Here is a 1,153,433-nt window from a genome sequence, read left to right as displayed (position 1 = left end):
TCATGAGATAACATATCATTTCTCCTTGAGGATGATACTTAACAGTAGGAAGGAGGGCGGTTGATCAGGGTGAAGTCTAGATACCTGGGAATTGAGAGACCTATTATGGAAAAATTGAGATCCACCACAAACAACTATTTCAAAGAAAATGTTGGGAAGGTACACTGGGAGGTGACTCTCTGGTGACTGTATGGGATGCACATACAACTGTTATCGGAGGGTAGGCCATCGGCAATATAGTGGGGAAAACAGGAGTATTAGCAAACACCCAAAGTCACAAGGGAAAGCTTTGTTAGATCTAGAGAAAAAAAACTGATAGATGGGCATCCTAATGGATGAATTGATGAAACCTAACAAAACATATTTCACTGGCTGTCTGCTAGTGGAGCCAGTAATGAATACGTATCTATGTAAAATACTTGTATATTTAGAAATGTCTAGAAAGCTAATTGAATGGCCTAATAGACTTCAGAAGTGTCAGAGATGCATTGAAAGTACAGAACAAATTGAGCCCTCCTGACTAATAATGTGGAGATAGCACCAGCTGACCACTTTCGGGTACACTACACCATGAGACTGGAAGAGGAGGAAAGTGATTTACTTGGATTTATTGGAAAATTTGTCACTCCTAACACTTTGTTGATCAATAACATTGCTATTAAAGTGGCAATTATGGCAGAGGAGGTGCTGGACTTGGCCCTCTCCACAGGGTCTGCCCCATACATTTTGCCTTAAACCCTCCTGCTTTTCTGAATTCGTTTTTATTGGCCTCAAGACTCTGTGCACTTTACCACTGCTAACCAGTGCTAACATGCTTGTACCTCTTTCCTTAAAACATGGTAAAACCGGCCTACACCTGACTGACACATTTAATTTACTTGTAAGTCCCTAGTAAAGTGATACTGAATGTACACAGGACCTGTAAATTAAATGTTACTAGTGGGCCGGCGGCAGTTATTGTGCTACCCAGTAACGTAGCACTTTAAATATGCCTCAGGCCTGCAATTGCAGCTTGTAGTGCAATTGTAAACTTCCAATATGACCTGGCAAAATAATTATTTTGTCAGGCCTAAATCTTTTTAATGCGCAAGTCTCCCCTAAGGTAGGCCCAAAAATGCTCATAAGGCAGAGTGCATTGTATTTAAAAAGTAGGACATGTGTTTTTAAGTTCTACATGTCCTGGTAGTGAAAAGCTCCTACATTTGATTTTCACTACTGTAAGGCTTACCTCTCAAATAGGATAACACTAAGTTACCTTATTACCTTTAATAAGTGCTATATTTGATTGGGAAAAGGTACAAATGTCATGTTTAGATTCAAATTAACTGTAATTTAATATCCTGTTTAATGGTAGTCAGATTTCACGTCACAATTATGAAATGCCACATTTAGAACGTTGGCAGTTTCCTGCCCTAACCATTTTTATTCCTCTGCCTGTGTCCCGGGTCATATGACTGAATGGATCTGCAGTTTAATTTTGTGCATTCTTACTGACAGTGAGACAAAGGGGACTGAGTGTAAGCAGGATGGGTTTCTGTGAGTGGAGTTGTTCCGTGTCCCACTTGCATTTCAAAGGGCTGCCTCCAAAACACACAAAGGAACCTGACACTAGTCTTCTGTCACCCTAGACTTCTTGGAGCCTTGACAGGGGAAGTAAGAACTTTCTAAAACTAGATATGGTGGTAGCCTAGAATAGTTCTCCACTTCAAAGGCTTAATATACAGTGCTCACTGTGTCACTGGGACCAAGCTGTACCCGGCTGATGAGCCCATTACTTGAGCAAAACTGGGTTGCTTGTGTTCTTGTTCAAAGAGAGCCTGGCCTGGCAGTTTAAGCTGGACTGTTCCCATGATGAATAGGGTCATGGCTGATTTAAGTATTGCTGAGGTCAAACTGAGGTGGTATGGTGATCGAACGAACAATATGTTGGGGTGCTACCCCAAGCAATTGCTAGTGGTTAGACAAACTGCAAGCATTCCTCCCATCATAATTTTTGTGTTCCATAAATATTGGACCCTCAGAGCAACTCTTCAGTACACTCCTGGACCTGTGGAAGCTACAAAAGGATGACTGCCTTGTTTCCCAGCAGACTGTCCTGCTGCTTGAGGCCTGTCTTGTTTCTCAGAGAACTGCCCTGCTGCTACCAGAGGACTGTCCTGTTGCTTGAGGCCTCCCTTGTTCCCCAGATGGCTGCCCTGCTGTGTAAGGCCCGCACTGTTCTGTGAGAAAGAAGATTGGACCTTCCCTTCATCCGGGGCTAATGTGAGTGACTCCAAGGGTCAGTTGGCTGATCTTTTCTGAGCTATTGGGACACAACAAGCTCCGGGGGCCTCTATCCAACTTCATAGCTGACCTGCTGGGACCTGCAACTACTAAACCTGCCTGAGTCCGACTGCCTTTGTTGGAGTGAGTTCCTGCTCCTGGACCCTTGGCTGGCATCAAAGAGAACCGGTGTGAACTGACACAAAGCCCGCAAAGCCTCGCTGTACAGCTGAGAGCTTCATCTGAACCAACACAAAGCCCATCAAAGGTTTGCAGCACAGCTGCAAGCTTTATTGGAGCTGACACTGAGGGACTCAAAGACCTGCAAAGTCTTGCTGCACAACTGTAAGCATCTATGGAAGCAATGTTGAGTTGCAAAGACTCGCAAATCAACACCACACATTTCTCACATCAAGGACAAAATATACAACTCCCAGCTTGCCAAACTTGGTTGTGTGCTTGGCCTGTGTCCCACCACAGTCGGCCTAAACGTGTGTTAAAATAAAACTCATAAAATCCCTGAATCCTAAAAAAAAAATATCTCCCCCTTAATGCTACCTTTTCTAAAGTCAAAAAAACCCTTACTACCTTTTTCATGCTTCTCTTTCTTGCAACCTTAAGCTCTTTTACTACCTTTACCTGAACCCTACAAACTCATTCCAGACCCTTAACACTCACTCAGAGACTGTGCCTGCTGAAAAGAGTTAGAGCCTAAGGGTGAAAAACTGGGAAAAAAACGGGAACTGAATTACTGATTCTCCAAGTAATTCTTCATTTCAGTTGGAACTTGAGCTCCTTGTTATTTCTATCTCTGGTAAAAATAGTCCTGCTATTGGTATCTCTAGGGTGAAGTTACTTGTCTATATCAGGGATATGGGTATTATCAGACCCTTCTTGCTACTCAGCAACACAAGAAAGCTTACCCCTTCAAAGAGCTAGGAAACGTTTTAGGGCATCAGTGGAAACACGTTTTAGGACTCTGATGGAAACATTCTGCTTTTTAAATACAGTGGAGCTGTGCTGCATTGCTATTTGGAAGAAATGAGCTCTGCGCCACTAATTGAGCCTTTTACAGAATGTATGCGTTTTTGCTGTTATATCATGACTTGGTAATAGTGTAACCACAACGATTAATCAGGACATTACCACAAATTTAGAGATAAATGTGCAAGTATTGTTTCTGTTTTTCTACAACTATTGGTGTAAAATTAGCACCCGCTTTTTGTTTGTGCTCAATTATTAATAGGCACGGAATGCAGAGCTTAATTCTAAATGCAAATATAGTGTTAACTGCAACTAAAGCCACTTTCCATGCATTCAGTTAGATTGTTTTTACAGCTTCCCACATACATGCCATAAATGACCCCCTAAAGCTGCATGTCTATTTATAAGACAACAGACCAAATATTAGCACATGACTATTGTAAATTTTTCATACAAATGGCCTGTTTGAGTAAGGTAAAAGTCCCTTGTTTCATCTTGCTTGACAATGCAGCTGTCTGGATGATATATTTTTTAAAAATTCTTAAAATTATGCGTAGACCGTGCTTTGGCTCCACCTAGAGGACTATTGCTCTCTCTCCTTGTGCTATCAGCTAGTAATGTATTATTCGGCCTTCCAGGAAGTGCTTCCGTTAGAATGCGTGAGGGACTCTTCTAAATCTGAAAAATAATCTCAACAATGCTATTTGTCATATTCAGTTATTTTTCTCCTGTGTGCATTATGCAAAGAAAGCAATACTTTTTGCTCCTTTTTCCAAGCATTGGCAAAGCCGGAAGGGCAGGTTTTAATGAGATAAACAAAATTTATGGATACAGTGCATGCAAACAGCATTTGTGAATGCCCATGATTACGCTTGTTGATACATTAAACTCAGTAAGTTGTGCCAATGCTTGTTATGAAATTTAAAAAAGGGGTTGCATTTCGGTTTGCTAAAATAATTCATATTTGCTGCCTGCAAAACATCATGAGTTGCTCCTGTATGTACCTCGCTTGGCACAATCGAACAAATGATCAAGCACTCCTCCATCAGCCTAAACAAATGGCGACGGGCCTCTTCCTCTGTATGTCGCTACCACTTCGTTCTGACATGCATTCCTGACTTTCTTGCTGTTTCTTACTTCACTCTCTTTCTTCCTCGGGTGATATATGCCGCAAGGCATCCGATTTAGACGTGTGTACGGTGCAATCGGCTGCTTTCAGAAGCACAATGTTATGTCTTGCATTTGCATGTTCCACTTTTACAGCAGAATTGGCAATAGAAAGAGTATCAAGGCCTCACAAAATCAAAGCTACGTACTCGAGGTAGCTTCTGCCACGGAAAAGGGAGGAAAGAAAGATTTGAGATCCATATTGGACGTAAGAACAACTAACAGGTGAGTGCAGACCACAACTGTCAATGTTAGCACTGCATCGGATCTTTCTGCAGCTACCACGGTGAGATAGGATGCATGGCACTGGAAATGCCTAAGATCATAGCGCAGAAATTCCGTGTCGCTACATTTGGCCGAACAAGGGCCCTAGAGCGTGCCAGTGGTAATAGCACCTTAGAAGGCAACATGTTTAACTTTTCAACTTTTATTGAACGGTGAGACCACAACATACTTTATCCACCAAGTACAATTTATATCACTGAGCCAGACTCTTTTTCAAACCTGAATTGTACCCCCTCTGTTCCACAGCACCTTCCCCTCCCCACAAGCTCCCCAGTCAACAGCTGATTATTTCTTACACCTCAGGGGACGGCACTGATTAAGCTGAATCAATCAGTGCTGGGTCCCAGCTCCATACAAACAAACGGAAATGATGCTTGCCATGCAAGCCAAGAAATGGTAAGTGATAGGCAGGCTCCAAGCCCTTTACTGTACACAACAGAGTCTCACAAGATAGATGCATGCGCTAGTGCATGCACTCGAGGGCTTGACACTAAAAAACACAAACACATACACTCACACTCTTGTCTCTGTCTTAAAACTTGTTTTTTTTTAAAATAATTATGTTTTAAGTACCCCACACTCCTCTCTCTTTTAAGCCCCACTCATGTCTTCCTTATCAACATACTGGCAAGACTACTATATCTATTTCAGGCTCTACCTATAACGCTCCCCAAAGAAGAAGTAATGCAACTCCAGAGGATGTTGGAAATCTATGTGCGGGAGAGCAAGGGGACAGGAGAGGAGAAGGATATCGAGAAAAATCATGATGGCCTGAAGGCCAGAGAGGGTCAAGCTAGCTAACTTATGGAAATATTAAATTGTGCACATGCAACTGCTCCAGTCTTGAACAACCTGTGAATTAGACCAAACATGAGTATTCATGAACCAGACAATTGTGAATACATCGGTTTGGAACTTGTTGTGTCTCCCAGACATATCAGACTCAAACTTGTATAGCCAATCCACCCCACCCAATCCGATCCACCTCACTCAATCCTATCCACCATAATCCACTCCACCTCACTCCAGTCCACCCTACTTCCATCCAGTTCACCCCACGCCAGTCCTCTCCACTTCCTTCCAATTCATCCCAAGCCAATTAATTTTACCTCACCTCAGTGCAATCTAGTCCACTCCATCCCACCCCATTCCACCCATCCCACTCCAGTCCACCCCACCCCATTTCAATCCACTCCACCCCATTTAACTCCACTCCAATCTACCCACTCAAACCCAGTCCAGTCTAGCCCACCCCATCCCAGTTCAGTCCACTGCACTGCAGTCCAATTCATCCACCCTACCCTACTCCAATCCACCCCAGGCCAATCCAGTCCACTTCAATCCATCCCACTACAATCCACCCTACCCCATCCCAGTTCAGTCCACTCCAATCCAATCCATCTACCCCAACCCACTCCAATCTACCCCAACTCATAGCAATCCACCCTACTCTAATCCACCCTACTCCAGTCCATCCCAATCCAATCCAACTCCCCCACCCCACTCCAATCAATCCACTGCAGCCCACGACACCCCAGTCCAGTCCACAACCACCCCATTTCAACCCACCCCAGTCCTCCCCACTCACCCCAACCCACTTCAGTCCACTCCACTCCACTCACTCCAGTCCACCACACTCTACTCCAATCCACCCCACTCTATCCAAATCCAGTCCACACCACCCCAATTCAATCTAATCCACCCGCCCCATCCACCTCACTCCATCTCCATCTATCCTACCCAACTCCAATCCAACTCACACCAACCCACCGCGCTCTACTCAATCCACCCCACTCTACCCCAATCCAATCCACCCCACTCTTCTCCAATCCACCCCATTACCTCAGTCCACTCCAACCCACTCCACCCTATTCCACCCCACTCTTCTCTACCACTGAACTCTACTCAACTCTACAACACTCTACTCCGCCCTACTCCACTCTGACACTCAACTTCATTAACCTTTTGTTATGCTGAACAGCAGCCATACAGGTGTACAGCATTGAAAAACACATTGCCAATAGCTATTGTATAGGTGATACCTATTGGCTTTGCCAATGGCCTTTGTTTGTGTGTGCATGTAAACATCCAGGGTGAAATACGACAGATACCTCACCATACCAGACTAAAAGCACCTTTACGCAACTTTTTACTTCAGAATACACATTTTAGGGGAATATAACACCTCAACCCCTCCCCCCCACTGTCTGTCCCTGAAAAACCTGGATTGGCCAGTATTTCCCAGCAGCTCCCGCAGATTCCTCTCCAAGCATGTATCCGAGATTTTATAAAATATATTAACATCCAGGTTAAGTAATGGCATGGGCCTGTATGACTCACATTCTTTAGGATCTTTCCATAGTTTTGATATCAGAGCCCCATTCACCTCCAACGTGCAGGACATTATTAACCCCGCATCTTCACTGCATGTGTTGAAATGGTCCGTCACAGATGTTACCCGATTTCCTCAAACGTTCTTTAATATTCATCAGAATAACCATCGGGGCTCAGTGACCTGATGTGTTTGTGTGCATGTACGCCTTCCCTCACTTTTTTCTTTCTAGGAGTTTATCAAGGCATTCTGTTTTGGATGATATCAGTTTAGGCAGTGGGCTGGAGGTTTAATAACGATCTCTCTCCCTCTGTGGCAAACTCTCTTCCCATCATATAGCATTTGGTAAAAATCTCGAAATTCCTCCTTTTTCACCTCATCATTTCTTATTCTTTCGCCCTATGAGAAGTATATTTTCTATTGTATGTGATTTATTCTCCCTGATTTTGAGCTGTAGGGCTAGGAGTCTGTCTGCTTTATTACTTTTGCTTTAATATTGTATGTGATACCTTAGTAATGTTCATTTAGCCTTGTTGGTCTCTAACAGGGTTAAATGTCCCTTATGGTAGCTTATCTTTCTCCCCCCTCCCTCAGGTTCCTAGCTATCCTTTCTGTCCCCACTCTATGCTCTCTACCCCTACCCCTAACTTAGGTCTTTAATGTCTCCCACTTTGTGCCAGATGAACTAAAGTTATCCTTGTATATCTCTTGAAATTTCATTATTAGTATTGTAATCTCGGATGTGTTATTCCATCTTGCTGGCCTTCTCCCCTGGCCCTTAGGCACCCATTCTACTAGTATGTGGAAGTGATCTCACGGTTTTGTGTCTGCCCTTCGTAGTCTCCTCGCCAGACACTTACCTATGAAAAAGTAATCTATTTGTTGTTGTTCTGTCTGCTATGTTCTTTGCGGTGATGAAAAGCAGGAGTGGCTCCTCTTAGCATCAGATAGGTATCTTTATACATTAATAAGGCCCGTGTTTTCTCCTGTACTTCTTAACCTACTTTACATTTTACGTACAGTGTTACTTAATTGCCACTGGGGAACTGACATCAGGACTGGTGTCCATGCCAAGATTAGGTCCACATCAAGATCACCTCCCCTTGCCTCAGTGGGGTAAGTGACTGGATTGTGTTACTCATGTACCCATCTTCACCCACATTCAAAACTTGAAGGCCTTCAGATTTAAGCAGTAATTTAACAGCCATGATACCATAGCAACATTCTGAAGACATCACAGCTTGCTAAGAAATCTTTCATACCAGCACTGTAGTCCAGTAAGAAGATGACTCGGATGACAAACACCACAGTAACATAGTGCCTGAAAAAGTGAAAGAAGGGGGTTGGGAAACCTCTCACAGGAACCCACCGGACATTGATGCCAACAACGCCAAGAAATGCTATTTATCTGCCAGAAGAACAAAACGAGTAGACCATTTCAATTGTGTCAGAAAACCACAAATGGATTGTCATGGGTCACATCACATCAAATCTTCCGCTTTTGGGGAAAATACCATATTGGTCAGCTCTCCACCTCTGAGAATACAGCGTGCCATGACTCCAGATCAACCAGTTATAATCGCTTGATCTACCATCACAAATTACAGTCATTTGAGGTATTGGCCTGCTGTGAATTTTTTACAAAAAATGGACACTTGGGTCTCCCGCCCGTAGTGCGAGAAGAAAGCTAAAAGGCCTTCCATCAGCTCATTTTATAAACAAATAGAAGAGATTCTACATATGGTTGACACATCCCAATGAAGTGCCTAGAAGAGATTGTATTTTCTTTTTTTCTTGCAGTTAGCAAAGCCTGGCCTGCAGTTTGCTGCCATGAACTGTAAAAGCACAAATTAAGTGCTGTCAAAGAGAACACAAAATAGTCACAGTCGTGAAAGTATTTTATTGTAAGTGCCAACTGAGAGATGCCGAAGCCAGGAGCTTCGTACCACACTCTGCTGGGTACAACCAGTATGCAGAAATTTATAAAGAGGAGTTTCCATTGTAATGCACGGTGCAAGCGGAATCATCAGTACATGCGAACAGTTATCAGCTAAAGTTTCAACATTTGACGCATACGCATATAACCTACTTGTGGTTAGAAAATCTTGACACAAGTTACTTGTGGTCATAACATCTGCTGCGGATGTTCGTATCTTTTGAGCAAGTTTTCCCCCCTTTCTCAGAATAAGCAAGCAAAAACAGTCAGAACTTTCCTATTTCACATCAGCGTATAGGAACTTGTGAACTTAAGTTGAAGCAAAACACACAAATGGAAGAACAACTGGTCAACATATATGCGGGCACATATATGTTTTCTCTTTTTCAAACTGCCCTTTGAACATTTGTTCAACATTTTGTTCCCTCGCCCATATCTATCTCCATCATTTCAATTATCACTTTGTCCTGAATCAGAGAGGCATTGAACATCATAATTTTTCGTGATGAATACAGGCAGATATACATGCCAGTAAAGCCTGTATGAGGATTCAACACAATATTAGGGCCTCTATTAGTAATGCTTTATCTTTGATTAACTAGCCCCATCCTCCTAAGGAAACCCCTGAATCCCAAGTTACCTCTAGGTCTGCCACCCCATCAGAAAATCTGCAGTAAGTGTTCTCTTATACCATCTAATGTGAGGATGGATATGAGTACAGGGTACTGCAAGGGTTAGGACCTTTCCCAATGCTATGTATTCTGTACTATTGCAAAAGTTTGAGTTAGATGGGAATTAAAATCCTGGTTAGGTGTACAATGTGCCCAATCTGCGCCCCCCCATGATTTACAGGCATGGGTACAGATTGTAGTGAGGCTTTTCATCCTTGATGGGCTGTGGAATGGGCGATGCAGGGTCATTCTGTTCAATATTGTTGTTGCTGAGAGGGGTATGAGGTACTGGAGACAGTGCCTTTTCCACATGCGATGCATGAATCCAATCTTTGTAGCTGGCGCTCTTCATTCAGTAGTGGCTGTGAGGAGAATCTGCACAGGGACCTTCCAACGTTGCAACAAAAAGTTGTTCGACTGAAATTTCTTCACCATGAACCACTTACGTAGGTCATGTCCAGGTCCCTGTAATGGCCTGAATAGTGCATCCTTTATCTGTGCACGGAGGGCAGAAACAATGTTCATCAAGTGTATGCAATAGTCTTTTAGCAAACAGTCAGGGACATGAATTGTTAATGTAATTGGTGGCACCCACACAACTTGTCAATCGACTGCCTTTTTACAATCTCATGAGGACTCAGTCATGTGGTGGCATCAGAGGTCATGCACATACTCAGGAGAGAGAGGGGTAAGCCATCTACCCAAGTCATGGAGGACTCAGCAGATATCTTCAGAATTGTGTTCTTCAAGACCCTGTTTCTTCTCTCAATGCCACCTGCAGATTTGGGGATGATATACGCAGTGGAACATCTGCTTTACCCCTAAGGCCATGGTGACGCACCTCATTGCCTTATTGAGGAAATAGACCCCATTGTCACTGGACAGCAGCCTGGATAGCCCAAACCAAGGAAACATTTCCTTTATTAAGCATTTAGGAATGGTGAGGGTGTCAGTCTTCTCCATAGGGTACTCTTCTTTCTACTTACTGAAAAGGCAGACCACTGTGAGGATATATTGGTACTTGTTCAAAATCTGTTTGGGGATGCTCAAATGGAACTTCAAGTGCAAAGTGTCCAGAAGCGGCGAGAGTGCCTTTGGCCACATTGTGTTGTGCACAAGTCACACAGTTCCTGCATACCTGTTCAGCAACCTTACTCAGTTTACCATTCTCCCAGTATTTGTTTAAGGTGTTTACTGTCCCATCACTGCCCACATGGGCTGGGCCATGTACCATCAATACCATGGGATGTAGCACTGCATCAGGAAGCATGAATCACGTGTCCTGTCCATTCTTCCAATAGCCATTCGGTAGGATGGCAGTCTCCTGCCACTTAGTTCTGCCTTCCTCTGTAGCCTGCTGCTGAAGCTCCTTGATGCCTACTTTGGTGAAATCTAGTCCCTCCACCTCCTGGCCTTTTGTTACATAAACCCAACCAAATTGTTCTTGAGCAGCCTCTTTAGCAGTCCTTTCGGCAAAGTATTACCTTTCCCCACTTCATTTGTTATTTTCTTATAGGCGCTACACTTCACTATTGCTAGTTTCTTTGGAAGGGCTACAGCATTCAACAATTTTATCATATGTTTACATGTTGTATTTTTGTACCTTCAGAAATGAGGAAACCTTGTTCGACCCAAAGCTTTCCGAAATTATGGGCAACCCCAAAGGCATATTGGCTATTGGTATAAATGTTCACAGCCAATCCCGTACTCAATTCACAAGCCTTTGTCAATGCTAATCAACATCAGAATTCCTTTGCTCAATAGGTAACAAGGTATCAGGATTAAGAGTGTTACACATGTGTATCTTTATATGAGGACTGAATATTCATAACTCATAATGTGTCAACCGTGCATTAGTCAAATGTTCTGACTTTGTTTTGTTCAATAAGAAATCTACAGAATATGGCACATACAAGTGCGTTGTATGCCCTAGTATTTGGGGTTCTGCTTGTTTCAAGAGGACAGCTGTGGCTGCTACTGATCTTAGGCAATTTGGAAGGCCCCTTGCTACTGGATCCACTATCAAAGAAAAGTAAGCACATGGCCTTTTCTTGTGTCCTTGGTATTGTGTTAGGATTCCCAGTGCACACACATTGAGTGCATGTACAAACAAGTGAATATCTTTGGCATAGTCCGTCATTCCCAAGGCTGGTGCACTACACAAGGCTTCTTTAATCAGTCCAAAATTGTTATGACGTTCATTTGTCCATGGCAAGGGATGAGGGGTGTCCTTTGTTGTTAAAGTTAACAAAGGTTTTGAAAGGAAGGAATATTAGGAATCCATTGCTTACAGTATCCGGCCATTCCCAAAAAAGCTTGTACTTCTTGTTGTGTAGTGAATGGTGTCAAATTTAATATACATTTAATAAGTTTAGGGTCTAGTCTACTTCCCCATTGCATAGAAGGGGCTGTAAACAGGCCACCTCCTGGCAAGCAAACTTTAATTTGGAACAAAAAACGTTGTGACCATTATCAGCCAGGACATTCAATAATGCAGTGGTCTTTTTCAAAGCAAATTCACTAGTACTGGCAGTTAAAATACCATCAATGAATTGTATCAGAACACACGGAGAAGAAAGTTGGAAATTGTTCAATTGTTTATTTAGGGCCTGGGAATACATGGAAGGACTGTCTTTGTAGCCCTGTGGAATTCTAGCAACACAATATGATCTGTTGGAAAAATGGAAGGAAAATAAATAGTGAGTGTCTACATGCAATGGTACAGAGGAAAAATGTATTTTTCAAATTTCTGACAGAATGGTGGGTGGATTTACTTGGGATACTAGCAAGGAGCATAGAAATGTTGGGCACAGAAGGGAACTGGAGTTGCACTATGTTGTTTATCTCTTGCAGGTCAATCACAAAACGCCATTGATCTTTTCAATACAGGAAGGATGGGGCTATTACATGGTGAACCTGATATTTCCCTAATCACTGCCATTCTCAGTAAGTCTTTTACTATATGTTGTAGTCCTTCCTTCCCTAGATATCCTATACTGTGTTATTTGTGGTACAACTGCATATTCTTTGATGGTAATAGTGACAGGAGCAATGTTCATAATCCAACATCATTACTGTCTTTCGCTCATACATTTTCATTTACAGTGTCTGTGAACCAGTCAAGGGACAGCAGTGGAAGTAACAAATGCTCTGGTGAAAAGTGGGGTATCATCTGAACAATTCAAGAATATTCCTTCAGAAGTACATCTAATGGTAGCATGCATTTGTAGCAACAAATCTATTCCTAGCAAATTTAAAGGACAGTTGTCTGTTAATACAAAAGAATGTTTATCTTTAATGGGCCCAATGGTGTATGTCAGTGGGCCTGAAATAGGACTCCTGACTTGGTGGCACATGAGTGAATCCCACAGATGTATCGTATTTACCCAAGAGGGATGCCTATGGGACTAGTTGTTTTGAAATAGAGGAATTGGTTGCTACGGTGTCGACCAAAAACGTTGTTTCTCCCTGTATTATCCCCTCAACATAGGGACCCTTCGAATCCACTGGAATGGCCACCATTTCCCCATCGCCTCTCGGGCTTCCCTACTCCATGAAATCATAGTCCAGCGAGGGGGCTATCACAATATGTCTCTTGTCAAAATATTTTCCTGTATCTTGAAAGTCATTGTTGAAAAATCCACATTTTGATATTGTTGGTAGGATCTAGATTGTCTGTTAGTACCACTGAACTATACTCCCCTACCTGATGAACATCCTCCCAGGGCAGGTCTTCCTCTATAATTATCTTGTAAAATGGGACACTCAGGATTGCAGTGGTCAGGTGCCCTGCAATGGTGGCATCCATTGTTTATTGGTCCTCCTTGCTGACAGACAGGAGGGGCTGAGTGATGCGTGCCACTTCCCCTATACCCCCTTTGTGGGCCCTCTGCTCCCTCTATCCCTTTGTAACTGATGCAACAATACATTCCTCTTCTACTCCTTCATTTTCTTATCCCTGCTTGCCTCCTCCTTGTTTGATTTTTCTTCATGTTATTGTGCTATAGCTAAAACCTCCATCAGAGGCTTGACTGTCCATGTAGGCTCATAGGCGTGAATGCATTTACGTATTTCCTTCTGCAGTCCATTAAGTAGACAGTTAGCTAATGTCTGTCCCGTCCCTCGCTGCGAGGTAGCCATGCCACTGATTTTCTTTCTTCCCAATTCACACAGACATTCACACAAAAATGTCCATTTGTCAACATTCCTAGGTCCTACCTACCAGGATCTGCAATGTTGCATCCTTTTTTGTATATTCATGCCATTGATATAGAAAACAACACTGTTTCCAGTCCATATTTCGTCTTCATTTCCCATGCAGGTGTACCTTGCCTTGGACAAGGCTGTGCCTCATTTATGCCTTTAGATCCACAGTTACCCATCGGTTCACTGTTTTAACGTATCATTGTGGGGAAAAAAAACTTCTTGATATTGTTGTGTAGCCATTTTAGTTATAGCTCCATGCACATTAGTTTAACACGCTAGGTCGCTGTGCACTTTGACCTAGATATATTTTATTCAGCTTCGCATTGTTATTTTGACAAAAAACTGTTTTACGGTCTTGTTTTATTTTCATCTATCTAACTGTTTTCACTTAGCCCAGCACTGTGTTCTCAAACAAGACATTCTTGATCACTTTGTGCTTCAGTCAAGGCTACAGTTTGGTACATTGCCGGTGAACGTGGTAGAAGTTTAGTCTCTATATTCGTAGAAAATACACATCCTTACGTAGAGACATTTTCTTAGAACATCAGCTGTGTTATAAAAACACTTCCTAGTCCCATTACACGTTAAGAGGGAGATTCCAGCCAGGGAACCACGACTGTATGCAGATTGCTGAAAGCTTTGCTGCCGAGGCTAACGCAGACTACAGGCCTTTGCTCAGGTATGAGGGTTGATGTCCTCCCGGGGGGCAGCCTGAAAGGCAGAATTAGAGCTTAACATGCTGTGCTCAGAGTATGACTTAGGAAATAGTCCATAATTTCTAGTGACAATATGATAGCATTATTCTTAAGCTTCACTCTCCTCGTCACCATTTTAATATTGCCATGTTGTGTCTTTCTGGTTATTGCAGCTCACGCTTTGCTATCTAAAATGCAGTTGTTTTATTAAACCAGTCTTTAAAACTCATACTGCTTCTTATTGTCATTTATATATGAGACCGAATTGTGAATGAGAGAAACGGATGCCACCTGAGTGACCACGACTTCCCTGAGAAGTATAATATGTCACATGCTCGGCTGCCCAATCATCTCTATCTCTTGGTGGAGATGAGGCACTGCTAGTTAGCCGGAGCAAAACCCGGATGTAGAGCGACAGGTGTCACCTGCAGTGGGCCAGACTCAGTCTCCCACACCGTGGGCAATGTTGCTGCTCCAAATCCATTAGATAATGAGAGCCTACGCGACATGGCACCGCCAATGTTTGGTCAGGCTCTAATTTTCGGGTCCTCTGGAGTAACTCTGTCTCATTATATATAATGACACCTCAATGCCGTATGCGGAGACGTCCGTGGTACTGAGGATTTCCACCATAGCTGTGTGGGTAATCCTACTACAACTGGCGGTTGTTCAAGCTTGAACTTTAAAAGGAAAAAAAAACATTTTGGTGTGCCTTCTCTGATCTTATAGTGTTACTAACATGGCGAATCCCCAACAGGTACAAATAGCTGTTAATATGAGACAACCTCTAACAGCACACTTACTAGCAAATGGCCTAATAGCCCAGGGAGGTCCAGTCACATTCGTGGTGGACGCCCATGCAGCTTATAGAACAGAACTTTTTTACTCTTGGGTCACATTTCCAGCAGTGGATGGGAATACAAATACATTTCATCAATATACACCTGTGAATTTGCCTGCACAATACAGAGCGTACGCATATTTAAAGATACCTCTACCTTATCAAGAACATAATAATTGGCTTGATGGCACCCTACCCCACACAATATTACCAGTAAGGGTAGGTCCACTAAGTAATGATAGTCCTACCTGGCCTTTATTGGCCACCTATACACCACATCTTGCGGTAGCAAATTTAGCAGTAGCTGAGGTTCGTCGCTTATATATTGAGTTACTAGCAATATATAGACGATTAGTACAATTCATGATGCAAACACTAAATACAAACCCAGCTCGTGCTGCTCCAGCTCATCCACATGCAGTAACGCCAGGTATAAATCCTGCGACTGTACATTCCATTATGGGTAAAATACCCGCCAAAAGAGAGGAAACTCCATTTTGGTTAGCACAGAAAATTAATACGCTGGAGGCAGTATTTCCCCATACGGGACCTCAGGATAAACATAGAATATTAACGATGTGCTTGCCCTTTTTATGGTCCCTACAGTAGAAAACTGTAATACTTGGGGCACGGTATTTGCCGCGCTTTACACAACCGCACACGGTACACCGACACTTGCCAATTTACCGGAAGTGCTGAAACAAATTCAAGATGAATATGGGGCTGCCCCGGCCCTAGATTTGGGGATGCAATTGATGGGCAATTTTGCCACAGTATCCTCAATCATTTTAAGTAACCTTAAAGGGTATCAGTCGCACTTGCAGTGTGCATGTGGCCTTGTGATGTTCCAAACAAAATCAAGAACAAGAGCTGCCTAAAATAATATCAGGGACCTATTCAAGTATCGGTCGAGATAGCCTAGGGGCCAGACCACAAAAACCTCAATTTCAGGGTAAATCAAACAAAGATACCCCCAAGCAAGCACCTGAGGGTAATAAGAAACGCTGGGATAAAAAGCAACAAACTCCTAAGAAAGATAGGGGAGAATCTCTGCGTATGGAGACCCCACAAAATAGGTATAATCTCAGAAATAGGGATAATATAAAAAAACGCCTGATAGATATCAATATACTGATACACGCCAATCTCGTTCCTTTCAGGACTCATCGGAAAAAAGAAATGAGAGAGGTGGGCGATCAGAGCGAAGAACAGAGTACGTGAAACCGAGACAGGAATCACAACGCTCTTCAGAGGTTTCTGTTAAAAAGGAAGAAAAACCCGCCCAACAAAACAACAATTTAAAAATAAAAAAGTGGTAGCAGTCGTATTCCGACATGCCACACAGGAAGAGGGTCCTCTTGAAGAACAAGAACTGAGCTCTAGGCTTGCTTGACAGCACGGCAGAGGTCACGATAGTTCGCCGGAATCTTCTAGAGCATCTAGAGGTGAAAGCAACTGATGACATTATACAAGTAGAAACTGCGGACATGCGTGTCTCCAACCTTGATAGGGTGTACAAAGTAACGCTACAGTTAGAAGGAGACATTGAACCCACAATAGACGCAATCTTTTAGGATCACATAGTAAAAGTATATGATGTCTTGTTGGCCGAACAAGATTGGCCGCCTGACTTTGTCTGTACCTGCCCATATGGAGAAGATGTCATTAAAACTTCTTTCTTGCCACTTGTTCCAGAGGAACTTGCTGAATCCTATTCCCTTGAATGGGCTCTAGCACAACCACCTGCATTATACAGAAGTCATGTAGGATGGGATAAGGAATCCCCCTACCATGTAATTCCAATTAAAAGTGAACCTCAGCCACAACCGCAGTATCCTATAAAACATGAAGCAAAAGCACCAGTGAGAGAAATACGCAATTAGAGAACCAGAGTGTGACTGAACCCTGTGTCTCACCAATGACTAACCCATTATTCCCAGTAGCTAAACCAGACCATTCATGCATAATAGTCTTAGACTACAGACATTTAAACAGTCATACACGTACCTATGCTATCCAAAATTTGCATAGCACCGCACTAATGAGCAACATAGTGCGTAAAAAATACAAAACAACACTAGACATTTCCAATGGGTTTTTCTGCCAGAATTTAGCGCCTGAAGGTAGAGACTTAACAAGTTTCAGCGCACTAGGCTCTCAGAAAAAAATCTGTTGTTTACCTCAGGGGTATAAGAACAGCCCAGGACTGTTCGCGGCTCGTGTAACTGCTATTTTGCACGAGATCGACCCTGAAGCATTGTCCTATGTAGATGATATATATCTCACGGATGATGAACTACTACAACATTTAAGATTGGTAGCCCGCATTGTTGTAGGGTTTGCCGAATTTGGCTACAAATTTAACTTAAAAAAAACAAAAATAGCCTTCCTCAGCGTCCTGTTTCTAGGAAATTAACTGTCAAGTGAAGGGAAGAGCCTAGTGCCATAATTCTTAGAAAAGTGTGCACAGTTACAACCAACTAATACAATTAAAAAACTCCAATCATTATTGGGTTTCTTAAATTTTGGCAGCACCTACATTCCAGATTATGCTACACGCATAAAACCTTTATATGACTTAATACGTCCTGATTTTTCAAGTAAATTCTGGACAATTGAACATACACACATTCTTCGAGAATTGCAGACAGGCATGCTTGCAGCACAACATCTACACACAAGGGACAACAAAACACATTTGGTCATCAGAGTAATAGCTGGGGCCATCGGTTTCACCTATGGGACATTTAATTAAGGTGAGACAGTCCCGATAGCATACAAATTTCATTTGTACTCAGCATCAGAACAACGCTTTGCTCCCACAGAGAAAATTCTCACTGCTGTACAGATGGCTATCATTAAAGAAAGATCTCTTGCCCAAGGAAAACGCATTATTGACGTTTCTCCAATCTCAGCCCTAGAGGCTGTTACAAAAGCTAGCGTTCCAAACGCAAAAGCATTACATCCACGTTGGATACAATGGGCTACTTCTCTGACAGCCACTGATGTAGACTACATTTTTTACACAAAGCTACAAACTCAGGAATTCCTACATTATGAAGTAGAATAACTAGTTCCAGCAAATACTTTGCCTATTGATCAGTATCATAGAGTCATGTACACCGATGGCTCTGCACAACCTGCAATTGGAACTAAACATCAATATTCTGCTGCTTGTGCAGTCGTAAGTGGCTATATGGAGGGGGATAAATGTTGTCCTCTACATACGTTTACACAGACCCTAGGGGATTGTACAGCACAATTGGCTGAGCTGAAAGCTCTGCTGATGGCACTGGAACACACGGACCCTGCACAGCTTACTCTGATTGATTGTGATTCGTATTATTGTGTCCAGTCCTTTAATGAATACCTGCATTATTGGCGCCAGAATGGGTTCAGAGATTCCAAAGGCAACACCATTAAACACAGACTACTGTGGGGGAATGTAGCTGACCTGAAAGATGTTACCAAATGACCATGTTGTACACACACTTTGACAACAGCGTGTTGGAATACACGTTGCTAGAAATACACTGGCTGATGAAGCCGCAAAGTCAGCAGTGGCAGTAGCCACTGTAGCTGCAGTGACTCGCTCGAGTTCCAAACCGGACGCAGACATTTGGGCTGCCGTGAAAGCTACGGCTGATGGTAAGCCCCATCCTAAAGGATTTCCTAACAAATATCATTATCATATGGGAAGTATGCTGAAGGCTGAAGTTAAGATACTAGGCGTACGTGTACGAGACATCCCTAACAAAGACATAAGATCACAATTGATTAAAGCAGCGCATGAGGGGGTGTCATCTGCCCATGCTGGTGTGGCGGCTACAATTTCGATCTTGCAGGCCCGCTATTGGTAGCCAGGTCTCTACAAAGAGACTAAGCAGTATGTCCTTTGTTGTGACATCTGTCAACAAATCAAGGTTTCCACTGCCAAACGCCCGCCACAGACACCCCTCTTAATTTCAAACAAACCATTACAATGTGTGTACTTGGACCATTGTGGTCCCTTAACACCTGATAGTGCATACAAATATATCTTAGTGGCTGTGGATTCATGCTCCAGATTTGTATGGGTGTGACCACAACGCTCGGCTGACGCTCTGACTGTTATTAAAGATTTGCTAATTTTTTATCAGTACATATGCTGTTGCAGCTTTCCATTCGGACCAGGGCCCTGCTTTCGCCTCAAGGGCATTCAGGGACGCCATGGCTTCATTGGGGGTCCAACTCCAGTACTCGTCTCCATTTCATCCCGAGGGAAATAGTGTTGTGGAGTGATTAAACCATGATTTAAAGCAATCCTTAACAGCCAGAATCTTAGGAACGGGTCGTAGTTGGCTTAATCACCTGTATGGAGTCCAGAGAGCACTAAATAATCTGCCTAGAAGGTCCCTGGGTGGTTGTACTTCATATGAGTGCCTGTTCGGAACTCAAATGTATGTTCCGGATCTTGATGGTCCTGGCGTGGAGGCAGCAGAAACACCTTTTGACATAAATTAACTTGTCACTGTCTTACAGGAATTGCAACAGTTCTGTGATGATAATTCTTCCAAAAGTGCAGCCTCCACAGGAATTCAGGATGTGCCTGTTACATCTACTGGCTGGATTCCCAGCGTTGGGGATCTTGTATGTGAAAAAGTCGCAGTGAAAACGGAATTTGGCCCTTCTTATCGAGCACCAGTCCCTGCACTAGGTATACACGATACCACAACTGTCATTCTACCACCGTTGAAGGGTGCCAAAGATTTTTTTTTGTCTCTATTGACAATGTCATACTACACCATGTGGCTGATCCTGCACAGCCGACCAAGAGGAACATCCAGTAGTTCCCGAATCCCTCTCACTACTGGCGAGGAAGTTCCTCTACAAGTTGTTTACACTAACACCGACACCTCTCCGAGCATGGGGAGGGTGGAAGATGATCTTGCATTAGTTCCACTAACGTCAACTAATTTAGAAACATTTGACCAAGTCAACTCGACTTCAAGCCAAACGGATGGTGCCGTCTATAGTGTGCCACCGCAGGAAACACCAACTCCACCACTGACAACAGCTCCGCCATTTGCACAAACTGCCTCTGGTTATTTTGCCGACTTCAACGATGATTTCTCAGACTCATTCGCCTCTTCGACAGCTGATTTGTCAAGTACACGTTAGCTAACAAACTGGCTTAAAGAAACTTATTTTATTTTTCCATGCAACTATCTATGGCTCTCTTTGACTGTCCTAGCCTTTCTACTTTGGATTGGTTTTGTCATTACCTTTTTCTTATTAATACATGGTTATTTTCTTCCTGAAAGATCAACAGTTGAACTGGTGGAGGAGGTTTTGAAACCACATTTTTCATCACATAAAGTCCGAAGAGATTAATCCTTTGTGAACATTTTCGCAGTGCCAATTCCTGATGGGATTGTTTGGGACAAAGTAATGTTTGATATATATGGTCCTACGGAAGTTGTTCAAATACCGTATGTGTTCAAATTATCAATGAATGATATAGTGATACCAGGCATTGTATCTGATGATTGGGATGTGAAAACAGTTGATTCTATGATGACTGAATTGCAATATTATATTGTCTTTGAAAGCGAAGATGTTTACCAATTTAAAGAAAATTATGGTGATATGTTTTGCTATAATTACTATGGGCACCATTTCATACATAGAGCGAGCAGTCCCAAAACTATTTAATTACACGCAATGGGAACATTGCCCAATTCCACCGCAAGGGAGTTCAAAATCATATTCTGAAAAGTTTGCATATTTTTCTGGGCACATTCAAAAGAATGCTGAGTCATATTATTTTAAGGTACCACCTACTAAGCATATACACATGTTATTGACCAATACGAAGTTTATATATTCGGAATCCTTGGTTTCCCGGCTATCGATAGAAGGCTATGAATATTGGTCCAAATCAATTGATCTGAAAAGTGTCTGGGGAACAAAAATTTGGCAAATTAAGGGAAAAGAAACATTGTTTAGAGCATGTCTTACTCCTGTTCAAATTATCTTTTTAAATGAAACATTGCAACAAACAAGTTGTTTAGGCTTAGCAACAATCAGGGAATTAAACATGCCCAGTATACCTGCCCCTGCAAAATTCTACAAATGGCAAAAATATACGAATGCAACTGAAGATGTGCTCGATGGGTGGGTCCAGAGTGGTTATTGTGGCCAAAAGATACCAATGGGTGTCATCAACGTTTTATTAACTCTTCGAGGGGTTTTAGCACGAGTAGACCAGACCCTCGCTATATATCACCAGAGCATACAGACATAATTACAACAAATAGTGTAGGAAAATTATGCCAGCAGTGGCTAAAATCATCCTCACTAGATGCAGTTAGAGAACACCTCAGTCGCCTGTCTAACTCTACTGACATACAAGATTTCTTGTCAGGCCTCAGAACACCACGTAGGAAGCGTTTCTTATATGCAGTATGCAAAGAAATTTGGAAGCTTTCCCAACAAGATGCTGCAGCACGGTTAAGGCAAATAGATCAGGAAAATCTAAAAAAGGCATTAGCCGTTGTGGATAATGGGATTAACACCTTGTCCGACCGGATATATACAATCAACAACATTGTCTCTTCCGCTATAGACATTATACAATCTGATATGTCTTTTTTATACCATGGACAGAGCCAGATCAGGTCCATTATGCAGTTAGGTTGAACGCTTGAAACATTGAAGGCGGGTCGCGTTCCATGGCAGCACGTCAGTGCAAGGGAGATATTTTCTTCTTTTAATCTAACGTGACAAAAACAACTAATGGCTAAAAAGGAAGCGACTTATGTCATGCTTAACATAGAGAAATTAGAAAATTTGCCTTTTACTGTTGCCGAAATACCATCGGCTGAGTGGTTAATACATGGGGTTATTAATCTGCCTATTTCCACACTAACTACAATTCACCTCCTGTTTTAAAACACATTCTGGTAGGCAGATATGAAAAGCTGGGAGATAGTTACATCCATGAGGTGTGGGAGCTTCCCTTCTCGTACAAATGCTTCAATGGCATGAAAGAGGTCTTTCTTAGCGGCAGTGAATGTGAGACTTCAGTCAGCCATTCGATGATTTGTAAACAGCTGTCCTTGCATGGGGTGTGTAATGCCTCAGCTGCAAACTTGGCTTGTTATCTTAAGGGAGTCACTGTCCCTTTGATTAGACCCACGTTCCAGGTGCTTCCAAACGGCAGCTACCTCCTTCTTAATAGTGAAAGCTGTTGTGGCATGTGGGCTGGAATAGTTTACGTTGTTTCGGTCTCTAAGGTCGTTACATGCTGCGGGAACGTATTGTTTCCCCCCACTAAATTTAAGGAGGTAGCTGATATTTGGCCTTACATTGCTACTTCAAACGTGAATTTTGACAAGTTGAGTACACTCAAGGCTTTACTGTTTCAAAAGCATGTGGCCCTTACATCTGCGCGCGAGACCTACGCACTTCAAGTGGCAAGGTCATCAGCAGAAATACAGTCGCTGTTAAATACGAACTTTCCGAGACACTTTGGTGAACTCGTGGGACGAATATTTATTGCATCCAGCACGACCGGAATCGCACATTTTTTCAAAGCTGTTGGTTCTGGTTTCGTTCACACCTTCTCCTCCATATTCAGTTTGATACCTTCAGCTATCCACTCAATTTTCGGTAGTATTTTGGGGGGATTCACGATAACTTTGGCTTTATTTGCTGGCATCCTGCTGTTGCTGTTGTTTATGCGCAATGGCTGTCCCGCCGCAACGAGGAGAAATGACGGCGCTTCCATCAGCGCAGCTGTGTCGTGAGCGTTTGATGCATCATTTTGGAGCAACACTCCTGGAGTAATTGGAGTGTGACTGGTCTTTGTCATTCAGACTGGTTCTGTATTGTGTGCAGCCCGTGTTTCGGTGCCTCTGGTGCTCTTTCGAACATGCACTGGAAGTTTGTCTTTCACAGCAGCGCCCCCAGCAATAGATGCTGATCTGTTGATGTTCTCGCTGAGGGTTCATTACCAGACATGCTCAATGAGGTTGCGTTTGCTACGTGAAGCTAATTATGAGTTACCCTTCCTGGAGGAAGTTGCCAACAACTCATCAATGGGCACTCCACGGGATGCCGCCTTGGTTAACACTGGGGCTATGGAACACACTTGCTCCTTGATAATTTTTGGCGCGGACTTTCCGGTTCTGACATCAGCCGAAGTGGAAGATCTCCTGTTTTCCATGACTCGTACTTAGTTTGGAACTTTTCTAAATTGACATGTCTTTGGAATTTGGTTATAAGTCACATGCTCATGTTTTAAATTGTCACGTAGTATGCTTGTGTGTCCCTTTAACTTGTCAAAATTGACTTGGTTTTTATATATATCTTAGGTTGAGCTTTTTAGTAATTACATTTTAGTTTTGGCTTTGAACCACTTTCAACCGACAAGGGGAGGGTGTTGTGTAGCCATTTTAGTTATAGCTCCAGGCACGTTAGTTTAACACGCTAGGTTGCTGTGCACTTTGGCCTAGATATATTTTACTCAGCTTTGCATTGTTATTTTTACAATAACCAGTTTTACGGTCTTGTTTTATTTTTATCTATCTAACTGTTTTTGCTTAGCCCAGCACTGTGTTCTCAAACAAGACATTCTTGATCATTTTGTGCTTCAGTCAAGGCTACAGTTAGGTACATTGCCGGTGAACGTGGTAGAAGTTTAGTCTCCAACATTCGTTGAAAATACACATCCTTACGTAGGGACATTTTCTTAGAACATCAGCTGTGTTATTATAAAAATACTTCCTAGTCCCATTACACGTTAATAGGGATATTCCAGCCAGGGAATCAGCATACAGCTGTATGCTGATCGCTGAATGCTTCGCTGCAGATGCTAACGCAGACTACAGGCCTTTGCTCAGGTATGAGGGTTGATGTCCTCCTGGGGGAACCTGAAAGGCAGAATTAGAGCTTAACATGCTGTACTCAGAGTATAACTTAGATAGGAAATAGTCCATAATTTCTAGTGACAATATGATAGCGTTATTCTTATGCTTCACTCTCCTCGTCACCATTTTAATATTGTCATGTTGTGTCATCCTGGTTATTGCAGCTCACGCTTTGCTATCTAAAATGCAGTAGTTTTATTAAACCAGTCTTTAAAACTCATACTGCCTCTTATTGTCATTTATATATGAGACCGAATTGTGAATGAGAGAAACGGATGTGACCTGAGTGACCACAACTTCCCTGAGAAGTATAATATGTCATGCGCTCGGCTGCCCAATCATCTCGATCTCTTGGTGGAGATGAGGCACTGCTAGTTAGCCGGAGCAAAACCCGGATTTAGAGCGACAGGTGTCACCTGCAGTGGGTCAGACTCAGTCTCCCACACCGTGGACGATCTTGCTGTTCCAAATCCAGTAGTCTCATTAGAATAATGAGAGCCTACGCGACAATATAAAAATGATACTACTAATCAGTATTCTAGCCAGTGAGACATGTATCCACATTTCATTTAATTCTAAAAGGTATTCTTCATAACACTCATTCATCATATACATTGGTTATCATACATCTTACCAGGTCTCGATGAATGTGCTGGAAGATCAAGTCATATCGAACTCGTGTCTTGGTATACCAACAATTATCTCAGGCTACGACTGCAGGAAACAAACCCCCCACTGTGGGTATGTAATTTGGAGTCAGTCTGCTATCCAACTGGCCCCTCGATCGCAGCAGTTGTGGTCTGTCTGAATGGACTGGGTGGATCCCGAATGAGTTTGTGAAAACACAAATTAGGTACTGTCAAAGAGGAGACCACAAAATAGTCAAAGTCGTGAAGGTGGTTTATTGTAAGTTCGAACTGAGAGATGCTAAAGCTGGAAGCTTCATATCACACTCTGCTGGGTACAACCAGCATACAAATACTCATCCAGAGCAGTTTCTGTTGTAATGCATAGTGCAAGCAGAATCATCAGTACATACAAACAATTAGCAGCTAAAGATTCAACATTTGACACCTACGCACATAACCTACATTTGGTCAGAATATCTTGACACAAGTTACTTGTGGTCAGAATATCTGCTCCGAATGATCCTATCAGTTTCCCCTCCTTTCTTGGAATAAGCAAGCAAAACTTTCCTATTTCACATCTGCGTGTATGAACTCATGAACCTAAGATGATGCAAAACACACATTATGAAATGGTGGGAAACACACAAAATGTACCAGTATCACTTAATAGTCTATGAAAAATACATTTCCAGCATTACATCAGTAATTAAGGACAATTTGGAAAAGCTTGAAAGGTTGACCCTCCATTATTGAGGACCTTGTCCTTTGTGGTAGCTTAACATTGTACTGGTAAAACTAATAGGTCTACATTTTGAGCACAAGAACAAAGCCACTCTACAGCACTTTTCATGAAAAGTGGTTGCTTTTGTGCCAATATCAAAGCAATATTCTGGTCTCATTTCACAGACTCTTATGATGTCATCCTTGTAGAAGGTGACTAGCCTCTGGTTTTCTAAGGGGATGCACCGTTAGGTGAGTAGGTATTAATGTAAGAATTTTCCTCCTTAGTATCTGAAGCCCTCAGGGGACAAATGTGCATGTGAATTGGTCTTAAAACAATCTCTTGCTCTGTATAGAAACCAAGTAGCGTGGAACAAGGAATCTGTTCTACGTATGATTCCCTAAAGGAGGGAGCCCCAAGTCCTGGCTCAATATCCTCTAAAGCCAGAAGCTCAGCACAATAATATTTTAGATCAAGGAAAATATTAATGTATAATAATGCCTTATTTCACCATGAACAGTCCTTATTCTAGTGTTAAAACATAGAATAGTTTAAGATTATAGAAACGTAAATGCGCATACACACACATGCTGTACAAAGTGCTCACACCATTGGATTAATGATAAATCTAGTCAGTAAAATATATAAAACAAAGTCGGATTTCTAATGGATTCTTAAGCCAAAATACAGCACTGGAGTCCCAGTATCTAACCGCTTTTTAATTCAGTGTTTTTTCAGTAGGCTTATTCAAGATTTCCCCTGGAGTATACAAAAATACTGGAATCTTTGCAGCAAGGGCCATGGTGATCTTACAAGACTATCTTGAGGCACTATCATACACTAAAGGCATCTGTATAACAAACAACAACTTGACTGAGCATCTGTCTATGGTAGATAGGATGGTGACTATTAGAAATAGGGTCTCTAGTTGGCAGTTGGTTTGCACCCTATTGAAGTAGGGGCCCTCACTCTAGTCAGGATAAGGGAGATACCAGCTCAGATAACCCCTGCTCAACCCCTTGGTAGCTTGGCACATGCAGTCAGGCTTATCGCAGAAGCAATGTGTAAAGCATTTGAACATACCACACAGTAACACAGTGAAAACACTACAAAAGGACGCCACACCAGTTTTAGAAAAGTAGCCAATATTTATCTATGTAAAACAAGACCAAAGCAATAAAAATCTGACATACCGTATTAAAGATATGAATTTTGCAAGATTTAACTTAAAAATACTGTTCCTTGAATTCGATAGTTCCACCAAGGGCTATCACGGCATCGTGATCAACAAAACCAATAAGTTCAGGCCATCCGCGCCTTTGGATTTGCAGGACGTCGTGATCCTCACGGTGAGCTCTGGAGAGCAGCGTTGCTGGCAATGCGGTGTCGGTTTGGAAGTCGGTGCAGGGGTTGTCAGGCCCTTGAAGTCACACACGTTGCGGATCGAACTCTGGACTGATGAAGTCAGGGGCTATGGCGTTGGGGCTGCGGCGCAAAGCGGGACGATGCGATGTACAGTGCACACAGGTCATGTTGCAAGCAGTGGCTCAGTGACGGCATCCAGCGACGTTAGTGAGACCAGGGCTGCAGTGTGAAGCAGGGCAGTGCGACATGCAGTGTCACCAAGTCACAGTGCAGGCAGCATTGTCATTGTTGCTGAAGCGCTGACGTCGGTAGGCCCAAGTCGGCGGTGCGGCATGGGACAGCTCTGGGTGATGTCCATGGGTCACAGGGCAGACAGGACACCTGTTGAAAGCACTGGAGTCGATGGTGCTGGCGTTGGTGGACCTGGGCTGTGTTGTGGGACAGGACAGTGCTTCGTGCTCCTCATGAGCAGCGGCGCCGGTGTCAGCAGGAGCATCATCATTGGGGATGCCCAGGCTGTGGTGTGAGCAGGCGATGCAGGAGTGTGGGGCCCGTAGTTCGCAGTGTGAGGAGCAGCTCAGTACAGTCGTCCGATGACAGCGTCAGTGAGACCAGAGTCGCAGTGCGAAACAGGGTAGTGCGGCTCCGTGAGGCTTTGGCAGGTCACGGTACAGGCCAGCGCTGTTGTTGATGGCGTCACAGTGGATTTTCTCCTTGAACAGCACAAAACATACAGTTCCCAGTGCTGTAGGAAGATGAAACTGAAGTCTTTGATATCCCCGAGACTTCCAACAGGAGGCAAGCTCTACTCCAAGCCCTTGGAGAACTTTCTCAATCAGGATACACAGCAAAGTTCACCCACTGCTCTCTTTTAAGGCAGAAGCAGCAACGACAGGCCAAACCAGCAAAGCAGCACAGCAAAGGGCCAGTACTCCTCCTCCAGCTCTTCAGCTCTTCTCCTTAGCAGAGATTCCTCTTGATTCCAGAAAGATTCTACAAATCTGGGGTTTTGGGTCCAATACTTATACCCCTTTCTGCCTTTGAAGTTGGCACACTTTAAAGGAAAGTCTCAGTTGTTTGCAAGATCCTTCCTTGTCCAGGCCAGGCCCCAGACACACACCAGGGGGTTGGAGACTGCATTGTGTGAGGGCAGGCACAGTCCTTTCAGGTGCAAGGGACCACTCCTCCCTCCACTCCAGCTCAGATGGCTCATCAGGATATGCAGGCTTCACCCCAGCTCCCTTTGTGTCACTGCCTACAGGAGAGGTGCAAAAAGCCCACTGTCAAACTGACCCAGACAGGGAATCCACAAACAGGATGGTTCAAGCAATAAAATGCCTACCTTCTAAAAGTGGCATTTTCAAACTAACAATCTAAAAACCAACTTCACTAAAAGATGCATTTTTAAATTGTGAGTTCAGACCCCAAACTCCATATTTCTATCTTCTCTCAAAGGGAAACAGCACTTTAAGGTGATTTAAAGGCAGCCCCATGTTAATCTATGAGAAAGATAGGCCTTGCAACAGGGAAGGCTGAATTTTGCGGTATTTCACTGTTAGGACATGTAACACACATCAGTACATGTCCCACCTTTATCATACACTGCACCCTGCCCATGGGGCTATGTAGGGCCTACCTTAGGGTCCAATTGGAGCTTTAAAACTGCACACACAGACACTGCAGTGGCAGGTCTTAGCCATGTATACAGGGCTACTCATGTGGGTGGCACAATCAGTGCTGCAGGCCCACTAGTAGCATTTGATTTACAGGCCCTGGGCACCTCTAGTGCACTTTACTAGGGACTTACTAGTAAATCGAATATGCCAATCATGGATAAACCAATCAACAGTTAAATTTTATATAGGGAGCACTTGCACTTTAGCACTGATTAGCAGTAGTAAAGTGCGCAGAGTCAATAAACCAATAAAAACAGAGGCTAGTACACTATAAAAACATGAGATCAGAAGGCAAAAAGACAGGAGAGACAAAGCTGCCAGGTCTAACAGTGACGTTTTTAGCTCAACATGAGCATAAAATCAATTTTAAGAAATCTTCGAAGGACATACTGAAGGCCCTTATCCTTTGTTGTAATTTCTATTGTTGTTACTAGCAACCCCACAATATGTGATCATGGTACATTTTCCACATTGTACTTAGGAACTTACACTGCTCAAAGTTTAGCATGTATGTTTTTATGAAACTGAATAAAATAAGGTTTAAAGAAAGAAAATTAAGAAATCTAAAATTGCATATCTTAATGTGATTTTCTTTGGATGTGATTTATGCAGGGAGGCAAAGGATTGGTACCTGCCATTTTCTGAAATGAATTGGATGAAAATACATACATCATCTTATGTGGACTGCAAGCAGACATATCAGAAACTAAGGCCCGTTTATGGGAATCGATGTATTGTTGCGGCAACTCACCGATGCCTCAGAAAAACTTGAGCTGTGGTTCGACACTTTAAAGCAACGCGGAAGTGCCATATTTACGGTATGGTGCACCATGACGTAAGGTCCCAGGGTGCATAACAAATGTTGACGCATTGGTAGGACGGGTGGCTCACAGTGTCGTAATGCATCTGCTTCAAAAGTAACACAAAAACATTTGCGGCACATAGAGCAATGTTTATGTGCCACGAATCAGATTTGTGTCACATTAGAGTGCATTGTTCAGCGGAAAAGCCTCAAGAAACAGCGCATTCAAAATAAAAAGTTCTGCAAACAACAAATGCAAGAAATGGAGGGAACAGCAAGCACATGCAGTGAGGGCAACAACCCCAACACCAGCCACGATGTCCAGACAGAAGGCCAGGGAAAGAGGAAGAGCAATTTCACTGCGGAGAACCAAATAATAGCTGAGGTGACAAAAAATGAACACCTTCTCTTTGTCCCCTCAAAAGTGCCATTTGGCAGTCCTTAGTAGATAAGATCAACAGTGTTGGCCAAACAAAAAGGACTGTGCTGATAAAAGGTGGCATGTTTATTAGCACAGGACCAAGGAGCAACTGGCCAAGAACCTGAGGGCAGCCATGAAGACCAGGAAGAGTTGGGCCCATTGGAGGAGCAGGTGCAGTCACTTATCCGAATAGTATAGGTGACAGGAGTTGCCGGACAGGACAAGACTGGAGTTTAGGACCAGGATGATCTACAGAGTAAGGGTCATCAATTAACAGTCACCTTGCTGCGCTGCATTGCATCAGAAAGAAAGGGCAGGAATGTGCCATCTTTATCCAGTATGGCACATTCTGGTCCGTTCCCCTCCGCCGGTATCCTTTTGGCAGCCTAGCACCAGGGTGCAAGGGTGCCTGCGTTGCATGCAGAATTGTTTTTGTGCAGGAAGGCACATCTTCCTGCATAAAACCAATCCCAAGAGGTTGTTTTCCTCTTTCTATGTGTGCTGCAGAACCCAGCACACATAGAAAGATGATACAGTGAGGGGAAATAAACATATTTCACCTTATTACGCCTCTCTTGGGGAGGTGTCTCTTTTTTGCACATTTCCAGGTTTACAAGTTTCTGTAAATCTGGGAATGCATCAAAATACATGGATGTCACATGGTAACACCTATGCAACACCTGTGGAAATGCCTCCCTGTACAGAGCAATATAATGCAATAATTTGCTCTGTCTTACATTACTCGAGATTTATGAAGCCAAGCAGGGCCATTCAAGGTGGCCTTGTGTGGCTTCTTAAATCTCACTTAAAGTTTGCATCACTCCTGCACCACGTTTTGTGGTGCAAGAAGACACAAACCAGGTCATAATTATGGACTGTCGAGTTGTGCAGTGCAGCAACACACTTTGCTGTGCTGAACTGCTCTGCGTGCAAGGGAAAAGGACAGGACTGTCTAACACAGTGATTCTCAAAGTACGGCCCGGGGGCCGCATGTGGCCCTCTTGACCTTAATATGAGGCCCCCTGATCAACAGCAGCATCCTGCAGCTGTTCACTCGACTCAGCACTTACATACAAAAAAAATAAACAGGCAAGTATTTCTTTAAAGGTTGATTGAAGTTAAAGAAAGGAAGTTACTAGGTCGTCCTGCACTACTTAACTATAAGAACACCTACATTCCACCTCAAAGCCATCTTGCAGTAAAAGTGTAAAAATATAATAAGGTCTCTTCACAATTCTGAGGGTGTATTTAATTATCAAGCAGAATCATTTCACTTTAGTACATCATATTACATCAGTGCATTGAGAAGATTTTTTTAAAGTGATACTTTTGAAACATGAATTTAGCAACATTCGTTCTTCTCCATACACTGACAACATTGCCAATAGTGAACTAAGAGGCAGGTCAGTTGTTATTTGCACTCAAATGGTGGCCTGGGTTCCTATTACACATGAACAACACCCACCTTACCGCCTCCCCCCCTCCAAGACTGCCACTTTGCTGACATCAATGCGGCCCTCTTCGCATCACAGACTAAACTTTGCAGCCCCTGCAATAATGTTTGTGAGTACCAATGGTCTAACATGTCAACCCATACATCACATAAATGTAATTTTCTTTGCCAAGTGACAATTTGTCCTGTCCAACTCTGCCAAATTTCTCATGTCCATGCTTATCCAAGCATGATGTGCTGCCCTAGTGCAGGTTGTCCTTTGAATCATGAAGCTTGTGGTCTAATGTATAACATGAGTGGCCAGGACTAAAAGTACCATAATACAAAAAAAGCTGGAAGGGAGTAGCACATCATGCATTGACGAGAACCCTGCCTAGTCTTACTGTGTGAATACCAGTGCCCTTGTACTATGAGGCAAATGTGTGTGTCTTTGCACTACCAATCCAAAACTAGAGTGTCCACGAATGGAATGACATTGGGGTTGCCCGAGGATCTACTTTTCACCTGAGAGGGAATCCAGGGTGTCAGTATGTCGAGTATCTCCCAGTAGGTTTATGTGAAGAGCCATGTGTACAGCCACTAGCATTACACCACAATGCATGCAGCTATCCTGATGCGCTGGTTCTGATCTCAATGGCATTGTGGGGGTCATTACGACCCCAGTGGTTGGTGCTATAGTGGAGGTATTACCGCCAACAGGCTGGCTGTACCTACATCCACTATTATGACATTGGCGGTTTGGCAAAGCCAAACCGTGAAGTCAACACACCGACCGCCATGGTGGTAACGACCGCAGGGCTGCAGACTTCAGTATCCAGCCTGGCAGCCATCACTGGGCCGCCCATGGCATTTTGAACCCCCCACCCCCACTGCCATGGTTTATGTGTTTTCTGTACCGCCAGGGAATCCATGGTGGTAGGCACTATCAGTGCCATGGAATTCCTTCCCTGGCACTGATAGGGCTCTCCCCTGCCCTCCTTCCCCCACCCAGAGTGCTCCCCCCTCTCCCTCCCGACCTCCCCCCACATATACACACATACATACACACCCATACACACACACATACACATATTCACCCACACATGCATACATTCATACACGCTCACAGCAACACTCACTTACATACATCCAGGCACACACGCACTTACACGACACAACATGCACGTACACTCACACCTACTCATGCACGCATTCACATACACACACCCCACACACTCACACACACACCGCCCACCCCCCTCTCCTGTCAGAGAACCTGACTTACCTGCTTGCAGGGGGTCCTCTGGCAGGAGAAGGGACGCGGTGCTGCTGTCAGCAGCAGCGTCCGCTAGCAAGACACCGCCAGGCCGTATCATGGAACATAATACGGTAGGCGGTGTTTTGCTGCCATGGTGCTGCTGCTGGCAACAGCCACACCTTACCGCCATCCGCCACCATGACCGTAAGCGGAATTCTGCCAGCCTTCTGGCAGTATTCTGCCTATGGTCATAACTAGGTGGACGGTCGGTAGCCACGGCGACAGTATCTTGGCGGCCGTCGCTTTGGCGGTAGGCGGCATTTGCCGCCAATGTCATAATGAGGGCCTATATGCCATGTCAGAGACAACACTACCTCCTGTCTTATACAAATGAATAATTTGTGTGGGGAGAATGCAAGTGACGCACACCGGTGATCCATGAGTGTTTGTTGCAAGCATAGGTTGTGTGCGAGCTTGGGTGTCACTGATAGTGTAGTGCCTTGTAGATGTGGCTGAGCACATAGAACTGCCAGTGGGTATGAATGGTGAGCCATTGGAGTTAAGTAGGAGGGGTGATGTTTATGGGGCACGATAGCCTCAGTGACAGTCATGCACAGTCATGCTTCTTTTTGATAGTTTTACACCTGTGTAGTAGCTGGGAAGTGATGTTGTAGAAGAGGGCATTAGCGCACTACCCTTGACCTGTGATTTGGGCCTGGCAGAATGTGTTGAATGTGTTATGAGGGAGCCTGAACCACAAAAGTCCGATTATGCTAAATATGTTAAAGCAGGAGGAAGTTAAGCGGGGAAATGTGAAGTGACAGGATGAGTCAGTTCTCCAGGAAGATGGGCAACTATCAGAGGAGGAAGATGTGGACTTCTCCAATTTCCATTAGAGAACTGCCAGATAACATTTGTCTGTGCCTGCTGGCCAGTTTCCCAGTGGTACTGTGTCCGTTATGACGCCACCTTCTTAGTCAACCAGCACTGTACATTTTTGCTTGTGCACCTGCTAATCTTATCCACCTGTGGATTGTTGAAGAAGCCTACCTTACCTCATGGCAAAATCGACCTCCTTTATGAAATTCTCATCACCTCTGCATGTTGCATGACCTGTCTCCTTAATGGACATATTTTGCTCTCAATCAATGGTGTTGTTGCCCAAAACACTGCAAGAAAGCTCATGCTGAGCCAAACAAATATTGTTTAATAAATTCAGTACTCTAAACCAGAGTTTTGTACGTTTGTTGGTTAGCATACTACTTATACCATGGTGGATGTGTATTATCACAACTTACTTCATAGCATCTCAAGGAGAGTAAGCAAATGCCACTAACACATTTTATCTTTGAATATGCACCAACGACGAGTACATCCTTTGCAATGGCATAATGAGGAATATGTTGTTTAGCAATGGAACATCAGGGTGTGACAATAAGCTTCATGTGCTGAACTGACATACATTGAGAAGTTCCAAGTAAACACACAAGTGGCTACCTTCTGAAAATGGTGTCTATGGCCATTTGAGCCATAAACACAGCTGCACTCCTCCAGATGTTTCTAGCCCTATGAACATGACAACGTGATCAAACACAGGATAACCTCTGCTCACACTGAAGAGATCCTAAAGTACAGAAATATCATGTGTGCACTAATCACAGGCAGATAGTAATGCTCATACTCCTTCTGAATTAGCATCATACCTGTGACACAAAAAGTTGTACAAGGCCATTCCATTACCTTGTATGTCAGTATGCAAGAAATGCACGCACTTACTGTTGGGTCTCAGTGTCAATGGGCAAATGCAGATTAATGCTACTTTGACGTAAGTATGGAAAATGTGTTACTCAGCCCAGGATAAGGCCTCGTGTTTTAAGTGCATTGCACACACATATTGTTGAATGGGAGACAGAGCACAGAAGCAAGCACAGAGCACCACCTCCTCAGGGGAAGTAGAGATATGGGACACTTATGGCCATGAATTAATGAAAATAGTTACCCAAAGTGAACAGCATGTAGTGCAACACTTACAAAGCGTTCTGCAGCAAACATAGATTGTGGAATATGACTCACAGGCTATATTGTTTGGCAGGAAGGCACAGCTTCATGCTCACATACATTCTTACATGCGATAGTTGCATCCTTGCCCCATGGTGCAAGTGTGCCTGCACTGGCGCTAGGCTGCCAATATGGGGCCAGCGCAATGAGAAAGGACAGGTGTTGCCCTTATGCCATAGAAACATCGCATTCCTGTCCTTTCTGTTTGAAGCAGGACATCACAACAAGGCGACTTGCTGCTCTACCCTGCTCCAAACGCCCATAAGTATGGGCCACTGGTTGGAACTACACTCCCTTTGTACTGTGCTAGAATGTCTGAAGGTGAACACACTTTTAAAGCACACACACTCTCAGCATGTGCAAACTTTTCCACATTGCAACCTTTCTGTTGTCTGTCTTGCACAGGCACATGCCTTCAACACATGCTGTTATCATGCACAAATACTTCTTAAAGCCTGATGTTGGGCAGGCATGAGTGTGTCACACAGAAACAAGTCTTTGGTCTAGGTGAGTGAGCCATTACCCTCACTGCAATGAACCAGGATCACATGGTCATTTCCAATACCGTTGTTAAAAGAACATAATGACGCCAAAACACATGATGATCTCTGTCTTACTCCTGTCAAAGTTGGTAGCAGTAAATCTACTCTGAGGACAGATCTTTGTACAATCCTCCTGGTAAAAAAGACATCATCCCCCGACACAGGCCTATGTAATGGCACACGCTTAACTCACATTCCCCCTGTGGGATGATACAAAATTTGTGACCCTCTCAACTATGCACTTGTACACTCAGTGCAGGGGTAAACTAATCTTGCCATGCAGAGGTGCATTTTTATCCAAATTCTTCCATCACACCTTGTACAATGAGTTAGTGCGTGTACACAATAGTTGTATCTGACTTCTTCACATTGAAGAATCACACTCTTGACATCGGTATACTTCAGGTATTGTGAAGTTTGGAAAAAACATCTCCAATGTCATACTTCTCTGGCTATTTACTCACTGCACAATGTCATCTTCTCATATTGTTGCATTACAGGCCTTTGTTCCTCATTGCATTGCTGTGTAACGCATGGCAAATGTGTGATTTGTCTACTGTTGCGTGATGTGTTATGTGTGACAATGTTGCCAGAAATTGGGTCACATGTTCTTTACAAGTAACAGTTATACATGTTCACATGACACTTGGGCTTGGTCCGTGACACCTGTCACTGATTATCTGCGATAGTATGTGCAACAAAATTAGTTCCTGCAAAGTGCTGCCATTCTGCATGCTACCGCATTGGTGAAACACACTACAATGTGAGGCTTGTCTCAGGTATGGTAGTTTTTACTTGTTGATTTATGTTCCGAACTACACTGAGTGCCATCTGTAACACGCTTTGCTGATGCAGAACACAGCAAGACTGCTAGGTAAGCAGTTTGGCACTACTTAAGTGTGTGTGGAAACATATGATCAATTTTGTTTTGGTAATTTGGAATGCCTGCCCTGTCCCTTTGATGCACCACCCTGCATCACATTACATTTCTGTTTGGATGGAATGGAATGAGAGGCATCCCCCCCCCCCATGTTACTCAATGGGTCTGATGATATGATTGTAACCTGTTGAGCCATTTTTCTAGTTGTCAAGATGTGGGTGCCTTGATGTTCACTGTGACTGACATAAGGGGATACACAAATATTGGATTCAAACATTTATTTTCATGATGAACAATGAACTTTTTAGCATTTTTGTCCATCAAAGTTCGAGTTTAAGCAAAATAAGTTTGCACTGTGGCTATATCGCCAACTACCACCCACTGTGTGCTGTATTTTCCCTCCATCATCCTCATACTCTTCCATTGGCTCCTGCTTATATGGTTTACATTTGTCCTTATGCAGATGTTGTGGAGGATGGCACAGACTAGTATGATCTTCCAGACCATAGGGAGTGAAAACAGCAATCTGCCCCTGACATGTCCAGGCATCTAAACCTGCACTTGAGCTCACCGAAAGTGCGCTCCACAATATTGCGGATCTTCACTAGTGGCTGACAGTAGTGTCATTTTAGGTCAGTCTGAGGATGTGCTATGGGTTCACGACCCAAGGCTGAAGACCATATCCTTAGTCAACTAAAGGTGAAAAAGGAATGACATATGTAAATGATTTTGCTCTTAGTTTCAGCAACATTCCTGTCCACGTGTGTTATGTGTATTTATTAACCCATACACGTTTCTTACAGTATTTCACATTATGTATTAAATATAAAGTTTGACATAGGTCTAATACACAGAGAACTGGAAGGCATCTTCCAGTTCTCTGTGTAATAGTAAATGATGACCATGGCCTGATACTTTGGACACTTCTAGATTCCTGACTTTCATGTTTCTCCAGTAGCTTAATGTGATGTGTAGTTAGAGAAGATTTTCCTCACTCCATGTTATGTGTATGCGCTAAATTCCAGGGTGGCTGCATATTCTACCCTGGATCATTGCAAGGACAGAAGGGCTGCCCGCACCTGTGTTGAGCAGTCCGGCTCCTTCAAAAGCGGCTTCATACACCCTTGATGTAGGACGCGCCTGGGAGTGTGCCGAGCGAAAACAGGGCCAAGAATGGACCGGTCTGTGCCTGTCCATTGCTGGACAAGGTTGGGCTTGGTCACGGCTCATGGCTTTTTTCTTTCTCTGGATATTTATATCTTCACATGACTTTAGTTACACTTTAAACCAAGGTTGGTGCATATAATTCTTTTGTGTGTGGGATGGTCTCAGTCTTTTTGTTTGGCTCTCGTTTTTGAACTTTGTCCTGTGATTAATTGCACCAAATGGGGAAGAGGAGCTTAACCGCTGGTAAGGGAGGGGACAAGAATAAGGATAAAGGTTCATGTGCGACCCCTTCAATAAAATCTTACCTTACACGTGCGATGGGCGCAATTTCAACGGAATCCCAATCTTGTTGAGGATCGTATTGATTAGGACAAAGGTTAATTACAGACCCATTGCCATCAGTAATTCCCCAAACTAAAGATCTGACTGTAGAGCTAGCTTTGAGTTCTGCTGGCATTGAGACGGAATTATGTCAACCCCTCCTGAAGGTATCAGGGGGAAAGCTAAAAATCCCTGTGTGGCCTATGATGAGACAAATTACATTAACATCATTACTTCAGATCCATGTAGCTCTACTGCTTTAAACATCAACAAGCCACCACCCTCTAAAAGGAAGCAGTTTGCCGGGAAAGCTAATAGGCCTTTAGAACCGGAAACTGTTTCCTAGGAGCTCTTGCATATATCGAAAGAAAAGGATTTTTCATCCGTGGGTTCCTCGGAGGCAGTAATTAATAGCTCTACTACTCTAGATAATATTCGCTTAGAGTTCCAAAAACGCTGTCAACTTTTCTCTGCACATATCGAGGCTATGATGAATGCATTTCAGCAGGACATGATGATTCAGATTAAAGAACTTGCCAGGAATGCCCACTCTCTAACGGAGTCATTTAATAGGTTTTTTTTTAGGTGTTTCAAAGGATCCTCAAAAATCCATCCCACAGTTACTAACGCCCCATATGCCACATGTGTCCTGCAATAACGGTAACACGCCTGCCGCAGCTCATGCGCTGGTTAGGAATTGGCGGTTTGATACTTTACTAATTAACGAGTAAGGGGATACTTGTCCCTCAACCACTGGAAATTCTCATATTCAGCAATGTAATGGTGCTCAACTAACCAATTTTTCTATATCGAATGGCAAGCAGGATCATCTACATTTAATCCCTGAATTAGCTCCTTATGTGATTGTGCTATAGGGATTCCCCTTGTTGGAGAGGAATGTTCAAGAAGATAACCAAAGTCTGCCAAACAAAGCCGCATTCTGGTATAAGAAAAATGCAGGATGTCAATTTGACCTGGCGTCCAAGATCTTGATGGCTCGGAGGGTGAGTTGGGTAGGCTGGATACCAAACATTTCCAAGGGAGATTGCATAGTTCTTAAGTTCAGAGACCCCAAACTGATTCATTTTCTGTTGTCACGCTTGACTTATTTATCAACACAGCATACCAAAATGAGAGCCTTGCCATTGGGATTTTTCTTTCATCCATTACCTGCGAACACTTCTATGGGTAACCAGAATAGACTCAGTCGCCCAAGCATACAGACAACAATGATTTCTGCCCAAATTCCCACCCTCAACTGCTTTGAGACACTTTCAAGGTTATCTGATAATGACTGATGGTCGATGCCGGCCTGCATGTCTGGAACATCTAGTAATCATGTCACCACTTTCAATCTTTCTAAACAGCCACTGGCAATTTTGCTAGATCTGAATTGGGTTGGAAGCTCTAGAGGCTTTTGCTTTTTATCTTAGAATATTGCTGAATTATGTCAGAAATTGCAAAATGAGGACTGGGTATCATGTATTTATGACTTTGATATCATATGCTGTCAGGAAACTAGGGCTATTACCGTAATCAATATTGAAGGTTATAAATCGTATTGCTCTCCTCCATCCAGTCGGTTGCTGGCAGAGGGAAGGGTAGTTTGACTATTTTTATATCAAATGCAATTAGGAATTTGAGGGCCGAGATTTTGGCTTGTGAACCCTGTTATCAGATTTGAAAATTGTATCAATCTAAGGCCCTCATTCCGACCCTGGCGGTTTGAAACCGCCAGGGTGGAGGGCAGAGGAAGCACCGCCAACAGGCTGGCGGTGCTTCCTGGGCCACTCTGACCGCGGCGGTAAAGCCGCGGTCAGAAAAGGGGAACCGGCGTTTTCCCGCCGGTTTACCCCTGGCCCAGGGAATCCTCCATGGCCCGCCATGGGGATTCCGACCCCCGTCCCGCCAGCCTGTTTCTGGCGGTTTACACCGCCAGAATCAGGCTGGCGGGAACGGGTGTCGTGGGGCCCCTGGGGGCCCCTGCACTGCCCATGCCACTGGCATGGGCAGTGCAGGGGCCCCCTAACAGGGCCCCACAAAGATTTTCAGTGTCTACTTTGCAGACACTGAAAATCGCGACGGGTGCCACTGCACCCGTCGCACCCCTGCAAATCCGCCGGCTCCATTCGGAGCCGGCTTCCTCTTTGCAGGGGCTTTCCCGCTGGGCCGGCGGGCGATCTTTTGGAGATCGCCGGCCGGCCCAGCGGGAAAGTAAGAATGACCGCCGCGGTCATTTGAGCGCGGTGCGGTCTTTTGGCGGTTTCCGCCCGGCGGGCGCCGCCCACCGCCCGCCGGGGTCGGAATGACCCCCTGAGTCATTTAATTTAGTTTTAGTTATTTTTATATAATAATGTTTTTACTGCACAGCCAGTGGGTATCAGAAAGGAGTTTGGGGAAACTGTGGCAAAACTTATGAGAAATCCTTCTGAGAAATTCCAAGTATTGTTTATCTGGGCTGGGGACTTCAACATTACAAAGTGCATGTATAGTGAAAATCAAATATGTGGGTTCGTTGATGAGCAAGGTGATAACCGGAGCCACTTCAAACATTCAATTTATGGGGAGGCTTTGCATTAGATTGTTTTAGAAAATGATTTGTGCTTCTCTTCAGATATTGAAGGTCAAAATGTTGTTAGTGCTCCCACTTATATTGGAAGAGATAAAGGTAGTGTTATAGATTTTATTTTACTCACAGGGGACTTAGTACATAAACTAATACGTTATGAGGTCCCCACTTTGCTCTTCAGCAATCATAACCTGAATATTTTAAAATGTTCTTTTAGTTTGCGACTGAGACCCAAGAAAGGGAACAAGCCACCTCTACAGGCTATGGCTAACAGGGGTGTATATATAAAGTGGGAACATATTGACCTACAAAAATTCTATTGTAATTAATAATGAATGCTTATGAGGACTTTATGTGCAGTCTCTCTCCCGATGTTCGCAACAGTTTTACTAAGATCTGTGTTACAGCCTTTAGTACAGTGGTTCCCAACCTGGGGTCCGTGAAGCCTTCTTAAGGGGTCTGCGACTGCTTAGAAAATTAAATAATGTTAACATGTGTATATAAATAAAGTGCCAAAATGTGCAACTAAAAGTTTTAAAACATACTGCAAATATCAAGGAATTTGAAATTCGAAGCTAAAAAATAAATTAGTATATTCAGATTGATTCCTGGGAGCAGTGCAGGTACATTAGACAGAATATAGTATGGAGGATGTGTGGCTTCAATTGAATTTAGAGAAGCTCTAACCTTCCTATTAAAATTAATCTTCGAATTATTTTTATCTATATTTTTTTGCCAATTAAATAAAATGTGTTATCATTTGTGTATGTGTCTGCTGATAAATGCTTGTTTCTGTATTTTGTGTGTATTGTTTTGGGTTTCAAATCATCTGCAATGTTTAGGCTGGGGTCCCCGGCTTCCAGTAATGACTCAGTGGGGAGATGGGGTCCCTGGATTCCAATAATGATTCAATGGGGGTCCCTTGGTTACGGTAATAATAATGTGGGGGTCCACAGAATTCAAAAGGTTGGGGACCGCTGCTATAGTATGTGAACTAAGAATAGAAGATCAGAAGTTGGCCAGCCGTACTAATGGTTTAACTCAAATTGTACTGCTCCACTCAAAGTTCTTAAAAGAGTATCTAACACTATTTCACGAACCATGGATGAAATTAGGGCTGCTAGGAAAGAATATAATCAGGCTACAGCCATTAGAAAGCAAGAAATTAGACACAAGGCGTGGGAAAATCTGGAGGTAGCAGCTCAAATAAAGGTATAATCAAGCATTGTGGGACATTATAAATCGCCCTTTCTTTTCGAACCAATATGTCACAGGTATTGAGTGTCACATGCTAGAACAAGATTGGGTAGAGCATTTCTCACACATTTTTGATCCCTGTAATGTGGCAATAAATCATAAGGCTAGGATGGATATCATAGGACCCCCCTCTGTTAGATGAAAAATGGCTCAGTGAGCTCATTACATGGCAGGTGTATCATAAGCTCTGATGGGTGCTGCTTCCAGGAAGGCTCCTGGTCCTGACAGGTCCAGTTGATTTATTTAAACACAATCCCAATTTGTGGGCACCCCCTGATAACTAACGTACTAAGAGCCGTAGTAAAGGAGAGTCCCATAGATTTCTCGCGACAATCAATAATAGTGCCAGTATTCAAGAAGGGAGACAGGAATCCTCTCGCTTACTATCAATCTATCTCATTATTAGGCTCCTCTGCCAAACTTTTAAGACATGTGATCATGGGGAAACTAGAAGAATGGGTTGAATCCAATACTTTTTTCTCAGAAGTGCAATATGGGTTTCCGCTCAGCTTAGGTACTGGAGAACAGTCACTCAATTTATCTTTAATACTAGGCAAATACGTTAAAGCCAGGAGAGGTGCAATTCATATGGCATTTACGGATCTCCCCTGTGCCCTTGATTTGGTGGACAGAGAAAAATTATGGGAATGGATGGGACAAGCAGGCATTGACCCAATCCCCTGGTTAATGTATGTTAGGAGAACTCTTTATCACCTGGACCTGAATCTATATTTTGATTCTCCAGGCCATATTTATTATCTTATCTCATGAGGATTTATAGAGCGCATGGCTACCGTGAGGGTTCCCTGCGCTGCGTGAGTAAGCACTAAACAGGCCTGTTGACATGTACCTCATCTAGTTGGCAAAAAAACGGATTTTAAGAAGTTTCCTAAAATTAATTTCATTAGGTTCTATTCTCAATCTGATGGGCATAGTGGTCCACAGTTTGGGGGATATATAGGAGAAGGATCTGCCTCCCCATATGACCTTTTGGATACAAGGGACCTTCAGCAGGCCCATATTAGAGGATCTGAATGACCTCTTGGAGGTATTGGGAGGAAGCAAAGCTCTAATCATCTTGGGGCCTCTGTGATTGACTGCCCTATGAGTGATACACAGCGTCTTGAGTTTTATTCTTTTCTTTACAGGGAGCCACTGCAAAGATGCCAAGACCTCTTTGACTGAGGCAAGCTTTGGCAGCTTAAAACTTGTCCTGGCTGTAGAATTCTGGACCACTTGGAGTCTCTTTAGGACTGTTTTAGGTGAGCTTGCAAATAAGGAGTTTCCGTAGTCCAAGCGTGACAGTATTAGTGCCTGGACCATGATTCTTCTAGATGTAGTAGGGAGGAGATCCAGAATTTTCTGCAGTGTTCTCAACAGGACAGAGCATGAACAGGTCAAGCCATATTCCTAGGCTTTTTATATGGTTCAAAGGCTCTGGGTGGGTCCCTAGGCTCTTTGGCCAGCTTGGTGTACGAGGCTGGCCTGGCTTGTAGTGGGTACCAGAGGTACTTACACCTTGTGCCAGGTCCAGTTATCCCTTATTAGTGTAGAAGAGGTGTTTCTAGCAGCTTAGACTGATAGAAGGTAGCTATGGCAAAGCAGCTTAGGCTCAACTAGGAGACATGTAAAGCTCCTACTAATATACAACTGGTGTCATATGCACAATATCATAAGAAAACACAATACACAGAAGTACTAAAAATAAAGGTACTTTATTTTTATGACAATATGCCAAAAGTATCTCAGTGAGTACCCTCAGTATGAGGATAAGTTATATACACAAGATATATGTACACAAACCAAAATTAGGTAAGTAATTGCAAGAAAAGTAATGCAAACAGTGTAGAATTACAATAGATTACAATAGGAGCACATAGGTATGGGGGCAACACAAACCATATACTCCAAAAGTGGAATGCGAACCACAAATGGACCCCAAACCTATGTGAGCTTGTAGAGGGTCGCTGGGACTGTAAGAAAACAGTGAGGGTTAGAAATATAGCCCACCCCAAGACCCTGAAAGGTAGGTGTAAAGTGCACCTACTATCCCCAGAGAGCACAGAAGTTGTGATAGGGGGATTCTGCAGGAAGAACAAACACCAGCAATGCAACAACAGTGGATTTCCGGACCTGAGTACCTGTAAGACAAGGGGACCAAGTCCAATAGTCGCAACAGTGTTGAGAGTGGGCAGGAGCCCAGGAAATGCCAGCTGAGGGTGCAAGGAAGCTGCCACTGGATGGAAGAATCTTGGAGTTCTGCAAGAAAGAAGAGAGCTAGGGACTTCTCCTTTGGAAGACGGATGTCACACGTCGCCATGAAGCTTGCAGAGGTGTTCCCACGCAGAAACAAGCCTTGCTAGCTGCAAGGTCGCAGTAGAGGTTTTTGGGTGCTGCTGTGGCCCCAGAAGGGACCAGGATGTCGCCACTGAGAGGAGGAGACAGAGGGGGCGCCCAGCAACTCAGGGAGCCCTCACAGAAGCAGGCAGCACCCGCAGAAGTACCTGAACAGGCACTTGGAAGAAGAGTGAACCAGAGTCCACGCGAAGTCACAAAAGGGAGTCCCACGATGCCGGAGGACAACTCAGAAGGTTGTGCCGTGCAGGATAGAGTGTTGGGGACTCAGGCTTGGCTGTGCATGAAGGAAATCCTGGAAGAGTGCACAGGAGCCGGAGCAGCTGCAAATCACGCAGTACCCAGCAATGCAGTCAGAGTCACTGGACTGTGGGAGTCACTTGGACAGAGTTGCTGAGTTCCAGGGACCACGCTCGTTGTGCTGAGAGGGGACCCAGAGGACCAGTGATCCAGTCTTTTTATGCCTGGGGGAAGATTCCGTCGACCCACGGGAGATTTCTTCAGAGCTCCTGGTGCAGAGAGGAGGCAGGCTACCCCCAGAGCATGCACCACCTAGAAACAGTCGAGAAAGCCAGCAGGATGAGGCGATACAAGGTTGCTAGTAGTCGTCTTGCTACTTTGTTGCGGTTTTGCAGGCGTCCTGAGGAGTCAGCGGTCGATCCTTTGGCAGAAGGTGAAGAGGGAGATGCAGAGGAACTCTGGTGAGCTCTTGCATTCGTTATCTAAAGAATTCCCCAAAGCAGAGACCCTAAATAGCCAGAAAAGGAGGATTGGCTACCAAGAGAGGTAAGAGCCTATCAGAAGGAGCCTCTGACATCACCTTCTGGCACTGGCCACTCAGAGCAGTCCAGTGTGCCAAAGACACCTCTATTTCCAAGATGGCAGAGGTCTGGGACACACTGGAGGAGCTCTGGGCACCTTCCCTGGGAGGTGCAGGTCAGAGGGGGTGGTCACTCCCCTTTCCTTTGTCCAGTTTTGCACCAGAGCAGGGCTGGGGGATCCCTAAACCGGTGTAGACTGGCTTATGCAGAGATGGGCACCATCTGTGCCCATCAAAGCATTTCCAGAGGCTGGGGGAGGCTACTCCTCCCCAGCCCTGACACCTATTTCCAAAGGGAGAAGGTGTCACACCCTCTCTCAGAGGAAATCCTTTGTTCTGCCTTCCTGGGCCAGGGCTTCCTGGACCCCAGGAGGGCAGAAACCTGTCTGAGGGGTTGGCAGCAGCAGCAGCTGCAGTGGAGACCCCGGAAAGGCAGTTTGGCAGTACCCGGGTACTGTGCTAGAGACCTGGGCCAATTCCATGATCTTAGACATGTTACCTGGCCATGTTCGGAGTTACCATTGTGACACTGTACATAGGTAGTGACCTATGTACAGTGCACACGTGTAATGGTGTCCCCGCACTCACAAAGTCCGGGGAATTTGCCCTCAACGATGTGGGGGCACCTTGGCTACTGCCAGGGTGCCCTCACACTAAGTAACTTTGTACCCAACCTTCACCAGGTGAAGGTTAGACATATAGGTGACTTATAAGTTACTTAAGTGCAGTGGTAAATGGCTGTGAAATAACGTGGATGTTATTTCACTCAGGCTGCACTGGCAGGCCTGTGTAAGAATTGTCAGAGCTCCCTATGGGGGGCAAAAGAAATGCTGCATCCCTTAGGGATCTGCTGGAACCCCAATACCCTGGGTACCTCAGTACCATATACTAGGGAATTATATGGGTGTACCAGTATGCCAATGTGAACTGGTAAATTTTGTCACTAGCCTGTTAGTGACAAATTTGGAAAGCAGAGAGAGCATAACCACCGAGGTTCTGTTTAGCAGAGCCTCAGTGAGACAGTTAGGCATCACACAGGGAACACATACAGGGAACATACTTATGAGCACTGGGGCCCTATCTGGCAGGGTCCCAGTGACACATAGACTAAAACAACATATATACAGTGAAATATGGGGGTAACATGCCAGGCAAGATGGTACTTTCCTACACAACCCCCCCCCCCCCAAACAAAGGACAATAAGACTAGCCATGACCTGATGAATCTTCATTGTCTAAGTGGAAATATCTGGAGAGTCCATCTGCATTGGAGTGGGTACTCCCCGGTCTATGTTCCACTGTATAGTCCATTCCCTGTAGAGATATGGACCACCTCAACAATTTAGGATTTTCACCTTTCATTTGTTTTAGCCAAAGTAGAGGTTTGTGTTCTGTCTGAACAATAAAGTGAGTGCCAAACAGGTATGGCCTCAACTTTTTCAGTGCCCAGACCACAGCAAAGGCCTCCCTCTCTATGGCAGACCAATGCTTTTCTCTAGGGGTCAACCTTCTGCTGATAAAAGCAACTGGTTGATCCTGGCCCTCAGAATTCAGTTGTGATAAGACTGCCGCTACCCCTAATTCAGATGCATCAGTTTGAACAATGAATTTCTTGGAGTAACATGGGCTTTTTAGGACAGGTGCAGAGCACATGGCCTGTTTGAGCTCCTCAAAAGCTTTCTGACAGCTAGCTGTCTACAATACCTTTTTAGGCATCTTCTTACTAGTGAGATCATTAAGAGGGGCTGCTATGGAGCCATAGTTTTTAATGAATCTCCTGTAATACCCAGTGAGGCCTAAGAAGGCTCTCACCTGGGTCTGTGTTGTAGGGGGAACCCAATCCATGATTGTCTGGATTTTCCCCTGAAGTGGTGCAATCTGTTCTTCACCTACCAGGTGTCCCAGATAAACCACCTTTCCCTGCCCTATCTGGCACTTTGAGGCCTTGATAGTGAGGCCTGCCTTTTGCAGGGCCTCCAAAACCTTCCAAAGGTGTACCAAGTGCTCATCCCAGGTTGAGCTAAAGACAGCTATATCATCTAGATATGCTACACTAAAAGCCTCCAACCCTCCAACCCTTGTAGGACTGTGTTCACCAACCTCTGAAAAGTGGCAGGTGCATTTTTCAAACCAAAGGGCATCACTGTAAATTGGTAGTGCCCTCCTATAATTGAAAATGCAGTTTTAGGTTTAGCATCCTCAGCCAATTTGATCTGCCAATACCCTGCAGTCAAATCAAAGGTGCTTAGATACTTGGCAGATGCCAGTGTATCAATGAGCTCATCTGCCCTGGGTATAGGGTGAGCATCAGTTTTTGTTACCTGATTGAGACCTCTGTAGTTTACAGAAAACCTCATCTCCCTTTTTCCATCTTTTGAGTGAGGCTTTGGTACAAGCACCACAGGACTCGCCCATGGGCTTTCAGAAGGTTCAACCACTCCTAGATCAAACATTTTCTGAACCTCTTGTTTTATGCAGTCCCTGACATGGTCAGGCTGCCTATATATTTTACTTTTGACAGGCATGCTGTCTCCAGTATCAATTGTGTGTTCACACCAGGATGTGGTGCCTGGCACAGTTGAAAAGAGTTTAGAAAATTGTCCAAGGAGATTTATGCAGTTGTCTTTCTGTTTTGCAGTCAGACAATCTGCCAAAACTACTCTCTCCACTGAAGCATCATTTTCAGTGGTGGCAAAGAGATCAGGGAGAGAGTCACTCTCTTCTTCCTGTCCCTCATCTGTTGCCATGAGCAGGGTGAGATCAGCCCTGTCATAGTGGGGTTTTAGGCGGTTAACATGAATCTCCCTAAGGGGACTCCTGGCAGTGCCCAGGTCTACCAGATTAGTAACCTCACCCTTTTTCTCAACAATTAGGTGGGGTCCACTCCATTTGTCCTGGAGTGCTCTTGGGGCCACAGGCTCCAATACCCACACCTTCTGTCCTGGTTGGTACTGGATCAGAACAGCCTTCTGGTCATGCCATTGCTTCTGGAGCTCTCGGCTGGCCTGAAGGTTTTTACTGGCCTTTTTCATGTACTCGGCCATTCTGGATCTTAGGCCAAGTACATAGTCCACTATGTCCTGTTTGGGAGATTTAAAAGGTTGTTCCCAACCCTCCTTCACAAGTGTTAGTGGACCTCTGACAGGGTGTCCAAATAGGAGTTCAAAGGGGCTGAAGCCCACTACTTTCTGGGGTACCTCCCTGTAAGCAAAAAGGAGGCAAGTTTTTCAGGGAGTCCCATTATCATACCTTTGAGAGTTTTATTAAACCTCTCTACCAGTCCATTAGTCTGTGGATGATAAGGAGTGGTGAATTTGTAGGTTACACCACATTCCTTACACATTGCTTTCAAGTACACAGACATAAAGGGGGTCATTCCGACCCCGGCGGGTGGCAGGCGCCGCCCGCTGGGCGGAAACCGCCCAAACACCGCACCGCGGTCAAATGACCGCGGCGGTGATCACAACTTTCCCGCTGGGCCGGCGGGCGATCTCAAGCAGATCGCCCGCCGGCCCAGCGGGAAAGCCCCAGCAAAGATGAAGCCGGCTCCGAATGGAGCCGGCGGATTTGCTGGGGTGCGACGGGTGCAGTGGCACCCGTCGCAATTTTCAGTGTCTGCTTTGCAGGCACTGACAATCTTAATGGGGCCCTGTTAGGGGGCCCCTGCAGTGCCCATGCCAGTGGCATGGGCACTGCAGGGGCCCCCAGGGGCCCCACGACACCCGTTCCCGCCAGCCTCTTCCTGGTGGTGTAAACCGGCAGGAACAGGCTGGCGGGAAGGGGGTCGGAATCCCCATGGCGGCGCTGCATGCAGCGCCGCCATGGAGGATTCCCTGGGGCAGGGGAAAACCGGCGGGAAACCGCTGGTTCCCCTTTTCTGACCACGGCTTTACCGCCGCGGTCAGAATTGCCCCTGAAGCACCGCCAGCCGGTTGGCGGTGCTTCCTCTGCCCTCTGCCCTGGCGGTTACAAACCGCCAGGGTCAGAATGAGGGCCAAAGTTGCTACCCCTGTCTGATACAACCTCTTTTGGGAAACCCACCCTAGAAAAGATTCCCGGGAGGGCCTTTGCCACTGCAGGAGCTGTAGTGGTCCTTAGAGGAATTGATTCAGGATATCTTGTGGCATGGTCCACAACCACCAAGGTAAACCTTTTGCCTGAAGGAGTAGAAGGGTCAAGGGGGCCAACTATATCAACCCCTGCCCTTTCAAAGGGGAACCCAACCACAGGTAGTGGAATAAGGGGAGCCTTTGGTGTGCCACCAGTCTTGCCACTGGCTTGGCAGGTCACACAAGACTTGCAAAAATATTTTGTGTCCTCTGACATCCTAGGCCAGTGAAACAGGGGGACACGCCTTTCTCATGTTTTGATCTGGCCCAAATGCCCAGCCAAAGGAATGTCATGTGCAAGAGTTAGGAGGAACTCTCTGTACTGCAGGGGAATGATCAATCTCCTGGCTGCTCTAGGTTTTGGGTCCCTTGCCTCGGTGTACAAGAGGTTGTCCTCCTAGTAAACTGTATGTGAGTCACTGACATCCCCATTTTGCTGTTTGACAGCTTGCTGTCTGAGACCCTCTAATGTGGGACAGGTTTGCTGTGCCACACTCAGCTCTTCCCTGGCAGGCCCCCCTCCACCCAAATGCTCAGCAGTGTCTGCTGCCAGCTCATCTGGGGAAGGTTCTGCACAGGGAGGAAATTCTTCTTCCTCAGAAAAAGAATCATCTGTAGAGGGAGGGATAGTGGGTAGGGATTTACCCTTGCTACCCCTAGCTTTAGGGAGCACTTGGTCCATTGTTCCAGGATCCAAGGTACCCTGTCCTTTTTGCTTTTTGGCCTGAGCCCTTGTCAAAGCAAAAATATGCCCAGGAATGCCCAGCATTGCTGCATGATCCTCCAACTCCACTTCTGCCCAAGCTGATGTCTCTAAATCATTTCCTAGTAGACAGTCTACAGGTAAATCTGAAGCAATCACAACTTTATTTGGACCAGTAAGAACGCCCCCCCCCCAGTTGAGATTCACAACAGCCATGGGGTGGCTAAGAGTGTTGTTATGAGCGTCTGTCACTTGTTACTGCTGACCAAGTAGGTGTTGTTCAGGGTGCACCAGTTTATCTATCACCATGGTAACACTGTCACCTATGTCCCTGTAGGCCTGGACCTCAACACCATTTATTAGGGGAAGTTGCTTGTACTTATCCATATTTGGGGGACAAGCAACCAAGGTGGCCAAATCAATGGCACCTTTAGAGACTAACACAGCCTCTGTAGTCTCCCTAACAAGACCAATCCCAACTAAATTACCAAAAGTGAGCTCAGCTACTCCCTTGGATTGGCTATTAGTAGGTTTGCTCCCACCACCACTGCTATTACTAGGGGCACTAGAATTTGCAGTAGGGGTTGTGGTAGTGGGAGGTTTGGTGTTTTTCTTTGGACAACTGGCATCAGTTGTCAAGTGGCCTTTGACTTTACACAAATAACACCAAGGCTTTTTAGGTTGATTATTGGAAGAGGATTTGGACCCACCACCCCCACCAGAGGATTTTTGTGGGCCCGATGAAGACTCATTTTTACTTTTGTCCCCACCCTTGTCAGAAGACTTACCATCCTTCTTCTTGCCATCCTTGTCACCCCCTGTATGAACTTTTCTGTTCACTCTTGTTCTAACCCATTTGTCTGCCTTCTTTCCCAATTATTGGGGAGAGGTCAGATCTGAGTCCACTAGATATTGGTGTAACAAGTCAGACATACAGTTATTCAGAATATGCTCTTTCAGAATAAGATTATATAGACTTTCATAGTCAGAAACTCTACTGCCATGTAACCACCCCTCCAAGGCCTTCACTGAACAGTCTACAAAGTCTGTCCAGTCTTGTGAGGACTCTTTTCTGGTGTCTCTAAACTTAATCCTGTATTGTTCAGTGGTTAAGCCAAATCCATCCAAGAGTGCATCCTTCAAAACTGCAAAATTGTTAGCATCACTTTCTCTAACCGTAAGGAGCCTATCCCTACCCTTTCCAGTGAAAGATAGCCACAATATAGCAGCCCACTGCCTTTGAGGGACCCCGTGTACCATACAGGCCCTCTCAAGTGCAGCAAACCACTTGTTGATGTTATCCCCCTCCTTGTAAAGGGGGACTATCTTGTGCAGATTCCTGGAATCATGCTCTCTAACAGGTTTACTATCAGGAATACTGCTGCTGCCACCATGGGGTCCAAACCCCAATCTCTGTCTCTCCTTCTCCAGGTCTAAGGATTCCCTATCTAAGGCCAGCTGTTGCTGTTTAAGCTTCAGTCTGGTCTCTTCAGCTCTCAACTTTTTGAGTTCCCTTTCTAACATGTTGTCTTCAGGGTGGGTGGGTTGGGAATGCTTGGACACAGAAGATAAATTGGAAACAACAGAGGGGGATCTGTCCCTAACTGACTGAACCCTAGCAACTTGGCCTCTAGGAATAAAGACTTCCCTACTGTGATGGGAACCTCCATTACTACCAACATTACTGGGTGTCTTGTTAGAGGGCAAATCCTGATCAGAACCCTCCCTACCTCCATCAAGGAGATCCCCTGAGTCAGATTGGGAACCTTCTATTAACCTCTCATTTGAAGTGCCTGCTTGGGACTCATCATTCACAATAAGCATGTTAAATAGAAATTCTTTGGTAGGGTTCTTTCCTATCACTAAACCTCTCTCTAAGCAGAGACTCCTTAGGCTCTTGTAATTTAAATTGTCATAAGTTGACCATTTTAAGAGCTGACTCTACTTCAGACATGATAGTAAAAGATTTAGAAATAGTGAGAAGGAAGAAAAAGTTTCAGAACGTTTTAAAGAATAGAGAAAAAACTTTTTCAAACTTTTTGGAAACTTTTAGAAGTTTTAGAATACTTTTCAGCACTTTGTAAAAAGTTTAAGAGGAGAAAAGCAAAACTTTTTGGTTAGGTGTACATACACATACACTGAACTGTTTTGTATATTATTCTCTTATGAAAAGTACACAATGACAAAGTGGTAAGTAGTTACAAGTACTTATCCCACCGCTGCACAACCAATGTAGGAGGCTGGCCTGGCTTGATAGTGGGTACCAGAGGTACTTACACCTTGTGTCAGGTCCAGTTATCCCTTATTAGTGTAGAAGAGGTGTTTCTAGCAGCTTAGACTGATAGAAGGTAGCTATGGCAAAGCAGCTTAGGCTCAACTAGGAGACATGTAAAGCTCCTACTATACCACTGGTGTCATATGCACAATATCATAAGAAAACACAATACACAGAAGTACTAAAAATAAAGGTACTTTATTTTTATGACAATATGCCAAAAGTATCTCAGTGAGTACCCTCAGTATGAGGATAAGTTATATACACAAGATATATGTACACAAACCAAAATTAGGTAAGTAATAGCAAGAAAAGTAATGCAAACAGTGTAGAATTACAATAGATTGCAATAGGAGCACATAGGTATGGGGCAACACAAACCATATACTCCAAAGTGGAATGCAAACCATGAACAGACCCCAAACCTATGTGAGCTTGTAGAGGGTCGCTGGGACTGTAAGAAAACAGTGAGGGTTAGAAAAATAGCCCACCCCAAGACCCTGAAAGGTAGGTGTAAAGTGCACCTACTACCCCCAGAGAGCACAGAAGTCGTGATAGGGGGATTCTGCAGGAAGAACAAACACTAGCAATGCAACAACAGTGGATGTCTGGACCTGAGTACCTGTAGGACAAGGGGACCAAGTCCAATAGTCGCAACAGTGTCGAGAGTGGACAGGAGCCCAGGAAATACCAGCTGAGGGTACCAGGAAGCTACCACCGGATGGAAGAAGCTTGGAGTTCTGCAAGAAAGAAGAGAGCTCGGGACTTTTCCTTTGGAAGACGGATGTCCCACGTCACGATGAAGCTTGCAGAGGTGTTCCCATGCAGAAAGACTGCAAACAAACCTTGCTAGCTGCAAGGGTCGTGGTAGAGGTTTTTGGGTGCTGCTGTAGCCCAGGAGGGACCAGGATGTCGCCACTGGGAGGAGGAGACAGAGAGAGCACCCAGCAACTCAGGGAGCCCTCACAGAAGCAGGCAGCACCTTCAGAAGTACCTGACCAGGCACTTGGAAGAAGAGTGAACTGGAGTCTACGTGAAGTCACAAAAGGGAGTCCCACGATGCCGGAGGACAACTCAGAAGGTTGTGCCCTGCAGGTTAGAGTGTCGGGGACCCAGGCTTGGCTGTGCACAAAGGAAATCCTGGAAGAGTGCACAGGAGCCGGAGCAGCTGCATATCACGTGTAACCCAGCAATGCAGTCTAGCTTGGGGAAGCAAGGACTTACCTCCACCAAACTTGGACTGAAGAGTCACTGGACTGTGGGAGTCACTTGGACAGAGTTGCTGAGTTCCAGGGACCACGCTCGTCATGTTGAGAGGGGACCCAGAGGACCAGTGATGCAGTCTTTGGGTTCCTGCGGTTGCAGGGGGAAGATTCCGTCGACCCACTGGAGATTTCTTCAGAGCTCCTGGTGTAGAGAGGAGGCAAGCTACCCCCAGAGCATGCACCACCTGGAAACAGTCGAGAAAGCCGGAAGGATGAGGCGATACAAGGTTGCTAGTAGGCGTCTTGCTACTTTGTTGTGGTTTTGCAGGCGTCCTGAGCAGTCAGCGGTCGATCCTTTGGCAGAAGGTGAAGAGGGAGATGCAGAGGAACTCTGGTGAGCTCTTGCATTCGTTATCTAAAGAATTACCCAAAGCAGAGACCCTAAATAGACAGAAAAGGAGGTTTGGCTACCAAGAAAGGAGGGTTGGCTACCAAGAGAGGTAAGAGCCTATCAGAAGGAGCCTCTGATGTCACCTGCTGGCACTGGACACTCAGAGCAGTCCAGTGTGCCACAGACACCTCTATTTCCAAGATGGCAGAGGTCTGGGACAAACTGGAGGAGCTCTGGGCACCTCCCCTGCGAGGTGCAGGTCAGGGGGGTGGTCACTCCCCTTTCCTTTGTCCAGTTTCGCACCAGAGCAGGGCTGGGGGGATCCCTAAACCGGTGTAGACTGTCTGATGCAGAGATGGGCACCATCTGTCCCCATCAAAGCATTTCCAGAGGCTGGGGGGAGGCTACTCCTCCCAGCCCTGGCACCTATTTCCAAAGGGAGAGGGTGTGACACCCTCTCTCAGAGGAAATCCTTTGTTCTGCCTCCCTGGGCCAGGGCTGCCTGGACCCCAGGAGGGCAGAAACCTGTCTGAGGGGTTGGCAGCAGCTGCAGTGGAGACCCCGGAAAGGCAGTTTGGCAGTACCTGGGTACTGTGCTAGAGACCCGGGGGATCATGGAATTGTACCCCCAATGCCAGAATGGGGTGACAGTTCCATGATTTTAGACATGTTACCTGGCCATGTTCAGAGTTACCATTGTGATGCTGTACATAGGTAGTGACCTATGTACAGTGCACGCGTGTAATGGTGTCCCCGCACTCACAAAGTCTGGGGAATTTGCCCTGAACGATGTGGGGGCACCTTGGCTAGTGCCAGGGTGCCCACACACTAAGTAACTTTGCACCTAACCTTCACCAGGTGAAGGTTAGACATATAGGTGACTATAAGTTACTTAAGTGCAGTGGTAAATGGCTGTGAAATAACGTGGACGTTATTTCACTTAGGCTGCACTGGCAGGCCTGTGTAAGAATTGTCAGAGCTCCCTATAGGTGGCAAAAGAAATGCTGCAGCACTTAGGGATCTCCTGGAACCCCAATACCCTGGGTACCTCAGTACCATATACTAGGGAATTATATGGGTGTACCAGTATGCCAATGTGAATTGGTAAATTTAGTCACTATCCTGTTAGTGACAAATTTGGAAAGCAGAGAGAGCATAACCACTGAGGTTCTGGTTAGCAGAGCCTCGGTGAGACAGTTAGTCATCACACATGGAACACATACAGGGCATACCTATGAGCACTGGGGCCCTGGCTGGCAGGGTCCCAGTGACACATAGACTAAAACAACATATATACAGTGAAATATGGGGGTAACATGCCAGGCAAGATGGTACTTTCCTACACTTGGTATACTCATAGGAGATCCATTATTCTCCACCAAAAAAGCTCTGTTTTGTCTCCGTTCAGTTTCAGAGAACAGCTTGCCATCCTTTAAGCCACTTTTTCCAGACAGGGACCCACCTGTTGCTGAGTACCGTTACTAGGGGTAAGAGACAACCTGCTGCTTGTCATCGGTATAAGATATAATAAACACACTGAAATCCTTTACCATGGCGGCTAGTGGCTGCATGTAAATGTTAAAGAGAGTGGGGGTTAATGCAGACCCCTGCGGGACCCCAAATTTAAGTGGAAGCACCTCTGAAAAAAACAGAGTATCCCAGATCTGAAAAGATCTGTCTTCAACAAAGGAGCACAGCCATTTTAAGTCCTCCTTCTTTACCCCTATTTCACTTAACCTGTGTGCTAAGATGTCAGGGTTAAAGGTGTCGAACACAGCACTCAGATCGAGGCGAATGATCGCATCCACACCTCCCCTATCCAGTATGCATTAGACCTCCTCTGTAACCAGCAACCAGGCTGATTCCGTGCTGTGTTTGGGATGAAAACCGTATTGAGTTTGGTCAAGAAGCAAATTTACTTCTAAATGTCTGGATAGGTGCTGGCTGATATGCCTCTTGAGAACTGTACCCAAAAATGGCAGCAAGGAAATAGGTATGTAGCTCGCTGGCAAAGCGGGGTCAAGACCAAATTCTTTTTTTAACCGCAGTTTGACTACCACGTGTTTCCATTCTCGGGGGACCACACCTGAGGTAATGGAAGAGTTTAGTAGATCCTGAATAGCAGATAATATTGCTTGCATTCCTTCCCAGAAAATATGAGGGGGGGCACATCCAAAGTTGACACAGATTTCACCTTTTCCAGGAAGGCCAGGAGTGAGTCTTCTTTGATATGGGGAAACTACAGAGATTCTCTATTTCTTCAGTCACGGATACTGTATCTCCCATTATAGCTAGTTCCTCTCTCCCCTTTAACAATTCACTGTAGATTGAGGTGACTTTATTCTGAAAATAAGCTACACGGTCTTTGCAGTGTTTCTCTGAGGGAGTAGGTGGAGGGTTTCATGCTCTGAGTGTTCTCGTTGGTTTTACGTTCCGAAACAGCTTCCTCAGGCCTGGCTGCCTTAACCAATAGATACTCCTAATAAGCAGCTTGAACTCTTCTAATCTCTTAGTGATAGAAGCAAGTGGTGGCCTGATAAGCCACCTTTGCCTCATTGTCATATTGACGTCTCCATAACCCCTCTACCTTTTTTACATCCTTTTTTTAGAAGCATTAAATGTTCATTAAACCATGCAGTGGACTTTTCTTTCTTACCTTTTTTTTAGAATGCCAGTAGGAATTGTACCATCAAGTGAGTGCTGTATCCAGATGTTGATTCTAGTATTATCTACCTCGAGGTCATTACCTGGCACAGGTGTAGTATTAGCAAGTGCAGATAGCCAGGTCTCTTTATTCAGTTTAAACGATCTACACCCTGGCTGGGCTGAGTCCTAACTCCTGGCACCACAGAGGGACCTTCCAGAGTGAGTTTAACAAGGGCCTGATCGGTCCAAGCTATTTGACATGTACTCCTAACTTTAAGGTGGGCCTCATTACTGAACACTGGATCTAGCAGATGACCTTTGATGTGTGTAGGCCCCTTGACCTTTTGAGTTAACCACATACCGTCAATTAACATGCCAAGAAAATGGTATAACAAAGGTTTCTTGCCAAAAGGGAAATGATAGAATAAGTAAGTCTCTTCATGGGGTCACAAACGTTATGTTCTTAGCTCCACCACTCTAGGGATGGAACCATACCTAACTTGGATTAAGAACCCCAAATACAGATTTTATCTTACACAATTAAGATTGGATATGGTTCATTTTTTTATAGCATTTCCAATGACTGGTACTTGGTTTAACTCACTACCTTGTTGCCCCTGTAATGTTGTTTTTTTGTAAACTACAAAACACTTTATGCTTTTTTACACACTTTACTGCACTTTAAGACTTTGCTTTTTTCATCCTATTTTAATACAAATGAATATTACTACATATTTAGATGTGTTTTATTTTCTACAAAGATTGGAGTCCCCTGATGTTTGCTTTTCTGTTTTAAATTTGATTACTGTGTGCTCCAAAATTAAGGATAAGAAATCCTTCTGAAATGACTTAAAGCTAATTTTGAGCAAAGCTGATTTGTTTGCATTGAAATTAAGGTCCCTTTAATTTAAGTTAATCCAAATTTTTTGTTGTATTACTGTTGGTGGCCTTTTTGCTTTTTGCTCATTGTTATGTAATTTAAGAACATGTGTTTGGTTTTTAAATTGTTGATACATGATTGCTTTACTATACTCATCACCTGTAGTTAAATGATTTTAGTACTTGAGAACATTAGTGCTGTTGAATTTATTTTGAAATGTGTATTATTAATTCAAGACTTTTTGTGGGTTAAATTGTTTTAAATATATTGTCCTGTGCTTTTATGGACAGCAATGGCCGAATTAAGATAATTTGAATTGAATGACTGTACTCACTACATGTGTAGAGTGACAAACTATTGATCAGTTTTTATAGACATTTAGGGGGTGATTCCGATAGAGGCGGGCGGCGGTAGCCGCCCGCCTCGCGGGAACCGCCATATGGGCGCTCCGCGGTCGAAAGACCGCGGAGGCCATTCAGGCTTTCCCGCTGGGCTGGCGGGCGACCGCCAGGAGGCCGCCCGCCAGCCCAGCGGGAAACCCCTCCCCACGAGGAAGCCGGCTCCGAATGGAGCCGGCGGAGTGGGTATTTGCGACGGCTGCAGTTTGCACCCATCGCGTATTTCAGTGTCTGCATTGCAGACACTGAAATACACAGTGGGGCCCTCTTACGGGGGCCCCTGCAGTGCCCATGCCATGGGCATGGGCACTGCAGGGGCCCCCAGGGGCCCCGCGGCACCCCCTACCGCCATCCTGTTCCTGGCAGGAGACCCGCCAGGAACAGGATGGCGGTAGGGGGTGTCAGAATCCCCATGGCGGCGGAGCACGCTCCGCCGCCATGGAGGATTCTCCCGAGCAGCGGAAAGTCGGCGGGAGACCGCCGACTTTCCGTTTTTGACCGCGGCTGAACCGCCGCGGTCAGAATGCTCGACGGAGCACCGCCAGCCTGTTGGCGGTGCTCCCGTGGTCGGTGACCCTGGCGGTCACCGACCGCCAGGGTCAGAATGACCCCCTTAGTCCACCCTATGTAGGTAGTGACATGGCCAACATGTTAGACACTCACAAATACTTATGTCCTGTAAAACAACTGAGGTTCTGGGTGGCCTAATGACATTGACACAACCATCTAATAGTTCACTTACTTTCACATGTGATTTTGCTTTATACATGTCGTGCAGTTCATACATGTAACATGTATTGTTATCCAATTTACTGTCAGGCTTCAGCTATTGTTTTTGACTGAGAAGTTGTCATGGTGAATCTTGATTGACCCATATGTCTTGCAACGTGGCCCATATTTATATGGGATACACAGATGTAGTTACAAGTACCTGCCTACTAAAAATCTAGACAATACTTTAGTTTTTAATATCTACGTGAATGGCACTAACTTGTAGGGGAATCTGCACTCCTGAGACTCTATTATCATTGCTGTCACCACTGAATTTTGACATTGATATCCTTAGTACACTGTAATGCCTTTAACAGGTTGCATTATAATCTTTGTTTATGACTGATGTTTGACATTTTTCACAGCATTGTGCTGGACTCTGGGAGTTTCATATTGCGGTACTGATATGCATTTCATTTGGGCGACTTACACCACGAAACTGGTGAACTATCATGTTCCTTACATATGTCAATGTGGCTTGATCTCTATGTATATATGATTACCTATGCTGTCAGTAGGGTGGAGACATGTATCTGCTTTCTACTGTTGATGTCATAAAGTTACACAATATAGAATTTTGAACCTTCCTTGGATCTACACTTACATTGCATGCCACCCATGAACTTTTCATATACTACTTCCAGTGTTGGTCCTGTAACTTTGGACAGCATACAAGTATATTTGCATGGTGACACATTTATTCATTACCACAGTATTTGTTATTACACAATTCGAAATGTGAACATTTAACTGATCTCTTATCATTCACATTGAGGAGGCACTCATCTCACAATTATCTGTTGTATAGCTCTTGTTCTCATATGGACTTTTCTGTCATACACATGGTTTTTGGCATGATTCCTTAACAAGTACACATGATGTGGTTCCGTTCATTCACACTGAGGGGAGTGACACATTACAGCTGACAGATGTTCTAGCTACTGACATAGAGTAGCGCAGGAATGTCAGTATGTGAAGTCATTAGCTACATGTTGCTGTATGTTGTTCCCACTATGTGTACATGACAGTAGGAGCTACAAATGTTGAAAGGTATCAGGTTGCAGCACATAAAGTCACCTATCTACACTCTACTGCGTCACTGGGAAAGGACAATGTTGCACAGTATTTTGGCCAAATAGCACGTTCCTGTCCTTTCGCCCTGCATTGTCATACAATGGGCTACCTAGCAAAACAAAAGCATGGTGCAAGGGTGCCTGTGTTGCATGCAAATTACTCTTTGTGCACGGGAAGACACATTCCTGCACATATATAACCCATAGAGGCATAGTCAACTATGTATGTATACCGCAGAATGAAGCACACATAGTAAGCAATAGTGACTACTACAGGGACTACAGTTATTTACCCTTCTTCCACATCAGCTCGGGGGCACTATTTTTTGGATACATTCCCAGGTTTCACTTGTTTGGTATAGATTACAAATGTCTTCAATCATGACAGTTTGATGGAAACGCCCACACAACACACATGGGACATCTCCCTTGCACACAGTAGTGCAACTTTGCATTTTGCACAGGGTTGCGTTTGTCCTACATGCTTTGACATAGAAAACTACCCAAAGGTGTTTTGTGTGCCTTGACATATCAGAGTTATGGAATTGCATTACACATGTAACATGATGCATGATGTACATTTGAAACACACCCCTCACATAGATGGCCCTATCTCTGTCAACAGACACAGAATTGTCTATTCTGTCATACATTTTTACATTTTATCTGGTGTATTATATAGTTCAGATTTGATTGTCAACAAGTAGGCCATTCCCATATCACTGATTCTGGAAATGCTAATTTATGATCCTGTACCTGAAGATGTATGCATCATCTGCACTTCCCAAGTATTTTGCTAGCACATTGGTGACCCTCCTCAGATGATCCACGATGGCCTGGATGTTGATGGAATATGTGTGTTTCTGATTGCGGTGCAGGTGTGCTGTTTCAGCTGGAGGAACCAATTGCACATGTGTGCAGTTCATAGCCCACAAGACATGTGGAAACCCTGCTGTTATTGTGTCTTAAGGTAGAGGAGGTACTGTGGTGTCAGGCCAATGATGGCATCCAGGGCAGTGGGCAAGAAGGCAGAAAGAAATGCCTGGGATATTCTTGCCACTCCTCCTGTTATGACCTGAAAGGAACCAAATGCCAGAATGTGTAGTACAGCCATTAGTTTCACTTAGGGAGGAATGTTGGTGGACCTGGCAGTGCATGACAACAGACTTAACCCAATCTTCTGCAGCAGTTCTATAATGGACTCCATTATGAGCCCATAGAATTTTATCACCTCATCATCCCTGAGGTTGATGAGGGGGGTTAGATTGTGGGGCACAGGCTCCCTCCTCCTTCACTGCCTCCGTGGTGGTCTCCTCACTACTCCAAGTTGCAGACTGAACACGGCGTAGTTGAGCTTGCCAAGTGTTTTTGGATTTTCAGGTTTATATAGCACAGCCTCTGCATCATTTCCTACACCTGGGTTACCGATGCACAGACATTTTTGCACATTTGATGCTTTGCGTGCCTCATCCATACAATGTGTCACACGTTGCCAAAGCCATAAATATGACTGCGTTAGTTTGCTGTGTCTTTTTTGTGGGAGGGGGGTGCCTGCCTTGCATACATTTATTTCTGCGTAGCGCAATTGTTTGAGGCGCAGATTTTACACAATGCAAATCTGACAAAATGACGTAGTTCTTCAAATGCATCATGTCAGAGATTTGGAGTAGTGCTTGTGCAGCGGATGCATCAAACCTTTTGGTGCACCGGCAGTGCAAGTCTCTCATAAATATGCCCCAAAGTATTTACAGACACGGGACAAGACAAAGGGTTGTTCCTCCCACTTCAGGCTATACATATATAGTTTACAATGAGGGGAGGCATCTTCTATAGCATACAGATCACTCTTGTATTCCTCTGCTGAGGAATGATTTACTCCTACTGAGAAATTAATTCACACTGCAATACAGACAACTATATTGAAGGAGCATCATTAGCAAAGGGAAAACAAATAATTACAGTTTCTGCGATACCTACACTGGAAGCAGCAACAAAAGCTAGTATTCATAGTGTGCATGCTCTACACCTCTGTTGGGTGCAATGGTCCACTTCTTTAAATGCCACTGATGTATAATAAAGTTTGAGTAGGACCCAACAATTTACACTCAGGAATTTTTGCAAGACACAAAATATTCCACAAGCTCCAAATATTTTACCCATGCATGAGTATAAGAGGGTGTTCTACACAGACAGCTCTGCACAGCCTGCTGTTGGCACTAAATAGAAGTACTCCATGGCTTGTGCTGCAGTCTAGGGAGTTTTTGAAGATGGTGACTTAAAAATGCTGTGTACACACACACTAAAGTTCTGGGTGACTCCACTACACAGCTAGCAGACATACATGCCCTACTATTTGCCCTTCAAAAGACTGATCCATCACTTCCTATGCTGAGGCCCTCATTTCGATTGTGGCGATCTTTTTGAAAGACCATCTAAGCTGCTGCAGCCAACATTCCACCATATTAGGACTCATTGGAGGACTTCTGCCCATTTATGGCCCAAAGACCGACTCTGAAGAGGCAGTTGCATCGCCAGCACCGCCATGACAGCAAGACTCCGCGTCTTGCTAGCATGGTGGTGCTGGCGATGCAAGATCGCCAGGACCCATCACCTCCCGGATTACCTCCTCGATGGAGAAGGTAAGTGATCATCTGAAAGGTGGGGTAGGTTGGGAGTGCTGGGTGCATGTGTGTGGTGTGTGCGTGTATGTGTGCGAATGGGGGTGTATGAGTGTGTGTTTGTGAGCGAGTGAGTGAGGGTGTCTGTGTGCAAGTGTGCAGATGGGGAGTGCGTATGTGTGAGTGTTGGTGTGTAAATGGATGTGTACGGTTGGGGGGGTGTTTGTGGGTACATGTATGCAGTGCAGGGGATGTCTGTGTGTATGTGTCTGCAAGTGTGAGTGCAAATATGTGGAAGGGGAGAGGTGGTGGTGAATGCACGCATGTATGTGATTGAATGTGAATGTTTGTGTGTGTGTATGTGCGTGTGAATGGGGGTGTGTGTCTGCCTGTATGTGAGTGAATGGCGGTGTGTGTCTGCATGTATGCGAGTGAATGTGTGAATATATGCATTTGCCGAGGGTTGAATGTGTGAATGTATGCATATGCTGAGGGGTGTGTATGTGAATGAATGCATGCGTGCGCCAAAGGGGTGGGGGGTGTTTGTAAGTGTGTGGACAGGTGGGGGGTGTCAGCATGTGTGTGGGCATGTGGGTGTGTGTGTGCCAGCGACAGGAATGGAGATTCCTGTTGCCGGGTTTGTTTCCGCCAGGGTTTTTGTGGTGGTGTGACCTCTACGGAACGCCTGGTGGCCTGCAGCCTTGTAATCTGGCAGGCAAGCTGAGTTCTGCCGCTGGGTTGGAGGTGTTCACTGGTGGCAGGGTAGGGCTGTGGAGGTTTGGCATCTGCCAAACTCCAAAACTTGTGGTGTGGCGGTCTTTACGGCTGCGTCTATGGCGATAAGACCGCCAGCCTCGGAATGAGGGTCTTAGTGTCTTGATTAAGCATTCTGCAGACAAGGCTGTAATGTAGCATTACTTCACTGGTGCTTGATTGGTTTTACAGATTCAGACGGGAAATCAATAAAAAGTAATCAACTTTGGGTTATAGTAGATATTCTACAGGACAAACTTCCTTAGGTCCATGCAGAGCACAACATAGCCCATAAAAGTGAAGGAAATCATGCTAAGCGGAATTGTGCAGTTGATTTGACTGGAAAGACAGTGGTGCAAATTTTAAAGATAGCTGCTGTAACTTGATCCCAAACTAAGTTAGATGCAGACGTTTTGGTGGTAATAGAGGCAGTGTTAAAAGGAGAATAGCCTCCTTATAGTTTCTCCTCCAAATACTGTTGCAATCTCACTAAAGATAAAGTTCCAATGTACTTGTGCCTATGGTAGGTGAAATATATATTCCTAATGAGCAGGCTAGATTATATCTAGTCAGGGAAGCTCATGAGAGGATAGCTTCAGCTCATGCTGGCATCTGTGCTACTGTACTATTGTTCCAGCAACAATGTTGATGGCTATACTTACCAAACTTTACAAACCAATATGTGCAGCAATGCAACACTTACAAAAAAATAAAACATTGACCTGTTGCAAGACCAGCACAAACTCCCCTGACTATTTCAGATAACCTGTATGTGGAAATTTTGTTCAAACATATCGGACCACACCTGAGTGTCAATCAATATAAGTATGTATTGGTTGTGGTTGATTCTTGATCTAGATTCCTTTGGAATTGGCCACAAAAGACATCTATTGCTGGAGTGGTCCTCCAAGACCTGTGATGAAAAGTAGTAATGTGAATAGTTCATACCTTTTGTAAGCAAATACCACCTTGGCATGGTTACCCCCTAACGTTTTGCCTTTGCTGATGCTAAGTTATGATTGAAAGTGTGCTGGGACCCTGCTAACCAGGCCCCAGCAACAGTGTTCTTTCCCTAAACTGTACCTTTGTCTCCACAATTTGCACAACCCTGGCACTCAGGTAAGTCCCTTGTAACTAGTACTTCAGGTACCAAGGGCCCTGATGCCAGGGAAGGTCTCTAAGGGCTGCAGCATGTCTTATGCCACCCTAGGGACCCCTCACTCAGCACATGCACACTGCCTCCCAGCTTGTGTGTGATGGTGGGGAGAAAATGATTAAGTCGACATGGCACTCCCCTCAGAGTGCCATGCCAACCTCACACTGCCTGTGGCATAGGTAAGTCACCCCTCTAGCAGGCCTTACAGCCCTAAGGCAGGGTGCACTATATCACAGGTGAGGGCATATGTGCATGAGCACTATGCCCCTACAGTGTCTAAGCAAAACCTTAGACATTGTAAGGGCAGGGTAGCCATAAGAGTACATGGTCTGGGAGGTTGTCAAACACAAACTCCACAGTTCCATAATGGCTACACTGAAAACTGGGAAGTTTGGTATCAAACGTCTCAGCACAATAAATGCACACTGATGCCAGTGTGCAATTTATTGTAACATACACCCAGAGGGCATCTTAGAGATGCCAACAGAATACCTCCCTGACTTCTAGTGTAGGCTGACCAGTTTCTGCCAGCCTGCCACACTCCAAACATGTTGCTGGCCACATGGGGAGAGTGCCTTTGTCACTCTGTGGCCAGGAACAAAGCCTGTACTGGGTGGAGGTGCTTCTCACCTCCCCCTGCAGGAACTGTAACACCTGGCGGTGAACCTCAAAGGCTCACCCCTTTTGTTATAGTGCCCCAGGGCATCCCAGCTAGTGGAGATGCCCGCCCCTCTGGCCACTGCCCCCACTTTTGGTGGCAAGGCTGGAGGAGATAATGAGAAAAACAAGGAGGAGTCACCCACCAGCCAGGACAGCACCTAAGGTGTCCTGAGCTGAGGTGACTCCTGCCTTGAGAAATCCTCCATCTTGAGTTTGGAGGATTCCCCCAATAGGATTAGGGATGTGCCCCCCTCCCCACAGGAAGGAGGCACAAAGAGGGTGTAGCCACGCTCAAGGACAGTAGCCATTGGCTACTGCCCTCCCAGACCTAAACGCACCCCTAAATTCAGTATTTAGGGGCTCCCCAGATGCTAGAAAATCAGATTCCTGCAACCTGAAGAAAGAAGAAAGACTGCTGACCTACAAGCCTGCAGAGAAGGAGGAAGACGACAACTGATTTCGCCCCAGCCCTACTGGCCTGTCTCCAACTTCGAAAACCTGCTCCAGCAACGCATCCGACAGGGACCAGCGACCTCTGAAGCCTCAGAGGACTGCCCTTGACTACAGGACCAAGAAACTCCTGTGAACAGCGGCCCTGTTCAAAACCAGCTACTTCTTTGCAACAAAGAAGCAATTTCCAAAGACTTCACATTTCCCGCCGGAGGCGTGAGACTCTACACTCTGCACCCGACGCCCCCGGCTCGACCTGCAGAAAACCAACACCTCAGGGAGGACTCCCCAGCGACTGCGAGCCCGTGAGTAACCAGAGACGACCCCCCTGAGCCCTCACAGTGACGCCTGCAGAGAGAATCCAGAGGCTCCCCCTGACCACGACTGCCTGTAACAAGTGACCCGACGCCTGGAACCAACACTGCACCCGTAGCCACCAGGACCTAAAGGAACCGAACTTCAACACAGGAGTGACCCCCAGACGACCCTCTGCCTAGCCCAAGTGGTGGCTGTCCCGAGAAGCCCCCCCTGTGCCTGCCTGCACCGCTAGAGTGACCCACCGGCTCCCTCCATTGATTCCTACCTGAAACCCGACGCCTGCTTTGCACACTGCAGCCGGCTGCCCCTGTGCCACCGAGGGTGTGTTTTGTGTGCCTACTTGTGTCCCCCCCAGTGTTCTACAAAACCCCCCTGGTCTGACCCCCGAGGACGCAGGTACTTACCTGCTGGCAGACTGGAACCGGAGCACCCCTGTTCTCCATGGGCGCCTATGTGTTTTGGGCACCTCTTTGACCTCTGCACCTGACCGGCCCTGAGCTGCTGGTGCAGTAACTTTTGGGTTGCCTTGAACCCCCAACGGTGGGCTGCCTATGCCCTAGGACTGAGACTTGAAAGTGTTTTACTTTCCTCCAAAACTAACCTTTACTTAGCTCCCTCAGGAACTGTTGTTTTTTGCACTGTGTCCACTTTGAAACTAGCTTATTGACATTTTTACAAAGACTGTACATGATATTGTTTTCCTTCAAAGTTCCTAAAGTATCTAAGTGAAGTACCTTACATTTAAAGTATTAAATGTAAATCTTGAACCTGTGGTTCTTAAAATAAACTAAGAAAATATATTTTTCAATATAAAAACCTATTGGCCTGGAGTAAGTTTTTGAGTGTGTGTTCCTCATTTATTGCCTGTGTGTGTACAACAAATGCTTAACACTACCCTCTGATAAGCCTACTGCTTGACCACACTACCACAAATAGAGCATTAGTATTATCTAATTTTGCCATTATCTTACCTCTAAGGGGAACCCTTGAACTCTGTGCCCAAAATTGAACATCGTAGGAGAGCCTACTAATGGTACACTTAAACAAGCTGTGCCCACTTGGGTATTGTATTCAGTATTAACCTGGCTACATACCCTTTATGAGGTTTAGCGATCACTAAATAATTTGCCTAGAAGTGTATTGAGTGGGCTCACCCCGTATGAGTTACTCTTTCGAGTACCAATGTAAGTCCCTGATCTTGAGGCTCCTGGAAAGGTAGCAGAGTTTAAAACACCTGATCCTGTTTCATGCTTACATTTTTTACAGGTTGTTCATAAAACTAGAACTAAATTATCCAATGTGAAGAATTCTGACTCTGACAATAACAAAGAGAAAGTTACTACAGCTGCAGATAGTTGGATCCCTAAAGAGGGAGAGGAAGTTCAGGAAAATATCCCTGACAAGCAATTCTTTGGATTGTTTTATAGAGCATCAGTTACAGTTCTTGGGGTAGAAGGCACAAAGTTAGTAATTTTACCACCACTTTCTGGTGTAAAAAAAAGAATAGGAAAGTGTTTATCAGTCATATTAAGCAGCATTATGCGGTTGATTATATTCAACAGACCTCTATCAACAGCAAGGTGCCTCCAGAGTAGAATCCAGTCATGTTGAAATCTTCAATCGCATTTTAGTGATAGATGAGAATGCTGTGTCTCCACCTTTGCAGTATGTCCAGTTTCATCCAGTGACCCTATTTCTGCAATATCAACAGTTGAAGCCTCTAGAGCTGTGATTTGTTATGAACCACCAAAATACCCTCATCAATGGAAATTATACCACTAATATTGAGCTAATGAAAGTTACTCTGATTCAGGCCTGGAAGACAAGAGAAATAATCATCCCTCCTCCAGTCAGTCAGCACTACAGATGGCCTTTCACTTGCTGTTGGTTCTGTAAAAGATACTTTGTTTCCACCATGGTCATACATCTACATTTGCACCACAGTAGTATCAATTGTAATGTGTATTATAAAATTGATTTTAATCTTGCTTTTAGTATATGAGAACTGCATTCCTGATGAAATAGTACATGTTATCATGCCCTGAACATCACTATATACTCTGTGCTGGACAGTGTTTTTTAGGGAAAAATTCCATAACTGATTATGGGCCTGACAGAAATGATTAAAATTCCCTCTTTTAAAAATCTCCCCGGATGACATTATAATTCTTGGCCCTTTGGCAACTTCATGGAACGTAAATTTGGTTAAACAGCTAATGGCTGATTTAATTTACTTTGCCATGCTGGACAATGAAGATCCCCATTTAAATGCAGGAAATCATTGGGAGATGTTTTGTTTTCATCATTAAAGACATCATTACATTCATCGATCAAACAGCCATAGAGAAATATATAATAATACACAGTGTGAGCATTGTCGGACTCTGCCCATTATTAGTTCTAGAAATTTCCAAAGAAGAGATACCTATTTCAGCAGTGATGATGGGTCTAATCAATCTACCATTTATTACTTTCAAGAGCCACAGAAACTGAAAAGAGCCTGATCACTAATCACAGATGTATTTATTCTACACAGTTTATTGATATGTTTGTAGAAAACAAAGGTATGCATTTTGGAAAGAAAATATAAATGAAATAAGTTTGTGGGGAACTACATGTTGGCAAATTAAGGGCACTGATCACCTGTTTAGGGCATGCATAGCTCCCTAAGAAATAATATTTCTGAACAAAACAGTACAGCCCGCAACATGCATGAGCTTTGTGTCTTTTAAAGGTTTAAAGACACCCTTAGTAGTAAAGACTGATTTACCACACTTTTCAGGTTGTTGAATGGAAAGAAAACATCTCTGGTAGTGAGTTAATGCTACAGAATGGAACATATAACATAATTATGTTTTATTCAGATGGACTAGCCTTATGCTCAGTAGATACTAATGTGTATGTTCACAGATTCATTTCTAAAGCTACGGGCAATTAGACAGACCATTTCTCAATATAATATATATTCCCCTATGACAACAGCTATGTACAGTGCCAGCAAGTTATGCCAAAGATGGTTGTCTCATTCCAGTTTAAATTCTGTGAAGCAGGACCTGTCAAAGCTTAGCGAAGACATGGATTTAAGTTAATTCCTCCTCCATACTGATTTCATCCAGTAAAAAAAAAAAAAGTATTTATACCCCAATATATGCTGTTATAACTGGAGAAAAAACATATTCTGAAAGAGAGGCTGCAGAAAGGATTAGAGAGACTGACAAAGAAATATTGCAAAGTACATTTAAAATTATTGACCACAGTTTTCAAAACGCATATACAATCAACCATTATTCCTTCAGCTCTCAACCTTTTGAAAGACGACTTGAATCTTTTGCAGCAGAAGCAGGCTTAGATGCCAGCAAAACACAATTGAATTTGGCATTTCAAGTGTTGAAAATGAGTAAAGTGCCATAGCAGCTCAAATGCCAAAGCAGCTCAGAAATTAGTCTGCTGTGGTTAGTTACTATAAATTGACATCAATACTGATACGGATCACTAAAAAGGAGGCATCATGATATTTTGTCAATAGAACAGATATAGATCACCCTGTTCTTTGTATAAATTATATACATTGTATGTGACTCTTGCATGAAACAATCTCCTTGCCAATCCCTGCTTCTTTTAGTTTATAATTGTTAAAAGCAAACCTCCTGAGGCTGGTACTAGACAATGCACAATAATTTTTTTCAGTGTGTCTGGATATTTCCTTTGAAGTTAAATTGTTGGACAGAAAACAATGCCATTTCATTAGCAGATCTGCATGCACCAACCCATTAGGACATTCACTTCTTTGTGATTCTGTCAGTTTGTATTGGGCTTGTAACCCTTTGAATCCAAGCCTTGCATGTAAATTAGTTGCTGCACCTGTTTTATTCATTCCTTTTTATAATACAATCCTAGGAAATGGTTTGTATTTAATAAGAATAAATTAGACATGCTGTGGGTTTCATCTAATGTATTAACTGTTCTACAAAACAGTGACATGCTGTGATATTACATTCTATTCTCCCACAAAGAAACCTTTCAAATGTGTTCCTCTGCCAAAAGTAGATAAAATAAATATGTGCTTTGACATATTAAACAAGCTTGTTGTAATTCTGACAACAAAATAAGTGTATTTAATCTCAGCTGCAGAAACATTTGCCTTGTTAAGAGCCCTGTCTGCACCTGAAATTCAACAACTTCGGTAGACTATGTTCTCAACACATTTTGCTGAATTATTGCACACCACTTTCCATCCATCAGGCATAGTCCATGTTTCTAAAGCCATTGGAACTGGCCTATTGACTGGCTTTAGGATTAATTTAGAATGTATTTATTTCTTCTTCAGTTTGTTATTTTTGGATCTGGTGGAATTTTAACTACACTTCTGATAGTCGGTTGTGCAATTCATATGTTTTCCTAGGAGAGAAATACCATCCGCATAAATCCCAAAAGTGGATAGAAGTGACATCTTCCCAATTGAATAACAAAGTTGTGAAACAATGTCATTTTATTTTAGAGGTGATCTATTGAACAAATGAAGTGAGAATTTCTCAACTTTCAAGCTCCCCAAGTGAGACCTGCTTTCTGAGGCATGATGTGCTTTGAAACCATTTATCAAACCATTCCATGGGAACATCTGCCAATACTAGCCCTTGACATAGGAGAAATAATTTGACTAATGAGAATGCATTAAGCATATTGTACTGCGGTGCAGATGCTAATTGTTAGAAAAGCTATATATAATGATCCATAACCTAAGTCATCACCACCCATTTGGACTGTGATAAAAATCAATCCACCATCAGGGTGCCCCATGTGCGGTGGGTTTTGCTTGCTGAGCTCATGTCACCTTTCCCTTGTGACCCCTCCCTGCCCAGAGTATTCCAAGTTATGCTTCCCTTATGGAACCTTCCAGTCTTGAGTACTCCATGATTTTCCTCCCAGGAAGCCTAAACCATTGTCCCTCGTGTTATGTTGCTATTCAAGTTTGGTCTATTGTCCACCTGCAGATATCATGTGTCTATTTAGGATAGTTACATTTCCACTGGGAACCACTGAATAGTATCATCATGCACTTGGGGTTCTGTTGTACTTTTTTATTGTTGCCAATTAGTGTTTGCACATGCCACCTGGAAGGCCTCATATCCATTGTATGTAACACATGATATTCCCCGGGTTTAATGAAATATTTCATGCTTCCACGTGGGACACATTCTTTTCTGGAGCACCCTTTTCTTCTAGTATAAATACCCCCCTCAAACCTGCATTGGTGCTTGGCCTTGTTTCATTCCTGCACAAGCAATGTCCCCGCACTCACTTTCTGAGTCGCCCGGAACTTCCAGCTCTCTAGACTTCCAAGACTTACTGATGATCCTGTAATCCAGGTGTCTGCAAGGCTTCCAGTTTCTTCCTTCATCAGCTACGATTCCGCCTCCTCTTGAGCTTCTTGCACCAAGTTTCCTGTCACCTTTTAGAATCAGTTAAAGTACTGTCATGGTTAAGTATCTTTCCCTCAGGTTAGTGCACACCAATTCAAAGGTTAGCAAATAATCCAAAGACTGATTCCTTTGAAGGCATGAGCAGGTTTTTGGATATTGGACATTGTTTGAGTATCAACCCCCATGAGGCCCAGCACTCTGAACTCTCACTGTAGCACTCTAAACTCTGTTGTACCCAAACTGAAAGCTTGCCAGTGTGTTTCTTGACAAGTTGTATCTAGTATAGTGGGAGAAACTTCTGGAGTTTGATGTTGTATTTGAGTTTGAATCAGAATCCTGCATGTTCCGGAGTGCCAGAAAATCTCCAGTTTATTCTTGAAATGGTTTCTGCTCTCTCTCATGCAATATTTATGATGCAGTCTGTAAGTGTACAAATAGTGTAAACATTTGAAAGATAATTTTCAATTGGGAAACTATGGGTAACATTGCCTAATGAGTTTTTTTTTTGTGTGTGTATCACGCCTGCATTAAGGATAAAGAGGTACATAGAGTCCTAATCTTGAAAGACAATGCATGAGATAGCTGAGCAGATTCCGCAGTGATGCAAGATCATCTTTTCTTGTTATATCCCATCCCCCTCTGGGGATGGTTTTTGGAACCAGACAGTTGTTACTTCTTTCACTAAACCACCTCAGCTGGGATTGGAGGACCAGCATCATCTCCATGGTTGAAACCAGGTGAGTGCAGGACACAGTGTATGCCTTTCCATTAGTATTGTTATGGAAATGTGCCAGCCTCATCTTCACCATCACCAATATCTGTGTTGCCGGACTCAATTGATGCTGCTTAAAAAAAGAGTTTGGCTCCGCTTTCGACATGCTCATGTTTGAAAGACTTATGGCACTATCTTCATCATCTGTAGAAAATTAATGAATTTGCACTAAAATCTGAAAATGTATTTCGATCTCTTTCATTTTTTTCATTTTCATGACAAAGAAATTGTCATAGTTCTAAAAATGAAGTGAATAAACTGGATAGCGCGTGCTTTTTTTAAATCACTTTCTGGGTGGCATTTTTAGATTTTTTTTTTTTTTTTTACAGAGCCACAATAATTAAGAAAAATAAGGCATAACAACCTGGTTTATTTAATTTATTATTGCGTATGTTCGGAGCATACACTTTATTTTCATTCCTGGGATGTTACAATCATCACGTATTTACTCTTTTAGGTATCCACCTTTTTGAATTATACGTTTATTTATATAGGCATATGGTTCAAATGCATCTTTATTCATGTTGTTATTCACTGCAATGTGATAGTTAAGCCTGCTTGGGTTTAGTCATTTTTTTCAATATGGATGACATTTTCTTTTCCAGTGATTGTCTTTAAATAATGAACAAGGTTTTAAAGAAATTGATATCCTCACTTCTCATTTATTGTTTTAAACTGTAGGCAAGGTTTCACATACTGTAATGAAAGGCAGCCAGTGCTTTACTAATTGATTATGCTGAAAATGTTCAACAATATTTAAATACAATGTGTAAATATAGAACAGAATGTAATGAGATAGAGAGCATCTTTGTACCAAGGACTTGAGACTGAGGGCAATCCGGAGCTGTAATCAAATGCCATTGCTGAAGGCTACAGGGTAGGCACATTCAGCCTTAACTATGCGGGCGTATCTGCCTGCCTGCAGACACAGATGAGGATGGCAAATGCTGTGTTCTTGCTGAACATTGATTGTATCATTCAACATAGGTATGCAGGTGCGAACATCTCTTAACTTGAAGTAGGCCTCGTTTGGTGCTAAGTTTAGATTAGGTAGCCAGGGGGGGAAGGTGTGCTAAAGAAGCTTTATAATATCATCATGTTACAATATTTTTTAATAATCACTCGCCTGTGTTTGTAATAGTTACTATTCATATTACATGCACTAGAATTTTGATTAAATCTTTAAAATATATTAAATGAAATGTAGATTTATATAGTGTGGCTTATCATCCGTGACGGTCTCAAAGCGCTGTCCACAGGCATGGGGACAATAAGTTATTTGCTCAGAATCACATGACGTTGCGCCAAGGATCGAACCAGTAAACTCCGATTTCCTGCTCCCAAGGCGGTCACTCTGACCGCTGCGCTACATCTCCCCCCTATGTTTTGCTTCAAAGTATTAAGTGTGCATTTCCATGATGAAAGAGGGTTTGGGTTACACTAACTATTCCTGTGAAATCGCAGAGGATAGAACGCATCTCACTCAAGTAATGCTCAATGGATTGAGAGGTGGTTGCAGTCCATCAAGATTTCTTTCTCCGGTTGGTATATTGACTAATTCCTTGGTACCAGAGGGTCTAGAAAAACCCTCTTCTGGGCTGTCTTCTTGAAAAACAAAATCCAGAAATGTATCACCTTGACAGGAGAATACTATTTCTACCTCACCCTTCTGCCGTCACTGCGAAAGAGAGATGATGGCTGTACTGGTCTGGAAAGAATATGAAAATTTTAGGAACTGCCTGAAACTGGTCCCAACACCTGCAAACTTGATGTAACAATGGGGTGACGATTTTTATAGCAGACATTGGAGTACAACACCAGAGGCAACTGGGAACCTTTTCTGGAAACAGAAACCTAGAAGTCCTGAAACCTGTCAGGAGGAGCTGGCTTCAAGGTAAGAGCTGGCTGACTGCTCCACTCTAATGTTATTGGTCTGTCAGTGGAGAGGTAGGCTCTTCTGGACTGGTGAATGAGAGCACACCTAAAGTGCAGCACCACTCATGGAGACAGAGACTACTCTCCACGCTATGGAAACCTGACTGTTGGTGGCAGGTGGTTGATGGGCCTTTTTACCAGCACTGCAGCGGCATCTAATGACCTTCTCATTATATGAGTACTGTCTTACATGACTGGGACCCTGCACAGTTCCCCATGGGTGTGTGACAGTGCTTATATGTGGTGTGGTAGGATACTACATGAATGGAATCCCCTGCAGGACATATGGCATGCATTGCACAGTGATGATCCCTAGCACAAGGTCAAGGCTGTTCTGGCTTTTCTGTCCTTACAACAGCCCTGTGCCTGAGACACTCCACAACAGTTCCAGTCTTGTCTAGTCTCAGTATGCAATATACGTGCATTCCAAGCCCTATTGAACATAACAGAATGATGTAGCCTGGTTTAAGCGTTGGACAGATCTGATTCTAGACCTATCTAGAAATGGCTAACACCTCCACAGTGCACCCGCATTATTCTTGATCCACATTTCTGTTGCTTTCCTCTTGATGAGCCAGGTGGTATCCGGGGATATGCGAGACCTCCACTTAGGGAGTATGGCCTGCTGCTTCTAGAAAATACATTTCTTTAGCTTTTTGGTGCCCACTCCACATTTCCTCTGTAGCAATACTAGAGGAGGTGTTCCCTTGCTAAAGTGGTCACTTGGTCAATATTTGACAGCACCACACCTCTTAGTCAGTCAGCAACTTCCTGCAAGTGCCCACTGTACTGATGGAGAACTATCTGCCCACTTCGAAGGAGCTCTACAGCCAAGCTCCGGAAGGCACCTGACCAAGGTGAGCGGTGTTGATGTTTCATTCCGAAGCTGAGGCCACTAGAGCACTGGAGGGCCCTGCTGATGGTGAGCTCTGCTATAGAAGAAGAACTGTCTAGAGAGGAGTGAAGCAATCTTGGGCAGGAAGAGGAAGAATAACATCCTGATTACTACAAATTTGCATGAGATGTGCCTCAAGGGGAGAGGGGATCCATAAACCACTTCCGCGTGTGACCAGACTGTAGGCCCTCTGAACTAATAAACGATGCAGATTGGAGGTTGCTGGACTTGGCCTTTTTGCAGGGTCATCCCCAAACGTTTTGCATTCCTCCTCCTGTTTTTCTGACCCTCTTTTGTTGGCTTTAGGACCCTGGGCACTTTATTGCTGCTGATCAGTGCTAAAGTACAAGCGCTCTCTCCTTTAAACTTGGTATGATTTGCTTACACCTGTTTGGCACATTAAATTTACTTACAAGTCCCTTGTACAGTGGTATCCCATATACAGATGGCCTGTAAATGAAATGCAGCTAGTGGGTGTGCAGCACAGCTTGCGCCACCCACAGAAGTAGCCTTTCAAACCTGTCTCAGGCCGACCACTGCCAAGCCTGGAACTCTCCTTTTACTACATATAGGTCACTCCTAAGGTAGGCCCTGTGTAGCCCTATGGGCAGGGTTCTGTCTGTGTAGGTAAAAGGTAAGACATGTGCCTTCATTGTGTGGCATTTCCTGGTGATGACAAATAGCCTATTCGGTTTCTCTCTGCTATGAGTGCTGCCCCTCTCATAAGTTGGCATTTGGAATTCCCTTCAAGGTACTTAAGTGGTAATGTCTGATCAATGGGAAGTAGGATGAATATGTTTGATATGTTTGGAATGGTAATGAGAAATTCTGCTTACTGGTGTGAGTGGACTTTTTATTACTATTGTGGAAATGCCACTTTTAGAAAGTGGGCATTTCACTGTGCTTATGAATCTTGGGCTTTGTAGCCTGAGTCCAGACCACATCGGGGGTAGAGTGACAGCTGAGCTTTGTGCATACTTTTCAGACAGCCATCACACAGGGTGGGTGGAGGAGTAACAGTATTACATCTGCATACTGAGTGGTCTTCCTGGACTGGGAGAGAGGGAGATGGGCGCACTTACATTTGCATAGGCTGTGTCCTGCTCTCACACTAAGGCTTGTTTACCCCGTACTGATGTCTGGAGCCAGGGCTGGAGTTGAAAGGGGGGTTGTTGTGCACTTCTGAAGTTCTTTTGAAGTGCCCCTAGATCAACCACATTTTGAGTATAACTACAGGAGCAGTAGCCTTATGTTTTAGACACTGTGTGGACCTGTAACCAGATGCTGCTGGTTCTGCATACTACCAGAAGTACTGAACTATCATGCTGCTAGGAGGAACTGCCATTAGGACTGACCTGCTTGTTGTGCTGACCTGTGGCCTGCTGGGTCACAAGAGGAACTGCCACTTCAACCCAAGGTCCCTGATGTGCTGGCCGGCTGCTGTTTCTCTGTTCCTGTGTGCCCCCAGTAATCTCCCTGGGGCCAGCATCGGATTTCTGAAGCTCAAGTACTCCCCCTGGCCCAGTAGCCATCACTGGTGAGTGTGATATCTTGGGCTGGAGCATCTCATTGCTGTTTCCCCCAGCACATTTTGAGAGCTTTGTTGAGCCTGGGTGCAGCATTTTGAAACATGGGCAGTGCGTGCTACCCTCTTGTGCCCTCAGCCCTGCGTGGGCACTGTGGCCCTGTGAGGCCCCCACCAGTGACGAGTGGCCGGGGAGGAAGAAGGAGTGCTATGTGCCTGCCAGCGGCAACCGGCAAGCACAGATAAAGCGTGCACTTGCTGGTGCCCCTGGGACATGAGCAGGCACCCACTCCCGACTGCCAGACCTGATGCAGAGGTCCCCTTGCTCCTGTGGGAGGTGTATTGACTCCTCCCCTCCCCATACTAGTGGAGTGTGGAGCTCCGTCTCAGCGAGACCTCAAAGCCAGGAGTCTTGCCTTGAAAGTACTGCATTTCCCATAGTAGGGGAGCCCGCAGTGGCCTTTCATTATTCTGCATGTGGGGAACCTAGCGAGGTCCCTCTGCCTAAGTGAGGAGAGTGTGGGCCCGCTCTCCTCTTCGTGTGACAAACCTTTGGGGAAGCATCTACGGTTCTGTGGATGGGACGCGAGGGAGTTCTCAATGGAGGACCCGTCCTGGCTGATCTCCTCTGTACCATAATCACTGCTGTGAGTGGGCAGATGGCCCAGTAACTAAGGCTTGGGAGCAACTTACTGCATGATCTATAATATAAGCGCCAGTCCACAATATCTATGCGTGGATTTCGGTTGTGGGTGGTATTGGGTGATTCCCGTGCCTTTTTTATTACATGCTGCATTTTGTGTTCTGAGATTGATGTATGTTGTCAAGAGCGCAGATACTGTTTTAAGGGCCTTATGATATGTGCAGTAATGTTTCTTTTGTTATTTTATTTTTTCATGACGGGCAATGTGGAAATGTTTCTTTTATTTGCACTCATCGTTATGTTTGACAATTGCCTAGCTGAGAAGGTAACAACTGTTTTATGTGGTTCCGGTCTATAATTTATGAATAATATATACTATATTTTCACATGATATTGTGTAAAGTCCCGTTTGTGGTGTATTTATTGTGTCGCTGGTGAATATGTGTTGTGCAAATGCTTTACACATTGCCTCTGGGGATAAGCCTGACTGCTCTGTGCCAAGATAACTGGGTGAGCACACGTTATCTTTGGTGTATAACTGACTTGCCCTGACTGTGAGGCCTATCCCAGGTTGTTGTACATAAACATTGGAGACGTAGCACAGTAACTGCCAGCAATGCCCTTCAGCTACTCAGTGGTTAACACATGAAGCTTACTTGAGCCCGTTTCAGCCCGTTATGAAGCAGAATTTTCCTCACGTACCCCTTCCCTCGAAACAGTCTGAACCGGGTCCTGTGATGTAATTCACTCACAAACAGTAATGAAGTATTATTGACATTCCGCACGAAAACTTTCAACCACAGTCTGCTTCTAGCTACTTGCCCAAAAGCAAATGGGTGGTCTGCAAACCCCAATGGAAAGAGTGATTGGAACTTTGTGAATAGCGTTTTGCTTTAATAAAACATTATTAGAGTTGAGCAGCTACATCATTTCATTATTACAGGTTACTTGAGACGTACTGGACTGTAATTAAGAAAGTTAGAGATGGGGTTTTATACAGAGATTGGGGCTCTCACGTACTGTGAAAAATAACTGTGAGCTAATGAACAAACGGGATGCATACAGAATGAAAAACGTGAACATTATATTAGTTTGTAGTATTCCCTACATTACAAAGTCCTAATTGCTAGAAGGTAGAATGCTGTCTGAGCTAACATTTGACTACAGCGGTTAGAGTGCAACTACAGTGGATAATTCATTCTGTAGTTTTTACTCAAATTTCAATTTACCCCAGTACATTTAATGTGTTATTATTGGGGTGAAGTAGTAGCGAGTAATCGTATAAAGCGCATTCTAAATCCTAAAATTACCAATATTGTTTTCATTTGTAAATATATTGTTAATTTCATCTGCTTTTGTAAATCTGTGTTATTTTAAAGTTAAAGGAGTGCAGGCCACTTTATTTAGTTTTTGAAAGGTAAACAGTGTGCAGATTTAGCTTCCTTTGTTAAGGGTGGGTTAAACATTTTTGTTCCCTTAGAAACAGCTCAGTTTTCTGCTCTGCACTTGGGGGAGGGGTGTCCTGGCAAATGTTTAGCAATCGGCAGGGCTATCTCCATTAAAGTCGGGATTCTCTTGGTCTCTCTCGTTTAGAATTAATTGCATTATGTTTCTACACATAGATGTATGGGTGTGAATGTGTAGAAATAAGGAATGTCGTCTGCACTATTTTTTCGTCTTTATGTAGGGAAGTGTTTTTATTAAGATTGTTATGCCATTAACATTTTCTTCAGGGTTTAGTGAGCAAGTAGCTTTTGTATGATTTATGTTACATTGTTGCATCGTGCTTCTCTTCTGCCGGCCTGTAGATGGCAGCACATGGAATATTACTTTGCTGTCGTTTACAAGCCTCTCACGAACACATTAGCATGGATGATTCTTTTCCATTTGTATTTGGAGTTTAATATTGCTTTGAGATTATTATAATAATCATATGGGCATGCTTTTAGGTGTTTACAGATCGTTTTGTGTCAATGTTCGCTGTTATACCTTAGATATTATAACGCGTACACACATATGTTGAAAATTAAGTATTGACTGCCTTAATGTTGAAAAATATATGTAGAGACATTGGTAAATTACTTTTTTTGGCTAAAATAGAAATGTTTCGGGAGCTATAATGATTTTGCTAAAATATTGTTCAAAACAACAGCAATTTATTTTAAAGAAACGGCTTTTAGAATATGGTTAATTGGATTGGATGTAATGGTTCTGGCCAAACACTTGAGCTTCTCTTGTCCAGCAAGTGGTTACTTTTCACCATTCTTGTCGTTTGTATTGGCTGTTGGTAATATTGATCCTGGGTCAGGGGCATCGAGGAGCACGTAGGTCCCCTCAAGTTGAAAGATAATCTTTTTTTGACCATTTGTTTAATTCTCACCGCTATTTCATTTTCAGTGTTTATTTTTAACTGAAATGTTCTTGAGTTCGTACTTTATTTTTGTAACTATGTGATTTATCTGCAATAAATGTTAATTGAGGCTTATCCAGCCGTATGCTTTTTTCTTTCTGGCCACATAAGTAGCAATATTGAAAATTATTTTCCTCATAGTCACTATTGACATGCATTTGTTCATATAACGTTTCCCTTTAATAAATCTATTTTCGTTTATTTATGTCTTTGGGGCTATTACTTTAATGTCTTTTTATAGTATGAATGTGCTTATACATTATAATTTATGTGGTATTGCCTGCAACGGTTCCAGGACGTGTTTAAGCCATAACATGAAACATTTGCCTAAAGGACATCTTAACTGGGAGTTAGAAGGACACACTATGTTGACCGCGTTTCTTGATGGTGTGTAGGGTTAGCTTTTAAAATGGCTTATCGCAAAGGACAAGCATTCTTTAAGAGGGAATATTATTACAGATTGGTGCATAAACACTGCCTTTCCAAGACCTGGCAGTACATACATGCTTCCTAAAAGTAATTACTGACCTTAACATTGTACAGGCATACGTTTGATTTATATATCATGGTTGCTGGGCTATATGGGCCAGATAATAAGTGCGATTTTACACAAGTGAGCAATTTCTCTCTAAAATGTATGTAATTCATTCATTATGTATTTGCAGCTTTATATGTTGCAGACTCTTCACAGGAGATGGCAAAGCCTTTTACACGAGGGTATGTTTACAATTTACAGATGTGATTATAATTATTTTGAAAGTGTAAATAATGTACAGGTGTTTCAGGTGTAGATGTTTTTTAGGACTGAATACAGGTGTAAACATGTGATAGTACGTTTTACATATTATACAAGATGGCGTAACAAAACATGGCTAGTAAACTGCAACCGATAAACAAAGCGATGTAAAACATACAGTAATTGGATACTGTGCAAAAATTGTGCCTACATAACTCCCTCAGTTACAGAAGGCACATTTCCACAGGCAAAGACATTTGACACTGAATCAGCACACTCGGGAAAAGTTGATATTGAAATAGCTTTTTAATGCGGCATAGGAGGATGATGTCCTAATGTCGGAGCTATGGAACCCAGATCTTTAAGCCAGGCCCTAGAAAGGATCATTAAGAATGTATGGCTTTTTGAAAGAACGTGTTTCCAGAAAGAGGGAATCTGCAGTATAAAGTTGCCACCGTCCCTCTAAAAAGTCTAATTTCTGAGCTAAATAGGTTGAGGAACAAGAGGGAAAAGTATTTTTGTTAATGTGGCAGTTGGGGAACAGGAGAACATTACAAACTACAGACACCAGGCTTGAGTGTGAAAAAGGCTGCTTTTTTGGAAACAGGTGTGCCTACAATGAAAACCTTGGCCTTTGCCGTACAAAACTAACTACCTCACTATACACATAATCACCTACATAAAACCTCCACCCTCCCCTATCCTTGACCTTCCAATACTGCATTCCTTTTACGGGTTCAAGTGTTTCTTCCCTACACTGCCTTGAACTTATCAAAACACTGAACCTGTAACGAAGGTAAGAAACATTTAACTTCGTGGCTCGCTCCGGCCTGCTGTTGTCAACCTTTAGTTAACCACCTGGACTGCCAATAAACAACCCTAAATTTGTCTAACCCTGGCACCTTGCCCTGCCCCCGCCACCCAGAATAAAGGCCCTCAGACTTTTTCTGCCTCCACGTCCCCTTTTAGGAGTCACTTATGGTATGTTCAACAGATGTTTCAATATGTCCTTGATCTGAAAAATTTAAAGTTCCAGGCCCATGAAGGACAGGTAAACACTGTCTCCCCTGAGAAACTCTGTCTTCAAATCTCAAATCAATGTGTTCTAGCACAGTAATGCCCTTTCTACCTCAAACAGCACACATCTCTTTGTTGACCTTACGACGTGTCCGTTCAATAGCCCCCGGTCTGTGGCTCCCACCAAAATAGAAGCTGTCCACAACACATGACATCCATACCATTACCTTTGAATTTCCTGTAAGTTTTTCTTCATCCATTTAATGATCACTAAACCCATCTGCTCCCCTAAATCATTTTCCCCTAGGTGTAGTATCAACATATCCGGACACTGGCCCCTAGCCATACATTTGTTTAAGCATGGCAGTAAGTCACCCCTTGCAACCTGTACACTGACTCATCCAAATCATGGTTCAACCCGGAGCTGCTGTTTGTTGTGTGTTTCTGTGCCTATTTAACAAATGAGTGTCCCACCAACCAAATGGATATCCTGGGAAGTTCCGGACCCAGAACTGAACCTGCAAGACACAAAGAACAACATCAGAAGCTTCCCTGTGTTCCAGCCACCCCACAATGCGCACATAACGCTGGTAGTAGTCTGACTTCCATCTACCTGCATGCTTTAACCTGTCCCTAGACCACCCTCTCCTACCCACTTCTGTAGCCAGGCCTATTCTAAAAGAATGTGTAGCAAAAGAAAAAGCCTCTACCCCCAAGTGTTGCAACCCTTTGTGCAAAATGGACAGCTGAAATGCTGTGATGGAATTTTTGTCCCCATTTTGGAATACCAAGCCCCCCACTGTTGCCTGTAGCTTGCTAAACTGTTGCCCCAACTGTAGTGGACATACTGCCACCAAGGGTACCTCCTCATGCATATAGCTGTTCCTTTCCCACCTGGTCCGTTTTGGACCCTGCCTGCCAGATGCCCACTCCTCCTTAATGAAACTGTACATAGTGCCAAGGCACGTCCTCTACCTCCCAACAATCCGACACGCAAAATGCTCCAAAAAATATCCAGAACATGAGGTCACTAAACAACACGGCCTCAGTGTCATTTGTTCAAATTACTGGCAAGAACTGTATAAACTGTTCCAGCAAATTAAGTGTGATTGGTCTCCACCCTGTCCCACCTCTTCCTTCCTTCTTGGCCCAACCTTCTAAAATCCTTTGTCCTAACTCACCTGCAGACAGTGCATAGCCCCAACACATTTTCCCCATAAAGGCAATTCCAGCTAATTTACCTGATATTGTTACCCTTGACTACCCCCTATCAATGCTAGAATGTACTTTACTACATCTTCCACCCTCTCCCATTCCACCTCCCTTTGTCTTGCCCAGTGCTGTAAAAATTCCTGCCAAGCCTGCGCATAAGTGTCCCCCATAGAGACAGCTAAGGACTTTAGCACCAATTGAAGAATCCTTAGTCTCCCATGCTCCATAAGTCTGGAGGCATCTGTGTCTTGACTGACTCCACATCCGTGAACAGCCCATGGAACCTGTGAATGAGACAAAGCATTGCAATGTCATTGTCAACACCTGGGACGTGCCTGGCTAGAAATGCAATGTCCTAAGCATCCTAAGCCGAAACCTCACAGCAACTGGAGTACCTGTGGGTCCATAGCTGACTGGCGATTGACTACCTGTACAATGGACATATTGTCTACCATGAAGATCACCTTCTTGTTAGCCAGTTGCTGCCCCTATACAGTCACTGCTATGACTAAAGGGAATAACTCTAGGAAGGCAATACTCCTCCCACCCCATTTCCAACTCTTGGGCCATTCCTTTGTGCACTAATTTCCCTGCCAAAGGATGCCAAAACATGTGCATCCTGCTGCATCAGAAAATTTCTGGGCATCCCATTCCAGTTCCTGCCAAGACTTCAGTGGAATCCCAGTAAAGGACTCTAAAAATAGGAGCCACGTGCGCAGATCCTCTTTTACCTTCACCGTTAGGCATACGTGGTGATGCGGTAGACAATTACATGAAAGGGCCAGACCTAGGTGTCTACAGAACGTCCTGCACGCCTGTACCACTCGGCACGCAAAGTTAAAATGACCTAATAACACCTGTATCTCCTTGGCCGTTACCTTTTGCTTGCAGGACATGTCATCCAACAGTAATGTCATGTCCACCTTCTTGTCATCTGGCAGGTGGACTATCATTGTCTTCGACTCAATCTCCATGCCCAGGAAGACCAACACTGTTTTGGGACCCATAGTCTTTTCTGGTGCCAAAAACACCCCTATGTCACCCATAATAACCTGATCTTCGTCCAACATATCTTAACAATGTCTAGAAGCTGCTGTCCCCACCAACAAGAAGTCATCCAGGTAGTGCGTAATCTGTGTATGCCCTGTGTGCAGAAAGATGCAAAGGACTCAAAAAAGGTGCACGATATGGAGCATTCCATGGGGAATGCTTTGTCCACAATCCATTTACCATCAAATTGAATTCCCAAAAGCTCAAAGTCCTCAGGGTGTACTGGCAATAGACGAATGGCAGACTTGATGTCACTCTTCCTCATCAATGCTCCCTGTCCAACTTCCTTGACCAGCACCAATGACACATTTACGGATGCATATGATAACATCTTCTGCTCCTCCGGGATGAAGTCGTTCACCAAAGAGCCCTCCGGCCATGAAAGGTGTTGGATGAGCTGAAACTCACCTTTCTCTTTTTTCGGCAAAAGAGGTCTGCCATGTGACCTTCCTGCACTTCTTTGTCCAACTTGGCCTCCACTCTCTGTTTGTGTGTCCCAACTGATTTAAGATTTGCCTCCCAGCACTGCTCTCATGGGCCAACATAGCCCAGTCAAAAGCCCAGGTAAAACCATCCAGCAATGTTGTCGCTACATCTGTCCTGCCATACTGCTCCAAACAAAACTGCAACATATCCAACTTAATTGGAGTTAGGAGCCCTTCCCCAGTGCCTTGTGCCCCCATACTCTCCCGAAAGACTGCTGCCAGTTACCCTGCAGTTGTGCCCCACTAGACTGTGGTGTCGGTCCCTGACCTTCCGCACCCCCTTCTCCGCTGCCTGATCCGAAACAGCAGACCCATGGGTCCACATTGAGCAATCATGTTGAAATGTACAATATCCTCTTGTGCACATGCCTTTGTTAAAATCCCAGCAAGCTCCAATTTGGCCGGTACCAGCTGCAATCATTCCTGTCTGACCCTTACCTGATGACCCCACCCCTCCCAGGGTGGGATGTCACTAAAAGGGGAGGTAAACTATGGGAAGCCCACTGGCTATAAAAATTGTTTTCCCAAATTTAGCCGGCCTCATGGTGTGTTGCCACTGGTCGGAGTCAATTTCTCCCCACTGCACCTCAGGGTCCAGCGTCATCCACGCCCAGAACTACTCATAGTATTGGACCCATGCATAACCACCATAATTAACCTGTGCCTTTCTAATGAAGTCCTTACATTTGAAAAGTGCGACTGACCTCTCAGGATATTTCTCACAATACACACTAGCGAACATCAGAAAGGCAGTTTTCAATGTTGACTGGCACTTTAGGCCTTTTGGCCAACTCCTATTTCTCCTCTTTCGACCCCTCTTTCAATCTCAGTTCCTGATGTAGGAGCTTCAACATCTCTACATATCACCCGCTCCCGTTGCCCTGTGTTAGCATCCACTTCTGTCACTTTCTGTCCAGTCTCCCCTTGTTTTGCCCATTTGACATCCTTCGCCTTCTGCTCACACTGACCACTAGTACTTGGAGCCGGTTGCAAACTCTTGCTGTCTGCCATCGTCTGAGCCCTGAGTGTCAGTGCAGTGTCCTTCCCCACCCCAGCATCCAGCACATAAGCACCTCTACGCAGGTGGGCCTCCCCACTTATAAAAGGCTACTTTTTCTCCACTGCCACTGAAACCAAGTGTTCCTTATGCCGCACCTCCGGCTTACCTGGCTCCAAGGTCGGTGGCCATTCCGGAGCCTTACGCCTCACTTCTTGCTTCTGCTGTGGAGTGCCCCCGTGCCTGACATGCCTCCCTGCCCTAACTGCAATGACTCATAAACGTATGGGTGAGTAGACACCCCACCCCCCCATCTTCCCCCACTAATGCCCTTCCACTTTGTCCTCGTCCCTGATCTCTCCTTCCTCTATGCTATTCTCATTGGAGATCAACATTGTCTGATACATCTCATCTTGACAATACCTACCTGATGGCCCTAGCTGTGCTCCATCCCTCCCTGCGTGTTCCCTGCCTGCCAACACCTTAGCCACTTGGCGTGAACCAATTTCCAACTCGCTCCCTCACCACTGCCCTTCGGCGCAAGGACATTGCCGAGCCCATGTCATGACACTGGCGGGCGTACTAACCCGACCATCTCACAACCTGTCACGGTTTTCAATGGGCTTACCGTCGAAGTTGAGAAGAGTTGGGGAACGACCCCGGTTCCGGCAGGTTCTGCTCTGGCCGAGGTAGGGGCGACCCCTTCCGGTAGCTACGGTGCTGTTTGACAATAGCAAGCCACTACAGTCCGTGCCCTGGAGGGAGTCCCAGAGGAAAAACCCCAGTAGGGTAAAAAACCTCCAACAGGAACTCCCTGAAACAGAAGGAGGACACCAAGGCGTTAGAGCTGAAGATCCGGAGTACAGGAAGACTGGAAACGAAGACAGGTCAGGAAATACTGGATTCACAGGAAGAAACCAGTCAGAGCGTGACTACCACCAAGGAGTGTTGCAACGCAATGAACAAGCAGCTGAATTCCCCTTATATACCTCTAGACAGGAAGTAGGAAACAGGAAGTAGAAACACCACCATCTTGGATTGGGGAAAAAAGAGTATAATAGTGAATCAGGTACATGCGTCTAAACAAAGAAAAACAATGCATGCTGGGAAGAGGGGAAGTGGGCAGCATGCTGGGAAAGGAAAAGGCAGGCATAAAAACACCACCATGTGTAAGGGTTCGGCTTTTGCCTGGAGACATTGGCAAGTGGTGAGCAGATGTTTAATTCATTAGTACAGGAAGACTTGATGTAAAGCTCACTAAATGCGCTATGCATGGTCAGGCCTGAAACCCACTCGGGGTCTCAAGCCCTGCCGCGTCTGCCTTTGCGGCAGAACTTAAAGAAAGGGGCGCGGCGAGTGCCGCGACCCCTGACCAGGCCTCTTGATCTTCCAGCAGCTTGCGTGCAAGCCGCGGCTTCTCCCGCGGCCTGTGCGCCAGCCGCGGCCTCTCCCGAGGCTCGCACACAGGCTGCGGCATGAAGGGAATGCCGCGCTGCGGCGACCCGCGGCCGCCGTAGGAGCCGCGGCGGCCGCGGCCTGACAGTATGTCCCCCCCCCCGAGGCCCCAGGTTTGTGAGGGAAGAGTCGAAAAAAGCGACAGACCAAAAGAGGGGAATTAACTGAAGGGGCATCCTCCCAGGAACACTCACTCACAGGGTAACCTTTCCAATGAATAAGATATTGGAGGCGCCCATGGAAAAGCCGAGAGTCACAGATTTCCTGGACCTCGTACTCGGGCACATCATCAACCAACAGAGGAGGGGGACAGGAAAATTGTCTGTGAAAAGGATCAGGAAGGTAAAGTTTAAGTTGAGAGACATGGAATACAGGGTGAATCTTCCACGTCCGAGGCAGGCGAAGACGCACAGACACTGGGTTAATCTTTTTGAGAATTAGGAAGGGACCATAAAAGCGGGGTTTGAATTTGTTCTGAGTGAGTCGGAGAGGTAGGAATCTAGAGGAGAGCCAGACTTTATCATGGACCTGATATTGAGGAGCCGCACAGCGTCTCCTATCTGCTATCCTTTTCATGCGGGACTTAGTGGCCACAAGGTTGGAATGGATAACACGTTGGATACCCCGTAGCTGTCGAACATAGGAGGAGATGGCAGGAAGATTGGAATTATCTCTCAGGGGAGTTGGAAAGGCCTTGGGATGGAAACCGTAGGAGCCATAGAAGGGAGAGACCTTCGAGGCGCTGTGTATGGAGTTGTTATAGGAGAATTCTGCAAGCGGTAAATAGGTAGCCCAATTACTCTGCGTAGCATTGCAGAAGCTACGTAAATATTGTACGAGACCTTGATTGAGTCATTCCGTCTGTCCATTGGTTTGAGGGTGGAACCCAGATGATAAGGCCACTTTGATTCCCAATGTCTTACAGAATTGATTCCAGAATCGGGAGATATATTGAGGACCCCTATCCGATATAATGACCTGAGGTAATCCATGAAGCCGAAAGATTTCTTGTGTAAAGATTTGACCCAATTCTTTCGCCGTTGGTAACTTTCTTAAGGCCGTGAAGTGAGCCATCTTGGTGAAGGAGTCCACGGTTACCATTATTACGTGATTTCCCATTGAAGAGGGTAATGTGCACATGAAATCTGTGGAGATAGTGTGCCATGGGCCTGGGGGAACTGGTAGTGGGCGGAGTAATCTTACTGGTTTGGTACGGGGGGGTCTTGGCTTGAGCACATATAGGACAAGATGATACATATTCCTCAGTATCTGTCTTGAGTGTTGGCCACCAGAAGGAGCGAAGCAGAAGTTCTTGGGTAGCTTTCATTCCTCGATGACCCGCGATAGGGGAATCATGGCACATACGTAAGGCTTCAGTCTATACTATTTTAGTGGGCAAGAATAGGGCCTTATCATGATAATAATAGCCTTGATCTATATGCAGTTGCGGACGCAACTTATTCAGCTCTGTCTCTTCTAGACGGGCATATTCGGACTTGACTTGGTCTAAAAAAGTCTGTACTACCCCAATGATCTTGTTATTGTCAAATAGGTTCTGTACAGTAGAATCGCTGCACTCAGGGTAACGTCGGGACAAGGCATCCGCCAGGATGTTCTGAGAACCAGGGATGTAAGTGATATAGAAGTCATATTGGCTGAAAAGGAAAGCCCATCGAGCCTGCCGGCTATTTTGACACTGAAAGTTTCTTAAGCACTGTAGATTTCTGTGGTCTGTCCGGGCTTCAAAAGGTTCCTTTGAGCCCATCAAAAATTGTCTCCATTCTGTGCAAGGGGTTTTTAAGGCGAGTAATTCACGTTCTAACACGGAATAGTTCAGCTCGGAATCGGATAAAATGTGTGACAGGTAGAATACAGGGTGTTCTAAATCATCATCGTCTTGTCTTTGCAATAAGGCAGCCCCAATGGCTCTTTCTGAGGCGTCTGCGACAACAATGAATTTTTGCTGGTGTCTGAGTGTCGTAGAATAGGGGCTTGAATAAAGGCTTTCTTTAAATCCTGAAAGGCTAACTCTGCGTCTTGTGTCCAACAAAAGCCCTTCTTTAGATGTTCTTTTTTAAGGGTTTGTGTAATGTAGCTGGTTCTCTGGGCAAAGTCTGCTATGAATTGTCGATAGAAGTTGGCTAATCCCAAAAAACACTGAGGGGGTCATTCTGACCTCGGCGGTAAAAGTCGCTTACCGCCGGCCAGAAGGCCGCCATAACACCGCTGCGGCAAACCGCCACGGTCATTCTGACCCGCAACTGGCAAACCGCCAAAAACCCGACATCCTCAATATTCCGCCACACCAAAGGTCAGTGGGAAACTGGCGATGACCAAACCTCCACCGTCACGCCAACAGAAATACGCCCATGCCATTCCGACCCACAAATCCCCGCAGCGGTCTTTCAACCGCGGTATTCCATTGGCGGTACACACCGCTGCGGTCAAAATACACACACCTTTACAAAACACATCCACATTGGATAATTCAAAATACACACACCTGAGACACATACACACACCACTCCCACACACCCAATCCAGTATAAAACACACACCCACATCACCCACAAACCCCTATGACCACAATTGCGAGTGAAGGACAGAGAGAGAGAGCACAGCATAGAGTACACCATCACACAGAGGCAAATCACAACATCACCCACACACTTTCCACGCACAAAACACCATACACCACCACACTCACCACACTCTACAACACATACACCACCCCTCACCTCATCCACACCACCCCATGGCACCCCAAAGACACCCCAGGTTCTCTGACGCAGAACTCAGGGTCATGGTGGAGGAAATAGTACGTGTAGAGCCCCAGCTCTTCGGGGCACAGGTGCAGCACACCACCATTGCCAGGAAGATGGAGCTATGGAGCAGAATAGTGGACAGGGTCAACGCTGTGGGACAGCATCCATGCAATCGGGACGACATCAGGAAGCGGTGGAACGACCTACGGGGGAAGGTGCGTTCCATGGTATCAAGGCACAACATCGCGGTACAGCGGACTGGCGGCGGACCCCCACCTACTCCCCCAGAATTCACAGCATGGGAGGAGGAAGTCTTGCACATCCTGCATCCTGAGGGCCACGCAGGAGTAGGTGGAGGAATGGACTCTGGTAAGGCAAATCTTCACTACTTCATTCCCCCCACCCCACCTGCATGCCAAATCATACCCCCACCCTCACCCCCACCCCCATCACACCAACTCCTTGCTAATGGCTCACCATCACAACCCACCCATCCTAAAACCCAGCCCTGCGTGCCTCCCCAAAGCATGGACACCCACCCCCAAAGCATGGCCACTGCACACACCCATCACCCCCACAAGCCACCGTCACAAAAGCCCCCACAAGGGAATGCCAGCACTGGGGGACACGGCCACCCACCCATTACACGAAATGCCACACACAGAAGCAATAACCATACTCTTATACCCCTGCAGGACCCGAACGCCACCACACCGCCACGGAGGGTCCAGAGATGTCCATCCCACCCCCAGAAGAGGCCCCCAGTGATGACAGCAGCTCTGTCTCCCTGGACCCTGATGTCGTGGCCCTAACCCAGATGGTCACCACATTGCGGGACCATGTGGCACCACAAAGGGCCCCTGTCACTAGCCTGGACCAGGAACAGCCTTCCACCTCCGCCGGCGCTAGTGGACAGGAGGCCCCCACACAACGACGGGCCACCAGAACCCCACCTCCTGCAGAAGAAGAACCACCCTGCAAGCGGAACCTGAGATCTCACAAGAAGACAGAGTAGGATTGCAAGACCCCCGCCAGCAAACGATACCCCCTGATGTCATCCCACTGTCCCACATTGTCACCCTGTCCAACCTTGAACTGCCCCTGCTCCATCCTTCCACAGGCATATGGACAATGCACCTGTGCGACTGAGAACTGGACTCTGCCATGGACATTACTCCACCATCACCCATCCCCGTTTTACAATCATGTTCCATAAATTTAGCACTTGAATTAAATCACTTTTTGCACTAAACAAATCTTGAGTCTGCTTGTAATTTGAACAAATGTATTAGACATAACGGGGCCAAAATGTTCAGTTACATTGTGATGACAACATACCACTGTCACACAGCTGTAGTCCATGGGCAAACAAAGCAGAGGTCCCGCAGTGGGGCCCACAGCTCTGAAAACGGAAGGGAAAGTCACAACTCAGTTAACAGGAACTGGGGGGGAACTCAGACAGTAGAGAGGCAGGAGACTTTAAGTAAATGTAAAATGGCGTGGTTGATTCGTACCTGTGTGCTACTGAAAATACTGTTGTATCACTGTGTCCCTGTTGTCTGTGTCGTCCCCGTCGTCCTCCTCCTCTTCACTCTCCACAGGCTCCACAGCTGCTACAACACCACCATCTGGACCATCCTCCTGCAGGAAAGGCACCTGGCGTCGCAAAGCCAGGTTGTGAAGCATACAGCAGGCCACAATGATATGGCACACCTTCTTTGGTGAGTACATTAGGGATCCCCCTGTCATATGCAGGCACCTAAACCTGGCCTTCAGGAGGCCGAAGGTTCTTTCTATAATCCTCCTAGTTCGCCCATGGACCTCATTGTAGCGTTCCTCTGCCCTTGTCCTGGGATTCCTCACTGGGGTAAGTAGCCACGACAGGTTGGGGTAACCAGAGTCACCTATTAGCCACACACGGTGTCTCTGTAGCTGTTCCATCACATAAGGGATGCTGTTATTTCGCATGATGTACGCGTCATGCACTGACCCAGGGAACTTGGCATTTACATGGGAGATGTACTGGTCAGCCAAACAGACCACCTGGACATTCATAGAATGATAACTTTTTCTGTTCCTGTACACCTGCTCACTGCCACTGGGGGGAACCAAGGCCACATGTGTCCCATCAATGGCCCCAATGATGTTGGGGATATGTCCAAGGGCATAGAAATCACCCTTCACTGTAGCCAAATCGGCCACCTCAGGGAAAACAATGTAGCTCCGCATGTGTTTCATCAGGGCAGACAACACTCTGGACAAAACCTTAGAAAACATAGGCTGAGACATCCCTGATGATATGGCCACTGTTGTTTGGAATGATCCACTTGCCAAAAAATGGAGTACTGACAGAACCTGCACCAGAGGGGGAATCCCTGTGGGTTGGCGAATGGGGGACATCAGGTCTGGCTCCAGCTGGGCACACAGTTCATGTATAGTGGCTCGGTCAAGTCTGTATGTCAGTATGACATGTCGTTCTTCCATTGTCGACAGGTCCACCAGCGGTCTGTACACGGGAGGATTCCTCCATCTCCTCGCAAGTCCCAGCGGACGGTGCCTAGGAAGGACAACATGGAGCACAGAGTCAAGCAACACACAGGTACGTAACCACAGCTTGCACAGTACACGATTCGCTATGCATTGAATGGCTTGTATGAGTGGCAATGCAAGGCCTAGGCCTGTGTGACGCCGTAGAAATTCAGCCATGTGGGCCCTTGAAATGGCGGCTGCCTGACCTGTCAAGTGTGACAATGGGATGTGAGGTCAATGCGCTGGCGTGGCACACCATGGCGGTAGGCGGTCAAAGACTGCGGCGCAAAGCAGCATTGGTTAACATAGAACCCTATGGGTCTCAGGAGCCAATGACGATGTGCGCCGGCGGTCGCGGTACGCACCGCCGCGGTACGCACCGCCGCGGGCGTGACCGCCATTTTCAAACTGCTTAATCACTCGAGACCTGATCATCCACAGGAGAGGACCTATACTGCAAGTGCTGCTGTGAACTCGGTCTGGAAGAGACAATGGCTGCTGCGACTGGGGAAAGGGCCCCTGCCTTCACATCTGAGGAATTGGATAAACTCGTTGATGGGGTCCTTCCCCAGTATGCGCTACTCTACGGTCCTCCAGACCAACAGGTAAGTACACTGGGAGCACGTAGTATGGGCTATGCCTGTGTTGAGTGGGGTGGATGTAATATGGTGAGGAGGGGAGCGTATGAGGATAGCAACGCACGACAGATGAGAGCATGTGCCACATGGCAAGGTTGGGGAGGGGGGAGCCACTCACATCGACCATGCAGAAAAGTGATTATATTTTTATTTCCACCCTGTCCATGTCACATAGGTCAGCGCCCATCAGAAGATCGACATTTGGCGTGCCATCGCCAAGGACGTCCAGGCCCTGGGGGTCCACAACAGACGGGGCACCCACTGCCGCAAGAGGTGGGAGGACATCCGCCGCGGGAGCAGAAAGACCGCTGAGGCTCTGCTGGGGATGGCCTCCCAACGTAGGAGGGGTGCCAGTCGTGAATTGACCCCCCTGATGTCCCGGATCCTGGCGGTGGCCTACCCCGATTTGGATGGGCGCGTGAGGACATCACAGCAGACACAAGGGTGTGAGTATCAGCACATTCTGCTATATTAACGCACAGTGGAGGCGTCTGGGTGGGGGAGGAGGGCTGTGGCTATCTCTAGGCCAGGGCGGTTTCTGTAGGCTAGGCCCCTCCGTTAGACATGGCCCTGTGCCCCCGCCCCCCACCTCTGTAGGGTGCTAAGTACAGCTATCCATGGCCCGGGCTCACCTATGTGTGCATTTGTCGTCCATAGACTTGTAGGCCAAGTCACAATAATTGAGTAGTGTACCCCGAGTGCGTGGCGTAGTGCAGGGGGCTTCTGTGTCTGTCCTCTCCGCCAACGGTGCCGCCAATGCATGCACTCAACATGTCTTTCTTTCTTCTCTCCCCCCCTTATTTTTTGGTTTTCCTGCTCATGTGTGCATTAGCATCATCAGGCGGAGGAGAAGTGGCATCGGCGCACAAGGGAGCTGCATCTCACATGTGCCCGGAGGGCCTTGCAACCGACTCGAACTTAACCAGTGAGACGGAGGGCGAGGGGGGGCGCCACAACGGGGACCCGTGGAGACGTCAGCGACACCGTCACGTCCTCGGAAGGGAGCTCCCTTGTGGTGGCGGCACCATCCGTGCCCACTGCAAAAACAGGTACAGCCGCCACCCAGCGCACCAGCTCCGCCCTCCCAGCAGCCCCTCAGCTTTCGCCCCGTGCCCGCTCGGCCAGGAAGCCGGCCATCTCCTTCGCCCCTGGCACCTCAGGTCCTGCCCCAGTTACCCCTGCTGCCCTCAGTGAGGAGGTCATTGACATCCTCGGGACGCTCATTGTTGGGCAGTCTACCCTTTTGAATGCCATCCAGGGGGTGGAAAGGGAGGTGCATCAGAGCAATGCATACCTGGAGGGCATTCATTCGGGTCAGGCTGCCCATCAGCGATCGTTCAACGCTCTGGCCTCAGCACTGACAGCAGCAATTGTCCCTGTGTCTAACCTCCCCTCTCCAACTTCCTCAACCCAGTCCCACTCCCCTGTTCCTCTGCCTATCCCAGACACACCTACAGACACATCAACACCCAAGGGCAGCTCATCCAGACATAAGCACCACAGATCACACAAGCATTCACCCAAGCAACATCCACATGCAGACACAGCAACACCCACTGCCTCCACTGTGTCCCCCTCCTTCTCGTCTTCCTCCTCCCTCCCTGTGACGTCTCCACTCACACCTGCATGCACACCACCATCAGCCAGTACGTCCATCACCACCACACCCACCAGAACAGTCCGCACACGTGCAGTCACCACCCCCACTACCATTTACACGTCCCCTGTGTCCTCTCCCAGTGTGTCTGTCACCCCCTCTTCCAAACCACACAAACGCAGGCAGCCACCCACCCAACAGCCATCCACCTCACGACAGCCTCCTTCACAAGCACCTGCACCCAAAGACTCCACTCCCATACCCACTACAACTACCCGTCCCTGTCTTTCAAAATTGATTTTCCTTTCCAACCTTGACCTCTTTCCAACAACTGACCCACCCCCTCCATCTCGTAAGAGTCCAACCAGCACCGCAGCCACCACAAGCCCTGCACCTACTAGGACCATCGTTCAGGGCTATTGGAGTCCACCAGCTCCTAGGGCAGGAACATCGGCCAGCAGCAAGGGGACAGCCAGCCCATCCCCTGGGAAAAGAAGCAAAAAAGTGAAGGGCCGGCGCCACAGGCCTGAGACGGCTGCCCCCAAGGACACCAGCCTTGCACCGTCACCTGGCCCATCCACCAAGGGAGGCAAGGGCCCCAGAGTTTCTTCCAAGGAGGGCAAGGGCCCCAGAGATACTTCCACGGGAGGCAAGGGCCCCAGAGATTCGTCCAAGGAGGGCAATGGCCCCAGAGATACTTCCAAGGGAGGCAAGGGCCCCAGAGATTCGTCCAAGGAGGGCAAGGGCCCCAGAGATACTTCCAAGGGAGGCAAGGGCCCCAGAGATTCGTCCAAGGAGGGCAAGGGCAGCAGGGCGAAGAAGCCCGGCAGCAGGCGAGCTGCCCAGGAGGGCCCCACCAGCCCCATTTGGGGCGTGACGGAGGACACCCACGGGCCCAGGAGTCCAACACAGGAGGGCCCCGCAAGCGATAGGTCGGATGGCGACTGAGCGGGAATGATTGCCCAGATGTGGTTCCCTAGGAACACAAGACAAGCACCGCTGAACAGGGCCCCGCCGTGAGAAGAACTGCTGAACAGGGCCCGCCGTGAGAAGAACCGCTCTGCTGGGCCCCGCCGTGAGAAGAACCGCTGAACAGGGCCCTGCCGTGAGAAGAACCGCTGAACAGGGCCCCGCCGTGAGAAGCCCCGCTCCGCTGGGCCCCGCCGTGAGAAGAACCGCTGAACAGGGCCCCGCCGTGAGAAGAACCGCTGAACAGGGCCCCACCGTGAGAAGAACCGCTGAACAGGGCCCCTCTGTGAGAAGCCCCGCTCCGCTGGGCCCCGCCTTGAGAAGAACCGCTGAACAGGGCCCCGCCGTGAGAAGAACCGCTGAATAGGGCCCCGCCGTGAGAAGAACCGCTGAACAGGGCCCCGCCGTGAGAAGCCCCGCTCCGCTGGGCCCCGCCGTGAGAAGAACCGCTGAACAGGGCCCCGCCGTGAGAAGAACCGCTGAACAGGGCCCCGCCGTGAGAAGCCCCGCTCTGCTGGGCCCCGCCGTGAGAAGAACCACTGAACAGGGCCCCGCCGTGAGAAGCCCCGCTCCGCTGGGCCCCGCCGTGAGAAGAACTGCTGAACTGGGCCCCGCCGTGAGAAGAACCGCTGAACAGGGCCCTGCCGTGAGAAGAACCGCTGAACAGGGCCCCGCCGTGAGAAGCACCGCTCCGCTGGGGCCTTCCTCTCAAGCACCGCTCCGCTGTGCCCCGCCGTCTCTGCACCGCCCCGCTGGGCCCTTCCTGTCAAGCACCGCTCCGCTGGGCCCTTCCTGTCAAGCACCGCTCCGCTGGGCCCTTCCTCTCAAGCACCGCTCCGCTGGGCCCCGCCGTTTCTGCACCGCTCCGCTGGGCCCTTCATCTCAAGCACCGCTCCGCTGGGCCCTTCCTGTCAAGCACCGCTCCGCTGGGCCCTTCCTCTCAAGCACCGCTCCGCTGGGCCCCACCGTCTCTGCACCGCTCCGCTGGGCCCTTCCTGTCAAGCACTGCTCCGCTGGGCCCTTCCTGTCAAGCACCGCTCAGCTGGGCCCTTCCTCTCAAGCACCGCTCCGCTGGGCCCCGCCGTCTCTGCACCGCTCCGCTGGGCCCTTCCTGTCAAGCACCGCTCCGCTGGGCCCTTCCTGTCAAGCACCGCTCCGCTGGGCCCTTCCTCTCAAGCACCGCTCCGCTGGGCCCCGCCGTCTCTGCACCGCTCCGCTGGGCCCTTCCTCTCAAGCACCGCTCCGCTGGGGCCTTCATCTCAAGCACCGCTGGCCCATTGGCAGGGCCGGATCTGTGTCGGGCAGGGCTTCACGAAGCACTCTGGGCACCATGCCTCCTCCATAACCAGTGGAGTCTGTAATCCACCAGATGGACTGTGGCTTTGCACTCCCCAGGATGGTACAGTGGGCAATCCACCCACTGAAAAGACTTGTGAGACTGTGGCTTTGCACTCCCCAGGATGGTACAGTGGGCATGGAGGCCCCTCGTGGATCTGGCGTCGTGGACTCATGTGGCTGAGGTGCCCCCCCTTCCCTTCCCCCTGAGGTGCCTGTGGTTTTATTATCTGATGCCCCAGCAGTGTTCTCTCCAATGGAATCGGGTTTCGTGTGTGGGCTTTGCCCATGTGTTTATGCACATTGGCCCACGGACAATGGCATGTAGCCAATATGTGCCGGACTTTTGGACTATGTTCATATTCTTCATGTTGTGATTTATTTGTTTTAATAATCTAATATTTCACTTAAGTTCAAATATGCTTTAATATACTTCTATTTTAATGATCATTTTATTTTGTCTTTGAATTATTCTGGGGGGTTTGGGGGGTGTAAATCTGACTTGTTGCTCTGCATTGGTATGTGGGGATTTGGGGGGGGGTGGTCGCGTATGTGTGTGCCCGTAATCTTTTCTCCTCCCCCCTCCCCTGTGTCGTAGGTGCAGTACTCACCGTTGTCTCCTGCGGCGGCGTTCGTGCTCCTGGTAGAGGAGCAGGTAGACAATCGCTGGTAGGATGTTTAATTCGGGTTCCATGCTGTCCAGATTCCTCGTGGAGTGTATAGAGGTGAGCGTTTTCCCGTTCGTGATCTGTTTCCGCCGTGTTTTTATCGGCGGGGCTCCCGCCCCGGAAAAGGTGGCGGATTGGTGGGTCGTGATAGGGTGGGCGGTACATTGTCTGCCGCCTGTCTGTTGGCGGTGACCGCCGCGCTGCTTGTCTGTACCGCCGTGGCGGTCGGAGTGTTAAAGTGGCGGGCTGTGTTGGCGGTTCCCGCCAGGGTCAGAATTCCATTTTTTTGACCGCCTGCCTGTTGGCGGGTTGGCCGCCGCTTTAACACCGACCGCCAGGGTCGGAATGACCTCCTGAGTCTCCTTGATGGAAGAAGGAGATGGCCAATTCAATATAGCTTGCACCTTGTCTGAATCCATGGCGACTCCAGTTTGGTTAATGCAATATCCCAAGTATTTTACTTCCGTCTGATCAAACTCGCACTTTTCAGGTTTGCAGAATAAATGGTGTTGTCGGAGTCTCTCTAAAACTTGGCGAACATGCTTAGAGTGTTCTTCTGGATGAACAGAAAAGATTAAAATGTCGTCAAGATACACCACCACTGTTTGTTGCAGAAGATCAGAAAAGATAGAATCCATGAACCTTTGAAAAATGGAAGTGGCATTGGTGAGTCCGAATGGCATTACTCTATATTCGAAGTGACCAAAGGGTGTTCTAAAAGCGGTCTTCCACTCATCACCCTTTTTAATTCTTAGAAGATGGTAGGCTCCTCGGAGATCCAGTTTGGTGAATCTCTTTGCCCCTCTGACTGCTTCTAGGATGTCCTTTATGAGGGGTAACGGGTACCGATCTTTAATAGTGATCTTGTTTAATCCTCTGAAATCAATACAGGGACGCAAATCTTTAGTTTTCTTTGGCACAAAGAAAAGAGGAGCCCCTGCAGGTGAAGAAGAGGGAGCAATCAACCCGCTTTGTAGGTTCTCATCAAGGTATTCTTTAAGAATCTGCTTTTACGGTTCTGTGAGAGAGTACATTCGCCCGAAAGGAACCACTGTATCTTGTTCTAAAGGGATGGCGCAATCGTATTTTCTATGGGGTGGCAGTTCAGGTTTTTCTGGCTTCTGGAATACATCGGCATATTCCTGATAATGCCTGGGAACTCCCTGTAGGACATTAATAGAGCATCCTACCTTAGGGGGTGCTGCTAAGAGACCTTTTGGGGACCAATAATCCCCTGCGAGATAGCAGTGGTGTTGGCAAAAGTGAGAGGATAAGGAAATAGTTCTTGTTTCCCAGTTGATGTAAGGGTTGTGCCGTGTGAGCCATGGAATTCCCAGGATCATGACGTGGTGTGGTGATGAAATTAAATCAAACGAAAGATTTTCTTGGTGTTTCCCAAACTGTAGACAGAAGGTAGGGGTGGTATATTGTATGGGTCCTGAGGCCAGGAGTGATCCATCCACAGTGTGTACCTGTTCTGGTACTTCCTTAGGTATTTGTGCTATCTGTCGTTCTTTGGCCCAGGCTTCATCTAAATAGATGCCACTGGCTCCGCAGTCCAATAAGGCCAAGGTTCTTTCTTCCCGGCCATCAGTTAAATGAAGGATAACTGGTAAAAGAAAAAGAGCAGTTCCTTCCTCCCTGGAAGAACAAATGGAAGGTATTTCACGATATCCCATCCTCACCCTTCTCACTGAGGACGGGAGTTGGCGTTTCCCAAGGGTTTGGTTGGACGAATGGGGCAGGTGCGAATTAGGTGACCAGCTGCACCACAATATAGACAAAGCCCCTTCCTTCGTCTATGTTCTCTTTCACTAGCTGATAAAGGTCCTCGAGCCGTGTCAATTTGCATTGGCTCTTCCTCGGTATTCCCCTTAGGTTCAGGACGGACTTCCTCGGTACGATGAGAGAAGGTGCGAGACGTCACTGAGTGAGATGGCAAACGACTCTTCTTTTTCTCCATTCTTCGTTCGTTCAACCGATATTCTATCGTCAGAGTCTGATCCATCAATCCTTTAAGGTTCTCTATTCTAGCAGAGTGCACCAGTTCGTCCTTAATGTCCTCTCTGAGACCTCTACGGAACAGTGTCGCCAAGGTACGTTCCACCCAGGATGTTTCTGCTGCTAATTGTCTGAAACGGGTGATGTATTGTAATACATCTTGATTCCCTTGTTGGATTTCGCAAAGAGCTTCTTCTGCCGACGCCTCGAGTCCAGGGCGTTCAAACATCTGTTTAAAATTAGTGATAAAGGTGGAATAATTAGATAGGCAAGGATCATTTCTTGTCACTAAAGGAGTAGCCCAAGCCAATGCTGGCCCCGATAAGGCGCTAATCAAATACCCCACCTTGGTCTTGTCTTGTACAAATTGCGAGGGGCGAAAGGCAAAATACACCGTCAAGGCATCCAGGAATTCTTTTAATTTGTTAGGATCCCCGGAGAAACGAGGTGTAGTGGCAGCTACTGAGGGTACATCTGTGGTCCTGGATGCAAAGGCTTGTCGATAGACGGTATTTTCAGTACGTAGCTGTTGGAGTTCTTGAGCCTGTTGTATTGTCATAAGCAGGGTCTGGCTCGTAGGTTCCGTATTTGCCACTGGATTATCCATGGTTCCGGACTGCAACTGGATTTTTGGGCGTTGCAATCTGCCACGGTTTTCAATGGGCTTACCGTCGAAGATGAGAAGAGTTGGGGAACGACCCCGGTTCCGGCAGGTTCTGCTCTGGCCGAGGTAGGGGCGACCCCTTCCGGTAGCCACGGTGCTGTTTGACAATAGCAAGCCACTACAGTCCGTGCCCTCCAGAAGGAGTCCCAGAGGAAAAACCCCAGTAGGGTAAAAAAACCTCCAACAGGAACTCCCTGAAATAGAAGGAGGACACCAAGGCGTTAGAGCTGAAGATCCGGAGTACAGGAAGACTGGAAACGAAGACAGGTCAGGAAATACTGGATTCACAGGAAGAAACCAGTCAGAGCGTGACTACCACCAAGGAGTGTTGCAACGCAATGAACAAGCAGCTGAATTCCCCTTATATACCTCTAGACAGGAAGTAGGAAACAGGAAGTAGAAACACCACCATCTTGGATTGGGGAAAAGAGTATAATAGTGAATCAGGTACATGCATCTAAACAAAGAAAAACAATGCATGCTGGGAAGAGAGGAAGTGGGCAGCATGCTGGGAAAGGAAAAGGCAGGCATAAAAACACCACCATGTGCAAGGGTTCGGCTTTTGCCTGGAGACATTGGTAAGTGGTGAGCAGATGTTTAATTCATTAGTACAGGAAGACTTGATGTAAAGCGCACTAAATGCGCTATGCGCGGTCAGGCCTGAAACCCACTCGGGGTCTCAAGCCCTGCCGCGTCTGCCTTTGCGGCAGAACTTAAAGAAAGGGGCGCGGCGAGTGCCGCGACCCCTGACCAGGCCTCTTGATCTTCCCGCGGCCTGTGCGCCAGCCGCGGCCTCTCCCGAGGCTCGCACACAGGCCGCGGCATGAAGGGAATGCCGCGTTGCGGCGACCCGAGCCCGCGGCCGCGGCTGCCGTAGGAGCTGCGGCGGCCGCGGCGTGACACAACCCTGAGCGGGCTTCCATTGCCGCCACGGTCTGTGTGTGCAACCTCCTTCCGCAGGTGCTCCGGCTAGCAGCCATGGGCCCCACCTTCTCTTCCTCTCAGGGGGACCAATCCGTACTAGCCTCTCCCACGTCTTCCACTAGCTGAAAGAAAAAAGAGGTCCGGTGTACTGTCGCCACCCCCCATACCCTTCTGCTTCTCCCATCTCCATAATCAAGGTCTCATCCCTGAACTCCTCCTGCCCTGAATCCCTCTCCTCCCCCAATGGCACACCACTCTTCCAGACAAACTGGACTCAGACCATCCCCCTAGACCTCATCCGCTTCCACCCCGCCCAACCCTTCACTTCTGTTGTATCTACTGTAAACCCTCCCAGGAGGCTCCACTGTCAGGTGTAAGACCCCCTGATCCCTCAAGCCGCCCTCCTCATCTTTATCCTCACTCCAATCTAATTGTGCTAGTTGCAGCACAGGTGTGCCTACACTCCCACCTCTGCCCGGAAACCCTCTTATAGGGGTGTGCCCTACCAACATTGGGCCCGCCTGCCCCAATACAGCTCCTTAAATGACTTGACTCTGTGAGCGATGTCCCTTCACATCAACAGGCAAAACAGCTGAAATTGTGGCCTACGTTCTTTCCCACCCCTCCAAGCTGCTGCTGCTACATGGCATATGTTCTTCCTCCCCTCACCCCCCTCCTTAGAAGTCACCTGAGTTTTGCATCGTATCGATGCCATTGACAAGGCCGCACCCCCTCCCCCGCCATTTTCCTAACACGCCCTGCCCTTTCACATGGGCCCTGCCCTTACCCCCTCACAACAGACTACCCTTCACAGCAGAGTGACCCTTGCTTTAGGCTGCCTCATGGGGCGGTACCAAAATTGCCAGCTTATACCCCCTGCTGCGGCAGGCCACACGGGGCACTTTCGGCCTGGAGCAGACGCTCGAAAGAGGCACTGGCCCTTTGCCCACCCCCAGCCCATGCGTGAGCAGCTGCAGCTACTTACCTCGACACCAGGGGCCTGGTGCAGAGGCGAGCAGGCAAAGACTGCCACCGCCACCCTTTCCGAGGCCCACTGCCCGGGCCTCACATGTGCCAAGGCCTGGGCCTGTAATAAGTTGAGGCGCTCGGCTTTCTTAAGCAGCCACACCATCATCTGGATTTTCCTTTCATGTGCCATGACGGTAAGCCTAACCACACTCCAACATTTTCACCACAATACCAGCTAAAAATGTATGTTCACACCGATACCAGCCACTGTGTCACCTCTATAAAATGGTGGCTGGTGACACAAGGTGGAGGGTTACATACACTTGGGCTACTATGGAGCCCAAAAAGCGCCCACATAGCCTAGAGTAGCTGTGGACTGTCCCACTTCCCTAATCCTTCGTGGGGGGGGAGACCTCCAGGTGGTTGGCAGCCCCCCACAAAACCACATTGTAAATCCTCTTGCCTCAATGGAGAGCCAGCTCAGTGTGAATAAGATTGGCGAAATACGCCATACAGCATGATTAAGAGTGTAGGGATATAATCAAACTTTCTCCAGCCAGTGGCCAGTGTGGCCTCTTTCTCTGTGTAATGTGGCTCTGAGCTGAGCCAGGTGAAGTTGAGCAACTCCTGCATAAACAGGTGTCTATAGGCCGGCCTTCACAGCACAAGAGTCTGAATTACTTGCTTGAAATCATTATCTGGACGAAAAGTTTCCTTTGTGTCTGGGCTAAAGTTGGGTCCATTTTGTCGAAGAGGTGTGCTTGTATGTTTAAATTCATATCCAAGAAGCTTAGTAAGTTCACTCCTTCCACGATGAATGGGTAACAGTTCAATGCAGAAAATTTAGTGAGCCAGGTTTGGACCAGGGTAGTGAGATTTGGGAGCAGAATTAAACAGAACTCTGTTTTAAGTAGGTTATATATTGGAGTGGTGTATCGTCATCTAGGTCAGGTAAAGCCTGGGCAATGATTTTAAAGTATTTGGTAGGAGATATTTTTAGAAAGAGCTGACTGTCATTAACATGAAGATGTTGTGCAATTTTACTCTGTGGGAGGGAGCAGGCCAGTGGTTCTATATCCAGATTTAAGTGTATGGCACAGTGAATTGAGTCTTGCAGAATGTCCTGACGGAGACCTGTGACTCTGGAGATACAGTAGCCCAGTTTTACTTGATGAGGCTGTTTCTTACGGTATGATCATAACTATATGAAGTAAACTCTTCTCAGTCCAATTGTAGCCTGTAGAATTTTGAGTACGGTCAAATGATCTACTGTGTCAAACAATGCCAATAAGTGCTGAAATACACATAGACAACAGTCACTATTTTCTGACTTATGAAAAGAAATATTGACTATTTTTTATTTTATTCCCCAAAGAAGTACATTTCAGCTATAAAAGGCTCTAGTCGGCCATTTACCCAGCTTCTCAGGACTTTTGTAAGGCTGGGTAAGTTTGAACCAGGGGGAAATTGTTTAGATTTTTAGGGTTCAATCCTGCTTTTTTAGAGAGAGGAAGAGCTGCATTCCAGGCAGTCTACAAATAAGCTTTACGGCTAAGGGTGAGTAAGTTAATTCAACACGAAATATTTGAAGAGCTTATTTTGTTGAGAATTGTTGATGGTATGGGTTAGAATAAGTGAGCGGGTGCTTTTTGGTTCTGGCAATTTCAGAATGGAGTTGTCTGTATGGTATGTAGAAGGCGAGGCGGTGGTTGAGGTATGCCAGTCCTATGTTGTGTAGTGCCTTGTAGGTGTGGATCAAGAGTTTGTATGTGATGCACTTGTTGACTGGGAGCCAGTGTAGGTCTCTGATGTGGGAGGAGATGTGGCTGTGTCGGGGGATGCCAAGGATGAGCCTGGCTGCTGCATTCTGGATTCTTTGTAGTCTTGATTGGAGTTTCTTGGTGATGCCGGCATAAAGTGCGTTGCCGTAGTGAAGTTTGCTAGTGATGAGTTTTGTGGGTGACTGTCTTCCTCGTGTCGGAGGGGATCCACTTGAAAATCTTTCAAAGGAGTTGGAGGGTGTGGAAGCATGATGACGAGATGGTGTTGACTTGGCGGGTCATGGATAGAGAAGAGTCCAGGATGATGCCCGGATTGCGTGTGTGGTCCATGGGAGGAGGGTGGTGTTTCCCAGTGCGGTAGGCCACAAGTATTCATTCCAGGTGGAAGGGGTGGAGCTGACTATGACGATCTCTGTCTTGTCTGAGTTGAGTTTGAGGCAGTAGGCTTCCATTTATGCCGCAACTGCTCTCATCCCATTGTGGAAATTTCTCTTGACCTTTACAGGGTCATCTAACAGGGAGCGGATCAGCTAGGTTTGACTATCTGTTGTTTGTATTTCCTTCAAATATTTCTTAGCTTTGGTACAATCTCAGGGAAAAGGATTTGTTGCCATAAATGTTACTTAGCTCTGAAAATCTTCCTTTCAAATATTTTAGATAACATTGTGCTGATGTTTTACTCTTTTAGTGCTCTTTTGTTTTTAGTCTGGAGTGCCTATGATTCATGGCAAGGTTTGTGTACATTGAACCGTAAGCTTATTGACATCTCGATTGATCTGATGGGATAGCATAAAGAGCTGAGGCTATATTATAGAAAGGATCCATGTTATTCAGATTCTTGACATTTTGCATAGATCTTTTGAAGTAGTCTGCAATAATGTATTTTTGGAAAAGCAGTTAAAAGAGGATGCAAAGTGATCTGATCAATTAACAGGGATTGGTGATTAATTTGTAATCCTCCTTTCAGAAGCAGAAGAAATGATCTGACCAATCGTTAGAGATCATTGATTCGCTTTTATCTCTCGTAAAGTGGCAATTAAGTGGTCTAGAATGATGTTTTAGAGTGAGCAGAAGTAGAGCAAACTTGTTCTACTCCTCCAGTGTCATTTTTAAGATGCAGTCGGCTGTGGCGCAACTGGCTTCTTTAAACCACAGCAGTTAAGCTAAAATCTCCAAGAAATATTTTGTTTATGGTTAGGTGATTCATTTGTAAGAGTAATTTTATGGGTGTTTCCAGACTAGGGGACTACCTTGAAATCCTTGGTCAGTATATACAGACTTAAGAGACTGTGGTTGTTCACCAGGTTTTACAGGTGGCTTCTCCTAGGAATTAAGGTAACCCTGGTTTGCTGCTTACATATACAAATACGGACATTTCACAAAATGGCCTAAATAGTATTATTCGCAAATTCATCTTGAAACAGCAAAAGTCTATCATTTTTAATTCGTGAATCAGAAATGTGATTTGACTGCAAATGTTTTTTTTTTGCGCTCGTTCCCAAGTGCCGCAGCACGTAACTTATCTCTCATGCAAACAGTAGATATTTCGCTTGAGAATGAAAGTGTTGAGCTGGTGCAACAATTAATAAAGTCCCTCTAAAATATTCAAGAAATGGGTGAATAATTGATTTCCAATGTATTTCTTTGGTGAAGTCTCTTGATAAAAGGATACTTAAAGTTGGTGTAGAAAGTACATTCTCGTACTGTGACTGGCCACTAGATGTCAGTAGATACCAAGGCTATCGCAGACATCTTACATCGCCATTAATCGAAACCAAAATATTAGTAAAGTGTGTTACTGAACTATAAGTAACGTATTGTTGTATATGATTACTGCATCACCGGTTTCCTACTACTGCTACTCCTTTTTCGTGGATATGTTGTACTCATGACGTACGTACCCCACGACAAACGAAACGCCCCAAGCATCCTTTGGGTATACAGGCAACTCGCGTGATCCTGGTTTCACTCTGTGTGTTTTCCTCGTTGCACACCTGAGTTTGCTTACTTAAGTATGAACCTATATGAGTATCCCACTGCCCCCTGCAGTCCCACCTCTTTGTACCCCTGCGTCACCACCGCTGTGCACCTTACTGCAGCCTTGTATGATGCGCGCCCATTTCCACTGCAACTTTAATCGTGCATATCTGCACGCAGTGCTTCCCAGTGCCCCAGCTGTGCACCCCACAGCGCTCGCGCTGTTGTTAACTGCACCCCTTCTCTGCAAGTCATTGCCGCGCACCTGGCTCCTTCCCATTGCAAACCTAGTCCGCGACGCAGTGCTCGGAGCACCACGCCTCAGGGCGCACCACACATGATGATTACCACTCCTGTCTATGTGCACATTACTGTCTGCAGGGCCAGGACTGATTTGCACGAGGTTCGTCCAACCGCGCAATTGCATGTGTAAAGTAAATGGTGTATTTCAGTCCAAAACAAGGGATGGGTTATTTAATAGCGACGTGAAACGCGTCTTGCCCTTTTCAGCTTTGGCAAAGGAATCCGATGGGTCTGTAAGGTGGCGCAAGGTGCGAGCAGCACCGTTTACCTTCTCGTGCGTAATGAGCGATGGTCGCGCGCGCTCTGTAATCACCCACCTGATAACAATCCCTTTACCCGTTTTATTTAGGGTAGCCGAGTGGCGCGGCTGGGAGGAGGCGCGAGGTCAGGGGAGAGGGAGCGCAGCTGCATGCCTTCATTTACAATTCAGCTAAACGCGCAACTGTAATTTGAACGATTTATGTTCTGAAGCGCACCGCGAAAAGGCAAATGATTTTCCCCTTAAAAGTGGATAAAATGTGTACAGAACATAGAATAGCAGAACTAGCTTCAAATGTGCTTCAACCGGGTTTCAGGATAAGCAAGAAAACTAACGTCTCCTGAATGCACAATTTATATATAATTCATTGTAGACTTAACTGACCAATTCTACTAATAATGAGCATGCATACGATTCGCAACACAAACATAATTGTGTATTAGTGCTTAGCAATAGGTGTTAATTATCACCTAACTCCATGTTACTAATTGTATCACACGTAAAGCTTGAGTAATTATCTGTGCATTACTAGCATGTCTTTTCAGCCTGTGCATAGCTCGCTGTGCTGTTTTACCAGGATTAGAACATGTGATCCTCAGGTACACTTGAAGCTCTGCATCAAATGCATCAACCGCACGAATGAATGAATGAACGAACGAACGAACGAACGAGTGAGTCAATTTATTCAGCTCACATAAACCTAAAAAAAGAGGTGTCCCAGTGGTTCTTATACCACTCTACCAAAAAGAGATGCATCAACATAGCAGGGATCAGTTATTTATTGAAGAGTTGAGATTTTAATCCCTTTCTGAAGCTCTTATAACTGTTTTGAGCATGAGGAAAGATAATCATGGCGTTCCATGCTCTAGCAGTTAAAACTGGCAGCCATCAGCCATCCGTACGGCCTCTTTTGAATGTCACACTTCAAACAAAGATTGAGACTTTGAGCATAGTTAGCACTATGGAGAGTGCCATGCGAACACAGAGGGAAGTAAAAACCAGATGTCATGCAAAACAGCGTTTTGTGGCAAAGGCAGAGCGCTTTTAAATAGTTCTCTGGACAATGTGCAGCCAGTATAGTTGCCAAAGGTGATTTGAAGTTGATATGGCCAGGGAATCGACGATGCCCCAGGAATCCCAAAACCCTCTCCACCCCAACATACCCATGTCAGTAACAAGGCCCGAGACCAGCTCTTTGGGTTAGAAGTCTTAAGGCCCAAGGCCATATTTATTACACATGTACACAAAACACAATTTCCCAAAATGTATGCACAGCACCCACATTATTTACATCTTGTTTAGAAAGTTGAGACCTAGCTTTAACAGAGAACCTAGGTCATGGGAGTTACCTAACCATAACTAGTTTGTTCCTGTGCAACCAACAAAACATAACCATTCAGATTGAGATCATGACAGGTTCTGTGACCCTTCCCCTTAAATCCCCTGCCCAAAAAGGATATGGATGGGTCCCTCCTTATGGGAGGATCCCACCTTCTGCCTCCCATACTAGGAGCTCTTGTGCAGAAGGCCCAGCTGCCCATAGGATACCTACCTCAGAAACCCTCCACATCCACATTCCTCGTCCCCCAATGGCCTGGATTAGTTTGCGCCATCTGTGCCTATGCAAATGGTTGCCAGGTAAGGATCGCTTGTCAGCGACAGCCCCCAACCCCTGCACCACTGCAACCTCCCTTTGCCCTGCTGCTAGCAACCATTGGAGGGTCCAGTGATGCCCCAATTATTTTGGTATAAAAGGATACTGTACATGAAACCGAAATGTCTCCACCAATCATGACTTCTCCCATCAACCTACATAAATACGCCAAATCATCACAACATGCTAGAAGGAAAAAGGTGTTAAACATGACATTAAACAAGCACATGACTTTGGATGGTCCTGATTGACTCCTGTAAAGAAAAGGGGAACAAATCTGCCCCATACTCTGCAGCCACACCGAGTACTTCTCCATCGTGCCCTTTGGTCTGGGGATGGTGGGTGAGGAAAACCAGTGCTCAAACCTATGTGGCGTCCTTTAGGCTGCTGCAGTGCCGTGGTTCAGACAGCAATGGTGCCAGTGTGCGGGTGTCTGTGCTGCCATGGGGGATTGAGGAGGACTGCAATGTTGTACCGATGACAGTGAGCGGGAACCAACGCAGCCATGCAGCTCCTCTTAAAGGGGCGTAGCTAAGCAAAGGAGGGTGCGACCATGGAAGCACTTTAGTGCTTCTGGATCTGCGCCCGGCTGGCCAGTCGCGCTACTTGGCTGGGAGCGTGGTAGGTCTTGGCTGGATGGGTCCTTCCTTAATGGAGGATCACACCTTCTGCCTCCCATACTGGGATCTCTTGTGCAGGGGGCCTTGCTGCCATTAGGATACTAACCTCGATCACCACCTACACCCACATTCCTCATCTCCCAAGGGTCTGTGCCACCGTGCTCCAAGTGAGCCTGCACAAGTGGCTGCCAGGTAAGGACTGCGTGTCAACGACCACCCCATAATCTCTGTGGGACTGCAGCCTCCTTTTGCCTTACTGCCAGCACCCCTTGGACGATACAGTGACACCACTTTTATTTTGGTAGAAACTACGCTGTACATAGACCCAACTCTGCCGCCCCCCACCCATACCGTGGGCGTTGAAGGCCAGGAGATTCTTAAGAAACATTGCATCATCTTCTTTCAACAAGTGGACCCCATCCTGCAAGAAAAAAACATTCACCTTTGATACACCCATGAGGTATAGATGATAACCAAGCCACCCTAACCAACTTACCACCCTTCCTGTTCAACTGCTTAACAGTCATTGGAAGCTCTGACTGACTTGCCACCCCTCAAATTCAACCTGGGGACAATGTTGGACCATGCAATCAGGACATTGTGCTAGACCGAACCCACCGGGTGGTTCGGCCGGCCCATAACCAGAGGCAAGCGCAAGACAAACTCACTTGTTTACACTACTGTCGACAGAGAGAGGTCATCATGGCAGCAGTAGGCTTTTTCCAGGATCTCTCTATGGTGACCCTGCAGCTCCACAGGGCTCTCCGACCTGTGACTGACGCCCTCAGGGAGAAAGGAATCAGATATAAATGAGATCTTCCCTTCCGCCTAAAATTTGTCTGGCAGAATGAAACGTGAAACATCTACATGCTGGAAGATGCCCAAGTGATACCTGAACTGCCGTTGAGGATGGGAAACTCTGCATTGCAGAATTCCATGCAGAACCAGCGACCACATGCAGAAGGGGAACGTTGCAAAGCCAGAACACGCAGATACAAATCAAACAAGCCTACGAACATGGAGAGTAAAAAAGAGAGAGCTGCTCTACCTAGATGCCTGCAGAAGTTGGACAGTGCATCGGAAGCCAACTCAGAAAACTAAGCTACCCTCCCCCATCCCTGTAGGGTGATGCCTGCATGTTGGGCGGATCTGCAGAGGGGCCCCCACAGAATTTGATGTTTCTGGATGGTCGCACATGGAAGGCTGGCCACATCTGGTGGCAACAGATTGACAGAGCCCAGGCATTGAATGGGGAGCAACGGAATGTGGCGACAAACTGTACCCCACAGAAATATTTGGTCTCGGTCCCAGGCGGGTAACTTTGTTCATTGTTCGTCAAATGTTTGTTTTTGTTCTTTATATTTCTTTGGTGGTGATCATACTGGGCGTATTGTCTGTCTTGAGGAAGTAGGCGGATGTTATTGTCCATGCTGGGAGGCCCACAAACAGATAGTTGGGTGACGACTTAGGCCTAGCCACACACCACTTAAATTATATGCATACTTAGTTTTAATGTGAGGGGTCTTAACGCTCCTGTGAAGAGGCTAGCTCTTCTCTCACTACTCCGGGAGATGAGCTGTGATATTTGCCTGTTGCAGGAAACCCACCTGCTGAGAGTAGACTGGCCACGATTACAGTCCAGGTGATATGACCGTCAGTACCACTTACCGGGGCGGGCAGGAAGGCGGGGTAGCGATATTGATAGTCACACACTACCCGGGGAAGATAGCGTGCACACAAGCGGAGACACCCGGGAGACTTCTCTACCTACATATTACCACTCATAGCCCCACGATCACAGTAGCAAACATTTATGGTCCCAGCAACCAGGAAAGGTTTCTTAAAGAAGCGAAAGGGAGAGGTCTTCTTACACTGAACAGAGATGTCATTATAGGGGCAGACTTCAATATAGTCCTGGACTCCCAGCTAGACAGATCTGCCCAATGATACGGACAGTCAGGAGCCTTCTCAAAAGGCTTTCAAGAGTGGCTGGGTGAGGCAGGCTTGACAGACATTTGGCGACTACATCACCCACTAGACAGAGCTTACACCTTTTTCTCAGCGGCCCACCAAACTTACGCTTGCATAGATCTTTTTCTTACCACGCCAGGCATTACTAAGGCAGTGTCCTGTCTAGAGATTGGGACGGCCTGTATCTCGGATCACTCCCGTTACCCTACACCTCGCTCTCCCCACATCCCCTTTGAACATGAGACACTGGCGTCTCAACACTAAAGCTCTCAGATACAATGACACTGTTGCTGAAATTCGAGGTACAATAGACCATTACCTACTGATAAATGGCACACCAGAGATCAAAATTGACACACTATGGGAGGCACTTAAGGTGGTTCTTAGAGGTCAATTCATAGCTATAGCGGGGAGACAACACAATTAGGCATAACAAACGACACCAGCTAGAGGACTCTGTATGGGACTTGAAGGTATCACATAGGCGCATGGGGTCGATGGCAACCAGGAGGCTTTTGACCACGACCCAGAAACATCTATGAGCATTAGATATGGACAAAGCGGAATATGTTTTATTATGGACGAAACAAAAGTATTATGTGGTGGGAACAAGGCTGGTCACTTGCTGGCACACCACCTCCGATCTCAGGCAGTGCAGAGGAGGGTGGCGGAGCTGACCCTGCCTAATGACACTCTGACTCGATGGGACGACCAGATACTCATGTAGTTCAAAGAGTTCTACGCATCCATCTACACCACTGAGGACTTTGGCGTCGACGGTGTGGGGACTTATCTGGACTAGGTCTCTCTGCCCCAGATCCCACAGGTGGCCAGAGACGACTAAGATAGGGAAATTACTCCTGCTGATTTGCTCCTGGCCATCCAGCGCCTCCAGACAGGGAAGACACCAGGTGCTGACGGTTTCGGGGTGGAATTCTATAAGGCATTTGATGCCCAACTGGCCCCCATACTCGTAAGGCTATACAATGCCATGGGCCCGGCTTGGTCCCTCCCCTCATTGACGCAACTGGGCACCATAACAGCTATCCTCAATACGGGGAAATACCCACAACAGTCCTCCTCCTATCGCCCCATCACGCTGCTGAATGTGGACGCTAAGATCTTCACGGGCATATTGGCCTACAGACTGGGTCTGTATATGCAACATTTAGTGGATCTGGACCAACCCAGGTTTATTCCCTAGAGATCGTGTGCTGATAACACTAAGCGTCTCTGCCATTTGTTGGATAAAATTCAACGCTCACACACGCCAGCCATAGTCCTTTCTATAGATGTGGAGAAAGCCTTCGACTGGGTACACTGGCCATACTTATATGCAGACCTGGGGCATTGCGGTCTGGCCCTAGGTTCTGCAACTGGATACTCTGTAACTACGATGCACCCAGATTGGCGGTAAGTGTGAACAGAACCCTTTCTCAGCAGTTCCCTGTCTCTAGGAGCATGCTACAGGGTTGTCCCCTGTCAACCTTACTGTTTGCCTTATATATGGAGCCCTTTGCTGAATGCATAAGAATGCATCCCCACATCACAGGCATACCCATGGGTGGTAGAATACACAAGTTGGCCCTCTATGCGGACGATGTGCTTCTTCACCTGTTCCAGCCACAGACCTCCCTCCCAGCGGTCATGGAGGAGTCTGCAGCCTTCAGCGAAGTCTCTGGCTTCAAAACTAACCTACACAAGTCATCCATTCTGAGTCTTATGCTACCAGAGGCAGACAAGGCCTCCTTGGAGGTGTCCCTGCCTTTTTCCTGGCCACAAATGGGATTAAATATTTGGGTTTGCAGATTCTTCCCACCTTAGGGGCTATAGTAGAACACAACTATAACATGCTCCTGCAGACCACACAGACAGACTTGGCAGGATGGAAGATTTATGGCCTCTCTTGGCTGGGAAGCCTAGCCGTGGTCAAGATGATGCTCTTACCGGAGGTGCTCTATGTCATGCAGACATTACCCTTGCAACCCCCCTGATGTACTGGACGAAATACAAACACACATCTGGGATTATATGTGGGTTGGCAAGAAAGCCAGAATGGGGAAGACTCAAGCATATCGAGCTCAGGGTGAAGGGGGACTGGGAATCCCACACCTGCTAAGTTATTACCTTGCAGCCCAATTGTATTACATGGTAGAATGGTCACGGCGTACACCAAGAAGTATTGGTGCTTTACTGACCAAGCTGTGGCTGGAGTACATATTTGGAAGATTCCATGGTTGCCAAAGAAGCACCGTCCACAGGGTGTCTATATCTCCCCTATTTTACGAGCCACATTGGAGTCATGGGACAGAGATCGGGGGAGGAAGTGACTGTCCACACCCATCTCTCCGAAGACCCCATTTATCAGGAACCTGGACTTCCCACCTGCACAGAGGGAAACCCTGTTCACACCTTGGCATGATGCCAACTGCAAAAGAATTGGCAGAAGGGATTATGGACTTTGCCCAGATAAGTAGGGCTATGGCCTTCCAGACACAGCATACTGGCAATATCTAGCGATCTGCCAAATGGGGATGACCTCATGCGAGCAGACCCCTCACTCCATTTAAAAGATGATTACTCATGCGCACATCAGACAAGTGCCTCTTGTCTGACCTATACACTTTCTTGAGTTACCTCCCCCATGCTGCCCCACACGCCGGCCACGCAAAGATGGGAATTAGAGTGTGGTCGCTCATTTATGAACAGGGAGTGGCAGGATATTCTGCATAGAGCGCGAGTTACTGCACGCAATATGAGTACTAAAGAGATGTTTCTAAAAATAGCTCTTTACTGGTACTACATGCCAGTGAGGGTTGTCCGATGGAGACCACACAGTGAGAGTAAGTGCTGGCGTAGCTGTGTCTAGTACGGCACGCTCACCCATTTGCTGTGGCATTGCCCCAAAATTGTCTCCTTTTGGGAAATCTTACAGGCAGTAGACGAAATATATGACACCACTATACCAAGATTCCCTAGCTATGTGCTATTGAGACTTCCTAATCCGTAGACCTACCCCTTGCGCTCACTCAGAGGATTCACCATCACACTAGCTCTAGGGGCGGCTAAGCAACTGCTACTATCCCACTGGGGCTCAGGGGTCATACCAACACACACTGACTGGTTACATAAATTATATAACATAATGCGGATGGAAAAGTTGACAGCAGTGGTTGAGGGCCTGTTGCCCCTTTTCGATAAAAAGTGTATCCGATATCTATCGGAGGAGTTTAGGGAATCGGCATGCCCACATTACCTAAATATTCTCCGACTGACCACATTTGAGGTGGCCAGAACATAGGAGAGTTAGATGATGGAGACAATGGAGGATGGGTTTCCACACTATAGGCTTAACTCTCTACTCACCCACCGGACTTCACATAGGAACGGTCACCACCATTAATGTTCTACCCAATCACCTCCTATCCCCCCTCTTTCCCGTTTGCTATGATCAAGCTTCCACCGGCCACTGGATGTAGGTGGGAAATGTATGTTTCCTTGGTTATCACATATATTAAAAAAATAAGAGATCTTATACATAAACACCGAAGTATAATTTTATGGAGAGACTGGAGGCTCCTATTATGCTTTCTAATCTTGCTTTAATTTAAATAGCAGCAGACAAGATAACATTGGAAAACTACCAATCCCATCAGCTACAGGATGAGTAGCCAATGGGAAGAGAAAATGCAGTCACTACAATGACCAATAGAATTCCAGCCCCAGGTATTATACTTAGCTTGACGGTAAACAGTGTTCTTTTCTTTTGCGAGAGGTCAAATATCAACATTAAACAAAGGTAAAATAAAAAATAAAAAAATATCTCCTCTTCTTTCCTGTACTTCTTACATTTGGTCACTTAATCACCAATTCAGAGCACCATCGGTTTAAATTAGTGCATGGTTTACACCCATGCCTACGTTCAAATGTGGAAAGCAGATGGGTTTTATTGCTGGTGCTTCTGTGTGCTCTTAAAAAGTCCTTCATTACTGGTTCCACATTTTAATTGAAAGTGATTGTCATTTCTATGATGCCCGGTACCATTCATTCAATCAGACCATTGCTTTGTGGAGAGTAAGGTGTTGTCCTTTTGTGCTTGATATCATTGGAATCAAGGTACTCTTTCATTCCTTGGGAGGTAAATTGCATGTTACTCCTGTGACTATCCTTAGTATTGTGTTGGTCCAGTTGCTTTATGCGTCTTTAAAAACCTCTGCATTTACATTACTACTGCATCTTTACCCTTTTTGTGAAAATCAAATATTTTTGACCACTGCGCTTAATGGACAATGGTGTCATAAGTAATCTTCTGTTCTCTTTTAGAGCCTTAACTAATTCCATCTAGCACTCCTAAGTAGTTAAAAGAATACTTTCAGTGAGTTCACCGCGAGGGAGGATCACCTGGTGTTTGCAGTCACAAGGGAGGTTTCTTCACTGAATCAATGCTAATATATTGTTTCACAAATGCTTTGCTTAAAGAATGAGTTTAAACTTACTTTTATGGAGGTGGAAATAATATAAATATCTTTACATAACTTCTTTCTTTTTCTTTTCCTATTGTTTTTGAATGCTTTCTCTGCTCGTATGCTGGAATGTATGGTCTTAGACTGAAATAGTGCAAGCGAGCGTTTCTGTCAGGATGCCTAGTGGGACATGCTTTCCTCTGCGCATTGGTCCTGCATGCACTAGCCCGAATCTCTCTGCAGGAGCCAATGGAGAGGTGTTGAGAGAGTGGGCACTGCTTGGACAGAAGCTGCACACTTCAAAGGTATGCAGGCAAGAAGTACTACATGTTACAGACAGTTAAAGGACTCTCACTAGACTTCCAAATGATAACAGCTATCTTGAATGCCTATATGGTCCTTGTGGTCTACAGAGTCCTTGCAAGGAACTCGTGATACATAGTTGCTGCACGTGGCAACTTTAAAAGTTGGAATCCTTGTAAACCGTTTTTACGGGAGAGTTGACAAAATACATCATTGGCATCGAAGAAGAATTGTTGAACGACACTCCTGAAAAGATAGACTATAGCCCTCATTAAAACTTTGGCGGTAGTCGTGCTGGCGGCCAGAGGTGCATGGGCGGTTCCACCACTAGCCCTGCCAAAAGGACTCCACCAGCCGTATTACGACCTGTAATACAGCCTGGTTGTGTCCTGATGGCGGGGCTGTGCAGGCAGTGGAAGCACCCCTTCTCTGCCGGACGACCTCACCAGACAAGGTAAGTCGGGCGTCTGACAGGGGAGGGGGGTGGCAGGGTGGTGAGTGTTGTGTGTGCGTGCGTGTGTGAGTGGGTGTTGTCTCTGAATGTAAGTGTGTATGCATGTTTGTATGCGTGTGTGTATGCTTGTGTGTATGCTTGGTTGAATGTGTGTATGGATGCATGTGAGTGAATGCATGTATGGATGCATGTAAGTGAATGCGTGTATCAATGCATGTGAGTGAATGTGTGTATGTCAGTGTTGATGAATGAGTGTATGCGGGGTGTGTGAATGAGTGTATGTGGGGTGCGTGTGGGTGTGTACGTGTGCATGTATGTGGGGAGGGGGGCGCTGTACTAGATGGGGCGGAGATGGGTGCTGTTCTGGTAGAGGGTGTGGGGGTTTCTGGTATGGAGAGGGGGTGGAAGGTATTGGGCTTGCTCGGGGGGTGGGGAGTCATCTGCCAGGGACAGGAAAGAAATTTCCTGTTACCCCGGCAGCCTTTCCGCCAGGGTTTTCGTGGCATTGCTACTGCCGCAGAAACCCTACTCCTAATACCGCCGGTGGTCTTCATTGGACTGCCGGGTCAGAGATGCTAATCTTCGGCCCATCGGGTCCAACCGCCCTGGTGGTATAAGCGGGGATGTGGCGGGTTGTCAGAGGCCAACCCGCAACACTCATAATGTGGCGGACTTCACCGCCAGCCCGTCAGTGGTGAGACCGCCACCGTGGCCCTGGCGGCCAGGGTCATAATGCGGGCCTATGTTTACTTTTACAAGAGTCATCCATAGGATTACATGTTCAGATTCAGTAGTTTATTACTTTTCCTTAAGAGTCTTCCATTAGAACTATGAGCTCTATGTGTATTTTTGTATTTCCAAAAAGAGTTGTCACTCGGATTAGAACTAAAAAGTAATTATGTTGCTTCTACTAGAAAAATTGGTGAAATTACTTTTTGCACAGATTATATGTCATTAGTCATTAATGTACTTTAGTGTAAGCATTTGATTACTGAGAGTGTAGGTGAACTACACGATTTAATGACTGCTTTTTGTATTTCAGTTGTCAACCAGTTATAATGTTTGTACTCAAAAGCCACAGAGGATTTTTAAAGCTATTATTGAAGGTGGCTTTCTAGATGAGCAAGCAATGTATTGTTTCATTTAAAAATAGGCAGTGGGAAATACGAAGACTGTCAGAAGGAATATCATATCTGATACCAGGTGCCCGATGTACAATGCCTTTTTGCGTTCGCAAAACACACAAATCACAGTTTGTGATCGTAAAATGGCCAGGTATGATGTACCATCCCTATTTAGCAAGTCAGTACACAGTTACTGCCTCGCAAAATAGGCTTCCTGAGGGTGTCCCTTTCTAATTGCGAGTCTCAGTGGTATGTATGATTGTTTTGTGACCATAAATGCGGTCGCAAAACAATCACAGGTAACACCAATTTCAGATTGGTGCTAGCCCATTCGCAAATGGGAAGGGGTCCCAATGGGCACCCTTCCCCTTTGTCGATAAACACAAAATTATTTTTTCAGGCCATGGACCACTCTCTACTTTGAAAAAATGATAAGAAACCTTTTAATTTAAATTTTTGAAATGCATCCAGTTTTCCTTTAAGGCCACCATCTTTGTGAGTATGGCCATTTCCAAATGGGTCGCAAATTGAGACCTACCTCATGAATATTCATGAGCTAAGTACCTTGCGACCTATTTGAGAATCAAAAACAGTGTGATTAACACTGTTTTACATTTTGTTTTGTGACTCGCAGTTTGCAATTTGATCACAAATTGTGAGTCGCAAACCAAAAGGTCATGCATCTGGCCCATAGTGTCTAAATTGCTATCTAGACAGAGTACTGAAAGTCTTCTCTTGTCTTTAGATCGCACCGCTGCTGCAGCACCTATCAAGCCCAGCAATTCAGCCAGGAAGTGTGACAATGTCTAGTGTCTCTGATTCTCTCTCTTGTCCCATTTCTATTTCCCAGGGTCTATTTCTACCCTACATGGTGTTTATGATTATTTATTTGTGGGTTCAGAGAAGTGTGGAAGCACACATCTCTCCAATTGGATCTGGATTCTTGACGGTTCCCTTGTTAGGTGGTGTTGGGTGAAGGAAGATCAGTGTCAGCACAAGCTCCAACATATCAACCAGCTGACCAGAATCAATGACTGCATGCATAGTGTGTGAACAGCGCCGCAGGCCATCTCATTACGTGCCTCATCACTGGTGTTGGCCTGCTCTAGCTGTATACAGAACTCAGCCATTCCTGACCCTCATCCCCAGAGTGAAGCAACATGCTGCATGTGGGTTGAGTGACAATAAAAACACTTCAATAAGTTCTAAATAAAGCAGAAGGGAAACTCATCCTATACAATCACCCTAATCAGTAACAATAACTCAACCTGCTTTCACATGAATATTCTGTGGCTTTGTAGCATGGTCATTAGGGAGACCAGCTTTCAATGTTACGACTCTGCTGTCCCATCTCTAGGGGGCACTGTAAGGGGACTGTCGGTAGCCTGGGAATCACCTTGAACACCTATCTAGAGTCCCTTGCTGACTCCTGTTTGTTTCTCTTTTTGCCATGGTATACTTTTGTAGGATTACATTTGCTTCCTGGGACTGCAAATCCAATAATGCACAGCCTGGTAGTCAGGAAAGCCTGGATTCTGTTTCTCATTGTTTTCTATGGGAGAAGTCCAGTTGCTCCTTTTCACCGGATCCTCTCCTCCAGGGCTTGCGAGCGTCTGAAACTACACACACCTGAGACCTCTCCTGTGCAGCTCAGTCATGTGATTCCACCTGGGATTTTCTGAAGCTTGGAACTGCTTATAAGCAGCCATTTCCTCAAGATACTCGTCGTGCATTGGAGTTCGATTCCTTTGTGTTACAGACCCCTTATTGGATGGTGTTCCAGTCTTGTTCCTGTTTCTGTTCCAGCTTGAACCTGTCTTTCTGCCCGGCTCCTGATTGTTCCATCCAGAGTCTGCTCCCTATCTCTTAGCCTTGTACCTGTTTATTCCTTCCAGAACCTGCTCCCTGTTTCTCTGCCCTGCTCCTGATTTTTCCATCCAGTCTGCTCCCTATCTCTTAGCCTTGTACCTGTTTGTTTCTTCCAGAGCCTGCTCCCTGTTTCTCTGTCCTGCTGCTGCCTTGTTTCAGCCTGAACCTGCTCTCTGTTTCCCAGTCCTGTTTACTGCTCATTCCTACTCCCTGTATTCCAGCCCTGTCCTTGCCTGTTCCAGCCAGAGCCTGCTCTCTGTTTCCCAGTCCTGTCTCTGTTTGTTCCAGTCAGAAGTTTGCTCCCTGTTTTCCGGTCCTAGCCTTGCCTTTGCTTCAGCCTGAGCCTGTTCCCAGTTCCTGCCTCAGCCTCTTAGTTTGTTCCTTCTGTTTCTGTTTCCTCTCGGTATTTGTGTCTGGTAAGTGTTCCATCAGTCTTTACCAGTGTATGTGTCCTCCTTTTTACTGGGGTTTTCTCCTGGTTTCCAGGAGGTAATTACAGCCCCTATCCTTGTCTAGGGTTATACTTTGACTTTCGTGCCTAACAGTGACAGTGTGCTATTGCTGTTTTTCCAGGAATTGCCACTGTGTTTCCAGCTGGACCCAAAAGAGCGTGTCTTGTGCATGTAAGTACTATCCTTGTTTGTGCTCTAGGGTCCAGAGACAGAATCACTTCTGCTGCCTCCTTTCTATGGGGCTGGCAGGGTGACTATCTGTAAGAGCAAACTGCACAGAGGCATTGACATTCCCTGTCACTGTGGGAGGTTCTGCGCCCTACTCTGTGTACAACCCCAGCGTGTTTGTCCATTAGTAATTAGTTTCCTGTTTGTTCACACAAGGGTTGCTCTGCTTTTACTTTCCTGCTTCCTGTGCCCGTCCATAGCTGTCCTTTCCGTGTATGCCTTTATCCGCTCTTCTGCCCCAGTACACTACCTCTTTAGGATATTCAGTGACCTCAAGGAGTGTCCCAACCAGAGTTCTGATCAGACCCACCCGAATCCGTGACATTCAAATGCAGTGAACACAAAATCTCACTACAAAGCCTCACCTGTTCAGAGCTGGCTCCATAGAGCCCCTATAATCTGTCCATTGGTCCCAGCTCAAGGTATAGCCACTTGCATCAGATGAGACCAGGAAGACTGAGGGCAGAAAAACCACTGACATATAGACAGACATCTAGTGTTGGGTAGCAGTCAGAGTACATGCACAGTGGGGCCACCCCCAAAATGTCGAGGGGTATGCAGCCACAACACCCTACTCGCTGTATGACAAAACAGAACCAATAGAGGTTCCAAGCCTTGGAGAACCTTGGAACAACACAGGCCTGATATATTGCCTTTACATGTTTTATGGAAAAATTCAATGCATAAAAATAGTCCTCCAAGGATGGTGGACATATTGGAAGTACTAAGGTTTTATAAACTATAATGTCTAGCACGAGATAAGTTCACAAATGCCACACAGACTTGCTCTTCAGCTGCACAACAAGGAATCACCTGCTCAAGGAAATTGATGTTGTGGAGGATCCATGCCATCAGGAAAGGCTTCTCAACGTGGATGGTTTATGTTCAAAATCTTTAGCACTTCACGGAAGAACCTCACAGCAAACTCTAGCCTGCACAGCTCACCTTGATTTCACCTAAAACCTCATGAGCCACTGAAATACATATTGATTTAGGTCAACACCACCAGTAATATGTAATACTCCTTGAAACAGGAAAACACCAATATGCAGAGCACTTCTCAGTCTGCTTTGCTTAATGGATTTCATGCTGAATCCACTGGTTAAGGCTTTGAAACTTACTGCATCTTCAGAATGTGCCTTCTACCTATATGAAGCCTTTCCCACACTTGATACCACAGTGCAATCCCATACATTCCAGCAAATGGGAACAGAAAAGAGAGAGATGTGGGCAAAACTCTGAGGATTTCAACTTTCACTAAATTGTAGTGCAGGAAGCTTTACCAAGAGAACAATTACCGACATAAAGTTGCATTTAGCTTCTAATTGGAAATCTCCACCTAATTCATAAGTATTGACATGTATGCTGCCATCTCAACCTTACACTTTTTATTTCCATGGAAATTTGATGAGTTCACCCGATGAGTATATATATTCAAGACAACCATCACTGCATTTGCCTTTCCCATGCCAATTTGAGATGTCATACAAAGATTCCACAATGCCTGGTGTCTCTTGGGGACCAATTCCTGGGAGTTCACCTAACCCATAAACATCATTTCAAAATAACGCCAGATGCATCTTCAAGAAGTGACTCCTGAGTAAATTCTGACAATCATTTTTGTTGGCTGCCCATACCACAGAAGAATTTGAAAACACGGAACCAATCACCTACTCATTAAAACAGACACACAAATCTAGGATTAGACCTTCTTAAATGGCTTCAAAATCACCCACATATAAAGAAATACTTTTGTGCAAGAGACAAAGGGAAAGTCACTATCAACTTGTACGATACTAGCTCAGTTATGATTCAAGCAGGACGAAAAACATCTTACTTCCTTTGAATTATATTACCATAAATTGAAATACAACAGAACAGAGCTAAAGGGTAACCCATACATTTTACTTTAATGAGGTCTCAGTTTTCAAGATCCCCACATGAAATCACTTTCCTTCCCTGAAACCCATCCTCTGAAAAATGAGATAATTCCCTGAGAAGAAGCTGGTTTCAGAGAGGCTTCGGGTAAAGAAGATAACTGTCCTGATTTGCATCAAAGTCTAAACATCTATCCCTTTTTGTAACTTTTATTGGTTTGTCGAATACATTTGAGAAAGAAGATAGACACGTTTCATCGCCTAAATTAATGGCATTGAAAATCCCAGTTCCTTTAATTTGCACAATAATCGAGTTATACCAAGGAATCTGGATGCGGATGTAGCTTAACAATAAAAATGTTTACACTAAGGCGATCTATGCTCTTAAGGGGTTTCCCTTTATGGTACAGGCCTACTATCATATCTACAACATATCTGCTTATTTCAGCTAAAACTATGGGGGAAGAATTATCAACTTTATTGTGTGCAAATGATATTATATTATAGGGCCCTATTCCAAAGGGCAGGGGAAATTAGCATTATTATATTTGAGGGTTTTTAAATAACACATGCAAATGCAATCGTTCAAAGCAAACACTGAAGGCAAAGTTTGTTTGACATTTCTCTGTGGCTAAGGGAACCAACATTTAAATACTTTAAAAAAAAGTACAAATCTAAAATTCCTGACGTGATTTTATATGATTAGAATGTATTCCTTAAAATAAACCAAGGAAAATTATGACATTCATATCTGGAAATTAGACTTTGCCTTGCAGTGAAAGTACCTTGCTTGAGACTAGGCATTTCTAGAATGGAGTCTACAGCTCAAGTACAAATGCTAGAATGTGATACTGTTTTAGGTACGTTTGTGTGAGTCCTCGTGCTTCTCATTTTTTGGTGAGATTTGAACCACAATTAACAAAACAAGCATTGCCAAAACCAAAAGTTCTCATCTACGGATTCACTAATGGATTTGGCAATGTCTTTTAGCCATGTTGTGCACTAGTGTGGCTGCTGTTCCACATGGCTAAAAGTTAGTGGGATGGGTGGAGTGGTGTAGATTGGGATAGACTGGAGTGAAGTAGATTGGGGTAGATTGGAGTGGGGTAGATTGGGATAGAGTAGAGTGGGTACATTGAAGTGGAGTGGGGCAAATTGGGGTAATGTGTAATGGGGTAGATTGGTGTAGTGTGGGGTAGATTGTGGTGGGGTAGATTGTAGTGGGGTAGATTTGGGTAGAGTGGGGTGGGACAGATTGGGGTAGAGTGGGGTAGATTGGAGTGGAGTGGAATAGATTGGAGTGGGGTAGATTGGGGTGGATTGGGGAGATTGGGGTGAATGGAGTGGGGTATATTGGAGGGGAGTAGATTGAGGTATTTTGGAGTGGGGTAGATTTTAGTGGCGTGGGCTAGATTGGAGTGGAGTGGGTTAGACTGGACTGGAGTGGGGTAGATTGGGGTATATTGGAGTGGAGTGGGGTAGATTGGTGTGGGGTAGACTGGAATGGAGTGAGGTAGAGCGTGGTAGTTTGGGGTGGATTAGAGCAGATTGGGGTGGAGTTTGGTAGAGTGTGGTGGAATTGGGTAGATTGGAGAGGTGTATATTGGGATACATTGGAATGGAGTGGGATAGATTGAAGTGGGACAGATTGGGGTGGGATACAGTGGAGTGCGGTAAAGTAGGGATGGTTTGGTGGGATGGGGTTGGTAGGGTAGAGTGGGGTGGGTTAGAGTGGAGTGGGGTAGATTGAGGTAGGTTGGAGATGATTGGAGTGGAGTAGAGTTTGGTGGATGGGTGTGGGGTAGGTTGGAGTAGACTGAAGTGGAGTGGTTGTAGATCGGAGTTGGTAGATTGGAGTGGACTAGAGTAAATTGGAGTGGTGGTAAATGAGGTAGATTGGAATGGAGTGGGGTAGATTGGGGAGGAGTGGAGTGAGATAGATTGGAGTGGAGCGGGGTAGATTGGAGTGGAGAGGGTAGATGGGGGGAGAATGGAGTGGAGTGGGGTGGAATGAGGTAGGTGTTGTGGAGTGGAGGGGCGTTCAGTGGAGGGGTTTAGTTTGTAGAGACATAGAGTAGAGTGGAGTGGTGTTTTGTGGAATGGTGTTAGAATGGAGGGGCATACAGAGGAGGAGCGTGGAGTGGAGGGGCATGACCTGGAGTGGATTAATGTATATTGGAGTGGATTGGGGTTGATTGGAGTTTACTGAAGTGGAGTGCGCTAGATTGGGGTAGATTAAAGTAGAGTGGGGTAAATTGGAGTGGAGTGGAGTAGACTGGAGTAGGTTGGACTGGAGTGGGGTAGATCAGGATAGATTGGAGCAGGGTGGAGTGGGTTAAGTGTTGTGGAGAGGAGGAGCATAGAGTGGAGGGGTGTAGAGTACAGTGGATGGAATGTTATAGACTGGTGTGTCATAGAGTATCGTAGAGTGTAGCAGCTTGTTGTAGAGTTGAGTAGAGTGGCATAAAACTGAATGACATTGAGTAAAAAGTGTGGCAGAGAGTGAAGTAGACTGGAGTGGTGTAGAGTGAAGTTGTGTGGAGTATACATGGCGTTGTGGCGCACTGCCATTACAGGCAACACATTTTCAATTAAAATGACCATTACTTTGGCACAGGCGTACAGTTGTACTGTACATAAACAGTAATGTGTGAAAATGTCATCACCTAGTGTATTGATGTGCTTTGATCATGCTCAAATATTTGTTTTCAGCACACTTCAGAATTCCAAAATAGTATGCTTCATTTGTACTTTGCTAATTATTATATATTCTGAAATATCAGCACATTTACAGATGATTACATTTTGTTGTGTGCTAGAAAAAGGCCTTTTCTTTCACAACAATATTGTCACATACATTCTTTCACTTTGAAGTCAGAGAAAGAAAAGTAAACACCAAGTTGAGTCTGACATTTGACCTCTTTGAAAGCACAGCAAATGTGACAAGATAACACGATTTAAAGGCCTGTTTACAGAAAGGGAGTTCATGGAAGAATACAGTAAACAGAGTATGGACCGTGGAAATGACAAACTCAAGCTGGACAGCCTAAAGCAACTAAAACTACGAAATAAAAAGCAAGCAACTGTAAGTTACAAACCACAAAGGTAATGGTAAGCAATAGGTGAAATGCATTCTCAGGGAAGCGTTCAGAATGCCAGCAAGAAGTTGTTTGTAAACCAGGCATCAACCTAAAAACTGCTGGTCAAGCATGACCTAACTGATAAGGTATTGTTTCACATTTTGAAATAATATTTAGCTTCTAACGTTGGATCTTGGACTTGAACATGTATGAGCATGTTCTTTATGTACACCTGGAGCCATAGTTCAGTGTTTACCCTGGGATTACAACAGTTATTTTCACCTGTTTCCAGAACCCCTGGAGCATTTTCTGTTATAAAGGGGTCATGAATGCTTGTGCAGCCTTTTCTTTCCTACTGATTGTTCTACTGCACTTTTTTAGCCACTACAATCATGAGAGGGCTTGCCCGCATTTACATCGGGGCAGGATCCCCTGCAAGTGAAGAAACACTTACGGCCTGATTACAATCTTGGCGGATGGGATACTCCGTCACAAATGTGACAGATATCCCATCCGCCATATTACAAGTTTCATAGGATATAATGGAACTTGTAATACGGTGGAATGGATATCTGTCCCATTTGTGACAAAGTATCCCATCCACCAAGATAATAATCAGGCCTTTAGTCTCCCCAACCATCTCATATTACAGACATGATCCCAGAGTGAAAGGCACCGCCAGGAGATGCTGTAACAGTTGGTGTGCCTCCCTAGGGCTCCCCTAGGCCCCTTTTACCCCTCAGACATCCCCCTGCAGATGTACTGCACCCACCTGCAGTGGGGTATCTGCCCCCCTTTTCATGCTCTGTTCGGATTACCATCCACACAGTGAAAGGTAGATCAGTGGCTTCAAACAGCTAATCTACTTTGCACTAATACACTGTCCCCGGGGTAGGCACACATTTGTGGCAATTACTGTAACAGGGTGGACCATCTCAGTCTATTATGTGTGCAGCCAGCTAAAAGTGCCCAGCGGCCGAAACAGGGACATGGGACCCATATGTAATATGGTCCCTGATACTCATAACAGTGTCCAGCCCCTTTGCATGACAAGGAAAAATGCAGTCATTTTATTAGATCAATGTTTATTAATGTAATATTTACATAATTAAAAATACAATTCATTTTCTGTACAGCTCTACAACAGTCAAGGTATGTTTTCATATTGAATTATTCGGATGTTTTATGAATTTATAGGTTGTAAACATATCACCATCAGTATGGATTACATAAATAAAAATAAAAATAAAAACCTCCATTCTGCTGTACCATGTGCAAACTATGCTGTAGGTCCTCCTACTTGGGCAGTGTGCACTTGTATCAGATGTGGCTATCTGATGGTAAGTGTTGCCCAGACTGGGCATGATTGCAGGTGAGGAAAGTAGGTCACATACTGACTACATAAGTAGGAAGATTCACTCTAGTTCTTGGGGAAGGGAAGAAGTGGAGCAAGAAATGAGCAGGCATACGTTTCATGGTAGAAAAAAGAGACGGCATGCTACAACAATTGTTCCTGGCAGAAGTAAAACCTTTGTAAGTACCAAAGAAGTTTACTGTGGTTCCCAAATGCTGCCTGCTTCCATTTGTGTGGATTCCAGGGCAGTGGACAAGTGGTGAATAGGCTGTATGTGTTTGACGCCATGATCCTGGCTCTGCACATCGCATGCAAAGCTGCCTAGCCCTGTGTGATGTCCACATGGGTTATTGTGGAATGGTCTGAATTGGGTGTCTGATTTTGAACACATGTCTGAAGGTGGGTGAGGATGTTTGATGGAGTGTGTTTAGCCATCTTGTGTGTTTGTCTGCATATTGGCATTTGCTTAGTGTGTGTGACTGCCTGATGGTGTTTGGGCATTAAATGGTGGGTGTGTTGGTGTCTGATGGTGAATGTATGTGCGCTGGTTGGTTTGTATGGTGGTGGGTGTGTGGGTTACGATAGTTGGTGTGGCTGTCTGAGAATGGTTGTCTAATTGTGAGTTTCTGAAGTTGGGATGAAGGGTATATGGGCATTTGATGATGGGAATGTGAGTTTTTCTTGCTGTGTGTGTGAGTTGGTGGGTGTTTGTTGGTGGTTGTTTTGGGGCTTGATAGTGGCTGTCAATGCTTTAGCCGTGCAGTACAGCAGCTGTGCAGCATGGTTGAAAGTTTTTTTTAAAGGTGCAGTGATGCGGCCAGCACTGGCTAGAGGCGTCTGTGTCAGAGCACTTTTTTCATTGAGGTGGGGGGGGACAAACAATAATGGAAGGAAGGAGGGGAAGCGACTACAGAAGGAAGTAGAAAGGATGGTAGAAAGCAACCAACAATGTAAGGTGGGAGGGTGGGTGCAGCAATCACCAATTGAAGGAAGGAGGGAGACCGGGTGGGGTCAAGCAACAACAGAAGGAGGGAAGGAAGGTGGGTGCAAGCAAGACAGAACAATGGAGTGAGGGGGGGCAGATAGAGGCACGCAACATGAACTGTGGATGAGGGACACAAGGTAGGCCGTTAAAAAAGGCACACTCTGGTAGAGCGTTTAAACACAAAAAGCAGCACCTACAAAAATGAGCAGTGGAAGGGCAAAAGTAATACATCTATGCTCCAGGAAAGGAACAAATACATAAAGATGAAAGAAGCCTACAGCAGATGACCAATAAGAAGCAAGAAAATTAGAGTGACAATGAAGCCAACCAATGGTAAGCAATGGGCTGTCTATGAGCTTACTGATAGAAAACAAAGGGCCATGAAGGGAAAGCACATGCGCTTTGTAGATGAGACTTAAATCAAGGTTAAGTCCCACATGGAATTCATTATAACATTTACCTAAGGAAAATACACAATCACCTCCTACACCATTGAGTAAGTTTGATCACTTATGTGAGTGGCTGGTTTTCATATTTGTGGGAGTGTTGCATTTCCACCCCAAGCCCCCGCTACACACTTTTGAAATTGAGCAACCAGGACCCAACTTAGGAACTGTAAATAAATGGGTTTGGAGCAGCGCCTTGCATCAGTCCTCTCATCATTCCCATCATGAGGATTTACAGACCCTTTACTTGGGATGCCCTGTCCCACCTGTGTCTCTTTTGTTTCCGTACCCCCTCCTCTCAACTTTGTGGTCCTCCAGGCCCATGATTCAGTGCAGCAGAGCTCTGCATTCCATGCCATAGCATCCTTGTGATCCACTCCCTGCTTGCAGTTTCATGCAACTGCATCTTCGGCGTTGCTCAGGGTTTTTTGTGCAGGGCACCACAACTACGTGGAAATCCTTAATTTGTTACCACCTGCTTCATGGGATTACCCGCCCCACACGTTGTGCCTCTCAAATGTTTGCATCAGAATGCCTGCCGGAGCAAGGGTTGCCATTTTCAGCATACTGGAACAGAGAGATGGGAAGCACAGCCTACCATTCCATATCTTGGTAAACTCCCCTTTTTTCTTTTTAAACTCTGCTTATGTTGTGAACAAATTGAAACTTTGTAGACATTTGTAACAGTGTGTTGCTCCTCCCCTCACTTTACACAATAGTGGTCTTCAGGGTGGCAATCAACCACCACCTTTCCGTGGACATGAGTAGAATGTTATTGTCCAACAAGCTTAGCCCAAAGGTTGGTAGAGGGGGGGGGTCTCCATCCCAGTGGTGGGCGGTGACCCTTAGCAGTGGAGAGTCATCGAGCTGAGAGCCAAAACCAGTGGCAGGCACTGTAATAAATCACAATGCCTTTAGGCTCACATCCCAAAGCTCTCAATCATGGCTTGTTCACAAATTTTATAAAGGGCCGTGACTGAAAGCTCTGGAATTAAGGAGGAAGGCAATGCAAGTTTCTCACAGTGCCTGTCAGTGGGCCAAAAATTAAAAAGTAAAACCTACTTATCCATGCTTCCTCGCCTTGAGTGCAGTCACCTTGAGTCCTCCTGGAGCCTCAATTAACCCTCTACAAATCCTGACGCTGCTCTCATGCTGCAGATAAGCAGCATGAAAGCAGTGCCAGGATTGGCTGGAGTGGGCTGCCTCGCTGCTCCAGCAGGCACAGGGGGCATGTCTGTGCTCTCCACTCAGCTGTCTAAGACAGCTATGTGGAGAGGTTTTCACTGTGCATATCAGGCTGGCCATCGCAAGACAGTCAGCCAAACTGATTTGCACTGTGTAAACTGGTGGAGTGAGCGTCACTCCCCTTCTGCCAGTCAGCACCAATGCCATGCCCTTAAACACTGCTCGTGCTGGGAGCACTGAAAAATAAAAAGGTAATTCACTTTATTACCATTTTATTTTTCACTTTTGCTGCACTGGCAGCAGGAGACGCTCCTCTGCCCAAATTGGGGGTGGAGAGGTGGAAGGGAACCACTGCTTCATCCCCACACTTTGCTCAAGGGTGACGGGAAGACTATTTAAATTATGACTCATGGCCTTGACAGAAAGTGGGGCATTTGGTCAATTATGAGGAGTGGTTTATGTAAAAGTGTCTGCTGATGTTTTAAAACATTGGCAACAATTAAAAAAAAATTCTCTATAGTGTTGGCGTGTATTCTTCCCCACCCACCTTCCGCAATGACAAGGTGTGGGCCATTGGTTCTCCTTAAAACCTCTCTATGCTCAAAGTATAGGAGTCGATTTTTTACAATATCACTGTCTTGAATAAGACTGGACACATTGTGTGCACAAATAAGTAAAATCACCTTAACCCATTAAAATACAAAAACAGTTTTTCTATATCATAAATCTGACGTAAAGGAAACGTTCTAATGTATAGTTCTAGCCGTCAATTTCCATTATTCCGATTACAAAATTATTACATTATTTTACAAATATATGCTGATCATTTATTCAAAGATCGTTGCTCAATCAACATTTCAATCAGTGAAACCTACTCAGAACTTACTCATAACCAGGTCAATGTAAATTTGAGCCTGAGCAGACATGTGTTTAGTGGCATCCGCCTGCTTCCTCAGGGCTCTTATATGTATGGTCGTCTCATGTCTCACTACAAAAGATAGAGGATAAAGGTGTTAAAATACAAGGAAATGTTTAAATAGAAAAAGTCAATATACAGAAAAAAGAAAAAATAATTCTGTACTCACACAGTCCCTTTGCTTTCTATTAAAATGTTTTATGTTTCTAATCCTAATTGTAATCTAAAACACACTTACACAAAATGTATTAATAAACATTTGGTGGACCTAACCACAAAAAATCAAGATTCTACAAGTATTATCCAGGAAGGCAGACCTTCAATAGACACAGCCTCAAGCTATCTATATAGAAAGTTCAACTATCCACAATACACAGTTAACAAATAATACAGTCCATATTCATTTATCAGCAAAAAGCAATTTTCAATAGATTCGATAGTGTAACATCTTAATTAAAGTTCAGCACATTTAAAATACATGATCGTATATTTATCATCTTATAAAATGCAAAATCTTCCTCATTATGTATCAATTAGTCAATAGCATTCTAAACATTACGTCAAGATGATTAAATTAAAATCTTTAGTGTTCCGCTCCCATGATCAAAATGGGACATCAGTTTTAGACACAAGGGATTTAAACATTGTGTTTTTATATTCTTATTATAATTGCTATTATTAAAAGTGAGAGTCCCTCAGAATCACAATTTATTTTAAATCTAATATATATATACACATCTTATAGTCACATCTTCTAAAATCCCTAATCCAATATCCTGAGTCCATGCCATTAAATTGATGCTACATCAGAGATAGTAATAAGAAATATTTTCATTGAGAAAAGAAAGATAAAATAAACAATACTTTCTAATCCTAATAACATTTTAGAAACCAGTTCCAGAATGGTACTGGACTGCCTGATTCTTAACTAAACCTCATAGTAATATCACATGCATTGTTGGCTTTACAGTTTATCACTTCGGCAAAAGTGTTCACCCATCCTTAATTTCACAATACCACCCAACATTAAATATTAGCAGGAGGAAGGCTTGAGAACGAGTTGATAGAATCACTCCATTAGCTCCCTTATTAATTTTGCTGCAGATATCACAGTCTTAATTCTACTATCCTATTAACATGACCCAACAGTATCTACAAATCTCTTATAAGAGATATGATGGTAAAAATCCCTAGGAGGCAGAGGTCACCATTTCTAATTTCCTTAACTCCCTCAATAATTACAAACATCTAAATACATCAATAGTTCCTCTCATGTTGATGCTCCAACCACTGTATTCCCTTAATACAAAACAATCTAATCTTTTCCCTAAAAATACATCCCAACAGTAATATGGAAATAGACCTCTTCCTCTTCAGTCTTACCCTTAATGGAACATTATCCTCGTGCTCACCGTGCAACGACAATGGTATGATTCAAGCACCTACTCTTATAGTTTCTCCAAATTTAGAAGCATCTTATGTTACTTTTCGTTATACTTTCCCGCTTCAAAGCCAATTCAAAAAGTAGCTTATCTAATTCCAAATCGATAACAGTAGCGTCCTCCCCAGCTTGGTACCCACTGAATAACTAGGCCACACACAGAGCTGTAAATCATACGTCTTTATTCTTCTGCATGTACCTGTGAACTCCAACATTCTAAACCAAGCTTTCATTACATTCTATTCTAGTGATTACGTCACACTGATACAGAGTAATCGGGAAGCCAGAAATGTTCCGTTCTAAATCATGCAAGACACTACAATAACCAACAATCAAACTAGTGTTAATTTATTATAAAATCAATCCCTCTAGTACTTACTATATCAATTGTTTACACAAAGAAATTATAAAACCATTTGGATCATACTTCACCACATATTATTGGATATGCAAATATCATGCCATTAGCAACCAAAACCTTCAACCTTTTGTACCAAAGTTAGATCCACTCATAAGGTAGCCACTTATCAAATTAAGTCAATCTTGAAACATTTATATTCTAAAACTATTGAAATTATGTTTTGTAAAGTGTTTATAACAACTATCCTAAATCTCACCTTATTATCCCAATTTAATATACCAAGAAATATTTTGAAACTATTTTGATCATACAGCACCACAAATTGTAAGAAAACAAAATAGCATGCCAGTAACCACCACAAACCTACAATCTGTTCTACCAACATTCAAGCACTAAAATTATTAAAGCAGTATTTTACAAGGCATTTGAAATAACCATTATACGTGCTCCGATAAACCTTCAGCCAACATTGCCAAGAGCCAATTAAGCAGGCATTATATCAGGTCTATCCTGTAACATCATCACTCTTAAACCATAAGGGATTTTATCACTCCACCTTAATCAAAAGATGTAAAAATCATTGCCACTATGATTGGATGAAGGGGCATTACAGGTCTCCATATTGCCACAAAATGTCCATTACAAAATCTCAATCTAATGCCATTGAAGTCCAGGATTTTTTTTACTGTTATCAAGACAGTCATATGACACAAACTGAACCAATCATATAAAGCAATGAAGCATCCTACTGAAAAAAAATTATTACAATTCCAAAAACCACACCCCTGTGTTAATACAAGTCATCTACATAGTTTATGATATATGAACAAACTTATATAACCAACGTTGTAAAAAGTTCATTGTCAATAGCAAGACCTGTTTTCACTGTTTTCATAGTATGCATCAATCAGGTTTCTCTCAGCCTACTATACATATGTATATATGAGGTCACCCACTCTTCAGTTATTTTGGACTAGTTCAATTCCCAGAAGCTCAATAAGTACAATATTGGTTTATTTATGCTGTTTACTGAAGTGTAGGAGTACAGGATACTCTCTATCATTATTCCTAATGGCATAAACATGTTCTTTAGACCCTTCTTTCAAGGGGTGTTTAGTTTATCCAATATATTGTTTGCCACACAAACACATAATTATTTACACACAATAGGATGTGTTACAAATCATGAACTGTTTTAGCAAAAATGATTTTTGACCATCCATGCTTAGGAATGATGTTTTCTCATTGTTGACAAAGTTACAGCAAATACATTTACCACACCCGAAACTTCTTGATGGTTTTGACCCATCCACTTCACTGATTTTTCTTTGTTTTTTTATAAAATCTCATAGTATCATTGGGACTAAGGGTGGTCCTCAACATTTCTGCACTTCTATAAGAGGCTGTTGACTTAGATGATAATATTTTACATGAGTCTTTATCCACTAAGAGAATATTCCAATGTTTACTCAGCGCACTATATATTTTCCCACTCTTAGCTCAAAATTTCGAAATGAACCACATCTGATTAGATCCTTCATTCTTTTTCTGTTTTGTCTGACTTTTAAGTAGGAGTTCATGTCTATTGATTTTATTCGACTTGTCAATAGATTTCTGTACTCCCTGAATCGGAGAACACCAATCTATAAGACGCACAATCACCTTCTTTTCATATTCACCTAACTCACTACAATTTTTCTTATGTCTTAACAGTTCTCCATAGGAGATATTTTGCTTTTGTGACAGGGGATATCCAGACTGGAAATGCAAAACGCTTTTGCTAGCTGTCCCTTTTCTGTATGACTGACACAACGGTTTGCCATCTCTCAATATAATGTGAGATCCAAAAATGTTATATTTTCCCTGCAGTATTCCAATGTTAATTCTACATTACCATTATTTAAATTTAAAAAAAAAAGATGTCTTCTCAGGAAATCCTCACATTCATTCCAAATCATTACAACATCACCAATAAAAGCAACCAAATTACTGCCTGTTACAATATTCATAGATGGAGTCTTTCGAAGCTAGCACCCTCTTATATCATCCCATGAATAGGTTTGCATAAGAGGGAGCAAACCTGGCACCCATCACTGTTTGACATTTTTGGTAATACATTTGATGTTGGTAAAAAAAGTAATGATTGTTTAGCACAAATTCCGTAATCTCTAATAACAAATTCACATGCTGGATGTAATTAGCTGACTTGGAAGAGAAAAAGTATTTTAGAGCAGCTAGACCTTGTGTTTAATAGCTGTATATACGTTTTTAATATCCATGACCAGAAGGCAAAACTGTCTTCCCATGGAACTCCAGAGATTTTCTTAAGGAAATCCTCAGTATCTTGAATTTAGGATGTTAAATTATTCACTGAGGGTAAAAGAAATAAATTAATACACTCTGACACTGTTTTTGTTCTGGACACAATGCAAGCTATGATAGGTCTTTCGGAGGGACAGTTACCCTCTCTTGTGCATTTTCAGGAGGAAATATGTAATAAGTGGTCCTGGATGTTTTTGTATCAAAATATCTAAATTCCTCAGGGTCTAACATTTCCATATCATACCATACCATACCATACCACATTGATAACAGTGAACTAAGTTTTTTCTCAATCTCATATATTTAAGATTGGTACACTGCTCCTAATCATTTTTCACACTGTCATAGCTCCTCTTTCTCATACATTTCAAAAATCTAAGGGCCAGATGTAGGAAGGCATTAGCGCCTCGCAAACAGCGAAAAACGCCGTTTGCGAGGCGCTAATGCCCTCACGCGATGCTGAAACACATATTGCGAGTCGGTACAGACTCGCAAAATGTGTTTCAGACTCGCAAATAGGAAGGGGCGTTCCCTACCTATTTGTGAGTCGCACCGCGATGTAGGGTTGATTTGTGACCGCTAAAGCGGTCGCAAATCAACCCGCAGTTACCATCCACTTCAAGTGGATGGTAACTCATTCGCAAACGGGAAGGGGTCCCATGGGACCCCTTCCCCTTTGTGAATGCTCACAATAATGTTTTTTCAGAGCAGGCAGTGGTCCTCTGGACCACTGCCTACTCTGAAAAACACTGAAACAAAAAGGTTTCGGTATTTTTTTCTATATGCAGCTCGTTTTCCTTTAAGGAAAACGGGCTGCAAAGAGAAAAGAAACTGCTTTATTTAAAAGCAGTCACGGACATGGTGGTCTGCTGTCTCCAGCAGGCCACCATCCCCGTGAGTGCCTAGACTCGCTATGGGGTCGCAAACTGCGACCCACCTCATAAATATTTATGAGGTGGGTCTTTGCGACCCCATAGCGAGTCGCAGAAGGTGTCTGAGACACCTTTCTGCATACCAATTTGCGAGTTGCAACTTGCGAGTCGGAAGGACTTGCAATTTGCAACTCGCAAATTGGTTTCTACCTACATCTGGCCCTTAGTCACCACATTACCTCCTTTGTCTGCTTTAATGATTTAATGATTAATCTAGACAAATCATCCTGCAATGATTAAAGAGCTTTGCTTTCTTTAATATTCAGATTGCTAACATGTTAATTTATTCACATTTTCTGAATTTCTGCAGAGATGATGCCAGAAAGGACATCAATTGCATTATATTTTGGAAACACTGGTAGAAAATGAGAATTATTAATAAAATGTCTATAGTCAATCACATATTCCAAATATTTTTTTCATTGGTCAGGTCTTCAATATCTGGAACATCTGTATCTTGAAGACTCATAAGTATTTGTATATCCTCTAAATCCATAATAGTAATCTCAGAAATCTTTTGAGTCTTGATTGTATTGATACTCTTTTGAGGGTGCTTGGCAAAAAAACTTTTTGAGCGTAAGGAGTCTCACAAATCTAAAGTTCAAATCTATCTACATGTCTAGCCGTTGCAAATCAGAGTCCTTTACAAAGCACACTGATCCCAGCTTCCATAAATTTTAAATCTAAAAGGTTAACACTGATCTTCTTATTTATTTTTCTCTGTTTTCTTCTGAGATCTTGTAGTCACTCCTGCTTTGCCCTGTTCTTCATTTTGTATGCCCTTTTCCTTCTCTTTCTTCTCTCTTAATAATTTGTCTCATTTTTGGCCTTCGTTCTCTGTTTTGTATCATTTCCACTGACCTAATGCATTTCAGCACTTCTAAAAGAAACTACTGGATCATCAATCACTGATATTCACCTCATCTACGTGGATGATATTGAAATCTACTCTAGATACATCTGATCCTGAAATACTACTCAAGGATAGCTTCATAGTCATAAGTGATTGCTTTTTATAAGTTGCACCCAATTTCTAAGCTCAACTATATTCTCTTCCAGATCTATAATATCTTTCATCCCTTAGGAATTTAGACTTATTTTTGCCTTTCAATGACACCCTTGAGTACATCATAGGTGTTTTGGCACCTTCATCAAGAGTTAGTTATGCAATCTGTTTTTTCACATCATCATTGTCTCTTGTTAGGCTATTCATTTTGGCCACAGATTGTTCTAATAACATCAAAATCAATTTCCTTGAGCTTTGGTTTATCTTATTCCCCCATGTATCTGCTTGTTTATCATCCCAAGTCATCCACTGAGGGAAAAATGTTTATCCTTAACTCTCTTGGTATCCTTCTGACTTCCAAGTACAGTTTAAGTGTAATTAAATACCACCATTTTTTATATTCTTTCTTTGATACCCTCTCTAGTTTAATAAATAAATCATATAGGCCCATTGATAGATCTTTCTCACCTGAATTTATGATGGATTGTGTTTTGTATATATTTTCTGCTAGCTCCTCTCTTTTCTTTACATAATTTGCCAAGTTAATTATAGTATCTACAAAACCCCAAAATACTCAACCACATACAATATTTTGAGTCTAGCAGCAGTTCCCACCACCTAAACTTAGTTTAAAAAAAGAAGGCTAATTTGATGATTTGGCCTTGACATTGATGTTGTGGGTGTGTTAGATGCTGGTGAGGGGGATCATGAATGCGTTGAAGGTGGTCGAGCTCAGTTAGGATGCTTGCAGTACTCCACAGATGAGGTCACAAACTTCTAAGGCATTAAGATCAGGCTCCTTCCCAGTCAGGTAGAAGCAGATCCATTGGAGGCGAGCCACTGGATTCCAATCTCATGTAGGCATTGGATGAGGATGGAATGGGATACTATTTTAAATGCTGCAGTGAGCACCAAGAGGATCCAAGATCACATGGATGTTATAGGTGACGGCGATTGGAGCTGCTTCTGTGCTGAGGTTGGATCTGAATCTGGACTGTATGCTGTTGAGGAGTTGGTGTTGTTTCAGGTGTTTGGTGTTGTTACACCTGGCATCCTTGGTGTAGACTCCCCTGTCCTTTTTCCCTCTGCTTCCTATGTTTGTGACTTTGTGCTGGGCTTTGATTTTGCAGATTTTTGGTACTCTGGGCACTTAACCATTGCTGACCAGTGCTAAAGTGCAAGTTGTTTATGTGTAAACTGTATGTGTAATTTGCTTTTTCATGATTGGCATATTTGATTTACTATTAATTCCCTAGTAAAAGGCACTAGAGGTGCCCATGGCCTGTGAATCAAATGCTACTAGTGAGCCTGCAGCACTGATTGAGCCTCCCACATGAGTAGCCCTGTAAACATGGCTCAGACCTGCCACTGCAGTGTCTGTGTGTGCAGTTTTAAACTGCTATTTCGACTTGGCAAGTCTACCCACTTGCCAGGCGCAAACCTTCCATTTTCGTACATGTGAGGCACCCCTAAGGTACGCCCTAGGAAGCCCCATGGGCAGGGAGCAGTGTATGTTAAAGGTAGGACATGCACTTATGTGTTTTACATGTACTGACAGTGAAATACTGCCAAATTTGTTTTTCACTGTTGCAAGGCCTATCTCTCTCATAGGTTAACATGGGGAATGCCTTTAAATATCATTTAAGTGCAGTTTCACATTGGGAGCAGATAACGATTTAGAGTTTAGGGTCTCTGAACTCACAATTTAAAAATACACCTTTTGGTAAAGTTGTTTTTTAGATTGTCAGTTTGAAAATGCCACTTTTAGAAAGTGGGCATTTTCTTGCTTAACCATTCGGTGCCTCTGCCTGCTTGTGTATTCCACGTCTGTTTTAGACTAACAGTTGGGCTGCTGTGAATTCCCTCTAGACAGTGACAGAAAGGGAGCTGGGGTGTAGCCTGCATATCCTGATGAGTGTTCTGGGCTAGATTGGGGAGGGAGTAGCTGACACTTACACCTGAAAGGACTCTGTCTGTCCTCACACAATGCAGTCTCCAAACCCCTGGTGTGTGTCTGGGGCAGGCCTTGGGAAGGCAGGATCTTGTCAACAACAGAGACTCTCCTTTGATGTTTGCCTACTTCAAAGGCAGAAAAGGGTTTAAGTAGTGGACTCAAAACCCCAGACTTTTAGAACACTTCTGGATCAAGATGAGCCTCTGCCAAGGAGAAGAACTGAAGAGCTGGAGGAGGAGTAATGCCCCTTTGCTCTGTTTGCTTTGCTGGGTTGGCCTGCAGCTGCTGCTTCTGCCTTAGAGACGGCAAAGAGTGAACTTTGCTGTGTATCCTGCTTGTGAAGTTTCTCCAAGGGCTTGGAATGAGCTTGCCCCCTGTTCTGAAGTCTCAGGGCCATCAAAGACTTCCTTTGCCAGCACCTGGACTCTCTTGCTGAGACTCCTACCCTGCCAAGTGGTACCTAGTTCAGTCATTGTGCCCTTTAAAGGAGAAGGTGGGGAAAAAACAAGAAAAGCAAAGTGAGCCTGCTTCGGACGACACACAGACTGATGCTGTTGCCGGATTCTGCGCCGCTGCCTGCAACTGATGTCATGAACACAAAAAAAATAGCAGGAAGGGACAAATCAAATCATTGATTTCAAGGAATCAGTGATAAATCCTGATTTCTGGGAACAATTTATTTTCCTTATTTATTTAAATCATTTTGATAGCAAAGGTAAGCAGTGGTTATTCGGTAAACATTTTATAAATATTAACACAAACGAATTAACACAAAAATATACATAACATTACAAACATTATAGAAAAATATACATAACATTACAAACATTATAGAAACAATTATAGAAAAAAGGCCTACTCATTGGGTCGCGGCGGTATCACAAAGAAGGGGTATGCCCCTCGTTCGCTCTTTATCTTGTGGTCACTGTCAAGAGAATCACATTGTGATCCACTGGGAGACAATGGCTGAGGACCTAAGGTGCACCCAGCTGTCAAATACCTGTCTATTTGTTTCAAACTGTATTGTATGGTGCATATCTCTATTCTCTATACATTAACTTGTAAGCCCTCAGTCTCGCATAAAATGGGTTGACGCGTTTCGGCCTATCAAATAATGGCCTCATCAGGACTCAGGAAGGGCAGTGCCGCCTCTACAAAAATCAACACCAAACATGAACTTCTATCAGTAAAAACGGTAACAAGGGAGTCAAATTACCAACATAATGTCAGTCAGTGTCAACAAGAGCATGTGGGTCCCGTCATGCAATCACGCATGTCGCTAACACCAATGTGTGGAAAAAAGAATTGCAGTCTATTCAATTAAAAAAACAGTGCTAAAAATCTAGCATGCAGAACATCATAACTGTGGTCATAGAGCATGCATTACTCACATCTGGTGCCATATCTAACAAGACGGAAGTTATATTTACCTCTTATACTGTTGGCAGTCGAGATATTTACAAAGCGCCCCGTTTATTAGCTGAAGGAAAACTAGCCAACCAAGAAATTACGTGTTAGTATATAATAATGAGTAGAAATGGGTAAACTCTGCTATTAACCCCCTGCCCCTATGTGGCATCCACACATAACCCGCGTTATTTCTCTTACTTTATTGTCTTTAGCCTTAGGAAGCAAGACGCATCCTCTGTACTTCTGGTAGTTCTATATCATTGTCGAGGTTGGGGAAACTAATTCCCTAGCCTGTAATGAAAACAACCGCTGTCGAAAAATACACCCAAAATGAAACAGAATCCCAACAGATTTTCTAGAGGGCTTAGCCACGTTATGTCTTAAAAATAACTTCTTTAAGTTCAATGATAAACTATACCGACAAGTCAAAGGAGTAGCAATGGGGTGTAGCTTTGCCCCAGAAATTGCTAATTTGGTGATGGATTACTTTGAGCAGAAATGGATCTATCCCCAGTCGAACCCATTTAGCCACCACATTACTAACTGGTATAGATACATAGATGATATCCTAATGATTTGGGAAGGGACAGAAGAAACACTTAACATGTTTTTTAACTAGCTTAATCAACGCACAGTTGACTTCAAATTCACCATGAGCAAAGATAAAACAAAAATCTATTTTCTTGATTTGTGGATTGTAAGCAGAAATGGGAGAATAGAGGTCAGCTTATATTAAAAAAAATTCAGATCGCAATACGTTGTTACACTTTTCAAGTGGTCACCCCAGGACACTTAAAGAAAACCTCCCGTATGGACAATTCCTAAGGCTTAGGAGAAACTGTACAGAAAAAACGGATTATTTTTGCAATGCAGAGGATTTGATAAAAAAACTAATCGACAGAGGCTACCCCAAAAAGCTAGTTAAAACAGCAGCAAAAAGGGCTTGGTTCACACCAAGAGAAACACTTTTAGTTCCCAAAGTAAGAACAAAAGAGATCCCCCTAACATGTGTGATCACGTTTAGCCCAAAGGCTAACAAGATTTGTTCTATTATTGAAAGGAATTGGAAGATTATTAAAGATTTAAACATAGATAAACCGCTCTTTTCCTTTAAGAAAGCACGTAGTTTGAAAGATCAATTTGTGCAAGCGCCACAAACATGTTCAGAAAAAAGATTGATTTTAGATCATTGCTACAGTTACCAGCCGTGCAGGGCCACTATAGATGTGGGAAATGTACAGCATGTCAATACACGCATGATTCCAAAGAGATCAAAATACACAGTAAAGTACATGTTCAAAATGACCTCACGAATTGCAATTCAAAATGTATTATCTATTGTATTCTGTGTCCTTGCGACAAAGCTTATATCGGACAAACTTCACAACCCGTAAAAGCACGGATATTTCAACATCGTTCGAGAATTAAATGTGCAATTAAAGTAGCACCACTTGTTGAGCATTTTTTGGAGCATACACATACAGCGGAAGATATACGCTGGACAGTACTAGCAGAGATACAGCCCAAAATGGACGGACCATCAATGACAGCAAGACTGTTGAAATTAGAAGCAAGACTAATTAAAAAATTTCAAACAGCTAAAATTGGGCTGAATGATTGTGATGAAATGTGGACATTAATTAGTTGATTTGGCTAAATCTGTTCGTGAGGAGGTGAACAGAGCTATGACAAACCACTGTGTGCAAAAAGAGATACACGAACGAATGTCGGTATTTTGTTTCCCTGTTTTTGTTTCTATACAGAAGATAATGTAAAATATGATGTGGTCTCTGTAATCCCATTGACGAGTTTTGTGCATACAATCGGATGTGTATCAGCCGGTAGGCACAAAGGCAGTGTAGCACCAATACTTGAGACTATGATCTGTTATGAAGAATGGCGGCACCAGTTCCAATTGGCCGCGATAATGTAGATTTGACTCTTACTTAGAGGTTTCCTCTTTCATTTTCTACTGCGATAAGGGATACCGGGGTCTTCAGGATGGTTGCCGTGTTTTCCCCATCTATTAAGATCTACGCTTGCCAGTCACTGGAACTCAATAGCGTTATAATGCACACGCGCGAGGCTTCTAGCGTTGCTGTTCCTCAGCACACGCGAGGAGGAGTGTTTTCCTCCATCCCGGCCGAAACGATCAAGCGCTTCTTCGCCCCCCTTTTGGAAGTAAGTCATAGTTCGTATGCCTCAGCTAGACGCTACGTCTTCTGTTTCATTTTGGGTGTATTTTTCGACAGCGGTTGTTTTCATTACAGGCTAGGGAATTAGTTTCCCCAACCTCGACAATGATATAGAACTACCAGAAGTACAGAGGATGCGTCTTGCTTCCTAAGGCTAAAGACAATAAAGTAAGAGAAATAACGCAGGTTATGTGTGGCTGCCACATAGGGCCAGGGGGTTAATAGCAGAGTTTACCGATTTCTACGCATTATTATATACTAACACGTAATTTCTTGGTTGGCTAGTTTTCCTTCAGCTAATAAACGGGGCGCTTTGTAAATATCTCGACTGCCAACAGTATAAGAAGTAAATATAACTTCCGTCTTGTTAGATATGGCACCAGATGTGAGTAATGCATGCTTTATGACCACAGTTAGGATGTTCTGCATGCTAGGTTTTTAGCACTGGTTTTTTAATTGAATAGTCTGCAATTCTTTTTTCCACACATTGGTGTTAGCGACATGCGTGATTGCATGACGGAACCCACATGCTCTTGTTGACACTGACTGACATTATGTTGGTAATTTGACTCCCTTGTTACCGTTTTTACCGATAGAAGTTCGTGTTTGGTGTTGATTTTTGTAGAGGCGGCACTGCCCTTCCTGAGTCCTGATGAGGCCATTATTTGATAGGCCGAAACGCGTCGACCCATTTTATGCGAGACTGAGGGCTTACAAGTTAATGTATAGAGAATAGAGATATGCACCATACAATACCGTTTGAAATAAATAGACAGGTATTTGACAGCTGGGTGCACCTTAGGTCCTCAGCTATCGTCTCCCAGTGGATCACAATTTGATTCTCTTGACAGTGACCACAAGATAAAGAGCGAACGAGGGGCATACCCCTTCTTTGTGATACCGCCACGACCCAATGAGTAGGCCTTTTTTCTATAATTTTTTCTATAATGTTTGTAATGTTATGTATATTTTTCTATAATGTTTGTAATGTTATGTATATTTTTGTGTTAATTCGTTTGTGTTAATATTTATAAAATGTTTACCGAATAACCACTGCTTACCTTTGCTATCAAAATGATTTAAATAAATAAGGGAAAGAAATTGTTCCCAGAAATCAGGATTTATCACTGATTCCTTGAAATCAATGATTTGATTTGTCCCTTCCTGCTATTTTTTGTGTTCATGACATTGGTTGACCCTGGGCAGATTAGGGTTATAGGGCACCCTCTTTTTTTCATATAGCTGCCTGCAACTGAAGCCTTGGTCCTCACTGGAGTGGGACGACCCCGACCGAAATCGTAGGCCGGACGTCGCAGCAGCCTCACTAAAGTCCACAACTCTGTGAGTCCCAAAGTGCTTTTCACTGACGTCCGTGACACTCGACTCTGCTGCGGCGCCTCCAGCCTCGTAGCATGACCGCAACCTTGTGAGGTCGCTCCACCAGGTCTTGAATGCCGGACATCGACCCTGCTGGAAGTAGAAGGAACCAACGCTTCGCACAGTTGCCACCTCATCTCCACTGCTCCACAGTAAGGACCTGACGATTCGCACCGATGCCTCCGCTCCACTGCTCTGCAGCATCAGAACCAATGCCACACCAGATCCAGCGACACTTGATCCCCGACTCCGTGCACCGGCTTGTTTACTCACTTTCAAAAGTTACTATACCTGGGAGTCCCTGCGACTCCGTGACTGGCGCCACTGATGTCGGATTGTTGGGAATGACTCTGTCACAATACCGTGATAACACCAAATTTAAGCATCTGTGTTTCTAAGTGCTATATTGAAGTTTAATCTTTGAAAATTCATAACTTTGCTTGTATATGTTGTATTGTTTTAGTCGTTTTGGTCTTGTTTTACTCCGATAAATATTTGCTATTTTTATAAGCTGGCATTGAGTCCTTGTGTGGTGCTTTCACTGTTTTCCTGTGTGTGTTAGTACAAATACTTTACACATTGCCTCTGAGATAAGTTTGACTGCTTGTGCCAAGCTACCAACAGGGTGAGCAGGGTTTTTTATAGATGTGTGTCTCCGTTACCCTGACTGGAGTGAGGATCCCTGCTTGGTCAGAGTGCAAACTGACTGCCAAGCAGAGACCCCCTTTCTAACAAGTGTGATGTTTATTGATGAGTTTCTCTAGGAGCTTAAATGGGTAAGGTAGCAGTGAATGGGTCTGTAGTTGGTGAGTATTGAAGAGCCTGCAGAAGGCTTCTTCAGAGGGGAGAGAATTATGTTGTGTATCAAGCATCCGGGAAGGTGGCAGAGGTGATGAAGATTGGGTTGAGAGCTGTATTGATAGAAGTCCTTTGTTGAAAGCATTGCAGGGTAGGGTTCTTGCAGGCCCCAGAGTGGATAGACTGCATGGTGTGATGGTTTCTTTAATGGTACTGTATGGCCAGGTGGGTGTAGTTGTTACCTTGGGTGTGATGGGAATCTTGCTGGGCAGTCTGTTGGGTCCGGTTGCAGGTTGAACTTCTCATTTATAGAGGTAATATTGCTGCAGAAGACTGCAGAAGAAGTGCAAGAGTTGGTTACAGAGGTCCGGTGAGGGGGTGATTCTGCTGGCATATCAGGTGACATTTTTCACGATGGCAAACATCTCCTTGCTGCTGTTGGTGCTGGTGTCAATGTGGTCTGCTAGCATGAGTGGTTGGTGTTCCGTATCTGCTAGTGGTAGCATCTGAGAGTGAATTTCTAGATATTCCTGTCCCTTCTGTCTTGGGTTGTTCTCCACCTGTGCTCCAGTTGTTTGCATTGGTACTTCCTCACCCTAAGATTATGGAGCTTGATCATCCTGAGTTCCTCCGTGTACCAGATGATGATGATGATTTGAGGTCTAGAGCTAGTGGGTTTTCTGTGATTGATGAGAGTTGGCACAGGTGGTGATTGAGTTGTTGAAGCTGTTGATGGATTCATGTGTGGGCTGGTGTTCCACAAGTCTGACCATCTAATTTTCCACTGGGACGTTTTTCCAGTTACAACAAGCCGGCCTGGCAGTGGTGGGTCTGTGGTGGTGTGGGACGGGAATGGTGGATTTGATGAGCATATGGTCTGTCCAGGTGGCAGTCATCAGTTTGTCAATTGAAATGTTAAAGGAGGTGAAGATTGGGTCCAGGAGGTGTCCGTGGTATAAGCTGGTCTTTTTACATGTTGGAAGAGGCCGAGGTTTTCAGTCTTGAAATAGTGTGGATGTTAGGTTTAGCACAGCCCACAAGGTGGAAGTTTGGGTCTCTGAGGAGGATGAATGTGCTGGAGTAAGAATGTGGGGCATGATAAAGCGGTTTGTTGTCCTGGTGGTCTGTAGATGAGGGTGCCACTTAAGGTGAAATTAGCTGTGATTTCGAGTTTGAAGGACATGCACTCCATTAAGCTGCCAGTTGCATCTGGTTAGGTGGTGCAGCTGATGTTGTCCTTGAAGACAATGGCAATGCTGCTTCTGGCCTTGTCCTGCCTGTCCTGTTTGATGATATTACACCTGGGGAGGACAGCTTTAGCAATGTCAGGGCTAATGCCATGTTAGCAGATCTCTCTGAGGAACAGCAGATCTGGTACTGTCATGTAGCTGATCCCATATCTTCATGGTGTGTTTGGAAGGTGAGTGGGTGCTGAGGAGCATCCATGAGAGTGAGGAGCATTAGGTGGTCAGTGGGTGCTGAGTGCTATTGTGAGAGTCTGCCTTGGGAGTCTTGAGTCATGGGTGTGAGTGAGTGAGTACTTGCAGGTGGAGCTGACGAACTCCTCTTCGGTGTTGTGTGGTGCAGCATGCCCACAGTGTGCAGAGCAGTGGCTGGGGCTGAGGGTGAGGAGGGAGTAGCAGAGTAGCAATGGGCAGGGGGAGAGTACCTTGCACTGGGCTTGGGAGATGCATGGATGGGTGCAGACAGGCTTGTGATGCGTGTCTGTGGCTGCCATTAAGTAGGTCCTGGGAGGTGGGAGGAAAACAGGGGCAGTGGTGTTAGACCTGGAATCCTTAGGGTAGTCTAACCCCAGACCTTTTACCTCCTGTTTTGTTGCTGTATCTTTTTGTTGGCCTTAGGACTCTGAGCACTTTACCACTGCTGATCCGTGCTAAGGTGCATGTACCTCTCCCCTAAAAACAAGGTAACATTGGCATATCCACAATTGGCATATTTAATATACCTTTAAGTCCCTTGTAGAGTGGTTTACTCTATACCCAGGGCCTGTAAATTAAATGTTTCTGGTGGGCCTGTACATTAAATGTTTCTGGTGGCCCTGCAGCACTAATTGTGCCACCCACTTAAGTAGCTCTTTAAACATGTCTCAGGCTGGCCACCACACAGTCTGTGTGTGCAGTCTAACTTCCACCATGACTTGGCATTTAAAACCTCTGCCAAGCCCCAATCTCCCCTATTCTTACATTTAAGTCACCCCAAAGGCAGGTCCTAAGTAGCCCATACGACAGGGTGCCATGTAAGCAAAATACAGGGTATATACTTTTAAGTTCTGATGTCCTGGTAATGAAAAACTCCCCAAAGTTGTTTTTCATTACCGTGAGCCCTGTCCCTCTCATAGGCCAGCATTGGGAATGCCTTATATCACATTTAAGCTGTAATTCCTGATCTGAGAGGAGTAGCTGCATCCTGTTTAGTACCATTGGAGTGGTAATAATAAATCCTCTCTCCTGGTGAAGTTGGTTTATTATTACTATTTTAGAAATGCTACTTTCAGAAAGTAAGCATTTCTCTGCACACACTGCCCTGTGTGCCCACAGCCTATCTCCAATACACATCTGATCTAGATTAGGTGACAGCTACATTTGTGCTACCCTTCAGACACCCACAATACAGAATACTTAACTGCATCTGCATGCATCTGTTTACCGATGGGCTTCCTGAGGAGGAGGTTGGGAAGGGTTTCCACTTACACCTCAGAAGGGTAGTGCCTGGAGTCCATACATGTGGGCTGATTACCCCCCACTGACAGTCTGGAGTTGAGGCTGACCAGAATGGTGGACCTGTGCACTTCACAAGAACTCTTGTGTAGTCACCCCACAAATCAAAGGCACTTTTTTACATAAATATTGGGCCCATGAACCACTCAAGACAGTACACTTCCGGACTCATGACAAACTGCTGGAGTAAGGACTGCTGTTTGCCTTGCTTGCCACTCTACAAGGAATGACTGCTCTCAGGAACTGCTGCCCTGCTTGGTTGTGCCACTATGCTGCCTGCTGATCTCTGCCCGGCAACTCAAGACTTGGGCCCTAATTACGACTTCGGCAGTCTTTCAAAAAGACCGCAGAAGCCGCAGGCGCCACTATACCGCCAGTGCTGGCGGTATTGGTGGCTCCCTATTATGACATTTCAGCTAGGCCAGCGGACGGAAACATTGTTTCCGTCTGCTGGCCCAGCGGAAAAGTCACATCAACATAGATAATCAACATCATAACAGAGCCGGCGTCAATGTTGATGTTCTGCGGGTGCAGCAGCACCCATCGTGCATTTCACTGCCAGAAATTCGGGCAGTGAAATGTGCGATGGGGCTGTGCCGTGGGGCCCCTGCACTGCCCATGACAAGTGCATGGACAGTGCAGGGGAACCCTGAGTCCCCCTTACCGCAGCCCTTCCATGGCGGTGTTTACTGTGGAAGCCTGGCGGTCAAGTGGAGGGGCCAGCTGTATGGTCGTGGCTAATGCGCCACCATCATAATACACTGGTGGAACACCACCAGCCTGTTGGAGGTGTTACCGCCAGTGTACCACCGGCCGCCAGGGTCAAAATGAGGCCCTTGATCTCCAAGCCCGGAGTGATGCTGAGCTACCCTGCTTTCTCGTCACCGCCCCTCCCACAACTCTTTGACCGCTCGTCCCACAACTCTTTGACTTCCCCAAAGCGGCTTCTGCCTGGCCTTGCCACTCTCATCGCAACAACTTCACTCGAGGGGCTCCTGACCTGCTTTGCCACTCACATCACATTGACCTCACCTGAGTAGCCTCTGCCTTGCTTTCCCGCTCTTATCGCATCAGCCTCATCCGAGCGGCTTTTGCCTTGCTTCGCCGCACTCATTGCAAGAACTTCACCCGAGTGGCTCCTGACCTGCTTTGCTGCTCGCATCGCATCAACCTCACCGAGTGGCTCTGCCTTGCTTTGCCGCTTGCATCGCATCAACCTCGCATCAACCTCACCCAGGCAGCTTCTGCCTTGATTTGCCACTCTTATCGCAACAATGTTACCCGAGCGGCTCCTGACCTGCTGTCCCACTCGCATCGCATCAACCTCACCGAGCAGCCTCTGCCTTACTTTGCCACTCTCATTGCATCAACTTCACCCGAACAGCTCTGCCTTGCTTTGCCACACGCATTGCAGCAACCTCACCTGAGTTGCTTCTGCCTTGCTTTGCTGCTCTGTTTGCAATAACTGCACCCGAGCGACTTCTGACCTGCTTTGCCGCTCGCATTGCATCAACCTCACCTGAACAGCTCTGCCTTGCTTTGCCACACGCATTGCTGCAACCTCACCTGAGTTGCTTCTGCCTTGCTTTGCCGCTCTCATCACAACAACTTCAGCCAAGTGACTCATGATCTCCTTTGCTACTTGCATTGCATCAACCTCACCCGAGTGGTCTCTGCCTTGCTTTGTCACTCTCATTGCATTAACCTCACTTGAGTGGCCTCTGCCTTGCTTTGCTGCTCTCATCGCAACAAATTCACCAAAGCGCACTCCTGACCTGCGTTGCAACTCACATCGCATCAACCTAACTTGAGCGGCCTCTGCCATGCTGCTCTCATTGGATCGACTTTTTGCCCAAGTGGGTTCTGCCATGCTTCCCTACTCACACCGAATTAACTTCACCTGAGTGACTCCTGTCTTGCTTCGCCGCACTTATCGCAGCAACCCCACCTGAGCAACGTCTACCCTTCACCTGCCTCTCACCCTTCTTCAACTTCACTTGAGCGGCCCATGCACAGCTCCGGGGCTCGCACCTCGTCAAATTCAACGCGGGTGACTCGGGCCCTGTCCAGTGGCATCCCACTTCTGGTAGGAGCACGACATTGGACACCCATGCTGAGGAGTCCCTGGCAACATCTTTTTGTCCTATTACTTTTTTCTTGCACATTTATCGTACTATCTTCAGTCTCCAAAGCTAAATTCTTCTGTATCGTATTGAACCTAAAACGTTCCTAGATAAACAAGCTTTATTTTTCTAACTACCCGTGTGAAGTCTCCTTCTGTGGTGTACCTCGTATAATTTTTGTGTGTGTGTAACACAAGTATATTATACATTGCCTCCTAAGTTAGGCCTGTCTGCTCTGAGCAAAGCTACCAGTGAGTGATCACACGTCACTGACTTCCCCTGACTAGAACTGTGGTCCCTACTTAGACATGGTGCTTACCGCTGCCAACTAGAGACCCGGTTTCTAACAAGTGGGCATGGGTGGGAGAGGGAAGCAGAAGAGTGGGAGAGCATGTGATGCAGGAAACATGTAAAGAGCAGGTGCATTAAAGAGCTGGAGAATGCCCCAAGAAGAGAGGGGAGAACAAGACGAGAAATAAAGACAGAGCGCGAAAAGGATGCAAAAGATGTGAGAATAGCAGAGAAAGCAAGAGTAGCACAGAGAGTGAGCAATAAAAAGTTAAAGTGGTGAAAGCGGCAGGGCAGAAAAAGGTAAAATGGGCAGAACCGGGTGAAATGGCAGAAAAAAGCAGAGCAATAGTGAAATGCCAGAAATGAGCAGCAAAGGGTGAAATGTCAGAAATGAGCAGTACATGGGTGAAATGGCACAAAAGGGTAGAAAGAAAGTGAAGAGTAGCAAAAGATGCAGCAGAGACAAGCAGAAACTGTGATACAATCAAGAAAGAAACAGGAGTAGAAGCAAAACAATCCAGAAAGAGAGGACAGAAAGGAGAGAGAGAGAGAGTGTGAGAGAGATAGAGAGAGAGAGCGAGAGAGAGAAAAAGACAGAGAGGCAGAGAAGAAGGTGTGAGTCAGGGGCCTCACAAGCGCAAGAGCACGGTCCGAAAGGACCTTGCCTGTTTCAAGGGCCAGACACAGTAAGTCCTAAGGGGTTACGATGGCACCTACTTATTGACTGATCTGCACTGTGGCCACCATTATGTAGGTCCTGGAAGGGGAGTGGAGAGCAGTGGTGGTGGGTGGGGTTTGGGAGGGGCCGCATGAAGTGGGAAACCATGGGAAACAGGTAAGGAGCAAGGGCAGACAACAGCGAGAGGAGGACCGAAGAAGGGGGGAGAACAAAGAGGGAGTGAGGAACTAATCCTAAAGTAATTTGAATTGTAATTGTAGTTATGTAGCGCTTACTACCCCTGATGAGACATCAACGTGCTTTTCGGCAAGTAGCACGGTACTCCAGAACCCAAGAGGAATTAGTGGTGGATTGGTATAGGGAAATATGAGTACAGTATTAGTATGAGTTAATTTGAGCGGAGGATATGTGAGTTTGTTAGTTGGATTGACTAGATTAATGGAGGGATAGAGGAGGGACGAATCCAGGAGTGTTAATTAGGAGTTTTTTGTTTGGGAGATCATAGCAGTAAGCTGAGTTTTGCGGTGAGTTAGATGCGGTAGAAAAGGGAAGAGCTTAGGCAGGGTTTTTTTGTGGATCAAAGTAGTAGAATGGGTTTGGGATGAGTCAGAGTGGGGAAGGAGGATAGATTGATAGAGACAGAGGGTAATGGGGAGACCGAGTAAAGCTTACAAGAGGGTACATTTTATTTTGTTTTTTCTTTCTTTTGTAAATGTATTTATTTTTTTACATTTTTTTTTTTTTTTTTTTTTTTTTCTCTAGTACAGTAGGACGAGTAATAAATAAGTAGATATGTAAATACATAGTAAGGGAATATATGTGTAAGGAATATTATAATGGGTATAATAACAAGAGATGTAAAGTTGTATTGTATAAGCACAGACTTTCAAGATTTGCAATATTTTATGTTAATTTATAAGTCTACTTTTCAAACATTAATTTATCTTTCCCCAATTTTTCAATAGCGAAATGCTTGCTGATAAAATAGTTAGATAACATTTGCTCATTGTGAATAAAAAGAAATCAGGGATTCATAAGTATCTAATATAACAACTTATCTAGGAGCTATGCAATGACCAATGAACATGTTAAGCAAGTAGCGAGAACAGCAGAGAAAGCAACGGTGGCACAGACAGTAAGCAATGAAGAGCAAAAGTGGAAAAAAGCGAGAAAGTGGCAGAAATGGGCAGAAAATGGTAAAATGGGTAGGACAAGGCCGAAATGGCAGAAAAGAGCAGAACAAGAGTAAAACAGCAGAAATGAGCAGCAAAGGGTGAAATGGCAGAATAGGGCAGAAAGAGAGTGAAGAGTGGCAAAAGGAACAGCAGAGATGAGCAGAATCCTGACAAAATCAAGAAAAAAACAGTGGTAGAGGCAGAACAAACCAGAAGGCGAGAAGCAGCAAGGAGAGAGACAGAGAGTGAGAGATAGAAAGAGAGTGACAAAGGAATTAGGTGAGGACAGCGCTTAATTTGTTGAAGAATAAGTGTGGGTGCACAAAGCTTTGTTCAGGCACCCACTGCTGTCAAAGGATCACAGAATACCAAGGCTGCATAGTATGTAAATCACATCATTACTTCTTAACTGACTTCCAGAAACTCCCTGCCCCTTTATCCGCTCTCTTGCAGATTCCGGCTTTCTACCTTAATGGCAGTTTTTCAGTCTTTCTCTTTCTCCCTCTGTTGTGCATTTTCCTGCTCTTGCTCCCGTGAAATGTTGGACAAGGAAAAATAAATGCCAGTCCCAAAAAACGAGTGCCGGTGGCCACCACCGGCCCCAAACATCAGTGCTGGTGGCCCCCAGCGGCAACCACTGGCTTAAATTAAGAACTAGGCGGGAGGCTCACGTCCACAGAAGATGGGTCCTAAGGGGTCTTACCTGGTTGAAGAACATAATAAGGAAACAACATGGGATGCTGCAGGTCAGGAGTAAGGTTTAAGGTTACCATGTGACTCTGCGTCACCAGGAAACAGCTTGTCCAGTCCTTGACTTTTCTTTTACAAATAATTGCTAGACAATGGGTCAACCTGATACTTTTCAAGATTCAATTTGTCAGATTGTTCTGATGTAGCCAATGAAAGTCTAGAATATGAAAATAGGTGCCCTTGTTAAATAGAGTCTTTGTATAGCGCCATTTCGTAGAACTGAGTATGCAGTACTTGAAGTACTGTGGTTTTACTGGGAATTACAGGGCTGCACTAGCAGAGTTGTGAGGGTGCATATACTGGAGTAGACAGGCAGTTAGCAGGACCTCTTGTTTACATTCGCTCTCATGGTTCAACTTCAATGATCTTGTTTTATAATTATCAGTATTTTGCATTATGGGCTTGATGGCACATACCTAAAATGGGAAAAGCAAAACTAGTAGTCGAAGAATCTATAGAGATGACCGTCATGACTAGTTGGAAATTCTGTGGCACTTGGGTAGGAAGATTATGCTTTTGCTGACTATGCCTAATGTTCCGAGGTAGATTGGGGAAAGTTGTTTGACTTCTACTTCGAAATAGGTAAGCACAATAGGGCCAGCTCTAGATTAAGTGCACGGTGAAAAGATGAGGAGGAGCATTATGTGTGCCACATGCAGGAAGCCATTCCTCTTTAAGCAACAGAATTTTGCTTGCTTGTATTTTGAATCCTACACCTACAATGAGAAAAGGGAAAACTACAAGTCGGACAATGCAGAGCGCTGGTGACTAAAAACCAGGGCTGGCTGTAAGTGGCAAACGTGACGTAGATCACTAGGAGATTGGCAAGTGGCAAAAAATAGCAAAAATTCAGAAAGGCTGAGAGGTGCAGATGAGAGATGAAGCTGAGAGGTAAAGGGGGCATAGAGGGAGGGTGGTGCAGTGAGAAGCGATAGCTAGACAGCAGAAGGTAAAAGCTGGATAATGGAATAATACCATAAAACAATTAAGATCTCCTGCCCAGCAGTTGTGCACATGATTTGCCAGGAACCTACCAAATATTTAACTTTGGTCTTAGAGAAACTTTTGACAATCTGGAACATCTCAAGGTTTTTGGTATTTTTTTTTTCATTTAGAACACCTCTCCTGCTGATGCAGTCAAATTGCGTAGATGCCAACACTTGGAAGCGAGAAAACAGAAACTTTATTAACTAAATTTGAGGGATTTGTTTTCTATGTCGATTTGCATAGAAGTGGGGCAACTTGAGTCAGGAAAAGCCTAAGATAGATCCATTTTGGCTTTTTAAATTGGGAGTCAGGTGTTTCGGCATGTCTGCCATTGGCAAATGTTTCTCCTTCTTGATTCTCATCCATCTCTTGAATAGTAACGCATGCTGGTATAAAACATACAAAAAGGTTGGGTTTGACCCAACCTGATATTTGCTCAGTTCGTGCATATAAATTCAGATTTTCCTAGCTTTAGTGAAGGAAAGTCTAGATTTTATTAAAGATACGGAGGCGAGTATTATGCTTTCCTTTCTTGCTTTATTCGAATAGCAGCCAAGATAACATCAAACAAAACTACATATCCCATGAAACATGGAGAAAAGGAATCATTGATGATGTCACAAACAAACAACCAATAGTAAATGCCCATTCCCAATAACTATCTTAACTGCGAACAACAAGTCCTCTTTTCTTGCAGGAGCAGGTCAAAGCGGACGGAATAAAGGAAAAATAACCAAAATAATGGAAAGGGCCATTAATAATGTGAAAAAGTCTTTAGCAAAGTCCAGAGAAGATAGAGGAGACGACTCCCAATGGACATCACAACCTTTGGATAGCGTTAACCGATGAACGTGGGAAATGCCAGAAGAAAGATCTTCCAGAGGAAAGGTCTTACACCCAGGACTGGCATCCTCAGGATCAAGCGAGCGGTGCAGGAGAAGCCAGCACTGAAAAAGAAAGGATGGGTTAATAGAAGCGGTGGGATAATACTCGCCTCCGTATCTTTAATAAAATCTAGACTTTCCTTCACTAAAGCTAGGAAAATCTGAATTTTATTACAAGAACGGAGGCTCCTATTATGCTTGTTTAAAGCATATTAACAACTGAATCAGCCACAGAAGAAATAGGTTTGCAATAAAAAGTCCTAAAAGTGGTAACATTAGACCAATCTGCTGATCTAAGAATGTCCTCCAAGCGAGCTCCAGCCCCAAGAGCCTTAGAAGCCATAGCACCTCTGGTAGAATGTGCTCCAAAAGAATTAGTATTGATACCCGCAAGGGTCATAACCCATTTAACCCAACGAGCTAGGGTAGGGGAGGAGACGGGTTTATGAGGTTTAGAAAAAGAAATCAATAACTGGGGAGAGGAGGACGTTCTTAAATGTGCAGTTCTAGCAATATAAACTTTTAAACATTTACCAACACAGAGTTTAGGATGCAAAGGAAAATACGGGTAATGAATTATAGAAATGTTAGTCTTAGTTCTCCTATGAACCCTAAAAGACACATTAGAAGGAGAAAACTGGACGGAAGATACGTCCAGAGCTCTAACATCGGAAACACGCTTCAAAGAAACTAAGCATAACAACATAGTTAACTTCGCAGAAAGATACTTCAAAGAAAGTAATTCATTATCTAGCCAAGAGTTGAACAGATTCAAAACCAAATTGACATCCCATAAATGCGTGTATCTAGGAGCAGGGGGATTAGAAAATCTTACTCCCTTCAAAAGACGGCACACCAAAGGATGTTCTCCAACCGGCTTTCCATCGATTCGAACATGTTCGGCAGAAATGGCTGATCTATAAGTATTCACCGTGCTATAAGCCTTCCCTTGGGAGGCAAGAGACGCTAAAAAATTAACGATTAAAATCACACCGGCTGAAACGGGATTTGAGTTCCTGTCCAAACACCAGCCACACCAGACCATCCAAGCAGACCTGTAGACCTTGGATGTTCCTGGGGCCCAAGAGTGGCGGATATATTGGGCAGCTTCCTCCGAAATTCCTGGGGTTCTCCAGGCTATCCCGAAATCTTCCATGCTACCAGAGTTAAGGTGTGGTTGAGAACCATCTCGTGAGGACGACCTTCTGGATTGAGAAGGAGCTCTGGAAAAGAAGGAATCAGAACCGGAAAGTCTATTGACAATTCCAGAACCGAAGGGAACCAAGACTGAGTTTGCCAAAAGGGGGTCACCAATACCAGGGAAGCACGCTGACGACGAACCTGGGCCAGAACTCTGGCAATCATCATAAACGGAGGGAAGGCATAATTGAGATGGGGAGACCAATCCTGGAGAAAAGCGTCCGTACCGAGAGCTTGAGGGTCCGGTCTCCAGCTGTAAAACATTGGGAGGTGAGAATTTAATCGTGAAGCGAACAGGTCTATCGACTTGGCGCCGAATTTCGAAGAAAGTTTGTTGAATACTGAAGGATGAAGCCGCCTATCGCCTGAATCTTTTAGGTAGCGTGAGCACCAATCTGCTATTGTATTCATTTTCCCTGGAAGGTATTGTGCCGTAACGGACAAATTTCGGAGAAGGCAGAACTCCCAAAAGCTTTTGGCTAGGTCGGCAAGGGGCTTGGATCTTGTTCCCCCCAGATGATTGATATACTTTACGGCAGAAATGTTGTCCATCTTTAGGAGAATAGAGCAACTTACCTTGTCCTTCGCGAAGGTCTTCAGAGCAAAGGAGCCTGCAAGCATCTCTAAACAATTGATGTGCAAGGCAGACTCCCTCTCTGACCATACGCCCCCAGTCGAGACGTTGCCACATCTTGCGCCCCAACCTGTCCGACTTGCATCGGATTCTAATACTAGATCTGGGGCCGAAGAGAAAATAGCTCTTCCATTCCAGGCTTCCAAATGATCGAGCCACCATTGTATCTCTGCGCGAGAATCTTGATCCAACTGAACCACGTCCGAATACTGAAAGCCCCTGCGGAGGTGGTGAACTTTTAGCCTTTGAAGAGCTCTGTAATGTAACGGGCCTGGGAATATGGCTTGAATGGATGAGGCCAAAAGGCCTACAATTCTTGCTAGAGAACGCAGAGAAAGGTAGGAAAGACTGAGGATCTGCCGTAACTCGTGTTTTATACGACATACCTTCTGATGGGGGAGGGACAGGGATGTGGTTTTGGAATCTATGAGGAACCCCAGAAATTCCACTTGAGTCGAGGGACTCAGGGAAGATTTTTCCATGTTTACCAGAAAGCCAAGGGACTGCAACAGATTAAGGGAAATGTGCAAATGTTGCAACAGGGTATCCTTGTTCTGAGCCATTATGAGAAAATCGTCTAGATAGACGATCAGTCTTATTCCCTGAGCTCTTAAAGAAGCTACCACTGGCTTCATCACCTTTGTGAAGCACCAGTGAGCCGAAGCGAGTCCAAAAGGAAGGGCTTTGAACTGGAAAATCGAGCCTTCCCATTGAAACTGTAGGAATTTCCTGAAAAAGGGATGAATAGGAATCGCAAAATAAGCGTCCTGAAGATCCAGTCGAACAAACCAATCGCCCTCCAACAGAATGTCCCTGAGATGCAGGATCGTTTCCATTTTGAAATGGTTGTAAACCACATAATTGTTGAACAGTTTTAGGTTTATTACAGGGCGAAATATTTTGTTCTTCTTTTGGACCAAAAATATGGTGCTGAGAACACCCGAAGGATGAAAGCATGTTTGTTCTATCACATTTTTTGTAACTAATGATAGTATCTCTAGTTTTATCAAACAAGATTGTTCTTGGGAAAACCTTAGAGGAGGAGGAGGGGAAGTTTGACTGGGAACCTGATAGAGATCTATGCAATACCCCTGAATAGTTTGAAGAACCCAAGGATCTGCGGTAATTCGGTACCAATTTGAAAGAAAATGGGCTAAACGACCACCCACGGGAAGAGGGCCAAAACTTAAATCTCTTACCTGAGACCTGTCCTCCTCTTTGACGGTAGCCTCTGCTCCTGAAACCCCTCCCTCTTTGGGGATAGAACTGGGGTCTGAACTCAGGGGAATAGAAGGAAGAGCCTCGGAAACTGCCACCACGGGAGGCGAAGCGGCCGGTAAAGCGTCTCCTTCCTTTACCGGCCCTGCCAAAAACCCTGGAGCTGAAGATCTTCTTCATCGAGACTTGAGCTTTCTCCAATGTTTGAAAGGTAGAAACGTATCTACCGAGCTCCTTAGTAAATGAGTCTCCAAAAAGAAGGCCATTAGCCTGCTGCCCCTCTTCTCTGGTTGCAAAACTGCCCAATTTTGGTTCTATTTTGAGTAATAGACTCTTACGTCTCTCCTGAGAGATAGCCGTGTTTGTGTTTCCCAATAAACAAATTGCCCGCTGGGCCCAATTGGACAGAGCTTCGGGATCAATCTGTGAACCCTCCAACCTGGCATCCTCAGCTAAATCAAGAATCCTAGTCAGGGGACCAACCAAACCCAACAGTCTGTCCTGACACATGGACCACGCACGGTCGACCCCTTTCTTTGGATCCTTACCAAACTTAGAGAAAAATAACACCATGTTAGGATCTATTACAGGTGTAGAAGTAATGCTGAACGGAAGGGAAGGACGAGGACATTCAGAGCGCAATTTATTTCTTGTGGCTTTGTCCAAAGAGTGTCTTAAATGACACGAAACATATTCCGCCACGTGATTAGACGGGAACCATTCCGTGGAATTTGGGTGGTGGATTAATGTCGGATCAAACATTGGTTGCCCCAAAGCATCAAGTACAGTAAAATCATTAATCTGTGAAGGACTTGAATCAGAAAGAGAATTTTTTTGCCTCTTCTCCAAAGGCCCTTGCCAGAGGTCATCAGAACCCTGTATACCATCATCCTCCCCATCATCAAACTCCATGTCGTCATCAGTATCCCTCAACTGAATTATATTCAGAGGAGAGGGACCCTTTTCGACCGTTTTAGACTTCTTACGGGGGGAAGGACCAGCAATCTGGGGAGATTCGTCAGCACTCAACTTTGCTTGAAATTTTGAAAAATTGCGCTTTTTACCTTTAACAGGTTCCGAAGTATTGGAACTCTGAGAGGACAATTTTTTAAAAGATAACTCCAATTTCTTAGACATTTGTAACATAGAAGTAGATACAGCCTGTTGAACTGTATTTTGAATAAAAGAGTTCAAATCAGCACGAAAATTGTCCATTTCAACCTCACTGGAACTATCATCTACTTTTTTAGACATCATTGAATAGGAAGCGCGAGCACTTGAAAAGTAATAAATAAATAAACGCGCGCGTTATGCCGAAAAGGAAAAAATTAATCCTTTACACGCCGGAAATAAGGAAACACACAAGAAATACTAATAAAGAGAAAAACAATGTTAAAATACCAGTAATATAAACACACAATGACAGAAATATGAAAGATGAGGTAATAGAACTTATCTTGACTGCGAGCAGCAAGAAAAGAGGACTTGTTCGCAGTTAAGATAGTTATTGGGAATGGGCGTTTACTATTGGTTGTTTGTTTGTGACATCATCAATGATTCCTTTTCTCCATGTTTCATGGGATATGTAGTTTTGTTTGATGTTATCTTGGCTGCTATTCGAATAAAGCAAGAAAGGAAAGCATAATAGGAGCCTCCGTTCTTGTAATAAAATCAGGACACCACCACAGAGCTAGAGCCTCCGGGAGCGCGCGCGCAGCCTTGATGCCGTTTACAGTTGGGGCGGGAAGAGCCGGCGCGCGGCTCCTACTTGTGAAGAAGAGTATGAGAAGAAAAGAATCAAACTTACAATGAGACAGGATGAGGGGAGGCAGTCTATGGAGAATGTGTGGAAATATATCACATGGGGGGGAAGAAATGAGAAGAGTGAACCTTTTCGAGGTGGAGAGACGAATGGCGTGGCAGAGAGGAGAGGAAGACTGGAATGAAAGACGGACGCAGCCAGGACACGAGGACACTTACTGACCCCCCTCAAGGTAGCCTAAAGAAGAGAAAAGGGACGTAGGCGAGGCCGTTCTGAGGGAGGCAGAAATGTGATACACATACCCGTGAAAGTCTTGCCTCAGACAAGCCGGTTGAGTCAGGTATTTGAATAGGTTGAGGCCTGGACCCATTCAGGTCAATTTGGGAGATACGTTTGAAAACGTCTCCCTCAATTGAACCGTATGGAGGCATTTTGTTTGTCTCGTGGGCGAATAAACGTAAAATATGAATAAGCTGGCATTAGGGTTGTCAACTGGCCGTTGTTTTACCGGCATGACCAGTATTCTAATGTCCGAGCTGGTATAAAAATCATGAAAATTAATTAAACCTGTTATCAGCAAATGCGGGGGGAAATGTTAAATATGTTCTACACTTGTCTTAATCATCCCTGACTGATAATTAAAGTAAGCAAAAACAGAAGGCCATGTTAAAAAATGAATATTGAAGATTTTCTATAATATTGTACTTAAGAATCATGTCTGGGCCCATACAGAATCCTAATACGTGAAGTACACGTGGCTGGCATTTTTCTCTGGGAAAGGTGGCAACCCTAGTTGACAGGCATGGATATAGATGCCTGCCAACTTCTCAATAATATTTACTGTGTAAGGGGTGGGGTGGGGTTTTGGAGGTGGGGGGGGGAGCTTTGTGGTGAGCACTGCCTTAGAAGCATTTAGACTCTCTCCATAAAAAAGCAAACAAACACAAAAGTTTCTAGGGCTGGTGCTGATGTCCTGGAGAGTTTTAAACACATATTATGGACATCAGTTGTACAGAGCCTCCAAAGTCGAATTAGAAACCCTTGGACCCCAACTCTTTGCAAGAGTTGCCAGCTCAACTGGTGCTCACTATGTGGTATTGGCTTTTCACTAGGTGACTATGTAATGAGAGTTGATATCATATGACACACATGGTGGCACCTTCTAAGTTGGCAGGTCTAGATATACCAGATGAAAGTGTCTCCTGTAGAACAGACACTGATGGATGTGGAAAGGTGAAGTGGGCAAATCCATTAGGGAATGGTCTGGGACACCACATGAAAAGTTGATTTAGGACACCTAACAAGAAAAATTTTGAGAAGAGATGAGGTGGGGACCAAAATGATAAATTGCAGAGAGATGTCCTACTAGAAGACCTGTGGAAGAGGAAGGTCAGATATTGAGATTGTACACTAAGGGGAGACATCAGACTTGAGATACAAAAGGAAAGATGTTTTCCAGAGGTGTATCTAATATTAGTGCATTGAGAGTAGCAGTAGCAGGGCCTGGAGGTGTGAGGGGCCAAGTGCACCCCAACTATAGCTTTCTCTTGCTGCACATTTGGACTGTACTGTCATTAAAAGTGAGGGCTGTAGACATTATCCACAAGCCAGAAGTACATCATCAGTAAGAATGAGAATGTCTAGAATGACACAGTTTGGTAGACCCGATCATTTTGCGTTATACTTCTGGATACTTATAAAGTATGTATGAGAGACAAAGCAAAAAGAAAGAGAGAGAGAAACACAATGTGAGAAACAGGGAGATGCAGAAAGTATACCAGTTGGAGGAAGATGGATAGTGGTGAATGTTTCATTCTACAACTATCAAAATGTATTAGGCACATTACAAATGTGTTGTGTGCATGTATGGCCATGCCTGCATTGTTGTTTTAATGTACTGGACACGCGTGGTACGGACTGACAGTGAGGATTCCTGGACAGTGGTCAGTTTGCCTTTGGGATCCGGCCTTACAGGAGGGGCCGAGTCATGGGGATTCATGAAAAGGAATAAATCTTGTTGAAACTACCTACCTTTGCTTACCTTCAATTCCTCTTGTCAGATTTGGCGACAAGAAGACCTTGGTTTATCCTGTGCCCACGGTGCACAGATTAAGGCAAGATTTCGGTGCATTTCCTTTGAAGTCGCGCTGGCAGGTACCAACGCGACAGAGACTTCAGACGTTCTGAGGAGCATCGCTTCATCTGGCCCATCTGCGCAGGTCCCAAATCTTGAGTTTTGGGCCAGTCATAAGTAATTTTCCTGAGTGCCTTACAGCATGTGTCTGCTGTGTGGCAGTTCATTAGGCCATGCACGTTGCGGACGGCCATCCAAACCCGCATCCAGCCCTGCGTCCGATCAAACTGTCCTGCGTCATGTGGGGGCCATCCTAAGTTGGGCACTCACAACGTTTCTTTGAGGCAACAACATCATTGCGTCATTCCGTGGAAGCCATTTTTTTTGCATTCTTGGACAGCATTCCTGCACAGTAACGGCAACAGTAATCAAGGCACATTCCGATTTAATGCAGTTTTGAAGCACTTCAATTCTGTGACTGCGCACAGCAGAAATAAGTACTGCAATACATTTAAAGGTACATTTCTGAAAAATGTCAGACCTTTTCTTCTGACTTTGTATGAATGTGTTCAATCTCTACTACATCTGCTTAATGTTGGCAGTTGGGGCCCCTGTCATTGTGCTTTACGCTGTTGGTTTTCCTCTGCTGCTCATGTCATTATGGCCACTCCACAGCAAATCCAACAACCACCACCATTCTTAAGCAAGCCTGGTTAAACACCCATACAATGTCTGCAGTGGTTTAGCCTATTTGAGAACCATCTAATTGTAATAGATGCTAATGGTTACAGTCCTGAGCACAAGTTTGCCTTATTATTTCGTAGTCATGGTCACGCAGCCCAACACATTTTTGGCAGTCTACCATTTGTAACTGCACCACAAGGGCAGTCTGGAAATGGCCATCGGAATGTTTATGTGGAGGCTATTACTAGAATGTGCAAACAATTCTCTGATGAGTCTAACATAATGCTTGAATGTCATCATTTTTTCAAGTGTAAACAACAGGCAGAGGAAAATGTGGAGGAGGAGGTGTCGGGTCTTAGAGTGTTAGTTGCAACTTGCGAATTTGGGCCCAATCTTAGCACCTGCATTCGTGACCAGTTTATGTTTAACTGTTCTTCAAGAAAGATTCTGGAGAGACTTTTCAGGAATCCAACATTAGTAGAAGAGATTGACCTAGCCAAGAGCATTGAGAGATCGTTGATTTCTTCTCAAATTCTCCACCCTGACCCTGGTATCTGGACAGTATTGTCTAACAAGGATTACATGGAATCCTTATTTGCTGTCAACACTAAGGGAAAGGTGTTCAGAAACACTAGCAAAAAAAGTTTGGCCATGTTACAGATGTGGTTCCAAAGGTCACCTCAGTAATTTTGCCAGCTGTCTTGTAGTTGGCAAAAGGTATCAGTTGTGTAAACAATTAGGATACTTTCAAATTGTGTGTAAGAGTGCTAAAACCCCAGTGAAAATTGGAAGTGTGGATGTAGTGTCATGTGCTGAATCTTTAAACAATGTTATTCTCATGTTAGACTGTACTACTCAAACAACGCCTGTCAAAGGTCCTATGTTTGAGGCTCTCAGTGATAATATTTCAGTATTGGTTATAGCGGACTGTGGTTAGCCCATAACTGTCCTGAGAGATACCATGTTCCATGAGTATTGGGGCACTAACTGCACTTTGTCTCCCACGGATGTCAATCCCAAGGCATTTGTGAAGAAAGACATTGAAATGTTAGGCTATTTCAACTCCAAAGTCTCTTGTCTCAGTAGGGAGACTTACACCAAACTTTATGTTGCTTTCAAAGACATAAATATAATGGGGTGGCATAACCTGGCTATCTAGTTTCAGGTTCTGACAACCACATTATGGTTGGTGATGTTCTGGTATTGTATATAGGTGACATACAGGAAACAGTCCATAAAATATTAGCTGATTTTAAACAATTGATCTGTACGCATATAGACAAAGTCAAAGGATTTGAACATCAAATCAAGTTGGTCCCAAATACACAACCAATAGCTCACAAGGTTTGCCCAGTGCCACTTAATGTAAGGCAAGAACTAAAGAAGACACTTGAAGAATTGTCTTCTCAAGGTATTAGTCAACCCACCAATTCTTCCCAGTGGGTGGCACCCATAGTTGTAGTGTTCACAAAGTCTGGTGAGATCCGATTATGTGCTGACTTGTGTACCATCAACAAAAACATTGTAGTGGATTCCCACCCACCACCCAAGATCCATGATTTACTGTCCAATCTTGGTGGGGCGAAGTGGTTTTCTACAATAGACCTGAGGTCTTTGTAATGGGGTGGGGAGAATGACTCCAACTCAGAGATTAGGTTTCTAGGATTTTATTTGTGAGTTATAGAAGCAAATCTAACAATGGCATTTTCATGGGCAAGTATCAATCCCCAGGACTTCAGTAGATGCTCCAGGCTTGGTGCCGTGGGGAAAATAGGAAGACAAGCTTTAGTATCAAGGCCTCAGTTTCTCAGTGACTACTGCCATAACCACACCAGAGTGTAGCCTTCAGATTCTTCGTGCACCTGATGTGGTAAGTGTGTTCAGCTTACAAGGACTCATTGTGCTACTGTGTTTCTGCTATATACTAATATCTCTGTTGTGCTCCCCATCCCCTTAAGGCACTCACTCATTTTCAAACTGTGCGTCTTGGTGGTTCATCAAATAAAATCAGGGAAATATCCCTGTATTGTGCCCCACCTTTAGAGAACCCTCAGACCCTCCCTTGTCACTTGCCTGAGGCTCCTGATCCGAGTCGTGGCAGCTCCATCCTCGCCGCTCCTCCCTGGGATCCCCTGGCCTCCCAACAAAGTAGGCTCCTTTGCGTCACTCTCTCAGTCGTCCTTCTCCATTCTTCTCTTCCCCACTTCCTGGTCCTCCCACACTGCTGGATGACCTCAGGTTCTCCCTCCAGTGGCGCATCCTTTATTGGGTCCTACTGGAACCCTGCATGTCTCCTCTCCTAGGTTGCTTACTGGCTTCCAGCATTAGCATGCGCGCCTCCATTTTCTTTCCTCTGCCACTTGAAGGGATTGGTGGAGCATGTCCTGACGTCAGTGGAGAACATTGGAACACCTTCCATGATGCTTGCGGCTGTGATGGCATGCTGCCTGTCACAGTGTTCTTTTCATCAGGTCGCCCCGACTACCGAGTCACAAGATTAAATAACTTTTGTGATGCTTAATGGTGCCTACAAATATCTTAGATTGCCCTTTGGCCTGGTGTCTACCGCCGGTAAGTTCCAAAAACTCATGGGCAATTTGTTTAGAGGCATCGCTGGCGTGCAGGCATACCAAGATGACATTTTAGTTTTTGCTAAGGATTTGGAGAAATATTACAAGATCCTGAGAAACGTTTTGTCTACTTTAATGCAGAGAGGGATGACGATCAGACTGGAGAAGTGCAAGTTTGCCACTAACGAACTAGAATATCTTGGACATACTGTATCTTGCAACAATATAAAGCCCAAAATGTCCCTTATTAAGGCAATCAAGAACGCAAGGGCACCGGTGGATAAAGATGCATTGCATTCACTCCTGGTGCAAGCTGACTACTATGAGAGTATTACTTAGGAAGAGATAGAAGTTTGTAGGGTGAGACAAACTGGCGGAAAGCCTTTGCTCTAATTGTTGCAGTTTGGGCCTTAAGTGCTTTTTGTGAGTCAGTCATCTATCATCGCTGTAGATGCGAGCACTCATGGTCTAGGGGCCATTTTGAGCCAAAAGTTTGCAGGTAGTGAAAAAACTATTGCCTTTGCGTCCACAACCCAAAGGGCATACAAATGTCAGTATAGTACCATAGAGAGGGAGGCTCTAGCATGCATATGGGCCGTACATAAGTTCTGCACATATATATAGGGTACCAAGTTTGAGCTGAACACGGACCACAAACTATTAGTGAATATTTTCACAAACTATAATAACAGTAACATGTCTGCTAGACTCACCAGATTGGTCTCCAAATTGCAGGTGTACAACCTCATCATCAAACATATTCCAGGCGTAAATAATGTTTGTGTGGACTCCTTGTATTGCGCTAGATGATGATTTCTTCCTGGATGATGTACAGTGTATGGTGCTTGTAGATGCAGTTTCTGACTATCAGTCGGTTAAGAGTGAACAGGATTGGATAAATGCTTATGAGGAGGATCGTATACTGGGAAAGGTTATTGAGTATATTGTGCATGGTTGGCCAGAGTGGAGGTGTTAAGATGGGGATTTGAAAACCTTTTCGCAGGTTGCCGAAGATTTGTCTGTGGTCAGTGGGATTATACTCAGAGGTGTTTGTTTTGTTCCACCCACAAAACTACACAGTTTCCTAATATCTTAGACAAGTTTATGTCATGTGGGGCCACCAAGACATGCATGAAGATCAAACAACACTTCTGGTGGCTTGCTTTGGAGAGCTAGGTAAAGTTCAAGATTGATAGGTGTCCTGAATGTTTGTTGTCTGATAAACACTGGAAGAGCATGCATACACTTCTACACCTGGCACCTTTTCCTGAGGGTGCTTGGGAAAAAGTAGGAATAGATTTTTTCACATTACTAGGTAACATGAGGTACACCGTGTTTCTTATTGATTACTTATTGAAATTGATGTGTCATTTATTCATTCATATATTCGTCTGACACTGAGACAGTTCTGAGATAGGTTCTTAGAACTTATAACTTATAACGAAGCAGCAAATACAACCTACCAACTCCATTGACCTCCTTGCGACACCCTACAGAATGTCTGTTGTTCAGTGTTTTGGATTAAATCCTCCCTGCACCACAGGGCTCAGTCTGGTGTCAAAAGACCAGTTTAATAGGGTTTTGACAAAGATATCAGCCAATAGTTGGCTGACTGGTCAGTTTGGCCTTTTTATGAGTAGGCTTCACTATGCCCCACCCCACCCATAAGTCTGGAAGGACACCTGTAGATGTTACCCACTTTAAAAAAAAACACTGAAGATTAGGACCCACTTCTTTGGATCCTTCTTAAAGATAAAGATAACCAGTGGGAGGTAATCTGGACCATTAGCCAGAAAGGATTTCATATTAAAGATAATTTCAGACAGTACTACTGCTGTCTGGGAGTTTGCGATAAACTCTCTATCAGATTGGAAAGTAGCTGGTGTCCTCAACACATTTTCAGAGTGTTCTCCTCTGTAAAGGGAATAAATAAAAGTATAGCAATCATCCTCACTTATCTCTCCCTCAAGGGAAGATGGTGAAAGAAGAGTAACCAAATTCATCAGCCGCCAAAAATGGGTACTATGCTTCTCTACAATAGTTGCTAGCATTACGTCCCAATCTGACTTGTAGAATTCCTTTATTTTTGTGGGCATGCAAGTTACAATATGCTGTTTTGGAAGCCTCCATCACTTCTTTCATACTTGGATTATTTGGATTTGTTTAAAAGCTTCAGCAACATTTATTCACAGTTTTCTTCCCTCCCGATAATCGTCGTAAAACAATCTATTCCCCTTATCTCTGTACCACAAACTGGCTCATGTTCAGCATTTGCAATTCTCAGCTGAGGAGCAACAGCTCCAGCTAGAGGTAAGCTTAAAAACGTATTAACTTTCCCTGGGGTCACATTCTATAGACCCCAGGTAACATGGGGTTGCTTTTAAAAAGTTTTCTGGTATGCTGCTGCACTACGCTTATTTTATATGGTGGTGCCCTGGATAGATTAAGATACCCAAGCATGAAAAAATATGCAAATTGCCCCATTAAGAGCATTATGGGGCACTCTTAACTGGAAGAAGCGAATAATAAATAAGCAGATATGACCAGTCATTTATTCTTTTTTTGCCTTCTTTTATTCATGTGGGTGCTTGGTCCCGTTCGGAACACCCACTTCTTATTTTATTATTGAGGGCCACAAGGAAGCCCCAAGCCCCCTCAGCCCACCGCCTCCCCGCCTGCAGCTCCTGTGCTAAGAGGTCCCACAGGAGCTGGCTATATTTATTGTGTGCTTGCTGGGCAGGAGCAGCCTTTGGCTCCCACCTGGCAACAACTGAGAGCAGGAATATCACTCTGTCCAGGGGATTGGGTTCCAGGTACAGCATGGTGTTGGACCCCAGGAAATGGGGTTCACAGGGACAAAACTTGGCTCAGGAAGGGGGGGGGTGGGCATGTATTTTCCCCTTGTGAAAGCACACTGTGCCCCAGGGATTGGGGTCCCTGGGGTTGAAATTAGTTCAGGGAATGGGGGCCCATGCTCTCTCCCCTTCGAAAAAAGTGACAGGCTCTGCAGGTTGAGGTCCCCAGGGCAGTCCTAGACTTATAGAGGAGGGTGCCACACACACACACCCTCCCCAAAATCTTAAATATTAAATATGGTTTGACCTCCAGGCCCTGGCCCACCCCCGGGGTCATTTAAAAAAAAAAAAAAAAAAAAAAAAATGGATGGGGCAGATTTTTTTTTTTTGCCTGGGGGCCCTCTGGTCCACAAGTGCTAGTGGCGCAGGACTGATTTTTTTTGTATAGTTTTATTGAAACATTTTTAAGACTATCACATTGCAATATGTCAATTTCTAACATATACATGTGATTATAGTTATTGGTGACTTTTTGACAAAAACAATAGGTCTGCTTTATATATTGTGATGTTCATCGCCATGATGAAGCCAATAGACCAACTGATCCTTTGACAAAGTCAATAGGTCTGCCTTCTTAAAATTACACCCTTTACATTGTTACATCACACAGTCACACAGTCAGCCGTGCACGCCTGCAGGGGTTGGGGACAGGGCCTTGCTTCAGACATATGAAAAAATGTAGACCTAGGTCTACTGCTGGTGGTTTGTGTGATTTACGAAGTATCTTTTGTATTGGGAACTGCAGTTTGTAAGTAGATTTTGATCAGATGTGTGTTGACAGATGTGTCTACAGTCGAAAACCCTAACCTGTGTCCGCTGTTGCTCTCCTCCATCGTGGAGGTCCCTCTGTACCATTCTGACAGCAGACAACTCTAAAAATGACAAACGGATATCTACCATACCAATGTTGATAGAGTAGTGTCTATAGACAGTCGACAATAGGATCAACAATGGAAGACTAAAGTTGTGCCAAAGGTCTATCTATTATTGTGGTGGATTGTGTTCTGTCAGGTTAAACACTAAAAACAGAGGAGGGATATCCTCTGTCCTGGCAGACAGATCAGTTCCTCTATGACGGAAGGCCAACAGTCTGTTCTCTAAATTCCTGTTCATGTCCAATATAAGTTATGATTAAAATAAGCCCTGATGACTCAATTGGAAAATTTGGCTTCGTAGATATAAAATTTCAAACTAGTTTGTACACTTCAAACTCAGTTTAGCATGGACAGTCAGTGAACACTGTTCTCACTTCAGGAACACTGCTTTATAGTCAGTAAGCGCTAATCCTGTAGTCCAGATCCAATCAAAGTGATGTATATTTTTGCACTTTACCACATCAACAGTACACAATACACACACAGTTAGAATATAGAGGCTAACATGGGAAGGGGAATGGGATAAGAGACAAAGCAGGAAGATTGGATTTCATTACTTTGACTCATCACTTTGATGGGTGTTAGCGTCTAGGAGGTGCAGTAGACATCTGTAGAACTTATATACCTTCAGAATATCTCTACTTTATAGCCACTCTATGTTGAAGTGAGATATTTCTCTGCAAAAAGTGGAACTGATAAGGACAAAGACAAATCTAATGTTAATATTTTGGGATGATGTACATAGTTACAGCATAAGAATGATATCCTAGTGACAGAAATTTCAGTATTAATGTATATTAACTGTGCTAACCACAATGTGTTACTGCAAACAACGCTTAGTTGTAAGGCTGGACATTTCAAATATTGTTGAAAATATTAGTTCATCATAAATGTGTGCCTGGCTGTCTCAGAAATGATGACTTGTAAACAGGTGGAATTCCATATCTAGGGCCATATGTATGAACACGTTTTCCCGTTGACACAGAATGGGAAAAACCCTTTGCTACATCTGGCCCCTAATTCCTTACACAAGGCAAGGCAAGGCAATCAAAATCTTGAGGTGAGTTGCGATCCTCAGCCAGTAATTAAAACCTTTGAAACACAATGTAATTGAATCATTTTCTGTACAAAAATTGTTTTAATATTGAAGTGGGTAATCCACTTAATTATGTAAAATAACTAATTTTAGTCAAATGGTGTATAACTACCAACATTCTTGAACAATTTTTCTCTTAGATAACTCTCCTATAAAATCCATCAACACTGCATGCCAATGTTTGGTTGGAACAGGCCAACATCTCAAAAAGCCTACAGATTTAACTCGAGAGCTGATAATCCGTGCACAAATTGAACATGTTTTCACATCAACGAGTAGATCTGGCAAACAAAAATACCTCCTGACCCATGCGAAAGTTAAAGCTGTTTCAGAATGTTTTAGAATCATGAAGCCAAATTATAGTCTGCTGTTTTGACCCCTCTATAATGCAGAGGATTTAAACTTCGTGCATTGGGCACACTGATGCCATCAATGCCCTGGACAGACAAGTAAATCATGTGGTCTCTGTCCAGTGGGATATTCCTACTCCTCCCCAGGCTTGACCCCTACTGACACCATTTTAGATCAGAAAGACCACTTTGGATAGGGAAAGGGCTCCTTCTCCTTTTTCCGAGGTGCCTCTCTCTGATGGATGTCAGATTGGGAATCACAGCTGCTCTGTGATCCTATCAGAAATCCACTACTACATGCCACGAATTTGTATTTGTACAGGTCAGCCAGTCCACCATAGCGGTTCTCCCCCTTGGAGTCAAGTAAATAGTTACAATTTCCCTTTGCCTCTGATAATTATTGGATTCTGGCCGTCCCTGATCGTCCTTCCCAGAGAAGGAAATATGGTGGCTGCCATTTTATTTATTGTGTTTACACTCGGAAGCCTTGTTCCACCGCCTCAGGCAACAGTAAATGCAAGACCTGCACAGTTGAAGAAGGGAGACTTTTTTCTTCCCCTTTGTATTGGTGCCCCTCTTGGAACAGTTCCTGTGGGGGGTCGTGGCCATGATCCCTGAGCAGGATTACAACATGGGACACCGTGTCTGTTTTTTTTAGGGGATACTCACCTCCTGTGGCATTGGGGTTAACCCCCTTTGGGGTCAATAACATCTTTGACATTTTCCCTTCCGTGGGAACTGATCGTGCCCCAGGCTTCCTCCACGGGTCCCCCGGGGAAACAGAAAATGGTAGCTTTCATTTTGGAGTTGGCTTTTCTGTGCTCTGTTGACTTGCAGCCGCAGGTGATCTTTGCTTATAAATCGTAACCCTATTTTTGAAGGTAAATGGGAGTTTGTGCCCTAATTACTTTTTGTTGTCGGATATCAACCATCATCTTGGCTAATTGCATTTCAGTTTGCTTTCAAGTGTGTGTTTGAAGCTGAAGTAAATTTCAAAATCTTTTCTTGTAAATTGCATTTTGTCTGTTTGTGATGTCAGTGTTCCTGGATCATTGTGTGATAAGACTTAAATTCGTTGATCTTCAAGTTTTTCTGCCTTTAATACTTTTGTACCCTACTCTCACTTGCACTACATTGCACCAAATTGAAAGCCGTTTTGAAGTCGATGAAAATCAGCGCACTACGTTCCTCAAAATCCATTCAGGACACAAAGGCTTTGTATAGGCATTTGAGGCAGTGAAGTGTGCTGTGCCCGGACTAAAGCCGTTTTGGTCACAAAATATCAAATTAAACATCATCACTGCCAACCTGTTAGCTAAAAGTTTCGCCAATGCTTTAGTTTAAAATGTAACTAGGGCAATGGGCCAGTAAGAGCCACATTTCTGAGGTGGTTCCCTAGCTTTTTGAATAACTGTGATTATCACACCTCGCAGGTCATATGCAGGATCCCTCATTCATATGCCTCTTCATAAATGTCGAGGAGTGTGGAAGTAAGAAAGGTGCTTATTTTTTAAAAACCTTGAATGGGAAGCCATTGAGGCCAGAGGTCTTCACAGAGCAGTGCTTAATTTGTGCTTGTTGTCTCCGGTACTGCGCACCGGCACTTATTTTTGAGGGCCGGGGCTTATTCTTCTGCCTCGGGCATTTGCTGCGAGCATAAGACACATATGAGAAAGACGGAGCAAGAGAAAAACGAAAAAGCGTCACAAAGGGAGAAATTAGAAAGCTGCAAGAGAGTGAGCCGAAGGGGCAGGGAGTGGCTTTATATGGATTGAAGAGGCCCGAGATGGCTTCAGGATTACACCGCCTCAGTACCCTGTGCTCGCACATTTAATTACAGCAGCCGCATGTTTAAGAGGAGGGCTTTGGGCACCGACACCTTTTTATTTACAAATTAAGCACTGTCACAGAGTGAATCGGGTTTAATGCCTCTAGTATCTCTTCCTTGCTCAGAGTTGCATCAAGGTGACGACGGACCTCACCAGAAGGCCTGGGTCCCGCTAGGTCAACAACTATCGAGTTAGCCTTGCTTAACTAGGCACATAGTGGGTCATTACAACCCTGGTGGTACAAGACCGCCAGGGCTGAAATGACGGAAGCACCGCCAACAGGCTGGCGGTTCTTCCCTGGTCATTACGACCGCGGCGGAAGCGCCGTGGTCGCACCGCCGGGGCCGGAGGTTTCCCGCCACAATGGCCCCGGCGGTAGTAATCCGCCAGGGCAGCGCTGCTAGCAGCGCTGCCCAGGGGATGACGAGTCCCACTATCGCCAGCCATTTCCTGGAGGTTTGAACCACCAGGAAAAGGCTGGCAGTACGGGGAGTCGCGGGGCCCCTGACAGGACCCCATGCAGCTTTTCACTGTCTGCTATGCAGACAGTGAAAAGCGCGACGGGTGCAACTGCACCCGTCGCACGGCCGCAACACTGCCGGCTCCATTTGGAGCTGGCTCCTATGTTGCGGCCGAGATCCCTGCTGGGCCGGCGGGCGGAAACCAGGTTTCCGCCCGCCGGCCCAGCGGGGATCTCATAATGACCGCAGCGGGGGTGCGGCTGCATTGGCGGCCGCCCGGCGGTCAGATCTAGCCGCCGGCCAAGGTCATAATGAGGGCCAGAGTCTTGAACATATGAAGAGATCTATAGGCTCAAACAAATTCCTGCACTATTTGGTGAGTGTCAATGAGGGTCTGGTTTGCAGCATTGAGAAGGTTAGGCACTTATCAGTTAGCTAGCCAGTATTGAAACTTACCTGTTTTGTCACTATGTTCATGTATTTTGTGTTGCTTTGATTTGTGTGACAAAATCGGTTAATCTAACAATTTATGCCTAAGGGATAGCCGTAGCTGTTTAAAATGACTCAATAGCACCTCGTATGGGGGATCCGTCCTCTAGGTCATATGTTTCATTATCACTATGTTCTGAGCCTCAGTCTGGTATGAAGTGATCCATCCTCACAAAACCATTTCAAGTGCTTCCCAAAGGTATAGATGGGGATGTAACTGCACCTTTATTTAACGTGAAGTTGTCTACAATTTGTTGCTTAAAGTATTCTCAAAAATCAACATCTCAGAGCCACCAAGTGCTCATTCTCCACAAAGCTTATAATGTTGCCTCTCAGCTCTTCTAAAGGTGGCCAGTAGTAGGGCGTGGTCAGTGTCAAGGCACATGGCAAAATATGTGCTGAGTTTAGGCATCTCATGTCGTAGACAGGAGTAAATATGTCATTGATTGCAGATGAAGAGCTATGTACCTGTGAGTGGTAAGTACAGGCACTGGGAGTGGGGTGTATCAGTCGCCAGACATCAGATAAGCCCAGCGACCTAGACCACGTGTGTAGAGCGATGGATCTGCTGGTGCTGTTGCACGTCTTGTGTCAGAGGATGCATCCATGTCTATGTTAAAATCCCCTGAGACTGAAAAGACTGATTGCATATTGATGTACCAAAGAAAAGGCTGAAACAGGAAAGGCACATTATAACACTTACTGTAAACCCAGCTTCCTTCTACCTACACTTCCAGAGCAGAGGCAGCAGTCACCACCTCAAGAACCTTACAGTATGGGAGCATGATTACAGGTAGGGAGTTGGACAGTGATATGAATGGGTAAGCTTCGCCAACCCAGCCTTGATGTGTAACCAGCAGACCCCCTAAATATTTATCATTATACCCCCAAAAATCTAAAGAGTTAGAACAGTTAATAGTTGTAAAGGATATAGTAAGCGTCTGTTGTGGGTGGAATCCTCTGTCAACCTGTTTTGAGAAGTTGAAACCTGCATATGAAGGTCTTTCACTTCCACTGTCTTCCTCATCCTGATTCCATTTGAGTTCCACTTAATGTGAAACCCCAATGGCTTCTGATCTCAGCCCTCATTGGCAAGTACTTCGACACAAGGTGGTCAGAAGCATCCTCATTCCCCTGTCTGGTTATGGGTGTGGGGAGTTGACAGTGGCCATCCATCAGGTTTCCATATCTCTAGCCAGTCCAAGGTCTCCTGAGCTTTATCAAAAATGTGATTTTCCCTCCTGGATGATCTTCATTGTCATTGCAAAAGCAGTATATACTTAAGATGCATTGCTTTCAGCTTGGATTGATAGTCAAATTTGCTGAACCATCGTTGTATAGTATGAATAAGTACTGACCTTAGGGAGTTGATGGTCAGGTCCAGGTTGCATTTAAGCCTTATGAGAGAGAGGCCTGGGGCAGGTTTCATTGCAGGTGGGTGGTCTGCCCTCTCAATGACAAAACATGATCACAGTGCCTCCAGGGCCTCAGAAAAGTAGTTAGGAAGTGCCCAAGGTTTTACTCCTCTTCCCCTTTGGCCATACCTCAAATCGGAGACTGTCCTCTGTAATCTACCCTCAGCATCCTCTATTCTGCCTTTAGTGTGGTCAAACACCTCTTTCAGATGTGTGACATATGCAGATAGCATTTTAATTGAGTCTTCAGTGATAGAAATTCTGGCTTCCACCTCAGTGACATGCTCCATGACCTTTCTCAAGTGCCACCTCGGGACATTGACATTAATTCCTACTTTACCGATCTGAATCTCCAGAGTGTTTTTTTTTTGCTGTCGCATATAGCTTGAAATATCTGCTCTGGGGTAATCTGTGTCTTTTCAGGTTGACTAAGACCCACATTGACCATGTTGTGTTGTTGGCCCACCATGGATTTAGTGAATTCATCAATTTTCGGTTTGTTGTGGCGCACTCAGGCCCATTGAACATCAGTAGGCCACCCCAGGGTCATACCCCCACTCTGCCGCTCCATCTGCACCACCGCCCAAGGGAATAAATGTGTGCTCCCCAGCTTGACAGTGTGCGGCTCATATAGTGCCCATAAATCGAGAAACAACCAAGCCACAATGGTTGTCTCTTTGGCTCCTCCTTCACCGACTGGGCCCTCTCCTCATGTTCTGTCAGGCTGGCTTTCATACAGTGATTATTACATTGGGGAAGAGGCCTGTGTCTGTTGTGCTGGGGACTCCACATAGGCCACCTCCACCACCCTTGGTCGGCATGATCATGGAGGATTAGGAGCTACTCAGCAGAGCTATCCTACAATGTGTCCACCATCTTGTGTGTTGGACCTCACCCCATCTAATGAGAATTGTTGTTCTTCATGAGATAATTGTGTATCCAAAATGGGTTAGAAGTTTATTTGGGTCCTCTCAAGAATCTATAGTTATTTCTCATTGGGTGAATTTTCAATAACATTATAACATTCAGATTAGCCTATTGAGGAACCATAATATCACATTTCTTTTTAAGTTTGTGTCCTGGCTTCTGGGTCATGTAGAGTGTGTAAAGGAATTCGAAAGAGGATATTCATGTGTGGCTGGTGTGTTTCTACCCAGATGCAAGTATATCTGACATTTGCCATTTCTGTACTACTAAAACGTTTACACCAAATTTCCCCCTCCATACTTTCTCATGGAGTAGGCTTCAAACTACCCACCTCTCTAATGATTAAGGGGGTCATTCTGACCCTGGCGGTAATTACCGCCAGGGCCGGGGTCGGCGGTAGCACCGCCAACAGGCTGGCGGTGCTCCGCCGGGCATTTTGACCGTGGCGGTACAGCCGCGGCCAGAAGCGGAAAGCCGGCGGTGTACCGCCGACTTTCCGCTGCCCATGGGAATCCGCCATGGCGGCGCAGCTTGCTGCGCCGCCATGGGGATTCTGACACCCCATACCGCCATCCTGTTCCTGCCGGTTCGCCCGCCAGGAACAGGATGGCGGTATGGGGTGTCGTGGGGCCCCTGGGGGCCCCTGCAGTGCCCATGCCAATGGCATGGGCACTGCAGGGACCCCCATAAGAGGGCCCCACAAAGAATTTCAGTGTCTGCTTTGCAGACACTGAAATTCGCGACGGGTGCAACTGCACCCGCCGCACCTTCCCACTCCGCCGGCTCCATTCTGAGCCGGCTTCCTCGTGGGAAGGGTGTTTCCCATTGGGCTGGCGGGCGGCCTTTTGGCGGTCGCCCGCCGGCCCAGTGAGAAACCCAGAATGACCGCTGCGGTCTTTTGACCGCGGTACGGTCTTCTGGCGGTTCCCGCTTGGCGGGCGGCACCCCCTAAGTGCCTCTGGCCCCAACATTAACAGGTTTCTCACCTTAACATTGTGCTCATATAATTTTGTCCTACTGTGCTCTTTACAGGGAAGGTGGGGGCTAATTTACAATCTAAATGTATACCTTGCATAAAATACCCACCCATGATGCAGGCCCATGATATTAAGCATGCTACTTTCACATTGGTTCATTTTACCCATTTGATTATATAGATGTCTCCTCTTGACTAGAGCTGTCAACATTACCTGATTTGTTGTTATTTTGTTATCCTATGGCCAGTGTTGCTTTCGAGCCATTGGGCTTCTCTACACATTCAGCAGTTGTTGATTAGTCTTTTTCCACATAATATGCTCAATTTCATGCCTCACTGACTATGTTTTGGGTTTGGGGGTGGTCCATTCTCTTTCTCTTGATTACCATTGTCCTTTACTCAGCATTCTCTGGCTTCGTATTCCAGGGTCTGGAGACCTCTAGATAGTCTCCATCCATCCAGTCACTCCTGTAAGATACCCAGATTAAGATTAAGGAAATACTATGCTTTATCCATCAACATGACATGTAGTTTTGTCAGGAAGAGCATTGGACCTCTCTCTGTAAGTTTTCTTTTTCACAACTTCAAAGGTAAGTTATTTTTGTTGAATAACTTAAATCCAGAAAGAAAATCACTTTGGTGGTGTGTGTGCACAAGAGTTTAAAGTCTTAGGGTCTCATTATGAGTTTGGCCACCTGACCGCCAGACTGCCATATTGGCGGTCCTAAAAAGACCACTACGCTCGCTGTCCCCAGACTGCTATATTATGATGCAAACAGGAAGGACCACTGCCCGACAAGCAAAAAAGGGAGACCACCACCAGCGCTGAGGCTCCTAGCTAGGCGGTCCGACCTCCAGCACTACCAGCAACGTGGCTAACCACAAGCCTATTACAAACACACAGTGGCCGTGGCGGTCTCCTGGTAGCAGTTAGCCAATGGCAGTCAACCACTGTGGTAACAGACAAGTTCACATTGGATGAATTCAAAAACAACACAGCTGACACACATTGCTCCAGTGAACACACCTGCAAATCACACTAGAAAACACACCCCTTCACAGACCACAATCCTTTGCATTTCTACACAGAGCCAAAGACCACGACCAACATTTATCAATTTTTACATAGATTAGGCACCCTTTTTCCACCATCCACTAGGACACCCTGCACACACTTTTGTCCATTCACTCCCTATTGCACTTCGCTTATCAAGCAAATCCCTGTCACCCCTTTTTTCCACCATGTCACGTTAAAAAAATTCAGTTTCTCAGGAGAGTTGAGAGTCATGGTGGATGAAATCATAAGAGTAGAGCCACAATTTTTGGATCCCAAGTCTAGCACACTCTTCTCAGTAGGAAAATTGAAATGCGGAACAGGCTATTTGATAGAGTAAATGCTGTAGGCATCACCCTGTGCACAAAGAGGACATTAGGAAGAGGTTGAACAACCTGTGGGACAAGGTGCGTTCCCTGGTCTCCAGGCATCAGCTGGGAGGACAAGAAGACAGGTGGTAACCATCCCAGTATCCCATTAAGATTCCTTCCCTGGGAGGAGATGGTCTTGGCCATTCTGCATCCTGAGGGCTTGACAGGAATACCTGGGGGATTGGAGTTTGGTAAGTTACAACGCAAATAATGTCACAAAACTGCAATGTCATGCTAACTCAAAACTCAGCTTTTGCCACTGTCTTGTTCATGTACCTCAACAGAAGTCAATACCCAGAGTATCTGAGTTGTAGCATTGTCAATGTGTATTATTGGACCCAACGTCACAGCTACCAAGGCCCGTCATATGCGATATGTCCAGATGGTGTCTGTAAATCTCACAATACCAAAAACACATTCCACAATTCATATAATGCCCCAAAATGTAATTGTATGCTCAAATCTAAATGCACCCTGCAGACATATATGTAATACCCAACATTTGTCAAGTGTTGGGGAGTAGAGGGAGTGACCTGACTGCAGCTCCCAGAAGGCACTGTTCCTCTAACTCCAAACACAAGCCAAGTGGTCACTTACCCAATTACCCCTGTGTCTTCACCCTCAATTGAAGGGTACTCAACTGGGAGGATGTCATATGTATAGTTTGTGTAGTTGAGGGAGTGACCTGACTGCAATTCCCAGGAGGTACTGTTTCTCTAACTCCAAACACCCAGCCCAGTGGTCACTTGGCCCAAAACATCCTCCCAAGAACCTATAGTTATTTCTCATCAGGTGAGTTTTCAATACCATTATAACATTTGGTTTAGCCAAAACATCTGTTAGTGAACTCACACATGAAGTGTACTCACCTGGGAGGATACCATTTGTATAGCACGTGTGGTAGAGAGAGTGGCCTGATTGCAACTCCCAGGGGGCACTGTTTCTCTAACTCCAATCACCAGCACAGTGCGCACTTGCCCAAAAACCCTTGTTAGCTAACTCTCAATTGAAGCTTACTCACCTGGGAGTATACCATTTGTCAAGTGTTGGGAAGTAGAGGGAGTGACCTGACTGCAAAGACCAATAGGCTCTATTTCTGTAACTCCAAACACCATCCCAGTGGTCACCTGCTCAGTTACCCCTGTGTCTTCACTCTCAATTGAATGTACTCACCTCGGAGTATACCATATGTATAGTATGTGTAGCAGAGAGAGTGACCTGACTGCAACTCCCAGGAGGCACTTTTTCTGTAACTCCAACCACCAACACAATGTGGACTAGCCCAAATACCCTTGTTTAATAACTCTCCGTTGATGGTTGTTCACCTGGGAGTATACTATTTGTCAAGTGTTAGGAAGTAGAGGGAGTGACCTGACTGCAAAGCCCAAAAGGCCCTGTTTCTGTAACTCCAACCACCAGCCCAGTGGTCACTTGCTCAATTACCCCTGTGTCTTCATTCTCAATTGAAGTTTACTCACCTGAGAGTATACCATATGTTTAGTGTGTGTAGTAGAGGGATTGACCTGACTGCAACTCCCAGGAGGCACTGTTCCTCAAGCTCCAAACACCAGCCCAGTGGTCACTTCTCCTGAAACATCTCTTAGTGAACTTACACATGAATTGTACTCACCTTGGAGGTTACCATTTGTGTAGTGTGAGTAGTACAGAGAGTGATCTGACTGGAACTCCCAGGAGGCACTGTTTCTGTAACTCCAAGCGCTAGCACAGTGTGCACGTGCCCAAACACCCTTATTTGCTAACTCTCAATTGAAGATTATTCACCTGGGAGGATAACATTTGTCAAGTGTTGGGAAGCAGAGGGAGTGACCTGACTGGAGCTCCCAGGAGGCCCTGTTCCAGTTACTCCAACTATCGGCACAGTATGCACTTGTCCAAATACCCTTGTTTGCTAACTCTCAATTGAAGTTTACCTACTGGGAGTGACCAAGATACAGATCATGCTCAACTCAGAGACTTGTCTGTCTACCTAGCTCCATCTTGACCTGCTAACCAAAGATGAAACTATTGAGGACAGGAATGACACCTTAGCCATTGTGTACAACAAGTATTTGTAAGGCTGCAAGATGCATCACCAGATTGGTATTGGCAGCAGACACATTGACAAAGCACTGCGCACATGATGACTCCAGTCACATATATAACAGAGTCCTGGGTTTGCTTGCATCCCACTCAACTATGCCTCCAAATGGTCAAAGCCATATGTTGCCTCTCCACTGTGTTGGCTGCACTGGTGGTAAAGTGTCATTTTCAGGCCACCTTACCAAGCGCAACTGATCTGCACATCTCAGCAGATGCTTGCATGCTTCGCCTATGTCATGTCAAATCACCCAATACCATGGTACCTTGGCACAATTGGATTACCTACAGCTTAACTACGTCCAAGGTCTCTGCTTACTTTAAAACAAAAACCTTTGGAGGTAGATGTAACAGTTCAGACAGTAACAAAGTATGTTTTTCATCAATATTTTGACCTGCCTCTGGGCACACTGAGGCCACAGACCAGACTACCACTACCCCCCTGGATGAAATCCTCAGTGATGACAACACCTTTGGACTTGTGGGCGAGGAGGAAGGTCCTGCCACATTCAGGCAACCTGCTCAGATGGAAACAGTGAGCTTCACTGTGCCCACAACATCACCTCCCAGCCCTGTTGCTTCTACATCACAGGCAACCAATGACCCCCCAGACTTGTAGACCTAGCACAATGGTCATCATCTTGTGCCCCCCCAATCCTGGATCCTGAAGTGCAGCTCAACTCTTTGGACTCTGAGGGTCCAGAAACCAGTTGGAGAGGGCACTTTGTGCCACAAGCATAGGCTTGCAGGGGTAGGGTGTGTGGGAGGGTTGGTGTGGGCACTGGAGAGAGGCCACTGGGGCTGCTGTCACAAGAACACCATCAGCCACGTCTTGGGGTCTATCAGAAGTCCCAAGGTGTGATGGACCAGGTGTTGACTGAACTCTGGGAAATCAAGCAGCAACAGAGGGACATGCATAGAGACATGTGTGAAGAAATGGAAGGCCCACAATTCCAACAAGGCTTCTGTAATGGGGTGCTGAAGGATATTCACATAACCCTGAGCAGGGCTTTTCAAAAACAATCTTTCTCTTTTCTTTGCCCCATCAACACCAGGCCCATATACATCAGCGCCAGCCACAGGAAGAGAGACCCTGCCAGAGGAACAACCAGCCACAAGCACCCCTGCCTCTGTAGCAACTGATCACCTCTCACCCCTCACATGCAGGGACATCCAGCAAAGAATCCAGGAGGTGTAAATGGAAAGACACCCACCAATGCCAGCAATAATCCTCTTCCTTAATGTCTTCCTGTGTGTGTCACACACTCTGTGGACTGATCCTGAAACACCTTCTGTTTCCAATGGGAGGAGTAGTCTGGACTTTGGACTTCCAATGGTGTGGCATCTACTCAAATGATTTCATTAATCATGACTGACCCCTTTGCATATCTTATTTTTTTTTTAGTCATGGCACATATATTTTCTGTTACTCATAGCTTCACAATTAAATCACCCATCACTGACTCATTGTCTGCTGATTTTGATTTCACATTTAGCCATATAGTTATATCAGACAATGTGAACCATACGATGATGATCTAATGTACTTGTTCAAGATGTAATATGTTGCATGTGCATAGTGTCCAGCTTAGGATTACAACCACCCCACAAAAAAACATAGATGCAAGTGTCTGGTCAAACTAAAACTTTTATTAAAGTGTTCAGCACATAGGCTGTTAATATGGGGAGGCAGGTCATTTGCCTTCAAGGCGGGTCATCTATGAAATACTTTAGCACTGGAGCTTCAATCAGAACACTCAGACTTCAGTTTCGTAAAAAGCTCAAGACATTTCTTTTTCCTTTATAGTCTGTCAGCTTTATCTGTTCAACAGTCCTGCGTTAGCGCTGGGAGGCCTCCGGGTAGCCATGCGCTCTACAAATTTCTATAATAATATTAATAATAATAATAATAATATGTCTGAACTATTGGAAATTATAAATGATACTCATACTGAGTAAATGAACATATTTACAGGTACAGAGCTCCAGACCATGGTAGGAAGGGGTTTATCAGACATTGGGGGTGATTCTAACTTCGCCGCCCGCCGAAGTTCCCCCACCAAAATACCGCTCCGCGGTCGAAAGACCGCTGAGGGTATTTTGGGATTTGCCCTGGGCTGGCGGGCGGCAGCCCGCCAGCCCAGGGCAAATCAACCTTCCCACGAGGACGCCGGCTCAGAATTGAGCCGGCGTAGTGGGAAGGTGCGACGGGTGCAGTGGCACCCGTCGCGTATTTCAGTGTCTGCATAGCAGACACTGAAATACTTTGTGGGGCCCTCTTACGGGGGCCCCTGCAGTGCCCATGCCATTGGCATGGGCACTGCAGGGGCCCCCAGGGGCCCGCGGCACCCCCTACCGCCATCCTGTTCCTGGCGGGAGACCCGCCAGGAACATGATGGCGGTAGGGGGTGTCAGAATCCCCATGGCGGCGGAGCGTGCTCCGCCGCCATGGAGGATTCTGCAGGGCAGCGGGAAACCGGCGGGAGACCGCCGGTTTCCCGCATCTGACCGCGGCCGAACCGCCGCGGTCAGAATGCCCTGCGGGGCACCGCCGGTCAGAATGACCCCCATTGTCCTGTAGAATAGGCAAATATTGAAGTGGTTGATGTCACCAGCTTGAATCTTTTCACGTACCACACCAAAGTAATTCAACATCACATAATCCAAGATTCATACAGATGGCAGTACAACAGTTTTTGATTACAGGGTCATTATAATCTATTGTTCATGCATCTGGCGTTTGACACACACATATGTCAGTGTTATGGCACAGACACTGTGGCCTATAGTGATGAAACACATATAGAGGTATATACAGGTCAGACAAAAAAAATGTTTAGCCAATGTGAAGGGGAACTGACTTGGTCGTGGTCTAGAACCACATATTTCCGGACAACATGGTGACACACATGATGCATCAGGCCCAGCACAGGACACAAAACAAGTCCAATAGGCACTTCTGAACTTCCATCCAAACACTGTGCAAGCTGTTTTGGCATAGATCTCCTACACACAAACTCTGTGACCTACATTAACCAGAGTAGTCCATGTAGACTTAGTATGCCAGAGCAGCATCACATACCTGCCAATGTCACAATTCTGAAATGCCCACATGAAGATGTCATGGTGAAGGTACCTGTACAAAGAACAAAACAAGGAGTATAGGTTTGAAACCATACATATGACACAAATCACATAGCAAACATTTGGAAAACAAAGTACATTGCAAAAAACCTGATACAAACAAAGCAACATCATCAAGATGGGGATGTGTCAAAAGCAATCTCATCAATCAGCCTTTGGCTGATATTGTCGCGCCGCACCGCGCGGCGCAAGCCGAGCGTTCGGCACAAGCCGCGCGTTCGGCTCGGGCCGCGCTTCGCGTCTCTAAGACGCGGCGCGCCCCGAGCCTTTCTTGCACCCTGCGAGGCCCCAAGACTTACTTGGGGCCTCGCGCTGCTCTCTCCCTCCGTCTTGTTGGGGTCTCCTGACCCCTCTTACCTGTTTGGGGCTCCTTTTTCTTCTTTTTCTGTCTTTCTTCCTTTTTGGGTCTGTTTTCTTCCTCTGTCCTTTATGTCTTTTCCCCTTCCCAGGTTACCTCTGTCTTCCCAGCATTCCTCCTTCCCTATTCTCTATGGTTTCTGCTCCAGTCTATCCTATCTACTTTTCCCTATTCAAGATGGTGTCCTTTTTCTTCCTGTGGGTCACTTCCTGTTTTATGGTATTTAAGGGTGGTGTATCTTTTCCTCTTTGCGCTGCAACACTCTCTGTTTCAGTTAGTGTCCTCGCTCCTGATTTCCTAGCCTTTGGCTCTGGATTTCGCCATTTCTGTGTTACGTCAGTTCCTTTGATTCCTGTTCCTCTGTTCTTGTTCCAGGAATCCCCTGCGAATCTTCTGGGAGGTTTTTCCTCTTCTTCTGAAGGGGTTTTTTCCCTCTGGCGTTACTTTCTCACGGTCACGGTCTGTCCTTGGCGTTTCCTCGCCTACAGCACCGTGGCTACCAGAAAGAGTCGCCCCTTTTTGGGCCAAAGTCGAACTCTCAAGATCCACGCCTCAAGATCTGCAAACTCCAGGCGCAAGCAGCACGTGAGTCGTGACAGATTGCAGCGCCAAACCATCCCGACGTCTTCTAACGCCATGGAAGACACTGTGGTAGCTGCTGCGGATCCGGATCAAGCTCTGCTAACTACAATTCAGCAACAAGCTCAAGAATTACAGCAACTACGCAGTGAGAATGCTGCGCTGCGACAGGCTTTGGCTTTCCGCAGTGGTGATGTCCCGACGCTCTCCGCCTCTACCCATCGTTTTTCGGGTGAACCAACCAAGCTGCGAGAGTTCCTTGACTCCTTGACAGTGTACTTCGCCTTCCGACCCACCCAATTCTCCCATGACAGAACAAAGGTGGGTTATCTCATCAGTGCCTTATCTGGTCCTGCCTTGGCCTGGGCAACCCCGATGGTATCATCTAACGATCCGGTATTGTCGGATTATTCCGCCTTTGTGAACCGCTTCAAGCTGATGTTTAGTCGTCTGGGATTGGAGGGTTCAGCAGAAGAGGCCTTATGCGATATTCATCAAGGTTCACAAGATGTCCTTCAATACATTACACGCTTTCGTCAACTAGCGGCAGAGACCACCTGGGTGGAACGTACTTTGGTGACTTTGTTTCGTAGAGGACTCAAAGAAGAAATCAAAGACAAACTAGTACATTCCACCAGAGTGGAAGATCTTCGTGGCCTGATGGATCAAGCCCTCTCCATCGAGTATCGCCTTCAGGAACGGAGAGCAGAGAAGAGAAAGAGCAGAGGGTCTTTTCAACCAAGCACCTCACGAGTTTTTCCGCATCGTTCTGAGGAACCTCGCCCTCCTATCAGAGATACCGAAGGAGAACCCATGCAGGTGGATACAACTCAAGGCCCTCTCTCCGCTAGCGAACGAGAAGATAGACGAAAGAAGGGTTTGTGTTTATACTGCGGTTCTGCCGGCCACATACTGCGTACCTGTCCAGTACGTCCATCAAGGCCATTGGGAAACGCCGCTTCCCGTCCTCTGTAAGAAGGGAGGGGACGGGATTAGCAGCTATACCTTCCATCAGTTCTTTCAACGACAATACCACATCCTTGTTCATTTTACCAGTAATGTTACAACTTCCTGATGGCCGTCAAGAGAAGACTATGGCACTACTAGATTGTGGAGCTAGTGGTATTTATATGGATAAGAAGTGGGCCACCATTCGACAAGTTCCTATACAACCTAAGGAGATTCCAGAACAAGTACACACGGTGGATGGATCTTTGATATCATCGGGTCCAGTAGATACGACTACCCTGATGCTGAATCTACAGATCAGTAACCATCAGGAACACATCTCCTTTGATCTTATAACTTCCCCCAACCATACCATCATTCTTGGAATCCCGTGGTTCATCCGACATAATCCATATGTGAACTGGGCTACCCGGACGGTTTCCTTGTCTTCACAGTTCTGTCACGAGCACTGTTTTGCTTCAGACAAGTATTGGTCGCCTAAGAGGTCAATAATCACGGAGGGTACCACCGGTTCGACCATAAATACAGTCCAAGGAGTTCCTGAACACTATTTGGATTTTCAAGATGTCTTCCAAAAACCTTCCAAACCTGTGTTACCTCCACATCGAGATTACGATTGTGCTATTCCCTTGGAACCTGGCACTATCGTTCCTTTTGGCAGGATGTATTCCCTCACGGAAACTGAAAAGGAAGTACTAAAGGAGTATTTGGATGAAAATATTCAAAGTGGTCTTATTGTTCCATCGTCTTCTCCGGCCGGGGCTCCTCTCTTTTTCGTACCCAAGAAGACAAAGGACCTTCGCCCTTGCCTGGATTTTCGAGGCCTGAATAAAATAACTATTAAAGATCGTTATCCTTTGCCTCTCATAAGGGACATTTTAGAGGCAGTCAGAGGGGCCCAACGGTTTACCAAACTAGATCTACGGGGAGCCTATCACCTCTTACGCATTAAAGAAGGAGATGAGTGGAAAACGGCCTTTAGGACTCTATTTGGTCACTTTGAATACAGGGTAATGCCTTTCGGTCTTACTAATGCCCCGGCAATCTTTCAGAGATTTATGGACTCAGTATTCTCGGATCTCCTGAATCAGACAGTTGTAATCTACCTTGATGATATTCTTATTTATTCCAGAAATCCCGAACTCCATTCTTCCCATGTTAAACAAGTCCTTCAACGACTCCGGGCACATCAACTATTTTGCAAACCCGAAAAGTGTGAGTTTGACCAGACGGAAGTCAAATATCTAGGATATCATTTAAGTACCACCGGAGTAGCCATGGATCAAGAAAAGGTACAAGCTATCCTAGATTGGCCTTCTCCATCTTCTATTAAAGAAACACAATGCTTTCTAGGATTGGCGAACTTCTATCGACAATTCATCGCAGACTTTGCAAAACAAACTAGCCATATAACTCACACTTTAAAGAAGGAAAATCTTATTAAAGGGTTTGTCTGGACTAAAGGTGCTGAAACAGCTTTTCAGGATTTAAAGAAGGCATTTACACAAGCTCCCATCTTAAGACATCCAGATACCAACAAACGATTTATTGTCGTCACCGATGCTTCTGAAAAAGCCATTGGTGCCGTCCTACTCCAACAACAAGAGGATGATGGTCTTGAACATCCTGTTTTCTATTTGTCTCATATACTCTCTATTGCAGAACAACATTACTCAGTATTGGAAAGAGAATTGTTGGCTCTGAAAACAGCTTGTATTGAATGGAGGCAGTTTCTGATGGGTTCCAAGGAACCTTTTGAAGTGAGAACAGACCATCGAAACTTACAATGTTTACGAAATTTCGTATGCCAAAATAGTCGTCAAGCTCGTTGGGCCTTCTTCTTCAGCCAGTATGATTTCTACATTACATATATTCCTGGCTCCCAAAACATTCTGGCTGATGCTCTGTCGCGTCGTTATCCAGATTGTACTCCTGTCCCAACTCAACCCCTACTGGAACCTAGTAAGATCATTGGGGTAGCCCAGTCTTTTCTGGAGGAGGTACAACTGGAGTACCCCAATCTATCTGATGATGAAGTAGAGAACTTAAGGCCTCTTTTACGTAAGAGACAAGGATACTATTATTATCACGATCTGTTATTCATCCCCACTAACAGAGTGAGAGAAAAGGCATTACAAATGTGTCATGATTCACCGGTTGCTGGTCATAGAGGCATCAAGGCCACACAAGAACTGTTATCACGATTTTTCTGGTGGCCTACTTGGAAACAGGATATTGAAACATACGTTCAGGCTTGTCCTACATGCGCTCAAGTCAAGATTCCCCGAACCAGACCTGCGGGATTACTCCAGCCCTTGCCGGTTCCGCCAACTCCATGGCACACCATCTCTACCGATTTCATGTGTTCGTTACCACTCTCAGCAGGAAACCGGGTAATCATGGTCACTGTGGACTCTTTTACTAAGATGGCTCACTTCACTGCCTTGAAAAAGCTACCTACATCCCAAGAATTAAGCCAGATATTCATCGAACATATCTTCCGTCTTCATGGACTTCCTCATACTCTTATATCTGATAGAGGACCTCAGTACATTTCCCGGTTTTGGAGGTATTTTTGTAAGACACTAAACATCGATAGAGCTCTGTCATCGGGCTTCCATCCTCAGACCAATGGACAGACCGAGCGTCTGAACCAAGGCTTAGAACAATACCTTCGTTGTTTTTGCAACTCTACTCAAAGCAACTGGAACACGTATCTCCCTATCGCTGAATTCTCTTATAATAACTCAGTCCATAGTGCCTCCAAGACCACTCCTTTTTTCTGTTCTTATGGTTTTCATCCTACCTCTTTTCCTACTTCTTCTCTGTCTCCCACTCCCTTGCCCGCTATTACTCATTTTTCCAAACGTCTTCTACAAATCCATAGACTGATTCGTTCTAATCTCTTACACACCAAGAGATGTATGAAGAAAGTAGCAGACAAGAAACGTAGGGCCACTCCGGACTACCATCCACAGGATAAAGTTTGGCTTTCTTCTAAATTCTTACCCTCACGTCTTTCTCAGAACAAATTCACACCTCGCTATTACGGGCCTTTCCGTATTCTCCAGTTGCTTAATCCTGTCACTGTCCGTCTTCACTTGCCTCACACATGGAAGATTCATCCAGTCTTCCATGTCTCCCAACTCAAACCTTATGTACCAGATCCGTATTCCCGTCAGTTTTCCTGTCCTCCTCCTGTCTTAGTGGATGATGTTCCTGAATATGAGGTTCAGGAGATTTGTGACTCTCGTCTTTTTCACACCCGTCTGCAGTATCTGATTCATTGAAAGGGTTATCCTCTCAGTGAGTGTTCTTGGGAAGATGCATCTTCTGTTCATGCTCCTCTTCTGACTCAGCGCTTTCACCGTTTATTTCCTTTCAAACCAGGGCCTTCGGGAGGGGGGCCTACTGTCGCGCCGCACCGCGCGGCGCGAGCCGAGCGTTCGGCACAAGCCGCGCGTTCGGCTCGGGCCGCGCTTCGCGTCTCTAAGACGCAGCGCGCCCCGAGCCTTTCTTGCACCCTGCGAGGCCCCAAGACTTACTTGGGGCCTCGCGCTGCTCTCTCCCTCCGTCTTGTTGGGGTCTCCTGACCCCTCTTACCTGTTTGGGGCTCCTTTTTCTTCTTTTTCTGTCTTTCTTCCTTTTTGGGTCTGTTTTCTTCCTCTGTCCTTTATGTCTTTTCCCCTTCCCAGGTTACCTCTGTCTTCCCAGCATTCCTCCTTCCCTATTCTCTATGGTTTCTGCTCCAGTCTATCCTATCTACTTTTCCCTATTCAAGATGGTGTCCTTTTTCTTCCTGTGGGTCACTTCCTGTTTTATGGTATTTAAGGGTGGTGTATCTTTTCCTCTTTGCGCTGCAACACTCTCTGTTTCAGTTAGTGTCCTCGCTCCTGATTTCCTAGCCTTTGGCTCTGGATTTCGCCATTTCTGTGTTACGTCAGTTCCTTTGATTCCTGTTCCTCTGTTCTTGTTCCAGGAATCCCCTGCGAATCTTCTGGGAGGTTTTTCCTCTTCTTCTGAAGGGGTTTTTTCCCTCTGGCGTTACTTTCTCACGGTCACGGTCTGTCCTTGGCGTTTCCTCGCCTACAGCACCGTGGCTACCAGAAAGAGTCGCCCCTTTTTGGGCCAAAGTCGAACTCTCAAGATCCACGCCTCAAGATCTGCAAACTCCAGGCGCAAGCAGCACGTGAGTCGTGACAGATATTTGCAGAGTTATCAGCTTCCTAACTGTTTAAAAAAACGAACTCCACAGATTCTCACAACTATGGTTCTTTGTCCAGTCACAGTCATGACATCACATGACAAACGTATCCTCAGGAGAAGTAGCTGTGGATGAGATCTTCTCACAAGTAATCTCCTTCCTCTTCCTCTTCACCACTGTCATCTTCAGCTGGCATTTCAGGATTCTCACCTGATGGCAATGCAGGCTCACCCTGTCTGGGATGTATGGGGTAATCCTCTGCAGGGGTGAGGTTGTTGAGCATGCAGCATGCCACAGTGATATGACCCACTTTCCTGGGTGAGTAGGGAAGGGCACTACCAGTCTGGTCCAGACAGCAAAACCTTCACTGCCCGCCGTGTTCTTCCATGGGCCTCATTGAAGTGGACTTCCCCTGTGTAGTTGGATTCCTCAGTGGCTTCAATAACCAAAGACGGTTTGGATATGCTGAGTCTCCTGTTAAGAAATGGGACATAAGTACAACAGTGAGTCACTGACTTCATGACTATAGCACCTGACATTGCTCCCACACAATCAAAACAGACTTGATATACCAGCAGCCCAGGCCCTCTCTGGTTGCAGTTGTGACCTCAGCTGGGGTATAGTGCTGTTCTGCATTATAAAGGAATCATTGGCTGATCCAGGAACACGGGCCAAGACGTTTGCGATGTAGAGATCGGACAGACAGACAACTTGCACTTTGATGGAATGGAAGTTTTTCCTGTTGCAATAGACTTGTTCAGTGGCCTGTGGTGGCATCAAGCAAGCCAACATGTGGAAGGGGGGCAAAAGCATAGAAATCAGCTTTCACATTGGCTAAATCCTCACGTCATAGAAACCTGATATAGCTGTCAATGTGTTTCAACACGGCTGAGAGGAAATCTCTCAACATCAGACTAAACATAGGTTGGGACATACTGCCAGATAGGGCCACTGTATGTGAGAAGGACCCTGTGGCCAGGAAGTGTAATACTGACATGACTTGAACAATGCGTGGTATGCACTATGGATTACTGTTAGCTGGCATCCGATCTGGCTCCAAATGATGGCATAAATCCACTATTGTTTGCCTATTAAGACGGTAGAACTGGATGATGTGGCATTCCCTAGTGGTCTGAAGGTCTGGCAATGGGCGGTACACAGGAGGTTGTCGCATCCCCCATCTCCCAGGGTACCTATGTGTGAATAAACATGATTTTCAACAATAATCACTGTGTCTGCAGCAACATACGTGATGCATACCAACAACATTATGTGACAGAGCATTTCTGACTGGAAATACATTACACCCAGTACACATCAAGCTGTCAACTACACAACTACACAAGAGTCAGTTGTGATCCCCATGGTTATGAACACGTGTCCACAACATGAATTCGGGTGACACCCAACTATCTGCTACTCAATTGCCCCTCAAAATGTGACAGTCTTTTCGAACCACCAAAAATACCGTAAGTGGTAGTGAACTGTGCACTGCCGTCATATGCCATCTGTGCCCTCCAGCACACTACACAAGTGGTTGTGTAGTCGGACCTCCACAACAGGACAGATTTAGGATGTTTGTGGTGATCCTAAACATATATCATTGTTGTGATGCATTTAACAGGGCCATATACAGTACTTCAAACCGCCAAAATGGCAGAGGCCTGACCCACACCACTGGACATCAGGAACCACCCACGTCCTCTAGCAGAAGTCGTCCGTTTGGTGGCCAGGACCAACCACTGCAGGCAGAACCAAAGGCTAACATTGTTGCCTGTGGCGATCGCAGCCTGATGGTGGTGTCCATTGGTGGTGATGACCGCGTACATGTACGGCTACGTGGGCAAAATCAGTCACTTGACTCCTGACGCTGCTGCCAGCAACACCTCCACCTTTTGAGCTGCTGTGTGCCGCCTCTGGGAGCAATCGTGCCACGTCCAGCAGGTGAAAGGGCCCCTGCCTTCTCTCCAGAGGAGCTGGAGAGACTTGTGAATGAGGTTCTTCCCTTGTGTAATCAGCTCTATGGCTCACCAGCAGAGCAGGTAAGTACCTCATAGTCACAATTAACGCTGTTCACCACCATTCTTTCCTTCCTCAAAGGCTATGATGTGCCCCTGCATGCCGGTTAGACTTCTTGTGTGCCTGTTGTTGAAGTTTGTGTGGCATCAATGGGATGTACATGTTGCAGGTATTGGAGACAAGTACTATGTGTTGTGGTCATTCACATTGTGGTGTGTGATGTTTTTTGAGGCCCTAGCTCTGCTTGTGTTGGATGCATATAACTAGGCAAGGAGACTTTACTGCCATACAATTACATTTCTTTGTTAATTATGGTCGTAAATGTTAGACATCATGTATGTGCATGACAGCCTGAGCTGTGTATGCATCTTGTCTGAGTCATTTGGGGATCTTGTAAGTAATGTGTATTGTGTCACAGATCTTTCACCCCACATCTGGCCTTGCCAAACTGTTGCCTGGAAGGCATATCATGACTCACTGTGCCCTTCAGCCTGCCACATAAGCCACAATTCACATTGCCTATGGCCACATGATGTACTGTCATGCATGGAAGTGATAGACATGTGAGAGTCATGTGGGTTCTGTATGATTAGCCTGCAGAGATCAGGGGCTGTCAAATGTATCTCCCAGTGTGGAACATACTCCAGACTGTGGGAGAGTCATTGTGGCTATGCACTGTGGCACTGTGCCCACTCCGTGTAGACTTGCATATCCTGTCATGTGGCCAATGTGAGGCTTTAGGGGTAAAACGTGACTTGATCGCCTTGGTCCCTTGACTAGATTAGGAATGGGGATTGAGGTAAATCCCTGAACTAGTCTATATGTGCTTTGTGCATCATTATCAATGTGTGTCTTTGAACCATGACAGATCCTTTACTCCCTCAGCTCTATTGTCACCTTCACATAAGTCATATTTGTCCTGCACAGACGTATTGCACAAATGACAAACCCAAAATGCAGACTGTGTAGATTTCTGGGAGGCCATGATATGTGACTCAGTAGCTTGGTTATATAGCAGAAATTGAACCAAACATACCTTTGTAAATTGGATGCCATCTCTGTAGTTTTGAACACATCTCCAAAGGTGTGTTCTGTGGTACAGGTGCATACTACAGAAACTCACCCTGAAGTGACATGAGTCTGCACTTGGTAGGTCACGTGTCCACACATGCACAGGAAAGACACTTTCCGTACCCACCATGCCAGCCCTTTCATTGTCATCCAAGTGTAAGGGTGAAGTCTGTACTATGGTAGTTGCTTTAGGGACTGTATGCATTGGGTACATTTTGAGTGTAAATGTGTTTGCCCACTCAGGCCTAAGGCGTTTACCCTTCAGAAGCATCATTGGTGTGCAGTGTTTCATTGTGGCTCACTTCACAGTACATGTTGCTGGAGCCTGGGCTTACGTGTGTCAGTAGGCTTGCTTAGTCATTGCAGGCTGTGAGCAGGGCAGTAGGTTAGTCTGCAGATGACTCCAAAAGTGTTTAGTCAAGACTCTGTACTTATCAGCATGTGTGTTTTATACTTGTGGTGTGTAGACAAACTGCCCATTTTGTGCTTGGTGTTTCTGACATGTGTGACACAACCATGTGTGCAAAAACTTGTGTTTGTAATCGTTTGATTTGTCTCTTGCATCTATACAGGTCAATTCCCATCAAAAGAAGGTGGATTTGGAGAGCCACCGCCCAAAGAGTGCAGACCCTTAAGGTCCATAACAGGTGAAGCACCCATTATTACAAGAGATGGGAGGACCTGAGACGCTGGGCCTGGAAGATCGCGGAGGCTCAGCTGGGGCTGTTCTCCCAACATGGGTGGGGCGAAAGTCGGAGCATGACCCCCCCTAATTCCCCGCATTCTGGTGGTGGTCTACCCAGAGCTTGATGGGTATTTGAGGGGAGCACAGCAGCCACAAGGGGGTGAGTACAGGGCATAGTCCTGCCTGTCACATAGCCAAATGTATGTGTTAGGTTCTGAAATCTCTCCCTGACAATTGGGGATGGGCCATGTGCGACACACAAGATGAGTAACTGTTTGTTTATAGTGATGTGCCTTGCCTATATGCCCAGGGACCTAGGACACAACTGAGTACACTCCACAAAACAATTACTCTCCAGAGACAACACATGGCTGTGTACATTGATCAATTATGTAATGTTTTTTGTTGTAGTTGATCTCAATTCTATGCAGCAGACCACGACTCCTCAGTGTTACAACCCAAAGAAAAAGAAGTGATGGATCACTGTCCTCAGCCATGTGTCTGGTCAAGGGAGTAAATTGGCATCTGCCCCCAGAGAGACCACTTGGCTTCAGTGTGTGACAAGTGCTGGTGCCTCATTTGTGCCCGCCATTTGAAGGTGGCCATCATACGTATGACAGAGCATACATTGTGCTATGGGTGCAGCTTCAGATCAATACTTTCCCTTGGAAAGTGGGGACTGTCCATTGACATGATTTGTGTGACGTCACTTTTGCCAACATTTCTTGTGCCTACATGTTAGCATGTGTACCTTTCACTTTTGATAAAATGTGTACATTGCTGTTTCATGCTTGGTCTGCCTGTGTTCATGGGATAATTTCTATATTCCCTCACACTTACGTGCATGCCAACCTATGTTTGGGATTGAACATATGTAAAGGGGCTACAGTTCATGTTGTGCCATAGACAGGAGTATGTCACCATTGATTGTTGGCTCATACATACCCTCACTCTTCATTGCATGTAATTTGGCATGTGCATCTGCATTAGCTATGAGGGACATGACAGCTAGGACTACAGTTTTTACACACAATTTGCATTTCCATGCCATTGATGTAACATCATGTAGCAAAGTGCTCTGCACATGTTGAATGTGGATGGTTTGTTACCTGATTGTTGCCATGCATCATGGAGTGACTTGCAGTTATGTGGGAATCACATGTGGTTGGGTACAAGCATTCATCCACGGACTTCTGGGTTTGCGTGGCCAAAATGGAAACCGTGATGTAGCTTACCATTGGGCAACATGTTGAGGGCCTTCTACAAGTACTTCAGAATCCACGGGCCTCTCCAAAATACAAGGGACCAATGGCTTCTGATGCAGTCAGAGTATGGGGTCATTATTAACACGGCCGTAAACACCGTTGTGTTCATGCTGACGGTCTTTCCATAGACTGCCAGCCCCCCTGAGACCATGCCGCCTGCATATTGAACATTCTGCTGGGCCCGCCTGCCAGCCCAGCAGAATGCAGGGCTAGAACATTGCCGACGGCTCCACATGGAGCTGCCATCAATGCCGCTGTGTGGTGGGTGCAGCAGCACCTCTTGCGCAGATCACTGCCTGTAAATCGGGCAGTGACCTGCGCGATGGGGCACTGCACGGGGCCCCTGCACTGCCCATGCCAGGTGCACCCCTTCTGGCAGCCTTTCCCTGGGAAAGGCTGGAGGAAACAGGGCACATTAACAGCGCTGCCCTGTCGGATAATGTAATCCGCCATTGTCAGGCTGCCTGTCGGTGGCAGAGGGCCGCACAGGCGGCCCTCCCTGTGTTAATAATATGGTGGTTCAGACCACCATGCTGGTGGTGGTCTTTTCCGCCACCGCCAGCATGACGGTCTGAACCGCCAAGTTCATAATGAGGGCCTATGTCATTGTAAGGGGTGCCATACAGTAGAGGTAATTTCCTTGGTGCTAGCTGATTTCTTGTGGCTTGGATTTTAGAAACGTATCTCCCTGACAATTTGCACATTTTGTCTACAGTGTACATTTCCATGCCAAATGTGTAGGATTGCTGAGCAACATTAGAACTACCTACACAATTCCATTTGGACAATTTACACATGGTTAAGTGTGATTTGTTGATTTGTTTCCAGTGTGACATGGGTATTTCTATGTCACCTTCTTCAGGCTAATGTACTGCTGTCAGCAACATGCCAGGATTTTGGAGCATCATTTCTTATTGTTGTGGTATTGGGTATTTGACAAATAGATGCATGCATGACCTTGTGTGGGATCTGTGGGAATGGCCTACTATTGCATGACAGCAGGTAACTGAGGTATGCTCCATGAGGCACACCATCGAAGGTGACAAGGTCTATTTGTTCACTGGTTACTATGTTGCAGAACTTCAGCCATGCAATTGAAGTTGTGTGAGATTCTGATTTTCCTGTGGGCAACTGTTGACAGTTTATGTGGCATGCATGCATATGGTATGGTACATGTTGGAGCCACTTTGAGGTAGTTTGTTGCTGGGGCAAACTTGACGTCATGGTAATATTTGCTAATCACAGCTCTAGTTCAAGAACTAGTGTGATCAAGAACATGTGGTGACCCTTCTTCTCTTTGTATTTGCAGGATCATCCCAGGCAAGTGAAGAAGGAAGGGCAGAACCAAGTGGGGAAGCAGATGGCCATGGTACCGCCAGTCAAAACACCACCAACATATCCAGTGGCCCAGAGGGTGAAGGGAGGGCCACAGAAGACACAGAATCAACCTCACCATCATCCGATTCTACCCTTAGTGGCCACTCCCTAGTGGTGGCGGACCTATCAAGACCTGCTACTCTACCATCCTTCTCTGCCACCCTCAGTTCTATTGTCACCCTCCCCGTTGCTCCCCACCTAGTTGTCCGTGCCCACTCACCCAAGAGGGTGGGTATCTCCTTTCCCCAGGCACCTCAGCCCCAGCCCCTGTTATCCCTCTTGCCCGGAGTGAGGAGGCTACTGACCTCCTCAGGAGTAGCTCTGTGGGGCAGACTGCCATTGTGAATGCCATCCAGGGGTTGGAAAGCCAACTTCAGCAGACAAATGCTTTCCTGCTCACAATCTGTGGACCCACACACCTCTCACACCATACCCCCAGACAACACCACAGACACATCCACTACATCAACAATATCCCCAGACACCACCTCAGCATTCACAGACACATCCACCATCCCCACAGACACCACCCCAACACACACAGACACACCGTGCATAGCCACAGACACCACCCCAACACACACACCCACCATTCCACCATCACACAGCACCTCTACCTCCCAGCCCATGCAAACACCCACACTCACACATGCAACAGACACCACCCAAACACAAGCATACCTCACACACACAAGGCATCAACATCCACTGACAAGACCACCACTCCCTCAACTGCCAAATCCCCAACTCCTTCTGATGACCCTACCCATTTCCCCAAGGAGAGTTGTTTGAGCTTGCCCTTTCCCCTGTTCCCTCCACCCCCTCCAAAACCCAAGAGACCCTCACCCACATCCCAACTCTCCCCTTCCACATCAAAGTCCTCCACTGACACACTTGCACCCCCTGCAAGGACCCATACCCCTCACCCCCAGAGACAAAGCCCACCCATCAAAAGCAAAAGCCCCCTCACAAACCCACTCATCCCAAATACAACTCCACCCAAGTATGATCCCTGAGGTGTCTGCCTGCCCACTTGATGCCCCTTCCTGTGGAGATTCCCTGGCAGTGATTAGAGTGAAAGTTGGGCACAGTACTGTGCATGGCCACATATGGACTGGCCAATGGCCTTTGACCTACTTCATTTGGAGTTAATAAACCCAAGTTGCTCTTTTGTTGGGTACAATTTGTCCTGTCATTATTTTTCTACCTTTTTGTTGTTCCTGAGTAACGTGTGTTGTAAGCCTACAGGTGTGTATGTTTCACACTGATCGCTGATCCTTTTGCTGTTTTTTGCAATCTATGAATTTGTAGGCAGTGCTGGTATCACCCAAGACAAAGATAAATGTACACTGTATGGATAAGGGTGTTGATCCAATTGGGGTGTCATTGCATTGTGTTATGTTTGCTATGATAAGTATTTCATCTTGTGTTGACCAATGTTAGCATGTATGGTGTTCGAATTGTCCCCCTGATACGGATTGTACAATTTCTTGTGTGGAAGCTAGAGTTTTGATTGTCCACACATGGAGGGTGTTTAATTGTGCTACCTTTCTTTGCATTTGACTGACCATGTGTCCATTTTGATGTGTGTACCTTGCAGCTTCTTCATCTAGATGTATGGCCCATGCTGTTGCTGTTGTATTTGCTTTCATGACTTGCACTTTCACATTTGGCAGATCGGCATGTCACTGGGTTTTACTGTTGTTTGTCCCTGAGCTAAAAGAAAGGCTAGTTTCTGTGCAATTTGTGATTTAAGGCATGTGCAAAGTGAAATTTGTCCCTTGGCAGCATCCTTCCAGGAGTGCTTCTGATGCCCCCATCCCTATTGTGCAGGTATTGTGTGCATCGTGAGCTTTGGATATTTGTCTCACAAAACATTGTGCATCGCATTGGCCTTCCATTGTGTTGCAATGTGGGTGATGTGTGGGTCTATTATAGGGATGTGTCATGGGAGGGTTATTTGTGTTCCATGACACTTCTATACATATGTGTTTAATCTGATGACAGTCCATGGCATGTGAGACATTTGAGGGTGTCAGTTTAATTGGTAGATGTGATATTGCTGTTGTGTGACACAATGTTCTGTACACTTTAGTGTCCCTGTGCCAAAGATGGGCATACGTGTGTTATTGTGGAGTGTGGCGGTGCAGTGTCAGTGACCTGTCCAAACGGTGTGTTTCATAGCTGTGAATGTGTCATTCTTTGTGAATGACTCCCACCCGGGACACAGTGTCAAGTGTACTTGGTGCCCGTAGCGTAAGCCCCATATCATGTGGATGACAACGCAATGATCTGTTGTCGAGCTCTATGACATAGGTAGGTGTGTGTTCTTACCGACGGTTGCGTCCACTGCAGTGTGGATTTTGGGCTCCATCTATAAGCAGCAGCAGCGACAGGAAGTGTGAGATGGACTCCATGGCAGCACAGGATGTGTAACGCCGCCTGCAGGTGAGTTGCTTCCTTTATGCTCTCTGTTTTTCACCTGCTGGGACATGATGGTTAGACTGCCATGGTTACGTTGCCAGTAGGCAACATAGTAATGTGTTCAGTGGAAACATTGGCTCCATCGGATTGGTTGGCCCTGCCTCCTCACTGTAGCAGTCTGCGCTGCCTGGCGGTGCTGGTGGGAACATGGCGGGCTTTCCTCAATGGGACCGCATGCATCGTAATACGGTATTCCGACCTCCAAGCCAATGGCGGCCAGACCACCTCCGCACCATGGTGGTCCACAAACTGCCAAACTTGTAATAAGGCCCATAGTCATGGGAATGCAGAAATATCAATCACAAACCTCTTTTTGAAAAGCAAAAATAAAGGTGATGTAGGCAGTGCTACCACAATGTTAGCATATAAGCTGCACATCTAGAGGCCTCACCCTTATTCTGGTGTCCCATTATGCACCTGAGGTGACAAATTAGGTTTGTTCAATGGTCCGTCTCCTGCCAACAGGATCCTTGAGCATTGAGCCGAGCCCTTTTTGTCTTTCGTTAGACCTGGCATCGTTGGCGTGGTTTCCCCTGTCTTTTCGCTTCCTTTATTAGTGACTATGTGCTGGACTTTGTTTTTGCTACTCTGGACACTTTATCACTGCTGACCAGTGTTGCGCCGCGGTTCGCTGTGACCTGAGCAGAAAGATCGTCTCAGGACGTGGCTGGAGCCGTAGTTCATTTACTTGGCCGCGGGGCATGTTGCCCCCCCTTTTTTTCCGACCTTATCTTACACGAGGCACTAGATTGGGCATCGGGCCTCAGCGAGTTCAGGGTGTGGAGCGCCCTCGAAATTAGGAGTGGGCACCCCTCCCACCCCCTCACTTACCTGGTATTACCTGTTCTTTTCTTTGTCTTCTTTTCTCTTCTTTCTCCTTTTCTTCTTTCCTTCATTTTTACAAATAGGAGCCATGTTCTTCTTTCTCCCAGCATGCCTTTCTTCTACCTCTTACCCTGCATGCATAAGGATCCTTTTCTAAAATGGCGTCTTCATCTATATTCTCCTATGGTCCTTTCCCAATCAAACATGGCATATTTTTTCTTCCTGCCTTTCACTTCCTGTTTTAAGGTATATAAGAAGTGCGATTCTTGCTCTCCTTGTGCTGCAACACTTTCTTTGGTGGTGATCACACCCTGGTTGTTTTTCCTTCAGCCTTTTTTCCTCGCCTGTTCTATTTGTTTTCTGGAGGGCACGGGCTGCCTTTTGACGTCTCATTGTCAGGAGCACCATGGCTACCAGAAAGGGCCGCCCTTACCTTGGCCAAGTCAAGACCTACAAGAATCGAGACCATCCAGCAGTTCCAGTTGGCCTGAGCCGTAAGCGACAAGTAAATTGTGACAACCAGTGCTGAAGTGCAAGTGCTCCCTGTATAAACTGTGATTATTATTGGTTATCCCTGATTGGCATATTTGATTTACTAGTACGTCCCTAGTAAAGTGCACAAGAGGTGCTTAGGGCCAAATGCTACTACTGGGCCTACAGCACTGATTGTGCCAGCCACATGAGAAGCCCTGTAGCCATGTCTCAGACCTGCCACTGCAGTGTCTGTGTGTGCAGCCTTGCACTGCCAATTCTACCTGCCAAGAGTACCCACTTGCTTGGCCCAGACCTTCCCTTTTACTACATGTAAGTCCACCCCTAAGGTAGGCCCTAGGTAGCCCAATGGCAAGGTGCAGTGTATTTAAAAGGTAGGACATGTACTGGTGTGTTTTACATGTCCTGATAGGGAAATTCTGCCAAATTCGATTTTCACTATTGCAAGGCCTCTTTCTCCTGTAGGTTAACATGGGGACTGCCTTTTAATATCTTTTAAGTGCAGTTTTCCATTGGGAGCAGATAGAGATATGGGGTTTTGGGTCTCTGAACTCACAATTTAAAAAATACATCTTTTGGTAGAGTTGTTTTTTAAATTGTCTGTTTGAAAATGCCACTTTTAGAAAGTGGGCATTTTCTTGCTTAACCATTCTGTGCCTTTGCCTGCCTGTGGAATCCACGTCTGGGTCAGACTGTCAGTTGGGCTGTTTGTGAATTCCCTCTAGACAGTGACACTAAGAGAGCTGAGGTGTGTCCTGCATATCCTGATGAGTGGGGAGGAAGGAGCTTACACTTGCACCTGAAAGGGCTGTGCCTGTATTCGCACAACACAGTCTCCAATTCCATGGTGTGTGACTGGGGCCAGGCCCAGGCAAGGCAGGCTCTCGTGAACAACAAAGACTTTCCTTTGAAGTTTTCCTACTTCAAAGGCAGAAATGAGTATAAGTAGTGGTCCCAAAACCCCAGACTTTCAGAACACTTCTGGATCAAGAGGTACCTCTGCCAAGGAGAACAGCTGGAGGCGGAATATTGCCCCTTTGCTGTATGTGCTTTGCTAGGTTGGCCTGTAGTTGCTGCTTCTGCCTTAAGTAGAAAAAAAGACTGGACTTTGTTGTGTGTCCTGCTTGTGAAGTTTCTCCAAGGGCTTCAACTGAGCTTGCCTCCTATTAAGAAGTCTCAGAGACATCAAAGACTTCACCTACCAGCCTCTGGGTTTGCTTGCTGTGGACCTTAGCTCTCCAGGTGGTGACTATTCCAGTTTCTGGGCCCTTGAGAGGGAAAGCTGGCCTAAAATCAAGAAGATCCAGGTGCACTGACTCCGGACACTGCAGCCCCGCTGATGCCCGAGACTCAGTGAGTCCTGAGTGCCCTATCACCGACCTCCGTGACACCCGACTCCGCTGGGGCACTGTAGGAGGCTGGCGTGCCTTATAGTGTGTACCAATGGTACTTACACCTTGTGCCAGGTCCAGTTATCCCTTATTAGTAGATTAGTAGTGTTCTAGCAGCTTAGGCTGATAGAGGTAGCTATAGCAGAGCAGCCAAGGCTGAACTAGGAGACATGCAAAGCTCCTACTATACCACTTTTATCATATAGGTACTATATCATTTGAAAGACAATACTCAGGGTTACTAAAAATAAAGGTACTTTATTTTAGTGTCAATGTGCCAAAATATCTCAGAGGATATACTCCCTTAGGAGGTAAGTAAAATACGCAAAATATACACACAAACCAAAATCAGGTAAATAAAACAGTCAGAAAGTAGTGCAAACTCTGTAGAATACAATAGGATTCAATAGGCCTAGGGGCAACACAAACCATATACTAAGAAAGTGGAATGCGAGCCACGAATGGACCTCTAGGCTAGTGTAGTGTGTGGAGGGTCACTGGGAGTGTAAGAAAACACTAAGGGTGTCCAAGATACCCCTCCCCAAGACCCTGGAAAGTAGGAGTAAAGTAGTTCTATTTTCCCAGAAACACACTAAAGTCGTGATAAGGGATTTTACAGAGACCACAACAGACTGCAAAGCACTGAAGATGGATTCCTGGACCTGAGGACCTGCAAACGAAGGGGACCAAGTCCAAGAGTCATGAAAGTGTCCAGGGGTGGCAGGGGCCCACTAAACCTCAAATGAAGGTGCAAAATGGCTGCCTCGGGATGGAAGAAGCTGAAGATTCTCAACAACAAAAGGTGCCAGGAACTCCTCTTTCATGCAGAAGATGTCCCACGGCGTGCTGGAGGATGCACAGTTGTTTCCTTGGCAAAATACCGCAAATAAGCCTTGCTAGCTGCAAGAGTCATGGGTAGAGAAAAAGGGTGCTGCCTGGGCCCAGGAAGGACCAGAATGTCGCCACTTGGGAGAGGAGACAGAGGGGGCCCTCAGCAACGTAGAGAGCTCATGCACAAGCAGGAAGCACCCACAGAAGTCCTTGAACACGGGTTCAAGAAGTCTGAACACGGCGGTCATCTCAACACTGCAAAAGGAGGTCCCACGACATCGGAGATCAACTCAGGGAGCTGAGCTGAGCAGGACAGAGTGCTGGGGACCTAGGCTCGGCTGTGCATGCAGGATTACGTGGAAATGTGCAAATAGCCCTTGTAGCTGCAGTTCACACAGTGCACAGGAATACTGTCGGGAGAGGGGAGGCAAGGACTTACCTCCTCCAAATTTGGACAGTTGGACCACTGGACAGTACGGGTCACTTGGGTCTAACACCTGTGTTCCAGAGGCCACGCTCGTCAGGGTGAGACGGGTCCCAGTGTAACAGTGAAGCTGAAGTTTGGTGCCTGTTGAAGCAGGGGGAAGATTCCGTCGACCCACTGGAGATTTCTTCATGGCTTCCAGTGCAGGATAAAGGCAGGCAGCCCCCAAAGCATGAACCACCTGAAAACAGTCGAGAAAGACGGCAGGATTAGGCGCTACAATGTCGCTGGTAGTCTTCTTGCTTCTTAATTGCAGTCTTGCAGGTGTCCCGGAGCAGTCAGCGGTTGATCCTTGGCAGAAGTCGAAGAGAGAGGTGCAGAGGAACTCTGGTGAATTCTTGCAAGTCGTTACCAACGCCGCATTACCTCCCCTGCTCTGCAGTAAGGAACCAATGCCACACTGGATCCAGGAACGCCTCACCTCCCTGACTCCGTGCACCGGCTTGTTTCCTCGTTTATCAAAGGTACTGTATCTGGGGGGCCGTGCAATTCCATAACAGGGCTGCCCTCCTCGCGAGTAATGTCAGATTGTTTGGAACGACTCCGTCAACCACGTTGTGATTGCCAAAGTTGGAGCTATTACGTTTCTAAGTGCTATATTGAAGTTCCATCTTTGAAAATTTGTACCTTTGCTTGTGAATGTTGGATCTTTGTTTTACTCCGATAAATATTTACTATTTTTCTTAACTGGTGTGGAGTGCTTTTGTGGTGTTTTCACTGTGTTACTGTGTGTGTTTGTACAAATACTTTACACATTGCCTCTGAGATAAGCCTCACTGCTTGTGCCAAGCTACCAGGAGGGTGAACAGGGGTTATCTGAGCTGTGTATCTCCCTTACCCTGAGTAGAGTGAGGGTTCCTACTTGGACAGGGTGTAAATTGACTGCCAACTAGAGGCCCCATTTCTAATATCTTTTTGTCACAAATTCATTTTGCAACCGGGTCTAACCAATCTTTCTCAACATCTCGTGGGACTCACAGCAGACATTGTAAAAAAAGGTGCAAAAATACACTGAAAGACAGTCTTCTAGGCCTGCAGGAAAGGATGTAAGAGTCAGCTTCAGGATGTCGTGAGGGGTGAGGATAGAATTTTCAATCTACCTCCACACCCTCCTCTCGATCTGGGGACTATGATGTTGACTCATTCGATATCAATAACAGGTATCATAGCCTCATATTCACCACTAAGTCATGGTACCTCGCCTTCAACATCAAGAAGACACAACAAGTTGACCTTGAGACCACCTTCAACATGGGATCATATCCGCCATCAATGTTGAGATCACCATCAACATTGAGACAACCACAGTTGGCATCAGAGACGCCACCATCAGTGTCAAGGCCAAAAAAACCTTTTCACTCGATGTTGAGATCGCTATCATCTGCATCTTCATCGCAGAGATATGCAGTAGATTAGCACCATTGTCTTAAGAGGAGGACAGTGCAATGCATTTCAGACTTCAAGTACTCCAGGGTGTACTCGCCCACTAGAGATGTACCGCCTGTGCAAGAAACGCTGGCATGACTGCAAACGCAGGACCAAGGAAAAGATGGTCAGGAACCGGAAAGCAGCACTGCAGACTGGAGGGGGGAGTCCAGCACACCAGGAGGCCCTAGACCACATGGAGGAGATGGTCGCAGCCGTCATCCCTGAGGAGATCGTCACAGGGATTCAAGGACAGGACAGCGCAGACTACCAGGAGACAAACACACATGCAGGGTAAGTCGCATGGGGAATTATAATGCAATAATGTCAACTGTGAGCATGGGGGGGATACCGACCACTAAATGCATGGAAGTCATCTAATACATGGAGTGGCATGGGCAAAGGGGCACGGCATGGGAGTATGGCTCGTTCTGAGAAGACCTAGGGCACACCATTACACAACACCAACAACAGTCCCATGGGGGCATGCTGTCATGCCAACGATGGAGCAAAGGGAAAGCCACGACAGGAGGGAAGGCCACTACGTCAAACTTACATCCTGGCACTCGTCAGCCAACGTACCTCCTACATTAACTAGGGCCCTATAAGCAATCCTCTAGCCAAACCGACAACTGCAATGTAACTGCGACAACAGTTGCCACTACCACCTCTGATCTGTGTGCAGCTCAAGTAGCCAAAGGCAGTAACCTCCCCATGGAACATACACACCTAAATTAGGGGGTGAGGATGACATCTGCAACAATCCCCTGAAACAAGACAAAGGCCCCAGTACACTCAAATGTCAATGCCCATAGTTGTCACAAACATCAGCCAAAGTAAACAACAATAGGAGCGACACAGCACTAAGGACACACCCATGCTGCATATGTCAGGGTCCATCCTGTGCCTGGGTAACACGGCAACATTCCAAATGTTATATTGCTCAGACAACAGCATTGAGGAGGGGACACATGTAACTGGTCACTGAAATACACCTGCACAGTCAGAGGACGAAATAGGACACTGATACGACTCTCAGGGCAATCCAATGTAACACACATTACCCAATATCAGCAGGACACATTAACAATGTCAACATCCATATCAGATCATAACATTGCCATGCATAGGATATGCAACATATCAATTACATTTAAGTCGATGTGAACGATCAGGGATTGGGGCAGGTCCAGATTGTTAAGTGTGCTGCCAGGGCCATCAGAACACCCACAGCCAGTGAAAGGTCTCACCATGAGAATGGATATACACGGAGGGTCGAGTAGGACAAGAAGGTGGCAATTCTCTATTTGGCATAAACCAACACCTAGAGGCGATGAGGCTGACAAGTCTGATAACTCAATAACATACATGTGACACACAGGTGGGCCATAGGCCTGAAACAATGCCCATCTGAAGGACTGCAGATATTAATACAAAACAAGATCACAAAGTGAATTCATCAAAAGGCAGGCACGTCACGTCAAAATTGTCACAACACAGACACACTAATTGTACCCTATTTCATTGCATAGGAAGATGGATCTCCTGCCGATATGCCTGTCCCGGATTTCCCTGATGACATGGATGACGAGCCGATAAACATTCCCCAGGAGACTATCCAAAAGGTCCTTGAAACCCTCCAGACCCCACCTTCAGTCACAAGGAGGAGCACAGAACAAGCAGCCATCGCAGAGGAACCACCCACCACCCCAATTGTAAGACCTGCCAGCTCCAATACAGCTGAGGACTCAGACGACACTGGCACCAGCTTTGAGAGAACTGTAGTTGGAGTAGAGCGGGAGCTGGCCAAGGAGGTGCGGGTGGGGATGCAAAATATGGCAGCCAGCCTAGAGGGGGTGCGTTTGTGCATGATGTCATCTGCAGATCAGGCAGCAGCTATGCAAGCCCTAACATCTATCTTGCAGGAACTGCAGAAAACCCAGAAGGAAATCAGCACAGCTTTAATACAGTTGACCCCACACCTACAACAGCAATCCTGTCAACGCGTGCACGAATGCAACATTGAACCCCTCAGGGCCGACCTGGCTGCCTACCATCGTGATGTGGCTGCTATTCTCAAGAACCAGCAGGCCCTCCTTGCAGCAGTACTGCCCTTAAGACCTTCACAGGGAGCAGCGACCGGGATGTCTGACTCCACGTCTTCTAACACTGAGGTGTGTGTTGCCCCTTCACAACCAACAACAACAAGGACAAAGCAGGCAACACACACATCAGAAGAAGACATGGAACAGATCACATTCACAAGGAAAATGACCCGGAAGCACTAGTCCCTGCCACATGGCCAACTATTACCAAAGTCCTGCGTTTTGAAACATGACAGTCTTACAACAACTGTACTCAAGCACTGTTCTGCTAACCACTGTATATCTTGTCACCCAGCCCAGTGATTGTCTCTGTCCTACTCATTGGCTAAGTCTGTCCCTCTGCACTGTCTGAAACAGCAACCCCAGCATGACAAAAGCATTTTGGTAAACCCTTGTGTTGGATCACACTGGAAGGTATCACTATAATGGACTCACAATCATGGACAATGTACATATAGCACCACAGCACTTTTCAATAAATAGCACTTACACAACAAATCTGTCTTTGGGTAATGTGACATATCAACTGCGGAGTAGATAATTGAAATGTCCCTACTGTCAAATAACGTAGCTTGTCAATACAACTGTCTAGATATTATGTAGTTAGAGAAATCTGCACAGTGACCATGATTGCATCATACTCTGTCCATCCTGAGGGTGAAGTGAGAAACCATACACCACCATGCTGTGTTGGACAGAAGAATGCTTCCTCAGGAGATAACTAAGTCATCAAATAGTGGCCGCTAAATGTTGTCAACATGCAAAAATAACACAATAAACATGCCACACTATTCTAAGTAAATACAAAAAAAAACTGCACAAATGAAGGTGTCTGAGTTAACATACAAATAGGTAATCATGCCGAACTGTGTCACAAATGATGTATGAGGGTCATGAAGACAAGAATACAAGATTGCCAATGAGAACTCATCTTATAAGGGTGTGCATGATCATCACACTGCATTCAGACCTAAAACAGTTTCCCCAATACCAAGTCTGGAAGCACTGTTAGTGACTTTGAAAACACACTTATCAACAGAAACACATTGGGAACCATATTAACTGTGATTGGTGGTTGCAACAAAGGGTAGACACTTTGCAAGGTAGCTCTGGGTTAGCTGCCAATCGTACAGCTCAGTTGGGATTTGTTTGTAGCATTGTACACAGATGTTATAGTACAAAAGAGATGTACACGGAATCCAAACCCACGATCAAGTACCATTCAACACATACTATTAAGGGGTAACCAAATATTTATTAAAAGCTAACCATAGATGAGGAAACTGAAGGAAAAATCTTACCTATCCTAATCTACCCTGACTACTCATTACCCACAACTGTCCCTAACTAACCTAAGCTACACTTACTTATCACATGTAACTAAATGTTCTAAACATCTACCTCCCACCCCCCTTATGAGACGGGACACATTGAGGACAACACATACTAACCTAAACACATACTATACTATCCTAAACAAATATATATTTTTTTGGTAATGTTTTTTTTTGTTGTTGTTGCATTTTTTGGTATTTTGTTTTTGTTTTTTACACACAAGAACCCCAACATAGCCCTCCACCCACCCACCCACCCACACACACATGTAATAAGTCAAAATAGAAACAAGCAGGACCCCCTGCCCCTCAACCACTAACACTGACTAAACTAACAGCCTATACTAACCTAACACTAAGCTCTCTAAGCCCACTAACTATAAGGACAAGGAAAGAGGAGGGTATCATGTCCATCTGTTCAACTGTCTAGAGGTTGGCCCTCCGGAGGGTCCTCTTTATATCCTTGACCTGCCGTTTAATATGCCGCACGTCCCGGCTCAGGTGGCTCACCTTGCGCAGCACTTTGTCCATCTTGTATTCAAGTCTATTGAAGGCTGCAGGGTCAACAGCTGGAGCAGGGGCAGTCTGGGTACCGGTGGAGGAGGTCTGTGTGGGCTGTCCTGCACCGGTGGCAATGCTGGGGCCAGGAAGTCCAGCAGATGTAGAATCAACAGAGGCAGCTGTGGGTGGGGCCACCTGGCTCTGATTGGTGGTTGTTTCTGTGGTGGCTGAGGTGGGCACAGTAGGCCCACCCTGTGGGAAGGCTCGCCATGCCCTGGAGGCCCGTTCATGGCGATATCGCCGGGCCATCCTACTGAACCCCGACTCCACCAGCAGGATGTGCTGGTATCGCATGGCCCGACGCTGAAATTCACGGACCTGGTCTGGAGTCACGTTAGCTGTTGTGAAGACAAATGCAGATATGCCACATTAGTAACTGCATTGTGTGAAACGGCACAGCAAGTAAATCAGACATTACATCTACTGTACTTCTAACAGCTCATATCACGATACAGAGCATAGAATGTCCCAGAGGAAGTACATGGCAGGCCAGACAACAAAGGTCACATCACACAAAGCACATCCATAACCCACAAGATGGGTAACAACTGGCCTTGACTTGCAATCTGAGTTCTGACAGTTAACATCTAAGAATCATGCTGCATATCCTCCACCAAGAGCTGGGCTACAAATGTCAGTGTATGGAAAGCAAAACTAAAGCCACATGGTCTGCAAGTTGTAACTGGACTGTCCAGTATGGTACCAAGTGCCATACCTGAGTGTGTATACTACTATGCAACCAAACCGTCACTTATTCACAGGTATGTGTAACATACTGGTAGCATCAATACTAAGTACCCCATTCACAAACCCATGGCCGTGTTTGAGGGGGGGCGGTGGATACACAACTATAATTTGCCAACAACATGTACACCGAGGAGTGTATAGGCTAATTCACACATGTTTGTCTCTACAGACACACCACAGATAAGATCTATCTACAATTTGGAGTCAGCAAACTCTAGAACACTCATAGGGTCAGACATGTCAGGAAAATCAGAACTTAGTACACAACATATACTTCCAGTGAGGCCTGACTTACATCAGACACAGAGTTGCTAGAACACCCATGATCATGAATTGCATGCACACCTAGGCCATTACACTCAGGTTCCACAGACTTGATGCACTACATGTGGAAGTACATGCTGCTAGGAGGTTCTACCTACTGTTTCAAACTTACGTAGGTAAATAGTGAAGCAGATGACTATTGGGAAGCTATTAGCTCCACCAATCTTAGAGAATGTAGGTCTGACAGGCTGACTAAATAGGGGCTGACTTCCATTGCGACTCTTGGTGATACAAGTGTCAGAGACATGACTATCCCCTGTACTCACAGTGGGGCCTACAGGGATGTCCTACAATCCCTACAAGATACCATTGGATACGCATTGGCTAACTCAAAACATGTGAGAACTGCATTCCCACTCCTGGAACAAGTGAAAAACTTGCCCAACACATCACACCTTGCTATGCGTCCAACTCACACGAGTCCATAACCAGCAAACACAACACATAACAGACATATCAACACTTACTCTAGTGGTCGGGGTCCTCAAGTGTTGCCACCTCTCCCACAGGGTAGGGCGCCGGTCCACCTGTAAGGTATGGAATGAAGAAATGTGCTCAAAATCTGTGCACAGTGCAACATTTTCAGTATCATTTACAATGTGTAGGCTGAATAAGGACATGGCAGCCATTCAGACATGATGGTACTGCATCTGATATTTCACGGCCAACTTGTACATAGCATGGGTCTCCTGTGACAGTTACACACATATCTGCACACATACATTGGCCCTAACTATCATGTGGTTGCAAACTTGCCCCATAATTGGTGAGCACTTAAAAATATGGAGTGTAATCGTCTCATCATGTTCATCCAAGAGAAACATCCAACGCCTGGTTATTTGAGGACTGCATTACCAGTCAAACATGCCTTGTGGCCAAGACACATTTAGTGCACATAGGCCCAATGTACAGAGGGAGGGGCAGGGACTCCTGTAAGCCATCCTGTTGTTACAGTATAGTCAATTGATGTGGCCCAGCTATGGTGATTTGCACCAACCATGGAGATGTGAAGCCATGTGCATACACTTGGACTGCCATCCATATTTGGATTGTGGCTCAACCGATTCCAACAAACATCTTAAGATGTTAGCTGAGGGCACCTTACACCTTTTCACGATGTTTTCAAATCATTAACTGACATGTATCCAAAAAGATCAAGAAACACAATAATCCCACACATTCATAGTACTTCTGTGAACACTTTCCTTCCACACTCACCAGACTAACATGAGACCAATGTTAGGGCCACTTTGCTATTATCAATTGACGTGAAGGCAGCACTCATTTTCAGCATCATGTAGTGATTCTAAAGTCAGTCTAGCAATTGCGTCAACATTGTTGGCCTAAATGTTGGTACATCTGTACTTCTCTGTCAATAATACCCTACATAGACATGATTGGCTCCTATTTTGTTAGCTGTGCTGACAAAAAGGCCGCACCAATTTCCTTCATGGTAAAGTTGCCTGTAAGTTTGCTGAGCACGTGCTACCTGACAGCTAGCAATTGTGATCCTTGTCATAGTGCATCAATGATCCCCTTATATTTCCCCAGCATTATGCACAGTCATCAAGTTAGCTGGCAGACATTGCACTAATCTACTGATGTCACTACAGAGCATTTAATCGTGCACAATAACAATAGTCGTACTCACCAACAGTGCCACCAATCATGATTCCCAGGTGGTCCAAGAGATCCTGCTCCCTGGTGATGAGGTCAGCCCACCAGTGCTTCAGCTGGTGGTCACTCCTCTGGCTGGCATACACACGCTGCAGGTGATGCAGCACCTTTCCCCACCGGATTCTGCGCGCCTCTGTCGGGTACCCCTGTATGACCCTGCCCCCTGCCTGGATCATGAACAGCAAGAAATGTGTCACCAGCCAGATGAAGCCCCCCTACTCCTCTTCCCCCATCCTTGCCTATACGTGGCCTACCAGACATACTTATAATTGAAGAGAAAGAATAGGGGTAAAAGAAATAGAAAGGGGAAATGGATGAAAGTAGGGGTAAAAAGACAGAAAAAAAGTAAACCTAAACACTAAAAGAGCCCAAATATCCCCAAACTAACACTACCCACAACAGACTCCCACAAACAAGAAATACACAAGATAAATGGACAAATGTAGACAAAACACAGTACTACAGTATACACAAACAATATTTATTTCACAAAAGGACTTTACAGATAGCACACAGGACAAATACAGCACAAAATCTCTGGACAACACTCTCTTCACAGCCACACAGTCTAGAAGGATCATAGACTGCAAAGTGAAAGTGAAAGTACACCCACTGTACATGATCTGTAAACAGGATATCCTATTACATCACTTCCTGTATGAAAAGTCCCGCCTTTTTCGCGTTATGCGTCATTTTTTGTTGCACAAAACTGTATTTGCGTCATTTTGTTTGACGCACAGACGTGAATATTAACCCGCATCCACATAATGATACATGGACTGTACAAATATCTGGATGCGGGCTAAATTTCACTCATGTGCGTAAAAAAAATGACGCAAATACAGTTTTGGTAAACAGGGATGTCAAAATTACAGTGCATTAACTGGTTTGGGGCATTTTTACTTCTTTTTTGGTTATTTTACATTTGGAACACATCAGAGATTGGCTAATTGAAGACAGTATGGTGTTGATGGTGTATGTTCACATGTGTGACATCATACTGCAGCGGAACATCATCCACTACACCCTTCACAGTATGTTCACAGTTGGCTGACGTCATAGATGGTCATAAGTGTGCCCTACATATATGTGTGGCACAAATTGTGCATGTTTGCCATAAGGAGAGGATAGCAATGTGACGCACATATGTACAATACCCAATTGCCTTTGGCTCAAAGTGTGTGCTTTGACAACTAATTTGTTGGTTGACCAAGTGTGTGTGTACATCACATGAAGCATTATTGTACATTTTGTTGTATGAATGTGACGTCCATGTGTCCAACCCTAAGATGCAAGTAAAAATTGGAATGAGCAAGGGCATGTGTTAGTCATACATGTAACAACACCCGCAAAGTATACTTCCAAGTTTTAGGGTCACGTAGACACCACATGTGACATAGCATGCACCAGATGGATGACAGACGCATGTTCATGTCAAAGGTCCTCAATTTCTACATCCTATGTCCTAGAGTATTGGTAAGAGCTTCCTAGGCACTAGTTGATGAATCCCACAGTGAGTCATACATATGCATTGAGGAAGTGGGTACCATGTTGTTTGCACAGACAGACAAAGGTCAATCTCATATGTATGATGACACCACAGTTGAGGCCATAGAAGTAAGCCCCAACTATCAAGTGGCTGTGGTTGACCAGCATACAAGACAGCACATGTCCACATATTTCCAGTGATCAATTGCACATAGGTGTCTTGTTCATGTGTGTGGTCCAATGATGATCCTGTAGATTGTTTGGGGTGCAATTTGTCACAGTTCGGGCCAGGACTCATCATGAGTCAGTGGCAGCTATTCCTGTAACTACTGAGTATCCTTTGTTGATCAATGTGAGTAAAATAGATGTGGACATGTGAACCAACATGTAGATGGTCCCACCCTGTAACTAAAGACGTGTAATGAGACAATCAACAGGGCAACCTTGGTGTGCTGAGTGAGATAATGTCTCAATTGTCATGTTCCGGCAGGTGTCATTACAACATTTGTACACAGGTTGGCCTCTGCACTTCCCACTGCATCTGGGAACATCATAGCCTCTGTGCTGTTTATTTTCACAGCTATTCACCACACACGGCCCATCACTATGTTTTGCGCACTGTGATGCTGTGTGTGAACTGTCATGGTCCTGACATTTGTGTATTAGTCATGTACATTATCAGAGGTTGCTAGTTGTGCTGAAAGCCCCGTACCCAATCCCTGCCTATGACCCTGGGACACTGTCACACTTTGTCATTCATGCATAAATGCAACCCAGACAAGGGATGGGCCATGAATTTTGCATTTCCAAGAGGATTTAACTCAAATGGTACAGTTAAAAGGCAGATGATGCTATACAATGTATTTTTGTATGCATGGAAGAAGCCCATGCCCAATGTCCCCTGATGAATAGCAGGTTTGCTAACGCAAGTGTGGTACATATGTAGACACAGGGATACTTTAGTGTGACGCACAGACAGTTGCCAGTCAGGCTGACAGAATGCAAGATGATTCAGGAGCCAGCTACTGGACAAGTTACATAATCAGTGGTCTGACTGAGACTGTTTGGAGGACAAACTAGACAGTTGACATGTCAATCTGTTTACGTCCTGTGTTTTTGAAGGTGACAAATGAACCCAAGGACTGTGTTACACGGCTTAATTACTATCAATGGTTGACGGTGTATTTGACATAATGGCGACTCCTATGCTGTTCCAGGCATCATCAGGGGCAGTGCTTTTTCTAATGGGTGGTGTGCATGGAGGTGATCACAGGTGTGGGCTGCATCTGTTTCTCAGCAGTCCTGTAGGTGAGACTTGCATTCTAAGGGCCAACAGACATTTTCACAAGGGGAAGCAATCTACATGTGCTAACAGGGCTTTGAAACTAGAAGTCAGTGTATAAATTGACCTGATGTCCATGCAGTCAGATGTTCTATGATAAGGGCATACCTTAAAAAAGGGTGTAGCACACTGGTTTGCTAATGTTGGTCTGTGTGTGTAGAGGAGGTATTATCAGGGTACACATCTTAGTATTCCAGGGACCTCTTCCGACAGGTGGGTTGTGACCAGGTGCATGGGTGTGTCAGGAGTTAGGAAATGGGCTGACATGTGCATGGAATGTCATGTGTGCAATGCATGTCATATGTGTGGCACTTGTGCTGTCTATGTTCTGCTTCTATGGAACTCTAGTCACAGATATTCCTTGCAAATATTGGATGCAGTTGGACTAACTGCTGTCAAGGGTCTTGTCAGACATTCATGTTAGTGATGCCAAAGCACATTGACTGCCTCTTGTATGAGGCTTGTTTTCCCCTTATTGATTGATGGTGTCATAGTTGTGTGCCATATGCTGCGTTGGACCTTGCTTTCAACATGTATGTGTGAAATAGTTGTGGTCCTCTGCTATAGGCCTTCAAAGGAGATATGTACATGATAGATGTCATTAAGAGTGTGTGTGTATGTGACCATTGTATGTTAGGCATCACATAAGCTCTGCGATGTTCTGTGTCCTACTTAGTATCTCAGCAATGCTCCATGAGGCAACATTCTTATTCTGATAAGTAAAGAGGAAGGTTTGTAAAAAGGAATAGCCAGACCATGAAATGGTGATTATAATAGGTGTTTATTTAAATTAGTTAACTAAAGTGGTGAAGGTGATCATATTCAGAAGAAATTATTTACAATATGTTACCGCCTGCGTATACTAGCAGCTGTGTTCTGTAGTTCCCCCTCCTGTTGCAGGCCATCATCCTCTTCCTCCTCTTCAGGCATGTGTGGCTCTGGTTCCAGGAGGGGAATGTTTCTTCTGATGCAAATGTTGTGCAATATTGCACATGTGAGGATGATCCTACAGACCATCTCGGGGGAAAATAGGAGGCTACCACCAGTGATGTCGAGGAATCGGAACCTTGACTTGAGGATGCCGAAGGTCCGCTCGACATTGCTGCGTGTCCTCCTATGGGCCTCGTTGTATGCACTCTCTGCAGCTGTACTCGGGTTGACAAATGGTGTCATAATCCATGGCTGGATGCCATACCCCTGATCAGCTGCAAGAGAAAATGAATGGGATCATGTTGATGTAGATGGCACTATTGAAAAGACCTTTAATGGCAGTAGTTGTCTTGTGTTGTCTGTGACTCTTTTGTGTACTAATGTGACATCCTATGCTTGTAGGCTATACCATCTGCATTGTGTTGTTTCCTTGGCTGAACAAGTGTTTGTCTGCTAACCGTTTGTCAGCAGTATGTTTTGGCATTTGCAGTACAGTGTGCCATCCCTAGCATTGTGACTTGTGATACAGGTGTCCGTGTGTCTTCACTGGGGCTGAGATGATAGTTCCATGCACAGTTAAAATTGAAAGTGTTGTTAACACGTTCATATCAAAGTACCCTGCACATCCCATACCTTTAGACTTAGGCAATGGATTGATGTAAAGGTCATTGGGACACTTACAATTTGCAAGGTAACATTTCGGCAACCACACTCATTGACGTCTTCACATTAGGCTGTACAGTAAATTCCGATGTGTGACAGGTTCAATGGTGACTTAAGAAACATGGCTAGCGATGTCACGACCTCAGTGTGTTCCTGTCGACATGTTGCTGTTGTGGTGTATGTGTTGTGTGTCCTAGAGGGTTGCTGTGCAGTGTATATATATGTAGGTTTTTGTACTTACCAACAAGTAGTCCATTGCCATACTGTCCATCCTGGAAGGGTTCATTGATGGTGCAGTGACGGAAGATGTATGACTCATGTACACTCCCAGGATATTTAGCCATGATGTTGGTGATCAATCCCCGGTGATCGACAATGGCCTGCACGTTGATGGAATGTGTGTGCTTCCTGTTGCGGTAGAGGTGTTCAGTTGCAGCAGGTGGCACAAGGCATACATGTGTGCAGTCGATTGCACCAAGGACGTGTGGGAAGCCACTGATTGCGTAGAACCCCTGTTTAGTTTCCTGCTGCTTCTGCAGTGTGTTAGGGAAGCGGATGTGGCGGGTGTCAGTCGAATGATGGCGTCCAGTACTTTGGGCAAAAAGGCGGAGAATGATGGTTGTGATATTCCTCCAACCAGGGCACCAGTTGTTTGAAAAGAGCCACTTGCCAGCATATGAAGTACGGCCAGGAGCTTTGTTTCTGTTGGGATGGTGCGGGGTGTCACCAAAGTGGGTGCCAACTGCTGTTCAATGTTTCGCAGCAGCTGCTGAATGGCCTGCCAGTTCAACCGGTACCTCTGTATGATGTTGTGTTCCCTCAGGCCCTGAAGGGTTGTTCTTGGGCGGAATATCCTCTCCTGCCTTCTGCGCTGCCTTTGGGGTCCCTGCTGGTGTTGTTGTAGCTGCTGTTGTTGCTGCTGGGCTCTGTGTCTGCGTGCACGCTGGATTAGAATCACCTCCATGTCTCCCTGTTGCTGCTCTGCTGTTTGTTCTGTGTGTTCTGATTAAATACAGGTGTGTTTGCCGCATTTTATCGGGCTGTGCGTCATTTTCTGGCTCCGCCTCCCGGCCGTGCGTCATTTTTGCCCAAAGGCATAAATACGACGCACGGCCGTTTAAGCCATTTTTTGGACGGATTTTTGCATATAATTAACGCAAGGCGGGTTGCCGCATCCAAAAAATGACACACACGGCGGAATTTTGTTGTCCGCGGGCTCGGGCATCAAAGTTTAAATACGGGGCAACGTTTGCACTGATTGTGCGTCAAAATTTTTGAGGCACAATCGTCACAGACGGAGTATAAATAGGCCCCTTTGTGTCTTCTAAAAGTGCTGGCCCATACACAGATATGTCTTCTGCAAAGTACTCTGGGATCCTACACATGATTGACCATTCAGTGCTTTTGACTTTGATGTGGATTTCCCTGTAAGAGAACAAGGATTACGAGCATTATTTTTTACCTTTTCTCTCAATATAAGTCAATGAAGTTTATTTATGTGGCACAAGCGTGTTGTTCTCAGTAGAAACGTATCTAATTTGCAGGTGTAGCCTCATTATTCTCACCAAATACTTCTTCCACATGCTACGTTTGTAAGTGAATTCAAGCTGTTAGAAGATGTGCAGTTCACAGCCCTAAGCCCTGCGGCTTCTGGGTATACCATGGTCACAAAAAATAGAAAACGGGTTCAGTGTTACAAGAAGCTTCACACTGATATAAAACAACATCCAAATTTGATATAAATAGTTGATACATTCAGGGCTATATGTACGCTTAATAACACAACATTATATGAGACTATATTAGAATAACACAGACAACATTTTAAGTTTGTTTTCACACAGTACAGTTATGTTTCAATCTTTAAACCTGACTGAAGGGTGAATATTCCCAAAGTGTGCAAGGGAAGAAAATGTCAATGATTAATACATCATTTCTGTGATTGGCTTTTGATATCATTAATAAGATTGCATTTGGATTACATAGTCTGAGGATGTAGCCATACCGTTCCTGGTCACTTATTTTCTGTGTAAACCTCAAGTAGGGGTTTGGGCCATTGGTCCACACCATGAACTTGGTGGCTGTTTTAACATTGCCCTGCCACACAATAAAAACCAATGTAGCGATGCCATAGTGTGATGTGTACTTTAAAAGGGGTATTTGCCAAATACATGTGTGTCTTTTTCAAATTCGTATACATACAAACATTCTAAGCTTAGAGCAGAAGTGCTTCCCATAGACATTCTATAGATTTGTAAATAAAAGATACATTTGAAAGCAAAACCAATTGTCTAGGTTACCTTTGCTAGATCAATAACAGAATGTATGGGAATGATGTGTTCCAGGGAGTCTCATGAAGAAGCTAGTCTGTTACCTGGAGGCTTCCTTCTTGTGGAGGTCTTGTGTAAAGTGCCTAATTGTTAGGTCCTATCAGTACACCGTAATCAGGATCAAATGCTAGATCCATTAAAAGAATTAACACGTCCTTTGTGTCTTTCAAATAAGATGGCATTCCCGTGACTAATGCTCATGCAAAACAGCCATGTAACTTAGAGATAGATATCAAGACTGAGCGTATCCCTTACACAATTGGTCTCCCTATGGAGGAGTGATCTGTTTGTGTACTTCTTGACACAATTGTTCTTCTCTGTGGAGGAGTGATTGTTTTGTGTACTTTCATTAAAGTGTAAAAACATGGTGTTCTCAGTTGTTTTACAATCAAACATTCAGGTTCTTTCGTTGTAATCCATCGCTTTGTTTCAACTTCCCCAGCCACTGTCTCAGGGCCTGATTTAGAGTTTGGCAGACAGGTGATATCCCGTGCACCGTATTATGTTGTCAATGGAATATAATGGACTTGTAGAACAGCAGACAGGCTATCCGTCACATTTGTGACGGAGTAACCCCATCCGCCAAACTCTAAATTAGGCCCTTAATGCCCTGTTGTAGGTTTTCGGTAGGATCACTTTGCAGAATCTTAAAATTACAATTATCTCCTACAAGGTGGAGACACTTTTGTGTGCAATGCTGTGCCACCTCATTTGTCTTCTGATTGTATTACTAAATCTGTGTTCTTCTGTAGCTTTTCCAGGGCCTGTCTTTCTTCCTATTCTAATACTGAAAACATATTTCTCTTTGGCTCTACCGGCTCTGATTCTTTTATAACTGCCTTCTCAAAAGCCAAATTCTTCTGGTGGAATATTTGATGAAAGGTGGCGTGAATATTAATTTGTTATGAAGACCAGTATTCTTTATGTAAATTTTTGTTTGTACAGTTTCTGTTTCTCTAAGAACGAGAAATAGCCTTATGGTTCATAGGTAAAATTTATCAACATATCTGGTGGGAGCAAGCCCAAATCCTTATTGAGCATGTTCCTCTGATGTGTGGTTAGGGTTTCAACCTTTCTTACTGGCCTGCACTTAATACGGTCCCAGCTGGTACAGATACAGCCGGGTAGCAACTCTATGTATAGTTAGTTCTATGTTGGTTAAATATACAACAAGGTGTGTGTTTTACTGGTCCATGGTTGTTTTACTTTTGTCATGCTTTGAGATATCTATTGAATTGTATCATCCACTGCACCTTCTGCTCAGTTTTATTTTCCCATCTTCTTCCTCAGCCACATCCTCAAAAAGGTCTTGCATTCTGGTGCAAAGGCATATTTTGTGATGGAAGTCCATATATATATATATATATATATATATATATATATATATATACATATATATATTGGGCCAACAGCAAAAGGGGCTCATCAGGGGTGATAAGGTGGCTTTTGTCCCTTTATATGCAGTCCCTAAAATCCTATCTGTCTATTGTCTCTTGGTTGGTGTTCATTACCACTGCTTCAGTCCTCTGATATTAAAGACAAACTGTGTTTCTTTGACCTTCTTTGTGTGTCATTAGGTGGTGTATTCAACACGTAGCACGCCTTTCTTTGTCCGTCTCATGACAATATTAGCAAATTGATCCTGAATATTAAGTCCAGCTCCCCTCTAGATCCCTGTCCTCCTTCAGTGATTCGTATGGTGCCCGATTATATAGCTTGGTCTTTATTTCCTATCTTTCAGGAAATCCTTAGATCTGGATGTTATCCTGCTAGATGGAAGGAGACCATAGTAGTTCCCGTGAAGAAGAAACCAGTTGGAGACTTGCAGGACCTTCATAACTTATGGCCAATTGCGCTCCTTCCTTTCTTTGCTAAGATTCTGGAGAAAATTATGAATAGGGCACTAGCAGATTTTCTTGGGGAAGTGGAAGCTTTACATCCCTCTCAACATGGCTTCAGGAAAGCACATAGTACGGAAACTGCTCTTATCTCCTCCACCGATTCTATTCGAAGACTTGTAGATGAGGGACAAGGTTCCATTATGGTTCTATTGCATTTATCTGCAGCTTTGATACAATTTATTCGCAGATTTTGCTGACCCATCTTTATCAAGTAGGTGTCAGAGGTAGGGCCTTGAAATTGTTGGAATCCTTTTTATCTAATAGATGGACCACTGTAATTTCTATTCCACACCTTATCTACTTCCTTGTGGGACTCCACAGGGTTCCTCATTAAGCCCTACCTTGTTTAATATCTATGTTTCCCCGCTAGCCGATTTGGTTCGATCTTTTGGCTTTATCCCCACTTCATATGCAGATGACACACAACATATTATCCCAGTTAATAAAAACTGGGAGGAGGTGGCGGACCGCTTCAACCTTTGTATGAAGGAGGTTAGTAACTGGATGGGGTCCAACTGGTTGAAATTGAATGCTTCTAAGACTGAAATTCTCTGTTTTGGATCTGGTGTTAAATTTTGGAATCCACGCTGGTGGCCATCAGATTGTGGTTCCCTTCCAACCCCCACCAATGTCAGCAAAAACCTGGGTATTATGTTTGATAATCAACTGTCCTTTAAATATCAGGTAAACCACACAGTTAAAACTGGTTTATGGTTGATTAAAATGCTAAGGAAAGTTTTTCCTTTTCTTCAGTATAAATGGAGAGTTGCCGCCACTTTAGCTTTGGTAAGGTCTAAAGTGGACTATTGCAATGCCTTGTTTCTCAATCTAGATAAAGGCCTTCTTAATAGGCTGCAGTTGATTCAGAAGTCCGCCGCCAGAGCAGTTCTTAATCTCTCATGTTGGACCTCTGTCAGAAGTAGTCTCAGACAACTGCACTGTCTGTCTTTCAAAGCAGTGCATGGCCAATGTTCAAAATACCTGTCCGCTAAATTAGGTTGGTATAAACCTAAGAGACATCCTAGATCATTGTCAGCTCACTATATTCAGGTCCCCCGTACTAATAGAGTAAAATGGGGTGATAAAGCCTTCACTGTGGTTGCAGCCAAGCGCTGGAATTCCCTCTCTCAAAACATTAGGGCTGAAACATGTTATCTATGGTTTAGGAAATTGATTAAAACCTGGCTCTTTCCTAACTAATCCTTGTTTTCTTTTTCCTTCTGCGGGTTGAGGTGTTCCTAATGAGTTTAGTGATGTTTTTACCTAGGTTAGCGCTCGATGCTCTTTGTGAGCCAGAATGCGCTTTATAAATATACTCACATACATACATACATACATACGTACGTATCTTGACAATAATAATTTGGCTATATTGATAATCAAAATCAGCAATCTCTTGTGCTTTCCCATAAGATCAATAGCCAATCTTTTTGAAAGGGTAAATCTAATTGAAAGATACAAGGTTCATTATTAACTATCAGACCTCTTGTGCTGCAGTCACCTATATGTATTTAGTCATTAACGCTGTGAAGAAGTGTTTTAGTTTGATTTTTTTTTTTAATTAGCAAGTGTGTCTTCAACCTAGGACAAAGCCTGAGTAATGTTTGTGTCTCCTAATAATGATGGTGCCAGAAAAAAATGGTGTGGCCACATCATCTCTATATGTGAGTCCCAGCTATTCAGGCATAATGTAAAATCCCTACATTTACTCTAAATGATGTTCCACTGACTGAGAAGGAAAAGTTATGTACCTGTTATGGTTCTCCTAGTTCTCCTTCAGAAATCTTTGTTGAAGACGTTACAAACTCCCTCCTCTTAGTGAAAAGAATTATAATGTTCTTCCTTTATCACTAGTCTCTTTTGTCTCTATAAAGCAGAACAGAGGCCACTGCCATGGATAAGGCACAGTGAGCAGTATGTGCTTCCTTGAAGGAGCATTACTCATCTTCAGCTGTTAAAAGCTATCTGACTGTATTGGCAGATGGTGGTGTCACCTTGGGTCTGGCAGCTGGAGTCTTTGAGGTGGCCTTGCTGGGTGGTTGGTGCTCCTTCCCCTTGCTGCATGCTGTCCCCTCTTCACCTTGGCAGATGGTGGAATGATTTTGTCCTTGGCAGATGTTGGTGGCACACTGGTTGGGCTGACGGGTGCCCCCTTTGAGCCTCTGTTAGCTGCAGGAACCACAGAGGACGTCGACTTGGTGGTTGAGGTGCTGGGCTGGGTTCTGGACACCCTGGCCCGAGGGGAAGGACGGCGGGAGGGGACGGGTAGGGAAGAGGTCAATGTTTGCCAGGAAAAGCTTCTTAGAGACACTGGGGCAGGAAGAGGGAGAGGGTTTGGGAGTGGAGGAAGAGGGGGTGGATGTAGGAGGTGTCTGTCTACTGTGTTTGGGTGCAGGTGCATGGGCTGGATGCTGTTATGAGGTGGATGGCTGTTGGGTGGGTGGGTGCTTGTGTTTTTGTACTTTGGGAGGAGGGATCACAGACACAGTGGGAGAGGACCCAGGAGACATGTGCATGGATGTGGGGGTGGTGACTGCTTGTGAGGGGTGTGTTGAGATGGGCGTGCTGGTGATGGAGGTAGTGGATGAGGATGTAGTGCATGCAGGTGTGAGTGGAGACGCTACTGGGAAGGGAGGTGGATGATGAGGAGAAGGGGGACACAGTGGGGGCAGTGGATGTTGGTGTGTCTGCATGGGGATGGTGCTTGTGTGAGTGCCTGTAAGATGAAGTGTGGTGCTTGTGTTTGCCTGAGCCACTTTTATGTGGTGATTTTGGTAAATGCTGGTCTGAAGATGTGCTTGGGATAGGCTAGGGGTTGAGGAGATTGGGACTGGGTAGAGGAAGTTGGAAGGGGGAGGCTAGAGACAGAGACAAGGGCTGCCATCAGTGCTGAGGCCAGAGTCTGAAATGCTCTCTGTTGGGCCGCCACGCCAGAGTAAATGCCCTCCAGTTATGCATTTACTTGTTGCAAATGCTTCTCGATACCCTGGATGGCATTCAGAATGGTTGACTGCCCAACAGTGAGGGATCTCAGGAGGTCAATAGCCACCTCACTGAGGGCAGCAGGGCTGACTGGGGCAGGGCCTGAGGTGCCTGGGGCGAAGGAGATGCCCACCCTCCTGGGTGAGTCGGCACGGGAAACACACTATGGGGCTGCTGGGAGGGTGGTGCTAGTAGGGGGGGGTGGCAGCTGTACCTGTTGTTTGGGTGGGCACAGAGGTGTCCGCCACAGCCAGGGAGCATCCATCGGAGGAGGAGTCGCTGTCTGTGGTGTCACCTCCTGTCCCCATTGTGGTGCTCCCCTCGCCCTCAGTCCCACTGGTGCCCTCACCGTCGGTGGATTCAGCCTCCAGGCCCATGTGGGATGCTGCTCCCTCCTTCGCCATTGCCTCTGCTCCTCCTCCAGATGATGCTAATGCACACAAGGACAGGATGACAAAACAAAAAGGGGAGGAGAGACAGAGGATACACTTGATCAATGCCAGCAACACCACCACCGTTGGCGTACACAACACACAGGGAGCAGCCCTATGCACTAGGCCATGCACTACCAGTTACTAAGATAGTCACCAGCCCATGGGGTACAATGCCTACCGCCAATCAGCTGCACACCTGAAACCCACAAGACCCTGCCCAGTAGTAGATGCCCACTAACACCATTAGGGTAGGAGTGCTCCAGAGCCTGCCCAACAAGGGACCTACCCTGCCTTCTTCGCCCTGGTAGGTGCACCCACAGCCCACATCCCCCACCCAGGTAACCCTTAACGCACGCAAAGTCAGGATTCAGAATCTGTACTCACCCCCTTGTGGCTGTTGTGATGCCTTCAAGCGCCCATCCAACTCTGAATAGGCCACCGCCAGGATGCGGAACATCAGGGGGGTCATGGTGTGACGGGCACCCCTCCTCATTGGGAGGCCAGTCCCAGCTGGGCCTCCGCTGTCTTCTTTGCCCAGCAGCGCAGGTCCTCCCACCATTTGCGGCAGTGGGTGCTCCGCCTGTCACAGACCCCCAGGGTCCGCACCTCCTTGATGATGGCACGCCAAATATCCTTTTTCTGGTGGGCGCTGACCTGCATGGAAAAGACAGCAGAAAAGGGAATTAATCAACCGTCCGGACGGTCACACTCATGGCCCATCAGTTCCCTCTCATCCCCTGATGCACATACATTGACCACCATACATGCAGCACTCTGGCCAGGACGCCTCTGCCCCCCTCTATATGTGGCTTACACACACAGCAATCCCTACATTCATTGCCCACATATCATGCTCACAGTGTACTCACCTGTTTGTCTGGAGGACCGTATAGTAACGTGAACTGAGGTAGGACCCCATCCACCAGTTTCTCCAACTCCTCCGCAGTGAAGGCAGGGGCCCTTTCCCCACACACATGAGCCACTGTTGCTTCGAGACACAGGTCACAGCAGCACCTGCAGTGTAGGTCCTCTCCTGCTGAAGCTCAGGTAGCAAGTGAGTGAACAGATAGAAAATGGCTGTCACGTCCGCAGCGTTGCATACCGTTACCGTCGGCGTACATCGCCATTGGCTCCTGGAACCCATAAGGCCCATTGATAACCAATTCGAAGTTGTGCGGCGGTCTTTGACCGCCTACCGCAACGGCGCACAACGGCAGCGGAATTACCTCATTTCCACTTGTCCCTCCTCACAGTTCAGGCAGCTGCCATTTCAGGGGGGCACAAGGCATGGCACCTAACTGCGTCACAGCAGACATTGGCACAGCAACTGATTTTCGGATTCACATAATAGTTCTGTAAAGGAAAAAATGCATCATTAGTGCAATAGATGTGTGAATATGACCCACTGATCACCGTTTTCTTCCATAGGCTTCTACCGCTGAGGCTGAATATGAGATGGCGACATCCTCCGGTGGACAGACCCCTGGTGGACCTGCGACAATGGCGGACAGACACATTATCATAACATACAGACTTGATCGGGCCACAAATACGAGAACTGTGTGCCCAATTGGAGCCAGACCTGATGTCAGCTATCCGCTAGCCCACAGGTATCCCCCCTCTAGTGCAGGTCCTGTCAGTGCTTCATTTCCTGGCAAGTGGTTCCTTCCAAACTACTGTGGCCATGGCATCGGGGATGTCTCAGCCAATGTTCTCAAACGTGTTGACCAGAGTATTGTCAGCCCTGCTGAAACACATGCGCAGCTACATCGTATTCCCCCAGGTGGAAGATTTGGCCAAAGTGAAATCTGACTTTTCTGCTCTAGGACATATCCCCAACATCATTGGTGCCAATGATGGTACACATGTGGCATTTGTCCCCACCCGGAGGAATGAACATGTTTTCAGGAATAGAAAAAGCTATCACTCTTTGAATGTGCAGATGGTGTGTTTGGCGGACCAGTACATCTACCATGTCAATGCCAAGTATCCTGGCTCAGTGCATGACGCCTTTATCTTGAGGTATAACAGCATCCCATGTGTGATGGGCCAACTCCAGAGGCACCGGGTGTGGCTAATAGGTGAGCCCAGGTCCCCAAGTAGGTGTCTGGGTATGGGGTTGTCCCTAAGGGTTAGTGTGTGTCTAACAGTTGCCCCTCGATATTTGCAGGTGACTCTGGTTACCCCAACCTCTCATGGCTACTGACCCCAGTGAGGAATGCCTGGACAAGGGCAGAGGAACGTTACAATGAGGCATACGGGCGAACAAGTCGGATAATTGAAAGAACCTTCGGCCTCCTGAAGGCCAGGTTCAGATGCCTCCATCTGACAGGTGGATCCCTGTACTACTCACCCAAGAAGGTGTGCCAGATTATCGTTGCATGTTGAACAACTTGGCCTTGAGACGCCAGGTGCCTTTTCTGCAGGGGGATGAGCCTGGAGATGGTCTTGTGTGGCAGCGGTGGAGCCTGTGGACAGTGAGGAAGAGGAGACAGAGGAAGAAGATGTGGACAACAGAAGTAATATAATACAGCAGTAAGCAGTACTTCCAGTGACACACAGGTAAGACACTGTAACTTCACTTTACATTTCAGTTTTCTGTTGGACATTGTACATAGCAGCCTGATTTCCCTATGTCTATGGCAACTTACTGTACCCTTTGGCATATCTATTTTCAGATCTCTGTGGCCCATTCTGGCTCCGGGTGTGTTTACTGCTGCCCACTAAAGGTCATTCCAATAAAGATTTAAGTGTACATATGACTTGCCATGCTTTGATAATGTTGTACTAATACATATTTGAATCATTTGACAGACTCCAGATTTGTACTTGTATCAAGGGTGTTTATTTATGTGCTCATAAGTAGAGGGGGATGTGCAATGGGCTGGGGTGATGGTGGAGGAAAGTCCAGGGTAGAGTCCAGTCTCTTTGTATCACAGGTGCATTGTCCAAGGGGGCATAGGAAGTGGAGCAATGGCAGTTCAAGGTGGACAGGGTGACAGAGTGGGACAGAAGGGTGACAATCAGGAGAGTCTTATTTTCTGGCGGGGGGTCTTGGCAAGGTTCTCTGGCTTCTGCCTGGATCTCAGGGACTGTTTGCGGGGTGGTTCTCCTTCTGCAGGGGGTGGGGTGCTGGTGGCCTGTTGGTCCTGTGGCAGGGCCTCCTGTCCACTAGCGCCGGTGGAGGTGGAGGGCTGTTCTTCGGTGTGGCTAGTGTCAGGGGCCCATTGTTGTGCCACTGCCTCCCTCATGATCTTGCCCATGCCAGCCATCACCCCTGCAATGGTGACCAGGATGGTGTAGATGTGTTTTAGGTCATCCCTGATCCCCAGGTACTGTCCCTCCTGCAGCTGCTGGGTCTCCTGCAACTTGTACAGTATCTGGACCATGGTCTCCTGGGAATGGTGGTATGCTTCCAGGATGTTGGTGAATGCCTCCTGGAGAGTCGGTTCCCTGGGCCTGTCCTCCCCCTGTCGCACAGCAGTCCTCCCAGCTTCCCTGTTGTCCTGTGCCTCTGTCCCCTGAACCGTGTGCCCACTGACCCCAGGTCCCTGATCGTCCTGGGTTTGTGGGGTTGCCTGGGGGACCCTGTAGTGGTGGACACACTGCTGATTGACGTGTCCTGGGGACAGTGGGATGGGCCCGCTGGATGGGTGCTGTGCTGGTGTTTCCTGAGGGGGAGGCTCTGTTGTGGGTTGGGACTGTGGCAGGGAAACCGACTGTCCAGAGGCCCCTGATGGGCCAGGTTGGTCATCCTGATCCAGGCGTGCAGAGCTGCTGTCATCACTGTGGGCCTCTTCTGGGGGGGGGGGGGCTGGATGTTGCTGGCAACTCCTCTCTGGTGACGTTGAGTAGGGGTCATGTGGGGATGAAAATGCAGTGTTATTGTATCTGCATGTGCCATCTTGTGGCATGGGTGTGTTTCCCTGTATGGTTGGGCTAGCTCTGTCAGCTTTGCCTTGTGTGCGTGGTGATTTTGTGGGCTAGGTGATTCTCTCTAATGGGCATGCTGTGGTGATGGGTATCTGTGCAGGTCTGTGATGGGGGTCCATGGATTGGTGTTACATGCAGGGTTTGGTATTTGGATGAGTGGGTTGTGATAGTGGGGTATGTGTGAGGTGGTGGAGTGATGGGGGTGAGGGTAGGGGTAGGAGTTTGTGATGACATGCAGGTAGGGTGGTGGGATATAGTAGTAAATATTTGACTTACCAGAGACCAGTCCTCCTGCTACTCCTGCAAGGCACTCAGGATGCATTATTGCCAAGACTTGCTCCTCCCATGTTGTTAGTTGTGGGGGAGGAGGTGGGGGTCCACCGCCAGTCCTCTATACTGCTACCTGGTGTCTTGCTACCACGGAACGCACCTTCCCCCGTAGGTCGTTCCACCTCTTCCTGATGTCATCCCTTGTTCTTGGATGCTTTCTCAAGGCGTTGACCCTGTCCACGATTCTCAGCCATAGCTCCATCTTCCTAGCAATGGATGTCTGCTGCACCTGTGATCCAAATAGCTGTGGCTTTACACAGATGATTTCCTCCACCACGACCCTTAGCTCCTCCCCTGAAAACCTGGGGTTTCTTTGGGGTGTCATGGATGTGGTGTGAGTGATATGGTGCTGTGTTGGGGTGTGTAGTGTGAGGTGCGTGGATGGTGTATGGGTGAGGTTGTTTTGTGACTCTGATTGAGTGGGTGCTCCTGGCTTCTCTTTCTCTCACTTGCCAAAATGTCTGGGTCGTAAAGGGTTGTGGGTAATGTGGGAGTGTGTTTTATATTGGTGTGAGTGTGTGGGTGTGGTGTGTGTATGTGTGACAGGTGTGTGTAGTCCAATGTGAATTGTCCAATGTGGTGGAGTTTTGTTAGTGCGTGTGTATTATGAGCGCGGCGGTGTGTACTGCCAATGGTTTACTGCGGTTGAAAGACCGCTGTGGTGATTCATGGGTCGTGATACTGTGGGCGTATTCCTGTTGGCATAACAGTGTGGGTTTTGGTACCACCAGTTTATCACTGACCTTTGGTCTGTCGGACTTGTGTGGCTGTCTGTATAGTGGTGGATTGCTCTGTGTGGGTCATAATACCCGTAGCGGAATACCGCTGCAGTCATGGTATGTTAGCGGCCGTCAGCACGGCGGTAGGCCGCATTTACCGCCAGGGTTGTAATGAGGGACTCTGTTTCTTACTCAAGCCTCTTGTTTGTCAGCCTGATGAATTCTAGGTTTTGTGGGCTTGGTTAGCTTCTTTTGAACTAATTAGACTAACACACCTGATCTGAAAACAATTATTTAGAGGTGAAAAGTTCAGGGCTTGCGCCACTGTCCACTATGGCCTAGAATGGAGTGGGCGGGTACGTGGTACTAGCAGTTAGGGAACCATTGCTTTAAATGTGGGCATTTTTAAGTTTTGCTGGTCAACCATATCCCAATTTAAAAACTTGCCTTAAGGGAAAGTTTTTGAGTTGTCTGAAGATGTTTGGGTTTTCTGCACTGCAACTATGATTAGAAGCAGACTGCCAGTCAGTGAAATGATAGACAGTTGTGTTATGTGCTAGATCTCTAGCAGCGCAGTATGGTAGATTTCAGGGTAACTCCACGGGTTTTGGTGTCAAAAAGCTTGCATAATCCCCCATTTGGTAAAGTCAAGGTTTATGGAAAAGATTGAGCTTTTAGGAATGGTGGTACAGTGAATGGTTCTTTCAATGTTTCCCAATGAGCCCAATGCCTCCCTAAACTCTCAGATATCATTTGAGGCTACCAGAGAAACAAAACCATACCATGAGCTCAAATCTAGCCAGCCATAGTTTACTTTTTAATATGCCCCTGGGATATTGCATCCCTTCCCAGCCCATTCCTCAAACTTGGCTAGTAACTTACTTTTTTTAGTTCTACTAGTGTCTAAGGACCCTGGGAACTCTGGTAGTTATGATGAATGCTACTGAGGAAACTCTGTGGTCTGCTATCTCAGAAGCCACAAGTCAAACAAGCATTTGCGAAGCAATAGGTCTTGCATTTGCTTGAGTTAGAGCTATTGATGTTGTAAATGCATAACTGGACTTTTCTTGCTATATAAATTGGACAACCCTGTCACATAATTTGGTCCTCTCTGCCACAAAATTCTAGAGGCACAGCGTATAACTAAACACTTCCATTTACCATCTTCCTCTATCTGCAGCAAAAAATTTAAGCATTGCCATTATTTATATATAGTTTTATATCATTATTTTGTGCTACCCCCTCCCCTAATTTAGTGTGGGGACCCAGAGATGACCAAGACAATATGTGGAGAGTTGTGGGCAGAAATATTTTGTAAAAGGAACGTCTCTCAAAGCATTATAGGGCAAGTTTCCGAGTGCAGCTAATTTTGTAGTGTCTTGACTGTAATGCTCAGAACAGCCCCTAGAGGACACCTTAATAAAAATAGCATTTGTAAGAAACATGATCATGTACCATGTAATCAACCCCTGAAAGGTACACTGACATGAAAACAGAATAGAAAAAAGTAAAGCAGTGTACCCATATATGTAGCCCCTAGAGGGCGTAGTGCCTTACACATTTTGAGGCCTAGCAGGCCTTCTGCAATACTTCTACAAAGAAGGCCCTTAAAATATAAAATATTACCAGCTATAAAACAAAGGTTCCAGCAATGAGAGAGCTTAAAAAGACAATGAATGGTGGGAGATGTAACTATTTTGGGGTCCCCCAACCTAGTCCAGTGATGACCTAGACAGAAAGAGCGCATCATGCTGAACATTTTGATGGCGATCCTATTGTACTAGGACCACCCCAGGCTCAGTTATGGGCCACAATGTTTTGAAAAGAAATGCCCCACAAAGCATTATGCGGTGAGTTTTTCAGAGTGCAGTGAATATTGTAGTAGCTTGATTGAAATGCTCAGAACAGCCCCTAGAGGACACAATAATAAAAAATAGCATTTGTAAGAAACATGGTCGTGTAACCATACAGTCAGCCCCTAGAGCAGTTCCGGCTGGAGACATTTGAAAGTGGTGGAGCGTAAAAGGTGGGTATGACTTTTATGTAGCGGGTGAAGTGAGCAAGCTTAATGGAGAAACGTGGGGACCAAGGTGAGTCCTCCTCCTAAGAAAAAATTTAAAAATGATTTACAAATGGTGCATTGGAAAGCAAATTAATTTCGTGAGAAAGTAAGGTTTATAAAGCAGTGGGAACACATAGGGCCTCATTACAACCCTGGCGGTCAAAGACCGACAGGGTTGTTTTGGCGATTGTACCGCCAACAGGCTTGCGGTACAATCTGCTCCATTATGACCGTGGTGGTAGCGCCGCGGTCACACCGCCGGGACTGGCGGTTTCCCGCCATGGTTGTCCCGGCGGTTTTAATCTGCCAGGGCAGCGCTGCCCAGGGGATTACGACTCCCCTTTCCGCCAGCCTGTCCATGGTGGTAGAGACCGCCATGGACAGGCTGGCGGGAAGGGGAGTTGCGGGGCACCTGGGGGCCCCTGCACTGCCCATGCACTTGGCATGGGCAGTGCAGGGGCCCCCAGGCACAGCCCCACCCTGCTTTTCACTGTCTGCACAGCAGACAGTGAAAGCGCGACGGGTGCAGCTGCCCCGTCGCACGGCCGCAACACCGCCGGCTCCATTAGGAGCCGGCTCCAATGTTGCAGCCGACATACCCGCTGGGCCGGCGGGGATGTCATAATGCGGCCGGCGGGATTGCGGCCGCATAGGCGGCTGCTCGGCGGTAAAACCTTGGCGGGCAGCCTCCGGGCCATAGTCTTGAAATACTAAACACATTAAAGACTGCCTCATATCTTACTGCATTAATACGTTCAACAGTTACTTTAATTTGCTAATTGTACAGCACAACAACTTCCAGCCCTTTAAGGTATTTGTTACCCAGTGTCTTGCACTGCATGCAGCATCAACTTTAGAAGACAATGCTCTAACCAGGCATCAGGAAGCACCCACAGCTGCTGGCTGCAATCAATCATACAGGAATATGTGCAGACAAATCTTTAAGTGGGATGAAAAAAGTGGGGGATCTTTAAAAGGGAACATGTAAAACGGATTTCTGTGATTCCTAAAGTGTGCCACCCGGCCTGTTTTTTGGTTTCTCTCTGAGATGTTATTGCATCCAGAAATGTAACACAACAACTGACATACACCTAAAACCTGTCAGTACTATTGACTTTGTCAATGGTTCCTAGCTGTTTAAGATACACAAGTAACAACAATGATTAGTTATAAATAATTAACATTGGAAATGTTTCAATTCTGAAATTGTGAGACTGTGAATTAATTATTATTGAGGCCTATGAAAGGAGTATGGCCTTTAGTTATATGTGCTTTACGTAAGCTATGTATGCCCTTTTTCTCTTCACATCTCATCCATCTGCACATTTTCAACCTTCTTTCTTTCCTCTTCAGCATCCTGTTTTCCCTGTCCCCTGAATGCACTCCCTCGCACCTCCCTCACTTTACCTCCCCAAACATGCACTGCACTCATTCACATTTAAATACTTTATTTGATTTAACTTTTGCCTTCTAAATATTTTGACCTCTACACATCCCTTCACACACATTTGCACTGAATTGCATTTGCAACTGGAACACATGATCATTGTTCTGTGTGCTCTGCAGAGAGACCAACCGACTGTTAGGCACTTTTCTTTGCCTTCAGCCTCAGCACCAGCGCTCTAAGTCAAAGCTCCTCATAAACACCTGACACAAGTCAAAGTATGCACTATGCAAGAGTAACACAATGCACAGAAACACAGCATGATGAAACAGCTAACACTCTTGGGGAATGCAACATTAAGTACAACATGTAAAATAAGAGGAACTAAGTGGCTGACACGTGTTACAAACATTTTAACATTCATTGTTCGCATACCAATCCATGTTTGTCTCATTAATGTTGAAGATAGGGCCAGTTTTAACGCCATACAGCAGATAACTGCCTTTACTGTAAGCACGTACTTCTACCCTTGTGCTTGACTTGGATATCTGGATCAATTTTGCAAGGGAACAAAAACTGTGCTGATCTTTTGGAATAGTTTCATGAGAAACAAATAGAGCAGCCCCATTTCTAAAAGAGCCAGCAAACATCAGCCAGGGCCTGGGGTGTCACATGGGGGAGGTTAGCGTGACAAGGTTTCTCTGTACAATAACATTAACAAAATATTAGTATTATAGCACTTACTGTTACCAAAGACAAGGCACTAAATCATACGTGCTTGCATCCACTACTACTGCATGACGAATGGGGAAAGGGTGGGGTCTATGCCTTTTAATGACAGATGTCTGCCCTCACGCAGGGATAAAGACTCTGACGCCCAAAATCATTACGCTAAAAGCGTCACTGGCCTCTAGTAGATACTGCCATAGACCACAATGGAAATGAAGGGCTTTAGAGCAGTCAGCCCTGCGTTGTGCGTCACAGTGTAGAAAGTTGATTTACTGCCTGGCTTCTGTCTCGTGCTTCGAAGTGAGGTGGGCGAGGCAGCCTGGGACAGACAGTCCAGACTTAAATGCATTGTTTTGTTTGAAGATATAATTGTATCAATAAACAAATCAATCTAATTTTGAAGTTTTTTTATATGAATGTGTAGGAGTTCCAGAGGGGCCCAGCCCCTTAACCCCTTCACTGCCAGGCCTTTTCCCCCTCCTGTGCCAGGCCTTTTTTTGCCTATTTGGGGCAGTTCGCGCTTAGGCCCTCATAACTTTTTGTCCACATAAGCTAACCAAGCCAAATTTACGTCCTTTTTTTACAACATCCTAGGGATTCTAGAGGTACCCAGACTTCGTGGGTTCCCCTGAAGGAGGCCAAGAAATTTGCCAAAATACAGTGAACATTTCGTTTTTTTCAAAAAAATTGGAAAAGGTGGCTGCAGAAGAAGGCTTGTGGTTTTTCCCCTGAAAATGGCATCAACAAAGGGTTTGCGGTGCTAAACTCAGCAGCTTCCCAGCTTTCAGGAACAGGCAGACTTGAATCAGAAAACCCAATTTTTCAACACAATTTTGGCATTTTACTGGGACATACCCCATTTTTGCAATTTTTTGTGCTTTCAGCCTCCTTCCAGTCAGTGACAGAAATGGGCATGAAACCAATGCTGGATCCCAGACACCTAAACAGTTCTGAAAAGTAGACAGAATTCTGAATTCAGCAAGGGGTCATTTGTGTAGATCCTACAAGGGTTTCCTACAGAAAATAACAACTGAAAAAGAAAAATATTGAAGTTTTACTCTGTAACTTTTCCCTGCAATGTCAGATTATCAAAAGCAATATACCATTACGTCTGCTGGACTCCTCTGGTTGCGGGGATATATAGGGCTTGTAGGTTCATCAAGAACCCAAGGAACCCAGAGCCAATAAATGAGCTGCACCCTGCAGTGCGTTTTCATTCTATACCGGGTATACAGCAATTAATTTGCTGAAATATAAAGAGTAAGAAATAGCTATCAAGAAAACCTTTGTTTTTTAAAAAAGGGCACAAGATAAGGTGTTGAGGAGCAGTGGTTTATTTGCACATCTCTGAATTCCGGGGTGACCATACTAGCATGTGAATTACAGGGCATTTCTCAAATAGATGTCTTTTTTACACACTCTCCTATATTTGGAAGGAAAAAATGTAGAGAAAGCCAAGGGGCAATAACACTTGTTTCGCTAATCTATGTTCCCCCAAGTCTCCTGATAAAAATGATACCTCACTTGAGTGGGTAGGCCTAGCGCCCGCGACAGGAAACGCCCCACAGCGCAACGTGGACACATCCAAATTTTTTAAAGAAAACAGAGGTGTTTTTTGCAAAGTGCCTACCTGTAGATTTTGGCCTCTAGCTCAGCCGGCACCTAGGGAAACCTACCAAACCTGTGCATTTCTGAAAACTAGAGACCTAGGGGAATCCAAGATGGGGTGACTTGTGGGGCTCGGATCAGGTTCTGTTACCCAGAATCCTTTGCAAACCTCAAAATTTGGCTAAAAAAACACATGTTCCTCACATTTCTGTGGCAGAAAGTTCTGGAATCTGAGAGGAGCCACAAATTTCCATCCACCCAGCGTTCCCCCAAGTCTCCCGATAAAAATGATACCTCACTTGTGTGGGTAGGCCTAGAGCCCGCGACAGGAAACGCCCCAAAACGCAACGTGGACACATCCAAATTTTTGAAAGAAAACAGAGGTGTTTTTTGCAAAGTGCCTACCTGTAGATTTTGGCCTCTAGCTCAGCCGGCACCTAGGGAAACCTACCAAACCTGTGCATTTCTGAAAACTAGAGACCTAGGGAAATCCAAGGTGGGGTGACTTGTGGGGCTCGGACCAGGTTCTGTTACCCAGAATCCTTTGCAAACCTCAAAATTTGGCTAAAAAAACACATGTTCCTCACATTTCTGTGGCAGAAAGTTCTGGAATCTGAGAGGAGCCACAAATTTCCATCCACCCAGCATTCCCCCAAGTCTCCCGATAAAAATGATACCTTACTTGTGTGGGTAGGCCTTGCGCCCGCGACAGGAAACGCCCCAAAACGCAACGTGGACACATCAAACTTTTTTAAAGAAAACAGAGGTGTTTTTTGCAAAGTGCCTACCTGCAGATTTTGGCCTCTAGCTCAGCCGGCACCTAGGGAAACCTACCAAACCTGTGCATTTCTGAAAACTAGAGACCTAGGGGAATCCAAGATGGGGTGACTTGTGGGGCTCGGACCAGGTTCTGTTACCCAGAATCCTTTGCAAACCTCAAAATTTGGCTAAAAAAACACATGTTCCTTACATTTCTGTGGCAGAAAGTTCTGGAATCTGAGAGGAGCCACAAATTTCCTTCCACCCAGCGTTCCCCCAAGTCTCCTGATAAAAATGATACCTCACTTGTGTGGGTAGGCCTAGCGCCCGCGACAGGAAACGCCCCAAAACGCAACGTGGACACATCCAAATTTTTGAAAGAAAACAGAGGTGTTTTTTGCAAAGTGCCTACCTGTAGATTTTGGCCTCTAGCTCAGCCGGCACCTAGGGAAACCTACTAAACCTGTGCATTTCTGAAAACTAGAGACCTAGGGGAATCCATGGTGGAGTGACTTGTGGGGCTTGGACCAGGTTCTGTTACCCAGAATCCTTTGCAAACCTCAAAATTTGGCTAAAAAAACACATGTTCCTCACATTTCTGTGGCAGAAAGTTCTGGAATCTGAGAGGAGCCACAAATTTCCTTCCACCCAGCGTTCCCCCAAGTCTCCCGATAAAAATGATACCTCACTTGTGTGGGTAGGCCTAGCGCCCGCGACAGGAAACGCCCCAAAACGCAACGTGGACACATCTAAATTTTTGAAAGAAAACAGAGGTGTTTTTTGCAAAGTGCCTACCTGTAGATTTTGGCCTCTAGCTCAGCCGGCACCTAGGGAAACCTACCAAACCTGTGCATTTCTGAAAACTAGAGACCTAGGGGAATCCAAGGTGGGGTGACTTGTGGGGCTCGGACCAGGTTCTGTTACCCAGATTCCTTTACAAACCTCAAAATTTGGCTAAAAAAACACATGTTCCTCACATTTCTGTGGCAGAAAGTTCTGGAATCTGAGAGGAGCCACAAATTTCCTTCCACCCAGCGTTCCCCCAAGTCTCCCGATACAAATGATACCTCACTTGTGTGGGTAGGCCTAGCGCCCGCGACAGGAAACGCCCCAAAGCGCAACGTGGACACATCCAAATTTTTGAAAGAAAACAGGGGTGTTTTTTGCAAAGTGCCTACCTGTAGATTTTGGCCTCTAGCTCAGCCGGCACCTAGGGAAACCTACCAAACCTGTGCATTTCTGAAAACTAGAGACCTAGGGAAATCCAAGGTGGGGTGACTTGTGGGGCTCGGAACAGGTTCTGTTACCCAGAATCCTTTGCAAACCTCAAAATTTGGCTAAAAAAACACATGTTCCTCACATTGCTGTGGCAGAAAGTTCTGGAATCTGAGAGGAGCCACAAATTTCCATCCACCCAGCGTTCCCCCAAGTCTCCCGATAAAAATGATACCTCACTTGTGTGGGTAGGCCTTGCGCCCGCGACAGGAAACGCCCCAAAACGCAACGTGGACACATCAAACTTTTTGAAAGAAAACAGAGGTGTTTTTTGCAAAGTGCCTACCTGCAGATTTTGGCCTCTAGCTCAGCCGGCACCTAGGGAAACCTACCAAACCTGTGCATTTCTGAAAACTAGAGACCTAGGGGAATCCAAGATGGGGTGACTTGTGGGGCTCGGACCAGGTTCTGTTACCCAGAATCCTTTGCAAACCTCAAACTTTGGCTAAAAAAACACATGTTCCTCACATTTCTGTGGCAGAAAGTTCTGGAATCTGAGAGGAGCCACAAATTTCCTTCCACCCAGCGTTCCCCCAAGTCTCCTGATAAAAATGATACCTCACTTGTGTGGGTAGGCCTAGCGCCCGCGACAGGAGACGCCCCAAAACGCAACGTGGACACATCCAAATTTTTGAAAGAAAACAGAGGTGTTTTTTGCAAAGTGCCTACCTGTAGATTTTGGCCTCTAGCTCAGCCGGCACCTAGGGAAACCTACTAAACCTGTGCATTTCTGAAAACTAGAGACCTAGGGGAATCCAAGGTGGGGTGACTTGTGGGGCTCGGACCAGGTTCTGTTACCCAGAATCCTTTGCAAACCTCAAGATTTGGCTAAAAAAACACATGTTCCTCACATTTCTGTGGCAGAAAGTTCTGGAATCTGAGAGGAGCCACAAATTTCCTTCCACCCAGCGTTCCCCCAAGTCTCCCGATAAAAATGATACCTCACTTGTGTGGGTAGGCCTAGCGCCCGCGACAGGAAACGCCCCAAAACGCAACGTGGACACATCCAAATTTTTGAAAGAAAACAGAGGTGTTTTTTGCAAAGTGCCTACCTGTAGATTTTGGCCTCTAGCTCAGCCGGCACCTAGGGAAACCTACCAAACCTGTGCATTTCTGAAAACTAGAGACCTAGGGGAATCCAAGATGGGGTGACTTGCGGGGCTCTGACCAGGTTATGTTACCCAGAATCCTTTGCAAACATCAAAATTCGGCCAAAAAAACACTTTTTCCTCTCATTTCGGTGACAGAAAGTTCTGGATTCTGAGAGGAGCCACAAATTTCCTTCCACCCAGCGTTCCCCTAAGTCTCTCGATAAAAATGGTACCTCACTTCTGTGGGTAGGCCTAGCGCCCACGAAAGGAAATGGCCCAAAACACAACGTGGACACATCAAATTTTTTCATAGAAAACAGTGCCTACCTGTGGATTTTGGCCTGGAGCTCAGCCGGCACCTGGGGAAACCTAGCAAACCAGCGCATTTTTTAAAACTAGAAACCCAGGGGAATCCAAGATGGGGTGACTTGCGGGGCTCTGACCAGGTTATGTTACCCAGAATCCTTTGCAAACATCAGAATTCGGCCAAAGAAACACTTTTTCCTGTCATTTCGGTGACAGAAAGTTCTGGAATCTGAGAGGAGCCACAAATTTCCTTCCACCCAGCGTTCCCCTAAGTCTCTCGATAAAAATGGTACCTCACTTCTGTGGGTAGGCCTAGCGCCCACGAAAGGAAATGGCCCAAAACACAACGTGGACACATCACATTTTTTCATAGAAAACAGTGCCTACCTGTGGATTTTGGCCTGGAGCTCAGCCGGCACCTGGGGAAACCTAGCAAACCAGCGCATTTTTTAAAACTAGAAACCCAGGGGAATCCAAGATGGGGTGACTTGCGGGGCTCTGACCAGGTTATGTTACCCAGAATCCTTTGCAAACATCAAAATTCGGCCAAAAAAACACTTTTTCCTGTCATTTCGGTGACAGAAAGTTCTGGAATCTGAGAGGAGCCACAAATTTCCTTCCACCCAGCGTTCCCCTAAGTCTCGCGATAAAAATGGTACCTCACTTCTGTGGGTAGGCCTAGCGCCCACAAAAGGAAATGGCCCAAAACACACGTGGACACATCACATTTTTTCATAGAAAACAGTGCCTACCTGTGGATTTTGGCCTGTAGCTCAGCCGGCACCTGGGGAAACCTAGCAAACCAGTGCATTTTTTAAAACTAGAAACCCAGGGGAATCCAAGATGGGGTGACTTGCGGGGCTCTGACCAGGTTATGTTACCCAGAATCCTTTGCAAACATCAACATTCGGCCAAAAAAACACTTTCTCCTCTCATTTCAGTGACAGAAAGTTCTGGAATCTGAGAGGAGCCACAAATTTCCATCCACCCAGCGTTCCCCCAAGTCTCCCGATAAAAATTATACCTCACTTGTGTGGGTAGGCCTAGCGCCCGCGACAGGAAACGCCCCAAAACGCAACGTGGACACATCCAAATTTTTGAAAGAAAACAGAGGTGTTTTTTGCAAAGTGCCTACCTGCAGATTTTGGCCTCTAGCTCAGCCGGCACCTAGGGAAACCTACCAAACCTGTGCATTTCTGAAAACTAGAGACCTAGGGGAATCCAAGATGGGGTGACTTGTGGGGCTCGGACCAGGTTCTGTTAGCCAGAATCCTTTGCAAACCTCAAAATTTGGCTAAAAAAACACATGTTCCTTACATTTCTGTGGCAGAAAGTTCTGGAATCTGAGAGGAGCCACAAATTTCCTTCCACCCAGCGTTCCCGCAAGTCTCCCAACAAAAATGATACCTCACTTGTGTGGGTAGGCCTAGCGCCCGCGACAGGAAACGCCCCAAAGCGCAACGTGGACACATCCAAATTTTTGAAAGAAAACAGAGGTGTTTTTTGCAAAGTGCCTACCTGTAGATTTTGGCCTCTAGCTCAGCCGGCACCTGGGGAAACCTACCAAACCTGTGCATTTCTGAAAACTAGAGACCTAGGGGAATCCAAGATGGGGTGACTTGTGGGGCTCGGACCAGGTTCTTTTACCCAGAATCCTTTGCAAACCTCAAAATTTGGCTAAAAAAACACATGTTCCTCACATTTCTGTGGCAGAAAGTTCTGGAATCTGAGAGGAGCCACAAATTTCCTTCCACCCAGGGTTCCCCCATGTCTCCCGATAACAATGATATCTCACTTATGTGGGTAGGCCTAGCGCCCGCGAGAGGAAACGCCCCAAAGCGCAACGTGGACACATCCAAATTTTTCAAAGAAAACAGAGGTGTTTTTTGCAAAGTGCCTACCTGTAGATTTTGGCCTCTAGCTCAGCCGGCACCTAGGGAACCGTACCAAACCTGTGCATTTCTGAAAACTAGAGACCTAGGGGAATCCAAGATGGGGTGACTTGCGGGGCTCTGACCATGTTATGTTACCCAGAATCCTTTGCAAACATCAAAATTCGGCCAAAAAAACACTTTTTCCTCTCATTTCGGTGACAGAAAGTTCTGGAATCTGAGAGGAGCCACAAATTTCCTTCCACCCAGCGTTCCCCTAAGTCTCTCGATAAAAATGGTACCTCACTTCTGTGGGTAGGCCTAGCGCCCACGAAAGGAAATGGCCCAAAACACAACGTGGACACATCACATTTTTTCATAGAAAACAGTGCCTACCTGTGGATTTTGGCCTGGAGCTCAGCCGGCACCTGGGGAAACCTAGCAAACCAGCGCATTTTTTAAAACTAGAAACCCAGGGGAATCCAAGATGGGGTGACTTGCGGGGCTCTGACCAGGTTATGTTACCCAGAATCCTTTGCAAACATCAAAATTCGGCCAAAAAAACACTTTTTCCTGTCATTTCGGTGACAGAAAGTTCTGGAATCTGAGAGGAGCCACAAATTTCCTTCCACCCAGCGTTCCCCTAAGTCTCTCGATATAAATGGTGCCTCACTTCTGTGGGTAGGCCTAGCACCCACAAAAGGAAATGGCCCAAAACACAACGTGGACACATCACATTTTTTCATAGAAAACAGTGCCTACCTGTGGATTTTGGCCTGTAGCTCAGCCGGCACCTGGGGAAACCTAGCAAACCAGCGCATTTTTGAAAACTAGAAACCCAGGGGAATCCAAGATGGGGTGACTTGCGGGGCTCTGACCAGGTTATGTTACCCAGAATCCTTTGCAAACATCAAATTTCGGCCAAAAAAACACTTTTTCCTCTCATTTCAGTGACAGAAAGTTCTGGAATCTGAGAGGAGCCACAAATTTCCTTCCACCCAGCGTTCCCCTAATTCTCTCAATAAAAATGGTACCTCACTTCTGTGGGTAGGCCTAGCGCCCACGAAAGGAACTGGCCCAAAACACAACGTGGACACAACATATTTTTTCACAGAAAACAGAGGCGTTTTTTGCAAAGTACCTACCTGTGGAGTTTGGCCTCTAGCTCAGCCGGCCCCAGGGGGGGGGCAGAAATGCCCTAAAATAAATTTGACCCCCCCAAACCCCTCCTGCCCGGGAGCGACCCTTGCCTATGGGGTTGCTCCCCCTGCGTGCCATTGGCGCCAAAAAACAAATCCCCGGTGCCTAGTGGTTTCTGCCCCCTTGGGGGCATATTGACCTAAAATCGACCAATCTGCCCCCAATGGTCTGAATACAATTTGCCCTCCAGGGGAGCGACCCTTGCCTGATGGGTCGCTCCCCATCTCCAAAAAAACAAACAAACAAAAAAAAAAAAAAAAAAAAAAAAATTGCCCTGGTGCCTAGAGGTTTCTGCCCCCAGGGGGGGCAGAAATGGCCTAAAATAAATTTGCCCCCCCAACCCCCACCCCACCCCGGGAGCGACCCTTGCCTACGGGGTCGCTCCCCCTGCGTGACATTGGCGCCAAAAAACAAATCCCCGGTGCCTAGTGGTTTCTGCCCCCTTGGGGGCAGATTGACCTAAAATCGCCCAATATGCCCCCAAGGGGGGCAGAAATGGTCTAAATACAATTTGCCCCCCAGGGCAGCGACCCTTGCCTGATGGGTCGCTACCCATCTCTAAAAAAAAAAAAAAAAAAAAAATAAAAACACAAAAAATTAAATTTGCCCTGGCGCCTAGAGGTTTCTGCCCCCAAATGGCCTAAAATAAATTTGCCCCCCCAACCTCCCCCCCCGGGAGCGACCCTTGCCTACGGGGTCGCTCCCCCTGCGTGACATTGGCGCCAAAAAACAAATCCCCGGTGCCTATTGGTTTCTGCCCCCTTGGGGGCAGATCGACCTAAAATTGGCCAATCTGCTCCCAAGGGGGGCAGAAATGGCCTAAATACAATTTCCCCCCCAGGGGAGCGACCCTTGCCTGATGGGTCGCTCCCCATCTCTAAAAAAACAAACAAACAAAAAAAAAACACACAAAAAAAAATTGCCCTGGCGCCTAGAGGTTTCTGCCCCCCCTGGAGGCAGATCGGCCTAGTAATAGGCTGATCTGCCCCCAGGGGAGGCAGAAATGGCCTAAAATAAATTTGCCCCCCAGGGGAGCGACCCTTGCCTGATGGGTCGCTACTCATCTCTAAAAAAAAAAAAAAAAAAAAAAAAAACACAAAATAATAATTTGCCCTGGTGGGGCAGAAATGGCCTAAAATAAATTCCCCCCCCCCCCAATGCCCCCCCGGGAGCGACCCTTGCCTACGGGGTTGCTCCCCCTGCGTGACATTGGCGCCAAAAAACAAATCCCCGGTGCCTAGTGGTTTCTGCCCCCTTGGGGGCAAATTGACCCCCCAGGGGGGGGCAGAAAAGGCCTTCCTGAAAAATGCCCCCCCCGGGAGCGACCCTTGCCCAAGGGGTCGCTCCCTTATGTCACTTTCTAAAATGCTTTGCATTTCTCTTTCAATCGCGCTGGAAGCTCGCGCGCTGACGTCACAGAGGGGGTGGGGGGGGTCGGGGGTTGAAGGGGAAGGTCTTCCCCTTCCATCCCCGCCTTGGGGGGGAGGGAGGTGCACGGGGTCGCGCTAGCGCTCCCCCAAGTTCCCCTGTGCCTTGGACGAGGTCACCTCGTCCAAGGCACAGGGGAACTGTAGCCTTGGACGAGGTCACCTCGTCCAAGGCACAGAAGCGGTTAACACTAAAAGAGAAATCGCCCCTGCCCTAGTGGACCTAACAATATGAAAACAGAATGTCAGAAAGTAATGCAGTATAATCATATATGTAGCTCCAAGAGAACATAGGGGGTCATTCTGACCCTGGCGGTAAAAACCGCCAGGGCCAACGACCGCGGGAGCACCGCCAACAGGCTGGCGGTGCTCCCATGGGCATTCTGACCGCGGCGGTACAGCCGAGGTCAGAAACGGAAAACCGGCGGTGTACCGCCGGTTTTCCGCTGCCCTGGGGAATCCTCCATGGCGGTGCAGCTTGCTGCGCCGCCATGGGGATTCCGACCCTCATTACCGCCATCCTGTTCCTGGCGGTCGTGACCGCCAGGAACAGGATGGCGGTAAGGGGTGTCGTGGGGCCCCTGGGGGCCCCTGAAGTGCCCATGCCACTGGCATGGGCACTGCAGGGGCCCCCGTAACAGGGCCCCACTAAGATTTTCAGTGTCTGCCTTGCAGACACTGAAAATCGCGACGGGTGCGGCTTCCTCGTGGGAAGGAGTTTCCCGCTGGGCTGGCGGGTGGCCTTCTGGCGGTCGCCCGCCAGCCCAGCGGGAAAGCCAGAATACCCGCGGCGGTCTTTTGACCGCGCAGCGGTATTCTGGCGGTCCCAGCCAGAATGACCCCCATAGTGCCTTACACAATTTGAAGCCTGGCAGACCTACTACAATATTATTTCAAAGAAGGCCCTTAAAATACAAACTACTCCCAGCTGTAAAACAAAAGTTTCAGCCATGAGAGAGTTTTAAAAGACATTGAATAGTGGGTTAGGTTACTATTTTGAGATCCTCCCAACCTCAGAGATGACCTAGACAGAAAGAGTGTGCTGTGCTGAACATTTTGATGGTGGTCCCATTGTCCTAGGATCACCACAGGCTGAGGTGTGGGCAAAATGTTTTGAAAAAGAAATGACCTGCACAGCATTATGGGAGAAAACGAGTTTCCCCGAGTGCAGCGAATATTGTAACATCTTGACTGTAGTGCTCAGAAAAGCTCTACAGTAAAAAACATTGTCATATAAACCTATAGTCAACCCCTAGAGGGCCTAACAATATGAAAACAGATTGTCAGAAAATAATGCAGTATATTTATATGTGGAGTCCCTAGGGGACATAGGGGGTCATTGTGACCCTGGTGGTAAAAATCGCCTAATGCCGTGGCGACGGCTGCAAAAAGACCGTCGCCGCGGCTACCAGCCCACGACCACAGCAGGATTTCCACCAGAAGGATGGCGGAAATCGAGCTGTGGTCATGCTGGCAGATGTTGGTAAGGTGGCGCTGCTGCCAGCAGCAGCGCCACGCCAGTAGACCCCTATCAGTGACATAGCATGGATTCCCTGTCACTGATAGTGCCTACCGCCAGGGTTTTTGTGGTGGTAAGGTTGCCAAGAAAACCATGGCGGTAGGCGAGGTCATAATCCTGCAGGTGGCCAAGTGACAGCCGTCAGGCTGGAGAGTGAAGTCTTCAGCCCAGCGTTTGTTACCGCCGTGGCGGTCTGTGTGGTACATTGGCAGCTTGGCTTTAGCCAAATCACCAATGTCTTAATATGGAGAAAAGTACCGCCAGCCTGTTCCTCCATATTAATGCTGTCCGTCAGGGTCATAATGACCCCCACAGTGCCTTACACATTTTGAGGCCTAGCAGGCCTACTGCAATACTATTTCAAAGAAGGCCCTTAAAATACAAAATACTTCCAGCTGTAAAACAAAAGTTCCAGCCATGAGAGAGAGTTTTAAAAGACATTGAATGGTGGGAGGGGTTACTATTTTGGGGTACCGCCCAAACTATTGTGGGGACCCAGAGATAACCTAGACAGAAAGAGTATGTTGTGCTTACCGTTTTGATGGTGGTCCTATTTTTATATGACCACCACCAGCTGAGTCATGGGCACAGATGGTTTGACAAACGAATGCCTGTAAAGCACTATCGGGTGAGTTTTCCCGAGTGCTGTGAATATTGTAGAACCGGCTCTCCTGTTGTGCCGGGAGTGCCGCATTGAAGATTTCTGTGTTTCTCCAGTTTGTATATTTGCAACTACCAAACTTGTAAGTAGTAGTTATGTAAAGTGCTCCTTAGATCGAGTTTGCACTATGTGAAACTTCACTGTTATGTAAAGCGTGCCTCGGATTGAGATTTCGCGCTATATGAATCTTTACATGCTCAAGTATAGCTCTTCTCCGATTGAGTTTGCACTCTATGAACCTTTTTAAAAATATGAAATAAATATGAAATAAAAAAAAAAGAAACAGCGGCATGCCCAAAACAAGGAAGAGGAAGAAACAACATATTGGCATACAGTTCGAATTGTTAAGTCAAAAGGAAAAAATAGTGCGTGCACACTAAGGTATATGGCCGATCGTGCAATCATCCATGTAATAGGGTCAGTCTACAGTTCTGTAACAAAGCAGCCTCAATGCAGGACAAACATAAAGCATTTCCCTACTAAGTCAAGGGAATTTTGAAAGGTAGGTCCAGGAACGAATGAAAGTGATGGGCATGAGATGAGCATGGTTAAAGACCACAGAATAGATTACAACATGTCAAAAAGAGCAGCCCTTGCGCGCTGCAGTGCTCAACCTAAAAACATTCTCTATGGGTATATCCGTATGGACCTGCGGTATCCGTTCAACTATTAATGACATTGCCATCAGTAAGGGAGTCACTCATAGTCATACAGGGAGATTACTATGTGGGGAAGAAAGTACTCCATAACCTGCACTGGTGGCACACCAGGACTGAATTGTTGATATAGAAAAATGTAAGAAAAATTGGAAACGGGTGGTTCCTGGGAGAACAAAAGGTCACAGGATGGTGTTGGGGTGACAGAGGTTTGTGCTTTCGTATTTAAACTTACCATACCCTACAGATATATGTAGCGCCCACCAGTGATTAATTTGTAAATAAAAACGTGCCAGTGCCCAAAGCCCTCCTCTTAAACATGCAACTGCTGTAATTAAATGTGCAAACAGGGAATACTGAGGCAGTGTAATCCTGAAGCCATCTCCGAGCCTCTTCAATCCATTTACTGCCACTCCCTGCTGCTCCAGCTTACTTTTGCAGCTCTCTGCTTTCTTCCATTGTGACGCTTTTTCATTTTTCTCTTCCTCCGTCTTTCCCATATGTCTCTTTTGCTTGCAATAAATGCTTGAGGCAGAAGAATAAGCCCCAGCCCTCAAAAATAAGTGCTGGTGCTCAGCACCGGAAACAACAAGCACAAATTAAGCACTGGCGCCCACTGTCTCTTTACCCATAATGGCATCATCCCTACATCAGATATTGTAATTATATCTTAATTGCATTTATAGGGCGCTTCCACTTACTACCCGCAATGAGATGTTGAAGGTATCCTCTTGGAGAGGATGTGGCATAAGGCTAGAGTTGCAAACTTTTGAAATGGACATCCAGGTTCGAGTCTCTGTGTCAGCTCGACATTCTGTGATTCTGGGCAAATCACTTAGGGGCTCATTCTGAGCCCGGCAGGCGGTGGGCACCGCCCGCCGGGTGGAAACCGCTGAAAGACCGCACCGCGGTCAATAGACCGCGGGGGTCATTTTGACTTTCCCGCTGGGCCGGCGGGTGATCGCCAGAAGATCGCTCTCCGGCCCAGCAGGAAAGCCCCTGCAACGAGGAAGCCGGCTCTGAATGGAGCCGGCGGAGTAGCAGGGGTGCGACGGGTGCAGTAGCACCCGTCGCGATTTTCACTGTCTGCATAGCAGACAGTGAAAATCTTTGTGGGGCCCTGTTAGGGGGCCCTTGCACTGCCAATGCCAGTGGCATGGGCAGTGCAGGGGCCCCCAGGGGTCCCACGACACCCGTTCCCGCCATCCTGTTCCTGGCGGGTTTTACCGCCAGGAACAGGATGGCGGGAAGGGGGTCGGAATCCCCATGGCGCATTCTCTGGCCCAGGGGAAATCCGGCGGGAAACCGCCGGATCCCCTTTTCTGACCGCGGCTTTACCGCTGCGGTCAGAATGGGCACTGAAGCATCGCCAGCCTGTTGGCGGTGCTTCCGTTGCCCGGTCAGAATAAGGGCCTTAATCTCCCTGTGCCATCAAAAAAATGAACGCGTCCCTGTGTATTGAGACAGCTGCTTATGTAAAGTGCATCAATACCTTCGGGTCGAGTTCCAGCTTTGTAAAACTGCAACCCAAAAAAAAAACTATGTTTGATTTCTCTATCTCCTAAGTGTCGTCATTATCCCCCCGCCCCTCGGCCCTCCCAGGCCCCTAACTACTCTCTAAAGATGCCCTCTCTGCGACAACAACTCTCCATGGTGCACCACATGCTGCATGTTTCATCTAGCAGTGACGACAACAAAAGTAGTGTGAACAACAGCTGCTGCCATCTATGCCTTTTCATTAAAGCCGTCCCGCTATAGCTGCTAGCCCGCCCCGGCATGTGCCTGCCTCCCTCTCTCTCAGGCTTCTACTGGTTCCGGCTGCTAGGATGTAAATGAAGGGGGCGTGGTTTCCAGTTCCCTGCCCATCCCGCCGAGGCTTGAGGCTCAGGGGAGTGTGGGCCAGGGATCCACAGGGAAGGAGCAGCAGTGTGCAGGGACTGTTTTGCCGGGAGCTGGGATACAGGGACGGGTGCAAGGACTGCATGCAGGAGTCTTTCTGAAGGAACTGCGTGTGCAACAGGGTCAGTGTGTAGGAAGTAGACCTGCAGGAGCCTATCTGACGGGAAATCAGCCAATATCCCCTTATGCTTACTGCAGGAGGGATCTACCCCAGCCTGCGTCCCGCAGCATCCGCTCTCGGTGGCTGGAGGATGCCCTTCGAAGCAGCGCCTGACGCGGCCACTGTTCTGTGACTTCTGCCGGATCTGCCACCGCTCGTGGGATGAGGACTCCTTACACTGGAAGGGAGCAGGGGAGACCGCCATCGAGAATCTCACCAGCTAGGACCTTTAAACATATACCTTAGTAGTCAAGCCCCCAGCCCAGGTTCTGAGTTGCCAACACCCTCAACCCTGGATCAGAGCAGCCAAGGTATCTTCAGCCCAGCTGGGCGCTCAGGAATCTCGGTGCTGGACAAGAGTAGGTACTGCCCCTGGATCTGAGCAACAAAGGGGAGGCAGTCAAGAGGGCCCCGGCCGTGGGTCTGAGGAGTCCGGACAGCTCTTAGTGTGTGCTGAGGAGCTCGCATATCTTGGTGCCTCTGCCCCGGTACCCCTGGGAGGAGGATCATGTTCGGGATCCAGGAGAGCATCCAAAGGAGTGGTAGCAGCATGAAGGAGGAGCCGCTTGGCAGCGGGATGAGTGCCGTCCGGACTTGGATGCAGGGAGCTGGCGTGCTGGACGCCAACACAGCAGCGCAGAGGTAAGCAGGGTCTGCCCTGGTCTCCCAAGCACTGAGGCAGCCGAAACCAGCACTCAATGATTTTCAGTCCCCGCCCCCACTCCAGGAGCTTCCTAGGTGACCCTCTCCAACTTATTCATTATCCTCCAGCCCCCACCGTATCAGCATCCTCAACTTCTCCCTCGCCCTCAGTGCCCCGCATAAGCAGGTAGAAGCAGCGCCCTGAGCCAAAAGAGCTGGTAGGGGTGTCACGGTAGCCTCGCAGGATCACAGCCTCTGACGACTGCGATTACCTGTGCACTTTGTTCAATTTAAAATCATAACTTCAGAGTCCTACTGAGAAAATGGCTCCTGCACCAGTGTTCGCAGGTCACCACCGGGAACTCCTGGTCCCAGATGTTCCTAACCCCTCTAGCATATGAGGTGCTTCAGCGTCAGTAGCCTCGATCTATGAGTGGGCCTCCAACCACCCTGTACCTCAGCAACACCTCTTTTGTCCCCCCTCCTCATATAGAAAGGGGGATCCAAACTCTACCTCGCCTGGGCTCTCCATCACCGCAGACATGCACTTTGCACTTTACCTCTGCTCGGCTGTGCGAAGAAGGGCTGGCGGCCTTGTCGGATTCTCTTCAGTGTGTGTTACCCCTCTCCCCAAGACGCTTCATTACATATAACCTTCGCTACATTTACCAGTCTCCCCAAAATTCCTTGCTGCCTTCATACCATTCTTTTTGCTCTTCTCTCCGAAGCTCCTCGACGCCTTTCCCCGCCTTATGTGGGTCCCCAATACCATTACTTCTTTTCGGGGTTCGCTGCGGCACCCCTCTCAGACTTCTGTTTGGCGCTAAACAAAGGGTAACAGCGTCAACCCTTCTAAACTTCAAATTGTCAGTACTAGGCGCCAATTTCACGAAGTACCACACGTGTTTATAATTAAGCTTTGATATTGCAAATTATAGATTTAACACTCCCATCCCTTTCCCACAAACGTGTGCATGTCCTACCTTTAACCAACCATGTGAATCAGCTAATGCTCCTTCGGCCTTTTACCTGTGTTTAAAACAAACTCAGGCTTATGGAATCTACAGTTTCTTGCTTCCCGTTTATTTACACTTGTTTATACATCTACTTGAAGGTGATTTAATCTCCATGGTGTTCATTTCTTCCAGACGTTTCCCTAAATCGTGTAGATGTTAGCACAGCGATGCAATAATAATAATAAAACAATACACACACACACATACATACAAGCGCCCATGTCACACGCTGATTCCCCGGCAGCCCTCGCTTACATTCCCGGCCTGGCAGGCAGCGGGTGGATGGTGGAAGGTGTGACGGGCGTGTAACCCAGCATTTAAAGTTGGCATTCGACTTATATCACTGGTTGGGCCTCGGGGTGGAAGAGGCTATGGGTTAGTTTATTCCACTATTTTTATTGGGAAGTGATCAAGCTAATGCCCCAGAAAAGACAGACTAGGAATTGCATGGACAGATAGGGAGGGAAGGGAAACCGACAGATGGGAGAGGTGCAAAGGATGCACAGTACAGGACGGAGGACTGTGGAACCGGAGAATGGAAGGCATGGATGTTAACTCTTATTTTAGCAACTTTTCATCCAAAAGAAAAAATCGCCTAGATGGGGATTTTTTTTAATTGATGACGGGATAGGAAAAAAAAGGAAGCGAAAAAGGGACGGGGTGACAGTCGAGAGGGGTTTGGGAGAGGCGAAATATTAAAGGTAGAAGGATGCCGAGTGGCGAGCTAAAGGCGAAGTTATAGGGAACACAATTGATGCGAACAGGATTTATGGAGATTAAGGGAAAGAGGAGAAGGGAGGGCAGGCGTACCGATGGAGAAATGTTAGGGACTAAAACGGAATGAAGGGAAGGAAGAATTGAAAAAGAAGTCAAGGAGAAGAGGGTTACCGGAGGATAGGAGGAATGAAGGATAGATGAGTGGTTGAAGAGGAGGTAGAGCACAAGATAATATGGTGTAAAAAAGTCTAAAGGGGTGAAGGAGAAAGGAAGGGGTTGAAGGAGGCGCTAAGGAGGAGATGAGGTGAGAGCGAAAAGGGATTACAGGGGATGAAAGGACAAGTGAAGTTTTAAACGACTTGTGAAGGGGAAAAGGGTGAAGGAGAAAAAGGAATGAAGGAGAGGAAAGTGAATGAAAAAGGTTAAGAAATGATGGAGAAGGACGAGACAAGAGGGTTAAGAGTCAAAAAATGGGATGAAAGCGAGAGCAATGATTGAAGGAGGAGATAGCGTGAGAGAGAAGAGAAGGATTAGGGGAGATTAAAGCCAGCTAAGGAAAGATGAGTTATTCAGGGAGAAGTGATAGAAGTGATAAAGTGATGGAGAAGAAAAATTGAGATTAAAGGGGATGAAGGAGAGGAAGGATTGAAGGAGAAGGTAGTGTGGAAAAAGAGTAAAGGAGAGTAGGAAACAGAACAATGGGTGAAGGAGAAGTGAAGCAAAAATAGGGTAAATGATCAAATGAAAGTAAGGATTAAGGAAGAGTTAAAAAGATGAAGTAGAGGAAAGGGGTTGAAGGGAGAAGTGAAGGATGATATGGTTCGAAGGACTAGTAACATTAAGGGTGACTAAAATAGATGATTGGCAAAGGAAGGGTCGAAGAAGAAAAAGTATTAGAGGAACGGGAAGCATTGACGGAAAATGATTATAGCAGAGAAGAAGTATTCAAGGACTGACACACAAGAAGTAAAAGACTGAAAAATTAAAAAAACTGTAAGATGTTTGAAGGATTAATTAATAAAAAAAATGATTTAAAAGGACGAGATTTATTGAAGGAAGAAAAATGTTGAGGAAATATAATATTTAAAGAAGAAGGAAAGAATTGGAAAAGAGGAACTATCAAAGGAAAAAAAAACAAGGTGAAAGGAGTTCAAGAGTTACAAGAGAATGCAAAAAATTAAAGAGGGCTTGTCATAGGTAATCAAGGGTTGGGTAGAGTGAACCGAAGCAAAACAATAATAAAAACAAATAAGATAAGGAAAGAGAAATGTGGAGAGGCAGCAGCCTAAGATGTTGTGCAAATTAACCATTGCACCAGTGGATGAGGGATGTTCGGAGTCTGTTCCTTGGACACCTTCTCTTTCTCCAAGTGGGCTGAGCCTGGCCTATCCCAGGTCGTAGGTAACCCTCGCTCTGTCTCGCTGCAGTGAGGTGGTTCTCGCCGAATAGCACTGCTCTGGGTTGGACCTGGTCTTATCTAACAGTCTCTAGCTGTCCTCGGATGGGTGGATCCGGCCTAGGTTATTTATTATTTGCAGTTGTGTTTAAGCCTGGCCTCATCAAGTAGACACCAGAGAACAATGTGGAGAACCCACTGCCAAACAAACATAAATAAAGACAAGAGCAAATTGTAGTGCATTTTTAAAGCCCTCAGATACAACTTGTCACATAGAACAAGTTCACACTGTAGAGTAGCAAAAAGATATGCATACATCTGCGCATGTCAAAGTGGATATTAATGTCATGTAGAAATGGAGCTGAGGGGTAGAATTGTGTTGGATTTTATAAGATCACTGTTGGAAATCAGTTAAGTGAAATGCAGGTAAGTGCTAATTTAGTGTTCAGATAGGAGTTCTTTCAGTACCCTTATGTACCCTTGTGTAACCCTCTCTACCTCTGCTGTGCATAAATTCTGGTCTTAATCCTGACCAGCCCTCTTCCCCTAACCAGAGGAGTGGATCTCCCCCAACTTCTCTCACTCCGCCTGGTGAGTGGGCACGGCCTGGTGTTGTTTAAACCCCTCACCCTCTTCCTAGCAGTGTTTCGAGGTCTGAGTTACATTTTGTATAATCACCTCTCTCGTTGTATGGGTCTGATCCGGTGGGTCAGGCTCTCATCGTGTGCATCCCCTCTTTCTCTTACTCAGCGGAATTGCTGTGACCCAGGTCTGGCCTTGGTGCTTTCTCAACTTTTTTGTCTCCTACACTCTCAATGTCTCCCACTTCCAAAACCTCCTCCAAGCTAAGTAAGTTTGGACCTGGGTCTGTGTAAACTCTCCTCTCGTTCTCTCTGTCTCTCTTTCTCCTGCTTGGTGTAGTGGGTCTGACCCAGGGCCCAGGTCTGACCCCTGTTCTTCTCTTTCACTCCTTCTCCCCCCAGCAGAGGGGGTCTGGCCTGGGTATGAATGTCCCCCATCCCTAGCAGTCCGCGCCTCATAATGCATTCTCTCTCTCGGTGGTGTGGGTTTGTAGTTCTTGTTCCTGGTTAGGCACTGGCCCAGACCCCCCCTCCCCCTTTCCAAGCAGAGCGGGTCTGGCCTAGGACTGAACTGGATTTGGTCCAAAACTCACTCTCTCTCTTTTTTTTCTTTTTGTCTCTTTCTCTCTTTCTGGGGCGAGACTGGCCCGGGCCTAGGCCTGGTCCAGTCTAAGCCCTTCTCTCTTTCGCTATCGCTCCCCGGATGCGCCAGGCCCTGGTTCTGTCTAACTTCTCTCTTTCTTCTCTCCCAGCGGAGTGGGCCTGGCCCGGGCGCACTTCGAGAAGCAACCGCCGTCCAATCTACGGAAGTCCAACTTCTTCCACTTCGTGCTGGCGCTGTACGACCGGCAGGGGCAGCCCGTGGAGATAGAGCGCACCGCCTTCGTGGGCTTCGTGGAGAAGGAAAAGGTAAGGGGAGCACACCCCGGGCCGACCCCGAGCCCCAGCCTCCGCCAGCCCTTCAGCAGAGCCCCGGGCCGTCCACCCCAGCATACCTGATGCAGCCCCGGGGCATCCTCTGCCCGGTGCACTTGCGACAGTACTCACCAAGAGGGCATCGTCCGGCTGCCTTCTAGCTGTGCCATCCCCAGGGCTTTAACTGGACAGGGACTGTCCGGTATGGAGTACCTGCCCTCCTTTGAATGAAAGCGGGTAGTGGCTGCCTGAACTTCTCAGCACTGCTGCTATACACTTAATAAGAGTACCGGCACTTCTCAGCACTGCTCCTATGCATTTAATGAGAGTACCGGCACTTCTTAGCACTGCTCCTATGCATTTAATGAGAGTACCGGCACTTCTTAGCACTGCTCCTATGCATTTAATGAGAGTACCAGCACTTCTTAGCACTGCTGCTATGCATTTAATGAAAGAGTACCGGAACTTACCAGCACTGCTGCTATACACTTAATGAGAGAGTACCGGCACTTCTTAGCACTGCTGCTATGCATTTAATGAATGAGTACCGGCACTTCCCAGCACTGCTGCTATACACATAATGAGCGTACCGGCACTTCTTAGCACTGCTGCTATGCATTTAATGAAAGAGTACCGGAACTTACCAGCACTGCTGCTATACACTTAATGAGAGAGTACCGGCACTTCTTAGCACTGCTGCTATACACTCAATGAGAGTACCGGCACTTATCAGCCCTGTTGCTATCCATTTAATGAATGTAAGGGCACTTCTTACCACCGCTGCTATACATTTAATAAGAGCCTACCGGCACTTCTCAGCACTGCTGCTATACATTAATGTAGTAGCAGCACTTCTCAGCACTGCTGCTATGCATTTAATGAGAGTACCGGCACTTCTTAGCACCACTGCTATACATTGAATAAGAGCCTACCGGCACTTCTCAGCACTGCTGCTATACATTTAATGAAAGAGTACCGGCACTTCTCAGCACTGCTGCTATACATTTAATGAAGGAGTACCGGCACTTCTTAGCACTGCTACTATACATTTAACGAAAGTGCCGGCACTATTCAGCGCCGCTTCAATACATTTAATCAGAGACTATCTGCACCGCTGTTATACTTTTAATGAGCGTGTACCGGCACGTCTCAAGAGCAGACTGATACTCTTAACAGCGAGTACCTGCACTTCTATCATCACGTGTTTTCGCACCCAGACTATTTGTTATATCCAGAACTGCATTACACCCTTATAGGCTCTGGGTAGAGTATCTAATCCTCGAGTCCTGTCAGAATTATAACGCCCTGCGTGCTTCGCCCAGACCCTGCTTTTGCTGGTACTAATCGTTTGGGGGGTTTCATTCAGGTTCCTGCTATGTACACTTAAGGCATCCCCTCCCCCCTTAAGTGTCCAGCGCCCCTTCTCTGTCCAGCTTCCTGTCTCCTCCGGAGTCTGATGGCTTTTCTATGTTTTGTTTTAAAAAATACAGGAATCCAGCAGTGAGAAAACGAATAATGGCATTCATTATCGACTGCAGCTTCTCTACAGCAATGGTGAGTCTCTGTTCCCAATACTGGGTCCTGCACCTCGTCCCAGGCCCTAGAACCTGAACTCGAGCGCACAACCTGGGCCCGGTCACCGCGCACCCCAAACTTGAGATTCCTATACACTGCCCAATAGGCCCACACGCGCAGAGAATGTCCCCACCTTCCCCCACAGGACAACTCCCGAGGGTACACGGAAAGGAGATCTGGTTGAGGTACCATTCCAGGGGCTCCACGACTGGGGGATCAGCAGTGCATTGCTCCCGCACCGCATCTATCCATTCATCCAAGATCACCCCGCCCCGGGAGGGACCGTATCCGGGAGGGGAGGGGGTGGAGGGGTCAGCCTCCACCTCGTGCAATGTGGTGGCATGTTCCGCAATTACTGGTGCCGGTGGGCATCCAATCTTCTTTGGTCTAATGCCCATTCCCGCATCATCTCCTATCTAGCAACCTTTCCCTTGTAAACTACTTTTGTCAGTGGGCACGACCAACCGGAAGTGCAGGACATGCTCCTTCGATCACACCCCTATCTGGGCCAATAAAGACAATGGTCCGTATTAAATGTGTTTTATCATTTTATTTGGATGGTGCTTTCCCTCTTTGTGCGTGTATCCTTTTATCTGTAAGCAGAAGAGTTGACCTGTTGAGTTCCGAGGTTTACAAAGCAGTTATTCATATCCTGCCTGCACTAGGCCCACTGCCGAGCCCCCTCTACCCCCTCTGTCTCCCACTCTTCTGAGCGCTATGTGTTTCAATTGCAGGCATCCGCACGGAGCAGGACTTCTACGTGCGCCTCATCGACTCCATGACCAAGCAGGTAGGACGGCGGGGGCTTTGCCGGGGGCTGCGGGTCTGTGGGCCGGAGGAGTGAGAGGCTGCTCGAGCGCACCCCCTTACCCCGCAAATTATCTCCTAATACGTTTTTAATTTTACCAACCAAAAATTTTATTACACAAAACTAAACATTACGCTAACGTAGTTTGCACCGATTCTTTTTTTTTTTTTACAAAGCAACCGCTGACAGAAGAGGAGCCTTTAAGATACAAATATTTGTCAATCTGATGCCTATGGTTTATGCACTTTAACTTGTTAATGGGTACATTACATTAATACATTATTTTTTCTAAAGCGTCTTTAATGTAGAGGTTTCGTTTCTTTGAGTTGATTAATTTGTTTCTATCTTTTGAAAACAATTTAAGACAGCTTGATTGTAATTTGTATTCAAAACCCAATCAATATTATTTTGATCCGTTATCCTAGGGCCACTAAAAGGAGTGGGTCTGTTGACTAGTGCCTGCTTTGCCTATTTGGTAATCCAGCACTGCTCGTGGGGTAAGGGCGGAGGTGACCAGACCAAGAAGGCAACCCTCCTCGGCTTTAGGGCTTTGATACATACATGCAGTACAAGCTTCACAGTGTGTGTGTGGGGGGTGGGGAGGAGAGTGGACTCCATTCTATAGGCCCCCAGAGTAATGCAAACAAAACAAAGCCTGGAACTACTCCCGTAGGCGCCTCTTCTGGAAAATACCCCGAGCTTCCGTTCGGTAGATGTGGGAGAGGTGGGATGTGGAAGGCGGGGGTGCGTGATTGCTCATGACTCCACCCCGCCCCCTCAAGTATATATAATAGTAAACTGTACCCTCTTCTCTCTGCACCTAGTGCACACGCCCTGACTGTAATGAGTGCCCTCAGGCTGGGCTCAGGGGGGTGTCTCCGTGAGGCTGGATGTATGAGGGTCACCGTGCCAAGCCCCACTGGTGGCCGCAGTCCCTACAAACACCACTGAATGCCGCAAGGAAGATTTGAAAATTGTTTCCTAAATGTTATTTTTATAGCAAAGTTGCAGATCCCCCTTAAATTCTAAACCCGATGGAAGCTGCAGAGTCTCTGCGACTGCATGTTGGTCCTTTAATGCTTTCCTTCTGGCTTTTAATTCAAGGGCGTATTCAGGCGGACGCTCCAGTTCATGAGCGCGCTTTTGTCGCCAGTGCTGCTGGATGCAGCGCGCAGAGTGCAGGGTACGGCGCCCTAAGTGACCTGTAGGGCCGGCACGGTCTCAGTTGAGTCGCGGAGGGTCCGGCGTTTGTGGGGCGGCAGGGGGCTGCCTGCCGCTCTATATTCTGGACCCCGTAAAACTCTGCCCGATCCTCGCCCTCCGGCTGGTGCCCGGTGTAGTTACGGCGCAGGACTAAGTACAGACCACGCACAGACCAGTGTCTTAGCTGCCACGCTCGGAACTGCACCACCACAGTTCCGTCCTTTATTTATAACTTTGTGCTCAGTGCCCCTCCCGGACACGTTGAGCACGCTACCGAAACACGGAGAGCCCGCGTGGCTCTCCGTTCACTCTTTACATCCCTCCCATGTTTTGCTCCACATGGAAGGGGACAAACAAAAATGAACTTAAACAAATAACGAAAACATTTCCCTTCGAAACACTCTCAATATAAAATTAAATGAATAAACATACCGAAGTAATAACTGAGAACACTACAAACTTGTTTCTTAGCACCCTAACCCTTCATGTCACTCACAAGGTCCAAATTAGATGGTGGGAGGTCATTGCACCTTGTTCAACAAGCAAAGTCTCTCAGCTGACTATTCGGCACAGGATTAGGGCGTAAGTTATACCTCGCACTTCTGGTGCTACCAGTCCCGTGTTCAAGAGCACAACGAGATCTGGTTTGCTCTATCCTTGTTGGCTCTGTAGCATCCTTCCTTTCCTCAGCCAGTAGTGGTAAATCATCGGAAAAGTCCTCTATCTCTCCTTCATCACTGGCCGACTCTTTCCGACCAGCCCTCTTAAAATGCGATACATTTCGTGTTACCCTTTGTCTCCCTTTTGCTGCAGTTATCATGGACCCTTTTATGCCAATTACTGTCCATACGTCTGGCTCAAACGGCGTTCGGAACTTTCCTCCTCCTCGTCGATGTTTCACGACCACTCGATCCCCTTCTTGGAACCCTCGATACTTCGCTCGCCGTCGGACACTCGCTCGTTGGTTGGTGGCTTCTCGCCGGTTCTGAGTGGCTTTCACGTCCAATGCAGGAGGTTTCCATTTAGAACCAGAAGGAATACAATCACGTGGAGACACTTTGAACATCAAAGAGGAGGGAGCACAGCCAGTGGTGCTATGAGGCGTTTGACGATATGCACTCAGGAATTGATACAGACATTGTTCACTATTTTCATTTTGTTCTACTCCAATCCTTAGAGCTCTGTTCAAAGTTCGCATGAACCTTTCCACGTCCCCGTTTGCCTGGGGCCAGTAAGGCATTATCTTTCGATGACGAATTGCCAGACAGTCAAGGTAGGATCTAAACTCTTGACCTTGGAAAGGAGGACCATTATCCGTTCGGATTTCGTCAGGCAAACCAAACAAAGCAAACGTCTTTTGTAGAACGGGTCGTACATTTTCAAACGCTGTTGACGCTATAACTTCTACCACTGGAAACTTGGTATATGAATCAATCAAAACAGCCGTCAGCCGGCCATCTGGGAAGCTCCCAAAGTCCATGCTCACTTTAGCCCATGGTTTCAGAGTGGCCGGTTCAGTTATTACTGGGCAGCTCGAAGGTTCTGTCGACGTGATAATGCAGGAATGACATTTCCCTACCATCTCATCAACCTGCGTATCCATACCTGGGAACCAAACTTTCGCCCGTAGTCTTGCTTTGGTTTTAGCCGCTCCTTGGTGCCCTTGATGAGCCAGCTCGATCACCTTCGACCAGAGACATTGGGGAAGCACGATTCGCCTTCCTCTCAGAACCAACCCATCATTGTCAGTTGATAACTCATCCCGTACCTTCCAAATACTCTGCATAGCGACTCTTTGATCAGGGCTGGACATGTGGGTCTTCTCTAGAAAATATTTCCACCTTTTCTGACTTAATGCTTCCTTGACGTGACTCAACATTACATCTTCCTGGGTAGCGGTCACAATGTCAGTTACAAGAAGTGCATTAGGGCATGCCGACTGCACAACCATGCTAACAAAAAGTTCAGTGTTTTCTTCATCTTGTTCTTGATGATCATCAAACACCTTCGGAGGCGGGTGTCGAGACAGATAATCTGCAGGATTGTTCACACCAGGCCGATATACAACCGTGAACCTATACGGCTGAAGTAGAACAGCCCACCGTTCAATCCTTGGAGGTGCCAAACGTGGACTACCCGCAAACAAGGGAACCAACGGCTTGTGGTCAGTCACTACTTGAAACTCATGCCCATACAAGTATAGGTGGAAATGGCGGCACGCCCAGCGAATGGCTAGAGCTTCACGCTCTATTTGCGCATACCGGGATTCTACTGTCGACAGCGCCCTACTAGCGTAAGCAACAGGGACCCACTCGTGATGCCTTTGTTCTTGTAAGAGCACAGCTCCAAGCCCAACAGGGCTCGCATCCACCACCACTTCAGTTTTCCTCCCAGGGTTGAAATAAGCCATAGTCGCTTTATCCAGCAACGCATTTTTAATGTCCACAAATGCTTGTTGCGCATCCGGGGTCCAGTCCCACCTGTGCTGCCCTTTTGTGAGTCGTCGAAGAGGTTCAGACATGGTGGCAAGTTGTGGTATAAACCTTCCGCAATACGTGGCCATCCCTAGAAAACTACGAACTTCCGTTGGATTTTGCGGAACATCGGCTTGACGGATCGCTTCAGCTTTCCGTGGGTCCACTTGCAAACCATCTTTTGAAAACACATATCCGAAAAATTCTACCGAGTTTTGATAGAAAGCACACTTCTTCTTATGAAGTGTTAGCCCTGCTTCCATCAATCGTTTCAACGTTGACCTTAAATTACGATGATGCTCTTCCCTCGTCTTGGAGTATATCAAGATATCATCGCTTAAGTTAATGACCCCGGGCAGTCCAGACAATGTTTCTCGAATCGCATTCTGAAATACTTCAGCGGCTGACGACACTCCAAAACTCAGTCTCTTGTACCTTCTTAGCCCCACATGTGTCGAGAAAGTAGTAATATTCCTGCTTTCAGGGTCCAACTCCAACTGATGATACCCTGCATTAAGATCTAACTTGGAGAACCATTGGGCCCCATTCAGATCCGCAATAATGTCATCCATAGTGGGGGTTATGTGCCTCTCTCTCTTGATGGCCTTGTTTGGCAGGCGCATGTCAACACATAGACGAATCGCTCCCGGCTGTTTCGGTTTCGGAGCGATCACCAACGGGGATACCCACGGCGTAGGCCCATCCACCTTTTCAATGACTCCTTGTTCTTCCAACGACCGCAACTCTTCCTCAACAACTGGACGTAGATGAAAAGGCACCCGACGATGTCGTAGAGCCACAGGAATCACGGTGTGGTCTATGTGCAACTTGATGCGTTTTCCTTTCAAACGTCCTAGTCCCTCAAACAACGGTGAGAATTCCTGGAGGAGGCGTTCCACTTGAGTGTCATATATTTGACGCGCAAAGAATACCAGCTCTAACTCTTCAGCCGTGTGACACCCTAGCAAAGTGCCGCGATCCCCGGCTACGACATAGAACTTTGCATCTGCTGACCTATCTCCACTGCTTACGGCCACTTCCACGATTCCTTTGAGGGGAAGTGGCTCTCTTCCCCCATAGTTGTATATTTTAGTAGCTGTTGACATAAGTGGCGGGGCAGGTACTAATTTTTTGTAAAGGGTTTCATCCATGACATTGACAGACGCTCCGGTGTCAATAAGTACAGAGACCCGCGTGTCATTGACGTAGACATCACTCATGGGCGGCGGCCTCTTTCTCCCTGGTTTTCCTCCCGTGAAAGATATAACAAAAATGTCCTCATCTTCATCTTCCTCAAACACTGGACCACACGCTGTCGCCTGATCCCTCGCTTCCTCCGCACTTTTGGATACAGCTCTGACATTAGTTTCTCTTCCTTTCTGTTCACCTGGCTTGTTTCTCCTGGACCTGCACATTTTAGCAAAATGGTTCGGCTTACCACAGCGGTTACATGATTGCCCTTTTGCGGGACACCCAGCATTTGATCGATGTTCATAGCCACAACTTCCGCAGGCTCTCTCGCTAGGTTTGGCGGGGTTCAGCTTACGAGGTGTTGTCGGACGTGTCTGGACGGCATCTACTTGTTCCTCCTTGACTTGAACCACGCGAGTCGATGACGCTGCAGCCATTGACTGACCTCTCACTGCCGCCATGGCATCTGCTCGTACCGCCGATAATTCATGCGACCTCGCCAGAATCAGAATGTCATCAAGGGACATTCCCTGCTGCCGAAGGATAAGTTTCCTCAACGCATTCGATCGACATCCTTGAATGATCTGTGCTCGGATCTCTTCTTGTTGGTTGAGACCCGTGCACGAGCTTACCAGTTTTCTCAACCTGGCATAAAACATATCCATCGATTCTACCTCGGTCTGTTGCGCCTGTCTGAGCTTAAAACGTTCATAATCGGAGTTAAGTTGAGGATCAAAATGTCTATTCAAAGCAGTCACCGCTGCGTCAAAATCAGATCTATCCCCTGTATCAGGGAGAGAATCAAAAAGCTCCTGTAACTCATCTCCACCCATCAAAAGCATCACAGACCTGCGCACTGCTCCATCCGTCTCTCGGGTAGCACAAAAATAATTTTCTAAGCGATTTATCCACAGACGCCACCTTGGCGCAGCTGTGGCTGGATCAATCAGCTGGCTAAACGGTGGTAAAGAAGTAAGCGAGGAGTGAATACTATTATTTAGTTGTGCTGGAAGCTGAAGATTTCCTTGTGGTTGAGGAGGATTGGCATTATTAGCGTTGTCTTGTGGTGGGGCACTCATATTTGCACTGTCTCACTCTAGTGCTTTGCACAAGTTAAGATATCTCCGCCCTTTTCCTGGTTTTTTCCTTTTTTTTTTTTTTTGCAGGTCTTCTACCTTCTATTCTCCTTTATTTTTTTTTTTTTTTTATTTTATTTTTTTATTTATACCTCCTCAGTCTCAGGGAGCACGTGTCCGTTTTTTTTTTTTTTTTTTTTTTTTTTTTTTTTTGTTCTTTATTTAACACTTCCCCAGCTTCGGGGAAGACACGTCGATTTTCAATGATTCCCCAGCCTCGGGGAAAGCGCTCCGACAATCCTAGGACTTCCCCAGCCTCGGGGAAAGCGCTCCGACGATCCTAGGACTTCCCCAGCCTCGGGGAAAACGCTCTTCACTCGCCGCTTTTCCTCCGTCTGGAGACGCTCATAGAGCGAGCGCACAGCTGAAATTGACGAGCCTCGTCAATTTCAGCTGCTCTCCCGGCAGCAAGGACACGCCCTAGGGCAGGGCACTTCACGGAGCGATTCGCTCCCGTCCACAATCCTCTTCTGGGGGCGGAGCAGGGCAGGGCTCACCTTCCTGGATTTCCCCGATCGGGAAATCCGACGGCACCAGCCTCCGCTAATGCGAGGCACACCAGGAGGCCACGGGCTTCGCTCCTCACCGGGTTGACGCCGCGCCGCGTGGTTAATCGCTGCAGCAGCTGTCTGTACCATTCGTCCGGTACGTCGTTTTTTTTTTCCTCTTTTACAACCTTATATATTCATTCCTTATTTCGCAATGACTCGCATCCCGCTCGTCGCCATTGTAGTTACGGCGCAGGACTAAGTACAGACCACGCACAGACCAGTGTCTTAGCTGCCACGCTCGGAACTGCACCACCACAGTTCCGTCCTTTATTTATAACTTTGTGCTCAGTGCCCCTCCCGGACACGTTGAGCACGCTACCGAAACACGGAGAGCCCGCGTGGCTCTCCGTTCACTCTTTACACCCGGCACGCAGGGACAGCACTACACTCCCCTGACTGCCCTCACGCTCAACCAGCCTCCTAGCGAAAACAAAAGGCAACAGACAACACTTTTTTTCTGTGTATAGGTATATTGAATTTTGGGGCGACAGAGCGGCGCAGCTCACAGAATGTAACCACAAGAGACAAAAAGGAAAGTCTGTTCTCAATAATTTATTTCACGAAGATGGTCCCCCGAGATAAAAACGGGAGCGCTTCCTGGGGGGATGCCTTCTGTAAGGGCATCTTGTATTAGACACCGTGTTTGGGGCTTCTCTCCTGATCCCGACGCTTGGGCTCCCGAGAGAGAGTGTTGGAGACTTGCTGTGTGCGCAGCAATCAAAGAGGCCCTGCGATGTGTGAGACCCCTTCTCCGCAGCGGGCCCGCCGCTCTCTGCCGCGTTTCTTTAATTGTTCCCATTTCTAAACGGTCCTTTTTCTCGGGGGCGTTGTGTGTGTTAGCTGGGGAACTGCCTCTTGGCGCTAATTATTGCTCGCTGCGCGCCTGGCTTTTCTCGTCCGCTATATTGGTCCCACCCCTGGCTGGCGGGTGTCGCGCGTTGGGGTAGCCTATTTGTTCTTATTTGTGTACGTGAAAGGCAGCCTTTTCCTGCTATTTATTGCACGTCAGAGGAAGTTCTATTTTAGAATCACTTAATTCCCCTGCACAACATTTCGTGCCAGAAAGGGTTCGGGTCTGCAAGTATTACACATTTGAAAAGTCACGTTTTTCTAATTTACTCTTAAGTTTTAGAAACATTGAATTTCCCCCTTTCTCCTCGTGTCGTAGCAGATGCGTTCCAGGTACACGGCAACACTGACTCTTCTTTGCTTCTGTCAAACAGTCAGGCTTTCCAGTTAGTGTGCGTTCGGAAATGTCCTGTGCTCGCGGAGCGCGCGACTCTTTCCTCTTTTTTGTTAAATTAAGAGTTATCGTTTTCCGAAAACATTTCTTTTGTTTTCATTTATTTCCTGTTAGAGGCAGTCCTGACTTTACGAGATGTTTGTCAACGAGTGTTATTTTGTTATTTGGCATTTATTTTTTGCTGGTGACTTTTCAATTTTTTAAACTATATGTGTTTTAAACAGTTTCGACTTCTTCAATTATTAAACGTCAACAACACCTTTTTCGTCGTGTGTTTTAATGTTTTTTCTTTTCAAACTATTTTAATGTCTTAGAAAGTCAGTTTTAGCCTGTTATTTGTGTTCTCGAAACCATCGTTTTCTCGTCCAGAATTGCTCTTGAAAGGCGGCAATTTCCTATGCAAGTAGTATGCCCCGGTGCGCCTACGTTACATCTTTACCTTTTTAATTTCTGTTCCTGCATCTTGGACATTTCTCTAAGTCGCTGGTTACCTCTTTGTATTCTCCAAGAATCCAGTTACCTGTAAGGCCACTCTTTAGTATTTTTTGTATATGTTATTTAAACACATACATTGCGACGGACGTCGCGTTATTCTTTTACCTTTCTTGGTTCGTCTTTGAGGGATTTGTGCTTTCAATTTATACAGTGTATTCTAGATTTCCTAGCGGGGTGTTGTGGCAGCCAGTCCTCAGGCGTTGTTTGACCTGCTGCCCTCTCATTATTATCCGACTGCAGGGAGAGAAGAGACAGGAAGAGACCGTTTATTTTTAAATCATGTAACCGATACTGTAGTCGGAGACAGGCTCTGCAGAGGGAACATTTCTTTCTGTCGGCGCCCTTCATAAAAGTCATTATTTGAAAAAACTAAAATATGCGCGGTGAGGGCTGTTGGAGCTGTGCGTTTTTACATCAGATTTCATTCTAGGAAACCGCGAAGAATGTCTCCAGCTGGGGTACCAAGAGTGCCATTTATTATTTATAAAGAGCCGTGCCGCTGGGCGTGCGGCGCGGTACCCTCGGCGCTACACTACTGCGTGCAGAGCCCAGGCCGTGCAGCGGCCCCTCTGGAAACACACCGCGCGTCAGGGCCTGGGAGGCCGGGAGCGAGGGCTGAGGTGGTGGCCGCTGCCGGGGGAGAAAGTGCTTGCAAATGCTCGCGGGGCGTGTGGCGAGGATGAAGTCAGAGATTATTCATGAGAAACGGTGGTGAGGTAGGGTTGTGGAGAGACGGAGGAAGGTGGTAGGTGGGAGCCTGCTGGTGTCAGTGCTTGGAAGTAGGTGAAGTTTAAAGGCTGGAGGTGAGGTGTGGCCGTCATGTGGTGGACCAAAGAGTGGTGCCAGTGGGCAGGGTTATGTACTTTATGTAGAAAGGCTGGTGTAAAGTGGTGGATGATGACAGATTAGGTATACTTATGGCAATGGTGAGAAGATGGGTAACAGCCTTCTTAGGCTGAGGACATGGGGCGTATGGTGAGGGAGGATACAAGGTGGGAGTCAGGTGGCGGGTTGTAATGGCGAGGTAGGAGAACTGACAGGTAGCAGTAGAGAAAGTGAGTTGAGTTTTTTTTCTTTACACTTTGTGGTTTGGATATACTCCTATGAGCTGCAGGGTATTAAGGCCCCCTACTGAGAGGCTTGGACATACGCCTCTCTGAGAGGTTGCACATCCCTCCTCTGGGACGCCTAGACATGCACCTTGCTTCTAGATGGTTCAGCACCTCTCCTGTGAGAGGCTTGGGAATATTCTTCAGGGCCATCAGGGGTCCGGGATAAAGGACATTCTCCTCTGATCCTCAGGTTGCACATTTCACCTCCCAGAGGCTTGGGCATACTCCTCTTTGAGACTGGCACCCTCCCCTCTAAGCTGAAGCTGTCCCTACCCTTTTTCATTAAATACTTTAACATTCTGTGTATCTGAGGCAATTAGGTGCTGTCTTCAATAATTACGATTTCCTTGTTGTGTACTGTTATGCATTTAGGCAGCACCAGGCTCCAATCAACTTAACCATATACATTTCCATTAGAAGTACAAAATAAAGAAACAGGACATACAGCGCCTATTATCGTTCATTTTGTGTCTTGTGGCTGGCTCTTTTTCTCTTCTTGCCTCTCTTCTTGAAGCCCCTCATCCTGTATGTTGTTCAGTCACTCATTGTTTGTTTCTTAGCATCACTATGTTCATGTATTTCCGAGTTTCTGCGACTGCCCTTCATCCCCATCGTGAAGCTGGCTTTCAGTCCCTGGCTTCCGTTTCTCGCTTCTATTATTTTTCTTTAGTACTGAAAAGAATCGCAGGAGTACCACAGTGACTAACGATTCTATATTGCCTGTCTGCAAGTTGCTCTCTCGCTCACTCTCTTTCTATTACTGTCTATTTGCATTTGTTAATCTGTGGCTAACCAGGTATCTCTCAGTATCCCTGTTTGGCCTTTGTGTCTCTCTTTCTACTGCACCCATGTCTGTCTCTGTCATTCTCAACGTTTCTGAAATCAGCTGTCAGTCTCTTTCACTCGCTCTGTCTCGCCCCCCCGCTGTCTCTCTCTGGCCATTGTCAATGTAAGTACTTGTAAATCATCAGGAGGGAAGAATTGGAAGTAAAGAGGGTGAGAGAGCATTCGGGAAAACAGTGCAGACTCTTAATAAATTAAAAGGGAGTAGCGCATGGTCAGGGTCACTGGAATTATGGGACAGGGGAGGGACAAATTATGCGGCAGGGTTAAGGAAATTATGCAACAATAATAGGCAAATAATGCAGCATCATGCAGCACATTTCGTGATAATATCATCTCATTATTTTGTAATTTTTAAACTTGTTAACACTGGATATTAGTTGCTCCTTATTAGTACCAGTTAACACGTAAACAGAGCAATAAGCTACAGAAAGGTGATCAGTCAATCTTTGCAAAGGGGCTTCGACTATTCACAACATGTCGCATTGTTTTTAGTAACTTTTGAATAGCTAGAAACATTTTGTTTCCCTTTTAAATCTACAGAGTATGCCACAGACAATGGGGTGGTAAATATACAATTTTGCAAATATCACCACAGCTGCACAATCGCATAAATCCAGTGGCCCTGGATATGGTTGACGGGCGGCAGGTGTGCTTAAAGAATATTAAAATATAAGCTAAGAGTGGTAGAACCTGGCGGGATGGGACTTCTGTAGTGCAAGATTTTAGTTTTGAATATCGAATAGGAAATAGCTAGTTATCAGAAATAGTAATCAAAATATCCAGGACATGCACACACCCATCCTTCACTCCACCCCACCCTACCCTGGGTATTTATAGCTTGGATTACGTTTCAATAGGCATTTTTTGTTTGCTAATATCTTTGGCACCATTAGACAAATCTTCATAAAACTTTCCCAAAAAATGTTTCATCCAACTCAGCTCCTTCCTGGAAAGTTTCAGGGTGACCTGGCAAGTGTGGGCTGAGGAAAAGGAGGGGTCCCAAAACTCAGAGACCCTCCTTGCTAAGCCTTCTGGAGGCTGTGGGTTGATATAATAAAATTGAGGAGGGTGGCATGCAGCCCCCTCCCCTAGCCTGTATAAGGCCCTCAGAACCCCAAACCCAGGGCAAAATCAGTAATTATGAGGAGAGGGGCATGGAATCCCCCCTCCTGAGGGATAAGGGCACTCCAAGCAGTGTCCCATGGATCGCATCCCCTGAGACACTGCTATGTTCCCAGTCTAGGAGAGTGCGGGCAGGTAATACAGATTTAATTTCCTGCCTGCGCTTTCCTTGACAGGTAGCACAATTTTGCTCCCACACAGGCGGCAGCAAAGAAGTATGCTGCCTCCAACCAGACGGTAGCAAAGGAAGGATGGCTGCTAGCTGGGGAGCTGGCAGAGTCTAATTGTAAGTCCCCTGGTGAAAATCGAGGCACCCACTTTCAAATAATAGCTGACTTCCACCAGCACCCACTATGGGTGCTGGCTGAGGAGCCAGCAGGGGCCAGGGGGTCACTCGGGCCCCCATAGCCTCCAACGATATCCCTTGTTGTGGGTGCCTTGGGTACCGCTCTTACTCCCCCTCTATCCTTTCTTTGCATTTCTCTCTATAATCTTTCCATATCTCTATGACTTTTCTCTTTCTTCATCTCCCCATCTCTTTCTCTGTTTACTTCATTCTCCCTGTCCCAATTTGTATCTCTCCATCTCTTTGTGGACCCCCCGCCTGTCTGTCTCTTTCTTTGTTTATGTGTAATTCATACTTTACTTAGGTTTGCCTCTTTGTGTCACAGTGGTTTATCATGTGTGTTGTTCGGGCCGCATGGTCTGGTCGATAGATTCATATGACCTACGTCGGGCACACTGTGAAAAGTAGAACATTTTTTTTTTTTCATGTGCACAGAGAGGACTTTGCTGATTTGTATTGGACTCATGATGAGTGGATGATTCACTCCTTGGATGTCTTAATATCATCCAGTCTGATATGGCTTGTAGTGTCCTCTTTCTCAGGTTCTCTTGACTCTCTCTATAGGTTTTTAGAATCAGTGCATTTATTTTCTTCACCAAACCTGAAAATAAAACAGATTTTCTGAGAATGAACCCTTCTATTGTATTCCACAAGAAACACAAAAGTTGATATATATAGTTATTTTTATTGTCTGAAGGGCCTAGTATGCTCGTTATCAAGAATAATGTAAATATCTCTGTATCATTCTACCACTTTTTCATAACATGAAGCCGATTTCTAATAGTGGTTGTCCACCGAAAACTGTCCACCTCATGCATTGTGTTATTACTGTATAGAAATGGATGTCCATTTGTGATATCCCTTCACCTCACCAAACCTCCCCTCACCAAACTCAATGATCCCTCCCCTCCTCTGATAATCTTGCAGTCTGATTTTGGTATGAGTGCATAATGTCTCTACATTTGTGTAGCATGGCTGTGAATGCATTTGGGATCCCCTGAGCCCTGAAGAAGGTGGTTGACTCTTTCGGGCAATTAGATGGACGGCACATGTAGATAGGTGGAGATGGATGCATGAAACATTATTTTCAAAAGGCATTGAGAATTGTGAATTCCAATCATGCCAAAAGTATCTATCGAATATAGGAGAAATCTTTTGGATATACCTGAAGACATTTTTAAACATCTGGGTCCTTATATATACCCAGCCAAATTTATCTCTGAACTCCCAGTGTTGGTTATGTCCATCTCTGGGGTACTACCTAGATGGCTTCCTCTTGGTATCCATTTTGTGTTCCGAACCTCACAGTCTGTGCATTTGTATAATCTCAAGTCACTCCACAGGGGATTTGATTTTTTAACACTCCACTCTTTTCTTAAACTTTCTCTGGACTGTCCTCATCCTGCCATTATTTTCTTGGAGATTACAGATCTAGAATGAATATTCCAAATGAGATTTTGTCTTTGTGTAATGGCCAGTGCTATTATTGATAGTTAAGAGATGATGAAGTCTTTGCGAACTATTGACTCTCTTCACTCACAATGGATATAAACATGAAATGTCTGTTGATTGTGCCCTTTCAGCCAAAGTGTACTTTCAAAAATTGCAGGGCCTTTTGTGGAGTGTAATCAGTGTTCCTTCTTTTTCATACCTTTCTGAACATTCAACGAGGATGACTACCTTTAGCCTCTAATACAAAAAAACTAAAAAAATCCACCACGCAAAATAATACCAGTCACCATGAAAAATGATAGTGCATATTTCAAACAGAGGTACATCTTGGCCAAGGGCAAACAAGATAGAAGAGGTGGTTATCTTATGGTGTGAGAAACTGCATTCTACAAGCACAAAGTGTTTGTGTCACAAACAAGCACACCCATGTAGCCACCCTTTGAGATTGTTTTTTCTATTGCACAGTCCTACCAGGAAGGACGTACTGTACATTTAAAAAAAAGGCCTGGGTACTAAGAACTGGTTGCCATTGTGTACACTAGTGAAAGGAGTGAAAAGGATGGAAAGGTCACTCTTGGGGCAGCAATTGCAAGATCGTGAAGAGCCCTCTGATCAAGGGGTGATGGAGCAATTACTGATGAGGTGCTCCTTTCCGCAGTCCACACGCTCGCTTACATCACTATTTCTTATTTCGAGCCTTCTTAGTTCATGAGTGTTCACTGTATTGTGATAATCCAGGTTTTGTGAAAGCATCACTCGTCCTTCCTGTGAGTACCTGCTGCTATGTATTGTTGCATAGGTCTTGTAAGTCCCTACTTCTAAGCTGTTCTCCATTCCGTTCATTTTAAAGACCACTCTACTTTACTGCACTGTCACCAGGCTGAGCTATTTTCCTTAAAGATATATATGATATATCTTCAAGGTACTTATATCTCGAGGTAAGTATAATAACCCTGTACTCACCGATGTATCCTACGTCCACAATAACATGTTGTAGTCAATAATTAGGGTACAATATGTTTGTAGCAGAACATTTAGGAGTAGATATTCTGGTACTAAACCCACTGTTATCCACTGGCACTTACATACACAGGACACACTCACACAAATGGATTCGCCTTAGTGAACAATACAAACACATTCAGACGCAGCCAGCTACTCACAAATTCTCACAGGCATATATGCATGCACACACATGAGCTGAAACACACATAGATATTTCAACAAAAAGCTACATACAAATAGGCAATCAGAAGCACACGCAGCCCCTCAGCTCACATCTGCCTGCGAACACACAAGCACTCCCTCCCACCCAGAGATGCTTTCCTTCTTACACCCGTCCCTCTTACACACAGGGACCCATTCACAGACAAATATTGTCATGCATAGCACTCACATGCACATAGGTAGTCATTATAACCTCGGCGGTCTTTTTGCAAGACCGCCGTGCTGAAGATCGCCAGTGCAGGCGGTTTACCGCTCGGCGAATTATGACTGCTGGCAGCCCTCCGTCCTTTTGCGGACGGAGAGCCGCCAGCAGCCATACTGCCGGTCTGCAGGGAAGTGGAGGTTGCTCCACCTCCACCGCCCAGTCAACAGAACACCGCCCACCGAATCACGTTCCGTGATTTGGCGTGGCGGTGTTCTGTTGATGGGGTGCTGACGGCAGAGCAGCCCCCATGGATCCCGTCCCCTCCCGGAGGATCAACGGACCAGGTAAGTTGATCGTCCGTTAGGGGAGGGGGTGGGGGGTTTTGTGTGTTGTGTGTGTGCATGGAGGTGTGCATGTGAGTATGTAGAGGGGGTGTGTGAGTGCGTGTATGCATGCGGGGGTGTTGTGTTTGGAAATGTGTGTCTGTCTGTATGTATGTCTGAATGGATGTGTATGTCTGTGTGTGTGGCTGTTCGCATGTTTGTTGATATGTGTGTTGGTGGTTTCTGCATGCGTGTACGGTGTGTGTCTGGGTTGCGATGTTGGGGGTAGGGGTGGGGAGGAGGGTCCTGCCACCTTTGCGGGGTGGCAGAGGGGTGGGCGATATGGGGGGGGGCTCAGGGGTGGGGGAGACCCCTATCAGTGCCAGGGAAGGAATTCCCTGGCACTGATACTGCTTACTGCCATGGATTTCATGGCAGTTCCCAACTCCATGAAATCCATGGCAGTCATCCGGGTCGTGATACCGCCAGCGGTCTTGTGACGGCTGCCGGGCTGGAGACCCAAGTTCCAGCCCAGCGGTCGTCTCCGCACTGGCGGTCGGAACGGAGTAGTGGCGGATGACCATGGTGGTAACCGCCATGGTCATAATTCCATTTTTTTTTTTACCACCAGCCTGCCCAGCCAGCCAGCCCTAAGACCACCACTTCTCTGCCAACCGCCAGGGTAGGAATGAGGGCCTATAGTCTCTTGAATGGATACATTACTTCACCAGCACAGTGACATGACTTTCATTTGACCGCACTTAGATACTTCCCCATTGTAGACTTCTAATGCCCTGTATGTTCCTAAATCATTATCAGGATTAATCAACTATAAAAAAATATACGTTCGGTTTGAATATGCCAGTGCTCTGTACGTGTGCCACGACACGGATTCCAGTCGTATAAAAAGAACTCACAAATTGAAAGAAAAATACTTATCCCTTAAATTCGAGCTGGCCCCCCTCCCCGGGAGTCTGTCGGAAGAGCAGTTGATATACAGCCTTTCTGTGCACAGTGAAGGCACATTTGAATTTGCATGCATGATCGGGACCTGTATTTGGGAAAATGTAAACTCATTACAGTGGAAAATGTGTTGTTTGGAGTCTGAGGGTAAAAACAAAGCTGAGGCTTTTGGAGTGCGTCTCTTCCAGATGGCCCAGTGCTTCCCAGTCTGGCAGCCCAACTGCTTCCTGCTGCTCATATGCAGGCGTTTGTTCTAGGTATTTACTGGCGCTGCGTCTGTGTGAATATGGAGGAAGCTTAAAATTCCATTAAAGAGGTTGGACTACATTACTACATGCACTATCGTTGTTCACAAACACATCATCTTTACACGCGGCCTCCACTTTCTTGCCCTTGCTTTTAGTTTATGCTTTCACCTACTCTGCCTTCCACACTCACACTTGCAGACATACCTTCGTTCTCTCATGCACACATTTTATTTTCTTCTCTCTCACATACACACTCACTTACAAACACCCACGCAACCCCTACACGCATGTGCACAGACTCACACGGGGGTTTGGGTTATTTCCTTCACTGTAGTTGATTGCCTTTCTCTTGCCACTAGGTCGGACTAGGAACCAAAAGGACCACAGCGAACTTTATTCTTTTAGTAACCTGCCTTCTACGGCATCGAGCAATCAGGAAAGGAAGCAAACTCTCTAGGAGACATTTAGGTGATTGGCATTTTTATAATTCTGTTTGTAGTAATGTGGCAAAACAATTTATTTTACAATACAGCTCTGAAGTTATACCGATTAAATTAATCGATTTGCTGGAAGTTCATTACAAATGGTAAACGCATCTAATAATCCATAGTTTTATACACTAGCAAGAAGGATTATTTGTTTTCAGAAAAACAAATCTGATGTGTGACATTAAGTCAAGTGTGTGCATTTGGTTTAGGGCTGAGGCTGTGTCCAAGACCTAATGAACCGAAGCATCATAACACGGACATCCCCAAAAGCAGTCCCGCAGCTCAACTGGTGTTTTCCTTGTTTTCCGTCCTGCCATGCCTTCCCTTGGCTCTCCGAGGACCTGAAAAGACAACTCTCTCTCTCTCTCTCTCTCTCTCCCCCCCCCTCTCTCTCTCTCTGCTCTCTCTTTCTCTCTCTCCCTCTCTCTCTCTCTCTCTCTTATTTTTTCTTTCCGGTTCTCGTTGTCCGTGTAAAAGACACATCGTGACCTGTGCATACATAGGAATGGTAGGAGAAGGGAGGGAAGGGGACTGCTAGCACTTTGCTCATTCTCCTAAAGTAGAGGTGGTCTTTGAGCTGCCGTCTCAGACATGAAAGCTTTAATAGAGGGAGTAATCACCACACTTGCACTGGTGTCATATAGTTACATACACCCAAAGCAATCAAACAAAACCGCCCCAAAGACCCTTTACATTCTTTACACTAGCTTTGTCTCGACAAATCACTCCAAGAAATAGGAAACATCTTCAATGCCTTCCTTAATGACATAGAGCCCAGATCATACTTACCAAGTTGTTTGAGATATAAACGGAGTCCTCCTTGGGACAGCAATAGAATTGCTGAAAACAAAACAACAGAAAAATACAAAATAGAACTATCAACTGGATAAACGGTTCGGAAAAGACTCCAAAACTACAGTCGAATAATATCAACCTAAACACTGATTGTGCCAAATACCTCAGCACTGCCAGGGAACACAACCGTCAATAAGGAAAGAAAATACAGAATGTATGATGTTCAAGTGGCTCAGGTGTATCATGACTCACAGCAATTCCGTCGGGGCACTTTAAAACAAGCAAGAAACGATGGCTAGCTATTACTTATGGTCAAGAATTAGCTGAAAGCATAGAAGCCTGCTCAGAGACATCCTTGTTGAAAACCTTACAGTGGCCCAGAAGAAATGCCCTTACAAAACCTAATCTCCTAGAGGAAATATTTAAAGACCAATAAACAAACCAACAACAATGGCGGAATTAAGTGGTGGTCAAAAAGTAAAAGCAAAAAACACCCAGCAAAGCAGTTAATGTATTAATTGAGATTCTCAAACATATATCACATGATCTATAGGAAACACTACTAAAAACCTTTCAATGTCATACTGTCATTGGTATATGTCTCCGGAATGTGGTCTGAAGATATCATCATTTTATTTAACATGCCCTCAACTCAAAACAACCTACACCGGTGTCAGTATTAACAGTAACATAAGCAACTTTGCTTGAGCCTTCAGAACCAAAGAATGCTAAGATTCTTAACTGACACTAACATTTTACATAGTGGACGGAAAGGCTTCCAGTCAAATAGTCAAGGACAGCCCAAATATTCACATAACAGGCTGTAATCAGCACTCTTATAAAAATAATAATGCAGACAAAGTATTTGCTTGCTTTATTAACATTAAAAAAACATTGTGTTTAATCTAACACCCACGATTGGTTCAAGTTAAACTAAAGAGAAAACATGTGGCTATGCTTTTTCAAAGTGGCCGGAACATACTCAATATAAGTGCAACACAGTGGGTCGTGGCAGAAGTTACAGAGCAGGTTGCCACACATGCCTTTATCGTTGCTGGCATCCAGTGCCTCTTTGACTTGACCAGGTGTTATTTCTTATTGCTATTGCATAAATACAAAACATGGTCAGAGAAGCAAATTCACAATCTATACCTTGCCTTCTATCATTATGGATTATGCTGTCTTTCACTCGCTCATTGCAAACTGAAACAAAACCTTTCATCCACTCATCTAGCCTAGTGATTTGTTCCATTATATAATCAATGCCAGAGAAAGACTTAAAAAAATATGCTAAGGAATTTCGCTTCACTTGTAATCAGAGGCTTATACGCACCCTGAAATGTGGCATTACTTTTAAAAAACGTCCTATTATTTGCCACAAAACATTTCAAAGAACTTTTATGACAGACCTATCCGTTTTTATATTAGTAGCGATCCAGGGGGGTGTCATGACTCCGAATTAGAAATACACAATTTACAGTTATAAAATTGTATTCCAGAAATTTCACGTGGGTGGCCTTCTTGGGCTCTTTGTCCGCTTCAAATCTGTGCTTCTTCTGGTTTGCTTTTTCTTCTTTACTGTCGTTTATTTATATTTTCGATTTCCCATTTTCTTTGCTTTTGGCATTGTAAAACACCAAGAATGAAATGGAATACATAGTGACATAAATTGCAAACACAGCAGTTAGGATAAAAACTAACAAGGGATGAACTTTTTTGATTTAACATTGCCAACTATTTCATCTAATGATACATGTTAAATAAACACGGGATAACCATTACTATTGCAAGTACATGCCTGAGAGGTAATCAGATAGATTTATACAATTACCACAGATGCTGAAGTAACAGAAGAAAAGCAACGCAAAAAGGCCAGCTATCAAGTGACAAGCATGAACCGTGGGCTAGGAACAGCAATCAACAGCTATTCTAAATATGGCTGAATTAATTGAAGCTAGCCTGATTTGAAAACCAACTTTCACCCAAAGTAAAGTCACTTATATTTACACTGAACACCAACCATACATTAAAGGATCATATCTCCAAGAAAACTATATAAAAATATGAACTGCAGTTAAAAGTACTAAATAATTACAAAGGTCAGTATCTGCTATAAATCTATTGAAGCACAAGAAGAGAGTGTCTGGAGTGATTTAACCCACACAGACTCCCTTTTGAACTAGAAACTGTAAACACACAAAGGTGTGGGGTGCTGATAGAGAGAACTGGACTTTTTTGGCCCTGTTCAGGAAGCGCTAGTTGGGCGTGTATTCTCCAAGCCAGGTGTGAGAAGGTAGCCTCTTTCTAGCCTTGTTACCCCCACTTTTGGCCTGTTTGTGAGTGTATGTCAGGGTGTTTGTCACCGTTTTCACTGTCTCACTGGGATCCTGATAGCCAGGCCTCAGTGCTCATAGTGAAAACACTATGGTTTCAGTATGTTTGTTATGTGTCACTGGGATCCTGCTGGTCAGGACCCCAGTGCTCATAGGTTTGTGGCCTATATGTATGTGTCACTGGGACCCTGTCACACAGGGCCCCAGTGCTCATAGGTGTGCATGTATATGTTCCCTGTGTGGTGCCTAACTGTCTCACTGAGGCTCTGCTAACCAGAACCTCAGTGGTTATGCTCTCTCATAACTTTTAAATTGTCACTAACAGGCTAGTGACCATTTTTACCAATTTACATTGGCTTACTGGAACACCCTTATAATTCCCTAGTATATGGTACTGAGGTACCCAGGGTATTGGGGTTCCAGGAGACCCCTATGGGCTGCAGCATTTCTTTTGCCACCCATAGGGAGCTCTGACAATTCTTACACAGGCCTGCCACTGCAGCCTGAGTGAAATAACGTCCACGGTATTTCACAGCCATTTTACACTGCACTTAAGTAACTTATAAGTCACCTATATGTCTAACCTTTACCTGGTAAAGGTTAGGTGCAAAGTTACTTAGTGTGAGGGCACCCTGGCACTAGCCAAGGTGCCCCCACATTGTTCAGAGCCAATTCCCTGAACTTTGTGAGTGCGGGGACACCATTACACGCGTGCACTACATATAGGTCACTACCTATATGTAGCTTCACCATGGTAACTCCGAATATGGCCATGTAACATGTCTATGATCATGGAATTGCCCCCTCTATACCATCCTGGCATAGTTGGCACAATCCCATGATCCCAGTGGTCTGTAGCACAGACCCTGGTACTGCCAAACTGCCCTTCCTGGGGTTTCACTGCAGCTGCTGCTGCTGCCAACCCCTCAGACAGGCAGCTGCCCTCCTGGGGTCCAGCCAGGCCTGGCCCAGGATGGCAGAACAAAGAACTTCCTCTGAGAGAGGGTGTGACACCCTCTCCCTTTGGAAAATGGTGTGAAGGCAGGGGAGGAGTAGCCTCCCCCAGCCTCTGGAAATGCTTTGTTGGGCACAGATGTGCCCAATTCTGCATAAGCCAGTCTACACCGGTTCAGGGACCCCTTAGCCCCTGCTCTGGCGCGAAACTGGACAAAGGAAAGGGGAGTGACCACTCCCCTGACCTGCACCTCCCCTGGGAGGTGTCCAGAGCTCCTCCAGTGTGCTCCAGACCTCTGCCATCTTGGAAACAGAGGTGCTGCTGGCACACTGGACTGCTCTGAGTGGCCAGTGCCACCAGGTGACGTCAGAGACTCCTGCTGATAGGCTCCTTCAGGTGTTAGTAGCCTTTCCTCTCTCCTAGGTAGCCAAACCCTCTTTTCTGGCTATTTAGGGTCTCTGTCTCTGGGGAAACTTTAGATAACGAATGCATGAGCTCAGCCGAGTTCCTCTGCATCTCCCTCTTCACCTTCTGATAAGGAATCGACCGCTGACCGCGCTGGAAGCCTGCAAACCTGCAACATAGTAGCAAAGACGACTACTGCAACTCTGTAACGCTGATCCTGCCGCCTTCTCGACTGTTTTCCTGCTTGTGCATGCTGTGGGGGTAGTCTGCCTCCTCTCTGCACCAGAAGCTCCGAAGAAATCTCCCGTGGGTCGACGGAATCTTCCCCCTGCAACCGCAGGCACCAAAAAGCTGCATTTCCGGTCCCTTGGGTCTCCTCTCAGCACGACGAGCGAGGTCCCTCGAATCCAGCGACACCGTCCAAGTGACCCCCACAGTCCAGTGACTCTTCAGCCCAAGTTTGGTGGAGGTAAGTCCTTGCCTCACCTCGCTGGGCTGCATTGCTGGGAACCGTGACTTTGCAAGCTTCTCCGGCCCCTGTGCACTTCCGGCGGAAATCCTGTGTGCACAGCCAAGCCTGGGTCCACGGCACTCTAACCTGCATTGCACGACTTTCTAAGTTGGTCTCCGGCGACGTGGGACTCCTTTGTGCAACTTCGGCGAGCACCGTTTCACGCATCCTCGTAGTGCCTGTTTCTGGCACTTCTCCGGGTGCTACCTGCTTCAGTGAGGGCTCCTTGTCTTGCTCGACGTCCCCTCTCTCTGCAGGTCCAATTTGCGACCTCCTGGTCCCTCCTGGGCCCCAGCAGCGTCCAAAAACGCCAAACGCACGATTTGCGTGTAGCAAGGCTTGTTGGCGTCCATCCGGCGGGAAAACACTTCTGCACGACTCTCCAAGGCGTGGGGGATCCATCCTCCAAAGGGGAAGTCTCTAGCCCTTGTCGTTCCTGCAGTATTCACAGTTCTTCAGCCTAGTAAGAGCTTCTTTGCACCAACCGCTGGCATTTCTTGGGCATCTGCCCATCTCCGAGCTGCTTGTGACTTTTGGACTTGGTCCCCTTGTTCCACAGGTACCTTCAGACAGGAATCCATCGTTGTTGCATTGCTGATTTGTGTTTTCCTTGCATTTTCCCTCTAACACGACTATTTTGTCCTTAGGGGAACTTTGGTGCACTTTGCACTCACTTTTCAGGGTCTTGGGGAGGGTTATTTTTCTAACTCTCACTATTTTCTAATAGTCCCAGCGACCCTCTACAAGGTCACATAGGTTTGGGGTCCATTCGTGGTTCACATTCCACTTTTGGAGTATATGGTTTGTGTTGCCCCTATCCCTATGTTTCCCCATTGCATCCTATTGTAATTATACATTGTTTGCACTGTTTTCTAAGACTATACTGCATATTTTTGCTATTGTGTATATATATCTTGTGTATATTTCCTATCCTCTTACTGAGGGTACACTCTAAGATACTTTGGCATATTGTCATAAAAATAAAGTACCTTTATTTTTAGTATAACTGTGTATTGTGTTTTCTTATGATATTGTGCATATGACACTAAGTGGTACTGTAGTAGCTTCACACGTCTCCTAGTTCAGCCTGAGCTGCTTTGCTAAGCTACCATTATCTATCAGCCTAAGCTGCTAGACACCCTATACACTAATAAGGGATAACTGGGCCTGGTGCAAGGTGCAAGTACCCCTTGGTACTCACTACAAGCCAGTCCAGCCTCCTACATTGGTTGTGCAGTGGTGGGATAAGTGCTTTGAGACTACTTACCACTCTTGTCATTGTACTTTTCATAAGAGAAAAATATACAAAACAAGGTCAGGGTATATACACATAGCCAAAAAGTTTTGCATTTCCTCTTTTCACTCTTTTCTAAGTGCTGAAAAGTACTTCTAAACTTTCAAAAAGTTCTTAAAAGTTTAAAAAGTTTTTTCTGTCTTTCCAAAAAGTTCTGAAAACTTTTTTCTCTTTGCCTATCACTTTAACTCTCTCTAAAAATGTCTGGCACAGGCCAAAAAGTTGAACTGTCCAAACTTGCATATGATCACCTTAGCTGGAAAGGAGCAAGGAGTCTCTGCATAGAGAGAGGTTTGAGTGTAGGGAAGAATCCTTCCTTAGAACTGTTAATTAATATGCTTAGAGTACAGGATAAGGCCATAAGTGCCCAATCTGTAGAAAAAGTAGCTAATGGTTCTCAATCTGATCCAGGGACTCCCCCAGGAAAAGGTTCAGGAAAGAAACTTCTCAGCCTGCCCATTACTAGACAGTCTAGCATAGTTGGTACAGAGGTTGAATCACATCATACTGATGATGTGCTCTCACATTATGCTGGTAGCCAAGCTGTTAGGGTGCCCCTTGTAAGGGACAGGTCTCCTTCTGTTCATTCCCATCATACCTCTGTATCTAGAAATGTCCCTCCCACCCACCCTGATGACAGATTGTTAGAAAGGGAGCTCAATAGATTGAGAGTGGAACAAACCAGACTGAAGCTCAAGAAGCAACAGCTGGATTTGGATAGACAGTCTTTAGAAATAGAGAGGGAAAGACAGAAGTTGGGTTTAGATACCCATGGTGGCAGCAGCAGTATTCCCCATAGTCATCCTGCAAAAGAGCATGATTCCAGGAATCTGCACAAGATACTTCCCCCTTATAAGGAGGGGGATGACATTAACAAGTGGTTTGCTGCACTTGAGAGGGCCTGTGCTGTACAGGATGTCCCTCAAAGGCAGTGGGCTGCTATCCTATGGCTATCATTTAGTGGAAAGGGTAGGGATAGACTCCTTACTGTGAAAGAAAGTGATGCCAATAATTTTACAGTTCTTAAGAATGCACTCCTGGATGGTTATGGCTTAACCACTGAACAGTACAGGATAAAGTTCAGAGAGACCAAAAAGGAGTCTTCACAAGACTGGGTTGATTTCATTGACCATTCAGTGAAGGCCTTGGAGGGGTGGTTACATGGCAGTAAAGTTACTGATTATGAAAGCCTGTATAACACAATCCTGAGAGAGCATATACTTAATAATTGTGTGTCTGATTTGTTGCACCAGTACCTGGTAGACTCTGATCTGACCTCTCCCCAAGAATTGGGAAAGAAGGCAGACAAATGGGTCAGAACAAGGGTGAACAGAAAAGTTCATACAGGGGGTGACAAAGATGGCAATAAGAAGAAAGATGGTGAAAAATCTCAAGATAAGCATGGGGATAAGGGTAAAACCAAAGATCCCACTTCAAATCTTAAACACTCTTCAGAGGGTGGGGATAAAACAAATTCTTCCTCTTCTTCCCAACCTGCACACATTAAAAAGCCTTGGTGCTTTGTGTGTAAAAACAGAGGCCATAGGCCAGGGGATAAGTCCTGTCCAGGTAAACCCCCTGAGCCTACCACCACTAATACATCAAGCTCTAGTGCCCCTAGCAGTAGTGATACTAGTGGTGGGACTGCTGGCAACAGTCAAGCAAAGGGTGTAGTTGGGTTCACTTATGGGTCCATAGTGGAAACTGATGTAATCAGTCCCAAGACAGTTTCTGTCACACCTAGTGGCATTGGCCTTGCCACACTGGCTGCTTGTCCCCTTACAATGGATAAGTACAGGCAGACAGTTTCAATAAATGGTGTTGAGGCCTTGGCCTACAGGGACACAGGTGCCAGTTTCACTTTGGTGACTGAAAACCTAGTGCCTCCTGAACAACACATCATTGGACAACAGTATAAGATTATTGATGTCCATAACTCCACTAAGTTTCTTCCCTTAGCTATAATTCAGTTTAGTTGGGGTGGAGTTACTGGCCCTAAGCAGGTGGTGGTATCACCTAGCTTACCTGTAGACTGTCTCTTAGGTAATGACCTAGAGGCCTCAGGTTGGGCTGATGTAGAGTTTTATGCCCATGCAGCCATGCTGGGCATCCCTGAGGAATTGTTCCCTCTCATTTCAAGTGAAATGAAAAAGCAAAGGAGAGAAGGCCTGAAAACTCAGGATCCCTCTCCAGCAACAGGTAAAAAGGGTATCACAGTATCCCCTAACCACCCTACCATTCAGGATACTATTCCTGTGGTGGGAGAAACCTCTCCTGGGGTGGCACCTGTTCCAAGGGAATCATCAGCTGGCAAAGCTGGACTCCCTGAGGTGGAAGTACCTCTCTGTGGGATAACTAACATTGGTGAGAAAAAGAGCACCATTTTAGTTAACATGGAGCATCCCTCCAACCCTCCCAGAGAAACTTTAGTGCAGAAACTCTGCACTGCCTCACAACACTTAGGACAGCATCCCTGCCCTAGTGTGGAGCTGATAGGACAGCATCCCTGCCCTGCTCCAACCCAAGAGAAACAGCATCCCTGTTCTCTCTTCCAGCCATATGGACAAAGTTTTTGCCCAGCTATGGCTTTTCTGAGACAGCATCCCTGTCTGGCATTTCCATCACTACAAATAGGTTCAGTGGACAATTCCCACTGCTCTAAACTAAAACTTACTGATAGAAACTCTGAAAATACATCTTCACATTGTTGCTTAGCTAAAAAACTTAAAACAGGGTGGTTTACATCCCCACAGGGAAGTAACCATATAGTGGATGATAAAGGGAGTAACCAGTCTATTGCAGAGCTACTCTCTACTTATCACCACTTAGACAATAAAGTCTCAACTGGCCAAGGTTAGCCTTATTGTCCTTCGTTTGGGGGGGGGTTGTGTGAGAAGGTAGCCTCTTTCTAGCCTTGTTACCCCCACTTTTGGCCTGTTTGTGAGTGTATGTCAGGGTGTTTGTCACCGTTTTCACTGTCTCACTGGGATCCTGATAGCCAGGCCTCAGTGCTCATAGTGAAAACACTATGGTTTCAGTATGTTTGTTATGTGTCACTGGGATCCTGCTGGTCAGGACCCCAGTGCTCATAGGTTTGTGGCCTATATGTATGTGTCACTGGGACCCTGTCACACAGGGCCCCAGTGCTCATAGGTGTGCATGTATATGTTCCCTGTGTGGTGCCTAACTGTCTCACTGAGGCTCTGCTAACCAGAACCTCAGTGGTTATGCTCTCTCATAACTTTTAAATTGTCACTAACAGGCTAGTGACCATTTTTACCAATTTACATTGGCTTACTGGAACACCCTTATAATTCCCTAGTATATGGTACTGAGGTACCCAGGGTATTGGGGTTCCAGGAGACCCCTATGGGCTGCAGCATTTCTTTTGCCACCCATAGGGAGCTCTGACAATTCTTACACAGGCCTGCCACTGCAGCCTGAGTGAAATAACGTCCACGGTATTTCACAGCCATTTTACACTGCACTTAAGTAACTTATAAGTCACCTATATGTCTAACCTTTACCTGGTAAAGGTTAGGTGCAAAGTTACTTAGTGTGAGGGCACCCTGGCACTAGCCAAGGTGCCCCCACATTGTTCAGAGCCAATTCCCTGAACTTTGTGAGTGCGGGGACACCATTACACGCGTGCACTACATATAGGTCACTACCTATATGTAGCTTCACCATGGTAACTCCGAATATGGCCATGTAACATGTCTATGATCATGGAATTGCCCCCTCTATACCATCCTGGCATAGTTGGCACAATCCCATGATCCCAGTGGTCTGTAGCACAGACCCTGGTACTGCCAAACTGCCCTTCCTGGGGTTTCACTGCAGCTGCTGCTGCTGCCAACCCCTCAGACAGGCAGCTGCCCTCCTGGGGTCCAGCCAGGCCTGGCCCAGGATGGCAGAACAAAGAACTTCCTCTGAGAGAGGGTGTGACACCCTCTCCCTTTGGAAAATGGTGTGAAGGCAGGGGAGGAGTAGCCTCCCCCAGCCTCTGGAAATGCTTTGTTGGGCACAGATGTGCCCAATTCTGCATAAGCCAGTCTACACCGGTTCAGGGACCCCTTAGCCCCTGCTCTGGCGCGAAACTGGACAAAGGAAAGGGGAGTGACCACTCCCCTGACCTGCACCTCCCCTGGGAGGTGTCCAGAGCTCCTCCAGTGTGCTCCAGACCTCTGCCATCTTGGAAACAGAGGTGCTGCTGGCACACTGGACTGCTCTGAGTGGCCAGTGCCACCAGGTGACGTCAGAGACTCCTGCTGATAGGCTCCTTCAGGTGTTAGTAGCCTTTCCTCTCTCCTAGGTAGCCAAACCCTCTTTTCTGGCTATTTAGGGTCTCTGTCTCTGGGGAAACTTTAGATAACGAATGCATGAGCTCAGCCGAGTTCCTCTGCATCTCCCTCTTCACCTTCTGATAAGGAATCGACCGCTGACCGCGCTGGAAGCCTGCAAACCTGCAACATAGTAGCAAAGACGACTACTGCAACTCTGTAACGCTGATCCTGCCGCCTTCTCGACTGTTTTCCTGCTTGTGCATGCTGTGGGGGTAGTCTGCCTCCTCTCTGCACCAGAAGCTCCGAAGAAATCTCCCGTGGGTCGACGGAATCTTCCCCCTGCAACCGCAGGCACCAAAAAGCTGCATTTCCGGTCCCTTGGGTCTCCTCTCAGCACGACGAGCGAGGTCCCTCGAATCCAGCGACACCGTCCAAGTGACCCCCACAGTCCAGTGACTCTTCAGCCCAAGTTTGGTGGAGGTAAGTCCTTGCCTCACCTCGCTGGGCTGCATTGCTGGGAACCGTGACTTTGCAAGCTTCTCCGGCCCCTGTGCACTTCCGGCGGAAATCCTGTGTGCACAGCCAAGCCTGGGTCCACGGCACTCTAACCTGCATTGCACGACTTTCTAAGTTGGTCTCCGGCGACGTGGGACTCCTTTGTGCAACTTCGGCGAGCACCGTTTCACGCATCCTCGTAGTGCCTGTTTCTGGCACTTCTCCGGGTGCTACCTGCTTCAGTGAGGGCTCCTTGTCTTGCTCGACGTCCCCTCTCTCTGCAGGTCCAATTTGCGACCTCCTGGTCCCTCCTGGGCCCCAGCAGCGTCCAAAAACGCCAAACGCACGATTTGCGTGTAGCAAGGCTTGTTGGCGTCCATCCGGCGGGAAAACACTTCTGCACGACTCTCCAAGGCGTGGGGGATCCATCCTCCAAAGGGGAAGTCTCTAGCCCTTGTCGTTCCTGCAGTATTCACAGTTCTTCAGCCTAGTAAGAGCTTCTTTGCACCAACCGCTGGCATTTCTTGAGCATCTGCCCATCTCCGAGCTGCTTGTGACTTTTGGACTTGGTCCCCTTGTTCCACAGGTACCTTCAGACAGGAATCCATCGTTGTTGCATTGCTGATTTGTGTTTTCCTTGCATTTTCCCTCTAACACGACTATTTTGTCCTTAGGGGAACTTTGGTGCACTTTGCACTCACTTTTCAGGGTCTTGGGGAGGGTTATTTTTCTAACTCTCACTATTTTCTAATAGTCCCAGCGACCCTCTACAAGGTCACATAGGTTTGGGGTCCATTCGTGGTTCACATTCCACTTTTGGAGTATATGGTTTGTGTTGCCCCTATCCCTATGTTTCCCCATTGCATCCTATTGTAATTATACATTGTTTGCACTGTTTTCTAAGACTATACTGCATATTTTTGCTATTGTGTATATATATCTTGTGTATATTTCCTATCCTCTTACTGAGGGTACACTCTAAGATACTTTGGCATATTGTCATAAAAATAAAGTACCTTTATTTTTAGTATAACTGTGTATTGTGTTTTCTTATGATATTGTGCATATGACACTAAGTGGTACTGTAGTAGCTTCACACGTCTCCTAGTTCAGCCTGAGCTGCTTTGCTAAGCTACCATTATCTATCAGCCTAAGCTGCTAGACACCCTATACACTAATAAGGGATAACTGGGCCTGGTGCAAGGTGCAAGTACCCCTTGGTACTCACTACAAGCCAGTCCAGCCTCCTACACCAGGTATGAGGGTGAAGAGTGGCTATACCTTTGAGGGAGTTCCCTTTATTCACTAGGTGGTCTCACACACATTATAGTGTCATGCTTCATCATATGACCACCTAGCCCCACCCAGGTAAGATGATACTACCTGGGTGGACTCAACCTTGTGGTTAAAAGAACTACAGAGGGAGTGCTGAAATTTGATCTACCTGGATAATACAAGGGATCCAGATAAAGAATTGTGAATAATAATAAAATTACCTTACAAATCACCTGTTTTGTTTGAGTATTTTTTAATGTAGGTGTTTGTAGGTAAGAATAAAAACAAGGGTAGAGACTCCGTTGAGAATGATGACTCAAAGGGTCTAAAAATAGGGGCCAACATGTTTATGCTCGCGGTCGCAAATCAACTCGCAGTTACCATCCACTTGAAGTGGATGGTAACTCAATCGCAAACGGGAAGGGGTCCCCATGGGACCCCTTCCCCTTTGTGAATGATCACAAAATTATTTTTTCAGAGCAGGCAGTGGTCCTATGGACCACTGCCTACTCTGAAAAAAACCGAAGCAAAAGGTTTCGGTATTTTTTTCTATGTGCAGCTCATTTTCCTTTAAGGAAAACGGGCTTCAGATAGAAAAAAAAACTGCTTTATTTAAAAGCAGTCACGGACATGGTGGTCTGCTGTCTCCAGCAGGCCACCATCCCCGTGAGTGCCCAGACTCGCTATGGGGTCGCAAACTGCGACCCACCTCATTAATATTAATGAGGTGGGTCTTTGCTACCCCATTGCGAGTCGCAGAAGGTGTCTGAGACACCTTTCTGCATAGCAAATTGCGACTTGCAATTTGCGAGAGTCGCTCGGACTCGCAAATTGCAAGTCGCAATTTGCTGTCTACCTACATCTGGCCCTTAGTCTTTGGTGTCTACTTTGCAGATTCTGCATCTTGTAGTGCTGTACAAGACACCGTTTGCACTAAACCGTTTCTTAAGCAACCCGTATTCATTATGCCTTTACCAGCAATCATATGCATAACTTGGTTTATCTCAGTTTCTGAAACAATTTGTGCAAACCGTCTAGTTTTAGCATCTTGTAAAACCGGCTATACCGAAAACAATGTTCATCGTCAGAGCTCTTTAATCTTTTATAAACTTATTTCAGTGGTGGCAGCTTGAGGTTGAAAGGAAAGAGCAACAAAAGAAATGCCCAGATGATGAACCGTGTCAGGTTTTGAGCATTCTCCTATTTCGGAAATGGAAGATTGTATGAAGGAGGCAGATGCGGTGCACACTGAGGCTGCACAAAGAGGCTACCATGTCAAATCTCAGATTTCAGTTGAAAGGCCCCACACCCACCGCACACTGATTCCCTCAAACTCCCATTCACTGGCTTCCGATCCTAAGAACTATCATCCTCCCTTCTTTTGAAAGATGTGTTTAAGAATCTAAAAAGTGAAAAGGCACATTCATGGCTTTCTCGATCTGTGAACGGCGAATCACAGTTCAATAGACACGAGCAGGTAATTGCTAGTTTTCCAGTGAACGGCAGCATTGCTGTCTCTTGGGATGCCACCGAGGACTACTACTAGAGATGTGTTTAAGATCTGTCATATTTGCAGTTTCGCCATACACAGTGATGTTTTCGTTCATCAAATCAAAAGTTATGCTTTGAGAGTCAGCAAGATGTGTTTTTATTCATGTTTTTTCTTGCATGGCTGTGTTGGTTATCTGTAAAGTTCCATTATGATTTACTGCCAAATTAGATATCTCACAAATTTGACACCAAACATACATATAGACATATTGTCTAGAGGAAGTTCTCTTTTGAGTTGTAGCATGCTATTTCGTCGCTGGGTCACACACGATATATCCCCTGAAACAGAAGAGACAGACGCTTGGCCATGAATAGTACAGCAGAGGCAGGGGTACCCAGTGCCTGTGAGAATGAGAAAGATTATTGTCTGTCTCTACCAAAGTGTAAGTAGTGAAGCAATTTCCTTGCTTTCATGAGTTCCCAGTGCACCCTTGCTTCAGTACTAGGAAGAGTGTATGCCTCGACTTATGAGCTCTTCTAGTAGCGTCAACATATGCGTGCGTGTGTGCACCGATTTAAAACAGTAATTGCGCTCCGTTCTTGATGTGAGCTCACCAAGGTAAAGTCAATGTTACAGGATAATGCGTGCGTACACAAGATTTTTCCTACGATAGATGTAAAGTGTTCTTGGTCACATTGCTTATTTTCCTTGTAAGAGGAGAGAGGCATTTGAGACCATATTTTGCTAATAGAATATTTGCACTGCACTGATTGCTGGCTGGATTTAGGTTTACAGAAGGCACAGACTTCGTTTTAGCCACAGGTCTTATTGGATCTTTCAGTGCATTGCATATCACGGTTCGCTGAATACTCTTAGAGCATCTGTATTTGGCATTCATATCCGGGAAGGCTCTTTCTTGATATTGTTCTTTCTTGCAAGATTGGAAACTGGCATTTTCTTTGTACCATAGTTGCGCAAGTGATTTGGAGAGTCCTTGCAGTCATCATTTTTAAAAAACATCTTCAGCATCTGACTTTGCTAATTTGGTTTTCATTTCTACTTTTCCACTTAAAATACATTGATTCTGCTTTGGTGGGGGTTCTTTCAGTGCAGTTTCTCATTTCTGATGGATACAACTACCTGTGGATTCCTCACCTTATGAAATATCCCAATGCGCCAACATTCGATCGAAATTTTCTTCCTAAATCCCCACGTCGATGAGGACGTCACAATTGCACGGCTCCACACGCGACTCTGTCTGATGTTATTGTGGCAATAAGAAGTCCTCGCTGGCGTGGTGACATCAGTTCCCTTTTTTCCGGGCCTTCAACGCTAACAGTTTATTCCTACCTCTTGGTAGTTACTGTTTCCAGGAATTGTTGCAGAGCGTTACAATGTGTCCACCAAAAAAACTGCGATTTAATTTAAGCCTTGTAATGAATGCGGGGGTTGCATGTCGGTGACAGATCCTCGTAAAAACTGCTTGTGGTGCATGAGCTCAGACCACAACTTGGAGAAGTGCGTGTCCTGCCAGCAGATGAACCGTAGGCCTTGAAAGAAAGAGAGGCTAAGCTTTTCTTGGCAAACGCTAAGAAGGAGCAGAGAGGTCACCGAAGATCAAAGGCAAGGAAGACATCATCGCATAGATCCTCAAAATTGCATAAGAAGCGGCGCAACATGAATCTCAATGTCGTTCTTTCAGAGATTGGTCTCGGTCCCCTCTGAGACGGCGCTGCATGGCGTGGGAGATAAGTGTCTCCTCAGCCTCAGAGTCCACAGGCTTCTCCGGCGCTGACTTTGATTGAAATCCCTGAGATCCCGTATAGCCCTATGGCTCAGTTTTCTCCTCGGTCTTCTCATGATCAGGAGTCGGGTGTGCAAGTATCGGAGTCGGCTCAGACACCTCAGGACGAGCAAAGGTTTCCTGCCTTCCCGGCTCTGGTAGCAGATCCTTCAGTGTTCCTCATGCTATGTTTAGCATATTTAACAGAGCTATGGCTCCTTCTGGTGCAACTGCTGGTCCCACGAGTGCGTTGGCATTCAGGCTGGGGTCGCCGGTGGCGTACAAGCAGGCTCCATTTGTACCCTTTTTTCCTGGTGAAGGGGCTGGCTCGGCGCCGATGACTTCGCCTCCTCTATCCCGGATGATGGTGCCGACAGTGCAGTCGGAGTCGATACCGGCCCCGGATGGATCCCATTCGACCCACTGTTTCTCACCTCCCTCTCCTCCGCCGGAGCGTCCTTCTACTTTGAAACCTGCGTAGTCGACGTCGGCTAATTCTGTGTCGACGCCGCGTTTGGAGTCCAGCCTGAGGTCGAGAAGGAGGGCCTTGAGACTCTTGGAGGAGCAAGAGTATCAGTAAAAGCTGTTGGAGGAAGGGGAAATTCCTGAGCCGTTAGGTGAATTTCAGGGCCTAGACTCTGCTAGTGCTCTGGATACATCCCCTGAGTGGGATTTCTCTTCCCCTGGAGGAGAACTTACAGCGGAGGCAGCTTCTAAGGCTGCTGAGTTTTTGGACCTACCATTACCGACATCGGGGACAAAAACAAACATTTTAACTGAGGTGTTGCATCCATGCCTTTTACTGAGCCCATTTTAGAACTTTGGAGGAAACCTTTCATGACTCCAGCGGTTTCCAGGACTGTGGCTAAGAGATACAGAGTTGCTCCAGGAGATCTGCAGTTTCTGGCACAACAACCAACGCCTGAGAGCTTGGTGGTGCAAGCCTCTTGTTCTGCATGATCTGCTCCTGGTTTGTTCCCTGCGACTCCATCTGATAGGGAGTCTAAGCGTATGGAGCAGATGCCTAAGAAGTGCTTCTCTTCGGGCATTATGGCCTTGAATTCTCTCAGTACTACATGTGTGCTGGGGAGGTATATCCATGCCCCGATGGACTCTGCAAGAGCTGTTGTGCCAAAATTGCCTCAGGATGCGCAGGGGCATTTTGATAAACTCCTGCTGGACAGTCAAGCGGCAGCAAAGCAGATCATTCAATCTGGCTTGGACACTGCAGATTCGGTTGCCAGAGATATGGGCACTTCTGTAGCAATCAGGAGGCATGCTTGACTCAGAGGTTCTGGTTTCTCCTCTGATGTTCAGGCTATGCTGATGGCCCTTCCTTTTGATATCGAGAAGTTGTTTGGGACCAAAGCCGACTCACCTTTGGAACAATTTAAAGAAAGCAGCGCTACTGCAAAATCTTTGGAACGCCAACCTTCATCGTCTGCACCCTTTAGGTCTTTTGGAAGATTCAGGGGTTTTGGCCATGGGTCTTCTTTTCGTGGAAGGTCACAATCCAATGTTCAGCAGCCTGCCGACCCTCTCTACAGATCTTATAGGGGACGTGGGAGGGTTAGAGTGCGAGGAGCCACTCAGCAGCCTTCTGCTTCATCCTCTTCCTCTGGGGAAACTCATCAAGGAAAGTAGCTCTAGTTTTCTCTCCATATTCCAGCATATTTTACCAGTAGGGGGAAGGCTGTTTCAATTTCTCCACGAGTGGGAGTTAATCACATCGGACTCTTGACTGCTGAATATAGCGGGAAAAGGTTATGCCCTTCTTTTTAGGGAGTTTCCCCCTTCCATCCCTCCCCGTCATTCGTTTTGCATGGAAGATCAACTCCTGTTGCTTCAGCAGGAGGTGCAAGTCCTTTTGTTGAAAGGTGTAGTGGAGTTGGTTCCAGAGCAGGAGAAGGGCCAGGGATGGTATTCAAGGTATTTCCCGATTCCCAAGAAGGATGGTCGACTGAGGCCTATCCTTGATCTGCAGATTTTGAATTGGTTCCTCAAACAGGAGAAGTTCAAAATGCTGACCCTAGCTCAGGTGCTTCTTGCATTGAACCACGAAGACTGGATGGGGTCTATCGACTTGCAGGATGCTTAGTTTCATATCCCTATTCCGAAGTTGCACAGGAAGTATCTCCGGTTTGTGGTAGGGTTGCAACACTACCAGTTTGCGCTCCTTCCTTTTGGTCTTACTTCCACACCTCGAGTCTTCATGAAGGCGATGGCAGTGGTTGCAGCAGACCTCAGAAGGAAGGGAATATCAGTATTTCCTTACCTGGACGATTAGCTGATCAAAGTCGTGTCCCCAGAGCTTGTGCTGCATCACTTGCAAGTGACAACCCGGTTGTTGTTCAACCTGGGCTTTACAGTAAATGTGCCCACATCTCACCTGAGACCCTCTCAGGACCTCCTGTTAACAGAGGCAGTACTGGACATAACATTGAATCGGGCCTGCTCTCCTCCTAAGAGGATTCAGGACATTCAGGCGTTGATTCCAATGTTTCAGAATGGAGCGGCTGTTCCAGTCTTCAAGGTCCTACGTCTGCTCGGTCTGTTCGCTTCCTGCATTCTGTTGGTCACTCATGCAAATTGGCACATGAGGGCTCTCCAGTGGTGCCTCCTCAAGCAGTGGTTTCAACACAAAGGGGACCTAGTGGAATCAATGACAATCTCCAGAGACGCTGCAGTGGATCTACGACGGTGGGCTGTGGACATCAAACTTTCCCAAGGAATGCCGTTTTGTCTACAACCTCCGGTGGCCGCGGTCATAACGGATGCTTTCACTCTAGGGTGGAGAGCTCATCTGGGGGACCTGGAGATCAAAGGTCATTGGTCTCCAGTGGAACAGATGTTCCACATCAATCTGTTAGAATTACAGGCAATACGTCTGGCTCTCAAGTCCTTCCTCTCATCCCTTTGCGGTCAGTCAGTCAGTTCAAGTCTTGACGGACAACACTACCGCAATGTGGTACATCAACAAGCAGGGAGGAGTAGGGTCGTACCTTCTCTCCAGAGAGGCTCTGCGGCTCTGGTCCTGGGCACAGCACCATTGGATTTGCATAGTAGCAAACCATCTGGCCAGAGTTCTCAACGTACATGTGGACAGTCTCAGTCGGCATTTCTCGGCCGATCACGAGTGGCATCTCTATCCAGACCTAGTTCTCCACATCTTCCCGATGTGGGGATTTCCACAGATAGACCTGTTTGCCACTCAGGTGAACACACATTGCCTGTTGTTCTGTAGCCGCCTGTATCCGGTGCAGGGGGCGTTGGGGAGACACATTTCAGATGTCTTGGTGTGACCAGTTGCTTTATGCATTTCTCCCCATACCTTTGATTCCTCAAGTTCTGAGGAAGATTCACCAAGATCAGGCTAAAGTCATTTTAATAGCCCCAGATTGGCAAGTACGCAGACCTTCTCCAACTCTCACTGTGCCTGCCGCTCCGTCTCCCTTACAGGGTAGACCTCCTCTTACAGTCACAGGGGCAGGTTCTACACCCCCAACCTCCAGAGCCTGCACCTACATGCCTGGAGATTGAACGGGGCAATCTGAGTCATTTTTCTCTCCCTCCAGAAGTGGTGGATGTTATCTTATCGGCCAGGCGACACTCCACCAAGACGATCTATGCTGGCAGATGGGCAAAATTTGCTGCTTGGTGTGGAGAGAGACAATTTGATCCCTTGAAGGCCCATTTGTCTGATATTTTGCTTTTTGCTCTTTCCCTGGCACAAGGGGGTAGTGCAGTGGTGACAGTGAAGGGCTATTTGTCGGCACTGCCAGCCTTTCTTTGCCTTCCTGATCAGCCTTCCTTATTTAAGTCCCCTTTAGTTCTTAGGTTTCTTAAAGGGTTAACGAACAAGTTGCCTCCCACTCTGTTTGTAATGCCTCAGTGGGATTTGAATTCAGTTCTTACTTTTTTAATGGTTTCACCGTTTGGGCCTATGCATTCTTGCCCGTTGAAACTTTTACTTTTAAAAACAGTTGTCCTCACATTTATCACGTCTGCTAGACGTGTGAGTGAGCTTCAGGCTCTTAGGGGGTCATTCTAACCCTGGCGGTAAAAACCGCCAGGGCGAATGACTGCGGTAGCACCGCCAACAGGCTGGCGGTGCACCGCTGGGCATCTGACCGCGGCGGTTCAGCCGCGGCCAGAAACGGAAAGTCGGCGGTGTACCGCCGACTTCCCGCTGCCCTTGAGAATCCTCCATGGCGGTGGAGCGCGTACCCCCTACCGCCATCCTGTTCGGTGCCGCGGGGCTCCTGGGGGCCCCTGCAGTGCCCATGCTAATGGCATGGGCACTGTAGGGCCCCCCGTAAGAGGGCCCCAAAAAGAATTTCAGTGTCTGCCTAGCAGACACTGAAATTCGCGACGGGTGCTACTGCACCCGTCGCACTCCAGCAACTCTGCCGGCTCCATTCGGAGCCGGCTTCATCGTTGCTGGGTCTTTCCCGCTGTGCTGGCGGGCGGCCTTTTGGCGGTCGCCCGCCAGCACAGCGGGAAAGCCAGAATGGCCGCCGCGGTCTTGTGACCGCGGTGCGGTCATTTGGCGGTAACCGCATGGCGGGCGGCGACCGCCGCCCGCCGCGGTTAGAATCACCGCCTTAGTGTGAAACCTCCTTTTACAACCTTTCATGCTGACAAGGTGGCACTGAGAACCAGGGCAGCTTTCCTTCCTAAAGTAGTGACCCCTTTTCATCTGGGACAATCTATAACACTCTCGTCCTTTTACCCTCCTCCCCATCCTTCAAAGGAGGAAGAAAGACTGCACCACTTGGATCCAAGAAGGGCTCTGAGTTTGTACATTGAGAGCACAAGAGACTTTAGAATTGATGATCAACTCTTTGTTGGATATTTCGGCAAGCTGAAGGGCAAAGCCGTCCACAAGAGAACCCTTTCAAGGTGGGTCATTCTTTGCATAAATATTTTTTATTTGCTAGAAAAGAAGGTTCCTCCTGAAGGTATTAGGGCCCATTCCACCACGGCTAAGACTGCCATTCGGCTTTAGCTAGAGGTGTACCAGTTGTTGATATTTGTAAGGAAGCAACTTGGGCTTCCCTCCACACTTTCGCAAAGCATTATTGCTTAGACTCGGAAGTTAGGAGGGATGGCCATTTCGCACGTTCTGTTTTGCAGGACTTCTTGGTTTGACCAGTCGGGCACCCACCTCTGAGTGCGGGTAGGCTGTGGGATTCTATTCATAAGGTGAGGAATCCACAGGTAGGTGTATCCATCAGGAGAACAAGTTACTTACCTTCAATAACGCTTTTTCTGGTGGATACAGTAGCTAATTAATTATAAATGTATATATATATATATGTTTTTGGTGTTTCTATATAAACAGATATTGCGGTTTATATTTTTATTTGGATTGGCAAATACTGTTCTTGTGAGGTCGGTATTCATCTGTTCGCCTCAAAGGCACGAAAAAAATGGGAATCTGATGTCAGCACGCCGGCGAAGACTTCTTATTGCCATGATGACGTCAGGCGGAGTGGCGTGCGGAGCCGTGCAATTGTGATGCCCTTGTCGACGTGGGGAGCTAGGAAGAAAATTTCTGTTTAATGCTGGCGCTTGGGAGAATTCATAAGGTGAGGAATCCACAGGTAGCTACTGTATCCACCATGAAAAGCGTTACCGAAGGTAAGTAACTTGTTCTTTAGGGACTGCCTGGTGAAAACAGACATTCATTGGGATGAACTGTCTAGAATCAAAATCGAATAAAAAGTGGTAGTGAACCTAATATTATCAGTACTCTGAGCCCTAGTCCTCCTCTAAGAGTCCTTACCACATATGGATGGCTCCACCTCCTCAAGACAGTTCAAACTCAAGAATAGAAGCAAAAGCACTGTAAAGAAGTGTTTCTTTTATTTTACCCTTGTGCTCAACTCATTAAACACATAATCCCAATTTTACCTCCTCTGCTTTTTGCTAATGATAACGCTCCATTAGGTGCCAAAGAAAATGAAAGGCAGGAGGAAAAGGGAGAGAATGTAGTACTGTGGTGGGGAGTATTAGGGCTCAGGATAATGAAAATCAATAGTTTTATTACCCTCACACCCGTCTTCCTGTTCCCCAATTCTTTCCACGTGAGGTTACACCAAGCTTATATTTTTTGCAGGCACTAAGTCAAAGAACCTGACAAAAATGCAGAGCAACAATATACATTTTAATAATAGTTTTCAATCCTCGTGAACCAAAAAAGTATTTTACTTACTAGATATGTCCAATCGGTAATGGTTAAGAAAAGTGTTTGGTTTCAACCAGATAGCAGATTTGCAGACTCTATCAATGGTAAATCTATTTGCTTCTGCCCGTGGTGCCCAAACGTCCTGGTTGATCACCCTGTCTAGTTCCAGGCATAGTCTTACCCTTAGATTTGTATGCTTCAGTCATTGAATGCTGAACCAACCTTTTCAATGTCGAAGTGGATGGTCTCTTGTCTTTGTTAACTGGACTGCACAAACTAAAAAGAGAATCGGAGTCCTTGAATTTTTTGTTCTTTGCAGATAAATCACTATAGCTCTCTTTACAGCTAACATGAAAAGTGTATCAGATTGAGACCCTGCTTCAAACAATCAAAATATAACCTCCGAAGATAGATGCAATTGTGATTGTACTTTCAACTTAAAAATATGGGTTTGAACAGAAAACTACCCTGTCTAGAGATAACCCTAGGTAGGCATAAAAGGAAAGCCAAGAACATATTTCAAACAGTCTCCTTATCAACGTAACCATTACCAGAAAGATTATCTTAGCTGGTAACCATTGGGAAGTGGTTGACTTTAAAGGCTCAGATGGTGGCGCTTGAAGTCCTTTTGCTCCCAGTGCTTCAAGTACAAGCCAGAACATATGCTCTTCTTGATTACAGAACACCTATCATTACTACCCTTGACTCCTAACTGCTACAACTCAGCTGTCTCGAGTTTGACCCCTTGAGGTAACGGATTTTCAGACTCTGGGATAAAAGTGGATGTACAAGAAGAGATGGATGCAGCAGTTGGTGGAGACACTGGTTAACTGACAACTGGTGGACTACCAGAAACTGGGCCTCCTGGTAGTTGTAGTCATGTCACTCTCTGCACTACCCAGCACTTGACAAATGTTTAGTCTTATATATCTGTTGCCACATTGCTGTTAAGTTGGCACATAATTTACATGTTGACACATACCATGGGTTCTGGGGTGATCTTTTGATGCTGAAACATTTGCAGACCCCATTCCAACATATGGCATGTATTGGAGATTTATACATTTGATGGTATGTATGACAATGCACATTGACAAGCTTACATCTCTTACATTCAGGGTATTGTATGTTGGGAAAGTAGATGTGTGGCTAAAGGTGAGATGTGAGCATGCAGGACATTGAATATTTGTGACCGTTTTTGTGTTGTAATTTATCAGACACCACTCCCCCAGCTATTTCTATGAAACCCTCAGATTTCAGGATGGCCAAGACCTTCTCCTCACAGAGGAAGAGTTGAAATGGGGCACTGGGTGGACCACCACCAGTCTTATTGGCCTCCATGTGTTGCCTGAAGGCCAGGGAATGCACCTCCCCCTCAGGTCATTGTACCTCTTCTTAATATCCTCCTTTGTGCGCAGGCTGGTGCCTACAGCATTCAATCTGTCGACTATCTTTTGCCACATTTCCATTTTCCTACTGAGAGGAGTATGCTGGACTTGGGCTCCAAACAATTGTGGCTCTACTCTTATGATTTCATTTAGTATGACTCTCAACTCATCTTCAAAAAAACAGGAATTTTTGGAACGTGACATGGGTGTAAAATGAAGTGGGAGGCTGGGGCTTACCTAAAAAAGTGAGATAGGGAGTAAATGGACAAAAGTGTGTGAAAGGTGTTGAATGGGATTGTGAAAAACGGGTGCCTTATCTGTTAAGGATGTAAAAAATGGTGGGCTCTGGTTTCTTTTTTGCAGTGGGGAGGCAAAGGATCATGGCCTGGGAAGGGATGTGTTTTATAGCGTTTTTTTGCAGTTGTGACCACTGGGCCAATATATCAGCTGTGTTGTTTTCAAATCCATCCAATCTACACCTGCCTGTTGCTTTGCTGAATGCGTACCACAGTGGCCGAACGCCGTCAGCTGACTGCCGCAAGGAGACAGCAGCATCGTCTCTGTTTTTGTAATGGGCTCGGCGTGCGACGTGGCCATGACAGTGACAGAATGCGCACCGCCAAGATTGCAGACTGCTGCGCAGCTGTCGGGCGGACATCTGTTTTGGTGGTCGGCCGTTCAGTCTACATACATCGTAATACGGCGGGCTGGGAACTGCTGGTGCAGTGCACTGCCGCCTTGGTGGTCTGGTGGTCTGACTGCCAAACTTGTAATCAGGCCCTTAGTTTGTAACCTACTAGGTTTAAGAGTACAAATGCTATGATAACCAATACACTTTGCTAAATGGAATTTTGAAACATTGTACCGAGGTGGCACCCATTAGGTTTCCATGTTAAAAACGGGTAGTACTCTCAACATCTCTTGAGTTATTGCAGGATAACACTGTTGGCCAGTCAGTTTCCCAACCCCTAGATATTTTTTTGAATATCACGACAACGGCTAGGGCAGAGGACTTCAATTTGCACTATTAATCTCTCTTTTCACTTACAATAATTGTAATATTTTTTTGTAGTATTGTTGCTTTTTAATAATAATCATGACCGCTTATTCATATTTGTCATGTTTTCGATAATAGTTTAGTTATACTGGCCAGGGTAAATTTTTGCACCACCTACCGTGACGTAGGCCTTGACTGCCTGACCAAACTACACAGGAGATGCAAGGAAGCTTTGAAGGTTCACCTTCCTGGCTCAGACTAAATACCAATCAGCTGATCAGTAGGGAACACATTGAGTTTCAGAAATGAAATTGCAGGTGGGCCCTGCCACCTAGATATCTGGAACAGCCTGACAGATCAGTACCACGCACTAATGCATTCATTAATGTGTCGTATGATCGCTGGAGTTAGACATGCATCACCCACCGATGAAACACACTGAAGTTGTCCTGCATGGGTATCTTTTGATAGATATACAGCTCATACCAATACACCTCTTACAGGCATGTTGGGTAATGCACTGTTGATAAGTGTGACGCATTCAACAGTGCCGTAGTCAAAGATGTGCTGCAATGATCACTGCCAGTGGATGTGCAGCCTTCACAAGCCCATGTGCAGTCTCATTCGCAGCCGGTAGGCACGCTTCTCCACTAGTGAATTTTTTAAAGGTACACTGCATTGATCTCTGTCGATAGATATGCGGCACCATCAATATAGCCGCGAAAGGTAGCAACTTGTCAGTAGACGTGCAGCAATGACCAGTAAATCTGCTTATGCTGTGGCTTCTGGATCATTGTCGATAGATGTGATGAGCAGCATTCACCAGTGCATCAATAATAAGTGTAAGGTAAGGATCGCTGTTGATTACCCTGCTATAAGCATCGCGTGGTGTCTGATTCGTTTCAGGTTCTTCAAGCGTTTGTCAGGGAACATTTTTGAAGGAACGCTGCGTTGTTTGTTGTCTGCTTTTAACTGTGAGATGTATTTTTGATTTGTTTTCGCCAGTTTACAGGACTGTTTTCTTTAAAGAGTTTCTTTTAAATTGCAGCTCAGTGCATGCAGTCTGGTCTTTTGCCAGCAGGTGTAACCGTTTCTTTGATTTCCTCTTACTGCTTTGATAAAAGCATTGTGATTTATCATATTATATGCTGCCTGCAACAAATACTTTAATGTACCAAACTACATTACTTTTTGGGCACGTGGCTATTAGAACAAGACGCAGGGGTGGGGGGGGGGGGGGGGGGGGGGGGGGAGGGCGTCGCTCACGCCCCTCCGCCAATACACCGGAACTTATGGAGGTCGATTTAAAAATATTTTTTCTTTAAGTACCTATCTTTGTGCTTCCGGCGGTTTCCAGGCCGTGGACAGGCTTACTCAAAAATAAGTCTTCGTGAAGCGGGACATTAGACTCGAGTCCCCAGATATGTTATGCATCCTGGTGAGAAGAGGGTCGCGTCTCAAGGCACGCTTGGACTAAGCAGTTATGGACTGATGACTCCTCTGGGTTCTTCTGTGTGACGAATGCTGCTGGGGATCTCTGGCCACTTTCCACTCCGTGCAGCGCACACACCCTTACATCACTGATGAGCAGGGCTTTCAGTGGGCAGGGGCTCGCCGGGTCTCTGACCCGGTAGTAATTAGAGACTGACATTGAAATGTGTTCTTATCCGGTCCCATTCTTTATTTCCTTAACTTTAATGGAAAAAGCACTAATCGATTTATGTACAATGAATGTTAAAAACGTTAAGGCAGTCCATGTCATCGTTGACGTTTCTGCCTATATTTCACGTTTTACTTGATCTTGCATTCCCTAAGAATGTTGGTTGTTTCCAGGATGTTGCGTTTCTGTAATTTTTTCGTGTAGCGTAGTAGCATACTACTCTTTTATAGGACATGCTTTGAGCCCAGTCCTCTCCAGAGTTTTATAACAGGTAACTATTGAGAGCTATGGAATTGAGGCTGAAAGCGTTTCGCACAGTGCTTGTCAGTGGGTCAAAAAGGTGTTCAGAATACATTGGTCATCCAATCCTTATCTTCTCTGCAGATCAAATAGAGCAATGGCCACGTTTTACATTTGCAATTGTGATTCTATGAAAATATGCGTGAAGGAGGTACACAGTTGTGAAACTATTGATAAGGTGGAAGTAAAAGAAAATGGTACTGTGTTTCAAGATGAGTAAGTGCATTGTGTGTTTGGGGGTGAAGAAGTGAAGGATATGCAAAGATATAAATTCAGGACAGAGTGAAAAGAGGGTCCAGAAGAGGAAAGAGATGAGCTGTGAGATATGGAGATGGACGAAATATGGAGAGAAATGGGTGCAGAAATCTAATACATAGTCAACATAACAGGAGTGACTGAGATTCTGAAGAACACTACCCCTTCTACAGGTCTCAGTAATGCTAAATTCACAGCCTCACAATTTCAAACTTGAAACATTTTTGAAAATTGATTATTTACAACAAAATAATTTGTGTTACTAATTTATCTTAAACAGTTAACACTCATTGATAGCCAAAAGTTCTGCTGGCTTCAGGTGTATGCCAGTCAGGGGTTGCTCATTTGCATCTTTATTCTTTTATCTTTCAGCTGCTGGCTCAGCCTGCAGCTTTCAAAAGGAGGGGAAGGGCTGTGCCATGGGAGGGATAGAGGGTGGGGGGGGGGGGAAGAAGGGGAGAGAGCGCACCTAAGTGCGCATGTGTGTTTGGCTGGCTATCTCAGGCTTAGGTTTCTCCAGCCTTGCTGTGCTACACAGCCGAGCTGGAGAAACTGCACAGATTCCTATGCAGTGTCTGAGCAGCATCCCAAGCCGTTCTTACCAATCCTGATGCTACTTTCATGCTATGTTTAACATAAAAGCAGCATCAGGATTGTCTGTGCTGGTCTCCCAGGAAATGCTGGGAGAACAGAAGAAGAGCAGGGGAGGAACGTGGCAAGAGGTTGCGGCGGTGACAGGAAAAGGTACTTTTTAAAAAATTACTTTTTTATTCCCACCGTTCCATTTCCCTGCCCGCCGCAGCTGATGCCAGTTGTTTATATATCTAGATGAGTACAGCTCAAACTATTGGTTGGATGGCACATTGTTGGAATCACATAAATTTAATTTAGGTGTTTAAGCCACACCATTAATTACATAGACTTCACCCCTTTTAGAGACCTCTTCCTTTTTTATGTCCCACGTAAAGCCCTGCGGATAAACAGCAGTCCATACATCTTGATTTCCTGACACAACTAGAAAAATAGGAAGGTAGCTATTCCAGAAGAGGGATAAGGGCACGAGAGGGAGGGAGAGAGAGAGAGAGAAAGAGAGAGAGAGAGAGAGAGAGAGAATTTTGTGTATGCACCATACTTCAATTAAGTAAATGAGTCATACCGAAAATGTTTCAAATCACAGTTAAAGTGTTTTAATTTGGAATGTGTACCTTGTGCAGTTTGTACTGTCACTGTGTAGGTAGAAAAGTCCTTGATATAGAAACCAGAGACAGTTTGTTCTCAAGGGTTGTGTCTTTGAGGGAACAGCAATAAAGCTAATCATCTGAAAGGGATGCTGTTGATGGATTTATGTGGAATTACTGATAGAAGCATATGCGCATTTATTAAGTACTTTAAGAAATATAGTGGGTCGTGTTTATAACTATTATGTGCTCTGAGCCCACTTTGTGACTTTATGGAGCATGAGGTATTCCTGTGACTTTTGCATTTAGTGTCCATTGTGGTATCCATATGTCAGCAAATCAAGTGACAGCTTGAAGACACCGGTCTGGAGAGAGGATTATGATCAGGGCATTTGACTCTCACAGAATTGATTAGGTTAGAATTAGGTTTTGTCTCTAAGCTGGGCTACAAGTTTATCTTTGGTGTTATCCTAGTACTGAACACATCCCAAGGTTGTTTTTAAATACCTGAAGACATTCTAAAAAGACAGAACGGACAACCGCTTGTCTTCCCGTACTGCATGGATCGATACGATTCCAGAACGTCTTTGCTGAGTTGTTAATTAGTATTACAGTTTTTAAAATAATAATATGGCAATGTATAGCGGGTTTTCTGCTCCGAATAATTATCAGTTTTATATTCCTACTACTATACCACATACTGAAATGGAGGCCTGCGGGTTTAAAGGTCTTTGTGCGCTTCAGAATTGGTCATCAATCACAGGTGCTTGGTTGTGCCAGTCTAGGCATGTCAACTTTGCAAAAAGGTATACAGAACAATAAATCCTGTTGTGCTGTACAGCACTTCAGTGTTTATAAATGTCTAACTAACAAATGGTACTTCAGTGGTTGACTGCCTGTTTCCCCAGATCTGTGAAGCTGTAATGACCAATTAACAATATCAAAGGTTAGATTTCCTACTGATCAATCTGCTGAGCACTTGGTTGGAAACAAGAAGTTGTCTTCTAACGCCCCTTTACTCTCGTGGTAGCTTGGACGAGCAGGCATGGCCTAGTCCAAAGGTGGTGCTATGAAGTTTGAGACAAGATACAATATCATACAGTTGCTGTAATTATAATAAATATGGACCATCCAGCTAGACCTATTAAAAAAGCACCCCTTTAATAACACTGGTAGTGTACAGGAATTGTAAAAAGTAAAATCAAAATAGCAAAATAATACAGTTTGCTAAACATCCAACTTTTCAAGATATCAGGATGTTTGAAAAGGCATGCTAAATTTCTTGAAAATTGTTTTATGTGTTTTGTTAGACCTGGCATCCTTCCTCTGACTTTTTGGCCTCTGCTTCCCATGTTTTGACTGTGTGCTGGACTCTTTTGTTGCTGTTTTTGGTACTTTGGGCACTTTAGGCACTTTACCACTGCTGACCAGTGCTAAAGTGCAAGTGTTCTCTGTGTAAAATGTGCATGAAATTGGCTTTTCCATGATTGGCACATTTGATTTACTAGGCCTGTAAATCAAATGCTACTAGTGGGCCTGCAGCACTAGCTGTGCCACCCACACGAGTAGTCCTGAAAACATGGCTCAGACCTGCCACTGCAGTGTCTGTGTATGCAGTTTTGCACTGCCAATTCGACCTGGCAAGTGTACCCACTTGCCAGGCTAAAACCTTCCCTTTTTATACATGTAAGGCACCCCAAAGGTAGGCCGTAGGTAGCCCCATGGGCAGGGTGCAGTGTATGATAAAGGTGGGACATGTGCTGATGTGTTTTACATGTCCTATCAGTGAAATACTGCCAAATTCGATTTTCACTGTTGCAGTACCTATCTCTCTCATAGGTTAATGCGGGGGCTGCCTTTAAATATCTTTTAAGTGCAGTTTCCCTTTGGGAGCAGATAGAAATTTGGAGTTTGGTGTCTCCAAACTCACAATTTTAAAATACATCTTTTGGTAAAGTTGTTTTTTTAATTGTCAGTTTGGAAATGCCACTTTTAGAAAATCAGCATTTTCTTGCTTAAACCATTCTGTGACTCTGCCCGCTTGTGTATTCCCTGTCTGGGTCAGACTGACAGTTGGGCTGTTTGTGAATCCGCACTAGACAGTGACACAAATGGAGCTGGAGTGTAGCTTGCATATCCTGATGGGCCATCTTGGCTAGAGTAGAGGGAGGAGTGGTCACTTACACCTAAATGGGCTGCGTCTGCCTTACACAATGCAGTCTCCAACCCCCTGGTGTGAGTCTGGAGCCAGGCCTGGACAAGGCAGGATCTTGTGAATAACAGAGACTTTCCTTTGAAGTTTTCCTACTTCAAAGGTAGAAAGGGTTATAAGTAGTGGACCCAAAACCCCAGATTTTCAGATTACTTCTGGAACCAAGATAAACCTCTGCTAAGTAGACGAGCTGAAGAGCTGGAGGAGGAGTACTGCCCCTTTGCCTGTGACTGTGCTGTGCTGGGTTGGCCTGCAGGTTTTGCTTCTGCCTGAAAGAGGACAAAGGCTGGACTTTGGGGTATATTCCTGCTTTTGAAGAATCTCCAAGGGCTTGGACTGAGATTGCCTCCTGTTTTGAAGTCTCAGGGCCAATAAAGTCTTCCTCTGCCAGCATCGGGACTCTGCTGAGACTCCTGCCCTGCCAAGTGGTGCCCTATCCTGTCTCTTGAAAGGTGAAGCTGGAAGAATAAGGACTGAAATCCATGCACAGGGAGCCATGCAGGGAAAATGTTGATGCACCACCTGCAACGCGGCTGTAAAAATGACACACCACCGGCTTTGCGGCTGATTTTGGCGCACCACCTGCATCGAGGTTGGGAAATCGAAGCACCAACTGCATTGCAGCTGGGGAAATCATGCAACACCCGCTTGCAGCTGCTGAAACCGACACAAAACCCACGCAGTGCAGTTTTCCATCACCGTGCGGCTGGATTTCTCACTCATCATCGCTTGTTGCAAAAATCATCGTAAATCTTTGTGGACCCGAGGTGCCCCCTCTAGAAAACAACGCAAGGCCTCCCGTGCGAGCGAGAAAACTACGCATTGCTGACATTTTTGATGCACTCTTGCCTGGGCGGCTTTATTTTTTACACAAACCAGTTACTTTGTGCAACAAAAATGTTTCCATTGTTTTTTTATGGAGTAAGACTCTTTATTTAAAAAAATCATATCTTGACTTGTGAATGTTGGATTTTTGTCATTCTGGTCTTGTTTGATTTAGATACATATTGCCTATTTTTCTAAACTGGTGGTGGCCATTTTCTGGTGTTTTCACTGTTTAACTATGTGTGTTGGTACAAATACTTTACACATTGCCTTTGAGATAAGCTTGACTGCTTGTGCCAAGCTACCAAAGGCGTGAGCAGGGGTTATCTTAAGTCTGTATCTCCATTACCCTGACTAGAGTGAGGGTCCCTGCTTGGACAGAGTGCAAACTGACTGCCAACCACAGACCCCATTTCTAACATGTTTGGTTTAGAATAAAAATGGTTTTACCACAAGACTGCATTAATTCCACTTCTGCATGGGAAATCCTTGCCCATTGGCACCAGTAAAAGTCTGGTGCTTATTTTGAATCTTTCAATCTGTAAAAACACAAAGAAACATTATTTCTGCATGTTATTCCACATTTAGATCTAAGTTTGAGGTAATATGCGGCGAAGCAGTAAGCTAATTGTGATTTCGGTCAAGGTGCTGTTCATAATGAAATCTAGAAACGATGAGGGCCCTGACCCTCTCCCTAAAATGTATAACTCCTTCTGTACTGTTCATGCTGACTAGTTAATTGTGATCCTTAAGAAAATTACATCAAAACGCCATAAATATGTGAAAGTTCTTAGTGTGTACTTCGCAGTTATTCTGTTTGGGAGCATATTTTGCACTGTATCTTAAGGTGGATATCTGGTGTCGCTGGATCAACGGTACCTTGATCGGGTGGGCACTAGGCTTGGTAAGGGAGGTGGTGACACAGAGTTCTAATCCTAAGGGGAAATCGGGCCTGTTAGTTATAAAGGTAACAAGGACTTGCAATGGTCACTCATGAGCTTCTTTCTCTCTGGATGTGACTAGCAAACACGCCTACCAGGTGCTGTACTTCTGTATGGCCACTCAGAATCAGGAAATGCTTAATTGTAGCTGAGGGGCTCTTTCTTCATCACCCCGGATACTGAACGTAGCGAGTGGTAATATGGGGAAATCGACTGAATAACAACTTTTTATCATTTTTATCAAACTTTGAAAGCTTCATACAGTGCAACTATTGTCATATTTAACAAAAGAGATGGCTTTAGAGGCATTTGTAGTGTCGGGAAACAGTCCTTGCTGCCGCTCAAGGCCTTTTATAGCAGCAGCTGGACTACTATCATCAGGTCTCCCCATCCTCTTATCAGAGCCCTCACTCCTGCCGCCGCTGAAGCTACAGACTCCCTCCCAAGTGAAGTCCAGGCATAGTGCTGAGCACACACTCCCTACTAGATCCTGTGCCCAGGACCCACCCGCCCCCTGTACATCCCCTGACTCAGAAGCTCCATACTCTCAAACATCAACTTTTGCCTATTGTGGTGATGGTATTTTCTAGCCACTACATATTCTGCCATCAGTGGATGGAATATTCTGCGGCAAGAAAACAGCAAAGGTGGAGGAATGGTTGGTTAAACATTTCTTTGCAAAAGTTTGCCCGTTGTAAAGGGTGAACTTTCCTACCTCTATACAACTTGTTGGTAAAGTGTAAAGTTCACCGGCCATGCTAGATGACTTGTATGAACTCAACATAATGCCAAATGGAAGGTAGTTGGTACAGAGCAAGGACAAGGCTAGGGGAGGAGGAGCATCCTGCAAAGGTTGAGCAAGCAACTGTGGCCACAAGGAGACAATTTACTTGTCACTTTTAGGTTGGTCTTGGTAGCCTCCTTCTTCTGTTGAGGTCTAGTGAGTGCTTTGTAGTACCCAATACTTTGGGCGCCTGGGACTTGCTTTGAAGTTCCATTTAGGAAAGGTCATCAGTAGTGGGGCATAATAGCAGAGCATCTCCAGTGCTCCAAGCTTCGTCTTTGCCTTGAAAAAGAGGTAGCATCTGCTTAGAAAGCTACATTGTGGTCCCACAGAGGAGTATCTGGATGTAACTCTTCAAATTGCTTATGTTCACAGTTGTTTGAAATTGAGTAGCGTCTCATTACCAGTCAGTTCAGGTGAGTTGTTATAGATCAATAATTCAACCTATCTGGGACTGGTACCTATTGTAGGAGGCTGGCCTGGCTTGTAGTGGGTATCAAGGGGTACTTACACTCTGTACCAGGTCCAGTTATCCCTTATTGGTGTAGAAGAGGTGTTTCTAGCAGCTTAGGCTGATAGAAGGTAGCTATAGCAGAGCAGCTTAGGCTGAACTAGGAGACATGCAAAGCTCCTACTATACCACTGATGTCATATGCACAATATCATAAGAAAACACAATACACAGATATACTAAAAATAAAGGTACTTTATTTTTATGACAATATGCCAAAAGTATCTCAGTGAGTACCCTCAGTATGAGGATGCCAAATATACACAAGATATATGTACACAATACCAAAAATATGCAGTATTAGCAAAAGGAAGTAATGCAAGGAATGTAAAGTTACAGTAGATTGCAATAGGAGCACATAGATATAGGGGCAACACAAACCATATACTCTAAAAGTGGAATGCGAACCACGAATGGACCCCAAACCTATGTGAGCTTGTAGAGGGTCACTGGGACTGTAAAAAAACAGTGAGGGTTAGAAAAATAGCCCACCCCAGGACCCTGAAAAGTAGGTGTGAAGTGCACCTATAACCCCCAGAGAGCACAGAAGTCGTGATAGGGGGTTTCTGCAAAGAAGACCAACACCAGCAAAGCAACAACAATGGATTTCCGGACCTGAGTACCTGTGAAACAAGGGGACCAAGTCCAAGAGTCGCGACAATGTCGAGAGTGGGCAGATGCCCAGGAAATGCCAGCTGAGGGTGCAAAGAAGCTGCCACCAGATGGTAGAAGCTGTGGATTCTGCAAGAACGAAGAGGGCTAGAAACTTCCCCTTTGGAGGATGGATGTCCCACGTCGTGAAGAAGCTTGCAGAGGTGTTCTCACGCAGAAAGACTGCTAACAAGCCTTGCTAGCTGCAAGGTTTGCTGTTAGAGTTTTTGGATGCTGCTGTGGCCCAGGAGGGACCAGGATGTCGCCACTTGGATGAGGAGACAGAGGGGGCGCCCAGCAAGTCAAGGAGCCCTCACAGAAGCAGGCAGCAGCTGCAGAAGTACTGGAACAGGCACTTGGAAGGGGAGTGAACCGGAGTCCACCCGAAGACACAAAAGGGAGTCCCACGACGCCGGAGGACAACTCAGAAGGTTGTGCACTGCAGGTTAGAGTGTCGGGGACCCAGGCGTGGCTGTGCATGAAGGAAATCCTGAAAGAGTGCACAGTAGCTGGAGCAGCTGCAAATCATGAGGTACCCAGCAATGCAGTCTAGCATGGGGCGGCAAGGACTTACCTCCACCAAACTTGGACTGAAGAGTCACTGGACTGTGGGAGTCACTTGGACAGAGTTGCTGAGCTCCAGGGACCACGCTCATCGTGCTGAGAGGGGACCCAGAGGACTAGTGATGCAGTCTTTTGTTGCCTGCATTTGCAGGGGGAAGATTCCGTCGTCCCACGGGAGATTTCTTCAGAGCTCCTGGTGCAGAAAGGAGGCAGGCTACCCCCAGAGCATGCACCACCAGGAAACAGTCGAGAAGGCGGCAGGATCAGTGATACAAGGTTGCAGTAGTCGTCTTTGCTACTTTGTTGCGGTTTTGCAGGCGTCCTGAGCAGTCAGACGTCGATCCTTTGGCAGAAGGTGAAGAGAGAGATGCAGAGGAACTCTGGTGAGCTCTTGCATTCGGTATCTGAAGAATTCCCCAAAGCAGAGACCCTAAATAGCCAGGCAAGGAGGTTTGGCTACCTAGGAAGGAGGATAGGCTAGTAACACAGGTAAGAGCCTATCAGAAGGAGTCTCTGACGTCACCTGATGACACTGGCCACTCAGAGCAGTCCAGTGTGCCAGCAACACCTCTGTTTCCAAGATGGCAGAGGTCTGGAGCACACTGGAGGAGCTCTGGGCACCTCCCCTGGGAGGTGCAGGTCAGGGGAGTGGTCACTCCCCTTTCCTTTGTCCAGTTTCGCGCCAGAGCAGGGCTGGGGGATCCCTGAACCGGTGTAGACTGGCTTATGCAGAGATGGGCACAATGTGTGCCCATCAAAGCATTTCCATAGGCTGGGGGAGGTTACTCCTCCCCAGCCCTGACACCTTTTTCCAAAGGGAGAGGGTGTAACACCCTCTCTCTGAGGAAGTCCTTTGTTCTGCCTTCCTGGGCCAGGTCTGGCTGGACCCCAGGAGGGCAGAAACCTGTCTGAGGTGTTGGCAGCAGCAGCAGCTGCAGTGAAACCCCGGGAAAGGCAGTTTGGCAGTACCGGGGTCTGTGTTAGAGACTTGGGGGATCATGGAATTGTCTCCCCAATGCCAGAATGGCATTGGGGTGACAATTCCATGATCTTAGACATGTTACATGGCCATGTTCGGAGTTACCATTGTGACGCCATACATAGGTAGTAACCTATGTATAGTGCACGCGTGAAATGGTGTCCCCGCACTCACAAAGTCCGGGGAATTTGCCCTCAACGATGTGGGGGCACCTTACCTAGTGCCAGGGTGCCCACACACTAAGTAACTTAGCACCCAACCTTCACCAGGTGAAGGTTAGACATATAGGTGACTTATAAGTTACTTAAGTGCAGTGGTAAATGGCTGTATTTCACTCAGGCTGCAGTGGCAGGCCTGTGTAAGAATTGTCAGAGCTCCCTATGGGTGGCAAAAGAAATGCTGCAGCCCATAGGGATCTCCTGGAACCCCAATACCCTGGGTACCTCAGTACCATATACTAGGGAATTATAAGGGTGTTCCAGTATGCCAATGTGAATTGGTGAAATTGGTCACTAGCCTGTTAGTGACAATTTAGAAAGCAGAGAGAGCATAACCACTGAGGTTCTGGTTAGCAGAGCCTCAGTGAGACAGTTAGTCATCACACAGGGAACACATACAGGGCACACTTATGAGCACTGGGGCCCTGGCTGGCAGGGTCCCAGTGACACATACTCTAAAACAACATATATACAGTGAAATATGGGGGTAACATGCCAGGCACGATGGTACTTTCCTACACCTATGTGACACCAATCTGCAATAGTACAGGAAACGTAGTGGATTCCCCTTCATACATGACAGGGTACAAAGTAGCAAATATGAAATAGAAAGAGGCTGACTATTTAGTTTTTTTGTGGGCATTGCTATCCTCCACCTTACATTCAGCTTTGATATCATGACATGGTGAGGATCATTCTTCCTTTCACAGTCATTCCAAAGTTTGTTATGCTTATTGTGATCACAGTACAAGCCAAACACAAAGATCGTCCTCTTATCAGCGGTCACTGGACTTAATTTGCTCAGGAAATTAGGAGACTTCACCTCTTGGTGACGTTACACTCTGTACTGCTACACAGCTTCCCACTGAATTAGATTGGGTACTTCCTTGATACTTATGTGGTGGGAAAACCATATCGGAGTCTCTCCCATTCCCGACAAAACCAGAGGTTGAAATTACAGAAAAAAACGTCACCATGGGAATTTCTCTTACATTGTTTTTTCTTAGTTGGAGGGTGGTGGGGCTAGTCATATACAGCTAGATCTCAGTTGCTCAGAACTTAGATCTACCGTCTAGTGCATAGAAGACGAACAGTGGAATATCATTTATTTTGCTTGTGTCCATTCCGTTTGAGCTCATGCTGGGGCCAGGCCCTGCCAAAGGCACTGCCTTTTAACTGCCTTTCTGCTATGTGAAGAAAACACTCAAGGACCGAGTTTCCTCATCATGAGGAACCACTGATAGAGTCAGGGACTACATAATGACGTGTGTCCCAGAGATCATCAAGACTGTCGAATAACAAGTACAAATGACATGGAGAGATGGATTCTGTGGTACAAGCAAGAGGTCTGTGGTGGTCATTAAGGTACCATACAGGTGTGTTAGCAGTGACAAGTGACCTTGTCTGACAAACAAAGGGGCTGATTCACAAAATCACTTAGGCGTGTGGAAAGTAATACTACAGGAGTACTCATTTATGTACTTTGCCTTAGCGAATCAGCCCTGAATGTCTAACTCCCTATTACTAAAGGTGCAAAGAGGATACAGTCCTTTCTGTTTCTAATAATTGTATATGAATATTCCTAGTATATTCCTAATTGACATGTTTTGTGCTGATTCATAAAGGCATGTTAGCATACGTAAAAAAAGTACTGCAGGAGTACCACTTCACATACCCCAAAATACCTTTATGAATAAGTCTCTATCTCTTCACTTATCAATAAATGATAACTGCTATTCTTTTTTTCATTGTGGATAGCTCCCTTTCCTTAGTATTGTTCCTCGACCTGTGGCGTGGCCATGCTCGATGATGTCCCGTGGTCAGTGACGTATGTGCAAGCTTTCTGTTTACTGAATCTTGAAACTTCTTTGGCCTTGTTTCATTATTCCAAGTTTTTTTTCCTCGATTGTAAAAAAGAGCCCCAAAAAGTAGATTTCCACTGGTGAAACACTGATTTCACTGTAACTAGTGGTTGGTAAGAAATCAGACTGCGAAGATTTCTAGGTAGATGTAATCATCAACTGCCAGCCTTTTGGGAACCAAAGACCGTAGGCCATATTGAGATAAGGACCCCATGACCAATGAGGAGAATCAAAAGTGCCGTTCACTAATACTGCCTAGGAGACCCATTTTCTTCCTGACGTTTAGAAAAGGGCTAAATTTTAGTGAGGAATGGTATTCACAATTCCTAAGTATAGCAAATTATCTTGTTTCTTTATGCACATTTATTTTGTGGTTTTGTTCAGCATAGTTTATTGCTCACAGGCACCAGCACACTTTAGAGAAATATTTCTGTAAAGATACATTAGTCAAACGCACACATTATTGAAAGAAACAATCAATGTTTTCTTTAAAATACACCTGAAGGGAACGCGAAGCCAGCTGGGCCCCAGTGTGTTTGGTACTGCTGGGAACTCCGAATGGCTCCCTTCTCAGGCAGAACAGAGACACCCGAGAAGATAGCAATTTCCCGCATTTTCCTCCCGGGTCGAGGGAGTCGTGGATTGGAAGGATGTCCTTCGAGATCCTGGAGACAGGAGGAACTGAGTAATTTGAGGCAGCCTGGACCCCACTCCCTCGGATTCCGAGACCACAATTGCAGGGATCACAGAGGACTGATGAAGCTGCCTTCCCCTTTGTGAGGAGAGGTGAGCCAAACTAAGCCAGCAAGTGCAACTGGTGCCGGGACGTGAGCTCCAGCACTCTGTGTGAAGTAGCACCAATGATTTGTCATAGCAGCAGCTTGCCAGGATGGAGTAGTCATGCATCAGGGACAACATGCTGCTTAGAGCAATGCCTACAGAATGAAGGCAGACCTAAGAACAAGGTTCACTAGGGACTATGAACCTTCACAAGGTACAGTGGCAGTCCTCGCAGAAATAGAGGAAGTGGGGTACTGAAACTTGAAGGGGCCCCGCCTGCAAAGTACCTTGAGGGGGCCCCTCACCCCTGGACCCAGTCAGGGGCCTGCCGCCTGTGCACAGTGTACTGTGCTGACGCCCCCCTCCCCACACAGCAATGGCCTTTGTTACACCACTGAATAGAGAGAGTAGCAAGATTTTAAACAGCCAGCCCTCTAAATAGGTTGGAATTTTTGAGAGGGGGTTCTAGTTGCTCCATTTTGGCCATCATCTTCTCTATCCTTTAAAGGCTGTGGGTGGGCTCCCACTGAGAACACTTTCACTAACGTCTTGGACCTCGTATTTCACTTGTGGAGTTAGGTCTGGAGCAGTCCTAAACTTCTCCGCTTAGTTAGCAACGTCCCTTAAAAGAGGAAAGGGTGATACATATCCCAAGGTAACATCCCTTTTGTTTGCCTTTACTAGCTTCACAAACAGAGACAAGCGAGAGGACAGTGGCAAAAAATTCTAGATGCCCCTTTAGCTAGTCTTCCCTTTCTGCTCGGACAACCGACTCCCCCCACCCACCCCACCCGCCCCATCCAAATGCCATGGACTCCAGTACAGGTCTAATGGAACCTCTCACCCCCAAAAAACATTCCCATCCTCACAAGAGAGTAAGGGCCTGATTTAGAACTCAGCAGATGAGTTACTCCGTCACAATGGTGATGGCTATCCCATCCACCAAAATCTAAATCCCATTGGACATAATGGGATTTAGAAATCTGCGGACGGGATAGCCATCACCGTTGTGTCGGAGTAACCCCTCTGCCGACTTCTGAATCAGGCCCTAGGTCTGTGCTGAGACTAGGACAAGGAGGATAAGGAGGAAGAGTTACCACTTGGTGCAAGGAGCCCATAGTATGCAGGACCAATGTAAAAAGCTCAGCCAACATCATTGTTATGTATGTTGCTGCAACCACAACATCATCACATGTGCTGGTATTTTCCCTGTACAAGTAACCAAACAAATGTTCACACATACATTTTTATTTTTTAATGTTTTTTTATGTGATTTACATTGCACAAACATGGCTTCAAGCAGTAGCTGAGCTCTTTATACAATAAAGAACGTACAGGAGGGTGTAGCTATTGGGAGGCATGAAGGCATTTACATAGATCTGAGTTTACTAGATTTAAATACCGGTTATTACAGGATAGGGATAGTAATGGTTGATCTGGAAGGTGATACAAAGGGCTACCTTAACAAGAAGGGGACATTCACATAAAAGAAACAATGAGTGACACTGTAGAGAAATAAGGACTAGGGGCCATATGTACGAACACATTTTCCCATAGACACAGAATGGATCAAACCCTTTGATACATCTGGCCCTAGATCTTATCTAAAAACTCAGGAAGACTGTGATCCTTCTAGCAAAATACTTTAGATCTGCTAACCTCCAATATAGTAATCTGCTCACACATGGTAGTTTAACAATCACAGCAACTATGGCCCTTCATGTTTTCATTAGAGTGAAACTTCTCCAGACAAATGTAAACTAGCAGGGGGCAAAGAAGATCCATGCAGGATTCTCCACAGCAATGTAACACGAACCACGACTTCACATGATATTATGCACTGCATGTGCAGCAGTGTAAAGCATGACATTGTGACATGACAGTGGAACAACATATCCCATAACCTCACCTTGGGGTGAGGTATACTTCTGTATCTGTTCTCAGCAGACTCCAGGGAAAGACCTGATTATGCTCACATGGAATAATGGGCTCGGGAGGCTACGTTTATCCTGGCTAAAGAGCACTCAGTCAATTATTGTCCCTGTATTTCTCGCGATGATTACTCTCTGCTTCCTGAATGAACCATAGTCTTTTTTTTCAGGCAATCGTTTATGAAGGACAAGACAAGAACCCGGAGATGTGCCGAGTCTTGCTCACGCATGAGATTATGTGCAGGTAAGACAGGCGCGATTGCCTTTAATTAGCGCCGAGAAGATACATTTCTCCCTCAAATCTAGGTTGTAAAGATGAACGGGGGGCTATTTCGGGACACACGGTTATCCTTCTTGCATTAAACCAACTGAAAAACCACAGCAATATCTGCATAATTAGGGCAGCACCAGGTTCGGCCTTGATTTGCAGAAAGAGGTTTCTCTTAAACTCTGACATTGTTGCTAGGTTCTCCCATGTTGCTGGAGTACATTACTCACACAGAAAGGGTGGTAGCTGAATAGGCTGTGAACTTCCCTCTAATTCTCAGAAAGAATATTCCAGTGGCAGTAAAGCAGTCAACGAAAAAGATACTCTTCATAGATGGCGGTCACTCACACTGAATGGATTTAGCACAGTAACTTCTCCTGTTCAATGGTGATTCCAAAACCGTGAGACCTTGAGTTGAAAGCAGGGGCGGATCCTCCACCCCCCCCCGCAGCAGCAGGAGTTGCAAAACTTTTACAACAAAACCATAATAAACAACATTTGTTATGGTTTTGTTGTAAAAGGGGCAGGCCCATAGGGCGTGACAGGGGCGTGACAGGGATCTGACAGGGACTTAGGGGGAGTGCACAGCACTACCCTCATTGTTCATGTATGTTTGGCAGGCTGTCTCACACATGCGCACTAGGCTGTCTCCAACCTGGCACAGTTTTGCCGGGTTCGAGACAGCAGGCAGACACTTCCACTCTGCCTCAGAGCGCCCAGCCAGGGTGCTTTATCCAATCCTAACGCTGTTTTCATGCTGCCAGCAACATGAAAGCAGCAATAGGATTGGCCGCAGGGCAGGCTGGGAGCCTGCTCCTACAAGTACTGGCAGCCAGAGGAGCAGATCGGAACGGCGCAGCGAGAAAGGTACGTTTTCTAAAAATATATATTTTTTGTTGTTTCACCCCTATTCCCTGCCACGTGCTGCCCCTCCCCACCTCTTTTCCCTCCCGCGAGCCGCGACTGGTTGAAAGGGCAGTGACACTGCTCTTCCTTTGGTCCTAGGTGAAGTCTTTAGCGAGAAAGTCCATGATCAAACAGAAATATAAGTTGCTTTCTCTTTCAATCATTGCAGATTAACTCCAGATCAAGGCTTTACAGTAAGGTCAAGATTGTACACACCAAACATTATGGTCAAATGCTAAATATCAACACATTTTGGAAAACAATAGCAAGGTTGTGTTTACAATTTTGTTAGAAAGTTTTATTTTTTTCTTTGATCTCGTTTTCACATTAATTTAATTAAATACTGGTCTACCTGAAATGTGCAGCATTTGTTTGGCAACCAGTGTTTTACACCAAGTGGGGTGAGGCTGGGCATTACCAACGCTGGGAATTACTTGAAAAAAACACAATTAAAATACACTTATGGTTACGAATGAAAACAAATTAAAACCAAAGAAAATCGCTGAGCTATGATTAGCTACATATTCCGTAACTTACAGGAGTCATGCAAACCTAACTCATACACCAAATGCAATGCTCATGACTCATCCATGTGACTGATATAATTGCAAATGTCGTAAATAATCTTACAAATGAAATTACATTTCATATTACCTTTGACAGCATGAAAGAGACAATTACGAACGCAGTTTTATTTGATAGTTTAAGTATGTTTTGTTATTTAATTAAATTGTGGTTTTTAGGTTTTGACAATTATTGATATAAATATTGTGAGTTCATAAATATCGCATTTGGTGTGCGGGTTATAGTTTGCATAACTGTTATATGAGTTATAAATTGAGGAGCTAACCATTTTTTTTTTTTTTAAATATTTTTATTGATTTTATATTTCAAAATATAATACAAATTATTCAATTTGCAACCACAGGATAAACCAATACAATAACTAATATCTAGGTCATTTACCAATCACACCCCCCCCCCAATATGCACTTCACGGAACACTTCAAGTTTTACAGTATCATTTCTGGCTGCACCCTCCATGGGATTGAGGAGCTAACCATAATGTGCGAATTTCAGTGACCCGGTGCTTTACAAAAAATCAAGGGTCTGCTGACCCTGCCATAGTGTTTTCAAACGATTGCATTCCTGTGAACCCTTGTTAGTCTTCCGTGAACTTGTAGACATGAAATGGGCGAAAGGAGACAAAGCTCTCGGATCGAATCAGATTTGTTTACTTTATAAATTTGGGCTTGCGAATAGTCTTTGAGCCAAACTACTAACCATCTGCAAACTAACTGTCCAGATATCTCTAACTTTTTAGCCCACTCAAACCCATCCCTAAAATATTTCTAAGACACAAAGGGCCAGATGTAGGAACCGGTTTGCATGTCGCAAACTGCAAAAAACGCAGTTTGCGATATGGAAAACGGCCATCGTGATGCTGATTCACATTTTGCGAGTCGGTACCGACTCACAAAATGTGAATCCGACTCGCAAATAGGAAGGGGTGGTCCCTTCCTATTTGCGACTCGCACCGCAATGCAGAATTGCTTTGTGACAGCGAAAGCAGTCGCAAAGCAATTCGCAGTTAACACCCACTTGAAGTGGGTGGTAACTCATTCGCAAACGGGAAGGGGTCCCCATGGGACCCCTTCCCCCTTGTGAATGTCGCTAAAAATACTTTTTCAGAGCAGGCAGTGGTCCAATGGACCACTGCCTACTCTGAAAAAATGAAACCAAATGGTTTCATTATTTTTTTGTATTGCAACTCGTTTTCCTTTAAGGAGCCACCATCCCTGTGAATGCATGGACTCGCTATGGGGTCGTAAAATGCGACCCACCTCATTAATATTCATGAGGTGGGTCTTTGCGACCCCATAGCGAGTCGCAGAAGGTGGCTGAGACACCTTTCTGCATACAATTTTGCGAGTTGCAAATTGCGAGTCGGTCTGACTCGCAATTTGCAACTCGCAAAATTTTCTTTTGCTACATCTGGCCCAAATTTCTCGAAAACTTCCTCATGGATTTCCACTGAACCAAGTTCAGCTTTCAGGTCATTTTGGTGTAATTTCAGTCGGATGTGTTTTTAGGCATACGAAAGCAAAAACTCATACGAAAGTAAAATGCTAAAAATCGTTTTTTAATGGCCCTCTTTCCCCTCCAGGGATCTGCACGAAAATTGCCAGGCTGAACCCAAAGTGGTTACACTTTTTTTGGGGAACATTTGGTACAGATATGTCAAACTTCATCAAGGTTGTTCAGAAAACCAAAAATGTTTTTTTCGTGGAAATGCTGACCTAACGATAACTACAGAGTTTGGCAGGCGTAGGGTGAGATTAGCTACTGGAAGTTTTGAAACTGGTCATGGGTGTCCAGTGGAGGATTGTTGAGTTAGTTTTGATATCTGTGGGCACAAGTTTGAGGTGAGCTTGTGCGGTGTTGTAATTGGAAGGGAAACTGTTGAAGCTGGCTTGGATAGTGATGACATTGCCTGATACAGGGTTAAGGGTGGTTAGTGAATTTATGAGGTAGGCTGGGGCAGTGTTGAATTTATTTGGAGGTACACGTTGAGCTTGCCCAGTGCAGTGCTGAGTTGGCTGTGGCAATGCAACTGTTGCAGGGAGCCAAGTTTAATTTGGCTAAAGGCAATGTTCAGAGTGTCTGCCTCAGTGTGCGGGTTGGCATTACAGGTAGTAGCACAGCGGAGGCTGATTGGTAGTGTTGACACTGGATGCAGGAGCAGTGCTGAGTGTCAATGGCAGAGTTGAATTGGGTTACTGCAATGCTGAAGGTGATTTGAGCAGTGTTGAGACTGCCTAACACTTGGTTCACGAATTTAGCAGTGGTACTCTCATGGTTACTTGGGACAGGCTGAAATCAGTTTGATTTTATCAAAATGGGGGTGGCTGTGGCAGTGCTGATGTCTATCAATGTAAGGGTGAGGTTAACGGTGGCAGTATTGAGGGTGACTTGAACAGAGACAGTCTTAAAGTCATCTTGGGGCATGGTTTGGAGGCTTTCAGACAGTGCTTGAATTCTGCAGACAGTTTATGATCACAAAGTCCTCACCCTATCCCCGTGGCCTAGTCCACACCTGATTAGGAGTGCTGCCATATATGATTCAGATTACACCATACATTTTCCTAATTACATTAGACTGCTGTGTTCTGAAAAAAACGAAAGGCATAAAAACAACGTGAAATCATTGAACTTAATTGTTGTTTATTTGTACAACGTACGTGAGTGAGGAAGGTCATCTTTTTTAAACCACCATGCTCCAAATGGCCAGCAGGTAATATGAGTTTTTTGTCATACCAGTCGACCCTATTGTCCAACATCTGTTCTATACCACACTAATGCCCACTGGCAGCTGGAACTGGGGGCCAGCTACGGGCAGGCATGCCTATGGTGTAATGCTCCTTAAGGAAGAAACGACAGACATGACTGATCGACCTACTGCAATTTAAGGTAAAGTAAGGAGATGTTGCATTCTGTAATGGTTTGCACGTCTACCACTTGTGCTCTGAGCAATACAGGTTGTGGCCAGTAACGATGTGTTGTTTTGTGATAGTTTTTATTTTTTACCAGAAAGAAACACAATATATTAAATATTTTCATCCTGAATACAGGTGTTTAATGGGGTACGACAACGGAATTCAGAGGAGCACAGGCTCCGTGCTTCAGTGCGATACAATATTAGGGTATCGGAAGAGCAGCGGCATTAGTAAGGAGGACTTAGAAGAAGCTTGGAAACAGTGCTTCAGTGAGGTTAGTAATGGCAGCGGAGGACGAGCATTGAAACTGTGCTTCAGTGAAGCCATCCATGGGAATCAGGACGATGAAAGATGCTGTGCTTTAATGGGGCAACATTGGGACTTGTGCTTCTGTAGGGTCAGTGATGGGACACGAGGATTACAGCTACCATGCTTCCTTAGGGGTATGTAATGGTGCCTGAAAATATGCTTAAATGCTGTGCCTCAACATAATAAGTAATTCAGGAAGAAGGTCCATCGAGCCCATAGTATCATGCTTAGTAATGATGGTTGGAAATCGTGCACCAGTAGGAACACATATTTTGTGCATTATTAGGGGTAGCAGTGGGTCCTAATGAGAAGTAGTGATGCTGTGCTTCAGTGGGGACTGTGGTGGAGCAGAACGGATTCGTTGCCTAAGTGGTGTTTGGTTATGACGCATGCGGAGGTGCCCGGATGCTGTGCATTAGTGGGGCGTGTCTTAAGGCGTGGAGGCCCATAGGTACTTTACTGTGATGGGGTGGACCGTAATGGGGACCCAGCAGAAGCACAAGCTGTACTATGGATCCTTTTGGCCTCATCCCCAGCTTTAAATTCAGATGTGCTGCGTTTGCTCCAATGTGGCACATGCGGCTTCAGTTATAGGCATAAAATTAAAGTCTGCTCACCATTAATCAGCGCTGCTAATTGCCATGCACCCTATTAGCCATATGGTGTGTAAGGCAGCGCGGCTTTCTGCAAGATGACATTTCTCACTTCCCGACATGAGTTAGTGGGAACCCTCGATTTTAAAATAGCTTGTTTTAGAGATTTAATTTTCAAACAACTTTCTGCAGTGCTTTCTGTCAAGACTAACAGCACAATAAAACTTTGCATTTATGTGTCAGAAGGTGCAAATTTACAGCATAATAAAGTCCTGCTCCGAATAACGGGTAGAATTCAGATGTGCCGGGGGAATTGCCAAGGGAGATTTCCGAGGTTCAGAGGCAGAATTAGTGAATTTTAGGAGCCTCCTTATTTGCAGAGATTTGTTAGGAGTCAGCGGATTAGTAGGATGGCCCGATGTGAGGACGCACGTGGCAGCTGCTGACGTGAGAAACCTTAGCTCCCTCAGGCTTTCTTTTCAGACCCTAACAAGGTCTCCGACACACAAGGCCTTACAAAGTGGCGTATATGATACATAACGTGTCTGCTTCAACCGGGCAACAGTCCTTATAAGCTAAACATTTAATTTAGAGTATTGTTGAATTCGGCAATAATTTTGCCATTCTAGGAGAGGACAGGCTGCTTGAGGACCTAACCAGAATTTTATAAGTCTCTGTCACAAACCTATTCGTCAATGTGCGGCCCAGAGAGAATTTGTGAAGTGACTGCACCCATTGACACCGGACTGTAAGTGCACAATTTCTTCATTGTACGTACACCCTTACAGGAAACAGGGTACCACGCTCCTAACGCACCGAGCTCCACAACCGTTTGCCGTCGAACTTCGGTGTGCTCAGAACGTGGAATCCCATTATGTCATTTATAATGACATAAGCACCACAACACCCCCCCCCTTTAATTAACAAAACCTCTAAAAAAAACAGAAGAAAAATAACAGTAATCATATAACAACAAAACAGAATAAAAACAACAATTAATATTACAATAAGCACACTCATACAATTGCCATAGTTAAATACTATTACTGTACCAGTTACTAGACTCGGCCTTAAAGTTCTGATGTGCAACCCACATCAAAATCTTTCAACCAACTAGGAGGTACCACCTTCCGTTTACTGCCATTCAAATCCTCCTCAATAGATTCCTGTCTATTTTCACTTACAAACTCTTTTTCCCCACAATCTGCACCATCACTGCTTGAAGACTCACACCACTCACTCCTTTCCACACCATTTGTGCTTGAAGACTCACACCTTTCACAAGACTCACACCTCTCACTCCTTTCCACCACTTCATCTTCCTCATCCAACCAATCTGAGGTTTTCCCCCCTTCCATAGTCTCCTCCGTTATACCAACAGAACCTTCTTTTTCATGATCATTCCAATGCAAAGTTATACGTTTCAGATTCCACACCTTACCATTCCCAAGTTTAACTGCATTATACAAAACCTCTATTCTTGCACTTACTGCTGTTTGTATTTGAAGTTACCGTGGGACTCCCACCTCGACGACGGGGATGATTCAAGCATGTGAATCTATGAAAGATACCAATACTGGAGAACCACAGTTGCAGGTAAGTAACTAATTTTCTTGCCTGTGCAGGGTCAAAATATTGGCTCTACCCCTTCCTTACCTTAAAAGGTTTCTTAATCTGAACCCAGTCACCTACTTCAATACTACCCGGGTTAACACCATGAACTATATCATAATATGCTTTAGTTCTCTCTTGTGATTTCTCCAAGCTACCCCTCACAAATTCAGGTGACCATTGTTCCACACAGGTTTCCATCAGCCATGCAGGACTAAATTTGCACCTCAGTCTCCGTCCCCTCATAATCACAAATGGACTTAAACCTGTGGTATTATTCTCTGCAATTCTATATGCCCAAATGGCCTTCCGCACAGCTATGTGCCAATCATTACATTGCTGCATGGCACCCTGAATAACCCCTTTAATAATCCTGTTGAACCTTTCCACTGCACCATTCCCACTAGGATTATATAAGGAAGTAGTCTTATGCTTAATGCCTATCCTCTCAAAGTACGTTTTAGCTGTCTTATAAGTAAATTGAACACCATTGTCACTCAGCAATGAGGCAAGAATTCCTTCCGACAAAAACGTCCTATCCAAAGACTCCAGAACTGTATCAGTAGCTGCCTTTTCCACCATTTCAACTACTGGCCACTTTGAGAACAAATCCATCAAAACTATCACGTATTCCTGCAATTCTCCAACTGGACCAAACAAATCCAAGGCTACACATTCCCAAGGTTGCTTGGGTAAAAGTTTCTGATCCATTGGCGGTCTAACAGTATGTAAACTTTTATCTGCCACAGAACATACTTCACAGACTCTAACAAATCTCTCCGTAGTCTTGTCAGTCTCTGGCTACCAGAACAAATCCTTCACAACTGACTTAGTTCTAGTTATACCAAAACGCCCTTAATGGCAGAGTTCTAAAATCGCATTTTGCAAACCACAAGGAGGAATAATCTTTCTACCTCTAACTATGACATTCCGCTCTACTGAAAGTTCAGACCTAATTTCCCAAAAATGTCTACACAATTCAGATAACTGATCCTTTTTAGGCCAACCATTTACAACATATTGCAAAACTAATTGTAACACTGTATCCTTCTCCATTTCCCTCATCCAACATTCTTCCTTGATGGCTGGTTTACCTGAATCATGTATTAAGGCCACTTTGCAACCATTCCACTTGTCCTCCTCACAGCATTCTAGTAAACAAGGCAATCTGGACAAACAGTCAGCAACACAATTATTTTTTCCAGGTACATACACCATGTGGTACACATAGTCCTTCATTCTCAAGGACAATTTTGCCACTCTCCCTGAAGCAGACACACTCCCTTCACTCGTAAGAATTTGATTAGAGGTTCGTGATCAGATCCCCCACGCAAATGTATGAAAATACTCGAACGCTCATGCACAGGCTAAGGCCTCCTTTTCTATGATGGAGTATTTCTCCTCCGATGGTGATAAGGATCTGGATACAAACAGAATAATATTTTCTTTACCCTTATCATCTTTTTGTGAAAGAACAGCCCCTAGACCCTTGTTGCTAGCATCAGTTGTCAAAAAACAGTCCAACCTAGGATCGAAACTTCCTAAATGAGCTACTTTACTTAGTTCACTCTTGATTCTTATAAATTCCTCCTCACATTCTGAAGTCCAAACAAATCTCACTTTTCTTTTTAGCAATAAGCGTATGTTATAAACCTTTTCTGCAAACATTTTAATGAATCTTGCACAATACTCAGACATACCCAGGAATGACCTAACTTCATCTTTATTGACAGGCGATGGTGAAATAATAATGGCATCCATCAAAGATGATTTCGGATTCACTCCTTGATCCAAGATTTTATGTCCGAGATAATTCACACACTTTTCTGCAAATTTACACTTACTTAGTTCAACAGTTAATCCCCTACTCTATAGTACAACTAAGACCTTACGTAACTTCTCATCATGTACTTTCTTGTTCTCCCCAAACACCAATATATCGTCCTGGAAGAACATCACTCCCTTCTCTTTCACAAAAAGTTTATGCATCAAACGCTGGAACACAGCCGCAGCCGATGCTAGGCCAAATGGCATCCTTCCAAATTGGAAACACCCAAAAGGTGTTATGAAGGCCATAAGTTTCCTTGACCTAGGGGAGAGTCAGATTTGATGATATGCTGCAAATAAGTAAATGGTTGAGAACCATTTTGCCCCCTGAAGACTTGAGACCATTTCTGTGATCTTAGGTAAGGGGGAAGCGATCCACAACAATGTTATTATTTAAATGGCGTAATCTATACATAGACGAATTGTTCCATTGCTGCGTCGAGCCACTACCATAGGTGAAATCCATTCTGAGCTCTCTATGGGTTTAATGACACTCAATTGTATCAGTTTATCTAGTTCCGTAGATACTCCGTCTCTTATCAATATCTAAACCATCCTTAATTTGTGTATTTTCGGAACAGCATCACCCTTTAACACAATGTTGTGTACAAATTAATTCAAGTTACCCAATTGTTTACTGAACACTCTTGGAAATTCTTCCTCCATTTCCTTGTATAACGCAGTACCATCATTTACCACCAAAACTTTCTCTTCACTATTAGGGTCCAAAACCATATGCAAGTTCCCTTGGTTCTTCCATCCAAGAACCGATGGTCCACCGATCGCTACGTACAGTTTGCCTCTTGCATTCCTGTTTTTAAACGAGAATAGTAACCACCTGAAACCCTAAAGGTCGATTTTCTCGCCAGTATAACTTTCCGGGGATATATCTGGTTCCAACAATTGTACGCTAATTTTCTCTATGAAATTCTTCCACCGTACTTCTCCATTAATTATAGTGAAGAGTGACCCTGAATCTGCGTATATCAATATAGGTACACCACCAATTTCCATTTCACAAACTGGTTTGTCTTTTGTACTTTTATCATTTACATTTAGCACAAACTTTCCTAGAACGTTTTCAGCATCTTCCGAGTAGATATTTTTGTCCTCTTCATCGCTTCCACTCTGACTTTTACTATCACGCATGTAATTGACAGTTTTATTCTTCCTTTTGCACACTCTTGCAAAATGCCCGGTGAGTCCACAATTGCTACAATTTTGTTTTTTAACCCGGGGTACTTTTTTGCGGAAGCTAAATGTTCTTTGCTGTCACACCTATAACACCTTTTCTCATTAGAGTCGTTCCTTGCGACTTGTTCTCTGCTCCTTCATTTGTTTCCGATTTGTCAACCTGTAAACAGTTTCACATCCTTTATCTGATTGCTTAAGTTCCAAAGCACAACTTTGGGACATTTCTGCCTTCCGTACCATCGCTAGGACATCCTCCAAAGGCGAATCTCTGTAAATCCACAACCTTTCTTGTGTGGTTGTATTGTATGTATGCATAACCAGGTGGTCCCTTATCAGTTCTTCCTGAATTGCACCAAATTTACAATCAATTGCAAGTCTCTTCAAATCAGCCACATAGTTGCCTACGGATTCGTCCTTACATTGTTTCCGCTGAAACAATTTATATCTGACTATACCCATGCACACCTTAGGTGCAAAATACTTATCAAGCTCCTGTAATGCAGATTAACCACAGTCACATCTCCACTGACCGGAGTTTTTGGCATTTTTTTGTATGTTTTTAGGCCAAGCGGACCTAATGAATGCAGTAGAATCCTTTTTTTCTGTTCAGAAGTAATTTTATTCTCCTAATCAATTACATAAATGTAATTGAAAAAATAATCTTTCCATTCCAACCATTTTAAGATTGGTTCACTCCCAGTAGACCAAAAGGCTTGTGGCGGATTGATAGAGAAACTCATGTTGCAAAAATGCTGTCAGGGACACAATGCATATATATTTGTTTCCAGTACTGAAAAAGTCTTTTCGTCACTGTTTTTCTTACTTCCACTTAATTAATTATTGAAACTGCTGTTAACCCTGCTTCCCGTAAGCGCTAAGGTGCCTAACGCCCAGTTAAACAGGCATCCGTTTACCTCCAATAGATATGCACGCGTAGAAGCGTCTCCATTGTCTTGGTAACACATTTTATTTTTTTAAATGACCGCCACGTAACGTAAGCACGTCAAACGCGTCTCTGTTGCCTTAGCAACCAATACTCGATGCGAAACAAGACGTTGATTCCACATGCACGCGCGCTCCCTCGCGCTTTGCAAATATAACATGTAACGTCAAATGTGAATTAAATTATTGAGGCGGTGTCAATACACCTTCGGTCTCACCGTCACTGCTGCAAACTTCCTCTAAGTACGACCGGAACTGGAACTCTTCGTGCGAATTCACGAATTAAAACGATAATTTGCAGCCCTGTCCTCGAGCACGTTGCCAAAGTGAAGTGACTGCACCCATCGACACCGGACTGTAAGTGCACAATTTCTTTATTGTACGAATACCTTTACAGGAAACACGGTACCATGCTCCTACCGCACCGAGCTCCACAAACGCCTGCCGTTGAACTTCGATGTGCTCAGAACGTGGAATCCCATTACATCATTACAATGACATAAGCACTACAACAGTTTTGTGACACGAGTTCTTAATAAGGCACTTGTAATCGATGTAGTTCCAAGGACATTTTCATCAGGATTCCCTGCCTGCGATGTAACAGTGTGGGTGAGATGGTCTCATAGAGATCCAGCAAGATGGGACCGAAGTAGAGTTGGCAAGTCACACTGGAGGAACCCTAATTAATGAGACAATAGATCTACCCCTCAAGACATATATCTAAATCAAGCAACAGAATTAACAATGTGTTACTATAAAGAGCACTGGCAAAGGAAAAACACTAACTGGACGAATGTATCATTACAACCTAGAAAGGAAGGGTAGACTTGGACATGACATATGCACAGGCCTGATAGAGAGTCCAGGTGCAGGACAGGCTTCTCTGTTAAGCACTGTTTGCAGTTAATATTCACCCAAAGGAAGAACACTCCCAGACCTAGACTTAAGGTAAACGCAGGTTCAGGGGGACTGCATTCATTCCACCAATGCCAGATGACTGAGACACAAAGAATACATGTTATCCAGTATTGGATCTTTCATAGATTCACATGCTTGAATCTTCACCGTCATCTACGTGGAAGCAGTATAAAGCAGTATGCAACAACCACAGAGGCTACAATGCAAATAGGCCTTAAATATGGTAGTCTATCCATGTCCTTTCGTAAAATGGACAAAACTTGAACCATAACCAATCAGTCAACAGCACCCTCTAGAACAGAGGTCTTCAAACTGTGGGGCGGGCCCGAAGTGATCCCAGGGGTGGCACCAGACTCTGGCCAAAAGAAGCATTATACAGATAACAGGCCTTTGTTTTAAGCAGAAGCATGTTATTGCATTTAAAAAAAGGTAACAGTACTTAACTGCAATGTTTAAATAGGCCTAGACATATTCAAACATTGCCATCTTTATAAAATAATTGTGAAAAATTCTGAGGGGGGCCCAATGATTTTTATTGTCCAACTGGGGGGGCGCAGCATTAAAAAGTTTGGAGACCACTGCTCTAGAACACTCCCAAGAGAACATATCTTCCTCAGATTTTCAGCACTAGAGTGAATTATGTATCCTGAGTTAGTAAAGGGAGCCTCTAAGGGGAGGAGGGTGGGTCGCATGTGACTCTATAAAAGATACCAATACTAGATAACTGCAGTTACAGGTAAGTAACTAATTTATTTTCCAGTATTGGATCTTTCGTAGAGTCCGATGCTTGAATCAGAATAACAAGTAGTATTAATCATGTAGAATAAGAAAATCGTTGCAGATGGTGGATATGAAAGAATTTTCTACATCATATGTCATAACTTATATATAATAGTCATAATAACACAAATCTGTATCCTGAAATGTTCGACTTATAACAGTAATAATAATAATAATAATGATAAAAATAATAATAATAATCATAATAATAATAATAATCACCAGTATTAGAAATAAAATTCTTCATTGCCATAGAGGCTCACTGGAACAGATGGCGTAGGACTGCTTGACCCACGGCTGCATCAGTTCTATGCGTGTACTGGAGGCAGTAGTGCTTTATGAACGTGTGAGTACTCTTCCAAGTAGCAGCACAGCATATTTGTTCTAACGGAACTCCAGCAAACAGCGCAGCAGAGGTAGATACTGTCCTTACTGAATGTGCTCTAAGCCGCCTTTCTAGAGGTTTTCCTGCTGTAGAATGGCAGAACTGGATGGTTGCTGATAGCCATTTTGCTATTGTTGTCTTTGTTACTGCAGTGCCCTGTCGTCCAGGTCCGTAGGGCAGTAATAATTGATCAGACTTGCAAACAGTTTTAGTTCATTGAAGATAGAACTTAAGACATCTCTTCACATCCAACGTGTGGAAGGATTTATCTGCAGGTGGTGTTGGATTGGGAAAATATGTCCGGAGAATAACTGGTTGATTGAGATGAAATTGAGAAGAAACTTTAGGAATGAGTTTTGGATTTGTTTTGAGAATTACGAAATCCTCAGTAAAACGTAGAAAATGTTTTTGTGTACTGAAAGCTTGGATTTCTGAGGCATCAGGGTTTGCTTAAAGCCACTTCATTTTGACCGGACCTGCAGCACTGATTGAGCCACCTACTGAAGTTGCCCTTTAAATCTCAGACCTGTCACTGAAGAGCTGGTGTGTGCAGATTTACTGCCACTCTGACATGACATTTAAAACTCCTTGCCACGGTGTAAGTTCACCTTTTATTACAAAGAAGTTAACCCTAAGGTAGGCCCTATGTAGACCATAGGGCAGGGTGCCAGGTAACTAAAAGGTAGGGCATGTCCTTTTAAGTTTTACATGTGCTGGTAAGTCGTTTTTCACTACTGTGAGGCCTAGCTCTCTCCTAGGATAACATTGGGAATTCCTTAATGCACCTTTAAGCTAAATGTCCTGATTGAGAAGGAGTACCTATTTCATATCTTTAGAATGGTAATGATAAATCCTCTTTACTGGTAAAGTGGATTTAACATTGCTATTTTAGAAATTTGTCTTTTGGAAAGTGGACATTTATCTGCTCTTACAGCTCTGTGTGCCTGAGGCCTGTCTCCAGTACATGTCTGGGGTGGCTGACAGTTACACTTTGTGCATTCCCTCTAGACAGCCATAAATACAGATAGGTTAGGTGTGTCCAAGTGCTCATCTGCATTTATCTGCACTAATTAACCATAACTATAACCGCTGACTTTCTCTGGGTTTCTGCAGGTTAATTCAGAACATAACTATAACCTTTGTTTTCTTCAGTGTTTTTTTTTTTTTTTTTTTTTAAAGGTCGCATAGACATAAAGATAACCAGCACTGGGAATGGCCTATGGCCAGGCCCGTCGGCCAACCCTCCTGCATGTACCCAAACCCAAGCCTTGCACAACATGAAGTTGGATGCAGTGGTTGTGTTTTTTTCACATTTGGATCAATGGATCTGCAGATCGGATGAAAAAATAATAATTGGGCAAATGTTTGCCCAAGATGGGTCCCCAAGGGACCCCTCTATGTGTCATTTGTGGTCAGGTTACCTGTATCCTGAACCCTTATGCGTTTTTGCATCCGTCTTTTCCCAACCCGAGCAGATGCGACAAACTAAATGGTGGCCGCAACTTTTCTGTCAAGTTGTGACCAGACAATCAGGGTCTTGCTTTTCCTCTGGCTCCACGGATCTCAGCGGAGGATCCACATCCCTATATATGTATATTTTCAAAACTGTAATATCTCAGAAACTACTGGATGGATGCTCACCAAAACCCAAACAGCACACTTTCTGGATCAAGAGCTAGATTTCTGCCAAATTTGGTATAATTCCATTCAGTGGATCAGGTCATAGTCTTGTTCAAAAATTTAAAAAATCCAATTTACGTAGAATGGGGGAAAAGTGTTTTGCCTCCCCCCCTTTTTTCTTGGCCCCCAGCTTAACGGATCACCCCGAAACTTTCAAGCCAGCAGCTGAACTGACCAAAGTATATCACCAACAATTCTTCGTTCACTATCCAGCAATGGAGCTGATGCCCATGTGCTCAGTTGCTTAGGAGTTTTTTATTTAATCCAATGCTGCCAAAGACAAAAACACATGTGTGCAGGATAGGAATAATCTGAGTCACTAGGCCTGGTGGTGGTGGTGTTTCCCAGGGACCCCACCTGGGGCCAAAAACTTTAAAAAAAAGAAAGTCCTGTGATTTCTCATAGGATCCGTAGATCTGCAGCAAAATTTAAAAAAACAAACAAACGCAGTTTCCAACACTTGTTTTTTTTACTATCCCTTATCCCCCCGCCCTCTCCCAGATGGGCCAGATCCCAGGAGGAGGAAACATTGATATATTTGGGGGAAGAGGGTGAGCAGGTCCCCCTCCCCAGGCCGATTTTGGCCAAGGGGACCCCCTCCCCGGGGCCCAGCCAGACATGTAAAGGGGTAGAGTGGCCCTAAGGTAACCATAACTCGCATCCTCGCAATGCACTACTAATTACCCAACACATTACATCAGTCAGCCATCTTTCTTGACATCATTGATAATACCTCTGCAACATTTGCAATAAAAGTATTGATGGGAAAACCGTGTATGGTGGGGGCGTGAGTTATAACTATAACCTGTAACCTTTGTTTGTTAGTGAATTTGCTAAGTTTTTTTTTTATTCTATTCCTAACTATAACATCCCTGTAAACTTTGTTTTAAAATAAAATCATATATATATATATATATATATATATGGAAACATAGTTGAGGAATAAACAGTACTTTAAACTTGAAAGATCAGTTCTATGGACGCTGTATTGGGGGTATCAATGAAGAATGTTGACATGATGAGCAGTTACCAAAATAAGGTCTTTTGAATCTATTATTAATAATTCTTTGCACCATTGCAAAATAAAAAACACAGTTTCTGCTCTCATATGGACTATGCATGAAAGGATTGGATTGAATTAGTTGTTTTTAATATTTTTTTCACTACATTTCCCATAATGGATTACTATTATTGTGTCTGAAAAAGTATAAGAGCTGTTGGTTGAAATGCGTCGGTGGTGGTTCTGGTGTTGTACTTAACAAGACTAAAGTAAATAACTCTCCTGGAGTGCTTTTGAGTTCCTATTGTTTACAGTTGCTTGTTTTAAAAAAAAAAAAATATATATATATATATATATATATATATATATATATATATATATATATATATATATATGTTGAACCTTAATTTACCAAAAAACTACTGAATGGACTTATACTTGCACCACACATTCCAAAAAGCATACTTCCTGGTTCAAGATAATTTGGTGTAATTTTTTATTTTTTTTGTTTTGCTACAGCTGTGTCTAATTTTCCTAAGGAAAATTACATGGGGAAAATGCATTTCGGGACCCCCCCTTTTTTTTCAGCACCTGCTTCATGGACCACCTCAAAAACTTTCCAGGAAGGAGGTGTGATGGGTGAGACTTTTTGGGGAGGACATTCTTCTGATATTCATCAAATGGCCTCAAAGTTATTTGCAAATCAAAAATCCATCCATTTAATGTGAAAACGTGATCAGTCCTAAAACTACCCAGTGGTAATCTGCTCACGTAGCAAAAAAGGCAAGCACTTTGTCACATTTCTAGGGTGAGGGGAATTTTTCTATACTAATTCTATTCTTAAAAACTTTGTTAGAGAAAAAAGACATTTGAAGTGAGTAGTTTTAGAGTGTCAGAGGTGTTGTAGAGTGTTTCATATAATGGAGTTGCTCTCCACCTAATACTTGGGATCTACCCACAGTTCACTATTTTCTGTTTTGCATAATTTATGCGGCACTCTAACACTGAAAGAGTAATCCTTTGACTTATACTAGGTGATTCCTTGTGTCTGGAAAAAGCTATGTTTTTTCATAAGCTCAAATTAGAGTGCAACACATGCATCAGGGACTGCTTTTATCCATTGTATGTCGGCTTGAACTGTATAAAAATGTACCTGGAGTCGTAAAAGTCCTTTGTCATTTTTCAGATCAGTTTTGATGGCTTAAAGCCTTTGCTCCAAAAATGGCGAAGGACTTTGTCCATTTTTAGCTCGAATTAGACTGCACAGTTCTAATTCTCTTCTCAAAAACTTTACTTGAAAAACAGACATTTGAGTTGAGCACTTTTAATCTGTCAGTAGTGTTTAGAGTGTTTCATATGAAGAAGCTGCTCTCCTCCCTAAAACCTGGGAACTACGCAGAGTTCCCAACTTCCTTTCTTGCATAATTTATGCTGCGCTCTAAGCCTGAAAGAGTACTGCTGTGACTTATACTGGGTTCTCCCTTGTACCTGGACAAGGCTGTCTACACTGCCACACTGTACACCACTCCACCCTTTGCCACTACACTCTAAACCACAGCAGTGTACAACTCTCTAGTCTATGGTCTTTTACAGTATGCTGTTCCATTTTAGCCCACTCCAGTGTATGCTGTTCCACTGTACATCATTCCACTGTACCTTAGACCAGTCTACGTCAGCCCACTCTACACCACTACACTGTATGCCACTCCACTCTACGCCACTCCACTTTATGCTGTTGCACTGTACACCAGTCTATTCCACCACACTCCACTCCACTGTCCGGCATTCCACGGTATTGTGCTCCACTGTGTAACACTCCATTCTGATGGATACAACTACCTGTGGATTCCTCACCTAATGAATACTCCCATTGCGCCAGCATTCGACGGAAATCTTCTTCCTAGCTTCTGCACGTCGACGAGGACGTCACATTTGCCCACGCGACGCCGTCTGATGTCATACAGGCAATAAGAAGTCCTCGCCGACGTGCCGACGTCAGTTCCCTTTTTTCCGTGCCATTCGTAACGGTTATCTTCGAGGGATCTACTGTTGCTGTTCGGCAGTTACAGTGTGTTTTTGCCTGTGTGTTTTTTCTCTGAGGTTACTATGTCTCAGAGGAAGTCTGGTTTCAAGCCCTGTCGAGAATGTGGGGGCAAAATGTTGGTTACTGACCCACATTCGGACTGTTTGTGGTGTTTGAGTTCCGACCATGATGTGGCCAGGTGTGATTCATGTCAGCACATGAATCCGAAAGCCCTGAAGGAGCGAGAGGCCAAACTTTTTATGGCGAAGTCGAAGAGAATGCCTTTTCCAGCCTCGCCGACTTCGCCCGGGTCTTCGGCCCAGCTGCCTTCAGTATTTGAGGTGCCACAGCCTCAAATGTTCTCACCGACGTTACAGACGTCGAGGCCGGCGCCGGTGTCGCCTTCGATCCAGGCACCCCAGTATCTGGCTTTTCCGGCCCCTGGAGCCGATAATACCGCATTTTTAAATGCAATGTTTTCCATCTTTCAGCAGATGGATCCAGGTGGCGCACCGGCTGGGCCTTCGGGTCCTTGGGCTTTCAGTTTGTGTGCTCCGGCTCCGCTGCGACCAGCACCCTTCATGCCCTTTCTCCCCCTGGGGAACGTGGGCTCGGCGCTGGTGTCTGCTCCGGTGGCTCCAGAGACTTCGGCTCCGGAGGTTTCGGCTCCATCGGATTCGGTGTTTCGGCCAGTGACGCCGTCTGGGCCTTCTGCGACTCCGAGGCAGTCTTCTCTTCATCCGACTCCTGGTTCGGCGCCGAAGCTACCTGTGGCGCCTGTTGACCCGGCATCAGACGGATCCGGTGATCGGCGTCGTTCTTTGACATCTGCTGACGCCATGTCGATGCCGAGGATTGAGGAGAGGCTGCATTCGAGGAGACGTGCACTCCGTATCTTGGAAGAACAAGAGTATCAGCAGGTCCTGGAGGAAGGAGAAATTGAGGACTCTGGCGAGGGTCTTCATGGGCTGGACACCGCTAGTGGCCTTGATAGTTCCCCTGAGTGGGACTTGTCATCTCCAGGGGAGTATACTGAAGAGGCGGCCACTTTTCATGCAGTGATAAAGAAGGCGGCTAACTTCCTGGAACTGCCTTTGCCGGTAACTGAGGCGAAGCAAAATCTGCTGACTGAGGTTTTACATCCGGCCTCTACATCAGCAGAACCTCTTTTGCCATTTAACGAGGCGCTGCTGGAACCTGTGTTGGAGGTCTGGAAGAAGCCGGTATCTTCCTCGGCTGTCAATAGGTCTGTGGCCAGGAGGTATCGGTCTGCACCAACTGACCCTGGCTTTCTTTCCAGACACCCTACGCCTGAAAGCTTGGTGGTCCAGGCTTCCTGTTCGACAAGATCTGCGCCTGGATCTTTTCCATCAGTGCAGGCGGACAGGGACTCCAAAAAGATGGATACGCAGTCCAAGAAAGTGTTTTCATCATGTAGCATGGCGTTAAAGTCCACCAATGCTACGTGTATTTTGGGGAGGTACATTTATGCTCTGATGGACGAGATAACATCTACGCATACAGAGGTTCCTCAAGGGCTGTTGAATCTCGTGTCAGACGCTCAAGCTGCTGCAACCCAGGTTATCCAGTCTGGGTTGGATACAATTGACTCGGTGGCCAGAGCGATGGGCACGGCTGTGGTTGCGAGAAGACAGGCTTGGCTTCGCAACTCAGGGTTCTCTTCGGATGTGCAGTCGACCCTGTTGGACCTCCCTTTTGATGGGGACAAGCTCTTTGGTGCCAAGGCAGATTCGGCTTTGGAGAGGTTTAAGGAGAGCAGGGCCACGGCCAAGTCGGTAGGACTACAAGCTACTTCTTCTGCCTCCTCCAGATTTTTTAGGAGGTTTCGAGGATTTGGTCGTGGCTCATCCTCTTCCTCCTTTCGGGGGAAATTCCAACAGCCTACCTCTTCTCTCACCTACAGATCTTTTAGAGGGAGGGGTAGGGTTCGTACCAGGGGAGCCTCTCAGCAGCACTCTGCCTCTTCCTCTTCCTCTGGAGGGGTGCAGCAGGGGAAGCAGCCTTAGGCTTCCACCAATTCCCACTCACTCCTTTTCTGTGGGGGGAAGGTTACTGTATTTTCTTCGCAAGTGGGAGGTCATTACAACAGACGCCTGGGTTACCAGCATTGTGAGAAAAGGCTACACCCTTCCCTTTCGGGAGTTTCCGCCCCCCATCCCGCCCCGCCCATCCTATTGTTCAGAAGAACACCTCCTGTTGTTAGAACAGGAGGTTCAAGTCCTCCTTTTAAAGGGCGCGGTGGAGTTGGTTCCAGAGCAGGAAAAGGGTCAAGGTTGTTATTCAAGGTACTTCCTGATTCCCAAGAAGGATGGTCGGTTGAGACCAATCCTGGAATTGAGGATTTTGAATTGGTTCCTCAAACAGGAAAAGTTCAAGATGCTGACCCTAGCTCAGGTGCTTTTGGCGTTGAACAAGGGAGATTGGATGGTGTCTGTCGACTTGCAGGATGCTTATTTTCATATCCCGATACTCAAGTCGCACAGGAAGTATCTCCGGTTTGTGGTAGGGTCGCAGCACTATCAGTTTGCGGTCCTCCCGTTTGGTCTTACTTCAGCACCTCGAGTCTTCACGAAGGTGATGTCAGTGGTTGCGGCAGAGCTCAGGAGGAAGGGGATAGCAGTATTCCCTTACCTGGACGATTGGTTGATCAAAGCCAAGTCCCCGGAGCTTGTGTTGCAGCATCTGCAGTCGACAACTCAGTTGTTGTTCGACCTGGGCTTTTCGGTGAACGTGCCCAAATCTCACCTAGACCCCTCTCAGCGCCTCCTGTTCATAGGGGCAGTACTGGATACGACATTGAATCAAGCCTTCCCTCCGCCTCAGCGGATTCAAGACATTCAGGCGTTGGTTCCAATGTTTCAAAGTGGAGCGGTTATTTCAGTCCTCAAGGTCCTACGTCTGCTCGGTCTGTTTGCCTCCTGCATACTGTTGGTCACGCATGCTTGCTGGCACATGAGGGCTCTTCAGTGGTGCCTCTGAAAGCAGTGGTCTCAACACAAAGGAGATCTCGAAGGTTCTGTCAAGATCTCCAGAGATGCTGCCATGGATTTGAAGTGGTGGATTGCGGACGACAATCTTTCCCGGGGAAGGGCGTTCACGCAGCCTCCACCAGTGACCACGGTCATAACGGATGTTTCCACTCTAGGGTAGGGAGCTCATCTGGGGGACCTGGAGATCAAAGGGCTTTGGTCTCCAGAGGAACAGATTTTTCACATCAATCTGTTGGAATTACGGGCTCTACGTCTGGCTCTCAAGGCCTTCCTCCCATCCCTTCGTGGTCAGTCGGTTCAGGTCCTGACGGACAATACTACCGCGATGTGGTATATAAACAAACAGGGAGGAGTGGGGTCATACCTTCTCTGCAGAGAAGCTCTTCGGCTATGGTCCTGGGCAAAGGACCATCAGATTTGCTTGGTAGCAAATCATCTGGCCGGAGTCTTGAATGTACGTGCGGACAGTCTCAGTCGCCATTTCTCAGCCGACCACGAGTGGCGTCTCCATCCAGATCAAGTCCGTCTAATCTTCCAGATGTGGGGGTTTCCTCTACTAGATCTGTTTGCCACCCGGGAGAACTCGCACTGCCCGTTATTCTGCAGCCTCCAGTATCCGGTGCAAGGAGCGTTAGGGGACGCGTTTCAGAGAACCTGGTGCAACCAGTTGCTTTACGCATTTCCCCCATACCCTTGGTTCCTCGAGTGTTGAGGAAGATTCGCCAAGACCAGGCCCAAGTCATCTTAATAGCTCCGGATTGGCCAAGAAGGGTATGGTATTCAGATCTTCTCCAACTCTCACTGTGCCCTCCGCTCCGTCTCCCTCTCAGGGCAGACCTCCTCTCGCAGTCGCAGGGGCAGGTTTTACACCCCAACCTCCAGAGTCTGCACCTTCATGCCTGGAGATTGAGCGGGGCAACCTGAGTTCCTTTTCTCTCCCACCTGATATAGTGGATGTTATCTTAGTGGCCAGGCGACACTCCACTAAATCTATCCACGCTAATAGGTGGTCTAAATTTGTGGTATGGTGTGGAGAGAGACAGATTGATCCCTTACGTGCTTATTTGTCGGATGTTTTATCTTTTGCTTTGTCTTTAGCACAGAGGGGTTGTGCAGTGGCTACTGTTAAGGGTTACTTGTCTGCTTTGTCAGCCTTCATTTGTCTTCCAGACCAGCCTTCGTTATTTAAATCTCCTATAGTACTTAGATTCTTAAAGGGCCTTATGAATAAATTTCCTCCAAATCCTTTCGTTATGCCTCAATGGGATTTGTCCTTGGTCCTAACTTTCCTTATGGGGTCCCCTTTTGAACGTATGCATTCTTGCTCCTTAAGATTGTTAGTTCTTAAAACAGTCTTCCTGGTTGCTATAACATCTGCAAGGAGAGTGAGTGAGTTGCAGGCTTTATCGGTAAAACCCCCTTATACAACTTTTTATGGGGATAAGGTGGTGTTGAGGACCAAGGCTGCTTTCCTTCCGAAGGTTGTTTCACCCTTTCATTTGGCCCAGACAATTACTCTGTCCACGTTCTATCCTCCGCCTCATCCTTCAAAGGAAGAAGAGAGACTACACCGCTTGGACCCAAAGAGGGCGTTAAGCTTTTACATAGACAGGACGAAGGATTTCAGGCTGGAGGATCAGCTTTTCATCGGATACGTGGACAAGAGGAGAGGAAAGGCAGTCCACAAGAGAACACTCTCCAGGTGGGTTGTTCTTTGCATTCAAATGTGTTACTCTTTAGCAAAGAAGGATCCTCCTGATGGTATTAGAGCTCATTCCACCAGAGCTAAGTCGGCCACTTCGGCCTTGGCCAGAGGTGTTCCTGTGGTCGACATCTGCAAGGCCGCAACTTGGTCGTCCCTTCACACTTTTGCGAAACATTACTGCTTGGACTCTGAGGTCAGAAGGGACGCCCATTTTGCACGGTCAGTGCTGCAGGATTTCTTGGTTTGACCATTCAGGCACCCACCACCGGGCGCGGTACTGCTTTGGGACTCTATTCATTAGGTGAGGAATCCACAGGTAGTTGTATCCATCAGAAGAACGAGTTACTTACCTTCGGTAACGACTTTTCTGGTGGATACATTAGCTACCTGTGGATTCCTCACGGTCCCACCCGTCTTCCCGTTGCCTGTTTGGTCTCACCAAGTAATTCTTGAGTGTGCTCCTCTTGGTTTTGAGGACTGGTATAGAGTATGTATATATGTGCATGTGTATATATTTATATATATATATATATAAATAAAACACTCCACTTGTGGCGTTCCCTTTCGGCACCTGAACGTCAATGGTGCTATTCCTCATACGCACGCCATCGCGTATTACATTACACACTTCTCTTCCGTGGATATGGGAAAAAGGCAGCACTCCACAGCCATAACGAATTCAATCATGTTTTATTCACCTACAGGGACGCGTTTCGGCGTTGCCGCCTTCATCGACCTGTATATTTATATTTATATTTAGTGTATATATTTATTTATTAAAAAAAAAAAAAAAAGAATTATTAAATTAGTAGTCCATCTTCTCGCAATGATGTGTTGTTTACAATGTCATGAAATATTGCTTTTGTCTTTCATCTCATTGGATTATTGTTCTCAGGCACGTAAAAAATGTTGGTACTGACGTCGGCACGTCGGCGAGGACTTCTTATTGCCTGTATGACGTCAGACGGTGTCGCATGGGCAAATGTGACGTCCTCGTCGACGTGCAGAAGCTAGGAAGAAGATTTCCGTCGAATGCTGGCGCAATGGGAGTATTCATTAGGTGAGGAATCCACAGGTAGCTAATGTATCCACCAGAAAAGTCGTTACAGAAGGTAAGTAACTCGTTCGTCTATGCCACTACACTGTACATTACTGCACTGTATGTCAATCCACTCAACACTAAACCACTGTATGCTACTCCACTGTACGACATTCCACTCTATACTGTCCTACTCCATGCCAGTCCACTCTATGCCACTTCATTGTATACCAGTTCACTCTATGCCACATTACTCTACTCCACTCCACTCTATGCCACTCCACTCTACTTCACTGTATGCCTCTCTAGTCTACGCCAATCCACTCTGTGCTACTCCACTGTGTGCTACACCACTCTGCGCTATTCCACTGTATGCAGCTCTACTGTCTCCACTCCATTCTACCCTATTCCACTCTACATGGCTCCACTGTACGCCACTCCACTGTACACCACTCCACTATGCACTATTCCACTCTACACCACTTCACTCTTCGCCTTTTCACTCAATGGTATTTTACTGTATGCCACTGCACTCTACGCCACTCACCTGTACACAACTCCCCTATATGCTTTCCCGCTGTATGCTACTCCACTCTATGATGCTCCACTCACCACTATTCTACCGTATGCCACTTTAATGTGCCTCACTCCACTGTATGCTGATCCACTCTCTGCCACTGCACTGTGCTACTCCACTGTTTGCTATTACACTCTACCATACTTCATTTTATGCCATTATAGTCCTTGCCACTTCACTGTATGCTGTTCTGCTGTACGCCACTTCACTCTACACCACTACAGTCTACAAAACTCCACGGTATCCTATTCCACTCTGCACCACTCCATTCTGTGACGCTCCACTCTGCGCTATTCTTTTGTATGCCACTATAATGTTTCTCACTCCACTGTTCACCGATCCACTCTAAGACGCTGATCTCTATGCTGCTCCAGTGTATGCTATCACACTCTACCACACTCTATTTTCACCATTCCACTCTTTTCCACTCCACTGTACACTATTCTACTGTATGCCACAACAGTCAGCAAAACTCCACTGTATGCTATTCCGCTCTATGCCACACCACTGCACTTCAGTCCACTTTATACCACTCTATTTGACCCCATTCCTCTCAATGCCACTCCAGTATCCAGTATTCCACTGTACACAACTACATCCTATGCCACTGAACTCTATGCTATTTGAACCTATGCCACTATGCCACTCCACTCTACCCCGCTACACTCTGCGCCACTCCACTGTATGCCACTGCACTCTATGCCAATCCACTGTATGCTCTTTCACTCAATTTCATGCTGCTGTACGCCACTACAGTGTATGCCACTCCACTGTGTGCCTCTCCACTCTCCACTACTCCAGGATACGCTATTCCGGTGTATGCTACTCTACTGTATGCTGCTCTGCTGTACGCTATTCTTTTTTCTGCCACTCTAGTCTACAGCACTCCACTCTATGCCACTTGGGTACGCCACTGCAGTATATGCTAATGCACTCTACTCTACGCTATTCTACTATTTGCCACTATTCTGTACCTCACTTCCTGTACACTGCTCCACTCTTCACCAGTGCACTCTATACTATTCCATTGTATGCTATTATACTCTACCACAGATCATTGTAGCTCACTCAACTCTTCGCCACTCAACTGTATGCTATGATATTGTACTCCACTTCACACTGTGCCACTCCATTCTACAAAACACAAAGAATTCATGGTGCCACTCTACTGAATCCCCCTTCTTTTTACGCAACTCCACTCTATAGTGTTCCACTGTATGCAACTACACTCTACGCCAGTCAACTCTACGAAATTAAACTCAGTGCCACTCCACCCTTCCCCACTCCACTGTATGCCTCTCCACTGTATGCTACTCCAGTGTATGCTATTCTACTCTACCCCTTTACACTGTACTTCACTCCACTGTATGCCACTGCACTCTATGCCACTCCGCTGCATGCTATTTCAATCTACTCCACTTTAGTGTATGCCACCCCAATGTACGCCACTACACTGTATGTCACTCTGGTGTAAGCTACCCCACTGTATGTTATTTCAGTGTATGCTACTCTACTGTACAATTTTCCATTGAATGACACTCCACTCCATGCACCCCCTGTATGCCACTGCACAGTACGCTATTCCATTGTACGCCAATCCTCTCTACCCCACTCTGCTCTATACCATTCCACTCTATGCCACTCCACTCTATGCCACACATTTGAAACACATTTTAATTAAAAATTGAAAGCTATTCCAATGTAATGAAAAAACCTAGGTTAAAGCTAAGTTATAGTTAGGAAAATATTCTTTATTCTTTATATACAAACCGAATTTAAACTATAGAAACAGGAGAAATTATGAAGTTATAGTTATAATTAGAATGCCACTCCACTTTATGCTATCCCACTGTATGGTACTCCACTGTACGCCACTCCACTAAACACTAATCCACTGTACCTCACTCCAGGCTGATACACTCCACTGTACACTACCCCACTCTATGCCAATATACTTTACACTATTCCACTATATGCAAATACACTCTTACACCTCTCCACTCTATGCTATTTCACTCTACTCCACGCCACTCTACTGTATGCCACTACAGTCTGTCACTCTACTGTGTGCTGCTCCATGGTAATACACTGTATGCTATTCCACTCTGTGGCAGTGCACTGTATGCCACTCCTATCTATGCTATTCCACTGTATACCACTCCACTATATGCTATTCCACTTTATGGCACACCAATGTACAACAGTCCGCTATATCCCACTTCACTGTATACTATTGCACTCTACCCCACACCACTGTACACCAATCCAGTCAATTGCGCCCAACTATATGTAACTTCACTGTGTGCTACTCCTCTCTACGCTGCTTTGGTATGTCACTCCAGTGTATGCCACCTGACTGTAAGCTATGCTATTGGATGCCACTATGCTGTACGCCATTCCACTCAACTATACTGTACGACAGTTCAGCCTGCATGCTACTGTATGACACGCCAGTGTGCGCTACTTCATAATACAACATTCTACTGTAGTCCATAAAACTGGACTATACAACACTGTACTACACTGTAGGTCACTGCTGGACACTTTACTACACTGTATACCCCTACATTACACTGTAAAACACTGTACTGCACTCTGTGCCATTCTCTGAGACTCTTCTGAGCTCAGTGACACTCCACGACACTTGACTCCACAACTCTACAGTCGAAGATACTAAACTATACAACACTCATCTGATCTGTATGGCATGCCGAACCACTGTACAACATGCCACTACACTCTACAATTCTCTACTTGACTATACAACATACCATACCAGTAACACACTCCACTATATAACAATTTACTGCACTGTACACAGCACCACTCCAATATACTCCGTTCCACTGTATTCCACTCCCCAACACTAGACTCTGCGATACTACACTGTACTACATTGTCCTTTACTATAGTCTGTGACACTACACTTATCAACACTCAAATGACACTCAACACTATGATTTGAAACACATTTTAATTAAAAATTGAAAGCTATTCCAATGTAATGAAAAAACCTAGGTTAACGCTAAGTTATAGTTAGGAAAATATTATGTATTCTTTAAATACAAACCGAACTTAAACTATACAAACAGGAGAAATTATGAAGTTATAGTTATAATTAGAATTTGTAATTTACGTCCCACTAGTTATGTTACATTTATAATTTATGCACCACCTTCAATTTACTGTATATAGCGCACTACCGTACACATTCTTCTTGCATCAATCATCACATTACTTTAACCATAACTCACACTTTTTCCATGCACTGTTTATAACCTTGCATAATAAATGTCTTTTATTGTGAAATCATAGCAGTTATAATAAGACTTATGACATCTGAAATGACATAATTTCTGAGAACATAGTGCATAGGAGAGTGGCGAGTTATAGTTAATGTAGTGTGGCCACTGATGCAAGCTACGGAGATGCCCGAGGTATAGTAAATTGAAGGTAGTGCATAAATTATAAATGTCCCAAAACACGTTTCTCCCATTAATTTTCTAGATGGATTTTGAACAGCCATAGTGCCAAAACTACTGGACAGAATTACACCAAATTTGGCAGAAAGTAATGTTCTGGCCCAGAGAGAGTGTTTTTTTGGTGTAATTCTGTTCAGTAGTTTTAGAGAAATGAAAGCAAATCCAAATTTATATGTATATGGACGCGAAGGATTTGCAACCCATCCCAAACTTGTGCTGAGATCTGTTTGGCTGATAATACTTCAAGAACAGAAGCAGTTGAAGTGTTATCAGCCAAAAAAAATTAAAAATTAAAGACATGGGGCCATGGTATGAACACCCTGACCACTTAGCTCTGGTGGTGGGTTTCCAAAGGGACCCTCCAGGGCTAAAAAGCAATTTTTTTTTTGTTTTATAAATAGAGTCGCGGTGGAGCCGCCATTAAATTGTTTTAAAAACATGATGTGCAGGCATGTATGAAGTGCCCCCGGGTAGGTCAAGTCCTGCGGGCACTTGTTTAAAAATGCGGTGAAGGCTTCCTGGCCCCCCTCCCACTTTCCCAGGGACCGCCACCTCCCCGGGGCTTATGGTTGATATGCGGTGGGCGGCGTGCCCCCTCCTGCCCTGGGGACCACCACCTCCCCAGGGCTTTGATTAAATATGAGGGGGTCGCGTGATCTTCCCCGCTGCCCTGGGGACAACCGCCTACCTGGGGCATTACAGTAATAATATGCGGGAGCTGCGTGCCTCCTCCCGCTGCCCCGGGGATCACGACCTCGCGGGGGTGATTTGTGGGGGCATACGCCCCCCCTGCTGGCCTGGGGATCACCACCTCCTGAGAGCAAATATTTAAAAAAGAAATGGGGTCCCTTTGGGACCGCCAAGCCCTGGGGACCACCATCTCACCATGGCTATGCATATGTTGGGGGGGGGCTGTGTGTGCCCTCCCTAGAGGATCTCCTGATGGCCCTGGGAATGCCACCAACCTGGGCAAGCTCCTGCTATGTCCCAGGGTGCCTACCACGGGACATAGCTGTTTGCTGTGGCATGGCTGCAAGCCACAGCAAACACTTCAGTTTTTGACAGTGTGACCTGTCAAAGAGATCTCGCTGTCAAAAACTTAAGCTTTTATCTCTGTCCCCTGCACACATGCAGGGAACAGAGATGTAATGCTTGCTGAAGCAGTGGCACCGCAAGGGAAGCCTTAAGGCTTCCTCCATGGTGCCATATAGCCCGTAAGCAAATTTTTTAATGAAATGAATAAATATGAAGGGACCTCTGGGGACCTCTTGAGGGCTCCCTTGCGGTCCCAGAGAGCCCATAAAGGGCTAAAAAAATATATACTTATATATTGTTAGCCCTTTATGGGCTACCTGGGACCATAAATGGATATATATATATGACTCAGTGTGAAGGTTGCAGACTTTCACACTGAACACTCAGAATTCGAGTCCAGCCACCCTTGCTTCCCTTTTTTTTCCAAATTCCAAATTATTTTAATTTGTAAAAATGACAGATACATTTTTTATTTTAAATTGTATAGAAATATCTTATTCTAAGTAGATCATACATCAAAACCTACAAAAACCTCTGTCCCTCCCTCTTTTCTCTCTCTCTTTCCCTTTCTCCCAGTCACACTTGCACTCAGACCCTTACGCACCCACTCACAGACCCACTCAGACACTCATGCACCTACTTACAGACCCACTCAGTCTCCCATGCACACACACAGCCCGTCAGACCCTGACGCACCTACTCACAGACCCACTCAGACAGTTACGCACCCACTTGCAGACCCACTTAGACTTTCACACACCCACTCACAAACCCCCCAACAGCCTCATGCACCCACTCACAGACCTGCGCACACACTGACACACCCACTAAAACACTGATGTATGCACCCTTGCACCCAGACAGACACTCTCTCAACCACTCTCACCCCCAGATAAACCCTTTCACACCTATTTTGACACCCAGAGAGGCTGCGGCCAACTTCCATTGCGCACTGCCAAAGGGTTGTGCACATCATAGGGTTGGGTGGTTAGGGGTGCTGGCCGCAGGGTCTAGTTACAGGCCAGGTCTTGCAGGCAACCTCTGCTGCGCACAGGCGAAGACTGTGCAGAGTGCAAGGTTAGGTGCGGCCATGCCCTATGGCCAACTGTCACAGAGCATGGCCGAAAGCCATGCGCGGCGGTGGTTGGATTAACGTATAGCTATGAAAATGACTATACATTAAAAAAAAGTAGAAATTCACTGAAAAAAAACAAAGGTGACAGGGACGTTACTGTTAGGAAAAAGAATGTAAAAACCCATGGAAATTCACTTAAAAAAAAACAAAGGTTACAGGGATGTTATAGTTAGGATCACATTTTAAACATACAAAACCATAGACATTCACCAGTTATGGTTACAGTTGCCTCAAGTAACTGTAACTCGTGCCCTAAAGTAGCTATAACTCACGTCCTCGCCATGCACTGATATGTTGTAGTTAGGTTCTGAATTTTCTCGTACAAGCCACAGAAATTCAGCAGTTATAGATAATTTTTTCAAGTAGCTATAACTCGTGCCCTAAGATAACTGTAACTCTCATCCCTGCCATGCACAGTTTTCTCTTCAATAATATGACTGCTAATGTTTGATTTATAATTTTGATGATGTTTTAGAAGTTGTCATGAGTGATGTAATATCTGGGCTAATTGGCAGTGCATGGGGTAATTAGTGGTGCTTGTCTAGAAAGATAAATTGCTTTTCATAAGTATGCAGTGGAGCAGGTGCCAAGCACAAGAGAGCAGCTTTAAGCATACTATAATTTGTTTTTAAGGATTTTTTAAAGAAAATCTCCACCTTCTGAACAAGGGGAGACCCTTCCCTGTCACTAATTGCCATCTTGACTGACAAGGAAAAGCGATCTCTGTTTAAATCTTACTTTGACTGTAGGTAGAAGAAAATGTACACTGATGACCCCCAGAATCAGTTTAGTTATTGGCCTTATCCAGCACTCCAGACATCTCACTGCAATTTTTTGTAAAACCTTTCCTTCTAAATCTCTGAAGAGTAGGGAAGGATGGTTGGCACTTTACCTGCTGGAGAAAAAGCATATTCCCCCTTCCAAGGGGGATATTTCCACCTCTTAGGATGAATTGATAATAAGTGGTTCTCCATACACTTCCACTAAGGTTTTGCAAAAAACAAAACAGATGGAGTTTCCAGAGATGGACTTTTCACCTGAAGCACCTGCAGCTACCTCCCCAAAAAGAAAAAAGCTTGAAATTGGTTCTGGAGAACTCTCCAAAAGGGTAACGATCAACCTTTGTGAATTATTCATGAAAATTCCTGTTCTGCCAAAGCCCTATCGAGCCTGCCATCCTCACAGTCAATGACAAAACCCCATTGTCATCGACAAGTAAAATTTCATCATAGTTGACCATCTCCCTGACTACCAGTCATCTATTAAGGAATGGGTGACTATGGTGCAGACCTCATTGACGGTGACCAAAAAACACCCGGTTGACAAAAATGCTATTGATGATTTTAATGCTGTCAACTACATGGATATCAAAACTGTGAATAACTCCTCCATAGATGCCTATCATCCCATCATTGATGACGACCCCATCAACAGTGGACGGTCCCCCACAATCAAGGGCAATAAAATCATCTATGTCCTTGATGTCAACAATGCCCTCATCAGTGAAGGACATTCCATTTTCTTTGACTTTGTCTCCATTGAAAGTGACTGGACTCCTGTGTACGGTCCTGCACCATTGTAAGTGTGCTTTGTGGAATTTCAAGACTATGAATACCAACCTCAGACCTTAAAGTCTGAGAATTCTATGCCATCTTAAGTCCTTGATAATACTATAGAAAGACGGAGGTGATGCAATTACCTGTTTTACTTGCAATGGTGCTGCAGCAAATGTTGGGCCCTTTCTAGTGACTGATCCCTCAACAGCCTTGAATCAGTAAGCCTGACAGCCTGGTACATCATAACCTAGAGTTTGGCCTTTTTGACATTCCGACAGAATTCAAGAACATTCTAGCATAGGCATGTGCACCAGCAACTAAAATAACTTATAAGGCCAAATTGAATCATTTCTGCACAGGAGTGTTTAACCCAATCTCCTAGCAACACAATCAAGTGGTTCCATACTTGCTGGAACTGTCCAAAATTGATTTTATATACTCTTTAGTGCAAGTCAATCTCTCAACATTTTCAAGGTTCAGAAGAACAGAGACTGCGTCATGTTTATTTTCACAAAGGATCTTAAAACAATGGAAGAGCTGTTGAGAGCCATTTCATCTGTGCGACACCCCCAGTGCCCTGGGTACTGAACATTGTTCTAAGTCAGCTCATGCTGCCTCCCTTTGAGCAGATTTATAGGGCACACCTAAAGTTCATCATGTGGAAGACAGCACTGTTAATTAAGCAATGAGAGTAGTAGAGTTGCAGGACTTTACAAAAATGAGCATGTTCTTCAATTTATCAAAGATAAACTTAGTAACCCAATATTTGTATTCCTAAAGTTCCAAGAAACTTTCATTTGTCTGAACCTGTTCCTTCACTCCCACTTTCCCTAATACGACAATGGCAGCAAAGAAAGCTGTGCACTCGCTAGATGACTGCAGGTGCATTCGATATTACATTCACAAGGCAAAAGGCTTATGTTCATCAGGCAAGCTATTTGTGACATTTGGCCCCTGAAGAGTAGGCCACCCCCTGTCCAAACACGGCATATATAATTGGCTGTCAGCCTGCATCACCTTCTGCCACAACAAGGCAAACCATTGATTCCTGGGAAGAGTGACAGTTCACTCCACCCGAAGTCTGGCGACAAATGCTACATTTTATATCAGAGTGCCTCTGCAAGACATTTGCCAAGAAGCCATGTGGAAGAGCTGGCACACGTTCACCAAGAATTACAGCTTCGATATAAACACAACTGTTTCAGTAAATGCGAGCATGTTACCTGTTTTAGTCTAATATTATGTACTTCTTGCTATTCTGATTCAAGCATGTGGGCACATGGAATATCCAAAGCTTGAGGAGAATTTAGTTACTTACCTATTATGCCAGTGCTCCAATGTTGGTATCTTTCATAAATTCGCAGACAAATCCTCTTTCTGCTATTAGATTCTCACTTCTATTATAGGAATGCCTCACACTTGTGCTTTGAAATCAGAGCTATTGTGGCCTCCAGGGGAAAGCAGGAAAGCTCATCCCTTCCACTTCATTATTTAAAGTGTGGATTTAGGAAAGAGCTGAAGAACAGAACATCTTAATTAGGGGTGTGCGAAATTCATGTAATTTGCTTTCACGTAATTAAGGCAAATTTCTGGGAACCTCATGTAAATGCAAATCTGTCATTCGTGTTTTGGAGCAAAATAGGTCCCTCCATCAATTTTTAATGAGAGAACGCATTTCGCTCATAATAATTGTATCAAAAACACATTTGCTGCAAACAATAGCAGCTCACTTTCTGGTTGTTTGCATTGCTCCAGCATTCCTGCAGTATAATTTTGCTGCAGAAGGTGGCGTAAATAAACGGCATACCAGAATGCCGTGATTTCAGCTATTTTGAATAAAATTGTGAAGTAAAATTTCTCAAATTATGCAAACTACATCACCGTAATTTAAATTTCTTCCTGTCCTAATCTTATTGCAGTTACAATCTATTTTCACTCTTCAATACCAGCTACTCTCCAATCACAAGTTGCCTGTATCTTTGCCTTGGGCCAGGTACTGCACTGCCTTTCAGCTAGGTTTGCGCTGTGCGAATGTCACATACTTACAGTTGTAGATGCACTACACAAAGTATTCAAAAAGTGATGAAATTTGAATCGTGGCAAAGCTAACTCAGCCTTAAATCCTTCCAATTGATAACACTGAGTACTGTGCAAGAAGCAATCAGCAGAGTCCTCAGTCACAGTCTACAACCATCACATTGGCAGCTCATGGCTCTTCTACGCACACATCCTGCTTCTGAATCAAAGATAATTTTTTTCTAGAGCTGGTGCAAGCTTAGGGGAAGGGATCCACTGGAAGGATTTGCTGAACTTCTTGACATTGGTCCAAAGTAGTGGAAACTCTGGAGTCCCATGCTCAACAGATCACTTTAAGCATGTTGGTTGTTTTGCCTTTATTTTGTTTAGCAATGGATAAAGACTGATGACTGCCACCAAAGTTAGGTCCAAGAGAGCAGAGCTTTATTAATAGAGCTTTAGCCCTTGGACAGCTTGGACAAGTCAAACCATTTTCCTTTTATTGAAGAAGATTATGGGGGTCATTACAACCCTGGCGGACGATGTTAAAGCGGCGGTAAGACTGCCAACAGGCTGGCGGTCTTTTTTTGAGGATTATGACCATGGCGGTTACCGCCATGGTCATCTGCCGCTTCTCCGTTCCGCCCGCTGGGCTGGAGACCTGGGTCTCCAGCCCGGCGGCCGTGACAATACCGCCGCCGGTATTTTGACCCGGCTTACCGCCGTGGATTTCCAGCAGTTGGAACCGCCATGAAATCCATGGCGGTAAGCACTATCAGTGCTTACCAGGGAAGGGAATTCCTTCCCTGGCACTGATAGGGGTCTCCCCCACCCCCACCCCGACTCCTTCCCATACACCCCCCACCACTCCTGCCACCCCCCAAAGGTGGCAGGACCCCCCTCCCCACCCCGACATTACCTTACACATACTCACCCGACACGCACGCAGGCACCACCAACACACATACACAAACACACCCCGACATACATGCCAACATCCACACACACAGTCAGACACGCACACCCACATTCAAACATACACGCGCACATCCATACAGACATACCTACAGACATACACGCACTCATTTCCAATCACACAACACCCCGCAAGCATACACGCACTCACACACCCCCTCCACATACACCCACGCACACCCCCATGCACCCACACAACACACAACAGCCCCCCACCACCCTCCCCTAACGGACGATCGACTTACCTGTTCCATCGATCCTCCGGGAGGGGACGGGAGCCATGGGGGCAGCTCCGCCGACACCACACCGCCAACAGAACACCACCACGGCGAATCACAGGACATGATTCGCTGGGCGGTGTTCTGTTGGCATGGCGGTGGAGGTGGAGCAACCTTCACTTCCCCGCCGCCCGTCACTATGGCTGTTGGTCACTCTTCGTCGGAAAAACGACGTAGAGCTGCCAACAGTCATAATACGACGAGCGGAAAATGCCACCACTGGCGGTCTTCAGCACGCCGGTCCCTCGGCGGTCTTGTGAAAAGACCACTGAGGTTGTAATGACCCCCTATATGTCAGTGCCCAAAGGGTTGATAGTATATTGCAGGCCCCTTTCCAATGGACCTTGGGGTAATATATGTCATACAAAGAAAATATATTTACAGCTACTCTTATTCTCTGTTATGGGTATTCTTTCTGAAACCATAAACAGTAGAATATGTTTGCACAGGATCTGCAGAACACATTTTTATAATACCCGTTTCACATTACAAACATTAAATAAGTAAAAACATCAATGGAAAAGGCAATGTTTGCGTAATCTGCCCAAATATTTGGAACAAAATATTTTCTCACGAAGGCAGAAGTTGCCTTGTTTCTGGTACAGTTGGCCTTTGGTTTGCCAAGCAAGGATTTATTAGCCTTCCTATAAAAGGTAATGATACTGAATATTATCCACCTTGATAAGGTTTGCTTAGTAGAAGTCAGACTTGTACACAAATCCCCATCATTAACAAAAAGCTGATTCGTATTCTCAAGTCTCCTGCTATCTCCAAGCAATATCAATGAACCTTTTCTACGCACAAAATACAGAAAGACCTTCTGCTGGAGAAGACAGGTCAAGAAAAATGTAGATAGCGACCTAGACCCTGATTTAGACGGGTTATTCTGTCACAAACATGACGGGTATTCCATATGCTGTTTTACAATTTCCATTGAATATAATAGAATCGTAATACAGAGGACAGGATATCATTCACGTTTGTGACAGAGTAACTCCGCCCACCAAGATCCAAATTAGACCCGTAGTCTGATTCATATAAAAATCTAAAATGACTTCTGTTAGTAAAGAAGAGTGAGTTCTTAGTATATTGTATTGTACAGTAACACCACATAAGGTTTTTCTATGCAAAGAGATTGAAATACATTCACCTTTCTGGCGAAGTGATGACTACAAAGAAAGCTACTTTCCATGACAAATGTTGTAGGTTAGGTCTGTGCATGGTTCAGAACCAGACTGTGTTATTGTTGAACTCTGAAGGGAAGGAAGTTATCCAGTATTGGATCTTTCATAAATTCACATGCTTGAATCATTCCCCATCGTCATAGTGGGAGTCCCATGGTAACTTTACAAAGCAGAATGTAAAACTATCATAGGCTATAATTGCACCAGATCATTAGTTTAACATCCTATCTATATCCTTTTTCAAAATGGACCAAACTTGAACTATGACCAGTCAGGTGCCAGCACCCTCTATAAAACTCCCGAGAGGCTGAATCCCTAAGACTTTCTACTGCATATTGTATGAAAGGAGCCTCCCTGAGCTCTGCTCAGTTTTTTTCCTGTATATCCAGTTTTTCTGCATCAAAGATGTCTGGGTCTTTTAAAAATTATATCTTCATATCCTGCAAATCCTATGGGAAGAAAAGGCAACATGTGTACGACCCACACAGAGGCTGTCTCTATTGCCTCTATCCCAAACACCAGGTAAAAGAGTGCAAAGCTTCTTATAATTGTTCGGCAAAAACCTTGAGAGACAGAGAACGGAGGTTAATTCTGTGGCAACAGAAATCTAAATCCTCAAAATCCAATTCTTCTGAGGAGGACAGGGATACATCTACAAAACCCCACAAAAGGTCAAGATCATTTGACCATGAGGTTTCTAAGGAGAGTTGAAAGGCTTTGAAGATACACCACCTGCCTAAAAAGGAGAAACTCAAACTAACCTCCACAGGAAATCTTTAAACAAAGGTATGATGAAAAAAGACATACCTGACCTAGACAATGCCTATAAGCAGTGATAGCAGCCAAGGTTACTTTTATAGAAGAAGACTAAGGGGGTCATTCCGACCCCGGCGGGCGCTGCCCGCCGGGCGGAGACCGCCAGAAGACCGCACTGCGGTCATATGACAGCGGCGGTCATTCTGACTTTCCCGCTGGACGGGCGGGCGACCGCCAAAAGGCCGCCCGCCCGCCCAGCGGGAAAGCCCCAGCAACGATGAAGCCGGCTCCGAATGGAGCCGGCGGAGTTGCTGGTGTGCGACGGGTGCAGTAGCACCCGTAGTGATTTTCAGTGTCTGCTTTGCAGACACTGAAAATCTGAATGGGGCCCTGTTAGGGGGCCCCACGACACCCGTTCCCGCCAGCCTCTTCCTGGCGGTGTAAACCGCCAGGAACAGGCTGGCGGGAAGGGGGTCGGAATCCCCATGGCGGCGCTGCTTGCAGCGCCGCCGTAGAGGATTCCCTGGGGCAGGGGAAAACCGTCGGGAAACCGCTGGTTCCCCTTTTCTGACCGCGGCTTTACCGCCGCGGTCAGAATTGCCCCAGAAGCACCGCCAGCCTGTTGGCGGTGCTTCCTCCGTCCCCGGCCCTGGCGGTCCATGACCGCCAGGGTCGGAATGACCCCCTAAATGCCAGATTTAGCCAAATAAAGACAACAAGGCAGTACCAGCTTTTTTCTTGTTCTTGCACTCACCTTTTTCTGGAGACACTGGATTCTGAATCTTTTCCACTTAAAAAACATAAACAAACCAAGTAGGAGAATGCTTGGATTCTGTCAGGAAATTTATGCAGATGTTTATAAAGGTCAGGTGGCCGTACTGCAATGACACAGAAGGCAGGCAGTCAACCTCAGATGTGGCAGTCTGGATTGTCAGATGCTGTCTGACATAATGGAGAGAATAATCGTCTAGTAAGAAACCTTCCTGTATGATTGTGACCGGTGTAGGCGGTCCAGATACAAATGCTTTCTTGAGCAGGCTGTAGTTATGAAGATTGTTGTTTTCTTAGAATCCCTCAACTAGAGGATAAACTTGGAAAGCGGTGGGATTGCAGGTAAGGAAATTGTGATTGTCCTTAACTACTTTATCAAAAGGTAATTCCCTAACAATAGAAGCTCTGGAATATAGATTTGAAGACATAGTATTTTGCTTTTTTCTACTGTGAGATAATGTTAACCTCAGGAGTTACACATGTCAAAATCAACATTCAGACTTTTGGCACAGTGAAGCTGCAGGAAACCATTCCGATGAGGATGGACTAAATAATTACTTTTTGATCCAAAGTAAACACTTTTGCCAGAATATTGTTCAGTGTTGCTCCCAAATACTGAATAACCTGAATTGGGTAAATTATTGACTTTGTGGAGTTTTCTTAAGGCACTAGGTGCCAGTCATGATTAACCAGAGTGCCAGATTTAGCTAGGTCAACAAGAAGAAAGAAAGACTTACTCACAAATTGTTACATAGAAATAAATCTCTGACCAAAATGCATAGAGTGAGTTTTGGGTTGGGCTGGAAGACCGGTTTGGAGAGGCTGGGGCTGAGAGGATGGACTTGCCTTACAATGTAAGTCAAAGAACCAGTCTGTGAACATAATAGAACACATATTTCCAGGTGACTTCCATTAGTGGCAGCAGAAAACAGCCTGTGCCTCACAAGTAACAATGTTATAGATTTTTCTCCTCACTCAGCTCGGTCACTATAAGCATTCTCCTATTTTCGTTGTTTTTCTCCTTTCCTCTTCATGTTGCTACCCTATGGGGCTGTGACCTGACTAATTCGATCAAGGCTAGCGATTGCCACCTTGCTAAACACACTGCTTCCTCCTGTACTGTCGAACTCTCTCCAGGTTTTCGCAGCTGCCCAATATCCCAATACTTAAGAATTATCTCTTTCTTCAAAGATTTCACAGTTGTATTTTGAGGCGTTCCATCAATAACCTGTTACAAATTTTCTTCCACATTGATTCCATTTGAAGTGTTGCCACTTTAAAATATTCCTCTCTCAAATACTTACCCCGTTTTCCCTTGGACAAGGTCCTAGTGGTAAGCCACTACCTAAGTATTCGCACAGAGGAGATTTGTGAAATATCATCAGAAGCTGGCTTTAGAATCATCCATTCGGTTAAGCCTGACCCTAGGTCTTATTGAAGGTATTTTTGAAGTTTCGGCAATGAGGAAGCCTTCGCTAGTCAGTGGTCCATATTTGGGCACAATTGTGGAAGTGCAGATTTTGGCAGAGAGGAAGAACTGTGCATTGGTTTTGAGAGCTCCTATTTGAAACATTAGGAACGTTCTGGGAACTCTGAAAATTGGGGTGTGAAAGACATTCTCTTCCAGGGGATCCTCACCAATAGTCATAAACACTGAATATTCCCACCCACGTGCAGGGACCCTGGAGCATATACAAACACACATATATATGTATGAAATATCTATGAAAAATATAATTTTAGTAGAGAATGTCAATACAAATATAATATATACATGGCAAACAGTCAATGCAGCCTATTTTGAGAAACAGGCTAAAAATGCTTTATTTTTTGGAGTGTTTTCTTCCTTTTTTTTTTCAAACATAAATTGTAAACTTCAGTTAAAGGTGAAAACTTTCTGTAGTCAAAGTAGAAGGCATAGAAAATGTAAGCACTCCATTTTAAAAGAGAAAAACTACATTGAAAATTAAGGAGCATTATTAGGCAACAGGATGCATGCAGGTTAACACAGTAGAACCAAAAAAACTGGCACTGTGCGTTTAAGACCCTGAGCACCTCCAGTATCCCACCATGCCTCAGGGGTGAGAGTGAGGTGACAGTTGGTTCACAGTTAGGTCAGTTCTTTTTTCCGGCTTCTTCTGTGAGTATCCTGGAGCATTGAGCTCTCATTTTTCTGGTTATTTGGCCAGAAAAATTATCTAAAACTATTTTTTTGTCTGCTTTACTCAACAGTTCTTAATATTTCCTGAGTAGAAGGACAATGTTTTCTCACAAATATGCCTTCACTTTTTTGTGAAATATCCTTCTTGTGGGAAGAAGAAGGCCCAGTCAGACCCACACTCTGTATGCATAGAATGTTTGCCTCAGAGTCACTGTCCGGACACCTGCAGATATTGCAAGAATCTGTCCAAAAGAACTCTCAAGGACAGAGAAAGGATTCGGTTACATGGTCTGCATGAAAGGGAGAAGACTTCTAAAGACTTTCTGAACAACGGCGAGCCAGATCGACGTCAGCCGGTAGGAACATTCCTGTCTGTTCACCGTCAACGTCATCCCTTCCATTGTCGCATCACTTGGTGTCGAAGAGCACACCGCCGTCGATGGCGACTCAAGCGACATCGAAAGACCTGAGGTCGAAGACTCAACTCCCTCATTGGGGTAGTTCTCCTTTGACGGTCGCACACTGACCGATGTCGAGCAGGTACATCAGCGCTCACACACCGTCGAAGGCTAGTCGTCAACCTCTGACATCGGGGCACCCGCCGTTGAAGTTGGCCTCAAGAACTAGGTCGAGGTCCCCTCATCATACGACGTCCAGACACTCTTCTCCGTCTGCCTATCGCTCGACGTCAAAACACTCAATGTCGAGGCATATTCCTGCAACGGACCACCGCTAGTCGTCGAGGCATTCAACATCGAGACCTGAGAAGACGGGGAAGTCTTGCTCGATGTCAGTAACTCATGGATCTCTGTCGACGGCAGTACAACGTCGATCGACATCAAGACAACCATCACCTGTGACATCTGTCCCGCAAAGAGTTGCTCTACGTACCAGCTCCCATCAAAAGTCACCTACAGGTCTGCAACAGACTCCTGAGGCTGCTCTTCTTCACCAAGGCCCGGTAGTCACTATTCAGAGTGGATCTTCAGGGGCATTGAGCACTTCATTGATAGGACACCTCTCACCTATAAACTTGTCTCCGAGGTGGTTGGAAAGCCTTAATAAAACACCGGCTTCTCCAGACTCTCAATATTCGTGCATTTATTCACCATCAATGTCTTTACCTCGAACGTCTTCCCCAACGACACCCGCTGACCAGCCCACTCCTAGACGCCAGTGCAGCCAGTCAGGGTCATCCACAAAATGTAGGTCACGATCCAGGAGGAGGTCTAGATCTAGATTCTCTAGATCACGGCAATGACGGACCAGGTCTCCTTCGTGGTCTACGGCATCGGAGTCTTCTATCAAAGACTATTCGCCTACCTTGACTAACTCCTCCCTGGCAAGAGTATCGCCAGTCGACGATATTACAACCTTCAACAAGGTTTTGGTCAGAGGGACCCAGAAACTTAATATAGATATTCCAGAGATAATTTTTGAGACCCTACATCAGCGTGCCTCCTCCAGACAGGTATTGCCACTAGTTCCTGGTCTTTTACAACCGGCTATGGACACATTTCTGGCCCCTGCTAGCTTACGCTCAGCTCCGGCTAGGATACTAAAAAGGTATAGAGTCCCAGACCAGAGACTCATTCAGTGGCATGATCATCAATGGTCCCTCCAGATAATGAAAGTAAACAACTAGATTTATTGGGCAGGAAAATGTGTGGCACTTCAGTAGCATACATGAAGGTCTCCAGTGCCTCTGCACTTTTGGGAAGATGCGACCATTCTTTGTGGGACTCTCTGAACAGGTTCGTAGAAAAATTGCCTAGGGAAGATAGACAAGATTTTCAGGAGATCCTTCAGGAGGGTAATTTAGTATCCAACCAAGTTATTAGTGCTGCTGCAGACGGCGCTGATTTGGTAGCTCATGGCTATGCACATGGCATTTGTGCAAGGAGGTCCTCATGGCTTTGCCTTACAGAGTTGAGGCAGGAAGCACAGCACCGCATCCTGAACCTGCCTTTTAATGGAAACTCATTATTTGGATCTCATACTGATGATGAGATGGCGAAAATGAAATCTGAGGTCGACACTATGAAACCGGTGGGGCTAAATAGGGGTAAAGAGTATAGAAGGAGGTACAGGCCTTATGATAAGCGCCCTTTTCAGCAGAGGGTTCAAACCTCTCATTGGTCCCAAAGGCCTCAACAGAAACAAGGATGACCTTTCTTTCAATCACGCAAAACTGCGAGAGGTTGCGCACCAAACAGACCACATCAGTCTACCCCCAAGACATCGGGAAAACAATGAGGATTCACTTCCCCTAACCCTGTCCACCACTCCAGTGAGGGGAAGTATTACGAATTATGCTCACGAGTGGCACGCTGTAACAAAAGACAAATGGGTGCTAAACATTGTAGAGAATGGATACTCTCTTTGTTTCAAATCTCCTTCACCTGCTCTGCCACCAACAAGGTCAAAGCCTGCTCCACACTCATTACTACAAAAGGAAGTTTGCATCCTGTTGCAAAAAAGAGCGATAGAAAAGGTTCCATCCACTCAAAGAGGAAAAGGAGTGTACTCCCGATATTTCCCGATGAAAAAGAAAGGCCAAGAAGGGGTTTTCAGACCCATTTTAGATCTGAGGCATCTGAACAAATACATCTGAAAAGAAAAATTCAGAATGCTGGCCCTTCATCAGATTTTTCCTCAGCTACATCAAGGGGACTGGATGTGCTCCACAGATCTACAGGATGCATACTTTCACATTCCGATCATAACAAAACATAAAAAATGTCTTCACTTTGTAGTGGCATCACAACACTACCAGTTCCAGGTGCTGCCCTTTGGACTAAAATCAGCCCCTCGGACATTCTCCAAATGTGTAGCAACAATAGTGGCACACTTAAGAAAAAGAAATATCTTTATTTATCCATACCTAGACGACTGGCTGCTAAAAGCCATCACCGCAGAGCAGTGAATCATCTCAACATAGTTCTGAACACTTTCAGCTCTCTGGGTCCGCATCTCAATTTCCAGAAGTCCACTCTCATTCCAACTCAGACGCTCCATTATCTGGGGGTAATACTAGACACCAAGCTAGAAAGAGTGTATCCTTCGGAGGAACGGCTTTCATCAATAGCGCAGAAGTGCCACACACTTCTCCACACTCTGAGGCCTACGTCCGTCAAATAGCATCTCTGTTGGGCTCAGTGGCCTCTTGTTGATAGACTGGTCAGGGACATTTCTCTACACCTTTCCACCGATCCCCCTGATACCTGCGGTAATCAACAAGTTCTACAGGTCCAAAACGAGGATGATACTCATAGCCCCACAATGGCCTCGGCAATACTGGTACACAGACCTCCTCTAGTTGTCAGAACAACCTCACAAGAGGCTGCCGTGCAGACAGGATCTTCTCCACAGATTAGGGGGGAAAATTCTGCATCCCAACCTTCCCTCTCTGAGCTTGACAGCATGGCTCTTAAATTCCTGCATTATGGACATCTAGGACTCTCGCAGGAATGCAATGATATTTTAAAGGAGTCTAAAAGACCATCTACATGACACTCCTATGCATTCAAATGGAAAAGGTTTTACATGTGGTGCTGGCAGCAGGATCACAACCCTATTTTGGCCCAGGTGGAGGTTATCTTACCTAACCTGTTACATCTTGCGAAGTCAGGACTGCAGTTTTCCTCCATTAAGGTACATTTATTTGCCATTACAGCTTATCGTAAGTCACCCTCTCAAAAGTGGTTCTTTACTATACCAGTGGTTAAGGATTTCTTAGAGGGCTTGAAAAAAGTCTTTCCACCGATTCGGAAACCCTAACCTCCATGGGAATTGAATGTGGTCTTGTCTAGACTTATGGCTGCTCCTTTTGAGCCCATCCACAAAGCTTCTTTACAACACCTTACGTGGAAGACAGCTTTTCTGGTAGCCATTACCTCGGCTAGAAGGGTCAGTGAGATTCAGGCTCTATGTTTGAGGGAACCCTTTACGATTTTCCACAATAACAGAGTGGTTCTAAGAACCCACCCATCGTTTTTGCCTAAGGTGGTGTCGGACTTCCACATTAACCAAACAATATCACTTCCAACGTTCTTCCCTGAACCTGTTCTCCAGCGGAGAAAGCCTTGCACTCCCTGGACCTTAAGAGGGTGCTCAAATTTTACCTTGATAAAACTAAGTCAATCAGACAGTCTGATCGCCTGTTTGGTAATTATGGACATATGAGGACAGGGGAAGCTACTTTCTAGATGGATAGTTTTGTGTATTCTGACTGCTTACCAATTGGCTAACAAGCAATTGTCAGCTAAACCTAAGGCTCACTCCACGAGAGGGAAAGCGTCGACTGCAGCCCTTCTTAAGAATGTACCCATCTCCGAGATTTGCAAAGCTGCCACATGGAGATCCGTACATAGTTTTACCAGGCACAACTGTATAGATTCAGATGCCAAAACAGACACTCAAGTGGGTCAGGCTTCTATAAGAAATGTATTTGCATAACGTGTATTTTTCCTGCACTTCTATCATTCCGTCTGCAAGGGTTTGGGATGGGCTTGCTAATCTATTCAGTGTTTATGACTATTGATGAGGATCCCCTGGGAGAGAAGGATAAGTTATTTACCTGTAAATCCTAGTTCTCTTCCAGGGGTATCCTCATCTTTTAGCAGGATGAGGATGGTGTTTTTGGCAGTGTCTAAAGTTGCTCAGAGGGTCAGTAATATTGTGAAGAAGGGGTCAGCTTTATCTGTGGGCAGGAGGCATCAACAATGATTTGTAAGGTAGTTGACTCCATTATGCAATGTGACCTGAGGCCTGATAGTTAGTTGTGCAGGAGGTCGTTAGTGTTGCTATAATTCTGGATTTATGCATGGACTTATTTTTTATGCTTGCTGATGAAGATTAGATGAGTAATGGACTGGTAATTGACAAGGTTTTCAACATATAGTGTGGGTTCCTTCAGGAACGCGATTATCTGGCATGTAGAACTTGTCTGATTCATTTGCTGGCTGACTGCAAGTACCCAGGCTTTCAGCTCCGTAAAAGGATTAGAGGCTGGCATGGACCTGGGCCTAGCAACGTCAAGGGAACAGAAGAACAAATAAATGTTACACTGAGCAGACCATAAATCCATGTACGCTCAGTGTAACATTTATTTGTTCTTCTATGTTGTGTAAATCTTCTCAAAAGCTTGGTAAATCAGCCCCAGGTGCACAAGGTAAGTAGAGGTTGGTCCTTTTTTCTGGGAGACTAAGAGCTGAAAACATTCTTTCATGAGGTCTGAGGCATCTCACTAAAAATCTGTATTGAAGCCCATGTGTGAGGAGCCAGAAAGATTTCTTACTGAAGACTGACATAGCAAATGTATTTATTGTCTTCAGGAAACAGGGCATGTGTCCAGAGACTGTGCCATTCGTACAACTTTCAGTGTGATGATGTTGAATGACAGTGTAGGACTCACCCTGATGGTCTTGAATCCAGATTCCCCATGGAGGATTTCTGTTAAAAGTCCAACTAAAGCAACACATGCAAATGAGAGCATACCACTTCCAAGAACTCAGTTGCATGACCATCCTCTGAGACCTTTGCAGTTGCCACAAAAGACTCTCTGCTTCTGCTTTGAAGCTTCAGACTCCTAATTGTACAAACCCACAGCAAAATATCTACCTCAGGGGAAATATCCTTTGCATTAACTTCTAAGCAGACAGGAGACAGGAGTGGTGTTGACAATTTCTCTGTTGATGGCGAAGATGATGAGGGTAATAGTGACGATGACTCAAAATATCATGCTGAGGTTTTACAAGATGACAATCAACAGAACAAAGAATGGAGCAACTAGGTTCTTGCAGAAGACCCAAATCCTGGAATGACACCCTAGAGGCTTACCTTTAGATGATCTTTATTGTGAGATAGAATCTCTCAGATGTTCAACCTTCTGAGGTCCTCTGTGGCAAAGACCTCATTCTTTTTCAACTTTAAAAATAAGGTCAGACAGACAATAAGACCTATATCCACCTATATCCATCTTAGACCATATATGGGAAGAAAGTTAAGCTTGTACATGTAACCCAGATACATGATCAGTTGTGTTCTCCCATCTTGAGAAGAAGCACAAAGTTCCAGGTGGCACATCAGCAAGTCTCTTAACTTAGATCAAGACAGACTACTTAATATCAGCAATAGCCCAAGGAAGAGCAAGGAACCCAGCTGCTCTGTGTATTCCCTCTATGGATTTCAGTGGAAAAAGGTTGCATTGCTCTTGGGTACTCACTGCAAGTGTGATTAAGATTGTGAATGCGAGTGACATCTTATCTTGCTGTGACAGTTATGGAATTATTTTGCATGGTTTATAGGCAGCCTCCACTAAGACTATTCAGAGCAAACAAAATCTATATTAAGACTGGAAGAAGCTACATCTTTGGTATGTTAGATGCAGTGGTGGGTGTTTCCATTACAGGATTCTGACAAATCTGAACTGGAGATGTCTTGAGACAATGTGGCTGGATCTGTAGTACCACCCTCCTCCCAGATGAGTAGTGAAGAGTGCTGACCATGTGGTTTAAGTGCCAACATCTGTGATCTAATAGTGTAGGGTGTACCAGGTATACAAAATGCAGGTGTGTATACCTTGAGCAGGAAACATGTCGACTGACATGAATGGGAGCTAGATTCAAGACAACTGAATTTGATCCTCAGAGGTGGGGCATGCCTCCTCTCAACTACCCTGAGCAGGAAACATCTCGACTGACATGAATGTGACCTGGCCTCAAGACAACTGAATTTGTTCCTCAGAGGTGGGGCATACCTCCTATCAACTTCTTTGTCACACCAGAGAACTACAAATGACAAAATCATGCAGGCAGGTGTTGATAAACTGAGACTCAGAAGGAAACTTTTTGATTCCTTGGTCAGGGATATTTGCTTACATCTATCCTTCAATATTTCTGCTCCAAAGGGTTCTCTCGGAGTACAAAAAATAACTGCATGCTAATTCTGATCCCTCCGGCATGGGCCATGGCTTTTTGGTCCAAGCAACTTATGTAATTTATTGAAATGTATCAACAGAGACACTGATTAAATACAAGCCATTCTTGTATTTGCTTTTCAAGATTAAGGACAATTTCTGCATCACAACCCAGCATCTCTAGAACAGACTGTCTGGCTGCTGTGGATCTAGATTTCTCTTAACACCCCACCAAACTGTACAAACGTACTTCAGGCAATTAAAGCATCTTCTATGGTGAGGGCATATTCCTGGAAATACAATTATTTAATTTTATGGGCTTAGTCTAGCAACATATACCCACTGGTTATGGACTTCATGAAATATTACCCTAACTTCTGCATCTGGAACACTCCAATTTGTGATATTCCTCAGTTAGATTAATTTGGGAGCTGTATCCAGGTATCTGAAGACAACATCCACACTGATGTTTAACTGAGGTCAGTTAAAGAATGTATGAGAGGACTGTTTCACACCTCTTCTCCCATAGCGAAAAACCTCCCTGCTTGACTAATCAGTATGGTGTTAGACGCTCTTATCAAGAAATTATAGGAATTTTCATGCTTTCATGGAAAACTTTTTTTCTATTGACTATAACATCTGCAAGATGTATCAGTAAGAGTCAGGCCTTTTCTCTAAAACCACCTTAATGTATATTTGACAAAACAAAATAACTCTTTCTACATACCATAAATTCATACCTAAAGTACAAACATCTTTTCACTTGAACAAGAGATTAATTTACAATTTTTTCCTCACTTTTTTACAGTGGCACAAAGGAGTCTTCATTGTGCAGTTGCTTTAAGTATTACATTGATAGAAGAAAAGACTTCTACAAGTCTTATCAGCTATTTATTTCATATGAAAATTCTAAAAAGGGTTGCACGCTGGATTGCAGTGTGTTCTGCATTGTAGGATCCTCATTGATTGTCATAAACATGGAACATTCCTGCACATTTGCGGGGATCCTGGAACGCTTTCTCTTCAATCATTCAATCAGTCTTTAGATGAAGGTAGTCACCTCAAGGTCCATAAAATGGTGTTACCTCCATTAAAAACAAGAGAGGTCTCTTTTACTGAATTTTTCTGAGCCATAAAACGTCATTAATTAATGGAATATGACCATATTGCAGCACCTGACCAAAGACCTAAAGAAAATGTTGTGTTCAATTGCAAAAAAACTATTAGCTGCATACGGAGTGAAAAAATGAAGAAAAAGGAGCCTGATAGATCTAGAGTGCAGAAGCTGCAAAGAAAAATACACTGTTACTTTTAAGGAGCCAGCGGCTTCCCTTCCCAGCATGCACTGCACTGCCAGTTTTTCTCACAGCCTGAGTTCTGTTTGAACAGCAATAATAGTTTTAAAATAGCAAATGTATTGTGAACCAGGGAGGAGGGAGGGCTGTTTATGACGTTAATGAGGATACCTACGATGCAGAACTAGGAATCCAAGTAAGTAACAGTTCCTTCTGCATTGTAGGATCCTCATTGACAGTCACAGTCATAGAACAGAGTAGCAAGCATATCCCTAGCCCACTGGTGTCAATACAAATATATAAACCATAAAATTTACAAGGGTATTCTGACCAGAAGTATGGCAAGTAAGAATTGCTCCAATTAAACAGATTCTTTAATGTTGCTTGACTTAGTAAAATTTCAGTTCTTTAATTATCGTCCAAACAATAATGCTTGGAGAAATTATGAACAGATTTCCATGTAGCTGCTTTACATATTTCTGTTATTGGAACATTTTTGATCCACGCAACAGATACTGTCTGAATGCATGTGGAGTGAGCTCTAGGATTACCAGGAAGGGCCTTGTTAGCTCATTGATAACACAGTGTATTACAGGAAACTACTTTTCTACCCATAGTTCGTTTAGAGGAAGCCATACCAGTTCTCAGAGATCCATAATTTATGAACACCTGTTTTGCTTTACAAATGTATTCAGTTATGTCCAAATAAAAATAAAGAATGCAGTTAACATGCATCTAAGGAATGAAGGGTCTTTTTGAGAAGGGTTAATTTAAAAAAATACCCAAACAGGAATTGCTTGATGGATATAAAAATCTGAAATTACTTTTGGTAAAAGGAAAGGATGTGTTCTTACCACTACTGTCATACTGTGAAACTCTGTGCATGGTTCTATGAAGGAAAGAGCTTGGTGTTCACTGACCCTTCTTGCTGATGTAAGAGCTACCACAAAAGCTACCTTCGAAGTAAGGTGCTGCATTGAGGTCGTACATATGTGGTCAATAGGATGAACCATTTATTTAGATAAACCTAGACTTCTTTTTGAGTGTTGCCTGCCTAGAGCACTAGAAAATCAGGTAAAACTATATCTCAGCACAAAAAATTTACATTATCCAATGAGTCTTGTTGATGTGCTAGAAAATTCGCTTTTGGAGTAGTAGCTTAAAAATATATTTTTTGTTTTTCTAAGCACTTTTATCCCCATGGAACAGGTGCTTGGTTTCATCTATTTGGTACCAGACTATTCCCCCATAACCCCTTTAAATTTTCCTTCGCCATCGCAAGAGAACCCCTGGACATTGTGCTGTAACTGTAGAACGATTTCCTTAATTTGAGGAATACAATGGAAAACACTTTTTGATATTATATGTCTGTCAATATCTTTGTATTTGTTGACAAACTATTTTCCTTCACCTTTAACTAGTTTTAATGTGATACAAAGATATTGCCAGTATGGCATGAGTTTACTTAAAGACACTAGTTTATTATTGAATCCTGCTTCACTTGATAAAGACACGGCCTAACCCTGTCACCTGTTTTTTTAAAGTCGTACACTTTAAAATCTCGGCACTGTTTGCGATATAAAAATGGCAGCTACATATGCATCTGTAAAATGTGTCTGTTGTCAGAGCAAGAATGTCTCCAGTAATGGATCTCCAATAGAGTTGTTTGCTTGGTAGCTCATCGGATATGTTTTGACAAGTACATGAATATATGGGCAGTACCGATAGTGAGCATCTTCCATAGTCATTCGAGTGAGAGGAAGCTTAATATTACTAATGAATGCCCTAGATCGATTTCTCCAAGAACATGAATGTGCAGGACATACCAACAGTGAGGAGATAAGGGTACAGGCAAGTAACTTATTTTGCTCAATGTTGCTTAATGGGTGCTAATTCAGAATATTGTAACCCAGCATCTGAAGCTTCTATCCCCATCAGGTTGTTCTGATCTGTAATTTTTATACTAATATTCTGCCCGCTCTTCCTTCGCAGTCGCTGTTGTGATAAGAAAAGCTGTGGCAACAGAAATGAGACTCCGTCGGATCCCGTGATTATTGACAGGTCGGCACTCTTTTTATTCCTATAACCATTAGATCGAAAGATCTCCCCTTTCATGCTGTCAGGCTTGAGGGTGGCTGGGGCCTAGGGCCTCTCCTAAATGTCCTTTGCTTAACTACCACATGCAGGGTGTTTTAATATTTTTGAAAATCGAAAGCGTGGCCCTCTTGCAATGTTTTCTGATGGTTGGCGTTTGTATATTTTGCGCCTGTGAAGTTGTAGTAGACTCTTGATTCTTGGTATCACAGTTTATACATTCCTAATTAGCAGTTACAAAGCCCTGGGCGGTAGTATGAGAACACATTCCTCAAACCACCTAACTGTACTCGGAGGTTTACACATCCCAGTGCCAATATTGCGCGTTATGGGAGAGTTACTCCCCAAAAAACAACACAGAACAGCTCAGGGCTACCTATAAAGTGCCAGTGCATGCAGGGCTCAGGGACACAGACTCGCAGCTCATCTACAGGGGTACAGTTCTTGCTCATCACTTGGCAGTCGAGTTACCACTCCGAGATACAGGCCACATCCTGGCAGTGGAAATGTATATTTGAAATCGTTTGATAAAGCGTTGATCCAACTCTGAAGAGCTACCAAGTGCTTTGTAGAGAACACTTTTACTGTAGCAGACGCAAACAGAACATGAAATTGAGTGCATATCATATTGGTGTTTGGGGGTTGATCTGAGGTGAGATTGCCAGGATATCACGTGAAGGAGGGTGAATGGATGCTGTTGTTAAAAGTATTAAACAGCCCACTGCCCAGCTGTTTTTTTACATTATTATATTTACAATTTTAGGAACAGAGAGATGTGATAATGTAATGCTATGCTATGCTGTGCTAAGTTTTGTTATGTTATGTTATGCTACGTTATGTTATGTTACATTATGTGAATTTGTATAGAGCTATTCTGCCATTTGGATGTCCTTGTGATCATACACTTGGGAGACTGGAGATGCTTTTCTGGATGGGTACCTTTTTGCATGAGGTGTACAGCAAAAGGTTTGTTCTGTGTTGCTCCTACTAATGTTACTATTTAAAGTCAAGCCAGGTGTGGGCTTGTTGTTTCTGAGTTTGCACGGAATCTTTGCAGAGTTCGTTTTGTGTCTTACTAAACTACAGGACATTTCTTGTGGTTGTACCCCACAAGACTGAATACTAGTCCATTGCTCTGCTTTTTGTGTTGGCTTGTCTCATTAGGTGATATCCCATTTCCAGCTTTATGGCTGTAATCCTATGTAGTGTGTAGGATAGGGTGGGTGGACTGTCTAGTGCAGTGGTTCCCAACTTTTTGACTTCTGCAGACCCCCACTTATTCATCACTGGAACCCGGGGTCCCCCACTGAATCATAATTCGAATCCGGGGACCCCCCCAATGAGTCATTACTGAAAGCTGTGGACCTAATCTGTTAATACTATTGAATTTTTAAGCAGTCGCAGACCCCCTGAGGAGGCTTCCGGGACCCCCCGGAATCCTCGGACCACGGGTTTGGAACCACTGGTCTAGTGTTTACTCTTGTGTGTTTGAGCATTTGTTTGTATGCAGAGTGTTTCCTACTGTCAGGTAGCACCGTTTTGCTGAACATGGTTTTGTTGCTATTTTGTGTGCATTAATTCGTAAAGTGTTGAAGCAGATATTATACCCAAGGTATCCTAGTTCCCGGGGAGGCAAATATGACACAAAACCACATTTATAGCTCACGGCCACAGTCAAGGAGGGAAGGTACAGCCTTGGGATAGAACATGTAATTGGAGTGGAGTTCAGGGTCATGTTACATCAGTGTAGGTGAAGGTTCACGTCACGGACTGGCAGTGTCAGGTTCTGAGATCAACACAGCACAGGTAATACAATTCAGTTTCACCGGCCGGCAGTGGTCGTAGAGTTCAGAGTCTGAGTCTGTTAGAGAAGGAAGGCTCATGATATGAACACGGCAGTAGCAGTAAAGCCTAGGGTTGTCGTAGTAGAATGACAGTCAAGGTACAGATAAATATCAGAACTCAGCAGAGCAGTAGAAGTAGAGTTTGGGGACACAGCCCATCAGTGATGGAGAAGCTGGAAGTAGATGATAAACTCTAGTTTTGACCTGAGCATCATCATGCTCAGGCCAATGCTTTGGTACAGCTCAGCACCAAAACTTGGCAACTGAATATAGTTCAGTGTCAGTGGCTGGCAGTGGGCATGAAGTACAGGGTTTGAGCCATGCAATAAAGGCGAAGCTCCAGGTAACAGAGAGTCAATGCACAGCTGAGCATCAAATATTGATAGTGGCAGTAGTACTTTATGGTGTGAGCTCAGCAGTGGGGGTACAGCTAGAGTCAAGTGTTTGTAGTAAAAGGTGAGTCGAAGCACTCTGAATGGTGAGGGAACAGCTCAGAGCCACAGGTTGGCAGTGGAAGTAGAGTTCAGGGTCTAAGCAACGCGGTGGTGGTACAGGTCAAAGCCACATACTAGCAGTAGATGGAGATCTCAGGCCTAAGCCCTGCAGGTGGGGGGCATCTCAGAACCACAGGCTAGTAATGGAAGTAAAGATCAAAGTCTGAGAGACTGACATACAGAAAAGAGGGTGGGCAAGGGAGAGAGGGAGAGGGAAAGAGATAAAGTGGAGAGGAAGAGGCAGGAAAGAGTGAAAAAGAGAGAGAGGGAATGAGAAAGAAGAGAGAGGACGGAGGCGGAAGGAGCGAAAATGAGTGAGAGGGGAGAGGAAGAAGAGAGAAAGGGAGTGAGGGATGGCGAGTGAGACTGAGCGATACGTTTCCTTGAAATACTATGCTCTGGATAAAGGCATTTGGATTGTGTGATCTCTTGGGTAGTTTCTGTTGATGTCGAATTCTTAGCCTCACTGTAATGTTCTCTGTGACAATAATTCCCGTCGACTGTTTCTGTAGTGAGCTCTTCGGAGCACTCGGGCTCTGCTTGATTGCTTTTCCCTAAGGATCCCTTCTCTTTTGGTTCTCGAAGTGTTCTGTGGCTTCATTCCCGGGCAGTGGCAGGAAGCCTCCGCAATAACAAGCAAAGAGTTTCTGTGATTTATGAAATGTGGGTGCGTGCTTATAAATATTTAACTTTTATTGTACAATTGTTGCGATGATGAATCATTACCCCTTTGTTTGTGAGCGCAATTCATCTATATTTCCAGGTTTTTGTTTATGCATAATGGCAATAAGGGGAAAAAAGCTTCACAGATTTTCCATAAATAGCTCCCTGTGTTGATCACAGTCATATTTATTATTTGCTGCAGATTTCTTGTTGCTTGCTTCCCTGATAGTGTACATCGTACATTTGCCACGATCCTAACCACGGTTGCACATCCCTCATAAAAACAGGACAGTTGCCACGGCGGACTCTCGCCCACCATTCCTCCATGCGTAGGCAGGGTTTTGAGGATGGAGGGTAGACAAAACAGGGTCGAAATGTTTCTCACCAGCAGTTGTCGTGGTATATGTATATCCTCCGACCGTGAAAGGGCCTTGTGGGGATGTGGAACATGTCTGTCATCACTTATGGAAAGCCTATCCTGCAGGCCGACCCACAAGGGATCCCCGAGGACTAGACCAGATGTCAATGGAACTAAGGGCGGACTTAACTGCCATTGTAGCTCTTGGGACACAGCTTTCTCACACATAGGCAGAATCCTTGCTCTCTCAGCAGTATTTTCTGTTCTTTTAGAGGAATTGGTCATTATGTGCAATTATTTATGCATAAAATGCTACAAGAAGGTTATGGCTATTTACCCTTTTTTCTTAAAAATAGAATTTCTCCGGTCTCAAGCTGATAGCTAACTTGTTTGTTATGTTGGCATTTGGTTCTTTTTCAAATATATACAAATAATGTGGATCACAAGATGCTTCCATTTATTACCAAGGCATTTAGAAATGTATCACTGTGCAAGTCACTGAGTTATAAAATTGTGTTTTGTAGTGAGTGATATCCTTCAGACACACTTAAGTAGCTTTAATTGAAGATTTTTTTAGGTGTACACTTTGTGCTGAATATTGCAAATGTTGCTACAGTGTAAGGGTATGTTTTAATGAATCAGTTCAAGGTTTATGTGCATTCTGCAGAAAAACAGGAATTGTATATTGATGTCCGGGGTGCCACAGATCTTTTTCATTTCATGGACACACAAGAGCTACTGGGTCCCAACCATGAAGGTTGAGGTCATTTGCCACTGGTGGTCTGGGACCTGTCCTACTATGGCTCTGCAAACTGGGGCAAGTACAACCCTTGCCGCACTTGACCTACAGGGTAGTAAGGGGCAAGCAGTCCAATGCTTATCAGGGAGATAGTGTGGGAACCAAGAGCTCAGAGCCCACCAGTGAACCAACAGACACAATAATGTATTGTACCGCTCAGAGCTTACTTTTTAGTTAAAAGAAAATACTATAATCTCACAACAAAGCTAAATACTACACAGCTCCATAGGAATGAAAGTACAAGCATATTATCTCACTTGCAACCATCAGTAGGGCGCTAAACCCCCTTTTGGTGTTCCCTCTCTCCAGCAGAGGAGATATCTTTGGAAGATAGTCACTAGAATACTGTGGGCAAAGGCATTGTTTAGGCACAGGTGCAGATTACTTCAGTAACCACACTGACCAAATGCATAACTCAGTTCAACATATTTTCACTTCTTTCATTTACTTGCCAAAAGATTTCACATCCACGCAGCAGACCTGCCTGTGCCGTCTAGCCTCTTGTGATGGTTCAGGCTAAACCCTTCTTTTACTTCTGATTGATGTTGCAGTTTAAATTATGTGGTGGATGAACTTCTCCTAACCAGCCTCTCAACAGCTGCCTCACTTTGGCAGGGCCCGCAGCAGTGACCTCACTATGTAACAGGGCATGCTAGATGAAGTCAGCATGGCAGGTTGTGCAGCGGCACTCATCTTCAGCAGTGGCGACCTCCTCAGCTGGATACAGACAGCTGCTCTGGTAAAGCAGTTGTCTACTTAGGGCCAACTCATCTGTTATGGGTGCCTTTGGCAGTTTCAGCCTCTGAGTCAATCAAGGCTTTTCCATTTCAGCAGTGTTGTGGCTCCTTTCTCTGACAGTGGCTGCTGCAGCACCAGCCTCTATTGCACACATAGATTGCCAGTCGACATAGTGATGCTTGCTATTGCAAATGTCTTGGTGAAATTTACACAGAAACCACACAGAGAGACCAAGGGACAGTTGCACAGCACAGACCACTCCTTAGTTCTCTTCCAGTGGTGGTCTGCTTTCTCTAGATGCTCCTCAGGCTGGGAACATGCTGGCTTATCTTACTAGGCAGTCTCTCGTCCTGCAGAGGCAACTCTCTCTCTACCTGTCTCATCAGACTGGCAGGCTTTTAGGCACTAGCAGACCCTCAGCTCTTCCAGCAGAAAGTGCACGATTCATGTGCTATCCCTTCACCTCTGGGAGACTGGCTGTCAGACAGACACCATCCTGGTCACAAAGCAGGTGGCAATGAAACTGGCTCGAGGCAGGAGTGTCCAAAACATGAGCACAATGAAGTATGAGATTTCTACACTTGGCTGTTATCTGCACTTCTGAGTGGCAATTACAGATACACAAAAGGGCTGCCCCTGCCTTAAAACTTCCTCAATGTGAACAACAGAAACTGCAAAATAGCCCCAGTACTCCCACTCATGCCACACACAGAGCCTCACTACAATACATGTGCTACACATTCAGCACACACACATACCATAGTTCTGCACATGGGATGTCAGAACAAGGTTCTGGTGGTTCAGATAAAGGCAGAACTTATACAAGCAAAAACTTTACACAAAACTAAACTCTGACACAAAGAAAAAGATCTGGTCACGCTAAAGATTCACAAAACACAATCTCATCCTGAATATGGATAGTAGTCCTATTCCGCCTGTGAGGGCACTCTTGATACACCTTTCCAGGCCACATAAAATGCTAGCACAGACAGGCCAAGGTCTCTGTGCACACTTTAGATTAGCATGACACTAGGGCCAAGCAAAAATTCGCAATGCTAGCTGCACAAGCATTTAGTCATACATGGCAGTGGTCCATTCCTTTTTACAATGTAGGGGGAATTTCCTCCTCAACAAGGTATTGAAGCATTCTGTGACAATTGTGTAGCATACTTTTTAAAATGTCGTAATTTTGTTTGCAGTGGTGCTCCAGCATTAAATCTTTCATCCGTTTGTGTGCTTTGAAGTATTGCCCGTTGTACGGTTTGGGATCTCAGTCTGATGTTTGGTAAAAATCCAAAGTTTGTGAATCTATGAAAGATACCCGCCCTATTTACCTGTAGTTAAAAGTATGTAGCTTTTTTCATAATCATTGCAACTCTGTTCTCAGGGACAGAATAGTGCTGTTCAGTGAAAGGGGTATATATGGACAATTTGCAGAGCTACATAGTGCAAAGAAAAAGCTACATGAGTGGGTGGTGTGAAGTAGAAATCAGTAGAGTGACAAGGCTAAAAGCCTTTGGTTAGTGGGTTGCTGGAAAAGAGGTGGGTTTGAGACCTTTTCTGTCATGCTAAATACAATAATTATGTACTTAGGCAGCTATTCAAGTGTAAAAATATAAGATCTACTAACATAGAGACAGCCTATTACGGCAGAAAAATACTAAGGGCAAATCCAGGTTGCTTATTTGTATTGCATCTTTCCCAAGTGAACCACGTGTATTTCGCCCCTTTACTCTTGTATTTCCATGGATGTTGCTCTGTTACTTCCCCTTTGCTGTATTGATATCTTCAGTGCTTTCTTCATCACCGAAGTCCGTTCGCTCGCATCTGTGGAGAGGGCCACATGTGCCTTTCCCAAGTGCTCTGTTCGCTTCAGGCTCACGAGCCAGTCATTGACATGCTTGAGGACTCCTACTACCGCGACCTCTGTAATGTCTGCTAATAACCCAGGACGCGTCCCGTCATGCCTCTTCACATTATGCACTTTAGATTTACAGACTCCGAGCAAGGATCTTTCTTCTAAACAACCTAGCACCCACCTTTGCTTCTGGGCGTGCCTCATCAACAAGTTCTCTTGCCAACACTGAACGAAAGCACTGCTTGAACTATTCAGTCTTTCGTGGGCCCTGCTTTAGCTCTTCACACGGGCGACGCTGCCCTGCCGTTCCTCTTTTCACCAACCTTCCCAAAATTGCTCTTGTCTAATTCTTTTATGTGTTCCGCACTCTTGTTTTTCATCCTGTTCACCATTGTGCTGCCCTTAGCGTTTACAATTAAACAAAGCAGTTAAGTTTCCCCGGCCCTTACCTGAGCAGTTTATGGAGCACAGGCTCTTCCTTGCATGCTTACGTCTGGTCCTCGGAATATAAGGGAAATGCTAAACAAGATTAGCTCCCTGCTTGTAATTTATACATTCTTTTCCAGCTGCTGCTGCTGCTTTTCCTTGTACCCAGCATTTGTTCACCTTAGCATTTCAGCCACATGGTGCATACCTTGGTAGATTGTAATGTCTCTCCTTATGGCTCTTGTCCAGTCAGCACACGTACGTATGTATTTAAAAGTTCTGGCATTGATATTACCTGCAGCAGCAGACTACGTAAAATCTCATCTTGTGTTTCAATCTTCAATGCAACAGAGGTTGCATGCCATCAACGAGCCACAATTGATAACAGTGAGGGTGTTGTTAGCATATCCTGCTTATTTCACACTTCATAATATTGATTTCAAGTACATTGTAGTTACAAAGTCAACATTTCTAAAAGAGAGGCTGTACAGCAACGAAGTATTCGTAATTTAATTGTGGAAAAGCACCATCCCATGCACTCCGTGTTCTCTTGCTTTAAGTATCTGACACGAGTCTTGTGTTTTTTTCTACCACCATGTAAAGCATTCATATTCTTGTCATATATATATCGACAGATCGTATTAATCTGAGTCACATATTTTTTTCTTGTGAAAGTTACTATGCTACCTACCTGCCTTACAGAATATTGTGGACAAAGATAGCTTAACTCTTACTGTTGACATGACTTCTCTCCCAGACGTTCTGGGTCACCTGACATAGTGTTCTGTATTCGCTGCATGGGCCTTCCCCTATTAGATTTGCACCATTTAGATTATTTAGCGTTAGGCATATGTGGGACTCTCACTTCTTGATTAGTTAATCACACTGTTCTGCGCTACATCTATTACAAGAAAATTCAAAAATGTTGGTTCTGATGAAATCCATTTAGTTTTTATTAAACTCTTTTCACGGTTTCTGTGAAACATTTTAAAGTCTGAAGAGCTATCTTATGTGAGTGCAGATCTCCACTAGTCAAGTACGCTGGTCGCAGTTCCCGGCACTTCCTTTGTTCGTTACTTGTAGACCGATAAATGCAGGTTCCGACATGCCCCAGTGCATGCAGATCACAATGGGCGCAGTTCCAGGCACCTTAGTTATTCACAAATTGTAGATTTCAATGGGTGGAGCCCCAGGCACTTTACCTGTTCAGTACATACATATTACAGTGAGTGCTGGTTCAGGCACGTGCATATTGGGTGCAGGCTCAGGCACAGTCAGTGTTCAGTGCATAGAGATTACAGTGGGTGCAGGCACATTCCCTGTTCACTACCTTTGGGTTACAATGGGTGCAGGTTCAGGAACATTCCATGTTCAGTGCATTCAGATTACAATGGGTACTGGTTCAGGCACATTCACCTTTCAGTACATGCAGATTATAGTTGTTGAAGGTTAAGGTGCATACCCTGTTCAGTACATACAGGTTCCAGTAGGTGCAGTCTCAGGCACAGTCTGTGTTCAGTACATACAGGTTACAGTGGGTGCAGTCTCAGGCACTCTCAGGCACAGTCTGTGTTCAGTACATACAGATTACAGTGTGTGCAGTCTCAGGCACTCTCAGGCACAGTCTGTGTTCAGTACATACATTTTACAGTAGGTGCAGGCTCAGGCACAGTCTGTGTTCAGTACATACAGATTACAATGTGTGCAGTCTTAGGCACAGTCTGTGTTCAGTACATACATTTTACAGTAGGTGCAGTCTCAGGCACAGTCTGTGTTCAGTACAAACAGGTTCCAGTAGGTGCACTCTCAGGTACAGTCTGTGTTCAGTACATACAGATTACAGTGTGTGCAGTCTCAGGCACTCTCAGGCACAGTCTGTGTTCAGTACACACAGGTTACAGTGGGTGCAGGCTCAGTCACATTCTTTGTTCAGTACATACAGATTACAGTGTGTGCAGTCCCAGGCACTCTCAGGCACAGTCTGTGTTCAGTACATACAGGTTATAGTGGGTGCAGTCTCAGGCACAGTCTGTGTTCAGTACATACAGGTTACAGTGGGTTCACTCTCAGGCACTCTCAGGCACAGTCTGTGTTCAGTACATACAGATTACAGTGGGTGCAGGCTCAGTCACATTCTTTGTTCAGTACATACAGATTACATTGTGTGCAGGCCCAGGCACTCTCAGGCACAGTCTGTGTTCAGTACATACAGGTTATAGTGGGTGCAGTCTCAGGCACAGTCTGTGTTCAGTACATACAGGTTACAGTGGGTTCACTCTCAGGCACTCTCAGGCACAGTCTGTGTTCAGTACATACAGATTACAGTGGATGCAGTCTCAGGCACTCTCAGGCACAGTCTGTGTTCAGTACATACAGGTTATAGTGGGTGCAGTCTCAGGCACAGTCTGTGTTCAGTACATACAGGTTACAGTGGGTTCACTCTCAGGCACTCTCAGGCACAGTCTGTGTTCAGTACATACAGATTACAGTGGATGCAGTCTCAGGCACAGTCTTTGTTCAGTACATACAGATTACAGTGGGTGCACTCTCAGGCACAGTCTGTGTTCAGTACATACAGCATACAATGCATACAGGTTCATCTTTTTTTTCCTTTCAACACATGTAAATCTCAGTAAGTGCAGGCACAGTCCCCCCCTCTATTCATTACGTACAGAGTATAATGAGTTCAGATTTAGGCACCTCCCACCTCCAGTACATGTAGACTACAATAGGTGCAGACACATTCCATGTTCCAATTATGTCAGCGTAATTTGAATACATTCTGTAATTTCGTGTGACTCTTGTGAGATGAAATTACTGAAAATTACTTGGTTACGCCCGTTTGAGTAAATTTGCGTAATTTTGGGCAACAATACCTGCCTAAGAGCACAGGAGCAGATCGTGAGTGACTGCTGGGTATTGCTGTTCCTGTTCTATTGCATTTAGTGCCATTTGGTTAGCACAAAATACATCCTTGTGTCCATTTTGGACATGAGAGTAGATTTTGTGCTAAGAAAATAGCGCTAAATTCAGGGTTATGCTTCTCACGTAATTCCCTGTAATTGCATGCAATTTTGCCATAATTTCATGTAATTACCCTGCAGCAAAAAATGAGAGCTACACCCACTACAAGTATTATGCCACTTTCTGCGAGGGTAGTTTATGCTAGTGTACAGATGGTTACACAGATTCTCCTTTCCATTAATTGAATGATATGGCTCTTATTTGGAAAACAGATATTTGAAAAGAAACCTTTATTATCGTCTTTTGCTTCCCTATTTTCCTGGTTCAGTGGGTTAAGTTTAATGTATAAAAGAATAAGTGCCTTGACCCAAAGTTATGCTCAGAAGCCCACAAGCAGTGCTACCAAATGTCGAGTACGAAGGCTATGTAGTCTTTCTTCATTCCATGCAATGCCTCTTTTATCCACACCATACACTCCGTCCATTTTTCTCACTCTTGCAGATAATGTTTAATTCATGCTTACTCCTTTTGTCACTGTTTATCCATCTTTCTCTTTCCTCACTTAGGGGGTCATTCCGACCCTGCCGGTAAAAACCCCCAGGGCCGGGGACCGCGGGAGCACCGCCAACAGGCTGGCGGTGCTCCCTTGGGCATTCTGACCGCGGCGGTTCGGCCGCGGTCAGAACAGGAAAACCGGCGGTCTCCCGCCGGTTTTCCGCTGCCCTGGGAATCCCCCATGGCGGTGCAGCTTGCTGCGCCACCATGGGGGATTCCGACCCCCTCACCGCCATCCTGTTCCTGGCGGTTCCGCCCGCCAGGAACAGGATGGCGGTGAGGGGTGTCGTGGGCCCCTGGGGGCCCCTGCAGTGCCCATGCCAGTGCCATGGGCACTGCAGGGGCCCCCGTAAGAGGGCCCCACTTTGTATTTCAGTGTCTGCATTTCAGACACTGAAATACGCGACGGGTGCCACTGCACCCGTCGCACATCCTCCACTCCGCCGGCTCCATTCGGAGCCGGCATCCTCATGGAGGGCTGTTTCCCACTGGGCTGGCGGGCGGCCTTTTGGCGGTCGCCCGCCAGCCCAGTGGGAAACCCAGAATGACCACCGCGGTCTTTTGACCGCGGTACGGTCTTTTGACCGCGGTACGGTCTTCTGGCGGTTCCCTCCAGGCGGGCGGCTCCTGCCGCCCGCCGGGGTCAGAATGACCCCCTTAGTGTCTTTTTCTTCCTTATTCTGGATCAAAAAGTAAGTGCTGGTCCCCAAAAATGAGTGCTGGTGAGGCTCATCTGCAACCACAGGCTCGAATTAAGTGCTGGCTGAACTTTTAATCCCATGACTGGTCTTGGACTGTGAGTGGAACGGATGCCTGATGGCACAGCCCGCTGTTAACTTTTGATTTTGGCTTCCTCATTTCCATGGACAGGAGCCACTTGTCTCACCAGTGCTAAATAGCCCAGCTCAGGCCTTTGATGCAGCAGTAAAGTACCTGAATTGCATTAGTTGGCTTAAGTTGCTACCAAGGCACACCAGCCCCAGTCTATCATTTCAAGCTATGATGGACTGGTGAATTGTGTGATGCTGTTCAGATCATTTTCCTATGTTCTACTTGTTCATGCACCAGAAGCAGGGCCACTGGAATTATGTGATTTTGCAGCTGTGGCATTCTTCGCATAATTTTATACTTTTGGATTTGCCACAATTGCCACATAGCCCTTTATCTTCTGGGTAATCTGCACATTTTAATAAAAACAATTATGTTTCTATCTTAAATGGATCAAGTTACTGAAAACATGGCAACATGTGTTGCCCAGCTGTGCAAGGCCCTTTGCACCAGTCGACTTCTCCCCTTTCTGTTCTTTAGTGTTGTATTTAAGTGTTAAAATGGGATTAATAAGGTGAAACCTTCACCCAGTGTTAACTTGTGTAAAAATGACAAAATAAGAAAGTAATACTCTGACAAAATGTATTGCTTCACGCCCCATGATTTGCGTTTTCTTGCTGCACTATTTAGTCAACTCTGCCATATAATTTGGTCCTACTCTACCACATAACGCCAGTGTCCCTGACAATAGAAGGTCTGCTTTCTTGTGAAGTCTATTCTCCAGAATGACTCCTCCTTCAATAAGCGCTTGTTTTATTCTTTCAATGAAGGCAATTTATTAACATTTTTAATATAACAGTCACCTAAAGTCCTCAAGTCAATGTTCTTAAGATTACATATTTTTGTTCTGTATCTCTGTCATGCCTTAACAAAACCATGTTTGAACCAATAAAGTTTAGTTTACAACACACATCAACAGCTGGCTGTTGACCAAGACGTGGAGTTAGGACATAAAGCAAAATGAAAGCCCCTTGTAGAAAGAGATGAGGTGCCCAGGCATCTCCTCTATCTCACAGATGGTCATTGACTTTGGTCTGAAGGGTTGCAAGGGCCTCTGGTTCCCTTCTGTGTCAATAAATACAATTTCTATTTTTAACAAACGCGAAAAAGAGGAACAGATACTATTCAATGTGTGGTGCCCTAAAAGCATCCAGCATCTTAACACTAGAACATGTCACCAGGTCTGTGCAGATTTCCTACAATTTCCGTTTAGCGGATTGGCAGTTGTTCTCCGTCTTTTATGCTTAATAATAGAATCCCAGCTGGATGAATTTCACGTACCTCTAACACGATCAAGTACAAAAAGATGCTGGCTAATAACCAAATAAGCTCCTTCTGCTATCCTCTCTTCCCTCAGCAGAAACACCAGGTCTCACTAAGTATCCAGACGCCAGCGCCTGGCCCTTCCATTACCTCACAAATGGCCGGGCTTCTTAAATCTAAAGTATATCATTTGTGGCTGTAGGCAGTATTAGCCAGGCCCATTTCAGGCGGACGGCGTGTTTTATGTCCTGCCAGTAGTTCTGTGCTATAATGATCCAGACAGTGATTTTATGCTTTCAAATATTCTAGTAGCATAGGGAGAGAAGACTGGCGTGCACGGTGTTCCCAGCCAGGTGATCTGTCTGCGCTGCCGAGGGAAAAATTCGTCATGTGTTCTCCCGTATTCCGGTCACCTTTAAAGAGCCCATTTGGAAAGCGCGGGGATAGTGGAGCTGCAGGCGGGAAGGTTGCTCGGAGGCAGAGCCGTGATGAAGAGCCAACATGGTCACCGACTGCGGGGACTGGATTGCAATATTCCCATTTTAGGGGAGAAACGAGCCCATGTGACCAAATCATTGTTACAGCAGGAAAAAAATAACATTTGTTCTTTCTTAAATTAAGTTCAAGATTGATTTAACATCTAGGCTGTAACTCATTTTTCGAATTTAAAAGCTCTGCAGTAAAATCTGTGTGCTGGAATGGAATAAATTGTGGTTTTATTGCCACATTGGATATTCCAGTGTCCTAACCTTTTTCCCCCTACAGTTATTTTCTTCAATAAATAAAAGCTCATTAGTTCTTTCCGATTTCAAAGAGTTTATTAAATTTTACAGGAGTAATTAGCATAAACTCTGCAAATTTTTCTTGAAGACTAATGAGGGGGATTCTTAATTACGCCGGCTTTGTGACTATCCTCTAAACTGGAATTGAGAAATGTGGTATCTACGCAGGAAAAACGAAGAGGTGGCAACCTAAGGGACTCTGACTCCTGCAGATAGAAAGGGGTGTGTGAGCCACCTAGATCCCGCATTAAGCCACGAGGTACGCTAGGCAGATCAGTTCTTATACGCTGTTCTCTTTTCATCTCCAAGAAGGAAAAACAGCGAAGTACTGATGAACTAAATTTACACTATCCTGCTAACAAAGGGCATTCATAACATATTAATATGTTTTTCGTCCTGGAGAATAAAAGGGATATTCTGGAAAAGCCCTGTTTGAAAACTAGTGCGATAGGCAGGGCTTGCACTGACCATTGCTGATTTTCTAGTGGCTTTTGTGTTAGTAAAGATTGCTTTGATGCAGGTTGAATTGGACTCGCTGTCTGTTCTAAACACGCAGTTATCAAAGTCAATAGGTCTTGCCTTTAATATGTGTGTTATTTGCGCGGTTGTTTTTGTGATTGTTAATTTTCCTGTGTGTATTATATTGTAACACACCATATTGCGTATTGTAAGGGAACTGTCTTGAACACCTAAAAGCAAATGATGACTGGAAGGGGGAAAGGTTTGTGTGGGTGAAAGCGAGCGAGAGAAGGAACAGTGCAACATAAATAGCCATGGTGGGATAAACAAAGAAACTGTAGAACATTGCTTCCAATCTAGGTCCAAGAGGGAAGTTTACAAAATAAATATTCAGGACAACCACCATCAATGTGAATGAGTAACCTTTACATTCATGTATTGAACTGTATCTTGAGAGGAAGTCCTACAAATCTTCCATAGACCTGTCCCTCTCGGACCTCTATTGAATGCCTCTGCTTTAGGACATAGAATAAACAACACACGTGGACTCAAGGAAGTAGTAGTGAATGTTTGGAAACCATAGTAGCAAAAAGCAGCAGGAAAACAAAGGAGAATCATGGAAGGGAGGAGGAGTTACACAGGAGCTTTTTAGGTGATAGGGAATGAGGGAAGGAACTGAAGAGCAGATAGCTGTTTGGAGAAGAACAACAGTGGCAGATTGTGGAGAGAGATGTGCATCACATAGGCTCTTTGGAGGAGAACAACTGAGGAAAGCAAGGTAGGCCCCGGGAGGAGTGGGAGAGCAACATGCACAAGCACTCACATCACAGCAATTGTAACAGGCTTCAATGCAAATTAAAGCAGCAAAGCTGTATGGTAGATAATAAATAGGGACAGCAAAGAAACCACACATGGAGAGAGCTAAAAAACACATGCACTCATGGAATGCTGAAGCAAAAATTGTAAAACACAAAGGCGAGGAAGCTAGGAAGTACATTCACTCTCTTGGAGTGCTGAAGCAAACAAAAACAAGCACTGTCAAATCCAGTAGGTCTCCCCTATGCAAGGTATCGGCTTGGTCATGTTGTATAACAGGCTGAAAGTTTAAAAAAGCAATATGACATGACCAGCGCTGGCTGCATCATAGCATTTTTTTTATTGCTAGCGGGAGGGGTGGGAGGCATCATGGAGTGAGAGGCGGGTCTGGGCAAAAAGCACCATGATGCTGCTAGCAGTGTCTGCGTCATGTGCTTTTATTTGTTATGGGGGGGACCAATGACAGCAAATTGAGAGAGGAAGTTCAGGAGTAAGGAATGACAACAAAGGGAAGGAGCCAGTAGGAAAGCAATGACAGCGGGAGGAAGGGGTTATGGGCAGCAAGCAATGAAAACAAGAGGGAGGGTGTGAGGGCAAGCAACAACAGCATGAGGGAGGGGGCAAGCAAGGACAAGTGGAGGGAGGGCGGGTACATTGCTGAAAGTAAAAAAATTAAAAGAAAGCACTGTGATGCAGCCAGTGTTATCCGTGTAGTAGTGTTTTTTTATTGCTGGGAGGAGGGCAGGGTGGGAGGCATCACAGAGTGATGGAGGGAAGGCATGCAACATGGAGAGTGTAGGAAAAAAAGCACTATGATGCGGCCATCCTTGCCTGCGTCAAAGCCCTTTTTTTGGTATGATGGGACTGTGGGAAAAGCATCTATAATGGAGCATGAGACAACAACAGGAGGAAGGGAGGGTGGTGAGGGCAAGCATTGACAACAGGAGGGAGTGGTAGTGGGGGCAAGCAACAACAATGGGAGGGAGAAAGAGATGTGGGACAGGCAATGGGGGCAGGCAACTCCAATGTGAGGATTGGGGTGGGGGCAAGCAACGACAGTGGGAAGGAAGGAGGAGGGGTGGGGCAATAGGAAGAGGAAGTGATAGGTGGTAGCAATGAAGGAGGAACATATGGGAACCTGCTGATAAAGACACACTGTGGTAGAGTGCTTAAACTTAAGATAAAGTAGTGCCTACAAAAATGAGCAGTGGAAGGACGCAAGTTATGCATCCATCCTTGAGGGGAGTGACAAACACACAAAGAGGAAGGAAGCGTATGTCCGCTGACCAGTTAGAAGCAAACAAATGAGTGACAATGAAGCCAATCAATGTAAGCAATGGACCAGCTCCAAGCCCACAGTATGTTTTTGGTATGGTCCACATGAAGCAGGCGTGGCCTATAACGGTCCCTTATTTCATCTGCAGTTATCAGCCCTGACTGTGTGTGAAAGTCTCTCATACAACTAATTTCTGAGCCAAACATGGTGTATACAGTTTAATTAGAGCCAGGAATTATCTTTGCATCTAATTAAAGGAGGGATGCTCTGTACAACTCAGTATAAAGCAAGATATGGCCTTTTGGCTCGTTGTTTGAGCTAAACAATTTCTTTAACACTCAGTTTAGAGTCAGGCTTTGTGTGTGAAGATAATATCAGAATGAAAAATAATCCAGAGTCAAAGCAGATGAGGCTGTGCAGTTATTGTTAGAGTCAGACGGGTATCCCACACCTTGAAATGGGGCAAAGTATTTTCCTTATGGCTAATTTTAGTGCTAGACATCACCTTAGAAATGCAGTTTACAGCAAGAACTGGCTTGAGGATTTTAAATTGTTTTTAAATTCAATCATGGACAGAGCAATTCAGTTTAGAACCATGGATGAGATGTCCATCTTAGTTTAGCATCTGAAATCATAACTAATAGCTGCTTAGTTTAGAGCAAAACTAGTTTATTAATCCCATTTTTACAGTGCCATTACAAAGGTAAGGAATAAAAATGGAGCTCCAATTCTCTGGCTTTATAATAATAAACCGTACTAATTGGGGTGAAGTGGGGCCTTTACACCCCTCAGTCCCAGTACCACTGCCCCTAGTATACTGTTGATAGCTATACACATTAATTGTCGGGAGCAATTATAATATGCACATCTCAGTTTAAGTGACAGTATAGAATAAAATGTGAGCTGTGCAGCTCTCCTTAAAGCGAGCATTGATGTAGTACTGTTTTTAGCTCTTTTGAGCCAGTGAGGGTCTGTACAGTTTATTTTTAGATCTTGTTTTTTGTTATGGGCAATTTCTCCCCAAGTTGTTGGTGCTGATAATGAGCTGTTTTTCAAAGCTCACCTGATTCAGGTTGTTTTGGAGATGAACAGGAAGGACATTCCAGGCAATTTACATAGCTTGGATAACCTGGAACAAACTGGGTTGTCTCTTGGGAGGCTTGTTTTTATCAAAAAGACAGGAGATGCGTCTCAAATTGATTTATTTCCAGTACCATACCATTTTGAGAGTAATACTAGCAAGCGTAAGAAGCCTACGCAAGATGCCAAGACCAAGATGGCCGAATTAAATGGTGGTATGAGCTGTACAATTTTTCACTTCCAGCTCTTGGTAATGTAATCCATCTGGATCCCTAGATAGAGTGAATAACCAGTATCTAATCTGAATCCCACAAGGCCATAATTGCAAACTCTACCTACAAATGCAAAGCACGGCTAGATTTGGTGAAGGCTTTTTAGTTGGAAAAAACATGCAGAAGAGGCTGTCCATATATAGAGCTCTGTAGAAATAAATGCTTGTCAGTTGTAAACCTCAGGTTCTTCAGAGACTTAGCCATCTGAGACCATGTTTTAGGCTTGTGTCAAAAAGGTTCCCTCCAAAGTTCTATAGTTTGCTCACTAACATTAGCCTTTTTGTTGGAATTGAGTCTCAGGAATTTAGATTCATCTAGTCACAGAGCATCAGCATGCAACGCTGTAGGTTGATGGAAGCCATCCACAGGCCTCCCACCCCACGGAGCAGTAGGTGGATGTAATCATCACACATGTAAGACTGAAAGGCCAGATAGTGATTGAGTTTGGTCAGAGGATCAACATCAGTAGTGGCACAAGGGCTGCGGAAGGGGCGGGGCGGTGAGGCATGGGAGGTAATAAACATTACATTTAATTGAACAAAAAAAAACCACTTACCTCCTCCGCCGCGCCTCTGTTCCTCGATGCTCCTCTGCCTCTGCAGGCACAGGCTCCCAGCCTGCCCTGCGCCAATCCTGACGCTACTCAGTGCAGCATCAGGATTGGCTGGGAGCACCTAGGCAGGGCACTCACAGGCAGACTGGGAGACTGTGCAGGCTCTCTCTTGGAGAGAGCCCAAAGCGCTAGTGTGTTTGGCCGACCCGAGATGGCCGGCCAAACACGCAACGCTGTGAAGGGGGGGTGCTGAACACTCCCTCTCAGTGCACGTCACCCCTGTGGCCCCGCCTTTTCAAAGAAAACGATAATAAACATTGTTTATTATCGTTTTCTTTAAAATATTTTGCAGCTGCCGCTGCTGGCGGGGCTGCAACACTCTTTCGCCCAAACAGAGGAGCCGCCACTGATCAACATACACGTCAGAGAGCCTGGGGGTGTATCATAGGGTGCAAAAGACGTCAGAACTCTAAGTAGAGAGCAGAAGGGGGCATAACAACAGATTGATTTATGTCCAACAGGGATGATGCAAAGCAATTGAGGACATAGTGTACATGATTAATTTTCCAGAAGAAACCCTGTCTTTAAGGTCTGATCACTAGTGTCCCCTGAAGCTGATCAGTACAACAGGGCCGGTTTATTGAACCCTGTGTGCACCTGCAACTAATTTACGGTTGTCCATCACAGTCAGTAGGACCAATTTGGTTCCTCATCTTTGCCTAAATCCCACCTGAAAGAGCATCCATCATGTTGGCCTACTCAAGAAAGTTGCAGGATCGAAACACAACAAAAGTTTTTCAGATGTTAGTTGCTACCTGAAGCAGCAATTGCATATATAATTACCCAGATACATGGGTCCAAAGAAGACTGTTATCAAATGATGTTTACTGTATCCTGTTTACAAGGTTGAAGGTACAACTCCGATTATAAGAGATTTGTTCAAAATGTGTAGGGCCTGTGCAATTACTGGGGAAGTAATGTTGCCAGTATGTGAGTAGGACAATTATCTCTATGAGGCTGGATTTGAAATCTAGCAAGCTCCACCTAAGGTAGTTGTCTACACAGTGGAGAATTCTGCCAACTTTCCAGAAGGTGTCACTGCCATTTGGACTCGGTAAGAACTAATTAGTATATTTGTGGTGTAGGGTGCTTGAGTTGTACCATAAATGTTGCTTACTTTAAAATGCATAGTCAAACTCAAGTAGTGTTTGGTGAAGGCAACAGAAGAAGTTCAGGCTGCATGTGGTGACATCTTCTTAATAATTAGGAAAGTCTTTTTCTGCTAATTGGTAGAACCAAGTATCTGTTCAATAAGAAGCAGTTGCAGGCTATTTAACAGATACTTAAGGAGGTTTAGTGTTCATGGGTCGCAGGGTCACATTTGTCCCTTCTGTTTTCAATTCAGCAGATCTAACCTGATTTTAGAGCCACATATAGGCTTTGACAGTGCAGTACAATACAGAATGTTATGTATAGTTCTATTTAGAGCCAGGCATGTTCTAAGCAAATTTGTGTAGAAGCAAACTTGTTCTGTGGGCAGTGTGTAAAGTAGACAGTGGTCTGTGCAGCTTGGTTCAAAGCCAAGTTTGGTCTGTGCAACTCAGTGACTCATGGCCCATGTAGCTTTGTTTCAGTGCCAGTATTTTATAAGCTGGTCGGTTTAGTGACATGTGTAGAATGTACATATCAAGTTACTAGCAGGAATAGTTTTAGCAGTCCTAATTAGAGCCTGTTACGATCAGTCTAGAGCATGGCATCGATTCTGTAGCTTAATACAAAGGCATGCATTTTCTTTGCAATGCGCATTGGAGCCATGCAGACACCTTTCAGTTGGTAGCTCAGATTTGAGCCTCCTCATTTTTTAACAAAGCTTAACTTCATCAGCTACTTTTAGAGACAGGCATGGCCTTTGCCGGTCGTTTTACAGTGCTTGCATGCTTTTTTGCAGCGTGGTGGCAGTAAAACATTTCCAAAACAGTAGACTCTTTTAATGATTTATCTAGTTCTTTTCGCTTTCACGGTGACTTCAAGCCTGGTTATTAAGAGAAGATTGATATATTGCTGTGTTTATGAACATTAGACTAAATTGTATCATATCGACTAATATTGGATTGCATTTGAAATCTGTATCACACTCATTTGAGTATTTGGCAGTTGCAAAATAAATGACTAACGCAGTGCAGGAGAAATCGGTATTCTCTAAAACATTTGCATGTGCCAACTGCACTGCTGCAATTAGCTACAAGGTTTTATGCAGTGGCAGACGTGGCCCACATATTTATTGTACATAATTGAATCCATAACTTGTGAAATAGAATTAGAAACATCGACATTCCATTTCTGGAATATGTTACCTTTTTGGCCTCTGGCTGCATAGAGGAGTTCAGGGAAAGCACATTCTTATTTTTCGTATTTTATCAATTTTATACATACATGGTGGTTTGTTGTGGGTAGCTGGGGTTTGTGCTTCATCGTTGTATGTTTCTTATCTTGGTTGACAGTTCATTTTGCAGACTTAGACATTCCTTGTTCTTCGGTGTAGTTTCTTTGTTTATGGCTGGTGATTCATTGTCCTTCCCTGTAGGCTCCTTGTCCTTAGTTGAGATTCCTTATCCATTACTTTGCTTTTATTGCTCCTGGCCGGGAACTTGTTGTCCTTAGGTGGAGATTCATTGTCCCAAGTTGGATAATCATTACCCATGGATAGAGGTCCGTGGCGCATGGATGGATGGATGGAACGTTATTGTGCATGAAGGAAGGTTAGGTATCCACTGATAGAGACTCCTTGTTGTTCATGGGACATTTCTTGTCCAGTTGTAGATATGTGTGCCAATGGGTGAAGATTCAGTGCCCAAGCTTAAGCTTTCATGCCCATGACTAGAGATGTCTAATCCATGATTGCAAAACACTTGTTCATGACGTGAAGTGTGTTGTCATTTTTCATGATTTTAAGTTTATTGTCCAAGGTTGGAAGTTCATTGGAAACGGTTGAAGATTTGATGTCCATGGCTGAAGGTTCCTTGTCCATGGGCGGAGATGTTGTCTCATTGTATGGAGGTTTGTAATCCATGGCTAGAGATTCACTGTCCTTGACTGATAATTTATTGCACATCTGAAGATTTGTATTTCATGTCTTGTGAATCATTGTCCATGATGAGGATGCATTCTCCTAGCTGGCAAATTGTCCTTTATGGATGAAGATTTGTTGTAAATGGTAGTCGTTTGATTAATCATGGGTCAGAAGTTCATTGGCCATGTCTCTAGGTTTATTGTTTATGGCCTAAGTTCCTCCAACATGGCTGAAGAATTGTTTTCCATGGCTCAGGAGCCACTATCCATGCTTTAGTTCATTGTCCCCGGCTGGCAATTCATTGTTCATAGATCAATATTTGTTGTCCACGGCTTTAGGCTCTTTGTTCATGGCTGGATGTCATTGTTCATGCGTGTAGGTTTATTGTGTAAGACCTGAAGTTCATTGTCAATGGCTGGAGAGTCACTATTTATGGCTACAAACTACTAGCTCTCTGTCTTTAAAGGTGTTTCAGGCCATGCCACCTACGTCTTTATGAAGTAGAAGGCTATATTACAGAGTTATGGAAATTTATAATGAGTCATCACTCTGCACTTCTAGAACTTTCTCTGGCCGAAGGCATTCTGTGAGCGATCTGTTTTTTCAGGCCTGTTCTAATTTCAAGCTACCAAAAGAGTGACTGAGAAAGAGTGAAATGTTTGACATGACTGCTTTCCATAATCACACCATTCAATAGGTTGAGACCGGCTGTGCACAGCTCTGCCCATCCAGCTAACTGTTTGAGACACAATAGTTCTGTAACATAATATAAAGCAATCGTGTTAGCTAACACACCTTTAATAAGATACGGTCCCGTACCCTGCCATATGGTCCAGGGCAGGCTCAGTCACTGACGCCTTTTATTCCTGTCAGGAAGATTATTTCAAGCACTAATCCACAATCATTGACACGGATACAAAAGCGGGCTGACGTCTAATAGATGCCTTTTAGCTTCGCTTTCCTGTCCCTTTTTCCGTCTTTTACCTGACAAAAAGCTGGCAGACACTTGGGCTTCCTGTCTCAGTAGCTCCAGGAGGACTCCCGGGATGATGAAAGAACGGACATCTGGCTGACAAGAACGAGGGAGAGGGACTGGATTAGGAGAATATACCAGCGAGGATTCCCACCCCACAACACTTACTGGTTCTGCATTGTTTCTTTGAACACGTTCCACGGCTAGGAAAGGACGCCTAGCTGTACTCCCTGGAGAAATTATGTTTCCTGTCAATGCTTTGGAACCGCCTGTACTTTGTATCTTTATAAAGCACGTTGTTTTAAAGATTCTCGTGAATCTTATTTGTATAGTTCATTTTTTTACATCGTGTTTTTTTTCAATTGCATTTATTGCTTCAGCCACACAGCCCTTGGTGTATCTTTGACTAGTTCTCCTATTTGCTTCAGTATGTGTGGTCCATGTGCTTGAGCTTTGCATCTGCTCCCCAGTCTCTTCTTCATAACCGGTGGTCATAGGACAAACTTTTTGGCAGTCTGTAACATACTGACCTTCCCTTCTCGCATACCTAAAACAAACATTGACAAATCTAATAGGTCTGGCTTTAGCAAGCTTGTGCAATGGTTGATTAAAAGACACACATAAAGAAAAGAATGTCACTGTCTAATCACAGAAGCCATATGCTTGCAAAAAATGTATAACTAAAGGGAAAATATGAACCATCACATATGATTTTAACAGAACAGTGTTGGTGTGTCCTGGCAGGTAGCTGTATGTAGACCAGGTATGGATACCCTTTTTAGTTTCAATGCACATCAAAAGAATATATGGATCTTACTGGTGCAGAACAGTATGATTTGAATCACTGTACCTGAGTGTAGACACACAAGGGTGGCAAAGAAAGACAAATAAAAAAGGATAAATTATTGGCAAAGCAAATTATTTTCCCACTAGGCTCACGCTGGTGAAATGTTGTCACTCACATTGGCCAAGAGAGCCTATGGCTGAAGTGGGTTATCACATTGCCTTTTGCTGTGGTGGATGAAAGCAAAATGTGAATGACAGCTGAACAGACCAATGAGTAAAGAGGGCAAAGCCAAAGCCACTCTATGTATATGTATGTATATATATATATATATATATATATATATATATATATATATATATATATATATACACATATATATACATTTTCTATTTGTGATTTTTTATTACATGAGACAAGTGAGACAGTCAAAAGTGTCTCCAAACTAGACCTAAAATGTTCCTGAAAGGCAATTGCAAGTTCAATTTATAGACATTCAGTACTAGCCACAAGGCATAACTGTTGTACTTGTGCCTTTTCAGCCTATCTCTAGCACGTTGCTCATCCTTAAACTCTCCATTTGTTCTTCCATCTGTGCTGGTGTCTGCCAGCCCCTTTTCTCTGGCTAGCCTATTCAGCTCCAGAAAGCAGCCGCTGAGTGTGCAGATACCCTGACTCGACCTGATCTTTCAGATGTGATCTTTACTCAGGTCTTGGACCCATGCTCATTGAGCCACATAATAGGCTAGTGTGGTTATCATTGGGCTGTTGGGTCAGCTTATATTGTCATTATTGGTCTACTGAGTCTGCAATATGGCCATTTAATGAGCTACTAAGCCTGCTCGCATAGTTATGTTTGAGATAATCTTATAATCGCCAGCTTCCTGATTCACCCACTTGGCCACAGTTGAGTGTCATCACACATGGTCATTACCAAACTGATGATTCTGATACTTGGCATTGAGATTTGAAGTTAGCAGAGATGGCCCTTAAAGGTTCATTGAGTCAACACACGTGGCTGTCACTTAGCTGCTGAGCCTACCCATATGAACATCAGAGAGTCACTAATTTACCTCACATGCCTGACATGCCTATCATTGAGCTTCTGGGTCATATCATGCGTCCTTCATTGAGTTGCTGAGTCAGCCCATGTAAATAGTAATGGAAAAAACAAGCCAGTCTATTATATTACTTTTGTCATCATTTTGGGATATGATCTCTTCATGTGCCTTAGTTGATTGTAAGTTGTAGAGCATTCGGAATCTTTTAGTTCCATGCACATTGAATACTTTATTGTGTGGCTTGCAGTAACTTTAGCTTCAGCTCATGACTAACAGAGCAGAGGACAAATGTCTAGATATCTATCGACCAGTTAAAGCCTTTTCCAATAAAGATGATAGGCCAAGGGGGGAATGCAAAAAAAAAAAAAATGAAGAAACTGGGTCTTAGACGTTTGTCTTGCTTTCTTGTAAAAATTCGTTTTTTGCATGTTTGTGTCCCGTGCAGGTGCACATTTCATTCAACATGTTCCATTTGGAAACTGTGATTGTGTTCTCCTTGGTATGTTCTGGCAGGACGCGTTCTGTTCTGGACATTGGCAGGACACTGCCTGCAAAACCTAGGATTGGCAGGACATGTGTATAGGTTAGGTTGGGATAAGGCTTATGCTGGAACATAGGATGAGGTACCCAAGTTTCCATGGAATATGCAACAATGTGGATTAAGGAATTGTGTGCAACCTGGTGTGTGGACAAGAGTGCGATGAGGAATTCCACACCACCTGTGATGTGCAGCAGTGCCGAATGAAAAATCATAAACCCTAGAATGAGCATGGTGGCCACATGGGGATTGCAACCCCCTTGTGATATACACGTGGGTAAACTGGAGAAATCCCATGAAGCCCCTTTTGTTCATTAATGAGGAGAAGCGGCAGACACATGGGATGAGCAGATGGTCAGATGAGGAAGGCAAGCCTTGCAATGAACTGGAGGGTTAATGAGGACCCGTAGCCGCTCACCCAACCCAGAGCGCACAAGTATCAGTTGAAGTAACCCACAGTCTTCCCTGTGACAAACAGAAAAATCCAATGAAGGCTCTTAGGTTGCAGATGTTTTTCAAGAGGGTCTGGTAAGGAATAAGAACCCCCTGGGATACAGAAGAAATATCAGGCCTGGGCAATGTACAGCAGAATTGCATGAGGAATCACAGCCACCTGTTCTCTTTACTTAAATGCTGTGTGCAGTAGGGTGAGATGAAGAAGCCTACTTCCCATTCCCGTGTCCTTCCAACTCTCAGTGGTGTGTAGTGGGGTCAAATAAGCAATTAATCAGTCCTTGCCTCTGGGGTCAAAAGGATGAAATAATCGCCTATTTTCATGTGTAGGGTATCGCGTGAGGCACTGGTGCCTCCTTTGGTAATGCAGGGGCCTCTTGGCAACCCCACCTGATCTGTGAGCCTTGCCTACAGGTACATCCTGGGCTGATTATATGTCATTATCTATACTCGATCGGAATCACAGTACAGCTGTTCATGCTATTTTCTTTCTCTACTTGCCGCTGAATGAGAGACCTCTCCCCCTGCTGCCAGTCTAATAAGGAGGCGCACTGCTTGGCGCACTCTTTAAGCTCATGTTTCTGCTTTCCTAAGTGATCTGATTTTGCAAAATGTGCTATAAACTGTTCTCATGCAAATAAAGCAGAATAAAATGGTGATATTTGTTTTTGCCATGGTAACACAGTTATCTCCTCATTATTCTGTCAAATATTAAAAAGTTCAGAACTAAAACGCATTTAAACAAGAATATTTTTGCTGCCGGCAGCCCTGTGAGAGTCTGAGAGCTTCTTCCATACATTCGTTTCGGGATCTTCAGGATGCGTTTTTCTTGGTACTTAAGGGGTTAATGAGATTGTCGCCTGCTCTCAGCAATCGCATCATCTGCCTGAATAACTCAGGAGAAGGAGCTTGCCATTGTACGGGGCATTCATTGCCAGTTAGTGCCATGTTGGCCAACTGGACAGAAGAGCTTGGCCTAGGCCATGCCGCCAGCACACACAGGCCAATGAGGCCACATAAACACGCTCCTTCCTTGGTACCAGAAGCTGAGCAGTAATACTGGCAGCAATACACACTCCTCAAAGGACAGTAATACCCATTTCTGGCTGGACACCATACTCACTGCAGGCCTTGATCTGATATTGATACACAGGCTTGGATGTGATATTGACTGCAGACCTTGGCTGTGATGCCCCCTTTAGGGCTGGGCAGTGATACCCTCTCTAAGATGAGGCTGTGATACCGACTGCAGGGTTAAGCAGTGATACCTATTTCAGAACTGAATAGTGTTGTCTACTACGGGGATGACAAGCAATACCCACCCTAGGCTGGGCAGTGACACTCCATCTAGTGCTGGAAAGTGATACACATTCCAGGGCTGAGCAGCGATAACCATTCCAAAGCTTGTCTGTGATATCAATTCTGAAACTGAGCAGTGGTGTCCACTGAAGGGCAGGACAAAGATACAAATTTTAGGGCTGCGGTGATTCACATTAAGGGCAGGGCAGCAATGCACACTGCAGGGCAAGCCAGTGATACAGATTGCAGTGCAGGGTGGTGATACACATTCCAGGACTGTTCAGCAATACCAGGCCTGGGCAACTATACTCACTTCAGGGCCTGTGGATGATACATGGTCTAGGCAGCAATACCCATTCCAGGACTGAGCAGCGGTGTACAAGCTGAGTTTGAGCAGTGATACGCACTCTAATGGCAGGGCAGCAAAGTACACTCCAGCACTGGATGGTAAATCGCACTCCAGGGTTGGCCAGATATGCCCACTTTAGCACTAAGCAGTGATACTCAGTTTATGGCTTGGCAGCGAAACACATTTCAGTACTGGACAGTGAGACACAATCTAGAGCTAATCAATGATGCCCACTCCAGATCTGGGTAGTGATACACACTTAAGGGCAGGGCACATATAAACACTCTAAATGTGGGCAAGATTATGGACTCCATAGGTGACCAGTGATACCCAAGCCCCTTGACTCCATGTACTGTGGCATTGAGCAGAGACTGCCATAAACCCCGTGCTTCACACCCTCACAGGCTGGGCAGTGACCTCAAATTTTACTGATTCAATTCACTTCAGGGCTGGCAATCACCATATGTCCTACAGATTCGGCAAACTCTGGGGCTGAGTAATGACTTCCATAAATCCTGGTCGTTTTCTTTTTGCAGATTATGAATAAGTACATGCCTCAAATGTCTTTGTAAGGAGGCCGTGTATGTCTTGCACTTACAGTTGACACTTAATGTTTCCAGTCCAGAGCATTTCTTTGCAGTTCTTTGAAATAGGCATGTCAGCCCAATTGATTTACTAGGAGTGACCCATGACTAGAAGACATTTTGTTGTCCTATGGAAGCCCAGGACAGGAATCTATTGTTCTCTTGGCAAGGAACTTGGTGACAACGTAGATGGGTCTCCCCTTCTCCAGCGAGCAGCAGTAAATATGTCCTCCTCAATCCAGGCTGCAAACTCTGTCTTGAAGGAAAGGATGTTCTTTGGCTACGGGAGCACACTGCACACACTGCAGAGATGAACATTTGGGGAGGGTGGTCGGGGAGTAGTCAGTCCGAAGTGCATCTCCCACCATGGCACCTGCAGAGCTATCACCCTCTAAGTGCTGCTTCTCTAGTTAATGTGGTAAGTGCTGAGCAGAAGGCTATCTAGGAACACATGGGGTGATGTGGGAGCTCAACAGGAGAAAGTTATAGAGGGTAATTTGGTGATTTGGTATGAAAAAAGGGGGACATGATACAGAGTAAGTCTGTGACATGTAGGCTCGAGCTCACAGTGCAAGTGTGTTTCTTATAGAAGATGTCACATTTGGGTAGCGGAATGCATGAGGCCAGGTCTGTAACATTAACAACGTAAGCGTTACCACAATAGATGTTACAATGCAGGTAAGTACAACGAGGTGCCTTTTAAAGTACTTTACAACATGAGATTTTACAACACAGTTAAGTCTTTTATCTTATTATTTATTAAGAGAAATAAAGGGTCGTTAACGGTGTGAGTAATGTTAAGGGTTCAGGGATGAGTAAGTGTACAGGTTAGTAATTTATTTTAGGGCTCAGGTATGGATAGGGATGCTGGGTAGTAAGAGTGATAAGTGTTTTTTAGGACTCAGAGGTGGGTAGGAGTAGGGGTTAGTAACACATTTTAGGGTTTAGGATTGGAGAAGAGTATGGGCTAATAAGATAATAGGGTTTTCTAAGGTTTATGAGGCGGTAAGGTCATAAGATTTCTACGGGTTATTAGAGTTTAGGAATGGGTAAGGGTATGGTGTAGTAAACAGTTTCAAAGGTTTAGAGATGGGTAAAGGTATGGGGTGTTAAGGGTCCGTTCAGGGATGGGTAAGGGTACGGGTTGGTAAGAATTTTTAAGGTTCAGGGATAGGTAAAGGTGTGGGATAGAAAGGGGTTATAAGAGTTTTTTAAGGTTTAGGGTTGGGTAAGTGCAAGGGATAATAAGGGTTTCTAGGGTTTAGGGAGGGGTCAGGGGTACTTAGGGTTCTGAGCGGTTTTTAGGGTTCATGAATGTTGAATAAAAGGGGTCAGTAAGTGTTTTTTAGGGTTTAAGGTTGGGTAAGACTGCATTGCAGTAAGACGTTTCTACGGTTTAGGGATGAAATAATGACTTTAGTATTCACAGTGCTTTCTGTCACAGCCTGGGACCTCTTAGCTCTAAACATACACAAGTCACTATTCTCAGGGGCAAAGCGCCAAAAGATAGGACCCCCCCCCCCTGCAAAGTGTGCTAAAGGGCCCCTATGTCTCCCATATCACATAGATATTCATTATCCTTTGAATGAATGGGGCCCCCCTGAAGAATTCAAGCCCACCACCCCTCTGCGCCGCAGGTGCTGCAGTGACCTGTGTTACACTCCTAACTATTCTTCACTGCTGCTACCAGGGTTCAGTTCTGTGACTCTCTGATAATAGGCACAGGCGTCCGCAGTGCATTAACTGATAAAGGATCATAAAGTACAATAGTGTATTTCCCGCTAATCAGCTTAACTTGCATTCATTTTGTATTTAAGGTGTGCATTATTTTATATACAGTTACCTGCAGGTGAAAGACTGAACAAGTTACAAAATATTTTGATTTTTTTAGCTTCGCTTTTGATCCTGCCCCCTACGCTCACTGACCCCGCCCCCATTGTACACAGCATCACAGTTCCCATACTTTTTGTAATTCACTTCGACTGCTGGGTAAAGATATGTGCTATTGGGGGGGGTTTGCACATTAAGATTAAAAAAACTATATATATATATATATATATATATATATATATATATATATATATACACACACACATATATAAAATAAAATGAGCTGTTACAGCGTCAAATGCATGGTAAAGACATGCTTTGTAAAAGTAACAACTGATATTCAGAAGGCCACATTGAATTTTGACATGTAAGAGGACACACTGAGGGTTTACGTGTAGGAGGCCATAGTGGGAGGACGACATGGATGATTTCATGTTGTTTACATAAGATGTCACAAAAGTGAGTGACATGTCGCTTAGGGGATGGGGTGTTGTCAATCATGATGGTGGGACATGTGGGAACATTTGATGGAATTGATGTATAGATATGTCACCCAGGTGATATGTAGAGTGTTGCATGAGTGGATGTTCACTTCCATATGTAGCATGTTCTTGCTCATTTTGGGAACAATCCACCTGCTTTTCTTCATCCGCATCTTTACGTGTTTTATAATGTTAGTAACATTCTGTTTCTGAAAAAGCACTTTCGGAGAGTTATTAAAATATTTCTGTCCCCTCCTCCTCCGCTAATTCATACGAGCTACTTTGATTCTGGCAAGATCCTTTTCTTAAGAGAAATGTTAGTAATAACTCCAATCCACCGAGCCTGCGTCTCCTACACAGCACTGAAAGGCCCAGTCATGGGCCTCTGGGTTTATTTTCCTTAGTATTTGTGGGATAGAGAAAGACCTGGTTTGAGTATTAAAAGCAACTTGTTTTAAAGCTGCCCCATATTTACGTAAAGGCCTAACATGCCTCTCCACATAGGCATTAGAACTATTAGGTTTACTGCGTGTTCATAGTGTCACTGGGCACAGAGCCGCTCCTCCGATGACAGAGCACTGGGTGCAATGTAAGAGCTGTAACTTAGGGCCTGATGTAGATTTTGGCGAAGGGGATTGCTCCATCATTACCGTGATGGTTTTCCCGTTCGCCATATTACGATTCCATTATAGCCTATGGAAATCATAACATGACGGATGGGATATCTGTCACGTTCGTAGCCCCTCTACCAAACCCTAAATCATTCCCTTAGACTCCTCAATGACAAAATACGCCTTACTACTGCCTAAGTGAAGTCCTTCACTATGCTTCCGTCAAAAAGTTTTATGCTGCCCAAATAACAGAACCCTCCACCCTCCCATGTGCTTTTCTTGCGCATTCCAAGTAAGTGGCTTTATAACGACCCCATTCTTTTGCCCAATTAACAGTTCACATTTCTGTGCATAAATTGATTCTATTACAGACCCCATTCTGTGTCCCTGCTACAGTCCTAATTCTGTCTTTAATGTAGCCGTCCCCCTGCATTGGCACTATGGCCATCTTTATATGTCTGTATTGCGCCATCTGTACCACTCCTGTGTTACAAACTTTGCACACATTCATTACAGCCCCCTTGCTAAGTCTTTGTTACATACTTTGAGTGTCTGTATTACAGCCTCATTCGTATGCTTGTAGTACAGGCTTTCTGTGCCTGTATTATAACCTAGTACCCAGGCAAAGTGTATTTACACAACATTTTAATGAAGCGTGACCGTTTAATTATTAGCTCCGATTGTGCAGTCCAAACAAATAGCAAGCTAGATGTATGAATGAAATCAAGCGCATGGTGAGGACCAGATCGCTCTCTGAAAATGTGTGCTGGTTCTTCACATAAATGCCTCGCCTTAGTCTAGATGACGCTAGGTAGCTCAGTCAACAAACTTTCTAATCTTAACCACTGAGGTTAAAAATGCTGTGTTTTGTGGAGTTTGGGGATTCAGAACTATATCTGACAAAAAATGAGTGTTGATAAATGTGCTCATTGAATGTTCTTTACTTATTTCTTTAATTTAAAGCAATAGGTGATTTCAGTCTGTGTATGTCGCTGTAGTTTTAACATGATAAACCAAGTTTTTGTTTACGTCACTCTGGTGAGAACTGTTGTCATCATTAGAACATATTGCAGATTTTCTTGGATAACTAGCACATCTCAGTAAGCATTTAGGGTCATAGTTCGGGTTCTGCAAAATGCTAATTTGGCCCCATAGTCCCGTTGTCCAGGACAAGTCATTAGTACTTCCTACAGGCAAGCTAACTCAAAAACAATGGACCACTCATTCTATGTACTGAGATATGTTGATGGGAAAGAGCTGCAGTCTCCTGCTCAAAAAGTACAATATCAGTGTTGATGCCCTGAACCACATAACATAAATTCTTATTCAATGAAAGAAACAAGAGCAGACAAGCTTCCTCTGACTATGAATGTTTACTTTCTTATAATCACAAGAAATATATAAATATAATCTAATGTTTAAAAATGGAAGAATCATTGCTGCTTGAAAAACATCAGACAATCTTTAGATCTGAATGAAGTAGGCATTCTGTGCTTATTGTGGTGGTAGAAAACCAAAGGCGTGTTTCCTATTAAGACAGTCAGAGTAATGATTCTTTTAGACATGTCATCAGCTTTTGACTCCATGGAACTTGGTTATCCTTCTGCCGAGTGTTTACCAGCTGGAGTTCCAGGATCTCAAATGTTCTTCATAACGGGCAGCATACAACCTCACTCAAGAAGTTTACTTCTAATTCTGCCATAATATAGTGGGCTTCCTCTAGGCTCAAGCCAGTCAGTGCACAGCTAGGATATGTGAACAGATTATCATGCACAGGAAGGAAGGGAGGCCTGACGAGTAACCCTAGACCACTCCCACTCAGTGTTCTGTGGAACCTATTCATGCACTTACCCTTTGTCAGAAAGTTACATTTTGCATAACAATACGTTCCGAAATATCTTTTTATGGTTATCTGTTTTTTTAATTGTAGATAACTCTTACCTTTCCAGTTACTAACATTATTACTAGGATTGTACTTCCTGTTTTAAAGGTCAGAAGAACGTGACCCTAGCAGCAGTGCAGAGCCCTCTGAATTATTCATAACATTGACTTTGTGTCAGCTTCCACATTTGTGTGGAGGGATGTTTTATTCATTTATCTCATTTAGGGTCCTTCTCTGCACCTGTTTCTACCATTAAGTGCTATGTAATTTGCATTAGATGCTAATTTCAGTCCATATAATCCTGCTCTTCTTTGCAAATTTTATATTCGTAAAGCCTCTTTGTTATTGTAAAACTGTTTTTTTGTTTAATTGAATGGTATATTCAAGTAATTGTCACAAACACCTTTCAAATGATATCTTTTTGGAGATTCCTTTTCCCAAGTTCTCAATTCTTGTAATGTGCCATTGTTAATATGAATATAATGTTTTATTTTCCTTGGCTCGTGTGATTTCATGAATTCCTCATCTCAAGAGATTCCAAAAGTAAAGAGAAAACTGTTAAACCGAGAACGCCCCCTTGCAAAATAGAAATATACAGTCTTAGCATTTACGTTCCAGTAACATTTATTAAATATAATTTATTGACTATAATCATGCGGCTATCGAAAACGGGATTTCTTTCAACATATAGTTTCATATATCTATATGTACATTACAGTTTTCCTTGTTTAGGTTAAGTAATGTATGAGAATGGTGCAACTGCACACTCTTATAGCTGCCAAATAGAAGTGAATATTCTGAAAATACAAAAACATTGCACCATTATTGAAACTGTTGATTCGGTTGCTTGACTATTACCCAGTTGTCGAGTGCTTACTTCTACAGTTGCTTGGGTCGTAGTAGTGTGAGACGTATATTTTCGATGGTCACTCATTTAGGAATCAAACTAAAAGTACAAAGAGAAAAAAGGTGGGCGAATGCAAATGAGTGTAAGCTTGAAACATAGGATGTTTGCATAAATCACTCTTATTTCTCTAAAAATAGGCCAAAGTTTAGTAAAACGTGTCCAGTTTGTCACTGAAACTCCAGATCTGTGAAAAAAAGGACCACTTTAGTTTTCTGGTAGAAGGAAACCATTCCTGTTGCTACAAAGGGCCACTCATGGAATAGTTTGTCAAGTAAATTCTGAACCTAACTATAACCTCCCTGTAACCTTTGGGTTTTTCAATGAATTTCTATGTTTTTTTTAACGTAAAGTAATTTTAACTAAGATACATTATTCCAACCCCCGCCACGCACGGGCAAAAGTCGAAAGGACTTGCCTGCAGCCAGACCTTCCAGCCAAGCACTTATAACAACCCAACCCCGTGCCACGCACGGCCTTTGGCCGTGTGGAACGTAGGTTGGCCATGGGCCTGTCTCTGTTAGTGGATCTGTGAGTGTCTGAGTGGGTGAGTGTGAGTCTGAGTCTCGGAGTGCATGTATGAGTAAAAATGAATTAGCGTGTGATAGAGTCTGTGATTTTTCTTTCACATTTTTTCATATTTGTGAATATTTTTCAAATTATTCATGAAAATTCGCACATTTTAGAGAATATCGTGCCTGGGGATTAAAAATTATTTTAAACCTATAATTTGCCCCTAAAACACACCTATGTCACACCCCTGGGGTCAGTGCACCTTCAACCTCATCCCACATGGCACTTTCAATTTGGGTTTTCACCCCTAGTCAGGTTGCGTTCAGCCAGTTGCAATGTTTCTTTTTGCACGCACATTCATGAAAATTCACAAATTTGCACAAAATCTTTGCAACATATTCACGAAGTCAATGTGGCCAGAGATATACAAATGTATTTTCCTTTTAATATGTCAAACACTATGACCAGATTCACACTGAATTGAAAGCGTGACCTGTGTACCGAAAGTTAGCTTTCTGCCAAATGTGGTGTAATTCTGTCCAGCGGTTTGGCTGTGGACGTGTCTAAAGGTCCTAAGGGAATTAACATAGAAAACGTGCCCCCCCTTTTTTCTCAGCCTCTGCTTGACGAATAACCCCAAAACTCTCCAGGCGCAACAAGAATCACTGCAATATTTTTTGGGGAAAATATTGTGAAGATTCGTCAAATGGTGCAAAAGATATAGGCAAGTCAAAAATCGCTTTTTCTATGGAAACATTGTCATAACTATAACCCCAAGTGGGGACCGCCACTAGGTCATATATATATATATATATGAATCACGAACACGCTGCCGGTTTACACAAGTCAGAAGTGCGGCAGTCTGAGCAGGGCTCCAGCTGCCCCCACAATGTTGCACACATCTTCTCTCTCTCAAAACGAACTGCTCAGACACTCCTGGAAGTGCAAACAACAATTTCTTCCTGCCTCTCCCAACGCTGGGCGAAAGGTCCGGTGGGACTGAAACTCGTTAAGAGAGGTCGGTATAAATTGTTGTTTACACTTCCAGGAGTGTGTATATCAATAAATATATAGATATATATATGTCAAAGACACTGGGCCTCACAGCTGGGACCCTTCGATTCCAGTGTGCCTACGGGTGAGGTGCCCATCCAAAATATGCCAGCCAGCTATGCGCACTCCAAGATGACAGGACAGCAGCGTATCCAAGTAGTAAAGTTTATTGCAGTGCAAAGGGTCACCAACAACAACCTAATGCGTTTCGGCCTCAGCACGCCTTGGTCATGGGTTGTTGTTGGTAACCCTTTACACTGCAATAAACATTACTGCTTGGATATGCTACTGTCTTGGCATCCTGAAGTGCGCGCCGCTGGGTGGCATAGTGTGTGATATATATACACATTCACAAATATATATTAGATTGCAGCATAAATATATGTAGATACACATAAGGACTGTGGAATTATGTGGCAATGGATAACCAAATTATGTGGTATGGTTGACTAAATTATGCAGAACAGGCAAGTTGTAAAGCATATTATGCAACTAAATGTAGCTTATGTATGGCAATGTATGCCATTATTTTTCAGCTATTTTTATGTACACTGTTACAAACGGGATTCCATTGCTGTAAAAATACTCAGGTTTCTTAAACGTAGAGTTCTAGATATTCAGCTGATTATTTTTCAAATGTAATTTATTAATAATTACTTTGTATTGCATTGAAGCACGGGAACAACGGTTTTTTATGACTTGAGGGTAATCTTTGGCCAAAACACTCGGCAGAAAACAAGAATGCAAGTCCATGCGTCCTGTATCAAATGTGTGCTCCTTTCAATGTACCTATCCCAAATATGTTTTTAAAAATTACATTTACATGTTGAATGATTTTATTTCTTACTGTAGACAAAGCCTTAATTGTACTCCATCAGGAGAGGATATTCAAATCAGCTGGGTAAAATTCCCATCTCTTAAATGCCTGAAAAGGAGACTCAAGTGTAAAGAAAAAAAGACAACCATACAGCAAATGGTGGCCAGTGTCGCAAGTGCAGTAAAGTCATAATTGTGCTGTAAACACAGTAGAATCGCATAATTCGACTGTCGCCTCCATAGATAACTGAACTACACAAAATATGTATTTATTTCTTTTAAGGGGGCTATTCCACTGGAAGGCTTTGTGACAATATCGTATCTCACTGACGTTTTATTTAACCAGCATAACCAGGTCCCAACATTTTTCTGTAAGCAGCAAAGTTTTTGCTTTTTTCAGAAGACTAGGTGGTTGCATAGTTTCTGGAAGAGATGAACTCTTACCTGGCACTCATTGACAGAATGCTGATCTTTGCGAGAGGCGACATTAGAGGATCTTCTCTAGAATGGCTCCAAACATACCTTTTGTACCTCAGTAAGGGTTTTGAATGTGAAACGTTGGTGAATGAGAAGGCAACAGTGGTGATCTGTGGGAGGAGAGATGCTGTGGAGTCTTGGAGACACTGTAGCTGTGACAGCATACATTGTGGGTACTTAAGACCTAGACTAGTTCAATTTTCCAGGGTTCAGGAGATGACACTTGCAGCAGAAAATGTTTTGAAGCCATAGAAAAGCCAGACGAGGATGCAAAATATGAAACTGGAAGTGGAAGTTGAAAGGCTTATCAATACCCTCAAATTGAGGTGCAAAAGTGATGTACTTATCAATAGGAGTGCCATGTTTTTTCACAACCGAGGAAGAAACTGTAGAAGATCATACCACACCAGACCAAATGCTATGAGGACTTGAAAGATGAGGCCTTAATATATCAAACCCGACCTAACATGTTGTGATCTTTTTTACTGCCACTCACATCTTCCCTTGCTTCTGTGGAATAAGTATTGGGCTCCATGCATGTTGCCATGGTAACGGACAGTATGGGGGCATCACTTTCGGCAGCTACAGAAAATCGATGGAGTATCTGCACCAACCCCGTGAGACTGCTGATACCTTTTGTTTTATTAATGAACCCAATCTAAGAACAAGAAATTCCGAATCCAACAGGTGTTTGTAGAGCAGCGCCTGCCTTTTAATTCCAACAATCTTTTTTTTCTCTCTTTTCAGCGAAACAAATAAATAATGAATATTCCCTCACTTTCAACTTAATCTGAGGAAAGTATCATCCATCCAGCTTGTCACTGCAGCTGTGCTTTGGTGTGGCTAAATAGGTTTAGATTAAGAGTGATTTCTGGAGACTGTGATTCGCTTCCTACCAACCTTGGGAATCTGCGTGTGTCAGTTAAAAAGAAAAGTATATTCTCTGTGTATTAGTTCTGTGTCCTCCAGCCGGCGTCATGGCATTATTCTGTTGCCCAGTCATTGTTCTCGGTTAGTACTCTGGATACACCCAGAGGTATTTCTGTGTTCCCTTAGAATAAAACAGAATGGTGCTGTAAATTATTTCGTTTAGCAAAAAAAAGTATCTTTCTGAAAGTGGATAAATTATACAAATATTATTTTTTTTAATTTTTTTAATCTATCTATATCTATATCTATATGTATATATATATATATATATATATAAATATATATATATATATATATTATATATATATATATAAAATAGGACGAGAGGTTAACACTTGTTTATTGCATCACGCAACACTGGGTACAGGATGCGTTTTGGCTATTGAAAAGCCTTTGTCACACTGAAAAAAAACATTTTGTTAAAGGCACATATACTCTCAGTGTGATTAATGATTGATTGATAGAGACAAAATAATATTAAGTTTTCGTTCACAACATATACAATACTAATTAATTGCCTCTGTGCCACAAGCAATCATTTATATAATCGGAATTACTAATGAGTAAAAAACATCGTATAATAAATTCTGTTTAACATCTCTAATGTGCACAGTATCCTATGCAGATATGTATTTGGTCAAGTGATGTCATATATATGACCCAAATGGCCGTGCAAAGAATCAATCAATGACATCCCAAAGCTTAACCACTGAAATTAATGAATGGGTTGCAAAGTATACAAAGTTTGCACAATGGGGGTGTAATCATAATGACTATTATGAATTAATTAATTTTTACAATTTGTGCGGATTTCATTTATTAACCGACCCTTTCAAAAAGATCTTTTCACCTCACACAAACTTTCATGTCACTAATTTTCACCTGTGTAGTCCACACGTGTAACATGTGAGTTACTTGTAAAATGTTCTAGTTTAGGTCTCTTTCTTCACAGAAACACAGTTTGTTGTTAATACTGCTTCCTCTTGATTGAATGTAACCCGGAACTGGAAACACATCTCCCCTAGAGCCAGGTTCCTTAAGAACATTTAAATTTGAGATGTTAGTTCAAGGCTAAATAAGTAACCGTACTAATGAAAAATATTTGCATAAAAAAGACAGTGCATCATTGGCCTTCATTACAAGAGTATTGTGGAGGTAAGATTCTTGATGGTTTTGATCTAAGGCCTTCAAGATTCACTGCGATCCTCCAAATAGGAAATATTTGAAAGTCAACATGTAAACCTGGTCACACTGACTTCCCTAGCTTTCTGTTTTTTTTGCTCCCCTGATCCCATTAATTACACGAGTATTATTTTGTTGTTTCTCAGTTTCAGAAATGTCTCCTTGGTTCAGCATTTCCATGCATGTAAATTGATTTCTTGATCTAGGAGCAAATGCTGCATTGTAACTAGTGCTGCCAATCAGTCCTAATGAGCATTAGACGCTAACATGATCCACTTTTCTTTTTCCATGTTATTTATTTCTTTATTGTAATTATAGAATATATGCTCTTAATTCCTGACAGGCATCTTCTCAGTCTATTTCTCTGAGGGTATTTTTCATTAATTTAAGTCAGTTTTCTGTAAACACAACATTTTGATAGTAAATTCTTTCCAAATGTAACACTTCACAAATTCCCTTAAATAGCCCATTGAGTTAGGCCGACACAGTGTGGCTGTGTGTAATGTCGCTGGTCGGTGATGTAACCGACCAGCTTATTGGTAATTTGTGTGTGGGGGAATCCACGGGTGTTGCCGAGCGGATTCCCCCTTGTGGCAATAGTAATTTGATTTGCTCCGAGGCATGAGCCTCGGAGCTATAAATAAAGGAAGGCGTGGCCGGGGACCAGACACGCGGCAGGCAGAGTGAGACGGGGGACTCGTACTGCTGCCGAGAGCGCGTGGCTGGCCTTCCTCGACCACGCGGGAGATTCATTCACAAAACAACAGTGTCGAGTGAGTTTTGTTAGCCGCGGCGCTCTCCCATTTAACCTTAATGTCGGTGCTGCCATAGCACATGACATTACAAATTGGCGACGAGGGTGCGCGAACCCTCGCCCCTGGCCGTGTCTGTGCTGCGGCCCGGGAGGAATACGTAGTGCTAGCACGGCGCTGGCAAAGTCGGAGAAAAAAAAAAAAGACAAACAAGTCAAAAGGCGGCCGCGCAACGCGTGGTGCTCGTGCCGAGTCTAATTTTGTGTTTCCAACACAGAGAGGCGGCCGTGAGTAACACGGTGCTCGTGCCTGCTCTGTTTTCAAGATAGTTCTGCACAAGGAGAGTGCAGAGTACAACAAAAAGGGAGTTTTAAAGTGTGCACCACAATTTTTTCTTTTCTCTCTCAAAACGAAAAATTTAATAATTTGAAAAGGACAATTTTTTTTTCTGGAAAAAAAAAAAAGAAGAAGAAAAGGAAAAGGGAATATTCCTCTATCACGCTGTCACCTGCACAGCAGAAGCAGGTCTACGGCAAGTGGTCTCAGCCAAACCAGCAATAATGTCCGCAATACCTCCGGTAGAGCCATTCATTGTAGAGGGGGCACCCTCTGCCCAGGCTCCAAAGTGGAAAGAATGGGTAGAAAGAGTACTCCTATTTTTTCAGGCCACCAAGGTAGAAGATGACCAGAAGCGTTCATTGCTGATTCACATAGGTGGTAGAGACATATACAAGATATCAAAAAACCTAGTGGAGAATGAACCCAAGACGCATGTTACGCTGATAGCGGCACTAAACAGGCATTTTGAACCTATGGTTAATACAGACTATGAAAGATTCATATTTAGACAAGCGAGACAACAAATGGAAGAGTCGCTAGATGCGTTCCACTTAAGGTTGAGAGAGCTGGCAAGCACGTGCAGATTCAATGATGAAACGGAGGAGGTAAGAGGGCAGTTGATCCAAGGGTGTGCGTCTCTAAGACTTCGAGAGCGTATCCTGGAGGAGTCTGGAAAGTCATTGCCAGACATTTTACAATTAGGGCGTACAAAAGAACTGTCGAAAGCCAGAGCTTCACACATGGAAGCTGCGTTACAGCGACCCATAAAAGAAGAGGTGGTCAATGTAGTCACCACGCCGGTGAATCGGCCAGACAAAAATTGAGTAAAGTCCGAACAAGGCAGTGCTGGTATTGTGGAGGGATGCCACATAAGTCATCTGAGTGCCCAGCCAGAGGGAAAATATGCTCCAGCTGTGGTAAAATGAACCATTTTGCAAAGGTTTGCCGGTCAAAGACAGCTGCAGGTGCATCGGTCAATGTAGCACTGGAAGAGGCTACTCCTGAAACAGTAGGTAGAGGGAGTGACATGGATGATGATGAGACGAGGATTCATGTGGTACATTCTTTATTTGCGGTCAAACCTTTCAGTTCTCAGCAGGCGTTGCTTCCACGGTGCCAGATAGTGATGGGAGATCACAGTATTATGGCTGTAGTGGATACAGGGGCGTCAATAAATCTTTTAGCAGCGGAAGAGTACAGTCGGATGGCCCAGCCTCCAACGTTAGCTAAGACTAACATTAAGGTATATGCATATGGACAGAGCACCCCTTTGGATTTGAAAGGCGTGTTCCAAACCAATCTTGTGCATGGGTCACAGTCCACTTTGGCAAAAGTCTACGTGACAAAAGGAGGAATGGGAATGCTATTAGGATGCAAAGCTGCTGAAGAGCTGGCAATTGTAACATTTGCTTTCAGCATTCATCAAGAGTCCGTGACAGAATTGGTCGCCCGATATGAAGGGGTGTTCAACGGCATAGGATGTCTCCGAGGTAGAGAAATCAAGCTCCACATTGATCCTATGGTACAACCAGTTGCTCTTCGTCACCGGCGAGTGGCTTTCCATCTTCGACCCAAAGTAGAGAGAGAACTGGAGAAGTTGGAAAAATCTGGGATCATCGAGAAGGTGTCGGGACCCACTCCTTGGGTCTCCCCCATTGTGGTGGCCAGGAAGCCCAAACAACCTGGTGAGGTGAGAATTTGTGTGGACATGCGACTCCCTAATGTTGCTATTCGAAGAGAACGACACCTTACTCCAACAATTGATGACATCCTGGGGGAGCTCAGTGATTCGCGATGGTTTTCGAAATTGGATCTTCGGTCAGGATACCACCAGCTGGTACTAGACAAAGACTCACGTTACATTACTACATTCTCGACCCATGTTGGGCTTCGGAGGTACAAAAGACTGAGTTTTGGAGTATCTAGTGCTGCAGAGGTGTTCCAGAATGTCATTCAGGAGTTGTTGGCGGGATTGCCTGGAACACTCAATGTCAGTGACGATATTCTTGTTCATGCACCCACTGTTGCAGAACACCATTCTCGACTACAGAAAGTTCTACAACGTATTCAGGACTCGGGGCTCATCCTTCATCGAGAAAAATGCGAATTCTTAAAGGACAAGATGCATTTTTTTGGCTATGTGTTTTCCTCAAATGGAGTATCTCCGGATCCAGCCAAAGTGAGTGACATTAAGAGTGCTCCTCCTCCCAACAATATTACTGAAGTCCGGAGCTTCCTAGGAATGGTGAATTATTGTGGCCGTTTCATTAAGGATTTGTCTAACCTCACACAACCTTTGAGAAATCTCACCAAAACTTCTGAGCCATGGAGGTGGGAGGCCCCCGAGCAGTTGGCATTTGATATGGTTAAAGAAGCGCTGTCCAGTGAAACTATCCTGAAATTCTTCGACCCGAAACGGAACACCAAAATTGCCGTTGATGCTGGGCCCAAGGGGTTAGGCGCTGTGTTACTGCCGGAATGCCCTGAGGGCATGTGGTATCCTGTGGCCTATGCCAGCCGATCACTTACTGACACGGAACAGAGGTACTCGCAGATAGAAAAGGAAGCTATTGCGGTGCATTGGGGTTGTAAGCATTTCCACGTTTATGTGTATGGCCGCCCATTCATCGTGACTACTGACCATAAGCCGTTACTTCCCCTTTTTAATGGCACTGCGTCTAAACCGCCTCCCAGGATTGAGAAGTGGATGTTACAGTTACAAGATTATCGGTGCCAGTTAGAGTACCGACCTGGATCTGAGAATCCTGTGGACTATTTGTCAAGGCATCCCCGTGAGGCCTCGTCGGCGGAGGTGGAAGAAGCACATGAAACAGAAGAGTATGTCCGATACATTACGGACAGATCTCGGCCATTACCAATGACACTGAGTGAAATTGTGCGAGCCACTAAGGATGACGAGTGTTTGCAGAAAGTCCTGGTGGCTATGCGCCATAATCAGTGGCACCGTTTGAAAGGACAGATGCCTCTGCTAACTCCCGACTCCCAACGCATAATCGGAAGCCTTTACCATGTGAGGGATGAACTAACAACTGACGCCGATGGCTGTCTTTTGAGAGGAAATAGATTGGTTATTCCCTCTTCCCTTACTCCCAGAGCGGTCGAGTTGGCTCATAATGGTCATCAAGGGATGGTTAAAACAAAGAGCTGTCTCCGGTCGAAGGTGTGGTTTCCTCTAATGGACGAGCAAGTGGAGAATCTAGTGAGGTCCTGCCGGTGGTGTCAAGTCACAGGTGAGCCGAGTCGACCTGATCCGGTCCAAACTGGCCCCGCCCCAGCTGGTCCGTGGGTGTCGGCGAGTTTGGATTTTGGAAGCTTGCCCGATGGTCGTCACACTATGGTTCTCATCAATGATTTTTCAAAATATCCTGAAGTGGAAATCATCCCCACTCTTACAGCTAATGTCGTAATTTCTGGTTTGGAGAAAGCAATGGCAACTCATGGTTTGATATCGGAAATTAAAACAGATAATGGGCCTCCTTTCCAAAGCAAAGAGTTAGCAGATTATCTACAAGTCACTGGCACATATCACCGTCGGATTACTCCCCGTTGGCCTCAAGCTAACGGTGAGGTTGAGAGGTTCATGCGGACTCTTAATAAAGTTATTCGAATAGCTGTTGCTGGTGGTCAATCTGTTGAATATGCTATATTTTCATTCCTGAGAAATTATCGGCAAACGCCACATTCTACAACCAACAGAGCTCCAACTCACCTTGCGTTTGGGAGGGCCTCCTTGGATGCTATTCCTCACCATTCGTCTTGGATTCCTCCTGCTGTGTCCAGGGACCTGGTTCAGGAGAAGTACAACCTACGCAGCAATCCTTGCCCTTCAGTTCGACTGCGTGATCATATGTGTGATTTTTGAACTGTGAGAACATTTGTTTGGTACCGATAGTTGTGTTTTGATTAAAAAAAAAAAAAAATTGGGGAGGAATGTAATGTCGCTGGTCGGTGATGTAACCGACCAGCTTATTGGTAATTTGTGTGTGGGGGAATCCACGGGTGTTGCCGAGCGGATTCCCCCTTGTGGCAATAGTAATTTGGTTTGCTCCGAGGCATGAGCCTCGGAGCTATAAATAAAGGAAGGCGTGGCCGGGGACCAGACACGCGGCAGGCAGAGTGAGACGGGGGACCCGTACTGCTGCCGAGAGCGCGTGGCTGGCCTTCCTCGACCACGCGGGAGATTCATTCACAAAACAACAGTGTCAAGTGAGTTTTGTTAGCCGCGGCGCTCTCCCATTAAACCTTAATGTCGGTGCTGCCATAGCACACGACATTACAGCTGTGGTACACATTTTTTCCAGCAATGGGGGCTTTATTCAGTTCATTCCTTGGATATGGGACCAGGCTTTGCTTGTGATAGACCCACAATTCTACAGTTCCCTTGAAATGGCATCAGCAAATAGGAAAGTGTTTTTGACTGAATAAAACTGCTGTTGTCTAAAGGTTCTTTCCGGGACAGTTCCAAATAGTGATTGTTTTTTTGCCATCAAGAAATAATGAATACTTTCAAACAAAGGGTGTTTGTGTCCTTTGGCAATAGTGACTTTTCAGTATTTGTAGATTTACATTTCAAAAGCTGACTATGAATGTGAGCTACTAAACTTCAGTTAAACTGATAAGTCTGAACGTGTTGCACAGTAATCACGCACTTTCCTTAACTTCCTTCTCGGGAAGACAATTTGCAAACTCACAGACTTGACCTTTGTAGCCTTTACTTATTCTCTCATTTTGAGGAATTGGTTAAGTCTGCTTCTGGGGTTGAGAGTTCTTAGGAGAGTTGCACTGAATGCATTTAGGTCTCAAAATGTAATTTATCTCAAGTGGAGATCAGAGCTTCTATAATGACACAGCATATCCACTTAATAAATTAAATTCTCTATCACAATGACATTAATACATAGTTATACGTATTCTACTTACACGTTAATCTAGGATAGTTCAGTGAGGTGGAACTTACAGTTTACATTTGTGGTGATTTGCAGGTGATTGCTTTGAATCATGACAAGGCTGATTCAGGTTTCCTACTTTCCAAGTTCAGCAAATTAAATACCACTTCATTGGATAATAATAACACCTGGTATTTGCAGTGCTTAGAAACGGCAGATGTAAAATAGGAAGAGCTACATAAACAAATATATTATGTTTATGTTAGTTGTAACTCTCATATTATTACTTGCATTTTTATTACAGAAATAAAGGTTCAACCTTAAAATAATGCTATGGAAATACACTGTAACATGAACAAACTATACCCCCAAACCATAAAAATTGTGTTATGCACAAAAAATAGAAGCATTTTTTTTCACTTAATAATTATTATGTTATTGTATGGTACAAACCTTCCTCAGTGTGGTGTGAGAGATGGCAAGATGGCACGAGAAAGCAATGTCGATGTAATTGATAAAGTTGTGGAGAAGAAGTTGCCTAGGCTTTTCTGAAGGAAATTTCTGAAGGAAAGATTTTTCTCTTATTCAATCTGAAAGACCAGTCAAAGTGGAAAGTCTAGGATGGTGAACTGTGAAACGTGCAAAGCCTGACTCCTGTGTCCCAGTGGAAGCGGAGGCAGAAGATCTTCCTGCTTAGGGTGTGTAATGTCCTTTGCCACTTTACAGTGGTAGTCTTGCCTATCTTGAAATAAAAATGTAGGTTTGCCTCAGAATTAGTAATGCTGCCGCTGCAGGGATGTATCATTGTATGGCCTCTGTGCCATCAGTGCACACACCTCAAATAAGTGTGGGTGATCTAAAGTGAGTTAATGCTGCTGACCCTCCTGGAAAACATCTGCTCAAATCAAGCACTGCCAGAAGGAATCAATCTCATTCAGGTGTTGGAATAAGTGTGGGTTTGGGAAGATTTGATGTGGGAGCCTTTGAGATTCTAAAGAGACTTCTGGAGGTATAGAAGATTTTAGTTTAATTTACCAGTGTGGGTTGAGGTCATGATGAATTTTTAAAAGAGGATCAGAAACATAAACAAAGATCTGTGGTAACCCCTGAGAAAGCCGAATCGGTGACAGACAGGTGAGGTAGCAGTACAGCTTGATAAATTAAACATCATGCAGGTAGGAAACTAAGGAACTGGTCATGGTGCTGGGTTGAGTTGAAGGTCTACCATAGAAGAGTGCTTATGTAGTAATCAAATCAACAGTGCACTAGTTTGTTAGTTTAGGGTTTTGGTATTGTGGAATGTGAGGTAACAGCACATTTTACAGGTTTAGTGAGATGGACTTAATGAGGCTATTAATCTCATTATTGCTAAAATCTCCGTTTGGTACAGTACAGTGCTAATTGTTATGTTCTATTTCTATGTATTATTTCTGTATTAGCCCATGAACAGTGATTTTCTTTCACATAATGTTTTGGCTTGGTACATGGATCGCATCAGCCTCAGCTCTGTAAAGATCCCAATTCCACCAGCATATACTAAATGAACAATATACACCATAAGTCATATATCTTTGTATTATTTACAAAATATTGGTGACATTTTAAGATTTGGATTAGTTTTGCCTCACAACCTTTCACCATCCAACCAAATGTGAATTAATTTACTTTTCGTGCTGCAGGACCAGACCTGAATTGATGGAATGTTGTTTCTTTAATTTCTCTCTATAAAATACTGCATGGCTTGATGAAAAATGTGTCATCAGTACTTAGATTATTGATGACCTGTTAGTTTCAGTGAGGAAGAGTGAAGCCAGAAATTGGTTATGAAAGTGTTTCAACAGCAAGTGGACATAAATAATGTAGCTGTACTCCACACATTCAATATTCTCTTTATATAGCGGTGTTTATTCTTTGACTTGGAATTTTTAACGATTAGCATAACTGGTTTTATAGACTGCAGTCATTGCAGGCAGTTGTTATCATGTGGTGAGTGCACTGCCTGCAAGGACACCTATGTCACAAACTGCAATCGTCCCACCTTTTTGTTTTCTTATTAGTTTGATTGTAGAAGTTGAGTACACATCCTACCTGAGACTAAGTTTAAATGTTTCCACCATCTCCTTCATTAGACAGCTTTAGGACAGTGAGAGAAGAGTTAAGCGATGTATAGCTGACGACTTCATTAAACAGAAATACAACATGCTTGAGGAAGTGACATCAGATCTTATACCTATGTCTATAGGCCATAAGTCCAAAATTTATAACATGGGCGCAGTGCCCTATGGTTTCTAGATTACACCTTTCCAAAGAGTATGCCCTTTTTTGGTTCTGTATAATTTACTCAGTAATTTGTTCACTCAAAATGCAATGTAGCATTCTGTGAAGGAAAGAAGTCCTGGCTGCATTCTTGTTAACTTTGTATTTTGATTGCAGAAAACTATAAAACCCATGTTGCAACTTTTCATGAATTGTTATGTCCAAAATTGGTTTAACACCATATTTGAAATACATTAGCTCAGAGGTGGATAACAATAGCAATTAATCAAATGTTTTGGAAATACCTTTTGATTTCTCTCATCATTCTGTCTCTATCTCTCGTTGACTTTCACTTTGTCTCTACTTCTGCTTTCTCTCTCATACATCTACATAAATACACACTCTCACTCTCTTGATCTTTATTTTGCTCCCTATTTCCACCTCTCAGTTATTCCCCCATTCTCAACACTCTCTTCCTCACTGTAATCTTTAAGGTTCTTCCTTCCTGAACGTGACCCACCAGATGGACCACTAAGTTAAATTATATTGGTTTATTAGAGCCTGACATAAATATGATTAATCTATCATTTGAATGTAGTAAATTGCTTGTGGACACTTGAATTGGCCCTATAATGAATTGACCAAATGTAAGAGAAAAGGTATTAGGATGATGTTAAAGAAAAATCTGAGTGGAGCTCCCTCACTACCTGCCTGGTATTTAAATGGTTTAATTCCAAAAGTTCAAACTGGACTTTTAATTTGTCCTGACAACATTGCAACATTGCACTGATTCTGGGAAACTTTAAAGTATACTAAAATCCGGATATTTTTTTACCTGCGATATTTCTTTTTGTAACATCGGGTAATTGATGAAAATTCAAAATTTTGCTTTTCTTTATTATGTTATCAGTTTTTATATGCAAATGCTAGCTAGGTGGCAGGTGTTTCTCCAAGTGACTATGCAGTTCTCTGTTTAATGCTTGGAATTTTGAGATATAGAGACTATATAGCAATGAACAAAACATTTGTGTCTATAAAACTTTTTGTCTTCAGGTAGAATGTCAATCCATGTATCCTAAAAAGGTGGTCCAAACTAAAAGTGGAGATTTTCACTTACTCTGCCCCACAGGATTAAGCAGAATTGTTGTTTCAAATTAAAAAAAAAAACACAAAAGGAGATGAATGTGCTTTTTAAAGACCCACAAGTATTTACTCCCCAAAATAGAACAAAACCACTAAAGGTACTATTGAGCAAATGGCAACACAATTTTTACTTGGTTAGTGTGATCCTGTTTCCACCGCTCTGAAGGAAATTTTCTTTTAAGACGGAAACCCCCACCCATCCTGAGGTGGCATGTTTCTGGAACCATATGATGAAACATGCCATCATACGTGGGTGAGGTTTCTGTCCAGAAAGAAAATTGCCTTCAGAGTGGGAGCAACAGGATCACACTATCCAAGTCAGGATTGTGTACACGTTTAGTAGACCTGGTGTAAACTTAGTGGTTTTGTTGCAAAATTTTCTGCAGACTTGGGTTTTTTCCTGTGTCAGTTTCAGAGGCTAATGAAAAGAGTCAATTAGTTGTAGCTGACCTGTTCACTGCTGCACTGTTTCAAATTATCATTATTATTTTGTTTTAAAGAAATCCAGTGTGACAAAGGGGTAGTGGGTGTATATTTATTTAAGAGTTTATAAACGTTGGAGTTTACTTCAGAGGGTTATGAATACCGTTGTTTTGCTGCTTTCCCTGGTGGAAGATTGAATGTAATGTTGCTAGTTATGTTTTGCCAACTAGTACTATTTTTTATATTAAACAAATTATTTATGCTCTAAAGCATTTGTCTTGTAGTAACTTAAAGTGATGAAATCTCAACGTTTTTTTATTATTTAACCTGTTGCCAATCTAAATGTTACTGCTTTCAACCTAAACACAGCAACTCAGTCTTCTTTAGTGCAATTGAGCTGAGTTATAACAAGAACGATTTGTAGAAGAGGGAATAGTCAGCAAGGTTGTCCTATTATACTGTGAAATTGTGACCTTCAGGCTAAACACAGATTCATGCAGCAAGCGCTTAGCTCATTTAGCAGGCTTACAGTTTTTTTTCTAACAATGTAAATTTATATTTTCTAGACCAACTAGTAACTAAGACTGCTGTAATTAACCTGAGTGCTTTCAAAATCTTGTGAAAATGGCGAAGGTTTCGGGACAAGAGGAAATTTTACCATCTTCACGTGGTTTTCCTAAGTATTATTTTAAAAATGTTAAATAATAAATACTAACAGTACTATGCCAAAATGTATAAAAATGAGTGTATTAATGTTGACAAAATGTTCCAAAAACAAGCAACCATAAAGTAAAACATACAAATAGGGGTTTGATCCTTTTAAGTATTCATAAAAATAATACAATTCTTAAAATTAGCAAAAACGTGCCTGAAATGGAGGCTCTATAACATAAACGTAAATAGAATATGGAAGAGTAAATCAGAACAAATTAAAAAATAAAACCCAATCCTTAACAATTGTGCGTGTTAACTGAGAGGCGGTTTTACAATGCCTTTGTATGTTTTCATAGAGACAAAGGTAGAGGATGATAAGAATGCAAACAAAAAAAATACGTAAATAGAGAGATACTGCTTCAAAATTACAGGATAAAAACATGCTAAACGTGAACTCTATTTTCTTCTTTAAATGTTTTATGTGAATTCAATAAAGTAAACTAGATGTGTGACAAGTTTAACGAGGTGTGCAAATGTGTATTAGCAGCGGCCTTAGTGGGATGTGCATCAGTTTGCAATTGATCCCTTGGAAGTATCTTAATTTTAGCATGTGAGCTTCTGTTTACTGATAGTGCATTCTAGGACTTATCTCAGCATTAATGTAACAATCCGAATTGTTGGTAGCAAGTCAAGTCTAATTCTGGGATTATTGTGAGTATGGAAGCCAGATCCTGGGCATTTTCTGGACATTAATGTTACAGTGTGATTATACACTGGATATTTAATTTAGGTGCTGGTGTTATTTTACTACGAAGTGGGTAATATATATTATTTGTTGCAGGGGAAATGTGCCAGAAACTGTAGTTTTAGGTACTATTTAAAAATAAATAATAACTACTGCTCTTTGTTAACAGGAATGTGAACATAAGTGTTAACACCTGAATCTATTGTAGAGATTAAAGTTGTGTCTTGGATTTATTGTGGGCACTGAGATGAGATCCTGTGTCTTTTTAAAGCATTCAGTTCTCCTTACCTGTATGATCTGAGATGGCAGAGTGTGGGACTGTTGTTGTCATTGAAGTTGTGTTCTGGAGCTGTTGTGGGCACTGAAGTTAGGCCATACTGTACTGCAGATGCCAAAGTGTGTTACTGTATCTAGACTATTATCACTGATTTAGACAAAACTTCAGTGGTCTGGTTAATAAAATATTTGTTGATGACTAAATGTGACCATACATGCTAACCCTCTGGATTCAGATGGGAAACTACCGATTTCAAGGCTACCCCCGAATCCCGATCCTGCCTGAAGAAACCCGAATAGTGATCTGCTGGAAAAAGTCAGCTTGAACTTGGAAATATGTATTCGGGGTCAGAATGCTTTCACCTTAATTCTTGGAGGAGGAGAATAGAGGGCTCTACAATTTTTGGCAGTTTTACATAGCGCATACAAAAAAAAGTGTTTTGAACTCTGTTTTTATTTGTGCTATGTTAATGAACTGCCAAAAATGAAATGCTGATTGTTTGTCACCATACATGCCTACAGAACGATTTAGACAGATTGCCTTTGCTTCAAAGTCAATGGGGAAAATACATCCGCCCAACTGTTTCATCTTAAATCTCCGACTTGCCTGCTCTAAAATGTTGGTATGTATGAGTACGACTTACTCCTGGAAACTCAAGAGTCTGCTGAACCGAAAGGTAGGTCTACTTTTGGCTGAATTGACAGCCGCATCAATACTTCCACACAAAGAAGCACTTTATTGATCCCCAGAGGTTGGTTCCTGGGTGGGCTGTGGTTCTCAGGCAGTGGGAGAGGGTATCCAGAAAAGATGGTCAAAAGGAGAGCATGCAGGCGAGAAGAAGACAAATATGTACAGTGCTTTTATTGACATTTCTGTTAAAATAAAATATACAACGGGTTATTCAGCTAAATGGCTGTGATTGGTGCTTTCAAAAAACGCCGGGGTCCCCATTTCTTAGATTGCTGCTTGGTTTATGAGGCTTTTCCGAAGAGTAAAAAACACACATCTGTTTCTTTACGAGGCAAATGCATCTAGAAATACAAGTGTGAGGCATTGTAAGACTTCCTCTCTTCCCAGCAATAATCTAATTGCTGTTAAGCTACATGGAAAACCCCACGGCTCGGCTTGACAAGAGTAAAGTTACATCCCACCGGCAGAAAATTGAACTCGCCACTTTAGAAAATTGGCTACCAATTATGTGTCAGAGGCACTAAATTCAGACCAGCGCTGCTCCTGCTAAAATCAAGAAAACACAGGGCTCTTATTTGTCACGTTGGGAAAGGCTAATCTGTTGAATGATTCAGGGCAATAAAATAGGATACGCCTCTTCCCCATAAAAAGGAAAAAAGCTGTTGGGTTGTATGGTAACCGCACAGAAAGTATCAGCCAGGCAAGATCTCTCTCTCTATCTCTCTCTCTTTTTAAAAGAAAACAAGAAAACAAACTGGAATAAAATAGATTCTTACATAGACCTCGCTTATTGGTCAGTCACAACTGGGTTGAAACCCTGTGTTTTGGCATTGTCCGAGCTCCAACAATCCGTGGTCTAATGCAGGTGCGGCATCGGGTGCAGGTCCAAGGTCCGCACATAGTATTTTGTGTGGAACTGGAATAAACTGCATTTCAGGATAATTGCTGAGATAGAATCACCTTTCTTTAAATACTGGCGTTGGTGCCATAGTCAGCATCAGTTGTGAGACAGCCTTATTACCATAGTATCGTCACCCAGCTCCTTATCAAGCTCGCTGATGTGCACCTTTGCATTAACCTATCCAGTCCTTCACAGTATATCCTTTACTGAGGAGGCTCCAGGACTCCCTTGTATGTTCAGGTCAGATGGAATAAAATCTCCACGGACTACTATACCCCCATGCCTTTCTCAGTATTTTTGGGCCCTGGCAATTACAATTACAGGTGAAGTACTGCTGAGCACATGGGAAATCTTGCCCAAGCTTTTACTGTGTATTTTATTCCTTGTCCAGTAGATCATATGAAATGCAATACAAATGAGCCTGTCTATAGTTCAAAATGAGCCGTGCCCCTGAGTTTGATCCTTGTACAAGAGTCAATGACATGTATTATTTCATTAATAGCATATTGTATGCTTTTTAACAATATCCTAGAGCCAGGGTCCCTCGCATCCTGCATACTTCCTATACACTTCAGTAGTGTTAAGGTTCCTAGTCCGGAGAGACAGACTGGAAACATGTTGGGACACCCTTTATGCAGTAGTGCCATGCAAATAAAATAAAGCCTACCTGGAAGACTTTCATCTACTTCCTTGTCCTTTTTGCTGACCCTCCTAGGTGGTTGGTCCTATGACCTAAACTTGCCAGCCTCCTATCTTCTTTGGGTTACTAGATTAAAAATGAAATATTTGATTGCTTTCACATTTGGTCCCCACCTGACCAATGACAGGAAGTACTCCTTGCATATGGCTCATAGCATTCTCCATAAACACCAATCATTTAATCAACGTCTATAGTGAACTGCTCTTCACCCATGAGGTATCTGAGTGCTGAGATTATGCTGGTTTCGTTCTGATAGCCAGGTCTTGAGTTCCCTTCTGAATTTTACCAGAGAAGGCGATGTTCGTAGGTGGAGGGGTAGGTCGTTCCAGGCTTTGGCAGTGAGGTAGGAGAAGGAGCGACCTCCACCTTGGCTTCGGTGAATCCAGGGAGTGTGGGCAAGAACCAAGGAGGCGAAGCACAGGCATCTGGCAGGATGGCGGAAGGTCAAGCGGTGACTGAAGTATGCTGGTCCCTGGTTATGTAGAGCCCTTGTAGGTGCGTATCAGTATATTAAACTAGCATCTCTTTTGGACGGGGAACCAATGGAGGTTCCTGAGGTGGGGGGGTGATGTGAGTCCATTTACGGAGGTCGAGTATGAGATGGGCCGCTGCGTTGTGTATGGTCTGCAGTCTCTTGAGGAGTTGGGTGGTAATGCCTGTGTAGAGCGCATTGCTATAGTGTAGCCGGCTGGAGACAAGGGCCTGGATGATGGTCTTTCTGGTGTTGACAGGGATCCATCTGAATATTTTTCGGAGCATGTGGAGGGTGTGGAAGCAGGAAGGAGGCGACTGCAGATTTGGTGCTTCATGGTGAGTTTTCTGTCTAGGATGATGCCAAGGTTGTGAGCGTGGTCTGATGGTGTGAGTGTGGGGCTGAGCTCATGGGGCCACCAGGTATTTTGCCACGGGTAGGTGTTTTTCCCAAAAATCAACACTTCCATCTTGTCCGTGTTTGGTTTCAGGCAGTTTATCTCCATCCAGTAGGCAAGACTGGTCATGGCATTGTGGAAATTTGTTCTGGAGGTGGAGGGGTCTTTTTGATGAGTTGGGTGTCCTCAGCTTAGGATATAATGTTGAGTCCTTGGGACCTGACGATGTTGACCAGAGGTTCATGTAGGTGTTGAAAGAGGGCGGGCAGAGGGATAATCCTTGGGATATGCAGCTCCCTGAGTTCATCCTGCGAGGAAGGACGCAATCCATTTAAGGGCTTACCCATGGGTGCCAATGCGGTTGACTCTTTGATGAGGGTGTGGTGAGATACGGTGTTGAATACAACGGAGAGGTTGTCCCTGTTGAGGGATCTAATGTTGTCAGTGGTGGCTATCAGATTGGTCTCAGCACTGTGGTTGGTGTGGAAGCCAGATTGGGAGTAATCAAGCAGATTGTTTTTTTGTTAGGTGTTCGTGAGCTGGTGCTCGATAGGCTCCTCAAGAACTTTGGCAGGATACAGAAGCAGCAAGATGGAGCAGTAATTTTTAAGTTTGCTTGGGTCGGAGGAGGGTTTTTCCAGGAGGGATCTGACCGCGGCATGTTTCTATCTGTCGAGGAAAGTTGCAGTGGTGATCGATGCATTAAGGATGTTGGTGAGTTCTGTGCTGATTTGTTTAGGTCCAAAGTTGAAGAAATGATGGTGGCAGGGCTCCGTGGTGCTCTGGAGTGGACAAAGGACATGATGGCAGCTGTGATCTGTGTGGTGAATAAGTTACTTGTGGAGATTGAGTGGCTGGTGTCCGAAAGTGGGCTCAATGTCGGTGGGTTGGGGGTCGAACATGTTGGAGATGGAGGCTATTTTGCTGTGAAAGTATTCTGACAGGGTGTTGCAGAGTTCTTGGAGGGAGGGAATCATGTTCTCGGTGGCTTATGGGTAGGTGAACTCTCTCGAGATTTTGAAGAGTTCCTTACTGTATCAGGCGCTTGTTTCGATGCGGTCTGTGAGGGCGTCTCGTTTTGTGTTCTTGATGCATTGGTGGTACTTGTTGAGGGCTGATTTGAAGGAAGTTCGGTCGGTGGGGTCTTTGGTGGTGTGCCATTGTTTTTGCAGTTGTTTGCAGTTGTGCTTGATGGTTCTGAGATCAGGTGTCTACCAGCTGGCTTGTCTTGATGATCTGCTGGTCTTGACAGGTCTCATGGGCATGCCTCTGTGGGCGCATATGGTGATCCAGTCAGAGAAATTATGGATGGCCTGTTCCAGGTCTGCACTCCGTGCACTGTGCCTGAGTCACTTTGTTCCAGCTGTGGTGGGAGGAGCTTGGGGGCTTGGTGGTGAGAAATGTATTAAGCTCAGTCTGTAGTTTGGGGACAGTGTCTGCAGCTGACTGCAACTGACTGCAGCAGAATGGCCATTGTCTATCTGTAATAGGTGGGTCCATGTCAGCTGCCCATGCCTTGCGTACCATTGGTGCTGTGAGTGGCAATGAAGATTGCATAATGGTGTGAAGGTGAGATACTAATTTACGTGGTGTGGGAGTGGTGAGCATGTGTTCCAATGGAGGGAGTGCCAGTGTGAGGGCTGGGAACGTGTCATGGAGTGCGTGACAGGTGACTCTGAAGTGGTAATAGAGTAGAGTGTCTAGCATAGTGGAAGTCGGAGAAGACATAGACCCGAAGCGTGGGACATATTTGTCCTCAGATTACAGGTCTGAGTATGTGATGATGTTGCGGCTGCGTGCCCGCAATCTGGCACCCTTGTCCTGTAGTGGTGAAATCAGAGGGTTGTTACTGAGTGGGATGGAGGGGGAAAAAGACAGGGTAGGTCTTGCTCTCTTTCTCAACCCTTCCCATGGCCAGCTTACACTCTCGACAGTGTCAATGTCCGCCCTTGTGGTCTTATAAGGCGCTTAAAACACTGGCTACTGTCCATGGTGCTGCCCAGTCTGTTTCTATGGCAACGTGGGGCTGGAATGGTGTCAAATGTAGCCAGTAGTACAGGTATTGGGCTTGAGCACATAAGGCATATAATGTCATGTCGGTGCCCTCAAACCCCCCTGGGCAAGTGTCAGTGTAAGGAGTTCCCATTGCACATATGGTTGTTTACCTGCTCAGATAAGGGTTACCATGGAGATCTCAGACGCTTGAAGAACTGAGCTGCAAGTGGAGTAGGTATATTAAGAAAGAGACAGAGAAATTTGGGCAGTACCACCATCTTTGCTATTGCTATGCGCCCCACGAGGGACAGAGGCAGTGTAGAACAAACCGGTAGTCTATCTTCCAATCATGCCAGATTTGTCGGTATCCCGACTGAGCCAGATACCTAACTACTGCCTGGGTCCTCTGCCCAGTTTAGTTGGTATTCCGTGTTGAATGGTTGTGTACTGTCCATGAGGAGAAATAGAACAGAGTTGGACCAATTGATCTTGATACCTGAAAATACACAGAATTGCAGGTCACAGACATACAGTGTAATATCGTCCGCATGTATTGAGACCATTAGTCCCATTGTGGTGAAGGTGATGCCTCGGTTCGCGTAGTATTGCCTGAGTTTCGCTGCCAGTGACTTCATTGCTATTGTGAAAAGAATTGGCAACAACAGGCAACCCTTTTGCGTCCCGTGAATAATCCGAAAGTGTTCCAATAACAGCTTGTTAAGTCATACTCATATGGTAGGGAGAGTATAGTGGAGTTGTATGTGACCAATGAACCACGGGCTGAGGCCGGTTGGCACAGGCAGCAGGAAAAGATAGGTCCATTCTAGTGTATCGACCACCTTTGTGGTGTCCAGTAGGGCACCAACTGCAATCCTTTGTAGTCAAGGTGGTGCATAGCTACAAGGATGATCTGCAGATTGTGTGATATTGATCATCTGGGAATGAAGCCAGATTGATCAGTTCTGACTATATTTGGTAGTAGAAGCAGCAGTCGATTTCCAAAACCTGTACAGTTTTTAAAGCTAGACACCTAGGGGAATCCAGGATGGGGTGACATGAGGGGTTCTCATCAGGTTGTTCTACCCAGAATCCCCTGCAAACCTGAAACTTTGACTAAAAGAACACATTTTCTTCACATTTCTGCAGTGGAAAATTCTGGAATCTGCAGGGAGCCACAAACTTCCTTCCACCCAGTATTCCCATAAGTCTTCCAGTAAAGATGGTACCTCACTTGTGTGGGTTGGCCCCCAAGGGGGAAGGGGCAGAAAGGCTATTCACCCTTATTTAGGGGTGGGGACATGGCTGTTCACATTCTGGGCAGCTCCCACCCCTTTATTCCTGTTTTGTTTTTAAATCCCTGGTACCTAGTGGGTGTTTGCCCCTCGGGGGCAGATTGGGAGCAATTGACCCCATCTGCCCCACACGGGGTCAGAAAGACTGTTAATCCTTCCTTAGGGATGGTGGCATGGCCGTGCCCATTCTGGGCAGTTCCCACCCCTCTAATCTTTTTTTTTTTAAATCCCTGGTGCCCAGTGGACTTTCTGCTCCCCGGGGGCAGATCAAGGGTGATTGCCCCATCTGCCCCTGCCCCGGGAGGTGGGACAGAAAGACTGATATATAAAATAATAAGGGGGAGTACAAGCCCTTGACCAAGAGGCCGCCACCCTTTTGTCTGGTGCCTAGTGGATGATACCTGCTTGGGGATGGCCATTATGTGGTTATCCCAAAATAGGATCTACTGGGAAGGGATACCATTGGAAAGGGGAGATTCACCCCTTTCCAGTGATACCTCTCCCAAAAGATTCAGAGGGTCATTCTGACCCTGGCGGCCGGTGGCCGCCAAGGCCACCGACCACGGGAGCACCGCCGACAGGCTGGCGGTGCTCCAATGAGCATTCTGACCGCGGCGGTTCAGCCGCGGTCAGAAGCGGAAAGTCAGCGGTCTCCCGCTGACTTTCCGCTGCTCATTGGAATCCTCCATGGCTGCGGAGCGCGCTCCGCAGCCATGAGGATTCTGACCCCCCCTACCGCCATCCAGTTCATGGCGGGAAAGCCGCCATGAACAGGATGGCGGTAGGGGGGGTCGCGGGGCCCCTGGGGGCCCCTGCCGTGCCCATGCCAATGCAGTAGCACCCGTCGCACCTTCCCACTCCGCCAGCTCGATTACGAGCCGGCATCCTCGTGGGAAGGTCGTTTTCCCCTGGGCTGGCGGGCGGTTTAACTGGAACCGCCCGCCAGCCCAGGGGAAAACTCGTAATACCCGCCGCGGTCTTTTGACCGCGGCGCGGTAATTTGGAGGGCGGGATCCTGGCGGGCGGCCTCCGCCGCCCGCCAGGGTCATAATGAGGCCCTCAGTGCTCAGGGTGCTGAGATATCCCCCCTTAGCACTGATTCAGTGAAAGTGAAACAAGCCCTTTGGCTTGTTTTACTTTCACTTTTGTATGAAATGGCATCAGCACGCTCTGCATGCTGATCCTCATTCCCAAGTAACCAAAGCTTGGGTGGTATAAATAGAAACCCTCTGATTAAAGCACCTGGGGGCTTCTAACCCACCCAGGGTTGACCAGTGGCCAACAGATGCATTGGGGAGGGATGCAGACACCTACACTTAAGGGGTTAAAATGGAAGAAACAGGTTGGTGTAATCACTGAGCTCTTGGAGGAGAGGTGGAAATCTGCATCAGTATTGAAGCCCTGAATACAAGGCCATAAGTTAGATGTACATAGGTTGTCTCTGCTAACATCATGACCTCTGTTTTTTATTGGATTGTATTTTCACCCAAAGGACCCTGGTCCAGAACATCTCCTTTAGTAAGCATTGTTTGAAGATTATCTCAGAGGAGCTTTTCCCCTCTGGGTGGAGGAGCAGCTGGGTGTCATTCACAAACATTAAAGAGTGAAGCATGTGGCCCCAGATGTAAATAGCCAGTGGTTCAGTATGAATATTTAACAGGCTGGATGAGGTAGCCATCCTTTGGGACCTTCATATTTACCACTCATCATGGCGGGCAACAGTGATTAGCAGTGGATCTATGCGACAATTAAGAAAACAAAAATTAGGAAGTAGATTTATCACAATTTGGATAGATATGTCCCAAAATGAAAAAATCTGCATTTGCAATGTGCTGCAAATAGGAAATGACCATCCCCAACTGTCATCACTAACATTAGCCTAGGACTAGTCCTTAATACAGCACTAACTTTAACTTGAGCCATAACCGTTTTCCAAGGCCTGGCTCGAACCCTTCAATGCGTAAATCATTTATAAATGGAAAAAAATTACCATTGTAAGTGTTTTTACTACATCTCAAAATAAAACAAGCATTGCCACAGCCAATAGGTCTGGCATTGGCCATCAGCCGTTTTCGTTTTTGTTATTGCTTGTTTTGCTCTGTTATAATTTTTACAAAATATTATTGTTTGAGGAGAGATGATGGGCACTACAACTAAAAACAGAACATTAGCTTTAAGAAAAATATTCTTTGGACTCAAAAAACATGCACTGCCGTAGGAGTTCCCGGCACTACTGGATGTGCTCGTTGTGAATGGGACAACTGGTGCCACTCATAGTGAATTTAGCTAGTGGCTGAAATGAGCTGACCCATTGCTCCATGCTGTATGTTGTAGTATGCAGAAAAAAAACTTGTATGACACAATAACAGTCCAATGGCATAAGAATGATTATTGAAAGCCCCTATTAGTATATATAATATTCACATAATTATGGAAAAATTAAAAGATCATGACTAATGCCAGATTTAAAAAGGTTATATTTTTTCTGTTACATTGTCATTATTCTAGTTTCCTTAAATGTTTCGCATATTTTTCACATAATTCCAATTGAAATAGAAACAATCCATTATTGACAGTGTTCGTGTAAGACATCAAGTCAATCTCTCTAGTCTCACTTTGGGTAGGAGGTTTTCAGGGTGACCACTGTCACAGATGAACAATACATCTTTACACATTGGCTGAACTCAAAGGCACACGTGGAACCATCATTCTGATAGCTTTGTCACTCATGTTGTTACAGGAGAACAACAGTGATGGAATTCGGACTTTCTTTATGCTGCATCTCCTGATACAGTATCCTGAGCATCCTGTATCAGATAAATCAGACGTTTTTGCTGGTCTGGTTTTATTAATCCTTGTTTGAATTTGGTGTACCCTGCACACGTATCGTACTCTTCCCTGTAATTGGTATAAAATACTGAATTATTTTGTTTTCCTTCATAGAGTTTATGGACATTCTAAGCCCAGACATGAAGCCTAAGGTATTTATTGTTTGCAAGGTACGTGAGGCAGATGCAGCCCACGCTGGCAGAGGGGACGTATGTCAGGCAGAAGCCTGTGGATAGGCATTGTAAGTTAGTGTACAGTAAGAGCCAACCAAAGAAAAGAAGACTCCATAGTGCACATTGCAAACTTCATCCATTCAAGGCATTTCCAATTGACAGTTCACTGAAGGACACAGAAAGAGTGATGTGTGAAGAAATTGTTTCGACAGGTGAGCCTATGGCTCCATCTTTGTGATCTCTGATCTATGTTGTTCAAATATCAAGCCTCTCAATGACTGTATTTAGACTAGAGTTTCCATGATTAATGCTTATTTTTCAGTATTAAGAGAACTCCAAATCAATCAAACAACATTGTATTCAGGTCTGCCGTAGAGCAGGGCTCCACAGAGTAGAGTGTTCTGTACTTTTAGACTTCTTATAATATTCAAATAAAAGCGGGGAGAAGAGTACCGCCCTTTCCCTGCTGGGGATACGGAGTTACAATCCTAAACTCACTTTAGGAAAGACATCTAGTGGTAAAAGTGTTTCCCTTTCTATGTATGAAGTACAATAAATATTATATTTTACTGAACCCACCTTCTGACACCGCAGGATTCCAGGGCGAAGAGTCCTCTTGGTTTTAGGGTTAAAACAATACTTAAGATAATTTGTGGCACACAATGGGCTACTTGATGAAATGAACCATATGTTACAAGGCACATACCTTTTTTTGCCTACCATTTCATCCACTGGCATTTCCTCACTGTTTTTTTGCCGGCCAGTTCCCTGTAGAGCTTTGTCCACATTTTATTGCCTCCTTGTCTCCATCACCTTGTTGTAATAATATCCGTGTGTCTAACTCATCTTCAGTAAATTATGTTTTTATAAGTAGCTTTAAAGTAACCCTTTTTCACTATCCCAAAATGTAGCCTTACATTTTGTTTATTGTTTTGTTAAATTGCATTTCACATAAATGTAATTAATTTCTTAATCATTGGTCCTAACCTTAACATGACATCTTAACTTTAAAGAAACGTAATTATTATTAATTTCATTATTTAAAGTATGTTTAATTGTATTTTTCAGTAATTGGAGGACCTTTATATTAAATTGAATGTAAGTTAAGCAAATACATGATTTAGTGGTTCAGCTGCTGCACTTGCAATTGAAAGACTTTTTTGAGTGAATAACTTTACTGCTGTAAGTCAAATCTGCACTCGCCACCACTAGCCAAATTGCCTCATTTTTAACATGCCAAGTTTCATGTGAATCCGTGCAACAGAAAAAAAGTTAAAAGGGGCTTTGGTGGCACATAGCAACAAGCATTTGCCTTGCAATGGGTCTTGCGTTTGCTCGAGTTAGAGCTATTAGCATTTTAAATTCCTAACTGGACTTTTCTTGCCACATAAATTGAAAATTAAAAGTAAAACAGTTGACATAAGCAAGCCGATTCAAAGCGCCACGGCCACCATGAGCATGAGCGCAAAGGAGAGACACAAAAGGAAAAAGAAGTTCGCTTGCAGTCAAACATATCGGCAATCATGCAATTATCCATGTAACAGGGTCGATGGCCAAAGCAGTAACAAGTCCATGAACGAGTGATAGTGCTGGGCGTGCGATGGGCGTGGTTAAAAGCCCACACATATATTACAACGCGTCAGAGCGCTTGCGTGCTCGACCTGAAAAGGAGCTTTTTCCATTTTAGAATCAAGATATGGTAGAGGGTCAGTTTATGGTGTACATTGTGCACTGCATGCCATAACGACGGATTTCAGGGTTTCAGTGTTTTTTTATTTTTTTATTTGCTGTACCGTAACTAATCTTTAACGTTGATTTTTTATTGAAAAGTGGTAGTTGCCACTGTGTTGTTCTGGTTTAACCACACTAACCACTGAAAAGGCATTTTTTTCAAATTTCCTTTTAACTTTTGGTACAATGGACTGATCTGCAACAAATTTAGTAGTCACTTGGTGTAGTCAACTTAAGTTTGGCATGCCACTTTTCATGCAGACACATATAGTGCAAAACAGGTTAAGGGCGAGGGATGAAAAAATATATATTTTCCCATTTTAGCTACCATAGGATATTTTGCTTGCCAAACCGCTGTAGAAGTTTACACCAAACGTAGCATGAATATAGAACTTAACTCATAAATTATATTTTCCTTGGTTTTAGATAAATCTGTTCAGTAGTTTTTTATATATACACATTTTAACAAGTGGAGCAAAAGGAAACACTTTTGTACATCTTGCTATTTTTAATTGCGGAGGATTCACAGACCTGAAATGCGCTTCCAACATGTAAAGAAATAAAAAAGCTTCAGATGGAACGACAAAGTCCTGTCTGCCTGTTCAGGTCAGTGGTTCGAAAGTTGGAACTGTGGATCTGAGTACTCTGATTGGCTGGCCACAAGAGAAACTCTTCTCTCATGCCCGCCATTTCCAAAACCCGCTGGTCCTGGTATCATGAAAACAAATTTCAAAGACTACCAAAGTGGGCAGGTAGAGCACAAGCAGAACCCCAGGCCTTATTGGGAGAATCCTAAAAGGGGACCCCATGGTTTAAATTAACAGAAAAATTTTAATGAACTGCGGCGTCCTTGGGTCTTTTTCGGGATTCACAGAACCTCAACACCTGATGTCTGTCATACCTGTCTCAGTAACATTACCTCCAGGAGGCACTGTAGGTGTCAAGGTATTGTGAATCCTGTTTCATAGCCCATTACCACAAACCCAGTCAATGGTGTAACACAGGCCTCGGTAGCCCCCTCTGTGCAGGGGCCCCTAGCTCCAGGAGTCCCCCTCAGCACAGTACTCTGCCCCGGGAGTTCCTGTGTGAGTCCGGACTGGGGCCCTCCATGTACTGTGTAGAGGGCCCCCTCAACTTTCGCTACACCACTGAACCCAGGGCAAGCTTCATCGACCTATGCCTCATTGTTTGGGGATTGGCATTAATGGCTTTAGAACCACACACCCCTGGGAGGGTAGACATTGGTCACAGAAACTAGGCCTGGATTTGCAGTACCCAGGCATGATGCTTGCCCTGAGTCTGCAAGTCCAAAAGTAAAGGGAAAAAAAAGAAAAACAGGGCCTAGCTAAGCTCCAGGCTCTGTGGGCCAACCATTACGCATAGAAGGGGTTGGCTGCTTGTAGCGGGATAAGTTCAGGTCCTGCCATAGGCCCTGTGGCCAAGCTGTACTGTACACGACCAAAGATCTGTAACATACTATTTAATGCCATTGTTGAGTATATACCGAAGCCAATACTCACACTGCTATACCCTTCAACCCCTCCCATTTGCTTGAAGAAGTTCTTATGCTCTCGGGGGTCTTGTAATTGGTACACTGTTATGAACTGATAAAATGCAGATATTCGAAAACTCTCGAAATTCTTTTCCATGACAAATAATCTACCTCTTGTTTGTGTCCTACACAAAGGGCTGCATTGTTGGTTTAAAAGTATACTGTGGCTATAAAACACATAAAGTTGCATAATAGCAGTGAAGGAAAAAAGACACATTGCTTACCTCTATCACATGTGTAAAGCTTTCCTTGTTTTCGAATATTCATCACTTGTGCAATGTTCAAAAAGTATATGGGCAAAGTTAGAGAAGGTGCACTAGAGTATGGAATGGAACCAGGTAATACTGGTTGAATCAAAGGAAATGCCAGTAGTTCTGGGTTTCATGTGTTTAACGCATGCAGCTTTAGCATATTAACGTGAAACACATGAAAGGGAGCCAGCAGAAGCAGGCAGAGACAGCTATACAGGGAGTGCAGAATTATTAGGCAAGTTGTATTTTTGAGGATTAATTTTATTATTGAACAACAACCATGTTCTCAATGAACCCAAAAAACTCATTAATATCAAAGCTGAATATTTTTGGAAGTAGTTTTTAGTTTGTTTTTAGTTTTAGCTATGTGAGGGGGATATCTGTGTGTGCAGGTGACTATCACTGTGCATAATTATTAGGCAACTTAACAAAAAAAAATATATACCCATTTCAATTATTTATTATTACCAGTGAAACCAATATAACATCTCAACATTCACAAATATACATTTCTGACATTCAAAAACAAAACAAAAACAAATCAGTGACCAATATAGCCACCTTTCTTTGCAAGGACACTCAAAAGCCTGCCATCCATGGATTCTGTCAGTGTTTTGATCTGTTCACCATCAACATTGCGTGCAGCAGCAACCACAGCCTCCCAGACACTGTTCAGAGAGGTGTACTGTTTTCCCTCCTTGTAAATCTCACATTTGATGATGGACCACAGGTTCTCAATGGGGTTCAGATCAGGTGAACAAGGAGGCCATGTCATTAGATTTCCTTCTTTTATACCCTTTCTTGCCAGCCACGCTGTGGAGTACTTGGACGCGTGTGATGGAGCATTGTCCTGCATGAAAATCATGTTTTTCTTGAAGGATGCAGACTTCTTCCTGTACCACTGCTTGAAGAAGGTGTCTTCCAGGAACTGGCAGTAGGACTGGGAGTTGAGCTTGACTCCATCCTCAACCCGAAAAGGCCCCACAAGCTCATCTTTGATGATACCAGCCCAAACCAGTACTCCACCTCCACCTTGCTGGCGTCTGAGTCGGACTGGAGCTCTCTGCCCTTTACCAATCCAGCCACGGGCCCATCCATCTGGCCCATCAAGACTCACTCTCATTTCATCAGTCCATAAAACCTTAGAAAAATCAGTCTTGAGATATTTCTTGGCCCAGTCTTGACGTTTCAGCTTGTGTGTCTTGTTCAGTGGTGGTCGTCTTTCAGCCTTTCTTACCTTGGCCATGTCTCTGAGTATTGCACACCTTGTGCTTTTGGGCACTCCAGTGATGTTGCAGCTCTGAAATATGGCCAAACTGGTGGCAAGTGGCATCGTGGCAGCTGCACGCTTGACTTTTCTCAGTTCATGGGCAGTTATTTTGCGCCTTGGTTTTTCCACACGCTTCTTGCGACCCTGTTGACTATTTTGAATGAAACGCTTGATTGTTCGATGATCACGCTTCAGAAGCTTTGCAATTTTAAGAGTGCTGCATCCCTCTGCAAGATATCTCACTATTTTTGACTTTTCTGAGCCTGTCAAGTCCTTCTTTTGACCCATTTTGCCAAAGGAAAGGAAGTTGCCTAATAATTATGCACACCTGATATAGGGTGTTGATGTCATTAGACCACACCCCTTCTCATTACAGAGATGCACATCACCTAATATGCTTAATTGGTAGTAGGCTTTCGAGCCTATACAGCTTGGAGTAAGACAACATGCATAAAGAGGATGATGTGGTCAAAATGCTAATTTGCCTAATAATTCTGCACTCCCTGTAGTTGTAAAGGAAACCCTCAAGCAAGTAAATGCAGAGACTGGGAAGAAGGTAGAACGATAAAGCCAACTAGATAATGGCAAGGTGGTGGGAGATTAATACTCTAAGCAATAAGCCTATTTTACAGCTGCACTGGCAAAACCCAGACCTACAAAGGTTACCGTCGGCAGAGAAAGGTCTGGCCTTTGCGCTATGCCTCACAGTCATGGCGAAGGCTGTTGCCACGTCAAAACTTTTAGATGGGAGTAGAAAAATACCAGCGTAACGCCACACACTGTGTCAATGCTCCTTGTACTCTACACTATTAAATATTTAAGCTTATCCTTCCCGTGCTTCGTAGCAAAAACACAGGAAATGTTCAGGGGAGCTAAGAGCCTGGAGTGCGGCCAAGCATACTAGGCCACTGTACAAACTGCTCTTTGATTTTGGTGCAGGTTTCTCTAGGTCCACAATGTGAGCCAATGTGAAACATAAATACTGAACTATTGAGCATAGCCAGGCTCTCAGAAGATGAGATGCACGAGACTTAATTTGCAGTTCTGTTTCACTGATTGTGGAAGGAACCCTGTGGATGCAAGGAGCAAATCCCATAAAGATCTTACTGTTTAACAGAAAAGCCTGGTTAGCAGGTGGACTAGGCTATACAGAGCTACATCACTGTGAAGGGTTCCGGTACCTTGTGGGGCAAATAGTTTTTGTTTTGTTTATTAATGAGCCATGGCCCTTTGAAAGAGCTAAGGAGCAGTAGGTAAGGGAAACATTTGTAGTGCTGTATCACTGAGTCGGAGATCCCTGAGCATAAACAAATCCTGCAGCGCCATACCAGGCATGATGCCTTTGGGTCCCAGATAGGAGGCGACAGATTTTACTGTAATGAATCTCCGAACAAGAATCCTTTGGGGTAGAGGCAGGTTGTGATATGCCCTGTGTTAACATAATCCATCTATTGAGTTTTTCTTCATTGGTAGAATCATGAAAATAAAATCAATCCAATAATCGGTCTATGTACGCACTTACCTGCAAGGTAACCAGGTAAAACAATACTACTACTATGAAAGCAATACAGAAACTTGACTCAGAGACAGATGATTCTGATTGTTTTACAGCACAAAATGCCCCTGAATACTTGAATGGTTAACAGAGGTCCTAGCTTAAATTGACTATGTGATAACCCATACTAAACGTGGACATATATTTTACCTATTATTTCTTTAATGTTATTTTCTGTTCCACCTAATATTTTGAAACTGCCTCAGGTTTATTGAACCAGAGGCCGGTTTCCTGCATTAGTACTTAAGCTGACAGCCTCCTCTCCTCTTTCTCCTCAACTTCATGATGCCACCCCTTTGTGAAAGAGCGCTTTATAGAATGAAGCAAAGAAGCATACCAATTAAGACCAAAAATGAAGGTCATAGCCCAAAATGGGGCCTACTTCTGATGTACTGCACAAGAGAGCACAAGTCTGCGATAATAGCTTACATCAAAAAAAGGACCTCAGCGACCATAAACGACAAGCATTGGCAAAGTGAATATGGCTTGCCTGTGGCAAGCTGGTGCAATGGTCGTTGGTTTTTTTACATTTTTATTGTATGCATGTATCAAAAAAATGAAAAGGAAGACGAAAGAAGCATGTATCAAAAAAATGAAAAGGAAGATAAAAGACTACCTAAATGTGGTCATGTGCAACCTTTTTTTTTATTTTGTGAAAAATGAACCAGTACACATGTATTATTTAATTATATGTGTGCAGTATTATATAGCTATATAGATTCATCCTGGTAGCAGGAGCAATGTTGTGGCAGGTTTGAGAAAGCTTGTGTCACAGTTCCTGTATTTTTTAAACAAAGCAGCTGCCAGGCGTAGTGAGTAGGTGCTTTCGAGAGAGCAGGGTCCCCCTGAGATTATGAGTTTGAATTTTAGATGATGGATGAGCATCCATGCCTGGATGTCTTAAGGATTATTACAAGGTTGGCAATCTCCTCTGGCAAGGGCATCTTTAGGTATAGCTGAGTCTCATCTAAGTACAGATGAAAGTAGATTTGTGATTTTCTCAGGGCCGGTCAGAGGGATTTCATGTACATGGTGTAAAAACTAGGAGGGAGAATAGAACCTTGGGGTACTCCTTGATGGAGAGATTAGTGGCTGGAGACAGTTTCAAATTACTGTAGCCTTAAGACTCATGTAATCAAGAAAATGTTTGATAAAAATACACACTTATGAACATACAAACAGGGGCTTTGGGTGCGCACTCTTTATCCATTGATTGTTAAACTGTTATATAAACATTTTCCCATCTACCACAGCCTACAGCATGGGGTAGTGGGTCAGTCCATTTCAGTTATTTGCTCCTTTGCACTGTGAGTCAAGGCATTTTGCCTGTTCAGATTTGCTTACCTTATTAACAGGAAGTGCATTTACATGCGTAGCTGGTGGGCTAACACTTTACTTTCAAGGTGCTATTTTCTTTCCATTTTGTATCGTTTTTTGTCAGTCTTTTGTGTTTAAACAATGTCTTCAGGATACAGTAATTATATTCCAATATAATTTTTTTGTATGCACCAGATAGAATCTTAGGGCTAGATTTACAAGACACTTGCACAGCGTGGTGCTGTGCCACAAATAGTAGCACTGTGCTGTGCCAGTTTTGAAATGCAGGGATGTGCCGTATTTACAAGCATACCCCTGTGTTCCCCCCTCTTCTGGCACTAAATTAAGCAGCCTGCGCCAACACAGGCATCCTTGCACCATAGTGCAAGGGCGCCTGCGCTGAGGGGTGTGATTGTTTATGTGCGGGAAGGTGTTCCTTCCCGCACATAAACAATTTTCCATGGCATTTTGCTTCTCATATATGTGCTGCAGAATGCAGCACACATAGAAAAATAAAACACTAGGAGGAATAAGAGTATTCCTCCTTGTTGCGCTATCCTAACGCCACCCTTGAGGTAGTGTTCGATTTTGGCGCTGCCTCAGATTTACATTTTCTTGTAAATCTGGGGCAGCGTCAAAAACAATGGGTGTTGCGGTGTAACGCCCATTGTAACACCCATTGGACACCGCTCTGACACAGAAAACTGCATAGAAGGGGCCCATATTTACAAGGAGGTGTAAAGCCACAAAAAGTGGCGTTACACTTCCTTGTAAATATTCAAATCTGGTTAGCACCACCGGAGCATCACAAAAAGTGATACTCCGGTAGCGCTAGGGAGTTGTAAATCTGGCCCTTAGTTTTCTGTGAAGTGAGTTAAAGCTAAAGAGCTTCTATGCCTGGCCCAAGTACATCTGCCTGCTAGGATGCACCACTATTCTTTTATAAAAATTATCTACGATGGCTTATGTAGTTGTATGTATTTATTTATTGCACGTTGTCGATGTGGCATGTTGCTTTTTTGTGGCATATGCTTGCAATAAAAAACAAATAAACATGGTCTAGGTTGTGACGACCAGACCTTCTGGCCTTTCTAATGCTTGTTATCTACGAGCTCTGGTCGCCTGGAAATCTGTTGTCAGCGAAACGTCTTGGTGAGGAGCAGAATTATCAGCAGTAAATTCTGACTAAACGAGACAAGGCGTGAAGTACTGGCAAGGTAATGATGATTGGGCAAAGTGGTAAATCATTAGAAAAAACTATGAGTGGAAGTGAATTCATTCTGTGGCCATGACTTACCTAATGCAGAGTCCTCGCCACTCTTCCCACTGCACACGCCGGGACACGGCAGAAATCGTGCATTAACGCGATACATGAACACTGAATGCATGCTCAAGAAGTGTTAGGGATGGCCAGCATGTTCAGCCCGCTGTAGCACCAGAGAGGCGCCTTCTCGCGCTCCAGACAGGCACGATGGAGTTAATTCAATAAAATGAATAAAAATGCTCTCCTGGCTGTCAGCCGGCGCTGGAAGGGGTCAGAGGTCGGCGAGGTGCTCCAGAAGAGCAGCAATCGATTATCTGTCATAGTTGTGCCGGGCCTTCAAGGAGGAGAAGAATTGAGTGGCGCTCGGGCCCAATCTCCATAATTGCTCACTGCCTGTAGTGTACAACCTTTCACGGAACACACAGAATATATCACCGAATGCTATTGATTGGCCAAGGGGCTGAATAATTCACTTAGTATTTATTACGTGACCCTGAGAGGTTAAATAAATCCCCAATCAAGCACAGGCTTGTGAGAAATATTACTCATTCACCAAAACGTGGGCTGATTGTTGTTGCGCTATTAGATCATATCGCTTGTTTTTAAACCATAATCTCTGATGAATATGGATGCCAGAAAGTACGTCCCTTCCACCCCCAAAATACCGATGGCAGTCAGTCAGCGTTATCGGTGCACAGTATCCGGCTAGGACAGGGCCCTTTTTTTGGTCTAACATTGTCATTAACTAGGTCAGGCATCGAAATGACCAGTATACATTTTTGTTTGTGCAACTCTTAATTGCACTATGACACGTATATGGTGTTATACTCCGTTTTCCGAAAATCGCTAATCTCCCTGCTGGTTCTGATAGAATAGTAATCTCAGGACGCAATACATATTCCGTGGGTGGGACAGCTCCTCAGTGATATAGTGCCCTCCTCCACCTGTCCACGCAACGTAGGGAATCTCACGAAGTGTGAACTTGCTAATGCTGAATGATACGAATTCAAGATAAAAGTCGATCACCCACGGGAATTTTCTGTTCTCTACATTCGATCTCATCACAGTTAACCCTTCATTCTTGTCTGATCGCATGTGTGGCTTACATTATGCAATTGTGGTCATTACTTATAGAATACATTTTTATGGGTAGTCGTATGTGCATGTTGATCTTAGCCTGGCAGGATGAGGCACCCTCTGAGCTCTCATTGTGGCTCCGGGGACAATGGGTAGAGCATTTTCACATCCCTTCGCAGACCATCAAAAGATTCAAAACTGTAAATCCCAGCTGCTGCAGTCTGGAATATCCCTTCTTCCTCCTAAAAGAAAGAGTTTCCTAACTTTGTGCTAAGTCTTTCCTCTCTTTCCGGCCTGTATCCTCCTAGAGTCTCCAGGCATTGTTTGAAGTTTGGTGGAATTTGCGTTGGGTCAGGATAAGGAAGCCGCGCTGAGCTCATTGCTTGATCCCAGCAGGGGAGGTGGCCTCACTTCGCCAAGTGCTGTGTTTGTTGACAGCTGAGTTAGTTCTGTATCCAGGATCCAGGGCTACAGGTCAACTGCTTCTATCAGAAACCTGTAATTTGGGTGTTGAAATGAAAAAAACATGCATTTCCTCTATTGCATAATGGAAGGAAGATGTCTGTCACAGAACCAGCTAAATGTGCAGAAAACCTTCTGAGAGTGTGCTGAGGTGTCAGACTTTCTGTGTCCTGCTTGCAATGATAGAATCAGCTGTTTTTCTAATTGTCAGTTTCAGTTTATGTCTTGATTAATTGCGTTCCAGTGTTCATATGCTCATACTTAGCGGCATCATCCAGGGATGTTTATATTTGAGTATGCTGAGTCGAGCCTGTGAATTCAGCTAAAACAAAAGCAAAAAAGCCACCCCTTTTCAGATCTTGATGACACAGCTCTGCTTCAGAGAGAACAAAGGGGATTTGACATAGTTTTCATACTACACCTTCTTCTTTAATAATTGAGGGCCTTAATTAGACTTTGGCGAATGGGAAATTCCATTAATACACAGTGGATATCCTGCCTACTACATTACAAGTGCCACAGCCTATAAAGCACTTGTAATATGGCCGATGGCCGGTGGAACATCAGCTGTGTGTGTGATGGAGTATCCGGGCAGCCAAACTCTAAAAAATAAGTCCCTTGGTGTCTGGAAGTTGCTTCCTTCTTGATGTTTATTACTTAATCCTTTCTGGTGTTCACTGTAAGACCTGCAAACCTTTCCGACATATGCCCCAAATCGAGCACATGCCATTTGCGCCTCAGCAGCAGTGCCTACTTCATCTGTATTATTTCACAGTTACTTGTTTCATATAGCGGCGATGTGCCACCAATATAATACTAACACATTAAAGGGTTGCTGCTTGCAAGGTTTATCTTAATTCTTCTTCAGGGCTCATTGAGCTGAGTGTGCTCCCTATTTCATTATTTGTTCTATTAGATTGATGTGTTCATTTACTTCTTGTTTAACCAAGAAAATCTAGTTGAGATGCACTATGGTGCACAAATAGAGAACTCCACTTATTGTTCTTGTTAGTGGTTCAATAGATTCACATCCATTTTCAAATCTATTGTTTGGATTTTTGTTCGGTCTGACACATAAGTCTGACATATGGCACAATATACAATAACCTCTGCGCAAAAATGCAAAATAAGTTTTAAAAAATTGTCATCCTACATATATCTCATTGTCATCCCCAAATAAAAGGAATTGATTTTTTTAAATCAATATATTTTCGTAGAGGAGGAGGAAGGGAGGTCCAGCAGCAATGTGGGTAAGAGAGGGGCCGACATGACTTTGTCACAGCTTCACTCCTGAAAAACTAAGCAACGCCACACACTCTTTCTTTTCAGTCTGCATCCATCCAAGCAGGTTTTGACTAAGGATCCACTTTTATGAGGGCCTGTTGATGGGAGAAATGCCCAAAAGCGGCCATGTGCTAGCTGACGTTTGGGATTTCTTGTAGTTTGTGGAGACTGTGACCTTCATATGTTGCTCTTGTCTCATTCTGTAGTAATGTAGAACCCCCCCACCTCTCATAATTCCTCATTGTATTGCGTTACATCCTTCAGTCAACAAAGGTCAGCCATGCAAATCAAATTGTGAAATTAACTTACTACAGAACCTTCTGTATACACTTTTTTTGTTAGGCCTCAAGGTTCTAGGACTGCTAAGGAGGTCCAGGACTCTAGGCTGCATTAGAGAAATTGAGAAAGTGTCACCCTTTTGCCAGAGAACAACGGATATTGGATCCAAGGTATCTTAAGTTCTAAACTTCAAATTCCAAATATTTCAGAAGTAAGGATAGCACTCGAGATAACCTTAGTGCTGAAGTTCCACACAATAATATTGATCAATGATGCATTTATGGGAGGGTTCCTGTGTCGATCAACAATCCACAGTAAAGGAGCTGAACTGCAGAGCCGCATCTGAACCAGTTCATAAACCTGTTCAGTAACTAAAACGTGTAGAACATCTTAGAAGCTATTATGGACTTACGCTTTTAATGGTTTACATACAATACATCAGCCATGTACCATTATTTCTGTTTTCTACTGCTCCACAATGTTTATTATAGAGTTATTGCTAAGTATTTGTTAACCATGACTGGACATTCAACTGATCATTCGTCTTATTGTGATTTCAATGGTTGTATTTTATGCATGTATGTGTGCAGGGGTTGATGTAAAGAGTACACTTAGCTGAGAAGGAATGAGTCTCTGAACAGAAGGGCAAAAAGGCAAGAAACGTTTTTTAGGAACACTAACATAGTGACAGAGAGAAAGTGACAGTTAATAAGATTCTGTGAATGGATGTATTATTAGTTCCTAAATTGCATGCGTTTTCAGTTCCGAATTGCAGAAATTGCAGGAAGGTGAGTATCTCACAAGGCAAGGAGATACTTTCCTATGATAGCTGTGTCTTGAGTTTGATATTGAATTGCATGATGGTGATAATGTTTTGTGAAGAGTATGTCTTCAATTCATTCTTAAATTGGAGGAGTTTAGAAGTGTCTCTGATGTTGCTGGGGATGCTGTTCCTGATGCTGCAAATACAGACTGAAAAAGCTTGCATTTTGGTATTTTCTTCTCTGCAGTTCCTCATTTTCTGATACCTTGGTGATATCCACCAGAAGTGACTAGTTTCTCAGCCAGGTATGATGGAGTATTGTTTATGATAGCCCTGTAGATGATGCAGCTGGTCGTAAAGATGATGTGAGCGTGGAGTGAACACCACTGAAGTGCTTTCAGTGTCATGTTGATGTGATCACATTTCTTCAAGCTCTTAGTGAGACTAGCTGCAAAACATGAGATGTCTTTCTGGTTTGCCACCATTGAATCGGGGAGGACGTTAAGCAGGTTGTTGTCTTCATCCAGGTGGCAGAATACCAGTATTTTCTCTTTATATTTGAAGTCAGTTTGGGGTATAAAGGCTTTCACTTTTTCATGAAGGAGAGTTGGAACCATGCTGCTTTGGTTTAGTTAGTAATGTGCTCTCTTAAGGAGACGTCTGTTTCATCTGATAAAGTGATTTCACTTTAACTGTCAACTGGAGGGTGAAGACATCAAGGTCCTGTTCACCTGGCCAGGCTTGGATCAATGCTGGTTTAACACTATTGAATAACAGGAGGAATTATGCCTTTGGAATGCTGAGTTTTAGAGGGAATCTCGACATCCAATCCTGAATTAGTTTGCAGCATGCTTTGTCACTGAGGCACTAATTACGAGCGGGAAAGGCCACCCACCAAATGCCCGTGGTCAGGAGACCGCTAGTGCAGTCTCCTTCCCGCCGGGCCTAATATGAGTTTGCCGCTCGGTTAGCAGGCGAAACACAGTTTCCACCGCTGCCTTAGCGGGAAATGCACAACAACATTGACGCCGGCTCATAATAGAGCCGGTGGCAATGCTGTTGTGCATCGGGTGCACCTGCACCCGTCGCGCAAATCACTATCTGCAAAGGAGACAGTGATTTGTGAGACGGGGCTGACCAGGGGGACCCCCGAACTGCCCATGCCCCCTCCACCCTGTCTCTGCCAGCCTTTACATGGTGGTGAAACCTCCATTTAAACGCCGGCAGAGAGAGGGGTCGTAATCCCTAGGGCAGCGCTGCCCTGGCGGATTGGGACTGCTGGCACAAAAGGCCGTCAGGTGGTAACGCCACGGTCATAATGTCATGGTCAGACCACTGCTTTGGCGGCCATCCAAATGCGAACATGACCCTGGTGGTCTCTAGACCGCCATGGTCATTATTAGGGCATGGATGTCATCCACTGAGGAGATTTTGATGAACACCTGTCTGTCATCAGCGTAGTAATAGATCTTGATGTCGCCAACAGTGAGAAAGTAACTAAATTTTCCATGTAGAGGTTTAAATGGTGGAGAAAGGGGATGGGTCATTGAGGAATACTCTAGGGGACATGTCGTTTCTAGAATTATGATGTTTATCTAGATAAGCTGGTGGTGAATGGTGAGATAAGAGGTGAGCCACTGGAGAACTAGTCTTCATGCTTATTTACAAGGTGTTGATTAGTGCTTGTTGGTGAAAGTATGACAGGCAGCTGAGATGTCGTGTTGAATCAAGTGACTGGGGTTGTTTCTGCCATTGAAGAGGAGGGCATCATCAACTACTTGTGTGGTAGCTGTTTCCATGCTGCAGCATAGACGGAAACCTGATTGCTAGATCTGTAAGTTGCACTTGATGATCAGAACTTGTAGTTGGATGGAGACTACCTTCTCTGTGAATTTTTCAATGAAAGAGTGTGAGGAGCTGGACCATTAAACCACTTTTCATGACATATTGCTTGACTGCATTACCATGATACACGGAGAACCAAGGAGGCTTCAAAGTCACCTTTCAATGCTAGACCTACAATCTTACCTCTGGGAGCATGTACAGTCGCAATGTTAGCTGGTTCCTCCATCAGTGATCTGGAGAGAGGACCGAAAGACTGAATGAGTGTTATCTGTGTCCTGTGAGTTTGAGGAGGTGGTATAGCATACTTTGCTGAACTACTGTGTTGTTTAGAAATACTTTTTTAGACACAATTTGGACAAACAATGCACAATGCGTTTTGATGAACTGCACTTACATTCAAGTGTGTGAAATAAAATCCAACACAAATATACCCTTTGATGCATCAGGCAAAAAAGGGTATTAATTATTGAATGATTACAGTTCTCTTTGAAAGGGAGGATGTGCATGGTCCAAACTGAACTTTCTCCATTCTTGGGAGATTTGATTATTTATTCCATACCCCATATAGTTTAAGTCTTTCAGCCTTATACATGGTAATTATTTGATCAACAGAAGAGCCTGGGATCGGAAGCAAGTAGGAATAGTGCCCTAATAAGTGAGAAGAGGCAGAACATTTATGGGAAACATCATTAGTAATTATGCATACATTATTAATTCTGATATATGATCTACATTGTATGCAAACTTTAGAAGGGACCAATAACAATATGTTTACAATGCAAAGGTAATGGGATTAGACATAGAGCATATTATTTTGGACTGCTATTAATTATCTGGGTTTTGGGAAGATGTGTTCAAGTTTGGTCCAGAAATACACCAGAGCACCTAATTCAATCCAGGTTGCTGATAAAGCCGGGGTTGAATCAGGAGGAAACTTGAATGGATTGGGGCAGATTATTTTATTTGTTTCAAAACAAAGATATATAAGGGCACATTAGAAGCTCAAAAAAGGCTGATGCATTTTGACAAGACTCCTTCGACTGGGCATATTGTACATTTGCAGCGGCTCATTCTTATGAGTTACCATTTGCCTCATTACTTTCTATGGCCTCACAACAACTACAAAGCTTAATTCTTAATGACTTTTTTGGCATCCAATTTTGTAATTCAGGGTCATTAATGTACATATTCGTTGTATCCACATCACACCATGTTCCTATTTCCAGGATAGCTAATTGATTATTTCCACATTCATTTTTACAGTTTCGATTGGTTTTACTCCTCAAAATATATTTATATTACAATGTAACAGTGAATGTAATAATTCTCCAATGAAAAAATATAAACAATTACCACAGCCCATTCATTATATTGCATTTTATGATTTCAAAGTGTACATGCTTAAGCTTTTGCATAGAAAAATCACTGGTTTGAAAATCAAGGTTGATAATCTCCTCATCTTAAAATGCACAAAATCTTTAATATATGTAAGGATTTTCCCATCACAATTTTACACCATAGGATGTATGCCTGCCATTTCATATTCAAATGATTGCACTGCAATTATTAAACTGCACAGTGCTCTTCTACAGTACCCATACAATAAACACCTAATAAAACTCTTGAACTACATTTTTACGCCAACAAAACTTAGAGTGCAGTTATTTTGACAACAACTAAATGACCAAGTTACTTACCTCCGGTAATGCTTTTTCTGGTGGATACAGTAGCTACCTGTGGATTCCTCACCTTCCGAATTCTCCTAATGCTCCAGCATTCGATGGAAACTCTCTTCCCAGATCTTCACGTCGACGTCACAATTGCACTGCTCCGCATGCAACTCTGTCTGATGTCATTGTGGCAATAAGAAGTCCTCTCCGGCGTGCTGACGTCAGTTTCACCCTTTTTTACGTGCCTTTGAGGAGAACAGGTGAAAACTGACCCCATGAAAGCAAAAATATATATATATACACACATATTGCAATTCAAACACAATATGAACACAACATTTACTCATATAAAAAATAATCAAAAACGTATGTACATTTATAAAAAATAAGTCTTGGTATGACCAGACAGGCAATAGGGAGGCGGGTGGGACTGTGAGGAATCCACAGGTTGCTACTGTGTCCACCAGAAAAAGAATTACCGAAGGTAAGTAACTTGTTCTTCTGATGGATACAACTACCTGTGTATTCCTCACCTTATGAATAGAGTCCCAAAGCAGTACAGCACTCGGAGGTGGGTGCCTGACCGGTCACACCAAGAAATCCTGCAACACAGCATGTGCAAAATGGCCGTCCCTCCTAACCTCCGAATCCATGCAATAATGCTTCGCGAAAGTGTGGAGGGATGCCCAAGTTACTGCCTTGCAAATATCCACTACAGGAACACATCTAACCAAAGCCGAAGTGGCAGACTTAGCCGTGGTGGAATGAGCTCTAATACCCTCAGGAGGAACCTTCTTTGCCAATGAATAACAGATCTTAATGCAAAGAATGACCTACCTGGATATGGTTCTTCTATGGACAGCTCTGCCTTTCTTCTTGCCTACATATCCAATGAAGAGTTGGTCATCCAAACGAAAGTCCTTTGTTCTTTCAACATAGAAACTGAGTGCTCTTCTCAGGTCTAAGAGATGGAGTATTTCTTCCTCTTTTGAAATGTGAGGAGGAGGATAGAAAGATGAAAGAGTAATAGACTGCCCCATATGGAAAGGAGTGACAACCTTAGGAAGGAAAGCCACCATGGTTCTCAGCACCACTTTGTCAGCATAGAATGATGTGAAGGGAGGTTTGACACAAAGAGCCTGAAGCTCCCTCACATGCCTAGCAGATGTGATAGCAATAAGGAAAACTGTCTTTAAGACCAATAACCTTAAAGAACAAGAATGCATAGGTTCAAACGGTGAACCCATTAAAAAAGTCAAAATCAAATGTAAATCCCACTGAGGCGTGAGAAACGGAGTGGGAGGAAACCTATTAGGTAGGCCTTTCAAGAACCTAACAACTATAGGCGATTTGAACAAGGAGGGTTGATCAGGAAGGCACAGAAAGGCCAACAGTGCCGATAAATAGACCTTGACAGTCGCAACTGCACAACCATTCTGTGCTAAAGTAAAGGCAAACATCAGAACATCAGACAAATGGGCTTTCAAGGGATCAATTTGTCTCTCTCCATTCCAAGTCACAAATTTCGCCCATCTGCCGGCATAAACAGTCTTGGTGGAGTGTCGCCTGGCCGATAAGATAACATCCACCACTTCTGGAGGTAGGGAAAATGAACTCAGATTGCCCCGTTCAATCTCCAGGCATGTAGGTGCAGGTTCTGGAGGTGGGGGTGTATAACCTGCCCCTGCGACTGCAAGAGTAGGTCTGCCCTCAGAGGGAGACGGATCAGAGGGCACAGTGAGAGTTGGAGAAGGTCTGTGTACCACACCCTTATCAGCCAATGTGGAGCTATTAAAATGACTTGAGCCTGATCTTGGCGAATCTTCCTCAGAACACGAGGATTCAATGGTATGGGGGGAAACACGTAAAGTAACTGGTCGCACCAAGACATCTGAAACACGTCCCCCAACGCTCCTTGCACTGGATACTGGAGGCTGCAGAACGATGGGCAGTGTGCATTGTCCCGAGTGGCAAACAGGTCTATCATTGGAAAACCCCACGTTCTGAAGATATGAACGACCAGATCCAGATGGAGACGCCACACGTGATCTGCCTAGAAATGCCGACTGAGACCGTCACGTATGGTGAGAACTCCGGCCAGATGGTTTGCTACTATGCAAATCCGATGGTCCTGCGCCCGGGACCAGAACCGCAGAGCCTCTCTGCAGAGAAGGTATGACCCTACACCTCCCTGCTTGTTGACGTACCACATTGTGGTAGTGTTGACCGTTTAGACTTAGACTGACTGACTTCAAAGGGACGGTAGGAAGGCCTTGAAAGCCAGACGTATCGCCCGCAATTCTAACAGATTGATGTGAAACATCTGTTCCACTGGAGACCAAGGACCTTTGATCTCCAGGTCCCCCAGATGAGCAACCCACCCTAGAGTGGAAGCCTCTGTTATGACCGTGGCCACTAGTGGTGGTAGAGCAAACGGCCTTCCTTGGGAAAGGTTGCTGTCCACAGCCCACCATCTTAGATCCTTTGCAGCGTCTCTGCAGATCGTTATTGACTCTTCGAGATCCCCTTTGTGTTGAAAGCACTCCTTGCAGAGGCACCATTGGAGAGCCCTCATGTGCCAACCTTCATGAGCAACCAAGAGAATGCAAGAAGCAAACAGACCGAGCAGACGTAGGACCTTGAGGACTGGAACAACTGGTCCATTTTGAAAAATTGGAATCAATGCCTGAATGTCCTGGATCCGCTGAGGATGAGGATAGGCCTGATTCAATGTTGTATCCAGTACTGTCCCTATGAACAGGAGGCATTGAGAGGGCTCCAGGTGAGACTTGGGCACGTTTTCCGTAAAGCCCAGACTGAACAACAACTGCGTTGTCATTTGGAGGTGACGCAGCACAAGCTCTGGGGACTTGACTTTGATCAGCCAATCATCTAGGTAAGGGAATACTGATATTCCCTTCCTTCTGAGATTTGCTGCAACCACCGCCATCACCTTCGTAAAGACTTGAGGTGCGGAAGTAAGACCAAAAGGAAGGACCGCAAACTGGTAGTGTTGCGAACCCACCACAAACCGGAGATACTTCCTGTGTGACTTGAGAATGGGGATATGAAAGTAAGCATCCTGCAAGTCTACAGACACCATCCACTCCTCTTTGTTTAGCGCCAGAAGCACCTGCGCTAGAGTCAGCATCTTGAATTTCTCCTGTTTGTAACCAATTCAAAATCCTCAGATCCAGGATAGGTCTCAATCGACCATCCTTCGTGGGAATCAGGAAATATCTTGAATAGCATCACTGACCACTTTCCTGCTCTGGAACCAACTCCACTGTGTTTTTTCATAAAAGAACTTGAACCTCCTTCTGAAGCAACAGGAGATGATCCTCTGAACAAAAAACAAAGGATGGGGGGGGGGACGACTCCCAAAAGGAAAGGGCATACCCTTCCCCAAATATTCAGTACCCAGGAGTCCGATGTGACTAACTCCCACTCGTGGAGAAAAGGAAATAACCTTCCTCCTACGGGAGAAACATGACTTAAAATGGATGGAACACTAGGACTGCTTTCCTTGTTGTGCTCCCTCAGAGGAAGAAATTGAGGCAGGGTGCTGCTGGGTGGCTCCTTGCGTCCTAACCCTCCCCCGCCCTCTAAAGGACCTATATGGAAGGTTGGCAGACTGTTGAGTCGTGGATTGAGGTCTTCAATGATAAGCAGCTCCACGGCCAAACCTCCTAAACCTCCGAAATAACTTGAAAGGAGTAGATGTGGAAGCTTGCAGTCCCAAAGACTTCGCCGTGGCCCTACTATCTTTGAAGCGCTCTAAGGCAGAGTCCGCTTTGGTCCCAAACAAGCCTCTAGTCTTAGGCCTTCGATGAATTCTGTGTCTTTTCTTTGCCTTAGCTAAAAAGAGTTTAGCCTCTCTTTCCTTCAGCGCCTTCGGATTCATCCTTTGGCAGGACACGCACTCTTCTACATCGTGGTCGGAACTGAGGTACCATATGCAATCATCTTGAGAGTCCGTGACAGACATACAACCCCCACACTCATGATAAGGTTTAAACCCTGACTTCTTAGGAGGAGACATTGTAACAGGTACAATAAGACACCTTTGAAACAGTAGCTTCTCGAGAGCTAGGAGAAAACCGTTAGCGTCGAAGGCACGGAAAAAGGGAACTGACGTCAGCACACCGGCGAGGACTTCTTATTGCCACGATGATGTCAGATGAAGTCGCATGCGGAACCTTGCAATTGTGACGTCCTCATCGATGTGAAGAACTGTGAAGAAAGTTTCCATCGAATGCTAGCACATTGGGAGAATTCATAAGGAGAGGAATCCGCAGGTAGTTGTATCCATCAGAATTATATATATTATATATAATTAACTGAAAAAAACTACAGGTACAGGGGTATTAAAGTTAAAGTTTCACACACACAAAACCACAGAAATGTACCAGTTATAGTTATTGTTATCTCAAATAACTATAATTTGTGGCCTAAGGTAACTATAACTCACTCCCTTATTGTGCACAGTTTTCTCATCAGTAATTTCACTGCAAATGTTGCAGTGATATTATGAGTGATGTGTTAGAAAATGTCATGAGTGATGTAATATTTGAAGTAATTAGCAGTGTATGGCGAGGGCTTGTGTTATAGTTATCCAATCATTGATGAAGTCCAGTAATAGAGGCAGATGTTTGGTATGTCCAACGCCCTGTCATATGGCGCTTGCATACAATTGGTGAGTGAACCCGTGGCTAATCTCCAGAAGAGGGTGTTTATGTCTGTGAATAAGGTGACAAAGAGGTTGTGTGGATAGTTTTGAAGTGTGTAGAGGAAAATCATTTTAAAAAGTGCCTTCTGTGGATAGTGGCAAAGTCTCCCATTATGCCAAATCTTTTTTGGTTTTGCTCAAACGTTGGATGTTATTGAAGTCCCAACATGGCTTGGGGTTCCTGGTGACATCTACATCCATATATTTCAAGTGGTCCAATGCCTGTTCAAGCACTGCCTGAGTTGGGAACTCTGGTGACGTCAGATAATCGGAACATACAGTGACTTGGATCAGTTAACTTGAAGGCCAGATGCATCGCTATATATCTGCAGTATGTCCATCAGTCTTGAAGTCGAGCAGTTGGGTCATGTATATAAAGGTATAGGATGTCTGGTACTCAGTCCGTAAGCCCAAACCGTCACTTGAATTCCCACACTTGAGCATTGTGCCTGAGCCATTCTGTGGCTCAACTATATGGTGAAAAAATCAAGGAGAGGGGATATCCATAGCGTGTGATGGATCATGCAGGTGTACCCTGACCACCTCTGACAGCCCCACTGAAGTAACATGTACCCATCAAGCAGCCTCACCTCCCGGTTTACTAAGCAGTCATCTCAGGCCACACCACTAAGGGACAACCACAGAAGGGGCACAAGCGGAGGCCCTGGGTATGCCCGCACTTTCTTCACCCTCTATACATCGAGGTTGTGCAGTGCATGGCAGGCCTGTTTGGCTTAAGAATTTGGTAGGTCTCCCATGGCATAAATCTTATCTTTCCTATGTGGTGGTCCGATCATCGTGAGTTGTAGGATTGTGGCACCCCCAGTCTTTAGGCATCAGAAGAGGGGAAGCAGTTAAAGTGTGGTGTCAAGAGCATGCATCTTGCAAAGGGTGACTAATCTTAGGTAAAATAAGTAGGAGGAAGAAAGAGGTGTAGCCAGAGACAGCTGAGATCCTAATTGCTGCAATTAAATATCTGCTGACTGGCAGAGAAAGGCTGTTATATCTCAGTGCTCATCGTGGTTATCAAACTTCTTCGGAGGCATTCATAGGTGGGTGGTAGTGTTACCATCCTAAATGAGAATGTGATTACAGGGTGGCTGTGTTTTGGTGGGGAATTCCTTCTGATAGTGTTTGGAAAGAGATACAATACGTCTGGCGTTTACTTCCATCTTGGTTGGTGCGACTGGGTGCAACTTGAGTTAAACAACACTCACTCATCAGTGTGCTCGCTGTATGCCTAGAGTCATTAGATGGTCTTTAAAGAAGCCCTAGCATTAGCATGTCCATGATCAGTTAACGTAGTGTGTAATTCAGACCTAGCATAACCCAGCATAAACTGCTTCCGAACCGCAGTCCTTTAGTGCATTTTCAAAGAAGAGGCATAAAGGGAGGGAACTGGTCAAAAGGTACTTTTGTAAGGTAAACAATGGACTATGGGAAAACGTGAGTGAACGGGCCTAAACTGAGTCTTCCCGGCAAGAAAGAAACTAAAACGGTGGTTAACGCTGCGTTCTTTCAACACAATTGTCCTAAAATCGCTATAATGCCGTAGTCTTTAACAGCAGTCCAAACAATATCAATGCAGCAAGTGCAGTGTCACCGGGGCCCAGCGGCGCGAGGGTTCCACTACATCCTATTCAAAATTGGCTTTTTTTTAACTGAGCTCGAAAGTGGGGGACATTTTTCCCTTTGTTTTAAAGGAAAAGATGAAGATGAACAGGCCAAACTGCTTGCTTTAGGACACATAGCTTTCTTGCTAGTCACTGGTGTACAGACAAGAATAAGGTAACAGGCTGTTGTCAATGTTAGTAAAACATTAGCATTTTCGGAAACAATCAAAATATTTTGAAGGCTGCGTTGCCCAGAGTTCGGTCCCTTTGTTGAAGTTGTTGTAAGTAGCTTACAAACCCTGTTAACCTATGTAGTTAGTGTCAAAAATATTACTAGGTCGAGAGGGAGCTCTAACAGGGCACGAAATTAACGATTTAGCTCCTCTCCCTTATAGCCCCGTCCGACTAACTCCCGACAAATGTTTTTCAACTTAATGTGCCATTGGTTTCCCACTGGTTCTATTTATATTGAAATTGTTTCGGGGAGGGCCAGGACTGCGGCCTCTGTGGGAAAGCACTGGTCATGCCAGCAGCAGGGCAAGATCACTGCTGTGTTGTGGTTTCTGTGTGTCCTGTTGCATTCCGTTCATTGCTGAACTGTAGAAAGAACACCCCCCACCTAAAATAAGTTTAGCCCACTTGCAAAGTGAAACTTTCTGATGAGTTTTGCCTCAAAGTTCTAAATGTCTGTGATAGGAAGATAACTGGGCTTCTTTCGGGGAGTGTGCGCAATTTGCGGAACCTTTGTTGGTTTTGAAAGTCCCATGTCCATGTACAGACAGGCTCTTTCTAAAGCAGAATTGGGAGCAGAGAGTTCAAGAGAGGAAGTGAAAGGAGTCCGTACAAGTGGAAGTAACTATGGGCCTGTTTAAGAGATTAGCGGGCAAAGGTGAGGGAGTACTCGGTCTCCAAACTCTCGGTCTACCTACCATATGCAGAGCCCTGTGGACTGTCAGCTTTCCATAAGCGGCGCTTTTGGCTTTGTCAATGGAAATCTTACTTCAGCTGCCTGAGGGAATGCTGGCCGCGGAGTAAAAGCATCACACCGTCCACCCTATTTGGATGCCTTTTTAGGGTCGAGCCTGCGTTGCATGCGCTCGCGCATGCGTATCGCAACGAGACGCTTTTATATTTAGAAAAGGGCTCGGAGCCCTGTCAACTTCACGTCAGTGTTTTTTATTGGTTCGTGGGCTTGCCTAATAAAATCTGCTTGCTTTCATTAGTCGAAGGCAAGCATAGGTCATGCCTTTTCCAGTGGCTAGCCCTCCTCGAGCGCAGCGACCAAGTACAGAAAACATGCGAGGCTCGCTGTTTTCCATCGGTCTCGTGGACTTCTTTTTCTCTAATTTACGAGCGCGATCTCGCTTGGCAGAAGTCGAGCGCTTTACATAGTTAATTTCACTTTTTCGGGTTGTGTACACAAATGCACTTTTGCCCGATAGGTGAAAAGTCAGGTTAGGAGTTTACAACGCGATCAGCTCTAACATGAGCAAATGCGAGACCCGTTGCATTGTAAATGCTTGTTTTACTTTCCATCACCATCAGGGGAAACCTTTGATGAACAAAAATATGTAAATACAAATCCCTGGTTGTGGGGGTTCATTATTTGTTTTTTTTGTTTATAAAAAAAAAAATTGCTGGGCCGGCAGAGATATCTAAATATTGCAGCCTTTTGTCAGGGTGAGGGAATTAATGTCCTCCGTCACAATGAAGGACACAGTAAAACTCACCTTCTGAGCACTATTTAGAGTTTCACAGACAGGATACTCCATCAGAAACATGCCAGATGTACCGTCTGTCCTACTACAAGTGCATTGTACACTCAGGCACCTCTAATTCTATAAACGGGATATCCATCACATTTTGATAGAGTATCCCATCTGCCAGACTCTAAATAAGGCCACTGTTTCTTGTCAAAGTTAGAAGACTGACAAAACTAGAAACGAGGATCATGCACTGGAGATTAGACATTTGCAAAAAAGTTGTCAAAAGAGCACGACGTGTGGAGTCACCATTCCATGGGTCGAGTTGGCTGACCCATACCCTCTGTCAATCTATTTACCTTCGTTAAGTTGTCATATTAATGTATATAGTGTGTTTCTACCATTTTGGTGGCTCTGTGTGTAGTGTGTATGTAAATGCATCACAAATAGACATATACCACAGAATCCACCAGTAGCTACTTATTCCAAACCATTAGTGTCAGCAAAAACATTCCGTTTTTACTTAGATCAGGCTATGGACCTTGTCTTTTGACTATCCCAACCCCATCCTCACTCTAGCACCTCTACCATCTCCAACCATATGCTCATATTCAGTCACTCTTCCAGCTTCAGGAACCTGTCTTATCCCAGCTTCAAACCCAGCTCGTGTCCAACCCAACACACAGCCTCTGCTTCAGCCCTTGCTCCAACTCTAAACCTTCCCCAGTTCTAGCCATATGTCCACACCAGCTTTAGTCGTAGGTTTCATTTTTAGTCTCAGCCTCATCCATTGCTTTTCTTATGACCCAGCACTTAGCACCAACCCTAGCCCAAATGTAAGCCTGCTTTCTACTCTCAGCGTTAACCCCATCTCAACCCCATTTCCAAACTAAGGGTCTGATTTTCAATTTGGTGGATTCCATCCGCCACCCTTAAGAACTACTTCTGTGAAATTTGGAGATAACTTACGGCCCAACATCAACTCTGTACACTGAAAGAAACTGCCTTCAGTTTACAAAAAGTGGGAGTTAGTTTCAGAAATATATATATATATATTGATCCCCCATCCTGAGAAGTTTCTCCCAGGGTATGGTGGTCATTATTTTTTTATGCTCTAACCGTTTTTCCGGGCAGTGTTGGACAGTGAAAAAAACAAGATGTTACATGTGCACCGTAAATATGGTGAGTGGTGCAATTTCCTACCTTCAGTGGTCCCTACTCCAGCAAGTGTGCAGAGAAAGTTTATTTTGTTCCATCAACTGAAAAGTTAAGGTCCGCTTGTCTGTAAATGAGAAGAGCTGGCTGAGGGTTTGACAGGCAAGGTACTCCATCACGTTTGCGAATAAATATCCTGTCCGCCAAACTCTAAGTCTGGTCCTAAGTCTCAACTCCAATCCATTTACAACTCAAATCCCAACTCCACCCCCACTGCTAGCTCAACCCCATTCCCCTACCTCATCAAGAGCTCACGCCCAGGTGCAGCTAGGCTGTGTATCAAAACCAAGCTCAGCCTTAAGTCAACATAAGTCACAGCTATTAAAACCCTTTGTCAACTTCATCATCAGGCATTGCCTCAGTCCAAAGCAAGCCAGTAACTTTAAACCCATCCCTAACACAAGCTCAAACCCAGTGACAGCCCAACCCCACATGGTCCCTCCTTGGCCTATGCTTTTTTCTCTCATACATTTATCACTAAGCTGTCTCTTTTATTTCTCTCTGAACAGCTGTTGACTGTCGTCTTCGGCACGTACTGTCCACTCTCCACTTTCCAACCACTTAGCTTGTTTCTCTTCTTTCGGCTTCCACATTTCTCCTCTCCCTCCTCCCCGTCTTTTAACATCACCTCTATATTTCCTGTCTGTCTGATCTTCGTCCCAACTCTCTCTTCCCCCTCCAGCTCTTCTCTCTCATTCATTCGATGTGTTTGGACACATCCCCTCTCACCCCTCCACCTCTCCTTTAACTTAATTCTGCCCGCTGCTTTTCTTTTTCTCCTTGTTTTGCTACCTTAACTTTCTTGTACTCTTTTTGATCCTCAATTACCGGATACGCATTTTTTATGCCCCTTCGCGTTACCGTACCCCATTTAACCCACACCTCTTTTCTTCCTTCTCCCTTTTCTTTTGGTGGTCTTTTAGATTCGCTTCCCCCGTCTCTTCACGTTACCTCTCAGTTTATTTATTTCCCTCCAATTCACCTTTCACTTTTTATTTTCAGCCCTCTGACACTCCGCTATCTTGCTTCATCCCTCTTTTTCACAGATTGTTCGATTCTCAATCTCCCCTCTCCCTTCTCTTTCTCTCGCGGTCCATTCAACCTGTCGCTCTGACTTCCGCTGCATCTTTTCGTCCTGTTCTCCCTCAGTTGTGAGCGCCCTGCTCTGTTCCACAGCGTGTTAGTTATCGTTACTCCTCTCCTGCGTGCAGCCTTGCTCATCCAAGCCCTGATAGGGGTCTGACTTGGAAGTGGGTGCTGGCACAGGTGCAGCGGGCTCTCTTCCCTGTTACATTCACTGAGCGTTCAGCACGGTAGAAGGAGTTGCAGACATTGCATTAGCGTATGATCTGCTTCCCCCCTCGGTCACTCTGGTGTAATTCGAATTGCTCACAGTTAACTGAGCTTCGGCTCAAACTTCGATGGTTGAATGCAGTCTGCACGGGTGTGCTAAAGGCCTGAAAATGGGTCAGGATGCCAGAGCGGAGCCTTCTGCTGTAGCCCCGCAGGTGGCATGCTGTGGTTGGTCTTGCAAAATGTACTTACCTAGGTGTTTCTTCAAGCTATAGACACAGGCCAAGGAGATCCGATGTTTATGGCGAAAGAGCCAAATCTGTAAATTGGAAATGCAAGCAATTCCCTTCGCTTCGAAGCTAAGAAGGAAAAAAAAATCCAGATATTTTCCGATTCATCTAAGAAAGATCTGCCCTGGGACTGTCTGAAATTTGAATCATGGGCCGAAATATTGTTCCTTAAATGAAGTGCTGGCTAATAATGGCAACCTGTGTCAGACGGGAAAGGGAGCATAGCAAACATAAAACATGTTCAATAAATTACATTTTACTAGTCTCCCAATCAGTAGCCGATGAAGTGAGCTAAGGGAACCGTAGACATGATTACTACTGGAAGCTGCCACAAATCTCAAGGGGAGCGAGGTTTTCAGGGAAAATTATAAAAAAACAAAACCTTACCTGTCCTGACGCTGACCGCCTCCCATCTTTTACTTCCAGCTCCTGATGGTGTCCCAGAAGTCCCTGGGACACCAGCACAGGCCCCCCATGCAATCCTGGCACTGCTCTCATGCTATACCTAGCAGGAGAGCAGTGGCACTATTGGTCTGAGCGGCTTGGTCTGCCACTTAGACAGTGCATTGGAGTCTGTGCTGTTGCACAGCTGGGTTGGAAAAACCTGGGTGCTCATGTCAAGACGGCTGGCCAAAATGACATGCGAACTTGAGTGCAGTCCACTCCAGCTCCCCCCTCCCATGGCCCTGCCCCTCTCTGCACACGTTCTATTTTTCAGTTACTGGCTCTTAGATTGTGGGGTGACGCTCCTTTACCATTGCAGAGGAGCCGCCACTGTTGGTAATTAGGGGTGAGTGTAACTGGCGTAATTCTCTCTAGCGTAATTATTAATAATTACAGCAAAATTACTTGTGGTTATGTGTAATTGTGTGAGAAGCTTAATCTAGCATTTAGCACTATTGTATTAGTACAGAATATACCCTTGCGTCCAAAAGGGACCACAGGATGCCTTTTGCAGTGAGAAAATAAAACTAAATGATACAGGGCACAAACAGCAGTAGCCAGTAGCCGCTTGTTGTTCGTATGATCCTAATGTAGGACTTTTGCCCCAAATTATTCTTAATTACACCAGCTGATGTAATGGCATTATTTCGGTAATTTCTCATCACAAGATGACTGCATAATTACTGAAATTGTTCTGATTACTTCTTCTAAGACTGGTATCTCTTGGTCTTCATGTATACAAATACTATTATTTAATACTTTTAGAAATTCAGTGGGAGATGAAGCATACAGATATCAGGTAGTCTTAAGGTATGTAGTACAGGCTGGACTACAATCCGTGGGGCTCCTTGGGATAAGTCTGCATAAGGCTTGAGAGCTCGAGGTCTCAAGGAGATCTTGTCTCTAAGTAAGAGTCAGTGATATTTTGTGATAAGTGGATATGCTACATCCAATACCACTGGATCTGGTATATGGGTATCAGTCCTCTGCCCTGATTCCTTGCCAGGTGGAGGTCAGAAGAAGGCCCTAAGCTTCTTTGAAGTTCTCAAGAACACAAGTGGTTTGTCACTCAAGAACCAGCTTGACACTTGTCTAGGCTAAGGGGATGTCCTGCCCTTCAAGGGGGATAAAGATAATACAAAAATGTGTTCATACAGAGTGAAAATGAGCACCCGGAAGGGTTGTTCCTTCAGGCTACTCCTCTGGATGTGTCTTCATCATGTGGTCAGCCAAATAATGTATCCACCTTGGTTGACTGATTCCAGTGTCTTGAGGCAACTTTATGGTCTTATGAGGCTAGTCTACCAGTCTTAAACTGTAGATTGCTCCAAGCCCACAAGCACTTTAGGGCAGGGTCCAGGCAGAGTCACGTCCTCAAAGGTCCTCAAGGTGTAACCTTAGGACTACTGACTGCTCAGTCTGTGTTTTTACCGACTGCAAGTAAGCTGGACTGGGATTGCAGTACTAAAGTTCAAAGTTCTTTATTTTAATATTTGTGTCAAGACACAGAAGGTGGCATTTCGTTATCTTCCTTACTGGGTAAACTGACACAATATGGCCTGGACTGGGAGGATGTGTCTTTTAAGCCGAAACCAACCAAGCACCAGAACTGTGTTAACTTTACATACTGTGGTGCTTAAACGTCACCCTATGGCTATATCCACAAACTAAAATAGAATAAACCAATATTTCTCAGTCATCATCACCTTATCAGACCAAGGAGTTGTCTTTGGCTCTTATATCATGAGTGTCACGTTGGTAATATTTTCTTCTTAACCATTTATAATATCAAGAGGTTATTTCTTTCTGCCCACTGGTTGTTGCAAGATTGCGTCTATCAGAATCATCGTCATATATATGATTAAGATGAAAGCCTTATCATTCACCTACCTGTATTTTTCCATTATTGAATACATTGATGACTTGCTTTAAATTATTTGTACTTAGCATCAGTTATGTTTTTGAAATACAAGCCATGGCCGTAGGCATCCGGGTCCTGGTATGTCTCTTACAGTTATCAGAAGGGGTCACTATACTCTGCTAATACCAGTGGAATACACATTTGTTTTTGGAATTTCGGAGGAAGACACTTCTAATCCCCCACCAGGTATTTAACTTTCTTTATATCCTTCAGCGAGTCAGTCGCCTCACACATACTACAGTGATAACATTAAATTAGACATTCCTTAAGAATTATTTTGAGATACAGAAATTGGATGACTAGGCAAGACGTGCTGTGGAGCTAGGTGGAAAAATACAGACAGGTGATTGGATATCTAGGTAAAGGATGCTGTGGAGCTAGGTGGAAGAATACAGACAGGTGATTGGTGCTGCTGGGCTCTCCGGTAGAATATATGCTAGTTATTAGATAACAAGGTTTTAAGTGTTGTGGGGCTCTGTGGCAGAACATAGACGGGTTGACTAACATTGGAAAAGGACGTAAAGCATCACAAGAATAAAACGTTTGTTGCACAACAGGACCATTTTGTTCCTATCAAATGACTCATTTAAATGTCTGCAGATCTATTTTGTGTGTTGGGTAGCCCTTATTGAGGATCAGAAGCTGCAATTCTGCATTTCCTCCTTATTGGCTTCAAGGGTGTATTGCATGTTCAAGTTCTGTTTGTTAAAGGTTGTAACATCTGAAACAGACAGTGCTTTGAACTTAGTCTGACACAGGCATTGAATACAGGGATGTACTAATCTAACACAGGCAATAATGTACATCTTGTAGAAGCAGTGCTATAAAGTTTGGCATAGGCATGAATGTATGTCTGACACAGGCATTTTACAGGTAAAACCTGGAAAATCTAGCACAAATATTTCTCTTCATCTAGTATAGGCAGTGCTATAACATCTGACACAGTGCTGTAACGTCTAGAAGTCTAACACAGGAAATGCTGTACGTCTAGTACATACAGTGCAGTGACGTCTTGCACAGGCAACCATATAGGTCTGAAATAGGCGGTGCAACGAAGTACGTCTGACAAAGGAAGTGCAATAAAGTTTAGCACAAACCCGTGCTTAATTTGTACAATAATGAGTGTTGGTGCCTAGTGTTTTTTTCAGAAACTCACAGCCGGCGCTATTGAATGTCAGAGGTGCTTAATACTGAGGCTGTCATGAGTCCACCGCCTGGCTCTTTAATTCACCATCCCACACTCCCTGTCTGTTTATCTCATTTGGGCTGGTTCTTCTTATCCTTGCTTTCTCTCGCTGTCGCCGTTTTACGTTTTCTGCTTCACGCTTCACCCGTCTTCCCCCTTCTTGTGTTTTGCTCTCTCTTACCCTAGGTCAAAGTCTGAGGAGGAACAATTACCCCCCAAAATCAGTACAGGTGGGCCCCACATGCAACTACTGGCTCAAATAAAGCACTACTTTAACGATAGCAAAGGCAGCCCTCTAAACAGGGATGTGAGTGTGGAATGTACAGTGCTGCCAAATGTGATGCAAGCAATGATGTAAATTCTATCACAACCGATAATACGCGCGGAAAAGGCACTGCTTCAAGGTCTAGAACATGAGATCCTCCAACAACTAACACAAATGACCTTTGTCGGTCTTTCTGGACACACAGTATGACGAGGAGCATTTCAGTAAGATGATTCTAGGGTACCTTATATCGGAAGATCTCACCACCCTCTAGAGAATGACTTCTGATTAATTCATCGGGCCCTCGGAGAAGTCATTGTATTTTTTTTGTTGCACAAATTACATTGTTTTCATCACATACACTACATAGGCAATAGTTTGAAAGCATTTTACTAACTTCTTCAAAATACATGCTTTATGGTGATGAGCTAGGTAGCTGCTATCATCGTTCATGGGAAATGTAGTAACCTCCTTAGTTTAGGGAAGAGAGGAGGTTATCAACTCCCTGGATCAGTATATAGATGGACATCAAACGCGTTTCTAGAGTACAGGATTGTAGAGAATGCACTAATACACTGTGGGGCTCGGATGCGGTATGGAATGGAAGCTGTACAGAGGAACGCCGGTCTCCCCTTTTGAACGGTTTGGGACATAGACTAACAGCACACAGTGACTGGGGATACTATAGGGTTCTTGTAAAAGTGCATGGAGTAATTTTATTCCAGGTTTTTGCGGGCATAGTGACAGCAGGCACTTGAAGGTGAAATTGAAACTTCTAATTTATTCCTAGTTCTGAAAGGAAGCCAGGCCACCTTTTGAATGATGGGAAGATCTTGTCTTTCAGATTTGTGGTTTGGCAAATGCTCAGTCATCTACATTTTGTAGTTTCTAAAGCGTGGAATATTACTCATAGCATGAAGCATAAATTGCTTAGTGTTCAGGTTCTCTGCCTGTAATTTACAGTTAGTTACTATAATCAGGGCACACTTTACTTGTACTCCACGCCGATAGCTGATGGCTGATGTAAAGGTTGGAAAGTCTCAGAGGAAAGTCACTTGAATTATCAGTGAAATATATTTTGTGTAATAAGGATAACTTTCAGAAAAATAATGGGCTTTACAAAAAATATGATTTTTGCAGTTTCACCTAATCCTACTTATAGTCCTTCTACACACAGCAATATTTCTAGTAACTCCACTAACAATGAAAGTAGAAAGCTATATATTTTACTAACATGCTGCACATAATTATTCCCTTACTTAGTTTCCTTTAGTCGGCTAAGGCTTTAACCCTGGTCTACATAGCTATGTCTAAACTAATCCTACTTACCTAGGTGGTTGTCTGCGGTATATATCTACCAGCCACCCCTCCATCACAAAGCTAAGTCTCTACTGGACGTGCTTCACTCACATCTCTATTAACCATCCTTAATCAGATTATGTATCTGCTAACCCTACTATATCCACCTATGTCTCTGCTACCCCTGCTGTACCCACTTATGCCTCTGGTAACTCTGCCGTACCCAGCTTTGCCTCTGCTAACCCTACTGTGCCCACTTATGTCGTTGTTTACCCAACTCTATAAGTTTGTCTTACTATTAACCCGCAGCACCGCCTCTTCTGTACTCTTATGGAGTTTTGCAAACCCTGAAGCACCAAGCTATGCCCATATTAGCCTTGCTGCTTAATGTTATGTCCCTACTAGTACTACTGTACCCCGTTATGTCTCCAGTAACCTTGCAACACCCAATAGTTTCACTACTAACCGTACACTACCCATAGTGAACAAGCTCTGCTGTACCAATCTGTGTCTTTCCTAGCCCTCCTGTGCCTGGCGATCCCTCTGCTAACTCTGCTGTACGCATCCGGATCATGCCTTTAATTACCTCTCTTCCTCGCATGACTTCATTGGGTCGAACCTTCCTCGGTGCACACCTCTTCTGAATGGCCATCTCTGTTGGTCGCTGAAGCTGTGCCAGGATGGCCTAGCTCTCCTGCAGCACTGAGCATGGCTGAACAGCAGAATGCACAAGCTTATTGCTTAGCGCTTTCATAATCGCTTTTGAACATTTAATTATCGTGTTTGACAACACATTCACAAACTCTCAAAATAAATCCTTGGATGAGCTGACTGTTACTAGGGTCGGGTGGAACAGTGCTTTGACGGGAAAGCAGTACACAGACCGTCTTTTTATTCAGTGTCAAAACATGAACGCTTGCCAATGTGTAGACTCGCTGCTTATAAGCGGAGAGACTTTCCTAGAAATGCGCTTTTCCCCCGTAGCGTTATATATGCTTTCGGTAATTTAGAGCCTGTTAATCGTACAAATATCAGCACAAAAGAATTTGAGCATATTTTTTTAACACCGCCGATTCGAAGCTGAGGTGCGGCCACACGTGTTTTGAGTAGTTCTTACCGGAAGCCTTGGGTTGGCGGTACCAACACGTGCAAAACATACCGAAAGAGGTTAAAAATACACTCGGAATTGACGCTAATATGGTTTGTTTGCAAGTTCTCAATATACCAAACTAAGAACTTCGTTTGCCCTTCAAAGAAAAGAGTATGCAAAGCCAAAAAGACGGCAGCCCATGCTAGACTTATTGGTTAGAGGCGGGTGAGCCAGAAAATGAATAGGGAGAGCCGAGCCAGAGCCGAGCCAAGGGTTTGCCTTGGATCTTTAAGCCCGTGCACGAGCCGAGCCCTGAAAATATTTGCTATTCAAATCATACTAAAACACCTCCTAAAATATGATAACGCCTGTTCAAAGTTCAAAAAAGTGCATTTCTTTAACACATGGAATCTTTTACATTAAGAGGATACAATATAGCACTGTATTGAAAAGTAAATATTGAAATTCATAGTTTTGTACCTTTGCTAGTCTGAGTCACATATTTGAAAGTCCTTTCATATACAATAATGAAAAATGAGTTTTGGTGAAATAAAATACTTGTCTAAGATCACTCAATTTAAGTGGGAAGCTGCAATTTATCCAGGTTTTCTGCTTTTATTTTTTTCAAATCAGCAAGTACATGGGTATGTATTTAGGGAAGGTTTGAGTAACAGCATAAACACTAACAAACATTGGCAAAAAACAATCTTGACAATCTTTTTTATTTCTTTTTTGCAAAGATATGTAAAAAGTATAAATACTGCCTTCTAAAGGAGGCGTGCATATGGCTAAAGTGGACTAATCCGGTGCCGCATGCTATAGGATGTGATGGGCCAAAGTGAACTGTGAATGACGCTTGAACAGACCAATGGATGAAGAGGACCAACCAAAAGCTCAACCATCTGTCCATCTGTCCGTCTGTACATCTATCTACACTTCTGTTTTATTATGAGTGTTTTGGGAAAGACGAACATGACGAGACAACTAAATCTGTTTCCAGGCCAAATCTATAAAGCAGCCTAGATGAATATTGTCTTGCATATTGCTAGGTGTGACAGAATCATGAGAACTCACATATGTTGCACATTTGGCAACTTGTTCTGAGTGTAGTTATTCGTTGTACCTTTATCACAGTTTAATAGAAAAGAAGGCCACCTGACACTAAAAAAGGAAAGTTTATGCATCAGCAGGATTCAGGATGAGCAACATTTCTTCCAAAGAATAGGTCTTTGTGTTGGTCTAACAGTTGCACATTTATTCCATTGGTTCTGAAGGTGTTGAAAGTGCTTCCACTACACCTTATGGAGATACAGAAAATATATGTTGACACAGGAAAAATATATTAATTTCTGATGGATACAACTACCTGTGGATTCCTCATCTTATGAATTCTCCCATGCGCCAGCATCAGACAGAAAATCTTCTTCCCAGCTCTCCACGTCGACGAGGGCATCACAATTGCACGGCTCCAAGCGACTCCATTTGATGTCACCGTGCCAATAAGAGGTCCTCGCCGGCGTGCTGACGTCAGTTCCCTTTTTTCCGTCCCTTCGATGCTAACGGTTTTCTCCTAGCTCTTGCTAATGTTGGAGGTGTTCCATCTTGTTACTAGTTTCAATCCGGTTTCTAGTTACAATGTCTCCTCCTAAGAAGCCAGTTTTAAGCCATATCGAGAGTGCGGGGGTCGCATGTCAGTTACTGACCCTCATGTCGACTGCCTTTGGAGTCTGAGCTCTGAGCATGACGTCAAGGAGTGTGTTTCCTGCCAGAGCATGAACCCTAATGCTCTGAAAGAGAGAGAAGCCAAACTCTTTTTGGCCAAGGCAAAGAAGGGGCATAAGAGTCATCATAGATCCTCTTCCCATACTGCATCGAAGAGACACAAGAAACAACGTTGTCATGACTCTCTGCGTTTTTCGGCTTGGAGCCGGTCAAGATCAAGGTCTCCATCTTGACGGCGCCGTGCGACATGGGAGGTGAGTCCAACGGTGACTCTGCAGCCTCAGAGCCCTCAGGCTTCTCCGGCACCATCCGTCTTCGAGGTAGTGGAACCTCCAGAGACTCCACGATTTTCACCTGCTACTCATGATTTCGATGTTCCGCAAGCACAGGTGCAACATGGAGACCAGTGGTATCCTGCCTTCCCGGCTCCGGGAGCGGATCCGGAGGCATTTTTGAATGCCATGTTCTCGATCTTTAGTGCTATGGCCCCGGCTGGTCCCACGGGTCCGTTGGCATTTTCGTTGGGCTCCCCGGCTCCTTACAAGGCGGCGCCGTTTATGCCCTTCTATCCCGCTGAGGGTGCCGGTTCGGCACCAATGACGTTGCCTCGAGGTCCTGTGGTTCCAACGACGTTGCCTTCCAGACCTATGGCACCGATCTCTTCGCCCCATCAGTCGATGCCGATGGTGGAGCCTCAAGTGTCCTCTGCGCCATTTGGATCCACTCTGGCGCCGGATCCGAATGATGGATTTGACTGAAGCCAACCTTCCTCTCCTGTTCCCCGTCTTCAAGTTTTGAAGCCAGTGTCATCGATGTCGGCCAATTCTATGTCAACGCCGAGGTTAGAGGCCAGACTGAGGTCACGTAGAAAGGCCTTGAGGCTTTTAGAAGAGGAAGAGTACCAATGGCAGTTGTTGGAAGAGGGGGAGATTGTGGAGCCCTTGGGAGAATATCAAGTGCTGATTCGGCCAGTGGGCTGGACACTTCCCCAGAATGGGACCTATCTTCACCGGGGGAGTTCACGGAGGAGGGGGCCTCCTTCCACACGGTGATTAGGAAGGCGGCAAACTTTTTAGATCTTCCGTTGCCTGCTACAGAGGTTAAGACAAACATTTTGACAGAGGTCCTACACCATTCTTTGACTTCTGCGGATCCTTTGCTTCCGTTCAACAATGCTCTTAAGGAGCCCATCTTAGAGCTTTGGAGGAAGCCTGTGTCGTCACCTGCTGTCAATAGGTCTGTGGCAAGAAGGTACAGAGTGGCGCCTGGAGATCCAGGGTTCTTATCAAAACATCCTACCCAAGAGAGTCTGGCTGTTCAGGCCTCTTGCTCTACACGGTCTGCTCCAGGCTCCTTCCCTGTGATTCCATCAGACAGGGAGTCCAAAAGGATGGAGCAGTCGTCAAAGAAGACTTTTTCTTCTTGCAGCATGGTTCTCAAGGCTGCGAATGCTACCTGTGTACTTGGTAGATACGTCCGCGCCCTGATGGACTCGGCTAGGGCTATTGTTCCTGACCTGCCTCAGGATGTACAGGGTCAATTTGGTGAACTTCTATTTGATGCTCAGGCTGCAGCAAAACCGATAATCCAGTCTGGTCTGGATTCCACGGACTCGGTGGCCAGGGCAATGGGTCCTCTATTGCTACCAGGAGGCACGCTTGGTTGAGGTCCTCTGGGTTTTCTTCTGACCTGCAGACTACATTATTGGATTTGCTCTTTAATGGAGAGAAACTGTTTGGTGGTAAAGCGGACTCTGCCATAGAGCGCTTTAAAGATAGTCGGGCCACGGCGAAGTCTTTGGGTCTGCATGCCTCCTCTGCTACCCCTTTCAGGTCCTTTCGGAGGTTCAGGGGGTTTGAACGTGGAGCCGTCTATCGTGGGAGACCCCAATCCACGGTCCAGCAGCCTGCCAGCTACCCATATCAATCCTTTAGAGGGAGAGGGAGGGTTCAGACAAGAGGGGCCACCCAGCAGCACCCTGCATCATCCTCTTCCTCTGGAGGACAACAACAAGGGAAGCAGCCCTAGTTGTGTCCACATTTTCGACCATGCTTCTCCTGTAGGGGGAAGATTACGTCTTTTTCTCCACGAGTGGGAGTTAATTACATCAGACTCATGGGTTTTGAACATTGTGAGAAAAAGATATGCTCTTTCTTTTCAGGATTTTCTCCCTCTCTTTCCTCCTCATCCCTCGTTTTGTTCAGAAGACCCTCTCCTGTTTTTGCTGCAGGATGTTCAGATCCTGTTGTCAAAAGGTGCGGTTGAGTTGGTTCCATAGCAGGAAAGGGGTCATTGTTGTTATTCAAGATACTTCTTGATCCCCAAGAAGGATGGTCGTTTGAGACCAATCCTAGACCTGAGGATTTTGAATTGATTTCTCAAACAGGAAAAATTCAAGATGCTGACTCTGGCACAGGTACTTCTGCCGTTGAACATAGAAGATTGGATGGTGTCTGTCAACTTGCAGGATGCTTACTTTCATATCCCTATACTCAAGTCGCACAGGAAGTATCTCCGGTTTGTGGTGGGGTCACAACAATACCAGTTTGCGGTCCTTCCGTTTGGTCTTACTTCAGCACCTAGAGTCTTCACGAAGGTGATGGCAGTGGTATCAGCAAGTCTCAGAAGGAAGGGGATATCGGTATTCCCTTACCTGGACCATTGGCTGATCAAAGCCAAGTCTCCAGAGCTTGTGCTGAGTCACTTGCAGATGACAACCCAGTTATTGTTCAGTCTGGGTTTTACGATAAATGTACCCAAGTCTCACCTGGAGCGCTCTCAATCCCTCCTGTTCATAGGGGCAGTACTGGATAGTACATTGAACCAGGCCTATCCATCGCCACAGCGGATTCAGGACATCCAGGCCTTTATTCCAATGTTTCAAAATGGAGTGGTTGTTCCAGTCCTCAAGGTCGTACGCCTGCTCGGTCTGTTCGCTTCCTGCATTCTGTTGGTCACTCATGCACATTGGCACAGGAGGGCTCTCCAATGGTGCCTCCGCAGGCAGTGGTTTCAACACAGAGGGGATCTTGTGGTGTCGATAACGATCTCCAGAGACGCTGCAGCGGATCTAAGATGGTGGGCTGCGGACGGCAACCTTTCTCAAGGAAGGCCATTTTCACTGCGGCCTCCGGTGGCCACGGTCATGACGGATGCTTCCACTTTAGTGTGAGGAGCTCATCTGGGGGACCTGGAGATCAAGGGTCATTGGTCTCCAGTGGAACAGACCTTTCATATAAATCTGTTAGAGTTGCGGGCGATACATCTGGCTCTCAAGGCCTTCCTCCCGTCCCTTTGCAGTCAGTCTGTTCAGGTCCTGACGGACAACACTACTGCGATGTGGTACATAAACAAGCAGGGAGGAGTAGGGTTCTATCTTCTCTGCAGGGAAGCTCTGCATCTCTGGTCCTGGCTTCAGGACCATCTGATTTGCTTGATAGCGAATCATCTGGCTGGAGTGCTCAACATACGTGTGGACACTCTCAGTCGACATTTTCAGCCGCTCACGACTGACGTCTCCATCCGGATCTGGTCCTGTACATCTTTCAGATGTGGGTTTTTCCAGGGATAGCTCTGTTTGCCACTCAGGAGAACACGCACTGCCCATCATTATGCAGCCTCCAGTATCCGGTGCAAGGAGCTTTGGGGGATGCGTTTCAGATATCTTGGTGTAACCAATTGCTTTACGCATTTCCCCCATACCCTTGGTCCCTCGGGTTCTGAGGAAGATTTGCCAAGATCAGGCTCAGGTCATTTTAATAGCCCTGGATTGGCCAAGAAGGGTGTGGTACACGAACCTTCTCCAACTCTCGCTGTGTTCTCCCCTCCGTCTCCCTCTCAGGGAAGATCTCCTCTCCCAATCGCAGGGGCAGGTTCTACACCCCCACCTCCAGAGCCTGCACCTTTATGCCTGGAGATTGAACAGGGCAACCTGTGTTCTTTTTCTCTCCCACCAGATGTAGTGGATGTTATTTTATCGGCCAGATGACACTCCACTAAGACAGTTTATGCCAGCAGGTGGGCAAAATTCGTGGCTTGGTGTGGAGAAAAGCAAATTGATCCTTTGAGGGCCCTCCTCTCCGATATTTTATTATTTGCTTTAGATTTAGCAAAGAAGGGTTGTGCAGTGGCTACAGTTAAGGGTTATTTGGCTGCTCTGTCAGCCTTTCTTTGCCTCCCGGATCAGCCCTCCTTATTTAAATCGCCTATTGTGATTAGGTTCTTGAAAGGTTTAGTTAATAGGTTTCCTCCCACTCCTTTTCATATGCCTCAGTGGGACCTAAATCTTGTTTTAACCTTTTTAATGGGGTCACCTTTCGAACCCATGCACTCTTGCCCGCTAAGGTTTCTGGTGCTTAAAACAGTTTTCTCATTGCTATAACCTCGGCTAGGCGGGTTGGTGAGTTTCAAGCTCTTTCTGCTTGGACTAGGTTAGGAGGGATGGCCATTTTGCACGATCAGTATTGCAGGACTTCTTGATGTTACCAGTCAGGCACCCACCTCCGAGTGCGGTACTACTTTGGGACTTTATTCATAAGGTGAGGAATCCACAGGTAGTTGAATCCATCAGAAGAACAAGTTACTTACCTTTGGTAACGCTTTTTCTGGTGGATACAATAGCTACCTGTGGATTCCTCACACTCCCACCAACCTCCCCGTTGCCTATCTGGTTACACTAAGATATGTGGTTTTATTGGTGTATATATTTTGTTTTTTTTCTGTATATATAAATGATGGTTTTGATTATATTGCATCATGGTGGTTTTATGTATATGTGTATTTATTGGAGCTATTGTGAGCTCGGTTTTCACCTGTTTGCCTCAAAGGCACGTAAAAAATGGGTGAAACTGACGTCAGCATGCCGGTGAGGATCTGTTATTTGCACGGTGACGTCAGACCGAGTCGCATGGAGCCGTGCAATTGTGGCGTCCTCGTCGACGTGGAGAGATGGGAAGAAGATTTTCCGTTGGATGCTGGTGCATGGGAGAATTCATAAGGTGAGGAATCCACAGGTAGCTATTGTATCCACCAGAAAAAGCATTACCAAAGGTAAGTAACTTGTTTTTCTGCTCCTTAGAATTTGTCTTGGCCAAACACTAGTAGTTTCAGACCTTTTACAATCTGGTGGAGCAATTTAAAGTTGACACATACTCAAATTTCACTTTATGAGGTATCCTCCATAATGTGAATGGAGGCTACCCCATGAGGGAAGAACATGCTTTAGCCCCTCCATGTGGGCTGCACATGATGAAGATAGAATGTCTGAGAACACCTTTTTTTGCTTTTCGTATCTAGCTATCAATGGGTTGGGCAGATCTGAGAGTCAGGGGAATAGTATCAATTAATTAGTATTAAATAATTAGTTCTGAGAGTCAGGGGGATAGAATTAATAAAGCAGGAGGTGAGCTGTGCTACCATCATATAAATACCTGGAGGGAACTCACTGTGAGTATTGATTGCAACTATGGGCAACCACATCCCACATGCTTATTGAAGATTGGAGATGTTCCACAGGAAGTTGGTAACATCGGGTACCTGGAAGGACAGAAACAGAATTTAGAAGTCTGGATACTAGTAATTCTCTTAATTCCATACGCACTGCTTTTGAACAAAATGTTTCTTCCACCCGATTCAAGATAATTAAAAGGAATTTCTTAGGTTGGTGATAAAATAAATGTATTTAACAGAATTCCTTCTGCACTGATAAGAGAAGAATGCAGAACAGACTATAAAAGACTAGTAGTGGACAGGAGTAGACACATTGTAAATGCTACGACAGAGCAGGACATGTATGCAGAGTCTGTAAGGAGCTACGTATGCAAAGGAATCGGCTAGAATATATGGGCCTGCTGGGCAATTTCTGACATCAGTTTTAACATACCTAGGGGTCCTTCACATTCGCCTCACAGTGAAAGTTCTCTGCCATTGCCTCGCCATGCAACACAACCATCCCTCTTCTTCCTCTTGTCATCCAGTTGTCTGTTCTGAATTTTGAATTTCTACTATTGATGCACTCCTCCCACTCTTATTTCTACTTGAACCTCATTGTTATCTTCCTGTTTTCCTTTTATTGTCTTACTCCCTTTTTCACTATAGCTCTGTTAATATTTCATTTATGTAGTCGAGATCTCCACTCCCCTTTTCTCCTCAGAGCTCTCTCATTGACCCTGCATTTGCCTTGTCCTTGTTCTCCTGCTACTTGCAATTCTTCTTTACCCTTTAATCCACACTGTTCTCCTTTTTGCCCTTTTATTGTTCTCCTCTCCTTTATTGCCCAGCTTATTATTCTTCCCCCTTTCCCTTCCCCCAGCTTCTCCCTCATTCTTTCATTTTCCCTTTATTCTCCTGTTTGGATAGTCTATTTTTATTCCTCAGTGTCCTATCTCATTCTCCCTTTATTTTCCTGATTGATATTCTCCATTCCTCTTTTGCCCTTAGGGTTCACTCCTTCCTATGTGCTTGCTTCTGTTGTTCTCTTATTGTGTCTTCACCTTTCTCATTTAAATCTTCCACTCCCTGTTCTGTTATTGTCTCTTTACCATGTATTCATCTGTTTTCCTTTTTGCCTGTTCTCTTTTCTCAGTGAGCTTCACTCCTTCACTTTGTCCAGTTTATTCTCCTGCTCTCTTTTATCTGAGTTCCCTCATTCTGTCCGCTTCCTTCTTTTGCTGTCTATTTTCTTGCTCTCTTTTCTGTGGTTTCCCTTCTCCCTCGCATATTTTCTATTTTCATTGCACCTATGCCTATGTTTTTCCTACTATGACCTGTTTTCTTCTGGATTTTTTTTCTTGTCATAGGTCTCTCTTCCGGCCTAGTGCATGAATTCAACTGCTCTGTTTCTTTTTTCACCTTTAACCTCTTTAACAGCTTCCTCCTCTCCAGCCTAAGCTCTCTCACATCTTCAACGCATCCCAGTGCTGTGTTTTCTTCTTTTCGATTTTTTCTTCACACCTCTGTCCCACATCTCTGTTTTACTCCATACCCCGGCTGCCTCTGCATTCTCTAGCTCTAAACTGTTACTAAACCCCAAAATGGAGAGAAATCCAGGGCTTTTTCAGGGTCAAGCAAATGCTGTGCCGATAAACCTTCTCCCAGCCTTACCAATAGTCTCATAATCTTTATCGTTTTAAAGGTTTGACTTAAAAATTATTTGTGGAAAAAAACAGGAGGAAGCAAACATTAATGAGCCTGGTATATTATAATATAATATAATAATTTAGCATTTTTTTACCGTTACCATAGAAACCACTCAGCTCTTGCGCTTGCTAATTAGTTGGATTTTACACATTTTATATTTGGAAATGCAAATCAGATTTCATAAATTATTTCGTATTTTCCCTGTATATTTACAGTGCTTCGCAGACCCTCGCACAGGAAGTCAGAGATATTAATTAGTGACAGGGAGGAGCGCAGCCCATGCATTCACTAGATGTTCTTCCTACACATAAATCGTTTTTTCGGGAGTAGTTTTTGTACACCCGCGATTTTGTTTGTCATCTTACAACACATAAGTCGGGCCGACAGCCAGCCAACACACCTGCATTGTATGGTAAGTGCTAAGAAAAAATCCTGCGGTCGGCTGTGAAAATTAATTTATGGAGTAGACCTTATGCTTAACGCTTCTGTGGGACGTAGGGCATACAAGCGAAGAGAGAGTCTAAAAAGACAGCCCCATTATAGCAAGGTGTTTAGCTTAAGTGCTCTACACTTATCTGGACCATCACCCACCCATGGCAAAGAGTGGATAAGAGAAAACACAACACATTTAATAGGCGCTAGTTACTAGTAACAAAGTACCAAAAATAAAAAAATAAAACTTAAGATACGTCTTTATTATTCCTCCTTAGTCTCATAATTATGTGAGTTGCCCGTAAATAGATTAGAAAACATTTAAGCCTGCCCCTTTTAGACTTTTGGTACTCCCCCGCTAAAGTAAATAAGCCCTGGGTCCCTGCTGTCATAAGCCCAGGAAGGACCCCGCAGGATCCCAAAACAAAGCAGCCAGTAAAGGGCTTCCGGACATCGAGCTAAAAAAAATATACCGGGAGGATGCAGCCCTGGAAGCAACAGGCCTCTCTCGACAGAGCGCCTCCAACCTGGGCTTCCGTCCGTGCAGCCTTCCTCACATCTGGCCCAACTGTATCTCACACAGGAATTAGTAGCTAGGAACACCCCCTTGCTGTGTTGTCACTTTCCAATGCTGTTTCGTGGAAATATGTCTTTATATGTGTGTGTAAACAAAGATTAAGGAGTCGATATAATTGGGTGTGGTAGGATGATCCTCCATACATTATAAAACAAGCATTTGCAATGCAATAAGTCTTGCATTTACTTTAGTTGGAGCTCATGCATAACTGGACTTTTGCCACATAAATTGGTCAACCCTGCTACATATTTTGGTCCTTTCTGCCACATAATTCCAGTGGCCCTGGAAATAACTAAGGGATTACTAGGTCTGCTGGAACACTTTTTCAAACTAGGCCCGAAAACACAAACTACTCCCAGCTACAAAACAAAAGTTTCAGTCAAAAGAGAGCTTAAAAATACACTGAATTGTGGGAGGGGTTATTACTTTAGGGTCCCCACTAACCTAGTGTGAGGACCCAGGGATGCTCCAGATAAAAAGAGCATGTTGGGGTCAACGTGTTGGTGGTGGCCCCTTTGTCCTGGGACCACCATAGGCTGAGTTATGAGAAAAAATGTTTTGTAAAACAAATGCCATGTAAAGCTTTATGGGGTGAGTTTTTGAGTGCCTCAAATATTGTAGTATGTTGACTATAATTCTCAGAACAGCCCCTAGAGAATCCCGCAGTAAAAATAGCATTTGTAAGAAACCTGGTTATGTAACCATATAGTTAGCCCCTAGAGAGCAAAACCACATGAAAACAGAATGTAAAAAAATAGTAGAGTGCAATGCATCTATATATTTAGCCCCTAGAGAATGTAATGCATTACATATTTTAAAAGCTAGCAGGCCTATAAACAATGCCCTTAAAATACAAACTACTCTCAGCTGTAAAACAAAAGTTCCAGCCACAAACAAAATTAAAGAGACACTGAATGGTGACAGAGGTTATTATTTTGGGGTCCCTACTAACCTAGTGTGGGGACCCAGAGGTGAGCTAAACAAAAAGAGTGTCTCTCGCTGAACGTGTTGGTGGTGGTCCCATTGTCCTAGGACAAACACAGGATGTTATGGTCAACATTTGTTTGAAAAAAAATGCTAGCAAAACATTATGGGGCGAGTTTCCCAGGGTGCAGTGAATATTGTAGTATCAGCTCTTCCGCTGTGCTGGGAGAGCGCCTTAGATGATTTCTGTGTTTTTATTTAGGTAAAGCATTTACTAATTACAAGGGTTTTTGAAAGCCATGGAGCAGGAAGGGGAGAGACAAAAGCAAAATTGAAATGACTCTGATTAGGTAACAGTGTGACAATGTGACGAGTGCTCCAATACCGCCAATCAGGTTCACACCATCTGCGCTCAAAGTGCCATGGCTGCCATGGAGCACTAAGGGGAGAGACAAAAGAAAAAAGTAGTTCGCGTTCCCGAATGTATATCGACAATCATGCAATAATCCATGTAATAGGGTCAGTCTGCAAGGTGTAACAAAAGAGCCTTAAGGCAGGACAAACGTAAAGCATTTACCAATGATGTCAAAGGGATTGTTGAAAGGCAAGCCCAGGAATGAATGAAAGTGATGGGTGTGAGATGGGCGGTGTTTAAAGCCCATAGGATAGATTACAGCAGGCCGAAAAGCAGCATGGTCGACATAAAAAGTTCACTGAAAAAAAGCAAATGTTAAAGTGATGTTATAGTTAGATACTGAAGTTAAATAAAAACGAACTTTAAAATATGAAAAAAACAACTGAAATTCACCAGTATAGATCAGTGAGTTAACTATAACTTGTACCCCCACAATGCACTGCTTATGACCTTACATATTACATTGCTCATTGCATGTCAAATTACATCATTGATGACATCACTTATGACCTCTGAAATGTCATAATTGATAATATCAGTGATGAAATCATCCAAGCTGCTGCATTTCAAATTTCTCTATAAGCTGCTAAATCATTTGGGAAAACCAAGTATGCAGTAAAGGGATCACAAATATATACAGCATCAGTTGACTATATAAACATGTACGTGTACGAAATAGAAGGCATAAATGGAGACAAGTCAGATTCATGATGATACTAGATATATAGTGCACAGTTTAACTACCAGTAAAATTTTAAGTGTAAACAGTATTTCATTTAAATAAGATAGAGACTGAGTGCAACTACAGTGAGTTGCAGTCGTATGTTACAGATAGGTTGCAGCTTAGATCAAAGTCTTGTTGCCAAAATATGTCAATGCAATTGTGCTCACTTCAGGAATATGTGTAAGGTGTTTTCTTTTACAAACTATGGAGGATTGCACGCAGAACCTCGTTGTGCATCCCTTTACAGTGGCTAATGCATAGATGTGAAGCCATTGACTTAAAATTCTATGTCAGATGAGGCATTTAAAAGGTACACCTCATTAAGGTAAATAGTTACCGAATAGTCTATTAATTTCAAAGTTTATTGAATTGATGATCACATTAATGTTTAGAGAGACATTACCGGGGCTATTCACAAGGGAACTTACACTTGTGAATAATTTACAAATGTAAGTTTACTCTTACATAAATAGCTCATCGCATTAATGTCTGGATAGACATTATGGCCTAGATTTACGAGCGGCCTGCGCCTCCATTGTGTCACTTTTTTGACACATTGGTGACACACGTTGCTGACTCATATCTAAAAGGCCACGCAAAGCCACTTTGCGTGGCTTTACATGGCCTTGGAGATATGGAGTAAGGCAATGCAGCGCAAGTCACTGCTTTGCCTTTGCGTCAGGGAGGCGTTTCCATGGGTAGTGTTTAGTGTAGTGGTGTAGAGTGGCGTGGCATACAGTGTAATAATGTAGAGTGGAATAGGATAGAGTGTAGTGGAATAGAGTGGAGTGTTGTACAGTCACTGCTGGCTTCTCTTACAGGGGGCGGTGCAGGGCTGGTGCGGCACGTGGAGGTAAAATTTCATAATAAAACAATTAAAAATAAAAATAAAAACTTACCTCCTCTGTTGCTCCTATTTCCCTCGTCGTTGCTCCAGACTGCAGGCACAGGCTTCCAGCCTGCCCTGCGGCCAATCCTGACGCTGCTCAGAGCAACATTAGGATTGGCTGGGAGCACCCAGTCAGGGTGCTCTCAGGTAGACTGGAAGCCTGTGCAGGCTCTCTCCAGACCAGCAACTGGAGAGACCCTCCTGCGCATGTGTGTTTGGCCAGCCCTAGAGGGCTGGTCCAACATACATGTGCACTGAGGGAAGTGCACAATGCACTCCCCTCATTGCTTGTCACCCCAGTGGCCCCACCCCCTTAACAAACAAAACAATAATAAACATTGTTTCTTATCATTTCGTTTGCTAAAGGTTTTGCAGCTTCTGCTGCTGGTGGGGGTGGGGGGGTGCTGCTCCTCCGCCCTAACGGAGTAGAGTGTAGAGTGGAGTGTGTTGATTCAAACAAAAGTAGAGTGAAAGAGTGCAAATGGATTTAAATGTAATATCGCAGGAATATACATAATGAGGTGTAGTTGGTGAATTCTGATAGTATGTGTGAATAGTGTAAGTAGTGTTAAAGTTATATGTTTTAAAAAATGTATATATTGTGGCATGGTATACAGCTGTAAATTTGTGGTATGCCACTGTACATGTGGATGAAAAGTCAATATGTGATTGGCTAATGGTTGTATTTTCCAAACGTAAAAGGCAGCAATGTATTTTATATCACAGTTTTGGTCCATTGTACAGTCTGCATTTTGCTATGTTCTAAGTTAGGATCTTACAGATAAGTAAGTTGTAGTTTTCATTGTTGATCACTACATATTCACACTTTAGTAAAGTGTTAATAGATAGAGAAATGTATCTATAATTGCATATATTTTTATTTGGGTGAACTGAACATTGTTTTAAGTAGCGCTCTGATTTGTAGGTATTACCGCACTGCTCTGTAGAATCTTTTGTGCATATTTAAATATGTTAAAAACAGAAAACATAGCATAGTACACTATATAATGTAGTGTATTACAATGTATTTAGATTTTTTTATCATGTTTATTTGTAAAAAAAGATTTAAAGTACCACAGTACTCCTGAGGGAGTACTGTGGTACTCCATACAGTTTTTTTTAAATGTATAAAAAATTATAAATATTTTTTCCTACTTAAAGTTTACTAAAGTGGGAATAGGTAGGGGGAAATGCCAAACCTAACATTTACATAGTTCTTAAGATGTAATGCAAAACACAGCCAATCTGTGCCTAAAAAAACAATGCTGCCTTTAACTTTAGTAAAGGCAGTCATTAGCCAATCACCTAATGACTTGTCATTGCTATGTACTGCAGTACTTCCATGAAATACCGCAACAACAGATATCACTAAGTTAAAATACCTCGTAATTTTAAAAAAATTATGCTGCTTACCTGTAGTACCCAAATGGTTCTTTTGCACACCATAATGTCTAATCCTACCAAATTTAATGTAAATCCAATCAGCTGTTTTGCTGCTATGTCCAATAAAAAAAAAGTCTATGTAAAAAATGCATTGGGGTTAAAACCTGTACCTGATAAAGATTTCTAGGTGCAGATTTCTTATCTCAGAATTATCCCCAGGCGTCAGATTAGATCACAAAATTCTTCGTGAGCAGTACCTTTGCATGCCAGTAGGTGGCATTGTCAGTTCTGTTCTTTCCATGCCAGCCAGTGCAGATCCAGAGAAGAGCTACCACCAGTCTTTTTTAACTGACTCTTTTTCGACTTTCGGCCAATGTATTTTTGGCACTTTGTCTCCTCGTGTGGCAGAGATCTCTACAAGAATAGCTGGTTTTCAATCAGTCAACCATGGCATTTATAGAGCGCGCTACTCACCCATGAGGGTCTCAAGGCGCTGGGGGGGGGTCACTGCTGCTCGAAGAGCCAGGTCTTGAGGCGCTTCCTGAAGGCGAGGTGGTCCTGGGTAGTCCTGAGGTGGGCAGGGAGGGAATTCCACGTTTTGGCTGCCAGGTAGGAGAAAGATTTCCCTCCAGCGGTGGTTCGGCGGATGCGAGGGACGGCGGCGAGAGCGAGGCTCGATGAGCGAAGTTGAGGGGTGGGCGTGTAGAAGGCGAGGCGACTGTTGAGGTATTCGGGGCCCTTGTTGTGGAGGGCTTTGTGTGCGTGGGTGAGGAGCCTGAAGGTGATCCTTTTGTTGACGGGTAGCCAGTGCAGGTGTTTCAGGTGGGCGGAGATGTGGCTGTGGCGAGGTACGTCAAGGATGAGGTGTGCAGAGGCGTTTTGTATGCGCTGAAGACGTTTCTGAAGTTTTGCGGTGGTTCCTGCGTATAGGGTGTTTCCGTAGTCCAGGCGACGTGACGAGGGTGTGGGTCACAGTTTTTCTGATGTCGGTGGGGATCCAGAGGAAGATCTTTCGGAGCATGCAAAGGGTGTGGAAGCAAGAGGACGATACGGCGTTGAATGACTTGGTCATGGTGAGAAGGGGGTCCAGGATGAATCCGAGGTTGCGTGCGTGGTCTGAAGGGGTTCGTGCGGTGCCCAGGGCCGTGGGCCACCAAGAGTCGTCCCAGGCGGACGGGGAGTTTCCGAGGATGAGGACTTCCGTCTTGTCAGAGTTCAGCTTCAAGCGGCTGAGTTTCATCCATTGTGCGACGTCCCTCATTCCATCCTGCAGGTTGGCTCTGTTAAGCTCTGTGGCGCCTGTCTCCTACAGATGTCAGTGAAGGACCCACACTTTGTCTGTCTCTGATGCCTTAAGCGTGACCAAGTTGCCATGACCTTCATTGATTGTTGCTCCATTCATAGCAAGGCCTCGAGGGAACAGTCCCTCAAGCTTCTTGCTGCTCAACTTGTGGTGCCACGATGGTCTCAATGTTCAGCTGTGTCTCCACCTGCCCAGTCACCACGGCCAGCAGACTTCCCAGCTGAGGATGGGGTACCCACATATCTCTTGTGTCAGGCAGCCAGAGGTCAGTCCAGTTCACCACTCCCTGGCAACTGCAGCCTCTTTAGTTTGCCCTCCGACCATCATGGACACCTGTGGGAGGCAGGATATGCCATCACCTGCACCACTGGAGGTCAATAACGTCTGGTCACTGGATTCTCCAGATTGTCCAAAGAGGCTATTTCCTCCCCTTTGTGACTACCCCTCCACCCATGCCATCCACTTGTGACAGGCTGACGGAGGTCCACATCTCATGAATCCACCAGGAAGTGGCATCTCTCTTGGCCAAGGGAGCCATAGAGAAGATGCTGACATCGGAAGTAGGTTGTGTTTGTTTTTCGCGCTGCTTTCTAGTGCCCAAAAAGGATTAAGGCCTTTGTCCTATCCTATACCTGCACTTTCTCAAGTTCTTCCTGTAAGAAGGGAAATTCAAAATGCTCACACTAACTCAATTGCAGTCTGCCATGCACCTGGGAGACTGGACGGAAGCATTGGACTTGCAGGATGTATACTTCCACATTCTCATTCTGCCTGTCCTCACTTGTTACCTGTGGTTCATCAGTCTGCTGTGCTCCTCTTTGGCCTGACCAGCACCACTCTGGTGTTCACCAGGATGATGGTGGTGGTTGCAGTTCATCTGTGGAGATTAGGGGTGGCAGTTTTCCCTAATATTGATGACTTGCTGTTAAAGGCAGGCTTACCACAGGTGGTTGTTTCCTACCTCCAGACTACTGCAGACCTCCTGCACTCGCTGGTGTTCACTAGCAATGTGCCACACATGATCCCTTCTCAAGCGCTCCTTTTAATCAGAGCTGTTCTGGACACAATGCAATTGTAGGCTTATCCTACTTGAACAGCGAGTCCAGGATATTTAAGCTATAATACCAATGTTTCAGCCTCTATGCTAGATTTTTGGTAAGTCTGACTTTGAGGCTGCTAGGCCTCATGACCTCCTGCATCTTGCTTGTGACGTATGCCCATTGGCATGTGCGGGCTCTGCAGTTGAACCTGAAGTTCCAGTGGGCCCAGCATCAGGGCAGTCTCTCCGGCATGGTCCAGATCTCGGAGGACACTGCAAAAGATCTGCAGTGGTGGTTGACGGACCGCAATTGGGTCAGCAGCAGACTTCTCTCCCTACCCCAACCAGATCTTACAGTAATGATGGACGTGCCATTCCTGGGCTGGGGCGGGCATTTGGGAGAGGTGGAGATCAGGGTACTTTGGTCTCTGGTGGAATCCGGAATCCATATCAACCTTACCTTTGGACGTCGTCAACGATGCTACACAGAGCTGGACGACACTACCTACCGACGTGCAGGGTCACCAAAAGTTTCCAGATCCAGTCTGACACCTGGGGAATATTCTAAGGTAAGGAATCTGCAGCTAGATAGTCTCCACCATATAAGGCGTTACCAAAGGTATGCAACGTGTGTTTATGTGTGTGTATAAATATATATATATATAAGTATATATATATATATATATATATATATCTATATATATATATATATATTTTTTTTTTTATTTTTTATTTTTTATTTTTTTATTTTATTTATGGATGCATGCATAGACACATACATATATACACACACACACATACATATATATATATATATATATATATACTCACTCAAGGATGTTATAGTTAGGCTCACATTTCAAACGGGAGCGAGTTATAGTTACCTTAGGGCATGAGTTATAGTTACTTGAAAGAACTCTAACTATAACTGCTGAATTTCTGTGGTTTTGTTTGTTTGAATTCTGAGCCTAACTATAACTCCCTTTGGTTTTTTAAGTGAATTTCTATGGTTTTCTAAAATTCTATTTCCTAACTTTAACATCCCTGTAACATTTGGCTTTTTCAGTGAATTTCTCAGTTTTTTATGTGTTTTTAATATTCAGTAATTTTGGTTATGTTAATCTAACCATTGCCATGCATGGCCGAGGGGGGTTGCCGACAGGGCCTGGCTGTGGCCAGGCTCTGAAGCCAACCCCTTTTTAGCACAAAATCCTGTGTCACAACGGCCTTTGGCCATACGCAACAGGGGTTGCTTCAGAGCCTGTGGCCAACCCCTATAACTACCCGACTCCATGGGTCAGTGAGTGGATGTGTGAGTGTCTGAGTGGGTCTGTCCGTGGGTATATGAGTGTCTGAGTGGGCCTGTGAGTGGATACGTGACTGTCTGAGTGGGCGCGTGAGTGTCTGACTGGGTCTGTTAGTCTGTGAGTGGGAGCATGAGTGGGTGTGTGAGTGTCAGGCTGGGTCTGTCAGTCTGTGAGTGGGAGCATGAGTGGGTGTGTTAGTGTCTGAATGGATCTTTCACTGGTTGCGTGTGTCTGAGTAGGTGAATGAGTGTGTGCATGAGTGACTGACTAGGTCTATGAGTGGGCGCATGAGTGCTTGAGTGGGTCTGTAAATGAGTGCATTACTGTTGGAGTGAGTGTTTAAACTTTTTTCTTTTCCTTTGCGGATATTTTCTAATTAGTCATGATGTTATGTGGTGGGGTTGCGGTGAGCATCATGATGTATTCGCGAATATTGAACGTGGTGGAAAACAATAATTTTTTCGACGTTTCGAACACATATGACCATCAAACACACCTTTATCCCACACCTGGGGTCAGGGCACCTTCACCTTGACCCCTCATAACCCTAACACCACTTTTCTTGATTATTCTCAAACCCAGGGGCCATGTCCCATTGCATAAAATGGCGACCGCAACTTTCTTCTCAGGTTGCAGTCAGCCAATCACAGCATTCTTGTTGGTGCTCACTTTCACAATTTGTTGCAAATTTGTCATGAACTTGTCGCAACCCTAGATATAAAACTTTTGATTTCCTTTAATTTCTTTTAAACTACTGAACGGATTTATGCCAAATAAAAAAGGGTCCTTTTTGGACCAAAAGCTACCTCTCTGCCAAATTTGGTGTAATCCCTTCCAAAGGTTCAGCCTGTAGTTGTGTTCAACATCGTTAAGGGAATTAAAAAGGGAAACATACTTTTTTTTACCTTCCTTTTTTCTCGGCCCGCTTGACAGATCACCCAAAACATTCCATGCACAACAAGACCATTGAGCACACTTTTTTGGGGAAAATTTCGTAAAGATTCTTCAAATGGTGCCAATAATATAGCAAAGTAAAAAACACTTTTTCTATGGAAACTAGGTTCTAACTATAACTACCTACTGGCAACCACTAGTAGGTTATTTATATATATATATATATATATATAGACACAAAACCCTTTCAGACCTAGAGTGATGCAGAAATTGTGCAAAAAGGAAGAGTGAATTCTGGGTAGTTCCCAAGTTTAGGTGAAGAGCAGCTCCAGTATAAAGCACCCTACAACACCAGTGACACTCTAAATTTGCTTACCTCAAATGTCTGCTTTTCTATCAAAGTTTTCAAGCATAGGATTAGCACAGTGCCATCCACCCTGAGCTAGAAAGGGACAAAAGGCCTGGTTTAGATATTGGCGGATGGGTTACTCCGTCACAACGGTGATGGTTATCCTGGCCACCGAAATCTAAATCCCATAGGAAATATTGTGATTTAGATTTGGCAGACGACATATCCGTCACCGTTGTGATGGAGTAACCTATCCACCAATATTTAAATCAGGCCCAAATTTGTTTGCCATCCATACAGCAAGGCCTTTAAGCATAGGACTAGCACAGTGCTACTGACGTTGAGCTGCAAAATGACAAAAGCCCTTCACCACTCCAGGTACAATATCAAAACCCTGGATAAGCAAAATACCATCCAAACCAACCTGGAATGGTGGTGTACTCCAGTGTGTGTGGACAAAGCTAAACTGATAAGGTGTAAATCACGAAATTCTCCAAGGTAATTTGATGAATATTTTTTTAAGCTTACAGCATAAAACCACCAACCTTCAGGGACAGTGAAAAACTCACGCCTGACTGTCTCTTGTTCAAACCACAGAACCTCCAGGTGCATGGAATACTATGACCCCACAAGTGACATCAATAGCATTCCTCACCTAGTGACAGGTCAAAGTCACAGCACATCCCTCCCCCCTACAAAATACAATAAAATATACAAATATAATACTAAAGGATAGTTTAAGATATAGGGATATTAACTAGTATTATACAAACAAGTTAATTGTGAAATAAAAATAAAACATTGAACCAAGAAACAATTCACACAAAATGCATGGACACAATGTAACACTTCATCTTAGCACATGTATACGTATATTGCATCACTATATAATATCAAATCATGAACTAGGCCTACATTTTTTCTTATTATTTCACTTCCCAACCATTATATAGTCTTTATGCCGATGAGGCTTGAATGTCTTCCTTGTTCCTACAATACTTTTAGTACAACTTGAGTCCTCAATGGTGTGACTACCAACTTGCACACCGTGGATAATTGCATCATCCACTTTTGTTAATCAAGACATGCTCCAAACATCTTCTGAGCCCAAAATTGCAACATTTTTTATTGTGGTAATCACAAAAGGTCCCATGGATCTTGAACGTCCCTTACTTATGGTACATAGTATTTTCATCATCACCATGTCACTTACTTCCCATCTACATTCTTGTACACATTTTCTACATCAAGCTTAGTTTTATACTTATTTTGGTGTTTCAACCAACGCAACACTAAGGGGGTGATTCTAACCCCGGCGGTCTTAGACCGCCGGGGCCAGGGTCGGTGGGAGCACCGCCGACAGACCGGCGGTGCCCCGCAGGGCATTCTGACCGCGGCGCTTTGGCCGCGGTCAGTGCAGGAAAACCGGCGGTCTCCCGCCGGTTTTCCGCTGCCCCTTGGAATCCTCCAAGGCGGCGCAGCTTGCTGCGCCGCCGAGGGGATTCCGACCCCCCCTACCGCCATCCAGTTCCCGGCGGTCCGCCCGCCGGGAACTGGATGGCGGTAGGGGGGGTCGCGGGGCCCCTGGGGGCCCCTGCAGTGCCCATGCCACTGGCATGGGCACTGCAGGGGCCCCCGTAAGAGGGCCCCTAAATGTATTTCACTGTCTGCTGCGCAGACAGTGAAATACGCGACGGGTGCAACTGCACCCGTCGCACAGCTTCCACTCCGCCGGCTCGATTCCGAGCCGGCTTCATCGTGGAAGCCTCTTTCCCGCTGGGCTGGCGGGCGGCCTGAAGGCGGCCGCCCGCCAGCCCAGCGGGAATGTCAGAATTACCGCCGCGGTCTTTCGACCGCGGAACGGTAACCTGACGGCGGGACTTTGGCGGGCGGCCTCCGCCGCCCGCCAAGGTCAGGATGAGGGCCTAAATCTTCTTTAGAAAAATGGTCCTCCAATTCTTTACTCATTTTTAGCCAAACCGGGTCTGTTTGCCATTAGGGCTCCTACCTGTAAGTTAAACAAAAGTAGATATTGATGTCGCACAATCTGGAGTGACACCGTGTGCCCACCAGGTCTATCTCAACACGTCTTTCAAAGACTTCTTATTAAAAAGTGCATGTTGCGCACAACTCTTCACTATCTTATTGATACTCTCAGCTATTCCATTAGCCTGAGGTGAATAAAGAGCTGTTTTAAGTGTGTTATGGGCAGTCCATTGAGAAAATCTCCCATTTCCGGGGGCACAAGTTGTATCCCATTACCAATTACTAGACTTTTGGGAACACATTCTCTAGAGAACTCCTCTATCAAAAATTCAGTAGCATTCTTGGTATTTACAGACGCTACACATGTTGTGACTACCCACTTTGATGTTTAATGTACTAACCATATGACATACGGTTCATCATGAGCCATTAGATCAGTAGGGCCAGCTATGCACAAATCTAATTTAGTCCATGGTTCCATTGGAACTTCAACAGGGGACAGTGGAACCATGTGAGTTTTTTTGTCTTATCACTATTTGCACAATGCCAACAATCTTTTACTACTCCTTCTACCTTCCGGCCACCAGTACCATTCATGTAGTCTTGGTCATGTTCCTTCCTAAATGCCCTTTATGAGTCAAATTAATCAATTTTTCTCTCAAAATATGTGGAAGTGCCATCAGTTTTCCTTTTAATACCTTTCCTTCAACAATGCTAAGTTGATCCTTAACATTAAAGGATCTGTCTAATATGGACGGTGCATCTTTCCTGCCTGGCCAACCATTCAAAATGAATTATTTTATCACAACATATCTTAATCATTTGAATGCCATTCTGCCATACAGTTTTTTGATCCTGGCACATACTCAACACTTGAATTGTAATTGGATAACCCTTCTGTCCACCGCCTAATCAAAGGGGACAAATTCCCATCTCTCATAACAAGATGCGAGTAAGTGGTCTATGATTTGACTGAACTCATGTAAGGTATACCTTACAAAAAAATTGTTAAAGTGAGGAGTTATCCAAGACACAACCAAGCCTCCCACTCAGTAACGGAATACAGTTCTTCAGCATCCTTAATGAGCAAGAGTCAAAAGCCACTACCTTTAGCTCCCCGTTGACCACTTAAGCAAACACCTTGCCTAAACCTTTGATGCATACATCTGTTGAAAGAATTATTTTCTTACTAGCATCAAAATGCCCTAAGGTTGGTAACCTTCCAATGCTACGGTTGATGCTCTCGAAAACTTGGTCACACGCCTCAGACTAAATGAAAAAGAACCCTTTTTCAGTAACATCCTTAATGGTTGAGAAATGCTAGCAAAAGTTTAAATGAAATTCGAACAAAATTCTGCTAAACCTACAAATGAGCACAGTTGATCTTTATTTTCTGGTTCAGGGGCCTCAACAATACTGTTCACCAAATGAATTTCTGGACTTATTCCTTCACCTGAAATGGTGTGTCCCAAAAAAGTCAGTGTTGGCATCCTAAATTTGCACTTTTTCTTTTTCATAACTAGACATATTGCAACCTTTTCAACACTTTCCATAATATTCCATCATGCTGCTGTAGATCTTTGTCATAAATTAGTATGTCATCCTAAAAAAACAGCAGTTTGTCCAATCCATCTAAAACTTTCTTTATGACCGTCTGGAAACATGCAGCAACTGAAGCAAGACCAAAAGGCATGTAAATTAACCTGAAAGCTCCCAGAGGGGTCACAGATGATGTCCACGGTCTGGAGTCAAGATGGAACATAACCTGGTGGTAAGCAGAGGACAGGTTCATCATGCTGAATATTTTTGCATTCTTTATTAGTTCATGTTTTGTAAATGTTCTGTAGTTGCTGCCTGTCAACCCAGATGTGTTTAGTTTACCCTCTCAAATCACCACACATTTGAATCTCTTTACCACCATCCTTTGGGGCCAACACTATGGGGGCAAACCACTCAGAACTTTCTGTCTCTTCAACCACACCTCTCTCTTTAAGCTTTTTAATTTCTTGCTCTAATGGGGCCAACATAATGTTAGGAACCTTCCTCAGTTTAGATACAGAAGGTACTGCACCATTCTTCAGAACAATCGTATGTTCCAAATTTCTCAGTCCCAAAATATTGCCAAATACTTTAGGAAATTTTGAAAAAAATTATTCTGGTTGCTCTTCATCTGTCATTAGTAATACTTTCTGTTTGGTATTGGAATTTAGTGTTATCCCATGACTCTCTGATGTCTCCAGCCCAAATGTTTATCACCTCTTTTGGAAAACGTAAACTTACCCCACTGTTTCACAATCAGCAAATTGAATCCTCATCACAAAATACCCCAACATATCTGTATTCACACCACCATACCCCCCAGGATTTATGCCTGGGGCTTGTAATGTGATTTCCTCATTACCAAATATTTATTCCCAGATTTTCTCACCAATCATAGTATATGGTGAACTAGAATCAGCAAGTACAGATACACTTTTCCTATCAACTCCAATTTCCCGCTTTGGAATTTTGATAGGATCAGCATCCACTAACCCATCATTGCTTTTTCCTCAACACAAATTTCTCTTCTCCTTCCACACAATTCACACCTTGTTGTTTAATTTCTCTGCATACCCGAACATAATGCTCTTTATTACCAAATCTTTCAATACACCCAGGACTATTGGAAAGATGTCCTTCTCTCCCACATCTAAAACACGTCATACCTCCACCTTTTGTAAACACTGATCTCTCATTCTGAGAAGCTTTTTCTTCTCAAACATCTTATCCCCATCATTACTCTTTGTTCCCAAACTTTTGTCACCATCTTTAGGACTGCATGGTTGGGTGTTCTGTTCTCTTTTCCTATATTCATGAGATAGAATCCTTTATTACGTTAGGGTTGTTTGTTTGCCCTATCATTGCTGCATAGCTTCACCTCATTTATGTTTCTATTTTTTACAGAAATCTCTTGTTTGCACTACGTGTTCTCTTGCAGTTCAAACCTGTAAATGAAGTTGTGAAAATGGCCAGTACTAGCTACCGAGTAGATGGAATTCTTTGAGATGGAGTTAGTTGGGAGAGGCACAGAACATCAAAATTAACATGTTGTTCATTGGTGTGTTATCTGAAAGCTAAGTGAACTAGCTTGTTTCTTTCAATAGCTCCGAGCACCTCCCAAGATCTGTAAACTTCCCTTGATGACTCCTTAAATAATATATATATTGTCTTCTTATTGAGAAATTAGGCTGAATTCAACCCATCACCCTTCTCACCTTGTCAACTGTTTTCATGGTAATAGATGCAAACACTGGCGCTCTTCATCCCCTAGCTTTTAATTGTCTCAAGTGCTTTTACACAAGGAACTAGTGATGGATCAAGTTGGGAAAGAGGTCAAAAGGTTGATGATGCAGAAACATTAATGCATATATACTACTATGCTGAGAATGACTTGCACTCTTCTATAAATGTTTCCAAATCACAACACTAGACATTTACCTTTAAGAGCTGAGCAAAATAAATTCATAAAAACCCCAGGCAATATCCAAACATTTGTTTGGTTTTCAGGTAATTCTTCTCCCTGCTTTATTTCACTGCTGCTCTTTCACCCACAGCAGGATCCAATCAGAAACTCTGATTTCTATAAGTTGATCTTTAACCTTCTCCAGGATCCAATTAGTGAGTCTGTTGTGCAAGGAAGCTGTCTTTTGACCTGTACAGTATGTTCCCATTAGTACATCACTGGTCGCTCCCAAGCACCAATTTGTTCATTGGGTTTAGCTTTAAAAGACTGTAATGGAGACGCTCTCAGACACCCTAATGATATACACACAGTTAATAGTTTTTGTTTGGGGTAGGTGATGTAGTGCAGCTTTAGCTCGAAGGTACAGTAATGTCCTTCACCAAGAACATTTATCTTTCTGCAGGAGGATCTGAAAAAATTAGCTGTATATGGAACAACATTGCATGTGTTGATCCAATTGAAACCAAATAATAGATATACGGACATGATTGGGAGGGACAATGGGAACGTGTAACTCAAGGCACATTCTACATTTATTTTAACATTGTACATATTTCTATTATAATACATGTTGTTTACAATTAAAAGCATATGGAGATAATGTTATTTGCACAAAGGAAGCTTAAGGAATATCAATTAAATGATCATTGGCCTTCCTTTTGGTTGCTTTCTGGCATTGGATGTTTTGTCGCTGCTTCTATTCTGCTTTCTATTTAAAGTACCCTTCTGCCTCTCACTCATGCCTACTCTTCTGTCATTTGCCTTATCTTTCATTATGTGCGTTTTTACTTCCACCACTTCATGACATATGCTTTCATCATCTCTCCTTGACTCTGACCTAATCTCCTTTCTGTATCCTTAGGTGACACTGGTTTTGATTATGTTGACTGAACCTGCAAAATTCACTGTGATCTGTAGTTATGAAGTGCAAATAAAGTCCTTGCCATCGGGTCTTCATGAGTGTATTTACCTTTTCATTATCTCTGTGAAACACTTTAACACTCCCTTTTTGTGGGTGTAGTTCATGCTACATAAAACTCTGCAAATGAAAATAATTATAAAATGAAAAAGACCACAAGAGAACCCTGACGTATCTTTCATGTCAACAAGTTAAAACCCAACAACGAACTTGAGCAAACTTGCATAAGGCTGTTTTCTTTTGCAGCTAAGAAGCAACTATGAAGGTAAGGCCTTCCTCAACCTGCTGCATGCCAAATAAAAGTTAAGGCCCAATGGGACTGCCAGACTTGCAGTGGCGGTCAGACCACCGCCAAAGCAGTGGTCCGGCCTCCACATTAAGACCATAGCAGAGCTGCCACGGTCTGACTGCCGGAACTGCCAGGTTGCCGCCGGTCAACAGCCTGGCGGTGCCGGCGGTCTTAATTTGCCAGGGCAGGGCTGCAAGCAGTGAAGCCCTGGTGATTACAAGTCCCCTCTCCGCCAGCTTGCTGGTGGAGACGGGGTGATGAAGGCCCCATGGACAGCCCTGATGCACTTTTCACTGCCTGAATTACAGGCAGTGAAAAGCGCGACGGGTGATGTTGCACCCGACACACTGCAACATTGTCACCAGCTTGATTACGAGCCGGTGTCCATGTTGCGGCCTGTTTCTCGCTGGGCCAGTGGGAAACTTGTAATACGGCCAGCAGGCAGAAAGCTGGAGTGGCGGTTTTCTGCCCCAAAGAGTTTGGCAAGCGAGGTTCTGAATCTCTCTTGGCTAACTACAGAGCAACAGAGATATTGGAACTCTGCAGCTGTTCTCTAGTCTTTTGTGCTGATCCAGGGCTGACAAGTTAGTATGCCCATGACAATGACAGTGATGACAAGCTGCTTTTCAAAAATGAAATCGACATGATGTCAGGTAAGACAAGGCACGTTGGAGGTGAAATACACAAAATATTGGATTTAGCCATTAATGCCAGTCCCCATTCACTTGGTAATTCTTTATTTAAACCATAGTTTCACTGGGTAATTTCCACTTCATTCATTAGTCAGATTACCCAGTTGAAATGTGCCAGTTTCATACGTTTACTGTTGACTCTATGACTCTGAATGAGGCCTATAACTACTGCTCCTATTGGGAATTCCGATGACCTTGTTACTGCCCTCAAAGACTAGGTTTGATTTAAATAGAGAAATGTATGTGAAACCTCACACCAGTCCTTGCCTAGGATTTCTACACTGGTTTATCAATTAGGAAAACAGTGCTCATTCTATCATCCTAGGAAACTGGGTAGCTGTGCTGGCTGACCTGGAGGGGCTTTTCTCTGGCATCATTCACTATCGGTTAGTCTATCAAGGATCTGCATTTTATTAAACTGTTATTATCTCAGCGGAATCGAGATCAAAAGTTATGTCATGTAAGAGGAAGGATCATTCTAACTGCTCCCTCAGTTGCCTGAACCCAACTAGCCCCCATACTTCCAACCGAAGCGTTGAGCAGTGTATTGTGTGGCATTATATTTATTTTTAAAGTGCACGTATGCAAAATCTTCATGGCTCTTCGGGGATAGTGGACCCAGTGGCGGCCGGCAGCTTCAGGAGGGAGAGGGGCGAGTGGGACACACACACACTCATTCTTTAACACACAGACATGCACGCATGCACCCACATCCATTAACAACACTCATACCATTCAAACATGCACGCACGCATCAAACATTCATTTTAAAAGATCGCACACACTCATTCATTCACACACACACGCAAGCATGCACAGCCATTAAAAACACTCGTAACACTCAAACATGCACGTGCGCATCAAACATTCAATTTAAAACATCACACACACACATACACACACACACACACACTTACCTTCAGCCTCCAGGTCCCAGGAGGGTTGGGACTGTTGGAAGGCAGCAGTCCCAGCCTCGTCACAGAGTGCGATGGGGTCAGTGAGACTGCTGACCCCACCCCACTCTGTGACAAAGTGTCACTGATTGACACTCGCCCTGGGCACTTCAGGGCTTAAACCTGAAGCGCCCAGGGAGAGTGTCAATTGGTGACGCTTTATTCGTCACCCAGGGGAGCGCCTTGAGGCGCCTTTGCTGAGCCGAGGAGGTCACGCCCATAGGAGCTGTGACCTCCTCAGCCCAGCAAAGTTCAGCTCAGGCAGCCAGGAGTCTGAGCAAATTGCGCATGTCTGCTCCTGGCTGCCTGAGCTGAACATGGAGAGTGTCTGTCAGGCTGACCTTTGTTCAGCCTGACAGACACTCTTCATGAGGGCCAAAAGGTGGGGGGGCATGGCCCCTCCACCCTAAAGGACGGGCCGCCACTGGGTGGACCTAAACCACAGCGTGCTCTGCAACGTTAGAAGATCGGGACTGCAGAGATGTCATCAAAGTTTCTTTCATCATGTTACTTATATTACAGGACTGGGAAATGAATGGACAAAATTGTAATTTGTGTGTCTTGTTATGGATACATTATTTTGACTGCATTACCCAAAAAAAATGTTTGTCATGCAGTGCTATATCTGAATCCACTTTTAGTCATATGAGTTACGTTCATTTCTAAATTAATGCAGCATATTTTAGTTTGTTTTGTCATCGTCTGTTTTTAACTTAAACAAGAGTGTCAGCAGCTCGATTTTCTCTGTGTCCAAATGGTGTTCTCCTCTGTTCCCAGTAAATTGGAAAACAGATGCACACATTTTAAGGAGCTGAAGTTTAAAGTTCTAAAACTTGTGCTTTCACTGTTCCAGTTTTCATAAAGTTGAATACGCCTTGGGCTGAAAAATGATAGGAAGTGTTTCCAGAGTTAAAGACTGTCCTCGTCTGCCATTCGTTAAGAAAACTGAGCAAAAGGAGCTCTTTGTGGTATCAATGTGCAAGGTCCACTATTTTAAATAGTACATGGAAGATTTCAAACTCCCCTTTTCCTGAAATACGGGGCTGTGACACAACAGCTGGTTGCACGATTATAAAACTTAGAGCTGGTAGAGAGGCACCAGAGGGTGACGGCTCATGTCTGTTTAATGGTTTTCTATTGATCTATATGGAAGAGGCTGATAATCAGCATTTCAAGCAATTGCATCACCTGGTCAAGATTTTTAGGACACATACCCTGAAGCATCCCTAGATCTGAGCGTTGCACACACTTTGAAGCCATTAGTTAGCATCACAGAGCATGTTAGCATGCATTCATTGTGCATTAAGATTAACTGAACAGGATGCATAAATCTCCTCTCTTGTCTGGTTAGGATATGGCAGACAGACCTTAGCGGTTAAATCGTGCAATGCCATCAAGAATGCTGGAAGCCGAACAAGGAGAGATCCAGTGAATGTGAATATTTTGCAAAACAAGTGTTTTGCTGATACTGATCATAAGATTAGTAGTATACAGATGGTCTATTGTGCATAGATGCACATTCTCTTTGAGTACCCACTGACTATATGGGTACAAGTGGTACATTTTAAAGAAATCTAGATGTAGTAAGAAGTATAGGCATAGGCAGCACTTCCAAAGTTTTATGAAATTTAACAGTACATGTACACCACTTACAGTCCAATGATGCATTTATCTGGAACAACACATCACCTATATTTTTATATAGAGAGCCATGGACAGTACAACAATTGCAGTCCTAGTGATATATATCGACCATGAAACATGGCATGTATTGTGTGTGTTCTTAAACATAACTGATGAATTTCAGTGGTTTTGTAGTTTGAGACAAAAACATAACTCAGCTTTTAACTTTGTATTTTTTCAGTGAATTTCTTTGTTTTTTTATGCTGTACATTGAATAGTGTATGCCAGATCTGCTCTGTGCAGAGTCTTTGGCAACATTCTGCGAGGTTTGGGCATAGGGCCTGGCCACATCCATCTCCTGCAGCAGTGCATACTCATCAGCTGTGCACAAGAGGATTCGGCTGCAGGACCTGGCTTGCATTTTGCCCTGTGTCCAGCCTGCCATGGACACCCAACACACCATTCTCATGGTGTTTGTCCTTGCACAGCGAGAGTTAGGCTGAGGGTCTCACTTGTGGTCAGGTCTTGCAGCCTATCTCCTGCTTTCTAAACAAAGCCAGACACTCTGTATTGTTCGGCTTTGCCTCTGCTTTCATTTATAGGTCGAGGGCGCAAGCGCGTTGACCTGTTGTAAGTATTGTGGGCTTTTAACCACACCCACCACACGCCAATCACTTTCACTTGTTTGTGGACTTGCCTTTCAAAACTCGTTTGTTCCTCTTTGGGGCAGTTTTGTTACCACCTTGCAGATTGCCCCTGTTATATGGATAATTGCACGGTTGCCGATACGTTTGACTGCGAGCGAACTTCTTTTTCTTTTTGTTTCTCTTTCTTTTTGTGTCTCTACTTCGCACTCATGCTCAAGGCGGCCATGGTGCTTTGAATCGGCTCGCTTATGTCAACTGTTTCACTTTTCATTTTCAATTTAATTGGCAAGAAAAGCTCATTAGGAATTTACAACGCTAATAGCTGTAACTCGAGAAAATGCGAGACCCATTGCATTGCAAATGCCTATTCTTATTTGGTAATGCAAATGATTTATCGGTCAGTATATTTGATGGGCAAATGCCTTCCATGATTATTTGCTTTCAGTGCAGGCTGCTGCCTTACTATCTCTGCACAGGCTCCTCTTTTTAAGTTGCCAGTCTGGCAGTGACATGCACCATTTTCCTGTGACTATTTTGTGCACCTGGCTCCTGGCTGAACCTACTACTGCTCCAATGGCTGCCATGACCTCAATCTAGAGACTCGGTGCTGCTGTTTGCTTGTTTAAGAAAGGGCCAAATATGCCCAGTTGGCAATAGAGAGAAAATGCGTGCTGCACTCAAAAATATCCTCTCCATAAATTATTAATGCGCATGCTCAAGGTAAAGAGAAACAGTCAGATCCTAAGTGTTCCCGAGGAAAAACAGCAAACCCTGACACATCAGAGTTATTAAAAAAGCACGATCCGAATCCATCACCTCTGCCTTCATAGCTCCAGTCGCACACGTCAGCTTTATTTACAAACCTCTTAGCCCGGTGTGCGGCGATCTGGACCTGTGGCATAGGGAGCCGATTACGGCACCACCAGCAAATGGGTGTCAGATTTCCCCTAAAATCACCCAATATGGCCCCCTCACCATTAGTATGAGCTTCGTCATGCCACTTCGCCAATGACAGTAAGAACATTTGCGCTAGACAGGGCAACAGTATGGGAGCATGAGCCTCCAGGACCCGCAGACCTTTGTAGTATGAATGGACTACAGAAGGAGTTAGAAGGGGCTAAGGAGGAAATGGAAATTATTTGCATAAGCATGAAATGCAGGAGCTGGTATGAAGGTGTCTGGTGTTCCGACGGTGAGGTGTAGTAAAGAAGGAATATTGGGGTGAGTTCTCTCGAGCGGTGGGTTTAAAATCTCTTATACAGGTAGAAGCAGAAAGTGTGCGTGAAAGTGCCCAGTATCCAACTGTTGAGGTGTGTTGAATGAGCAATATAGGGAGACTTTTCTCCATCACTGAGGCTGAAGTCTCTTGTTTGAACAAAGACAGGTCGTGGACATGAAAGATTCTTGTTCCCAGCTGGTGCGGTGTGGTGAATGTGGAATATGGGATTGAGTTCACTCGTGCGGTGAGTGTGAAATCTCTTGTATTGGCAGATACAGGAGTGAGTATGAAAGTGGCCTGTCCCCACCTGGCAATGCATGGTAACAATGGTAATACGGAATACGGAGTGATTTTCACGATCACTGAGGCTGAAATCTCTTGAATAGACAAGTGCAGAGCGTGACGTGGGCATGAAGTGTCCTGCCTCCTGCCGGTGAGTTTTATTGAATATGGACTATGGGGGTTGAATTCCCCAGGTGCAGAGGTAGAAACCTGTCCTACAGACAATGGCAGGATATGCGCATAAAAAGGTACTTGCTTCACCTGATCTGTGGGGGGGAGTAAACCACATCGGGTTGAATTCTCCAGAGTAAGCACCTAAAGCATATGTAGGCTGTGCAGATGCGTCTTCATCTGGCATCAAATTGAAATCTTAACTCAAAGCAAAGTCTTTATACCCTGATAGAATACAACATCAGCTCAACCTTCGTGTGCATTACGGCTCAAGCAGAATCCACCACCCTCCCGCTGTCTTGGGTGCGGGTCTCCAATGCTACTGTGCTGCCAGTGTGTTAGTACCGCACACTGTCCTCGGATGTCTTTTTATTGCTTAATGATTGGTTTCATTCCAGCTCTCAGGCCCTTCTCGTCTCCTGGAGGCAGATCTCTCTGTCTGGCTATCGATCTGTGAGAGAGATTGGCATGGGCATTGTAGCTGGGTGACAACAGCGCCAGCTCCGATAGCGGCTCACCAGTGCCTCTGCTTCAGACGAGGGGCCTTTCAGATCAATGAAGGCACTTTCGAGGCAGAATGAGGAGCGGTACACCCCGTGCTTAATTTGAACCGGTGGAGGCAACCAACACTTATTTTTGGCAACTGTCGATTATTTTTCCGAACCCGGACTTTTCCGAGAGCGAGAGAAGGGAACACACACATATGCAAAAGACGGAAGAAGAGAGAGACGGGCAAACCGCCACAAAGAGCAGAAAGCAGAAACTTGCACGAGTGAGATAGCGTGCCAGGGAGCGCCTTGTAGTGGGTTAAAGAGGCATGAGGTGGATTTCAGACTACTTGCCATGGTGTTCAGCACGCCAGTGCTAGTTGCACAATTGCACCGGCCGCGGACTTCTGGCACTTGTTCTTTACAAATTAGGCACTGAGTACACCACACTGGTTCAGGCCACCCCTTTTGAGGTTTTGCTTGAGAGGCGCTGCCTGTTCGAAGAGCCTTCAGAGGGTGACTGTCCGGTCCCTGCTTCTGTCATACCCGGTGTGGACGTCGCTCATCGCATACAGCGGCCAACCGCCTTCATAGCAGACTGGGGCACAGAAGCACTAACGACCGTCGCAGTCAGGGCAAAGGCCCGCAACCGAGGGCGCTCGAGGGGCCGGAGCAGAAACCCAGCCGAGGCCCGCAAGTAACAATGCGCACTAAAACAAGGCACGCACACAAAGGAGGGGGGACCGGAAGTGGTCTCCCCGCCTGGTGACCCCCCCATTCCTCTCCGGGCGGAAGCAGAAGGAGGGGGCAATAAACTTTAGGTTGGCCCAAGGGGGGCCTCTGCATTTTTTCAAATCTCCCTAAAATGCCCCAGGGCAAGGTTAGGGTTTAAAAGAGGCTGCTCCGACCGGAACCCCTCTTCTTCGTTGGGGTGCCGGGTAGCGACGGAACGAGGCCAACATTTCCCAAACCAATAAACAGAGTCATGTACTACTTATATTCTACGGGATTGGGCTGTCTGGAGGGGTTTAGTAACCGAGCGTTTATCCTATCGATGATAGGAAATTAGCAAGCTTACTACTCGAAGGCATTTAAAGCGCATCTATGCTGGGAGGCGATGGAATGCCTGGTACACCGGTAGGTAGCAGACTACCTCCTACACAAGGTAGGTTAGTATTTCTACCCCTGCAGGCACAAGAACGCTTGCTGCTCTCAGGCAAATGTGCGATCTTTGGCCTCACTAGACCCAGGTAAGCTTGTGCTCCCAAGAAGTGTCAGTACATTGGTCCTGGTAGGGACCAGCACGCATGATGCTTGCAATCAGCGTTTTTAACTTCAACTCTTATGCCCATTAGGTACGTTAGTTGCCAGAAATCTGCATTCAAACATTTGCCCTGCCGAAACAGGAGGCGTAAACAAATATATATATTCATACATACACTCATTCTGTCATTGGTAGGTGTACTATTGTTATTCATATCAGAGCTGAAGTACCACAACCTGCTTTTTGTTGTCTAATGATGCAACCACACAAACATGTGAAAAACAGATAATTTGAGATACATTCCAGCTAAGAACCAGAACGTATCCCTGATGAATGATGGGTGGTAGGTCCTCTCTTGCAATGATTTCACACACAACTTCAATCCACTCCATACACATACTCAGCTACATGATCACAGCCTCACAAGAAGTGTATTCCACTAATTTTGCAACCAAGCATTCTACACAGTGTAGTGTCCTCTAATCCACAACTGCTCATAGGCAGAGTACGCTGTTCTACACTAGCAAGCATAATAATAAATGATGGTTGCAGTCAATGTTTAGGCATCTACTCCTACAGGTACTGTAATAGATGGAACTGACAGGCAGTTTTGATTTTCAGTAATTTGCAATGGTGGACTTAGATATATCACTCTACTGGTGTACACGATCAGACATCTCATGTTAGCATTTAGAAGGTTATTCATGCCCTCACATCCATCATGCATCTTTTTATTTTCAGTTTTTCAGTTGTGGGTATGGTAAATGTACAGTATCTTTCTTTTCCCTTCATTACTGTTGCTATATCTGGCAATTTGGAGACATCCTTTGGACTCATTCTTACAATGTATCTTAATTAGGAGCTGCAAATGAATAAGACCTTTGAGAAAAACTGAATTTCACAATTTCATCTCTTGATTGAAGAAGAAGACATCAGGGAACCATCTTGCCATCAGTGTTACATACTCCTGGGTGCATTTTGCTAGGTTTTGTTATGGGCCACAGTTTAATTGACTACTTGGGTTGGGCATCAAGTAATGCAATGCCATCTCCTCAATGTATCTGGAGCCTGGTGACTTGAACTACTCCTATATACAATACATCTATACTTGCTGGAGTAGAAGGAGAATCCCGTGTCCTGATGTTTTTTTGTAAAGTGATAATTGCCACTGTCCGGGTGGTACTATTGTTTTTAATGTATACTGCTAGCAACATGCTTTGAATAAGATGTGTCATACGTTTCACCGGCTTCTTGCAAATGCACCTGATCATCACAAGGACAATGATCTCAGACATGCGGGTTCTAATTCTTGATCATGTGACACCAAGAACCCATTTTTCTTCAAACTCCCCCCTGACCTAAAGATAGAAAGCTGGGAGCAGAGCTGAACTGACGCCTTAGGAGCTAAGATAAGCACTGCTGCTGGTAGCACCAATGCTGTTAGCACCAATCTATTGGGATGTTGCATTTGGCTGAAAGCACCTGGCCTAAAACTGGGGATTAATTTTTTTTTAAACAGATCATATCGTGTTCTATTTTAAATTGCGATAAATGTAATTACTGCAGACATTGGTGCTTTAGCTGGGCCTTTTGGGGGGCAACTAGCAGAACATAACATTCATTAAAAGTAAAAAATGCGGCTTAAGTAGAGGGGTATTTTAACATAACAGTAAATATGCAATAAAGCTTCTGTAATTGTTTTTCGGACCCACATGCTCTTTCAGGAGTGCTGTTATTTCTCACACTCGTGCTCTCTGAACGCGCCTACATAGGAGCGTTCAGTGAGTGAGTGAATACTGCTCCAAAGTGTGTCTTGTCACATTCCCGCAGTTCGGCGTGTTGGCTAGGATTATTACGCATTCGTAGCCAGAAGAAGACAATGGTTTCAGCCTCAGCTGGATTTTTCACCGCGGGAAAGCTGCACTGTCATAGAATCCGAGATTTTAAGACATTCCATCTGCCCATAGATTCTTTCAACTACAAAGTGTGAAGGAAGCTGGTCTAAACTTTACCGATTTCTAGAGTATAGACTGCTATCGTAACTCCTGGCAGATTTGAATTGTACTTGAGAGGTTGCAGCATCCGTTTTTAAAAGGCTCCCACCACCTTCCTTGGCCCTGAGCTTAGTGTAAAAGTGTTTGAAAAACAATATCTACACTGCAGTAGACCAGCATACAACCAGAAAACTAGCATTAATCTGGAAGCTAAATGACTTCTGCCATTATTAGGCAGGAAAATACAAGGGGATGTGATAGGTGACAGATGTGAAATTTAAAAAAATATAGAACATGTAAGAGTCAATGTATGAAGTTCTCTACTTCATTGTATTCTCATGTGCAATGAAAGCAGAAACAAAGATGCTAATAAGATCTGGAGCAAAGTCTTGCAAGGGGAAACATTTGGAACAGGCATCTCAGACTGTAGTATGACCCCTTTTCCAATGGCCCCTCCTCCTTCTGGTGGACGCTGATGGTGAACAGTGGCAACATGTAGAATCCACGTGCAGCTAGGGAATGTAGGTGATGTGGATGTCAAAGATGTCAATGTGGCGGCCAAATTTAGTTCCACCATCAAACAACCTAATTCACTGAAGTATACAAATTTAAATAATGCATTCACCTGGATTGCATGGTCATAGAATATTTCTACAGCTAAAGTGAAAAAAATATGCAGGTGGCTGAGGGCACATATGTGCTGACTTGTTGGCTGCCAAGGTTTTGTTTGATCATCAGGTGATACGTAGGATAACATGTGTGACCATCAGGGTAGACAGGCAATATGAGGGCAAAAGTCTTAGTATACTGATAATCTTTCACCTTCTCATCTTGCACTATAATCCCTCTCTCATCCCCCCTTTGATTTTCTGATTCGGACTGACCTCTTTAACATGTGCATAGAGGATTTTATTGTAATGTGTGATATGGGTGCAAAGCAGTAGACAGTGAAGCTATATGTGTTTGGTGCGCCACTGTGAGCTACTGAGACACTGCCATCTCGCTTCGTGGGGGGCAGCACCATTTGGGCATGCATTCACTTACTCACTGAACGGAAGTCTATGCTTCTGAGGCTGATTGAGAACTATGGCCCTCATTCTGACCTTGGCGGGCGGCGGAGGCCGCCCGCCAAAGTCCCGCCGTCAGGTTACCGTTCCGCGGTCGAAAGACCGCGGCGGTAATTCTGACTTTCCCGCTGGGCTGGCGGGCGGTCGCCTTCAGACCGCCAGCCAGCCCAGCGGGAAAGAGGCTTCCACGATGAAGCCGGCTCGGAATCGAGCCGGCGGAGTGGAAGCTGTGCGACGGGTGCAGTTGCACCCGTCGCGTATTTCACTGTCTGCGCAGCAGACAGTGAAATACATGTAGGGGCCCTCTTACGGGGGCCCCTGCAATGCCCATGCCAGTGGCATGGGCACTGCAGGGGCCCCCAGGGGCCCCGCGACCCCCCCTACCGCCATCCGGATCTCGGCGGTCCGACCGCCGGGATCTGGATGGCGGTAGGGGGGGTCGGAATCCCCGCGGCGGTGCAGCAAGCTGCGCCGCCGCGGAGGATTCAATGGGGCCGCGGTACACTGGCGGGACCCCGCCAGTGGTGCCGGTCCGACCGCGGCTTTACCGCCGCGGTCGGAATCCCCATTGGAGCACCGCCGGCCTGTCGGCGGTGCTCCCGCGGTCCTCCGCCCTGGCGGTCAAAGACCGCCAGGGTCAGAATGAGGGCCTATGTGTCAATAAGGCCCTTCCCCATACAAAGTGTCTGATTTCCCATTCTCTCTCCTTTGCCCACTGGTTGGTAGTCCTAGTGTTAAGCTGAACTGTGTCCTTCACTTACTGCTCTGTTAGGAGTTCAGTGTTTGCAGGTTCCAGGTACCTTCTCTTGTCTCCAACACTGTATATATTTGCAATGACAGGCTAGGTGCAATGGAGCCCCGAGGAATCTGCTGTTCATGGCCCAGGACCAGCCTAGAGCTGATCCTGTCTGGACTTTGACCTTTAGGGCATGTCCGTTTGTCCTGCAATGGCCCTTCCAAGGTTTTGAATCCTCCAAAGGTATCTTCCACAACCCTTACGTGGGGCAGAGGGTCTACACACACAAACACACAAACACACACACGCACACACACGCACACACTCTCTCTCTCTTTCACAATCCCTACTTGGGACAGAGGGTTTACACACACACTCTCTTTCCCTCTCTCTTTCTCTTTCTCTCTCTTTCTCTCTCTCTCTCTCAGATTCTGTACTCACTAGCTTCAGTTTTGCATATTGTTTGCAGTCCCTCCTGGCAACCTTCATAGGAAGCTTTGGTCTCGCAGCCAAATATATCATAAGAGACCTTGTCACACTCTCACATTTCCTTGTAACAATTATAACAAAGACACAATTAAAATGCACAAGTATTTATTTAAAACCCCATTCAGGGCTTCAGACCAGATTGTGTAATTTTGCACAGATTAGTGCAGAATGGAGCTGGCAAGGCTTATCACTGTATCCAACAGAATATCCCAGTGACTGTTGTGTACTGATGCAACAACCTCTGCGCAGCCATCTGGATTTGTATGAATATTATAATCTGATGAAAGACTGCATCACAATTTAATATTACTTTTTGTTCTTTCCCGCTGTTATCTAATAATGCTTCATGAAAACTCTTCAGAAGGAAATTGTGAAGCAAGATTTTATGACTGTTCATCAGAGTGGTTACACAATCATTATTTTCTCTGTTATTATTATGTAAGGCGATCTGGTATCCGTGATAATTGTGCTGATTACATCGAGTCCATTTCTTTGCTAAGAACCAAAAATAAGAAGAATGAGATACTGGAAGTAGTGAAAACATGCACATGGGGCTTAGCCATCTGGTGTTACTGAAAGCAGAGCTGTAAGTGTACCTGGAACATTCATCTATGTCCTCAATATTCACCTTAAATTCAGGCAGATTGAGCCCTCAGCCCACATTTCACAGTCAACTACCAACACTTACAGCTTATTCAGAGCTGTGCAGGTTGCCTACTTCTTGCAGGGCGTTCCCTCGTGTAGTGTGAAGTGCACCCAAGTGCAGGGCACCTTCCCATTCACTAATGGAGTACAGAAATGATCAGGATCATCGGACGCAGAAACGATAGACAAGTAGGTTGCATTGCAGTTCTGTTTCACCCGCCCTGCACAGGAAAATGCACACCTTCCTGAAGAGCAAAGCGATCCAGGAGGTTCTGGCTTACCAAATTCATCAGTACATAGGGACTATTTTTGATGAATAAAAGGGTGGACTATAATAATTGTTGGGAATGGCTTGTGTTTTGATTTGCCTTCCTTCCACCAATTAGAAGTGATCTGTTTGTCAGATCATCCAGAGTGGGAGTCATTCAAAATAAAAGGGAAAACTACACCCTTCTGGACTGACCAAGCAGTCGAGGTTGATGGCGGAGACATATGGACTGCAAGGTGGCCAGAGCACAGACTAATCAGAAGAACAATTTGGCAGTATGGAATTCAGATGAGGAGAGAACTTGAACTCTATTGAACCAATGGAATATTGAACAAGGTGGATACTCCCTCCACAATGCAAGGCACTTGCCTATGGCCTGCAAAAGTACGTGCAGAGCAGGAGATCCCCTATGGTGCATCCAGCACAGTGAGGGGCACTCCCCCATGGCCTCCACAGAGCTTTCCTAGTACTAGTAACACCCCCATAGCCTACGTTTTTTGTAAACCCTTGTAGACCACATTTTCATAGTCCATGGGCATCCACATTGGATTTCACTTCTTTCCTTCCATTGGAGTAGGAGAAGTATTTTATAGAGCGAGGATAGTAGGACTTTACACCATTTTGAGAGGAAATACAAGATCAATATTGAATATGAATCCTAGGTTTTGACATTTTTAGAAATGGCTATTTGTGGTGTTAGGCTTATGACCTAGATGTAATGAAGTGTTGTGGGGTCAGTTCTCCCATCACGTAACCTGGAGCTGACATTAGCTCTGCTAAGAGGCAAAAAAGTCTCAGTCTCATCTAGTACTGTATGTGGTCTTGGTATCTGCCGATTTATTGTCACAGTGCCTAATTTGTAAAAAACTAAAAGAAAAAAAAGCATAAATGCCTGGGCCCTTGTCAGGAAGCCACTGGAGCTTGCACCACCCATCGCCCCTGTCCGTACTGTTAATGACAGTACCAACACAACTACTAACCATCACACCCCTACAAGTGTTACATAAATATATATATATATATGTATATATATATATAAAGTATTTGTATAGCGCTCACTACCCATGATGAGGCGTCGAATCGCTTTACAGTGAGTAGCACACTACCCAGAGCCTAGTTAATGTTCAGTCAGTTGGTTTTTGGGGTAGTTTGCCTGCTTGTTGGACTTGTTTCTTTTGATGTGATTATTAGAGGGGCTACATGAGGCACAATTACTAGCTGGAATTAATATTGTTACGGTTTCAAAAGAGCTTTAAGGCAGATAGGCATGAGATATTTAGAGTAACTTGTATAGAGATGAGGGAGACATAAGGCAGAAGGAAGCTGGGGTAGATTTAAAAAACAGTGATTAGAAAGACGTTTTTTCATGCAGCATTTTAAGAGTTACAACAGGTGGAGAACTGTTGCGTGCAATTTGTGGATGTAAACCTGTAAAAAGAAACAGTTGCATTTAAAGATACTTCTCACAGTAAAAAAGGAAGCAAAGTGTGGCAAATAAGAGCCTCTTTTTACATACCCACTACACCGTATTAAATTCAATACTATCAAGTATTGGAGTTTATGCAAATTATATGCACCATAAACAATATATTATTAAAAAAAGTTTGTAAACATCCATCAACTTAAAAATATAACAAGGCAATTACTATAGACACATTGCAATAAATATTGGTATATTCAGTGCCAGGTTTGTCACCCATTCAATGTCTGATTTGGAAGGCCCTCGAACCTGAAGAGCACCCCAACAGAACAGACACCATGTCCAGCTGAATGGATGTGTCTGTAGTAACCTTCTCTTTCTAGGATCCACCCTGCCTCGTAGTGTGACAATCCAGACTTTTCCATGCCACCCAAAACTACAAGAATCAATTGGGTGGCAAGTATTAGTCAATTTTTAATGTATCTTGAAACTATTAAACTACTGTTATTGTGCTCATCCATAAATTAGACAACCAACATCACCATGTGGTAGACTAACATAAGTGCTAGTTTTGGCAATTGAGTGATGGTGCTGAGCACCAAAAACCACTGGCTCAAATTAAGCACTAGTTTGTCAGCTGTACATTTTGATGTCATTGAGGTACATCTGCAAATGTTCTTGTTACTGTTCTAGTGAAGGTATAAAGTCATTGAACAACAAGGGAGAAAGGATGTACTGCAGAGGCATTCTGCAGTACACCCTTCATGTTTATGTTTCTATTACTGTTGGACCTAGCCCTTTTTGCAGGGTTATCCCCAAACTTTTTTGCCTTCTTCCTCCTATTTTTTCTGACTTGTTTTTGTTGGCTTTAGGAGTCTGGGCACCTTACCACTGCTAACCAGAGCTAAAGTGCATATGCTCTCTGTTCCAATTGTAATGGTGATTGGTTTCTCCATGATTGTCCTATTTGATTTACTAGTAAGTCCCTAGTACAGTGCACGGTGTGTACCCAGGGCCTGTAAATCAAATGCCACTAGTGGGACTGCAGTAGTGATTGTGCCACCCACATGAGTAGCCCTGTAAATATGGCTCAGGCCTGCCATTGCAGTGTTGGTGAGTGCAGTTTTAAACTGCCATTTTGACCTAGCAAGTACACCCATTTGCCAGGCCCGAACCTTCCCTTTTATTACCCGAAAGGCACCCCTAAGGTAGCCCCAAGACAGCACACCCATGGGTAGGGGGCAGTATGGTTAAAAGGTAGGATATGTACTGGTGTGCTTTACTTGTCCTGATATAGAAATTCTGCTAATTTAGTTTTTCACTATTGCAAGACCTCTTTCTCCCATAGGGTACCATGGGGATTGACTTGAAATATCTTTTAAGTGTCATTTCCTATTGTGACCAGATAGAGATATGGAGTCTGGGGTCTCAGAACTCACAATTTAAAAATACATCTTTTGGTGAAGTTGTTTTTGAATTGTAAGTTTGAAAATGTCACTTTTAGAAAGTGGGCATTTTCTTGCTTCATCTGTCTGCTGAAGACACACCTAGGTCAGTGTAGGAAAGTACCATCTTGCCTGGCATGTTACCCCCATATTTCACTGTATAAATGTTGTTTTAGTCTATGTGTCACTGGGACCCTGCCAGGCAGAGCCCCAGTGCTCATAAGTATGTGCCTTGTATGTGTTCCCTGTGTGACGCCTAACTGTCTCACTGAGGCTCTGCTAACCAGAACCTCAGTGGTAATGCTCTCTCTGCTTTCCAAATTTGTCACTAACAGGCTAGAGACTAAATTTACCAATTCACATTGGCATACTGGTACACCCATATAATTCCCTAGAAGATGGTACTGAGGTACCCAGGGTATTGGGGTTCCAGGAGATCCCTATGGGGTGCAGCATTTCTTTTGCCACCTATAGGGAGCTCTGACAATTCTTACACAGGCCCGCCAGTGCAGCCTGCGTGAAATAACGTCCACGTTATTTCACAGCCATTTACCACTGCACTTAAGTAACTTATAAATCACCTATATGTCTAACCTTCACCTGGTGAAGGTTGGATGCAAAGTTACTTAGTGTGTGGGCACCCTGGCACTAGCCAAGGTGCCCCCACATCGTTCAGGGCAAATTCCCCGGACTGTGTGAGTGCGGGGACACCATTACATGCGTGCACTATACCTAGGTCACTACCTATATATAGCGTCACAATGGTAACTCCGAACATGGCCATGTAACATGTCTAAGATCATGGGATTGTCACCCCAATGCCACAATTCCATGATCCCCCGGGTCTCTAGCACAGTACCCGGGTACTGCCAAACTGCCTTTCTGGGGTCTCCACTGCAGCTGCTGCCAACCCCTCAGACAGGTTTCTGCCCTCCCGGGGTCCAGGCAGCCCTGGCCCAAGAAGGCAGAATAAAGGATTTCCTCTGAGAGAGGGTGTTACACCCTCTCCCTTTGGAAATAGGTGTGAAGGCTGGGGAGGAGTAGCCTCCCCCAGCCTCTGGAAATGCTTTGATGGGCACAGATGGTGCCCATCTCTGCATAAGCCAGTCTACACCAGTTCAGGGATCCCCCAGCCCTGCTCTGGCGCGAAACTGGACAAAGCAAAGGGGAGTGACCAATCCCCTGACATGCACCTCCCAGGGGAGGTGCCCAGAGCTCCTCCAGTGTGTCCCAGACCTCTGCCATCTTGGATTTAGAGGTGCTGGGGGCACACTGGACTGCTCTGAGTGGTCAGTGCCGGCAGGTGACATCAGAGACGCCTTCTGATAGGCTCTTACCTCTCTTGGTAGCCAATCCTCCTTCCTTGGTAGCCAAACCTCCTTTTCTGGCTATTTAGGGTCTCTGCTTTGGGGAATTCTTTACATAATGAATGCAAGAGCTCACCAGAGTTCCTCTGCATCTCCCTCTTCACCTTCTGCCAAAGCATCGACCGCTGACTGCTCAGGACTCCTGCAAAACCGCAACAAAGTAGCAAGACAACTACTAGCAACCTTGTATCGCCTCATCCTGCCGGCTTTCTTGACTTTTTCCAGGTGGTGCATGCTCTGGGGGTAGCCTGGCTCCTCCCTGCACCAGGAGCAATGAAGAAATCTCCTGTGGGTTGACAGAATCTTCCCCCTGCTAACGCAGGCACCAAAAGACTGCATCACTGGTCCTCTGGGTCCCCTCCCAGCCTGACGAGCGTGGTCCCTGGAACTCAGCAACTCTGTCCAAGTGACTCCCACAGTCCAGTGACTCTTCAGTCCAAGTTTGGTGGAGGTAAGTCCTTGCCTCCCCACGCTAGACTACATTGCTGGGTACGCGTGATTTGCAGCTGCTCCGGCTCCTGTGCACTCTTCCAGGATTTCCTTTATGCACAGCCAAGCCTGGGTCCCTAACACTCTATCTTGCAGTGCACAATCTTCTGAGTTGTCCTCCGGCATTGTGGGACTCCCTTTTGTGACTTCGCGTGGACTCCAGTTCACTTTCCTTCCAAGTGCCTGTTCAGGTACTTTTGTGGGTGCTGCCTGCTTCTGTGAGGGCTCCCTGAGTTGCTGTGCACCCCCTCTGTCTCCTCCTCCCAGTGGTGACATCCTTGTCCCTCCTGGGCTACAGCAGCACCCAAAAACCTCTACTGCAACCCTTGCAGCTAGCAAGGATTGTTTGCAGTCTTTCTGTGTGGGAACACCTTTGCAAACTTCATCGCAACGGGAGTCATCCGTCTTCCAAAGGAGAAGTCCCTAGCTCTCTTTTTTCTTGCAGAACTCCAAGCTTCTTCCATGCAGTGGCAGCTTCCTTGCACCCTCAGCTGGTATTTCCTGGGCTCCTGCCCACTGCCGACACTGTAGCGACTATTGGACTTGGTCCCCTTGTCTTATAGGTACTCAGGTCCGGAAATCCACTGTTGTTGCATTGCTGGTGTTTGTTCTTCCTGCAGAATCCCTCATCACGACTTCTGTGCTCTCTGGGGGTAGTAGGTGCACTTTACACTGACCTTTCAGGGTCTTGGGGTGGGCTATATTTCTAACCCTCACTGTTTTCTTACGGTCCCAGCGACCCTCTACCAGCTCACATAGGTTTGGGGTCCATTCGTGGTTCGCATTCCACTTTTGGAGAATATGGTTTGTGTTGCCCCTATACCTATGTGCTCCTATTGTAATCTATTTTAATCCTACACTGTTTGCATTACTTTTCTTGCTATCACTTACCTAATTTTGGTTTTGTAGATATATCTTGTGTATATATCTTATCCTCATACGGAGGGTACTCACTGAGATACTTTTGGCATATTGTCATAAAAATAAAGTACTTTTATTTTTAGTAACTCTGTGTATTGTGTCATCTTATGATATTGTGCATATGACACCAGTGGTATAGTAGGAGCTTTACATGTCTCCTAGTTCAGCCTAAGCTGCTTTGCCTTAGCTACCTTCTATCAGCCTAAGCTGCTAGAAACATCTCTTCTACACCAATAAGGGATAACTGGACCTGGCACAAGGTGTAAGTACCCCTGGTACCCACTACAAGCCAGGCCAGCCTCCTACATTGGTTGTGCAGCGGTGGGATAAGTACTTGTAACTACTTACCACTTTGTCATTGTGTACTTTTCATAAGAGAATAATATACAAAACAGTTCAGTGTATGTACACCTAACCAAAAAGTTTTGCTTTTCTCCTCTTAAACTTTTTACAAAGTGCTGAAAAGTATTCTTAAACTTCCAAAAGTTTCTAAAAAGTTAGAAAACGTTTTTTTTCTCTGTTCTCTAAAAAGTTATGAAACTTTTTCTTCCTTCTCACTATTTCTAAACCTATTACTATCATGTCTGTAGAAGACTCTACTCTTTGTGTATTCACTGTAGACAGTTACACAAAGGAAGCTGAGGTGTGCTCTGTATATCCTGATGGCCTGTCACCAGGCTGATGGGTCTTTCTGAGCTAGAGTGGTGGGAGGAACTAACACTTGCATCTGAATAGGGCTGTGCCTGTCCTCATACAAAGCAGTCTTCACCTCCCCCCCCCCCCCAAGAGTGTGTCAGGGGGCAGTGAAAGGCAGGGAAAGGCAGGGTCTTGTGCACTATAAAGACTTCTCCTTGAAGTTTGCCTACTTCAAGGACAGAAATAGGTATAAGTACTGGACCTCTGATACAACATAGTTAGAATCCTTCTGAACTAAGGGCGTTCTGGCAGGAAGAAGAGCTTGATGCATTATTAGGGACTGCCACTTTGCCAGTAGCTTTGCTGTGCTGGCCTGCTGCTTGCTGCTTCTGTCATGGGAGTGAAAGGACTGGTTTTTGCTTTCTACATCCTGCTTCCAAAGGTTCTCCAAGGGCTTGGAGTGAGCTTGCCTCCTGTAAAGAAGTCTCAGGGATATCAAAGACTTTATCTGCCAGCACCTTAGCTCGTTTGCTGAGTGTTCTGACTTGCAAAGTGGTGCCAAATCCAGTTCCTGGGCCTTTGGGAGTGAGATCTGGTGGAACCAAGAAGAAACCAAGCACATCGACTCCAGAGTGACTTTGGAGCCGGTGCCACTGTCTGACTCAGCACTGCAGCCTGCACCGGAGCAGTGGTTCCCGCTTAGTGCAATCACGACGACCGATGCCGAAGCGTCCCCGAAGTCCCACCACGGCATGAGTGCAGAGCGCCGTGTCACCGATGTTCATGGCACCCGGCTCTGACTCCTTGTAGCACCTGTGGCCCCGTATGTGATCGCGGCACCATAAAGTTAGCACCTTGCGTCTTGACCTGACGCATTCATTGAACTCACCTTGTCGTAAGGAACCGACGCCTTACCACTCACACTGCATCACCTCCCCTGCAACCGTACTGAACCGAAGCCTCAATTCCACTCCCCTACCTAGCAGTAAGGAACCGATGCCTCACCTCCCCGGTAGCAGCAAAAAAACAATGCTGCATTGGCTCCAGCGACGCCTGACCTCCCTGACTTCATGCAATGTCTTTGTTTCCTCATCCTTTTTAAAGGTACTGTACCTTGACCAGCCTGCACTCCCTCGCAAGTGGCGTCCGACTGTTGGAAACAACTCCTTCAAGACGTCGTGATAGCCCCAATTGTAGCTATTGTGTTTCTAAGCACTATACTACATTTAGGGGGTCATTTTGAACACGGCGGTAAACACCACTGTGTTCATGCTGGCGGTCTTTCCATAGACCACCAGCCCCCGAGACACCGCCAGCCGCATAAAGAACATTCTACTGGGCCGGCGAGCGAAAACATTGTTTCTGCCCGCCGGCCCAGTTGAATGCAGGGCCGGGACATTGCCGATGGCTCTACATGGAGCCGCCGTCAATGTCGTGGTGCGGCAGGTGCAGCAGCACCTGTCGCACAGATTACTGCCCGTAAATCGAGCAGTGACTTGCGCGACGGGGCAATGCACGAGGGCCCCTGCACTGCCCATGCCAGGTGCATGGGCAGTGCAGGGGCCCCCAGGTGGCCCCAGAGCACCCCTTCTGCCAGCCTTATCCTGGCGTGTGAACCCACCAGGGAAAGGCTGGGGGAATCAGGGTACATTATCTGGAGGACAGCGCTATTTGCTGCCCTGTCGGATAAGGTAATCTGCCATCGTCAGGCTGTCTGTGTTTATTATATGGCGGTTCAAACCGCCATGTTGGTGGTGGTCTTTTCCGCCGCTGTCGGCATGTCGGTCTGAACCGCCAAGTTCATAATGAGGGCCTTAATGTTTTAAAAACTGTATCTTTGCTTGTTTTTGTTGGATTTTCGTTGTTTTGTTCTCGTTGTACTCAGATATATATTGGCTATTTTACTAAACTGGTGTGGAGTACTTTTGTGGTATTTTCACTGTGTTACTGAGTGTGTGTGTGTACAAGTACTTTAAACATTGCCTTAGAGATAAGCCTAACTGCTTGAGCCCAGCTACCAAGGGGGTGAGCAGGAGTTATTTTAGCTGTGTGACTCACTTACCCTGACTAGAGTGAGGGTCCCTACTTGGACAGGGTGCAAACCACTGCCTTCTGGAGATCCAATTTCTAACAATCACACCTTGGTGATACAGATTTGATATCTCACACTACACTTTTAGACTCAAGAGTTCATTTTGATTCATTACTTTCAGATTTTGCAGAACACAAGGCCAAGGGCCACGTTTTATCTCAGTGCTTCATTTATATGGAATTCTGGAACAAGTTCTAGTTATTCACACTAATCGAAAACCAAAACAACATTTATTTATATTTTTAGCTACACAGATCATTAGGAAGAACCATAAAAACTCTATATTAAATGTGCTATTCAGCTTGCAACCAGTAAAATGCCTCTGTAAAAGCCCAGACTAATGTTCGACTCCCTTCTCTCTTTCCTCTTTTTGACTGCCTCTCATCTTGTATTTTTTCCCTTGACCTCTTTACACAATACCCTATTTTATTTTATTTTTTCCTCCATCTCTTCCTCCCCTCTTCTGCTGATATTGATTTATTCTTTTTATAAACCATTACACACACACAAAACACTATAAACAGCACAATCCCACAATGTTTGGAGAAGAGGAGCAGTCCATCGGGCGATCAGGATGAAATTAGTCTCTTAAGCAATCATCCCATTGGATGCCACGAAATGAAGATATGTTCTGTTATCATGCAGAAGAGGATATATATGGAGTATCACCAAGGATGAAAATACTTTAGTTTGTAAAACAGAATACATGTACCAGAATTAGGCATATGACCAGTAGGGTTGCAGCGAAATCTGCTGTAGGTGGATTAAGACATGTCATCCTAAGAGTCCAGAATTTATATAGTTTGAAGAGATATGACTTTTCTAAACGTTAGAAAATCTTTTTTCAATTTCAAGGTGAGTGAAAGGGCGTTCCCAAGGCTAGAGCTCTTTAAGTGGTGAGATCTGTTTCCTTATCTTTTTTACCTTCGCTCGTTGAATAGTAAGACAATTCCATGGAGCTGATGTAAGTGGCACTGATGGAAAGTCGGGTTGGAAGAGACCATTACACTAGCCTGGCTCAGCTTGCAGTATCCTTCTAGAAAGAGCAGAGCCGCACACTCATTCTAAGGTAAGACACCTCATAAGATAGGGTGTAAAAAGATGGATTCTTACTTCAAGAAAAAAATGGCATGTTGAAAGTGGCTTAGCTTTCAGTGGAACAACTAAAGAAATTAAAAAATGGTCAAATACATACACCATAAACCACAAAGGTTTCTGCTTCGTTCAAGAAGGAACCTGTGTAGTGTGCATATAAGTGTCCCTAGGAAGACACCCAACTGTGTTTTGTATTTCCATAAGATAGCTAATATGCAATACAATAAAACACAAGCAACTAAAATTAGACGGCATTATAGAAACAGAGTTCTCAGCTGCTGCTTGTTTTAAACGATGTTTTTTTGTGCTTTGTTTGAGTGTTTATACTGATGCTAAACCCAAAATAAAAAACTCTCATCCTGTAGTACTTAAGGCAGGGCGAAATTCTTGTTACACTGGTATCATCTCGTGTAATTTCGTGAATTCTGCGTTACACTTGTTATGCAAAATTCCCAAAATTATACCATGCCCTGCAATTATGCCACATAACATTGGAACAACACGAACAGCCAGAATGTTAGTGGTTTTTGTTGCAGTACTTGTGCTTTTTTGCTATTTTTTTGTGTGAAATGTGTCCTTACATCCCAAATGGACACTTGGATTCATTTCACGCTAAAAGATAGCGCTAAATCGTGATTTCGCATTTTTTGTAAAATTGCTTAATTTGGGGGGAATTTCGCATTATTATACAAATGCAAATGATGTGAATTTCGCACACACCTGGTAATAATAGACCATGTTCATATTGAAAGCTTTAGGTGCAGGCACGACGGCGGACGAAGCATTTGTTTCCCAACAGTGTCCTTCCACTGTTAACACTGCGCAGACTCAGGGTTGGGAGACGTGTGGAGAGGGGACCAACATAAGTAGGAAACGAATCACCGGACCTACAAAAGGGTGGGGATTTCGTCGGTTTCTTTTTATAATTCTCCAGGAAAAGCTGACAATTGGCCCGCATAACTGGACGGCACCATCAGTCAGGGAGCTGACAATGGGCGGATAAGTCAGGTATATGGCCGTGTGCCCGCTGATGGCCTTTTCACTGGAGACTGACTGTTTACTTGACTTCTGGAGGGGAAATGTTTCTATCCACAAATAGTAAAACATTCCGTACTTAGCTCTAGACTGTCCTAGGCTCACAGTGGCTCTGCCAACCCTGCAAACCTAGTAGAGCTTGCGAAGAGTCAGCTTTCCAGACATCAACTTATATGACGGGCTACTAGTTATCCTAAAGGCCGGTTTGGTCATCACACTAAACATGTTACAATGCCATTGGCTCTGCATTTTTGCCTCAGTATCTAGGCCAGGGGCGGCTCTTCCACAATGACGGAGGAGCGTTGCCACCCTTGGCAAGAGCCTGGAGATGAAAAATAAAGCAATAGTTTAATATCGTTTTATTTTTCATCTGCTCGCTCAGCCAGCAGTACAGGGACAGGTGGGGCTGGGTCATGGGAGTCTGGGGGTGGGGGGGGGGGGGGGGGGGTGAGGAGAGAGAGCACCTAAGTGCGCATGTGTGTTTGGCCGGCCTTTTTTAGGCCAGCCAAACACACATGTTCACTTAGGTTTCTCCAACCCGGCTGTGTTGAACAGCTGGGCTGGAGAAACTACACAGACCCCAGCGAAGTGTCTGTGCAGCAGTCCATGGTGCCAGACCAATCCTGATGCTGCTTTCATGCTAGCTTTAGCATGAGAGCATTGTCAGAATTACTGGGGAGCCTCTGATGTTGTACTGCTGTCGCAGTGAATGCTAGGACACAAGAAGAACACTGTGAGGCGACAGGAGGCGATGAGCTGCAGTGACAAGAAAGGTGCTTTTTTCTTTTAATGTTGTTTACCCTGCCCCAGCCCCTTTTGACATTTTCTGTGGCCGCCGCAGAGTAAAGCTATTCCTTTGACAACTAGTTCTAGTCACTGACGTTCTTCCTATCCATAACAAGCATTGGCAAAGCCAATAGGTCTTGCCTGTAGAATGGAGTAGAGTTGCATAGAGTGGAGAGGCATATAGTGAAGGGGAGTAGAGTGGAGGGACATAAAGTGGAGTAGAGTGTCAGAGTGAAGTAGAGTGTCACAGAGTGGAGTGGCATGGAGTGGCATATAGTGGAGTGGCATACAGTGGCATACAGTGGAGTAGTGTAGAGTGGAGTAGAGTGTTGTAGAGTGTAATGGGACAGAGTAGAGTGTCATAGATTGGAGTAGAGGTAAGTGGCATAGAGTGGAGTAAAGTGGCATGGGTGGCGTAGAGTGTCATAGAGTGGAGTGTTGTAGTGTGGAGTAGAGTGGTATTGAGTGTATTAGAGTGCCATTGAGTGGATGGGCATAGAGTGTTGTCGAGTGGAGTATCATAGAGTGGCGTTGAAGGTAGAGTGGGGTGAGGGGTCGAAGAGTGACAGGACATAGAGTGTAGAGCCGAAGTGTTGTCTGAATAGAGTGACGTAGAATGGAGTAGAGTGGAATTTCATAGAGTGCCTTAGAGTGGAATGTCATGGAGGTGCATAGACTAGTAGAATCATAGAGTGGAGTGGAGTGGTATAATGTGTCATAGAGTGGAGAAGAGTGTTGTAATGTGTAGTGAAGTAGAGTGGAATAGGTGGAGTAAGTGGAGTAGAGTAGAATGTCATAGAGTGGAGGAGCCTAGAGTGAAGTGGCATGGCATGTGGTAGAGTGGAGTAGAGTGTCATAGAATGGCGTAGCATTGAGTGAAGTAGAGTGGAGTGCCATAGAGTGAAGTGGAATCAAGTGGAGTGGCATTGCATAGAGTGGAGTAAAGTATCATACAGTGTAGTGGAGTGGTGTAGTGTAGAGTTGAGTAAAATGGCGTGGAGTTTCATAGAGTGGAGTGGTGTAGAGGGTCATAGAGTATAGTGTCCTAAGAGTGGAGTGTTCTAGAGTTAAGTGTCATAGAGGGGAGTGACGTAGAGTCTCTTACAGTGGAGTGTCTTACAGTGGAGTCTCTTACAGTGGAGTGTCTTACAGTGGAGTGTCTTACAGTGGAGGGTCGTAGAGTGGAGTGTTGTAGAGTGGAGTGGCGTAGATTAGAGTAGAATGTCCTAGATTGAAGTGGCATAGAGTGGTGCAGAGTGGCATAGAATGGAGTGTTGTGTCATGGAGTGGAGCATTGTGGATAGTGTGGATTGGGAAAAAGTGGATTGCCGTAGAGAGGAGTGTTGTTCAGTGGAGTTTGGTCGAATGTCGTAGAGTGGCATAGAGAGGAATAGAGTGTTGTAGTGGATTGGTGTAAAGTGGAGTATGCATGGAGTGATAGCTCACTGCCATTACAGGCACCACATTTTAAATTGAAATGGCCATTACATTAGCACATACACTTTTAATGATAAAACTATACAGCACAGAAACAATAATGTGTGGAAATTCCAACAGTTAGTTTGTTTTGGTTGGATTAAAATATTTGTGTCCTCCACACTTCAGAATTGCAAACATTGTGCTTTCCTAATTCTGGTATATTCTGCTAAATTTGCACAGTTCATTTACACATTTTAATTTTTCGGTGTGCTTGAAAAAAACCTTTCCTGTCCCACCCCCAGTATCCAGGAAGGTGGTCACATAAATCCATTCCCTTTGAAGTCAGCAAAAGAAAACACCATGCTCCCACAGAAGACAGACCCTGAAATTTGACCTCTGTCTTTGAATGCGCAGCAGATGTGACATGATAAGAACACAATTTAAAGGTGAGTTTACAGAAAGTGAAGGCTTATGGAGGAATACAAGGAGCAATGTAAAACAGGCTATGCTCCATGGGAGGGACAAAGACATGTTGGATAGTCTAAAACAAAGCCAGTAAATCGAAAGCAAGCAAAGGTGAGTTACAAACCACAAAGCCAATGGTAAGCAATGGGAGGAGTGCATTTCCAGGGAAGCTTTCAGAATATCCCCAAGAAGCCTTCTCGCTGTATGGTACGCTTTGACCCACAAAGTGATAAGAAAGTGTGCTTATCTGCATCTTCTCCCTCACTCTACCCAAAACTTAATGCTTCATACTTCTGAACTGTACAATTGCAGCTGGTGGCAGGGTGGGGGAGGGGGAAATAAAACTAAAATAAAATAATTTAAAAACAAATATATATATATATATATATAAAAAAACTTACCTGAACCTCGCTGCTGTACCGCTGCACTCCAGGCACCCAGCCTGCCCTGTGGGCAATCATGACGCTGCTTAAAGCAGCGTTATGATTGGCTGGAATGCCCTGGCTGGGTGCTCCAATGCAGACTGGGAGCCTGGGCTTGCCCTCTCCAAACTGGTAACACAGTGATGGGTTGGAGAGAGCCCTTGTGAGCATGTGTGTTTGGCCGGCAAGAGATGGCCGGCCAAACATGCATGCACATGGAGGGGAGTGCACTGTGCACTCTCTTCAGTGCTCGTCACCCCAATGCCTCGCCCCTTTTAAAAGTAAAACGTTAATAAACATAGTTTATTATCGTTTTATTTTTAAAGGTATGCAGCTCCTGCTGCTGGCTGGGCGGGAGGGGTGGCAGGGGTGCGGGGGGCAACGCTCCTCCGCCATAGCAAAGGAGCCACCCCTGGAACTGCAATTTCCACTGCACACTATTTGGAGCATTTCATCAAACCTCAAGGAACCTCAGGTAACACTTCCCATGTTGCTCACTCTTCCCACAACACCCTTCCATCTACTTACCTCTGAAACGGTGCCCAGAAGCTGATGCAAATTAGAGCACTTCACATCCTATTATGGGGTATGATGCTCTATAAACATGTTGCAGTACAACAGAGTACAACACAATGATAGTATCAGGTGCTTCGGCTAGGGCTGACACTGGAACATTCTGTACAGACGTACACACACCCTCCTTTGAAAGAGAGAGAAGAAATAAGCAGTGAAAAGACCCTGAGATATACAGCCCCCTCCCCTCATCAGTAAGCAACTTAATTCTGTGGCGAATGCTGTTTAAACTAAGTAATACTGAGAAAATCAGGGGCTCACTACAAGAGTTCCAGTAATTCTGTTTGGCCACTAACATTAATTACTGCCTCATTCTAAGTACCAGATTACCACCCCTTCACATTTGCAAAATGTGAAGAAAAATTGAAAATCCAGTACATTTCTCTCCTGAGATTTCAGCTGCTTTCTCCAAGTAATATGCTAGGAAAACTGAGAAACAGCGAAGATAATTGGGTGCAGTATTTCTGGTTACCCTGATAATATCTAATTTGTAATGGGACCCTCAGTGTAACTTCGCCTACCTGACTTACTGATGCCTGCATGGAGGCAATCTGAGCTAAAATCTGGCACAGCCAGAATGAGGCTCTGAGTTATGCATCCGCATAACTCCTGTTGAAACTTTCACTCTCGTGGGAGCATTAGATTTGATGTCCTCCTATTCCCTAAAAAAATAATAAAATACCTGCATCATATATGAGGAGGATATTCAAATATCTTTGGACTTTTGTGACCTTATCAAAAAACGCAGCCTCTGGAAATATTACTCCGTTTGGACGTAGTACTTACATGTGAGTTTCAAAATCCTTAAATATATTGGTAGTGCTTTATTCCATATTTTAGTGTTGTTGTGGGATCTTTACTCAACTATAATAAGAAAACACGCATCGGAAAAGTCTTAGGTCTGTCTTTAATTTGCAAAAGTATTCAAACAGTAGACGAGCTTGCCTGTGTTGGCATATTAAGCCAGGCATATCAACTGCAAATGCGTGTTTGTCATAGTACATAAAGAGCTTTAGCAGGCAAAATTTGATTCTGAAGTTAAACATTTTGAACAAATCCTGCTGCAGTGAAAATACAACACAAAAATAATTGTTTTTGTACACCATACATGTCTGGCATAAAGAATATAATGTATGATAATTGTGTGTACTTTTGAGACGTGAAAGAGTCCCTCGGCATTTGCAGTTCAAGCACTCCACAAGAGGCTGCACGATACACCAAACTGGCAATAGGAAGATAAATACTCCACTTGGCGAAGCCAAACCCACTCTGCATATATTTTAAAAAGTCGGTGATAGGCCTTTCTGACAGGCATACTGTGAAGCCAAACTAATGACATCACTACTGGTACAATATTACATAGCATTTTAGTTGTGATAACATAATGTCTGCCTCCAGTCAGTAGTGTGAAATGCCACTTCCCGAGCAGATCACCCACTGCAACCAAAACTATTAAAGCAATGAGTAGCTTTTCAGCACAATTGCCTCTTAACATTATTTTTTTGCTAAAAAACAGTTGCTGTAGCACCCGGTAAGAATGACGCAGACACAGGTTATTTTGAATCGTGGTGCAGTAGCCAGGAGGATGCTATTGCCGGCCTTAACCTTTGCTCATTCTAAAACGCTTCCTCCTGGCCTACCTGCCATGTCTTTATTTAAACACTTGTTCACTTGACCTTGGGACAAGGGCTAACTGCAAAACAGAGGAGGGGAAACTGGGTAATCTCTCCCACCCCTCCTGGAGTGCCCTCATTGGTAGTGTCCCGGGACCATTTGCGTCACTGGCGGGACACTACATACTCCAGTGCTTAATTTGTAAATAAAAACGTGGCGGTGCCCAAAGCCCTCCTCTTAAACACGCGGCTGCTGCAATTAAATGTGCGAACACGGAATACTGAGGCAGCGTAATCCTGAAGCCATCTCGGGCCTTTTCCGTCCATGTACAGCTACTCCCTGCCTCTTCAGTTCACTCATGCAGCTTTTTGCTTTCTCCCACTGTGACGCTTTTTCGTTTTTCTCTTTCTCTGTCTTTCCCATTCTTTTGCTTGCAGTAAATACTTGAGGCAGAAAAATAAGTTCCGGTCCTAAAAAATAAGTGTCGGTGCTCCGCCTCTGAAATAACAAGCACAAATTAAGCACTGGGTTGCTTGGTGGTTGGGGCACATTTATGGTATAATGCTTGTTTAGTGCATTGCTGAAAGTCAGGGTTGCAGCTATCTATAGTGCATCTGGTGCAGTGGCACTGGGCCAAGGATCTAAGGGGTCCTTTTTTATCACAGTTATTGATGTCTTTTGTAAATCTGCACAGAGTGGCCGACCAAAGCCTGTTATTAACAGTGGTGTCGTTCTCAGTAGTGCAGCAGCTGGTGAGGAAATGGGGTTTCGAGGGTGGGACGTGCCTTTTGAAATCCAATTATGACTGTTTTTTACTACCAAACTGGGTGATGGGGAGGCACTTTTTTTTGCATGCGTTAAGCCCATAGCACCCATGTTACGCCACTGGCTGAAGTTCCCTATGGGAGGGCAAGAATCTATCTACAAGATATCACACATTCTAAATAACACGAGAAACTTCAATGGCTAATTATATTAAAAATACTTCTTGGATATTGGTGTGCAACAGGACGATCTATCATGTCAGGGTTTTTGTAACAACTGTTGATGAGACCATGTGCTTTAAATACAAAAGCCCACACCGCAAATAAGACATGGCAAATCCTTTAAAAATCAATGACCTAATAAAACAATGCCATATCCTTATTACGTAGGGATGGGGTATGTGACCCATATATTACACAGCCATCACTAACAATACCAAATCTTGGAGCAAAGCCCTACCCAAACATTTGAACACCCTAACATTTAGACATCCCAAAAGTTGATGACCTTTCCACACTAGCCTTGATAAAGTCAATGTGACGAAACAGGTGTCGGTTGTAAGCTGTGTATTGGACCTTTTCTTTCATGATAAGAATAAACTCTATCATCACCAACTATGTGGCTTTGGACCTTCAGTTGTTTTCCACTTGGATGATCTATGCTGGACTACTTTTTGGTGTGCCCTGGTCTATATTGACAAGTAATGGGACCCACTCCATAACTGAGTTCTAGAGTACTTCAAAGTTAACGTGTTTTATTACAAAATTAAAAAAGCAGTGGCACAAAGAAAATGTCATAAAGGCCCCGTGGGGCAAAGTTATAGGGTGTATGCAAAATCAGAAATTATTCTAAGTCCCAAATGAGCAGCAAAATCAAACGGAAGTGGAACAACATCCCTAGTACAACAGGAAAGTCTTCTGTCTTCTGTCTTCTACACAATTCCTGCATAATAAATTAGGAAAACTGAGAAATCTTTATGGTGTGAGGAAAAGTATAATTCCTTTAGCAAACCAGAACACAAGGAAAAATTAGCAGTATCCCATTTCAAGACAAGTTATTTGGCTCGCTCTATGCTAAAATCATCCTGAGATGTTCTAAATAATATGCAACATTTAAACAACAAAACTTTCAGTGTATAAATGGACTAGTATTCACAATGGAATGCTTTGGAAGGAGCACTGATGTGCATCAATTCATAGGAAACAGGGAAAGGTAATTGAAAGAATTGTAATCATAACAGTGGAAATAAACCACTACAGTCAGCTTGACTGTGCACTGCGGAACCTGTGAGGTGAAGATGTACGGGGGCACACTTCTACACGTCATATGACATTTGTTTCAACTGTCATTACGTAATTAAGCCTGTGTATGTAAAATCAAATGTGAAAAGGCATATTAACTGTTATTATCAATGTAAAAACTATAAACCTTAAAATCTAACACAGGCATTGAGAAAGCCAATAGGCCTTGCCTTTTTAACGTATTGGCTTTGCCTCTACTGTTTGCAGATGCTGTGCAGAATCTACAAACAACTTTTTTCACTGATGCTGTGCAGCATCAGGCAAAATAAGAAAGAGAAAAAGCAATATGATACAGCTGTCATGGTCGCTGGCCATGCCATTTTATAGCCATGTGGATGTTTTATGATGCATGCACCTAAGAAAAGAGTGAGGCTCTATTTTTCAAAATGCACCACTCCCGGGAACAAGCTGCATGAGTGGGCAACAGAGAAGTGGATGGGTACTGCCAAATGGTGGGGGGAGTGACAGGGAGAGGGCAGTAGGACAATAACAAAAATATATATGGATTAATGCAAAAGAGGAAAAGAAGTACAGGAGAGAGAGAGCAACATGGCGGCAGGTCGGGTGTGGGAGGAGCACAGGAGGGAGTGAGCAACAGAGTATACAGGAGGCAGGGGAGTTTGGCAGGGGAAATCATGAGAGAGAGTGAGAGCAGCACACAAGGGAGTGAGCAACATGTAGTGGAAAGGTGGATATTTGGTGTGGTGGGAGAAACACATGAAGAAGAACGCTGCAAAACACATGCACTATCATTGATTTCACCTAATTTAGGCAGCTGCAATTGGGTCGAAAATTGAATGGTTGCCCTCATAGCCATCATCATTTTACCTAGATTCCACTCATGAATCAACTGAATTCACATGTATCTAAGGGATTGCATGCTCCACTGTAATGGGAGAGCCGGAGGGTCTGCATCTATATGAGGAGGATGGGGCTTCAACAAAATTTGTGTTTATTGGTGTTAAGGCCAGATTGTGCCGCACCTATCAAAATGCTCAAGAAGTACAGGTAGGTCTGCCACTGGTTGCCGCTGATAAATAAGAGCATTGCCCAGGAAATAGAGGGGTAAGTCGAATCAGTAATAACTTAGCTAGAAATTTTTAATACTGTCTTATAACCCGCTGATGAAGGCTTTCCCAGCTACACCTTCAACCTGAGGGCCTTTAACAAATGGTATAGCCAGAGGCAGGCCTAAAAGGCTAGTAGAACATTCCACCCACTGAGGTTAGAACTTTCTCAATTAAAAAGGGAGAAACAGAAAGCCAACATTAGAACGTAGCAACAGAATGCTTACACTAGACGGTATTAGCCCCAAGACACTTCATTGTCTTCAGTGGAGCCCCCAACAGTCTAATGTTCTACAATAGATAAGGGTCGGTGAGTGCCTAACTCCAGTAGATACCTTCCGGGCCATAACGGGGCAGGGGTAGTGAATGTACTTCCGAGTACATTTCCACCTTTATGATTGTTTTCATTTTTAACGTGATTGCAACTTATTGGAATGAGGCGCAGAACAGTTTCTTGGCAGGAGAAGGAACATTATGTCCCAAACGATGTGTGCAAAATACAACAGGCCCTGGGGGAGGAGGGACCAGCCCCTTCCCGGGCAGATCTCAGATTTTGTCATTGCATTCCATGGCTCTGGGCCCACATGTGCTTCCCATTAACTAGAGCTTGGGACGGGACTGAGTTCACGAGGCATGGCAATGAGAACCTCAACGAAGCCTTTTATTAAACAAGCAAACATTATTGCCGAGTGTTCGAGTGACACATCTGCAGGCCTCAGATGGCTTCTGGGAGCACATGCCTGCAAGGGACGCGTGAGATCATCCTAGACATTACTTACGGCTTTGTGTTTTAAGAGAAAGCTCATCGCTATTTCGTATTCCAAGGAAATATGCTTAATGACAACTTGGTGAAACTAGAAAATCCACTGTTGGGAGGGGGCCTGAGAGCACGAAATTTGAGACTAACGTTTTGTTTTTCAGTGTTTTCAATTACAATGAAAATGATGCTGGGAGTTGGACATGTTTTCTTTGGCTCAGACTGCAGTAAACTGGAAAGAAGGAAAACAAAGATAATAGCCATGAAAACGATTCACGGCACGCTTTTTTATTTCAGTTGAAACACGCACACAGAGAGCGAATTTAGGAAGTACAAATAATAGTTGTAAGTACGTTTGTCTTCTGCACATAAGGCTTATTCACAAATGTTTGGGCCTACCAAAGTGCCAACCTCTTCTTAATTCACAGAATCTAGGTTGCTTGAATTTTAGAAACCGGGAACGTACTCTCATGTCAGAAAATGCCACTACTTGTACGATTGCAGTTAGGAGCCCGTTGAAAACGCTTTAAAACAGTGCAGTTGGACTCTTTCTCCCAATTTACATACCTATGAATGGAGCACAAAAACCCCCCAAACACTCCCATACCTATATGCTTGTGCTATCCAAACTGGATTATACCAATGGCCTCTACCATGGATCATCTCTATCTATTATGAAAAAACTACAACGTATCCACAATTTCGCAGCAAGGCTACTATTAAATGTAAAGCTGCAAGCCCACATCTCCCCTGCCTTGAGAGCACTACACTGGTCACCCGTTGCCAGAAGATGTACTTTCAAGCTGCTTTGTATCACCCACAAAGCTATACATTTAACAGGACGGCTTTTTATCAGAAACAAAATAACCAAATACATCCAACAAAGAAACCTCCGCTCAAGATTGGCACGCCGCCTTAGAACACCACCATACAAGAAAAAGACTATGGACCTGATTATGACCCTGGCGGACGGCGGAGGCCGTCCGCCAAGGTACCGCCGCTGAATGACCGCACCGCGGTCAAAAGACCGCGGCGGCCATTTAGACATTTCCTCTGGGCCGGCGGGCGCTCTCCAAAAGAGCACCCGCCGGCCCAGAGGAAATGCCCCTGCAACGAGGACGCCGGCTCAGAATTGAGCCGGCGGAGTTGCAGGGGTGCGACGGGTGCAGTTGCACCCGTCGCGTATTTCAGTGTCTGCTTAGCAGACACTGAAATACTTTGCGGGGCCCTCTTACGCGGGCCCCTGCCGTGCCCATGCCATTGGCATGGGCACGGCAGGGGCCCCCAGGGGCCCCGTGGCACCCCCTACCGCCATCCTGTTCCTGGCGGGCGAACCGCCAGGAACAGGATGGCGGTAGGGGGTGTCAGAATCCCCCATGGCGGCGCAGCAAGCTGCGCCGCCATGGGGGATTCTAAGGGCAGCGGTAAACCGGCGGGAGACCGCCGGTTTGCCTCTTCTGACCGCGGCCGAACCGCCGCGGTCAGAATGCCCTGCGGGGCACCGCCGGCCTGTCGGCGGTGCTCCCGCCGACCCTGGCCCCGGCGGTCTTGTACCGCCGGGGTCAGAATCACCCCCTATATGTGGTACATCCTTCTCCGTTCAAGCAGCCAAACTATGGAATTCATTACCCCCAACTATAAGAGCCACAGATAACTTTCTTGTCTTCAGAAAACTACTCAAGAGTTGGCTCTTTCCTTCATAACCACCATATTCAAACAACTATGGACTGCATATGCCTATGTTGATAAAAAACAATTTCTGATTATGTGTATATTTCTAGTTATGTATAGTTCTTTAGAAAATATGTATCACTACTATGTCATAATAATAAAACAGACACACACTCTTTAAACCTGTTTGACTAAGTATATTTACCCATGGTTCTAATTATGTATTGTATGTGCATATGTGTGTGTATTCATGTATGTTTGTGTGTGTGTATATCTATATATATATATATATATATATATATATATATATATATATATATATATATATGTATGTGTATATGTTGTTTCTGTGCTTGGCATGTTTGTGGGTCATTGCATGGCTCCTGGGTGGGTTGTTATACTAGATATCTATGAATTCCTGCTCTCATCTTATCACACTTATCTACCCATCATCATATGTCATGTCTCTATCAAACTATCCTCCATTCCCACTCTGACTCATCCCAAATCCTTTCTACTACTTTAATCTCCTAAATAACTCTGCCTAAGCTCTTCCCTCCGCTTCCACATCTAACTCACCAAACCTCACTCTACTACTGTGACCTCCCACACAACCCTACTAAATTCTCCCTCATTTATCTCACCCTGCTACTATGCTCTCCCTAACCCTTCCACATACTCTTCCCTCCTCCATGCCCCTTTACTCATTCCAAGCCTTTGGGTTGAGTAAAGGAAGGATATACTCCCAATTAACACTTCTGGATTTCTTTCCTCCTCCACCCCTCCATTACTCCAATCAATCTAACTAACAAACTCTCATATCCGCGGCTCAAATTAACTCATAATAATACTAGAACTGTACTCATTATTTCCCGATACTAATCCACCACTAATTCTTGTTGGGTTCCAGAGTAGCATGCTACTCACCGAAAAGCACTTCAACGCCTCGTCAGGGGTAGTAAGCGCTATATAAATACTATTACAATACAATACAATACAATATGTAAGAGCAGAATTTTGTCCACTTAGTAAAATATTTTCTCTGGGAGTAAAAAAAAAGTTAAGGCATTTGCTACTTTTGTATCAGTGAAACGCATACTCACATAGGTCTACATTTTTTGTAGATTTTAGTGTGTATGTTTTGGGTTCATAAATCAAATAAAAATCATATATTTATTCACGTCTTGGCCAGGATTTAAGGCTGAGGAGATTTAGGATATTAAAAATAGCTATGCGAATTAAGCCACATTGTTATTCAAATGTTGGAAAATCCAGATCTGCTTTTGTGTTTCGTTGATATTTATATTAATTCTCCAGTTACCTACTTGCATTTGAAGTTTTTCCAAGATATAAGGCCAACTCACTGGATTATCTCATCGAGTATGTTTTTAAATCCAGGTTGGTGAGGAAGCAGTGACAGCACATAGTGAGGGCAGGTTAACAAAACCCAAACTTAAAAAGGTGAACACTTTGTTTCATATAGTTATTACCAAGTTCAGAACAAACCTCCAACTTCTTGGGGGTTTACGAAGGAAGGAACTCAGAAAAATAAAATAAAATCCAAAAAGATACATAGATTTCCTGAAGTATTCAAATTATCAACATTTACTTGTGCACATTTTCACCAGATGTAAACAGTCTGCATGGTTTCATGTGATACACGTGATTTTGTTGTTTCTTTCCTCCAAGGGAGATTTTTGAATGGGAAACCCTTACCACAAACCTTTATTGAACATGTGGAGTGTTCTCTCCACACTCCTACACTGAAATGCATCCACTCCTGTTTTTGATAGGAGCAAATTTCCCACGGTGAGAAATGTTGCAGTAAAGATCCAGGGCCAGACACTGTCGGAAAGAATGCTTAAAGTTTTCAGTTACAGCAGCAGCATAAAGCCTCCATCTCTCCAGCTTCTAATGTCTCTCCCCAACTATCCAAACATTCCCCACGGTGCCCAGTACTTGTGTGCACAACACCTACATATTGCAATCTGATAGAGACTTCTAGTTGCAGATTCCTACCTTTAAATTTCCCCAGGTGTCAGACTGGATCCAGAGATTTTTCTTCGAGCAGTACCTCTGTGCGCCACCAGGTGGCGTCTGTCGGCTCCGTGTGCGTTGTTGGCATCTGTTTGCCGTGATGACATCGCATTTGTATATAGGCGCCACCCTGGCATGCTGACATCAGTTCTTTTCTTTCCGCGCCAGCCTACGCACTGATCCGGAGAGAGCTACTGCAGTAATTTTTTTACTACGTCGACACTTTTGTCAAAGTTTTTTTGATGAGTTCGTGGATGCGTCGAAGGATGTCCTACAAGACCGGATTTAAGCCCTGCGACTCCTGTCACCAAACTATGTCGGTGACGGATCCGCACCTCGTGTGTCTTTGGTGCCTGGAGCGCAATCACAACCTTAAGTCGTTCTCTGAGTGTCAGGCCATGAACCCGAAAGCTTTGAGGGAGCGGTCCCTAAAGCTCATGGAGGCCCGACACTCGACTCTGCAGTGCTCACGGTCTCGTTCGAAAAGAAGGTCTCAAGACCAGTCGCGGAGTCACCAAGACTCTTCGTCCTTGAAGTCATTGGGACATTCGGGTCACAAAAAGAAGAAGTCGAAGAAGGATAAGTGTTCTTTAACTTCACCCCGCCGCTCGGACGATGCAGCGCGAAAAGAGCATTGACGCTCTAGGCCTCCGTCATCGGAGCCTTCATCTGGGTCAGCTCCATGCTTCCCCGACTTCCCGGGCGCCAGAGCCACCCCTAAAGCAATTTTATGAGGCAATGCGCCTCATTTTTGGGCATTCCGACCCACCTTGGGCGCCCTCGGGCACAGGTGAGTTGGTGGGGGCCCCTTTGGATTTGAAGTCGTCGGCTTTGGCCACGGGTCCGGTGACCCCCTCCGGATCCAATTGCGGATCCGTCCCGACACCAGTCGTGCCATGGCGACCTTCCCCGGCATCAGGTCAGACGTCGACGCTCCCGACATCGGTTGAGACCATAATCGACGTTGATCCCATCCTCATACCCAATGGCCCAGAGCCGGAACAGCGTTGCTTTACACCAATTCCGTTCTCTATGTGCTCGCCTGGGCCTAGGGTTAATCTAGACCCTTATGCTTGTGGGTATGGATACAGGGAAAATATGGAGGGAACACTGGACCCTTTAGAATACCAGCTTGGCCTCCAAATGGACTGGATGCAGGATTTGGGTGTGCCAGTGGTCTAGACACCTCCCCTGACTCTGGTATGCTCTCTCCTCCTACCATGGCTAAGAAGGAGGGTGCCTCTTATTCCATGGCGGTGAGAAGGGCGGCTGTGGTCCTGGACCTCGAGCTTCCTTCTGTGGAGGTTAGGCCTAATATCCTAACCGACGTGCTTCAGCCAGGGTCTTCCTCTTCTGAGACCCTTCTTCCCTTTAATGAGGCACTGACAGACGTCCTTTTGGGTACTTGGTCCAGACCCAGAACAGGGGCTCCTGTGAATAGGGCGATTTTGCACCGCCATCGGCCTGCGCCATCAGACCCGGAATTCCTCACCTTATGCCTGAGAGTCTTGTCATCCAGGCTTCTTTTTCATCTTGCGCATTCCCTGCCGCACCCCCAGATAGGGAATCAAAAAGACTGGACAATTTGGGGAAGACGTTGTTTTCTTCTAACAGTCTAGCGCTGCGGTCCGTGAGCACTGCATGCCTTTTGGGCAGCTATTTCCATACTCTCTGGGATACAGTCGCGCAAGTGCTGCCTAGAGATCCAGAGGAGGCCCGGACTATCCTTTCCCAAGCTATAACAGATGGGAGGGTTGCAGCGAAGTTCATGATTCGTTGTGGACTGGATACGACCAACTCTCTGGGTGGATCGGTTGCATCGACGGTGGCATTGAGACGCCATGCTTGGCTGAGAACATCTGGCTTTTCAGGGGATGTCCAGCAATCCTTGATGGACATGCCCTTTGATGGCACACATCTCAACGGAGACAAGGGGGACTCGGCGCTCAAGCGCTTTAAGGATTCATGAGCCATGGCCTGGTCCATTGGCCTAGCGCCTGCTTCTAGACTCCAGCAGTCCGCCTTTTGCCCTTTTCATGGCTACAGAAGGGTCACCCAACTGCGTCCTTTCCCCCTGGCCATCGACCATCCGCGCATGCTGTACAGCCCCTGCGCGGCCGCGGGATCCCATGCCCCTGGGGATCAGGGAGCCAGCGGGTCACCCAGTCCACCCCGCCCCCTCCTCAGCCTCCAAACCTTCCTAGTCCAAGGGTACAACAAGGAAACCAGTTGGTGGCAGGATTCGCCATCACCTGCCCCAGTGGCAATCCATTACCTCGGACAGGTGGGTCCTCCAAATTGTCTAAAGGGGCTACTCCCTCCCCTTTGAGACACCTCCTCCGGCCATGCCACCTTCTTTATATCGAATATTGGAGGATCATTTGGCGCTTCTCCGTGAGGAAGTCCGAGCCCTTTTAGTCAAAGGAGCTATAGAGAGGATTCCGTTGCCAGAAGTAGGTCGTGGTTGCTATTCCCGCTACTTTCTGGTCCCGAAATAGGACAAAGGTCTTTGTCCTATATTAGATCTTCGGTCCCTCAACCCCTTCCTTAAAAAGGAGAATTTCAAAATGTTGACATTGGCTCAGGTCCTATCTGCCCTGGATCCGCCCGTAGAGTAAGTGTACTCCAGGCTCTGTCATCTAAGCCACCTTTCCTGGCCTTACATGCTGACAAAGTGGTACTTTGCACGAGGGCTTCTTTCCTACCTAAAGTAGTGATACCCTTCCATGTCGGACAGTCCATCACCTTGTCTACCTTTTATGTACCCCCACATCCCTCTCATGAAGAGGAGAGACTCCACCGTAGGGGACCCAACAAGAGCAATGGCGTTCTACCTTTTTCGTACCAAAGACTTCCGGGTGGATGATCAACTCTTTGTGGGATATGTATGTGCAAAGAAGGGGAAGACGGTGCAGAAGAGGACCATTTCACTATGTGTACCCTTATGCATCAAAATGTGCCACGCTCTGGCTAAGAAGCAACCTCCGGAAGGTTTGCGCGCTCACTCCACCAGTGCTACTGCTGCTACCACAGTGCTAGCACGGGGCGTTCCAGTCCTGAACATCTGTCAGGCAGCGACGTGGGCATCTCTGCACACTTTTACCAAACACTACTGCCTGGACAATCAAGTCCGAAGAGACGGCTACTTTGGCCGTTCGGTCCTGCAGGACTTCTTGGTGTGATCTTGGTTCACAGCCCACCACTGGGGATGGTATTGTTCAGGTATCTATTCAAAGGTAAGGAATCTACAACTAGAAGTCTCTATCAGATGTACAAGTTACTTACCTTCGGTAACGATATATCTGGTAAAGACATATTCTAGTTGCAGATTCCTTACCGACCCGCCTATCCTCCCCGGGCTGTAGTTTTGGCGCACCACTCTCAGTGTTCTTTATGGCCCCGCGCTACTGGTGTGGAAAGACGTGAAAAGAAACTGACGTCAGCGCACCCGGGTGGCGCCTATATATGAGCGTAACGTCATCCTGGCAAACACGACGCAATGACGCCTGCGGAGTCGACTGACACCACTTGACGGCGCGCAGAGGTAGTGCTCGAAGAAAATATAATTGCCCACAGGAATGCGCTTATTACTACGGTTACCAATCCATTGCATATTGCTTGGGGGTAGATTTCTCCTGCAATCCACTGAGGACATCACTATCTACTCTGCCACCCTAATCACTGAATAATCACTATCTAATCAGTCACCACTATTCCTTTTACATTCCCCCAGCAAACAGAGACATGGCTTAATTTTCATAATTTACCCCCTTCATCCCTCATGGAAGTGCAGCAGCTCTCTACAAGGTAAACAGAATCAGGCCACACAGCTGTACCCTTCCAAGCACCCATAGCTCTTTTGACTTTGCTATATTGTCTGATTTAATGAGTTGTGAAGAGTTTCTTTCCTTCCTTTTCTTCATGTACAATGTTGTCTTGTCATTGTATTCTTTGACTTTTTGCTTGAATAATCTTTCTCCTGCTCCTTTTTTGCTACATCAATCAACCACCAAGGAAATACCTTTTTACTTGCAACACATCCCCTTAACTGTTCAAAAAGTTTTTCTGTTATACTTTATTTGGAGCCACTCTGTAAATGGGAACAGTAGTATGAAGGGTCTTTCTCTAATTCAAGGTACTCTTCAGGCCAATTGTAATTGGCTAATTGAAAATCCTGTGGAAGCTCCCCACTTGACCATTGATCTCTGGGTGAAATAAGGCTGCCTTTCATGTTTAATATCACAACATTTTCTGAGAAACTTTGGAATTTGCTTCTGATAAATTGTGAACCATTGTCAGAAATATTAATCTCTGGTAAACCATCCCTGCAAAACACATCCTCAATTAAGAACATACCATCGTCCACAGTGACTCTTTCCACTATATGATCTTCTCATCTCTTAGAACAATAGTCGAATAATACAATACCAAAGGCAGAAGGACTAGGTAGAGCAGTAAAAGATCGACAGAAGTCAATGCCTAATTTTCTCCAGAGACCATCAGATAAGCTAATTGGGGTGGGATCAGGTATACAACTTTGGCAGCTTTCTCACTGGATGTGTGCCCACACTCTCTCACCCAGCTATCAACAAAGTGATCCGCTTTGGGCAAAAAGTAATGTAGCCTAATTCATTTTTTGGTCCCAGACATTTCTATATGTCCTCCGGATGCTAACTGAAAAAATACGTGACCCAAACTTTGGGGCAGAACAGTTTTATCACCACTCATATCTATATAATTTTCTATTGTGAGCTCATCCTGTGTTTTAACAAAGAATTTGAAGTCACCACACAAACCAAGTTCTTTTGGCTATCTATTAGTCATGAATCTGATTAAGTTACTCAGTGTGCTTTCATACGTTTAGTGGTCCACTTATCCTGATTCCCTGGTTTGAAGACTGCACGTAGACCGATGGGCTTTGATCCTTATCGCTAGGACACCTCTCATGAGGTAGATGTGTGCGGTAGAAATGTCATTATTATTTGTTATAACATAAAGGTTATCCATACACACATTTAAAACTGGAAATGCAACCTATTTTCCTTGTTTACTACAGTCACATTCACCTCCGCTACATGTAATCTAGACATAAGATCAACATATATATTTGTTTCCTTGAACATACTCAACAGTCTATTGAAACAATTGTAGTTGAGTGACAAATTTCACTTAACATGCAGTTATATTCCTTCCTATACCTGAAACAAGTAAGTTAATCAATGACTTATGATCTGTGCCTAGAAAAAACAAATTGTTCCCCAGCTAAACAAAGCTATTTCTTTGCTGTCCATGTTCCCTTTCTATAAATGAGTAGTTCATATGAAAAAAAGAAGAATATAGCACAACCCATCTCTTGTGCTTGTCATTCTGCAGTAGTATTGCTCCAAGTCCACAGTTGCTTGCATCAACTGCCAATATACATCCCTTCCTATGGATGATGGACATTAAGTAAGGAGCTTTGGAAATTTCTAACTCTAAGATCTTAAAGGCTTTCAAAGGTTTATGGGTCTAAATACATTTGCTTCCTGCTTTAAAAATATACTAAAAGGTTCAACTTTGCACAACCTTCGAAAGATTTGCATACAATTCTAGCAAACCAAGAATCAAGTTCCTTGGACTTGGTTGGGGGAGCACTAATAATAGCGTCAACATGAGTACGCTTGAGTTTCAGACCCTCTTTGGTAATGGTATATCCTAGGTAATGCACCTCACTGCAACTAAACCTGCATTTGGACACTTCATAGTTAGGCATTTTTCTAACAGTAATAGTTACCTCCTCCTCAAATTATCATCATGTTCTTCATATGTTTTTACCAAAATATCATCCTGAAAAGTGACTGAACCAGTAACCAGCTTCAGAGTATCACTCAAAATCCACTGGGAAACTGTGTGGATTTGGAAAACTTGCCAATCTGAAAGGAATCCTGAAATATTGATAGAGACCTAATTGGTTGACAAATGGTGTAATATGTCTTGGATCTTCATGAAGAATTACCTGGTAGTAAGCATCTGGTAGTAAGCAACCAGTGAAAACTAGTCAATCTGAAATCGACCAATTTATTATGGAAAATTGCCAAAGGAGACACCCACAGTGAGGATTCCACAGGTTCAATGATATTCCTGTTACAAAACACATCTATAAATTTCTCCAACTTACTCCTATACTTGAAAGCAACATTCCTCACAAGTTGTCTAACTTCCACAGCATTATCATTCAATATAATTTTATATTTAAATCCTTCGTATTTCCTTAATCTCCCAAAGATACATCTTTGGTAGGTAACACCCAAACACTGTGCAAAGTTCCTTTGTACTATCTGAGAAAGCATTGTTGGTGTTTATGATATAAACAGGAGGACTAGATCTCAGATCCAACGTAATCCCTGCCGAGGAGCCATAACAGTAAGGATGGTCTTTTTCTACATCATAAGCTTTCCCTCTCGTGTACCTCCCTTTTATGTTTAAGTTAGCTCAAAATAACATACTAAATCAAGTTTATGATCTCTCTAATCTCCTAGATTCATATCTGGTTCATTGAAATAAATCTGGTAGTATGCTTTCGACTACAGTTTTGCTTAATATTGTATACGATGCATAAGAATGAACAAGAAATTTAATTTCTTTTTCATCTACTTTTTATTGCACATGAAGGAGATCCTTTGTTGCGTACCCATCACATACATGAAACACAAGGTTGGGATTGAAGTTATCCTATCAGCATAGTTCAGAAGTTTCTGTGACCATATTTACTCTTAGAGGTTGTAGCACTTTGGAAATTCAACTAAAAAGCATTTTGTTTTGCATCTGTTGTAATACTTGCCAATGGTTGGGCAGTCCTCTTATTCCCTACATTATTGGTATGGCCACATCTGTAGCTCACAGTGGCATTTTTCTTATTGTCATGTTCTTTCTTTTAATTTCTGTACACATCTAGTTTTCTACGTATTATATTAACATCTGAACACATAGAACAATAATTGCCTATTAATATTTGAAGAAAAAAAATCTGAGTGTTCAATGACTTTGGCAATATTCATGACACACAATATTTAATATGTGCCAACCCAGTTGCTTGGCATTCACTTAGATTTGGGGCATGAGTTTGAGTTTGGTGGATGGGGTTACTACATCACAAACATGACGGATATCTCATCTGCCGTTGTACAATTCCAATATAATATATGGACATTGTAATACGATGGACTGGACACCCATCATGTTTGTGAAGGACTAACCCATCTGCCAGAGTCTAATTCAGGCCCTTGGTCACTAAGGACTTTGCCATAAGTGATGGGATATGTGTTCAAAACTGCAAAAAACAGCAAATGATCTGATCAGTCAACATTGTGAACAGCACCCACTCCGTAACCCCTTCGGACCACTGCCCGCACCACATATACAGCAGAGCCAGCGCATCCATTGCCCCGAGCTCTGTAACACCATCAACTGCTCCATCAACACAGGCACCTTCCCAGAGGACTGGAAACATACCGAAATACACCCTCTCCTGAAGAAACCTTCGGCCACCCCATCAGAACTGAAGAATTTCCGGCCCATCTCGCTGCTACCCTACCCCGCCAAAGTACTGGAGAAAGCAATCAATGCACAACTACGGAATTTAATCGAGGCCAACAACTCCCTGGACAGCTCCCAGTCCGGCTTCTGCAGCAACCACAGCATGGAGACAGCCCTCCTGGCAGCCACAGACAACATCCGATTACTCGTAGACCACAGCCACACCGCAGCACTCATACTCCTCGACCTCTCAGCAGCATTCGACACGGTCTCCCACAGCACTCTGCGCACCAGACTCCCCGAGATAGAAATCAGCGGAAGAGCCCTGGAATGGATCCTCTCCTTTCTCTCCGGGAGAACGCATAGGGTCAAACTCCCGCCCTACACTTCCAGACCCACACAAGTCAACTGCGGAGTCCCCCAAGGATCCTGACTGAGTCCCACACTGTTCAAAGTATACATGGCCCCTCTTGCTGCCATTTTCAGATGCCACTGTATGAACATTGTGTCATATGACAATGACACACAACTCATCATTTCCCTCACCAAAGACCGGGACATGGCCAAAAGAAACTTCCACTCACCACTTGGATGAGAGAAAGCTGACTCAAGCTCATCTCCAACAAGACTGAGCTCATCATCTTTGGAAACTGCACCTCAGCTTGGGATAACTCCTGGTGACCCACATCCCTCAGCGCCCCCCCGCACCGACTGAGCACGCCTACAACTTAGGAATCATCCTCTACTCCTCCCTATCCATGACCCGCCAGGTAAACTCTGTCGCCTCCTGCTGCTGGCACATGCTCCGCAAACTTCAGAAGATCTTCATGTGGATCCCAACAGACTGTTGCAGGACAGTCACCCGCACCTTAGTCAATAGTAAGCTCGACTACGGCAATGCCCTCTATGCCGGCACCTTAACTAGGAATATAAAAAAACTTCAACTCATCCAAAATGCTGCCGCCAGACTCATTCTGGACCTCCCTCGCCGAGGACACATCTCCCAACACCTGAGGACCCTCCACTGGCTGCCGGCCGAGAAGTGAATCACCTTCAAGCTTCTCACAAGGCCATACATAATGCAGGACCAGCCTACCTGAACCACCCTGTCTCCTTCCACACCCTCGCCAGATCCCTCCGCTCCACCCAGATGGCCCTGGCCACCGTCCCTCGCATCTGCAAAACCACCGAAGGAGGACGATCTTTCACCTACACTGTAGCAAAGAGCTGGAACAACCTCCCCCTGCACTTCAGACAAGGCCCGTCGCGCACCATCTTCAGGAAGATCCTCAAGACAGGGCTCTTCGGATGAGGCCCCTCCCCCCCAGCACCTTGAGACCCTTGCGGGTGAGTAGCTGCCCTTTACAAATATTGATTGATTGATTGAGGCAGAAGCAAAGTCTTCAATGCACTGGTTCTCCCTACTTTCATGACTAAAATGTTTGTTCATGTTCTCATCATAGTGTAATCCATTTATTTGGCACCTATTTTAAAAACATCAAACCCTTGACTGAATTCCGTTTCCAAAGCTGGTAGATTTTTAAAGTGATTGCGTTCAATACAATCTAAATAATATTTTATAAAGGGAAGATTTTCATTGTGGTCTGTCTACATTCTTCATTCTCAAACAGTGAAACCAAGGCCTAAAGACATGGAAACCATATTTCCCATGGTCTGGGAGGGTTCACATGGCAACTGAAAACACGATCGGCTGGCAAAATGCTAGACATGATTACCCCTACACCCAGAGATGGTCTCAATTTATTACTGAACATGTTCTAATGTAATAGCAGCCATATTTAATAGAACACACAGGTGGTCATTCTGACCCTGGCGGTCATGGACCGCCAGGGCCGGGGACCGCGGGAGCACCGCCAACAGGCTGGCGGTGCTCCCAAGGGCATTCTGACCGCGGTGGTATGGCCGCGGTCAGAAACGGAAAACCGGCGGTCTCCTGCCGGTTTTCCGCTGCCCTGAGGAATCCTCCATGGCGGCGCAGCTTGCTGCGCTGCCATGGGGATTCCGACCCCCTCACCGCCATCCTGTTCCTGGCGGTTTTGACTGCCAGGAACAGGATGGCGGTGAGGGGTGTTGTGGGGCCCCCGTAAGAGGGCCCCTAAAAGATTTTCAGTGTCTGCCATGCAGACACTGAAAATCGCGACGGGTGCTACTGCACCCGTCGCACCCTTCCCACTCCGCCGGCTCCATTCGGAGCCGGCTTCCTCGTGGGAAGGGGTTTCCCGCTGGGCTGGCGGGCGGCCTTCTGGCGGTCGCCCGCCAGCCCAGCGGGAAACACAGAATAACCGCGGCGGTCTTCTGACCGCGCAGCGGTATTCTGGCGGCTCCCGCCGGCACCGCGGTTACCGCGGCCGGCGGGAGTCAGAATGACCCCCACAGTGTTTTGTTACATCCTTCAGAAAGAAACGAGCTACTAGCAAGTCATGAAGGTCCCACTTATAGTGTTTTCTGTGTAACACCAATAGTTTACTAACCAGTACTCACGGGTTCTGGTATTTGCATCTCCATTGATGGATAGTGCTCTTTATTTGCGGTGTGGACATCACCATATGCACACTGCGCTCCTTGGTTCCACGGTGCGTATCACAGTAAGCATGCACTACCCTTGCTGTAAGATCCAGTGGGAAACTGCACTTATCAACAGACATTTCAGCATTTGTTCATGGAGTGCTAGAAACAATGACAGCATTTAGCACCTTGCAATTCACATTCTGCCACTGGCAGTGTAAAATTGGAATGCATGTGCGTTTTACAGTCAGAGACTGTCGACAGTAGTATGCCAGGTGTCCAGATCATTCCTTCTTTCTTCATGCCTCCAGCTGTGGTCCGACTGGTAATATAGTGGTGGTTCTACCGGAGGCCTTCAGCCATCTGACTGATCCCACTGATAATACATTGGCTCTACCAGAGGCCAATGGCTACATACCCAGCCATTGTGGAGTTAGAAGGTACAATGCAGTCTCAGCTCTTCAATGCCAAAAGAGTGTGTTTCACACAAGGGTTCGGGAGGACTCACTACTGCCTGCTCGTCACGCCTATTGTAGTGAAAAACTATAGGTGAGCACTACTGGTAAGAATTTACCGGATTGAAAACTCTAGCCACAGATTCCTTAACTTAGAATAATCTTGAGGTGTCAGACTGTATCCAGACGCTTTTCGAGCAGCACCTCTGCATGCCAGTAGAAGGCATTGTTCGGCTCCTTGTCAGCATCATCTGTGTGAGAAGTAACTTGAGCAGAGCCTATATAGGTGCCACCCCAGTGTGCTGACATTAGTACTTTTGTTTATGTGTCAGTCAGTGCAGATCCAGAGAGAGCTACCTATCATTTTTTGACTGACCTTTGTTTTTGACATTTTCTCAAAGTTGTTTATGCTGCTTTGTCTCCTGGTGTGATAGGGATGTCTCCTAAAAAGCCAGGGGGTTTTAAATCCTGCCCTCCAAGCCAGTGCCAGTGCCTTTTTGTTTTTAGAAGACCTGGAAAGGGAGAAGATTGGGAGGGGTCTCTGGACCCTTATGGTTACTCTCACCTCCTTGTTGAACCTGAGGACAACTGGTATGAGGAACTGCCGGATGTCTGTGGTTTGGATACCTCACCAGACACTGGCTTAGTCTTTCTTCCTACTGTGGCTACAGAGGAAGGGGCTTCCTTGGCCATTGAGATGCAGATGGTGGCTAATGCCCTGGACCTTCAGCTGTCCTTGGTAGCAGTCAAGATGATTGTCCTGACAGAGCTACCTTAGCTGGGAGTTGTCCCCTCTGAACCTCTTCTTTCATTTAAGGAAGCCCTTACAGGCATCCTGTTTGTAGCCTAGTCGAAGTCCTGCACAACAGCTTCTGTGCACATGACTATTGTCCACTGCCATTGCTCCACTGCTAGAGACCTCAGTTTCTTCACCCAGCACCCCACCCCAGAGAGCTTGGAGGGCCAAGCCTCCACCTCCAGAGTCAATGCTGGTGCTTTCCCTACCACTCTGCCGGATGGAGAATCCAGAATGCAGAATACCTTTGGCAAGAGGATGTTCTCTTTCACCAAGCAGGCACTGCAGTCAGTGAGCACGCCATGCCTTTAGGGTTGATACACTCACATAGTTTGGGATTTGGTTGCACAAGTGCTGTCCATGGTCTCAGAGGAGGTCCAAGAGATACTTTCACATACGATTGGAGATGGAAAAGACGCATAAAAATTTGCTGTGGACTGGACATGATCTACTTGCTAGGTAGGATGGTTTTGTTGCTGGTGGCACTCAGTCGAGAGCCCACAGTCATTACCTATGGTTCACAGTAGACCACAAGCATTATCCATTTGTTGTGCTGCCCTTTGGCCTTACCAGTGCCTGCCAGGTGTTCACCCAGGTTATAGCAGTGGTGGCAGCACACCTGTGGAGGTCAGGGGTTCCCATCTTCGTCCAATGTCAGCGACTGGCTGTTGAAGGCAAGCTCACCCCAGGCAGTCGTCTCCCACCTCTAGACTACAACATACCTCCTGAACACACTGGGGTCTCTACAAACATGTCAAAGTCACACCTGACATCCTCCCAGATGCTCCATTTCATCAGAACTCTTATGGACACAGTTCTGTTTTTTGCCTGTTCTCCAGAATGGCAAGTCAGTGATATTTGTGCTATGAGTCTGATGTTTCAGCATCTACCCTGGTTTTTGATGAGACTGACTCCGCGGCTGTTAGGTCTCATGGCCTCTTGTATGCATGCTGGTTGGTATATGCAGGTTCTGCAATGGGACTTGAAGTTCCAGTGGGCACATCATCAGGGGAATCTCTCCAGCCTGGGCCACATCTTGGAAGGAACTGCAAAAGACCTGCAGCAGTGGCTGACGAACCATGATTGAGTCAGCCTCATATCCCTCTCCTTTCCCCAACCAGAGTGGAATGTAGTGAAAGATGCATCACTCCTGGGATAGGGCAGTCATTCAGGAGAGGTGAAGATAAGAAGACTCTGGTTTCTGGCTGTGTCTGGACTCCATATCAACTTGTTGGAGCTCCTGGCAATCCCGTTGGAATTGAAAGTCTGAAGTCCCGCTCATACAGGTGTTCATGGACAACACCATGGCAATGTGGTACCCGAACAAACTAGGTGGGGTTGTGGACCATTTGTGAAGAGCCCAGCTTCTCTGGACGTGGCTGAAATGTCAGGGTATTTCTCTGGTGGTCAGCATCTGGTTCAACATCTGGTGGGCTCTCTGAACGCCAGAGTGGACAAACTCAGTCGTTGATGCCTAGTGGATCACAAATTGCATCTCCAATCGGAAATGTGCAAGGTCTCTTCTGAGACTGAAGAGAACCTTGGCTAGGTCTCTTCTGAGACTGGGGAGAACTTTGGTTAGATCTATTCACCACTACCAAGAATATGCAATGTCAGCACTGGAGTTTCCAAGGCATCTCTCATTCGGAGACACTATGGGGGTCATTCCGACCCCGGCGGGCGGCGGGCACCGCCCAAAGACCCCCCCGCGGTCAAATGACCGCGGGGGTCATTTCAACTTTCCCGCTGGGCCGGCGGGTGATCTCCAAAAGATCGCCCGCCGGCCCAGCGGGAAAGCCCCTGCAAAGAGGAAGCCGGCTCCGAATGGAGCCGGCGGATTTGCAGGGGTGCGACGGGTGCAGTGGCACCCATCGCGATTTTCACTGTCTGCTAAGCAGACAGTGAAAATCTTTGTGGGGCCCCCAGGGGCCCCACGACACCCGTTCCCACCAGCCAGGAACAGGCTGGCGGGAAGGGGGTCGGAATCCCCATGGCGGCGCTGCAAGCAGCCCCGCCATGGAGGATTCCCTGGGCCATGGGAAAACCGGCGGGAAACCGCCGGTTCCCCTTTTCTGACCGCGGCGGTCAGAATGGCCCGGGAAGCACCGCCAGCCTGTTGGAGGTGCTTCCTCTGCCCTCCACCCTGGCGGTTTGAAACCGCCAGGGTCGGAATGAGGGCCTTTGTCTCGAGTGGATCTGTGGCCTCCTGTACATCTTTTCACCGATACCACTCATTCCCAGAATTCTCAAAATTATCCTGGTCCAAGTCATTCTTGTGACTCCAGATTGGGCATGGAGAGTATGGTATCCCAAGCTCCTGAGCGTGAGCATCCGTCCTCCAATCAGGCTGCTTCTTAGGGAGGATCTACTGTTCCAGCAACGGGGTCCTGTACTCAAGCCTGTGCACACTCTGCCTTCATGCATGGAGATTGAGTGATGGCAGTTGACAGTTTTGACATTCCTCCTGAAGTCTGTTATGTCATTTTGGCAACCAGGCATCCCTCACCCAAGACAGTAAACACTTGCCGTTGGGAGAAATTTGTGACTTGGTGTGGTTCCAAAGATATTGATCCTCTTTTCGTACCCTTGTAGCAGGTTTTGATGTTTGTTCTTTCCCTGGCCCAGCACAGCTTTGCTTTGGGCTCTGTAAAAGGTTACCTTTTGGCCATTTTAGATTTCTTGCGGTTGCCTGACCAACCTTCCTTGTTTAAGTCACCTGTTGTGACTTGTTTTTAAAGGGACTTCAACACCTGTTCCCTCCACATCCATTCATTATGCCCCAGTGGGACCTTAATCTGGTCCTAACTTTCCTGATGTGCATGCCATTTGAGTCTCTACACAACAGTCCCCTTTGTTTGCTCACCATCAGAATATTTTTCTGGTGGCCATAATATTTGCCAGGAGGGTCAGTGAGCTGCAAGCACTTTCTGTGCACCCTCCCTACATGACATTCTTACCGGACAAATTGGTATTAGAACTACTCACAGAACCAAACTTATCAGGTAGAAGCATGGTCAGAAGGGGAACGAGATTTAATGCATTTGGACAGAGCACCAAAAGTTTCAGACTCAAGAGAGTGAAAATTGGTCAACTTCTCAGTGGGAATTTTCAAAAGCAAAGTTACATATTGTGATGTAGCTTTATTATCAAAAGTAGAATGAATAGTAGATACCTTATTACAAAAATATGCCCTTAGTTAATTGCACACTTTCTGAGAAAGTGAGATGTGCCGTAATTCCTGTGGGAGGCTAAGAAAGATTTAAATATCTGAAAAACCTCTTTGGACGAGTTGCTAGCTGTCTCAATTTTGTTAACATGGTAGGTTACTCGCGCAGATCTACAAACTGCCGAATCCCCGCTCGTCACGTCGCTTTCCCGCAGTCCGCCGTGCTGGAGGTGCCACCGGTATAACGATGCAGGAGACAGCCAACATTTTCTTGGCGGTCGCACTGCCAGTAAAATGCTGGAGGTCTTGCATCCTGGCGACAGGAATAAGTATTACTGTTGCCAGGACACACTTGCTAACCCATCAACGTACATCCACTCATGCACCTAAACACTCCTACATGCACACAAACACACCTCCACGCAAACTCGACATACATGCCCATTCACAGTCACACATACGCCGCTGCACGCACGCATACACTCCCCCCTCCACAATGTATACATGCACCCCCACTCACCCACGCATTCATACATTTAAACATGCACTCACACTCAGCCACGCATTCAGACATTCAAACACTCACTCAAACACACACGCATTCAACACCTCCTGCACTCAAACACACATGCATACACCACCACACTGCCCATCTGCATACTCGCACACATGCTACACCCTCCTCCCCATCCACATACTTGCATACATGCTACACCCCCATCTGCATACTCACACTCATGCATTCACACAAGGAGACATCCCCTTTTCCCTCACATTTAATACATTCACACACACACTCACACACGTGCACACTCCTCCTCCCTCCCCTGTTGGATGATCCACTTACCTCGACCGTTGAGGAGGTCGTCTGGAGGGGATGGGTCCCGGCGCTTCAGCCGCCAAGAGTGCCCCACCGTCAGGACACCGCCACGCCGTATTACGTGTTGTAATACGGCATGCGGTCTCTTTTTGACGTGGCAGTGACGGGGGTGTAACCGCCTCTTCACTGCCAGCATGACTGGTGTCGGAATTCCGCCCGATTTCGGGCAGAATTCCAAAATTAGTCATAATAGGGCAGTCTTAAGACCACTAGCAATGGCAGTTTTTTAGCAGCAGCGGCTTAGGCAGTCTTATGAAAAGACTGCCAAAGTCGTAATGCGGGCCATAAGGTTTCCACCAAATACTCTCCATGTATTTGCAGTACTTCTTTATCATTAAACGGCTTCAGTATGGCACGTAGCGGATGAGTGAGGAATCGTTTTCCTGTAGCACTGTGTAAGGAGAGTAGTGTCAAGGTTTGAAAGAATCCAAGAACTTACCATCTCAGCACGTTCATCCATAGAACCCTCCAACTTAGGGGCAGGGTTATGGGAATGTATATTATCATTATTATTATTATCAATAAGAAACCTTTATTTAGCATCACAGCTACCCACAACGGGGTTTCCCAGTGCTGTAAGGAACAGGTAGGGCCCAACAGAACAAGTTGGCTAAAAACGTCCAGGTCTTTACATTTTTGCGAAAGGCGGCCAATGATACACAGATATCAAATGTGCTAGTAGAGCATTCCAAAGCTTGAGACCAAGGTATGCATAGGCACACCCTCCCATGAGTGTCCATCTGATCCTGAGGACAGTACACAGGCAAAGGCTGCTAGACCGTAGAGAAAGAGATGGCTAATGTGTTTTAATCAGTTCGATAAGATGACGGGCCAACCCCAACTCTTCCTTTATAAATGTAGCTTTGAATTGAAAATAGTTTTCTCCACCTTGATTCAATGAAGCTCACAGAGGAGGGATGAGGTAGGAGTATGTTTCAGGAATCTGTAAATCAACCTAGCAGCAGAGTCCTGAACCACCTGTAAGCATCTCATGGAGGCTTTATCTATCCCCAAATAGAGGACATTCCTGTAGTCGAGTCAAGACAAAATAAGTGCCTGTATAATGGTTCTTTGGGCTGAAGGTGGTAGTATCCAAATGTTTTTCTAAATTCATTTTAGGGCAGCGAAGCAAGTAGCCGACACCTTTGCCACCTGAGGCTTCATGGAAAGCTTATCCAATAGAAAGCCAAGGCTCTTAACCTTGTGAGCCGGGGCTGGTGTTTCACCCAGAGAGTCTGGCCAGTGCTGTGGGCCCCAAAGGGACAGGTTAGTTCCTAACACCAATACATCAGTCTTGTTTTCATTAAATTGAGCGAGCTGGTGTTAATTTGACCCAAGCAAAGGTTCAAGGACTCAGAGTTATGGTTCTGGGTGGGTGTAAAAGAAAAGATGATTTGATACTGAAATCAATTGGGCTGAACTTTGCCCATTTCCTCAGACAGGCTGTCTGACTGGATTGCCTTCTTTCTGAGACATAGCCTAAAATCTGGAAGGAGATAAAAAAAGATGATCTGACCAACTGAGGGAAAGTGGCCAGCCAATATGAATACTAGTCAAGTTAGTTCAAAAGGTGCCCTGCAACATGACTATGCTCCTTTACTATCAAATCACGTCCTATAGTTTTAAAATCACCCATGATAGAACGGTCTGTCTGGCTGTTAGAATCATCAAAGTGGATGCTGAAGTCTCCTAAAGGAATAACATTTGTGTTTTTGAGAGTAAAGGGTGATAGAGCTTCTGCTAAGCTAGAGCTCCATAAGCCAACCAGATCAGGTGGACAATAGATCAAGGAGCCAAACAGAGTAAATTTCTTGGAAAAGTCAATAGAAAATAGAGCGCATTTGTCTGGAATGGGTAAAAGTGCCATGAAACCTAAGTCCAATTTGCAGATTACAGCTAAGCCTCTCCCTCTTTCCTCAGCCCGGTCTTGTCTTACCATATAATATCGTAGTGGGAGGGTGACAGAGAGTGTTTGTGAAGCCATATTTCGGTTAAGAAGACTACATCCGATTTGTAGTCTAATAGAAGATCAAATATTTCAAAAAGAGTGCTGCACCAAAATGTGGCAGTAAAAGCTGGATATATGAAGTAACACTTGTTTCTTTTTCTTTGTATTAACTGTGTTAATAGGACCAGCAAGCTTTATTTGCTCTAAAAATTGATTTACCACAGTGAGGTCAGCTCCGTGAGTTGTTTAGTGGGTCTCAGAAGGATCTATATTTAGTCTCAGTTTCAAGTCTTAAATTAAGCAACTGCCTCTAGTATAGGTTAACCTACTTAGTAGCATAGGACCAGGGTTTCTGGCCTTCGGACCTGACCGGGTTCGTCTGGGCCCAGACGGGCTTGTCTTTGGCAAACATTTGGTACTCCAGTGGTATGCCTGCTGCCCACACCTCCATTCTGTTTTCCATTAAGTAGACAAAACCAAATAAGGGCCATATGACGAGCGACTAGACTGCTCACTGAACTATCAGGCAGAACTTCCAAAATGGACGCCTGAGAATGCCTGCAAGAAAAACACTGTCAGAGGCAGAGGCATGCTAAAATGAAAACGCCAAATAAGACACACAATACAAACAGACAATATTTTAAACATCCAGTTAAAAATTCTGTGGTTTCGGATTTTATACAATTCCCCTAAATCCAGCTAACATTCCCACAAATCAGAGTTCATAGATCACAGACCTTTGGTAATGCCCTGTCTGGTAGAGACTCTATCTAGCTGCAATTCCTTACGGACTTTCGCATCCTCCCCGCTCTGCGAACACATTTCTCTGCATAGGGGACCAATCTGAGGTTCTTAGTACCTGCACACCAGTACATCAGCATATTTTGTGACTCAGCGCTTCTGGCTCATAAAGGTTGCAAAAATAAATTGATGTCAGTGTGCTACCATGGTGCCTCTACTGGCCAGTGGCAGCTCCTCTGCTTGGGCATAGGAGCGTTGCCCCCCGCCAGCAGCAGAAGCTGCAAACCTTTCACAAGGAAGGGAAAATAAACTATGTTTATTTTCCCTTCCTTGTGAAAGGGGTGGAGCCATGGGGGGACAAGCAGTGAGGGGAGTGCACTGTGCACTCCCTCACTGCGCATGTAAGTTTGGCCGGCTATCTCTGGCCAGCCAAACATAAATGCGCAGTAGGCTCTGTCTAGCCCGGCAAAACCTAGCTGGGCGCTCCTAGCCAATCCTGACGCTGCTCGGTGCAGAGTCAGGATTGGCCGCAGGGCAGGCTGGGACCCTGTGCCTGCGTGCAGCGTCGACGTGGGATAGAGGAGCGGCGCGGAGGTAAGTTTATTTTTTATTTTTTATTTTTTTATTTTTTATTTAAATTCCTTTACCTCCCCGCCACTCCCACCAACCTCCCACCCCCACGTGCAACCCACCCCGCCCCCAGTAACCTTGGCGAGCCCCGACTGCTACCGGCACCAGGCACATCACTTCTGCCACGAACAACGCCGATGCAGAGCTGAACAATGGCACCTACAGGTGCAGAGATGCTGCTTGAAAACATTCTGGATTCAGTCTGATGCTTGGAGAATTACTTTCAGGTATGGAATCTGTAGATAGAGTCTGTACCAGATAAGGCATTACCAAAGGTAAGCAACTTGTTCATTATGTCTCTAGTTACACTAGTAGAATGCAGCCTCCATCTTTCCAACCTCTAAATGTCTCTCACTAAAGCTCCAAGCTTCCCACTACGATGCCCACTACTCACGTGCACAACACCTACACATCCAATTCAAGCATGTAGACAACAGTGCGATCATACCAGAGGAAACGACCTGCAAGAATGAAGGGAATGTTTGTAAAATATGAGTATGAGGGTGGTTTACCTATTCTTGCAGTATATCTCACCCTAGAATGCCCAGAATTCCCCTCCTCTCCAAATCCTAACCTTTCAAAAGCAACAACTTTACTATAGTGCCTCAATATCCATATTCCTAACTGCACCCCTAGTAAAATTCTAGCAAACCTGGGTGTGTAAGTCACGATTGAAAGTTTATGTTTGTGAAGTTGTTTTCTTCGGATGGTCAGGTGTAACTGCTGTGCACAAAAATGTAATTCAGGCCAAATTCAATCAACCTTGACTCTGTAGGCCATGGTTGTTATTTTATGTCCACAAAGTATTTGCCCACATAAAGTAAACTAATGTGCACAAAAGGGTTGTGATTCAGACCCTGGGAACAGGCAGTATTACTGCCTGTTAGGGTGCCTCCTGAGCAGCCAGTGGCACACAGAAGGATACGAAGGATGGAGCATGCTGCACATTCATGCTCTGTCTTGACTGAAGAGGTGTCTTTGATGAGTCTATGTCAATGGGGCCTTGTTTCCAGTCTTGTGCTTTCTTTTATCATAGTTTTGTAATTTGGTATTTTAGTCTACTTTGCTTCACAGAAAGGAAACAAGGCTACATGTCCAGTATTTATTACACGTTTAAGTGAACATTCGGCACGGAAACACAGTGCCAACATGACATGGGATCATTGGGATACAGGGACAAAGAATGTCCTGTAAAGACTGCAATCCAGAGGGCAATATATCTGTATTTTTATGCAGGCTGTGTATTGACTGCAAGGGGTTTGCTGTTTCAGTCTGAAAGTTTCATGAATTTCAGTCAAAGCCTCCTCTCGCCAACTGCCCCTCCCCGGGACCGTTAGAACCACAGAGTCTTTGGTGCATTACTTTAATATCAGCCTTTTTTGAATCCGTGGGATATATTTTGATGCTTTGCCTAAAAGGAATATTCACTTCATGTTATTGCGCCTTGCAATAATTAAATTCTAATGCAGGGAGCGCATTGCCTAATTAGTTTCACTTTGTCGTGTAGCTTCCCATCACCATGCGATCAATTGTGCTTGGGAGGACGTTCGACCGATATTGAAAACAGATACAATGCCTCTGCATTTTCCTTGAGCTTCCACGGAGTTTGGCTTGTTAAGCAGGTCTTTTTGAGAGGTGCTGTCAGCAACAGTGTGGGAAGCCAGATGAAGGAACGCTGCTTTTTCACCCGATAACACTTCAAAGCTAAGTCGCCTCTCATGTCATCCTTAAAATAATATGGTCCATTGAACAAGATCTATTAGTGAAGACTACCTATTATGCAAGGTACTTACTTTCCTTCTACGTACTGGATGATCCAATCGCAAATGACAGAGCAAGAGTTCGTGTTGACCTGTAACTTGTGGTTTACTACTCTTGAAATATAGGCAGAAGTAGATGTATTGTTCTAAAGAGAACGTTTATCCGAGGGAAACTGTAAAACATTCGGTGCAGATCTGAGAGACAGAAAGAACAAACTTACCTTCGCAGGTGGTCCCACCCCTAGTTGGATTTCTACCTTCCATGACAATCTATAGTTATTCACCAATGAGTTTACAATTCATGTGTTGGTAAAAGCAAATGACAGCACTTGATGTTGGCTCTATGGGAGGCTGATGGAGAGTCAACTGGTTCATTATGTAATGCGTGCAGAAACATTTGGTGTTTACTAATACTGCTGTGACATTATTAGCTACTGAACCCTTGAAAGCAATACTTACTGTAGGACCTAGGAGGCCGCTTGGGGACTTCTGACCAGGACCGGCTTTTGACTTGGGCAACCTGGGTCCAGACCTGTGGCGCCTACATTTGGACAGGTGCACCGGTAGGTGATCTCCTGAGCTGCCTAGAATAAATGTTTTTTCCAGACCACCAGCTCATTTTTTAACCTCCCTCGATTATCTCTACTCTTCATCCCCCCTTTCTTCTCCACAGCCCCTTCCAAGGACTTTTACCTCCAGTTTAGTAAGTGAATAAGTGATTGAGGTGAGTGGACAAAGTGTAAATGTGTGTTCGCAGGCCACTATGAGGTATTCAGTCAGGCCATGACCTGTGAGCACAAAAGGCCCCCCCAGTAGGATCACCAATGAGAGGGGGTAGAAGGGGGTATCTTCAAAATTCAAAAAAGTGTATTTCATTAACATGCAGATGTATTTCATCAGATTATATCACTGCAATACGGGGCACTTATCTTATTAAAAGTGATAGTTTTGAAACATGTACTTAGAAACGTTCATGTTTGCCTCCCTCCCTTCCTGACAACAATGCTATTAGTGAACCAAGAGGCAAGTCTGTTTTCATGGGCACCTTATGAGTGGCATTGATTCTTGTTGTACATGGAACATTATAGGTTATTAAATAAAACATAAGAGAAGATTTTGTACAGGGTACATCCTGAACTCATTATGTCAGTGTGCTCTGATTTTGAAGAAAAAAAGGTAGCAAATTAAAATAAAACAGTTTCATAGGATCATATTCTTTGGTCAAGTATGGACACTGGGATTCATCCCGGGGTTTCTGGTTTCACATTGTGCTATTCAACCACTAGATGGGTATCTCTTTTCCTCCCTCATGTTACATTAAAATGTAATGCTTTGTCTTTAGTTCTTGACAGGTGAATTTACAGTGTGGTGGCAGACAAAAGCCACATGAAGGCTTGGCTTGTTTTGGCCACAGGTTCCAAGAGAACCTCAAGCTGAGCCACAGCCAGGTATGTTGTTCAAACTCGGCTCGAGCCTTCAGTGCCCTGCCATCCTATGTCCCATGTTGGCACTATGGGGTGAAATGTATAAGAAACATATGATTTGACTAACAATCCAACTATTTGGTGAGTGCAGGACTCCTTTGTTTTAAGATTCATAAATGTCTCACTGCACCATATTTTAATGTATGGACTATGAAATATAGTGAAATCCAATAATTGTTAGATTACCTTCCTGTTTTCTTATCACATTTTTACTAACAGTGTTTAGTTTGATTTAAGTTTTCCCTATCTCTTATAAAAAACGAAACAGGAAAAAAGGGTTTGGAAAGTGATTACTCAATAATGAACAATTTGTCACAATGGTGATTGAGATTAATAAGAAATATAGGGTCCGCCTTGCTTATTACATAACAACTGGGGCTTTAGTGATTTTGATAGTGAGATTTCAGGACTACTTTTACCACAGAAATGCCTCTGCATTGTGGAATGTGCCCATACTTTAATTACAGAGTTTATAACCCACATATTTTGTCAAAGTCTAAAGCTAGAATTAAATGTCAAGTCTCCTAGTTTCATTGCTAAAGCATTCCCGCTGTCCCATGTCAATGGGTGGTGGTTGGGTGTTTGTCCCTGCCCACCTCAGTGAACTGTACAACCTTATTGGAGGGTCTCTACAAAAGATTTGTTTTATAGAACGTCTTAACTTAACTGAGCTTGCTTCTAAGCACTCCTAGTGAGACTAAAGGCATAAAGAGATAGTGAGGCCAAAGATTCTGTTTGTTTCCAGTTAAAAAGTCAGGTTACTTCATTTGTACTCTTGACTCACCAAGGGTAGCAATAACAGGCATAGAAGGCTTATCCTAGGGTGTGGTTGAGGGACAGATTGTCAAGTCTTTGATACTTCTAGAATCTAGGAGCTTATTTTAGAGGGTAGTGTGGAACGAAACCCCTGAAGCACCACACGATTCATGATTTACTGTCCATGTACATGCATTGCTTCCATGGTATTAGTAGAGCCCTCTGTCATGCCACAGACCATAATTCTTGGCCCCTGGGAAAATGTTTGTGAGTACCCATGCTGTATATCTTCCTAGAGTTCCATTTAAACCTTTGAAGCTGTATTCTTTTTCTATTTTAGGTTCTTTTTAATGTTTATTTAGCATGTTTACTGGGATGGAATATACTTTCTGATCCTCACTTATAGTTATTAGACCACATTCTTTTTTTGTCACCCTTCACTGTGCATGCCATCTATAAATAACAGTCATGAAGCAAAGCTTGAAGAAACAAAAACTGTGTGGTACTATACAGTCATGGACCATAAAGATAGAGAATCAGCATGTGCAATCTTTGACCAACAGTTACTTTCCCTCAACATTAAGATACAACAGATGTTAGACCCGCCCATCCAAGTGTAAACAATGCTTAAAGACCTACATTTCCCGGGGTCGGTCTTGTGTGTTGGTAAATAATAGCATGGCTTTTACAGCTTTCATTTTACCATTGCCTGAGCGGCAACTAAGATCAAAGCACAGAAGCTTAGTAATAATATCACAAGTTTGTGTAGTGCCAGTTTCTGTGATTCACCTAATATCTCATGTTGCCACTTTGAACATTGCCAAAACTTGCTATGATCCTAATATCTAGAATTGAATAGGCAGTCCAATCCAGTGCTTCAAATATTTTTTGTCAAATTGCCAGTATAGTAAGAAGCTCTAGTCTGCATCTGCATTCACTGCAAATGTAATGCCATTTATCTGACTACTTACCTGTTCCATTAAATGTCAAGCCAAACCAAAAATAATTGGCAGCTTTGTATTGCCATCTGGTATTTGTACAGTACTCTGCACAACTACCAATAGTTATGTTCCAAGGCAATTGTCTGATGAATTACAAGCGGAGATTGTACATATGATTTGAATATGCATGTGACGAGAGACGTGTCCATGGTAAGAATGGTGTGTCGTGCAGGAGGACCATAAATAATGTAGTAAATTTGAAACTGTTAGCAGGCATACTATGAAAGGAGTAAAAGATTTATAAGGGCCATACATCCATGTACATAAAAGAGGAACAGCTTTAACGCCGTGAGGAATTACAGTTTATCTTGTCCAAAATACAAATTGGTAAAGAGTGTTTATATATATATATATATATATATATATATAACAAATTCACTTAAAAAAAACAAAGGTTACAGGGACTTTATAGTTAGACTCACATTTTAAACATACTAAACCATAGAAATTCACCTGTTATAGTTAGAGTCGTTGCAAGTAACTATAACTTGTGCCCTAAGGAAACTATAACTTGCGCCCATGCCATATAGTTTTTCATTAAAACATTTTTTTCAAATATTTCAATGATATTATCAATGATGGCATCAAAGATCTCATAAGTGCCGTAATTTGTTGGGTAATTAGAAGTGCATGGTAAAGGTGCAATTTATAGTTACTAGAAAACAGATGAAAACTTCACTTTCTGCAAGTGAGAGCTGTTTGACAGCTCTCACTTGCAATAAGTGAAGTGTTTGCTCTGAGTTGGTGAGAGCTGTCAAAGCTCCCGCCAAGTCATTAGTAAACAGCTATGTCCTAGGGGTAGGCACCCTGGGACATAGCAGGAGCCAGCCCTTGGGAGTGGAGGTACCAGGGCCATCTGTGGCACCTTGAGGGGGCTGTGGGGCCCCACTCCAACGTAAAACAGTCCCAGGGAGGTGATGTCCCCGGGCTGCGAAGGCGCACGCAACCACATTATTTTGATTTAAGCCCCGGGGAAGTGGTGGTGTCCAGGGCTGTGGGGGAGCACGCAACCCCTCCCCCCACAATGTGTTTCATTTCAGCTCTGGGGAGGTGGCGGTTCCCGGGGGTGCATGGCCCCCCAGCATTATATCTGATTAAAGTCCTGGAGAGGTGGCAGTCCCCAGGGCTGCAGGGGTGGGGTGGCTGCTTTTATTTTATTTATTTTTAATTGCTGTGAACTTGTGACATTGTTGTGAATTCGCAGGGACATTTTTTTTTTTTTAAACACATTTTTTGCCCTGGCGGGGTTAATCTCTTTTTCTGGGACTCAGCTGAAGCAGAGTCCCAAGATGGCTGCCAACACTCCCTGATTTCAAGTTTCAGCAGCCAATCAGAGCTCTGCAGCTCAGTGCACAGGCTCCTATTATTTACGAAGTCGGCAGGGAGGATCCGTGGCCCTAGATACACGCATTTATTTTCCCTTTAACTTCTCAAAATCTCCTGAACTGTTTTTCACCAAATAACCAAAAGCATAATCTGCAGAAACAAAATCTAGTTTACTGACACATTTGGTATAATTCCATCCAGCAATTCGGACTGTAGTCTTGATCAAAACTCCGATAGGAATTAACATGGAAAACACACATTTTTTTACAACTCCCCAACCCCCCCCCCCCTTTTTCTCGGCTCTTGCTTGATGGATCACCCCAAAACTTCCCAGGCTCCACAAGAATCACCTGCACACTTTTTTTTAAACATTTTGTGATGATTCGTCAAATGATGCCAAAGATATAGGCAAGTCAAAAAATGCTTTTTCTATGGAAACATGGTCCTATCTATAACTACCTGATGGTGACTTTACTGTTAGTTCTTTACCATTCTTTTGATTGGCTGACTTGTATCCTTCCACTGCTCACATTTACGGAACAACTGTTTTCTTTTTTATTATCCAATCCATGAGAGGGTTTGTGTTTCCCTGCTCTCTCTCTCAAATATCTGCCACTCCACAACCATTGCTTCCGCTTCACCTACCCCGCAACTGCTTCTTTGTTCCTACATTACCCCTTGCAGTAGTTGTAATTTTTTGGGGAAGGCGCAGCAGCTGCCATTTGCTGTCAGACCACTCTGCATTGCATAAAGCTGTTTAGTGTGTCATCATTGTTCCCTTACTGCTGCACACTCCCTGTTACTTGACACCCAAACACCCCACCACCTGCCACAGCCATTTTTTAATTTACTTTAATTTTTTTAGATTGAGAAAAATAAGAAAATGACACCCACCTCATTGTATGTATGTGAAATTTATAAAGCGCATTCCGGCTCAAGAAGAGCATCGAAGCGCTAACAGAAGGTGAGAGACTCAAAGACCGAAAGAAAAAAGAAGGCGACAGGAAAGGATAGCGAAGCCAATGACTAGCGCGGGAAGAGCCAGGTTTTGATCAGTTTCCAGAAACTTAAATAACTAGGTTCTTTCCTAATCTTCAAGGGAAGCAGGTTCCAACATTTTGCTGTGGCCACAGTGAAGGCTTTATCACCCCATTTGACTTTGTTGGTATGAGGAACCTGAATTCTATAGGCCTCGGATGACCTAAGACGTTGTCACTCATGTGCCCCCCTATAGAATGACAGAGCTGGCAGCAGTAACAAAACTCCTTTTCTCTTTTGTTTCCAATCCTGCATAGCATTGGCAAAATCATTGACAAAGTCAGTAGGTCAACAAATCAAGACCTGTTGGGTTTGCCGATGTTCATCAAAAAGTCATATGAGGTCATATTTGTAGCTTAAAGTTCCTTGCTCAATAAGAACATGCTCAATATCAAATTCATGGTCCTTTTTAGGTTGAGCGTAAGCCTTCGACCTCGTGTACTTTTAGTATACTTCTTATGGCTTAAAGCAATTTCATTTGTTGGTGGCAGTGTCCTTTAAAAATTCTTGCTCGCCAGTTGTCAGTTCTGCCCCCCCCCCCTCCTTTTTCAGTGTCAGAGCAGTGATTAACTACTGTATTAATCCACTTTGGTTTCTTTATCTGTGGCTGTGATGGACTATTTTTGTTATTTCTTTGGTGCTTCCCTTTCACGGTGGGTGTTTTAGGCTGGTAGCTGCCTCCCTTTAATTGCAGAATTTTGTTCCACCCATCTCCTCCCATTTCACTGACATTGGTTTTGGCTTTATTCTAGTGCTGTCCTTATTTACCTCTGGCTCCTAAACGTAGCTTATTTTACAAAAGAAACACCTATCATTTAGCTCATTGCTCACGAAAGCCACAATATGCCCTTTCTGGTAGAATGTAGCTAAAACTAGAAGCAATGTTGTGAAACTTGCTTAGCCTCTCATGGCATTTCGAGTCTCTCTCTCCAGGGCTCCAGGGCCCCTCCCTGCCAGCACTCACAATATCACACACAGGGCATTGCTTATCTCCTTTATTGGGGCCATAAATCTTCTCAGGCTGCCCTGCTGGTTGAAATGTGAGGCAAGAATGCTTGGAAGGCTTGTCATTCTGTTAAAATAAAAATAAAATACTTTTCCAGTCTTATTTTTCTAATTTCTGCTCAGACATTTACACAACATGACATAGTGCAGTCATCGTCACGTCTCTGCTCAAGGGATTGTGATTTCTGATGTCAGTAGCAGCTAGTGACCACCAAAACTTGTCAGGAAAAGACAAAATTATGAGACAGGGTTCACCAATCTATGTGGCAAGAAAAGTCCAGTTCTAAATTTACAATGGCAATATGTCTAATTCAAGAAAATAAATGCTAGACATATTGCATTGCAAATGCCTCTTAAGGGCTTGTGGATGTTACAAACTGAAAAAAGTGAACTTCCTCTTCCACCTTACTTACCTCAATAGTAATTGGTTAATGATCTGAACTGAATTCTGTACCAGTGCCTTGGAATGCTGTATGCAACCTTTCTGTTTTCTGTTGCAGCACGTTTTTAGGTCGAGCATAGCAGTGCGCACGCGTGGCTTTTCCAACATGTTGGTATGTATCTGGGCTTTTAATAACGCCCACCTCACGCCCATCACCATCACTTGTTCATGGGGTTGCCCTTCAAAAATCCTTTGATGACATTGGTAAATGGTTTACGTTTATCCCTCCTTGGGGAGGTTTTGTTACCGCCTTGCCTATCAGCTCTGCTACATGGCTAATTGCACTTTTGCCGATAAGTTTGACTGCGAGTGAACTTCTTTTTCCTTTTGTGTCTCTCTTTGTCGCTGATGCTCATTGTGGCCGTGGTGCTGAATTGGCTCGCTTATGTGAAACCGTTTTAATTTAGATTTTTAAGTTATGTAGCAAGAAAAGTCCGATTAGGAGTTTACAACACTAATAGCTTTAACGCGAGCATATGCGAGACCCATTGCATTACAAATGCTTGTTTTAACTTTTGCAGCAAACGAGTATACAATTTAATGTCTTGATTATTTGAATTAAGAGACCATTTTAATTTGAAGTCAGTATAACATGTCACATGGGACACCTGGAAATAAAAATTTAGAAACGTAATTACATTTTCTTCTGCATGGTATTCTTTCAGTTTCACACCAACTTCCTGTAATTTATTAAAAGAATAGGTATAACGGTAGAGTATAGAGAGAGCTTTCAAAGTTATAACGCCAGGATGAGCAGGGCGGTGATGACACACACACACACACACACACACACTTAAATTAAGAAACTGTGCTTTATTATAAGCCTGTGTAAAGTATTACCTGGGAGCAACGCATTTAATTAAATATTCTAATTTATGGTTTTCTTTTAGACTTACCCCTAAAGCTAGGAAAAGTCGGCTTGTTATTTTATGAAATATGTAAATGAGTATCTGGATGTTGGCAATACAGTGAATTAGAATTGCAGTGGGTTCACAATGCATATAATCTACCTATAGTGAAACCTTTGATGGATGTGTTCCTTTATGTCTATTAAGCATACTCGTGCCTTTAGAAGCTGTTTGGAGCACTGAGGGCCTCTACACTAGTAACTCGAATATGTTAATTACAGTTGGACTCTAATACAATGAGGTACTCTGTATTTTACACTGTCGAACTCTGATATGTTCAGTCGTAGAGGACACTTTTGCTATACTACAGGTCTGTATTATGCCCTATAACGTGAAACTGCTCTCCTGAGTATAGCAGAATGCTATGGTGTTCTACACTGTGGAATCTGTTATGCCTTCTACTTCGGGATTCTGAAATGTCCAATGCTTTATGCTTTGGGACGCTGATGTTCAGTACTACAAGACTGCTAAATACTGCATGGCAGTGATATATTCCTGGTGTGGAAATCTCAAATGTTCTATAGCTTGGGGCTCTGATATATTTACACCATGGTATTCGGATATGTTCAATAATGCAGTATCCGCGTACATTCTATACCACAGAGCACTGATATGTGCTATACTGTTGACTCCTTTATGACTTGCACTGCGCAATCTGTCATGCCGTGTGCTTCAGGATTCCGATTTACCCCATACCATGGAACTCCGATATGGTTTAGCCTGTTCAATACTAGAGGACTCTGGTCCACTCTATATTGCTAGACTATGAGACGCTCTAAATTGTGTGGATCTTAAATGTTCCATACAGTGGGATTATACTATACTATATATCTCTTGCTGTAGGAATCTGATATATGCGATACTGAAGAAAACTGGATTGTTCAGTTGTGCCAAATTGCAATATGCTCTACATTGCAACAAATTGTGTTCTTTTTAGGAGGTATATAGACTAATACTTTGGGGTGACTGCTCAAATGCTGGACTCCCCAGACCACATATACGACCCCAGGACTTAATTGGAAAAGCAAATTATTTTAAACCTTCGTTTAGTTTTTCATATTAAATATTTCATTTTTATGAATGTCAGGCAGATCTCGCTGAAATGGTGTTAGAGGGACGGGATACAGAGTGACACAATAACTCAACTCTAAACGAGTTATCTTCACATGATTGTTTTTATATAATTATTTTCTTGTAAATTCTTTTTATTCAATTTTTTCTTCTTGATGAATAAACGTGGCTACAGAACAAACTCTAAAAAACGACTGATTGTCTCGTACCATCAATTCCCCTAGAAGAAAAGCCCTCTACCTCCAAATATAGTTATTTTTAATGCGTATTGATAATTAAGACATCCTGTTCCTTGCAAGATAGTGGGAGTATCTGGAAAAATCGTAAGAGAAAGACAAAAGGATTTCCTCTTTGGGGGGCAGTCATTCTTCAAATGGAAAGCTTTGAAAAACTCAACAAGAAAATTATAGACTTTACATGAGAGTGTGCACTAGGGGGACATGAGCAGTCATATTACTGGTAAGATTGGCCGGGCTGCAGGGAAGTCATTTTCCTTCGTAGGATGCACTTAAGCTCTTATTGGTGATGTTCTTTTTTCTTTTATACTTCACAGCTTCCAATGTTCATATAGGGCATGAGGTGTAATCTTCAACATAAAACCATTGGCTTCATGATTCAAAAGGCTTCAGGTCCATAGTTTCAGCGGTCTTTCTGTGTAACTGTAATGGCCATGGAGGAAGAGTAAAAAAGGTTCCTTTGCTTATGCTGGCAACTGTCACGGGGTTGTCTTGCTTGCTGTGGTTTGCGGAAGTGTGGGCAGCTACACATATCCCCTCTGATTCATTGAGTGATAGGTGGGTGCTGTAAATCACACTGTGGTTGGATCTGCTTCAGTGCATGGCATTGAGGATTGATGCTAGCTGATTCTCCACATAGAATGAAAAAAGTCACCAACCCACAGCACTTTCGGTTCTCAGATAAGACTAGTTAGCTCCACCAACATGCATTTTGCTTGACACTTCAGTTATTGAACCTCCTCTGGACTTGTTGGGCAGACAGATGAAGTTTGAAGACACAACATCATCCGTCGATGACAAATTGGAATGAGCAAACATCTTCATTCCCCAGACACAAGATTCCAGGATCTCCACAAGGCTGCTGAAAACAGATAGGTGAAAGCAAATAATCCAAAGTTTCTTGGTCAGTGGCTGGCACCACCCACCCTTTAAACCTAAACCCTGCCCCCCCAAACCCTAATCACCCCAAACCCTCTATCCCCTCACCCCTCGCCCCCCAAAAAACAGCCCCAGTCACAGCCAATTTACCTCCTCCTTCACCGCGTCGACTCCGACTCCCTTCTTCTGTACCTTAACCACGCATGTACGTTGTTCAGACATGCGTGGTTAAGGTACCAAAACCGGGAAGTCTTGGAAAACGAAAGCGTTGTTTCGCTTTCATTTTTCACAACTTCGTGGTTTCAGAGTCGTTGTTCCGGGTGTTTCCCATGTGAAGTATATGGTGACTAGCGAACCTCTATATTTCCATGATAGGTAAAACACAATTGTCATGACAGTTTTTGTATTTCCTGCATATGTAAAGTACACATTACCATGCCATGACGTAGTTTGAAAAGTACACATTGCAGTGCCACTGCATGTATAGCGCCACTGCCAAGTCAATTTCTATTGCCCCTGTATTTTTAGCACTGCATTTTAAGATTTTTATTCACGTTTCCTCATTCTTCTTACACTCAAATGGCACCGTCGTCATACCAGTTTCTGCTGTTTCACTCTATAAAAAGCATCTCTGCCATGCTATTTTCCGCTCTTCCAATTTATGCAATGCACTTCTGCAATGCTAATTTCCACTCTTCTACTTAATGCAAAGCACGTCTGCCATGTTAGTCTCCACTTTTCCACTTTATTTAAAGCACACCTGCCATGGTAGTTTCCACCCTTCCACTTTATGTATAGCACCTCTGTCATACTACTTTCCTACCTTGTACGTTATGCAAAGCACAATTGCAATGCTACTTTCCACTCTTCCACTTTATGTAAAGCACCTCTGCAGTGCTAGTTCCCACTCCTCCACTTTATAGATAGCACCACTGGTTGCTAGTTTCCTCTCTAACACTTTATGCAAAGCACATCTGCCATGCTAATTAGTTTCCACTCTTCCACTTTATGCAAAGCATGATTGCAGTGCTAGTGTCCTGTTTTCTACTCTACAGAGAGCACAACTAGCAACTAGTTTCCACTCTGACACTTTATGACAAGCACGTCTGCTTTGCTAGTTTCCCCTCTTCCACTTTTTGTAAAGCACCACTGTAGTGTTAGTTTCCACTCTTCTACTTTATGTAAAACACCATAGCAGTGCTAGTTTCCACTCTTTCACTTTATGTAAAACACCATAGCAGTGCTAGTTTCCACTCTTTCACTTTATAGATAGCACCACTGGTGTACCAGTTTCCACTCAGACACTTTATGCAAAGCACATCTGCCAAGCTAGTTAGTTTCCACTCTTCCATTTTATACATAGCATGATTGCAGTGGTAGTTTCCTGTCTTACACTCTGTAGAGAGCACCACTGGCATGCCAGTTTCCACTCTGACACTTCATGCAAGGCACATCTACCCTGCTCGTTAGTTTCCACTCTTCCACTTTATGCAAACCATGATTGCAATGCTAGCTTGCTGTCTTCCACTCTTTAGAGAGCACCACTGGCATGCTAGTTTCCACTCTGACACTTTATGACAAACATGTCTGCTATGCTAGTTTCCACTCTTCCACTTTATGCGAACAAGAATGTGCAAATGCACAATAGAGCTGTTGCAGACACACCATCGTTTGAAAGGCAACAGTTGATTCGGTATAGAATAGCAAGCTGCTTTTCAAATTATAGAGGGGGTGAAAGGACTGATCAAATAGGGCCCTGAAAAGTGCACTGGAAAGTGGAGAAAGGAGGCATATACAAGGAGCTTCTAAAATCAAGGCATACTGGACTCTGGGGTATATCTCGGCAGAACATACACAGCTCAAATGACTATAAAATACAGGACTGTGGGGTCATAGACTAGAAAGGGATCTGCCAGAATAGAAAAGTCATACAATACAGTGGTCTAATGCCTATACAGGCAAGGTATATAAGTTTCTAGTTGGGCAGAAAGGCAGGTTTCAGAGGGTTGGAAAGGACTAGAAAAGCAGGGTACACGGTTCTCCTGCGATAGAAAAACAGATTGCCTGGGTTTCTTAATTGCATATATACTTTCCATGCAAGTTCTATATCCCTGAGTAGGGGAGGGCGATAACGAGTTTTACCAAAAACAGGCTTTTTGACACCCTCTCTTCTCGTTGATTGTTTATATTCACATGTTTTCACTTGAATACTTTTCTCCTGTAAACAGCTTGTAGCAGTCTGATGCTTGTTAATGAACTGTCAATAAACACATGGCGCGGGGACGCAGCAGAGGCTTGGTGGGCCAGGAATAGGCAGCTTAGACTAGGGAGACCAGATTTTGTGGAGCGAAAACCAGGACAGGTCAGACATAAAAGAAGGACTAACGACTTTACACTCACTTTTAAATCTGGCCTGTCCCGTTTCTTTGCGTAGCTTTGTGAATGTGTGCCTATACGTGTGTGTGTTTACATATATATATATATATATATATATATATATATATATATATATATATATATATATATACACACACACACACACACACACATTTACAAGACTATACATATAAAATTAGCTATGGCTTGACCTCCCACCCTGCACCCCAAACTCACCCCCACCCACCTCTCTCTGCCCCCCACTCCGTCTCGCTGCTGGGAGCACACAGGGGGATGTGTTGCCTGACATTAACAGATAAATTACTTAATTATTGCATACTTTGTAGGCGTCTGTTAAAGTAGAGCATACCTTTACCTTATGCTTCCCTAGATAATCTGACCTTTGTCACAAAAAACGGGACATTTATGTAATAATTTTACCTTTGTCCCAAAAACCGGGACATTTGTTTAAATTTAAGAGAAGCGTCAGGACACCGGAACAGTCCTCTAAAAACCGGGACTGTCCGGGGAAATCCGGGACGTCTGGTCACCCTTGCTTAGATGAGCACCTGGAGTATGTTCTTGAGGGTTTCTGCAGGTGGGTTAGGTGGAGTACTGAGGGTAGGGGTATGCATAGAGGGGAGTTCCGAACACTCTTTGGAGGGCCCCTGTGGAGTTGTAGTAAGTATGGCTGTTAGCCTTCCAGGCAAGGGCCGAGGTCGCAGAAGAGTTCAGAGGAGACACACTCGTCCCTATTACACATTACCCACCCCCATGCCCTCCTCGGTAGGCCAAGGGGGTATTACTAGCTGGAGAAGTCTCTCAAATGACATCTTTGGTGACAGTAATACGACCATCTTCGGTGTGGTGTGTCTGTTTCTCTTTTTAGACAATAAGAAGCTGTTGATGAGCAGTCATTGATTTGTGGGATTAGTAAATTAGGAACTGTGTGCCAAAAACTGGACTTTATCAGAAGCCTGAAATGTTTGTTCTGTGATAATCTTTCATCTCTAACAGCCCACCTTTGGCATCCACTACAGCACTTGTGAAGAAGCACGGGCAGGAAAGAGACTCCCCCACTGTGATATTTTCTTTATCTTCGTGATTTTATAAGACTTTCTAGTGATGGTCCATTAGGACAAGCGCCATGACATGCTTGCAAGATATCCACGTGATAAATGTCTAAACAGGACCTAATTTCCATAGAAAAAAAATAAAAGATCGTTTTAAAATGTTGTGTCCTCCTTGATTGCAGTTTTAATTTTCAATGGGCATGACTCAAAGGTTGCCCTAGGCTCCGGTTTCTAGGCTCCTAGAAAGAAATGTGTATTTTCTGAAGTATAATAATATAAAGCACAGTACAATTCTGTATCGGGGGAAGCACCACTGGTTTGCTATTATATTTTGTTTTCTTTTTTCCTCCACAATGAAAACATTCCCCCTCACCCGTACAAAACCACCTGTCCTTAAACTCAGTTAAGTGTGGCGGTGTTGTGTTCTGTTCTGTTGAACGTCCTACCTTAGAAATAAATTTGCTCCAGCCCTTGACTGATGTTATCATTTGCAGGGTGGGAAATTATCATAGAGAGGTTTGTTATTGGTCACTAGCTGATTTGTTTGTAGACATTCACATGCTACCAAGACAAACCAAGCCTTCATCTGCCTGCTCCCCACCTTTTGCATGAGATTCACTCAAGCATAGCATTACGTGAGCATGGGGTAATAGTACGCATACGTAGAAGGGCCTGCCCCTGCAAAGTCACCTTTCCTGTATGTTTTGCAGGTGTAATCTAGCTATTTTTTATCATAAACGTTTTTTTCACAATTCCAATGACTTTCCAAATAGGGTCCACTTTCTTCTAAAGGAATCCATTTGCGTATTTTGTGCTAGAAGTAAACGTTCTGCATGGCCATCTAAAACAAAAGAAAAAGCTACAAATTGACATACTAATAATTTCTGGTGTGTGGACTTTTCTGTGTTGTAACTTCACTCTGTATATTTCTCAGGATTCAATTGTTGTGCTACATGGTTCCTTCTAATCGTGTACAGTGATATGCACGTGAAACACCATGTATTGTGTGTAAGACTGTAAAATACACAACCATTTGACATTAATGAAACTGGTAAGATAGCTTATTGGGGTGGTGGGTGTTGATACATGGATCTGTACTTAACATTCAGGTTACTGTTTCAAGAAATACATTTTTCCAAGGTCGAAAAAATCAGTAGATTGGAATTATGTCATAAGAGCTGATAGTTAGGAGCCAGAGAAAGCAGTTACTGAAAAGGATAAGCCTGTAATAAGCATAGTATAAATGTTTTAGATTACTCATTGTGTGAGATAGAAATGGTCCATCTTGTGAATTTAAAAAAATACATATGGTCAATATTTTAAACACATCATACATACAAAGTGCTGTCTGTAGTTTTTGTCATTCGGCAATTAGGCAAACACAAAAAGTGCACTGTTTTGAATGGTCCTTTTCCCCTTGCAATAAAAACTAGATGTACCGAAAGACCGGACTCATCTGTCTCAGAGCAGCATCCTTCCCTTCATGTATATTTGATACCAGGCTCCTTCTTAATCTGATAAAGTGCACTTTGCCTCTGGTGTCTCACAATAAGCTGGCTGCATTAGTGCTTGGGAAAATCAATACCGATTTATAATTTACCATTGCAAAAACCTATCACTTTTTATGGCCCTCCATTCTGACTCATTAATATTGCATTACCTCCGGCTGCTCCACCTCCCGCTGCTGAAGGCCCATATAGTAGCCCGGTCACTGTGTAGTTTGTAGGCAACCCTTCTGCAGCTTGATTCTGACTCTTTAGATACAAGCTGAGCTGTGAGGACTCTGGAACTTCGGCCTCTCTGTAACTTGACCAAATGTGGATGACAAATGTGTGCTGAAGAGTTGGCTCAGGATCCACCCGTTACGCGCATATATGCATCACTGCATGGAATCCTTCATTTTAGAGAAAATGCACATTATTATTACTATTTAGCAAAACGATTCCAAGGCTTGCTTTAAAGGGTCTGCACAGATGTTCTTTAAGGATGTCATCTGCTGTGAGCTGCTATGCTCTGTTTTTGAGCTTATCATATGATTTCCTGAGATCTGATTCGCTATGCTGGTTTCAAGGTTGAATGTTGAGGATAACAACAGCTGTTCTTCACGTGCTCCTATTAAGAGAGTGTAATGTGATGCCATCAGTTGTAAGTCCATGTGCTCAGGCTGTGAACTTGTACCCTGAGCCACTAATCTGTGAGTCACTATGTTCTGTGAGCATGCAATATGATGTCATTTGTTATGAGTCATAGTGCCCTAACTGATGGTTTAATGTGTTAGAATGATCTGAATCTCTGTGATCTAAAAATGAGCTTATAATGAGATATGATCTACTGCAAGTCACCATACTCTTAGCTGAGCTTTGTGTTGTTATGAGAAATAATCAGCTGTGGAAGTATGTGCTCTGACTATGAGCTTGTTGTGTTTTTAGGTCAAGCATGCAAGTGCTTTGACCTGTTGTAAGTATTGTGGGCTTTTACCCATGCCCATCTCACAGCCATCACTTTCATACGTTCCTGGTTTGCCTTTCAAAAATCACTTGATGTCATTGGTAAATGCTTTACATTTGTCCCTCCTTGAGGCGTTTTTTATCACGCCTTGCAGACTGCCCCTCTTACATTGATTATTGCACAATTGCCAATATACTTCACCATAGGGAACTTTATTTTTCTTTTGTCTCTACCCTTCCTGCTCCATGGTGGCCATAATGCTCACAGCGTGAACAGGCACAGCAGCGTGAACTCCATCGGCGGTGTTGGAATGCTGGTCACGTTGTTCACAGTCACCTAATTAGAGTAATTTCTTGTGGCTTTTACTTTAAAACACTCGAAATTGGTAACTGCTTTACGTAAAACATAAAATCCTCAAAGCGAAAATGGCTCTTCCTCTGTGCCAGAAGAGCCACTTTCACTTTGAGGAGTTTATGTTTTACGATACTACAATATTCACTGTACTCGGGGCAACTCACCCCATAATGCTTTGCAAGCACTCTTTTACAAAACATGTTTGCTCATTACTCAGCCTGTGGTGGCCCTTGGACAATGGGACCACCTTCAAAACGCTCTGTCTACATCATCTCTCGATCCCCACACTAGGTTAGTGGGAACCCAATACGAATAACCCCTCCCACTCTTCACTGTTATTTAGGCGTTCTCATGGCTAGAACTTTTGTTTTACAGCCGGGAGAAGTTTTGTTTTAAAGGCCTTGTTTGTAATATAATTTCAGTAGGCCTGCTAGCCCTAAAAACATCTCTAGGGGCTAAGTATATGGTTACACTACATTACTTTCTCTGTTTTTTTCATTGGGTTATGCCATCTAGGGGCTAACAATGTGGTTACATAACTATGTTTCTTCCAAATGCTGTTTTTGTTATGGTGCCCTCTAGGGGCTGTTTTGAACATGACATATTAATTGTCAAAAGTTCATAGGATAAATATATATTTTTTAATAATCTCTCCTTGTTACAATTATGACTATGATTCAGGCCAACTTAACATCCCTATTAAACTATAACTGTTTGAACACTCTTGACATGTTTGGGTGAACCTTCCAGTTTAATTCTCCTCTGTGGCTGCCTTGTGTCTTTTGGGGGGGAATTTTGTTAGCCAGCCAGCAACTCTGATGGTGGGGTGGTGAAAGTGGTATTCTATTGGAATTACCATGGCAGAATAAAATTAGGATGGTAAATGGCAACATTTTCATTTTTTTGTTGCAGATAGAGGAAGAAGTTAAATTGAAGTGCTTTAGTTATGTGCAGGGCCACTGGAATTATGTGGCTGGAAAAGATGAAATTATGAGACAGGGTTGACCAATATATGTGGCAAGAAAAGTCCAGTTATGGATTTACAATGCCAATAGCTGTAACTCAAGAAGACGCGAGACCCATTGCATTGCAAATGCTTGTTTTAACAGTGGTGAGTCACTAGGCTCCAAATGTAATGTGCTGATCTCAGCAATTAATCATTTCCCTCAATATTAGCTTGGGTTTGGGTCCTGAATAGCGACTACAGAATACCGTGGGACACTAATAACGTAGACAGAGTATTGAGGGACAGATTATCAATGGGCAAGAATGCACAGATTTCCTAAACCTAACTCCACATCGACAATATACTTATTGTCAAAGTACATAGATGTGGAGTTACGAATAGTAAATCTTTAGCTCTCTAAATGTACTTACCTTTTGATATTTTGTCCCTCATTCTTTTGTTCTCAGTATTAGTGTATCAAAATATTCTTGTACTTGTTATTCCAGTATAGAATCTTAGTATGCTTGAGGTGCAGACCTATGCTCAAAATAAGCCCCTTTCAGCCAAGGAGGAGTAGGTGAAATGTGGGCCTTTGAAAGTCACAACCCTTGATTACATTTCCACTTACTCTCTTGCTAATTTAAATATAAACTTGCACAGGTTCTGCTCCACTTGTTATCTGGCTTATGTGACTGTGTTATTTTGCTCATTTTGCAGTTTCCCTGGCTTTAAAAGGTTGCCTACCCTCTGCTCATAACATCATCTGAATCACTAGGACTACTGTGGTTATGATCTTTTGTGAAAATTCACTATCTCTGTCCTACTTAGAGATCCCCCCTGGCCTGGGAAAGATCTCTAAGCCCACAGTGGAGTCACTGCACCAGCACCTTCACTGCAGGCTTAGTGAAATACTAAATGGGTGCCATGCTGTTTTGTCTCAATTCAGCATTTTAAGGTGGGAGTTTCTTTTGAAAAAAGAAACATCTAGTGGCCCTGACACGTAGGGAGTATTCTCCCTGAGAGTTGGGCCATTGATTTATTTTTCCGACCTTGACCACAAAGCCTCGTTCGACAGTTTCAGGAAGGGAGATCTAGTGACTTATCACGTTTGCTTCTGGATCTGTCAGCCTAGTAGCACACATGCTGCCAGGTCCAGGCTTTCCACCAATACAGCCGGCATATACTCCAACGGTGGAAACTCTGTGGTTCAACCTATAAATGGTGTGAGCAAGAGAAGGTTTTGTAGGCCAAGTGAACTACCAATTTATGGTGATTTACTCGGTCCTTCAAAATCTAAATGACACCCTGACCTTAAAGAAAAAAACTTGGCTCTTTCAGAGATTCCTCCAGAGCAGCTTGGGTTTTCTGTGCCTCAACAAATTAAATAAGAACCTATTCCAATGTAGCAATTCAAACAATGATTCAACTCCCCTCTCGGCCCTCATGCTTTATACATATATGTCTTTAGCAACTTCCAACAGGAATTCTTTCCAGATAATGTCAAAAAATGAAGTCACTGTTTGTGTTGGCAACGGGAGAGTTCTTTCTTATTTATTGTAAAATTGTTCGGAATGGTTTCCAGGCAGTTCTCCTGTTAATTAAGGGAAGGCAGTTGAGCCCAGCGCTGGTGTATGTATTGCTTTCCTCCGGGTTTAGGTCAAGGAGTAAAGAGGTAACGAGAATGTGAACGGGGGGATAAAACGAAGAAGACATCCTGCCCGAGTCTCTAGTGCGCAGCCAGCACATAGCGTGATTGGGGTTTTAAGAGACTGGCTTTGCCTCCCACTGAATGACAGCACCTATTGATTTTTTAGGTTTCTGCCGTCATCAGCCTTCAGCCTCTCAGTCGGCCATATGTGGAGGTCAGGGCACGCAGGCCTCTGTCAGGCAGCCTTCACCACATCCCAAAGTGATGTGCTGCCGAAAGAAAATCAATCATGTCATAAGTAGGAAGCATCAAAACTGTTCCCCAGCACAGCCAGGCCCATCAGACTGTCTGCACTCGGAGCTGAGGTTCGGCATCTGTCATGTCAGCCTAGGTGAGGAGTATTAGAAATGCCAGTTAACCCTGGAAAGGCAGAGTGCACCAGTGCTTAGACCCCTTCTCTGTTTCTCTGGAGAAAATGACAAGTGGAGTATTTTCACATCATTTCTCAGGCCTGCCAGTAGACGCCCCCCCCCCCCTCCCCCTATTCCCCCCCTCGTGGCTCACTTGGAGCGCTGTAGAGCAGAGTTTGGCAACTGATTATGGAAGTAACGAGAGCGAGGTGAAAAATGAAAACAGCTGTGTGCCTCTTGGGCGTCCTCTGGGGCTCTCCTCACGCCGCACATTGTATTCCTCTCCCAAGGTCGTGAAAAAATAGAGACCAAAAGAAACGTTTTTCTCTTCGACTTCTCATCTCACTCGCTTAAGTTTTAATGAAGAAGCTAGAAGGCTGTTTGCATGTTTTCAGGGGTGTTCAAGAATATCTCGAGCCACTAGACCTGGTGAGATAGGCTTCTGTCCGATTGCCGTACAATGCACGATGGGACGAATCTAGCCACAAAGCATGCGCCAGAGCAGAGAGCCTAGAGGAGAAAGGGACAGAATGAAGAAGTCAGCAAGCAGCAGGGAAAAGGAAAGGGTCGAAGAAAGAGACATAAGCAGAGGGAGAGTGAGCAATAGAGAGCAAGAGATAAGTTTAGAAACAAGTATTGGCAAAGCAAGTAGGTCCCGAATTTGAAAGATATTTGCTGAAGTTTGGGCTCTGCTAATGAAAGGTATATGTATACATTTATCTTTCTCGCTCTTTATCTATCTATATATATAAATATATATGACACATGACACATCTCCCGATTGTAAAGTATACTCATATATTTATTCTTGATCTTAAATTGAGAATCCACCCTGATATCATTTACATCTTAGGGTGCCAATTGTGAGGGTATGGGTGTATATTTTCTACTAGTTTCCCAATGGGTGGTTTACACTTTCATGTCATGGCAACCATCTCGGGGATTACGTTATGTGCTCCTACTGCTGCACACAACATCAACGTGCACCCTGCACATTCAGTGTAAACCATTTGATACATCCTCGGTTTCCCCGATATGATTTGTGTTCTGTTTCTCATATCACATCACAAACAGACAGCAGGAACGATTTATCTTGGAACACCAGCTGTCTATGTCTGCAAAATATATCATTTGAGCCCCATTATATTTATGGTGGTATTCACCATTATTATTTAAGAAACTTAGACATGATGAATTGATGATCCTGGGTTAATTACTTGAATTGAAAGTGATATTAATTTATTTATATGCACTTTAAACACATTATATAAATTAGTTGTGGGTAAGTAATATACAATGTTGATTATAATTCTCCTGTTTTAAGATGGCACCAACGTGTACACTACTCATTTTGTCTGTTATTTATGTTTCTTTTTTTATTTGTTGTATTTCACTCGGTGTAATTGTGCATGCTGTCATGTGATCAAGGCCGCGGAGCTGGCCGAAACGCATCAGTTTCTGGAGTAAATCGCTTTTCGCCTGCATCCTTAGTGAGTGTGTTTATTTTGGGACTGTGGCAGTATATATATATATATATATATATATATATATATATATATAAATATCTGATAGCAACTTCTAGCTGCATATTCCTCGAGTCGTCAGACTGGATCTGGAAAATCTTGAGTAGTACCTCTCAGTACCTCTGCATCCTAGTAGGTAGCATTGATCAGCTCCACGTTGGATACATGTGCACAGTGCGTATATAGGCACCTTCCCAGTGCGCTGACATCAGTTCTCTTCTTCTGCACCACCAGAGCAGATCTTGAAGAGCTACAGAGGACTGTTTTTAGACAACTTTTTTCGACCTTTTGTTCAAATTATTTTTTTAGTTTTGCTCCCAGTGTGCTCTAGGAGTCTCTCCTACAAAAACCTGTGGGATTTAAACCCTGTGAATCCTGCATAAACAGATGTGGTGGATCCCCACTTGGTTTGTTTGTGGTGCCTGGAGCCCAGGCACAAATCCAAGGTCTGCCCAGACTGCCAGATGATGCACCCCAAAACAGTCCAGGAGCATGCCCTGAAACTATTGGTTGCCCAATACCAAGCAACTCTACACAGCTGCAAGTCCCCAGAAAAGACCCCGGCCCACTCTTGGAATAGTACCTGCTGGTCGTCATCGCATACAAAATTCTAATTTCAGAGGTCCCACAAGACAAATCCAAGAAGTCGATGCGTTCTTCGACTTCACCTCACCAGTCCAAATCATTGGACGAGGCACAGGACTGACTCCATGAATCTAGGCTCTGCTCCCACGTCAGCCTCGGCCTCTTAGAATTTCTTGAAGAGACCCCCACCCATCTAAAAGAATTTTATGAGGCCATGCACCTCCAATCTGGGTGGGCTGGCCGGCTCTCAAGTGCATTTGGGCCCCATGGATTCCAGTCGCAGTTTGCTGCCCTCACGCGCGTCTCGATGGAGCAGCGTGCAGAGGTGGTGGCGGAGGGGGTTAAAATTGAATTAAAAAAAATAATCTCCGCACCGCTCTGCACAGCTCCGCTCCTCCGTCTCCTCTGCTACAGACACAGGCTCCCAGCCTGCCCTGCGGCCAATCCTGATGCTGCTCAGAGCAGCCTTAGGATTGGCTGGGAGCCCCACCCCGGGCTTTCCCAGGCAGACTGGGAGCCTGTGCCTCCTCTCTACAGCCTGGCAACTGTGTTGCTGGGCTGGAGACAGCCTACTGCGTATGTGTGTTTGGCCTGCCTGAGATGGCCGGCCAAACATATACATGCGCACTGAGGGGAGTGCACTGTCCACTCCCCTCATATCCGCATCAACATCAATGCCCTGGCCCTTTAACAAAGGAAGCGATAATAAACATGGTTTACTATCGTTTCGTTTGTTAAAGGATTTGCAGCGGCTGCTGCAGGCAGGGGGGGTGAAGCTCCTCTTGCCGAATGGAGGAGCCACAGCTGATGGATTCAGCAAGTGCCCCAACAGGATTCCTGCCAGTGGGTTCACCCTTGGCACCATTTCAGTCCTTTGAATTTCTTCCTGGATATGGATTGGCTCCTGTCATGAGTCAGTGGTGCTGTTCCTGGTGGCACCGATACCCCTTGGCAGCACTGACCCCATCATTATACCTGACTACTATGTAGAGCTGGACTGGCATTGTCCAACATTGATACTAGTGCCAACTGGACCAAGACTCTCTGGGTCACAGACAGCACCACCCTTTACTGACAGGTCCTGTGAGGAATACAGTTGGGGTGGATCTGAGGATCCTTATGGTTATCCCGACCACCTGGAAGCGCACTTAGTGGAGGATAACTGGTGTGAGGAACTGGCAGATGCAAGTGGTCTAGACACCTCTCCGGACATTGACCTAGTCTTTCTTTCTAGTGTGGGTACAGAGGAAAAGGATTAATTTGCTATGGTGGTAAGGAGGGTGGCTGAGGTCCTGGACCTTATGCTGCCCTCAGTGGCAGTCAAGACTAACATCTTGACAAAGGTGGTTTAACTTGGGATAGCCCCCATGGAATGTCTGCTTCCTGTTAAGGAAGCTCTAACCTATGTCCTGCTCGAGGCCTGGGCAAAGCTCTGCACAGGCGCTTCTGTGCCCAGGACGATTGCTCGCCACTACTGCCCTGCACCTGGAGATTTAGTGTTCCTCACCAGCACCCCACCCCAGAGAGCCTGATCTTGTGACTCAATTTCACAAGTGCCTCCCATGGTCTAGGAGGAGGCCAGAGCCATCCTGTCCCAGGCTACTGCTGATGGCAGGGACACAGCATAGTTCACAATGCGCAGCGGACTGTACAAGATCGACTCACTAGGTAGATTGATTGCTTTGTAGGTGGCCCTTCGTCGCCATGCCTGTTTGAGATCAACTGGCCTTTTAGGGGATGCCCAGAATTTCCTTTGATGGCACTTGTCTGTGTGACATCAAGGAAGATTTGGACAGCAGGGCCTCTCCAGTCGTTGGGACTCATGACAGCCCAATGGCATCCCCGTTCTGCCTTCTGCCCCTTTTGTGGCTACAGTAGGGGCTACCAGCCACGTCCATTCCTGCCCAGCAACCATGGCCAGCAGGCACCCCAGTCCTTTCATGGCCATGGATGAGGCTCCCTCAAGCCTTGTGGGTCATAAGCCCAGAGTTCTGCTCCGCACACCAGCCCTGCAGCCACAGACTCCAAACCTGTTTAATATGCCCCTTTACCATCATGGTCAGCAACAGAATCCAGCACCACCTGCTCCGATGGCAGTCTATAACCTCGGACAAATGGGTGCTCCAGATTGTCAAGAGTGATAGCGCCATGCCACCATCTTCAGATTGGCTGATGGAGGGCCACCTCTCCCTGTTACTTTGGGAAGTACAGGCTCGTCGGGCCAAAGGAGCTATTGAAAGGGTGCCAACATCAGAAATAGGTCAATGGTTCCTCTTCCTGCTACACTCTGGTACCGAATGAGGACAGAGGTCTTCACCCTATACTAGACCTATGCCCTCTGAACTACTTCGTGAAAAAGGAGAAATTCACAATGCTCATGTTCCCTCAAGTCCCGCCTGCCCTGGACCTTTGAGACTGGATGGTAGTAATGGACTTGCAGGATGCATATTTCCATATACTGCTTTGCCGGCCCACAAGCATTGTTTGCGGTTCACAGTGGGCTAAGGGCACTTTCTGTTTGCTCTGCTCCCTTTTGGCTATCCAGTTCCCTTCAGCTGTTAAAAAGGGTGATGGTGTTTTTTCCAGCACATCTGTGGAGGTCAGGCATTCCAGTCTTACCCTACCATGACAATGGGCTGTTAAAAGCAGGCTTGCTGCAGGCAGTTGTCGCCCATTTCTAGACTACAGCAGCCCTCCTGCATTCACTGAGGTTCACTATACACATGCCAAAGTCAAACCTGACTCCCTCTCAGATGCTTCCTTTCATCAGAGCCATTCTAGACACAGTGTAGTTCCATGCCTATCCTCTGAAGTGGTGAGTCCAGAGCCTCTATCCTGGATTTCGGTAAGACTGACTCTGAGGTTGCTGGGTCTCATTGCCTCCTGCAACCTCCTGGTAAAGCATGCCCACTGGCATATGAGGGCTCTGCAGTGGGACCTGAAATCCCAGTGGGTGCTGCACCAGAAGAATCTCTCTGACCTGGTCCAGAGATCAGAGGGAACTGGAAAAGACCTGCAGTGGGGCTGACAAACCATGATTGGGTCAGCAGAAGGCCCCTTTCCACTCCTCACCCAGTCTTCACAGTGGTGACAGATGCATCTCTTCTCTTCTCAATTGGGGCGGCCATCAATGAGAGGTGGAGATTAGTGGATTCTTGTGTCTGGCAGAGTCTCAGCTCCACATCAACTTGTTGGACCTGAGAGCAATCTGCTTGGCATTGAAGGCCTTCCTGCCTTCTGTCAAGGGGAGGCTGGTAGAGGTGTTCACAGACCTTACCACCTCAATGTGGTACTGGAACATGCAGGATGGGGTAGGGTCATGGACCCTATGCTAAGAGGCCCATTGTCTCTTGTCATGGCTTGAATGTCAAGGCTTTGTTCTGGTTGTACAACACCTGGTGGACTCTATGAATACTGGAGTGGACTAACTCAGCTGTTGATGCCTTGCAGATCTCAAACGGCATCTCCATTCAGAGGTGGTGCAAGGTCTGTTCTGCGAATGAGGAAAACATTTGGCACCTCAGAGAATGCTCAATGTCAGCAATTCACACTTTGGAGTTTCCAAGGCAGCTTTCATTTGGAGACACATTTTATCTTGAATGGGGCCCAGGACTCCTGTATGCCTTTCCCCCAGTACCAATCCTGCCTCGAGCTCTGAGCAAGATCAGAACAGACCGTGCCCACAGCATTTTTCTGGCTTCAGATTGGGCACAAAGAGTATGGTATCCCAAATTCCTGAGCATGAGCATTGGTCCTCCGGCCATGCTGCCACTTCGGGATGATCGCCTGCCACAGCAACAGAGCAGGGTAGGGTTCCATGCCCGAACTTGCACACATGCTGACTTCATGTCAGATTGAGCAGCAGCAGTTGACTCTTTTTGACCTCCCCTCAAAAATACAGCTTCTTCTCAGACAAACTGGTTCTCCACACCCATTCCTATTGATAGTTAGACATGATAGCTAGAGATGATGGGCAAAAGGAGGAGGTCTCTGTGTAAAACATACAATATCGGATTAATATTAAGATTCCAGCACAAATCTGTGTCTCTGGCAAAATGTATTCTGCCTTCTGAACTGGGTCTTCCACAGGGTCTACAATTGACTTCAAATCACTACCGGATGTTTTGCTGTGGAGTCCAATATCTCGATCAACCTCTATTGACCTGTCCATCTCAGGAACTGGAAAAATTAAGAGTACATATATGTATATCACAAAACAGAGTCTTTGATTCCTTTATCCCATTGGAAAACCTACACTAGGACATCCTTCATATCAAGGCTGCCAGCAGCTCAGTTCATAGGGCAAAGAACAAAGGGGAGAGATGACAGCCCTGGCTGTCACCCCTCTCGATTGCAAGCATCTCAGAGCAGGTGTAGTTTACACAAACCTGAGCCTGAAAAGAGTTGTTTAAGATAGATGAAGGTAAGAAAATTGCTGCCAAAGTTCACCTTGGTAAAGGAACTCTCATCTTAATAAACCAAATATGTTTTACCAAGTAAACAACTATTTCTGATGGATACAACTACCTGTGGATTCCTCACCTAATGAATTATCCCAATGCGCTAGCATTCAATGGAAATTTTCTTCCCAGCTCTGCACGTCGACGAGGACGTCACAATTGCCCGACTTCCACGCGACGCCGTCTGATGTCATTGAGGCAATAAAAAGTCCTCGCCAGCGTGTTGACGTCTGTTCACTTTTTTCCTGTTACTTCGAGTAACTTTTTTTTCTCCTGGCTCTTGGGAAGCTACTGTTTCTCGGAAGAGATACTTTCCAGTTAAAATGTCTCCACCTCAGAAATCCGGCTTCAAGCCTTGTAAGGGAATGCGGGGGTCGTATGTCGGTCACGGACCCGCTTAATGACTGTTTATGGTGCTTGAGCTCAGAGCATGACGTGGAAGAGTGTGGTTCCTGTCAACAAATGAACCCAAAGGCGTTGAAAGAATGTGAAGACAAGCTCTTTTTAGCGAAATCGAAGAAGAAGGAAACGCATCGACATTGCAGCTCTTCTTCAAAATCTTCCCACAAGAAACGGCGCCATCATGACTCTCGGCGTCGGCATGATTCTCAACGCCGGTTGGGGAAAGATCAATCTCGTTCAAGGTCTCCATCTGCTCGGCGCCGCTCGACGTGGGAGGTCAGTCCAACAGTGACGCCACAGCCTCAAAGTCCTCAGGCTTCTCCGGCGCCGTCCTGCCTTCTCACATTCACAATCAGAGGTGCCGGATCCAGTACCGACGTCGCAGTCGGCGCCGATGCCGCATGGGTATCCTGCCTTCCCGACTCCGGGAGCGGATCCGGCGACCTTCTTAAATGCGATGTTCAACATCTTTAGTGCCATGGCTCCTGGCGGTGCACCCACTGGTCCCTCAGGTCCAGTGGCTTTTGGTCTGGGCGTTCCGGTTCCATACAAGCCAACGCCTTTTATGCCCTTCTGCCCGGTAGAAGTGCCTGGTCCGGCGCCTGTGCCTTTGGCATCGCAGAGAAGACCTTCGACGCCGGTGGTTTCAGCTGCTCCGTGGCGCCGTCGACTGCGCCACAACTCCAATCGACGCCGGCGAAGAGTGCTCGACTTCCCATGGATCCGGCGTTGGAAGAATCGGAAGATCAGCGTCAGCAGAGGTCGTCGGCATCGGCTAATTCTTTATCGACGCCAAATATAGAGGCCAAGTTGCGCTCAAGGAGGAAGGCCCTCAGACTGTTGGAGGAGCAGGAATATCTGAGACAGCACCCAGAAGAAGGCGAGATCGCAGAGCCCCTGGGGAACTTTCAGGGCTTGGACTCTGCCAGCGGTCTCGATACTTCCCGAGAGAGGGACTTGGCCTCTCCAGGTGAATTCACGGAGGAAGCAGCCTCATTTCACTCAGTGGTGAGAAAGGCAGCAGACTTTTTAGATCTTCCGTTACCTGTAGCCGAGGTGAAAACCAATATTCTCACAGAGGTGTTACATCTGGCTTCGGCTGCTGCAGAGCCACTCCTGCCGTTTAATGAGGCTCTCACTGAACCAATTATTGAGGTTTGGAGGGAACCAGTTTCTTCAACGGCAGTTAGCAGATCAGTAGCGACGGTACAGAGTGGCCCCTGGAGATCCGGGCTTCCTCTCTAAGCATCCGACTCCAGAAAGTCTGGTGGTTCTGTCACGCTGCGGCGGCCGTGGCCACAGGCTCAGGTCGCTGCGGCGCGGCATTTGTGGAATACCGCGGCCTGCAGGCAAGCCGTGGGAGAAGCCGCGGCTTGCAGACAGGCTGCGGGAGAAGCTGCGAGCCTGGTCAGGGGTCGCGGCACCCGCCGCGCCCCCTTCTTTCGTTTCTGCCGCAAGGGCAGACGCGGCAGGAATTGAGACCCCGAGTGGGTCTCAGACCTGCCGCGCATAGCGCATTTAGTGCGCTTTACATTTAGACTATTTGCATATCCTTCTGCTTCACCACTTACCAGTATTAACAGGCAAAAGCCGAGTACCTGCACATGGTGGTGTTTTTATGCCTGCCTTTTCCCTTTCCCAGCATGCTGCCCACTTCCTCTCTTCCCAGCATGCATTGTTTCTCTCTGTTTGGACGCATGTTCTTTATTCACTATTATACTCTTTTCCCCAATCCAAGATGGTGGTGTTTCTACTTCCTGTTTCCTACTTCCTGTAAAGGGGTATATAAGGGGAATTCAGTGGCTTACTCATTGCGTTGCAACACTCCTTTGGTGGTAGTCACGCTCCGGCTGGTTTCCTCTTTTGGATCCAGTGTTTCCTGAACTGTCTTCGTCTCCAGTTTTTCCTGTACTCTCGGATCTTCAGTTCTAACGCCCTTGTGTCCTCCTTCTGTTTCAGGGAGTTCCTGTTGGAGGTTTTTTACCCTATTGGGGTTTTTCCTCTGGGACTCCTTCTGGAGGGCACGGACTGTAGTGGCTTGCTATTGTCAAACAGCACCGTGGCTACCGGAAGGGGTCGCCCCTACCTCGGCCAGAGCAGAACCTGCCGGAACCGGGGTCGTTCCCCAACCCTCATCAACTTCGACGGTAAGCCCAGTGAAAACTGTGACAGGTTCAGGCATCCTGCGCCTCGTGTTCAGCTCCTGATTGGTTTCCTTGGGCTCCTTCAGACAGGGAGTCAAAAAGGATGGAGCAGTCGGCCAAGAAGATCTTTTCATCTTGAGGTATGGCCCTGAAGTTGGGTAATGCAAGTTGTGTGTTAGGAAGGTACATTCATGCCTTGATGGATGCTGCTAAGGCTGAGATGCCAGATTTGTCCCATGACATGCGGGGTCTTTTGGCTGATGCTCAAGCGGCAGCGACTCAGGTCATACAGACGGGCTTAGATACTGCAGATTCAGTGGCCAGAGCGATGGGGACATCCATTGTATCCAGGATACATGCTTGGCGGAGGTCTTCTGGTTTTTCCTCTGATGTGCAATCAACTCTTTTAGACTTGCCATTTGATGGGGATAAACAATTTGGTTCGAAAGCTGACTTTGCCTTGGAGTGCTTCAAAGAGAGTAGGGCTACGGCTAAGTACCTAGGTTTGCAGGCTTCTACCACGACCCTGTTCAGGTCATTTAGAAGGTTCAGGGAGTTTGGTCGAGGCTCTTCCTTTTGGAGGAGACTCCAGTCTGCAGGCCAACAACCATCTACGCGTCCCTATAGGTCATTTAGAGGGAGGGGTAGAGTTCAAACCAGAGGAGCCACCCAGCAGCACTCTGCCTCTTCCTCCGGGGGGTGCAACAGGGAAAGCTCCTCCGTCCATTTCTTCCCATACTTCTCCTGTAGGGGGAAGGTTGTTTGTTTTTCTCCACATGTGGAAGCTGATCACATCGGATTCCTGGGTCATCAATATTGTGGAGAAAAGTTATGCACTTCTCTTTCGGGAGTTTCATCCTGCCATCCCTCCCCATCCCTCCTTTTGCACAGAAGACCATCTCCTGTTGTTGAAACAGGAAGTTCAGACCCTATTATCAAAAGGTGCAGTGGAGTTGGTTCCAGAGCAGGAAAGGGGTCAGGGTTGTTATTCAAGATATTTCCTGATCCCCAAGAAGGATGGTCAGTTGAGGCCTATCCTGAACCTGAGGGTTTTGAACTGGTTCCTCAAGCAGGAGAAGTTCAAAATGCTGACCCTAGCGCAGGTGCTCATGGCGTTGAACGAAGAAGATTGGATGGTGTCGGTCGACTTGCAGGATGCTTACTTGCACATCCCTATTCTCAAGTCGCACAGAAAGTATCTCCGGTTTGTGGTGGGGTCGCAACACTATCAGTTTGCGGTCCTTCCTTTTGGCCTTACTTCCGCGTCTCGAGTCTTCACGAAGGTGAAGGCGGTGGTTGCAGCGCATCTCAGGAGGAAGAGGATAGCGGTATTCCCTTACCTGGATGATTGGTTGATCAAAGCCAGGTCTCCAGAGCTCGTGTTGCGTCACCTGCAGATGACAACCCAGTTGTTGTTCGATCTGGGCTTTTTGGTAAACGTGCCCAAATCTCACCTGGAGCCCTCTCAATGCCTCTTGTTCATAGGGGGTGTACTGGACACAATGTTGAATTGAGCTTTTTCTCTGCCTCAGCGGATTCAGGAGATCCAGGCATTGATTCCAATGTTTCAAAGTGGAGCGGTTGTTCCAGTCCTCAAGGTCCTTCGTCTGCTCGGTCTGTTCGCCTCATGCATTCTGTTGGTCACTCATGCACGCTGGCACATGAGGGCTCTTCAGTGGTGCCTCCGCAGGCAGTGGTTTCAATACAAAGGGGATCTCGAGGCGTTAATAACGATCTCCAGAGACACTGCAGCAGATTTACGATGGTGGGCTCTGGATGGCAACCTTTCCCAAGGAAGGCCGTTCTCACTGCCGCCTCCGGTGACCACGGTGATAACAGATGCTTCCACTTTAGGGTGAGGAGCTCATCTGGGGGACCTTGAGATCAAAGGTCGTTGGTCTTCAGTGCATATTTGCCAAGAAATCAACACCTGCAGGGTCACCCTGAGTAGTAGGAGGGGAGGGCATTGCCATTATTACCATCGTGCCTGTCCAGCACCAGAACATAATGTCCCAAATTATCTGTAAAGTAGCTGTACAGTGTCTCAGTCTAATTTTCCCTATGTAAACTGCATGGCGATGAAGACATTTTGCCACACCCCTCCTTTTTCTCCACCCCACCATCCTCCTACTTGACAGATCACCACAAAACGTTCCAGGAAGGAGCCGAAGTGGCTGGACCTGTTTTTTGGAAAGTTTCATGAAGATTCAGCAAATGGTGCCAAAGTTATTGGCGAAACAAAAAAAAGCTTTTCCTGTGGAAAGTCTAATCTAACTATAACTACACAGTGGGGACTGCCACAGTGTAATATATGTATACATAGAGTTGAATTATATAGATATGGAGTATCAAGTGTGGTTAACCTATCATTAGTTTGTGCCTGCAGTTGTCATAATGAACCCTTGATACACACTATAAGGATCTGTAAAACTGGAAGGGATGCCCTGAACACTCCCCTTCCAATTTGCAATTTTGTAAAGACTTGGAAATCTATTTTGCAATTCGGTAATGCGTTATCAAAACACAGTTTGGGTTTTGAACATGCCCAACTATATTTTGTGATCCCAAAGGTTCCAATTTTGCGAATCAAAGCCTTTGCAACTGAAAAATAGCTTTATATATGAGGCCCTTGATTCGGTGAGCCCCTTCAATCCTTGACAGATGGGATGTCTGTCACGTTTGGAACTAGCCAACAGCATTTTGCAGATCTTTACATTTATCACTTTTACATTTGGGGTAACAAAGTAGCTTCTCTGTGATGCTGCAGCATGTGCTCTCTTCAACCTCCCCTTTCCCTAGAAGGCACTCATAACTAATTGGATTGAAAGGGTAATCTAATCTAAAATGGCATCAATTGAAATGTGATGATGCAGTGATTTTTTATGAGAGGGTTCCCTTTGGTTGTTTCGAATCAGTTGGATACTGATGCCATCACCACTTCAGGTTCCACAGCCATGCACTCAGTTTAATGTGGTGGTTACTAGGCTATCTTGCGGGGCATGTGGGCAGCAAGCCCTACGAGAGCAGCTGTCTGGACAGGTATTTTCAAAGTGTCATCACTATTCAAGGCAAACTGTGCCTTTTTTATCAAGTGGCTTCAGCACTTCTCATATTTCCATCATCTCCCCAAAATACTGGTGCAATAGATCGATGAGGGGGCGGGAGAATGACAAGGGGATGGCTAGTAGTGCTGTATTTCAGATCCTCCCCAGGACTGTGTTTTTCTCTCCTACACACCAAGCTTCAGTGCACAAACTATGGCTTGGCAGTGAGGGAAATGCAGCCAGTGCACAATTCCTGGTGACTGCGTGGTCTGTTTGTAACACCACCAGTTCACAGTGAGGGAGTCAAGCATCATGCCAGTAAGCAAGCCATCCTCTGTCTTCAGCACATAACCCTGCCCCTCACACTGATATCGTGTGTGACACACTCAGCAGAGCAGTGCTCATTGAATAGCCATCTTGCCAGTTTATGTTTTGCAGCTTTTAGTGGGTCATTTAATTATATATATAGATGCAACTGCCTCAATTCACCAATATTATCCACCTTTGTGGCATTGGTGCTCACGACAGTGTGTGGCGGTGGCCTACAATATTTCTGACGACTCCTCTGAAAGAAAAAGAGTGGCACTCCAGTAGGAACAAACACCATTTATTGTGCTAAATGTCAAAAACGCTTTTGGCCAGTTATAAGCATGGTCAATTGCCCATGGAAAACATAAGCAAACCATGATAGACATAGACAAGTTATTCAAAAGTAGAAGAAAATGTAAGCGAAATGTGTAAAGGTATTTGTAAAAAGCAATTGAATAATTGTATAAGCATGAATAAACACATCAATATCTAAACTCATCATGTTTCAATTGATCATGGACATGAAAGAATACTGCAATAATGTGCAGTCATCCCACACTGCTTTAGGATATTTCAGGTGAAGGCTGCTTGATATAATACCAATATTTATACAAACAGAGAATCCTTAAATGTGAGCACTTTATCATGCTTAAAATTTAACATAGGCTCTTTGAGGCCAAAACACGTTGATGTTGGTCTTTTTTGCACAATAAAGGGTGCCCCTTCTCACTCTTCTGGGATGGCTCTGCTGGTGCCCCTACTGGGCAAAAAAAATCAACCCTTTTCTTTCACCCAATAACATCTCAAAATTCAAATGTGAAGGAGGGGAGAGGCATCATGAACATCTGCAGGTTTTGACCTCTGCACACTCTACAATGATAACAAAAACATATTAAACTATGTTCATCTATCTATCTATATCTATCTATCTATCTATCTATCTATCTATCTATCTATCTATCTATCTATCTATCTATCTATCTATCTATCTATCTATCTATCTATCTATCTACTGGAAAAAACACAGAAGTGAGCTTGGATTCTGGCTGCAGCACAACAAATAACAGAAATATACCAGTTATGGTTCACAGTGCAAATCAGAATTTCTGCTATCCCATTGTGATGCATATCATACATGACATCTTTATTGATGCTTCATTAGTGACACCAGATTCTAGGCCATACCATCTAAGGGTGGCCAACCAACAGTGCAAATAGATTTTTTTTGATGGGGTGGGGGGCTCTTGTTTTTTCAGGTACCTAAAATAAAACTTTTAATTTTTTATTTAGGCTGTTAAACTGAACTTTAAAAAAATATATACCCTTCATTGCAACCTTTGTTTGCTTGTTTCATTCCACAGATAGTATGCATTTATTGTGTTTTTTATTGAAATTATCTGTAATTAAATTACTCTGTTAGGCTAGCAAAGAAACTTTCATGATATTTTCTGAGGTGATGGTTTAGAAGCGAATTAAGTAGGACTTAGTTCAGTCAAACTAAAAAGTCACAGATTTAGGTGTTCATTATGAGTCTGCCGAGTTTGGCCCTGGCAGTCAACAAAAGACCGCCAGCGCGCACAACCCCCCCACCGGCCACATAAAGATCAGTCATCTGGGCCAGCGGGCAGAAACAGTGTTTCCGTCAGCCGGCCCAGCTGAATGCAAGGCCTGAACATTGAGCCGGCGGTGATGTAGCAGTGCGGCAGGTGCAGCATCACCCGTCACGCATTTCACTGCCCCCATGCACTGCCCCTGAAATGTGCGACTGGGCTGTGCATGGGGGCCCTTGCACTGCCCATGCCAAGTCCATGGGCAGTGCAGGGGTGGCCCGAGGCACCCATTCCACCAGCCTTTCCCTGGCGGGGTAAACAGCCAGGGAAAGGCTGGTGGAACCTGGAACCTGGAACATGCCATCCCTCATTGAGAAAGGCTGCCAGATGTGCTGCAGTAGGAGCAAGAGGAGATTGATACCTGCTTTTCAGCTGTGAGCTTGCTGGTTGTATGGCAAGGTAATTTCTTGTAAAGAGCAAAGTGGAAATGCTTGCAAAAATCAAGTGATTCTCTACTAGAGGATGTATAAAAATGATGAATCCAGTGTTTTTCCCATTGTTTAAGCTGTTTTTGCTTTGGCTTTCCAATAAAGTAAAAACAAAACAGACTGAAAAACGTTTTAAAAGACGAAAAAGGGTTATTTTCAGAACCAACATTAGTATTTTGGAAAGGTGAAAAATATATGTTATTTGTTTTGTGTGTGAGAATGAGTGAGCGTGATTGAAAGTCAAGGACTGAAGAAGGCATGGGTGAGTGAAACTGAGTGAAAGAGTACGTGAAAGGGAGGAACTGAGTAAGAGGGGCCGTGCAGCAAGAGTTGGACAAGGGACCTGGCCTTTGGCCATGTCCAGGTTAGGGGCCCTACCTGTTGCTATTGGCTAACCCCCTAACTGCACATAACATTCATACATGCACAGCAGGGTTTGGCTGAAGGGCCTGGCATGACCAACTCAGTACAGGCTACCAGTCCGCCACAGGCAACCAATCCCCTCTGCATGTCGCCTTTAGTCATAGATAGGGGAGTTAACACAAGCCAGGGTTCCGCATATATTTTTTTTGTGTGTGAGTACGTTTGTAAAAGCCTCTTTATGTTATTTTATATTTGTTGTATATATTTTTTACTGTATTTTTTGGTCAGTTATGTATTTTGTTTAACAAGTTGCTTTGTTTGACAAGTTGTTAATTCTGAACGATACTTTTTGTGTCTAATGGGTATTGTTTTATAACCATTTGAACCATTGTTGCTTTAACTCTAGATTCAAATCTCAGTTTAGAGTTAACTTACCTTGAGGTTTCAAACTTGTCAACACAAACTCTTTTGCATTATAGTTTTTGGTGGCTGTTGAAACAACTTTGTGTATAACTCACGATTTTCCAGCCAGATGTTTTGCCGTCGAGGTGTTTTGCACGTTTGTAATTTGGGATGTTTCTAGTATTAAAAAGTGAGTTTCATTTTGTTATGATTTGTTTAGCTTGGAATAAAAGGTATGTGTTAAGACCTTCGATGTCTATTTCCATGACAGCAATTACGAGAACAGTTCTGGTGCAGATCTACGCCATATAACATTTCTTCAAAGTTGAAACGTGGTTTCATTTTGAAATGCCTTTCTGTGCACCTGTGAACACAACCATACATGTTCTTTATTGATGTGCTAATTTAGAAATCTCTGTGAAATATAGCTTCCTCAGACTAAATCAGTTTCACACAGTACACAAATATTTTCACTGGAAAGTAATGAAAAATCTTTCTCCTTTGTATCTTTTCAATTGACTCTCAGATATCTGTCCAATCACATGAGTCACCCGTCCCTCGCTTTAAGATCAGATAACTGTTCTTATCTTTTTCAGTAGAGGGACCTGTCCATATCCCTCCACAGGAGTCACCTGTCTACATCCATCCAGACAGGTCTCTTGGGCTCATCCCTCCACATAAATCACCAGTGCTCCTCTCTTCACATGTACCAGATGTCCACACCCCTCCAGTCTCGTCAACTGTCCTTATTCCTCACCAGACTTTATCGCTTCAGTGGAGTCACCAATTCTCGTACCTTTAGAGGAAACACCTGTCCTCTTCCCTACTGAGGGGTGTCATGTTCTTAGATCTTCAGAGCAGTCGCTTGTCCGCATAGTTCAGGCAATACTCATCCCTGTCACTTCTGAGGAATAACCTGTGCTTATCTCATTGAAGAGTTAACCTATCTCTATACATTTAGAGGAGATACCTGTTCTCATCTCTACTGAGCAGTCCTCTATCCTCATTCTTCCTGATGAGTCATTCATCCAAACTCAAGCATTACTGTGGCCATATATTTTCAAAGGAATCCACTATCCTCATTTTTATCCAAGAGTCACACGCCTTTGGATTATTAGAAGAGTCAGCTGGCTTTATCTCTCCTGATGAGTCACCTGCCCTCATCCCTCCAAGTAGTTACATGTCCCTCACACCTATAGAGTAGACACCTGTTCTTACCCCACTGGAGAAGTTACTTGTTCTTATCTGTTCAGATCAGTCGCAATACATTTTTTTGTAGAAGAAACCCCTGAACTCATCTAATTTAAAGAGTCACTTACCCCCACCTTACCGGATCTGTTAGTAACCCAACCTCGAATATTTCGGGGGGCGTGGCCTGGCCATCCCGCAAGATGGCCACCACTCTGTGAGGCTCTGGCCGGCGGGGGACCTAAATGACACGATTCTCCTTCACAACAGCCCCCTGCCTTCTGAGCCTTACAGGGAGCTGTGAGGGAAGGCTCGGGGAGGCTGCTGGACGCGGTTGAGCACCGGTCAGGCGCAGGGGGCCGTGCTGGCCTGCTCGGCCTTGCTGGGCTGGCCTGAGTGGGCACGCGATGCGCGCAGGCCTCGGCAGTGCTTGCAGGCCTGCTTGCGGGAGACCGAGCTGGTGTGTGCCACGGGGGGCCGCTCCTTCCTATTTTTCATATCTCGCCCACGCAGTCAAGGGCCGGAGACCTGAAGGCGGCATCCCCGGCCTATTAGGGCGATGTCTTGTCATCCTGCTCTTGCGGGGCCCGGTCGGTGGCTGGATCGGGCTGCGGGCTCCTGCGGGAGCACTGGTGCGCGTTGAATTTGGGGGCTGGTGCCCCCTGTCACCCTCCCCCGGTGTTTTGGTGGCATCGGGGGTTTCTGGCACCCTGTGACAGTGGGGGCGTCCCCTGTGGCATCTGGGGAGTGGATTTACCCCCTCCCTTTTTTGTTAATCATTTCCTAGTGATGGCCGGCCGGTGATCCTGACCTGGCCCTTCTGGCTCAGCTGGGGCCCCACCATTAGCGACCTGCTGGGCCTCTTCGGTGGTGGGACTCGAGCCGGTTTGCCTCGTGTATGGCAGTGCTGCTGCTTTGGGCTGATGTAATTGGCTTCTGTGACTGCGACCAGTTGTGCGGTGACGGACGTGGGCCTGGCTCTGGTACTTGGCACCCCCCCTCCTCCGTCCTGCTTTGCTGTGATATGAGCGACGACTGGGAGTGAGTGCCCGCGTGGAGCTTCTGTCTTTGGGTGGTCCTACTTATTAGGGGATTTCTGCTGGTGTGGTGAGGTGGCGCCTCGCTGGACGCCGGCCTGGTCGGCTGCGTAGAGGATGGGGCTGGCGGACCAGAAGCAGCCTAAGCTCACCTTTGATGGTGGGAAAAAGAAAAGCGGCCCGGCCGGCCGGTCGGTGGATGACCTGCCTCTAGAGGAGGAGACTTCTGCTTCCTCCGTGAAGGCTATGTACCTAGACCTCAAGCATGGCCTGGTTAGCATCGACGCCAAGCTTGACCATTGAACTGAGCAAATGGATTGTCTAAAGGAACGGGTAGCTGGTCATGATGCCCGCTTTGAGTAGCTGCAATCTCGCACCTCGGATTTCGAGGATGGTTGCCGCGGAGACAGAGAACCTTTGCTGCGCATGGAGCAAGTGCTGGAGGTGATCCGGAATAAGAATGAGGATCTTGAGGCCCGGTCCCGCCATAATAACATCCGCATACTGGGTCTCCCGGAGTCGATGGCCATGGGGCGCATGGAGGACTTTGTCGAAACCATGCTTTCTGCATTATTCCTCGGCGTGCTCTCCGTGTGCTGGCGGTGGAGAGGGCCCACAGATCCTGGGGCTGCGACCTCCGCTGGGAGCTCCGGTGCGCCCTATTATTGTACGCTTACTGAACTACAGAGATAGGGACACTATACTTAGAGTGGCCAGAGAGCGTAGACCTGGAATTTATAACAATACTAAACCGAGTAACTTCCCTGACTACACCTGACTACACCCCTGGGGTGCAGGCAGACTGTAAGGCTTTCTTGCCAGCCAAACGCACTCTGAGCCAAACTAATGCCAAATACTCCCTCATATATCCAACTAAACTGCGGGTGCAGCATAAGGGCAAGCTGCACTTCTTCACTGACACAAATTTGGCTTCTAAATTTGCTAAATCTGTCCCTAAAAAGGCACTGTTGGAGTACCTGCGGGCTGCTGGCAGAGAGGGAGACACTCTAAGTGACAATATCTAAATACATTCTACTGTTTGGGTCCCCTGTGGCCTTGCCCGGTGCTTTGTGGCCCGCAAATTTGTTGTTGCTGATTTAAATGCTAGTGTGGGCTGTTCTGTTATATACTCTACATTGTGAGCCCCCTCGCTCATCCATCCTGTTTGGAATGGTTTTCGGATGGCCTCGCTAACGCTGATGAGTCCATTCCAATTGTTTATTATTATGTTGTGGGATATGTATTCGGGGCTGGGAGGGATTGTAGTACTGACCCATTTGGTGGGTCAGCGTGGGTGTGGGTTGGTAATGTTCTGTACTTGGTTTACTCCCCCTGTCTTTTTTCTTTCACTCCTGCTCCTTCCCCTGATGCTTCTATTGTGATGGTATTCAGAGATATATGTTTGGTTAGGTTGCTGGAATGGTGCAAAAAAGCATAACGCCTGTGCGCTGCCTCACTTGGAATGTTCGTGGGCTGGATGATGGGCGTAAGACGAGATTGTTGTCTGCCTATATGCAGCGACATGTGATTGGCATTTGCATGCTGCGGGAGATGCACCTGGTAGAAACCACAAAACACCGGATAAAAGTTGGTTGGATTGGTGAGTGTCACGCTGCGATGTATTCGCGATATGCACAAGGTGTGGCGATTTTGATTCGGAAGGGGCTGCAGTGGTGCACTGAAAAAGTACTTGTGGATCCGAACGGTCGCTATGTTATGCTGCGAGGTATGCTGCTAGATAGACAATGCAGATTGGTGTTGATTTACAGCCCAAATACTGATGACCTTGAATTTTTGGGGGAAGTGTGGCGGCTGATTGGTTCACTGGGTCCAGGGTCCCTGTTGTATGGGGGATTTCAATGTAGTACTGGATTTCTTGGCGGAACGTGAAAGCCATGCTAGACCACAGCATGTGGCAGCGGCCAAGACCTTGTCTCTTGTGATGGCTGAGGGTGCTTTGGTGGACCTATGGAGGGCAAAGCATGGAACTGACAGGGAAGGTACCTGCGTCAATTATGTGCATGGCAGTTGGTCCCGTATAGACAGATGGCTCGGCACCTGGGATGTTGAGCTCTGGTCCAGTCAATTGAGCTCACCTTGTCGGATCATTCGCTGGTCATGTTGGAGTTGGCTGTTCCTGAAGGCCCACGGTCGACTTCCCCATGGTGCGCTTAGGGATCAGATATTTAGGGACGAGATCTGTGACGCCATCGTACACTACTTTGCTGAGAATCAGGGGTCAGTGACCTCTGTTGGAACCGTGTGGGAGGCTTTCAAGGTAGTAATCCGCGGGATCTGCCTCTCTAAACAGCACGGAATGCTGAAGGTGTTAAGGTGGGATTTGGCAGATCTGAAGGCCCAGCTTGCCGATCTTGAAAAACGCTTGGCCTCAGACTGGTCGGGGGACCTTCTGGCTGCCTTGAGAGGAAAGATGACACAGTATGAGGAGGCCGCCCTTTGCAAAGTTTGCTTTCTAGGGAAGGATGCTACGGTGAGGAGATATGGCGACGGTGAGAGGGCTGGCCGAACACTGGCAACAATGCTCTGTAAGCCGTGGGCAAGTTATTATATTGTAGAGCTGGCCGATTCGACTGGTGAGCAGCATACCAGCACTGAGGAGATTAGGCGTGTCCTCACTGACTTTTATTCGGGCCTGCATGCTGAACCCTCGGGGCTGAGCTCAGTGGCTGCAACTGACTACTTTGTAGATATCAGCCTGTTGAGGTCTGAGAATTTGCATAGGTTATATCTAGACACTCCCATTTCGGTGGACAATGTGATCCAGGCTATATGCAGTTTACCGGATGATAAGGTGCCTGTGCTGGATGGCCTGACACCGTCCTTCTATAAGGAATACGCAGATATATTAGCACTGCACCTCCTGAAGGTATATGCGGAGGCTTTTGAGAACGGTGTGCTACCGGCCTCAATGAGGGAAGCTCTTATTATGACTGTTTTAAAGCCCGGGAAAGACCTGTGCTGTTGCAATTCATATCGGCCCTCTCATTAATCAATATAGGCAATAAGATTTTGGCGAAGCTCATTGCGGCCCGACTGCTGCCTTTGCTCCCTTCTCTGGTGCTGCCGGATCAGTACGGCTTTGTGCGGGGACGTTCCACTTTATATAATCTCCGCACCTATTTTGCGATATCTAGCAAGATTGATCCTGATGACTGGCGTGTTCCTTGATGCCACTAAGTCCTTTGACTCTCTTGCGTGGCCATATATGTTTGCTCTGCTGGGTCGGGTGGGGTTGAGCTCTATGTTTATTCAGCTGATTTGCCTGCTGTGCTCGCAGCCGTCCGCCCGGCTGAGAGTAAATGGGACTATTTCTGACCCCTTTCTGATTGCTAGGGGCACTCGCCAAGGATGCCCACTCTCTCCGCTGCTTTTTGCAGTCGTGATAGAACTGCTTGCGGCTCACCTGAGACAAAACCACAATCACAGGGGCTTGGTATTTCAACAGCATCCAATATTAATTTCCATGTGTGCGGACAATGTCGCCCTATATGTCCGTGACCCACAGCTGCACCATGATGCTCTATTGGATGAGATTGTTTGCTTTGGCAGATTTCTGCGATCACCATCAACTGGTCCAAGTCGGTGGTGTTGCCTCTATCTGAGGCCACGGTGCAGTTTCCCTCTAGATATTCCCTCAGCTGGACTGACGGACCAGTGAAGTATTTAGGTATCTGGCTGAGTGGAGACGTTAATACGCTTTGGTCAGCTGATTACAGCAAAGCTATTATGTGGTTGGAAGATAAGGTGGAGGTGTGGCGTTCATTGCCGCTCTCGCTGACGGGTTGCATAACGATAGCGAAGATGGTTATTCTGCCCAAGTTTCTGTGTTTATTTATCTTGTCCTTACAGCGAGTTTTCTGAAGCGGCTTAAGTCCACGCTTGTGGCTGTGGCTTGGGCTAGTCAGCAGCCCAGAATTTCATGGGAAAAACTGACACTTCCATTTGAACTGCGAGGTTTGGCGGCCCCGCATCTAGCACTCTATTATCATTGTGCGCAGGCACATTTTGCACATTTTTGGCTACACCTATACGATACCTGCCCATTTGTCACCTGGAAGTGACATTGTGTGACCTGATAGATTACCAAGGGTGCTTGGTGGCCTGATCAGACCCAGACCGCGTGAGGTCGATACTGTGGCCTGTACTGCAAGGGCCTGGACTGTGCTGTTGCAACACGCTAGTGTACAAGAGCCTTTTGTGCCTTTGATTCCGGTGCTGGATGTTGCTGACATGCAGTTGTCAGGGGATGCCCAAGTCTGTGAGTTTCTTTTTGAGTCCAACTTAACTACCTTAGGATTTTGGTTCTCTGATGGGATGTTCATCTCCTCGGAGACCGCACTCAGTGATGTGCACGACACTGCACTGCATCGACTATTTTTTCTCAGAATTCGTGCTCTGCTCCATGCGCGTTACCCCTGCTTTCCTGCAATGCCCCCGGTGTGCTGAGTGCTGGACCTTATATATCAAACGCAATCCCCGCACAGGCTTATCACAAGACTATATGTTTGCATGCAGAACGCGGTGTCTTAGACTGAGATTAAAGTTAAAGTCCACTGGGAGGTGGACATAGGTGAAACAATTCCTGATGACGTGTGGCGAAGATGCTGCTCGCTTATGAGAGAACTGTCCCCTAACTACAGACTGCGCCTTATTCTCTTTAATTTTGTACCTGGTTTGTATTATACTCCCTGTAGAATGAAGAGTATTGATGTCCGAGCAGATGCGCGCTGCGAGAGGTGTCAGACGCCTGATGCGGACTTTCGGCACTTCGAGTGATGTTGCACGGCGTTCCGCGAGTATTGGACAGAGATGTTGCAGGCGATTGAGGAGATGACTGAACTCCAACTGCCGCACACCCCTAAACTTGCCCTTTTGGGATATGATGAGGGGATTCCCGCTGGGCACAGGAGAATGGTGGGACTGCTGCTGCTGCTGGCTAAGCATAGGGTCGCAATGTGGTGGGGGTGAGGTCGAGCTCCCCATTGCAGTGAATGGTTGCAGGACGCTTCGTTCTGTCAGGAACAACTAATGATATACTGGAAACTTATGCCTGAGGGCTCCCGACCGAGGGACATATGGGCCCCCTGCGATCATTTTTGGAGACCCGAGCATCGAACAACATACAGTCGCCCAGGGTTCCCCATTGATTATGTAATAGTTATGCTTCCCTTCCATGCTATCCAACTACTGCTTGCATTTATATTGGTGCTCAGACGGCTGCAATGTCCCTTTGTCCCCACCTCTCCAGTTTCTATTTTTACTCTCCCTTTTCCTTTTTATACCTCTTTATTCTGCTCTTTGTTCTTCCTCTGCTGTGATTACTCCCCTTCCCTTCAATGTCTACATCAGGAGGTCTTAATGATGCAGTATAGTTTATACTGCGCTTAATGGCAGCATGACGCCTTCTTAATGATTTATACGTATGATGGTTATACGACTTTTTCTCGCCTTGCACTCTAATTTGACTATAATGTATATATTTACTGACCTCACAGATGTGTTTGTTTGGTTTTGTTATCAATAAATGCAAAACTAAAATTAAAATTAAAAAAATAATAATAATTCTATGTCCTTGCAAAGGGGTCCCCCTTATTCATACCTACCTAAGCAGTTAACCATTCCTGTGACCTCTGACGAGTCACTTGTCCTCATTTTGACTGTGGCTGTGCAGACACTTGTCTTCATCCATTCACTAGGATTTCCCTGTCTTCATCCGTTCCTAGGTGTACGCTTTCCTTACTGAAGGAGTTGCATGTCTACATTCATGGGAGAAAAGTCACTTTTTCTCAGCCATTCAGAGGAATCCCCGATCCTCGTAAATTTTTTAAGGAGGCTGTGGCATAATGGGACTCATTAATGCTGCAAGTCCATCTGTCTTGGAATATTAATATTGTTTTCTCTTTTTGTAAACAAGTTGGCTTCAATATTTATTTTTCATTTGTGTACATGTGTTAATTTGGCATAAACACCCCTACTCGCATCATTTCCCCTAGTGACTTTAGTTTCCTTGGCAATTTCTAGCCTTAATAAAGAAAAACTAATTAGCGGGAACTGTTGATTGGTTTGCTGTTGTAATTAACGCAGGTGATACTAATGAGTTTCAGTGAAGCTCGAAGCCCAGTGCGTTATGGGAAACGTAACTGAAGCTGCTTCGGTCCTCGTTGCAGATCACTGTCTGAGAAGCCCCCTTTCCATCCCGCATGCAGTGCGTGTGAGGAATGGCACTAACCGTGCGGATTCCCAGCTGGGAAAGGTATGGGTCTGACACTGTGATTCCCAATTAGTAATGGTGTAGATCTGACTTTTCAATCTGTATTATCAGCACGGAAATGTATGAATATGAATCTAGGCTGAGTAATGTGTTGAACTGCCATTGTGGATTCTCACCCAGAAAAGGAGGGGATTTGACACTCGGATCCCTAATTAAGAAATGAGGTTCTGATTCCTCACATTTGAATTAATTGAGTACCAGCAGGAACCAGGAACTCTATAGATCTTTGTTGGGTCAGAAAGAATTATAATAATATGTTACTCTTTAATATCGGGGCATACAATTCATGCTGATGCGTTAAAATAGCGATTTGAAGGAGACTTATCCCTAACATATGCTCGACTGCTCTCACCTGCCTCATTGGATGAACCCATAGGACGTTATCATACGACATTCTCCCCCCCCCCCACCCTCGAAAGATACTTTATTTAAATATCTCCAATCAGGACAATCAGCAAACATTCCGTTGGTTTGTAATAAGTAACACAAACAAAACTTCGATCCGACAGAAAGGCCACAAATGTTTAAGAAAAGAAATTCCCCCTCATCCCTCAAACCATTCCCCCCATTTCCTCATCCTCCACTTCAAAGTTACTCAGACAACCTGGATGTCCAGTGCACATACACTATTTTAAGAATGGTACAACATCTTTGGTTCTAAGAACTAAGCCTTAAGATTAATAAAATCCTCATGTTGTCAATGTAAGAGAACGTAATGACCTGGAACAACACAAACTAGGTCCTGCATCTACCAAGTAGTCCACTAGGACCTGCTGCTCGTTGTCAAATATATGATCCATGTGATAAAGCCCCTAGTTTTGTCTCTCCTTATCTATCATGCCCATGTCAATGCCCACATCTTACCCACCCATTCATATATTGTGGGAACGGTTGGGGATTTCCAGCCCTGCTCTAAAGCTGCTTCGTTGCTAGGAGCATATTGACAATAACTCTCCAGGCTGCTTGCACCATTTGGTCATAATCCACAGGATGGGGGCCAGATTAGTATTTGCGGGGTCAGATCATAGTGGATAGCCAATTTCTCCCCTAATATGGCTAAGGATCTCCTTCTACAGGGTTACCTTGAGGCATAACCACCACCCATGCCAAACTTCACCATCTTGTCCACAGCCTCTCTAGCGCAGTGTACCTGCCATGCCACACATTTGTTTTAAGCAAATAGGTGTGACATGATGTAATATCATTATCGTATACTGTGATTCCCTGTGCTGTACACTCTTGGGTCTGTCTTCCCAAAGTTTTTGCCACTGCGCCAATGGGACAGATTAGCCCAAAGCTCGAGACCAGAAATTCATATACGGTCACGCCTTGTCCTGTGCCACATCCACCAGGAGGGTGTAGATATTAGAGATGAGGCATTTGGGACCAGCATAGATGGTAAACATCTTTTCTGGGCTCGTCAATTGTTTTTGGGATGCCAGTATGCTCTTAGGAAAAAATACCTAATGACGCAATTGGAAGTATCGCACACGGTCACCCTCCTGAACCCCAAAGTTTTGTTTACATTAGGTACATTTTGATTTTTTGCTCTCTGGAAAAGGTCACACAATATCCTACAGCTGCTGTCTGCCTATCATGTGAAGACTTCTTGTACTATGCCAAGGAAGAATTCTATATTTCTCTGAAAAGGAGTAAATAGGGACAAAAAAGGAGGTCAATTTAAGGCCCTGGGTGAGGGAACCCCAAATCTCAAAAAAGGTTCTGAGTATATCAGAGAAATAGCAGACTAAAGACCTCACATGTTTTGGGAGACGTGGTATAGCCCAGGGTGCTGGCCCTTCATTGCAGCATCCATGTGTACCCAGTGATGCTCCATGTCATAGAGTGACCATTCAAAGAAAATTCGGAGCTGGGCTGCCTAGTAATATTTTCAAATATCTGAAATGACTAGCCCTTCTGATTTCTTGGAGACTTTCAGTACATTCCTGGTGCACTTGTTTGTTTTCCACCCCAAATAAACTGATCTATGGACTTCAGTAAGTGCTTTATTTCAGTCTCTGGAAACTTTATGAGAAGTGCCGGGAAGTAGAGTAACCCGAGTAGTTTGTTTTGCTTAACTGGCAATGGTGTGGAGTAGTATGCACCCCCAGGTATTTGAGTTTTTTAAGCTGAGAGAGACTTATAGCTGCAGATTCCTTACTATAGAATATTCCGAAGATGTCAGAATGGATCCAGGAACTTTTTCAGAGCAGTCTCTGCGCACCGGTAGGTGGCATCGTTCGGCTCTGCATGGTGTTGTTGGTGTCTTCTGCACCGGATGTAACGTGTGCAGTGCCTATATAGGTGCCACCCCAACATGCTTACCTCAAATCCTTCTTTTCCGTGCCATAGGGCCGATGAAGATCCAGCACCCCTCAGTCATTTTTTGACTGGATTTCTTTCACTTTTCGTAGAGGCCAGAAAGGCCCTCAGTTTGTCTGCAATCTTGTCAAGGATGATATCCCCTTTTCCCCACAAGGAGGAAATCTCGTAATTTCAGTTTCCATTTTGGCCCGTGAATCCTGTAATTTTTCAAATTCCTAGATCATTTCTTTAGATCCTTTAGATCATTTCCCTCACTAGTGGCTACTTGGTCACACAGTGCATGGATTTCAGAGAGTCCAGATGCTAGGTCATCCTTCAGGACTTGCATTTGCATGGTTATCATATTCAAGAGTTTATTTTGGAAGTCGCCAAAGTGGGATTCTAGGTCTTCATTCATCATGGGGGATCCTATTTCCCCCTTTTTAAGAGATTGTACTCTGCATTAGCTTTTCCAATGTCAGGCGCCCCCAGCAATCAACTAAGTTTTTAGTTGCTTCAGCTGTGTTTCATAGCCAGGCTTATGGGTGATTTCCCAAGAGAGCTACACACCTATCCAGAAATTCTGTAGATGGAAGGTAAGGACCCAATTCATTCGGTACCATGGATGCTCAGTCCTTTGATAGGGTGTGATGCACCTGGAAACTAGTCAGGGGGTATAGAGCAGGAAAAGGAATGCCCTTACTTTGTCACCATGCCAAATAAAGTCCTTCTGAGTAATACTGCTGTGGGAACGGGTGAGGGTCAAAACCATTACGCAGCTGCGGATCAGCTCTTCACTCTGGCGGAGAGACGCCACACTCCAGGGTGGCCTTGCATTTCTTGCTACAGAGCTCGTTCAGACTCAGAATGGCTGCCACCAGTTATTGCGTCTCCCGGGCATGCCCATCTCAGTGTGTAACCCCTCGTTGAGCCATTCGCGTCAAAAGTCTCCTATCATGGTGACAGGGCTCCCAGGACTGGGTCAGCCATAGACCCTTGCTTCCCTGCTGTCATAGTGCCCCGGGAAATCGTAGAAGGGAGGCCCTGACCAGCAACTCCCCAGTCAAACGCTATGGTCGTCTGGCTGACGGCAAGGCCCCTGCGCAGCATTCATTTTTAGGGTTGAGCGCACAAGCGCTCCGTCCCTGTTGTAATCTCTTTTTGTGCTTTTGACCACACCCATGTCACGTCTGTCACTTTCATTGGTTTGTGGGCTTGCCTTTTAAAATCCACTTGATTTCATTAGTGAAAGGCATGCATATGTCATGCCTTTTCCGATGTTTAGCCCTCCTCAAGCGCACTGGCCAACTACTGAAAACATACAGGGCTCCATGTTTTCAGCCAGGTTTCAGCACTACTTTATCTTTTTATTTTCTATGCCGTGTTTTACATAGCAAGGTCACACTAGGTTTTTTGGTTTTCAATTTCAGCGCAATCACGTTGGGTTTTACATAGCGCGATCGCGCTCATTGGTTTTCTTTCAATTTATGAGTCAAGAAAAGTCTGGTTAGGAGTTTACGATGCTAACAGCTCTAACTCGTGCAAATGCGAGACCCTTTGCATTGCAAATGCTTGTTTAAGATTGTAAAAGCAAGTTTTAGTGTGTGGAAAAATGTCTATAGTGACAGAAATCCCTACCTTTCCTTTCCGAATATCGTTTGCGTTAGGCGTTTGTTTTCCTATTGAGGAGCCAAGCCAATTGCATTCAGCGTTTATTGTGTCAGGTTCCAAATTGTCAAAAATCAACCATTCTTTGTCTGTTCTTGTCTGCTCCCGTGGCTGTCTCCTGAGGTTCATTTTGTCTAGTCATTTCCAATATGACAAGGGCGCTAGCTGTCTGGCTCACAGCTCGTGGATAGCTCATGGGTTCACATCATTTATATTTATCGCCAACCACTTTGTAAGTTCACTGTTTAATTTGCCAGCCCTGTCAGCTCCGGGACGACACAGTAAAACACGATACCGTGAACCTGTCTGAAGGAAAGGAGCATGAATGATGTATCAGGCAGAGCCTAGTGCACAATTGTTATTCCTTTCCTCCAAAGAGATGTTAACTACCATTTGAGAGCTTTATCTGACTGGCATTACTCAGGAAAGGGGCTTCATTAGCATGCTTTTCTGATTAGGGCTGGTATCAGCTGATTACCTTCACGGTCCCACGGATTTCGAGGAACATATTACAGGATCGTTGTTTAGATGCGCTCTCTGGATCAATTTATAATTATTATGTGGCCATTCTTTAGCGTTGTTTACAAGTGTCCAACTATCGCACAGTTTTACTAGATTTTGCTAAATGAAGCTCCACTTTGGGCAGCTTGTGGAAAGGGAAAGGCCGTAGTTGAATTGCTAAAAAAAAATGGTATTTATTTTAGGTGTAGCAGAAATGGACTTTCCCAACTGAAAATATGGGGGTGTCTCGAAAAGACACAGACCCAGCGCCCTTGGCAGGATGTGGAATTTGAGCTAGCCAGAGAAAGTTTGGGTAGCCGAAATTCATTAAGAACGAATGAAAGTTCCCTTATGGCACTGCGTACCTTTTATGAGAATCCACTGGGAAAATCTCTCAAGGAGCATGTGACTACAATGCAAAACATGGATCCATACTTATGTATGCCTGGATGGATCTTTAAGATTAATGACATGCCCTAGCTGCTTTGTTTAGTCATGTTGCTCAAGAGTGAGAGTAATTCACTGCTGTATTTTTTCGGATTTCTCCGTTGTAGTTTTCAATAGACTTCGCTTTCAAACTGTTTAAATCACACTCTGTAAATGCAACTATGATTTTTCAAGTACAAAGTACAAAGTTTCACTCTAGGTGTGTGAAGAGTTCACCAAAAAGAAAGTGAATATTGTACGTGGTCTTCAGGGCAGCAATATAGTCGTGAATCACCATAATGCCTTATTTGGTAAAGTCTCTTCTTAGGTGTTAAGGTATGGAAAAGACAAATACAGACCTACACGTGCTTTGAAATCAGTTTTAAAACACATGAAGCTCACAAAAAAACAATATTGAACCTTGCACCAGATAATTCTGAGTAATTTAATGTTGAAATCAATATGGACATATTGAGTGCCAGAAAAAGTCTCAACATTGAACTTAGACTATTGCCAAAGGTAGAGCACTGTAAAATTGAGCTAGGGTTTAAGAGGTTTCGTTGAAGGAATGGCCCAGGACGTTATTGAGTATAGTTCAATAATAGAATGAAGTACTAGAAAGGACTGGAAGGTATAGTGAAAGGACAGGGCTCATTAATAGGCAATAGGAAAGAACCAGGGGAAGGGAAATAACGTGAAAGGCCAGGTTAAAGGGTAGAATGTGTAGTGAACTTACTGAACTAGGTTACAGTAAGATAAATTAAAAGTAAGAAAGGACTCTAGCTCCTAGAAACAAGAGAGTGCAATAACAAGTCTCAGAAACTGGGGTATAGAGAAAGGACAGGCTTAGGGCCAGAACCATATGGTGAAATGATAGCAAGGTTGCGACAACATAGCACTACAATAGTTTGCATCCTTTCAAGTTCTTCTGGGAGAGAAGGATATAGTGAAAGAACGGGACTCAGACACTGGAGTGTATAGCAAAAGGACTAAACGCAGAGATAGGGCGGTGCAGAGAAAGAACAGATTATATTGCCAAGGATTGGAGGGGCTAGTGAAAGGACAGAGATAGGTCAAGGGTCAGAAAGATGTGATGAAAAAAAGAGGGTGTTCCACGGGAATAATAGTTTAGTATACTACTTCCTTCTTCGAATCTAAAGGGTCTTTTATTAAATTGGTGTTGATCACTGAAATTGATCCTAAAACTGGTATTTTACAAGGGCAGCTTCTTGAAGATCATGTTAAGTAATAATGAGGTTGTTGTATTATCTGCGCAGAAGTTGTTTTTTCCTTCAGGACCCTTGTACTCTGTGTCTCTGAAGGAACAAAGGGGGGGGGGGGCTGAGGCACTGCTTCAGTTCGCTGCCTTTCCTGGCACTAGGACAAGGCTCAGCAGCACCATTAGGTTGTAGATTATCATATTTAAAACCTGTGATGACACCACGGTGCCCATCGTAATGATTAATCTCCTCATTAACAGAGCGCCGACGGCCTTGTCTAATTGGAACATGGATCTTCTCAAAGGACATTACAGGGTCGGGAATAGGAAATATTACTCATAACATAAAGTAGGGATTCATTACGCTACTAAATACTACGGTGTGAAATTTGCATATGGGTCTGATCAGAAGCAGACCGCTTGCTGAAAGCCACAGTGGCATATCTCACAAATGGTGTTGCTTCAAGAAGACAAGAAAATAATCCTCATCTTCATCTGATAACAGAAGGAATGTGCTGCGTGTGTATAGTTTTCGAAGACACTGAGACAGACGGACAGAAGGAACATCCGAGGTGCCAAAGAGACTTTGAGACAACTCGGATCACCAGCGTTTCTCTTCAAAGGGAGCAGTATTGTGTGCTGCACACTTCCGGAGCATGACACATGGGTTCAGATGTGGCACAAAGGTAGTCGCAAGCACTTCTACTTATTGGACAAGTTTTACATTTCAAAATACAAAAATTTATAGACTATGTAGTGTGTGATTAATTGTGCTCCATGTAACCTGGGATACACGGATGGAGCACTGTGAAGTGTGTGTGTATATATGTGTGTTTGTGTGTGTGTGTATATAGATAGATAGATAGATAGATAGATAGATAGATAGATAGATAGATAGATAGATGCCACTCAACAAGTCAGCACCACTTCTCATTTGAATTATGGTATACCCAGTTCATAGTGTGTTTGAAATAAAAACAAGTAGAAAAATGTTTGTGACTACTGAGGGTACAGCCGCTTGTAATATATCTGGTAAAGTACTACTCTACAGCATTGAAGCACATCCAATAGCTCATTATCTAAATGACTCCTGAAGAAGCCTAATAGTCAAGTTGGAGGAAGTACATTGCCAGCAAGTCATCACCAGTATGTGTGTTGTACAAATTTGGCAGCACCATTTTTGTGATTTGGTGTAAATCTGTTCACTAGTTTCTGAGATATTAAAATATCTGGGGATGTGGATCATAGATAGATAGATAGATAGCTAAATATCATCACTCTTGATCCATTGGTTTGTCAAAGTATAATTCACATTTAGCTTATGCTGTCAACAGCACACAACATGGGCCAGTACACTTCAGTGGTAGGTTTTCTTCACTGTTAGTGGCAGCAGTTTTTTGTGCTCTTCTGCCTAATGAGTTGTCCACTTCTGTGCCAGGCCTGGTAGAAAAGCAATCTTTGCTTTTCTTTTCTGCTTTTGTTTCATGTTTATGTTTAGTGTATTTTGGTCTGTGGTCCTTTTTTTTTTTCCTGTAAACATAGGTGTGCCAGCATTTTTAGCCTTTAATAATTTTAAACTTTTATTTCATTTTACATATGTTTGCACAGCAAATAAATAATTGCAGCTTACTAAGGCCAGACCTGTTTGCTTTGCCAATTCTTGTTTAAAATGAGTGGATGCATAGAAATGGCTGAGCTCCTGTACTGAACTGCGGTAGATGCACTGGAAACTCACAGGAGACAATCATTATCTTACCGTATTTCATCTCAGCTGGACACAGTGGTGAATGTTTACAAGAAAATAAATCAAAAGTGAGCCCCTGGTTTAATAAAATGTTGAAGGGGTGGTAACTATTCTTTTAAAACTTTGTGTCATGAGAAACCGCCTATGTGAGATTAAAGACTATGGGCCTGCTTTAGATCTCGCTGGAGGGTTTACTCCATCACAACGGTGATGGCTAGTCCGTTTGCTTAAATCTAAATACTATTGTTTTCTATGGTATTTAGATTTCGGTGGATGGGATATCTGTTACCATTGCGATGGTGGACCCGTCCACCGAGATCCAAGACAGGCCCTAATTCTTAAATTACAACCACTTTGTATTAAATTACATGCTACATATATCCCAAGTAGTCTAGAGGGAATTACAGTCAGGAAATTCATTAGCAGGGTACCACAGTAATTTCCGTAATATGAAACATTACATAAATGAGGCATACAGTTCAACACATGTGACATCATATTGTATGTTATCCTTTATTCACCTTTATTCAAACCGAAGGGGGCCTTGGGGATCTGTCTGCTATGCGACAAATATATAGTAAGCAGGCTAGTTTGTTGGGCTTTCTTTAAGTTTGTGGCTTAAGTTTGATATGCATAAAAGTGGCAAGTCGTGGCATGGATGTCATTGGCCTGTGGCTGGAGCAGTCTTGCACCTGGAGCTATCAGAATCCTACAGGTAATTGGGATGAGAGGAGATAGTTAGGCGTAAGTGAGGGTAAGTGTGTTATGCTGCTATTCCTAGAAACTACACCTCTAAAAAACAAATTTTTCGCTGTTGCATACAGCTGTAAACCAGAAACAACAAAGCAATTGCAACAACAATATTTCAGTGTTTACTTGTCTGAAAGTCCAATGTTCTGTGCCGAATCAGAGTTGCATCTCCCCCTCCTAACATCCATTCCCTGTAACCATGGATATTCCAGAAACCCCTTTAATCAGCCATTCATTCCGCTTATCCCCTCTCCCCATTACAGCTGTCCTTCCAAGGCCTGTATCTCTGCCCCACTCAATTCCCCATACCCCATCCCTGTGCCAGTGCGGGAGTGCCATCAGGAGAACCCTGCGCTTGTGAACCCAGGGGCTGCTTGCCCCCACCATGTTCTGAAATGCTGTTAGCAGTGAAGCCCAGATCACATACAGATTATTAGCTTGGTTGTGTGGGATTCGTTCTCCCTTTCGGCTTTCTGAGTGGTTTGACAGAATGACTCTTGTAACAGGTAGCTCAGACTCTTGCCAGTGAATGGTTTGAAGTCTGTCACAGAATGAAAGGTAACTGGTGTGGTGGTTGCTTTTCACACTCTTTTGTTGGATTCTGGATCCCAAAACTTGATCTGTCCAAGCTGAATGAGCTTAAAGTAATAAAGCCTGGCCTTTGCAGCTCAGGAATCCCAGCATCACAATTTCTCCAATGATCTCAGGGATCCAGTGTTTGTTCCCCTTTCCTCTCCAGCTCAGGAATATCTCGATCTAACTCCTTGAGATAGATCCTCCTACTTAGGGATCTCTGGACATCAAAACCTCCCGCCATGATCCATTGATCCTGACTCTTGTCTCCCCTAGCTATCTCTTATTCATTCAGCCTGTCATTTGTTTGGATACCATGACTCAGCCTTGCCCAGTTATCTCTAGGTCCCATTGCCTTTCCATCTCATGTGATCTTTGAATCAACGTTTTGCATTCAATAATAATTTTTGCGACCCACAGGCTGGCCTCCCCAGCGATCTATAGCTCCTACGTTATACAATCCCCCAGAAGCAGGACACAAAACTGTCACTGATCCTTGATGTCTGGTTGAGGAAAGAGAGCAAATCTCCTGGGTCACCAGCATCACCTGGGCTTTGAGGACACGTTCATTCTTTTTCTCTTTCTTCCACACTGCGGGTGTTCCTGCTGTTCTATTGTGACTGAAAACCAATGACTTACAAAGAGAGACTTGTCATTTGCGTCCAAGTCTAGACGACATGCTGTGCTCTGTCAGATGCCAACCGCCATTCAGCAGCAACAAGTTCTCCTGCTTCCCAACATTTCTTTCTTTCTTCCATCTCTATACCTCAAACGTGTAAGGGAGCGGCATTGCCTAGCATTCGCAAAAGGGTCAAAAATCTGTTCAGCTAAATGGCTGCCTCTTGTTCGCTAGTTTTGAGATTTCTGTGTTGAAAGCAGCTTTATCATTTCTAAAGTTTGGGGACAACAATAAATGAAAAATGTGACATGTTCATCATTCTGGATATTTAAGAAACATTTTATGAGCATCACTTTAATGGATGGAACGGGGCTCAGTGATGATCTAAGGCCTGTGCTGGGATTTTGACATTAGTGCCTGAAGCTTTTCTGAAGGTATTGCTTCCTTTCTGGTTAGCACAAAATGTATTGAGTCAGAAATGCCAAACCTAAACCTACTCTAGGTATTACAACACAACTTCCAAAGCACTGTGGTTAATAAACCCTATAGATTTATTGAAATTAATATTAAAATATATTTATACAGAGAGCCCAAGCAAAACCATTTAGGCATAGAAGATAAAATAATGAAATAATAAAATATAGAAACATTCAACTGTGTTAGTGTTGATTTGCTTAAAGTCCAGATTTATATGCCAGAATCTTTGTGAGACTAGATCAGAGAATCCAGTCTCTGCTGGATGTTAAGTATAAAGGATGTGAAAAAAGAAGAGCCTCATAAGGCTGGAGAAACATTATACACCAAGCCAACTCCATCCCAGCCAGCTGTTAGCTGTGGGCAGCCACCCCATAACACGTTTTGGTGATAAATAAAAGTAGTTTAAAAATATCAAATTAATTTTCCCCTTTGTCTCGTTTAGACAGCCACAAGTCCTGACAGGGTACCTCACAAACATAACCGGGTGATTATACCTATGATAACCACATTGACAAAAATCCTCAGAGAGCCATGAAGAAATTTGCTGCTATCATCATTGTTCCATGGCCAATTCATAAGGTGATAATCCAAGGAACAAAGAGCTCAAATTCCCAAAATCCCCTATTGCCCAACACAAAAGAAAGTGGTATCTTTTGTAAAGTTCCAAATCAAGAAATTTGTGAAACTTAAATGGGAAACTTCGCCTGTAAATGAATCAGCAACATCCGGGTACTCCACCATGACTGTCTTCAGCCCACTAGATGTTGGACAAAATGGTGCCCAAATGCTATGCTTGCTAAACTTAGTCGAAAACATGGAACAGCAAAATAATATACTGATCAAAACAGTAATACCAGTTACCCTATGAGGTCTCCCAAACTGAATCAATACACAGCTCACAGTTCGTTTTCAATGAGAAGTATCAAAAGGTAACAGGCCTTTTAATGTATGTTGATTATATTTCAGTTTATGCCTCTTACTATGGGATGTTTTTTCTATACCTTCTATTTTTACAGATTATATGTTACTTGTGTCTTATGTCATGGTATGTTTACTTGAAATACAAAAACAAATTCTGAAAACAAAAAGTGGTAACAGGTCGCTGAATGACATGGACCTTACAATCCATTCTAAATCAACCATCAACAGCTGTCATGTAGTGGATAACGTTAAAGGGAGATCACTGGAGCACAAAAAAGGTTGAGTTACTTTGTCGTCTTTAGGATTGGATCACCAAAGGCAAAGGCCTCGTGCTATGGGAGTAGCCTGGCTGAAAGGCTAGGTCCGGTTGTGTGTAAAAAAGTTCGTGGCCTTAAACATCGCTTCTTTAAACTGACAATTTGAGAACGGATTCTTCAAATTTGAACATAAACCATTACTTTGCCCTTCCAGGGCAAATTACATCAAAAAGACCTAAACCTACTTCTGTACACCTTTATTACTGGCAGTTGTGTGATCCCAAAGCCCACGATAAGAGCCTAACTCCAGCAAAGCATCTCACCTCATGCAGCATAGGATTTCTCTATTATGGATGAAGCTTTTCATCTACTGCCTTAGCTGTATTTGTACTATTACAATGGTGTAACAAAGGCCCCTGCAGCCCCCACGGTGCAGGGGTTGTGGGGGTAAGCTCCAGTGGGCCCCCTCAGCACAACACCTGGCCCGAGTGAGTCCATAGGAGGCCCCCTCCATGTTCTGTGCATGGGGCCCTTTCCAGTTTCGTTACATCACTGTACTATTTTCGGCATATTGTTCTAGCCCCATTAATATTCCATAGGAATATATATAATATGCTGCTTTAAAATGTTATACATCCTTTTTACAATTTTCTTTTTCATGTGCATTTATCAAATGCTCTTATCACACACCTGCCTGACGCACAGAGGAGCAGGTGGCAACTTAAGCTTCTCTTGACTCTTGGGCTATACGAGCACTCCTCACCACAACCCACTATCTTCCTCTCCGGATGGGACAATGGGCTGCTGTCCACCACTGGCTCAGGGGCAGTAGCCAGTAATTCATGGTTGCTACACAAAAGATACAGTGATTACAAAAAATCTGCAATGATTTTGCCACTGCATCACTTAGTATTGTACGCTATACGTTGCTTGTAACTCGCCTTAATGCACCTTATTCTGCTCTTTGTGTAATGTAGGCATCTATCAGAGTTTGGTTCTTATCAGTGTTAATCTCTTATATTGATTCCAAGCCCAGCGCACACTTTGCATAAACCTGATCCAGTGTATTAAATCCAGGACATCCTGGGACCAAATAGCTCCCTTGGGTAAAAGGTCCACACACAATGGCATGCATCAAATTTAATGACAATAGGTGACTTATTTGAGGAGGGCATTTCATGAGTTATTTGCTCGTTTTGATCTTCATAGAGACCAATTCCTAACATGACAGAAAAACGTATAGCTATGGTTGCAGGCATATCTCCTGATTCTAAAAAGCCCTTACCCAATACATGTTTCTTATCGCCCTTCCAAGTGAGAAACAGAGGCAGGTAAAGCCTTTCATTAAAAATAATCTTCTAAAGCCTTAGCCTTCTCACACTCCATATTTAGAAATGGCAAGTTCAAACTCCACAGCGTGTATCTTTCTCTGGCTACCATTCACATATGCTTTCCACAGACGAGTGCAGTTTGCCCTCATTGCTCCACTGACAAAGCAGATTTTTAAAACATGCTTTTGACCTAGCCACCACTAGGTCGGTTTTGGTCCCAAATAATTGTCAAAATAGCTAAAATAATGATTCACCCCATCCCCAACGACCGGTCCTCAATCGCCCTGCATATCTACAAGCGATCCTAGAAAGATAGTATGACTTATTTTTCGGCCGGTCTTGCCCCCACTTCATGTGAAACGCACGATCAACACATATTGGAACCTAAAACCCCTCCCTCCCTTCTCTGATAGCCTCATGTCCTGCTGCTCTGGGTTAGGGCAGAATGTAGGTTGTTACAGAGAGAGGCCAAAGACCTCAGTCGACACCCCCATAGCTGGCTCTTTGTGATATAAAGGAAGTATTGACGAGGCTACCTCATCCCAGTAAACTCCCTATGCAACACAACACAGGCTCTTCCTTGCTCTTTGACGTCTAGCCCCCTTTTTTGTACACATGACCAGACCTCTAGGTACTACACCTGAATCATTCCGCCTAATTGCCTGTCTAAAATATTTTGCTACTTCAAGCCTTCCCCATCACACTCAGTCTCGGCTAACGCCTCTTCCTTGTATACTTCCCCTCCTTGCCAGTTTTGTTTAATATCCTTTATTACGATCGGAGAACTTCACATTTGGACACTGAAAGCAGAAAACTATACACACCTGGCTCCAGTACGGGACGGTGACCTATGTAATTTATATTTGGAGAATACGATCATTGTGTAACTGACACCCCGACCATAGATACAATCCGTCCATTTTCTTTGTTTTAGGTAGTGTAACAATTGCTTTCATTGTTTTGCATTGGTTACTATTGTGTCATTTGTTGTAAATAATCCAACAAACTGGAGTTAAGGGAGGACAAGAAACACACTCTTGGTGGCATTGCAAAAGTAGTCAGGACCCTGCAAACAAGGAATACATTCTCAAAGCAAGACCCCATAAATCGATCCTAGTACTTTGTCGTACCAAAGCAGTGCTCTCATGTACTACTGAGGGGAGGGAAAGCACAACACGTTTCATACTAAATTAAATATCTGTTTACAAATGGCAGAGCTTGATTTGAAGTATGTTTTTTTTTCTAAAACGTGTAGTTTCTTTGTTGATATGTTGTTTTTATTGTATTAGTAGCACCGACTCGTGAGGTCAGTTTGCGTCGTTTCCTTCATGTCTTGTAAGCAGCGTGGTGTGAGCTCATCCATGCATTGAGGGGCACATTCTCCAAAGAGTACACAGCTGTACCCGCAAGGCTCCCTGAGAAAGAGTGCACTGATCTGGAAAAAAGGGTTCTGTGCACCTGCTCTACTCTCCGCAGACAAAAGCATGCTTTCAGTTCCCCAAACCAATGTGTTCCTGCCCACAACTGCCAGCATCTTAAGTAGTCAGACATACAGTAAATACATACAGTATTATGTTCCACTACCGGAGGTTTGCTCCACTGTCCGCACTGCATAACGGCTGACTGCTTCGCTGCAATTCAAAGTTTATCGTTCACTTTTGATTAATAATACATTTGATACTTTAGCCTCAAAGGAAGTCGAGCTGGTAAATGGTGCAATTGCAGTCTTCCAAATTGGTGTAAAAATCATATATTCTGATTGATCAAAGTCCTTTTATAATTCGGAGTCAGAGAATATTGATTGAGGACCTCTCAGATTAAGGCATCTCTGATTAAAGATTCTTTGTAATTTCACTTTTGTCATTTTCTTCCACGAAAGAGGACATATTGGATAAGCATGTTTTGTTCATCAATGTACTGATAAATAAAAGGTCCCCACGCTGCGTTTATGACCCAACATTCTTTCCCTCCCCCCCCCCCCTCAACTCTGTCTCCCGGAACCAACCGAACAATTGCCTCACTTTTGCTTCCTCACATTGTCTCCTGACTTCAACTCTGTCACTTGAGTTCAAATTTGCCCCCTTAAATTAACTCTGTCTCTTTGTCTGAACTTTGAACTCCAGCAGAACTCTTCATTATCCCCTCATTTCTATCTCTTCAACTGTCTCTTCCATTCAGCCTTGCCTCTTCATCCTACCACATACTCGTGCAATCACTGCATAATACGCCTGTGCTGCTGGGATGCACTGCACTTTATTATGCTATCTATAGAGTGCTCCGCTGACATACCCCAAATAAAGTTAAGTAAAATAAACTTCTCTGGTTCACCTCTGCTCTGTCAGCTGCATTGTGTGGCCCACCTCACTATTATGGGTATCAGGCTGAAAGCCAGTCACCATCTTCTGAGGTTGTTGGAATGAGAAAGCTGTCCCTTCTGATATTGGCTCAGGTCAAAAAGGGCGGGCTGAATTTGGAGGCTAGTTGATGTGTATGGAGTAAGGGCCATATGTACGAACACATTTTCCCATATACACAGAATGGGTAAAACCCTTTGCTACATCTGGCCCTACCTGGACCATGCTGAGGCACAGGGTGGTGGTGCCCTTTTTACTGCTCCTTGTCTTGTGCAGTGGGCTGTAAAATATGTGTAAATTTATTCACATATTGGTTTGCTCTGAAGGCCTATGATTAGGATGTTTATAACTTCTTGATTGTACCAAATGCCCCATGCTCTCCTGTCTTGAGTAATCACCAAATGATAGTGGCTCTAAGGTACTATCTCTCATTAAGAGGCTTCAGGATTATTGCCTAGCTTTTCAGCTGAAGCTAAACAGCACATTATGTGCACTGTTACTAAAGGACAGTCTTTTTAATGATTTTGAAAATGTTTGTGCATTAAACTACACTGAGTTGCGTTTGTGGTGGCCTCTCTAACATGGGTGTCAGAGCCAGCCCTGCACGTTCTCAACCACCGTGATCCTGAGCCCAGGAGGAAAGAGCAGCTCATGATGTGTTTGGGGTCAAGTGATAGTCGGGAGGTGCAGGGCAGGGAAACTGACTACCTAACTTGTTGAGAGCAAGAAGGACTTGTGGCAAGCATTCACATTGTGGGTAGAATCACTCCTAGTTGGAGAGAGTTATTTTTTCTTTTGGGGGTAAGGATTGTTCTCTTTGTGGTGGGGGTGCGTGGCTTGTGATTGAGGAGGGAAATTGGTTAATTGTGGGCGAGTAAGGGGGTGAGAGGATGAGTGAAGGAACATCTTGTTGTAGTGGGAAAGGTGGAGAAGCAACCATGGCGAAGGAGTGAGAAAAGAATTGTGGAGAATGGAGAGTGCATGATGGTGTATATTTTATGTTTGAATAATTTAGTGTGAAAAAGTAAAACATTTGCAAGCTGCTACAGCTGTAATTAATTATTCATTAATGACAAGTTAATTGCACAGCACTTTTGAATTTTTAACTAAATTCGAAAACAAAGATTATAGTTGTACCCATAATGAAGGAGAGGGAGCTCTAGAGCAGTAACAGTGGTTTTGGATGAAAATCAACCGCTTTCGCAATGATTTAGGGGGAAAGTCAGCCAACACGTGGCCTACTTTCCCTCCCCTTTTTCAAGCCCTCTTTATGCGGAGCTTGTAATGTCCGCATCTCCATTTCACAATCGACAGGGCGGGAATCTCTTGACTTTTGTCCAAATTATTTCTCAAACAAAAAAAATGTTGTCTTTAGTCTTTCCAGGCTTTTTGGTTAACAAAAGGGCCCATTTCTCTTTCTTCCTTTCTTTCTTACTCATTGTGCCAGAGCCCTTTGAAATGTGATAGTTATCCTGCAACACCTTCTAAAAGAAGATTTTTAAGCCCTGTGTCTTCTCTCTGCGGGATCTCGTGTTGCGAAGGACCTCACAAGTGTGAGAGGAGATGTGACCTTTATGAGGATGGCGCGCTAGGGACTGAATACATGAACAATGACCACTTAGTGTATCCGAGCAAGCCGAGTTTCCGCACTAGCTGGAAAAATTGCGCAAGTCCTTGGAATTCATTTTCCCGCCATTGTAAACTCATATTCCGCTGCCTATGTGTGCGATGTGGTCGCTACAAAGCAAGCAGTGGGGAAAGTGCACGATATGAGGCTGAAATTTGAGAAAGGTTGATTCATGATTGTTAGAGTTTTGTCGTAGTGTTTGAAAAGATAATCAGAGGGGAACACATGAGGACAGAGAGAGCCGGTGTTTAAAAATGATGGTGCTCCTCACTTGGCAAAAGAGAGGTCCCTCTGGTGAGCCAGTCGGTGACTGGTAATAGGATGTGCTCTTTATGACATGGTGTCCAGGGCAACCGATCAAAAATACTGATATCTTGTTTAAAATAGTTGCTTCATAAGATCTGCGTGGTGTGTGCAGTAGTTTCAGAGGTTAAAGGGCACATAGAAATTCAGAATATAGAGGCAATTGCCCAGTATTTTTATTGTGAACGGAACAGTAAGTATGATAGTGCAGGACAAAGGTATTGCACACTCAAGAACTTTGTTCACTTTCATATAAATACTCTAAGTATGTTCGATTCCCTTGTATCACTGTGACTAAGTTGTCAAATTTTCTGAAAGGGTTTTAAAACAGGAGCTTAGAGCACAGCTTATGTGCTAGAATTGATCATACATAAGTCATCTAAAACACATACACTAAGGTTCTAACACTTCTGTGCTGATAACCATCCAAACATCTCCTGAAGAATAACTGCAACCATCTATCAAAAGGAGGTTCTTCACATTGAGTAGAGTGGCACAAAAGGGCCAGTGAAAGGAAGCCTGACTGATCCGGCCTTAAACAAAGCAAATATAGGGCTTTATAGTTTTAATGCTCTCTGCATTCATTCTCTATGAATGCTGGCATGGGAGGTACCGAGTATGACGTAACCTCTCTCTTCACTCAATTCTAGGCCACATCCTCCCATAGGAGAACTAAAGCCCATAGGATTAGGAGGCTCCTCCGGTGATTCTCTGTTCTCTTGCAATTGCCGCACCCATAATTGTTTTTCCCCAATTCTGTAGCCCTCATATATTGTCTGATCCTAAACTCAGCTAGAAGCACCTCTTCAGATGGCAAAGTAAATACATAGTTGGTTGAAATACATTCATACAACTCAGTAACATTTCGCCAATTGCTTCTTTGCCTCCAAAGCACGCTAGTGGCCCCTTGCTTCATTCTACCGGTCTGTAGCCTCCAAGTAACAATCTGGAAAGCTTTAAGGACATTCAGGCAAAATTAACAGGGAGCAAACCACTACAAATTGCGCCACCAGAAAGGGGTGAGATTCCCTAACTGTTCTACCAACAAAAACGTATGATAAACTACTAGTTACCGTGGATGTTCAAGGAGAAACGATCAATAGGCCTCCAAACATCCAAACTGTTACTGCTTAAACAAAAAAAATCTATAATGCAAGGAAAATCGACCACAAGGAAACTGAATATGCCTGAAATAGCGATAATCACCCCACATACTGAGTTTTGAGGGGTTAACAGTCATTCTTGTTGCATTGACATTTGTGTCAAATCCTTCCCAACTCAATACCCAACCGCTCAAACTGATTCAGTAACATTAGGAAAAGATTGAACCTGGTGGAGTATTACTGCATCTGACAGTTGATTGAATGTTGTGTCTTCAGTTTTTACAACATCTGATACAGAATGCATAAGTAGCAGTTTTGCCAAATGTAAAAATGTGAGACAGAAGCTAAACTTTAGTATTTGCACATTATCTTGCTCATAAATAACCCGAAAATAATGTGCAATGAACTACGTGAGGTTTTGCGCAATGAGATCCTATTTTTGCTTCAGGAAAATGTCTTCCCCAGGAAAGATTGTTTAAAGCACTCTGAAAACATCATCTTTGTTTGTTGCAGGGAGTGCAGACTGCCAGAATTTCTATGACATAGTGTGAAGCCAAAAAATAATAATCCTATAGTTGGTTCCTGTTTCCCTGAATGGGTTAAAAATTAACATTTTTGCTTTAGGATTCTACCTCTTTTGAATTGTCTCCTTTAGTATTTGTTTCATGTATGTCTTTTGTCACATATTCTGGTGTGAAGTTCCCACCAAGGTCTTACTCAAGGACATATGATAATGCATGGGGTGAATGAATCATCCCTTACACCCTGATCCTTTGGAAGTGTGTCAGTGTGAATCTTCCACCTTCTTTGCTGTATCAGGCTAATTGATCATCTCTTTTTTCCTTGGATGCAAGATTTTAGTGTTATTCTAAATACTTTTCATATTGTTGTACATTAGAGATTTTATTGCTGTGTAATTTGGCTCTCATTTTAATATGCATGCAACACCAACGTGTATGGTTGAAACATGTTAATGTAAATGTGAACTTGAAAACGAGTTTTGTGCTGCTATTACTTTTGGTAGGTATGTTATTTCTCCTACACGTTAATCCTATGCCAGGGGAATTGGTGGCAGCAAGTGCTAAATAATGCGCTGTGACAGAGGTTCTGAAAAGAACGTTGAATTTCTTGAGTGGCTGCAGGGATATATGAGGACAGAGTTTTTATTAAGATTTTAATGTGCTGGGAATTGAATACAGTTGGAGAACTCATCACTGCATTGAATAGTAGCACTTATGGCCATGTTACAGATGTTTGATATTGATATGCATCACTAGTCCTATAATCTTCCATGTAGAAGGGAACAATTTGAGATGTCATAATGGACTTGAAATTTACTTCAGGCTTAATTTCCAAACATGAAACGATTTCTTCTTTCTGTGTTCCAGAAGCAAAGCTAAATGCCCCCTTAACACACTTGAGGCAAATTCAAAAAGCAAAGGAAAGCTTTAATGGAGATAGACGACCTTTCATTGTCCATTACAATATGCTGTGCATTCAGCACAAGAAGATTGGCTTATGCTGACTTCTATCAGGGAGACAGAGAACATCTAGCCGAGTTTGATAATGATTTGTTTTAAGTAATGGTCAGTAACTGGATAAATATGTGGTGTATTTTGCTTTCTGTGGTACTGTAAAGGTCTGAGTACATCCCTATTTTATTCATTTGTAATTTCATAGGCAGTGTGTGACGTTTCCAACGCTGGTGGGGTCACATGGAAATCAGACAAGCGGCACTGGGACAAACGAAGGGAGAGTGGTACCAAGCAGATACCTTCTCAGCTTCGATCCTTTGTATTACGCCCCTGTTTCACAGGAAACCTGCAAGGGTAGCATGGTGTACTTCGTTAATAGTGACAGTTAGCCATGTCCACCTGGTCCTGGTGATCTGGAGTTCTTGTGAGTTTGCACACCAGAATTATTACACTAATCCCAGAATGTTTGGCGGAAGAGAGAGGCTTTCAGCTCTTTTTTGAAACTGCATTGGTTGGTCCTGTATTTCGGGAGTTTCCCTTCTGCACTCTAATTATTACATGAAATTGTTGCATGTCTGTTAACTTTCACAAATCTCAGGCTTAGATCTCTGTAGTAGTGGACAACTTTGCTTCATCTTTTGGGGCACAAGGTTTCTCTCCTACTGTTCAATTTCGCCTGTTCTGTGTATAGTGTTCAGTGTTATACCTTATGTAATGTGATTTATTTGCTATTATTTCTTATAATATTAGCCCAAAACTGCTAAACATCTGCTCTTACGCTGGTAGTGGTAAATGGCAATTAGCAACGTTGTGACTGTAAACAGAGGCACATAACCATGAGCTTTGTATCTGGAAACGTACAACACCGCGTTTGTAGCATCTGTAATAGACATTTTACAACTGTAATTGCGTTTATTTTTTAAGCAGTTCTGTTGGGTGTTGTGCAGTGTGTCGATGGCTTATTTTAAATCTACCTTTTGCATTCCAGTATGAAATGGCAATTTATATTTTGTGGAGTGTTTGAAATATAACTTTTTACTTGTGGCTACTATTCTTGCAAAGTGGTGTTTTTTTCTCCCCAATATCCCTTTCATTGCCTGTGGACTTGGGTTGAGGAGTTTTTGTACCACTTGTCTTTTTTAAAACTTTTTTATATAGTCCGACTTGCTATGATTTCTTATCATCCTGGCTTTTCCTTTTTCCCTGGTGGCAATTTCTTGGCTTTTGTGTACAGGGTCTTGGCAAGTTCATGCTTTTTAATTTGTAACAGATGTAGTGCATGCCTACGCTGTTCTTGCTGGTCTTCACCAGACAGATGACCAGGTATGTGACCATTGCTGTACGTAATAAATAAGATCTATATTCTGTTATTAAATGCTTTAAGTGATAATTTGGAGTTTTTATAATCTAAAATGGTAATTGTGAGGGTGTGGTCAAACGGGTTGTGCTAGAAAAGTAATGTGTAAATGTTTCAAGATATTATTAGTTTAAAAACCATTTAGTGTGGATTGTTTTGCCGCTTTGAATACAGAATTTGATGGGAAAAAGTGTGATTTTAAATAAAGTTAACGTGCTTCTTTTTAGGTCAGGCTTTTGCTTTAGCTGTAGCACCAGACTAGTGTTTTTCACAAAGGAAATCAACCATCACATGTCAGGTAGGGACAATTGGTTAGCGGGCTTCAACTTTTGGTCTTTTAAATTGTCATTCAGATTTTGTTACCACCCACTACAGCATACAGCATGGGGCATTGGGTCAGCCTACTTTAACCAAGGGCTCCCTTAAATTTGAGTGACTGCACAGGGCCAGTGCCATTTTTCACTTCTGCCTAAAAGTAATTCCCTTCTTTTCAGTGATAAGGCTGATTCAAAGCATGCCTTTTTATTTTATTTATAATAACTATATATCAACTAATTATTTTGTCTAAAATCCTTTCTAAACTTTGTATTATAACTTGTTTAAGGGACATTATAATTTGCTGATGCCTGTGTTTTCAGTGCTTGGTTATGTGGTGATTTATTCTTGTCTCCTTCAAAAGTAATAATAATAAAATACACAGTGCAACTGAAAGTCTTGTTTAGAGAACGTTACAGGCCAAACTACTGTGAGTCATTTTTTTTAAATTTAACTTTGTTATTGTTTATTTTTATATTTCATTTTGTTTCATATGCTTTAAAAAAAGGAAATAACCATGGCACAAGCCTGCCAAGACCAGATCTATTACCCTTGCCAATGCTTGCTTTAGATTTGGTGTAGTTTGTATTTAAAAAAGCATGGGCGAGCTACTTCTACATAAAATCCAAGTCTTATTTTCTTTTGGTATACTTACCATGACACAGTCTGACTTTAGACTATAAAGCACATATCCAAGTCCATTACATGAATATCACCTCAGTTATTCTGTGTGCAACCAGATTATAGATTTGTTTTAAGCCATTTTCAAGAAACAAGTACATCATATTTCAACAGCATTTAATAGGCCACTGGTTCTGGCAGCAATGAGAATTTTGTGGGATTTGGTTGAGACCGTTTTTAGCTTTTTACTTTTTATGTTTGGTGTTGAGGATCACATGTTAAAAGACTACTTGTTTCTACCTCACAGACAGGACATTTCAAACTTTCAAATCAAATAGTTCATTTTAAGCTATGACATCCTTGACTGGTGGCATGTGAACTCTTAAAAGGGGTTTGGAATTTGGTGAACTTTAGTCAGATGATTGCAGATGATTGCATGGTCATGGTTAAAAGTCGATTTTGTAGTTTCCTATAAAAGCACTGTTGTTAAAAAACTTAACAAAGTTAGAGAGAGAGTGAAAGAAAGGGCAAAGAAATATGATAGGCTGTTTTCAGGTTGGTTTTTATTTAATTAAAAACCTCTCATTCACAGAAATGACAGTTTTTGGCTTATATTTCTGCCTCCTTTCTCATACTTGCATCTCCTGAGTGCCAGAACAACTTGTCGCTTTTTAAAGCCTTTCTTTCACTTCAGTTGCTTGGTCACCAGCTATAGTGTGAACGGTTTATTTCATTGGGTCACACGTTTAGATAACTGAGTTAGGAGTCTGTCTCGGCAAAGGTTTCACATTTTTAATACCAGTTTAACGCCAAATTCACAAGAAACAGCAAAAAGTGGATCAGTCATCTTTTGCCACGGGCATTCCACTGCGAGACAACGTGTTGTGTTTTTAGTAACTTTTGTTCCTCGAGTTAGAAAAAAATTGTTAAAATCTGCAGATGATGGATTATGTGGCAAATTAAGCAAATCCATCACTATGCGGAAAAAGTTGGGGGCACAAATTCGCATAATTCCAGTGGCCCCGGTTATGATGTTTCCCTATTTTCTACCGAGGCATGAATTGTACCTGTGTGATGCGTTGTCATCTCATAATCCTGTGGCTCCCCCCACGTAGCTTGTATGTCAAGCATTAACAGACACGGGGAGCCAGTAAGTAGCACTGTTGTCTCTAGATACAGGAAGTTCTCTGACTAATGCCACTATGTCAACTCTTACCATCAGGCTCAGGATGCAAATTACCGAGCTTCTACGTCTATGTATAGATGTAACTTCAAGGCTTTGATTCTCATTTTCTATTCTGCTCCAATCTTGCTTGGCTGCCACGAGAACTGCATTGGAAATCCATGTTTTATGTACCCAGTTAGGCGTTCATTAGGCATAGGAGATGTTGAGTTTTCAGGACTCCTACACGCCACACAGCACACAGTTTGCCCTCCTCACCCCAGTTGCAAGGAAAGCTAGATTAAATGTTTTTCATTTCCCAGCACTTTCCCCGCTTTTCACTGGGAAATTATCACGAGTAAGGTAAGGAGTAGATGGGTTGCAGCACTTCAGATGATTAAGGATGCATCAAACTGGTCTATAAGGACACATTGCTTGAAAAACCTGCACCCTGAGTATTGGTGCACAGCACCGAACCTAAGGATCTTGACTTTGGTGGGTGAGAGAAAATTGGAAATCTCCAGTCTGAAAGCGAATGAGGGGTTCAGATTCACGAGAACACACGCCCAGGAGCGCCATACTTATGGTAATGATTCTTATCCCTTCCTTGTGAAAACAATCACCTTAGATGACATTATAGAATAAACACATTTAACAGCATGCCGGATTGCTGAAGTATCATTTTCAACGACCTCATTAGTGTCACTTAATTAAAACTTCCTGCTCTTGACTTTGATGCTGGTGCAGGCAAAAAGCAGGAACGCACTTGAACAAACAAAGAATGGAGGGGGAGGGTGGAGAGCAGTAGGGATATGGAGAAGGAGGAGATGGGAAGGGGGATGGTTAAGAGGAGGTTACAATGCCGGTGCTACATGGCTGCAGACTAATTAATCACTTTTTTCCTCCTTTCTACGAATTCAGATTAACCAACGTGAAACAAACAGCAAGTTTGCATCAAACAAATGAACCAGCCACCTGCAGCTTCTGTCCCTAATAATCTGCAGCACTTATTGATCATTTCAGGAATGCTTCTTTTTGTACTGAAACATTAGGGACTGGTAATGGAATCCCTTGCTTCAGCACTGCCATAATACCCCTTAATTAGCAGGATGCTATTTTCTATATAATTTACTAATTAGGCAGCAAGTTGCTCTTGGCTGCTCACCTCATTAAAGAGGCCTGGCTCTTGTGACTGTGTATAAGTGGCAAAATCACAGGGGGACTGGAATTGTTTATATCTACGTTTGTAGAGAATTCTTTTTGCAGGGGACTTGGCATAGTTCCTGTGCAGAATTACGCAGACCACATCTCAGCTTACATTGCTAAGGTATTTGGGGATATTGTGTGTTCAGAAAACAGGTAAATATTCACGTGCACATCCTTTTGTTCCCCCAGGGACCTCTCTGTGCCAGGAGCTCCATGCTGGCCTGACTTTCCCATATACATTTTTGCATAGACACTGGGCATGCATTTTACACCACAGAAAAGTGGGTGATACCATTTACTTTTTGCCACATAAACTAAGTCCTTTTTGTGCTAGTTTTTCTTCCATTTTGAAGGTAACTTGCTTGCAGGGTAATGCCTTGCATACATGAAAAATAAAATTGCCCCACGTCTTTTGAGACATGTTTTTCCCCAGCCAAATGTGTAAAGGACAATCATATTCTTGTTGGAGATCGATCTAGTACCAGGTCTCAGCAGTTAGAGAGTTCCTTTAGACTCACACCTACTGACTATTCCTCCTCATGTGTGGGGTTTTGCTCAACTGCAGGGGAATGCTCAAGCTAGCAAGTTAGTTATCTAGCTGTCTATTACAAGGTGTTAGTAGTGTTGACTAGTCTCTTATAATCAGTGGAGACTTGCATAGAAGAAAGATCGACATTCCTTTGTAATTTGTAATGTGTGGGCTTTCCTGTGGTAGCCCAAGGAAACCATGGCAGCACTGTAGCACAGAGGGTTCCTGTAAGACAGTCTTCTGGTCAATTAACATGATATCTCAAGCCATGAACAGTGCATTGAAGCAGGGGTGCTATGGTTGCGTTGCTCAACATAACTGATGAATTTTCATGTTTTTTGTGTCATAGCAATGATGATGTTTCAGTTTAAGTTGTTAGAGGACATTACTGTGTTTTAGACAATTATTTATTATTATAAATTTGCAACAACAATGTATGACAATTTCAAATATTTCAGTAATTATGTTCCTACAAGATTAAAGTATGGCATTATGAATGTTTTGTGCCGCACCCCCAGGCTCACGCTTGACTGTGTCGCTCCTGTACTTACCTTGGTTCTAGGCCCACTCCTGTGTCCCACTCACACATTGGCACCTATTTTTGACACCTCCCCGCGTATCGCGATTACTCTCCTCTGGGTAGAAACTTAACGTTGCTTCCCTTATCCTCTGATAGCAGATGTATTCTAAATATTAAAGATTACGTTACTGACTCCCCTCTCCACTGCCAGACCTTCCACTCCCTCGATAGCACAAGAGAAATGAAAACTTAATTTAATAATAAATGAGCTTCCGGACAGCAGAAGAGTCACTTAACTTAAATCTTCTCGCCGAGGTTCCCACTTAAGCCTCCTGAAAGGCTGTAAATCAACTGGGATGCTGGTCGCAGTGAGTGGAGATGCGCGCACAGCCCTCGGTGCCTCCAGCTGCCAGCCTGACAGGTTATAGCTCAATTAATGGCATCTTCAGAGAGACGCTGAGAGGGAGCAGGACACTGAAAATGGGATTCTTTTACAAAATATCCATTCATTGTTCATATTCAAGAAGTGGGGGTGTCAACGCGAGCAGGAGAGGTGGAAAATGTCTGCAATAAGTGGGGGAGGGTAAGTGGGGGCTGACACCTCATAACCGTTTTTCAGAGGATCAGCTTCTTACACCACTAACACTATTCGTTTTATGGAAACTCATATATTCACCTCTCACCGCACTAATTTAGGGGACGCCAGGCCACAGCTGTGTGAGCATCCGTCTGAGGGCCGCCAAGGCCCACAGCATTCGTAACACTCAATGCTTAGAGTTTCTGGCCTGCAGCCACTCCTACGCCGCTGTTCAAAGGCTAGCATGCCCGATGCAGTCGTAGGTGGTCAAGGGATCCGCGGCTTGCAGCCAGCTCAGAACATGTCTGTAAAGAGTCCAAGGCCTGTAGCCTCCACGGCATCCATGTGCAGGGGCCCACTCAGGCCTGCGGCTCTCGCAGCGCCCTCTGCTGAAGTGAAAACAAGATTCGAGGGATTTGCCTGTAAACAGTCCTAGAGTTCTTGACGCGGCAGGATGACACACCTAAGGTAATCATCGCCATCAAATTATAGAATATCTTTTCATTTCATTTGGTGATATCAATTGATGTTATTTGAACATTTGGTCCTTTTTTTAACGTCTCTGACCAGGCACTAAACTAAACCCGGTTCCAGGAATTTATATCTGGATGGGCCAAGGGTGCGTTTGGGTGGGCCAATGTGTCCCCAATTTTTGACAGATCGGGAGGTAGCCTACAACCTGGGCTCTGGTGCCACTGCACCTGCTGCATCATTGGCAGGTAAACCCCTGTCTCCTCTTCCCCAACACACACCTCCCCACTGCAGCTCGCCTCAGACAAAAGCTAAGGTCGCCACCGGGCTGTTTTCTTTTTAACGGCATGCCCAGTGGTTGTCTCAGATTGTAGAAAAATAAGGCAAATCATCTAAAGACGGTATTTGTCTCCCTACCAGAACACACGTAAAACAGCTATTATTAAAACAATGCACTATAAAATATATTCTACAGATTTCTCATTGACCCCTGACTGATAATTAAAGTAAACAAAAGTGAAACAAAAAATCACATTTGCTGACATGGAGGAAGCACTTAACAGGTGCTTTCTCTGTGGCCTCTTTTGCTCTTACTGGGAGGGCATAGGTCATGTTTGGGTGGGCCTGGCCCACCCACTAGAACCAGGCCTGCACTAAACACTCCCTGATTGAATAAGATCCTAAGGAGCGGGTCCTGTACCAGCCACACCCCAGTGCCTGGTGCCTCTGTCTGCCACTCCTCCTGCTGACTGGTGCCTCAGTCTGCCCCTGCCCACTCTGCTGAGTAGATGCAGAGTGCTGCAGGGCATTTTGCTGCTCCTTGCTGAGCCACTCTTTTTGACCTGTGCCCCTCCCCCCAACTCCTGCTTCCCTTCTGCCATTTTATTCCCATGCTTCCCACACCACCCTCCTCCCACTGGGCCCCTCCCACCCCAGGACCTACATAATGGTGGTTACAGTGTGGCCTTGCCGCAGGCGCCCCAAAGGCAAGTCCCTCTGCACCTGAACCATGCCTAGTGCCAGAAACCCTGACTCTCTCACCATCCGCAGATTCCCTGCTGCTGCCCAACTCCGGCCCCGGTCCCCAGGAACAGGACAAAAATTGCTACATCCCTTCTCGCCGGATCACAGTCAGACCCTTTAGATGCCTCCAATGCCACTTCTCCTGCAACACAGAGACCTTCACCACTCCTGCACCGCCACCCTCCAAGCCAGAGAAACAACTCCAATGGCTGCTGCTCAATACACAATCCCTCTGCAAACATGTCACAGAAATCTGGGACACTGTATCCACAGTCAGACTGGACCAGATGTTCATCACTGAGATTTGGCTCACACCGTCCTCGGCATCCGACATCATCTGACCCACCCGTAGGGATACAAACGAATCCACAAAGACCGCCACAACAAGCACGAACGAGGAATCACCATCATGCAAAAGGACAACCTCTCATGCACCACCTTCGAAGAAGAGTTGTCCCACCTCATGGAACACCTAAACTTGCTAATTGAAACAAACTCCAGAACAACCATCAGGGGAACTCTTGCAACAGTACCCCAGTGGCCCGTCCCACATTCAGCAAGACCACCGCTGACCTCATCACCTTCATAGCCTTTGACTTGACAGACTACATATTCCTAGAAGACCTGAATTTCCATATAGATGATTCCAGCGACCAGATTACCACCAAACTCCTGGACATCCTAAGCAACATCGGACTCAAACAACTAGCCACCAGCCCCACACACACTGCGGGCCACTCCCGGGACCCCACGTACACAGCCAGCGAAAAAATCAAGTTCACCCAAACAACGCAGCTCACATGGACCAACCACCACCTGGTACACTTTGCATTAACCAGTAGACTGGAGCGGTCCAACACAACTCTAACCCCACTCTCCACAGATGGGAAAAAGTCACACAGAGCCGATGAACCACCACACTCCAGTCCAGCAAACCCATCCTCTCTGGCAGCCTTGAACAAGACACTGGAAATCTCTCCAAATGTATTCTCAGTAGTGGCAACAAAGTTGCCCCCATAAGGAGCTCTGCCTCCAGAAGATCCAGCAAGCCTGCAAAGTGGTTCACCCCCCAACTATGCACACATAAATGAGAATGAAAAAGGCTAAAGAAATGGTGGCACTGTAGCAGGGACCCTGCAGACTGCACCACCTTTAAAGATGCCCTGAACAAATATCATTTCCTCCTCAGAGAAGCAAAAAAGGTCACCCTTCTCGGCCACATCGAGGAGAGCACTAACTGCCCAAAGAAACTCTTCATGATCGTCAAAGAGTTCTCCTTCCCACCGAACACACAATCCAACCCAGCTAGACCCTCAACGAATCACTAGCCAACTACTTCCACAACAGAATCACAGCCATATACAGAAACTTTCACTTCCAACCCACCAGCATTGAAAACCTACTGAAAACTGCCTGAGGACTCCCCCAGGCTCCTCATCTAGGACTGGAAGCCACTATGCATCCGGGAAACAGCCACCCACATAACTTTAACCCACTCCAGCTCACCCAAAAACCGATGCTCTCATTATATCTTCAACCTGGGGTGGAAGGAAACCAGCAACATTCTCTCTCCCATCCCATCCCAGGACTGCCACCATCCCTGTAGCATGGAAACAAGCAGAGGTGAATCCGCCCCTGAAGAAACCTTCCGCCGACCCAGCAAACTAAAAAATTACTGTCCCATTTCTCTGCACCCCTTCCCGGCCAAGATCCTGGGAAAAGCCATCAACAAACAGGACTCCGAACAACTGGAGAGACACAACCTCCTTTACTCCTCCTAGTCCGGTTTCTGCTCCAACCACAGCACCGAGACCGCACTTATCGCCGCAATGGACGACATCAGGTCTCTCCTCGACCACGAAGAGAAAGCGGCTCTGATCCTCCTAGACACCTCAGCTGCATTCAAACACCATCTCCCACTTCACCCTCACCGCCGGACTCCACCACATCGGGATCTGATGCAAAGCCCTCAAATGGATCCACGCCTTCATCACAGGCCACACCTAGAGGGATCGCCTCCCACCCTTCACCTCAGAACCTAAGAGCAACAAATGCGGCATCCCCCAGGGATCCTCTCTCAGTCCCACCTTTTCAACATCTATGTGATGCCGTTGGCCAGATGGACTCAAAATCATCTCTTACACCAACGACACCCAACTAATACTCTCCCTTTCCAAAGACCGGCCACCCTCAGAGACAACTTCAGAAACTCCATGACACGTCGCTGAATGGATGAAATCCAACTGCTTGAAACTGAACAAGGACAAGACAGAGGTGATTATCTTTGAAAGCTTCCCATCCCCTTGGGATGATTCCTGGTGGCCCTCCAGGCTCGGACAGTCCACATCTGACCGCGCCTGCAACCACAGCATCATCATCAACAGCAAACTCCCCTTCAAACAGCAGATAAATGCAGTGATCTCCTCCAGCTTTCACAACCTCAGCCTGCTATGGAAGATCTTCAAATTGATCCCCATCGAAACCAGAAAGACGGTCACCCAAGCCATCATCACCAGCAGACTAGGCTAAAGAAATGCCCTCCCTCTGTGTCGGACTCCCGGCCCAGCTCCTACACTGCCTCCAGACCATCCAGAATGCAGCAGTGAGACTCGTCCTAGACCTCCCCATACGGACCCACATCACCCCCCACCTTAGAGGTCTACACTGGTTGCCTGTGCATAAGAGGTGCAAATTGAAGACTATGACCATCACATACAAAGCCCTCCACAACATTGGACCCAAGCTAATCAACCGCAAACTCTCCTTCGTTTAGCCAACCAGGGAGCTCTGTTCAACAACTCTCACCCTCGCACATATCCCGAGAGTCAACCGCATTGGAGGGCGCGCCTTCTTCTACCTCACTGGCAAGACCTGGAATAACCCTCCCACCAAAACCTTCGTACCTCACACACCTGCCTCAACTTCCAGAAAAAGCTCAAGACATGGCTCTTTGAGGAGTAACTCTCACACACAGAGACAATCCTGAGTGCCTGGATACCCTCCAGGGCTGATAAGCAGCACTTTACAAACCCAATAATTGATTGATTGGTATCTGCCTTGTTTCAGTCACACAAAAAAGCCCATATCTTTGGAACGTTGCCCATTACTGAGGGGCTGTATCCTCTAGTAAAACTACAAACAATCGGTTGAATCTCTCACACTAAAACTAGACAATATAAATAGAGATATTCTCGAAATGTTTACATTCCACAAAGCCATTATAAACAATGCATAAGATATTAGAGTTCGAAGACTTAGAATTCCAGTCAGAAGATAACAATTAAATGAAAAAAAAACAAATAAAAGAATAACTATTACAAACTAATAATGAAACACATTGTAATATGACTTCTATAAGAGAGAAAGGCCATGATAAAAAGTACTTTTTTTAACCTCTCTGTGCAGCAGACTTACAACAAAAACAAAATAAATGGGCTGAATTCCAGTCTGTTGTCTTTTGCCAGCCAAGGCACTTTTGACAGACACCAACTGTATGCAAATCAGCCTTGGTCCTGCTACAATAGGAACAGTCCAGCCCAAACCTCCAAGCCAAGTCAACCTCAGAACTGTTTCAGCCAATGTAGGCCTCATCAGTGTGATTTAGCCGGAGTCTTGTGACCTAGTGAGCAAAGGATTCATGTGTGGACGTCAAATTGAGCAAACAAAAAAGTGTTGGGTGAAATGCATGTATTAATCTCATCCACTGGTAATTACTCAGGCCTCTGTCCAGTTAATGAATGTTCTGCCCACTATTTTACCTCAAATAGTAAACACCCATATGCAAATCAGCCTTTGTCTTGCACCAGAATGTTCCTCTAAACAGGAAGCACAAGTAACTCCAGACTGGTTTCAGCATAGTTAGGCCTCATGAGTGAAATATAGCATAAATCCTCTAGCCCAGTGAGCATGGGACCATGCCTGGGCATACCCGTCACATTTAGGGTATCACACTGAGGGAAAAAAAAGAGTGATGGGTGAACTGCTTGAACTAATCTCAGCTACTGATAATTCCCCATGGCAGCATCCCAGTCCATGTTTTTGCCTTCTTTGCCACGTCAGACAAGACCCAGCCAAATGTAAATTAGTCTTGGTAACTCTCCAGTCCAAACTGCCAGGCCAGATTACTACTGAACCAGAACAACAGCAACCGTACAATGGATTTAGACTAGGCAGGCATTACAAATATAAATAATGTTAATATTCATCAATAATTATTAGAAACTTAGCATTTGTTTCACGTTATGCCAACGTTTCAGTCTTGTGATTGTTAGACGACCAAGAGACCGACGTCAGGATATGATAGACAGTAATCAATTTTGATGGCTTAATCAAGTCAGAAGAAGAACAGTAAACCTTACAGAGTGCTGCATACAACATTATTTTGAATGCATTGACAAGTAAAAGTTTGGCAATAGGGATTATTTTGAAGGTCTGTAATGCCTGTGGACTCTGTGGGTGTTTTATTTATTAGCAATGCCTTTGAGCCACATGATGTTATGGGCCACTGTAAGGATACAGAAATAGAACCAATAATTGCAAAATTTAGAAGATATAGGGCCTCATTCTGACCCTGGCGGTCTATGACCACCAGGGTGGAGGCCGGCTGAAGCACCGCCAACAGGCTGGCGGTGCTTCATTTAGTATTCCGACCGCGGCTTTGAAGCCGCGGTCGCCCTGCCGGGTCCGGCGGTTTTCCGCCGGATTTCCCCCGGCTGGGGGAATCCTCCATGGCGGCGCTGCTTGCAGCGCCGCCATGGGGATTCCGACCCCCTTCCCGCCAGCCTGTTTCTGGCGGTTTTCACCGCCAGAAACAGGATGGCGGGAACGGGTGTTGTGGGGCCCCTGGCATGGGCAGTGCAGGGGCCCCCTAACAGGGCCCCATAAAGATTTTCACTGTCTGCTTAGCAGACAGTGAAAATCGCGACGGGTGCAACTGCACCCGTCGCACCCCTGCAACTCCGCCGGCTCCATTCGGATCCGGCTTCCTTGTTGCAGGGCCTTTCCCGCTGGGCCGGCGGGCGCTCTTTTGGCGGTCGCCCGCCGGCCCAGCGGGAAAGCCAGAATGGCATCTGCGGTCTTCTGACCGCGGAGCGGCCATTTGGCGGTTCCCGCCAGGCGGGCGGCTCCCGCCGCCCGCCAGGGTCAGAATGACCCTCATAGTCCGTTGCGCCAACAGATTGAGCTCCTTGTATCAGGTTGTCAGTAGAGCAGTGAGATGAGAATATACATTAACATTTCCTTTGCAGCGATTCAATCTATATTTACTAGCTTTCCTGGAAAGTAGTTGTAAGGCTATTTCCACAGGCATTGTTCATCTGAGGAAGCCACCATCAGTACTGAAGGTGAAGTTGCATGGTGTATCTACCTACCCAGGGTGCTGGATACGGATACAGTTGTTTGCAAAATTTAGATAAGACTTCCTTAACTCTCCAGGGGGTAGCTACGGTTGAACATTTAGTAGTGATTCCCAGGAAATAGTAAGACGTTTGGAATAAGATGTAATACAAGACAAAAGTTATCAGAAACAGACAGTTCTGGAGATGTGACCTTAAACAGTTATTGAATAGAGAAGTATGACAAAAAGGAAGCTATGGCTAGTTTTCCTTTCAATTGACCTGTGTTACTCTAGAGGCTGGCTTTAACATCCCTCGGAAGCACGGAAGCACTTATATCATAGTCTCTCCAATGTTTTGCGGTTTGTGTCTTTGGAAAATCACAAATTAGTTTACAACTACAACTCCTAAATGGACTAATCTGTTACTGTAGTTCCTTAACTTTCTATAGGTATGTTCAAGGCAAATGAGTGGGTTTTGTTACTATAATAGTGTTTTGGGCCAAAAGCCCAGTGTTGTTAAAAACAATGAATTAAATAATACCAGCTCTTTCTTTGGACCCTGTGGCTACCTTTATTTGTACCCAAATGTCCTTTGGTATTTCAGTTGGCTCACAGTTTTATGTTGGTGGTTAGTAGGTGATCAACAGTCAAATGTATTGAAACTGACCAATTGTGTTCACGTTTTGTGGTGGCCCTGAGCTATTGGTACCCCATTGTCAGAGTATGGGATAACAGGAGAGCATAACAAGACTAGAACCTAGAATTAGTCAGCCTAAGATTAGTGCCATTGGGGAGAATTACAATGGCCACATCTGGGTCTCCCAGTTGTGTTGGGAAATGAGTTCCTTGGCTAGTCCTTGTTGGCCGGGAATATATTTTTGTTGGAAGTTGATGGTGTCAGTGACTTGGCAATCATGTGTTTCTCTAAAGGGGAGTACAGACTTTCATGGTTCAAATCTGGGATACCAGTTGTTGGGCCTCAATAGCACACCTGATAGACATCAAAGTGGGCCATACGTATCTTCAAATGCTCTTATAAAAATAGGGGGGCTCTCACAACCTGCAGCTCATCTTCTGCAGGGCGAACAATATTTACTGTGGTAAGGCAGCCTCTCTGCAGGCAAGTGGGAATAAATGGTCTTTTGATGGTGCAGGAAAGAATGCTCCCTAATCACCTGTGCTTCGTTGCTCTCTTTTTGGCCTGCTAGGTTTGCTCCTTCGCTACAGCTTTCCCCACTTCTCACTCAGACTCATATCACAGTATGTGCATTAGGTCAGGCTAGTTGAACTTTGACCTGCCAGTAAATTCATCCTCATTCTGAGGTATACAAACTCTTCGGCATGTAGGAAAATCAAAGCAGGATCGAGCAGAACACTTCCCAGCCTGGTTCCAGCTGAAAGGAAATGGGATCCATTGTGTGCTGCAGTCAGGTAGTACTCATGTGTTTGAGTTTATTTATTTATAAAGTGCAAATAACTGCCTAGGACGTCTAGGCGCTGTCTCAAATGTATAACATAAAAAAGGGGTGGTACACAAAATTAAAGCAAAAGGATGAGAGAAAGTATCAGAAATATAGAATAAACTATCATGTAAACAGATAAGCTTTAAAAATTTAAGTGAAAACAACTAATGAGTTAAGAAATTAGAATTCAACTAAGGATGACTGAAACAGCCAAGTTTTGAGAATTTTTCTAAATCATAGCAAGTTTGGCTGATTTCTGAGATGACCTGGCAAAGAGTTCCAAAGATGAGAAGTTTAGTGGCAGAAACTTCTACCACCCCATGAGGTTTTAAAAATTATAGGTGTGGTTATAAGTTTAGATCTGAGAGACCGCACGGGGGTATGGCATGCAATCCTACATTCCAGGGGGACTGGGCTGGATTAATAGAGAGTTTTATGGGTGATGCAGAGCGATTTGAAGGTAATTTGTTTATTAATGGGGGGCAAGTGGAGTTCTTCCCTGGCTTTAGAAACTGTTTATAACTTCTTTAGTAAGCGTACAGCCACATTCTGAATTCTCTGCATTTTGTTAAGGATTCCGTGCTGAGCCCCTTAATAAAGGACATTGCAATAGTCCATTTTGGCATGGAATAGTTTTGTGACCACAGTTTTCTAACTTTCATAAGGGAGAAATGGAAGAAGCTTTTTTTGACTAACTTTAGTGTGAAAAGACACAAAGATATTAGCTGGTTCATGTGGTCGGAGAAGGCGATCCTGCAGTCAAACATGACACCCAGATTTCTAACTTTACTCATCAGTTCCTCTTAAGATTACTAGGGTGTTATTTTACAACATTCTGGTCTCATGGTCCAGTATGCATTCTTTTACAGGGGGAGTAGGACAGAGATCCAGCTCCAGTGAACTCAGAGTTTGATTCAAAGTGGTGACAGTGCGTCACCTAGAGAAGACTTGTGGAATTTGTCGCCATCAAAACTGGGTGTCTGTTATGTGCATGAAGGGGTGATTTAGTGACAAACTCAAACCAGACAGCTCATAATCAACACCACGACTGCATTCCTAGGTTCAAGGAGTTGAGGTTGGTTGCATACACAGGGTGACCCTTCGGTGGGCAAACACAGCATCCCAAGCATTCCATCACTGTTGGGAGCCAGCCAAATGCATGCATTTCACAAACTAATTAAATACACTTGCATATCTATTATGAGGACTACCACATTTTAACTTGGGAGGGGGGGGGGGGGGGGAAGGGGATAGACTGTTCTTCCAGGAATAAGGTTCGAGGTCAAACTCTCAGGAATTAGGTGGCCATCCCATATCCACACAAGTACATTTGGTCCTTAAGGATGAATGGATGTATATTGGGCAGATAGAGTATCAAACTCTGCCTGCTAGTACTATTGAGCTTGGCATCTTAGTAATATTTGGGATCAGAAGCAACCAGGTGAAAACGTGGGTGAAGACTGTCACCAGTTAGTCTGCAGATGCCCACATTTATTCTCCGGGAGCCTCTATTAACTCTTTTGATTTACCCTGGCTGCCCAATCACTAGTGCTTTCAATGGACTATGTTCTAAGTTAACATATATTTTCCGGAGCCCGGGCTCTGTCTCTCACTCAGCTGTTAAGAGAAGGTGCCCTATTTAATAATTCGGCATGTGTATCTTGTAACGGACTTTGTTGTCACTAGGATAGGTGACGCACTGTTTTTCTCTTCTCTAATAGTACTTTTTTCCTGTTCTTTCCTTTTTGGTTATTTCAGAACGATAATTAGTTATATTTACAATTATAAAAAGCATTGACGTTTCCTGCCCGAGTTACACTGTTTCCTGTGTTTTTTTCTGTGAATTCGCCTTCTTTCTTTGTGGGTTTGCTTTCCAATCCGTCTTCACACAGTTAGAAGGGAGCCCAGAAATGGGCTGATTGCGCCTTGTAATGCTCGGCAGTGTCAAGGACAGATGGGGAGCCAGCGGGAATCGATACATATCAAGGCACAGATGGCTCGGCCGGCAGACTGCAGCCCGATCCCCAACCCAGGGAGCACAAATTGATAATCCCTTCATTATAGGCAATAGCTGCTGCCAGTGAAGGGAGGATCAAACGGGGGCCCGGACAGCGCCAGAGAGAGCTTGGGAGAGAGGCTGGGTATTCAATAACCAAGCTCCTGGAGGACAGCACCGAGGGCAGCGCATGAAAACGGGAGGGAGAGGGAGATAATAGAGGGTGGGGCGAGAATACAGAAGAGGAGGAAGGCCGATATGTGGAAAGAGAGTCATGAAGAAGAGACTGCAAAAAGGGGAGAAAGAGAGCGTTGTCAGTCAGGGAGAGACTGTGAACCAGACGGTGAGTTATCAAACAAGTGAGCTTTAGCAGTAAAGGAATGAAGGCAAAGAAACTGAGAGCAGGGACAAGAAAGAAGAGCGGACGTGGCTGAGGAAGAGTCAAACGGAGTGTATGGGCAGCAGTTAGAGGGAAGGTAAGGGCAGGGTAGGAGACAGAATATGAGATAAAGCAGACGAGTGAGCGGAGAAGGAATACGGGGGTGAAGTGAAGAGAAAGGGTGAGGGTAAGGAAAGAGGACAGGGAAAGGAGAGAATACCAGAGGGCAGGAAAGAAGGGAGGGAAGAGACAGGGACGAGGGATAGAGTAGAAGCTCCTGCTCCAGGGACCGTGTCATGTTTTTCACCGTAAGTGAAAAGCGTAGCAGGGGACAGTGTGGTTAGTGGCAACTGGTGAAGGTTACAAGTGGTGGGACATGTTCGCCCTAATGGGCAGAAACTATGAAAAGTGAGCTATAGTTCTTCCAAAGAGTGCTGGGAGAAGAGGGCTTCCCCTAAAGACAATGGCATTCTTCACAGACTTTTTTTTAAATATTGGAAAATTGTACATTTTAGAGGACAATGTGCACATAAACTGGATTAAAAGCCAAAAGACCTCAATGAGCATTCACAACATATTCTAATACTTTTATATTGTGCAAAGCAGTCACGATCCTCATTAAGGGTTGTGAGATTGTATCATCTCCAATAAAAGTTTGAAGGAATGGGGCAAATTTTAAACAGGGTTTGCCAAAAAAATGCTAAAAAGCCAGACATTATTGGCAGTGAAATAATTTTGGGCAAGCTATTTCATATGTCCTATATTTTTCACAGTATATATATATATATATATATCATATTTTTTCACTTCTTAATTCACTTCCTTTCTGCCATTTCAAGTAAACGGTGGGTTAAGATGGGAGATTAGAAAGGAAAAGAGAACATTTTCACAATCTCAGGCCAAGGTGGCACTGGTAGGCATATCGTATAGGTGTGTGCAGCTGTGTTGCACTTCTTTCCTACATAAATAAATTAATAAAATAATAAAATAAAATAATAAAATGTGTCCAAATGAATGGGGGTGGAAAATACGACAGCTCCATCAATACTTGTGACTGTAAACGCCTTCAAAATGACCCAGCAGTCGCATCACAGACTTTTGTTTTTTTTAACTTTAGCCATGCTGTACAGCATTGTGGCTGCACATGCACACATATGTATACCAAGGGTGCTTGACAGTAAGGGCCTGCAACATGGTTAATGCTAATTGACTATGGTTCAGCACTGGTGACCTATTACAGTATTAGTCTGTTCAAAGACAATTAACACACTCACAAACCCACAACCGTGGTTCCTTATCTCCTCTGTAATGCCTCCTCACCCTAACTGTAAAGTTGCAGATGCAGACTGAATCACTAGCAGCAGAAAAACTCAACTTGTATCAGCCAGAACGAAGATAGAGCTCCTGGAGTTTTCTATTTGTAAATCCTAAACACTCAATAGGTCAGGGCACTTTTGGAAGTGTGGGGAGGGGTGGGCGCACAAAACGCTGACCAAGACTGTCAGGAACTGAGAATCTAGGCCATTTAATCTCCTGTGGTGGTCTCTAATCAGGAGGTGCCAGCCCCTTTGGGGACCTAGCAGGGCCAGAAATTGTGGTTGTCAACAATCAAAAACTGCAACTGTAAGACTGAGGTGCCAAATCTTCCACGTGTCCTGAGAGGGCTGAAAATAGGGATTGTGAACATTAGCTCCTACCCCACTTGGATCTCAGGGCCACAGAAGGCAGAAATCGAATAATATCCCAAAATAAATTGTTTCCATATCTATTAGCTTAGTTAACAAAATAGTGAAGTTGTGAGAGTAAGGTTAAAAGAAAGATAAATTCAACAGGGAGTGTGGCACGTTTCATAAACTAGCTAGATCCCCGCACTTGCAACCACTAAATTATCATGCAAAGTCTCATTTTATAGAGTCTAAGCATCATTGACAGCTCTGAAGCTTTCCCTCATGTTGAAAAAATCATGGCATAAGATTAGCCTCTAAGATAATGTACCAATCGTTTCTATGACCACACCTTATCGAAGAGATTGTGAATACCTCCATAGTTTAATATTACCCCATTTGGATGACACTAGCCCATTGATTTGTGTGGGTTTGACAGCGCCAGCTTTTGTATGAGCCATTATTTCTAGAAACTTCTGGTTTTCTCTGTGGTACCTACTTTTAACAGCACTATTGGGCTAAAATGTAGTTTTATCAAGAATTCTATTTTGAAGGTAAATACCACAAACTAGCCATCCATCGTCGTTGACTTTAGTGACACTTATAGGATGTTGTTTCTGGTATAAATATTTATATCATGAAGTCCTCTCTGACCATTGTGTGATTGGTATCTACATTTCCTTGGCCAGAAGGGAGAGTGACAGGTGTTCTTTAGAAATAGTTTTCTGTTCTTTTCACGTCAAACTCAGCTCCCTCCAATGTTTCAGGTCCAAGATTTTTGGACTTGCCGAATTCAGAGGGATAACTTAAAGGTGCTGCCATTCTCCCGGTTATAAGCTCACTGACCAGGGCCGGCTTTAGCACTGGTGGCACCTGGTGCAACAGTCTTTCTTGGCACCCCGTATGACCTCCTCCTCAGATTCCCTCTCTGCCACCTGGCAAACGTGCCCCTCATCCCTCCATAGTCTCTCTCTCACATACATTTCATGTGTTTTAAAGCACTGGTAAAGGCTTGCTTTACTAATCCACTGAGCTATCCACATAAAATACAGACCTGTTCTTTGCATCAGGCATATTAACCCCTCTGCGCTACTTTATGGCCAGTCAGAACTGACCCTAGACAAAACTCTGATCTCTCTCTTTCTCTAGCAGCAACATTGATCTTGACATTTTTATTGCTGCCTGAAAGCTGGATGCACAAGGAACACTGCAGCAGGGGCTTTTCAACCTATTATTTATAAACACAGCACCCCTTGAGGTCACTGTATCCCTCCAGGTCAGCGCCCAGTGTGGCTGCACCGTCCTAAAGCCGACCCTGTCACCAAAAACTCTTATGTCCCATCAGCTGCAATACTTACCCCCTCACTAGGTGGCCAGGTCAGAGACCATCTTCAGACTTCCTTAGAAGTGGCATGAAGAAAGCAATCAGTTTCCCTTCATTCAAGTTCACTTGGTTGTTTTATTTGTCACTTGTTTGATAGCGAGAGACATCGCAATTGCTGTAAGGTGTCTTTATAATGAAGCTGGTGCAAAAATACAAGTGAGTCAGGTAGTTTCTATTGGAGGGGTAGCTCTCTTTATCAGTGGTTCCCAACCTGTGGTCCCGGAAGAAGCCTGCTCAGAGGGTCCGCAACTGCTTAGAAAATTAAATAATGTTAACAGAATAGGTCCCCCAGCTTTTAGTAATGACTCAGTGGGGGATCCCTGAATTCCAATAATGATTCAGTGGGGGTCCCAGGGTTCCTGTAATAATAAAGTGAGGTTCCACAGAAATCAAAAGGTTGGGAACCACTGCTCTATATAGTGGTTTAAGACAGAATGAGGCAGTTCTTTCCATAGTTTGCGAAGGAAAGGCAAACGGACTTCCCTCTGTATTTTTCTAGGAACTTCCGTTGGGAAGATCTTCACAAAAATGTCTTCTGAAGAATCGGAGGGACAAGTGCTGGAATGTTCTCATTTTATTTCTATTGCGCTTTGGTTAGTAGCATACTCAGCACACATAGGTAACAAATGTCTTCTTCCTAAACGTTTCTGTATTCTTACACTGTCTGGAACATGTGGAATTATACTTTTCAATTTCTCCTTCATTTATTTAAATACCTGGCAAAACAGAAACGTTTGAGAAAGCAACAACATAATTTGAATCTAGGGATATCTTGGAACTGGCCTATTTAAAATAAGAGCTGATTTAAGTAAAAGGTGGAAATGGTGTTAATGGAATATGCATTTTATGGCATTACGTTTTACATTGGCATGGTGCCGTCAATTGCCATATCATTGCTTCAGAGTGAAAAAATATATGCAACTGGTGCCTTAATAGCCTATAGGACTGACTCTGGAACTGAGTTAAATAAATGGTGTGAACATTAAACATCAGATAGTAAAATAACACAGTCATGCTATTGAGTAACAATGCACATAAAGAGATAGTTGAAAAGATGTGCTGCCTTTAAATATTTATCTGGTTGTACTGTGTGCACTTGTAAGAACCACTACCGTACCTTCAGCCTGTGTTAGGACGTAAGGCAAGGCACTGTACGGGCAGGTCACCCTTTCTTGCTGTTTGCCGGTCTTCCCTATGTGTTTTAACTCATTGTCTTCTTGGTAATCAGCAAATCCACTCCTTGTGCTCGTCTTTTTTTGACATTGGCAGACACATCTCTAGGCTCTCATGGTCTAGAAGTCCACCCAAAGTGTACAACTGTACTTCCACTCACTCTGCAGGTTCTCTGCTGCTCCATGTGGACTGTGCTTTCTGAGATTTATTTACTGAATTCCCACATGGACATATTCTCCTACATTCTCATTGAGCATTTATCCGAACAATGATCTCCCATTGTCTCCACAATGCTTGACAGAACTCTGCAACTTAATTGAGCCATTGGTGCTGCATTGGTTGGTTTTCACCCCAATGTACGGTTTTGCCCTCTATCCTGATGAAGATCCCTTTAAGTTAATACAGACCATGTCATTTAAAAAATGTTGGCGGCTCTAGGCAAGGCTTATTTTAGGGGCCAGTTGGCTGGATGTACTAACGCATTTTCTTGTTGCGAACACTGCGATTCTGTAAACTACAGGGTTTGTGGCAAGAAAATGTTCTTTGTGAATGAGCTAAACCCATTTAGCACTTCGGTAGCATGTTACAGAAATGCCAAATGGGTTTAGAAAATCATAAGTAATGTGTTTAGGACATCCCTTCCAACTAGTGCTTCCTTACGATATGCATTAATGTTTTTGCAACATAAATGCGATTGCAAAACACTAATATTTTACCAACACCTCAACAGAGGTGGTAACCCATTCGCAAATGGGAGGGGACGCCAGTGGACCCCTTCCATATTGTGAATGGTCCAAAACACATTTTTAGGTCCTGGTTCTAGTTGGTGGGCATGCGCTGTCTCGAACCAAGACACGATGTATCTACTTTGTGCGCTTCAACCCCCCCCATAGGCTTCTGTTTTGCTCGCTCCATCGTCACTCTCCTAATCTTATTCCTCATTTGTAATGGCATGCATGCATCATGCCTCTTCCTGTCTTTATCCTAGCCTCAAGAGCAGGGACCAAGTACTGCCGTTTATCCTCTTCTCCCATTTTAGATTAGTGTTCAGGGACTACTTTTTTAGGTTGTTTTCAGCAGTGAAATGTACGACGGGGCTGTGCATGGGGGCCCCTGCACTGCCTATGTCAAATGCATGGGCAGTGCAGGTGGCCCCCTGTGGGGCCCTGAGTCACCCATTCCACCAGCCATTCCCTGGTGGTGTAAACAGCCAGGAAAAGGCTGACAGAATGGGACTCATAATTGTCAGATCTGAAACGCCACTACCGCCAAGTTGCCTGGTTGGGGGAGCCTGGCAGTGTTGGCGTTTCCACCGTGACGTTTCTGCCACGGTCAGAATAGGGTGTGCGACCGGCACTACCACGGCGGTCTGCCCTCCACGGTCCATGGACCGCCAGATTCATAATGAGGGCCTTAGTCGTAGTTCAGAACAGCTTTGCCTTTTATTGCCCATTCTCTGCTAATTCAAGACTGGGTTATTTCAAGCTGCTATAATTGTAAGCAAAACCACAGAGAATAGAGCAAGAATTTGGAAGGAGAGGTCAGACATTCCAGCTTTCTGTCTGTTGGAAGTATTTTACGCTGGCAGTTTAGTCTGAACATAAACACTCTCACATTGCATAATTTTGAAACAGATACAACCTTTCCCCACTTATCGACTGTATTGGTGTTAGTCCTTCCACTATAGAGCAAACAGGCCACAGCAACTGGGAAACAGTGGTACGTTAAAATATTGTTGACACAAGCTTGTGGCCAAACTTTTTTCCCTATTGTTTGAAGGTTTTCCATTATTGTCCTGTTGGCTGTAGGTTTTCTAATATTAAAACGAATATATGTATTTTTTTGTAAACCATATTTAGTAGAAATAATTTTTTGTCATATGATATTTTGTCAGCAGTGTTCTGGTACCATAGCTTGGAGGTTGTACATAGAATATGGAGGACATTAATATTATGCTACAGAAATAGTCAGAATAATGACTAGCAGAATATTGTCATGATAAATATATACATCGAAGTAAAGATTTACTATTCTTAACTTCAAATCTAAATCTATGCACCTTGAAAATAAATAGTATATGTGCACAACGAGTGTATGGCAGTCCCGCTGATTAGTTATGATCATGTTTCCAAGAAAAAGTCTCATCCACCTAGGCGTCTTCCTGGAAAGTCTTGGGGTGATCAGCGAGCCGGGAGCCTAGACAAGGAAGGGTGACAAAACATGTTTTCCCCATGAAATTTCCCATAATAGGAACTTGAAACACAGCTACAACTAAAGTTGCAGGTGGTGGCGTACTGAAAAATGACAGTGCCCCGCTGAAGAGTATGATGGGAGGCCCCTGATTTTCCCATATTTCACAAACATTCATTGGCAGTGTGTGGGTTGAATGGGCCCACCTGTACCTCCCCAATGGGAGGGGGGGGCCTTGAAGGGTTGGTGGCCTGACTGCATCGCAGTGGCTACAGTAACCTGTGTTAGGCCCCTTAACCTAGGGAGGGAGGAAGCTGCTGCCTGTTCCACAAACAGCAACACTCTATTGCTGCTGCTCAAAATAATCTAATTGAGAGAATAGATGGGAGAGCACAGCACAGAAATGAATCTACCTGAAGTACTTTTTGACTTCAGTAACTGTATCTATCCACTGCACTTATTTACTTTAAGATACTTTGTGTGAACAGAGTTAGAGATTTCGGATTCCTCCACCTTGTTTATTTTGATTGTGTTTCATATTAGGGCATTTAGTAGCATGTTATTCCTCTGTATCTAATAACCTTGACTGGACATTGATAACTGTTGTGTGTTTAATAATTGCTTGCTCCTGTATCAGAGTCAGCTTTTCCACTGTAACATTAGCAATGGTGTGCAAAGAAGTCACCCACGAAAAGAGGTTTTTGAGGCCTAACTTTCCTCTTAGACCAAATACCCAGCATGCTGGTCGGATGGGAACCCATGCAGTCGTTATAGATGCCCCCTACAGTGCAGGACCTTGGGAAAAGCCTAACACCATAATAATTACTTATTTCTCAAAGACCATTTTTGCTATGCTTTGCACTAATGCCAGGTTCATAAGAGCTTCTTCAGTACATTAGGGGGTTTGTCTGTGGTGTCAATGCTTAATTTGAGCCAGTAGTTGCTAGTGGGGGGCACCAGTACTCATTTTTGGGAACCAGCAGTTATTTTTCTGACATTTACTGCGAGCAAGAGCGGGAAGAACAAAGTGGAATGACAGAAGAAGCGAAAGACGGAAAAACCATCATAAAAGGAGGAAGCATGAACCTGGAGGAATGAGATAAATGCAAAGGGAATATCTGGCATTGGAATAAAGGGGCCCGAGGTGGATTTAGAGCTATGCAACGATGGTACTCAGCACATTGACATCTAATTGCACCAGCCACAGGCTTCTGACAGAGTCTGGTGCACTCTCACTCATTATTTTACAAATTAAGCACAGTGTGGTGTGTACGGACACAGTTGTGATGGATGGTTGCTCCCAAATCAACAAGTGGGGTGACACAGGTAGGCCAGTAGTAGGCCTAGCAGTCTCTAATCCAGCACTCACAAAAGTGTGGCATTCCCCAGAATGAGGACTCACCCAAGCAAGAGCTCATCTGCACTGGGAAGTGTGAAGGAAGTTAGAAGAGTATAGTAAACCTTGCTCAGACACTCTGGACCCGACTCACAAAGGTAAACTTGGACCATAAGCATAAGTTTAGACCTGAAGTCTAAAGGACCAATTAACAAAGGTAAACTTACAGTACGTTTACCTTTGAGGACTGGGTGGGCCCTTAGACTTCAGTTCTAAACTTAGACTTCATGTGTAAACTTAGACTTCAGATCTAAGTTTAACTTTGTGAATTTGGCCCTTTGAGAGCAGTCACAGTTGGGGCATTAAAAGGTGAAAACAAAATAGGGCAGTGGTTCCTAATGTTTTGATTTCTGTGGACCCCATTGAATCACAGATGGACGTCAGGTACCCCAATGCCATTTCTATGATTTGTATCTCAACAATAATACACAGACAAGTTCAGCACGCATAATTTCCTCTGCAGTTACATGTTTAAATATGAGAGAAACAGCACACTGGAATAAGACCTGGGCAGTATTCACAAATCAATAGGAAATCATGTCAAATCAGACCTCTCAGTAGGATTAGTGGGACAGAAATAGTAAATGGATTAGCAGTGGCCTTGGGCAGGCAAAGGGCAGCAATGAAATTGGCATAGACAAAGCTGAAGATCAGGTAGGGACTTTGAGTCACAAATACAATGATTGCATAACACACACTGATGCTCATTCTGCCAGAGTACATGCTGCCTAATGAGAAGTGGTATTCTGCCTGTGAAAGTAGTTCAGCTCTGCTGAATAGTGCAGACATGACCCCTTTCCAGTACAAGAAGTATAGGGGCTTAGAGACTGAAATTGCCTGCCCAGGTAAAGCAGAGGATGTGAGAATGTGCAACCTGGAAGGTCCTTTTGGGCAGTCTAGTCTCCCTGTGAATACATGCACAGAGCGCAGGTACTTAGAACACTGGCTCTTTAAGTGTATAGATGTGTATGATTTGCTAGAAAATCCTAAGCAATGACAAATTGTTTTAGTCATCATTATTGACAGAAAATAACAGAGGTCATTTGGATTTGCAAACCACTGCACAGATGCCATGCCCCCCCGTGTCTGCAGACCTCAGGTAAAGACCTACTGAAGGAGGGTCTTTGGTGCTAAAATTGGTAGAGCAGTAGTCAACATGACCAGAACAGGTGCTTTTTCTGCCCTCATTTTCTACATATGTATGTTGATATTTGTATGCTGAAAAATATACAATCAGCTGGAGCATGTTTCATAATTACCTGCAAACTCTAGCATTAGTGAGTCTCTTGTCTTTTGTAACAGAGGCCAACTCCAAGCAATCCTATAATACTCCCCAAAAGATCACTAATGCCGTTAATTTGTATCCACACAGCCAGGTCCACGTCTACTACGTCTACAGCCACTTCCTGAAATTCTTATCAAAGCCCCCTTCACTGCCTTCTGTACACCTCTTGTAACAGCCACAGCTCTCTCCACAACCTCCTATAAGCTCCCCAGCTGCAGCCCACTGCAGTAGCTTTCTTTACAGCGCCCTTCGTCCATCACCCTCGCCAAGCCACTCTGAGCCACCCTTTCAAAGGTCCTCCAGTACGGTCCCTCGTAGTTCGTTCTGCAGCACACTCGTGCATTGTCCTTCACAGGACCCAAGAGCCATGGATGTCAATTAAGGATGGCCATGGGTAGCTGCTGCTCTAATCCCATGTTATTCTTGGAAGCCTGTGCGCTCCCCTTTGTATCCCTGCTCTCGGTTATTATGACAGGGTCAGCTAAAAAATGAATACGTGATCTCACAGCCACGCTTATTTCCTTTTTTCCAGTCTCCATTTCGTTCTTCTGTTTTAAACCTTCATCAGCGCGTAGGCCGCTGTTGAGGGGCAAAGGGTGGTATAAGGGTTCAACCCAGTGATGCCACTGGGTGCTACCCTAACAATTGTGTTGAATCAGCCACCATCCGTGCCTTAACAGTCTCGTCACATTCTCCTTCAGTATGCTATGCCACAGACAATCCCCAGGGCCTAAAACCCGGCCCACTGCCCCCACCCTGCCAGTAATGACTCATTCCCTGTGCATCACGTGGGCTGATCCATGCCGAGCTCTGTCTAGCACGGCCCAGTGTAATTTGCAAGTCGTAGATTGCATTAGATGATACAAATGACTCATTTGTGAACCCGACCCGTGACCTTTTGGCAGGGCCATCCGTGACCTCAGAAATATTAAAGAAAGGTTGGTTCACCTTGCTATTGTCTCCAAATGCCAAAATAGCCCAATTAAAAACCCTGACATGGATCCATAGGAACAGATGTGAATCCTAAAGGGTATTAATTATTTTCAGTGGCAGCTGGTTGTGGAAGGGAGGCCACAGGAGACTTTGGGAAGCTATTAAGCTTGTGTCTCTCTCACATGCTGCAGGTCTAGGGTTTGAATTCAAATGAAGGGGGCTGCATGTCACTGGAAGGAACGGTTCTAAGTCTGTTGTCTCAGCGTGTGTTCCAGGGGTGACTGGGTGTGGAGGGGGCAGTTGCGCTAAGAGCGTTATTTCCGTATGTTCGCGCGCTTCAACTGGATGCGAGGAGTGCGTTGTGTTCGTGAAGGCCTGTGTGTGGCAGTTTTAGTTCGTTGGTGTGTATTATAGTTGATTAGGCAGCAGTGTAAAATGTGAAGTCGTAATTTGCGTCATGTGCTAAGAAAGGGTGGGAGCGGCTGTGCTCTGTGCCTTACCGTGTGCCGGCAGTGGTGATGGGGTCGTGTGCCGAGTGATTGGCTCACTATGTGCAGTGGGTGACTGGCGTGAGTTGGGCACTGTGTCGTCACGCTGGGTGCCACGAGAGCCCGCAGGAACGGGCGTATAGTCTCAGTGCGTCATGGGGGACTGAACGAGTAATTTTCTTTTGTATCGTGCTATGGGTAACTAATGAAGCTGAACTGTTGATGTCTGAGGAAATGCGGTGGTATTGGTGCTGAACTGTTGACGTTAGAGGGGAGGTGGTGAGATTTGGTGGGAAATGGTGTCACCCGAGGCTGAGTAGAAGCGTGCAAAGTGCCTGCCATGCTCGACAGAGATTTCCATTGCAGACCTGACAGGTTTTCCAGTTCCTTACATGATGTGCTGCCCCAGTTCAGGTTTTTTATTTGAATTCTGGGACTTGTATTCTTGTTTATTCCATTAAAAACCAGCCTACATGTCCCAGAATTCAAAGAAAAAAACCCGGACTGGAGTACCACAACACACGTGGGCCGGGGAAACTTGGCAACTATACCAGTTTTAAAGTTAATCAAATGGATATAACTCATATAGAGCCTGCCTATGTTAAGTGTATCTGTGTGGAGAATATGTGTGTATGGTAAGTGTGTGTAGGTGCATAGTAAATACACGATTATGTATGGCGATTGTGTGTCTGTCTTTAAAGGTGACTCGGTGTTCGTGATTGGTATTGTGGTTCTGTGCAAGGTAAGATTGTGTCTTTTTGTGTTATGTGCAGCTGTCTGTGCTGAACGCGTGTTGACTGCCTTTGTATAGTAAGTGTGTGTGATTATTTCTGTTCATACTGTTTCTCTGTTGTACAGTTAGCATGTGTCTCCCTGAGGGATGTCAGCATGTTGCTGTTGTAAGGGTTAGCCTGTTTCTCTGCATGGTAGGTTTTTCTATTATGCTCATTGCATGCATGTTTATGCATGCGGTTTATTGGGCATCTAATTGTGCTCCAGTTGACATATGTGACAGTTGTAGTCTTTTACCTGGTGTCCTGGATCACTTTACTATTGTATGACAAACAGAGCACCAAGTGCTCCCTTTGGGACTAGCCCTCTACGTAGGGTGTCATGCCAGACTAGTTCAGGGAGGCCAGAACACAGTAATAAACACAATAACATACAATAAATCAACACAGTCTATCTAGCCAGTGTGTTTATTTGGAAAAAATAAAACATTCGTTAATCTAAACACACTGCTAAATACTACACTTAAATTAATGCAGAGATGCAGTGCAACAGCACCTGCATGCCCCGAACCCCCCTGAACTAAAGATCTGTGTACATTTGTTCTCACAAAATTAGACAATATAAAACCCCTCCACATGATGTTGGACACCACGTTCATTATGCCACTCCTCTTGCTCTAGAGTTTGACACACGGTTCACAATGCTAAGTTTCTTCCTTTTGTATTTGGCAGTAGGTTAAGCTATGTGAGTCAATGCCTGTTTGTTTTTTTCTTGTGTTTGCAAGAACCGACCAAGTTGAGGTTTCATGATCTATCTGCTGTCTCCCAGCAGTCGTGCTCATACGTGCAGTCTGCTTTGGTGGGGGTTGCGCAGTTAGTGAGAGCAGCTGCCACCTAAGCCACATAGGGTTCATGATCTTCAGAGGTCTGCACACCACTCTCAAGCTTTGGAGGTAATTCTGCAGCTTCTGCTCATTCTTGCATCAGTCCTATGGCCCAACCTTAAAAGCCCACCTAAAAGGGGCTGAAGGGGTCAACCAAAACAAGAATACTGACCCTCTAGAGAACAGTCATGCCACTAAATATATTTCTTAGCTCAGTGGTGGCACACTGGGATACCCAGCACACCTTTATTAAGAAATTTAAAGGATGATCTCTTGCAAACCTCTGATTATGACTTTAATTTTAATGCACCAGGGTGGGAAATGGGTGCTTAACTCATGCACTGCTGCTCGCAGGCAATCTTTTTGTACGCCAGTGGGTGAAAGCAGTTGCAAGGTATACAGATGGTCAGAAATCACAGCTCCGCTCAAGGAGTTAGAAGGGCTGATAATTCTGCAATTACTAGATATATATGTATGTTGCTTTCAGAACCCAACTCAATTTACCCTCACCTAGGTGCCCCACTGATACTCCTTCAGGCCAAAAGAGCGGTCTATTGCATTCTCAAGGTCTAGCTGAGGGGCAACTAAAGGTAGACTAGAGACGAGGGACAAGGGGATTCACCATAGTCACAAAGTAGTCACTGATCATTCCCATGTGCTCCATGCAATCATGATGATAGGTGATACTACTAGCCAGTGGCAGGTGCCACAAACCTCAAGGGGGGATGAGGATGTGTAGGGGAGGGGCAATAAAAATAAATAAAAAAAAGTACCTGTCCACCAGCAGCCGCCTTGCTGATCCCCGGATGGTGTTGGTGTCCCATTAGTTCCCGGGACACCAGCACCGGCTCCCCATGCAATCCTGGCTATACCTAGCATGAGAGCAACGTCAGAATTGGTCTGAGTGGCTTGGTCTGCCACTCAGACAGTGCACTGGAGTCTCTGCTGTTTCTCCAATGGAGAAATCTAAGTGTGCATGCCAGTTTGGCTGGCCTAAGACAGCTGGCCAGTCAAACTGACATGCACACTTAGGTGCACTCACTCCACTCCTCCTCCTCCCTCCCATGGCCCAGCCCAACCCCTCCCTCCACATACTGGCTCAGAGCCAACAGCTGAAAAAATAAAACAATTATCAAATATAGTTTTTGTTTTCAGCTGCTGGCTCTGAGCCAGTGGAGCGATGCTCATTTTCCAGTGCAGAAGAGCCACCCCTGCTACTAGCCCTCCACAGCTGTTGGTAACCTCTGCCCATGGGAGAAAGAGTAGGCCATTGAACAGAGGTGATGAGTCCTCTTTTAGGCATGGCTCACCACTATAGAAGCATGCACCAGCACCCACTTCTCTAAAGCATTTGGCTGTCCTTCGCTCATGGCAGTCAAACACCACTCCTAGCAGATATATCATGGGTTCCAGTCTGGAAAGAAGCCAGCAATCAGTGCACCTGGCCCAGGGACAAAGGAATCGTCCTAATGAAAAGTGATTCCTCTTTGGTTGCTGTGAAATCCTGGCACCTTGAGCAGGGGAATTTTGCAGTACATATTCACAGACTGACAGGCCAGCTCCTGTGTGCTAATCAAAATTTGAAGGTGTTCTCCAACCAGGTACTGCATGCCCACTACATGATCAAGGCATCATAAGGCAAAGCTCAACAGGAAACCTTTCCTGGACTGCATTCACAAGTTCCGGGACCTATGTGTACTGTTGTCCAGACAACCAGGTCACATATATTGTAAATCAGATGCAAGTAGGATTAGGGATGGACAAAGAGAAGGAAAACTACACATTTTCAAATGTCACTCCACTTGCCAAATACTAAACTCAGCTACCATGAAATTAAGTATAAGGACTGTTCCAGTGCAGGCTCCAAGGTCAAATGAGCACTCATCCAAGAACCCTCCATTTTGCATTGGCCGTCATGCAAAGAGAGACCAAGATGGATTCCATGCTCCACCCAACCAAGCACATATACAGGCTTCACACTCATTCAGCACCACCCACACAAAGTGAGCATGGTTCCATGCAGATGTAGATAAACATCCTATGACTTGTGATTGACAGACCTTTTAAAAGAGGAGAGGATAAGAGAAATCGAACGCTGAAGGAGACTGGCCATTTTACTGGAATCAAGGATGCCACCACTGTTAGTCTAGAAACCCTGAGCAGAAAGGACAGTAGTGACTCTCAAAAAGAGGGGCGCACTTTGGGTGCTCTTGGACCTCAGCGCCACATCCTGGTGTCTCAGTCCAGGTACACAATAGAGCTCTCAGTGAACATGTGCGCTGTGTATGCACTGAGGAAGAAAACAAATTCACACATAGACTGCAGGAAAACAGCATACGGCAAGTGATCACTCTCTCCAGGACCATGCTGGGGACATTTCTGTCCCAACTGAGTGCTTGTTTGTTATTGAAAGTGAATTTGTGTCTGAGTATCAGCATATGATCGAAGTGTATCTATTGAATTTTTTTCTGTGTGTGAATACAGTTTGTCATTGTCTACTATTGAGCAGGTGGGAGGGTGGATTCACAGGATAATCTTTTGATATTCAAATGATCAGATCATTGCACTGGATTCTAATAATAGAGGTTATTGCATGTCTTAATATACTGGGCACATCAGGCTCAGACTCTATAAGATAATCCCTCTGTTATGGTGAAGTTCCATTGATACCTCAAGTAATGCTTGTAGATTGTTCTCTCCCTTTGTATGTGGGTCGCAGGATACTCAGAGGTCACTGGTAAAGACGTACGCATCACTGGCACGCCTATACATTTGCAACTACTGTGTACCATTAATCTCATATTTGAACCTTATTTCTATGAAGTGGGAGAGAAGAGGCCTCTAATGCTGCCATTTTGAAAAATAACATTTTGAATGGTTTGAAGACTGAGAGACAGGGTGAGAACGGATTGTGGTTAGTCTTTAGTCTGATTGGTCCTGACTCTTGTCTGTCATCTTCTCTGTGGACACCATCAGTCACTCTGGGTCAACACCAGTGTGATACTGCCTGGCACGTTGCCCCTTTGCAATAGTCTGTTGTTTGGCGTGATCAATAATACAAGCACTGTGACTGGTCAGGCAAGGGCCCTTGCACCACCTCTTTCTACTGGTAGCACCCCACACTGTGCCGCAGTAGTGAACTTAATAAGTGTCCTGCCATCCTCTTAATCAAATTACTTATGAACCAAAATTGACAGTTTTCATTAATTATAAAGGATTATTCTAATTGCAATTCAAATTTATTCATTCAGAACAGACGGCATTCAGTAATATTTCAGTGAATTTGCATATTAAATGGGGAGGGCCGTCCATTAGATATGTTAATATATGCATATTTCCTTATTTTTAACTTCTGGGCCAGATGCATGGCTGCGGTTTCAGCAGGTGAAAAAACAGAATGCTCTCCATTCGTTCAGCAGACTATGAGGCCAGCGGCACTCGGTTTGGAATAAACCACTGGGTCCTCTAGCCCGCGTGCCAAACGCGTGACCCTGACCACCCCCATACCTGCTCCCCCCAGTGACAATTACCCTGCTGTGAAAATGTGGCTGTGCCTCACCCTCAACGCAGCATCGGCGGCGCAGCTGGCTCAGGGGTGATTGAGATGTTGTGCCAGGGAAGCTGTGCGTTCATTAATTTCAGCGAGATGCTGAAGCAGGCATTAAGGTTGCCGGCTGGAGTCCTTCACGGTGTCATGTGCAACAGCAAGGGGGCTAATCGTCAGCCGTGTACCATCGGCGGGTTACCCCCTCGTGCGGCGTGAACCTTTCCCCTCCTGTGACAAATGAACCTGTCTCCAAAGGGAGCACAAACTACGTACGGGGAGCGACAGCACCATTAGTCAAGAGCGAAAGGGCTGTGTCGCCGAATCATTAAAAATCATATCTTCATCATCTTAGTAAGTACCTTCTGAAGCCAGATAAGAAGTTGCATAAAGGTGTATTTATAGCCCGCCCCGCTGCTCAGTGTTGTGGTGCTCCTGAGTGAACATTCCTGTGGATATGCATGTTCACCTTTGTTGGGTTGGATTCCGTTCATTTTAATTTTTTTAACTCAGTGGGTTGTTTAAAAGGAAAACCAGGCCGTGCTCTCTTTTGGAGCACAAAGAACAACATGTGAGGAGCACCCCAGATTTTGGGGTTATTCTGAGGCCATTGGGGGGTGCATGCCATTGTGAGCACATCTGAGTTCTCTCACTGTGAGTGTAAACTGTAGCGCCTTAATCTTTGAAGATGAAAACATTCGTATACACCACATTCTAAGGAATGAATACTACACGAGGAAGGAAGTCGCAGGCATATTTGTACTCCAGTTTGATTACTGGGTTACTTTGCTTGTACACCAGACCCCCAAGGGTAATGCCTCAAACAATTAAAGCTATTATAGTAAGTTTCAAATTTATATACAATACAGCACAGCATCCAATATCCAGTCAAACCTATTACTTAAAAAAAGAATAAGGGTCTGTCTCTCATACGAGGTTGGACATCGTGGTCTGTAATGTATGGTGGTGATGCGCCCCAGGGTGAATGACATGATAGGGGTGTCTATTGTTACAGGAATGCTAAGGCCAACTATCACAATAGGTCATCTATGTTAATAAAATTTTTATTGGATATTCTTATTTACTCACAAACTTAGAACAGAAGTCTTTAATGGAGCCATTAAGCACCACAGACAAATAACATGTTACCCATAGTTTAAAACACGCTCAGTTCATCAAAACAAAGCTCTCCTGTACTTCTCTGAAAGGAAGGTATGTCTCATCCCCACCGACCTGTCAGTGATGAAACATTTACTATAGTCCCTAATTTCGTTGTCTAGTGGCTGACAGTGTGCAAGTAGTCTTCTTAATGGTGGGAAGTGTTGCCAGCAGATAGGCTTATGCTGGGAGGGCCTCAAATGGATCTCATCTGACTTAATCCCAGTCATGATGAAATGCACAAGATATTACTTGTACCCAGGAATCACCAGCATATGCTCAAAGGAGGTCCAGGTTAGGGGTCATATATGCTTCAAAATACTTGAAACAGACGGGGTCCCCTGCTGTATGTATGTTCAAAATGTTGGCAGTAGCTGGGAGCCCAGCAAAAGCCCCACAAAATCAGAGGCTCCCATCCTGATTGGTCGACAGGGCACTACAGGGCTCAACAGGCAGTAGCTGCATAGTGCAGGTCAGCTCAATGTTAGACACAGAGTCCGTGGTGCTGGCCTCATTTTCACTATCTGGGTGCCCGGCAGCTGCCTCCTGCAATCATGCCCCAAACATATTTTTTACTCACCTGCCCATTCCTCAAGTTAAGTCTTTCTGCGGTAGTACTGATGGGGTAAGAATTGAATCATGGCTTTTCCTAGTGTCTTGGTGTAGTTTGCAGGGCGATTGCATAGTTGGCTACAAGGCAGGTAGACACCTTGGCAAGAGAGTCTTCAAATAAGTCAGGCGAATACTGAATTTGGCTTCTTTTTATCCTAACTATTGGTAGTGGTCTCTAGTGAACAATGGCAGGTTGGGGCAGGAACGTCTGCAACTGCCCCTAGCCCTTCACAGGTGGTCTATTGTGCTGTTCTAGGGAGGTGATGAGATGGTGTACGCGCAAGTGGACTAGGTCATGGCTCAATACCCAGGCCCATCTTGAAGGGGAGATCCCCTTTAAGGGTTGGCTCTGGCATGGTGGGTTTCGGCTCAGGTTTCTAGTTGGCTCCTTGGTGGTGGGTAACAGGTAAATTTAGCCTGAGTTAAATTCAGTAAGGGTGCCCGGGGACTTAACAGAAAGGGACCCATTTCAATTCTCCAATGTTGGAAGGGCCAGCTGGGTTGACAGCAATGACTCAGAGTTAGAGAAAAGTTTAGGAGATTTTATGTCTAGTTAGCTGTATAGGTTTGGAAATTACGTATTTGGATAACTTAGTAGATTATTGATGATTTTTATATGCACTGTGTATATTTTTCTCCCTGTTGTAATAAATATAACCTGAGGATTGTTATTCTCAAAACCAGCAACAGCAGTCTTAGGTGAATTTTTATTACTTATTTACAGGATGAGTTTTTCTGTGGTGGGTGTTGTTCTTCGCTCTCCTAACCCTACTTCACTGATCGCTCACCTATGGTCATATATGGTATAATTTACTTCTGTTTCTGTCAGTAGTTGGTTGCAGATGTCCAGCTCTAGGTATATCAACTTGGAATGAAGTAAGATGTGAGTGTGAGCTCAAAAGCCAGACATGAAAAGAACATTTATTGTAGAAATTGGTTACAGTTTTTTTTTTGCATTATTTGGAGAGAACTGCCTAGATGGGACTTTTTATTTCTCCCAGGCAAGACATCAAGGGAAAATGAAAGACATGGTCATATTCACGGAGCTGGAGTCCTCTAGCAGCATTCAGTACTTCAGGCACACATTCCTTCTGTGCAGACAGGTTCTGGTGTTCTTAAAGTGGGGAGAACAGTTTCATATTATGAGCAACTGCATGCATTTTGACTTGGAGTGAGTATGCCATGCCGGTCAGTAAGAAAATGATATAACCTCAAGTACATACATTGCTGCCACCAACCTAGCAACCACCTCTTAAGAGGATAATGTAAGTTATTTTTAGTGGTAGTAAGGGGCAATGTTGCGGACTCTATTCTCCTTCCACCAATGGAGGGTGTTGTACAGGCGAGCTCTTGAACGGATATTGTTGGGGGTGGAGGGTCCCTTGATTTAAGCTACTGGCTATGCCAAAACAGGGGAACATCTCAGAAAAAATGAAAAACCTTCATCGTGTGACAGCTGGATCATACAGCTGCAAACTTTAATCCCTGCAGACCAATCGAGATTATGAGTGTACTATTTGGGGGTGTGATTCAGGTGATTCAGAGCGGAGCATTATTAGCCCTCATAGGTCTATTGATTCTTTAGACTGAGGTAAGTGTTTGTTGAATGTATTATTACACCTCTTCTTGTTGCATGAAACATAACATTGAAATATTAATTGAAAGTCCCACAGTCAACTTTAAATCGTTCACTAAGCACCCATGGACAAGTGGCAAAAAATGCAAACATGGTAGGCCAGTCCCCAAAACAAGCACCTTCCATTCCATGTGCACTATATGTAGCTCACGGTGTAAAAAAGCTCATGCGCCATTCTCCTGCAAAACGTCAGTGTTGCCTAAGATTTGACGTCCAAGACTATATTAAGGAGCAGCCCCTTTAGTTAAAATGTACACCTGTTTAAGTCATAAAACTTCAACATATTTCCATAGGCACCTTAACCAATCAAAACACTTATCTCTACTTTGAGGCTTCACATTTCGGAATTCATGAACCAGTGCTATTTGCAGCACATCTCTGAGCTGTAAATCAGCTGCTATTATCCCTACTCACAAATAAACCTTTCATAGTCCCAGTATAGAGCCGTTTCTCCTGTCTCCAACTTTCCCTTTTACAAGTCCTCTACCCTTCTTTGACAAATCTTTGAAATGCAGGTAGTAACCTGCTTTAACAAAATATTTTCGACAATGAGCTACATGACCTGTGCCAATGAAAATCCCACTCCTACCACAACATAGAAATGTTCTTCTTAGCCAACCTTGATCGACTTTGAAATGTCTGGGGCTAATTCAGATAGCAGACTTAAGCATCTTAAATCCCTCAACAGATGATCGCAGCATCATAATGAATGTGCTAAAAGACTCTTTGAACTTAAGGGATTGTGGAAAAGTGTACTAATGCAGATTGTGTAGCTTCTCAGAATGTTCCTCTGAATCCTTACTGATAGATCCCAAAGACATGCTCTGGGTAACACTTCTCAAACCACCTCATCTTCTCTGTGGTGCAGTTCAAAGTGAAGGCTTTTCTTCACTACTCATGAATCCCCCCCCCCTCAAAGTGGCATTATCTGACATTAGGGTTCGACTATGTGCTAGACATCTGGCATTAAGGTGTTCATTTGAATGGAAGGCACAGTGGGCAACCAACATTTCGCAAACATTCTGGTAGCCATTCCTTACCTTGTCTGCTTTTTAGAGTTCAGATGGCTCACAAGGTAACTATTAGCCACCCAGCACATCATTAACTCCACCCCATAACAGACTTTACCTGCCCCACTACCCTCCCCACTACATTTCCCAATGATTCACACCTAACCATGTGCGAGGAGAGCATTATCCTGATAGCTGAGTGATACAGATACCAAAGAAGATGCGTCCTTACCTTTCCATCACAGTGTGTCCATCCCAACCCCTTTTGCATGTGTTTACTGTCACCTCCCACTAGATACCTGCCACAGTCCCTAAGGGTACCCAGTGTCTACATGATCAGCAAGCACCCTACCCAGATAAACATTCAGCGATGTGACACTTTGAGCTCAGACATGGTTTACTACTGGAGTGCAGCAAGAGCCCAGAAGCTGTGCTGGTAAATCATCGAAGTTCTACACTAATCCCTTGATAGTATACTAGTGACCTGCTTCAGCCCAAAGGTAGCATTGGTTAACCAGTGATGTGCAGCTCGTGCCTAGTGATGGTAAACCAGCAATATGCTGCAGGAGGCTACTGGCAGTACTCGGCACCCAGTGAAGCACTGCAGTTAGCCCAGTGATAGTAAACCAATGGTGTACTGCATTAGATCACATGCAGTGCTAATGAACCAGTGCAGCAATGCACTGAACCCACTGATAATAAACCAGTGATTTGCTGCATCCATCCACAGGCAGTGATAGTGAACCATGTATGTGCCCTAAGCCAACCAGCCTTTGATATTGAGTTAGTGAAGTGCTGTATCATCCGACAGCCACTGAAGTTGAACCAATGATGTGCTGCCCTTACCTCAGAGAAAGTGATCTATTGAAGTGCAACGTGAGCATATTGGCTTTAAGGGTGAATAGATAATTAGCAGCACTGAGCTGAGAGAGAACAAGCTGTGTACTGCACGGACCTTCAGGCAGTGTTGGGGAACCAATGATGTTCAACACAGTGATGTGCAGCATCAACCTACGGTCAATGATGGCAAAGCAACCATGTGCTGCTCTGAATTCAATGATGTTAAGCCAATGACTTTCTACATGAACTAAGGTGGTGGCCTAGCAATGTATAGCATTAGATCTAGAGGAGACATAGGCGCTATAGACTTGGTCCTCACTTGCAGTCTTAGGGGTGATGACACAATAGAGACCCTCTATTTCCACAAACAGGTAAGATATATATACTACAGATGCGTTCAAGAACAACTCAATATCTGGAATACAAATTGTTTTCCTTTAGGGCTCATTTCATCCGATGACAGTGGAAGATCATAAATAGTGCATGATGTAAATACACTATAATTCGACTGTGAAAAGAAATCTCAAGCTGACCTACAATCTTCCCTTAACTCAGAAGCAGGTTTTTAATGTTTCTGGCAGATTCCAGTTCTTCTACCAATGCTGCATATTTTATTCATGTGTGATTCTCTAGTCCTATGAAAGTTTGATTGATGCATGCACTAACTACGCAGTACCTGCTCATCTGCTTCATCTTTAAATATTTCGTAGTACAAATGGCTCCACGGTGTTAACATACTTGATAGTGCTGGGTGTGCTTCCATAACTGGTGGCCATCGTGGCAAAATATTGGTGTACAGTGAACGGAAAGGAGTGGATTTGCCTAGAAGTTTGGTATTCTTCAATGTTATTTTTCCCATCCTGCATACTGGAAGATGAAGCATCTACTTATTATCTACTTCCTTACAGTGACTGGAAGAATGGCCTCTCTGACCTTGCAAGGATGTGCATTTCACACATGTAGGAAAGTACCATCTTGCCTGGCATGTTACCCCCATTTTTCACTGTATATATGTTGTTTTAGTTGTATGTGTCACTGGGACCCTGGTAACCCAGGGCCCCAGTGCTCATAAGTGTGCCTGAATGTGTTACCTGTGTAGTGACTAACTGTCTCACGGAGGCTCTGCTAATCAGAACCTCAGTGGTTATGCTCTCTCATTTCTTTCCAAATTGTCACTAACAGGCTAGTGACCATTTTTACCAATTTACATTGGCTTACTGGAACACCCTTATAATTCCCTAGTATATGGTACTGAGGTACCCAGGGTATTGGGGTTCCAGGAGATCCCTATGGGCTGCAGCATTTCTTTTGCCACCCATAGGGAGCTCTGACAATTCTTACACAGGCCTGCCACTGCAGCCTGAGTGAAATAACGTCCACGTTATTTCACAGCCATTTTACACTGCACTTAAGTAACTTATAAGTCACCTATATGTCTAACCTTTACCTGGTAAAGGTTGGGTGCAAAGTTACTTAGTGTGAGGGCACCCTGGCACTAGCCAAGGTGCCCCCACATTGTTCAGAACCAATTCCCTGAACTTTGTGAGTGCGGGGACACCATTACACGCGTGCACTACATATAGGTCACTACCTATATGTAGCTTCACCATGGTAACTCCGAATATGGCCATGTAACATGTCTATGCTCATGGAATTGCCCCCTCTATGCCATCCTGGCATAGTTGGCACAATCCCATGATCCCAGTGGTCTGTAGCACAGACCCTGGTACTGCCAGACTGCCCTTCCTGGGGTTTCCCTGCAGCTGCTGCTGCTGCCAACCCCTCAGACAGGCAGCTGCCCTCCTGGGGTCCAGCCAGGCCTGGCCCAGGATGGCAGAACAAAGAACTTCCTCTGAAAGAGGGTGTGACACCCTCTCCCTTTGGAAAATGGTGTGAAGGCAGGGGAGGAGTAGCCTCCCCCAGCCTCTGGAAATGCTTTGTTGGGCACAGAGGTGCCCAATTCTGCATAAGCCAGTCTACACCGGTTCAGGGACCCCTTAGCCCCTGCTCTGGCACGAAACTGGACAAAGGAAATGGGAGTGACCACTCCCCTGACCTGCACCTCCCCTGGGAGGTGTCCAGAGCTCCTCCAGTGTGCTCCAGACCTCTGCCATCTTGGAAACAGAGGTGCTGCTGGCACACTGGACTGCTCTGAGTGGCCAGTGCCACCAGGTGACGTCAGAGACTCCTGCTGATAGGCTCCTTCAGGTGTTAGTAGCCTATCCTCTCTCCTAGGTAGCCAAACCCTCTTTTCTGGCTATTTAGGGTCTCTGTCTCTGGGGAAACTTCAGATAACGAATGCATGAGCTCAGCCGAGTTCCTCTGCATCTCTCTCTTCACCTTCTGATAAGGAATCGACTGCTGACCGCGCTGGAAGCCTGCAAACCTGCAACATAGTAGCAAAGACGACTACTGCAACTCTGTAACGCTGATCCTGCCGCCTTCTCGACTGTTTTCCTGCTTGTGCATGCTGTGGGGGTAGCCTGCCTCCTCTCTGCACCAGAAGCTCCGAAGAAATCTCCCGTGGGTCGACGGAATCTTCCCCCTGCAACCGCAGGCACCAAAAAGCTGCATTACCGGTCCCTTGGGTCTCCTCTCAGCACGACGAGCGAGGTCCCTCGAATCCAGCGACTCTGTCCAAGTGACCCCCACAGTCCAGTGACTCTTCAGTCCAAGTTTGGTGGAGGTAAGTCCTTGCCTCACCTCGCTGGGCTGCATTGCTGGGAACCGCGACTTTGCAGCTACTCCGGCCCCTGTGCACTTCCGGCGGAAATCCTTTGTGCACAGCCAAGCCTGGGTCCACGGCACTCTAACCTGCATTGCACGACTTTCTAAGTTGGTCTCCGGCGACGTGGGACTCCTTTGTGCAACTTCGGCGAGCACCGTTTCACGCATCCTTGTAGTGCCTGTTTCTGGCACTTCTACGGGTGCTACCTGCTTCAGTGAGGGCTCTTTGTCTTGCTCGACGTCCCCTCTCTCTTCAGGTCCAATTTGCGACCTCCTGGTCCCTCCTGGGCCCCGGCAGCGTCCAAAAACGCCAAACGCACGATTTGCGACTAGCAAGGCTTGTTGGCATTCTTTCGGCGGGAAAATACTTCTGCACGACTCTCCACGGCGAGCGGGATCCGTCCACCAAAGGGGAAGTCTCTAGCCCTTTTCGTTCCTGCAGAAACCTCAGCTTCTTCTGTCCAGTCGAAGCTTCTTTGCACCCACAGCTGGCATTTCCTGGGCATCTGCCCATCTCCGACTTGCTTGTGACTTTTGGACTTGGTCCCCTTGTTCCACAGGTACCCTAGATTGGAAATCCACAGTTGTTGCATTGCTGGTTTGTGTCTTTCCTGCATTATTCCTCTAACACGACTACTTTGTCCTTAGGGGAACTTTAGTGCACTTTGCACTCACTTTTCAGGGTCTTGGGGAGGGTTATTTTTCTAACTCTCACTATTTTCTAATAGTCCCAGCGACCCTCTACAAGGTCACATAGGTTTGGGGTCCATTCGTGGTTCGCATTCCACTTTTGGAGTATATGGTTTGTGTTGCCCCTATCCCTATGTTTCCCCATTGCATCCTATTGTAACTATACATTGTTTGCACTGTTTTCTAAGACTATACTGCATATTTTTGCTATTGTGTATATATATCTTGTGTATATTTCCTATCCTCTCACTGAGGGTACACTCTAAGATACTTTGGCATATTGTCATAAAAATAAAGTACCTTTATTTTTAGTATAACTGTGTATTGTGTTTTCTTATGATATTGTGCATATGACACTAAGTGGTACTGTAGTAGCTTCACACGTCTCCTAGTTCAGCCTAAGCTGCTCTGCTAAGCTACCATTATCTATCAGCCTAAGCTGCTAGACACCCTATACACTAATAAGGGATAACTGGGCCTGGCGCAAGGTGCAAGTACCCCTTGGTACTCACTACAAGCCAGTCCAGCCTCCTACATTGGTTGTGCAGTGGTGGGATAAGTGCTTGAGACTACTTACCACTCTTGTCATTGTACTTTTCATAAGAGAAAAATATACAAAACAAGGTCAGTGTATATACACATAGCCAAAAAGTTTTGCATTTCCTCTTTTCACTCTTTTCTAAGTGCTGAAAAGTACTCCTAAACTTTCAAAAAGTTCTTAAAAGTTTAAAAAGTTTTTTTCTGTCTTTCCAAAAAAGTTCTGAAAACTTTTTTCTCTTTTTCTATCACTTTAACTCTCTCTAAAAAATGTCTGGCACAGGCCAAAGTGTTGATCTGTCCAAACTTGCATATGACAACCTTAGCTGGAAAAGAGCAAGGAGTCTCTGTATAGAGAGAGGTTTGAGTGTAGGGAAGAATCCTTCCTTGGAACTGTTACTTAACATGCTTAGAGAACAGGATAAGGCCATAGGTGCCCCATCTGTTGAAAAAGTACCTAATAGTTCCCAATCTGATTCAGGGACTCCCCCAGGAAAAGATTCAGGAAAGAAACTTCCTAGCCTGCCCATTACTAGACACTCTAGCATAGATGGTAATGATGATGAGCCACACCAAATAAATAGTGTTGTCTCACATCATAGCAAAAGCATTTATTCTCACCATACTGGTAGTAATGTTTCTGTAAACCAAGCTGTTAGGGTGGCTTCTGTAAGGGACAGGTCTCCTTCTGTTCATTCCCATCATAGCTCTGTTTCTAGAAATGTCCCTCCCACCAACCCTGATGACAGAATGTTAGAGAGGGAACTCAATAAGTTGAGGGTGGAACAAACCAGACTGAAGCTTAAAAAGCAACAGCTGGATTTGGATAGACAGTCTTTTGAATTAGAGAAGGAAAGACAGAAGTTGGGTTTAGATACCCATGGTGGCAGCAGCAGTATTCCCCATAGTCATCCTGCAAAAGAGCATGATTCCAGGAATCTGCACAAGATAGTTCCCCCTTATAAGGAGGGGGATGACATTAACAAGTGGTTTGCTGCACTTGAGAGGGCCTGTGTTGTACAGGATGTCCCTCAAAGGCAGTGGGCTGCTATCCTATGGCTATCATTTAGTGGAAAAGGTAGGGATAGGCTCCTTACTGTGAAAGAAAATGATGCTAATAATTTCCAAGTTCTTAAGAATGCACTCCTGGATGGTTATGGCTTAACCACTGAACAGTACAGGATAAAGTTCAGAGAGACCAAAAAGGAGTCTTCACAAGACTGGGTTGAATTCATTGACCAGGCAGTGAAGGCCTTGGAGGGGTGGTTACATGGCAGTAAAGTTACTGATTATGACAGCCTGTATAACTTGATCCTGAGAGAGCATATTCTTAATAATTGTGTGTCTGATTTGTTGCACCAGTACTTGGTGGACTCTGATCTGACCTCTCCCCAAGAATTGGGAAAGAAGGCAGACAAATGGGTCAGAACAAGAGTGAACAGAAAAGTTCATACAGGGGGTGACAAAGATGGCAACAAAAAGAAGGATGGTAAGTCTTCTGACAAGGGTGGGGACAAATCTAAAAATGAGTCTTCATCAGGCCCACAAAAACACTCTGGTGGGGGTGGTGGGTCCAAATCCTCCTTTAATCAGAACAAGGAAAAGAAACCATGGTGCTATTTATGTAAAATAAAAGGCCATTGGACAACAGATCCCAGTTGTCCAAAGAAAGGCACCACAGCTCCTACCACTACAACCCCTACTGCTACACCTAGTGTCCCTACTAATAGCAGTGGTGGTGGGAGCAAACCTACTAATAGCCAATCCAAGGGAGTAGCTGGGCTCACTTTTGGTAATTTAGTTGGGGTTGGTCTGATTAGGGAGACCACAGAGGCTACTTTAGTCTCTGAAGGGGCTATTGATTTAGCCACTTTGGTTGCTTGCCCCCATAACTTGGAGAAGTACAAGCAACTAACCCTAATAAATGGTGTTGAGGTCCAGGCCTACAGGGACACAGGTGCCAGTGTCACAATGGTGATTGAGAAACTGGTGCACCCTGAACAACACATACTTGGACACCAGTACCAAGTAACCGATGCTCACAACATAACACAAAGCCACCCCATGGCTGTTGTAAATCTCAACTGGGGGGGGGTAACTGGTCCAAAGAAAGTTGTGGTAGCTTCAGATTTACCTGTAGACTGTCTATTAGGGAATGATTTGGAGACATCAGCTTGGTCAGATGTGGAGTTGGAGGCCCATGCAGCAATGCTGGGCATCCCAGGGCATATTTTTGCTTTGACAAGGGCTCAGGCCAAAAAGCAAAAAGGACAGGGAAGCTTGGATCCTGGAACAATGGACCAAGTGCTCCCTAAAGCTAGGGCTAGTAGAAGCAAACCACTTACTACTATCCCTCCCTCTACAGTGGATTCTACTTCTGAGGAAGAAGAATTCCCTCCCTGTGCAGAACCTACACCAGAGGAGCTGGAAGCAGACACTGCTGAGCTTTTGGGTGAAGGGGGGCCTGCCAGAGAGGAGCTGAGTGTGGCACAGCAAACCTGTCCCACATTAGAGGGTCTCAGACAGCAAGCTGTCAAACAGGCTAATGGGGATGTCAGTGACTCTCACAGAGTTTACTGGGAGGACAACCTCTTGTACACTGAGCATAGGGATCCTAAACCTGGAGCTGCCAGGAGATTAGTGATTCCTCAGGAGTACAGAAAGTTCCTCCTAACACTGGCACATGACATTCCCCTAGCTGGGCACCTGGGTCAAATGAAAACTTGGGACAGATTGGTTCCATTGTTTCATTGGCCTAGGATGTCTGAGGACACAAAGGAATTTTGTAAGTCCTGTGAAACCTGTCAAGCCAGTGGCAAGACAGGTGGCACTCCAAAGGCACCCCTTATCCCACTGCCTGTGGTTGGGGTTCCCTTTGAAAGGGTAGGGGTTGACATAGTTGGCCCCCTTGACCCTCCTACTTCTTCAGGCAATAGGTTTATCTTAGTGGTAGTGGGCCATGCCACAAGATATCCTGAAGCTATTCCTTTAAGGACCACTACAGCACCTGCAGTGGCAAAGGCCCTCCTGGGAATATTTTCCAGGGTGGGCTTCCCAAAGGAAGTAGTATCAGACAGAGTAAGCAATTTCATGTCTGCATACTTAAAGGCCATGTGGAAGGAGTGTGGTGTAACGTACAAGTTCACAACACCCTATCATCCACAAACAAATGGACTGGTGGAGAGATTTAATAAAACTCTCAAAGGCATGATTATGGGACTCCCTGAAAAACTCCGCAGGAGATGGGATATCCTTCTACCATGCCTCCTTTTTGCCTACAGGGAGGTACCCCAGAAAGGAGTGGGCTTCAGCCCCTTTGAACTTCTTTTTGGACACCCTGTTAGGGGTCCACTCACACTTGTAAAGGAGGGTTGGGAACAACCTTTAAAAGCTCCTAAGCAGGATATTGTGGATTATGTACTTGGCCTCAGATCAAGGATGGCTGAGTACATGAAAAAGGCCAGTAAAAACCTTCAGGCCAGCCAGGAGCTCCAGAAGCAATGGCATGATCAGAAGGCTGTTTTGGTTCAGTACCAACCAGGGCAGAAAGTGTGGGTCTTGGAGCCTGTGGCCCCAAGAGCACTCCAAGATAAGTGGAGTGGACCCCACACAATTGTTGAAAAGAAGGGTGAAGTCATCTACTTGGTTGACTTAGGCACTGCCAGGAGTCCCCTTAGGGTGCTCCATGTCAACCGCCTGAAACCCTACTATGACAGGGCTGATCTCACCCTGCTCATGGCAACAGATGAGGGACAGGAAGAAGACAGTGATCCTCTACCTGATCTCTTCTCTTCCACAGATCAAGATGCTCTTGTGGAAGGTGTAGTTTTGGCTGATTGTCTTACTGCTGAGCAGAAAGACAATTGCATAAATCTCCTAGGACAATTTTCAGAACTCTTCTCTACTGTGCCAGGCACCACTTCTTGGTGTGAGCACACTATAGATACTGGAGACAGTTTACCTGTCAAAAGTAAGATCTATAGGCAGCCTGACCATGTCAGGGACTGCATAAAGCAAGAAGTTCAGAAAATGTTGGAACTAGGAGTGGTTGAGCACTCTGACAGTCCATGGGCTTCTCCTGTGGTACTGGTACCAAAACCCAATTCTAAAGATGGAAAGAAAGAAATGCGGTTTTGTGTAGACTATAGAGGTCTCAACTTGGTAACCAAAACTGATGCTCACCCTATACCCAGGGCAGATGAGCTCATAGATACACTGGCATCTGCCAAGTATCTAAGCACTTTTGATTTGACTGCAGGGTATTGGCAGATCAAATTGTCACAAGATGCTAAACCTAAGACTGCATTTTCTACCATTGGAGGACATTACCAGTTTACTGTAATGCCTTTTGGTTTGAAAAATGCACCTGCCACTTTTCAGAGGTTGGTGAACACAGTCCTGCAAGGGCTGGAAGCTTTCAGTGCAGCATATTTGGACGATATAGCTGTCTTTAGCTCCAGCTGGGATGATCACCTGGTCCACCTATGGAAAGTGTTGGAGGCCCTGCAAAAGGCAGGCCTCACTATCAAGGCTTCAAAGTGCCAGATAGGGCAGGGTAAGGTGGTTTATCTGGGACACCTTGTTGGTGGGGAACAGATTGCACCACTTCAGGGGAAAATCCAAACTATTATTGATTGGGTTCCCCCTACCACTCAGACTCAGGTGAGAGCCTTCCTAGGCCTCACTGGGTATTACAGGAGGTTCATTAAGAACTATGGCTCCATTGCAGCCCCTCTTAATGACCTCACATCCAAGAAAATGCCTAAAAAGGTATTATGGACAGCAAGCTGTCAGAAAGCTTTTGAGGAGCTGAAGCAGGCCATGTGCTCTGCACCTGTCCTGAAAAGCCCTTGTTACTCTAAAAAATTCTATGTCCAAACTGATGCATCTGAATTAGGAGTAGGGGCAGTCCTATCACAACTTAATTCTGAGGGCCAGGATCAACCTGTTGCTTTTATTAGTAGGAGGTTGACCCCTAGAGAAAAGCGTTGGTCTGCCATTGAGAGGGAGGCCTTTGCTGTGGTCTGGGCTCTGAAGAAGTTGAGGCCATACCTGTTTGGCACTCACTTCATTGTTCAGACAGACCACAAACCTCTACTTTGGCTAAAACAAATGAAAGGTGAAAATCCTAAATTGTTGAGGTGGTCCATATCCCTACAGGGAATGGACTATACAGTGGAACATAGACCTGGGAGTAGCCACTCCAATGCAGATGGACTCTCCAGATATTTCCACTTAGACAATGAAGACTCATCAGGTCATGGCTAGTCTTATTGTCCTTCGTTTGGGGGGGGTTGTGTAGGAAAGTACCATCTTGCCTGGCATGTTACCCCCATTTTTCACTGTATATATGTTGTTTTAGTGGTATGTGTCACTGGGACCCTGGTAACCCAGGGCCCCAGTGCTCATAAGTGTGCCTGAATGTGTTACCTGTGTAGTGACTAACTGTCTCACGGAGGCTCTGCTAATCAGAACCTCAGTGGTTATGCTCTCTCATTTCTTTCCAAATTGTCACTAACAGGCTAGTGACCATTTTTACCAATTTACATTGGCTTACTGGAACACCCTTATAATTCCCTAGTATATGGTACTGAGGTACCCAGGGTATTGGGGTTCCAGGAGATCCCTATGGGCTGCAGCATTTCTTTTGCCACCCATAGGGAGCTCTGACAATTCTTACACAGGCCTGCCACTGCAGCCTGAGTGAAATAACGTCCACGTTATTTCACAGCCATTTTACACTGCACTTAAGTAACTTATAAGTCACCTATATGTCTAACCTTTACCTGGTAAAGGTTGGGTGCAAAGTTACTTAGTGTGAGGGCACCCTGGCACTAGCCAAGGTGCCCCCACATTGTTCAGAACCAATTCCCTGAACTTTGTGAGTGCGGGGACACCATTACACGCGTGCACTACATATAGGTCACTACCTATATGTAGCTTCACCATGGTAACTCCGAATATGGCCATGTAACATGTCTATGATCATGGAATTGCCCCCTCTATGCCATCCTGGCATAGTTGGCACAATCCCATGATCCCAGTGGTCTGTAGCACAGACCCTGGTACTGCCAGACTGCCCTTCCTGGGGTTTCCCTGCAGCTGCTGCTGCTGCCAACCCCTCAGACAGGCAGCTGCCCTCCTGGGGTCCAGCCAGGCCTGGCCCAGGATGGCAGAACAAAGAACTTCCTCTGAGAGAGGGTGTGACACCCTCTCCCTTTGGAAAATGGTGTGAAGGCAGGGGAGGAGTAGCCTCCCCCAGCCTCTGGAAATGCTTTGTTGGGCACAGAGGTGCCCAATTCTGCATAAGCCAGTCTACACCGGTTCAGGGACCCCTTAGCCCCTGCTCTGGCGCGAAACTGGACAAAGGAAAGGGGAGTGACCACTCCCCTGACCTGCACCTCCCCTGGGAGGTGTCCAGAGCTCCTCCAGTGTGCTCCAGACCTCTGCCATCTTGGAAACAGAGGTGCTGCTGGCACACTGGACTGCTCTGAGTGGCCAGTGCCACCAGGTGACGTCAGAGACTCCTGCTGATAGGCTCCTTCAGGTGTTAGTAGCCTATCCTCTCTCCTAGGTAGCCAAACCCTCTTTTCTGGCTATTTAGGGTCTCTGTCTCTGGGGAAACTTCAGATAACGAATGCATGAGCTCAGCCGAGTTCCTCTGCATCTCTCTCTTCACCTTCTGATAAGGAATCGACTGCTGACCGCGCTGGAAGCCTGCAAACCTGCAACATAGTAGCAAAGACGACTACTGCAACTCTGTAACGCTGATCCTGCCGCCTTCTCGACTGTTTTCCTGCGTGTGCATGCTGTGGGGGTAGCCTGCCTCCTCTCTGCACCAGAAGCTCCGAAGAAATCTCCCGTGGGTCGACGGAATCTTCCCCCTGCAACCGCAGGCACCAAAAAGCTGCATTACCGGTCCCTTGGGTCTCCTCTCAGCACGACGAGCGAGGTCCCTCGAATCCAGCGACTCTGTCCAAGTGACCCCCACAGTCCAGTGACTCTTCAGTCCAAGTTTGGTGGAGGTAAGTCCTTGCCTCACCTCGCTGGGCTGCATTGCTGGGAACCGCGACTTTGCAGCTACTCCGGCCCCTGTGCACTTCCGGCGGAAATCCTTTGTGCACAGCCAAGCCTAGGTCCACGGCACTCTAACCTGCATTGCACGACTTTCTAAGTTGGTCTCCGGCGACGTGGGACTCCTTTGTGCAACTTCGGCGAGCACCGTTTCACGCATCCTCGTAGTGCCTGTTTCTGGCACTTCTCCGGGTGCTACCTGCTTCAGTGAGGGCTCTTTGTCTTGCTCGACGTCCCCTCTCTCTTCAGGTCCAATTTGCGACCTCCTGGTCCCTCCTGGGCCCCGGCAGCGTCCAAAAACGCCAAATGCACGATTTGCAACTAGCAAGGCTTGTTGGCATTCTTTTGGCAGGAAAATATTTCTGCACAACTCTCCACAGCGAGGGGGATCCGTCCACCAAAGGGGAAGTCTCTAGCCCTTTTCGTTCCTGCAGAAACCTCAGCTTCTTCTGTCCAGTCGAAGCTTCTTTGCACCCGCAGCTGGCATTTCCTGGGCATCTGCCCATCTCCGACTTGCTTGTGACTTTTGGACTTGGTCCCCTTGTTCCACAGGTACCCTAGATTGGAAATCCACAGTTGTTGCATTGCTGGTTTGTGTCTTTCCTGCATTATTCCTCTAACACGACTACTTTGTCCTTAGGGGAACTTTAGTGCACTTTGCACTCACTTTTCAGGGTCTTGGGGAGGGTTATTTTTCTAACTCTCACTATTTTCTAATAGTCCCAGCGACCCTCTACAAGGTCACATAGGTTTGGGGTCCATTCGTGGTTCGCATTCCACTTTTGGAGTATATGGTTTGTGTTGCCCCTATCCCTATGTTTCCCCATTGCATCCTATTGTAACTATACATTGTTTGCACTGTTTTCTAAGACTATACTGCATATTTTTGCTATTGTGTATATATATCTTGTGTATATTTCCTATCCTCTCACTGAGGGTACACTCTAAGATACTTTGGCATATTGTCATAAAAATAAAGTACCTTTATTTTTAGTATAACTGTGTATTGTGTTTTCTTAAGATATTGTGCATATGACACTAAGTGGTACTGTAGTAGCTTCACACGTCTCCTAGTTCAGCCTAAGCTGCTCTGCTAAGCTACCATTATCTATCAGCCTAAGCTGCTAGACACCCTATACACTAATAAGGGATAACTGGGCCTGGTGCAAGGTGCAAGTACCCCTTGGTACTCACTACAAGCCAGTCCAGCCTCCTACAACACAGGCCTCCAAAGTTCCTGAGTTTAATGACGATCCTGATGGGCGAACATGCCTGTTCAAGAGCCATAAGTGCAGTCCCTTCCTTCTATGTATACTCTTCTATTCCCAGAGGCTGTGAGAGTCAACCCGAATAAGTAAGTAACAGGGAAGAAGCAGGGGAAAACAGTCAGTAAGGATATACAAACCTCACAGATTACACAAAAGGAGCATATGTAGCCTTCTCTAGAAGGAACGTCTAACATGTATTTATAAACAAGCATTTTCAATGCAACAGATCTCACATTTGTTCGAGTTAGAGCTATTAGCATTGTAAAGCAAAAAAAACTCAGCGCGATCGAGTTATGTAAAATGCACTGCGATCGCGCTGCATGGAAAATAAACAGATAAAGCAGTCCGGACTCCAGGCTAAAAACATCAAGCCTCGTATGTTTTTGGTGCTTTACCGGTGTTGTGTAGGTAGGCTAAACACCAGAAAAGGCATGACGTATGCATGCCTTTCACAAATGAAAGCAAGCGGATTTTAAAAGGCAAGCCCACGGACCAATGTAAGTGACTGACGTAGCATGGGTGTGGTTTGAAGCCCAAAGAGAGATTACACAATGGACTGAGCACTTAGTGCTCGCCCATTCAAAGGACAAAAAAGGATAGAGGAGATAGAGGGTGTGAAAGGCAGCGGGTAACATGCCAAAATACACTGGGAGGAGAGTTTAGCAGCAGTTTAGAGGAGGTGGGGCATTGCCCGTTACCTAGCACTGCTTGTGTAGTCATGCAGCACATCGCTGGTTCACAATCAATGGCCTCGTTGCAACACTTTACCAGCTCACAGCACTGCACATGGCTGACTGTTGCCTTTAATGAACCCATCTAAAGATGACAGCCCACCTGTCGATCGCTGTGGCCGCCTGCTGCTGCGCAAGCCTTTCTGTTTCCTGGCTCGATGTAATATTTATGTTTTATCGGCTGCCCACGGGTCACATCTTGTGTTTCACAGCACAAGACGCCTACTCATAAATCTTAAATAAACAGGACAGGGTCAGACGGGAAAGTCGGCTAAGTCTGAACAAAGTGGCAGTGATGCATGGTGGGAAAAGGCTCGTTGGTACACCTTGTGCTGGGCAGGTGGAATGTCTGTGGACATCCCACAACCAAGCCCCCACACACTGTGTCACTACTCTGCTAAACATCTTTATCAGATGTCAGAGGTCTGCACACACTTGCGAAATATAAAAAAAAAACTTCCAGCCTCACCTGCTGTAAATGTTCATCAGACGTACCAGGGAGTGGCAACCTATGACAGATACTGTGTACCGTGTTGTAAATGTTCATCAGTTCTCGCTAGGGTCACTGTGTCCATGTTAGACACCCTCCTTACGTACCCTGCTGTAGTTGTTCATCAGACATGCCTGGTCTTTGACACCTGGAGGAGTCAGCTTTCTCTATGTTCTAATGCGAAGACAAACGTTAATTTAGCCATTCTTTGTCAGGAAGGCAACACAAAGGGATGTGTATATATTGAGTCCTTTGGCATGCAGACCTTTATTTGTGAATGGATAAGACTTTACTTCCTGGTAACGGATCCTCAGGCATTTGCACCAAGACCTCCCCTGAATGGGCAGTGCCAATGTGAAGAGTAGGCCAGGCGGCAGCAGTGGCCCAATACAATATTTGCGTCTGTTGTCGCTGTTAGGGGTCAGTACTCCGTTTGCAGGTGCATGCCTATGAATAAGTCACTTTCGATGGAAGTCGATGGGGGCTGTGGAGACTGGAAGCAACTGTGGGTGTTCTCCAGGTAACCTCTTTTGCAGCGGGCCACAGCAACCTTCTGCCTTGTGGTCCTTCGCTCTTTGGTGCTTTCCCGGCATGTATCTATAAGTCCAAACTGTTTTCCCACTCACACTGACCCTTCATTTTATGTTAGGGAGGTGTTGTATTTCAATTTCTGCCTCATTGTTTTTGTTGTCGATAGTGCTATAATTTTGATGATACATTGCTTTTCCTCCTTGTTGTGTTTTTGGGTCGAGTGGGTTCATGCTTAGAAGTGACACATCTTGCCACCTTGGAACCTAGCATCAAATATGTAATTTAAGTGGCTGTCCATTTGAACCTCAACAGGGTGTTGCAGCCTTACTTCTTCACACAGGGGGCTGTGTTTGGATGCTGCAGCAGCTGTTTCAGGCACTCTTTGTAGCCGGGTGCTTCACTGTTGTGGCTCTTGGGGTGAGGAGAGGTGCTGTTTGCGCCAGGGGATCAAGTAATGTCCCGGCTGCCTGGGTTCATCTCTCTGTCAGGTGACAGGAGGTCCTACAGGAGATGACTCTGGTATGGTATTTAGGTTTGTGTCTGAGGGGGCCTTGCTCCTCCTTTGGGGGAGCTGAGTAATCAGGATTCTGATGGACCTTCTCAGTCGTAGACGGGCCTCAGATTGGTTTTAAGTTGCAGGAAAGATCTGGGTAGGGGTTTGACCATGAGCTCACAAGGTGAATGAAAATGGAGGTCTGTTAGGAATTGTAAAGTCTAGATCACGTTGTATGAAACATTAAAAAGTATATATGAATGTGACAATTATTTTAAAAAACCTATTGAATGTGCAATGTTTTTCCCCTAAAAATATTTTTTTAAAATACGGCCTAATAAGCCACAGATATAGCTGTTCCGGGCTGTTCTTTTAAATTGTCCTTGTTCTTGGTCACCATAGTGTTCGACAGGCTCCCTTCCTATGAGTCTTCAGCTATGTTTGACTCACCTGCTGTCCGAAAGTGTTCAATTTGAACATTCTTCAAATGTAAACTTCTACTACTCTCAGAACCGAGTTGCAACTTCAAATACTCCATGACTGACTCTTTGCCTTTGGCCCGGAGTAGCGATCCCCTGCCTAACCACAAACACGTACATGCATACACACAAATATAAAAAAAGTATGGATTGCAATGGATGGATGTTGTCATAACTTGGCAATTAAACAAGACAGTGCTCTTCTTAAGTCCAGGTATTAAATACTGTAAGTCTTCAAGCTTTCACAGGTCTCAGTGGAGGGCTGGGACTTCATATTTTGAGCAGTGACTAAATCTCTGAGACGGTCTGTGTAAATTGGTTTTGCAGCTATCGCTGGAGGAAGTTGCTGCTTTATCCCAAGTGTAGCAGGCCTCTATGAGGGGCTAAGCTTCAAACTCTTAGACACATATGATTTAACAAAATGGGTACTCATGAACATAGAGAGAACATTTATTTTTCTTAGCAATTTACATCTTAAAGGGTGAATACACATATTTTGCAAGGGTGATCCGTGCCATTCTGAGCAACCAGAATGACAGTGGCAGGAATGTGCCTCTTTTTCCATTCCAAATTTAGCAGCTTGCCTTGTGATGTTGAGTATTATTTTGTGTTGCATCTCTCACATGGATTGTAATGAACGTTGCATGAACTTCTGCTATGAGAGGGTCTTCTGCATGGCCTCCTCACTCCTTAAGAGATTTCTACCATCACATCACTCTTATCTTCAAGCACTGTCAACCCATACACCTGGTTGATTTGGAGGCTATTGTCAGCATTAGCAATTATCTTAGAATGTTTCCTATAATAAGAAAGAAGTATAACTTATCCCTATGGGATCATTTATGGTATGATGGAAGATCTGATTCAAAAGGCCTCCATGTCAGTGGAGGCCATCACCTCCCCTTTCCGGGCAAAAGACCACCAGCTACATTTAGAGATCTCTGTCAGGCAGGAGGGGATCTCAGTGCCTTCAGTAGAGATGCTGCTGTTGCAGATCCATTGAAGGCAATTACGCTTTATCAAGGAGATACCATATTTGATGTGCCTGCATACCAAAGTGTTTTGTTTTTCCAGACCAAACTCCCAAAGCAGGAGTTTACTCTTGAAAAACAAAAAAATTAATAATCCTGATGCACAGGTAGTTTTCTCCCGAAGCATGAGAACCATTGAGCAATTTCTGTGTTCTGGAGCACCATGCCTGGTCTGAGTGCCCAGTGCAGGAAAACATAGAGACAGTTGCCCCTTTCTAAGTATGCAGTTGGGCCATCAGATCAGAAGTTTCTGATGGCAGAGCGATTAGAAACCCAGCACTTATAGAACTAGAGCTATGAACCCCTTAGTTTGGCAAGCTTGACTACCGCTGATTTCCAGCAGTTCTAAAGCTCTGCAATATTCTAAATGTGCTTAGGTCATAAATGTGACTGATTGGTGAAGTTTTCGGATAATGAAGGTTTTTGAACCTCCCCTACAGCACTAAACTATGGGTCTGATTTAGATTTTGGTGGATGGGTTATTCCGTCACAAACATGACGAATACCCCGTCTGCCTTATTATAAGTGACATTATGACATAGAATATAATGTAATTGTGACAAGGTGGATGGAATAAGTGTCACGTTCGTAACTGAGCAATCCTTCCTCAATACTGTAAATCTGGCCCTAAGTCTTCACAAGACGTCTCTGGAGATTTCTCTGGAGATTTGCTCCTTCAATAAGATGGAGTGACCACTGAAGCCGTTCAAACCACACACACCATAAGAAACGCTGAGTACTTATTCGCAAGGTTATATCGATGGACCCGCATACCGAGAGCTCGGAATATTTCTCCGCTGAAGTGAGCTGAGCTCCCCTATAGCGGATGCTGACTTAGCTCTGTACGCGCTGCATGTCCTGAGAGCGGCAGGCGTTCCTGTTTGCCAGAGCACAACATATTTCAATAAGCATGAGATATTGTTTTGAGCGGTTTAATAAAGCATCAAAATGATGTTGCCCTGTGCAGAGGGGTCTGAATTACACACTTCAGCAGCTCAATTAGCAGCACAGCGCACGGCTTTGTTCCTGAGCTGATCTGCGTTTACAGCCCATTTTTCAGCAAGATAAATATGACACACGCCAAGATTTCCCCGAAGTAAATATTGTAAATAATAAAAGACTCTGCCAAGAAAAGCTGAGAAATGACTTCATCGTCCAGGCCTTGTTGTACAGCAGTGTTTCAGCTGACCAGGAACTGTAAAGGCCCTCTATTCTGTAGTACAAAGAACTGGCCACATAACATGTTGTGAGCTCTTGTATCAATACTGGTTTTACCAGAACAAAGACCACCTTCTACCAAACAAAGCGTACCAAAGCAAGGGCACAGCCATCCAAAAGAAGTCCATAGCATTAAGAAACCAAACCCATCTGCCTCCCAAACCAAGGCTACAGTTGCGGTTCAAAGTGGCAGGTCAGAGGTTGGAGAGGGGGGAACAACACAAAAGCAATAACAAATAAAATAAAAAAAACTTACCTTGACACCACCTCTCTTCTGGTCTCCGCTGCACTGCAGGCAGACACAGGCTCCCAGCATGCCCTGTGGCTAATCCTGACGCTGCTTATAGCAGCTTATAGAAGTTTATAGCAGTGTCAGGATTGGCCTGAGCATCGTGGCTTTGCTCTCCCAGGCAGACTGGGAGCCTGTGCCTGCTCTCTCCAACCCGGCAACACAGAGCTCTGTGCGCATGTGTGTTTGGCCATCCTGAGACGGCCGACCAAGCACACATGCACACTGAGGGGAGTGCACACCACTCCTCTCCCTGGCTGTTATCCCCCCATCTCCCATAATGGTGCAGTTTTTCTTCTTTATTTTTCTTGTGAAGCTCTTTCCTTCTTTTACCACTTCAGAAATGATGTGTAATTGGTACCTACATATGCTTCCTAGTGTCAGTGTTGAAAACCCCAAACCTCCCGAACCACTGGTGGTGGTGATTGATACATTGCCGGCTACTAAAAGTGGCTGTGCCTGTCTCCTCATGTTTCTAGACCTGTATGCTTCAATCCGGGGCACTAATTTTATTCTATCTTCATGCAGAGTTTCTTCTCCACTCTAAATGGGGATGACAGAATGCCCGCCACTTTTTGACAGATGACAATGCTCTGTCAAACTCTAAATCAGACTCCAAGGTGTCCTTTTAAATGATGGTGGATGGTTCGTCAGATTTGTGGTGGCCCTCCCCTTTCTGATGGAAAACCACCTGCCATTCTTAGATTAGAAATCCCCAACAGACGGGAAGAGATCTCTGTTGTTTTAATGGAACCACTATTGAAGGCAATACAGCTTTGCCAAGCAGGTGCCATGTTGGATATACCTGTTGATGTGCTTTGTTCACATTGTCGCATTGGGAAAGTTCCCTGCCATGGACCGGTATCCAGGCCATTATATCCGGGGTCTCCAACTGCAGAATAATGTTATTGGAGGCCCAGTGCTGCCCCCAATACTGAATAGATTGTGGGACCACAACTATGGCGTGGAGAAAGCAATGTCCATGTTTGGCTTTGAACTGAGCTAAGTCTTTCTGTCTTAGCACCCAGTGTATATGAACTGTGTATTCTGAGAAACATCTATGCTGCCACTGGCTCCTGCCTAGACTATCACGCGAGGTACAGTTCTTTTGTCTGAGGCATGAGTATGTCTGTACAACCTCCACACCATGCTTATTCATTGGACCAGCTCCTGCACACAGATATGTTCCATGGAGCCTTCCATCAAATGAGCTAACTCACAACTTCAGTCAAGCTGTGCACCAAAGCGCTAAGAGGCCAAGTAATTGGTGAGCATATGCTACATAAAAACCTAACACAGCACGAAGCACAGCTTGTGTACCAGAGGCGTGGCTCTGTAACCATCACATGTCACAGGGTGGAAACTGGACCATATGAACACAGAATCTGAAATCCCATATTTTCAACCCATTACCTGCCGACCTGTGACGTACAAAGCCTACATGGTCTGCAGTCTCCCTGTTGGTGTCTGTTATATATACCCACGAGAATAACTGAATGTTTTCCAATGTTCTGCCCCTCACCTCCGTTCAGTTTGAAAAAGGCAAAAACATTTGCCTCTTTTCAATTGCTTCACAATGCGAATGTCTTTGCCATATTTTCCTGCCGTGTATGCAAGGTTAGAAGTCTACCTTTCCTATTAGGTCAGTCATGCCAGGAAGGAGCTGTTACTTTATTTACTTAACAGCAGTTTTTACAGCGCACTGTCAGAAATGAGAGATACTGTTGTATGGGGGCTAGTAATGTATGGAATGAGTCAGAATCCATTGTAGTATATGTTTCCAAGTGTGCAGGATAAGTGGAGTCGCTTTGAACTGTATGGCATCTGTAATATGGTAATGAGTTTTACTCCTTTGAAAGAGCATGAAGATGATATGTGAGACTCCAGTGAAGTATATGTGCACTGCACCACTGATTTAGAAATGAGTAAGCCTCCAGTGAAATGTATGAGTCTGACTGCACAGAGGTGGAAAAGAGGGAGACACCACTGAAATGCATGAGACTCCAGTGAATTGCCTGAGGTCAGCACCACCGATTTGGAAATGAGTGAAGGCGCCAGTGAAATGTATGAGTGTAACTGCACTCAGGTGGAAGTGGGTGCGAGTCCATTGAAGTGCATATGGTCAGTATCATGATTATGTTTGAAACTCCACTGAAGTGTATACGCTCCTCACCATTATTATGAAAATGAATGATCTTTCTGTGACGTGCGTGATGTGAGCAGAACTGATGTGGATAGGTGTGAGACTCCATTGTGGCACAGTAGACCATTTCTAGAGAAAATGGGAAACTTTCCTCTTCTGTTAATATGCTTCACATTGTCTACTGCTTTTAGTGCTCAAAGCGCCAAGATGCCACAGGTCGAGCGTGCAAACTAGGAGTGAATAAATGTAAAGAAACGCTGGTAGCCCACTGAAAACTGAGAACGATTGAAACTCTGTAGGAATGCATTAGGGCATGGAGGAGTGATTGAGACACAATTAGTTTGTATGCAGAGAAATGAGTGAGGGACTATTGAACGATATTAAGGCAGCAATGGAGAAATCAGAAAGATTTCATTTGGGTGTATTAAGTCAGCAAAGGAGGAGTGAATGAGACTGATTTGGAGTGTTGTAAACATTGATGGAGAGTGGAATTAGGGGAACTCAACTTGAAAGTGCAAATAGCCTATGATAGATGAGTGAGTGAGACTCCATTAGAGTGTATTAAGCTAGCAATGGAGGAATTGGCGAGACTGTCTTAGAGTGCATACAGTCAACAATTGAGGAATGAGTGAGGCGTCATTGGAGTGTACTAAGTCAACAATAGAGGAATGACTGAGACCTCATTGGAGTGTATGGTCAACAATAGAGAAATAAGTGAGACTTCTGGTGTATTAAGTCAACAGTAGAAGAATGAGTGAGAGTTCATTGGCGTCTTTAAAGTCAGCAATTGAGGAATTAATAGGACACAACTAGCGTGTATTAAGTCAACATGAGTAGAATAAGTCAGACGCAGCTGAAGTGTGTTACATTAATGGTGGAGGTACGAGTGAGACTTAAGTGGTGGGTATTAAGTCAGCAATGTAGGCATACATGTGACTGCCTTCATGTGTATGCGATCAACAATAGAGAAATTAGTATGATTTAGTGGATTGTATAAAATCAGCAATGGAGGAATGAGGCAGACTACTTTAGAGCTTATATAGTCAGTGATGGAGGTACGAGTGAGACTGCTTTAGCATACATGTAGTCATTGTCAGGGGAATGGTTAAGGCATCATGCATGTGGTTGTTGATGAGCGATGAGTGGAACTCTATAACAGTGCATGTAGTTGGTGATGGTGAAATGAGTGACACTGCATTAGAAAGTGTGTTTAGTCAGTGGCTGAAGAATGACTTGCATTTCATTAGCAAGTCTGTGTGGTTAGTAATCAGCGTCTCTCTAGTAGAAAGTGTACGTTGATAGATGAATGAGTGAGACTTCAGTGGGGATCATAGGTAGTCAGTCATAGAAGACCATTAGGAAGAGTACGTTATCAATGATGGAAGGATTGGTGTACACTCCATTAATCGCTGTAGATCAATGGAGGAATGAGTGAGATTCCAATGGAAAGTGGGCGTAGTCAGTGATGAGAGATTAACAATCCTCCATTAGAAAGTGTACGTCATCAGTGGTAGAGGAATGAGTGACACTTTATTAGGCAGTGACATCAATGGAGGAACGAGTGAGACTCCAGTGGGAAGTTTAAGTAGTCTACCATAGTGGAGTGACAAAGGGCCTGATTTAGATTTTGGTAGATGGGGTTACTGTGTCACAAACGTGATGGATATAGCATCCGCTATATTATGATTCCATTATACTATGGGAATCGTAATACAGTGGACGGGATATCTTTCTCATTGTGACGGAGTAACCCGTCCGCCAAACTCTACATCAGGCCCTAAGACTCCGGTAGAAAGCATCAGCCATTAGTCACAAAGGAGTGAGCGACTCTGAATTGAATGAGGCCGCCCATGGGGGATAAGTGTAACTCACTAAATGGAGAATGAGTGAGAGGAGTCATCAGTTAGTAATCGCTTGGTTGTTTTCTGTGAACGGCTGCCACTCCTCTCGATAACGCTCATCTGTTTATTGAAAGCCTAAGACCCTGGCACAAATTAGGTTCCTGGCAGGATTCGGTTGCCTTTCAAATCAACAATAACCATATTAAATTCAAAGGAAGGGAACTAAGGATCCAAGTCACAGAGGCTGTTTCAGTCTCGCGAGTGCTTGGGAACCTCCAGTTCGATGCCCGGATAAAGCAGCAGGTTTGAATTGCCGGCCTGAGAGCCGGAGAGCATCCGAAGTTATCCGGTTTATTTGTCTTTTCAGCACTATAATGTTGACGTTGATGGGATCCTGCTTTTCTAGTAGCTCTGTTGACCTTTACATTTTCTACAGACAATGAAACGAGCCGCCTACACGTGACACAAGTGTGTTGGGCCATGTGAGAGCGACGTTTGGCAGCAGAGTGGAGGCTAAGTCCCTTAAATACAGTAGGTGGGTTCTTGTAATGTTTTTTGGATCATGGCTGGAGTGTGTTTGCCACAGTCAGAACTTTGCATGTTTTCCTGTACATACATTGCCAACATGCTTTTGAGTAGGTACATTGCCGGTATGTTTTGGAGCAGTCACATCGCTAACATTGTTTCAGCAGGTAAGCTGCTGAAATGTTTTGGAGCTGGTAGTTTTCTTTTGTGTTTTCGAAATAGGCTCACTTCTGGCATGTTTTTTGGAGGAAGCGTATTTTTGTGTGGTTTTGGTTAGGTACGTTTTGTTTTGTGTTTAGAGCAGATGCATTGCAGTCATGTTTTGGATCATCCACTGTATTGTAATGATTGTAGGTAGGGAATTGCTATCAAGTTTTGAGATCAGCCAAAATGCAATTTTAGCTTCTTTCTGAACACTAGTAAGGTTGCTGGCATGTTTTTGAACAGGTACATTGTTATCATGCTTTTAGAGCCCTTGGAGCAGGTGGAAACACTATTTGCTTTTGGGCGGGTGCATTGTCAGCATGTTTATGAGCAAGCATTATCTATATGTTATACAATAACGTTTTTGAGCAGTTGCTATGCCAGCATTTTTTAGCAGTTATTACCATCATGTTTTTAAGCATGTGATCTGTCTTCCTATTTTTAAAGTGTGTGCGCTACTGGCGTACATTTGAGGGTTGAAGCATTTGGATATGTTGAAGTCAGTGCATTCCTACTACGTTTTTGAGCAGGTATATTGCCAACATATTTTTGAATACGTCCATTACTACCGTGTTTTTGATCAGGTGGATGCCATTTTTATTTCGACTTGACATAATTCTTTTGTATTTTTGAGCAGGTACATTGTTGACATCATTTTCAGCAGGTGCATTGTCAGTGTGTCGTGATTGTATTATTGAATGCGTAGTTTGTATGGTTTTTATGGGAGGTTCATGGCTACCACGTTTTCCAAAAGTTAAAATGCTGGGTACCTTGTCATCAAAGTAGGATCATTGCAACCATAGTAATAAGTTGGTGTACAGTCAGCAGTTTTTAAAGTAGGTGCACTACTGCATGCACCGTTATTGTGACCACATTTTTAGAGTTGGTGCACTGGTGCGAAAGTTTGTGAGAAAGTGTGCTGTCAACATAATAGTAAAGTAGATAGTCTATTGGTATGTTTTAAAAGTAGATGCACAGCTGGCACTTTAGCAAGCTAGTGCACTGTCGGCATGTTATTGAATATCCACCTCTTCATCCACGCACACAAGGCCCTCCATAACACAGGCCCAGCCTACCTCAACGACAGACACCTTCCACACCCCCACCCGCAATCTTCGCTCCGCCAGCCTCGCCCTCGCCTCCATCCCCTGCATCTGCCGCACCGCCGGAGGAAGATCCTTCTCTTACCTAGCCGCCAAGACCTGGAACTCCCTACCGCTCCACCTTCGCCAGACCCAAGACCTCTTGACATTCAGGAAACGCCTCAAGCATGGCTCTACGACCAGTAGCTCCCCCCCCCAGCGCCTTGAGACCCTAACGGGTGATTAGTGCGCTCTATAAATCCTTGATTGATTGATTGATTGATTGAATATGTATAGTGCCAAAATGTTTTGGAGCAGGTAAGTGCAGTGCCTAGATATTTTTGAGCTGATGGATCATTCACATACATTTGTAGAAGGTTCCAAGTAGAAAGTCTACTGGGATGTTTTAAAAGGAGGTGCACGGCTGGCACTTTAACAAGCTGGTGCACTGTTGGCATGTTATTGAATATGTATAGTGCCAAAATGTTTTGGAGCAGGTAAGTACTGTGCCTTGTTGTTTTTGAGCAGATGGATCATCTACATAATTTTAAGAAGGTGCCTCACTGCCTCACTAGCCTGCCTTTGTAGCGGGTAAACAGTAATGTAGGCACTAGATTGAATGTGTTGAGTATTAGTCTAGATGCAGTGCTGTTGAACGCAGTCCATAATGAATGCTCTCCGCCTCTCCAGTTTGAATCATTCGGGTCTCCCTTTTAGTTGAATGCCAGGTCTCATTCAATTGAATGCATCATGTCACTTCTAAATTTAATGTGGTGTTTCTCTCTCTCTATACTGAATGCTTCGGGTCTCTCTGAGGTCTGAATGTGGAGGATGTAGCTCAAGTCTGAATATATTTTAGTCCCACACTTGATCTAACGTTTAAGATCTATCTGTTGAATGAACGCTCTGCATCTCTTTGGATGTAATACTTTCTGCATGTTTAGTTTGAGTGACTCAGTAGCACTTCTGATTACAGGCATATCTGTTTGCACATTCAGACCCTAGTCTTTGCTTCAATATGCGAGGAGCCTCTGTGCCTTCCACTATCACTCCTCCCAGGGGCTGTCTTTAGACATCTGTGTTGTTGGTGTTACTCTCTCTGTGTCTCTGGCACTTATTGAAATCAGGTGAACAATGGACTCTCCTATGCCTTCACCAAGGTGACAACCCAAAAGATTTGTCACAAGCTATAGAGAGCGTGCTCGGGTGCCTTTGGATGTAGCAACTAAAATACATACACACAAGCAAAGAATGCTCCCCTTTCTAACCTGAGTCGTGTCTTAATACTGTGACGATAATGTGGATTAAAAGAGCTTGAGAAGAACACAACATGCAGAGTAATTGGAAATGCAGCTCACAGCCAGCCCTTTTAGTGGGACACAGATTACACTGAGATAGAGCAAGGTTTTAACTTCTAATCCATGCCTTAGAAAATTGAATCCACTTTCGTTGAATTCCTTTTTACCAAGGAAAACATTTTTAAGGGACATAAACCACAGCTGATAATCATGGGCACGGCTGTGCATCTACATCTCACACACAAATACACCAGAGAGATACAATAGAGGTTTAAAGTGATCAACACTTTTCATATCAGCTAAATCAGAAAAAGGATTTCTGCATGTAATCTCTGATGTTGGTGGCGTTGCCCCTAGCTTGATGTCACTTTGTTTTACAGGCACTGAGAGAGACATTTGTGTACCTATTCACATATCTATCTATCTATCTATCTATCTATCTATCTATCTATCTATCTATCTATCTATCTATCTATCTAAAGGGACTTTATAATTAAGTTAGAATGTCAGTTAAAATATAAACTTGTAAACAAACAAAACTACAAGTTATCGTTATCTCAAGTAACGACATATTTTGCCCTAAAGTAACCATACCTCACACCCTCCAAGCACTGTGGTGTCATTTCAGATTTTGCAGGGATTATCACTGATGTTGTAGAACATGTCAAGAGTGATTTAATATGGGAGGTAATTAGTAGTACATGGCAAGGGAGCAAGTTATAATTACTTTAGGACACAAGTTTTAGTTATAAGAGATAACAATAACTGTTGAGTTTCAGTCTTTATGTTAGTTTGAAATAATATGTTTAACGGACATTTTGCCCTAATTATAACACTCTTCTAACCTTTGTTTCTTCAGTGAATTCCTACGTTTTTTAAAGTTTAAAGTAAGATATTATTTCAATTCCTAGCTATAATGTCACTTTAATTTTTGTTTTTTTTTCCAGTGGATTTCTGAGCTATTTTAAAGTAAAGTAAGATGTCCATTGCCATGTGTGGCATGGGGCTTGGTAGCTAGGTTCTTTGCCCAACGCCCCCAACCACGCCCTGCCTTCAGCCATGAATGGCATAGGGTTGGCCTCCCAACCTTCTGTGGGCTCACACAGCTGAGTATGTAATGAAACAATGTAAACTGTGTCATTTTAAATGAGGCAGACCTACTGACTTTGTCAGAGGGTCAGAACACAAAAATATAAAAAGCGGGCTTATTGACCTTATCAAGAGGTCAGCATATCAACATATATAAAGCAGACATATTGTCTTTGACAAAAAGTCACCAATAATTGTAATTTATTGTTTATTTTATTCATTCACAAATTGCAGTTTTTAACAAAACATGTCTTTGAGACTTTTTAAAACATTTTTCAGGCCACAAAGTGCAACACTAGAGCCTACCACAAGCGGTCTTTGCACTCCAGCTGAAGAGCATATAGCTCTAACTCAGAGTGCTTTTAAAATATGGTAAGCTTTCCTGGGCTAATGGATTTCTAGGGCATTATGGGACTGTCATTGCACACAGGAGTGAATAATAAATTAGTAAATCTTGCGAATCATTTATTATACTTAAAGTGGATGCCCTGGTACCAAATCGGGGCACACACAACATATCCCATTGTCACAGGCCACAGGTGGAGCTCCCGGGCCCCCACAGCCCCTGCTGGCTCCCTAGCCAGAACCCACACTAGAGGCCAGTGGAGCCTTCATATTTTTTAAACGTCAGTGTCTTCATGGGACACCCACAACTGCCAAAACTGCTGTGAATGGTGGGGGAAGCCCCAAAGAACCAGTGGCCCCTGTGGCTTCCCAATCAGCACCCATACCAGGTTCTGGCTGACACCAGAATTTTTTTTTTAAGTGGATGCCTTGGTGCCCACCTGGGGCACCCGCAACTGTCAAACATTTTGGGGTCTGTGGGGAAGCCTCAAGACCCACAACCCCAGGTGACTACCGATCCAGAACCCCCTGTGGTGCTAGTAGGAGTCAGATTTTCTACTTTGCTCCGCCCTGGCTCAGGAAGTTTTTTTCTCTGCTCCTGTCTGGTGGCAGCAAAGTTGTGTTCGGTGCCCGGAAGAGTGCGGGCAGAAAGAATAAAGTTTCAATTCCCTGCCTGCACTTTCCTGATCAGGGAACACAGCAGTGTCCCAGGGTAAAGTCCCTGGGACTCTTCAGCAGTCATTGGTCCCCAGATGACGGGTCCCCGTGGCCAGTGTACACCTCGATGAGGGGGCTGCTTGTCTCTTCTGCCTAAAATGTCAAACTTGCTTCCAGGGTATGGGTTCCCTTGGGCCTCAGTAGGTTAAGGAAGAGAGGCTGTGTGCCCCCACCCCATTTAATAAAAAGTGGCACCAGGGGATGGGGGTCCCTGTAGCCTCAAGGCTCAGAGAGGGGGGCCACATGCCCACCTCCAAAAATAAAAAGTAAAAGAATCAATGTCCAGGGCCCTGGCCCTCTCCAGGGGGTATCCCTATCCTACCCCCTACCCCGGTATGGTTCTTTTACTTTCTTCACAGAAAATGGTCTGAGCCCATCAGTTCTAAATGGGGGCTGCCACATTCTTGTTGATATGGTGGCAGCCAATCAGGTCCAATCTTTAGCTCTGTTGGCTCCGCCGGTGTGATGTATACATATATTTTAACCTTAATTTCTAGAAAAAAAACTTGAATGGATTAACACCAGAGCACAAAAAGCACACTCTTTGGGCCAAGATCTAGCTTTCAGACAAATTTGGTGTGATTCAGTGCAAAAGTTTTTGCAGTAAGTTGTTCAATTTTCCTACGTAAAAGTGCATGGGGATACGTGTTTTGGGGCTCTGTCCTTTTTTCATGCCCCCTTCACTTGACAGATCACCTCAAAACTTTTAAAGAAGGAACAGAGGTGGATGAACTTTTTTCGTGAAGATTTGTCAACTAGTGCCGAAGTTATAAGCAAAACAAAAATGCTTTTACTATGGAAATGTGGTCCTAACTATAACTACCAAGTGGTGACTACCTCAAGGGTAATATATGTTGTTACTTCTTGAAGTCAGCTATCTCCATGTATATTATTTTCTCCTTTCCCTCCACTCATGAAACAGTCTGCTGACACACAGGAATTGTTCTACATTCACTATTTTATTCCTGTGAGCCTTGTAATGGGTAACCATGTAATGTAACCCAATATTACCACTAAAGAGTTCTGTTGACATTATAAAAGTGGAGGGCAAAGGCCGAGAGGTTTATAAATGTTACCAGAACCCTGAGATGGTAATATAGGACCATAGTACATGGTTATTTATTTTTAATTGCGTGTTTATTTTGGGGTAGTTATGTTATTTTTAGCTGTCATAAATGCAGCTAACAAAGGCTCTGCATTGGAATTACAATAATTAATTTTTGTTTACCTTTCAAGAATAAATTGTTGATAAACCAATGGGCAATGATGAGGGCCAGTGGATTTATGCAATTCTGTGTCTGCAACAGTTAACACATAATTCTATATTTACCGCATTTGCCACACAATTTTCCACATAATTGGCGGACTTTTGCAAAAAAATGACTTCCAGCTAAACTGATTGAAAACATTATTGCAAGAAAATGGGCTGCCTTATTTATACTTTTGTTACATAATATACATATACCTGCCTCATAATTTGGTCCTCCTTCCAGCATAATCCATGTAACCATGACAGTGGTAAAGTTCTGCAGAGCCATTTGGGGGCTGTCATTATGATTAGAACAAAAAAGATTGAAACATCTTCTGTCACACAATCAATTGACAATGGCAACCCATGCTCTGGTGATTTACGAGATAGTCATTCAATGCAATTTTGGCAGGCTTACCAGTAACCAACCTATCCCCACTAAAAGCAGACCTTCATGCTACAACACATCTCATTTCAGAGATAAAAAGGTTCAACCACATCTCTCCAGTCCTAAGCTTTCTAAATTGGCTTCCTCTCAAGGGCTAGGATAAAACTTAAAATATGCTGCCTCACCTTCTATGCACTCCATCAGCACAAAACTTGTTACCTAGGTGGTCTACTAAACACATCAGAAGGCCAAGACAATTCAAAAGCAAAAGCTCTCTTTACCTGAAAACTCTAAAATCCAGATCGTATTTAGTATTCAAGCACTCCTTTACTTTTTCGCTCCCAAATGCCCGGAACGCTTTACCCACTCCCTTGAGATTAACACCAGGCATTGTAGCATTCAGAAATGCTCTGAAAACATTTCTCTGCAGTATTTACTTCAGAAATGTCAGACCTTAAGACCTCAAACTATTTAGTGATAATCAAAGAATATTACCATCAGATCAGCACCATCTGCTAGTCAAGTCAGCATATTGGTATCTTCTTGTTGATGTATGAGGTCACTGTTAACCCTTCAAAGTTCTCCTCTCCTCACTCCCTTTCTCCCCTTCCACTTGCCCTCTCTCTTTTGCATTTGTAAGTTCACTGTGTTATTTTCAAGTGCTTTGATGCAATTGGTTATTTGTTAATTCTAAAGTGTTTGAATATTTAGTGCTGATTTGCACTAGTTTGCACAATGAAAGAGATAAATAAAGATTTTTTTAATTAATAAATATGATGATAAAATCTATTTTTCAACTGTGAAATTCCTTCCATATTTCACAGTTCTCTGTGAGATATGCATTTTTATACCACTATATTTTGTGTACAGTTCAGGTTCAGTGTACTATGTTAGCCAAAAGAAGATAAATATTAATTTCAAGAAATTAAAGAACCTATACGTTAATTAGGCTAACAATGAATTGTGCTGCGACTTACCCCTGATTTTACATTAGTAATGACATCTTGTATGACATCATTGATAATATAACTGCAATATTGCCAGTAAAATTAGTGATAACAAAAATATGCATGGCTAGTATAACTATAACTGTTGAATTTATATGGTTTTGTGCGTTTACAATTTGAACCTAACTAGAGCGTCCCTGTAACCTTTGTTTTTTCTGTGAATTTTTAATGTTTTTTTAATTCTATTTCCTAACTATAACGTCCCTGTAACCTTTTTTTTTCAGTGAATTCATATATATATATATATATATATATATATATATATATATATGTATATATTGATAGATAGATAGATTGATATCCAACACACACCATCTGGTAATCCTCACCGATGGGAAGAAAACGAGCCACACCACAGAGTCTTACAGTTTTACAAATGTAGACTGTATTTACTTACAGCGGCAAAGCAAAGCAAACAATGCTTTTTGACCTGGAACAGGTCTTGATCATGTAATTCATAGTATACGTGCACCCATTTATTGGACTACAAATAAAACGAAAGAAAGACTTGCATACCGTATCCATTCTACAAAAACATTCCAATCAATTATTTTGAGAAATAAAATTAAAATATGATAAATAATTAAAATTTGATAATCACAATCAACAGGATATTAAATCCTTGCCATTGATCACATGTCCATAATAAATTGAATAATATTTCCCAATTGAACGTACACAGATAAGGATCGTTAACAATTAAATGCTTGCTTCACCATTGACAATAATGCTATAGTAGGCAACAAATTCAGTTTCACATGAATGATCCACATCAATGTTGTTCTAACCAGCTAAACTTGATACATCCTAGAAAATTAAGCTATAGTAGCATAGCAACACTACTCATCTTAGACTTTCTGTCTCAACAGTCGATTCTTGTCTGTCTATCTGCTTTCAAAAGACAGTTCTCCTGTTGTAATATGAAAAGATGAAAAGAGCGATATGAAAGCCAATTTTTCAAATTGATTATATGATATAAACCTAAAAGTACTTTACTGAGAATCACCTTCCTTGTTTACATCAAGAGCAGAAAGAAAATAAAAAATATATAAAAAATATATTAAAACACACATACAGAAGGAAAGAAACAATGAACATTCTGTTCCCAGCATTGTTCATTCTAAATGGGCTCCTAAACGTTCCTCAGTATTTATACTTTTGGGACTCAAACAACCTGCTTCCAAAATCAAACACGATTCACGCTGACGTAAGTAGGTAACCTGCTACCCTTCTGGGATTCTAAGGAACAGAGTCAAGTGCAAAAAATCTAGCCTTTTCCCAATCACCTGCCTGGGCTTCACTGAAATGTTTGACTGTGCCATACGAACCATCGTTGTTCATAATGGCACACCAATCTTCCAAAATTTGCTTTTTAACAGGAAATAACGTGGACCCAATATACCACTTCCACAAGGAAAAATAATGCGTACATTACAAATTTTGTGGTACACGTAATACATTTTGTAATGTTCCATATCCTCCCAGTTCCTTCTAAAGTAACCTTGGACACATTGTTACTAAATTTACAAGCCTTACAGTGTCCACATACTTTGAAAGCCTAGGGTTTGAAAAGCCATGTGTCATCACGTTATGCTAAAAAACTAGGCACCAACAAATCTTTTACTGAAGTATTCCTCTTATAGGTGATTGAAGGATTGTTACCCAGTTTGTGCTTCAGTATGGGATCTTGCACTAAAATGTCCCATCTGTTACGTAGAATGCTTTATAACATATTTGCCTTACTTGAATACTTAGTGATAAAGCGAATGGGATTCAACTTGCTTGCAGCTTTTTGAGGTCTTTGAAATAATGTCATATCCCTACTGACCTGATCCTTCTAATCACTCATCACTTTGAAATGTTTTCTTCGAATAGCCCCTTAACCTCATTCTCGTCATCATTGCATTGCATATTGCAATGTAGTCCTCTTCAGAACCCCAGTTTTGTTTTGCTCGAACAAGCTCCCCGTATGTAATACTCCACTGGAAATTAGATGCATGACTACTGTGGGCATGCAGGATGGAATTACCCACCATTTCCTTTCTAAAAGGAATAGTATGTAGAATTTTACCTTTCACTGCCACTCTCATATCCAGAAAATTCATAGTCTCCAACATAGCACATTTCAGGTTTAGAATCGCTGGTATTTAAAACAGTAGCAAATTCCAAAAGATCACCCTCCAAGCCATTCCATATGCAAAAAATGGAATAAATGTAACAGAGCCAGATAACAATATGGTCCATCCATGGAGACATACTTGTATCCCAGAGCACCCGTTCCTCCTACTAGCCCACCAAGAAATTGACATAATTAGGGCCAAAACAGGTGCCCATTGCTGTTCCTTGTGTTTGTTTATAACAGGTAATTTTAAACAAGAAAATGTTCTCTGACACACAAATTATATCCAACAGCATATTTGTGTGGTTTAAGAGATTAATCCCACATGCTTGCAAGAAATGTCTGCATTTTTCATATATATATATATCTAGATCAATATCTATCTATCTATATAAAGATAGATAGATATAGATATATATATATATATATATATAGCCATACACCCGCTGCTATACAAGCTTCAGGCGATCACTAAAAACATGGCTTTTGAAACAAGCATATGACTGAGTCCTGATCAGCTGTGTGTAATACTTCTGTTACTTTAGCGCCAGGAAACCTTCCGGCGTATGTGCGCTTTACAAATGGCTGTAACGTAACACACACACACACACACACACATATATATATATAAACCCTCATATTTCCCTCACTAACTCGCTAGTTTATGTGTGTGTGTGTCTCTGTGTGAGGAAGTATATATGTGCAAATATATATACATATGTCAAAACTATAACTGTAATACCTGAATTTTTGTGTTTGTGCATTGAAAAAAGGATTATTTGTTTTAAAAGCAGATAGTATAACAGTACCTGTCTACTTGAACGTGGTTAAGCATGCTCAAGGGGCTGCACATTCACATGTTTTGAGGCTAATTCACTACATATCACTACTTTAATCATGACTTCCTAAAACACACTCTTTCTAGGGATCTTTTCTTGAACAACACTTCTGATGATGTGAGATGTCGGCCGGTAAATTTAGGAGGAAGGGGGTGGGCGGGACACACAGGCACACATGCACATTCACACTCATTCATTCATACACATCTGCACACACACATCCATTCACAACACTCATTATCAATCATTCAAACATACACGGATGCACGCATGCACTAAACATTTATTTAAAAAACACACACACTTACCTTCAGCTCTGCCTCAGAGATGCCAGGAGGGTTGAGACTGCTGCCTTCTCTCACTGGCTAACCTAAGCTCAGCCAAAGAGGGAAGGCAGCAGTCCCAACTCGTCATAGAGTGGGATGGGGTCAGTGAGACTGCTGACCCCTCTCACTCTGTGACGAGGTGTCACTGATTGACACTCAACCCTGGGCGCTTCAGGTCTTAAAACTGAAGTACTCAGGTCCAAAGCAATCAATAATGTTGCCCCTTGTTATGAGGGGGAGGGCCTCAAGGCACCTTTGCTAGGCTGAAAAGGTCACGTCCACAGGGCTGTGACTTCTTCAACCCAGCAAAGCTCAGCTCAGGCAGTCGGGAGCTATGGCTAGCTCCTGGCTGCCTGACCTGAAAATGAAGAGTGTCTGTCAGGCTGACCTTTGCTCAGCCTGACAGACACTCTTCTTGAGGGGCAACAGGTGGGGGGGTGGCCCCTCAGCCCCAAATGGCAGGCTGCAGATGATAGTGTGACGGGCTAACATGCGTCTTTTTAATATAATGAAATTTAATCCTCTTTTCCATCCATTTAATCTGCTCAATACGGTGGTGTTTTATCATTAAATTATTCCATTTACTGTAAGTCTGCATTTCCTCCTTCTCAGTGTTTGCTTTGGTCTCCAAGTTATGGTCTTGATCAGGAGTTTCTTGACTAGTTTCCTGCTTCTATTAATACACTTGATATGCATTAATTGCAGCATGAATCACCATGTCATTATTCTGGCCCAACACTGACTTGATGACTCCATGTCAACAGCTTGATTTGCTTCAGAAAGCTGATTTGTATTGTAATGATTACTGCCTGCCCATAAAGAGGGCTGCAGATCTTTCTGTTATTCCTCTCTAATCCCTTAGTCATTGTGTCTTCTACCTAAACACTTCTATGCATTTCACACGTGTGTCTAATACGTTACAGCTCACTGGAAATCTTGTGAGCAGTAGAATTCCAACCTGCTGCACAATTTCACAGAAATAAGCCCCGTAGAAGACTTCAAGGTGAGGATTCATTTCGGTGCTGGTAGCGGGTGGTGAACGGACAGTATTCCACAAGCTGGAAGTACTACTGCTGCCAACGGGTACCACCCTTCTAAAAATGTGCCCTACCTTCTTCAGGCCTCACTACCCAATGTAGGATGCACGTCTCAGCATTCACATCTTTTCTCTCTATTTCTCTTGTTCAGACACAGAACCCTCCTTCTTTACAGCATGTAACTTTGTCTAAATTATCCCACCGACTCAGAAGTATTATAATCCCCTGTCCTAAACCATCAGATATTCTCGTCAGTGGGGATCGCAAATTGTTGCAGGTCCTCCCCTTCTCATTCCCAACTGGTGTAGAAGTGGACCCTACCATAAGGGTTCCACACACATAATTTCACAAACTTTCTATTACTGCTTAGCCTGCCAGTCTGCTTTGAAATCTGAACTACTTGGGAATTCAGTTCATATTAACCGACATGAAGAAGGGAATAGAGTACATAACTTCAATCCACACCTTTTCTGGGAACGAGCAAGTGAGCGCAAACCTATAAATACAGCTTCACCTGGGGACTGTGCAAAGAGAGCAGTCACAAAGGGTACAGCCCCAAAGCTCTGACTTGTAGTGCGGTTTCTTTTTCTTTGAGGACCTTACAATAAGCTATTGCCGAGTTTTTTCCTTCCCATATGAGAATCGCACACTGCAGGATTACATTGGTTGACTGAATAGGAATGAAGACTCCAAACAATGGATTCCCACTGGATTTCTGGTTTCTAGGGCAGTCTGAATTCAATGCTTCCATCTTGCCGCTAAGCGCTGCTGCAAAGGGAGAACGGCTAGAAGGTGCAACACGTCCTTTTGTCACCAGAAAGCTCAAAGATGATATGTTTGATCAGGAAAGGAAGTCACAAAGGCAACTGATATTGGCAGTTGCTCCGCCTGGCTGTCTGCCCAGCGTCTGTTGCGTGAGCGGGAATTGAGAAATAGGTCTTTGTGTGATTGAGTGTGTCTAGAGACCACGTGGGAGCTTCGGCTTCACGAACAAGGCCCTTTGGCTTAATGCATAGGCATTCAACATATGTTCTCTCCTCTCTTCTTCACCCATTGGCACCTCAAATCCATACAGAAATGCTCACAGAAATGCGCTAAGGAAACAAGTTATAGGTTTAGAATGTGAACGAGCAATGTTTGCGGGCACACCTTTCTTAAGGTAGCTATTTGGAGGCTTGTTAATGGGTTACATTGTGAATCAGTAAAAGTTGCCGTGCACGCTGCTTCTCTTGTATGTAGGTGGAGGTATTTCACAGATGTACAGTGTTAATGAGTGTAATTTGCAGCCTATGCCATGTCTATAGTAGGGGTGAAAAAACACCGTAGCTGTATAAAGCAAATAAGGAAAGTTCGAAGGCCACATTATGTCCAAGCTAGGCATTAAGCCATTAAACCTATAACTTGAAAACCAAATGCAATAATTACAGCCTCACCCTTAATGTAATGAATGCAATTACAAATGTTGCAAATAGTTTTAAATCTAAAATTACATATCGTATTACCCTCAGCACTGTGAAAGAAATGACTATGAATGCAGTGTTATACATTGGTTTTGAGTATGTGTCGTTACTTATTTAATACTTTTAGGTATTGTTACCCATTGGTATTGGTGTTGTCAGTTCGTAAGAATTGCCAAATCCCACTGATCATTCATGGCTTCAGGGCTTAATGCAAATATGGAAGCAATAAGAAGACAGGGAGGGCAGCTGAGAGTATCAGTCTCTCTGACATGGTAGCTATCTTAGGTCACAAGACTAAGGGCCCGATTACAAATTTGGCGGTCTGACCGTTGGATCACCAAAGCCGCGGGGTGTGGTGGGCCTCACCCCCATCATATTACAGTGCTTCCACCTGGCTGACTGGCAGATACGTCATATTATGAAATTTTCACCGGTCAGCCCGGCGGAAACAGTGCGGTCGCATGAGGTCAATGCTTTCACACACCAGCACCCTCGGATAACAGACAGTGTGCAGTCCAAGGGTGCTGGCAGGGGGGCCCTGTACAGCACACGACATGGTCATGGGCAGTGCTGCGGCCCCCCACTAGCCTTTCCATGGCAGTAAAACCACCAAGGAAAGGCTGGCAGAAAGCGAAGTCATGATCAGCACAGCGTTGTTGCCATGGGCACGGCCATGGCTGAAAACGACTTCAACCGCCGCCACCCCATCAAGATCCATGCTCCCGGCAGTAGTGGTCTCCTGGGGTACGACCACCAGTTTCGCAATCTGGCAATTGGACTGCCAGCAGTGTTGCAGTCCGACCGCCACTGCGAGTTTGGCGGTCTGAAGACCGCAAAACTTGTAATCAGGCCCTAAGTGACTCAGGTGCCTTAGATTTAGAACAATGTAGTTCCATAGTTCCCCTTCACCTCATCGCAGAGTTGTGCTGTGTCTTGCAGGGTTCAATCCACTTCTGTATATTAATATGTGTATGGATGCCTAAAGTGGTGTGCTGTCATTTTCTGTCAGGTGTAGCAATAAAGCAAGGGCCACATTCGTCTTCTTTGTATGACTGTTTTGCATCTTATGTATCATTTTTTCAGCCATTGCGCATTCATACCTCCATTACCCAGCATAGCATCCTGAGTCTGGGGGACTGCAAAAGATTTCTAGTCATTGCTATCTGCTTTTTTGCAATTAATAGGCCAATAAACATGTATTTTATTTCAGCTGTTTTTGCCACTGTATAATTGTCAGTAGACAGGCTTCTGATCTACACAGGTTGTTTCTGTTCGTTAAGTTGGTCAGTCCATCATTTACATCCCTCCAAAACACACTCGTTTTAACGCAATTTCAAAACAAGTTGTAAAAATTAGCATTCTCAAGGCCATATTTCGGATAAGCACTGTATACTGTTGGACATATCATACTGAGGCACTTAAGAATGAATTTGGTCGGATATAAATAGATAAACGGCATGGGCCTGAATCCCAAAGGGCCTCCTGGTGGAGGCCCTATAGTCAGGGGAAGGGGAGGAGTTTGTGCACTAGTGAAAAAACAATGAAAAAAAACAGTTAAAAACTGAGTTTTGGTTCTGTCTCATACTTGTCAAGCCACTGAAGTTTGTCACTTATGATTAACAATACACAATGTGTGTTGGTAACCCAACCTGGCTTTCAGTGGTTTGATGAGTTTGAACCAGAAGCATAACGCACTTTTTAACTGTGTTTTTTAAGTCACGTTTAACTACAGAAACATTTTATGCCTTGCCAGTGAAAATAAAAATGGCTAAATAACACATTATTTAAAATACGTATTCTTATAGATGCACTTTTAAACATTTATTGATACAGTGCAAAGGTTACATTTCATGTAACTGCCACTAACTTGAGTAAACAAACAGTTGCCAGAGGGAATCTACTGGTGCCATATGCACTAAGCATGGTTATTGTGATTCTATGTCACTGTACTGATTTAACGCCCTGGGTTCCGACTATCGTTGTATAGATGTGTTTATAACTACTTCATTAGAAAGAAGCAATGATAAAGCCCTTGTGGATCGCCTTGCCAAACTGCGTGATAGTTACTTTTTAAATGATGTGTATTGCAATCATGTGGCACACAAATTAAAAGGGAAAAATAAATATACATCCACGTAAATGTGCATGTTTACAATAAATATTAATACAATTTGTAAAGAGATAAGAATAAATCACCACCTAAGCTGGCACTCAGTCACAGCCAACTACAATGTTACAAGGTTATCTAAACACCATATAACAGCAACATCAAACAATCATTTGAAATGCAATAGGTCTCACATTTGCTTGAGTTAGAGCTAGTGGCATAGTAAATTCATAACTGGACTTTTCTTGCCACATAAATTGGTCAACCTTGCCTCATAATTTCATCTTTTCCTGTCATATAATTTCAGTGGCCCTTCATAAAACTAAAGCGCATCCATTTACCTTCTTCCTCTAGCTGCAGCAAAAAGTGCAAATGTTGCCTTTTAGCGTCCTCATTTTAAATCTGCCATGCTAATTCCAGTAGAATACCACTTTCATCACCCCACCATGAGAGTTGGAATAGTAACATTATAAGTCACAATTTACACGGCATTCACATGGCTACATGGTTATATGGATAACATTAACTTCATGCAGTTGAGTACATTTACATGGTTAGTGGTAAATTACCTAGCATTTTTACACCACTATATGAATGTAATTGACACAGCTCTGTCATCATGTTTCTGGTAAAACACCATGTATGTGGTGTTTTCCTGAAGTTATTTGCATGTTAATGGCACAACATTTACAGAACATACTTGTCCACGGACTCTACCGTAACCACTGTTTTCACTAGTGAGTCACACACGTACAGCAGTGCACCATTAAAGTGATGTGACGAGGCCAGGGTTAGTCTTCGTTACACTTTTTATGGTTTCGGGATAACCGTAGAAACAATTTAGCAGTCACCCTTCACGCTGTTGACTGCTCAGACCGTGAGCACAAATCTAGACATACGGTAAGCATGGCAGAAAGTGGTTAAGTAAATGTTGGGTCGGGGGTACGTGGTGTTCTCTGGTGCATGCCTGCAGTGCCCAAAAGCCCCTACATAGAGCCGCTTTAATCTGGAGCTGTATAAAGTGAGCCACTGCCAGTAATCACAGCAGAGCAGAGGGGGGGCCTCTGGGCAGCAGGAGATGGGTGAGCTTTAAAAACCGTAACCTGAGCCCCAGCCACAGATCAGACCCTTAAGAGAGGGGAAATGAAAGATACGGGGGAGGAGGGCCAGCGCATGCAATGGAAAACCGAGGAGAGCAATGAGGCCTACTCTGGGAAATCTGGCACAGGGATTAGGGAATTTTATCATGGTGTACGGTGACCTACTCAGGTTTTGTCTCGTCCGGAATCTGGTTGCTCCTCTGTTGTGCCTGTTAACTCTGTGAGCGCCATGGCCGCCATGCAGCAGGAAAGGGAGAGACAAAAGAAAACAAAAATAGTTTGCCATGCTGAACTATATCGACAAATGTGCAATAATCCATGTAACAGGGGTAAGTCTGCAAGGTGTGACAGAAACAGTCTCAAGGCGGAACAAATGTAAAACATTTACCAATGACATCCAATGATTTGATTTTGAAAGGCAATCCCAGGAACAAATTAAAGTAAGGGGAGTGAGATGGGCGTGGTTAAAAGCCTACAATACTTACAAGTCAAAGCGCATGTGCACTCGACCTAAAAAGAGACTGAAAATATATCACCATAAAACTGAGCACCAGAGTTGTGGCGAAATAGACAGTATTTAAATTGTGACATAAAAAAATACAATAAACACAAGAAGTATGGGGTTTATTTGTTAGATGGAACCGCTGTTAACAAATTTACATTTTTCCAGATAACTTGAATTTCTGCACTCCCTCCTGTTCTTTTAACTGTGAGGTTGAGCCCATCCACGTGTCACTGTCCTACCCGGATGGGGCTAGGTGGTCATATGATGAAGCAAGAGTGCATTGACCTTTAAATCTAACCACTTTCATTACCCTGGTCATAAGGGTTAGAGGGTATTTGCCTCATTGCTTTACTTCGCCAAAATAGGTGCTCATGGGCCCCACCTGTGACCACCGCTGGGTGTGCTTCATAATCATAACTGAGTAAAAGGACAACTTTTCCAGCCGTGCTCATGTAGGGACATAGGTCAACTCAAAACTGAGCCTGCTTTGAGTTCTGTGTCCAGATGCAAAGAGGATTAGTCATTTCCCCTCATTTTTAAGACGGTTTCAGACCCCCTCTTTGACTTCAATGATAAATACTTGGTCCCATTGACTTTCATTAAAACTGTTACACCAATGTATTGTCTTATTTTGTTCTTTGCCATGTATTCGATTACATATTGTTGTTTACTGATGATATTGCCTTTTACTAACTCATGTTTTGATTGGTAACGAAAGTGCCCATTTCTATCACACATTATAAGAAATAAGTTGGTTACTGAAAATGTGACCTTTTACTATCCCATGATGTTCTTACAGGTCGGTACTGGCATGTAGAGTTATGTTTTAATAAATGGTGTAGAACATTTTATTATTATATGTTGCTAGTTACTATTAAGACTGCCTTGTTCTTTCACAAATTGTTTGCTGCTCATTGTACCACCTTTGTTGGCCTTTACAATGAAAGCGGTAATCACTGTCCTTTTTTAATAGATGCTCACAGTATATGTGTTCTATGAGTATAGAATATAACAGTGTGCGGGTGGTAGCCAACAGTGTATCTGTGCTTTGAGCACACGTTTGTAATCTCACCATGTGTTGAGTCCGTGTGTGTGCCTACCAGTGTATTTACAGGTGTGCATATGTCTGTGAGAGCTTGCAAGCATGTGCTTCTTTGTGTGTTCAACATTTACTTTGTGATTCTTATAATATATGCTTTGTTGATGTGTGAGAGTTTGGAGGTTGCTGTGTGTGCAAGTGTGTCGTTTCTTTGTCGTGTGATCTCAAATTCTGTACTCTTTGTCTCCGCGTTATATTTTGTATATGCTTTCTGTGTATGTGGAAGTTTGCAGGCACAGAGAACAATGTAACTTCTATAAATATATGTACATTTATGGTGGGATTATTTGCGCGTTCAAGCATGTGTTTTGCATTGTCTATGTACTATGACAGTCAATGTTCTCAATGCGTTTTACTTGTGCTGAGTGTTTTTTTTTTTTTGCGTGCTTTGGTTGATTGCTGTGGCAGTGTGCCTTTGTGTGGTTGAGTTTTTATGTGCGTGCGGGAGAGAAAGTGCATACATGGAGTGCTTTAGGTATGTGCAAGCTTGCGGTGTGTTTCAAATATTAATATTTACAACACACATCAATCACGAACTTACACAATGCAAAGGATGTGCTCCGTGGTTGTGTTAGTTTGCAGTATTGTATGTGTGAGAATGTCTACGGTATATGCTTTGTTATTGAGCTTACAGTAGGTTCTTGAGATGTGTAGGTTTATGTGCGTGTGAGTTTGTGCACTGTTTACATGGTGTGTGTGAGCTTACAGTGTGTTTTGTGTGCGTTTGGGTGCTCACAATGTGTGTTTTGTGTGTGTTCTGCTTGCTATGATTCATTCTGAGGGCTGCTTTAGCCTTCATGAAGTATTCATGCCGGGTGCGCATGCTTCTATAATTGCCATCTCAAGCCCTGAATTATGTATGACTTGTAGTGTTCTCATGGTCTCATTTACTGATAGCGCAGATAACACAATGCGAGAGGATCCCAAACACCTCAATGACTCTTACTTTGCCTTAAGTAGCGGAATTATATTACTGGAGGTGCAACCAGAGGTCCGTTTATTCTTCCTCGCTTTATCGGCTTTGTATTTATAATTTTCTAATTGTTGAGGTGTTCTTAGCCCTCTAATGCCTGCTTTGTCGGTGTACGTGATGCGCAGTATGAGTGGGCTCTTGAGCCGGGAAGGAGGAAGTCATTCCTTCACGTTCGCACTGGCCTGTATGGCAATCTAGCAATGCTAGAAGCGGCGGTCCGACACCGACAGGTAAGTGTGTCGATCAGTTGTGTAACTGTGTATGGCCTAGTTTTGTGGTGTGGTGGACTGGCTTTGTGGCTGTATGTGGGCTGATGTGAACATCTGTTACGTTAGACAGTACTGTGCAGGTCATCATAGGTCGCAATGGATGTACAGCGCAGCACAAGCCATGTGGTGCACATAGATGAAAAGAAGTGGATCAAGTCATATCAAGTGTGCTGCACAGGTGGTGCAGCTGTAATTGAAAAATATATATATATATATAAAAGCCAATTGCCTGGCTCAGCCGTGCAGCGCTAAATGTGGATAGTAGGCAAGGTGGGGGAGTTGTGCAGTGCATACCAAGAGAAAAGCAAGTAAGACATGGTTATCGGACTCACTGATTCACTAATACTGCCTGTCTTTTTAAGTCCGCTCGAAAAAAGTTTTTAAAAAAAATCACCAAATCACAGCAGATACAAATGAAACATCTGTTATTTAGCACCAAGGGTCATCAATGGGGTGAACACATTCTTTCTAAATATGATATGTTTCATTCACCTGAAACAGGATTCCAAATCGAGCAGTGCTAATTGCAAATGTGTTAAATTATGATTATTTGTAGAGCACGTATCTCACTTGGTAGGGTATCCGGTGCTAGAACAAAACAATGGGACTATGTTGGCCAAGCCTGTGGTCTAGGTAAAGAGCCCGGTCTTCCGTTTCTTGTGGATCTCAAGAACTGAGGAGGTGACTCTGATGTACAGGAGATCGTTTCAGGCTTTGGGGACAAGTTGTGATACAGCATGACTGCTGGCTCTGCAGATGTGGTAGATGTGTGCGAGCAGGAGGTTGGTGGAGGGAAGGTTTCTGGTCAAAGTGTGGAAATTGATGTGGCTGTTAAGGTAGGAGGGGCCTAGATAGTGTATGTGAGTGTGAGGAGCTTGAAGAATGTGTGTTTGTGGACGGGGAGCCAGTGGCGATTTCTGAGGTACGAGGTGATATGGAATGCAGGGTGAGAGTTTAAGTGTAACTCTGCCTGCTACATTATGCCTGGTCTGAAGTCTTCTGGTCAGCTGAGTGATGATGGCGACATAAAGAGTGTTGCTGTAGTCCAGTGTGTTGGTGATGAGGGTCGGGGTGACGGTTTTGCATGTGTTGATCGGGAGCACTTAAGGTTTTTTGAGGATCTTGATGGTATCTAAACTGGAAGAGGCAATTGCATTGATTTGGCTGGGCATTGAGAGTTGGATGTCCACCAATATTCTTAGGTTCTTGGCTTGGATGGCCGGTCAGGGTGTTGGCCTGAGATCTGCCGCCCACCAGGTGGAGTTCCATATTGAGATGTCCATGTTGAAGAGTACCATTACGTTTTATCAGTGTTGAGTTTCGGACAATTGATCTTCATTCAGCTGATAACTTTGGACATACAGAAGGTGAGGTGATCCAGATGCTTGATGTGTTACCAGAGTGGAAAATGTCATCGTCATAGGAGATTATGGTGCTTCCATGGGTTCAGATGATGTTGGCAAGAGAAGCCATGTAGGTGTTGAACAGCGTGGGGCTGACAGATGATCCAGGGGCACTGCTTAGAAGAGATTGACAGGGGTAAAGTTGTGGGAAGCCAGGCTGACCAATTGGGTGCATCCGGTGAGGAAAGAGTAGATCCAGCAGAGAACATTGTGAAGGCATTGAATGAGGATGCAGTGGGAGAAGGTGTCAGATAAGTCAAGTAGGATGAGGCAAATGGTGTCTCCTTTGTCCATGATCAGTTGAATGTTGTCTGTGGCAGCAATGAGGGCAGTCTAGGTGCTGTGTTGGGCCTGAATCCGGATTAGCTGGGGACAAGGAGGTGTTTGTTAAAGTGATTGTCTTGTCATTTGATGATGATTATCTCTGTGACTTTAGCAGGCTAGGGCGGTAAGGACATCAGTCTGTATTTCATCAGTGTCTTTGGGCCTGCTGAGGGTTTCTTCATTAGAAGGAATATTGCTGTGTGCTTCCAGGCATCCAGGAAAGTGGCAGTACTGATGCTGTTGTTGGGTATTGAGATTAGAGTGGTGCTGGTTACAGTGATGCTGTGGTCTAATCCTTTGGTGAAGATATAATGTGGGCAGGGGATCGATGGTGCTCCTGAGTGGATGGAGCACATTTTTGCTGCAGCTTCCGCCATGGTGGGCCAAGTGGTCATGGTGGGGTTGTGGGGCTTGTCTGGATGGGCAAAATAGCTGCGAATGTTAATGGATCCAGGTGGGGGTCAAAGTTGTTGGAGGTGTCGCTGCTTAAATAGTGGGAGAGTTCAGTGCAGAGGTTCTGTGAAAGAGGGACAGTTGTGGGGATGGCAGAGGGTGAGATGAAATCCTTCACAACGGGGAACATTTCTTTGCCATTGTTTATGTGTTATTTTTCAATGTGCTGAATACATATCCCATAATTATTGGCTGGTAAAGGTTAGTAAGAATCTTTGGAGGGTGAGCTCTAGATCTAAAGTTCGGATGGTGAGCTCTTATGGTGTTTTATTTGGTGATCTCTAGTTTTAGGCTCTAGTAATGAATTTTATTATTAACTGTAATGATTAATGTAATGGAGAGCTTTGGCTGTAGATATGAATGGAAATCTAATTGTGTGAGCTGTTGTGACTTTAGTCAGCTGAGTACCAGTCTAACACAGAAGGCTTAAAGATTAGTGGAAAAATAGTGCAAAGTGAAAAATGTAGAGGCAGGCGACAAGAGGTTGAGGTCCAGAAAGGAGGGAGGAGACAAGCAGAAGAAATGGGAGTTGAAAAGAGATGTGACAGACCAGAGGCTAGAGAGAAACAGAAATAGAGAGAAAGAGAGGGATAGACTGTGCCACTAGATATGCAGGACCAAGAGAAGTGGATAGGGAGAAGAGTAGTTGGCTTTGCAGAAGAACAAACAGACATCTAGTACAGACTAATTATAGAGATGTGCGAGTAGAAATAGGAGGAGATAGACTTGGCAGATACAGTAGGAGAAATGAAAGAGAGGCGAGAATTTGAGAGAGACCACATGCACTGCCTTCTATGAATTTGACTGTCACATTTAATGACTGTTAGAGTGAACATTGCGTGCAGCAATTACAAATGCATGTGATTCTTCACCTTTCACAGACCACCAAATAAGCTTGCCTTAAAACATTAAAGGTTGTTTCAATTTGGAAATGTGGGCAACTTATTATACTACCAGATTTGCAAACTTTTATTTTCATGCCCTTGCCTATTTTCTTATCCCGTATGACCATGGATTCCTTTTGAAGTTGAGGTCGGTCTCTACATGCCCCCCTTGTGGTGTGATTTTCTGCTATGTTCTTGCCTTCTAGTGCAATTTCTGGAGGCATTTCGAAATGTCTTCCTACAGAAGTAATTTTCTGAGATATTTATATATGACTCTTTTGCTTTTTGCCCTTGCTGTCATGTTTTGAAAGCCTGCATAGTCGGGACACTTTTGGAAAGCTCTAAAACTGATTCTGATGATGGCTCTTCCTAGATGGTTTGTCGGCTGATAAGTCCAAGGGTATTCCAAGTGTTCCTTCTGCCGTTGGTTCTTCTTAACATCTTTTAAAGATTGGTCTGCTGATGGCAGTTCCTGAGACTTCCTCACAATTTCTTTTCTACTGGCAGTTCTTCACTAGATGAAGTCCAAAATGCCATAAGGAAGACCTCTTCATGTCAGACTTCAGACTCAAATGTCTTGCCAGTAGAGTTTTAAAAAACGTATTCATTCCTCCCTTCCCCTCACCTACTAAACTATTGGCACTTTTGTGTATATTAAGGGCCCTTACCTCTCATTGCAGTCCCTGGGGTAATAGGAAGGTTTCTTCTACTGACAACCGTTCATGCTACGTTTTGAAGGTTCCTTTTGATTGTAGCACTTTTTGGAGTATCGCCACGGACATATCTCCTGTTGGCAATTCATGGCTACATCTTAAGGTTTCTTCTACTCATGACAGTTCCTTTCAAATGACGCAAAGTGTTGTTTTTCATAGGTCCGTCCCTTCTTCTGGTGTGATTTCCTGGCACGGTTTTTGTCTAACAATCTAGCAGTCTGTGTAGCTGTCTAATCTGAGCTATGCTGTCCGGACCAGTCACGGTCTTAGTTTACCTTCTGCTGCAGTGACATAGTCCCAGGCTGAGCGACTATTATTGCCACCAGACAACTTTGCTCGTCACTATCTGGGCTTCAGTTACTGTCAACAGTGTGCTGTCTGGCCTGGTCCACGCCACAAAAGGGGCATTTTACGAATTTTGGGGGTCCTGGGCCAAACTTATTTTGAGGGGCCCTGTTCGGAAGAGTTTTGAATGTGTGATCCAACTTCAGCTCTTTCATGCCGTCTTTGGCCAGGTCACTGGCCAGGTCACGGGCAGTGCACAGGCACACTGTTCAAATTCTGTATGTTTACAGCTAATATTCAGGGATGTTTTCAATAATGTAACCAACAGCAGGACAGTAATATTGCTGCAAATAATCTCTGTGACACCCTCTCATTTATCATATGCGAGGTTCTGTTTTGATCTAAAAGAAACTTTTTTTATGAGTGTTGAATGAAACAAAAAATTATCTGCACAATGTCTGTGATAGACTCTCACACATCACCAACATTAAAAAATAAATTAAAAGAAAACGGTATTTAAAACAATCGTTTAAGATTTATTCAAGGTCATGGGCAAGATCTCTGCAGAAAAGAGCTGGCTCAATCTAGGGGGGCGAGGGGGCTTGAAAGGCTGGAGCCCTGGACCAGATCACACCTTGCCCATGCCTTAAAATGCCTCTGCACCATCGGCACTTTTGTCTTTCTTTTTCAGTACTTAGTGCATTTATTACCGGCTGCAAGTGCGTTCTTTGTGTCATGGGCATTGGCCCAGTGTTTGAGTCTCATGTTTGGGCGGATATGTTTAGTCATTTCCCAGGGTTGCTGATGTACGGGTATTAGTTATTCACTCTGTTAGTTACTCAGGTGTACAGAAGAGAGAACAGTATCCTCAGCAAAGCTACTTGAACTCTTGCACCTCTCCCCGCTCTTCTCTCCTCACCTGACAGCCTATTCAGGAAGTGCAGTGAGTGGTTCCACCTGTGGTGCGCGTGTGTGATTGGTGTACCCAACCTGAACCCTCAAGCGCCTTCACCCTGCACTCCGGGAGCGCTGGAAAGCCACCACTTAGCACCGCCAGACGCTGCACTTAAGAATGCCAACGTAAGGTGGTCCCTCCATTTACAGCCACCGAGTGACTTATTAGAAGTGACGTCTGAAATATTACAGGGCCCTGTACGGGTGATTAGCTTTCGGGCCCGGAACTGGTGACAAGCAGTAGTAATGGATGCGGCCACAAGCGGCATGCTCCCCTCTCGTTAGTCAGTATTACCTGCATTAACAGCAATAATTGGATAGATTCATCATTTCGAGCCGTCCATAAATGTTTGGCTGGCACCTGATCGAAGCTGTCATGTAGTACACTGCGCTGGACGTATACGAGCCGTCCCTTCAGGGGACACCAGAATCAGTATGCAGAGCAGGGGAGGAGGCAAGGGTTCTGTGCACAGTTAATTGAAGGACCAGTAGTGTAAGGCGCCAGGCAGTGCTTAATTTGTAAATAAACAGGTGCCGGTGCCCAAAGCCCTCATCAAACACGCGGCTGCTGCAGTTAAATGTGTGAACACGGAATGCTGAGGCGCCATAATCCTGAAGCCATCTCGGGCCTCTTCAAACCATATAAAACCACTCCCTGACCCTTCAGCTCACTCCAGCAGCTTTCTACTTTCTCTCTTTGTGACGCTTTTTCGTTTTTCTCTTCCTCCGCCTTTCCCATATGTCTCTTTTGCTCGCAGCAAATGCTTGAGGCAGAAGAATAAGCCCCGACCCTCACAAATAAGTGCCGGTGCTCAGCACCGGAAACAACAAGCACAAATTAAGCACTGGCACCAGGTCACACAGAGATCTCCCTGGGCTCCGTTGGTGCGTGCTTGAAGACTGCGAAGGGAAGGATGTTTACTGGACTGGCAGGAAGTGCTGTCTGAGGACTCACTCCCGCTGCTATAACAACAACAACAACAATAATAATAATAAAAATAGATTCATGTTATTATTATTAGTGATTTTATCACCATCATTGAGCGGTTTCTCACGGCTACCACGCATATCAGCCCTAATATTAAAGTAGATAACCAGAGAAAACTGAAATGACACAACGATTCCTTCAAAAGAGTTGTTCAAGACACGTTGCAATCGAGTACATTACATGTTGGCTCTAGCCATTCATACTAAGGACACACCAGAGATGCTTGATCTACAGACCAGCTTAGTGGTGCATTTATTCTCCATCACTTTTGTTTCACGTCAGTTTGTCCTCTGTGACAGTCCATCTCTGTTTTGAGATCTAACCCATATTTTCGGTCACAGGTGCTCTGTTAGATCTCTCATGTGTTGTGTATGAATGTTGAGGGGATCTTGGGTCTGGAGACCATAAAGATGTCCTTCTTTACTTAAGGAATTTTAGACCTTTGAAGTTAATCTGCCTGTGTACATCAGGAAGTGCTTAATTTGTAAATAAAAACGTGCCATTGCCTAAAGTCCTCCTCCTAAACACACGGCTGCTGCAATTAAATGTGGGAATACAGAATACTGAGGCAGCGTAATCCTGAATCCATCTCAGGACTCTGCAATCCATTTAAAACCACTCCCTGCCCCTTCAGCTCACTTTTACAGCTTTCTGCTTTCTCCCATTGTGACGCTTTTTCGTTTTTCCCTTCCTCTGACTTTCCCATATGTGTCTTTTGCTCGCAGTAAATGCTTGAGACAGAAGAATAAGCGCCGGCCCTCAAAATTAAGTGCCGGTGCTCAGCACCGCAAATAACAAGCACAAATTAAGCACTGACATCAGGCATTGGACACATTGCTTACAACCTGGATCCAGTGAGATGCCATATATAAAGCAGTGAATGCAAGTCTGGCTCCACTGACATGTAAGGCGCATGGATGCAGGTTCTAAGGCTTCTCCCTGGGGTAATATGATGATTCAAGGAGCAGAGGATGCAATATGTGGTGCCAGTAGCATCTGAGATGCATGGATCAGAGGGACAAAGCTCTGCTTCAGTGAAATATTGAATGCATTGAGCAGTGGGATACAGCAGTTGGTACAAGATGTCTCAGCAATGATCTGTGGGAGGCATGGACCAGAGGGCTAATTCCTTGGCACCTATGGCATGTGGGATTCATGGATCTGTTGGTCCAAGACTTCTGTGCTGCAATATGTGGGAGGGGACATGTTTTAACACCAGCGGCAAGTGGGATGAATGACTTTTTAGGTCCAAGGAGTCTCTTGAAGGATATGTTGGAGGCATGACACAAAGAGTCAATGGTTTGACACTAAAAGAATGTAGGTGTGTGGAGTGATGGGTCCTATTTTTATCTTCAGTGACATACAGACTGTGCAGAGCAGATTTTTTAAGGCTTGGTCTCCCTGGCATATGAGACAAAAGGAGCAAAGGGCGGTAAATTTGGTTCCATTCGTAAATTGGACACCTAGTGCATTGACCATTTCTAGTCTCTTCAAGATGTAGGAAAAACCAGTAGTTTCAATGGATATTGTTATTATTATTGTGGCATTTGTGTGGCTTTGTAGCGCTTTCACCATTCAAGTCGGGGGATGCCTTTCCAAATAGGTCGGAAGTTTCTTATTGACTGCATTACCAGTGGGAAGGTGTGACTGTACCATGCCAGTGTAGTGATGGATCCTTTAAGTAATGTGTATAGTAATGATACATTTTGATTTTAAATTCAAAGGAAATATCAATTTAACACCTAGTTATAGTACTTGAGGTGTGTTTCTGTGTCAGCCTGAGTGGGCCGTAACACATTGCAATGTATATCATTTCACAAGGTTGAACAGTTGTCCCTGACCAATTATGCTAGACTGTGTAGGTAGAGGTCATTCATCCTTGCTGTAGCTCTCTATTATGTCTGGTGTTGAGGTCCGAAAGGCTACAAGGCACTAACTGTAGCTTCTCTGGTGTTCTTAGTGGAAGAGGGTCTAGTCGAAGGGTGTTCTTCCAGATAGCAGATCTTCAGACTGTATTTGCCTCAACCCTGGACACAGCTGCAGTCCGAAAAACACCAACAGTCCATGACAATATAGTTCAGTATAGCTCTTTACATTGTTGAAATGTAGCTGATGCTTATATTCTCAGTTTCTAACATTTTGGAATCATCCCACTGCCAATGGGGCAATTTGGATTGTTGTCAAGGATTTCATTTTCAGCATTCTTGTTCTCCCTTTTGGACCCTCATGAGCTCTTTTAGACTGAATATTCTCTGTGTATTCTACATATGTCAACATACTCCATTTAAGGAATTTCTTCTGATGTAGCTGTGCAGATTCTAGCTGAACTTCTTATTCTTTCATGGTTTAGCAGCCTAGACAGGAGTAATTGTGGATTCACCCCAAACAGACTAAGATGAAGGGAGGGGATGATTTCTCGTCCACCTTTAGCTGCTCTCAGGGAACCTCCTGCAGTTTCCACTAAGACTTTGTTTCAGGGCTCTTGATACAACAGAGGCTCTGGATATGCTGAATATCTAACAAGGCGGACTTGGTAGATTTTACCTCTGGTAGTCAACCACGTTGTTCCCCTACGTAAAGTAGCACTACAGTAGGAATACTCACATATTACAAAGAGCAACTTCTGGCTTGAACCCTCTGCCTCTACTATCTTTTCTGTGTGGAGATCTCGCCCCAGTGGGGTAAGTCTACATGCAAGTGTAAATCTCCACTTGGAAATGATGAATAGCAAAAACATGGAGCCTCATGCTTAAGTGTGGTAGTAAATAAACATGTGTGTAAGTATGTATGTGTATATTTATCTTTTTCAATCAGTCCCAAAAGGTTTCTAAGAAGTGTAATCAATTATTTATTGAGTTTTTATCGTTATTAGTTAATTTCTGTTACTTTTTTTTCTTGCTTTCAAGCCTCGTTGCAGTTTTAGTGCTTATTGTCTCATGTATGAAATAGGATAAGTGTCTCAGACGAGTATCAATATCCTATTCCATATCTAGTAGTATTCCTAAATTATTCCAATCATAATAATTTTTGTCCAGTTTAATATTTGTAGTACACTTCATTATTTACATACATAATTAATTATGCAGCATTAAACAGTACTAGATATTTTATATCCAGCAACAATAACTGCCGTAAGGTCTCAATCTCCCGGGTACTGCCCTTTGCAGTCACTGTCCATCACTCCTAAGAGATTTTCATCGCTTACTTGAACCCCGTCATTACATGAAAAACTAATTCAGCCAGGGAAGAACGCAATCCTAAAGAGCATCTAGTGAAACTCAGTCCTCGATTTATTCTGCTGCTGTGAAGACTTCTATCCGTGACTTCCCCTCATCATTATACCAATTTCCTAGAAAGAGGTGCACTGCATCTTTCAATACACTGACAGGAGAGATGCTTTTATCCTGAATTGAAGGGGATGGCCAGTCCGTATCCCATGCCTGCTGGGCATTTACTGCTCACATTCCAAATCAGGCCTTGCTCTTCATGTTTTCATTTGGGATTTTGAGATGTTAGATCAGAGCCGGGTGTCGTTCCAGAGGTTAATTCCCGGGGATCTGGAATGTCTTTCACACTAAGGGTGGCACAACAGCTGAACGTCTTAGACTGGAAGCAGAGCGATGAGGGGAGTGGAGCGTCGAGAGCCAACCACTGCCGTGCCTGTGTAGTGACCTAAGGCCTGCTTGAAGCATTGCCAGGCATTGACTCATGGTCCTGGTCGCAGTCCGAGCGTGGGCAGAGTGCTATTTGAGGAAAGGTTGAAGTATTTATCGCAGCATGCATAGGGACCTACTTCGATTAGACTAGGTCAGTAGTTTAATGGGACGAGTGCACTAGGTACAACGTGACTGGGCAGTTGTTGGGGTTTGCCTCGGACACAGTAAAGGGAAGCTGCTAAACAGCTGGTTGGAGTATAGCTAGAATATTAGTCTGTGTGGCTTTTGTGGTGTGTTATGGATATACTCAGATGTTTAGAAGGGACATGTGCTGTATAACTGCAGCAGCATAAGCGTTATGCTGGGGTGGAAGTTAGGTTTGGCTGAGACGTTTTGGATTATGTTGGGACATGTGGTATGTAGGGTAGTACCTGGTTTAAGACAAGGCCTTAAATAGATTAGGCTATGGCATAGGTGAGTAATGATTTTGCAGCATCTACTCTGTCACCATGACATCTGCAGGTCATGGATTGAACTGGTGTCTCAGTCTTTGGGTTGCAGTGGGCAGGTTCTGGGACTGGATACTAGCGCCTCATGCTCCTCATGCTGAGGGTATTTCTTTTGCAGGCAGAGACAAGGTCAGGACAGTCCTGGCAGAAAACTGAACAGCTGTGTCCCAGCATTGTCAGCTCCACAAGGACAAAAGGTTGGACCCCATCTTTGACATTGAACCTTCCCCTTCGCTTTACTGTGCTGGGTTACCTTGTGCTTTATGCTGCCCCTTAAGGTGCAAAATGTTTTAGTTAGCCTTCTGACTTTTCTGGTGATGCAAAGCACCAGTTCATTACATTTAGTGGTGATTCTGGCTCTAGTGGGCGTAGTCTGTTTGCACAGGGCCACAGAGGCTGACTGGAGTCAGTGTAACCATTAACCATTAACTCCTCAAGGAGCTCTGACTTGCTGTCAGGATCAGACATGTTATTTCTGTTGTCAGCAAAGGTTCGACCGCAGCAACCCATCACAACTCTGCTTTCCAGGCTCCAGGAATGCTGGGATCTTTCACAGACTTCCAGCTCTCCATGACTATTGACTGTGCCAATGTGCAGGCTTGGGACATATATAGAATAAATTCCCCCGGACTTTGCCCTGCCTCCCTGGGTCACAGCAGAAAGAAGAGTGGTGTTAAGGGAGCTAATTAAACAGAAAATGAGTGGATATATTAGCAATTGTAGAGTGTAAGTGAGGATAGTTCTGTTAATGGTGTGACTCTCTGTCTGTAATGTTTTAATAAAATAGCCAATTTCCGAAGAGCCCTGTCATAACTGCAGCAGAAGTGCTGACCCTTGTGCTGCTGGGAGCAGCCCGCAAAAAGGTGCTCAGGCAATGAAGTTGTGAGGAAGGGAGACGCGAAGCAGTGATACACTAGACAGAGATCACCAGACTGGGCTTAAGAGACAAGGGAGATAAGGCCGGGAGCCACCAGCATGGAGGTGACAGTCGGGGAGACGAGGCCGGGAGCCACAAGCAGAGAGGTGAAAGGCAGGCAGACCAACCCCAGGGCCACCAGCATGGAAGTACAAGGAAAGGAGTCAGGCAGGCAGTCGAACTGAGTCTGTAGAAGGAAAGCAGGACCAGAAGAAGCAGTAGAAGGAAGGTGACAAGCAAAGAGATTAGCAGGAAGACCTAACAGTGAGGTAGCAGCCATGGAAAACCACATTAGGACTCACTAGGATGGGGAGGTATGAGACTAGGCTGAGAATCACTAACAGGAAGTTGTTGTAATGTCGAACCTGCGAGTTGGACGCGTGTGCGAGCTCGAGCTTGACGGCTCCAACGTTCCGACCACGGAGCTAGTCCGACGGTTGGGAGTGACACGGAGCCGGTGAGCAGAGCGCCTCTGAATCTTCCCCACGAAAAATAAACTCATAAATTCCTTCAATCAGCCTGTAAGCATCGCGTCTCCTTAACAACAGAAGTCAACAGACATAGAGACCTGGCAAGGAGACACTAAGTATAGATACCAGACAGAATAGTATCAGGCAGAGAATAGACTGGAGGACCAAGTGGGGATCACCGATAACTAAGTGCCAAGTAATGCAAAGATAAAAGGGGTTCCAACTAGAAAGACTAAGCAGGAATATGCCAGGTATTAACATCAAGCATGGAGGAGAGTCGGCCATGGTGAGCCAAAGAGGGAGACACCAGTTGTGAATGAATGCATCTATATAACGTGCTATGAACCGTATTGTGCCTTTCACATCCAATAATTAGAGCTTCAGTGGTCTCTTTACACATTCAACATCAACATTTCTGAAAAAAAGCTCAGAATTCTTCAACTTTTAATACCCTTGCTAACTTCCTTAAAAGTCCCCGGCTTCTTCATCTCTCTATATCATCTCCATTAATAGGTAACAGCAAGGACAAGCGTCTAGGTATGCTGAATGTATAGGAAATCATTTCCCCCAGAGCATCTATGAGTTGAGTATCCTTATTATAACTAATATATATTGTGACTCAGGTATGAAGGATAAAGTTGGTTGTATTTAAAACATAAAATTGATACTCAGTTCAGGGATCCCTTGGAGCAACTCTTTTGTGTACTATTTATCTATTCCAGGATTCCCCATAAGCCTTATGCTTCCTTGGCTCTCTGTATATCAATAGCTCATGTTGCCCCAGCTCTCTGTAGGCCAACTTTCGCAACAGGCCTTTTGGTTCAACTCCATTGTTTCTAAAATAAAAACTTGTAAATAAAGATAGTACTAATAACGATGTGCTTACCACCTGTAATGAATTAATAATGACACTTAATACTGCAAGTGTCCTGTCCTGCCCAATGTCCCTTCCCTCTTCTCGTTCTACAATTTCTGGTAGTCCTCAGACATTTCATTCTCTATATACCTTGAGCATAAACTAGCATCAAAAACAACGGTTATTCTTTGAGGGCGGGGGGGGGGGCACTAGTTGCAAGGTACTATTTGGGGCTCAACCTAACTACACGGGATCATGTGTGGCTGGAGCAGTTTTAAGGGGCTGTGTGGGGTTGGCCCAGTTACATGGGATTGTCTAGATTTATGTGTCTGGCCTCGAGGTGCAACGCTGCCACCTGTTACAGAGACCTATGTTTGGTTTCCACCAATTTAATGACCTGCGTTGGGCTGGCACTAGTTGCAGTGCCCTGTGTTTTCCTGGCATCAGTTGACAGGCTGTCTTTGCCTCCCAACAGATGCTCATGCCTCATTTCTCGAGGCAGGGACCTGTGCAGAGGGAGTGGGCGTCGCAGGAAGTACGCCAACATTCTGTGGCCACAGCCTGCTGCGGGCAGGGGATCGCATATCCACACCTAACATATCTTGTTCACTAAATGATCATCCGCTGACAGGAGCGCATCAAGCTCATCTCTAGAGAGTCCGACGTCCACTTCACGGCATCCTGCTGCCATCTGACAGGATTATCTGTTGTTTGCTAGTCTGTCATAACTCCATGTTGGCACACGTGCAAAACCGTTGCCAGCCGAAAGACAGCTGTCAGGAATGAAACTACCACCATATTCACTGACTAGTCCGGAGAGAGCAGTGGTCATAGTTCGGATTGGGAACAGAGGTGAATGGGCTCCTTTACTAAGTGGTGCATTGGTTATAAAGCTAATGTTTGTCTGTGCTCCTTGAAGTTGAATGCTGATTATGCTGTTTTGTAACTCGGTTGACCGTGTTCCATTACAAAGCTGTATGTTGGATATGCTCCCTTTAAAGCCGACTGTCCTCATTAACAGAGCTCTAGATGTAGATTTTATAATTAATTGGAATATTGGGAGCTCTTTTGAAGACAATGAAGTGGCTCAGGGCCAATAATTGGCTGGTGTAAGCTTTCTGCTCCAGCGTTCCAATCTTTGTCTTTCTGTTCTCCCATTTTAATTTAGAGCATTCCATCCTCAGTTGGAGGGATGTTGTGATAGCCTTATAGCCTTTCTGCCTTGGATTATCCCTGTTGTTAAAGGCCCTCTCCCTTGTTATAGGCCCTTCCCTGCAGCTGTGGACTATAACTTGGATTCAGGGCCTTTAACAACCGGTATAGCCCACGGCAGCGGGGCATAATAAATATAATAAAGTTATTGCTGGGTCTTATAACGTTCTACATTGGCTGAGATTCTTCATAACGTTGCCTGGGAGGATTGCTGCTTCATAAAATTGTACATTGGTCCTGCTCCTCTATGAAGCTCTGTGCAGGCTTTGTTTCTTTATAAAATTGTCCTGTTGTAATAACATTGAAATTGACCTTTGCACTATAATAATGAGTGAATGGACATTTATTAGCACACTTGTTTCAAGTAAGAGGTTCCCTACGTGGGTAGAGATATAGGCTCCCTTACTGGGTCATAAGTAGTAGACCAACTAAACTAAGCAGGGGCTGGTCGCACCTATGGTACATGAGAGGATGCCTCCTCACTGGCTGAACCTCCTTGGGCCATGCTTCACTGCAGCAGGAATAAAATAGAGCAGTGGTTCCCAACCTTTTGATTTCTGTGGACCCCCACTTTAACATTAATGGAACCCAGGGACCCCCACTGAATCATCATTGGAATCCGGGGACCCCCACCTGAGTCATTACTGGAAGCTGGGGACCTAATTTGTCAATATTTGTTAATATTTTTTAATTTTCTAGGCACTCGCGGACCCCCTGAGAAAGCTTTGCGGACCCCCAGGGGTTCCCGGACCACAGGTTGGGAACCACTGAATAGAGCGAAAAAGCTGTAAGGTGGACCAGAGATATCATTCTGCTTAGGATATGTTTGAAGAGTAACATTTTTATTTGGTGACAGAAGAGTCCTGAAGGAGTTGGTTTGTCAAATTGTTCCAGGTATATGGCATGCATCCAGAGAATGAGTGGCATGTATATATATATATGTTTTCAGACACTCGTTTATCTTTGTTGAGCACAACTCTTACACACACAAAAAGCATCAAACACCTACTTGTGTTCATGTACACAAAAAAGAAGGATGTGTGTCAATACATATGTTTTCATGTTACTGTATGTTTTCATACATGCATACGGCACCTAAAAGAGTATGGCCATATGCACCTATAAGGAAAGACCTTTCCTATACAAACAGTTGTGTTCTAGATCACTAATGCATACAAAGAGACCTCTTCCTACTCACAGACTTGTTTCGAACAAACTTAGGTGAAAACATGCACACGTGTTTTTTCCATACACATGCATAATATATTATCTTATTTGACAATCACATATGGTTGTTGACAAATAGACATTTTCATACAGAGCATACAAATATACCCATGTACTAACACGTGCTAGTGCGTTCATTAACCGGCATATAGGGGGTTATTCTAACTTTGGAGGAGGGTTAATCCGTCCCAAAAGTGACGGTAAAGTGACGGATATACCACCAGCCGTATTACGAGTTCCATAGGATATAATGGACTCGTAATACGGCTGGTGGTAAATCCGTCACTTTTCCGTCACTTTTGGGACGGATTAACACCTCCTCCAAAGTTAGAATAACCCCCATAGTCATGTTCGGAAATACCCATGGGCATTAATTTTAAATAGAACTTTATTTTACTGTAGATATCGACTGACACATTGATACACCTAGAGAGACAGGGGCACAGCTCAGTTAATAATATTAGTAGGATGTGAAACTGAGGTATCCCAACAAGCAACATATTGAACTCACCTAAAAAACGTTAGTGGACGGGCTGGGCAAGGTTTGGAGTAGGAGTGAGCTATGGGAATTAGATTGTGATTTGGAAGAGTAAGGAGCATACTTGTTAGCATTAATAAACATATAGAATCATAACCGGTAGAGTAATAAATACTGGACAATTGTATAAGTCAAGGCTATTTTACTGTGCCACTGTTACAAAGGTGCACAATGCAATGCCACATTCACATTGCAATACTAGCTTACATGCACAATAGGCACAGATAAATTCATATGGCAATACTATCATATTTGCACAAGTGTCAAGGCTACTGTAGTATGTGCTTAGCTTTGGTGAGTGAGCTTTGCATTTTTTTAATTGCGTACTTTAAATTGGATTCTAGTTTAAAACTCACAATGCCATACAACTATGCAGGACACTTGTGGGATCTAAAAGTGAACATAACCTTTTCTGTACACTAATGGTGTGTGTGTGTCTGTATGCAAACACACACCTTTTAACATAATGTTCTTAATTAAATTATTTTTGTAGAATATCATAAATCCATGACAATTTCTTCAACAATGTTAACATTAGGCTGTCAGAGATGCCAATTTCTTTCTGATTGGTGTAGAAATGTGATTAACTTCTTGAGGTTACATCTTCTGTCATGAAAACCTCCTTTCATCATTGAGTGCTTGAAGATAAAAATGCAACCTGTTAGGCTTACATTGAGAAAGGTGAAAAATAAGGACCGAGGAGTAACCTCTACCTACAATGCCATGTACCAGTAGTTGCCTTTAAGAGCCAGTTCTTTTTTCTGATTCCTACAGGCAGGATCTCAGATCATCGTTGAGGTTTTAATCTCTGAAGAAATACTATGTTCTTGTCATCTTTCCTGTTGAGAAAGCAGCTTTTCCCCTGACTCTGAATTTTATTTACTGTTAGAATGCCTTATTTACTTACCAGCTGTCCTTCATGTGGAAGGAAGAAGCCTGTATGCACACGGAGTCTATGTGGTATGTTTGTCTCCATCTCATCAGGTTAAACACTGTGACATTTGTTAACAAAGAACGGTCTTACAGGGTATTGAAGGACAGAGTGGGCATTAGGTTAAGAGATCTGATTCAAAACATGGAAGCAGATGAAGAAAGCGGAAAAAGAAAGATAATGGAAAGATCTTATTATCGTCCTTCCTCGGTAAGTGTTCCCAAATCTGAAACAGACTCCCACAGAGGAAGATCTTCAGATAAAAACTTGTCACTGAGGCAACGACATTTACACCATTTTTGTCAACACTGATTGTCGATGTCAAAACCTGCAGTGTCAATTAGAAGTGGATCAGCACCTACACGGTCACCATTGTGAAAGGGATCAATGGTGAAAGATTAATGTAGACAATACTCACCATCAAGGCACTCTAACTCGACTACAAGACAATCGGCGCCTCTTTCAATGTCGAAGATCACAGCGGTGTTCACCTACTCACCACTGCCAAGCACACGATCAGCGCCAGAATTCTAAAAGACAGCATTGAAAAGACACAGATCAACATTACTGCTATGATCAATGGTGAAAAAGGTTTGTAGGATGTCAGATCCTTCTCCCTTTTCGTCGAGAAGAACCCAAGTTGTGTTATCTTTTCCAGGGTGGTCTGGATCATTTTCTGCCCAATCTACAGCATCACAATATTTCAGTGAACAATGTTTGCAAGTGGATGAAAATGAAGATACAGCTCCACTATCACAAGCTGATAATACCTTTTGGAGATCCCGTACAAATACATGAAAAACCATTAGTTCTTTCACCGAACAGAAGGGTTTCAAAAGCAACTTCGATATCCCAAGTTAGAAAATATAAACTTCCTTCACCAATTGCAAATGCACTACCCATAACACCCTCCAATAGGAGGGATAAATCTTACTCTTGATCCAAGATTACTGTCCACCTCCCATACATACTTTCTATACACCAACATCATCACCACAGTCATCATCTAGCATATTCCTAGTAGATTATATTTTAATGTTCCAGGACGTTTTAATTAGAGGGGCTTCAAAAAACGAAAGATCCCTTTAGATATTCCTCAGCCAGGACTTTCTCTTATCCTTAAAAAGCTGTAGCCAAGAGCAACACTGTGACCATTTTCACCTCTTGTGCCAGAAAACATCTTTAAGCATCAATACAAGCCAAGAGATAGACGGTATTACTATGAGAGGATTTAAATTCTTATATGGTGATACCAGCCTCTAAAAAGAAAAACAACTCCTCCAGAGGATGAAACTCTTAAAATAATGACAAGCAATTGAAGTCTGACACCCACCCACAGTTTCCCACTTCTGTCAGGGGAGTGGTGATAATGATGATTCTAGAAGAGTGGAAATACATAACTATGGACAGATGGGTGCTACATATTTTTCAAATTGGATACACAATTCAATTCAGAGCTATTCCACAGACAGTTCACCAAAAAACAATTATAACTGTCATCTATAGAATCTACAAGACAAAACACGTCTATTACTCCACAAAAGAGGAAGTGAAAAGGTACCATCACACCAACTCAGGGAAGGAGTATTTTCATGTGATAAAAGAAAAGCCAACGTAAGCTGTTTTGTCTGATTCTAGATCCTTTTTTCGTAAACAAATGTATCATCAAAGAAAGATTCTGAATTTTGGCTCCTCATCAAATCTATGCGCACATAAGAAGAGGCAATTGCCTATGTGTGATACATTTGTAGAACACATAGATCCGTATTCAATGTTTCTTGTCCATGCAGATTGCTAGTATGGAGCAAACACTATCTGAATACTGTGCTTCCCTTCAATCTGAAATCAGCACCTCAAACCTTCTAAAAAAGCATGGCAGCAGTCGCAGCTCATCTGAGCAAAAGAAAGATATTTGTTTATCAATACCTCGATGATTGGCTAACAAAGGGAAATTCCTATTCGAACAGAGCACAAGACATCAAGACTACAACAAAGTTATTGTCCATTCTGGGCCTTCAAATCAACTTCAGCAAATCAATAATTGCACCAGTACAATCTCTGACCATTCTGTGCACAAAAATATATAAGCTAAAACTAAGTGTGTATCCTTCGGAGGACTGAGTATTTTCCATTCAAAAGAAATGTGCTGATCTGAAAGATTTAAACAATCCCACAGTTTCCCAAATTTCATTGCTTCTAGGATCAATGGCATCCTGCATATTTATAGTCCCATAAACAGCCAATATCACAACAATGTATTACATCAACAGACAAGGCAGAATGAGGTCAAGACATTTGTCAGTGCAAGCTCATACGATGTGGCATTGGTCACTAGCAAGACGAGTAACACTCATAGCATTTCATATCCCAGGAACTCAAAATGTGAGGGCAGATTATCTCAGTCATCATCATAAAAAGAATCACAAATGGGTGCTGTAAGGAAATGCCTCCTTGGCATGGTTACCCCCTGACGTTTTGCCTTTGCTGATGCTAAGTTTTGATTTGAAAGTGTGCTGAGGCCTGCTAACCAGGCCCCAGCACCAGTGTTCTTTCCCTAACCTGTACTTTTGTTTCCACAATTGGCACACCCTGGCATCCAGGTAAGTCCCTTGTAACTGGTACCCCTGGTACCAAGGGCCCTGATGCCAGGGAAGGTCTCTAAGGGATGCAGCATGTCTTATGCCACCCTGGGGACCCCTCACTCAGCACAGACACACTGCTTGCCAGCTTGTGTGTGCTGGTGAGGACAAAACAAGTAAGTCGACATGGCACTCCCCTCAGGGTGCCATGCCAACCTCACACTGCCTATGCAGTATAGATAAGTCACCCTTCTAGCAGGCCTTACAGCCCTAAGGCAGGGTGCACTATACCATAGGTGAGGGCACCAGTGCATGAGCACTGTGCCCCTACAGTGTCTAAGCAAAACCTTAGACATTGTAAGTGCAGGGTAGCCATAAGAGTATATGGTCTGGGAGTCTGTCATACACAAACTCCACAGCACCATAATGGCTACACTGAAAACTGGGAAGTTTGGTATCAAACTTCTCAGCACAATAAATGCACACTGATGCCAGTGTACATTTTATTGTAACATACACCCCAGAGGGCACCTTAGAGGTGCCCCCTGAAACCTTAACCAACTACCCGTGTAGGCTGACTGGTTTTAGCAGCCTGCCACACTCGAGACATGTTGCTGGCCACATGGGGAGAGTGCCTTTGTCACTCTGTGGCTAGTAACAAAGCCTGTACTGGGTAGAGATGCTTATCACCTCCCCCTTGCAGGAACTGTAACACCTGGCGGTGAGCCTCAAAGGCTCACCCCCTTTGTTACAGCACCCCAGGGCATTCCAGCTAGTGGAGTTGCCGCCCCCTCCGGCCATGGCCCCACTTTTGGCGGCAAGGCCGGAGGAGATAATGAGAAAAACAAGGAGGAGTCTCTGGCCAGTCAGGACAGCCCCTAAGGCAACCTGAGCTGAGGTGACTCTGACTTTTAGAAATCCGATTCCCCCAATAGGGATAGGAATGTGACCCCCTCCCCTTGGGAGGAGGCACAAAGAGGGTATAGCCACCCTCAGGGCTAGTAGCCATTGGCTACTGCCCTCCCAGACCTAAACACACCCCTAAATTCTGTATTTAGGGGCTCCCCAGAACCTAGGAACTCAGATTCCTGCAACCTAAGAAGAAGAGGACTGCTAAGCTGAAAAACCCTGCAGAGAAGACGGAGACACCAACTGCTTTGGCCCCAGCTGTACCGGCCTGTCTCCCCACTTCTAAAGACACTGCTCCAGCGACGCTTTCCCCAGGGACCAGCGACCTTTGAATCCTCAGAGGACTGCCCTGCTCTAGAAGGACCAAGAGCTCCCGAGGACAGCGGCTCTGTTCACCCAAGACTGCAACTTTGTAACAAAGGAGCAACTTTCAACCAACTTGCGTTTCACGCCGGAAGCGTGAGACTTGCTACTCTGCACCCGACACCCCCGGCTCGACTTGTGGAGAACAATCACATCAGGGAGGACTCCCCGGCGACTGCGAGACTGTGAGTAGCCAGAGTTGCCCCCCCCCTGAACCACCACAGCGACGCCTGCAGAGGGAATCCCGAGGCTCCCCCTGACCTCGACTGCCTGCTCCTCCGATCCCAATGCCTGGTAAAGACTCTGCATCCGCAGCCCCCAGGACCTGAAGGATCCGAACTGCAATGGAGGAGTGACCCCCAGGAGGCCCTCTCCCTTGCCCAGGTGGTGGCTACCCCGAGGAGCCCCCCCTTTGCCTGCCTGCATCGCTGAAGGGACCCCTTGGTCTTCCATTGCTTTCTATTGAAAACCCGACACGTGTTTGCACACTGCACCCGGCCGCCCCCGTGCTGCTGAGGGTGTACTTTCTGTGCTGACTTGTGTCCCCCCGGTGCCCTACAAAACCCCCCTGGTCTGCCCTCCGAAGACGCGGGTACTTACCTGCTGGCAAACTGGAATCGGGGCACCTCCTTCTCCATTGAAGCCTATGCGTTTTGGGCACCACGTTGACCTCTGCACCTGACCGGCCCTGAGCTGCTGGTGTGGTAACTTTGGGGTTGCTCTGAACCCCCAACGGTGGGCTACCTTGGACCCAAACTTGAACCCCGTAGGTGGTTTACTTACCTGCAAAAACTAACTAACTCTTACTCCCCCCAGGAACTGTTCAAAATTGCACTGTGTCTAGTTTTAAAATAGCTATATGTGATTTATTTGAAAACTGTGTATGCTATTTTGATTATTCAAAGTTCCTAAAGTTTCTACCTGCAATACCTTTCATTTGAAGTATTACATGTAAAATTTGAATCTGTGGTTCTTAAAATAAACTAAGAAAATATATTTTTCTATACATAAACCTATTGGCCTGGAATTGTCTTTGAGTGTGTGTTCCTCATTTATTGCTTGTGTATGTACAACAAATGCTTAACACTACTCCTTTGATAAGCCTACTGCTCGACCACACTACCAAAAAATAGAGCATTAGTATTATCTCTTTTTGCCACTATCTTACCTCTAAGGGGAACCCTTGGACTCTGTGTATACTATTCCTTACTTTGTAATAGTGCATACAGAGCCAACTTCCTACAGGCGCTAAAGGACAAGGGACTACAAGATATCTTCCTAGAATGAAGTACTCCGACTTAATACTTGTTTGCAAGGGCATGAAACCAAACAATGCCAAGACTTCGCATCCAAGGCACCAGAACCAAAGTCAGTTGACAATGTTCTTTTGGTCAGCTGGTCAACTCCATTTCTGTACACTTATCCATTGCTACCATTAATATCAACAGTGATTCAAAAATTGTGGAAATCAAACTTGAAATTGATCTTAATAACACCAGACTGGATGAGGCAACAGTGGTACCTTCTTCAACTCTCCATGCCACACCACAAATATCTACAGCTCACACCGGATCTTCCATCCTTACTTCAGGGCCAAATACTATATCTGATCCATCAATCCATGAATTTGACAGCATGGCTCCTGAAATCAGACAGTACAGGCACTTGATTTTACCACTTGAGTGTATGAATATTCTTAAGGAGTTCAAATGCCCTTCCACAAGATCATGCTGCACCTTTGAGTGGAAAAGAGTTTGCATTTTTTGGTCATGATCCATTTACTAGTAAAAAAAGTCACCCTCCGATATTTACTTTTCTTAGCCAAATCTAAGTTGCAATTTTCATCAATAAATAATCTCTTAGCAGCAATTACAGCAGACAAAGGGTTAAAAAAGTATTTTCTTCCAACCAAAAAACCGTCACCTCCATGGCAATTGAACCTAGTTCTTTCAAAATTAATGGTTACACCTTTTCAACAAATAAAACAATTCTTCTTCACAACATCTGTCATGGAAGACTGTTTTTTTATATAATTGCAATTACATCACCACACAGAGTTAGTAATTTACAAGCTCTTTCAGCAATAAAACCTTTAATTTTTTTCATCCTAAAGGGGTAGTTTTAAGAATTCGTCCTTTTTCTTAACCAAAAGTAGTTTCTGACTTTCATTCAAACCAGACTATTATACTTCCTACTGTCTTTCCTAACCCATCTACTTCAGAGAAAAGGTCTCTCCATTCTCTAGATATAAAAGGGCTCTGCTTTTTTTTATTTAGATAAATCAAAAGATATTAGGAAAACGCATCACCTATTTATTAACTATGATCAGATTAAATAGTAATTAGCAACTTCATAATAAACAATTGAAAGATGGATAGTTGCATGTATTTCCTATGCTATCAACTTGTCAGAAAGTCTCTCCCAGGTAAACCAAAGGGTTATTTTACAAGAGGTAAATATGTAACTATAGACGCGTCCCAAGTTCTGAAATCTTCAAGTCAGCTACTTGAAAAACAGTACATACATTTACTAGACACTAATGTCTTGATACAAACACACAAGCACGAGCAAGGGTTGGTCAAAAAAGACTTAGAGACCTTTTTAATCAAACCTTCCCATTTCCCCCATTTCTTACTGTGAACTTATAAGCTGCTCTTCAACATATTAATATCATTGCTATTGCTTACAACTAACATCCGCAAGAGTTTACCTAGCTCTAGCTCACCACTCTTTTCAGCAATTAGAATGACTTGATGATCCTATGATGCAGAAGGAAAGGTTACATACAGGTGTGCCTATTTCTGCATCGTAGAAATCCTCATTGAAGTCATAGACAACCCAACCTCCTCTGTGGCTGTTCAAAACAAATTCAGTTGAAGAGACTTTATATTTTATATGCTAAAAAGAACTGGTTGTCATAGGCAACTGGCAGTGAAAGGCATTGTGGGTACGGTGTTCCTTCCATATTCTTAAAGGAACCGCCTCTATTTTTCACCTTTCTCAATCTAAGCCCATCAGGCTGCAGTTTTATAGTCATGCACTTAGTGTTGAAAGGTTTTTTTTCATGCATGACAGATGATGTAACCTGAAGAAGTTAATCATATTTCTAAAACAGTCTAACAATGAAATTCTTCTAGAAATGAACATTGATTTAAGACATGCTACAATGTGAATTTAAGTAATAACATTATGTTAAAAGGTGTGCCAGGGTCAGTGCAGGCAGTGCTACTAATATATATATATTTTTCTACTGCTATTGATATAGATATATTGTTTCTCCTCGTACACATGTTGGAGGACGTAGACAGATACTCACATCCAGCTTGCCTCATTAATATGTATGCAATGTCATGAGCTGTGTCACATGCATATCGAATGGACATGAGAAGGATTCCCTAGCCCTTCCCAGGTCCATCCAAGGTCCATCTAAGGATCAGGCTGGTGGGTGGAGCAATAGAAGGGGCAAGAGGTAGCTATTACTGTCCCCAGATCCTTCCTTGCCACGTTCACCAGCTCAGCAACATTTTTCTGGAACTAGGAGGGAGTTATGAAAGACAATGGGAGGGAAAATCCAGCTTCTCCCATTCCCTCTCACCACCATGCTGGCCCATGGCCGTCGAGTGGAGTGTTATTAAGTGGAGTGTGGTACAGTACAGTGGAGTAGAGTGCCGTAGAGTTTACTGTCAGAGAGTGTAATGTTGCGGAGCAGAGTGGAGTGTGGTACAGCGAGTGGCATACAGTAGAATAGCATACAGTGGAATGGTGTACAGTGGAATGGCGAAGAGTGGAGTGTTGTAGAGTGGAATAAGGTACAGTGGAGTGGTGTAGAGCGGAGTGGAGTGTCGTTGAGTAGATTGCAGTGAAGTGGAGTAGAATAGAGAGGCATAGCATACCATGGAAAAATTGTTATATAGTGCAATAGCGTGTTATATGGTACAGTGGCGTGGAGTGAACTAGAAGGGACAGGTGTAATTTAGAGTAAAGTTTTATAAACTGCAATTGCGTCTTGTACAGTACAATGGAGTGGCGTGTCGTACAGTGTTGGAAAGTGTTGTAGAGTGGAGTACAATGTTGTTTAGCGGCAGAGTGTAGTAGGGGTTTGCAGAGTGGAGTTGCAAAGTGGAAAGGCATTTCTCCCATGGTGAGGTGGGCATTGTGTTTTTTATTTAAAAAAAAAAACTTTTTGGAAAGTTTGCCTTATGGCTCGGTCAATGCACTGACAGGCACCAGCGTGACGGCTGTTCCTGCCAAAGCTAGAAATGTCAGCTAGGCTTGCAGACATTTCAAAACTTGGCCGTCGGCACCTCCGTGAGGACGACAGAGTAATTTACTCCATCGCCTTGTCAGGGAACGGGGTGCTCGATCATAAATAAATCAGGCCCTTATTAATTTACAGTTTAAAAGAAGATTGAGTTTAGTCAATTATGACACTATAAAGTCTTAAAGGGCTAAGTAATAAAATGAAGATTTCCCGAAGTATGTCCAGTATTACCTTACCAAGTTGTATCTTTAAACTATTCTTCATTATTGTTGTGTCATGCCTCCTTGACTTTTAGAATCAAAATCATTAATATTGTGAAAGGCAACGGATGGCGTTTGCAGCCCTACTTAGCAATGCACAGGACTGCTTCTTGGTATTTGAGAGTATTTTTGGAAATAAATGTCACATTTAAAGTAGTACATTTAGAGTCTAGTGAGTAAATGTGTTTTGTACTAGAGCTGTTGTTTATTATTGCCTTTGCATCACCATTGCACATCTTAGGTTCCTACCATAGCAGAAAGTACACTGGCTGCACAAAGAGCACACCTAAAGCTGAAAGAGAGAAATTGAATGGTGGGAGTATGTGCAATTACCGGTTTTCAGGACTACGGAGAGATTAATGGCTGTGGCAAGACGTCTTATAAAAAAGCTTGTGAAATAAACAGACCAGTAGTGATAAAGATTGGTTAATGCGTGTCACAATAAACCATCATTTTCTTAAAACCTCTTCTATTTGGGCCTATTTTGTCAGAAGCAAGCCAGTAGAGGTATGTTCAATTTGGAAGTTTTGTGAAAACTCAATGAAAAAAGTTGATCTCTAACTAAGAAAGGATGAAGAATATTTTGAGACCTGAAATTTTCTGAAGGCGTTTTAGTCAACAGCACAGCACCCAGTGCTGGCTTAATACGTGGGCAGATCTGACGGTCTTGTACCATGTGAGAACTCCTGCGGTCAGAGAACAGATAATGCTGATCTCCTAGAGCTTGGGGTTGCTGAGGGGTGAGGGAATCGTGGCCTCTCAAACCTCCCAGTTCTTAAGTCAGAGGTCAGATAATACTGCTTTCTTTTCACTTTGTCATTGTGATTCTAAAATATGTCTGTTCTTCTTCTCTACAGGTTCTTCTTAAAATTCTTTCTCAAATGTAATCAGAACTGTCTAAAAAATGCTGGCAATCCTCGGGACATGAGGAGGTTTCAGGTCAGTGTCTGTTAAATGTTTGTAAAACTCTCAGTTTAATATTTTGCTGTCTTGAAAATTGCTATATAATTGTACCTCTATTTAGCAGCAAGTGTGACTGGCCCATTCGGCTGGCGAAATCTTAATATTGCGTTAGTGGGGAAGGTATGGACTGGGATACTTTGTGGTTGTTTGGTAGGGAAGACAAAACTGCATTGCAATTAGACTTTCATACCCATATCTGGTACTCAAAGTAGGACTGTTGAAATCCTGACTAATGTGAAGATAGACACATCCATTCCAATTCCTCACTATAGGTACAACTAGTACAAATTACCCCTCCCAACCTTTCACAAGAGCATCCAATCCTTCGTCCTCTCAAAACAGATAAATGGGCAAGGCAATGCTTACAATTAGAGGTCTCTTGGGAAGAACCCCATCCACTATTTATACACATTTATAGATTTCTGTTGTGCATAGCGGGTGCGGCTTTAGATCGGGCCAGATTGGCGGTAGTGGGCATAGGGCGTTTGCCTCGGAGGCTGGAAGGGTGGGGACGGTTTTGCAGCAGTAGGGGTCCACTTTTGTTACTGGGAGCCAGATTTGCAGCGGTGCTGAAACCTCGACCTCCATTAGCAGTGCTTCACTTGTGCCACCCTGTACACCTCCCACCAACCCTGGGGAAGGGTCCTAAAAGAATGCCAGGGCCGCTTGGATTCCCAGTCCAGCCTTGCTTGAAATCATATCAGCAAACTAAACAACAACATCAATCACAACAGGGTCGCTAGCGCAATGTTAAAAAGATATACACAATTATTGTGCACATGCACAACTCCAGATACAGGTGCAAGCATTAGTAAGGGGAAGGGCGTCTTTTCAAAACTGGGTACCACCTCCTGGAGTAAGATGAAGTGGGACACGCTGCTATTAGAGAAAGCCTTCGGTGTAGAATGTGATAAATTCTTCTTATTCCAACGAGGTATTGCCCTGTCAGTTACTCAGTGGCGTAGCGTGGGGGGTGCAGGGGGGGCCGGCCGCACCGGGCGCAACATCTGGGGGGGTCGCGCTTGCACTCGCGAGTGCTAAAATCCACGGGTTAGGGGGCGCAAATTACTCGCCTTGCCCCGGGTGCTGACAACCCACGCTACGCCACTGCAGTTACTAAATGGTAATGTCATTTTTTAGAGATACAAGTCACTGTCGACAGGTTGCTCTTAGATCATGACCCTTGTTTAAGATATGTTTTCTTCTGGAGCCAGAGCCTCTGAAGTTTGTGTAGGGGAAGTTGTACTTGATTTGGATTCATTGCTGGGAAGGGTTATATAATCAGCTGTCCATCTTCCAGCTCTTTTTTGTGTCTTTTAGGCATCCCTGGGAACTGTACCCATGGTGACAATTTAAATGGCATAAAATGGAAACCATATGATCTGTGGCAGCCACTAGCAGGTGAACATTCCAACCAAAATCAAAGCAACTCATTTTAACAAACCCAGGAGACAGAAAGTTTGAGTCTGACTTGTAAGGTTTCAAGGCATTTCATGCTAATTAAACGTAGAAGTTCAGTACAGGTACATATCCCACTGAACTGTGTACCAGGATCGTAACTTGTGACCAGCTGGTTAATAAAGTATCTCTGCAAAACCACTGGAATCTAAAGTGTTATGCACTTTGGATTCAAACATGTGATCTGCGGATTACACCAGGTGCTCTTCTCTTGGTCTGATTACATTTTAGGGTATTTTACAGTAATGCACATCTGTGGTCAATGATTTACACACAAATCCTTGCAGCAAGTCAATTAACCACCCGAACTGTCTTCCAAGTGTTATCTGCAAATAGCTGGTTGATGCAAATCAATCTTTGGGACAGGTGCCTCAACTGTCCAAGCCATTTTACAGCAAGTACCCTTGGCCAACAAACGCCAATGGTAAATAGCAGAAATTAATGGGCCAGATGCATCATCACAACCCATTGTGATTCGGTAATAGCGAATCTTAAGAAATTGCTATTACCGACTCGCAAAGGGCCATGTATCACGTTTGCGAATCGGTAATAGCGATTTCTTAAAAATCGCAAATGCTATTACCGAATCGCAAATTGCGATACCGGTCCCATTCGCAGCTATGGGCCTGTTGCGAATTTTTTGCATTTCCAAAATTGCGATTTCTGAACCAGAAATCGCAATTTTGGAAATGCAAAAGGCCAGGGTGCTGGGGGCCTAAGGCCCCCTCTCCTGCACCCCAAAATTATTATTTTTAACATGTAAGGTACACACATGCCAAAAGGGCATGTGTGCTTTACATGTTAAATTTAAAAATGCAGTTTTACTGCATTTTTTAATTTTGCACCATGTTACCACCTGGTTGCATTTCATGGTATTTTGCAAGTGCAAAAGGCAATTTTTGGAAAAATCGCAATTTGCGATTTTTTTTCCAGCATAGCCTTGCGACCTGGAAATTGCGAATCGCAAATTGCGAGCCGCAATTTCCAGGTCGCAACGCAAGAAATCGCAAATTTAGCGATTTCTTATTTGTGGTCTGCGAATGCATTTCATGCATTGCAGACCACTGTTTTGCACTCGCAAACGGCCGAATTTACCGATTCGCACCATTTGCGAGTGCAAAACATTTTGATACATCTGGCCCAATATTCCTACGGTGATAAACCGGTGGAAGCTTGAAGATAACAGCCTCAAATCTTGTTGCGGCCACCTCAGCCTCCTATTTGCCTTGGGTGAATACAAAAAACAAGAATTTGTTAATGATAACTCCTATTTACATTGCTACCAAACTGCAGGCCCATGCTAACACGTGGATTGTAAAAGTAATAAAGTATGTGTGTATGTGGTTACATATGTTGAGAAAAAGTGCTGCAGAGAGGCATATCACTTTCATATGGACTGGTTTAAACTCAGGATTTTAAGTCAGGCAAACAATATCAAGTCTGGGATTATAGTTGTTCTGTTTTTCATTTGGAGATGCCTTGGTTACAAGTTTAATGGTGTCTATGGTGTGGTCAGGGCGGGAGGAAGGCTACGGAGATTGGCAACCCAAATATTACAGGAAGATGGCTCCATAGTGCCACTCTTAAGTGAATTCATTCTTAGGTGGCCTGTTGAGGTAGGGTGAAGGTGCTAAGTAAACCAAGAGATATATCAATGATGTATCAATGAGTCACACTTTTGTAGAGCTTAGCTCATCTGCAAAGTAGGGGGAGCATAAGCTGACCAAGTACTTAGACACATGTTTATCAAACTTAAAGCAAACTACTGCTGAAAGTACACTGTAAACATAAACATGAATCAATATATTCAGACATTAAAGTATGTTTAAAAGTAAGAAGTGAGTTGAGGGGGTTGGGTTGAGGCGACCAAGATGTTCCAGCCATCCAAGGTGGCACCACAAATTGTGAGGTAAAGCGGCTTTCACTAATAGTGTTTTCTGCATTGGTACTACGTTTAGAGAGCCAAACATCTGGTGAAGGATAGCCAGAGTAATTATGCACTGCAACTCGGTGATCCACAGCACTTTAAATCCTGTTAGTTTTTTGCTTTGCTTCAAACTAAGAGGGAACAAGGCTAAAGGATGCTAAGAATGCAGCACTCTTAGTCTGAGTAATGAATTTATTAAGGCACTTCCAGAGTTCAAATACGATTATACAAAAATATTAACATGAACATTTAATTTGAATGCAGCAAAACACATGCAGCTACTAAAATAGTCACAACAGTTGGATAATAATCAGAGAAAATGCAATATATCAACTATGAATATGTATGCAGTGAATATACATGTTTCTGCAGGCCCACAGTAAAGCTAGATAATTAAGAATTAAAAATGCATCAACATGGGGATCGAATCCAACATCATCCTTGTCTTTTGCCAGCATCCAGTTGTGGAACCCAGTACAGCTGAGACAGGAGGAATTTCCCCAATGGGACTCTGATTTTCCTGTGCAGTGCATACACCCTTGGGAATGAGTTCCTTCGGCCTCAGCGCCAAGCTTTCCCACCTTATATATTTTAAACAAAGATAAAGAGGAAGGTTCTACTAACCCCCCTCCCTTCGAGTAAGTTGTGAAATTCAAGCGCTGGCTGTACTGGGTCAGTGTTGAAAAAACACGCAGAGAGATTGGTCAGATCCCAAGGTGTATTTCCAAGACTGAGCCATACACTTCTCTGCTATAAACATTCTCATCCTTGTACACTATTATCAACATTGTATCCCCCATGTTGTGTTCCCTTCCCTGGTGAGAAAAGCAAAAACATGTTAACAAGCTGTGCATGGAAATATACCTGCACCACCGATGTAAAGGCATTTGAAGCTAAGCTAAGCTAAGTACAAAATGGAGTCACTGGTCAAGATGGAATCTGTGGTTAAATACAGATAGCATTACACCATATATGGGCCAAAGGCTATTTAAAGTACCCTTCACTCTTCCTTAAGTTTAGTGGGGTAACATAATCTGTAGCATACAGATATCAAGATACATAATGCAGGACATCTCAGATAAGAAGGATTCAATGTCCAACTTAGTTTAAAATAAAAGACGTAAAATGTGTAGAGTAGAGTACCACTTGATGGTTAGTTGTGTAAATGTGGAAATCATAATAAAAATTAACTTCACCATTAATAAAATGTTGGTTAAAGCTAAAAGCATACAAAGTTCATTTTGGATACAAATATCTTAACTATTTTATTGAGTAATTCAAATGGTGAAAATTGAAAACCTATAACATGCATGTCCAGCAGAGTCTCTCATGACCCTGATACATTCACAGCCGACATTAGATACTTATGTTATGTTGGGGAACAATGAGCAATTGTGTGATGCAATTTAATCCTGCTAAGAAATATCTGCAAACCTGTCTTCAGACAGGTCAGTGGGGTATGCCCTCCTAAGCCAGGAGTGAGGCTGTGACTGCTAAAAGCCGTTCTCTGGCCCTTCTCTGGCACTTCAGGTTTCAAAGCAAGCACGCTTCATATTTTGCAATGAAGATAATCAATTGTACTTCAAATAACTATTTAGCACCTGTTCCTCTAGGCACCAACAGAAAGTGGTGGTGGTTGTGGTTGGAGCCTTACATACACTGGATACCTCCTGAACGAGCCCTGTAAGAAAGGTCCTTCAGCACTTCCTTCTGACTCCAGTCAAGAAAGCATACTCTGGGTGGACAGGACATCTCACTTACTATTGTGAGGACTGCTAAAAGGAAAACTGTTACTTATTACCCACAACTGGATCTGAATGTTTCCTCAATGCTCAGGACGTGGAAGGCTAAAGCAATGGCTCAGACAAGTCACTGGCCATGGGAACCCATCTTTGACAAACACAAAAAATCGTTCAGGCACAAGAAATACTTCTAAGGGTGATTTTTCAGCCCTTCATTTGTGAATATAGGCTATTTCTTCCAGAAATCTTTTTAACCCTTAACAGGACCTGCAGTGTAAAGAGGTAATCTGGCTTCATCATGATTCCAAGTAGAGGTTCCCAGTTTGACATTTTGTGTGGAAACTGTGAAACTTGGATCAGGAATATATCAAGCCTCTTACCTAACCAGTAAGGGGTTAATTCCATCAACAGTCTGCAGACGTGTAGGCACAAGGAGCTCTTATGTTAGTTGTTTCTTCATTTCACAAATTATATTATGCCACAGATCCTTTGATTTATGGCACATATCCTGTGATTTCAGGACAGCTACAGTCAGCCTTCCTCTGCATATATTCTTTCACTGAATATGAGACATTACCATGCACACCATTACCACGTGGCATGTAATAGCACAGTGTTGCACCTTTACAAGACGTTATTTTGCCAGGTTGTACTTTACCACGCAGAAATGTTGGTAAGTATTGTATATGGTAGTATGTTTGTTTGTGTATGATATTTCTATAGTGCAAATCAAGTGAAAAGGCATCAGAGCCCTGTTGAAGGTCAAAGGCAAGCTTAAAGTCGCTGGTAAAATGGAGAGGAAGCTGAGGTGTGGGCGGTCGATACATTGTGATGTAGGGTTTCCTTAAAGAGGTGAGTCTTCCACTCTTCCTTAAATTGGAGAAGCATTATCGCAGTTCTGATGGCTATGGGGATGTTGTTCCAGATCCTGGGTGCATAGGTAGAAAAGTCCTGTTATCTTGTTTTTTTATTTTTTACACTTCTTAGACTGCAGTCTGATGGTGTCCAGACTGCAGGTGTGCCAGAAACCAACAGGATGGTGAGCTTGTCTGCAAGATAACCTGGGGTGCTGGTTGTTAGAGCTTTGTAAGTAATGCAGATGATTTTGAAGATGTGGGGCTGCAAAGGGGAGTCAACAGAGTTCCATTAGGATGGGGGTGATGTGGTCACATTTCTTCAGGCCCTGGATGAGATCTGCTGTAGCATATAGGATGCCCCTACAGGGTGCCAGTGTGAAATTTGGAAGGTCATTAAGTAGGGCATTACCATCATCTAGAACCAAGAGTACAAAAGCTTTGAACAGAAGCTCTGAAGTCTTTTTCTGGAAGAAACGGTTTGATGTTGTTTAGAAGAGGCAGTCTTTGTCTATTGATAATGTGATCCTTCATGCAGAGGTTGGTGTCCAGTGTGAATCCTGGTGATTTGGCATTCGGTGAGAGTTGGAGTTCAAAGCTGTCAAGGTTCATGTGTCTTCTTTGTTGTTCTTGGCAAATAATAGGAACTCTGGCGTTGAGCTTCAGGACATCCTGGTATGAATGGTGTGCAGGCAATGTTTCAGGCGTTGGATGTCTAAAGCAGAGGAGACTTTAAAGTATAGTTGTGTATCATCAGCATATTGGTGAATCTTGTTGCTGGTATTTGTGAGTAGAACATATAAAGATTAAATATGACAAGAAAAAGTATGGAACCCTGGTGGACTCCACATGTGACATGGGGTCTTTTGTGATCTGGAGGTGTCCATGTGAACAAACCGGTGATGGTTGGAAAGGTAAACCCTTACTAATGTTTAAACTTCCCCCATATCTAAAACCCCCTTACTAACTGGTCCCTACCCATCCCTTACTCTTAAAACCACCTTACCATCCTTTACTCCTACCCATCCCTTAAATCTAAAAAAACCTGCAATACCCTATACCCCTACCCACGCTTAAAACATATTTTTTACACTACATGAGAGATTTTTAATACATATTTATATCTAGAGACGCCGTGATGGATCGTTGGGACGGGAATCCTCTGCCCTTTTCTTCTGACTCACGTTTGTGTGTCTGCACAACTAATCAAAGATAAGGTGATTTTTCTTCTTTTTTGTTTGTTTGATAGGATTGGGCATTTATGTTTGTATTAGCTTGTGCCATGTGCATGATCATATACCACATACAGGTTCTGAGTTTTTTTAGAGTTTGCCCACTGGGGCACTATTCACTGTTGTTCACTCCAACATCCATATGGAGTGACTATATGGAGAATCTAGATAAGAGATCAAGGCCCAACAACAACAAATCAATACTCTGTGCATTCCTGCAGCTGATCATACAGGATGTTATGGCTGTAGCAACGTCAAATAAATCAGCCTCACAGTTTGACTCAATTCCAATTGATATCCTGTTGAGGGGGTGGCAATGTGATGCTCACTGCCCTGACCGATTTGCATAATCTTTCCCTGAATAATTGTAGTATTTCAGATGAATGGAAATATGCCATCATCTTTCGACCACTTAAGAAACCTAATCTAGATCTTGAGATGATAGATAATAATAGACCTCTCTATTACATAGTGTCAGTAAAATTCTAGAAAAAATAATTAATAGGCACATCACAGATCATATGGAAATCACCAACATTCTTCATCCTACCCAGAGAGGTTTCTGTGCTGGCTGTAGCACAGAAACAGCTCTTCTGAGAGCCACAGAGGATCACAAAATGATCATTGACCAGTGTGGACAGTGGCACTGATCCTCCTGGACCCGAGTGCCACCTTTTGATACTGTCTCCCACCCTATTCTTCTTCACCGACTGGAAGAAGCTGGTATTACAGGGAAGGCCCTCAGGTGGCTTGCCTCATTTTTTGGATAAACACAGTTTTCAGGTTAGCGGGGGCCCTTTATGTCATCCAATCATCAGCTGTACTGTGAAGTTCCACAGGGCTCGTCTCTGAGCTCTACACTTTTTAACATTTATGTCTGTCTATTATCAGATAGCTGTTCCTTTGGTTTTAAGATGGCATCTTACATGGACAAAACCCCATGATTGTCACACTGTCACCAGACATGAACACTACTTCCGTGAGACTCAACAGCTTCTTGGTGAAGGTGTCTGAGAGGATGGCAGCCAGTTGTCTGAAGTTGAATGGTGAAAAAAACTGGGTTTTGGTAAAGGGGGAACAAGCCAACGCTCTGGGATCAGATCATCTACCCTTCTCCTCTAGGAGGTCCAGTCTCCAAGGCAGAAGTAAACAGTCTAGGGATGATCCTGGGTAATCAGCTAACCATGGCCTCCCAAGCAAAAAAGTAGTCTGGAAGCTGTTTTTGCCTTCTGAGAGCCCTGAGAAATGTCCAGAAATAGCTCCCGACAAAGTCACATAAAATCGTGATTCAAGGGCTGATCCTGTCTCTCCTTGATTATGGCAATTTGCTTTATTTAGGCAGTCCAAAAGTCAGTGATTAAAAAACGTCATATTATCCAGAATGCTGCTGCCCTGATACTGTTAGGTGTTCCGAAAAAGCAATCGGCATGTGCTGCACTTAAAACTCTTCATTAGCTGCCCATAAGTTGCAGGGTACAATTCAAGGGACTAAGGGCCAGATGTAGTAAACAAAAATTTTGCGCTAAATGGGATGCAGAAAGGTGTCTCAGACACCTTCTGCGACTCGCTATGGGGTAGCAAAGACCCACCTCATCAATATTTATGAGTTGGGTCGCAGTTTGTGACCCCATAGCGAGTCCCTGCACTCACAGGGATGGTGGCCTGCTGTAGTCAGCAGACCTCCATGTCTGTGACTGCTTTTTCAATAAAGAAGTTTTTTTTTTTTCATTTTGCAGCCCGTTTTCCTTAAAGGAAAATGAGTTGCAAAATGAAAAAAACTTCCGAAACCATTTGGTTTCGTTTTTTTCAGAGTAGGCAGTGGTCCATGGGACCACTGCTTGCTCTGAAAAAATATTTTTTTCGGTATTCACAAAGGGGAAGGGGTCCCCTGGGGACCCCTTCCCTTTTGCGAATGTGTTAACTGCGAGTTGGTTTGCGACCGCATTCGCGGTCACAAAGCAACTTAGCATGGCGATACGGTCGCAAATAGGAAGGGAACACCCCTTCCTATTTGCGAGTCGCATCCCCAAAGTGCGAGTCGGTACCGACTCGCAATTTGGGGCTGAGCATCGCGTTCGGCCTTTTGCATGCCGCAAACTGTGTTTTTCGCAGTTTGCGACATGCAAAAGGCTTCCTACATCTGGCCCTAAGCATCATACATTGGGCAAAGCACATCTCAGATCCATTTGTTCTTCAGCAATTAGCTACTGCCTACCATGCAAATAGAACCCGAAGTCAAATAATCTTGAGTTGCTCCTCGTTCCTAGAATGAACAGAGCAAGGCGTGGAGGTCAGTCATTAACTTACCTTGCACCCAAGCTCTGAAACACTCTGCTGAACAGCTTCAGAATTTAGGACAATGTTGTGTTTTTCAAAAAAAAACTAAAGACGTATCTCTTCCCTTAACTCTCTTAGCTCTTCATTCACTCACTCCAACAACTTAGATAGCACTGAGAAGCCCACTGTCTGATTAGCCGTGCACTTTACAAAAGAATAGAATAGAATCTGCAGACAATGGATTTTATTCTCTTCTGTTTCTATACTGTATACACTGTTTGCATTTTATAGTTGCCAACATATTCAGCAGACATTCACCTCAACATACACTTGCGTCTTTCTGTTGGACAGCCTATTCTGAAATAGCATGCATAGGCTCAGTGACATGATGCGAACACTGAGCTACCTATTAGCGATAACAGGTGTTTTGTCTAGCTCCACATACATAAGCTTGAGCTACATGATTGTAATGTACAGCATGATAGATTCATTAGAGCTGAATTTATGTTACTTCTTCCTCGTGAAATAGAACTTTATATGTCATTTAGTAGGAGGTGCCTTGCCAACACGTCGTTTATGGCTCAAATCTGTTTATTGGTATATAACATAGAAATTCATAAACAAAGCACAATGCCTACATCCATATCGGCCGGCAAACCAATTATATAGGAGATCCTACTATATATTTCATAAGGCAATTAAGGAGGGACCCTACCTACATAATAAAACACATTTCTATGTCTCCAAAGCCAAATTCTTAGAGGACCTCGCCCCATATCCAGATGATAAAGTTGCCAATCTATAAGAAGAATGCCAAACTCTGAAAGAAATTGTAACACATACTACACAAAACAAGAACAAAACTGTGCTTCCCCTCGCCATCCCCAGCAGTGCCTCTTTCTGCCCTCCTCTCTCTGCCGATCCCCTTGAACCACTCGGCGCACAACCCCCCTCTGCCACACCCGCCAGCCCCCTCCCATCAGGCCTCCTCCAGCATTCTCAGATATGCAGGGCAAGTCAACTCATTGAATTCCGCAGAAAGAATCCGGATGAACGGCTTCCAAATGTCCCCCATCTCTTCCACCCTCTGTGCCGCCGCTAATGACAATTTCTCCATTGCCAAAATGAACCAGAGCTTGTAGAGCCAGGAGGTGTAAGTCGGGACCCTGTCCATGCCCCAAAGAGCCAGTATGACCTGTAACGCAGCATTAAGGGCTAGCGCCATCTGTCGTGTTCTCCGTGAGCGAAGAGGAAAAGAGAGGGGGTTGGGTAAGCCCAATACAACATGTGACGGAGATCTAGGAATCTCTGTCTGAAAAACCCTATCCATATCGTCTAGAACACCCTTCCAATATCTGTGCAGCTTGGGACAGTGCCATAAAAGGTGAATAAGTGTGCCTGTGCTTCCACCCAACACGTCATTTATATGACCTGGTTTGCATGAAATCCTAGATTATTTGGAATCGCATGTGCACCTTCTCATGGGCTGACATTCCATGTGATATATGTAGTCTGTTTTCTGAACTTGGGAAATTCCTTATTCGGTATACCATCGTTTTTTTAATACCAATTTTGTATATTTTGATATGTTGACTAGAACTATTCAAAGATGGTGCCCGTCTTGAGGATTCTATATTAACCTTTTATGTCACTGAGTCCTTTTTCTATGCCACTAGTATTTATGTTGGGAATAGTCTGTCATGTTTTTTTATTTGATCAAGGCCATTTCTTGGTTAAGTGGGTCATGAGAAGCTTTGGTAATAAACCTGTTTTACGTACTGCAGATCTGTTCTGAGTGAGTGTGTATGTTGCTTCTGTTCCCGATCATGTGAGTGAACTGTGTTTGGTCCCTCTTTTATGCTCACAGGGTAACACTGTAGATAATAAGCACTTACATTTGTCCAGCCATATCGGACCCCCTTCATTGTTTTATTGAAGCCCCGGGGATGGTGGTCCCTGGGGCTGTGAGGGGGCCACCCAGCCCCCCTACATTAAATTTGGTGACAGTTCAAGGAAGGTGGTGGTCTTCGGCAATTATATTTACTGAAAGCCCTAAGGAGGTGGTGGTCTCTGGGACTGTGGGGAGCCGGGCAGCCCTCCACCCCTGTTATATTAGCTGAGACCCCAGGAAGGTGGTGGTTCCCGGGGCTATGAGGTGGCCAGTAGGCCCCCCTGTTATAGTTGTTGAAAGCCCCAGGTAGGTGGTGGTGGTTCCCGATGCTGTGGAGGGGCTGCATGAAAATGACAATGCCCCTGGGACTTGGCCCACCTGGGGACTACGGTTAAACAAGCACAGGAGCATGCACTTGTGTTTTTTTTTCCGCTAGGTCCGTGGATCTACCGTGAATCGCAGTGAGAATTAAAAAACGTTTTGCTCTGGGGGTGTTCCCTCTGGGATCCCAGCACTAGAACTAAGGGGTCAGGGTTTCCCTACGTTGGCCCTGGTTTTTTTTTTGTTCTTTTTTTCTGGGACTCTGCTGAAACTGAGTCCCAACATGGCTACCAACACTTCCTTGTTGAATTGTTGGCAGCCAATCAGATTTCAGCATGAGATCCGGAGGGTACATGGAGCCTTTGCGTCCCTATTTATACAAATTTGAATTCTCTTTAATATCTTAAAAACTACTGAACACATTTACACTAAATAACAACATGCCTCTTTTCGGACCAATAGCTACCTTTCTGCCAAATTTGGTGTAAATATGTCCAGTGGTTCATACGCTATCTCTGTTCAAAATCCCTATGGAAAAATTTATGGGGAAAAAGAGTTTTGGTAACCCCACCCCTTTTTATCATCCCCCGCTTGACAGATCACCCCAGTACTTTCCAGACAGCAGCTGAAGTGAGCACCCTTTTTGTTTGAACATTTTTGGGAAGATTCATCAAACAGACTCAAAGTTATTAGCAAAACAAAAAACACTTTTTCTATAGAGACTCAGTCCTATCTATAACTAAATATATATATATATAGTGGCGAGCAGCTCCAGTAATGAGCACTCTGCAACACTCTAGATTTGCTCACCTCAGCCAACCAACCTGGAATGAGTAAATGCAACCCCTGGCACGTGTTTCTCTATCATTATAGCTCTTCAGAGGGGTTTAGCTTTGTCCAGACACAAGGAAGTACCCAGTATAAGTCAAAACAAAGCCCCTTCAGAGTTACAGTTACTCATAAATTATGCAGAAAAGGAAGAGAGGACTCGGGGTAATTTCCATGTTTAGGTGGAGAGCCACTCCAGTAATGAACACTCTGCAACACCAGCAACACTCTAGATCTGTGATACTCAAAGTACGGCCCGTGGCCACCTGCGGCACTCCTAACCTTCTCATGCGGCCCCCAGATTAATAGCAGCACTGGGCTGCTGTTTACTTCTGAGAGCACTAGCATTCAGAAATATGTTAAACATGGGGAAGCTTTTATTTACAAACTAACTGAAGTAAAGGAAAAGTAGCAAATAAAGTATACATCACCATTTAACTACCCACAAAGCCCCACTCCTATCCTGCCAACATCAGTGCGGCCCTCAGTCTCACCACAGACCATATTTTGTGGCACCTAGGAAAATGTTTGTGAGTATCTATGCTCTAGATTCACTCATCTCAAATGTCTGTTTATCTAGCAATGCTTTTAAGCATAGGATCAGCACAGTGCTATCCACGGCATGCTTGATAGGGACAAAGTCTTTTGCCGTTTGTACAGAAAAATCTTTAAGCATAGAATTGACACAGTGCCTATTGATAAATGCGTGCATCCAACCTTCTTGATCAGGAGGCAAAGGGATAGAATAAAAAGCTGGTTCTGTTGAAACTTCCAAAATGTGACATCTACTTGTAGTGTTATTTTTGTAGACAATGACCCTCAGAAGCTCAAACCACAATGGCTGGTGCAACCATTTAATCTCCTTTTTAGAAATTGTTTTCAAATATTAAAATCCCTAATTAACACTTTTATTAGTTGTTTTCTTTATGGTCATAAAGGCATCTGGTTCTCATTTGCTGAAAATCCAACAAGTAATAGTGGTATCAGCAAATAAACTTTTTAAATGGGCATGAAATTCTTATTCTAGTTTTTGCTTTGGATGCACAAAATAGCGACACAGTGTAGTTCAGTTAAATCGTTACTGTAACCACAAGCCACTTTTTATGCAAGATTTCAGAACAGAAATTACATGTGCAGTAACTGACACAGGGCAACACTTGTGTTACAGACGTGACTGCGCTGTAGTTTGCGTTTTTTCTGAAGCATCGAAACAGAAAAAAGTTGGAGAAAAACTAACAGTGCTCGAGTCACAGCAGGGGGCTGAAAGAGAAGCAAAGTCAGGAACAAAACTTGAGGCACTGGAAAAGATGGATGGATCCTACAGTCATGGCTGGCTTTAGGGTGATATGAGCGGTGCGGCCGCACTGGGTGCTGACCTGGATTGAGGGGCGCTGACCTTAGTGGGGCACTGTGTTTACCAAAGACGTACGCCACTTGCCATTTAAAAGCACCTGCTGAAAAGTACCTTGTGCATCTAGCGTTCAGGAAGCAATTAAAATGTCAAGATACCTCTTTTGATTAATGTTCCAGAGAAATGGGAGTTTTGTCTAGTGACAGCTTTGACTTGCCATAAAGTAGCGTAGAGGGTTAATATGCCTGCTGCAAAAAACAGAACTATATTTTATGTGGCTAGCTGAGTGGATTAGTAAACCCAGTCTTTACAAGTGCTTTAAAATGAATGTATTTGAAAGGGAGGCTATGGAGAGATGAGGGGCCCTTTTTTTCCAGGTGGCAGTGAGTAATTCTGATGAGTTAGTCATGGGGTGGGGGGGCACTAAAAAAGACCATTGCAAAGGGCGCCCTGGTTACACTATACAAAAGAAATTTAAAAATGCTAAAACGCGTTCAGAACAAACACAGTCTCTCACTCAGCATAGAAAGGAATGATCCCCAATAGCCACACAATCCTCTTTACAACCTCAACGTCTCAAAGAAAAAAGCAAACTCAGCGCTATTTTTCCTAAAAAGACATTTCACTGCCCATTTTCAATGGAATAAACACAAATTGTGAGACACTGGAGATGGTGGCACAGTGTGGATTGGGATGCCTCTGACCTGAGGGATACAGTTTTTCCATTTATTACAGTGACTGCCATAATAATGTAGAGTCTGATATGACTCAAGACTTCTCTTCTGATCTGGAATGCATAATGCAGTGTCATAGACGTGCCATTTAATAGGATGGGGGAACTCTGATGAGTTAATAGCCTACTGTAAAATAGAGGCTGTTATGCCAAATCTTTTGACAGTGGGTACTACAAAAATATGTACTCGCTAACTGGGTTTTTAAACTGCACACTTCTTCTGAGGCTTTTAGAACAACCATTCCTACTGGCGATGACAGTGTAGTCTAGGAAGACTTGAAAGCAGTTGCAACTAAACTAGACACCTGAGACCAAGAGCGTAGGCCTCTGTAATTGTCCATCATGGCTCCATGATGTGCAGTTGATTTTCCACGTAGTGTTTGTGGAGAAGGTGCACACCACCACAGTTAGGATGCAGGCCCTACAATTCATTAGGATTGGATATTCATCAAGGGCCCCAGTGTCCTGTGAAAAGTGAAAAGTCATATATTAGGGAAGGATGGAGCACACTGGCATTAGTGAAAGCCGCATGCACTCTGGGCTCCTTGTAAAACTCCAAGACGCTGTCTGCTGGAAGCAGCAATATCCTGAAGCTGCCAAATGATACATTGTAAATGTACAGTAGGTGAAGCAATGAAAAGCCCTTTTGATTCTTTTTCTGTGTGTGGCTCCAGCCCCCAACTCCACTCAGCACCTCTGCCCCCTTAAAATTGACAGGTAAGTGCTTCTCCTTCTTTCCCTTACTGATGCAGTGATGTTTGAACGGAGGTCAGTGTCAGTAGCAATCCTGCTGTCAGTTACACCTGAATGGTGTCAGTGGACATCGCTTGAGATTTGGCTGCTTCTTGAGTCAGTAGAAGACTCCCTGAATGCATGATATAGCAGACTCTGGGGTTTTGGAGCTTGGGTGATGAGGTGGCTCAGCTGGACTGTAGTGAAAGCTGGGAAGGCTTCTATTTTATGACCATTGTTGGTCATCCCGTACTGAAGATTTGTGGCTGTGTGGATTGGTGACTGTGTGAAAAATGGGGAAATGCTCTGGAAGATGCTCACAGGAGATGGACCTCTTGCTGATATGGGAAATAGTTCAGGAAGCTCATCCTTAGCTATCCTTTAATGGAACAAGAGAAAGAAGTAGAGGAGAATTTCTCAATTGTGAGGTCTCTAAAAGTATAAAAGTGCAGCTTCAATCAATCAATCACTGTTTGTAAAGTGAAGCTACTCACCCGTTAGGGTCTCAAGGCGCTGGGGGGGAGTGTAGCGTGTACCGGTGAGATGGATTGAAAAAGCCATGTCTTCAGTTCCTTCGTGAAGCTGGCGAGGGAGGTGTTTGTCTGATGTGGATGGGTAGGGCATTCCAGGCGGTGGCTGCCCACTAGGAGAAGGAACGTCTTCCTGTTCTGGTTTTCTTGATGCGGGGTACTTCTGCGAGAAAGAGCTGGGCTGAGCGTAGGGCCCTGTGGGGTATGTGGAAGATGAGTAGCTGGTTCACATTGGCTGGTCCGGTGTTGTGGAGGGCTTTGTGCGCGTGGGTGAGGATCTTGAAAGTGAATATTTTCTCTTTGGGGAGCCAGTGCAATGTACCTGGGTGTTGCGAGATGTGGCAGTGTCGGGGTAGGTCGAGGAGCAGTCTGGCAGCGGTGTTCTGAATGTTTTGCAATTTGCGGGTGAGTTTTTTTGTTCATTCCGGCGTAGAGTGCGTTGGCGTAGTCCAGTCTGTTGGTGATGAGGGTGTGTGACGGTCTTTCTATGTTCGAGGGGGATCCATTTGAAGGTCTTACATAGGAGGCGGAGGGGGCAGAAGCAGGTAAAGGTGACTGAGTTGATTTGATGGTTCATTCTGAGGTCGGGGTCTAGGATGATTCCGAGGTTGCGGGCTTTACTGGCACGGGTGGGCGGGCTTCCGAGGGTGGGCGGCCACCAGGAGTCACTCCATACGTTGGGTTGAGGGCCCATGATGAGTACTTCTGTCTTGTTTGTGTTGAGTTGAAGGCAGCTGTCTCTCATCCAGTTGGCAACTGCTTTCATGCCTTTGTGGAAGTTGTGTCTGGTCTTGTCGGGTTTGTTGGAGAGGGAGAGGATGAGTTGGGTGTCGTCGGCGTAGGATTTGATGTTTATTCCGTAGCTTCTGATGAAGGTGTCTAGCGGGCCATGTAGCCGTTGAACAGCGTGAGGCTGAGTGAGGATCCCTGGGGCACTCCGCAGGTGGTGGGTGTGGGATCTGTGAGGAAGGGGGCGAGACTCACTCGTTGCGTTCTGCCAGAGAGGAAGGATTGGATCCAGTCGAAGGCCTTGTCTCTGATGCCAGCTTCTTGGAGTCTTTTTATCAGGGTTTGATGGGAGACTGTGTTGAAAGCTGCCAAGTGGTCAAGTAAGATGAGTGCCGCCGCCTCTCCCTTATCCAGTAGGGAGCAGATGTCGTCTGTTGCAGCCAGGAGGGCTGCTTTGGTGCTGTGGTTTGACCTGAATCTGGATTCTGTGGGAGATGTTGAGGATTTTGGGGTCTTCTAAAAATGTGGTGAGTTGGCTGTTAACTGCTTTTTTAATGACTTTCACAGGAAATGGAAATAGGGAGATGGGCCTGAAGTTTTTGAGGTCGGTCTGGTCTGCCAAGGGTTTCTTGAGGAAGGGGTTGATCTTGGCGTGTTTCCAGTCATCTGGAAAGGTGGCAGCCACTAGTGAGCAGTTGATGGTGAGGCGGAGCTTGAGGGCAATGGTGTCTGCAGCTCTCTTGAAGATGTGATGGGGGCATCGGTCCGTGGGGGCCTCGGAGAGTATGGACTTAATTGTTTTCAGCATATCGTCGGTGAAGAGGGGCATCCAGGTGGAGATTGTAGGTTTGTTGGTGTTGGAGTTTGGAAGGGTGGGTTCTGCGCGTGAGTTATCCTTGTTGAAACTGTCATAGATGGTCTTGATTTTGTGGTGGAAGTAGATGTTGAGTCTATCACATGGACCTGTGAGGGTGGGATGTCCGTTGTTTCACTGTTGGGTTGGGCGAACTCCTTGATGATGCTGAAGAGTTCCTTGCTGTTGTGTGCTTGTGAGGAGATCCTTTCTTGTTTCTGATGAGTTGGTGGTGTGCGGTGGTGGCGGCTCTGAAGTTGCTGTGGACTTCTGGGGATTTGGTGTTTCTCCAAATTTTCTCGAGGCGGTGACAAGTGCGTCTTCACTCCCAGAGTTCGGGGGTGAACCAGCTGGCTCTCTTTGCATGGGTGGTGTTGTTCTTTTCGAGGGGGGGGCTATTGTGTTGGAGCAGTCGCAGATCCATTTGTTGAAGGTGTGTGCTGCAGTGTTTGGGTCGTCGTTGCATGTGATGGTGGGGGCGACGAGGGTAGCGGTGAGCTGATCGTCGCTTATTCTTGTCCAGTTTCTATGCAATGGCTGGAGTTGGGGTCTGGTGATGGAGGGTGTGTTGAAGGTGAAGTGTATGCATCGGTGATCTGTCCATGGGAGTTCCTTGGTATGGCTGAAGGTAGCGGAGGTTCCGGTCGTGAAGATGGGATCGAGGGTGTGTCCTGCTGAGTGTGTTGGCTCTGTCATGATCTGTTGGAGTCCTATGTTGTGGAGGTTGTCTAGGAGGGATGCAATGTTGGGGTCCTGCAGATTCTCAAGGTGGAAGTTGAGGTCTCTCAGCAGGGTGTAGTTGGTGGCTGCAATGGCTTGTGCGGAGATGCTGTCCGTGATGGAGTCGGCAAAAGGTGTGCGAGGTCCTGAGGGGGTGGTAGATGATGGTTCCCCTGATAGTGGATGTCAGACTGGTGTGTAGCTTGAAGTGGGGGTGATCCATCAGGTTTGTGGCTAATTTGGACTCTTCGGAGTGTGTGCCCTGGCGGAGGTTGGAACTGTGGATGATGGCGATCCCCCCGCCCCCCAGGGCGGCTGAAGTGGTCGTTCTGGGCGATCTTGTATCCCTGGGGAATGGCGCTTTCTGGGCCTGAGGTGTTGTTGGTCCAGGTCTCAGTGAGGAATGCAACATCTGGGGTGGTGCTGTCGAGGAGGTCCCAGATTTCGATAGCGTGTTTATGGAGGGAGCGGACATTGAGGAGGATGCACTTCAGGGGTTTTGGGTTCAGAGAGTTGTTGTAGGTGGGTTGTGCTGGATCCTGGGTCTTGGTTGTAGTGCAGGTATGATGGCAGTGGAGGCAGCTGAAGGGACCTGGAGATGCTTGATTGCAGTTGTTGTTGCGTCCTGGGTTGAGTGCGATGAGTTTTGCTGCTGTGTAGAGGCGGTGGGTGGCAGGACCAGGGGTCCTGGTGCTGGCCACGTTCGGATCGCAGACAGGCGCAGATGGGCTTGCCCTAGGCGTGCCTTTGGCGTGCCAGCGGCCGCCATTATGTAGGGAGAAGGGGAGGAGAGGACAGCTGGGAGGCGGGAGCGGGAAAGGGCGGGGAAAAAGGGGGCGGGGCTGGGGCGGGGCTGTGGGAGCAGCAGCGGCGGGATAGATCGTGAGAGAGAGGAAGAGGGTGGGGCCACTGTGGCAGCAGAGGCAGGGGAGAGAGAGAGGGGGGAGAGCAAGAGTGAACAGAGTGAGAGCGGAGTGAGGGGAGAAAAACGAGGTGGAAAAAATAAATGCAAAAAGCGAAAGACACAAAAGGAACAGGCACACAAAGAGGAAAAAGAGGCAAAAGAGGAAAAAAGAGAAAAAAAGGCAGAGGGCCTCATTAAGTAGAGAGGTGGGGAGGAGAGGACAGCTGGGAGGCAGGAGCGGGAAATGGCATGAAAAAAGGCGGCAGAGGCAGCAGCAGTGGGGTTAGAGCGTGAGAGAGAGGAGGGGCTGGGGCAGCAGCAGCGGGGGAGAGAGAAGAGGGGAGAGCGAGAGTGAAGAGAGAGCAGAGTGAGGGGAGAAAAACAAGGTGAAGAGAATAAACGCAGAAAGCGAAAGACACAAAAGGAACAGGTACACAAAGAGTAAAAAGAGGCAATATAGTAAAAAAGTGAAAAAAGGCAGAGGGCAGCCTAGCAGAAGAGCAGAGCTCTCACACTAGACACGAGGGATGAGGTGCAGGAAGAAGCTTGCAGGTGGAGGAGGACTTCAAACTCCTGACAGAGGTCAGAGGACAGAAGGGCTTCATTTGCCGGTGGAGCTACGAGGTGACAGAGCAGTTCACTGACTAGGTCAGCTTCGGATGCTGCCTTTGAAAAAGTAGAGCTCACCGGTGATGTAAATGGCCTCCATACTTACAGTTAAGGCTTAGTGTGTCTTAGAACGTGGCTGAGGTACAACAACAGATGCTGCACACAATGTCAAGATTTAGGACCTGGAATGCCACAAGGTAACTCTAGGATCCTCTCTTTAAACACTGAAGAACAATGTAAAGTCACAACTTACATGAAACTGTATCCAAAGTAGAAATTTTAGATAGTCTGCAAAGGGATTTCCCCAAATCTAGTGCTCAATTTACGCTGGTGGTTGCCGGTGGGCGGCACCAGCACTTATTTTTGAGGGCGCCACTTATTTTTCTGCATCAGGCAATTACTGTGAGCAAAACACACTATGGGAAAGACGGCGCAAAGAAAGACGGAAAAGCATCACAAAGGGAGAAAGCAGAAAGCTGCAAGAGTGAGGTGAAGGGACAGGGAGTGGCTGTAAATAGATTAAAGAGGCACAAAATGGTTTAAGGATTACGATCAGTCGTGGCTCGCAACAACGAGAAGTGGCGGGGAGGCGCAGAGGTGTAAATAAAAATTAAATTAAAATAAATTAAAATAAAAACACTTGCCTCCTCCCCCGCTCATCTCTCCCTCATCGCTCCAGGTCAGGCAGGCACAGGCTACCAGCCTGCCCTGCGTCCAATCCTGACGTTGCTCAAAGCAGGATTGGCTGGGAGCACCCAGCCAGGGTGCTCCCAGGCAGCCTGGGAGCCTGTGCAGGCTCTCTCAGTTGCTGGCTTGAGAGATCCTACTGTGCATATGTGTTTGGCTGTCCCGAGGCGGCCTGCCAAACACATACGCACAGTGCAGGGGAGTGCTGAGCACTCCCCCTCTCTGCTCTTCACCCCAGTGGGCCCGCTCCTTTAAAAGAAAGGGATAATAAACATAGTTTATTATCCCTTTCTTTTAAAGGTTTTGCAGCTGCTGCTGCTGTTGGTGGTTGGGGGGTGACGCTTCTCCGCCCTAATGGAGGAGCCGCCCCTGATTACGATGCCTTAGTATTTCGTGCTCGCATATCAGCCGAGTGTTTCAGATGAGAGCTTTTGGTACTGGCACGTTTTTATTTACAAATGAACCATTGCCCCTCTCTTCCCCTCTGATAAACCGCAGGAAGAAATTAAATATGTTCTTTGTCTCTAGAATGAGGATGTTAGTGAGACTGGGGACATTCTACTGAGGTGAGCCTACAGACCGTCCAGGAGGAAATCGGGAACTTATGTTGACAAGAAAGCAGGGAAAAATAGATTAATTGTTTAACTCATCGTCGATGTACCTTTAAATACACATATCTTCTAAAAGAGGTTCTTGTAGCTACACATTGGGATGCCCTCAAAGTTCTATGCATCTGTGTGTATGTTGCTCTAATGGAATCTTTATTACAACGAAAGCTGGTATTTGGGCAAAAGTGAGTGTTGCAAAAAAACAGCAGGCAGATATTTTGGGGCAGAATTTGTGCATTTATAAAATATTTGTAGCTGATATTTGAGCGTTAATTCATGCTGACTTCGGGGCACTTAGTACTGCCATGGAATCATGTCCTTTGTTGCAGAGGGCACTTTCTTGTGGGTGTAGTGGCTCTTTCATGAAACATGTGGATCCATTTCATATATATTTTATCACCTTTTTATTATTATTACTATTTATAAATACTGCCTGCAGTATGAGCCTGTAAAGGCTCTCTAGGCTAGCAGACTAGCTCAGATGTGTGAGAAATATTTTGCCGCATGACAGATCACTCTGCTGGATAAGGTATGAGACTGTGAAATGCTTCGCATTCCGGTAGTCAGAGTAACAGCTTGAAGAAAATAAAATTGATGAGAGATAGTTTATACTTTTTGAAGCATGACAGAGCATTCTTGCAACTTGAAACCTCTGTTTGTTTGAAAGAGATATTTTTCTCAGTTTCGTTAAAAAACATTCTGTTAAATACATAGTTTGGTCACATTTGTTTTCAAAATTTTCCAAGCCCTTTCCGTCTCCAAAAAGCACAGAAAGTCGTACGACATGAAATACTGGAATATTTGCCAAGCTTCCCTTTAGAACTCTGTAAAATCTGTTATTTTTTGCCAGTTTCTTTGGATATTTTCGCTGCTCTAAAATGGTCCCTTGGTCTCATTTATCTCAGACATTTCCTCAAGGAGAACACCCCCAGGATCCCAGCTTGGGGTGTTGGCTCACCCAAATCACTTTCTTGGTCAGTACAATTTGCCCACATATTAATAAGCCATAGATAGACTCTACCTGGTTATTGGACCTCGCCCTCACTTTTGTTAACTTAGAGCCCAGCCCGCCCATTGTTTACCACTGGTTGGCTTCATCTTCACTCTCATTTGCTTGTTTCTTGTTTTGTCAGCACATGCCGGCTTCACTTCTTCTTGTGTTTAGCCCTCCCCTTGACCATGGGCCAAGTACTTGTGTCCTTTCAATGCTTGCGTTTTTGGAGTTATTTTTTGTGGAAGCACTCCGCAAGAGTTGTATTTTCTACAGTTCCGCATTTGTGAACATACCCCGAGGTCACGGGTGTCTTGTTCAGGGTGGAACTCAGGTCAAGTTGCTACGCTTGCTGACAGACAAGCAATGGGCCCTCATCTGTTCCTTGTCCGCAAACCACCTTCTAGTGCAGTATGTTGCCTCCACCTCTTCATCCAGGTTAACGCCGGTCTCCCTGATGTCACTCAACATCCATTGACCTCCACCTACGCGACTGCTGCTGATGTTCAAATTGTTGTGAGCTGGCACTGGTGCTGAGACTGCTGTGAGAGCTGGCACTGGTGCTGCGACTGCTGTGAGAGCTGGCACTGGTGCTGCGACTGCTACGAGAGCTGGCACTGGTGCCGAGACTGCTGTGAGAGCTACCACTGGTAGGAGTCCAAGGTGGATAATGCAACTGGAGCTATTTTGTGGGTTCTGGCTGGGTACTGTGAGTGATGGAACTGCTGTGTGTCCTGTAAAAGTGTGAGAGTAGCAATGCTTAAGTGCTGCCAGCTCTAGTGCCACTTTCTGTGCTATGAGTATTAACACTGCTGCAACCACTTACTGTGCTATGAGTGTTAACACTGCTGAGACCTCTGTCTGTATTAACACTGCTCCGACCACTGTCTGTGCTATGAGCATTGTGATAGACGCGCTCCATCGGACGGACTAGGTGCTCCCCGAACACTGAACAGGGTCTCGACTGGAGGCTTATCAGGGCCTCTACATCTCTACTTACGATCACTGGACCAATAAACACTCACCTTTGCCAGGTCCAGTGCACACTACCAACTTACCTTCACATCGAGTTGCTGTTACCTATTTCCTTGGCCGGACGGGCCCAGCCTTGATAAAGTCACTTGTGTGACGAAACACGTGTTGGCTGTTTTCCGCAAGACGAAACAAACCTACGACAAACTTTGCCTATGAATAAAGACACTGTTCAACACCAACCTGGAATCATCGCTTTTTTCTCCGCTTCCGGATTCACACTACCAGGGATACTTTTTCCTAACACGTTTCTGGACTCTATATCTCTGTGTGCCTTGGTCATTTTGTATTTATTAGTATTTTGATAGAGACTTCTATCTGCAGATTCCTTACCTTTGATTTTCCCAGGCATCAGACTGGAGCCGGAAACTAATGCTGAGCAATACCCCTTGTGAGTGCCTTTGGATTGCTCCATTCGGCTTTGCATGACATCATTGGCACCAGCTGCGACGTTGGGATCACCAATATAGGCGCAACCCAGGCGTGCGGGCATCAATCCTTTTCTTTCTGCGCCAATTAGCGCAGATCTGGAGAGAGCTATCCTCTGTTGGTATTTGACAAGCCTTTTTTCAACTTTTTTGTTATTTTTTAATTGTGTCGAGATGTCTTTGAGGAAGGCCAGGTTTAAACCGTGTGGTGCCTGTCACCGTGCCATGTCAGTCACTGACCCCCATCTCATTTGCCTCTGGTGCCCTGAGTGTGACCATGACTCCAAGTTGTGTTCGGCTTTCCAGGCTGTGGAGCTGAACGCTTTGAGGAAGCGGTCCCTAAAGCTGTTTGTGGCCCGTAGTTGGCAACACTGGCTTGGGCGACTCCAAAAAGGTCTCAGTCGAGAAGGAGGTCACTGGACCGATCTCAGAGCCCCAAGTCCTCTTCTTCCCATTCAGAAAAGAGGCATAAGAAGAAGAAGTCCAAGCAGAACAATGGCGTTCCTAGCACGGTTCTGTAGAACCATTAGCCAGTTCGCCTTCCACCTTTTCCTGGAGCCAGATCAACACCTGCTCAAATAAAGGAGTTCTACGAGGCCATGCACTGCATATTCGAGTGGACAGACCCCTCTGGCGTGCCTTCAGGTCCCATGGGGTCGGGTGAGACTTCAAACAGATCCATGCCGGAAACTTTGGCCTCAGCTCTGGCGGAGTCTCATAGATCCGAGTGTGGATCTGGATCGGTGCCGGCCCTACCCACCCAGGTGACCTTCTCCGGTGCCGGTCACAATGCCGATGCCCCCAGCACTGCCGATGCCCACCAGAGGCGCCAACCCCATTCTTATAACCAATGATCCAGAACCAGAACGGCGTTGCTCAATGCTTATTCCGTTTGCCAAAGGTGCCCACAGGTGCCAGATCATTGCCTGAGCCTTATTTGTACAGCCATGCATGAGTGAAGAGAGAGAGGGGTCACTGGACTCTCTAGAAAAACAGTTGGAAAGATCTTTGGACTGGTTTGAGGAGTTAGGAGAGCCCAGTGGTCTGGATACCTCCCCAGATACTGGCTTGATCTCTCCCCCCACTGTGGCTAGAGAGGAGGGAGCATCCTATACAATGGTGGTGTGAAAGGCAGCGTAGGTCCTTGACCTCAAACTGCCCTTAAAGGCTGTCAAGACAAACATCTTGACAGAAGTGCTTCAGCCTGGTGCTTTTACATCTGAACTCCTTTTGCCCTTCAATGAAGCACTTGCAGAAGTCCTGCTTGTAACTTGGTCCAAGCCCAAATACAAGGGCTCCTGTAAATAGGACGATTGCCCGCCACCATCTCCCTGCTCTGGGTGACCCTACCTTTCTCAGCCAAAACCCCACCCCTTAGAGTTTGGTAGTCCATCCCTCCATGTCCAACGACGCATTCCTTTCTGCTCACCCGGTTAGGGAATCTATGAGGCTGGACCATGGACCGGAAGAAGCTGTTTTCTTCCACCAGCCTGGCACTGAGATTGTGCACATCTCATGCTTATTGGGCCATTTCTCCCTTACCATCTGGGACATGGTTGCGCAAGTGTTGCCTTAGGTCCCGGAGGAGGCCCAGGTCATAATCTCCCAAGCAGTGAAAGACAGGAGAGACACATCTGAAATAGCTTAGATATGTCTGACCTGCTGGGCAGAGCAGGTGCATCAACATTAGACTTACGGCACCACGCCTGGCTGAGGACATCTATTTTTTTGGGGGGATGTCCAAGCAAATCTGATGGACATGCCCTTCAATGGCACTCGCATGTTTGGTGAGAAGGCAGACTCGGCACTGGAGCGCTTTTATGTCTCTCAGGCTACGGCCAAGTCCTTGGGCCTCATGGTGACCCCTCGTCCACCATCTGCCTTTCACCCCTTTTGAGGCTATAGAAGGGGCATGGCACTGAGCCAGCCCTATGCCAGTCACGTCTGCGCAACCACCCGAGGGTTTATGAGGATGTGGGTGCAGTGTCTTCAGACCTAGAGTGTCTGCAGGCCAGAAGTCATCTACCACACAGTCCCTGGTAGCCTCAAAGCCCTCTAGATTGGATTGGCAGGACCATGCTTGCCATGCTGGGGGGAGAATACACCATCATCTCCTCCACTGGAAGTCTATAACATCAGACAGAAGGGTACTGCAGATAATGAGGAAGGGCTATGCCCTGCCTTTTCAATCCTTTCCTCCTCCTATTGTCGGGTAGGTTCTCATTATTCTAATGAGACTACTGGATTTTGAGCAGCAAGATCGTCCATGGTGTAGTAGACTGAGTCTGACCCACTGTGGGTGACACCTGTCGCTCTAAATCCGTGTATTGCTCCGGCTAACTAGCAGTGCCTCATCTCTACACGAAGATAAGGATGATTGGGCAGCCGAGCGCATGACATATTAGGCTTCTCAGGGAAGTCGTGGTCACTCAGGTCATATCCAGTTCTCTCATTCACAATTCGGTCTCATATATAAATGACAATAAGAAGCAGTATGAGTTTTAATGACTGGTTTAATAAAACGACTGCAGTTTAGATAGCAAAGCGTGAGCTGCAATAACCAGGACGACACAACATGACAATATTAAAATGGTGATGAGGAGAGTGAAGCACAAGAATAATGCTATCATATTGCCACTAGGATTTATGGACTATTTCCTATCTGAATCATAATCTGAGCACACCATGTTAAACTCTAATTCTGCCTTTCAGGTTCCCCCGGGAGGACAACAACCCTCATACCTGAGCAAATGCCTGTAGTCTGCATTAGCATCTGCAGCGAAGCATTCAGCACTCAGCATACAGTTGTGGTTCCCTGGCTAGAATCTCCCTCTTAACGTGTAATGGGACTAAGAAGTGCTTTTATAATAACACAGCTGATGTTCTAAGAACATGTCCCTACGTAAGGATGTGTATTTTCTATGAATGTTGGAGACTAAACTTCTACCACGTTCACCGGCAACGTACCAAACTGTAGCCTTGACTGAAGCACAAAGTGATCAAGAAGGTCTTGTTTGAGAACAAAGTGCTGGGCTAAGCAAAACAGTTTCGAACAGATAGATGAAAATAGAACAGGACCGTAAAACTGGTTATTGTAAAAAATAACAATGCGAAGCCGAATAAAATATTTCTCATGGATACACCTACCTGTGGATTCCTCACCAAAAGAATTCTCCCCTCGCGCCAGCCTCGACGGAAATTTCTTGTAGCTCTGCACGTCGACGATGACGTCACAATCGCCCGACTTCACGCAACGCCACATGACGTCATCCAGGCAATAAGAAGCCCTCGTCGACGTCAGTTCCCTTTTTTCCGTGCCCGAATAACGGTTGTTTCTTCGAGGCTCACAAGGAGCTACTGTTACCAACTGACGGTTACGATGTCGCAGCCTAGAAGGTCCGGCTTTAAACCTTGTAACCAATGCGGGGGTCGGATGTCGGTTACCGACCCCCACGATAACTGCCTCTGGTGCCTTAGTTCAGATCATGAGGTCGAGGCGTGCGGTTCGTGCCAGCGCATGAACCCTAAGGCGCTCAAAGAAAGAGAGGCAAAGTTATTCTTGGCTCGGTCTAAGAAGAAGAAAGAAAGGCGTCATAGGAGGGAGTCTTCGTCGAGATCCTTGAGGTCTCGCCACCATCATAGTGGCTCTCGGCGCCGTCATGGATCTCGGCGCCGATCGAGCAAGGGACGGTCCAGGTCTAGATCGGCTTCTCCGTCGACTCGGCGTCGTCTGACGTGGGAGATAAGCCCGACTGTCACCCCTCCTCCTCCGACGTCACCCGGGTCGGTCTTTGAGGTCGAGCCTCTCCAGAGGCCTGAAGGTTCTCCTGGCCAGGAGTTACCTGGACCCTCTTCGGCAGCTTTGCTGGCGCCGGTGCAGCAACAACAGTACCCGGCTTTCCTGACTCCGGGATCGGATCTTGCAGCGTTTTTGAACGCTATGTTTAACATCTTTGCTTCCATGGTGCCGGGTGGAAGTCACGCAGGCCCGTCTGGTCCTTTGCCCTACGATTTGGGTGTTCCGGCGTCTTTCAAGTCACCCCGTTTATGTCTACTGCGTCTGAAGCGGCGCCGATGCCTACGACGTCGGCCAGGATGGCTGCACCTGTTACGGCGCCGGTGGATTCGCCTCGGATCCCATCGACGTCCAAGCCTCGGCGCCGACGGAGGTCTTCGGCGACGGCTGACGCCTTGTCGACTCCAGGCTTGGAGTCCACACTTAGATCAAGGCGTCTGGCCCTCCGTCTCTTGGAAGAAGAGGAGTACGCGAGGCAACACATGGAGGAAGGAGAAGTTGTTGAGCCCTCAGGTGATTTCCAGGGTCTAGACTCAGCTAGTGGCCTTGACACTACCCCGGAGTGGGATCTAGCTTCTCCTGGAGAGATCACAGAGGAGGCAGCTACGTTCCATAAGGTCATTCGTAAAGCTGCTGACTTTTTGGATATTACTCTTCCCACCGCGGAGGTTAAGAGAAATTTATTGACTGAGGTCCTCCATCCAACATCTTCTTCTGCTGAGCCTCTTCTTCCATTCAATGAGGCTCTGCTGGACCCTACAAAGGATATTTGGATGAAGCCTGTATCCACCGTTGCAGTCAACAGAGCTGTGGCTTGGCGTTACAGGACGGCGCCTGGGGATCCAGTGTTTCTCTCCAGGCAACCAACTCCGGAGAGCCTTGTGGTCCAAGCTTCATGTTCCTCCAGATCCTCTCCTGGCTCGCTTCCTGGGGTTCCTGCTGATAGACAGTCGAAAAAGATGGACCATACTGCTAAAAAGACATTTTCATCGTGCAGTATGGCCCTGAAATCTTCTAACGCCACATGTATACTGGGACGTTACATACATGCCCTTATGGAAGAGGCAAAGGGACATCCTGATGTGTCACAGGAGATGCTGCAACTCTTTTCGGATGCAAGTGATCCAGTCTGGTTTGGATACTTCGGATTCGGTGGCTAGGGCTATGGGCACGACCATAGTCTCTAGAAGGCAGTCTTGGCTTAGATCATCTGGCTTCTCGACGGACGTGCAGGCTACGCTCCTTGATCTCCCGTTTGATGGGGAAAAGCTCTTCGGTTCTAAGGCTGACTCTGCCTTAGAACGCTTTAAAGAGAGCAGAGTGACAGCTAGATCCTTGGGACTCCAGTCGTCGGCCTCATCCGCCTTTAGAGGCTTTCGGAGATTTAAAGGATTTGGTCGTGGTTCCTTTCGAGGAAGACTGCAAGGACCACAACAAACTGCTTCTACCCTGCCTTACAGATCCTTCAGGGGCAGGGGCAGAGTCCGTACGAGAGGAGCCACCTTGCAGCACTCTGCCTCTTCCTCTTCCTCGGGAGGGGTGCAGCAAGGAAAGCAGCCGTAGTCCTACACCATTCCCTGTCCATTCGTCTCCAGTAGGGGGGAGACTTACCCTTTTTCTTCCAATGTGGGAGGTCATAACATCAGACTCCTGGGTCATCGACATTGTGAAGAAGGGGTACGCTCTTCCTTTTCGGGAATTTCCTCCCACCCTCCCTCCCCGCCCATCCTTCTGGTCGGAAGACCATCTTCTCCTGTTACAGCAGGAGGTATTATCCCTATTACAAAAAGGTGCAATAGAGTTGGTTCCCGAGCAAGAGAGGGGTCAGGGGTGCTATTCAAGATACTTTCTGATTCCCAAAAAGGATGGTCGGCTAAGACCGATTTTAGACTTGAGGATTTTGAATTGGTTCCTCAAACAGGAAAAGTTCAAAATGCTGACCCTCTCACGAGTTCTTTTGGCGTTGAACGAAGGAGACTGGATGGTGTCGGTCGATTTGCAGGACGCGTACTTTCATATTCTGATCCTCAAATCGCACAGGAAGTATCTCCGTTTTGTGGTGGGATCACAACATTATCAGTTTGCGGTCCTCCCGTTTGGTCTTACTTCAGCACCTCGAGTCTTCACGAAGGTGATGGCGGTGGTAGCGGCAGAGCTCAGAAGAAAGGGGATCGCTGTGTTTCCCTATCTGGACGATTGGTTGATCAAAGCCAATACTCCAGGGCTCGTGCGGTGCCATCTCCAGTCGACGACTCAATTGTTGTACGACCTGGGGTTTTCAGTCAATGTACCCAAATCTCACCTGGAGCCCTCTCAACGCCTCCTGTTCATACGGGCAGTATTGGACACGACATTGAATCGGGCCTTTCCTCCGCCACAGCGGGTTCAGGACATACAGGCTTTGGTTCCGATGTTTCGAAATGGAGCGGTGGTTCCAATCCTCAAAGTCCTTCGTCTGCTCGTTCTATTTGCTTCTTGCATACTGTTGGTCACTCATGCACGCTGGCACATGAGGGCTCTCCAGTGGTGCGTCCGCAGGCAGTGGTTTCAACACAAAGGGGATCTCGAAGACTCGATAAAGATCTCCAGAGACACTGCAATGGATCTTCAATGGTGGGCAGTGGTCGACAACCTGTCTCAAGGAAGGCCGTTCTCGCTACCTCCACCAGTGGCCTCAGTGGTAACGGATGCTTCCACTTTAGGGTGGGGAGCTCATCTGGGGGACCTGGAGATCAAAGGCCTTTGGTCTCCAGTAGAACAGAAATTATACATCAATCTGTTAGAATTGCGGGCAGTACGGATGGCTCTCAAGGCCTTCCTCCCTTCCATTCGCGGTCAGTCAGTCCAGGTTCTAACGGACAACACGACCGCGATGTGGTATATAAACAAAGAGGGAGGAGTGGGGTCGAATCTTCTCTGCAGAGAAGCTCTTCTACTCTGGTCCTGGCTTCAGGACCACAAGATCTGCTTGATTGCACATCATTTGTCCGGAGTCATGAATGTGCGTGCAGACATTCTCAGTCGACGCAGCTCGGTCGACCACGAGTGGCGTCTTCATCCAGATCTAGTTCTGTATATCTTCCAGATGTGGGGTTATCCACAAATAGATCTGTTTGCAACTCAAGAGAATGCGCAGTGCCCGCTGTTTTGCAGCCTCCAGTATCTGTTGTAAAGGAGCTTTGGGGGACGCGTTTCAGATGACCTGGAAGGGTCAGTTGCTTTACGCGTTTCCCCCCATACCCTTGATTCCTCGAGTTCTCAGGAAGATCCTCCAAGACCGGGCTCGAGTCATCTTAATAGCTCCGGATTGGCCGAGAAGGGTGTGGTATTCGGACCTACTCCAACTCTCTCAGTGCCCTCCGCTCTGTCTCCCTTGCAGGGTGGACCTCCTCTCGCAGTCGCAGGGGCAGATTCTACATCCCCACCTCCAGAGCCTGCATCTTCATGCCTGGAGATTGAACGGGGCAACCTGAGTTCTTTTTCTCTCCCACCGGATGTAGTGGATGTTATTTTATCGTCCAGGCGACACACCACTAAATCCATTTATGCCAGTAGATGGGGTAAATTTGTTATTTGGTGTGGAGGAAAACAGAAAGATCCGTTGAAAGCCCACCTTTCTGATGTTTTGTTATTTGCTCTTGATTTAGCAAAGAAATGCTGTTCAGTAGCTACAGTGAAAGGTTATTTGGCCGCTCTATCGGCTTTTCTTTGTCTCCCGGATCAGCCCTCTTTATTTAAATCTCCGATTGTAAATAGGTTTATTAAGGGCTTGCTTAATAAGTTTCCCCACACGCCCTTTCACGTGCCTCAGTGGGATTTAAATCTTGTTTTACCATTTCTGATGGGTTCACCGTTCGAGCCCCCGCATTCATGCCCATTAAGGTATTTGGTTCTTAAGACTGTATTCCTTATTGCTATAACCTCTGCTAGGAGGGTTGGGGAGCTTCATGCACTTTCCGTAAAACCCCCCTTTAACTTTTTTTTTCCTGATAAAGTGGTACTGAAAACTAGGGCGGCTTTCCTGTCAAAAGTTGTCACTCCTTTTCATATGGGACAGACTATTACCCTTCCCTCTTTCTACCCTCCTCCCCACCCCTCTAAAGAGGAAGAGAGACTCCATCGATTGGACCCTAGAAGGGCTCTCAGTTTTTATATTGAGAGGACAAAAGACTTTCGCCTAGAGGATCAGCTGTTCGTGCGGTATGTTGGTCAGCAGAAGGGCAGAACAGTCCATAAAAGAACAATCTCCAGGTGGGTCATTCTTTGTATAAAAGTTTGCTACTCACTGGCAAAGAAAGTTCCTCCTGAGGGTATCAGGGCTCACTCCACCAGGGCTAAGTCGGCCACTTCAGCCCGGGCAAGGGGAGTCCCGGTGGTGGACATTTGTAAGGCGGCAACTTAGGTGTCCCTCCACACTTTCGCTAAGCATTACTGCTTGTTTGTTGAGGTTCGGAGGTACGGCCATTTTGCGCAATCTGTTTTACAGGATTTATTGGTGTAATCAGACCGGCACCCACCTCCGAGTGCGGTAGTGCTTTGGGACTCTATTCATAAGGTGAGGAATCCACAGGTAGTTTGTATCCATCAGAAGAACAAGTTACCTACCTTCAGTAATGCTTTTTCTGGTGGATACAATAGCTACCTGTGGATTCCTCACAGTCCCACCCGCCTCCCCTTTGCCTGTCTGATTGCACTAGGATATTTGGTTGTATAGATATATGGGTATATTGATATTTTTTCCTGTATACATAAATGATGGTTTTTAATTATGTTCCATCTTGAGGGTTTTATGTATATATGTATTTATTGGATTTATTGTGGAAGTCGGTTCTCACCTGTTCGCCTCAATGGCACGTAAAAATGGGTGAAACTGACGTCAGCACGCTGGAAAGGACCTCTTATTGGCACGGTGACGTCACACGGAGTCGCGTGGAGCCGTACAATTGTGACGTCCTCGTCGACGTGGAGAGCTAGGAAGAGAACTTTCCGTCGGATGCTGCCGCAAGGATGAATTCATAAGGTGAAGAATCCACAGGTAGCTATTGCATCCACCAGAAAAAGCGTTACCGAAGGTAAGTAACTTGTTCATCTTGCGACCACTGTCTGTGCTGTGAGTATTAACACTGCTGAGACCACTGTATGTGCTGTGAGTACTAGCCCTGCCAAGGTTCTGTACATGCTGTGACCATTGGCCCTGATGGGGTGGCAATACGTTCTGTGAGCGCTAGCACTGTTTTAACCACTTTATGTGATGTAAGTGCTAACTACTGCGACATTTGTATGGCTGTATTAGCCCTGCTGAGACCGCTGGACGTGATGTGGGTCCTCATCTTTCTGAGACTACTCTACGAGGTGTGAGTACTAACCCTTCCGAGGCGGCTGTACGTGATGTGAGCGCTTTCCCTGATAGGGTGGCTGTACGTGCTGCGAGTACGAGCATTGCTGAGACTGCTATATTTGCTGTGAGTGCTAGCACTCCTGAGTTCATTGTACGTGACGTGAGTACTACCACTGCAAAGACCGTTTGAGGTGCTGTTACTGGTTGTAGTGGTGAGACTAGCCAAGCTGCATTGACTTCGGCTCTCCTAGGAGGCTGAGGGATTCTTGCGCTGTGCCCTTCACATATGGAAATGCCCGGTTTCCTCCCTTCTTTCTCCTGGCTGGGTGGTAAGAGAGTGACACGTCACTCAGGGGACTGTCTGGGTCAGAGAACAGGCCCTGACCTCGGGTCCCGGACAGATATTGTTAGCTCAGCCACTGGTTTCATAGCCAGGGGCCTTTTCTTTGTGTAATCGGATACTGCCCCGGGACACAGAGCAGGTCAATTAGTGCGACCGCTGAATGGGACGGGCATCAGCTGTAGCTGGGGGAAGGGAGTCAGCTAGGCATCCTTTTTTGACTGACAAATTAAACTGGGTGTGGTATTTAGATGTTTGTAACAATGCTTTGTAGTTCTAAATTAATAATTAAAGTGCGCTTGCAGCACTGGATTCTGCTCGGGGATCCCTGTGTTTGAACAATCTGCTCATCACACCTGCATCTCTCAAGTATCTAGGCTCCTAGCCGGAGTTTCATGCCCAAGGATGTCCAGGAAAAGCTAAATCTTGCTTCCAATCCTTTCCCTAGAGGTATCTACGTCCTGGATCGGTTCTGTACGTCGATCTTCGGTCTCAGCACCTTTAGCCAGCTCTATGATTTGGCAACGTCCCCTAAATGTATCCACAGCTTTTGTGATTTGCACCCAGTGACTGAACTTCCTGTATGTGTCAGCACCCTTGAGCAAATCTCGCCCCCCTCTGCACCTCCTTATAAAGAGCAGTATGCATCCTTTGTTACTCTTGTGTGCCCAGACGGGGCCTGTTAATTGCCACAGAGCAGAGGTCTTCAAACTCATCCTGCGGTCCTGCGGAGGTTCCTTCAGCAAAAAAATTTTGTCGCCCCTGCTCCAACGATACAATACTTTATGTTTTTCTTACAATTAATTTGTTAATTGTCAAGTGTTCTGCTTCCATCCATTGCGGCATCACCCCCTCTTCCCATATTTCCCTGTCCCGAGACCCTCTGTTGCATCCCGCAAAAGTCCTTTCCCGCATTTTGAAGATCACAATTTTGGAATTAAGCATGCGTGCTCACGTCAACACTTCAAGCTCCAGCCATTTATTAAAATGACATCAATACAATTTCATAGCTTAATTTAAACGCAAAAGCTCGTTGAGAAGGATTGAGAGCCAGTGAAAACATGACGCCATCTAGGGAACATCCAGAGTATGGTATTGAGAGAGTTCACATGAGGACTGCAATTTTCCATCAAACTACTTACTAAAGTACTAGAGTTCAATCAGAGGTTTAAGTCAAGGGAGAAAAAACAGTTTACTGTGATGATGTCCTGCAGAATACTCCCCTTTCTGCACGAATGGTGTAGGGTATTAGGTCAAAAGGTCGAATGACATACTTGGAAACAAAATGTTTGAGGCTTGGAAAGGGGAAAATGAAATAATGTATATAGAACGTTTATGTATAAATAGTTTCAATGAGGGTATATGTGATGGCTTGGGAGAGGGATAGGAGTTTGGAAATGTGTAAGGGGAAAGTTTAGAGAAATGATATAAGGTGTCTGCTACGGGTAGAGACTGAATACAAGTTACGGAAAGGGATGCAGTTATGAGTAGCCCCTGGACTATCACTACATTTTGAGGGACGAGCAAAAGTCAGTGTTCTAATTAGTGACAGGTAAGTGCAAGTGCTGAGGACAAAGGTAGAGCAAAGGTTAGAATAAATGTGCTTGCATGCATGGGGTAAGTAATGGGGTTAGCCTTTGTGTAGGGGTACGGCAAATACAAGCATGGGTGGGTGCCTAAACGAATGCTATACTTTTTACTTTTATACTATTTGCAAGTTGCATTGACTACCTTAAAGAACAAACTTCATGCTTGTCACTTTTGTGTTTAAACTTGTAGGATGTGTAACTGTGGAATACTGAGTGGATGCTGAGAAAATGTGATGATCCATGGAATGGTGGTCTCTCTGTGCTGGGAGTTGCATGGTAGTGAGTTAGGGCCAGGGAAGAGGATGAAATAGTTTGTCCTATTGTCCCTGAACAATTGTGGTATTATGTTATATTATGTCAGGTGTATTTGTAGAGTGCACTATCACTTCGAAGAGTATCCTGGTGCAGAACAAGTGTCTTACCCTAGCTGTGCTAGGCAAGAGATTTATTTGAAGAGCCACATCTTCAGCTTCGTGTGGAGCTTGAGAAGAGAAAAGGGGGCTCTAATGCATATTAAGAACTTGTTCCATGTTTTAGAAGCAATAGACGAGAAGGTCGTTTCCTGATCTATTTCTGCGTATGCGTGGCATGCGTGCAAGAAGGAGCCCGGTAGAGCAGAGGTGTCTGGGTGGTTGGTGGAAGGAGATTCAACAAATCAGGTACGCCTTAAATTTGTGTGTGAGCATGTTTGTATATTGAGAGCCAGTGGTGCCCTCTGAGGTATCTTGCGATGTGTGTTCAGTGTGGGAGTTCAAGAATGAGTCTGGCTGCTGAGTTCTGGATAGTTTGTAGTCTTCTGGTGAGTTGCTTGATGATTCCAGCATAGAGGGTGTTCCCATAGCCCATCTTGCTGGTGACAAGAGTATGAGTGACAGTTTTTCTGGCATTACTTGGGAGCCATTTGAAAATCTTCCTCAATATCTTCTGGCTGAAAAAGCAGGATGCAGTGACAGCGTTGACTTGTGCTGTCATGTCCCATTTGCTGTCACATTCTGAGGTTCCTGGGGTAGGTACTGAGGGTGGGCGTGGGTCTGAGGTTAGCCCCCTGCCAGGTGGAATCCCATAGTGAGGTGCTCTTGCTTAATATCACTACTTCTGTCTTGTCGGTGTTGAGTTGGAGACAGTAGGACTTTATCCAGTTAGTGACTTCACTCATGTATGTGGTGAATTTATTCCTACTGTGGAGGTCTTGTCCAAGAGGGAGAGTATAAGTTGCACGTTATTGGTGTAGGACAGGATGTTGATGTGTGTGTGTGGATGACATTGGCCACAAGGGATCATTTATGTATTGAAAAGGATAGGGCTGAGGGAGGAACCTCGGGCATTCAATAGAAGACTTTGTGGGTTTCCGAAGACAGCTTGTGTTCTGTCCATCAGGAAGGTGCAGATCCAGTGGCTCCTGAGTCGATGGTCTACATGGTAGTGGTGGTCCCATTCATAGTGATTGCAGGCCATGTGATCAGGGCCCATTCTTCAGGGCGATGGGAAGGTGAGTTGCGAGAGAGAAGGGGAGACGTTCTGTCTGATACTATACAGCATTGAAAGGGCATGGTCTTGAGTGCAGAATAACATGTTTTCTTCCATCTAACATCTGGGCATTTTGGTTTGACCAGCAATATGACTGCTTGCTGGGCTCGATGGAGTGCTTTGAAGCATGATGTCCTTGTGGGCACGTGTGTATTGCTTGTGGAAGAGAGAGAAGTGAGTTTTTCCTCATTATTTTTGAATGATCATAGCTACTGTTTGTCATCTGTTCTATGTGTAAACAGGGGATGATGCAGCAACCCCGCTCTCCATATACAACAAAATGTAACTGTGATGCGTGAGAGTCACCTTATCAGACGTGTGACCTATAAATCATTAGACAGTGATTGGCCTTATTCTGCCAATTTCCAAAATGAGCAGATGTCTGTACTAGTTAAACTTTTAGAGTGTGCATACTTTTTATCACTGGAACTAGTTACATGACAGTTTCACAAATTCAGCTGTTTCAAACTATATTGACTATGACGTGCAAAAGGCTTTAGAGAAGCAAACTGATGGCTAGGTAGTATAAAGAGGTATTCTTTGCTAGCTCCATGCCGAAGATTGGATATGTGTTAGTAGTTATTAGCCTATTTATTTGTTTATGTCGCTCATATAGATCTAAGATCCAACCAGATACATCCTTCAGAGCACGTTGAGAAACTACACATGTGAAAATAACAAAGTGGTATTTATCACTCACAATGAAAATTGTGAACATCATGCATCAAAGTATATTCACTGGATTGCGATACTGTCTCTCCAGAAGCCATACAAACTTTCCTGGTAACCCTTGAAGGCCATAAATCGGCGAAAAAAGGTCTAGTTCTATATGTAGGTGACCTTCATGGGACTTAGATGAGGTTCGATTTGAAGGTCCTTTGAGTGCAAATACCCTGACCTCTTTTCTTCTGTCTACATCAAGCAGATTTAATGGTGGCCATGGCTATTGTGGGACTGTACTCCTCTTTGGCAATAGCTGTGCTCTTAAGAGCGTTCTTTTCGAATGTCTCCTCTCTCCCTTACTACAGTTACCATCCTGTAGTAAAATAGGCCCTCAGTGGGCTTACTGAGAAAATTAGACTTAATTAGCTTTACTGAGAGGATCTGGGGTAACAAAGGGTGGAGGGCTCAAACTGTCTCTTGAAATAACACCTCTCCTGATGTGTCGACTGTTGAGCTATCCCTTAGGAATGCCAGCTGACCAGCAAAAACAAGAGGGTCGCAAGAAGGCGCATATGACAGAGGCCAGTTTTTTGGCACAGTGCAATGGCTGTTCAAATTAAATATGCATTTATAGTATTCTATTGCTATGCCATGAACCCGGGCTTAACATCATGGAAAAATGTCTAACGCTACATAGATACATAAAATACATCGGAATAAATAAATCAGATTTTTGAACAGTCAAATAAAATACTAGAGGGAATGCACAATCTGTAACAGCAAACGTAGAAGAAAGTACGTTGACTAAGTCGACTTGAAGTGAAGAAAACCGGCAGCATTGAAACAGGCCAGCAGAGAACAAGAAGAATACTGACAGCACAAAGAAGGAAGGCGAAGGGCTACGACACAATATAGAAATACCTCATGCTGGGCAGAAGATATGATGTAACATACATCTAAAAGTACAAGCAAGGCAAACATGACATGAAGAAAACGTCACACAAAATGATCAGAAGAAGATGCACTGCAGGCCTTCACTAGGAAGAAGAAACGAGATCAATGATAAAAATAATGCATAGAAAACCACTCGAATGCAGCAGCAAACGGGAAATAGGACAGGAGGCACCGGAACGCGAGAGAAATAAGCGAATAGATGTTCAGACTTGAAAGAACAAAACCATAAACATAAAAGAAGGAAATAAAAGCACAGACCTACAGTGCCTGGTGGCACTTGTGCCCAAATGCCCAATAACTAGCCTCACTATGCACAGAAATATACACACACAGTTCAGAAGCATCTGAGAAACAACCCCCTCTTTAATGAAGATCACGGTGAAGATAAAAAGACGTGTACTAAATAAGACAACCCTACTGCCTACGTCCCTATAGGGAAACCATGGTTTACACTAGGAAAAAAAAACACATCACGCAGCACAGCAGCCACTAAATTGTACAGGGTAAGAACCTGACCTCGAAAGTAGTAAGTAAATGGCACACAGAAAAGGTTCATACCTACTATTTTTTTATGTCCTCAAAATGTAGATTGTTTAGCAGCCACTCGGAGACTACAGATTCAAAGTGACGTGATCTTATTTAAGAAAACTAAAACTTAAATTGACCATCACTAACATGAAAGAAAGTGTTCATCAAGAGTCTATAAACTCGCAATTAACAGGTTCAGCAGGAGGAAGGCAACATTCTTAGGTGACCGGGTACCTTACTGCGGAAGAACAGTACCTGGAGATGATGCTGAACATAGTAAAGAAGCAATAAGTGTTACCAGGAAAAGTAATTAAAAAAGAAACATATATCTGAATGCTGATTAAGCTTTTAAAAAGAAGACAATCACAGCACCACCCTGTTAGTTACTTAAAAATGTGCTCAGGCAACTATAAAAGCAGTATATATTTCTAATAACCATAAGCAGGACATTTGGATGTAAAGTATTTTGGTGACAATCCCTGAAATCAAAGAAACCTCAAACCAAGTACTCAAAACTGTAATTAGCTTACACCACACCTAGTATTGAGCACAGTGCCAGTGCCAATTAATAACAAAAAAGTTACTCATTGCGAGACGTCCATAAGTAAAGGTGCTTTGGAGGGGTACAAATGTTGGGCAAGGACTGAAAGCAATCACGCATATAAGGCAGACTTAAGATACTGCTAGTTTGTCCTATTTTCCTGATAATCCTGGCCCCCTGATAAACTTCCGTAAAAACAATGTTGTCCAGAAAATTTCATTTTTGATTTGTGTTTTCGGATCATTATAGAAGTAATTTAATTTAGGTAGACATTGTTGATCCAGGCCGAATTTTTCTGGATGACATTTTTAAAAATGGCGGATGAGTTGCAGTGATGATGCAATATTTCAGGAACCATGAGACCTATATACTTCATTTTGGCGTCAAAACATAGGTTTTGGGGGTCAAGTAGTCTTTCAGAGGCAGAAAATAACTCCTTAGAGCACCATTTTCCAATATGACAGCTATAATAGAAGAAGAGACACATATAGAAATGAAACAAACATTAATGTTTTGTAATCCTTTTATGTATACATCAAACAATGTTTATGATCTGAATATGAAAACTGTTTATCACTTCTATTCTAGACACATTTTCATAATTCACTTTATTTATTTGTTTCAGCAATCACTTGTAGTACATTTGCAGAATGTAGAACATTTGAGAAGAGCATATCGACAGGGAAATCATTTTGTAGCACAGGTTTTGCAAGCACATGTACGTGTACGTTTTGTGGGAAGAGGCTTTAGAAGTTTTGTAGGTTTTAGCACCCCATCAATATCTTCCCAACCAAATTCACACAGATCTTTCTCTACATATTTATGATCCAAAACATTACACTTCTAATCAAGTAGAACACTCTTTTAGTGTGTCCACGCACATAGTATGACATCAGTGGATAGTCACTTAGTGGGACTGATCTCTTGAACTCACTGTACTGAAGATCGTCAAATGTGTGACAGTCAGAACTCATTTTCCACACATGCACAAGGTATTTTTCTATGTCCTTAAAGTCACATTCTTCTTCTATTTCAGCAAATCTGTTTAGAAATTTCACAGGTTCAGCAGTTAAGGCTCCAAGGTTTGTTCCAATTTTGCTCATAGTGTCATCACCCGTAAGAATATGTGCCTTGATGAGAACAACATGCATCTCTAGCTAAAGTTTCTTGTACAGAATAAGAAGTGGGATGAAGTGTCTTTTCTCGCCTGTTCCAAAATGTATCCATAAATTCGACAATCATTGACCGATGAACATTGCAACAAATCTAAGTAGCACAAAAATTACATCTGTGTCATTTGACAGTACAGTGACACAATTGGAACCATTTCGAACAGCCTACTCAACATCTGGCACAACCCGAAGATCAGCTTCCTCCAATTTTCTGTCAAGTTCTTGAACAATATGGCCCCTACCTTTTGAATATATCTCTGCAGGCACCAACTCTTCATTAACAATCATTCCACTTGCAATTATTGGAAATTCAGTGTTCACTAAACCATCACCACTGTTTTGGTGAGTTAACATCTCCAAATTGATCTTGTCTGATGTTGATGAGCTGAATTTATCAAGTTGCACAGATGCAGGCAAGGTCAATTGTTCCACTTGTAGACATTTATCTGCTTCTCTCACATTCTTTGACAGATAGTTCAAGATAACTGTCAAAGACAATGTGCAGTTCTTGCAAATTGCACGCTGACTTTGATATCTGTAGAACAGTCTGAATCACCCCTCCAAAGTTTTGCATGGATGAATTCTTGACCATTCACAATTGTGACATATAGTCCACAACAACAAATCTTTTCAATGAGGACACCTTTTTAAATTGAAATTCTTCAGGTGAACATTTTTTTCAAGATCTTGTAAAAGTTTGTTCTTCACTGGTTTAGTTGCAGAATCTCCATCAAATAATGCATTTGTTGGAAGAATATCATGCGATAGAAGGTCCTTGATAAATTTACCCCTTTCATTTGCTACATCCATCTCTCTATGTGCTTGCGAAAGTGGTATTTTTCGTAACCTGTGTTGTAGTGGCTGGTTGGACGAAACTGTTTTTATGGCAATTAAAGCGTAGAGGTTTAGCTTTAGTGATTATGTCGAACAGCTTTTTCTCTTTCAATACGAATCTCTCCTGCTTCAGTTCTGCATATAGTTTCAATCCATGTTCCAGGACATGTAGTAGACATGTCTTTGTATCGTTATCCACATATTGTTTGGTCACAAAGTTGTGTTGTTGCACAGGATCAGTCATTTCAAAGAGGTTTCCTTGCTGCTGCATGAAATGAAGAAGGCTGTCAACATGTTTATTAAAATATTCCCCTCTCTTTCCCACAAGTTTGTGGTGAGGAACCGTTTCACGATGGTATATTAAGTTTGAATTTGTCATCTCTCTGAAAACATTGTAAATAGAAAGGACTTTATGGTAAACTAGGTGCCGTCGAGCAACGTATTCACTTTTACGTATCTGGCTAACAATTCCCTTGAAGCTTTTCTGTGATCTCAAGATCATCTGTTCCAGTTTCATATTTGGAGGCACAGCTTTGAACCTTCCCTCTCTGTCTTTCGCCACAAAATGTCTTTAGATTAATTTTTTGTAGAGGTATGTTTTTTCCACCACTAGCTTCTTCACTCTTCAAATACCAGGACCCATATCTCAGGTAGTTTATGCAATCAAATTTGTGAAACACAGTAATCAGTGACTCTACAGTCTTCAAGTGTGGCTCCCAATCACCCTCTCAATCAGCATGTACCAAGTTTCTCACTATAGCTATCACGTGTAAAACATATCCCTAGAACTTGCAAAGTTCAGATTTTTCATCCCATTCTTTGACAAACTCTACAAACTTGGTTTTCGGGTTTTCTGATTTTGAATTGATTGTATTGCGTTGCTCACTTTTTAGATAAAATATGCAAAACCTAATTTGTCATTCTTGTTCCAGAAAGCATTCCAACTCATTGTTTCTATAGCCTCAGTTATGATGAGCATACCTTGTAACGAACATAATGAGTTCTGCTCAGTACTGACTGGACAGTTTTGCTTTCAAAGATTTCAGCATCAATAAGTACATCATCTATGCCACATCCACTGAGATAACTTCCTGCACTCCACAACACAACTTTTGCCATGTGGAAAATGCCAATCATTGGATAAAGATCATCAGATTCTACTGGATTGCTCTTAAAAATGTCAGCTACAATACGGAAAACACAAAATAAAGGACCAATACAATGGCTAAAACACATCATTATAGAGCTACCATTTTGGAAAATGGAGGAAGGGTTGCTCTGAGGAGTTATTTTCTGTCTCTGTAAGACTACTTGACCCCCAAAACCTAGGTTTTGACACCAAAATTAAGTATATAGGTCTCGTGGTTCCTGAAATATTACACCATCACTACAACACAGCTGCCATTTTTAAAAATGTGATCTAGAAACAATTGGCCCATATTAGCAATGTCTACCCAAGCTAAATTACTTCTCTAATGATATAAAAACACAAATAATAAAATGAAAATCTCTGGACAACAATTTTTTTACAGAGGTATATCAAGGGGCCAGGACTATGACCACTGGGGATGAACCTACCTACCAGTCCTCAAGAGCCCTGCTCTACACACAAGAGATGTTCCAGGCCTACTGTCCATTGTGCCCTCAGTCATCTTAAACTTTATGTCATACCATTATTTGATTGAAGATAAGTTACTACAAAATTGGCTGTACATTTCTTTAAAATGCACCCATATTTGTCATTAGTTCCAAAGCACAGTCTAGCATGTTGTTGTTTGCGTATTCAGGATTTTCTTTCCACCCTCTTATCTCTTAGATCCCAAGGAGACCATGACATAACATTTTTAATGTAAGATAATTAGATCTACTACAACACTCCTGGCTCCTCAGTCCAGTTCTTTTTGTACCAAAGGTATTATGGTATGAGCTATCAAATGGTCATCACATAAAAAGTAGAACATTTGGCACATGATAGTTACTGTTGGTAATTTTGAGTTACTCGGATAATCAAAGATGCCTGAGCATAATTTTACATCTCAAAATATATTTATTTCCCTCATCAAGTTTTGGCTTTAATGCCTTTTTCTTATATAATTGTGAGAATCATTGCACACTGACTGCTGTTTGGCTCTTGTGTTTTGCTGTCCATTATTCATTGCAAGGATGTCAGATGGAGGTTTGGGACCAGTACTCTAGAACGCACTACCCTTAGACATTGTACTTAATGAGTCCCAGCTAGGAGCTAGGATTTAGTTTGGCACATTCATTATTAAGAGATCATTTAAACCTTATACCTTAAACATATCTGCATGGGTCTTGTTGTCAATTTCACTTCCGTTCAGAAACCATATTCCATGCAGGCAGATATCATAATAACCAATTTTGTTTATGGTAGGGTTAGAAAATTATGTTTAGCCAAGCTTTAATGTTTTCAAAATGTGAGAGGCAAGTTCTAAACTAGGAGTAAGACAATATTCTGTCACATTCCCTCAGATGTCTTTATTAGTTGTTGTTTCCTAATAGCACACATGTGAGTCTTCCTTTTTGCCATAGCAATGTCATCAGTTTTCCCCAAATCAGAGTCTTCGCTTAGCATTTGAAAACTCCGAATTACACAATGTATTTGTTCTTTTATACCCAGTTTTGGAAACAACAGCCTGGGTCATTAACAGCTGACTCTTGACAGCTAGAGCATGACCAAAGTCAGTGGAACAGTACCTCTCAAGCTTTACTCTCTATACATGCCATGCTGTGCCTAACCGGAAGAGCGGCCGCTGGGCAGATGAAGCATGGCCTCCGTTTACAGCTGGGCGTACGAGCAGCAGTAGAGACAGGAGTCATTCAAGCTGCATGTGACAGGTGAGGGCGGAGGCGAGAATGAGGCTGCTGAAGTACAAGAGGGGTCACATGCTTTAGAAGAGGGGCTGGCAATGGGTCAGAGAGGATAGCAAGGAACAGAAAAGAAAGGCTACAGTGAGTCCAACCGGTCCTTAAAAACAGACATGAAACAGTACGAGGCAGTGCCCTCCACTTCTCCTTCTAGAGTGAGCGATGGGATTACCAGGGAAAGCCGCAGAGATGTGTTTATTCCACTTACAAGTGAATATAATAATTGTCTGTTAATTGCAGCCCTGGCGCTCACCTCATGTTCAGTGGCAGGAGCAGCCATCAAACAGCACCCGCCTAATCCACCCATTATAGTGACTAATTAACTTAGCTGCAGAGTTGATTTCTTCCTCCATTATCAGCCCCTGTCAGCCCCAAGCACATGGTCGCACAGGAAGACCTCGGCCCTGTGATTGATCACCGATAGATTGACATGCAGATTAATTTAATTAGATTCACCTCACTTGAGCAATGAAAGCAAGCAGCAGAGGCGCTCATAGATCTGCTCCAGTAGCAATGACAGCAGAGAGCTTGTTGGCAGCATTCCCTCACTCCTTAGAGCTCTTTAGGAATTGTACTCTGCTGTAAGAGGCTTCTTCACTTTACTACGCCATGATAGCCTGCTGCCAAGGACTGCGTAGGATGTTAAAGACCCTGAACCGAAGTTTAGGCTCGAACGGAGGCAAGGGCCTATAACGATTGAGAAGGCACTGTCGCATCCTGCAAAATGTGACTGCTCTGTACCTGGGTGGAACTCTGCATTAGAAGATCCATTTGGAGGTTGTGTCCCAATGCTTCCTTTTTACACCAGTTTTCTCCCTGGATGCATTCATTTAATAAAGCTCCACCTGTACTGTCACCTGCTTTTCGGGTTTGTCTCATAGGCGAAGAGGATGGGATCCGAATCCGCACATGCAACCCGGCATAGCCCAAGGTCAAAGGCAATATGTCTAATAGACGATTTCACCTTTTGTGGGTACAATATTCTAAATTAAAAAGGGAGGAAAAAAAAAATAAACACTGGAATGCAGATGCAGAAGCCCTGTATTGGCCATTGTTGTCCCCTAGATACTCCATTATCTTCAATAGAGCTCCCAAATTTCGAATGTTCTAAATGGAACTATCAAAGGTATGTTCTGTTGCCCACCCACCAGAGGACAATTACCTTTTTCCAGAGAATCTGAACCATGGATCAGAGAAAGGACGGCACTGAGACACAGCATGAGAGTACCTTCCCAAGAAGCACAGGGAACTCGTGAGTCAAACTACTACCAAGTCAAAGCATAGGATCTGCTCCATGGCCATAAAACAAAATCCCCCATGAGTAGGGACAAGTACATTTGCACATTGGGGACCCTGATTAGAGTGAGAGCTAGGAACTAGGAATCTCACCACAGATATCAATTTGGATTAATCAGCGTTGCAGATGCTACCCCTAGCATGCTTTTCTGGTACCCCTGGCACTGCCCTTACCATAGACGCTGCGGCAAAACAGAAAGTAATATGTCTCTGAGAACCCAATTTATTTTCTGTAGATTCCACTCCTTACCCTTATCCCTACCCCAACACCTCACATCAAATAGAAGGCTTTTGAAGGGCTACGGTTAGGGCAAGGAGTCAACACTTTGATGTCATCATGGGTCAAAAGGGATGCAATGTCACTTCCTCTACCTCAGACCTTTTGCTGACAGAACCGTAGAAAGAAGGCGAGTAGACAGACAGTTCGCTTAAGTTTGCGTTCAGCTGTTCGTAGACTGTAAAAAAGGTACTGAGTGACTGACGACAGAACAGGAAAAAGTGAAAGGGAACAGACAAACATACAAGCTTATAACAATAGACACTACTGGAAATTTACTGTGCCGGGCACTGGAATCAAAAGCAACTTACTGCCAAAGTAATGCAAATTAAATCACTTTCTTCTAGTTGATTATGTATCAGACATTATTCCACATAGCTCACTCAGGGCCAGATGTATCAAGCCTTTTTGCATTCGCAAACGGTGCGAATGCCTGTTTACAAATGCAAAAAGGCCTTTAAGAATGTATGAAAGGCATTCTGAACGCAATTTAAAGGAATCGCTAAAATAGCAATTCCTTAAAATTGCGAGCCCGTTTAGAGAATCGCAATTTGCGATTCTCTAAATAAGAAATCGCAATTAAGGAATCCTTATTTGCGATTTCTTAAGCACATGTATGAAGCAATTCCTTAATGCGAATTGGGCATGTGCAAATTTTAAAAATGCATTAAAAATGCATTTTTTATATTGACATTTAACGCACACATGCCCTTTTGGCATGTGTGCACCTTACATGTCTTCCAAAATTGTTTTGGGGTGCACCCTGGAGTTTGCATTTCCCAAATTGCGAATTCCATTTAGGAATTCTCAATTTGGGAAATGCAAAAAATTCGCAAATATGGGCCGACAGGCCCATAGGTGCGAATGGGGGCTGTATCGCAATTTGTGATTCGGTAATAGCATTTGCGATTTTTAAGAAATCACTATTACCGAATCGCAAAAGGCTTTTTTGATACATCTGGCCCTCAGAGAGGGACTGGTGGTGCTCTAACTTTATAACAATGCAAAACCAAGTACAATAGTAAGTCAAGGACAAAAACGTATATGGATATCTGGATTAAACTCTAGACTCAAAGAAAGAGAGTGCTGCCATGCATCAGTGATAATTCCAGCATTTTGAATACTGTACTGTAGACAACACATGAAGAGTTTATATTATGTGAAGTTATGTCCAAAAAAGTGGTTCCATATCATGTGACAACCTTATCCAGTGGTTATCTATGCAATGAACAGCATTTTTCAGGCTGACTGTAACATGTAGATTATGAGGGACTCCAGTTAGGGAAGGAAGGTCCTAGGATAGCCATCAAAAACTATAAGTCTGCTCCTCCTACGTCTTGCTTCCAGTGTGGCATTAAAGTGTGGGGAATTGCCGTCTACTAGATGGCAGAGCTACCTCTGGTTCAACCTTCAGAAAATTCCTTGTGGTAGAGAGGTCAGCAGTGGCATCGGAGGTGCCACAATATCTCCTGCAATCTGCAGTGACATAACTAAACTTGAGCTCCCTGCAAAGTGCATGGAGGGGGTGCCCTCCGGACTTATCCAGAACTCTCTGGCCTGGGTATGGTGCTAAGGGGGCCACCTGGAGCTTGCCTTCCCACACCGCGGGGTCTGCGGGGGTCTTTGTTACTCCACTGGCCATCTGCACTCACTTTGTTGTACGCTGTCTTCCTCCTTCCCATCACCTGGAGGACGTCTGTTGGAATCAGCTTTGCAGGTGAGGCACTGACTTCCTGGTGCAGCAAATGTGATTTATGATATCTCCTGCTACTTTCTCTGGGCTCTGACACTCTACAGCTGCCATCACTGATTCTTTAGTGCTTTTCCTTCTCTCCTGTACTCCAGCTGTATGCCAGGCAACTGTTTTGGAGTTGAGAGTGAGATGGCGACCATGAGTGTATTTCCAGGAAGCTGACTTGTAAGCCATTATTGAAGAGGAACACACTGACTATTTTGGCAAATCATGCATGTTTATACTTGTGTTTCCCACAGGTCGTGGTTTCCACAACAGTGAGTGTTGATGGCCATGTGCTCTCTGTATCTGACAACATGTTCGTGCACAACAACTCGAAGCATGGACGACGGGCACGCAGGCTGGACCCATCGGAAGGAACTCCCTCCTATCTCGAACATGGTAGGCAACCCCTCTGGCTCTTTTACTTAGTGCTTAATTTGTAAATTAATGAGTGCCGGTGCCCAAAACTCTCCTCAGAACTTTGTCACTGTGCCGAAAAGCAAAGCTGTGTAGTCTTCAATTCACCTCAGTCCTCCCTAACCTACTACTGGTCACCACCTTCTGTTTTATCTAACGCTTGAAGATTCCTACTTACTCCTTTAGCGTTCTCTTCTTCAACCAATCCGCTTTGTATGTTTTTCCCTCTGTAAATGTCTGATGTCAAATAATAAGTGCAGTGGCTCCCACTGGCAACCACTTAAAATTAAGCACTGCTTCTATTGTGTCATTGCAGCATTATTTCAATCACTTACCTTTACAACAATTTCAATTCATATTATTCAATTTTACAAACAAAAAGGATTTCTGAGCAATCTCTAACCTGTACTGCCATTTTCAGTTGCAAAATTACATTAAGAGTTTGTGGGTAATGAAATTTCTGATGGATACAACTACCTGTGAATTCTTCACCTTATGAATTCTCCCAATGCACCAGCATTCAATGGAAACTTTCTTCCCAGCTCTTCACGTCGACGAGGATGTCACAATTGCACGGCTCTGCATGTGACTCCGTCTGACGTCATCGTGGCAATAAGAGGTCCTTGCCGGCGTGCTGACGACAGTTCCCTTTTTTCTGTGCCTTCGACACTAACGGTTTTCTCCTAGCTCTCGAACAGCTACTGTTTCGAAGGTGTCTTATTGTACTTGTTACAATGTCTCTGCCTAAGAAATCAGGTTTTAAGCCTTGTCATGAGTGAGGGAGTCGTATGTCAGTCACGGACCCTCATGAAGACTGTTTATGGTGCCTTACTTCGGACCACTACGTGGAAGGGTGCATTTCTTGCCAGAGGATGAATCCAAAGGCGTTAAAAGAAACAGAAGCTAAGCTTCTCTTAGCAAAAGCGAAGAAAGGACACAAGAGTCACCGGAGGTCCAAGACAAGGGACTCTTCATCTCATAAGTTGTCGAGGTCACACAAGAAGTGGTTCCGGCACGATTCTCGACGCCGTTCTTCTAGAGATCGGTCTCGATCTCAGACTCCCTCTAGACTACGTTGTACAGTGTGGGAGGTCAGTCCTACTGTTACTCCCAAACCTCAGAGTCCTCAGGCTTCTCCGGCGCCATCACTCATCCAGGTGGTCGAGTCCCCGGCGAGTCCTCCGACTCAATTTTCACCTGTGTTGGTTAAGGAGTCGGTGGCACAGGTTTCGGATCTGAACCAAGCGCCGCAAGTAAAACAGAGGTATCTTGCCTTCCCGACTCCGAGAGCAGATCCAGTGGCTTTTCTTAATGCTATGTTCAGCATTTGTAATAAAGCTATGGCCCCTACTGGTGCATCAGCTGGTCCCACAGGTCTATTAGTGTTCTTGTTGGGCTCGCCGGCTCCATACAAGTTGGCTCAGTTTGTGTCTTTCTATCAGGCTGAGGGTGCTGGTTTGGCACCAATGACGTCGCCTCATATGATACCGACGGCGCCAATCTGGCCCTGGATGGGTCCTGGTCAGGACAAAGGCCCTCATTACGACCCTGGCGGTTTGTAACCGCCAGGGCCGCGGCACGCGGGAGCACCGCCGACAGGCCGGTGGTGCCCCGCGGGGCATTCTGACCGCGGTGGCTTAGCCGCGGTCAGAGAAGGGAAACCGGCAGTCTCCCGCCGGTTTCCCGATGCCCCCAAGGAATTACGAGCCGGCATCCTCGTGGGAAGGGAGTTTTTCCCTGGGCTGGCGGGCGGTCTTTTGGAGACCGCCCGCCAGCCCAGGGAAAAACTCATAATACCCTCCGCGGTCTTCTGACCGCGGAGCGGTATTATGGAGGGCGGCATCCTGGCGGGCGGCCTCCGCCGCCCGCCAGGGTCGTAATGAGGGCCAAAGTGTATCTCCTTCTTCTCCTTTGCCACGTCCATCTGTCTTGAAGCCGGCGTCGTCGACGTCGGCTAACTCTCTGCCGATGCCGAGGTTGGAGGTCAGGCTGAGGTCAAGGAGGAGAGCATTGAGGCTCTTGGGAGAGCAAGAATTCCAGCAACAGTTATTGAAGGAGAGATTTCTGAGCCCTTGGGAGAGTTTCAGGATCTGGACTCAGCTAGTGGACTGGATACCTCCCGTGAGTGGGATCTTTCATCCCCGAGTGAACTTACGAAGGAGGCGACTTCCTATCACTCTGTCATAAGGAAGACTAAAGATTTTTTGGAGCTTCCATTGCCATCTTCGGAAGGAAAAACAAACATTTTAATGGAGGTATTGCATCTTTCCTCCACTTCGGCGGAGCCCCTGCTCCCTTTCAATGATGCTCTTACTGAAGATTTTTTGGAGCTTCCATTGCCATCTTCGGAAGTAAAAACAAACATTTTAATGGAGGTATTGCATCCTTCCACCACTTCGGCGGAGCCCCTGCTCCCTTTCAATGATGCTCTTACTGAGCCTATTTTGGAGGTTTGGAGAAAGCCTGTTACATCGCCAGCTGTGTCCAGGACTGTAGCAAGGAGGTACAGGGTTGCTCCTGGGGATCCAGGATTTTTATGCCAACATCTGACTCCTGAGAGCTTGGTGGTCCAGGTTCTGCTTGTTCTGCACCTGGTTCCTTCCCTGCTACTCCATCGGACAGGGAGTCCAAGAGGATGGAGCAAGCAGCCAAAAAAGACTTTCTCTTCTTGTAGTATGGCCCTAAAATCAGTCAATGCTACCTGTGTGCTGGATAGATATGTTCATGCCCTGATGAAAACAGGCTGGAGCTGTGGTACCCAACTTGCCTCAGGATATGCAGGGGCAGTTTGATGAGCTCCTTTTGGACACCCAAGTGGTGGCCAAAAAGATCATCCAGTCTGGTCGGGATACAGCAGACTCAGTGGTCAGGCCAATGGGTACTTCGGTGGCCCCCAGGAGACATGCGTGGCTAAGGTCTTCTGGGTTTTCAACTGACGTCCAGGCCAACTTCATTGGACCTCCCGTTTGATGGCAAAAAGTTGTTTGGAGCCAAGGCGGACTATGCTTTAGAACGTTTCAAGGACAGCAGGGCCACAGCGAGATCTTTGGGGCTACAGGCTTCTGCATCTACTCCCTTCAGATCCTTTTGCAGATTTAGAGGGTTTGGCTGTGGATCTGCTTATCGTGGGGGATCTCAGTCCAACACTAAACAGCCTGCCAACCCTCCCTATAGATCTTTTAGAGCACCGGGGAGGGTTAGGACACGAGGAGCCACCCAACAGCACCCTGTCTCATCCTCTTCCTCTGGGGGAACACAATAAGGAAAGCAGCCCTAGTTTTCTATCTATCTTAAGTCATGCTTCTCCCGTAGGGGGCAGGATATCTCACTTTCTCCGCGAGTGGGAGTTAGTCACATCGGACTCTTGGGTACTAAATATTGTGGGGAAAGGTTATGCCCTTTCTTTTCGGTAGTTTCCCCCTCACTTCCCTCCCGTCTTTTGTTTTGTGCAGAAGATCATCTCCTGTTGCTGCAGCAGGAGGTTCAAGTCCTTTTATCAAAAGGTGCAATGGAGTTGGTTGCTATTTGAGATATTCCCTGATTCCCAAGGAGGATGGTCGGTTGATGCCTATCCTGGACTTGAGGATTTTGAATTGGTTCCTCAAACAGGAGAAATTAAAAATGCTGACTCTAGGGCAGGTGCTTCTGGCGTTGAACAAGGAGGATTGGATGGTGTCTGTTGACTTACAGGATGGTTATTTTCATATCCCCATTCTCAAGTCACACAGGAAGTATATCTGGTTTGTTGTGGGTTCACAACACTACCAGTTTGCGGTCTTTCCTTTTGGTCTTACTTCCGCACCTCGAGTCTTCACGAAGGTGATGGTGGTGGTTGCAGCAGACCTCAGAAGGAAGGGGGTATCTGTATTCCCTTACCTGGACGATTGGCAGATAAAAGCCAAGTCCTCAGAGCTTGTGCTGCATCACCTGCAAATTACAACACAGTTGTTGTTCAACCTGGGCTTTACCTTAAACATGCCCAAGTCTCATCTGGAGCCCTCTCAGTGCCTCCTGTTCATAGGGGCAGTACTGGATACCACTTTGAATCTGGCCTATCCTCTTCCTCAGCAGATTCAGGACATTCAGGCTTTGATTCCAATGTTTCAAAATGGAGCGGTTGTTCCAGTCCTCAAGGTCCTACGTCTGCTCGGTCTGTTTGCTTCTTGCATTCTGTTGGTCACTCAAGCACGTTGGCACATGAGGGCTCTCAAATGGTGCCTCCACAAGCAGTGGTTTCAACACAAAGGGGATCTCGAGGAGTTGATAACGATCACCAGACATGCTGCAACGGATCTACGATGGTGGGCGATGGTGGGCTGTGGACGGCAACCTTTCCCAAGGAAGGCCTGTTTATTTACCACCTCCAGTGGCCACGGTCATAACGGATGCTTCCACTCCAGGTTGGGGAGCTCATCTGGGGGGCCTGGAGATCAAAGGTCATTGGTCTCCAGTGGAACAGTTGTTTCACATCAATCTATTAGAATGGCAGGCGATGCCTCTAGCTCTCAAGGCCTTCCTCCCATCCCTTCACGGACAGTCAGTTCAGGTCTTGACGAACAACACTACTGCAATGTGGTATATCAACAAGCAGGGAGGAGTAGGGTTGTACCTTCTCTGCAGAGAGGCTCTGCGGCTCTGGTCCTGGGCTCAGGACCATCGGATTTGCTTAGTAGCAAACCATCTGGCCGGGGTTCTCAACGTACGTGCGGACAGTCTCAGTCTGCATTTCTTGGCCGATCACGAGTGGCGTCTCCATCCAGACCTGGTCCTTCACATCTTCCGGATGTGGGTTTTTTCACAGATAGACCTGTTTGTGGCTCGGGAGAACGCCCACTCCATGTCGTTCTGCAGTCTCCAGTATCCGGTGCAAGGAGCATTGGGGGATGCATTTCAGATGTCTTGGTGCGGCCATTTACTTTACACATTTCTCCCATACCCTTGATTCCTCGGGTTCTGAGGAAGACTCGCCAAGACCGGGCCCAAGTCATTTTAATAGCTCCAGATTGGCCAAGAAGGGTGTGGTACACAGACCTTCTCCAACTCTCACTGTGCCCTCCGCTCCGTCTCCCTCACAGGGCGGACCGCCTCTCGCAGTCGCAGGGGAAGATTTTACACCCCCACCTCCAGAGCCTGCACCTACATGCCTGGAGATTGAACGAGACAATCAGAGTTATTTTTCTCTCCCTCCAGAAGTGGATGTTATTTTATCGGCCAGGCGACACTCCACCAAGACTGTCTATGCCAATAGATGGGAAAAATGTGTTACTTGGTGGGGAGAGAGTCAAATTGGTCCCTTAAAGGCCCATTTATCTGATGTTCTGCTGTTTGTCCTTTCTTTAGCACAGAAGGGTTGTGCAGTTGCGACTGTGAAAGGCTATTTATCAGCACTGTCGGCCTTTCTGTGTCCTCCTGATCAAACTTCCTTGTTTAAATCTCCTATAGTTGTTACGTTCTTGAGACGCCTAACTAATAAGTTTCCTCCCACTCCATTTCTCATGCCTCAGTGGGATTTGACTTTGGTTTTAACTTTTTTAATGGGTTCACCGTTTGAGCCTATGCATGCTTGTTCATTGAGACTGTTCGTTTTAAAAACAGTCTTCCTTATAGCTATCACGTCTTCTAGGCTTGTGAGTGAGCTCCAGGATCTTAGTGTCAAACCTCCCTTTAAATCCTTTTATGCTGACAAGGTGGTGTTGAGAACCAGGGCGGCTTTCCTTCCTAAGGTTGTCACTTCCTTCCATATGGAGCAGTCTTTTACTCTGTCATCTGTCTATCCTCCTCCTCACCTTTCAAAGGAGGAAGAAAGACTTCATCGCCTAGTCCCGAGAAGAGCTCTGAGTTTTTTTATTGAAAGAACAAAATACTTTCGTGTGGATGACCAACTCTTCGTTGAATTTGTGGGCAAGATGAAAGGCAAGGCTGTCCATAAGAGAACCATATCCAAGTGGGTCATTCTTTGCATAAAGATCTGTTATTCACTGGCAAAGAAGGTTCCTCCTGAGGATATTACAGCACATTCCACCAGGGCTAAGTCGGGCACTTCAGCCTTGGTTAGAGGTGTACCAGTGGTGGATAGTTGCAAGACAGCAACTTGGGATTCCCTCCACACTTTTGCGAAGCATTATTGCTTGGATTCGGAAGTTAGGAGGGACGGCTATTTTGCACGTTCTGTGTTGCAGGATTTCTTGGTGTGACCAATCAGGCACCCACCTCCGAGTGCGGTACTGCTTTTGGACTCTATTCATAAGGTGAGGAATCCACAGGTAGTTGTATCCATTAGAAGAACAAGTTACTTACCTTAGGAAACGCTTTTTCTGGTGGATACAGTAACTACCTGTGCATTCCTCACATTCCCATCCACCTCCCCATTGCGTGTCTGGTCATACCAAGTCTTCTTTTACAAGTTTGTATATATGGTTTGGGGTATTTTTATATAAATAAATATTATGTTATATTGTATTTGGAATGCAATATTTTGTTGTTTTCGTGTGGTCGGTTTTCACCTGTTCGCCTCAAAGGCACTTGAAAAAGGGTGAAACTGACGTCAGCATGCCAAGATGACATCAGACAGAGTCACGTGCGGAGCCATGCAATTGTGATGTCCTCGTCGACGTGAAGAGCTGGGAAGAAAGTTTCCGTTGAATGCTGGCGCATTGGGAGAATTCATAAGGTGAGGAATCCACAGGTGGCTACTGTTTCCCCAGAAAAAGCATTACCGAAGGTAAGTAACTTGTTCATCATCCGAATAGTGGACAAAGTGATAAATCCTTTGTTAAAGGAGTTTTCTTCAGTGGATAGTCCACTTGTGGAATTATCTCTAACATAGGAACAGTATGATGATTCTCTATTAAAGTATATCATGCAGTGAAGCATTTGTTCGTGCCTTTCTCCACAATTCTGAGATTTTCCTTTGCAAACCAGCTCTAAATCAGACCTTGAGTGTTGTATGCATCCTTTGTATGAATCATGTTAATGACCCCAGATAAGCACTCCTCTCCCAATAGCTGTTTACTTTTCAGTACTTCATAGAAAAGTCTCCAATGTCTTTCTTTGTGCATAATTAAAGTACACCGACCCTGAAAATTCGATCTAGATCCTGAAAACATTAGCTCTAGTAGCTCTTCCTGATACCATTGTGTACTCCCTCCACAGACTTGGTTGGTAAATCATTGATTTATATTTTAAATGTGTCTGTTGAGCTTGTTGATTCTTGAATGAATTAGCAGTATTTCAGTACCATTTTGAAAGGCATATATCACAAGATGCTTCTGTTGATCACAAGTTGGTTAATTTATTTTTATTAATTTCTCCACATTTCCTCAAAAGTTAATCTATTGACCACGTGCACACTAATGGCAACTAAATGTGCTTCATCAGAGTGTGAAACGATGAACATCTATAAATAACCTGTTATGCATAACATATTTGGTAATTTCAAAGATAAAACATCACATTGTCAATTATATTCACTATAGGTTGCACACTATTTATGACGCAGTGGCATTTCATTGTGTTAAAATAATCTGAAATGTTCATTGTTTATTGATTTATCTTTCTACAAAGCTCCATTATTACATAATTAAATTAATAAAGTCAGACTCTGATTTTATATGCATTGATATTGATGTGAATATCAAGGAATCATGTCTGTTATACTAAGGATGGGGTGTCACTGCTCTTCAGATATAATTACAAAGATATCATGGTACTCTGTAACAATTAACTGGACCATTGTTAGGGATTTGTATACTGAACTAAAATAGGTTTCCTAAAATCAAGTATGTTGCTTCATTCCCATATTCTTTAGTTTCTTACCTCTGGCGTTCTCCTTGTCTGCTTCTACGTGTTTGATCAGAGCTGCATCTAACAGAATAGTAAAGATCTCTCTGTTTAGCATTTCTCTGTTCCATTCTTATTATGTTGTGTATTGTACATATATGCATCATACAGTTATCAGTCTTGCCCTTGCTGTTTGTCTGTCTACTTCGTCTGTTGAGAACCATTATGCTATGCTAAACCTTCATGTGATTGTACCAAGGTCTAGTGGTTGCTTGGTCAGTAAACCGCATACTTTCATAACCTTATTATTTACATTAGCAGGAAAACAAAGCCATGTTGCCGGTGCCATTAAAAAAGTCAAACACCTTGTCGTACTCATAACTGCTAAGTTAGAATCTGATACAATTTTAACACAATATAAAGTAGAGCTAGTATATTAATCATAAGCTCCTATTTAGAGAGTGAGAGTTATTTATCATGTGAGATTACATTCCCAAATAGAGTCATATATCTTAAGCTTCTGGCTAGAATGTGAGTATGATTTTGGTTTGTAAATATTAGCCCAAACTCAAAATTTGGGACTTGTAGAATCTATGTCACTTGAACACTTAAAGTTGAAGATACACATATACCTCTATTTGGGTGAAGTTCGTACTGCACACATACAATGATTATTTAATACAATACTCTTTATGTACATAGTGTGCAAAAAGACTCCTTAATACATGTATCAGGTAGATTACACTTACTAACTCCTGATAAGTGTCATACTTATGCCAATATTCAGGAGTGTGTCAAGGTCTTTAAATTATATTCCTTAATGTCTTGTTCATCACCTGCCCTATCTTGGTTTATCAACATTGTAACTTATTATCTATTCCATTGTTCTCATTGGTTCTTATCTCTACAATATCCACCCTGTGTGGAAAAAATAATTTGTACTAAAACATTTCATTTATTTATTAATTATTTCTATTTACATGTTTTCTGCATACATTTGCAAGAGTAAGTGTATGCAGAAAACATTCTCTCTGTTGGAACTGGAATTTTTTTCAGCATCTGGAAGCAGAAATGATTTAAATTGCGCTTGCTTTGGATCCAGTGTGAAGCAGCTGGTGTTGTCATGTTCTTCTTTTGTATGCTAATCTGTAGGCTGCTCGCGTTGTGAAGATAGAACTTTGGCCTTACCGGAGGTTTTCCCAACATTAACCTTACCACATGGGTACTTAATGTCAATGTAATAGGCAGCATCACACGTCATGTAATATCTCATTTTATTTGTTCTACCAGTTGTTAGATGGTGCACCACAGGTTTTATTTATGAGGCTTGCAAAATACACCCAGTTTCAACACAAAAAGTTCCTACATTTCTTAGGATTGCATTTGTTTTTGGATTTGTGTGTTTTCAGTTTTAATAATCACCGTTGGTGTTATTTATGTGCCTGTAAACATTCATTGGTTGAAATACATTTAATTGTTTTTAGTTTATGCCATAACAATAAATATCACCAATAATAGAAACAAATCAAATCACTAATCCTCACTAAATAAAACAAAAACATGTGTGGAATACAATAGTTCAAACATACACGTATACCTAGGTGATATTTAGACTCACCACGTTTACACTGTCATCCTAAAACATGTGTAGTAAATAGCCCCAATAAAACAATATTAATATTAGTTTGATTCCAGTTGCACAAATGGGGTGAATTAGTTTATACCAATTAACAATAAACATTTTGGAATAAAAAAAATAAAAAGTAAAACTTCCCCTGACCTCCTTCCTTAATATAAGCCAAGCCAACCTTATATAGGATGCAGCAGTACAGAAAAGCAATGCCACATACATTCAATATACATTCAATAACATGCATTAAGGCTTCAGAATAAGTTCTTGCTCCAAAGTTCTTGAATAATGGTAACGTAATTTTCATCATATCCTGTGCATAAGATCAATAAATACAATGTTTTTCTCTCAGATTGCAGTTGCAGAGATTACTACTGACAAAAGCCTGTCCCACTTTACTCAATAGCCTTTAGTCGGAAGGGTCCAGAGTTTACATTTTACATACAAAGTGGGTCATGCCTTGGGTTGTACTTTAAGTCAAGGTAGAGTCCACATCCAAAAGTATCTTTCATGGTTAGGTAATTAAAGGTAGTTAAAGGTAAAAGAGCCAATCTTGGTGGTGTCAACTAGGTTTCTAAGCTTTTTCAACCAATATTCAACCAATATTCCGCTTTGACTACTTTATCTGTATAAGGTCTGATTGAAGATGAATGTCCCAAAGATGACTGAGGCTCAGTTATACTAGTGATTTTTTTTACATGCATTGTCCCCCAGTTAGTAGTGGTTGTCTTCAGGGCAATCACTTCCAAGGTCAAGGTTAAATATGATGTAGCATAACAGTTCCTGCTCAATCAGATCCAATACAATATATCCCATACAACAACAATGTCTTAAAAGTACTTTATACCTAGCTCCATCATTGCTGTATTTGTAAATAAAATGTTGAGCCCTGGATATGACTCCATGAGTTTCCACTGTTTCAAGAAATTATTTTCGCTCTTTTACTCTGCATAAAACATTTGTTGAATAAATTAGTTTTTGTATCTTGTTCTTCTCTCCTTTGGCCTCAATAGCTTCACAAATGTCTGTTGTTTAACTCTTACTGTCTGTGTGTGTGTGTACATTTTTTAATCATCATTTGTTCTTGTACTTGGTATTTGTCTGGTTCTGAAATAACTTCTCTGACTCTAAGCAGCAGACAGTATGGAAAATGATACGATAAACTAGAGGGAAGATACCTTCGCTCATGCAGAAAGTTAGGTCTGTCATTTGCTTTCATATATGAAGTAGTATTCCATCGGTTTCACCAAACTGTGACTTTCACATCCAAGAAGTGAATTGATTCCGTCTTTTTGTTATAGGTCAATTTGATGTTATGATGCTTATGATTTGAGCTCTCTGTATTCTCTTCCATTTTATGTCCCTTGCCTTGTAATACTGAGGTAAGAGTTACTTTAAATTGGTCGCAAAATCTGGTCACAATTTGTAACAAGTAAAAGATTTTCATAACCAATCTATGTGCTAATAGATAATTTTTTTAATTATTGTGGCCAGCTGGGATCAGTAAACTACCAGGTCTGTGACTGCCTTATAATAAGGTAAACTTTGTTTTTAAATGCAACCCATTTTCCTGAAAGGTAAAGGGTCTGTGTTTAACTAAGTGTTATTTTATGTTTTCTGTATATTTTCTAATGTGCAGTTTAGAATTTTCTTAAGCAGCTGTCAAAAAAGTTGGCACACCGCAAATGCAGAGATGCACTGCTTCACTTACAAATGCTGTGTGATGAGTAGATATGTTTGAGAGTCAGCTCTTTTCTGAAGCAGTAAGTCTATGGAAGTATAGGATGGGGGTGTTAACGGACATTGGCACTTTATGCCAGATTAGACATTTTGTTGCCATTTTAAGCAGGTTTTATTGCTGTGTTTTTATAGGTACAGGGAGTGGGTAGACAGTGTTATGACACAAATTGCTGCTATTGTAATTGGTATGGATTGTTTTCGATTTTATTATGTATTGTATGGAGAAATTGTTTTATTCTGGTTTGGCCAGCATTTGGCCGTACAAAGATTTATGACTGACCAAAGTGTTTTGTTTTTTAAACGTTTAGGGATTAGCAGTGGTCCCCTACACTTCAACAATTTTTTTTTTTTACATTCACAGAGTGAAAGGGTTCCAGAGGGACCTCTTTACTTCCCTTTTGGGAATGGATTACCAACTCCTTTGAGGTGTCGGTAAATTTTTTATATTTTGCTACTTTATTTTGGTTGCAAAACATTGATACATATGTTACTGATTAAGTATTTGGAATGGACGCCAACAGCAATTCCCTTCCACATACCGAATCGGTATCTATTGTGAATCCCATTTTAGGGGTCATAAAAACTTTTCAGACTACTAAAATGAGAATGATCATTAAAAAAAGGCAATTTAACACCCAAAAATGAAAATGCTGATTTTGAGCATTTTGCGGCAATTAAAATACACTGTACATCTGACCCCCAGTCCATTGTACTTTGTTCTAAGGCAAAGCTTTCCTACTAAAGGTGTGCCTTCCAACACTGATGTGTCCTCCCTGGGTCTGCCATGCAAAGCATGTGGGTCCCTGGCAGGAAATCGCATGTGTCCCAAATGTGAAAGGAGAAAACTTGTGAAGAATATTTGTGCAGCTCGAGCTTCATAACATGCTGGCCCACTGGACATTAGAGTGTGTGGCACGCTGTATGACTGGCAGTAGGCAAGCTTTGTCAATCTCTCAATAACTTCCTTAGCCTTCTGCTTATGTTTGTTAGAATTTCTTAGCATTGTGTGTGGTGCTTGTGTCCTTCTCATAATTCCAAGGTGTTGTTTGTTATTTTAAGAGAATATGTTTATATTGGGATTTTCTTTTTAACCCCTTCGCTGCCAGGCCTTTTCCACCTCAGATGCCAAGCCTTTTTTTTGGCTATTTGAGGCAGTTTGTGCTTAGGCCCTCATAACATTTTGCCCACATAAGCTCCCCTTGCCAAATTTGCATCCTTTTTTTGCAACATCCTAGGGATTCTAGAAGTACCCAGACTTTGTGGGTTCCCCTGATGGAGACCAAGAAATTAGCCAAAATACAGCAAACATTTCGTTTTTTTTTTTAGGGAATAAAAGGCTGCAAAAGGAGGCTTGTGTTTTTTACCCTGAAAATGGCATCAACAAAGGGTTTGTGGTGCTAAAATCACCAGATTCCCAGCTTTCAGGAACAGGCAAACTTGAAACAGAAAACCCAATTTTTCAACAACATTTTGGCATTTTACTGGGACATACCCTATTTTTACTATTGTTTGTGCTTTCAGCCTTCTTCCTGTTAGTGACAGAGATGGGTGTGAAACCAATGCTGTAGCCAGGACATCTAAACATTTCTGAAAATTAGACACCATTCTGAATTCAGCAAGGGGTAATTTGTTTAGATCCTACAAGGCTGTCCTGCAGAAAATAACTGCTGAATTAAAAACGTATTGAAATTGAGGTGAAAAAAACAGCAATTGTTCTCAACGTTTTACTCTGTAACTTTTTCCTGCAATGTCAGATTCTTTAAATCAATATACTGTTACGTCTGCTTGACTCTTCTGGTTGCTGGGATACATAGGGCTTGTAGGTTTATAAATAACCCTAGGTACCCAGAGCCAATAAATGAGCTGCATCTTGCAATGGGTTTTTATTCTATACCAGGTATACAGCAATTCATTTGCTGAAATATAAGGAATGAAAAATAGGTATCAAGAAAACCTTTGTATTTCCAAAATGGACACAAGATAAGATGCTGGGAAGCAGTGGTTATTTGCACATCTCTGAATTCCGGGGTGCCCATACTGGCATGTGAATTACAGGACATTTCTCAAATAGACGGCTTTTTTACACACTGTCTTACATTTGGAAGTAAAAAATGTAGAGTAAGACAAGGAGCAGTAACACTTGTTTTGCTATTCTGTGCTCCCACAATTCTCCCAATAAAAATGGTACCTCACTTGCGTGGGTAGGCCTAATGCTCGCAACAGGAAACGCAACATGGACACATCACATTTCTACATTGAAATCTGGTGGGTTTTTTTGCAAAGTGCCTATCTGTAGATTTTGGGCTCTAGCTCAGCCGGCACATAAGGAAACCTACCAAACCTGTGCATTTTGTAAAACTAGACACCTAGGGGAATCCAAAATGGGGTGACTTGTGGGACTCTCACCCGGTTCTGTTACCCAGAATCCTGTGCAAACCTCAAAATTTGGCCAAAAAACACGTTTTCCTCATATTTCAGTGACAGAAAGTTCTGGAATCTGAGAGGAGCCACAAATTTCCTTCCACCCAGTGTTCCCCCAAGTCTCCCGATAAAAATGGTACCTGACTTGTGTGGGTAGGCTTAGTGCCCACGAAGGAAATGCCCCAAAACACTATGTGGACACATCAAAATGATCAAACATTAAACTACCCGTTTTTGCTGAGGTGGGGACCTGCGTTTTTGGTCCTGGGCTCACCAGTCATATAGGGAAACCTACCAAACCCAAACATTTCTGAAAACTAGACACCAAAGGGAATCCAGGGAGGTGCGACTTGCGTGGATCCCACAATGTTTTCTTACCCAAAATCCTCAGCAAACCTCAAATTCAGCTAAAAAATCGAATTTTTCCCACATTTCTGTGTGGGATCACCGTACCAGGACAAATTTCCTACCACCCAACGTTCCCCACAGTCTCCCGGTAAAAATGATACCTCACTTGTGGGCCAACTGCCTGTGACAGGGAAGAGCCAAAAACATGTCGAAATTGAGGGGGAACCAAAGTGGGTCCAAAAGGGCAGTTTGAAAAAAAAAAAAAAATTTAGGCTGACAATTGGGGCAGAATTTTTAACGGTATAGATGAGACAATGCTGGGTGGTAGGAATTTTGTGGATTCCTGCAGATTCCGGAAGGTTCCATCACAAAAATGTGGACAAAATGTGTGATTTCCAGCAAAGTTGGAGGTTTGCAGGGCATTGTGGGTAAGAAAATGGTGCGGGTGCATGTGAAGCACATCATCCTAGACTCCCCCAGATGTTTAGTTTTCAGATGTGCCTAGGTCTTGTGGATTTGTCTACATGGCAGCGTCCCAAAGTCAAAAAAGTGCAGCCCTCACCATTCCAAGTGGGAAGATTTTGAGAGTTAGCCAAGCTCTCATGGCCCAAATGTAAAACCAAAACCCAAAACCCAAAATAATCAAATGTCCTCTTGCTTGCCATGGGATAAGATGTTTTAGTGTGCGGGGGAGAGCTGAAAGACTGTTACCCCCTTCAGTTGGGGTGGGGGCATAACCATGCCCATACTGGCTGATAGCCACCACCACACTATTTTTTTTTTTAATTCCCTGGCATCTAGTAGACTTTCTGCCCCCCCCTTCCCCAGGTGTGGATCAGGGGTAATTACCCCATCTGCCCACTGGTGGGCAGAACAACTTTAGCCCCATTTATTTGGAGTGGTGGTATGGCCATACCCTCTTATTTTGAAATAAAAATCTTCCTTGGTCTCTGGTGGGCTTTCTCCCCCCTTGGAGGCAGATGGGCCTTCTAAAAATAGGCTGATCTGCCCCCAAGGGGGGCAAATATGGCCAACAGTAATGTGCCAACATGGGGACCGACCCTTGCCCAAAGGGCTGCCTCTTCACCAAAACACACACATACACACACACCAATCCCTGGTGCCTAAGTGGTTTCTGCCCCCCCAACCCCCTGGGGGGCAGATCAGCCTAATAGAAATAGGCCGACCTGCCCTCAAGGAGGGCAGAAATGGCCTAAAAACAATTTGCCCCGGGTGAGCGACCCTTGCCTAAGTGGTTGCTCCCCTTATCAATATAAATTCAAAAAAAATCCTGGTGTATAGTGGCTTCTGCCCCCCTGGGGGGCAGACAGGCCTAATAAAACAATTGCCCCCCCCCCCCCCAGGTAGCGACCCTTACCTAAGGGGTCACCCCCCCTTTATAAATTTAAATAAAGAAAATCCCTGGTGTCTAGTGGCTTCTGCCCCCCGCCAGGGGCGGATCGGCCTAATTAATATAGGCCGATCTGCCCCCCAGGAGGGGGCAGAAAAGGCCTAATAAAAAAATTGCCCCCTGGGGGAGCGACCCTTGCCTAAGGGGTCACTCCCCTTATCAATATAAACAGAAAAACACCCATTCCTGGTGCCTAATGGCTTCTGCCCCACTGGGGCAGCTCAGCCTAATTAATATAGGCCGATCTCTGTCCCCAGGGGGGGCAGAAAAGGCCTAATAAAAGAATTGCCCCTGGAGGAGCGACCCTTGCCTAAGGGGTCGCTCCCCTTATCAATATAAATAAACAAATTTTAAAAATCCCTGGTGTCTTGTGGCTTCTGCCCCCACCCCCCCCCGAGGACAGATCGGCCTAATTGATATAGACCGATCGGCCCCCAGGGAGGCAGGAAAGGCCTAATTAAAAAATGGCCCCCCTGGTAGTGACCCTTGCTTAAGGGGTCGCTCCCCTTACCAATATAGAAAAAAAACCCATCTCTGATCCCTAATGGCTTCTGCTCCCCCTGGGGGCAGATCGGCCTAATTAATATAGGCCAATCTGCCCCCTGGGGGGACAGAAATTGCCCTATAATAAATTGCATGCCTTGGGGAGCGACCCTTGCCCAAGGGGCCGCTCCCCTTCTTTGTTTACCTGAAGTAAAAAAACTCCCTGGTTTCTAGTGGGCATTCCTGCAGCATGATCGCTATACGATCACGCTGCAGGAATGCACATAGAGACATGAAAAGGGAAGGAAAAGCCTTACCTTCCCTTTTTATGCCTCTCTGCCTACCCTGCCCCCCATACCGAGGAGAAACTAATCAGTTTCTCCTCGGGTTGCGCTGGAAGCATTGGGTGGAGGGGGCCGGGGTGAAAGTAAGAGCGATTGCCCTTCCAGCCCTACCCTGGGGGGGTGGGTGGGAGGCCCTCGGGGAGCGCCAGCACTTCCCCCGAGGGCCTAAACCAGGACGTAATGGTTACGTCCGTGGCGCCTCAGCGCCACGCCACCAGACGTAACCATTACGTCCATGGCGGGGAAGGGGTTAAGAATGCCTTAGTTGTTTTTGATTGAACCTGAAAGTGTTAGTTTTGTGTATATCCTGGCCATGGTGTGTTTGTAAGAATATCTGCAGGAGGCACGATTGGGAAACAAAAGATGTCTTTATCATGACATTTGTCTAGTTATGTTTTGCTTAGCAAGCAAGTGGAATGGGTCAATGTGTAACTTTTGTGGCATATCCAGTAGAGGTTACATTACCCCGTAGCGTTACCTGCAGGCATAAAGGGAAATTCTGTCAAGGGTTATGGGTAACCTAGCCATAACCTTCAGCAGTTGGTAATTTTAGGATTACTTATAATCTGCTCCTCACTAGCCTTAAATGGGAATCCATGTACCCGAAAAATTCAAGGAAACAGAACTAGGGTTCGCTGAAACACTGGCTACAATTATGTAGACTTGCTCTTGTCACTAAAATTAAGTTTGTATCAGCATACTGCTTCCACTAGGTTTGGTTGCATGAAAATACTTCCTGTGCTCACAAAGGGATGGCAAATATGTTATACTTTAGATTTAGTGGAATCCCATTTTCACTACAGAAATGCTCATTGTTAAGTTTCCAACTTTGCTATGAAGCAACTTAATTTAGTTTAGAATGCAGTCACCCGCTTAATCAAGGTGGTGTGGAGGTGTGGCGCACGTCGTACCATCTTCATGCACTGCACTATCTGTCTTTATAACAAAGAGTTGCACTCCAAACTCTGAATCGCACAAAGACTATCTTCACAGTGACTGCTCAATCTTAGAAGGCAACATCCTTAGTCATTACATTACATTAGAAACACATTTTAATCTTAAGGTTTCTCACTTTGGATGACAGCTCTTTTTAAATCCTTTTTCTGTTCTTCCATGTGGAAAGTCTACTGACAAATCTTCACCTGAAGACAGACCGCATCCACGTCAGGAAAGGTGAGGGTCAAACATTTCTCTTTCCTAGCTAGTCTTTGTCTTACCCTTCTTGGCTTTACCGCATAAGATGGGCTTTCATGTATCTGTATGCACATGGGGACTGTAGGTAATAGAATTATAAAGAAACAAAAATGCAACCAAAGCATGACAGATCTGTCAAAGGGGTGGAGAGTGGGACTAATTTAATACAAGAGACTACAGAAACTTAACACAGACTAGGTGCAGGTATCTCTTACAGGGAATCAATATCTGGTATGTATAGTAAGGGCTTCTGGCAGCCAGAATGGAAAGTAGAAACAAAATCTGGAGTCCTTTAGTGCAGGTGGAAGCTCTTACAGATTATGTCAAGATCTTCCAACTGGATGACTGGGTAAAGTAGTTTTTATCCTGCAAAAACATCAAGGAAATCTTATGGTAAAACAAAACTAGCTTTAATATCTATGCAAGAACAAAAATGCCATCTGATAAAATGGAAGAATCTGAAGCACGTTTTTCCCATTAATCCACCTGGATACTCCACCAATTTAACCACTAGCTCTTAAGATTGGGCAAATTAATTTTAGAGATTGTCAAGGGCATCAAATTGCTGTTCATGGCACAACTGGAGAAGTGTAATGTGTTATACTGTGCTTCCCAAATGTGAGGATTGGGGTTTATGATATTGTACAGTTGTGTGACCTTACAGTGCAATACACTCGCAAAACTGTCTTAGGCCCACTCAGGCTCATTTGTAAAACCTTTAGCTCAGTCCTTGGTAGCAGAGGCTTTGAGCAGCAAAGCTTAAAGAAAGGAACTAGTGAAAAGCATTTAGATCCACCAAACAATACAATTAGCAAGTCACTGAACACCAAGGAAATTCAACACCAATTTAAAAAACTAGATTATGTTTTTTATGAATTTTTAGACACCAAGATGAGCAAAACACACCAGAGGATTCCAGAGATATACATGTTTTTATAAAATCTAAATCTCAGCTTTTTAGTTTTTAAATCCAAAAGGCAAACATGCATGGGTAACCGTAAAATTTAGAGACTTTTGAAAAATTTGAAAACGTTGTGTTTGGCTACTCTTGCCCGAGTGGGGTGATTAATTCCAGCAGGGCCAGGGTCAGTGGGGCCAATAAGGAGAATTTGTACAGAAAAGCAGTCTCAAGTCCAGAGCCATACACTTCAATGGAGTGGTCCTGACGCTGGGGATGCAGGAGGGTGAGGATGCTAAAAGATGCACTGGCGGCTGTATGGTCGATGGGGTGCCCTTGTAGTTATACCTCAGTCCATGGGCAAGTTGGGGCAACTTTGGCCACAGGGATCAGTGTCCCTCTAAGTGCTCTGTGAGCCAGTAGACAGCTCGCTGTGGGTGGGCTACAGATCTCCAAAAACAGCAGGTTCAGCTGTATCCTTTGGAGGGGGCTGGTGTCCGTCTTTGGCAACCAATCTGGACTCAGATAGCATTCCAGGGTCTAGCAGACTCGGTGCAACTTTTGGGCATCAAGGATAGGTCTCTTGGGCTGCCCTACTGTGGTTATTGGTGATGCGAAGTATGTGGCTAATGACTTGTGGAATGGCCTAATTCTGCTTTGATGGCCCTGGCTCCAGGGGGTCAGCAGACTGACCCTTGGTGGCACTTCTTTGGTCTGGAGTGCAGGAGCTACTTTTCATTAGCCAGGAGCCATAGGCACCGTCCTATCTTTGCTAGCCCGAGGTGAGGCAGGTGCAGTCCAGCAGTCTGTGCAGCCTCTCTTGTCAGGTCTGGTGGGGGGGGTCAGCAAGGCGGTTCTTCTTCTGTCCCTTTTCCCGTTCTATTGTGATCTGAGGTTCAGGGTACTAGGGGTGCCATAATAATGCCCAGAAAACGCCCTGGGGGCCGCAAAAGAAGATGCTGTCACTAGCCAATGGCCTACCAGCAGCCCTCCCACCTTGTGAAAACTTTCAGCTAGGTGTGGCTTCTAGCAATCTCATAGCACACTATTCTGCCCACTCTCAAGCTGGCTCAAACCTTCCTTGGTTGTTAGAAGTTTGGTAGCCCACCCTACAGGCGGTCTACACACCCATGGAAATACCGGTTTTGACACTAGTTTCCCCTCTCTGTTCCTGCCACCTGCCTGTCTGCTTGAAAAAAAGGGCAGCTCTACATGGGTGTGATTGCCATTTGCCCACCAAAGGCAGTGTGGCTTGGTGCAAGGGAGAGGTAACACCTCCCTCTGTAGCAGGTTTCTATTATTCCTAAGTCTGGAAGTCGTTCACTTAACTCCCAAAGGGGGCAGAAGCCTGCCTGGTGGGCAGCAACCTTGCAAAGCCATGGGACCTTGCAAAGCCATGGGACAAACGGGGCAACAGAATGGCAACTTTCTAAAAGCTACCTTACCTTAAAAGTAACAATTAAATTTGACTTAGATATCTTCAAGTACCTGTTTTAGAAGTCCTATTCCAAAGTTATCCAGACTGAGAGGTCAGCCGATAACTGTGTGTTAGCCAGTGGTGCTACTAACATTTCCACAGCAAAAACAGCAATTTGGAAATTGTGTGTTTAGGGCGTATATGTCTTACTTAATAAAATACAGGTCCCTGCATTAGGGCTCTGGAGGCCTTCCTTAAAGGAGACTTACATATACAGGGTAGACTTACATATGTTGCTTTTGTTTAAATGGCAAAGTCAAACTAGCATTCTTAAACTGCTCTTACAGGCTTCAGTGGCATGCTGGGAGCCATTTTGTACTTTGTCACACAGAGGGTGGCACAATCAGTGTCGCAGCCGAGAAAGACACTCTAAATTGTATGCACTGGGTACACGTGGTACCATAGACTAAGGACTTAAAAGTAAATCAGCTTATGCGAATGGGGGTTAGCCAGTTCAGCATATATTTTGTTATAGGTCAGAACACCGGCACTGAGGTACAGTTAGCAGGCCTCAGTGCACTCTCAGAGTCCAAAATGCAGCAGCACCAGTCCGAAATTGTGGGGGTGGTTATGCAAAAAGAGGAATTTCCTTACACTAAAACAATGAAGAAGTGTATGCAGAAAATGCATGATCATACATCTGTGTTGTACTTGTATGTCTGAAAGTGCGATCATGTAACAAGTGCCAGCCTAGCCTTAAAAGCAGTAGATGTTGATGGAGTCCAGAGTCCAGTTTAAAATTCTCTGCACCGTCCACAAAGCATTGTGGAAGAAAACTGTGAAACGCCTTGATCCGAGCAGCAGACTCTGACTTTCTGTGGTTCTTGAAAATTATATAGACAAGCCTATACGTTTGGTCTCGAAGTTATGGTACAGACCAAAAAATAATTGAAAGGGTGCAGCCCACTCTGTTGGACTCTTACTAGCCCCCAATATACTAATAATCCCCTCTGGCCAATATAGGCAGAGCTGTGAAGAGCGACAAAGCATTATAAAACTTCAAAATGAATGAATAAATAAACAACCAAACAACCCTAGTCGCAAAACAGAGAATAAACAAAGAGAAACGAGGATAGGGACCACCAGAGTGAAATTAGATTACCAGTCAAGACTGGGCTGGAAAGTTATTGGAACACAAAGAGAATTTGTGTTGCAAACACAAACATGAAAGAGTACACATACATTTAAGTGGCTTTAAATCAGAAGCAGGCCACTACCAAGTGAGCACATTCCTGGACCACGAAACTGGCAGAATCTGGGAGATGCCCAGTTTACATGGAAACTGGGGAAAACAGGCAAAGGAAATCGGATACGGAGAGTAAGTCAAAGCATGAGAGCGTTTAGAAATCTCCAACTCCAAGGAAGCTTAGAAATAAGGACATACTAGATACAGTCAATAGACGTTCAGAAACAGGTAGTGGTAGTAGCAAAGGAAAATCAGTACTAATGATGAGCTGTGAATTAAAGAAGAGTGTGGAATCCTGTGGAAGTAGAAGAAACAAAATGTTCATGAGCAGAGGAGTGTTTCAGCAGCAAATCGCCCCGGGACCAAAATAGTGGAAAGAACAAATGATACATTAAACAGTGTAGTCATAAAAAGAAGATGTTGTCAGTTCAGCTCCTGCTTGAGATCAGGGAGACTATGACACACGCTGGCCAGGGGGAAACTGAGAAACGTAGTTCTACAAGAACACATGGAGCTAGATCAATTATTCCCTACTTGCATATGTGGGAATCAGTGAAGGGATTGGAAATATCATTTGTACTGTCTTTGTCCGTCCAGTAAAATAGCGCATCGTTTGCGAATTATTGGTCTTCGGGTGCCCTATTGTGGTTTCCGGACATCAGGGTGGTGTGTAGACCCTGACTACTCTCAGACCTTCAGTCCCTCGTCCAGAGAGGGACGTGGCTAAGCTACTTAAACACATATTTATTACTTCTATGGGATGTCACAGGCAGCTGTGTTATTTTCATACAGACTATATTTCAATGTTCAGTTTCAGGTCTTGAGTTACGTCGAAGGCGGCCGGTCAGGGGAGGCTCCGTCCCAACATTTATAGCCATAAATGTCTGGTGTGACTTTGCCCAGCACTCTGATGTGACCCACTCTGATCTGCAGCAGGGAGGCGCCTTGCAGGGCTAAGTGCAGTATTTCTGCAGACAATGGTCTGAAGGAAGAAATACTTCTATTGTGGGTACACTCGCGCGTGCGACTCTGTCAAAATTGTTTTCTTGCGCCAGAAAAGCTTCTCAAAGCTTAAGGTGTGTTTACTTTATTCGAAGCCAATTGCAGCATCTATGTCTACATCTCTGCGTCATTGGCTGACACAGGGCTGGTGCAGGCCCCTGTCAGGCACCGCACCGCTCCCCTTTATTATCCAATGATGGAATATGCACGGAGAGCTAGCTGCTCCTCGCTCTGACAGACATCTCGGCGAAGTAACAAAATTGCTTTATGTACCATTAGTGCTCGCAGCGTCGGTGAACTCTGGAGCATTTATGCAAATCGCCGTGAGTGCTGTAGTCAAGTGGCCCTGCCATTGCGGGCGGAGATTGACAGGTTGTATAAGTGAGCTGTTTTTAAAGAGAGACTTCCTATTCCATAATGTGGTTTAATATGCTCTAGCAGAGAAGATTGTTTAGAATCTAATAATTTTCACAACTGAAAAAGAACACCTGTTAAAAACCTTCTGTGAACTAGAGCACAGCACTGCAATGACAACCAAAAAACTCTACTGGGTCCAGATAAGTTCCTCTGAATCAGGACATCTGCCACTTCCAGTACACTTGAAGCATATCTTCGGGGTCCTGCGAGTCAAAAGCGGGTCTGCCGAATTTAATGAGAGAAAAGCAGGGATTCAGGGTACAGTGGATCAGCAGGCTACAGAAGGGCCAAAGTGGGTCTGAAGGCTCTAGTGAGACCACAGTAGATCCAAAGGCTTCCATGTGACCAGATCAGGTGCACATTAAATAAGTTCACTGGCACAGGTTCCTCCCTTCTGAGTCTGCTTCAACTTTAATGTATTCAAACAAATTTATATTTGTTTATTGGCCTTTTAATACAATGGATCTTCTTGGTAAGCCAAGACTTTACTCCATGAAGCCAAGGCCATCTTTGTGCTTGGATGGACTTCATCACCATGCATCTTAATATTATGTCACAAATTACTACCATGATCCAAGAGTTACATTGCACGTAGGATGGGTGCCAAAATGCTACCAATATGCCACGAATCACTACAGTTTTCCAATGGGTATCCATACTCCAAAAAAGAATTACCAGGATGAACATTATAACTGGGTTGACAACCACTGTGTGCTGTGGATGCACACCTATGCCAATAATGACCACCGTTCTGCTAGAACAAGCATGATGCCAGTCATAGTTGGCAGCATACAATTAATGCCCATACTATGCCAGGAACTACGACCATTCTGCAAGAGCTTGCATGTTATCAAAAGTGGTCAACATGCTGTGGATGCTCACAAGTTGACAAGAAATACCACCATTATTCCAGGGCCAGCATTATAAAATGGATAGATAATGGACATTATATTCCTTTGTAAACCCCAAAGTTGCCAAGTATTACTGCTGTGATGCAAGGGACAACATAGGAGTCCAATTTTTATTAACTCATGAATGCCCAAAACATTGGAAGAATTACCACCATTATCTTAGTGTCCACATTTTACTACAAGTGATGGGCCTCGTCCTATGGATGCCTCTAAGTTGTCAAGAAAGGCCCACATCATTCAAAGGTTAGCATGAGTGGAGAATGGACATCATCCAATAGATGCCTACAATGTATCAAGAAGTATCATCATTGTGCAAAGAGTATGGTACCAGAATATCATGGACTAAATATTGTCTGACAAAAATACTGGGTCATAAATATAATTTATAAAAATATAGCTTCATTGGAATTAATAATAGATAATATACAACAATGGGACAATATGTTTGTAAACGATATTAAAGACTCAATATTTATGTCAGACTCTATGACAAAGTTATTCTAACATACCACAATATTAGGGCCAGCATGCTACTGAGGTGGATGATGGACATCATCCTGTGGATACCACAAGTTACAAACAATGACCACCATTATTTAAGGGACAGCAGGGGTGAGCAATGCGCAGAATCCCACAAATGTACACAAGCTGCCAAGAATTGTTATCATCGAGCCAAGCTTATCATGTTACCAAGGGTGAGCAGCATGCCTCACCCCCTGGATGCCCATAGAAATTGCCTAAAATTACCACAATTGTGTAAGTTGTGGAGGTTTACCAGGATTAGCAGTGGTCAAAACACTCTCCTCACACATGCATGCACCCAGACAAACACGTACACACATTGACGCTCAAGCGCACACTCACAGCATCAAATATCTTTTCCATTCTTACCTTGCCATTTCAATGGCTGCTGCTCCAGGTCGCCACTCCTCTGTCTCACATACCTCAACTACTGCTCCACAGTTGGCACTCTCAGGAGAAAGGAGAGTTGGACACAAGTACCCCAGGTCTGGGGGAAAGGATGCATTCAGCAGTCATGGGATCTGGCAGAATGAGGGCGGGATGAATGGGATCCTTGGACAGCCTGAGAGTGGGCACATGGGAGTGCCAGTAAGGGAAGCATGAAGGTGGGGGGAAAGGATGTGTATGGAGAATGGAGGACAAAGCAAGAAGAACTGACTGGCTGGTGGAAGAAGAAGAGTAAGGTCTTGCCATTGGTGAACGGGGATGCAAATAGCAGGCTGGTAAATCTGCAGGCCAGATTGTGGGTGGGCATTGGAGGATGGATATATTTGAGCTGCTGATGGAGGGGTTCTCTTCTCTTCGCTAATGTGTATGCCTCTGGGCATTTTCATGCAGAACAGATGTTTTGGGGGCATTGCCTGCACAGATGGTTCCTTGAAATGCCAATAGGATGATACATTTTCCCCTCGCACTGTAACCAGCAGAGCGGTGTGCCTTGTAGCGTTCTATTAACCCTCTTTCCAGAGTATCCTCATAAGGCTATGCCTCACTTCCCCACTGCGTGGCACAATTAAAGTAAAACTTAAAAAGTTACATATGTTGCAGTATCATCTCACCTGCTAATAATGTTTTACATTGCACACATTTATTTTGTGAACATACGTAGCACAAAATATTATCTTTTGCCATGACTTCTTGAAGAATGATTCTAATCCAGCGTGCACGCAGACGCAGAGCCCAGCAGCAACAACAGCAGCTAAACACAACGTGGAATTCCCACGGTCACTGGCAGCATCTACATTTTATAGACTGTATTTATTATAAGAAAATGAGAAGCAATTCAGAACACCTTTTTTGGCAATCATTCTTGGCGGATTTCCACATTGGGTCCCAAGCAGATTTTTAGCTCCCATTGCTTACTCCAGTGCTTGACATTTTTAGGTAGGAATTTTGAGAAAATATTATCCGTTTTGTTATATTTTTTTCAGGTGGTATCGTCATTTTTTACTAAGCACATGAGCTTAGCAGTTTTGCTCATTTTCAGTTTTCTTTGTGAATCAGTGCATAATATTTCAGAGCTTCAGTCAGAGTCCTGAAAGTCTGTATAAGTCAAAATATGATGTGACCAAGACCTGTCTCCATTGATTGTGAGAATTGAAAAGAGTTCACCATGGCGGCTCTGCCTCCATCGGAGCCATTCTCTTGATTGATGACTGCATGGAAGGAGGGAAGCATGTCTTTCTGATCAGAAATTGTTGACTGAATTGCCTTATTTATGACTTACAATGACTCGGGATACTTAGTCCTCTATCAATCAGTCAATCAAAGAACTTTATTCGGATGCCAAATCAATCCATGAAAGAACACAAGCCAAGGTAAAACATAATATGCAGAAATACTAATTGAAGTACAAATTAAAATGTTATAAAATGGGAAGTCATATAAAATACAGTCGAAGAAATACATATAAGAACATATTAAACCAGGAAATCAGTGCATTATTCAAAGTGCATTGTGCTAGGTGACCGCGCACAGCGGCTCTAAAAAAATAGGCAACATAAAGATAGGACGCATTGTCCATCAACTGTTGTAGAAAATAAAAAGGTGAACTGCACTGCCTAAAGTTCAGAGTCCTCAAGAGTGGGATTAAAAATTGTTAGTATATTTTTTATAAACTTCACAAAAAAAGGTAAACTGTATCATTGACTGCCCGGATCTACAATCACAGGAACCTAGGGAGGAGCCAAGATTTTTAGATAACCCAGTAGAAAACAAAGTAAGTACTTGATGATATCTACCCTAAAGTGAAATAACAAACACACTTTCCAGTGTCCACTTGCGCTAAACAACTATTTAGTCGTCACACTACCGAGGCTCAAATGCAGATAGGCTGCAACAGAGGCCTTTACCATTCCCACAGAAAGTCTGTGAGTCAAGCATGGTTGAATATCACCTGCTTTTTATTTAAACTACCACTGGAGCATGGTGCGGTAAAAGTGTGCAACAGCCCAATCTCCGGAAATGTTTTCTTCACTTATGCTAGCCATGGTATACTAAGGTCCTTATGTCATGCAAAAGAATCGATGATAATGTCTCTATTGAGGTACGCCTCCTCAGTTCTCCAAATAGATAGCAAAAGGAGTAAAGGGCGAGCACTAATACTATCACGCATATAAGTCAAACCCAAGTCTTTGTGGCAAATGAAATGGGAGGAAGATATGAGGGCAGGGAGAACTTTTCTGCAGAAGTGGTTTTTCTCCACCTGTATGACTTCGCAATTAGTAATACCCCGTATTTCGGCCCCGTATGTTCCAACAGGGTCACACTGCATTGCATAAATTTGCAATAGTTGTGAGAGCGCCCTCCCCCAAAGGGGCTAAGGTAAACTTAAGTGTGCCATCTTCCCTAGATACCTTCAGGCTATGCTGTGTGATATTAGGTACCCAAGAGCCGGCTGAATTAAAGATGACCCCAAGATAAGGAAAAGTGCTGGTTCTTTCTAGGTGGTTTGCACCAACAACAAGAGCAGGCCATAATATATCACTTCGAGAAATAGTTTGAAGATCAAGATTGGCCATGAATTGAATATAAGTAAACACTAACAGACGCAGAGCTTTCAGGGTGCGAGCCATCAGTCCTCTAATTTGGTTTAGTTCATGTCATGGGGCAGTATCATCATTGCCTTTGTCATGTCAGCAGGGGAATTTTCATAAATTATGGAATTCTGATGGGATCAGTTCTTATCTAAGGCAACTATTAAAAGTGCTGGATTTACATGTGAATTAAATCATTATTTTCCCGTGGCTCACAGAACTTAACACCCAGGAGATCAGATACTGTAGGTGACAATCAAATCTAAACACGTTAATTTATAAAGATGATTCTGACACCTTGAATGAACACATAGAGTCCTCACATTTTTACAGATGCAGGGACACATTTTTTCAATCTGGGTCCCTTTCACAGACGTTTATGCACTCCAAACTACAGTGCAGGTACTCAAAAGATCTCTTTAACATTCTGATTATATACATGGAATTTTACAGTTGTGAATTGCACTGATGGCAGCAGAAAATAATCAGAAAAACAGATTTTCACCCATTATAACTGAAGGGTGTGGCCATGATAAGGTGTGTGTGTGTGTGTGTGTGTTTAAGTTGTTATCTAAAATGGATGAAACACACTCATATTTGTAGCTGGCTGTGCTCTCATTTTCTGTATGCTCGGACAAGATGCCCTTTTGTCCCCTGTGCGAAATGGACCAGTAGCCTAGCTTGGTTCTCAACTCCATGTCTACATACCTTGAAGATATATATCTTCAAGGTACGTATACGTGGAGTTAAGAATAGTGAATCTATATTACTTACCTTGATGTTATAGTGGTAGTTAATATCCTGCACTCTATATTTTTGCAGGCCGACATTCTGCACTAACTATTATGGAAGAACACCCCTTGGATTCTGAATTTATAGAATGTTAGTCTCAGTCTATGCATGGTCAGTAGATGCAGTTGTAGGCCCAATTGCACTGGTGGTGTGTGCATTGGGTTTGCATCAGAGCTGTAGTTGTGCACAAGGTTTGCATATGAGCTGCAATTGTGGGCTCTATTTACAATAAAGATGCAGTGGAATCTGTGTGCACTCTAGTCTAGGAACCTGAGTGCTAAGAACATACGTAGTCTTGAGCCGTATTTTTCACCAGATCACTACCTGGGGTGAATAGCAATAGTCTGTCTATCACAGAAAGGTTGTGCTTTGGGAAGCCTTTCTTTGTTCAGTCTCTCCGTGCACAGAATGGGATGTAGCTGTGATACCCATATGCAACTTTGTTCACAAAGGGTCGTATTTCTGGTCCATATTTGCATAAAGGTGGACGCCATAGTGCCTGATTGCTCAGCGGGCCTTTACGTGTTTTCTCTATATGCATCAGGGCCATAGCTGTGAATTACATTCATTTATGGATAGAAGGTCTACAGCTTTTGTGCATATGTGCATGGGGGCATTCTTAGTCAGCATAAGCACAGAAATTTGTATAGACATGTCATGTACTCATGGTATCTGTATTCACTGGAGTGCTTAGTCCGCAGAGTCTTGTCCCAGACAGCTAGCAATTATACACCAAGGGAGCGTTTTCTCTGGAACCTTCTTTATTTTTTGGCTTTCATATACCCAGTGTCCTTTGCTCATCACTCCCTCCTCCATTTCCTGCTACTCATTTCCCCGAGGTCACTTCCTGTCCCCTGGCCTCCTCTGTCTGGCCCAATTTCCTTGGGGTTCTAGTTTCCCCTCAGACTTCACATCTAGATGTACGAAAGGGCTATAATCTTGGTCCCGGTGTTCATCACCAGCTGTCTGCTTGGTTTCTAAAGTGTACAAGTGACTGTAATTTGGTCAGGATGCATAGTCCTAGTCAGTATAAGCACTGGAGATATAGTTTTGGTCTTTGATGGCATCAAGGTTGTGTTATTTGCCCTTGTATGGAGACGAAAAATCGTGATCTTGGATTTACTATTGTTCTGTACAATCTTGGTATGATCAGATAGGGCTCGTTGTCCTAGAGGTTTTTAGTTATGGTGCATGCTTATATAGAGGTCCTTGAATTCGTTTATCAATGAAGAGAGAGCCTATAGTACTGGCATCGTATAGAAGAGGTTGTAGACTTAGTCACACTATGCACAAACGGATTGTAGTAATGCTCCATTTATATACAGCATGCAGCCTGCCTTGCCAATGTTGGATATGACCATGTGGCTGTATTCTACTTAATTCACCTAATACTAGGAATATCTACAGTAAAGGTGGATTTCAGAGATTATGGGCATCATTACAAGTCTGGTGGTCTACTGACTGCCAGACTTGCGGAGGTCCGAGCGCCACATAATGACCGCAGCAGTTGCGCCACGGTCGGACCCCCAGGATTATTCACCCCGGTGGTCTGGCAGTCATGGCAGTCCTAATCCATCAGGGCAGCGCTGCCCTGGGGATTGCGACCCCCTTCTCCACCAGCAATTTCATGGCAGTAACACTGCCATGAAAAGGCTGGCAGAGATGCGGTGCAGGGGGCCACAGGGGTGCCCCTTCACTGCCCATGCCAAGTGCCCCTGGCCAGCACTGTCTCAATGTTTACTGTCTGCTATGCAGACAGTGAACATTGCGTCAGGTGCTGGTGCACCCTACTCACTACAGGATTGCCGCCATCTCCATTATGAGCCAGAGACAATGCTGTAGGGTGTTTCCCCCTGGGCCAGTAAGCAGAAGCTGAGGTTCCGCCCACTGACCCAGTGGAAATCTCAGAATGGGCCTGGCGGGGAGGCTGCCACCCGGTGGGGAGGCTGCCCTACCCATCTGGATTTCGGCGATGGGCTTTTTCGTCCGCCAAAATCAAAATCAGGCCCTATATGTTCTGAAGTAACTCAATCTTCAGCTCAGCCAAGTTCTGTGGCCAGCAGTAGAAGGCCATAAACAGCGGGTGTTTGGCTGCCCATGGGGAGCTGGGCCAGGATGTTGTATTCATATCCCTATGCTCAGTGAGTGAGCTGGGTAAATTTGATTTAAAAAAAAAAAAAAAAAACAGAACGTCTCTGAAAAAAACAAAGGTTAAAAAAGTTATGTTACAGTCTGTGCTGTACATGTTCTTTCCCAGGTACACAACCAGTCACAGAGAGCTCCCTTTACACGGCCAACACCCTTTAGGAGGCTAAGCATTTTACACAGCTTAGACTCGCTGGGAGTAAAGAGACTATGGAAAATTATGTCAATTTGCCTTTTGTCTGGATTATGTCAACAGTGATGTCATCAATGATGCCATTTGAAACGCCATTAGTGATGTCATTGAACATGCCATGAATGATGTACTATGTGAGGTCATAAGCCCGGCAGGGACGCAAATTATAGGTATCTGAATAATCTATGACTGGTGAATTTCAGTGTTTTTTGTTTTAAAACACTAGTTTTATTATTACAAGGCCTAACTGTAACATCACAATAACTCTTGTTTTCAGTGAAAATATGTGTGTGTATGTGTCTATTTGTATGTGTGTGTTTCTAGGTAAATGTAGATTTATTATTCCTAAATCTCAATATATGCATATTTTTGCAATATATATCCTAAAGATACATGGTAAATCTATGCTTATCTATGTAGGCTTATCTTCATAACATTGTGTTAGTCTATGTTCTGCCTACAGTATTTTTGTTGGAGGATATTCTTGTACACAGTGTTGACATACAAAGGTCTAGGTCCTTGAATGCATGGTGGGTCTTGGTTCCTGAATGTGCTAGGACTGTAGTTGTACGTGTCATATGAATACAGTGCTGTACTATTTTCCTTAGCTCTTCAAATGTTTGTGCAACTAACTACTAAGATGCATCTTCCAATTTGTGACTCATATCTTTAGTTATCGTATTCATTTGACCTGACAGACATGGGTCTCACGATTTCCCCATCCCACTTAGAAGTGGAGGAATCATTAGTTTTCTGCCAATGACCTTCGGCTTACTCCAATTCTGAAAATGCGTGACCTTGCTTCATCTTCATGTGGTCCACTAAGTCACAAACATGCTCACCCCACGCTATGTAGGGTGGTGCAACAGTCACTGTTTTTTCTCTCCCAAGACCACCATTTAAATCATTCGTACAGGCATGTCTTTTTGCCTTGGTGGGTCTGAAGCATGGTAGTCCCAGAAAGGAAAGCACTCAAATGCCTCTGATGTGCTGATTGAAATTCTGAACAAGTTAGGGACATTTGTCTTTTGCTTTGATGCGTTCCGCATTTGCTGCAATGGTGTGTGCACTTTCATTATGGAAATGGTTGTCAGGTAGGTGGGGATCTCCAACTATGGTGGGCAGTCCTCTGCCAAGGAAGCAGAGGGTATGGCTCCTGAATATTGACTCAAACAAATCACGTGACTACAGTATTCTGGTCAAAATATCGTCTTTGTCAAACCATTGTGGGACAGAATATCAGGGTAAGTATATTGTTTTTTGGTGTTTGTAAATAACATTGATGTTTCAAATATGGTTGCATCCTAATATTGTTTATTTATAATATTTTTTTTGGTTTGTTTTTTGTGAAAGCTATAAATACATATAATTTGAAATATTGTTCTTAATTTTATAGTGAATTGAGTGGATAGTGTTTAATTAAAATATATTTCATACGTAATTTGTGATTCATTTTGTTATTAAAGGTAAAATATAATATTCATTTATGCTAATTAAAACATATTTTGATATGTTTTTCAGGTCGTGGGGCTTATTAAAAGATTGGGTGGAAAATGTTTTATTTCTATGATGTATTAATTATTATATAACTTATTAATTTATATTGTCTAATTATATTAAATTGTTATTTTTGGTTATTAAAACAGAAACTATAAATTCATTGAAACTTTTTTTTCATTTTATTTATATCATATGATTCATGTTTATTAATTGCAGAAAAATAACTACATTGTTTTCATATTCTTTGAGAGATTGGGCGGGTAGTTTACTATTAGCAATAATATCAAATTACATATATACTGGGGGGGTAAATTATATTAATTCTTTATTATATTAATATTCTAATTTTGACAATATTAATTTTCTAAAAATAATTTGGGGTTCATTGTTTCAATTATCATATAATGTTTAAAAGTATTTTAATCAAAAAAATGCAACTGAGAATCTTTTGTTGTTATTTATTGACAGTTTTAAATATACAGTAAATCATTTTACATTTGAAAACTAATATATATTTTTGAAAATGTTTTACAGTTTTGAAAAATACAATTTAAGGTGTAATAGAAGTTTATTCCGATTTACCACTTTCACTGTATATTAAATAATACTCTGTTTGTGATTGGATATTAACTTACATTGGTATAATATATCTTAATGCATTACAACTTACTTATTTTTAGTTAGACATTGATCAGAGGACCCCTTCCTAATATCATTATTTCTCACAATGTTAGACAGCAGAATTCATGCCCCCTCAAATATATGCACTTTCCCCAATGTTAGTGGTACTTGAGGTAAGATATCTATTAGACTGCCCACCATCCCCGTCAATCCATCAATGTAAGCATGTTTGTGGGAGTGGACTACCCTTACAAATATATACACTTTCCCTAATGTTAGTAGGACAGGAGTTAGAAAGGAAATCTGGCCACCCTCTCACAAATATGCACTTTGCCCAATGTTTGTGGGACTGGAGCTATAATAGTATATCAGAACACCCCAAAAATGGGCAGTCTCCCTATTGTTATTAGGACGGGAGTAAGTATATCTGATTCATCCTCCTGACCACAGATAAGTGCACTTTCCCAATGTTTGTGGGGGTCCAGTTAGAATAGTAAATCTGCCCCCCAAATATATGTGCTTTTGACAAAGCTAGTAGTAAATCTGCCCTCCCATCCCAAATATATACACTTTCATATTGGCTGGGCTTGGAAAAAAGTAAATCTCACCCATGCATCCCCAAATATATACACTTTTCCCCATATTAGTAAAACGTAAGTTATAATAGTAAACCTGACTTCCCTAAATATATGTACTTTCTCAATTTTATGTTGGGGAGGTATTAAACTAGTAAATCTGTTCCACCCCCACCAAATATATGCAATTTTGTCAATGTATGTGTGGGTCGGAAATCTGATTGCTCCAAATATATACTTTCCCCGCTGATAGTAAGACTGGATTTAAATACCAAGTCTGATCCTCCCCTAAAGTATGCACTTTCTCCAATTCAATTGGTTAGTGTCTTGTCAGGAAGATCTTATGTTTGTCTACGCTGCAGGGTGGGGAATTCTTAGATATACTTGAGTGTTGTTGGCATAGGGATGTATAAAGGTACTTTGTGTTTCGATTATAGTTGCTAGGGGTTCTACAAAAGTATTGAAGAGGTGTGATGAGGTAACAGAGCCTTGAGGAGCGCCACTTTTGAGTGGGATTGTGGAAGATTCAAATGGTTTTAGTTTTACAAACTGTGTTCTTGAGGACAGGAAGGACTGTAACCAATGCAAGACTGCAACTTCAAATCCCATTCTTAGGGATGAAACACATGTGTTGACCTGGACTTGGAAAAGTCAACCTCACACTCCAAATGTTAGTTCTTTCCTCAGTATTTGTGGGACTGTAGTTAGATTAGTAAATCTGACTCCCCCAAGTGTATGCGCCTTACCCAATGTTAGTTGGACTGGGCTTAGAATCATAAATCTGACCACTCTAGCCCTTAATAATATGCAGTTTCTCCCATTTATGCTGGATGGACTTAAACTAGTAAATTTCACACACACCCGCCTAAATATATGCACTTTTCCAAAAAAGAGGTTGGGTTAGTGTTAAAATAGTAAATTGTCTACACCCTACCCACACTGATATCCACTTTCCTAATGGGACTGTAGTGATAATATTTGAATTTATTTGTAGATAGAGACCAAAACTGTCTCTGTACTGTGTGCAGATCAAAATGTAAATCTAAGTGATGCAGATGGTTTTGAAGGTGGTGCCGGCCAACAAGGGGAGCCAATGTAGCACGATCAGGATAGGGTAATGTGATCTTATTTCTTCAGGCCCTGGATGAGAAGTGCTATGGTGGCTAGGATGCTCTTAAGTGGGGGGCACATGTGTAGCTGGGAGGCCACAAATCAGGGAGACATCACTGTCCGTATGCATGTGTATGAGGGCTTGGACAGCAATTCTGAAGTCACTTACTGGAAGCAACGGTTTCACTTTCTTTAGAAGTGAGAGCTGGTACCAGGCGTCCTTCTATTTTTGGCAAAGTGTTTTTGAGGGTGAAGTTGCTGTCCAGTGGGAATCCAAGAAACTCAAAATTCACAGAAAGTTGTGGTTCAAAGCCATTGAACTTTAAATCACTGAGCTAAGTTTGTGCTAATTATCCAGTATTGGATCTTTCATAACTTCACATGCTTGAATCATCCCCGTCGTTGAAGTGGGTGTCCCACGGTACATGAGAAAGCAGTAAGCACAAACATTTTTCCATAGGCTATAATGCTAATCAAATCACTTGTATAGCCTATCCTTGTCCTTTTGTAAAAAGAATCAAACTTGACTCATGACCACTCAGGCTCCAGCACCCTCTAGAATACTCTCCAGAGAGGCTCATTCACTCAGATTTACTACTGCACGTCGTGTGAAGTGAGTCTTGCTGAGCTCTGCTAAGTTTACTTCTTTTGATAGGAAGATTTTCTCTCAGAAAATGTCAGATTCTTCCAGGAAAGGCTTTTTCCGCCCTTGTAAGAGCTGTGGCAAAAAAGGGTGCATGTGGATGATCCACATAAAGACTGTTTATACTGCTTATATCCTGTGCATCATCGACGTAGATGTCTGTGGTAAAGGCTCCTATTCCTTCAGTTAGATCACGGTCGACAAAGGCTCATCCATAAAAAACTTTGTCGCTGAAGGGAACGTCGACACCATTGTCGATGAGAACATCGTCGTTGAGGACATCGTCGACAAAAATACCGTAGACTGCACCATTGTCGACGACACCATCGTCTACGAGAGTACCATTGATGACACCACCGTCTACGAGAGTACCGTCGATGACACCGCCGTCGACAAGGCCACCGTTGTCGACACCACCGTCGACGAGACCGTTGTTGATAGAGAAATCATCCATGACACCAGTTCTGTTGACAGGACCATCGTTGTCGACACCATCGACGATGCCAATAGTAGCTGTAAGCCAAGATGTGATTCTTATTTCCTCTGGGTCTCCTGACCTTCATGCTACAGTTAAGATTACAGCGATGTCTAGGTCTACAATCTATCCGCAGGATACTTCACCAAGTAAGGTAACAACCTTACTTCCTAGTCATCTGCTTGACTGGGAGGAGTCAGATGAGGGCCTGTTTGGTTACGCACACAGCCCATCCCAGTTGCATGTCAAGTATCAGGTGGAAGAAGATGAGGATGAGTACGAACAACAGTACCAATCTTATTATGCTCATCAAAGACGCTATTATGAACCTCCACGTCAGCCAAGAGACACTGTGCCGATGCCTGCCTCCTTGATTCAAGACTTGCAGCCCATGTTGCAGGATTATAAGAGGAGGTTCCCAACCGCAGCTGAGGAGCAGCCGCCTCTTCCATCCTCTCCTGTTACACCAAGGACTATACCTCCACCTCCAGCAACTCCCAGGCTTACATAGCAGTTGACAATAGACGCTCCCTCAGAGATGATGTTTCTTCTTCAGGGGATGAAAGAGAAGGAGAAATTTCAACACCGCAACATCCAAGTGATGAATGGGGTGATTATTTAGCTCCTACTCCTTCAGCACCACCTCCTCGTCCATCAGATTCTCCACCGGAGGATATAGGAGGTTTTCACAACTTGATGGATAGAGCGGCCACACGGTTTCACTTGCCAACTTCGGTCTCACAGTCGGAATGCTTCTTCCACGACTTCAAAAACAGGCAAGAAAGTCTGTGAGAGCAATTCCAATTATAGACTTTATTTGGAGTGAAGGCATCAAAATCATGGAGAATCCAGCGACTGTTCCACCAGTTCCACAGAAACTGGATAAGAAGTATAAGGCAACATGGGACTCTCCAGCGTGTTTGACAGGGCATCCAAGGCCAGATTCGATCATCTCCCAAGCTGCCCAAAGGCGTTCTAGGAATCCGTCAATGCCTATATCTACTCCTCCTGATAAGGAAAGCAGACGCCTGGGCAACCTGGGCAAAAGATTTTCATCCATGTCGGATATAACTGTCCGTGCAGCCAACTCTCTAGCGATTTTGGGTAGCTATGATCGCCTGATGTGGTTTGACATGAACGCCTTCATAGATCTCATTCCTGAGAACAAACAGTCTGAGGTACGGAAAATCCTGCAGGAAGGAGAACGTACTTCTGAGGAGATAATTGACTGCACCCTGGATATAGCTTCCATAGGTTTTCGTCAGCTGGCGGGAGCAGCTGTATTTCACCAGCAAGGACGGTTAAAAGCAACCTCTTTCAGACCAGAGGTACAGTCCAGGATTTTAGATATGCCGTACGATGGAGAGTCTCTCTTCGGCAAGCATGTAGATGATGCTTTACAGGCCATCAAGACTGACACGGACACTGGTCGGTCTCTGGGTCCTTTGCAGTACAGGAAGCAGCCCTTTCATGGAGCAACAGGTAGGGGTTTTTCAACTTTTCGAGGCTCCTACCATCGGCAGTATCAACAGCCTCAATATCGACCGGCCTATCAGCAGCATTATAGGCAACCATCCACAGCTTCCTACACTAGACAAGGCGGGAGGAGAAAACAGAGTACCCAAGCCCTGGATCAACCTCGCAAACAACGATCCTTGTCTGGCACCGGCTACACTTCCACATTCTCCACAATTCCATCAAGTGGGAGCGAACATCTCTAATTACCTTCAGAATTGGAAAAGCATAACATCAGACAAATGGGTGCTGGATTTAGTGGCTCGAGATCATACGCTGGAATTTATACAAAAACCACCACACCATCCGCCAGAAAAATTGAAACCATGTAGGTTTTCCTAATGCTCGCCAAAGGAGCAATAGAAGAGGTCCTGGTGCAACACAGGGGACTCAGATTCTATTCCCGGTTCTTTCTAATAAAGAAGAGGTTGAGGGAATGGAGACTAGTCCTAGACCTCAGAAAACTGAACACGTTTCTAAGGAAGCAATCCTTTTGTATGATCACACTGTCGGATATCCTGCACCTTTTGAACCCTGGAAATTACATGACAACGATGGATCTCTAGGATGCTTATTTCCACATAACGATACATGTAAAGCATCGCAAATATCTCCGCTTCACTGTGGCCGGTGCTCACTATCAATTCAAAGTCCTCCCATTCGGTTTGAAGTCAGCGCCAAGAATCTTCACAAAATATCTCGCCCCGATAGCAGGCTTTCTCCGCAACAGGGGTTTTCAAGTCTTCCCATACCTGGACGACTGGCTGATAAAAGCCCCTACATCTCAGCTGCCGTCCCAGGCTACCAACATCTGCCTAGAACTATTTCACAACCTAGGTCTAACAGTAAACTTTGAAAAATCGTTTACTCTTCCTACACGCAGGACAGTCTTTTTGGGTGCGGAACTCGACACCATCAAAAACAAGGCTTATTTCTTAAAGGCACGGCAGCAGAAACTAACCAACATGGCTATCAGGATCCCAAGAAGAAAGTCAGTTTCAGTACGAGTGTTCAAGTCGCTTCTAGGCATGATCTCCTCATCAATCACCCTAGTCCACCTGGCAAGGTTGAAAATGAGGAGTTACAGCTACAATGGACCCAATCTCAACGATCCTTCGAGGATTTAATAAATATTACACCAAGAATGGTGGAGACTCTGCGATGGTGGTCTCAGACCAACCATCTTTCTCAAGGGTTGACCTTTCTAACTCCAATGACAGACTTCATTATCACAACAGACGCTTTATTGGAGGGTTGGAGAGGCCATGTGCATTCAAGGAAAATGGTCGGATGCGCTGAGAATAATGCACATAAATCTGTTAGAGTTAAAGGCAATATTTCTTACGCTCAGGGCGTTCCTTCCACAGATATCAGGATCTTCTGTGTTGGTCTGTACAGACAACACAACACGCATGTTCTACATCAACAAGCTGGGAGGAACAAGATCTTTTTCCCTCTCAAGAGAAGCTCAATCTCTCTGGGACTGGCTCACACTGCGCAAGATTTGCCTGAGAGTGGAACACCTTCCATGTGTCAACAACGCCCTAGCGGACTCTCTCAGCAGGACGGACGACAACTGCCACGAATGGGAACTTGATCAGAAGGAACTGGACAGCATCTTTCTGTGCTGGCGACGGCCAACCCTGGATCTATTTGCCACCAATCAGAACGCCAAATGCCAATTTTATGCCAGTCGATACCCACTCCCGGGGTCGTGGGGGAATGCTCTTTCGATTAGATGGTCCGGGATCTTTGCATACGCTTTTCCCCCATCCCATTAATTCCCAGGCTTCTGTAGAAGATGAAGTCAGAGGGTTGCAAGATCATACTCATAGCACCCAAGTGGCCCAGACAGTATTGGTACACGGAGCTCCTTTTCCTGTCAGTGGCCAATCACTTACGTCTTCCTTGCAAGCACGACCTTCTCACAAAGAGTCAAGGTCAGATATTTCATCCAGATCCAGCATCTCTGTAATTGCACGCATGGCTCCTGAGTTCCATGAATTCCAGGGCATGAACATTGATGAGGAATACAAACTAATTTTGTCCAGGGAACAAGCTGACAGTACAAATTGGACTTACAGACCCAAATGGAAGCGGTTTTGTATCTGGTGCCTTCAGACCAATTTCCATCCGTTAAAGGTCGGGCCAGAACAAATTCCGTCATACCTTCTTACTCTTTCGAAGGCTGGGCTGAGTCATGCATCTGTTAAGATCCATTTGGCTGCTATATCATCTTATAGACACTTGACCCTCCCTTGGCTCATCCAGACTTATCAAACAGTTCATGAAGGGCCTGTTTCGTACTTTTCCTCTGGTGCAACCACCCGCACCACAATGGCATTTAAATATAGTTCTTTCTCAATTAATGAAAGCCCGTTCAAACCTATTCACAGAGCAGAGCTGAAATACATCACATGGAAGGTGGCGACTCTACTTGCGCTTTAGTCCACGAGAAGAGTCCGCAATATACATGCCTTTACTACTAAGGAACCCTACCTCATGCCCGATCTTCTCAGAACAAACTCGAGATACATTCCAAAGGTGCCTTCATCCTTTCATTTGAACGAGCCAGTAATATTAAAAACTTTTTTCCTGAATCTGTCAACGATGGCGGATAGGACTCTCCACACACTAGACCTCAAAAGATGCTTGAAGTTCTACCTTCAGTGTAGTAAACAGCTCCGGAAGACAGACCAGCTGCTAGTGTCATATGCCCAAAGACATCAAGGGACAGGAGTCACTAAGGCTAAGAAAGCGCAGTGTATTGCATCCACCATTCAGTTTTGCCACAAAAAAGGGGGAAAACCATTAACTAGCTGCCTGAGAGTGCACTCTACAAGAGCAGTCTCCACCTCAGCTGCTTTGTTTCAAGGGATCGCTTTGGATAAGATATGTCAGGCTGCAACGTGGAAGACTACGCATTCTTTCGCACAGCACTACTGTTTGGAATTGTCACAAAGAACTTATTCCCTCATTGGACAGGTGGTCCTACGGCATCTGTTTCATCGAGGTGAGATCTTTCCTTTAATGTGTATAACTATTTCTATATGCAATAGTCTTTAATTACTATGCAAATTGTGTTTAATATGATTTTACCTTATATGTGTATATGGATATGTTATATAGTACTGGACTTACAAAGATTACAATGCTCGCACCCACCATTCACTGCGGGCATATTGTTTGTTAGGAATACTGCTGGCTATTCGGATTCAAGCATTTAAATTTATGAAAGATCCAATACTGGATAAGAAAACATGTTACTTACCTGTAACTATAGTTATCCAGGATTGGTATCTTTCATAAATTCACATGTGACCCACCCTCCTCCCCTTTGAGGCTTGCAGTTCCTTTTCATTGCATAGTCCTCACTCTTGTGCTAGAAAATCTGAGGGAATAAGCTTCTTTGTAGAGTATTCTAGAGGGTGCTGGAGCCTGATTGGCCATAAATCAAGTTTAGTTCTTTTTACAAAAGGACAAGGATAGGGTATATGAGTGATTTGATTAGCATTATAGCCTATGGAAAACATTTCGTGCTTACTGCTTTTTCATGTACCGTGGGACTCCCACTTCAACTATGGGGATGATTCAAGCATGTGAATTTATGGAAGGTACCAATACTGGATAACTGTAGTTACAGGTAAGTAACTTGTTTTCTTATCCAGTATTGGATCTTTCATAAATTCACATGCCTGAATCATCCCCTTCGTCAAAGTGGGAGTCCCACGGTACATGAAAAAGCAGTAAGCACAAAAATGTTTCGCACATAAGAGGAATTCTGTCTTGGTGGGGTTGATCTTCAGCTAGGCACTGGACATCCAGGTTTGGATGAGGTGCAGGCAGTGTTTAAGGCATTCTAATTCTGGCATGGAGGATACTTTCAAGTAGAGTATATACTTGCCTAATTTATGTTGGACTGAAGTTAAAATAATAGATCTTACCCCACCCCACAACTATATGCACTTTCCCCAACATTTGTGGAACTGGAATTAAATTAGTAAATCTGACGTACATATATATACTTCACAACTGTAACATTAGAGATAAATTAGCTAATCCAGCCCCCATAAACATATGTATGTTACACAATTTTTTGGGGGATGGATTTAGAATAGAAAGTCTTACCTCCCTCCTCCCAAATATTTGCACTTCCAGTAAATCTGACTTTGCACTTTCCCCAATGTTATTAGGAGTGGAGTTAGAATCGAAAATGTAATCCTCTAAATATATGTCCTTTCTACAATTTGCCATGCTGGAGTTGCAATGGTACATCTGCCTCTACCCCAATGTATTCACTTTCTCACTCTCTCACTGACTTCGCTTTACTTTTTTTTTGTCTTGGTGACCTTTCTGATGTATTTTGATCTTTTAAATAATTGATATTCATGTTTATGCTGATAATGAATAAATTATTTATAACCATAAAAATTATTTCATAAATTACAGATGTGTTTAGATATAGTAAGACTTTTTTTAGTGTTACGTTTATTAAGAATTTTCAATGTTATTGCTGTTTGTGTTTTTTAATTAATAAAGTTTAATGTACTTGATATAATTTATATTGTGTGATGAAACTTTTTTTAATTTAATGCATTTTTTTTAGTTTGTCTTGTTAAAACATGTCTTTTAAATTATTCATGTAAGTACATTTTTACTTTCAGTAGGTAAAAGTTATATTAAGTTGGCAATATTTACTTTTTAAAGTCTAATTAACATATTTGTACATTTAAAAAAAAAATATTTGAACACTATATTTTTGAAGTCAATGTGTTGGTTAAGTTTAGTGTTATTATTAAAGTACTATATTTTTGTGGTAGATATTTTAGGAGCTATTTGTGATATTACTATGTTTTACACTTACTACTTTTGTACTCTAAATTCTGATACCTTACATTACATAGAGTCAATATTATTGATGCTGATATTTTGACAATGATATTTTGATATCACAATATGTTTGAGGTCGAAATTGTGAAATACAATCAAGCCACCGAACATGGTGTAAATGACCTCCCAGACCTTGCTCCCCTTGCCTTTTGCACAATGGTTTCTCGCAATACGATTTGAAGGTTTATTTTGTTTTACTAACGATATACATTTCACTCAGAGAAAAAGAGTACACAAAGGTGCTAAGAAATGTCAGCAAGCTGCATTGGTTAGGGAAGAAGCTCTAAGTGTGTGGGTATCGTTTAAACAAAAGGATGACTGCAGAGTGGGGTGTTTTCTAGACAGGCTAATTCAGAGTCAATCTTACCGTGCATTAGAAGTAATTGAATGGATTTTCCAACTAAGCTAGGACCTCTGGCATACCACTGCATACAAGCCTTGAAGAAGACGCTCTAGACCAACGGTACTCAAAGTACGGCCCGCGGGCCGCCATCGGCCCCACGGACCTAGCTTGGCGGCCCGCGAGACGATAGATGTTTTCAGCATCAACTCAGTCAGCGCGAACTGTGAGATGTAACAGTCTTTTGTTTAATACAATAGACTTCAAACCCGCCTGCGTGTTAAAAAGTCCATGGGCCCCCGAAAAAGACAAACTGATTTTCACAATATTTCAATAAATTCAGCCGCTCAGAACACAATTACCTATTCAAACAATGCTGAAATGTTTTGTTAACCCTTTTAAAAATACAAACAAATACATGGTTGCCAACACGCTATCGGTAGACGGGCCTCTCTACAAGTTTCCCTGTTGTGAGGGACTCTGAGCATTATTTGTATCTTTCCCCACACTTAAAATCCTACAGGACATGAGTGACAAAACATTACCTAGTGGCTCACTATCAGCTGGTTGACATCACTAAAAACATAGCACTGCTCGTCCTGGGTTACCATGATCATAGTAAATGATGCCCCCTTGAGATCACTGCATCCCTCGCCCCCTCCTGCCCTTTGTTTTGAAAATGTCTGCTCCGAAAGCTTAAGTATGCTCCTGAGGCCATAATGGAAAGCAATCCAGAGCGGCACTGTGCATATGTTCATGAGCAGAGTCATGTGATGTAATACAGAAAACAATGGTCTACTGCATAGGTGTGTGCTGTTAGCCACCCCCACAAGTGGTCCTGTCCTTGCGAGGTCATTAATTGCTCACATGCTCTCTGATATTCTTAATGGCCCCTTCTGAAGCAGTTGGATATTTGCTATGGAAATAACACCTGCCCACCCCATGTCATAAAGAGTCTAAAGGAAGTATATGGGCGGCATAATCTTCCAGAAATCATCCCTTGCCTTTTCCACATCTAACCTAGGGACACTAGCGGCTACCGAGCCATTGAGGGACGATTTTTACTGCTTGTCTTTGGTGCCTGTTAGGACCTATGCAACCTTCATACAGAATATCCTCACCAGAACATGTGGTGGCAGAAACATTCAAAAACTGTAGAAGAGGTTATGTCCCTCAAAGTAGAGTAGATGGTACTGACTGCCACTTTTGCAACAATGCCCATCAACTAATTACCCGCTAGTGCCAAGCATTGTTTACATGAGTTACTTATGATCGTTACTATGTACTGGGCCTGATTTAGAGTTTGGCAGAGGAGGTTACTCATTCACAAACATGACGGATATCCTGTCCACCATATTAAGATCCCATTATAGCCAAATGAAGGAATCTGAGGCTGTTACAGAAGCATCATTCAAAATATGCTACCTGCTTGCCAAACATAAGAAGCCATTCACGGAGGCAGAGCTGGTGAAGAAATGTTTCCTTTCAGCAGCTGAAATTTTGTTTGAGAACTATAGCAACAAATCCAGCATTTTAAAAGAAATTGGTGCCTTACAGCTATTGGATTCCACTTGTGCACGCAGAATAGAGGCAATGGGTGAAAATATCCAGGAGCAGGTGATCAAAGCTGTCAGAGAGTCACCGTTCTTCAGCATTGCCATGGATGAGTCCAGAGATATAGGCGATGTGGCCCAGTTATTAGTTTGGGTGAGGTATTTGGACCAATCACTTCATCCCAAAGAAGAGCTCCTGTGCCTTCTACCACTGCATGGGCAAACAAGAGGAGAAGATATTCTGGACAGTATCTGCAACTACTTCGAAACACATCACATACCACTGGACAGTCTTGTTAGCATCACAACAGATGGCGCGCCTGCTATGGTAGGCCATGACAGAGGCTTTGTATCTTTGCTTAAAAAGAAGCTCACTGGACAGCCTGTAATAGACTACCACTGCATTATTCATCAGGAAGTTCTGTGTGCAAAATTAAAGCATGGAGAACTGAATAACGTCCTAAAACTTGCAGTGAAAATTGTTAATTTTATTCGTGCCAAAGCCCTTAACCATAGACTTTTTAAGGCTATGCTGCAGGATTCTGAAGCTGAATATACAGACCTCTTGATGCACACTGAAGTGCGATGGCTAAGCAAAGGGAAAGTTCTGGAGCGGTTCATTGCTTTGCTTCCTGAAATTGAACACTTTACAAACAGCAGAGGTCAAACATTCCCAGAACTAAAGGATGTGAAATGGCTTTTAATGCTCCATTTTCTTTCAGATCCATTTGCACACTTCAATGCTCTTAATTTGATGCTGCAAGGCAAACAACAGCTTGTGTGGTCCATGATGAATGGTATTTACTCATTTGAAAGTAAGCTTGTGCTATTCAAAGAACAACTGGATGTTGCTGACTTCACCCACTTTCCAAAACTGTTGGCTGTGACTCAGAGGTTTCCAAATGCACAAGAAATGCTGCCAACGCTAAATCTTGGTGCATGTCTTGAGGACATTTCTGGGGAGATCAAAAGGCGATTTTCTCAATTCAGAACCCTCACCCCCCTATTCAGGCTGGTTGAAAACCCCTGGATGGTGAGTGCACGAAATCTTGATGCTGTTGAACTTATTGGTGTGAAAAGACCGCAAGCACAAATGGAGCTGATAGACATGCAGCATAACTCAGCTCTTGAAGCATCTTTTTTGGGGCAGGCACCAGAAGAATTCTGGAACACTGTGCCTTCTGACAAATTTCCTGTTCTTTTTACAGTGGCCCAGAAAATAATTTGTATGTTCGGGTCAACATATGTTTGCGAAAGTTCGTTTTCCACAATGGGACTTTTGAAGAGTAAATTCAGAAATAAGCTAACAGACTTACATCTGGATCAGCTCTTAAGGCTTGCCGTTTCAGACATAATACCAGATTACAGAACACTAATAAGAGACATGAAGTGCAAAATAAGTTCGTAGTATGTCTTCCTTTGACATACCTATTTTCCAGACTCAGAGAAAACTGTGCTGCATTGGGCCTGTGCTGAATATCCTGTTCACAAGAATTACCATGCCATGCCTCTTAAGATTACTATTGTCTGATAATAAAAATGTTTTTCAAAATGTCCCCTTTGTAGGTTTGAAGTTATACCTGGATTCAAAATACAGCATTGTTTAGCATTGTTTTGAAAAAGGGGGTGGGGTGGTTGTTCCCCCTCTAAGCCCCACCCCCTCTAAGCCCCGCCCCCCGCTGTCACTTCAGTGCGGCCCTCGGCCGCAAACCATACTGCAATTTTGGCCCCCGAAAAAAAGTTTGTGAGTACCCATGCTCTAGACTCACTTCCTGTCCTCGCGTGCAATTGACAACAGAGACAGCAAAACTCCAACAGCCTGTAAAATAGGAGCAAGATTGTACATCCACGAAGGGCATTGTGTGCTCGCATTGTAGCTTTTCTTCAAATGTGAGGTGACAGTCTACGAACAGTGTTAGTTTCAACAGCTTTGTAAAGCAGTTTCTGACCGCAGCAAAACTTCTTCATCGATTTTGGGTACAGCAGACCCCGATGAATACTTCTGCAGTCCCAAACTGCTGACATCGCAGCCCGTTTCTTAAACTTGATGGGGTTACAGTATAGAAATTGTGGCATGAGGAGAGGGAATCTCTTAAGGAACGTGTTTTCCTCCGATGCCCACAGCTGTCATGCACAAAGTAGAATCCGTCCCTAATGGACACCTTCCACTTTGCGAATAGATAGCACCCCTTTTGAGATGTTGGCTTTATCTTTAATGAGTCGCAGACAGCAAAGCGGTAACTAAGCAGTAATATATGTTCTTGTGTGGCCCTTTCATGCTCATTTTTACTAGCAGTTTTCAAGAGCTTACAAAATTGTCATTACGAGTTACAGAGACATTTTAGACTGGTAATATTTATTTTCCCTTTAGTAGATTGCAGTTCTTTTTTTTCGTACTTGCAATTTTGAGATCCGGACTAGAAGTGCAAAGCCATTTGTACTTAAACGCATTATCCTTTACCTCTACTAGAGGGTTGAAGGAGACGGGGATCACGGCATATGTTTTTTTTTCTCTATGTCACCAATTCAGACTGTGTGCTGCAGGAAATCTTTTTTGTAAAACAGGAAGAAAATATGATATATATCAGGGAGGTGGCATGAACCAAATTAGAAACAAATCAAAACTAGGCCTGGGTCTAATTTGAATAACACTGGCATAAACAGAGTAATTTTGTTAATTCCAGGTTACTCTTTACCACGGATATACCGATAACAACACAATTACACCTGCTCGCATAATTAAGAGTAATTTGTGGGGAAACAATCCTATTCTGTGAGTACATTTAGCAACCACGAGCAGCTGCTCACACTCAGTATTTGTGTTCTGCTGCATTTAACACTATTTCTTAATGCACAATGCATCCTTGCTTGCATTTTGGATGCAAAAGTGCATTTTACGCTTATTAAATAGCACTAGATACTGGGAGTAAGTTGAGGGGGAAATTCTACCATAACAGCACATTTATGCTATATTTCTTAGTACGAAATGCCTTCTTGCATCCATTAAAAAAATTAGGGTGGTATTTTGCATTAAGAAAATAGTGCTAAGTACTTGGGGTAAATTGGGTTGAAATCCTATCCCATGTTCTGTTGCAGTTAGAAGTATTCCGTAGCGCAAAATGCATTCTCACACTGACTTTGTATGCGAGGAGACATTTTTGTGCTAAAAAGTAGCGCAAAACACAGAATTACTTTTCTTGTGTAATTAAACCTAATCTCACGGAATTATTATGTAATTCCTCTTGATTACACTACACTGAATTAATCATGTTACACCCACCCCTAACCAAAACCACATCATTTAAATAAACCTTAAGAAACTTCAATTACTTAATGGTCGTTATGTATTGTAATAAACAACCAACTTCTTTTGCTTCTGTTAGACGTCTTCTGTATCAGAAAGTACACTATCTTTGCCATCGCAAACTTCTAGTAAGCAGGCTTAATATCTTCTTGGAGCTGCCAGGACTCCCGGTCTATGGGAATGTTTTTTACTCAGAAGCAGTTTAAAACTGTCTGTCAGACAAGAGGGAATGCCTTGGTGCCAAGTGACCTATTGTCTCACGAGGGCCGCCTAGTCACCACTTTGGGAGCTGCATAGTTAAATTGCAATCATTCCTTAGGACCAGGTGACTTATTACCCTGTTGTAGTTCACAGCCGGAAAGCTGCACGTTATGTCCCACTCTCATCTTTGGATCAGGTCACGTATTAGCTTGTTGTAGTTCACCTCTCTGAAAACTGCATGGTTATACCCCACTCTCGCCTTGGGATGTGGTGATGTTGTATCTTATTGTACTTCACCACCTTTTTTTGCTGTATTGTTAAAATACTTATAATGATCAGGCTGCTGCCTATATATTTTCAAAGGTTTTATTATAGTTACATTTGTTTTAGTTACACCCACCTTAACTCCTAGTTGGAACCTGTACATTAGCTCAGGGTAAATTAGGTATATAAAAATTCAAGGGAGTCACCAACTGGAAATTCTCAGCATATTGTGTCTCTGATTTTGAGTCCTCTGTCCTGAGAGAGATGACCTTTGCCACGTGCATTCTCTTGACATGTATTTAGTGCTTAACCACTCCACAGAAGCAATAGTTATTGTTTCTTTTCAGTCAACACCTTTAGTTCTTAACAAAATAATTTCCTTGTCCATATCAACTTAAAACATTGAATGACGCTTTATACAATAATCTCTGCCTGTTTCCTGGGTAAATTTTCCTTTCTTCCTAGTTTTGAATAGCATGAAGAAGTATGGTCCATAATTAGATGACCACATTGTTAATTAACTTGATGTGTTTTAACAATCCCCCTGGCATTCATGTGTCCACAGTGTGGTGGAGCCAATGAGTTACTTTCACAGTAAAGTGCATAAAAGACCAAAGGCTTGATATATATGACAAGGTTTCAACCAGCTCTGAATTGTAGAAAGGCATCCACAGGTCTGACAGGAGGAGGGATGGGTTTTCAGAGCCACAGCTTTTTACACTTAACCAGATGAATGGCAAGTAGGAAAACAAGGTCATAATCCATGGCACAGCACTGCATGCAGCGCTACCCTGGCGAATTACGATCTTCGCCATTGCCAGGCCACCGGGATCCATGATCCTGGCGGAGCTGGTGGTTCCCTGGTGGTCGGACCGCCAAGTTGTGATGTGGTGGTCATATGACAGCCCCACTTGTAATTACCTCCTTTATGTGGAATAGTTGATTGGCAAAGAAACTTCTGCAGCAATATGAGGTGATAGAGAACACTTTTGATGACAGCATTGATTAGTAAAGAAAGAACAATTCAGATAAAAGAGGACTTCAGGTTGTGCTCCATTGCAGGGAATCCCATGAAGTCTTGCCGCACGAAAAGGTGCATTTATTGACAACATATTGGTTTTAGGCCCCTTAAGGCACACCCTATTCAGAAGCATTGAGTCCTGGATGTGATCCCACTAAGTCGTCAACTGGGTGTTGAGAACCTGAACCTTCTGGAACCACGAGATGGATTTGTGTCTAACTGGCATACATTTGAAAGCCTACATCACGATTGACTAGCATATCAAGCATGTTTTACTATGTATATCTTCAAGAGAATTAGAGTACGCAGCTGGAGCTTGGATAAGAATGATAACATCTTTCTCTGATGGGTTTTACATTACAAGAAAAATGTGATCTTAGTCAAGGCCATGCTCTTGACTTCTGTGTTTTCTTGCAGGCAGTTTAAGAACATATTTTGATTGATATTATCAAAAGCTACCCAGCATGCAAGTTTTTATTTTATTTTTTGATTTCAAGTATTAGGAAAATTGCAGTGTGACAGCTGTTGCATGTGTCATGGAAATGCCAAGAGGCCGGAATTTCATCAATAATTTGACGGAGTCACGGGCATGGCACCTATTTAGTTTTGAAAGTGAGAAACCACATCAGGCTTGAGCTTTGTGGCTTATTGCTTGTGGTGCATGAGATGATAATTAAGGAAGAGAATGGAAACTTCGCAATGTAGATGTCCATGGGGGGAATAGTATGCTTGAAGGAGGACCAAGTGTTTTTCACTTGGACTTCTGAGATATGGTGAACTCCCAGAAGACTGCAGCATAGTGAACCCTTTGTGGGAGCACCTCTCTAAAGTAGAAAAGTAAAAGAAATGCTGATAGGCTATCTTGGTAAGGGACAATCATGTCTCTTTAAATGTTAATTTTCTCATCAAAAGGGGATTGTGACTGTGCCCTGTGACTAGAACCAGCTCCTTGTAGATTTGGAAGAGTACTTTTTATGTTACTGACCTCTAAAATACAGGGCTAGAAGTGCATCTTGTTTGCTCTTAGCATGTTTTCTCTGTAATCCACTCTACAGTCTGGCTTTTACCAAGAAGTGATTTATTTCACTTAGTTAACTGTCTCGGTCCTGGATTTTTAGCAGGTGAAGCTGCCCTAATTAGGTTTGGATGGCTCGGACTTTATTGGATTTAAGTTCTGTGGGTTTTAGTGAGGCACTTGGCCTCGGCCGCAAATAACTGCTGATTCAACAGCACTGGCAAAGTCAATAGGTCTCAGCAACCCAAGGCTGTGGATGTTGTCGATGTTAATGTATTTAAACCCTGTGTTATGCATCGAGTCGCCACCATGCCTGCATTTATGCATGACACTGGGGCTGGTGACATTGACATACGGGTTGTTGGCAGACAGGAGACACTTACTTAATCAACACCAGGAAGTGGAAAAGTTATATTGAGAGAGCCTGGTAGAACGGGTATGTACCAGAGCTAGGGTCAGTGGTGATCACTGGACTGTGAATACTGTGGGAAAAAAAACATGTCATGAGTCTTGGAGTGAACATAAGTGGTCGATAAATTGAAGGAAGGGCCTGGAACTTTAACTTACTGAGTATTAATTACACATAACACAAGGGATATGTGTGCTGATGTATCACAAGATATGTCTGTGTTTAAAAAAGTCTAAAAGAATACAAAGGGAAGTATTCAAGGCACCATATTAAGAGAGTTAGGCGACAAAGTCTCCACTGCAGTTACATAATAAACAAGAGCGCCACTTACTGATATGAGTCAAGCGTGTGGAATGCTGACTCAGGATTGGGTTAGAGGGCAGATAGCGGGGTGCTAGAAGCACTGGTCCATGCTGTTTACATTCAAGTATAAGGTGCCAACTCATGATTATGTGAAGAATGGACAGTCATGAGCTGGAAGCACAGCTCTGTGTTGTATCTGTAATATGTAAAGAAAGGGGTTTAAGAGGCTTATGTGACAATGATTATGATAGGACTGAATAAAAAGCCACTGGTGTGAGTCCAGCCAGAGTGTTGAATGTACAGGGCACCTGGTCAAGAATTGTTTAATGGGCACTCTACCTGGCGGGAGAGATGCTGCTCTGTGTTGCTTGTGTAGAAGTATTGATTACGAGTTTGTCATGTGTTTCAGCAGCTGCCAGTGGGACATTGGAAGCACAGGTCCATACTGTGTTTGAAACATAGAAATCATTGAATAGGAACAAAATAAATCAGGTGGTGTTGATGTGTTGGGTTTACAAGTCAAGAGAGCTTGCAAGCTGAATTACTTTAATGGTGATGTGGCCCCAGAGGTTAGCGGGTGCAGAGTCACTGAAAATCGTGAAGCCGGGCATGGGACACGCTGCCGGGAACTGCTCCTGTGAGAGACAGGGAAATCAGTAATACCATCTGATTGAGGGTGGAATTGCAATAATGATAAAGGACAAGTGAGTTACTGAAAAACTTAGTTTCTTGACGGTGCACTCCCACTGTAACACTGATTAACTTACGACCTAAACAAAGAGAAAAGCAGGTACTTCTGAATTATATAGATGCAGTATACCCAAGGGATTAATGAAGACTGTGCCTGTCACTGGGAGTTTTGGGGAACCGAGGGGCGGGGGGTGGGAGGAGACGGAGATGGTAAAAGCATGACCACCATTTAGAGTGCTGAGAATCAAAGAAGAAAGTAGTTCCTAAAACAGGCCTTAAAATGGGAGTAGTGGATGATTATCAGTATCTGGTCCATATTCCCAGGGAGGGCTAAGCAAAAGAAGAGGCATGATGCATGCATGCCATAGACAAATGGGGAGAAAGAATTTGAGAGCAATGAGGGGGCGTGCAAATGGTAAGCCAATGGGAAGGCTGAAGCCCACATTTTGAATACAACATGGCTGTTTGAGACAGCTCATCCACCGTCTAGCCGAGACCTAAAAACAGAGGATTTTAGCTGGAGCATTGCCTTGATGGAGAGCAAGTATGGAGGCAATACGTGGACTATTAGCTACGTCTCTCACCTGTATGGAAGGTAACTCTTCTCCATGTGGGTAGAGCGGAGAATCTATTTATTTATTGACTTGGAAACTGATACGAAATTGATCAGCATATGCTTTTTCTGGAATATAATGCAGAGGTTCTAGATTAGAATTAGTTATCTGTTAGCAAATAAAATCGTTGCATGATATTACATAGCCTTACCATTTTGCACCACATGGTGCTCTTTAACACCCTGTTTGCTTAGGCACATCTCTAAGAAAGGACACTGGGTTGGTGTAAGGAAATGCCTCCTTGGCATGGTTGCCCCCTGACTTTTTGCCTTTGCTGATGCTATGTTTACAATTGAAAGTGTGCTGAGGCCTGCTAACCAGGCCCCAGCACCAGTGTTCTTTCCCTAACCTGTACTTTTGTATCCACAATTGGCAGACCCTGGCATCCAGATAAGTCCCTTGTAACTGGTACTTCTAGTACCAAGGGCCCTGATGCCAAGGAAGGTCTCTAAGGGCTGCAGCATGTCTTATGCCACCCTGGAGACCTCTCACTCAGCACAGACACACTGCTTGCCAGCTTGTGTGTGCTAGTGAGGACAAAACGAGTAAGTCGACATGGCACTCCCCTCAGGGTGCCATGCCAGCCTCTCACTGCCTATGCAGTATAGGTAAGACACCCCTCTAGCAGGCCTTACAGCCCTAAGGCAGGGTGCACTATACCATAGGTGAGGGTACCAGTGCATGAGCATGGTACCCCTACAGTGTCTAAACAAAACCTTAGACATTGTAAGTGCAGGGTAGCCATAAGAGTATATGGTCTGGGAGTCTGTCAAACACGAACTCCACAGCTCCATAGTGGCTACACTGAAAACTGGGAAGTTTGGTATCAAACTTCTCAGCACAATAAATGCCCACTGATGCCAGTGTACATTTTATTGTACAATACACCCCAGAGGGCACCTTAGAGGTGCCCCCTGAAACTTAACCGACTATCTGTGTAGGCTGACTAGTTTTAGCAGCCTGCCACAAACCGAGACATGTTGCTGGCCCCATGGGGAGAGTGCCTTTGTCACTCTGAGGCCAGTAACAAAGCCTGCACTGGGTGGAGATGCTAACACCTCCCCCAGGCAGGAATTATCACACCTGGCGGTGAGCCTCAAAGGCTCACCTCCTTTGTGCCAACCCAGCAGGACACTCCAGCTAGTGGAGTTGCCCGCCCCCTCCGGCCCGGCCCCCACTTTTGGCGGCAAGGCCGGAGAAAATAATGAGAATAACAAGGAGGAGTCACTGGCCAGTCAGGACAGCCCCTAAGGTGTCCTGAGCTGAGGTGACTCTAACTTTTAGAAATCCTCCATCTTGCAGATGGAGGATTCCCCCAATAGGGTTAGGATTGTGACCCCCTCCCCTTGGGAGGAGGCACAAAGAGGGTGTACCCACCCTCAGGGCTAGTAGCCATTGGCTACTAACCCCCCAGACCTAAACACGCCCTTAAATTTAGTATTTAAGGGCTACCCTGAACCCTAGAAAATTAGATTCCTGCAACTACAAGAAGAAGGACTGCCTAGCTGAAAACCCCTGCAGAGGAAGACCAGAAGACGACAACTGCCTTGGCTCCAGAAACTCACCGGCCTGTCTCCTGCCTTCCAAAGATCCTGCTCCAGCGACGCCTTCCAAAGGGACCAGCGACCTCGACATCCTCTGAGGACTGCCCCTGCTTCGAAAAGACAAGAAACTCCCGAGGACAGCGGACCTGCTCCAAGAAAGGCTGCAACTTTGTTTCCAGCAGCCTTGAAAGAACCCTGCAAGCTCCCCGCAAGAAGCGTGAGACTTGCAACACTGCACCCGGCGACCCCGACTCGGCTGGTGGAGATCCAACACCTCAGGAGGGACCCCAGGACTACTCTGATACTGTGAGTACCAAAACCTGTCCCCCCTGAGCCCCCACAGCGCCGCCTGCAGAGGGAATCCCGAGGCTTCCCCTGACCGCGACTCTTTGAATCCAAAGTCCCGACACCTGGGAGAGACCCTGCACCCGCAGCCCCCAGGACCTGAAGGACCGGACTTTCACTGGAGAAGTGACCCCCAGGAGTCCCTCTCCCTTGCCCAAGTGGAGGTTTCCCCGAGGAACCCCCCCCTTGCCTGCCTGCAGCGCTGAAGAGATCCCGAGATCTCTCATAGACTAACATTGCGAACCCGACGCTTGTTTCTACACTGCACCCGGCCGCCCCCGCGCCGCTGAGGGTGAAATTTCTGTGTGGGCTTGTGTCCCCCCCGGTGCCCTACAAAACCCCCCTGGTCTGCCCTCCGAAGACGCGGGTACTTACCTGCAAGCAGACCGGAACCGGGGCACCCCCTTCTCTCCATTCTAGCCTATGTGTTTTGGGCACCACTTTGAACTCTGCACCTGACCGGCCCTGAGCTGCTGGTGTGGTGACTTTGGGGTTGCTCGGAACCCCCAACGGTGGGCTACCTTGGGCCAAGAACTAAGCCCTGTAAGTGACTTACTTACCTGGTTAACCTAACCAATACTTACCTCCCCTAGGAACTGTGAAAATTGCACTGTGTCCACTTTTAAAACAGCTATTTGTGAATAACTTGAAAAGTATACATGCAATTTTGATGATTTGAAGTTCCTAAAGTACTTACCTGCAATACCTTTCGAATGAGATATTACATGTAGAATTTGAACCTGTGGTTCTTAAAATAAACTAAGAAAATATATTTTTCTATACAAAAACCTATTGGCTGGATTTGTCTCTGAGTGTGTGTACCTCATTTATTGTCTATGTGTATGTACAACAAATGCTTAACACTACTCCTTGGATAAGCCTACTGCTCGACCACACTACCACAAAATAGAGCATTAGTATTATCTCTTTTTACCACTATTTTACCTCTAAGGGGAACCCTTGGACTCTGTGCATGCTATTCCTTACTTTGAAATAGCACATACAGAGCCAACTTCCTACATTGGTGGATCAGCGGTGGGGTACAAGACTTTGCATTTGCTGGACTACTCAGCCAATACCTGATCACACGACAAATTCCAAAATTGTCATTAGAAATTCATTTTTGCAATTTGAAAAGTTTTCTAAATTCTTAAAAGACCTGCTAGGGCCTTGTGTTAGATCCTGTTTAGCATTTCTTTTAGAGTTTAAAAGTTTGTAAAAGTTTGAATTAGATTCTAGAACCAGTTGTAGATTCTTAAAAAGTATTCCAACTTTTAGAAGCAAAATGTCTAGCACAGATGTGACTGTGGTGGAACTCGACACCACACCTTACCTCCATCTTAAGATGAGGGAGCTAAGGTCACTCTGTAAAATAAAGAAAATAACAATGGGCCCCAAACCTACCAAAATACAGCTCCAGGAGCTTTTGACAGAGTTTGAAAAGGCCAACCCCTCTGAGGGTGGCAACTCAGAGGAAGAAGATAGTGACTTGGAGGAAAATTCCCCCCTGCCAATCCTATCTAGGGAGAACAGGGTCCCTCAAACCCTGACTCCAAAAATAATAGTCAGAGATGCTGGTTCCCTCACAGGAGAGACCAACACCTCTGAAATCACTGAGGATAACCCCAGTGAAGAGGACATCCAGTTAGCCAGGATGGCCAAAAGATTGGCTTTGGAAAGACAGATCCTAGCCATAGAGAGGGAAAGACAAGAGATGGGCCTAGGACCCATCAATGGTGGCAGCAACATAAATAGGGTCAGAGATTCTCCTGACATGTTGAAAATCCCTAAAGGGATTGTAACTAAATATGAAGATGGTGATGACATCACCAAATGGTTCACAGCTTTTGAGAGGGCTTGTGTAACCAGAAAAGTGAACAGATCTCACTGGGGTGCTCTCCTTTGGGAAATGTTCACAGGAAAGTGTAGGGATAGACTCCTCACACTCTCTGGACAAGATGCAGAATCTTATGACCTCATGAAGGGTACCCTGATTGAGGGCTTTGGATTCTCCACTGAGGAGTACAGGATTAGGTTCAGGGGGGCTCAAAAATCCTCGAGCCAGACCTGGGTTGACTTTGTTGACTACTCAGTGAAAACACTAGATGGTTGGATTCAAGGCAGTGGTGTAAGTAATTATGATGGGCTGTACAATTTATTTGTGAAAGAACACCTGTTAAGTAATTGTTTCAATGATAAACTGCATCAGCATCTGGTAGACCTAGGACCAATTTCTCCCCAAGAATTGGGAAAGAAGGCGGACCATTGGGTCAAGACAAGGGTGTCCAAGACTTCAACAGGGGGTGACCAAAAGAAAGGGGTCACAAAGAATCCCCAGGGGAAGGGTGATGAGATAACCAAAACTAAAAATAGTAAAGAGTCTTCTACAGGCCCCCAAAAACCTGCACAGGAGGGTGGGCCCAGAGCCTCTTCACAAAACAATGGGTACAAGGGTAAAAACTTTGATCCCAAAAAGGCCTGGTGTCATAGCTGTAAACAGCATGGACACCAAACTGGAGACAAGGCCTGTCCCAAGAAAGGTTCCACTCCAAACTCCCATCCAGGTAACACTGGTATGGCTAGTCTCCAAGTGGGATCAACAGTGTGCCCAGAGCAAATCAGGGTCCACACTGAAGCTATTCTAGTTTCTGAGGGTGGGGTGGATTTAGCCACACTAGCTGTCTGGCCGCCTAACATGCAAAAATACAGACAGCAACTCTTAATTAATGGGACTAGAATAGAGGGCCTGAGGGATACAGGTGCCAGTGTCACCATGGTGACAGAGAAACTGGTTTCCCCTGGCCAATACCTGACTGGAAAAACTTACACAGTCACCAACGCTGACAATCAGAGAAAAGTACATCCCATGGCAATGGTTACTTTAGAATGGGGAGGGGTCAATGGCCTGAAACAGGTGGTGGTCTCCTCAAATATCCCAGTGGACTGTCTGCTTGGAAATGACCTGGAGTCCTCAGCATGGGCTGAGGTAGAACTAAAAACCCATGCAGCAATGCTGGGTATCCCTGAACTGGTGTGTGTGAAAACAAGAGCACAGTGCAAGGCACAAGGTGAACAAGTAGAGCTGGAGTCTGGAAGAATGGCCCAGCCTACCAAGAGGAAAGGAAAGTCAGTTGGGAAACCAACTGCAACACAGCAAAAGAAAGGGAACCTCTCTTCTCAGGAAGAAGTTCTGCCCTCTGAGGGAACTGAGCCTTTGGAGCTTGAACCTTATCAGGTTGAGCTCTTGGGCCCAGGGGGACCCTCAAGGGAGGAGCTGTGTAAGGGACAAGAAACCTGTCCCTCTCTTGAAGGCCTTAGGCAGCAAGCTGCTGAAGAGTCCAAAGGCAAGAAAAATGGAACGCATAGGGTCTATTGGGAAGATGGACTCCTGTACACTGAGGCCAGAGACCCCAAACCTGGTGCCACTAGGAGAGTGGTAGTGCCTCAGCTGTTCAGAGAGTTCATCCTAACATTGGCCCATGACATTCCCCTTGCTGGACATTTGGGACAAACCAAGACGTGGGAGAGGTTAGTCAACCACTTCTACTGGCCCAATATGTCCAACATGGTTAAGGAGTTTTGCCTCTCCTGCCCCACCTGTCAAGCCAGTGGTAAGACAGGTGGGCACCCAAAGGCCCCCCTCATTCCACTTCCAGTGGTGGGGGTCCCCTTTGAAAGAGTGGGTGTGGACATAGTTGGTCCACTGGAACCTCCCACAGCCTCAGGAAATATGTATATCCTGGTAGTAGTGGATCATGCTACCAGGTATCCTGAAGCTATTCCCCTTAGGTCGACTACTGCCCCTGCAGTAGCCAAGGCCCTCATTGGTATCTTTACCAGAGTGGGTTTCCCTAAGGAGGTGGTGTCTGACAGAGGTACCAACTTCATGTCAGCATACCTAAAGCACATGTGGAATGAGTGTGGAGTGACTTATAAATTCACTACACCATACCATCCACAAACTAATGGCTTGGTTGAGAGATTCAACAAGACATTAAAAGGCATGATCATGGGGCTCCCAGAAAAGCTCAAAAGGAGATGGGATGTCCTCTTGCCATGTCTGCTTTTCGCTTACAGAGAGGTGCCACAGAAGGGAGTAGGATTCTCACCCTTTGAACTTCTGTTTGGTCATCCTGTAAGGGGACCACTTGCTCTTGTTAAAGAAGGCTGGGAGAGACCTCTCCATGAGCCAAAACAAGACATAGTGGACTATGTACTTGGCCTTCGCTCTAGAATGGCAGAGTACATGGAAAAGGCATCCAAAAACCTTGAGGCCAGCCAACAGCTCCAGAAGTTTTGGTATGACCAAAAGGCTGCACTGGTTGAGTTCCAACCAGGGCAGAAAGTCTGGGTTCTGGAGCCTGTGGCTCCCAGGGCACTCCAGGACAAATGGAGTGGCCCTTACCCAGTACTAGAGAGGAAGAGTCAGGTCACCTACTTGGTGGACCTGGGCACAAGCAGGAGCCCCAAGAGGGTGATCCATGTAAACCGCCTTAAGCTCTTCCACGACAGGGCTGATGTCAATCTGTTGATGGTAACAGATGAGGATCAGGAGGCCGAGAGTGAACCTCTCCCTGATCTTCTGTCATCAGACCCAAAAGATGGTACAGTAGATGGAGTGATCTACTCAGACACCCTCTCTGGCCAACAGCAAGCTGATTGTAGGAGAGTCCTACAACAGTTTCCTGAACTCTTCTCCTTAACCCCTGGTCAGACACACCTGTGTACCCATGATGTGGACACAGGAGACAGCATGCCTGTCAAGAACAAAATCTTTAGACAATCTGACCATGTTAAAGAAAGCATCAAGGTGGAAGTCCACAAGATGCTGGAATTGGGAGTAATTGAGCGCTCTGACAGCCCCTGGGCTAGCCCAGTGGTCTTAGTCCCCAAACCTCACACCAAAGATGGAAAGAAAGAGATGAGGTTTTGTGTGGACTACAGAGGGCTCAATTCTGTCACCAAGACAGATGCCCATCCAATTCCAAGAGCTGATGAGCTCATTGATAAATTAGGTGCTGCCAAATTTCTAAGTACCTTTGACTTGACAGCAGGGTACTGGCAAATAAAAATGGCACCTGGAGCAAAAGAAAAGACAGCATTCTCCACACCTGATGGGCATTATCAGTTTACTGTTATGCCCTTTGGTTTAAAGAATGCCCCTGCCACCTTCCAAAGGTTGGTGAATCAAGTCCTTGCTGGCTTGGAGTCCTTTAGCACAGCTTATCTTGATGATATTGCTGTCTTTAGCTCCACCTGGCAGGATCACCTGGTCCACCTGAGGAAGGTTTTGAAGGCTCTGCAATCTGCAGGCCTCTCTATCAAGGCATCCAAATGCCAGATAGGGCAGGGAACTGTGGTTTACTTGGGACACCTTGTAGGTGGAGGCCAAGTTCAGCCACTCCAACCCAAGATCCAGACTATTCTGGACTGGGTAGCTCCAAAAACCCAGACTCAAGTCAGGGCATTCCTTGGCTTGACTGGGTATTACAGGAGGTTTGTGAAGGGATATGGATCCATTGTGACAGCCCTCACTGAACTCACCTCCAAGAAAATGCCCAAGAAAGTAAACTGGACTGTGGAATGCCAACAGGCCTTTGACACCCTGAAACAGGCAATGTGCTCAGCACCAGTTCTCAAAGCTCCAGATTATTCTAAGCAGTTCATTGTGCAGACTGATGCCTCTGAACATGGGATAGGGGCAGTTTTGTGCCAAACAAATGATGATGGCCTTGACCAGCCTGTTGCTTTCATTAGCAGGAGGTTACTCCCCAGGGAGCAGCGTTGGAGTGCCATTGAGAGGGAGGCCTTTGCTGTGGTTTGGTCCCTGAAGAAGCTGAGACCATACCTCTTTGGGACTCACTTCCTAGTTCAAACTGACCACAGACCTCTCAAATGGCTGATGCAAATGAAAGGTGAAAATCCTAAACTGTTGAGGTGGTCCATCTCCCTACAGGGAATGGACTTTATAGTGGAACACAGACCTGGGACTGCCCATGCCAATGCAGATGGCCTTTCCAGGTTCTTCCACTTAGAAAATGAAGACTCTCTTGGGAAAGGTTAGTCTCATCCTCTTTCGTTTGGGGGGGGGTTGTGTAAGGAAATGCCTCCTTGGCATGGTTGCCCCCTGACTTTTTGCCTTTGCTGATGCTATGTTTACAATTGAAAGTGTGCTGAGGCCTGCTAACCAGGCCCCAGCACCAGTGTTCTTTCCCTAACCTGTACTTTTGTATCCACAATTGGCAGACCCTGGCATCCAGATAAGTCCCTTGTAACTGGTACTTCTAGTACCAAGGGCCCTGATGCCAAGGAAGGTCTCTAAGGGCTGCAGCATGTCTTATGCCACCCTGGAGACCTCTCACTCAGCACAGACACACTGCTTGCCAGCTTGTGTGTGCTAGTGAGGACAAAACGAGTAAGTCGACATGGCACTCCCCTCAGGGTGCCATGCCAGCCTCTCACTGCCTATGCAGTATAGGTAAGACACCCCTCTAGCAGGCCTTACAGCCCTAAGGCAGGGTGCACTATACCATAGGTGAGGGTACCAGTGCATGAGCATGGTACCCCTACAGTGTCTAAACAAAACCTTAGACATTGTAAGTGCAGGGTAGCCATAAGAGTATATGGTCTGGGAGTCTGTCAAACACGAACTCCACAGCTCCATAGTGGCTACACTGAAAACTGGGAAGTTTGGTATCAAACTTCTCAGCACAATAAATGCCCACTGATGCCAGTGTACATTTTATTGTACAATACACCCCAGAGGGCACCTTAGAGGTGCCCCCTGAAACTTAACCGACTATCTGTGTAGGCTGACTAGTTTTAGCAGCCTGCCACAAACCGAGACATGTTGCTGGCCCCATGGGGAGAGTGCCTTTGTCACTCTGAGGCCAGTAACAAAGCCTGCACTGGGTGGAGATGCTAACACCTCCCCCAGGCAGGAATTGTCACACCTGGCGGTGAGCCTCAAAGGCTCACCTCCTTTGTGCCAACCCAGCAGGACACTCCAGCTAGTGGAGTTGCCCGCCCCCTCCGGCCCGGCCCCCACTTTTGGCGGCAAGGCCGGAGAAAATAATGAGAATAACAAGGAGGAGTCACTGGCCAGTCAGGACAGCCCCTAAGGTGTCCTGAGCTGAGGTGACTCTAACTTTTAGAAATCCTCCATCTTGCAGATGGAGGATTCCCCCAATAGGGTTAGGATTGTGACCCCCTCCCCTTGGGAGGAGGCACAAAGAGGGTGTACCCACCCTCAGGGCTAGTAGCCATTGGCTACTAACCCCCCAGACCTAAACACGCCCTTAAATTTAGTATTTAAGGGCTACCCTGAACCCTAGAAAATTAGATTCCTGCAACTACAAGAAGAAGGACTGCCTAGCTGAAAACCCCTGCAGAGGAAGACCAGAAGACGACAACTGCCTTGGCTCCAGAAACTCACCGGCCTGTCTCCTGCCTTCCAAAGATCCTGCTCCAGCGACGCCTTCCAAAGGGACCAGCGACCTCGACATCCTCTGAGGACTGCCCCTGCTTCGAAAAGACAAGAAACTCCCGAGGACAGCGGACCTGCTCCAAGAAAGGCTGCAACTTTGTTTCCAGCAGCCTTGAAAGAACCCTGCAAGCTCCCCGCAAGAAGCGTGAGACTTGCAACACTGCACCCGGCGACCCCGACTCGGCTGGTGGAGATCCAACACCTCAGGAGGGACCCCAGGACTACTCTGATACTGTGAGTACCAAAACCTGTCCCCCCTGAGCCCCCACAGCGCCGCCTGCAGAGGGAATCTCGAGGCTTCCCCTGACCGCGACTCTTTGAATCCAAAGTCCCGACACCTGGGAGAGACCCTGCACCCGCAGCCCCCAGGACCTGAAGGACCGGACTTTCACTGGAGAAGTGACCCCCAGGAGTCCCTCTCCCTTGCCCAAGTGGAGGTTTCCCCGAGGAACCCCCCCCTTGCCTGCCTGCAGCGCTGAAGAGATCCCGAGATCTCTCATAGACTAACATTGCGAACCCGACGCTTGTTTCTACACTGCACCCGGCCGCCCCCGCGCCGCTGAGGGTGAAATTTCTGTGTGGGCTTGTGTCCCCCCCGGTGCCCTACAAAACCCCCCTGGTCTGCCCTCCGAAGACGCGGGTACTTACCTGCAAGCAGACCGGAACCGGGGCACCCCCTTCTCTCCATTCTAGCCTATGTGTTTTGGGCACCACTTTGAACTCTGCACCTGACCGGCCCTGAGCTGCTGGTGTGGTGACTTTGGGGTTGCTCGGAACCCCCAACGGTGGGCTACCTTGGGCCAAGAACTAAGCCCTGTAAGTGACTTACTTACCTGGTTAACCTAACCAATACTTACCTCCCCTAGGAACTGTGAAAATTGCACTGTGTCCACTTTTAAAACAGCTATTTGTGAATAACTTGAAAAGTATACATGCAATTTTGATGATTTGAAGTTCCTAAAGTACTTACCTGCAATACCTTTCGAATGAGATATTACATGTAGAATTTGAACCTGTGGTTCTTAAAATAAACTAAGAAAATATATTTTTCTATACAAAAACCTATTGGCTGGATTTGTCTCTGAGTGTGTGTACCTCATTTATTGTCTATGTGTATGTACAACAAATGCTTAACACTACTCCTTGGATAAGCCTACTGCTCGACCACACTACCACAAAATAGAGCATTAGTATTATCTCTTTTTACCACTATTTTACCTCTAAGGGGAACCCTTGGACTCTGTGCATGCTATTCCTTACTTTGAAATAGCACATACAGAGCCAACTTCCTACAGTTGGACACCAATAATTAAACCTTTAGCCTACTGTAATCAAAACGTAATGAGGTGCAAATCCAAAAAGGCAGAACAGTCAAGTGTGACGTTTGAATCCATCTACAGCCATGCAGATCAGTGAACTGTGAATGCTGCTCTAAGGTTGTCAGTAATATACACTCAAACGACATCAAATCAAATGTACCCACAGTGCATCACAAAACCAAACAACAACACAACATAGCAACTCAGTTCAACAGCACAACATAATAACACATTGAATCAATAACTCCATATCTCAACATTGCAACAACATACATGAGAACATCACTGAGCAATAATATTCAACTGAACACCACAATCACATAATACAAAACGACAACAGTGCAATACCATAACACAACATGACAGCACAATATAAAAAATATAAATAACATAGCAACTTAAGAATACAACACAATAAAAGTGCATGAAAAAACAACCCAAAACACCGCTGAAAAACACAACAATACAACAACTAATCCAAACAACTCAACAAAGTAACACAGCACCACAAACTATCAGATTACAACATAAAAACTACACAACATATCAACAACACAACACAATTACAGCAACTTAACAAATGCAGCAATATAACACCAGAACAACACAAAACCTCAACATGGAAATACAGACAGCATAGTAGCACAAAACAAACAATTCAGTAAACAGAGAGACATCTTAATAAAACAACTCACCAAAAACAAAATATGACAGCACAGCACAAACAACACAGTACAAAGACAGTACAACAGTTCAAGATCACAACACCACCAAAAGAAAAAACTCTATTTACCACTGATCCATATTTCTTGACTTTCATAACGTGAATATATGATATTCTGTATTATATACAGCATTGTGACATGAAAAATGCAAATTGTGGGGTTTCACACAGGAAGTATGTCCCTGTGGCCAGGGAAGGTCCCTATGGGCTGCAGAATTTACTGTGCCATACTAAGGGACCTCTCACCAAACACATGCACGCTGCCAGTGCAGCTTGTGTGTGCTGTTGGGAAGAAAAAGGTAAAGTCCACATGACATCCCTCTCTGGGTGCCATGCCCACAAACCACTGCCGATGGCATAAGTAAGTCACCCCTTTAGCAGGCCTTACAGCACTAAGGCAGGGTGTACTATACCACAGGTGAGTGCACAGCTGCATGAGCAATATGCCCCCACAGTTTCTAAGTCTACTCTTTGACATTGTAAGTGCAGTGTGGCCATACACGTATATTGGCTGGGAGTTGCCAATATGAACTCCACAGCTCCATGATGGCTTCACTGAAGACTGGGAAGTTTGATATCAAACTTCTCAGCTCAATAAACCCACTCTTATGCTTGTGTTGCACTGATTGAAAAATGCACACAGAGGGCATCTTAGAGATGCCCTGTGTGTTGTACTCAACCCTTTAGTGTAAGGCTTAGCAGTCTGAGCCAGCCTGCCACTAACAGACAAGTTTCTGACCTCATTGGGTGAGAGCCTTTGTGCTCTCTGGGGTCAGTAACAAAGCCTCGTCTGGTGGAGGTGCTTCACACCTTCCTCTTCAGGAACTGTAACACTTGGCGGTTAGCCTCAAAGGCTCAGGCCTCCTGATACACTGCCCCAGGGCACTCCAACTAGTGGAGATGCCAGCCCCCCCAGACCAAGCCCACTTTTGGCAGCAGATCTGGTTGGAAAATTTGAAAAACCAAGGAGTGACCACTTCAGCAAGGACCACCCATAGGTTGCCAAGTGCTGAAGTGACCCCCTCCTTGCAGAATCATCCATCTTGCTTTGGAGGAGAATAGCCAATAGGGACAGGAATGTGCACAGTGGGCACAGGAAGGGTTTAGCCACACTCAGGGACAGTAGCCATTGGCTACTGCCCTCTGACCCCTGTCACGACCCTAAATCTAATATTTAGGAGCACCCCTAAACCTTGCTCTTCAGATTCTTGGTGACCTCAAGAAGAAGAAGAAGAAGGACTCGGGAGCCGACCGCAGCAGAGAAGACTCCAGTCGACAACTGACTTGGCCCCAGCCCTACCGGTCTGTGTGCAGTTTCAGGACTACTGCTACAAAAAGGTGGCCTATCTTGCAGGACCAGTGGCCTCTACAAACCCCCAGAGGACTGCCTGCCCAGCAGAGGACCAAGAACTCCCAAGGACAGCGACCCTGTCCACAGAAAACTTTCCAAAAGGACTCCAGAGCCTCCCCAGATCGGTGAGTCCTGACCACTTTGCACCTGATGCCCACGTCCCGACTCTATGTGGCCCACCTGACCAGAGGTCCCCAGGCGATTCCAACCTCGAGTCCACCCTGGGTTGGCCCCACCTGGCCAACACAATGACGCAAGCAACCTATATCCGGAGTCTTCCCAACGCTAACGGGTCCAACGAAGATTCCCGATGCCCCTGGCCTTGGGGAATCCGACTGATGATCCAGAAATATCCAGAGGGCTCCTCTCTTACGTGTCCAGCCTTTGGCTTTTCCCAGTCGGCTCCCTTGACACAGCCTGCAGCATCTTCGTGACCCTCGAGGTTCCCCCATTGAAAAGCATTGGGCACCTGACTCTGTGTTTGCACCCTGCACCTGGCCACCCCTGCGCTGCAGAGGGTGTGTGTTTGGTGCTGATCTGTGGCCTTTGGTGCTCACCTAAACCCCTCCGGTATGTGCTGTGATTTTGCGGGTACTTACAGGCAACCTGTTTCTTTCTGAGTGCCTGCAGTCTCCATAGGATTCAATTAAAAACCCGACACCAATTTTGACCTCTGGACTGGCCGGCCCTTTGTTGCTGGAGGTGTGCTTTTGGGGTCAACTTAAACCTTGACCTGTGGACATCCTAACGTCTGAAGATTGAGATCGTAAGTCGAGAATTTACCTGTAAACTGCATTACCACTTTTCCTCCCCTAGGACTGCATTGCTTCCTATGAGAAATTGCACTATGTCTACTTTTGAAATTGAAAAGTGTTACTTACTTGTAAACTGTTTTATCTGCACAACCTAAACAAAGTGCATTTGATATATAAGATTGATACAAATGTACAACTATATTTACCTGCAACAAAGATCCTTTTGGTTCTAGAAATAAAGTAACAAAGTATATTTTTGCTATATAAAAACATTAGCCTGGAGTTAGTCCTTGAGTGTGTGCCTCATTTATTGACTGTGTGCGTACAGCAAATGCTTTGCACTACCCTCTGATAAGTCTAACTGCTCAACCACACTACTCCAAAATAAAACATTAGTATTATCTACTCTAGCCTCTGTTACGCCTCTGGGGATCCAATGGACTCTGTGCACACTATACCTCATTTTGGTATAGTATATACAGAGCCAGCTTCCTACACTACCATTATAACCTTTCTCAAGATTTGTAGAAGTATACTATCTACCTCAACTACAATCCATATGCCATATACCGTACCTGTGTACATACTCCTCGTCATTGTCGGTGACCACACCTGTTTTGAACCAGTACATTGGAGACGGTCTTTCCTAAGTAAGCCAGTGGAGGGTTAACATTACATGGTCTGATTTACATTATTTAAAGGATTTATTTGGTATCCAAGCTCCCTGTGAGTTGGAGGGTTTTCTGCTTATTGGAGAGTACTACATTTCCAATACTGATAGCACTACACTAATCTAGTGTGCTTATGACTCTGGTTGTTACTAGATTGTGTACTGTACATAAAGAGTAGTAGGATTTTCAACAAGCAGAGAGGCTGAGTAGTGTCATTTGCGAATGTGTTAATGTGTAGTTAGAAGGATGATGGGGGGAAACAGTACTCCCAGGTTTCAGAAGTGTGTTCTTTGTGGAGGGGGCAGGTAATGCTAATGTGCACAACAGATATGCCTCCAAAGATAACCGCCGTTTTCATCTATTCAGGCATACGACGCTGGCTTATACCCACCCTTAGAAAGGTGCTGAGCATTCTATGGCGTTAAGTTGGTCACCGTGGCACTCAGATCCTCAGGTGTGAGATGGTCAATGTTTCATTGGATATTTTAGTTTGCCGCCCCGCAAACTGTTTTTCTAAAATGGAGATTAGGAAATAGGAAAATTCAAACTCTGAATTTTTCATCTCCGAATTCTTTATTTTTCTTTCCGGAGAATGGGATAAGTTTGGGTAATGGTGGAATTTACTTTTAGCGGCCGTTGAGTGCTCGGCAGTAGAGATTTATTCTTCGGTTAAGCGAGACTTCTTAGATTGCCAGACTGGTATATTTACAGTAAAGCTTTGTATATGCATCCATTGAATGATTAGAGCCAGCCCTTTCATCCAGGGGAGGCAGAAACATTGGCGCAGAAAGTGCCAGGCCTGTTCAGACCATGGAGCAGATGGTGCCGCGCTGGGGTTAATGCTATCACCGTGGGTCCTGGGGAGCCATCTGTATAATCCAGTGCACAGATTCGCTGCCTGTTAGAAAGAAGGTTTAGTCCAAGATTAACGTCACAGATTTTCTGCTCGACTTGCTCATTTTTGGTTTTATGATCCTAAGGACCTCGACAATTGTACTATAGTTCTGATTCATGAGACTTCGGAGCATCGATCACGATGTGCATAAAGAGGTAAAATCTCCCAAATAAATACAGCTGTGAATGTCAGCGAGAAATTAATATATAAAATTAAAGGTTATTAAATATTGGGCCGAGTAAATTTGCATCTGTCACCTCAGCTCCACACACCCAAACGTTTATGTTATTTTCATTTTCGCTGTTATTCTTTCATTCTTACACTCATTGGTTCTTTTACCACGCTGTGACGTTATGTTCCATTCACTCGATCTTTTCCTTTGCTGTTTTGTTGTTTCACTCATTTAATGCAGATGTACACTTTTAAATTTTAATAGATGTGAACTATAACACAGATAAACCGAAAGCCCAAAAGTAAAGCAAAGGTAGTGGACAGTGTGAGGGGCTTCCAGGGATGATATATTGACATTCCGGTTCCCAGGACATAACTGCACAGGCAAAAGTATGCCAAGCCCAAACAAGCATTTGCAAAGCCAAAATGTCTCACCTATGTGAGAGTTATTAGCATTGCTAATGTATAGCATCCATGTTGTACAGCAGCGTGTAGCTGTTGTTCTCAAAGTTAAAGAAATGGCATGGAGTAGAGTGGAGTAGAGTGGAGTAGAGGAGAGTGAAGTAGAGTGAAATGGAATGGCATAGAGTAGAGTGGTGTAGGTGATAGATGGTGTAGAGTGGAGTGGGGTAGAGTAGAATAGTGTGGCATAGAGCAGAGTGCCATATAGTGTCATAGAGTGGCATTGTGTGGCATGGAGTGACGTTCAGTGGACTGGCTTAGAGTATCGTAGATTGACCGTAGGGTAGAGAGGAGTCGCATAGAGTGGAGTGGTGCACAGTGGAGTGGTGTAGAGGAGAGTAGCATAGAGTGGAGTGGAGCATAGAGTGTCATAGATTAGAGGGATGTTGAAGTGTAGTGGTGTAGAGTGACATAGTGCAGAGTCAAGTGTTGTGGAGTGTCATGGTATAGAGGGGAGTGGCAGAGAGTAGAGTAGCATAGAGTGGCAAGGCATAGAATGGAGTGGAGTAGTGGCATGGTGTGGCATGGTGTAGAGTAGAGTGGCTTGGCATAAAATGGAGTAGAGTTAAGTGGAGTAGAGTAGAGTGGAGTGACAGAGTGGAGTGGCATTGAGTGCTGTAGATTGGCATTGTATGGAGTGAAGTTGTGTAGAATACAGTGGAGTGGCATAAAGTAGAGTGGCACAAAGTAGATTAGAGTGGTGTAGAGTGGTGTGGCTTAGATTGGGATGCAATTGCATAGAGTACAGTGGCATAGAGTGGCGTACAGTGTCACAAAGTGGATTTGTGTGGAGCAGAGTACAGAGGCGTGGAGTAGATTGGAATGGAGTGGCATAGAGTAGAGTGGCATAGAGAGGAGTAAAGTTGCATAGAGTGGAGTGGTGTAGACTAGAGTACCGTATAGTAGAGTGGCATAGAGCAGAGTGGTATGGAGTACAGTGGCATGAAGTGGAGTGGTGTAGAGTAAAGTGTCATGGAGTGGCGTAGAGTAGAGTGGAGTGGCATATAGTGGAGCACAGTGGCATAGAGTAGATGTGAGAGCATTGGCGTACAATAGAGAGGCATAGTGTAGAGTGGTGTAGAGTGCTGCAAAGTGGTATTATGTGGAGTGGTGGAATCTAGGAGAGTAAAGTGGTGAATAGTAGAGTGGAATGGTGTAGAATGTTGTATATTGGAGTGGGGAAGAGTAGAGTGGAGTTGCATAGAGAAGAGTGGAGAGGCATAAAGTAGAGTGGAGTAGAGTGTGTACTGTAGAGTGGCGTAGAGTAGAGTGGACTAGGTAGAGTTGTTGGAAATAGCCATTTCTGCAGGGTCATCCCCAGAAATTTTGCCTTCCTCCTCCTATTTTTCTGACCCTATTTTTGCTGGCGTTTAGGGATCTGTGCACTTTGCCACTGCTGACCAGTGCTAAAGTGAAGGTGATTTGTCCTCTAAAACAGTGGTTCCCAACCTTTTGACTTCTGTGGACCCCCACTTTAACATTAATGGAACCCAGGTACCCCCACTCAATCATCATGGGTATCCGGGGACCCCCGCCTGAGTCATTACTAGAAGCTGGGGACCTAATTTGTCAATATTTGTTAATATTTTTTCATTTTCTAGGCTCTCGCGGACCCCCTAATAAGGCTTCGCGGACCCCCAGGGGTCTCTGGACCACAGGTTGGGAACCACTGCTCTAAAACATAGGTGGGGGGGGAGCTAACACTTGCCTCTGAATAGGGCTGTGCTTCTTTTCACACAAAGGGCTGCATACTCCCTGCGTAGTGTCTGGAGCCGGGGAGGGCAAGTAGTGACAAGAGTGTTGTAGAGTTGACTGATGTAGAGAAGGGTGTTGTAGAGTAGAATCGAGTGGCTTAGAGTAGAGTGGTGTAGAGTAGAGTAATATACAATGGAGTGGTGTAGAGTATAGTGGAGTGGCATAGAGTAGAGTGTTGTAGAGTGGCATAGAGTGGAGTAGCATATGATGGAGTGGCATAGATTAGAGTAGGGTGGTGCAGTTGTGGGTGTAAGTATTTAAAGCGTCAATAGAGATGGGGGATATGGTGAAAGCAACATAAATAAGAAGCTGTATACCTATGTTTAAAGTAGGAAAGCAGATTGCATGTCTAGGAATAATACTGAAAACTGAAATGCTTTAAAAATAAAAAATATAGTGTGTTGCAAAAAGGCAGGAAGAACACACGTACTTGGTCCATGGTCCAGGGAGGAGCTAACACAAGAAAGGAAGGGAAGCCTACAGAAGCTAAGCAATCGAAAGATTGCAAATGAGACTGAAAACTAAAACAACTAACGATATGCACTGGGAGGGTTGTAAGCTCACTAAATTGTAAATTGTAGGTAGGTGATACCTAAAAATCTCAGTTTTTAAGACCAGATAGTTTGGGATTACTTCCAGAATTTAAGGTCCTCAGCTTTAAAGCCAGTGAGCCCTGCCCACATTCCCTAGCGTATGAATCCCACTGCACTAAAAGAGTAGCTCTGTTGTGCCTCATGCTCTCGAAGCAAAGTCTTACTGCTAATAAATTGTAGGTAACCCTTGAAGTAATCAACCAATCTCTAGAAAGAGACCATGCATCAGATTTGCATGACAATCAACTTAATAAAGTTGCCAATACCTATAAAGTGGTTTATTAAGCTTTGCATAAAGTTCATCTCTGAGTAGCTGAGCCTACTGAAATATGTTGTACAGAAGATTGTCAGCAAATTCTATTAAATGTCTCAACTCTTTCCAGGGCATTCTTTATTAACTCACTTCAGGTTCACTTAGAATTGTGTAACAGTCTTCCTCTTGGTTCACCTTAATTTTCCTAGGGCTTCGATTAACCATGTTGTTACTTCTTAACATTTCACTATTTTCAAAGGAACACTCGTGGTGTCTGATCTTTTGGCTGAATAACACAATGAGAAAGTGAGAAGAGAACTTGTTCGTTTTTCTTGTCTACATATATTCAAGCAATAAAAATGAGTTTGCTGTTTGCTACCACAGTAAAAAGTTTCAAGAGATGTCCCTTACTCCACGATAAGCCTGCAAGTGCGGCAAGTTACCACTCCCTGCTGGGGACCGTTTCCCTGCTCTGCCGCCTTGCCGCCTAGTCATTTCCAAGGGCCAGGAGCCCATCAGAAGCCTGCGAGTGCGGCAAGTTACCGCTCCTTGCTGGGGGCCATCTCCCTGCCCCGCTTCCTTGACCACCTTGTCGTTTCTGCGGGCAAGGAGTCCATCAGAAGCCTGCGAGTGCAGCAAGTTACCGCTCCCTGTTGGGGGCCATCTCCCTGCCCTGCTACCTTGACCGCCTTGCCACCTTGCCGCTTTGTCATCCTGCTGCAGGCAAGGAGCCCATCAGGATCCTGTGGAGGGTGCCTTGAGGGCTGGGAGCGTGGCAAATTACTGCTTCCTGTTGGGGCTGTCTCCCTGCCCTGCCTCCTTGCTGCATGTCATTCTGCTGCAGTCAAGGAGCCCATCAGGAACCTGCGGAGGGGGCTGAGGAGGCTTTGAGTGCGGCAAGTCTTCTTCTGCCGCCTGGCCGCCTTGCCACCTTGATGTCCCACAGCGGGCAAACAGCCCATCAGGAACCTGCGGAGGGGGCTGCGGAGACTGCGGAAGTTGTGGAGGAAGCTCTGGTGGCCCGTCCACAGTCATCACACCACCTGGCCGTCCTGCCGCAGATCGGAGGATCGGAGCGGCATTGTGGCGTTTTGGAGCTACGCCACACCACATTGGGCTTCGAGGAGTGAGGAGCGGGGATCACAGCTGGAGACCATGAGTGCGGCGAACTGCTGCATTTACTACCATCGCCTCGCCCTAGCACTGTTAGGAACTTACAGAGGCTGTGGGCGATACGCCGACGACCCTCAAGTTTTAAGAGACATGGAGGCCAAGGGAGAGGCGTTGGTGGCACGACACTGAGAGGACTGGCATGCAACATGCAGGGCCGACCCCTCCTTACTGCAGCAGGATCCACCCACTGGTGGCTGTAAAGAACTGGTGACATCAACAGGACACTCCACAGGAGGCTAGTGGCAGACCTGTTGTCCCAATATAGGATGGAGCTATTAGTTACTTTTGGTCTTTTTAAATTCCACCTCTGCCTTAATTATCCACGGGGGGCTTCATCTTTTTAGGGCACCTAGAGAGATTGCAGGGACGCTGTGGGAACCACATGGTACATTTCCCATCTTAAAACAACTGAAACATCAAGCATTGTATCGTAGGGCACAATGACTGTAAACAAATTGAGATCCGGACATCTGGTTTTGGGGAGATCCTGTTCTAAAACAAAATCAAATCCCTTGTGCAATAAAGCCGAAAAAATACTTTAGGCCTAAAGTGCCAAAATCAAAATGTTTCCCTATGGGACAAAGAGAAGGCTCCCTCAAACTCTCTAAAGTCTGGCTTCTCAGACCGTAAGGGTTTTCCTTTCCCGGAAGAACCCCTTTCCACTTGTCCTTATTCTAAGGAATCAGCCCCTCCTCCTTTGGCTTTTTGAAAATCTTCGTCGCCTGCTCTAACCATAATTCCACCATCAAATCATGACGTAACCAGTCTGGCCTCTGTAAAGGAAACTTCATATCTCGAACCTGACATTGATGTTCCCTTTCCAGGCACCGACCTGGAGAATCGTCCTGGAGAATTCGCTCTCCCTGATCTCGAATTAGAACTTATCCAAAGATATGGATCACACCAGGAAGCAAAATCTCCCCTGCCATTGCTTCTACCTCCATCCACGGGACTAAAGCTCTTTAGTAGCACACCCTCCAACCATTCCTCTCTTTGTTCTCATCTTTCAACAACACCTAACCTGAGCCTAAATATTAATCCTTTAAGCAATAATCCTGATCAAAATGTTTTGGTCTCCTCTTCGCTTTCAAGCTTAGAGCATCTCTTATCCTCTATTTTGAACCTTTTAGACTATATTCTTGACTCCATAACGACCATTGTAAAAGAATTGACAACTGGCAATGGAGTATATCATGGATTGTTCACACAGTATCATAATGATCTCTTAGCACGGAATTACACTATTGTAAACAACGAAACACCCCTCTGTACTGACTTTTGTTCCCAGGCTGGAGCACTACAGGTGGGACTATCCACTACGAATCTTACGCCAATTGAGAGCCCAGTCAATTCCATTAGATTTGTATTAAGAGACTTTTCAACAGAGACAGACCTGGAACCAGCCTGCCAAAACTCTAGGACGGATATGTTTCCAATTTTCAAAGCTTAACCAAAGGCAAATATCTTGACTAGTACCCTGGGTACCCCTGTACAGCCTCCAATATATAAAAGAAAAAAAGTCAAAAGGTCCAAAAAATCAATCCAGAGACATCCTAAAAAAGGTCAGAGAAAGATACGATTTTCCAAAAACTAATCTGGCTTGCAATGTTCCTTAAACCAGGAGGCTCCAGCCTTACATTCTTGCCTTGCACCTACCGTCTCTTCGTCAACGTGCGAACTCCATCCACCCGTCAGCAATCCTGAAATGGTCAACCTAATCTCAGCTTGTGAGCCAACTATCTCTCAACCAATTAGGTCATCCTTAAATCCCTTCGCACAATCCTTTGAAGCCACCATAGGACTTATACCCGCTTAGACTTGGCCGCAACCCATCAGAAGAGGACAGGGTCGCTACCCTGAGGATACCTTAACTTTAGATTTTATGCTTTTATTTGACAATGATCTCTTTTTTTTAACAGGTCTCGATTGCTAAAATGTTTCCCTGATATTGAACCTCTTAGAATGATTGAAAGTAGGGATATACATTTGGTGTCTCTGAAGGTTGCTTACTTTGGTCCCTTGTCTCGTGTATCGTTTTTCTCTAAATTGGCTGTTAACAAAATCTTAAGTAATTTAGAGTCTTTATAATGTACAGGTATTGATGTAGTTCCCGTCTTGAGCGAGACGGGTTTAAGGTTAACCAAGTGGGATCTCCAATCTCCTGATGAGGTGTGGAAACCTTTTTCCTCAGTCATCCCTTTGGTTAAACATGACACTAACTCTCACACAAAATTCACCTGGGGGCTTATGGCCAAGAAGTATTATTTAAGGGCTCTCTTGTTTGTCCGCCTCCTGAACTGAGCATCAATCCCCACTCTTGGAATTGGCTACCAGCAGTATTAAGTAGTTCTACCACAACATCCAGGCTAAGAGCACCATCAATGTAGAAATGAGCTTACCCTTATATCTAGGAATGTGGCAGGTATGTGGCAGGTATAAAGTCTAAAGGGGAAAAACTTGATTTACTGAACTCCCTCAATCCTGATATATTTTGTCTCCAAGAAACCTGGTCTATTGGGGAGTTGCAGTTTAAGAATTATTATTCCTTTTGCTCTAAGGCCTCCCCCTCAACGAGGGGTCACGCAAAGGGAGGAGTTGCATGTTTGCTGTCGAATAGACTGCATTGGCAGCATGAATGCTTTAGGGATCCCAGTAATTTGTTTTTAACAGTAACTTTACACTGCATTGGAGTCCCTTACTTTGATGAACTCTTATGTCCCTCCTGGTGTCCCTTTTAATAATCTCTTATTTAAGGTATTTCTTTACATTAAGGAACTCGGTGACAGGGACCCAGGAACCCAAATCATCATGGGAGGAGATCTAAATTGTAAGATTTCAAACCCGGGGCTTGCTTCCTTCTGGGATGAGGAAAAGGAAGAAGCATTTGGACTACTGCCTTGTACTGTTCCTCACAACATGAGGCTTGATAAGCGTGGGAAGCTTTTTCTCGAGTACTTGAGAGAGAATGATTGTATTGTTGCTAATGGTAGACTCCCATCTGACTCCCCAGCCCATTCTACCCAAAAGTCGCCTAGGGGTGCTGCAATTCTATTAGTCTTTTTCTCTATTAAAGGACATAATAGTTGTACAGACTACCCTTAGTGATCATAATGATCTGGTAGTATCTCTTGATCTGAAGGCACAACTCACTGATTCATGGAGCTTAGCAGAGCAGCACCCCCAGCTAAATGTTAAAAATGGTAGAACATATTGGTCCCTGAGTAGATTTAAGGGGCTCAAAGGAATCGTGGAAAGTACCCTGAATGATCTTGGTAGCTGGGTGGAAAAAGAAATGGAGAGTTTCACTAGTTTCATGCAACTGGTCGTTTCAATCCCCAGTCAAAAGTCTCAGAATAAATACATAGCAAAACCCCGCTCCCTTTGATTAGTGAATAGAGAAATTAATGCTCTTATTCGTAAACAGTATTGGGATCATACATCTGTGAGGCAATCCCAGCTAGAAATCTTAAAAAGGAGGAGAAGGAGGTTAAGAATGCACCTAAAAAAGGATGCCACAGCTAGATCCTGGGTTTCAATAAAAGAAGCAGCCTCTTCCGGCCATCCATGGCGATTTTGGTCCTTGATCGCAGAGGGGTGTGATACAAGAACCAGGCCCCTCCCAATATCCATTAGTGAATTAAGCTGGTTGACTTTTCTATCTGACCTTTATGCTTCTAATGGGACTACAGTAGAAACCCATCGAACCAGATTCGATTCCTCATACTCATACCGAACCGTAAATGAAATTGAGGCTGCAATAAGAAGAATGCGTTGTTCTGCCACAATGGGACCAGATGAAATCCCAATATTGCTAATAAAACACAATATATCCTCCTGGTGTAGGATTTTATTCCCGGTGTTTCAGTATTGCTATGAAGCCAGGAATGTTCCTCAGTCCTGGAAAAGTAGCGTCATTGTCCCTCTGTATAAAAAAGGGGATCAAAATTGTCCTAAGAATTACCGCCAGATTGCACTTTTGGATGAGATCGGAAAAATCTTCATTAAATTCCTGTTGTCACAGATTAATGATTGGGCAGTAAGGTACAAAATGATCCCATTAGAGCAGTCAGGCTTTAGGAGAAATCATGGCACAATTTACAGTATCTCTGTTTTGCAAGTAATTAATGAAAAATATGTCTCTCTCTGAAAGGGGAAGTGATCTACGCAGCCTTCATAGATTTCTCCACAGCATTTGATAAGGCAGACCGTGTCCTGTTACGGAAGAAGCTCCTCAGACTAGGCATGCCTGGCATTCTCTTTGACCTTGTGGTACCTCTTCACACCTCCACCTGGTGCAGAGTTTTGCTAGGGGGTGAACAAGTTCTATCTCATGTTATTTCAACCAACAACGGCCTAAAACAAGGATGTATGTTGGCTCCACTGTTATTTTCCCTGTATCTTTCGGATTTACCAGCACAGCTGTAGATCGCTATATTGTCTACTCTACACAGATGACATAATCAATTTAGATCGTACCCCAATGGGGCTTAATACCAGACTAAAAGCCCTCTGAAGCTCACTTTTTGAAGATAAATTGCTCAAAAAGCAAAATCTTGTGCTTTCATGGGAACAAAAGATTAAATGACAGCAATTTTAGTAGGACCTTGGGAGCTAAACACCTTGAAAGAGTAACCTCTTACGCGTTTTGGGGTAAAATTGTCTGTGGGAGCCTCAAAGACAGAAAGTATATTGAGCATAATCAAAGGAAGGCCCAATCCCAAGCTAATGGTCTGAACACCTTATATGGGGCAACAGGTAGAAGGCATTTTAAACATCTCTTAAAGGTATATCGGGTGAAGATACCTCTATCTTTATTGTATGGTACAGAGTATATTGCGGTATCAAAGTGGATCTTTCTCAATAAACTCGAGGGATGTGTCCATAGAAATATTTTAACTGTAAACTCCACCTTTTCTGTACCATTATTAAGACTTGAGTTGGGCCTGCGTAGCTCTTTTATTCAAGGCCTGGCTGCGGTAATTCCTTGGATGTTTAATTTGATGACGTGAAGTGATGACTCTTTGCGCTCACTGCTAAAAAAAGAAATATTAGCTGGTCATAAAATAAAATATACCATCTGCAGGAACTTTTTATATGCCATGTATCATTTACAGTTAGAGCCCTCTACTATTTTTACACTCTCTCCAGCACAGCTTAAATCCACACTCAGGAAAGCAACTTGGGCAGTGAGTTTCCGCCAGGACAGTCTGGCCTGCGCACATAGACAGAGCTTTCACATAATATCTGACTCCTTAAGGCCAAGGATCACACAGCCCTACCCTATCTGGAACTTGCCTCATGGGGTGAGAAGATTCTGGGTCCTGCTGCGACAGGGGCAGCTCCCCCTGAACACATTACAAGCAAAATGGTTTGGCTCTACTGCTATTTGTAATCTATGCCATAATGGCATCCAAGATTTGAAACATGTCATTTTAATTTGCCCGGCCCTATTGCCTTATCGTCGTAAGTGGCTGCACCCTATTTGCCTATCCTTTTCGCTTAGTTCTGCTTCTAATCTATTACAAGCCTTATTCATTCTGCCTAATGAAATGTTTTGTGCTAGAGTTTATAACTATTTTAAGTGTTTTCACATTGTATTAGCTTAGTCAATTTGTTTATCAAAGTTTAATCCATTAGCTACTTTTACATTTCTTCTTTTTGTATATTTATCTATTATTTTATGTGGATCTCCATCACAGTTCCGTAACATAATAAACGTAACTTATGACCAATGTAACTTATGAGTGTGCAACAACCCATGAATTACAAAAGTATGGGATTTTGTTTGGGAAAAGCAGGTGGAAATAAATGATTTAAAATTTCCTAAAGGTTGCCTACCACTTAAGGTATGTTTTAATAATGTAATCGTGGGCAAAGGTTAAAATCAGTGTTGGATATTGTATGAGACATTATTGATCTTGTGTATCCTCTGTTATGGTCTACATGTTCCAGCCATTTCAACTATGTGCCCACTGGGTCAGTATGGCTTTCGTCAGGACTGATGTTGCATGCATGCTAGGACATGCAGATTTTTAACAACTGATCGTAACTTACATAGTACCTTGCGGCTCATCTTGTGAATATTTTGTTGTGTGGAAATTCCCTCCAACATGGTAGCTCCGAGGGGGCGGACCCTATAGTCAAACATTCTCCAAGGTGTCTCACCCTCCAAGCACCAATTTGGTTCCTTGAGAGCCCCACATCTCACAATATTTTAGCACACAAATTATACTTTAGCATTACTGCGGTGCATGGATAACCCTCATCCATTCTAAGGGCTTGAAAATGTATATAAGGACACTGACCTTTCAAACACATTTGCACATATATCCTTCTGCCCTCTCTCATTAAACAGATATATCAAACTCAATGCCATCAAGCTGTCCTGCATATCAATCCACGAAGACCAGTCCTTCTCTCCTCTGGAGCTATGTCACCCAGTAGACCACAAACTGATCCAATTCTGTCCTAAAGCCCTACATCTTGCCCCTATGATATTCAGTAATGCTGTTGATACTACTGATCCATGCAACATTACTTTGACATCTTTTTCCAAGGCCTGAAATCCATTAATTTCTGCCTCTAGACCTCAAACAACTCAAATGTTGCCTTCTCCACCAAGACTTCAAAAAATATCTGAGCCCTGGCCAGGGTCAATCAAGAACAACTGACACGCTGAAGTCTTCCTGCAGCAATTTCACCCTAAAGGCATCACAAGTACCATAGTACCAGAGGCAATTGCTTAAAACTCCCCATGGTGTATTGCATTGTATTTTGTTATTTTTCATTACATGTTGATACGTGAGATCACGTTGCATCACATTACTATAGCAGCCAGAGAATGGATAGCTCCCATTGGACGGCATAAGAAGGATGCAGAGAGGTTGCCAAAGATGCTGCACTATTTTCTTGGACTTACAAAGGAAGTGGCTCCTAATGTATTGGGTATGCAAAGGATTCCATCGTGTTTTTTTTCTTTGTGACGTATTATGGGGTGACTATATATGGTTAATGATGAATGGGGATGTTGTTCACCAAAGATATTCTGAATGACATGACATAAAAAACAAGAGCAAATCATGAATTGCCTACAGTATGACTCTTCTTGTCACTTTTTCTTCTGCTATGTCTCTCTCTCTCTCTCTCCTCTCAGTCCTGATTTCTTAGTGTCAAGTAGGCTCTAAATTAGCACTTAGTGAGCGCTTCTAGAAATTGGGAGTGTCTAGGACCAAAGGTAATTGGAGCAACACAAGGACCTATGTATAATAAGTAAAGCACTTCAGTGCACAGGACGCGAATCAGTTCACATGACAAAGTGACTGAGGGCTGACAAAGGAGGCCCCAAAAATGGAGAAGCACATTCCCGGGGGGTGGTATTGCTGACAGGCAGACTTTGCAGTTCACCTGTCTGATACATATAAATGTTTACACACTATAGACCAGGGGTTCCCAACCTGTGGGCCGGTGACCACTGGGGGTCCGCGAATCCTCCTCAAGGGGTCCGCGGCTGCTTAAAAAATTTAATGATATTAGGTCCCAGCTATCAGTAATGACTCCTTGGGGGTCCCCGTGTTCCAATAATGATTCAGTGGGGGACCCCGGGCTCCAGTATTGATAAAATGGGGGTCCACAGAAGTCAAAAGGTTGGGAACCACTGGTATAGACAGTCTCTCATTTATTAAAGAACGTAATAAAAATGTGTCAATTAAAACTTCCCAATACATAGTCCGGAATTTGCACCCAAGATTTATGTATATGAATGTTTACCACCCAGAGACATCGATATCATATGTAAAGCACACAAAAAGACAAAATCATACTATTTATTTTCTGATGTTTTTTGTGTGATTACTCTGGAGTATGAGTCTCAAATGTATACAAATTTAAAACAATGTTTAAACAATTGATTGCCATTTTAGACAACAAACTCACGTGTTCTGCAACTAAATGCATGTCACACGAAGAAGTTAAACAATGCATTTACTGTGTACGCAATACCTGTTTCTCTTCACTTTGTCACCAGGAAACACTCGTTGAAAATAAACCTTTTTCATGGTGTTTTAAAGGAAACCGGGTCCTGAAATCTATCCTACTGTTTCATCTGTTTCAAACCCCACCGTTTCACAAACAATTATCAATTAATTCAACATTAATCATTTTGACAAGAAACATTAATATTTGGGAACCTCCTTTAGCCCCATGGATATACCACGTCATAAAAGTTACAATGTTAGTCAGCCATACTTCATAGAGCATTTGCTCACGTTTGGAGCTCAGCAATACTCTCTTGTCTTGTAGAGCCTGTTAAGTGATTTTTCGGCGTTTCTAAAATTTGCCAAGGATAAGACCATAAATATAATGCCATTAATATTTCTTTTCTCAGTTTATATGTTGCCTCACTGGAAGTAAATCTGTGTCCTCTCACAGGTTGGTTAAATGATAAATTCGGGAAATCTTCTTGATGGAATCCGATTGCCAAGGGTAGTATATTCTGACCAGCCAGCTGACAAACAGGTCAGTTTGAAACACAATATCTTGTGATTTCACTTTTGACTTGACTTTTGAGTCAAATAATTTTATTCCCAAATTAGAGGTTGTAAGATTAATTTCATGGAACGGTGATATATCATTAGGTAGCCTATAAATACCAAACGCTAAAGTTGTAACAGCCCATAATCCTAGGATATCGTTAATAAATTACAATCAAGCATGAAGTTTCGATTTACTTCTCTCATATTGTAATATAGTTCACAGTTCAACTACATGTTTAAATAAATTAGCCTAGCTCAGACCATATTGCTACTCATCGATGTGGTAGAATGTTTATTGAAATCGAAAATAACTACGATAAAGAATCAGATTGCCCTGTTTTCATAGAAATATTGATTGTCTTTCATCAGTCCTGTGCAGTAGTTGTTGGTGCTTCTAAAAAGCCGTGGGACAGAAAGTATATTAAAAAAAATTTAAAAATCAAAAAATAAAGTAGGTATTCATCACTGGTCATCGGACTGGAAGCACACTTTGGGCAGTGGAGACGACACATACTGCTTGCTTCAGTATTACCCACACTTCTTTTGAGCACTGGTCATCAGCATCTGAACTCACTGCTTTTAAAACATTCACTCCGGCCCTTGCTTTCATACCGTTTTTACTACTAAACAGAATGAGAGCAAAACAAGGATTGGTGTGAGCAGAGGAACCCAGCACTCTAAAGGAGACTGGGGCAGCTGTGCTGAGTTTCCCCCTGGCTCCTTAGCGGTGCGGTTCGGAAAACTCAAGTACGCAAATCTGGTTGGACACAGAACAGACCTGTCCAACCCAACATGCGCACCAGGCTTTAGCTGCTGACTGCCAATCAGCAGGATTGGCCGCTCCCTGCCCAGACATGGGCAGACAGACCTGAAAAACACAATGCGCCAGAGGTAAGTAAATAATGTGTGCCAAATTAGTATGTTCTATTGACAATGCCACTGTCGGTGCAACAGGGGTGGCGGGTCAACACCCCGGGCCGAATGAAGAAACCGCCGCTTGTCCTGTGCAATAGCAACATTTCCAGTATCATTTTCAAGCTCTTATTGCGTAGGATATTGACTTACACGTTGGTAAAGTCAAATATAAATAGAACGGCTTCACTGGTGAAAATCATATTCTTTTCATGTACTCTAAGAGAAAATCCCTGGTTGTCGTTCAGAAAAATGTGCAGTTGTTAGGGGCATCATTGACAAATACTATGAAAGGTACAAATGTAGAGTCGCTTGGAGGAAACTATGGGCCTCAAATGTGGTTTGTACGTATATCATTGCATACTTTCAACAAACTGGGAAGAAGACGCGTTATCAGATTAGAAGTTGAAGAATAATCCGTTTGTTGTGCCCGTTGTTTAAAACAGCTTCTTGAACTAGATCTTTTACTTATTGTATACAAACTTCGGTTGCCACTATCTCATCTCTCACTACCTCTGTTCCTGCCCCTTATAAGTTTTCTTCAGTCTCTCTGGCGTGTGAACATTTTCAGTTGCACTTGTTGTAACTGCGCCGGTTTCTTTAGACCTAGTATTGTGTGACAGCGTGGTTCAATGGGCAACTGCATGCTCCCTGTGACAAACGTTTACGATTTAGTCATTGACGCATTGTGTGAATTTTTATCTAGACCTCAGTACCTTTTGGATTTCATAGGCCTCTCAAAGATAATTTAAACCTACGATTATAAGAGCTAGTCGTACCTCAGAAGGAGAGCCTCAGAGGTGCCTACATGTGCTTGTTTTAACTAAAGATGTGCATTTAATTTGGCCTGTTCACTGTTGCTAGAGATTCGCTAGAGTTGTGCATCAGGATGTGGTTGGTCTCTGGTGGTTGAGATTCACCAGAGTTGCTCTCCAGGCTGGGGTGCTGCAAATTTACTACAGCTCTACGCCAGTATTAATTTGTTCTTTGGTGCATTTACCAGAGCTGAGCTTCATGATATGCCTGCAACATGTGGTGGTTTAATCAAGGCACAGAACTCGTAATAGTGTTTCACGAGAGCAGTGCACCTTGGGTGTGGAAGCCATGCTCCAGGTACAGGAGCTTGAACAATACTGTGCACCAGAGTCAGCTGTTCTCTGGTGCCAGAGTTCCAGAAGTGTCACCAGGTGGGCATGACCACATGTACTAGAGCTCAGAGTGGTGCATCAGGCTATGCATGTATCTCAGAGGTTCATCATAGCTTTGCCCTCCAGTTCTTGGTGCTACAGCACCTGGGAACACCGAGGGTACGCATATCCTCAGGTGCCATAGCTTTCAGAATTTGCATGGTCTCACGTTTTAGATCTTCATTATTGCAATAGTCCAGGATCTACATTTCCTTTGGTGTCCGAGCACCAGGGCTGAAGGCAAAGGTGTGAATATTCTAAGGTGCCAGAGCATTAGAGGCGTGCAGCATCGATTACATGCCCGCTGGTGCCAGAGCTTCATCAGAGCAATGCCCCAGAGTTTGCATGTCTTCAGGCGCTGCTGAAGCTCAAATGATTTGCATATTTCCGTCTAAATAACGAGAGATATCACTAAAGGAAACAGACCGATCTTCTTGAGCTTGAAATATCTTTGTGTGGTTTTAACAGTTATACATCTTCAGTTAGGGCGACGTGAGCCCAGCCCTGATTTTAGGGCCCTCCAGACCGCAGATCTGACCTCAGAAGTAGAGCGTAACAGGTGCTCTGACACTTACACTTTTAATCCAAGCATCTAACAATCGTATAGTTAGTTGATGTTTGCCTTTTCAGCTTTACAATGGTTGAAATTCTGTAAAACTATATCCCCAGTAGAATACAATTCGCAAGGTCCTTGGACACACACATCCACACACAATTTGCTCCGGGATAGATCCAGAAATGACTTTAACTGACCTCTATTCAATATAAATAATCAATAAACAGTAAATGTATTTCATTCTTATCTAGTTCTCCAGTATGAACCACCGCAAAACAGAATCAAATAGAATAAAACAGACGATTTGAATTCCAGTTAAGGACTACCCCAGGCCCACAAAGCATGAGTGGGGATCAAAACACCAACGAATTAATGCAAATGTTTGTAAGCACTATACAAATGACAGCCGCACATTACACTCTGAGCCATGTGCAAACACACGTTCACACACGACAAACAGAGAAGTGTGGAAATGAACATTGCAATCGTATTTTGGACACAAAATAATATTATTTATAGATAGATAGATAGATAGATAGATAGATAGATAGATGTTTGGCTGTTTCTGTTTAACAAAATGCAGAATTTCACAGTAAATCATGAAATATAGGAAATATTCCACGGTTGGCAGTGGAAAATGGATTACTGATTTAATCAATGTAATGGCAACCCTCAAAGCACTCTACAGAGCTTTACCATTGTTAGGTCTACAAGAGTTATGGAGCGTTGAGGACCAAATTATGCAGGAAGCTTCTCTAAATTATATGCAAAAATTTCAAATTATGTGACGCATTCTCAGGCACCAGTATTTTCATCCATTCCAGCTAGAAGCATTTTTTGCTAAATCTGCACATTTTGCAAGCTATGTTGCAAACGTAACTGTGTTGCACATTATGAGGCAAAAGTGGTAAGTCTATAAATATGTGGTAAATGTTGAAACCACGACATCACATAAGTCACCAGACCCTCACCATCAACTGTTGATAAAACCATGGACAACATTGTTTTTTCAACAATTTATTCATCAAAGGTAAACCTAAACATTTCAGTTCCTATCAACGGCCATTGGTAACTGCACTTTGAAGAAAACAGATTTTTCAAGCTGACAACAACAAAATTAAAATGTAATATAAAAATAAACAATGGATAACATTTGTGTTATATGGTGCTATATTGCAATCTCAGTGTTCTGGAGCCATTTATTAACCACTTAATCTTCTGCCTCATGGTTTACAATTTCACCATAACTCCTTAATGGCAATATTGGACCACATTATTCTCTATATATAATGTGTGTGTGTGTGTGGGTAAATGTATGTCTTGGTGCTGTAACATTTTCCTGAAAGAGTGACGGTCAAACTAACTCACTGCATTCATAACTTTGTCTTATGGTGTGTATGATTTACTTTTTGCCAGGTTAGCATGTCGTTCTCAGTACATTTGTGGGCAAAACCATCTATGGCTGCTGTGTTTGCAGTCGTGTCTCGCTTTGCTCATAAGGGGTGGGGCGGGTGGGGCGCAAAGGAGTGGGGAGGGTTTTGGTGTGGGAGGGGGTAAAATGTATTAAAATATATTTTTTTTAAATGAAAAACTTACCTGACCCAACCAGTGTTGGGATTGGTTGAGAGAGCCCAGCCAGGGCGCTCCAAGGCAGACTGGGAGCCTGTGCAGGCTTTCTCCAGCCCGGCAACTGTGTTGCTGGGATGGAGAGGGTCTACTGCACATGTGTGTTTGGCTGGCCGAAAATGGCCGGCCAAAATTGCATGCACACTGAGGGGAGTGCACAGTGCACTCCCCTCACTGCTCGTCACCCTGTGGACCCGCCTCTTTAGCAAACAAAACGATAATAAACCTGGTTTATTATCGTTTTGTTTGTTAAAGGTTTTGCAACTTCTGCTGCTGGCGGGGGTGACGCTCCTCCGCCCTAACGGAGGAGCCGCTGCTGTGTGTTTGGCCATCTCTAGCTGTTGTGAAAGGCCATCTCTGGCTTCTCTGTAATACCATCTATTAGCCCTAACTGCCTTGTAAAACTATTTCAGGCTGCTTATTATGGCCATCTCTGGCCAGTCTCTGAAATCATCTCAGCTTGCTTTTTGGGCCACCTCTACTTGTTGTGTATAACTATTTTGTGACTGTGCCTAGGCCATGCTCAGCTGCACGTGAGGCCATCCAAGGCATTTGTTTGAGGCCATCTCTGGATGCTTTATGATGCCACTTGCTGTAGTGCAAAGAGAACTCTGGCTGTAGTGTAACAAGACCATCTGTTGGTGTTGCGGGAGGCCATATTTAGCTGATGTATGATACTCCTGTATCGTCTGCCTGATGCCTAAACTTGCTTCTGGCTGATATGAGGTAATTTCTCGTTGGTTCGTGAGGCCATGATTGTGAAAGGATCTGGTTGCCTTGTGTGGCCATCCGCCTGCTGTGTCATACCGTCTCTGGCTGCTGTGAGGAAGTTCTCTGCTGCCCGTGTGGCTCTCAGTGAATTGGGCTCACTGACCTCTTCCCGGTCGAGCAGCACAGTATCCAGCAGGTGGCGGAAGCCCCCGCGGCTGCTTCTGCTCTGCTTCTGTCTAAGGTCCAGTGAGGCATGGCGACGACTTCCCCCACTGCCCCTGCCTGTGCAGCAGAAACGCCATGAATTTTTAAATATGTGCTGGAAGCGTTTATTTACTTTATAATCCCCCCCCCCCCCAAGTTAGAAAGATATTAAAAAAGTCGTAATTAGGCCCTGGTTCTGAGTGCAGTGTTAGTGTCTGCTGCCAAAGTTCAACACCCCGAAATTCAATTTAAACCAATTAATCTGTCAGAATTGTATGCCTGCGCGTGTTCCCCAGCTATCTCGTTGTCTCTGGCCTTTGGTCCATCCTCCCGCTGAAGCCGCTACCAGGGCCCATGCACCAGGTGACATTTACGTGGCCCTTGTGAAGCAATCAGAGCCTGGGGCGGGGGTCGAAACAGGCAGGGCAGGGCCCGGTTTTGGAAACATACTACACATAATCTTGCCGATTACCATTTGTGTCTCACGGTACCAATGGGAGCAGCGCTTCCTTTTGTGGCGAGATCAGTAATGAAAACAAAGAAGAGCAACTTAGTGCTTCCCACTCCCACCCTGCAATGTGGTCATCAATATGCTTAACCTAATCGCTGAAGCGTAAGAGTCTGACAGCTGCACAATATCCTCACTTTTGTAGTCTGATTCGTCTGTTTCCCTAGCTGGATGATCTGTCCCCTGTATGGAGATCCGATATTCTCTATCGGGTGCGAGGTGTGCCACGAGCAGCACAAAAGACCAGAAAGACAGAACAAGGGGCTGTGCCAAGGGTGCCCCTCTGATGAGGCCCTTAGCCTTCGCAAACCCTGAGACTAGAATAAAGACTGGAAATAAATTAAAGAAACACTGGCAAAACCATTGAGTCTGTCTTTATTGTGCAAAATGATGTAAACATATTAAAGCCAAATCTGTTGGGTTTGTCAGTTCCTGATTAATAGTGTATATCAATGTATACAACATGTTGAAGTGGGTGCAAGTCCTGACTAAAACACTATGAAAGCCTGCTGCAGTGAAAAATACTAAGTAAGGGTATGAAAGAGACTTGGAGCTGCAGATTCCATGCCTTTGAATATTCCCCAGGCATCAGACTGGATCCAGAAATTTCCGAGCAGTACCCCTGCTCACTGGTGGCATCATTTGGCTCAGCATCAGCGATGTCTGCACCGGATGTGACGTGCGCTGTGACTATATAAGTGCCACCCCAGCGAGCTGACATCAGTTCTTTTCTTTCCACCCCAGTCAGCACAGATCTCGAAGAGCTACCTCAGTCACCTTTTAACTGCGTTTTTCAATGTTTTGTGAAAGCAACTTTTAAAATACTTTCTCCAAGTGTGCTTAGGGATGTCCCCAAAGAAACCAATGGGTTTTAAACCCTGTGGTGATGTCACAGGAAGATGTCTGTGACAGACACACACTTTGTTTGTGGTACTTGGAGCAGGGACACAACTCCAAGGCCTGTGAGGACTGCTCTATCATCATTCGAAACGTACTGAGGGAAAGTTTACTGAAGCTCCTCACCCCCCCCCGATATCAGGTGACACTATGGTGCTCTCGATCCCGGTCTTGCTGAAGGTCCTGGGACCGCTCACGGAGCTACTCCCGACAATTGACGCTGCAGTCTGAATAATCTGGTAAGTCCCACGAGAGCAAGAACCGGTACCATACCTTCTGAGCGGGAGCCAGGGCCTTTTACTTTCGATAGGACTGGAGAAGGAGGTCAATGGGAATGGAATGAGGACACCTATTCGTTCCATTACCTCCTTGATGAACCAGAGAAATATTGGTATGGGGAACTTGTGGCTTTTCAGAGGCTGTCTAATCTTCCCTCATGGACATGCACTTTGATGGCTCTAACCTGTTTGGCGAAAAGGTAGGCTCAGCACTGGTTAATTACAGCAGGGCTACAGCCAGGTCTTTGGGTCTCTTCGTGGCCCCCCACCAACTCCAGTTGCCCTTTCACCCCTTCTGTGGTTATTGTAAGGGCTACGAAACACACAGGTTTGGCTCCTCCACTAAGGCAGAGGAGCATCCCCCACACCCGCCCGCAGCAGCAGCTGCATACCTTTTACTAAAAAATGATAATAAACTATGTTTATTATCATTTTTTAGTAAAATGGGCGGAGCCACGGGCTGTGACAAGCGCTAAGGGAGATTGCACAGCACTCCCCCTCATTGCGCATGTATGTTTGGCCGGCCATCTTGAGCCAGCCAAACACACATGCACAGTAGGCTCTCTCCAGCCCGCCACTGTGTTGCTGGGCTAGAGAAAGCAGACACAGGCTCCCAGTCTGCCTTGGAGCACCCTGGCTGGGCTCTCCCAGCCAATCCTAATGCTGCTCTGAGCAGCGTCAGGATTGGACGCAGGGCAGGCTGGGAGCCTGTGCCTGCAGCCTGCCTGTAGCAGAGGAGTAGCGCAATGATGATGGCATCGGTGGCGGCAGTGACGATACAGGTGATTTTAAAAAAAATGTATCGCCCTGACCCCCTGAGTGTGCGCCGCCCCACCCCTATTAAGCCCTGCGAGCCTCTCCTGCAAACGCATCTTTTCCCACTCAGCCACCAAGACCAACAGACTTCCCAGCCTATTCATGCCAGCCTCAAAACCCTTTTAGTTTGCCATTATTCCAGCATGGGATCTGCCATCACCTGCTCCACTGACAGTTCATATCATCGGACAGGTGGGTTTTATAAATCATCTATAGGGGCTACTACATCCCCTTTCTGGAAACACCTTCACTAATGCCACCAATTTATGACCGGCTGACAGAAGACCATTTTGTTTTCCTTCACCAGGAAGCTTTTGTCCTCTTGGCCAAAGGGTATGGCAGTGGTTGCAGCACATCTGCAGAGGTCAGGGGTTCCAGTCTTCCCCTATCTTGATAATCAGATATGGAAGGCGAGCTCCCACCTCCAGACTACGGTGGACCTTCTGTATTTGCTGGGCTTCACTATAAATGTGCCAAAGTTACACCAGACTCCTTCTCAGATGCTTTCTTTCATCAGAGCTGCTTTGGACTCTGTGTAGTTTCAGGCCTAACCTCCCAAACTGCAATTTCTGGACATTTGGTCCATAATTCCACTGTTTCAGTTTCTATCCTTGATTTTGGTGTGCCTGAATCTGAGGCTGTTTGGCCTCATGGCCTCCTGCATCCTGCTAGTTATACGCAGGCTATGCAAGGATATGCAGGCTCTGCAATGGGACTTGAAGTTCGAGTGGGCACAGCATCAGGGGAGTCTCTCCAACATGGGCCAGATCTTGGATGGAACAGCAAAAGACCTGCAATGGTGGCTGACAAACAACGATTGGATCAGCCTCAGACCCCTCTCCCTTCCCAAACCAGAGCTGACTGTAGTGACAGATACATCACTCCTGGGATGGGGCAGTCATTCAGGAGAGGTGAAGATCAGAAGACTCTGGTCTCTGACAGAGTCTGGACTCCACAACAACTTGTTGTAGCTCCCTGAAATCCGGTTGGCATTAAAAGCCTTTCTTCCTTCCACAAGGGGGATGCTAGTTCAGGTATTCACAGACAACACCTCTGCTATGCGGTACTACGACAAACAGGACAGGGTGGCATCGCAGACTTTCTGCCATGAGGCCCTGTGCCGCTGGACATTGCCGGAATGCCAGGGCATTTTCCTGGTGGTTCAACGCCTGGCAGGCTCTCTGAAAACTACAGCCGACTAACCCAGTCATTGATGCCTAGCAGATCACGAATGGCTTCTCCACCCAGACATGGTGCAATGACTCTTTCAAGATAGGGGAAAGCCTTGGTTAGATCTGTTCACCACCGCTAAGGACGTGCAATGTCAGCAGTTCTGAGTGCTGGAGCCATGGCGACACTCACCCTGAGACACTTTTTTGTCTCATGTGGATCTCAGGCCTCCTGTATGCCTTTCTGCAATACCATACCTGTCCAGAGTTCTCCAGAAGATCAGTAGTGATCAGCCCCAAGTCACTCTTGTGGCCCTGGATGGTGCCTGGACAGTATGGAATTCTAAACTCCTGAGCCCGAGCATTGGTCCTCTGATCAGGCTGACCTTTTGGGATGATCTTCTGTCTCCGTAACCTGTGACGTTATCTTGGCAGCCAGTCACCCCTCTACTAAGCCAGTATACACCTGCTGTTGGGACATGTTTGTGACATGGTGTGCATCCAAGAATACTAACCCTCTTTCTGCACCCTTCACCCAGGTTTTGTTGTTTTATTTTTCTTTGGCCCAGCAAGGCTCTGCCCTGGGCACTATTAAAGGTTATTTGTCAGCCATAAAGGCTTTCTTGCAGTTGCCTGACCAACCTTCTCTGTTTAAGTTACCTGTTTCGACCTGTTTCCTTAAGGGACTTCAACACCTATTCCCTCCAAAGCCTTTCATCACACCCAAATGGGATCACAATCTGGATTTAACATTTCTCATGTGCGTGCCTTTTGAGCCCATGCACAGTAGCCCAATTTGCCTACTCACCATAAAAACAGCATTTCTAGGGGCATAACATCAGCCAGCAGGGTCAGCAGGCTGCAAGTACTCTCTGTGCACCCTCCCTACACTACATTCTACCCAAATAAACTGGTACTGAGAACCTATGCCTCCTTTATTCTGAAAGTGGTGACACCTTTTCATGCAGGCCAAAAGTCACCTTACCTGCCTTCTTTGCTCCACCTCACCCTTCCAAGGAAGAGGACAGACTCTAATGCCTAGACCCAAAAAGAAAGTTGTTGTTCTTCCTTGATCTTAACAAAGAGTTCCATGTGGGTGATCACCTGTTAATTGGGTAGGTCCGGCAAAGTAAGGAAATGCTGTGTAAAAATGAACCATCTCATGATGGATAGTGCGCTGCATAAAAAGCTGCCACGCATTGGTAAAAAAAGCAACCTCCAAAGGGCTTGTGTGCTCACTGCACCAGAGCCAAGGCTTCGACCATCGTGTTAGCTCATGGTGTCCCTGTCCTGGACATATGCGAGGCAGCAACATGGGCATCCCTAAACACGTTCATCAAACATTACTTTTGGGACATTCATGCCCATTGTGATAGACATTCCCCGTTGAGTACTGCAGGACGTTTGGATCTAATCTATTTGTAGACCCATTTCCAGGGAGGTATTACTTGGGTATCTATGGTAAGATAAGGAATCTGCTGCTATTAGTCTCTATTAGATGAACCACTTACTTACCTTTGGTAACATCACATTTGGTAGAGACTCTGTCTAGCCACAGATTCCTTACTTCACCCTTGAGCTATTCATAATGTTTTTTTTTTTGGGGGGGGGAGTTTCTTGCCCTTTACAGGCTATCTTGGACCCTGGAGGGAACCTCAAGGCCTCCCACGTGGTCCTACCCCATTAAAAAAAATATTTTTGTTGCCCTTTATGGGCTATCTGGATCCGCGGGGGAGAGCCTCAAGGCCCCCCTTGCAGCCCCATTGCTCCAGCAAGCAAGGAGCTGCTTTTAACAGCAGCTCCCTGGTTGCTAGAGCAATTTATCATCTGTCTTCCCTGCACGCAAGGAAATCTCTGCTTTCAGGTGTCAAACAGGTGAAAACTCCTGTTTGACAGGTCTCACTGTCAGCAAACAGCTATGTCCTGGGCAGACAGCTATGTCCCGAGGGTGGGCACCCCGGGACATAGCAGGAGCCAGCCCTGGGGGGTGGCAGTCCTCAGGGCCATCAGTGGCTCCTCGAGGAGGACTGTGGGGCCCCTCTCCAATGTGGAGATAGCCCTGGGGAGGTGGGGGTCCACAGGGCTAGGGGATCCGAAACTGACCCCCTATCATTATTTTCAATATAGCCCTGGGAGGAGGTGGTGGTCCCTGGGGCTGTGAGGGGGCCAGGTGCCCCGCTGTTTAATTGCTCAAAGCCCCGGGGAGGAGATTGGTTCCCGGGGCTGCGAGCCGGGCCAAGAGCCCCAGCAGTTTAATTGTTTAAAGCCCTGGGGAGGTGGTGATCCCTGGGGCTGCAGGGGGGGTCGCATGCCCCACACACTATTTAAGTATAGCCCCTCTGTTACGAATAAACATTGCCCCTAGGGCTTGGCCCACCCGGGGCTTGATCAAGATGAGGCACAGGAGCCTGCACTTCATTTTTTAAAAAAAATTCACCGGATCAGTAGATCTGCTGCGAATCACAGCAACATTTAAAAAAAATGCTTTATAGCCCTGGTGGGGTCCCTTTGGGACTCCAGCGCGAGAGCCTAGGAGTGAGGGTGTTTGTACCCTGGTCCCGTTTGTATTTTTCTTGTTGAAGTGTTGGCAGCCAATCGGATCTCAGAACGTGATCGGGAGGGGTCGCAAATCTTTCGCATCCCTATATATACAAATTGGGATTTGTAGAATTTCTCAAAACCTACTAAACAGATTTATACCAAATAAAGAGGGCTCTTTTTCTGGACCAAGAGCTACCTTTCTGCCAAATTTGGTGTAATTCCGTCTAGTGGTTTCGGCACTATCGCTGTTCAAAACCACTTTGGGGAAATGATTGGTGAAAATCTGTTTTGAGACCCCCACTTTTTTCTCTGTCCCTGCTTGACAGATAACCCTGAAGCTTTCCAGAAAGCAACTGAAGGGAGCGTCATATTTTCTTGAAAAATTTCGTAAAGATTCATCAAATGGTGCCAAAGTTATTAGCAAAACAAAAACTGCTCTCTTTATAGAAACTAGGTCCTAACTATAACTGGCTAGTGGTGACCGCCACTAAGTAATATATATATATATATGTACATATATATATATATATATTTTTTTATTTTTTTTCTTCATCCGTTGGTATGTTCAGCTGTTATTCACATTTTGCTTCCACTCAAAAAAGCTATCAACATGGGCACTTGACCTTTGTTTCCTTTCTCTGTGAGTGACAGCATTCTGCTGAAGCACATTGTTATCATCTACAGAGAAAGTAGTCTCTTTCAGTGCCAGGAATTTGTGAGTGATTGTGTCCCTGTATTGATTATAAAAGAATATGTTTTTTATTTATTTTTAACGTATTTTCAACTTTGCAAGTGCCCAGCAGTTTCCCTGAGGCTGCTACCGGGGCCTCGCCGCAGCTTGCAGTGAGTTGAATCCCACGCATTCCCTGCTTGTCGGCCCTACTTTTTTTTTTCAATGGCCTTTCAAGCCACGCCAAAATGGCCACTGTTGCTTGCACATGTGCACATATTCGCATGGAGAGGCAGCTTACTTTGAATGGGCTTTCAACATATTCCAGAGTTGTTTACTGTAGATGTGCATGCATGCATATTAGGAGTGGGCCATATTTGAATGTCTATGCAAAACCTAATTACAAAAACAGTCAACAACAGTACCTATGCATCTGCTCACATCTGTACACAGAGGCAGCCTTTTTAAAAAAAATTCTGTAACATAGCTTCATAAAAACATTGACAAAGCCAACAGTGTAGTAGCCAGTGCCAGACCTGTTGTTTGATCAATGCTTGTTTCACGGTTGAGGTTAGTCTCTTCATCCTCAGAATTTGAAACTCTTTGACCTAGCATTATGATACTATGTGGCATGGCAATGTACAGGTGTACCTGTAATGACAGCATGTGTACCTACGGAATGTGATTCTTGTCCTGGGAATGTAACCATTTGTTTCCTAAATATGTGAGTTTAATTCAGATTTCACATTTTATTATTGCATTTGTGGGTCAGTATTAGGAATGATGTGTCTTGACAGGCCATGTCTGGGTATTGATCTTGCATTGGTTGACAGGTCATGCCATTAGGTCCTGATCACATTTCTTAAGTTCTTTAGCTTTCCCCATTGTACCATGGGAACTGGTACAAACATACTGGGGATGAGTCTCTATGTCCCTGCAGTATGAGTCTTTTGATATCTGGAATGTATATGTATGTATTTTCTAGGAATGCAAGTTTCTGTGTATCGGGTCCGCCAATAGGGGAAAAGAGAGCCTTCTTCCTGGGAAATATGAATATTTATGTCCCAGGAATGTGAATTTAAAATTGGGGTCCAAGCTTCTAATTCGTGGCAATGCGAATTTCTGTGCCATGGCTAGTTAGTATATGCCCTTGGATTGAGGTAATATATATCCTGGCAATTTGAGATTTTTTTTTCTTGGGACCTCTTATTGTGGTCTGGATTGAACAGAGGGCAACATATTAAGTAAACCGCACTCAATGGTGTGCAGTACCTAAATAAATATTTTAAGCTTAATCTGCGTAGTGTGACTATCATTCTGCACCAACTGAGGTCTGAGTCAGAGCCATATTCTTCGTTTGCGTTTGTGGTGCCTCAAATGAGTAAGGGACAAGATTAGTGAATCTGAAACGGATAGTGGGTCCATAGTGAGTAGCACCATCACGTTGACCTTCCCCTCCACAGGAGTTGGTGTCATTTAAAAAGCATACTTTTGACTATAATGTACTGCAGTGGTTACATTTAGAAGGGCGAGGAAGGGAACCTAAGTGTCTTCCATCTTTTTCTACTGTTCTTCTTAGATGTTGCCTCCCAGCTGCCCCTTTTGGTACTTTACATGAGGATCAGGGCCTGTATAATTTTGTTCAATAGTAAGGACGAAAGTGCAAATCCGCTGGTATTACAAGTAAAGCACTCTAGATGACAGCGCTAAAAAAGGAGGAAGGTTAAGAATTAATAAAGCAGAGGTATGACAGCAGGAAAGCCCTAGGGTTGGTGAATCGGGAGGAGGACCTCGGGCAGAAGTGAAAGAGTACAAAGAGCTCCCAAAAAGAGGGGCAGGATGGAGAAGCCTCAGGAGTAAGTGTCAAAGCAAGACAGATTACAAAAGGGAGGATTCTTCAGGGGCAGGTGTGAAAACAGAAGACTTTCAGGAATAGAGGATGTGAGAAAGGCAGTCAAAGAAAGCGGGAGTGCCACAGGAGAGCTCTGGGACTTAAGCTGTAATATTCACAGGAAATCTGAAAAGCATGGAACACTGTGGTTACCAAAGCCAGAATCCTTAGCAATTACCGAGTGGATATTTAAAAAAAAATCAGTATGTGATCACCATACATAAAAGGTGGACTGACTAGTGTTGCAGTTGGCAAAAGGGGGCTTTGCTCAATATGAGCCAATTATAGAGTGTGTGCTACGGTTCCAGGCCTGGATACCAGTCATAAAAGTCCTTTGTTGTTGCAATTGTTGTCTTTTCAACAGTCACTAGTTTGCGTTTCAAACTTGGAAGTTGTTCCTAATCGTCTCAATCTGATGCACCACTATGGCTCCTCATGTCCTCCTCTTGACTGGATTGACATTCACTGAAGCCGTGCAGGTACACAAGACTTGTTTCCATAGTCTACACACACCCCTATTCCTGTGAGATGCTACTGGTCTACAGACAAACTCTTTAGAAGTCAGGCAAGTCAGGTCAGGGTTCAATCAGAGCTTCTCTTCCTGCAGTGTCTTAATTGTATGACAGCAGGCACCTTGCAGTATGTTCAAGAAGCACTCTTTAAGTTCACACAGACTTTTCAGGATGCGTTTTTTCGCAAAATGAGACAATGTGTCAAAATGTAATCACAATTAAGGGTGCTGAACACTGCTCGAGTTCTAATCTATACAGAAAATTGGTTTAAATTTCTGTAGTCAACTAGTGGTGAAGACTTATTAAATGGCCTTATACTGGCAAACTGGAGGCTCTGATTTCAGGATATGATTTCAACAGGAAGGATATTCGTTCAACCCCTCAAGCACAACGATTCTAAGCCAATTACTTTTAAGAAAATGTACCTGCCGGACAGGCTTAGGGGATGGGAGGGAAATAAGAGAACGCTTGATGGTTGGTGTTGAGGGTACTGCAATATAGGTGAGGTCCCAGAAAGTGATTTTGTCCTATAAATTCCCCATGAAAGATTCGTCCCTTCATACATAAATAACTGAATAGAGCTACACAAAAATTAGCATGTGCAAATATCCAGTTTCTTCTGTGATCTGATCCAAATTTGCTGTAAGCTTGTTTAGTAGTTTTTGTTAAATAATGTGCAAAACTCAAATTCAGATTTAAGATTAATGTGACTGGCAGAGACAGGTGTTTTCCAAATCGTGATTTCGATATTCACAAATCTCAAACGGTGTTAGTGAACACTTAAAATTGATATGTTTACAATTGTGTTTTGCCTGTTATTAAGCAGCTTAGGGCAGTTTGCAAATCATTTATCTCAGAAAAGAATAATAGGGGACCATGTGGGGGTAAGCAGATCACATATAACCTACACTCATCAACTCAGAAGACCTCCCCAGGTGGTTTGAAAATGTTCATGGTTGGAAAGGTCTTTCCCGCCCCACAGACCTCTAATGTCAAGGCCTCAACCGTGCATTTCACAATACACTTCTTGAATGCATTTTCTTCTACTCTTGAGTGTCAGTCAACCAACCTGATTGGCATGGTCTTTTCACAACATCTCTGTCTTCATGAGTGTCATTGTCCTCCCTCCATCTGCATCTCTCCTTCAGTGTCATACCTTTCCTTTGAGTTTCAGGATCTTGTGCACTGTGTGATTAGCCTCAACCCTATTAGGGCAAAGTCTCCTGAGAACGTTCTGACCTCCTGACTGTCACAGTCTTCACCACAGAATGTGAGGGTCTTTCACCGTGAGCTCAGGATGCCCTAGAATGTCAAGATCCCCTTTTCTGGATTATGCAAATGAATGGAAGGGTCAGATGTCTGTCTGTGTCTCCATTTGGATTTTACAGTCCTCCCCACTTAGTGTCAGGTTCCTTTCCCTAAGAGCAGAGTCACCTAAGTGTGAATGATACATCTAAGCATGAATGCTAGATTAATATCCTTGAGTATCAAGGTTTTTCACGGTGAGAGTCCTGAGCATCAGCTGCTGGAGGATATGGTGGGAGGTGGGCATAACAGGATGAAATATCTTTTGTATTTGCTAGGCTGGCCAATATTTATTTCTGACACTACTCTTTCTCTATTTGAAAAGCAGCAACACCGTGTATCAAGGCCATCAGTCCAAGTGAGGGGTGGACAACCGGAGGAGCAACTGTCATCATCATTGGAGACAACTTCTTTGATGGATTGCAGGTCATCTTTGGCACCATGCTGGTTTGGAGTGAGGTACGTGTCTGAGTTTGTCTTAATTTAGTTTCCTCACTCTCATATCTATTTGTATAAGGCAAACTAGCCACCTGCATGGAAAACAATTGTTTTTATTCATAAATGTAATCACAAATGTGTCATCCTTCTGTCCTTCTGTGTAATCACTTGGGGTTATGTAGCAGCTTAGATGCAGCCAGGGGAAACTTTCAGAACAGCATTGTGTGAGGATAGTTTGGGAAAGAGAAACTTTGAGTTGCTGAAAATGCTTTCCCACGGGATGGCAGCCTTTGATGATCGGCTACGTTCTTTGCTTTTTTTTATGACAGAATGCAAGCCATGGCATGACATGAAGATATTTGTTTGGTGCATTCACTGGTAAGATTACCTGGACAGCTGTGTCAATGTAGGTTTTATGTATTTTGATAGATCAAAGCACTTGTATCAGATTGGTCTTCGTATTATTTTTGGCTGGTAAATTAATAAGTGACTGGATGAACAGTTGGGTGAAAGTTAAAAAATAGTTGGATGTATTAGAAATGGTATTTTCCAAGGGTAATTCTTGGGGTAGAGTTTTTGCAGACATGCAGTATCTAGTGTTGCACAGCAGTTACGTCTACGTTTATATGTAGCAATATTCAATGCCAGACTTGACAGTGGGAGACCTGTTATATATAAGTCGTTTATTTCTGTGCAGTTAATCAGCGACGGTAGCTGCTACTTTATGAACTGGCTGTCCAGTGCTGAATTGAATACTCAGGAATGTGATGTGCTAAAAGCGAGAATATCCTTCCACTGGAAGTGAACATTCTGGGTGACGACTTACTGACCAAAAGGCTGTCTTGAGGCCTGAATTACCCAATATAGGGTTCTGTCATATGGAGGCATGTGCTGACTTAATTGTGCTCGATTGTTTTGTTCGTTACGTTTGGAATAGGTATGAGGATTGACAACATTGTTACAGTTGAACACCGTGAATAGATGTGCTAACAGACCAAGCTAAATATCGAATAGTAAGTGGGAGAAAGGGGAACAGTGAGGTGCTACAAGGTGGCTCAAGGTCATGTTGGCCCTGGACAAGAAGCCTCCTGTCCTTGCAAGTTGTTTGCAATAGCTCAGGAATACGTTGGAATCCTTACCCTAGAATGTAGTCAGCTTAACAAGGCTTTCTATTAGGTATCAATAGAGGGTATCATCTGCATAAAAAGAGTAATAGTGTTAACATCACTCACTACATCACTAGTAAGGCCTAATTTAGACTTCGGTTCCTGCTCCTGGTGGTCCACATTTCCAAACAGATAGGTTACATGTGATTCAAATACAGGTGGCTAAAAATGGTATGTGGTAATACTCAGAAGGGTGTACAGAGAGGCCCAAAAAGTCAAAAAAGGTATATACTGAAGTAAGGAAATACGATCTAAAGGAAATGAATACAATGCAAACAGGTTCAACATAGTCAAGGCTGCTGAAGCTCATACACCTGTAAATTAATATGGTTTGTCTCTGATGCTTAAGGGGGTTACTTCTATGTCCTTTGCCAAGCAATACCATCATTAACACGTGCTCAGGCTAGTGATGGTCTCGGGTACTGCTGTCGCTACTTTGTGGTATACTTTCTTACTTATGAGATGATGTATGGTAGGCTGAAAGGCCTTTTATCATAGTGTGACTATTGGAGTCATCATGGCTTTTGGTATTGTGTCTTCAGTTAACAAGGGGTTGATCATTCTATACAGCTCTAGTGCCGCATCAATGGCACTGATTTTTATTAAAGTGACAGGACAGTAATTTTCAGTAGTGCAAAATAGTTTAGCTGCATTAGCTGTTGTTTGACAACTGTTAAAAAGTGACCCAGTGCTGTTGATGGTGGGCATGGGAGTGTGGGAGTAGCTTGTGGAAATTGCTTGCTCCGTTTTTAAGAATAATCCCTCAAATTCTACTTTGGTAATGGACTCAATTTCCAACAGTGAGATAAGTCGCGATTGTCTAAACTCTGGACAGCATGGCATCTTAGGTTTTCATACTGCCCACTGCAAGGCTGCAAAATCAACCTCGTCCAGATTGTCTGGAAGATAAGTGGTTAATAACGAGTTAAAAAATTAATGATTCAATTGAATAACAGCTTCGTTCATTAGCTGACATAATGTTACAAACGAAAGAACATGCATCAAGGTGGCTGCTTTTCAATAGTCTTTTTTAATACTGACCATCATAGTGGAAGCCTCAATAGAAGTATGGGGAGGTCACAAAGATGCCCTCTCAGATCATTGAAAGTGGCCCCTAAAAGAGCAGAAATACCACATAAACGTGCTGGCATTAAGGTCAGTCTACTTGGCCCTCAAATGCTTCTTTGCACTGTTCTCTGTAATTTCTCCTTCATCTGATTGACAAGGAGAAGCTTGAAGATGGATGAGAATGTTTGTAAACGTGAGAAAAAAGACAAAAGGAGAAACATCATAATAAGAACGGATATGGGTGGGTATGTGGAACATGGAGAATAGTTTAGGACAGTGGATGAGAATGATTCAGACTCTTATTGGAGCTCCTAGGTTTTATAAAGAACTACACAAAGACTACCTGGAGATAACATAAACAAGAATACCAAGCATTAGCAAAACCAATAGATTGCACCTTTTAGGACTATTGTCTTTACCAATGGTTTTTAGCCACGCTGTACAGTATCATTGTAAAAAAGTAAGAAGTGGTAGGACACAAGTAAATTGATAAACCCAAAAGGGGACATTAAAGTCCACACGAGCTAAAGAATAAGAAGCAATGAAATGAGAGTGACAATAAAGACAACCAATGATAAACAATGGGGGGCTGTAAACCCATTGTAAGCTCACAGTAGGTCTTATAGCCAGCAGACACCATGCACTGCCTGGTAGGTGAGGCCTAAAAATGGCTTGTTCTCCTAAAGGAAGCAGAATGGAACCAGGCTGAGTGCACCTAGGGATGGCTTTGATGATGTCTTATCATTGTTTCCATGTTTAGGTCATACCATTGGTAGTGATCTCATGATATTACATCTTTAGAGTATGTTAATTCACCGAAAATCTGGTCTTCCCCTTTTCTGATTCTGTCGTAGCCTGGGGCCCTCAGCTTGCGTGTTGTGAAATGCAGACTCCAGGACTATAGCACCATAAGTAAACTTGTGTGCTCAATGTTTATAAAATTTCTTTACGGTTTCCAAATAATTTGTATTGAAATAATATGCTTCCCATTCATATTTTGCTTTGTTGAATCTAAGCTTCAGAATTAAAGAAGTGAAACAGTTCAACCCTCATAGCTGATTACTCAGAATAGGCATACTCGTAGGGATTTCTGTAATACTTGTTTATATTTCAGATTTAAACACACATGAGGTAGAGGGTGGTTTTAGTTATTCTTCAGAAATGTGTTAAACAACAGAACAAAACTCTTTATTCCGGCAGCACAAGGGTTTATTCATTATTGCATGACATGTTTTTCTTATGACACATTTATAAATGTAGACCTTCAGGCTGCATGAATTTCAACATGAACACTACCCTCTGTTAAGCGTGTACTGGAGGCTGCCTACTAGTGACCACCTCAATGTTGAATAAACATGTGTGTCGGACTAAGGATTTTGAGAGAACTATTACATCCCACTTGCGTCATTTTATGTTATGAAGATTTATATGGCTCAGTAATCACCGGTGATGGTATCCAGGGGCTAGAACATATGTGCGGGTGTGTACACCCGGCAGAGTCATTGGAAGAGCGAGGTCTTCCACCTCTTGCGGAACTCAAGAAGTGAGAAGGAGGCGATGTAGGAGAATGACTGACCTGCTCTGCTTATGGCTGACTTTAACTACTCACCGGGGAGCTGGTGGGGTATTCACTTGCTGCGGGGCTTAATTTGTAAAATAATGAGTGTCCAACGTTCTGCTCAGAAACCCATGGCTGGGGCTGCCAAATGTCATGATTCCAACTCATCCCTCTTTCATCCCTCGCCTTACACTCCCAACCCTGTTATTTCACATTCGCAGGTTCTCTTTTGGCCCTGTTTTCTCCCTTTCCCACCGGCTTACCATCTTTCTCTTCCTCTTTCTTAGCCTTTTTTGTGTTTTTCTCTCCCTTACTCTAGGTCAAACTCTTATGAGGAACAATAAGTGCAAGTCCCCATAAAACGAGTGCCATGGGCCCTACCTGCTCCCACTGGCTCAAATGAAGCACTGGCTTCCTCAGACTAGCACCATTTGCACCCTTGATACAGTGAGTGGCAACTAAAATGGGACCAATCATAAATGAAGCAATGCTCCTTTCCCTAAGGAGAGCACTGTTTTGTTTACCCTCCTCCTCACCATTCTGTTGATGCTAATTTCAATGTATGAAAAGCAGTCAAACCTTATTGCTACTAGTAGAAAACACCTCTTAGCAATAGTAGTGGTATCTTAGTATTTATCTGCACATTTCTATCAATCTGGCACAGTGTCTGATGCACCCTTTTTGCTGAGAGCAGGGAAGGATTTGCATACGTGGTAATTCCTTTTGTGACAGGTGTGGGAGTGTTGTAAGAAAAAAAATGCCTCTACAGCACAGTATGTACACGCTGAAGTGGCTCCCTAAGACACTAGGGGCAATGGGGAGAGTCTAGGGAAGGAGTAAACTGCCATTCTGCCTCAGTGATCATACTTGCCAACTTTCCCGTGTTCTAGGAAAATCTCTGTTGATGCAAAGTTTAGTTATTTCACTTGCTTGCCTACATTTATGCTTCCAAAAGCATCTTTTGTCCATATCCAGGTTTTCTTCTCTACTATCCTCACTCTGAGCACTAGGTTCCCTTCTTTCCATCCTAAGGCCCATACTACCTCGTCCCTGCCCTCCCTAGTGTTTCTCCTGAAACACTATGGAATGGCCTCAGGGCAAGTGGCATCTGACATACCACAATGTCCCCCCTTCTGTGTTTCCCATACCCTCCTTTCTTTTCAAGTACATCTCCCCATTCCCTCTTTTGCTCCTCCCTTAGTAATTTGAGAGAGCCTAAGCATGGCAGAGAGCGAAAGGAAAAATAAAAGACATTACAATAATCCTCATATAAACTCCTACATGTTGTCTACATCAAGGCATAGAAAATAAACCTATCGAGGTGCACATAGCTGTCAGTGACAAGTAAATAGCTGGCAATTTGGTAAAAGGCAAGCACATTGACTGAGAATTATCCCCCTCTTGTAGGCTGCACTCACTTTTGCTCCTTTAGGCTCGAGTAAGTGAATATTGACAGAAGCCCACAATACTATTGCATTCTGCTCAGAGGTGCACTTCTCTGATACATATGAAGATATAGAGTGGGTTTTGCCAAATAAGTAAACACCCTGTCCCTGTCATTGCTGACCTCTGGTCCTTCATCTGTTTCTGGGTCCCTGAAGCAGTGAATGGCTGGGCCAATTGATAGAAATACCGGTAAGGCTCTCCTCTCTTGTACTTGGAAATAACACCCCAAATTGCTTTAACGATGCTTTTAGTATCGATAGAATAACATTACTTAATCCTGCACAATAAGACTGTTACATAGTTTCTCAAACTCCAAATAGAGCCTGTTCCCACTTATAAAAAGTCTTCAGATGAACTCTTTGCACCATTCCTGATAAATACTCTTATGTCCTCACAGAAGGAGTAAACTTAATCTGCTTTGCCAAGTTATTTGGACTCCTGCTATTTTAACACCGCTCCCCCAAGCTGATATACATACATCCAATCCTCTTCTTTTCCATTAGGTGTAGGACCTCCATGGGTTTCCTTGATATTTTAGGTTTCTGGCTTTTTGCTCCACTTTCCTCGTGACTTCTTAGTGCTGAGGCCCTCACCATTGTCAAGTAGCAGGTGGTGAATTGGTGGGTTTAGATTTGAAAAGAGGCATGTGGTTGGCGGGTACTAATGTGACAATAACAGGCAGTGACTAAGCAGTGAGTGATGACAGGCAGGAAATAGGTGTGTATTATGTCACAAGGAAAAAGGGAGTAAGAAGGTTCTGATATCACAAGTGCAGATAGAGGGAGAGCTTCCTGATGTTACAAGCAGGGGCGTACTCTGGTCAGTAAGTTTGGGGGTGGAATTCAGATTTCCTAATACATTATATGAGAAGCAGGGTATGGGGGCAGTGCATATTGTTAAGAGTACTTAAAACACAATATTTTTCAAACTAACCAACATTTTTAGGACCTTCAAAATAGAGAGGAGAAAGCAAGTGTGTACCCGACCGAAAGCATTTGAACCCAACGATTTACTACATAATACAATTTTTATGTGGGGGCAGGAACACCCCAAACACCCCCTGAAGCTACGCCCCTGGTTAGAAGTGACAGTCGGTGAATGGGCAAGGATGTCACAAGTGACAGGCAGCGAATGGGTCTGCATTGGTGCTGAGGTCACGAGACCTAGATAGCAAGCGTCACAAGTTACAGGCAGTGAGCAGATCTGATAACACAAGCAGCAGGAAGTTAGTGTGTTCTGATGCCTCAAATGACAGACAGTTAGCAAATCTTATGCGATGAGTGACAGGAAGTGAATAGGTATGCACGGGTCCTAAAATCTCAAGTGAAAAACAGTGAGAGATTTCTGATGTGACAATGATAGTAACTGCTGTGACGAATGACAAGCAGTGTTTGGGTGTACACGAGTAGTGGTCTCAAGTAAAAGTCAGTGAGCACTTCTGATGTCACGACTGACAGGCAGTGAATGGGTCTGAAATGGAAGGCAATGAGAAGTTTGTGAAATCACAAGTAATAGGCTATGACTGGTATCCATTCAGTTTGTGGGTAATCTGGGACACCTAGGCGTGTGCTCTCAGAGACGTCTGCTAGTTATACCTCGTTACATATCTAACCAAGCCCTAGATGGCACCCCGTCTCCTAACTGTCCCACAGCGGCCCATTACTGCTCCACCTATCGCCACTGGCGGCACGAGCTCTCGTCATTAGCTATGTTCCTGTACACCTTACACTTATTCCGGAGGCAAGGGCGGCCTTCGGCTCAGGGTATTATTGATTCTCCACCCGCCCTCCCTTCACTGCATTTAATGATCCTTCCTGGCTCCCTGGCCCTCTCCGAAGAGAAGGGGCCGGCAGTGCGGCCAGGTGTAAGCTTCTCTGGGAGCGAGGCCAGGCCCCACAGCGGCATCATTAGGATGGTCGATGGCGCCCGCTTAGAATCCCGGCCCAGGAGCCGCGCTCGCCCGTTGCACGTGCAGCTAGGACGAGGAGCGGAGCGCGCTGTGCACGAGACAGCACGTCGGTAAATATTATTCTCCGAACCTTCTCGGTGTGTGCACACAGACTGGATTCAAACACTGACAAGCTAATTATACAGCGCGAGGCTGCTTGTGAGGCGCTGACGGCTCCGACACGGGAATCCTAAGAGAAGACATGCCCGCAGCTCAGTCATTAGTTTATTTTGTTTCTCTCTCTTTTTCTTTACAGCTGATTACCCCTCATGCAATCCGAGTACAGACTCCTCCCCGACACATCCCTGGTGTGGTGGAAGTCACTCTGTCATACAAGTCGAAGCAGTTCTGTAAAGGAACGCCCGGACGCTTCATCTACACAGGTGAGTTTTACTTCACTGCACTCAGAAAGGCTGGGGCTTCCTGTGGTTATCTGCACTGCCGAAAGAGGGGCTCCCCATTGGTGACCTGCATTGCACCCACATCCTGTTGCGTTTTGCAGGTGGATAGCATGCTACTCCGTGAGCAGTGTCATTTTAAGGATTTTGGGAGTCCCCTGTAAGAAATATTTTGAAGCACCCTTTTCGAAATAATCTGGAGGTTTCATACCCATTTCTGCTCATTCGAGACCCCTGATGCCAAACAATTTTGCATTATATGTTAAAGGGTGAAATAGAGAAATAGATAGAAGTAGGATAGAGAAAGGGTCACGTACTCAGGTGAAGGTGGGGGGCCCTGGTCAGGTGCCCACTTTGGTTGAAGAGTGTTTCTCTGTCCTGTGACATACATGTGTAATGTTTCATTTCATGCTTGAGGTCCATTGTTTCACTCTTAATACTGCGATTTGTCGCTGGGCTTCGAGATGAGGCTCAAATAAAAGTGTGTGAGGGATAGAACGCTTAAGCATTAAAGCCGATAGAAAGAGTGGATGATTGCATTGTGTTGTGTTCTATGTAGGAAGTGATTACATGTCTTGCATGTGCGGCAGTGAAAGCTCCACCCATTTCACCACAAGCATGCAGCTGAACATGCACAACTGCTTTAAGAAACGCATCTGTGATCGAAAGAGCATCGCTCATTGGATAACACCCCCCCCCCCACACACACATTCATAAGGGACAACCAGAACTTGAAAATGCAATTGCCGCACTATTTCACAGTCCAGTACACGTCCGACTAAATCAGCTTCACAGGACACAATTACCTAGCCGAGTAATCTCCACTCCACGACTTAACATCACAGTGGGTGGATATGCTACTAAGATATGTCACTCACATGACATTTGGGAACATAATGGACCAGGCATGAGGGTGGGGGAGTAAAGGACGTAAACATCTGTTGAAGAGAACAATTGTACTGGCACGGCACATAGTGCGACTATAACACCAGTACTCTTATAGGTAACTTAAATCACACCAAGAAGAACATCTAATGTATGGGATATATGACAGTGAGTGTATAGAGCATGCCTTCATTGTAAACGAATGTGCACTGAAGAATCTATGAATAATGTTTATGAAAAATGCTAATATATAGTTCAATGTTTCCGGAATCTTATGAGAATAGACTTGGTCAGCAAGCATACAAATTCTAACCATCCAACATTGAATGAGAACTGCCCCTTGGGGAAGTATGCTTCCATTTAGCCTTGTGAAGCCTTAGTGTTCCTGCAAGTGCGGATGAGGAGCAACTCATGTGAATTGGTATGATTACACCAGCTTCACTGTATGGCCGCAACGTATTCTGCATAATTGAGGATTTGCCACATTTGTTCCATAATCCATCATCTGCTTGCATAAACTGCAGATTTTAACATAAAAAAAAATGTTACTAGCTCAATCAGATCAAAATATACTAAAAACATGGCAAGATGTGCTCCAGTGCAGTGGAAGTTCCTTCACAAACGTTTACTAGTCATCTTTCAGTTGCATATTACTGCATTTTTAATGGTAAGTGGGTACTGGGATGCATTCCCCAGATAGTGTTACCATGAGTAAAAATGACAACATAATTAGGTAATACTATCACAAAAGGTGCCACATTGTGCAGCGTTATTTGCCTTTTTTGCCACATAATCTAGTCAACCATGCTGCATAATTCGGTCCTCTACTGCCAATAATTCCAGTGGCCCTGACTATATGCACAGCAGAGGGGAAAACCATGCAAATGTGGATTATGCAACCGGCAGTATTATTTCCTCTCTGTGTAAAGAGTATTAGTTCAGTTCAAGTGGCCATTTCAGTTGTGCATTTCAAGCAGGAACAATCTAAGAATACATTTTAAATCAGCTGAGGTGTAAATCAATCAAATGCCAATGAAAAAATAGTACATTTATGGCCGTGGCATGGTTTATTCGAAAATGTGTATTTTAAAATATAATTTTATTTCAGATATTCTGCCTGTAGGTTTATACAAACACATATTCTCATACAGTTTCACTTCATTGATATATTTTAGTTCAGGGGAGGTTTAAGTTGATTCAGTTATACGTTGAGAGTAATGCAGTTGCTTTGCTTATACAAACATTCTCAACAAAATACATTTTTTTCAGGTGTGCAAGAAACAGGTTTATACAAACGTATACATCAAATACAATTTTATGCACTGTTAATACAATGCCAGGTCCCCACTGTCTTCCTCAGTTACAAATCTGTTTTCAGTAATTCTCACTTACTTCAGAAGATAGATCTAGCAACTAACTGCAGTTATAGAGCCGAGTTATTGTAGTCTCTCTGGAGGAGCGTGGTAGTCATCTGTGTCCAGGGCGACCAAGAGTCCAATAGAAGATGTGTAGACAGCATTTCTGTCCACCATTTTCGTCAAAATGTTTCAGATGGAGGTCAGAGGGGATCCTATGCTCTTCAAAGACAGTCCCGGTTTATTGGTAGGAGCGTAGATGGTTTTCTTTGAGGAAATCACACAACTTTCCAAGAAATTAGCCATTCAAGATTGGTCTGTAGCTGGCTGTGTTCTTCTTCTTGTGAAGGACCATTCATATGTAAGATACCTTACGTTCTGGTGGAGAGATGCCAGAAAGTGAGGAGATGACAGTCCTCATTGATTGGCTTATAGCAGTCATTGATAGTTGGATGTTCTTTAAGGGCTGGGAGCTTCCACAGGGTGATCTGCGCTGGATGATGAGGGACTTCCTTTATGTGACCTGCACTGCAAGGGGAGGGACAAAGGGATTCTTTTAGGCAATTTGCACTTTAGGACACCTGCACTAAATAAAGAATGTCATTTTATACCAGGATTTGTATTATGCCCAGACAACAAGAATGGCTTCTAGGCTCTTTGTGGACTATCTGTTTGGAGTGTTCTGCTAATGTGACATGCTGTTCCACGCCAACTGTGTTGATGAGCTGTCTGAGGTGTGTGTGTTAGTGCATGAATCTGAGCTATCTGATGTTACATGTGGTGTTAAGAGCGATTCCATGCCATTTGGACGACCTTTGGTGCTGTGTTCGCTGTGTGCATGTGGGCACATTTTGTTAAGTAGGACTTTGACTGCACTCTTGAGAATGACACATTGCCAGTGGTTTGGATGTTTGTACTGTGCTGAATAGGACGAAAGTAGAATGGCATGAGGCCAATAATATGGCGGTCCAGTGCACGGACTCTGCATAGAAGGCAGTCACTCTAGTTGTTTGCACAGGGACAAGTTGCCAGATCTATGACCCTTTGCGCCATATCAGTTGCATAACAATGTAGTGTTGGTGCACCTAGAGGGCTCTCTTGCACTGCCAGTGCTGGCTATTAAGACCTAGGAATGGTGGGTTCACGTGAATTGCAGGATGAAATCGTAGTTAATTCATATATTGCAGTTGTTACATTAGATTGCATTCTAGTAATAGTATAGGCGCTGAAGCTTTGTTGTGTTAAAGCTGTTGGAGAGTGACAAGTTGCATTTGTATTTTGTTATTTGCTGTGTTGGTAGCTGTGAACTATATGTTTAGAGGTATTCTGGTTCTACATATATAGTGCGGTTGAAGGGTGACAGTTTATCATTTTGGCTCAGTGTTGGTTGCGTGAGAGTGTGATGTTGGCTTGAAAAATTAAAGCATGTTCTGCTTTTTCGGCAGTGCGGATGCAGAGATTTTGAACTGGTACTTTCACGTGCGTTAAACATTAAAGTTTTGCAACTATTGCATTCCATCGAGAACTACACCTTGCATTCAGATGATACATAATCTCTGAGTGCTATGTATTATCCATTAAAACATCACCGTAGGAGATTTTTCTTTAAGCAACCGAACTGCTGTACTTGGGCAATCTAAAAATTACCCGTGCTGTATCCAGTGACTTTGTAAATAATGACTATCCCAAGGAGTGAGCAAGAATAGGATCCAAAAAGCCAGTAGTAAAGCAAGAGGGGTTTCTAGTCTCTGCACGTCCCGTGGTGAATATTATAAGGTGGTCCAAACTTTTCTTACCAGCGTGATGTCATAAAACATCATTGTAGTAGGCTAATATGTGTTCACATGGTGATAATAAAAATGTCTATCCAGCTAACTAGCCACTCTGCTCCCAACCACACAACTGTACTATCTTACATTAAACTAGAAGCACACACGTGCCAACTACCCAATCACTCAATACTTCATTTTGTAAATATGTACAAAGCAGACTAATGGGTCACTCCCTGTGTGAAACCCATTTTTCCCTGTGGGATTCTGAAGGAAGGGGTGGGCATAAGAGATGAACAGGCTTGGTGTTTTCGATGTGCTGTTGGATCTTATATTTTTACATTGGAGAAGCGGTTGATGGCATTGCACTTTTCTGTGGAGTGAGTGATAGGTGGGTCTCACAAGGGGTTAATGTATGCTTGATTACCTTGAAAAGTATTCTGGTGCTGTTGGTGGCTTAACTGATGGTGTTGTAATAGTACTTTGCGTTGGCTGATATGATGAGCTGTCTGCATGTTGCAGAGGGATTTCATTATCACCTGGTCCTCAAGACTTCTGTTTTTCTTCCATTTTCTTTCCTGTCTTTGTATGCAACATATACTGTCACCAAATTCTTCAAAGTAGCAGGGCACTGAAGGCCTAGGCATCCATCTGTGCGTTTTAATTTGCTCAATTAGTTTCACATAGGTTCCCAAAATCTGTTGCTGATGTTTAGAAGAGTGGTGGCAGAGGATATGAAGTTGATAGAGTGAGAACAGCTTTGGGCTGGCCTACACTGCAGTCATCGTATGATCGACAGACTGGTCTCACAGTTCAATGTGTGGGCCAATCTTTCAGTTGTTTTATGGTCTACTGGACCAGATTATACTGTTGAATTCCCTGATATAAAAAAAAAACATTGCTCTGCAGCAAGCGCATATCAATGCATTATTACATGCTTTGCAAAAGACTTATACAGCATGTCTTCAAATGTTCAAAAATTCCCCAATTTGCAAACGTGGTTTGCTTTTTAGCTTTCTAATTCACTAAGGTCGGACACTCTCTACTGTGATGCGCATGCCTATTTTCTGTCTCAGTCCAGCCCTGGATGAGAGATGAGTGAAAGCATTAGGTTGTCTGTGGAGAGGTCTTTGAAGGATCTGAATGTTTGGTCTTCTCTTTTGGATTGAGCATGGTTTGTTAGTAGGATCCTGAGTTGCGAGATAGGGCTGGGAAAGTGGTCAGTCCAGTGAAGGGGTATGGATGACTTGCATTGGTTTGTTGGTAACATTGACAACTCCATGTTGAGGAGGTGGCCTTTGGAATGTTCTGCTAATGTGACATGCTATTCCACGTGAACTGTGTTGATGAGGTCGAGGATGGTGTTTCTTGTTTTTTTATTTTAGGTTGTTTTGTCTGGGAGGTCGAAGTTATCCAAGAGTGTGGTTTGGCAAGGCAATCTCAGAATTTATCAACAAAGCTCTTGTTGTGCCAGTGAAGCCTTTTGAGATGAAAGGTGGCTGAGTGTGCGAAATGGCCTGTCAACAGGTACACATAGTTGAGGATTACTTATAGATGACAGTGAGGCCTCCTCTCATATGTGTGTGGTCCACACAATGGAGGCTGCGTCCTTGTGGGAAGAAGGACATCTAGGATGTGCAAGGATGTGTGGGTGAACCATGTTTCTTTCATAGCATGATGAAGTTATAATATCACAAAATGAGGCACATTATGCAGCATAATTTGTATTTTTTTGCTGCATAATGTAGTCAAACTTGTTGCATAATTTAGTCCCCCACCACATCATTCCAGTGGTCCTGACATTATCACCGGGGCTGTTTGTATGAGGACTTCTATGAGGGTTAGCTGTAAAATCATTGGTTCCCGGCCTACACCCCATCACTGATTCTACTATTGACTCATCTCTATTGCCTCCTACTCCCAACTGCCTCACATTCTCTTCACAGGCACATCATCAGATTCTTCTACACAAAAGCACCCACACAGAGATCTGTCTTTTACACAAATACTTAAAGGAATACCACAAACTCTGACACATGAAAAGTCTATTAGGTTACAAACCCAGTGCTGCAGTAAATACGGCATAGATCGAAAAACATGGTCATACTGCTAGTTTACAAGCATTAATCCTTCTGTTGTACTTAATCCCTTAGGAAATCTAGAATCATTGCCTTCATAAGGGTTAAAAAGAGAAAGGTTTAGAAACTTATAGACGAGTACCACTAAACATAGATGGGTGTTTCAAATAGGGGAGCAGTGCTGTATTTAGAGGAATGGGAGTTTCAAATAGGCAAGCTGCACTGTGCATACCTTCACAGGGACATACTATACGTTGCCTGCACTGTCTTTAGAGAAGCTATGATGCTCCTATAGGTCTGCTTCACGTCACAAATAAGAACTGAAGCCCCATATGAATGTTCTGCAGAGAGAGAGAAAAGAGAGACAGAGAAAGACAGGATGTGTGTGTGTGTGTGTGTATGTATGTAGATTTGTGGTAAATTTGGACCCTGCAAATAAGATGCACCACATGTAGAATATTGCTTGCTCTGTAGATGGAGGGTCTGGAAATGCTTCTAGTTGATATGTTCTGTATTGGGGAAGTTGGTTAGAGTCTTTTTGTGAATTATCCACACTCTATTGAGAATAGGCCTTGCCTTCCTGTAGGATACATGAGCTGTGTATAAAATATATGCAACGTTCATTGTACATATAACAATTGATATGGATGTCAAGCATGGTGGAAATGTCATCTTATCAATGCAGTCTACATCTTTATAATCAAGAAGCTGTACTTCTCAGGAACGGACATATGTTTTTATAATTTTTAAGTCTCTAAAAATATATGTAACAGGCAAGAAGGGACAGTTCATGGGACTCTTTCCTGGAACCACAGACCCCAGGAGTAAATATTGGTTGCAACACAGGTGTCTACCTATCTCTGCCCCACAACTTACTGCTGTGGTAACTTGGTGTTGAAATCTCTTTCCGCTGCACAAGAACTCGAGTGCTGTGTGTGGCGAGTCCGCTCAGGGTGCGCCTACAGCCAAAATTAGGACCCCCACTACCATACGCTACACCTCTACTGCTGATTAATCCACGTGGTGACAAGATCTTGCTATGGAAACTTGGCAAATATTGTGGCACCCACCTGTCTGATGAGCTATAATAGAAGATATGGCCAAGAAATGATGACACTAGAGTTGAGACTCACCTCAAGTCAAAGTGGGAGATGACCACAAGAGAAGATGGCTATCTCTGAGGGGCATATGTGCCAACTCTGGACGACAAAAGTCAACAACCTCATTTGTCCGTAAAGTGGCAGTATGGACAAATACCTGGAGGTACTGGGGACAGTCTGAGAAGAGCATTGGAAGGTAAATCCCTACATGGACAGATGCAAGAGGAGAGCAGGTCAGGGACTTTGAGTGGAGACCAGGAGGAAGATAGCACCTTGAGGCCTTTCAAGATAAGGTCTTCATGTATGTATTTTTGGAGGCCACTACAGAAACCATTTGGCTGAGAGATAGAGGAGGTGTAGAGGGGTAATGATGCTAATGATTTTGTTGACTTTCTTTGGGGAGTCTTTTGAGATGACGATTAGCTGAGCAATATTGTGCTCATAACATTGGCCACTGGAATCTTATTTGTTTTACATGCTAGTAAAACCAATACAGATAAAGGATTAAAAAAAAAACTGGAACTGGAAAACTTCACAAGCTATCTGCCCTGTAAATAAATGGACAGGAATTCCCTGTTAATGACCCATAGTTTGTATACATGGGGCTGTGCTGTCTTGTAGGTGATTTGCACTGAATAGCTAAAAGGAATCTGGCTTTCTGTAGTTAGACTGCACCGTGTATAGGGACAATGAGATGTATTGTAAGTTATATGTGTTGAATCTAGATGAACTGAGATTTCTATTTGTTGATCTCCTCATTTTATAGAGTATTAGACTTCTTATAGGTGATCCGTAAGCACTGGATATTGTGTATCGTGTAGTAAGCAGTGCTATATGTAGAGAGAGGCTAGTGCACTGTGCGTGTTGTATATGGGTGATCTTCCTATAGGTGACCTGACTGTAACATGCATTATATATGAACGGACTAAATCATCCTATAGTTGACCTCTTTGAAGTCTGTATGGGCAATTTTAAAGCTGGTATGCAGGGTACAGAGAAAACTAGATCGCCCTCTAAATTACTTTTGTTGTCTGTAGGGAGGCTGAATACTTCACTTCCTACATTTTATGTTGTGTTATGAGGGGTTTGTTTTGTAAAGCACACGCTCACCACATTGAGGTGTCATGGTACTATGTGGAGACATCAAAATGCTGGCTGTACATCCAGTTTTTGGTTCAAAAACATAGTTTTAGTGATCCTGCAGAACTTGGTGATCATTTTCAACAGAGAGAGATAAAGGAAAGGAGTTCCTCGAAGAAGACATCCTTTATCCTACAGGGAGGGTTATCCATCACCCTTGGACCTCTAGAATATCATGACTCTCTTGCTATATTAATGCCTCTGAGATGAAGCCTAGCCTGATATTATAGGATGCACATTAAAGTGACTACACTTCCAAACTGATAACAGGAGGGAGGAGGGACAATAAACTAGGTGAGATAGGATTGTATTTTTAAGCATTTGTGCATTAACACAAGCCTAACAATGATTTGGGGAAATTATGGACCCACTGATCTCAATTTACTTCTTTTGCAAGAAACCAGGATACCACTTTTAACATGGAAATACAGTAAAATGTCAACTTCAACACTATGATATGGGAAAGAGAACTGGGAGAATACTGTTTAAGTGATGAAAGACGGAATTAATGTCAAACAATGCTGGGCATCCAACATAAGGTTATCTTCACTGATAATTCCCTCTTGTCTGAGGGCGCAGAGCAACTTTTTATACAAGGAGGCAAGCATGCAGGATTCCAGCAAGTAAAACCTTCAGGAGTATGATGAATCGCCACTATTGCTGGTTAGAGAACTTTGATTGTTGGAGGACGTCAGCTCTTTGAACACTAGAAAAGTTAACATAATCTTAGTGGTGACAATGACTGAGTGGTCTTTCAGACTAAAGACCAGCTGTGAGTCATTATTAGATTCCTTATGAATCAAAAGAATTGTCATCAGTCCGAGTTAAGAAATAAAACATTAACAGTTAATTGGAGGATCTACTGTGAAAATCTAGTTTGACAGATCTAGGAGATAATTCAAGGGGAGTTTTGATGTACACTAAGAAAGACATTGTAAGATGCCACTCATTTATGAGAGCAGTTCCTTTAATGTTTTGTTTGGCCAGGCACTACAGCACTGGTTGGTTAGGATGTGGGGCTGGTTCTCCTGTGTATAGGGAGGGGTCTGTTGATTCGTGTAGCTGAGCTGTATGAACACAAAGGGAAAGGAGCCTTTCTCTTTGTGACCAACATCACTTAGAAAAGAAGTTGAGCATTTATATACGTGACCAGCATTTTCTAAAGAGGAAACATGCACTAATATCCCTGTGCATGATCCATCCATTTATTATGTACAGCACTCTTTTGGTTCCAGCTAGGTTTAAAGTTGTAAAGCTCATTGTTGTCTTTTATAAACTGACTGTTCAACACCACTTACTCTTCCTGGCTATTACCCCCAACCCAAGACTCTGCAGGTGAAAGGACATACTTGCTGGCCCATAGTTCTGGATGAGATGGTTTAGTGTAGCCCTCAAGTACATTGGTTGGCTTTCTGTACTGCTTAAAATGCATGTAAAATTAAGGTTAATATAACATGTATTCCCAAGGGATGTGGCATGCAAACTGACCCCTGCAGCCTCTGATGTGGAGGGTGGTTCCCACTAGGGACAGGTGAATAATTTTGCTAATAAGCAAAACTGGCAAAATCTGCTCCTTTTTATTCTGACTGCTCAGCATAATTTAATTAAACAATTCTAAAATGCTAAATCTGCTCTATGGGCAGACAAAGGAAAGGGGTAGATTCTGTGCAGAAACACAGAAAGGTCTGTGTTCAAACTGCCCATGCTTCCTTCCGTCTCAAAATGCAGTCCAGGGAGTTGTGAGTTACTTAAAGGATTTCGATCTGTTATGAGTGGTTGAATGGGTAGTTAACCAGGTTGTATTTCATGTAGAAATCTAATAGATTACACAGAATAGTGCCTTGTGTTAAACCGATTCTGATAGGATGTTATTCAGATATTGGAAATAGATTTTTAAGAAACTCCCCATGACTTACATGCAGGCCGGTCCTTTCACAGATGTCGCCTTTGTCATTTTTTGTGCCAAACAGATGAAACCGGATGCCCCAAATAGGCAGTTTCACCCTGGGACTCACATCCATGAATCATGGAGTCCCCAAATTATTGTCCCCACCCTTCTTGAGACGACTGCTCAGCCCAGGTTTTTTTTAACATGTGCAAGGATGCCTCTGTAAACAAAATGTTAGGACCCCTTCACAAAATTTTGCATACGCCCATCACTCTCCGGCATTGGATCTTTTATAGATTCACATTTTAAACAAAGAGTGGAAAAACTTAACATGGTGACATTATTAACCTGTTCTCATCATTTCAAAAGGACCAAACTGCCGCTAGTCAGAAGCAAGCTCAGAGAACACTACTCCTAGAGGCAGGCTCCATATCTCAGATTCTACTTCACGTTGTGAGTGAAAGGAGTTCTCTGAGTTCTGCTCAGACTTCTTCAGATAAGTAACTTTCTGGCTCAATTGAGTTAATATTTTGTGACAGAATTCCACACTTCGATGACTTCTTCAGCAATGATTTCTGAGAATTTGATGGTAGAAACGTCAACAATGACAATCATAGCCTAGGCAACACCATCAACTACCACCTTCTCGATGTCAAAGACAACCACCACCTCGACGACATTTCACCTTTTGACTTTACTCATTTAAGTCCCAAAACACCATAGGAGTACACTTCTAAAGTGTCTCATGTACCCCAGGGGGTTTTTCTAGAGATTCACAGGGTAATAGGCAGAAACAGCAGGACAGTTCAGTCCCAGTCCAGTTGCCACTGGTCAGCAAGACAGTTGCAGGAGAAGGTATTGTGTATCTTTAACAGGAGGTCAGCCTTATGACACTTGGAGTTCACTTCTTTGTTCTGGGTATAAGAGAGAGAGTAGGTCCAGTCTTATTCTGTTCTTCAAAGGAAAGCATTCTGAAGTGGGTTCCTGGAGATGTCACATTTATGCCTGGCACAAGCTTGTGGATGGGAATGACCCCTGGGGTCTAGGAGCTAACACTAACACTAACCACTAACAAATTATTCGGTCACACACAACTTGAGCTGTGAGGACTGGGTGTGTGTGTGGTGGTGAGGGGGGTGCACTATTGTAATTCCAGTAGCCTTCCACACCTAACACTAAAACTCAGTTTGAAGCAGGTTGTGCACCAACAAAAACCTCAGAAACAGAAGTCTGGTAGAACAAAGCTGGGTTTTCAGCAGCCAGATGATGGATCCATTCAAATCAATTTGACATCCTGTTTCCCTCCTTTGAAGTGTACCCCAAATGTTATATGTAAGCCCAAGAAGACCTATCAAACAGGCTTTGATACTGTAATGTCACAAAGAGGCTTACTGTGTTAGGGGCCTGCCTATCTGCAAGGACAAAAGCAAGGCCCAGCTCAAGTGACAACTAACATTTGTTTATGACAAGGGAGGTCTCTTTGAAGTGTGCCCCAAGTGTTATATATAAAACCCCCAGTAGACCTGTCAAGCAGGCTGTGATAGTCAAACACAATTTGAAACTTTAATGTCAGAAACGATCCTCACAACCCACCCTGCATATTCTGGCTGGTTCAGGTGGTTCTCTGCCCATTCAGGTCAGCCTATTTTGTTGCTCCTGGGAGCAAGTTCACACCTCATTCATGCCTGTTCAAATGCTGGTTACTGACTGGCAGACTTTGGAGAGGAAACTGCAGATTCAGCCTCCAGGGACTTCTGACAGGGCAAAGGTAGATTTCTAAAAGTAGCCTTTCGAAAATAGTTATTACAAATCCGACTTTACCAGTGAATTGGATGTGTAATAAATATTTCAAAAAGTCCCCCAAATGTTTTGTAGTGGCTTCCCAGTCAGAAATAACATTTAATAAACTTAATACTGTATCCTAGTCCTTTTCTATGGAACAACCAACCCTGCTGCAGTGAAACTATTTACACTGTAAGAACATGTTTAACATTAAAATTCCTACTTTTAAGTACCATGCACTCTGCACCATAGGCAATAAGGCCAACGTAGGGGTGACATTCATATTTAAAAGGAAGGCTTACCTGTCAAAAAGAGTTATTTTCACAGCTCGAATTGGCAGTTTTTAAAACTGCACAGCCAGGCTACCATGGTAGGGCTGGAGGCGTGCTTTACAGTGCCACTGCAGTGGATGGCAGTACACTAGTAGCATTTAGTTTACAGGCAGTTGGTACTATATACCAGGAACCTATAGGCAAATTAAATAAACCAATCAGGTGTATACCAATTTTCATATATTGAAAGGAGGAGCACAAGCAAATTACCCCTGGTTAGCATGGAGTTTTATAGCCAAGAAAAATAGGGTTCAGCAAAAAGGCAAAAAAAATTGAGTGAACCTACAGAAAGGGCAAATTTCCTAAATGGACCATTAGATTCTAGATCTGATACAATTTAGTCATACACTGGAGTCCATTGAGAAACCTCCACTAACTCCTCCAATCAAGAAGCTCCATCAAGCTCTTCATTTGTTACAACGAGAGATCTCCATAACTTTAATGAACAAAGCAATAAAGCCCCAAAACCCCATTGAAACGTAGGCGAAAGAACAACTAGATAAAGAAAAGAAAACAACAGCACAAATTTGGCCTATTCTGAAATATTAAAAATGAAGCAGAATAAAATATAGCTGGGCTAAAGGGCACAAGCGGCAGGCCTAATTACTAACACAGCATGCCCTGAAACAGCACTAAAATGGCTACACAATATGATTCCCCCTTCACCCTTCCTATCTGCTTCAGTAGACCTTAATTTGACTCTCACTTACCTCCTTTTGAGCCTCTTCATAATTGTCCCCTTCTTCTGCTCACCATCAAGACAGCTTTTCCAGTGACAATAACATCTGCCTGGAAGGTGAATGAGTTGCAGGCCTTGTCATCCAAGCCTCCATTCCTGTCTGTTTTCCCAGTCGAACTGGTGCTTCACACTAGGGCCTCTTTCCTCCTGAAAGTGGTGACTCCATTCCATGTGGGCCAATCAGTCACCCTGCCCACCTTCTATGCTCTTCCACATCCCTCCAAGAAGAGGAGCAAATCCACCATCTGGACCCAAAAAGAGCATTGTAGTTCTATCTTTCTTTTCTTTTTTTAATTTCTTTTTATTGACATTTAAAAAACGGTACCGAAAAGTGAGGGAAACATCTTAGTAGTACACATAGGATACATCCATCATCAGAACGCAAGTGCTGGCATCATTTAGTAAGTCCAGTAGCCACTCTTTGTGTGTTTCCATCAGTTAATATCAATGTCTGTACAATAGGGGAGGGAGTTCACCAATCAGGAAGACCGCAGCAGGGCAAATCTCTGCTTGCGGGGTGTAGTCTCATCAATGAAGGCACTACAACAACACTCAGCTACCCTGAGCCTCATTCCCGAAAAGGGCCCATATACAACAGGCACAGCATTGTCTAATCTGGTGCTTGCACATTGAGGCATGCATCTCTCTCGTCATTCCTCACCCACACCCTCAGGTACCACTTCAGTGGAGTCCAGATGTCTCTGGGGTGCAATCTCACTGGCATCAGCTCCCAGAAGGCTGTCAAGTTATCTTAGCAGTACGCCGCATCTTTGAGCCAAGCAGCTTTTCTGGTATTGGGCGGCACCCCCAGTGCATCGCCACCTGTCAGTAGGCCAGCAGTAGCAGAAGTGCAATCAGCTTTCGCTGTTCTGAAGGAACCTCCTTTACATAGCCAAGCAATGCAACCTGATGTGTGCGCTCCAAGTGAAGATTGCTTATCTGTTCAATAGTAGCAGCCCAGCGTCCCAGCGTTCCAGAACACCCCCACTCCTGGGCAGCCCAAGGTGAATGCAGAAAGTCGGCACATGGCGCCGATCATCACAAACAGCGTGCATCCTCCAGGAGACCCATACTATGCATCCGCTCCGGGGTGCAGTAAAGCATATGTAAATATTTAAAGTGCACTAGGCGCAGCCAGTAGTTGGGCGATAGAGCCCAAGCTTGAGTGTAACAGACGTGCCACTGTTTCTCGGTAATGGGGATGCCAAGGGTGGGAGACAAAGAGCACCCTTGCCTCATTCCTCGGGTCACTGGGAAAGGAGGGGTAATCTGTCCATTAATGTGAAGGCAGACAACAGGGCTTGTACAAAGGAGGTGGATGAGTTTGAGGAATCTAGGACTGACACTGAGTCACGCCAGCAGTGCGAAAAGGTATGGCCACTCCAATGAATCAAAGGCCTTAGTGGCATTATGAAAAGCGCAGCAGCACTGAGACTGGGTTCAATGGTGTGCAGTAGGGCGAAAAAGATGCATAGGTTGTGGGCCGTAGAGCATCCAGGAACAAACCCAGACTGATCTCATCTAACGATGAGCAGGAGCAGGGGGAGCAGTCTGGAGGCAATCAGCTGGGCAAGCATGTTATGGTCCATGTTAATCATGGAGTGCGGACTGTAATAGTCACATCTCTGTGGATCCTTGTCAGGTTTTAGGATTGTGATGGTCAGTGCTTAACATAAGGAGGGGAGCAGCACATGTGGCCAAGGACTCCTCGTACATGGCAAGGAGACGTGGGGCCAAAAGGGGAGTGAATTCATTGTAAAATGTAGCAGTGAGTCTGACTAAGCCTGGGGTCTTGTCACTTGGAAGAGCACTGATCACCTAAACTACGTCCTCCACCGTGAAGGGTTCGTCCAGGAATCTATGGTGTCCATCTTCAAGTCAAAGAAGCTGCAGTGAGTCAAAGAATGATGATTTTAAATCTGGGGCATAGATGACTGAGCTGTCTGGTACAAGGAAGAATAAAAAGTAGTTATTTCTATCTGCACCACTGTCAGACCCACCACTACTTTACCACTTTTGGTTTTCAGCTCTGCGATGTAATCATTAGTCCAGAGCTTCTGGGGCACATTCGTGAGTGTTTTGCCTGGTCTGTCCCCCTCACCGTAGCTCTGGGCTCGGGTCTCCTAACTTAGATAGTGGGTCTCCTGTTGTGCTGCTTTCTCAAAGTCGTTCAGTGTGCTGTGAATGCAAGCTAGTGTAAGTTCACTTTTGTCAGTGAAATACTAAAGTTCTAGTGTCCTGATCTCAGTTTTGAGGTGCAACAGGTCACTCTGCAATGCACATAACACCCCAGCCTATTTGGCTATACACATTCCACGGATCACAGTTGTGAATGCCTCCCACAAGGCATTGTATGAATTCATCGTCCCCTAATTGTGTGTGAAGTGTTCCACTGTTGCTGTCCACACCTCCTCCCAGAACACCTAGTTGCACAGTGCACCTGGGAGTAGGCACCACGTGAAAGCTTGCGATCTATAGTCTGGAGGGGCAAGTCACAGCAGGACTGGGCCATCGTCCAACAGGGCATGTGAAGAATCTCACTAGTCTATGCACCCACATCTCGTGTGGCTAGCCAGAAATCTATACGCTAACAGGTGAGGTGGGCTGGGGAAATGCAAGTTCCCTCACCGCCACTTACATGATGAGCTCTCCATAAGTCAATGAGATAATTATCCTACATGATGGAGTGTACTAGGGTAGCAGCGCATGGGTAAGGCCACCTAGAGTCACTTGATCTGTCTGCTGATGGATCAAGTACCACATTGAAGTCCCCACCCCACTGTATTTCCCCGGGGCCAAGGGATTCCCCAGCCTACTAACATCTGCTAAGAAACCGGGATCATCCGCATTGGGGCTGTAAATAGAAAAGAGCCTAAGCAGGTGACCCTGTAGTGTTAGCAGCCTTGTTTGTTGCAGAAGACCTGATGTGTGTGCCAGGGCAAGCCATTTTGTAGAAGTATGGTGACCCCCATGTGTAATTCGAATAGTGTGCTGTGATGTTCCTCTATCCAGCAGCTCGCAGGCGTTCCAGTGTGCCTTCTGCTAGGGGTATTTCTTGTAGGTAGCAGATGTCTGTGCCATGCCTCTGCAAGTACACTATCATTTGGCATGTCTACACCTGTCATTTAGTCCATGAATGTTCCACGTTAAACAGGTTAATGGTGCCAAAGGGTGGTTTCTTTAGACTGGGTCGGCAAGGTCATTGCACGTTCGCATGGGGCAAAACCGCACCACTGCATTGTTTTTGTGCACTGAGTTGGGGGAAGAATTGGGAAAGGAAGAGAATGAAAAAACAAAATAGGAAAACAGTCAAACATGGTACTCCAACAGTAGCACAGTCCACCATCCACTTCAGCACCCCAATCGGACCGCAATTCACCCACCTTCCCCAAACCTGGCTGCAAGGACCATTGAGGAAGAACGCCCAGGAACTCATCCCAGAGAGGCATCCAGAAACCCACCACTCGCCTTGTTAAGAACAAGTTGGGAACTGGGGAAGAAATCGCAGAGTAGAGTCACATCCCCCAGCATATGCGCTGACTAAGCATGTATATGAAGCAAGTCTGACAATCCAGGGGCTCTTAGTCCCATGTAGCTGGCTATAACTAAGTTTGCTTGTCCCATAATGCCATCAGCTCTGGCAGTCAGGCAGGTAGTGAGGGATGGGAGAGGGAGGCTCCTAATCATTGTCATGGAGTGGGCTCTGCTCCTGTTGGCAGAGTTGATGCGTTGCATAGTCGTCTTCAGCTGAATACTTTTAACAAATTTAGCAGCCGCCTTTGGTCAGTAAAGTACATGGCCTAGCCAGCATTTAAGATTCAAAGCTTGGCTGGATACAATAAAGATTATTTTGTATCCATTTTGAGGAAGGAGCGCTTGTCTGGCAGAAAGTCTCTTCTAGCTGCCTGCACTGCGACTGTGAATTCCGGATAAAAGGAAACTGTCAGGCCCTGGTAGCAGGGGACTGTTGGCCTCTTGCGAGTCATAGCACAGTGTCTCTGTCTCTGTAGTTTACTAGATGAGCAATGATGGGTCGGGCCAAAGCCCCAGGTGGAGGGCGCAGGCCCAAGGATCCACATGCAGGGAGCACCTCACCAAAGGAGGTGTGCAGCATTGTCTCCACATATTCCTCCATGTGGCCCATGGCAGTGGACTCCAGAATTCCTTAGGTTGTTCCATCGTGGGCACGCTTGCAGGTCTTCATTTTTATTTTGGATGACTTTTAGGAACTTTTCCATCAGGAGCAATTTCTCTCTCACTAGTGCCCTGTCATCTTCAAGCATTGACGTGCAGCTTTCCAGTTGGGTTATGTGTTTACCGCGTCATCATCCTTTTCCTTGAGTCGATCAAACCTGACAGTGAACAGATCAATCTTAGTGTTGATGGCAGTTAGTCTGTGCTTTGAGTCTAAGAACATTGCACAAATGTCTGTTCCAGCTGGAGTATTCTCTGTGCTGCCCAAGCACAACTGGCCATCTTCCAGGGATGATTCCGCTGGGCGCATCTTTTGGCACTGTTCAAATATGAGCTTTGATTGCTGTGAGTCAGTTTTATCCACCCTGAAAGTGATAGGTGAGACATAGGTGTGCAGTCCCAGAGGAAGCGGTACCGGTCAGGCAGGCCGGAAGGACAGCCTCCTTCAGCCAATTCCCATCTCATCCCAGGAAGTGTTTAGGAGGCACGGGCAGATCACGACAATACAAATTGCCTCCCTCATTGGTTGTGTGCTGTGTCTCTGGGTCAGGAGGTGTTGCAGCTCCATACAAGGTGGGCTTCAAGTCTGGACAGAGGGGGACAGACCCCACCCGCTCCTTCCAGGTCACAAGTGAGGGGCATGATCAGGCTGACATTCGTCTAACTGCGTAAGGCTTCTTTCTGTATCAAGTGACCCTTGCTCGCTCAGTGAGGGTCTGCAGCCCTCACAGGTCGTGAAGTTAAGGATCGGGCCCTCCTGCCCACCGGGGTCCAGGCTTGCAGAAGCACTGCTCTGCAGCTCCTTTGTAGAAGAAGTGGGTACCTCCGCTCCCCCCCAATTGCTAATGCACAGGCAGGAGCACAATGTATGGCATAGAGGGGGACAGACTCCACCCGCTCCTTCCAGGTCACAAGCGAGGGGCATGAGCAGGTTGACAATCGTCCAGCTGTGTAAGGCTTCTTGCTATATCCATTGACCTTTGCTCGCTCAGCGTGAGTTTGCGGCCATCATAGGTCACCATGTAAAGGATCGGGCCCTCCTCCCTGCAGGGGTCCAGGCTTGCAGCAGTACTGCTCTGCAGCTCCTTTGTAGAAGAAGTGGCTGCCTCTGCTCCTCCCCAGTTGCGCATTGGCAGGCAGGAACACAGTGTATGACACGGAGCCCCTTTGATGCTAATCACCTCTGCAGGGCAAGCCCAAGTCTCCCCTTTGCGTGTGCAGCAGGGGGCGCAGGCGGAGCAGTGGCAACAGTGTCAAGCCAGTTAATTTATACAGTTGGGTGCCGCCGGGCTGACTAGTGCTGCATAAATCAACATGTCGGGGGCCCCCCAGCCAACAGCAATGAGGCTGCGGCCCCACCCTAGTCTCACCTACAGTCCTAGCTTTTTCCCGCTGCCGCCGCAGCTGCTGCACGGGATGGCCACCTCTCTTTCTGCAATCCCTGTGGGGAGATCCCCAGCCTATCTCAAAATTGCATGGGGGCTGCACCAAGAGTGCCTAGCGGCCTGCAGCACACAGCTCCCGACCGCGTCCCTGCAGTGGGTTCCGCATCTATCACTCAGGCCCTCGGCGTCTCGGGTAGGTTTCCTTGCACCATCTCCTCTTCAAACATTCCTCTGCCCATTGGGGGGATCTACAGTCTCAATGCCGCCCAAGCTTTACACCTCAGCACCCTAAGAAATAAGCTCTAGGAGCGCTCCATGTAGCGAGTGCTGCTGGACACTTGCAGGTTTGTCCACTGACGGCCTCTCATCCTCGCTTCTCCACAAGCTGCTAGGTCTCCGCTGCAGATTTTGTCATCTCAGCACCAGCTGCGCCTTCAAAAGTATGTTCTTGCTGGAGAGGAGGACTGCAGGCATGTTGTCACTAGTCAGTGGGCCTTGATGCCGATATTCTCAACAGACAAATGTCGATTTTCAATCCACCGTCGGCGGAGCCTGACAGAATGGCGGCCATCTTGCATCCGGGCTGTCTACCACCCATTGTCATTTTACCTTGACTGCACAAAAGAGTTCCGGGTGGAAGACAAACTCTTTTGTGGGGTATGTTGGAGCAGGTAAGTTTTGGCAGTGCAGAAATTAACCATTTCGTGCTGGGTCGTTCTCTGCATTAAATGTGCTATGCATTGGCCAAAAAGCAGCCTCCGGAGGGCTTACGAGCGAATTCTACCAGGGGCAAAGCTGTGAACACTGCATTAGCGTGTGGTGTTCCAGTCCTGGACATCTGCCAGGCAGCAACGTAGGCATCACTGCATACGTTCACCAAACATTACTGCCTGGACAGTCAGTTCCGAAGGGACGGCCATTTCACCCATTCAGTCCTGCAGGACTTCTTAGTTTTGAAAATTTGTCCACAGCACACTGCTGGGGATGGTATTGCTTTGGTATGTATTCAAAGGTAAGGAATCTGTGGCTAGATGTCTCTATCAGATGAATACGTTACTTACCTTCGATAACACTTTATCTGTTAGAAACAATATCTAACTGCAGATTTCTTACTGACCCACCCATCCTGCCTGCTCTGCAGACAGATTTCTAGGGCTAAGGATACTCCCTTTCAAGGCCCTGGTTTGGAAACACCAGTGTCAGTGCACTTCATGGCTCTGCAGTCCTGGCATGGAAAGTTGTGAGATGAGCACGCTGAGTGACACCTATATAGGTGACTGCAACATCATTTACAGAGCAGCCGATGTGTGGAGCTGATTGATGCCACCTACTGGCAAACGTAGGTACTGCTCATGCAAAAATCTTCTGGATCTTGGAATCTCCAGCTAGATATTGTCTATACCAGATAATGTATTACCAAAGGTAAGTAACTTGTTCTTTAGGGCATTTTCATTACTTACCTGTCCAGCTTCTCTTGGCACGTAATACAGTACTTTTCAAGTTATAAGAAGTCTCTTTGAACAAATACAAAAAGCGATTTAAAATATCTATCTTGGAAAGGTGCTCTCCTATTTGCTTTAAATTTGTTAAGAAGAGTAAATTAAATTCAAGCATTTGCAGTTAAGGAAACATATTTGCAATTAACTGGCAACAGGGTTATCATAAAGATCCCCAAAGTGCTGTCAAACTTTAATTTAAATGAACCTGTGATTCTTAAAAAAAATCATAGTAGCAGGAAAGGCACTTCATGTCCTAGATGTTAGAATATGTCTAAAACTCTATTTAGACAGAACAAAGAATTTCATTATGTTTGATCAACGATTTGGAAATTATGGTTTGCCCAGGAAAGAACAACCTTTTCAATACAAAGTATAGCTTGCTGGGTGTCTGCAGCCATACTGCACTGTCATAAGTCTGACCATCCTTTACAAAAGAACATAATGGCGCACTCTACAAGAAAAATGTTCACATCAACCAGCGTGTTTGCTGGAGCGACCATTGTGAACATTTACAAGGCGGCAACCTGGGAGAACAGACACATGTTTACTTAATGTTGTTGCCTGTACTCAACAGTGCAGAGGGATTCTTCTGTGGGAAAGGGAGTTTGACATAATTTTTTTTCAATGACATGAGCCTTTTTCGTTTAATTACCCACCACCCACTTTAAGATGTTTAATGTATATTTACTGCTATCTATTCTGATTCAAACAGGTGAATCTATGGAAGACAGGAGAAAAAAAAGGTTACTTACCTGTAACTGTAGTTCTCAGGTCTTTGTATCTGTCGTAGATTTTCATACAACTCACCCTCTTTCCCAATCCGGGCTCACCTATACATTACCTTTGACCCTCGTTCATTGAAATATGGGATATAGTGCCTATGGGGGAATGGTGTTCAGTGAGCTTGTTTCTGATTGGGTAAGGTTTGGCTATTTTGAAATTATGTGAATAGGTTTATAATGTATTCAAGTTAAAGCTTTCACAACTATGATAAACATTGGGCTGTTCACTGTGCCTACTGTGGGACTCTCAGCTCAACAAAAGTAATGATTCAAGCATGTGAATCTATGAAAGATACTAAGACTGGAGAATTATAGTTAGACATAAGTAACATTTTGGTGTCATACTAAGGGCAATATCAGTAGGCATGACTGTATTGAAATGGACTGTGCTTTCTCGATGAGGGATCAGCAAATATTTTAAAAACCTGTTGCAGTGACTGTGCCCTTCTTGACTCAAAATCATCTTAAACCAGATGTTTATCCAGCCTTTACACCATCAAACATCAATATTTGTTAGCAGCCCTTTAGTACAATCTCACTCCGCTCTTCATGTGTGAGAGAATCATTTGTTAGATATTGGCAAGGTGCTCGCATCAAAATATATCATCATTTTCTACCTTTTACATTCAAAAGTCTTGCCCAAGTCTTTTAGCACAGTCCATTAAGGCAGCTATTGAATGAGTAGGAGATTTATCTACAAGCTGTTACAGAAAGCATAGAATAACCTTGTGTTACTAATTTTTTTATAAACAGTGTAAGGATGTAAGCTTAATTTGTGACCAAGCTCATAACACAAATACTACTGGTAAATGTAAATGATAGGTGGCATTGGGAAATTTGGCATTTCCTGTAGTGTTTTTTTCCTTGGCCTATTCTCCACCAGTGGATTCATGACATCCCCATTTAAATTGTCATGAGTCCAATTTGATCAACACTTATTCTGCTAACTTGCAGTATGTTTAAAAAATGCCATTAAGAACCTTATGGTCCTTGGACCATATTAACTTCACACTTCATGACTTTATACATTTTAAGAACCTTTTTTCTGCTAGTCACCTACTTAATTTCACCAGCATTTCTTGCTTCACCTACCACTTTAAATTCTTTCATTCTAAGATTGGTAAATTATTTTTTTTCACTGAGCATCTGCTCAGTACCAAATTGGGGTATTCCTTAGCCGACAAATAACTTTTCTTCGCCTTTTGTCACTCCTCCTTTGGAAAACCCATGGGAGTGAGATAGCTGGGGAAGAGCAGCACAAACTGGTCAGTGATGCCTGAGCCCTCTCCCTTACAGACACCAAGGACATATAAAAAAGAGTTTTGTTCTCACCTGAGTAAACATCAAGGTTGCTTTCCTCTTCTGTGTCATTCTCGCAGTAACACAGCAAACTTCAGATCCACAACTCATCAGTAGGTTGCCCAACCATGCTTCCTAAAACCCAGAGGAAGATCTGAAGCTCCACCTTGTTTCTTGAAGCTCAACCATGCTTTTAAGTAGGCATTTTTGATTTATCAGTCCTGTCCATTTTTGTTTCATCAAAATGCACACATTAGGCCATTAGTCCTTGGCATGTAAGGGTACTACTTTTTACTCCAGTATTGGAACTTTCATTGATTCACATGCTTGAATACTTCCCCTTCGTCGAGATGGGAGTCCCCAGTGGAATATACAACCTAGGCCTGAAAATTTACATATACAATACATGGTCTAGGCCTCAATAGAATAACCTATCACAGTCATTTTGTAAAATAGACCCAAACTCAAATTTGAATCAATCCTCACCCCTTAGAACTTCCTGTGAGGCGCTGCCTTCCCTCAGATTTTTCACCGCTCGTTGTGCTGAGGAGTCTCCTTTGAGCTCTGCTCAATATTTTCTCTCAGAAGATCTACTACTTAAGTTTTGGGACATTTCCTTTCTTCTCTGGTGCTTCAAACTGGCTGCCATGTCAGAGACACCAAGGAAAGGTCTTTTTAGATCCTGTACCTCTTGTTTGAAGAAATGATTATATGTGTATGATCCACATGAGGAATGCATTTACTGCTTATATCCCAGCCATAAAACTAAGGACTGCAAAATATGTAGAAAATTCTCTACAAAGACTTTGAAAGGCAGACAGGGTCGTCTGCTGTTGTGGCTTCAGAGAGGAAAGACTTGCCACTCAGCCTCTGATGAGGATAGTGCCTCCTCCTCTATTTCTGCTCCTAAACCACCTGTTAAAAGAAAGCAGGAGGGCTCGGATATTCAGGAGCCACCTAAGAAAATGCCACAAAAATCGATTGGGACATCTAAAACTCATATCTCTCCGCAGAGGAAGAAAACAGGCACAGAATGCCTAAAAAAAACATCAAAAAAGACTGTTTCTGAACCGGCTATTCCACCTCCGAACTTTCTCCACAAGTTCAAGAAACAGAGTTCAGCACCATCGACGGTGCCATCGTCGCCGGTACGCTTGTCGACGACTATTTCATCAATGACGGTTGTAGTCACTCTTTCAATGTCGACGGCAGCAGCTGCAGGATCCTCGTCGACAACGCTATCAACCTTGTTGATGGGACGCCCCATGTCGTCAACGCTATTCTCGTTGACAACACTCCCATCGACGATTGATCTCACGACGACACTCCCATCAACGGTGCCGCCGTCGACGATACCATCGTGGATGACACCTCGGTCGACGCTGCTTCCGACGACACCTTCGTCGACGGCGCTCGCGTCAACGGTACTTTTGTCGTCAACCACACTGTTAACAGGTTTTTTCTTGTCGACAGTAAAAATGTTTCCAGCAAAGAGGCAGAGACCATCAGCATTACCTTTGTATCAATCTGCAGAGCATATTCCTCTCAAGAGGCTTTCCAAGACTCATCTGTCACATCACCAAGTAAGGTGTCACGACTTTTGCCATCTCGTTTTTTAGATGGCGACAATAGTGATGAATCAGATCAGGACGCATTGTTTGGAGTAGCCAGGAGTCCATCCCAGTTGCATGTTAAATGTCAGGAGTACTCTGATGATGACTTTTATTATGATCAGCGTTATTATAATCAAGTCCCACAGCACCAACATCAAGGAATGGTGTGCTTACCTTCTGGTGTTGTTTCTGACCTACAGGCCATGCTGGCGGATTATAGCGAATGCTTCCATCCTCAGTCGGCAAAAGATCCTACACCAGTGGTTACTGCACCATGTACTCCGGTACCTCTACCGTTTTTTTCTGCTGTACCACAAATTCCTCCTCAAGCTCCACAGAGTCCACAAGCCCAGGTCTTGTCAGACGAAGTGGCTGAAGAAGGAGAAGTTCTCTTGGAGCAGGATGAATGGGATGATTATGTACTCCCGGCACCCCCTTCACCAGAGCCAACTTCAGTTGAATCCCCTCTAGAGGATATTGGATCTTTTCATAATCTATTAGAAAAAGCGGCTGCACGATTTGAGCTCCAAATGCCATCCACACAGCAGGATTGCTTCTTATTTGAATTTAAAGAGCAGCATAGGAAGGTAGTCTGAGCAATCCCTATTATAGACCATGTATGGAAACGGGGATTAAAAATTATGTGGAACCTCGCTTTGGTGCCAGCGGTATTGCCAAAGCTGGACAAGAAATACAAAGCAACAGATGATGCCCCTGCTTGCCTGGTGGGACATCCAAAACCAGATTCAGTGGTTTCTCAGGCTGCCCAGCAACGCTCCAGAAACCCTTCGGCACCTCTATCTGCGCCTCCAGACAAGGATAGTAGGTGCCTTGACAACATTGGAAAGAGATTTTCTTCCATGTTTGCCATTGTGGTCCGTGCTGCAAATTCCCTGGTGCTCCTGGCAGATTTAACAGGCAGCTATGGTCGGACATTTCGCACTATGTAGGTGATCTTCCGGATTCCAGCAAGTCGGAAGCAAGAGAGATTCTCATTGAAGGTCAGCACACATCTGCAGAGTTTATTGACTGTGCTTTGGACATTGCCTCAATGGGGTTTCAGCTACTGGCTGGTTCAGCTGTTTTAAGGCGCCAAGGGTGGCTTAAGACCACAAATTTTCGACCGGATGTCCAAATAAAGATCCTTGACCTCCCCTATGATGGGCAAGACCTTTTTGGCAAACATGTGGATGATTCACTTCAAGCAGTCAAAGCAGACACGGACACTGCCAGGTCTTTAGGGTCACTGCAGTATAAGCGCACACACTTTCAAGGAGCCAGGTGTAGAGGCCACTCTTCCTTTCGAGGTGGTTACCAATCATTCAGGTACCTAGCTTATCTCTCTCAATTCCAATCTTTCAGACCCCAATACCATCAGAGTCAACGTCCGGCGGCGGCATACAACAGAACTCCTCCTAGAGGGAAGTCGGGGAGACAATCTAAGGACACCTCCAGCAGGCAATTATAGCCTCCAGGGGCCGGCTACCTCTCCTTCTTTGACACATCACCTGCGATATTGGCGTCAGATCACAAATGACAAGTGGGTTCTGGACATAATAACTTATGGTCATCTGCTAGAGTTCACATGCATGCCCCCGAGACTCTGGCTTCCCGGGCACGTCAACAGCATCTGCATCTTCTCCTTCTGGAAATAGATGTCATGTTATCCAAATGGGTAATAGAGGTTGTGCCTTATTCTCAAAAGGGAAGCGGTTTCTATTCTTGCTTCTTCCTCATCAGGATGAAATCTCGTCTGTGGAGACCCATCCTGGATCTGAGGGAGCTCAACAAATATCTAAAGAAGCAATCCTTCTGCATGGTAACATTGAAGGATGTTTTGCAATTTCTCAACAGAGGGGATTTCATGGCTTCCCTAGATCTGCAGGATGCCTACTTCCACATACCCATTCACCCCAAACACAGGAAATTCTTAAGATTCATGGTAGCCGGCCGGCACTTTAAATTCAAAGTGCTACCTTTCGGACTCAAATCCGCTTCCCGGATTTTCACAAAATGCTTAGCCCCTGTTGCAGCATATCCAAGGTGCTTCAAACACCAGATATTCCCATATCTGGACGACTGGTTTGTGAAGGTTCCCGACATCCAGTCTCCACGCCACTCTCTCAAGACCACGTTAGACCTATTTCAACAACTAGGTCTCACTCTCAATCGAGACAAGTCCCATCTTCAGCCTACCAGAAGAATAGTTTTCCTGGGAGCTATACTGGACACGACTCAAGCAAAGGCGCTCCCAGCGGAGGAATGACAACTCAATCTCATTACCTTAGCAGACACAATTCAGAAAAGAAAGTTTCTTTCAGTTCGAAAGTTCAAATTGTTACTGGGGATGATGTCCTCCTGTATCAATCTAGTTCCCCACTGTCACCTTCGGATGTGCCCTCTACCAGAAGAGCTTGACAAACAGTGGAAACAGACGCAAGGTTCCTTCGGGGACATCATACAGATAACAGCAAGGATCGTTGACTCCTTCAACCGGTGGTCAACACCAACAAACATCTCAATGGGTTTAGGATTCTTAGCTCAGTCCCTCCGTTTACAATAACAACGGATGCTTCGATGGATGGATGGGGTGCATGTGTTCAAGATCCTCGAGTGAGTGGCAGGTGCCCCCACTTCTCATGCTATTCTTCACATCAACCTCCTTGAGCTCAGAGCTGTGTATCTGGCATTGCAGGCTTTTCTACCAAGAATCCGAGGCTCATTAGTGCTTGTCCGAACTAACAATACGACCACCATGCACTACATCAACAAACAAGGAGGGACTCGGTCTCATCTGCTGTCCAGAGAAGCTCAAACCAGTTGGACCTGGTGCATTCAGCATTCAGTGTACATACAAGCAGAACATCTTCCGGGAGTTAGCAACACCACAGCAGGCTCGGCACATCTTCCCACGAGTGGGAGCTGAATCAGAGGACGCTGGAAGCGATATTCCTCAGGTGGGGAAAACCAAATCTGGACCTGTTTGTGACGTTCCAGAGCGCAAAATGCTGGTTTTATGCAAGCTGGCATCACCAACCAGGGTCGTGGGGAAATGCCCTTTCGATAGCATGGTCAGGGATTTATGCTTACTCTTTTCCTCCGATACCTCTACTTCCGCGGGTCATCAGCAAGATCAAATCGGAACCCTGTCAGATAATCCTAATTGCTCCAGCCTGGCCACATCAACAGTGGTACACAGAACTTCTGTTGCTGTCCTCGTGTCTTCCCATCAGGTTAGCACTGATACCGGAGCTACTAACCATCAGCCAGGGCCAAGTGAGGCATCCGGATCCCAAGTCTCTCAGATTATGTGCATGGCTCCTGAGTTCAATGAGTTCGGCCATTTGAATATTCCTGACTGCAAAACTGTTTTAGCTAAAGCACGTGCTGATAGCACGAGTAAAACGTACAAATTAAAATGGAAATGGTTTTGTTTATGGTGTGTTCCCAATGGCATTCATCCATTTACATCTGTTCCAGAGTAAGTTTTAACGTATCTTCTTCATTTGGCGCGCTCTGGTCTCGCGCATACATCTATTAAAGTTCACCTGGCTGCTATCGCCAGATATAGAAGGCTTTCTAAAGGACCATCCTTCTGGTCTCATAGGCTTATCAAGCAATTCATGAAAGTTCTGTTCCGATACTTTCCTCCAGTCAGAGCACCACCTCCAGCTTGGCAGCTAAATACAGTCCTGGGTCAACTAATGAAGGAGCCATTCGAGCCCATTAATAAGTCAGACATTAAGTATCTCACCTGGAAGGTAGAGTTCCTTTTGGCATTAACATTGGCTCGTCGAGTAAGCGAGATCCAAGCATTTACCATCCAGGAACCCTTCATGAGATTTGCTGAAGATAAATTAATCCTATGGACAAACCCTAGGTTTATCCCCAAAGTGCCATCAGACTTCCATATTAATGAGCCAGTGGTACTAAAGACTTTCTTTCCACAGCCTCAGACTGGAGCAGAAAGATCGCTGTATTCCCTTGATGTCAAACGATGCCTTAAGTTTTCTCTGCAGCGAACGTCCTCGATCCGGTAATCAAATCAACTATTTGTTGCATTTACTGCGCCCAGAAGACGGCATCCTGTCACTAAACAGACTATTTCTAGATGGATCTCAGGCGCAATAGCCTTTTTCCATCAAAGGGCTGGTCGACCCTGAACGCTAGAGTATGTGCACATTCCATCAGGGCAGTCTCTACATCCTGTGCGCTCTTCTCTGGGGTGTCTCTGCCGGACATCTGTCGAGCAGCGATGTGGAGAACAACACATGCCTTCACGAAGCATTACTGTATGGATGCTGAGGCGTTCCGACCTGCAGCGGTGGGTCAAGCAGTCCTTAGGCATTTGTTCCGATAAGGTGAGCTGTTTGTTTTCCCACCATCCGCTTCTGCTTTAATATCACATTTTCTGTTCAATATTAATGTACCTCTTATGCATATATTTATTTATGTTTCAGTCGGTTAACTTTTATTGCTTTGCATTTACCTGTTTTAATGCGGACGATATCTTATTATGAGATGAACAGTGTTTATCAATACAGAAAATGTGTTGGTTACTGCTTGCTAGTCTTATTCAAGCAGGTGAATCTATGAAAGTTCCAATACTGGAGTAAGAAATAAGTTACTTACCTGTAACTGTAGTTCTCCAATATTGGAAGCTTTCATGGATTCACATGCGACCCACCCGCCTCCCCGGGGGAGCTCACCTTGTCTCTTTTCTCATTGTTCATTATTACAGCACTTATGCTTGGAAAATCTGAGGGAAGGCAGCTCCTCACAGGAGGTTCTAAGGGGTGAGGCAATCTGATTGGTTCAAATTTGAGTTTGGGTCTATTTCACAAAATGGCTGTGATAGGTTATTCTATTGAGGCCTAGACCATGTATTGTATAGGTTGTATATTCCAACTCCCATCTTGACGACGGGGAAGTATTCAAACATGTGAAACTATGAAAGCCTCCAATACTGGAGAACTACAGTTACAGGCAAGTAACGTATTTCTTCTATTCAAGTGCACATTGTGCAGGAGCAGAATGCCATCACTCAACCTGAAGTTAGACAATGGCTGAAGTGGGCTGGCCCATTTCCCCAGAATGTATGCTGTAGCGAGCAGAGACAAAATGTTAATGACACAGCAACACAATAAAGAGGGCTGATTGAAAGCTTCTATAAGTAAGTATATTATAAATACAATTTTATTCAAGTAAAAAGGTACTGGCTAACGCCTGACTTAACATTCCCCCTAGGGGGGTTCTGGTCCTACTTCTGATGCCCCTCAGGGAGGCTTCTGAGCTCTCTGGATCAAAGGCAGGCTAAGCACCTTCCATCGCTTACTTCTTGGTTAATTGAACATTACAGGATTGACCCAAGAGGGAAATTGTGTTTGCATTCCAATCACTTGTACAAATTAAGGCAAATTACCACAATTTAGCTTAGCAGGTTTCACACTGAGCACAGGAAATGAGCTCAGACATCCTAGCTCGTCAGCGCTGAAGAACTCGCTCTGCAGAAGGTGCAGTCTTGCACATGGTCCCAGAGTTAAGCAAACTATTGTGAATGAGTATTCCTACTCACTGTGACCTTGAAAACCTGGGCAGTGGGTGCGTGAATAAGTACAGTGCTTACACAGGGGCACGTTTTTCATTATGAATGACTTCATGGCTATTTTGAGTGGCCCTGGCGACGGAGTCAGGAATTATTTTAGATATCAACACCATCTAGAGAGAAGAATCCGTCCCCTTGAACGTTTAACTGAAAAGCTGTCCTTTGTGAGAGCACTGGCGGCCCCTCCGTTAGGGCGGAGGAGTGCTGCTTGCCTGCCAGCAGCAGCAGCTGCTAAACCTTTACCAGAAAACAATAATAAACTGAGTTTAAAGGGGCGGGCCACGGGGGTGATGAGCAGTGAGGGGGAGTGCTCAGTACTCCCCCTCACTGTGCATGTATGTTTGGCTAGCCATTTCGGGCCGGCCAAACACAGTTGCCGGGCTGGAGAGAGCCTGCACAGGCTCCCAGTCTTCCCGGAGTGCCCTGGCTGGGCGCTCCCAGCAAATCCTGACACTGCTCTGAGCAACATCAGGGTTGGCCACAGGGCAGGCTGGGAGCCTGTGCCTGCAGCCTGCGACGGAGGAGAGGAGCGGCGCAGCGACGAGGGAAGGTAAGTGTTTTTTTTATTTTTTATTAAATTAATGTTTATTCCCCCTCCCCGTATGCCGCCCCGCCCCTTCTGCACCCTGCAAGCCACTACTGTGTGAGAGACGCGATGAGCATAATCTCCAGCAAGGAAAGAAATGAGAGAATTTGTCCCACAGGTAGAAAGAATCTATCTAATAATCAATGAGGTATTCCATATACAGTACATAACAGAAGATCCACTGCACAGGGGGAGCTAATGCAGGAACTGAAATACAGAGGCAATATCAGCTCCTAGCATGGAGTAAGGCAATGAATGACCTCCTGTGCCTCTGAACACGTTCCCTGAGCTTCTGCTCTCTACAGACATCCTCATTTCTTCTTTCCGCAGAGTACACTCCTACCCACAAGGTAATGGAAATTCGCTTTACTGGAACCATCTAAAGACTGATCTTCTCCCCCTGGCTCTCTGCAATTTGTGTCCAGGAAACACACTTTCTTGTCTCAAGCGCCAGTTTAAAAACACACCTGCTGCTCCTGCTGTGCAAACGTTTTTGGAGCAAACGTCCATGGTTGCTTAGCATAACTGTCGCATCCTGCTCTTTTAAATTTTTACCAGAAGGTCTCCTGTTTTCACATACCTTCTGACTACTAATCCAAGAGACCACCAGGGTACCAAAGCCGAGGCTTAGGTTTTTGCAGGAAAACAGACAGAGTGGGGAAAAGTGCACCTCTCCGCTCTCCTCAAGGGAGTTCAACCCTCTTACCAAGTCTGTCTGGTTGGTGGCAACATTTTATATATTCTGTGGTACAATCATTTATGCATACTGAAGAGGTGAGTTTGATGACACTCATGCTCCCTTGTAGAATCCGTCCAGTCCACATAACGTGCCCACTCTACGTACCAGTGTTTTGAAGAAATATGTTCTTTGGAAAGGGCTATGTGCATGCATAAATTAATGTGGCCTGACCGTGGCCAACACCGTGGATGCTGCACGCAGATATTCCTCTTCCTTAAAAATCTTGCCTTTTTTCTTGTCTCTGTTGTATAGCTGGAGGAAAGAATAACAACTTTTCGCACAGATTGCTCTCTGAAAATGTTGCAAGAAGAAGCACGTGAAAAGTCCCCTCTCCATTCATTTAGTGTGGGTTCAAGCCGAGGTGCAGCACAGAAAATGGTTGGTGATGCTATTCAGATCACTGATAAGGCTGACCTTTTTCTCCTTTTCAAGATGGACCTCATCCAGGACTTCATCTACATAGAGGGCTTTCAAGTCATAATTCTGTAAGGGTTCATATCCCACCTGAGGACATCACTCAGCTCATGTGCATATCTAAGCCCACCTTTTTAAACTGTAGTGTACCTTGAGATCCATTCTATCATGAGTAATCTACATATGGAGACCCTGTGAGCCACCCTGACTGAGAAAAAGATCAATTTCCATCAGTATGTGCTTGACATTCAGCTCTCTGAAAAGGGCTTATTTAGACCAGGGTGGAAAATGTCATTCTCCTGGCAGAATTGGTGGAATTTGGCTGCAACTCCTAATTACATATGTAACGTGGAGTTCCAGACAAAGGTTGCCAATCGCCGTATGGCAAAATTTTGTTTCCTGCGAGGCTCCAGAAGTGCGAGCACAAGCAAGATGTGGTGTTTCTAGTACAATTTCTGCCCAATGGGAGAACTCTGCAGACTCTCACAGAGTTTTTGTGTAACTCTGCGGAATTCCGTGGAGTGCCCCTAGTCTTATTTCAGCACAACATTGACCTTATAAAGGATTGCCTCTCCGCAATTCTAGCATGATTGTTGAAGAAAAAGATGTGATGTGTGCTCATCAGCAGTGACAACAAGTATGAGGTGGACTTGCTGCAGTGAATATTGACTGCTTCACTTTACTACTCACTGGTAATACCTAATCTGGGCTTCAACATTGACACCCACCTCAAGTTCAGGAACCACTTAGCACATAAGAAGAACACTGCTTGGCACAACTCTCCCTTATGCACAAAGTGAAGTCTTTCTACTGGAACTAGGCTTCAGAACAGTCATCCAAGCATTCCTTCTGGCCCATCTTGACAGAAACAATGTGCTGCATGCTGGCATCTCCAACATTTCTAACACACAGAAAAGCATTTTCAGTATGCTGTCTACCTGATCAAAGAGATTTCAGTAAGTGTTATAGAATCATGCCTACCATCACAAAATTCAATTTGCTTCCTCTGGCTGCTCACATAACATTCAGAGCTCTGCTGTTCCGCATATGAAGCATTCCACTCCAGCATCCCATCATGCCTTGGAACGTGGAATAGAATCACCAGTGGATGTGCCTCCCATGTTCTACTTTAAAATTCCACCTATGCCTTCTTCCTTCATCCCATAATTTGCTTTATCTTCTCCTGTCTGTTGTGTCTCAGATGTCTATAGTAACCCCCTCTCCTTGCACAGCACTCTCTTGCTTTGTAACTATGTGTGTGCTATATAAATCACTTGCCTATATGCATTCACTACCTTACATCAGTTACCATGACCGTATATGAGTTTATTTTTCTCATTTCTGTCATCGGTGGGGAATCCAGCCTCAGTCCATAGAAATTTCTGCAGCATAACCCAAGAGAAAACCTGAGAATCAGACCACCCTCATTTAGATTCATATTTGACATATAGGACATGTATATTGTTAGATATGGGACAGGAATAATATCAGACACCTGATTGTTTTGTCAAAATATTGTACATATCTATATATTCTATCGGCAGAAGAACTTTCAACTCTTGATCCAATTTGTATTTCGATTGCTGATTCCACTTTGGGATTGGAATTTTAGAGTACATTAACTGGCTGTTTAATTGTTTGAGCCTGGCAGCGTTTGAGATGGACAAGCAGAAGGTTATGTCCGTCAAGTTATGATCACTTAATACTATTGATCTATCTGTAAATGAGTCACCATATAAAAAAAAACATATGAAACAAGAGCAAAGTTTTAACGGTCCACAACATTGTATAAGGACTTCCAGTAGATCACCCACTTTCCCTCCCATCTGAATCAGAATTGTACACCAATAGTAAATCAATCCTGCAGATCTCCTCTAATTCAACAAAGGTAATTGTGCATGTGAAGGTTGAGAAACATTAGCATTAAAGTCACTTAATATTAATGCTGGGTGGTTAGGAAACAAATTGATTAAATTATTAACTGTGGCTACTGTTTCAGAAAAGCTAGAGTCTGAATCACTGCCGGGGGAAGTAAGTTCATTGAACAGTAATTCTTTTTTCACTTGATGTGGTCCTAGCAAGATCAGTTTTGAGAGCAGTCAGAATTTTTAGCTCTTATTTCTTCATGTTATCAAGTAGTACAATTAATCCACCCTTACTATGTCCCATGCTAGAAGGTGTAGTTGCATTGGCATAAACTATATTGTCTAGAACTCTATGTTCATGTGCTAGCCACGTTTCATATGTACATATGATGTTTACCACAAAAAGATAAGGATGATGCACCTTATCAGCACATCTATGCAGACCAGCAGTATTCCAAGACAGTAATATTATTTCTGTGCTATCCATCAAACATCTATACATAGGATTTACTATTTTGAGGCATGGATCAGTCATCCCTTGCAAAGCATCTTGATTGAAGTTAGCAGTATATATAGGCTAATGGCTTCTAGAATTACCTTAGCGCGGAGGTATATATATATATATATATATATATATATATACACATATATATATGTGTGTGTGTGTGTGTGTAATTTTTTTTTCAAGGTTCATAGATGAGGAATTAATTATAGCAAACCTTTATGAACCTATATGTAGTTATATTCATGTTGTTTCAGTCGCTATTAATCTGGTAACTATAGGTAACCATAGTTACCTTCACATTTATGTACCATGACGCTGTATGTATTATGAAGGTACATAAATGTGGGGGTCAAGAAAAGTAAATGTATACCTACCTTCACAATAGTTTGGTATTGGTAATTGATATTCTAGCTACGATATTTTTGTAGCATTATAGTTGTGTGCTCTAGTTTCTGACACACAACACTATTTTGTGTCGTGGTCCCTTTCTGGGATAGCCCACCTTCCCCGATGTAGAGGGAATAGTGATGTGATGCTTTCTGATTCTAAACCCACATGGCCATTTACTCAGAAATTACATTGATTGCAATATCCTTTAATTCCAGATTGGGATTGATTATTACTTGAGCCACATATCACAGTCCTTTGTTTAGGGCTGGGCTAGATTAAAATGTATGCCATGTGTCATGGTTTATAATCCGGGCCAGGGATAGATTCGCTTGTGAGCCATTCACTGTAGCTCTTAAACGGTGTCCTGGAAAGATTTGAGTATATTTCAGGTATTGTTTTAATCCTGTCTGGAACACATAAACTATTGTGTGATGTATCTGAGAATTTATACCTCAATGTGATACAGAGGAAAGCATTATTTCTTTAATCCTGGAAGGAATGAATTATAATGTGTGCTACTGAGCATGTTCTTTATTTTTTACAGTATTTCAATGAGCATGTTATAGTTTAAAATGTGTACCTTGTATCATGTATGACACCATTCTACCCTGGTTTGGACAGATTAAAACATATAACTTGTATCCCAGTTTTTAATTCTAAATAGGTTAGGTTAGAACGGGTTCCGTACATCCCATTCTTTAATCCTGAATGGGATAGAATAGATTGCACACCTCATATTTTAGTCCTTTAATCCAGAAGGCAATAGATTAGATTGCGAACTGCCTGGTTCAATCTTTAACCCTGGATCAGGGACTTTAGGACATGGTCCACCTATTGTGGCATTTGATGCTGCTTTGTAGAGATTAATAACAACTACTGGCAAATCCAGTAGATTGACACTTACATTTGAGCAACTGACAAGGCAATAAAGAAATACCTTTTGAAGTGCAAAACCAAAGAAAGATGGATGAGGTAAAGAATGACATGGTGATGACAGAGTATACTTTTCAGATGTAAAATAGTCCCTTGTGCTTTGCTTTCCAGTAAAGGGTAACTGCCAAATAAACACTGGAAAGCGCCCTATTTATCATTTTGTTTCACTGGTGTTTTAAAAGTGCTGTTAGAAAGATTTAATAAAAAATATTGTTTAATGAAAAGCAGATGAGGATATATCTGTAATGTTATTGTCTTCTTTAGGGAAGTTCAAACAGGTTCCTCACTGCAGCTTTGGCTAGCTAACTGGCATTTCGGTTTCTGACACTTGGGTGTCATCTACCCTCTTTTCCTGTGCAATAAATTGTGGTTAACCTCCTCTCTTGACAGACGGGCAGTGTATGGGGCCAACTGCTAGCACTGTAGCATCTGAGGCTCCGCTGCCTACTCGGGTAGATCACCCTTCCCTTTGAAGAAATCAGTGTTTCTCAACAAGCCAGGAACTGGAAAGATATTTTTAAAGACATTATGTGCATTTCAAACATGTGATTTGTATAAAACACATAGAGCAGATTTTCGCTTGGCGCTGTGTACTGCAGAACCCTTGAAGAATGCCCCAGACATTGAGGAACACACTGGGCAAATGTGCCCTTTGGAAGGGCAAGCCTTAAACTCTGCCCTGGCGAAGCAGGGCCAGGTAGGCACCGCTGTGACGAGGCAGCACAATCAGTGAATGTTGAGTGCCCTTCTGGTCCCTCTTATCATTCACCAGCAGTAGACTTGAATGCCTCCATAAGTGGACTCGCAAATCACCAGCAGTGGACCGGGATCTACTAGTGCCTTACTTGACTTACCTCCGCCTATGCCTGGGTGAAGACCGAACCACGTGGCGTAAAAAACAAAGAAGCGTTTTAATGGCACGAAATGGGGGCGTCTGCGAAGGAACTATCAACTCGAGGAACTGACATTGCCTATCCATGGCTGCGTGCTGCTCGTGGTCACCTTGGCAGAGAGTCACTTTGTGGGCTCACAGCAGCATCTCCAGTGACATCAGTGTTTCTTTCTAGCTTGGCCGCCACTGTCCTTTTCCTCGCGTTAAATCATCGATTACTCTGTGGCTTTGAGCTCTGGAGACGGCGAAAGCGTGTGCAAAACCGCTAAAGCCTTCCAGCCAAGCCCAGAGCAATCCAGGTTCCAAAGCCTTTTGGTACGGAACTAGAATTCCCAGTGTAAATTAATCGCAAAATTTATGGAGAAACAGATAAAAAGGTTGTAAAATATCGACCGGTGGAAAATAATAACACAACTCATCTATAATAAGAAAGAAAAATGAAGCCATAAGTCAGGGGTATTGAGCGACCTGCCACTGGGAGTATTGATCCGGCACGGTGGTGGATGAGATCGCTACTGGGACTGGACGGCAGGACAACGCTACATTCCCGTGCTCATTATTTCCCGTTACACTGGGGCCTGCAGTGCGGGGAGGGTCGGCGTAGGTAGACACGGACCTGACGCCAAGAAATATCAGAGCGATCAATGTCTGCACTGAAAGCGGCGGCGAGCCGACTGCCGACACCCCTCATTACTGCAGCCCCCTGTGCGCAGAACATACCCGGTGGGTAGTGTCCGTGGGCCTTCTGTGAGTACCAGCAGCGCAGGACTCCCGCGGAACTGCCCACCGTCAGTACCCAGCAATTGGTTAATGGAGCCAGCAATGCCACCTTAGTCCATACATTGATCTACAAGGAGGGGCTTCACCTTCCGCCATAGCACCGCATATCCGAGCCCCTCCAAAAGCCAACTTTTCGATTGATTCGTTTTCACTGCCACGTCTAGTGCAGGGTCTATAAAGGATCCACGCCCACAACACATGCTGTTTTCTTTTTGTACCCTCCATTTCTTGGACACTTCTGCTTCTGGCGGGACCGGACCCTCTCTGCGGAGGTGACGAGCACCTGGGACAGGGTCTGATTGAAGAACTGCAGCTCAATGAGTTGAGAGCTGCAGGGTGGTGATGCTTCCTCAACTCTGTCTTTGGATTGGTGGCATAGAGCGCAGGCAGCCCCAGTGTGCGGTGTGCCGGACAAAGGGGGGTGGGTGTGGGGTCAGAAGTTATGTTCCACTTGTTTGATACGTACATCTTTCACTGTACTAGTTTTAGCAAGGGCTGTACAGGTGGAGCATTTACCAATGGATTAGGTTGGCTGTATGGTCTAAGGGACCGAGAGGTGGTCCTCCTGTCTAGTTTCCCAAACCCACCCTCAGGTGCACACACACAGCTGCAATTTCTGGTTGTGATGAGGCCTGAACAGATTTACTTCCATGCGTCTGCTGATTATAGTCTGTTGAAAATTTGATTATAGCCTTTGTGATGGTCTTTTCATAGAAATAGCATGACCAAAAGGGGTTGTAAATCCTCCAGGGTGACCTTATATCAATAATGCATTCTGTGATTTACCTAGTAGTCATTCAGACTGGCTTGCCCCACCCTCATCACTTTCAGGCTTAATGTACACAAGCAATCTTGGCCTTCTAGGCAGAGTTTGTTGGGGTTCCTTCCACATGAAAGTAGTCATCTTTGATCCTTGGGCTTTGGTTTGCGATGAAAAAGATATGCTGTGGATGCAGGTGCCATTTCCAGCCAATGGACCATAGAGAGAAATAGAAGGAAACTTCAACATCACATGTCCTACCAAGAAAAATCAATAATCACAAGTGGTGTGGTGGAGTAGAGCTAGAAGTAGGACAAGTTGTGTACTTCTGATTAGCAAGACTAGTTATCAAGTCTCGAAGTCGTTAGAGAAACTTATTCAGCAAGTGGGGTGTTCCTTAATGAAAGAGGTGGTGTCACACACTTGTCGTGTCATGCTTCATCCTTGACCACCTCTCCCCACCATGGTAGGGTGGTGCCACCAGGGCAGACTCAACCTCTTGGTAAGACCTACACCAGAGGGAGTTCTTATATAAAAAAATACTGAACAAAGTCAAGGATCCAGATCAAGTTAAAAATACCTCTTGGATTACCAGTGTTGTTCACCGTTATTAGTGGTGTCCATGGGTATGATTAAAAACACACTAGGACAGTAAGAAGAGACTTATTACCCTAACTGTCTACTCAAGCCAACATGTTCCTGCCCTCGTTATGACCCTAAATCGGTCTAGGGCATTCGTCGGGGCTGAGGCTCCCTAATAGCTAACCAAAAGGTGTGTTACCAAAAACAACCACTCAGGACCTACCCGAGTGAGGATCAAACTGTAGGTACACTAAACTTAGAGGATAACAGGCTTCCAGTCTGGAGCTAAGACGATGTCCTTTGTAGTCTCACATTCGTCAAAAGGTCCATCGCGTAGCAACACCTAAGTAGTGTTGCTTCTAGCCACTTGTCCGGTTGTTGCAGGGTTGTCGTTGGGGTTGTGTCACTTTTTTTGGCACAACCCGACGCAAAATCTAATTTGTTAAATCTGGTAATTCACTCAAATGTACTGCTTACAGACCTGATGAACATATGTGTGAGGTGTTAAGTTCAGATGTCGCTTTGTAATGTCACTTCCTGTGAGGTTATGGGTTGTAATGCCACTTCCTGTGAAGTCACCTCCTGTGATGCCTCTAGTGATGTGATGCACCATGATTTCACATGCTGTGATATCACACACCATGGTGTCTCTTATATTCTGTCTAACTTGGCTAGTCCCCCCATTTCTGTTTTTTAGGACTTGTGCCCTACACATGGAGTACCAGAAACTAATCTGCAATGAGCAGCCGCTGGACTGCACCTCAGTTAACTGAGCACTCATCTAAAATAAAGGCCTTCTAAAATGTGTAACTTCTTTTTTATTACAGCTTGTTTACTTCAAGATGCAGGTTATACTTGCAGGAGAAAAGTAAATATAGGCAGACTATAAATATAAATCTATAATGTATCTATAGATCTTGTCACATTTGATTTTAATTTTAGATTGTAATTTGATAAGGAATTCTAATGGTAATGCACTCGCCTGTCTTGTTCATATTTTTTTCGTTTCATTCATACACATCTCATTAATTGGCCAGTAGTACCCCAAGTATTAGGGAGCTGTCTCTTCTTTCTAACGCAGCAGAATAAAGCGATATGCCATTATTGTTTAGAACACAAAACAAGTTAGACAATTTAAATCTAATTCTTTTCCAGGTGCAATCTGAGACACAGTAGGAGTGATTTTGTTAATAATAATGATCTAACACAAACCCTGGGTCTGAAATGTACACAGTGCTTGTACATGAAAAGGTGTCCCCTGCCTTACAGTGCTTAAACAATAATGAAACAAAATCAGAAGATTTGGCAGTACACATATTAGGCGTAGTAGTGGAGGTACTCGGAGCATTGCTGTTGGTCTTGTTGCAGTCAGTTTATGTTTTGAGGTTCTAGAGTGGAGCTTGTTGTGCAAGTAGTGCTGTAGTTTTCTCCTGCAGTACAGCATATGGAGTATATGTAGTGGCACTTTGTACTGTCCATAAGGCTGTGCATGGTGTGGTCTAGTGTGATGTGTATATTTTCACTGGTGATGGCGCGAGAGAGTAAAAAGAGTAACTGCAGGACCCTACAGCAGAAGGAGATTGGCAACCAGAAGCAGTACTTGGTCCTGGCTCCACGGCTCAATTAAGACTCAAAGCCCAGAAGGAAGATGGAGGCAAGGAGACAAGAGTAACGTGGTAGCTACATGGGAACCAGCCATTGGTAAGGAAAATGTGACGGGGAGCCAGTCAGTGGCAAGTAAAGGTAAGTAATGGGTGGGCTTTAAGCCCCTTTTAAGATTTCTTTTTCAATACAAGAGATTTTGTAAGCACAGCACAAAAAGTAGGTTCTTAAATGTGAGAAGTGGGAGGATATAAGTCAGCTAATCAAAGGGATGGCATCAAAGCTTCCCTCCAGGTCCATAATAAATAGATTTTAAAAATTCCACTCAGGCATACTGATTTGATTAGTTAGGGTGACTTTCCATCTGAACATCCACTTGCACCAAGAAGCCAGATTTGCTTTGTGTCTTTATTTTTCCCTGCCTTATGGATTTGTCCATGTGGCCACTTTATTGTGTTTTTTTTTACCCTGCAAATAGTAAACCTTTGCCTGCATTGCCTTGACTTTTCATTGTCTACATACCTGCACATCTCTCACAAATGGGACATGTATCTTTTCCAGAATATACTGGGGTCTGCTGCCTTCCTCTGATTGGTCTACACAGTATACACAACCTTAATACAATAAAAATATATATAAAATAAGTATTGATAGGCCCTCTTGGCCTCACCTGATGAGTCCCGGTACTCTTGGATAAACTTTATGACATTTCTAATAGTACTTAATTTAACAGATTTATATTTAATGGTGATGTAGGAAGTTGGCTCTGTATGTGCTATTTCAAAGTAAGGAATAGCATGCACAGAGTCCAAGGGTTCCCCTTAGAGGTAAAATAGTGGTAAAAAGAGATAATACTAATGCTCTATTTTGTGGTAGTGTGGTCGAGCAGTAGGCTTATCCAAGGAGTAGTGTTAAGCATTTGTTGTACATACACATAGACAATAAATGAGGTACACACACTCAGAGACAAATCCAGCCAATAGGTTTTTGTATAGAAAAATATATTTTCTTAGTTTATTTTAAGAACCACAGGTTCAAATTCTACATGTAATATCTCATTCGAAAGGTATTGCATGTAAGTACTTTAGGAACTTCAAATCATCAAAATTGCATGTATACTTTTCAAGTTATTCACAAATAGCTGTTTTAAAAGTGGACACTTAGTGCAATTTTCACAGTTCCTAGGGGAGGTAAGTATTTGTTAGGTTAACCAGGTAAGTAAGACACTTACAGGGCTTAGTTCTTGGTCCAAGGTAGCCCACCGTTGGGGGTTTAGAGCAACCCCAAAGTCACCACACCAGCAGCTCAGGGCCGGTCAGGTGCAGAGTTCAAGGCACATAGGCTAGAATGGAGAGAAGGGGGTGCCCCGGTTCCGGTCTGCTTGCAGGTAAGTACCCGCGTCTTCGGAGGGCAGACCAGGGGGGTTTTGTAGGGCACCGGGGGGGACACAAGCCCACACAGAAATGTCACCCTCAGCAGCGCGGGGGCGGCCGGGTGCAGTGTAGAAACAAGCGTCGGGTTTGTAATGGAAGTCAATGGGAGATCTAGGGATCTCTTCAGCGCTGCAGGCAGGCAAGGGGGGGGTTCCTCGGGGAAACCTCCACTTGGTCAAGGGAGAGGGACTCCTGGGGGTCACTCCTCCAGTGAAAGTCCGGTCCTTCAGGTCCTGGGGGCTGCGGGTGCAGGGTCTCTCCCAGGTGTCGGGACTTAGGATTCAAAGAGTCGCGGTCAGGGGAAGCCTCGGGATTCCCTCTGCAGGCGGCGCTGTGGGGGCTCAGGGGGGACAGGTTTTTGTACTCACAGTATCAGAGTAGTCCTGGGGTCCCTCCTGAGGTGTTGGATCGCCACCAGCCGAGTCGGGGTCGCCGGGTGCAGTGTTGCAAGTCTCACGCTTCTTGCGGGGAGCTTGCAGGGTTCTTTAAAGCTGCTGGAAACAAAGTTGCAGCTTTTCTTGGAGCAGGTCCGCTGTCCTCGGGAGTTTCTTGTCTTTTCGAAGCAGGGGCAGTCCTCAGAGGATGTCGAGGTCGCTGGTCCCTTTGGAAGGCGTCGCTGGAGCAGGATCTTTGGAAGGCAGGAGACAGGCCGGTGAGTTTCTGGAGCCAAGGCAGTTGTCGTCTTCTGGTCTTCCTCTGCAGGGGTTTTTCAGCTAGGCAGTCCTTCTTCTTGTAGTTGCAGGAATCTAATTTTCTAGGGTTCAGGGTAGCCCTTAAATACTAAATTTAAGGGCGTGTTTAGGTCTGGGGGGTTAGTAGCCAATGGCTACTAGCCCTGAGGGTGGGTACACCCTCTTTGTGCCTCCTCCCAAGGGGAGGGGGTCACAATCCTAACCCTATTGGGGGAATCCTCCATCTGCAAGATGGAGGATTTCTAAAAGTTAGAGTCACTTCAGCTCAGGACACCTTAGGGGCTGTCCTGACTGGCCAGTGACTCCTCCTTGTTGCTTTCTTTGTTCCCTCCAGCCTTGCCGCCAAAAGTGGGGGCCGTGGCCGGAGGGGGCGGGCAACTCCACTAAGCTGGAGTGCCCTGCTGGGCTGTGACAAAGGGGTGAGCCTTTGAGGCTCACCGCCAGGTGTCACAGCTCCTGCCTGGGGGAGGTGTTAGCATCTCCACCCAGTGCAGGCTTTGTTACTGGCCTCAGAGTGACAAAGGCACTCTCCCCATGGGGCCAGCAACATGTCTCTGGTGTGGCAGGCTGCTGGAACTAGTCAGCCTACACAGACAGTCGGTTAAGTTTCAGGGGGCACCTCTAAGGTGCCCTCTGTGGTGTATTTTACAATAAAATGTACACTGGCATCAGTGTTTATTTATTGTGCTGAGAAGTTTGATACCAAACTTCCCAGTTTTCAGTGTAGCCATCATGGTGCTGTGGAGTTCGTGTTTGACAGACTCCCAGACCATATACTCTTATGGCTACCCTGCACTTACAATGTCTAAGGTTTTGTTTAGACACTGTAGGGGTACCATGCTCATGCACTGGTACCCTCACCTATGGTATAGTGCACCCTGCCTTAGGGCTGTAAGGCCTGCTAGAGGGGTGTCTTACCTATACTGCATAGGCAGTGAGAGGCTGGCATGGCACCCTGAGGGGAGTGCCATGTCGACTTACTAATTTTGTTCTCACTAGCACACACAGGTTTGTAAGCAGTGTGTCTGTGCTGAGTGAGGGGTCTCTAGGGTGGCATAAGACATGCTGCAGCCCTTAGAGACCTTCCTTGGCATCAGGGCCCTTGGTACTAGAAGTACCAGTTACAAGGGACTTATCTGAATGCCAGGGTGTGCCAATTGTGGATACAATGGTACATTTTAGGTGAAGGAACACTGGTGCTGGGGCCTGGTTAGCAGGGTCCCAGCACTCTTCTCAGTCAAGTCAGCATCAGTATCAGGCAAAAAGTGGGGGGTAACTGCAACAGGGAGCCATTTCTTTACAGTGAGCTAATCCTGTATTTCCCTACTTCTGTCAGTTGTCTTGAAACCTCATTAACGAAGGGCGATTTTCTGATAAATAGCAACCTTTGACTCCATACCTTCACTGCACATTAGAATGTTCTTTGAAAAGAAGTCCCCATACATACAATAGAGAGGATGCCAAACTGCCAAACTATTCACACGATATTCCTGTGCAACACGTTTTGTACAGAAGAACATAGCCTAAGGTGTTTTCTAAGTGATAACTAGATAGAAAGTAAAAAACCCGGGCTGGAAGATCATACTGAAACATATTCACTGTTTTATGGTTTAAATAAATTTGTTGGGTATCACTTAGTATTAAACAGTAACCAAGGGACCGAGTCCCAAAGGTAAATTCTGTAGTAAAGATATAGTGATTCCTGGCAGGTGTAGAAATATTACGAGTGTGGATTTCTTTGCCATAAGCACAGAGAAATCTGCAATTGTAAATCCCCACCCAAGGGAGGGGTATAGGTGCTCAAAAGCATGGCTTGTTTTGGAAGTTTGGGAGCACCAAAAACATATGGTTGAGAGCATTCCCAAATTCCTCTCCATCCCCTTTCACCCAGGAAAGAGCTTTCTCCAGCGAGAAAAACGTTTTCTCTCTGGAGATAAAAAAAAAAAACATGCATTACAGGAAGCCTAATTCCCTCTGTGTGGACTTCTCTACCAAGAAGAACTTCATACAGGTGGAATGAGAGTCCTTGGGAATACTCACATAATATTTCTAGAAGCACGCATGGGAACCACCATGTGGCGTACTTCTGGGAATGTTTGGGAATCCCTAAAAGTCGTATAAATGCTCCAATTGTAAATTTACTGGTGCAGATTTACTGCTTTTTGTTGAGAATCAGGTCCCAAGTGTATAACATACTTTAATAATACAGCCAAAGAGTGACTAAACAGCACAGGTGTGAATTTATCTAATGTACTGTATGTATTCTCTGAGTCTAACAACTGGTATGTAATGGGCCACAAGGTCTCAGTGATTGAAATGGTATGGGAAGAGAGGGAAAAGCCCAATTAAATAAAGTGAAAAGCTCAGAGTAACAAAACTGTGAGACATATCCCACGCATACATGTATCCTTGAGTCTTTCTAATCCCTTCCACCTCCAATGGGAAGTTATGTCAGACCAAACTGCCATGAGGCAGGCATCAGAAAACTAAAACATCCAAAAGCAAGAAACAATATCAAGCAATGTAGTTATCATCACCCATGTAGAGGGGACACATTGATGACCTCAGAAGAACTCACTTCCTCCCAAACCTAACAATCAATATCAATGAGAGCTTAAAACAAAGCTTTTGTTGTTTGGTTTCAGATGTCAAATCTCCTTATTGGAAATGTTTCCTGCTATACAAAACTGAAAAATGAGAATTCAAATTACATCATTGGGTAAGGGCTGGCCAAATGCTATTGGATTGGCCCCAGAGCCCCTACATTCGAAACCTGGAGGGAGGATCTGCTTGAATGGACTGTGGCTGATGAACAGCATTTAAAGAATTCTAGAATAGCTGAAAAATTGACAAATGATCTATCAGACTGGGCTGAAATGTTAACAAAACTGATAGATCCACCGAATATTCTAGAATTGGAGCACATATAGAAGGAATTATATGAAATAAGTGTATTGTACTGGGGTGAAGATGTGTGATTTTGGAAGTGGCGGTTATGAAAATTTTAACTGAATTTTGAAGGGGGGAGTATAAATGTATATGAATGTGGGTAAATGTGGAAGTGTAGGTGTTGGGTACTGGTGTGTTAATACTAATGGGTTATTTCTCTTTGTTTATGTTTTGTTTATGAATCAAAAACAATAACGTTTACTATGAAAAAGGAGATATCATATCTCAAGCCATATTTATTACATAAGTGTTGGACCTGGCCCTTCCTACATGTTTTTTCCTTTTTTCTCCACTCTTTGCTGAATTTGTTTTTTGGTGTTAGAACTCTGGGTGCTTTACTGCTCCTGACCAGTGCTAAAGTGAATGTACTCTTTCCCTAAAACTTGGTAACATTGGCTTTTCCACAACTGGTATATTTATTTTAATTATAAGTCCCTAGTAAAGTGCACTACATGTGCCCAGGGCCTGTAAATTAAATGCTACTGGTGGGCCTGCAGCACTGATTGTGCCACCCACTTCAGTAGCCCTTCAAACATGACTCAGACCTGACATTGCAGAACCTGTGTGTGCAGTTTTAAACTGCCAGGTCGACCTGGCAAGTTAGCCCTCTTGCCAGGCACAATCCTTCTTTTTTAATACATGTAAGTCACCTCTAAGGTAGGCCCTGGACAGCTCCATGGGCAGGGTGCAGTGTATTTAACACATTGGACATGCACTTTTAAGATTTACATGTCCAGGTGCTGAAAAACTCTTAAATGTGTTTTTCACTTGCAAGACCTATCTCTCCCATAGGTTAGCATTAGGATCGCTTTATTCCCTTTTATAAGTGTAATTTCCATATGGAACCAAATAGATATTTTTAGTTTGGCGTCTCTTGACTCACAATTTAAAATCACGATTGTAAGTTGCAAATCTAAAAATGGCACTTTTAGAAAGTTGGCATTTTCTTAATTTAATCATTCTGTACCTGTCTCTGAATACATGTCTGGATAGGTGACAACTGGGCTCTTGTGCATTCCCTCTAGACAGCCACTCAAACCGGAACATAGGTGTGCCTGATGGGCCGTCCACATCCTGATAGGCCTTTAGCATCTTAATGGATCATGGGCAGGATGGGAGGGAGGAGCTGACACACCTAAATAGGCTGGGTCCTGAGCCTTCACAAATGGCTGCATAACCACCTCTAGTGTGTCTGGAGCCAGGGTAGGAAGGGCAAGGACTTTGTGCACTTCAAATGCCTCTCTCTGAAGTCCCCCCCACTTCAAAAGCAGAACTGGGTATAAGTAATGTGCCCAAGCCCCACCAAATCAGTACACGTCTGGATATCAGGACATTCTCCCAGGAAGAATGACTGCTGTGCTTTTAAAGGGTCAGTCACTCTGCTGGAACTCTGCTGGATTTTGCTGGACTCCTGCTTTGCTATGTCTGCCCTGCTGCCTACTGCCCTCCTTGCCTGGGAGTGAGAAGGACTGGACTGGAACCTCTACATCTCCAGAACCAAAGTAATTCCAAGGGCTTGCTGGCTTTTCTCCTGTTCTGAAGTCTCAGGGACATCAAGTACTTCACTCATCCCTGCTACAGCTTCTGGACTCTTCAATCTGTGAGTCCTGCCTTGCCAAGTGGTGCCAATCCAGTCCTGGGCCATTGGAAGTGGTTTCAGCTGTTGTGTTCTGAGAAAATCCATTCATTGCTGTCACTGCGTGGATCAGATCCGCCGCATCTCTTGCCAACGCATCGAAGCTGTCACTGAGGATGAGGGCTTCGCATCACCGATTGCACGGCTCTGAGTCGATGAATCACCATCATCCCCGGCGTACCAACTTTGCATCACTGGCTCCGCAGCTGGGCGCATCACCTTCATCACAAAGATGTTCGATGCCACACCACTGCTTGAGGATCGTCAATTGTGCAGCTCAGTGACAACGCATCCCCTGACTGCATGGATCAGAACCGATGCACCGCCTTCGCATCATCTCCTCTGCTCCTTGCATCGGCTCTTTGACATCAGCGCAACCCTCCATACAAGGTACTGTTTTTGCGAGATAAGGTTGCTCCCTGCAGCTGGCCTGCACTCCATCGTTGTCAGCCTCAACTTTGGATTCGACCCCAGTTTAGTGCAGCCAGAAAGCCTAGTTCGCGCTTTATGTTTCTAAGCACTATAACTGCAGATATTCTTTAAAAATTCATATCTCAACTTCTACTTATTGGATTTTTGTCATTTTGGTCTTGTTTTGTTAATTAAATTAATATATATTTTTCGAACTTTGTTTAACCCCCTGCAACATTGCAAATTCTTTAATTCTTGCTGCAAGCACTCCCGTGAGGTCCACATGACACTTGTGCTCTCTGTGCCTAAATCCATGTGAGATGCCAAAGGGACCTGTAGTGCCCCTGCCAACGATTAACTCACTTCACCTGAATACGACAACAGGCATAACATTCTTAAGAGCAATTCACCTTAAGCAGAAGAAGAGATTTAGAGACAACCACAATATGCAACAGTATTATAATCGTTGACTCTAACACCAAGACATAATATAACATGTCAAACATGCACCCTACCAAATCTTCGTAAAGGAATGGATAAATGGGGAAGAGATACTTAATTTCTGAAACATTGCTGGTCTCATGGCAACTACAGTTGGCGATGATCACAAAGAGGAAAAACAGGAACAAAGAGCTTAAGCCCCAGCTTGCCATATCTTTTGACTGTGTTGGCCTGAGGCATGCCGACCACCGATTCCAGCCACCATGATAAATCCCTGCAGTGCTACACCCATGCAAGGGAAGATAGCTGGTCATGCCCAATGTAGGGAGACAGCCATCTTTCACACCCAGCCTTGTAGCCCCCCCCCCAATAGCATTATGGAGGGTGCAGCAAAGCCTTGGAACATTTCTTTGTTTGACTTCTGTCCCTCTTAGAACTCTTCAGTAGCCTCAAAGTATGAAAACCATTCTTTTTGCTCCTTATATTTGATCCTTGATTTAGCTGTGAGCCACAGTGAGACATCAGTTCCCCTCACAATTAGCTCTATTTTATGTTGCAGATCCAGATGACTCAGCTGGGTCATGGATCGAAGAACCGAGAAGATATGAACCTAGACCCATTCATTGTAAAAATCATTTTGCATGCTGCTGCTCTAATTATTCCTTTAATTGCAGTTATGTTTGGGTTAGAGTGTCAAGCTCGACCAGCAGGGGTTTATTTAGTTGGCCTTGTAGCTGCACACTCAAAACTTCACTGGTTGTGGATGCTATGTCATTTAAGACCTCAGACATCAGAGAGCTCTGGAGTATTGCAGCCCCACAGAGCACAGCTCCAAACATTCTAAATTAGGTGCTCCTTGCAGCTTTCTTCAAATGTTTTTTTTGTTATAGGAGGAACAGTGATGTAACATGGTCTTCCTGGCATTTGATTGTACTTTCCGCATTGACGACTACGCTGGTTTAAAATATTTGTCCAACCAAACCACTACTTGATTAGTCTTCTAAATACCCTTGCTTAGTCTTCTAAATACCGCCTCTAAATTCCTCTTTTGTCCCTTCCTTTGAATTAATTGAAGTCTTTGTACATTACATAGAATGTTGCAGAACTCTTGTCATGGTCAACAGCATTGGCTAGCTGAGTCAGCCTTGTGCAATTAGCCTCATGTGGCCTAGACACTCCTCAAAATCACCCACCTGTGAAGATGTAGGGGTGAAGAAATATTTTTCTGTTCTTGGGACCATGCTGCTGTTCCCCTTAGTGGGCACAATGGGCTGCAAGCCCTCATACTTTGCACTTCAAGAGGGGCTTTGAATTGTTTTTGGTACCACTTGCTTCTCTCACTAGTATCACACTGCTCCTCTCTCGCCTATTATCATCCCACAGAGCGATTCTGTCAGTGCTTAATTTGTAAATAAAAACGTGCTGGTGCCCAAAGCCCACATTTTAAATACACTGCTGCTGCAATTAAATGTGCACGTACTGAATACTGAGGCAGCGTAATCCTGAAGCCTCTTAAATCTATTTAAAGCCACTCCATGCCCCTTCAGCTCACTCTTGCAGCTTTCTGCTTTCTCCCATTGTGACGCTTTTATGTGTTTATCTTCCTCTGTCTTTCCCATATGTGTCTTTTGCTCGCAATAAATGCTTGAGGCAGAAAATAAGCGCCGGCCCTAAAAAATAAGTGACGGTGCTCTGCACCTGAAACAACAAGCACAAATTAAGCACTGGATTCTGTACCAGATTAGGTACCAGATATAATTGGCCCTGCCTTCTCCTTCCAGTCAGGTGTTGTCTCCCCTGAGTCTTTAGGGTGGTACACCGACAGCTAGAAAGCCCCTCATGATGATGATATCAGCAGTGGGTTTTTTGCCACCTTCTTCCTTGACTCAGGTCACAAGTGGCTAACTCTTTTCTAAAGCATCGGAGCCACTACCATTAACAGAACAAGAGTTTGCAGGTAGGGAGAGGGGCACGCCACTCTTCAAATATCGAAGTTTGTGGGTGCCTCCACTACACAGGAGCAAGCCCTTAGATGGACCACTGTTTCCACATCCCAAGTGAGTCCCAGTGGTCCCGTAACATGCTCCTGCTCTTCACCAGGGTCGCAGAATGGGAGCCCTGTCGGGACCCTTAGAAATGGCAGCCACTTTGGAGCTCACTGGCTCCACCCCAGTAGTCACAGTTTTAAAACCCACACCATCAATCAATCGGTCAGTGCATTTGTAAAGGGCACTACTCACCTGTGAGGATCTCAAGGCGCTGGGGTGGGGGCTGCTACTGCTCGAACAGCCAAGTCTTGAGGTGTGGTAAATAGGTCCTATGTCTGTTGCAGGTGGGTGGAAAGACTGTTCCACATCTTGGCGGCGAGGTGGGAGAACGATCTGCCTCCGGGGGTCATTCTGTGGCTGCGTGGGATGGTGGCGAGGGCAAGGTCAGCGGAGCGAAGCTGTCGGGTCGGGTGTAGAGCCGTCTGTTGAGTTATTCTGGTCCAGTGTTGTGCAGTGCCTTGTGAGCGTGGGTGAGGAGTTTGAACATGATCCTCTTGTTGACAGGGAGCCGGTGCAGGTCTCTCAGGTGGGCTGTGATGGGGCTGTGGCAGGGGATGTCCAGGATGAGGTTGTGTGGAAGCGTTCTGTATGCGTTGCAGTCTTTTCTATGGCTTGGCCGGAGTTCCTGCACAGAGGGCATTGCCGTAGTCCAGTCTGCTGCTTTCAAGGGCTTGAGTGACCATCCTTCTGGTTCCAGTGGGGATCCATTTGTAGATCTTCCGAAGCATGCGGATGGTGTTGAAGCAGGATGAATCCCAGGTTTCGTGCGTTTTTGGTGGGTGTCCAATATACTAAATTAATTTCCTCACACATCAAATGTGTCATGAGATCGCTCCTGGCTTTCAGTTTATGGCTACATTTGTAAAAATACTGCATTCCCACTTGCTAGTTTCAGTCTGACTGAGCAAGCACTATCTGGCAATTCGTTCAAATAGGATTGGTTAGTCGAAGAGTTGTTACTTATAAAATTTGCTTTATTTTAAATGAAATTGAGCCAGCATTCTAGTGCCTGTCAAACCTTCTTAAATTCAAGAAAATGCATCTTACATGAGGATGGATCAGTAATGTTAGGAGAATTTTGCATATCATAACACCATTGGATGAAGCCCTTCATCTACACATGCAAAGTAGCACCATTATCCAATCTGATGCCAGGAAATCAAAGAGTCAAAAACTACATAGTCTTAAATTCTGCACCCCACCTCTTTAGGCAATTCAATCCAGCCTTAACAAGGACAGCAAGAAGAGGCCTCATTTAGGGGCCAATACACATTCACACAATCTCTACTCCATGACTCCATCCATGTTTTAATGAGGCTATATGTTTCCAGTAGTTGGCATACATACATACGAAGCAATTCCATCTTGGCAGAGCGTGGGTTCTAATTACACAGTGAACTCATATAAATGATTTCATAAAACAGTACTGGGATGGAATAAAGGAAATATTCTCAGTATAATTTTAGGGGGTTATAAAATAAGAGATGTTTAAATTATAGCAGTTTCTATACTGTTCAGTGATGCACGGGTATTATGTAGGGAGGTATAATTTAGTGACCCTGTTGCTGACCATAAGATTTGATGTACACATTTACAGGCTCTCTTCGTGCCTAGAGTTGAATGAATGCACAGTGTGCCATATAAATACTCTGTCTTTAGCCCTCTCTTTTTTCTCATTTTCCCTCTTTGCTGAGTTTTAATTTCCTTTAATGAGCTGGAACACTAAGATCTATTTTATGTGGGTATTGTTCATCTATGGGTGTGAGGGAGCTATGAGTGTATGCCTCTTACTCTTTTGTTGGTGTAACCAGCTTCTGTCTGGTTGCTAAAGACTCCTTAGAGACATTCTAAATGTTGAAATGCATTCTGCCAATTGCTTACCATTAGCTTTGTGGTTTATTAATCACATTTGCTTGCCTTTTATTTGCTGGCTGTATTTGTTTTAGACTGTCCAGCATGCCCTTGTCCCTACTGTGGAGCATATCCTATTTACTATATTCTTCCATGAGTGCTCACTTTCTGTAAACATATCTTTAAAGTTTGTTCTAATCTTGGCACATTTGCTGTGCATTCCAGCACAGAGGTGAAATATCAGGCTCTCTCTTCTGGGGAGGTTGGTGTTTACTTTTCTTTCTCTCACTTCAATATGAAAGGATTTATCTTATCTGACAATCTGCAGGTGTAAAAGGAAAGGTTTTGTTCTAGCACACAACAAAATCTGAATGGCTATAAAGGAACTGTGCACATTTTTCAGAATATATTAAAATTGGGAATGCGCAATTGAAGCACTTTTTTGTAATTCTAAAGTGTAGTGGAAACAAATATTTTAATACAATCAGAACAAATCAATACATTATTTGATGCCATTTCCACACAACATTTGTACAGTGTAGAGTTTGATCAGTAAAACTGAATTTCTGTGCAAATGTATTGTATTGTATTGTAATAGTATTTATATAGCGCTTACTACCCCTGACGAGGCGTCGAAGCGCTTTTTGGTGAGTAGCACGCTACTCTGAAACCCCACAAGAATTAGTGATGGATTAGTATCGGGAAATAATGCGTACAGTTTTAGTATTATTATGAGTTAATTTGAGCCATGGATTTCAGAGTTTGTTAGTTAGATTGACTGGAGTAATGGAGGGGTGGAGGAGGAAAGAAATCCAGAAGTGTTAATTGGGAGTATATCCTTCATTTACTCATCCCAAAGGCTTGGGATGAGTAAAGGGGGGTGGAGGAGGGAAGAGTCTGTGGAAGGGTTAGGGAGAGCATAGTAGCAGAGTGAGATAAATTAGGGAGAATTTAGTAGGGTTGTGTGGGAGGTCATGGTAGTAGAGTGAGGTTTGGTGAGTTAGATGTGGAAGCGGAGGGAAGAGCTTAGGCAGAGTTATTTAGGAGATGAAAGTAGTAGAAATGATTTGGGAGGAGTCAGAGAGGGAATGGAGGATAGTTTGATAGAAACATGACTTATGATGATGGGTAGATAAGTGTGATAAGATGAGAGCAGGAATTCATAGATATCTAGTATAACAACCCATCCAGTACAACACTTAACTTAATAACGTGTATTTTATTACTCACACAATCATCTCCAGTTATCACTATTTTGTAATGACTATTTCAATTGAAAATGTGTTGTCTGTAATGGCAGTGCACTACTAAACCTTGCTTACTCCACTCTGTGCCACTCTACTTCACTTTATGACACTCTATGCCGCTCCACTCCACAACAGTCTATGCCACTCTACTGTACTCCATGCCACTCTACTCCATGCCACACTGTACTCTACTCTATGCCACTCTACGACACTACAGCACTCCACTCTATGCCACTCTGCACCAAATTACTCCACTATACAACCCTCCAGTCCATGACCCTCCACGCTACAACCCTCCATTTCACTCTACGAGACTCCACTCTGTGACACTCTACACCATTCTGTGCCACTCCACTCCAACACTCTACTCCGCAGTTTGACCCTCCACTCTGACACTCTGTTCCACTCTATGCCACTCCTCTCCCCTCCACTCTACACCCCTCCATTCCATGCCACTTTACTGCACTTTACGCAACTCCCTTTATGCCACTCCATGCCACTTTACTCCACTCTAAGCCACTCCACTCTACGTCACTCCACTACTCCACTTTACACCACTCCACTGTATGCAACCCCGCTCTACAGCACTCTATGACACTCTACTCTACCCCACTCTGTGCCCCTCAACTCTACACCACTCCATTCTACTCCATTTGAGTCCACTGTACTCTACGACACTCCACTCTATTCCATGACAAGCCACTCTATGACAATCCACTCTACGACACTCCACATCACAACCCTCCACTCTATCACACTCTGCACCTCTCCACCCTACTAAGCTCTACTCCATCTGTGCCACTTCACTCTACGACACTCCACACCACTCTCCTCTATGCCACTAACGTTTAGCCATGCTGAACAGCAGCCACAGTGATGTACAACATGGCTAAAATACATAGGCAAAGCCAATAGCTCTTACATAGACGAGACTTATTGACTATGCCAATGCTTCTTTGGCATTGTCATAATGTCCATCTAGTGATGCTGTAGTGAATTGTCGTTGTGTAGGCTTATCACTTTCCTGGGGTTGTGATACTAAGTTGTTAGTGTTGGCTTGTCCTTCTTGCATTGGTATTGATTTGAACTTTTAGTGTATGTCAGTCACCCTGTCACTGATGCTCAGGAAAGTTGTTAGAGTATGCCTATCAATATTCGATTTGTGTAACCGTGAATCGTTAGTGAAAGCTTATCATTCGTACATTGGTGTAGTAGCAAGTTTTTACCAGTGTATATTAGACATTTGATTGCCTGAGTGCTTGAGTGCTGGTGATTTACAACTGGTTTTCAAGCAACTTGTTAGGCCAGTGTCTGTTCACTATTGTCGAAGATAGGTGTTAATATCGTCTCATCCAACTGTCACCATTGTTTTTTTTTTGTAAACTTTTTTCATCAGTGTTTGGTTAATTGGAACCAGTGCATATGGCTACTTCACTGGGGTAATGCCATGCAGCCCCTAGTCATCAACTTTCAGCTGCCCTAAGACTATTTCCCATTTTTCCCCGGAGGCTGTCTAGGGGAGAAAGGCTGTTGTGCAGAAGGGTGAAATAGAGATGGGACACTGCATGGCTGGGCAGAGGAGCTCCCAGAACCTTGTACTCCAGGGTCAACTTTTCTGAGGCCACCACATGTTCTCTCAGGGGGAATCGCATCTCCTGGTATCTAAAGTACTGGCCCGACATTTTCTATTCCCTCTGCAGTTCCTTAAATTGTACCATCTCCTGCCCACGCCAGATATCACCCACTTGAGAGATTCCCAGTAGGTCCCATTTTCTATGGCCCTCCATCGCCCACAGTCCATTTCAAGAGCTTGGAGTCCCAAAGTGTGTTTTCTAGAGTCAACTTGTCTTTCCATCCTAGTGCCTTGTTTGCTGGGTGCCAAATCTTAATTGCTGTGGAGGCTGGCAGAGGTGTCCTCCCTTTCTCCCCGTACCATTGTCGGATATACCCCTCCGGTTCCATGGCCCACCTGTCACCTATCACTGAGGGCTCCTGCCGGAACTTTCACAGGTGTGGAGAGAGATTTCAATTTTTTGGTGCTATCACTGGAGTTCGCGTGAAATGTTAGCATATGCCGATTCCTGTGTTGTTGTTTTGGGACAGAAACTGAAGAGTTGTCTGACTGATCTGACACCTTTGCTGAAGACAAATAGTGCAATACTTCATCACTGCATTACTGAAGGTGGCAGGACAGATTGGTATAAGCCCATATCTGTGTTTTTTTTAGTTTTGAAGAAATGTGAGCATTATCCGTTTACTCTGTCACCTTTTGCACTGTCTGACCTCTTTTACACATTGATTAGGACTAATTTCAATACTCCAGTTTATTTATAATTGGAGGTGGAGTGGAATGGCTGATTGCTTTGTCATTGTTGTTGGATAGAGAAATTAGAGCTGTCCAGTACCGCCGACAGTTAGTCTGAAATTCCAATGCCTCCATTAGTGGTGGTGGAGTGGGTCATTAATTTTGCCCAGCGTGCTGTCACAAGAAGTATAGAGGAAGTTGTTAGTGTAAGCCGCTTACAATGTCACTGCAGTTCAAATGAGGTATGGGTGTAGGTCCATCGTGCTGTCATGAGAGGTTGCAGGTGAGGTGTAAGCTTAAGCAAGTTGGAATTAAGTATTCCTGTAGGCCCATCACATTCTCTCCAGAGGTCGAGTGTGAGTTGCTTGAGTAAGCCACTCGCTCTGTCACTGGAACTGGAATGAGATGTTAGTGTAGGCCCATTGTGCTGTCACCAGAGACTGACAGTGAGTTGTTAGAGTAAGTGAGTTGGAATGAGGTGTCCCGGTAGGCCCTTTCGCTGTCACAAGAGATTGAGAGTGAGCTAGGTAGTGTAAACCGTTTGCTCAGTCACCGGAATTGAAACCAAGTGTTAGTGTAAGCCCAGCATGCAGTCACTAGAGATCGAGACTGCGTTGTTAGGCTAAGCCAGTCGCTCTGAGACTGGAGTTGGAAAAGGGTGTTAATGGAAGCTGATTGTGCTGTCATCAGAGACCTGGAACAAGCTGTTAGTAAAGTGAGTGAGGTGTTAGTATTGCTCCCATCGTACTGTCACCAATGGACCAGTGTGAGTTGTAAGTAGAAGCTACTCGATGGGTCTCTGGAGTTGTAATAAGGTACCTCACTAAGGTGTTAGTCTAGGCCCATTATGCTGCTACCAAAGATCAGAAGTGAGTTGTCAGTGAAAGCGAGTTGGCATATGGTATTAATGTAGGGCTATCACACTGTCACCAGAGGTTGAGTTGTTAGTGTAAGACACTCGTCCGTCACTGGAGTTTGAATGAGGTGTGAGTGTACTATCACCAAAGATTGGGAGTGAGTTGTTGGTGAAGCCAGTGCTCTGCCACTGGAGTTGGATTGAGGTGTTAGCGTAGAAACATCACGGTGAGTTATTCGTGTAAGCGAGTTGGCATAAGGCATTAATGTAGGCCCATCACACTGTCACAAGATGCTGCGTTCTTACCGGAAGCCACTCGTTTTGTCACTGGGGCTGGAATGAGGTGTTAGAAACAACTCGGAGAGTGAGTTGTTAGTGTAAGCCACTCGCTCTTTCAGTGGATTGGGAGTGAGGTGTTAGAGTAAACCCATCGCGCTGTCACCGGCGTTGTATGAAGATGTCAGCGCTGGTGACACGCAGGAGAAGCAGCTCCGTTCTAATCTTTCTCCCAGTCCCACCCCCTTCGAGCCGAGCCCAGAGCGCTGTGGAGGTGAGAGGCTGCCAGCAGTGAGGGTGATGAACAGGGCCCTGCCCTCAGCCCAGCGTTCGCACACGCTGCTTTTATCATTCACTTTGTGCTCCCGGTGAGACTGCAACAGCAATTGCCGAGAACAGGCAGGCGATAAAGCACATTGATTTAACACATCTTGTTTTCAATCATGTTCGGATTTTCGGAGCATGCATTTGTCATGTTCAGCGGTTTGTAGCTTTCATCTGATGAGCCGATCCCTTCTACCTCGGAAATGAAAAGGTCGCACGACGAGACATGCTTTACTGGGAATCCAAAGCGCAACAGGGAAAGTATTGTAGATAAATACTGTCAGGCAGAGCGAGGCTGCCTTTCAACAGCAGAAGTGCTAAACAACGATACTTATTATTGTCCCTGAACAAACCCAGGGCTACTGCTGCCTAAATGTAACAGAAACACCTCCCTCGAAATGAAGAAAGGAAGATAGGGGCCAAGGAAATGGTAATTCCAAGTCGATCAACACAGATCAATGTGTTTTTTCACTTTGCATTTATATTTCTAGTTCTGACCTTTGAGGCGACGTTAGCTGTCTCCCCAAACGTTTGTTTCCCCCTAAAAATTATACACAATATGCATAAACAGAGGGGATTTTGGTCAGTCGGCCTCATGCGTTAGTCACCAAATTGTCATTCCCATTTTGCTTCTCCCCACCACACTATACAATATGGTGCAATGGATCAGCCCACTTCATCCATTGGCTCCCTTGTCTGTGAGTGTCTGTTCAAAGCCTGTACACAATGGTCACATCTGCCAAAAAATTGTTCCTTTCTCTTCTGTAGCAAAAGTGATTAAAACTGTGCTTTTTCTTTGTTTTATGTTAACTTTAAATACCAGTTATTTAATTTACTTGTACTCCTTTATAATGTTTATGTTGTAGAGTGTTTAAGTGGCATTGTAACATTATAGTTACCTGCGATTTGCACTCTTAAATAGATGGTAGGTGATCAGGCCTCTTAGATTGGCTTTGAAAGTCCTGGTTGTTTAGCATTTGTCAAGCAATTGTTAGTAAATTTAGTATATGTTCCTTTTTAGGTTGAGCATGGCAGTGCGCAAGTGCTGCTTTTCGACCTGCTGTAATCTATTCTGTGGGCTTTAACCACGCCCATCACTTTCATTCGTTCCTGGGCTTGCCGTTCAAAAATCCCTTGATGTCATTGGTAAATCCTTTATGTTTGTCCCACCTTGAGGCTCTTTTGTTCCTCCTTGCAGACTGACCCTGTTAAATGGATTATTGCACAATTGCTGATATTCTGTAGTGAGGGCAAACTACTTTTTTCTTTTTCTCTCTCCCCTTCACACTCCATGGCATCCATGGCACTTTGAAGTTTCATAGAGGGTGACCAGCACAAACTCGATCAGGGGTGTCAATTTGTTCACACTGCTACCTAGTCAGAGTAATTTCAGTTTTACTTTTGTTGTTTCCCTTTGCTCTCTATGGCTTTAAAAAATCCCATGTAATTGGTAAATGCTTTAGTAAAAAACACAGAAATCATCAAAGTGGCTCTCCCAACAACAGAAGGAGAGCCAATACTACAATATTCACAGCACTTGGGGAAACTCGCCCCATAATGCTTTGCGGAGCATTCCTTGTAGAAAACATTTTTGCTCATAACTCAGACTGAGGTGGTCCTAGGACAATGGGACCACCTTCAAAACGTTCAACACAAGGTGCATTTTCTAACTACTCATCTCTGGGTCCCCCCACTAGGTTAGTGGGAACCCCAAAATAATAACCCTTCCCACCACACAGTGTCTTTTTAAGCTCTCTCGTGGCTGGACCTTTTGTTTTACAGCTGGGGGTAGACTGAGTTTTAAGGGTCTTGTTTGTAATATCATTGTAGTAGGCCAGCTAGCCCTGAAAATGTATAGTGCACTGTGCCTTCTTGGGGCTAAATATATGGTTACACTGCATTACTTTCTGCCATTCTATTTTCATGTAGTTATACCCTCTAGGGGTTAACTTTATGGTTACATGATTATGTTTCTTACAAATGCTGTTTTTACTGTGGCATCTTCTATGGGCTGTTCTGAGTATTACAGTCAACATACTACAATATTCACACATTCAGTCTCCCCATAATGCTTTCCAGAGCATTACTTTTACAAAACATTTTTGTTGATAAATCAGCCTGTGGTGGTCCTATGACAATGGGACCACCTTCAAAACATTCACCTGAACATGCTCTTTCTGTCTATATCATCACTGAGTTCCCACACTAGATTAATCGGGGTTCCAAAATAATAACCCCTCCAACCATTCATTGTCTTATGACTCACATTTTTGTCTTACAGCTGGGAGTAGTTTCTGTTTTAAGTACCTTGTTTGAAATAATATACCAGTAGACCTGCTAGACCTTTAGTTATATGCAGGGCCACTGGAATTATGTGGCAAGAAAAGTCCAGTTATGCATTTACAATGCCAATAGCTCTAAGTCAAGCAAATGCGAGACCTATTGCATTGCAAATGCTTGTTTCAAATAGGATCAACTGAATACAGATGGAGGCAAGTTTTCATGTGTTCTAGTCAGTGCTCAATTTGTAAAAGAATGAGTGTCTGCGCCCAAAGCCCTGCTCAGAAGCCCAAGGCTGGTGCTATTAAATGTCAGTGTGTCCAAAAACAAGGCTGCCTAGTCTTGAATTCACCCCATGCCTCTTAAACTCCTTCCAGACGATCATTATCTCATTCTTTTGGATCCCTGCCTTCTCCCTTTGTGACCGTTTTTCTTTCTCTCACTCCTTTTTTCCCCTTTCTGTGTTTTTGCCTCTCATGCTGTCAAGAAATGTCTAATGAGGAAAATAAGTGGCAGTTCAAATTAAACACTGGTCCCAGTGAAGAATTTGTTAGCAGCTTATTGCAGGAACTTGCATTTAATTACACTTAGTATCCTCTGCCTATGATTTCCATGATTGTTCGCTTTGTCAATTATGGTATTTTTTGCAGCTCCGTTGATGCAAACTTGCAATCGTACTTCTATGTTTGTAGAATGTCTCAGTTTTTAATTTTCAAAATCTGGTCACTCTATGAGATTGTGATTTATTCTTGACTCCTTCATAAATGTAATACAATTAATAGCACATCTAGAAGACTTTATGTTTGAAAATATCACTTGTAAAACTGTCATACTGGTCTATCTTTTTTAAATGTAAAATGTGTATTGCAATCATAAGGTGAACGTTTAGGTGACAACATATTTTTTGCATTTTATTTTCATGGCATATGCTTACAACACAATTGTTTACAAAATAAATTACACTAGCTTGCCAAGCCTACTGGCTTTGACAATGCTTGTTTTTTCCAGCTTGCTAGGAAAATGTTTAAGAACAACATGTTCCCAATCACCTGAGGCTGACAATATATATAGTGTTTTCAGTGGTTTAAAAACAAAGGGGAAAGAAAGGGAGAACGGGGCTCTTAAACATCACAAAACTATATGCATTTGGGGGCATTCACTAAGACATATCAGCATGGCTTAAGCCGTGTAAATAGATATGGACCTGTTTTAAAAAGTGTGACATGTACCTAAGAAAGTGACTACAGATGTGGATGAGTATCCTCACTTTGTTTGATAAATTCCTAATGAAATGTTACATTCAAATGCAGGGAGCATAGCTTAAACTAGCAAAGCAATACTTTTTTAGGATTTTAAGATTTAGATTATGTCTTTAGCCACAGACACTGAGTATTATATTCTAAAATGTGTATGGCACTACATACCCCTGACGAAACTGACAAGACTCTCCAGTGCTTCAGGGCCAGTTAAGACCCTTCATACTTGGTAAAATGTAGGTTTACACTGTGGCCTATGTAGGAACTATGTGGTCTAGTGTGTGAGTTAGGGTGGGTGCTTCAATTACATTGCTGCAAAACTGTGGCCACATGCAAGAATCAAGTGAAGCAGAGAGATTGGAGCACACTTTTCATTACTTGACAAATAGTCTACTAGCAATAAGGCATCAGGCCAGCATCTTATTTCAGCTGGAAGAAAATGTCCCAACTCAGGGATAAACAAATCCCTCAGCCACCCCACAGCACCACACTAAACCAAGTCGATCTCACCCCACTTTCTGCCCAACAGTCCAAGTCGATATTCGGAATAAAAGGGCTCTTAAAATTGGTTAGGGTTTTAGATGTAAACAACGGTGTAGTGCACCTCTCAAATCACTGCAGACCTCAAGAGCTTTAATAGTCAAATTAAGTTTGCAAATGGTTGAGGCACAGGCTAATTGATTTTAAAGAAAACTTATTAGTTCACAGATGGTGGCAGTCATAATGGCTGCTGAAGCGGGGAATCTCCAGACAAGTAAAATACATTCTTGAAAAAGCTATCATTTGAAAACATGGGTGCTGTCACTACATGCAAAAGAACATGAGTTTGAAACTTAATCAATGAGTGTGTGCTAACATATCTTGTAAAATTCAAACACGTTCTCATTGACATATGATTTGCAACTTTAGAAATTGTGCGAGCATATTCAGTTGCCTTCCTGCTTATTGTGTCGTACACACCACAGAATTGTTACTACTTCATACCAGACACCATACTAGATATTTCATTACACACATAATTGATTTTGCAGATTTCTCTTTCACCTGTCCATACCAGGGGCATTTTCATTAGAAAGCAGACAGCTTGCTTTCCCAGACATCTAAAACTCTTACCTTTTACCTGTCAACACAACAAATATCTCGGATGTATTTAAAATAGATGGTCATATACATAACAGTGGATTTCTGTGCATTCTATTTAACATTTCATAGGCCATTTGCTTTGCAGAGCTGTTAATTGCCCAAAATTCATACACAGGAGAGTGGATTTTTGTGGTGCCTGATTCTATCCAACTGGCATTTTGGAGATTGTGTATTTTTAGAGCTCTTAATACAAGAGAACAAACACATGGTGAAATATTTCTTAAGTGTCTTGTCTGTCTTTTTTGCATTTTGATATCACAAATTCCTCAGATCGTAATCTCCAAGATTGCTAAAGAAAGACAGCACATTTTTTTAGACATCCCAGGATCTTAAGTTTTCAATTCAGAAATCATGAATTTTAAGAGCTCATAATGCCTCCATGTAACAGGATCTTGCACAAGCAATTGTTTTGAATTCTGGTATCTAAGACCATTTACTTCTCTCAGCCCATCATCCTAGAGATGCATAGAGAAGAGTGCCAATTTATAGAACTCTAAGATATTGCTGCTTCTGAAGTTACCAGACATACAGCTCCTATTGCACAGCAAAGTTGTATTACCTTCTCAGACATGGAATCCCTCTGAATCTTTACACTGGAGCTTCGTACACAATTGGGAAGATTACTTTGAAATCTCAGTATTATTTGTATTGCCCTTAGAAACCCGGAATTTCCTAGAGGCTGGTGATCTGAAGGTCTGCTTTCTAAATATACCTGCCATGTTGTTATCGAGTTCTGGGTTCAGAGACCACGAGTTTCTTTGACTTAATGCCAGAAACTCATAAAGGAGAGCAGATTCCTCAGATTTCAAAGCTTTTTGGTAGGTGCCATCAAAGATCATGCATTTCTTGGTAATAACACAAAACCTCCCTTTTTTACTTCTCAGTTTATTACTTCTGCAGTTTATCTTTTAAAGAATGTAAGAAGTCAAAGACATGACTACAAAAATTTAAAATTAGAAAAATAGGATATTAAGAGATCAAGAAAACAGAAAGGGAGACGAGAAAGTAGTTGGGAAATAATCTCCATAAGACAAATAAAAGGGGTCAAAAACTTGGGGAAACAATATAAACGACAAGGTGATGGGGAGGTGACAGGACAGAATTCAAAAGAATAGGAAGAGGGGAAAAAGAAGGTGCAGGAATGTTATCTTCATAAGGGAAAATGTAATTAAAAAGGCAAAAATCAAATCAAACGGATGGATGCTATAGGAAACAGGAAAAAGCCCAACTTCTAAAAAAAAAAGAAAGAAGGACAGAAAGAAGTACAAGAGGAGGAGCTAAAGAATTCAAAAAAGTACGCTTGAAAAGTTTAAAAAACGAATTTATGAAGGGCATTCTATTTCTTAGAGGTTTATAAAGCAGCAGAACCCTGCACAGGGTCAAAAATGAAGATACAGTCAATACGTGATTGGGGGAGTTGGGTTCTGACAGCAAAGGTAGAATCTTATTTTGTATAAACATGAGTGCAGATTTTCCAAGCAATCTAGTAACCTAGTGTTTTCAGTCTGCTTTTCTTCGGTGTTCTGGATTTGAGAGATTTCTGCACAAGAGGGTAGGTACCCAGATTGTTCAGAGGCACCAGTACCGCAAGTATACATTAATAAACTATTAGTAGCTTGATACCTCATTAGGTTTGAGACAGCGGGAACCTCAGCAGTTCAACTTCTTGTTGTAAACCTGAAGATTCTTTGCAATTTCTTAATTTTAAGTTCTGCTTTTAGAGACAATGTATTTTACTATCTCAAGATCTGTCTTTGGAGGCCCAATCTCGCTCTTTACCTGCAGTTTTTCTTTAAGAGAACTCAGATCATTTATAATCTGAAGTTGTTTCTTCGGAGACAAATAGATCTGTCAGAAAATTGGCATTTATCCATCGCAGTTGCAGTTATCTCCCCCGTGCGATGAATATTGCATGTATAATGGATCCAATCCCTTGGCTTCTGTGAATCACCTCCCATGAGACAATGCACATTCTTCGAGTAGGGATGTAATACTATAGCACAGTAATTTTGAAGCCGATGGCTTGGAAACTCAGCACACAACTTCCAGACCCTCTGGGATTTTTTTTAAAAATCAAAATGGTTTAAAATAAATCCATCATTTTTCATTTTATGCAGCTGCCAACAAAATCATTTTTGACAGATTCTGATGTTTTTTTTATGAGCTCTAAAGATTTAATGGCCTCGTTTTGAAAAATGACAGGTTTTTTTGGCAATTAGTCCCTAAAGTGGACAAAGTGCCTTCAACATGCTCGGAAAAGAGAACAGTTTGGGAAAAACAATTGGTTATTTTAAGGTTAGACTACAAATCGTTCAATCAAATGCAGAGCCTGAAGCAAGGCAGATGCCAGGGCTTCCAGTTCGGTACTTGAAACGTTAAGGGACAAGTAGGCAAATGATTACATGTAGAGAACACCAGCCCAATCTGTAAAAGTTATGGGGGTACATAAGTCCAATGCGCACAGACTGTGTGGCACAAATCTAGTGTACACTGGTTATAGAGCAGTATCCAAATAGTTATCTTATATGAGTTTGTCAGCCCCCAAGACAACACACTGCGAGATGCCATCTCAACTATCCGAGGCTATGGGACAAGCAGACAAATCTTTACAGCCTGTGTGACTAGCAGTCAAAAGTTTTAACGTTATAGGACACTAGCCTCGTTTACACAGTCCAAGACTACAGGCTATCCCACAGCAGGCTAGTGCTCACAAGCTAAGGAACTAGACGCCAATAGTTAGAATCCGTGGGAGTGGCAGTTTAACATTCCCAGTCTATGGGATTACCATGCTGTTGTTTGGTATGAGACTTTCTTAATTTCCACATCCTAAACAACATCCTCCCACTGTTCATAAGTAGCCCATATTTCACACATTGCAGGACTGGAACATCAATATTTACATTTTTAGAACATTAATATTAACATTTTTAGAACATCAAAATTTACATTTTTAGGTATGCATTTTGAATAGAGCGCTCTTACACTCATCTGCAGAGTGTCTTGGCGACATATGGCAGCATAAGAATGGAGTAGTTGTAGAGTCATCACTGAAGAAGAGAATAACCCTGTTTTAAGGAGTCTGTGGAATTTGCTGGGATCTGAAATTAAGCATATGAAGGTAATCCAGTGATCAATGAAGAGGATAATAATCCTATTTTAAGGAGTCTGTGGAATTTGCTGAGTTGCTGATTTGCTGAAGTGTATACACTGTGAAAAGGAGTGGGGGCATTTTCCTCCCTACCTATGAAGTTTAAAACGTGGGATGGTTAAAGTGTGGTTCTCTGAAGACCTTGCATGACATCTAGGAACAGTTTTTGTGAACTCTTCGGTAAGGAAAAGTAGGTCTGAGTTATAAAACATTTTGTGCATCAGACAGGCAGTGGAACTGGTTGTGGAAAGGAATTACATGCTCACCATTTTTAATTAAAAATTGCAAATGTTCGATGGTTTTGCTTGGAATGCCCAAGTAGAGCGAGTTTCCTAATTCTGTCTGAACTGGATGAATGCATTTGCGACTTTGATCCTCTGATGCTACAGAATCCGTCACCTATGTCTGATCAATGATGGATCTGCAGCACACCCACAGGTCCCTCTCCTCAATGCATATCTACTCAACTGCTCCTAACCTTGCCAGTACTCTCTCACCACTCCCTGGAAGGTGGGCTCCGTATGGCTCCTGATCCACCAGCCCCCTCACACATTTTCCATCCAGGCAGTGGCCTCTACCAGTGAGTAGTGGGTTTGCTGGTGGGTAGGTGTGCTGGGGACCATTTTTCCTGCAGCAAATGTGTCTGCGGGGTGTGTGTTTGTCTGTGTGTGTGTGTGTGTATGTTTCCCGAGGACCTACGTGTGTGTCTGGGATGTTTGTATATGGTTCTGATTTAGTGTGTTTCTGCATGGTGTGTATGTGTGTTTGTGTGCAGTGTGTTTCAGCAGTGTTTGTTTACGCATTGTGGGCATGTCAATGGTGTGCCTGAAGGGACATATCTGCATTGTAAGTGCGTGCACTTTCAGGAGACTTACTTGTTTCTACAGGGGCTGTGCTTATATACGGGGTTAATGTGTTTGTCTATAGGAAGTGAGGGTTCCTTAGGCGCTGTTGCTGACTAAGGTTGTGAACTGTGTATAACTTCAATTTCTGCTCCTCAATGAAGATGGTGGTGCTGCACTCGCCTCTGCACCAGCACCTTTACCAGGAATGAAAATGGAAGGTATAAAAGGTAAAATGGCTAAAAGACACAAAGCAGGTGACAAGAAATGAGTGCCTGTGATGGCAGACAAATATGGGGAACAGCAGAATTAATTTAATTAGAAACAAAAAAGATATCAGCAAAGTAAAAGCAGTGATAGGTGAGACTGCAAACCAAGAAGCCGGAACTAGAAAAGCTGGTATGTTTATTGCTAATCTGGTGGTCACTGGCTCCAATTCTTCCAAGATAGTTCAGTGGGTTATTAACTACAGTGATCCATGTTTAGTCTGCTTCTGTGAGGTACAGTATGCAAGTGCTGGCATTTACACTTTTACATTGCACAGCACGCTATATGCAGGCAGTGGCGTGTGCTTGGGTACAGCAGAGTATATTGGCGGTGAAACTTCTACTTCTGTGCTACACAGTATGCCCTGGAAGCAGACAATTACATCTAGTTCTGTACTGCACAATACGTAGACAGTCATGCTTATGCTGCTGTGCTGCACAGTATGCTGGGGTGAAACCTCTGCTTCAGTGCATCACTGGATGGACTGTGGGGCCTATTCACAAAGGTAAACTTATGTGTGAATAAATCTACACGTGTTAGTTTACTCTTACAGTTTTGAGTAACTTTACTACTTTTGACAATTCACTATTAACTATTTGGCTTTATGAGTATAAAGTTACTCATAGGAGTAAAATTAAATGTCTCCATACCCCAAACAGGGTTTGATGTCAGTAAAAAAAAATTATATATATAAGTGTTAAGCTACTAATAGTATTGACTGTACAACATTATTTGATGCTGCCCTGCACACTTGTTGGAGAACTCCACAATTGTGTCAAGGATCTCCCTATGGCAAAGTATAGAGACATTTTGAAAAGTCAGTTAAAATGTAAAAAAATAATTCAAATGTCTGTAAATTAAATGTTAATGTAACTTAATTTTATATGTATTTTAAATGTTGAATCAGTTATTAAAAATACTACTGCACCATTAACTATGTTTTTATTAAATATGTCATTAAGTATAACAAATGAAATTACAATTTTTTTGAAAGATTTAATATAATTTAGATAAAAAATAGCACCACACTGACCTGAGTTAAAATATGTATGTTTATTGTGCATTAAAATGAACTAAAAGTTATGTATAGATTCAAATAAATTATTATTTTTAAAAAGTTACATTTAAGTTTCAATTCAAAAAGGTAATTAGATATATTTTAAATAATGTCTTTATGATTTACATTTTAGTTTTTTACCATTAAAATACCTTTAAGTACATTTTAAGAAATGTAAATGTATTAATTAATGTCAACAATATTTCTTATGGTGTTTTATTTTAAGTCCTTACCTCCATTATTTTCTGCGGGAGGGTGTTGCAGTAGTTGTGAGTGGCAATGGGTGTTTCTGGACTTACTCGGGCTTTGATCTGGAATACATTTACAATTTACAATTTGTTTGGATCCTTTTCGGCTGTAGTAACTGTAGAAGTGCAGTTTTGAAATAGCACTGGTCCTATTCTTTTGTGGGTAGGTACATATCCCTGTCTAAAATTCTTGCTAATCATCCTTGAACCTCTCCTTACTCCAACCAACCCCCCTTTTAGTAGTAAGCATTCATCATTTCCCAGCCACCGCCCCGTTTGTCCCTCCCACATCTACTACTAAAACCTAAAGCTACATGTGCAGAGATCTCTGTACATAAAATGACAGTTTCCTGGCTCTGTGTGTTCAGAGTACCACCAGAGATGGTGAACTTGTCTGAAACATAGGCAGGGGTGCTGGTTATGATGACTTTGTAAATGATGCAGGTGATTTTTAAAATGGGAGTCAATTGAGTTTGATCAGAATAGGGGTGATATGATCATATTTCTTCAGACCATGGAAGTTATATTGTCTTATGTTATGTTACGTCTTTTTGGATAGTGTGCTAATCACCTGTGAGAGTATCCAGGCACTTTCACAGGTTGGTTGGCATCTATCTCCCAGGAGAGATTATTGGAAGAGCCAGGTCTTCAGCTTCTTGCGGAACTCAAGAAGCAATAAAGAGGCTCTGATGTGGAGCAGGAGGTCATTTCATGCTTTGGGGTAGCTGTACGAGAATGCATAACCTTTGGCTCTCGGTTTTTGTATGCGGGATACCTATGCTAGTGAGAGCCTGGCTGGGCAGAGGTATCAATGAGGTATGTGGGGCTTATGTCTTGTAATGCTTTTGTGTATGTGTGTGTGAGGAGTTTGATTTGATGTGTTTGTGTATGGGGAGCCAGTAAAGTTCTTTGAGGTGTGGAGTGATGTGGTTGCAGCAAGTAATTTGGATGGTTAGGAACTATGTGGTGATTCCAGTGTAGAATGCATTGCCTTAGTCAAGTCTGCTGGTGATCAAGGCCTCAGTGACCATATTCTTGGTGTTGTCTGGTAGCCATTTGAAGATTTTTGCAGCATCCTCAGGATATGGAAACAGGTGGTGGTCACTCCGTTTACTTGGGCTGTCATGTTAAGCTTGTTATCTGGGGTGGTTCCTAAGATAAGCTTGTTATATAGGATGGTTCCTACGTTTTTTGCATAGGCGGTGGAGGTAGGTGTGGGGCCGAGGTCTGCTAGCCACCAGGTGGAATCCCAAGCAGAGGTTTTCCTACCTAAGATCACCACTTCCATTTTGTTTAAGTTTAGTTTGAGGCATTTGGGTCTCATCCATATGGCTACCAAGGCTATGCAAGTGGAAAAGATGTTTTATGTCGTGGAGGTCTTGTTTGACAGGGATAGTATCAATTGAGTATAGTCTGCGTAGGGCAGTATGTTGATGCTCTGCAATCTGATGAGGTCAGTCAGTGCGGTCTTGTGGATGTTAAACAGGGGCAAGTGAGAGATGGTCCTTGGGGCACTCCACCGAAGAGGATCTTGGCATCTGACGTGTAGGGTGGCACAATGACCTTTTGGTTCTTCCTGTGAGGAAGGAGCAGTCCTAATTGAGGCCTGGTTGTTAGATGCCTGTTTCATGTAGTCTTTTGATTAGGATGGAGTGGGAGATCGTGTTGAAGGCCACTGAGAGGTAGACTATGATGAAGACTTCTGTTTCTCATCGGTCAAGGATCATTCTGAGGTTGTCTGTTGCAGTGATGAGGGCAGTCTTAGTGCTGTGATTGGTCTAAAACTTGGTTGTGTAGTGTCTAGGAGTTGAAGTGTGTTGAGGTAGTGAGCGAGTTACTTGTTGATGGCTTTCACCATACCCTTGGCAGGGTAGAGTAATAGGGAGTTTGAACAGCAGTTTGGCAGCAGGATGGGGTCTGTCGTAGTGTTCTTTAGAAGTGCATTAGTTGTTGCTGAGTGTTTCCAGGTCTCTGGAAATGTCATGATACTGATTGAGGTATTCAGGATGTGGGTGAGTTCTTCACTGATTGATGTGCCTATGTCACAGATGTGGTCAGAGCAGAGATCTGTTGGTGCCCACAGAGTGGATGGTCCCCATGATTTTGGCTGTCTCTACCATGATGATTGTTTCCCATGTAGTCATGGTGTTTCTGAGGTTGTTTGTAAGGGTGGGTGATAAATTTCACTCCACTGATGGAGTTGGCGGAATTTTGGCAACTCCACTTTATGCTTGTAATGCAGAGTTCTGTCCAAATTCCACCAACGGCTGCGTGGTGGAGATTTTTCGTGTGTGCAGCTCACAAATGGTAAATTGGTGAGCTCAGGCAAGATTTGGCATCCCTAGTATGACTTTCGGTTTCTAGGAGGGCACCCAGCAAGATTTCTCCAACACGGGTGGTTGCAGGCAGTCATGATGGTTCAAGGTGAGAAAGCTACTGCTTGAGTAGAAAATCTACTCAAGCAGCAGCAAAATCAACTCGAGAAGCAGCGCCCTCTGGAATGCGCATGGTACCATTTGTGCTGATTTGGCAGCACGGAATAAGCTTCTGGTGCTAAAAATCAGCATGAGCAGCGCAACATGCTTAATTCCACATGTTCGCAGAATCTCAGGGAGTTTTCATGTAACTCTGCGGAATTCAGCTGAGTAAAACTCTGAGTACCACGCACGCCCAGTTGTTTGTGTGTAGGCTGGAGATGAGGCTGCAGAGTTCCTGTTTGAGAATCAAAATTGTTGTAGATGTCTTTGATCTTGTTGCTGAAAAATTCAGAAAAAGCTTATTGCATAGATCTTGTGAGGGGGTGATGATGTTTGTGGTGGATGCTGCTGTGGTGAAGTCTTTGATGATGACAAATATTTCTTCACTGGTGGTACCGTCTGAGTGCTGCTTTATAAGTGTCTTCCTCTGTTTCATTGTGGTTCACTCTCCACCTTCTTTCCAGTTGTTTGCGGTATTGTTTGGTTGAGCAGAGTTCATGCTGCACAGGGTGGAGTCTGGGGAAGGACTTGGAGTAGGGCATCACCACCATCCTGATGCAAGGGTACAAGGGCTTGAAAAGCAGTACTGAAGTTGCTTTCTGGAAGAAGCAGTTTGGTTTTCTTTAGAAGAGAGAGCTTGTACCAGGTCCTCTTTATTTTTTTGACATTGTGTTCCTTGAGTGCAAGGTTGGTGTCCAGGTAGATTCCAGGTGTCCTGGCATTTGGTGAAAGTTGGGTGTTCAAAGCTGTCAAGGTTCATGTCATTGAGCCACGTATGTTCTCTTTCTGGTTTGTTATTCTTGGCAACAGGAATTCTTTCATAATTGGGTTGAGCTTCAGATAGGCCCTAGATAACCAGATCTGGATGATGTGCAAGTGGTGTTTGATGCATTGGATATCTGAAGCTGGGGAGATTTTTAAATAGAGCTGTGTACCATCTGGATATTGGTGAATCTTGATACTGTGATCTGTGAGTAGAGCACCAAGCAGCTCCCTGTAAAGGTGAAGATGATAGGAGATAGTATGGGAACCTTAGATAAGAATATTTTGTGACCTGGGGGTGCCCACGTGAACATACTAGTGGTGGTTAGAAAGCTATGAGGAGAACCAGTGAATGATTTTGCTGGTGAATCCCATTCAAGACCCTAGGGGCCACATGGGGGGGGGGGGATAATTGACTGTGTTGAAGGCAGTTGAGAGGTCCAGCAGTATCAGGAAGCAGGGCTATCTTAATCTTGAGTCAAGAGGGCATCATTTTTGATGTGCAGGGCAGCCGTTTCCATGTTGCAGTGTGATATGAAAATTTATAGATTTGTTGCCAGTTATACAAATGCTGAAAGGCAGCCAGTGCAGTCTTCTCCTGGTTGCTGTGATCTTATAGTAAGCCCACAGATGAAGCAGGCATTGGTGTTTAAAACAGTGTATACGGAAGGGAGGGAAGTATGTCAGTACAAATTTTCCTGTAATAATCATCTCTTGTGCTATCTGTACAGCAGACCACCACAGTGCTGGAAGATGGGGACAGGTGGTTACTCATTGCCTTTAGTTAGTCAACTTGAAAAAAAAGTTTTCCAATGGCTCATGTCTTGGAAGTAAGAGACTCTCTGGGAAATGTAATCTGGAAAGTTTTGTCTTTGCAACTAAAGGAGAGGTTGAGTGAATTGGTTGAAGAAAGCAGAGATCTGATAGAAGGTGCAGTCCTTTTAGGATTAAAATAAAGTTTTATTTAGCTTTAGTTTTGGCCACCTAAACGTTGTCCAGTCTATTGGTGAGACGCCTGGTAAAGGTATGGAAGGTATCTTCAGAGCCTGAAAGGTGCAGCCATGGCTGTATGCCATAGAAGGCACAGACCTTGGAGAGATGTGTGATCAGTAATGAATTCACATTTAAAAGAAGAGTTTATGGAATAGAAGACTCCCCTGCATTCATATGATGGATCACCAACGGTATCATAAACCACGGGAAGGTCAAAACCCAGTGCCCTAGTATCTTCTCTGCACGACATCACCCAATACGAGGATTATCTTGGCTCCTGGCCAGGCACAGTAGCCTTTTTTTCACTGCGTGTTTTAGTCATCAGCTTTCTCTCCAGTCATTGTGACCTGCGGTATGATTTGTAGTAGACCTCTAACTCTCCAAAACATTAGAAAAATATTTAAGACACATGATGCTGACTATGATGCAAACTCCACCGCATGGTGGATTGGGCTACTCCCACTTGAGCACTGTGTGGTACCTCTTTGCGAGTCAATACAGTCATGTACAGACCCTGCGCATGCAGCCATCGATGTTGATGGCGCGGGCGCTGCAATACCTCTTTAATGTCAGAATGCGCTTCCTTAATACGTATAACAAAACCTAGCAAATCAATAAACACATTAAGGTTCCGCGTGGCAGACTGCACGATTTACAATACTAATAAATACACGCCCCTGGCTTGGTGCAGGCCCCTACTTGCCCGCGATGTCCTCGCGGAGTGGGAAACCTCGAACTGAAAATAACTTACGGTAGGGCGCCCATTTTTATCGACGATGGACCCATTTTTATTGAACCGCTCGCATTTTACAAGGTGCCGCCGCAAATTTACTGCTGGGAGACGTGCTCGCCTTTCGCGACTCGTTCCCTCATTCGCACGAAGTTTCTTTCCTGAGGGTTCCGGGAATAATTCACAAAATGGGAGGAATAATAAATATTATGCCTGAGCGGGTGCGCCGGCGGGGAGAGCAGACAGATATTGCTCACCTGGGTGTAATTTTGCTTAATTCACACAAGAGACAAGCGGAGAGTTTACTGTTTGGAAGAGGGTGTAGCAACAGCTAAATCTCCTATTTGCAAAAATGATTACATTATCGTAAATGAAAATGCTGTTCTACTAGGCCCTCAAAGAGCCTATACATTCACGTGAAGTCTTTTAATAAAAAGTTCCCTGAAGTTTCCCAGCAACTTAAAAAGCCGTTAGTGTGGAGAAGGTACTTAGTCTGACGTGACTGTCTTCTAGAAGGGTAATTATTGGCTCTTTGCTCGCCTATGTAAAACATTCTTCTTTTCTAAATGCGTTCTCGGCCACTTTACGACAGGGTATTTTTTTTCTTTTTACATAAAAAGTGTTCGCTGTCAATCACGGGTATTTCAGATTTCCTTCGGTGATTGACGGCCTTTTTAGATTTACAAGTTGACAAGTTAAAGGGTTCTTGGTGTAATTACACCCATCTCCCGTTCTATGGCTTTCAATTTAAATGTCCTTTTAAAAAGGGAGAGGCTCCACTACCTGAAGGGTGGGGAATAGCCGCCTTGGGGTGTCAGGGAATATCTCTTCCATTAGCCAGAGGACCCATCTCAATTAAAATAAATGGTCCTCCGCGCCATTCCCCTGTGATTCTGAGTGTGGGGCAATGGAGGTGGTTTGTAGACGGGTGTGCAAGGATCTGTGACGGAAAATTAACTACCTGCTTCATTATTTTTCCCATGTGAGCCTCTGAACGGATTATACACTCTTCTATTTGACTGACTATTGGGCTACTGACAAAATGCCTAATAAATGTTAAATCAAAATGCTAAATGCAAATCCGTACATCTGGGTGAGCGGCCGACCCGCGAGCTGGGATGCCTGGAAGGCAGGGTGTGCTCTGAGAGTGCGCAGTGTGTTTTCCTTGTTCTTAGTGTGGCAGGGGTTCTGTAGTGGGCAGTTGTGGTGTCAGTCCCGACTCCTCCAGCATGCCACGTGCTCCTTGATAGTTGGATGTTAGTGTCTTGTGGCAAACTGTTGAAACCGAGGCCTGGCAGAGCCATGCATGGAGGCTGAGCACAGGGGTGGACAGACACTGGAGGTCTACCCATACACTGTATCGAGAGCTAACACCTAGTCGTGCAGCCTGTCATATCTCTTTCCTCTTTGAAGTGTGTTGTCTATGCTATGTTGTTATGTTAGTTGGTGTTACAGTATATTGTATATGTTGTGAATGAGGTGCTTAATTTGTAAATAAATAGGTGCCAGGGCCCTCATCAGGAGACCACTGCAACTTGCCTCACCTGTTTCCCCTGCCAGCGCGGCTGACAGAACCAACTCAATCAACCACTAACCATCACACCCTACAAGTGCCACAATTCAGACTGTTCTGTGACCCCAAAGCTTTAAGACTGGCTTGTGCAGGAGGTGTTAGTCACTTTTAATGTATAATAACTGAATACACAGTAGTTGTTGTGCTCATCTCTAAATTATATAAACAGCACCAACATGTGGCATGTTGTTATAAGAGCTGATGCTGACAATTAAGTGCCAGTGCCGAACACCGTAAACCACCGGCTCAAATGAAGCACTGTGTGTATGTTATCTTATATCACATTGTGTTCTATTTTGCTTACACTTGCATAGGAATGTCCTCACTGCTCTTGGCACTAGTGGGCTGTGAGGATGTGCATTGATGTAGTTTTTCAGGCAGTCTAGAAGGCAATGATTGAATGTATGACATTGACCGGGAGGGACATGGCTCTGAGGCAGTTGAAGGGGGATGGTTTGGAATGGTACGCAGATAGTGGAACCTATTAAACATCTTGACAGGAATGGTGTTTGGGTTGTTGGGCAAAATGTCTGAATGTTGTATTGAGATGAGCACGTTGCCAGATGCTTGGCCTTCGGTGCTATGAAAGCTATGTCCTTGACAGACAGGGCTGAGGCCTGTGATAGAGATGGAGTTGCATGGCTCAGGTGAAAAGGAATGAGCAAATGCAACTTTACGTAGAGGCACATCAGTTGTTGTATAAGTTCTACAACAGTAGATTAAGCTGGAAGTTCAGACCAATAGGTGCCAGGTTAATTGGGTACCAATGGCACCTTAGAGTGAAACAGTAGCCATGACAGTTTAAAGTATTGAGGTTGGAGGGATATTGAGCAGACTTTGAGGAGCTGACCAAACAGCGGTTGTTGATTTGGATGCCAGAGTGCCTACTAGACTTTTGGGAGTATAAGTGAGGCTCATTACTATGTGAGCAGGTCGTTAGTGTAGAGTGGGGGCAAAGGGTTACAATGGTGCATTTGACAAAAGGCAGGATTTTAGGTCTTCCTTTTAAGACAGTTTACTGTGTATGGCGTGGAGGTGTTATGTGATAGTGTTTCAAAGCTTAGTGGCTTTCAGATAAATAAACCTTCTATGGGGGTGATTCTGACCGCGGCGGACGGCGGTCGCCGCCCGCCAAGCGGTTCCCGCCGAAAGACCGCTCCGCGGTCAAAAGACCGCAGCGGTCATTCTGGCTTTCCCACTGGGCTGGCGGGCGACCGCCGAAAGTCCGCCCGCCAGCCCAGCGGGAAACACCCTTCCCACGAGGAAGCCGGCTCAGAATGGAGCCGGCGGAGTGGGAAGGTGCGACGGGTGCAGTTGCACCCGTCGCGAATTTCAGTGTATGTAAAGCAGACACTGAAATTCTTTGTGGGGCCCTCTTACGGGGGCCCCACGACACCCCATACCGCCATCCTGTTCCTGGCGGGTGAACCGCCAGGAACAGGATGGCGGTATGGGCTGTCAGAATCCCCATGGCGGCGCAGCAAGCTGCGTCGCCATGGCAGATTCCCATGGGCGGCGGAAAGTCGGCGGTACACCGCCGGCTTTCCGCTTCTGGCCGCGGCTGTATCGCCGCGGTCAGAATGCCCGGCGGAGCACCGCCAGCCTGTTGGCGGTGCTACCGCCAACCTCCGCCATGGCGGTAATTGCCGCCAGGGTCAGAATGACCCCCTATGTCTTTTTTTCTGATAGTGTTGGATGACAACATCGTGTAATGATGCTGATCAAATGGTGCAGTTGGGAAGGACTCCGACAAATTTAGTTTGAAATAACCCGTGCCCGAGTCCATCTACTCCTCTCTGTTTAATGTAGAGTGCCTTGAAACTAATGATGCATGTGCTTGGAATCCAATGTGAGTCAGGGAGCACAAGGGTTTTAGTAATTTCTTCCCAGTTTTGGAAGCAGTCTGGCTGCTGAATTTTGCACTTGTAGTATGTAAATTAGGAAGATTGGAAATCCAGAGCAGAGTTGATGAGTTAGTCCAGGCCTGATAGATTAAGCATGATTTTTGGCAGGATTATTTATAATTTGCCACAGTGTTTTAGGTGGAGGAAGGAAGTCTTGACTACAGAACTGACCTAAGGTATAAATGAGAGTTTAGAATACATATGTATAGCTGTGTTTAAGGGAAGAGGACCAAGTCAAGCATGAGTGGTCATTTTAGAGGTTTGTTGGACAGTGAATAGTTGCTGCATTGTAGTATTTCTGTCTGGTGAAGGTTATGATTAAAATGCTTCGGGGCATTCTGTTCTCAACTTCAAGGACTTATATGTCAAAAGGAAATATTTCTGCAGGTAGCTTATTTCTGACTTTGAGCATGATTTAGTTGTTGTCAGTGACTTAACAAGCCAGTCCTAAGGATCAGTGAAGGGAAGCTATGGAGTTGAGGTAAGTGTTGGTGACTAGGGGGGCAAAAGTAAACATTTTTGCACTGATGACCCCATTACCTCCATTTGCAATGCCACGTTTTCGTTCACACCAAAAATGATATTCACAAGGCCTTCATTGTTCATTATTGTACACTATAAGCCCCTTCATGGGTTTGCTCTCACAGGGACATTTTGTCGCTGCTAGACGTCATCACCCTACCTTGTATCTCTCAGGAGCAACAACTGGAACATGATGTTCCAATCAAACAGAAGGAGTTACGAGTGGCCCTGCGCTCATTGTCGATGGATAAGACTAAGGGTCCAGACAGCCTGCCCCTGGAGTTTTATCAGGCCTACTCTGATCTCTGGTCCCAAATCTGGATCAATTATACAAACTCGCCTCTGAGGAGGGCAGCCTTCTCACCTCTCTGCAAGATACTCCACTTGTGTCCATTCCTAAACCTGGCAAAGACCTTACTGATTTCTCCTCATATAGGCCACCTGCTATCCTGAACACTGATTATAAAATTCTCGGTAATATTCTTGTGGATCGCCTACTCCCCCTCCTTCTGCAGCTAATCCATCAGGACCAAAATGGTTTTGTCTTGGGCAGAAGCATGTTGCTAAATTTACACAGGCTTTATGGAGTTGGGGGAGGTAATGTGCTGTGCTGGATTCAGCTGCTCTACACTTATGCCAAAGTGACGGTCCAAACTGGATGCCTCATTTCCATATCCATGGCCATTTATTGTTGCACCAGACAGGGTTGACCCTTCTCCCCCTCATTTTTGCCTTAGGGCTACAGCCACTGGCTGTTAAACTGCACTGTGGGGGTGAGACTTGGATTATCCTCTTAGCGGATGGCCTGCACTCTGTTTCATAATGCTTTGTCTTCAGTTTGTTTTTACCAGTCACGTCAACATAGTGCAGGTCCTGGGTGTGTTCCTCCAAGCATGCAGACCATGGTGCAAATCCAGTGTGTTTCCACTTTTGGCTCATCAGCCCAAATCTTCTGTGGATTGTGGCTTGAGGGCTCTCCTATGGCATGGTACCACGTTCAGCTATTTGAGGATCAGGATCTACCAGGAAGAAATAGATTTACTGGATGGCAGCATTACCTGAGCAGCCACAGCACTTAGAAGCCAAGTGGCCTTTTGGTGAACTCTTCTTCTGACTATTAGTGGAATGGCTGCTCTCTCAAAAGTGGTCATCCTACCTCAGCTCATATTATTTTTCGCGCCTGCCCATACTCCTTCCTAGTCATTCTTTCGCACCCTACATGCGCTGCTGTGTGAACTAATCTGGAAAAGCTGTAGTGCCCAACTGATTGGGGGAATCTAGGGGATTTAATTTTCAAAGATTACTATTTGGCATCTCAGCTGCAGTGGATTTGCTGCTGAGCTCCACATGACAGACATGACCACACAGATGGCACCTTTACACCTAGAAATATTTCAGCTCTTTTTCCCATCCATATGTAAGGCATGGCCATCTCACTTGCTTAATGTGATGCATGCATGCTTCAGGAGAGGACAGCTTTTATTGCCCCTTACGCATCGAGCGCCCCCCCCCCCCCTACTCAGCCTAACTCATGATTGAAGTACGCTGGCAGCCCTGTTTCTGCTCCTCTGGATGATGGTTGGGTTGACATCCTTTGGGGATCTTTTTCACAACGGGGATCTTCTCCCCTTAATAGAGATTGTTGTTCAGTACAGGGTCCCAGCCTGCCCTGCAGCCAATCTGATGCTGCTCAAAGCAGGATTGGCTCAAAGCAGTGTCAGGATTGGCTGGAAGTTCCCAGCCAGGGCGCTCCCAGGCAGACTAGGAGCCTGGGCGCATGTGTGTTTGGCCGGCCTGAGACAGCCTGCCAAACACACATGCGCTCTGAGGGGTGTGCTCCGGCACTCCCCTCAAGCGCTCATCACCCCAATGCCCGCCCCTTTTCAAGAAAACAATAATAAACACTGTTTTCAAGAAAATGATAAACACGGTTTATTATCGTTTTCTTGAAAAGGTTTTGCAGCTGCCGCTGCTGGTGGGAGGGGGCAACACTCCTCTGCCCTAACGGAGGAGCCGCCCCTGCAAAGAAGACAACCATCATTCACAGAAAAGAAAGCTGGTCTTCACAGCTATTGCTGACATGTTATTGTCGGTGCACTGATTATGCAAAGTGTGCCGGCAACCGAGAACAAAGCAACAGAATGTTCCCTGAGACCTCAACTACCAGCAACCAACCACTCCTTCTTCCACACTTTCCCCTGGGCATTTGCTACACCCAGTGAGCTTAGCTAAGGATGGAACAGGATAAGCATATTGGCAATGAGTAGCAGAGATAGTTTCAGCAGTATAATGTACTCTGCCGAAACCATCTCTGCTACTGATTGCCAGTACAGTGACGTGGAAGTACATGTCAAAATGACTACTTGCTGACATATATTTTACTGTGACTGCAACCTCCATGATCCAGCTAATTCCTTAACATATTATGCCTTGAGTTTTTACATTAGGCAGTTACTAGAGAACTTGGCCTGAAAATTTTCTAGATCAACTATGAAATATACTACTTATCCTTGAAGAGTGTCCACAATGTGAGAATGAAACACATTGGCTGTTACCATTTTACAGTGAGTAAAATGAATAAGAAATAAATAAAGTTCAAAAAGAAACAAACATCTGAACTGTCATTGAGTGATGGACTCTTTATGGTTACCTGGAAATGCAAAGTACTCTGTTGTTCTAAATAGGAAAACAATTAACTTTGCCTGTCTTTTCTAAAATATAAATCTATACTTGCCTATTTGTACTAACCTTCACAATATTTTGCTAGTTGGTATTATGGTTATGATATTTTTGTAGCACAATATTTGTGTATTTGATAATCCGACTAAAAATCCCCTGGAGATGGAATATTCCCAGATTTAATAAAAACTGAGTTAACCCTACACATATTGAAGAAACCCTACATGGGCCCAGATGACATTATTTACTACCACATAATTGCCCACAAGAAAACTCAATGTGCAGATGATAGAAAAATCTTCACAAAATGTAATGTTGAGAGTCTAAAGAAATGGCTGGCTGCCAATGAATCCCAGATCTCTAAACTTTACCTATAATGCAACCCAGTGCACTGCTGCCAGGAGTGACTGAACTCCCTCCCTCACAAGTCCAAAAGTGACCTCCATGAAGCAGCTTGCCCAAGCAGGGGTTTTCAGAAGTTTAAGTGTCACACCAAACTCCCACATAACAAAATTGGCCCACCGAATCAATGTGCATGGTCTTCAGTATAAGCTGCATCATTTACAACTCACTGCACATGGAGACATCTTATTTGCCCTCCAAGATTAGTGCTTCTGGTGTCAGCCACATCTCCCAGAGCAGCAATATCACAAGACTGGAATCCAACAAATGCAAGGACAAAACTCTTAGACAAGCTTTTTTCTACTAGAAACCAAGAATCTGGAACAACGTCCCAAACCAAATCTGACAAGCATCCTTTTTGTTTTTCTTCAAGCAAATGAAAATGCTTCTCTTTGTGCTGCATTTCCCCAGACACTGATAACCTCTCTCCACACCCAAACGCTCCAGAATGCACTTTCCCCTGTACTTCTTGTCTTGTAACAGCCACCTATCTTGTTACCAACATGTTGTGTACAGCACTCCATTGATTTGCAGTTAGGTTCACTCTCATTCAATCCCACGCACACAACCATGCTGATCAGCTCCACAGGATGAGGACTAAAGATGGATTAATTATGGTCACGCCGAGGAAGCTTCTGATTGCACACCTAAGTGCTGTGCTTCCGTTCTACACGTCTCTTACGGGCAGCATCCATAGTTGGCAAGCAGCACATGTCCCAGTCAGAGAAGGTTGTTGTCATGCCAAGGACCATTCACCTGAATTCCCAGGACTTCTGCAGAAGGGAAAGATGGTAAGAGCGCCATGTTTCTGGTGTACTTTGGAGCTCTTGTGAAAATGATGGCGGGTGGGTGCAAATCCTTCTGAGCAGATCCCCTCAAGTTCTAGTGGCAAGGCACACTCCTTCAGTCAAGATAGGTTCTCTGCAACAACAGCGCAGTAATTTCAGACACTATACACAAATGCTTTACATTTTGCCTGAGGTGCGAGTCCATAATGAAACAAGAATTGGAATAAGGAATTCAAGTCCATATGAATGGCCCTTGAGCACAGACACTTGCACGGAAATCTGAGAGCATATCCTTCAGCCTCCGCTCAGATGATTCTGAAATCTTTCTCTGTCCTTCACGTTGTGTGTTAATTCACCCAACCAGTCCTTTTCCTTTAGCCAGGGCTTTCTTATTCAAACTCAAATTACTAGGGTGTCCTTGTCCGGGTAGTGTGCTAACCTGTGGTCCATGTAATGAGTAAGAATCACTGGAAAACTGAACAGGAGAAAGATGGTTGTAGTCAAAGCAATGGGGGCAAGGCTGCGCCAGGTGATAGGCCAGGTTCCAAGTTTGTTGGTGGCTGTCTCAAAGGGATGGAGTTAATGGCGGTTCTTTAGAATGTTTGTACATGGGTGTATGCATGTGTTCCTTAGCTCAACATTGAGCTTGAAAATTATGTTTCAGGTGATTAGTAATGTGTTTATTGTGTGCATGTAGCAGATTTTTTTCTTTTTTGTTCGCTACTGCTCAATAATGTTGTGGGGGGTGCCATGAGTTCACCAATAGCTTTTTAGTTCTCAGTTTCTTGCTTCATGTTTTTGGAGCTTCCTGTTGGACCTGCTTACACTGTTCTTTATAAGTAGTTGTTTGGGAGTCAGTAAAAAGGGGCAAGGATAGTATGTCTTTGTGAGCCCTGCTTCAAGAGATGAAAGACAGAGAGTTTGAAGGCTCAGAGACTTTTAAGGAAAGTGTTGAGTCAAGGATCGATAGCATAGTAGAGCATGAGTTGGGTTGAAGGTGATGTAGATTACTGAGGGTAAAGAAAATGTACAATGCTCTACTTGTTCTTCAGATAGAGTGGGGACGTCCATTACTTATCATATTGATTCAGCCCCATTCAGCAACAAAACTGTCACAATTTAAGTATGCGACCTAGCACTGAATATCTATGTTTTATTGCAGCTCTGAATGAACCCACAATTGACTATGGATTCCAGAGGCTGCAAAAGGTGATCCCCAGACACCCCGGAGATCCTGAACGATTGCCAAAGGTCAGAAATACTTTCCAGTTCTGATTGTATTGCCAATCACTTTTATATTTTATGCTGTTAAGGAAGTATGGGCCAGATGTAGCAAGCAGTTTTGCCCATTCTGTGTCTATGGGAAAATGTGTTCGTACATATGGCCCTATATCCTGCAATTCCTACGCAAAGTTTAAAGTTTATACTTAAATGGTATACAGATGCATCTTCAGTCCATAAACGTGAATATTTTAGAATATAATCTTTAGTCCACTGTGAATAGAGTTTCCTAGAACTTCATTGTTTGGTGAGACAGTCTAGAGAATTCAAAGATTTAATCCCCAATCTGTAGACTCTAATGAATTCCGGAGCTTCATCCTTTGTGAGTGTTACATCTGGGCCGAGGGTGGACTTGAGAGCTTAAGCGAGGACATGCAGTTCGAAGAGGAGACATTATTGTATATATTGTCAGTCTGCTTATTCTAAGATGCCATGCTCAGAGCATGGTAGAGCATGATCCATCACAACCTCACTGTTGTCTCTGCGCTTGCTGACAAGATGAAGCATGTCCTGCAATCTGTTCGGAGTATATGTGAGAATGGTAGCAGCGCAATCACGGATTACAGATTCTTGTTTGCTTTCCAAGCAAACGCCATGATTTCAAGAATGAGGATCTGGTCAATCTTAGAGAAGCAGGTTCTCCTTGCAGTGAAACTCTCAATTTACATTAGCTGAGAAGAAAGCCCAAAACTGTCACGTAAAAATATAGAAAAAACGAAAAGCCGTGTGTGTTTCTTTTTTTCTTACTGGGCTATGGCAATCAGATTCACATTCTCCTTAGGGGGTTACGGTGACGAGGAGACTGATCCTGGAACATACGGAACACCTTGGGACTGAGCCATCTTTCAAGACCTTATTTCAATTAGGGTTCTAGCTCCCACTTTGTTCCCTGTGTGGACGTGAAGTGGATGCAATAGTTACATTGGAAAGAGGTTTTGGAGAACCATTCAGTCTGAGCACAACGAATGGACAGGGTGGGAGATCACAATCATGGGAGTCGAACTCAGTAGATATGTAATATCAGGTTTCAATCTGTCATTGGGGTCTATGATATCTATGAACAGTAGAATATCTCCACCTGTGTACAAATGATTTATAAGTCCAAATATATGCCTTTTAGAAACAATATTTTCTACATAACCATGTTTCTGGTTTTACAAAACAATTCAAGTGAATTAAAACATTGTGAAAACCCTATGTAAAGATAAAGTGAAGTCTTAACAGGCTTAGCTCACATAGTGCCATTTTGGCAATGCACCTTTAAGGAATTGTAAGGCAGCCGGTCTTTCCATCATGCAGTGCAGGGGCTAAGAGGCAGTTAATTTTTCCAGTTCACTGGGGAAGGATCCCTAAATACTATTGCCTTTTTAAGGCTTATTTTATTTAAAAACCTTCAATTTTTGAACATTTGTTTTCACTCCTCGTTTTGTAGCACCCCTTTTATTTTCTATAATAAGTCTTGCTTTTTTCCTATGGAGTTTGTCCTCTCCTCTGTCTCTACGGCCACCATGCCAGCTCTCTTTAATAAATGCATTTCATGTGTAGAAAAGAAGTCCTGGAATGACAAACATGATCTATATGGCATCTGCCTTCTGCATTCACACTCCATCACAAAGTGCAAGACACCATACAGGCACTTCAGGGACAAGAATGTAGTTTGCTAATGGGAAGCAGGGAGAAATAGTACACTTACCCTTGCCATCAAGCAGCTCCAGAGGGGTACGTGAGTGGTCACCCTCTTCATCCACTCTTGCATGACCAGATCTGACCCCTCCCTCTAACCTCAGTGTCTTCAGGCAGTTCCTTCAGTTGTTAGTATTCACAATCCAGGTCTAGGTGCTCAAATTCAATGCATTGTCCCTCGATGTTGAAGCACTTGATAACAAGACATTGGACATTGAGAAATTAGATATCAAGATGGTTGACTTTGAGGCATTTTTGTCGTCAAATGTGTCAAGGACATCCTTTGTGGTTTCTGGTGTTTCTTCTTCATTGACGTCTCAGTCTATATGATGGGTATCAACGTTGAGTGGTCCCCCTGGTGTCTCTATGACCCTCAGAAGCCACACTCCCATCTCTAGTGAGAAGGGCAGAACTTGGAGACAGATTCTTCATGCATCTCTTTCTCTGGAGCCACACTTATCTACAGAAGAGCTTCAGCATGTACACCATCCCCCCAAAGTAGACAGCTGCAGAGAACTTACTGGAGACCTTGAGGGATCATCAGTGGATATAACCACCCCTGGTGGCTTCGACTCCTGTGATGCTTCATGTTTCACTAGTCAATTACTGTTCTTGTCCATGGAGTCGAGACAAGGAGTCAACAAAGAAAGGATTCCAACAATATCAACATTCTTCAAATGACGAGCCAATGAGAAATGCATTTACTCCTTTTCTGTCCACAGTCTGCTATCACATTTACTTTCTTCAAATGTGAAAAGCATAATAATTCTTGATTCTCTTCACCTTAGAGAATGCATGTCAGAATGCACAAACCTTTATTTCAGATACAATGGCAGCAATGTACTTTCCCACACTTCTCTGTATCCTCAGTCTGCTAATACAACAGACATGTTCGTTAGCATTATATCTTGGAAAGGAGACTGGGATAAGGGACAGAAACAGAAACACTGGATATAGTCACTCTGCTGGACACTGACGTCTACTCTGTGGTTGCTAACTTCTGCTGGTTAACAGATGGTACCTAAATGCAAGATTGATATCCTTAATGCATATATGTGCAAAGTGCAACCAAGCTGTAGTAAATAATACACCCCCGGAGTATCTCTATATAAATGAAACACTTACAGAATATTTGTATGTCTCAGTCTCTCCAGTATAATTAGGCAAGAGGCCATCTTGATAATATATTCCTTGAGGGTGAAGGTGATGTCCTGGGTGAATCAGAGTCACTTGTTATGTTCTTATCGATTCACATTTGCAGTACTTCTTGATGTTTCCCAAATCATTTCCATAATTTTGCACTAGACATGCCATCTAGGTTTACAGAGTGTTGAAGAGAGTTTCTATCCTCTCAAGAAATCGAAAGGTGTCACTTCAGTCACGGAGTGATGTGTGGTTCTCTAGCTTAAAACTTAGATTGCTAAGCTTTCATCCCACCTGTGTTAGTTGCTAACTTCACAGATTCTTTCAGAAGCCTTTTCATTTTCTGCACCTGGCTATTCAGCTTAGAATGAGGCAAGGCCTCTTCCTTATGCCTTGTCCGCTTCAAGAAACTCTACATCCTGTCAGAAACTACTGGTGCCCCATTTTTTGCTACACAAGGCCAAGTTCCACAAACTCAATTATTCTCTCTATAATAATGATAACTACTATAACCACCTCTGGGCACTTATAATGTTATCACAATAGTGTAAGTAGTTTTCTTCAAGTGTTTTATTGACATCTGGCCAGGATAATGGTCTTTACATATTTGAAATAAGGAAATGTTATAAAAGAAGTGGGGATAACTTTGCAAGCAGAGCTACCACTTAGGTTAATAATTACTTTCCAAATGGGGGTAGAACGAGGAACGTAGTATAGAGACTCCTCCCTTCAACGCACTGGAGTAGTAAGGCTCACCCACCTAATTTCGCCGCTGGCAAAATGAATCTCAGGGGCACTAAGGTTTGCTAATTCAAGCAAAAATGTCTACAGGGACATCCCCTTTGTGAAAGATCAACTATGTCCAATCAGAGTTCAGAGACAACAAAAGTGATAGCATTTTCTAGAACATTGAACTTGCAAAGGGTAGTTTTGTTCACTGTGTATTGTATACAGCACATCAGATTTGAACATTTTACATACAACGATCAGCTTAAGACAATGGTAACACCCAGCTGTTCCATACTTTGTAATGAACTGTGCCAAAGACACGGAAAGAGAATTGCACAGCTTTTAATTTTTAATTATTTTGGATTCAGAACTCATTAATCTTCTCAGACATTTTAATCTTCTATGGACCTATATTTCTCTCATTTAGCTTGAAAGTTATTGTGGTTGTGCACAATAGAAAACATCTTTTATGTTTCTCTTCTGACTGATCCTGCATTATGTTCTTGCTTGAACAGTAAATTACAGTAACTTCGGCGGTACTCCATTTATCTCCTACACAGAGATAGCTTAACTACTCATGTAAAGAATGAATAACGTAAACCCAAGTGGTATGAGAACAAGATTCATGGAATTCCTGGGTTGTGGGCTCAGTGCAAACGGCTCAGTGCAAAGGACAGTAGCCATTAGAGTGTGCCGCCTTGTCACAAATTTACAGAGCAAGGGAGTGCAGCACATCCAAGGACAGATGGAGAGGTCGAAACAGGGGAGAGAGACAATAAACTAGGGTATGGGATTCACAAATAAAGAGAAAGAAGAGATTTAAGGTTAACAGGTCCAGGTAAAGGAAGAAGAATAGGAGATTCATTCAGCGATAAAGAAAAGAAAGAAAGGAGTGCAACAGAGCCAGATATAGGCAGGTAGTATATGTAGAGATATATGAGGAAAGGAAAGAGGTAGAGAAGCTGATTTAGAGATATAGAGAGGCACAAAGAAGGGTTGCGGGCCAAAAATATTCAGATGGAGGTGGGAAATTTCTGACTCAAAAAGTGGAAATATTAGAGGCAGGAGAGGTTATGGTAGCAAATCCAGAAACAGAGAAGCATTGGCAAAGACTGCAGATCTTGCCTTAAAGGCTGATGCAATAACTTTTAATTTTTTTTAATTGTAAGCATATGATATAAAAAGAAAAGAAGACATGGCTCTGACTAAACAGGCGTGCCATCTCCTAGCAATAAAGAAAAATCTAAAAAGATTAATCTTCACATATAGATGTAATAGAACACGATATGTGCTTTATAGTAGGCATGTGTACTTACAATAGGCATTCAAACTTGTTTAGTTTTAATGCACATCACTGGTAAATCTGACTCTTACTGGTTCAAAGAAAAGCTGCTATTGGTTATACATGATTGTTAGATAAATTTATGGTTTAAACACATAAAGGTGACTAAAAACATACAAAAGATAAAAAAGGGGGTTAAAAGTATTGACATAGTAATCCATGCCCATCCAGCCCTGGCACTGATGTGTGCCTCTTCTCAGGTGGATGTGCATATGCAATGACGATAAAACTCCCAACACTCACATTGAGATGGGCTAATCTATTGCCCCAAGCTGTATGCTGTGGTGGGCATCAGCAAAATGGAAATGACAGCTGCACAGACCGATGGAATTTAAGGTCTGACCCAAAGCTCCCTCTTTGTATGTACACATTTTTAAATTATTTTTTAGGTCTAGCATGAGCCAAGACCTTTTGATTTTCCTAAAGTTGTATACATAGTATACTTATATAGGGGCTTTCAGCCAGCCGTCTTCATCCATTGGTCTGTTATTGTGTCATTCATATTTTCCTTCTGCCCACTACAGCATGTAGCATGGGGCACTGAGTCAGCATGCGTCTGCCATTAGCTTACATCATTGTGTGTGGCAGCATTCAGCCCTTTCACAAAGGGCATGTCCACACACAAAGTTATTCCCTTAAGTGTGAGGAATCTGCTATGGCAATATGTGCTTTGGAGACCAAAAATATTTTTGCTTTTAGCCTGTGTTTTTTTGTAGATTGATGAAGCTCAGAAGCTTCCCCAGGAATAAAGTTTTGGAAACACCTTCCTAAAACAAAACACGTATTGGCAATGGCAAAAAGCTTGCAGCCAACACTGGACTTATTGGTTTTGCCAATGCTTGTTATTGCATCAGGCTGTTTAGACAATTGAAGCTGTCTGTAGGCCAGACCTAAACATTGAAGGAAGATAAGATGTCAGAATTGTAGATTCAGAGAGAGAGAGAGCAGAAAAAGTAAACAGAAGGAAGAAAGATAACTACAAATGGACTGTAGGAGAGAGCACTTCGTGATCGTGGCATGGCTAGATAAGTTCAGAGTTGGCCGCTGAAGCCGGAAATTCTGAGGATGTGTGGGCCTTCTACACTCCCACATCGTCTATTGAAAGCATTGTCTAACTAAGAGATCTTAAAGTATTGGAACTCCGAAGAAAACCTTGACACAGCTATCCTTCTGTCTCCTGACACATACATCCTCCTCTTCAGCGCCTGGCAGGGAGGATGTTTGTAGTCACAGTTCATCAGTTCACATTAGCGTCATGCTGAATATTTAAACAGAGAACAATTTGAAGACATCACGAAAGGAGACACTGGCTGCATTTTCATTGGTAACAGCGAGGCTTCACCTAATAATAATTTAGCAAATCAGCCATTTAGTGGCTCACTTGAGCTCAGTGACTGTGCCCGATTATATCCTGCATGAATGCAAACAACCAAATCCCATTCAGCCCCGGGCCACTTGTCCCAGAGGGATACGCAGAGCATGGTTACTCCCCCAAGCTCTCCACCTCTACCTCAAGAGCAGAGTGTCATAGTACATTAACTAACGATTTATCCTTCTCATAGCAAAACAAAACAAACCTTGGCAAGGCATAACAGTCTGGCCTTGGCTGCCAGCCTTTTGGATTTGGAATACCAGGCAGCTCTTAGCGGTCCGTAGACAAAAGGCTCTTGAAGACCCTATTAAAAGCTTACAATGGGCTTAGAGCCTTCCTATTGCTTGCCATTGGTTGGCGTTATTGCCATTCTCATGTACTTGCTTCCTATGCAATGTCTTGCCTTCCTCTTCTTGTACAGCTCCATCCACTGAAGTATAGCCTCTTTAACATCCATTTGATTAGCTGACTTGCATCTTTCCACTGTTCACATTTAGGGAGTTACGTTTTTCATTAAGCTCTCCACGAGAGTGTGTATGTTTTCATGCTCTCTCCCTTGTTCTGCTTCCCTTCAAATACCTGCTCCATTGCTACCCCTTCACCTGCCACACATGCGTGCCTCCATTGCTCCCTTGCCCTCCGCAGTCCTTAGATAATGTGTATTTTTTTATTTTTAGAGGGCTTAGCAGCTGCCATTTACTGTTTGCCCGCTTTGCAGAACAAAAAGCACTTTTCCAAACCTCTGTTGCACCATTGCCAACCATTAACTCTCCATTGTGTAACTCCACATTCTCTCATAGGGGATTTCCATGTGTAGTCATAAGTGTTGAATAGTTCCGCCTGCTTGCAGGGACCCCGGAGCACTTTTTCCGATATAACTTCTTAAGTGTTCATGTTCGTCTTACTTCAGGAAGGCCTGCAAAGTCACTTAAGAATGTCCATATGTAGCCTAAAAGAAAGGCTACAGTGTAAAAAATGCTTCATCCAGTGTGCTTTAAAAAGGACATAGATAATGCACATGTATTCAAATGCATGAATGAGTTGAAAATTTTGCAGAAAAAGCCCTTCACAAACCTTTTTGTAATGCAAAACAGTGATGATGGAGTGCAGGGCAGTGCAGCTCATAGGCTGCCATTATAAATGAAGAGAAAGAAGACTGTGACTTTAAGAACAGCCAGTCCTCCAGTATCCCATCATGCCTAGAGAGAGGCAGTTACCACAGTTCTTTCTGTAGGCAGTCCTAGCTGACAGTAATGATATAGGCCCATTGACTTTGCCAATGTTTATAATAAAATGTTATTGTTGTGGAAGCTGCCAGGCCTTCTCCAATATTAAAAAACATGGAAAAAAAGCTAAAATATTTTGGTCTCGAAAACACACAATGCCATAGTAGTCCCATGCACTGGAGGAAACTACTTTACATGCATATGTGCTCTTTGTGAAAGAGCAGAATGGTGTCACTCACACTTATGTTCCGGTGGGCAGAAAAAAAAATGTCAATCACAGAAAAACTGAAAATTAAGAGACCTGCCTGAAAATCCCTTTAATAAAATCAAAAGCTCTTGGCTAACACCAGACCCATACAATAATTCTTATAAAAAATATGTATGCAATACGTAGAGGTGCTTTTGGTCAGCTCTTTACATCCATTAGTCTGTTCAGCAGTCATTTACATTTTGCTACTGCCCACCATAGCATACAAAATGGAGCAAAACACTCCTTCTCACAGTATAAAGAAAAAGCACACACGAACCCGTGACCACATCGATGCTTCTCAGAAATGCGTCAGGTAATTTTGCTGCTGAATAATTTGCATTACACTTCACCAGCACTAAAGCATGCATGCCTTTTCCATCTTTTCTTTGTACTGCGAGGAGGAGTGGTTTTTGGTATATTTTTCGTCTTTCACCCTAGCATCATTACATCCAAGCTGTGGCAATGTGTACATTTATTGAATTAACAGCTTTGTGGTGGTAATGCCATGTCCTAACGCCTCTCAGCCTAACGCTGCCTTGATTACGGGAACCCTTTCGTCAGTGATGTACCTGATGGCCATGAGAGCTTCAGCTGGCAGCTAGAGCACTCCTTGGACCTCTACCTAGTGTGGCGTCATAATTCACCACCCTTTGATACAGAACCAAATCTAGTTCTGGTCAGCCCACTTTAAAGGAACTGGAAACCTGCACATTTGTGTAGCAAGTGCCCCCAGGGATCGACAGGTGAAATGTCTTAATGCAACCGGTGCTTGGCCTTATATGCAACTCTGCAGTTTTCCATGTAGTCCTAATCCTAACAACTGGGGTTCTCCAACCTCAGACTCCAGCAGCATTAAAATATTCTGACACAGATTAACGGGTTGCTAGAAAGGGGCCCCTGAGGTTAGCCCAGTATTTATTATCTCCATTGTAGGGTGCCAAAATGACAGGGCTCTCTCGTGTAGCATAAACATGACATGCAGCAGTTAACAAAATGTCTTATATGCAATTGAAAAAGAGAAAAGAAACATTTGACCACAACTAGTTTTTTTTTTTTTTTTTGTCCCTTATGAGTTTCCATCGCCCAAAATAATAACTGAAATCAAAGGAAAGCTCCTAAAGATAGTATGGTTAGAATAGAATTTCAATCACTCGTATTTTGTGAGTCTTTCAAGCACTTTGGGGCAGGTTTGATGTGAATGTCACATTTCAATTCAAATGTCAGATGTGCGGCATGATTTTGGAGCTCATAGCAGCAAATCCGCCACAGTCCTACATACAAGGCATTGCAGTAGTCTAGCTGGGGAGGAACAACAAGTAGGAAAGACATTTTGTGAGATAGTTGCAAGAATAGAAGGGGGAGGCCATTGAGCTGGCAAAGATGGTTGAAAGCATTCTTAATGGAATGGTGTTCTGGTGATGGGTCCACACGGCCCACAATTGGGGTCTTTATGTTATGCCAGAGACAGTTATGCTGAATCCATTCTTGAACCTACAATTTAAGTAGTGTGTCACTTGATTTGATTGCTCAGATCCCACCAACGGTTTGAGATATATGCAGGGGTCTTTTTCCTACCTTGGTGACAAATATGCTTGACTTTGAAAATATTAATCAATGTGTCTATGTAGGTGCTGGAGAGATGAAGTGAAACCAGATCCCTGGAAGATCACCCAATTGATAATGAGTGTAATGATATGCATTTCGTTTGTTGGGGCTGTTTTTCAGGAAGAAGGTGAAGCAAGCTAGGGTTTTCCCATCTCCTACCACAATCATTAAAAGGAAAATCAAGCAGTATTGTGTGGTCAATATTTTGAATGCCCGGTTATTTCTCTGATCCCTGGAGAAGATGCCTATGAGATATGCTATTTCTCTGTTCACCCTAGAAGAGGATTATGGGCTACTTCATCTCTCTAGTCATTTAGCAGCTTATGGGCAGTGGGACAAGGCCTATTATTCTTCTTAGCATCTGCCCCTCCTGAGCAACTTCTGCAAACTCACTTGATCAAATTAACACCCCTCATCATTCTAGGTGTTCATATGATTTGACACCAAACTCTCTGAAAAGATATTCAACCTCAGGCTGTCTTTGCGCTCTCTGGTATCAAATATTCCCTCACCTGGTGCTGGGCAAAAATCAGGATTACCTATTAATGGAGTTAGTGGATCATGGAAAGCACTGTGGTGTCCCACACTGTTAGCGAAGCTCTTGTTAGGGGCATTGAGTAAAGTCCCCAAGCTCTGTGTTTGTTTTCCATCCATGGAACTTTCCACATATTTGTCCCTGTAATCAGTTGGTCCACAACATGCCAGACTCTGGCCTTTCCTACTCTATTACGAGCTGACGTTGCATCTCCTGGCAGAATCTTACACTTTCGGGAAACACCAAGCCTGTTTCTTTCGGTGTTGGTGTAAAATGTGCCTAACCCTCGGTCTTTTACATGCTCATGTAATGTCTTCTGTTACATGTGCTTTGTATTTGTAATCGGAGTTAAAAACAGAAAGGGCAGCACTGTTGTTTTTATCCCCACAAGACTGCCCCATCCAAACACGAGCATGACAGATCTGTCACAACTCTTTTACAAGCAGGCTATAAATAGCCCGTACTATCCTGTTAACTGAGGGGCCACTCTATATACCAGCTGTGGTAATCCACTGGAAAGGCAACCATACCTTCATCAACATCACCTAATATTGTGGGACAGAGATGTTTAGAAGATAATGTTCTTGAATATTAAATTTAAACCTAGAGACCATCGGGCAGTGTACTTCAGACTTTTTAATGCTGTGTCGCACTTGTGAAAAAATAATTAATTGGGGCCCCTCGAATGACCGACCTTCTCCCCACAGTTCTGTAAAATGTTCAGTTCAGACATTGCAGGTATGTTTAATGATCCTCTATGCAAATGCAATCATGCAACCAAATACCAGTGGCAGCCTGGACTCCCTAAGAGTGTTAAAAATGCCCACAGTCGGATCGTTTGTCAGGTGGGGGGTCTTTGAGGGTAATTTAGAACCCTTCGACATACACATTGACACCTACCTCCAGTGACCAACTTGTCAGGTGGGCTGGAGAGAGCCTACCGTGCCTGTGTGTTTGGCCGAGCTGGCCGGCCAAATATGCATGCGTAGTAAGGGGGAATGTTGAGCACTCCCCCTCACAGCTCCTCACCACAGATGCCCAGCCCCCTTCACAACGAGGGGATAATAAACATAGTTAATTGTGAAAGTTTTGCAGCTTCTGCTGCTGGTGGTGGGAGGGGGTGGGCGACGCTCCTCCGCCCTAACAGAGGAGCCGCCACTGAAACTAGCTATGCCTACATTGCTGCCAGGACATTGGAGCGGCTAATTATCAGTACAAGAGCTGCCTTCTAAACTGTACCATTTCACCACTTAGTGGATTATGTTGGGTTATGTTAAGAATGCCTCTTTTCATTCTGTGATGTATGTACATATTTACAGGTAGGCACAAAAACCGGAAATTGAGAGCAAAAGAATTACTGTGTGAACTCAAGGATAAGGTTGTTTACTTCATATGTTCAAGTCATAGATAACCATATCTATTAAATGTACTCCACTATTTTCAAGGCACACATATCATTGTATTAGGTTGTAATGGTTTCTCATAGTATTCAAAACATAATTTCAACCGCCACAAATGTTTTGCAAACAAAAAGAGACCCCCCGCCTTGCCTTGGAAAAGGTTAGAAGAACTTACTACATATATATTTGCAACTGAGGAAGATAAAATGTCTATTGACAGACAGAGGAATATACTTTGGCACTTTTAAAGATCTGGTGGGCAGAATTTATGTAGAAATTTGCCAAGGATAACACCATAAGAAGGCCAAGGAGAAATTAATGATTTTGATGAGGCAATAATGAGACTGCAGACTGGAGCTAGCATTGCCTTAGAAATACATAAGTATTATACCAAAGCCCGAACAGAGGATGAATCATCGGATGATCTTATAACTGGCAACTGCCCTTAGATATTTTGACAAGATGACCAATAATAGGATGTGTGATCAAATATTTGTGAATATACGAAGTAAGAAGAGGCAGGAATATGTATGGGTATTAGATAAGCCTAAATTACAAGAGACCATTGCTACAGTTAAGGCCATAGAACAATCACAGTTCTGGGTCAAGCCAGTCACTGATGAGAGAAACCAGAAAACAAATCAAGAAGTATGTAGTGTAATTAATCGATCAACCACAGAAAAGTCAAATGTAAAAAAGAAGAATTTAAATGTTACAAGTGTGTACGTTATAATCATGTTGAATCTTTTAAAAATTGACCTATCATAGGTAAAAAATGTAAGAACTGTGGTGAAACAGGACACTTCAAAAAGGTTTGCAGGGAGTACTAGAAATGTCAGATACAGAGTGTGTTTTGTAAGTGAAAGTAATGTGAACAAAAGACCTGCGAGTGTTGTAAGCAATGATTGTGCTAAAGACAATGTTTTTCTATTATGTGGAAATGACAAAAATAAACATGAAGTACCTGGGAAAACGCCACCCACGAATAACCTAAGAGCCAGTTCTTAATATTAGGACAAGACTTGACTATGGTAACAAAATTCAAGGCTGACATAGATCATATTTACTGCACAAAAATTCATAGCAAAAGTTATATATATACTTGAGCTGCCAGAACTAGAGGAATCTAATAAAGGACCTGAAGCATTTGATGGATACATGATAGATATAATGGGGTTTTATAGAGACATCATATTATTTAAGATCAGAAAACTACGAAACTGTAAGTACAAGACGTACTAGGCCATCTCAAACATGATAGTAGTATTGTGAACATAGAATCACCTGAGTGAATACCTCCAAGTGCCCTGGTAAAATACAAAAGTTGACAACTCGCTCAGACGTAGGACTAGGTGAAATCCACCTAAGTTACTTTTGCATAAACATGAGGCATTTTATAAAATTATGTTTAATTATGTGAAATGCAAAATTGCCATTTGGTCCACTTTAAACATGAGGATCCATTTTGCACTAAAAATATAGTTCAAATGAAAAAAGCACATCAAACAACAGCCACTCATGTACTGTCGTTCAAGTTTTTTCCCTTACATTTGTGGTCAGTTTTTAAAGTAAATGGGGTCCTCGGTTGCTTGTATCTTGGTTAAGGGAGAACCTGGCTTGACAGTTCAGGATGGACTGTTCCCATGAGGAGTAGGCTCAAAACTGGTTTGCAAATGGCTAGTTCCAAACTGAGGTGGCATGGTGAGCAAAAGAACAATGGGCTGGACTGCTACCCCAAGCTATTGCTATTGGTTAGGCTTATTGAATGCAGCCTCCCATCACCTTTTGTGTGTTTCATGGACCACCCTAACTGGCATGGGTAGGCACAGACATGAGTCCCATGCTCACTGTGTCACTCAGACCATTTGTACCTCGCTGATTGGTCCAATATTTGGGCAAAAGTGGTCCTTCATTGTTTGTGTTCTGTTTCAGGGAAGACCTTGCTTTGCAGTTCGGGCTGGACTGTTCCATGAGGAGCAGGGTCAAAACTCATTTGCATATGGCTGGATCCAAACTGTGGTGGCATGGTGAGCAAAAGAAAGATGGGTTGGAGTGCTATCCTGAGCTATTGCCAGTGGTTAGACTTATTGCAAGCAGCCTTCCATCACCTTTTGTGTGTTTCATACACTGCCCTAAGTGGCACGGTTATGCCCAGAAGTGAGTCCCGGGCTCAATGTGTCCCTGGAACCAAGCTGTATCCAGCTGATGAGCCCATAACTAGGGCGAAACCAGTCTTGGCTTGCTTGTGTTCTGGTTCAGGAAGAACCTGGCTAGGCAGTTCAGGCTGGACTGCTCCCATGAGGAGCAGGGTCAGGACTGATTTGAATATGGCTGGGTCCAACCTGATGTGGCATGGTGGGCAAAAGAACAATGGGTTGGACTGCTACCCCGAGCGATGGCCAGTGGTTAGACTTACTGCAAGCAGCCTCCCATCCCCTTTTGTGTTTTTAACCTATCTATGCAGCACTTCAAACAGTGATAACACAACACAAGAAAACTCCCACCCCAATTTAGCAAGATGGAGTAAACCTTAATATATCATTTGATACCAAAATGACAAAAATCATATCAGTAGAACCAGAGATATGGAATTTTAAAGATTTCAGGTAAGTGAAGTGTATTAAAGCCCAAAGCACTGCTCACAGCTATCTGGTAGTGCAAGACCAAGTGAAAGTCACAAGTTCAGGCCGTTCACCGCAAGCTATTGACGCAGTAGCATGAAGTGCAGATCTCACGCTGCTAGACATCATTAGCAGTCACTGTGGGGTAAAGAATCTGATTCACCGGAACTTCATGTTGACGGGCTGCAGGATCATGGCACAGATGGGCCGTTCCCATTTGCAATGTACCCAAAACATCAGGAGAAGAACTCAACTGAGGCTATACCAAAGCTCCAGTACCTGAGGGGCACTACTTGGGGATCAAAAACTCACTCCAGCAGAGGCCAGACGGGCTCAGGTAGGTTCATTTGCAGGTCCAGGCAGCAAGTCAGCTGGGTAGATGCAGTGAGCCTCTGGAGCTTGTTATCTCCTATTAGCTCAAAACAGGAGGTCAGCTGGCATACCTTTGAAGTCGAGTTAGCCTGGGATGAAGGTTGCAGGTCCAGTCTTCCTTCCAGAGCAGCTGCCAGCAAAGCAGCAGAGTATCAGGGCAGCAAAGTAGCAGTCTTTCTGGCAGCAAAGCACCACAGCAGCCTTTCTTCTGTAGTACCCACAGGTCCAGGAGTGTACTGAATGGTTGGGTCTAAGGGACCAATATTTGTACCTGGTGTCCACTTTGAAGTAGGAGAAGTTTCTAGAAAATCCCCTTTGAAGACCTTGAAGTTTCCAGCCACCCTGCATTGGCTCCAAGCTGGCTGCATGGCACACGCATTGGTGAAAAGTCCTTTGTTTGAAGGCAGGGTACCAACGATTCAGTTGCAAGTGGGTCTGTGCCCAGCTCTGCCACCCTATACTGCCAGTTTATGGCCCATCCAGACACACCTAATCAGTTTATAGTATGGCTGTCTAGGAGAAATAAATCCAACTGCCAACTACACTCAGTTATGTGACCCCGGAATAGGCTTCAGGCACCAAATGGTTGGGGCAGGAAAATTCCAACTTTCTAAAAGTGGCAGTTTCTAAACTGTAACTTAAAATTAAACTTTACCATTAAAGAGGATTTTTAATTACAATTTTTCATGACATCAAGTACAAAATGTTTACTTGTTCCCAATCAAAAGTTAGCAGAGGTACGTACGCCTCACATTAGTGATAAATGAATTTAATATTTTTTCAGTATCAGGACATGTAAAACTTGAAAGTACGTGTCCAACTGTTTAGGTACACTGCACCATGCCCTATGGGCTGTTTAGGGCTAACTCTAGGAGTGACATATGTATTAAAAATGAAAGTTCAGGCCTGCAGAAGGCTTAATTTGACAGGTCAAAATGGCAAATTTTTTCTGTTGCATTTATACTTTTTTCCTTTTTGTCATCTCTCCTTTTTTACCTGCTTCTCTCACCTCACCTCATTTTCCTTGCCTGTTGCACGTCACTTTAATTCCTTTCTCATATCTCCATCCTCATTCTTATCTCTTTGACCTTCCCTCTTTCTCTCACTAACAAATCTCTCCCCATCCCAATCACATTGTTCCCGTCTTTCTTCAGTTACCGTATCTAACATCTCTTCCTAGGTCTGGCACAGTGCCCATGCCTTCTTGCTTTTCGCATCCCTCCCTCTTTGTCTGTTATATCTTCTCACTCATGCTGTCACAGCTGTAGCTGATGGCCGCATCTCGTTCTTTCTCTGTCACATCTCTCCCTGTTTTTGCTTTCATATCCCCTTTCACTTTTTCTCTCTCTCTCTCTCTCCTTTTCCCTCTATTTCTCGATCATGCTCTCCTTCTCTTTCTACATCCCGTCTCACTCGTCTCTCTCTTGCACATCTCTCCTGTTTCCTGATGCTCACATATCTCACCCCCCTTTTTTTCACCCCGGGCCTAATAGAGCATTAGGAGGTGATATGATCTGGAGTCACTCAGTGCAGAGATAGATGCGTCGGCGTGGTCTGATAGGCTGGGTGCTGAGGCAGATGAGCACCATGTTCAAGGGACATCCAATGTATAAAACCAGGGCAGAAACTCAAACCTCAATCTCAGGCCACTAATCACTGAGTGGTGTGGAAGGGAATGCGTGTTTAGCGCTCAGGCTCAACTAACTCTCATGCGCCCAACTTAACAAATGAAAGGGCTGAAACAATGTTCCTGTCGAAAGCTTGGTTAAATTATTGCTTCTCTAATGTTCATACCCACTGTTCGGTTAATATACTTCTTGCACTGTGCAGACATTCCTCCCCACAGCTTGACCAGTACTTATGCCATGGCTTGGCTAGTGCTCCTGAAAACTGCTTGGCTAGTGTTCCACCCCAGGTTTGCTTATGCTCCCTCTCAGGTCTGGATTAACATTCCATCTCCTACATACGGTGTAAGTATTGCACCAATTTATGGCTTTGCCAGTGTTCTTCCATGGTGTGGATAATTCCCTTGCATATCCCTTGGTTTGTGCTCAAGGCCTGGTCAATGCTCCTGCCGTAAAGTTGGCTAACAGACCTGCCTGAGGCTGATCCAATGGTCTCCTGCCCACAGCTTGACTAATTCACCCTTCATGTTTCGTTAGTATTAGTAAGCCATGAAATGGATACTGCTCCTGCTCAGGGCTTGGCTAATATTCCCACTCAAGTTTTAGTGAATTGGATCCAGTTAATCCTTCCACTGGGAGCTTTAGTAACGCTCCTGCTCAGGACTTGGCAAATGTCTCTGCTGCTCGTTAGGTCAATACTCCTGCCCATGGCTTAGCAAATACTTTTTCCTGGGGGTCACATGACCTGGCCACTGGTCCTGCTCAGAGCTGGGCTAATGCTTCTGACCACTAGCTGGTCGTTGTTGGCGAAGGAGGTAATAGAGAGAGCAGAAGTTTGATACGAAGATAATTCGAGGAAAAATATAACGGATAAAAAGAGGGCAAAAATAGGATAAAGAAAGAAGGGGACATGTGGCAGAGAAAGAAGCAGTGACAAATACATAAAAGAGTGAGGTGTGTGGCCGAGAACGAAAACGACAAGGAGTGGCAGGTATATAAAGGAGACAGGTGACACACAGGAGAAAGAAGGGATAGAGAACAAGGATCTGAGAGACAGAGAAAGGAGAGACAATAAAAATGTGGCTGTTGGATCTTATCATGTGCTCTACAAATATGTATTTAACAATCGTTTATTATTCTTTTTGTCAGTGGTTTGCGTTTTCAGTTGGGAGAATGGTTTGACTTCAGTCTTCCTTTATATTTCTGTTAACTGTTCCTTCTTTGATTCCCTCAAACAAGCCTTGATTCATAGGTCATGCGCTACACATCTGTTGCACCCTTTCAACACATAAAATCAATTTCATAACTATTTTCACAATTTCTCTTTTGCTAGTGTTGGTGGAGCATTATGGTTTTCTGTGGACTACGAAGTGTACTCTATAAACAATCTGTGTAAAGAATACGTTGCGTACAACAGGGGACATAAAGTACCTCGGAACTACACGCATATTTTAATCAGTCACTTTTCCTGTGTTTAGTATTTCTCCAGTATTTTTTTTTATTATAAATGGCTCAATATTTCCCAGAAAACCCGATTTCCATCCACGATTGAATGCTCATATGTGGCCTTCTTTTCACTAAAACTGATGTTGGCATTTTATTTTTGGGGTCTGCAATCCTGCCTATATTCAATCTTAAAGTGTTATCAGTTTTCGAAAATTGTTTATCGCGCTATTATACAATCCATATTGGTAGGCAATGGATCTTAATTAGAGCTGAGTTCTAACCGAAATTTCATGGATTCTGGATGAGAATCATCCAGTGAAATTTTCTCCACCACATTTAGCACTTCTTTCACAAACCAGAGAAGTGTCCATGATCGCCCTGCTGTAAATTAGGCCCTTTGTCTGTTATTTTAGGAGAAAGGACATTACCTAAAATCAGCTCTTTAAGTGGGATGAAAAAAATGGCGGGACTCTCACGGGGGCGTGGCTGATGTAATTAAGTGGATGGTTTAAAAACACAAAATAAAAATCTGTGCTTAGCATAGTGCACCTCCCGAATGGTACTTTGCTGCTTCTTTCTGGCATTGCTTCCAGATATATAATACAGCAAGTAACATTACACCTACAACAAGCCAAGACTATTGGCTTTCTGGGTCGTTATTAGTTGCATGAAGGAAATAAACCACAACGATGGCTTCTTCGTATAAAATATTGAAAATGCTTCTGTTCTGAAAAGATGAGACTGTGAAGTAACAGTAAGGAGTCTTGTTGAAGATCCACCAGAGGCAGCGCATGGTGGTACTGCTGCCGAATTACAATTGTTTTTCACCCTGAGGGTGAGGGCGAAAATGGGGAGCCCAATAGGTGCCTGTCTCGGTATCTGCTTTTTAGAACCGTTGGTGTTGAGCGCCAGCAGGACTCTGCCAACTTAAAGCCCGTCCAAAAATATTAATAAGCATTAAAATGTGTGCCTCATTCACCCCCTTCCTCCCTACCCCACAGACGTTTCAAAAGGTAGCCATTCACAAACTCTTCCGTACCAAGAGAGAAACCATGTATTTGTTTCCTGATTGGCTCTACACTGGCTTCTGGTTATGTTTCGGAATAATTTCAAAACATTCGACTTCTTTCATAATCTCTCCCATACAAACTCCCTTGATTTCAAGTGGATGTTGTCCTGAGTGACCTAAGCCATAGGGCCAACTCTTCGCTCCTCTATCCACAGTTTCTGACCATGCCCCCACTAAGTGTAGTTGCTCAAAGTTATCGTAATCCCAGCCCCGAAACTAAATTGAGAAGATTGTCATCTCCACTTTTGTAATGTTACCTTGTTCAAATCCTAGGGCCAACATGTCTGGCTGGTACCACAATGTTGATGATCAGTGTGAGGCATAGGATTGCTCCACAGTGTACATTGTACCATTAGTCGTACTCAGTCCCACATACCTTATGAACCCAGGAGGAAATGGCTAACCCTGCTAGAGTGTCACCACAGACTCGGGTGTGAAAGAGTTCTTTAATTTCAACCGGCATTGAAACTCCTGCGTTGGTCTTTTGCAGATAAATGACGTCAGTGTACATTCCAAACCCCAGTCTTTGCAGCGTTACCTATAAATGTTGATATCTCAACAAGCTGGCGATTCAGAACAAACTGAAAATATCATGTTGGTGCTTCAGTAAGAACACACTGTCTGTTCCTCAACATGTGTGTGAAAGGATATGTCCATCTCCCGGTTGGGAGTCAATATTATGGAACAGCTTTCCTCCAAGTTTGAGAGATGTCACTGGTATGTCCCAAGGTCATGGCACAAGGAGGACGTGGCTATTCGAGTAGGTGGTCCTCTGCCCTGCCTCTGTCACCACAGAGCCTTTGATCCATTGTTCTAGAATGCACAACCAAGTTACGCACAGTGTGAAATGTAATACAAATGGACCGATCTGATTGAGTATTGTATTTGCTGATCGTGCAGTAAAAACTCAAACAACCCCGTTTGTCTCCTATTAATCATATTTCTGCTCATGGGAAATGGCTCGCAATTATTCAAGCGTCAAGTATAGTGCAAAATCATGTCGCTCTCTTGTCCTAATGCTAATCTTTTCTACAATCCCAGTTTGCTTAAGCGTTTAGAGAGCTAGAAGCGCTGGACTCCTCCCAAAAACTGAAATCAGTCAGCGCTTGGAGCTGGAGACAAAGCGCCCTAGCACGATCCTATTACTAGCTCAGCGCTGTGTTTTCCATTTTTCTGACACAAACCCCGAGCTGTTGGAGCCGTCTCGCTCCTGTGAATGCCTTGTGCCCCCTGTCATACCCGGTAATCACTGCTGGAGTACCACATCCGCATTAACGGCGCTGGGACGGGCTGCATGCTTCTCTGCCCCTTGCTCTTAATCAATAGTTTAATGTTCTGTAGACTCGGAAAACAACTTGAAATAAATATTACAGCGTCCCCGATAATGTGCGCTCCTGCGGCATTGTCAAAGCTGCGCTGCCCTCTCCACCCACTTACATAATGTCATAAAATATACATTTCAAAGCAGAGGAGCCCGCGCCTCTCATTTAGCCCTCGCTCCTCGTGAATGGGAGGTTAACTCCATGGTGCCAAAGCCATTATTGAGGAAATTTAGCACCTCGGACAGCTCCGAGAAATCTTTATTGCTTTCCTGACCTGCCCGTCATGTTCGTCTGTGTGTTCGGCAGCTCTGGGCTCCGATTCAAAGGCAATATATTAGATCCCGGACACAAACATGCCCTAGGCCGCCGTTCTCGTAATCACTAGGAGGGGAGAGCAATTTCCTACTCCCCTCTCTGCGGGTACCCCCAGACCCTCGGTCCGGAGGTAGCTGGGCGTCTGGCTGAGCCCCTCCCTCCAGGGAAGCTAGATCGGTGTCTGTGAACGGAACTGGGAACGATGCAAACTGTACAAAAACCCAGGATTTGTATTTAATACACTGGGACTAAGAGCGCGTACAATGAATATGTAACATGACTTGCTTAATAACTAATATCAGAAGGAGAAGATAAAACTATACAGCGACCCGGTAGAAAGATAATATTTTTATTGGCCTACAGTTGTTCTCTTAAGTGTGATTTAACAAAACGTTTTTTAGGTGTGAAACCTAGGCACGCTTACAGTAAGCTTGATTCACAAAAGTAAAAACACGTAATGTAAAGCTTTAGAGTGGTGTGCTTGTGGAATGTTACGCGTGAGTAAATTATGCAAATGTAGATTTAGGCTGCAATTGGAATATTAGGGATAGGTATATCCAGTTGAGCAGATTGTCATACAAGTGGCCAGAAAATTGTAATGTATTGTAATGTAAATTTGATAAACGTTCAAAAAGTATCGACTTTTGTGCATTCACGAATAGCTATGCTGTATTCCCAGCTTGTGATTGCAGTGTAAACATTTCTACAGGCCAGGCAGTGGGCAACCAGCCACCCAATGAACAAGCAATGGCAAAACAAATAGGTCTCGCCTTTGCAAGACCTATTGGATTTGCCAATGTGTTTTAGCAATGTTGTACACAAGCGTGGCTACTATTCACCGTAGCTCAAAATTAAAGGCGTAGAAGAGAATGGCATGGAGTGGAATGTCAGAGAGTGGAGTTGTGTGGAGAGAAATGGAGTGGAGTAGAATGGTGTGTAGTGGAGAGAAGAGAGGCCTAGAGTGGAGTGAGATAGAGTGTTGTGGGATGGTGTGTCATGGAGTGGCATAGAGTGGAGTGATGTAGAGTGTTGTGGAGTGGAATAGAGTGCTGTTGAGTGACGTGGAGCAGAGTGTCGTAGAGTGCAGTGGTGTAGAATGGAGTAGAGTGTTGCAGAGTGGAGTGCTGTAGAGTGGAGTAGAGTGTCATAGACTGGAATGGCATAGAGTATCGTAGAGAGGAGTGCTGTATAGTGGAGTGCGCCAGAATAACGTATCATATAGTGTTGTATAGTGGAGTACAGTAAAGTACAGGGTCATAGAGTGGAGTGTCATACAGTGAAGAGGCATACAATGGTGTAGAATGTTGTAGAGTGGAGTGACATAGACTGGAATGGAGTGTCGTAGAGTGGAGTGGTTTAGTGTGGCATAGAATGGAGTGGTGTAGAATGGAGTGGTATTGTAGAGTTGAGTGGAGTGGTGTAGAATGGAGTGGTGTTGTAGAGTTGAGTGGAGTGGTGTAGAGTGAGGTATAAACTGGAGTAGAGTGGTGTAGCATAGAGTGGTATGGAATGGCATAGAGCAGAGTTGAGTGTTGTGAAGTGGCGTGGAGAATCATAATGCTGAGTATCATAGAGTGGAGTATCACAGAGTGGCATTGAGTGGAGTATAGTGTTTTAGAGTGGAGTGTCATAGAGTGGAGTAGAGTGGCTTAGAAGCGACTACAGTATCATAGAGTGGAGTTTCATACTATGCAGTGTCATAGAGCGAAAAGGCATAGAGTGTTACAGAATGCCATGGCATAGAGTGTTGTAGAGTGGAGTACAGTGCCGTAGAATGTCATAGAGTGTTGTAGAGTGGTGTACAATGGAGAAGCGCATAATAAAGTAAAGTACCATAGAGTGTCATAGAGTGAAGTAGAATAGAGTGGAGCAAAGTAGCATAGATTGAAGTGTCATAGAGCTGAGTTGCATAGCGTGAAGTAGAGTGGCAGAGACTGGAGTGGTGTAGAGTGGAGTAGTGTGTCGTGGAATAGAGAGGTGTAGAGTGGATTAGAGTGGCATAGAGTATAGTGGTGTAAAGTGGAGTGATGGAGGGTGGAGTAAAGCAGCATGGATCAGTGTAGAGTGGAGTAGAGTGCCATAGAGTGAAGTAGCATAGAGTGGAATTGCAAGGGAAGTGGTAGAGTGGTGTAGAGTGTCATAGAGTAGAGTGGCATGTAGGTGATTAGGGTGGCATAGAGTAGAGTGGTGTAGAGTGGAGTGACGGAGAGTGGAGTAAAGTGGTATGGACCAGTGTAGAGTGGAGTAGAGTGTTGTAGAGTGGAGTGTCATAGAGTGGAGTAGAATGGCATAGATTGTAGTGCTGTAGAGTGGAGTGGAGTGGATTGTGCGGAGTGGCATAGAATGGAATGGGGTGAAGTGGAGTTGAACTGTCGTAGGGAGGAGTGGTGTAGCGTGGAGTGGTGAAGAATGGAGTGATGCAGAGTGAAATAAAGTGCAGTGGAGGGGCATAGAGTGGAGTAGAGTTGACTGGAGTAGGGTGGCTTAGAGTGGAGTGATGTAAAGTGGAGAAGAGTGTCAGAGTGTTGTGGAGTACAGTATTGTAGAGTGAAGTGGTGTAGAGTGGAGGGTCCTATGGTGGGATATAGTGGTGTAGAGTGGAGTAGAGTGTTGTGGAGTGGCATAGTGTTGTGGTGTAGAGTGCCATGGAGTGGAGCGGCATAGAGTGGATTAGAGTGACCTGGAGTAAAGGGGCATAGAATGGCATAGTGTTGTAGAGTGGCATGGAATAGAGTGTCAAAGCGTTGAGTGACATAGAGTGGAGATTGCCTGTTATGGTAGCCCATTGGCTTTAAAGACAACACATTTTCATTTACCATTTATTGTTGTCAGCCCATCCGGCCATAACAATTACACATTTACATATACCAATCCAACATAACGCTTTAAAAATCACATAAAATAAAAGCATGTCAATAAAACTACACTTAACATTGGTGCTTAGACATTCGCCACAACGCTGCCTAATATACCCTACATTATCATGTACATTCTTTTTAACTGCGGCTAACCAATTGCGCCATAGTTTATTTACATAACACACTAGACTGTTCTGTAATGGCGTTATGAATCTAAAGATTCAATAACTTAACCTGGTGCTAATCATTTGGGACCTTTCAGTACAAACCTCCAGGTTGATGATGTCCCAGAAATGATCCCTGTTTTACCTCATCCTGCACCAATTTCTCCAGGCTGGTAACACCAGTGGGATGCCGCGAGCAGTTATTCTTGTGCCAGCTACAGGTACATTGATGAACGTATCTTCCATGCCTCCAGGATGTATGTTGAAACCATCATCACAATGTGTTTTAGGTCTGATCGCATACATAGCACTTCAGCTTCTTTGCACTTCCTGACTCCGTGTGATCTGAAGAGTGAGCGTAAGTACAGTTTGCGAAGTTTGAGCGTAAAGTGGCATAATAAAAGGAAATGGGATAATGTTTCTTGGCCGCCATGAAGGCATGGACAGCAGTCTGATCTACCTGGGGGGACAGGCTGCCATTTATTGGTCACCACAGTCACCGGTAATGTGCCCATATGAAATTTGAAATAAAGAGCTCTTTTTTCCTCTGGGTAGATACTATCTATTAAGGCAGCAGGTTTGAGTTCTTGATTAAATAAAATGTAACGCTTAAAAAAAGGACTAAGTTTCTCGCACATGTTCCGTGTCTTTTGGTCCCAATATGCCTTTTTTATAGCAAGTAAACTAGGCCTTCTGATTTTTTTCTGGATGAAGCCAGAGTTCTTCCAGGCCTATTGCAGCCAGGGTGGTTGAGATGTGTTTAAACCAAGGCAGTTTCTGATGGTTTTGTAGATTCATGATGTCGATCAATACATCTTTATATGATTTTAGTTCCTCTTTTGCCCAAATGCGAATCCAGTATCTCATTAGAGCCAATGCAATATAAACCTCAATTTTCCTCATTTTTAGATCTATTCTTATCGCATTCATCGGTATGGCATTGCCTAGACAGAGTAATCGACGTATGAATTTGTTTTCAGTTACTTGTATTGGTTCAGTCTTTTTGAATCCCCAAATATCTGCCCCATATAATGCTGCGGCCATTGATTTTGTTTTGTATGCAAGCAGTGCAGAACTCACGGAGTGATTACCTGTGGCTTTTGCAAATCTGAGTACGGCTCCAGCTTTTTGGGCCAGGGAGATGTTACTTTTATAGACTTGCGGTTTCCATGTCAATTTGTCATCCAGCCTGCAGCCCAGGTAGTCATAGGTCGCCACTTGGGTCAGGGGCTTTTTATTTACCCTGAAGGTCACTCGCATCTTCCGTTTTTGATTGAGAATCATAAACTTGGTTTTGCCCTCATTGATCGCCATGTTCCTCGAGGGACAGAATGATTCAAAGACCTTTAGTAGACAGTGCGTTGCTATCTCCATTCTTGTCAGTAGTACAGCGTCATCTGCGAAAAGCAGGATAGGTATGCTTTTGTTGGGTAGTTTCGACACATCCAAGTTTAAGTTCCTCAGGTTTTGGCCTACTTCATTTATATAGCAATTAAATAGAGTTGGGGCCAAGACACAACGTTGTTTAACACCTCGCTGGATTGGAATCTCTTCTGTATAGTCATTTCCCACGCTGTATCTGACCCTGGCGGTATTTCCTGTATGCAGTAAGATTAACAGCCTTAAGATTTTTCCTGGTATTCCCATTTCTGACAGTAGCTGCCATAATATTTGGCGATTCACACTGTCAAATGCTGTTTGAAGATCCACAAAGATCAGGTATAATGGGGAGTCCTTTGGGGCGACATACTTTGCACAAATCATGTTCAGCTTGAAGAGTTGATCTGTTGTGCTTTGGCCCCTCCTAAAACCAGCTTGATGTAATGATAATAAATCTCCATCCTCCAACCACTGGTCTAGGCGCGACTGGATCAATTTGGTGAACATTTTCCCAACACTGTCAAGCAATGAGATTGGCCTGTAGTTACACACCATGTGCCTTGGCCCTTTTTTGTGAATTGGAACAATTATTGATTTCCTCCATGAAGGCGGAATTACCTCAAAGTGCCAAAACGCTGTTAAGTAGGCGAGCTAGAGCAGGTAGCTATAATGTTAGTTGGTTATTGTAGACGTCTGAGGGAATGCCATCTGGTACTGCAGCCTTTTACGGCTTTTGGAGAAGGATAACGTGTTTTATTTTTTTCTCACTGAATTCAGACGCTCGCTCCATGGCGCCTGGAACAACATGGGTTATTTGCATAGAGTTTGCACCAGAGAGATTACTGAGGTCCTGTGTTTCGTATTCTGATACAATGGGCCGCTTTGATGATACCACATATGTTTCTTGGGATGGCAATGCCTTGCTTGATTTGTGGTTGCTGCCATCTGATCCTTGACTAAGAATATTTGGATTATTGATATTCCCAGGTAGTCTTGTCCTCTTCCTGATACAGTGCGGTGAAGGGCTTTACCCAGTGTTGTGGGTAGATGTTCAACTCTAGATTTTTTGGGGGGCCTTCACATCCCCACCTAATTATCTCCCAGAAATGTTTAGAGTTTCCAGTCGAGATTGCATGCAAGATGTCTTTCCATAGCTTGTGTGGAAAAGTCGTCTTCTTATATCGGAGTAATTTCTTATATTGTTGCCTGCACTCGAAACAATGTTGCTCATTGAAATTATTACGGTGCTGGTTCTTTAGTGCTTGTGAAAGAGTGAGGCCTCATCATCTGGTAGGTTAAGGAACGTGGAGAGTGATGACAACCAGGTTTGGCTAGGTGCACCCATAAAAGATTCGACCGCATCTGTCCTTACAATGTTTTTCCTGTTTGGTCTCAGGGCTATTGTTAGGCTATTTCTTTTATATGGTGGTTCAGATTTCCCAGATCTCATGTCCGGGTGGGCCATCTCCATTAGCAACGGGTCGTAGTCACTCTCTATCCTGTCTCTTATTTCCATGTCAATAACATAGTGCCAGGCTTTGATGTTTATTGCCATGTAGTCAATAATACTTTGCCTTTTCCCAATTCGGAAGGTAGATTTAAAAGCTCTGTCTGAGTTTGTTCTGCTGTTTAGTATACTGGTCCCTCTTTCTATTAGAGCTTCAAAGATTAGTTCTCCTTTCTTGGAGTCTTGCCAACGTTGAGTAGAAGGGATCGAAATATTCCATGCATGATCTTCCTCTACTACTTATTCATCCCCGATAATAGAATGGGGTTTGGAGTTAAAAACACCACATATTAGTAGGATGCCTTTACAGAACTGAGGAGGATAGTCATGGATGTGGCCAAATCCTGGATTCCACCGGCCTTTAGATCTTTTATTTAAGATGTATTCCTTGAGCAGTCGCACTCCTGGCTTGACTTGAACCCAGTTGATAGGAGGGAGATACACGTTCACTATTTCGAGTGACCACTCCTCGTATTTTACTGTATGAATTTCCTTGCTTAATACCACATGTGTTACTGTGGAATTTTACAGCAGTGAAGTTCTAATCCAGATAATCAAGCCTTCTGTTGGTCTTCCCTTTTTGTGTTCAGTTGCGGGTAGATGAAAGGTAGAGAACCCATCTAGATCGATGGCGTCAGTAGACCAGGTTTCCTGGAAGCAACTGATATCTTGTTCTTTAATAAATTCTACCCAATCCTTGTCCTCCATTTTGGCTTTTAGGCCTGCAATATTCCAACTTAGAATTTTTAGTGATGGACTAGTTCTATCTTTTGTATTTGGGGAATCCAGTTTTTGCCACAGGCTTCTAAGTGACTGTTCCTCATATGTCTGTGGCAGTAAGGGGTTACCCATGATGTTTCTTGGGGAGTTAACCAGCAAGCGGAACCTCATGTAGCTCAGGTTTGTTTGTTCGGGAAATTGTTGTTTGGAGCTAATTGCGCCCTGCAATATCGAGCCAGAGTTGCCTTTTGCCTTGTACCTGCTTGGCACATTTTTCTTTTGAGCTTTTTCGAGAAATATTGATGCATACAGTTCCTTTTGCGGGATGACTATGGATATTCCCCAGCTCTTCAGCAGACTGGAGCATTTTAGAATCTGTTTTACTATCCATGGCAAAACCCAGACTGTTTCTGTTGATTCCCCACTTTCTAACCCTTTTCTTTGTATGAATCTTACTGAGAGCAGGCAGGTCTTTAGATGTTACGGCATGCAAGGCTGGCAGAGAATTAACCAGTTGTAGAATATTACACCTGTTTAGAATGTCTTGGCTCCCTCTTGAGGAATATTCAGGGATAAACATTATTGCGTCTTCGTGCTCTTTAGTTTTTTCAGTGTGGCTCTCGGTATGCTCACCACCTCCCTGCGACCAACTTCCTTGCGATCGATTATCTTCCTTTTCATTACTATTGGTGATAGTTACCGATCCTGTAGATGCTGGCTTTTCCTGATCTTTTATCCTTCTGTGATACATCTCTGTATCCTTACGTCCTTCATGTATTTGCCTTTTTGACGGCCAGTTTTCCATTTTTACTTCATTTTCCCAGTCAAGTGCTGTACTGTAATTTTCTAGACTGACCTGAGAACAATATGTTGTTTTTGTCCGAGGTACAGGGGCCGGAACTAATTAATTGTTATTGGTTTCCACACATGTGATTATTCATGTTCAGTTCGCTTCCTGTTGGCTCAGGGCTCTTTGCCCTCCTGATTTCACTTTTACTATTTTCTTGTGGTGTCCCCTCAGTAGTGGAGTTTAAGAATCGCTGGCAGTTTCCAATATGATTCCCCACTACATTTGGGTAATGTAATTGAACTAAATGTTCTGTTTTTGTAACTCCGGAATTCTTGTCTTTAACGTTGCTTGAGTTTGATTTTGATATCTCTGGACTCCATTTGTGTGTTCCATTGGCTAGGGCACTGCTTGCCTCACTTAACCCTAGGTTTGTTACTAGATCTATTTCCGGCCTCTTTATGTTACCTGTCCCATGGGTAAGTGCTTTGCTTCCCCTAAGTCCTGTGGGTAAGCGATTTATGTGAGAATGGTAAGTGCAGCTTTTGTCGCACAATAACCCTAGTTTTTTATTCATGAAATTGCTATCTTTGTCCGTTGCTTTCCCAGGACTCTCTGTCTTGATATTTTGATCTGTGTGCTGCTGTTGGGCGAGCTGTTCGGCAATTTTTCTGGTTTGCCCTGCTGGGCTTAACTGCCTCAACAGATATGGTGCCTTTTTTGTTGTAACTTTTGTATTCCCTCCGACTTTTTTCCATTTATTTCTCCATTTCCCTCTTTGTTGAGGCCTTTTGCTCTGAGCCCTCTTTCCTGCTATATTTGAAGCTTCAGTTCCTGGTGCAAGGCTTCCATTCTTTCCCTCTGTCTTGTCTATGCAAATGTTTGCGTCTGGGCAGTCTTCTCGACCCAGGCCTGACAGCCCTTCTCTGTCTGTTGGCATTCCTCGAGCTCTAGACTCTATTCCTGTGGGCTCACGGTCGCGCACATAGGAGCTTTTGAGGCTGTATTTGCAATCTTCAGTTATGTTTTTTATTACCTTCGGGACTTCCAGTAGCTTTTCCAGCAATGGTCCACAGGCCTGCTGTCCACCTTGCCAACCACGGCCTGTTGTCGCAGATTTTCCCTGACAGGACCCTCTACCAGGGCCATCCTATAATCTATGGTCTTTATTGAGGCTGTAAATTGTTTGGTCAGCTCCAGTTGATTGTCGAGTTTAAGGGACTGGGCCATGACCATTGTTGCAATTGAGTCCAAGGTTGTACAAATAACTTTCATGGTACTAAGAATTGGTTGATCTAGTGAGAAATCGTCTCTTTTTTTCCCAGGCTTGCTCGTTATGCTTATTAAAAGTATAGCCTTCTGAGGTCTTGTCATCCTTGCCATAAAGGCCTTTTATTAGATCGCCATCCAGGAAATTTAGGTCTTCCGATGTTATGCTGTTTAATTGGGGCTCTATATTGCCAATTGCAGAGTTATCGAGTGAGGAGAGCTCTAGACTAAATGAACTAATTTTGTGTCTACGTAATGTTGAATTGATTTTTCCTACTTGGCTTCCATAATAGTACTGCGGCGCTGAAAGCTTACGGATCTGCTTTGTTGATGGTTGTTCCATTTCGGGCCCCTTTATATTCTGATGTACTATTGGCTCTGCTTGGACGCATTCTGCGGGGATTGTTTGTCTGGTGCTCCCAGGGTTGGATGACCCTGTTTGGGAACGGAAATTATTCCTGTGTAATTCATGACTTGTTCTTTGCTCCCCTAGGGAATGGCCCCACTCTGGTGGATTATTTACTTCCGCTTCACCACCCTTCGGGGAGTCATTCATTGATCTTGATGATCGTGACAAAGGTAAAGGAATATCCAGCTGCCAAATCTCCACTTGCTCTAGTTCAACTCCCCTCACCTTGGCGTCATTTTTTTCCCCCAGTGGCTGTACTATGGAGTCGCTAATCACAGAGCTTTGCATCTGCAGCCAATCAGTAGTTGAGTTAAGATAGTTATAATAGTTGGTTATAGTGTTTGCCTTTGATTTGGCTCCCTTTATCCCCTTGTTCCCAGCTAATCCCATGTGCATTGATATGTTCTGTTGTTTCCTGCTTGGGGGACTTGTGGGGCCTCTCTCAGTATCTCCTACATTCGATGTTACATACCCGATGTCGTGGGTCAGGCTCCGGCCGTTCCCCCCACTGGGTCTTGTCCTCCATATCGTCGGGGCCAGCGCAAGGTTCCAAGTTCAGATCAGGCGCACCACCCGTCCTCTCTTCTGCTTCATTTTCAACACCAGGGCTTTGTTGAGCATCCCCACCTGAGGCCTCTGCTTGCCTTGCGAGTTTCCCTTGGGTTAATTGTGAGGTTCCGAGGTCCTGATATGGCCCGGGATCTTGCAGTTGGTCGAGCTCCTGCTTCGAACTTTGGAGCTTCGTTGGGCGAGCTGGTCCTTCGTTGGTCTCCTTAGCCCTCTTTGTTTTTCCCCTTGTTCCAAACATCCTGGGGGTACGTTACTTAACCTTTAGTTACTTGCTTAATCTTTAAGATCCTTAAATGACTATTGTTTGTTTCTGTTTGTTGTAGTTGCCTTCTAACACAGTCTTCTAGCGATAGGTATCTGCGATATAACTGTCCCTCAGGTGTCGTTAGCATCTGCTCCACTCCTCTCCTCTCCTTATCTGTCCTTATCTGTCTCCTCTCTTCTCCCCTTAGCGGCCGCTCATTTGCAGCTTGACTGTCGACTGTCTATGGGTTATTACTGGCTGCTAAAGGTTATTATTAAGCAGTCAAAGCAGATCGTCGAGTTGCTTACTCGCTTAATTGCGTCTGTTTGGCGTCTGGCAACTTCACTCCTCTCCTCTCCTCCTCACGGGCGTGCCTAGTCTTAGCCACACCAGAAGCCAAGTACCCAGCAACCAATCACCAGGAAGTGGCAACAGCAACAACCAAAGTGGGGGGTAGAGCAGCGAGGAACAGCAAGGAGTAGCCGGGTCCCCCTCAAGCCAGCAGAGCAGCAGCAGCAGGGCAGCAGGGCCAGCACAGGAGCACAGGAGCACAGGATCACAGAGCACTTTGGCCAGCAGCAGTAGCAGTGGCAGGATCAGCTCACCGTGCCACCTCCAAGCACTGCCATGGAGAGATGCACTTTTCGCAGCACCGTGGAGGACCCGTGCAAACCTCGCAACCCTTGCACACTTCGCGGCAGGACCCACGCTGCCTGTATCCGCGTCGCCACCACCACTCGCCTCCACTCACTGGGAGAGCTGCGAGCCGCAAGCCACCCAGCACCAGCGTCATCATCTGCGTCAGATCACGGCTATCCCAACCTATAACGGCTGCTGACCCCTGTGAGGAACACATTTTCAATTGAAATTAGCATTATTTTTGCACAGACATACCGTTTTATTAACAAAACAATATAGTGCCAATAATGGTGGCAATCGGCATCACCTAGCGTATTAATTTGTTTTTATCATATTAAAATATTTGTTTCCATCACACCTGAGAATTAAGAAGATATGCTTTGTTTGTGCTTTCCTAATTCTGATAAATTCTGAAATATTTGTACAGTTAATTTACTGACATTTACTAGTGCCCAGCAAGATAGTCACATAATCCTCTCACTTTGCAGTCAGAGAAAGAAAAGTAAACACCAACCCTCCTCAGAAGACAGAGCCTAACATTTGACCTCTCTTCGAATGCACAACACGTGGTAAAATAAAAACAAACTTCAAAGGTCTGTGTTGCTCATTCACTTCTGAGCTCCAGCATGGTCATTTTTGGTTTTTTTCAGCACCCCTTACTCGCCTACTTTCTGTACCTATGGCATGGGTGTGAAAATTGAGGAAGAGAAATGTTTAAGTTATTCTATTAGTAAAGAGCCCTGACCAAAATAAACAATCTTGTAGACAGAACATTGTTCTTCACAGGCATACAAGATTACTGACAAAGAGAAGTAGATTCAGTCAAGAAGAAAGATAGGAGGCAGGAAGCCTCTTCATAGAAATACAGCATGTTTACTGCTTCCTGAATTAGCTCTCCAGAGAGATAACTGAAAATAAACTGGTGCTCTTGTTGATTCACTTTACAAAAAAAAGAGTTCCCATAAAGTGAGCACTTGTGGAAGTATAGCAGTTGCTAGTCAGAAAGGTGGCAAACAAGTTCCCTCAGGATAAACAAAGGCATGCTACACAGTCTAAAAAAATAAAGTGAGCTAACATAAAAGCAAGCAAATTTGAGTCACAAAAACCAAAGCCAATGGTAAGCAATGGGTAGAATGCATTCTCAGGGAAGCTATCAGGATGTCCCCAATATGCCTCTGCAACCAGACTGCTATGATGTCTGGTAGCTGCGCTGTCTGGTATGCTTCAATCTAAATATCGCAGAATCCTACATCAGACATATTCACGGTCTTGTCATGAATCCCCCTCTTTATCAAGGAGTTTGCGGAGCCACAAGGGTGTTGCACAGAGCAAAATGGGATGGTGAGCTAATTCTCTCTAACTGATGAGTTCTTTATGGGACTGTTTTGTCTGTAGGCCTGCAGACAAAAGCTAAAAAATTAACCTTGCAAGGGAATACCTGAACTAAGGGGTGGGGGCCAAGGACTGTTATTTTAACCAAGTACCCCAAGAAGAAAGAAAAATAATAAAATGAAGAAAAAGGTCAATGGATGTTTGAGGGGATGGATCCATAGATGGTTTAAAGAGTGAACACTTCTAGGGAAGGTCAAATTCACTTGTTTTGCTCATGCAGGCCACAGGAATGGATTTTTTAATTCTCAGGCTAACAACATGCATATCTATATACTCATTTTACTTTCACATTACCTAAACCAAACATTGGTAAGCTAGAAAAAAGCATGTTCAAAGCACGTCTATTTCTCCGCACCACCAGCACTTGAACAGCAATCTCATGTAATTGCAGCTGAGTAGTTAATGCTGCAGAGGTGCTCCATTACTGCCCGTAGTCACTGGTGAAATGTTCTAATATTGCTCAGAGCCTCTGGTGAACCTCTTATTATCCTCCATGATTATTGGTATGTTTGACTCATGCCCTTGTCATAAGTATCTGCTTTGATTGTCCCACATTTCTTGTCGCAGGCTCTAGCTAGAGTCTCACCTATTCCTAGCCATTACTATTCACTGGTGAAATTCTCTTCTTTTCTTTTTAGGTCGAGCATAGCAGTATGCAAGCACTGCTCTTCATAACATGTTGTAATCTGTTCTGTGGGCTTTAACCACACCCATCTCACTCCCATCATTTTTATTTGTTGCTGGGTCTGCCTTTCAAAAATCTCTTGATGTAGTTGGTAAATGCTTTACATTTGTCCCGACTTGAGGCTAATTTGTTACTGCCTTGCAGACTGACCCTGTTACATGGATTATTGCACGATCGGCTATGTAACTTAGTGTGGCGCACTATACTTTCTTTTGCCTTGCCGCTTTGCTCATAGGGGTATGTTGTTTCTTTGTCTTCCTTGGTTTTGGGCATCTTGCTGTTTCATTTTGATGTCTGCAGGGGCTTTTTTATTTGTTTTTGTTTTTTTGCAGTTTTATGTAGCGCCAACTTGACTGGAAGGTGTTGGAGTGCTTTATTATTATTATTATTATTTGCACTTTTATATAGCACAAACCCGATAGAAAGGTATTATAGCACTTTACATGAGCACCGATTACATTACACAAGACCACATTCATTTTTGGTAGCAAGGGGAGATTAAGTGATTTGGCCAGAATCACATGATGTTGAGGTGGCAGCGAGACTCGAGTCATGTTCCCTAGCTTCAAAGTCAGCAGCTCTAGCCCTTACGCCACATCCTCTACCATAAGGTTATTTGTCTGGTGTGTGTTGGGGCAGTCTGGGAATAACTCATTTTTTTATGTACCACTTGGTAATACATGTTCTGCCATTTCATAGTGCTGCAAAGCAGGTCCCATTTTTAACAAAATCACTATCATTCATTTGCATTGACCTTGCAGCAATGAAGAGCTGAAAAAGCTATGTCAGGATTGTAATCTGTGACATTCTCGTTCTGTTAAGACCTCTGCAGCGGGTGCATTAACTCTAGTCGATAGCACGTACTTTTGTAACCTCCGGAGGGTCACCAAGCACATAAGTTAGTTCTAGGCAAGAAGATGGCGAAAGGTGTTGTCTCCAAAATGGTGGAAAAGGAGTCGTTACTCCAGACCCAAGCACTTCATAGCCTCAAGCTTGATAGCAAAAAACATCTAGCCATTGGATGTAAATTGGGCTTCTTCAAATAGAGTTCAGTTAATAGAGGCAGCCATTTTCCTAACCCTGTAGCACAAAGAAGCTAACACAAGGGTGCCGCAGTGAGAGGAGCATATCATAGGGCATAAAAGTGGAGCAAGCTCCATCACTTCCTCCTCTCAGAATTCACTTGTGTCATGGCTTTGACAGTCCCCTCACAGGTACTTTGCAGATCCCACTTCCGGAAGCGCTCTCCATAACAGCGCTCGAATAACACTGCTTCCTGTTTGAAGAGGCCCCACCTCAAATACCCTCCACAGCTGCTGTTACAAGTGCAGAGCACTTCCCCCATCATCCTCTGGATTCATGTGTATAATGATCCACGCATCGCCTGTCACAGTCCAGTAATGTTTAACCTGCTGTCATCTCTTCCATCCCCAGGCTTCATGTAACCACTTAACTAAGTTCCCATGCATCATTTGATGTAAAGTCTATGCATTATTTCTGATTTCCGTGGTTACCAAGTACATGGAAAATCAATGTCAATAAAATATCATTCTGACCCTATCAAGTGGCCCTTTTCTCACACCTGCTTCTGCTGATGATCCTCTCAGTGCTTCACCATGCTTCCTGTGTCTATAGGAATATACATGTGTTTGTTTATTTGGGTACAAAACCCACGGACTACATCTTAGTCAATCCTGGACAGTAACAGTAAAGACTCCATGGGCAGGAGATGTTTTAAACAGGAGCACAGCATGTTTCACAAACTGTGGCCACCAGAACCATCCACTGCTTGTACATATGTAACCCAAATGTATTGTTGTGACTTAAGCCTTTTTTGTAGTAGACAACAAAGAAAGATTACAAATAGATGCTATGACGAGTCCAGATTTGTCGCTGGCACAACATTGATAGGTTATTATAATATGGTTTGTGCAGGGCCACAGTGGAAAGCCCTAGACAATTGAAATAAGTGGGGTTTCACATAATTGCTTCACACATTTTGTTCACATTACAAATATTTGAAATTTGAGTTCCCTGCATTTAAGTGAAGGTAGCCTGAATATGGGCTAAGGTAGCCCACAGGCCTAATGTGTCCTCAGCAAAGATCGGTGTGGCAGCAAGGGTCAAATGTTTGATTCCTAGAGGGGCTAGCTTGGCCTTTCATCATTCAGGGTGATACCATCTGAGCCTCTGAATGGTATATCACACCATCATTGCATGTCAGAGACTGGCTGTCACTGAACTAACACACTGAGCCCAGACCACCACTATCCCCGTTAGTGAGAACGTTCAGAACCCAGCAGAAGGGGTGTCACAGCTTCAGATGACACCATGTAGATGGCAAAAGTGTGCAAAATAAATGGTGGGAAGAGCATATATACATGTTTTATCTTGTGTCTGTCTCTCGGTCCTTTCCGTGTCCTGAAGTCATGTCTTGTCATGGTTTTGTGTGTGATGCCATGTGGATCCACAGGATTTTGTATGTCAGCTAGAAACAGTAGAAGCTACTGAGGGAATACAGTAATAAAATAACGCTGCTGGTGGGACAATGCCACATACACGACTTATCACCTACCTTCTGGTAATAAGTGCTTCAACATGTGTTTTTGCCTGCCTCATGTTCTGTGCTTCTGCATCTTCTGTTCAGATCATCTATTACCAGGCCCACTGGAATTATGCAGCAAATGGCAGGCAAAAGTATATGGCAGAGGTGTCTGAATTGAGGCTAGAAAGTACAAATTATGCTGCTTAATGCTGCATATTCACTGGCAACATTATTTTGCTGTTTTGTCATTTAACAGATATTAATACCTTCTGAGCAAACATTTCTTCTTATTTGTACCAGTTTAATGCATGACCACAAGAGTCAGGAACTAAAAAGTGACCAGATGACCTCTGCAAAGGATCTACCTCTTTGCAGAATATGCCAGAGTTACAGAACTGCATCATTGCATCAATGGCCCTTACCCTTACTAACATGCACCAAGAAGAGACACAACATGCTTAATGTGGGCTATATAAATGATTGTTATCAGTTTATTATTATTATTATTATTGTTATTGCATTAGTTGTGTGATGGGGTTATGAAGAGAAACACATCTTTACAACTGCACTGCGTATACATGATGTAGTCTAGGTTTCCCACAGAGGAGTTAATATTTTCTCTAAATTAATACATGATCCCTATTTATGACTTGTGAGGCACTGAGAATGTGTGGCAGACACAACACCTACTTGTACTTCACAGACTTAGACACATCCGCTCTCAGCATTACCACAACATTGATCTGATTCAGAGCAGCAGTTCACAGCATCTTTCATACACACAAATATTCCTGTCATGTGACCAGACTATTTCTGGACATCTTCTTTGTCTTTAAGAGAGGTCAGAGGTGAGTCACTGCCTTAGAGGGACATGGCTATCTTAGCTTGTTCTCATTGTGTGTTCTACGACTACACACCAGAAATACATTAATGCTGTTTGCTTTATATTAGTTGGGGATGCACAAGTTCCCTTTCAGAGGATTTATTGTCTAACCAAGCCCTGTGGTGTAAGAAAGGTGCCTTGTGAAGTGACCTAGTGGTCAGGTGAAATTATTGCCAATTTACCTTAAAAACCTATATGGAGGACTGCATCTTTGGCACAGTTCTGTTTTGTCAGAGGAGCTGAAAATTGCACCGCTCCCTGGCCCAGCTGCTCCAACAGAACGTCCATGGAATGGCTGGGACAAATGAATTCTCACATGGTTTGTCCCAGCTTGTAATGGCACAGAAAAGCTAAAAACAATGGAGCCGAATGCCCCTCACCATGTCTTAGAATATTATATTTGATATATAATTCACGCAGAGCTGCTTACCAGCTAGAAGAGGTCTGTGTGGTTTCTCATTTACAGCTGTGTCACACAACCAAACTGTATCAAAACCAGAAAGTGGACCAAGCATCAGCATGATATAACACCAGGCACCACCTCTGCGGTATCCAGTGCCATGACAGTGACGTGAACAGTGTCCACCCGTGCCTGAATCTCTATCCACATCCTGGTCTGCAGGTATATTTTGAATGCAAACCTTTTTCCAGCCCCTAATTGGGCACCATGAGATTTACATGTCAGATGGTTTCCCAGGAAGCAGAAAGTTGGGTTTATGTGCCCTATAGCACTCATTGTCAGATTCACAGTCATTTACATGTATAGGGTCAACTTACTTGTGTAAATGGCTTGATTTACAAAAGTGGAATATGAATTTTAGTTTATAACTCAATTTACACACACGTAATATAACACCTTTATTATGTAACATTAGTTTGGAGTAAGTCTGCTCTCATGGGTTTGGAGTGTGCTTTCCACTGTGGGGATGCCATAGAGAGTTTGTGCACACTGACAAATGTATGAATTGGTAACTACTCACAACGATTCTCAGCCTGGAAAAGTTTACAGACTTACTGTTGTTACAGACAGGAGTAAATAATTTCTTGGTAACAGAATGAGGGTAACATCCCTAAAATTTGTGAAGTTGTAGGAGATGTGGCTTCTCCACTGGGAAAAACATTCTCCCGGTGGAAAATGGGGAGAAAATTAGACAAGGTAAATGTCTTAGTAATCATTTTTTTCTCATACGAAATTGTTTTCAATGAGCAGTTATGTATGTGTATCTTCTTACGATTGTGAGCTGTGATTGTTGCAGGCTCCCAGGATGACTTCTGGAATTCTTTGAGAATTCCAAATTCAGAATCGAAAATCTCCCCCTTAATGTAGGAGTATTCCTTAGTGAATGTGACCCCTTGTGCCTGAAAAAAAAACACACACACAAGAGTAGAGCATAACTCAAGGAGCCATGACTCCAGGCCGAGTGGCAGCCCTATGCCCCCTCCTCCCTCTGAATATTTGTGTTACTGTTTTGCTTCTGTAATTATAACTTGCCATTTAAAATGAAGCATGTGATTTGTGGTCAGATAGTCTTTGCCTGTGTACACAGAAGTTTGGCCAATTTTACTGGGTGCATGTATTTGCATTCTGAAACAGTCATCTGCGGCTCGGGCTGCAAAACCATGGCTGCTTCATAGCATCTTCGGGCTGGGTAACGTTTCACTTCATAATTTGTATGGGCCTAAAGTACTTTCTTTTCAAACATTTTGAACACTGGATCTTTCTCCTAGCTGAAAATGCTTGTTTTGGGCCTCTGTTGTCATTCTCCTTGGTCAGAGAGGAGAGTCTTCGGTGACCACATGAGCTGATAGAGTGAGTGGCCTATTTAAAGAACACAAGGTGGCACAGGAAACAATGCACTGTACAGCAGCTTTTTTATTTAATTTTTATGTTGCTGTTCTTATGTGCTATATACATATTATGGGTATTATTTGAGGTTATTAAACACTTTATTGCATGTCATTATAAAACATGCATGACCATTGAAAGACTGGGAAGACAGGTCCCATGCCAGGCTTGCCGGATGACCACTATGTAAATAATTTCCATATAAATTATTTGTACGTAATTTATCTCATGTGGGCATCAAGAAACTCTGACATGATTCTGGACCTACCTATGATTCCCTAGAAAAAAAAACATTTGAATCCTTTTCATAGCCTGAAAAAATGCCAATGAACCAGCCCTGTAGGAGCCTTCCAGGGCACCACTTGTCTAGGCGAAAAAACACTCTATCATCCAAATCCAGGCTTCCCGCTCTACTATGAGTGGTCCAAATGGCAAGGCCAAGACTTCAAATTTTGAGTAGTTACCCCAACAGAAATAATTCTCACTTCAAAACCAGCAGCCAGGGCAAAAATATAAGCACTGAAAAGGCACCGTGAAGGCCCAGGAGATTCAGGTACACATATCTGTTCCACAGAGTCTGGTCCTGAGCGGAATGCTGTCATGAGTTTATTAACCCAAGGCAGTGCTTTAAATTAACTCAGAGTACCAGCCCTTCTGTATTTCCATTTGAAACACTGACCCAAGGTCACATATGTCGCACCTATGGAACTTATCATGTAGGCCCATCTTCCACTGAAGCTCGTTTTCACCAATCTTCACACATTTGAAGCCTCCTGTTCAGTTAAGCTGCCTCCTCTGTTATTCTCTGTTTACAGCCAATGTTTTTAAAAGTTAGGCTGGTATTGCCAATGTAGAGGAATAATTCCTTTAAAAGTTTAACAAAGAGAAATATATGGCTGCCCCCATTTTTTTGCTCCTAACTCTTTTGACCCTCTTATTCTCCGGATTAAATGCCACTCTTTGTGGCTTGTTTGGTGCTATAATAGTTTAGGTAAACACACTAGAAAGGGTTGCACCTCAAGGATATCATAGCCAGGCTGTAGGAATGAGACAAAAACACTCCCAAGATGGCGGCCTTGTTGTGTCCTCTCTCCTGCACCGAAAGGCCTGGGAGGGTTGCTGTGGCGCCTGGCATACATCCACTACACTCCAAACCAAAACACATAGGTAAAAGACATTGGGGTCATTCTAACCCTGGCGGTCGGTGACCGCCAGGGCTAAAATGACGGAAGCACCGCCAACAGGCTGGCGGTGCTTCCTGGCCAATTCTGACCGCGGCGGTAAAGCCGCGGTCAGAAAACCGGGTCCGGCGGTTTCCCGCCGGAATTCCCCCGGTTGGCCAAATCCTCCATGGCGGCGCTGCAAGCAGCGCCGCCATGGGGATTCCGACCCCCTTCCCGCAAGCCTGTTCCTGGCGGTTTTTACCGCCAGGAACAGGATGGCGGGAACGGGTGTCGTGGGGCCCCTGGGGGCCCCTGCACTGCCCATGCCACTGGCATGGACAGTGCAGGGGCCCCCTAACAGGGCCCCAGCATGATTTTCCATGTCTGCATAGCAGACAGTGAAAATCGCGACGGGTGCAACTGCACCCGTCGCACCCCTGCAACACCGCCGGCTCCATTCGGAGCCGGCTTCTGTGTTGCAGGGCCTTTCCCGCTGGGCCGGCGGGCGCTCCCTTGGCGGGCACCCGCCGGCCAAGCGGGAAAGTCTGAATGGTCTCCGCGGTCTTTTGACCGCGGAGCGGCCAATTGGCGGTTTCCGCTTGGCGGGCGGCGCCCGCCGCCCGCCAATATTGGAATGACCCCCATTGTCATTTACAATGCCAATAGTTCTAACTCTCACAAATACGAGACCTAATGCATTGCAAATTCTTGTTCAAGTTGCTTGTGTGTGTCACCCTCATCTCTATCTAGAGTCACTGTTGAAGCCTCTGTAATCCCTACTCATTGTCACTTAATAGATTATCTCATGTCCATATCTGAAGATACTTATTACACTACCCAGATAACTATGTATCCAACTCAGAGATTCCTGTTGTGATTATCCCACACCAGTGACCGTCTGTCTTGTTAAACCTGCCATATATTACTCTACATATACACACAAATGTTTTCCTAGCATCATATGGTAATGCATTGTAGAAAAAACTTAGGTTCCTCTGTAAGGTCAACGTTGTGGCTCTTTCACGTAGTTTGATGCTTTACTCATCTCACCAATGACTCTGCTGGAAGGGACAGAAGTAGAAACACCTAAGGCGGTTCAAATCTGCTTTCCGTATTGTTTGTAGGACATTGTCTGATTGCGTGTCACTCACGTCTGACAATCCCTCCATCTGCTGCAGTGGAGAATGGAACATTGTAGGAATGCTAATATGCATCTAAAAGCTTTGTCACATGAGGAGTTATTCCAGGATTTCTGAGGAGGTTATGGTGACAGCAAAATGAAGGCAATTACAGCCCTCTTTCCAGATCAGACTTTTTTTTCCATAGGAGAAAATTGATCATTACTATTTCCTAAATGGGAAGGAAGACAAGCATTTTTATAAAATGGTATTCAATGTTTCTATGACTTCAACACAACAGCAAACTTCAACACATATGCATAAACTTAGACTTAGACCTTTAGGCCCAGAGACTACATCTCAGAAGAACTCCGCGTGATCAGTGGTTTCCCACAAAAGGCGTAGCTCACAAGAAAATGTGAGAATACCCTTGGAAATGCAGAAGTCGGTATAATATTGGAGCACAGTTGTCATATCTAACTGTGGGGTAGACTTTGGTAAAGCATGCTTTTTGATATACAGCAGACTTACCTAAGCTGAAAAAATGAATGAGCCAACTTCTGGGAACAAACATTTGTCCTAGGCATACATGTGTCAGTTATGACTACCAGAGATACATATGTCCAGTAAAACACTGTAGGAATTGACTGTACTGAAATTGACTGTTAATTGAAGAAAAGCTGCTTTCACATGTGGGATATACAGGAGTCAGTAGTAGCACCAGAGTGTGACAAAGAGAAAAGCATGTTTCTGCACTGTATTCCCTTGACTATGCCAGAGGGCATGAAACTCTCAGCAAGCTTCATCCAATAGTAAGACACCCTAAAGAGATATGCTGTCCACTATACCTTCCAAGCTACCATGGTAACTGTGTGTAAGGCACAGTTATCCTTCATAGTCAATGATCACCAGCTTCCTTTCCTTTATAGAATCTATTAGAGACCTTAGGGTGGAAGAACAATAGGACAAATTGGTTCAGGATACAGAAGCACCAGGGGAAGGAGAGGTAGAGATTGAGGCAAGAAAAGATATAAAGAAACACTGACACATTCTAAAATGTTTAACCTCCTTGATGAGAGTGAACACATAATACAATCATTTTTAGACCAAAGCAGTAAAGAGACGGAGAAAAAAAAACCAATTAGAGTGATTGGTATTGTGGCAAAATTGCATTCGGCCATCCTTTTATTACAAACAGGGTTCAAGCAATTACCTCCACAGTGCAAAGCCTGAGCTAACAGGATACAGAGGTTAACTGCTGATAGCTATGATGGCCTGACTATGGCCACTCCCCCCTAAACCCAGGAGTGATCAGTCCAAACACCCTTGTGTTGTGCTGGTGCTTTCAGGTGCCTAAATGCTACACCAGGTGCAGAAGTATGGCAAATTTCCATCCCATAGAACCAGAACTGCACAGAGGATTGCACTACAAGCCTCACAAACAGAAACCAGGGGAAAAAATGGCCAGCGCGTGCACATCCTTCATTCAGGCACACAGAAGACTCACCATAGATAGCAGCAATGAAGCTTTCCATACACAGAAAAGGAACAGCATGGCATCACCTTTGGAAACCACTGTTGCTCAAAGCACACGTAGAACTGGAACTAGCTGCACCCTGGCCATACCACAACACAGGACCAACAGTGGATGCCTTCATAACAAAACAAGTACAACTTGTTCTAGTATTCCCAGGCAACAACATTAAACTGAAGCAAAAAGACAGTAAACCAGCTTCGGAATGAGGTCACTGGGAGCCAAGGGACACTTGTTGGAGGGTTTAGGTTCACTGGCAGGCTGTGCTACCCTTGAACAGGCCTCTCACTGAACCACCGGTTTCCCCTGTTCTCCTCCAGTCTCCAGGTAAAAGTCCCTATCTGAGCACCTGCAAATGAGAGATGCAGCATACAAACTAAAAGCAATCCTGCAGTTGGCGCTCAGTGGAATTCCTGCAGGTACGGTTTAGTGCACTTAGGGCCAGATGTATCAAAGGGTTTTATCCATTCTGTGTCTATCGGAAACTGTGTTCATACATATGTCCCTTAGTGAGCCGCAATAGAAATAAACATGTTGTGTTTCACAGGCTGTCGCTGTGCTGAGCTGTTTTTTATCCCTCATCAAACAGGGAAAAGGAGGAACTGAGAGCAACACCCATTGCCATGAAGAATGGTCATGGACCCTGTTGTGCCTAACTGGGCTCTAATGCCACTCCTGTATACTCGCTGCCAGTGTCGATGTACGCAGTGAAGAGCCCTTGAGAGAGATAAACCTCCTGTCTCGTGATGAATGCAGACATCCCACCCTCAAGGACCAACTCCCTATTATTTCCACAGAGCAGCAGCAAAAAAAATAATATTGAAAAACAGATCACTCATTGACAATTTGTGACTTTCATTTCTTTAGGCTAGCCCATGCCACTCACTTCCAAACAGACAGGATTTCCAATTACAACATGTGAGGTACAAATTATACACACGTCAGTACACCTCACCCCCAAACATGGAACACAGGAATTTAAAATGGGAAACACCCGGAAGAACGAGTCCGTAACCACGAGGTTGTGAAAAACAAAAGCGAAACAACGCTTTCGTTTTCCACGACTTCCTGGTTTTGGTACCTTAACCACGCATGTCTGAACAATGTTCATGCGTGGTTAAGGTACAGAAGGGAGTCGGAGTGGACGCGGTGAAGGAGGAGGTAAGTTGGGCTGGGACTGGGGCTGTTTTTGGGGTGGGGGGGATGGAGGTGATTAGTGTTTGGGGGGCACGGTTTAGATTTTAGGGGCGGGGGTGGGGACTCGGGTATTTTTAGTTTTTGGGGTGGGGTGGGGGCTGAGGGTGATTAGGGTATGGGGGGGGTCAGGGTTTATGTTTAAGGGGTGGGGGGTTGGGGAGGAAGCATGCTGGGTCGTGCATGCTGATTGCTAATGCCTTTACCAGGAATGTGTTTACAACGGTAAAATCGTTGTAAACGCATTCATGGTAAAGGCATTAGTGGTTAGAACGAGGTCGTTGTTCCGACCTCGTTGTTGAGCCACAGGTGGTTTAGGCACCCGTGGTTCCGAGATCTAACCAACAGGCGATTAAAATAAATCACACATGGACTGGGTATGAGGCTGCAAGCTGCCCTAAAAGCTCAGACAGTTCAAGGCTATATTGCACATTTAAATATATATTTGCCCAGTTTATTCTCGCTTTTTAAAATACTTTTAAAGCAACATACGCTATTGTCAGTGAACCTGAGGCCTGTGCGTAGTGCTGCTGGCTGGCTGCTGCAGGGCATGACTCTCTGCTTCTTGGTTCTTCTGTCCCTGTCTGACAAGAGGCGTGCTGCGCACTATGCTGGGTGGGAGAACTTGGTTTTGATCAGACACAGATTGGTCCGACTTGGGACATGCGAGGCTTCTGCACGGCTAAGGAGGAACTGGCATTTATGTACTCGCACTGTCATTGGTAGTGCTCAGCTGCTGCCTTTTACTCTGAGACAGGGACCCTTCCGGACTGTCTTTGGCACTGAAAGTTATGTTACGCACTTTCTAAATCCACCAGCCAGTGACCCCCAGCTGCCAGTGGTGCCTTTCCTTCACAAATTAGAAAAATGTAGCTCATTTGCGAGGGTAATCTCCCAAACTGGATATACCATGTCACATTTCTTTCCAAATTAATCAGGCAGGCAATTGTTCCAAAGTACTCTTTAAAGTTTTGAACTCCTTTTTAAACCCTCAAGCCTGCTCAGGCACTTGTACCACTGCAAGCTCCCTGTAACTCCTCTCTCAATCACTTCAAAGGTAAAATCAACTAAATATATCAGAAGTTCCCCAAAATAACTGAGCAGTATAACAACCAATTCTTTTCCTATTTCTCGTCCACCGTCGAATGTCCCACCTTAAGCAATTTCAAGCCACTCTTACCTAACTCTGTTCAGAACGTACTGGCAACAGTCCTATTGGGTTCCCCATCAGATATCTGCCCACCCCGCATTGCTGCACCTTTATTCTTTCAGCTTCTCATTATTTAACTTATCTATCTCTACTGGGAAATTTCCTTCCGCTGGTAAAGCAGGTCTGGTCACCCCCATTCAAAAAAGGACCGATCTGTCATCCATGCACCTAACTAACTACCGTCCTATTTCTCTTCTCTCTCTATTAAGCAAGCTGTTGGAAAATCAAATCAACATCCAGCTCAGGGAACATCATGAATCTAACAAGCTGTTGGAGCCGTTTCAGTCGGGCTTTAGACCTATGCCTAGTACTGAGACTACATTGATCACTGTGGCCCACCTAATTAGATGTTCATGAGACAAAATATCCCTTCATTGCTTGTGCTGTTAGACCGCTCTGGAGCTTTTGATACTATTTCTCATCTTAGATTGCTGCAAACCCTCCAGGAGGTTGGAATCTGCGTTGCCGCCGTTACTTGGTTCAAGGACTTCTTAACTAATCAATCCCTGGTTATCAATCTGTGATCTTACAAATCACACACCTTGAAACTCAATAAGGGGGTGCTCTTGTCTACCCTTTTTGACATCTATGTGGACCCCTTGCCAACCTTGTTAAAATGTATGGCTTTCAACCACTGTCATATGCTGATGACACACAACTAATCATTACCTTTGACCAGGATTTGATCAATGCTATAGCACGTTTCTCAGCAGGTATGACAGCCATTGCAACTTGGATGAAATAGAATTGTCCCCAGCTAAATGCAGGCAAAACGCAAAATGCTGTTTGGTAAGGCGCAACAGTTTTGGATATCTGAACTCGGGCAAGCTCCAACTCCCAAACTGGTTGTTACAAATTTGGGCATTCGCCTCGACCAAGCACTACAAATGAAAGAACAGGTTGCTTCTACCACCGGCTCCTGCTTACATATGTTGCATCTGCTATTAAGTTTTTCTCCTTCCTTCTGCAAGTGGTGAGGAAAACACTAGTTCAAGTTTTTGTCATCAGCCGCTTGGACTATTGCAATGCTTTATTAGCTTCTATAAGCCAGACTGATCTAAATAAATTGCAAGTTGTTCAAAACACGGCAGCCCATCTCATTAACAATCTTCCAGCCAGGACAGCATCTGCCCCTCTTCTGCAGGCACTCCAGTGGTTGTCAATTCGTAAAAGAATCATTTTCAAGGTCTGTTGCCTGATTCACAAGTCCTTGCATGGAAAAGGCCTGACTTACCTTGCTGCAAAGCTTGTCCATTATTGCCCAAGCAGATCTTTAAAATCCAGCAATAAACCATTGATCATTAAGTCCCATTCAGGAGGTAGATACTTTTTCTTACCTTGCCCTTCTGCTTTGGAAAAAGCCCTCACTTCATTTACATCAACTCATGAACCACCACAAATTCAGACAACTTTGAAAAGCTTTGTATTTTTTGCTTAACACAGTATGATTATTGGTTTATGAGCTGCACTGCGGCGAGATACCCCATCCAGGGTGATTTGTGTGCATTACAAATAAAATTAACAAACAAATTAACATATCAGCTCTTCACACGGAGACAGTGCGAAGTAAGCCAATATTGTGTGCCACAGTGTGAGTTGGCAGGTCCTCCTCAATGTCATATTCAAATGCACTACCAAAAGGTTTGACATGCAAATAGCAACAAGATAAAATCTTCATTAAACCCAGAGCCAACACAACTTACTCAGCTTCCCAGTCAACACAGTCCAACCTAAAAAAGCACTGGCTCATAACAAGTGAGTAAGAGTACCCACACCTGCATTCCAGCACAGCCCAAGCACCAGCACCAGTAAGATTGTGTGCTCATAGACAAATTAAATCTGAAATTGACAAGAATATTTTGACCCAAATAAAAAACATGCAACATTATTATCGTTAATGTGTCCAACTCTCAATAATCCTGAGATGCTCTGTGTGCTAAAACTTTAGCTTGACTAAATGTCAGGCTATCAGTAGCCCAGTACTGTGATCTGAAATGGATAAGGAGATTACACATTGCTGAATAAAAGCCAAGAACATTGTGCTCATTCATAAACCATAAAGCATGGAACAAAATTAAAAAGTAATTGCTTGAATCTCTGATGTATGCTTAGTTTTCACCCTTGCCAGAACGCCCACCTACTCCCTCACAGTCAGCAGGTATAAGATCAAATTATTGATAGCCAAACAGCACATTAAAATGACCACTCCCCATCTGTTGATCCCTCATTTCCCCCACTAAACATTGAAGCTCTCTCTACGGCCTCCTGTATGAAAAGGGTTTTAAGGGTGTTATTGTATTCTACGCCTCTTTACCTCCAAACAGTGAAGAACTACTACAAATACCATAATGTTTCCTAATTTTCAGTTTTTCTTATTCAGTTTGTGATACACCATAGACCGAGGAGTGCCAAATAAGTACGTTTGAAATTTGAGTGAGATGTGCCCTTTATGAGTGCTGTAGCTAGAATGAACCGAGCGTTCTATGCAATTGGATATTATTCCAGAAATGCAGAAGTCAGACATATATATCATGAGAAATACAAAATTCTGGTCAAGAAAAATGGGAGAAAAAAGTTAAACGTCTATCCAGTGATTTAATGACATTTATACACGGATAAAGGAAACGTAGATAACCACAAAGCTTTATAAGTAAATCTGTAACTCCAAATATTTTTATATTAGGTTTATTTGTTTAGATACGGCTTTAGAGATGATTAGAGTAACTACATAGTTCTTCAAGTTAGATGTACATCAAGAAATCTCCTGAGGTTTTAATAAAGTCACTCTGAACATGTATAAAGCAAACATGATGGACAGAATAACTTTAGGGTCTGGGTGTATTTTGTAAAGACAGCAGCATCCTGGAGAAGCGAATGGCCATTTATAGTGGCTGCGCAACTTCCCTCAGTGATGTTTATTTTTGTGTTTCTCTTTATTAAAACATCGTCCTAATCCCTCTGCCCACCCTTTTTACTAAACATATAAACATATGCATACACCGACCTATTTAGGAACTGTAAGAAGGTTTGGCGACCTTGTTTTACCATTGCACTGTACACACTGGCATTGACACCAGGTTAATTTTTTATGAAAATAATCAGAGCTGTTAACATTTAAAATATTTCCTACAATGTTTACTAGACACTGTCCTTTTTAATCCTAAAAGCAGTTTAAAAAAAAAATCAAAGCTTCTAAGAGCATTACAGTTGAGCACATTCAGCAAGTCTATTGACTCTGACATAATTCACCTTACTTTTCTCTCCATGACTGCAAAAGTGAGAGGAATTTTTAAACACCAATCCCTATGTTAAAAAATACAGCAGTTTGTCAGAAGATCTAGCGTGACATTGGACCTCTGTCTTTGAAGCACAGCAAATGTGACAACATAAATACAGAATCTAAGGGCATCTTTATTTATTACTTGGACTTTCACCACCCACCACAAATCCCACCAAAAATCGTCTCTTGACCTGCCAGTGGTCACCCCACAGTTTGGGAAACACTGCAATAGACGATTATGTTGATCCATCTGTAATGACAATATAAGCCTTCTGTAGTGCGGTACATGATAAGTGGTTTACTTGTCTTTTGTTTCTCTAATGGCATTGCCGTCAATGATTAGAAACTACCACTTCTATTAAATATCACTCAATACTGCAATACAAACTATAAAGTGAAAAACTTACAAATGTAAGAAGAGTATTTATCATATTGTTACATGACCTATATTGCATGGTTTATATGCGAAATATTTTGAAGGCCCAGCTAATGCTATGGCTGTTAGGAGCAAGCAGGGACACCCTAAGGTCACATCTGGTCCAGCTCTCCCTAATAATTTGGTGCCTTGCCCACCTCTGCCTTCCGGTGGATACTTTGACTGACTTTCAGTGAACTAAAGGTTGCTTCTTCCTTTGTTTTAATGAATACCACCTTACAATATTAAAAGACTCTCCATAACTTTGATGTCCTGATACCCTCAAGTTTTGTTTACATGATCTGAAAGAAACTAGAACATTTTTAATGATGTTCTCACATGCATAACCATACAACGAGGCACTCAATAAAACTGTACAGATTATACTAGGGGTTTATCAAAGATCTCCTATGAGTGTTAGCCACATGCCGCACAGATTAGACAGACCGGCTCACATACATAAATGGTTCTTTTAGCACTGTATAAATATATAACGTACATGTAATGGAAATTAGGGTGATGCAAAACTGCACTTTGTAATTGAGAGGTGACCCACTGAGTATGGAACACACAAACAAATCATAGAACAACTAAATGTGATCCACAGTGATGGTAATAGCTGGTAGCAGGCCAGAGTAAGTGGGTGAATAAAATACACACATAAAAACCTGTATTACCACTGGTAAAGGAACATCATACAGGCCAGATATGCTTCAAACACTCAGTACTTCTAGAACTGAGTGCAAGTTCGACTCTCTTGTGGTTCTGAGCTAGTACATATCCCAGCTGTTGGTGATTGTGAGCACAAGAAAGGGACATGGGAAAATAGCGTACGCAGAGTGAATGCCAACACACTTTACCTGCATTATTTTTATATGCGTAACTGTATATCGTACACAAAAGCTCACTGGGGAGTGACGCTAGTTCTTGATATTTCTGTATTATTGGATATATTTAGTGGTTTTACGAGGGCTAAATGCCTCAGTGAGATTGTTTCAAAGCAGTAGTGTTTTACACTAATACGTGATGTTTCCTCTCAACAGGAAGTCATCTTAAAAAGAGCAGCTGATCTGGTAGAAGCACTGTATGGGATGCCGCATAATAACCAGGTACTTGTTTTTAAATAGTGCTTTATGACTTTTATAAGAGTTGTAGCTATGATGCCTAGTTTGATGGTACTTACTAACCTTCGGAAGGGTAGTAGACTAAGTTATCTTTTAGGCGTTCGAACTTGTGTCCACCACATGTGTCACAAGAAAAGCATTAAACTCACTGAGCCATCCTGCCACTGTTTCAAGACGTCCTCTATAAGACTTTGTGTGGTTCTAGTGCCCTGCAAGGCAAAATCTATTTACTGAAACTATGCGGGACATTGCAATGGGTAAAACAGGGAATGTTCCAGAGGGTAAGATAGGGAAAGTTAAACATGTGAAAATGAGAATCTTTCTAAGAGTAAGATGGGAAATTTTACAGTCGGTGAGATGAGATAAGAGAGATGAAGAATGTTAAAAGGAAAATCTTCTGGTGTTAGAGAATGTTTCAGTTGAAATAATAGTTTAATAGATTCATTATTTTTTCTCTTATTTTGTCTTAAAATACTTACCTTTGATTTCTTCCTTGTAAACCGTTTTGGTAGGTCAAATGCCTTGTGGTAATACAAAACTGTCTTGAACTCAATCTTAAGAATATATTTGCTCTTTTATGGGTGTTTGCAAGTTATTTTGGCTATAGTGTACCTGTACGTTTGTCAGTAAAGTAAATGGCGTATGATTATTCTGCAGGAGATCATCTTGAAAAGGGCAGCAGACATTGCTGAGGCACTCTACAGTGTCCCACGTAACCACAGCCAACTGCCAGGGCTCGGAAACTCCTCTGTCCATGCTGGCATGATGAGCGCCAGCTCATTTGGAGGTCAGCTCGCCATTAACGTGTCTGAATCATCGCAAGTCACAAACCAAGGTGAGTAGAAAACGAATGCATGGTGCTATTGATAGTGATGCCACAACATTACCCCCTTTATAACAATATCAGCTGTATCTCCACAGAGTCCTATCACAGACCCTGTGGTACCTAGAGGCAAAGCACACTCTTTCAATGCCCATATTTAAGAAAAAGTGGCTCATCAGCTATGATTCGTCAAGAATGTTGACGCTAGTGCAGCAAAGTGCAAGGAGGCCCATAGGTTACTATGGGATCGTCATTTTAACTCTTGCTCTGAGCAGGTTTTAAAAATGATGCCAAAAATGGTGCTGTAAAATCTTTTAAATTTCACTGTGCCATTTTTATGGACCTCCTAGCACCCGTAACACCCCCCTTGCATACATTATGCCTGGCGCAGGCATAATGTGGCACAAAGTGTTACAAAGTGGCACAATGCATTCACTGCATCACTTTGGAAATACTGTACAGCAGAAAAGCCACTTTAGTGCCGCCTCAGCATAAAAAATTGACGTTATGGCAGCGTTAAGGTGGTGCTAGGGGCTCTTAAATATGCCCCCAAGTTGTGTATGATGCTCAGATTTAGAAAATCCAACAAGTAGTGGAAGATAATAATGCCTATTGTTATCTTGGGCTGATTCATATGCTCCATAAACAAAGGTTTTGGTTGTGGCTTTAGACTAATTGATAGATGTGAGGCATTGCTTCTTGAAAGATATTTATTGGCTACGGTTAGTCTTTAAACAGGTGTAACCTACCAACAAACTTTATATAACTTGTGACCAGGAAACCTGACTTTTAAATCAGGCTTCCTTACTTACCTAAATAGTGTACCCGTAGGAAAATCAGTTTATGTCTTTCTGCCTCCTGTCCATTTATCGGTAAAACTATAGAGTATGTAGACACCCTCGATGCCGCCGAACACTTACACTTCAAGATCCACATCAATGCCAACACCACCCTCAGAGGAACCCTTGTCTACAGGCCCCCAGGCCCCGACCTCAGTTCAGCGACTCCATTGCTGACATGATCAGCACCCAGGCCCTTGACCTCCACAGACTACATTCTCCTCGGCGACTTGAATTTTCACCTCGAGAACGCCAAGGACAGCAACTCCACTGCTCTGATCGCCAACCTCGGTCTCAAACAACTGGTCACAATGCCCACCCACTCCACCGGCCACACACTCGACCCCGTCTTCTCCACCAGCAGCCACGTCACCTTCAGCCATGCCACCGAACTCCACTGGACCGACCACCGCTGTGTCCACTTCACCTTCCAGAAACCCGCCACTCACCACCACCCACAACAGATCCCCCGCCGCAGCTGGAACAAGATCTCGGAAGACCAACTGATCTCCATCCTCACCTGGGCCCTGCAACCCAGCACCACCGACCCCAACACAGCCGCCCTCAACCTCAGACACTGGTTAGACGACTGCGCCAACACCCTCGCCCCGCTCAGGAAACCCTCTAACAACCGCACCAGCACCAAGGGCATCTGGTTCACCGCTGACCTTCAGACCTCCAAGTGGGAATGCTGGAAAATCGAGAAGAAGTGGTGCCACAAACCAACAGAGAGCAACCGCACAGCCCTCAAGACAGCCACCCGCAAGCACCACCAGCTCATCCGGACCACCAAAAGATCCTTCTACAAAGATCACATCGACAACAATGCCTATGACAGCAAAGAGCTCTTCAGCATCGTCAAAGAACTCACCAACCCCAGGTCATGCTCCATCGACTCGCCTCCATCGCAAGACCTCTGCGACTCCCTTGCCACCTTCTTCCATCGCAAGATCGCGGAAATCCATGACAGCTTCAACTCCTCACCCCCCACGACCACCATCAACCCCAACGCACCAAGCCACGCCAACCTCCTGCTCTCCTGGACCCACATCAACAATGATGACACCGCAAAAACCATGAGCACCATCCACTTCGGATCTCCCTCCGACCCCTGCCCCCACCTTGTCTTCAACAAAGCGAGCCCCATCATCGCCCCCAACTCCGCATGATATCAACAGCTCCTTCGAGACTGCCACCTTTCCGGGGAGCTGGAAGCATGCCGAAGTCAACGCCCTGCTAAAGAAAACCAAAGCTGACCCCGAAAACCTCAAGAATTACCGACCCATCTCCCTCCTTCCCTTCCCGGCAAAGGTTATTGAGAAGATTGTCAACGGCCAATTGACCCGCTTCCTAGAGGACAACAACACGCTGGACATCTCCCAATCCGGATTCCGGAGGAGCCACATCACCGAGACCACCTCATCGCCGCAACCGACGACATCAGGACCATGCTCGACAAAGGTGAAACCGCAGCCCTCATCCTCCTGGACCTCTCGGCTGCCTTTGACACCGTCTGCCACCACACCCTATGCACTCGCCTCTACGACTGGGATCTGCCACAAGGCCACATCCTTCCTCTCCAGCAGAACTCAGAGAGTCCGCCTCCCTCCCTTCCTGTCAGAAGCCACCAAGACCATCTGCGGCGTTCCCCAAGGGTCTTCCCTCAGCCAAACTCTTTTTAACATCTACATGGCACCGCTCGCCAACATCGTCTGATCCCACAACCTCAACATCGTCTCCTACGCTGATGACACCCAGCTGATCCTCTCACTCACCAAGGACCCCACCACTGCCAAAACCAACCTCCACGACGGACTACATGCCATCGCCAACTGGATGGAGAAGAGCCGCCTCAAACTTAACTCGGACAAGACAGATATCCTCATCCTCCAACCGCTCTGCATGGGACGACTCCTGGTGGCCAGCCACCCTAGGAACCGCACCTACACCCACCACCCACGCAGGCAATCTAGACTTCATCCTAGACTCATCACTCACCATGACCCATCAAGTCAACGTCATTTCATCTTCCTGCTTCAACACCCTCCGCATTCTTCGCAAGATCTTCAGATGGCTCCCCACTTCGAAACAAGAAGGACAGTCACCCACGCCCTCGTCAGCAGCAAAGTGGACTTCGGCAACGCACTCTACGCAGGAACCACAGCCAAGCTCCAGAAGAAACTACAACGTATACAGAACACCTCTGCACGCCTAATGCTCAACATCCCAACCGCAACAACATCTCAGCCCACCTCAGAGACCTACACTGGCTTCCAGTAACCAAGAGGATCACCTTCAAACTCCTCAGCCACGCCCACAAAGCTCTTCACAACACGGGCCCTGCCTACCTCAACGAGCGACTCACCTTCCACGCTCCCACCTGCCAGCTCCGCTCTGCCAAGCTTGCCCTCGCCGCTATCCCTCGTATCCATCAAACTACAGCTGGCGGAAGATCCTTTTCCCACCTCGCCACCAAGATCTGGAACACCCTCCCTGTCCCCCTATGACAGACCCAGGACCTCCTGACCTTCAGGAAACGCTTCAAGACCTGGTTATTCAAGCAGTAGCAGATCCTTCCCACTCCCCTTTTCAGCGCCTTGAGACTCTATCGGGTGAGTAGCGTGCTTTACAAATGTTTGATTGATTGATAGTGAACAGTAAAAATTAGAACTGGATATTCACACAATCGATGCTGGTGTGTTTGTGGACTTCTGAAATGTATTGCAGCTTCCTTCAATTTGTGTAATGATGTAGTTACAGTTCAAGGTCTTACTTTGGTAAATTATCGGCACAGTATTTGCAAAATCATCTTGAAACAGATGTGACTAGCCTTAAAACTATATGCTTGTCTGAAGAAGTTCTATATTCACTCTTGAGCCCAGTTCTGCAGAAAGTTTTTTTCAGGCACAAGTGTTTCTAGAGCTCACTATAAAACCTCATTGCCTCTATAATGTTCCTGTACTCAGGGCAATTTTCAGAAACCTCAATGTCATGGATTTTCTTTTGGTTAGGATGTTCACTCACTCTCTAGGATAAATACAAAATTACAATATCGAAAGATTTCCGATGCTTCAAGGCTTAAGACTTTGCATGGCTAACATCCTGATTCCACCTCTAATAAACACGATTGAGTTTAAAATGGCCTTGGATCCCTCATTGTAGACAACACAGCAGGTCAGATTTTTGTGAGGGCTCCAGAGTTTGACTTACAAAAATATACTAATGTCTCTTCAGCCTCCTCACAGTTATCAAATCTGAACTAGTGTTTCAGTCATGGATATTTCACGGCCAACTGTTTGAAACTATCTCAGTGTTTCCAGTGTTCTCTTTCGGGTATGAATCAAGATAAGTATTGACAGCTTGGTTGACTGTGTTTAGTAGAAGTATTCGAAAAATGGCTAAAAGAGTGCGTCACCCTGCTTTGAACCATTCTTCTAGTTCTGGAGAGCAGCACTACCTCATTACAAGTAATATCTTTAGAAGAATTGCTGAGGCCTAGATGTTTTGTTAGACGTCTTATTTATGTTTCAATTTACTTAGGAGACTGTGATAACGAGATGAATACTTTGCCAGCAACGCTTTCACATAGCTACTCCATCTGTCATTTTTATAGGTTATACTCGTAACACAAGCAGCGTGTCTCCCCACGGTTATGTGCCAAGCACCACTCCGCAACAGAGCAGTTACAGCTCCGTCACCACCAGCATGAATGGCTACGGAAACGCGGGGATGTCTAATTTAGGAGCCTCGCCCACCTTCTTGAATGGATCTGCGGCCAATTCCCCATACGCCAGTAAGTCTCATGCTATTCTTCGCTCCTGATACGTGGATTCTCCTTTAGGAAAAGGGGAACATTTATTTTCATAATACTAAACCAGCAAATGCCAAAATGAGATGCATAATTGTCAGAAAAGTGTTGAAACATTACCAGTCTAATGGGTGGTGAGGTCTGGACATTATTTCTGTCAGGGCTGGTGTGGCGTGCCCGCTGTGCTGTGGCTGTCAGGGCCGATGAGGTGTGTCATTGTCAGTGGCAGAACTACCATTGTGTGTAAATTGTGAAGGCGAAGGCCTCCATAATGTGCACACGGTGAGTGTATGGGCTAGATGTACGGCTTGTGTGTAGTCAATTTGATTGTCTCACAGCTGATGTGGTGCACACAACTTGAGCCTCATGGTTTATGGGGTTTCCATACTAATAATGCCAGGCTTGCTGTGCACTGATACTTTTAATGTCAAGGCTGCTGGGTGCGTAAAGGGGAAATGTGGAGATTTTTGTGGTGAGTGGACACTGTTAGTGTTAGGGGTCCTGTGGTATGCTCTCCTTCCGTGTGAGGGTTTGTGTGGTGTTCTCACAGAACATTCATTGTAAGGGGTGATAGAGCGTTCCGTCCTAATAAATTACCTGTATTTGGACGCTCTTGGGTCGATGAATCTTTTGACCAAGTGGGGCTCTCTTCACCCGAGATTAGTCAATTTAATCAAATCAATAATCAATAACGAACATAAGCAATGCCCTGATCAACATAACACTTCACAATTAATCCAGAAAACATTTCGGCGAACCATGACCTTCCGGCCATGAATAACCACACCAGTTTATTCAATGTTAATGAATTTATTTCCCTATATTAACAAAGCTAGCACGATATAAATGTGTCTCAACACCAAATGATATATGTAAATGAACATTAATAGCTGTCCATAACGGCGGAAAAGATGCAATCTATGCAGCATTTGAATAACAATGCATTCGATAATAGCAACGCAAACCACTAAAACTATAATCTGTAATGAGCTAATTGCATACATTAGTCAGCATAACAAGGTCTCAAATTGCATTGTGCGACAAATGAATCCTCATCTAACCTCAAATTAGCATCTGCATGTGGGATTTCATGCAAAAACAATTTAGCAACATTGATTTGGAAAACTCCTAACTAGGGCTCTTATCAAAAATCTGCAGTTGGTTACCTAAAAAGAAACACAATGCAATTGTACATTTTCCTTTCATATTTACCAAATTCAATCAGCATTCAAGGAAGTCTTCGTCTCACAGGTACCGGTTTCGATCAGCATGGGACGGGGGCAAAGGGGCAGGGTGGACGGGGCAATTGCCTCACAGCGGCAAGATAAAAGGACAAAACTACTACTTTATGCAAAGGGGCAAATCGAAGTTAAAGTCTCTAGGGCGAGAATTACTTAAAGTCTCTTTCTCTCGATTAGAGAAAGCATCAAAGTCTCATTCAAAATGGCGTCGAACATCAATTGGCATCGTAGAAGATGGCAAAATGACGAGGTCGGCAAGATGGGCCATAATGGCTGCAATGGGCAATGTCTAATGTCCTCAATGGGTGCAATGGGTAATGGCTCTGCTCTCTTCTTGTGCACCAGGTTTAAATAAACAACAGTTCAAATCCAGTAGGGTCTTCCATTGGAGGGTTCATAGGTTGGCTTCAAATTGTCCAATCAAAAACAACAATTCACAAGCTTCTACCTAGGCATACATTATCCTTGGAGTCGGGAACGTAAGTTGCAACATATTTTACCAATTAACTCACTTTCAGAGCTTCCATTGTCTGCACCTGCAGATTGACCTTGGAGCAAAGAAGAAGATGCCAGGCTGGCACGAAATCTTTTAACCGATCTCACTGGAAAAGTACAGCTTCAAGCAAGAATACACGTTTTATTAGCACATTAGAAAAACACGAGCATCTAAACCGTGAGACAAGGCAACTAGGCCGAAGCCTCCACTAAAGTTATGCTAAGTTAGAACATTTCAAACAAGCAAATCATGGCACACGTTTACGGTTATGTCAGATTAGTACAATTCTAATACATCACGTTATATAAAGCACGCTAATAAATGTTGGCGAACTACTCTGAGGGCACATTTGTCCCCGTACAATCTTTATTAGTTTGGTTAAAGTCACACTTGATTATCGCGGCACTACGTTTATGCGCTAATAAATGTAAAACCTTCGTTTCTGCGTCATCAGGGGTGATGAGGTGTTTCGCTGTTCATGTCAAAGCTTGTGTGCTGTGTGCATTTAGTCTGAGAGCGGGTGTGGCGTACCATATGGTGGTGCTTTCACTGTGTTTTGTGCACTCTTTTAGCGTTATGGCTGGGGTGATGCACATGCTATTATTAGCCAGTCTGGGGTATATACTGAGGCCCATATGTATGGGCAGTGTGGCGCAGGGCAGTGCAGCCTATCACCTTACTGCGCTGCCCTGCGTCACAGGGAAAGGGCAGGGATGCGTGATGTTTAAAATAATACCGGACATTGCTGTCTTTTCCCCTGTCCTGGTGCCTTTAAGGCCGCCTAGCGCCAACGCAGGCACCCTTGCATCATAGTGCAAGGGTGCCTGTGTTGCATGCAGGAATGTTTTTGTGCAGGCAGGAGCACGTTTCTGCACAATCCTGAGAGACGTTTTCCTCTATTATTATTATTGACAGGTGTGGTACACACAATGTGTCAGAGCATTTGTAATTCGTACAATGTAAGTGTCAGACCTGGGTGATGCACACACTGCAAATATGAAAGCTTGTATGGTGTGCACGCGGTGTCAGGGTTAGTGTGATGTGCACACTGCGAGTATGAAAGCTTATGCGGTGTGCACATTGAATAGTCTGCAGAAGATACTAGTAGCGTCAAAACAGCTGTGAAGTACACAGTGTGACTGTCAGAGCCTGTATGGTGTGTACACTATTCATGAGTGGACGAGCACGGTGTGCACAATGTAAGTACAAAAGCTTCCCTGGTATGCACACTGTGAGTTCCAGAGCTAGTGCAGCGTATGCACTGTAAAAGTGGCGTGCACACTTTTTATGGCGGGTCCTCCACTCCATTTGAATATCCGAGATTACAGGAAATAATAGAGATCTGGGTTTTAGGATCTCGGGGCTTCTACTCTCTTTGAAGTTTGATTGAATTGGACGATTTTTAGTAGCTCATACTCTTCTGAAATGCAGCCAGTCAGCTCTGGCTGGGAAACGGCATGATTCAGACAGCTCTAACGCAATCAATAAAGTAATTGCTAGAAGGCAGCAGTTGAATTTTGTTCTTGATTTCTCTGCTGGCAAACGAAAGTCCCAGGCAGCGTTCAGACACCATTCATATTGTTACCCTCGAGAGAACATCCACGGATAGCAGGTATTCCAAGAACTCTACCTTGTACCTCTCTGGAGCGGCATCCACGAGGATCACTTATGCCTACATCTCTGCATTCCTGGTCTCTCTGGCAGCATTTGCAGAGAATGCTTAATAAGTAAACTCAACAGACAACAGTTTTCCTCAATATCTACATTGTACCACAGTGGGCAAGAATCAACAGTGAGAGGTAGACCTCCAGTGTCTGCATTGAACATGAGATACTCCCAGTCTCCACATTGAACCTACCTGAGGGTGCATATAAAAAGAGTAGACAGTCTTCAATACCTACATTCGAAGTTTGCATCCACATCATAACTTGTAAAAACATGAAGTATAGAAGCCACCCTCAACCAATTAGCGAACTTCCATAACGAGCCTGCCTCTAAAACTCCATTTATTGTGCAAAGTGAAAGATCTTTCAAAGGACGCCTGTGACATCTGCCTCTTTTCACAGAACTCTAGTGGTTTTAGCACTGTTTTGAACATTCTGTCTTTGGGGAATCATATATAAGGAGCAGCCATCCCCCTATCTCTGCATTCCGTATGTTGTTCAGTTTTGTCCTTGTTTGAATGTTGGCACTCCCAGCAATTGAAATTTGCACTTTGTTTCTTCCAGCAATCTGTCTGGTTATATGATGTGTCTTTTGGCAGTCTTCTTGCTTCTGAAGTTTACCATTATTCTACTTAACAAGCGACATTTTGCTGTCATTCCTTAGTTGTGCCATCAAGCCCCACCATGGCCTCATCAACAAGTCTGCCATCTAACTGCAGCAGCTCCTCTGGGATCTTCTCCTTTTCTCCTGCTAACATGGTCTCTGCAGTTAAACAGAAAAGCGCATTTGCACCTGTCGTCAGACCTCAAACCTCTCCACCTCCAACCTGCAGCAGCACAAACAGCAACAGCCTCCATGGTAAGTGGCCTAGAGAAGGACAGATAAACTCAGTTACAACTGACTCAACACTGAGCACACAATTACTCTTCTGTTTCCTAACACAGACACAAATGACACATCAAGCCACTTTCCAGAGTGTCAAATAGCTGCACGACATACCAAGCCACTGTCTAGAGATGCAGAACCGACATACAATGAATTATTGAGGCACTCTCCAATGCTACTACACTCACAGGGAATGAAATCTGTAATTCATCAGAAATTGTTGTTTTACGGATGCACATGCTTGTTTTGATAGTCAACAGTGTCAGGCAGGAAATTCTTAGTAAATAAGATAAAAATGACGTTTCACTTCTGGTTAATCCCTGTATTACAGCCTTTTTGTTCCCAGTTGAACTTCTTTTCACGCACGCATTTCCTTGCCCTGAAAGCATTGTAATCCTCCCTGTCTACCATTTTAGTAGGACCTTTTAATGCATGCTGGTGCAAGAGCATTCTCTTCAGTGTTCTGGCTCTATTTAACACTGTCTACAATAATGTTTGTCCTTCAGGTGCCCCCATGCATAATTTTCTTTATGCTTTTTAACAGAGGTAGTCTCAATGCCTTGTACAGTGAAGAAAGAAAGCATATGCACGCTGCTCCCTTTCTCTCTAGACAGATATAAACTAAGAAAACCCTTGTCATCTTGAAGTTTATTATAAATCCTCATAAGAGGAATAAAAAAAAGAGTAGTTAGGAGTCTTACAGCTTCATATGACTTTTCAATTCTAGAAAGGGGGAAAAATCGGTTAGGAATGCCCTTTATTTGAAATTGGATTTGATGAGAGAAAAACCTCAAGGTATAGTCCCAAAACCTAATGAAAGTCAAATGTCTCCAGTATTGGATCTTACATTGATTCACATGGTTGAATCATTCCCAGTAGTCAAAGTGGGAGCCCCACGGTACCATAGATAGCAATAGAGAAAAAACGTACATAGAAATCAATGTGAAAAGCATTCACTTTAACAACTTATTAGCATAATTTAGTATGAACCAAAGTCCAGCCAATCAGGTGACATCACCCTTTAGAACCCTCACTATAGAGGGTCCAGCTCCTCAGGTTTTCTACCACACGCCATATGATGGGAGTCTCCCTCAGCACCGCTCAGTTTTTCCACACTTTTCTTTAATTTACAGAAGACTTCTATTCAGACCTAGCTTTATTTCTACGATTGCATATATTCTCTGTTCTACAATGTCTGGAATACCAAAAAAAGGACTCTTCAGGCCATGAGGGACATGTGGCAAAAGGAGGGTACACTCAGATGATCCGCACAATGAGTGTATGTTTGCCTCCATCCAGAACATATAACAAAGAACTGCAAGGAATGCCACACTTTTTCCCATAAAACCCTAAAGACAGAGAGGGGAGATTACTACTTTGGATACAGAGACTCAAGGCTAAAGAAAATCCCTATTCCGATGAGGACAGTGATGACTCTTCCAAGGTGCAAAAATCCCATAAAAGGGATAGAGAGTGTGCTTATTGAGTCACCAAAAAAGGCACCAAAAAGGTCCCACAACATTGTCTACAACAATGTCTCCCATGCTCATTTTATTGTTGCCTTTGGCTTCTTTTACAATCACAACACCCAAAATATTCTCAAGGACAACGTCGATAAAGAAGGTTACCTCTAAACATTGTAAGACGTTGACATCTATGAGACCATCCATACCTACAACATTGATGACGACAGTGCCATCAAAGATACTGTGGACACCGACACAATCAATGAAGAGAGCATCGTCAATGAGAAATCCATCAACAATGACACCATCAACAACAGCGCAGTCGACGAGGGACACGTTCATGAGGGAACCATCGACAAGAAACCTGTCGACGATCACATTGAAAATACCGTTGACTATGGTCTCGTTGACGACGAAGGCATTAACACTATCAATAAAGAGTAAATCACCTGCAGAGACAACCTTGCCAGTCCATACTTCTCCCAGCATTGTTCTACCTTTTCCTCCATCACATTTAATAGATGACAACGACTCTGAAGATGAAGGACTCTTTAGTGTCGCACATATCCCTTTCAGAACTTTTAGTCAAATGTCAGGATGATGAGGAGGAAGATGACCAATTATGGTGGTCACTTTTACACAGATGACCAGCAGTAGTATTATGAAGCCTATTCACCCTATGTCCCACATCAACAGGCGCAATCTGTTCAAATGCCAATAGACTTAGTTAATAACCTACAATATATGCTTCAGGATTATTACAAATGAATTCCTGATCCAGCATCTTCTGCACCTCCGCCTCCACCTGCACTCCACGCTTCTCAGCAAATGGGTACATCCCTTACCTGTCCACATTCCTTACAATTGGCAGTTACTCCTCTACCTACACTAGCAAGTACCTTAACGGAACTAAAATAGGGTGACTAGCCTTCCTCAGATGAGGATAGAGAAGAAGAAGAAATAAGGGACTCTACTTCCCAACCTAATGAATGAGATGATTACTTAATCCTGACACTGTCTCCGACAGTGCCTCCACCAGTGGACTCATCACCTGACGACATAGGTGGTTTTCATAATATTGGAAAGAGCAGCAAAAGGGTTTCCTCTGCCTACAGCCACCAAGCAATCTGATTGCTTTCTTCATGATTTTAAAGTACCAACAAAGAAAGCTATAAGATCTATCCCATAGTGGATATGATATGGAAGGAAGGACTAAAGACAATGAAGAATCCAGCAACGGTAGCTGCTGTGTTGCCCAGACTCAACACAAAATACAAGGCACCAAAGGATTCCCCAGCTTGTTTAGTCGGCCATCCCAAGCCGGGTTGCATCATATCACAAGCAGCTCAGAGGGCCACAAACTGAACAACATTGGCACGCGATTTACCTCCAAGGCAGCCACTAAAATTAGAGCGGAAAATTACCTAACAGTAGTAGGGCGTAAGATAGGCAGATGCGGTGGGACATTGCATCATATCTCGACCTTTTACCAGAGGATGCTAAGTTGGAGGCTAAGAAAATTCCCAAAGATGCTGAACAAGCATCTATGAAAATGACAGACTGTGTCATTAATGTCTCCTGTACAGGCTTTAGATAACTAACAGGAGCCGCAGTGCTCCACAGGCAAGGCCGAATTAAAGCAACTACCTTTAGACCGAAGTGCAGTGAAAGTTGCTGGATATGCCTTTTAATGGCAAGCAGCTTTTAGGCAAGCATGTTGATGATGCACTACAAAACCATTAAATCAGACACTGACACTGCAGAATCTCTGGGTACCTTGCAGATGTGTAGACAGCCCTTTCGTGGCGCAAGAGGAAAAGGCTCTTCCTCGTTTCGAGAGGGTGTCAACCTTTCAGGCAACAGCATCCGCATTGTACACAAAAATATTGTCAGCCTTCCCCAGCAGCTTACAAATACCCAACAAGAGGAAAATCATCTTCAAGAGGCAGAGATTCCACCAGTAAACAGTGACCACTTCAGGGTGCTGGTTACTTCTCCCAAGCTCAAACAACAACTTGGAGGACGCATTACTAATTTCCTTCCACAATGGTCCAAAATAACTATGGACAAATGGGTCCCGGATGTTGTGGTTTGAGGACACACCCTACAATTCGTCACAAAACCCCCTAATGTTTCACCGAAAAAGGCACCATGAAGGGTACAATAGAAGATGTCCCAAATAATCATAGGGGGACAGGTTTATACTCCTGTTTGTTCCTGGTAAGAAAATAGTCAGGAGAATGGCACCCTTTCTTAGATCTTCAGAAGCTCAACAAATACCTAAGGAAACAGTTGTTTCGCATAGTCTTCCTTCAGAATATTTTACATCTCCTTTGTGACAGAGATCATGTGACTTTCTTAGATCTCCAGGAGGCATGCTTCCACATCCCAATTCACTGAAACACCAAAAAATACCTGCGGTTCAAAGTTGCTGCCACCCACTACCAGTTCAGAGTCCTCCTTTTTGGACTCAAAGCACCTCCCCATATTTTTACCAAATGTCTGGCTCCAGTGGCAGCTCATTTGAGGCAGAAAGGAGTCCAGGTATTCCTCACAGTCAGCAGGACGTGAAACAGCACAGAAAAGGAGATGCACGTCAACTTTCTAGAACTAAAAGCCATATCACTAGCCTTAACATTCTTCCTTCTCAGGATAGCATGCTCTTCAGTGCTGGTCACACGGAAATACCACCAGCATGCATTATATAAACAAGCAGGGAGGAACAAGATAATCGGCTCTGTCACAACAAGCACAGCAAATTTGGCAGTGGGCCATTCATAACCAGATAATATTGAAGGCAGAACACGTGCCTGGAGCGACCAATATATTAGCGGACCAACTCAGCAGAATGACCACCAGTTGCCACAAGTGGGCACTCGATCAGCAAACTTTAGACAGAATATTCCATCTTTGGGGCAAACATCGACCTGTTTGCATCTAAGACCCGTCGAAAATTCCAATATTACGCAAGTTGGCATCACCAACAAGGGTCATGGGTGAATGCGTTTTCGATAAATTGGTTGTACGCTTTTCCTCTGATCCCATTGATTTCCCGGCTCCTCAACAAGTTGAAGAGAGTAACCTCTCAGATGATCCTCTTTGCTCTCAAGTGGCCCTGACAGTTCTGCCTTATGGAACTCGTCCTTCTGTCGCAGCAGAAACACATTCAGCTAAGTCGACTTCTCTCGTAGGAGAGTTCCATATATAGTCATAAGCGCTGAATAGTTCCACCCGCTTGCGGGGACCCCAGAGCACTTTTTCCAATACAACTTCTTAAGTGTCCATGTTCGCCTTACTTCAGGAAGGCCTGCCAAGTCACTTAAGAATGTCCATATGCAGCCGATAGGAAAGGCTACGGTGTCCAAAATTCTTCTCCCAGTTTGTTTTTAAAAGGGACAAATTTGAGATACATGCATATAAATGCTTGAATGAATGACACATTTTGCAGAAAAAATCCTTCACAAACCTTTTTTATTGCAAAACACTGAAGAAGGAGTGCAGGGCAGTGTAGCCCATAGGCTGCCATTAATAATGAAGAAAAAGGAGACTGTGCCTTTAAGAGCAGCCAGTCCTCCAGTATCCGATCATGCCCGATAGAGGCAGTTACCTCAGTTCTTTTTTCTGGCTCCCACTGACAGGACCCTGGAGCATTGAGCTCGACCTATTTAGGTCTTTTCTTCGAAAATACACTTAAAATTTCGATGACAACTGCTTTACTCGAAGTCTTTTGACTTTCCCTCTTGATGTTTGTCTTTTTCTGACTGTAATTAATGTTTTTTTCCCACAAAATGCCTTCTTTATTCGACAAGTGTCCACGATGTGGCAGAAAAAAGACCAAGCAACTTTCAACTACCTCTGATACTGACTTTACATACCATGAACTACTGCCGGGTACTTCATCCCAAATCAACATCACTACCACTTGTCAGTCTGGCTCCTGAGTTCCATGTAGTCGCTTAGTTAGACCTTCCAGAGGGCTGCGGGGAGATCCTCTCCAAGATCAGAGCCAAAACCATTAATAAGACATTCAAACTTAAATAGAAACGTTTCTGCCTCAAGTGTTGGGATAAAGGCGTTTGTCCCATTTCTTCATCTACCGTATCTCCTTCACCTGCCTTAACCTGTCTAACCCATTCATTCTTTAAGTTACATTTAGCCTCTATTTCTCGATTCCATAGGTCAGGTCAGTTGCCCTCCTTATGGTCAACTAGGATAATCAAACAATTCCTCAAAGGGACTTTTCAGATGTGCCCTCATGTAATAGATCTTCCACCTATTTGGCATCTCAATATTGTTCTAAACCAACTAATGAAATCACCTTTTGAACCAGTACATATATTGGAATTTAAGTACATTACATGGAAGACAGCGGTATTATTAGCACTGACGTCTGCAGGATGCGTGACCAAAATTCAGGCGTTCACGATCACTGAACCATTCTTACAAAATACCCGAAAACAGCATTATTCTTCGAACAAACCCTAAGTTCATACCCAAGGTTCTGTCAGACTTTCACATGAATTAAACTATTGTTTTGAAGAAATTTTTCCCCAGTCTTCAGCAGAAAAATCTTTACACACGCTAGATGTTAAAAGATGTATTGCATTTTATTTTTATAGAACTAAACACTTATGCAAGTCTGATCAACTATTTGTGGCCTATGGGACACCCCGGAGAGGTTTCCCAACTTCAAAATAGACCACTGCCAAATGGATTGTAGCATCTATCTAGTTTTGAAACAGGTAAGTAGAAAAGCCTTTGAGATGCATTCTGCTAGAGCTGTTTCCACCACTACAGCTGTCTTCACTGGTGTGCCTATCCAGCAGATCTGCCGGGCAACAAATGAGCGAATAGGCACACCTTTACTGCCTTGAATCAGCTGACAACAGTGATGCAGCTGTGGGATAAGCGGTACTATGCCATCTATTCTATTAAAGTTAGCCGCTTTTAGCCAATACTTTCCCATCATCCGCTATTACATGTTAATGTTTATATTTGCAAATGCTAACTAGTCTGATTCACGAATGTGAATCTAGGAAAGATCCAATACTGGAGAAGGAAATAAGTTACCTGTAACTGTAATTAAAAAGGGTCAGTCAGTAGTACGGTGATCTTTTCACCTGAATATATTATTTTGTTAATTGGACTAATTTGGTTGAAATGTTGCGTCTTATAAGTGTTCTCTGTGGAAAAAATATTTTTTCAAGAGGTTGGCCAGAGATCTAACACATGTGTAGTATCTTTCATAGATTCACATGCGAAAATAGAGGCTCCCCTTTACGGCACTCATGTATGTATTTATCTTACTTGTGCTGGAAAATCTGAGGGTCTGGAGCCTCTGTAGTGAGGGTTCTAAAAGGTGCTGTCACCCAATCGAATGGACTTTGATTCATTCTAAATGATGTCAATAAGCTGCTAAAGTGAATGCTTTTAACATGAATATCTATGTACTTTGTTCTCTACTGCTATCTATGGTATCTTGGGGCTCCCACTTCGATGACGTGGAATGATTGAAGCATGTGAATCTATGAAACATACCAATACTGGAGAACTACTGTTACAGGTAAGTAACTTATTTTCTTTTACAAGCCTCCCTCTATATTTAGATCTTATGCCAAACACAGATATACAAACTCCGGTAATGCACTTCTGAACTGTGAAACACTTGTAGCCATTCCTTGCCCCATCCATGTTTTATTCTTCTCTGTTCTTCTAACCTTTAGGCCATTCCTCTTATTTCATAAGCCCCACGTTATGCCCAGTGTCTTAACTTTTTGTCAATGTAATGGTCGACGTCTCAGCCAACAAAGTCATAGTTTTTAAAATCATGCCATGTCATATTACAACAACATCACAGTGGATCTCATAACTAATCTAAGGGGGTCATTATGACCCTGGCGGTCGGGGTTAATATGGCGGTAGTAACGCCAACAGGCTGGCGGTACATACCGCCATATTATGAGATTGGTGGGTTGGCTGCAGCCAACCCACCACTTCTCCACTCATACCGCCATGGTAGTATGAGCTGCCGGGCCGGATATGTCTATCTCCAGCCCGGCGACCCACAGAGTACCACCCATGGCATTATGAGCCAGCCTACCGCCATAGTTTCTGTGGCGTTAGTAACGCCACGAAATACATGGTGGTAGGCCCTACCGGTGACAGGGAATTCCTTCCCTGTCACTGGTAGGCGGCTCCCCCACCCAGCAACACTCACCTGATGGCCCCCAGCCCCTTCCATCCAAACTCACCCCCCATACACACATTAACCCTGCGCCCCCGATCCACAGACACCCACCACCCCCATACACATACACTCCCGCAGACAAGCACATACCACACAACTGACCCCACAGCCACACACGCACACATTACCCCCCCACCCCCACCAGTCACATCGCCCCTCACCCCACACCCCCTGTATACACGCACACAGACACTCAAACGTACCACGCAAACACCCATTCACTAACACTGTCATACACGCATTCATACACACACTGCATACACTCATTCATACTCACACTGCATACGTGCATGCACTCACACACATACAACCAGGCAAACTACACAACACACACAGACGCATTCACACACGGTACTCACACACTCAGACACACATACACAACAGACCCACCCTCCCACCCCCTCCCCTGTCGGACGCCCGACTTACCTTGTACGGCGAGTAGTTCATCCGGCAGGGAACGGGAAGGGGCGCTGCTACTGCCAGCAGAACACCACCAGGCTGTATTTCTGGTCAAACTACTGCTGGTGGTGTTCTACTGGCATGGCGGTATTGGTGGTAGCAGCGCCAGCTTACCACTGTCCGCCAGCACGATCACTGTCAGATTTTGGCCATTCTTGTGGCGGAAGTCCGGCAGTGATCATAATATGGCGGACAGATGGTAGCCGTGTTGACTGTATTTTGGCGGCCGTCACCGCAGCAGTAGGCGTTTTTTACCGCCAATGTCACAATGACCACCTAAGTCATTTCGATTTTATAGCTCATGCATGTTCTGTCCCAAGAAACCAGGTAATGATTTCAGAAGGTTTGTTTAGCAAAAGAAATGTGTTTTTGAAGCTTGTGACTACTCTGCGAGTTCTTCACCTGAGTATTTCCACTTATAATAAGAAACACTAGCTCAAGCCATATCATGTATTCAATTGTATATCTTCATATTGCTTTGATGATATAAATGTTTTGCTCAAGAAAAAACCAGGTCGAGGAGAGACACAGTTACAGTGCAGAAGTGATGTTACTCTACTATTGGACTTCTATAGATTGACATGCTTGAATCATTCTCTGTCATCGAGATGGGAGTCCCTGGTACCTTGGAAAAGTAATGTCAAGATAGACATAAACATAGAGGCATTAGGCCTTTCGGTTTAGTACCATATCAAAGTAATTATTTAAAAAAGGACTGAATTTAAGAGTCTACCAATCAGGAGACACCACCCTGTAGAACCTTCTTGAGAGAAGCTCCAGTCCCTCAGATTTTCTACTGCACGTTGTGCTAGGCTGTCTCCACTGACCTCTGCTCAGGTTTTTCCTTCTTGGAGAATTCCAAGAAGGAGTTCCTGGATTTTCTAAGTGGAAATATTTTTCTTTGGATCCACAGCTTTTCTCTTTTGAGAGAGTGAGTCTGACTCCTGTTCATTATGTCAGACAAGAAAAAGAAGAGTCTTGCCGCTCCTGTGGTAAAAAGAGGGTTCACTCACAAGGACTGCATTTATTGTCTCTACCCTGACTATTCTGCAAAAGCCTGTAAGGTATGTCGTACCTTCTCCACTAAAACCTTGAAGGACAGAGAAGGAAGACTGCTGATCTGGCTTCAGAAGACAAAGACCAGAAAGGGCCAGTAACTGATTTTGACAGTAAGGAATCCTCTGTTTCATCAAGAAAGTCTGTTAAGAGGGAATGTTCTCCCCGTTCTAGATCCTCAGAGCAGCCAAAGAAAGCCACAATAAAAACCTTGCATGGGTCTTACAAAGGCAGTAGTCCTAAATCTCATCAAAAATTCTCATCCTCTACTAAGGAGGTGAGAAAATAACTTTCTACCTCTTCAGAGAAAGCCAGAAAATCATCTTCTGAGCTAGATACACCACCTCCTAAGATGAGGCATTCTTTTAAAATGCCTTCTTCGGTGGCTCATCGTCAATGAGCATCCCAGTGTCAATGAGAACTTTCCTCCTCATTGACAACATCCTCGTAGACAACATCGTCTATGAAAATCTCTGTCAAGCCGTCGTCAACAGCATCATCGACAGATCCACCATCAACACTAGTTCCCTCGGCGATGAGAGCAACATCGTCTACTTTGCCATCGACAGCCATAAAGAAAAAATGAACCCCTCCATTGACAACCCTGATGAGGCACCATCAACGATCCCTTTGACGACATTGTCTATGACAGAAAAACATCAGTATCAACAAAGAAGCAAGCTATTAACACCAGAGAAACTTCACTAAGCAAAGTAAGACCACTGATCCCAGTCCACCTCCTGGAAGAAGAAGATTCAGACGATGAGGGACCATTTAGAATGCCACATAGTCCTTTAGAGTTTCAGGTTAAGTGCCAAGATGATGAAGAAGGTTTTGAACAGGAGTATGAGCAAGAATATTATCCTCCTCAGGTAGAATATCAATAACCATTTCAGGAGGAGATGGTTTGTCTTCCCAGCTCTTTGATTTCAGACCTCCAGCTATGCTCTCAGACTATAGGAAGACGTTTTCTTCAACAACTGCTCCTCAGGAGCAGACTTCTATGATCTCTCCACCTTCCATGGTTCAACCGTCCACTCCAGCACAAAGACCTATGTTATTGCCTTCTTCGGCAAGACGTACACCACAGATGGCACTCCTACATGACCCAGATACCTACCTGATGAAGAGAGAGGGGAGGTGGAGCTACAGGCACACATTCAAAATGGGGTGATTCCCACACCATCATCTCTGTCGCCTACCCCTGTAGACTCTCCACCAGAAGACATTGGGGGTTTCCACAATTTACAGGAAAGGGCAGCTAAAAGGTTTGCACTCCCCATGCCTTTTCAAAAGAGTGTTAGGTCCATGCCCATTGTAAATTATATCTGATAGAGCCTTCTAGTTACAGATTTCTTACCTTAGAATTTCCCCCAGGTGTCAGACTGGATCCGGAGAATTTTCTTCGAGCAGTACCTTTGCGCGCCATCAGTTGACTTCGCGTCTGTCATTGGCGTTGTGGTCGCCGTGATGACGTTGCAGTCGTATGTAGGTGCTACGCTGACTTAATTTATTTTCTTTCCGTGCCAGCCTGCGTTCAGATTCGGAGAGAGCTACCCTTAGTCATTTTTTGACTAACTTTGACCGTTTTGTCGATATTTTTGACTCTTTTGGTTTGTCAAGGATGTCACGGAAGACTGGGTTTAAACCACGTGACTCCTGTCACTAAATGGTGTCAGTGACAGATGCACCCCGCCATGTGATTATGAGGCCTGGAGCGCAACCATGACTCTGCATCGCTCCCGGTCCCGTTCGAGAGGAAAATCATGAGACCACTTGCGAAGTCACCACCACTCTTCATTGGCCCACTCTAAGCTCTCGGGACACTTGGGTCAAAAGTAAAAGAAGTAGAAGAAGACCAAACGTTCTTCGACTTTTCCCCATCTCTCGGCCTCCGTCTACAGAGCCTAGTTCTTGGTCGACTCTGCTCCTTCCTGAGTTTCTGGGAGCCAGAGCCACCCCTGCTCAACTGAGAGAGTTTTACAAAGCTATGCACCTCATCTTTGGGCAGACCGACCTCTTTGCAGTGCGTTCGGGCCCTGTGGGGTCAGAAGGGTGTCCCTCTTGTTCCATGCCGGCAGGCTTCCGCCCGGCCACGGAAGGTCCCTCCAGATCCTTTATCTGCTCCGTGCCGATGCCGGGCATGCCAACACGACCTTCCCCAGCATCGACAAAGACATTGATTATCCCTACATCGATTGAGCCCACCATCAATGTCAATCCAATCCTTATCCCTGATGACCCAGAGCGGAATGGTGTCGCTCGACGCCAGATCCATCTTCGATGGGGTCTACTCACCCTAGGTTGGATTCTGACCCTTTTTACTATGGGTCTGGGAAAGGTTTGGAGGGGTCACTGGATTCTCTAGAATGCCAGCTAGAGAATGCCAAATTGGACTGGGCACAGGAATTGTGGACTGGATACTTTTCTGGACGCTGGCATGCTTTCTCCCCCTACCATGGCTACGGGGGTGGGGGGTTAGCGTCATATTCCATGGTGGGCATTAGGGTGGCTGAGGTCCTCGGCCTCGAGTTTCCTTCTGTGGCGGTCAGAACCAACCTCCTCACTGAGGTACTACAGCCTGGGACTTCCACCTCGGAACCCCTCTTATCTTTCAATGAAGCCCTCACGATGTCCTACTGGGTACCTGGTCCAGACCCAGCACAGGCTCTCCTGCGAATAGGGCAATCGCCCACCGCCATCGGCCTGCGCACCAACGACCCTAAATTACTGTCCCAACACCCTACGCCTGAGAGCCTTGTCATCCAGGCTTCTTCCTCATCTGGTGCATTCCCTGATGTAACAACCCGGACCAGTTGGAGGCAGGATCCGCCATCACTTGCCCCACTGGGAATCCATCACGACGGACAGTTGGGTTTTGAAACAGTCCAAAGGGACTACACTCTCCCCTTCAAGACTACACCTCCGCCCATGCAATTGTCTTACGACTGCTTACTGGAGTATCATTTGGCACTTCTCCACAAGGAAGTTGCGTCTCTCTCGGCCAAGGGAGCCATAGAGAGGGTCCCTGTGCCAGAAGTAGGTTGTGGTTGTTATTCCTGCTACTTTCTGGTGCCCAAGAAGGACAAGGGCCTAGACCCCAGGCCCTCAATCTCTTTCTCAGGAAGGAGAAGTTCAAAATGCTCACCCTGGCTCAGGTCCTGTCTGCTTTAGACCCTGGAGACTGGATGGTAGCATTGGACTTGCAAGGCCCTACTTCCATATACCCCTCCTGCCTGCCAACTGATGCTACTTGCGATTCATGGTAGGTCACAAACACTTTCAATTTACCATGCTCTACTTTGGCCTTACCAGCGCCCCTCCGGTGTTCACGAAAGTGATGGCGGTGGTTGCAGCTCATCTGCACAGGTTAGGGGTTTCAGTCTTTCCCTACTTCGATGACTGGCTGATGAAGGCGAGCACGCCCCAGACTGTCATCTCCTACCTTCAGACTATGGCGAACCTTCTGCAATCACTGGGGTTCACTATAAACGTGCCGAAGTCACACCTGACTCCCTCTCAGACACTTCCCTCCACGGGAGCTGACCTGGACACAGGGCGGTTTCGGGCTCATCCTTCCGAAAAGTGAGTCCAGGATATTCAGGCTATTATACCAGTGTTTCAGCCTCTATACTTAATTTCAGTGAGAATGACTCTGCGGCTGCTGGGCCACCTGCATCCTGCTAGTGACACATGCCAGATGGGATATGCGGGCTCTGCAGTGGGACCCAAAGTTCCAGTGGGTGCAGCATCAGAGGACTCTCTCCAACATGGTCCAGATCTCAGAGTGAACTGCACAAGATCTGCAGTGGTGTCTTTCGAACCGGGATTGGGTCACCAGCAGATCCCTCTCCCTTCCTCATCCAGATCTCACAGTAGTAATAGATGCTTCACTCCTGGGATGGGATGGCCTCATGGGAGAGGTGGTGACCATAGGTCTCTGGTCTCCGGCGGGGTCTGGACTCAACATCAATCTTTTGGAGCTCTGATCAGGCTTGCATTGAAAGCATTCCTTCCCTCCCTCAAAGGGCTGGTGCAGATGTTCACGGATAACACCACTGCCATGAGGTACTGCAACAAGCAGGGTGGAGTGGGGCTCTGGACCCTTTGGCAAGAGGCTCTGCATCTCTGGACATAGTTGGAACACCGGGGCATAACCCTGGTGGTTCAACATCTGACCAGCTCGCTGAATGCCAGAGAAAACAAACTTAACTGTTGATTGATAGTTGATCACAAATGGCTTCTCCATCAGGAAGTGTTGAAAGGTCTCTTTCAGCGGTGAGGAAAGCCTTGGTTAGATCTGTTCACCTCCGCAGTGAACGCGCAGTGTCATCTGTTTTGCGTGTTGGAGTTTCCAAGTTGGCACTCGCTCTGCTGCACTTTTCATTTCGAGTGGAACTCAGGCCTTCTTTACGCCTTCCCGCCAATACCACTTCAGCCCAGAGTTCTGAAGAAGATCAAGAGCGAACTGGTCCAAGTAGTCCTTGTGGCTCTGGATGGATACAAAGAGTATGGTGTCCCGAGCTCCTGAGCATGGCAACAGATCCTCCGATCAGACTGCCCCTTTGGGAGGATCTTCTGTCTTAGCAACAGGAGACTGTTTTCCACCAAAACCTGTCCAGTCTCTGCCTCCTTGCATGGAGATTGAGCATCAGCAGTTGACAGCTTTCGACTTTCCACCCAAAGTCTGTAATGTTATCTTGGCAGCCAGGCGTTCCCCCACCAAAACGGTATACACCTGTCATTGGCACAAATTTGTGGCATGGTGTACAAACAAGTCTGCTGATACCCTTTCTGTACCTCTGTCTGAGGTTCTATTGTTGATCCTCTCTCTTGCCCAGCAGGGTTAAGCTTTGGTCACCCTTAAAGGCTACTTAGCTGTCATCTCAGCCTTTCTCAGATTGCCAGAGATCAAACTTCCTTATTCAAGTCTCCCATTGTTGGGAGGTTCCTTAAGGGACTCACCCAGTTGTTACCACCTACCCCATTCATAATGCCTCAGTGGGATTTGAACCTGGTCCTTACCTACCTTATGTGTGCCCCTTTTGAGCCACTCCATAATTGTCCCTTGCGGCTCCTCACACTAAAAACTGCTTTCCTGATTGCCATCACCTCTGCTCGCAGAGTGAGTGAGCTTCAAAGTCTTTCTTCGAAGCCACCATTTTAATCTGTCCATCCTGACAGAGCGGTGCTTCATGCGAAGGCCTCCTTCCTTCGTAATGTTGTTATTCCCTTTCATGTAGGCCAATCCATCACTTTGCTACTTTTTACGTACCCCCATATCCCTCTCATAAAGGGGATAGACTCCACCATCTGGATCGAAAAAGAGTGTTGGCGTTCTACCTCAATCATGCCAAAGATGTCTGAGTGGACGATCAACTCTTTGTAGGATATGTGGGTGCAAAGAAAAGGTGGGCAGTGAGGAAGCAGACCATCTCACGATGGGTGGTGCTCTGCATCTAAATGTGCTACGCTTTGGCAAAGAATCAACCGCCTGAGGGCTTACGTACTCATTCCACCAGAGCAACTGCTGTAACCACATCGTTAGCATGCAAAGTTCCTATCCTGGACAACTGCCGGACAGGAACGTGGGCATCCCTGCACATGTTCACAAAACATTACTGCCTGGACAGTCAGGTCCGCATAGACGGCTACTTTAGCCATTTGGTTCTGCAGGACCCTCTCGTGTGATCTTGGTTCGCAGCTCACGGCAGAGGATGGTATTGCTTGGGTATCTGTTCTAAGGTAATATATCTGTGAGTCTCTATCAGATGAACAAGTTATTTACCTTCAGTAATGATTTATCTGGTAGAGACATATTCTGGTTGCAGATTCCTTATCGACCCGCCCATCCTCCCCACACTTCAAACTCACGCTACTGGTGTGGAAAGTTGTGAAAAGAAACTGACGTCAGCGCAACAGGGTGGTACCTATATACAACCGTGACATCATCACGGTGACCACGAAAGCTGAGTTGGCCAACGCCACCTGACATTGTGCAAGGGTACTGCTTGAAGAAAATTCTCTAGATCCAGTCTGACACCTGGGGAAATTCTAAGGTAAGGAATCTGCAACTAGAATATATCTCTACCAGATAAATCGTTACCAAAGGTAAGTAGCTTGTTCCTCTGGGAAGAGGGTTTAAAAGTGATGAAGAGTCCGGCTACAGTAACAGCCATGTTTCTGCAGTCAGACAAAAAGTATAAAGCCCCAGAAGACGCCCTGGCATTTCTAACCGGCCATCCGAAACCAGATTCAGTGATAACGCAGGCAGTGCAGAGGAGTTTTAAGAACCCATCTACCCCGATCTCAGCACCACCTAATAAAGAAGGAAGATGATTAGAACATTGGAGAAAGGTTTTCCTCGATGTCAGGAATCATAGTTAGCGCCACAAACTCCCTATTGGTCCTGGGATGATATGATAGACAACTATGGGCTGACATCATCCCATATATTGACCAACTCCTGGAAGATTCAAAGGCAGAGGCAAGAAAGATATTACTAGAAGGAGAGCAAACATCAGGGGGGATCATAGATTGTGGAATGGATATCGCCACCACTGCATTTCAACAACTTGCAGGTTTGTTGATACTTAGAAGGCAAAGCTGGCTTAAGGCTATCATTCAGACCAGAGGTGCAAAACAAGATCCTGGATCTTCCGTTTGACAGAGAAGCTCTCTTTGGTAACCACGTAGAGGAAGCCCTGCAAACAATTAAAACAGACACAGAGATGGCCAGATCGTTGGGGACCCTTCAGTTCAAGAAGTTGCCCTTTCGTGGACCCAGAGGACAAGGGATACCATTTTATAGAAGAGGATTTCATCAATTCCGCTATCTCTCCTACACATCTTCATTTCAGCAATTTTTCCCACAATATTCGCAAAGACAACCACCTCTAGCGGCCTAGACCAGACCTCCACCTAGAGGGAGAGCAACCTGCCAGGGAAAAGATGCAGGTCGTCACCAATGCCCTATCACAGGTTTCGACTACTTAAGCAGCTCCAATACTCAGATTAGGCCAAAAAATATCCTTATTCGAACAAAAGTGGCAGCAGATAACATCGGACCAGTGGGTACTAAAGCTCTTTCAATTCAGCCGCACCTTAGAATTTACTCATATCCCACCTTCAAACCCAACACACACATCCATTCCAAAACATCTGAAACTTCTCAAGTTGTAATTCAAAACCATGCTCTGAAAGGGAGCAATAGAAAGACTCCCTTTCTCACAACAAAGAAAAGGATTCTACTCCAGTTTCTTTCTAATATGTAAGGACTGGAAAGAATGCGGACCTACCCTCGACCTTAGGGACCTCAACAAATATCTCAAAATACAATCATTCCACATGGTCACGTTGCAAGATATTCTCCTGCATCTAAACCAGGGAGACTATGGGCTTGATTAAGAGTTTGGCGGTCAGACGAGCTGACCACCAAACTCGTGGGGCGGATGCCGCTGTCATACTGGTGGCATCCCCCAAGTGTATTACAATGTTTCCACCGGGCTGATGATATTGGTCTTGGCTCCTTTAAGGGACCGACCGTCACCGCAAGTGTGGTGGTCCTCGAACTGCCACACTCGTAATCAGGCCCTATGTGTCATCTCTGGAGCTATAGGACACATATTTCCACACCCCAATCCATTCTACACACAGGGAATTTCTCTGATTTGCAGCAGCTGGCAGCCATTTCCAGTTTAAGGTACTTCCCTTTGGCATAAAGTCAGCCCTCAGGACATTCACAAAGTGTCTAGCTCCAGTGGCAGCATTCTTACAGAAACAGAAACAACAAGTATTCGCATACTTAGACGATTGGGTTATAAAAGCACATTCCATTTGAGCTGCTCAGAGGTCAAGAGAAGCTTGCGTAGACCTATTCAAGGAATTAGGTCTGACTCTAAATTGGAAGAAATCAATACCCCAGCTATCAAGAGTTATAATATTTTTGGGAGCAACACTAGACATGATCAACAAGGCCTGTCCCACATTAGAAAAGCAAAGCAAAATCACATCCTTAGCAAAGTCAGTACAGAGAAAAGAGTCTCTTTCAGTACACCTCTACAAGTCACTTTTGGGGATGATGTCATGCATTCATCTAGTTCCATTCTGCCATTTAAGAATGCGACCCCTCTAAGAGGAATTAGATCGTCAGTGGGTTCAGACGACAGGCTAATTCAACGATACCATCAAAGTCATTCCCATCATGATTGAAGCACTCTATTGTTGGACACTACAGTCAAATCTTGCAATAGGCCTTTCCTTTCTAGTTCCACCTTCCCCATTGGTCATTACCACCGGCGCTTCCCTGGAAGGATGTGGTGCATACCTCCAGGATCTACAAGTCAGCAGAACATGGCAAAAACCTCTTCAGAATTGCCACATCAAGCTAGTAGCTCTCAAAGCATTAGGTCTGGCTCTACAAGCTTTCTCTCCAAGATAAAAAATTCTGCTGTTCTCATACAAACGGACAAGATGACAACAATGCACTACTTAAATAAACAAGGGTGTACAAGATCTCTTCCCCTCTTGCGAGAGTCTCAAAACACCTGGAATGGTCCATTAAAAATGGAGTGCATCTAAGAGTGGAGCACCTCCCAGGGAAACAAACCGAGATAGCAGACACTATCAGCAGACTGAGGTCATTGTGCCAGGAGTGGAAATTGAATAAGGAGGCACTCAGCCAGATATTCTCAATGTAGGGCAAACCCAACCTAGATCTCTTTGAGATCCCTCAGAACAACGAATGCCGCTTCTTTGACAGCTGGGATCACCATTCGGGATCATGGGGAAATGCATTTTCGATGGCATGTTGCAGAATCGTTTCCTATGCTTTTCCACCCATTTCCTACTTCTAAGGGTTCTCACGGAGATGGAGACAGAGCCTTGCAGGTTCATTTTGATAGCCCGAAAAAGGTCTCACCAATATTGGTTGTCAGAACTTCTCCTCATCTCAGAGAAACATCACATTCCACTGAAGATCTCTCCAGATCTTTTGACAACGAACGGAGGCCAAGTCCTACATCCAGATCCAAAGTCTCTGAGATTATCAGCTTGGCTCCTGAACACAATGAATTTGCCCATCTAAATATCCCTCTGGAAAGTAGAGAGATACTTTCTAAGGCCAGAGCGGATAGTACAAACAAGACTTATTCTCACTGGAAAAGATTTTTGCCAGCTGGAACAGATAATTCCACTATTTTCCTCACCTGAGCAGATATTGCCATATCTATTACATCTAGCAGCTTTAAAATTTGTTCATGCATCCATCAGAGTCCACCTGGTGGCAAAATCTGTTTCAGTCATTCGCCAACGTCTCCTTCTTTATGGCCCTCCAGACTCATCAAACAGTTCCTAAAAGGATTGATGTGAGTCTTCCTTCCAGTAAGACCTCCCCCTCCATCTTGGCACCTGAACATGGTACTATCACAGCTCATGAAACACCCATTTGAGCCTATTCACAGAGTGGACTTAAAATACTTGTCTTGGAAAGCTGCTCTTCTTGTGGCTCTAACTTTGGCCAGATGCATCAGTGAGATCCAAGCACTCACTATTCAAGAGCCCTTCCTTCAATTTAAACATGATAGGGTAGTCATTAGCACAAATCCTAATTTTGTCCCTAAATTCTCATCAGGCTTTCACATCAATGAGGCTTTGATCATAAAGACCTTCTTTCCGAACCGTCAACACCAGAGGAGAGGACTCTTCACTCTTTGGACATCAAGAGATACATCAAGTTCTATATAGACAAGACCAAAAGCTTTCGTAAATCTAACCAGCTACTTGTAGCCTACAGTGCAAAAGAGAAACAGCAACCCATTTCCAAACAGAGTATAGCTAAATGGATAATGGCTGCAATTCAGTTTTGTCACCAGGCAGCAGGCAAGCCATTACAAACTTCATGTACATGCTCATTCCACAAGATCTGTCTCAACATCAATAGCATGGTTTGCTGGTGTACCACTGCAGGACATTTGCAGAGCAGCAACCTGGAAGAGGACACACTCCTTTGTGCAACACTACTGTCTGGAATCAATCCCTCAAGGTGATATGGCTGTGGGCCAAGCTGTCCTGAGGCATCTTTTCCAGTAAAGGGGAGCTAAATCTTTCTTCCCAACAACCTCTTTTATAGTTCTGCACATTGCCTAACACATAATGAAGGTTTTCTCAATTGTTTTTCTCTAATGTTTATCCATACCTTATAAGTTGCATAAAGGGTTATGTTGTTCATGATATTATGTCTGCCTTGTACTTTTCTAATACAAACCATACATTGAATTGTATTTTTATTTTCTTACAGTGCAATGTGCCAGGAATACTGCTTTCTACTCTGATCAAGCATGTGAATCTATGAAAGTTCAAATATTGGACTAAGAAGATAAGTTACTTACCTGTAACTTTAGTTTTCTACTATTGGAATCTTTCATAAATTCACATGTGACCCATCCACCTCCCCAGAGAAGTGCACTTTTACCCCTCACAGCACAGTATGACTTATAAGCACTAGTGCTTTGAAAATCTGAGGGACTGGAGCTTCTCTCCGGAAGTTTCTACAGGGTGATGTCTCCTGATTGGTGGACTCTTAAGTTCAGTCCTTTCTAAAATAATGACACTGATGTGGTAATAAACTGAAAGGCCTAAGGCCTCTATGTTTATGTCTATGGTGACATTACTTGTCTAAGGTACTGGGAACTCCATCTCAATGATGGGGAATTCCCAATACTGGAGAACTATAGTTACAGGTAATTATCTTATTTTCATACACCATGTGTTGAGGTCGAATTTAACCAGCAACAAAAAATAGGCAACTCCAAACAAGAGACAGAAGAAGCTAAGAGATAATGCCAGTAAAAGAGGGCCATATATGTGCGCATGCAGACACATACACACACACACTCTCACCTTCACTTATGGAGCATCAAGAGATATAATAACATGAGGGCTGCTAACTACAGGAAATTACTGAGAAAAGTACCAGCCTTGGGTCAACCATTAAGTGGGATTTCTAAGAGCTTTCTTTTCCTTTTGAAGTGTATCCTCTTCAGACACAAAGATTATCACCTGCTCCCATTCATTCTGCCTCGGCGAAAAAAGAGTTTACATCACATACAGTACTCTGTCATGGAAGTGTTTCTGATATTCATAAACAGTAGAATATCCCTGGAACACCATTTGAAAAAATGTTTTTTTTACGAAGAAAACAATTTTAAGAGACACCATTTCTATTTAGTCTCCTATTTGGTTTTAAATAGTCCAACTAACAAAATATTACATTTGGGCGTACATACTGTACTGACTGATTCTTTTTAGTTCCATGTAGGAGCGCTCATACCCTTGAGAAACTGAAACTAAGATCAAGATCCTAGTCACACTCAACATCTAGTGGTAGACCATCCTACGCACCAACTTCTCTTGCTGCTTCTGCAAGAATTTCACCAGTGAATGACGTTAAAGCATTTAACAGTGTTCGGTGAGGAGGAAAGTAAACTAGACATTCCTCTGGAAGTACTTCAGACATCCATCTTGTTTATTATTGACATTCTTTAACCAAGAGCTTCCCCAAGAAAGTTTCTGGCCTTGGTCCCTGGACTTCTAGAAATTTTAGAAGAAAAATTGTGAATGCCGGCCACAGTGAAAGCTGTCGCTCCAAGACTGCAAAAGAAATACAAACTCCCACACCAGGATCCCAAATTCCTGAACTCTGATCCGAAGCCAGATGTTGTGAATGTCACCTCAGTCAGAAAGCCTGATACACTGGAACCATAGGCCACTAATCCTCAAGAAAGAGGGAGCAAAAGGATAGATTTAACAGGGACAACATGTGAAACACTGCAATTATAGCATTAAAAATAGCAAACGTTACATCTCTTCTTGGCTGTTATCACTGCTAAATCTAGAAAGGAATGAAGTCATTCACAGACAACCTTCAAAAAATAGGCAACATTTTGAAGAGATGGCCAATGAAGGCACCTTGGTGTCAAACCAAGTTATACATGCAGCTATTGATGGGGCAGAATTGACTGCAATAGGTTTTGCCATATGGTGCCACTCTGCAAATCATTCAAGTTAAGACTAACCACCCTGAAACCAGATCCACAAAAAATATATATAAACCTACCATTCTCTGGCTGGTAAGAGACCATTTGGTCAGCACACAGAAGAATTAGTGATTTGGATGAAAAATGAAGCAGAGACCCCAAATGCTGTTGGGCTGGAGGAAAGAAAACAATTTTTCAAGCAACAATATAAGTCAAAGGATACCAGATATTACCTGCGTACCGTTCAATCCCTTCAATCCTATTCTCAGCCACAACAGCAAGGATAAATGTATCCTTACAGCAAGAAATTTCGAAACAAAATTCAACACCTGCAAGACAATCTAGTTCTGGAGGAAGACAGTCCTCTAGGAACAGAAATTGAAAACCTAGAACCCCTCACTCTTTTTGCCATTCCGGTGGTAGGAGCAGTGTCTTGTCACTTGGCAAAATGATGTCTCAAAACATTGTACAAGTGGGTGCTGACCATATTGAGTCAAGGTTACTGCTTATGATTAAAGATCAGACCACCACTTGCACCCCCCAAAAAAATCATCAAAATACTAGATTATGACTTTCAGAAAGGAAACTTTATGAGAACTGGTACCATCTCGGCAAAACATGGCCAGGGAATATATTCTGGATATTTCCTGGTTTGCAGAAAAGCATTGATATAGAGTACAGACCGATGATGGGCTTGCAGATTCTCCACAAACATGTAAAAAGAGAAAAAATCAGAATGTTAGCACTTCATCAGTTTTTTCAATCAGAAAAAAGAAAATGGATGTGTGCAATAGATCTTCTCGTCCAGTCACAATTGCAGTTTCCCTCCATAAAACGGCATCTAGCTGTAAACTCAGCTGATAGTTTACCCAAATTTCTTTTTATTACAGATTTTTGGGAAGATCACAAGTACATGAATCTCAGGTTCTATCAGCTGTACAACCACACACCATATTTCAGGCGTACAGAGTATTAATTGGAAAGCATCCATCCTTTTTACCAATACTAGCTCCTGAATTTCACATAGCACAATAACACTATTTGTATATTTTACCAATCCATTCCACTTCAACAGAAAGATATCTACCTTCTTTGGATGTTAAGAAGGTGTTCCATTTTTACCTGGATAAAACTAAGACATTTAAGAAATCTAACCAACTGTTTGTTCATTATGGACAAGTCCGACAAGGCTAAGCCACGTCTAAACAATCCTTTTTCAGATGGATTGTACTTTGCATTCCCTTATGGTACCAAATAGCACAACAACTGCTTCCAGGTAGATCCAAAATTCATTCAACTACAGGGAAAACAACAACAATAGTCTGGCTTACAAATGTTCCCTTAACACATAACTGCAGGGCTGCCACTTGGAAATCAGTACTCACTTTACAAAGAATGACTACTTAGATTCAGATACACAGGTTAATGCTAAAGTAAGTCACACCACTGTGAAAAATCCGTTTAGTTAAGGATGAGCTATTAGAGACTTTTTTAACATTCCTACATGAAAAGTATTCCATATGCCAAAGAGCCACATAGTTCAACTGAAAGAGTCTACAACTCTAGTCTAACATTTATGACTATCCACGAAGAACCTAAGCTCCTACGATATATAGGTAAGGGTTACTTACTTGTAGTCCTGGCTCTGCATTGTAAGCGCCTTCACTGAAGCCATAAACAACCCAGTCTCCTGAGGGAGAAAACTGCCATTGAGGTGTATCATGGGTAGTGGAAGCTCCACGACTCTTAAAAGCATAGCAGTCTTTAACTCCACAGCTGTATAACAAAAGCATACTAGGCTGCATGTTTCCCTCAATGGGAGGCAGTCTTTGCATGTTTTTTACATTTCAAATGCTGCAATTGAGTTTTATATGGATGTAGATTATGGAAAAAAAACTATGCCTTGGATAGGTTTTTGAAGGGTGCTTCAGTTTCTATGAGCACATGGACATTGGCACCCTGTACATAATGTTATGTGGACAAATATGGCTTAAAAGTGTTCCAAGGTCCACACATGCAGTAGGGAATTATTCTAACATTTAGGACTTCAGTAAAGATTCCTATGATTCATACCCAGGACTACAAGTAAGTAACCATTTCTATTATGATATTACCTCTGATCTCTATTGTCAGTATATTAGAGTAGCAAGGTAAATCATGCTTAACCCCAGTGAAGGGCTCAAAGAATGATGACAAAAAGGTAAATACTGTAGGTTATCGAGCAAATACGTCAATCGATGAAGCCTGAGTTACCAGAGTATCCACTCTGAAGTCACATTCTATGCAGCACACGTAGCCAAAGGCCAAAGCATAACCAAGAAAGCTTTAGTAGTTTGACTATTATTTTACGAAATAAAATAACCAATTCCTCCATAGGTTCCAGCTTAAAGAGACCCCAGAAGACAGCAATTTTACATCAATACTATTATCAAGCATTTGTACTCTAAATCAAGCATGCGTTTAGATAACTTTCCTGCCACAACTGCTGCATGCGAGCGAAATGGCAAATACACAATTCGGATTCAGAATAATGTATATGAATTAAGTATGTAGCTTCTTTAACGCACCTCCCAGATAATAGGGCGTGCTCCTATTTGGCAAGTGTACGAATATATAGAAGGCCCAGGGCTGAATACAAATGAGTTACTTGCTTGTAGTTCTGCATTATAAGATCTTCACTGACAGTCATAAACATACACTAAAATCCCTACCTGATAAACATCCCCAATGTTTATAGTGTGAACTGTGTTATTGTGTCACAAGGTTACTGATTTTCATATGCTGCCTAGCTGCTGCTGCCAGAGTAGCAATTATAAACTACTCACCACATCCAGGCAATTAACGTAGCTAGCCAGATCAGTTATCAAAGCTAGACTACTGTTTTTGTTGCTGGATTAGTTGTTGTGGCTGGGCATCCTCCTATAGTTTGGTCTAGATGAAGTGGTACTGTAGCTAGAGACTTTACTACAGTGAGATTAATTACCAGAATGAAACTAGTAATCACACGTACGCCTGTTATAATTGTTATCATAGCCAACCTTGCTACTAGCAATGGGGCTAGTTTCTAAAGCCAACACATTCGTTTCAGCATAAGTGGGTGCATGTGCTGTGTGTAATCAAACGTGACACGGTTGTAGAGTAGGATGGGTTGCAGATGATTGTCTTGAGAAAGTGAGAAGTAGATGTGGCTGCTGGTTTTGTTTGGAAGTGTGTACTGACTGAAAACGCCGAAGTCTCTCAGCTTTGCCGTGCTATCAGACAGGGATCGTCTGTTAACAGTCCCACTATTCAGCATAATTTCCTGAGGGGTTTCCATGAGGACCTTTCACTGTATTTCATAGTAAGCCCTGACACTGTCACTCCCAGCCTACAGCCTATTTAATGAAAGTCTGGAGCGGTCAGTTGAACTTTTGTATCCATATGTAACTTTAACCAGGGGGCACCATGTTTGTGAGTGCTTCACAGCTTGCCAGATGAGTACGCCCAGGAGATCAGATGTTTTGCACAGAATCACACGATTTCGTGGAACAGCTGCAAACGGAACTTAGGTCCCCGGGATCCACTATCAACAAGTTAATTACTAGACTGTGCCAAGATTTAGGATCACATAAGCCCAATCTGAGATGCGCTTTGTTTCTCTGAAGGAAGGAGGCGGGGGGGCTGAGAAGAGTTGATTATATTCATGTGCCGGTTCTGTGCAATTACCAAATAACATATTCTGTTACTAATACCACTCTACCCTCTCTTCTTCTCTGTTGTCTCCCTTTATTAGATCAGTCTTTTGTGGACTCTAACAAGTACTCCTCTGCAGGGTCTCTCCAGGGACTGGCCTTCTCCTGAAGTACGTTACGCTGACTTGCTTTTCCTCTACTCCTGTCTTATACATAGATCCTCACTGAGCTTTCAGGGAGCATTGACTGGTGTCCCCTTCCCGACGAGTCATTACTGAGTTATCATCATTGTAACCGTGACGGGGGCTCTATGTGGGTACTACAGAAAGGGAGAACAAGATGGGGAGTGGAGGTCTGAACAATGTCCACAAATAAAATGAATGCGATTGGACAGGTATTAAGTACAGTGGGATAGGGACTGAGTGGGGGACAATGTATAATTCGTGTTGTTGCCCAGGTGCATAGGCTGAATGATGCGGAGGTTTAGGCTAGTGTACATAAATAGAGTGAGTTTGGTGCAGTATCTGCATGTGTAGGAGGATGAAGAGAGGGATTTTGAAGACTATAAGAACATAGTACATGTGGTTGCGCAGGTGCTATGTACCACAGCATTAGGAAGACAACCTATTTTAATGGCTGTGCGTAGATGGACATATGGTATGCAGAGGAGAATAAAGAAGATAAGAACAGTGTATGTAGATGGGGGAGTATGCTTGGATGTGTGGTACGGATGGCAGAGTGGTGAGTGCTTGTGAGCTAATACAGTGAATGCTATGTTACGTAGACAGCACAGTATCAGATGAGTGTTCTTGTTTTTGTTGCCGTTTCTGTCTCTACTGTGAAGTTCTTGTGATTGGCTAATTATATAGATGGAAGTCCTAGAATAAATTAGAATAACGTCTATCAGTATGAGCAGAGGGGGAGGAGCTAACGTCCCTCGTTAATCCCACTTTTAAACATATACCCGTTCTGCAAATGTTTTAAGTGTAGCCAAAGGAAAATCTAAAATATGACTTCTGTAGGAGGTCAGCGTAGTATCTGTTGTCCTTTATATGGATAATTCTTGCACTTCTATAGTTCCTGGCTCAATAGTGACAGGTTTGGAATTCCCAAATACTTCATGAGATGTGCAGACCGTTGATGAATGCAAATATTGTGTGTTCTGCATCATTAAAGTATGTGGTAGCTTCAGACTTCAAAGTGCCTGAAGTCGAGATCCCTACAGTCCTAAGTTAAGTATGTTCTCCCCATGAAGCAGGTGTCCCGTCTCTCTGACGCACCCTCTTCCAAAGATGCAAGTATCCCGACCCCTCTGAAGCAAAACCAGTCACCCCTGCTGCAGGAATCCTCTCCTCATAAAAGTAGGTAGTCCTAATCCATTGAAGACATTAGTACCAATTTACATTGAAACATTTACCTCCCCTAAGCTGCTACTCCTTCATACATGCAACAGCTATATCACATTCCTTGAATGAGGCATCCTCTAAGGCCCAGTGCAGGTATCTCCTTTGAAACAGGTACCTCTCCTCCTCACCACTCTGGAACAGGACTCCCACCCAACTGAAGCCTATAGGATCCCAACCCTGTAAGGGATACCTTTACTTCCTAATGCAAGTATATCTGCTTTCCCAATACTGAGCACATAACTTTCATGATGTATTAGTCCCTCCAAACCTGACCACTGCCTTCAGATCTGTACAAAAATTCAACTGAAATCTCTCTATTGACTGCTATTCTTCTCACTTCCGCAGCTTTGTCCGGTTTGATTGTCCCTCCCATGTGAATCCCCTACGCTCAGCCATGGGACGTTTCTTACATATGGATTTGGATTCAGATATGAAGACATGTGCCTCAAGTTAAACCTGGAAGCAGCTTTGGGGGCTTCACCTTCTCCAAAAGTTGCAACCCCTGCAGATTTTAAGTACTTTTTTACAGGAATTGCCCACCTTGCAGACTCTAAAAAGAGGAAAGACAGTGGGTTACTCATCAAAGGGCGTGCTGAGATGCTTGGCCCAATCAAGTGGTTACCCGTCAAAGGACAGGACTATGCTTTGCTGAATTTAACTTTTATAGGACTTTGAAATGTTGATTTGCATCGATTTTTTACATGAGTAAAGATATGTGAGTGAAGCCATGATCATAGTTGAGGGTCATCTTATTGGAACTGGCACCACAATATTAAATCATATCTGTATAGCCTTCTATGGTTGTATCCAATCACAGGGGCTCTGTAGAACTGTAAGGGGTTGTATTCAATCACATAGATCTGTAAAGAATGGCTGAGTCACACTCATTAGTCTGCCCAAAAGGTTAAGCACTAAGACTTCATATATATATATGTAGATTATCTGCTGCTCGCAGCAGTGATGATTCCAGGAAGTCATTGACTGAAAATTTTGTATGAAATGTATATAATGATGTGACTAGTCCCAGGGGCCTCGCTCTGCTCACTGCCTGCTGGGTCTGACTGATAATACCTGTTCTCCGAGCCTGGCACCCTACAGATGGCTTCTTCAGATCCATGCTCTGCCCAGGGAGTGCTCCTTCTTTCACCTTGTTCACGCACGGTGCAACCAGCCAAGTTTCGACAGGAACCAAAGTCACACCATGTCTTTCAAACTTAGCCCATGCCACCCTTGTTCCTGCTGCAGATCCAGAGCAAAAAGAGGGTTGTGTATGTGGGTTGAGGAACGGCATGTCTACAGCCCATGAAGAATACATACGAGTGAGAGTGGATGGTGGAATGTTCCAGCTCCAATGGCTTTAGGATCCCTGATGCCTCCCCCGACACCTCTTTCCTGGACACAGGCTTGAAAAGCAGTCAAGTCACTGGTTCTGAGTGAAGATGAAGCCAACAGGAACAACACTTTGAATAAATGAAGGATTTTTTGATAATATGCATTTCTCTTCAATTTAGTGAACTTTTACTCTATAAATCTGGAAGGTGTTCCAGATGAGAAGTATCGCCCGGAACTGAAACTACCGATTCTTAGCAATTGGGTTGATTTTATATTTTATTTTTTGGATGTTGTGTTTTGTATGTAGTTATAAATAATGTTGATTTTTTTTCTTTGCCAAAGTTGAAGTTCTGTTTATACTGTATGTTGTAATGTCTTACACCAGTTTTTTCAGTGTCACTCTCAGAGCAGAGGGGAGATTTTCTGCCTTCTGCCAGCACAAATCAGTTGCTACAAATATTTTCTGTTTCAAGCGGAGATTTTGTAAAATATCCATATAAATAATGTATTTATCTTTAGACTTTGTAAATTACAGCCCTCACAGGCCCCCTAAAACGCGTTTATTTAATGTGCACGGTTCCTACATGAAAAGAGCCTCCAGTGTCCCACTCCCCACTAGACTTTTTGTGATTTTAAGAACAAATTTACGACATATACTACATTTTTTGTATTGTTTAAAGTCATGCTTCCATTTTTTAATTCCACCTAAAGCCATTATCTATTTTTGTATTATTTGTAAGTTAAGACATTCTTTCCAATATATGTGAAGAAGGAGTTGCCGCGTCTCCTAATAGCGTTTACTTGTTTAGTGTTTGCCAATGTATCCTATGCTTTAAGAACTTTGAGGGCAAATGTTTCTTTGATCCATGAATACTTATGGTGCCCCACCTCGTCTGGATTGAGACACAATCCGAGCTTTCAGTGTGGCCTAAGAGTGGGATACTCCCTCCTGGCAAGTGTGGGTGCACTCCTGTCCCCTCCCGAATAAAACCAGCAGTTTAAATAATGCCTTAACAATGCACACCTTACCCATCTTACTACACAGTCCATTCTTCCGCAACAGGAGCATCCACCACCAACATGAGCAAAATCAAACCCACAGAAAAGCACAAAAAGGAAACCTTTTCTTACTTGAGGACAAAGGTGACATTTGCTGGAGAAGTTGACGCTCTGCTCAGAGCAGACTGGTGCAACTAGTCAACATTTAGCAGTTTAAGTCTGGGTTTTGTTTTTATATAATTCTTAATAATAAATAAATTCTAAATTTTTCCAGTGTTTGTAGATGAAGGGGCTTAGAATCACAATATTTGATCATCTAGGGAAGACAGAACTGATTCTGATTACCTCTGCACCACCAGTTGTTCCGGTTGTACATATCAGACCTAACAACTCCGAAAAGATGTTCACTGTGTGAAAGTGGAGATGAGGTCTTGGAGCGATGGAGGGCGAGCCCTATAATCCCTCACTACCTAAGTATCTTTAGAAAGAGACTGCAGGGCAAGTAGCCACAGAGAGGGACTTTGTTCTTCTCACTGGTCTCACTGGTGAAGACAACCACACCTACCCTACCCACAAACACCACCTCCCAGGTCTTGAGGAGGATTTAAAACCTGACAAATTCAATAATACAGAGCCACCACACACATGCTGAAATCACAGTTTATATAGAGGTTCCTAACTCCAATTGCGTTCACTGTGTGACATCTTACCAGTATCATGTGCCACATGGCAGCACCGTGTGAGTTGGCAGGCCTGATGTACAGAAGGCGAAAATATGACAGTTTGACAAATTTGGTGTAGCTTTGCATGTAGAATGCACCTGGACTTATTTACATGTGAAAATGTAAACTCGTGCAGGCACTGATGTGTTCTTTGGGATAAGATTGTAGTTTGAGTGTTTTACTGAAATGGAATTTGAGATGACAGGTGGGCACCCCAAGATTATGCCTGTAGAAAGTGTAAGATCTTCTAAAGATAAATTTAGCATAACTATAGAGTGCAGTGTTAGAGTCTCTATCTCATCCTTTCTCTTTCCATTGATATCTTTCTCACCAACCTCTCTCTTTGTTTCTCTTATCCTTGTTGAGTTAGACGAGAGAGACAGTACCAAGATAGTGATGGGCAGATTCACAACGCCAATTGTTCACTTAAAGTTAACTCAAGTGTGCATGGTTTATATTTGTAAATTTAGTTTTGCAAGTTACAAAATGTGAATAAATTATCATAAATCCTTTTACACACAAATATGAATACAGCAGAATGGCTCAAGGGTGGGGTTTGGGTGTTCCAGTGTAAGGATGCCATAGAAATGTGATTAACAATCACAAATTCAGTTTGTGGGCATTAACAATATATTTTTAGGCAATTTCCAATCCCAAGAATAGTTGGAGAATTGCTCCTGTCAAACTAAAGAGTAAATCGTTATCCTGAGTATGAATGGGGAAGGAATGCCCCAGAAAGTGATGAGGATGTCAAAGAAAGGGTTTCTGCTCAGGGAAATACATTTTGCCCATGGAGAAAAAAGCATGCTCAATGCTCTTTTGCTAGCCATTTACAAATGCATAATTGTATATCATGTGCACTTACTCATGTGAGTGCTCCTGGGCATGTGTAACTATCACAGCTTTCCAGGACTACAGTATTTTTTTAGAACTCGAAAAGGGTGTAAATGTGCTCTAAATGTAAATGTAAACCCGGAGATGAATCAAGCCCAAAGAGACTCATCCAGTGACAAAGCAGATTTACATTATACCAAGGCAGGCTCCACAAAAGAACACTCCAATGTCATTGTGTGATTGAACCCTCTAAATATATTTGTCTGAAATAAATATTGCCATTGTGACTTCAGGCTGATTGGACAGGCTTTGCAGTTAGGATGTAGTCTGTCCTTGTTTGCCTCCTGATTAATGGAGTTCATTGTCACTCTCAGACGAAAATACCTTTCTGGGTAAAAGGTTGGATCAATCTTTGGGTACACCCATAATACGTTATCTCTGGAGTATTTCCCAGTGCAACTTTCATACATGTGTAATGCCACATTGAGAAACCGTAGGTGGAACATTAGTCACTCTGGCGATTCTTGGAGAAATATTATCCTCAGGAGGTCTTCAGCAGAATATTGTTCTATGGAATAATTTATGTAAAACCCCACTTCCAACTTCTTTATGAGATTACTGGACACTGAACAACCTCAGGAGAAAGGTTTCAGGCACAACTTGCTTTACAGCTGCAGCAACTCATTTTCATTGTTTTGATTCCTATTGAACATATATATGCCATGGAAGACAAGTGAGATAGTAGGTATCACTAAAGGAAATGGCAACACGTTTTGCCTCTTTGGGTATTCTCAAAGCAAAAAATCACACTGAATTACTTCCTATGTCTAATGATTATTTTAAATAATTGTAAAAATTAAAAAATGATTTGTTTCGATATCCTGTTTAATCAGTGCACTCACTGCCTAATATTTAGCACGCATTGAAACATTACATTTTGGTTACAAGTTAGCATAATGCATTGAACATTAATCGATAATGTCACAAGAAAAGGTGATGTGCCGTTTTCGTTTTGCACCATATTTTTCTTTCACGTTTGGTTTTAATATTCTAGGAAGGATTATACAATAAATAGGTGAAACTATGATGACATTTGTGGCATGATAACATTGATTCAGAATGCTCCCATCCACTGAAAATCTGCTGCAGCTGGTATTTTTCTAAATGTTTGGGCTTGACATTGAAAAATAAAGATGTGTACTTTCAAGTGTCCTGTATATCACAATCACGATGTTAAATCCATGAATGGATCTTGCTTGACGCTATTTCTCCAATTTTGCAATGCAAGTCTTCTGTGAAGATATGAGCATAATCCATTGTCTCATTCATGTTCATGGGATTCCTTTTATTGCAGAATTTACATTGTCCGCTCATATATTCTTTAATGGAAAGTTCTACACATTTCTTAATGTGTACTTATCAATTATCTACAGTCATCTAGAAATATATGGATTTCCTTATAAAGTATAACAGCTTTCAAATTACGTCTAATAAAAAAATGAGGTGATGTGGTATTCTATAAACATCCTTAAGCAGAACTTGTTAATGTCAGTTATGAAGCAAAACATCTGTAACTACATAAAATAATGCAAAAGTAAACATGCACACAGATACTTTTGTGTTATGTTCCGCAAATGTACACATACAGACTGATTACAGTTGCTTCCTATGCTACCACGTTCTTACCTGGTTAGAGTTTTAGAGTTCCATCTCTAGGTAGGAGTTTAAAAAGATACCTTACAGGAAAGCGAACACTTCAGCAGTTTTGACCATCCCAAGGATGAGTAGGTCATAATGCATGAGGACATGCCCCTTGCTGGAGCGTTACCAGCCGTTCACATTGGGTGCACGGTTGGTTTCATATTGGGAAGACACAGTTAAATTGCTGTGTGCTTCCCCTTTTTGAGCGGGGAATCTGGTTTTTAGTTCCGCTTTCGTAGAATTACTGTTTTTTCAATTCATATGTACTTGGCTAAAAAGAAGAGAACTTATAATACCTCTTCTTTGCTCACTATTTTTGAAATCTTCAGGCAGTACGTTGGCGAGGCAGCGCAGGGCTGAGGGATTTAACCGTCCCAGAACTTGTGTTTCATGTGTACGAATCTACCATCCAATCAGTTTCTTTGCTTTCTAATTTTGAGCTCAGTTGAGTTTACTGAGAAACCGTCTTTTCTCTAAGATAAAGTAAGGGCTGGTATTGGTGGTGACTGTATGACTTTATCATGGGACAAACCTTTCACTCATGTATCAGAGGGATTTGGTACCTTGAATGATAACTTAATTACTGGACTACCTGTACTAATATGAGGGTCCTACTGGTCTGGAGCACTCAATTATCTATTGAAGAGAAGTACTCCATATATGCAGGAACCTGTAAGTACCTCTCAAATGTAAAGTGCTGAGTCAAAATACTTTTAATCCCCTGGTGCTAGGAAATATATTCTCCCCTGAAAAGAATCTGGCTGTACCACACGTGGTTGTTCTTACATAGGTGCCACCCTACGTAGTATCAGCACAGTGTGGGTTCTATCAAGCTACTTCTAAAGATTGCTAAGCTATCAGCTAAATCATCCCCATTCATGGTGTCAGGCCCAGACAATCGGTACCAAACTGTCAGGGGTCTGATATTTCATACAAGTTGAAATGTGAAAAGACTAAATATGTGTTTGATATTCCACAGGGTGACAAAAGCAAAAAGAACAGATGCTGGATGGATTACAGAACAAATCAAACATCCACCCCCAGTCACAGATCTGGGTTTAATCCATCATTTCTTCTGCTCATCATGCCACTCCAGTTTGGACCTAGTCATATGCAAATCAGTTTAGACCCTACTCCCCATGGGAACAGTCCAGTGCGGAACTGCCAGGCCAGATTCTCCCTGGACCAGAAACAAGCATGCTGGGACAGGTTTCGGGATATCACCCCACATCAGCCATTGAATCCAGTGGCACAGTGAGCATGGGATCCATGGCTGGGCATACCCTTCCCACTTAGGGTGGCAAAGACAAAAAGAACAGGTGATGGACGGAATGCAGAACAAATCAAAGATTCGCCCCAGTCACAGATATTTGATATTCCAAAGGAGCATAACAATTAGACACACCACAGAACAGGGCTTTGCACTCAGAATTGGCACCCAATTCCATAACAAAAGCTTCCCTTCCAGACCCATGTGCAGTAATCCGAGCAACACAAGGTGAAGAACAAGAAAGATCCAAAATCCAAAATACCCATTCACTATGAATGCACATTTCTGATTCAGAATCTAAACAGTATATTTACCGATTTGACAGCCATGCAGTTCCATCTGCAGATCATTTTGGCACACCAATGAAGAAAGAATGTTTGCCAACTCTTTAGTTTTCTGCTTTTTGTTTTCATTTTTCACTCTCTGGTGGTATTAGTAACTGTCCTAACCTTTCTTGTGCCAAACTCATAACACAATACAATACTCTTCCAACCCTTACTACTTTTGCCAGCATCTCTTTACCCAGCAAGGATTCAGTACCGCACCCTACAGATCCTGGTTATTACATTCTAAAAAATGTTTCTAATGCTCCTCACTAGATGAGAGAAATTTCTGAATATTCTGCTTCAGCATATTAAAAATAAAATTGAGTCTCTCCACACATTCTCTATGGGGAGTCCCACATTCAAAAACATCCTTAAGAGCCATAAATCCTCAAAAGGAACATATTCACAAAAAAAGAAAGAGTGGGCTTTGCCACTGATTCTCCTGATTCAGAAAAGGAAAGTTAGCTCTTCTATCCTCCCAAATATTTTCATCTGATCATAAGAAAGACAACAAAGGCTTTGACTCTAATACCTCCTCCAGAGCCAGTTTTCTTTGAATTGTTTTTAGATTATCACCTTTATCTTGTTTTTGGGCATAGGACCATATTTTATAGACCAGCCTATAACTATTTACAACAGTTGATCTAGACTTCCAATTTTCTCAATTGCTTCTAGGTCAAACATACAATCCTCTAGAGTATTCAGATCTTTCTAAGCCAATCAACCGTCTACAGTGAAACAGACAGTCTTCGGCAACAAACTTCAATTTCATACAAAACAATTTACTTAACAGTTTGACTTCTTTCTTGAGGGTGCGAGCATGATACCCCTCTTTTCACTAAGAAGAATGCATCTCAAGCTGGGTAAATAGTGAACGCTGATCACCCTGGACTCCAGTGTTGTAAATAGCATACAAGAAGGTATTTCTCTCAGCCTCCCAAAGACTGTACACCCATCAACTCCAAATTGTCAAACCGACTGGACAGAACTTCCAAAATCTTTTGCGATGTAATAATACTGGGCCCTTGTCTATAAAGAGGTCATGATTTGTGTTAAGTTACTTCATTGTTGCCATGAAGGCCAGGGGCATCGGTCCAACTCTAAGTATGTATTGTGTAAACCAGTTTCTTCTTTGACATCTTTCAAAGTTATGAGTGTTGTAGCAAAACATTAGAGTGAATTCAGGTTTTCCTATTTCAAGTTAACATTTATAAAATAATCTTGACTGCACATAATACACACAAAATTAAGATTAAGAATTGCTGAAGTCCTCAAATATGTAGATGACAGTTATCAATATTGTATGGCCATTCCTAAGATCAGACAGCCACATACTGATGTTAGATAAATGTAATCCATACTGAAGAGCTACATAAATAGGTGCAATGAGTGAGACAATTCCCCTTTCAATATTCACAATGGATATTTACTTAGCAGTGATAAAACATATATGTTCAATTTGTGGGCTGAGTTCATTTTAAGCAGTGAGTGTACTGCTATTATTGGACAATGATACAAGTGGCATTTTTATTTTAACTTTAAATAACTGCTAGCCACGGGAAGGACTACTAGGCAGGAAGTCATCCATTGCCACTTTATTGCTTTAAAGAAGCTCCATCCAGTGAACGCATTTTTGTTTATCTGTTCCTCTACCAAATATGGCAGAGTGAAGATTATATATGTGAAACAAAAATAAAATTCAGTCTTGGAGAACGAGTTGGTACGCAGCTGCATCTGTGGTTTTCTATTATTAGAAAACAATCCTTCATTCAACTGCTTCGAGCACCTGAATAGTTATACAATTAGAATGTGTAAGTGTAATGTAAGAGTAATGCAAAACTTTGCAAATTGGGTATCTCAGGAGCATATTCAGCACCAAAGTACTTCCAGAGGCCATTTAACTCAAAGTTACTTTGGGATGGTGATGATCTTGAACGTAGTTATGAAAAATGTTTGATTCTGGAGTACCTCAGTAAAATGATGATTTTGCACCTTAAAAGACAGTTTGACTCTGAATGTTAGTCTCTGAAGTACCTTATCAGCATGTTCATCTCTGATGTGCCCTAGCAGAATGTTCGGGCATGAAGTGCTTTGAGACAATATTAAGTAGGATGGTATCTCAGGAAACTGTTCACCTCCAGGGTAACTCAGGGCAATGTTTACCTCTGAAAAACCTAATTTCACTGTCAGCCATGTGGCATCTCAGGAGATTGTTTGCCTCCGGAATACTTCAGGAGAATCCTTGTCTTTGGAGTACCCCAGGAGTGTGTTTAGTTGCATGGCTCATCTGGACAATGTATGACCCTTAGGTTTCTCAGTATAATGTTTGTCTTTATTTTATTAGTGGAGCACATGTCAGTTCTATTACAGACAGGTTATTCGAAGTGAATTACTCAAGGAAAGCTGGAAGCTAGGCTTGACAGATGATGCAGTCATAAGGAAGAATATGAAGATGGAGTGGGTTAACTAAGGGAATAGCATCGTATATCTCTCTCCACTGCACAGACCATACATCCCCTGATATATATGAAAATCCTATTTCTAGCAGGAATCAAAGATGTCTGACAATCACAATCTCCACTCCTTAATTAAATGCAGTTTCCATTATAGATCATAATACCTGGAACCGAAAAAGGCAGACATCTAGAATGTCTGTGCGTGTTAGAGCTATTTTTAGCTACCTTAAGCAGACCATGAAAAGGTGGTCAACTCTTTCTTGTCCCTTCTGTCCTATACACACTGAACCTGCTCCATGTGAGATGTGTCCGAGTTAGCCCTCTGCCCATTTGTGCAAGGCACCTCCTCACTGTAAGCATAGGCGCTCTGAAATTATCCTCTCAACTTCTACATAGAGAACAGGCTGTCTGTGATCTCGAAGTATGTGGGTTGACACTCTGCCCTTCCATACCAGATATGCTCTTTGCAAGTTGCAATTACTATGCTAACCCTTTGTATGGCATTCGTATAATACCCAGTGAGCTTACAGTCCCTGGTTAACTCTCTTAATCTCTTAATGTCTATACAAATGTAAACAATTAGCATGTCCCATGCAAGCTGGCTAACTCTGCAGTAGCCTTCATGTCGCTTGAGGCAGACTCTTGCTGTCTGTGAACTCACAGTTTAGAGAATGATGCACTTACCCCAGATCACGACTGGCTCCATGGAGTGCACAACATCTAATCACCTGCTTACATTTGATCATAGGAGTTCTGTGATCTCACAGTATCTGTGTTACCTCTTGTGCTGCCTTTGCATTGGGCCCCACCCCTGTTAGCCCACAGGTGTCAGTGTACTCTTCCTATGACTACATGGACCTCAACTCTGAGCTTACATTTGTCAGATTAGACATCTTAGTCTGTTACGCTTAACCTTTTCTCTGTGAAAACCCAGTTTCTGGAATTAATCTGTAACCCCATACACAAAGAACCTGCTCTCTTAGCTCATAGCCAAGCTTTAAGTGGCACTGTCATGATGTAAGTCTCATAGGGAGATGTTCACGAACAGAATTGGAGTCAGGAGTCTTCCTGGCAGTCTAATGAAGTTGCAGCAACAAAGATATTGCTTTCCTGGTTATGTGATATTTCACCTTGATATATAAACCTTTCGAATGACCACTGTACAGCTCTGTAGCGGGAAAAACAAACTACTGTAGAGGTTGATAGCATTTTTTGCAGAAATTAAAGTTGTAAAAACTTTTTTGCTTTCACAATATTTAATTAAATCACTACCTGTCTGTGACGCAATTTCTGGTTGTGCTTATTTAAAAATGGTTCTTTCTTTCACTGCTGGGGAATGGCATACAGGTTATATGCGCCACTATGTGGGATACTGGAGAAGCGAGGGTGTTTTCTCGCACATCACCACACAAAAGGGCTACCTGCCCTGAGCAGCATTACTTACACAAATTCACTAAAATAGACTTAGTAAGCCTTCTTTCCTCCTTGGTGATCTGGGGAAAATTCAAGGACCATCTCAAGCATGAGCAGTGAAAATACTACATTTCTGATTTGTCGGTTTCGTTCCATCAGGTTTTATGGGAAAATGAAACCAAATTAGCTTAATTGCATTTACCCATTAGTGACACTGTGTATGTGCACGCTTGGGTTCTCATGGCACACAGTGCTATTGTAACAGATGAACGCATGCAAATAATGTTATTTCCTTCTACAGTTTTAAATGCAGTCTCATAAAGCCTCAACAATATTCCTAAAAACCTGCACGAAAACTAACCTTGACATAAAACTTGATTGTCAACTCACCTTTTTCCTTTCAAATGTCTTTCTCTTTCCTTTTCATCCTTTGCATGCCTCCTCTCTCTAAACACTACTCTCAGGGCCAGATGTAGGAAGATTCCAATTTGAGACTTGCAAATTGCGAGTCAGAGCAAGTCGCAATTTGCGAGTCGCAAATTGGAATGTATGATGGTGTCCCTGACTGAATATTAATGAGGTGGGTCGCAATTTGCGACCCCCTTGCGAGTGGCGACATTCACAGGGATGGTGGCCTGCTGCGGACAGCAGACCACCATGCCTGTGACTGCTTTTTAATAAAGCAGGTTTTTTTGTAACGCAGCCCGTTTTCCTTAAAGGAAAACGAGATGCATTACAAAAACGAAAAATTAAACGTTTTTGTTTCATTTTTTCAGAGCAGGGAGTGGTTTTTGCAGTTCCATTCACAAAGGGGAAGGGGTCCCCTGGGGACCCCTTCCCTTTTGCGAATGGGTTAACACTAATTTCAAATGGGTGCAAACTGAGATTGGTTTTCGACCGCGTTCGCGTCCACAAAGCAATCTGGCATTGCACTGTGACTTGCAATTAGGAAGGGGCCCCTTCCTAATTGCAACTCGCAAACCCGTTTTGCGATTCGATAACCAGGTTACTAAATCGCAAAACGGGTGTGCATTGCATAGTGCAGTTTGCACGTCGCAAACAGTGAAAATCGCTGTTTGCGACGTGCAAACAGTTACCTACATCTGGCCCTAAGTCACATGCACACCTCATTGTAAAGATCACAACCTTGCTTTAAAGGTAATTCACTTGTATTCTAACAATACCTTACCTCCTGTAGCTCATCTATTAAAACTGGCAAATAGTATATGACCCCCCCCCCAAAGATCACAGTTAACTCCTACTAATTTAATCTACTACATAGAAGCAGGAGTAAATGCATGGCATGGTTTCCTTAAAAGCACAAGACTGATTACAGTAACAACCAAAAAAACTACTAACCATGGATTCTGGTGGAATGTGGTGCTGGGCGTAAAGTGCAAAAACACCTCAGATGGGGGAGTAAGTGCAATATAAATGCAATTACAATGCAAATACAACATATAGTTCTCCTGCTGCACTCAAAGGTCCCTCATTTTTTCTTTCTTAAAATAGGGAGAAGTGCACACTTTGCATAGCTACCTGTCGTTTATAAAATAACAAATACTCTGATTTGCAAGCCATAAGACTTCACACCCTTTTTGTGATGACAAACGTTGCTAATTTAAGAACTTGAGAAATTGTCACTTTTGCAAATTTTCCTGCATGAACGACTTGCACAAATACTTTTGCAGGAGTTGGTTCTGAAAAAAGTAGATATTTGGATTCCTAAGAATTTTCTTCCTACAAACACCTATTTTTTGTAGGAGTTTTCAACCAACGTTTTTCTGATAACTACTAACTTTGCCAAGTTGGTGAAGTGTTACACAGAATCGCACAAAGTTGACAAAACCTGACTTTACACATTTCGCACATGAGTACTACTGATTCTCATCTACAGGAAACTTTAACAACGAAATATTTAAAATTTGTTGAAACCAATGTGTTTTTTTTTATTTGCGGTCACATCTGAGGTGTTGGAGGAATGCAAAACATTGATGTTTGTAATATCATCTTCTAATACTTTGGCATAAAACAGTTCTGTGTGGGTGATGAACATTTCAGCCTTATAGGTTACACCCTACAGTTTGGTGCAAAGATACATGCTTTTACACTCATAAGTCAATTTATATTTATAAAATGTAGCAATATTGCGTAGTTAATATATATGTTCTCCCTGGGAGTTGAAATGACTTTGGGTAATGCTTTTGCTATATGTTCTCAATAAAGGTTGTGGTAGCAATTTAGCAATAGTTTCTTTCAGCTTAGTCATGACGTGATATCAAGGATCAATCTTTACCCAGAAGCATGTACCATGTAAATTTTAAATTGTGCTTAGATCTCACAAAATACTTTCTTCACCCTGGAGATACCATCACAGGTATTTGTGGTTTATATTTATTTTAACTTAATTGTTTTTCTCTAAAAAGCATACAATATTTATAAAACACGCAAAAACGTAGTACAGAGCATATCCTTAATCTCTACTATTGTAATTCCGCAACTGACTCAAACCTCATTCACAAACTCTCCTTCTTTAAAACCACATCACTGTCAACTAAAAATACCTACTCTCTGCCAAACTGCAGATTTATCTCATCAACCATTTGCCTGAAACCACATAGACCCCATTAATGATCATATTTAGCTTGAATTAATGTTAGTCTACCATAACGAAAATTGAGTAAATGCATGGAATGGTTTTCTTTCTCTTGAGAGCACGATTAATCCCAATAACTAAGAATAACCATTGGATTACCCATTAACCTTGTGTTCTGGAGTTTCGAGCTGTTCAACGTAAAGCGCTTCAGCGTCTCATCAGGGTTAATAAGCACTTTCATTAATGCAGTTACAATACCATATGAAAAATACTAGGTGTATAACACATCATACAATTTAAATTAAGGATAAAAGAGCAGGCAATAGAGCAGATTAGGAAGTATTGCCTCACGACTTGGACAAAAGTCAGTTTATCAAGCCTATCCATAAAATGTGCACCTGACTGATAAGCTACACTCCCCATGTTTTCAAGCTAACAGTAAATAAATAAGCTCTACTTCTAATCTGTAACAAAATACCATTGTTTCCTTTTAGTCTGTAATCATAGTGCCTGAATAATGACAATAATGTTCTGTAACGCTGACCAATTGTGTTTTTTTAACAAAATAGCATATAGTACAAAACACTTCCCAGCCCACACCTCCCCCTTCAGTTACAGTATCCCTGAGCGCTTCCCTACGAGTCCAGCTTTGCTACATAAGCATGTAGTGGGAGGGTGCCAAGCGTACACCACTCGTACCACGTACGGCGCAGTTCTGGGGTGACATCATGTAAATAGGATTCAAAACCCATATTGGTGTTTACAGACATAAAACAAGATAACACATGCAGCACCCCTGATGTATGAAATAGCTTTTCTAGCTTGCTGCACCAATACCTATCCCTTATCATCTCAGCAGTAGAACCTGGTTGGGATTGTTTCATAAATCCTTTGCCAGTACCTTGCGGGTTACATCTCCCAGAATGTTCCATAGATATTTGGGCACAGAGAGTCCTTCTACAGTTGTCCCCAATTCGATTATCACCAGTTTGATTAATCTGTAACCTAACTCACAACATAATAGGGTGTGGTGCAACTTTATCAGATGTGCAGTTCAGGCCAATTTCGAGTCTCAATGTGGTTAGTGCAGTTCCCGGACCCAAAATAAGCAGTGCTCTCTGGAAACTATTTTCTTGCCTTTGAATAACTATAGTTTTAGTGTATCTCTACACCTTTGGCCCAAATAGTGTTGACTATCACTTTTGTTTTTGCTCTGTAAGCCTGAACAATAGATTACCGTCCACCTTACCTCCATTTCAGCCCACAATGCCCACAGCTTTACACTTTTGATGAGTCGAGGCAGGCCATGGTCTGTCCTGATACCCAGATAGTCAAAGATGACCAACTTGTCGACTTTGACCCCCTTTATAGAGAAGGTTTTCAGGCGTAGTTTTGTATTCATGGCCATGTATTTTGTTCGGAAAATGTTCTCCGGGTGATTTTCAACCCAAAAAGGTTCACACACCCCGAGCAGGCGAAGCATTACCAGCTCGATCAAGGCTTTGAATGTATAGCATCCGCCACTTCATATTCTCTTCAAATTGCTAATATACGTGCAGAAGGGGTTCCCAAGATTTAGGAGTAAATATAGCAATTAAATATGAACTATTATATAGCTGAAAAAGAGACCGAATTGTCTCAGCAACTGAATAGTAGTATATATCTCTTCTAGCAGCAGATTCCATAGATTAGAATTAGCCCTAGGCATCAGACTGGATCCAGACACTTTTCGAGCAGTGCCTCTGCACACTGGTAGATGGCATTATTCTGCTCTGCATCTGCATTGGCGGCATCATCCGCACTGGAAGTGACAATCAGAGTAGATACTGTGAGAGCTACCTCCAGTCACTTTTTGCTTGGCTTTTTCTCAACAATCTGACAATCCCTTTTTGAGACTTTCTCTCCTTATGTGCTAAGGAAGTCCCATAAAAAACAGCATGTTTCAAACTCTGGGGTGCATGTCACAGGCAGTTGTGACAGACCAACACTTGGTTTGCTTTTGGTGCTTGGAGAAGGACCACGACTCCAAGGCCTATGAGGACTGCCATGCCGTGCACCCAGAGGCACTGCAGGAGTGCTCCCTGAAGCTCCTTGCCACCTGAATTCCAATGACCCCATGCCAATCCAGATCAGAGTTGCATGGAAGGTTCTGGGACCTTTCACGGAGCCACTCTCAATGCTCGTTGTTGCTTTCAAAGTCTTCTTCGGGTAAGTCCCACAAAAAGAAGAAGTTGAAGCGATTCTCAACTTCACTACACTGATCCAAGCCCTCGGACGAGGTGCAGAAATAATAACAGAAGTTGAGGCCCTGCTACGACAGTTCTACCACAGAGCCTGCACCTGGGTTTGCTCGAAGCCTCCCAGAGTTTCCTGGAGCCAGGGCAACACCTACCCAACTCAGAGAGATGTACGTGACCCTACCACTCTGGAGTGTCTTTGGGCCCCATGGGTTTGGAGGGAGCCCTCATTGGATTCCTGCCGGCAGATTCACCCTTGGTGCCAGTTGGGCCCCTCATATCCAATGTCAGATGCGGAGCAGATCCACCTGTGTGGCTGCGACCTTCCACGGAGCACACAGTCAGATATTCCACAAAGTTCACTATTTACTCCAGGCAGGACATCACCAACTCACTAGGCAGAGTGTGTAGGTTGTTAATGGCACTACGCTTCCTTGAGAACTTCTGGCTTTTCGGGGACGTCCAAGCTTCCCTCATGGACATGCCCTTCGATGGCTCACACCTATATGGCAAAAAGGTAGACTCATCACTGCAACACTTCAAGGACAGCTAAACCACTGCCAGGTCCTGGACCTCTCTATGGCCCTCCACCAATCCCATTCTGCTCCCACCCCTTACATGGCTATGGTAGGGACTACCAACTGCCTGCTTTCATGCCCAGTCACCAAGGCCAACATGCTTCCCAGCCTTTCTACAGCTGTTGTTCCCACAGACATGGGACCATCCGAGAGAGGTCAACTCAGTCTGCCTTTCCCTCAGCAGCCACAGCCTCCAAAACTCTTTAGCTTGCCCTCATATCATCATGGACACAAAGTGGGTGGCATAATCTGCCATCATTTACCCCACTGGCAGTCCTTTACATCAAATAAGTGAGTACTCCAGATCGACCAGCTGGATTACTCTATTCCCTTTTTGGAAAACCCACCACTGATGCGACCTTCTTATGATGGGCTGATGAAGGACAACCTCTTCCTACTCTGTCAGGAAGTACAAGATTGTTTGGCCAAAGGAGCCATCAAGATGCCAGCACCAAAAGTAGGTTGTGATTGCTATTCCAGCTATTTTCTGGAGCAGTCCATCCTATTCTAGATCTGCACCTTACTAACCTCTGTTGGTGAAACATGTCTGTTAGCATATGTGGGCTCTGCAGTGGGCCCGAAGTTTCATTGGACACACCATCAAATGAATCTCTCCAACCTGGGCCAGATCTCAGAGGGAACTGTAAAATATCTGCAGTGGTGGCTGTTGAACCGTGATTGGGTCAGCGGCAGGCCACTGTCACTTCCCCAGCGACAGCTGACTGTATTGACAGCTGCTTCAGTCATGGGCTAGAGAGGCCATTTTGGAGAGCTGAAGATCAGAGGCCTTCTATATCTTTCCTGCTGATACCACTCCTGCCCAGCATTTTCAAGGAGATCATGAATAACGGGGTTTAATTCATTTGTGGGTCTCCAGACTGGGCACAGAGGGTTTGGTATCCCGAACTCCTGAGCATGAGCATCGGTCCTCAGACCAGACTGCCTCTTAGAGAGGATCTTCTGTTGCAGCAGCAGGGCAGGGTGTCATATCCAAAACTGTGCATGCTCCACCTTCATGCTTGGAGACTTAGCAGCGAAAGGTGACAGCTTTCCATCTGTCTCCCAAAGTTTTTTATGTTATTCTGGCAGCCAAGCATCCCTCCACCAAGACATTAAATGCCTGCATGACAAATTTGGGACATGGTGTGTATCCAAGATTCTCTTCCAGGGGATCCTCATCAATAGTCATAAACATTGAATATTCCCGCCCTTGTGCGGGGACCCCGGAGCATATATAAAATACACACATATTATACATGTGTAAAATAGCAATGCAGGCTATAATGTTAAAACAGGCTATAATGCTTTATTTCTATGAAGTTTTTTTTTTTTTTTTTTTTTTTAATATTATAAAATTACAATAGAGAATAAATATCTACCCAAGCCCCCAAAACTGGGCTTAGGGAAGTAAGCAGCAGTAAACTCTAGAGAAAAAGAGAAAAAAAAAACTGCATTGAAAAACAATGGAGCATTCTTAGCCAATAGGCTGCATGCAGGTTAACACAGGAGAACCATAAAAACTTTGGCACCGTGCCTTTAAGACCCTGAGCACCTCCAGTATCCCACCATGCCTCAGGGGTGAAGGAAAGGTGACAGTTGGTTCACAGTTAGGTCAGTTCTTTTTTCCGGCTTCTTCTGAGAGGATCCTGGAGCATTGAGCTCTCAGTTTTTCTGAGTTTTTCTCAGAAAAATCCTTTAAAAAAGCGTTTTTTCCTTTTTCATTCGACAGATAACATCTTTGTCTGAGCTTGGCAGTTTTTTCCTGACAGAAAAATGCCTTCACTTTTTGTCAAATGCCCTGCTTGTGGGAAGAAGAAGGCCCAGTCAGACCCACACTCTCTGTGTATAGTGTGCCTGCCTCAGAGTCACTGCCCTGACACTTGTAAGCACTGCAAGAATATGTCAAAGAGGACTCTGAAGGACAGAGAAAAGATCAGGCTACATGGGCTTCAGGAGAGGCAGAAAACGTCGTCCTCTTCACTTCCCAGACAACCAGCAGGCCATTCTCAGGAGAGAATGGCTAGGTCGACGTCAGCAGGTAGGAAAGTACCTGTTTGTTCCCCGTCGACGTCGTCGCTACCACCGTCTCACCGGCATAGATCGCCGGCGACGGCGACACACCCGACGTCGAAGGAGACGGCGTAGAGGGAACACCATCGCAGGGGCAGGTCTCTGTTGACGGCAGCCCGCCGATCGACGTCGAGCCATCGCCGGCGTGCCCGGTCGCCGCCAAAGGCTGTGCGCCCCCCGACGTCAAGAGACATGGCGTCGAAATCACCACGACGGCATGAGAGACATCCGCTGTCGGCTTCCACCGCTCCACATCGAGGCACACAACGGCGAGCAGGTCGAGGTCCAAAGATCGCCGTTCGACGTCGAGACACTCTACGTCGAGGCACTCAACGTCGAGGCACTCAACGTCGAGGCAAGAGCAACCGGTGGGGCGCCCTTCGACGTCAACACAGCCGTCGACGTCGACACAGGTTTTACCTGTCCCGCAGAGAGTAGAACATCGCCCCACGCCAGACAAGGCCGCACCATCTCCAGTGGTCTCCATACCGAGTGACTCATCTCGTTCAAGAGCGGCATCATCTGGGCATGTCTCGCCCATCAATCTATCTCCAAGATGGCTAGAGAGCCTTAACAGACCAGCGGCCTCCCCGGATTCGCAATATTCGCGAATGTACTCGCCTACTGCCTCCCTGCCAAGAACGCCATCACCGACAGCAAGAGCAGGACGGGCTCGTTCTGCTCCTCGTCAACCGGCCGCGAGGGCTGGGCGCTCTGCTACAGCATCTCGCAGCAGGTCTCGTTCTCAATGACGATCCAGGTCTCGTTCACGAAGAAGATCACCCTCTTGGTCGTCGTCAGGATCATCTGTCGGGCGTTACTCCCCCACCCTAACAGATTCTCCACCTGCTAGGGTCTCACCGGTGGATGACATTACCACGTTTAACGAGGTGCTGTTAAGAGGAGCGCAGAAACTAAACATAGAGGTTCCAGAGCCATCTACCTCCTCGTCGGTCATCTTTGAGACTCTACAACAGAGATCAGCATCACAAAAGCTGCTGCCTCTAGTGCCTGGTTTGTTGCAGCCAACCATGGACACTTTTCTGGCCCCAGCCTCGCTCAAATCTGCCCCGGCTAGGATTCTCAAAAAATACAAGGCTCCCGAACAGGACCCTTTGTTCCTCAGGAAGGATCCGCCACCGGACTCGGTAATATTAGCCGCAGCCCGAAAGACCCACTCTGTGGCATCATCATCCACGGTCCCCCCGGATAAAGAGAGCAGGCATCTAGACTCTCTGGGGAGAAAAATATGCGGGACGGCGGCTTCGGCAATGAAAGTCTCCAGTGCTTCTGCACTCCTGGGCAGGTATGATCGTTCTCTGTGGGACTCTCTCAATAGATTCACAGAGAAATTGCCCAGAGAGGACAGACAAGATTTTCAAGAGATCCTGCAAGAAGGATGCCTGGTATCCAACCAGTTTATCAGCGCGGCAGCAGATGGGGCGGATTTAGCTGCACATGGGTACGCGCATGGAATCTGTGCAAGGAGGTCTTCCTGGCTGAGGCTCACTGGTTTAAAGCAGGAAGCACAACAACGCATCCTGAATCTCCCATTCGCCAGGAACTCTCTATTTGGTGCCCATGCAGACGAGGAAATGGCCCGCATGAAGACCGAGCTGGATACCATGAGGGCAGTGGGCCTGGAAAGAAAGAAAGATTTCAGGTGGAGGTATAGGCCTTATGACAGGCGCCCTTTCCAGCAGAGGGTTCAAACCCCTCACTGGTCCCAAAGGTCACAGCAACGGCAGGGACGCCCTCTTTTTCAGTGAAGGAACACAAGGGAGCGAGGGTCAAGTAGACCTCAACAGTCCACTCCGAAAGCGCCGGCCAAACAATGAGATCTCGCTTCCCTCGACACTGTACACCACTCTGGTGGGGGGAAGTATTACAGCTTATCTTCACGAGTGGCACTCTATCACAAGAGACAAATGGGTGCTCAATATTGTCGAACATGGCTACTCTCTTCTTTTCAAACAGCCTCCACCACACTTGCCACCAACCAAAGGCAATCCATCTCATCTCAGCCTGCTGCGCAAAGAGGCTCTCGCCCTCCTACAAAAGAATGCCATAGAAAAGGTTCCACCTGCGCACAGAGGAAAGGGGGTTTACTCCCGTTACTTTCTGGTGGCGAAGAAGGGTCGAGAGGGCGTTTTCAGGCCAATTCTGGACCTACGGCTGCTGAACAAATACATAAGGAAAAAGAAGTTCAGGATGCTAGCACTTCACCAGATTTTCCCTCAGCTACATCAGGGAGACTGGATGTGCTCCATCGACCTGCAGGATGCATATTTTCACATCCCAATAGCTCCCAAACATCGAAAATTCCTACGCTTCCAAGTAGCGTTACAGCATTACCAGTTCAGAGTTCTACCATTTGGCCTGAAATCTGCCCCACGCGTCTTCTCGAAATGTATGGCAGTGGTAGCGGCGCATCTTCGAAAACAAAAGATATTCATATATCCATACCTAGACGACTGGTTACTGAAGGCTTCTTCCCCGGAGCAGGTGAGAAGCCATCGGGACATTGTGCTCGGAGTTTGCGAGTCTCTAGGTCTTCAGGTCAATTACCAAAAGTCAACCTTGATTCCAACACAGAACCTTCACTACCTGGGAGCTATCATAAACACAGAACTCCAAAGAGTGTATCCTTCGGAGGAACGACTATCCTCAATAGACAGGAAGTGTCAGGACCTTTTGAGAGCCAACGCACCTACGGCACGTCAGGTGACATCGCTGCTGGGCTCCATGGCATCATGCATTTTTATTGTCCCAAATGCCAGACTCCACATGAGGCCCCTCCAAGAGGCATTGGAGAGCAACTGGAGCCAAAGGACATGTCGCTGGGAGGACAGAGTGCGACTACCGACAGTAGCACTTCAGTCATTGAGATGGTGGATGCACAGACCTCATCTGTCAGTGGGTGCTCCATTTCACCAGGTAGTTCCATCCGACACTCTGGTAACGGATGCGTCTCTTCAGGGATGAGGGGCTCATCTGGGTCCCCTTCAAGCTCAGGGCCTGTGGTCAGACAAGGAAAAGCAGTACCACATCAATCTGCTAGAACTCAGAGCGGTCCATCTGGCTCTCAAGTCTTTCATACCACTAATTCAGGGGAAAACTCTCCTAATACAAACGGACAATACAACCACGATGTATTATTTGAACAAACAGGGGGGAACAAGATCCCTACCCCTATCTCGAGAGTCCCAAGCGATATGGCATTGGCTCATGGCCAGAGGAATGTCACTTACAGCGGTTCACCTGCCAGGTCAACAAAACGTGGAAGCAGATTTTCTGAGCAGACACCTAGAGGACGCTCACGATTGGGTCCTACACGGCGAAGTCGCAGAATACATCTTCGCTCAATGGGGTCGGCCTCAACTGGACCTCTTCGCAGACGAAGTAAACAAGAAATGCCCAGACTTCGCATCCAGGTTCTACCGTCCGGGATCTCAAAGGAATGCCCTGTTGATCGACTGGTCAGGGATATTTCTCTACGCTTTTCCGCCGATTCCCCTCATACCAGCAGTGATCAACAAACTTTACAGATCCAGAACCAGAATGATTCTCATAGCGCCACAATCGCCCGTCAATTCTGGTACACAGATCTCCTCAACCTATCGGAAAAACCTCACAGGAGGCTGCCGTGCAGACCGGATCTTCTGAGCAGAATGGAGGGCAGGATTCTACATCCCAACCTACCCTCTCTGAGCTTAACAGCATGGCTCCTGAATTCCTGCAGTATGGGCACCTAGGGCTCTCACAGGAGTGCATGAACATCTTGAAAGAGTTCAAACGGCCTTCCACGCGGCGTTCTTACGCTTTTAAGTGGAAGAGATTCTACATATGGTGCTGTCAACAAGGTCAGAATCGCATACGGGCTCAGGAGGATGTCATACTGTCCTATTTGCTTCATCTGGCAAAGTCCGGTCTGCAGGTATCATCTATTAAGGTACATTTGTCTGCTATTACAGCCTATCGCAAGTCACCTTCTCAGGAATCCTTCTTTACGAAACCTGTAGTCAAGGATTTCTTAGAAGGTTTGAAAAAAGTTTTTCCGCCCATTCGGAGACCTTCTCCTCCATGGGAACTGAACATAGTATTGGCAAAACTTATGGGCCCTCCTTTTGAACCTGTACATAAGGCCTCTTTACAACACCTTACGTGGAAGACGGCTTTTTTAGTGGCCATTACTTCAGCGAGGAGGGTCAGCGAAATCCAGGCTTTGTCTTCCAAAGAACCGTACACGTTTTTTCATGACAATAGAGTGGTTCTGCGAACTCACCCATCTTTCCTTCCGAAGGTGGTGTCAGAATTCCATATCAATCAGACTATATCTTTACCGACTTTCTTTCCCAATCCGGAGACTCCGGCAGAGAAAGCATTGCACTCCTTAGACTTGAAAAGAGTGCTGAAATTTTATCTGGATAAGACAAAATCGATTAGACACTCTAACCGCTTGTTTGTAAATTATGGTCATTTTAGGACAGGAGAGGCAGCATCTAAACGAACGATATCAAGATGGATAGTTTCTTGTATTGTTAATACTTACCAGCTGGCTAATAAACAATTACTAGCAAGGCCTAAAGCGCATTCCACAAGGGGAAAAGCAGCTACTGCTGCCCTCCTTAACAATGTTCCAATATCTGAGATTTGTAAGGCTGCTACATGGAAGTCTGTACATACGTTTACTAGACATTACTGTTTAGACTCAGATGCAAGAGCGGATGCCCAAGTGGGGCAGGCCTCTCTGAGAAATTTATTTGCATAATACGTATCTATTCCTGCACTTCTATCGGACAGTCCGCAGAGTTTAGGGATGGGCTTGCTAATCTATTCAATGTTTATGACTATTGATGAGGATCCCCTGGAAGAGAAGGATAAGTTACTTACCTGTAAATCCTAGTTCTCTTCCAGGGGTATCCTCATCAAAGTCATAAACAACCCACCCTCCTCCCCGGACGCACGTCTCCTAGAAGTGCAGGACAGACTGTATTTTGAATCAGTTACACAGATTGTCACCGTAAAAAAGAACTGACCTAACTGTGAACCAACTGTCACCTTTCCTTTACCCCTGAGGCATGGTGGGATACTGGAGGTGCTCAGGGTCTTAAAGGCACGGTGCCAAAGTTTTTATGGTTCTCCTGTGTTAACCTGCATGCAGCCTATTGGCTAAGAATGCTCCATTGTTTTTCAATGCAGTTTTTTTTTTTCTCTTTTTCTCTAGAGTTTACTGCTGCTTACTTCCCTAAGCCCAGTTTTGGGGGCTTGGGTAGATATTTATTCTCTATTGTAATTTTATAATATAAAAAAAAAAAAAAAAAAAAAAACTTCATCGAAATAAAGCATTTTAGCCTGTTTTAACATTATAGCCTGCATTGCTGTTTTACACATGTATAATATGTGTGTATTTTATATATGCTCTGGGGTCCCCGCACAAGGGCGGGAATATTCAATGTTTATGACTTTGATGAGGATACCCCTAGAAGAGAACTAGGATTTACAGGTAAGTAACTTATCCATATTGACCCTATTTCTGCACCCTTATCCCATGGTTTACTGTTCATTCTTTCTCTGGTCCAGCAGGGCTCTGCTTTGGGAACTGTTAAAGTTTAACTGTCATCCATTTTGTCTTTCTTGTGCTTACCAGACGAACCTTCTTTGTTCAGTCACTTGTTGTGTCTTTTTTCCTAAAGGGACTCCAACATCTGTTTCCACCGCAGCCAATCATTTTCCCCTAATGGGTCCTCAATCTAGTGCTGATATTTTGAATATCCTTTGAGCTTCTACACAACACCCTTTGAGCCTTTACACCCTTTGAGCCTTTACACAATTGTCCACTTCCATTTACTCACCATCAAAACATTTTTTCTGGTGCCCCTAACATTGGCTAGGATGGTCAGTGAGCTGCAAAGGTTTTCTGTGCACCCTTCCTACCACTGTTCTATTCAGGCAAACTGGTTCTGAAAACCCATGTGTTAGGAAATGCCTCTTTTTGCATGTTCACCCTCACATTTTTGAACTGATGCTGTTGGTTTTTTGACTCTGAGAGTGCACTGAGACCTGCTAATCAGACTTCAGTACCAGTGCTCTGACCCCAAGCAAAGCATATGTCAAATTGGACTCAACCAATACTTACTTACTTATAAGTCCCTAATATATGTACCCAGAGCATGTAAGGCAGAATGTCCACTCAGGATTCCAGCACTACTTGGTCCATCCTTTGTGTGACAAGATAAAAAATGGCTCCCAGCCTGCCACTGCAGACTGGAAGGACAGTGCTCTCCATGTAAGCTCAGCTTGCCCTTTTTAACCTATGGCAAAGCTGCACTGCCCCTTAGCATTATATGTAAGTCTCCCCTGAGGACAGCCTATGGAGGCCTATGGCAGGGAGCTATATTTTGTTAAGCAAGACATATGTATTCCGACATGTCTCAACAGCAACACTTCCAAATTGTTGTTTTGCTGTGGGTAAAGTGGGTAGTCCCGCTGGCTAACACATTTGAGGTATCAAATTAATCGTGCCATTAAATGCGACCTGATGCTTGAGTTGGAATTAATGCCACTATTATTTATGTCACTTTTTGAAAAGTGACCACTCTGTGCTCTACTCATCCAGCTGCCTGACAAAGGCACACATACGTGGACAGCTTTGTGACTGCCTGGGGAGAAGTGTGAACGACTTCCAGGTGCAAGCACAAAGGCAGTGCAGCAGCAGTGAGGTGTCACCTCCTCTGCCAGGATGATCACTCCGGGGATTAGCCTCTGGACATGCTTCCATGGGGAAGCTGCATTTGATGGGCTGCCTGGTGCAACAGCCCTCAGCAGGATGCCTTTTGTCTTTAAAGACGATAAGGGGACAGGGCCAGAGGTGGAAAAGTGCCCCAAAACTGGATTTACCATGGGCCTGGTGTTTCTAGGTAGCCACACCTCTAGGGTGGGCTACCTCGCTCCTCACGAACGAGGAAGGGTCATGACATCTTAGAAGGGGCAAGAATGTGGCATTCTGGGCTAGCCAGATGCCACACATCACAGGAACTTTGTCACTGGGAAGGAGAGGACCCGGTAGCTCATGGCTATTGACTGCATGGTCCCCTTCTTTTCCTGGGATAAATGTGACACCCCTGTCACATTGACCCTCAGTACTTGCTGGATCTGGATGGGGGGGTGAGAAGAACAACACTCTGCACCTATTGGAAGCACACAAAGAGAGACTACGACTCCAGAGCAATTGCACGTGCTGCACCCTGGGCTAGAGGAGTTTGAACTCTGTTCTGCATGCCTACCACAGGGAAACACTGGTCCCTGGACCCAGACCAAAGCAGAGACTCCAAGGGTTAGTTGGCTGCCCCGCAGAACAGCACTGGGGACATCAAAGCTGCAGAAGCCCATGTCGCACCTTCAGTAGTTGCTGCAGAAGTCTTACTACTGCCAGATGTCAGGCGCTCCTAATGACAATTCAGAAATAGCCAAAAGAGGTGCCTGTGTCTGCTGGACCCGTGGATGTAGGATGTGACTGGATTTGTCAACCCAAGGGGACACCAGCCTGCACCAATGTTTTCACTGTGACCCCTGTATTGCAAAAGTGCAAGGTCTGCATCGGCAGCCCATATCACCCTACAAAGAGGACTTAATGGGACCCCAAACTCTGTGGCCAGAATTGCCCCCACTCACGTGTGGACCGAGGACTCACCCTGACTTCACCCTTGTGGACTGCACAGCATCAGGACCATCCTTGAGCTTGCATCCCTCAAAATCAGGACACTCCATTATTATATATGAAGATCATTCTATAGTTTGGATCTTGCTCTTAAAACTATCCGGTGACCATGTAACTGTCCAAAGTATCTTCTCTGGCCCCTCGATTTCTGTCGTGTCAGATTTGGTTGCCAAACTCGGGCCAGAGTTGACAAACTAACTTTTCCAAACTTTTCAAAGGTTTCCAAAGTTTTTGTTTACCAATGCTTGTTTGTGCTTGATGCTAAAGTTATTTATACCTTTAAAAATCTGTATCTCCGGAACCCTCCCATAAATGTTGATGATCAAGGTCCCTAAAGATACATAAAACTCAAATCTATTTTTCTAACCTGGTTTCTTGTTTCTTTTTCATGTTGTGTGACTTTCGTATTCTGTTAACTTAGGTGTTGTTAAATGCTTTGCATATTTTTCCTTTTCTAAGCCTTACTGCTCGCAGCCACAGCCACCCAGGGTTGAGCTTTAGGTTGAGTGAACATAGCTGACTGGACCCAAGATGGTATTTCTGTATGTACTGCACGGTAGAGCTACCCAGTCATACCATACAGTACACCCCAAATCCTCACACCCAGCTTCTTTTCTCCCGAAAGTGGTGCCATCTTTTCATGTGGGCAAACATATCACCTTGCTTACCTTCTTTGCTCTGCCTCACCCTTCCACAGAAGAGGAGAATTCCACCGACTGGACCCAAAAAGAACATTATTGTTCTATATTGCTGGTACCAGAGCGTTCCAGATGGACAAGCAACTTTTCATTGGGTACTTCAGGACAAAGAAATGAAAAAGCTGTGCAGAAATGGACCCTCTCATGGTCGATAGTGCTTCACATTTAAATTTGCTACACACTGGCCAAGAATCAACACCCTGAGAGCTTGCACTGATTCCACCGGAGCCAAAACTGTGACCACTAAAATAGCTTGCGTAGACCCTGTCCTGGACATCTGTTGGGCAGCAACGCGGGTGTCTCTGCACATGTTCACCAAACACTACTGCCCTGAAAGTCACATCTGTAGTGATGGGCACTTTGCCTGTTTGGTTCTCCAGGACTTCTTGGTCTAAATCTGTTCACAGACCCATCTTCGGAGAGGTATTGCTTGGGTATCTTCCAAGGAAAGGAATCTGCAGCAAGAAGTTTTTTATCAGATGAACAAGCTACTAACCTTCTGTAATGCCTTATCTGGAAGAGACTACCTAGCCACAGATTCCTTACCAATTCTCCCATCCTCCCCGCCATGTGAATGGATTTATTCATATAGGGCACCCTTATGATGCCCTTAGTGCTACATGCCAGTACATCAGAAACCTCCGTAGTTCTGCGCTTCTGGCGTGAAAAGATTGTGAAAAGTAACTGATGTTAGCGAGCTGAGGGATATAGGCACTGCACATGTCACTTCTGGCATGGACAGCACCAAAGTGGAGCTGAACAGTGCCACCTACTGGAGTTCAGAGGTACTACTCAAAAAGTTTCCGGATCTGTTCTGATGCCTGGGGATTATTCTAAGGTAAGGAATCTGTGGCTTGATAGAGTCTCTTCACCAAATAAGGTATTGCCAAAGATAAGTAACTTGTTCATTATTGCACAAATGTATGGTAGTTATTTCATGCAACTTGTCTGAATGAAAGGCTGTAGACAGTTGGCAGGATCCTGGCTGGTGTGTTAAATGTTCCTAGGTAGGCACTTAGCCTATTTTGTTATCATACCAGCCTACTATGCAACTGAGATTGCAAAAATATATTTCTCAAGCGCAAATGAAAATTTGACAGGTGCAAGATTTCCAAATATCTGTGAATAGCAAGTGCAGAGCTGAAAATGTTGATTCGTTCATATCCACAAACTAGATTCATATGGAGGAGTTATTGTAGAAATCATTGCGAAAAGGTGAGTGTACAGTGCAAAACCACCTCTATACTGGCTCAGAATGAGAGCTTATATGCAAATCATATAAGCTGCTCTCACATATCTGGTAGATTAATTGTATTATTGAAGAGTATTGGAATAAGGACAGTAAAAGCCAGATATGACATTATGATTAATGAAAACAATGCAAGAAAGTGCACACATTTATATGATGTTGAGCATACTGCCCTTAAAACATAATGTAATTAGGTAGCAGAATTACACAATTCAGAAGGAAGAGTCTGGCATGGGAGAAGGTGGGGAAAGGATGTCAAGGTTCGGAGTTCTGGACCTACTAAAAATCCCTGCCATCTATTAGCTGCTGTTGTCGTGAACAGAGTGATAAATATCACCAGAGACAACAAAGAGGAGAAACAGAGATGGGCAGTAAGAGAAAAGTACAGGACTGAAGCTCACTGTCTGAGATTTCGCCTGTTTCAAGGGATGGCGCCAATCTGCCTTGATGGCATGAATCTTGGATCTGACCTATGGCTTCAGCATATGATGAAATAACAAGGCTGAAGCGGACTAGGAATATAGCAAATGCCCCTGAACACCGCCAGGCACACAAGAAACAGGGTTTAATAGACAGACAACCAGGAGGGCAATACTAAGGAGGGGAGTAATGAAGGGAAAAGAGACAAACTAACAAACTGCGGGGACACTAAAACGGACTCAAACTATACAGAGGGTCAGAAAAGCCAATGCAACAACACAACTCATTGCCAGGCACTGAACTGATGTCTCATGGAGTCTAAGTAGAGCTCTACCCTTCATGACCTGGATATAACCTTTACCCAGAAAGCAATGGAGTTTAATTTCCCTGAAAGTTAGCAATTTAGTGATCCTGCCCATGTATGAGTTCATATCCCGGTTCTCCAGCTCTTCCAGCCCCTGTATACCTGTCACCTAACCTGATTCCTGAAAGAATCCACAACATTACATGTCCTCTGCGCCCTGTATGGCCCTGCATTTAACAGGTGTTGTCTATGGAATTTCTTAATCAAACTCAGGACATGAACAAAATCTGCAGATTCCTATGATCTTTATGAAGTTTCATATCTGTTAGAAATTGGGTTTCTTGTTGGCAGAGGTATGCACCCTGTCCAAGCAAGGACCACAATCCTAGTCAGGGTAATTCAGATATACACCATAAATTAACCTGTGCTCACCCACTCAGTGGTTAGGCACAGAGCAGGCAGGCTTAACTTAGGAGACAATGTGTAAAGTATTTGGGCAACACTTAAAACAGAAAAACTGTGAAACCACTACACAAAAAGATACCACACATGGTTAGAAAAATAGAGCTTAATTTAATGAACAAAACAAGACCAAACAACAAAAATCGAAGTAGCTGTTGAGATATGATTTTTTAAAGAATATCTGCAACTATAGTGCTTGAAAGCTGGCTACAGGGACCAACCCTGTCCTGCTGAAACATTACCATGCTGGAGTGTTTTGTTGATATTGAGGGGCAATATGTGGGGAGCAGAGATGCTATGCGTCAGTTACGATCCTTCAGGATTTGTATGTGATGTGTCATTCTCGTACCACGCACTTGGGATGCATTGTCATCAAGCACCCCTGGACGAACGTGATGCGTCAGTGTCGAGCCACACAGCCAGCGATGCGATGTCCTTGTCCTCGTGGTAGTACTGATACGTTAGCCTCATAGGGAGATGAGCCATTTCTGACTGGCACAATCGGTGATGTATTATTATTATCCACAGCAGTAATGCTTCGGTGTCGAGGGGAGATGTGTTGGTTCTGACTAGTGCCATTGGCAATGTACAGGTTGTGGCAGTTGCAGCACTTTATCCACTTTCAAAGGCCCATGACTGGAATGGCACCCCTTGGCAGGGCAAGACTTGCATCAAGCAACGTCCAGGTGCTGGATGGAGCGAAGTCTGTGATGTCCATGAGATAGACGCAAGAACAGTAGGCAAATCTGCAAGCCCTTGGAGTCACCTTGGTTCTTGGGATGTAGAGATGCAGGTCCAGTGCTTCTCACTCCCAGGCAAGGAGGGCAGCTGGGTAGGCACAGCACCCAGGAGTGAGCAAAGTCCAGCAGAGTCCAGCAGAGTCACAGTCCTTTCCACAGTACAGCAGTCCTTCTTCCTGGCATAATGTCCTCAGATCCAAAAGGGTACTGATTTAGTGGGGTCAGAAGTCCAGTTCTTATACCCAGCGATGTCGTTGAAGTGGTGGAGACTTCAAAGAAAAGCCATTTCAGCGCACAGAGTCCCTGCCGTTCCTGCCCTGGTTTTAGACTCACTACAGGGGGTTATGTAGACCTCTGTCTGGGAACAGGACACAGCCCATCTTCTCCCTCCCATGCTGTCCAGGATGGCCCACCAGGATATTAGTCTAAGATCCCTTAGTGTGTGCCTGTCTGGAGAAAATGCACAAAAGCCCAGCTCTCACCCACCCAGACGTGTATTCAGAGACAGACAGAAGGCACTAGATGATTTAAGGTGGGAAAATGGCAACTTTCTAAAAGTGGCATTTTCAGAATTACAGTTTCCAACTTTATCATCAGTTGTGATTTTAAATTGTGATTCCAGAGACACCAGACTTGGGGGACCCATTTGTTCTCAATTACTCTTATGAAATGTAAAGCCAATCCCAATGCTAACTCTAGATAGGCCTTGCAGTAGTGACAAACACATTTAAGAATGTCTCACTACCTGGACATGTAAAACATAAAAGTACATGTTCAACGTTTTAACTACACTGCACCCTGTCCATGGGGCTGACCCGGGCCTACCTTAGTGGTGACCTATATGTATTAAAAAGGAAGGTTTGGGCCTGGCAAGAGAGCTAACTTTCCAGGTTGACAGGTAGTTTAAGACTGCACACACACTCTCTGCAATGGCAGGCCTGAGCCATGTTTAAAGGGCTACTGAGGTGTGTGGCACAATCAGTGCTGCAGGCCCACCAGTAGCACTTAATTTACAGGCATTGGGCACAGGTACTGCAGTTCACTCGGGTCTTAGAAGTAAACTAAATATGCCAATTTTGGATCAGCCAATGTTACCATGTTTTAAGCAGAGAGCACTTGTACCTTAGCACTGGTTAGCAGTGGTAAAGTGCCCAGAGTCCTAAAGCCAGCAAAACAAGGTCAGCAAAACAGGAGGTTAGAGGGCAAAAAGTTAGAGGAAACCACGCCAAGGATGCCAGGTCTAACAATATCATTATAGATCAAAACGTATTGTAATTTGTCTAGAAACACACATGAATCCATAATTTCCTCAACTCATACTCTTGTGACCCATATACATTGGCTGGAGGAGACTTATTGGAAAGATATCGACCGTGGGTTTAACCTGGGAGATGTGACATGCAAGGAGAATGTGCCAGGGAGGAATGTTAGTTGTAAGACAGTCTTTCCAATCTTTCTAATAACAGGGACAGGTCCTAGAAATCAAGAGGTGAAGTTAAAGTGGGTGCCAGAATGGTTAGATTTTTATTGAACGATCAGGTTTTACTTCCAACTTCATACTCAGGAGCCTTTCTTTGGTGTTGGTCTGCATTACACTTATATTCAACTTTTTTCTAAATGCTGGTAGGAAGCCTTCTGTATGACATAAAGATCCTGTAATAGTGAGATTGGAAGGGACTGTGGATAGGGATGCAGAGTGGGCAGAGTTTGTTGCAATCTCTCAGTGGAGAGCTTTGGCTTTAGCACAAATGGGACACCCAGTGATAGAGTCCTGGCTGGTCTTCCTCAGGCTTCGCCAACGAGTAACTTGTGAGCTACTGGTAGCACTGTAGGTACCTGTAAGTAGCTTTCGTATGTGAAGCCTAGTGAGGTACACTTGAAGCTTTTGATTAGTTGGAATAATATATATATATACTTAAAATGGAAAGCATGTATTCTAGATGAAAATGTGTGTATTTTCATAAATTATAAGCTGTTTGCAGAAAAATGGTTGAATATCCAATATATATTTAAAGCTGATATTTGAGTGCTAAAACTGAAATGATGTTGGGGAGCCCTTAGTACTAATATTATTACCTTGGTTCTAGTTGCTTTTCAGCAATAGCTTTTATGTGTTACTCATGTAGAGGCACTCCACATAGACAAAGAATCTTTTACATTACTGCTGGCAACCATGCCTGATGCACTGAGGTGATCATTTCTGGCAATCTTACTTAAAATGGAAAATAATGTAACCTTGTCTTATGTGGTTATTATTACATCTCTAATATTATTAGTAGATTGAGAGAATTTTGGCTGAACATAAGTAGCTCTTATTACCGAAAAGGATGGAGACCCATGGCCTTCCTTATCCCTGACCACCAAAAATCTCTGGTGATGAGTTCTGTCATCTTTTTCCTACCTGGGTGACCAGCTGCCGGAGAGTCATGGTACCATTACAAAAATTAAACACCATCATTTTGCTTGGATGGTGCAGTGCACCATCTTTACACAAAACCCTTTGTGGACTGATCTTTGTAGAGGTTCTTCATTTAATCCATTGCAGTGCAAAGACATCCTTTTGAAAATGACTGAAGAAATTATGAAAATCTGTAGTGGGCCAGGCAGAAAGTTTTTGAATGTAGGAGGTCTCTTCTTTGGTCTTGGATTGAAAGACTCTTTGATAAGACAGTGCATAAACTTTCCCATGTCTTTTGCTCTGTGAATACAAGATAGGAAATTCAAAATGAGAAAAGAGAAAGAGCCATCTAGCATGACAAGAAATAGAACATTTCATCAAGGTGATATATATTTAGTTCTTGTGATTAGTCGATACAATAATTTTATTCTTAACTCCTTTGGAGATGGAGTCTCCAATGAGAAAATACCTCTAATCAATAGTAGCTCTCGATCATAAACAGTCCATGTCTGTTGAGGTTTGTGGATAGAATCATTTTTGGGATCCCTTTGTGATAGTACGGCTTCAGTGGCAAAAGAGGAGTAATCTATTTCTACTAGAAAGAGCAGTAAATCGTTGGGATATCTCAATAACAGAGGAGAGGTAAAAGTTATATTCAGTTGGTTCAAGGCCTGACCCTGTAATTGGCCTGACTTGAAATTCACTCCTTCTGAGTTAAGCAAACTATTCATTGAATAATGGCTGTGCTGTATGACTTGTCAATAAACATTGCTGGAATTAATAAACCTCTGACCTCTTTTTATGTTTTTCAGAGAGGGCCATCTAATACTGCTTTTACCTTAGCAGGGTCCATTCTTATGCCGTATACATGGATCTCAAAGCCAAGAAAGGAAATTGTAGAAAAATTACTTCTCAGCTTTGGCATATAAGGACAGCTTTCTTAACTTTAAAAGCACTTCCAAACATTCACATTGATGTTCTTCTAAGTAAGATCAGTTGGTCAAAATGTCATCAGGATATACTACCTCATACATGTTTAATATGTTTCTGAACTTGTTGTTTTGATGAAGTGCTGGAAGCCAGCAAGAGAACTACAGAGGCCAAAAAGCATTATTAGATATTCAAAATGCTATTGCCTGATACTGAATACCATCTTCCATTTGTCCACTTCATGTATCCATGCTAAGTTGTATTCTCCTCTGAGATCTAGTTTAGAGAATATTTTGGCAAATTTAATTTGATTCAGAAGTCCAGATGTGAGGGGAAGAGAATATCAGTTTCGTATAGTAATTACGTTTAGTTATTGAACGTCCATGCATGGTCAGTATTCTCCATTCACTTTTGCCACAAAGAAGATTGGCACGCTGTGGGAGAGGTGGAGTGTCAAATTCAGCCTTTATCTCCATTTTTTTGAAGGTATTGTGATAAAGAGTAATCCTTCTTCATCCTTAATGGATAGATCTTCCCATGTGGAATGGGCTCTTCAAGTAATAGGTCAGTACAGCAGTCATACACTCAAAGTGGTGGAATAGTGTTGGCTCCCTTCTTGCTAAACATGTCTATAAATTATTGGTACTGTGGAGGAAAGATCTCTCCATCCTTCTTCACTTGTTGGGTGGTTTCTGGAAATTAGACTGCAACACAAAGCATGTCAGTGACTGAGTCTTGCCATTGGTTGGTTTTGGAAAGAAATGGCTGTCACAATATTCAGAGTTAAAGGAGATCTCCTGTATATTCCAGTGTATTCAGAGGTTATGTTTCGTATGCCATGTAGTGCAGAGGAAGGTAGAAAAGGATGGGGCTTTGGTTAAATGTAAGTGAATCATTCAATGTGTCCTCTCAATGTAGCCATAAGTAATGGAAGGATCTCAAAACGTACTACTGCTGAAGTGAACACAGGCCTGTCTATTCCTTGGATTTCTTCCTTAATAGGAATCTGGAATGTTGCTTAAATTGATTATCTATTAAGCATCCCAATGCTCCAGAATCTAGCACAGCAAGATCCATTATGGGTCCTTGAGAAGTAGCAATCATAACTTCAGGAAATAATGTGGTTGATCTGTAATGGCCACTTCAGTAATTTGTGAGCCAGTCCCAAATCTATTGTTCATGGATGGGCTGAGTTGTTTCCCTATAACTGAGGGTAGGCCCTTAACAAATGTCCAGTCTTTCCACTGTAGAAGCACAGTTCTATCTTCCTACTGCCTTCCCTGTTTTCAGTTGAAAAAGTCTTTTGTGAATCCCCACTCTGCATAGAACCTCAGCCTAAGGGACAGCATGACTGCCATCTGGGACTTTATTAGGCCAAGCTTTTCAATTATATGTGTGGCTCTTGGAACATATTGTTGGGTGTCCTTTTATTAGGTCAATTAAAGCTGCCTATGTGGTTGGTTGATTTACTGCTAATGAAAAGGCATCCTTATGAACATCTCAGAGATCTTAGTAAATGGCTGCAATGGCGGATGTATCCATCCATTCTCCTCAGACAACAGGTGGTGGAAACGAGTCACATAACTTCCTGAATCATGATTTTTTTGTTTGGCTAGAATTTGCTGATGGGGTGGAATGTTTCTGACAGACAATGGTGGCATACTGAGCCATGATTTGAGTTCAGCTAGACAATAGAGGGCTTTGAAATAATATGAATAGCATAGGTCACATCAAAGTTTCTTAAGGTATGATAATATAAATGCAACTTTTAAAGTGTCATTATTAAACATCTGGAATTTTTATAAGAAGTACATTTGATACTGGACCATAAAGTTTTAAAACTTATGAGTTTTCCCTCTGAATTTCCTAGGCAGGGCCAAAACCAAAAAAGAGGTAACAATCACACTTCCATCCACTCCTGGACAGTTCCATAAAATATCAGTGGCATTCATAACACTTGTCGTGGGGTTATCATTACATGACGAGGTGGAAAAATAACTGGAACTAGAGTTTGACTCGTTCATACAACCCTTTCGAATAGCTCTTGCCTCACAGTCTCAAGCTCTTTGGGAAACTTATTAATCACTTGAGCCATCATCTGAATAGGGGTTTCCGACGGGTCCATATTTGGTCTGGCAAACTGTCAAGGTTCAGAGTTGAGGACTCACCAAATTCTCCTGCCAACCCTTAGCAATGGTACTGATTAAGAGTGGGCGATAAATTCTGCTCCACCAGCAGTATTGGCAGAATTCTTGCTACTCTGTGTTCCATTTGTAATGCTGAGTTCTGGGAAAATACCACCAACCATCGCCTGGTGGAATTATTTTCTCACATGCGGCTTGCCAACGTTAAATTGGCGAGTGTGAGCAAGAATTGGCTTCCCCTAGCACAATTTTCAGGGGCTAGGAGGGCACCCAGTGATATTTTCTCACCCCAAGCAGGACAACATGGCGGTTTCCAGCCATTTGGGGAACTCCACGGAATCTCGTTGAGTTTTCATGTAACACTGCGGAAATCCACAGAGTGAAACTCATCGAATTCGGTCCACCCCTAGCAATGATGTAGAGACCTCAATCTCAGAGGACTTTGTCTGTTTCAAGGGATGACACCACTCTGTTGTAATGGTTTAAATCTTTAGTAGACTTGATTAGTGGTTCTGGCAGGGGGTGATGGAGTCACCGTCTAATATTCCACAGCACTGTTCTCCAAAATTTCCAGCCCCTGGCTTGCCGCCTAACATGATCCCTGACAGTAAGCAAAACAAAACCTGAACAAACACTGATCACATGTTAGCTCATATCATTTATCCTAAATCAGTGCAATCATCAAAAACCCTCTAAAAACACACATAAGGCGGACGCCATGCAGAGATCTCCAAGGGGAGCTAGGGCTTTCAACAAGGTCAGCATTTCCCTCATTAAAATATCTAACAAAATGTTCTACCATAATCTTGGAAATGCTTGCATTACACCTATACTGCATACTCCTAGGCTGCTTGAACCACTGTGTAGATGATAGTCGCCTTGAATTTCTTATGCAACATCTCTCTCCAGTGCACCATTGAAATACATAAAGGACCAAATAATCCATGCAAACCAACAGCCGGTTTCAGAAAATAAATGCAATACTCGTGAGTGTTCACCAGCACATACTGGCACTAGAAGTGCGGGGGTGCTGCAGCACTTCAGACACCCTTGAAGAAGTTCAGATTGAGAGGGAGCAATACAGAGGTCTTTGAATTTTTTTTTGTGGCAACATTTACTGTGCTTTTTAAGAAAGCTTATCAAATGCCAGACAGGTTTCTTTGAGATGCAGCTAATAATTATTTTTTTTTAATGGAGATCTATGATTTAATTTCCCTTCTCTGACTGCACAGTGAATATATTTTCTATCTTAAACCTAATTCGGTTAGCTTTAGCATTTACAGAGCACACCAGTCACACTAAGGGTGTCTTGGAGCTAGATAAGATCCAAGAAGATTTATAACCTTATAGTATAGAACAAACACTCAAACAGTCAGCGTTGTGATAAAGGAAACAGTCATGTTTTTAAAGCCTTCTCAATTTATCGATAATTCACTTCCTGATGAAGGCAGAGAGGCAAAGTATTCCAATATGCAGCTTCGGCCACTGAAAAGGCACTTCTTTTTGTGGTTTTCATATGAAATCTAGGGTCTTCCATGAGAAATCTTCCATTAAATCTCATCACTTTCTTTGTTTTATGTTATTTCAACCGATGATAAAGTAGAGAGAGATTGGAAGAAAAATTAATGTGCAGTGGCAGCTAGCAAGACTAAAATATGGTGTGGCACGATGCCGCCAAACTCACCATATATGCGTCTCCCCCAGATCAGCACTTTTCCCCCAGCGTCCACGAGCAGGAATGGAAGGACTTCCTTCCTGCTCAGTGGAACGTGAATCCAACCAATCCTAAAGCTGCTCTCATGCTGTTTTCAGCATGAAAGCAGCTCCAGAATCGGTGGGAGCAGGCTAACCCAAAGCTAATTTTGAGACTGGGGGCCTGTGCCTGCAATACCCTGGCTGTTTGAAAGCCTTAGGATTGCTGGGTCTACAATGTGCATGTCGGGATGACTGTAGCAAGACAGCCAGCCAACCCGACATGCACACTGAAAGGGGCAGCAGTCATCCTGCAATTGCAGGATTCAGCCCCTCCCTCTGCCCTCACGCTCGCGCTGTACACAACGCAAGCTGGTAGCGAAATAAAATGGCATTATTATGCCATTTCATTTATTTGTGTTTGCCTACTGCGCTCACAGCAGGCGGGACAAATCTCCTCCACTCTTTAGGAGGAACTGCCCCTGGTGGTTTGTGCACCAAGTGCAGAGATTTGAACTTAATTCATTTCTTCACTGGAAGGCGGTGAAGAGTAGCCAAAGCCGGGGAGATGTGCTCTCTAGACTTACAATCTAGAGCTAACTTTGTTAAAGTGAAGTCAATCAGATAATCTGGCAGATCTAATAAGAAGAGTTATAATAGTCCCGACAAGCCAAAATAGAAACATTCAACGTTTGAACTTTGTGTGAAAAAATAAAAAAGGTGGAAAATTAATTTTAGCATAAACAGCTAAATGAACAGCCTTAATAACTGCTGTAACCTGATTCTTCACAGGGAGTACAGACTCAATATGGTTATGTCTACAAACTGTTAACACTGAACTGTTGAACGCTGACATCGTTGGGCTACACTGGTATGGCAAATGAACGGAAAAACATGGAGATTCAAGTTATTTATTTACTTTCTCTGACCGCAATGTGAGGGAATTTTGCAACACAAACCTAGCAATGCTGCCACTGAGATGCAAAGGATTCTGAAAGGAAAATTATACCTACAGCATGACCAGGGGCGGCTCCTTCGCTATGGCAATGGAGTGTCGCCCCACTGGCTGATCCAGAACCAGAAAAATAAAACAATAGTTCACTATCATTTTATTTTTCTGCTTCTGGCACAGCCTGCAGTGCAAGGAGGGGTGGGCTAGGCCACGGGAGAGGGGAGAAGGGGAGAATGCACCTAAGTGCGCATGTGTGTTTGGCCAGCCGTCTGAGGCCAGCCATACACACATGCACACTCCGAGCCACTCTGACCAATCCTGGTGCTGTTTTTATGCTAGGTTTAGCATAAAGCAGCACCACAATTGCAGGGTAGCTTGTGCTGGTGTCCTAGCAGTGAATGCTGAGACACCATAAGAGGAGCAACGAGCGAGGTGGTAGGGAATAGAGGCAAGATAAGTGCATTTTATTTTATTTTTTATTTCACCTCGAAAATTGTCGACCAGGTCAATTACTGAGCCCTCGTGAAATTTTCCTTGGGCCCTTACTTATTAAGCATTGCATATAACATTATACCTATATGCCATATTAAGAGTTCATCACTTCGAGTCGTAAATGTTTTGATAACTTTGAGATTCGTTGAAGTGCATAATTTTTGGTACCATTGTGATTCACTATTGCCACATGATTGTTCACTGTCATTTCACTTACAGAAAACCTATACACAAAATGATACCGAGCTGAACAAATTTAAGAGTTATACATTTTGTCAACTATGAAATAGCTTTCTGGAGCTTGAAAAAGGCGACAACTGAGCCACAACAAAATCCTTGAAGCTCTGCACAACCAAAAATCCACGACCAACTTCCCAACCCCAATGATGAGAATTTAGGATAGGCAAATAAAGCAGTATCTGTGGAAGTACCAGTCTGCCCTCAGAAATAAGAGTTTGCCCTGGAGGAGGTTGATAAATGGATTCCCAACTAAGGGGCATATATTTTCTTCTCAAATATCTTTATTGATTTTTCTTATAACAGGTGCTGTATACATCGATAAATTACATTACTAATCTGCCGACATAGTCGGCTGAGGTGTCTAAGAAATTGATACATGTATAAATAAGTGAAGGAAGAAAATAGTTTTGTAGAAACAGCTTCCCCTCTGCCCGTGTTGAGAGGTTACTGGTATATGGGTCTAGTCGGGCATCAACGTAATTCATCATAATGAAAATAAAAACAACCCATAACAAAAGAGACAACCAGCGTAGCTTGCCCTCTCGCTCCACATCTCCAACCTGCTGATTCCCAAGAAAGGTACAAACTATGTCCTCTGTCAGGTGGTCCACTTTTCACAGGGAACAACAGGAAAAGGTGTTATGCCTAGCCTTCAGTAGTCTGATCAGGTGGAGTGAACTCAACCTAGGCCCAATAAGCCAAGAAACACAAGTTCATGGTACAAGGTTGAAAGGTAGTAGCTATTCCATAGCAGAACTACAGAACATTATTTTTTAATTGGGCGATCAATACTTTTGATGGCAGTATTTTGGAAAGTAGGCCTTCTAGTGTATTTCTTTTTACATTTACAGATGTTAATAGTCACCAGTTCTCCTGACACACTATTTCTGCTGAGGGCTCAAACTTTTTTAATGTGAAAGTTTCTAAATTTTCACGAATTGAACACAAAATATTTCAACACGAAATAATAGTTTTGAAACTACAGGAGGGTAATGCATCTGGGACACTGTGGGAAATTGTAAAGTACTAAATTAAGACTTAAAGTCACTGTCAGTTTTGCCGTTCGATTACTTCTTGGAGAATGCGTTTGCACTGGATAACGGTCGGCCATGTTGTTAAACACTGAGAAAAATTTAATGATTGCAGAAATAATTATTTGCCGATCCTAGTAACTATTCCGGAGCCCCTAACGTGATAGAGATGCAAGTCAATTTCTAAAAGTGCCCAATTGGTGAGAAGAGTTTTGTGATGAGGTGCATCAGTTCCCAAACAACGCACCAACCAGCAGTCAGAGTGAGAATATCTAACTCATATCACGTATTTATATCAACCAATCATTGGACATTGGATTAGAATCTCCCTGTTTGGAGGTTGAAGGGGCATACCACAATCTCCCTGGTTTGTCTGAAAAGCAGGGCACCATCACATATTGTGTAAGTGATTAGGGTCTTGCTCTTCATCGGTCAGAACTTATTTGGTAGTTTAATATTGTTTCTGGTGATTTAGTTGCAGAAAGTGGTCAGTTTGATTGAGCATTTGCCCTCTGTAAATGATATTACCTTCCCACACCGCTTTTAAATGAAGATGCAGTTGAAAATCCACCACTGGACCGTACTTTGTCCCACACTTCTTCTCTAAATATATTTTTACCTCTCTGGAATACCTGAGCCTTAAGGAGTAGTTTGATTTTTCATTATCCCTAGGTCTTTAGAGAGGTGATGTTGATGGTCAGTAAAATTATTTCTGAACCTTTATAAACACAATAAACTGCCCTGAGTAGACAAGATCGTGAACAAGCGTTTGGAAACTTGTCAAGTACCTTATCACTCATTATTTGAATAGCATATTCAAAGGTGCTACTTTAGAAGTCCTAATCTTAAAAAATCGGTATAACAAGTACATAAAAGTTAAGTTTGAGGCTAAAACCATAACAATTCATGCTTAAGAACACCCTTTTTGTTACTCATATGGTAGCATCATCGTTCAACAATTTGGCTCCCAGGCAAGTATAGCAGCCCTCACTTAGGGCCAGATGTAGGTAACAGTTTGGACGTCGCAAACATTGATTTTCGCTGTTTGCAACGTGCAAACTGCACTATGCAATGCACAAAACCTGTTTTGCGATTCGGTAACCTGGTTACTGAATCGCAAAATGGGTTTGCGAGTCACAATTAGGAAGGGGAGTCCCCTTCCTAATTGCGACTCGCAGTGCAATGCCAGATTGCATTGTGAAAGCAAACGTGGTTGCAAACCAATCGCAGTTTGTACCCATTTGAAATGGGTGGTAACCCATTCGCAAAAGGGAAGGGGTCCCCAGGGGACCCCTGGGGACCCCTTCCCCTTTGTGAATGGAACTGCAAACATTTTTTCAGAGCAGGCAGTGGTCCTATGGACCACTGCCTGCTCTGAAAAAATTAAACAAAAACGTTTAATTTTTCGTTTTTGTAATGCATCTCGTTTTCCTTTAAGTAATACGGGCTGCATTACAAAATAAGAAAAACTGCTTTATTAAAAAGCAGCCACAGACATGGTGGTCTGCTGTCCGCAGCAGGCCACCATCCCTGTGAATGCCGCCACTCGCAAGGTGGTCGCAAATTGCGACCCTCCTCATTAATATTAATGAGGTGGGCCTTTGCGACCCCCTTGCGAGTCGCAGATGGTGTCAGGGACACCATCCTACATTCCAATTTGCGACTCGCAAATTGCTAGTCACTCTGACTCACAATTTGCAAGTCGCAAATTGGAATCTTCCTACATCTGGCCCTTAGTTCTGTTTTCTTAGCATGCCTCACGATGAACATATTTTTTCCGGTCCCCAGGTAATTACCCACAGTCCTTGTAGGTAAACAAAACTTTTATTCGGTATGAAAAAATGTATCCATTACAGCAAATAATCACCAATACATTGTTAATATACCAATAAAACCATATATAGTAAAAACACCCATCAAAAATATAAACATATAAAAACCTCATTCATAAAAAACAATAAGATAGGAGAATTCATTCTAAAAATTCTACATTTTTACGCCAAGTAATAGCTCCCTTCAGGAATGATCCCAGGCCCTTCCACACCAATACATCTGAGGCCATTTGCAACCACATAAAGGCAGGACGATATTGCACGAAGCCCTTGGGCCTTAGGAGAGGTAATAAAAATCGAGTTCTAAACGATGCATAAAAAACACAAAACACTGTAAAATGGAGCAAGGTCTGTTGGGACACCCCATCACAGGGGCAAGGTTTAATAAATGTTTCCCCATACTGACCTAGCGGGAAACACAGATTACTTCTAATGATCCCCAGACGGAATCGAGTTATAATAGACCTTTCCCTCACATCCTTTATCTCTAAGAGATAACGCTCAGGACCCACCCACATCTTTAGCATGATGAAATCCCTGATCGATTTTTTCCCTAAAACCTCCCCCTCCCTCTTGGTCTCCTGGATTCTCAGAAAATTATCCTTAACCCATTTCTTATCATAGCTAGTCAGGCCCTCAGGATAGTCAAACAGTTCAGGCCGCCCCAGGTCATGAGCCATCTTCCTTATGTGCGTCAGCCAGGGAATATTCTTTGCATTGACAAAAGCTAAACAATCCCTTAATATATCCCTATTAAGAGTGGCATGTTCGTTACTCCAGATTGAGATCCATAACAGAAGGGGAGACAACTGGATAGTGTCCTGCTCAAACTCAAGCTCCAGTTCCAGGTGAAGGCAGAAACCAGGGATAATTTGTCCAACTCCCAATAGCCTTCTGCAGAACCGATTTTCTTCCACCATAAGGGCACGGGTATCCCTATACCCCCAAAATGCCGCACCATACAACAGGACAGGAAGGCATTTCCGCCTATACATTTCAAGCAAGGGCTTGATAGGTTTACTACCTACCCTTACAGCAAAATCAAAAGTCGCACCAACTGTTGCATGAAAAAGCACACCCCTTCTAGCAATACAGGGTTTCCAAGATCCTTTCTCATCAAAAATGACCCCTAAGTATGGGAACTCATGGACCCTGCTAATAACTTGATACTCCACCCTTAGCTCCCCCACCCTGCTCAAGGGTCTTCCGCAAACCATAAAATGTGATTTCCTAAAATTGACCTCTAAACCCAAAGCTGACATAAGGTGGCGTAGGCTCTAACTATTTCCCGGAGACCATTCATCGTGCGGGCCAGGAGGACCGCGTCATCCGCGTACGTCACCACAGGGATGTCAATACCCTTCACCTTTGGGACATCCCTACAGTGTTCCTTCAAAAAAATCAGACAATCCATTTGTATATAGAAGGAACAAAGTAGGAGCCAGGACACACCCCTGGCGCACACCCCTAGAAAGCTTAAAAGCCTCTGAGCATTCCCCATTAGGCCCCACCCTCACATTTGCAACTGTCCCAGAGTGGAGATATTGGAGCAGCTCTACAATATTAGGGTCCAACCCTAGCTGATTTAACCTCTCCCATAATATAGACCGGTTCACTTTATCAAAGGCACAGCTAAGGTCCAAAAAAGCAAGATAAAGGGCACCTTTCCTGGCCTGCGTGTATTTACCGATCATCATCAGTAGATTGAGACATTGTTCTCGCCTTCCCTAAAACCATACTGGTCCCGACTCAAAATATAATTTCCTATCATCCAGGCCTCCAGACGCCTTAAAATAATCCGTCCCAGAATCTTTGCAGAAGAGTCCAGGAGAGATATAGGGCGATAAGACTTAGGATCATTTCGATCACCCTTTTTAAACACTGGGACAATACATGCGAGTCTCCAAGACGCAGGAATGCCCACAGTAACTGCTGCATTGAGAACATTTAAGAGAGTAGGTGCCCATAGCTGGGGGTTAGCTTTATATAAGTCCATAGGGATCGAATCTGGGCCCGGAGCTTTATTACTCGCGCTACACTGTATCGCATCAATAACCTCCTGGAGCGAAAACCTGATTGCTAGGTTAGGAGCCATATCATACACATTCTCCCGGTTATTTCTTAAGGGGGTACCCTCAAAAATTCTACAAAAGTGAATTACCCAGGCCTCCGGGGCGATGTTACAGCCAAGGCCCTCAGATGTTTCTGTTTCAAAGGAACCTCTATTTACCACCTTCCAAAACAGGCCAGGGTCCTTCAGAGCTATAGCAGGTATTTCTTCACATACCCGTCGCCTCATTCCCTTCTCCATGGCCACTCATGCACAGTAGAACAGAGTTACCTTTCTTTATGTAATGCAAAACCAACTCCTTTGCATGTGCAAAATCGAACCAAATTTGTACCACATTGCGCAGCCATGACCAAGTTGCCCACGCACATGCAAATAATGCTGTCTTAAATGATGTTTGTGTCATGCATATGCTAAGCAGCGTTGCACAGGTCACAAAAAGTGCTGAGAACGTGTCAGAAACATGTAACAGACCAAGGGTACCATGGAACAGACCGAAATCTCCCAAAAATGGCAGCCCTTTGGGACCAGAATTGGCAGGAGACCCTGAGACCCCGAAAGCTCATGCCGCAGGAAGCAGAAAGAGGAAACGTGGTTCAGACTTTCGGTTTCTTCTAAAATGGCACCTGCAAACAAAGAAGCACTCGGGACGACATAGACTGAAAATGCTGTGGCACCTACAAAAAGTACTGAGGATGAAATAAACAAATAGCATAATGAAGTGTTTTCCAAAGAAAAGGTTGGCAAAGAACAGGAAGGCAGAACAGGCAACAGGCAACAGGTGAAGAGCATGCAGTACTTAATTTGTGAAAGAGTAAGTGCTGGTGCCCAGGGCTCTGCTCAGAAGCCCGCAGGTTTATTACTTTGGTTGACCCAGTAAAAGGTTTCTTACCATTAAGTAGTTTATACCTGAAATAACATGTAAAATGGTGCCAATTGTCGTTGCAAATAGTGTGACAGTACAATGCTCAAGTGACCATTCCGGCACCATACTTTATGGAGAAAGTTGGTTGAGGTGATATACCTCTATGAATATGTATTCTGACTTTTATGTGTATTCTTGGCTTGTACAACATATTTGGCAATTGTTCATTACTGAAGAGAATGTGTGAATGTTCACAGGTCTGACTGGGGGACTAGTGGATTTCTAATGCCTGAAGTTCCATTTCAGGTGACCCCAAAACAGTCATTGTACCCTTTTTTGCACTGATAATGCCAGTTTACCAGTTATTTGGTTGGCCCTTTTTTGCTTTTACAAGACAACTGAGACATGAACGTGGTTAACTTTCTCAAGCTGTTTATGTATGTAGGTCTTGGAATGTGACCGTTTTTATTGCACACACTATTCACTGAATTGTTATTAGTACTTAATAACTGGTGGTTCCGGTTATCCAACTCAGTAGTAGCCAATTTACTGACCACAGAAGAATGGAAGGTTAACAGTAAACTTGTTTGAAAGCGTGCCTGGCAGCTTACATGGAAACTTTTGCAGCCGGTACATAACCCCTAAACTCTTTCATGAGGGGTGAATTTTGTTAACTTCACGTTTTGCAATGATCTCAGAAATTAACACATACTGTTAGATTTAAAAAAAGCTAATTCCGGTTCTCCCAAAGACCCTTGTGTGCCCAGAATTGTAACACTTCTGTCTAAACAAATTGCACCAGCAATTAGAGTGCTTTTCAGTGCTCCAACTGAGACTGGGAAAGTACCCGAGGCCTGGAAATCAGCCCAGGTAATACTCATTCAGAAAAAAGCCAACATGGATCCACTAACTCTCTCGAGCCATATCTTTGCTTCCATTACTAAGTAAGCTGTTGGAAGGGCTGAATAATAGACAGCTGACATCTTATTCTGAAGAAAGCACGATTTTGGATCCATCTCAATTTTCTCAATAGGCTTTTAGATTGGAGTACAGCACTGAATAGGCCTTGGTTGCTGTGACTGATTCCATCAGGTGCTTGATAGATAGTGACACTCCTTCCATGCGGGTGCTCTTAAATCTATCTGTAGCATTTGGTACTGTGTCACAAGTCACAGAGATTTGTGGAACAGCGCTATCCTGGTTCCAAAACCTCCTGGAGGACAGATTGCAGGTCATTTCGTTAGGGGCTTTCAAATCCAGGATTATGCATGTGGATAAAGGTGTCCCTCAGGGCTCCTGTTAGAGCCCTACTCTATTTAATATATATGTGGTCCTTCTTGCCAAAATTATCAAATTCTTTGGCTTTCAAGTTTTATCCTATACTGATGACACCTAGCTGGTAATATCATTTGATAAGGATGTTGACAAAGTGAAGGAATGTTTTTCTAGTGGGATGAAAGCGATTGCAACGTGGATGTCAGATATCTATCTTTAGCTAAACCCTGAGAACACTGAGATTATACTCTTTGGGAAAGCCCATTATGTTTAGACCCCTGGGTGGTGGTCCTCAGAATTAGGAAAAGCTCCTGCTCCAAGGTTGTAAAAAACCTTGGTGTTAGGTTCGATCAGGAGTATACAATGAAAGATCAGGTCCTGTCTTCAACGGGTACCTGTTTTTCTATGCTGCTCCTATTGAGGAATGCACTTCCTTTTCTTCCATTATTTGCCAGGAAAACGGTGGTGCAGGCTGTCATTGTAAGCAGACTGGACTACTGTAACGCCTTATTGGTTTCCGCCAATGAGATGTTGCTGATCAAACTACAGGTCATGCAAAACACTACGGCGTGACTTATTTGTAGTCTTCCTCTGCGTACTTCCTCAGCACCACTCTTAGTGGGTGATTTAAGAGCCCTATAACCTCCTTGCACCACATTAGTATACTTTTTTGGATGTTAATGTGGCCCAATGAGTCCAAAATCTCCACACCAAATTTACAAAGTTGCCCAATGCATGCATTGTGCCACGATGTAACCCTTTGCACTACATTATGCCTGCGCCATGCATAATGTATGCAAAGAGGGCGTTCCCCCATTAGGATGGCCAAAAAATGTCGCAAAGAAATCTAAATGATTTCTCTACGTAATTTTTTTGGCACTTTTAACGCCTTCTCAGAGCAGGCTTTAAAAGGAGGCACACCATTGTTTTCAGTGGCCCTGAATTTGCAGGATTAGCGTCAATATGTTTTACGCTAACCCTGCAAAGCTCCAAACTAGCGTACAAAATGTTAACGCTAGTTCCCCCAACTACTGCCATGGTGTGCCGTATCTTAGATACAGCGCACATACAGTGGCATTAGGGGGAGCTAAGGGGCGCAAGAAAAGTGGCACTGCACTGGGTGCAGCGCCATCTTTCTTAAATCAGGGCCTTGAAATCATTACACTGACTGCCGATCAGGACAATAATTATATTTAAAATCTGTTGCCTGACCCATAAAGCCTTCATGGGGAAAAGGCCATATTACTTGCATTTGAAACTTATGCGCTATTGTGACAAAGCCTTACCATGCATTCCCCGCATTCATCTATCTATGTGAGGGGGTGGCAGAGCCTTTTACTATCTGGCTCCTACCTATTGGAACAAGTTGCCGCTTCATACTGCACCTGTACTGAATACAGTAAATTTAAGAAAGCTCTAAAAACACAATATTCTAAACCCCTTCTGTCACTCTACTTGTTTTTATTGGCTACTGCGCCAAGATATTTCTGTTGAGGTGATTTGTGCGCAAGATTAAATAAAATAAATAAATAAGTAAAATAAGTGTGCCCATTTCTAATCATCTAAATGTTGTATGTCTCTGTGCATGTGCTATACAAAAGCCAAACCTGCTTTTGGCAGTGTTTGTTTTCGCTGGAGATGACGCAGATAGCTACAGTCAAGAACAAACATAATCACAACTTACTCCTGGAACGTTAGCGATAGGTACTGATAGTTGCTCTGCTATGCCATAGAAACTACTAGAATAGGATAAGGAACAAAACAAGGTGTACATTTGACTGTACATTGGCAAAATGTCCTCAGCCAGTGCAGAAAAGCACATTTTTAGTGAGTAACTAAAACAACCTTTCATGCAGAATAGTGAGGGAAGATCATTAAATTAGACTTTTTCTAAATAAGTTTTCTGCACCACCTCCCCTTCTGCAGTATGCAGACCCTGCATCAAGCTTGGGGTACTCCTGGCTATGTTTGGATGGGCTGCCCTAAACTTGCCATACAGCAGGCTCATGCTCTTTATGTTTAAATGACCAGTACACTCTAACTTCCCGGGGAGTTTGCGACACCTTGATTTGACTTCTCTTGTTTGTGTGTGACTTGCATTGGCTTCCTGGGTACAGGTCCCCTGACTGACCCTTGGTACCTGGGTCCCACGAACGCCACATGGTGTCTGGTTGCACCCTTCTCCACCAACCTCCCCACTAGACAATACATCTTCATCACTCATGAGCAAAAAACTACTGCACTCTTCAGTACTACTTACCTTTTCCCTTTCATTATTACCTTTGCTATATATAGCTACTCTCCTCTTATTCCAACGTTCACCATTTTTCAGTACTACATGGAACTCTTGGACATCTTTAACTTCATATGGTCCATGGAATTTTGTGAGACCCCTTCTTATACATCCTGACCTTATTTTCAACAAATCACCTTTTTTTTTTCTTCTCCCAATTTAAGGTAGATGTTCCTCCTCTTCTTTCAACTACACTGCATCTTTAATACTGAAGTCATCAAAGGAGGGTTACTCTTTGTCCCTGCCCTCCTACCCCTCATTTCCTCGAACAGTACTTTGCCCTTCACACCATTCAAAGTAGTGCGATAAGCCCACACTAAATCATTTACTATAGTGTGTACATTCTTGCTACTACCTAACGCCATTTGGATAACTCCCTTCACCATGCGATTACATCTCTCAACCATACCATTAGCCTGTGGGTTGTATAAGGTGGTACGAGAATGATAAATTCCACACTGATGAAGAAATTCTCCCATTTCTTTGGGCACCAATTCTGTCCCATTATCCGTGATAAGTTTCACAGGACAACCTTCCTCGTGAAATATTTCCTGCAATACTCTAATGGTGCTGCCAGTGGTGATCTCCCTCATGAACTTTACAACCAGCCATTTTGAATGAACATCTACCAATACCAATGCATATCTAAGATCATATGTAAATCCACTTAATGGCCCAATGAAATCCATGCATAAAGTATGCCACACCTTACCAGGATCTGGTATCACTCCCATTATGTTTTGTTTTCCTACCTTCAACCTTTTTTCACTTTCCTTACAATCTTCACATCTTTCAACCCAATTGTCCACATCACTATAGACACCTAGCCACCAAACATTTTCCTTTAGCCTTCTCTTAGTTAACGTTTGACCTAAATGACCCTCATGCGCCAATTTGAACAATTTGTGTTTAACACCCTCCGGAGGAATAAATATATCACCCCTCACTACAATATTTTTTTAAATCAAAGACAATTCCTCCACAACTTTTTACCACATCTTAGATCTGCTGTGCCTCTGGAACTGCTTCTAGTAGACTCCTTTTCGGTTTGACTCCTTGTTCTGACAGAGATTAACCCAAATATTCAATCTCTTTAACTAAGAATTTACACTTCTCATTATTTAATGGAAGACCTGCCTTCTTGATCTTGTCTAACGCACACCTCAATACACTGTTATGCTTCTCCAAAGAGTCTCCAAAGATTAGTATATCATCCTGAAAATAAATCACGTTATCTACACCCTCAAATAAATCACTCATCATTCTCTGTGACACACTTGCAGCAGAAGCCAAACCAAATGGTATCCTAGTGAACTGGAAAACCCCATCCATTGTGATGAATGCAGTAAGTTCTTTTGAGTCATCATGCAATTTGACTTGGTGGTACGCACCCCTAAGATCTAGCTTGGTAAAGTACTTCCCCCCGCTCTAACAATAGGATTAACTCATTAATATTTTTTGGGTTGAGTGACCGAAGGTCAACACAAAACCTCAAAGAACCATCTGATTTGCCTGTGATGACGACTGGAGAAATACAACTGGAGGTTTCAATCCGCCCAATAATGCCTTCCTGCGCCATGTCAGTAATCATTTTTTTTACTTCTTTCCTAGCACTAATGGGAACTTTCCTCAACTTATGCTGTACTGGGACCGCATCCTTCTTTCCAACAATTTTGTGTACATACCCTTTGAGCTCCCCTAATTTGTCAGCAAAAACCTCTTTGTTCTCCTCTAAAATTTCGTCCAGGGTGATGCCCTCTAACACCATAACCCTGTTATCTGCTCTCGGATCCATCTTAATGTGTAAATCATATTGATGATGCCACCCCAAAATTGGTGGTCCATTGGTGACTACATAAACCTTCCCCTCAACTTGTCTGTCACCAAATTCAATTTTTGCCAACATGTATCCAACTATATCTATTTCCTCACCTTGATATCCACCAGGATTAATATCTTTGGGTAGAAGGCGTACTTTAGGCCATTCTTTCACAAACATGTTCTGGGGTATGATTGTATACAAAGAGCCGGAGTCTATCATTAATTGAACACTCCTCCCACGCACTGTAAAGTTTGCTGTTGGTCTGGGTGGCCTCAATGCATTAATTCTCCCAATAGAATTGTTACCCACTGACAGAACTCTGTCCACCTCCTCTTCCAACCCCATACACTCTTCGTGGATGACACCCACCCTGAATTTATTGTCTGTCTTACACATGCGTGAAAAATGCCCTTTTCTCCCACACTTCATGCATTCTTTACCCAAAGCAAAACATGACTTTGACTCTGTATTGTGAAACTTGATGCCACATCTGGTGCACATCTTACTAGAAGGTTTGTTAGTGTTGTTGTACATGCTTTTGTTAACATTCTTAGGTGTACGCATAGCTTTAGTACTCATTAAAACACGATTTCCCTCTTTACCAATGCAATTTGTATCAAGATCATCAGTATTTATTTTTCCATTTCCTTCATGCAAAACTCAGATTGTTCTGCTATTTTTGCTATTTCAATGGCATCTTTTAATGTAGGATTTTTTGCAGCCCATAACCTCTCTTGCATCTTTTTGCTACAATATTGTACTTTTAATTGGTCACGTATCAACTCTTCTGTCATCACACCAAATTGGCATTTAGTAGACAGTTCTCTTAGTCTTGTTACAAACTCATCGATGCTTTCTTCCGACCTTTGCGGTTGGGTATAAAACTTGTGCCTTACCATCACAATATTTACTTCCTTCGAAAAACCTTTTTTCTAATCTTTCCCTTGCCTCTTTGTACATATCCACTGCTTGCTGACCATCATGCTCTAAAATAGGTGGTAAGTATTTAAATATATGCTGTCCTTCTTGGCCCAATGTGCTGAGGAGGATGGCTTCTTTTCTTGATGCCCTCAAATCCTGACCATCCAGTGCCACCAAATAATTTTCAAATATATCTATCCATTCTTTCCATGGAATAGGTGGATTACCCGGTTGAATGAGAAAAGGAGAAGGTGGTACTATTTCTTGAGCATTGGTTGCCATGTGAATATTCTAAAGGGGGAAACGAAAAAATGAACTTCAATGTATTGTTTTTATATTCTCCAGATTGACTTTAAACATTACCAAATGTCTATACCAGTAGTGGTTTCACCAATATATTTTTCTAAAATAAGTATGTCCATCAATTTATCAGTACTAAGTTCTAATATGCAGCGAACACTTGTTCTTTTGTAAAGTGTATTTGACTATACATCGAGTCCATGCTTACACATAGATAAGATTAGCAATCTTTTGTATTCCTAAAATGGCCGCCATGTTTTCTTACATCCGTTTTTTAGAGGCGGTGGAGGTTGCCTGCTGTTGCTCATAAAATTTCTAGAGGCGGGGGGCTTATATAACTGCAGGAGCGCGCAAGTCCTTCAATGCTTCACTTGCAGTATACAGGCTGGGGCGCGTGAAGCTATGTACAAAAATACTCTTACTAATGCGCCCTCCGCAAAGCTTCGCACACACTGTACCTCGTTTACAACAGGCAGGTTAGTTTTCAACACGCAGGTTCCTAGCTTTACTTCCTCGTGTCCACTTAAATGTCAAAATTGAGGTAGGCGCTCGTCGCCAATGTTAAGATCCAAAGAGACGCAAGTCACACAGCAGCTGATGTTTAGATCCAGGTTTTAACTGTCACAGTAATAGGACACGCCAAGAAGAAAAGTCGCTCGCCAACCTCCAGCTCTCACGCCAATCTCCAACATCTGCCCCAATCCTTTTCCCTCAAGACCTTCCGAATGTTGGAATTCTCTGCCCGCGACACATACCGAGAATTCCAACAGTACTACATGTGGCTGCTGTTCAGAATGGCTAAAAGTGACATTGAGGAGAGTGGCATGGAGTGCTGAAGAGTGGAATGGTAAAGAGTGGAGTAGAGTGACGGATAATGGAGTGGTACAGTGTAAAGTGGCATAAACTGGAGTAGCAAAGAGTGTTATGTATTGGAGTGGTAGACAGTGTCGTGTACTCGAGTGGCACTGTGTAGAGTCGCATAGAGTGGCATAAACTGAAGTGGCAGAGAGTGTTGTGTATTGGAGTGGCATTGTGTGGAGTTGCATAGTGTGGAGTTGCGAAGAGTGGCATAGAGTGGAGTTGACTGGTGTGGCATAAACTGGAGTGGCAGAGAGTGTTGTGTATTGGAGTAGCAAAAACTGGAGTGGTGTAGAGTGCAGTGGCACTGAATGCAGTTGCATTGAATTCAGTGGCATAGAATGCAGTGGGGCATAGAAAGCAGTGGGGTGCAGAGTGCAGTGGGGTGAAGAGTGGAGAGCGGAGTAGAGGGGCCCAGAGTAGAAGGGCACAGACTGGTGTAGAGTGGGGTAGAGTGCAGTGGCAAAGAGTAGAGTGGTGCACAGTGGAGTGGTGTAGAGTTGAGTGATGCAGAGGGCTGTGAGGCAGAGCAGAATCAAGAGGCATAAAGTGCAGTGGAATAAAATGGTGCAGAGTAAAACAGCATAGAGTGGTGTGGAGTATAGTGGCATAGAGTGCAGTGGCATAGAGTGGAGTAATTCAGAGTAGAGAGACTTAGAGTTCAGTGGTGGAGAGTGAGGTGTTGCAGAGCAAAGTGTCAGAGTGCAGTGGTGTAGAGTGGAGAAGAGTGGCATAGAGAGCAGTTGTGTAGAGTGATGCAGAGTAGAGGTCAGTAGTGTAGAGTAGACTTTTTCTGAGTAGAGAGAAGTGATGTATAGTGGACACTGATATGTTCAAGTTAGGGAGACATTGACATGCGTTAGGATGGTAAAACTGAATCAAGTGGCAGACACCCACTTACAATGTGGCAGGAAAGAACTGACACCTGTTAGCACGTCTGACCTTATTTGGTTATTTATCATTAGTTTATAAGGGAACGCGTTAGAGATTCGTGGACCTTTTGACTGCGCTTAGAGTCGTTCCCACCATGAGACACTATACCAATACAAATCCATAGCAATGACAATCGATAGCATCAATAATCATAGGAGTCAGTATTTCCACACCCCATGACCTCTCAGCCACAAATAACCACACACCTTTATGTAAAAGTTATAATATTTATTTCCCTATATTAACAATTCTAATATCATGTAACTTAGTCTGAAAATCAAATGATAACAATACTGGCTGACCAAATCGCCTAAAGAATCGCAATTTAATCAAGGCTTGGACCACTACACATTCTAAGGTTACAGTACATATCAGTAGCAAGAATAACTGCACAAAAGAAATGGCATACATTTAGATTTAGCAAAGAAAAGACATCAACTGTTATTTCATGTAGCGAGCATCCTCAGTGAGTACCCTAACTAACCTACAGATCAGAAAAGCATGTTTTGGGCTTCATGCACAAGAATTTTGTCAACACAAATTTGGAAAAACATCTAAGTATATCTCTATCAAAATTAGCGGTTGATACCTAGGGACAAAAGCAAATATACATAACAATCAGTAACCTTGCCTTGTACCTTTCCTCAGTATGGTTTAGAAAGCTGCGACTGTCTTCGTCAACTGGACATCTGTTCATCAGTGGGACATCAGAATTCAGCATTAAAGTTCAGGAAAGCAAAGTCTCTCCATGCAATTGGTGAATGGCCTATTTGGGCAGTTCAAAAGACTTGGGCTAGTGGCGCTTCTCCTCTCGGTGCAGTCTGGCTAAGCTAGATTTCCTAAAACTTCTTCCCACGTTGTTACTGGTCAAAGAATCATACGTTTACGTTTAGTCCAACGAAAAAGGAACCCCAAATCTAAAAATTTACTAGACCACTGCTCACATGTCAATGATTGGTTCCTTTTCTCCTGTTCCCGGTGTTTGACTTGTCAGGTAACAAATTTGTATCAGCTTATACTCCACTCAGTGCATCCATTGTCTGCTCCTGGGAAGGTCGTCTTTACACCCACTAAGTTATACAATGTATGTCTAGCTAGTACAACATTTTCTAGCAAGCAGTTCTCATGGGAAAGAATTCTAGTTACTAACATTCAATCCATGCAATGGAAAATCACAATTTAATTCTCTAAGCAGCCATTTTATAAATTGCCTAAGCAATGCATCTTGACATGAGGCCATGCAACTAGGTCCAAGACCTCGCTAAATTAAGGCCTATAATTAATAAAGCAAATACAAAATACATAACCATTAATATGACTTACTTTTACATTAATCCAAACATAAGCTCACCATTTTACATTAATAAGCTGTTAATAAGTACACTTCGTGAATATTGGTGGTCACTGAAGTAGGCACATTTTCAAATGTGTACATTATTTTTGTACGTTAACTTATTTTCTATGCAGATTCAATACATGAATATGCATTAGAAAAATGTCAGCGTTAACAATCCCCCCTATGATGACTAAATATGTCATCACATCTACATCTTCCCACACAAAATTTCTGCTTCAGCAAAAATTTGTCATTTCTATCCCTTCTAATCTTCGTTCCCTCCTGGAATTTTTCCTAAACAAATTTTCCTTTTTCATTTCGTCCCTCCTCTGATCATTCTTTATTTTCTTTAAATTAAGCGACACAATTTACATATTCCCCATGCTCCAATTATGCAAATCACAATAATCAATATCCCTTGTATTATTTTCAATATTATCCATTTCTCAATGTTGCTGAGCCAATTTCCTACTGAAGCAAATCATTTGCCAACTTTCTCCCAAACACCTGGTTCTTTCAATTCTTTCAAATCCGCACTTTCATTAGTCAGATTAGTAAGTAAGCTTCTAATTTCCATACTATTATCAGGAATATATGAGAAGCAATGTTTTGAATTAAGCATTTTGCAAACTCTGCCATCTTTTTCTAAAAGAATGTGTAACGCAAGGCGGCTCTGAAGAGTCATAGATCTTACTGCAGCCATTTCTGTATCCATTAGGATCAATGCTCCTGAAAAATTTTCAACATGCTATCCACAATAGTAGACAACTTTCGAATCATTATAGAATTCAGAACAACTCCTTCTGAAAGAATTGTTGACCCAAATATATCTCCCACTTTGCTAGATGATGATTCTCTCTTTGGTTTAAGACGATGTAATTCATTAATTTTTGGTAATCTTTTTAAATCCTCAAGTTTGAATATCTTTTGTAGTAAGCATTTGTCCCACAGATGTAATATATACCAGGAATCGTTGGATCCTGTCCATTCAACATAGATGTCCATTTACTCTGAAACAAAAACACATGTCTACATTCATTCGTTCCCACAAACATAGTGTCAGTACTAGATTTAGGCCTATATATACAAAGCTGTCCTACATGTTGCGCATCTAGGGCTAACCTCCCTTGTGGTTTTATTTCGCTAAATGCGTAATCATTTCTAAAAGTCCTTTTCTCTAAATCCTTTTCTAGTTTCTCCTTTAATGCCTTTCTCCTAACATCTGTCTGATCTAAGAAGCTGTTCTCTAGTGGTGTAAACAAGCATATCAGGTTATTTGAATGCGCATACACTGTGTCAAAAGTTAAAGTAGTCTCAAAGAATCCTCTCACTGATACTATATTGTTCTGCTTAGCTACTCTATTCAGGTACTTAATTATGGGGACCAACAAAAACACAACATCAAAGTTGGAGTAGAAATACTATATAGAATCTGGTTAGTAATAGGCTACAACTTATCCCATAAGTAAGGGGCAAACTATGTTAGGTAACTCCTTCGACTGATGAAGGAATCTGCGTGCATACATAACAATCTCTCGCATCCATCGTCTCAACATACTCAATAAGTGATAGAAAACATTAGAAGAAAGTTCTCCTTGTGCATTGTCTACGTGGAGATACTTCTCATCTAACCTGAGCTTCTCTATTTCTGTGAGTGCGGTAGTTGTCTCTAAAGCTGAAGTATAGTTAGCTTTGCTCTTGTCAAGAACAGTCATTACCACAATCAATATCAGGCACAATATCACGCACACAATTGCCAAACCAATACTCATGTATTTACAGCACCTATTCTTCTTATCCTGCTGGCTAAGGTTACTCGTGATCTGTAAAGAATCAGAAAGTAGAAGAGAAAAATAGTAATTATGCAGAAAAATCAAAAACAAAACCTTCAATCAATCTTCTTTCAGCAATTATTTAGAACTTTCAGTTTTACTTCCAGGATCCTTTTCTCAAAATCGGTAATGTTGTCAAAAATCGGTTTAGCAGCTTGTCAAATCAAATTATCTTGTCAAATCAGGCTATTAAAAGTCTTTTATGGTTACTTTTAACGGTTTCTTTTCTTCTTTGTACCTTTCTCAGCTTGTAGTTTCAATAGTTCAGTTCATTGATTTCCTTCAAGTGCCAAAATATTGACCTGGAATGGTTCGATCAAAACAAAAAGATAAAAATTCTCTTTGTCATTCACTTGTTGTTGCATACGCCCGTTCAGGACCTGTGTACCTTCGACTTGCTGTTCTCTTTCTTTTCAACTTTTGATCTCCATTCAATTCTCCTTCACTCAGATCTTCTCTCTTTGTCATATCTACTTCCTCCTCAATTGTTGTCACACCAAATGCTTCCTTTCTCTTCGCTTGTGACTCCAGCCTCTTATCTCCTTTTAGTGGTCCCTTGTTTAATTCTCTTTTCAGTGTTGAAATTGAAACTTTTTTTTGTTCTGCAGGATTTTCTCTTGACGGACCTGCAACTGGTCTGCCTCGACTCCCTCCCCCTTGGGGTCTGTCGTTTGCTCTGTTTGTCTCTGAAATTTGTCCACCTCTGGGAGAGCCCTCCTCTGACTAGACTCACTTGCTGCCTCAATTGAGATTGGCTCACTGTCATGTTCCTGTAGGACTTCTCCTTCGTCTCTCTCAGGAGTGACTAAACCGTTCTCAATGTTTTCAGATCCGGTCTCAGTTCTCTTTCTTCTCTTTCCGGCTATGTGTTTGGTATGGTCGTTGTTGGTACTCTCAAAAACTCCTCTTCATTGTCCAGAGGACATGCCACTTTTCTTGTATGGCTTGCATGGATCCAGTTTGGAACTCCAGCGTACTTCACAGCTGTGGTAGTGATCAGAACCTTTCCACCAACGCTCCGAACACGTCATCCTCACGTGCTTTCTGATCACAACCCAGTCACCAGCTCTCAGGTTGTGTCCTTGAGACATTTGCAGTGTGGTGGCTTCCACCTGATGAGAGAAAGAGTGAACCACATCAGTCACACCCTTGCAGTAGTCCAACACCACATCATCTGTTATGTTCAGAGCATTTGCAGGAACTGCTGGCAACCTCGTCGCTCTACCCATGAGGATCTCATGCAGTGACAATCCTGTCTTTCTGTCGGTGTGTTCCTCATTGTCATCAGAATTAACTGTAGTGGTAGTTGTTTTTCTTTAAGCCGACTGAGGCTGCCATACGTCAGTATTTAATGACTGACGGGCGCCGGCCAAAGGCAAGCCCGTCTGAGCCCGTCCGCGCCCTGGAGCACCAAGAGATGCTGCCCTTTTTACCCCCATCAGGTTAGTCTATTCCTCTTCACAGTTGCAGGCACTTAGAACTACTGCCCCCTGCCCTTCCCTCTATAGTAATATGAGTCCCCTTTCCCTCCTTCCATGCCCACATTGTCCGTGGACTGTTCCGCAGCCGACGTCCTCTGACGCCTCCCTCCCTCACCTTGGCAGAATGATGTTGATCAATTGCCGCTCCCTCCCAGCCCACTCCCAAAACATCTACACTCTCTTGGAAGAACTCCTGCCTGATGTACTGTTCCTTATGGAAACCTGGCTGGACGATGATTCTACAGTAGACATTTGTAACTCTTTGCCCTCTACATACTCTATGCTACATCTAGATAGACCTGTCACCAGAGGTGGGGGAATAGCTATCATTCATAAAACTACTTTTAAGTGCACCATTTTACCTTTGGACATCTCTGATTGTGAGAGCCTGATGTTTTCATTATATCTGTCCTCCACCTTCACTTTTTCGGGAATCCTGCTTTATCGACCCCCTGGACCTGTTTCCCGCTTTCTGGACACCCTACCTGAGATTGCAGCCAGCCATATTTGCAAAATCTCTAATTTAACTATTCTAGGAGATTTTAACATTCACCTTGACAACTTGGACTGCCCCTCGGCCAAACTATTAGTAACTTCCCTTTCGGCACTTCAATTAACTCAGCACGCAATTGGCCCTACGCATCTGAAAGGCCATACGCTAGATCTTATTTTAAGTAATATTGCTAATCTGTTTGCTGCTCCCCCTTTGCCATTAATATGGACTGATCACTCCCTTCTATCCTTTACCTTCCCTTATGATGTCACTCAGGGACAGTCCCTTAGCTCTTCAACATCTGGGCGTATCTGGTCAAAACTGGACCCAGAGGAATGGCGTAGTGCACTCCGGGCCCTTGGTAAAACCAATTACTCTCCTGTTCCAGAATCGGCAGACTTATTTGATAAATGGATTTTATCCTCCTTGGATGTTATTTTGCCCGTTAAACCTAGAGTAAAAATATCGTCTCATAAACCCAAACCCTGGTTTTCTCCTTCCCTTCTTGAACTTAGGAAGAATTGTAAAAAATTAGAGAGGCTGTGGCGAAAAAACTAGTCTCTCGGATAGAGATATCTACAGACAGTCTATCAGAGTATATCATCACAATATTAAAATCGCCCAGTCCACCTACTACGGTGGGAAAATAGAAAGTTCCTCATGCCCCCAGAAAGAAAATTTTCAAATTATTAAAGAACTTGCTACACCTCCCATATCTGCCCCCATGACTGAAGCCTCTGTTACCCACAGTAATCTACTGGCATCATATTTTCAGGATAAAATCACCAGTATATACTCTGGGTTCCCCACCTCAATGAGTCTGCTCCCTATTTGTCAGGCCATAGACTCCTTCTCTGAAGGAGTCTCACTAACCACTTTTTCCCCTCTCACTGATGTGATAACTGACAACCTTCTGTCCAAAATTAAATCTGGTTCTCCCTTGGACCCTGCCCCTCCTTCTGTTCTGCTACGAGTATGGAATACCATTGTTCCTCCGCTTACAACAATTTTGAACTATTCTCTATCCTCTGGCTCCCTTCCTCAGTCTTTTAAACATGCTGTTATTAAGCCTCTTCTGAAGAAACCAAAACTTGATCCCACGTGACCAGAAAATTACAGACCTATTGCCCTCCTTCCTATTTCCGCCAAGGTCCTGGAGAAGCATGTCAATTCTGAACTAACTAGCTATCTTGAGAACCATGAGCTCCTTCATCCCACCCAAATGGGCTTTAGAGCTTTGCATAGCACTGAGTCAGCTCTTCTTACTGTAACTGAGTCGGCTTGTCAGCTCTTAGATCAAGGGACTCATGTAGCCATTATCTTGCTTGATCTGAATGCAGCCTTCGACACATTCGATCACGATCTTCTTTGCTGCAGACTTTCAGAAATAGGGGTAGGAGGTTCTTCCCTGTCCTGGTTCTCTTCCTTTCTCAAAGGTAGATCCTTTCAAGTTCTGGACCGTACTTTTTTCTCTGATATTCTCCCTTTGAACTGTGGAGTCCCCCAGGGCTCCTCTCTTAGTCCCACTCTTTTTAATGTTTATCTGTCACCATTAGCCAAAGCGATCGCCCCTCACAACCTCTCACTGGTCACTTATGCAGACGACACTCAGTTGGTGGTGTCCCTCTCCAGCTCTGGAGACTCGTCTGTGGATAACCTCTCCCGCTGCATGAGGGACATCACTAACTGGATGATCGAATCCAAACTCAAATTTAACGATGGGAAGTCGGAAGTTTTGGTTCTAGGTAATGGTTCCCCTGCCTTCCCTCTTCCATCTTTTTCAGCTACTTTTAGCAATCTTCCCCCTCCCAAATCCCAAGTTAAGAGTCTGGGCGTGTGGCTTGATCCTCGGCTTACCATGTATTCTCAAGCCAATAAAGTTTCCTCTACTTGTTTCGGTCTCATACGTATGTTTAAGAAGATTCTCACCCTTCTCCCTCCCACTGCTAGAAGAATTCTTATTCAAGCCTTAATTCTCTCTCGGCTTGACTACGGAAACTCCTAGTCCCTTAGCTCCCCGCTCTACGTAATAAAGAAGTTGCAGAGAGTGCAAAATGCAGCTGCCAGGCTTCTTATTCATTTACCAAAACATTCTTCTGCCAAATCGGCTATCTCTACTCTTCACTGGCTCCCTATCAAGGAGCGGATTCACTTTAAATCACTTTGTATTGTTCACAGGGCCCTACATGGTAGGGGTCCAATCCTCTTAAGAAAACGAATTTTCCTGCATACTCCATCTAGGAATCTACGATCTTCCTCTCTTAGGTATGTCCACATCTCTCGGTCTAAGAGAACTTGGGGTAGCAACTCCTTTTCCAGTAAAGCTGCCCGTCTCTGGAATGCCCTTCCCTCGGGGCTCCGCCATGAATCTTCAGAGCGACTCTTCAGGAAAAAGCTTAAAACTATTATTTTCCGTAATTAACTCTTGTTCCCCCACCTGTACGCGATCTCTGTTGCTGTTAGCGCTGGGATGCCCTTGAGTAACTATGCGCTCTATAAATCCAAAAAACTAAACTAAACTAAACCAAACTAGTGCATCTGGCAATTTCAGATTTGTGGACGCACACATTTTCGCCATTCTTGATTTCAAGGTATCATTAATCTGTTCCACAAGTCCTTATGCTTTAGGGAGATAACTTCAATGCAACTTCTGCTCAATGTTTAAAGCTACCCATAGTAATCTAATTATTTAATTGCTGAAGTGATTTCCTCTATCTGATTCTAAAGAAATCAAGAAACCCAAAATGTGGTATCCGTTCCCTAAACAGTAATTTCACTACTGTGAGGCTGTCCTTTCTCCGTGTAGGATAATATTCAATCCAGTGACTAAAGATGCAGACAATCACATACACATATCTCAATCCTCCATACACAGGCACCTCAATAAAATCCATCTGCATTTTGCTGAATGGACCGCCTGCTCTTCCAATGTGACTCAAATTGACCACTGTCCCTTTTCCCGTGTTCACTTTTGACACTCTGGGAGAGGAGACAGCACACTACAAGGAGACAATGCAGTGACACTATGGTATGCTTTTTTTGTCCTAATGCGCTCATACTGGGAAATGAAAGATTGACACAGTGAATTGGCAGGTAGCAAATACACAGCACTGTCTTAAGGAGACAATGTCACAGGGCAGAGTAACAGGCACTAGCACAAAGCAGTGTGAAATAAAGTATTAACAAACAACACTGACATTGTACCAGGGCAAGTAGTGATTGGCTCATTTGGAGACTGTAGTTAGAAACACAGAAGACACTTACGGACACCGTCATGAGGACGCACCCACATAGTCTGGGGCAGGGAGAAACTGAGAGTGATCTTAGGCAGAGACATCTGGATATACACACTGGGTAGGGAGGATGAGGCAGGGACACAGTGACAGCGCACGTGATGTGAAGTACTGACATGCGCACTGGGATAGGAGACAGTTAATCATGCTTGGTGACAGTGAAACACTGATGTGCTTTGGGACTGAGACTGTCAGTTCTTTCTGCCACAGTACATGCCAATGTCATGGGGACACTAAAGCACACTGTGGCAGGCGGCACCGAAACGCACGCTGAGACAGAGGGACAGTGACATGTGACAGCACAAGGTAACACAAATACGCACACTGAAGAAGGATAACACTTATGCATACTTGGACAGAGCACACTGCAACAGGACTGAGAGACAATGGGCAGGAGACAGTGCACATCGACAGGAAGACACTGATGCACGCTTGGACATGAAATTGACAGCACACTGGGGCTGGAGACACTGACAATGCAATGGCAGAGACGCCAACACTGCAGTGTGACCAGGTAATATTAATACGCACACTGGTACACGTGTCTAGGACACAGCAGACAGGAAGGTAAGCACTGAGACATGAGACACTGGCAGCACACCATGCCTGGGACAAACTGCCAGTGCACTGTGACACATGCACACTGAGAAAGGACGCACTGACAGTACTCTGACAAAGAGACACGTCATTTGCACTTGGACAAGGGAGCACTGCAACATGCACTGTACCTGAAGCACAAGGTCTACTGATCACAATCAAACATGTTTGCAATCCCATGCAGTCTCTTCGGGATATCCAGTACACAGCAGACAACAACATGCATCTCAGAAATAATTAGCTGCATCCAAAGTCCATGAAATTGGCAAATGCAGCCCTATAAATAACTGCTTAAGCAGAAGGGCTCACCCCCATTGGAACATTCCACCCCCTAAGTTGACCTGCTGACACACACATATATTAAACTTGGAAGGTGATATTTTACTAAACTAATATATAGATCTTTCAGTCAGCATGTGTTTAAAGACTTGAACAAACACACTTTTTTTTATTTGTATTTTATTTCATCTGCATTCACATGCCTGATACTTTATAATTTTCGCTCTATGTCACAAACAGAGGAATCCAAGCATCAGAATCGCTTCCTAAAACATTTGTCTCTTGAAAATGTTAATAACTTTGGCTTCACAGGTTCAGAACGCGGCAACAATTGGGAAGTCACACTTTTCCCAGGTATTTAACCTTAATCACAAAAATGTGGTTTCTGCTTAGAAATAATGAAGTCTCCATTGATGTTTTTTAAATTATTTTGTTTGGTTCGTGTTCCCTTTTTCCCGGTCTCATGGTTCGCTCCTGACTGATTGTGGATCTGTTTGGTGCATTTTAATCAGCAGTCTTTAATAAGAACTTTAAAAATATTATTTTTGGCCTGCGGCGCCTCTGCCCAGGTTAAACAAGCTTCCTTGGAAGGCGGCACCTGACGTTTGACCTCGGCCTTTGAATGCCAGCAAATGTGACGAGATAAGAACAAGATTTAGAGGAAGGTTTATTACAGAAAAGAGTTCCTGGAAGAATACTGTAAACACAGCTTTTATTTTATTGCATTCCCCCAAGCAATTTTCTGAAACTCCACAAGATGTCTTTCGCATAACAGACCGCTGTGCTGTCTGGTAGGCTGTGACCTAAAAAAGCAAGCACACAAGCGTCGTTAGATGGGTCGACATGCAAAGGCAGACCTGAAGAAAAGAGTAATGGTGCAAACACAGAGACTGCTGAGATGAGTGCAATGGGGAGAAGTGCAAAAGAGACTGAAGAAAGCTGAAGAAAGACATGCTTGAGAGGGACCAATTTCTAAACGATCATACATGCTGTAAATAAACACAGTAAGTGCAATTGTATATTTGTTTCTCATTATTTTTAGAACAGGTCTGAGAAGTATCATATGATTTTCTCTGACATTTGAGTGGATTTTACTTTCTTTTTCGGAGATATTTGAAAGTACTTCTGTGGATTTTCGCTTATTTTTCTGAAGATATGGACAGTCATTAGTAGAACTATCTGACTTTGACCCATAAATACGTCTTTGGTGTGCAGTGTAATACGATCATTTGCTTTGCCTTGTAAATACATGTAATACCATTTCCCTGGAACAATACTGTGTCTGTAATCCCCCCCTCCTGCAAGACATCTAAGGTAACCTAACCTAGACATGGCATCACAATGGTATTTTCTGGAGCGTAGACCAAGCTTGGTCCTCTCACTCTAGTACAGGGGTCTTCAAACTAGGGGGCTTCATGTGATCCAGGGGGCGCCAGGCTCTGGCCAAAAGAAAGATTATACAGATAGTAGTGTTTTGTTTTAAGCAGAAACATATTTATTGCATTTGTGAAAACTTAACTGCAATGTTTAAATAAGTCCAGACTTATTTACACTTTGCCAACATAGTAGAATAGTTCTGAAATGTTCTGAGGGGGGGGCCTGATGATTTATTTTTTCCCACTGGGGCGGCGCGGCATTAACAAGTTTCTTTCATGGGCTCATAAAGAGTTCATGCTCCTGAATGGGATCTGGTAAGACATTGTAATTGTGAAAATAGTTCAGGTCCTTGTTAAAATGTAGCACCAACTGTGTGTCCACAATGAACAGAGAGATTTTAATTCTGAAGGAAATTGCACTTTAACAAATGACCACAGAGGTAATAGTTAATAAAGTAAATTTATAATATTGTTAAATTCTGGGACTCATTTTAGTAATAAGACACGTGATCCATGGCCCTGTGAAGACTATCCATAATGTTCAGACAGTATAAGCAGGAATGACCTCTGATTACGCCTTTAATGCGCTCTGATTCAAAATATTCCCTTCAATGAGGTACGTCATTTTTTAAGAGAAGATGTTCTGTTAGACATGAAACATTAATAATTACAACAACTATCTTTTGTGTATTACACCTTATAATTGTGTGTTATCGAACAGCCTAGCATGGCATTCAGGTTAGTGTTCTTAAAAAACACCATATAAGTAAATCCCCTTGTTAGATTTGTGTATATATTATGCAACATTTCTTACTGGCTCCGGAATGAAGTGGAAATGATGAAGTAGTTACTCAGAAATGTCCTGAAGCTGAAGCAGAAGGTGGGAAGTGTATCCTGAAGTCATAACCTGGATCACGGTGTCGAATCTTGGATGCCACTGGGACGATGCCATTGACAGTGGTGGCAGTCAGTGGCACTTAACAACCTTACGAGTTGCACTTTGGGGACATGAATCCCTCACACAGCCCTTGATCTTGGTGTTGCAATGGCTTATGGAGAAATGGTCCTCAGTTGTACAATCAAGTTGGCAGAATGCGGAAACATTGCAGCTGAACCTCGGACCTGAAAGGAGCACGCAGAACCTAGTTGACCAGTCACAGAAGCCAGAGATAAACATGAGAGTGAGGACCTGTAGAAATGATCTCCTTGACTCAGTAGGAAATTCTGCACGTCTGTTGTGGAGGATAGCCCTCAAAAGATGGGAACAACACAGGACATGCAGATGTTCATCTTAAGGAAGTCTTTGTCTCTAATGAAAAATGGGGAAAAGAAGAGAACAAGGTTTCTTTCCAACAGTGAGATCTTCCCATAGAAGTAGAGGAACTTCTTTGAACATTGAGAATATTTTGCAGAATAGAACTTTCCAATCATGGATCTACAGAGGCAAGCATTTAAGCATTTCACATTACAAATGCAATTGAAATATTTTTGTTCTCTCTTGTCATCTTGGTTATTCTTTATGTCTTGCTTGCTCATAATTGCCGTTCTTTTCTAATTGTGATGATAACCTATTTAATTTGTCGACCAGCACTTTGGATTAAAGGACTGTATTTAAACAAATGCATACAAGTACAGACCCTCTATGAAGAGAATCCGGTCCCTTCTAAAGAGTGCTACCGTGCCGCATTGGAACTACATTGCTAAGTATTGTTTTCACAGGTTGTCAGAAGCCTATATACTTAGCCGAATTGTTGTTCATGTCGTTGTCTCTCAGTATCGTCAAGGCAGGTTTGGTAATGTGTGCAACAGCTAAATAGGAAGGCACAAGAGGTGATTAACAGAAAGGCAGTAACAGGAAACATACCAAAACAAGCACTGGCAAAGCAAATAGGTCTCATCTGAGAGCTATTGGTTTTGGCAATCTGTTTTAGCCATGTTGGACACTAGTGTGGCTACTGATCAGCATGGCTAAAATGAGTGGGATGGGGTAGATTGGGACATACTGGGGTGGGGTATAAAAGAGTGCAGTAGAATAGATTGAATAAATTGGGATGGGTAGATTTGGATAGGGTGGGGTAGATTGAGGTTGATAGTTTTGGGTGGGTAGATTGGAGTAGGGTGGTGTAGATTGAGGCACAGAGACTGGGGCTGGGGAGACTGGGGAGGGAGGACTGGGGCTGACTGAGGGAGACTGGAGTGGGGTAAATTGAGGCAGGATGGGGTAGATTGCATGGGGGGAGTTTAGGGGTGATTAGGGTGTAGTAGATTGGAGTAGGTTGGTAGGGTACATTGGAGTGGGATAGATTGGGGCAGATGGGAGTAGATTGGAGTGGGTAGATTGGTGGAGTTGGAGTGGGGGAGATTGCAGTGTGGTGGATTGGAGTGGGGTTTGTTGGTGTAAATTGTAGTGGGGTAGGTTGGAGTGGGGTAGACTGAGGTGGGGAGATTGAGGTAAATTGGAGTGGGAACATTGTAGTGGGGTAGATTGGAGTGGGGTAGATAAGGGCAGATTGGGATAGGGTAGGTTGAAGTAGACTAGTGACATAGATTAGATAGATTGAAGTAGTTGGAGTGGGCTAGGTCAGAGAAGCTTGGAGTTGGGTAGACTGGGGAAGGTTGGTAGACTGGGGTAAACTGGAGTGGGCAGAATGGGGTAGGTTATTGTGGGTTAGAGTGGAGTGGGGTACACTGTAGTGGGGCAGATAGTAGTGGGGTAGATTGGAGTAAATTGGAGTGGGGTAGATTGAAGTGGAGTGAATTAGGGTACATTGGAATGGGTAGACTCAAGTGGTATAGATGGATTGACTGGGGTAGACTGAGGTAGGTTGTGAGGGGTAGATTCGGTGTGAGTAGACTGGGGAGAGGTAAACTGTGGTAGATTGGGGCGGGGTAGATTGGAGTGTGGTAGGTTGGGGTAGATTTGGATGGGGGTAGAATGGAGTGTGATAAATTGGGGTGGAGAAGATTAGTTGGGTTAGATTGGGGTGGGCAGATTGGGGTGGGGTAGATTGGGGCAAATTCGGACACATTGTGGAAGATTGGTGAGGGGTAGACTGGTGTAGGATGGGTGGGGTAGACTGGAGTGGGGTAGATTGGAGTAAATTGGAGTGAGATAAATAGGAGTGACAGAGATGGGGTAGACTGGATTGGGGTAGTTTGGAGTGGGGCAGACTGGAGCAGATTAGGCTAGACTGGGTGAGGCAGATTGGGGTGGGGCAGATTGAGGTAGGATGGTTTTTGGGGTAGACTGGAGCAGATTAGGGTAGATTGGGTAGGGCATATTGGGGTGGGGCATTAGGGTGGGGCAGACTGGGGTAGGGTAGATTGGGGTGGGGTAGATTGGTGTGAGTTTGAGTGGACAGATTAAGATAGACTGGAGTGAGGTAGATTGGAGTGGGGTATATTGGGTAGATTGGAGTGGTACAGAAGTGGGTAGACTGGAGTGGGTCAGATTAGATGGGGTAGATTGGAGTAGGGTAGATCGGGTAGATTGGAGTAGGGTAGATTGGGGTGGGGTGGGGTGGGGTGGAGAGGATTAACACAACTGCAATATTGAAAAATTATGTTTCAATGTATATCAGCTTTATTCCTTATTAGTCTCTAACTGCAATGCAGTTCAATGGTTCAATTGAATGCCCATAATGCCATGGGCTCTAATTGCCGGTTTAAACTGCTTCCTCCTTTTAATTGTCTTGGACTGCAAAGTAAAAAAAAAAAAAGTAAAACAAATTTAAGCAAAACAATGGACCATTATCGATAACTAAAAAATATATCCAGTTACTAACCTGGAAAAATAAGGGTAGGGAAATAAATAATTTTTGGACCATTTGAACAAGCCTCTGCATGTTCTGCCCTGGCATGGTAAGTGAAACTATAAAGGCAAATCATGGAAGCAATGTCAGGACATGCCAATAATTCTTTTTAAACAAAATGTATTTTTGCTGTTATTTACGCTTCAGGAGGGGCATAAAGGATTAAATGCAACAGAAAAAAAATCACTGTACTGAAAAGGTTGAAAAGCTGCTGTGCAGTTTTCCAGCATACATTTCAACTTTGTAAACACAGGCTATACTCTCAACGTGCACAATGCCTGTGGGTAAGAAGCCTTTTTTGCACATTTTTCCAACTACTAGCGGCTTTTGGAGTACTCAATTTATTTAATAAACAAAAAATTTAATAATTAGTGTGCACTAATATGAAAAGCTTCTACACAGCAAGCTAAACATTATTAAAATAAAATGTGTGACAGTCCAAATAAAATATAGATTTATTGATGTGAAACCTTAATTAGTGCAAAACTGGGATGTGAGTCAGACAATTTTTCGTCCACAAGTGACAAGGCGGCACTCGTTCATCCTCCGTCTCTTTCAGCAGCGTCACATTCAGCCTCCATTACCCTAACATAATGCAGTGCATAAAATGTGACATCTTCATTAACATCATTCAGGCTTGGGTAAGATCACAGGGCGTAAGCAAAAATGAAAGAAAGAAAGCGCTACGGAGGCCGCAGCAGCAGCCTTGGCAGAATGCTTAATCAAACAAAAAAAAGAAAGCGCTACAGATGGAGAAGCAGGCATTTGGAGTGGTACGAAATAGTACTGAATCACGTCGGGAGCAGGGATAGGAACTGAATTAGGTTGAATCAATCTGTGCTTTCTCCGTGCTCCACCACAAGCATCAGAAATTACGTTTCGGATGAAGTGTCTAATTAGGGATGCTGCACAGAAGTGTGACGCTGACATGCACAAAAGGTAGTGATGGGAGGGCTTTAAGCTCTTTTTGCAAACAAGAGTCTCGCAAGTGTGTGCCTGGAGGGGTGCGGAGCACCGGGGCTCTGAGCGCTGTACCAGGACGTGGAACGGAGGCGGCAGAGGACGCTGGCCTGAGCGGGTGCAGTCCGACGTCGAGAGGGCCAAGAAGTGGCACTAACGCAGACCTACGGTGATATTATCGGTGAGTGCAAAGACGCCAATAGACCCGGCAGGTAAGGGGGGGAGCGGCTCACCCCCCCCAATACAGAAAAGCACCTGCCGCTACAGGAGGTCTTATTGATTATTAGCAGCGGTGCTGCAAGCAGGTGAGTGGCGCTGGAATTAGAGGCCCTCCACATTCCAGCAACGAAGGAACGGATGGGAGGGGCCGAGGCCTGGGGACGCACAGAAGTAAATGGAAAAGTGGGGACCCCCCGAATATGCAAACAAGGAGAAACATGAGTGAAATAGTTGTGCTAGCACGGAATGAGAAACACCACAGAAACAACGCATCGGGCTCCCGGTGGCTCTACCCTTTTCTCCTCTTGATGGGTTCCGGACCCCCATGAACGATAAGGCACCCTTAATGCGTGCACGGGCTGGTAATTGGCCCACCATAAGACTTTGCCACAAAGGTGCGGGAGGATTCATGGGGACGCAACGTTGCATGAGCCACGGGGTGGAAAAATGAGCTCACTAGGCAACACAAGACCCTTGGGATGTCCAACTGAGAATGGTGACCGAAAATAGATCTCAGACCGGAGAATAGTCTAAGTAACTCCAATAAATCTCGAGCCTCAGAGCTCCTGAGGGGGTGAGTTCGGGACAACGTACACCTCAGTGACTACCACCTCTAAGACGAGGCATGGTTAAACCAAAACAAGTCAAGGCAGATAATGCCGCGGGGGACGAGGCCTCCTTTGCCGCGAGCACACCAGAAGCATAGGTCACCACCCTAATTCAGGTGGGGGAAACGCTGCGTGCTCACTCCCAACAGTTTGACAAACTACTGCAAGCAGTTCTGGACACTAAAACTTCGCTTGAGGGGAAAATAGATTCTGTCGCGTTGGAGGTCACGTTGCTTCACGCTGATCACCGCAAATTGGCAGACAGGGTCGACAGCACAGAGTTGGTGCTCAATACAGCACAGCCAGATATTGCAAACATGAAAAACAAAATCCAGCAAATGGAAGAGGAAATAACGCAGTTACAACGCAGGGCTGAAGATGCAGAAGGCCGCTCCAGGCGCAATAATGTCAGATTCCTTGGAATCCCAGAGAGAGCTGAAACACCAAAAGCTGAGGCATTCCTGGAGCATTGGCTGAGAGACATAATGAAGGTACATAATGTATCCACTGCATTTGTGGTGGAGAGAGCGCACAGAGTACCGGGCAGACCACCGCGGCCCGGGACCCCGCCCGACCTCTGATCGCACGATTTCTTAATTACCGAGACAGAGACCAGGTCCTTCAACATTTTAGATCTTCAGGCCAAGTGAGAATGGAAAACTGGGATATCACGGCTTACCCGGACTATACAGGGGAGGCACAACGTAAGCGTGCATCGTTCTCCAAAGTTAAACAGCTGCTCAGAGAAAATAATATTAGTTATTCACTCTTGTTGCCAGCACGCCTCCGGGTGGAAAATGGTGAAAAATCCCTTATTTTCCCGACTCCCGAAGACGCATGGACGTGGCTACATGCCAAGGGTCTGGTTGACCCCTCTAAAGAGGATGCCGAACAGGAAGAGTGGGTCACACCCCGCTCGCGCAGGAAGAAAAAGAAAGGAACGACAACAGGCCCATCAAAATTGCAAGCAGCAATTGACCAAGCGCAGACCCTAAAGGAAACCAGCCTATTTGCATGTCCGAAACTAACCACTAGGCGTGAAACAGGACTCACAGACTCTGGCTCAATCCGCAGTGGATCTAGTTCACCCCCTTCTCCGCTGCAGTGCGGTCCGGATCTTCCCCCACCGCACGGCTGACGACATCTGAGATCACCCCTCTCTACCCTTGGTTTGAAATACTTAGCAGCGGTATAAAGAGGAAAAGGATGGGTCGAAACAACAAGCTCCCATCTGAAGAAGATGTAGCCTGGGGAGGACGGCCTAACAGTGGACATGATTGGGCTTCGCAGGTGATATCACGGGCCTCGCCCCGCAGGAGGGGTGGGACAGTTCTAACTTTTGCCAGCACTTGTTCTCCTATGGCCGCGCAGGGCCGTAATTCGGCTGAGGTGGGCCACAGCTAAAGGCCCATACACCCTATCACCTTACGCCCCCCACCACCCAAACGGGTCCCTGAATGGATCAAGTTCGAATTGACGCTCAACTACGCAACGGTTGTGGCGCAATGTTTCAACCTGGGCTTCACCCAGGAAGATCTTTCATTCGTTATACACCGTTTATTCCTCTCATCTTTTTCTAAATGACTTGCATAATCTGTCCCTTTCAGTATTCTTTCCTAAAGCTCGGAGGGGGGGGGAAGGGGAGAGAGGAGTGCTGGCGCAGGGAGAGGGAGACCCTCTGTTCTCTTGGCAGGGGCAGACGGACTCATCTTGGAGTCTGAAAGGAGATACCTCACAATTTATAATATATGATGATTACTTATAATGTTTTAACTTGGAATGTCAAGGGCATGGCGGGAGTGGCTAAACGAGGCAAGATACACGCATATCTGAAACATCACTGCATACTCATAGCCATATTGCAGGAGACGCACCTCACCTCGTGGATCTCAAAGCTATCGAGTTGAGATGGGCAGGTCTGGTACACGTCACGGGGACGTCAACATATGCAAAGGGAGTCATGGTCTGGATCGCCCCAGGGGTTCCTTACTCAGTGATGCGTAGTTTGGTGGACGAGGCGGGAAGATTTGTTCAATTGGAGGGCCTGCTAGACGGGAAACCATTGGTGATAGTGGGACTTTAAGCCCCAAATGTCAAGCAGGGTGAATTTCTGTTATCCACTACCTCACGTTTGACAAGGGATCCTACCCTGCCAACTATATTGGGAGGAGACATGAACTGTGTACCACGTGTGGAAATGGACAGATCCCACCCCCGTTAACAGATGATCCCCTTAGGAAGAACTCTCATACATTGCAATCTTGGATGTCAGAGTGCAGGCTGGAGGACGTATGGAGACACTTACACCCAATGGATAGGGAGTACTCCTTTTACTCCCCGGTGCACTGTCTATACACCCGCATAGACTTAATACTTAGTTCCCAGGGATTGACACACAGATTCACAAGCGCCACATACATGGCAAGGGTTATATCAGATAATTGTCCGTTAATAGAAAACATTCATTGGGGTAGACCGCACTCACGCATTTCATCCTGGTGTCTCCAACCCAGCGTGCTGCTAGACCCACCATTCCAGAAGGAATTAGCAGACCAGATAGCATCCTACTTTTCACTGAATAGTGGCACTTCAACATCTCGCGCTAACCAGTGGGATGCACACAAGGTAGTGGTAAGGGGTGTGTGTTTGTCAATGGCAGGGGGTGTGAGGCGATCACTGGCGCTGGATCTCCAGAAATATGAATGTGAAATGCGTGTGATTGAATGAGGGATCACGGAGGGCACGGCAACGAGTGCATATCTTGGGCGGGTGCGGGCACAGTGGAATGAGGCAGACCACCATTTGAGACATTACGACTATCGGCATTACATAGCTCACATGCATGCAGAAGGGGATCATTCGGGAGATTGCTAGCATGGCTAATGAAGGGCGAGCAGCGACACACTCGCATAGGAGCTATGTGACTGGATACGGGGGTCATAGTTAACACTCAGATGGAGATAAATGATGCCTTCAAAGACTATTATAGTTCCCTATTTGGGCTCAGCCTACCCCCACACCAGAACAGTTCAGGGATTTCTATACAGGGCTACAGTTGCCACATCTCAACAATACGCAAGTGCAAACCTTGGAGGACCCGATAGACCTTGAGGAGATACAACAGGCTTTACGGCAGCTGGCTCATGGTAAAGCGCCTGGCAACGATGGCTTGCCAGCAGAGTACTACACCACCTTCCCGGCGGCAAACCTTAGGGCCATACCTGGAAATGCTGAGGGAGGCCCTCGAGGTAGGCCGATTATCTGAGTCCCAGCGGGAGGTGATTATCGGGGTGCTACCCAAACCGGGTCGCGACCCGCAGGATGTCCGTTCGTATTGTCCATTGTCACTATTGAATTCCGATTGTAAACTACTGGGGAAGGTACTGGCTAACCGGTTGCTCCCATTGATACCGGCCTTAGTGCACTCAGATCAATCAGGTTTCATACCTGGCCGCAACACCTTCATTAAATTACGGGGCCTCCTGAGACTGATGTCAGACACCCCAGAAGGGGAGCACACGAGGGTGGCAGTGTCGTTAGACATTGAAAAAGCATTTGACACCCTGGGATGGCCCTTCTTGATGGAAGCACTGAAACGAATGGAATTTGGGAGGACGTTCATAAGATGGATTGGGGTCTTGTACTCTCAACCGTCAGCGAGGGTTAAGACAGGCGCAACAATATCTGATAGGTTTAAAATTGGAAGGGGCACGAGACAAGGCTGCCCGTTGTCCCTGATATTGTTCACTCTGGTGATCGAGCCACTAGCTGCACGGCTAAGAAACTTAGCGGTAGACTGGGGCGTATTAGATGGTGGTACATATCGCATCGTATCACTATATGTTGATGATGCACTAATTTTCCTGCGAAATTACACTGAGTCCCTTCCGGATCTACTTAGATTATTAGACAAGTTTGGTGACCTCTCCGGGTTAAAGGTGAACTGGTCGAAGTCTTGCCTATTCCCGATGCAAGCGGTTCCGGAGCCCCTTCGCCTGGAACCCTCGGCCTTTGGTCTTCCAGGGTGTTACACCACTTTTCAATATCTGGGGGTGAATGTGTTCCACGATCTCACGGACCTCAGAGAGGGTAATCTGGGTTGTGTGATTAGATCCATCAGGGGCTCCTTGCCCTTCTGGTGCTCGCTTCCACTCTCACCACTAGGCAGAACAGCCATAGCAAGGATGATAATACTACCACGACTACTGTACTTTTTCTCAGCACTACCACTGATTCTTCGTAGCTCCTTCTTTAAGATTTTGTCCAGTTTATTGTCCGACTTGGTGTGGTGAAATGGCCGCAGACAGGTCGCACTAACGAAAATATATCAACCGCTCGAGCTAGGCGGAATGGGTGTGCCCCGACTCGAGCTGTATTACGCAGCCGTGCAAGTGAAATGGGTGACGCAATGGATTCGGCATCCTACATGCGCGGAGGCACAGATGGTACATACCAGCCTGGGACACACTAACATATTATGCTGGCTACTGGCTTGCGGCACACACACAATATTCTATTAAAAGTAGCCCGTTGGATATGGCATCGTTTTGTTTTGGATGGAAATAGGACCCCGAAATACTCTCCAAGGATATCATTACTGGCGGTCCCCAATGTAGAAAAGATAGCGGGGAGACTAGGCTTGACAACATGGCTAGCAAAAGGCATACAAACAGTGGGGGACATCTATATGGAAGGACGGTTTTCTATCTTATGCGGCGTTGACAAGTACCTATGACTTGGGACAAGGTTACTTCATAGCATACGGCGCATTGCGACGGATAATACGATCCACATGGAAATGTGGGGACACTGACCCTCCAACGGTCCCTATCCTACATGACTTAATTGACGACCTGGATATAACTACTAAAATATCTAAGATACATGAGATCCTGATGGCCCACTCGGAGCAAAATCAGGAACAGGCTAAGGGAAGATGGGACGGGGTCCTAGCAACACTGCTGACACAGCAAGCCTGGCACGAAGCACTAACAATGACACATGAAGTGTCCCGCAATCCTAGACTTATATACACACAATTGAATTACCTTCACCACACATACTTATCATCACACAGACTCCGAAGTATGTTCCCTGAGGCGTCATTGGAATGTCTGAGATGTGGCGTCTCTGACACCACCTTCTTTCACATGACATGGGAATGCCCCCCAGTGATGAGAACATGGCACGACATATCATCACAGGTTGCTGACTGGTTGGACGTACCTTTATCTCCCACACCCGAATCTTGCTTGCTGGGGATCCGGCGAAGGCCTAGAGGATGGAAACAGACACATAGATGTATTGATCTAGCGTACATCTTATTCAAGCTCCACTGGAAGGCACCAAGTGTGCCGACCAAACATCAGTGAGAGAAGGATTTGTTGCGCTGGGTGTGAGCCGAAGCACAGGTGCTACAGTTCCTCCAAGAAAAAGGGGTTCTGATCAAGGGGTTAGATATGTGGAACACTTTCATTGTCAAACTGGAAACTAAAGATGACACGCGACCTCCCTGAGACAGTGGCAGACAAGTATATACAATGCGAGGGATGACTGGGGACGGGGCCAAGAGCGGGCGCATGCCATGCGGCTCTGGAGCACTAACATTGCGTAATACCTCATACCGAATTGAACCCAACGTAAATTGCGTGCAGCATGAGGGTCATAGTGGGAAACTAGACACAGACACACCTTATCCACTATCGAAGAGAAGTAGGCATCAGACATTCCATGGGGAATCAGTACAGACAACATATGCACACGCTCCACATGCCCTGCCTGTCTGACAATAGAGACCATACTATGGCCCTCATTACAACTGTCCGCCCGCCAAGTCGGAACCGCCGTGCAGTCGCCAATGTGGTGGCACTACCGCGGTGGCCATTATGACATCCCCGCTGGGCCGGCGGGTGGAAACCGAGTTTCCGCACGCCAGCCCAGCAGGGATGTCGACCGCAACATGGGAGCCGGCTCCAAATGGAGCCAGCGGTGTTGCAGCCGTGCGACGAGTGCAGTTGCACCCGTCGCGCTTTTCTGGGGCTGTGCCAGGGGGCCCCACAACTCCCCTTTCCGTCAGCCTTTCCATGGTGGTTCCTACTGCCATGAAAAGGCTGTCGGGAAGGGACTCGTAATCCCTGGAGGATTAAATCTGCCAGGACCAACGTGGCAAAAAAGCGCCGGTCCCGGTGGTGCGACAGCGGCGCTTCCGCTGTGGTCGTAATATGCGAGTTTGCACCGCCAGCCTGTTGGCGGTGCAACCTACAAAACAGCCCTGGCGGTCTTTGACCGCCAGGGTTGTAATGAGGGCCAAAGTTTTGCAAGCACCACGAGAGTCCCCTCAATCTCCGATCTCTCTTTTACCCTCCAATCAATCACGCTCGAATCATTGGAACAAATGATAATATACGTCGCTACCCGCTTGGGGAAAGGTTTCCTACACCGGGGCGCGACAACCTCTGAGCAAGTATTTACTTTGTTTTCCTATTTCTTTTCCTTCTCTCTTATATTTAATTTGCTCCTCTCTACTCTCAGATATATATTCAATTGCGTGTAATGACAAACATTTTATTATTACACATGAACAATGATATGTAAGTGAATATCAATAAGGGAAATATAATAAGTGTGCAACTTGTCAATTGATTTTGGAATTGTATCTGTACGTATTTGGTGTTTAAAAACAATAAACAGATTTAAAAAAAAACACACAAAAAAACGCAAGTGAGATGAATGCACTAGCACAAGCAGGCTCGACCCTAAAAAGTGTGGAATCCACACCCGCCCCCCTGCTGCCCTACTGCTTACGTTAGAGGGTAACATACGGCCACTGCTTAATTTGAGTCGGTGGTTTCTGGTGCGGGGCACCGGCACTTATTACTTATTTTTTAAGGCCTGTCCTTATTTTCGTGCCTCACTCATTTACTGCGAGCAAAAGACACATAGGGGAAGGACGGAGGAAGAGAAAGCGAAAAAACGTCACAAAGGGAGAAAGAAAGATGCAAGAGTAAGCTGAAGGGGCAGGGGCTGGCTGCAAATGGATTAAAGAGGCCCAAGATGGTTTCACGATGAGGCTGCCTCAGTTTTCCATGCTCGCACATTTAATTGTAGCAGCCACGAGTTTCAGATGAGAGCTTTGGGCCCGTCACATTTTTATTTAAAAATTACCATTGCATACAGGCAGACAACCTGATGGCAGAGAATCCATCAGCCTCACCATCGGATCCATCCAGAGGAGAACAAACTGCCAGAAATGGGTGTGGGGGGGGGAGGTGGCAGTCCAGCCCACCATTATAGACAATCGTGTAAATTATGACAGAAGGTTTTTCCACAGATAGCCCCAACACGCTAGAACTCCTTTTCCCCTCCGCACATGGCAGGGAGATCTAGATTGGGGGGAATGGTCACCCTGCTAAGGAATATTCTCAGAGTATTCACAACTTGGTGGGATGGCAGTTTCATGGTGGAATGTCTGTCAGTGATTTCTCTTCGAAGAACCTCCCCATGCGAAATGCGGCCACCTTGAGTTGGAAATCACGGCAAACCTAGCAGTGATCTCTTAATATGGCAGATATTTCTCTGCCCCTGTGGCAGTGGGCGCGTCCTCTACTCTGGCAGAAGCGACATCTGTCATGAAAAGCGTAAATCTGCTGACAATTTTTTCTATCACAGTTGGATTTTCCCCCAAGATTATGGAACTTCCCTCACAGACAATGGGCTGCTTTGATCTCTGAGACCCATAACATTTATAGCACCTTTTACTGGAAGTATTTCTTTCTTTTAAAGAGAAAGAGCACCTACAAAATCTGCGACAATGTTATGCCTGTGGTTCAATGTGCTTAAACATTATGTCAAAGTTCACAATTTACCCATTTCTATATCTCCAATCTTGAAAGGGATAGCAAAGTAATTTCCCCTTTAGAGTCTAGTCTGTGAGAAAATTGTGTATACTGCATTTGCATGGCATTAAATAGCTTTTAAAAAATGTCTGAACTGTAAGAGATGATGGAACGTCAACATCATAAGACATTATTAGGTCGAGCATAGCAGCGCGCAAGCGCTGCTTTTCCGACGTGTTGGTATGCATCTGGGCTTTCAACATCGCCCACCTCACGCCCATCACTATCACTCCTTCCTGGGCTTGACTTAAAAAAAATATTTGATGACATTGGTAAACGGCTTACTTTTGTCCCTCCTTGGGAGGTTTGTTACCGCCTTCACTATAGCCCCTGTTACAGGGCTAATTGCACATTTGCCAATAAGTTTGACTGCGAGTGAACTTCTTTTTCCTTCTGTGTCCCTTCACGCTGATGCCCGTGGTGGCCGTGGTGCTGTGAATTGGCTCGCTTATGTGAAACTATTTTATTTTTAATTTTAAATTTATGTGGCAAGAAAAGTCCAGTTAGGAGCTTACCACGCTAATAGCTTTAACTCAGCCAATGCGAGACCCCTTGCATTGCAACTGCTTGTTTCATTTCCTATATGTTTTTCTGTGCGTGGTAGAAGTTAGCATATGGGCAGAGAACAAAGATTCATTTTGGAAAAATGTACAGGGATAACACTTTTAATATTGGCTTTAATCATTTTCTCATTACATGAAGCACACTGGGTGATCTTAAACAGTAGCATTAGTAATTGCAAAAATGCAAGCGTAAACTCGACCGGGGCTCAGAAAAAAATATTTGAATGAATTAAAAAGAACGACGTAAAGTAAATATAAACAATGATAAAATAATAAGCACACGGATTACTAAAAATAAACAATATTAAAATAGCATTCGAAACAAACAGTAACATTACCAGCCGGAATTAGAATAATACATTCATACATACACAAGCAGAATCGTCATAGCTAGAAAATACAGAGTTGCACTTTTCACAAACATGAAAGTTAATAAAAACAAGTTTTCAATTAAAATATATTATTTATTTAATTTTACAGATATACATTGGAAAAGACAATGAGGTGAGATGGTTTCATAACAATTTACTCACAAAGGGGCTCGTGTACAAGCCCCTTGCGCCGCTGTAGCGTCATTTTTTATCCTATGGCCGTGCAGAACATTCCTCCACCACACACCGTATTTACAAGCTGGTGCAATGTCACCATTGTGCCAGTTTGTAAACCCTTGTGCCACATTATACCTGCGCCAGGTATAATGTATGCAAGGGAGGCGTTCCCCTGCAGGAAGGCCCCGAAAAATGGCGCAGAGAAATCCAAACGTTTTCACTGCGCCATTATAGCGTAATTTTTTAACGCCTGTCCAGGGTTGGTGTTAAACTGACACTAGGCTCTTTTCAATGGGCCTCCCCGAACTTTGCTGGACTAGCATCAACGTTTTTGGCGCTAGTCCAGCAAAGTGCGTCAAAAATAAATTCAGCGCTACCATGGTGTTGTTAGGGGGCGCAGGGCGATGCAAGGAAACTAGCGCATCGGAGCCGATGTGCCAGTTCCCTGTAAATGAAGCCCAAAGTGCATTTTTATTTAAATATGTTGGGAAGCATGCAACAATCACCTATAAATGCCACTAGAAACCACTGAGGAGTATACACTGGTTAAATAAGTCTTCCATACAAGGGTACATAAGATTGCTCAGTATTAGGCAAAGCTGCTGATGTGGGGACTGAATGCTCAGGCCCAGATTTACTACTGAGGCAACACTAAGCAGCTCTTTGTGACACAAAGTGGCGCAAATGAAAGTGTTGACTAACTGTCCGATGCTCGACTGTCTTATGCTAAAGTGCTTTAGCGCCAAAGTTGATGTGTGTGCCATGTGAAAAATGCTGTCCGTTGCCATGTTAACGGAAATGATGCGTAACATGCTGGCAACAGTGCAAAAAGCCTTAGAGTCTGATGCAAAGTCAGCCCTACTAAGCAAGCGACCTGGCTTTGCCTCAAATCCTAAATGAACAACAGGTAATTTCCATGATTTTACTCTAATTCACAGGGTTTAGCCATAGGTGATTTGCATGTCATTTGTATTTCCAGTGGAGGTTGTACCTCACGCGCACATCACACGCCACCATCATGGCATGAAACTCCTGGTAAATTTGCCATTGTCAAATTCTTAAACATTTGTGCAGTGCAACAGCATTCATGCAGCGCTGCAGGAATATTGAGTAAACCGGCCTTAGTTTTAGATGAATAGTACACATGAATAGGTCTTCAGGTCACATAAAGCAGTGCGAGGCAAGCCCAGCTACACTGACACTTTCTTTAAGGATGTTTCATCTACTGGATGAAGGGTGTGATTGTTTAATTAGTTTCATGATGGTAAACAATTTGATAACGTTTGGTAATAAAAAAAATTTAAGATGAAGGTGCTGATCTACAAAAAATATTCATAAATACTGAAATTAGCATGAAAGTACCTCTCTTTAACATACCCTTACACGACTTCAAGCATCTGCCCAAAACATCGAACTGCCTATTAGTAAAAGTGCAAAACGTTCACAGTACTTCTCATTTGTACTAACTGTATATTAAAAGTCCATGAACATTTACTTTATATTTCAATTTTTTATGTTTTGGGCCATTTCACAAAGGCATTTAAGAATACAGAAAGGGATACTACAGGAGTTCTACTTTACATACCCCAAAATACCTTTGTGAATAGGCCGCCATGATGCAATAGCATGAAGTAATTTATTTAATACTTATCCCTGCAATAAACTCTGTTTGGGCATGACCACTAGAAGAGTCAAAGTCAGAAACTCAGAAGTGTAAAAGGTCAAAAGGTCCATCAGATGAGGAGTTCTGACTACTAAACCTGTGATACATTGTACATAATTTGGTCACAGTTCTGACACCCTGAGATGGACAGTCATGGAAAGAGAACAACCTGTCTGAGGATGCTCTGTTCCCTCTGAACTGAAATGGATTTGCAGGCTCCTGACAGACACCCAAGCCCTGAACGACTCTCTTGAATTGTTACAATTGGCAATGGTATTGGAGGACCGTAATATAGATACAGTGTATAAATGTATAAAACTCTTGGTTTACTTCCTGTAACCTAGAAGCAGGGCCGCTGGAGTTACGCAATTCTGAGGGCACCAGAGTTTTTAACATAATTATGGAATTGCCATATAATCCAGTATCTGCTGCATAATTTGCAGATTTTAACAAAAAATTATTTCTGGCTCATACGGTTCAAGTGTAACTAAAACTGCAGCTAAATAAGTTCCTGCACAGTGGTGGGGCCCTCCTAAAGGCTGACTGGTTCCCTCTCAATGGCTATTGCTGTATTAGAGTGTTTAAATGGTACTAATGAAATTATACCTTTGCTAAAACAATGTTATTTGGGTGAAAGTGACAAAATAATGAATGTAATGCATTGTGTCACATAATTTGTCAGTTCTTGCTGCATGATTTTGTCAACTCTGCCACATAATTTGGTCCTCTCCTGCCCTATTATTCCAGTAGCCTTATATATATATATATATATATATATATATATATATATATATATATATATAGGTAATTATTTTTTGGTCCCTGCCCCTTTTATTGAACGCCTAATGATGTCTTATGGCGCAGTAAAATAAGAGTTCTTTTAACAACTAAGCCATTGTATAGAGCCAGTGATGCTTTCTTCATATGATATATATCATATCATCCACTCATGTCTGCGTCTATGGGGCATTGCCCTAAGCCAGGACATACCCAATTTCAACCCAATGCTGCTATTACAGTTCCTTGCTAAATACAATTTCATACATTACAGGTATTCTTCAATGTGGAATTGCTGTCACATTATTATTCCCTAACAAAGAAGGGAAATAAGCAAGCAGCCTTCCTATTTTGTTATTACTCTTAACCCAACAAATGTTGTTTCTTGAATGCCATGGCCAGGAAAGTGTTTACTGTGTCTGCATTTAGACATGCTCTACCATGGAGTACAGGAGGGGTGTGTTAATCAATATTAACCCTGCCATTACTTTCCACCCCATTTCGCATATTGTTCTAGTCACTGGGTGAGACCTATTGGCTTTGCCAATGCTTGTTTTAGATTAGTTGCCATCTTGTAAGGAGAATCTTAATTGTATACAATGGAAACGGTTATGTGAAAAATATTTGTTGGTAACTAAGCGTGCACTTAATGCTTGTAGTTTATCGACCATCTAGTAATTCCAGCACATGTATCTTTTAAGAAACCAATGTAATTTGTTTGTGTATTTCCAGTGGCGGCTGCTGCCAAAAGAAAGTGGTGGGTCAGTGCAGAGGGAAATAATCAAAATAAAAAACATATCCTTGCCGCTCTAGTCCTGTTGCGGGCCGCCTCAGTGCTCCTTTGCTCCTTTCGGCCACACTGCAAAAAATCCTAGACTCCCCACCCAATCCAGATGCTGCTGGCATGTTATTACCCATCACGAGAGCAGCGCTGAAATTGGCCTGAATGGGCTGGTTTAATGCTCGCTCAGGCACAGGGAGTCTGTGCCTTTCTCCACACGGCTGTACAAGACAGCTAGGTTGGAGAAATGTAAATGCGCATGTCGGGTTGGCTGGCCTAAGACAGCCGGTCAAACTGACAAGCACACTTACAATGCCCACTACTCCTCCTCCCCCGCTGTCCATGGAGGATGGCCCAGCCCTGCCCACCCTACACTCACAGCCTCAGCTCACTCAGCCAGGGAATTAAAAATAAAATGATAACATTGTTTTATTATCATTTTATTCTTCATTTTCTGGTGCTGAGCAGTGGGATGACACTCCTCTGCCATTACGGAGGAGCCGAAGCTGCATATTTCAAATAGTCACTGCAAACAAATAAAATTAATTCCCCATGTTTTGTGTGTTATTGGTTTCAACTCTGGTCATCCACTTGCTGCCCATAAATACCATAAACTATTTTTCCAATTTCATTTAACAGATCATGCTCTAATTCAAAACATTTGATACACTTTCATTCAAACGTCAGGCAAGATGTTGGGGGAAGTGGGATGGCAAGCGAAGAAACACCAGAAGCAGTGAGTCTACAGCTGCCAGGGCCGGGGTGCATCCAGGATTAGTTAGCATTAAACAGGATGATTGTGTCATGGTCATATGATGGAATGATGCGTATCAAGTGAAACACTCACTTATAAAGGGCAGGAAGTGAAGGAGAAGGGCTATGAGGTGTGGTTTGTGGGTTTTTGTGTTTTGTGCCAATCTTATTGAAAATACAAGTAGAAGCCTTTGCCTTAGGGGTACTACATGAAAAAGCATCAAAAGGGAATAGGTAAGACAGCGTGTGTATCTGGGTGCAACAGTCCGTCCCAAAACAGATTAGGGAAAATACACAAAAGTAATTGCCCCCAAACACAGTCTATAAGGGCACAACATAGAACAAGCATTGGCAAAGCAAATAGGTCTGGCGTCGGCTCCCATCTTTTTTTACTTAAATATGCTCGCTTTGTTTAGCCATAGTTTAAGTAAGGAGGTCGCTGGGCTCTTCAAAATATCAAAACATTAGTTGAAAGAAAGAATATTTTTTGCTCTAAAAAAGCACAGATCGCCTTAGTAGTCCACCCAGTGATGGGAAGTACTTTGTGTGCTGATGTGTCTCTTGTGAAAGGACAGAATGCCCTCACTTACAGCGAAGTTAGACAATGTCAAAGTAGGCAGAAGAAAATGTGAAGAACTATAACAGAACAATGGATGAAGAGGGTCAGCTGTATATTATACGTGTATATATATATATATATATATATATATATATGTGTATCTGTGTGTGTGTATATACATATATTATACATATAAGTTTAGAACAATCAAAAAGGACTCGGCCAAGCAGGACCGGTAAAAAAAAAGTAAAGATGTTGGTATCTTGAACTTTAAGATTTGCTCCTCAATACATAGGGCACTGATTTCTCAACCCCAAGTGGAGGCAGCAGTGTACCGAGACGTACTCTACATCTCTTTCAACCTGCCTCTTCCCTCGCGCTGTGTTGCCAGCGGGATTTGCTGAAGGCCGGGTACGCGTACCCCAGTGGAGCGCCTCGAACTCCCCAGGAGAGGGGCTGAGGCGGCATCGAGAGGCAGAGAGGCCTGTAGAAAGCCGTCAGCTTGTTATGAGATCTGTGCTGACAATATATCAAACGGGCAGGCTCGGCTTTTATCCCTCAAAGCCTTTCTGAGAGGCACAAACCAAAAGACCTAAACCAAGCAAACAAGTGGATTTAAAGGCTTTGAGAGTTAATATTTGAAGCTTCTGTGAGCTTTTTTTCCTCTTTGCGGCGTCTAAGCTCCCATAAGATTCGTGAATAATTCATTTAGGATTCAGCACCGCCGTGGGCGCCAGGAGAGATTGGGGAGCCGGGAGGGGCAGAGGGATGTGCTCGCAGCACCGTACTTCGTGGCGCGATCTCAAAACAGGGACACGCGTCAGTGGCAAACTTGCCCGGTGATAAACAGGAGTTGGAGGAAGAGACCAAACTTTTCAGCTGAATAAGACGCGACACGAGATGTGCTGCACAGGCCGGGGTCTATCCATCGATACCCATTCCAAAACTATCTGTGGCCGGCTTCCCAAATTTCGAAAGCTATGGGTTATTGCAGTGACTTAACATAAAATCGGTGCCTCCCCTACACGTTTAGTGAGAGGCCTCGAAAAGATCACTTAGGCTTGGCACCAGGGGCGTAACTTAAAGGAGTGTTTGGGGTGTTCCACCACCGCCTAATACATGTATTTTCTTAAAAATAGTTGGGTACAGCAGCTTTCAGTCGGGTACGGCAAGGTGTCTGTCAGATATCACAAATACATTTTACATAAACAGCAACACAAGTTCACACATACCCTCTCTGCTTTGAAAGTCTTCAAAAATGTTGATGATTTTACAAAATATTGTTTTCTCCCACTTGCTACCCTTGCCAATCAGCATTTGTCTCCCATTCCAATGCAACTTTATCCCCTCTCATGTGCCCTGCTTGTCGTACCATGTATGTTGTCACGTATATGCCAGCGTGATTGTTGGGAAGTCTGAAGTACATCCCCTCCCCCTGACATACAAAGACCCTGAGTGGACAAGGTTTCCCTAAGAGATGGTGACCCTGTATACCACAGGAGCAACAATGGCCTGTTACAGAGTCCATTGAGGGGTAGTGGCCAGGGTGGGGTTCAGCATTGGTGGCACCTAGAGCAATAATCTTTTGTTGGTGACCCAATGTGACCTCTTTTTCCACAGATTCCCTCACTATCACCCTCCAACAGTGCCCCTCATCTCTCCGCAGCCCCTCTCTCACATGCATTTTATTGGTTTTATAGGGCTACTCATACCAGTGTAGAGTGTCAGAGTGCTTTTCATCTCACACACACATTATAGAGACGATGAATCATACATATGTGTAAGTCAGTCTATAGGAAATGTTACATAAATCAGTGATGATTACAAGGAGTAGGAATCACATGTAATTCATACAAGAAGACAGTGTATTTTAAAAGTGGTATGGAGAAGAATAATTTAAAAGGTACCACACTGGTTGCGGTTGGCTTTACAAATAAGAATGTATGTCTCGCCAAACAAACTATTTTTAGAAAGATTTGGGCAATAAAAGACTTGGAACAATACACAACATTCTAACCTATACCCAAGGGAACTGGAATTGTTGGGCAGGGGAGGGCCAAATTATGTGCCAGAGTTGAGCAAAATATGCAGCAAGAAAGGAGAAATTATATGGTGTTAAGCAACACATTTTGTGATAGTATTACTTAATTTTGTCATTTTTAGGGGTGATCGCAAAGCGCTCCGTCCCCTGATGTAATCTCTCTTTGGGCTTCTAACCACGCCCATGTCACGTCAGCGTCTTTCATTGGTTCGTGGGCTTGCCTTTTAAAATCCACTTGCTTTCGTTTGTGAAAGGCATGCATACGTCATGCCTTTTCCGGTGTTTAGCCCTCCTCGAGCTCACTGACCAACTACTGGAAACATACGAGGCTCCATGTTTTCCGTATGGTTTCTGGACTACTTTTTCTCTTTATTTAGCACCGCGATCGTGCTCGTTTTTTTTTCTCCATTTAATGAGGCATGAAAAGTCCGGTTGGGAGTTTACAACTGCTAATAGCTCTAACTCTGCGAAATGCGAGACCTGTTGCATTGCAAATGCTTGTTACACTTGTTAACACTGTCTGGGCATTAGTTGCACTTCACTGGTATTAGTTTAACACTCAAATGTAGCAGCAAGCAACAGAAAAGAGAGGAGTCAACCTTTGCAAAGGGCCTTCCACTCCACAGCAACGTGTGTCACTGTGTTTTTAGTAACTTTTGAACTGTTGAAGCTAGAAAGATTTTTTCTGTTAAAATCTGATTATGCATTAGATGATTGATTATGTAGCAAATGCAATGACTGCATAACTATGCGAAAAAACGCCACTGCCGCACAATCACATAATTCCTGTGGCCCTGCCTATACCATGCAGTTTATTGCAGCTCTCTGATGACAGTTCATAGGGCATAGTGCTATATTAGGATTGTAATTTATGAACTGCAAGTAACAAAAGGATATGTGTGACAAAAGGAGGAATCCACTGAGCTAGCCACATAAAATACAGTTCTGCGATCTGCATGGTACACATTATTTGCAGGAGGCACATTAACTATCAGTGCTACCTAGTGCTTAATTTGTAAATAAAAAGTTGCCGGTGCCCAAAGCCCTCCTCTTACACATGCGGCTGCTGCAATTAAGTGTGTGAACACAGATTACTGAGGATGCATAATCCTGAAGTCGTCTTGGGCATCTTTAATCCATATAAAGCCACTCCCTGCCCCTTCAGATCACTCTTGCAGCTTTCTGCTTTCTCCCTTTGTGACGCTTTTTCATTTTTCCCTTCATCCGTCTTTCCATATGTGTCTTTTGCTCGCAGCAAATGCTTGAGGCAGAAGAATAAGCCCCGGCCCTCAAAAATAAGTGCAGGTGCTCAGCACTGGAAACAACAAGCATAAATTAAGTACTGGTGCTACCTCAAATGAGTCAAAACTGCCACTAGACAAAACTCGAATCTCACTCCAGCAGGAACATTAATCACCAGAGTTCGCCTGACATTTTTATTGTTGCCTGAAATCTGGTGGAAACACAAGAGACTCTGGAGCAGGTGCTTTTAAACCCATACGTTATTTCTAAACACAGCGCCCTTGAGCTCAGTGCCAGGTGCCCTAAAGCTGGCCCTGGTAGAAGTCCTCTAAAGCACAGGAGCTCCTATGACCTGTTAGAACCCTAAGTTACGGCCTGGGAACACTATGAGAGGAGTCATAAAAGCCTGACTTTTGCCCACTGAGGTTTCTTATGTTGTATTAACAATATGTCTGTATTGGAGCTCACACTGTTTGTGTGTGTTTGTGTTTCCTGAGATCCCAGAGTCTCAAATACTGTGTAGATACTACAAAGCTGTTTTTATGGTGTCTGTTTCAAGCCCCCTGGCGTGTCCCTGCTGCATTCATGGGGTGTTTTACAGAGTGTTCTGGTCATGCCGCCGGTGTTTAGGGATTTTGTTATTGTATATCGTGTTCCAGTGTCCCAAGTGGATGTCTACATTCTGATGTCATTCTTGGTGCTTTGGGGTTCCCTTCCTTGGCCCTGTCCTACTATTCTTACTAAGTCTGTATGAGGGTCCCATGAGGAGAGGCTTTCCCCTATTTTATTCAGTGTTAAACAGATTCCCTGGTACCTCTCGCTTTCTTTATAAAGTGTACACTGGTGCCCATGGGGTCTGTTCTGCGTAGATTGGGGTCCTCCTGGGCCTCTCCTGCTGAATTCGCACTTTGTGCTTTTGGGTTCCCAGGGGCCTTGCTTAATGTAAAAATACGGGGTGGACTGTGGTTCAGTGGGTGCCTTCCCATGCTGTATAGATTCGGTATGTACATTGGGTTTTCTTCAGGTAGTCTTTCCTACTGTATTAACGGAGTGTATACCGGGGTCCCCTGAGGCCTCTACCGCTGTATTTATTCCGGGCCTCCCACGGTATTCTAGATGGTCTCTTCACATTGCGTCTGCAGAATGCTTAAGAAGTGATAAAGATGGGACAGGAGGCTGGTAGAACACTTAAGGAGAAGCAAAACACTGGGCATGTCAGTGCCAGTAACTTCGACAATAGTCAAGCAACTTGGACATCGGGGGCAAAAAGTCAGATGAAGGAAGCGGGGTGAAACAATCCATCCCTCTGGCATTCTCCGCCTCCTAATTACTCCCCGTGACTCCCATACATGCCAACCTTTTAGAAGACAAAGTAGGAAATTAAAAAAAACATAATCCGGAGTCTGTATTTGCCTCATTTACTTCTATTGAAGGAGAGGCAATTTGAGGAGGACCACTGACAAACTATGTTTTTACTGCAAGAATCGGGAGTCTCCCGTCTGAATCGGGTCTTATGGCATATGCACTCCCTCCTCGTCGCTCCGCAAGACGCCTCAGCTTTCATAGTTCTCTGTCGGGGCTCAGTGCACACACTCTGGTCCCTTGGAGTTGCTGAAACGCTACCTGCCCCTCACCCCCTCAGAAGCAGGGGGCTTTGAGGCGAGCATTGCATAACGCCGTCGCTTCCGAAGCTCAGCACTTTCGAAGCTTTCAAAAGAGGTTCATAATTTCAAACTGTTTTCTTCTCGGCCTTAAATATTCAGATAGCTCGCTGCCAGGACGCAGCCTGTGAAGCCGCAGCGTGTGGCGGCCGCTTCTGAGCATCGTCCTTGAAACAAAGCCGAAACCTCCCAGGGGATCCCGCGAGAGTGTGTCGAGGGGAAGGACAGCCGGAGGCGAGAGAGACGCGAGGAAGGTGAGCACAGCCTTCCGGGCATTTGCTGCGGAAGAAAGGCAAGCGCCAGCTAAACACTGCTGCGCAGGCGACAGCGGCCTGTGGGGAAATGAGGCTCACTCGAGCTGGAGCTCTAGGCAAGAGCCTGCCGCCCCTTCTCACCGGACCCCAGTGCCCAGAACTGTCCACTGCGGCCCTGGGAACCTCCAGTGTCCAACAATTCACCAGCGAGACCCTTAATGTACCAATGACACCATGGACTCTCCTGCCCTCGAGAGACCTTGGATATCTGGGAGTCTGAAGCTGCCCACAATGACCTGTGCACCCCTAGTGGCCCGCAACAGACATCAATGCTCTCGGCTTGTGATACAGAAGTGGGTGATCCGTTTGGCAAAAAGTCGGTGTGGGGTGCCCAAATGCCTGCAGGAAACGCGATAACCCTTGCGTTGCCCTGCTCATGCCCCTCTTGCAGCCTTCTTTTGCTTTTGGTGGGTTGATCAAGGAATTCCTGGATGCGACCCCTGAGTGGTAACAGACATCATTTGCTCCTACTGTAATGCCAGTAGGCCTGCCACTTTGTTTCTGAAATGGGGTGGGGGCTGAATAGTTTATGATCCCTTCTCCCCAAGGCCCCAGGCCATTGATTCCCCATGGGGACTGAGGATAGCTCCGTGAAGGATTGTGAGAGGATCACATCCCCATTTTCGTCCTCTTTCTCAGACTCTGGCCTCCCAAGGGCGCACGCCTGGGGACATCTTGATGAGGCTTCTCCTGCCCTCTCTCCTTCGTGTCCTATTTTCTCTTTATTCACTCTGCTGTATTTCATTCTATCTATCCTCGTGCCCACGGAGTGCAAAGTGGCATTTCCTTAGGCTCCTTCCCCCTGCAACCATGAATTAATTATCCTGAAGTCTGCGTCTTTGCTGCGGGGAAGATGCCGCATAGCACATCGCAGAGGAGGCTTGAGCGCTGCTGCTCATGTTTTGTCTACTTTGACATTGCACTCGCTGCAGAGGTGGCTTAGAGACCCTCTCGTGTTATTTTATGTTCTTTAATATGCTTTTACTGGGTTTTCGACAACCCCACAACAGTTGTGCTAGGCGATTCCCTAACAGCCGGAGGACCTCCTCTACAAAAGACGTGCATAGATCGAAAAGTACATTTTTTCACATAATCTTTCTTCATGTGCGCATGTGCTACCTGATTTCACAGCGCCGCGATGGCTCCTGCAGGAACGTCTGCTATACAAGTGCCACACACAGCTCAGTCAGGGCACCTCATTGCTGACCTGCAGCCGCACCATCTACTAGTGAAATCCTGAGACCCACACAGCCACAGCTCTCTTAATGCACCTCTATTCCAGCCGCAGCCCCTTTGCACACGTACAATCGAATCGCATCCTCTGAATAGGAACAGTTAACCGCCCAGCAGATGTCAACATTGCCCAGAGCTGCCAAATATGTTCAGTTATACAAAGGCATTCACAACAAAGTAACATCCGTGGGTCAAAAGTAAAATGAATGGCTGCTTGAGCACCATAACTCATGGCCATGCAGGTAAAGACTTCAGCACAACTTGCCTTCTTTGGATGGATGCTCGGTGTGGCAAAAGGGCCATGAGAATCCGTGCAGTTATCCCAGTCTGGGGAGGCTGGCGCCTGTCAGTCAGCAGGCGTTGAACAGTTACCGAGCCCTTCCCCTGCACCTGACGAGGGAGCATATTCAGAGGCAGCTCTCTGTGGAACCAAGCACTAGCACAAACACAAAACAGATTAAATACATTTGACTGCCAACCACACTGACATAGCGTGAACGCCTCCCCCGAGAGATGGAAGACTTGACGAGAATAAGGTGATCATGGCCCAGCTTGAACAATGTGATAATTAATGGCGTCTGCTAAAACTAAGAGGCAAGCGACGTCAGTGCTAGAGGGCGAGCTGGCTGCTGCTTCATTCAGAGCCGTGATAGCTGTTTCTTGAGCGCTCTCTACCCCGTCGCGAGTTCTCGACTTACGACATTGGGAAGGATGCTGCGTCGCTCGATGTCACCAGGACACCATGGTTCCATCCATTTGAGTGCCTTGTACAACTCATTGTTTGAAGGTGTGTTAGTCCAGTTGGCTCCATAGAAGCAAACTAAGGCTATAACTCCCGCCATAGTGTACTTGTCAAATGAATGGCCAGGGACAATACTGCAGACTAGGTCATTCATATTTATACACCCAAATTAGGTGTACCACACACACTACAGAGCCATGCGTCCTACTCACAGAAAATCACATTCCCGTATGTAAGGGTCCACAGTGCCAGTGAATGCCTCGAAAGTGGAAGGAACTGCAGAAATTCACAGCTGCTGCATGAATTCACAGCTCTCCAGCCGGGTATTCGCAGGACGAGTTCAGGGTACGCAATCACAGATCACGATAACACAACCCCAGCAGCACTGTCAGTTTCTGTGCATCATGACCTCCATTTTGGAAGATGTGAATGACCTGCCCCATGGTGGTTAAAGTGGTGAAGTCTGCAATGGCATCCCGATGAGGTTTCATCAGATAGTCAGTGGGGTCGCGTTACCCTCGTTAAGGGTGCCTGGGTGGTAAGGGAGTGTGTGCTACCCAACTGGTGACCCATATTCATTATGACATCCCCTGCCTTTTTCGACCTTGCAGTGGAGCATGTGCCCAGAAATCGAGATTCCTTCACTTGCTTGAGGGAATGCCAGAATCTAAGTGAGGGACTCCAAAAGCGAGACACATATCTGTTGAATCAAGGCCTTGTGGTCCCTTCGGCAACAGGGAACTGCACCCCCTGCAAGGCACATTTGGGCCCATATTTAAACTTTTTGACGCAAACCGGCATTAGCGCAGGTTTGCGTCAAAAAGTGTAACGTCGGCTAGCGCCATTCCAGGATGCCAGCCGGGCACCAAATTTAAGGAATGGCGCAAGCCAACGCTAAGGCCCAGTTAGCATAAAAATAAATGACGCTATCCGGGTAGGGGAGGTGTAGGGCAAACTGGAGGTTGTGCGGGAAAGAATGACACTAGTCAGGTTAGAGTAAAAAAAATGACTCTAACCTGACTAGCATGATTTTTTTGACGCACAACCCCCATGGACATGACTCCTGACTTAGTAAAGAAAGGAGTCATGCCCCCCAGCCCAATGGCCATGCCCAGGAGACTTATGTCTCCTGGGCATGGGTATTGGGCACGGTGCCATGTAGGGGGGCCCAAGTTAGGCCCCACATGGCACTTTGCAAAAAAATATATAAATACTTACTTGGACTTACCTGGGATGGGTCCCCCCCATCCTTAGGTGTCCTGCAGGTGTAGGTGCGGATGGGTGCGGGTGTCCCTGGGGGCAGGGAAGGGCACCTGTGGGCTGTTTCCATGGTCTCTGACCATGGAAAATAGCCCGCAGGTCCCCTAACGCCTGCCCATACCCAGGCGTTAAATAATGGCGCTAAGCAGACTTAGCGCCATTATTTAAGGCCCTCCTCCCGTGTGTGATTTTTGCATGGGAGGATAAATAAGGCGCTAGGGCCTTTGAGTAATTTTTTGCCCGGCAACGCCTACCTTGCATCTTATTGACGCAAGGTAGGTTTTAATGGTAAAAAAATGACGCTAACTCCATAACTTTGGCGCTAGATGGGTCTAGCGCGAAAGTATAAATATGGAGTTAGGTTTGCATCGAATTAGCATTAAAAAAATGACGCTAATTTGACGCGAACAGAGTATAAATATGGGCTTAGATATTTCAAATGTAGCTAGCGTACATTTGTTCTAAAACAATTACACTATTGACATTTATATGGGCAATAATAAAACAGACTATCATTCTTTCAGAGTTGCAAACTGTCCCCCTGTTGTGAGAACCACCTTCAGCGAGTCCTGCATTTTTAGCCAACATAACATTCACTCTTGAGGACATAAATGACATTAAAAAAGGGCATTGCAGGTCACAGATAACTTTTATGTTTTATTGTAATAGAAGGCCTCTGTGACTTGCAATATGCACAGTGGGCAGTATGTTCCCTGAAAAAACTAACAGTAAATAAGCAGCAAGAAGGAGGTCTGCCACAGATGACCATGACATCTGGAAGACCAGGGCAGCTGCTAGCTCTACTTCCATTTGCGAATAGGGGGGTTATTTGCAAGAGGCCTGTGCTGTTGTAGCATCACATTTTTAGACATTCCGGTGGCACAGGCCTCTCAATTTTATCTATGACGTGACGCAAAGCTGCCCTGCCGGGCTTTGCATGGCCTCGTAGATATGGAATAAGGCAAGGCAGTGCAAAGCGCTGCATTGCCATCTCTGTGTCAAGGAGGCGTTCCATGGGCGTTGCAGTGGGTGTTTCCAAGCGACACCCTTGGATTTTGACTGTGCCCCAGATGTACAAAGTCACGTATACCTGGGGCAACCCCAATACCTTAGGCCTCCAAGGCAGGCATTACGAGGAGAAATGTTTTCATTTCTCCTGTTTTTTTCCTCTTTCCACGTGTGCTGTATTCTGCAGCACACATAGAATGAGGAAAATGCTTCCTTGGATTGTTTTTGTGCAAGAAGGTATCACTTCCTGCACAAAAGCAATCCTGCCAACAACGCAGACACCCTTGCACCATGGTACAAGGGTGCCTGTGTTGGCCCTAGGCACCTAATTGTGCATCAGCGCTGGCTGAAAGGACAGGAATGCACTGTATCTCATATATATGGTGCATTCCTGCCCTTTTAGTTTGGCGTAGGGCAGCACACCAAAAAGACTTGCAGTGCTGCCCTACTCCAAATCTTTGTAAATGAGGTCTGGGGTACCTGGACACCTGTCAGCTGTCCTGGGTTACCTACACTACTGAGTGGTGCTTATTCCAGGTCCTTTTAAGTCTACTTTAGTTTTAAGACACGGTTGTCAGAGAGATATAACAGGATCTCTGGGACTGACTACAGAATGCATGAAAATCAGATCTTGAAACTAAGACAGATTTAAAAGGACCTATTATAAGCTAAGCTAAGGAGTAACAAGCCTTGAAAAAGTCTGCATCTTGCAGGCATTCAGTAGGGTGAAACACGTGTTGGCTACAGTGTATTAGTAAGCACTCAATGGAAAAGGGGGTCTTATGAATATGTTTCATGTGATGAATTATGAGAAATAAAAAGACCTTAAAACATAATCACAGACTCGTCAGAGTATTTTATATATAGAAGATTGTCTTTTGACATACAATTAAAAGGATTAAGACATCAGAGAACAGATTTCTGTAAAAACGAAAAGGAAAATTGGATGTTCAGCACCCATGAGGAGGAGTTGGCCCATGAGCCAATGAGGAGGAGCTGGCCCAACCCCTAAGGAGTGTCACAGAGTTTTCTGTGCGATAATATCAAGCATTCCAGACAGGATGAGCAGAAGGTCGGGCGTGAATCTTTTCATTAACCCTGTTAATGTTTCAGCTTGGGACTTGAATTTGATTTTGACTTTTCTCATGACTTTGGCGGTCATTCTGACCGCGGCGGTCGGCGGTCCCCGCCCGCCAAGCGGTTCCCGCCGAAAGACCGCACCGTGGTCAATAGACCGCGGCGGTCATTCCGGCTTTCCCGCTGGGCCGGCAGGCGACCGGCAGAAGACCGCCAGCCGGGCCAGCGGGACAGCCCCTTCAACAATGAAGCCGGCTCGGAATTGAGCCGGCGGAGTTGAAGGGGTGCGACGGGTGCAGTGGCACCCGTCGCGATTTTCACTGTCTGCTAAGCAGACAGTGAAAATCTTTGTGGGGCCCTGTTAGGGGGCCCCTGCACTGCCCATGCCAGTGGCATGGGCAGTGCATGGGCCCCCAGGGGCCCCACGGCACCCGTTCCCGCCATCCTGGTTCCGGCGGTGGACACCGCCAGAAACAGGCTGGCAGTAAGGGGGTGGGAATCCCTATGGCGGTGCTGCAAGCAGCGCCGCCATGGCGGGTTCCCTGAGCCAGCGGGAAACCGCCGGCTCCCCTTTTCCGACCGCGGCTTTACCGCCGAGGTCAGAATCGCCCAGGAAGCACCGCCAGCCTGTTCGCGGTGCTTCCCCGCACTCCGCCATGGCGGTCATGGACCGCCAAGGTCAGAATGACCCCCTTTGTCTTTTGAGCCAATGCATTCCTGCAATATTAAGGCCAATATTTATACTTTTTTAGTGCCGCATTTGCACCGCTTTTTGACGCAAAAATGGTGCAAACTTACAAAATACAATTGTATTTTGCAAGTTTGTGCCGCTTTTGCATAAAAAATGTATGCAAATGTGGTGCTAAAAAAGTATAAATATGGGCCTAAGTTTTTGGCTTGGAAGGTGGCCTTTTGGTAGCAACTACCTCTGCCAGACGAGTAGCAAGTTGCAAGTTTTATCTGCTTCTTCTCCGTTTACTGTGTTAACAAAGGATATTGTAGTGCCCCAGGTAAAACTGTTTTCTTTTTTGTTGAAAGTGAAGTTTCAGTTTCAGAAGTCACAGATTAACTTTATTTCTGCATGTTTCCTCTTCCTCATAATTTGAAGGATGAGGGGAAATTTTACAGGTTACACCATAGGAGGCATCCAGTGTTTATATTCAGAAGACATCTGCTTGTTGTAAGGAATATAACTTGTTTCCTTTCAAAAGTCGAAGCTGACCTCAGCCATTAGAAAATATATAATTTCTTGGTAGATCTCTTTGTGAAGACTTTATACAAGTTAGCTGGGCCGCATCCGCCTGAGGTCTTTCCGTCTGCTTATGTTAGGGGTAACTTTGGCTGTGTAGAGGGCTGTTCTGGTGTAGTCTATTTGCAAAGCTTTTGCCCAGTCCTCTTTTGACTTTCCCAAAACGTTATTGTTTAGAGATAGGAAGTTGTACTCACTGACAATTTGGAAGGGGAGATCTGCAGTCCTTTTTGGTCTAGCATTATCACCATCCTCATCCAACTACCTTTTTGTTCAGGGTCTAGCTTTAGGAGTGTTCAAATGAGTATTTTCAGAATGTTCGTTCTCATGAATATGATCACTCATACCAACCACCTTCTCAACACCAGTCAATCTGGATTCAGGCCCAACCATAGTACAGAAACCACCCTCATTGTCATCGCAGATGACATCTAGATGATCATGGCCAGAGGTGTCACCAAGGCCCTTATCCTACAGGACCCTATACACAGCTTTCAACATTTTCTCCCATTTGATCCTTATCCAATGACTGCACAAAGCCGGTATCAAAGTACCCAGACTTTGCTGGATTTTCTCCTTCCTGACAGGCTACACCCAGTTGGTCAGCCTGTTCCCCTTCACCTTGGGTGCCATCTGTAGAAAACTGGCCCCTTGTTGCAGTCCCCCCACACTTTGTGCCTGATATTTGATGCTAACTTGACTGAGTGTGTGCTGGGATCCTGCTTGCCAGGCCCCAGCACCTGTGCTCTTTCCCTAAAACTGTATAATTGTTTCCACAATTGGCACACCTCTGGTACACAGATAAGTCCCTTGTAAAAGGTACCAGTGGTACCAAGGGCCCTGTGGCCAGAGAGGGTCCCTGAGGTCTCTTGCATGTGTTATGCCACCCTAAAGGACCCCTCTCGAAACACATGCACACTGCCATTGCAGCTTGTGTGCGCTGGTGGGGAGAAAAAGGTAAAGTTGGCATGGCATCCCACTCCGGGTGCCATGCCCACAAACCACTGCCTGTGGCATAGGTAAGTCACCCCTCTAACAGGCCTTACAGCCCTAAAGCAGGGAGCACTATACCACAGATAAGGGCATAGCTGCCTGAGCAATATGCCCCTACAGTGTATAAGTCCATTCTTAGACATTGTAAGTGCAGTGTGGCCATATTGAGTACATGGACTGGGAGTTTTTCAGTACGATCTCTACAGCTCCATGATGGCTTCACTGAAGAGTGGGAAGTTTGATATCACACTTCTCAGCTCAATAAACCCACACTGATGGCAGTGTTGGATTGATTGGAAAATGCACACAGAGGGCATCTTAGAGGTCCCCCTTGTATTTCACCCAACCCTTTAGTGTAAGGCTGACCGATCTGTACCAGCCTGCCACTAACAGACATGTTTCTGATCTCAGGGGTAAGAGCTTTTGTGCTCTCTGGGATCAGGAACAAAACCAGCTCTGGGTGGAGGCGCTTCACGCCTCCCCCCTGCAGGAACTGCAACACTTGTCAGTGAGCCTCAAAGGCTCAAGCCTCCTGTTCCACAGCCCCAGGGTGCTCCAGCTAGTGGAGATGCCCCCCCGGACTAAGCCCCATATTTGGCTTGGACCACACAAGAAAATTGGGAAAAACAAGAAGGAGAGACCACTGCAGCTGGGACCCCTCCTAGGGTGTCCAGAGCTGAAATGACTCCCTCTTTGTAGAATTCTCCATCTTTCTTTGGAGGAGAGTAGCCAATAGGGATAGGAGTGTGCCCTCCTTCCCAAAGGGAGTGGGCATACGAAGGGTGTAGGCACCCTCAGGGACAGTAGCCATTGGCTACGGCCCTCTGACCCCTGTACGCCCCTAAATCTAGTATTTAGAGTCACCACTGAACCTTGCTCGTCAGACTGTTCAAGAAGAAGAAGCAGAAGGACTGAAGAGCTGACCCCAGCAGTGAAGACTCCAGACGACAACTGACTTGGTCTTAGCCCTACCGGCCTGCCTGTAGCTTCAGAACTCCTGCTACAAAAAGGTGATGAATCCTGCAGGACCAGCGACCTGTACAAACCCCCAGACAACTGCCTGCCCACCAGAGGACTTCCTGCCCACCAGAAGACCAAGAACTCCTGATCACAAGAAACATCCAAGAAGGACTCCAAAACCACCCCAGATCCGCAAGCCCTGCCCAGTCTGCACCCGACGCCCACGTCCCGAGCCCAGGTGGCCCACTAGTACAGAGAAGTTCCCCAGGTGATTCTGACCTTGAGTCCACCCTGGGTTGACCCCTCCTGGCTAACACAACAACACCTGCAGCCTGAATCCAGAGGACCCCTGTGACCGTGACCGGATCAACAAAGTTCCTATGAGAAATTGCACTGTTTACTATTGAAATTGAAAAGTGTTTCTTACTTGAAAACTGTTTTATCTGCAAAACCGAAACAAAGTACCTTTGATATTTAAGCTTGATACAAACTTAGAAATGTACTTACCTACAGCAAAGATCCTTTTGGTTCTAGAAATAAAGTAACAAAGTATATTTTTGCTATAGAAAATATTGGCCTGGAGTTAGTCATTGAATGTGTGCCTCATTTCTTGACTGTGAGTGTACAACAAATGCTTTGCACTTTGCACTAGACTCTGATAAGTCTACCTGCTTGACCACAATACCACAAAAGAGAGCATTATTATTATCTTCTTTAGCCTCTGTTAAGCCTCTGGGGATCCACTGGACTCTGTGCACACCATACCTCATTTTAGTATAGTATATACAGAGCTAGCTTCCTACACCATCAACCTCATCTGCAGAGTTCCAATGGATCCTCTCAGTTCCTCTCTTTTCAGTGCCTACATGACTCCATTCACCAGCATCATCCACGCCACTGAATCAACATCCTTTTCCTACATTGACGACAATCAGCTCATACTCTCCCTCTCTAACAAGACACTAAGGGGGTCATTCTGACCCTGGCGGCCACCCACCGACCACGGGAGCACCGCCAACAGGCTGGCGGTGCTCCCACGAGCATTCTGACCGCGGCGGTTCAGCCGCGGTCAGAAGCGGAAAGTCGGCGGTCTCCCGCCGACTTCCCGCTGCTCGGGGGAATCCTCCATGGCGGCGGAGCGCGCTCCGCCGCCATGGGGATTCTGACACCCCCTACCGCCATCCTGTTCCTGGCGGGAGACAGGATGGCGGTAGGGGGTGCCGCGGGGCCCCTGGGGGCCCCTGCAGTGCCCATGCCAATGGCATGGGCACTGCAGGGGCCCCCGTAAGAGGGCCCCACTGTGTATTTCAGTGTCTGCAATGCAGACACTGAGATACGCGATGGGTGCAAACTGCACCCGTCGCACCCCTGCAACTACGCCGGCTCAATTCTGAGCCGGCGTCCTCGTTGCAGGGGCATTTCCTCTGGGCCGGCGGGCGCTCTTTTGGAGAGCGCCCGCCGGCCCAGAGGAAATGTTTGAATGGCCGCTGCGGTCTTTTGACCGCGGTGCGGTCATTTGGCGGCGGTACCTTGGCGGACGGCCTCCGCCGTCCGCCAAGGTTAAAATCACCCCCTAAGGTGGTCATTACAACCCTGGCGGACGGTGTTAAAGCGGCGGTAAAACCGCCAACAGGCCGGCGGTAAAAAAAGTGCAATTATGACCGTGGCGGAAACCGCCAACAAAGACAGCCACTTTAACACTCCGACCGCCACGGCGGTACAAACAAATAGCGTGGCGGTCACCGCCAACAGACAGGCGGGAGACAAAGTACCGCCCACAGTATTACAACAGTCCAATCCGCCACCTTTTCCGGGGCGGATTCACCGTGGATAAAAACACGGCGAAAACAGGAATTTCGAAGGGAAAACGCTCACCTCTACACACCCCACGAGGAACGAGGACACAATGGACCCGGAACTCCAAATTCTCCCTGTGATAGTCTTCCTGCTCCTCTACCAGGAGCACGAACCCCGACGGCGAAGACCACAGTGAGTACTGCACCTACGACACAGGGGAGGGGGGAGGTAAAAAACAGGGACACACACACGCAACACCCTCACCCTCACCCACTACAACACACACAAATACATATCAATACATCACAGTAACACCCCCCAGGCCCCCTGGAAGAATGCAAAGACAATAGAAAATTAGTGTAACCATTGTAATATATTAAAAACAAGTAGGCAGAAATATATATATATATACACCATGTACAAAATAAATACCAAGCATAGTAGTCCAGGTAGTGCACTAAGATAGTCCGTGGAACACTGGGACCACACGGTATGGGCGAGGCCCACACAAGATCCCCGACCCTGACGGAGAGAACACTGCAGGGGCATCAGATACCAAGAAAACAGGCACCTCAGGGGGAGGGAAAGGGGGGGCACCTCAGCCGCTTGAGTGCACGACCCCAAATCCACGAGGGGGCCGCATGCCCAATGTTCCATCCTGGGGAGTGCAAAGCCACAGTCTCTCAAATCTCTACAGTGGGTGGTCTGCCCACTGTTCAATCCTGGGGAGTGCAAAGCCACAGTCTCTCAAGTCTCTACAGTGGGTGGTCTGCCCACTGTTCAATCCTAGGGAGTGCAAAGCCACAGTCTCTCAAGTCTCTACAGTGGGTGGTCTGCCCACTGTTCAATCCTGGGGAATGCAAAGCCACAGTCTCTCAAGTGGATGTCAGTCTCCACTGGTTCTGGAGGGGGCATGGTGCCCAGAGTGCTTCATCCTGTTAAGGACAGAGGTAGTGGATGACAGTCTCAACTGGTTCTGGAGGGGGCATGGTGCCCAGAGTGCTTCATCCTGTTAAGGACAGAGGTAGTGGATGACAGTCTCCACTGGTTCTGGAGGGGGCATGGTGCCCAGAGTGCATCATTCACCCGTGACGGACTCAGTTGCATCAGTGCCCCTGCCGCTCATGGGCTAGCGGTGCTTCAGATGGCGGTGCCCTGTTCAGCGGTGCTTGAGATGGCGGTGCCCTGTTCAGCGGTGCTTCAGATAGCGGTCTCCATTGCAGGGTCTCAGCTGCTGACGGTCCTTCATGGCCCAACGGGCCTTTTGCTGGCGGTCCTTCATAGCCCAGCAGGCCTTTTGCTGGCGGTCCTTCATGGCCCAGGTGGGCTTGTGCTGGCGGTGGCCTCCTGGGCAGCTGGGCTTGTGCTGGCAGTGGCCTCCTGGGCAGGTGGGCTTGTGCTGGCGGTGGCCTCCTGGGCAGCTGGGCTTGTGTTGGCGGTGGACTCCTGGGCAGCTGGGCTGGTGCTGGCGGTGGCCTCCTGGGCAGCTGGGCTGGTGCTGGCGGTGCCCTCCTGGGCTGCTGGGCTGGTGCTGGCGGTGGTCTCCTGGGCAGCGGGGATGATGGCGGTGGCCTCCTGGGCAGCGGGGATGATGGCGGTCTTCTCCGCCGTGCAGCTGTTCCCAGACTTGCCGGGTTTCTTGTGGCCCTTCCCCACCTTGGAAGGTGTCACAGCTGACTCCACACTCCCAACGGGACCCCGGGGAGCGGCTTTGGTGGCTGGAGTCTTCACCCTCTCCCGCCGGGCACTGGCCAACTTCTGATGCTTCACAGGTTGGGGACTGTCTGTGCTGTGGCTCCTTATCACACTGGCTGCCCTGGTGGCCGGTGCACTCCAGATTCCGGTGACTACAGGCACCACTGCTCCCGGAGATGTTGTGGCTGAGGTGCTAGTTCGGGACCTATGAGACGGACGGGGTGGGGGAGGTGTGGGAAAGAGGTCAAGGTTGGACAGGAAAAGTTTTTTGGACACACTGGGACGGGTAGCTGGAGGGGGTTTGGGAGTGGAGGAAGAGGTGGTGGTTGTAGGAGGTGTACGTTTGGTGACTTTGGGTGAAGGTGCATGCGCTGGAGGCTGTCGTGAGGTGGATGACTGTTGGGTGGGTGTGTGCCTGCGTTTGTGTATCTTGGGAGGGGCGTCACAGACACACTTGGAGAGGACACAGGGACGTGTGAATGGTAGTGGGGGTGGTGACTGCATGTGAGCGGGGTGTGGTGGTGGGTGTGCTGGAGAGGGACGTAGTGGCTGTAGAGGTAGTGCATGGAGGTGTGAGTGTAGACGAGACTGGGAGGGAGGAGGGAGACAAGGAGGAGAGGGACACAGTGGAGGCAGTGGATGTTGGTGTGTCTGCATGTGTGTGATGCTTGTGTGAGTGCCTGTGGGATGTGTGGTGCTTATGTTTGCCTGAGCTTCCCTTGGGTGTTGACGTGTGTGCATGTTGGTCTGTAGGTGTGCTTGGGATAGGCTGAGGTACAGGGGATTGGGTCGGGGTTGAGGAAGTTGGAGGGGGGAGGCTAGAGGCGGGGACAATGGCTGCCATCAGTGCTGAGGCCAGAGTCTGAAAAGCTCAGTGAAGGGCCGCCTGACCAGAATGAGTGCCCTCCAGGAATGCATTGGTTTGTTGCAACTGCCTCTCTACACCCTGGATGGCATTCAAAATGGTAGACTGCCCAACAGTGAGGGACCTGAGGAGGTCAATGGCCTCCTCACTGAGGGCAGCAGGGGTGACTGGGGCAGGGGCTGCGGTGCCTGGGGTGAAGGTGATGCCCACCCTCCTGGGTGAGCGGGCACGGGGCAAAGGCTGAGGGGCTGCTGGGAGGTCGGTGCTGGTAGGGGGGGTGGGTGCTGTACCTGTAGATGGATGGGGCACAGATGTTGCTGCCACCACAAGGGAGCTCCCATCAGAGGACGAGTCCGTGTCGCTGGTGTCAGCTCCTGTCCCCACCGTGGAGCTCCCCTTGCCCTCCGTCCCACTGGTGACTTCAGACTCTGTAGTGTCGCCCTCCAGGGCCATGTGGGATACAGCTCCCTCGTGCTCCATTGCCACTGCTCCTCCGCCTGATGATGCTAATGCACACAAGAACAGGGAGACCACAAAAAGGGGGGGGAACGACAGAAGAAAGACATGTTGAGTGCATTCAATACCGCTACCGTTGGCGGTCACGACAGACACAGAAGCCGCCTGCACTACGCCGCGCTCTTGGGCTCCACTGTTCAATTTATGGGAAATAGCCTACAAGGATATGGACGACATCTGCACACATAGATGACACAGGGGCATGACTTGCTGTACTTGGCACTCTTCAGAGGTGGGCTGGGGTGCCACATGGCCTGACATACGGAGGGGCCTTGCCTACGGAACTCGCCCTGGCCTAGGGAAACCCACAGCCCTCCTCCCCCACCCATACACCTCCACTGCGCGCAAAGTCAGCAGAATGAGAGTGTACTCACCCCCTTGTTGCTGCTGTGATGCCCTCAAGCGCTCATCCAACTCCAGGTAGGCCACCGCCAGGATCCTGAACTTCAGGGGGGTCATGGTGCGACGGGCACCTCTCCCACATTGGGAGGCCATCCCCAGCTGAGCCTCCGCTGTCTTCTTGCTCCAGCGGCGATTGTCCTCCCATCTTTTCCGGCAGTGGGTGCTCCGTCTGTGGTAGACCCCCAGGGTCCGGACGTCATTGGCGATGGCACGTCAAATATCCTTCTTCTGGTGGGCGCTGACCTACATGAAATGTACAGGGGAAAAAGAGAAGTTATTACCAACTGCACCGTTTAAGTGATTGGCCCCCATCCCTACCCTTGCCATGTGGCACATGCATTCACCGTCTTTCATACACGCAGCACTCTTCCCCCTTCCTTCTTACATCCAGCCCTCTCCACACAGGCATAGCCCATACAGCATGCTCCCAGTGTACTTACCTGTTTGTCTGGAGGACCATAGAGTAGCATGTACTGGGGGAGGACCCCATCCACGAGTTTCTCCAACTCCTCCGATGTGAAGGCAGGGGCCCTTTCCCCAGACACTCAAGCCATTGTCTCTTCCAGACCGAGGTCACAGCAGCACTTGCAGTGTAGGTCCTCTCCTGTCGAAGATCAGGTATCGAGTGATTGAAGTGATAGAAAATGGTGGCCATTGGCTCCTGGGACCCATAGGGTCCAATGTTAACCAATGCAGCATTGCGCTGCGGTCTTCGACCGCCTACTGCGACGGTGTACAACTACAGCGCAGTTAACTCACATCCCATTGTCCCACTTTACAGGTCAGGCAGCCGCCATTTCAGTGGCCCACATGGCTTCATTTCCAACTGCGTCACTCATACCTAGGCCTAGACTCAACACACATACAGGCCACCTTTTGTGTATGATAGGTGTTCTGTGTAAACTGTGGGTACGTACCTCTGAGTTGTTTGACTCTGTGCTCGCTGTTGTCCTTCATAGGCACCGTCTGCTGGGACATGTGAGGAGATGGCGGCATCCTCCGGTGTACCGACCGTTGGTGGACCTGTCGACAATGGGGGAGCGACATTTGATTATCACATACAGGCTTGACAGTGCCACAATCCAGGAACTGTGTACCCAGTTGGAGCCAGACCTGATGTCAGCAATCCACCATCCCACAGGAATCCCCCCGCAAGTGCAGGTGCTGTCAGTGCTCCATTTCCTTGCAAGTGGTTCCTTTCAGACAACAGTGACCATGGCATCAGGGATGTCCCAGCCTATGTTTTCCAACGTATTGTCCAGAGTGTTGTCTGCCCTTCTGAAACACATGCGGAGCTACATTGTTTTCCCTCAGGTGGAGGAGTTGCCTACAGTGAAAGGGGATTTCTATGCCCTGGGACACATCCCCAACATCATAGGTGCCATTGATCGGACACATGTGGCTGTGGTACCCCCCCACAGGAGTGAACAGGTGTACAGAAACCGGAAGAGTTATAATTCGATGAATTTACAGATGGTATGTTTGGCAGACCAGTACATCTCCCATGTGAATGCCAAGTTCCCTGGCTCAGTGCATGACGCCTACATCCTGCGGAATAGCAGCATCCCTTATGTGATGGGTCAACTCCAGAGGCACCGTGTGTGGCTATTAGGTGAGCACCTGGAAGCAAGTCAGTGGGAATGGTTGTCTGGGTCTGGGGATATCCCTCCAAGTTAGTGCGTGTCTAACAGTTGTCCCTCACCATTTGCAGGTGACTCTGGTAACCCCAACCTGTCATGGCTACTGACCCCAGTGAGGAATCCTAGGACAAGGGCAGAGGAACGCTACAATGAGGCCCATGGGCGAACTAGGAGGGTGATCGAGCGGACCTTCGGCCTCCTGAAGGCCAGGTTCAGGTGCCTCCATATGACAGGTGGATCCCTATTCTACTCACCAAAGAAGGTGTGCTAGATCATTGTGGCCTGCTGTATGCTTCATAACTTGGCTTTGTGACGACAGGTGCCTTTTCTGCAGGAGGATGGTCCAGATGGCGGTGTTGTTGCAGCTGTGGAGTCTGTGGACAGTGAAGACGAGGAAGCAGGGGAAGAAGACATGCACAACAGGGACTCAGGGATCCAGCAATATTTCCAGTGAGACACAGGTAAGAATACAAACCTGCCTACTACATGTACTTTAACACTACTACCTCTCTACTGTGTGTCGTTTTCACCCAGTGTATGGTCACTGAGTTGTCACTTTCCCTTACGATTTCACAGATGTGGGTCCCACTGTGTGACATCTGCTTAGATTCCTCATGGACTAGAGCTGTGTGACATAGGTATGTTGACATTAAACTTGAAAGATCATTTTGTCACTGTAATTGCTAATACACTATTTCGAAATCACAGACAGACTCCAGATTGTTTTGTGCTTTAAGTGTGTTTATTTAAGTGCTCAATATTGGAGGGGGTAGTAAAATGGTGAGGGTTGATGGCGGAGGAATGTCCATGGCAGAGTCCAGTCTATTAGTCTCACAGGTGCATTGCCCATATGGGGATAGTAAGTGGAGCTGGGGCAGTTTCAGTATGGACAGGGTGACAAAGTGGGACAGTAGGATGACAATCAGGGTGGTCTCATTTCTTGGCGGGGGTCTTGGCATTGTGCTCTGTCTTTGTCCTGGATCTCAGGGACTGTTTGCTGGGTGGTTCTCCCTCTGCAGGGGGTGGGGTGCTGGTGTGGTGGTCCTGTGGCGGGGCGTCCTGTCCACTAGCGCGGGCGGAGGTGGTGGGCAGCTCATCGTCCATGCTAGTGTCAGGGGCCCCTTGTAGTGCCACAGTGTCCCTCCTGGTGTTCACAAGTTCCTTCAGCACTCCTACGATGGTGCCCAGGGTGGAGCTGATGGTTCTGAGTTCCTCCCTGAAGTCCATATACTGTTCCTCCTGCAGGTGCTGGGTCTCCTGAAACTTGGCCAGTACCGTTGCCATCGTCTCCTGGGAGTGGTGGTAGGCTCCCATGATGGAGGAGAGATCCTCGTGGAGAGTGGGTTCCCTTGGCCTGTCCGCTCCCTGTCGCACAGCAGCCCTCCCAGTTCCCCTGTGTTCCTGGGCCTCCGTCCCCTGGACCGTGTGCCCACTACCACTGCCCCCAGGTCCCTGTTGTTGTTGGGGTGGTGGGTTATCCTGGGTTCCCTGTAGTGGTGGACACACAGCTGATTGACGTGTCCTGGGGACTGAGGTGTGGGCCCGCTGGGTGGGTGCTGTGCTGATGTTTCCAGAGGGTGGAAGGTCTGTAGTGGCCTGTGACTGGGTGATGGGAACCGACTGTCCCGAGGTCCCCGACGGGCCGGGCTGGTCATCTCGATCCAGTTGGACAGAGGTGCTGTCATCACTGTGGGCCTCTTCTGTTGGTGGTGTGGACATGTATGGACCCTCCTGTCTGGTGACGTTGGGTAGGGGTCCTGCAGGGGTATAAAAGGATGGTTATTACATCTGTGTGTGTCATGGTGTGCAATGGGTGGGTGACAGTGTACCCCAATGCTTGCATTCCTGTGTGAGACCTTGTGTGAGTATGGTTTAGGGGGTTGTATGGGTATGTGCAGTTGCCATGCTTTAGTGATGGGTGTCCATGCTTTGTTGTTGCATGCAGGGCTTGGTGTTGGGATGGGTGGTTTGTGATATTGGGACATATGTGAGGAGTTGGGGTGCTGGGGGTGAGGGTGAGGGTGGGGGTATGTGATAGCATCCAGGTAGGGTGGGGGTTGTAATAGTTAAGATTTGACTTACCAGAGTCCATTCCTCCACCTACTCCTGCGAGGCCCTCAGGATGCAGAATCTCCAAGACCTGCTCCTCCCATGTTGTTAGTTGTGGGGGAGGAGGTAGGGGTCCGCCGCCAGTCCGCTGAACCGCCAGGTGGTGTCTTGAGACCACGGAACGCACCTTCCCCCGTAGGTCGTTCCACCTCTTCCTGATGTCCTCCCGATTTCTTGGGTGCTGTCCCACTGCGTTGACCCTGTCTACTATTCTTCGCCATAGCTCCATCTTCCTTGCAATAGAGGTGTGCTGCACCTGTGATCCGAATAGCTGTGGCTCTACCCGGATGATTTCCTCCACCATGACCCTGAGCTCCTCCTCCGAGAACCTGGGGTGTCTTTGCCGTGCCATGGGGTGGTGTAGGTGATGTGTGGGGTGGAGTGTGTGGTGATATGTGTGCTGATATGTAGTGGTGTGTTGTGTGAGGTGCATGGAAGTTCTGTGGGTGATGGTGTTGTGTGCCTGTGGTTGCTATTGTTCTTGCTGGTGCTCTCTCTCTGGCATTCTTTCGGAATTTTTTGTCGTGGGGGTTTGTGGGTGATGTGGGTGTGTGTTTTATAGTGGTGTGGGTGTGTGGGAGTGCTGTGTGTATGTGTATCAGGTGGGTGTATTTGGAATTGTCCAATGTGGTAGTGTTTTGTAAATGTGTGTATTTTGAGCGCGGCGGTGTGTACCGCCAATGGAATACCGCGGTTGAAAGACCGCTGCGTGCATTCGTGTGTCGTGATAGTGTGGGCGTATTTCTGTTGGCGTGACGGTGGAGGTTTTGTTTTCGCCAGTTTATCACTGACCTTTGGTGTGGCGGACTTGTGTGGGTGTCTGAATTTTGGCGGATTCCGAAATGTGGGTCATAATAGCTGTGGTGGAATTCCGCGGCCGCGGCGGTGTGTTGGCGGTCTTCTGCACGGCGGTAAGCGGCTTTTACCGCCAATGTTGTAATGACCGCCTAAATGCCCGGATCAAGCTTTCCGCCTGCATGACCGAAGTCACCAGATGGATGAAAACCACATGCCTCAGGCTCATCACAGACTAGACAGAAGTAGTCATTTCAGTACAGACACCTTGTTCTGAGACTCCGCCCTGGTGGCCTACTAAACTCGGACCCAGACTTCGCCCGGCAACCCACACAAAGGACTTCTGTATAGTAATTGGTAACCAATTCTCCATGACTGGGAAAGTGAATACAATCTCTGTCTTCTGCTGCCACACACTCAAGATGCACAAGATGATCTTCAAATGTCTTCATGCCAACAGAATAGTCACCCAAGCCCTCATCACAAGCAAATTTGACTATGGCAACACGCCCTATGCTGAAATCAGTGCTCAAGTGACCAGAAGACTCCAGACCATACAAAACTCAGTGGCCAGGCTCCCTCTCAATCTCCCACCCCACACTCACATTACCCTGCACCTCAAAGAGCTCTACTAGCTCCCAATCCAAAAAGAAGCTCTCTTCAAACTCCTCATGCACACATATAAAGCATTACACAGCATTGCCTCCACAGACCTCCACAACTGCATAAACCTCCACACACCTATCAGACACCTCAGCTCAGCTAATCCAGATTCCTACTCGCACATACACCATGCATATGCAGAGCTAGATCCAGCGGTCATGCCTTCTACATCACTTCAAAAGCCTGAAATGACCTGCACCTACATATCACAGCCACCTTCTCAGTTCTGCAAGAAACTGGAGATCTGGCTCGTCACCTAGCCCCGATCATGGTTCCGGCCCAAAAGTTTTTGCATCAGTGCCAGGATACCGTCCTGAATGAGTTGTACGCTATATAAATACACATAATAACACTAGGCGAATGTAAATGATAACCTCAATTTCCCATCTTGAAGATCAAGGGCCAGATTTATTAAAACTATGCACCAGTGCAAAGTAAAAAAAGTGACACAAATTGGTGCAGCATGTTGATCAGTTATTTACATTTCTGCAGAAAGTTGTCTTGAGTTGGACTGTTGCCCAGAAGTAATGCAAAGCAGCGTTTTGTGCTGCTTTGCTTTACTTTACATCACGTCAATCACAATTATGTAAGCCTTACAAATATGGATTTTCTAAATAAATCATCTAAATTAGCGAAATAGGGTGAAGACATAATGTAGATCAATCAATCAATCATAGCATTTATAAAGCGCAGCACTATCACCGCTAGGGGTATTTGGGTGCTGAGGGTTCTGCGTCTCCATTGAAAAGCCACGTCTTGAGTCTCTTTCTGAAGTCTGCCAGGGAGGGACCTGTTCAGAGGTGGAGGGACAGGATGTTCTAGGACTTGGCTGCTATGTAGGAGAAGGAGCGGCCTCTGCTGCGGCTGCTATGGATGCAGCGGTGTGTGTGCAGTTTAGCAAGGTGGAGAGTAGTTGTCTTGCTGGGAGGTAGAAGCTCAGTTGAGGGTTGATGTAGGACAGCCCTAGGATTTGGAGAGCCTTATATGTGAGTGTGCAGATTTTGAATTGTCATCTCTTCTGGACAGGGAGCCAGTGGAGGTTCCTGAGGTGTCGGGTGATGCTTGAGCACTTGGGGAGGTTGAAGATGAGTCTGGCTGTGATGTTCTGTAGAGTCTAGAGTCTTTTAAGTAGCATGGAGGACACTCCGGTGTAGAGAGCATTGCCATAGTCGAGCGGCTGGTGACCAGGGCATGCGTGACTGTCTTTCTGGTGTCAGTAAGGATCCATTTGAAGATTTGGCAGAGCATATGGAGGACGTAGAAGCAGGAGGAGGTCACTGAGTTTACTTGTTGAATCATAGATAGTTGGTAGTCGACGATGATGCCAAGGTTTTGTGTGTGGTCTGACGGAGAGAGAGTTGGTCCAAGTTCTGCTGGCCATGAACTGTGGTCCCATACAGAGGTGTCCTTCTTGAAGATTAGGACTTCCGTTATGTCAGTGTTTAGTTTGAGGCAGCTGTTTTCATCCATGTTGCTACATTGGTCATGCATTGCGGAAGTTGGTTTTGGTGTTGTGGGGACCTTCGGTGAGTGAGCGGATTAGTTGAGTGTCGGAGTAGGAGACTATATTGAGTCAATAATATCTGACGATGTCTGCAAGGGGAGTTATGTAGATGTTGAACAGGGTTGGGCTGAGAGAGGATCCTTGGAGTATGCCGCACGTGATGTTCTTGGGTGTAGAAGTGAAGGGAGGAAGGCTGACGCTTTGCATGCCGCCTGAGAGGAAAGAGGTGACCCACTTAAGGACGTTTTGTTGAATTCTTATGTTGTGGAGTCTGTTGAGGAGAGTGTGGTGGGAGACTGTATAGAACGCTGAGGAGAGGTTCAGAAGGATCAGAGCTGCTGACTCTCCTTGGTCAAGGAGGTTCCTAATGTCGTCTGTGGCGGTGATCAGTGCAGTCTCTGGGCTGTGGCTGGCCCAGAATTTTGATTATGAGGTGTCGAGAAGGTGGTTTTGTTCGAGGTAGTTGGTGAGCTGTTGGTTGATGGCTTTTGAGAGCACTTTGGCCAGGAAGGGTAGCAGGGAGCTCAGTCCTGAGTTTTTGATGTTGGCAGAGGGTTTCTTTAGGAGGGGTCTCACCTCTGTGTGCTTCCATTCATCTGGGATGGTTGCCATGGAGATGAAGGTGTTGAAGATGTGGGTTATTCCTGTGCTAATAGTGTTGGCTCCGATGTTGAAAGCCGGTGGGGCAGGGGTCAGTGGGTGCCCCGTAGTGAATGGATGACATGATGGGTGTGGTGGTCTGTGTGGTAATGGGGGAGCAGGAGGTTATCATGTGGTTGGTGTTCACTGCTTGAGAGATGTTGTCTAGGCTGGAGGTGGAAGGATGTGGGTCGAAGTTGTTGTATATGGTGGTGTTTTTGCTGTGGAAGTAGTATGAGACGGTGTCGCAGAGTTCCTGGGATGGGTGGATGGTGGTCTCTGTGGCTATTGGGTTAGAGATTTTCTTGATGATTTTGAAGAGTTTTTTCAGGTGGTTGGCCGTGGTGTTGATGCGGGCAGTGATTGCTGCTCTTTTTGCTGCCTTGATGTGTTGGTGGTAGTTGTTGAGGGCTGCCTTGTAGGTGTCTCTGTCAGAGGAGTCCTTGGTCATGCACCATTGTTTCTCAAGTTGGTGGCAGTCATGTTTGGAGTTTCTTATCTCAGAAGTGTACCATCTCGCTGGCTTGGAGGTTTTAGCTGGTTTCAGCGGAGCGACTCTGTCGGCAGATTTGGTGATCCCAGTGGTGAAGTTTTGAAATGGCCTGGCCTGGTTAAGGTCGAGGTCTGCCATAGGCTTGGGTTGTGCAGTGCCTACGGCTCATGCCCAGCAGGTCTTGGTTACCTTTCCACAGCTTCGGGGGAGGTACTAAGGTGCTTGGAGGTGGTGTGCTGGCAATTGGAGAGGGTAAAATGGACGATGACGTGGTTGATCCAGGACAGTTTAGTCATGTGGGTGAAATTGATTCTGTTGCTAGAAGTGAAGATGGTGTCCAGCATGTGTCTGGCTTTGTGCGTGGTTTAGTGACCAGTTGGGTGTGCCAATGTTACTGAGGTTCTTTATGAGGGAAGTGGAGTTCGTATTGTTGGGTTCCTTAAGGTGGAAATTTAGAACATAGTGGAGGGAGTCGATGTCAAGGGGGGCGATGAGGTTGGCAATGGCTTCGAAGAAGGCTGGGCGTGGTCCCGAGGTTCTGTATGTGAGGGTGCATCATATCGTGGTGTTGGCATCAGTCTGGAGTCGGATGTTGAGGTGCTCCATAAGGGGCATTGGATCATTATCCATGATAGTGCATTGGATGGTTTCCTTGAAGATGTTGGCGATGCCCCCGCCATGTTTGTTGGTGCAATCTCATTGTATCGTCTTGTAACTGTCAAGGGTGGCCGTGGCAATGCTGGGGTTTGAGGAGGGTGTTAGCCATGTTTCAGTGATGAAGGTGATGTCCTGGTGTTGCAGAAGAAATGGTGTGGTAGGCAGTTGAAGGGTCCTTTGGTTGAGCGTGGGGGGTCCGTGAAGCAGCTGTTGATGGGGTGTCTGTTGTTCAGGGCCTAGAGGTCCTTGTTGGTGTAGCAGTGGGGTGTGAGAGGACCAGGGGTCCTGGCGTTAGGCCCGGTCCAGGTCACAGAAGGGTGCAAATGGACTTGCTAGTGACACACCTGCTACACGCGTCCGCTGTGCAGCCGCACTACGGCCTCCCTTCATTATATGTCCTGGGAGGTGCCGGGGTGGAGGGTGGGAGGGCAGGAGCAGCAGTGGCGCATAGGAGGCATCAGAAGGGACGTCAGCAGATGCAATCAGGCTCAGGAATGCCAGTGGAGCTGTTGCAACCTGGCTCAGGAATGTGGGCGGAGCTGTCGCAATTAGGTTCAAGAATGCAGGTGGAGCTGCCGCAATCAGACTCAGGAATGTGGGCAGGGCTGTCACAGTCATGCTTAGGAATGTGGGCAGAGCTGGTGCAGTCAGGCTCAGGAATGCGAGCGGAGCTGTCAGTGGCAGGCAGGAGGGCTGTGGAGTGGCTGAGGAGCTGTGATTGGCCCAAAGGAATGTTCCTTCCAAAGAAAGCTCATTTCCCACTGAACGCCCCACGAAAACTCCCTCAAACAGAACCAAAGGCATGGGGGCAAACTCATTTTTTTTATGCAACACACCCTTGTGCCTGTGGTTGAGTGGAAGGAGGAGAGCTGAACAGCACCTTATCTACCAAGATATGACATTACTGCTCTCTTCATGTTTTAGCTTACTTTCTGACGGCCTCTGACTTGGCACACACCTTTGCACCATAGTGCAAAAGTACCTACATGAGACTAGAATCGGTCTTACACTGGAAGGATTTCTTTGCAGTACAATATATTTTACATATACTAACTTTTAAACTGTTCCCACTTTGTATGCATGCTGTGCAGGACAGCACACATGCTAAGTTAGTAAAGTCTGAAAACCTTTTCCTTTGCGTCTGTCTCCGGGAGACATAGGCCCTCATTACAACATTGGCGGTAAAAGGCGTTTACCGCCGTGCAGAAGACCGCCAAAACACCGCCGCAGCCGCGGAATTCCGCCACAGCTATTATGACCCACATCTCGGAAACCGCCGAAACTCAGACACCCACATAAGACCGCCACACCAAAGGTCAGTGATAAACTGGCGAAAACAAAACCTCCACCGTCACACCAACAGAAACACGCCCATGCTATCACGACACACGAATCCACGCGGCGGTCTTTCAACCGCGGTATTCCATTGGCGGTACACACCGCTGCGCTCAAAATACACACACATCTCCAAAACACCACCACATTGGACAAATCGAAATACACACACCTGATACACATACAAACACCACTCCCACACACCCAACACAATATAAAACACACACCCACATCACCCACAAACCCCTACGACAAAAAATTAGAGACGAAGGCCAGATAGACAGAAAGCACAGCAACTGAGAACCCCACCACACAGAGGCACACAACACCATCATCCATACAACATTACATGCACAATATACCACACACCACTACACATCACCACACACATCAACACTTACACCACCCCACACATCACCCACACCACCTCATGTCACGCCAAAGACACCCCAGGTTTTCCGAGGAGGAGCTCAGGGTCATGGTGGAGGAAATTCTACGGGTAGAGCCACAGCTATTTGGCTCACAGGTGCAGCACACCTCCATAGCCAGGAAGATGGAGCTATGGCAAAGAATCGTCGACAGGGTCAACGCTGTGGGACAGCATCCAAGAAATCGGGAGGACATCAGGAAGAGGTGGAACGACCTACGGGGGAAGGTGCGTTCTGTGGTATGCAGGCACATCGTGGTACAGCGGACTGGCGGCGGACCCCCACCTCCTCCCCCACAACTAACAACATGGGAGGAGCAAGTCTTGACCATCATGCATCCAGAGGGCCTTGGAGGAGTCGGTGGAAGATTGGACACTGGTAAGTTCAATCTCAACTATTATATCCCCCACCCTACCTGCATGCCATCACACACCCCCACCCTCACCCCCTCCCCTATCACTCCAACTCCTCACTAATGTTCTCATAACACAAACCACCCATCCCAACACCAAGCCCCACATGCAAAAACAAAGCTTGGTCAGCCCTCACCAAAGCATGCTCACTGCACATACCCATAACAACCCCCTAACCATCATCACACAAACCCACACACAGGAATGCTTGCACTGGGGTACACAAACACCCACCCATTGCACACCATTACTCACACACATGCACTAATCATGCTCTTATATCCATGCAGGACCACTACGGAACGTCACCACACCGGAGGGTCCAGACATCTCCACTGCACCCACAGAAGAGGCCCACAGTGACAACAGCAGCTCTGCCCTACTGGATCCTGATGACCAGCCCGGACCATCGGGGCCTCGGGACAGTCGGTTCCCCTTGCACAGGCACAGCCCAACACTGACCTTCCACCCTCTAGTAACACCAGCACAGCACCCACCCAGCGGGCCCATACCTCCGTACCCAGGACACGTCAATCAGCGGTGTGTCCACCACTACAGGGAACCCAGGAGAACCCACCATCCCAACAACAACAGGGACCTGGGGGCAGTGGTAGTGGGCACACGGTCCAGGGGACGGAGGCACAGGAACACAGGGTAACTGGGAGGGCTGCTGTGCAACAGGGGGCGGACAGGCCAAGGCAACCCACTCTCCACGAGGCCCTCTCCTCCATCATGGGAGCATACCACCACTCCCAGGAGACGATGGCCACGGTACTGGCCAAGTTTCAGGAGACCCAGTGCCTGCAGGACGAACTGTATTTGGAGTTCAGGGAGGAGCTCAGAACCATCAGCTCTGCCCTGGGCACCATCGTAGGCGTGCTGAAGGACATACAAAAGACCATGAGGGACACCGTGGCACTCCAAGGGGCCCCTGACACTAGCATGGACGATGAACTGCCCACCACCTCCGCCGGCGCTAGTGGACAGGACGCCCCTCCACAGGACCACCACACCAGCACCCCACCCCCTGCAGAGGGACAACCACCCCGCAAGCGGTCCCTGAGATCCAGGAACAGGACAGAGCTAGATGGCAAGACCCCAGCCAGAAAATGAGACCACCCTGATTGGCCTCCCTCTGTCCCACTTTGTTACCCTGTCCCGATTGGAAGTGCCCCATCTCCACTTCCTATGCCCATATGGGCAGTGCACCTGTGTGACTAATGGGCTGGACTCTGCCATGGACATTCCTCCACCGTCCCCCATCACCATATCACTACCCCCCTCCATTTTTGAGCACTGAAATAAACACCCTTGAACCACAAAACAATCTGGAGTCAGTCTGTGATTTGGTAAATATGTATAATCAATGACAGTGTCAACATGCTTTCCGATTTTATAGCCAACATACCTATGTCACACATCACAAGTCCTTGAAGGATGCAAGCAAATGACGCACATTGCTAACCACACCTGTGAAACCGTAATGGAAAGGTACAACTCAGTGACCAACTACTGCTATGCACTGACAGACAGGATAGAGGTAGAAGTGTGAAAGTGAATGCAATGTAAAAAAGAAAACTGTTCTCACCTGTGTGTCACTGGAAATATTGCCGTATGACTGACTCCCTGTTGTCTATGTCTTCTTCCTCAGTGTCCTCCTCATCACTGTCCACAGGCTCCACGGGCTCCACAACTGCCACAACACCACCATATGGACCATCCTCCTGCAGAAAAGGCATCTGGCATCGCAAAGCAAGATTGTGAAGCATCGAGCAGGCGATGATGATCTGGCACACCTTCCTTGGTGAGTAGAATAGGGAACCACCTGTCATGCAGGCACCTGAACCTGGCCTTCAGGAGGCCGAAGGTGCGTTCGATCACCCTCCTAGTGCGCCCATGGGCCTCATTGTAGCGTTCCTCTACCCTGGTCCTGGGATTCCTCACTGGGGTCAATAGCCATGACAGGTTGGGGTAACCAGAGTCCCCCAATAGCCACACCCGGTGCCTCTGGAGTTGACCCATCATATAAGGGATGCTGCTATTACGCAGGATGTAGGCGTCATGCACTGATCCAGGGAACATAGCATTTACCTGGGAGATGTACTGGTCTGCCAAACATACCATCTGTACATTCATGGAATGATAACTCTTCCTGTTCCTGTACACCTGTTCACTCTTGTGGGGGGGACCAGAGCTACATGGGTGCCATCAATAGCACCTATGATGTTGGGGATATGTCCCAGGGCATAGAAGTCACCTTTCACTGTAGGCAAATCCTCCACCGGAGGGAAAACTATGTAGCTCCTTACGTGTTTCAGCAGGGCAGACAACACTCTGGACAACACGTTGGAAAACATAGGCTGGGACATCCCTGATGCCATGGCCACTGTTGTCTGAAATGACCCACTTGCAAGGAAATGGAGCACTGACAGCACCTGCACGTCAGGGGGGATTCCTGTGAGATGGCGGATTGGTGACATCAGGTCTGGCTCCAACTGGGTACATAGTTCCTGGATAGTGGCACGGTCAAACCTGTAGGTGATGAGTAAATGTCGCTCCTCCATTGTCAACAGGTCCACCAGCGGTCGGTACACCGGAGGATTCCGCCATCTTCTCAAATGTCCAAGCTGACGGTGCCTAGGAAGGACAACAGCGACCATAGAGTCAACAAAATCCCAGGTATGTATCCACAGATACACAGAACACGACACCAAAGACAAAAATTCTTCTTGTATGTGTGTCGAGTGTAGGCCCAGGTATGTGTGACGCAGTTGCAAATTAAGCCATGTGGACCCCTGAAATGACGGCTGCCTGACCTTTAAACTGGGACAGTGGGATGTGAGGTAACTGCGCTGGCGTTGTACACCGTTGCGGTAGGCGGTCGTAGACCGCGGCGCAATGCTGCATTAGTTAACATTGGACTTTATGGGTCCCAGGAGCCAATGATGAAGTGCGCCGGCGGGGATGATACGCACCGCCGCGGACGTCACCACTGCGGATGTGACCACCATTTTCTATCTGTTCAATCACTTGATACCTGATCTTCGACAGGAGAGGACCTACACTGCAAGTGCTGCTGTGACCTCAGTCTGGAAGAGACAATGGCTGCTGCGTCTGGGGAAAGGGCCCCTGCCTTTACTGCTCAGGAGTTGGAGAAGCTCGTGGACGGGGTCCTCCCCCAGTACACGCTACTCTACGGTCCTCCAGACCAACAGGTAAGTACACAGGGAGCACGTTGTATGGGCTATGCCTGGGTGGAGAGGGCTGGTTGTAAGAGGGAAGGGGGCAGAGTGCAGTGAACATGAAGGACTGTGAATGCATGTGCCACATGGCAAGGGCAGGGATGGGGGCCACTCACTTCGACGGTGCTCTTGCTAATGACTTCTCTTCTTCCCCTGTGCATGTCATGTAGGTCAGCGCCCACCAGAAGAAGGACATTTGGCGTTCCATCGCCAAGGACGTCCGGACCCCGGGGGTCCACCAGAGACGGGGCACCCACTGCCGGAAAAGATGGGAGGTCATTCGCCGCTGGAGCAAGAAGACGGCGGAGGCTCAGCTGGGGATGGTCTCCCAACGTGGGAGGGGTGCCCGTCGCCCCATGACCACCCTGATGTTCCGGATCCTGGCGGTGGCTTACCCTGATTTGGATGGGCGCTGGAGGGCATCACAGCAGACACAAGGGGGTGAGTACACAATCATTCTGGGGACTTTTGGCGCAGTTGAGGGGTCTAGGTGTGGGAGGAGGGCTGTGGGTTTCCCTAGGCCAGGGCGACTTCCATAGGCTAGGCCCCTCCGTAATGCAGGCCATGTGGCACTCCACCCCACCGCAGTAGAGTGCCAAGTACAGGTATACATGCCCCTGTGGCTTCCATGTGTGCAGATGTCCACCATAGCCATGTAGGCCATATCCCAGGAATTGCATCTGTAGAGGCCAGGAGCACGGCGTAGTGCAGGGGGCTGCTGTGTCTGTATTGTCCGCCAACGGTAGTGGTATGCCATGCACTCAACCTGTCTTTCTTCTGTCGTCCCCCCCCTTTTTCTGCTCTCCCTGTTCTTTTGTGCATCAGCATCATCAGGCGGAGGTACAGTGACACCGGAGCACGAGGGAGCTGCATCCCACATGGTCATGGAGGGCCACACCACGGACTCAGAATGCACCAGTGGGACGGAGGGCGAGGGGAGCTTCACGTCGGGCACCGGATCACCAACCAGCGACACGGACTCGTCCGCCGAAGGGAGCTCCCTTGTGGTGGCGGCACATCTGTGCCCCACACTTCTACAGGTACAGCTGCCACCTCCCCTACCAGCACCGCCCTCCCAGCAGCCCCTCAGCGTTCACCCCGTGCCCGCTCACCCAGGAGGGTGGGCATCACCTTCGCCCCAGGCACCTCAGCCCCTGCCCCTGTCACCTCTGCTGCCCTCAGTGAGGAGGCCATTGACCTCCTCAGGTCACTCACTGTTGGGCAGTCTACCATTGTGAATGCCATCCAGGGTGTAGAAAGGGAGTTGCAACACGGAAATGCATTCCTAGAGGGCATTCATTCTGATCAGGCTGCCCTTCATCGAACCCTGCAATCTTTGGCCTCAGCACTGATGGCAGCCATTGTCCCTGTGTCTAGCCTCCCCCCTCCAACTTCCTCCACCCAGACCCAGTCCCCTGTATCCCAGCCTATCCCAAGCACACCAACAGACAAGCATGCACACACCTCAACACACAAAAGTAGCTCAGGCAAACATAGGCACCACACATCCCACAGGCACTCACACAAGCATCAGACACATACAGACACAGCAACATCCACTGCCTCCACTGTGTCCCCCTCCTCATCGTCTCCCTCCTCCCTCCCAGTGTCGTCTACACTCTCACCTGCATGCACTACATCTACAGGCACTAGGACTCGCACCAGAACACCCAGCACCACACCCCACTCACCTGCACTCACCACCCCCACTCCCATTTACCCGTCCCCTGTGTCCTCTCCCAGTGTGTCTGTGACGGCCCCTCCCAAAGTACACAAACGCGGGCACCCACACACCCAACATCCATCCACCTCACGACAGCCTCCAGTACCTGCACCTGCACCCAAAGCACCTAAAGTGACACCTCCTACAACCACCTCCTCTTCCTCCACTCCCAGACCCCCTCCAGCGACCCATCCCAGTGTTCGTCATAAACTCTCCCTCAGCAACGTTGACCTCTTTGCCCCCATCCCCACCCCTCCAATTCATAAGTCCCGTAGTAGCACCTCAGCCAAAAAGACTCCAGTACCAGTGGTGCATGTTACAGGTGTGTGGAGTGCACCGGCCACCAGGGCAGGCAGTGTGACACGGAGCCAAAGCAGGGCCAGTCCACCCCCTGTAAAGCATCTAAAGTTGGAAAGTGGCCAACGGGACAGGGTGAAGAATCCGGGTGGCAAAACTGCTAACAAGGGTCCCAGGGGGATTGCAGAGTCAGCTGTGACTCCTCCAAAGGTGGTGAAGGGCCAGAGGAAGTCTGCACAGTCTGGTGAGAGCAGCACGGCGGAGAAGGGCGCCATCCTCCCCAGCGGCCGGGACGCCACTGCCAGCACCGTCGTCACTGGTCAGGAGACCACCGCCAGAGTCATTGCCCAGGAGGGTAGAAGTATCGTCACTGGTCAGGAGACCACCGCCAGAGTCATTGCCCAGGAGGGCACAAGTATCGTCACTGGTCAGGAGACAGTGCCCAGGAGGGCCCCGGCTGCCACAGCCCGCTGGAAAATGATGGACCGTCATGCCACACACCAATGCACAGGTCAGAGCCCGCCATGGCAAAGCCCCGCTGAACAAGGGAATTACCGCCATGGGGAAGACCGCTGAACAGGGCACAGCACCGCTGAACAGGGCAGAGAACCGCTGAACAGATAAGAGACCGCCATGGCAAAGTCCCGCTGAACAAGGGAATCACCGCCATGGTGAAGACTGCTGAACAGGGCACAGCACCGCTGAACAGGGCAGAGAACCGCTGAACAGATCAGAGACCGCCATGGCAAAGCCCCGCTGAACAAGGGAATCGCTGCCATGGTGAAGACCGCTGAACAGGGCACAGCACCACTGAACAGGGCAGAGAACTGCTGAACAGATCAGAGACCGCCATGGAAAAGCACCGCTGAACAAGGAAACACCGCCACATCAAGCATCGTTATCCCATGTACAGCTGGGACTGTGACAGTACAGGAACCGTCACGGGGAGCTAAATGCAGTGTGGCCACCATTCCCCCTCCAGAACCAGTGGAGACTGTCATCCACTTGAGAGACTGTGGCTTTGCACTCCCCAGGATGGTACAGTGGGCAAACCACCCACTGCAAAGACTTGAGAGACTGTGGCTTTGCACTCCCCAGGATGGTACAGTGGGCAAACCACCCACTGTAGAGACTTGTGGGCAAACCACCCACTGCAAAGACTTGAGATACTGTGGCTTTGCTCTCCCCAGGATGGTACAGTGGGCAAACCACCCACTGTAGAGACTTGAGAGACTGTGGCTTTGCACTCCCCAGGATGGTACAGTGGGCAAACCACCCACTGTAGAGACTTGAGAGACTGTGGCTTTGCACTCCCCAGGATGGTACAGTGGGCAAACCACCCACTGCAAAGACTTGAGAGACTGTGGCTTTGCACTCCCCAGGATGGTACAGTGGGCAAACCACCCACTGCAAAGACTTGAGAGACTGTGGCTTTGCACTCCCCAGGATGGTACAGTGGGCAACACACCCACTGTAGAGACTTGAGAGACTGTGGCTTTGCACTCCCCAGGATACATCAATGGGCATGGAGCCCCGTTGTGGATCTGGCGTGGTGCTGTAATCCGGCTGAGGTGCCCCCCCCTTACCTTCCCCCTGAGGTGCCTGTTGTATTTCTATCTGATGCTCCAGCAGTGTTCTCTCCGTTTGTGGACAGGTATCTATTGTGGGCCTCGCCCATGCATTTTTGGACCAGTGGTGCACGGACATTGATATGTGCATACCTGCACTGCTTCTTGTAATGTATATACTTTTGATTGTGTATATATTTATATATGTATATATTTGGTAACTGTATTTTGATACATTACAATTTATCAAATGATTTCCTTTGGTCTTTGCATTCTTCCGGGGGGGTTGTGGGTTGTTACTGTGATGTTTTGACATGCATAGCTGTGGTTGTTATAATGTGCGAGGGTGGGGGTGGGGGTGTTTCGTGTGTGTCCCCCTTACTTTTTCCTCCCTCCTCCCCTATGTCGTAGGTGCAGTACTCACTGATGTCTTCGCCGCCGCCGTTGCTGGTGTTCATAAATGAGCAGGAAGACAAGGGCAGGTAGGATTTGTAATTCCGGCTCCATGGTGTCCTCCTTCCTCGTGGAGTGTGTAGAAGGTGAGTGTTTTCACATTGCAAAAGCTGTTTCCGCCGTGTTTTTATCCACGTTGAATCCGCCCCGGAAAAGGTGGCGGATTGGCGGGTTGTGATACTGTGGGCGGTACATTGTCTTCCGCCTGTCTGTTGGCGGTGACCGCCGCGCTGTTTGTCTGTACCGCCGTGGTGGTCGGAGTGTTAAAGTGGCTGTCTATGTTGGCGGTTTCCGCCACGGTCATGATTCCCTTTTTTTGTCCGCCGGCCTGTTTGCGGTCTTACCTCACCTTTAACACCGTCCGCCAGGGTTGTAATGACCCCCATTATCTTTTGGTGCAAGTCCTGTCTTAGCTTGGTCTTTCCATCAAAACCCATGTGTGGTTGCATAGGAATTTCAATTTATCATTTAGGGAGTAGCCAGAACAATAATCCCTCTTCCCCCTTTGAACCATACCACCAATGGCACTGAGCAAGCGATTGAGATGGGTAGTCGTTCAGGGGATTGCACCCCTGAGGGAACTATGCATTTCCTTCCTTCCCTCTGTCTTTCTTTCAGCCTTCTTCCCTCTTTCCCTCCTTCTCTTTTCCCATCCATTCATCACTTGAGCAGTTCACCCTTCTTTCTATCCATTCACTCTTCTTTCAATCTATCCATCAAGCATCCTTCTGTCAGTTCCCTTCACTTCCTTTTTTCATGATCTCTTGTTCCATTTGCTGCCCCAACCCTCAGCGTCATTGTAATATCTTCTCACAGTGATATTTATGAGCTTCCATTTGGAGAGCAGCAGTTTCCGATCAAAGTCAAAGAAGTTGTAAACAAAAATATAAAGGTTTTTATATTAATCAGAGTTGCTCAGTGGCAGCCAACCCCAACTTACGCTGCTAAAGTGAAGGGGGGAATGGGAGTTCATAACACTCCTGCACCATGTGATGTCTCCGTATGCAAGGTAGCACAAAGTAGCATTTTGCTATTTTTATGGAACTTTCCAATGTAAAACAAGTTTTGTGCTGGAAAGTTAATCCCTAGTCATCAGTGTGTGCTGCTTGGTGTCCTGTTTGGTGTCTTTGCAGTAGCAAACACTGCTGATAAATCTGACTCAAAGTAGAACCTGAATGTGCTCAAACAATTGAGCTATCTCCAGCAAAGCTGCAATTCACCCTGGCGGAGTAAAAGTGAACATCATTCTTGTACCTTAAAAGTGTTTTTATGTATCCCTCCTCCTGTGACTTTTCATTCTACCCAGCAAAATTCATATAAACCAAGCGTTAGGGCCTCACAGATAGTGGACCTCATGATATCCCATGGCCTTCGTTTGGGTAATGGCCGCTTTCCAGCGGACATTCCGGCCAGACCAACCTTCTTCAGGGGCTCATATAGTAACAAATTGGATTATATCCTCTTTGACTTAAGACTATGGCACCATATTCTAGACTTAGAGGTGGGTCTTCCCCATACTAGTGATCATGCTCCCCTCCAGATCACATACAAGAGTTCTCTCCTAGTAGGGGTCGCACTTCCCCCTGTCTCCTCTACTGCTATGGAGCTGTCCAGTAATAGGCGTACAGTCAGGTGGGACTCCTTTGTGCAATCAAACAAGCTTCAAGGAAAATTGCGTGCCCTAACCTCTTCTCACCAGTTATTTGATACCAACCTTATTCTGGCTCCATTAGAAATATTGCCTCTTCATTTGGACCTTTTTTCTACTTTGAAAGAGCTGTTTACTAAACGTCCAAGGCCACTGACTATTTCCTGTATTCGACCACATACTAAATGGTTCAACAAGAGGTGTAGGGAGGCCAAAAATACTTTGGCCATCGCGCTAAAGACCAAGGACAGATCAGGCATCATCATTGCTAGACGTCATTATGCTTCCACTTGCAACAAAAGTAAATTCGAGTACGAAGAGGGGCTATGGAGCAATTTACTTGAGGCAGCTACCGTCCATGATTCAAAACGGTTCTGGCTCCTAGTTTCCTGTGGTGATCAGAACCGCGCATCTCACCTGGAGTCTTATATTTCTCCTGACATCTGGCTCTCCTACTTTAAGGAATTGTATGGACCATTGTTGGCAAGTCATATTTCTGACATAATTTCGGAGGAGCCAACAACTTTTGACGAGTCTATGGCTTTCTTGCCCCCTTTTACACTGAACGAAACTGTGTCGGCCATTGCAGCTCAGAAAGCAGCAAAAGCCCCTGGGATGGACGGGATCCCCTCTGATATGTTTAAAGTGGACCAGAACACCTGGGGCCCATATATTAACAGACTTTCTAATGCCATCTTGACTAGCAGAATTTATCCTGACTCATGGAAAGAGGCGATTATAGTGCCCATCCATAAGAAAGGAGAGAGGAACAACCCGGGTAATTATAGACCCATCAGCCTCCTCGACAACCTTCAAAAAAATTTCTGTTATCAGTTGTTGAGCAGGCTGAACAAGTGGCTAGTTGAAAATCAAATCTTAAATCATCTACAAGCGGGCTTCAGAGAAAAAATTTGCACATTAGATCAGATATTTCGTTTTACTTCTATTAAATGGAAAGTTGTCGATGTTGACTTAGGCCACCTATATGTAGCATTTGTAGATCTAAAATCGGCCTTTGATCTAGTACCCCGCCACAAACTGTGGGAAGTTCTGTCTAAAATAGGAGTCCCGTGCTCTATTTTAAATATTATCAGGGATCTTTACACTGGCAACTATGGTAGAATTAGATGGGGCCCACAAGGTGAATTAACAGAAAAATTCCTTACTGCCCGAGGTGTAAGACAAGGTTGTGTTCTTGCCCCTACCTTATTCCTTCTCTTCATAAACGCATGCATCCCTTATCTTATGGAGTGCTCTAACGACTCGCCCAAAATAGGAGGGCAGAAGATCCCCTGCCTTCTTTTTGCCGATGACACCCTGCTGGTTTCTCAAACAGCCACAGGCCTTTCAACCCTGCTTTCAAGATTCATTGACTATTGCAATGATTATGGGCTCGAAATCAACCGATTAAAAACCAAGTGCATGGTGTTTGGCGATAGGAAAGGCAGAATGAGACGACCTATCTATTTAGAGGGTGCCGCGCTGGAAAGAGTCAGCGATTTTGATTATTTAGGCCTGAAACTAGAAGACTCGCACAAGTGGCAGCGCCACATCCAGAAGGCAACTTTACGATTGCAACAGCGAGCGAGTGGCATTGCAAGATTTGCAGCTAGATCTCCTAGCTTTGCCATGACGCCCGCAGTAGAAATTTATAAACTACAAGCAAGAGGGGGAGCAATCTATGGAGCTGAACTGTGGGGCCACTGTTGCCTGGATGATTTGATAAAAGTGGAGAACTCTTTCTTAAGGTCGTTGCTAAGAGTTCCTTCCAGTACCCCACTGCTCCCAATACGCATGGACCTAAATCTCCCTTCTATCAGCCAGATCGTTGCACTCAAGCCCCTGTTGTACTGGATTCGCTTATGGTCATCAGATTCTCTTGTCCATTATAGATGTGCGCTAGCTAACTTGATGGCCAACAACACTAGCTCCAAAATCAAGTGGTGTGCATATGTAGAAAGGACCCTCTCGCTTCTTGGTTTGGGGTCCTATTGGAAGGAACCATTATCTATCCCTAAGAACGCAACCCAGACACTAAAGGATGCTTTCTGGCTCCACGTTCAACTTTCCCAATTGTCCGCTGTCTCGTCATCATCCATGACGGGAAACTTTTTATATTTTAAATGCCATTATGAATTTGCACAATATATGGATATAGTATCTTCTCCGTTTGCTCGTTCATTATACATTAGATTCAGGGTGGGCTCTCTTCCTTTGCGTTCCCTCACTTATAAATGGTCTAATTTTAGTTGTTCTTCTAAGATGTGTCCGATGGGCTGTGCCAGAGAAGAATCAGTAACTCATATTCTCTTCCAATGCCCCGCATACTCCAAACAAAGAGCCCGTTGGATTATTCCTCTGTGCAGAAGTAAGGGTTTTAAAAACTGCTTGCTAGCTTTGAGAATTTTTAAATCTGATTCATCGGTTTTAGTGGTTTGTTGTTTGTCAAAATATTTAGACTCAATCTGGCGTATCAGACTGAACACGCTTAAAAAAGCAGAGGGAAATTTAACAATGAATGTGGTAAACAACAATTGATGGATTTATCATTGTATGCACATATCACTTTTATTGGTTCAGATGCATTCCCTACCTGCTGTTTTTATTTTTCTTAGATATTTTTTAAATAGAAATGTCCTTTTTATCTGATATGGTTTGCCAGGCTTGTATCTTATTCTTTTACCTATAATGTGTTTTTACATAACTATAAGGTGCGATTTTCCATGAGGGAACTGCTTATGTGTAAATATTTCTCTTTTCTTTTTTCTCTCCTTTTCAATCTTTTATGACTTAAATTGTTTATCATGTAGCTTGCCGTTCCTTTCTTTTTTGATGTGCTTTTATGGTATTTATATTTACCGAAAATAAAGCTAATAATGATGATGAATGATAAAGAAGGATGACTTTTTCCCTTTGACAGACCCAAATTCTGCAAAAGGTTGGTTGTTAAACACTAACTTCTGGGTAACAAGAAGAGAGAGCTGACCTTAAACAACCACTCATCCAGGCATGAATAGATGCCACTGAATTTCTCCTTTGTTGACTACCCACAACCACTATTACTTTTGTAAATAGTATACCTATGGTGCCAAAGCTAGCCCAAAAAGTATAACCTTGAACCTGAGGAACTAATAATGAGGACATAGAAATAGGCATACCAAAGGTCCAGGGACACAAGGCAGTCCTGTTTATGCAAAACTAAAAGTACCTGCTGCAACATTAACTTCTTGAATTTTGCTTTGCTTATGAGCTTGTTCTTGAAACAGAGTTCCAATAGAGGTCACAAACTTCCTCCGTTTAAGGATCAGTTATTAACAGAAGAAGAAACCTATACTAAGAGTATAAAGAACCATTTGGATGTTAGTGCGGGGTGGTAGGGTGGGCTGCAAAGGAACAGGTGGGGGTCCCTCCACAAATGGCAGGCCGTACTTTAAGAGTTGCAATACCCATTGGCCCCATCTGAGGAAAACAAACCAATGGGCCTCCTAGTGTGTTGGATGCACCAAACTCAACAAGGACTTTGCAGCTCGGGGTTGGGAGAAGTAGAGGCTGCAGAGGAAGGCCCTTTACCATGATGAATCTTTCCCGAAGCACGCCACCCTTTTTGAGGTGGCTAAAGTTGCTTTAGAAGTTGCTGCCTTCTAAAAGAGTGCACATAGCCTCTAAAGCGGCAACGCTGTTAAGGAACGTTTTTCAGCTAGCGATACCACAACCTAAAACTCTTGCCAACGCCCGGTAATGTTTATACCCTGCAGGGAACTGTGCTTCTTTCCTCCAAACAATTGCTGCTATCGAATAACATATCTTAATGCTAAGCTTGATCCTCTGAGTCAAACCGTTGCTTGTCTCTTCGGCTGTGCGGACAACCTCATACAGTGAGTCACTGCATCAACTCTGGCCATGCCTGTCTGCATTGTTTGACAAGAGGCATCCACCTTTTCCTGGAAGGTCCCTGAAAAGACCTCTCATTTGCTCAGGAAAAAAAGACCTCTCACGTTCCTAAGGAGGCCACACCATTAACCCATGGTTGTATTGTGCAAGTAAGCAGAATGCTCTGGTGGAACACAAAGAAAGGTTAGCAGAATGCAAAAAAAATTCCAAACGTTGAGCTATGTATCCATGGGATTAGCAGAGGCAGTGTTCTGATTCACCATACTGCCATAATCCTGAACAATCAGACTGTTAGACTTTGGGTGACTCAACATCTAAGGCAAGTCGTAAGACACAGGTCTATACTTTTTAGAAACAGATGTGAATACTGGAGGAGCAGACAAGGGTTTCAACAGTAGCTCTTTCACCTGAGCAACCAGTGCCTCGTTAATCGGCTATATACCCTACAGTGTTTGCTTGACAGTCAGAATCTCAGTTTCACTATATAAAGATAAAAAATTAAATGTTTCAGCAGTCTCCCTCACTCCCCCTGCACAGTGAGCCTACTCAGCCAAAGCTCCACCCCCAAGCTCTACTCAGTCTCCACAGATATTATCAGTTCACTTGCTTTGCAGAGGTCTGCAGGTAAAGAAGTACCTGAATCCTGAAGAGAAAGAACGTCACCACCGTAAGAAGATTCAGAGTTCCCATAGTAGGTTTAGGAAATTCTAGAGCACTGGCATCCGAACAGGAAAGTTATTTCGTTCTATGAAATGCAGATGCTGAGGTCACCTTGGAATGGTCGGAAAGCCCTTCTCCTTTAATTACTCTTCTGATCTGTGCTCGGCAAATGCCAGAATGTGTTCCCCAGTGGAAGAGTTCCCACAGCACAGCGCAGCTTTGCATATGAAATTGACAGCTCAGTCTGAACTGGCTTCAGGACAGTTTGGGGAAATATTGCTTTGTAACTGGCTTCAGCTAGCCTTAGCCTCAGAGGCAAAGTTGTGACCGAAAACAACAGAGCCAGACGATGCCAGCACTGATGTCTCAACCTCCTTATAAGCCAATAAAAACATCAATGGGAGGCCAGGCAAAAGTTTTCAACATAGCCTCAGTGAGTGCCTCAACCTCTTTTGCAGATCCACTAGCAGCTGAAAAGTCCAGCTGTTTGACAGGCTGCAGAACTGGTGCCGGCACTGAAGAGGAAGTTGAAGAGCCAGGCTCCTGCCTCTTCTTGTGATCTTGTGTGCTCCTCTGTGTGCCTCTTGTGACAATGAGAAAGGGTCCTAGATCTCGACCTCAGTCTCCATCTGGCACAAGACCTGAGATATTCGACCTCGAGTGCACAACAGAAGAATGTTTCAATGAATCCGAAACAAGCTTCAAACTCTTCTCTCTAATGCTTTTTGGTACATCTTCTGGCAGAGGTCATAAGATGCCACACACCAGAGGCAAGATGGTTGAGGATCAGTCTCTGACATATTTCACCTGTAAGTCTCACGTGGATTGGAGCTTGACACTTTGGAAGGAGATATAATGTAAAAAAAAAGGTAATTTTTTACCAAAAGGGAGTAAAATGATTATTTGAGGTTGTGAAACCGCACCAACTCTGGATCTGCATCTAGTGAAGCCACAGAAAAAAGAAGTGACATCACCAGTGCATGCTGCTCTTTATAAAGTGGTTAGCATATTATTTCTAGTGAGCCACAAAGTGCCACTGATAGTGCCTAGCTGCAGCCAGTGACGACAGTGAAAGTGAGTGTTATGTAAAATTTGTGGATCCAGTCCGATGTACGGGAAGGAGGCTCAAATGAGTATTCTGCAGGAGTCAATATGCATTCGAGGTGTGTGTTTAAACAAGAGGAACATGTAAAATATCTAATTTCAGACTATAGTTTTAATTCCTCCGAAGACGAATTTAGGGGTTCCTGAACTCACATGCCACATATCACTACAGGAATCACTCTACATCATGCAAGTCAGTGGCTTAGTGCCAGATGTAGGAAAAATCTGGATTGCGACTCGCAAATTGCGAGTCAGACCGACTCGCAATTTGCGAGTCGCAATCCAGAATGTAGGATGGTGTCCCTGACACCATCTGCGACTCGCAAGGGGGTCGCAAAGGCCCACCTCATTAATATTAATGAGGTGGGTCGCAATTTGCGACCCCCTGGCGAGTGGCGGCACTCACAGGGATGGTGGCCTGCTGGAGACAGCAGACCACCATGTCTGTGACTGCTTTTAAATAAAGCAGTTTTTTTTTTTGTAATGCAGCCCGTTTTCCTTAAAGGAAAACGACATGCATTACAAAACGAAAAATTGAAACGTTTTCGTTTCATTTTTTCAGAGAAGGCTCTGAAAAAATGTTTTTCATACCATTCACAAAGGGGAAGGGGTTCCCCTGTGTGACACTGGTGGTAACTGCGATTGCTTTGCGACCGCGTTCACGGTCACAAAACAATACAGCATCGCGCTGCGACTCGCAATTAGGAAGGGGAACACCCCTTCCTAATTGCGACTCGCAGTCCTGTTTTGTGAGTCGGTAACCAGGTTACCGACTCGCAAAACGGGGATTGGGCATTGCGATGTGGGTTTTGCACGTCCCAAACTGCGAAATTAGCTGTTTACGATGTGTAAAAAGGATTGTACATCTGGCCCTGATTTCTCAAATACAGTGTTGATCTGTATGTGACCTTGATGAATCATGTTATGTGTGTACTAATGCTAGACGTATGTAAAGTGTTGCATTCAAAGTCAGTAACAAAGTGCATTCACTGTACCGTTAGAGAATCATATGTTGTGTGTTTTAACTTTATTAATGAAATGTAATCATTGAGAGTGTTTCTTTTAAAACATCCTCTCATCACATTACTGCAATTTCATTAGAAATGATAACAGATTATGTAATGGGAGCACTAATGTTAAAAAGATTAACGTTTAGTGTGTAATTCTTCATTCTAACACTTACATGTGTTAACAATTTATTTCGTTTATATCAAGTGCAACATGGACTAAAATGACAAAGAGTGATCAACATTTTTCTAAATTGTAGAATTGAAATGGTGTGCAGCATAATGTGAAATTAAATGTGCGTTTACTTGTTGCTAGCTTTATTAGGCCTGAAATCTCCTTAACATGAGAAACTGTTTCATTTTTGCTAAAGTGTCATTTCATCGCAGATATTTTTCCATTAAATGTTAGTGTGGAAATATATGTGCTATAGTTTTACTAATAGAGAGTCTGAGAAATCAACCTTGCAGAAAATAAAGGGAGAGATCAAGAAAGAGAAGATTGTTCCTATTCATGCATGTTGCAAAAGATGTACAGTAGACCAAGGACAGCCACCTTCCCAGGACTGTCTTAGGAAAGTAGAGAATTGTTTCAAGATTGTCGTGCAATGTGGGGGGGCGTGGCCTGGCCGCCGGGCAAGATGGCCGTCACCGTGTGAGGCTCTGCCGGGCCCGTTTATCCTTTTGAATTCTCCTAGAGGTGGTGCTGGCGGGAGCGAACCGGTGTGCTCCTCGAGAAGAACCCCTGGAACGCTTCTGACGTCCCTGGAGCGAGAGTGCGGCCGGAGCTGGAGTGCTGATCTGCGCGGGCGGGCCTGTCGGTGGCCTCACCCGCCCGCGCAAGCTGAAAGGCGGGTGGACGCGGAGGCCTGGAACCGCTCCCGGCGAGCGTGTAGGCCGGGAGCGGGGGAGTGCCTGGGGGCCGATGGGCGGCTTAGTCGGGCCGCGGCCCCCGTGGCCCTGGGTCGCACTTGGGGTTTCGCGGCCCCGTGGTCGCGGAGACTTTTTTGGACCTTGCGGCCCTCGGGATTCTCCGCCGCCGTGGCAGCCGGGAATTTGGGCTCGGCAGGCCCTGTGACGCAGAGGGCCGTGTGTGGAGCTGGCCCAGTTCTATGTCCAGGGCCCACCCTGCGTGGAAAAGGTTGGCCCTGAGGACAGTGGCAGTCGAGGGTGCCAGCCATTGGTGCGTGGACAGCTGGGGGAGCCGTGCCTTGACATTGCAGGCCCTCTCCCGGTGTGGTGCCCGGGAGGGCTCGCCAGTATTCCCCGGAGGGCAAGTGCAGTGCTGCCTGGAGCGCCAAATTGGATTCTAGAGCTGACTGCTGGAGATAAGTAATTGAGACGCGGCGTGGACTGACTGGCTCCTTGGAGTGCTCTGCTGTTGGCCTGGGGACCCTGGTGCTGGCCGGTGGACCTGTGGAGCGATTTGGGCTGCCGAGAGAGGGATACCGATTGCGGAGGTCATTGCACTGGCCCTTCCCGTTGCTCGGGCGCGGGCAGGAGGCTGTTAGTGCTGAGTGGAATAATGGGCAAGTCCGACCAACGTCAAGCAAAACTCACCTTTGAGGGTGGGAAAAAAAGGAGTGCTGTTTCTGCCCCCCAGCCCAGTAAATGGAGAGGATAGCCCAGAGGTGTCGGTAAGGTCCATGTTTCTGGAACTCAAGACTAGTCTGGCTGGCATTGACGCCAAGCTGGACCATGTGACAGAACAGCTTGACCGCATCAGGGCCCGGGTAGATGACCACGATTCCAGGTTCGAGGTACTGGAGTCACGCACATCCGAAATAGAAGACGCACGCCAGGGTGATAGAGACCAGATTGCACAAATGGAGCGTATCCTGGAGGTGATACGGAATAAGAACGAGGACTTGGAGACGCGGTCCCGCCGTAATAACGTTCGCATCGTGGGCCTGCCGGAGGCGACTGATATGGGTTGCATGGAAGACTTTGTGGAGCGGATGCTGTCTGAATTGTTTGCCGGCGAGCTTTCTCAGATGCTGGTGGTTGAGAGAGCGCACAGGTCCTTGGGGCCTCGGCCCCCACCGGGGACTCCTCCGCGTCCAATTATTGCGCGTCTATTGAATTACCGGGATCGAGACTCCGTCTCCGTTTAGCTAGGAAGAGAAGACGTTGATATACAAGAACTCGGAAATCAACTTCTTTCCTGATTACACCCCAGGTGTGCAGGCTCAGAGGCGTGCTTTTTTGCCAACCAAGCGCCTGCTGAGTCAAGCGGGTGTTGGGTTTGCCCTATTGTATCCTGCCAAGTTGAGGGTGCGACATGAGGGCAAGACGCTGTACTTCACAGATTCAAAGCTGGCGGCCAGGTTTGCTAGACGTTTGCCTAAGGTGCGGGGGCTGCAGAGCCCGGGGGAATGGGCGCGGACGACGCCGCCTTAAGTGATAATGACTAACCGGCTCTGGTTGGCCTAATACTACTGGCTGGGGCTGCTGGAGTGCTCTGGACTGCTCTTTGCATGGATCCGCCTGCTGCGTAGCTTGCATCCTGGCCCATGGGCCCCTCTTCCCTAGTGTTCGCTGGGTGGAGAGCTATTAGGCCGGCTATCGCCCCTGGGATGAGTCCTGTCAATTCCTGGTTTTGTCATTGGGGGAGGGTTTGGGGACTGAATGGGTGGGTTACTGGAAGGGTCCGTTTGGGGGGCCAGAGTGGGTGGGGGGTGGTGTGGGTTCTCCCTGATTGTAGGGAAATTGTTTTTCCTGCTGTTTTGGTTGTACTCATGTTATGTCCCTGGCAGGTGGAGACGTGCTTTCTCGTGCGATGTTGGATGACGGCTGATGGGGCTGAGGGGTGAGGAAGCGTCTGTGGTTCGGTGTTTGACTTGGAACGTGCGTGGGCTCAATGACAGGCGGAAGGCTCGACTGGTGGCTGCATATGTTAAGCGGCATGAAATTGATATTTGTATGCTGCAAGAGACGCATTTGGTGAGGGCTACCGTGGGTAGGCTGAAGGCTGGGTGGGTTGGTGAGACGCACTGCTCCACGTACTCTGGCTATGCTCGTAGAGTCGCAATCTTAATCCGCAAGGGACTGCAGTGGCGCACGCGAGAGGTCATTGTTGATCCAAATTGTAGATATGTACTACTGAGTGGTATGTTGCTTGACAGAGCTTGCCGGCTTGTGGCGGTGTATGGGCCGAATGTCGATGACCCATAATTCTTTCTGGAGCTGTGGCGCCTAGTTGAATCGTTGGGGGCGGGCGCAGTTATCTGGGGCGGTGATTTTAACGTGGTTCTGGATGCTGGGATGGATCGTGAGAGTTTGGCCAGGATGCAGCATGTCTCTGCGGCTAAGTCTTTGGAGGCAGTGATGCGGAATGGCACGCTGGTGGATTTGTGGTGGCAGCGGCATGGAGGTGTGAGAGAGGGAACGTGTCTGAATTACGTTCACGGTAGCTGGTCGCGGATAGATCTTTGGCTAGGTACTAGGGATGTGGAGGTCTGGACTAGAGCAGTGGATCATCTCCCTCGCACGCTGTCGGATCACTCTCCTGTTAGTCTGGAGTTGGCGATACCAACTGAACTGCGCCTGTCGGTTATGTGGTGGCTGCCTTGGGGGGCGCTTCGGGATGCGGCTTTTCGGTAGGAACTGAGGGAGGCGATTAAATTGTATTTTGCAGAGAATCGGGGGTCTGTGAGGTCTCCTGGTACTCTTTGGGAGGCATTTAAGGTTGTTATTCGGGGAGTCTGCCTCTCGAAACAACATGGCATAATTAAGGCCTTGAGGCGGGAGATGGCTGACATTGAGGAACGGCTTGTTGAGTTAGAGAGGCGATTGGCTTCTAGTTGGTCCGGAGAAGTCCTTGCGGAGATTCGATGAGAGGTATCGTTGTATGGAGTGGCCTCCCTCAGAGAAATTTGCTTTACTGAGAGATATGCTCGGGCCAGTCACTACGGGGAGGGCTAGAGAGCCGGGCGCACGCTAGCGGATATGCTTCGTAGACCTTGGGCCAGTAACTATGTTACTGAGGTTGTGGATGCCGAGGGCGAGAGGGTGACGGGATCGAGTGGGGTTATGCAAGTGTTTACAGAATTTTTCACGAGGCTCTATGCGGCCCCGGTGGGCCTGAGTACGGCTGCTGCACAGGCGTATTTTGAGGACATTGCGCTAGTGTGGTTTGATGAGGCACACAGGTAGTATTTGGATGAACCGTTCACTGTGGAGGAGGTGGCTGCGGCTATTCGTGGTTTGCCTGGTGATAAGTCCCCCGGTGTAGATGGTCTGTCCCCAGCGTTTTATAAAGAATATGTGGATATTTTAGCCCCCTACCTGTTGGAGGTGTATGCGGAGGCCCTGGAGACTGGGTCGCTGCCGGCCTCGCTTCGTGAGGCTCTGACAGTGACGATCCTGAAACCTGGGAAGGACCCGACCAGATGTGATTAATATTGATAATAAAATCTTGGCCAAAATGATAGCGGCGCGATTACAGCCTCTCCTCCCCAGGCTGGTGTTGCCGGATCAGTCGGGCTTTGTCCCTGGGAGGTCTACCTGTCATAACTTGCGCACCTTTTTCGCGGTGGCGGGCTCACTGGTGGCGGAGGATAATGCGGCGGCAGTCTTCCTCGACGCTGCCAAGGCTTTTGATTCCTTGGCCTGGGACTATATGTTTGCCCTTTTAGGTTGTGTAGGACTCAGTATGCGTTTCGTAAACTGGATACTCTGCCTACGGCTAAGTTGCGCCTTAATGGTTGTGTGTCGGCTTCATTTCCTGTTGCGCGTGGAACGCGTCAGGGGCGCCCGTTGTCCCCCCTCCTTTTTGCTGCGGCGATGGAGCCTCTGGCGGCAGGGTTGCGACAGAAATATAATGATAGAGGCTTACAGTTCTGACAGCGACCTATTCTGATATCTCTGTATGCCGATGATATTGCGCTGTATGTGCGAAATCCTGGTCAGAATCTGGATACATTGTTAGAGGAGATCGTGCGCTTTGGTACCTTTTCTGGCATTACTATTAACTGGTCTAAATCGATGGTTCTGCCTTTGACCTCTAGGGTGACAAGATTTGAATCTCGCTATCCTCTGGTTTGGGCGGAGGGGGCGGTGCGATATCTGGGTATACAGCTGAGTTGTGATACTGACACGCTATGGCTGGCTAACTATGGTGCTGCACTGACATGGCTGGAGGGGAAAGTTGAGATCTGGCGGGCCCTACCACTATCGTTGATTGGGCGTATTGCCATTGCGAAGATGGTGGTCCTTCCTAGGTTCCTGTACCTATTTGTGAATCTTCCCCTTCCGCTCACGAGAGGCTACTTACGACGCCTGTGTTACGCGCTGATTCGTCTGTCGTGGGCGGGACATCATGCGCGCATTTCCTGGGAGAGGCTGACGTTACCGTTTGAATTGGGTGGGCTTGCTGCACCAGATATGGAGTTATACTATCTCTGTGCTCAGGCGCACTTTGCGTATTACTGGCTGAATCCGATTCGATACTTGCTGCACTTGGCGCCTGAGAGTGACTCTGTGTGGCCGGATGGCTTGATGCGAGCACTTGGGAGGCACGTTCTGCCTCGAGTTAAGGGAATTGACAAAGTGGCATGCACGATAAGAGCGTGGGGGATGTTGATGCAGCGATCTGGGGTCACTGTGCCCTTTGCTCCTCCCTTGCCTGTCATGGCGATGGCTGATGATCAGATGTATCGGGATAATGGGGTTCGTGGGTTTCTCCGAGATGCTGGCTTGACTGAGCTGGGAGATTGGCTGGCGGATGGCCGTTTGCTTGATGTCTCTGAGGTGCTGGCTGGCTGTGAGGGTACGGCGTTACAGCGTATGTATGCTCTTCGGGTTCGCTCTCTTCTGCGGACCCGATTGTTCGGCCTGACTGGGGCCCCCTTGGAGTTTCGTGCTTTGGAGGTTCTCTGCAGTGCGCAGTCACCTAGCAATCTGGTCACTAAACTGTATAACTGTATGCAAGAGCAGAGGAGTGGTTTTCGGGAATCTTCCAGGATTGCATGGGAGAGAGATTTGGGGGAGCCCATCTCGGTGGCTCTGTGGCGCGACTGTTGTGCTCATATGAGGGCGTTGGCCCCGAATTATAGACTTAGACTGCTGCACTTAAAATTTTTGCACCGACTATACTATACCCCTGGGGGGCTTTATTCCTTGGGGCTACGTGAGGATGCGTGTTGTGCCCGCTGTCGGATGCCAGATGCGGGTTTTCTGCATTTGGCGTGGGAGTGCGCGGAAGTCCATGTTTTTTGGGTAGTGGTTTTCCAAGCAATTTCCGAGATGGTTGACCTGGAGATACCTGTTTCTCCCAGGGTTGTGCTGCTTGGTAGCGTGGAGGAGATTCGGGGCCGTACAGGCGTCTGGTGGGTCTGCTTTTGCTGCTGGCCAAGCGTAGAGTTGCCATGTGCTGGGGTGGGACGAGAGTGCCGAATAGATCTGAATGGTTGCGAGATGCCACCTTTTGTCATGATCAGCTGATGGTTTTCTGGAACTTGATGCCTGAAGGGTCTCGGCCCAAGGATATTTGGGCACCGTTGAATACATTTTTGCCGGCCCGGAATGAGTAAATGGAATAGTTGGAGAAGCCCGCGCTTGAGCTTTACTTTCCCCCCTTGTTCGGGTATAAACCTGCATTAGTGAGTCTGGCTGGTATAGTTTGGCTGTGCACACCACCTGCCTTTCTGTCTGTTCTTTCTGTTGTCCCCCCCTCCGCTATGATATGCTTAGTCCTTTGCTGCTTATAGCACGCCTCCTGGACTATTGCTGTGGACTTTGCTATTCGACAATTGCTGGAGGAAGCTTGAAGTAGTGGCCCTAGATATTGACGCTTAATGTGAGAATTATTTGTTGATTTCCCCTTGTGAATGTGACACTGATGTAATTGAAGGGGGCTGTTCCATACATTATTTGCTGTAACGATGAGGGGGGCTGTTTGTGTTAATGTATGTTTTACAAGAAAAAAAAAAATGTTTGTCGTGCAATGTGAGAAGACTGAACCACATGATGGCCTGATCCCGGCTGGACTAATCACAGTATTAAATAGAACTTGATGGCCCGATCCCGGGTGGACTAATCACAGTATTAACTAGAACTTTCAGTAATTGATTGTAGAGCAGATTCCTTTGAATTTTGAGCGGTACAGACCTCTCTTTCCTTCCCCACATTCACCATGCTTTTGCTGAGTGTGGCTTAGGCTTGCACTTGACTCTCTGAAAAGACTCTTGGCTGAGCTTCTGAAATGCTGACACCTTTCCTTTTTAACTTCTTTTTACCTTCAATGGTTAGCTTCTTTTTGCCCCAGATGTCCTTTTTCCAAATTCTTTTTGTTCTTTATTAGCTTTTTACCTTTTGCGTCCATGTCCTTTACTCAGATTCAATTCGACATTTGCTTAAGGGTTTAAGGAGGATTCCCGCCTGCCCCTAGATAATTGAGTAAAATGATTTTACCTTGCACTAATGTGTAAGAGATTGGACCAGTGCTTTTTTCTGAACATGAGATTATCCTTCTCAAGTTTTGCATAGCTATGACTGAGTTTCTTGTTGCCTTATGCTAATTTGTTTAAATGTTATCCAGAGGTTGGGTTACCCAATTTTTATTATGTATATATACAGCAAGTTCTTGACATTGGTTTACATTAACTTGAGTGTCAATTTGTAATAACATTCTTTAACTTTATTTCAGATTTGGGTTTTCATTGTGTGGCCAAATTGGTAAGCTAATGTTGATTGATTGTTGCGTGATTCCTTTTTAAACAAATCCTTTGCACAGATTCAAAGATTTGTCGACCTCAAATTAGAGCATGCAGAAAATGCTTCATCAGTTCAATGAGATAAATGACTGCTGTAGGAATGCATACAACCAACCTAGAATGGTTGCAGTAGCACTGGGCTGTAAGACAAAAGCTATGGCAGTACTGATCCATTATTCAATGTTTTCAAGAAACATCCCTGATTTGTCCTTAAGCAGCCATAAACCCCATTATTAAATTGTGTCCAGGGTTCATTAACACAAATATGCCTCAGATACAGCTGTTTCTAGGATGTAGAGGAAAGAAAGCTCTAAAAAGTAAACAAAGTAGCATAAGCATGAAAAAGCAGTTTGTGAAAAACATGCATGTGATGGATGCATATAGGGTGGGCTCGTGAAATTAAAAACTCATCTGTCATGAAACTGTCCTTATGACCTCAAGACACAACCTTTAGGCTTTCTGAGTGGAGCATGGGTGTTTCACTCAAACAAGAACAGACAACGGTTTTGTGGCATAAAGCATGCATGGTGTCTTGGACCTAATCCTGAAATAGACTACTGGTCCCAGAGTGAACAGTAGGCCTACCCACGCAAGTGAGGTACTATTTTTATCAGGAGACTTGGGGAACACAGAATAGCAAAACAATTGTTATTGCCCCTTGTCTTTCTCTATATTTTTTACTGCCAAATGTAATAAAGTGTGTAAAAAAGACGTCTATTTGACCCGCAATTCACATGATAGTATGGGCACCCCGGAATTTAGGGATGGGCAAATAACTACTGCTTTTCATCACCTTATCTTGTGCCCAGTTTGGAAATACAAAGGTTTTCTTGATACCTATTTTTCACTTTTTATATTTCAGCAAATAAATTTATGTATACCCGGTATAGAATGAAAACCCATTGCAAGGTGCAGCTCATTTATCAGCTCTGGGTACTAGGGTTCTCGATTAACCTACAAGCCCTATATATCCCCACAACCAGAAGAGTCCAGCAGACGTAACGGTATATTGCTTTCAAAAATCTGACATTGCAGGAAAAAGTTACAGAGTAAAACGTGGAGAAAAATGGCTGGTTTTTTTCACCTCAATTCCAATATTATTTTATTTCAGCTGTTATTTTCTGTAGGAAACACTTGTAGGATCTACACAAATTACCCCTTGCTGATTTCAGAATGTTGTCTACTTTTCAGAAGTGTTTAGCTGTCTGGGATCCTGCATTGGTTTCACACCTATTTCTGTCACTAACTGGAAGGAGGCTGAAAGCACAAAAAGTAGCAAAAATGGGGTATGTCCCAGTAAAATGCCAAAATTGTGTTGAAAAATTGGGTTTTCTTATTCAAGTCTGCCTGTTCCTGAAAGCTGGAAAGATGGTGATTTTAACACCGCAAATCCTTTGTTGATGCCATTTTCAGGGAAAAAACCACAAGCCTTCTTCTGCAGCCCTTGTTTCCCATTTTAAAAAAAAAACCTAACTTTTTGCTGTATTTTGGCTAATTTCTTGGTCTCCTTCAGGGGAACCCACAGAGTCTGGGTACCTCTAGAATCCCTAGGATATTGGAAAAAAAGGACACAAATTTGGTTTCCTAATTTGCTTTTAAAAAAATCCTAAATCGAATAACAAGGAAAAGATCAGTGAACATGGATAAGACCTACAGATCGCATTCCTGGATGATAATAAACGAGTATAAACTTTTGAAATGTCAGTCTTACCTGGAAGGTGGGTGGACAAAGTCAGACAAGGATCATTTCATCAAATACCGATTTGGCATCATTCCTGGTGGTGCACACCTAGCCCCGTGGGAACACCCTGCAACAATCCCTCAGTGCGGGCTGTGTGGCCGGGGTAAGGAAGATATAATTCATTTGATCTGTATTTGTAATGGCTTACGAAATGAACGCAAATCTCTATTGAAGGAAGCATTCAATCAAAGGAGGATACGGGCTTGCAGACAAGCGGTGATTGCCTGTTTTAAACCCTCTGACTTTGTTTTGAATGCTAAGTTTACCAAGTTTTTACGTTTAACAACACAACATTTTTTTAAAATAAGATCTTAATTAGTACATATTTATTACGTTTTTATATAGAATTCACAATTTATTTATTTTTAATTCTCTTTAAAAACAATAAATCACTGTATAGTATTCATGACATTATTTTTAGGCTTAGTTAAGTAAGGTATTAGACATATATGGGGAGTTATACTGACCTCGGAATAGGAGGTACTTATTAGAAAATTCTTAAATAATATTATTTTTATGCATTATAGAGGTTACAGTTTGATATTCTGGACTATATATCTTTTGATTTAGGTATTTTTTGATTAGATAGAATGATGTGATGTATTTGTTTTTTATTAACTATGCATCGAATAAATAAACTTGAACTTGAACTTGGTGTGGGTAGCTTATGTGGACAAAAAGTTATGAGGGCCTAAGTGCAAACTGCCCCAAATAGCCAAAAATAGGCTTGCCATCTGCTGGGGAAAAGGCCTGGCAGCGAAGGGGTTAAGGTATAGTTGGCGATAGCAAGCTAGGCATCAAAAGTATATTTTTTGTTGATTTATGTGAAAGTGTTGTTATAAAATACATAGGCTAGTGTAAGGATTCAAAAATATAGACTGTAGAAATACAGATTATGCAAAATATTAACCTAGAAAATGTGATATGATAAAAATTTCCAAATCATTATACTCGCTTATTCAATGACTGTTGAATAACCATTCAAACTCCAGTTATCGCATATATAGGGACATGTCTTTCACAGCGAGTGTACGTGCGTGTTGATATTTTTGCAGGAAAATATTTGTGTTTTCATTTTTGCCAGTCCATATTTTACAACTTTATTTTTAAAATGTAGAATTTAAATGCTACAGTTTTCTACAATGACAACAGAAACGACTAGTAAACATGGTAATAGGTGTTTTATTTGTAATGGAAACATCAAACAAGATCTTTGGCCACTTCATTTCATGCCTTCCTCATATCTTGGTAGTTTACGGTTTATTTCTGTTTGCTCGGGGTTGGGGGTGGTGTGTTTGCTGAATATAATGTAGTTTTACAGCATTGTGCATATAATATGACTGACTCAACCAGTGCCAAACGTTGCACTTGCCACTTGTACAATGAGGACAGAGTATACTAGAATTATGCTGTTAATGTTGAAGAATGGTAGAGTCTCAAGAATAGCACACTTTATTCTATCCCTCTCAGAACACTGATTGTACCATCAGGTCAAAGGTCTCTTCCCTTGGATATTAAAAACCCCGGGAAATGACCACCTGGAAGCGAAGGTTCCCAAGAGTCATATCTGCAACGTTAGAAGCTGCTTGGGTTGGATGGCATGAATGATGGCCCAGTGGAGGCATAGCCCCTCTAGGCCCATTCTCAGGCGTCAAGATCTCTCACTGAACCTCTTCTCAAGTCCTATTGCAGCTCCACATGAGGGCCTAGTGTGATTCCCAAGATATGAAGCTGGACATGAGTGTCTACATTATTCTAAGCTATGCACTGAAGCGTATGTATGTGCGTGTGAGCATCAGCTGCAGGTCATACAGCTGAGTGTGGCACATAACTGACTCCTTCCCAGTCCTACTGGCTTTCTACAGTACCCTACTTACGGCTGCATCGACTCAAGGCTACCAGTCCTGCAGAAGGTCCTTAAGAAGGTTGGACCTGACCAAACACAATAGGCCACCTTCCTCTAGAACAA

The 1,153,433-nt window shown here is 44.6% G+C and overlaps 1 protein-coding gene across 3 annotated transcripts; it reads left to right on the top strand.

Annotated features, from left to right (window-relative positions):
* The first annotated feature begins 242,083 nt into the window (after positions 1-242,083).
* Positions 242,084-1,015,349, top strand: EBF1 (EBF transcription factor 1). 3 transcript variants are annotated; one of them, XM_069199654.1, is made up of 17 exons: positions 242,084-242,894; positions 247,357-247,513; positions 249,010-249,073; positions 249,829-249,884; positions 306,488-306,561; positions 356,138-356,206; positions 698,045-698,126; positions 745,324-745,465; positions 840,594-840,724; positions 848,146-848,272; positions 928,483-928,571; positions 977,512-977,577; positions 978,250-978,427; positions 982,868-983,047; positions 987,128-987,322; positions 1,012,385-1,012,453; positions 1,014,035-1,015,349. In XM_069199654.1, the coding sequence occupies exons 1-16, from the start codon at positions 242,761-242,763 to the stop codon at positions 1,012,450-1,012,452; spliced, it is 1,812 nt and encodes a 603-aa protein (XP_069055755.1). In that variant the 5' UTR covers positions 242,084-242,760; the 3' UTR covers position 1,012,453; positions 1,014,035-1,015,349. The 3 variants fall into 3 exon arrangements, with proteins under 3 accessions (XP_069055755.1, XP_069055754.1, XP_069055756.1); XM_069199653.1 differs by having other exon boundaries at positions 242,101-242,894; positions 840,591-840,724; positions 1,014,035-1,014,153; XM_069199655.1 differs by lacking the exon at positions 1,012,385-1,012,453 and having other exon boundaries at positions 242,101-242,894; positions 840,591-840,724; positions 1,014,035-1,014,209.
* Positions 1,015,350-1,153,433: the final 138,084 nt, after the last annotated feature.

Source organism: Pleurodeles waltl, chromosome 7 (genome assembly GCF_031143425.1).
Source record: "Pleurodeles waltl isolate 20211129_DDA chromosome 7, aPleWal1.hap1.20221129, whole genome shotgun sequence".
In the NCBI taxonomy this organism is placed as follows: Eukaryota; Metazoa; Chordata; class Amphibia; order Caudata; family Salamandridae; genus Pleurodeles; species Pleurodeles waltl.
Note: the sequence above shows the minus strand (reverse complement) of the source record. Positions and strands in the feature narration are given on the sequence as shown.

What these genes read in the sequence shown, in the direction of transcription:
- EBF1 (XM_069199653.1), top strand. Translation starts at nt 242,761, where the DNA reads ATGTTCGGGATCCAGGAGAGCATCCAAAGGAGTGGTAGCAGCATGAAG. An exon ending in GCCAACACAGCAGCGCAGAG is followed by an intron (nt 242,895 to 247,356) that starts GTAAGCAGGGTC and finishes CTTCTCTCCCAG; the next exon opens with CGGAGTGGGCCTGGCCCGGG. An exon ending in GGGACATGAGGAGGTTTCAG is followed by an intron (nt 698,127 to 745,323) that starts GTCAGTGTCTGT and finishes TGTTTCCCACAG; the next exon opens with GTCGTGGTTTCCACAACAGT.